Source organism: Marmota flaviventris, chromosome X, assembly GCF_047511675.1.
Source record: "Marmota flaviventris isolate mMarFla1 chromosome X, mMarFla1.hap1, whole genome shotgun sequence".
Taxonomy (NCBI): Eukaryota; Metazoa; Chordata; class Mammalia; order Rodentia; family Sciuridae; genus Marmota; species Marmota flaviventris.
In genome coordinates, this window is record NC_092518.1 from 120,096,075 (window position 1) to 121,217,079 (window position 1,121,005).

Genomic DNA, 1,121,005 nt, shown 5'->3' on the forward strand with positions numbered 1-1,121,005 from the left:
AAACGAAATTGAAGATATTTCCATATCTATATATATGAAAACTTGATATATGATGGAGATGGCATAACATACTAGTGTGAACAAAGCATTTAATAAACAATGCAGTATAATTGGTTTGCCATGTAGAGAAATAAAATTGAGTCCTAACCTTATTCCACACACAAAATCAATTTCAGTTCATTTAAGGAGGTAAATGTAAAAAGCAAGACATTAAAAAACCTCAGGAGCCGAGCACAGTGGTACATGCATATAATCCCAGAGACTCTGGAGACTGAGGCAGGATGATCTCAAGTTTGAGTCCAGCCTGGGCAACTTATCAAGACCCTAAACAACTTTGTGAGACTGTGTCTTAAAATTTAAAAAAAAAAAAGTGAAAGGGGTTGTGAATGTGGCTCAATGGTTAAGTGCCCCTAGGTTCAATCCTTTGTAGAAAAAATATCCTCAGAAGAAAACACCTTGACCTGGTGTTAGGTAAGAATTTCATAATCAAGACATAAAAATTTAAAACCACAAGGGTATTAGTCCATTTATATTAGGGTAAAAAACCCCTTAAAACTATATACTATACTGTTGTAATAAACTATAAGAAAAAGAAGAGAGCGACTTAAATAAAATTAAGAAAAGCAAATCTTCTAGAGAGATGAAGCTAGATACCATGGAGGAGAAGCACAGTGGGAACATTTAAGGTACTAGTGATGTTCTTTATTCAGTTTAATAATAATCTTTGTTTCTTTTATTTTTAATTGACAAATAATAATTATACATATTATGGGTTTAGATGTAATGTTTTGATACATGTATACATTGGGCAATGATCAAAAACTCTTATTATATAACCTTTTTGTGTATATGATATATTTCATACTTTTAAAATGCAAAAGAATAAATTTATTACTTTAGCAAATCTGCAGTGAGTACCTCCTAGGTAATGGGCACTGAAGATAGCACAGTGGACAAAACAAAACAAACAAAACACAAAGCACTGTTTTCGTGGTGCTTGCAATTTAGTGGAAGAGGAAAGACAATAAACAAGACTAATCAGTACCACAATTTATACTTTAGACAGTGACAAGTGCTAAGGATAAAACAAAAAATCAGGTTGGAGGTATGGCTGTGGCTCAGTGGCAGAGCACTTGCCTAGCATGCGTGAGGCACTGGGTTCTATCCTCAGCACCACATTAAAAAAAAAAGGTATTGTGTCAACCTACAACTAAAAAATAAATATTTAAAAATCAGGATGGGAGTTATGAAATGTTGTGGAGGATGTGTGGAAGGGAAGCCCTTAGCAAAATACTAGGGAGTAGAAGATGATGTCTCAGAACTGATGAGATTGGATCTAAGTAAGAAGGGAAGCCATTGAAAGGTGTTGCACACACAAGAGGATATGATCTGATCTACATCATAACAAGACCACTGTTAATGAATGTCATATCATTTGAAAAAAAAATGAGTGCCATAATTGCTCCCCTGCACAATTACCATGAGGTTCATAAGTGAAGTATTAAATATATCAAAGCCTAAACCCCCCCAAACCATAACTTTTATTATTTTAAAAACACTTTGAAGACAATAATAGTATAAGAGAATCAATTAGATATTTAAGGAAGACATACTGATGAAGGGCTAAAATGAAAAGTACCAGATTGGCAGCTATTATAATATAGTGCACTTGTGCTGCTACTGGACCTTCTGATCCATGTCATAGCGAGACTTCAGGTCATTTGCATCTAAGACTCTCTTCATGTATCTATAAGATTTTGTAGTGTTCCTATCCGTAAAGCTTTCTTTTCACCTTGAAATGATTCCAAAGAGAAATGATTGTCAGGAATCCAGGTAGGAGCTACATATTGTCAGGTAGAGATCATAGTTTCTAAAGTGATGTTATCTGACAAACCACACAGCTACTCATTACTCAGAACCTAGGAATCCATTCTGTTGCTGAGAAGCTAAAAAAAAAAATGGAATGTACCTGAAATGTACATGCCAACAAGGATGTCCTTGAAGAGAATTTTGAAAAATAAGTGCAAAGATAATGGTACAGTTGTCTGCTTCATATTTCAGTCATTGTGTCTTGTTACTTCCACAGGCACATTAAGGGAGCGAGTCCACTAGCAGATACTGAGATTTACATGCAGAACTATTTGGTAACCTCCAGTTTAGAAGGTATGTGTATGTGAAATGTTATATGCGAGAGATTTGGGAAAAATGAAAATGTTAAAATTGTGAATTTATAACATATAATAAATCATATTAATAAGTACACTTTGCTAGGCATAATACCAGTCACCCAATTTATTTTCACTTGGAAAGTTTTATAAACTAGATCATTAGACATAGACAACACAATGAATTAGCATTTTTAAAGTCTAGTCTGATTCAGATAAATGATAAGAGGCTAAGAAATGACACATGGGAAATGTCAGATATGTGGAGGGAAATTTAAAGAGTCATTTCATTGATTTATTTTATTCATACCTAAAATCAGCTGCTGGACATAGAAAGCATGAAAAAAGATACTGATTTTAATTTGACACTGAGATGTTAGGACAAAACAAATACAAATGAGACATTTATTCTTGTCACAGGAATTGCTACTGACACAAAGGGACCTTTTGTATCTGGGTCATTGGATAAAAAGAAGCTGGTACTGGTCAATGCTGTTACAATAACCTCTAAGACACTGGCCACATTCTCTTCTTCTTTTTTCTTTTATAGTTGTAGATGGGCAGCATGCCTTTATTTTATTTATTTTTATGTGGTGCTGAGGATTGAACCCAGTGCCTCACACATGTTAGGCAAGTGCTCTACCTCTGAGCCCTAGCCCCAGCCCCATATTCTCCTATTGTACAAGAATTTGATTGCATCAAATACTCCTTAGAGTACATGAAGTGGAATCTCAGTTTAGCAATCATCATTACACACATTACACACAGACTTTTAATGGTGCATACTTGGGAGGTAAAGAGTGAAAACTATTCTATGTCTAATTTGAGATATAGATTAATTGGGTTGAATATATACGTATTCTATGTATATAAAGAGAGACAGAAACAGAGAGACTGGTTTCAGTTTTCAAAAAAGGATAATTGACTCAGAAGTCAGAAGCACCATCAATATATAAGAGAAACAGAAGAGGCCAGGAAAAAAATGGACTTGTGTCAGGGCTCCTTAAGAGCCAATGTTCCTCTATAAAAGGACCGCAACAGCTAGTGGCCTGAAGCCATAGTTCTCCTAATGATAAGAAAGTATCAAGCAAGGGAAATTCAGCAAAAAGAGCCTCTTTGTAAATGAATGAGTAATGAAATAGAGTATGCCTGACAGTGAACCCTGCTGAGATCTAGAGTGTTTAAATTGACCTAGGAATCTGATGAAGGAGCGGGTCAAAGCCACCCACCATCTGCCAAGTAAGTTAGAAAAGAAATCACCATTCTTTTATTTTGTATTTATGTTTGTTCTTGTATTGGCTACTTTATTATTGTCAACACACAGAACTGTGCTGAGAATTTAACTTGCTCATTTTATAAATATTTACTAACCAATTCTATTGGTGTAAGATACTTTGTTTAGTGCAGATATAAGGTGATGAACAAAACCGATATGGTCTCTGTACTCATCAATCTAACTCTGGTAAGATAGGTAAATATTAAGCAAATTGATCTATAAATATATGAATGAATATATACACACAAATTGAGATAAGTGCTCTAAAAGAAAATTATATTTTGTGTGCAATAACAAAAAGTAGCAGGAGCACTTACAGTTGATTGTGTATTACGGAAGGCTTCCCAGAGAACGTTGTTTTATTTAAAACTCAAAATAATTGGTCTGGGAGTGTATCTCAGTCATAGAGCACTTGCCTAGCATGCATAAGAACCATATTTGATCCCCAGCATTGTAAAAAATAAAAAAAATGCAACTTAAAATAACTGTAAGTGAAATATACTATTATTATCCCATTTCACAAACAATAAAAAGGAGATTTAAAATGATTAAGTGCCAACAGTTAACTCAGCTAGTAATGAGAAGAAAGTGGAATCAAACCAGGCCTGCCTGATACTATATACCATCCTTTTAGCTACTGAGCATCAGGTTGAGGAGCAGATACTGTAAATTTCCTTGAACTAACTTGTTCATGTTCATCTGTGTTCTATGCCTGCCTGACATCTAGCAGTACTTTACCTTTAGACAATGAATAGGGAACATGGTTCAGCTCCAAGCAATGAAGAGATAACAAAACCTAACCAGAACAGAATTTGATTGGTGTGAAAAGAAATGCTTCATATTTTGGCTTAAGCTGGATTTTTTATAAATATAAATCTGCTTTAAAATTGAAGTTCAGCTATAGTTGTTAAACTCTTTTCACTTTTTCCAGAAATGTTTAAAGTATAGTGTTAGGCTAGGCAATTTTTAGAACCATCCTTATTAATTAAGTCACTCATTTGTATATAGATGAAATATTTGATCCAAATAGTTAAAGGAACAAGAGAATACAATTAGAAAAAATAATACAAGGATAGGAGCAAAAATTATTAAACTGGCAGAAAGACTTTAGATAATATTAACAAAAGTAAAATCTGATTCTTTGGAGAAAATAGAGAAACAAGAGGTAGTGTTACAGCCAGGAAACATTTTTATATTCTTTATTGTCAAATGTTCTATCTTGAAATAGTTTCATTTCTCTATCACATATAAAAAAGTAACACCACCAGCTGAATGTGGTAGGGCACATCTGTAATCCTGTGGCCCAGGAGGCCAAGGCAGGAGGATTGCAAGTCCAGAGCCAGCCCAAATCAACCAGTAGAAATTCTCCAGAATTCTCTCTTCCTCCATCTTCATTACTTGATCAAACTGTAAAATCTTAGGATCACCAGAATTTTATAAGTTCTGAGAAAAAAGATGGATGCTGTCAATGTTAGAAATGTTTGGTTTAAGAAATTAACCAGAGGGAAAAAATCCAATTCACAAATATATTCTGAGCAATAAAGGAAGGTGGTACAGAGAACAGATATATAGCTATTTTTCTTATGTTGGTGACAATTTAGTTTTGGAGACAAGATATATATGCACATGGGGGAGGTCATGATTAATAATATGCCATAGTAAATAAGTGGTGAGTGTGTAGAAGGGAGAATATATAGTGAAGTGGAAAAAGTAAGACCCCTAGAACATAATCTTACAATTCCTGAAAAATCTATTTGACATTGAACAAGTCTCTTCAACTTTCTAGTTGGCAATGTTCTTCTGTTAAAAATGGGGATGGGCTACATCTTGGGACATTTTCAAAATCCTAATACCTCTTTCCCAGAGATTATGTTTAATTGCTCAGAAGTGGGTCCTGGGTTTTGATACTTTGAAATTGGTCTTCTAATCTTGAGAATCTTTAGACCAGATGATCTTTGAGGTTCTTTCAGCTTGAATAGTCCAATCATTGAACTGTAGGATTATCCAGAAGACGAAGAGGTCACTTTCATCTAGGGGTGATGAGAAAGTGAAGACTTGTGTAATTTTAATAGATAACTGTAATCTTAATAGCTGAAAATTAAGAAAATAGACATCAGAATATATATACAGGAAGAAATATGCAACATGGGTTCAGGTAATAGTATATAGATAATGTTTTTCTTGAGTAGTGTAATAATGTTTGGAAAAGTAAATTAAAGATCAATCTAAGAATTTTTGCCCCTTATCCTATAAGTAAGGGAAGCAGGGGAGACACATGATCTGTTGATTTTGTTTTTCGAAGAAAAGTATGGCAGGCCAAGCCAAGTATATAATTTTTGGATCTCCTTGTTCAAAATGAAAGAAAATTCATGATTAAAGGTACATGTAAAAACTTTCCTTTCTTCTGCAGTCTGTCTTTCAACTTGTCATGGTATATTTTTACTTTATGCAACTCTAAGTAAGACAAATTAAAATTTTAAATTATTAGCAGCAATTTTATGATTCACCTTTATATTGTGCAATGCCAGTTTTGAATGTGAATATCAGACCCTTTAACTTGTACACAAAATCACTAAAGTGACACAATTGGTACTCTGTGGCTTATCTCTGGAGGCTGCCTAGAGCTGGCCAAAAGTGAAAAACACAAGGCAGACTCAGGAAGATTGGAAAGAAAAAGAGAATAACCCAGGCCTGGAACTGGCAGGGAGAACGCTCCTGGGCACCAGTGTACTAGCAAGATAGTTGTGTACTCAAAGGACTTGTATCATAGCCCTGTCAAGCCTGACTACTGCTATCCCTCCTCCAGCCAATAGGCCATTGCACTGCTCCCTGAAGAAGGAGGGGTCTGAGGATGTTCACTTAGGCATCTTATAAAACCAGGGCAAACAAATGATTCCTAAAGATATTTAAGCTTCTACATTGAGATGTACTTGATACTTAGATAGAGAGTATGTGAGTAAAAGATTTGCCTCCACCAAGATGTAGAGCCAGGGCTGGCCACTACTCTTCTGTGGTGCTATTAGCCTTGGGTGGGGCTGGCTGCCACCATGTCCAGTCCTGAGTTGTGCATGCACACCCAACGTCAACTTGTCTCACACTTGAAGTTTTCTTTAGAAGGTGGCAAAAAGTGAGAGTGCACATGAGCCAAGGTTCCAAACTTCCAGTGCAGACACAATTGTCCTGATGGCTTAACTTAAAAAGCAAAACTGTAATGATCAAATCACTTCAAAAATCTAAAACAGCACTGTATAACATTGATCATGAAGTGCATGGTCTTCATGTCTGATCTTCTGTGACTGCATTGACCATGTGGCTGTGAGGCTGATCTTCCTAGCAGGATGAGGGAAAGTAGATGCAAAGAACAGGTGGGATTAAGAAATGAATCCAGTTATGTAACTATTGAGATAGCTGGGACTAGAGCAGTGTTGATGTGGACAGAAAGGGAGAGAGCCATTGGTGGGCTGTGTACGGAAATAAGTTTGGAGACACAAAGATGAATATGTGCTAGTAAGTATGAGGGGCAAAAGGAAATAAATTGGAAGGCAAATGTCTCAGGAAGGTCAAAGGCAGTATTTTCTTAGATAGGGAAATGTGACCTGGGAGCTTGTTCTGGATAACACATTGACACAGTTCCTCAACGTAATACCACAAGGCCAAAATGAAGTAGAAATGAGGGTAGAACATAGAAGCACAAAGGGAATCTTTTCCCATGATGTTCAGTCTCTCATCTCACAGCTTATCTTCTAGGCTTCCTTCTCCTCACTATAGTTACAAACTCTATATGCACATTGCCAGGAATTTTTAGGTGGCTCCATGTTTTGGTCTATCATTTTGTACTGATCCAGGGAAGATAGCCAAGCTGACTATTTCTTCTTGTATAACATCCTTGGACTGTTTGCATACATGTCCAAACAGCTATTATCTATAGTGAACTCTTTCAAGGACTCACTTTATAGGAGAGTCTTTCCTTCATCTTTTCCTTACTCTTTTGTCTTTCTTCCTTTATAAATGTGTCCTAGTTTCAGTTTTGTATTCCCTTTCTGTGACCCTAAATGTAGTAAAAAGAGAAATCAAAGCAGGATTACCAAAGTTCTTTTCATATTCCCTTTCCTCCCCTACAATCACATCTCAGCTGTTCAGAAACTTTTCTGTGAAAGTTGTTGATATGTAGTTTATATGTAATTATAAATGTATGGTTTGATGAGTTTAGACAAATATATGTATGCCATTTAACATCACAAAAATCTCGATATAAGGTATTTCCATTAAACAGAAAGTTCCATCACGCACTTTGTTGTCAACCCCCCCACCCCTCCTTTTTGTGCAATCATGAATCTCTATTACTTGTACGTTGCCAGTTTTCAATTTCATAAAAATAGAACTACGTAGTACATACCATTATGTCTGCCTTTTTTTCACTTAAGTATTTTCAGATTCATGTTGCTTCTTACCACCAAAAAGTATTTCATTGTACGAATATACAACTAATTTATTAATTCAATCACTGATGGGCATTTTGGTTGTCTCCAAATTTTTAACTATGATGCATGAAGTTGCCATGAACATTCATTTAAAGTATTTGTGTGAAAATACATATATACATATGTATCATATTATAATCTTATATAATGTATATAAGATTATAATATTATATGTACATACATATATACATATGTATATATAATATTTATTTGGGGTACATACCTAGGAGTATAGTAGCTATATCTTTAGGTAAGTGTATATTTAAATTCATATGGAAATTTCAAGCTGTTTTCTAAGGTAATTGTACCAGTTTATATTCTAATCAGAATGTACAAGTAATCCAATTGTTTCACATCATTGGAAAAATTTGGTGATGTCAGTGCTCTCCATTTTAGCCAATTTACTGGGTAAGAAGTGTTATCTTACAAAGTATTTTATAAAATCTGTTTCTTCGGGATAATTGATAGTGTTGAGAATATTTTCATGTGCTAATTGTCCCTTAATCTGCTCAGATATTTTGTCCATTACCAATTGAATTATTTATCTTACTTTAGAGTTATAAAAGTTTATATGTTGCAGATAAAAGTCTATCATCAGACATATATCTTCTAAATGTTTTCTCCTCATATGTGATTTGCCTGTTCATTTACTTAATTGTATTTGGAGAAGCAGACATTCTAAATTTTCATGAGGCAAATTTATTATTTTTTATGATTGCTCTAAGAATAATAAAATGTATCCTTAACTTATGAAAGTTCATTTGTAGTTGATAAAGTACCTATTTATATCTGACCGTTCATAGTCCTACTGCTCATTTAACATGTGACACTTCTCATTTGCCTCTTCACACAACACAGATATAATATTTTCACAATGTTTAATTACATTTACTCATCTCTTATCATTTGTGTTATTAACATATTTGTTAATATATACACATTGTAAATCACATCTTATAATGCTATTATTTTATTTTAATCAAATGTCTTTTAATTACATTACGATAAATAAAACCCAGTGTTTATTTACCCACTTACTTATTCTTTCTGAAATTCTTTATTTTTTATAGATCCTGTTATCTGTGTGGTATCATTTCTCTCTAGCTTGATGAGATTCTTTTTAAAAAAATATTTTTTAGTTGTAGCTGGACACATACCTTTAATTAATTAATTTGTTTATTGTTATGCAGTGCTGAGGATTGAACCCAAGGCCTTGCATGTGCTAGGAGAGTGGTCTACTGCGGAGCCACAACCCCAGCCCTTGATGAGATTATTTTAGCATGTATTTTGTTGCATGTCTGCTGATGACAAAGTATATCATTTTTATTTATTTGAAAAAGTATTTCACCTTCATTCATGAAAAATATCTTTTGTTGTGTATGGATAGGTTGAAAGGTTTTCTTTTTTTTTTACCTTACTGTACTTTAAAGATGCTGCTTCACAGTCTTCTGGTCTACACTGTAATGGAAATCTAGCATCCACTCTTTAACAACTGTTCCCTGTGTGTAATGGTGTTTTATAGTACAGCTGTCTTCAAGATTTTCTCTTTATTTTTGGTTCAGTAATTTGTGATGTGACCCATTTTGATTTATTTATTTATAGTTGTTTGTTTGTTTTTTAGTCAATTGGATCCATAAGTCAATATTTTCTATTATTTTGGGGAACTTTTTGATCATAACTTCACAAATTTATTCTACCCTTACTGCCAGCCTCTTCTGTTTCTGGGACTCCAATTACAAATATGGTGTATCTTTCAATATTATCTCACAGGTCTCTGAGGTTCTGCTCCCTTTTATCAAACCTTTATCTCCATCTTTCAGATTAGATGACATTGGGCTGGGAGTGTGGCTCAGTGGGAGAGTACCTGCCCAGTGTGCACAAGACCATGTGTGTGATCCCTAGCACTGCAAAAAATAAAACACCTCCACCCCTAAAAAAAAAAAATATATATATATATATATACACACACACACACACAGCATCTCTTGTTCTTTCAGATCACTGACTCATTATTCTGTCATCTTCAATTCACAATCTTATGCTAAATCTAAGTAGTGAATTATTTATTTTAGTTATTGTACATTTCACTGTGAGAAATTTCATTTTTATATTGTCACTTTCTCTGCTAAGATTCCTTATCTGTTCACTCACTAAAATGATGTTTTTCATTTGATTATCTTAACACATTTCTTTTAGTTCTTTATACATTTTTATAAAAGTTGCTTTAAAGTCTTTATTTGCTAAATCCAAAGTCTGCATCATCAGACGAGCAATTTCTATTGACTTTCTTTTACCATTGACTAATTTGTCATGTTTTCTTTTTCCTTGTATGTTTATTAACTTTTTTATCTTGTACTTGGTATTGTTTATGACACATTTAAACACTTAAGATTCTATTATATCTGGAAAGTGTTCATTTTTAATTACCCAGACAATCATGTTAGCTCAAGTTTACACTTTCATATGTAAGATCTATGAAACTTCCACAGTATTTCCAAAGCTTCTACTTAGTAGAACTCAATGTCCAAACTTTTTTTGCCAAACATTTTTTCAGAGATTGGTTTTCTTCTTCATTAAGGTAGATCTAGAGTCAGCCATAGTGTAGTTCTTAATCTTGAGGCCCAGTCTTTCTGATGTCTCAGCTGCATGCTCAGGATGTTCTCGAAGTGTTAAAGAAGACTTTATACTCTGTTTAGGTCAGACTTCTAATGGTTCCCAGTGCTGAATGACCTCCATACCTGTGTTCCTCTGTCAAGCACATAGCAGCTACTCTCCAGTGAGCATCATGCAGGGGCCTTCATGGGCCAGTCAAGAAATCATGCAGCACCCTTCATTAGACTCCTGGGTGCCCACCCTCTGTGCAGGTCCTTTCTCTTCAGTACTGTACTCTGCACATTATAGCCATTTCAGCTTCACTGAACTTTTATTTCAGTTCAATAAGATTTCTATCCTCTACTTAGATTCCTGTCCTCTGCATTGTGCAGATTATTGCACAGTAACTTGAGTATTCCTTAATGTTTTATATATTTATCAGTCCATGCTCACACTTTGGTCTCATTCAAAAACCATCACTGCTGTTTGTTTACTATCTACAAAGTTACTCCCTTCAACTTTTAAAAAATATTTTTTTAGTTGTTGATAGGCCTTTATTTTATTTATTTATATGTGATGCTGAGAATCGAACCCAGTGCCTCACACATGCCAGGCAAGTGTGCTACCACTGAGCCACAGCCCCGCTCCCTTCAGTTTTTACTACATTTAGTAACAACAATAAAATTTTTCAGATGTAGTGGTTTAGTCACAAACATAACCTAACTGAGTTTTCAGTAGGTGATTTGATCTCACCTTATGGACATGTGGGGAGGTCCTCAAGTAAACAGCTCTCCATTGTCTGATAACTCTTACATTATGCATTTTGTCCAGGTTTATGATTACTTATGATATGGAGGCAAATATGGTACCAGTTACTCTATCATGAGCAGAAAATATTATTTTTTCCAAGTCCTCTCTTACTGGTGGTTCTTTGCAATCACTGTTCCTCTGACTAGAGGCATGGGGTGTAATTCTGGACCTTTAATTCATCTTCCTTTAAGATAGTCACTGCCATTTAAAAAAATTGCATTTACAAGTCCAGAATGAGTACGTTGATAGAAAGAGACAATTTTAGTTATACTAAATGCAGCACTTTGAAAGGGTTCATCATTTGCATTGGTGTCTAATATTTATTTAATAGTAATTTTGAAGATTGGTTATTTGTTATTTAGTACACCTATCATTTCATTTAAGTATGCCTCCTATTTCTCTTTATATTAATGAGCTTTCTAGTTTTTTATATAATTGATATTTATTAAGCTTTTAGTATAATACACACAAACACACTATACTGTACATTGTGGATACAGAGATAAAATATAGTCCCTCATTGTCTAGTGAGGGAAGCAAATGAATAAACAGATTATTTGCACAATGCCCAAGTTGTCGAATTATTTAGTGCAATATATGGGAAACTGACAAATAGGAAAATATTGTTACCTTTTCATTTTACTGATCTGTTGCAAATTACATATTAACTTGATTATTCCTTGATGTTTTATTTATTTCTTGCACACTGTTCAAAATCAATCCATGCTCACACTTTGGTCTCATTCAAAAACCATCCCTGCTATTTGTTTATCATCTATAAAGTTACTCACTTTAATTTTTACTACATTGAGTAACAAACTATAAACTTTTTTAGATGCAGTGATTTAGACACAAATATAAATTAACTGAGTTTCCAGTAGGTGTTTTGATCACACATTATCAATATGCAATCACTCGAGTGGGGAAAATAAAATGCATTTTTATTGTTCCTTTGACTATGTTTGGGAAACAAGAATCATTCACTCATTCGATAGACTGTATTAGGGATGATTAATCCACAATTGAGTATGCTATAGTTGGCTTCTTGAAACTGTATTATGAGGCAGAAGGGTTGGGGGAGAAGCACTTAACACATCTAGCCCCTCTTCCTTGAAAGGCTAAGGGTTGGAATAATTCTATTTGATGGCTTAAGTATTGACCTATAAAAGTAGAGAAAATAGGCCAGGGAAGAACGGGTAAGCTTGGTGGAAAGAAGTTGAAGTGTGGTTGCTTCAGAGTTATAAAACTCCTAGACCTGATCAAAGAGAGGAAGGCCAAAGGGGTCCTTTCATGTGCCAGAAAAGGAAGTTTCAGAGCATTCTCGTGAAATATAAGCAATGATCTTGCTTAACTGCTAACTGGGTTTCCTGGAGGCTTTTTCTGTCCTTTTATTCCAACATCAGCAGTTTAATCAGTTTTATGAAGAGAAAGAAGGGCTTGTTAAAACTCCTGCTTGGACTTTTCTCTTTTTTCCTCTTTCTTGCACACTGTTCAAAATCAACCAATAAATGAAAAACCTACATGACAATGTTTCAACTCGTTAATGTGAAGGGAAATGGGAGGCCTACTGAATAACAAATAAGTGACCAATCTTTAATATAACTGCTAATTGATGACGTATTAAACAGCAGTAGAAATGATGGACCTTTAGTGGTGCTATATTTAGTAGAATTGAGATTCATCCATAAAAACTTTATGTATTAGAGGAGATGGAAAAATTGGGCTTTAGATGAATGAAAACCAGGTTTTTAAAATGAAGAGAAAATACATGCAAATGCTTAGGAAAATGATACAGCTAAAGTCTCAGCTATAATCTTTCTATTTCCCTTGTTTCTCTGAGTTTTCGGTTTAGAGTATCTAACACTTAATATACTGAACAGAATTACATTAGATTAGTAGACAAAAATGACTGATGATGTCTTGGTCTTCATGGCATGGGGTAATAGAAGAGGGAAGAAAATGAATCTCTCTATTTTGGTTGCTAAATTTCACTGTAAGCAAGAATAGTAAGCATGTTTAAGGGCAGTATTTTTAGAAATACTCTGACTCCTTTGTCAAAAGACCAAACACTTTTTAAGATATAAATCTTTGCATGGCCTTTTGTTTTGAGATGGATTCCATGTGAAAAATGAGATCTGTGGAGACAAACTTCTTGGGTTCATATCACAAGTCTGATTTCTCAACTTGATCTCTCACTGCCACAGTTTGTTCATTTTTTCTTCTTTTTACTGTTGTAAGGATTTAAAGGTCAGTTAGGTTATTCACAAAATCGGAAACTCCATGAGGACATAAACTGTGCATTATTCATAACTGCATGCCTGGTTGTACCTAGTGCCAGACACATCATAAAAACATGATAAATAAATGTGAATGAATGAGCCCCAATCCACCCCCATTTTAAATTACATGGAATAATTCACATCAAAGATAGTACAGGTTGTTAATGAATTCTTACAGAGAGCAACCAATATAGTCAAACAACAAAATCCCATGTAGGGAAAGATTCCTTCCGTCTCTGTGCCTCTGTAATGCAAATACTTGAATGACAACACCTGACCACTAGAGGGCAGAGATAGCAACCTGGCTCTCTGACAACATTCCAGTTGGGAGAAATGGAGGACATATGGTTTTGGTTTTAATCTTTTGATGTTCCTTCTTTAAATTTTTCTGTCATATCAGTGATACACAGTAACATCTCCAAAAGGTAACAAGTCTCTAGAAAGATTCTTTCAAGATACCAAGAGTTAATCTATGTTTGTTCAAGATTACTGGATATAGCAGAAGTATTCACTGGCAGTATTTAATTTACTCTTTAAAAAAAATTAATGCAATAGCAGGTAACTTTGGTCCTCATTGATTTGATTAAAATATACCCATAAATGTATTTATACCAGTCCAGACCCTTGTACTTTTGGATCTCTTTCTTGGAGATACTCTGAATGACTTCCGAAATGAATCCTCTGGAGGAATACAAATATAAATAAAAGATTCATAGTTTATCAGTACTCAAAGAAACAACAAATTAAAAGGAGAAAGGGTAAGTGTGAGATGGCAGTGAATTCTAATTGTATAAAACTATAGCAAACTCCTTATCTGAAAGGGAGCTGAGATAAGCAGTATCCTACAGCTTCTGCACACTGGATGGGCAAGAGAACTCTCCCCTGTGTAGTTAGGACACCCAGTCAGCTCATAGCCTTTGAAGATTACTATGGTGATAACGTGGATTTTCTCTCTTCTAAGCAGAGGTCTGGAAGGGTTTCCTTTTTCAGTTATGCTTTCAATCTCTGTGACAAAATATTTTAGTCTTTATATTATATTGATCTTTCTATAATTTATTAACAAAGAGTGATTAATTTTCTTATTATGAAATTAACCCCACTTAATTGAGAAACTAAAAATTGCAGTGAATGAAAAGGTGTTAGAGTCAGGAAGATATAGAAACAGAATCTATGTTGGTCACATAGGACCTTTGACAAATTCCTGTGTCATTGTGTACCTCAGTTTCTTCAGCCGAACACTAAGAAACGACGATACAACTTTAAAGTGTTTTTTTAAGGGTCAAATCCTCCTCCTTATTTATTTCCAACTTATATAAAGAAGAGTCAGAGATGAAGATTTCAGATCACTTTGAGCTTTAGAAATGTGGATGTTTAGATTCGTTTATTACTTGCTAGTCGATACAATTAATCATATTTCACTACATACTTGAGACTTTTACAAAATGATAAAGAAATAACTGAGCATTGTTATTGCATTTCAGAAAAAGAGCAATACTCTTACTATAAAAAGACATTTGCCAAGATGATGAAATGTTCTTTTTGAGTGCAATATAAGTAATATGCTCAAGTAGCTTTCAGTGAGTAGAAAATCAAGCTGTGTCACTTGGTTTAAAGAATTATAGCCATTTTATTTTAGATTAGAAGTGTGGTGGCTAGAACTTTTTCCTGTCTTTCAAAGCTATGAAGTCTAAGGGAATAGGAATGACTAAGCTCATTTAGATAGGCCCACAGATGCCTGTCAATCAGTGACCCAAGCCTTCCTGCAGAACCAATAAAATTGGAGAAACTGACCTCTTTCACTTTAGGCTGCCTCAAGTACCAGAGGCAAATACGAAACTATTAAATGTTCAAGTGAGATTAGGCCAAATTCGGAAAAAGACGAAAGCTGAAGCTTAAATGACTAGAACCACCATCCCCATATCAAAGCATGGCTAATGTAAATAAATTAATTTTAGTGGTTTTATTGAGAGAGAATTCTCATATCAAAAATTCAATATGAAGCAGGGAATTCAATGGGCTTAGAATTCAATGTCCAAGTATAATCACAGTGTTATGTAACCATCACCATTATCTAGTCTTAGAAATTTTGGCCATCCCGAAGAGAAATCCTGTACTCATTAAGCCAGTCCCTAGACATCACTTATCTACATTCTGTCTCTATGGATGGGCCAATTCTGGCTATTCCATATACATAGAACCATACAATATGTTGCCTGTTGTATATAGTTCCATCTAATTAGTGCAATGTTTTCAGGTTTAATCCATTTCAAAACATATTATCAGTGCATTACTCCACTTTATTTCCAAGTAATATTCAATTGGACAGATACATCGTTTTATTTATTAATTTGTATTATTATGGACATTTGGATTGTTTGTAGTTTTTAAATATTTTTTCCTAATTGTCAATGGACCTTTATTTATTTATTTGTATGTGGTGCTGAGAATTGAACCCAGTGCCTCACATATGCTAGGCAAGTGCTCTACCACTGAGCCATGACCCCAGCCCACTGTTTCTACTTTTAAGGTATTATGAAGACTGCTGCTATAATAATTCATGTACAGATTTTTGTGTGGCTATATGTTTTCATTTCCCTCTGATATTTACCCAGAAGTGAAATTCCTGGGTTATAAAATAATTATTGAATTGTGGGAGTCTTTAATACAGTCTGAAAATAAGTATTTTACAAATTATATGATTCGCAAATATTTTAACCCATTCTGTGAGTTATTTTTTTCACTTTCTAGGAAATATGTTTTGAAACATAATTTAAAATATTTTGATGAAGTCCAATTATCTTTTTTTATGGCCTGTGCTTTGGTGTCACATCCTAGGTGAGTGGTTGCCTATGATGTACTCCTATGTTTTTCTATTTTTTTCTTATATCAGGAGTTAAACACACTGAGCACATCCTGAGCCCTTTTGAAAAATATTTTATTTAGAGACAGGGTCTTGATAAGTTGCTTAGGGCCTCACTAAGGTGCTAAGGCTAGTTATATTTCATTTTATTCTTTAAATTTGTTCTAATTAGTTATATAAGACAGCAGAATGCATTTTGACACATTGTATACAAATGGAGCACAACTGTCTCATTCCTCTGGCTGGACATGGTGCAGAGTCACAACAGGTTGTGTAATCATTCATGTCCATAGAGTAATAATATCCATCTCATTCCACCACCTTTCCCACCCCACCCCCCTTCCCCTCACTCCCCTCTGCCAATCCAAAGTTCCTCCATTCTTTCCTACCCTTCCCCATTATGAATCAACATCAACTTGTCACAGAAAACATTAGGCCTTTGGTTTTGGGGGGTTGGCTTATTTTGCTTACAATGATACTCTCCAGCTCCATCCATTTACCAGCAAATGCCATAATTCCATTCTTCTTTAAGGCTGAGTAATATTCCATTGTGTATATATACCACATTTTCTTTATCCATTCATCTGTTGAAGGGCATCTAGGTTGGTTCCATAGTTTAGCTATTGTGAACTGAGCTGCTATAAATATTGAAGTGGCCGTGTCAATGTAAGTCCCTTGTGTATAAATTGAGGAGTAGGATATCTGGGTCAAATAGTTGTTTCATTTCAAGTTTTCTAAGGAATCTCCATATTGCTTTCCATAGTAGTTGCACGAATTTGCAGTGCCACCAGCAATGCATGAGTGTACCTTTATCCCTGCATCTTGGACAACACTTATTATTGCTTATATTCTTGATGATTGCCATTCTGAATGGAGTAAGATGAAATCTTAGAATAGTTTTGATTTGTATTTCTCTAATTGCTAGAGATTTTGAGTATTTTTCCATATATTTGTTGGCCAATCATATTTCTTCTTCTGTGAAGTGTCTATTCAATTTCTTAGCCCATTTATTGATTGGGTTATTTGGGAGTTTTTTTTTTGGTGTTAAGAGTTTTGAGTTCTTTATATATCCTGGAGATTAATGCTCTATCTAAGGTGTGTGTGGTAAATTTTATCCTATTCTGTAGGCTCTCTATTCACATTGTTGATTGTTTCCTTTGCTAAGAAGAAGCTTTTCAGTTTGAATCCATCTCATTTATTGATTCTTGATTTCGCTTCTTGCACTTTAGGAGTCTTATTAAGGAAATCAGGTCCTAAGTTGACATGATGTAGATTTGGGCCTGCTTTTAAAAGAAATAGGTGCAGAGTCTCTGGACTAATTCCTAGGTCCTTTGATCCACTTCGAGTTGAGTTTTGGGCAGGGAGTGAGATAGGGGTTTAATTTCATTTTGTTGCATATGGATTTCCAGTTTTCCCAGCACCATTTGTTGAAGAGGCTATCTTTTCTCCAATGTATGTTTTTGGTACCTTTGTGTAGTATGAAATAACTGTATTTTAGTGAGTTTGTCTCTGTGCTGAGGCTGATTTTGAACTCATGATCCTCCTGCCTCAGCCTCCCAAGTCACTGGGATTACAGGTGTGCATGACCACACCAGGCCTGTTTTTTTCCTAATAACTATACAATTTTAGTTCTTGTTATGGTTTGGATATATGAAGTGTCCCCTAAGGACTCATGTGTTGAAGGCTTGATCAACAATGCAGCGATGTTCAGAAGGGGAACTTTTGGTAAATAATTGTATCATGAGTGCTCTGACCTCATCAGTAGATTAATTTATTTATAGGTTAATAATTTGAATGGACTACTGGGAGGTTCTGGAAACCATAGGCAGTAGACATGTTTGGAGGAAGTAGGTCATTGGGGGACATACCCCTAGGGATTATATCTTTTCATCAACCCCTTTCTCTCTCTGTCCTTGCTTCTTAAGTGCCATGGCTGAGAAACTTTCCTTCACCACACCCTTTCACCATGATGTTGTACCTGATCTCAGGCCCAAAATAATGGAGCCCACTAACCATGAACTGAAACCTCTGAAATTATGAGCTAAAATAATTATCTCCTCCTTTAAGTTGCTTATGTCAGGTATTTAGGTCATAGTGATGAAAAGTTGATTCATACACTACTGTGTTTAGGTAACCTATTTTGAATTAATTTTTGTATATGGTGTAATGTAGATGTCCAACTTGATGCTTCTACATGTGGGTATCCAGCACAAATTGTTGAAAAGACTATTTTTTCCCATTCACTGGTGTTGGGACCTTTATCAGCCTAATTTGTTATAAATAAGTGGATTTATGTCTAGACCATCAATACTATTCTCTTGATGTATATGTCTGCCACTAGGCAAATACAACACTATCTTGATTACTAAGACTCTCTGATTTTTCAAGATTACTTTGCCCATTCTGGGTATCTTGAATTTCGACAGGAATTTTAGGTTCAATTTGTTCATCTTGCAAAAAACAAAAACAAAACAAAGCCCCAGCAGAGATGGCATTGAATTTGAAGATAAATTTTTGCAGTATTGCTATCTTAATAATATTAAGATTTCTTTTTTTTCTTTTTTTTATTGGTTCTTCAAAACATTACAAAGCTCATGACATATCATCTTTCATACACTTGATTCAAGTGAGTTATGAACTCCCATTTTTACCCCAAATACAAATTGCAGAATCACATCGGTTACACACTCATATTTTTACATAATGGCATATTAGTGACTGTTGTATTCTGCTGCCTTTCCTATCCCCTACTATCCCCCCTCCCCTCCCCTCCCATCTTCCCTCTCTACCTCATCTGCTGTTGTTTAATTCTCTCCCTTGTTCCCCCCCCCCTTTCCCCTCACAACCTCTTATGTGTAATTTTGTGTAACATTGAGGGTCTCCTACCATTTCCATATGCTTTCCCTTCTCTCTCCCTTTCTCTCCCCCCACTCGTCTCTGTTTAATGTTAATCTTTTCCTCATGCTCTTCCTCCCTGTTCTATTCTTAGTTGCTCTCCTTATATCAAAGAAGACATTTGGCATTTGTTTTTTAAGGATTGGCTAGCTTCACTTAGCATAATCTGCTCTAATGCCATCCATTTCCCTGCAAATTCTATGATTTTGTCATTTTTTAGTGCTGCATAATACTCCATTGTGTATAGATGCCACACTTTTTTTTATCCATTCATCTATTGAAGGGCATCTAGGTTGGTTCCACAGTCTAGCTATTGTGAATTGTGCTGCTATGATCATTGATGTGGCAGTATCCCTATAGTACGCTCTTTTAAGATCCTCAGGGAATAGTCCAAGAAGGGCAATAGCTGGGTCAAATGGTGGATCAATTCCCAGCTTTCCCAGGAATCTCCATACTGCTTTCTAAATTGGCCTCACCAATTTGCAGTCCCACCAGCAGTGTACAAGTGTACCCTTTTCCCCACATCCTTGCCAACACTTGTTGTTGTTTGACTTCATAATGGCTGCCAATCTTACTGGAGTGAGATGGTATCTTAGGGTGGTTTTGATTTGCATTTCTCTGACTGCTAGTGATGGTGAGCATTTTTTCATGTACTTGTTGATTGATTGTATGTCCTCCTCTGTGAAGTGTCTGTTCAGGTCCTTGGCCCATTTGTTGATTGGGTTATTTGTTATCTTATTGTTTAATTTTTGGAGTTCTTTGTATATTCTGGATATTAGGGCTCTATCAAAAGTGTGAGGAGTAAAAATTTGTTCCCAGGATGTAGGCTCTCTATTAACCTCTTTTATTGTTTCTCTTGCTGAGAAAAAACTTTTTAGTTTAAGTAAGTCCCATTTGTTTATTCTTGTTTTTAACTCTTGGGCTATGGGCGTCCTATTAAGGAATTTGGAGCCCGACCCCACAGTATGTAGATTGTAGCCAACTTTTTCTTCTGTCAGACGCAGTGTCTCTGATTTGATATCTAGGTCCTTGATCCATTTTGAGTTAACTTTTGTGCATGGTGAGAGAAAGGGATTCAGTTTCATTTTGTTGCATATGGATTTCCAATTTTCCCAGCACCATTTGTTGAAGATGCTATCCTTCCTCCATTGCATGCTTTTAGCTCCTTTATCAAATATAAGAAAGTTGTACTTTTGTGGATTGGTTTCTGTGTCCTCTATTCTGTACCATTGGTCCACCCGCCTGTTTTGGTACCAGTACCATGCTGTTTTTGTTACTATTGCTCTGTAGTACAGTTTGAACTCTGGTATCACTATACCTCCAAATTCACACTTCCTGCTTAGAATTGCTTTTGCTATTCTGGGTCTTTTGTTTTTCCATATGAATTTCATGATTACTTTCTCTATTTCTACAAGAAATGCCATTGGGATTTTGATTGGCATTGCATTAAACCTATAGAGAACTTTTGGTAATATCGCCATTTTGATGATATTAGTTCTGCCTATCCATGAACAGGGTATATTTTTCCATCTTCTAAGATCTTCTTCTCTCTCTCTCTTTAGGGTTCTGTAGTTTTCATTGTATAAATCTTTCACCTCTTTTGTTAGGTTGTTTCCCAAGTATCTTATTTTCTTTGAGGATATTGTGAATGGAGTGGTTTTCCTCATTTCCATTTCAGAAGTTTTGTTGCTGATATACAGGAATGCCTTTGATTTATGCGTGTTGATTTTATATCCTGCCACTTTGCTGAATTCATTTATTAACTCTAGCAGTTTCTTTGTAGACCCTTTTGGGTCTGTTAAATATATTATCATGTCACCTGCAAATAGTGATAATTTAAGTTCTTCTTTTCCTATTTTTATGCCTTTAATTTCTTTTGTCTGTCTAATTGCTCTGGCTAGTATTTCAAGAACTAAATTGAATAGAAGTGGTGATAGAGGGCATCCCTGTCTTGTTCCAGATTTTAGAGGGAATGCCTTCAGTTTTTCTCCATTTAGGATGATGCTAGCCTGAGGTTTAGCATATATAGCTTTTACCATGTTGAGGTAAGTTCCTGTTATCCCTAGTTTTTCTAGTGTTTTGAACATAAAGGGATGCTGTACTTTGTCAAATGCTTTTTCTGCATCTATTGAGATGATCATATGGTTCTTGTCTTTAAGTCTATTGATGTGGTGGATTACATTTATTGATTTCCGTATATTGAACCAGCCTTGCATCCCAGGGATGAATCCTACTTGATCATGGTGCACAATTTTTTTGATATGCTTTTGTATTCGATTTGCCAGGATTTTATTGAGAATTTTTGCATCCAAGTTCATTAGAGTTATTGGTCTGTAGTTTTCTTTCTTTGAAGTGTCTTTGTCTGGTTTCGGGATCAGGGTGATGTTGGCCTCATAGAGTGAATTTGGAAGAACTCCTTCTTTTTCTATTTCTTGAAATAACTTGAAAAGTATTGGTATTAATTCTTCTTTGAAGGTTTTGTAGAACTCCACTGTATACCCATCCGGTCCAGGGCTTTTTTTGGTTGGTAGTCTTTTGATGGCTTCTTCTATTTCTTCTTTTGTTATTGGTCTGTTTAAATTGTGTATGTCTTCCTGACTCAATCTGGGTAGATCGTATGACTTAAGAAATTTATCGATATCTTCATTATCTTCTATTTTATTGGAATATAGGGTTTCAAAATACTTTCTAATTATCTTCTGTATTTCTGTAGTGTCTGTTGTGATATTGCCTTTTTCATCCCATATGTTAGTAATTTGAGTTCTCTCTCTTCTTCTCTTCGTTAGCATGGCTAAGGGCCTGTCGATCTTATTTATTTTTTCAAAGAACCAACTTTTAGTTTTTTCAATTTTTTCAGTGTTTTTTTTTTTGTTTCAATTTCATTGATTTCTGCTCTAATTTTAATTATTTCTTGTCTTCTACTACATTTGCTGTTGTTTTGCTCTTCCTTTTCTAGGTTTTAGAGGTGTAGTGTGAGTTCATTTATTTGTTGGTTTTTTCTTTTTTTGAGGAAAGAACTCCAAGAAATGAATTTCCCTCTTAAAACTGCTTTCATTGTGTCCCATAGATTCCGGTATGTTGTGTCTGTATTGTCATTTGTCTCTAAGAATTTTGTTATCTCCTCCTTTATGTCTTCTGTAACCCATTGATCATTCAGTAACATATTGTTCATTTTCCATGTGATGTAGGATTTTTCCTTCCTTCTTTTATCATTGATTTCCAGTTTCATTCCATTATGATCAGATATGGTGCATGGTATTATCTCCACACCTTTATATTTACTAAGAGTTGCCCTGTGGCATAATATATGGTCTATCTTTGAGTAGGATCCATGTGCTGCTGAGAAGAACGTGTATCCCCTTGATGATGGTTGATATATTCTATATGTGTCAGTTAAGTCTAGGTTATTGATTGTGTTATTGAGTTTTATAGTTTCTTTGTTCAGCTTTTGTCTAGAGGATCTGTCCAATGGAGAGAGCGGTGTGTTGAAGTCCCCCATAATTATTGTGTTGTGGTCTATTTGACTCTTGAACTTGAGGAGAGTTTGTTTTATGAACGTTGCAGCACCATTGTTTGGTGCATACAAATTGATAATTGTTATGTCTTGATGGTGGATGGTTCCTTTTAACAGTATATAGTGTCCTTCTTTATCCCTTTTGATTAACTTAGGTTTGAAGTTGATTTTATTCAATATGAATATGGCCACTCCTGCTTGCTTCCGAGGGCCATGTGAGTGGTATGATTTTTCCCAACCTTTCACCTTCAGCCTGTGTATGTCTTTTCCTATCATATGAGTCTCCTGAAGGCAGCATATTGTTGGATTTGTTTTTTTAATCCAGGTTACTAGCCTATGTCTCTTGATTGGTGAGTTTAAGCCATTAACATTTAAGTTTACAATTGAAATATGGTTTGTACTTCCAGTCATGTTTGTTTGTTCATTTATTTTAGTTTGGCTAGTTTTTCCTCTTTGGTTGTTTTAATCCCCCTTTACTGAGATACCTCCCACTGTTAGTTTTGGGCACTATTTTTCAATTCCTCTTCTTGTAGTATTTTGCTCAAAATGCTTTGCAGTGCTGGTTTTCTGGCTGCGAATTCTTTTAGCTTTTGTTTATCATGAAAGATTTTAATTTCATTGTCAAATCTGAAGCTTAATTTTGCTGATACAGTATTCTTGGTTGGAATCCATTATTTTTCAGCTTTTGAAATACTTTGTTCCAGGATCTTCTCGCTTTCAAAATGTGTGATGAAAAATCAGTCGTTAACCTAATTGGTTTACCCCTGAATGTAATCTGCTTCCTTTCTCTCGTAGCTTTTAATATTCTCTCCTTGTTCTGTATGTTAGCTATCTTCATAATTATATGTCTTGGAGTTGGTCTATTATGGTTTTGGATGTTTGGGGTCCTGTAGGCTTCCAGGATTTGGCAATCCATTCCATCTTTCATCTCTGGGAAGTTTTCTAGGATTATTTCATTTAATAAGTTGTCCATTCCTTTGGTTTGATCCTCTGTGCCTTCTTCTATCCCAATGACTCTCAAATTTGGTTTTTTTATGAGATCCCATATCTCTTGGATAGCTTGCTCGTGAGATTTAAGCATCTTTTCTGTGTTGACTCTATTCTTTTCAAGTTGATACTTTGACTTCATTATCTGATGTTCTGACTTCTACTTGATCTAGTCTATTTGTAATATTCTCTTTAGAGTTTTTAATCTGGTTTATGGTTTCCTTGCATTTCTAGGATTATTGTTTGTTTGTTTGTTTTTTTTTTTTTAAATCTCTATCTCCTGGTAAAGCTCGTTCTTTGCAGTTTGAATTTGTTTGTTTAGTTCGTTTTCAAAATATACTTTCAATGCTTGGACTTGCTGTCTCATGTCTTCTCTAATATTCCGTTCCATCTGAGTTAGGTATGCCTTGATTTCTTTCCCTGTCCATGTTTCTGATGCTTCTAGGTCCTCCTGTAGATTTAAGTTGTCCTGCATTGTTTGTAGTCCTTTTTCCCCTTGTTTTTTCATGTTCTTCATGTTACTTTCCAGCTCTGTTTGACTGCTTTGTAACTGCTTTCTCCTATACATTTGTTTTGGCTTTGTATATCTCTGTTGTCTCTCCTTTGTGGTGGGAGATTATGCCTAGAAATGTTGGGCTTTATTGTACTTTAAAGCTGATTCATTCAATTCATAAAAGGCTTCTGGATCCTGTATGCATATAGTGATTTGTTGTTTGTTCTTAGGACTATATGTTTAGGTTAGGTGCTATGATGGTACGAGGGTTAGTATGTCTTGGCTACTTTAGAAGATTGCTCTACTGAAGGGGGATACTAACCGTCGATTGGATCAGGGTGTTGGTAGTAGCTAGGTATTTAGGAGCCCTATAGACAGCCTCGAGACATTCACCTATTTGCATTTAGACAATTACACGTAATGGAAGACGTAATGCTTGGGATGAAAGTTGGGGGGTAGGGGAATGAAGGTGCTCTTAAAAAGAAAGAAGGAGAGAGAGATAGATTAGAGGAGAATGAAAAGAACAATAAAACTTGAAACGGGAAAGAAAGAGAGAAGGAAAAGGGGAGAAAGGAACAGAGAGAGAAGAAGAAAAAAAATTGAAGTCTTAGAGATCCATTTTCTCCTCTTCCAGTAGGCGGAGCTGTGCCCTCCGAGTGGAGCTTCTGCTCTCTACCTGCCCATAGCAATCCCTGTAAGGCGTCTCCTGGGAGTCTCTCAATCTTGTCAGTCCAGAGCCATTTCACTTCTCCGGCCCTTACCCCCCTTCCTCCTGTCAGCAAGCCAGCCAGGTCCTGTTCACCAGAAGCAGTTCCCCAGAGATCTAGTTACACTTGCAGCCCCACTGCGTGTCCCATTTAAGCCCCAGTGCTGTGGTAAACTGGTGGCTAAGACCTTGGGAGACACCGCTGGTGATATGGGGGGTTGGGGGTCGGGGATCCCCTCTGCTTCCCTACAGACACGACCCCTGAGAGGTCCGTGAAGTTTCCTGGCTGCTTGTATCTGGATGGGGAGGGAGTCACACACCTGCTAAAGTGGATTCTGCTGGGAAGGAATTCGGTCGGCTGAACTCCCATGATGTCACCTCTCTGCTATGGCGGGCCCCAGGCTCCTTGCCAGAGTGTCCTAAGGGAGGGGTGGGACTGGTCCGTCCCCGGTTGGCTTCAGCTCCCAGCTCGCTATTTCATGAAGGCTTGGCTAAAGACTTCTTCCTGCCAAGCTGCGTCTCGGAGGCTAGTGGGACCCAGTCACATTTGCTGCTGGCGGACGGGCCAGCATCCGTGCCGTGGCATGCGGACTGTGGCTGGCGGATCTGGACCTCTGCGTCTCCTGGCAGGGATTCACTCGTCTGGGGCAATCTGTCACTTCAAAAAATCCTAGTAGCTCCCGGCCAGTCTCTCTTCAGTGGAATTTTGTTAGGAGATTCTCCGTTGGTAGAACCTAAGCGTTATCTATGCGTCTTTATGACCCCATCACTGGGGGGGTATTGAAAGCGCTGCCTCTCTGCCCGTTGCCATGTTGTATCTCTCATAATATTAAGATTCCTAATCCATGAGTACAAACTGTCTTTTATGTGCTTACCTCTCTTTAAGTTCTCTGAATAAATAATTTTGTGGAAGAAAAATTTTGTGGGATGTTTTCTGGTACTCATCCATCTCCTTTAATACTGTAACACTTCTTGAGGCATCCTTAATGGCCTCATTCCTTGGACTTTTCATGGATAATATAATAGACTGGTGTTCAAACAGTTCTTAGTTTAATACTAACTGTTTTGTTTAAGGTCTGTGGGATCATTTGAAAATCAATTCATTTTTCTGTGCCCCAATGCCCTCTCTTTAAAATGGACAAAATGTCTGCTTCAGGATTACGGTAAGGAATCAATAAGTACTGGAAAGTGTCTGCCTGGTTTCTGGTATATGGCAGTCATTCAATAATAACTACTCACCTTCTCACCCTTTGTTAATATCAAAATAAATCTTTCCTTAAGATGAGTGTCAGTAGCTCATGGGAAAAGCACACTATATTGTATATTACCTTTCTTATAATAATAGTCATTTCAAGAATAACTTGGGGGAGATTTTTAAGTCATGTGCTTTTCAAATTACACACTACAGGCCACTCCCATATAATTATATTAAATATTTACTACATATATGATCATGTGAGAAGCTAAAGTTTATGTAAGGTATAAATAACTCTTTGCCTAGAGATATTGATATTGTAGGTAGGGAAAAAATAGAAAATAATGAAAAATTGTCATAAAAATTGTGGCTATTCCTGGCACATGCTTTGGGTTTGTCAGACTTTAAATATGGTTATTCTACACTCAACAACAGCCCCCTTTCATTATTTTCTCAAAAGGATTATATGAAATAACTGACATGAAGTTACAGAGGTAGAAAAGGTCAAATTTGGATTGGTTTGATAAAAGCTGTTTTAGTCAGCTTTTTCATCATTGTGACCAAAATACCTGACAAGAACAATGTAGAGGAGGAAACGTTTATTTGTTGCTCATGGTTTCAGAGGAGTCAGTTCATGGATGACTGCCTTACTCTGCACCCAAGGTGAGGCAGAACACCATGGCAGAAAGATGTGGAGGATGAAAGCAGCTCGGGACATAGCAATCAGGAAGCAGAGAGAACTCCTCTCACCAGGATCAAAACATAAACACAAAGGCACATCCCCATTGACCTGCCTCCTTTATCTGTAACACAGTGTTTGTATATTCTTACTATATATTGAACATCTGATTTAAAATTTTAAATATCTGTAGGTCAAAACTTGCTTGGTAGCCTTATTTTCATAAAAAATATAAAAACTTCATGTTTTCCTTTATTTTTATTTTGAGATTCACTGTGGTCTATTCATCTAGGTACATAGGAAAGTTATGTTTACCCCACTGTCTTTTCTTTTCTCATTATCCCTTCTCTCCACTCTCCCTCTTGCTCCCTTCTCAGTTTTAAATAGTTCCTCATCTACTCTCATCATTTTTTCAAGTTTCCACATATGAGACAAAACAATGTGATTCTTATTTTTTTGTGTCTGATTTATTTCACTCAGCATGATGTCCTCCAGTTTCATCCATTTTCCTACAAATGACAGGATTTCAGTTTTCTTTATAGCTGAATAATACTCCATTGAATACATATACCATATTTTCTCTATTTCTCTGTTGACAGACAGACACCTGGGCTGTTTCCATATCTTGGCTGTTGTGAATAGTGCTACAATAAATGTAGGTATGCAAGTGTCTCTTTTGTATGCTGACTTTCTTTGGGGTAAGCACCCAGGAGTAGTATAGCTAGATCATAGGCAATTCTAATTTTAGGTTATTGAAGAGCCTCCGTATGGTTTTCTAAGATGGCTGAACTATTTACATTCCCACCAACAGTGTATAAGTGTTTGCTTTCTCCACATCCTCACCAGCTTTTGTTATTTTTATAATAGCTTTTCTAAATGTGGTGAGATGGAATCTCAATGTAGTTTTGACTTGCTTTTCCATGATGGTTAAAAATATTGAGCATTTTTCATATTTTTTTTGTTATTCTTTTTAGAAGTGTCCATTTTTAGATTGGATTACTTATTTTTGCTAAGTTTTTTAGTTTTTTATATATTCTGGATATTAATACTATGTCAGAAAATTGGCTGGCAAAGATTTTCTCCAGTTTTGTAGGTTATATCTTCACTCTATTGATTATTTCCTTTGTTGTGCAGAAATGTTTTAACTTGATACAAACCCATTTATCAATTCTTTTTTCCTTGAACATTTTTACTTGTTCTTTTTAGATATACATAAAAGGAGAGTATTTTGACATATTATACATGCATAGAGTATAATTTATTCTAATTTATCCCAGTCTTGTAGTTGTACATGATGTAGAGTTTCACTGGTCGTGTACTCATATATGAACATAGGAAAGTTTTGTCTGATTCATTCTAATGTCTTTCCTATTCCCAGCCCCTCTATTCCCTTCATTCCCCTTTCTCTGATTCACTGAACTTCTGTTCTTACCTCCTCCCACCTGTTGTGTGTTAGCATCTGCATATCAGAAAGAACATTTGTCCTTTGGTTTTGAGGATTGGCTTATTTCTCTTAGCATGATACTCTCCCGATCCGTCCATTTATCAGCAAAAGTCATATTTTTTTATGGCTGAGTAATGTTCCATTGTATATACATACCACATTCAACTACTGAAGGGCATTTAGGTTGGTTCCATAGTTTAGCTATTTTGAATTGACCTGCTATAAACACTGATGTGGCTGCATCGCTGTAGTATGCTGATTTTAACTTGTTTGGGTATATACCAAGGAGTGGAATAACTGGGTCAAATGGTGGCTCCATTCCAAGTTTTCCGAGGAATCTCTATACTGCTTTCCAGATTGGTTGCACCAATTTGCAGTCCCACCAGCGATGTATGAGTGTGCCTTTTACCCTACATCCTTGCCAACATTTATTGTTACTTGTATTCTTGGTTTTATTTATTTATTTACTTATTTATTTATTTGGTACCTGAGATTGAACCCAGCGGTGCTTAACCACTGAACCATGTCCCCATGTTATTTTTATAATAGCTTTTCTAAATGGTTATTTAGGGTCTTGCTGAATTGCTAAGTGTCTTGATAAGTTACTGAGGCTGACTTTGAACTTGTCATCATTCTGTGTCAGTCTCCCAAGCTGCTGGGATTACAAGCATAAGTCATGGTACCTGGCTATTACTTGTATTCTTGGTTTTTTCCCCACTCTGACTGGTGTGAGATAAAATCTCAGTGTAGTTTTAATTTGCATTTCTCTAATTGCTACAGATATTGAACATTGTTTTCATATATTTATTGACCATTCATATTTCTTCTTCTGTGAAGTGCCTGTTCAGTTCCTTTTCCCATTTATTAATTGGGTTATTATTATTTTTTGGTGTTAAACTTTTGAGTTCTTTGTATATCCTGGAGATTAATGCTCTATCTAAGGTGCAGGTTCCAAAGATTTTCTCCCATTCTGTAGGCTCTCTCTTCACGGTCTTGATTGTTTCCTTTGGTGTGCAAAAACTTTTAAATTTGAAGCCATCCAATTTATCAATTCTTGTTTTTGTTTCCTAACTTATTGGAGGCCTTATTCAGGAAAATTTTTCTTTGCTAATATCTTGAACTGTTTTTCCTAAGTTTTCTTCTATTATTGTAAAATTTTCAGGTCTTATATTAAGGTCCTTGATCAAGTTTTAGTTGCAATTTGTCCAAAGTGAGAGATAGCATTCGAATTTTAATCTTCTACATATAGATATCCAGTTTTGCCAGCACCATTTGTTGAAGAGGCTGTCCTTTTACCAATGTGTGTTTTTGGCAACTTTGTAGAAAATCAAGTGGCTAAAGATGCATGAGTTTATTTTGGATCCTCTATACTGTTTCATTGGCCTTTGTGTCTATTTTTATGCCAATACCATGCTTGTTTTATTATTATGGCTCTGTAGCATGTTTTGAAATCGGGTATTGTGAAGCCTGAGGTCTTTATTCTTAAGTCTCTTAATCTGAGGCCTTGGGCAGAGGTATTCTTCAGGTCCCTCTGCCATGGCTTCCTCATTGGTAAATATGGGAAAAACTTTGTGTGTGTGTGTGTGTGTGTGGTGCTGGGGATTGAACCCAGGGCCTTGTGCATGTGAGACAACCACTCTACCAACTGAGATAATTCCCCAGCCTCAAGGGGAAAATCTTAATGAAAAATTTTTCCCCTCTGTCTCAGTCCATAATCACTACTTTTCTATTCTGACCCATCCTTGACCACCTTCTTAAATCTTAGGGTCCATAAAACTGTAGGAGCCTTTTGTTACGGCTGAAATGACTCTTACTTCTGCCCAATCAACCTATCCCTTGACTGGTGCACCATTCTGTGGGGGAAAGCAGAACAAGGTGAGTTAGTGCTTTCTTGGGGTTTAGCCTCTTAATTATACTATTGCAGTGAGTGAGTAAAAGCTTAACTCTTTAACTTTGGGCGTGTTCCTTTAATCAACTATTGTAATACCTGGCAGCTCAGCAATCTCTCCAAGCTCAGTTGAGCTTCTGACAGTATGCACGAATGAATAACTTGCTCTGGCTAAATATACAAAAGAGAAACTTTCTTGGAAAGATAAAATAAAACGTAGAGAATTGATGGGAAAGTTAAAGAACCAAACATCAGAAAAGACAGAATACAGAGAATTCTACAGAGTCCAATATAGTTAATATTTCAGAGATAATTTTCTGGATTAATCAGGTCCAATTCTTATGTTTAGTACTTATTTACCCTGATTCTGAATGAAGATTCCATACAAAGGGAGTTTGGTTCAATTAAAACCATATTTTCTTGTTGGGTACTTTATTGGATGGCCCACAAAGATGTATGCAATGGGAGTTGGGTAGGTTCCCCCAAACAATATTTGCTACTTGAAGAGCATGGATGAATTTTGGTGGGGAAAAAGAACAGGTATATTTTAGGGAAACTAAAATTGTATATCAGAACCAGTATAGATTCCAGTTTCCAAGGACTATGGGGTTTATCCAAAACATTCGGGAGTAGAAAGGAAATACTAGAGGCTGACTCTATGGACATCTTAAAACTCAGACTAAGGAGTTTGTTCTTTATCTTGTAACCACAGGAAGTCACTAAAATATCTTGTCAATGAGGCAACATGATAAAGGTGTAATTTTAGAAAGATTGACCTGATAACATAAGGAGGAGTTGGGGGAAAAGGGGTAGAAAGGTAGGAGGTTACTGTAAGAGTATAAGCATGAGACCCTAGAGGAGAAGATGGTGGGCCAGAGGGAGGCAGCATTCTGTGTTGCTCCATGATCCAGATCTCACCTAGTTGGAATACTGCATCTCAGAGAGTATAAGAGGACCCCTACACAGCTGATTTCTGCAGCCATGCACAGCTTGTGAGCATCTTAGCAGAACCACCTATCAGCACCTCTGCAGAACTCCAGACTGCATTCCACTCCCACACAGATCACTCGGCTGCTACTACCCACAGCACAACACCATCATCCGGCTCCCCCGCCCTCACCAGACACCCTGGCATTGGAAGCAGACTCTCTCCATCTTCGACTACCTTTCTCGCCATATTCGGTGGGGGAAGCTCCCAGATCAGATCTCCATCTGTCCAGGTACAGGTTTTCAACTCCTTCTCTCCCAAGTGGCAATAACTCAACATAGTAACCACCCAACACAAAAACAGATCTCAGTTGGACAGGTGTGCAGTGTGACCAGGGCACCACAGGAAGAGAAATTACAGAGAAGTAATTAATAAAGTAATTAATAAAAGTTGAATAACAAAAATAATCAAATATGGCTGGGAATACAAACCATGTCTCAATAATAACCCTGAATGTTAATGGCTTAAACTCACCAATAAAGACATAGGATAGCAGATTGGATTATAAAAAGACCCAACAATATGCTGCCTCCAGGACACTCACCTGATAGGAAAAGACATACACAGACTGAAGGTGAAAGGTTGGGAAAAATCATACCACTCACACAGACTGCGGAAGCAAGCAGGGGTCTCCATACTCATATCAAACAAAGTAGACTTCAAGCCAAAATTAATCAAAAGGGATAAAGATGGACATTACACACTGCTCAAGGGAACCATACACCAACAAGACATAACAATCATAAATATATATGCCCCAAACAATGGAGTATCTACATTCATCATACAAACTCTTCTCAAGTTCAAGAGTCAAATTGACCACAACACAGTAGTCTTGGGTTACTTCAACACACCTCTCTCACCACTGGACAGATCTTCCAAACAAAAGTTTAATAAAGAAACTATAGAACTCAATAATACAATCAATAACTTAGACTTAACTGACATATATAGAATATTTCAACCTGCATAAGTGGATACACTTTCTTCTCAGCAGCACATGGATTCTTCTCTAAAATAGACCATATACTATGCCACAAAGCAACTCTTAGCAAATACAAAAAAGTAGAGATACTACCATGCATTTTATCAGATCATAATGGATTGAAATTGGAAATCAATGACAAAAATAAAGAATAAAAATTACTCCATCACCTGGAGACTAAACAACATGCTATTGAGTGAACGGTCACATAAGACATCAAGGAGGAGTTTAAAAAATTCTTAGAGGTAAATGAGAACATAGACACAACATATTGAAATCTCTGGGACACCATGAAAATAGTACTAAGAAGAAAGTTCATTGCATGAAGTTCATTCCTTAAAAGAAGAAAAGTCAACAAATAAATGACCTCACATTACATCTCAAAGCCCTAGAAAAAGAAGAACAAATCAACAGCAAAAGCAGTAGAAGGCAAGAAATAATTAAAATCATAGCTGGAATCAATGAAATTGAAACAAAAGAGACAATTGAAAAAATTGACAAAACAAAAAGTTGGTTCTTTGAAAAAAATAAATAAAATTGACAGACCCTAAGCCATGCTAATGAAGAGAAAGAAGAGAGAACTCAAATTGCCAGCATACATGATAAAAAAGGCAATATCACAACAGACACTACAGAAATACAGAGGATAATTAGAAATTTTGAAGCCATATACTCCAATAAAACAGAAGACATTGAAGGCATTGATAAATTCCTTAAGTCATATGATGTACCCAGATTGAACCAGGAAGATATACACAATTTAAACAGACCAATATCAAATGATGAAATACAAGATACTGTCAGAATCTTACCAACCAAGAAAAGCCCATGACTGGATGGATACAAAGTCAAGTTCTATAAGACCTTTAAAGAAGAACTAATACCAATACTCTTCAATTTATTTCAGGAAATAGAAAAAGAGTCAGCACTTCCAAACTCATTCTATGAGGCCAATATCACCCTGATTCCAAAACCAGGCAAAGACACATCAAAGAAAGAAAACTTTAGACCAATATCTCTAATGAACATAGATGCAAAAGTTCTCAGTAAAATTCTGGCAAATTAAATACAAATCATATCAAAAACATTGTGCACCATAATCAAGTGGGATTCATCCCAGGGATGCAAGGTTGGTTCAACATACGGAAATCAACGAATGTAATTCATCACATCAATAGACTTAAAGATAAAATTCCTATGATCATCTCAATAGATGTAGAAAAAGCATTTGACAAAATGCATTACCCCTTTATGTCCAAAACACTAGAAAAACTAGGGATAACAGGAACATATCTCAACATCATGAAGGCAACCTACGCTAAGCCCCAGGCCAACATCATTCTAAATGGAGAAAAATTGAAGGCATTCTTTCTAAAAGCTGGAACAAGACAGGGATGCCCTCTTTCACCACTTCTATTTAATATATTTCTTGAAAACTGGCCAGAGCAATTAGACAGATGAAAGAAATTAAAGGAAAAAAAATTAATATATATATAAACTTAAATTGGCACTATTTGCTGGTGATATGAAGCTATAACTAGAAGATCCAAAAAGCTCCACCAGAAAACTTCTAGAACTAGTAAATGAATTCAGCAAAGTAGCAGGATATAAAATCAATACCCATAAATCAAAGGCATTTCTATATATCAGTGACAAATCCTCTGATAGGGAAAAGAGGAAAACTACCCCATTTACAATAGCCTCAAAAAAAAAACTTGGGAATCAATAAAACAGGTGAAAGATCTATACGATGAAAACTACAGAACCCTAAAGAAAAAAATCAAAGAAGACCTTAGAAAATGGAAAGATCTACCTTGCTCTTGGATAGGCAGAATTAATATTATCAAAATGACCATACTACCAAAATCACTATACAGATTTAATGCAATTCCAATCAAAATCCCAATGGCATTTCTCATAGAAAAGGCAATCATGAAAGAGACCCAGAATAGCTAAAGAAATCCTTAGCAGAAAGAATGACCAGGTGGCATCACTATCCCAGACCTTAAACTCTACTACAGAACAGCAGTAACAAAAACAGCATTGTACTGGCACCAAAACAGACTTGTAGACCAGTGGTACAGAACAGAGGACACAGAGACTAATCTACAAAATTACGATTATCTTATATTAGGCAAAGGTGCAAAAAACATGCATTGGAGAAAAGATAGCCTCTTCTACAAATGGTGCTGGGAAAACTGGAAATCCATATGCAACAAAATGAAATTAAATCCCTATTTCTCACCATGTACAAAACTTAACTCAAAATGGATCAAGGACCTAGGAATTGAACCAGAGACTCTGTGTCTAATAGAAGAGAAAGGAAGCCCTAATCTTCATCATGTGGGATTAGGCCCCACCTTCCTTAATAAGACTCCTATAGCACAAAAATTAAAATCAAGAATCAGTAAATGGGATGGATTCAAACTAAAAAGTTTCTTCTCGGGAAAAGAAATAATCTGTGAGGTGAATAGAGAGCCTGCATCTTGGGAGCAAATTTTTACTCCTCACACATCAGATAGAGCACTGATCTCCAGGGTATATAAAGAACTCAAAAAGCTAAGCACCAAAAAAATAAATAATAATAATAACCCAATCAATAAATGGGCCAAGGACCTGAACAGACTCTTCTCAGAGAAGGATATACAATCAGTCAACAAATATATAAAATATTCATCATCTCTAGCAATTAGAGAAATGCAAATAAAAACTAAGATACCATCTCACTCCAGTTAGAATGGCAGCCAACAGTAAGTGTTGGCAAAGATGTGGGGAAAAAGATACATTCATACGCTGCTGGTGGGACTGCAAATTGGTGCAGCTATATGGAAAGCAGTATGGAGATTCCTTGGAAATCTGGGAATAGAACCACCATTTGACCCAGCTATCCCTTTCCTTGCTCTATACTCAAAGAACATAAAAACATTACAGGGACACAGCCACATCGATGTTTATTGCAGCACAATTCACAATAGCTAAACTGTGGAACTAACCTAGATGCCCTTCAGTAGATAAATGGATAAAAAATGTGGCATATATACACAATGGAATATTACTCAGCAATAAAAGAGAAGAAAATCATGGCATCTGCAGGTAAATAGATGGCGTTGGAGAACATAATGCTAAGTGAAGTTAGCCAATCCCCCCTCCAAAACAAATGCTGAATGTTTTCTCTGATATAAGGAGGCTGAATCATAGTGGGGTAGGGTGAGGGAGCATGGGAGGAAAAAATGAACTCTAGATAGGGCAGAGGGGTAGATCAAGGAGGGGAAGGGAGGGGCCAGGGGGTAGAAAGGGTGATAGAATGTGATGTACATCATTATCCAAAGTACATGTATGAAGACACAAATTGGTGTGAACATACTTTATATACAACAGGAGATATGAAATTTTGTGCTGTATATGTGTAATAAGAATTGTAATGCATTCCACTGTCATTTATTTTTTAAAAATCAATTAAAAATAAAATTGAAAAATCACCCTATTTTCTTTTTGGATACTGGGGATTGAACTCACGGGCACTTGACCCTCAAGCCACCTCCCCAGCCCTATTTTGTATTTTATTTAGAGACAGGTTCTCACTGAGTTGCTTAGTGCCTCGCTTTTGTTGTTGTTGTTGTTGAGGCTGACTTTGAACTCTTCATCCTCCTGCCTCAGCTTCCAAAGCCACTGGGATTACAGATGTGTGCCACTGTGCTCAGCTAAAAATCACCCCATTTTCTTATAAGCAAAAAATAATGAAGTTTCTATAGCAAAATTTATTTAAGTGTTTTTAAATGCATTTACTTAAATAATCCACAACCTTCTTTTTGTTGTTTTTCATCCCTTTCTGGGCAGATGAGTTTGAGGAAAAAAATCAAGCAAAACAAGTATGAGAAAAAGGAGAAAAGTAGGCAAATAAAAGAACAACGGCATAAAGAAGGTCAAAGGCCAAATACTTATAATACATTAGCATCAGTGATACTGTATGAGATGAGTCTGTCAGGCCTTGGGACCTACTTAAGGATTTTATTGTGCCCTTCTTCAAAATCTTCTGATAAAGAAACTAAAACATTGCCAAGTCAGGGTAAAAAACACACCATTGTGAGAAGCTCTCCCATATCTGCTTGGGGTTTCAGCTACATCTTCTCAGTTCTTTCAAAGTTAGCCCATGGAAACCTCCAACTGTTAGTTGGAAAATCTATTCAGTTTATAATATATTTAGTTGAATTTGTTATGGGGTAATTCTGCATGTGAAAGAAGAGCCTTGGAAATAATTTTTAAATTATTATTGCATAAAGTTTATTTCAGAGTATCAATATCTTTAAATAAATAAAATAATAAGAAAACATTTAAAAAGAGTATAAGCATGAGATTAGCTACCTGAAAGATTTCAAATAGAAAGATATTGCTAGATATTACAAGGTTAGATTTTCATTGCTGAATGGTTAGATAAGTGGTGGGGGAGGCAAAGAGGAAGCCTGACCAAGAGACAGATTGGAAAGTGAATTGGAACGTGCTGTTTCTTGGAGAGAAGAGGGAATTAATCCCTCTATCGTAAAATGAAGAGGTTAGATTAGATTTCTAAGGTGATTTCTAGCTCTCATTTCTCCTGATTATGTGAGGGAGTTATGCGGTTCTCTTTTAATTATTTTAAATTGTTGATTGACACATAACACTTGTATGTGTGTGTGTATATACACACACACACATGTATACATGCAAGTTAAAATGTGATCTTTTGATTCATGCATATATTAGGTAGTGATCATCTCAGGGTAACTAGCATATAACTCTATCAGGAATAATTGAGATATACAAAATAACACATAATTAACAGATAAAATTGGATGAATATAGATTTATGCATAAACCTATGAATCCATCACTACAATTAAGGTAAATAAAACCCATTGCCTCCCCCAAAATCCTCATTTTACAAATTTATTTTTTAGTTAAAATTTTCTTATTAAATTTTTGTCACAAAAACATGTACTATGAGACCTATAAATCTCTTAACAATTTTTAAATACATAAAACTGTATTGTTGGGGCTGGGGCTGTAGCTCAGTGGCAGAGTGCTTGCCTAGCACATGTGAGGCACTGGGTTAGATCCTTAACACTGCATAAAAATAAACAAATAAGATAAAGGCATACTATCCATCTATAAAAAATTAAAAAAAAAACAAAAACAAAAATTGTATTGTTAACCACAGGCACTATATTGTTCTGTAGATCTATTGAAGTTACTCATTATGCATACTGAAATTCCATACTCTTTGAGCAAAACGCCCCATTTTCCCAGGCCCTGGAAACCATCTATTCTCTCTGATTCTGAGTTTAACTGTTTGGATACTTCATAAATGTGAAATCATGGAGCATTTGTCATGTTGTGACTGTTTCATTGTACTTAAAATTATTCCTAAGTTTCACCCATGTTGTTATATATGGCAAGATTAATTTTAAGATTGAGTAATATTGTCCATGGTGAGAATACACCATTGTTTCTATGGATGTTTGGATTGTTTCCATATCTTAGTATTGTGAATAGTGCTACAATGAATATGAATGAAGATATGTATTTGAGATCCTGATTTCAGTCTTTTTGATATGTGCTTAGATATGGAATTTCTAGATCACAGAATAATAATATCTTTTTTAAACAGTAGCCATACTATTTTAAACTCACACAAATAGTGCACATGGGTTGCAATTTCTCCATATCCTTGCCAACACTTTTTGTTATTTTGATAATAGTTATTCTAATAGGTGTGAGGTGCTATTTCAGGGTGGTTTTGATTTGCATTTTGGATGATGAATAAGGTTAACTACGTTTTGGCCCCTTCCATTTTTCTCCTATAAATGTCTATTCATGCCCTTTGCATTTTGAATTGAGTTACTTGCTTTTGCTATTGAGTTGTATCTTATACCTTATAGTTCTACCTTACATATTTTAGATGTTAACTCCTTATCTGATATGTAGTTTGCAAGTATTTTCTACCTTTTTGTAAGTGGCCTTTTCAATTTGTTGATTATTTCCTTTGTGTTGCAGAAGCTATTTAGTTGAAGTCAGTCTCATCTGTTTTTCCTTTGGTTGCCTGTTCTTTTGATATTATATCCAAGTAATCTGGTTTACTACTGTTGGCACAGCTTTAAGAAATTTGTATAAGTTACATAATTCTGAGAATTCTCTCAGGAGGGAGGAATAGTAGTGGAGCATGGATTCACCTTTCTGGCCTTTGGTGTATTGTCCTAAAGAAAATGTCTGGATGGCTCGTTGCAGCCAGCATGGCTCTGAAGATTGTGAGAAAGGGAGAGGAGCGGAATGTGCATGCTACATAAAAGATACAAAATCTCCCAGAATGTATTACAGGCTGATTGGTGCATGTCTTCCCCTGTCAAAGTCAGTATATAAAGACTGGCAAAGGTGATATCGAATATGCAGATACCAAAGTGTGTGTGTGTGTGTGTGTGTATTGTATAATGATTTGGGGGAGCTACTTCCAATGATTTACTCTTTCACTTCTCCCTTAGACAAAACTGAGCATTTTTTTAAAAATGAGCTTATTGATTGGAAGAATCAATTTAAAAATGTAAACATATGGAGCTGGAATTGTAGCTCAGTGGTAGAGTGCTTGCCTAGCATGTGGGAGGCACTGGGTTCGATTGTCAGCACCACATATAAATAAAATAAAGGTCCATTGACAAATAAAAAATATTTTAAAAATATAAAGATAGAAATGGGATTAGTCACACATTATTTCTACCTCTCATCCCTATTACTTGGCTGTAATATAGAACACTGTCATGGGTTGAGCAGGAAGGTTGCTTATGGTAGACAATGTTAATGCCCCTACTAGACCACTGGATTATATTCAACGAGTACCCTGATAGCCCCCCTCCTTTTGTTTTCATCCCTGGGGAACCTGGAGGAGAGAGTTGGATTTCAGGACATCATCCACCCATTGGCTGAACCAAATTCCCATGGGTCCTTCTCTGCCAAGCCTGGAACATCTGAAGTACAGGGAGAGACTTATGATTTATTGCTGCCTAAAATACAAATAAAAGAGATGGAAGTCAACGACATCATCTTCTTTAAGGAGAAAAAAAACTAAATATTAAAACATCCCTCTGACTTGGTCATGCTGACAGGTGTAAAGTTATTTTTTGAGTCCTGTATATTTTGAATGGAAAAAAATAATTTAAAAATAATAGTTAAAATATGAATATAAATTTGGTTTTGGGCTTTATTTGTTACAAAAGCAAAAAAAAAACTCGGAGTGTAAAATCTGTTCCACCATTCTTTAGACCAACCCCTAAGATCCATAATCACAAGTAGCACTTTCAGAAACATACTCTACTGTCCATAATTCATCTATCACATGGAAGCAGAGGTATAGCAATCATCCTTTTAAAGCACTGCTTTAATCAAACTGCACCAATTCTAAGAAAAGGGCCATTATAACAAAACAATTTTCATGGACTATTGATCATAGATGTGTTTAACACGGAAATGTATAATGTTTGTTTTATGGGCAGAGTGGGATTGACAATAGATGTAATTTTTTCCATTTTAATTATTTCCTCATAAATATGTTTTTAAACAAATGACATTAGTTACAACATGACTACTAGTGAGTACTCTTAGATAACAGAAATAATCAGCAAAAGGGGAACAGATACTCATAGGAAAAAAGCTAGTAAAAATCGTATCCACACCTACCAATTTAGAGCAGCTTTACAATATTTGGGGAAAATATTCAAGTTCATTGTTCAGGCATGATTTTCCTCTCTCTCTCTCTCTATATATATATATATAATCATTTTTCATGAACTCTTTTGAAGAATCTTTTCATCTAAATCTGTGTGTATCTTCTGTTGAAGCTCTCCCTGAAAGTAGTATCTGTCCCAAATATTAGCAGTTTGAATTCAATGAACACTGTCAAGAGTAGGAAGGACACTTTAGTAATATTAAGATTCAGCATTTTCTTTTTGCATTACATACCCAGAATTTGAATTCAAATTAACTTACCCATACAAAGTATGAGACACTTTGATAATTGGTAGAGTGTAGAAACCCAGATAAAGGCCTTCATGAGCTGGGTCTCCACATGCTTATGAACACATGCTTATGAGCCCAGTGATTCTGGAGACTGAGGAAGAAGGATCACACATTCTAGGCCAGCCTCTACAATTTGGTGAGATCCTATCTCAAAATAAAAATAATAAAGGACTGGGATGTAGGTCAGTGGAAGAGCCCTTAGCTAGCATGTGTGAGATACTGGGTTCAATTCTCAGTACTGAAAAAAAAATAGAAAAAAGAAAAGGCCCTTACACTCAAGACCTGTGGAGTCTAATTGGAGATACAGAAATAGAAGCAAATAATTCTAATACAATGTGGTATGATAACTGCTGTAATAGAGATAGGTTCTAAATACTGTGTGTACCAGAGGGAGTGCAAATCTCCTTAGGTAAGGGAAAGGAGAGGCTTTCCTGAGGTGGGGATATTTACTTTGGGTCTTGAAATATGATTAGGAGTGCTTCAGACAAAGGGAGATGAGAAGGGAAATCTGAGAAGAGTAAAAACTGATATAAAACTAAGATGACTGCTGTATCCAAATATATGGGACAAAGTAAAAAATTCAAAAAAGCCCAACGGCTTTTTCTATTGATTTACAGCTTAATCATATGAGCACAATGAATATTTAGAGACTGTATGATATAAAAAGAACAATCAGAATAAGCTATTATGTCTTCCTGAATCTCATTTAAAACCTAATTAGGTCTGGTTGGAAGCTGGCAGAGTCTTGTCTGGGTGGAAGGAGATAGATCTGTCACTGAAAAAAAAAATTCCAAAAAGTCAGCTTATTTCTTCACAAGCCTAGCATTTATCTTTTAACTCCACTTCACAATACTGGGAGAGTAGATACTTGCATTTAAAAAGACATTTTAATTTATAAAGTGTTTTTCAGATATGTTTTTTTCATTTGATCTTTAAATCACCCTTTGAGGTATGGACAAATAGGACCTGTATTACTGTCTTTATTCATATGTAAAAAAACTCAGAGAAGTAATGTAACTTGTTCTAAGTCACAAAGCATGTCAGTTGCAAATCTAGGACCTAAACTATACCTTCTGATACTAAATTCCTTATTCTCTACTGTACCACACACTATTTACCAAATCTACAACACATTTACAAAGTAAAATATGCCATGAAATTATAATTGTTTTTGAATTGTTCTATAGTAATCTTCACTGCAATTGAATTAAATCACTTCTTCAAAATAAATTCTACTTCTGTAATCACGTCCACTTGGAGACACATGTAGGCATGTGATCACTTTTTTCCAGAAATCCTTACAATAGAAAACTCTGCATTCTTCACCTTTCTCATTGCCCCAGGAGGCTGACTCCTGTAGGCTTACATCATCAGGCACCCTACCCTTCAGCTTCCAGTCCAATGGGAGTGCTATCAGGTGGGAAAAAAAGAACAAAGTGAAGTTGGTATGTGTATTTCGCTAACTCCCTTCCTGAGGCCCTATGGTGGGATGACAATGTTCCTCTGTTGAAGGTTGTGGTCCCTTACCATATAATTGGCTTGACTGGGTTCTAATAATCATTTCCTCTTTTGTCCCTTCAAACCAAGAGATAGTTACAGAATCCTATGTTGTTAGCCGTGGGATCCTTCACCATTCTTTATGGCTTTTCCTAAATCCTATCCACACTTTTCCATGTGTTAAATTGTCTTCAAATTATGGAATATGAGTGTGGCATCTGTTTCTTACATGGACCTGACTAATAAAGCCCTTGATCTTCCTCTCTTTCCCTGCATGCATTTCCTGATGATAATAATCTCATGTAAACACTTTATTTTCTAATGGCCATTATATGTCGATTGGAACACTCTCATTCTCACTGTCCATTATATCCTCATGTTCGAGTGCTATGATTTTTTTTTTTTTAATTTTGTGTGTTATGTTTTTTTCCCTTCTTGTTTTTCTTTTTAGTACTGAGAATTGAACTCAGGGGGGCTCTAATACTGAACTGCATTCCCAGAATTTTTTTATTTTTTATTTTTTTACTTTTAATGTTGAGACAGGATCCTACTAAGTTGCCTGAGCTGGACTCGAATTGCCATCCTCCTGTCTCAACCTCCCAGGTTGCTGGGATTACATGTGTGCACCACTGTGCTTGGCCCCAGTGCTAGTTCTTGGTCATGAAACCATTTATATGATTGTCTTTGTTACACATGTTTAGTGGTTAGGGATGTAATCCTGTAGACTCTGAGGAGTTATGGAGTTTTGGGTGCTTAACATGTAATTTATTAATTTAATGGCAAGGCTTATCCCATAATTCACAAATATGGAATACACACATACACAGCACAACTTAATGACATAGGCATCAATTTGTTTAAAATTTTCAGGTCTGTGCAGTCATTGCTGCATTAGTAAATACAAACTATATGCTGAAATTATGATGACCAACAATTTTAGAAACTGATTTTGTCATTTTGATGCAGTACCTTTCTCAACACAGCTTATTTTGCTGAAAGCAGAAAAAGAAAACCAATCTAGAATTCTTATGCAGAGAGCTTTTTTTTTGGTACTGGCAATTGAATTTGGGGGCACTCAACCATCAAGACACATCCCCAGCACAATTTTGTATTTTATTTAGAGACAGGGTCTCGGTGAGTTGCTTAGCACCTCACAGTTGCTGAGGCTGGCTTTGAACTTGTGATCCTCCTGCCTCAGCCTCCTGAGCCACTGGGATTACAGGTGTGTACTACAGTGCGGGGCAAAGAGTATTTTTAGAAGTTGTCTGGTGGAATTTTTTGGATCTTGTAGATATAGAATCATGTCATCAGCAAATAATGATAGTTTGAGTTCTTCTTTACCTATTTGTATCCCTTTAATTTCTTTCTTTTGTCTGATTTCTCCAGCTAGAGTTTCAAGGATGATATTAAATAGAAATGGTGAAAGAGGACATCCTTGTCTTGTTCCAGTTTTTAGCGGGAATGCTTTCAATTTTTCTCTATTTAGAATGATACTGGCCTTGGGTTCAGTGTATATAGCTTTTACAATGTTGAGGTATGTTTTTACTACTCCTAGTTTTTCTAGTATTTTGAACATGAAGGTGTGCTGTAATATGTCAAATGGTTTTTCTGTATCTATTGAGATGATCATATGATTCCTGTTTTTAAGTCTATTAATATGATGAATTACATTTATTGATTTCCATATGTTGAACTAACCCTGCATCCCTGGGATGAATCCCACTTGATTGTGGTGCACTATCTTTTCAATAAGATTTGTATGAGACTTGCCAGAATTTTATTCAGAATTTTTGCATCTATGTTCATCAGGGATATTGATCTGAAGTTTTCTTTCCTTGATGTGTCTTTGTCTGGTTTTGGTATCTGGATGTTATTAGGCTCATAGAATGAGTTTTGAAGGTTTCCCTCCTTTTCTATTTCATGGAATACTTTGAGGAGTATTGGTGTTAATTCTTCTTTGAAGGTCTTGTAGAACTTGGCTGAGAATCCATCTGGTCCTGGGCTTTTCTTGATTGGTAGCTTTTGATGGTGTCTTCTATTTGGTCTATTGAATGATGAATGGATAGTAGAAGAAATCAAGGACAAAATAAAAATTCATAGAGGTAAATGAGAACACTGATACAACAAATCAATTTCTCTGGGACACTGTGAAGGGAGTACTAAAAAGAAAGTTTATTGCATTGAGCTCATTCATTAAAAGAATAAAAAGTCAACAAATAAATGACCTAACACTACATCTAAAAGCCCTAGAAAAAGAACAACAAATCAAAACCCCAAGTAGTAGAAGACAGGAAATAATTAAAATCAGATCTGAAATCAATGAAATTGAAAGGAAACAATTGAAAAAATTGACAAAACAAAAAGGTGGTTCTTTGAAAAAATAAATAAAATAAATAAACCTCTGGCCATGCTAATGAAGAGAAAACTCAAATTACTAAAATAGAAGATGAAGAAAGAAATATCACAATGGACATATCTGAAATACAGAAGATAATTAGAAACTATCTTAAATTTATATTCCAATAAAATAGAAAATATCAAAGACATTGACAAATTTCTAGAGACATGAAACTATGGCATTTTCCAGTAAATGGATGGATTTGGAGAATGTCATGCTAAGTGAAAAAAGCCAATCCCACAAAACCAAAGGCTGAATGTTTTCTCTAATATGCAGATGCTGATTCACAATAAGGTGGGGTGTACTAGGGAAGAATAGTGTTACCTTAGATTAGGTAGAGGGAAGTGATGGGAGGGGAGAGGAGGGGATAGGAAAGATAATAGAATGAAATAGACATTATACTGTATGTATATATATGACTGCAGGAACAATATGAATATGAACAATATGAACAACATGTACACTCAGAAAAATGAGAAATTATATTCCATCTATGTATGATATATCAAAGTGCATAAATACATTCTACTGTCATGTATAACTAATTAAAACAAATTTTAAAGTCAAAAAAGTATTTTTAATGTCCTAAGAGCTATTAGTTTATGTACTAACATTGCCATAAATTGTCATCATGTATCAACTTCTCCATGACTATGTATTTTTGTACATTTAAAGGGGAACTCTTTGAGAATGAGTCACTGTGTTGCAGGTTAGTTACCTCAGCTCAGGCAAAAAAAAAAATGGAAGCAACAATCTATATGTTAAAGCAAAGCCTATATAAGTACACACACATCAAATAACTCAAATGAGCACAATGATTTAAAGAGCAACATTTTGTCACCTTATACTAAGAATTTTCCAATTAGCTATACATGACAGTTGAATGCATTTTTTGAGAGAAAGAGAGAGAGAATATATCTTTTTTTGTAGATGGACACAACACAATGCCTTTATTTTTATGTGGTGCTGAGAATTGAACCCGAATCCCGCTGGTGCTAGGCGAGCACTCTACTGCTGAGACACAATCCCAGCCCAGTAGTATGCATTTTGACACATCATATATAAATGGAGTATAACTTCTCATTCTTCTGGTTGTACATGACATAGAATTACACTGAACATGTAATCACACATGCACACAGGGTAACAATATCTGATTAATTCTACTGTCCTTTCCACCTTTGTACCCCATCCCCTTCCTTCACTCCCCTCTGTCTAATCCAAAGTACCTCTGTTCTTCCTTAGCCACTTCCTTATTGTGAATTAGCATCTGCAAATCAGAAAATATTTGGCCCTTGGTTCTTTGGGATTGGCTTATTTCTCTTAGCATGATACTCTCCAGCTCCATCCATTTACCGGCAAATGCCATAATTACATTTTTCTTTAAAATGTTTCATTGTGTGTATATACCACATTTTCTTTATCCATTCATCTGTTGAAGGACATCTAGTTGGTTCCATAATTTAGCTATTGTGAGTTGAGCTGCAATAAACATTAATGTGTCTATGTCATTGTAGTATGCTGATTTTAAGTCTTTTGGGTAGAAACTAAGGAGTGGGATGACTGGGTCAAATGGTAGTTCCATTCCAAATTTTCTGAGGAATCCCCATACAGCTTTCCATAATAGTTTCACCAATTCACAGCCCCACCAGCAATGTGTAAGTATACCTTTTCCCCACATTCTCGCCAACATTTATTGTTGCTTATATTCTTGATAATTACCATTCTAATTGGAATGAGATGGAATATCAGTGTAGTTTTTTTAAACAGAGATAATTTTAATATTTATTTTTCAGTTTTCGGTGGACACATCTTTATTTTATTTGTATGTGGTGCTGAGGATTGAACCCAGCGTCCCACGCATGCCAGGCGAGCGCGCTACCACTTGAGCCACATCCCTAGCCCCGCAGTATAGTTTTAATTTGCATTTCTCTAATTGCTAGAGAGTTTGAACATTTTTTCACATATTTGTTGATTGATTATATTTCTTTTTTGAAATTTTTTTTGTTTTAATTAGTTACACATGACAGTACAATGATCTTGACATATCATACATTTGAATCAGATGGGATATAATTTCTCATTTTTCTGTGTGTACAGGTTGCAGAATTACATTGGTCATACAGTCATGTATATACCCACAGCAATAATAATGTGTTTCTTATGTCTTACCTTAAAATTCTATAATGCAGAGAAAGTATGAATAAATAAGTAAACAACAAACATGCTTATTTGGTATTAGCAAATAGCATTTACTCTCTTTGACCCATTTGCCAATCAGTTCAAAGAAGCAAACTCTCAGCTGATTTAATTGACTCATGTACTTTGCTATTATTGCCCACCGAATGGATGCATTTGACCAAATTACTTATTGCAGTGGTTTTCTGTATCAGAGGGTAACTTCTGACAAACTCTAGCAAATTGATGAAAGCAAGGTAGTTAACTTTCTCAAATGATCATCAGGAAAAAAAAAATCTAGTTTGCTATGTCAAAAACATTCTTAAATCATCACCACAACTTGATACTTTGAAACTTGCACAACAATGCAAGCAATTTGGTGGTAATGTCTAAAATTATACAAGAACTGGGACAACTTCCACAAACAGCAACAAGGAGAAGAATCTATTGCCAGGGTGTTTTTAGTGTCTGTGGGTTTTTAAAATAAGGCCCAGTTTTTCTCCTGATCTGGAACACCTCATTATCATCATCAAAAGGAATATTTCATTCTGATGTCTTACATATTTACTATCTTTAAAATATAGCCAGGGGATTGCAGTCCTTGACATTTACATTTATCTAATTTATTGTCCACAGACTTTGAATTGCTTATTTAATTTAAATTAATGGGCCATGTTCAAATCAAAGAAAGCTAAACTAATTAAGGCAGAAAAGTGTAATCTGGCACTTTAAACTCTAAGATTTATTGCAGACATTCAAGATTTGAATTTGATTGCATTTATTGAATTAAGCCAGGAAGCTATTTTACTCTAATGTTTAGACTAGATTGATCTATAATAAAGTCCAACCTAAGATTAAAGGTAGGGGTTCAATTCAGTTCAACGTTTCAGTGCCATGTGTTATATAAATAGAAGCTAGATACTGGGCAAAGAGTAATGAGTAGGCCTATGATCTTAAAAGAGGTCCTGTCTTCTGAGTGAAGGAAAAGAAAATGTTAATAACTGAACAGATGCATCTTCCTATTTTCTGTCCTACCTCTATCTACTCTGAGCAGGATATAAGTTCCAAATATCTACACAGTTCAAAAATCTTTTACTGAGCACTGACTACTATGTGACGAGAACTGGTACTCATTCTGTGGACTGGGAATGCATAGATTCATCTGTTATTGAGTTTTATTTGAAGGAGACAGGAAAAAGAAATGTCACAACAGAGTGGAAAGAACAAAATATATGAGCACTGTAAAGAGAAACACAACTTGTTCTGGAGGAGTGAGAGATGATGAGGTGTTGTCAACTCATACATTAAGTAAACATTTAATAAGTGCCCACTGTGCAACAAAGTCACAGGGTTAGAAAAAGATGAACAAGATATGATACCTTCCCTAGAGGAGCTCACAATTCAGTGGAGCTATGTATTGCAAAGTGATAAAAGTGTTAGCACCAGATGGGTTTTTTATAGCAAAAAGTAAAAAAATGTTTTAAGTACTCAATCTTCTGAAAGATATATCAATGACTTAAAGGTAAACACCAAAGAAAAAATTCCAAGGACAGAAATAAAAAATGTTGTTCATTTAAATACTCAGAACTGTTACTTAGATGAGGGTTAATAAATTATTTATTTTACTTAGTTGTGTTTAAAAAATAATTTAAATGCTAAATGCTGAAATTCAATGCAATTATGGTTTCCATAAATTAAATTATGTGAAATTGCCTCAAATATTTTTCTCAGATTAAATTCTAATCTATAATATTAGACTCTGTTTATACAGTATCAAAATTGCTGATGGAACAGTGCAAGATTTGGTCAATTAGTTTTGATCTACTTTGTGTTAAATGATTTGAATAAAGCAATAATAATTTCTATAACTATATCAATGCTCAAACATGATTCACAAAATTGTTACCATAGTACATTTCTGTACAATCGGGAGTTATTGAATTGGTTAGGAACAGAAACTCTTACATTTTCATAGAACAGTTTGTTCTATTTAAACAGGACATATTCTTTTCCAAATTCTGAAACTCAAAAAATATTAATGTATATGATTATGTACCTAAAACTCTGGTCTATGTTTAAGAACCATGACTTTTTTGGGGGGGATGTTCTACCTGCATCACTAGTAGTGGACTTCATCATGAGGGCTCTTCTTCCCTACAAAATTTTTTATCACTTAGAATTATGTGAGGTTGACAGGATAATAATCCTGCCACTTACAGAGGCAAAAGCATTCTAGTCTTCTGGCCTCACCTATTGGCTTCATCCAAACAAGTACTGAATGTTGCTATTGGTATGAGAAGGAAGCAAATCATAACATCATTACCCAAAGCACCATATGAAAGTAATTTAAACTTTCAACATGAAATCCAAGATTTCTCTTCTGTACTATAACCATAGTTTTATAATATTTTCACATATATGCCTGGCAACATCTCGAATCCCCTGACAATCAATATGAGAATCTTAGAAATAATTCCAATCACCCCTCCCATCTTCTATGTTATTTGTGCCTAGTATTATAGTCCCACCTTCTTCGTGATCACATCATGCCCAATTGGTCATTAATATGATTGTTTATGCCAGAGGTTAGCAAACTTGTTCTGTGAAGATGAAATAGTAGATATTTTTGGCTTTGCAGGTTATATGATATCTGTCACAGCTAAACTCTGCTAAGGTGGTGGGAACATGGTCATAGACAATAGATAAATGAAATGAATAGAAGTGGCTGTGTCCCAATAAAATTATACTTATGAAAACAAGGCATAGGCTGCAATTGATCTGCAGGCCATAGTTTGACAGCTCCTGGTTTGTATAGTCAGAGCTTTGTTTAGTTTTACATAAAACATAAGCCCACTCCTGCCTTTTTCTTAAATTTTTGTACCCTAGTCCTTGTATGCAGTTTTCTCCTTCCTGAAATGCATCCTTTTATAGAACTTTCTGTTTTTAAAGCATAAGTTTTTTTTTTTGGCTGTAAGGCAGTCCTGAAGCCTTTTAGTCTACAGCTTCTAATCTAATTTGGTAATAAGTCCAAGCTTTACATAAAAATTATAAGTTCTGATTATTTTCTTCAAGAAGTCCTATTATACTACATATCCTCTATTTAAATCTACTTAATCATGGTATAAATATGGACAACAGCTGGGAAAGAATGTATAGGAAAAAAATAGTTGATTTGTTCAAATGGTAGGATTGAAAGTGATTCTTTTTTTTCTATTTATATTTGTTCAATAAATAAAACTTTAAAGGTCTTCTTAAAACTGATCCAACTTTCTTTTCCATAAAGAAAAAGATATCTCCATATTTCAAGTAAATTGGTATATTATCAATATCTGGATAAAATGACATTGTTTCCCCTTTGTAAGATTCCAGTTTATCAAAGAGTACCTTAGGGACAGATCTTGACAATTCCCTGTAGTTATGCTGTCTGGTCGACACAAATGTGTCAAACAATGATTCCCAGAAGTATACACTGATTTCTTCCCAAGGGGCCTATGTGCCTATCTCATATGCTGAAAATTGGTGGCCTCTTGGCACAGGAGCTCTACTACATAGTCTCTGCTCATGTTCCATCAGTATAGTTTGTGCTACTGACTTAATCTCAGACTTACTTTTTTAAATTTTTTAATTGATTTATTAAAAATAAATGACAGTGGAATGCATTACAATTCTTATTACACATATACAGCACAAGTTTATAAATGCCGAATGTTTTCTCTGATATAAGGAGGCTGATTCATAGTGGGATAGGGAGAGGGAGCATGGGAGGAATAGACAAACTGGAGATAGGGCAGAGGGGTGGGAGGGGAAGGGAGCGGGCAGGTGGTTAGAAAGGATGGTGGAATGTGATGGACATCATTATCCAAAGTACATGTATGAAGACACTTATGTTGATTTTAATGCCCTTGGAAATGGCTATTTGGAAAAAAAAAAAGAACAACTTTGTTGCTAGACTATCACTAAAAAAACCTAGGTCTTACACTCATGACATGTTATTCAGTGATGACTGCCATAATGGAATATTCTTTTTAAAAATGTAATATTCTTTATTCAGTTATCTATCATGTATAACAAAGTGTCTCAAAACTTAATGGCTTAAACAAGCAACTGTATCCTATCTCTCCAAATTTTTTGAGTCTCCTAGGATCCATTTCTGGTATACGCTGGTTTTATTGATGTCTTCTGTGATCACAGATGTGTCTCTGTTCAGGTAGTGGGTTGGATGGTACCTGGATGTTCTAAGATAGCCTCACTCAGGTGTCTGGCACTTGCCAGTCTAATTGAGTGGGATCTTTGTTCTCTGTAGGATGCTACTGAATGCAATTCATATCTTCCTCTTCAAGGCCAAGATATTTTTTCCCTACAATACCTTGAACTGTTTTCTGTGGACAACTTACTGCTGAATTCCCACTCTGAAAATTGCTAAGTGTAGCAGCTCATACTCCCTCATTGTGGACATCTCTACTCCAATGACTGACTGGTTGATGGGGAAATAAAAAGTTGCCTCTGCTTTCAGCAACTTTGAAGAACCATCTGAGCTCCATAGTTTTCCAAGGAATTACCTGAGATTTGTTTTAACTGCGTTGTAGCCTATGACAAATTCTATATTTAGAGCTGCCTTATGGTATTCCTCAAAACTTCCAGCTTGGAAATTTCCATCCCAGAAGCTGTCAACTGAGGAATATGACCTAAGGCTATCCTCCATGTGGCTTCTCATCCTCTAGCAGACTTTCTTGTGTTCATTCACACAACAGTAGTTATAAGCTTCCAAGTATATAAAAGTAAACCACATCTTCTTCTGAGACCTGGTCTCAGAACTTGAACAGTTTTTAGTCTGTCACATTATTTTGCTCAAACATATCAGATATTACTTTGTGTCAGGCATCATTCTAAGCACTATATGTACGTTAACTTCTTTAATACCACAGCTTTATGAGGTAAATACTTGTTATTCTTTTTTACCAATGAAGGCCATAGAGTTTCATCATATATTTTGCACAATAAGCTAACTCTACCACATGAAAGACCTCAAGTCTTAATATGGAGATGAGTGACACAGTTCTGTGAAGTATAAAGAAATCAATTGGCTGATTTTAGTTTTGGAATTTCAATCATTGAAGACTGCTAAATCTAGTAAGAAATTTCATTGATTTGAGAATTTTGCCGGTTAATGAAACCTAAGTAAAGCACAGTTAGTGACAGATTTCATTTATTCTGGTCTTTATTTGGAGTCCTCCAATGTCATAGCCCTCGGTGTACTTATGGTCATGAACCTTTACCATATTCTATTTACTAAAATTCTGAAAGAATTTCAGCTGAAAGATTAGTCTAGTGTAGGCAAACCTCCTGTTGTGCGTCAGAGCAGACATTTGAAACATCAAGCCGGCTTATATTTGAATAGAGGTGGATTTAGTTCTGATCCCATGCATTTATGCTGTCTATCTTTTATTTTAATGATTGATTTTCCCCAACCTCCCTTGATAATCAGAAGCTATTTTTATGTCTACTCAAATACTACATAGTGAGCATAGATTTAGCATAAAACTTTGTTCATCTGAGAATTAACCATTCCTTCATTCCTCTAACATAAAAGTGCAGAGACCATTTTTTTTTTATTGTTGGCTGTTCAAAACATTACATAGTTCTTGATATATCATATTTCACAATTTGATTCAAGTGGGTTATGAGCTCCCATTTTTACCCCATATACAGATTGCAGAATCACATCAGTTACACATCCATTGATTTACATATTGCCATACTAGTGTCTGTTGTATTCTGCTGTCTTTCCTATCCTCTACTATCCCCCCTCCCCTCCCCTCCCCTCCCCTCCCCTCTTCTCTCTCTGCCCCCTTTACTGACATTCGTTTGTCCCCCTTGTATTATTTTTCCCTTTCCCCTCACTTCCTCTTGTATGTACTTTTGTATACCTCTGAGGGTCTCCTTCCATTTCCATGCATTTTCCCTTCTCTCTCCCTTTCCCTCCCACCTCTCATCCCTGTTTAATGTTAATCTTCTTCTCATGCTCTTCGACCCTACTCTGTTCTTAGCTACTCTCCTTATATCAAAGAAGACATTTGACATTTGTTTTTTAGGGATTGGCTAGCTTCACTTAGCATAATCTGCTCTAATGCCATCTATTTCCCTGTAAATTCTATGATTTTGTCATTTTTTAATGCAGAGTAATACTCCATTGTGTATAAATGCCACATTTTTTTTATCCATTCATCCATTGAAGGGCATCTAGGTTGGTTCCACAGTCTAGCTATTGTGAATTGTGCTGCTATGAACATCGATGTAGCAGTGTCCCTGTAGCATGCTCTTTTTAGGTCTTTAGGGAATAGACCGAGAAGGGGAATAGCTGGGTCAAATGGTGGCTCCATTCCCAGCTTTCCAAGAAATCTCCATACTGCTTTCCAAATTGGCTGCACCAATTTGCAGTCCCACCAGCAATGTACAAGTGTACCCTTTTCCCCATATCCTCGCCAGCACTTGTTGTTGTTTGACTTCATAATGGCTGCCAATCTAACTGGAGTGAGATGGTATCTTAGGGTGGTTTTGATTTGCATTTCTCTGACTGCTAGAGATGGTGAGCATTTTTTCATGTACTTGTTGATTGACTGTATGTCCTCCTCTGAGAAGTGTCTGTTCAGGTCCTTGGCCCATTTGTTGATTGGGTTGTTTGTTCTCTTATTGTCTAATTTTTTGAGCTCTTTGTATACTCTGGATATTAGGGCTCTATCTGAAGTGTGAGGAGTAAAGATTTGTTCCCAGGTTGTAGGCTCTCTATTTACCTCTCTTATTGTATCTTTTGCTGAGAAAAAACTTTTTAGTTTGAGTAAGTCCCATTTGTTGATTCTAGTTATTAACTTTTGTGCTATGGGTGTCCTATTGAGGAATTTGGAGCCCGACCCCACCGACTGTAGATCGTAGCCAACTTTTTCTTCTATCAGACGGCGCGTCTCTGATTTGATATCAAGCTCCTTGATCCATTTTGAATTAACTTTTGTGCATGGCGAGAGAAAGGGATTCAGTTTCATTTTGTTGCATATGGATTTCCAGTTTTCCCAGCACCATTTGTTGAAGATGCTATCCTTCCTCCATTGCATGCTTTTAGCCCCTTTATCAAATATAAGATAGTTGTAGTTTTGTGGATTGGTTTCTGTGTCCTCTATTCTGTACCATTGGTCCACCCGCCTGTTTTGGTACCAGTACCATGCTGTTTTTGTTACTATTGCTCTGTAATATAGTTTGAAGTCTGGTATCGCTATACCGCCTGATTCACACTTCCTGCTTAGCATTGTTTTTGCTATTCTGGGTCTTTTATTTTTCCATATAAATTTCATGATTGCTTTCTCTATTTCTACAAGAAATGCCGTTGGGATTTTGATTGGCATTGCATTAAACCTATAGAGAACTTTTGGTAATATCGCCATTTTGATGATGTTAGTTCTGCCTATCCATGAACAGGGTATATTTTTCCATCTTCTAAGATCTTCTTCTATTTCTCTCTTTAGGGTTCTGTAGTTTTCATTGTATAAGTCTTTCACCTCTTTTGTTAGGTTGATTCCTAAGTATTTTATTTTTTTTGAAGATATTGTGAATGGAGTGGTTGTCCTCATTTCCATTTCAGAGGATTTGTCGCTGATATACAGGAATGCCTTTGATTTATGCGTGTTGATTTTATATCCTGCCACTTTGCTGAATTCATTTATTAGCTCTAATAGTTTCTTTGTAGATCCTTTTGGGTCTGCTAGGTATAGAATCATGTCATCTGCAAATAGTGATAATTTAAGTTCTTCTTTTCCTATTTTGATGCCTTTAATTTCTTTTGTCTGTCTAATTGCTCTGGCCAGTGTTTCGAGAACTATGTTGAACAGAAGTGGTGAGAGAGGGCATCCCTGTCTTGTTCCAGATTTTAGAGGGAATGCCTTCAATTTTTCTCCATTCAGAATGATGCTAGCCTGAGGCTTAGCATAGATTGCTTTTACAATGTTGAGGTATGTTCCTGTTATCCCTAGTTTTTCTAGAGTTTTGAACATAAAGGGATGCTGTACTTTGTCGAATGCTTTTTCTGCATCTATCGAGATGATCATATGGTTCTTATTTTTAAGTCTATTGATGTGGTGAATAACATTTATTGATTTCCTTATATTGAACCAGCCTTGCATCCCAGGGATGAATCCTACTTGATCATGGTGCACAATTTTTTTGATGTGCCTTTGTATCCGAGTGGCCAGAATTTTATTGAGGATTTTTGCATCCAAGTTCATTAGAGATATTGGTCTGTAGTTTTCTTTCTTTGAAGTGTCTTTGTCTGGTTTAGGTATCAGGGTGATGTTGGCCTCGTAGAATGAATTTGGAAGTTCTCCCTCTTTTTCTATTTCCCGAAGTAGCTTGAAAAGTATTGGTATTAGTTCCTCTTTAAAGAGTTTTGTAAAACTCTGCTGTATACCCATCCGGTCCTGGGCTTTTCTTAGTTGGTAGTCTTTTGATGGTTTCTTCTATTTCCTCAATTGATATTGGTCTGTTTAGGTTGTCTATATCCTCCTGACTCAATCTGGGCAGATCATATGACTTAAGAAATTTATCTATGCCTTCACTATCTTCTAATTTATTGGAGTATAAGGATTCAAAATAATTTTTGATTATCTTCTGTATTTCTGAAGTGTCTGTTGTGATATTGCCTCTTTCATCCCGTATGTTAGTGATTTGAGTTCTCTCTCTTCTTCTCTTCACTAGCATGGCTAAGGGTCTGTCGATTTTGTTTATTTTTTTCAAAGAACCAACTTTTAGTTTTGTCAATTTTTTCAATTGTTTCTTTTGTTTCGATTTCATTGATTTCAGCTCTGATTTTAATTATTTCTTGCCTTCTACTTCTTTTGCTGTTGTTTTGCTCTTCTTTTTCTAGGATTTTGAGATGAAGTATGAGATCATTTATTTGTTGGTTTTTTCTTTTTTTAAGGAATGAACTCCAAGCAATGAATTTTCCTCTTAGAACTGCTTTCAATGTGTCCCATAGATTCCGATATGTTGTGTCTGTGTTTTCATTAATCTCTAAGAATTTTTTAATTTCCTCCTTGATGTCTTCTATAACCCATTGATCATTCAGTAACCTATTGTTCATTCTCCAAGTGATATATTCTTTTTCCTTCCTTCTTTTATCGTTGATTTTCAGTTCCATTCCATTATGATCAGATAGGATGCATGGTATTATCTCTACTCCTTTGTATTGTCTAAGAGTTTCCCTGTGACATAATATATGATCTATTTTTGAGAAGGATCCATGTGCTGCTGAGAAAAAAGTGTAACTGTTTGATGTTGGGTGGTATATTCTATATATGTCAATTAAGTCTAGGTTATTAATTGTGTTATTGAGTTCTATAGTTTCCTTATTCAACTTTTGTTTGGAAGATCTGTCCAGTGGTGAGAGAGGTGTGTTGAAGTCTCCCATGATTATTGTATGGTGGTCTATTAGACTCTTGAACTTGAGAAGAGTTTGTTTGATGAACATAGCTGCACCATTGTTTGGGGCATATATATTTATGATTGTTATGTCTTGTTGGTGTATGGTTCCCTTGAGCAGTATGTAGTGTCCCTCTTTATCCCTTTTGATTAACTTTGGCTTAAAATCTATTTTATTTGATATGAGTATGGATACTCCTGCTTGTTTCCGCAGTCCATATGAGTGATATGATTTTTCCCAACCTTTCACCTTCAGCCTATGTATGTCTTTTCCTATCAAATGCGTCTCCTGTAGGCAGCATATTGTTGGGTCTTGTTTTGTGATCCATTCTAGTATCCTGTGTCTCTTGATTGGTGAGTTTAAGCCATTAACATTTAGGGTTATTATTGAGATATGGGTTGTTCTTCCAGCCATATTTGTTTATTTATGTTACTAAACATGGTTTGTTTTCCACTTTGATTATTTTCCCCCCTTTAGTGTCCTACCTCCCACTGTTGGTTTTCATTGTTATTTTCCATTTCCTCTTCCTGTAATGTTTTGCCAAGGATGTTTTGAAGAAATGGTTTTCTAGCTGCAAATTCTTTTAACTTTTGTTTATCGTGGAAGGTTTTAATTTCATCTTCCATCCTGAAGCTTAATTTTGCTGGAAACACAATTCTTGGTTGGAACCCATTTTCTTTCAGTGTTTGAAATATGTTATTCCAGGATCTTCTAGCTTTCAGAGTCTGTGTTGAAAGATCAGCTGTTATCCTGATTGGCTTACCCCTAAATGTGATCTGTTTCCTTTCTCTTGTAGCTTTTAAAATTCTCTCCTTGTTCTGTATGTTGGGCATCTTCATTATAATGTGTCTAGGTGTGGGTCTCTTATGATTTTGCACATTCGGCGTCCTGTAGGCTTCTAGGATTTGGGGTTCTGTCTCATTCTTCAAGTCTGGGAAGTTTTCTCGAATTATTTCATTGAATAGATTGCTCATTCCTTTGGTTTGAAACTCTGTTCCTTCCTGTATCCCAATGACTCTTAAATTTGGTCTCTTGATGTTATCCCATATTTCTTGGATGTTCTGCTCATGGTTTCTTAACAGTCTTGCTGAGCTGTCTATGTTCTTTTCAAGTTGAAATACTTTATCTTCATTGTCTGATGTTCTGTCTTCTAAGTGTTCTACTCTGCTGGTAGTATTCTCAATTGAGTTTTTAAGTTGGCTTATTGCTTCCTGCATTTCTAGGATTTCTGTTTGTTTGTTTTTTATAACCTCTATTTCCCTGTATAGTTGATCTTTTGCTTCTTGGATTTGTTTATGTAATTCATTGTTGAAGTGATCTTTCATTGTCTGATTTTGCTGTCTGATGTCTTCCTTGAGACTCCAGATCATCTGAAGCATGTATATCCTGAATTCTTTATCTGACATTCCATCAGCTGCAGCTATTACCTCTTCTAAAGTTGAGTTGACCTGCATTGCTTGTGGTCCTTTCTTTCCTTGTCTCTTCATACTGTTCGCGTTCCTTTCTTCTTGGTGAAACTGTTGTGCTATTGAATTTTCCCCCTATATATTTATATTGGTCTTGTATAGTTGCAAAGTCTCCCTCGCAGGCACGGGCGGCGGCTCTGCCCCTCCGCCAATTGGGGCAATGTGCCTACTACGCCGGCAGGCCGCTGGGCCTGCTCTGCCAGTCGGTAGCAGGTCCGCCGTCCTTGCAGGCGCGGGCGGCGGCTCTGTCCCTCTGCGGGCCGCTAGGCTTGTTCTGTCGGTGGTCGCCGTTCTGCCTACTTTGCAGGCGCAGGCAGCGGCTCTGCCCCTCTGCAGGCCTCTGGGGCTGTACTGCCAGTGGGTCGCAGGTCCGCCTACTTTGCAGGCGTGGGGGGGGGGCGGCTCTACCCTTCCTCAGGCCACTGGGCCTGTTCTGTCTCTCGGTTGCAGGTCTGACCTGTTCTGATGGTGGTCTCAGTTCCGATTACCTTGCAGGCGCGGGGGGGAGGGGGCGGCTCTGCCTCTCAGCAGGCCGCTGCTCCTCTTCTGCCGGTGGGTCGCAGGCCCGCCTACCTTGCAGGAGTGATTGGAAGCTCTGTCCCGCCGCGGGCCACTGGGCCTTTTCTGTCGGTGGTCCCCCTTCCCCTACCTGGCAGGCGAGGGGGGTGGGGGGCGGCTCTGCCCCTCAGCAGGCCGCTGGGCCTGCTCTGTGTTTGGTCCCAGTTCCCTCTACTATGCCGGCGCAGGGGGAGGGGGCGGCTCAGCCTCTCAGCAGGCGGCTGCTCCTCTTCTGCCGGTGGGTCGCAGGCCCGCCTACCTTGCAGGAGTGATTGGAAGCTCTGTCCCGCCGCGGGCCACTGGGCCTTTTCTGTCTGTGGTCACCTTTCCCCTACCTGGCAGGCGAGGGGGGTGGGGGGCGGCTCTGCCCCTCAGCAGGCCGCTGGGCCCGCTCTGTGTTTGGTCCCAGTTCCCTCTACTATGCCGGCGCAGGGGGAGGGGGCGGCTCAGCCTCTCAGCAGGCGGCTGCTCCTCTTCTGCCAGTGGGTCGCAGGCCCGCCTACCTTGCAGGAGTGATTGGAAGCTCTGTCCCGCCGCGGGCCACTGGGCCTTTTCTGTCGGTGGTCACCCTTCCCCTACCTCCAGAGACCATTTTTAAGGGAATGTGAGAGCAATATTCTAACACTTTTATCCCCTGAGTGAGAGGATGGGTATTTGGTCTGTCTGGTTGGGTGAATTCCCTCTCTTCCTTACTGTTTGACATATATTTATCAAAGAGGCTGATATTCCCATATGGTAAAGATTACTACTTTGTCCTGGGAATGCAAGATGACCTTTCATGCTAGAGTTTTTAAACAAGCTTCTAGAAAACAAAAAAGGCATCTTAAATACCCTACAATTATAGAATATACATTTTTTTTTACTATTAGGACATCTCAAGTGTCTTTGTAGATTCTCAACCTGGAGCCATAACACTTCCCTGTCACTTGTACTGGAGGGAGAAAAACTAAATATATGACTTTTTTTAAGAGAGAGAGAGAGAGAGAGAATTTTTTAATATTTATTTTTTAGTTTTTGGTGGACATAACATCTTTGTTTGTATGTGGTGCTGAGGATCAAACCCAGGCCGCACGCATGCCAAGCAAGTGCGCTACCACTTGAGCCACATCTCCAGCCCTAAATATATGATTTTAATGTAAACCTTTTTCTCTTTCATAAGATCAAATAAAAAAAGTCATCTTACAAAATAGAGCACTGTTCAGATATATTCTTTAAAAACTGGTATACAAGACATTAATGGAAAAATTTGGCAGAGAAAAGAGGATGTATTCTAACCACTTCTTCTAAAATGCTGCCATTGACTTCAAAACAATCATAATCAAACTCCTGGAAGAGTTAGTGAAATCATTAATGAAAGGTGACTGAACACTAATAAGATTGGAAAGGTTCTTCAGTGAATAACAGCCCAATCAGAATATTCATTTTGATTTTTTTGTATTTATCACTTATTGAGTTTATTAAATTAACAAAGCTCATGTTAGGCTTCCTGACCTCAGTGTTATTGATGTTTCTCAGAGAGTACGATTTTCAACAAGGGAAATCATTTTGTTTAATTTCTCAGTGAACTAAGGAAAGATTCTATCTCATTTCCAATTCCCTAGAGTTGATCTTTATTCACTTCATTCAGTCTTCGGTGTTTATATTGGAGTTTGTCTAATTTCTTAAGTAGGACAGGAACAAAATGATGTCAGAGTACTAAGGTATCTGGCTATTTCTCTTCACAGCCTACTAGGTATTCTTTCTGCCTAACTCAAAGAAAGTTCTACCTCCCTAAATAGGGCCCAAATTTCCAAGCTGAAAGAACATCACCATTTTTATCAGTGGAGCAATATGCTAAAAATGCCTTCAGCAAGTGATTTGTTATAACTGAGCTAAAATTCTACAGAATTTCCCATTGTTTTGAACTGGACCTCTATTTGTTTTTACCTTATGCAACTAAGATGTCAAATTATAGATAGAGAAACTGAAATGATTTTTTAATTCCTCAAAATAAAAGCCTTTAAGCAGTTTGTTTTCTCTTAAAACCTCCAACTCCACAAATAATATCCTGTTCCAAGAGAATTAAATTCAAGTCATCAGATGATTATACCTATAGATAAAGTAATTTTCTTCACTATTCAGATCCTTTTGAAATTGTCTTCCCTCTAGCTCTTAATTTCTTATTAAGTGTATTTTAATACAAGCTTGCAATCATTAAATTACCACTGATGGTTCTGCCTTGATCACATTTTTTTTTGCCAGTCAGTGTTTCCCTTGATGTAGCTAGGAGCTATTTTTCCACTTTGATTTGACTGAGATTTTGAAAACTAGAAATGCAAATATCATTTTACATCATAAACTGCACTAAATAATTTTCCTTTTCATCCTTGGAGGATCTTTGTTAATATTGGTTTAAGATGGCTATTCTTAGCCATGAGTCACATAAATTATTTTTCTGAACTGTATTTGAATTGATTTGGTTTTTACAATCAAATAAAGGCATTTATTGACATCATTAAAATAAACAAAATTTTTCACCTCAGATAGGGAGTTAATTTCTAGGATATACAAAGAACTAAAAAATCTTAACACCAAAAAAAAAAAAAAAAAGGAAAAGAAAAAACACAAATAACCTAATCAATAAATGAGCAAAGAAATAGTCACTTCTCAAAAAAGAAGAAATATTATGGTCAACAAGTATATGAAAAAAATGTTCAACATTTGTGACAACTAGAGAAATGGAAATTAAAACCACACTGAAATTTCATCTCATTCCAGTCAGAATGGTAATCATCAAGAATACAGGCAACAATGAATGTTGGCAATGATATGGGGAAAAGGTTCAGTCATACATTGCTGGTGACACTGCAAATTGGTGCAACTACTCTGGAAAGCAGTATGGAGATTCCTCAAAAAGCTAGGAATGGAACCACCATTTGACCCAGTTACCCTACTCCTTGGTCTATACCCAAAGAATTTAAAATCGACATACTACAGGGACACAGCCACATCAATGTTTATAGAAGCTTAATTCACAATAGCTAAACTATGGAACAAACCTAGATGCCCTTCAATAGATGAATGGAAAAGAAAATGTGATATATATATACAATGGAATATTATTTGGCTATAAAGAAGAATGAAATTGTGACCTTTGCCAGTAAATGGAAGGATCTGGAGATGATCATGCTAAGTAGAATAATCTCCTAAAACCAAAAGGTGAACGTTTTCTCTGATATGTAGATACGAATGCACAATAAGGAGAGGGGAAGGGAAGAAGAGAAGTTCAGTGGATTAGACAAAGGGAAATGAAGGCCAGACAGCAGGGATAGGTGTAGGAAAGACAGTGGAGTGATTATGACATCACTTTCCTATGTACATATACGAATACACCCCAGTGAATCTCACCATTGTATATATCCACAAGACTGGGACCTTATTAGAATAAGATATATTCTATGATTGTATAATTTTATTTAAGAAATGGATTCTACAATTGTGTATAACTAAAAAGAACCAATAAAAAATTTTTAAAAACCCATTTATTTATCCATTCATCCATCTAGATTTTCCAGATTGTTGTGTTTTAGGATTGACCTTTCAAGTCACTTTCCCCAACTTTTCATCCTGCTATGCCACTGTAAACCTGAGTGGCAATAGTACCTACTAATAGCCATATGTGTGCACACAAATACCAAAGAAAAAGAATTTTCAAATGCCAAAGATAAAGTTTGTGACTACTTTTTCCCATTCTGTGTGCAAAATTTTATGTGCTGGATACCTAGTGGAATTTCCTTCCAAATGTCTGTAGACAGAGAGCTACCTCTTGATTTAAGCTGTGAATTTTAAAGATGGAAACCTCATTAACCTTGATTATGGACTCTTGAGATCCAGCTGAAAAACACACTGTGAAGAAACTGTTAATTAGGAATTAAGTTAAATGATTGATTAAAATTTAACATGTTTTATAAAATTATATTCAATCAAAAATATGTAGTAGGGTCATTTAAAAATGACCAACACTATAGAAACCATATTGGGGTGGTACATAAGAATGCAAACAGTTTAGAAAAAAATGTATCATAAGATTGTAGCCAATGAAAAATTTGGATTTCCAAAACCTATCATGGGCCCTCACTTCTTTCTTCTTTCTCTAGCAAATTATAATTCAAATAAAGAAAAGAAGCCACACAGAAACCAATGTTGTGCTTACTACTCTTCTTCATTTATTGTCCTTATTATTCTTGTTCCTTCTGTTTTGACCTTGTTAGTTGTAAGTACCTGCATTTGTGTATACGGGAAATAAATACTAGGCAACAGCATTGAACTCACAACTTAAAGCCACATGACTAGCTCAGTTTCTGTCCATCACTGTGATTCCAAAAAACTGCAGAAAAGGGATGGGCCTGGTTAATCTTCCAGTTAAATCTCCTCCTGAATATCCAAGTATGAATGACACAAAATAAAGAAGATACGTTATGCACATTAACTTTAATTATCTCATCTCTTCAGTAATTCATGTGAGACTAGAAGTAATATCCAATGACAATACATATTTTTGTACCAGCCTTCCCTGAAAGCCTCATCTGGGCCAGGATTGCAAAAACTGCCTTAACTGTAGTCTGGTGTCCCAGATGTATGTGCTCCTTTGCAACCCATTTGCTAAACCATTCATGAAATATTTAATCCATTTTGGAGAAATAGTATGGGATATTAGCAGCAGACTTTATTCTGTAAATGAGGAAACCAAGATCCAAGGAGACAAAATGACTTCCCCAATATTACCCAGTTCGTTTGTTAAACTAAATGCAGATTGAATAGGTCATAATTCAGAACCTCAAAAACTGCTGTATACTATATCTGCATTAATTGATATGTAGAAGATAGACAGGAGCAGTAGGAACCTATAAGGAGAAACTTACTGACATCTGCCAACTGTGCTCTCTCCCACCACCTAAGCTCTCTTTGGAAAAAAAAATAGCCTAAGGCCACTCTGGCCCCACCCTGACTTGAGTAAATAGGACCTGTTACATTCCTCACCCAAAAACCAGTTTTCTGCAGAGCTATTGTCAGGGCCTCTCTGCTGATAAGAAGAATACAAGTTACCCTGAGGGGGGGACTTTTGTGATCTTTACACAGACCAAAGATTCCAGAACTCAGGATACAGGATAATTAAAAGCAAAGACCCCGCACCATAAAATAACAGTAGGGACTTAAAAATCTGAAACAACCCTACTGTCAGTCAAAAGTTGAGAAGGGACATCTGGACAGGACTCTAAAAATTTCCCTAAGATCCCCAATAAAATTGGGAAACAAAGAGCACACATTCTCAAACTCCTTTCTGAGAGGAACCACTCAGTCCCTTGAGAGTGTCTGTCTTCTCTTTTTCTCCTTCTAATAAAATTTGCTATAATTTTACTAAGTTTTGTGTCTTGCCCAAAATTTTCTCATGCAAGATCACATAAGCTGAGAACACAACACAGTCTCCTATAACATTAATATTCATCCACAAGAACCATTTGTAATATGGGCTTTGATGAAATGAGTTTTGTTAGGACAGAGGATAAAGGTAAACCTTACGTGGAGTGAATGACTTTAGTCACTTCTTAAATGTCATAAACCTGTGTAGAACGACATAGCAAATATCATAAATACAGAAAGTACTTAGGTTATGATTTGAGTACCAGGAGAAAATAATAATTATTATAGCACCAATAGCAATATTTCCCCCATGTATTTTTGCTTTTATTTTTCATTAGAAAGAAAGAGAATTGGCTTACATGATTGTTGATGCTAAGAAGTCCCACAATCTAATGAATTCAAGCTGCACATAAAGGAAAGTGAGTGGTATAAATCCCACTCTAAATCTGAAGGTCTGAGTATCAAGAGTGCTTATGATGTAACTCTCAGTCCAACAGCAGAAGATCCATGTCTCAAATTATACAATAAGGTAGAAAGAGAAAGGATTCTACCTTCCTCTTTTTTGTTCTGTTTAGGCAATCAATTGTTTACATAATGGCTTATATTGGGGAAGTCAATTTGTTTTACTCAATCCATCAATTTAATGCTAATGTTTTCTGGAAACACCCTCACAGACACAACAGAAATGTTTAACCAGCTATCTGGACATCACATTGCCCAATCAATTTGACACATATAATTAACAATCACATATAGATAGTGGTTTTAATGTCTGGTCTAATGAATCTTCACTTACCACTAAGATTGCAAATATATTATCCTATCTGTTCTTCTAGAAACTATATAATTTTAGCTTTGACATTTCTACAATCAATAATAAGTTAATTTGGAAAATATGCATTAGAGATTGTGTTTCATTTTTTTTTAATTTTACATTTATCAAATTCTTCTACCACTGTCAGTTAGAAATGTAATTTGCTCATTCAATTTTTTTGTGGTGTTTTCCCAATATTTCTTGCATCTTTTTAAATTCATTTCTGTACTCTGTTGTATTCCATTTGTAAGTGTATCTATATGTTGATACTATACTCTTCTTTGATTATCATACTTTCAGAGTAAGAATTAAATTCAGATACTATGAGTTCTTCAAAATCCTTAATAAACACATGAAGAAGATGGTACATCATGATCAAGTGGGTGTGAGAAACAGAAGGTTCAGTGATCCATTTTCAGTATATAGTAATTAGCCTTAATTGGGATGTAAGATCCAATGGTAGCCATTTTAACTCTAGACCTTTTCTTTGCCCTCCTCAATTTTAATTAGCTGGCATAGATTGTAACCCTGGGCTCCTCCTATCAGGGCAAGAAGCAGTGCTGTGTTAGGGATAAAAGCAGGCAGGCTGCCCATGTGCTTGCTTGCTGGGTTTTCTTTGGTAGCACATCTGTCTGCAGAAGTAAAGTTTGCCTTGCCAATCTACTTTCAAGCATGCGTTTGATTCCTTGTGACACTCTGGTATTTCTAACATACGTTTTATCCCAAGGATGCAAGATTGATTCAACACATGCAACTCAATAAATGAAATTCACATAAATAGAGTTAAAGACAGGAAGCACATGATCACCTCTACAGAAAAAAAAAAAAAACAAAAACAAAAACAGAAATATAGTCAAAAACAGTTGAAAAAAAAATCCAGCACCTTATTCCTGTTAAAAATACTGGAGAAACTATGGATAGAAGAGACTTTCCTCAGCATTGTGAAGGCTATATACTAGTTCTCTAAATTAATTCTTCTTTTTCAAAATTGTTTTTAATCTGTTATAGATATTCTCCATTTCCATAATAATTTTATGATTAACTTATAAATTATTCAAAAAGTTTCTTAAAATGGGGTTTTCATTAGAATTATATTAAATCTCAAAATGAATTTGGAAAGAATGAATATCTTAAATTATGTCTTTGGTTTCATTTATTTAGGCCTTCTTTAATGTATCTCAGCAATATTTTGTAGTTTCCAGTAGAAAACTTGTATATCTTTTAAAATATTTTAATCCTAAGTATTTTTGATGCTATAGCAAGTGGCATTATTTTAAAATTTTATTTTCTCAGTGTTTTTGATAGTATATACAAATGTAGTTAATTTTTATAAATTGAACCTCGTATTATTTAGCTTTACTAAATTTACTTGCTAGGGCAATAAATTTTTGTAGATTCCAATTTTCCAATAAACAATTGTGGTCTGGTCTGTGAATAAGGTAATTTTACTTATTTTGTGGGGGGCAATGCCTTTATTTTTCTTTGTTTTTCACCTCACTGCATGGTCTAACTCCTCTAGAATACTGGTAAATATCCTTCCCTGGTTCTTGATCTTAAGGGGAAATCATTCTATATTTCATTACTAAGTATAGTGTTACTAATGCTGCTTTTTAAAAATGCATAATTTAGTGGCTAAAATCACACTGATTTACTATTTTTCACCAATCAGTGGATTGGTTGATGGCTTATTTTTCTACTTTTTGCTGAAATAATTCATGTGGCTCCAATCAGCATATGTACCTGGGAGATTTGTTCAACTGAGATGTTAGAGTAGCTAGGTGTCCCTACATAATCTCAGAACCTTTTTGCATGTGATCTCTCATTTTTCAATGGTCTAGGTGAGGTTATCTTACATGGCTACATGAGCCTTTCAAGGAAACAGAAATGAATGCTATAATGCCTTTTAAAGCCTATGGCCAAAGGCACACAAGAGCAAGTCTATCATAGTTTATTGGCCAGCAGTAGACACTGTGCAAGCTTAAATTCAAGGAGAGAGAAAGTAGATCCCACCACTTTGGAAAAGAATGGCATATATTTCAATGGATATGAAGAATTGTTGATTGCCATATTTGCAGAAAATCTACTACATTAAGTTTAGGTTTTTAGGAGACATCATTTATCTGATTGGGAAATTCCCTTGGATTCTTAGTTTGCTTAGAACATTTTTGTTGTGCAAGAGTATTATGTTTTATCAAATTATTTTACTGTATTATTGAGATAATCATACAATCTCTCTTTTATTCTATACAAGTCCCAAATTACATGGTTTGATTTTCAAATGTTAAAGCAATCTCAATGTTGCCATTTATTAATGTCAAGAATTGTACATGGATCACTAACTTTAAATTTTTCTTTTCACTTTTAACTGATAAATTTATGTGTTAAGGAGTTCAATGTGATGTTTCAATAGATTGTATACAATGTAGAATAAGAAAAGCAAGCTCTTATTTTTCTTAAATAGGTGTTTTCCCATCTTATGGAGAAAAAATTGATTTTCACTGTTTGAGTTGTTTATTTAGTGTTATGATTTGAATAATTTGTCCCCATCAAAATTCATATTGAGGATTAATTTCTCAATGTACTATTATGGAGAGGTGGTGGAATATTTACAAAGTAAATAGGCCATGGGAGCTTCAGGGCCATGAAGGAGTTGATAAAATTCCTATAGGAGTGAGTGAGTTATCTTGACAGTGTGTTGTTATAAAGATAACCTGGCACTTCTTTATTCCTCTCTTGTCATGTGATCTCATTATGAGTCTGCTTACTTCTGCATTTCATCATGTGGCCCTTTCCAGTTACTGAGCATATACTGGTAACATGTTCCTGGACTGCCAGAACCATGAGTCAAAATAAGCTTATTTCTTTATAAATTATCCATGTTCAGGTATATTGTTCTAGAAACAGAAAATGGATTAAGATATTCAGGGTTATTTACTAGTATGCAGTAAATCCAGAATTCAAATATAGGTTAACTAATCCAAAATCAGCACCTTTCTTCTGCATTCTGGTAGTGGGGTACTTAAAAGGAAATGGATAACCTCTGGAAGCCATTTTTTTTCTAGCTAATAACTTGCCACATGTTTACTTGTCATTTTAACCTTTGAAATGTTTGAAAATTTACATTATATATGAACCTGGTTCTGCTTACATTGCCATTTTCAGCCCACATTTTATCAAACATTGAAAATCAAAATATTCAGAAAATTGGGCTAGGGTTGTGGCTCAGTGGTAGAGCACTTGCCTAGCAAGTGTGAGGCACTGGGTTCCATCATCAACACCACATAAAAATAAATAAATAAGTAAAATGAAGATATCTGTTCATCTACAACTAAAGTATTTTTTATAAATATTAAGAAAATTGGGGGCTGGGGATGTGGCTCAAGTGGTAGCGTGCTCTCCTGGTATGCGTGTGGCCTGGGTTCGATCCTCAGCACCACATACAAACAAAGATGTTGTGTCCGCCGAAAACTAAAAAATAAATATTAAAAAAAACTCCCTTTCTCTCTCTTTAAAAAAAATTTTAAAAAAAAGAAAAATGGTAATGAATGATTCTGAAAGATTTTTAGCTTCACTTTCATACTCACTTTACAACTAATTACAAAATAATTTAAAAATTATAATACAGAAAAATCAATCCAAATTCTGTTGTCATTGACTCAACAATGTAATTAGGTAGGATAATAACTCTCGAAATAATGTACTATATTTCCATCAAACACAACAGATTATCTTACCTATCACAAAAATGCCAAAACATTGTGAACACAGGACTTACTATGCTAGGAAAACACTACTGCTCTGCTTTCACATATACTCATGAAAACTGTCCTTAGTGAAAACATTAGAGCGAATAAAACTATTTTTAGTTAATTTGATAAAGTAAAATTATCTGTATTCAATCAGAATTTCTCCATGCTAAAAGATACAAAACATTTTGGTAAGTCACAATGTAGCAATCATTTCAGGTGTCATAGTAAAAAATTATGTCCCTATCACCATGTTTACCCATATTTAGAAATAACAGATCCATAAATGTAAGCATTTATCTAAATTATACATAGAAACATTATTCATATACCTTAATCTGATGTCCAGTGTTCTTTTACTGCATAAGAACTGTAGTTTTGGTTCTTTTTAGTTATGCCTAACAGAATTCATTTGATACAATGATAAAAGCATGGAATATATGTTACTCTAGTTAGGATCCCATTCTTATGGATGTACATGGTGGTGGGATTCAAAGTGTTGTTTTCATATATATACATGGGAAAATTATGTCAGATTCATTCCACTGTCTTTCCTTTTCTCAACCCCCTCCCTTCCCTCCATCCTCCATTATCTAATCTACTGCATGTCTATTCTTCCCCTCACCCACATCTTATTGTGGGTTAGCTTCCACATATTAGAGAAAATATTCAACCTTTGGCTTTTGGGGACTGGCTTATTTCATTTAGCATGATAGTCCCCAGATCCATCCATTTGCAGGCAAATATCACAAAGTCACTCTTTATGGCTGAGTAATAATACTCCATTGTGTATATATACCACTTTTTTATTCATTCATCTGTTGAAAGGCACTGAGAATTAAAAAAATATATATAATTAGAGGCCTAAAATAAATGTTACTTTGTAAATAAATAATATGTGTATCTCCCTACAAAAAAAATAAAAATAAAAATGGGTCTTACTTAAGCATCATCAAAAAAAAAAAAAAGAAAAAAAGAAAGGCACTGAGGTTGGCACTGGGTCAAGTGGTGGTTCCATTCCTAGTTTTTTGAGGAATCTCCATAGTGCTTTTCAGAGTGGTTGCACCAATTTGCAGTGTCACCAGCAATGTATGAGTGCACCTTTTCCCCCATATCCTTGCCAACATTCATTGTTACTTATATTTATAGTTGCTATTCTGACTGGAGTGAAATGGAATCTCAGTATGGTTTTAATTTGCATTTCTCTATTTCTAGAAATGTTGAACATTTTTTCATATACTTGTTGACTACTAATATTTCTTCTTCTGCAAACTGTCTTTTCCAGGTCCTTTGCCCATTTACAGATAGAATTTTTGGGGGGGAGGTGTTAAGTTTTTTGAGTTCTTTGTATATCCTGGAGATTAATTCTCTGAGGTGTAGGTTGCAGGTGGCAAAGATTTTCTTCTATTCTGTAGGATGGCTCTTCATGCTTTTGATTGTTTTTCTTTTCTGTAAAGAAGATATTTTTAGTTTGATGCCATCCAATTTATTGATTATTGATTTTACTGATTTTCTTGTGCTTTATGAGTCTTATTAAGGAAGTCAGTTCCTGAGCCCATATGTTGGGCATTGGCCCCATATTTTCTTCTAGTATGTGTAGGGTCTCTGGTCTAATGCCTAGGTCCTTGATCCACTTTGAGCTGAGTTTCGTGCAAGGTGAGAGATAGGGGTTCAACTTCATTCTGGTACATATAGATTTCCACTTTTCCCAGCACCATTTATTGAGGAGTCTGTCTTTTCTCCAATGAATGTTTATGGTGCATTTCTCCAGTATAAGATAACTATATTAATGTGGGTTTTCTCTGTGTCTTTGATTCTGTCCCATTGATCTTCATGTCTGTTTTGTGCCAATACCATGCTGGTTTTGTTACTATAGCTCTGTTGTGTATTTTCATGTCTAGTATTGCTGCAAAAGAACTATTAAAATATTTACAAAAGTATTTTTAAATACTGTGAAAATATTTAAATATATTGCATCTCTATAGTGTTCTGAATTTGTAGTTCAAAAGAATGAAATTGGGCCACTATCAAGATGTAGCTTTGTATAACATAGACACCCATGTTGTTATAATGTATGGAACCCAAGATAGGTCCTTCTATAGAACCATTTTTGCCACACACTCCTCACTGCCTTTTATCCACTTGGAATGGCACTTTTAAAAATGTAAGCAACCCAAAGGCAACATATTAATTCAGTGATAAACCCAAATAACAATATCTAAGACATGCACATCATACTATGTTTGTCAATTATAATTATATTTTGAGAAATTATTTTAACCTTCCTTAACTTAATTGATCTTTATCACAACCATATGACTTAGGTGGTTATAGTAGCAGTAGCAGTAATAATAGAACCCTTATATAGCCTATACTATGTACCAGACACAGTACAGATATTTAGTCCTTGTTTAGCATGCTGAAGGCCCTAGGGTTCAATCTCCAGCAACACCCCCCCACACACACACACACACATCATCAAGTTGTATACCTTGACTATACACATTTTTTATTATCAATTATACTTCAATACAGCTGGGAAAAAACAAATAAGTAGCTCTTCCCTAATCGCTGTCTTTCACACAACATTTTATACTTTATCTAACATTATTAACTAAAATTTTCTATATATGTGTGTGTATGTATCAACACACATACATATAACACTGTATGTATATTGAGCACTATAGTATATTAACTCATTTGATCATTATATCAACATTATGAAGTAGGTCCTATTTATAGTACCATTTTTAAAGCTGTTAAAATCAAGTCATGGAAAAGTTGAACACCTTGCTCAGGGGCATAGGACAGGCAAATAGTGAGTCAGGATTCAAATCCTGGCAGTCTTATTCTTAGGGCCTATACTCTTCAATGCTTGACCAAGATTTTTTATTTGGTTATTTACTCAGTAATTATTTAATGAGCCCATATGCCAGACATTCCTCAAGGCTTTGGTGACTGAACAATGATCAAAAATTTTTGGTCTCTCCCGACAAGGGTCTTCAGTTACAGAAAGGGGAGATGTCATGCACGGAAAGGACAATTTCACCTTAATGTTAGATAAGGAAAGTAAAAGAAAGTGATTATGAAAGAGTTATGTATTTATTTTTCCCCAGCTGTATTAAGGTATAATTGACAATTGAAAATTGGGTATAGTTAAGTTATACAACTTGCTGATAACTGCTGTGTATATGTATATGTGTTTATGTGTATGCGTATGTGTGCATGCACATGTGTGGTGGGGATGGAACCCAGGCCCTTGTGAATGCTAAATAAGCACTCTATAATTGAACTATATCCTCGGCCCTTGATAATTTTATGTATGTATACACTTAAGATCTACCCTTTTAGACAATTTCAAATGTATAATAAAGGATGGTTAACTATTTAGTGCATTTTTTCCTGCAGAATTTATTCTTCTTGTATAACTGTAATTTTGTACTTCTTGATCAAAATCTCTCCATTTCCCACCTCGTTTCTTTTAGCATTATTCACAATAGCCAAGATACGGAAACAACCTAAAATGTCCTTCAATAGATAAACAAAGAAAATGTAGTATTATCATACAGTAGAATATTATTTGAGTATGTAAAGAATGAAATCCTGCCATTTGTGACAGCATGGATGAACCTGAAGGACATTATGCTAATTGAAACAAACCAGGCACAGAAAAGGCCAATACTGCATGATCTCACTTATATAGGATGGAGCTACTTTTATTTGGGATCTAGGAAGAGAAACCTGATATGAAAACACTGGAGCTGAGAAAAGAGCAAGAAGAAAGAAATAACCATGTAGAAGATTTTAGAAGAGTTCACTGGGAAGGAAAAATAACAATAGCTGTAAAGTGGAATTAATGAAACAATAGAGGAAAACGGAGGGAGTAAGTGTGGACAAAATTTGGAGAATGTGGGTGAGGGTAGCAGACCTTGATATCAGAGGTTTCAAAGGGGCTCAATTTGGCAGAAGATTTCTGGATTTTGCTCTGAGAGGAATGGGAAGTCATGGAAGGCTTTTGAGTAAGATAGTATCATGGTCTGATGTAAATTTAAAATGGCTATTTCTGGCTGTTTTGGGGAGAAGGAACTTTACAAGGTTAAAAGTGAAAGTAGAAAAAACCCATTAAAGAGAAACAAATGGATTGGGAACATATTTTAGACTCACAGATAGTAAGGAGAGAGAGAACCTGTATGAGAATTCAAGTTGTGTCAAAAACTAGTTTCAATTTTAACACCAAGGAAATGGATATTTCATTTTCCAGCAGAGAGAGGTAGGGAATGCGCAGGAGAGCCTAGGGGATAGGAAAAGGTGGGGAACAGGAAAGGGATGGAGAAGAAAGAGATTTTGGACTATAGATCTCTGCGGATATCATTTAAGTGAATGGCCACAGATGGAAGTTTTTAAGCAACAGATATTTTCTAGATTTGATGGAGCAGGTACTTAGTGTTACAGAATAGCAGGAGGACAATTTAGCCTAGGAAACTTGCCCATTAAGGATAAAGGCAAGATAGACTCTAGGTGGCTTCTAAGATAGGAGGCAGAATATCAGAGTTCGTGCTCATAACGTGGCTCCCCTTTATCCTTCCAACAAACACCGCTCCCCCAAATTGAAAAGACTAATGGAATTCAGTGAACTGAATGTACTTTTTCCGTAGCTTCTCTAATAGTTATTTAGCAAATTTCTGCCATTTTCCTTTTAAATAGGGATGTATAGTCACAGCATATGCCTGATAAATGTTCAATCACTAATGACCTAAAACCTCTTCCTGGATGGCCTTAGGCTTTTCTCTGGGGTGTAAAGTCTACATAATTCTGGGAAATAGTTACAGTAATGGTTCAGTCAATTAGTATAAGTATTATCTGTGACTACGTTCAAATGATGAAATTATATTTTAAGTACTTTGGATATAAAGCACAATATATCTAAAACCTCTTTTATAAATTAAATCAAATTACAGCCAATATTTCATCAAACCCCATTTAACAAATCTTCCCAAAACTTAGAAGATCACTCCCTATCAACATTATTTCTCCTTCACTTCCTTTCTCTTGTCAAAATCTACTCTAAGGCAAAAATTTAAAAAGTCATTTGCAGAAGTATAAATGTCTAATAAGTCTTTAGATATTTATTTACTCCTCTAGCAAGATTTTCATTCTAATAGGAAAATAAGAAATCCCAAGCAAAAGATTGAAATTACAGTTACAAAAAATATTATAAGGAGTTTGATCATGCTATTTATTATAAAGGATGGTAATTCCCAATTTACAGTTTGGACCCTTAGGCTGGAGACCAAGAAAGCCAGTAGCATAGTTCTAAGTCCAAAAACAGTCTACTGAAGAACTCCATCTTGCTCAGGGATGCCATTCTTCTAATTTCCTTCAAGTCTTCAACTGATGGGATGAAGACTACCTATACCATACAGTGTACTGTTTTCAGTAAAGTTCACCAATTTAAACGTTAATCTCATTCAACCATATCCTTCAAGTCAAAACACAAAATTAAACCATCACAGCCACTTTGATAACCATAGTTAAGAATATAGTTCTATTTGTTCACTAATTATTTGGTTTGTATTCCCCCATTATATTTATTCTTATTTATTTATTTGTTTCTTTTGAGACAGGCTCTCACTATGTTGCTCTGACTAGAGTCAACACTCCTGGGCTCAAGGGATTCTCCCACCTGAGCTTCCCAAATAGCTAAGTCTATAGACATGTGCCACCATACTCAGTTTCCCCATTATATTACATTCTCTTTTATTTGTAGTTCTGTACAAACTAAATCTAACTACATACATATCCCCATATTTGAAGTGTTATATTATCTTCTATCTGCATATTGATATGATAAAGAATTGGTTGTGGATGATTGACCCTGTCCAATTTGACAAATGTATATATTAAGCCTTTATTATATGATATGGATTGCCTTTGAAATTAAAAAAAAATGACATAGACCTTATTCTCATACACTGTGTAAGTGAGAAATAATGTGAGTATAGAAGTAACCATAAAACAAGGCAGAATAATAACACTATCAAAAATAAATATTAGCTTGATTTTGGGGGGTTCAGTAAAATGAGATATCAAATTCCATTCAAAGAATTTATCCACTTTCTTCCACAAATATTTATGAAGTTCTAATATAAACAAGCACCATTTTAGATTCTGTAGATACAGCAGTTAAAAAAGTCCCTGCTGTTATGGAACTCATCTTCTAGTGGTTAAAACAACAAACATTAAAACAAATAAGTGGAGTGATTTTAGGTTCTAATGATATTTCAAAAGGTATAAAGTGAAATTAAAAAATAAAGTGAGTGACACCCACAGAGCCCAGGCAGGCCCAGGACAGCCCTGCGAATGCCTACGGAGTCCACACTGGGTCTGGGCTATATCTTTGAACATATTGCCCAATACCACCACCAGCCCCCGTCCCCACGAGTGCTGACACTCCATCACTGAAAGCAGCTGCCTCCATCTTGCGTCACCATCATGGCCATCTTTCGTTGAGGCAACTCCCAGCTTGGAACACCACCTGAGCATGAGAGGTATTGCAAATTGGTACAAGCATTCTGGAAAGCAGTATGGAGATTCTTTGGAAAACTGGGAATGGAACCACCATTTGACCTAGTTATCCCACTCCTCAGTTTCTACCCAAAGGACATAAAAATAGCATACTTCAGGGACACAGCCACATCAATGTTTATAGCAGCACAACTCCCAATAGCTAAACTGTGGATCCAACCTAGATGCTCTTCAGTGGATGAATGGATAAAGAAAATGTGGTATATATACACAATGGAATATTACTCAGCAATAAAAGAGAATAAAATCATGGCATTGAAGGTAAATGGATGGAGTTGAAGAATATAATGCTAAGTGAAGTTAGTCCCCAAAAAACCAAATGCTTAATGTCTTCTCAGACATACAAAGATGCTGATTCATAATGGGGATGGAGGGAGGAGGGAGCATGGGAGGAATAGATGAAATCTAGATAGGGCAAAGGGGATGGAGGAGATGGGAGGGGGCAGGGGATTAGCAAGGATGGTGGAATGTGATAGACATCATTATCCAAAGTATATGTATGAAGACACTAATTGGTGTCAACATTTTATATGCAACCAGAGATATGAAAAATTGTGCTGTATATGTATTAAGAATTGTAATGCATCTAAAAAAATCAGTAAAAATAAGAGTGGCATTTGAACTGACACCTGAACAAAGGGAGAGAATTATCCATACCTGTGTCTAAGGGAAGAACATGGCAGTAAGCAGGAAGAGCAAAAAGTAAGAGCTCTGAGGGAGAAATGAGTTTGAGATGTTCAGGAAAATCTTCCTGATGTGTGGCATTTATGAAGGAGCTTAAAGAAGAGCTAATGTTTTTGTAAGTAAAAGCTTTTTTTGAGAGAAAAAGCACTGATTTAGAAGCATAAACTTTTCTATGGAGAGTATTAGTTATAGTTGGCCGCTGACTTGCTCTGGTTTAACTTGGGATTTTCCAACTATATGATGGTGCAAATGTGATACATGTTCAGTTGAAATCACATTTAAAATTTCAAATTATGATTTATCTCCAGACTAGCAATATGTAATACAGTCCTCTCTTGTATACTGGGCATTGGCAGAGAACCACAGCTCCCAGTCCAACAGGGGATCACCAAGGGAAACTCCTGAAACTTTCTACTGTGCTCTGTGGCTATGTGAGTGTGATTGGTAGGTTAGATGAATAAAATAGATTTTTTGACTTAAAGATATCTTCAATTTGTGATGTGTCCATCAGTTACAACCCCATTGTGGTTGAGGAACAGCTATATATGTGTTTACCTGGCCTTATAATATTAATTTGAGTTGGATAAGTCCAAATATAGTGCAGTATTTTACTTACTATATATTTTATTTCTCCCCTGCTTTGTACAATGAGGAATTTAAAACACTACCAAATATTTGCCTGAGGATTAGCCTTGTCCATATGAAAGAGTAAAAAAAGGGAGGAAGTGGGGAGGGGGGTGCTAAGCAGAATATGTATAAGATGGTAGAAAGTGCTCTTCTTTCCTCAATCACCTTTATCTCTAATTTTACAATGAAATTCAGATAAAGCATGTAGCAGTTATATATGCCACCAGAGAGGGTTAAGTCAATTCATTATTCACACTGAAGTGAGAATAATTCTGATCACATAATTGAATACTTTCTTTGAATACTTCATGCAACTTCAGGAAATCAGAAAATTTAAAAGCTGTCTCATCCAAACAATTCCTAATGTTTTTTTTTCCTAATGGTTTTGTCCCATCAAGCAATTACTTACCTTATAGAACACAACTAAAGATATTTACAAGCCATCTCATCCCATCATGAGTCAGCTTTGATTAAATCAATTCCTCCTTGTAGTTTGTAGCCATTTTTGTCTGAGATTATACCTACATAAACCAGAGTTCCTAATCATAGAATCTAGCCACCTAACCATAACAGGACTCATCACAAGTTGCTAGATTATTTACAGAACGTCCACAAATAGAAGAGACCTCAGAGTGGGTATTATGCAACCACTAATGTGAAGTTCCTAACGAAACTATGGGACCTCTCTAAAAGGAATTCCAATCAACACCTATGATTTTTGGCAACAAAGAATGAAACCTCTGCTAGTTTCTCTAGAAGATTCTCTTTATTCATAGCAACATTTCCCTCTCAAATTTAATAGGAAAGTGCACCTGTTTTGGTGAAGCCTAGATCACATGCAGAAGTATAGATGTAAGAAAACCTGGGAAATGTGATTCATAATTACAAGACTCTTAGTAGAGGAAGGCATGGCAGAAAAATATTAAAAGGAAGATTAAATAAGCCAATTTGCAATATTTGTCATACTTCTCTCTGAGCTTTCTTGAGAGTAAACATCTCCAGTTTCTTTAAATATTAGAGGATGTTGAGGTTTCAAGTTCATTCATCATCCTCCTACTCCTTTGACTGCATCCCAGTGTGTGCAGGTCCTTCAAATGTCACAGCAGAAACGGAATAAATTTTTAAATTATCTTTTGACCTGTGCGAAATGGAGCAGGCCTATCACCTCTTCTAGATATTGAACATTTGTCACTATAGCTTCATAATGCTGTTGACTCATAGGATCTATTGCATAAGACAGCAAATATTTTTCACATGTTTTAAACAATGTTTTTAAGACAAATCATTCCAAACCCTTGCTGCTGCATTTGTATGCTGGTTTTCTAACAAAATTGGGAGGCTGAAATATATCACTATTAAATTTTGGCTTATTAAAATCAGAATTCAAAACACAATATCAAGAGGCTAGAGAGAGATCTTTAGTTATAGCTCAGAAATATTGCCAGTTTGGTTCAGACCACTGCAATAAAGCAAGTCACATGAATTTTCTGGTTTTCCAGTAGAAAAAACATTATAGTCATACTTTACTGTAGTCTATTAAGTGTGCAATAGCTTTATGTCTAAAAGTATATGCCTTAATTATACAATATTTTGTTGCTAAAAATGCTAGAAATAATCTGAGCCTTCAGAGAGTTGCAATGGTTTTGATGGTGGAGGGTCTTGCCTCCATGTTGATGGCTGCTGACTGATTGGCGTGGTAGCTGCTAAGGGATGGGGTGGCTGTGGCAGTTTCTCAAAATAAGACGACAGGTGAAGTCTGCCACATTGATTGACTCTTCCTTAATGAAAGATTTCTCTGAAGCATGATATCATTTTACCCATACAGAATTTCTTTCAGGGTTGGTGTCAATTTTCTCAGACCCTACTGCTGCTTTATCAACTAAGTTTATGGCATATTCTACATCCTTTGTTGCCATTTCAACGATGTTCAATGCGTCTTCACCAGGAGTAGATTCCTTTTCAAGAAATCACTTTCTTTGCCTATCCATAGGAAACAATTCTTAATCCTTTTAAGTTTTAGTATGAGATTGTAACAATTCAGTCATGTCTTCAGACTGACACCACTTCTGAATCTAATTCTTTTTTTAAAATTTCCATTATATCTGCACTTACTTCCTCCATTGATGTCTCAAACCCCTCAAAATCATCTACAAGGTTTAGAATAAACTTTTTCCAAATTCCTGTAAATGTTGATATTTTGATCTCCTCCCATGAATCATGAATGTTCTTTTCTTTCCTTGGGGTATTGGGGATTGAACTCAGGGGTACTCGACCACTGAACCACATCCCCAGCCCTATTTTGTATTTTATTTAGAGACAGGGTCTCACTAAGTTGCTTAGAGCCTCGCTGTTGCTGAGGCTAACTCTGAACTCGAGATCCTCTTACCTCAGCCTCCCAAGCCACTGACTGGGATTACAGTTGTGTGCCTCCATGCCCAACTCATGAATGTTCTTAATGGCATCTGGTATGGTATTCCAGGTTTTCAACTGACTTTGTTTGGCTCCATCAGAGAAATCACGATGTTTGATCTTACAAAATGCATTTCTAAGGCTATAGCTTTATGGCTATATGGCTACATTGCCTAGATGATAAAACTTGGAAGCTGAACTTAACTCCTTGATCCCTGGGCTGCAGAATGGATGTTGTGTTAACAGACATGCAAAGAACATAATCTCGTTGTGCATCTTCATGAGAACTCTTGGGTGACCAGGTACATTGAGCAGTAACATTTTAAAAAGAATATATATATATATATATATATATATATATATATATATATATATATATATATATATATAAATAATTTTTTTTTCTGAGCAGTAGGTCTCAAGAGTGGGCTTGAAATATGCAGTAAACATGTGGTCAACAGAGGTGCTGTCACCAGGCTTTGTTGTCCTACTGAAACACAGGCAGAGCAGACACAGGACAATTCTGAAGGGCCTAGGGCTTCAACCCAATCAGCAGCTGCATTACAAACCCCACCCCAACCCCCGCAGGCAGGAGAGTCAGCCTGTCCTTGGAGGCTTTGAAGTCAGGGTTGACTTCTCCTCTGCAGCGCTGAAAGTCCCATAGCTGCCTTCTTGCCACAGAAGGCTGAGTCGTGTCTGTTGAAGACGTGCGTCTCCACTTCTCCACCTTCATCCAGGACCCCAGCTGGGTCTCCTGGAGAACTTGCTGTGCTTCTCCATCCCCTCTTGGTGCCCCACCGCCCGCTGGCTTTCCCGAGATGCCTCTTTCCTTAGGCCTCACCAACCAACCTCCCGCTAGCTTCCAACTTTGCTTCTGCGCTTCCTCACCTCTCTACGCCTTCAGAGAATGGAAGAGTTGGGACTTGCTCTGGATCAGGATTTAGATTAAGGGGATGTCGCGGCTGCTTGGTTCTTCTGTCCTGACCACTAAAACTTCCTCCAGATCAGCAATGCAGCTCTGGTACTTTCGGAACTATCCAGTGTTCACTACAGGAATACTTTTACTTTCCTTTAAGAACCTTTTCCTTGCACATACAATTTGGCTGTTCATTGTCACATGCCTAAATTTCAGCTAATCTCAGTTTTTGAAATGCCTTCCTTACTAAGCTTACTCATTTGTAATTTTTGAGTTAAAGTGAGAAATATGTGACTCCTTCTTTTACTTGAACACTTAAAGACAATTGTAAGGTTATTAATTTTAATTAGATCTAATTTCTTTTTTATTAAAATTTTTAATTTTTTTGTTTTAGTTGTCGATGAACATTTATTTTATTTATTTTTATGTGGTGCTGAGAATTGAACCCAGTGCCTCACACATGCTTAGGCAAGTGCTCTACCACTGAGCTACAGCACCAGCCCAATTGGTCTAATTTCAATGTGGTTATTTCTAGGCTATAGGGAACCCTAAGGGGAGAGAAGGATGAGAATGACCACAGAAATTTTGTGGAGCAGCCAGAACACACACAATATTTATCAATTTTTTTGTTATCTTACATATATTTGGTTTATGCTACTCAAAAACAATCACAATAGTAACATCAAAAATCACTGAACTTCTTATTTCACTTAGCATGATAGTCTCCAGTTCCATCCATTTACCAGGAAATGCCTTAAAGTCATCGTTCTTTATGGCTGAAAAATATTCCATTGTGTATATCTACTACATTTTCTTTATTCATTCATCTGTTGAAGGGCACCTAGGTTGGCTACTGTGAATTATGCTGCTATGAACATTGATGTGGCTGTGTCACTGTAGTATGCTGATTTTAAGTCCTTTGGGATATATACTGAGGAGTGGGATAGCTGGGTCAAAAGTCAAATATTTTCTCTGATATGTGGAAGTTAATCCAAAATAAGGGGGAGGAAGTATAAAAAATAGAAGAAACATCAGTGGAGTAAATGAAGGGGAATAAAGTGAATGGAAGAGGGAGGGATATGGGAAGACAGTGCAATGAATCTGACCTAACTTTTTTATGTATGCATATGAATATACCACAGTGAATCTTACTATCATGTGCATACACAAGACGCTAATTATAGAGAACTGTAAGTAAACAACAGAAAGATCTGTAGAGTAGAGGAAAGGGAAAGGGGAACAATTGGGGACTGAATTAGAACAAATTATATTCCATGCTTTTATAATTATTTCAAATGAATCCTAAAGTTATGTATAACTAAAAAGAACCAATACAAAGAAAATTGATCACAGATAATCACAACAGATATAGTAATTAAAAAACTTTAAAAATTGTGAGAATTGCCAAAACATAACTCAAAAACATGAAGTGGGCACATGTTTTTGGAAAAAAATGGCATTGATAGACTTAACTGCTTGAAAAGAGGTTGCCACAATCCTTTAATTTATAAAAAAAATTATAAATATTGCAATATCTGTGAAGTTCAATAAAACAAGGTGTGCCTATACTTATGGTTGGATAAGCATGTCAATTATGTTCTCTCTTCATTCATTCATATCAATGATTAAAATGACAAGGCAGATGATAGAGTTCTAAAAGAGATGAGTTCACATTGATGTATTAATTAGGACAAAAATTATTTAGCCAGATACATATCAGCACAATTATGTGGTTCCAATTTATTCATATTATTAGTAGGATACTAGAAAGATTTTGTTAAATGCCACATGGAAATTCAGTTTCAAAATATTTATAGAATACCATTATCTACCAATCTGATACAATTTAATGCAATTAATCTTATCAGTTTACCCTCATAATAGATTTGTCTCTTGATTTCCCTGTGTCTAAAAAAGAGGTCCTTTCTCCTCAGGTTGCCCAGGATAGAATGTTAAATCATCTTTGATACCATCGCTAAGATGATTAATTGTTCTTCAATTATAATGTTGTGGCACTCTGGTATCTCCAATTTTGTGTTTTCACTACCATAAGCCAGGCCCTTATCATTTCAGATATGGACCACTGAAAAATCTTATTTTTCCCTTTTTTATATAATGGCAGTGTGAAGAATGGCTTCCCTTTGTTCCTATCACTCCCATTGAAAATAGACTCCTCCATATCCTCAGTACAGATTTATTACACATTTTGGGGGTTGTTTCTTGTCTTTTTCAACCTGTTGTAAACAACATTAAGGCACATATTATAGTATCAAGCCCCACATTAAATGTTGACACAAATACTGCATGATTTTTACTAGATTAACTAGAGCTTGACTTCATTGAATCAATTCATTTATTTAAGTTAAGTACATGATCTCATGTAGCCCTTCAGTGAAGACAAATATATGCAGTTTTTGAAGCTAGAACACTAAACTATATTGAATTCAACAAGGCAGTAATGTGGCAAAGTATTATGAATGTGTTTTTTCACACTCTTCCTAAAGGTATAGGCTGCTACTCCAAACAGAAAGCTATTGGCACACAAAATACCCTGAGTTCAGTGTTTCACTTGCAGGGTTGGAATGAATCATATGTGTCAGTAAAATGCATCAAGAGACTTATTAAAACTAGATAATGCTGAAGCATAGCAAAATATTTTTCATTTGGACCATGGTGCTAACTTAATAGATGTATGAAAAATAAAATGATTAAGTAGTTTCTGCTAAGGACATACATCTAACCAAGCAGTTCCTAAAAACAGCCAATATGTATACATGTATTAAGTCAATGTAGTTGACCTAACTTCTTTGAACCCTATGACCTAAAATATGGAGGCCAAGAAATGGCCTCATACTGCAGCATGTATGTACTATAATAGTAGAAATAATTACATAATTTTGAAGTCGAAGTATATGCTCCATTTGTATGACATAAAAAATGAGAATAGTCACTAGGAGAAAATCTTACTGATGGGGGCATGGTTCATTGGTTCCCAATTCTGTATATGAAACATGTTTATCTCAAGTCTCAAAGCAATTAAAAATGTTCTGCTTGTCAGTGGAATAATTCATTGTCATTATAGAGCACTTAGAAAATACTAAAAGAAAACAAAACTCACCTGAAATTCTATCACTTAGATATTACTTATTCCAGTTAAAATTTGGAAATCTATATATGTAAAATTTTAATCACACATGATATAAAATTCATATATATAATATGTGTGTGTCTATATATTAAAAACCATGCATATTTTTAAAGATTTTCTACAATAGAAATTTGTTATTCATTTTCTTGAATTATTGATGCTTCCTAATTGACATCCATATGTCTATTGTTATCAACTTTAACATTTTATTGGTTTGTTTTAAGAGAGAAAGCCATGAACATGTGCATTGCCAAGATCACTGTCTGAGGCTTATTTTAGCAATTTTGCTAGCTGTTATGAAGCTGTTTTCTGAAAGGCCTCATTGGAGGCATGATAAGGTCCAGTGAAATGTGAAGCTCTTTGATTGTTGTCAACAAGTGTCAAATAGGCTCCTTGCAGGGAAAACTGGGTGTCTTATGTACTTCTTAAGAGCCTTTCTGGTGGGAAACATTAGCCAATGTGAAGACTGGGAACTGGAGGTCTAAGTTGTTATTCTGACATTGCCACTAACCTCCATTTCTTACCTATTTATGGAACTAGGGGTGGGTAGGAGAAGCAAAATATTTTTTTAAACTTTTTTATAGTTTTATTAATTTAATTTTTTAAATAGACAATATGCATTACAATTCTTATTGCACATATACAGTACAATTTTTCATATCTTTGTATATAGAGTATGTTCACACCAATTCATGCCTTTATACATGTACCTTTTTTTGCATTACAATTCTTATTACACATATATACCACAATTTTTCATGTCTGTTTATATATAAAGTATGTTGAAACCCATTCAAGTCTTCATATATATACTTTGGATAATGATGTCCATCACATCTACTGCACTTGCTAATCCCCTGCCCCTCCCACCTTGCTGCCCTATCTAGAATTCATCTAATACTCCCATGCTCCCCATCCCTACCCCACTATTAATCAGCCTCCTTATATCAGAGAAAACATTTGGCATTTGTTTTGGGAATTGGCTAACTTCACTTAGCATTATCTTCTCCAACACCATCCATTTACCTGCAAATGCCATGATTTTATTCTCTTTTATTGCTGAGTAAAATTCCATTGTGTATATATGCCACATTTTTTTATTCATTTATCCACTAAGGGCATCTAGGTTGGCTCCACAGTTTAGCTATTGTGAATTGTGCTGCTATAAAATTGATGTGGCTGTGTCCCTGTAGTATGCTGTTTTTAAGTCCTTTGGGTAGAGTCTGAGGAGAGGGATAACTGGGTCAAATGGTGGTTCCATTCCCAGATTTCCAAGGAATCTCCATTCTGCTTTCCATATTGGCTGCACCAATTTGCAGTCCCACCAGCAATGTCTGAGTGTACCTTTTTCCCCACATCCTCTCCAACACTTATTGTTGTTTGTATTCTTGATACTGCTATTCTGACTGGAGTGAGATGAAATCTTAGAGTAGTTTTGATTTGCACTTCTCTGATTGCTAGAAATGATGAGAATTTTTTCATATATTTGTTGATTGATTATACATTTTCTTCTGAGAAGTGTCTATTCAGGTCCTTGGCCCATTTGTTGATTGGGTTATTTGTTTTTTTTGGTGCTTAGCTTTTTGAGTTATTTATTTATTTATGTATGTATTTATTTATTTATTAAAATTTTTTTTATTGTTGGTTGTTCAAAACATTACATAGTTCTTGATATATCATATTTCACACTTTGATTCAAGTGGGTTATGAACTCCCATTTTTACCCCGTATACAAATTGCAGAATCACATCAGTTACACATCCATTGATTTACATATTGCCATACTAGTGTCTGTTGTATTCTGCTGCCTTTCCTATCCTCTACTATCCCCCCTCCCCTCCCCTCTTCTCTCTCTACCCCCTCTACTGTCATTCATTTCTCCCCCTTATATTATTTTCCCCTTTCCCCTCACTTCCTCTTGTATGAAATTTTGTATAACCCTGAGGGTCTCCTTCCATTTCCATGCAATTTCCCTTCTCTCTCCATTTCCCTACCACCTCTCATCCCAGTTTAATGTTAATCTTCTCATGTTCTTCGTCCCTACTCTGTTCTTAGTTACTCTCCTTATATCAAAGAAGACATTTGGCATTTGTTTTTTAGGGATTGGCTAGCTTCACTTAGCATAATCTGCTCTAATGCCATCCATTTCCCTGCAAATTCTATTATTTTGTCATTTTTTTAATGCAGAGTAATACTCCATTGTGTATAAATGCCACATTTTTTTAATCCACTCGTCTATTGAAGGGCATCTAGGTTGGTTCCACAGTCTTGCTATTGTGAATTGTGCTGCTATGAACATCGATGTAGCAGTGTCCCTGTAGCATGCTCTTTTTAGGTCTTTAGGGAATAGACCAAGAAGGGGAATAGCTGGGTCAAATGGTGGTTCCATTCCCAGCTTTCCAAGAAATCTCCATACTGCTTTCCAAATTGGCTGCACCAATTTGCAGTCCCACCAGCAATGTACAAGTGTACCCTTTTCCCCACATCCTCGCCAGCACTTGTTGTTTGACTTCATAATGGCTGCCAATCTTACTGGAGTGAGATGGTATCTTAGGGTGGTTTTGATTTGCATTTCTCTGACGGCTAGAGATGGTGAGCATTTTTTCATGTACTTGTTGATTGATTGTATGTCCTCCTCTGAGAAGTGTCTGTTCAGGTCCTTGGCCCATTTGTTGATTGGGTTATTTGTTATCTTATTGTCTAGTTTTTTGAGTTCTTTGTATACTCTGGATATTAGGGCTCTATCTGAAGTGAGAGGAGTAAAGATTTGTTCCCAGGATGTAGGCTCCCTATTTACCTCTCTTATTGTTTCTTTTGCTGAGAAAAAACTTTTTAGTTTGAGTAAGTCCCATTTGTTGATTCTTGTTATTAACTTTTGTGCTATGGGTGTCCTATTGAGGAATTTGGAGCCCGACCACAAAGTATGTAGATCGTAGCCAACTTTTTCTTCTATCAGACGCCGTGTCTCTGATTTGATATCAAGCTCCTTGATCCATTTTGAATTCACTTTTGTGCATGGCGAGAGAAAGGGATTCAGTTTCATTTTGTTGCATATGGATTTCCAGTTTTCCCAGCACCATTTGTTGAAGATGCTATCCTTCCTCCATTGCATGCTTTTAGCCCCTTTATCAAATATAAGATAGTTGTAGTTTTGTGGATTGGTTTCTGTGTCCTCTATTCTGTACCATTGGTCCACCCGCCTGTTTTGGTACCAGTACCATGCTGTTTTTGTTACTATTGCTCTGTAGTATAGTTTGAAGTCTGGTATCGCTATACCGCCTGATTCACACTTCCTGCTTAGCATTGTTTTTGCTATTCTGGGTCTTTTATTTTTCCATATGAATTTCATGATTGCTTTCTCTATTTCTACAAGAAATGCCGTTGGGATTTTGATTGGCATTGCATTAAACCTATAGAGAACTTTTGGTAATATCGCCATTTTGATGATGTTAGTTCTGCCTATCCATGAACAGGGTATATTTTTCCATCTTCTAAGATCTTCTTCTATTTCTCTCTTTAGGGTTCTGTAGTTTTCATTGTATAAGTCTTTCACCTCTTTTGTTAGGTTGATTCCCAAGTATTTTATTTTTTTTGAAGATATTGTGAATGGAGTGGTTGTCCTCATTTCCATTTCAGAGGATTTGTCGCTGATATACAGGAATGCCTTTGATTTATGCGTGTTGATTTTATATCCTGCCACTTTGCTGAATTCATTTATTAGCTCTAATAGTTTCTTTGTAGAGCCTTTTGGGTCTGCTAGGTATAGAATCATATCATCTGCAAATAGTGATAATTTAAGTTCTTCTTTTCCTATTTTTATGCCTTTAATTTCTTTCGTCTAATTGCTCTGGCCAGTGTTTTGAGAACTATGTTGAACAGAAGTGGTGAGAGAGGGCATCCCTGTCTTGTTCCAGATTTTAGAGGGAATGCCTTCAGTTTTTCTCCATTCAGAATGATGCTAGCCTTGCTTTTACAATATTGAGGTATGTTCCTGTTATCCCTAGTTTTTCTAGAGTTTTGAACATAAAGGGATGCTGTACTTTGTCGAATGCTTTTTCCGCATCTATCGAGATGATCATATGGTTCTTATTTTTAAGTCTGTTGATGTGGTGAATAACATTTATTGATTTCCGTATATTGAACCAGCCTTGCATCCCAGGGATGAATCTTACTTGATCATGGTGCACAATTTTTTTGATATGTTTTTGTATCCGATTCGCCAGAATTTTATTGAGGATTTTTGCATCTAGGTTCATTAGAGATATTGGTCTGTAGTTTTCTTTCTTTGAAGTGTCTTTGTCTGGTTTAGGTATCAGGGTGATGTTGGCCTCGTAGAATGAATTTGGGAGTTCTCCCTCTTTTTCTATTTCCTGAAGTTGCTTGAAAAGTATTGGTATTAGTTCCTCTTCAAAGGTTTTGTAAAACTCTGCTATATACCCATCCGGTCCTGGGTTTTTCTTAGTTGGTAGTCTTTTGATGGTTTCTTCTATTTCCTCAATTGATATTGGTCTGTTTAGGTTGTCGATATCCTCCTGACTCATTCTGGGCAGATCATATGATTTAAGAAATTTATCGATGCCTTCACTATCTTCTAATTTATTGGAGTATAAGGATTCAAAATAATTTCTGATTATCTTCTGTATTTCTGAAGTGTCTGTTGTGATATTGCCTTTTTCATCCCGTATGCTAGTAATTTGAGTTCTCTCTCTTCTTATCTTTGCTAGCATCGCTAAGGGTCTGTCGATTTTGTTTATTTTTTCAAAGAACCAACTTTTAGTTTTGTCAATTTTTTCAATTGTTTCTTTTGTTTCGATTTCATTAATTTCAGCTCTGATTTTAATTATTTCTTGCCTTCTACTTCTTTTGCTGTTGTTTTGCTCTTCTTTTTCTAGGATTTTGAGATGAAGTATGAGATCATTTATTTGTTGGTTTTTTCTTTTTTTAAGGAATGAACTCCAAGCAATGAATTTTCCTCTTAGAACTGCTTTCAATGTGTCCCATAGATTCTGATATGTTGTGTCTGTGTTTTCATTTATCTCTAAGAATTTTTTAATTTCCTCCTTGATGTCTTCTATAACCCATTGATCATTCAGTAACCTATTGTTCATTCTCCAAGTGATGTATGCTTTTTCCTTCCTTCTTTTATCGTTGATTTTCAGTTCCATTCCATTATGATCAGATAGGATGCATGGTATTATCTCTACTCCTTAATATTGTCTAAGAGTTGCCCTGTGACATAATATACGATCTATTTTTGAGAAGGATCCATGTGCTGCTGAGAAAAAAGTGTAACTGCTTGATGTTGGGTGGTATGTTCTATATATGTCAATTAAGTCTAGGTTATTAATTGTGTTATTGAGTTCTATAGTTTCCTTATTCAACTTTTGTTTGGAAGATCTGTCCAGTGGCGAGAGAGGTGTGTTGAAGTCTCCCATGATTATTGTATGGTGGTCTATTAGACTCTTGAACTTGAGAAGAGTTTGTTTGATGAACATAGCTGTACCATTGTTTGGGGCATATATATTTATGATTGTTATGTCTTGTTGGTGTATGGTTCCCTTGAGCAGTATGTAGTGTCCCTCTTTATCCCTTTTGATTAACTTTGGCTTGAAATCTTTTTTATTTGATATGAGTATGGACACTCCTGCTTGTTTCCGAAGTCCATATGAGTGACATGATTTTTCCCAACCTTTCACCTTCAGCCTATGTATGTCTTTTCCTATCAAATGCATCTCCTGTAGGCAGCATATTGTTGGGTCTTGTTTTGTGATCCATTCTACTAGCCTGTGTCTCTTAATTGGTGAGTTTAAGCCATTAACATTTAGGGTTATTATTGAGATATGGGTTGTTCTTCCAGCCATATTTGTTTATTTCTGTTACTAAACATGGTTTGTTTTTCTCTTTGATTATTTTCCCCCCCTTTACTGTCCTACCTCCCACTGTTGGTTTTCATTGTTATTTTCCATTTCCTCTTCCTGTAATGTTTTGCCAAGGATGTTTTGAAGAGATGGTTTTCTAGCTGCAAATTCTTTAAACTTTTGTTTATCGTGGAAGGTTTTAATTTCATCTTCCATCCTGAAGCTTAATTTCGCTGGATACACAATTCTTGGTTGGAACCCATTTTCTTTCAGTGTTTGAAATATGTTATTCCAGGATCTTCTAGCTTTCAGAGTCTGTGTTGAAAGATCAGCTGTTATCCTGATTGGCTTACCCCTAAATGTAATCTGGTTCCTTTCTCTTGTAGCTTTTAAAATTCTCTCCTTATTCTGTATGTTGGGCATCTTCATTATAATGTGTCTAGGTGTGGATCTCTTATGATTTTGCACATTCGGCGTCCTGTAGGCTTCTAGGATTTGGGATTCTGTCTCATTCTTCAAGTCTGGGAAGTTTTCTCCTATTATTTCATTGAATAGATTGCTCATTCCTTTGGTTTGGACCGCTATACCTTCTTGTATCCCAATGACTCTTAAGTTTGGTCTTTTTATGTTATCCCATATTTCTTGGATGTTCTGCTCATAGTTTCTTGACAGTCTTGCTGAGTTGTCTATGTTCTTTTCAAGTTGAAATACTTTGTCTTCATTGTCTGATGTTCTATCTTCTAAGTGTTCTACTCTGCTGGTAGTATTCTCAATTGAGTTTTTAAGTTGGTTTATTGCTTCCTGCATTTCTAGGATTTCTGTTTGTTTGTTTTTTATAACCTCTATCTCCCTGTATAGTTGATCTTTTGCTTCCTGGATTTGTTTGTGTAATTCATTGTCGAAGTGATCTTTCATTGTCTGATTTTGCTGTCTAATGTCTTCCTTGAGACTCCAGATCATCTGAAGCATGTATATCCTGAATTCTTTATCTGACATTCCATCTGCTGCAGCTGTTACCTCTTCTAAAGTTGAGTTGACCTGCATTGCTTGTGGTCCTTTCTTTCCTTGAAAAATATTTTAAAAGATCTTAAAACTCACCAGGGACCTATTCTAGTCTAAACAGAAGGTACAAGTGATCAGTGTATGACGCATTGGATGTTGAATGATTCAATAGGCTCTCTAGCTCAGAAAGGTTAGACAGTTACAGCTACAGCACTAAATTAACTAGAAATGTGGGAAAAGGTAAAGGAAAAATTATTGTATCAACTCTCCTAAAAGTGCTTTTTAGTGAAACACAATAAATAGCTCTCCTTTATAACCATAAGTAACTGAAAATATCCATTAAATAATGCTAAGTCACTCATTTGCTAAGGTTGAAATCTTGATCACCTGCGGCTCCTTCCTATCACAATCTTCCTTTTTCTTTGTAGATTTTTATTCATTCCATTCTTGGAGCATTGGAATGACACAGGTCCAAGGTAAACACCAACAGAAATCTCAAGCTGGGTAGTTCATTATATTAAAGTCTTGAAATATATCATCATGTGTCCTACTTAAATCCATATTAAAGTAGTTAAGGTTAATGTTTCCTGAACTTCCTCTGCTGTTAATTCCTCCTGAAATTGACTAAAAGAACAATTGTATATGTGTATTCACAAGTTTTACTAATGAGACAGCCTATTTTTATGTTTTGGCTCAATTTTAGTGACTTGGGGTTGGAGATTCACATTAACTATGTGGCTTTTCCAGACCTTACAGCTGACAGAGTAGATTATGAATGATACAGAGGAGCAAAGCTCTGACAAGGTCTCACAGTGATAAAGTGCTATGTCCCAAGACAGACAAAAACCTACAAATCTCAAATCTGTCATTAAATCTCTGTTTTCAACAATAATAACAGCTACACACAGGAATAAGTGGAAGAAACCCCACTTTTCTAGTCACCTACTCCTTTCTTCTGCTTTACTCCCATGATTGCCTACATTAGACCTGATTTCTTGTGTCTGCATTCAAATTGTTCCTGTTTGCTTCAACCATTTTGAAAACAAAATCAGCCAGAAAACTTTCAGGGGAGAGACAAGAAAAGTTTGGGAAAATTAGAGATTTTGCCTGTATAATCCATTGCCCTGTCATTCTTATTGCTAGCTTGGAAGCTGGAAAACTTCCAATTTTTTCAGAGAAAGGGATGAATGGAGGATAAGAAGCATTGTGTGTCTTTTTTTTTTTCTCAAGGATCTATGGGGGCCTATTTCTGAAAAACATGGGAAAATTGAGGAGAAGAAACAAATCACTGTCACATGCAGTTTGAAATTTGAAAGCAGTACTGCCTGGTAGCAAGAAACAAACTTGATGACAGATTAATCTTCCTCAATGAAAATTGGATCAACATGCCACAAGTTCCAAGTAGTATAGCCACAATCACCAGCTGAGGACTTTATTGAAAATAATGGAGCAACAAGAACTTTGCATAGAATCAGTACCCAGTTTACAGCATCTCTTAGAGAATAAGAAAATGCCCGGCATGGTGGTGCATGCCTATAATCCCAGCAACTTGGGAGGCTGAGGCAGGAGGATTGCAAGTTCAAGGCCAGCCTCAGCAACTTAGTAACACCCTAAACTTAGTGAGATTTTTGTCTCAAAATATAAAAAGGGCTGTGGATGTATCTCAGTGGTTAAATACCCCTGAGTTTGTTCCCTAGTACTAAAACAAAACTAAAAGAAGAAAGAAGAAAGGCACTTATATAAATAACCCCCCAAAATTACATCTTGTTTGTGAATATTTTATTAAGGGGTACATAGAAGTTAAAAAAACTAACAGCATATGGTGTGGGATTCCCAGGAGAAATGTCTTCTCATTATCTCTATCTTCTCCTATTTCTGGTTGCAGGGAGTTCTCATGGCTGCTCACACCCACCCAAACCAGGAGACCTAAGGAGCTTTAGCTGCTCTAATAGCCATACAGCCCCAAACTTGTAGTAAATATCAACTAGCAGCAGGGATATTCTAGGTGTAGAGCACCAAAACAGCATCTAAAAGAGATGGAAAAGCTGAAATATTAGTAGTAGAAAGTGGTTACAATGACATCTCTAAGTTTGAGAATTTCCAGGGTAGATCCAGAACTGGTTTCTACAGATTTGGAAGTATTTTCTCTTTTTGGTCATATTTATGTAGCTAGTTTTCTGCTGCCTTTTCCATTCCAGCTCATAGATATTAGGTGAGGAGGAGAAGGTACCACAGAATATTGACATCAGTTCAGTCTTAGGGGTGAATGAGGGAAAGGCCGAAAGTGTGCAAAAGGTGACACTGGAATGTAAATATTCTGATTCTAAAATATGATAATAAATCCATTAATGTAAGCATTTATAGGAGAACCATGGAAATGGGTTAAAGTTTATGATTCCTACATGTCATCTCATAGTATAGCTTATAGCTCTACCAAGAAGCCAAAGTATGGAATGTAATAGCTGAACATTTTTTATAGTTTGATATAATGTTGATGTAGATATTGTCCAACCATGGAAATCTAAGGCAAATGAACTGGGAACTCACAGAGATGAGTTCTTTACAAAGGGAAGGTATCATAGTATGGTAAAAAGTGTATAGATTTGGGAGGAAGATAAATTGAAGTTCAGATCCCAGATATGCCAATAAATATATATTTTGTGAATTTAATCAATTTGGCTTTGGTCTTCCCATTTGTTAAATGGAACTAATAATAGCACCTATTTACTAAGGTTTAACAAGGATTGAATAAAATATTATCTTAAAAGGCCATAGCATAACCATCTGACACATAATAGGTACTCAGTAAATGGTTATTCAATTTCACTTCACTTTGCCCTTCTTTTAACTTAGCCTTGTGGAGTACAAGAACTTAAAATACAGACACAGGTATGGGTCCAGGAAACCCAGAAAGTGAAGGGTAACTAAGCATGACACTTCTTTTCTCCAGACTATAGCTTAAGAAAAACCAGTCTTTTTGAGCTTGAAGGAGACCACAAAAGAAAGATTTTTGCTAGGAAGTATGCAATCAGTAATGCTGCCAAGCAAGCTGCCCTACTTACCTTACCTAGGATCAGTCTTTAAAGTTTCTTTTCATCAGACCTTATGGAGTAGTGGCTAAAATCCCAGAAATGATAAAGAATCCAATTCAGAAAATAGCTGAAAGATACAAATGTTTATCAGTATCAAACTGTTTCCCTAGCTAGGCTCTGTGGGTGCTTTAATTAAGACTAAGAAAAAATCAAACATGTTACATATACACCATATAAAATTATACCATACAGCTGGGTGGGGTGGCACACACTTGTAATCCTATTTTTATGTTTTGGCTCAACTCTGGAGGTTGAGGCAGGAGGATCGTGAGTTCAAAGCCAGCCTCAGCAAAAGTGAGGCACTAAGCAACTCAGTGAGACCCTGTCTCTAAATAAAATACAAAATAGGGCTATGGATGTGTCTAGTGCCCCTGAGTTCAATCCCTGGTACCAAAAAAAATACACCATATAAAATGTGGTGTATCTGTGACATGTTTAGAATTTTCTGTGTTACTTTTGTTTGAATCTGAATTAGAAGTCATTTCTTTATTTAAAAAATCCACACTGGGATTTATTTCAATAGCACATTTTAGAATGAATTTTCTCCATATGCAACTCTTCATGAATGTACCTACTGGGAAAAAGCAGAGTTCTGTATATAAAAGGAAAGAAGTGATGATTTACTAAAAAATCAAGGAAAGCAAGCATGAACTGGACACAAGTCTTACGCATTTGTTCAATTGCCTTCTTTATCAGTGATACTATGCTATCAACCAATCACCAGGAACAGCTAAAAAAGAGTTAACCACATGACTGAAAATTTAAGTGTGGCTTTTGAAGTGTTAAATTGGAATCAACTATTGCTGAAAAGTTGCTAGATGCACAAGCATCTCTTTTAATATTAAATTCTGTACAATATATTAGTATTAAAACCTATTAAGTAATAATTTGAGGCACCCAGGAAGTCCATGTGTGTCAGCTATAGCTCTTTTGATGATGGAGGAGATATTATAATTTAGAGAGGCAAGAAGGAAATAAAATTAGTTTCTATTAAAATTAAAGGAAAGCATTAGCTGACTTCATTAAGACAAGGCAGAGCCATTAGGAAATGAAATTACATATCCCAAATCATGAAGCCTGCAGATAGAGCAATAAGTATGGAATCTATCTATTTCCCTTCTAAATTTATCTAATGTTACTTCAAACCCTGCCAGAAACATAATTCATTCTCTCATGCCCCTTTCCTAGTTAGAGTTATAGAACTTTTCGTAAGAGGCTAAAATTACCCTATATTGTAAGACACAGGTTGTTATTCATGTTTTTAGTCATGGTGTTATATTCTTTCCTAAACAGTCTATGATATCAAGTGAAATTTTCAAAGAAGCCAAGTCTTTTTTTTAATTTAATTTTTTTAAATTTGTTGATGGACCATTATTTATTTATTTATTTTTATGTGGTGCTGAGAAGCAAACCCAGTGCCTTGCACATGCTAGGCAAGTGCTCTACCACTGAACTACAATCCCTGTCCCCCAAGTCTTAATTTATATTTCTTAAACATTGCTGTAACAGTCAGAGTCTTAGTAGGACAAAGAGAGCATGCCTAAGGGGTATTATTGAAGGTACTTTAATACAGGGGATGTTTTTACAAAGGTGTAAGCAGGGAGGGGAAACCAACAAAGATGGCAAAGTGCTTGGGGAGAAACAACTGAGGGAAGATGCTACCATGCATATTATTAGAGGAACCTGGGGAGGGAGTGGTGTTATCAGAACTCAGCAGGAATTGTAAGGTTTGGGAAAGGATGACAACCACTGGGAAACAGCATAGTCTGGTTGGATGTGGGGTGGGGAGTCAATGCCCTATCTAATATCTCTCTCTTCCCATACTTTGATATGAAGGTAGTTCCTCTCATGGACTGAATCGAATCAGGAGTCACTGATAGGGACCCTAGAGATACAGTAACTAGGCCCTTTAGAGAAATAAAATAGAGCAGAGAATCATGGAGAATTGTTATGATTTGGATCTTGGAATGTCCCCTAAAAAGCTCATGTGTTAAGCAATACAGCAATATTCAGAGGTAAAAAGATTGGATTGTGAGAGCTGTAACCTCATCAGTGCATTAAACTATTTGATGGATTAATGATTTGAATGGACTACTGGATGATAATTGTAGGCAGATGGATATGGTTAGAGGAGATAGGTCACTGGGGGCATGCCCTTGGGGACTATATCTTTTCGCTAGCTCCTCTCCTATTGAGGAAGAGCCCAAGGGTTTGAAGGATTTCACAGATAAGTTCTACCAAACATTTAAAGAACAACTAATATCAGAACATTTCAAACTCTTTCAAAATTAAAGTGGAGGAAATATTGGAAATATTGCAAGGCTATCATCACCCTTTAACAAAGCCAGATGGAGAAAAGATAGTTTCTTCAACAAATGGTGCTGGGAAAAATTGGAAATCCATATGCAACAAAATGAAATTAAACCCCTATCTGTCACCATGCACAAAACTCAACTCAAAGTGGATTAAGGACCTAGGAATTAAACCAGAGACACTGCGTCTATTAAAGAAAACGTAGACCCAACTCTCCATCATGTAGGATTAGGCCTCAACTTCCTCAATAAGACTCCTATAGCATAAGAATTAATATCAGGGGGATCCAACATGGCGGCCGGCAAGGAAGCAGCACTTTCAGTATCTCCACATTAACCGGATCAGAAACACCCATTAAAACAGCTACATTCTACCTACTGAGGAACTTCTAGCAAAATTCCGCTGAAAGGAGACCTGCCAGGAAGTAGTAAGTTATATTAGAGGTGACAGTTGGCCCCAGACAAGTGAATCTTGGCCGGCCGCGGGCGCAGAGGTCCAATCCTGCAGCCACCGCCCAACCGGCTCTGCAAGCGGCCACCGGCGGCCCGGGGCAGTGAGAAGGGTCCACGCCTGGCCCAGGAGACGGCTCCCGCCATCCTGGCTCTCCTGGCGGCCCCGCTCGCTTGGTGATCGGCCACCCCGCCCGCCCGGCTCTTAGCCACGAGGCCACTGCCTACCGGGTTCTACAAGCGGCCCCCGTCGGCCGGCGCGCCGAGAAGGGTCCCCGCCTGGCCGGGCAAACGGCCCCGCCCACCCGGCAAACGCCCCCCCCCACCCGCCCTCCCGGCTCCGTTGGCGGCCCCGCCCCCGGCCAGCGCAGGCTCGGCTCTGCAGGCGGCCCTGGCGGCCCGCGCAGCGAGAAGGATCCCTGCTTGGCCTGGCAAACGGCCTGTGCCCTCCCGGCGCTGCTAACGCCCCGCCCACCCGGCAAACGGGGCCCCCGCCCTCCGGGCTCTGCTGGCACCCCGCCCGCGGCCACCACCCCAGGCTCTGCAGTCGGCCCCCAGCGGCCCTGCGCTTCGAGAAGGGTCCCTGCCGGGCAGACGGCCTGTGCCCTCCAAGCTCTGCTAACGGCCCCGCCCCCACTGCGAACGGCCCCACCCACCCGGCAAACGGCTCCCCCCCTGAGACGGCGTGAAGGAAATCTAACCAAGCCTTTATGAAATAGCGAACTGGGAACTAAAACCAGAGATTGGGTCAGACCAGAGACAAGCCAGTTCCACCCCTCCCTTCGGACACTCCAGCAAGGAGGCAGGGGCCCGCCATTGCAGAGAGGGGAAGTCACCAAAGTTCGGCCAAAGAGATTCCTTCCCAGCGGAATCTACTTTGGCAGGTGAGTGACTCCCACCCGCATCAGATACAAACAACCGGGAAACTTCAAAATCTCTCCGTGGGCGTGACTGTAAGGGCCAAGGGACTCCCGACCCCCAACTCCCAATACTGCCAGTGACGTGGGCGTGACTGTAGGGGCGGAGGGAAGCAGAGAAGACTCCCCACCCCCAACTCCCCCAACCGCCAACTGAGAGGGCGTGACAGTAGGGGCGGAGGGAAACAGAGGACACTCCAGACCCCCAACTCCTCCTACTGCTAGCGGAGTGGTCGTGATTGTAGGGGCTGAGGGAAGCAGATGGGATCCTCGACCCCCAACTCCCATTACCACCAGTGGCGACACCAATGGTCTTAGCCGCCAGACTCCGAAGGTGTGCCCACCAAAGGGGTCAGGAAAAATTAAACTATTGACTCCCAGAACACAGCTCCACAGCACTGGGGCTTAGATGAATGACAGAGAGAGTGCTCAGTCATTAGGGAAATAGAGCACCCAGAGGTGCTGAAAGTGTAACCAAATCCTTGGAGAACCTCCTCCGGTGCACAGGACCTGGCTGGCTGGCAGGAGGAAGGGGAGGAGGGGCCGTAGAAGTGAAACGGCTCTGGACCAACAGGATTGAGAGACTCCCAGGAGCCGCCTTACAGGGATTGCTGTTGACACATTGAGGGCAAATCTCAGCCTGGAGGGCACAGCTTTGCCTACGGGAAGAGAAGAAAATGGATCTCTAAGACCTAATTTTATTTCTTATTTTATTTTATCTTTTCTCTCCCTTTTTCCCTCTTTCTCTCCCCTTCCAAGTTTTATTGTTCTTTCCATTCTCCTCTATGCTATCTAACTCCCCCTCCTTCTTACTTTTCAAGAGCACCTTCCTTTCCCTTCCCCCCAACTTTCATCCCAAGCATTACGTCCTCCATTTCGTGTAACTGTCTAAATGCAAACAGGTGAATGTTTCGAGGCCGTCTATAGTGCTCCTAAATACCTAGCTACTACCAACACCCTGATCCAATTGACGGTTAGCATCCCCCTTCAGTAGAGCAATCTTCTAAAGTAGCCAAGACATACTAACCCGTATACCTTCATAGCACCCAACATAAAGTCCTAAGAACAAAAAACAAATCACTATATGCATACAAAATCCTGAAGCCCTTTATAAATTGAATGAATCAGCTCTAAAGTACAATAAAGCCCAACATCTATAGGCATAATCTCCCACCACAAAGGAGAAACAACAGATATAAACAAAGCCAAAACAAATGTATAGGAGAAGGCAGTTACAAAGCAGTCAAATAGAGCTGGAAAGTAACGTGAACAACATGAAAAAAACAGGGAAAAAAGGAGTACAGATAATGCAGGACAACTTAAATCTACAGGAGGACCTAGAAGCATCAGAAACATGGACAGGGAAAGAAATCAAGGCATACCTAACTCAGATGGAACGGAATTTTAGAGAAGACATGAGACAGCAAATCCAAGAATTGAAAGTATATTTTGAAAACCAACTAAACAAACAAATACAAACTGCAAAGAACGAGCTTTACCAGGAGATAGAGATCTTAAAAAAAAACCAAACAGTGATTTTAGAAATGCAAGAAACCATAAACCAGATTAAAAATGCTAACGAGAATATTACAAATAGACTAGATCAAGTAGAAGTCAGAACATCAGATAATGAAGACAAAGTTTATCAACTTGAAAAGAATATAGTCAATACTGAAAAGATGCTTAAATCTCACGAGCAATCTATCCAAGAGATATGGGATTTCATCAAAAAACCAAATTTGAGAGTCATTGGGATAGAAGAAGGCACAGAGATTCAAGCCAAAGGAATGGACAACCTATTGAATGAAATAATCTAGAAAACTTCCCAGAGATGAAAGATGGAATGGATTGCCAAATCCTGGAAGCCTACAGGACCCCAAACATCCAAAACTGTAATAGGCCAACTCCAAGACATATAATTATGAAGATAGCCAACATACAGAACAAGGAGAGAATATTAAAAGCTACGAGGGAAAGGAGGCAGATTACATTCAGGGGTAAACCAATTAGGTTAACGGCTGATTTTTCATCACAGACTTTGAAAGCGAGAAGATCCTGGAACAATGTATTTCAAACGCTGAAAAATAATGGATTCCAACCAAGAATACTGTATCCAGCAAAATTAAGCTTCAGATTTGACAATGAAATTAAAATCTTTCATGATAAACAAAAGCTAAAAGAATTTGCAGCCAGAAAACCAGCACTGCAAAGCATTTTGGGCAAAATTCTACAAGAAGAGGAATGGAAAAACAGTGCCCAAAACCAACAGCGGGAGGTATCTCAGTAAAGGCGGAGGAAAACAACCAAAAAGTAAAAACTAGCCAAACTAAAATAAATAAATAAATAAACATGACTGGAAGTACAAATCATATTTCAATTGTAACCTTAAATGTTAATGGACTAAACTCACCAATCAAGAGACACAGGCTGGTAACCTGGATCAAAAAAACAAATCCAACAATATGCTGCCTTCAGGAGACTCATATGATAGGAAAAGACATACACAGGCTGAAAGTGAAAGGTTGGGAAAAATCATACCACTCACATGGCCCTCGGAAGCAAGCAGGAGTGGCCATACTCATATCGAATAAACTCAACTTCAAACCTAAGTTAATCAAAAGGGATAAAGAAGGACACTATATCCTGTTAAAAGGAACTATTCACCAACAAGACATAACAATTATCAATTTATATGCACCAAATAATGGTGCAGCAACATTCATAAAACAAACTCTCCTCAAGTTCAAGAGTCAAATTGACCACAACACAATAATTATGGGTGACTTCAACACACCGCTCTCGCCATTAGACAGATCCTCCAGACAAAAGCTGAATAAAGAAACTATAGAACTCAATGACACAATCAATAACCTAGACTTAACCGACATATATAGAATATATCAACCATCATCAAGTGGATACACGTTCTTCTCAGCAGCACATGGATCGTACTCAAAGATAGATCATATATTATGCCATAGGGCAACTCTTAGTAAATATAAAGGAGTGGAGATAATACCATGCACCATATCTGATCATAATGGAATGAAACTGGAAATCAATGAAAAAAGAAGGAAGGAAAAAACCTGCATCACATGGAAAATAAACAATATGTTACTGAATGATCAATGGGTTACAGAAGACATAAAGGAGGAAATCAAAAAATTCTTAGAGATAAACGACAATTCAGACACAACATACCGGAATCTATGGGACACAATGAAAGCAGTTTTAAGAGGGAAATTCATTTCCTGGAGTTCATTCCTCAAAAAAAGAAAAAACCAACAAATAAACGAACTCACACTACATCTCAAAACCCTAGAAAAGGAAGAGCAAAACAACAGCAAATATAGCAGAAGACAAGAAATAATTAAAATCAGAGCGGAAATCAACGAAATTGAAACAAAAAAAACCATTGAAAAAATTGATAAAACTAAAAGTTGGTTCTTTGAAAAAATAAATAAGATCGACAGACCCTTAGCCATGCTAACGAAGAGAAGAAGAGAGAAAACTCAAATCACTAACATACGGGATGAAAAAGGCAATATCACAACAGACACTACAGAAATACAGAAGATAATTAGAAAGTATTTTGAAACCCTATATTCTAATAAAATAGAAGACAGTGAAGACATCGATAAATTTCTTAAGTCATATGAGCTGCCCAGATTGAGTCAGGAAGACACACACAATTTAAACAGACCAATAACAAAGGAAGAAATAGAAGAAGCCATCAAAAGACTACCAACCAAAAAAAGCCCTGGACCAGATGGGTATACAGCGGAGTTTTACAAAACCTTCAAAGAAGAATTAATACCAATACTTTTCAAGCTATTTCAAGAAATAGAAAAAGAAGGAGCTCTTCCAAATTCATTCTATGAGGCCAACATCACCCTGATCCCGAAACCAGACAAAGACACTTCAAAGAAAGAAAACTATAGACCAATATCTCTAATGAACATAGATGCAAAAATTCTCAATAAAATCCTGGGGAATCGAATACAAAAGCATATCAAAAAAATTGTGCACCATGATCAAGTAGGATTCATCCCTGGGATGCAAGGTTGGTTCAATATACGGAAATCAATAAATATTATTCACCACATCAATAGACTTAAAGATAAGAACCATATGATCGTCTCGATAGATGCAGAAAAAGCATTCGACAAAGTACAGCATCCTTTTATGTTCAAAACACTAGAAAAACTGGGGATAACAGGAACTTACCTCAACATTGTAAAAGCTATATATGCTAAGCCTCAGGCTAGCATCATTCTAAATGGAGAAAAACTGAAGGCATTCCCGCTAAAATCTGGAACAAGACAGGGATGCCCTCTCTCACCTCTTCTATTTAATTTAGTCCTTGAAATACTAGCCAGAGCAATTAGACAGACAAGAGAAATTAAAGGCATAAAAATAGGAAAAGAAGAACTTAAAATATCACTATTTGCGGACGATATGATCCTATACTTAGAAGACCCAAAAGGGTCTACAAAGAAACTACTAGAACTGATAAACGAATTCAGCAAAGTGGCAGGATATAAAATCAACACACATAAATCAAAGGCATTCCTGTATATCAGTAACAAAACTTCTGAAATGGAAATGAGGAAAACCACCCCATTCACAATATCCTCAAAAAAAATAAAATACTTGGGAATCAACCTAACAAAAGAGGTGAAAGATTTATACAATGAAAACTACAGAACCCTAAAGAGAGAGATAGAAGAAGATCTTAGAAGATGGAAAAATGTACCCTGTTCATGGATAGGCAGAACCAACATCATCAAAATGGCGATATTACCCAAAGTTCTCTACAGGTTCAATGCAATGCCAATCAAAATCCCAACGGCATTTCTGGTAGAAATAGATAAAGCTATCATGAAATTCATATGGAAAAACAAAAGACCCAGAATAGCAAAAGCAATTCTAAGCAGGAAGTGTGAATCGGGAGGTATAGCGATACCAGATTTCAAACTGTACTACAGAGCAATAGTAACAAAAACAGCATGGTACTGGTACCAAAACAGGAAGGTGGATCAATGGTACAGAATAGAGGACACAGAGACCAATCCACAAAATTACAACTTTCTTATATTTGATAAAGGCGCTAAAAACATGCAATGGAGAAAGGATAGCATCTTCAACAAATGGTGCTGGGAAAACTGGAAATCCATATGCAACAAAATGAAGCTGAACCCCTTTCTCTCGCCATGCACAAAAGTAAATTCAAAATGGATCAAGGACCTAGATATCAAATCAGAGACTCTGCACCTGATAGAAGAAAAATTTGGCTTCAATCTACACATTGTGGGGTCGGGCTCCAAATTCCTTAATAGGACGCCCATAGCACAAAAGTTAATAACTAGAATCAACAAATGGGACTTACTCAAACTAAAAAGTTTTCTCTCAGCAAGAGAAACAATAAGAGAGGTAAATAGGGAACCTACATCCTGGGAACAAATCTTTACTCCTCACACTTCAGATAGAGCCCTAATATCCAGAATATACAAAGAACTCAAAAAATTAAACAACAAGATAACAAACAACCCTATCAACAAATGGGCGAAGGACCTGAACAGACACTTCTCAGAGGAGGACATACAATCTATCAATAAGTACATGAAAAAATGCTCACCATCTCTAGCAGTCAGAGAAATGCAAATCAAAACCACCCTAAGATACCATCTCACTCCAGTAAGATTGGCAGCCATTATGAAGTCAAGCAACAATAAGTGCTGGCGAGGATGTGGGGAAAAGGGTACGCTTGTACATTGCTGGTGGAACTGCAAACTGGTGCGGCCAATATGGAAAGCAGTATGGAGATTCCTAGGAAAGCTGGGAATGGAACCACCATTTGACCCAGCTATCGCCCTTCTCGGTCTATTCCCTGAGGACCTTAAAAGAGCATACTATAGGGATACTGCCACATCAATGATCATGGCAGCACAATTCACAATAACTAGACTTTGGAATCAACCCAGATGCCCTTCAATAGATGAATGGATTAAAAAACTGTGGCATTTATACACAATGGAGTATTACGCAGCACTAAAAAATGACAAAATCATGGATTTTGCAGGGAAATGGATGGCATTAGAGCAGATTATGCTAAGTGAAGCTAGCCAATCCTTAAAAAACAAATGCCAAATGTCTTCCTTGATATAAAGAGAGCAACTAAGATCAGAACAGGGAAGAAAAGCATGAGGAAAAGATTAACATTAAACAGAGACGAGTGGGGGGAGAGAAAGGGAGAGAGAAGGGAAACTATGGAAATGGAAGGAGACCCTCATTGTTACACAAAATTACATATAAGAGTTTGTGAGGGGAAAGGGGGAAAAAAAAAACAAGGGAGAGAATTAAACAACAGCAGATGGGGTAGAGAGGGAAGATGAGAGGGAAGGGGAGGGGGGATAGTAGGGGATAGGAAAGGTAGCAGAATACAACAGTCACTAATATGGTATTATGTAAAAATGTGGATGTGTAACCGATGTGATTCTGCAACTTGTATTTGGGGTAAAAAATGGGAGTTCATAACCCACTTGAATCAAATGTATGGAAGATGATATGTCATGAGCTGTGTAATGTTTTGAACAACCAATAAAAAAAAAAAAAAAAAAAAAAGAATTAATATCAATAATCAATAAATGGGATGGATTCAAACTAAAAAGATTCTTCTCAGCAAAAGAAATGATGAGTGAGGTGAATAGAGAGCCTACTAATTGGGAACAAATTCTTACCACACGCATGTCAGATAGACTACAAATCTCTAGAATATATAAAGAACTCAAAAATATTAACATCAAAAAAACCCAAATAACCCAATCAATAAATGGGCCAAGGTACTAAACAGACACTTTTCAGAAGATGATATACAATCATTTAACAAATATATGAAAAAATGTTCAACATCTCTAGCAATTAGAAATGCAAATCAAAACTACTCTAAGATTTCATCTCACTCTAATCAGAATGGCAGCTATTATGCATACAAACAACAATAAGTGTTGGCAAAAATGTGGGGGGAAAGGCATACTCATACATTGCTGGTGGGACTGCAAATTGGTGCAGCCAATATGGAAAGCAGAATGGAGACTTTGGAAAACTGGGAATGGAACCACCATTTGACCCAAGTATTCCTCTCCTCCGTCTATACCCAAAGGACTTAAAAACAACATACTACAGGGACTGGCCACATCAATGTTTATAGTAGCACAATTCACAATAGCTAAACTGTGGAACCAGCCTAGATGCCCTTCAATAGATGAATGGATAAAGAAAATGTGGTATATATACACACTGGAGTATTATTCAGTATTAAAAATGGATAAAATCATGGCTTTTGCAGATAGATGGATGAAGCTGGAGAATATAATGCTAAGTGAAATTAGTCAATCCCCCAAAACCAAATTCTGAATGATTTCTTTGATTTAACAATGCTGATCCATAATATGCTATGTGTGTGTGTGTGGGGGGAGGATTTAATGAACTCTAGATAGGGCAAAGGGGAAAGGGGAAGGGAGGGGGCATAAGGGTAGGAAAGATGGTGGAATGAGATAGTCATCGTTACCCTAAGCATATGTAAGAAGACAAGAAGGATGTGACTCTACTTTGTGTAAAACCAGTGATATAAAAAATTTTGCTCTATATGTGAAATATGAATTGTAATGCATTCTGTTATCATATATAACAAATCAAAATAAAAAATAAATATGTAAATTCAAAAAGAAAGACATTACAAGAAAATAAAATTACAGGGAAATATCCATGATGAACAGAGATGTAAAAATCCTCAACAAAATGCTAAAAAATAGGATCTAACAACACATTAAAAGAAGGTTTCACCATGATCAAATGGGATTTATCCCAGGAATATAAGAATAATTCAACACATGCAAAACAATAAGTACAATACACCATATAAACAGAATAAATGATAAAAAGCATATGATAATCTCAATAGATGCATAAAATAATTTGAAAAAAATCATTATTCTTTTTTTCTTATATTATTTTCTAAAACCAGGAAAATGAGTTCCATTTTGATTTTATTTATTTATTTATATGTGGTGCTGAGAATTGAACCCAGTGCTTCACACATGCTAGGCATGCTGATAACAGAATGAGAGAAAGATGGAAGAAGAAAAAATATTTGAAAAAAATCATGACTCAGAACTTCCCAATATCTTGAAAACCATTAATCTATACCCAAGCATCCAACAAACTCCACATAGAATGAAAGTAGAGATCCAAAACCAGTCACATCATAGTAAAAATCCTGACAGGCAAAGAAATGGAAAAAAAAAATAAAAGCAAGAGTAAATGATGCATCACTTAAAAGGGAGCTTCAATAAGATTAATAGCTGACTTCCCATAAGAAATATTGGAGGCCAGAAAGCTGTTTGATAACATATTCAAAGTGCTCAAAGGAAAAAAAAGTGTCAACCAAGGATTCAACATCCAGCAAAACTGTATTATAAAAATGAAGAAAAATAAAGGCATTCTCAAATAAACAAAAGATGAGAGAATTTATTGCTGGCAGATCTTCCTCACAAAAAAATATTTAAGGAAATTCTCTAGGCTGAAAGAATCTCAAACAGTATTGCAAGTCCACATACACACAAAATGAAAGAACACTGGCTAAGGTCAGTATGTAATTAGAAAAGATAATATAACTGAGTCACATCAACATAAATGGTAGAGTAGGCAGCTTCAAGCTTCCATCCTACCACAACCCGCTATTGCAAAGAAATAGCATAAAACAAGCAGAAGCTGTCAGAATCAACTTTGTCAGAACTCTGAAAGACATTCCAAAGTTTACAGCAACCTAATCAAGAGTGAATAAAGAAAAAGGTAACTTAAAAATGGTAGGAAAGTTTTGTAGTGCTTTTATCTGCCCTTGCTCCACCCCTCCACCCACCCTCTCTTGTGGGAATGATCTTGGTCTCTTAGCAGTGGCAACCTACCTATTCTCAATATGGGACCATTGTTCCTGATTCTGGAGGAAGGACAGCAGACCTTATTTGTGAAGTATTGTGTATGTGTTTTTTAACCTGTCTAGAGGTTACCTGAGAAACAAACACAGGGTACTCATATCTATTTTGCCTAACTTGGGACTCAGGCTGGAAAATGTAGATTTTGCTCAAAAACACTGCAAGCTGAACTAACAACCCTCAAATGCCAGGGGCAAAAATTTATAGTTGAAACATTCAGTCTATGACTGATATGGTTTAGATGTAGTTTGTTCCCTCCCAAACTCATGTTGAAATTTGGTCCTCAATATAATGTTGAGGTGTTGAAAAGCAGTGGGACTTTTTTTCAAGAGGATTTGGTTCATGGGAGCTCTGCTTCATGAAAGTGTTAATATGAATCTTACAGGACTGGATTAGTTACCTAACAATGGGCTAATATAAAAACCAGTTGATTGGTCTTCCTCAGTTTTCTTCGTAAGGCATGAGAAGAAAACCTGTAGAAAACTTCTTTGTGAAAGCAACAATATTCAGAAGCAACAGTATATACATGGTCATTTAGAAAACAAATGCACATCCACAGCAAGTTACATGCTAAGAAAAGACCCAAGAAGAACAAAAGAATTCACCATGCACTGCTATATAGTGTCTCTCTACTCATATGCCCTTAGTGATTTTATAACTTTACTGTGAAAATAGGAAGAACATTTTTAACACCAATAGTCCAGAAGAAAAACTGGTATATAATAAAGCACTAGACTGCATATAATTAAGGGCCTTAATGCATGATAAAAATTACCATAGGGTTTATTCTCTTGGTTTCAGAAAATACTTTGAAATTTCTTTTTTTCCAAATTAAATATTTAGTATACCTTTAAAGTATTCATATCCTTTTGTTTTAATTTTAATCCTTAAAGCACATGCATATACTCAAGCACATATAGTGCTATACAGTTCCATTAAGATCTCAAGTTCATTAATGAGGAGGCATCTGATGGAAATCGTGATTATTTTCCACCAACACTTTCACACTGATTGGCACCATCTCTTTTCTTCTTAGCTCAGATGGTTTTTCAAGTTGCTATAGGGAATTTTTCTTCATCATTACAGTGAAATGCCAGGCTTATAATAACCACTGCCTGGAGACAGGAGCTAACAATCTATTACCCCAAACTCTGAGAATCAATTAAAGTACTTTATTGAATCAATGAGTCAAACTTTCATCAAGAATTCTTGCTAAAGCCCTAAAGCACAGCCATCCTTTCCTTAGATATCCATTATCTCAGTGTTTTCCCTTGTTTTCAATTCTCCTATACTTTTCCATTTTCTGTTTTGGCAAAAGATTCATGCTATATGGGGTGGCCCAAGGAAGTAGGCTTCACTATAATGTCACTAAATAAAAATGATAGTGAAAAAGATGGTGAGCAGTGGGAAGGGAAATAAATACTAGGTTATTTATTATTTTAATAACAAATTATTTTTATAAAACTTAAAATATCAAAACATCACCAAACCATACTTAAAGAAACAAAACTACATGAGAATAAAGACCTATGCCACGTTACTGAATATGAAGATTTCATAGTGCACAATTTTTTATTCTTTCCAAATTCCTCTATACTTTGAGAACACACACACAACCAACCAATGAAATTTATTCTGCACCTAAAATTTAATCTTATATTCATCAAAAAGAATAAATGTATATGACCCATCAAGAAAATTTTGTAAAAGAAAAATATTATAGGGTAGTTTATTACAAAATATTTTTAAAATATAATGTGATCATAGAATAAGTCAGCATAATAAAACAATAGAGAATCCTGATGGATATCACATATACATCAGATATAAATATATGATTAAAAGTCACTTCTATTTAGTAGGAAAAGGAAAAGTGTCATATGTGTTGTAACAAAATCCACCAAACCAACAAAACGTTTTTATAAGCAAAACTACTGTGAAAAAAAACTGAACTTAATGATAAATAAGAAAAAAACTATTATCTCAAGCTCTATTATACATTTTAAAAATGAATAACATTTTCCCTTAGTTTGTAACTATGTGAATTCAAGAAAGAAAAATGACATACACAAAAATGAGATAAAACTTGAAAAAATCCAATCTCTCAAATAAAAAAACTGGCATAACCATACAAAATTATAGTAACTCAGGTTGCCAATGGAATGTGGGAATGTTGACAGGCTGATATCGAGAGGGTAATCCAATGAATCTCTGGAGGCAATGTGGTAGCATGAACCAAAAACCTTAAATACATGATTCAGCTGAGAGATAGCTATTCTGCTTCCAGGAGTTCATATGAAGGATAGGATCATGGAAACTCACAGAGATTTAAATGTGAGAATGCTTTGGTATTTTTGGTATCTCATACCAAAAATATTTCTTTTATCATCTTGGTGATCACCTTTCCCCCTAAATTTTCACATTGAGCAGTACTTTTGTAATAGGAAAATCAATATTGTATGCTTATGAACAGAACTAAATAAGCAAGAAGGTAGCCATTTGATTTAATGAAAATAATATTGGAAATAGGATCTCAAATGCAGATGTGTCTCAGAATCACTGGAGTAACTTTTTTCTAAGATTAATCTTTACTGGAGAATATTTTATATCTGACTTGGGCCTCTATTGCTCTATTACCCATTACCCCATGACTATTAACAATCCAAGGTGTATGAATACCTTTGCTACTCTTATCCCTGGCTTGCAGAACAAAAATCACCAACATACTTGTTACTAATGTTATTGTCACTCTCATTCCTGAAGGCCTTGGTGAATGATGAGTATTTCAAGTTCCCCATGGAACATAAATCTCATTGGATTTTACAGCCCCATATCCATTCCAGAATTCCCACTTCCTTGGGTTTATTTTCCCTTTCCTCTACCATCTGCCAGGACAACTTTGGTATTTCCACTTTCCACAGCTTGAAACATCACTTTCCCCAAACATCTAAGAGAGACATTAGCAGTGAAGGCTGTCCCATCCAGGGGATCCTTGCCAGGTGGTAAATCCTGTGCCCTAAGTAAGTGCCCTAAGTCAACATATTCTTGAGAATCAAGTATTGGATTCCAGTTATCCTGTAGACCATGCTTGGAATTCAATCTGAGGGAGTACTAAGTTTTCTATAGTACATTCTAGCAAATTATTGTCATTACGTTAGTATGTAATGTCTCTCTTCCTTGTCAGACCCATCACATCCTAAACCAAGTTATGCTGAGATTTAACCCTAGTTAATTATGGGCCTGGTAACCAGAAAAGGTGATAGGACATCTCTTTAGGGTGGGTCGTACAAGTTGTCTTGCATGGGAAGTCCTCAGCAGTTTCTTTCCCCATGAGAGAACTGCTGGCTCCTGACTCCAGAATGATGGGCCACTTTTTCAATCTCTGAAACGTTTAGGAGAAATATACAGAGTCAAAATCCTCAAGACTATCTCTCAGAGGTCCTCTTCTCATGTTTTATCATCTCTCCCAACAACAAATTTGATTTTATCACAGTTGACCTGCCTTGCCTGACAATTTAAACATCTCTAGGACTCTAACAGGCAGATTCTGCATTTAGTCCTCTTCTATGCCTGTTCTACTCCTGGAAGCCTCCTATTAGGTTACCAAAATAATACTTTAGCTTTCATATTTGGCCATTCTTAATATCTCTCTGCAGATCACAGTGCAACTTAGTAAAAACCAGCAATCCCTATTGGACTACAGAAAACTTTTTAAACTTTTTCTCTTCAAAAGACCTTGTGCAGCCAGGTGTAGTGGTGCTCACCTGTAAGCCCATCAACACTGGAGCCTGAGGCAGGAGGAGTACAAGATCCAGGGAAGCCACAGGAACTTAGTGAGATCCTGTCTCAAAATAAAAAAAAATAATAAAAAATACTATGGATGTAGCTCAGTAGTAAAGCACCCCTGGGTTCAATTCCCGGTACCACACACAAAAAAGACACACTACAGAAAAGTACACAACTGACACAAACATATTCAAATCAAACATATTCTGGACCATAAAATAAAGCATAATACTTAAAAAAGTTCAAACTACCCCAGTTATGTTTTCTGAATGTAATAGAATTTAACTAGAAAAAAAAAGAAGTAGCTGGGTGTGGTGGTGCACACCTGTAATCCCTGCAGCTCTGGAATCTGATGCAGGAGGATCACAAGTTCAAAGCCAGCCTCAGCAACTTAGAAAGGCCCTAAGGAACTTACTGAAACCCTGTCTCAAAATAAAATATAAAAAGGGCTGAGGATGTGGCTGAGTGACTAAGTGCTCCTGGGTTAAATCCCCAGTGCCAAAAAAGAAAAAAGAATTAAACTAGAAAAGGGTCAAAGTGGAAATCACAAAGGAAATACAAAAATAATTTTGGTAGAATAATAAGTTCCCAGAATGTGGGGGTACAACTAAAGCAGTGCTGAGAGAGAGAAAAAAGTAATGTTTAATGCTTATACTATAAAAGCAAAAAGATCTCATATTAGTGATATAGGATTTCACACAAAAAAATAGATGGGACTGTACATTGGTGCAACCACTCTGGAAAGCAGTATGGACATTGCTCAAACTAGGAACGGAACCACCATTTAACCCAGTATGCCACTCCTTGGTTTATTTAAATTCAGTATACTACAGTGGATTAAAAGAATTTAATGTCAGCATACTACAGTGATGCAGCCACATCAATGTTTATAGCATCACAATTCACAATAGCTAATTGTGGAACCAAAGTAGGTGCCCTTCAGCAGATGAATGGATAAAGAAAGTGTGGTATATATACATAATGGAATATTACTCAGCCTTAAAGAAGAATGAAATTATGGCATTTGCTGGTAAATGGATGGAGCTGGAGATTATCATACTAAGTTAAATAAGCCAATCCCCCAAAACCAAAGACTGAATGTGGATACTAACACATAATAAATGGAGGGGATAGAAGTTCATTAGATTAGACAAAGGGAATGAAGGGAATGGGAGACAAAGGGAATGTCTTTCCTAGGAGAAGGAAAGACAGTGGAATGAATCTGAAATAATTTTCCTATGTACTTTGATGAATACATCATAGTGAATCCTACCATCATGTACATCCACAACAATGGGATCCTAACTAGAATAATATATATTCCATGTTTGTATAATTATATAAAAATGAATTTTACTGTCATGTTTAACTAAAAAGAAACAATAAAAACTCTTTAAAAGGATTTCACCAAAAGAATTAAGTAAAGAAAAACACTGAAACAAAAACAAGTAGAGAGAAAAAATATAAAGATAATAGTAGTGAAAACAACAACATTAGAAATAATCAAGGAAATAAAAAGCAGTTTCCTTGAAAAAGGCAATAAATCTGATGAACTTCTAGCCAGACTGGCCAAGAAAAAAAGGAATACAACAATTACAACTATCAGTAATAAAAGAGGGGAAATTACTGTAGAAAACACCAATACTAAAAAGATAATAAGGGGATATTTAAAACAGCACTATGGCAATAAATTCTACAAGTTAGATAAAAATAGATGAATCCTCTAAGTGCTACAAGCTTCCAGAACTCACTGATGGAGATACAGATAACCTGATAGTGCTCTGTAAGTAAGACAGTGGATTTGTAGTTTAACAAACTTGCAACAAAGAAAAATCATGTTTCAGTGGCTTCACTGGAATATTTTATCAAATGATTTATGGAAGAAATAATGACAATTACAGAGAAACTCCTGTAGAATAAATAAAAAGAAGGAACCCTTCTGAACTCAATTTATGAGGACATCATCATGCTGATAAGCAAAACAGACAGACATTACAACAAAAGAAAATTATACAATAGTATTCATCATAAATGTCAATGCAAAATTCCTCAACAACATATTACCAAATAGAATACAACAATATATAAAAGGAAGAATTACCAAGTAGGGTTTATCTTGGAAATACATGTTACTTCAGCATTCAAATAATAATCACAGTAGTTCACTTTATCAGCAGACAAAAGAAAAAATACATGTGGCCATTTCAACAGATGTGGAAGAAGACTTTGACAAAATTTAACATCCATTCATAATAAAAACAAATTTTTAAAAACCTTAGCTGGGTGTGGTGTACACTCCTGTAATCCCAGTGACTCCAGAGGCTGAGGCAGGAGGGTGGCAAGTTCAAAGCAAGGCCCAGCAACTTGGTGAAACCCTGTCTCAAAATAAAAAAAAATAAAATAAAAGTAAATGCTGGGTATGTATCTCAGTGAGAGAGCATCCCTAGGTTCAGTCCCCAGTACCCCCTTTAAAAATCTCCTAGAAATCAAGTAGTGAAGTGAACTTCCTCAGCCTATTAAAGCCTCTCTCCAAATATTTTACATTTGTCCAGTGATGATCTAATTTCACTATTTCTTTAATAACTGAAAATGTTTAGTTTTCAGTTTATACTGAATAGTGGCTTTTATTCATATTCAAAAAATCACTGTATGCTTTTAAGACATTGGATTAGTTGGGGAATATTCTAAGTTCACCGTAAACATCCACCGGATAGGCAATAATCTTTCAACTATTGTTTCTCTAGAAAATAAACCTCACATCTCTTTTTTGAGTTAGACAATGTAGCTACATGAGTTCCTATTGAAGACCAAGAAGTCTAATAGTGTTTTATCTAGATTTTAAAACTATTCTTATCCTTTCATATTACCTCAGTTTCACCTATGCTTTCTGTGGGTATGTGTGAATCGGGCCTCTAATTCAAAACCATGCTCATTTTTCTCAAAGAAAAATTTGGTCCCTACTTATTATTCCTTCCTGTAACCACATAGGCTTTAGCTCTTTCTGTTCTGAGAAGTCATTTACTATTTTTCTAGTTACTATTCATCTTTCAAACTTTGTATATATTCTCTTGTGCTGTAGCCTCCTCTCCTATGCTCTTTGTAGTTATGGTTTTATATGTGTCTTAGTTCATTGTGTTCTTTTAATGGGATGTAAGGTAGCAGCACAGCTAAGGACATCTTCATGTGTTACTTTATAGTGTTATTATTGTTTAATTTACCCATTCTAATCCTACTCTCAAAGACTTTTAATAAAATTTTTAAGGTTATTCAACTGCCCCCACAGTCCAGTTTTAGAACATTTGTATCACTCCCAAAATTTCTCTCATACCTATGTCTTCTTGTCAATACCCATTCCTATACCCATACTCAAGCAACTAGTGATCTCTTTTCTGTATCTGTGGATTTTCCTTTTCTACATATTGTATATAAATAGAATAAATTCAAATTCTTTTGCTGCTCATTTTTTCATTTACCATTATCAAATTTCACTACATAATAGTCACCAGAGCATTAATGGATATTGACAAATATTCCATTCATCCCAATCTTGCACCAAAGACAGATTAGAAATAAAATATTTTTAAGTAATAGAGGCACAATGTTTTTAAAAAGTGGCTTCCTATAATGGTTGCACCCCACCATTGCTTTTTCAAAACAATTTGGCACAAAATCTGTAATTATTATGTAGTAAAATACCATGTATTTGAAATTTGTTCATGTGTAGAGTGTATCAGTGGTCTTTCTCTCTAATGATGAATGCTATTTCACTGTGCATAAAAAGCACTTTTTGTTTATCTTTTCAAAAGTTGATGGATATTTGACTTGATTCCAATTCATAGCTATTACATTAAAAATTCTTCTAAGGATTTTCCATCACAAGTTTATGTTGGAACATGTTTGTATATCTCTTGGATTGATATCTAAGAGTAGAATTTTCTTGTGTGGTATGTTTATGAGTAGATATTTAAGAAATTGCCAAACCATTTTTTAAGTACCTGTAGCATTTTGCATTCCCACCCACGATGTGTAAGGGTCCTAATTTTTCAACATTCTTGTCAACATTTCTTATTATTTGCCTTTTAGCTATAGCCTTTTTAGTCATTGTATGGTGTTATATCCTTATGTTTTAATTTACATTTTCATAATAACTAGTGATGTTAAGCATTTTTCATGTGCTTCTTTACTATCCCTCTAACTTTTCTGCTGAAATGTCTATTCAAATCTTATAGCAATTTCTTTTATTGTGTTTTTTTACTTGTTCGTTTTAGATATACATGACAGTAGTGGATATTTTGATATATCATACATACATGGAGTATGTCTTATTCTAATTAGGATCCAATTCTTGTGATTGTACATGATGTGGAGTTTCACTGGTGGTGTATTCATATATGAACATAAGAAAGTTGTGTCTGATTCATTATACTCTCCTCCCTTCCCTTCATTCCCCTTTGTTTAATTCAATGAACTTCCAATCAACCCCATTGTTGTGTGATAGCATCCACATATCAGAGAAAGCATATCGCTTTTGGTTTTGAGGGGTTGGCTTGTTTCACTTAACATGATAGTCTCTAGATCCACCCATTTACTGGCAAAAGTCATAAAGTCATTTGTTAAATTGTCTTTTAAACATAACTTTTTTAAAATTTATTTTTTAGTTGTAGTTGGACACAATACCTTAATTTTGTTTACTTATTTTTATGTGGTGCTAAGAATCAAACCCAGAGCCTCGAATGAGCTAGGTAAGCGTGCTACCACTGAGCTACAACCCCAGTCCAGTAAAGTCATTTTTAATTTTTTTAAGTTGTATATGAATACAATATCTTTATTTATTTATTTTTATGTGGTACTGAGGATTGAACCCAGGGCCTCACATGTGCTAGGCAAGTGCTTTATCACTGAGCTACAGTCTCAGCCCCAGTCCCAACCCCATAAACTCATTTTTTATGACTGAGTAATACTCTGTTGTGTATATATACCACATTTTAAAAATCCATTTATCTGTTGAAGGGCACCTCGGTTAGTTCCATCACTAAACTATTGTGAATTGAGCTGCTATAAGCATTGATGTGGCCATGTCACTATAGTATGCTGATTCTTAAATCCTTTGTATATATACCAAGGAGTGGGATAACTGGCTCAAGTGGTGGTTCCATTCCAAGTTTTCTGAGGAATCTCCATACTGCTTTCTAGGCTAGTTGCAGCAATTTGCAGTCCCACCAGCAATGTATAAGTGTACCTTTTACTTCACATCCTTGCCAACATTTAATGTTATTGTATTCTTGATAATTGTCATTCAGACTGGAGTGAAATGCAATCTCAGAGTAATTTAATTTGCATTTCTCTAATTGCTAGAGATGTTGAACATTTTTCATATTTTGTTGACCATTCATATTTCTTATGTGAAGTGCCTGTTCAATTCCTTTGGCAATTTATTTATTAGGTTATTTGTTTCTTTTTTTTCTGGTGTTAAGTTTTTTGAGTTCTTTTTATATCCTGAAGATTAATGCTCCATCTAAGGTGTAGGTGGCTGTGATTTTCTACCATTCTGTATGCTCTCTGTTTTTGTTCTTGATTATTTTCTTTCCTGTGAAGAAGCATTTATTGGTTCTTAATTTTACTTCTTGCTCTTTAGCAGTCTTGTTGAGGAAGACAGTTTCTAAGCCAACATGATGAAGATTTGGGTCTACTCTTTCTACTAGTAGGTACAGAGTCTGTGGTATAATTCCTAGGTCTTTGATCCACTTTGAGTTGTGTTTTGTGCAAGGTGAGAGAAAGGGGTTCAATTTCATTCTGGTACATATGGATTTCCAGTTTTCCCAACACCATTTGTTGAAGAGGCTGTATTTTCTCCAATGTATGTTTATGATACCTTTGCCTAATATGAGATAGCTATATTTATCTGGGATTTTCTCTGTGTTTTCTGTGGTATTCTCTTGGTCTTCATGTCTGTTTTGGTGCCAATACCATACTGTTTTTGTTACTATAGCTCTGTAGTACAACTTAAGGTCTTGTATTTTGATGCCTCCTGCTTCACTTTTCTTGCTAAAGATTGCTTTGGCAATTCTGAGCCTCTTATTTTTTCAAATGAATTTCATTACTGCTTTTTCTATGAAGAACATCACTGAAATTTTAATAGGATTTGCATGAAATCTATATAGCACTTTTATTTGTATGGCCATTTTGACAACATTAATTCTGCCTATCCTAGAACATGGGAGATCTTTCTATCTTCTAAGGTCTTCTTCAATTTCTTTCTTTAGTATTCTGTAGTTTTCCTTATTAAATTTATTCTCAAATATTTTTGAGGCTATTGTGAATGGGATAGTTTTCTTAATTTCCATTTCAGCTGATTCATCATTAGTGTATAGAACACAATTGATTTATGGGTGTTAATTATATATCCAAATACTTTGCTGACTTCATTTATGAATTCTATTAGTTTTTGGTGGAGTTGGTTGGGTCTTCTAAATATAGAATTATGTCATTGGCAAATAGGGATAATTTGAGCTATTATTTTCCTATTCATATCCCTTAATTTCTTTCTTTTGCCTAATTGCTGTGGGGAGAGTTTCAAGAACTATCTTGAATAAAAGTGGTGAAAGAGGGCCTCCTTGTCTTGTTCCAGATTTTAGAGAGAATGCTTTCAATTTCAACAACTGGAGGAGGATTAGTCTTTGTTCTTCTCTGAGGGTCTGGTAGAACTTGGCTGAGAATCTGTCTGCTCCTTGGCTTTTCTTTGTTAGTAGGGTTTTGATAGCATCTTCAATTTCAGTGTTTGAAATTCACCTGTTTTTATTTTCTATGTTCTCTTGATTCAAGTTGGGTAGCTCATGTCTCTAGGAACTTGTAGAAATGGTTATTTTATTTTTATTTTTTTTAAAGAGAGAGAGAATTTTTTTAATATTTATTTTTTAGTTTTCGGCGGACACAACATCTTTGTTTGTATGTGGTGCTGAGGATCAAACACGGGCCGCATGCATGCCAGGCAAGCGTGCTACCACTTGAGCCACATCCCCAGCCCAGAAATGGTTATTTTATTCAGCTCTTTTGCTGCTATGACTAAAGGACATGAACAGCACAATTATAGAGGGGGAAGATTTTATTTGAGGGCTCACAGTTTCAAAGCACTTAGTCCTTAGAAAGCTGGCTACATTCCTTGGGGCTTGAGGTGAGGCTTAACATCATGGTGGGAGAGGGTGGCAGAGGTTAGCATTTCACATCCTGGTGATCAAGAAGGAGAGGGAGAGAGGGAGAGGGGGAGAGAGAGAGAGACAGACAGACAGACAGACAGACAGACACACTCCACTTGCCAGATATAAATATATACACCCCAAAGCCACATCTCTAATTCCCACTTCCTCTAGGCACACCCTACAACTTCAGTTCCTACTTAGTTAATCCTGATCAGGGGATTAATTCACTGATTGGGTTAAGACTCTCACAACCCAATGATTTCTCCTCTGAACCTTCTTTCATTGTCTCACATGTGAGATTTGGGGGACATCTCAAATCCAGAGTATAAAAGATGTCAAGATTTTCTATTTTATTAGAGTATACATTTTCAAAATAGTTTCTGATTATTATCTGTATTTCAATAGTGTCTTTGGTGATATTTCCCTTTTTATCACAAGTTTTAGTACTTTGAGTTTTTTCCTCTTTCTCTTGGTTATCATGGCTAAGGGTTTATCAATTTATTTTTTTCAAAGAACCAACTTTTTATTTTTTCAATTTGTTGAATTTTGTTTGTTTATTTCAGTTTCACTATTTTAATTATTTACTGTCTTCTGCTTTTTCATGTTGATTTCTTCTTTTTCTAGGGCATTGAGATGTAATGTTAGGTTATTTATTTGTTAAATTTCTATTCTTTTAATGAGTGAGGTCAGTACTATGAACTTTCCTCTTAGGACTGTATTAATAGTGTCCCAGAGATTTTGATATTTTCTGATGCTATTCTCATCTACCTCTAAGTATTATTTTTAAATTTTACTCCAATTAGTCCTGAATGCTATTGATCATTCAATTATGTGATGTATTACTTAGTTTCCAGGTGTTGGAGTAGCTTTTATTTTTATTTAATCATTGATTTATAAATTCATTCCATTATGATCTGATAAAATTTTAGGTATTATCTCTATATTTTTGCTAAGAGTTGCTTTTTGGACTAAGATATGGTCTATTTTAGAAAATGATCTGTGTGTTGCTCGGGAGAAATTTGATTTAGTCATTGACTAATAAAATATTCTATATATGTCTGTTAAGTCTAAATTATTAATTATATTCTTTAAATTTATAGATTTTTACTTAGTGTTCTTTTGACAATGTATCCAGTGATGAGAGAAGCATGTTTAACTCACCTAGTATTATTGTGTTGTGGTCTATTTGATTTTTGAAATTGGGAATTGTTTGTTTGTTTGTACATATATGCTCCATTGTTTGGGGCATAAATATTTATGATTGTTATATCTTGTTGATGTATTCCCTTAAGAAATGACCTTCTTTTTTTTTCCCTTCTGATTAACTTTGGCTTGAAGTCCACTTTATTTGATATGAGGATAGAAACCTCTGCTTGTTTACAAGATCCATGTGAGTAATGTTTTTTTTCCCATCAATTTACCTGTCGTCTGTCGATGTCTTTGCCCATGAGTTGAGCTTCTTAGCAACAGCATATTGCTGGGTCTTGTTTTTTAGTCCAACCTGAAAATCTGTATCTTTTGATTGATGAGTTGGGTGCTTTACATTCAATGTTATTATTGAGATATGATTTGTAATTCCTGTCATTTTTATTTTTTTCTGGCTTTTAATTTGAATTAATTCTCATTTTATTGACTATTCTTCTAGTGCAATTCCTCCCTTTTCTTATTTTTAATTTTATTTTTTATTTCTTCTTCATGAAATATTTTATTGAGTATGTTTTGTAGTGCAGACATTTCCATTATGAATTCTTTAATTTTTGTTTATCATGGAAGGTTTTTATTTCATCATCAATTCTGAAGCTTAATTTTGCTGGGTATGTTATTCTTGGCTGGCATCCATTTTCTGTCAGAGCCTGGTATATATTATTTGAAGACCCCCTAGCTTTGACAGTCAGCTGAGAAATCAGCTGACATCCTTACTGATTTCCCTCTAAATATGACCTGCCATTTTTCTCTGGTAGCCTTTAAAATTCTAACCATATTCTGTATGTTCATTGGTGTTGTCTGTCGTAATTTTGTATATTTGGGGTCCTGTAAGCCTCCTGTATTTGATTTTCCATTTTATTCTTAAGTTTGGGTAATTTTTCAGATATTATTTTATTGAACAGATTGTACATTCCTTTTATTTGTATCTCTAAGCATTCATCTATTCAGATAAATCTTAAATTTGGTCTTTTCATGTTATCCAATATTTCTTAGAAGTTCTGCTTATGTTCTCTTAACATCTGTTCTTCATGGTCAATTTTATTTTCAAGTTTATATATTTTGTCTTCATTGCCTGAAGTTCTGCCTTCCAAGTGGTCTAGTCTGATGGTGATTTTTTTTATTGAATTTTTAATTTAGTTTATTGATTCCTTCATTTTGAGGATTTCTACTTTTATTTGAGAATCTCCATCTTTTTAATGAGGTGATCTTTCACTTCCTGTATTTTCTCTCTGGTTTCACTCCTTACATCATCCCCTAACTCTCAGATCTTTTTAACTATGAACTTTCTAAACTCCTTCTCTGACATTTCTTCAACTGTGCTGTCATTGGTTTCTGCTATTGAGAAATTTCTGTTTATTTAGGGTGGTTTATTCCCTTTCTTTTTCATGTGGTATATGTGTCTCCCATCTAACAAGATAGATCTGAGGCAGCAGAGTTTCTACCCTGTGGACTTATAGTGTCCCTGAAGGTTTCCAGTACTTTACAGTTTGGGGGAGAGAAATAATAATAATGAATGCAAACAATATACACATTAAATGTAGTTCCTTCTATGTCATCTACAGTGTTAATTGACACATTAAGCAGAAATGATTGATTAGTTATTGCCTGATGTAAAAGCAGTAAGTTTGCAAAAGGGTTTATAATTTCAAATGGTGGACTGGGAGAGAATAGAAGAGGTGTAGGATGTAAAGATTATGAGGGAGGAGGAGAAAAGTAAAGAATTAAAGTATTTCAGTGGCAGAGCACTTGCCTTGCAAGTTGAGGCACTGGGTTCAATCTTCAGCACCACATAAAAATAAATGAATGAAGATATTGTGTCCATCTACAAGTAAAAAAAATATTTTAAAAATAATAATAAAAGAATTAAAGGAAGAGTGAAAGAGAGAACAACAGAGTTTGACTGTTAGCAGAATTAAACTGAGAAAGAGAATCAAGGGAAATATATTAGTGAGAGAAAATATAGATATAAAATAAAAAATTTTAAATTAAAAATAATTAAAAACAAAACCAAAATATACTAATCAAACATCCTTGCCCTCAAAAGATTGAACCATGACAAAATACATGCCTTCAAAAGTGCTAGAATTGAAGTCAGGCATGGTGGTGCACACCTGTAATCCCAGCAGCTCGGGAGGCTGAGGCAGGAGGATCACAAGTTCAAAGCCAGTCTCAGCAATGCCAAGGTGCTAAGCAACTCAATGAGACCCTGTCTGTAAATAAAATACAAAATAAGGCTGGGGATGTGGCTCAGTGGTTGAGTGCCCCTGAGTTCAATCCCCAGTACCAAAAAAAAAAAAAAAATGCTACAGATGAGAAAAAAGAGAAAAATAGGCATATTTATAAGTGTCCATGAACCACTCAGCTTACAATTAAACAGAAAAAGAAAATAACATGTTGTCAATAAGAAGTTAAGGAGTTGTTTCTGTTGGAGTTCAAAGTATTTTCAGCTTCCCTTCTAAGTGTTACATGGTATTGGCTGGAGTGTGATTTCTGTTCCACCCTCAGTGATGGTTCACTAGCATATGAGAGGAGAGCCCATAGGTGGAGCTCCTGGAGGCTGGGTTTATGGTTAGGTAGGCTCCAGGTTCTTTGTTGAATGGTGATTGGTCTGAAGATTTTAACTCAGCACACCTCCAGGGCCCAGCAGCTGCTGGTCCACATCGGGGTACTGCACTCCACAAATCTCCCTTGAGTTCCACTCCTATGGCAGAGGAGTCAATCCTTTGTCCCCTCTATCACCAGTAGACCCCACATTTCCTGGTCCCTTGTATTCAGTCTCCAAACTAATTCACTTTTTCCCCAGCCCTTTCAAATTCCTGGCAGGGTGCATCTCTCCCAGCTGGTCCTGTGAGTGGCCAAACTCAAGAGAGATGGGGGAGCTAGCTAGGTTTCCACAACCTGTATAACCCCTCTCTGATCTGATTTTCTCCTGGTCACTTGTGCACACTCTATGTCATGCAGTGTGGGTTTGCCAGTCCTTTATTTGGGGCACATCTCAGGTTTGTCAGGTTTGCTCCTCCAGCTCCTGGCCCCTGTGTTGTGGCTTCAAAATGGCTTCTTCCTCTGTCCTCCACAGGTTTTCATGAGAGATGTAGCTTCTTTCCAGCACAAGGGCATTGTGCAGCACATCATTCAGGTTAGTCCAACAGTGTCTTTGATCTCTGATCTCTCCATACCCAGCCACACCACAGGCCTCCTAAAAATGTGAATTCCTTTAATTCCCTTAACCTTCCACATTGCTCACAGGGGACTTCTCTGGTTGGTGCTGGTGCCAGTGTTGGCACTGGGGATTTTCTCAACCTCCTAAGTCCCCAATATTCTTTGAATGTCCAGTATTAATTCCCAATAAATTTTCTCTCCCCTTTTTATTACTCACCTTACTGAAAAGCTGCCTATTCACATTCTTTGTTTGATACCATGGAGCAGCCAGGAAGGCAACCTCCTCTATTCCACTATCTTGAAAAACCGTATGACCACATCTTAATTGGGTTGTTTGTCTTATTATTGAGTGACAGAAGTTGTTTAACTATTCTTTATTCCACTCTTTTATCATATATATGACATGTAAATATTTTCCTTCCAGTTTGTGAGTTGTATTTTTATTTTCTTAACATTGTCTTTTGAAATACAACAGCTTTTTATTTCTATAAAGTGATTTACTTTCATAGATCACTCATTTGGTGTCATATTTAAGAACTTGCCTAACTCAAGATCAGAGAAGTTTTCTTTTAAAAGTTTTTCCTCTTATATTTTGTTTTGCCAAATTTTGAATTAATTTTTGGATGTTACCTGAGGTAATAGGGTAAATTCATTTTTTTTCACATATGGTATTATAGTGTCCTGGGACCATTTTTTGAAAAGGATATACCTTGGGGTCTGGGGTTGTAGCTCAGTGTTAGAGAGCTTGCCTAGCATGAGTGAGTCACTGGGTTCAATCCCCAGCACTGCATTAAAATACTAAATAGGCTGGGTGTGGTGGCATACACCTGAAATTCCAGTGTCTTGGGAGGTTGAAGCAGGAGGATCTCAAGTTCAAAGCCAGCCTCAGCAAAAGAAGGTGCTGAGAAACTCAATGAGACCATCTCTAAATAAAATACATAATATGGCTGGGGATGTGGCTCAGTGGTTGAGTGTCCCTGAGTTCTATCCCCAGTACTCCCCCCCCACAAAAAAAAAACTGAATAAAAAATAAAGGTATTGTGTCCATCTACAGCAATTTTTTTTCAAAAAGGATATACTTTCTCTATCAAACTGATTTGACAATTTTACTAAACATAAATTGACCATAGAAGGTATTTTGAGGATTTTAATTCAGTTCCTTTAATAAATAAGCCAATTTGCACATTATTATCAGACTGTCTTTACTAGTGTAGGTTTATAATATGTTTTGAAAGTAGGAAATATAAATCATTCAACTTTGTTCTTTTTCAAGATGTTCTTGGTTATCCTGGGTCCTTTATATTTACATATGGATTTTAGGGAGAGCTTGTCAATTTCTGTAAGAAAAAAAGGACATCAGAGAATTTGATAACATTGACTCAACAGATCAATTTGACCTCTTAACATGTTGACACTTATAATCCATGAACATGAAATGTCTCTCCACTTAATTAGATTCACTGTAATTTCTCTCAGTCATGGTTTATAGTCTTCAGATTGTAAGACTTGCTTTCCTTTTGTCAAATTTTCTCCTAAATGTTTGCTTCTTTTTTGGTAATTGTTTTAGTCAGCTTTTTTTACTGCTATGATTAAAAGATCCATCCAGAACAACATTAGGGGATGAAAAGTTTATTTGAGGGCTCATGGTTTCAGAGGTCTTAGTCTATATAAGGCCACCTCCATTCCTCAAGGCTCAAGGTGAGACAGAACATCATGGTGGAGTGTATGGCAGAGGGAAGCAGCTCACATGATGATCAGAAAGCACAGAAAGAGGTGTCCACTTGCCAGATACAAATATATACCCCAAAAGTCATGCCCTCAATTACCACCTCCTCCAGGTACACCCTACCACTTCAGTTACCACTTCAGTGACCACTCAGTTAATCCCTATCAGGGGACTAAGGCACTGATTGGGTTAACACTCTCACAACCCAATCATTTCTACTCTGAACCTTCTTGCATTGTCTCACACAGGAACTTTTGGGGGACTCCTCATATTCAAACCATACATTCTGCCCCTGGCCCCCAAAAGCTCACAATCATCTCGCAATGCAATATACATTTTGTCATTTCCAACAGTCCCCATAGTCCCAACAGTTCTCAGATTGCTCAAAGTTTAAGTTCAATTTCTTCTCTGGGGCTCAAGGCAATCTTGCATTGTGAGCTCCTGTAATATTAAAAGCAATTTACAAATATAGAATATATAATAATACAGACTAAACATTTCCATTCACAAAAATAGGGGCATAGAAAAAAGGTATGGGACCAAAGCAAGACTGAAATCCAGCTGGGCAAACAAGTCCTTCAGCTCCATATCTGACATCTGGGGCACATGTCATTGTGATGTTCTCTACAAAGGGTTTATGCAGCTCTACCCCTGTGGCTTTGTTTGTTGAAGCCCAAGTGGCCTTTCTGTTGACTTGTCTCTGCTCAATTCCCACAGCTTTCCTAGGACAATGTTCCATGTTACTGGCGTTCTAAACCTTGGGGGTCTCCACTGCAGCTTCGGCTTCCTTTCCTCATCTCCGCACCTTGCCTTCTCAAGGGGTTCCCACAGGGACTCTGACCCTGCTGCACTTTGTTTGGCCTCCAAGGCCTTCCTTTGAAATCTTGGTGGAAGCCTCCATGAACCCCTAACTCCACCATTCTGCATTCTTGCAAAACCAGTACCACATAGATGATGCCAAGGTCTGACACCATCTTTAGCTGCAACCTAGCCTCCAGGGACCCTTGCTGCAGCAGCCTCTGCATTTCTATATGAGCATGTTGAAAAAACTTCCTAGGCCCCCTTGTATAACAAGAGTGCTCCCCTGATTTCTCCTCAAAAGCATTTTCACCTTTAATCCCTTGAGCTTGAGATAGGTGTGGCCTTGCCAGCTCCTAACACACCCTCAAGCCATCTTTCTTATTGTGCTTAGGCAAAGTCTTTAGCATTTCTTTAGTGGCAGTAATGTCTTTAACAACTGCAACTTCCTTAGCCCTAGTTTTACTCTGGCCATTTAAGTCCATGTTTACCAAATCTTTCTGCTCTGCTTTCTGCTCCTGATTATCAAAATAAATTTGGCTAAACACCGCCAAATCCATGCCACCATCTGAATGCTATGCTGTCTAGATTAAGATTAAGAAATTCATTGCTTTTAAAATCAACCAGATTAAGAAATCCATTGCTTTTAAAATCAACCTCACACAAACTCTCAGGACACAGGCAAAATGCAGACAGCTTCTCATCATGAACATAAAATGAGTGGCTTCTAGCCCAAATATTAAGAGTATCCTCCTTTTCCTCTAAACCCTCCTGAGCCCTCTCTCCATTGTCCACATCCTGTTGGCATTCTGATCTTCTGAGCTCCCATCAGGATCTGCCATTAAGCTCCATTTACAACAACCTAATGCATTTCCAGCTTTCATTGTTAAACATCTCAAAATTCCTCCCCCCAATTCCAAAAAGCTCAAGAAACTTCTGAACCACATAGGTTAGTCATAGCAATGAGCTGACTTCTAGATACCAATTTCTATCTTAGCTTTTTTGCTGCTATGATTAAAAGATCTGAACAGAATAATTTTACAGGAGGAAAAGTTTATTTGAGGGCTCACACTTAGTCCATAGAAGGCTGGCTGCTTTCCTCAGGGCTCAAGGTGAGGCAGAACATCATGGTGGAGTATAAGGCAAAGGGAAGCAGCTCACATGATAATCAGGAAGCAGAGAGAGAGGTGTCCACTTGCCAGATATAAATATATAGCCAAAAGCCACACCCCCAATTCCCACCTCCTCCAGGTACACCCTACCACTTCAGTTACCACTCAGTTAATCCCTATCAGGGGACTAATTCACTGAGTTAACACTCTCACAACCCAATCATTTCTACTCTGAACCTTCTTGCATAATCTCACATGTGAGATTGGGGGACACTGCACATCCAAAACATCACAGTAGTATAAATGAAATTGTTTATTTTCAGATTATTTATTGACTTAGAAGAAATTCCCTATAATGGTCATTACCAGCCTTTTAATGTAAAATATTAATTTCATAATAATGGTTGAAAAGCTACATAAATACATTTTTCTACTGACATTTGCAACAGCACTACCCATTCTCTTGTTTAGAAATTCAATGTCTGATGTTTAAAAAATACTTCCCTGTAAATAGAAACAACTGGGTACCTAAAAGTGTGATTAAAAAAACAGTAAAACCTTGATTTGTAAATTTAAAAGGAAGGACTTAAGATAAAATTTCAGACAATTATACTAATTCAAAGATTATCTTAGTTTGTTTAATTCTTGACACTCAGCTTTTATTAGAGATTATGGTTAGATTTTTAGACTTATAATGATTTTATTTCTGTCAGCATATTTATTATGAATGAAATGATACATCTGTGTAATATTCTATGAATCTATTAGATTTTTTATGACAGTAAAATTCTTACTACAGCATAATATTATAAACCTTTATACATGTTGTATACACAATTTATCAGTTAACTATAACACTCCAAAAATCTCAGTGGCATAAATCGTGAGCATTTGTATAGCTCACAGGTCAGTGGGTGAACTAATCTAGCTATGTTCTGTTGAATGGCTCTGCTAATCTCAAATTTGCTTGCTCACACATCTGGATGTTGGCTAATCTAGGCTTGGCTCTGTTGTGATACCAACTGGACTCTTTATTCTCTCATTCTTTTGGGGGGTTCCAGTAGGCTAGCCTGAGTCATGTTCTTTTTATAGTGATATCAAAGGCCAAGAGCAAATGGAAACATACAAGCCTCTTGAGACCTAAAGTTGAAACTAGTTCACTGTTATTTTCATCTTACTCTACTCTAAAAAGCAAATCTCACAGTCATACCCAAATTTGAATTAGGGAGGACACTACTGCAACATAGTTTTAGGAAGGAAGAGGGAATGTGAAATAGCACAATCTACAATAAAAACCTTTAAAATAACTGATTTATAAAATTCTGAAATCAGCATGAATTCACTTATGATTATTCAAACTCACATTTAAGAGTCTAACCCTTAGACTCTCTCAAAATGACCTTTGAGAATGCCTATTCAATGCTAGAGTCAGGGACTACTGAAAATGTATTATCTGGGCCTTTGTTCTGCTTTCTGCAATTTAAGTAAATAAATACACTTCTAATACATGCTATATTGATGTATTGACCTACACAGTATGCCCCAAACTACAGACATTTATCTAAATAATGCTTTGCAGTGTCACAACTAATATATTTAATTTGATAAGAAAAACAGATGGCTTTGTGCTTTTGAAACTGTGCTTCCAGCATTTGCTTGCCCTTTGTACATTGCTCCCTCTGATTTTTATCCAGCTCTAATGGCTCTGTGTTTCAACAGTCCCCCAGTCCCTTATGCTGAGGAGACTCTGAGTGGGATGTTCAGCAATTGTTATACTATTCCTAGTTGGCCAGATTCCATACAAATCACTAAATGGTAGAAACATCTCAGTGTATTACAAAAAGAAAAGAAATATTTGACATGTAATTAGACTGTACTTATTTAGTAAATTATATTGGGAGCAGAGGAAAATTGCATTTTGAACAAATATATCAAGACACTACTATTTTATCCTAATTTGTAGTTTCACTGTGGGTTTCCATTCAACTGTGACTAGGAAATTGTTTTACTTGGTGAATTTTAAATATAGAAAAAATTTGAAAGGAGAACCAATTTATTTAAAGTCTAAGTTTTCTACAAATCTTCTAGTAATAAAAGTCCTAACAATATATCACAGTCTAATCCCAAAAGTCAATGGCACCCAGATAATACCATATCCAAAGAATGCTATGAAACCTAAGTGAATAATAAGTTTGAGTTTAGTTAGATATACCTTTGGATCAAATCATTGATTCAGTATAAATCCTCATCTACTCACAAATCTATTGATCTATAAGGAAACTGACCATAGCTCATTTTGAATCAATTCAAAAGGAATTACTGGGTCCTCGTTATTTATAAGGCACATGAAAGTACAGTATGCATCCGGATATAGTTCTGGAAGCCACACATCTAAGAAAGGAGAGAAATACCTAGAACAATACTAATTATGAGAACTAACTTTTTTGAGGGCTTACTATGTGCCAAACAGTATGTTAAGTGTGTTATAGTCATTATGTAATTTAACCCTCACAAAATTCTGAGACACAGTAGTTATCATTAATCTCATTTTATCAATGAGAGAACAAAAGCTTAGAATGGTTAAGTAACTAGTGCATGTTCACAGCTAATAAAAAGGGCCCAGTTTGAATTTGAACACCATTGTATTGGATTCAGTATTAATCACCATTATTTAGTAGAAGTGCTCCAATTGGACCAAAAAGTGCAATAGGATCAAAGAGAAGAAGGAACTTAGTAGATATTAAGGAAGGAAGTCATAAATGGATGCAGTGATGAATGGAATATTCAGGCAGAGGGATATATGAGCAAAGTAAAACTCTACAGAGCATATCCAGGCAAAGGCAAAACATTGGAATGGTTGATTGCATTTGTTCAAAATTGCATTTTGAACAAATATATCAAGATGCTACTATTTTATCCTAATTTGTAGTTTCAGTATGGGTTTCTATTCAACTGTGACTAGGAAATTATTTTACTTGGTGGATTTTAAATACAGAAAAAATTTGAAAGGAGAAGCAATTTATTTAAAGTCTAAGTTTTTGCCCTCCAAAGTGAGGGCAACTGTAGGAATGTGAACCTGGAATGATAGTTTGGCATGAGTTTGTCCCATGACTTGAATGTTTTTCATAGAAAATTGTGTTTTAGCTTTGAAGGCTGCAATCTGTCATAGAAGGCATTTTAGAATAGGGATGGTGATGAATTTAAAATTGAGATCTATATGCTTACCAAAGGGGTGCTGACCATTTGGTGTTATTCAAAAAGCTACAAACTTCCATTATTATGGCATGCTGCAATTAATCTTGGAAATACAAGGCCAATTCAGCATTCAAATATCAATAAGATAAACTCACATTATCAATAGAAAAAAAAGCAAAAAAAAATGATCATCGTATTAGACACAGAATAAACCTTTGACCAAATTTAACATGTATCCATGATATAAAAATACAAAACAATAAAAACCTCCCCAAAGTATAGTTATAGAAAGAATCCAATGTGAGCAGATAGGAGAGTCAGTTTGAAAAACTCATGTTTGAGCCAAAGTCAGTACTAAATGTATAGGGAAGCTATCACTTCAATGGTATATGAAGTAATATTCATATGCAGATGTTTGTGAAACCTGGACTATTTGAAATTTAGTTCTAGGAAGGGTAAAATAGATGGTAAGCATTTAAGAATTTCAAAATTCTTTTGACAAATGTATAAGTTATAAACTGAATGAAACATGGCATCCGTGTAAAGGTGACTTCAAAAATGAATTGTTTAGTGAGGTCATGAGGTATCATGTAGGATTGTAAGTGAACTTTCCTATTCTATTGAAGTTCTTATGTTTGTTTCTTCCAGAATTCCCATCCTTACTCTCTTAGTCTTACCTTAATGACTTTGTATTAAGTGGTTCCTGTACCTGGAATGTCCTTCCCCTTCCTCTGCTTGATTTATTCTTAATGGTCATACAAGACTTAGCATGGGCATTACCACCTTCTTTCAGTAAGCTACTGTAGCACATTTTCCCACCCACATATTAATTATGTGCACATTTTTTTATGCAATCTAAGTCTCTGGTTCTGGGCTCTGGCTACTCTTATAATTTTTCTTATACTAGATTGCATTATTCTGCTTACTTTTCCATGTAATGATGACTGTGAGGTCTGTGAGTTCAGGGACAGTCATATTCACTTTTAGGTCCCCAATCATCTTTTATCTATATAATTACATGTGCAATAAAACATTTGCTAAATGAATGAATGCATCTGTAACTGTGAAGCTAATACTTCTGGAAAAGTGATTTGACTGCTTAAGAGCCGTGATTTTAATTGTAAATGCTATAAAGTGAGATGAGATAGCCTGTCTTTATAATGAATGTGTACTTTTATTTAATAGTTATATATTTACAAGAGACAACAAATGTTGGTGCTAAAAATTGGATGAAACCAATCTAATAACCCTTGCTCTGAGATTGAATATGATGTTACTCAGTATACTGGAAATAATTAACTCCAAAACCAATTTGAAGCACTATACTCTCATTACATCAAATTCTAGGCAAAGTTGACTCTATTTCTGGATCTTTTGCAGTTTTTCTTTAGTTGATTCAATTTTGGACATTTCCTGTGTTTGAACCAAGACATAGGATTCATTTTCTGTTTTCATTTTATTGATAGAAATCTTTTGATAAGCATTTGAGCTACTGGCTTCATATTCATATCAAAATACTGTAATATCTGATATGGTATCTTATAAGTATGATGAGTTGGTACCTAGCTATTTCTCTGGCTTGATCATTTAGAGCTGCTGAATTTGAGTATTATAAAGTTTAAACAGATCTCAACTCTTTCTTCTCTCATAGTATTCACAAGGATAAAGGTAGTTTTGAGTTGTTTTCCTGACTCTCATACAAATATCCAGAAATTGACTAGTTTTCCCATTGGCATTTGGGCCAACTGTGTTAAACAACACCTTTAATATAGAACTTTAGAATGTGGCATGTATTTCTTTTCTGTAACATTGCATTTCTTAATATATAATATTTTAGAATTTTCCTCCTCATGAAGGAATTTAGGACTTAACACTCTTGTCCTGGAAGGGGTGATGCTCTTATTTACAACGATGACTTTAGGTCATGTTTGGAATTTATAAACCCTAGAAGCCTATGCTCTCCTGCTAGTGATACCACAAGTATCCCAGGCTAATGAGTGAGCTAAGATCGACCTTCAGCATAGCACCTTGCAGTGCAGAAACACTGGAGCAGGCCCAGCATGATTCCTTCCCCTCATAATATAGTAAAACATATATATATATATATATATATATATATATATATATATATATATATATATATACATACATACATACATACACACATATACATATATATACATATATACATACACACATATACATATATATACATATATATATATACACATATACATATATATACATACATATATATATATATATATATATATATATTTATTTATTTCACTTGATGAATTTGAAAGTCCTTCTGCCAGACCATTTTTTTTTTAAAGATTCATTTGGTTCTTTCATGAATCCAGTGATACCATTTTAAAATGATTAGCTTGATACTCCTGCTTTGATTGCATTTTATTTTCCAATATATCATACTTTTATAATCTCATTCCTTCACTTGGAAACCAGAATTTAGATGGTCATTCATATCTTATTACAATCATTTTCTCTCATCAATTCAGCTCTCAGTTAAGACAGTCTGGATTAATGTGTATGATTTTGGAATATGCACTTATACATTTATCTCCAGATCTGGATTTTATTATGCATTCCTTAAGGGAGAAAATTCTAATTGGCATAACTATAGTTATTCCCCATGTTGATAAACCTATTCCTCCAAAATGTAATGAGGGACTTTCCAACTTTTCAACAAACTGAACTCCCACTCATAACAGGATAGAAGAACTCAGTTATCTAAAAGTTAAATAATTAATATGTAACAATGAATCCCATAATTATGTACAACTATAATGTACCACCAACAAAAATGTAGAAAGAGAAAAAAATTAAAAGGGGAATATGTAAAAGTTTAAAAACAAATTTAAATTATTTTTAATATTCAGTTTAAAACCTCATACACTAAGTAACAAAAATACACGTTTGTTATATAAGACAACATGATGAATAAAGAAAAATTAAACACTCTTTCCTACCAACAGGAAAACTAAGAAATGAGAAAGTGTATTTTCATATAGTATACTGAGTGAGTTTACTTCATTAAGTTTCTTGCATTAGAATTCTCTTCAGGAATGCACCAGCAACATAGCTTCATTTCTTATTATATTAGTGATCTCTTAGAAGCCAAGCATTTCTTTTTAAAATATCCTCAAGGAAGAACATGGTTTAATTACAGGAAGAAAAGCCAACAGAAATATTTTTGGCACAGAAAGTTTACACTCTGCCAAAGTATAATTTATTCCTATATGTATATACATAAGAATATAGAAAAAGAAAAAAAGTGTATATTCTTTCAGACCACATCATTTACTACATTCACATTGAGATGAAGGAGGAAAGGATTGGATGACACATAAAGCCCATGATTTTCACACTCAGCAGCCAAAAGATGAGCATTCTTTCATTCATTCAAATCGACTTTATAAATTTTTTTCTAAATACCATAATTGTGGGTTTGATTCCCAAGAAGCCAGTTCTGAGATGGACTTTGATATTCAGGGTATTTACTCAGGAGTGATCTGGAAATACAAACCTATGGAAGGGAGCAGGAAGAAAGCAAAAGTGAAGTTGAATTAGACAATCTGTGATGTAGTCCAATAACCACCATGTGCAACCCCACAAGAATGTCTTAAAATATTAATTCCCTTCAGAATTTCCACCCCTCACCAGGCCTGTCGACTCCTAAATCAGCTGCTCATTATGTCTAGGTCACCATGAGAAAGGATATGACCTAGAATCAGTCACTTCTCTCAGAAGCTGAAATGATCCCTGAATTAATTACTGAAGGGTATCTGCTGTCAGTACTCTCAACACCCCTGAAGCAGAGTCCTTCACTGAAGGGGATTTTGAATAGCATATCATTGTGTCCATCACAATGCTAGGGCCTAGGTTGGCATAATCCCATTTATGCCAATCTTTGCCAGTACTTAGAAATGCAGAAGTGGACATAATGTTTGCCCTTGGAAAGGTCAAAGTCTTATAGGGTAGATTGTCTCATAAACACACAAACAAAAATAATATTGCCATTTCTTTTGTTATTTATGCTATTCATTTTGTAGATTGAAGACATTGTCACACATATTTTTACCTACATTATCTTTTTGAAACATCATCAGGTCCTAATGTGTGTGGTATTATTCATATTTCCTCTAACAGAAAAGGCAAAAATCAATTGTAAAGTGACTTGCCCAAGGTCTGATAAGTGGCTGATGGATCCAGGATTCAAACCCTTTCAGCCTGACTCCAGTGGAATAAGTGATAAAATAGTAGTTGGTATAGAAGCACACAAAAAGCATGGTCAACTATGATTGCAGAGCTATTTGCAGATTTCAAAAAGCAGGATCTTTTCTAAAACACAACGTATGCCATTCCCCTTTCTAATTTTAAACTCTTTATAACTACTCATTGACTTCTAAGACAAGGCCAAACTCATCAACATGGAGTTTTCCAAAGTACTTTATGATCTAGCCATTCTAGCTCTTTATATTTATCTTTATTAAATATTTAAGGTCTCTCTCATCCCTCACCTCCTCACTCATACACAGGCAGATTGGACAGCTTGAAGCTTCATTACCCAAATTTCAAATAAAGTTATATTGTTTTAAATTTATCCATCTTTGCATACCCAACCCCCTCTTCCAAGAATGATTTTACCAGAATGATCCATTACCATCCTAACAAATCTTATATATTCTTTTTTAAAAAAGTAGATGTCTATTTTTTTTGAGAGAGAGAGAGAAAGAGAATTTTTAATATTTATTTTTTAGTTTTCGGTGGACACAACATCTTTGTATGTGGTGCTGAGGATTGAATCCAGGCCGCACGCATGCCAGGCAAGCACACTACCGCTTGAGCCACATCCCCAGCCCTCTTATATATTCTTAAAGCCTTCCTCAAATTTCCCAGGTAGGGTAAATCACTTCCTCCTCTTCATTCTCCACTATAACTTGTATATAATTTTACTTTTGTTCTATTATGCTATCTTATAAATATTTTTATGTCTTTCTACTTCTTTTACCTAAAGACAAGAATTGTATTCTACTTATCTTGAGATTTGTAGACTGTAGTGATTTCTGGCACAAAGCAGGAAATTAATATATTTTTTAATGAATGAATGAATAAATCATTTTGGATTCCTACCTCTACTTCATCTCCCACACCCAATCAATCACCAACCCTTGCAGCATCTGCCTCATTCTGAATCACTGTTGCCCTCCATATACCTGCAAGCAGTAACTAGTTTAACACATATCATTTTATACCTACACTATATCAGTAGCATCTTAAATGGGTTTCTTGCCTTCAGTTATGCTCCCTCCTCTCCCTGCTCATGCTATCTTATGCATGGCTAGCAAAGTGAATTGCATAAAATGTAAATTGAATTATGCCAGTCTCATAGCTAAATCCTTCCCATAGATGTTAATGATGCACAAGATAAATTTCATATTTTACATTGTATATAAGGCCTGTTAGTTATTTGCCCCTGATGATCTCTGCTGCCTCATCTCTCATTACTCTCCCATATTCAGAGCCAGAGTAATAAAAAGTTCTATTCTCGGGATGGCTAATACTTTGGCACTAAATTAAGTCAAAAAATTTTAAATACTTCTTCATCCACTTTCAAGTGAGGGTAGGAAGAAACATATTTTCTAATGTTAAAATCTTATTCCTTTTTATATTTAAAGTAAAGGATCTATGAAATTAATTTATTCTATACAATTGTCAAATTCTGACAACTTCTTGGGCAGCAGAGTGAACTACTTAAAATACAGCTAGTTGCCTGGCATGTGTGAGAAACTGGGTTTGATTCTCAGCACTGCATATAAATAAAATAAAAGTTCGTCAACAACTAAAAAATATATATTAAAAAATACAGCTACTAGATAAAATTTCTAATTCCAAATAATCCTATACTTTGCTACTGAATTTGAGTGACTGTTCTCTGCCTGATGTTGGGTTTAGTTGTGCCAACTGCAATTGGAACATGCAACTTGCGTGTATATGTTACAAAGACCATTCACAATGAGAGGATAGCACACTATAAACATTTTAAAATTTCTCTCTGAGATACTAAGAATTCAGTCAAAGAAGGTCTGATTTCTATTTTCCCAGTTGTATGAATGACTTGTAGATAGAAATATGAAAAATGGTGCCATTTACTATTTAACATTTTAATGCTGATAAAATAATAGTTTGACACCTGTGTCACTGCCTGCCTGATCCACCTGAATCTGCTTCTGCCCCTAACTACTTTGTCTGACTATACCATGTATCTTCAAGCCTTCAACATGTTCCTAAACATATGCTTTTTGAATATACTATCATTTCTTCCTTCAACACTGTTATGGTTTGGATGTGAGGTGTCCCCCAAATCTCACGTGTGGGACAATGAAAGAAGGTTCAAAGGAGAAATAATTGAGTTGTGAGAGTCTTAACCCAATCAGTGAATTAATCTCATGATGGATTAAGTGGTACCTGAAGTGGTAGGGTGTGGATGGAGGAGGTGGGAATTGAAGGGCGTGGCTTTGGGTATATATTTTCTATATGGAGGGTGGAGTCTCTCTCTCTACTATTGGGTCACCATGATTTGAGCTGCTTTCCTCTGCTACACTCTCCCGCCATGATGTTCAGCCTCATTTTGAGCTCTGAGAAATGGAGTTGCCCTTCTATGGATTAACCCAAACCATGAGCCCCTGAATAAACTTTTCCTCTTTTATAGCTGTTCTGGTCAGTTACTTTAGTCATGGTATCAAGAAAGCTGACTAAAACAAACACACTTTGCTTTCTTTTTTTCTCACTAGGATTTTTCTTTTCAAAAATATGTTATCTTATTGAAAAACTATAATTGTATATAATTATCAACTACACAGTGATGCTATGTGTATATAGTGTAGAATGATTGAATTGAGATCATTAACATATTCATCAACTTAAATACTTGACATTTATGCTAACTGTAACTTTCTACACTTTGATGAATCTCTCTCCATTCCCTCACCCCTTTCCTCTGATAACCATCATTTCTACTCTCTAAATCTATGAATTTGATTGTTTTAGATTCCACATGCAAATGTGAACGTGTGGTACTTGCCTTTCTGTGTCTGGATTTTTCTTTTAGCACAAATGTCTTCCAGCTTCATCTCTGTTGTTGGAAATGTTGAGTTTCCCTTTGTTTTAAGGTTTAATAGTATTCCTCTGTGTGTGTGTGTGTGTGTGTGTGTGTGTGTGTGTCACATTCTTTGTGCATCCATTGATGAATGCTTAAGTTGCTTCTATATGTTAGTCATTATGTAACTTGATCACCCCAACCAAAATGGGGGTGCAGATATATCTTTGACAAATTGATTGCAAAGTTTATGTTTTTAGTGTCATCTGCTCCATAAAGCTTTCTATAAACCTTTCTCTAATGCTCACCTTGAAGCCACCAAAGGCAAAGTTATGATATTCCCTTGTCTTCATTTCTTTATAGCTATCTACATAACTCCTAGGTTTGTTGGCACACATTGTGTAGGAGATATCCATTACCAGGAAAGATTATAGAGATGTTAGTGAGAAAAAACAGTTCAATTTTGAATACATCTAACTTGTGATTACGTTTAGGGCACCTAAGTAAAGATATCCAGTATTCTGTGGAACATGCATCAGTTTACACTTCAGATGAGAAGTATGTGGAAATGGCTCTTCATGATTTCTCACATTTTGACATGACTTGAGAGCAGAGAATTCTAAGTTCTAGATATAGGGGAATTTATTTACCAGGAAATGAGGATTCACAAAGGTACAATGGAATAGGCCATGACAGAAGTCAGCAGTGAAAGAATGATTTAATGCAGATCACTAAGAGATGAGAGCAATGATACCCTTGACTTAAAAAATAATCTGCACTTAATGATGCTTGTCTGCCTAATAAACTCCTATTAATTCTTTTATTCTCAAGAAGTCTAAACTTGTACAAAAATTTTCCAGAAGACCTCAGTTTCCCTTTCCCATCTTTATACCACTATCTATCTTAGTCTGTCACTTTTACACAGTACTATTGCTGCTGTTCTACATGCTTTTCTCTTTTCCTCTAGAACAGGAAAGAAATGAACAAACTACAAATAACACAGTCATTTTTCTTAGTATTTATTTGAGCTAATGTTATATTTTGGATATGAGGTATCCCTCCGACATCCCTATGTTAACGCAGGAATGTTTGGAGGTAAAATTATTGGTTTGTGAGAGCTGTAACATCATTAGTCCACCCTCTGGGTGGTAACTGTAGACAGGTGAGGCATGGGTGGAGGAGGTGGGTCACTGAGGTCATATATTTGGGGATTGTATGTTGTACATCTAGCTCCTCCCTTACTCTCACTGTCTGCCATGAGGTGAACAGCATTCCTCCATCAGGACCCTTTCATCTGTGATGTTCTGCTTCACCTTAGGCCCAGATGGAGCCAGCCAGCTATGGACTGAAGCTCTGAAACTATGATCCCCACATCAACTTTTCCTCCACTAAGTTGTTCTTGTCAGGCATTTTGGTCACAGCAATGAAAGCCTAACTAGCACATTTAATAAGAGAGGTATATAAAATAGTGCTGAAAAAGGACTTATACCTAGAATAATCTTATGCAGGGAAGAAGTATGATCAGGCTGTGGGGTGGCAAAAGAGGCAAAGGACAATTGTTACATAGTCAGTGATACAACATCAGGACCTGACTATGAGAAGAGAATATTTATGGTTGTGGAATAAATGCACAGGTAATTGTGACAAGCAGGACACAATGATAATGAGAAAAGTAATGACAAGTAGTGGCTACATTGTCTAAGCATCTGCACTAGGCATTTTTTGTACATTGTTTCATTTAATATTCCAAACATTAGTATAAGGTAGTTATTATGGTAATTTGGAGGCTTAGAGATATTACATAACAGACTCATATTTGCAAAGGTGATTAAAAGGAAAATATGGAATATGAATGAAGGCCTGTCTAGTTTTAAATGCTTTTTCTAGTATACAAGTTTTTCCCAATCTGTATTTAATGTAATGCTGATATGTGCACAACTGCCCAGAAGATGTTGAATTAGTATGCCTCAATAGACTATTCTGAAGTCAAATAAGGTGAGAACACTGAAATAAGCAAGTTGACTAGATATATTAACTGTGGAATTCCTTTTTTTCCTTTACAGGCGCACTTTTTAAAAAATATATAATTTTAATTTGTTCTTTTTTAGATATACATGACAGTACACTGTACTTTGACTTATTATTCATACATAGATAATAATTTATGCTAATTAGGATCCCATTCTTGTGGATATACATAATGTGGAGTTTCACTGGTTGTATATATGTTCATATATGAATATAGGAAAGTCATGTCCAGTTCATTCTACTGTATTTCCTATTTCCATCCCATCACCCTACTCTTGATTTCTCTTTGTCTACTCCAGAGAACTTCTATTCTTTCCGCTCCTTATTGGGTATTAACACCCACATATCAGAGAGAAAATTCAGCCTTTGATTTGGGGGATTGGCTTATTTCATTTAGTATGATAGTCTCCAGTTCCATCCATTTAGTAGTATGGCATTTCATTCTTCTCTATAGTTGAGTAATATTCCATTGTGTATATATCCCACATTTTCTTTATCCATTCATCTGTTGTTGGTCACTTAGGTTGGTTCCAAAGCTTGGCTATTATGATTTGAGCTGCTATAAACATTGATGTGGCTATGTCACTGTAATATGCTGATTTTAAGTCCTTTGGGTATATGCCAAGGAGTAAGAAAACTGGGTCAAATGGTGGTTCTATTCCCAGTTTTCTAAGTAATCTCCATACTGCTTTCTAGAGTGGTTGCACCAGTTTGCAGTCCTACCAGCAACGTATGAGTGAATCTTTTCCCCCACATCCTCGCCAACATTTATAGTTATTGTATTCTTGATAAATGCTGTTCTGACTGGAGTGAGAAAGAATCTCGGTGTAGTTTTAATTTGCATTTCTCTAATTGCTAGAGATGTTGAACATGTTTTCATTTACTTTTTGACCATTTGTATTTCTTCTTCTGTGAAATGTCTGTTCTGTACATTTGCCCTTTTACTGATTGGGTTATATCTTTTATTGTTAAGTTTTTTGAGTTCTTTGTATGTCTTGGAGATTAATGCTCTATCTGAGGTGCAGATGGTAAAGATTTTATCCCATTCTGTAGGCTGTCTGTTCGTGCTCCTGATTGTTTCCTTTGCTGTTAAGAATTTTTTTTAATTTGATGCAATCTCATTTATTTATTCTTGATTTTACTTCTTGTACTTTAGGAGTCTTATTCAGGCAGTCTGTTCCTGAGGCAATATGTTAGAGAGTTGGGGCTATTTTTTCTTCTCGTATGCACAGGGTCTTTGGTCTAATGCCTAGGCCCTTGATCCACTTTGAGTTGAGTTTTGTGCTGGGTGAGAGAGAGGGGTTTAATTTCAATCTACTACATATGGATTTCCAGTTTTCTCATCACTACTTTTTGAAGAGGTTATCTTTTCTTCAATGTATGTTTATGGCACCTTTGTCTAGTATGGGATAGCTGTATTTTTGTGGGTTTGTTTTTATGTCTTCTATTCTGTTCCATTGGTCTTCAGTTCTATTTTTTGTATATTTTATTTATTTTTATGTGGTGCTGAGGATCAAATCCAGTGCTTCGTGTGTTTGAAGCAAGCACTCTACCACTGAGCTAAAACCCCAGCCCTTCAGTTCTATTTTTTTGCCATTACCATGTCATTTTTGTTACTATAAATCTGGTTTTGTGATGTCTCCTGCTTCACTTTTCTCACTGAGGATTTCTTTGGCTATTCTGGGTCTCTAATTTTCATGACTGATTTTTCTATTTTTATGAAGATTATCATAAGAATTTTAATGGGAATTGCATTAAATCTGCATAGTGCTTTTGGTAGCATGGCCATTTGATAATATTAATTCTGCCTATCCAAGAACATAGGAGACCTTTCCATTTTCTAAGGTCTTCTTCAATTTCTTTCTTTAGTGTTCTGTTTCTTTCTTTAGTTTTCATTGTAGAGGGCTTTTACCTCTTTTGTTAGATTGATTCCCAAGTATTTTATTTTATTTGAGGCTATTGTGAATGGAATAGTTTTCCTGATTTCTCTTTCAGCTGATTCATCATTGGTTTATAGGAACACAATTGATTTATGGGTGTCAATTTTATATCCTGCTACTTTTCTGAATTCATTTAGGAGTTCAAGAAGCTTTTTGGTGGCATTTTGGGGTATTCCAAATATAGAATCATGTCATCAGCAAATAGGGATAGTTTGAATTCTTCTTTTCCTATTCCTATCCCTTTAATTTCTTCCTTCTAATGCTGTGGCTTGGGTTTCAAGGACTATGTTGAATAGACATGGCGAAAGAAGGTATCCCTGTCTTGTTACAGGTTTTCGACGGAATGCTTTCAATTTTTTCCCCATTTACAATAATGTTGGTCTTGGGTTTAGCATATATAACTTTTACAATGTTGAGGTTTATTCCTACTATCCCTAGTTTTTCTAGTGTTTTGAACATAAATAGATGCTGAATTTTGTCAAATGCTTTTTCTTTCATCTATTGAGATAATTATATGGTTCTTGTCTTTTGATGTGATGAATTATATTGATTTCCATGTATTGAAACAACCTTGCATCCCTGGATTGAACATCACTTGATCATAGTGCACTATCTTTTTAATATGTTTTTGCATGTGATTTTCCAAGATTTCATTAAGAATATTTGCATCTATGTTCATGAGGAATATTGGTCTGAAGTTTTCTTTTTCTTGATGTGTCTGGTTTGGTATCAGAGTGATACTAGCTTCATAAAATGAGTTTAGAAGGGTTCCTTCCTTTTCTATTTCATGAAAATAGACCTTATTTGAATGTCTGGTAAAACTCAGCTGAGAATCCATCTGGACCTGGACTTTTCTTTGTTGGTAGTCTTTTGATGGTGTCTTCGATGTCATTGCTTGAAATTGATCTGTTTAAATTTTCTATGTCTTGCTGGTTCAATCTGGGTAGGGCATATGTATCTAGAAATTTGTCAATGCCATCATGATCCTCTATTTTAATGGAGTTTAAATTTTCAAAATAGTTTCTGATTGTCATCTTTATTACAAAAGTCTATGGTGATCTTTCCTTTTCATCATGATTTTTAGTTATTTGTGTTTCTCTCTCTTTTCTTTATTTACCTGAATAAGGGTTTATTTATTTTATTGTTTCAAAGAACCAACTTTTTGGTCTCTTTTTTGAACTGTTTGTTGTTGTTGTTGTTTATTTGTTTGAATTTGATTAATTTTGGCTCTGATTTTTTTTTTTTACTTATTTCCTATCTTATACTGATTTTATGTTGATTTGTTCTCCTTTTCCTAGAGCTTTGGGATGCAATGTTAGGTTATTTATGTGGTGACTTTCTATTCTTTTACAGAATGAAAACAATGCAATGAACTTGCTTCTTAGAACTGCCTTCATAGTGTCCTAGAGATTTTTGATAAGTTGTATCATGATTCTCATTACCTCTAAGTATTTTCTAATTTCATCTCTGATTTCTTCAACTATCCATTGGTCATTTAGTAATGCATTATTTAGTCACCAAATGTAAGAGTAGCTTCTATTTGTTGTTTTATTGTTGATTTCTAATTTCATTCCATTATGGTCTGATAGAATGCAAGGTATTATCTCTATATCTTAGTATTTGCTAAGAGTTGCTTTTTGGACTAAGATATGTTCTATTTTAGAGAAGGATCTCTGTGCTACAAGAAGAAAGTATGTTCAGGCTTTGGATGAAATATTCTATATATGTCTGTTAAGTCAAAAATTATTCATTGCATTTTTATTTCTATCACATTTTTATTTAGTTTTTGTTTGGAGGACCTATTCAGTGATGAGAGAGGTGTATTAAAATTACCCAGTAATATTATGTTGTGGTTTATTTTAAATATTCTTGAAATCAAGAATAATTTCTTTGATATATGCAGATAGTTCATTGTTTATTATATCTTCTTGATGTATAATTTTCTTAAGCAGTATGAAAAGGCTTTCTGTGTCCTTTTTGATTAACTCTGGCTTGAAGTCCACTTTATGTGATATGAGGATAGAAACCCCTGCTTGTTTACAAGATCCATGTGCATGATATGTTTTTTTCCCATACTTTGACCTACAGTCTATGGATGTCTGGACCTGTGAAGTAAGTCTCTTAGTGACAGCATATTGTTGGGTCTTGTTTTTTAATCCAATCTGCCAGTCTATGTCTTTTGATTGATGTGTTTAGGCCTTTTATAGTCAATCATATTATTGAGATATGATTTTTAAATGCATTTTTTTCTTAGGTTGTAGGTGGATAAATATTGTCATTTAATTTTTATGTTTATGTGGTGTTGAGGATCAAACCCTAACCCTCACACATGCCAGGTGAGCACTCTAGCCTTGAGCCACAGCCACAGCCCGAGATACAATTTTTAATTCTTGTCATTTTGATGTATTTCTAGTTTTTAATTTGAATTAGTTTCTCCTTTGATTGAATATTATTCTGGTGTAGTTCCTCCGTTTTCTTATTTCCACTTTTATTTTTCATTTCTTCTTCATGAAATATTTTATTGAGTATGTTTTATAGTACAGGCATTCCAATTGTGAATTTTTTAACTTTTGTTTATCATGGAAGGTTTTCATTTCATCATCAATTCTGAAGTTTAATTCTGAAGCTTAATTCTGGGTATAATATTCATAGCTAGCATCCATTTTCTTTCAAAGCTTGGTATATATTATTCCAAGACCACCTATCTTTTATGGTTCAAGTTGAGAAATTAGCTGAGATCCATGTTGATTTGCCTCGAAATGTGCTGTTCTTTCTGGCAGCCTTTAAAATTCTATCCTTATAAGCAGGCTTGTAGCTCACTTGCCTAGCACTTGTGAGGCACTAGGTTCAATCCTTAGCACCACATTAAAAATAAATAAAAGTATTTTTTTAAAAAAGCTCAGTCTTCATTAAAAAAAACTATCCTTATTCTGTATGTATTTTCATAATATGTTTTGGTGTGGGTATGTTATAATTTTGTATATTTGGAGTCCTATATGCCTCCTGTATTTGATTTTTTAATTTAATTCTTGTTTGGGAAATTTTCTGATATTATTTCATTGAAAATATCATGCATTTCTTTGGTTGAGCCTTCATCGTTCCTGCTAAATTTTTAGTTTGATCTTTTCATTCATTCTGTTCATAGCCTCCTAACATATTTTCTCTGCAGTCTACTTTATTTTCAAGATTATATATTTTGTCTTCATTGACTGAAACTCTGTCTCTCAAATGGTCTAGTATGCTGGTGATAATTTCCAATGAGTTTTTAATTTGTTTGTTGATCCTTTATTTCAAGGATTTCTGACTGTTCTTCAGGATCTCTATCTTCTTATTACTCTTTCACTTCTTATAGTTTCTCTTCTTTCTTTCTTACCCCATCTTTTACTGTGTAGATCAGTTTAACCATGAATTTTCTGAATTCCATCATTAAATTTCCTCTACTGTGGTGTCAATGGAATCTATTGTTGAGGTATTCTATGTTGTTTGGGACATTTTGTTCTCCTGCTTTTTCACTCATTTATGTGTATACCCATCTTTCTGGATTGATCTGAAGCTGTAGAGTTTCTAACCTTATGAGTTTATAGTACCTCACAGATTGAGTGGGGAGCCCAATGACAGCAACAATCTATGCAACAATATATAGCAGTAAACTGGGTACTTAGTTCCTATTTTGATATTTACAGTGTCATTTGGTAAAATATGCAGAAATAGTAGGATCATCAATTTCCATCAGTAAAAACAGTAAATAATCATGAATTATCTCTGGCTTAAAATCAAACAATAGGTGTTGTCCGTGACTTCTACCATATAAATTATTGCTCTAACATTGGTGGTAGGGGCAGACATATATATATATATATATATATATATATATATATATATATATATATATATATATATATATATATTAGTATTAAGAGGTATTAAGGATAGATCTATGTATGAGGAAAGAAGAGATAGGAGGCTAGAAAGGTGTTTGAAATTTCAAAGGGTAAATAGGGCAGATGCAGTGGTAATTTAGGATGTGTGGTTAAGGAGAAAGGGAAAGACAACTACAGAATTTTTGAGATCTCCTGATAGGTTAAGGTTTACCATGAATAAATTAAGGAGAACACAGCAGGTCAGAGTTTAGGAAATGCTACACAATACTATGATAATAAATGTCATATGTATATAGTATTTCATTTACAGATGAAATATAACCAAAACAAAACATGCATGACTTTCACCCACTCATTCACTTGAAAGTCTTAAATGTATCACACGGCTCAAAGGTCCTATGAGCCAGTTCACATTGTTCATTCTCAACGTGTCATTCTACTATCAACATATCAAAAAAGACTTATTCCATAGCAGGGCCACTAATGTTTGGCTTTGTTTGGCTCATGATAGCAAATGCTCCCCGCTGCCTTAGAAAAACTATACAATTATAGATGAACAAAATGATCTGCCAGTGATCTTATGTCAATTTTGGAAACACCAATTTGGGTATTCTTAAACTAAAATGACTTTGTATGTAAAAGTACTAATTAAAAACTCTTTAGGGAAAAATACACTTCAGTATTACATGCAGCTAAGCAATTTAAAGGAAAGTGTCCACAACATTCGGAGTGACCAAGGGATCTTTATTGCAGTGGTATCTGATTGACCAGAGAAAAAGAGGAGAGAGAGAGAGAGAGAGGGAGGGAGGGCCCGGCAGGAGAAGGTTTTTATAGCCCTTTGCTGTGCTGATTGAATTTAATAGGGTCTCTGGGTCTGCAAGTTGCCTTGTTGGCATACAGTGATTGGGTCACACAGTAGTTGCTAAGGGTGTCATCTTCTGCCTTCAAGTGGATTGGGCATGGGCTAGGTACGGGTTTCAAATCTAAAAACAACGGGAGGAAGTAAAGGGAAAAGGCACCAATAACTGTCCCAAAAGGAAGGGATAATGAAGGGTGGGGGTTGGGTACTCAGTTTTACCCTGCATTTATTCAGCCTGTCCTGCAGCTATCAGCAATATATTGCTCTTTGTTGATCATTTCTCTACTTTACATGGTCATTTGTTGGTGTGTGTGTGTATGTGTGTTTTGAGGAAAAGAAGTTTTATTGCTTTGCTAGCACAGGAGGAAACAGGTGGCTCTGTCCCAGAGGCTGTGATTCTGCCCATCACTTGGAGGGGGGCTTTTTTTTGGGGGGGGTGCTGGGAGCCATTAGCCAAGTAGGTATGACAATTTCCTTGCCAGCGTACCCCATGTTGCTTAGTGGAAGGACTCGTGGAAGTAGGACATTTTGCAGTGACATTGCATGTAGGTGACCTTGCTCAAGGACCAGGGCGGATCCGGGTTTAGGGTGTTCCCGGTTTAGGATAATCCGGGTTTAGGGCATTCCCGGTTTAGGACATTCCAGGTTTAAGGTTATTCCTGCTGGGAATAGGGCGTATCCTGCTGCCTGAGTTCCCCTTGAGTTCTCACGGGATTCAGACAGTATTTATTGGGAGATAGAAGCCCAGTGGGGGTGAATTTGGGCAGAGAACGTGGATTTCCCCAGAACGTGATTGTAGACGGCTGGTGTGAGTTCGGGAATAAAGAGTTGCTGTTTGAATCTACAAGCTGTGTGGTGGCTCGTGATTGTGTGCCCAGCCAGACTGCGGCAGGAGGGGTACTAGGGATTGAACCCAGGTGTGCTTAACCACTGACACATATCCCCAGCCCTCTTCTTTATCTAGAGACAGCGTCTGGCTAAGTTGCATAGAGCCTTGCCAAGTTGCTAAGGCTGGGTTTGTCTCATGATCCTCCTGCCTCAACCTCTTGAGCCGCTAGGATTACAGGCATGTGCCACTGTGCCCGGCAGCAGGGGGCTTTTATTTTTTATTTTTAGTAGTAGATGGACACAATGCCTTTATTTTCTTTATTTTTTTTATGTGGTGCTGAAGATAGAACCCAATGCCTCATACATGCTAGGTGAGCACCCCACTACTGAGCCACAACCCCAGCCCCAGTAGGGGGCTTTTAAAGAGGTGATTCAAAGGCTACTTCCATGTGTTGTGAGTTGTAATTGTTAATTTGGGAGATAGCCATTTTTGAGATCTTCTGGTGCTGTCCCCAAATTCTGAATTACTTTGTTTCTGTGATGAATGTATGCTCAAGGACAGATAACTGCCTATGATGGGAAGAAAGTTAATCCTATTTCACCTGAGATTAGGGAAGGGGAGAGGTAGAGAAAGAACATGTGTATTTTGTATTAAAAAAAATGTTGCAGTGGCAGAGCAGTAAGGGCTATACTTAAAGTAAAAAGTGGACTACTGTTACATTTTCCCACTGACAATTTCTACATTCCATTTATATGGGAAAATGGGTGAGGATATCTCCAACCTGCTTCCTGATGAAAGAGTGCGAAGTTGGGGCAAGTAACCAAAAATCTTTGTTCTCTATCAGGTGGGATGTGGACAGTTAAGGGTATTCAGCATAAGAGCCATCCAGAAATCCGCAGTGGCAAATTGGGGGTGACTGGACAAGGCACACATAGGGCAGAGATTGTTTCAAGACAACAATAAACAAGACAGCAAAGTATTGCTATTTTGTAAATAATTAGTGCAAAAACAATTAGTAATTTAGCCCGTCTCTGAAAACCATGAAGACAGTAACTCATAATCATTATCAGTGAAAAACAGGAGTTACCTGTGTAGGACCTTAGGAAGATTTGTAAATCAGTCTCAAATTGACTCATTTGGTGTTTAAATTGCTTGCCTAATTGGAAAACCACCTTATGTTGTCTGCAGGTGATTCTGTAGACAAATGAAGATGGAGATATTAACAAGTTAGTGGAGACCTTTGTGTGTGTGAGGTGGGCAGAGGACAGAGAGAGGGAGAGGTGTAGATAGATAGGGGCAACCTACCACTGAGCTGCATCCCCAGTCCTTTTTTTTTTATTTTGAAAGAGGGTCTCACTAAATTGCTTCTGCTGTCCTTAAACTGACAGTCCCAATAGAGGCCTCTTTTAGGTTTCCATGTAAGTTATGATTTCAAATGGATTACATTTCCCTCAAAACCTAAAAATCAATGTAACCCATGGTAATCTATACTGCTATTATCTGTTTTTTAAAGTAAAGATATTAGAATAAAATTTTAATTCAATATGACATAGTAGAAGTATAGACTCTTGAAATATACCATATGAGTCAAGTGATATAGAAAAAGTAACATATACTCTCTTGCATGATTTTTCTCTACTATAAAGATAATATTAATCCCTGCTTCATTGAATTTTAGGTGAATTTAATGAAATAACAAAGCCCTCCAGGAAAAAAAAGGAATGCAGACTTTGAAGTCACATTAAAATGTCAACTCAATGTCCTACTAGATTTGCCTTATGTTATTTATAAAATATGGTCAATAGTAATACCTACTTTATTAAAAAGTCATTGTGAAGATTAAATGTAATCATCTGTATTAAATACCTGGTAATAGTAATTGCTCAAAAATGCTAGTTTAAAAAAAATCCCTTAGATTAGTACCTGTAACATATTGATGCTTTATAATTGGTAGATTTATTAACTTCAGGGCTTATCAAAACCTTTAATATGTGTGTTTGTGGATCTATATGAGCTTAACTGTCAAGAAATGGGATAGCACCCTACCTATTTGGTACTGTACTAGAATTCCTAGCTAGCTAGCAAGCACTCTGAGCCAAGAAAAAGGAAAAAAAAAACATAGGTTTGAAAAGAAAGAAACAGGACTGAAAAAGAAATGGCACATCATAGGAACCCACAATATCATTGCAGCTCCTGAGAGTGAATTAGAAGAGCAGTCCTCCTGTAGGAAACTGAGATAGGAAGATTGGGGAAACACCGGTAGGCAATCCAGAGTGCTAGCGACCAAGTGAAAACCAGTATCATCAGTTTCTATAGTACAGAGACTTAATGAAATCAACAGATGTCAGCAGTATCTGGTGGCTCAAAGAGGTTAGAGCTGGAAGCTCCCTTTCAACCAGATGAGATTCTTTGGTAGAAATTTGAATAGAAAATAAGCTCAGAAACAGCAAGTCAAACCAGTATGCAAGACCTCTGTGGAACTCCCCAGAATCACCTTGACAACAATATCAGATAAAGACAAACCAAGGGGAAAAATTAGAGACCAATAACCCTAATAAACATAGCTGCAAAATAGTTAATATTTATTTATCAATATTTATTAATATTTATTAACAATATTAGTTGTTAGTCTTGGGAAGTTGAGAACAAGCACCACCAGCAACACCTTCCACAGTTGTGTGAAGGGTTGTCTCAGAGAACTAGAACACCTGATGAAGGCAGGCAGGGCAGGTCCCATTAGGAGAAAGTGTGAAAACTTTGAGGAGGACTGAAAGTAACCTCCAACCCAGAACACAAGAAATCACACAGAAACCTCCCCTGCTCTTGTAAGCCTCCTAAGAGTCTGTCTGGTGAGGCCATACCTCGCACCCATATTGGTTGTCTCAGGGCAGTAAGAGCATTGATCTGAGGGGTGTGGCCTCACATCAACACACTGAGAGGGTGTCAGAAATCAGAGTGCGGACACAGCTGTGATTTATGGGTTTTCCCGTCTCAAACAAAACAGAATCTGCACAACGCGATCCTGCTATCAGCCCTAATAAACCCCACGTGGAGTGCCCGGATGTGGGTGGGGCCTATAGTAACTTCTGCTTTTGGCTTTGAAAATCTGAATGTGGGGAGGCCACCACGGAGGTACTTGGACTGAGGTCGGAAGATTGAAGGAGCTCTAGACGGTATCAGACACCAAGACCTTGTTGGATTTCAAGGCAGCTGTCGTCCCACTTAAAGGTGAGAACCCAGGAAGAAGAGTACCGTCCATCTCACCACAAATAGGACCCCCATTTTCATCCTAGCCATTCCCTTTTTGTCAGCCCTCGATGACTCAAGGCAGGGTTCCCGGATGTGGTGTATTGGCCGTCCATCTTGAAGTTAGGGAATAGTTTTTCTGAGCGGTTTTTCAGACTCGGCTGAGCAGAAGGAGGCTTCTCAGTCAGCGTCAGGCATCAAGATGATGATTATGGTGGGCAGAGGGAACCTTTACCAAACAGTGTAGCTCAAAGAACTGCACCCCTGCACTCAGCTGTGGGCGCTCAGATGGGACAGTCAAGCAGAGACACCTCCCCCCATTCTCAGCACTTCATGTTAGTATTACCATGGTAGGGTCTTGGCTGATTTCAGGAAATGGAACTATATGGAAATATATGTCCCAGTCTTTAAATATGACCTTGGAGACAAGGAGAGTACCCACCACAGAACCCAGAACAACATTGAAATTCCCCCTGGCCAGGTAGAAATCCTAGTGGCTCAGGAGGCTGAGAAAGGGGAATCCTGAGATCAAAGACAGCTCCAGCAACTTGGCGAAGCCTAAGCAATTCAGTGAGACCCTGTCTCTAAATAAAAACTCAAAATGGGGCTTGGAGTGTGCCTCACTGGTTAAGCACAACAAAAGTTAAGCACCAATACCAAAATAAAAACAAATAAGAGAAATGCACCCTGATCCCTGTTATCAACATTGCCGACTCTAGGAAATGCTGCCCACTTGAGCCTCCTCCTCACTTTGCATCCTATATAGGAAGAGCATTTCAGGGTGGTTGAGTGCCTTGGTCTCAAATGAGCCTCTGCTTCTCAAGGGAGGCACAGGTTCTCCTAAGTGTAAGAGGAGTACCCTTTGATACAATAAAGCTGAGTGTACTTGCCACTGCATATTGGGAGAGATCCACAGAAAAGCATCCATTTTCTAAGAGCCCAAGGTGCGGTTCTAAAGCAAAGGATTCACCTTCTACTCCCTTTACCTCCTTGTCTGGCATCTATGGGAGTTGAGGGACTTGGTTTAAGGGAGGAATTCTCAACTTAGAGAAATGAAAAGGTTGGCTGGACACGGTGGTGCACACCTATAAACCCAGAAGCTCAGGAAGCTAAGGTAGGAGGATCGGGAGTTCAAAGCCAGGCTTGCAATTTAACGAGGCCCTAAGAAACTTAGCAACACGTTGTGCTAGATAAGACAGAAGAGGGTTGGGGATGTGGCTCATTGGTTAAGCACCCCTGGGTTCAATCCCTGGTACCAAAGGAAAAATTGACCCTGATCCTTAGTGTCAGCACTGGGGACCCCAAGAAATGCTACCCAGCTGAGCTTCCTCTTTTCCTTGTATCCTATCCAGGTAGAGCGTTTCAGGGTGGTGAGTGCCTTGGTGTGAAGGGCTGAGCCTCCGCTCATCAGGAGAGGTGCAGGTTCTCCTAGTTGTGAAGATGGGTACCCTTTGGTAGAGTACAGTTGAAATAACTTGTCATTGTAGATTGGGAGACAGCCATAGAAATGCACCCTTTTTCTAAGAGCCCAAGCTTCCCTCTTTACTCCCTTTACATACTTGTCTGGCAGAGGTTACCCCCTCTACTCCCTTTACTTCGTTTTCTGGCAGAGGTTCTCTGCCCGCCCCCCACTCCCTTTACTTTGTTGTCTGGCATCTCAGAGTTGTGGGCTTGGTTTTAGTGAGGCATTCTCAATTTAGGAAAAGGAGAGAATGGCTGAGCATGGTGGTGCACAACTGTAATCCCAGCAGCTCAGGAGGCTGATGCAAGAGGATCTGGAGTTCAAAGCCAGCCTTGCAACTTGGCAAGGCTGTAAGCAACTCAGTGAGACCTCGTGTCTAGATGAAAGACAAAAGAGAGTTGGGGATGTGGCTCATTGGTTAAGCACCCCTGGATTCAGTTCCTGGCACCAAGGGAAAAGTTGACCCTGATCCCTGGTGTTAGCACTAGGGACCACAGGAAATGCTACGCAGCTGAGCCTCTTCCTTCCCTTACATCCTATCCAGGTGAAGTGTTTCAGGGTGGTGAGTGCCTTGGTGTGAAGGGCTGAGCCTCCGCTCATCAGGAGAGGTGCAGGTTCTCCTAGTTGTGAAGATGGGTACCCTTTGGTAGAGTACAGTTGAAATAACTTGTCATTGTAGATTGGGAGACAGCCATAGAAATGCACCCTTTTTCTAAGAGCCCAAGCTTCCCTCTTTACTCCCTTTACATACTTGTCTGGCAGAGGTTACCCCCTCTACTCCCTTTACTTCGTTTTCTGGCAGAGGTTCTCTGCCCGCCCCCCACTCCCTTTACTTTGTTGTCTGGCATCTCAGAGTTGTGGGCTTGGTTTTAGTGAGGCATTCTCAATTTAGGAAAAGGAGAGAATGGCTGAGCATGGTGGTGCACAACTGTAATCCCAGCAGCTCAGGAGGCTGATGCAAGAGGATCTGGAGTTCAAAGCCAGCCTTGCAACTTGGCAAGGCTGTAAGCAACTCAGTGAGACCTCGTGTCTAGATGAAAGACAAAAGAGAGTTGGGGATGTGGCTCATTGGTTAAGCACCCCTGGATTCAGTTCCTGGCACCAAGGGAAAAGTTGACCCTGATCCCTGGTGTTAGCACTAGGGACCACAGGAAATGCTACGCAGCTGAGCCTCTTCCTTCCCTTACATCCTATCCAGGTGAAGTGTTTCAGGGTGGTGAGTGCCTTGGTGTGAAGGCTGAACCTCTGCTCATCAGAGGAGGTGCAGGCTCTCCCAGGTGTGAAGATAAGTACCATTTGATAGAGTACAGTTGAAAACACTTGTCATGGCAGAATGGGAGAATACCATAGAGATGCACCCTTTTTCTTTTTCTTTTTTTTAAATTTAACTTAACTATTTTTTTGCATTACAATCCTTATTACACATACAGAGCACAATTTTTCATATCTGTTCCTACAGTATATTCACACCAACTTATGCCATTATACATGTGCTTTTTTGCATTACAATTCTTAATACACGTATATAACACAATTTTTCATATCTCTGTATATAAGGTGTGTTGGCCCCAAATTCAAATTTTCATATATGTATTTTGTATAAGGATGACCATCAGGTTCCACCATCTTTGTTAATTCCCTTCACCCTCCCGTTCCCTCCCACCCCTTTTTTTCTTGACTAGAATTAATCTAATCTTCCCATTCTCTCCCTCCCTACCCCACTATGAATCATCCCCCCTTATGTCAGAGAAAACATTCGGTGTTTGTTTAGGGGGGATTGGCTAACTTCACTTAGTATTATCTTCTCCAGTGCCATCCATTTACCTGCAAATACCATGATTTTATTGGTTTTTTTAGTGCTGTGTAATATTCCATTGTATATAAATGCTACATTTTTTTAATCCATCCACTGAGGAACATCTAGGTTGGCTCCACAGTTTAGCTATTGTGAATTGTGCTACTATAAACATTTTTGTGGCTGTGTCTCTGTTGTTTGCTGTTTTTAAGTCCTTTGGGTATAGTCTGAGAAGAGGAATAGTTGGGTCAAGTGGTAGTTCCATTCCCAGATTTCCAAGGAATCTCCCTACTGATTTCCAAATTGGCTGCACTAATTTGCAGTCCCACCAGTAATGTATGAGTATACCTTTTCCCCCACATCCTCGCCAACATTTGTTGTTGCTTTTCTTCATAATAGCTGCCATTCTGACTGGAGTGAGATATCATCTTAGAGTAGTTTTGATTTATATTTCTCTGATTGTTAGAGATGATCTTTTTTATATATTTGTTAATTGATTGTATATCCTCTTCTGAGAAGTGTCTGTTCAGGTCCTTGGCACATTTATTAATTGGAGTATTTGATTTTTTGATGCTTGTTGAGTTTTTTATATACCCTTGAGATTAGTGCTCTATCCGATGTGTGAGGGGTAAAAATTTGCTCTCAGGATGTAGGTCCCCTGTTCACCTCAGATATTATTTATTTTGCTGAGAAAAACCTTTTTAGTTTGAATCCATCCCATATGTTGATTCTTGGTTTTAATTCTTGTGCTATAGGAGTCTTATTAAGGAAGTTGAGACCTAATCCCAATTGATAGATTAGGGCCTACTTTTTCTATTAGACACAGGGTCTCTGGTTTAATTCCTAGGTCCTTGATCCATTTTGACTTAACTTTTGTGCATGGTGAGAGATAGGGGATTCAATTTCGTTTTGTTGCATATGGATTTCTGGTTTTCCTAGCATCATTTGTTGCAGATGCTGTCTTTTCTCTAGTGCATGTTTTTGGCACCTTTGTCTAATATAATTGTAATTTTGTGGGTTAGTCTCTGTGTCCTCTATTCTGTATCATTGGTCTACCGGCTTGTTTTGGTGCCAATACCATGCTGTTTTTGTTACTATTGATCTGTAGTATAGTTTAAGGAATGGTATAGAGATGTCACCTGCTTCACTCTTCCTGCTTAGAATTGCTTTAGCTATTCTGGGTCTCTTATTTTTCCAGATGAAATTAATGACTGCCTTTTCTATTTCTGCAAGGAATGAATGCCATTGGGATTTTGACTGGAATTTAGTAGTTTGATAATATTAACTCTGCCTATCCAAGAGCAAGGTAGATCTTTCCATTTTCTAAGGTCTTCTTTGATTTCTCTCTTTAGGGTTCTGTAGTTTTCATGTATAGATCCTTCACCTCTTTTCCCAAGTATCTAATTTTTTTGAGGCTATTGTGAATGGGGTAGTTTTCCTCATTTCCTTAGAGGATTTATTACTGATATACAGAAATGCCTTTGATTTATGGGTGTTGATTTTATGTCCTGCTACTTTGCTGAATTTTAGTTCTAGAAGTTTTCTGGTGGAGTTCTTGGTGTCTTCTAGGAATAGAATCATATCGTCAGCAAATAGTGGTAGTTTAAGTTTTTTCTTTTCGTATAGTGATTCCTTCAATTTCTTTCATCTAATTGCTCTGGCCAGTGTTTCAAGTACTGTGTTGAATAGAAGTGGTGAGAGAGGGCATCCCTATCTTGTTCCAGATTTTAGAGGGAATGCCTTCAGTTTTTCTCCATATAGAATGATGTTGGCTTGAGGCTTAGCGTAGATAGCCTTTACAATGTTGAGATGTTCCTGTTATTCCTAGTTTTTCTAGTGTTTTGAACGTAAAGAGGTGCTGTATTTTGTCAAATGCTTTTTCTTCGTCTATCGAGATGATCATATGATTCTTAAATCTTTAAGTCTATTGATGTGATGAATTACATTTATTGATTTCTGTATGTTGAACCAACTTGCATCCCTGGGATGAACCCCACTTGATCATGGTGTACAATCTTTTTAATATGTTTTTGTATTTGATTTGCCCGAATTTTATTGAGGATTTTTTCCATCTATGTTCATTAGAGAGATTGATCTGAAGTTTTTCTTTCTTTGAAGTGTCTTTGACTGGTTTTGGAATCGGGGTGATATTGGTCTCATACAATGATTTGGAAGTACTCCCCCTTTTTCTATTTCCTGAAATAAATTAAATAGTATTTATTCTTCTTTAAAGTTCTTGTAGAACTTGGCTGTTTATCCATCCATTCCTGGGCTTTTCTTGGTTGGCAGGCTTCTGATGGCGTCTTGTATTTCCTCACTTGATATTGGTCTGTTTAAATTGTGTATATCTTTCTGGTTCAATCTGGGTACATCATATGACTTAAGGAATTTATCGATGCCTTTACTGTCTTCTACTTTATTGGAGTATATAGCTTCAAAATTTCTAATTATCTTCTGTATTTCTGTAGTGTCTGTTGTTATGTTGCCTTTTTCATCATGTATGCTGGTAATTTGAGTTCTCTCTTTCCTTCTCTTCATTAGCATGGCTTAGGGTCTGTCAATTTTATTTATTTTTTCAAAGAATAAACTTTTAGTTTTGTCAATTGTTTTGTTTCGGTTTCATTGATTTCAGCTCTGTTTGCGGATGTGGCTCATTGGTTAAGCACCCCTGGGTTCCGTCCCTGGTACCAAAGGAAAAATTGACTCTGGCCTTGGTTTAATGGTGGTTTTCTCACCTTAGAAAAAGGAAAAGGTTGGCTGGACATGGTTGTGAACACCTGTAATCCCAGTGGCTCAGGAAGCTGAGGCAGGAGAAATGCAAGTTCAAAGTTAGCCTCAGCAACTTATTGAGGCCCTTTCTCAAAATTAAGAATAAAAAGACCTGGAGATTGTTCAGTCATTATGCTTCACTGGGTTCTATTACCAGTTTAAAAAAAGTTATATGCCTTGTTGAGAATAAATATACCGTTAACCCATCACTCAGAGGGATCCACACAGACAACTACGCTGCTCTTTGTGAGCCCCTGTGTACCTGTCTCTCACACTCAACCTCACTTCCTTTCTGAGAGGAGCCCCAGCTGTACCAGGAATCAAAATATGGTCTCTGAAAAAGGCCTGAGAGGACCTCCAACTATAGATAGAGATCTAGCTCTATTATCCTGATATCATTTCTGGAAAACCCTGGTAGGGCTGTTTGGCACAGGTACCACCCTACTACCCCCTCCCTCCATCTATGTTCCTTGTTGGCATTTGGAAGATGGAGGCCTTGGCTTGAGGGATATATCCTCAGGATAGCAGAAGGAAGGATTGTAGGTCCAGTCAGGAGTAAACATGAATACCTTCAGGAGGATTAAGAGTAACTCTTACTCCAAGGGGGTCCTCAGAGAAACCTGCTTCACCCCTGTTAACTCTGGCAGAGCCCACGCAGATCTATCTGAATCACCCCTCATTTCTAGATGACCTGGTTGTGTAAGGGTGGTGAGGATTGGTTATTATTGTTTTGTTGTTTGAGAAGACCAAGTCACCAGAAGGAGTCCCAGGTTCTGCTGGACATAGAGGAGCAGACCCTGAGGGAGTACTACCATATGCCACCACTAAAGGACATACTGGGTTGAGCCCCTGCTGTCCACCCTAGGAGATCCTGGGCATATGTGACTGTGATATCTTCTCACATTTTTTTCATTGGTCTGAAGGAGATGAAGGTCTTGGCCTAAAGGGGCAACCTCACATCAACAGGTAGCCACATTAGGCAGCCTATTGAGATGACCCAAGGTAGGAGTCAAGGTGAAGAACCTGAATTTGGATTGAGAGGACCCCCCTATGCCTTGGACATTTGGGGGCCCTGACCTGAAAGGACCTGGGCACTGGGTTTCCAGATGTGTTGTGCCCTTACTCCTACCTGATAGTTTTAATGAGCTAGACTCAGTTCAGCTGAGGGAGGAATCTTGAGCCTTTCAATAAATCGGTATGAGGATAGAGAACCCCTGTGCACAAGAGCAGATGGAGCTTAGCTCTCCATTCCTTTTAGTCTTGTTGGGAGGGCCCATCCACTTCATAACTATAGAGACCTTACAGAATACAATTATTTCTGCCTACCTGCAGTCTGAAACCTGTTTCTCTTATAGAGGCTCCAGAAACTTGGGGTGGAGGCCTTGAAATGAGTCACATAATCCTCAGATCATAGAGTGGAAGAGGGTCCGGCCATGTTAGGAGGCATGGTGAGATGCACACCCTGAATGTGTATCTGGGACCTTACCTCTAAAACGAAGAGACCCCATAGTTCCTGAATCTACCTGCTCTGCTGCCAGTCTCAAACTGTGCTGGCCACGTATACCATGAAGAGCATTCTCGAATCCTCCTACAGGTTCCTAGGAGATAGGCTGATGAGAAGGACAGAAGACTTGTGAGGCCCTAGAGCACTGTCTGAGGGAAGACCTGTGAAGATGGCTTTTGTCAATGTTGACAAGGTTAAGTTTTTCACACTCTTCCTCTCTCAGGCCAATTTGTGTTAACAACCCTTCTGGTTTGTCTTTGCAGTTAATTATGATTCCTTCTAAGCAGAAGACTCAAGAGTACGCTCCCCTCCGCGCTCAAGGAGAGGAAGTGGATCCACTTGATCCTGATGTTCCTGTAGTTGAGGAAGTGCGTGCTATAGCTACCTCATCCCCTGCTTCAAGCCTGAGCATCATGGAAGAATGGCCTGAAGCTGGAACACCTGTCCTCTCCCAGAGTCTATTAAATCTTACCCAGAGTCTTTCTCAAAGTCTTTTGGAAACTGCTTTTATTGAATCCAGTCTAACAGGCCAGTCCAGTGAAGGTTCTAGTGGCCAAGAAGGTGATGTAGGTGCCTCATCTGCCTGCAGGGATCCTGAAGTCTCTCTTATTAATATACTAGAGAAAAGAGTGGGTGAATTGGTGAATTTCCTTATCGCCAAGTATAAAACAAAGGAGCCTGTCACAAAGGAAGAAATGCTGCAGAGTGTCCTCAAAGAGCAAAAGGACTACTTCTCTGCAATCTTCAAGAATACCTGTGAATGTATGGAGGTTGTTTTTGGTATTGAAGTTAAGGAAGTGGATCCCACTAGCCACTCCTACATGCTTATCGAAATGGTAGATCTCACCTATTACAGGAAGATGAGTGATGACCAGGGTATGCCCAAGACTGGCCTTCTGGTATTTATCCTGGGTATAATCTTCATGGAGGGCAACTGTGCATCGGAAGAGAAGATATGGGAGATGATGAATATGCTTGATGTGCATGGGAAGAGGGAATTCATGTCTGGGGACTGCAGGAAGCTCATAACTAGAGAGTTAGTGCAGGAGAAATACCTGGAGTACCAGCAGGTGCCAAATAGTAATCCGCCATTGTATGAGTTAGTTTGGGGTCCAAAATCATATGCTGAGACTAGTAAGATAAAAGTCTTAGAGTTCTTTTCGAAAGTCAGTTGGAATCACCCCACTTCTTTCTCATCCTTGTATCGGGAAGCTTTTAGAGAAGAAAGGGAAAGATCAAGATCTGCGGGTGATGCTACTACTGTAGACAGTGAAAATTCAAAGTCCAGATGCTTTTCCTGTCCCGAGTAAAGTCCCATAAAGATACCTAACTGCTCAAAGAGAAATCAAAAGTTTTAAGTAGTAAAGAGATTCAGAGAAACATTTTCTTTTTGGTATTTTCACATTTTGTTTAGTAGTTTTATTAGCTTTGGAATTTAGGTCTACTAATTTCATTGGTCACACATTTATTGCTTATTAGGTTTAATGAGTTTTGATATTTTGAAAAACAAATTGAGAAACTTTGTTTTGTGATCTGCAACAATATACCATGGTGTTGGAACAAAAATTTTCTTAGAAATGTGAAAAACATTAAATGTAGGAAAATGTAAAAGATGATTCATCTTAAGATTTCTGTATCCATTTTGTCTGATCGTTGTACACAATTAAAGATACATACATCTTTGGTTTAAGAATATGCAAGAAATTAAATATTGATAAATATAGTCCTGGTTTATTGGCTTGCTTATTCTGTGAGCATTGAGTATCTGCTCATTGGAATGAATTGTATTAGCAATGGAGATTCTAAGATCAGCAAGGAAGATAGTAAGATGTTCTCTAAAACATAAAGATCAAGTAAAAGATGAAGTGAGGAGGTGGGATTCCAGATGCCAGCAGTCAAGTGTAAATGCCCTGATCCAGGGGACTTGGGGATTTGGGAAGCTGTCATTCCTTCCATGGGAGCTTAGGTTAAGCTAAGTGGTGACAGGGGTCAGACTCATACTGTGTATTACTGGTGAGAGAAAAGCCTGTAATGGAAAATTGATCTGAGCAGTTCCTTTTGGATTATAGATAAAACTAAAAGAAATCTACACTTGGGCCAGGTGTGGAAAGTGTCCAGGTATAAATGAACAGTGCACAAACTAAGTGTCATATTCAAAAAACCTGTAAGAGTTTCCTGGGAAATATTCCCTTGCATTCTTTTCCCTGGCCTGGGACAACTGGAGTCCACTTCATTGAAAAGATATTTATAATTAAGTTATCTTGATTGTAACTTAGGAGTTAGATTTTTGGTTAGAGTGAAATGAATGAAAATGGTTTGGATGAAGAGCTAGTTTAAATTTCTAGGGGCTTTGAACTACACACAGTTGGGGAAAATTCACATCCAAATTCTGTCCTGTCATAGAGGAAAGATTGCTGAGTTATATGTATAAAGTAGCATTTCTGACCCATTTGTTGAGTCATATTCTAGAGTTATGTCTCTTGAGATGTCCTTAATCTCACTCCCAGAGAAAATAGTAGTTGGGTAGAATCTAGGGTCAAACTTGGAAAATACTGCCTTTAAAAAAAAAAAAACCTCCAACATACACCAGGCAGTATGTAAAGTGCTTTACATGTTTAACAAAAGTCCTACACAATAGGACTTAATGAAATCATTTTATAGATGAGGAAACTTGGACTTAGCACTTGGCAAATTTTCCAAAATCACATGGCTAGTAAAGGACAGGGCTGGGACTTGACTCCTAGTCTAAATCCATCCAGCGCCATATTGTCCCCACTCCTATCAGTTTAAGGCAGACCTGTTTCTTCATTTTTTTTTTCCCTCAGTCTTTCAGGCAACAAAAAGGAGAGACTTGAGGCCAAGATACTAAAAGCAGACCTAAAGAAGAAAGTGATAGGAGAAATAATCTGGCACTGTCTTTTGGTTTGTTAAACCTGAGGTCCTCCAGCCTGAGTTCCAGGATTCTAGAGAGCTAACTTTGCCCAGGTGATGGTATCTTTGCCCCACCCCAGGGATTTCCCAATTTTCAGTACCCTTTCCCTAGTGACTCCACATGCCCTCCTGTCCAACTCTGGAATCTAGCCTGATGACCTATCACTGCAGCTTCCTGTGAAAGCTGTACTCTGCTCTCTCAGTGGAACAGCCCAGAATCACGTTCTTTCTCCCTGATGTGCCATCCCTCATTCTTAAACCTCTTTGATAGCAACAGCATATTCAATTTAACAGCGCACTTTGAAGAATGTTTTGATGCCTGGTTATCCCCATTGAGCCTCTTTAACACAAAAATTATTTTTCAAATGAGCTGTGAGTAGAACCTAATTTGCAAATAAAGTACTGATCCTTGTAATATAACCCTAAAGTTCGAGGAGAGGTTTTGAAATCACCCTGATATTTTCAGTAGGATTTTAAAAGAAGTTGTATTATTTGAAACAGGCCACTGGACACACATACAGTTGAATGGACTTAGATGCTTGAAAACTAAAGCCTCTCACATAAGTGGTAGATGAAGAAAGATCATAGAATATACACAAGAGGTTAAATTCCAAAAACCCTGGAATTCCCTTAGGAGGTGGGCAGTAGTTCCTTGCCGCAATCTGGCTGGGCACAAATAACCAAGCCACCGCAAAGCCTTGTAGATTCAAATAGCAATTCTTTATTCCCCAACTCTCACCGGCACTGCACACACACTACTCGGGAACACACTCCTTCCACCAGGCTCCACGCGCCAAATCTCCCTGAACACCAGGAGAACTGCCCGGGAACTCCAAAGTAGCGGGTGCCCTGAGGCAGATTCCCAGAGCCGCCCTATTCCCAGAGCAGGGTCCATATACAACTCAATCAATCCAGCATCACAGCAATTATATACAGTTTAAATCATCATCTCAATGGTTCGCTGGTGTCCCTGTTCAACCATTCCATCTGACAATATGCCAGGCATCATTCTGACTCGGCTGTGGCTCTCAACAGTTCTAGTTTACCTCCTCATGCTGATGGAAAAAGAGAAAATGTTTAATAGTCCTTCCACTGCTGGTGTTTGTCTTCCATAGGAAAATATTTGTTTGCAGTTTACCTAATGGCATCTATATAGGTGTTCAGAAAAGTCTGTTCATGTGGAAGGTAGCAGAGGCTTGTAAGTTGAGATTTTTACCATGCCTCAAATAGGAGAAAAACCTCAACCTACTAAGATTATATAGCTTATTACAAAGAGCAGTGTATAACTCCCTATTAACATTTACAGGATCCATTTGAAACTAGATGTAACCCTATATTTGAAGGCATTTGAAAAAGTGGATTTAAAAAAATCACTTGGTTTTCTCAGAAATTCCTCTAAGAAATGAAGCGTTGTTTTTTTTTTTATTAAAACATAATAGTAGCATGTAATTGAGCATGTACTATATAAAAGCTTATGGAAGAAACTAGAAGTGCTCACCCAAGGCCTGTCTTTCTCTCCTTCTGGGCCATTCACCAGTAGTTAGTCAGGAGCCAGTGTGACATTTCCATTCAACAGAAATGGCATCCCTGGGTCAAGATGATAAAGCTAAACATGGAAGCAGCCTGGATCCCTGGCTGTATTAAGAGGGGAAGTCCCTGCCAACCTACATCAGAATTAATGTGCTCATTAATTCTGTGTTAAACTGTTCAAATTTCAGGTTTTGTCTGTTGTATAAACTAATAGTCACTTAACTGATTAATGCAGAGTTCCTATTTATAGTAAATTATATATTTTAGTAAATATTAAATATTTATATTAGTAAATATTTTTTACTAATTTATATACTTAAATAAATATTTAAATTACTCTAGGAGCTCCTTGACTTTGCATATAGACCACTAAATATTTTCATTACAAAGGTAATTGTGCAAACATACCTATTGCAAAAAAAAAAATCTGAAAGTTCACATTTAACACAATTCTTACTTTTACAAAGTTCCTCCAAAAGGTCATCGGAATTAACCACAGTTAATAATATGATGTGTAATATTTGAGGAATGGCCTGGGGCTAGTTACCTCATGCAGATAAAGGGCTGGGGTCCAACATGCCTTGAAAAATGTTCCAGATAGTGTACCCACCTCAGACCATCTCCCTTGGATTCTGGGCCATTGGCACTCTAGAGGGCATTTGTGCTGTGGCTATGACTGCTGACTTACATTGCCATCAGATACTATCTGGGATAGAGGATTGGATAAAGTGCAGACATTGGCAGGGTACTTGAAGATGGCTTGCTTCCTTGTGGAACTGAAGAGATATGTGGGTGGAATGCTCCTGAAGATGGAACACTTCCTTGTTAAATTAACAGGGATGTGTGGGATGCAAAACAAGAAGCATTGTGTGCCATGCTGTGTGGAAGTATACCCACAATCAAGAGGGCATTTAACCTGGAACAGAGTCCATATTGAAAGTTTCAGTGGTAGCTTTCCATGGGAATTCTTAAGTTACATTAGCAGTTGTGGCACTTTGAATTTTTTTTTCCATAAAGGCATAAGGCCCAGTCATGGGGCAGGCTCCATGTTTTAGTCTGTGAATGTGATCCTTTGCTACTTTGATTCATTCATTCATTCACTCATTTATTTATTCATCCAGCAAACATTTATTGAGCAAATTTTAAGGAAAAATGAAAATAAAAAAAGAGAATGCTTAATTTAGCCTGGATTGGGTGCATAGATAGAGGTTGTCTGAGACACAAGCTTAGGAAATATTGTAGTTTGTATACATCACAATCATCACTTCTCCTGAAAACACAGTAACCAAAATCACACAAAACTTGATAAATCTAGGTAACCATTTAAAAAGAGAAATTACTCACCAAGAAAAATCTACCAATCAGAAAATTTTCCTGTTTACACACACACACACACACACACACACACACACACACACACACGTGCCTATGCCTTTTACATCTCTAGTCTTATCCCTAGGATTCCTCTGAAATAATGTGGCTGTTTTAGGCTGCTGGAAGCTCTTCAACAACCAAAGTTTCTTGTGGCAAACAGAGCAAGTGGCTAGAGGCAATACTGAGCATAAGTATCTGGAGGCCAAGATTCCATTATCTATCCTAACTGGTGAATAGTAGTTGTCAAAATTTTACATGAGAGTGGATCGGAAGGCCAAGGCAGGAGGATCTCAAGTTCAAAGCCAGCCTTGGCAACTTAACAAGGCCTTTGAGTAACTTAGATCCTGTCTCAAAATAAATGTTTAATAGTCCTTCCACTGCTGGTGGAAGGACTATTAAACATAAAAAAAGGACTGGGTATGTATCTCAGTGGTTAAGCATCACAGGTTCAATCCCTGGTACCATAAACAAACAAACAAAAAACATTACACAAGAGACCCATCATCCAAAATGAAGCCTTCCACAGAAATTCAGCCCATGAACATGAGGAAACTGGAGCAAGCTGATTATTGTGAGGATTATTAGACCAGAGTCCTGCCCATTCGGTACCCTTTCCTCTCCCTTGGGGTCAATGGGTCTGGATGCTCAACTATAGAACTCTAGGCTTCCCCTAGCACAGATAGGAAAGCTCTGTATTAGAAAACCCCCCTCCTCAAAGATGAAGTTTATCATACACCTGCACAAGCATCTGTGTGGTCCGCATTCTTCCCAGTACACTGAATCCCTACTTTGCTTCCATAATTACAGATACTATCAACTTTTGGCCCACCAACTTCTGTATCTCCAGCATACCTTGCCATTCCATTTCTGATTTCTCCAACCCCACATTGCCGTCAAGTTAGAGACCCACAGGCACCCACTACTCTCTTAGCCACTCATTAAGACTCCATTCTCAATCCAAGACTTACTGAGAATATCTAATTCCCTGTAATGCACTGTATTCCTTCAGATTTTGCATAAATTCTTTCTTCCTGCTGATTCCATTCCTGGTCTCTACCTTCCTTCATAACCTCCTTTGACTTTTCACCATGTTTTCTTCTTTTGAACCTATTATCAGGTCATGTTCCAGCTCCCTCAAAAAGAGCAGAAAACCTATATTATTTTACTTTGATTTGTTGTCTCTTTTCCCTCAACTTGATTCACAATTCCCTTGACTGATTTTCAAATTACCTAATCTTAGCCATACTCTATGAAAGATGTATAGCTTAATTCCTGTTAAGAACACAAGGGGAAATTATTCTTCTAAGAGTTCCTTATATGGGACAGAGAATAGTAATTTGTGGTTCACAGCACCCATTCTGATAACCATGTGTTCACCATTTAAATGACAAGTTTTTTGTTTAAATCCCTCTTATATGTGAGCTCACTTGGTCACTATGCCAGGGCCTTATGTATAACAGGCAAATAGCTGGCCCTACTCAATTGGACCTGAGAATAATCATCAATATAAAAACTAACAATATCTCTCTTCTTGGCCTGTGGTGAATTGTTAGCATACATTTTACACCTACACATGTTTAAACTCCTTTTGTACATTGTTATTCTTCTTATTTTAAATTGCTGATTATCTTTTTTTTTAATTAAACAACACAAATTTATTTTCTTATAGGCTGGAGGTACAAAACTGAAGGTATCATCAAGTTTGTTTTTTTCTGAGTTCTTAAAAAATTTTTTATTTGTTCTTTTTAGTTACACATGACAGTAGAATGTATTTTGACATATCATATATACATGGAGTATAACTTCCCATTCTTGTGGTTTTACATGATGTGGGGTTACACTGGTCATGTATTTGTTCATATATGAACATAGGAAAATGATGTCCAATTCGTTCTACTGTCTTTCCTATTCCCATTCCCCCTCCCTTCCCTCCCCCCACTCTGCCCTATCCAATATGGTGAGCCTCCCCTTCTCCAGCCCCTCCTTGTTGATTATCTTTTAAAGACACACACATAAAATGGAAAACATTTTATATTTACCCATGTAGTCACAATTTCTAGTGCTCTCCATTTGTATAGGATCCAGATTTCTATCTGTCATTGTTTTCCATTGACAGAAGGACTTCTTTTTAACATTTCTTATAGTCCACAACTGTGGTTGACAAATTATGTTAGATTTTGTATTTCTACAAAAGGCTTTGTTTCACTTTTCTAAAAAAATATTTTTCCTTATATAGAAAATTATGTTGACTTTTTTCCCTTTTCAGTACTCTGGCTTTCATTGCTTTTGATGGGAAATCTTCTGCCATCCTTATCATTGTTCCTTTGTAGGTAGTGCCTTTAATTTTCCTCTAGCTTCTTTAAAGATTTTCTTTGTATCGCTGGTTTTTAAGGAATTTGATTATGATGTTATGATGTCCCTTTGCTATGTTTTTCTTCATGTTTCTTCTTATTGTATCTATGATTTGCAGTTTATATCAAATTTGTGGAATTTCACTCATTATTTCTTTAAATATATATTTTTTCAAACTGCCTTTGAGCCTCTTTCTCAAGGTCTCAATGCATATAAGTTGGGCTACATGAAATTGTTCCATAGATTGATAATTCTCTACTTAGTTTTGGTCTTTTTTCTTCTCTGTTTCAATTTGGAAAGCGTCTATTGCTATATCTTCAAATACGCTAACCTTTTATTTTGCTATGTTTAATTTGCCATTAATTTAGACAAGTGTAATTTTTTACTAAGATATTGAAATTTTCTTCTCTCAAAGTAACTTTCATTATATATTTCATGTCTATTTTTAACATGTTTACTGTTCCTCTTATTTCTTGAACATATGAAATACCATCATAATAACTGTTTTTCATACCTTTGCCTATTAACTAATCATCTGTGTCAGTTTCAATCAGCTGATTTTCTTCCTCAGTATCAAGCCAAATTTCATGCTGCTTGGCATGCATGGTAATTTTGATTAGATGTCAGACTTACTGAATTTTACCTTGTTGAGTGCTGGATATATTTTTTAATTCTGTAAATAAATAACCTTGAGCTTTCTTTGGGGACATAGTTAAGTTACTTGAAAACAGTATGATTTTCTCAGATCTTGCTTTTCAATTTTGTTGGATAAGATTACAGCAATGTTTATACTCCATAGCTAATATTGCCTCATTACTAAGGCAAAACACTTCAGAGTATTATATCTACTGCCCCAGGAATTATAAGGATTTTCATTCTGGCTGTTGGGAAAAGGAACTATTCCCAGCTCTGGGTGAGCTCTAGAGTTTCTCCTTGTACATCTCTCTCCTCTCAGATATTCTGTATTGCAAATTCTAGCTACATTGGCCTCCCTGGATTCCCAGCTCTAAATCCTTAATTCAAGGAGAATGTCAGTTTTTTATTATCTCCCCAGGTAACTACTACTCAGCCTACTGGCTGAGGCAATTGTAGGTTCACCTTATTTGTTTTACTTTTCTCAAAAATCACTCTTCATCATTGCCTGATGTCCAATAAATTGAAAATCGTTGTTTTGTAGATTTCTTCTATATCTTTAAGTATATCAGATAGGACTGAAAATTTGTTCCCTGTTGCAACATTTAGTCAGATGCAGAAGTCCTATAATCCAAATGTAAAACTTAAATTATCTGAGAAAGACTCGTCTCCCAATTTCAGTATTATTCAAATTAAAATCAGAATTGAAGGACTTTCAGGCACACATTTATATTCGTATGGACATATTTATATATAACTGGCAGAACATAGAGCAAAATACCAACAATGTTTTTCTTTACTTGTTGTAATGTAAGTGGTTTCTTCATTTATGTTTTTAAAATTCTCTAACAGTTATGAACCATATGAATTATCTTTATAAATATAAATAAAATAATATAAATATTTAAAAATATGATTTAGACTACCAAAAATAAACACATGTTCTCTAGGTTGTTTGTTTGCAATATTGATCAACCTCTTGCTGGATTCTAGTCAGCCTTTGGCATGCCTACTGCTTGTTTAACAAGAAAGAAAAAACATGCAATCCAATTAGTAGACTATGGTTAATCATCCACCTTCCCCCACAGTTTCACATAAAACACTGCACCGATAAGAAAGCATCTTCATTTTAATGTCCTCACTTTATAAAAAGTATTCATTTATATTTTATAAGGGAATTATATGTATACTTAAACTATATTCTCTCTGACATGATTGCATTCAATATTTATATGAAGTACAGTATATAGGCAATATTTGGAGAAGAGATTATGTTGATCACTCCATTAATTATGAGTATAGTTTTACATGTCTTTTGTAAATGTTAACAAAAATTGTTATTATACAAATGTATTCTTTAGTCATTACTGCCAATATTTCCAAGTTGTGCTTGAAAATGCACTTTTACTTAAATATTCCTTGATTTTCCTGTGAATGATGCAACATTTTCAGAAGAGAAATTAGCATTTTCTTTCATAGACTTTTACTCAATACATGGTTTCTTAACATATAGTTAAATATCATATTATTAAGTAAATATCATGTAAAAAGTGCTATGCTTAGGCTGGGGTTGTAGCTCAGTGGTGGAGCGCTTACCTAGCATGTGTAAGGCACTGGGTTTTGTTCTCAGCACCACATATAAATAAATAAATAAAATAAAGGTCCATCAACAACAAGTAAAATAAAAAAAAGTGCTATGCTTCATGATCTTAATGTTTCTCTACTGTATATATTATGTACTTTGTTGTTAGCTCTATGTAACACATTCATTTTTTGCACTCAAAAATTTCACCATTTTAACATTTTCATTCACACACTTTCCTACCAATGTCATTAATGGTTACTGATATAATTCCATATTATTTCTATGGTTTTAGCTTTTATCATTCCTGTATTATTTTTATTTTTTGTTACTGTATATGAACACAATACCTTTATTTTCATTTATTTATTTTTATATGGTGCTGAGGATCAAACCCAGAGCCCCACATGTGCCAGGCAAGTGTTCTACCACTGAGCCACAACCATAGCCCTCATCACTCTATTATTCGTTCGTCTTTTATTTACTTTTTATAAAACAACACTGTCTACCTATCACTGTGAATTGGTAGATAGACACCTCTTACATATTCTGAACTTGTTTTTTCATTTGTTGGATCATGAACCTCTTTCTGAAACTACCAGTTTCTGAACTTTACCAACTGATTTGATTCAAATGTGTCTCTATAGGTATTAAATTGTAAAATATGTATACATTACTTGCAAAGGAATTAACTTATATTTTTTTCATTTTTGACATATAGGTTTGTGTTATACAAAAAGAAAAGTATAAGTGAATTAATAAGTACCAATATCTTTGACAATATCATTAATACCAACACCATTCAATATTTAACCAGCATTTTCCCCTTGCAACAATAAATCTCTTAGTTTTCCATGCTATTACCTTTCTTTATACTAATTCCCTATTGAGTTAAATAATTTGGTGACTCTTCCACACTTTTAACCAAAAAACTGGGGATATACCTCGGTGGTAGAGTTCTTGCCCAGCATGTTTAAGGCCCTGGGCTCAATCCTCAACACTGCATTAAAAAAAAAGTAAACTATTACAAACCAATTATGTGACATTTATTCATTTATATGATTATAACAGATGTCTTGTCATTTTTTACCCTCTAGCCAACTCCTGTGTTATGTCTTTCTATATGTATATGCAGTTCCCTTTATTTTAAGTTGTGTCCAAAGTCAATCCTTTTCAATTAAATTTTTTTTGAATATTTAAGTTTTACTAATTTTTTTTCAAAGAAACAGTTTTGTTCCATTGATATTATTTATTTCTAATTTATATTACATTGGTTTCTACTCATCTATATTATTACTCTTTTTGCTTGTCTTGGGTTTGATTTATTTGTTTTTTATAATTTCTTAAGGGGGAAGCTGATATCATTAATTTGAGACATTTTTCTTTCCTAAAATGATCATTTAATGGCATAAATTTCTCATTATGTTGTCCTTTAACTGAATTCCATAAATTCTAATATATGGTAGTTAGAATTTCATTCAATTCAAAATATTTTATAATTCCCCTCAAACATTGTTTTGAAGTATGGCTTATTAAAACTGTATCATTTCACTTCCAAATATATGTGGACCTTGAAGATATAACAAAAAAATAATATTGGGGCCTTAAAATGCCAGAGCAAAGTATCTATACCTAATATGTTGAATAATGAGTGTCATTGATGATTTCTGAGAAGTATACTGATCATAGTTATGTATGAGAAAAATCAATCTTGAAGGGTAGACAGATTAGAGGCAAGAAGTGAGTGGGTAGATAGACGCCTCTTACATATTCTAGCCAACTGTGTCATACACTGCACTTACCTGCATTGAATTTCTAAGAAAGAAGGTATTTCTCTAGGTATTCAGGTCACTTTAAATTTAAATCCCAATTTTAATACACTAGTAAATTCCCTAGGTATAGTATTATCTGCATTCTTAATTAACACATTTAAACTACCTATATTCAAATGAGTGTTACACTGGTCAAATCAGTTAAATCATTCAAATTGGGATAAAACTGTTGTTAGTAGAAAAGATGTTTACATTTAAAATATATTTTCAAATTCTAAGTAATTGCTGTTTAGCTACATATAACTTAAAATGTAATTGGCATGAGACATAATTAGTATGAAATCAGAATCTTATATATCTCTGCCTAATTATTTTGATTCATAATCCTTGAAGTCTAAGTGCTATATATATTTAAAAGGTTTTATGATTTTTAAAATTAAAACATTTATTTAAACAAATATCTTAGAACTTACAAATGCTGTGGAAATCATACACTTGTCTTCTAACATATGAAATAAAAATGGTAAGAAAATTACATTGAGCTGGGCTCATAAAATAACATTACATTTTGTTCTGCAAGGATTCTTCAATTTTAAAGAGTTTTGGTATTTTGTCAATAGAGCTAAGTATCACAATAGTATATTATGTAGTCAGGGAGTAAGAGTATCCTCTTAATTTGGTACATAAGGACAAAGAGATAATTTTTTTCCTAAAAAAATGGATGAAAGGATAAGCCATAGCCCCTACAGTTAAAACAAGCTGGTTCTTTTCATAGAAGAGATTTCTGAATCATGGCTTGGTATACAATGCTCTCATCTCTAAGTCAGAAGGCAGTTTTCAAAGAATATTTGAGAACTTTATCAGAGGCAACTGTTTTAATACTTTTCAATGGGGATCCTTTCAGAATCAGATGAAAGTTAAGGACAGAACAACTTTTGCCAATAAAACTCTCTGTGTGTGCAGAGAACTCATAATTTTGTCCATAATTCCAAGTAGTTGGTAAATTTCTTTCTATTATGGATTGAATCACATCCCTCAACAAAGAGAGATTGAAGGCCTAACCCTTAGTACCTCTAGATGCAATCTTTACCAATATAAAGACACTTGGGTGAACCCTAATTCAATATAAGTGGAGTTCCCACAAAAGGAGGGAAAACAATGTGAGACATAGAAACAGGAATAGAATGTCACATAAAGATGGAGGCAGATTGGAGTAGTGCATTTATAAGCTATGGAACACAAAAGACACCTAATGATGTGGATTCCCTTGAAATTAACAGAAGACCAAATGGGTCTTCTAGGACAAAATTCTTCTCCATTTATAGAACTACGAATTCTAGGAAAGAAATTATTTGCTTCCAAGGCACAGTAGTGAAACAGACCTAAGATAGCTATTCTATTCCAAAAGGAAGAAATCATAAGGAAAAACAAGAACCACTGATTTAAAACAAGTTTGCAACACAACAGGGAAAATTCTATTAGTTTCCAAGACCTGTGAAAGTGACCTTATTTTGAAATAGGTTCTTTGCAGATATAGTCACATTCTTTAGGGTAGGCTCTAATCCAGTATGACTGGTGTCCTTATAAAAAGAAGGAATATAATACAATGTGAAGATGCAGACACAAGGGAAGTGCCATGAGCAGATGGAGTCAGAGGTTGGAATGATAAATACAAGCCAAAGAATGCCAAGGATTTCTGCCCATCACCAGGAGAGAGAGAGAGAGTGAGAGAGAGAGATAAGATAGATAGATAGATAGATAGATAGATAGATAGATAGATAGATAGATAGATAGATAGATAGATGATAGATAGAAATTCTCCCTGGGAAACCTTGTATGGAACCAACATTGCTGACACCACAATTTTGAACTTCTAGCATCCCAAATTGTAAGACTATACATTTAAATTGGTTTATGCCACCCAGTTTGTGGTACTTTGTTTCATCAGTTTTAGCAAACTAATAAACTTACTCTCAGATCTCATCTATGACTTTTTTTTAGCAGTCTATGAAATCCAGGATCCTTCCATTGGCAGGTATTTGTTCAGCAGCCAGAGTTAGTGGTGCAATGCCTTGAAAACAATATAAAAATTTTGCTCCAACTTGTATGACTATGACTAGATAATATTATACATTTTAAGACCTTTGCATAATTATGCATAATTTAACTATTGAAGAGTATACTTTGAAATTGGTACAAGTTGGACACAGAAATTTTATTCCAGAATTCTGATTCTCCCTCTGACTAGCCTTTGCTTTCTCATTGATTAATGTGTTTACCTGTTCTCCATGAGCACAGGGTTGAATATCAGATTTGCAGCTGACTCACTATTAAATAGACATTCAAATAAGCTCTTTTCCAGGTTCTAGGTAAAACCTTTTTCTCAGTAGAATAAAATGTAGTCAATGGGTAGATAACTTTTACCTACTGAACTGTTAGGGCGAGTGACTTCCTAAGTTGTTAACTGGGGTTTATATCAGTATCCTACCACATAAATCATTGAAATATGGAAAATACAAGAGTTTAAAGATGGACTGGTACAAAAGTAAAAAATCAAGCTATGTGGGACAATACATCATGTTTCTTTGAGGCCATGAAATAGGTTTCACAGTGTTTAAAAAAACAGAGAAAAAAGAAATGATTGCTTCCATTAAATTTACTTTAATATTTGTCTTCTAGGGAAAAATACACTATTCCATCAAGTGTGATTTTAGAGATCTATTTTAGGAAAGATTTACTTATAATTTCTTAGTGCAATAGTAAAAGTTTTCCAATTGTCTATAAAGAGAAAATATAAATATTAATATCAGGAAATCATTCACTTATCAGTGCCTATTATGAGTAAGGCACCATGTGGAACAATGAGAATATAGAGACAAATTAGATATAGTTTCTACCATCAGGGAATTTTGCTGATAGGAAAAAATACCCCAAATAGCAATTATTACATATGGTAATAAGAGTCCTCTGATCCACCCAGGATACCTAGGTCGGAGAGAATTTCAAGGATGGGTGTCATAAAGGAGATAGTAATTGCACTAAATCTTAAAATTACAAGTGATTGAATGGTTATTCTCATGTGGAAAATAAATAGAAGAAAAGAATAAAAAGGGATCTCACCAAATTAGAAGAGTGACCACTAGAATAGAAGTGGGGGACCAAAAGGGAGGGAGGGAAAGGGGAAAAACTGAGGAAGGAAATTGATCAAATTATGCCTTGTGCATGTATGAATATATCACAATGAATTCTACTCCATTATAACTATAATGAACCAATTTTAAAGAATTATGTGTAAGACCAATAGAATAGAAGAAGAGGATCATGGGAGTGGGGGGAGAGGAAGTACTGGGGGTTGAAAAGGAGCAAACTATGTTATATGCACTTATAGATATGTCAGAATGAACCCCACTATCATGTATAACTATAAGGCACTAATAAAAAAAGTTGAAAAGTGAATTCCAGGGAGATGTGATAGCATTATCTAAAACTAAGACAAGAAACAGTATGCTATATGCAACATGCATATACTAAAAATGTGTTCATTGTTTATCTGAAATTAATATAAGTTAAAAATCCTAAATTTATATGGAAACTCCATATGTGATTAAATGAGAGCATTTCTGTATCATTGGAATATACTGTGTAAGGCAGGGATTGTGAGATTATGCTGGAAGTGTAGATAGATGTCAGATCATAAAAAACTAGGTTTCCCAAGTCAGACACTGAATTTAGTTTTGAGGAAAGTAGAGTACTAGTACTTTGACAAGTTTTTAGTAGAGTACTAGTACAATCATATTTTTTTAAATGTGTTATTAAATAATATATGGAGACTACTTTGAAGTTAATAAAACTAGGAACAGGGAAATTATTAAATAACTAAAGCTTTGGTTAATCCAGAGGAGATGATGGTAGCTTGACTTGTTCAGTGACAGATAGAGCTGAAGATAAGGGAATGGAAGAAAATTTTTCAAAGTCAAACCTAAAAAAAAAAATGAGTGTTTGGTTAAATGGGGAAATAAGAGGGAGGAAGTAGATAGATAGATAGATAGATAGATAGATGGATGATAGATAAACATCCTATTACAGTGACCAGATGGATGACATGTGTTATGGTTTACAGATTAGATTTTCCCCAAAAATTCATGTATAAGACAATGCAAGGTTTAGAGGAGAAAGTATCAGATTATAAAAGTTTTAACGTAATCAGTGCATTAATATCCTGATAGTGATTAACTGGGTGGTGACTGTATTCAGGTAGGGTGTGGTCGGAGGAGGTAGGTCCTGGGGGGGGGTGCTTTGGGGCCCATATTTTGTTCTTGGTGAATGGAGCCTGCTCTCTCTTGTACCCCACTCCCTGCCACTGCTCTCTCTCCTTCCTAATGCACTTTCCTCTCTACACCCTTCCACCATGAGACCTCTAAAACTGTGAGCCCCAAAACAAAATTTTCCTCCTCTAAAATTGTTCTTGCCAGATCTTCTTTTGTTAACAACAACAACAAACTGACTAAAACAATATGGAAAATTTAGGTAAAATGGGAAGGATTTTTAGGAAAAATTACAAGTTATGTTTTGGAATTGAGACACAGAGAAGTTAGTTAGCATTTGTAGGGAGATGACAATTTCCTGAGTATATGTTTAGGAATGTCATATTATGTGTAATATAATATATTATTAATGAGTGTCGTGTATATATGAAAGTAATATATAAATATACATATCTATGTATGGATACATACATGAAAACACATAGTCTAATGTGTAGTCTAATAAATTTTTTACCATTGTCAGAGTAACATTCCTTAATTTTACTGTTTGTTTCATGATGCATATCATAAAATCTTCATCAAAGGGAATGGTATAATGTGAATTTCTCCCTCTCTGAACAGCTATGCCATTAAATAGCCAACAAATTGCTTTGACATATGTCAATTTACCTTCTTACATTTGAACCATAGAATCTCAGAGTTGAAAACTTTTTTATTTTCTTTTTTTTGTACATATTTAGTTTTATTGTAACAAAGCAATTTGTGCACTTTTAACGTTTAAAACTGAGCATCATCTTTCCTTTCCAGTGAAAACAAAAAAGAAAATTTAAAAATAAACAAACAAAATTACAATAGAGAATGTCAATTCCAAATAAAATCCTACAGGTTCTGCTGATTCTCCCATTGAGTGGCAGGGAGAGTCATCATTAGGAGGGAATTTTATTTTAAAAGTGTCATCTTAAACTGCAAGGATGCCTGTTAAACATCACAATTAAACATGCCAAAGGAGAAGCCATGTTGTCAAAATGCCCACTTAACCCACCCAAACATCTCAAACCCACCCTTTGCTGACCTTCTATAACCCCATTTTTTAAAGTTTTTTTTTCTTTTTTTAAACAAGAAAAAGTAGACAGATACATGTTGGTAAATGCTAACTTGTCCATATTCACATAGAGACACAGTGTAATCTCTGAGCCCAATATACATTTTCTTATTGGAGTATTATAGTTAGACATAATATTGGGGTTCATTTTGACATCATCATATAAGCATGGAATATAATTAGCTCTGATTCACTTCTAAGTGCTTCCTCTTTCCCTCCCCTAAGCCCTCCCCCTGTTTCCCTTCCTCTACTGGTCTTCCTTCTATTTATTTATAGGCTTTTTAATTTATTTATAAGATATCTATTTGTTTCTTAGACATACATAAAGATGAAATTCACTGTGGTATATTCATATATACACATAGTATTTGGTCAATTTTATTTTGCTATTTCTCCCTTTTCCCATCCCTCATCCTCCCCCTCTGTCCCCTTCCTCTACTGATCTCACTTCTATTTTCACAACCCCCCCCTTTTCTGCCTTATTTTGGTCTAGTTTCCACATATGTGAGAAAACTTTCAAATCTAGAAGTAATGACAAATTTATAGACAAATATGACCTACCCAAATTGAACCATAAGGATGAAGAAAAATTAAACAGATCAATATCAAGTAATAAGATCAAAGCAGCAATTTAAATCTTCCAACAAAGAAAAGCCCAGGATCAGATGGATTCTCATCCTAGTCTACTAGTTCTTTAAAGAAGAATTAATGCCATTCCTCCTCAAATTATTTTATGAAATATAAAGGAAGGAAGCACTGCCAAATTCATACTATGAAGCCAATATCATCCTTATACCAAAACCAGACAAAGACATAACAAGGAAAGATTATTTCAGACCAATATCCATGATAAATATAGATGCAAAAATCCTAAATAAAATATTGGCAAACTACATTCAAAACACACTAAGAAGATAGTATGCCATGAGTAAATGAGTTTCATCCCATGGGATACAAGGTTAATTCAACATATGCAAGTCAATAAATGTAGTTCACCACACATATATAGTTAAGGGCAAGAATCACATGATCATTTCTTTCCTTTTTACTGTCTTTTTATTGACTCTTTAGTTATACATGACAGCAGAATCCATTTTGATATAATTATACAAGATATAATTAGAATATATTTATTCTAGTTAGAGTCCCATTCTTTTTTGAAATACTTATTTTTTAGTTGAACAAAATACCTTTATTTTCTCACATTTATATTACCATGTTTTTTAAATTTTAATTTATTATATAGGACAACAGAATGCATTACAATTCATATTACACATATAGAGCACAATTTTTTATATCTCTGGTTATACACAAAATAGAGTCACATCCTTTGTGTCTTCATACATGTATTTAGGGTAATAATGACCATCACATTACACCATCTTTCCTATCCATATACCCCCTCCCATCCCCTCCCTCCCCTTTTTCCCTTTGCCCTATCTAGAGTTCATTTAATCCTCCCATCCCCCTCCCCCAACAAAACATATTATGGATCAGCATTCTTAAATCAGATAAATCATTTGTCACTTGGTTTTTTTGGGATTGGCTAATTTTACTTAGCATTATATTCTCCAGCTCCATTAATTTACCTGAAAAGGCCATGATTTTATTCTCTTTGAATACTGAATAATATCCCATTGTGTGTGTGTATACATATAATATGAATAAATAAAGGTGGTATGTGTGTGTGTGTGTATACACACACACACACACACACACACACACATACCACCTTTATTTATTCATTCATCTACTGAAGGGCATCTAGGTTGGTTCCACAATTTACCTATTGTGAATTGTGCTGCTATAAACATTGATATGGCTGCATTACTGTAGTATGTTGATTTTAAGTCGTGTGGGTATAGAGCGAGGAGTGGGATAGCTGGGTCAAATGGTAGTTCCATTCCCAGTTTTCCAAGGAGTCTCCATACTTCTTTCCATATTGGCTGCAGTCCCACCAGCAGTGCATGAGTGTGCCTTTTTCCCTGCATCATGGCCAACACTTATTGTTGTTTGTATTCTTAATAGCTGCCATTCTGACTGAAGTGAGATGAAATCTTAGAGTAGTTGTGAATAAATGAAAGAGGTGAAAGACCTCTACAATGAAAACTACAGAATGCTAAAGAAAGAAATTAAAGAAGACCTTAGAAGATGGAAAAATCTACCTTGTTCTTGGATAGACAGAATTAATATTGTCAGAATGACCATACTACCAAAAGCATTATACAGATTTAATGCAATTCTAATCAAAATCCTAATGACATTCCTCATAGAAATAGAAAAAGCAGTCATGAAATTCATCTGGAAAAATAAGTGACCCAGAATAGCTAAAGCTATCCTTAGCAAGAAGAATGAAGCAGGTGGCATCACTATATCAGACCTTAAACTATAGTACAGAGCAATAGTAACAAAAAGAGCATGGTATTGGCACCAAAATAAACTTGTACACCAATGGTACAGAATAGAGGACATGGAGAGTAACTCCATAATTACAGTTATGTTATATTTGACAAAGGCACCAAAAGTGTACATTGGAGAAAAGATAGGCTCTCCAACAAATGGTGCTGGATAAAACTGGAAATCCATAAGCAACAAAATGAAATTAAACCCCCATCTCTCACCATGCACAAAACTGAACTCAAAGTGGATCAAGGACCTAGGAATTAAACCAGAGATACTGCATCTATTAGGAAAAAAAGTAGGACCAAATCTCCATCATATAGGATTACACCCCAACTTCCTCAGTAAGATTCCTATAGTGCAAGTATTAATATCAAGAATCAGTAAATGGGATGGATTCAAACTCAAAAGCTTCTTCTCAGCAAAAGAAACAATCAGTGATGTGAGCCGAGAGCCTAATTGAGAACAAATGCATGTCAGATAGAGTACTAATCTCTAGAATATATAAAGAATTCAAAGTATTTATTTATTTTTATGTGGTACTGAGAATCGAACCCAGGGCTCACACATGCTAGGCAAGCACTCTACTGCTGAGACACAACCTCAGCCCTAGAGTTCCATTCTTATGGATGTACATGATGGTGAATTCGCTATGCTGTTTTCATATATATACATGGGAAAACTACGTCAGATTCATTCCACAGTCTTTCTTTTTCCTATCTCCCATCTTTTCCCTCTATTCCTCATTGTCTAATCTACTGCACTTATATTCTTCCCCTCATCCTTACCCACCTATTGTGGGTTAGCTTCCACATATCAGAAACATTTGACCTTTGTTTTTTGGGGACTGGCTTACTTTAGATAGCATGATAGTCTCCAGATCCATCCATTTGCTGCCATATGTCATAAAGTCATTCTTTTTTATGGCTTAGTTATACTCCTTTGTGTATATGTACTACATTTTCTTATCCATTCATCTGCTGAGGGGCACCTAGATTGGCTTAGCTATTGTGAATTGAGCTGCTATGAACATTGATGTGGCTGCGTCACTATAGTATGCTGATTTTAACTCTATACTGAAGAGGGGGATAGGTGGTCAAATGGTGGTTCCATTCCAAGTTTTCTGAGGAATCTCCATACTGCTTTCCAGAGTGGTTGCACCAATTTGCAGCCCCACCAGCAATGTATGACTGTACCTTTTCCCCCACATCCTTGTCAACATTTATAGTTATTTTATTCTTGAAAATTGACATTCTGACTGGAGTGAAATGGAATCTCAGTGTAGTTTTAATTTGTATTTCTCTAATTCCTAGATATGTTGAATATGTTTTCATATATTTGTTGACAGTTCATATTTCTTCTTCAGTAAAGTATATGTTCAGTTCCTTTGCCCATTTATTGATTGGGTTATTTGTGAGTTTTGTGTTTGTTTGTTTGGTTTTAATTTTTTTGAGTTCTTTGTATATCCTGGAGATTAATGATCTATCTGGTATGCAGGTGGCAAAGATTTTCTTCCATTCTGTAGTCTCGCTCTTCATGATTTTGATTGTATTTCTTTGCTGTAAAGAAGATATTTTTAGTTTCATGTCATCCCATTTATTAATTATTGATTTTATTTCTTGTGCTTTAGGAGTCTTATTAAGGGACTCAGTTACTGAGCCCATATGTTGGAGTGTTGGGCCTACCTTTTCTTCTAGTATGTGCAGGGTTTCTGGTCTACTTCGTAGGTCCTTGATCCACTTTGAGCTGAATTTTGTGCAAGGTGAGAGATAGGAGTTAAATTTCACTCTACTACATATGGGTTTCCAGTTTTCCCAGCACCACTTGTTAAGAGGTTATCTTTTCTATAATGTATGTTATTGGCACCTTTGACATGATCATTTCTATTAGATGAAAAGAAGCATTTGATAAAATCTAGCGCTCTTTCATGGAACTCTGGAGAAACTAGGGATAGAAGGAACTTATCTCAACATTATAAATTATATGTATAAACAAACCCAAGGCCAACAGCATACTGAATACAAAAATTTTAATTAAGTTCAACCTCCCTTTCTATGTGAGATTCACTTTCTGAAATCCATGAATATGTTTTTGTTAGTCTCTGATGAAATATCTGTAGTGACTAGAAGAACAAAGGCCATCAATTCTATTCTTGGGCAGCTGCAGTAGGTATATACTGATCCACACTCTGAGTAACACTCTATTTTTAAAAGACCTTTTGTAGGGTTTTCCTCTAATTCTTCATGCATCTCCTACTCATGAAACTTCCTTCAGAATTTCCTTGAATGATTTGTGCAATGGCAGTAAAATATGTCCACCTAACTTTGATACTAGTCCTTTCACAAAGTAGTGCATAATTGTCCCCCTTTTTGATTATAAGCTGGATTAACAAATAAAGTATGGCAGAAATTATCATGTATGACTTTTATAAAAGACACTGAAGCTTCTTTCTGTTTTCTTCCTTAGATCACTTGCCCTAGGGAAAGCCAGATGCCATGTTTTAAGGACATCCAATGAGCCCTGTGGAAAGGTTTATATGGTGAGGCACTAAAGTGTTGTGCCAAAATCCATAAAGGAACTGAAGCTTTATGCCAAAATCTATGTAAGTAAGCCATGTTGAAAGTGGGTCCTCCCTGCCTCAGTTGACCCTTCATATGATTGCAACCCTAACACTGAGCCAGAACCAATAAGCTAAGCTTCTCTCAAATTACTGACCCCTATAAGCTGAGGTAAAAATGTTTATTTAACCTGCTAAATCTGGAGTTCATCTGTTACACAGCAAAAAATAACTAATACAATGATTTCTAGGTCTTTTCACATACTGATGTCCTCTTCTGGAAACACTGAAGTTTGTTGGTATCAATCATAATATGTAACATAATAATTGATAAAAATTGTTCTGATTATTGCCACTCTACTTGGTGTGAAATGCACTGAACTATTTTAAGAATTGCAAAATAATAGATTGTGAACTTGCAGTGAACTGAATCCTTAGATTTTTTTAGATGAGCTTTTGGCAAGCTTTACTTCTGTTCTGTGGTTATACAAATGAATTTGAAAAACATAAATCACAAATATGGCATTTATCCTTATTAAATATTATTTTATTGGGGATCAAATGCTTCCACCATGCTGAATATTTTATTTTATTCTGTTTTGAAAGAACTTTGGATTCACATTACATTGCAATTAATAATACTGTGAGGTCTCATACAGCTTGTCTGCAGTTTCTTCTAATGGTAACATTTTTGTATAACCATTGTACATCACAGCAAGGAAATTGATAAGGATACTATCAATCAATCTCATTAAGTCTTCCTGAGTTTTAGATATACATGTATACATGTGTTTATTAAGTTTTTACAATTTTATCCAATGTGTATTTTGTATATCTCCCATGACATTCAAGTACTGAATAGTTTAAAGCCACTAAAATTCCTTGCATTGCCCTTTTTTAACCACACCATCTTAGATTTCTCCCTCCATCTAATTCTGATCCTTTGGTAAACACTGATCTACTCTCCAGTGAAAATGGCAGAGTAGGGGCTGGGGTTGTGGCTCAGTGGTAGAACCCCTGCCTAGCACATGGAGGCCCTGAGTTGGATCCTCAGCATCACATAAAAATAAATAAATCAAATAAAGTTATTGTGTCCATGACAACTAAAAAACATTTAAAAAATTAAAATAGAAAAAAATGCCAGAGTAGGTGACCAAAAGAGGTCATGTACAGAAACATTTAAATAAATTGAATAAGAACTGTCAGAATCAATTATGTCTCAACTCTAAAAAATAGTCAAATGTTTACAGAAATCAAATGAACCAAGAAATTGAGGGGGAAAATGAACTTTTAATTGATAGGAAAGGTTTCTGGTGTTTTGCTTGCCCTTGGCCTACTCATCTCTCTGACTTGCCAACTATCTTGAAAATGGAAGCCCACGTTCTCAGTATGGGAGCCTATCTGGTCTCTCATTCTGAAGGGAGCAAAGCATATCTAATTTTCAAAGCATTGTTTTTGTCTGTTTTTACTTGTCAGGAGGTTTTCTTAAGGACTGATACAAGGTCTTTGCCTTTTTTTGATTTAATGCAGAACTCTTTATTACTGATGCAATATAATTATACATAATAGTGGGATTCATTATGCTACAGTTGTTCATGCACATAAGACAATGTAATCAATTTCATTCCCCAGTATCTTCCTATTTCTCCCATCCTCCCTCCCCTAATCTGCTTGCTCTACTCTACCAATCTCCCTTTTATTATTATTATTATTATTATTATTATTATTTTGATTATTACATTATAATTATATATAAAGACAGGATTTACTGTGGTATATTTATATATGGACATAGCGCAATTTGTTCCCCACTGTTCCCCCCTTCTCTCTCCTCCCCTCTTCTCTCCCTCTTGATTCCCTTCCTTTACTCTATTGGTTTCCCTTCTATCTTCATGAGACACCTTTATATTCCATTTTTTAAAAAAATTCTAAGACAAATGAACCACTTACTTCCATTGTGGCAAGAAAGCACAGATGAGGCAAACAATAGCTATATTAAAAGCCTAGAAGAGAGTTTCATGGGGAAGTAGTGTATTGAAAGTCAACTGCATATATAAGGGAATTATATAGACATGCACATAGCAGAATATGCTCAGTAAATGTCTGAGAGCACTAAACTTTCACCTCTGGATTATCTCTAGGCTCAGTCTAATCAGGAATTGAAAATGAAGGCAATGATGGCCTAGCTAAGACTCAACACTGAAGTAACACGCAAAGCTGGTGTACAGCTCTTTCAATTCCTTGGTCAAAATTATTCCTAAGTGTTTTATTCTTTTTAATGTTACTGTAAATGGGATTTTATTCTTTCTTTATTTCCTTCTTTCTCTTGGCTAATTTCTTGTTAGGGAATAAAAATGTAACTGCTTAAATACTACAGTGCTGGTAAAAAAAAAAAAAAATCAGACACACAGACCAATGGAAAGAGAGCAATGAGCCCAGAAATAAACCCATACATATAGAGTTAACTCATCTTTGAAAGGGTGTCAAGAGGATACAAGGAGGAAAGGATAGTCTCTTCAATAAATGGTGTTAGACGCAGGGTTACAGCGCTGCAGTTTCTGCCAGCCGCGCAAGCACCGTACTCAGGGCTGAATTCTGGGTTCGAGACGGGGGAAGGAAGCGGTCCATCTCGGTTCTCCACACCGGTCAGACCACAGAGGACGCCAGCAGCCACCATGTTGGTAAACTGACGTCACCACCGCTGTTTTCGACTGATCGCAGCTCATTCAGCCATAGAACAGGTAATTTCAGGCTGCAATTCGCCTGCGGCTTGCAGACAGATTGCTAGGGCTCAGTGCCTGGGTGCTTCTTAGAATCTGATCTTATCGGAGTGAATACCCAGCGCGGAGCGGCTGCTGAGCCCGCGGAGGCTGCTTCTTGGACCCTGCGCCTACCAGAGCATACAACAAGCACTAAGCAGCCGAATTACGGCTCCCGGAACTGAGCCCGCGGGGACTGCTTCTTGGAGCTTACATTTATAGGAGCTTACACCGAGCACGGAGTGGCCGAGTTCCGGCTCCCGGAACTTCCCTGGCCCGGGGCTAGGAGCCCGCGGAAACTGCTTCTCGGTCCGGGTCCTGCTGAGGGCCGGTCAGGACTCACCCGGTGCTTTGGTTGCCCGGCAAGGGGAACGAAATGCTGCCATTCGCATAGGATACCAACATGGCAGAGATCTGATGTCTGCAGAAAGCGGCGGAGGAGGGAACTTCATCAATACCAGTGCTGACATAAGCAGTTGGTCTCCTGGTAGGGGGGGTGAGGCACAGTCACCCGAGTCTCCTCAATTTGTCGTCGAGCCAGAGGGAAGGAGCCGGGCAGCCGCTAGCGCCCGGAGCAGGCCCAGCGGCTTGCCAGCGTGGTGACCGCGTGACCCCAATTGGAGAGGGGGCGGAGCGGAGCCGCCACCCGCAACCGCAAGGTGGGCAGACCAGCGACCCGGTGGTACATGGGCGTGGTAGGAGGGGCAGGGCAGAGCCGCGGTTCGCGCTGTGACGAATGAGCGTGCAAGGTAAACAGACCTGTGACAGCCTGGCGGGTCAGGCCCAGTGGCCTGCCAGTGTGGTACACACATCACCCCAACTGGAGTAGGGGCAGAGCAGATCCTTCTCCCACGCCCGGATCAGGCCCTGCCGGTGTGGTGGTCACGTGACCCCAATCGGGGGCGGAGCAGAACCGCCACCCGTGCCCGCAGGGTGAGCAGACCAGTGATCAACCTGTAGATCAGGCCCAGGGGTCCGCAGGCGTGGTAGGAGGGGCAGGGCAGATCCGCCGCCCACGCCTCCAAGGTAGGCAGACCTACAACAGACCTGCGGATCAGGCCCAGGAGCCTGCCGGCGTGGTACAAACACCACCCTAATTGGAGTAGTGTCAGAGCAGAGTCGCCGCCCGTGTCAGGAACAGGCCCAGTGTCCTGCAGGCGGGGTAGTCACGACACCCCAATTGGAGTAGGGGCAGAGCAGAGCCTCCACCCGTGCCCGAAAGGTGGGCAGATCTGCGACCGACCAGCGGGACAGGCCCAGTGGCCTGCCGGTACGACAGACACGTCACCCCATTTGCAGTAGGGGCAGAGTAGAGCCGCCGCCCGCGCCTGCAGGGTAGGCAAACCTGCAACCGACCGGCGGATCAGGCCCAGTGGCCTGCCGGCGTGGTACACTCGTCACCCCAATTGGAGTAGGGGCAGAACAGAGCCGCCGCCAGCTCCCAGAACAGGCCCAGTGACCTGCCGGCGTGGTAGCCACGACACCCCAATTGGAATAAGAAGAGAGCAGAGCCGCCGCCCGCACCTGCAGGAAAGATACGCAAGCAGTATGAAAAGACAAGGAAAGAAAGGACCACAAGCAATGCAGGTCAACGCAACTTTAGAAGAGGTAACAGCTGCAGCAGATGGAATGTCAGATAAAGAATTCAGGATATACATGCTTCAGATGATCTGGAGTATCAAGGAAGACATTAAACAGCAAAATCAGACAATGAAAGATCACTTCGACAACGAATTACGCAAACAAATCCAGGAAGCAAAGGATCAACTATACAGGGAGATAGAGGTTATAAAAAACAAACAAACAGAAATCCTAGAAATGCAGGAAGCAATAAACCAACTTAAAAACTCAATGGAGAATACTACCAGCAGAGTAGAACACTTAGAAGATAGAACATCAGACAATGAAGACAAAGTATTTCAACTTGAAAAGAACATAGACAGCTCAGCAAGACTGTTAAGAAACCATGAGCAGAACATCCAAGAAATATGGGATAACATTAAGAGACCAAATTTAAGAGTCATTGGGATACAGGAAGGTACAGAGCTCCAAACCAAAGGAATGAGAAGTCTATTCAATGAAATAATACAAGAAAACTTCCCAGACTTGAAGAATGAGACAGAATCCCAAATCCTAGAAGCCTACAGGACGCCGAAGGTGCAAAATCATAAGAGATCCACACCTAGACACATTATAATGAAGATGCCCAACATACAGAATAAGGAGAGAATTTTAAAAGCTACAAGAGAAAGGAAGCAAATTACATTTAGGGGTAAGCCAATCAGGATAACAGCTGATCTGTCAACACAGACTCTGAAAGCTAGAAGATCCTGGAATAACATATTTCAAACACTGAAAGAAAATGGGTTCCAACCAAGAATTGTGTATCCAGCGAAATTAAGCTTCAGGATGGAGGATGAAATTAAAACCTTCCACGATAAACAAAAGTTTAAAGAATTTGCAGCTAGAAAACCATCTCTTCAAAACATCCTCGCCAAAGCATTACAGGAAGAGGAAATGGAAAATAACAATGAAAACCAACAGTGGGAGGTAGGACAGTAAAGGGGGGGGGGATAATCAAAGAGGAAAACAAACCATGTTTAGTAACAGAAATAAACAAATATGGCTGGAAGAACAACCCATATCTCAATAATAACCCTAAATGTTAATGGCTTAAACTCACCAATTAAGAGACACAGGCTAGTAGAATGGATCACAAAACAAGACCCAACAATATGCTGCCTACAGGAGACGCATTTGATAGGAAAGGACATACATAGGCTGAAGGTGAAAGGTTGGGAAAAATCATATCACTCATATGGACTTCGGAAACAAGCAGGAGTGTCCATACTCATATCAAATAAAATAGATTTCAAGCCAAAGTTAATCAAAAGAGATAAAGAGGGACACTACATACTGCTTAAGGGAACCATACACCAACAAGACATAACAATCATAAATATTTATGCCCCAAATAATGGTGCAGCTATATTCGTCAAACAAACTCTTCTCAAGTTCAAGAGTCTAATAGACCACCATACCATAATCATGGGAGACTTCAACACACCTCTCTCGCCACTGGACAGATCCTCCAAACAAAAGTTGAATAAGGAAACTATAGAACTCAATAACACTATTAATAACCTAGACCTAATTGACATATATAGAATATACCACCCAACATCAAGCAGTTACACTTTTTTCTCAGCAGCACATGGATCCTTCTCAAAAATAGATCATATATTATGTCACAGGGCAACTCTTAGACAATATAAAGGAGTAGAGATAATACCATGCATCTTATCTGATCATAATGGAATGAAACTGAAAATCAACGATAAAAGAAGGAAGGAAAAAGCATACATCACTTGGAGAATGAACAATAGGTTACTGAACGATCAATGGGTTATAGAAGACATCAAGAAGGAAATCAAAAAATTCTTAGAGATAAATGAAAACACAGACACAACATATCGGAATCTATGGGACACATTGAAAGCAGTTCTAAGAGGAAAATTCATTGCTTGGAGTTCATTCCTTAAAAAAAGAAAAAACCAACAAATAAACGATCTCATACTTCATCTCAAAATCCTGGAAAATGAAGAGCAAAACAACAGCAAAAGAAGTAGAAGGCAAGAAATAATTAAAATCAGAGCTGAAATTAATGAAATCGAAACAAAAGAAACAATTGAAAAAATTGACAAAACTAAAAGTTGGTTCTTTGAAAAAATAAACAAAATCGACAGACCCTTAGCGATGCTAGCGAAGAGAAGAAGAGAGAGAACTCAAATTACTAGCATACGGGATGAAAAAGGCAATATCACAACAGACACTTCAGAAATACAGAAGATAATCAAAAACTATTTTGAATCCTTATACTCCAATAAATTAGAAGATAGTGAAGGCATAGATAAATTTCTTAAGTCATATGATCTGCCCAGATTGAGTCAGGAGGATATAGACAACCTAAACAGACCAATATCAATTGAGGAAATAGAAGAAACCATAAAAAGACTACCAACTAAGAAAAGCCCAGGTCCAGATGGGTATACAGCAGAATTTTACAAAACCTTTAAAGAAGAACTAATACCAATACTTTTCAAGCTACTTCAGGAAATAGAAAAGGAGGGAGAACTTCCAAATTCATTCTATGAGGCCAACATCACCCTGATACCTAAACCAGACAAAGACACTTCAAAGAAAGAAAACTACAGACCAATATCTCTAATGAACCTAGATGCAAAAATCCTCAATAAAATTCTGGCGAATCGGATACAAAAACATATCAAAAAAATTGTACACCATGATCAAGTAGGATTCATCCCTGGGATGCAAGGCTGGTTCAATATACGGAAATCAATAAATGTTATTCACCACATCAATAGACTTAAAAATAAGAACCATATGATCATCTCGATAGATGCGGAAAAAGGATTCGACAAAGTACAGCATCCCTTTATGTTCAAAACTCTAGAAAAACTAGGGATAACAGGAACATACCTCAATATTGTAAAAGCAATCTATGCTAAGCCTCAGGCTAGCATCATTCTGAATGGAGAAAAACTGAAGGCATTCCCTCTAAAATCTGGAACTAGACAGGGATGCCCTCTCTCTCCACTTCTGTTCAACATAGTTCTCGAAACACTGGCCAGAGCAATTAGACAGACGAAAGAAATTAAAGGCATAAAAATAGGAAAAGAAGAACTTAAATTATCACTATTTGCAGATGATATGATTCTATACCTAGCAGACCCAAAAGGCTCTACAAAGAAACTATTAGAGCTAATAAATGAATTCAGCAAAGTGGCAGGATATAAAATCAACACACATAAATCAAAGGCATTCCTGTATATCAGCGACAAATCCTCTGAATTGGAAATGAGGACAACCACTCCATTCAAAATATCTTCAAAAAAAATAAAATACTTGGGAATCAACCTAACAAAAGAGGTGAAAGACTTATACAATGAAAACTACAGAACCCTAAAGAGAGAAATAGAAGAAGATCTTAGAAGATGGAAAAATATACCCTGTTCATGGATAGGCAGAACTAACATCATCAAAATGGCGATATTACCAAAAGTTCTCTATAGGTTTAATGCAATGCCAATCAAAATCCCATCGGCATTTCTTGTAGAAATAGAGAAAGCAATCATGAAATTCATATGGAAAAATAAAAGACCCAGAATAGCAAAAACAATGCTAAGCAGGAAGTGTGAATCAGGCGGTATAGCGATACCAGACTTCAAACTATACTACAGAGCAATAGTAACAAAAACAGCATGGTACTGGTACCAAAACAGGCGGGTGGACCAATGGTACAGAATAGAGGACACAGAAACCAATCCACAAAACTACAACTATCTTATATTTGATAAAGGGGCTAAAAGCATGCAATGGAGGAAGGATAGCATCTTCAACAAATGGTGCTGGGAAAACTGGAAATCCATATGCAACAAAATGAAACTGAATCCCTTTCTCTCACCATGCACAAAAGTGAATTCAAAATGGATCAAGGAGCTTGATATCAAATCAGAGACACGCCGTCTGATAGAAGAAAAAGTTGGCTACGATCTACAGTCGGTGGGGTCGGGCTCCAAATTCCTCAATAGGACACCCATAGCACAAAAGTTAATAACTAGAATCAACAAATGGGACTTACTCAAACTAAAAAGTTTTTTCTCAGCAAAAGAAACAATAAGAGAGGTAAATAGGGAGCCTACACCCTGGGAACAAATCTTTACTCCTCACACTTCAGATAGAGCCCTAATATCCAGAGTATACAAAGAACTCAAAAAATTAGACAATAAGAAAACAAACAACCCAATCAACAAATGGGCCAAGGACCTGAACAGACACTTCTCAGAGGAGGACATACAGTCAATCAACAAGTACATGAAAAAATGCTCAACATCTCTAGCTGTCAGAGAAATGCAAATCAAAACCACCCTAAGATACCATCTCACTCCAGTAAGATTGTCAGCCATTAGGAAGTCAAACAACAACAAGTGCTGGCGAGGATGTGGGGAAAAGGGTACACTTGTACATTGCTGGTGGGACTGCAGATTGGTGCAGCCAATTTGGAAAGCAGTATGGAGATTTCTTGGAAAGCTGGGAATGGAGCCACCATTTGACCCAGCTATTCCCCTTCTTGGTCTATTCCCTAAAGACCTAAAAAGAGCATGCTACAGGGACACTGCTACATCGATGTTCATAGCAGCACAGTTCACAATAGCAAGACTGTGGAACCAACCTAGATGCCCTTCAATAGACGAATGGATTAAAAAAATGTGGCATTTATACACAATGGAGTATTACTCTGCATTAAAAAATGACAAAATCATAGAATTTACAGGGAAATGGATGGCATTAGAGCAGATTATGCTAAGTGAAGCTAGCCAATCCCTAAAAAACAAATGCCAAATGTCTTCTTTGATATAAGGAGAGTAACTAAGAACAGTGTAGGGACGAAGAACAGGAGAAGAAGATTAACATTTAACAGGGATGAGAGGTGGGAGGGAAAGGGAGAGAGAAGGGAAATTGCATGGTAATGGAAGGAGACCCTCAGGGTTATACAGTGGAGGAGGTAGAGAGAGAGGAGGGGAGGGGAGGGGAGAGGTGGGGAGGGGGGAGGGTGGAGGATGGGAAAGGCAGTGGAGCACAACAGACACTAGTATGGCAATTTGTAAATCAATGGATGTGTAACTGATGTGATTCTGCAATCTGTGTATGGGGTGAAGGTGGGAGTTCATAACCCACTTGAATCAAAGTGTGGAATATGATATGTCAAGAAATTTGTAATGTTTTGAACAACCCACAATAAAAAAAAAAAAAAAAAAAAAAAATAAATGGTGTTAGGAAAACTGTATTATAACCACATGAAAAAGTGTGAAATTGAATTGGAACCTTGTCTTACAACATATACAAAATTAAACTCAAAATGGATCAAAGACTTAAATAAGATCTGAAACTATAAAACTCCTAGAAGAAACCCTAAGGAAAAAATCATTAACATTGATCATTGTACCAAAAGCTTTGGGAGAAAATAAAAATAAACAAGTGTGACAACATTAAAATTCCATACAGCAAGGGAAGTGATCAACACAGTGAAAACCTGTAGAATGGGAGAAAATATTTTCAAACCATAAAACTAAGGGGTTAATATCCAAAATACATAAGGAACTCATAACTCAGTAGCAAAAATATAAATAAATTAATTAATTAAATAACCTTATTTTAAAATGGGCAAAGAACTTGATATTTTTCCAAAGAATGTATACAAATGGCCAACAATATACAAAAAGGTGCTTTAACATTATTAATCATCAGGGAAATGCAAATTAACACTACCATGAGCTGTTACTTTATACCTATTGGGATGATTATTTTTTAAAAAATGAGAAATAATGATGCTCACCATTAATCATCAGAGAAATGCAAATTAGTACTACAGAGAGATATTACCTCACACCTGCTGTGATAGTTATTATACAAAACACAAGAGATAATAAGTACTGGTGAGGATGTGGAAGAAAGGGAACCCTTGCACAGTTTGGGAATATAAATTGGTATTGTCATTATGGAAAACAGTATGGAAGTTCTTCAAAAAATAAAAAATAAAACTGGCATATCCTTTAGCAATCCCACTACTGAGTATCAAAAGGAAATGAAATTGGTATCTTGCAGAGAGATGTGCTCTCACATGTTCATTGTAGCACTATTCACAATAACCCTGAGATGAAAATAACCTGTGTCCATTGACAGATGGTTGGAAAAAGGAAATGTATCATACATACACATGTACTCACATGTATATGTGCATATAATTGAATAGTAATTAGCCATAAAGAAGGAAATCCTTCCATTTGTGGCAACATGGATGAACCCAGAAGACATTATTCTAGGTTAAATAAGCCAGAAATAGAGAAAATACTGTATGATCTCATTTATATGTGGAATATAAAAAAGTGGAACAAACACAAAGAATGGAGAGTAGAATAGTGGTGGCCAGAGGCCCAAAGGTAGAATAAGTGAGAAGATGTTAGTCAAAGGATACAAACTGTCATAAACTATTTTAAAATAGATTGATTATGGATATCTAAAATACAGCATTGTGACTATAGTTAATAATTCTGTAATGCTTTCTTGAAATTTGATAAGTGAGCAGATTTTAAGTGTCCTAATAACATACACACAAATACAAAATTGGTGAATTTAGGTGGTGATGGAGTGTTAATTAATATGACTATGATAATCAGTACACAATATATATATATATATAGCTTATAGATATATAAAATCATCATGTGTACACCTTGATATATATATATAATTCTTATTTGCTAGTTAATTTTTAAACAACAAAATAGATATCTGCAGAATGAAATGTAAAAATATATGATCCGACTATATGCTCTCAATTTTAATTCAGACAAAACTATGTGGAAAACAAAAGGATGGAAAAAAGACATCTCAAGAAATTAAAGAGAGCTGGAGTAGCTATACTAATATCAGACAAAAATATACTTTAGGCAAAAAGTTATTGCAAGAGAAAAAGTTACATTATATATGAATTAAAGTGTCAATTTATCAAGAATATATAATGATTAGAACACACACACACACACACATATATATATATATATATATATATATATATATATATATATATATATATATAACCTGAAATAGAATTAGCAAAATCCACAGAATTGGAAGGAGAAGTTGTTTGACAACAACTGTTGATTTTTATATCCAACTTTCAATAATGGACAGAACATTTAGAAGATCAGTAAGGAAACAGAATACTAGACCAGAACAATAAATCAACTAGCTCTAATAGACATACACAGAACACACCATCAAGAGAGAAACACTTTTAGGTCACAAAACAAGCCCCAACAAATTTAATGATATTTAAATCATCCCATTTATCTTATCCAACAATGATGAAATGAAACTAGAATTTAAAACCATGAAGAAAACTAGAAAATTCATAAATATGAAGAAAGTAAACAATGTACAACATTCTTCAGCAATCAATGGGTAGACAAAATTACAAGGGAAAATAAGAAATACTTTGAAACAAATGAAAATACAACACACTAATATTTATGGAATGTAGTCAAAACCAAACTGAGAAGGAAATATGTACCTGAAAATATTTAATTTTAAAAAGAAAAACAATTTCAAGCTAATAACTTTATACCTTGTGGAACTATAAAAAGAGGAGCCAACTAAACCCAAAGCCAGTAAATCTAAGAAAATAATAAAGACTAGAGGGTAGATAAGTTAAATAAGAGAATAGAAAGATAATAGGAAACTTCAACCAAATTAAAAGTTGGTTCTTTTAAAAAAATCAACAAAATTGACAAACTTTTTTCTAGACTGATTAAGAAAAAAGACTCAAATTACTAAAATCAGAAATGAAATAGACACCTTAACACTGACCTTACAGAAATTAAAAAAAAAAAAATGATGGCAAGCATATTAGAAAACCAAGATGACAAGAGCAAATTCTTGGAGAGGTACAACCAACCAAAACTTACTCCAGAAGAAATAGTTAATAGCAAACAATGAGATTGAATTAGTAATCCAAAACCTTCCATTCAGAAAAAGTTTTAGATTAGATGACTTCTCTGTTCTCCCCTTCTTTCTCTCCCTTTTTTTCCTCCTCCTCCTCCTCCTCTTCCTCCTCCTCCTCCTCCTCCTCCTCCTCCTCCTCCTCCTCCTCCTCCTCCTCCTCCCCTTCTCCTTCTCTTTCTCCTCCTCCTCCTCCTTCTCCTTATTCTTCCTCTTCTTCCCCTTCTCCTTTTATTCCTTCTCCCTTCTTTTTTTATAATTTGGATTTAACCCAGATTTGCTTAGCCATAAAGAACTTTCTATTTTTGTTTGTTTGTTTTGAGACAAGTCTCACTACATTGTTTAGGGTATTGCTAAATTGCTGAGTCTAGCCTCAAATTTTTGATCCTCCTGACTCAGCTTCTTAAGTTGCTGTGATTACAGGAGTGAGCTCCCATACTCAGCTTCACTATTAAATTCTATCCCACTTCATGTCATATGAAAATTTCAATGCAGAAGGGATTAATAATCCAAAGGAGCTAAAAGTATAAAAGTTTTACAAGAAAATAGGTATAAATTTTCATAACCTTGGGTTTGATGTTACACTGAAAGCACAGCCAAATAACAAGAATATGAGATAAGACTTTATCAAAATATGTCATAGCTTTTGTTCATTAAATGACATTCTCAGGATAGGGAAAAGACAATCTCCACAATAGGAAAAATATTTGCAAACTGTATCTGATAAATTTCTAGTATTCAGAATATATGAAAAACTCTACAATTAAAGAAAACTACACATCATAAGAGGGCTTGAATATTCATTTCTCCAAAGAACATATCTAAATGACAAGTATATGAAAAGATGCACAATATCATTAGTCACTAGGGAAAGTTGAGTCAAAACCACAATGAGATATCATTTCACATCCATTAGTATGGCTATAATTAAAAATGCAAAATAACAAGTGTTGGAAAGGATGTTTAGAAATTGTAGTTCAGAATATAAAATGGTGCAGCTGGCCTGGAAAACTGATGGGTGGTTCCTTACGTTAAGCATATATTTTCCATATGATGGATTATTCCACTTCTGGGTATACCTAAGAAACTTGAAAATATATATTCAAACAAAATTTTGTGTACAACTGTTCATAGTGACCCTATTCAGAATAGGTAAAAAGTCGGGGGAAATGCCAATGTTCATCAAGGGCCAAATGGATAACTAAAATATGGTCTATCTAGAAAATAGATATTCAGTCATAATATGAAATAAAGTACTGATGTATGCTACAATGTGGATGAACCTGTAAAATAGTATGATAAGTGAAAAAAAATTAAGTGCTATGTTATTATCTGGTTTTACTTCTATAGAATATCCAGAATTGGTAGATACATAGAGATAGAATGTATATTGGTGTTTTCCAGGAAATGGAGGAAGGTTTTAATGGGGAGTGACTACTTATTGAATCTGATGTTTTGTTTTGGGGTCATGAAAATTATTTGGAACTTGATATAGGTAGTATTTTCACAATATTGTGTATGTCCTAAGTTCCACTGAATATACACTTTCTAATGATTAATTTATGTGCATTTCACCTCAATAAAATATTAATGGTATATAAATGTAATCAATAGCATATGACTTTTTCTGTCCTTGCAATACTGGGGATTGAATGCAGAGACACTCTACCACTCAGCCTCATCCCCAACCTTTTTACTGTTTTATTTTATGACAGGGTCTCTCTAAGTTGCTTAGAGCCTCACTAAGCTGCTAAGGCTGGCATCAAACTTGTGATCCTCTTGCCTCAGCCTCCTGAGCTGCTGGGATTATAGGCATGAGCCACTGTGCCTGGGCAATATGTAACATTTTGATATTAACTGTTTTATTCATCAAATTTCATTTGAGATCCATATAAGCTCTATGTTTTCTGTTTTCAGAGAAACCAAAAAAAGGGTAAAGGCCAAGCTAGAATATTAGTGGCATTCTCTACCCAGGTTTATTTGCCCTATTCATATTTGTATACATTTCTACTAGATGTAATGCCACTTACCTGTCCTATCATCTGGTCTACTTTTCTCCCTGTTGCTCCTAATGCTGTAATGAAATTCTTTGCTGAATTTAATGAATATCTCCATTAGTTACTATTGTTGCTGTAATAAATCCCCCCATTTTGAAGCTTAAAGCAACAGGAGTTTATTCTGCAGTTCTGGAAGGGAAAAAATAAACAGTGAAGTACGCTTCATTTGCCTCAGATGAAGACATCAATAGGACTGAATTCCTCTTGGAGACTCCAGAGGAGAATATATTTCCTTGCTTTTTCCATCTGTTAGAGACTGCCAGCAAGCCTTGCCTATTAGTGGCACTTCCATCTTCAAATCCTATTACTCCAACCACCTTCCATTATTACAAACCTCTCTCTCTGCTACTCATTTCCTTACTAAAAGACTTATTACCTTGGAATCACCTGGATATTTCAGGATACTATCCCCATCTCAAGGTCCTTAATTGAATCACATCTGCAAAGTCCCCTTTGCTGTGTAAATTGACATACTCAAATATTACAGGGATTTAGGACCTGAATATATTTGATGGACCATTATTCAACTTACCACAGTACTTTTTTCCCTGAAATCCAGGCATATTGGTTCAACAGCATCCCTTGACTTTCTAACCTTGTAAGCCTTTCAAGGGATATCAACCAAATCCATTGATTTAGCTGCAATGCATTGAATGAAATGAGTGAAAAGAACCACAGTAAATTGCATATGTCAATTATGTTGCACAAATTGACTTTTTCTAGATCTATGACTTTTATTAAAGCATAACCCTTACTTACAGTTATTCATACACTGTGTTTAAGGAAAATGCTTGGGATATTTGCAGATTCAATATGCATTGATTAATTAATCTTTCTTACATCTCTTCATTGAGTTTTTGTTTTGGTGGTTTGCAGTATTGATTTCCATAGTAGAAATAATGATTTGTATTGGTAGAAAGAACAAATTAATACTTAAGTATTCATTTGACCAACATTGTTACCATCTATTGAAGAAAGAGAAGAAAATAGAGACAATACAATCTCAGAAAAGCTAGGCACTTCTTCTAAATGTACTTAAGATACAAGGTACAGCAATGTATCTAATGCATATTTATGACATAAAAATGCAAAGTAAAACAATGTACATTAATACACATGTTGCATATGTAATGTATTAAAATATATAGCATAGTATGTATAATATATACCCCCCTTAAAAATGGGAAAGCATATCCAAATAAGAACATTTTTTAAACTGGGTCTTCAAAAAAAAATTTCTCACTACAAAACTAAAATTTTATTATACAAAAGGAAACCCCTTTTTCAGGAGTTCAGACCCAATGTTCCATTAGTACTTATGGCAATTACCAGCTGAAAATGTAAAATGTATAGAAAATCCCATCATAGCTTTCAAGTCAGTTGGCGACAATGAAAATACTGGGAAATTTATTCCTCAGTCTGTGACTCCAAAGAGACCTTAGGAGCCTTCTAGCTTAAATGTATCTACTCAGTTTGTGGTATCTGCCCATTTAGTAAACATATCTTCTAGGTAGTCATCAAAAATGTTGACTGAGTAGAAGCAAAGATGGGGACCAAAATAGGAAGGTCCCTTGAGAGCACTCTTGGCAATGTTTGTTTGGACATTTCCTAAGACTGGTGTGGAGGTTTCTAATTTACCTGTGGCCCTCCCCCTCTCTTTGTCCTCTTCCAGCCCTTGCAACCTGTTTTGATGATCATGTTCATTGCTTGTATTTGCAAACATGTTTGACTGGACTGCTTTGACATAAGGAAGTTACTAAGGGTCTTCTTTTAATCTTCAGTTTTATTCTATGCACTAAATCCAAAGGAAAGAAATCTCTTTTTACAGACTATGGAATATTTCTATAATATCTTTACTGCAGTGGTATCTTTACTGCAACTGGGAATTTGCCTTACTTTACCTTTTCCTTATTCATCGGGTCACATTTATTTTTTAATCAAATGATATATATTGATATGTCATTGTTTCCATGTTTTTCTTTGTTGCCATTTGTCTCTCTAAGCTGTGAGCTGAGAAGGTTGAGAGCCAGACTTTGAAATGAGTCAGCTGTGTTGAGCCCAGATACCCAAAGAGGTTTCCCTAGCAACAGGAGCTGTGTGGGAAAGCCTTATGCACACTATAGCTTAGGAAGCAGGATTTACTGGCTGAGGCACAAAGCTTCCCCTTGGTCCTGGAGTTATTTTTTAAGTATCAGGATGGTTTGTATTCATTTTATCTAACAAACATGGTAAAATTTCTTCTCAAGGCAAAACTTGCATTATGTGCAAATAAATTAGATGGTGTATGGAACACATATTGCTTCAAAAATAACCATAAAATCACACAGAGCCCTATTAACCAAAGGAGCCAAGCTTTAGTAGTCAGTGATAACTAGCAAAGGTATCTGATTTGTTTCAACACAAATACATTCACTGTAATAGTGAATTCAATCTGGTAAATGTCTTGCCTCTATCCTTATCTAGAATGTGGTTCTTAAATATATAGAAAACATTTGACACCTAGCAAGTTTCCTAGAAGGGACTTCATCTTTCAGAACAATTGTTAGTTGATCTGTGGTTGACTTAACTGGTTAAAAATGATACAAAGTGAGCCAAAGCTTCTAGTCTGATCCCCTGTGCCTCTGAATCCTATGTAGTTGCATTGTGATGTGGGCATTGAGCAAAAGAAAGGATCAGTATGTTTCCACTACTAGAGAGGCGACTCCAAGGGCATTCTGGGAAATGCATTCTTCTAAAATAAAGAGATTATATATTTCTGGAGATTTTGAAGACCAATTACAGATGTCTATGTGATCTAAGAGATACCACCACTAGACTATAAGGGTACTTGTAAACAAATTCTACAAATGAACAATTTTTGTAAAATACTCTGTCTCAACTTAAAGCTAAACATGGTAATTTTTGAGGTTAGAATTATCATCCCATAGTCTTTGGGTCCATGGTGAGAACCTGGTTTATTAAGAACTATTCCTTTCTCTTTATTTCTGTCTTCTCTACTCATCTGTCCTTTACACTCTTGTTGCCATTCTGCTGCAAACCCACAATAAGTTTTATCTCCCTTATAGAATCACTTTGTTGACATTTAAAGGGACCCCAGCATTTTTTAACTAAAACCTGCCTCAAATTTGTGGTCACTATAATTAAAATATTAGATGGTCTTTTAAAAGTGACTATAACTAAAAACTATGCAGGGGTACATGTAAACTACCAGCAGTGTTTTGTAACATCAACATAGGGATCTGCTTTTAGATTCAGCTCCGTATTTATAGAATGTCAGAGCAAGAGTTGTTTTAATTAAGTAGTCTATTCTTCTCATTTTATAGATGGTAAAACTTGGTCTTTTATTGACAGGAGGTTATTTCTCCTTCATTTTAATAAAGGGAAGTTTAGTGATGTTTTTAATTTGAAATATATTTTTCAATTCCCTTCTAATATACATTTTAAAACCAAATTACTGTGGTTAACATGACTATTTTTCTTTGAAGATCTTACAGGACATGAGGGCAGTACCCTCATGAATGGGATTCAGGCCCCTATAAAGGAGGCACTTCCTAGCCTACAGAACTGTGAACAATTAATTTCTGGTATTGACAATTACACAGTCTAAGGTATTTTGTTTTAGTGGTACAGACTAAGGTATTTAATGAAATAGAAAATATAATGAAATCTTCTGTGCCTAGGTTCTACAAATGCAGTGATCCTCCCTCTTTGTTCATGATAAAGACAAAAATGTTGAAAATACCTAATATCATTCAGACTAATATTTATAAATACTAAATATGTAAATGGAATGCTCTTATTTCTGAATTAATATAAAAATATTGAAGGTATAGCTAAAGCCTCAGAAGTGATTTCATTAATGACAAATACTGTCTTACAACTATAATGAGAGAATTTCTCTATTGGTTTTCTTTTATTCAGTAGGCTGTACATAGAAAAAAAACGCCTATGAAAGTCTTTCTCAAACAAATGTACCAGTCTTACTATCTTGCCTGCTTTTCATCTTGGTATTACTGAAGTAGTAAATTATTTGTATTTGAATAATTAATAAGTTCTAACAAGTATATAGCACATAGTTTATAATTAGTGAATGCTTACTGGATAAAGGGGTGAATGAATGAATACTACTCCTAATTTGTTTTTTGCCAGGCTCTCTTAGGGACTCCTATCTTCCATCTAATCCCTGCAATTAGTATTAATCAATACATTATTTCAAACGTCACATTTCAAATTTGACCCTTTGACCCAGTTCTAATATTTCTGCCTGGATATTTGACATATCTTCTTGAAGTGTGTATTCTTTCTCCAGAATTAGTTAGGTCCATAAGCAAACTCCCTTCCCACAGCTACCATCCCGAAATTGTTTTCTATTCCAGATAACTTTGTCCCTGCTAGTAACACTTTTGATTTCTTAATCTATTTAGGCTTAAAACTTTGGATCATCTCTGGCAATTTCTACTCACATAGCTCTCATTCTAATTAGACACTTCATTTCTTTTCAAAAATGACTGCCATTTTCCACTTATATTATTTCCCTTCTCTCCATGCCCATTCTCAAGTATTCACCTTCTCATCCTTAAATTGCTGTAAGAGCCTCCTTGCCAAGACTCCAGGTTCTAGCTTTTCCCTTACCTCAAATTATCTCCATTGCTTTCCAACTCTGCTCTCTACAACAGCATTTAAAATGTATCCATCAGGTCAGCCCTGAACTATGCAGTTGCACACTGGTCCTTACTGCTACATGTAAAGCTCATTTCCCCCCAAAATATTGTAAATTCCTCAAAGACCTGGATACTATCTTAAATTGCTCTGTATTTCTTGCAGCACTAAGCACAGAGTAGACACTCAAAAAATTAAGAAAGAATGTGGATAAAAATAAAGAGAAAACAGAAAAGGAGAAACAAAAGAGGAGAAAATAATCCTTAGAATTCTGTGGAGCATATAGTAGTTTCTCAGAAAAATATAGCACCTACCACCCAAAGAGGGTATGGTAACTCTGCAAAGGCCATAAATTTAACTATTGCAGAAGTGGAATTAGAAACCAGTATTTTTTATTTCAGAAGAAATGAAAGGAATTTTCTATGAAAAATACCTTTTGAGGAATGTTATCTCCCAATTCTGTAACACCATGCCCCTGACCCACTCACGGTATTGGAACAGAAAGAGGCCTTTGTTTCTTACCATGACTGTCATTTGTTTTGTTGGTCTAATACTCTGGAAGGCTCTTAGCTTTAACATCAAAACAGGGTTTATGATAGAGCTGATGTCTTGGCCAGAGTACTGAATTTTGACATGATTTGGAGAAACTTTGCTCAGGAAATAAAATCTGTAATTCTTCTTGTAGGGATCACCACCAAAAGCTTTTTGGAGTTCCACATCCCTAGTTCTCTAACTTCCACAGAATATTTCAAATATCAATAATGGCTTATGTTTGTGCTATGGTCTGAATGTTTGTATTTCCTCCAAATTGATACATAATCCCCAATTATATATATGATTATTACAAATCATCTGATATTGTGTGAATATATATGTATCTTCAAAATTTATATGATGAAATTTGAAATACTAACCCAAAGTAATGGTATTAAGATATGGGGCTCAGGGAGATGATTGGATCATGAGGCAGAGCGCTAATGGATGGGATTAGTGCCCTTATAAAAAATATTCTGGACACCTTGTTTTCCTTTCTGTCATGTGAGGACACACAGAAGGCATCATCAATGAGGAAAGGCTCTCATTGATTTTGGACTTACCAGCCTCCAAAACTGGGAGCAGTAAATTTATGTTGTTCGTAAATTATCCAGTCTAAACTATTTTGTTATGGCAGCCCTAACAGACTAAGACAGTTTGTAGCAATGCATTAGAAGAGGCTTGGGTATATTTCAGTAACATACAGCCTCAAAATCAGAGAGGCTTAAGATACAAAAATGTATTTCTCACTGTTATGGTGTGAATGTGAGATGTCCCCCAAAAGTTCATGTTTGAGACAATGCAAAGTTTGGAGGTGAAATTGTTGGGTTATGAGAACCTTAACCTAATCATCGCATCAATCAAATCACCTGATAGGGTAACTGGGTGATTACTGTTGCAGGTAGGGTGTAGCTGGAGGAAGTGGGTCCCTGGTGGCATCCCTTTGGTGTACATATTTTGTTCTTGTTGAGAAGACCTCTCTATCTGCTTCCTGGTGTGATATCTGAACTGCTTCCCTCCACCACAGTGTTCTGCCATAATGTTCTGCCTAACCTTGAGCCCTGAGGAATGGATCTGGCTGTCTATGGACAGAGACCTCTGAAACTGAGTGCTCAAGTAAACTTTTCCTCCTTTAAAATTGTTCTTATCAGGTCTTTTAGTCACAGCAGAAAAAAAAAAAAAACACTGATTGAAACACTCACACAGTCAATTGAGAATCATTTGAGGATGGAGTTTTCCTCCATTTAATAACTAAGTAATTGATGTTCCTTCTATCTTATGATACTACCATTTCAATATATCATCTCATTGGTTACTAAAGAGAGAAATATGGAGCTTGGAGAGGGCACACTAATTTTTCATGCTTTGACTTAGTTGTAACATGTGACATACCTACTAACAGGGTGCTCATATGGTCCCAAGATAAATTAAAAACTTGTTAGGCTAAATATGGCAACATATAGTAAATAGGAAGATAACTACTGTGTTCCACAAGCACTTTATGTTATCCAAGCAATTTTACATCTATTTCTTGCTTGATTCAAACAACAGTCCTGTGAAGTCTGTAGAAACGAACCACCCACCACCCAGAGGGCATGACTCTTCTAAGGTCATAAATTTGACTATCACAGAAGTGGAATTATACCCGAGGATATCTGTTTTCATTCTAGAGTTCTTTGTTCTTTAAAACATTTCTTCCTAGAAGAAAAAAAATCAAGGGCCAGGAGAAATCCAAGAAGATATACTCAACTTACTGCATACTTAGCTACTTTCATTCACTTCCGGATTTCAAATAAGTTCTCCCTCTTTAGAATGTACTTCTAAAAAAATTAAATGCATTTTCAGAATCTTTTCAGAATAAATTATCAGATGTTTATACATTTTTAAATAGATACATGTTTTTTTTTACTAGCAAAGAATCTCTGTTGATGCAACAGCAGTTAGCACCACAAAGCAGTTTAAAAAAAATAGTAGAGAAAAAAATCTTAATACACAGAACAGATGCTAAAAAGAAAGCCAATCAGAGGAAATTTAGTATTACTTATATGGTCTTCTTATGTCATGGTCATTTGCACACATATATACTTCTGATTATACTAAACCAGAGAGAGAATTTGTCAACTAGACTTCAAAATAATAAATGTTCCCAATTTGTTACTATGCCTCTCCTTACTCTTCTTCCACAATTACAGACCCCTGTAGTAACATGTGTCACACTGTGCTGTAATCAATGATGTTGGTATCTCTCTCTCATCCCTCCAATTTTTAGACAACGACCATGTTTGTTGGTCACTACAGTCACAACACATAGTGAAGTGCTCTTGCCTCTCTTGTTCCTTCTTTGCTCAACTCTTGTCTCAGGTCCTCCTTCCTTCTCAATCTATACTCTCCTCTTGGGAGATTTCATCTATTCCCATGGGTTTAATTCTCAGCATTGTGATGATCCCTAATCTATCTCTGATTGAGCTTTAGAATCATAACTCATGGTCTACAAGACCACTCCATTGATCCTAAAATTTAACACATTTCTAGCTAACTCAATTATCTCCTTCCCCACACCTGAACTGCAACTGTTCCTATGTTCCCTAGCTCTTTGAATGACACTATCTTCCAACTAGTCATTCAAATAAGATATTTGAGAGTCATTTTTCCTCCTTCTTATCACCTATCATGATCAATCAATCAATCATCAAATCCTGCTCATTCTACATCATTAAACTTCTCTCAAATCCATAAAATATCTCATCTCTGTCTCCATCACTATATTAATCATGACACTATTACCACCCAATTGAAATACTCCAATCTGTTTTTCTATCCCTTTTACATAATTTAGAGGGTGATCTGTGTAAAATATCAATATGCTCTTATAGTGTTCATAGTAAAAATAAATCAACATGCAAATTATACAGAGGAAAATGCATGATTCATGATCTTAAGGAGCTCAAGTATAGAAAGAAAAATCACTTAAGATTTTTGAACACAAACAACAGAAACTGACTCTAGATATTTAAGCAAATTTTTTTAGAAATGTGTTGAGGGGCTGGGGTTGTGGCTCAGTGGTAGAGCGCTGCTGCATAGCATTTGAAAGGCCCTGGGTTCGATCCTCAGCACCACATAAAAATAAATAAATAAAATAAAGATTTCCTAAAAAAATGTGTTGAAAGATCAGTGAATCGTTCACAGAACCAATGTGAAATCTGGAAAAATAGGTTCAGAAAACAGTCAAGAACCAAAGATAACTAGGTGGCAAAAAACACAGCTAAAGTCATTCCACAAGAAGAGCCGAAGCTGGCAGCAATATCTGTGGTTACTTAACTATCATATCAATGAATAATCTCTAACTGTTCATCTTTCTTTGTATTTCTTCCTCAAAATTCAAATCCCAGGGGTTGGGAGTATAACTCAGTGGTAGAGTACTTACCTAGAAAGTGGAAGACCCTGGGTTCCATCCACAGCACTACAAAAAATTCAAATCCCAGAGTATACCATTCAATTGGTGAAGTCTAGGTCATGTAACCATGACCAGGTGCCAGAAAGAAGTAAGGGTACCTAACTACTTTGAAATCTATGGCACAATACTGCCAGTACTCCCATGATGGCAGATTCTCATAATAGAATGACTATTTGGATATTAGGCAACCCCAAATAATGATAACTCTATATAAATATAATAAATTTTCAATTCCTTATCCCCCAAACCTTGTAAACTGCTGTATTTCTGAATTCATATATTTTTCAGAGTCAGAAGAGTAGTAAGGTCTATATAACATATATTAAATAATATACTGAATAGGATTGGGGTCAATATTCTTCAATCAATCACATTTATATTTCTGAGCTGAAATATATGACTATTAACACTAAACTGGGCTAAATAATGTCTAGAGAGAGTCTCACATCACTACTGGTTAAATGTTACCACCAAAAAACCCAGGCCAAATCAGATATTTTAATGTATTATGAAAAGTTTTCTATTTTCATAGCTTTGAGGATTTGAGAATTATAAGAAAGACATGGTTAGCCAATTTATGCTAAGCACCATAAATACTAATCAAAATTTCTCTGATAAAGGAGAAGGTGATTATTCTAAAGGGATCAAGGTAAAATTACTGAAGAAGGTAACATTTGAATCTACTCTAACTTAAATGATGGCTAGGATTTGAGTGGCCCTGAATGTGAAGGACATACATATTAGAAGGCATAGCACGAGGAAAAAATCCTGGATAGAATTACAAGAAAACATGTGAAGAGTAACTTGGGTTAAATTTTACAGTCTTAGAATAGGAAGAGTAGAATATAATCTTGAAAGTTGGAGAACCAGATCAGGAGATTAATTTTACTCTCCAGCCAATGGGGAACCATTGAAGGTTTTTGAGCATGGTATTATAAGATCAGCAGTATGCTTTGGGAAGATTAATCTTGCTGCACTGTGTCACTTTCAAACAATCTTTACAGATAAATTTTATCTGATGTCACAGGAGATTTTTAATTTATACAATTGAAATCCATTTTCTCTTGTCCTTGTCTCAGTGAAGATAAACTGCTGCTCAACACAAACAAGTCAATATTCCTATACTTGCAGAACATCCCTATTCAATTGGCTACTAAAATTATTGAAGAATTGTCAGAAGAGTTGTGAAGAACTAGGTATAAGATAAACCACAAACATGCAATGTAATGCAGAAGACTGGAATTAAATGTTAATATTTAGCCACCTTTTCAGTTGTTGCTTGTTTATTTTAATTATCTAGTATCGATATGCCAGATGTTGGTCAGAATAAGTTATTTACAGTTTTTCCTTAGTGAGGGAAATAGTTAAAGGGAAGATAAGCTCCAAAAATATTTATTGAGCATTCAGAGCCAGACATTATCCTAAGCAATTTCTGTATGTGATATTCATGTCAGGAGAGAACTACTTCTTGGCCATGCACCAGCAAATAAATCTCTCTCCTTTTCCTCCTCACCCCAAATTACACCCTCATTTCTTGGATGCAAAACAAAAATTCCATATTTGGCACTTCTTTGTCTTCAGGAATAGGAACTGGTAGTTTTCTTCATTTCAAAGTATCTCTAGTCTCAGCTACCACAGGGATCCAAAGTAGCTGTATATATCAAAGACCATTGGCTGTCCCAGCTGATTAACAGCCAAAAGCACAAAAGAAATGCAGTCTCAGCATATTTGATAATAGAAGCCCATTAGTACCCACTAAGTATGAGCCATGAAAATATTCTTCATTGCTACCACCCTCACCACTGCATTTGGTTAGATAGCACTATCCTCCCTGTTAGCTCTTACCTGCAGACACTGCCATGACATAAATCGGCCAGTTATGGTCGATATTAAACAACATATTTTTGTTCTGTAGGCTAAAATATTTCCAGGAATTAAGGGACTTCAGAATGAATTGTTTTAAAACCAATTATTTTTCATGCATTTCACCAGTATCATTACAATACAATATATAATCCAGATCTTCAAATCCCATAGTTGCTCCTCCCATCAACTAATTGTAAAAAATGATTCCTCTTTAATCTGGAATAACATTTTACAGCAATAAATATGTTAAAAGTCAGCTGACTATGTTAAAATATTTTCAAGGACTTTATGTTTAGTTGGCTGCTATAACTGGAAAGATAGCATGACCCAATGGCAGCAGTTCTCAGCTCAACTTTCCCATGGCATGTGGAATGGAAAATGTGAATATTTTCCCCACTCCTCTGAGAAAATCCCAATACACTATTAATAACGGCATCCTTTTCCCTTTCATTCAAGAAAGCAAATCAGAAAGTTTGGGGCCAATAGTAACCACATATTCTCTTGTTTTGTTTTCTTTTTCTTTAATATTTATTGTTTTGTAGTTGGACACAATTCCTTTATTTTATTTATTTATTTTTATGTGGTGCTGAGGATCGAACCCAGGGCCTCCCATGTGCTAGACAAGCACTCTACCGCTGAGCCACAGCCCCGGCCCGTGTTTTTTTTTTCTTTTATGTCACTTAATCTTCTTTGTTGGATCTTCTTCCTCAGCTTGACTTCAAAACATGGAAGCTCTTTGGGATTCAATCCTGGAGACATCTATTTTTATTCTAGACTCTTTTGTTAGAGAAACTCTTAGATATCTATAGATTGATTTAATATCTAGATGCCAATGACTCCAATCAAATATATATATATATATCCAATACAAACCTCTTTCTTGGTCTCTAGAAACACATCTGTTTTTCTGTTTACTTGATAGCTCATTTTTTGATATTTAAAGGGCATTTCTAACTCAACTTTTCTGCATAATATTTCCCCAGGTCATTTTCCAATATGTCATGCCTTAGCTAGTTCTATAAGTCAGAAACCCAGGATTTAACTATACAACCTCCTTATCCCTCAACTACTATAGCTAATCTATCCTCAGGTCTTATCAATATACACAGCAAAATATGTCTCTATTTTGTCTGCATGTCTCTCTTTCTACAACTATCACAGCTATCCCCCTAGTCTAAGTCATTCTATTTACTACTTTACTTGGATTATTATTATTTACTTTCCACAGAACAGACCGAATAGAAGGTGAATGGTGCCCTAAGAGTTAGGGGTTGCTCGATTCAGCAGTTGTGGCACTGGAAAGTAGTAAAATTATGTGATCATGACCAGAAAAGAGTTTGCAGAATTGTAGATGAAGAGATGCTCAACTGTTAGGAGACTAATGTGAAAGGCAGACGTTTCTCTGTGACCAATCTAGGGTCACAGGTGATAAAAAATATTAATAGATGCGAAGAATTAGGATGCAAGAACTGAGAACTCTGGGTTCATTTTTTATGGAGAAGTTAACTTCTTATGACTCTTGTGATAGTCCAGAAACTTTCAGTGATGATGAAACTTGACCATCATAAAGGCTCAGTACACTGAGTGGCACCTGTCATAGAATTTGTTTTCCATAAAGATCTGCTCTAGCTCCTGGGCAGATTCTGCTCTGTCTGCTAAATCCAGTTCTCTAAGAGAAGAAGGAAACGGATGAACAGGGAGATGTAGATGGAGATAGAGATAAAGGGAACAAAGTTCTGTACTGAAAAAGAACAAGAACAAATAAGATAGTCTTAAACAATGAAGAGGGGCTGGGGTTGTGGCTCAGTGGCAGAGTGCTTGCCTAGCATGTGTGAGGCACTGGGTTTGATCCTCAGCACCACAAAGAAATAAATAAATAATAAAATAAAGGGATAAAATACAATAATATTATAAAAAAGAATAAGTTATTAAAGATAATGAGGAAATGTTTCACCTATAGCTACTTTTGTTCTCTTGCAAAATCACAAACTCAATTTCACCATCCATTGCTAATTAGACATGGGCCCATAGCAATGAAAGTATGCATCATCTTTTACTACTCTCTTCTCCATATTCCCTTCAAATCAGGAATTCTTCTTGCTATTACAGGAACCTGCCACGGCTTGCCTTAAGGATTTATACTTGCTCTTGTCTCCGCTTGGACCCATCTTCTCCAGATATCCTCACTGCTTTCTACCTCACTTCCTTCAGGTCACATCTCAGGTGGTATTTCTTTCTTCTTACATCTCAGATAGTAATGTTCCTTTGGTTCTTCCCCCCATGCCTACCCACCCATAATAAAATGTCAGCTCCATCAGAACATGTTCTATTTTTGCTTCTTTGTGACATCCAAAGGGTTTAAAACAATGCCAGACTTACAGTAAGTGCTCAATAAATGTTGGTTATATGAAAAAATGAACAAATAATCTGACGCACCCTAATGATAAAAAACCCTGATGAAAATTCTTCCTACTAATTACTAGCAAATGCCAACAGAGAAAGCCCTAGTTACTTAAGCAGCATCAATCTGGTTGGATAGAATCCAGGAACTAAGACAATCTCTGCTAACACCCACTCAGAACCCCCTTTGCCCCATCCATCTGCTAAGTGTTTCTATTCATGTATTTGCCTTGTGGCTTTGTTTTCAGTCCCATTTAAACCTTTTCTTGCCCAAAGGAAGAAAGATAATCTCAGTGTCTTGTACATATTTATCCTTTTCCTGCTCAAGAATTGGTGTTATTTCTTTTTCCCAGGCTTCTGAGCCACAGCCCTAACTGCCAGTGGTTATCCTGTAGCCAGGCTACCCACCCTGCTCACCACATTGCTGACCTAAAATATATTCACATTTTCTAGACTGAGTTAAGTACCTACCTCATACTGGGAAAGTATGGACAAGCTGACTAAGTTGTGTGTGGGAAGTAGAACTGTGAAAACTAGTTTTCAAGCTGCTTTTAGGAGTTGCCTGAGTAGTTATGCTTATGACAGTAAGCAGCACAAGAATGTATTCATGCTCATAAAACAGTAGGAAATGCTAAGAATTAAGTTTTCCAGAAATTGAAAATATTAGTATGTGCTTATTTATACAAAACCCAAATAAAATACTAATTATTCTACTGGATTTATATTGAGCCCTTTTCCTATGAAGGTTTTGTATGGAGCATTTTATAAACATTAACTAAATCAGTGTAGCAGGGAGAATATCAGGAAATGCCACTCTCATGCAATAGGTCAGATGGCTGTGGAAGGTTCATAAAATTTATAGAACAGTCATACTCAAAACTCATACCTCTTCTTCATGGTGATTTTTCCAACAAGTGATATTAACTTAGGAGACAAAAATAAAATTATCTTCTAGTTCAATTTACATTGGAGTTATAGTTGGAATATTTTCATAACCAGAGAACTGAAACAAGAACTGGGATCTAGTCATAGGTCTGTAAAAGGAAATTGTTGTTCAACTTATGTAAATTACCTACACTCTATGAACCTCAGTTCTTCCATCTGGTCAATGAGAGGGTAGAGTAACAGATGGCTCTACAATACCTTGAGGGGAGGATTCTGTAAAACTTTGGTGGCATTCTTGGCAGGTAACAGACAGGCAAGAGGGATAAGTGTTCTACAATGTATATGCCAGTCCTATACAATTAAAAAATGTCCTCCTCTAAATGTCAATAATGTTCCTCTGGGAAAACCTTGGGCTGTGTGTTTTTAAAGATCTCTTCCAGCTCTGAAATTCTTCAGTCTTATCATACTACCTCTTTTAAAATCACTACACTGATGTATAAATACTAACACTTGGAATCAATAAGAAACATTTTTTGAAAGATTGTTTTAAATGTAATATGAAATATCAACTTTTCTTATGGCCAATAAATTGTATTGGTGGAAATATACACTGAATATGATCAAAAAAGCATGAAGGATGAGGAAGAGAAAATGGGCTTATACAATAATAAGGTTTATATATGTTTTGGGAAGTGACAAAATATTAACCACAAGACAATGAAAAGTTAAAGAAGCATAATATCTAGAATACATTCTAAAATAAAAATAAGAAAGATATGTAGTTACAGAGCCAAAAGGAAAACAAAAATGAATTTTTAGAAACATTTGATTATAGTAAAAAACATTAATAGAATAAATAACAGGTGTTCACCAGAAAATGAATAGTAAATTTGTAAACCTAAATCTAACTGTATCAGCCATTATAGTAAAACCTCATATCAAGTTCTCTAACTAAAATGTTAAAATTATTAGAATGGATAAAATTCAAGACCCACGTGTATGGTATCTACTAGTGATACACCTTAAAAATAAAGACACAAATTGGTGGAAAAAAAGGTGGATAGCCAAAAAGATGAAGAACATAAACTGTATACATGGGAAAGCAAGAGTCACTATTATTAATATCATATAAAATGGGTTTCAATAAGTGTATTAACAAATGCAGTAGGGAATTTCATAACAAAAATGATGGGTAAATTCATAAGGAAGACATAAACAACCATGTTTATGTATTTAGTAAAGAGCTTCAAAATAATATAATAAATCTGACAATGTCAAAAGGAAAAATAAACATTTCTACAATCAGGCAAAAATAAAAACATCCCTCTTTCAGACATAAAATAATAAGACAAAAAGTCCCCAAAGATATAGAAAATCTGAACAACTTTTATCAATCACTTTGAGCTAGTTATTTATAGAGTGCTGCACCTTACAAGTGCAAAGTGCACATTCCTTTCAAGTGTAGCTAGACCAGTGTCTGGACTGAAAACAAAAGACATTTAGTACATTTAATAAGACTAAAATCATAAGAGTATGTGCTCTGATCACAAGGGAGTTAGAAATATCATGATGTTATCTAGAAAATAAACAAATATTTGGAATTAAACTTTTAAATGACCAAGAGAAGAAAGAACAAATCACAAGGAGAATGAGAACATTTGGTTGGGGGGTACCAGGAATTGAACCCAGAGGCTCTTAACCACTGAGAAACATACCTGGCCCTTTTTTAAAATTTGTTTATTTAGAGACAGGGTCTCACTAAGTTCCTTAGGGCCTGACTGAGTTGTTGAGGCTGGCCTCAAACTTGTGATCCTCCTGCCTCAGTCTCCTGAGGCACTGGGATTATAGGTGGGTGCCACCACACCTAGGAAATTAGATAATTTTTAAGCTGAATATAATAATCATGACAATGAAACTATATGAAACATGCATAAATTGTGAAATGTAGGTAAAGCAGTACTTATAGGAAAAAATGTATAGCTATAAGTGCTTATAATAGAAAAAAACTCCACCCCAAAGGCCAGAGGAAAAAAAGAGCAAAAATAACTTTTAAACTTATTGCACAATTTTCATGACTTAGATGTCAGTAAAAATTAAATATAGTAAAAATTTGTGGTAATTTATTCTAGCAGCAGAACCTTTAATCTTAGATAAGTAAAAGGACATAATGAAGACAAAATCAGGGGCTCTTCATTCAATCCCAAACACCAGGAAAAAAAAAAGAGGAGGAGGAGAAAGAGAGTAATAGAGAACATAAAAAAAAGAAAAATTTGTTTCTTTGAGGAGTTGATAAACCTCTAATTAGTCTGATCAAGGAAATATGGAGAATAGAAATCAGCAATATAAGTAATTAAAGAGGACTTATCAATAGAAAAAATATTAAAAGTATGATAAGGAATTATAGCCCATCTATGTATGATATATCAAAGTATATAAGTGCCTTCTACTGTCATATATAACTAATTAAAACAAATAATTTTTTTTTAAGTATGATAAGGGAATTTTATGAATAACTTTATAACAAAGCAGACTGTTTAGATGAAATGGGCTAATTCATTGAGAAATGGAATCTATCAAAAGTGACCAAAATAAAAAAAAATCCCTGAAAATCAAACTTACACAATAAATCTTAAGAAAATTGAACTTATTATTTTAAAAATACTGTCCATAAAGAAAGCTTTTGGCCCCTTATACTTTCAATTGTGATTTTTACCAAATATTTAAGGAGGAAACAAATGAATCTTAAAGAAACTCTTTTGGAAAATAGAGAAGAAGGGTCAATTCACAATACATTTTATAATGCAAAGCATAAATCTAATTACAATACCTCAGAGAAATTAAGAAAATAATATTCTTCATAAGTACAATCATAAAACCCTTAACATAATTTGAGCAAATGAAATTCAGAAACATAAAAACACATCATAATTATGTAACATTTATCTCAGGAGTATAGAATTGGATTAATTAAAAATAATTGGGAGGGGGTGGGATGAGGGTGCAGCTCAATGGTATAGTGCTTGAGTAGCATCCATGGAGCCCTGGATTCAATCCCCAGCAACATAATAGTAACAACAATAAATAAATAATAAAACTTACATATTGAATAAAGAGAAACAAAACTTTGCAGAATTCAAAATCCATTTATGATAGGAACCTTTAGCAAATTGGGTACAGAAGGTAACTTTTTAAAGTCAGATGAAAGGCATTTACAAAAAAGACCTAGAACCAACATGACATTTAATGGTGAAACACTGGATATTTCTCACCTTCCCCTTCAAATAAGAATGGCCATTTCCACCATCTTTGCTGGAGGTAAATAAGGGGAAAAAAAGAATTAAAAGATATAAAGATCAGCTAGGAAGAAGCAACAGTCTTTTATTTCTAGATCTCATGGAAGTATATATAGAAAATCACAAGGAATCTACAAGTAAAATTACTAGAACTGATTTATGTCACTTTAGCAATGTAACAGAATGCAAAATTAATATATAAGATCAACTATATTTTCATACCAAAAAGTCTCAATTGGAAAATAAAATTAAAGCAATACAATTTACAATAGCAACAACATTATATTCCTAGAAATAAATCTAGCAACAGATGTGCAAGACCTCTACACTGAAAATTACAAACTATCGCTGAGAGCAATTAAGACCTAAATTAAATAGAAACATATGCCATGTTTATGAATTGGAAAACTTAATATTTTAAGATGTCAGTTATACTCAAATTTATCTTTCAATTCAATGCAATCTTAAATATGATCTTACCATTTTTTGGTAAAAATTGACATTCTGATTCTCTAAATGCATGCAGAATTCAAAGAACCTGGAAATGTGAAAACAAAAAAAAATAACAAATTCGGAGAAATATACAACCTTATATCAAGGATTACCACAAAATTACATTAGTAAAGATAGTGTGGTACTGGCATGAGAATTAATAGGACAGAGTCCACAAGACCCACATGCTGACAACATTTACTCAATTTTTCAAAATGTGACTGAAGCAATCCAATGTTCAATGGAATGTCTTTCAACAAATGGCAATAGAAAAATTGGCTATCCATACAAAAATAATAAAACTCACTTTTTACTTTATATCACAAACAAAAATTAAAGATGGATCATTAACATAAATGTAGAATAATAAATATTATGTGTGTTTATAATTAAATACAACTTAGTAATAGAAAAGTACTACTGAAATAGGAAACAATTTGGAAAATCTCAAAAATGCTGAATGAAGAAATCTTCCACAAGCAAGCGCATACTGTGTGATTCCCTTAAATGAAGTTCTATAAGGCAAAACAAATTTACTGTGGAAAACATCAGAACATTGCATCTGGTGAGAATGTGGGCAGGATATGCCTAGGCATGGTGCATTATGGAACTTCCTGAAGTCATGGTAATGTTCTAAATTTTTGATATACATTTGAGTTACATGGTATATTCATTAGTGAGCACTCATTGAAAATTACACTAAAACTTTTACATTTCATGTTATGTAAATTTCACCTAAGAAAATAACTGTAAAAACACTTAACTGTAATTAATGATATGCATGCCCAAGTCTTCCCTGAAAAAAAGTCTTCCATTTATTTTGAAGTGCATTAAAGAAAAAAATGTATGAAAACAGATATTTTGATAAAGCAGAAATCATAGCAGTAATTCTAAAATCTAGATAATATGGGGCTGAGGTTTTAGCTCAGTGATACAGCACTAGCGTAGCATATGCGAGGCCCTGAGTTTGATCCTCAGCACCATAAAAATAAATAAATAAAGGTATTTTGTCCAACTACAATTAAAAATTAAATATAAAAAAATCTAGATAGTATGTATATTAGTGCTCATTGTAATGTCATGGAGCTTTTTTGTGTGTATCAAAGATTTTATTGCAGAATGTTAGCCAAACAACAGACAAAAGGAATAAATGGATACATTTATAATGTCAAGTAGTTGTCTTCAATATAATATTAAGTGGGCTGGGGCTGTGGTTCAGTGGAGGAGTGCTTGCTTTGCACTTGTGAGGCCCTGGGTTAGATCCTCAGCATCACATAAAAAAATAAACAAATAAAATAAAGGTATTGTGTCCATCTACAACTATTTTTTTTTTAAAGATAATATTAAGTGAAAAAAATTAAGGCACAAATCAGTATGTATATTATGCTTCCATAATGCAAAGATATATGTATATATAATATTATACATTCATGTTATATTGTATTATAATATTATATATCACATATATAATATTACATGTTTATGTATAATGTGTGTACACATAGACACCTATGCATATAAAATATGCATATATATGTTTTATATATAATTTCTTATATTCTTTGCATAAAATATTTTTGGAAGAGTAGGAAAAAGACTGATAATAGTGGTTGCTTTGTGGCTGCCTCAGCAGGTAGAGACTAGAGGACTAGACACACTATTTATCCTGTACCATTCTAAATTGTATGAAATTTTATTATATTAATGCATGCTTTTTCAAAAAGGTGCTATGTAAAAAGCTAAAAATAAGCAAAATAATAAAATAGAAATTAATCCAGGCATCTTCTTCTCATATTTATTTAATAAACTAGCAATAGATAAGCCTAAAATTTAGAATCCAACAGGGTCTTGACCATGCTATCATCAGGGTAGGCAAGTAATCAGTTTCAGCAAGGTCAGTATACAGATACTCTATACCTGTGTGGGCTTCAGACAAGTTATTTAAAGTCTCTGAACTTTGTTGCTCGTTATAGGATAGAGATAATAATATGAGACTGCAACTTTATATTACATGACCAGTATAAGCATATGGATGGAACAAGATCTCAAAAGTCATAGTCCCCATGATAATAAACTCCCCCAAAAAGTGGAAAAAGAAATTGATTGAGGATCATTTGACTTGCTGGATATATATGGAACAAGACACCTTCCTTCAAAAAGTACCACCATAAGAGACCAAATGCTCAGGAAACTATTGATAAATTACCAGAATAAATTAATGTACATGATGGTCTGCTGCATCTTAAACATGTTGATAAATGGGTTCAGTTACTTCTTAGCACCTGATGCCTGAATACCTGTGAATCTTTGCTCAGGTGAACCCAAATCTTATAATGAACTCCTTGCCCTCAATACACTTATTTGAGAAGTACCTAATAAATAATAAAAATAATTTCATTAGATTATTAATATTAACTTAGGGGTTAATATTTATCTATCTAGGAAAACTGTTTTTCCAAACAATTGCTTTTCTAAATACTTCAGTTTTATGAAGATTATTCAAGTGTTGGATGGTTGTAGGGACATGGATCCATTATAGGGGTGCATTCAATGCACATTTATATATCTGATTCAAATTTAGCTTTACACATATCCACATTTAGCTTTATCCAAAAGAGAAAGAAAGGTCATTAATAGGAGAAAGCCAACAGTGTTTCTATGTTCCTGTTGACCAAATATGCAGAGGTGGTTCTAGAAATCTAGGTGTTGCCATCAGATCAATGTTTGATTAATCCAGCAAATATTTATTGAGAACCTTCCTTTTAAATGCCAAACACTACTGCAGTGGCAGTAAAGGCAATGCTGTGAAAGAAAGATCAGACTCTAGCTTTTTTGGGTTTTCATCCTCATTGAGAAAGATAGGCAATAAAAAAGTAAACATATACACAATAACATAACTTCTAGATGGTGTTAACTGTGAAGAATATAAGACAGGATGATGCAATAATGACTATATGATTGGATGTGAGGTGTCCCCAAAAGCTCACATGTGAGAAATGCAAGAATGTTCAGAGGAGAAATGATTGGGTTATGAGAGCCTTAACACAATCAGTGAATTAATCCTCCTACAGGGATTAACTGAGTGGTATCTTGGTATCTCCAGGAAGGTAGGGTGTGGCTGGAGGGGGTGAGTCCCTGGGAAATGCCTTTGGGGTACATATTTTGTCCCTGATGAGCTCTTTCCCTTCTTCCTGGTTATCATGTCCTGAGCTGCTTCCCTCCTCTACACTCTTTTGCCATAATGTTCTGTTTCACCTGTGGCCCAGAGCAATGGAGTAGGACATTTATGAACTATGAGCCTCTGAAACCATTAGGCTCCCAACAAACTTTTTCTCCTTTAATTGTTCTTGTAAGGTTTTGTTGTTGTTTGTTTGTTTGTTTGTTTGGTAACAGGGATCAAACTCAGGGGCACTCAACCACTGAGCCACATCCCCAGCCGTTTTTTGTATTTTATTTAGAGACAGGGTCTCACTGAGTTGCTTAGCACCTCCCCGTTGCTGAGGCTGGCTTTGAACTCTCAATCCTCCTGTCTCAGCCTCCCAAGCCACTGGGATTACAGGCATGCACTATCACACCCAGTTCTTGTCAGGTCTTATGGTTATAGCAGTAAAAAAAAAAAAAAAAGCTGACTAAAACAGTGACTTAAAGTGGGGGCAGGGGACTGGGGTTGTGGCTTAGTGGTAGAGAGCTTGCCTGGAGGTGTGAGGCACTGGGTTTGGTTATCATCACCACATATAAATAAATTAAATAAAGGTCCATTTGGCACCTAAAAAAACTGGGGGCAGGGTATGTTCTGCTACACTGGCTGGGAAATCCTCTCCATTCTAGAAGGAGACACAGTGAAGGAATAAAAAGGTGTTATGGTTTGGATATGAGGTGTCCCCCAAAAGCTCACATGTGAGACAATGCAAGAAGGTTTGGAGGGGAAATGATGGTGTTATAGCCTTAACCCAATTAGTGAATGAATCTGTGATGGGATTAACTGAGTGGTGACTGGAGGCAGGTGGGGTGTGTCTAGAGGAAATGGTTCATTGCGGGTGTGGGTTACAAAATTCTAGGGGTCCTCTCCTATCTGGAGAGTGGAGTCTCTCTCTCTGCTTCCTGATGTGAGCTGCTTTCCTCTGCCACACTCTCCCACCATGATGTTCAGCCTCACCTCGAGCCCTGAGGAATGGAGTCTGCTGTCTATGGACTAAGACCTCTGAAACCGTGAGCCCTCAAAGAAACTTTTCCTTCTCTACAATTGTTCTGCTCAGATCCTTTCAGTCACAGCAGCAAGAAAGCTGACTAAAATATAAGGACTTGCAACAACAAGGACTGATTCTTAAATATTCATGTAGTGATTTAAATAATAATTTCTGAGCTCCAACTGAACTATTCTCATTCAATAGGTCTGAGTTGAGCTCCCACATCTGCATTTGAGGCAGCTTCATGACCACCCCAAGATATTTCTGATTCTGATAATTTATTAACCACATTTTGAGAAGCATAGACCTAGGTCCTGCATCTTGTCTATGTGGGATGGATTTTTATACACTGAGGCTCAAGATTGATTGGGGATTCTAGAGCTTTTGGCCTAGAAAAAGGACCCCTAGAATTTTGTAACCCTAGAGGCATGGATGACATTGAAATGGGCAGGCCAACTGAAATCACATTGTCAATCAAGGCTGGAAATTGGGTAGAAGTAGGAAGATCAGCTAAGGTAGATGGTATAGGCCCCATGTCTAGTCAGATAATTTTCTAATTAGCAGAAATCACTGAGATTTGTAAGAACTGATGGCTGATCCAAAAGCAGGCTGCTGTCTGCCTTGCTCATATTTCCTGCTGTGTGTGGGTAGACCTGAGCTCATGGGTGTTGATTGGCAAAGAAGGACTTCAAAATCCTGCAGATATACTGTCTCTAAGGGGGAAAAAAGTTGAGATGTTGAGTTTTACCTTTCTCATTGATTCATCTCACCAGTGGAAGTATCTCAAGGTTGTTGACTGAGAGAAATGGGGAAGGAAGAGATACATTCCACTTTTTATTTCCAACTCGGATGATAATGAGCTTCACCACATTCTAATTACTGATTTCTGCCTGGAGGGACATCTTGGCTTTTCCAATTAACAATAATTTAATATGTTATTGCTTATACTTTGTTCTTTTTTCTTTGACTTCACCCAATTATTACATACTGCTTTTGTTTTCTTAGGCTGAAACCCTAGTTTTATTATTTTTCCTTGTGAGATTTTTCTTAGATCTTGTCCTAATTATAAAGTATTTCCAGTTGTATTTAAAACCATAGTTAAATGCTTTGTATTTTTGACAAGTATTAAAAGAGTATCATACATTTGTTATTTAGGCAATAATAGAAATTACAAAATATTGTTTTGAATTTTTAAACAAATCATTTTCATCTGTCTAAACTATTATCTGTACAAGGTATATGAAATTTAAATTAAATTGCATCATCTTTGCAAATCAATAGTTTCAGAAATAATCTCCATTGTTGATTGAATAATCAATCCAGGATTCATTCTGTACCTTTTGCAACAGCGTGCAAATGAAACCATCCAAAAAATATAGTGGTTTAACTTTTAATGAGATATTTTAGAAAGAAAACAATCATTGGCATAAAATTTCCCAAGATATCACTGTTTTTATTAAGTAATAACAATCTTGTAGGCATTGTAATTAGTGTCTTCTAAGCAGCACCTGCAGTCTATACCTCATAATTTACTGTATTACAATGTTTTATATTTCCCAAATGTAATATCAACTTATTAATGGCAGAAATCTTCTATTGTGCCTTTCTATGCCCCTATCATGTCAATCAAAAAGCTAGGATCAGAATGGGATTCCAAAGGTAACTGGCTGGCTCCCCAGTTCAGAAAGAAAGTGGCTAACATATTTTAGTGTCATTTGTCCCTCAATGTGCTACCTACATTTGTGGTATAAGAGCATCCCTGAGTGTAAAATTCAATGAAATTAATGTTTCTAACTCAATTGTTCACCTTCAACTTCACTGAGCTCATGCTTTGACCCTCTATAGGCTGTCAGAGAGGCAGACTGACTGATCTTCTGTTGGGAGGAAAAAAGTATAGAATAGACACATTCCTAACAGTTTTTCCAGTCTTCATTAGAAAATTCTATAGCCTGAAGGCCAAAGCACAATTTTCAAGACTACTCTATTAACAGAACTCATCAGCTTTATTTCATTGATTTCATTTATAGAATTTGTGATCTACTAGAAGAAATGTAACCTCTGAATCATTTATTATAAAAGGACAACACTTTTAATCAGGTTGTATACTTCACAAAAGGTTATACATGTGGAAATATTTCAATTATTTACCAACCCACCCTTCTTAAGAGATTGGATAGTTTAATTCACTGCAATAAATCATTGACTTATACAAATACATTATTAGCTGTATGTTGTAAGCACCCTCATTCAATCCAAATTTGCTAAAAAGCTCTTCAGTTGATTTGCTTATGTAAGAGAATATGTTCTTAATGTTGATGTAACTTCAGATTTAAACAGGTGAAAGCTTTGTGGATAATACAATGAATTCTGAAGATACAATTGGAAGAACTGGCTCTGGGCTTGATCATATCACTTATTGGCCAGGTCACATTGGGCATGTCTGGGTACTTCTCTAAAATATTGACTCATTCCTTGTAATGATGTCCACTATCCATCCCTTTTCAGGGCTCTGGGAATTTACATGCTTTGAAGTGGTCAAATAGAATGCACATTTAAAGGGTGATAGCCACGTGTTGACCAAACAAATTCTTACCTTGGACTGTACTTTTATTGGATTGAGCATGAATTTTTCCAGAGGCAGGAAGATTCTAGTATCTAAATGAATAAAATTCAGGTCCTACTGGCTACAAATTGCTTCTTGCATATAAACATTTACCAGTTCTCTCTAAAAAGGTAGGTCTGGTCTTTTCTCTCCAATTTAGATACCTTGTTTCTAAGTAGAGCTTTCCTCCTCATTCTTGTAGGCTGTTAACTCCAGTTCCTTGGCCAATGTATCCACACTACATTGGTTTCTTCCTTCCCTGAGTGGTCTAAACTATTTGGAAAATTCCAGCTCTTCAAGCAAAATTTCCCTGAAACCCCTGCCACATCTGCCATCCGAGGCCCCTGGGCATGTCATACCTCTCTTAAAGCACCTATCGCACTTCATATTTTAAAGAGCATTATGAACTCTGACATAAAACTGAATTAAATAATAATTATTTATTCAAAATACAACTTAAGAAATAATGACCTCATCAAAATATTGAAGTAATCTAGGGCCCCCTCTTGAGCTTCATCCTTCTTTCTTGCCCAAAGAGGTAGCTATTCTGTGTTGATGTACATTATTCCATGAAATTCCATATCATTTGACTATACATCATCTACAAGATATAGTATTATTTGATATATTTTAAAAACTACATATGGAATTACACTGGAAGCATTTTCCTGTGATATATGTTTCTGCTCAATGCTTTTTTGAAAAATTCCTCCATGTTGTGTTCTTGTATGTTCTGGAGTTTTTGGCTTTGAATATACTACAGGCTGAACATCCCTAATCCAAAAATCTGAAATCTGAAATTTTTCAAAATCTGGAACTTCATGAGTGCCCACATGTTGCTCAAAAAGCTTTTGATTTTAGAACATTTTAGATTTCAGATTTTTATATTGAGGACACTCAACTGGTAAAGTCCAAAACAAAAACTTCCAGAGGCTGAAACAGTTATAATCCCAAGCATTCTGGTTAAGGAATACTCAACCTGTACAATATACTCATTGATTGTTTTAACTGATGGTTTATTTTTCAACCAATATTTTCAGATATCTATGCTATGGGCATTCTTGTCTTTTGCTGTACTTGTATGTGTTTTTCTGCAAAGTATATACATAGAAGTGGGATTGTTGAGTCATAATGTATGTATGTGTTAAGATTTAGCAAATATTGCCAAATTGCTCTCTAAAGTGTTGGTTAAAAACCCATCAGGATTGTATGGGGTTTTCCTTTGCTGTACACACTCTTCAACACTTTGTATGGATAGAGTTTTAAAATTAAATGGATCTTCTGCCACTCCAGATCCACTCTTCATTCCTTTTTACCCTGCTAGGTGATCTAGGAGATTGAACTATATGGAAGAGAGCAAAGGGTTCCCTTGTCTTTGAATTCTATTTGGGTTCACAGGAAGAACCAAAGAAGAAAACTGAAGGAAGGGAAAAATATTCTTACTCCTCCTGTCCCCTCTCTGTGAAGTAACTGCAATGTGGTCTAGAATCCTTTTTTCATCATTTCTTTTGGAGTAATCTTTTATTTACTGATTTACTGAAGTTTTTATATATTCTGGATACTAATGCTTTGGTGGTGGAGGTGGGGTATATGCATTGTAAATATCTTCTCCCAGTGTGTGTTCTAAAAAAATTTATAGTGGTTATACATTCAAGTCATTCTTTTTTATAGTGTATGCTGTCTTTGTTTTATTAAAGAAATCTTTCTCTACTCTAAAGTCATAAAGTTTTTTTTCCTAAATTTTATTCTAGAAGATTAATGAAAGAATTGTTTTTCACGTTAAACTTTTAATCCACCTGGAATTGATTTTTGTATATAGTGTAAAATGAAAATCCACCTTTAATTAACTTTCAATGCCACACTTCCTCTGAAAGCTCAGGGGGAGAATGCTCTCTTGCTCTTTTATGGCTTCTAGAGGCCACCTATATTCCTTGCTTTCCCTGACACATGACTCCTTCCCCCATGTTCAAAGCCCACAGCATAGTAACTTCAAATCTCAAAGGTTGTTACATCTTTAATCTTCTGTAGTAAAATCTCCTTCTTCCTCCAGTTTATAAGGAGCTTTGTAATTACACTCAGGTTCTACCTGGATAATCCAGGAAAATCTTCCTATCTCTTGATGCTTAACTTAATCACATCTGTGAAACCCTTGTTACCATATAAGGTAACATTTATAGGTTCTGAGAATTAGAGCCTGGATATATTTGGGAGATATTATTCAGTCTATCACATGCTCCATGAGACCTGTAAGCTGCTTGAAGGTCTATAATCTTATTAGCCTTTATATCCCTAGTGCATCACACGTAACAAATGTTCCCTGAATGAAAACAATTTTGCTTCATTTCCGTGCTATTATTGTAAACTCCTTTAAAGATGATTTTATGTCTTTAGCTTATTTCATACCTTCCAATTAGTCTACTATAGCATAGTAAATTCAATATACTTAAAGCAATATGGCAGAGTAGAAAAAGAACCTAGAATCCAGTCCTGGTTTATTGCTTATGGACAATGAATTAAGATAAACACATTTGTTTTTGTTTCTCTGGAATTCTCTTTCTTCATTGATAAAATGGAAAGGAGAGAATAAGCCTAGCTGGTAAGATCCTAAGTTCCCTACTCCTGATCCATCCAGGGATTTTCTGCTTTTATTTGTTTAATATAACTAATGAGCTTTTTATACAAAAATTCATTTTAAAAAAGGATTTAGCTGTTTGATCAAATTATGTTATGTGCATGTACAAATATACCACAATGGAACCCACTATTCTAAATAATTATTATGCACCAATAAAAAAGTCTTTATTATTGTTCTTCTTGCAGCCCACCATGGGTGATACTGAAACTCAGAAAGTAGCACTACTTTACCCCCTGAATTTTTTTTTCTGAAACCACTATCTTGAAACCATCTTGTTGAAAGGGCCACTGGGACCATTTCTGTCTTTTTCCTAGGGGTTGCTAACATTCTCTCTTGCTTCACTCAAAAGTCAACCGTGTAAGATCTAAGACACCATATAGTTATATCATCAGTGACATGTTTCCTATTAACAGATGAAGATCCCAATCTGCAGTACAGTTTCATAAATGCAAAACCAAACAATAATTTGGAAAGAAAGGGAGAGTAGCACTAATCCATCACTAAGCCAGGCAATTTACTGTCTGTATTCCATGTGGTGGGGTGCACAAAATACTCATTGAAAGCAGGAATGGTATTTTGTTTATATTCATACACACATTTATATTGACTACATGGCACAATATCTTCCCCAAAGGGACTTATATCTTAGTATGTTACATCACATATACAACTTTCATCTGTCTTCATCAGTAAGGCTGCCAAGCTGATTTGATTGACTATGGGCCAATACTTGTAGTCACTCAGATATGAGTTACATTGTCTCTCTCTAAGCTCTATGATTCAACTTCTAGAGCTCACTGTCATACATCCAAGAAATGGTCAATAAAATGACTGATGAGGAATATATTAGCTTTTCTTTTATATATTTTCACGGTTTTCCTGAAAATTTAAATAAAATCACAAGCTCATTTTATTATCTGAGAATCATGTTTATGTATTCTGATCATTTAATATCTGTGGAACTTTAAGCAATCCCTTCCTAATTCAGTGTGTCATTTTTCATATATATAAATGAGAAGACTCAGGCTAAATGATCCCTGAATTCCTCTTCAGAGCCAAGGGTTTATAATCTTTTATTGTGTACATAAATGTATCACTTTAACCAAGTGAATCAGTTTTCATAAATGTTTTCACCCTTCAATAACTATTTTAATACTTACTAGGTGCAAAAAAAATCACTCAGAAAGATAAAAATGAAGCAGGAAGAGAGCATTGATTCTGTTAGTGATAGATAATATTATTCATTGGCACAAATGGTGATGTCTGGGTATTTTTTCAAGTCAACCAAGAGTAACCATGGTAACATAGGTTAAATTGACTATTGCCCTATGGTAAAGTGTCAAAGTTTTAACAAATTCCTCCTCCGCAACAATGATAGCAAAGCAAGAAACCAGACACTCATTTCTGAAGCTCAATTAGTTGAAATAAATGCAGTAAGCTGGGTAATTTGAAAGGACTTCTCAAAAATTCTGTGACAGATCTTTTAAGTATTGAAGAGGAATTTAACTGCCACCAATAAAATAAGATTGCCATTTTCTAATGTCCCATTCTGTCCATACAATGTAAACTCAATAGTCTGAGTTGTTGAAAAATATTATAATAAAAAATGGATTCATATTGTAAATATTTGCTATATTAGTCAATTTTCTCATTGATTAAAATTAAGAAATAATTTAAAAAATTTCATCATTAATAATATAAGAAATGATGGGTTAAAGAACATACAGTGTGTGAAAAATATGAAAAATAACCAATACATCTTGAAAAAGAATTTTTAAAGGGTAGGATAATTCAGAACCACCACTTTTATAAATCATTTGGGATTCAAGTAAAATGAATTACATTTGAACTGGTTATTTAACTGGTTATTAGAACTGGTTATTTGTCTTAAATTATGGTTGTGTTATAGCAACTTATTTTTTTACTAGGGGATATACCAACAATGTTTGTTAACATGTTAGATTGCTTCTCAAAATCAGAGGTGAATATTTCTTAGTTCTTTATTATGTTATGCCAAGTCCCTAATCTTTCTTTATCTTCACTTTCAACTCTACTTTTACTAAGAAGACACAAGAAGATAAACCTGGGCTGGGGTTGTGGCTCAGCAGTAGAGTGCTTGCCTAGCATGTGCGAGGCCCTGGGTTTGATTCTCAGCACCACACCAAAAATAAATAAAGATGACATTGTGTCCAACTAAAAAACTATCTTTATTGAGTTCCTTCAAGGTTTTTCCATTCCACTTCTGTTCACTCATTCCCTCATTTTTTTTTCATATTTTAGAGGAAATAAATTCTTTCCATGATTTTAAATCTAATTCATCCCATTGCTCCTCTGTGGCTCTTTCCCCAAAACATACTCATCTCAATTTTTTTATCCACTTCCTGTATTTCTATCTCAAGTACTTGCCTTTCGTGTAGGATCCAAATGAGTCTTTACCAACTACAAGATGGATATTTATAGGTAAATATTCCTAAGTCTCTTCAAACTCAATTTTTAAATGAAATTCATTATTGCCTTGTAAACTCCTATCCAAAATGTTGCAAATTCTGATTTTCTCATTTTGTATAATATTACTACCCAATTATTCTGTATTATCTTGAACCAAGTTTTGAACCATTCCTCCCACTATGTTTTGAACCATTCCCTCACTACATCAAGATAGCCATCAAGTCCTATTGATTTTAAGACTGTTATATTGGTGACATGTGCCCTCTGTTTTGTGGTCAAGTTAACCCAATTCAAGCCCTCATGCTTTCCTAATACACTGCAAAAGCCTCCCAATTAATCATTTTCTATTCTCACCCTCTTCATTTTATCCTTCATACTACTCTGAAATGATCTCTTAATATTCAGCTGTAATCATGCCTTACACCAGCTTAAATGCCTTTGTTGAATGAATCCAAGAGCAAAGCATAAACTAGTTAATAGCAAATTCCATTTTGTCAAGCAACATGAGCTAATTTTCCCATGAACCTCACTTCTTAGATCTACTTAACAACTCTTTGTTCCAGAGATGACCTTATTGCATTTCATCTTTGCAGACCTGCCTTCACCCTGTATCTGCAGCCTTACTCTCATGTCTATCAAAATTCAAGTCCAGTTGAACCTTCAAATCCACTATGAAGGCTTTTTATCACTCTGTTTAAAATCACTCTTTCCTTACCTGTGTTCCCTTCATTCTCTACTTGTTCTCATCAGGTTTTAATTATTAGATGGTATGTTCTCAAAGATTCTGACACAATATAGGCCCTTGTATGTTTGAAGTGAATTGAATCAATACATGGGCAGTAAGTTGATCTGTGGTTGTGGTAATATTTTATGTTGTATTATATGAAATCACTGTTTCTCTTGGTAAAAGAAATAGTTGAATATAGGTAATTTCACAAGGTTTAACCTAACACAGGCTTATAATTGGATGTTCTATTTTTTTTTTCTGGAAATGAATTTTCACAGTATAGCTGGGCCATAATTTAGCTAGTTTGAGTGCCATGGTTCTCCTTGTTAGAATGAGAGTATTTGGTAAATATTCTTCTATTTGTATTTCCACATTTTTAGCAGTCACATTTTATTCCCTAGATCATATCACCTAAATCACAGGACTAGGGTCATACAGGATCAGAGCTAATACAGCATAAGTGCATTCCTGAAAAAGTATTGGCACACGTATTTCATGGAAAATAGTCATTTGAACCCAAAACAGTATGGCTGAACATCATGAGTCAATAGAAGGGTTTAATTTTGGTTTAGCTGATCTGGCTCTATTGAAGGAATATTACCACATTCTTGAAGTATTTTACAAATGAAATTATTCTGATTTTCTTCTTTAAATTCATGATGGCCTGTCCAAGAGAATTATGAAATAATTTTCACATATGTAAACGAAATGCACTTGTAACCTCTCTGTAATGCACTTTACTTCACTGAGCCCTCAGCGGTAAATGATTTCCTGGAAATGGCTGGCATATCAGGATTACAGTTCAGTACATTTGAGTTATATCTTGCATTTTCTCAACTACCCAATCTGCTCTTTGGAAGTAAAAAATACACTGGAAATTTTATGTGATGCTAATTCACAATAAGGGGGAGGCTAGGGAAGAATAGAAGTACTTTGGATTAGGCAGAGGGGAGTGAAGGAAGGGGAGGGGGAATGGGAGTAGGAAGGATAGCAGAATAAATCAGATATTATGACCCTTTGCACATATATGACAACATGAGTGGTGTGATTCTACATCATGTATAAGCAGAACAAAAAGTTATACTCCATTTATGTATGATGTGTCAGAATGCATTCTATCATGTCTAACTAATTAGAAACAATTTTAAAAATGGGAAAAAGATATGACAAAAGGAAAAAAAGAGCTTTATAGAAATATCAGTTTTGATATTGTGGAGGAACAACTAGTTAAACTATTTTTTAAGCAGAAAAAAAGTTGTTCTGCCAAGTTACCGGTATTTATTCTCACCTATTAATCTAAGAAATGTACTGAAACTATAATTACATAACTTGGTATAATCATTCTAGTTGTTTTATGAATTTTCTGAGTTCAAAACAGTAAAATAAAAATAGAATGCAGATTCCAAATACATAGCTGAATCCCATTGAATATAAATGTGTACATTTTATCAAAAGTATATTCCCTGCCTTATAAAAAAGTTGATATATAAAAGGCTCTATGTTCAAATTTCATCACCTTAAAATAAAAATGAAATAAATGCCCCACAAATGGAATCAGGCCAAATGCATTTTGATAGATGATGTTTAAAAAGAAACAGAGAAGGAGTTCAACAAAGTAATTTAGAGTCAAGGGGTATATAGTTTGAGGCCCTACTTAGCCTCATATTACTTAATGACACTGAGTCAGCTAATTTCTATGGATACTTATTCATGTATAGCACCTTTTCTGAAAGTTTATTAGGACTGCTATAAGAACAAGAGATTACAGAAATTAGATAACTTTTTTTAAGGCAAAGAAACATCATCTTTATAGAAACTATAGAGATAAATAAGTCCATTTTAAAAGGAATAAAATATTTCACACTTTACAAAACTGCTAACAAATCCTATTTTCCTGCAGATTCTAGAGCCTCCTAGCAGAGTTAATTGTTCATGCTAACTGGCTATTGCCATTTTTATTTACACTTTTTCCCGTTAAACCATCATTCTGATTTCTTACATGCAGAAATAGCTGTCTTTATATTTCATGTCTTCTTTCCAATATCAATACTAATACTGTGCCGTGACATGAATAATAGCCAATCTGCGATAGCATGCACTATACCTAGTAACATGATTCATTGAGGCACTTCTGGTAATGCAATGCTCCTTGATCTGAAGGCCTGCAGGTCTATGGTTTCTCTATATTAACTTTGAACATGTTTTGTCAGAGGCTTTGGACTGAAGAATGCTCCATTTTGAGGGACTGTACTGTTGAATATAGAACCACAGTTTGCAGACAGATTCAATCCTTTTCTTAGTTCTCATTCTCTTGTTTACATTAGAAATAACTGTTACACTGCAATGAACATAATGATTGATTTCACAACATATTTCATTGATTTCCCCTCATTTCATTTTTGTAAAGAGCCAGCATGAGTTAGTAAAGCCATCACCAAAAATCTTTTAATTGAAAGAGGAGTCTATAAAGTAATCAATGGCTATGTTGAGGGCAATCCCATCCACGGCTTGTCTGCTTACTTGTGGTTTAAAAAAAAAAAGTCTACCAGCACTTTCTAGGAGTTTTTTTCTTTAAAACTGTGAGATACTCTCTTTGTTCTGGGATATCGGCTCTTTTCATATCCCTATACCTATAAAGTCATGTATCTGTAGAAAAGTCAATTCTCTATTTTTAGTTGTGCTAATGGCCAATTTTCACACAATAGAGGAACCTGACCAAACACTGACCTGAAACAGCATGTTAAGACAGATGACACATAGACCTGCTGCTACAATTCAAAATGCTGGTTGTTAAAAGCTATATGTGGTAACAGCTAAATCCAGGGCTGCTTAAAGATGGCACCCATAGCACAACTTTGGGAAGTTATTTGCAGCTCCATTTCAGATAGATGCTGAGTTCATATTCTGGGACAATGGAGTGAGCCCTTTTATGGGCTGAGGTTGACATTTCAACTGATTGATACATGTTTCTTGAGTCTTTGCCATGTGTCTGAAGCTAGCAAATTGACTGAATTATTTGATTGTGTTGAAAGGCACCCAGTTTTAAGGCAGGGATCAAATTTGCAAAGTGAAATACTAAAAACTAAATTTAAAATGCCTTTACCATAGCCTAGGCTATGATACCTTAAAAATTATATAAATAAGGCATCTAAAGAACAGACTGGGGGCCTAACCACAGCAAGGAGCAGCAAGAAAAATTGCACATAGGGTCTAAGAATGGGACTGGGAAAATGAGGGGAGATCTCCAGTCATCCTGTATGTTTTCACCCATGGCCTCCAGCTCCCTTTGGAGGTAACACTGGATGCCTCTGTTCTCTTTAATATATAAGCCAATTAGTCAATTGGTAAATAATTACTTCCTGTGTGTACACTCTTCTCTTGATAATATAGAGAGATGAAATATGAATATTGAAATATATGAAATATGAAATATGTATTTTTAATTAACTTTAATCAGATATGATTTATATTCAATAAACTGTAGTCATTTAAAATGTCCAAGTTTTGATATGTGCATAAGCCATGGAATCACTGCCACAATCAAGATACAGAACATTTCCATTACCCCAAAATTCTCCTAAATCCCTTTATAATCTATTCCTACCTCGGATCATGGGCCCTGGCAACTACTGATGTTTTGGTTACTATAACTTCAGGTCAATTTTATAGAATTTCACATACATGGAAATATAGAGTATGTATCCTTGTGTCTAGCTTCTTCCACTAAGCATAATGACTTTGAGATTCCTTCATATTATTGTGGTAACACAGTATTTTTTTTGCACACCCAACAGTATTTTCTGATAACCATTTCCATTTTATTGCCATACATTATTTCAGTCATTTTCTCATGATAAATGGACAAGTGTGTTCCAAGTGGCATGTGATATTTTGTAAGAATCTTCAGAAGAGTCTTCAGAAGAGACCTCAAAACTTATCATTGTTAAATGAACTTGCATCAGGCATTGGAATGAGTATTACATAATTTTCATCTTTTGAAACTCTGGGATTCATTTTCTTTCTTTTCCTTTTAGCTAACTCCTTGTCAGATGTATTAGATAGTCATTGTTTTTAACTTGAATATAGCTAAGAGCTTGTAAGAAACATATCAAATCTGTCATTTACCTATCATTAATTTGTACTCTTGTTATTTGTATTACCCTCAAAGCTAAATGTCTTTGAAGGTATATTTTTAAGTTGCTTGTCAATTTTGTAAAGGTTTGTTTATTTCAAGCCATATTTTTAAGAACCCACAAATCAACCTAACTGGGTTCACAGAAACCATAATTCATTGTAATCAGTGGAAAGTGAAGTTGGATAAGCAAGGGCTCTACTGTGTATGGAACACCCCTCTGTGTGGTGCCCCCCCCCTCACTCTTTCCTTGGAACACTTTACCTACCTTGTGCTGTATGTGGTCCTATAAACACCAGGTGAGGCTGACCATATATCTGCATATTCACTATTAGTAGAGTGTATTTCTCTTGCCTGCTTTTCAAGCTCAACTATGTAAATAGAACATACTTCACTTTGGAAACCACTGTAGGCAGAGTTAATGAGGGTCAGTGAGCAGAGAAGTGACCTGATGTAAAGCGTGCTTTAATTATATTACCCTTTTAATACCATACCAAATGCATTGTAGAGACTAGAAAATGGAGGCAAAAGGAGCAGTTAGAGGTTGCGTTTGTTTTTATGTCCATTTATTTTTTAAATAGTATATTTATGTTTTTATATTTATTTTTTAGTGGTAGATGGACATAATACCTTTATTTTATTTATTTATTTTTATGTGGTGCTGAAGATCAAACCTAGGGCCTCGCATGTGCTAGGCCAGTGCTCTACCACTGAGCCACAACCCCAGTCCCTAATTAGTATTTTTAATTAGACAATCTTTATAAACAATCCTCCACAAAGAATGTGTGCATTTTGATGGCTCTTTACAACTCTAAAATTATTGTAATATTCAGTATACCATAGAATAATAATATAAAAATGATATAAGATGTATTGTAAAAGAAGAGCCAAGAGAACTTTTTAACTGATAAGCTATATAATGATAGACAAGGATTTTTAAAATTTCAATGTTCAAAATTGGGCCTCATTGCCCAAGTTTAGAATTTTGTACTACAAGAAACTACTCTGCTCTTACCCCTAATAATGCTCAGAAATTTCAATGTTCAAAATTGGGCCTCATTGCCCAAGTTAGAATTTTGTACTACAAGAAACTACTCTGCTCTTAACCCTAATAATGCTCAGATACCCTCTACAAACACATTCCTAAGGTACTTAAGCATCTTTAATAATAAGAACCTCTCCTTTCCCTACTATAATCATCCCATTCTTTAGAGTTTGGCTACATAAGTGTCCTCAATCAAATGAAATTGTTCTTCCTAGAAACTTGAACTCCTCAGTCCTCCTTCCAACATAGAATACAAAGAATCATTCAGTTCTTCCTTTGCCAATTACCAAGCTCTTCCTCAGTCTTTTCTTCTTTAGATTTAACATCTTTCATCTGTTTCCCATTTCATATACCTTCCAAAATATTTATACTCTCTGTGGACAGCTGTATATGGATATTTCCTGTTTTTCAACATCCCTTTGTCTCACACAAAATATGGAGTCTCACAAAATATAATGGAATGCTGTACATAAAAATGAGAAATGTCTGACTAGTATAAAGCAAAGCCAAACCATTATTTCCTTTCCTTGGTAATTAAATTTTTAACATAAACTGAGACTATGCTAGCTTTTTTTGGAAACTGCATTTTATATTTTACCTATTTCTATTTTTGAATAAATGAACAGCCAAAAAATAGAAACATAATTGAACAACCTTTTTTATGATATGCTCATTTTGACACTGTGCCAGGAGAGCCTTGAAAAGTCCTGAACTTCCAAGCCAAGAACTTTTTGTCACCCTACATGTGACAATCTTTCATCTATGAAGAAACTGGGCTTAATAAACTGTTGTTCCTCTTACTACAAAGTAGTATCACAAGTACTGGGCCATTTTTATTCCCAAATGATAATTTAAACATCATATGATTTACTTTACAAAAAAATAATAAAACTTGAGATGCTCTGGGAAAATATTGTATCTTGCTTTTGTCCTGAGACCATATAGATATTAGGTATCCTGTTATTATTTATTTATTTATTTATTTTTGTGGTTCTGGGGACTGAACCCAGGGTTTTGTACATGGTGGGCAAGTGTTCTACCACTGAACTTACTCCTGATTATGTCTTAACAATAGATTCACTGTTTCTACCAAGTTCTTGTCATTTTTTTAAGTACAGAAAAAGCCTACTTTTCATTGTATCAAATGAGAAGGAAAAGTTGTACTTACACATTAAGATTGTCATCTCAATATATTAATATTAAAATATAATAAGAAAGAAAAGGCAGATGGGCTGAGGTGGTAGCTCAGTGGTAGAGTGCTTGCCTAGCATGTGTGAGGCACTGTGTTAGATTCTCAGCACCAAATAAATAAATAAATAAAGCTATTGTGTCCAACTACAACTAAAAATATTTTTTTACCAAAAGTAGAGGCAGTAATACTTTCCCATAAGTAACCAGTTTCATTCTTCTGAGAAGGTTGAAATGGTTGGGATTTCTACTTTTTAGATGTTTAAAACAAAAGAAAGAAATGTTATTGGCATAGGATTGAAAAACCATTACTTATGAAAATAATTGTAACTTAATGCTGTCTTTAATAGAAATGGGTCTTTGTTTTGACTTTCTTTTTGAGTCTAAAATATAGTAATTAATAGTCTTATCAATTAATTGACTAATAGTCAATTAATCAATTTATGGTTTAGAAGGGAGCTAAGTCCCCTAATCTTTGGCAATGAGTTCCTCTAATATAAGATGACAAAATCCCTAAACTGTAGCTGCAGAATGGACTTTTTTCCACACCAATTATATTATTTTATATCAATCAAGATTCATCATTTTTATTCAGACCAAGAGTCTAGCTTGGATAAATCTCTAAGGCTCCTGATTATGTTTTAACAATAGATTCACTGTTTCTACCAAGTTCTTGTCGTAAGCAGATTTTATGTGCATGTTATGAATGCCATCACCCAAGTCATTAAAAAATTATTGAACAGGACAAGCCCAAATTTTTAGCTCTGCAGTATGGCACTAGAAAATTCCCTCTAGGATTGCAGGGAGCTGTACTCAGCACCTTTTTGGCTATAGAAAATCAACAGGGGCTGAATCCACCAAGTTCTACTGGGCATCTAGCCCATTCCTTTCTAATTCATCCAAAAGGACATCATGAGAAATACTAATATCTGCTTCCTCGATGCCCACTCTTGTTTTCCTCCCTGAATTCCTAGTTTTTAACTCAGCAAGGTTTAAGATTTTCCTCATATTATTTAAGCTTCATAAGGAAATGCATTTCTAATGCAAATATATTTTTGATTGTCCATAAAGTTCTTTAATTTGAAAATGCCAAATTCATCTATACAACAAATAAAGTGAAATAGACCAATGCACGCTATTCTTAGCACAATCTGTTAGAGCAAATTTGCATAATATCACAATGTACTGATTTCAGCTGTTTGTAATATCAGTACCAGAGGGAACAAGGCCAGGAAACAGTGGAAGTGGCTGTAGATGCTACAATACTGCTGTTCATTAATAAGGAGCTTAAAGAATGGCCTTCAAAAAATAACACTTGTGAGAGGCTAAAATGGGTGCTGTTGAAGGAGTTTTGATAGATCTCAACTAGCCAACAAACTAGAAAGAGGAGAGTTATAGTGCAACAATTCATCTTTATCAATAAAAGGAATCTTCTGCTCTGGAAACCATCTCTCTCCTGGTCTTTAGATATTAGGTAAAAGCATCTTTAAGGATGCCATCTTTCAGAAATGTATGTTTCTTTAGCAATTTTCATGTGTTATCTTGGAAAGTTATTCAATTATAGTAATTATTTGAGCTTATACTTGTCAACTTAAACCACTTTTACTCACACTCTCCTACAAAAGTAAAGTGCTATAGGTATGCAATGTCCCTTAATGTTATGAAGGAATTTCTCAGTATAGTTTCATTGAAAATGACCTCATGTCAATGAAAATTCAAAGTTACATTCAATTTGTAATGTTTTCATTAGAATGTAAGCACCATGAGATTTGCAGTGTTCCTTTGCTCTCTGTCATGTCCCCAGCAATGAGATGAGTGCCTGGCATGTAGCAATAGTTAATAAATATTTGTGAGATAAATTTATGCATAACTTCTTTAATACATATCTATAGAATTTCTAAAATAGGCAAGGGATCATATGCTGTTGAGAAGATCCAGTTAGTTATTTAACAAATATCTAGTACCTTCTACATCTCAGGCCTTGAACAAGGTTGTAGGCTTACGACTATGCAGAAGATGGTGTTTACCCTCTTAACAATTTATAGAACAGTAACAGGTAGCCAATAATAAAAGATAGATTCTCTACTCTTGAGAATTAGCTATTTGAAAATCAAGTTGTTGAGACGAAACCTAAACACAAAAGAAGTTAAACAATGAGAGTTTAACATATATGATACAAAATCCTGCCATTTCTTTTTGTTATGTGTAGTTCATAAAGCATAGAGACTCCACCTGCAGTTAAAGGTCAAATCAGTTTTTTAAATTTTGTTTTGTAAGAATTTAGCTGCCCTTACCTTAAACACATAAACCTATTCTTTCTTTTTACCTTATAGCTACTTTATTTTCACTTATGATTTTTTCTTTCCTGTATACTGTAAACCCCCAACCAAATAGGAAACAAAATAAAGTGTGATACATCTTGTTTATTTTAAAACGTCTCAACCTTTCTGCCTACACCACCAAAAAGCAATCATACTTCAAAGTCTGTTGGCTGTATCATCTCAGCACTTTTAATTTAGATGTAGTTACATTTGCATAACAGTTTAGCTGTGAATTTGGCAGGAAATTTCTGAAGAGTTATTTTGGATCTACAGAGAGTGTGCCCAATGTCTAATAAGCAGATCTTCTGTGCAGTGTTGCATTTTTATCTTTACAAAAAAAAAAAAAGTACCCTGGAGACTCATACCTTGGCAAAAGCTTTTTTCCTAACAAATAATATGATTAGCAGCATTGCCTTTCGTAAGAGAAGTGGTAAAGCCTGTTGAATCTCTGAAACCATAGTAACAATACAGGAGAAACTCAATGAAATGGTATTTAACATTTTTGTATGGTTTAATTTTTATTGTAAAAGAAATGAATATTCATGATTGCATATTTGGAAGAGGCAGAAAAATATAGAGAGGGTAAAAAAAAATCACCCATAATCCTACTACCTGAAGGTAGCCACTTGTAATTTGCTGGAGTAAGTCCTGGTTACTTTTTCTGTGTATGTGTGCGTGCGCGAGCACACACACACAAAATCCAGAGTATACAAGCCCAGTATAGGAAGTAAGTATTATTTTATGTGCCCCTCTGATTGATTATTAGAGATTGTTAATGTATTAAAGACAATTCTTGCTGGGCAGGATGGTGATGTATGCATGTAATCAGTGACTCTGAAGACTTTGGCAGGAGGGTCGCAAGTTCAAGGCTAGCCTCAGCAACTTAGCAAGGCCCTGAGCAACCTTGTCTCAAAATAAAAAAAATAATAAGAGGGGTTAGGGACGTGGCTCAGTGATTAAATGCTCCTGGGTTCAATCCCCAGTACCAAAAAGAAAAAAATGACAATTCTACACAAAGATACTGTGAAGAAATAATAATGACTGCCTTCTTTCTTTCTTTTTTACTTTTGATTACAGAAAATTTCAAACATAATTTTTTAAAAAAAATAATGGAAACCCATATACTCATTAACTCACTTCAATAACTATCAATGTTCTGTCATTCTTGTCTCATCTATATAACCCCCACTCACCAAGTTACTTGATTATTACATTTGTATATTTTAGATAAAATATGCAAAAATGCACACATTTTAACTACACAAATTTAAAGAGTTGACAACATTCATATCCAGAAAATTTCCCTTTTATAGTCAATCCTGCCCTCTTTCACCATGGAGGCAAACATAACTTTGCCTCTCCTAAAATATAGTGTATTTATACATGTAAATGTAAATGTGCTCTTTTGTGTATGGCCTCTTCAATCAGCTTAGTACCTATGAAATTAATCCATATTATTGTGAATACCACAATTCATTCATTTTTCCGTTGATGGCCACATGAGCTATTTCCAGTTTTGGCTATTATGAATAAAAGTGCTATAAAAATTCTGGTGCATATTTCTTACATATTTCTTACATGTATTGATTAATATATTTTTATTTTTATTCAGTACATACCTAGAAGATGAACGGTTGAATCATAGGATAGGTATATGTTTACTTTTATAAGAAATTGCCAGAATTTTTCAAAGTGTTTGTACCATTTTCTATGCCATTAACAATGTAAGAGATTTCTTATTTCTCTATCCTCAACCATATTAGTTGCTACTGGCCATTCTGGGGGAACATTGCTATTACATTTTGCTCCAGTCATTATGAAGACCAGCTTCCTAACGTGCATATTTCTAGAGCAAACTTGATCAGAACCCAAAGGACACCAACATCACCCTAATGTCTGAGGTATCACAAAAGCTAATATGGAGCTAGAGCACTGGGATACAGTGTGCAGGAATGAGCACTAGTGACTGGTGTTTCATGACACTAAGGACAGCTGGATGATCAAGCTGGACCAGTCAGACCAAAACCCAGCCATCTCACCATGACCAAGAAAATAAAGCATAGGAGCTCCTATAGGTGTCAGAAGCTGACTTTCTCCTTCTTCCTAAGAACTGAGGAGCAGTTCCCAGGGAGCCATGTGGATTGCCTTAGGCAGGAAAAATATACTGTCTAGTGTCTAGGATTGTTCATCTGGTTTTCCTTAGTGCTACTCTTCAATACTTGGTGGCCAACATCCTGGAGCTGGTAGGTAACGAGGCCCACAACTACAAGATGTACATCACCACAGAACACATGAAGAGGGTGGTGGATAACAACCCACCACTTTGAGGATGACATCAACCCTCAAATTGATGAATTGTTTTGATCCAGGATGAACTGCTGATACCTGTTTCCTAGACTCTGAAGGAAGTCCACACAGCCTTGTCATGATACCAAGCCATTTCTAGTCACTAGAGCTCAGGCTATTGCCATCTGAACATACAAGTAAGGACTTTATATCAGTATGCTTCCAGTTCCTCTCAGTTTCAGATGATTTGAATTGAAAGTGTGAAACATCTAGGAATAAAAATATATTAAAGAGTTGAATGGAAAGGATCAAATACTTTCTCTCATATGTGGAATCTAGAGATTAAAAAAAAAGAAAAAAAGGAATAGAAACTTAACCGAGGGGAGGATCCCACAAAGACAGAAGGAAAACCAATAGAGTAGAGGAATAGGATTGAGAGGAAGGTAGGAATGAACAGGGAAATACTGTGGAATGAAATCTACCAAATTAAGTTGTGTGTATTTATGAATATACCACAATGAATCTCCCATATGTATGTGTAATCATAATGCACTAATTAAAATAATAGAAGACAGGTCAGTGGAATACAGCAATAAAGATAGGGGAAGGAGAAGGGAAGGGAAAGTGAAGTACTAAGGAACTAAATTGATCAAATTATGTTACATGCATATACAAATACAGCATAATGAATCCCACTACTATGTATAATAATACAGCACCAATAAAAATATTATGGTATGGTCAGTGTACGGTGTTCACATCAGTGATTTTTGGGTAAGTACAATTTCTTTTTTTAATTTGTTTTAATTAGTTACATATGACAGTACAATGACCTTGACATATCTATCCTATATTTGAATCAGATGGGATATAATATCTCATTTTTCTGAGTATACAGGTGATAAGTGCAATTTCTAATGGTGACAGTGCCAGACTCATTAGTTTTAATAAAGGCCTTATCAGGCCAGGAAGTTGACTTGGGGCCTCAAGGCATGTTAAATTCTCAAATGATGGTGACAGGTGGAATTGAAGGTCATGACTGTGGTCTAGAAGGCTTCTTTTGTGATAGATAATGCCTAAAGATTAGAAGGTGATAACAATAGGGATGGGGCAAAAAGGATTACATAATAGTTGGGATGAGATTAATGGGGCTTTTAAATGAATATTGAGGCAGAAAAAATACTAAAAACTATATAAAACAAAACATGCTCATGTTTATTTCATTATTATTGTGCCCTGTTTTATTCAGAGAAATGACTTAAAGCAGACATTATTAGCTACATAGTGCTGTGGTTCTCACTGTAGAAATTATCTTTCTCTCCTCTTTTATGGACACTGGTAAATAGTAATATTATTGTTAAAATAAAGCCTAAAACATGCAATTCAAAAAGTTCTTGATGACTATTAAGTATTAATAAAAGGGTTTATTAATACATGTCATTGTAAACACAATTATCAATTGCATTATCAAATCAAGTAACAATGAATAATGATAATATGTTTGGTACAGTACTATGGAATTATGAGTGGCTGAATAAGTGTTTTAAAAGGTATAAGTATATTCTATATAAATTCCATCTGAAGTGATGGACTCAAAGAAAATGTAATACTTATAAACACTTACATGCACTGTATTAAGTTAACAGTAGGTATCACAGTATGTGTTGAAGGATAAGAAATAAAGTTTTATGAACATTAACTATTCACCCTCTGTTGTGAGTGTCAAGATTTGATGTTTTCATTGTTCATTGGATACTCAAGAGTTACTTTCTTCTGTCTATTGACTTTTTCATAGAGAGCTGGTAAAAGCCTAAGCATCTGACTTGCACCATGGAATCAGAAGGCCTGGGTTTGAGATCATGGTTCACCACTTACCAGCCTTGTAATCCTCTTTATAAACTAGACATTTTAGGAATGGCTTCTCAAGGTCAAATAGATATGGTCCTCACATGATTGCTGTAGACCTGGATCATTTGATATGGAAACTACACCCTGCTGAATCTTTTGGAGAGACAAAGGAATACAATGAAGGAGACATCATAGTTAGAACAGAGAACTAGACAATCCATACACTAGTTTCTCCTTGGTTGTCCAGTATGTGGTGACTCACCCTCTCTCTGTTTCTTTCTACCATCTTTCACAGTAGAAGGACTCTTTGGCCTTTGCCTGCTTCACAGGAGTTGCCTGAGAATGAAATTTATAGTATTAGGATTGGGTTTACAGCTTTGTGGGAATACATCTATATAGATTCCAAGAAACCTTTCTTGTCTCACAATGCTTATTAAAAATCATATTGAAAGTTGATTGTCAAAATGCTCATGTTACAAATTTGTGATTTGTTATAGAGAAGCATTAAGCCTTCCTTTCACCAGCTAAGTTTAATTCATATTCATTTTGAGCCTCTCCCTGACAACTGGCAGTGGAGATTCACCCTCAGATCATAACACTGGAACACACACATTGCCATTATCACCTAACCCCAAAATGAAGTATGGTTGTCCAAGACATTAATTTCTCATATTACTGCTCTTCAGTCTACAGTGAATGCCTCTCTGATAAATAATGCCAAAAATTAATTGTTACATGTTATGGTTTGGATGTGAGGTGTCCCCTAAAAGCTTCTGTGTTAATGTAAGTATATTCAGACATGAAACGGTTGGAATATGAGAGCTGTAAATTAATCAGTCCACCCTAGCTTGTGTGGCCTGGGTGGGCAATAAATGAAGGTAGGTGGGGGGTGTAGCTAGAGGAAGTGGATCACTGGGAGCATGCCCCGGAGAATTTGTCTTCCCTGCAGCCCCTCCCGCCTCTGCTTTCTGGCCACCATAAGCTGAGCAGTTTTCCTCAGTCACACCTTTCCACTATGATGTTCTGCCTCACCTTGGGCCCAGAGTAATGGAATGCGCCCATCATGGACTAAGCTTCTGAGACTATGAGCCAAAATAATTTTTTCCTCCTCTAAGCTCTCCTCTATTTTGGTCACAGTGATGAAAAGCTGACTAACACATTATACTAGGATATGACATGTTGATAAAATAGTTATCTGATTTTTAAAAATTGCTTACTTGGTTTTAGAGTTGTTACTTATGGCACAAAACATAGTCTTCTGGATACTTCACTTGCACAGCAGAGGAATTCATTATAGGAGTCAAGAGGCCACAGTAGACAGAAAAAACAATGTCAAGGTTACATTTTTATATAGCTAGACACAGACCTAACAATCCATGCAATAGTCAAAAATGGTCACTTATGACTCTTGTAAGGAGACAGGCTTCCAGGGCACTTCAGATACTTAGTTTAACATCTGAAGTAAAAGCTGAGCATTCATGAACCCATGTTGGCAAGTCCTTTGCAGTTAGGAGAATCAGGCAGAAGAATATCACGATAGATTTAAAAAATTGTGTTTTAGCTGTCCTTACAGTTTTTACAGGAAGCACAGTGACTATGACAAATATAACATGCAATGCAGTTTGTAGCTTGCTTATTCATTTCCATTTATTGGTGTACTATGAGAACTGTAAATTTTTATGAAGTATATTTTTTTCAGAATTATGTTGAATTACATGGAATTATTTTACCTTACATTACTAGGATAGCTCCACTCCATCATAATGTATTTTCTACTTTATGTATTACTCTATATAGTTTGCTAATATTTGACAAAATAATTTTGGATTTGTGTTTCTGAGGAATAGCAGTCTAAAGTTTCTCTTAGACTCTTCAGATGCCTTTTTGGAAAGTTTTGGCATTAGGGTTATTTTAGCCTCTGAAATTTAGGAAATATTTCTCCCTCTGCTTTCTGAGTTTGTATAAAATTGTTATTTCTTTCTGAAATGTCTTTTAGAGCTCAGCAGTAAAATTATCTGAGGTGGAAGTTTGGTTTGTTTAAATGTTTTCAATAACAATTTCAATTACTTTGATAGATATAAAACTATTCAAATTTTTGTTTCATCTGTAAACATTTTGATGAGGTTTGTTTTTCAAACAAATTAATACTTTTTTCCTCATTGTTAATTTATTGGCATAATATATTCCTTTGATATCTGTAGAATCTGTATAGACATCTGCTCATGCACTCCTGAGACTATTTGTTTTTTTTTTTTTTTTCACTCTTTGTTTCTTAGTCAGTCTTTCTAGGCTTTTATAAATTTTATTAACCTCTGCAGAAAATAATATTTGCTTAGTTCATTTTATGTTTTTTGTATGTTTTCTGCTTCTATACTTTTTTTGTCATTTCCTTTCACTCTACTTAAAGTTCAATTTGGTATTATTTTTCTAGTGACATAGGGTAGAAACTGAATAATGATTTTTACTTTTTCTGTAATATGAGCATTTCATATGCTGTACCTGCATACCACAAATTTACTATGTTGTATTTTTAGTTTCTTTTTTAAAATTACTTTTGTATTTGTAGTTGGACAACATGCCTTTATTTTGTTTATTTGTATGTGGTGCTGAGGGTTGAACCCAGCGCCTCACACATGCTAGACGAACACTCTACCACTGAGCCACAACCCCAGGCCGACACAGATTTTTTAAAAAATGAAAATTTCCTGGTTTGTTTTTTTTTTTTGCATAGATGGACATTATGTTTTTATCATTTTAAACATCTGATGCTACCTTGGACAGCTCTACCCTATGCCTTGTGTTATGAAGGTTTTCCATTATGGATAGTAGGAACACAAAACATTCTCAGTCTTGTGGAACGTTGGAAATTTTTTAGCCTAGTGCTTTACAGTGATTCTATTTCCTGTGCCTGCTAGTTTCCTCTCACATATGGACAGAAATAATATTCCAAAGACACACAGGAACACTTCTGCAGGTCTCTGGAACATTTTTCTTTCTGGTACTCTGTCACACATTTGACTGGCTCTGTTTGCTTCCCTTAACTTTGATTATTGGTTCCTCAACTCGGCAACATCACCAGATTCTATTTAGTTGCCACCTCCTTTGAAATTGCAGCTTGGAAAAACCTCCAGGCAATAAATCGGGATAATTGGAGAGATCACCTCCTTATTCTTTGTGAAAATGGTTCTGTGCTGTCTGTTGTCCAATCTGAAAACCATTCATTCTTGTATTTTATCCAGCTTTCTGGTTGCTTCAGCAAGGAAAGTAAATTCAGTCCCTATTATTCCTTTTAATATTATCCACGTTAGTGACGTGTGATTGACAAATAAAAAGTGTGTATATTCAGAGTGTACAATGTGATATTTTTGATGCATATATATATATATCATGAAATTCCAGTTACTCTAGTATGGATGAATACAGAAGTCTGTGACAAATTTCACGATTTATTATTTCCCAATGACATTTTAAAGCTTGTCTTTTATTTCTTTAAGCACAGTAAGCATGGTCATTTTGTGGTTGACTACAGATAGTTCCAATTTCTCTAGCCTTTATTGGGGTTTTCAGTTTTTATGGTTGCATATCAAATTACCACAAATTTAGTCACTTAAATCAGCAACTGTTTATCAGTTCACAGTTTGGCCAGTTGGAAGCTTATATGGAATTCTCTGCTTGGTGCTTCATAAGGTTTTTACCAAGCTGCATTTCATCTGAAACTGAGAGTCCTCTTCCTAGTTCATGTTGTGGCAGACATAAATTTTTTTGCAGTTGTAGGACTGTGTTCCCTGCTTCCTTGACTGGCAGCTGCAGTGCAGTGCTAGTTGTCAGATGCCTGCATTACTTGACACATAACCCTGCCAATTTCAAAGCCTGAGGGCCATCTCCCTATCTCAGTCAACTGATTTGGGACCTTAATGACATCTTCAAAACCTTTCCACAGCTTCACCTTAGTGTTTGATAAAATAACTGGAGAAGGGATTGTGAAGAGGGCTGCAAGGGACTATGTCTGAGAATTTTGTCCACCACATTTGGTATGTTTCTGTTGACTGTGGTTTCTGTTAATTCTTGCTCATGGTGCCCTATTTCCTTATGCATCTAGATATAGTTACCTGTTTTCCTATTATTGTATTGGAAAGTACTGATAAGAATTATTTGAGGCCTATAATTATAGTATCATTCTTCAGAGAGGATATTTTCTTTGTTTATACCAGGTGCTTATGGGCATTACTATTCCAAGAACACCTTAATAGAAATTTGAGGTTCCTGTTGGTCTAGACCATTTAAGACTCTTTGTGTTCTGTTTACTTCTCATTACCTTCATGTTGAGAATTTATTTCTTTAGTGTTCTACCACAGAGTGGGAGCCAATTTATTCAGTCTCTCTATCCTAGGAAGACCCTGGGGTTTGACCATTGTCTTAATTAACCCAGGAAATTGTCCAAAATACAGGTCATTTTTGTAGGTTTATTTTTTTAATTTTCAAGTTAGATAATTTCCTTCATAGCCAAAATGTCTTTGAGTGTTGGACTTCCTTGTTTTGTCTTCATCTTCTAACTGATTTCAGTTATTTCTTTGTGATTTAGAATGTGAATACAATATTTCATTCAACTTGTTTTAGATGTGTTCCACAGAAGATTATTCTAATTATTTAGCTGCCAATTTCAGAGGATGTCATCTCCATTGTCTTCTGGGCTTAATGTTATTTTAAGGAAACTGATGCCATTTTGAGTCCTGTTTCCTTGTATATGACCACTTTTCTTTTTAATAGTTTTTAGTTGTAGTTGGACACAATACCTTTATTTTATTTATTTTTATGTGGTGCTGAGGATCAAACCCAGTGCTTCACACATGCTAGGCAAGTGCTCTACCACTGAGCCAAACCTCCAGCCCCAACCACTTATATTTTCACCACACAATGTTTTACAATTCATTCTTTAGGTCTGATTTATTTTCATTTCATAGTGATGTGTCTGTCATATTTTTTTCCTATTTATTGTCCCAGGAACTTAGTAGGTTCTTTTGACACAGAAATTTATATTCTTCAGTTTTAGGAAGTTTACTCAAATACTTTATAATTTCTTTCTCTGATTTCACTACTCTCTTTCTAAATATTAGTTAGTTGGATATTTTGCATCCTATAATGATCTTCTAAATTCTGTCCTTGTTTCCATTATTTATTCCCTTTTTTCTTTTTTTCCTTATTTTGCTCAAATTATCTCCCAACACTTCATTAAATTTTCACATCAGCAATTACATACTTAATTCCTTGTAACTATAGAGTGGCTTCATCTGAGAAGATTTTTCCTCTCTTAGATTTCTCTCTTTTTATGTCAAAGAGGGTGTGGAAAATCATGGAAGCGATTCTCGGCCAGCATACCCTATTATATTCTATTTCAAATGCTTTCCCCTATAATGTGGCTCAATGTCTCAATGTTTCAAATTCAAATTCTCAAGAAAAGGAAACAAATTAACCCGACACTGCTAAGTTTGTAAATTATATAACTTTTCTTGAAGTCTTTGGTACATGGGTGAATGAGGAACTCAGGGTGCTATATTCTCAGGCAGTAGGTGGAGTGGGCCACAGGGAGCCAGGGACACTGGAACTCTGAGGTTACAGAAGATGTCAGTGATACTTTAGCTTACCTTTCATAGATTTTTCTAATCTGCATGGAGTATGAGTAGAATTACGGAGTTAAAGGAAGACTTAGAAGTTAAAAAGAAGCCAGGCATGGTGATGCACTCTTGTAATCTCAGTCTCTCAGAAGCCTGAAGCAGAAGAGTCACAAGTATGAGAAGGGGAAGGGGAGGAGGAGCAGGAGAGGGAACTCCAAAATTTAAAATTGGAATGATGATGGATCGTGGTAGCAGATGACTGCTTAATGATACCTTATAAAATTGATGATATTTTCATTAGCCATCTCAAGGAGAAAACCAGTAAGTGGCAGAAGAAGCAAAGAAAATTTTGCAAGAAACTGGCATTTAAGAATTCATAATGGAATCATTTTAGCAGGTGTCAGCAGATTTGAAGTTTAGTTATATGCAAAATTAAAATCAATATAAAACTTGAAGGTTATAAAAGTTTAACATGCTATAATACTTAAAATTTTGTTTAATAAAATTAAATATTTTTAAAAATGAAAAATAAGTATTTGTTTTGATCTGACAATTCCACTTCTAAAAAAATTATCCTAAGAAAATAAACCTAAGGACACTAGTTAATATATGTATGGCACATGCACGCAATGGTGTAATGAAATATCTATATTTGTATGAATAAATACACATACATATGTGTATATACATACAAACTTTCATATTCTAAACATATTTGATGACATGAGCTATGTCATTTTAATTTTAAAAACAAATTACAAAATTTTAGAAATAGCATTCTATTTTTACAAAAATAGAATAATGCATAAAAATAAAGGATGCATGTTCTCATGTTAATAGTGGGCATGCCTTTATCCTTTTAAATTTATTTTTAGTTGTAGTCAGACATAATACTTTTATTTATTTTTTTATTTATTTTATGTGATGCTGAGGATCGAACCCAGGGCCTCACACATGCTAGGCAAGCACTCTACTGCTGAGCCACAACTCCAGCCCCTTTATTTTTTCTTTTCACTTTTCTAAATATTCAAAGTTTCTATAGTGAACATATATACTTTTTAAAAATAAAAATGACATAAATATTATTTCACTTGTTAAATAAAAAGATCTGGTAATTTCAAACAGCATATTGATTGCTTCAAAGTATAGGTGCCTCTTGAAACAGACAATGCTTGCATGATTTTCAGATGGGTACAGATCCTGGGAATTTTGTGCTACAAGGCAGGTAGTCAATGAGAGACACTGTCTTCTTGTCTCTTTGCACATTGATAGGGAACTGCTCATTTTTTTTCAGAGATCATTGCTAGAACTTATTCCCAGGAATCTGTCAGTAGATGGCCTGTCTGACTTTTTGCTGCCTTTTTGAGTTTTTATCTTTTTCTGGGTATTCATTGGTATTTCAGGGGATATGTTATGTGAAGCTTAATTAAATACATTAGTGTGAAGTCCTTTTGAAGCAGAACATAGAGGAAATTATTTCTGTTGCTCTACAATTCAGTTGTCAACAATAGTTATGCAATATATGTGATGGGTCCCCCCACCCCGACGCTGGGGATTGAACCCAGGGCCTTGCATATACTAGGCAAACACTCTACCACTGAGCCACAACCCCAGCCCATGGCAGTCTCTTAAGTAGGCTATTTTTCCTCTTTTATATTATTACTTCACAGAGACTAGTAATGCCTCCCACTTTGTGGTCACTACAGTATGGTATGGCTTCATGGTATATTGGGGAAATTTGTTTTGTTTTGTTTGTATTTATTCCATATGTCTGAACCAGAGTGCAAAAAGAAGAAATGTTATACACAATGTGGATACTGTGCAAGCAACAAGGTTTGTTTCCGAAGATCACTCTCCTCCTGGTCTTCAGGAACCTCAGACAGCTTGTCGTTGTTAATACGCTTGGAGCAAAATCTCCCTGAAAGTTGAATTATACTAACAATGAAAATTAGGGTCATTACAAGAAAAAAAGTGTCATAGATCCCACTTCTCATAAGTGTGAGTTTTCTTGAGGGTCTTATTTATTTTTATTTACTTTTCAGACAAATTCCAGTGATCAGAAATTTGCCCTAGTGTTTTTCTTTAAGCCCCACAGAATTAGCCAACATAGGAAGAGGCCTAAACTTTTCCTTTACAGATTTCCATGGGTTCCCAAGGCTTTTCTTCTCCAGATTTCATGTACTCAGTTCTGTCTACCTCTTGACATTTTGTTCTTTGTTCCAGCTCCCTTTGGGCACAGTGGTTCATTGTATCACAACTCTTCCAGCCCTTCTCTTTTCTGGTCCCCATTTTTGCATGTTATTCACCATGATATCTCAGGAACCTGTCAAGTTATTTGCTGCAGATACCTTATTTCAACAGGCTTTGTCTGACCAAGTCAAACTATCAAAAAAAAAAAAAAAAAAGATGAGTTTTGTCTGGAGTTTTCCCTTTGTGGAACAAAGTTTGAGCAAATTTTATATGAAGTGTTTCTGTCTTCTCCACCTGAAAGTATCATTGTGATGGGTTTTATGTCTGATTGGGGAAGGCTTCCCAGACCTAGTATTGTAAAAGCAAAGGCATGTAAGTTTGCCCTTTGGACATGTGTTTTTAAGACTACACTTTAAATTTTTCTGCTAACATAATATTGAAGTGAATGAATGGATACAAGTTACATGTAGATTTTATGAAGTTTGGGAAGTGAGATCTCATAGAAGGTCACTATAATTTTCTCCTAATAGAATTTTCTGTGACATCCCAAAATAAAAATTTTAAATTGTATACTTGTTTTTTAAAATATTTTTTGTAGTTGTAAATAGACAGAATGCCTACATTTTGTTTGTTTATTTTTATGTGGTGCTGAGGACCAAACCCAGTGTCTCAAGAATGCTAGGCGAGTGCTCTGCCACTGACCTACAGCCTCAGCCCAACTGTATACTTGTTTTTAATGCCTTAAATGAGTTGCCCTGAACACACATTATTTATTCCATTTTATGTTTTAAATAGAATAAATTTTAAAATATGAAATTTATCATTCAAAATAATGATGGAGCTGTAGAGATGGGTTATAAATCAGTTTTGTGTGATCCCTAAGACAGTTTGATTAGTAATAGTCTTTAAATCATTCTCCCCAAAATTAGCAAATCTGAAATATCCTGAAAACTAGAGTTATAGTGTTTATCAACTTGAAGAGAACTTTGAAATCATCCAAACCTAATTATTTTAAAGAAGAAAAAATGATACTTTTCTAAATATAAGAGCAAATGCTGTATGTCAATCAAAAAAAGAATAAATATATAACTTGGGATCATATACCAGAGTTTTAAAACTATTGTTTCCTTGCTTTTATGAGACAGTCAACTGCAAAATACACATGCTATGGAGGATGTCAATGCAGGTGTCCTATAAAAACAAAATCCTGAACTTATTTGTTGAGCAATTGTTTCCTTTTTGTAAGTGAAAAGAATCAGAACAGCTATTGCTCCTGCTATTTCTTTTGCTACTTATATTTAGTTCACATTTTTTTCAAAGGCTCATTTGGTAATTACATAAAATCACAACCATTAAGGATGAGTCAGTCTACACTCAAGCAAATTTTTATTGAGATTAATTTATGCTAATCAGGGATAATGGGCTGACCATGAACAATTATATTGGCTAATGTAAATACATGAGCTAGTTATTAGAGTGGTGGCGCTCTGAGGAAAAAGCCAATTTGTAATGAAACAGACCTCTTCCACCTCTGAGCTACAGCTAGAGACCTGTCAATCCTTCAAATTCCCTAAGGCCTATGCTTCCTAAGCTTTGACACTAGCTACCAGAAACTAGAAACGAATTCGTATTTCTTTCACAAAAATCCTCCTGGCATTTAGTGTCTTGTTAGGCACCTAAGCAGCAGATAAATCTCAGCTTCATGAAATCTGACTGTTTGGCTCTGTCTCTTACAGAGATGAAACTAAAGAAAAAAACCCATCAATTTCTGACACAATCATGATTTCTCAAAAAATTGTGTGAATGTATTATTGTCATTTAGATGTGGACCCCTCCAGCTGTTTCTATGTGAGCTTTTGGAAAATAGTTACTAATAGATTTCCCTGGGAATGTGATGGTTGTTTAATGATGCGGCTTCTTATACAATCTCTGCTTTTCAAAATGCAGTAATTTCCCCCAAATTTATAAGCACTGCCAATCACATCTCTTCCTCCATCTCTCCCGAAGGAAGTCATCTCAACCTAAAAATACAATAGTAATTTCAAACCAACATGTAGTTCCATTTGATCTCTTCTTGAACGTATGTGTGCATACTTGTTTAGTTAAGAGGCAAGTTTGAATTAATGAAAATTTGATATGTCTGAATGTTCTAGATAAAGAATGATAAAACATTTTGCTTTTTGAATATCTTTATGTGTCCAAAAGTATTTCAAATGCATTGTTTCATTTGATTTCACTTTTTAGTTGTCATCATTGGTATTTAAAAAAAAATTTAGTTGTAGGTAGACACAATATCTTTATTTTATTTATTTATTTTTATGTGGTGCTGAGGATCGAACCCAGTGCCTCACACATGCTAGGCAAGTGCTCTACCACTGAGCTACAATCCTAGTCCTGGTATTCTTATTAGGACATGCATTAATGGATTTAACAACATTATGTAAATTAATTTTATCATAACATAAGTAAATGAGCATTACTGAAGTGTTTGAAAAGAGTTAATGAAATATGTTGTTATAAAATTATTACTGAATACTATAGGGATGTAGCTACATCAATGTTTATTGCAGCACAATTCACAATAGCTAAGCTATGGAACCAACCTAGGTGCCTGTCAACAGATGAATGGATAAAGAAACTGTGGTTTATATACACACAAGGAGTTTTACCCAGCCATAAAGAAGAATGACTTTATGACATTAACCAGTAAATGGAGGGAACGGGAGACGTTCGTGCTAAGTGAAATAAGCCAGATCCAGAAGGTCAAAGGTCAAATTTTTTTCTCTGATATTTGAAGATAATCCAAAATAATGGGGAAAAAGAAAAGAAAAGCAGGGAGGATTCCACCAAAATAGAAGAAAGATCAATGGAGAAGAGGAAGAGGATTGAGGGGGAGGGAGAAGGGATAGATAAAGGAAGAACACTGAATGCCTCTGACCTAACTTTCCTATATATGTGTAAGAATATAGCACAGTGAACCTCACTATAATGTGTATTCACAAGGCACTAATTAAAAATAAACTGTAAGTAAACAGCAGAAACATTAATAGAGAAGAGGGACAGGAAAAGAGGGAGGGCAAAGGGGAGGAAGAAGGGAAATACTGGGGAGTGAATTAAAGCAAATTATATTCCAAGCTTTTATGTGAAAATGAATTCTAATGCTATGTATAACTAAAAAGAACCAACTGAAAAGAAAAAAATATTGCTGATATATTCAGAATTCTGCACAGAAGAATCAAGACGTCAGAGGACTCTGGGTAATATAGCAAATGCTAGAAATTAGCCCATCATTTACTGATCAAAGTTGACCATTCAAAATTGACATGGTGACATTAACAAGGTGCTATTGTTTGAATATGGTTTGTTCTCCATATATTTGGGTGCTGAAAGTATGGTCACCAGTTGGTGGTATTGAGAGGTGGTAGAACCTTTAATAGGTGGGGCAGGTCGAAGAACAGTAGGTCTTTGGGAGCACCACATTTGGTCTTATGGAATTGGATGGATTACAGCAAGAGAGAGTTTTATAAAGCAACTTCAGCTTTCTTGTCTTGCTTTCTTCTTGCTTCCTCTCTTACCTTGAGATATCTTTCTTAACTGTGTTCTTGCCATGTGATGTCATCCATCATGAGTATCTCACAAGAATCTAATGCAAGTGTAATGCTCTTGGACTCCATAACTGTGATTTAAATAAATTTATTTCCTTTATAAAGTACTAAGCCTCAGGTATTTTGTTATTGCTACACAAAATAGACTGAGACACAAGGTTACCATTCCAATTTAGGACATTCAAGCTGGTGTTTTAGTTGTGAGTACCAGCTCAATGAGAGCTGAAGAATAAACCATTTTTACTCTTTTTCAAGCCATAGTATGTCCTCTCTTTGCCTCTACTTCACTTAGTTGAAAGTCTTGCACTGGTAAGTTGGCTTTTTCAGGAAGCTTTTTTTCTGATGTAGAACTCCATGGAAGCATGTTCTATTCACTGTTGGTGGTGCTGAATTTATAACCTTCTCTTGCCTTATGTATTAAGCAGGTCTTTCACTTGTCCCATTTATCACACTATCTTTCAATATGAGAGCAATATAACATGCTTGCTTAAAACATGGATTTAGAAGTCAGATTGACTGAGGTTTGTTCTTATCATGTTCTTATCTTATCCTGCCACCTCTTAGCTGAGTGATCTTGGACTACACCCCTGAGGCAATGATTCCACATCTTAAAATGGTGTTCATGTGTTAATTTACAGGGGGGTTGGATAAGAATTATACATAGCAAGTATAAAACTGAGACAATGCAGGGACTGACAATAACTGTAGCTGAACTGATTGTTCACCCAGATTATTTGGTTTAAGGAAGCCTATGTTACTTGGTTGTTACAGTTATTGAATTATGATGAGATAGATAGACAGGCTGACATACATACTGATAGATATCATCCACATTCTGCCAAGGCTATTTAATTATGTGACCACTCAAGTATGGAAATATCTCCTATATAGATAGATGTATTTACACATAGTTTCTGCAGTTTATTTAACCTAATTTCTTCTTCTGGGACTCTGTTTGTTAGGATATTTAAGTACTCAGTAATAGAATAAACAATTAAAAAGTGATTTAAAACAATGCAGGGCTGGGGTTGTAGCTCAGAAGTACAGCACTTGCATAGTATGTGTGAGGCACTGAGTTCAATTCTCAGCACCACATTTGAATGGATGAATAAAATAAAGGTCCATGAACAACTAAAAAAAATATTTTTTAAAAAAGGAAACAAAAACAAACAAACAAACAAAAAACAATGGAGATTTGTTATCTGATTTGGTGAGAATAGATCTACCCTGGGCTGGGGCTGTAGCTCAGTGGCAGAGCACTTGCCTAACAAGTGTGAGGTACTGGGTTTGATCCCCAGCACCACATAAAATAAATAAATAAAATAAAGTCATGCTGTCCATTGACAACTATAATTTTTTTTTTAAAAAAGGGAATATATCTACCCTAGGATCCAGCTATACCACTCTTTGGCATATACCCAAAGGAATTAGTCAGTAGAGTATAGAAATACCTGCATACCCATGTTCATCATGGCAAAACTTACAATAGCTAAGTTGTGAATTAGACTTGGTGCCTATTAACAGAATACATAAAGAAAATGTATGAAATTCACAAAGGAATGTATTCAGCCATAAAGAAGAATGAAATCTTGTCATTTTCAGGAAAATGAATGGAACTGGAGATCATCTTAAGCAAAATAAACCAGATTCAGAGATTATCACAAGTTTTCTGTCACATGTGTAATCTAGACAAGTAAAATGGTATGAAAGTAGAAGGGATACTATTAAAGAAAATGGGGGGCTAGGGTTGTAGTTCAGTGGTAGTGTGTGAGGCACTGGGTTGGATTCTCAGCACCACATATAAATAAATGAATAAAATAAAGATCCATTGACAACTAAAATAATTTTTTTAAAAAAGGAAAGGGGTGAGGGAAGGAAAGGAAGAAAAGGTAATGTGGGAATGGATGTGAGTAAGTATGTTGTACACATGAATGAATATGCTGCAATAAAACCTAGTACTCTGTGTAATTAATATGCACTGATGACAAAAAGGAACTCTATAACTAGGCTCTCCTGAGATCTATGTCCCAGGATTCTGAATTTGGTGTCTTCACAATTATTTTGGCTTCCCCTTCATGATTGCAAGATAGCTGCCACAGGTAACATATTGACAGGGAACTGGCAAAGAGTTCTCCTACTGCATGTTCTGCTATTTATCAGGAAGTAAACCTTACCCAGAAGCCCCACACCCTTGTCCTCTTGCAAGAATTTCCTTTAAGTCTTTTTTTTTGGTATCAGTGATTGAATCCAGGGGTGCTTAACCACTGAACCACATCCCCAGCCCTTTTATTTTATTTTTTAAGATTTGAGGAAGATGGCGGCGAGGGGAGTGCATTGCCCCCGTGTGCCGCGTCACTGTGTGGGAGTATGACGAGTCAGGACTGCTAAAGGCTATCTTGTTAGGAATTTTCCAGCAATAGTGGGGTGCTCTGGAACCTAGAGGAAGGATTTCCATCGCACGAGGATCGGCTACGGGGACTCAAACACGAGAGATTTGTCGCACGGAGGGTAACACTGCTTATTCAGCAAATCGCCCCGTGGCTAGAGTCTGCAGCGCGCGCTGGGAAACGAGGAGACCTGCAACCGACCGGCGGATCAGGCCCGGTGGCCTGCCGGCGTGGTACACTCGTCACCCCAATTGGAGTAGGGGCAGAACAGAGCCGCCGCCCGCGCCCGGAACAGGCCCAGTGACATGCCGGTGTGGTAGTCACGACACCCCAGTTGGAGTAAGGAGAGAGCAGAGCCGCCGCCCGCGCCTGCAAGGTAGGCAGACTGCCGCCCGACCCTGCAAGGGAGACTTTTCAACTATACAAGAGCAATATAAATATATAGGGGAAAAAAAACATTTCAAAAACACAACAGTTTCACCAAGCAGAAAGAAATGCAAGCAGTATGAAAAGACAAGGAAGGAAAGGACCACAAGCAATGCAGGTCAACTCAACTTTAGAAGAGGTAACAGCTGCAGCAGATGGAATGTCAGATAAAGAATTCAGGATATACATGCTTCAGATGATCTGGAGTATCAAGGAAGACATTAGACAGCAAAATCAGACAATGAAAGATCACTTTGACAATGAATTACACAAACAAATCCAGGAAGCAAAGGTTCAACTATACAGGGAGATAGAGGTTATAAAAAACAAACAAACAGAAATCCTAGAAATGCAGGAAGCAATAAACCAACTTAAAAATTCAATGGAGAATACTACCAGCAGAGTAGAACACTTAGAAGATAGAACATCAGACAATGAAGACAAAGTATTTCAACTGGAAAATAACATAGACAGCTCAGCAAGACTGTTAAGAAACCATGAGCAGAACATCCAAGAAATATGGGATAACATTAAGAGACCAAACTTAAGAGTCATTGGGATACAGGAAGGTATAGAGGTCCAAACCAAATGAATGAGCAATCTATTCAATGAAATAATAGGAGAAAACTTCCCAGACTTGAAGAATGAGACAGAATCCCAAATCCTAGAAGCCTACAGGACTCCGAATGTGCAAAATCATAAGAGATCCACACCTAGACACATTACAATGAAGATGCCCAACATACAGAATAAGGAGAGAATTTTAAAAGCTACAAGGGAAAGGAAGCAGATTACATTTAGGGGTAAGCCAATCAGGATAACAGCTGATCTTTCAACACAGACTCTGAAAGCTAGAAGATCCTGGAATAACATATTTCAAACACTGAAAGAAAATGGGTTCCAACCAAGAATTGTGTATCCAGCGAAATTAAGCTTCAGGATGGAAGATGAAATTAAAACCTTCCACGATAAACAAAAGTTTAAATAATTTGCAGCTAGAAAACGATCTCTTCAAAACATACTCGGCAAAACATTACAGGAAGAGGAAATGGAAAATAACAATGAAAACCAACAGTGGGAGGTAGGACAGTAAAGGGGGGGAAAATAATCAAAGAGGAAAACAAACCATGTTTAGTAACAGAAATAAACAAATATGGCTGGAAGAACAACCCATATCTCAATAATAACCCTAAATGTTAATGGCTTAAACTCACCAATTAAGAGACACAGGCTAGTAGAATGGATCACAAAACAAGACCCAACAATATGCTGCCTACAGGAGATGCATTTGATAGGAAAAGACATACATAGGCTGAAGGTGAAAGGTTGGGAAAAATCATATCACTCATATGGACTTCAGAAACAAGCAGGAGTGTCCATACTCATATCAAATAAAAAAGATTTCAAGCCAAAGTTAATCAAAAGGGATAAAGAGGGACACTACATACTGCTTAAGGGAACCATACACCAACAAGACATAACAATCATAAATATATATGCCCCAAACAATGGTGCAGCTATGTTCATCAAACAAACTCTTCTCAAGTTCAAGAGTCTAATAGACCACCATACAATAATCATGGGAGACTTCAACACACCTCTCTCGCCACTAGACAGATCTTCCAAACAAAAGTTGAATAAGGAAACTATAGAACTCAATAACACAATTAATAACCTAGACTTAATTGACATACATAGAATATACCACCTAACATCAAGCAGTTACACTTTTTTCTCAGCAGCACATGGATCCTTCTCAAAAATAGATCATATATTATGTCACAGGGCAACTCTTAGACAATATAAAGGAGTAGAGATAATACCATGCATCTTATCTGATCATAATGGAATGAAACTGAAAATCAACGATAAAAGAAGGAAGGAAAAAGCATACATCACTTGGAGAATGAACAATAGGTTACTGAACGATCAATGGGTTATAGAAGACATCAAGAAGGAAATCAAAAAATTCTTAGAGATAAATGAAAACACAGACACAACATATCGGAATCTATGGGACACATTGAAAGCAGTTCTAAGAGGAAAATTCATTGCTTGGAGTTCATTCCTTAAAAAAAGAAAAAAAAAACCAACAAATAAATGATCTCATACTTCATCTCAAAATCCTAGAAAAAGAAGAGCAAAACAACAGCAAAAGAAGTAGAAGGCAAGAAATAATTAAAATCAGAGCTGAAATTAATGAAATCGAAACAAAAGAAACAATTGAAAAAATTGGCAAAACTAAAAGTTGGTTCTTTGAAAAAATAAATAAAATCGACAGACCCTTAGCCATGCTAGCGAAGAGAAGAAGAGAGAGAACTCAAATTACTAGCATACGGGATGAAAAAGGCAATATCACAACAGACACTTCAGAAATACAGAAGATAATAAAAAACTATTTTGAATCCTTATACTCCAATAAATTAGAAGATAGTGAAGGCATCGATAAATTTCTTAAGTCATATGATCTGCCCAGATTGAGTCAGGAGGATATAGACAACCTAAACAGACCAATATCAATTGAGGAAATAGAAGAAACCATCAAAAGACTACCAACTAAGAAAAGCCCAGGACCGGATGGGTATACAGCAGAGTTTTACAAAACCTTTAAAGAGGAACTAATACCAATACTTTTCAAGCTACTTCAGGAAATAGAAAAAGAGGGAGAACTTCCAAATTCATTCTACGAGGCCAACATCACCCTGATACCTAAACCAGACAAAGACACTTCAAAGAAAGAAAACTACAGACCAATATCTCTAATGAACCTAGATGCAAAAATCCTCAATAAAATTCTGGCGAATCGGATACAAAAACATATCAAAAAAATTGTGCACCATGATCAAGTAGGATTCATCCCTGGGATGCAAGGCTGGTTCAATATACGGAAATCAATAAATGTTATTCACCACATCAATAGACTTAAAAATAAGAACCATATGATCATCTCGATAGATGCGGAAAAAGCATTCGACAAAGTACAGCATCCCTTTATATTCAAAACTCTAGAAAAACTAGGGATAACAGGAACATACCTCAATATTGTAAAAGCAATCTATGCTAAGCCTCAGGCTAGCATCATTCTGAATGGAGAAAAACTGAAGGCATTCCCTCTAAAATCTGGAACAAGACAGGGATGCCCTCTCTCTCCACTTCTGTTCAACATAGTTCTCGAAACACTGGCCAGAGCAATTAGACAGAAGAAAGAAATTAAAGGCATCAAAATAGGAAAAGAAGAACTTAAATTATCACTATTTGCAGTGACATGATTCTATACCTAGCAGACCCAAAAGGGTCTACAAAGAAACTATTACAGCTAATAAATGAATTCAGCAAAGTGGCAGGATATAAAATCAACACGCATAAATCAAAGGCATTCCTGTATATCAGCGACAAATCCTCTGAAATGGAAATGAGGACAACCACTCCATTCACAATATCTTCAAAAAAAATAAAATACTTGGGAATCAACCTAACAAAAGAGGTGAAAGACTTATACAATGTAAACTACAGAACCCTAAAGAGAGAAATAGAAGAAGATCTTAGAAGATGGAAAAATATACCCTGTTCATGGATAGGCAGAACTAACATCATCAAAATGGCGATATTACCAAAAGTTCTCTATAGGTTTAATGCAATGCCAATCAAAATCCCAACGGCATTTCTTGTAGAAATAGAGAAAGCAATCATGAAATTCATATGGAAAAATAAAAGACCCAGAATAGCAAAAACAATGCTAAGCAGGAAGTATGAATCAGGCGGTATAGCGATATCAGACTTCAAACTATACTACAGAGCAATAGTAACAAAAACAGCATGGTACTGGTACCAAAACAGGCGGGTGGACCAATGGTACAGAATAGAGGACACAGAAACCAATCCACAAAACTACATCTTATATTTGATAAAGGGGCTAAAAGCATGCAATGGAGGAAGGATAGCATCTTCAACAAATGGTGCTGGGAAAACTGGAAATCCATATGCAACAAAATGAAACTAAATCCCTTTCTCTCGCCATGCACAAAAGTTAATTCAAAATGGATCAAGGAGCTTGATATCAAATCAGAGACACGCCGTCTGATAGAAGAAAAAGTTGGCTATGATCTACATTCGGTGGGGTCGGGCTCCAAATTCCTCAATAGGACACCCATAGCACAAAAGTTAATAACTAGAATCAACAAATGGGACTTACTCAAACTAAAAAGTTTTTTCTCAGCAAAAGAAACAATAAGAGAGGTAAATAGGGAGCCTACACCCTGGGAACAAATCTTTACTCCTCACACTTCAGATAGAGCCCTAATATCCAGAGTATACAAAGAACTAAAAAAATTAGACAATAAGAAAACAAACAACCCAATCAACAAATGGGCCAAGGACCTGAACAGACACTTCTCAGAGGAGGACATACAGTCAATCAACAAGTACATGAAAAAATGCTCACCATCTCTAGCTGTCAGAGAAATGCAAATCAAAACCACCCTAAGATACCATCTCACTCCAGTAAGATTGGCAGCCATTATGAAGTCAAACAACAACAAGTGCTGGCGAGGATGTGGGGAAAAGGGTACACTTGTACATTGCTGGTGGGACTGCAAATTGGTGCAGCCAATTTGGAAAGCAGTATGGAGATTTCTTGGAAAGCTGGGAATGGAGCCACCATTTGACCCAGCTATTCCCCTTCTCGGTCTATTCCCTAAAGACCTAAAAAAGAGCATGCTACAGGGACACTGCTACATCGATGTTCATAGCAGCACAATTCACAATAGCAAGACTGTGGAACCAACCTAGATGCCCTTCAATAGACAAATGGATAAAAAAAATGTGGCATTTATACACAATGGAGTATTACTCTGCATTAAAAAATGGCAAAATCATAGAATTTGCAGGGAAATGGATGGCATTAGAACAGATTATGCTAAGTGAAGCTAGCCAATCCCTAAAAAACAAATGCCAAATGTCTTCTTTGATATAAGGAGAGTAGCTAAGAACAGAGTAGGGAGGAAGAGCATGAGAAGAAGATTAACATTAAACAGGGATGAGAGGTGGGAGGGAAAGGGAGAGAGAAGGGAAATTGCATGGAAATGGAAGGAGACCCTCATGGTTATACAAAAGTACATACAAGAGGAAGTGAGGGGAAAGGGAAAAATAATATAAGGGGGAGAAATGAATGACAGTAGAGGGGGTAGAGAGAGAAGAGGGGAGGGGAGGGGAGGGGAGGGGAGGGGGGATAGTAGAGGATAGGAAAGGCAGCAGAACACAACAGACACTAGTATGGCAATATGTAAATCAATGGATGTGTAACTGATGTAATTCTGCAATCTGTATATGGGGTAAAAATGGGAGTTCATAACCCACTTGAATCAAAGTGTGAAATATGATATATCAAGAAATTTGTAATGTTTTGAACAACCAACAATAAAAAATTAAAAAAAAAAGATTTGAGACAGCATCTTGCTAGGTTGCTTAGGGCCTCGCTAAATTACTTAGGGACTCACTAAGCTGAGGCTGACCTTGAATTTGTGAACCTTCTGCCTCAGCCTCCCAAGTTCCTGGGATTACAGGTGTGTGCCACTGCACCCAATTCCCTCTTAATTCTTTTTAAACAAAACTTGATCACATAATCATTACTAAATAGATCACTGTTATGTTCGTGAGCTTTCTGTGATTATGACCAAAATATCTGACAAGAACAACTTAGATCAGGAAGTTTATTTTGGTTTATGGTTTCAGAGGTTCAGTTCATGGTTGCCTGACTCCACTGGTCTGAGCCAGAGTGAAGAGGGACATCATGGCAGAAGAGTATGGCTGAGGAAAGGTATTTACCTCATAGTACTTGGGAAGTAGAGAGAGTGGGAGGAGCCAGGGATAAAGTATATAATGCCCAAACCATGCCCCAAACAACCCACTTCCTCCAGCTCAAGTCCCACCTGCCTACAGTTATCATCCATTGATCCATTCATATTATCAATCCATCGAGTGGATTAATCTATTAATTAGTTTATGACTTTCATAATCTAATCATTTCACCCCCCTGTATTAACACAGGAGCTTTTGGGGGACATCTCATATCCAAATCGTAACAACTGTCAAGAGGGCAATGAGGTTCACATATTTCATTTAGACTGGAGAGATTCACACTTTCTGTGAGCTTATCACTATATATCGAATGAAAGTAGGGTTCAGTTAATAAGGTAATGGGGGAGTGGGGAGCTGGCTATAGGTTAGTTAATACCAGCAGTGCTGCCATGGGGACACACAGATTTTTGCCAGGCAATAAGTTTTTATCTGATGTAAGATTGAACCTCTCCTTGGCCTAAAACTGAAGAAAAAAATACAGCCCTAGAGACTCTTTAGAAAGTGAGAGTAATTTTCTTTTTTGGAATATTTGTTGTTTAAACAGTACACATTGGTTTTCTTATCATTCTGGAGACTAAAAGTCTGAGATCTGGGCGCAAGTGTTGGTCAGTTCTGGTAAAGCCTTCCTTCCTGCTTTATGGGCAGTCCTCTTTCACTGTGTTCACATGACCTCATTTTACCTTAATTACCTCCGGAGAGACACTATCTCCAAATACAATTGCTTTGGGGGTTAGGACCTCAACACATGAATATGCAGGATGAGGAGACACAAGGGAGCACATAACAAAATGTGAGAAGACAGCCAAAGCAGAGACAAGGTAGGACTGAAGGGGGATTCTCTGAGTCTCATTGCAAAGGTAGTAATAACTTAGAGATTGTTTGAGAAACCAATTCAAATGAAAGTTGCAGATGGCCCCAGTAAATTTAGAAGTGAAATTTGATATACAAAACCATATAAGCTATAATTTTAAAATTAGAGGATCATTTTCTAAGTTATCCAGAAATCCCAGTGTTGTGTTAATATAAAGTAGTTCTGTCAGGTTCAGATATCTTCTCAAATATTTATATATTTTGGATATAAATTAGAAATGACTTACATTTATTTATATAAAAATATAATCCATTTTCCACCCTTATGAAACTACTGTTAAAATTTTTGTATGTTTTCTTTATAATATCTCATGTCTTTCTCTTATCCTCCCCCTTATGATCTTAATCATTTTGATATTAAGCCAAAACATGTCAGGTGAATATGTTCTGTTTTTTTAAATGTTTTTTGTTAGTTGTTGATGGACCTTCATTTTATTCATTTTATTTATATGTGCTGCTGAGACTAGAACTCAGTACCTCACACATGCTTGGCAAGTGCCCTACCCACTGAGTCACAACCCCCGTCCTGAATGTGTAATTTCTAATGAAAAAATGAAACATACTTCCTTCACCCATTTCCCCTTCATTAGGCATTTAGGATGGTGGCTTTAAGTAATGCTACACTGAATCTTTTAGCCATATAACGTTTACCATATTTTGAATAATTTCCTAAGCATAACTCCCAGAAGTGGAATTAATTAGTAAAAGGGCATGAATATTTTATTGAATATTTTAAATTTCTTTCCAAGAGATCTATAAAATTTGCAATAAAATTTTCCACATATGAAGATACTGGTTCTGTCACACTGTTGCCAGAATCAGGTCATATTACTTATCATTTAATTTTTTGCGACTTAATAGACAAAATGTCCTTATATTGCCTTCTGTGGCATGCATTTCCTTGATTATCAGCAGGGTTAAATGTGTTCTTACTTTTAAATTTTTCCCAATCTGCTATTTTTCATTTATTTAGAAGTAAGGATGTAGGTTTTGGGTGAATAATAATATTTTTTAAGTGGCCATGAATGATCTGATGATAACATGGTTTATGTGAAGATTCTTATCATGCAGTTTTCTGCACTTAAGAATATATATATATATATGTATATATATGTATATATATATATATATGTATATGTATATATATATATATATATATATATATATATATATATATATATATATATATATATTCATTCCACAAAGTAAAATCAATGATAGCCTCTGAATACTTACCTTGTCCGAGGGAAACCAGATCCATAGGGCAAAAAGCCCTGGCTACTTTGGGGTAGGAGTGGGGAAGACATGGAAAGAAAGGTAAGAGAAGTAGGAATTATCTTTCATTCTGTTATTTTGAAAATATTGGCAATATTAAAAGAAATATGACAATCAGTTTTGAACAAATTATGCTTTACTACCCAGAAAAAGATACCTAGAGACAATATAAAGTATAGGAAGTTCTCTAGTTTATGTGGATCTTTTCAATCTAACTTCCCGACTTTTAAATATCCACAATAATATGTAATTTGTGCTTTACATTTAGTAAAATAGCATTTGCTATAAATTTTATTCTTTTTGATAGTCCATCCTTTGCATATCCCTCACTTTGTTTATACATTTCTCTATTTACAAATATTCAGATTGCCTTCAATATTAACACTACTGCAATGAGCATACTCATACCTATCTTTGTGTGCCTGTGCAGGAATTTTTCTAGGCTCTATATTCAGGAGCAGAATCTCTAGGTCCTGAAAACTTGTATATTTCTGTTTTTGCTGGAATCTTACAAATGCCTTTTTGTAATGGCCACAACCTATAAACACATAAGGATTCCAAATTATGCAATACCTTTATAGCACCAGTTATTATCCAGATATTGAAGTTATCTGACAAATATAAAGCAATGCTTTCTGCTGTTTCACCCTGTATATTTTTAACATACCAGGTTGAGCATCTCATTTTCCTCTCATTACCCATTCATGTTGTCCTTCTCTGAAATTTTTCCATATTTTTTAACCATTTTTCTATTATGGATGTCCCATTTTATCTTGCTGATTTGCATGAGTTTCTTGTGCACCTAAACTCATTATTCTCAACGAGGGTAGCACTCCTCCCAAGGGACATTTTGGAAGTTTAGTTGCCTCAATGATTGGAGGGTATTATTAGGATTTAGTGGCAAGGGCCAGGAATGTGAAACATCCTACACATAAAAAATTACTCTTTTATCCTTCTCAGATTTCAAATGTCTTCTCAGATAATCATGTGGATGATGAACATTTCTGCATAAAACATATTAGGTTTGGAGTTCAGATAATTTAAGCACAAAGTAGTCCTATGCTTTGTTCAAGAATCCATCTCATTTTATTAATCATTTTACCTCAGTTTGTTTAGAAAAGCAGATCATTGATGGCCACAAGGCTCAAGAATCTGTGATTTCAATAAAACACATCTACATTAGATTACATTTGTAGCGGACCCATTCCTAATAATTCTAAGTATAGATTCAAGCATATCTCTACTCTGTATGTCTTGTGGTATATTTGTCCTGACATTTACATTTTGAGCACATATATTATCATTATTATTATTAGACATTAATTTTCTTCACTCCCTCTAATATAACAATTAGAATATTATAGTGAATACTCTAAATTGTGTGTATTGGTAGGTCATAGTATCTGTAAATTTTATTTCAGGATAATACAGTATGGTTACAAAACAGTAATAAGAGGAATTGCATATGATAGAATTGCGACCTACTGCTGTTTACATTAATCTGTTTGTGTGTTTTTGACATTGCAAATGATCTTTCTCTAATAAGATCCTTTGTGTGTGGTGTCTTCTAATGAAGTGGGCATTGGATTTTGAAATGTAATGCAATTTTTCCATTATATTTTGTGTTTATTGCATCTTTCTTTGAAAAATATAATTCATATCCAACAATAACTGAAATCTCTTATATTTCCTTATAATAAAGTTATAGCTTTACTTGGATTTTATACTTTGAACATGGTGAAAGGTAAAGATATTATTTCACTTTCTCAATATGGTAAGTCAGTTTTTCCAATTTCATTTATTAAATATTTGATACAACTTTGTAGTATGTTTTTATTTTTTGCAGTACTGGGGATTTACCAGGGCATTTCACATGCTAAAAGAGAATTTTATGACTAGGTTACATTTCCCAGCAGCACGGCCCCCTCACTTTTTTTTTTTTTTTTTTTTTGGTACTGGGATTGAACTCAGGGCACTCAACCACTGAGCCACATCCCCAGCCCTATTTTGTATTTTATAGGCACTCAGTTGCTTAGTGCCTCACTATTGTTGGGGCTGGCTTTGAACTCATGATCCTCCTGCCTCAGCCTCCAGAGCCACTAGGATTACAAGTGTGTGCCACCATGCTCAGCCATCCACATCCCTTTTTTAAATTTTGGTTTTGAGACAGGGTCTAGCTAATTTGCGCAGGCTGGCCTCAAACTTGCTATCCTCCTGCCTCAACTTCCCAAGTACCTAGAATTACAGGAGCGTGCCACCTTTTTAAAACTTAGTAGACCCGGTGGCTTAGAAAGCCGAGTTAGGAAGATCTCAAGTACAAAACCAGCCTCAGCAATTTAATGAGACTCTAAGCAACTTACCAAGACCCTATCTCAAAATAAAAAAATAAAAAGGGCTTGGTTGAGTGCCTATGGGTTCAATCCTTGGTACAAAAAAAAAATAGTACAATAAAATCCTTCTTTGGTCTTTTTTAGAATTGTCTTAACTATTTGTTATCATTTACTTTTTTCCTACAATGTTTTTAGTCTATTTGGCTTATTACTCCTAAACTAATGCTGGATTCTGTTATAATTTCATTAAATCTATAGATTATCTTGGTGTTTTATTCAGCTTTTTTATCACTATGACCAAAAGACATGAAAGAAAAAAAACAATTAGAAGACAAAAATTTTATTTTGGGATTCACAGTTTCATTGGTTTCAGTCCAAAGACAGCCAGCTCCATTACTCTGGGTCCTAGGTGAGATGGAACACCATGGCAGAAAGATATGGAGGAGAAAAACAGCTCAGGACATGAACGAGGAAGCAGAGAAAGACATCTTCAGTCTCCATGAACAAAATATTTACTCCTAATGGCCTACCTTTTCCAGCCATACCCTACCTGCTTAGAGTAACCACCCAGTTAATCCCTATCAGTGGATTAATGCATGGATTGGTTAAAGCTCTCATAACTCAATCATTTGACCTTTGAACTATCTTGGTTTGTTTCACACATGAGTTTTGTGGAACACCTCATATCTAAACCATAACACTTGGGTAGAAATGCATGCAGCAATATTATATATATATATATATATATATATATATATATATATATATATATATATATAACTTATTCAGCTATTCTTTAAGTTCCTTTGTAAACATTTACATTTTATTCATTAGGTTTTGTGCTTTTGAGTTAAATTAGGTTTTGGATAATTTATCATGATGTCTGCTGTTTTAAATTGCATCTTATTTTCTATTATATTTTCTAATTGGTTATTTTTGATCTAGAGAAATGTTATTGATTTTTTATGTTGACTGTGTTAGGCAAATTTTAGGAATTCTTCAGTTAATTCCAATGGTTTGGGGATTCTTTTTTGCTTTTGATGTAAATTATTATATTGCAAAACTACATTTTCAAAATTAACATTATATCTAAACCAATTATAGTAAAATGTAGTGGTAACAGTCAGCATCATTGTATATATCCCAATTCATAAGAAAAGTGTGTATGCTTTCTCCATTAGAAAGTGCTGGGCCTGGAGGTTGTAGCTCAGTGGTAACATATTTGCCTATCATGCACTGAGATCCTAGGTTCCTTTCCCTGTGCTAAAACCAAACAATACTGGTTGCTATAGATTTTTGAAAGATAAACTTATGAAGGCAAAGAAGTTTCTTTTTAAGCTTTGTAAGCACTTTTGCCTTAAAGAGTTCCCCTCTTTGGTTCATTTATGTGGAAATTATATTAAAATATTTTTTCTGGCACTAAACTATTGTATCCCTGTGATACACCTCATTTGATCATGATATGTTATTTTTCTCTTGAGTTTCTCTTCACTTGAATTTAGCTAGCTAATATTGAGTTGTAAATTTTATATCAATAGTATTTGAAATTTTCTTGTTTTATCTTTGTACTTAACTGGACTTTGTTTTAAGACTGGAAGCCCTATAACACGAATATCTCTCCAAAATTTGTATGAGAATGAAATATTCTTTGAAAGTTGGTAAAAGAAGGAAAGTTGCTTTATTATCATTTTATTTCTTTATTATGATTAGATTAATCAAGTTTTCAAATTTTTATGGCAGTTTAAGAATTTGTATTTTCCAGGTTAAATTGATTTGTGTAGGTTTAAGCATATGTCCAATGAATATATGCCATTTTTATTCCTGTAATTTTTTCACTGGGGTCTAAAATTTCACATTTTATTTTTGTTGCTTTCAGATGTCTCTAGTTTCACATACATAAAAGCCTAGACTGTTTAGTAAGGTGATGTTTTCAGAGCTGGATTCCCAATACAAAAAGGAAGGAAAGTTCTTCAGCCTTGTCAATATTGGTAATATATAGCATTTATTATACAAATGTAGGATTTGACAAACTTTCTGATGGGGATATTTCAAGAGATTGATTCTAAGCATCACAGGTTTTAAGATGGTAGTGAACATCCTGGTGGTCAGAGGATGGCCTGATTATCTCAGAGGGAATATAGGCTGTGATTAAGAGAAGGAACAGTATTTGAATGTATTATATGGCTTAAATGTTTTCTCAATGGCCACATTGGATTAAAAGCCAGCAAAATTTCCTGAAATTTTTTTGGATTATATGTGTTATGGCAATTTTATGCAAACAAATCAAACAATTATATGCAAACCTCCAAATCATGACTGAGACCAAATTTCACACTCATTTTAGTGGTAAGGGCTAAGCCAGGTTTAATTAGGTCATTATAAAGATTAGTTTTGTCCTACAAACTAGAAATAATGGGAATACTTTGATAGAAAGGAATGGTTTGTTTTCAGAGCACCACAACCAAAGTAATTCTTCCTATAAGGCCCTATAATATTTTGTCCCATCTCTTTTAGCATTTATTACATTCTTCCTTTTATTAATGTTATTTGTGGCCATTAATCATTAATTTAGAGCTCCAAAGGCATATATAATTTCATATTCATCATTAAGTATTAGTTATAGTTATATTTCTGATTTTCCTTCCAGAAATGGTCTGAGGAAGGTGATAGTTCTCTGCCCCCCAAATTTAAGTCCAGCCATGTCACTTGTTCAATTAAACATGAGTGAAAATATGTTTGTTATTTCCAAGTAAAAACTTCAAGAACAAGGACATAATCCACCACACTCCTTGTCTAGTTTAGCAATTCTAAAAGCACAGAGTTTGAGATTTTCTCAGAATGAGTCTTTGAGTAAAAAGACTGGATGTAACACACCAAGCCAACAGTGGTGAGCATGTAAATTGGATGAAAAATGCATTTTTGTTGTTTTAACCCTCTCATACTTGGGGGTTGTTTGTTTTTGAAACATAAATAAACCTATTCTGTCTAATATATAATCCACATCACTGAACATGGTACCTCACAGATAAATTATCTATCACTAAAATTCTTTTAGTTCTTAAGATTATTTCATTCTGTGAAGAGTCTTCCAGATCAGTGGCATGGATTGCTCTTGGTGTGGAAGCCTATATCTTTCTATGATTCTGAGTTTACCATGATGTACATGACCTTTAAATAATGTTTCATTATTTCAGCTTACCTTTCCACTAAGCAGTAATTGAAATCAATGTGATTTGAGAAGCACCTTATCTTCAATTGCTATAGCCATGGAGTTCTAGGACATCAAATTTGGAAGATACCACAGAGAACATCAACAATTTTCTTTCACTGTACTGATGGCCATTACACAGAGAACTCACGACTAGAGAAGGAAAGCCTTAAGGCTATGGTCAGTAGAAGAAAAAGGGTTTAATGTTAATGACTGAAGTATTTACAATCTAGTAGGGCAGAGAACAGGATGCAAGAACAAAATCTCTGAATACACTTATAATAAACTTATTAAAAAATGGGAACCTATAAAAGAAGTGATCTATCTATCTCTGCTAGATAATAACATATCAGTGACATCATATGAATTTGCTCCATGTGGCTTGTGTGCAAGAAATGTTGCATTTCTTAATTCAAACAAAAATCTAATTGAATCTGACTTAGTCCTTACCACTAAGAGGAGTGTGAAATTTAGTCTCAGTCATAATTTTGAGTTTCTGCTTTTTACTTTGCTTGCAGAAAATATCCATAACTCATATAATTCAAGAAACCTCAGGAAAGTTTGCTGGCTTTTAATTAATTACCTAAATATTAAGCTTCAAATACCTCACACAATGTGTAAGCACAGAGATTTCCATGTGCACTGCATAAAAATGTTAAAATAAATATGAGATGGGGTTAGAATATCCCAAATTTAACTTGGAAGAGAGAACAAAGTTTAGATCTATGTATGTAATTCAGTTCAACTGCTGTTATTATGATTATTCTGGAGTTTCAATCTATTTCAAACTTCCTTACAAATACATTGAATCATATCTCAAATGTTTCCCAACACTGGTAAAGGGAAAATGCATCTCATAGTAAAATTTTCAGGGATAGTAGTTAGACCTTGGGCGTCAAAAGTGATTACATGGGCTGGGGTTGTGTCTCAGTGGTGGTATAGCACTTGCCTAGCACATGTGAGGCCCTGGGTTTGATCCTTGGCATCACATAAAAGTAAAGAAAAGAAAGGTATTGTGTCCATCTACAACAAAATTTTTTAAAAGTGATTATACTTTGAAGCTTTTCATTTGCAGTACAATATTCAATGAATTTCTGTTCAATTCCTTTTAATCATGCTCTGAAAACTTACTGGATTTGAATTAAGACAGATTTTATTTATTCACTTATCGATGGAGTGGCTGTTAGAATGTCAATTGCAAGCCTCATTATGTGTGGAACTTCTTGTATTGGTTTGCATTTACTTGTGGATTACTTATTCTCATTATTTTGTAACCCTTGATAATATTGAGTTGAGTACTCACCAGTTCTTTTTCTCCACTTCTGATTTCCTTCAGGTGATGATGCCTTAGTTTTAAATACCCTGACTGGACATAGGGGGCACTCAGATTTCCATAGCTCATAGAATGCCAGTCCCAGTCCCAGTGTTTGCCTCAATAGTGTAAACTCTAAATTTCAAGGTTCCTTCATGACACCCTCAAATGTATATTCTTCTTGATATTCTTTTGTCTTTTTATATGGTCCTCATAGATGCATACTACAAAGAAAACTTCCAGGAATATCTATAGTCATTCTATTTGGCCACAGCAAATTTATAGTTTTCAGAGTTTTGTGTAATTTAGTGATAAGGATATCTAAAAACTTAAACTAGTATTTTTTTTTAACTACAGTTGGCAAAAATCATAGTTTCTTTGTGCTGGCAACAATTTTATTGTTCTCAAACTCTATGAACTGTCATTGCACTATAAGTTAATTGCTATCAAAAGTTACATATTGCTGTGTGTGGTGGTACACACCTGTAATCCCAGTGGCTGGGGAGGCTGAGGCAGAAGGATCATGAGTTTGAAGCTAGACTCAGCAAAAGTGAGGCCCTAAGCAACTCAGTGAGACCTCTGTCTCTAAATAAAATACAAAATAAGGCTGAGGATATGGTTCAGTGTTGAGTGCACCTGAGTTCCATCCCTGGTACAAAAAAAAAAAAAAAAAAGTTCCATATTGCCAGGTGCAAGAGTGCACGCCTGTTTTCCTATCAATTTAGGAGGCTGAAGCAGGATGAGCCCAAGTTCAAGGCCAGCCTCAGAAACTTAGCAAGGCCCTAAGCAGCTTAGTAATATCGTGTCTCAAAATGAAAAGTAAAATGGGCTTTGGATGTAGGTCAATGGTTAAGCACCCCTGCTTCAATCCCTGATACCCTCCCAAAAGTTACATATTACTACAACTAGAAAAGTGTGGAGGTTTCCAACACATAGAAATGAGGGATATTTGAGGAGATAGAAATTCTGATTACCCTTACTTGATCATTGGACATTATATACATGTATCAAATTATCATATATACCCAATAAATGTTTACAAATGTTATGTGTCAATTTTGTTTAAAACTTACATATTAATAATGTAGTTTTACTGTTTATCTTCATTCTTAGGTGGTGTCATACCTTATTTTCTGAGAAAATGGAAGCAATTGAGAGAGAATTTCCACATTCTCATACCACCAAATTGATGGATCCAACTATATGGTACACAAAATTCTGCCTCATCATTGCTTTTAACAAAAACACTTCCACTTTTGTCCAGGATCCCTAAACAAGGATTAAAACTATCACCCTTTAAAAAAATAAATAAAAACCCTTCCTAAACACCACAACCACCCTCCTCATTCCCCAACCTCCATTATTAGTTATCTACTGCTGGGCAACAATGACAACAACAACAAAATCTCTAAAACGTATCAGTTGAAAACAATGTACACTTTCTTACAGTTTGTGTCAGAAATGTGGGGGCAGGTCAGATGGCAGATGTAGCACAGGTACTCTGATGAGGCTGTGATCAAGCTATGTATTTGTTTACTCACAAAGTCATTGGCAGGACGTGGTCAATAGTCCACCAGGACGTAGTCCTTTGTGAAATATTGGCAATTGTATAGAGGGCCTTAAGTTCTTATCATACCTTTCGAGCCTCTCCATACAGTAGAGAGTGCTCTGCTACCTGACAGCTTGCTCCCCACCAGAGAGGAAGATAGAGGGAGAGAGGGACAGTGAGGGGGTGGGGGGAGAGAGAAATGCCACAGAAAATATTACACTTTTTTGAAAATTCAACTTAAAAATTGAACTGTGCCACACTCCAATCTTAGAAGTGAGTCTAAGAATTTAAGGGGAGAGGATTACACAGGAGTATGAATACCAGGAGGTAGGGAATCATGGGAGAATAGTTTGGGACTGAGACTAGTAATACTGCCTCAGCTGCTGTCATAGTCCTTGGCCTCCCTTCCTAACTAGCTTAACACCCTAAAGGGCAATGCCTTAGTCAATTTTTGCTGCCATGATAAAATACCCATAGAGTGGGTAATTTATAATTACAATAATAGAAATTTATTTCTCATGGTTCTGGAGACTGGAAAGTCCAAAACTAAGGTGTCAACAGATTCAGTGTCTGATGGGGGCTTCTTTTTAGCTTCTAAGATGACACCTTGTTGTTTTGTCTCCAGAGGGAATAAATACTGTGTCCTCACATGGTAGAAGGAATGGAAGAGCAAAAGGGAACTCTGAACTAACTGTAGTTTCTTTCAAAACACTACTAATCCCATTCATGCAGGCAGAGCCTAAAGACCCCACTTTTTAATACTACTACATTGAAGATTAAGTTTCAATATGAATTTTGTAGGGTCACAAACACTCAAACTGTAGCATGTAGCTACTATTAAAAAGAAAGAAAGAAAAGAAGCATTGGTGAAGATGTAGAGAAATTTGAATTCTATTCACTGTTATTAAGATTGTATAATGATGCAGCTACTATAGAAAATAGGACAGCTCCTCAGAAAGGCAACACAAGAAAATCCAACAATAGTTAATGACTGATGAAAATAGATGTGAAAATTCTTAATAAAATACTAACAAGCTGAATTCAATAACACATCAAACAGATTATACATCATGACTGAGCATGACTGAGCTTAATTCCTAAACGTTATAGCCTGTACTTGTCATTTTCTCACCTCAGATACCTGATTTTACTCCTTCCACTTCATTGAAACAACTTTGACTTTGACAAATCCACTGGTTATTCTCAGCCCTTATGCTAAGGAATTATTAACAGCTTCTGATGTTGGAAATCACATCCTCCTTGAAACAATTGCTACATATGGGTTTTAGGACTCCAGTTCTAAATCTATAAGAGCAGCCTAGGCTTAACATCTCCAAAGTTTTTGATCAAATTCTCCAAAATTAGATGTGAGTCTGGATAAAATAATATAAGGAAAAGAAGATTCCCAAGGGTATACCTCTCAGTAACGTACTTCCTCCAGACATACCCTACCTGTATACAGTTGTCACCCATTAATCCATTCAAATTATTAATCCATTTGATGGATTAACCCTCTGATTAGGACATAGCTCTCATAATCTAACCTTACTACCTTTAAAAAAGGGCTGGGGATGTGGCTCAGTTCAATCCCCAGTACCAAAAAAACGTAAATGGAAATATTAAAAGGCCTTAGAATAGCTAAAACAATTTTCAATAAGAGGAACAATGTTAGAGGATGTACCTCATCAATCTCAAAACACTATAACACTACAGCAATCAAGACATTGTGGTATTGACATAAGAATAGGCATATCCTTTTGTCAATGGAACAAAATAAGGAGTCCAAAAATAGATCTATAAATATAGAGTTGATTCATTTTGACAAAGGTGCAAAGGCAATTCTGGGGAGAAAATATAGTATTTTAAACAAACTGTGCTGAAACAATTAGATGCAAAAACAAGTGGCCTGATGTTTTTATCAGGTAATATATAAAAATTAACTTGAACTGAATCATAGACCTAAATTTTAAATCTGAAAACTATAATACTTCCAGGAAAAGACATAAGAGACAATCATTGTGACCTAGGGTTAAGCAAAGCTTTCTGAAATAGGATACAAATATGTGCATGAAACCACAAAAGAAAATTTGGTCAATTGAACTTCATTGAAATTTAAAAGTATTGCTCTTCAAGGTACATGGTTAAGAAAATGAAGAGGTAATCCTTAGACTTGGAGACGTAGTTGCAAAACATTCTGATAAAACATGTATTTCTATATTATATAAAGAACTCTTACAATCCCACAAGAGGATAAATGATCCAATTAAAAATGTGCAAAACAATTCACAATAGCAAGACTGTGGAACCAACCTAGATGCCCTTCAATAGATGACTGGATAAAAAAAAAATGTGGCATTTATACACAATGGAGTATTACTCTGCATTAAAAAATGACAAAATCATAGAATTTACAGGGAAATGGATGGCATTAGAGCAGATTATGCTAAGTGAAGCTAGCCAATCCCTAAAAAACAAATGCCAAATGTCTTCTTTGATATAAGGAGAGTAACTAAGAACAGAGTAGGGTCGAAGAGCATGAGAAGAAGATTAACATTAAACAGGGATGAGAAGTGGGAGGGAAAGGGAGAGAGAAGGGAAATTGCATGGAAATGGAAGGAGACCCTCAGAGTTATACAAAAGTACATACAAGAGGAAGTGAGGGGAAAGGGAAAAATAATACAAGGGGACAAATGAATGTCAGCAGAGGGGGCAGAGAGAGAAGAGGGGAGGGGAGGGGAGGGGAGGGGGGATAGTAGAGGATAGAAAAGGCAGCAGAACACAACAGACACTAGTATGGCAATATGTAAATCAATGGATGTGTAACTGATGTGATTCTGCAATCTGTATATGGGGTAAAAATGGGAGCTCATAACCCACTTGAATCAAAGTGTGAAATATGATATATCAAGAACTATGTAACGTTTTGAACAGCCAACAATAAAAAATTTAAAAAAAATGTGCAAAAGATTTGATGAGATATTCCACAAAAGTATGCATGGGATCAGTAAGCACATGCAAAAATGGCCAGTATCATAAGTGGAATATATGATAAGTGTAGCTTTCACAAACTGGTGGTAAGATATACAATAGTATAACATAACATGTGTGATGGTCTGGGTTCAATACTCAGCACCACACACATTTTTATTAAAATAAATTACAAATTTTTATTAAAATAAACATGCAGTGGGCTGGGGTTGTAGCTCAGCAGTACAGAGGTCACCTAGCATGTGTGAGGCCCTGGGTTTGATCCTCAGCACCACATATAAATAAATAAAATAAAGGTATTGAGTCCAACTGCAACTAAAAAATAAAAATAAATAAACATGCAGCTGTATTACTCAGCGATCCTACATTTTTGCTTTTACCCAGGCAAAATAAAATCCTATATGCACAAATAGATTTGTACCTGAAAGATCATAGCCACTTTGCTGATAATACCCAAACTATAAATCATACAAATATCCATCAACACATCAATACACTGTAGCATTATTCCACAGTGAAAAGGAATGAACTCATACATGTTATGACATGGATGAACCTCAAGAATATTAGATTGGTCAAAAGAAACCAGACAGAGTGGATACTGTATTATTTCATTTATTTAAAACTTCAGACAAAAAGGCTACACTAGATATATTAGGGAAGGGGATGTTAGCATGATGAAACTTTTAATGGCAGAAAGATAGTTTTGGGGATAATAGAAAAGTTTTACATCTTCATTGTTGTGATGATCACATGAGTTTCAGTCAGCTTTTTCACTGCTGTGACTAAAAGACCTGACCAGAACAATTGTAGAGGAAGACAAGTTTGAGGGTTCACAGTTTCACAGGTCTCAGTTCATAGAAGGCTGATTCAATTCCTTGGGGGCCAGAGAGGATGAACATCACGGGGGAAGAGAGTGACAGAGGGAAGCAGCTCATATGATGATCAGAAAGCAGAGAGAGAGACTCCGCTCACCAGATACAAAATATATACCCCAAATTCACGCTCCCCATGCCTACCTCCTCCAGGCACAGCCAACCTTCAGTTACCACTCAGTTAATACCATCAAGGGTTTTATTTACTGATTAGGTTAAGAGTCTCATAACCCAATCATTTCACCTCTGAATATTCTTGCATTGTCTCATACAATAGCTTTTGGGGGATACCTCACATCCAAACCATAACATGAATAAATCTGTCAAAACTCAACAAATGCACAAAGTTGTATTGTAGATGAATAATACTTCAATAAACTGTACTTTTTGAAAATAAAATCTGTTTTGACAACCGAGGAGGTAACAGTATGATTTTTCCTGTTGATGATTTAGTGTGAGAAAGATATTTATAAATTTCATAATATTTGCCCTCCTTGCATTTCTGAAGTGAAGCACAATTTATCATATTTTCTTCACTTACTTTCTTGCTAATTTTCAGTTTTTAGGATTTTCTTTAAGAATTTTGCATCTATATTCAGGAAATTCATTTGTGATTTTATTTTTCTATATTTGTCAAATCTTAATATCATGATCATAATAGCAGTGTAAATAAAGTTGGAAGCATTTATAGAAAAAAATTTAGAAGTTGTTAAATAACATTGATTTTTTTTCCTTGAAGGCACATAAAATCTGTGTACAATATCATTTAAGGATGCTGTTCTTTGATTTTTTTGCTGTCTCATTGCTATTGTGTGTCTATATTTTCTACAATCCTATAAATTGTTTTTTACCTTGAATTATATTTTGTGTCATTTGATTTTGTTTCTAGCAAGATTTTTGACCTTTCTTCTAGTCTTTATTTTCTGTTATGTGAAATATCAAATTAGTTATCATTACCAAAATAAAAACCAAGTTCATATGTAAATCCATGCTTAATTTCCAAATAACATGTTTCTTCTCTTCCCAGCTCATCCATCCCCAAGATTATGATATACTTTCTTAGGGATGTTGTGTGTGTCTAGGTTTTTATTATTTAGTAAGATTGCTAGTAACACATATAGCATAGCAACATTGACAACAATAATCACACATTAAAAGAAAACTAAAAATAATTTATTTGTTCATATAATTATAAAGGTCAAGAATAGCACACTGAGTAAGAGGAACTATTGCTATAAACAAAACAAAACAAACAAACAAACAAAACAACTTAATTAGATTGTCCCTGTTTGGGATATGTGCCCACTTCTGAACCAACCATATTGAATCGGGAAATAGTAGGCTGGGGCCAGGTCAGGGCCATGTACTTCATTCACTCATACAGTGGTCCAAAGAAGGGTCAACTCCATTAGATGCACACCAAATGGGTTCCCAAAAGAAACAAGTGGTTCTGTTACTGAGGAAGAAAGGAAATCAGAAATGTGCCAGGCACTGTAATATACTCTCACCAATTGCACACTGGTATGCATACATTTGTCCTTATCTCTCTTTCCCCTGTGGTCCCTGGTATTAGTTCATAGGCTGACATAAAAGTTAGACATTTTTTTCCTGTTCATATTTTGCAAGAACTATTTATTACACCAAAAATATGTTGTATAACTTTGTGTAACCTGATTTTTGAGTGACCTGGGCTCAGTTGGGACTGGAGGAAGTTCTTTGACTATTTCTCAACAGTTCTTATTAAACTTTCTCCAGCAGTTTGCTCATTCTTCTCAGAAAAAAATATTGGGCATGTTCCATAGCTCTTCTGGTCATTCTAGGGTAACAAGAAAGCCCTCCAGTGACTTTCAGGTAATGAAGAGGCCAGTTCAATGCAACACCGATGTCCCAGACCTCATTCACCTTAAAATATCTCCACTTTCCCAACTTGTGGGTACCACAGCCTGGTAAATCAGAGGAGAAGGGAAGTTTGGTGCTTTCTAATTATTTCTTTCTCCAATTCTATCCAAACTTACAAGCTGCCATAATGTGGAACTTCAACAGTCAATCACAAGGGTGAAAGGAAAGAGGTCAAGAAAGTAGAAAAAAATATTTCCCTATATTTCTTATGTTCATATTTAGTTTCTTATTTTATACTGTCCATTTTTTAAGAATAACCAGTAGAAACAGAAGTTATCTAAAATTTGTTTTCTTTCCTTCTACAAATCATTTAAAAAATATGTCCTTTCTCTTGAAAGCAGAGATCATCCACGATTATTATTTCTGCATTTGCCACATTTGGTAAGCACAATAGATTTGATTCACCAAAGGCATTCATAATACATATTTACCTTGATTTCCTTCATTATAAAAGCAGATTATCTAAAATACCTTGCCAGTCTTGCTTCCAGCTGAGTGTGGCTATGTGACACAGTCTCTAGCCAATAAAACACAAGCAAATGTTTCTGAGTAAGACTTACTAGAAACTTTTTATGTGAAATATTAAGTATCTAGGCATGGGTGTACACTAAATTAGCATGTTCTTTAAGTAAATTATGTATTTCTGCCTAAAATTCAGATGTGAAGCTTAGGGATACAGTTATGAAGGGAAAATCCATGCACTAAGGCTAGTAGAGCAAGAAGATAGAAAAATCTTGAATCTCTGTTGTTGTCCTTGAGTGCTGCATAAGCCCCGGATTGTCTACCTGTGGTCAGTTAATCTCTGAAATATAAGGACTTTCATACTTTTAGTCATTGTTAGTCAGGTTTTCTCATATACACAGAACAAACATAAGTGGATTTTCCTTGTATAGATTCAATATCTACCAGATGGCTATTGACATTTTTCTATCACATATTACAATGGAGAGTGGACTGAAAACTATTAAAAATAACAACTAGTGAAGAAGGTAGAGCAAAGAATAGAGAAAGTGTTGGTGTTTTGAGAAGCTACATAAAGAATTTATTTTGTGTGATGTCTTCCCTCTGTTTAGTAAAGCCACTGAGCTGTGTGACAGCTTTCTGTGTTCATGTGCCTTTTTTGTTACCCTCCATTTGATGGCTCTTCCTGGCCTTCTTCCTAGAGCTGTTATCAGAAATGCAGCCATCTGTACAGCTGGCTATCTGCTCTTGGTAGCAATGTACATCCTGCAACCTTCCAGGGTAGTTGTTTGTTGATATTATGGCTCTTCATTGTCAAAGGGGACTCAAGGAGGTTTGTTTCACATTTGTTCTAAGGTCCATTCTTGCCTGCAGCCCTTGCCCTTCCAAATGAGGTGATGAAAATTGACCATTGCTAGGATCACCTCTTTCTATGGTCCTGAATGCACAGTGCCTTTTCAGAAGACATTTCACAGTACAATTTTCCCCTCTTCAATATGCTGATATATTCCTAACATTTAGAAAGAATTCTTTGAAATTTTACTATGTGACTAGCACCCTTACCTGGTTTCCAGAAACAAAACAAGTCCCCTGCCATCTTTTTAAATTCCTTTAGTTGTTCAATTGGTGCCTATTTAGGAAGACACTTTTGTTCAAGCCCCTTTCTTATACAGGGTTCCTGAAGTTGGCTTTAAACTTATGAAAGTATGTAAACATTAAGAAATAAAATTAAATATCTCAGTTTCAAATACAAATGATCTGCTTCATAACACTTGACGATGACACTAATGCATGTCAATCCAGTCAGTGTGGAACAGTTTGAAGTGCCCTGGTCTGGAAGCTAAAGGCTTGCTTACTAGGTGTATACTAGGGGCAAGAGATTTCAATTTCTCCATTTCCTCATCTGCAAGCAAATATTTGGTTTCAGTTTTCATCCAAAATTACATTGTAGAACAGTAAATTGTCTGATGTCTGCAGTGTGAACCTCAGGAATAATGAATAGAGCACAGGGGAAAGAAGAGGGCATGTTTTCAAGGCACAAAATAGCAGACAATATCCTAAGATTTCTTTGAGCGCCAATATTCTAGTACATGATTTCTTTCAGTGTGTGACATTTCTTAGAAATACCACGCTCAAAAAATGAGATGCCTCATTTTCATGAATTAAATATAGATAGGTAGATGATACATAGATATAGATAAAGATAGATTTACAATGTATATTATATATGGTGGCTATTTTAATTTGGCAATTTTTATATTTCTATGTTTGAGCCTTTCTGAATTTCATATATTTTCTAGAGTCACATATTATATGTCTAACAATACATGCAAAAGGAAAATCATCCTTTCTTTTCCTATAATGACATGCTCATTTAGGTAGGGGTTGTCCAACAAAGACACTGGGATAGTTAATATGCTGGTGTCAGTTTCCAAAAGGTATAATACAATAATAGAAGCAGCAGCAATAACAAAAACAGTGATAATAAACATTAAGCTCTTATTCAAGCCCTATTTTGTGTTTTAGACTTTTATTTTGTTATATAAGATAGTTAATATTTCTCATTTACCACGTGCCAAGACCTGTTCTAACATCTTCAATTCAATTTTATTTAATTCAATTTTTATAAGAAACCTATAAGAACATTACTATTATTATCCATAATTAATATTTAAAGAAACTTAGGAATATGGAGATCTACATCATCAGAATGACCCACCATCACATGAAACAGAGGAGAACCACAGCAACCCAAAGATCTCTAAAACAATTAAGTAGTTTTAGTAAACTCACAAAGTTGTACAACCAACACCACTATCCAATTTCAGAATATTTCAGTTCCCCAAGAGGAAACTCTATACCTATCAGCAGTTACTTCCCTAAACTTTCCTTACTCTGGTGCCTAGCAACTATTAATCTATTTCCTGTCTTATGGATTTGCCTCTTCTGGATATTTCATATAGATGGAATTATACAATATGTGGCCTTTCATGTTCACCTTCTTTTACTTAGCATCATGTTTTCAAGGCTCTTTCATGTTGTCAATGTGTCAGTTTTTTGTTCCCTTTATTGTATGAATATGCAACATATTATTATCAGTCAGTTGGTGTCATTTGCCCTTTTTAGTTATTGTGAATGATGCTGCTATGAACATTCATGTACAGATTTTAATATGTTTCATTTCTACTAAGCATATACCTAGTAGTGGAATTGCTAAGTCATGTGATAACTTCACAATTAACTTTTTGAAGAATTACCAGACTGTGTTTCAAAGTGGCTATCACATTTTACATTCCAACTATCAGTGTATGAAGGTTCCATATTCTTCACATCCTCACCAATGTGTTTATTATTTTTTCCTAACCATTTTAGTGAATGCCTTTATTGCAATCTCATTGTGATTGTGACTTGCATTACCCAAATGACTACAAAGTTGAGCATTTTTCATGTACTTATTAGCTATTTTTCTGCAGTCTTGGAAGGAATGACTATTCAAATCATTTCACTACATTTAAGTGGGTCATTTTGTTGTTGAGTTGTAATGGTTATTTATATATTCTGGATCCAAGTCTCTTACCATATATATGATTTGCAAATATTTCCTCCCATTCTATAGGCTTCCTTTTCACTTTCTTTATAAAAATTTGGAAGCACAAGTTTTTTTTATAAGCATTTTGATGTGGCCAATTTATTCCTGTTTTTGTCTCTTGTGCTCCTGGTGTCCTATTTAATAAGACTTTGACTCATCTAGAGTTATAAAGATTAATACCTATGGTTTCTTCTAAAAGTTTTAAGGTTTTAATTTTTCATATTTAAGTGTAAATGTAAATGGGCTCATATATACATTTGGAGTTAATTTTTATGAATTTTGTGAGCCAGTTATCCAACTTTATTCTTTTGTGTATAGATATCCAGTTGTCCCAGAATCTTTTATTGAAAAACTCATATTTATTCATTGAATTGTCTTGGCACTGTTGATGAAACTCAACTGACATTAAACTGAAGGGCTTAGTTTTATACTCGCAATTGTCTGACATTGATCTATATCCTTAAGGCATTATCACACTGTCTTGATTACTGCAGCTTTGTTAATTTTTGTTCTTATTTTGGCCATTTAGTCTCTTGCATTTCCCTATAAGTTTCAGTATAAGCTCTTGAATTTTAGTACAAAAAGGTTGATGTACAATTCCGTATTCCTAAGTTCCTTTAAATGTTAAATATGGATAATAATAGTAAGCATTGAGTCTGTGGATAATTTGGGGGAATGTTGTTAAGTTTTATGAGGCAGCTTGGTTAATGCTGTTGTTTAATCAAGTAACAATGTCAGTGTATCTATACAGGTGTTTTGTAGATATGGTTAAAAAAAACCTTTAGTGCACTTTAAGGAGATCTTTTACAATGTGGATGGAGGGCTTTAAGCAACAAGTTGCTAGGCCTAAAGAGTATAAATAGGTTTCTTGGAAAGAAAAAAATTCTCTCAAGCTTCAGCATCAATTCCTGCTTGACTTTCCAGCTTGTCTGCCCTGAAGATGTTGTATAACAGCCCCCCCCATAATTATGCAAGTGAACTCCTTGAAACAAATAAATGTCTTTATAAATATTTTTTTCTCTCTCCTCCCTTTATGACTGCTCTCCCTATTGATTCTTTTTCCCTGGAGAATCCTGACTGATACAAAGACTGTATTTTTAATATGTCAAAATATACTCTACTGTCATGTATATCTAAAAAAAACAAATAAAAAATCAAAGAATATAGCTATCTTAAAAATATGAAGTCTTCTAACCCAGAAACATATACTGTCTTTTTATTTATTATACCTTTTCATTCAGCAGTGATTTATAATTTCCACTGTACAATAGTTGCACTTTTTTGTTTCTGAGTATTTTATTCTTCTTGATGCTATTGTAAATGGAACTGTTTTTGTAGTTTCATTTTAGATTATATATTGATATGGTATAGAAATACAATAGATTTTTGTATATTAATTTTGTAACGTAACAATGTTGAATCCATTTATTAAATCAATATTTTTTGGTAAATGCCTTTTCTCTATACAAGTTCATGCCTTCTGACAATAAAGATAGTTTTACTTCTCTTTCAATCTGAATTCCTTTCATTTTTTTTCTTGCCTAATTGCACTGGCTAGAAACTACAGTAATTTTTTTTTTAAATGGAGGTAGCAGATGTCTTGTTCCTGATGCTAGAGATAGTTTTCCATCTTTCCCCAACAACCACAGTGGGAGTTATAAGATTCTCATGATATTCTTTATCAAAGAAATGTCCCTTTTAAGCTTCGTATTTTCAGTGTTTTTTTTTTTTATAATGAAAGTGTGTTGAATGTTGTCAAATGTTTTTTTCCTACATCTATTGAGATGGTTGTTTTTTACCCTTACTAAATTAATATTCTACATTATATTTTCTTATATTTACATGTCAAATTGCATTCCTGAAATAAATCCTGCTTGTTCATCCTTTCTGTATGTTTCTGGGTTTAGTTTGCTAGTATAATTTTTAGGATTTTTGAATCTTTACTAATAAAGGATATGGATCTGTTTGTGCTTCAGGTAATTTGGAGTTTCATTGGTATGTGCATATATAGCTGTAATTGTTATGTCTTCTGGATTGACTGATCCCTTTATAGAATGTCCGTTCTTTCTAGTCTCAAGTTTTGTCTTAAATTATTTTCTAGTATCAGTACAGCCACTCATCCTATATTATGGTTAGTTCTAGCATAGTATACACACACACACACACGCACACACACACACAATGCATACTATATGACAATATTTTGTACCAAAACATAATGTTTGTGAATGTAATGGTCATGTATTTTGAAATGTTCTTAAGATCCGTGAAACTCAAATGCTGTTCAAGCTGTTTTGTTTCTATTCTTTTACTCTCCATAATTTAATCTTAGACTCTAACGTGTGTTCTTTTAGATAGCCGATGTCTAAAATATGCATTTTCTCCATTCTTCCAATCTATGACTTTGAAGTAGAGATTTAAATCCATTTATTTATTTTTTTATATTTATATTTTATTTGTAGTTGGACCCAATATCTTTATTTATTTATTTTTATGTGGTGCTGAGGATTGAACCCAGGGCCTCGCATGTGTGAGGCAAATAGTCTGCTGCTGAGCCACAGCCCAGCCCCTCCATTTATTTTTGATTGTGGAAAAATATACAATTTAAGTTATCACTTTAAATATTTTAAACTGTACAATTTACTTCCATTAATATGTTTCTATTGTTATACAATTATCACCCTTCTCCACTTCCAGAACTTTTTTATATTCTCACACTGAAACTCTATTTTTTCACATTTTTATTTTTGATGAATACAACTTATCTGTGCATTCAGTGCCATGTCCAATCCATTTATTTTAAAATTTTTTGATTGACACATGGCAATGGTACATATTTATGGGGTACAATGTGATAATTTGATACATGTATAGAATATGTAATGATCAAGTCTGTAATTAGCATTTCTATCTCTTTCAACATTTAGCATTCCTTTGTATTGGAAACCTTAAAACTCTTCACTTTTAGTTCTTTATCAGCTATGTAATAAATTGTTGTGCACTGTAGTCACCCTATTGTGTTGTAGAACAACAGAACTTATCATTCTTTTTAATATTTATTTTTTTTAGTTGCAGATGAACACAATGTCTTTACTTCATTTTTATGTGGTGCTGAGGATCGAACCCAAAGCCTCACGTGTGCTAGGCAAGTGCTCTACCACTGAGCCACAACCCCAGCCCTAGAACTTATCATTCTTATCTAATTGTATTTGGTACCTGTTATCCAACCTTCCTCTATCTCCCCTCCCCTTGCCCTTCTTAGCCTCTAATAATCATTATTCAAGTCTACATTTCTCTGAAATAAAATTAAATCTTCTATTATATGATAGAGAATACGCAGTACTTGTTTCTCTTTGCCTGAATTATTTCACTTAACATAATGTCCTCCAGTTATTTCTGCATTCCACAAATGACAGGGTTTAATTCTTTTCTATTGTTGAACAGTATCCCACTGTGTACATATGCTACATCCTTTATCCATTTTCCCATTGATGTATAGCTCTGTCAAGTCCATATCTTGGCTATTATGAATAGTGCTGCAATAAACATGGCTATGAAGATGTCATTTTCAGAAAGTGATTTCATTTCCATTAAATATATATTCAGTAGTGGGATAGCCAATTCATTTATTTTTAAGGTCATTACTAATATGGTAGAACTGACATCTGCCATTTTGCTGTTTTCTATGTCATATCTTTTTTGTCCCTCTGCACTTTTGTTACTGTCGCTTTTTGTCTTAAATGGCTATTTTTACTGTATGACTTTAATTTCCTTGTCACTTCTTGCTACATTTTCATAGTTTTAGTGCTTACCCTCAGAATTCCGATCAATGCTGTATTTTAGATTAATAATGAACTTGGTAGCATATGAAAAGTTCATTCCTACATATCTGTTCCCTTCCCCGTTGTGCTATCACTGGAACACATATTCAGTCTTTTTATATTATACATCCAACAGTTGTATAGCATTTATCATACTCTCAGTATGTCTACTGAACACTCTAGACTGATAGTTTGTAGAAAGCAGAACCTATGCATTTGGTTTCTAGCACAGTTGAGCCACATGGTATTTTACTTACTGATGTGACTCCAAGGACTTTTGAAGCTCTCTGTAGCCACACCTCCCTGAGAGTAGGAGGTAACAAGAATTATGTAGTGCCTTGCTCCATAACACACACACACACACACACTATATGGCAGTATTTTGTACCAAAACATAATATGTTTGTGAATGTAATGGTCATGTACTTTGAAATGTTAAGATCCTTGAAACTCAAATGCTGTTCAAGATGTTTTGTTCAGCTATTTTACATTACAAGAGTAGATAGTCTTTGAGAACTAATTCATTCTGGTTTTAAGATTTTTAAAGAAAAGAATGCTTGGATTGTAAACATCCTGTTTGTATAAGGGTATGAGTGACACAGAGGTTTTCATGTGTGAAGAACTGAATGGTTAATTCCAATTATAGTCCCACTTTATTAGTCTCAGTAAGGAGATTAATCCTTACAAAATCCCCCTGTTGCTGAACCCAGAATCTCTCTTTTTCTATGAGATTGACTCAGCCTCAACCCATTTATCTTTGTGTGAATGCTTTATCCAGCCTTGGTAACATGCCATGCAGCATCAACATTTTATGAATTAATAAATACCCACAGTGCCAACAAGCTGAGCCATTGATTCAAAGAAACAGAGTTTTTACCAAAGCATCGCTCCGTACATTTTAACTCTAATTGTTAACCTTACACAGCATCAAAAACATTATTATGAATGCACACAATTATTTAGAGTACAAAATGTGCAGACATACTAGCATGTTGTGAGGCACACCCAGGCAAAATTCCTTAGTGTGCAGAAGACATGTGTCATAACTGCCAGGTCAGCTTCTGAAGCTTGAGATCCCTGGATTTCTAATCTGGCTGTTCTCCTGTCCCTACTGAATAAACACATGGTCATCTTTCCAGAACAAAGCATCTCTGCAAACTTTAGGAGGCACATCTGTGTTTGTACACGTGTGTGTGTGTGTGTGTGTGTGTGTGTGTGAGAGAGAGAGAGAGAGAGAGAGAGAGAGAGAGAGAGAGAGGAGAAAGAGAGTGGGGGAGAAATGTTTATATGAAAGACAAGAGGCAGAGCGAAACAAAAACTAATAAAAAGGAGAAATTGAAGTGTTATTTGGTCAGTTTAGAATTCTAAAGTGAAAAATCATCCATATTGTATGTTCTACAAAAACTTCCTGCATGATGACAGAATTACAGCTTTTACAAACATCTTTGAGAATGTCCACATAGAAAACCAAGCATGGTGACCTGTACTCGTAGTCCCAGTTACTCAAGGAGCGGGGGTAGAATTACTTGAGTCCATGTGTTCAAATGAAACCCCCATTTCATAATACATGTAAATACCAAAAATACCCACATAGAAGTTGTAATGTCCCCCCAAATGATGCGATGTATACTTTTCTACATTCATTAGCATAAATGTGATGAGAAAGACCAGACATTTGTACTCATGAGATATTAGCAAAAGAGCTGATTTTGCATAGATAGTTTTCTATGCAACAAATCCAAATCAAACTCTAAATAACGGTATGGTGTTTAGAGATTAAAATGACCCAGGATGTGGTTCAGGAAAGAATTATTCCCCAGTGCTTTTACATTTAAGGTGGAACTCTTTCTTTCTCCTTCCTTCCTTCCTTCCTTCCTTCCTTCCTTCCTTCCTTCTTCCCTCCCTCCCTCTCTCTCTCTCTCTCTCTCATAAAGAACAGTCCAAATTTAGAGACATATATTTTTGAGTATACAATAGCTTGTAGCAGTCTTATTAAAGAGAAGGGGAATGCCTAGGGTCAGAGCATGGCAGCTAGGTGTTTTCATTCTAAGGTAGTTAAATGCATGAAGTCAAACCATGGACCACATCTTTGTGGACAGAACAGTGAAAGCATGTCATGCTGTCCTTGTAAATATGGAGTCCTAGTGGCCTTCCCTAACTACACTTCACAAGTTGTTTCTGTAATTGGAAATGATCATGTATTATGGCACTGCCATATCCTTGTATAGATTTTTTTGTGGCAGCAATAGGATCCTGCTATAATCAATACTTAAAATGTAGAAGTGGCTTTGAATAGGGGTTGGAAGTATTTTGAGAAACAGAATAGAAAAAGTGTATGTTGTTTTGAAGTGACTGCTGGTAGAGACATGGATATTCTTTATAATGTGTGGTCAAGTGCTATGCCACAGAACAATTGTTTTCAAGCTTTGGTAGAAATCATATTCAGGAGATTTCCACCCAAGCATAAAAATGCAGAAAAATTAAAATGACCATAGGTAGTTCAGATACCCACAAAGGTTTTGAAGTCTGCACTCCAGTGTTAATTGGTACTGCGTATGCCCAATCCTTATATAGCTTTATGTACAGATTTGTTTATCTCAGCATTTCACCAAGTTAAGCAGAGCTCTTCAACATGTTTTTTTCTCCCTCAGAATATGTGCTAATGCACACTTCATTTTTACAAGAAAGTTTACTTTTTTTCTTACTAGGTCTTCGATATCTCCTGTCGTTTTTGTTTGTTTGTTTTAAGACAAGGTCTTGCTCAATTGCTCAGGCTGCCCTGGAACTTGTGATCCTATGACTTAATTAAAGATCCTAGCCTCTAAAGTTGCTAGGATCCCAGGCATGTACCACCATGCCCAGTTTTAATGTACACTTTAAATCTGAGGAAGGGAAGAGTGTATGCCAATGGTTGTCAAAGTGTGGTTCCTCAGGATCAACAGTCTCAGCATCACCTGGGAACTTGTTAGAAATGCTAAGTCTTGGGCCCATGTCAGACCTACTCAATCAGAAGCTCTGGAGGTCAGTCCAGCAATCTGAGTCTTATAAATCTTCCAGGTGATATTGTAGTGTTTTCCAAAACTATTTGACTACAGAATCTTTTGTCTTTCACCAAGGATATGGTAGGACTAATATTTTCTGCCATGATGTGTGCATGTGTGTGACCAAGGGAGGTGTGTGAAAGTGGTGTCATCACTTACAGATAAGTTTCTTTGAGAAATTTTTATTGATTTGTTTAAGTACCTCCTTCTTTTAAAAACAACTTGAGGCAGCTTAAAAAGAATACTAGGAACAAAGTATTCTTCGATATTTTCATTCTTTCCTATTTATGTCAGGTTTCCCTGAGACACCGAAGTGCTAACTTGCTAATTACCAGCATGCCTACAGTTTTCCTGAGCAATGAAAGAGCAAAACCAGCAACCTCATAATAGTCAATAAAGAAATCTTAAAGTTCTTGATGGTGTGCTGTTTTATTGGTTGAAAATTATTAAGACGTAAAGGGGGAATGGGGAACAAGTGAGAGGCTACTGGTGTTTCTATCATGTGGCAAAGGTTTCTGAGTCCAATATAGGCAGCCTCACTAAATACAGGTGTGCTTTAGAGCTAAGTCAGGATGAGTAGGACTTAAAATGGAATCTCCAGGTCACTGGGCTAGGCTGGGCTGGATTGGGTTGGGAGTTTGTGCTGAATGTACATCTTGGGAATGGGCAGCCCCCTGGCCTTGCAAAACAATGCTGCTTGGGCCACAGTTACTATTTTGTGTATGCCCTGAACACAATTATGTTTTATCTGGTCTACTATTCTTCCCTTCTGTCATGGTTTGGATGTGAGGTGTCTTCTAAAAGCTCACATGTGAGACAATGTGTAAGAAGGTTCAGAGGAGAAAGGACTGGGTTGTGAAAGCCTTATCCCAATCATTGATTTAATCCCCTGATAAGAAGGGATTAACTGAGTGGTAACTGAAGTGGTAGGGTGTGGCTGGAGGAGGGGGGAATTGGAGCATGGCTTTGGGTATATATTTTGTATCTGGAGGGTGCAGTCTCTCTCTCTCTGCTTCTTGATCACCATGATGTGAGCTGCTTCCCTCTGCCCCACTCTTCCACCATGATGTCCTGCCTCACCTTGAGCCCCAAGGAATGGAGCCTGTCATCTATGGACTGAGACTTCTGAAACTGTGAGCCTCCAAATAACTTTTCCCCCTCTACGATTGTTTTGGTCAGGTCCTTTAGTCATAGCAGTGAAAAAGCTGACTGAAACACCTTCATATATCGATAATTCCCAAAGAATTCATGGTCAGGCAATGGCAGCTTGTGGGAATGAGGTGAAAGAGATCAACACCAAACAATGTTTTCCTTCAGCTCTCAGAGATGAGAAGAACTTCAGATATTTAGTCCTGTGTATTCCCTCTACAGAGGTGAGAACTGAGAAACAGACAGGGGATATGACACTGTAAATGGTAGAAAGACTACTAGAGCACAGATCTCTTTTGTGTAATTTGATTGCTGAATGGGAATGAGATTTCCTTGTACCAATATGAACTCTAAGTAAGTCCAATAAATGTACTTGAAAGATTGAACCTGTTAATATGAATGTCTAGACTGTAGATTATCTGAGGACATTGAATTTATCTACATAATTCAGTGTTTAACTCCCATTTCTAATATAGTTAATGACACCTAATGGATACTCAATAAATATATGTTGAAGGATAATCTTCTTTGAATGAATATAAAGAGTTTATTTGGTGCGTATTTGGGTATACAACAACAAATATTAAACAACTTTTTTTTTTACTTTTTGTGCACAGGACAGAAAACTGCCTGTACATGCTATGTTCACTTTTGGAACACAGATTTTAACAATTATTAATGCACAAAATCTTACATATCATGCAACTCTATGCCAAGATTCCAACTTTCTTCCATGCAACAGATATGAAGATCTAAATGGAAACCTAGCTAAGTCTTAAACACTTTTCCAGTAGCAGGTATAATATATGTTGTTTAGGGGTAACCAGTCTTAACATTTCCTTGTTCACAATATTCACGTGCCAAATACAATGACAGGAGGACTTGTACATATACAGAGAAGACTTTTCTTATGTTAACAACACAAAAGACAACATCACATTTCCACAGTTCCTGTCTTACACAAGAAGCCACAACAATAGTTTAACATGATACACAAATGGAATTAAGAGAAATCTACACTTAAGGATATTCTTTTTTTTAAAGTTATCTTTACTGACCAGGGTTGACAATATAACTTAATTTCTACTCACAAAGTACAGCACAAGAACTTGACCAGAATACTACAAATCTAAATAAAATAATTGGTAAAATCACAAGAACACTGTTACCTTGAGCCTGAGATGCCAATTCAGATTCAACCCTGAATTTGGTTGATTTGGATTAGGTGACACAGAGTCAATAGAACCATTGAATTCAGAAACCATTAAGTTGCGCTATATGAAAGTAAAGAGTACAGTTGAATGAAGCATAGATAGAAAACATTAAGCCAAGAAAACAACACTGTTCACATAATTTTGTTTGCCCCTACAAAACATTTAAGCGGTTAATTTTGTTTTGTTTTGTTTTTGAAGAACAATTGTGGTCTTTTAAATTTTCTTGGTTGGAGAGCAAATTTTGATCAGCGTTAGTGCTGTGAAATATTTTTGGTTGTCATCCCCAACGTATACGTGAGATTGTGAGAAAATTTGGCAGTCCTTCTCCCAGGTTTAGTTCATTGATAATGCTTGGCATTCTTTTGCACAAGCTTTATCTCAATTACGGGGCTTTAGTATGGATGATTAGAAGGTCTAATGGCAGATAGAATAGTGAACTCTGCCTGTTTGTTCGGTAAATGTCACTGACAAATTTGAACTTTTGGGTGAAGGACTGCTAGAAGAATTCAACAGCACCTGGAGGTAAGGTTCTGTTACAGAGCCCTTGTTTTGCCCTCACTGGCTACGTTGATTCATTGTGGCTCATGGATTTGCCTCCGTTCAGCACTCCGGAGACACTTCTGCTCTTGGTTGGGGTCCCACTTCCAGATCGAGAGAACTCCGTGAGATCATGCAGCGATGGCTCCTTGTACATGGCCACTGAAATGCACATAAAGATCATGTAAAAGGCCTTCAAATCAGCACATCAATGTATTGTAGCTTTGAAAATTGCTAAGAGAATAGATGTTAAGTGTTCTCACCACAAAAAGAATATGCATGCTATGCAAGGCAATAGATACGCTAATTAGCTAAATGTAGTTATTCCACAATGGATACATTTCAAAATATCTTGTCCATGAAAAATATATACAGTTTCATTTGTCAATACAGAAATAACTAAAAAAACAAGGGAAAACAAAACAAAACAAAAACAAAAACAAAAACAAAAACAAAAAAACTGGGCATATCACTCCACATTGGCCAACTGTTCTTCTGGCCAAACATGAAAAATGCTGGTTTCAAGTCCTGATTACAGAGTGGATGCGATCAGATGAAGCGAAATCTGGTCTTGATGCAGTAGTGTGTCAAGAATTTTAATGCCTAACTTCTATCACTTATGTTTATATATGAGAGGATTGATGAAAAATGCATTTAATAAAGCTCTTAGAAGTTTAAATATGATCTACAGCATACTGCGCAAGCCAAATATTAAAGTTTAAAACATCTTAAAATACCGATTTCTATCATACTTAGAATGAAATTCTCCAAGAGTCTATTACCATATTTCTTGGTGCAGTAAATGGTAGCAATTGCTACTGTTGGATTGTAAATAGCAGTACTAGCTTATACTTGTAAAACATGACATGCTAGATGCTGTTCTGAATTCTTCACATGAATTATCTCATTTAATCTAGGTAAGATTCCTATGGCATAAATACTCTTACTCATACTTTACAGATGAACTTGAGGTACACACTGACAAATAACCTTTTTAAGACCATTAGTTAGTAAAAGTAAAGCCAGGACTTGTACCCAGGAAGTCTGGCTCCAGAAAATGTGTTGTAAAACATAATGATATGCTGATTTCAATGGGGGTGGCATCACTGTGCCCCTACTTTAAATTCTTATTCTAATCCCAGTCTGGATAACTTCTTTGAAATCTTCTCTTTGATCTGCATTTTCTATGCCTTCTTTAACATATCTCACTACTTCTAATATCTCTGTGTTCCATAGCCAATTCCTAACTTTTGCCTTTCCAATTTGCTATTAATCTGCTAGTAATGACTGGAAACAAATCTATGAGTGAAAATTCTTGGGACCATATTGTTGGATCTTAGAAAGGACCCTCAGGAGATATCTGATAAGTGTTAAGTATGTGCACATTTTTAACATCTATGTTTCTTTGTAGTTACCCTTTTGGTATAATTTGGGGCTCTTAACTTTCCTGAGTTAGCAATATAGCTACTTCTACTAGGAGTTACTGATGTAGATGTACAATGGAAAAAATCAGGAGACTACCTAACATTGCCTTAATATTTTTGTGACTTTTTCATTATTGTCCTAATGTTTTGAGTACTATAAAATGTAACTCTATGTATAAATGCCTTAACATAAAAAAATTTCTCAAAGTTTTTATCAAACTTTCAAAAGTATAATAAAGAATCAAGTTAAATTAATATTTTTTGTACTATAACCCATAGTTCCTACAATATCAAATTTACCTTTTAGTGGTTTGGGCAGAAAATGAGCTGCAGGCTTGTTCTTCTTCACATGGTTGCCTTTCATGATCTCTCCTTCTTTGTTCAGACCCAGATACCACCCTCGGCCTGACTGCTGCTGACGGTATATCATCGATGAATAGGTCACATAATAATTTTCAAACACCGATTCTTTGAATTTGCACTCAGGTGTGAAATGTTCCTGCAACAAAAGTAAATAACCAAAATCTCAATATTTGTAGCTATGAATTTCATGTAGAATAACTTGAATCACCTTTCGGGGGTTTAGGACATACTTTGTTAAAGCTTGTATGACTGCTGTCTATTTTAGTAGCATAAACTATTATCATTGGAAACCAATAGACTATAAATAACATTTCACATGATGCTTTAGGAAAAGACCTAAGTGAAAGTTCTACTGATCAATGATTAGTTCTCTTTGTAATAGGTAATGGGGAAATGAGAAGTAACCACGTAAGTATAATATATTGGACAAACAAAAGAGCCAAATTTTGAAACGACCAATATAAAGCTATACTGTGGAGCTTTGCTCCGTTCAAGAATAAATATGAGAAAATAAACACTCAGTATTTGTACTTAATTTTCATGGATTCTCAAGTTAGTATACACTATGGTTGTCAGTTGCCTGAGGCAGAAACCTGTGTTACAATGCTGACTGCCTATATTTCTAAAAGGATGCTACAAAAAAGGCTACCTTTTACTTTAAGACAAACTAAATTGATTTTTTAGATCATTGGACCTTGACTTTAAAAAGAAAAAAAAAAAACCCCCACCCCATCCTTGCCTTATAGTACATTTACAAGCAGATCAATATAGAAGCAAGGAATTTACAGTAATTCTACAAGCAGACATGAGAGAGCAACCCAGGAGACTCTGAACCCTGGAATGCGATTTTCTGTCATGTACTTGGCCATGTTTTCTTTGGACTGGGCCGTACAAAGCCACAAGAACTTATCGGGTAGAAAAAAAAAAAAGAAACCAAAAAATAGCCTCTTTTTTAGTGTATGTGTACCCATGTACACATGCATGCATACAATAAACAGCCATTACAAATGACCATTTCTAAGTTGAATAAATGAAAAGCAGATTTTAATCTGTAAGTAATTCAGAGAGTAGCAAAGTGTTCACTGAGAATGTAAGATAATGAGGAAAATGCCAACTGAGCTACCTGTGATACACATACCAATGGAGTGCTATCAGATTTTTGCTAATATTTTAGATGATATCAGGAATAACTGCTGATAATACCACCAAATTTTTAAACCTTGGATTGTAAGCCTCTATCTTTTTTCTAAACATCGCCTCTATAGTCCTCCTTCCTTCATTTTCTTATTAGGTATCATTTTTTTAAAATATTTTTTTTTAGTTGTTGATGGACCTTTATTTTATTCACTTATTTCTATGTGGTGCTGAGAATTGAACCCAGTGCCTCACACGTACTAGGCAAGTGCTTTACCACTGAGCCACAACCCCAGCCCCATATCATTGTAAGCAATTGTACACTAGTTGAGCAAGTACATCTGAAGTACACTTAAGTCACTTCAGCAAAGAGGGGCACATTCCTTAGCTTTTCTCTAAAAGTTAAGTACCAAAGCAATTTTCTTTCCTCTTTTTTTCCTTGGAATTCACAAACCCTATTTCATTCAGTTATCAGTCTTATTCTCCCCCACTGGGCCTCCAGACTGCATGAATTTCAGTATCCTGAAGGGGTGGGACATTGCAGCCTAGGTACGTACTTGACAGATCCTCAGAGGACTCACACAAATTCAACCTACTCAAGAAGAAAGGTACTTCTAGGGCAGCTGTCACATGGTAGGAACTGAAGAGTTCTATATACAAGAACTCTTGTATATAGAGTGAAAACTCTTTGTAGGATTTCTTGACATAAGGAAAGCCAAGGTATGTCTACAAAGAAATCTGACTAGAAGTCTCATTTTGTCTAGTGGTGAGACCAACTGCATAGAACACAGCTGAAATTTGTTGGGAATTAAATAATTTCTAAAAAAGTTGCCATCCTTGGACAGTGTGGACTGTGCTTTCATAAAGAGTCAGAAAGCATTTAAAAATAAAATTGCTGGAAAAACATATCATCAAGGTGGGAGGTACCATTTAGCCTCATGAACCATGTATAGCTGACCACAGAATGATGAGATGAGATTATAACTGTGTTCTAAGCTAGATCCTCAAAAAGAACTAAATTTTAACATTTTGTGTAATAGCAGCATTCATTCATTCATTTCATGCACATTTTCTAATAATCCATGTGTTTAGGTGGTGCTAAAAATTCATAGGTAAATAATATGTCCTGCCAGATGGCTTATTATGAATTTGCAGGAGTCAGGCATGTACCCAAATGACTTACACACAAGATATGCTGCCCTAAGAACAAAAGGGAAGCATCAAATAGGTATTGTATGAGAACAGAGGAAGTCAGACTTAATTCTGACCGGGGGACCTGGGAGAACTTCACAGAGAAGGTGTCATTTCATTTGAGCCTTGAAGGATGGGTAGGAATTCAATGCAGAAGAAAAGGAACAATACTTGAAGTACTGTGTCACACTTACTCTCCCTACACTTTCCCTAAATTTCCTCTCTTAGTAATTGGAATTATCTGTTGGTAGTTGCTTACACTAAAAGCTTTACATTCATTTACATACTCTCCAATCCATGATCCATGACTTTCACTTCCTCATTGCCACTGCTCTAGTTTATGCCTTTGTAATCTCTTTATTGGACTGTTGTAAGAATCTCCTAACTGGCCTTTCCTCTGCTGGCAGATTTGTCTTCCTAAAGCAAAGTTCCCTTCCTCAGGAAATTTTGATGATTTCACCACGCCTATAGTACAAATGACAAACAACTCAAGTGTGGCATTTAAAATCCTCCACTATTCAGTCACCATCATGTCTTCCAGCGTCTTCCACCAGAGAACCATATGTGTTTCTCCAGATGCTATTCATTTCCTTTATTTGGAAGGTCATTCCTCTTTTCTCTCTACTGGTTTCCTCTCATCATTCAAGGCCTTGCTTAAATACGACTAATTTGGAATCATATATACTCTGTCCCAATCAGAGCTGATTACATCTGTACCTGGGCTCCCATAAACTCTATCTATATGACTACATGGCTCTGAGACTCAAACATGTGCATGATTAGCTACAGATGACGGGGAACTCATCTTATTTCCAAATCTATCTTCTCCCCTCAAAAATGACAGATCCTACTGTCTAGCTCATGGCAGACCAGTTGATTATTAGACCACTCAATTACTGTTGATAGAATTTGAATTTCAGAGAGTCATATTTAAATATTGGAAATTCCAGGACTCCGATGTGTCAACCAGTAAAATGTCTGCAGGGATTTCCTTAATGCCATAGAATAAAACCAGCTGTCTGTAGAAGCAGGCTGTCATTGCACAGGCAGATCCCACATGTGTTATTTAATATCTGTTAAGAATAACATGGCACCTACAATATTAGGAGGAAAACTTGGCAATTGTTACAACTATTAGAAAATGGCAAGGAAGGATTCAATGAACTGAATGCTCTGTCACATCCTGGAAATTTCTTAGTCATCCTCACTAAATTTGGACTCAAAAGCTCAGTAGAGAGAGAAAGAGAGAGAGAGAGGAAAATGAGGCCAAAAAAAGAATGTTGAAGCAACCAAAGGAGTGTTCTGTTCTCTATGTGTGACACTTGTCATTTCATCCAGTGTGAGAATGAGTAGGCAGAAGAGGTTTGATTTTTATCAAATGTGGAAAATGTGAGCATCCCACCCTACACAGAAAGGTCCCCCAAAGGAGACAGGGTGCAACTGTACCTCTTTATATCTTAGCAGTGATCCCTATAAACAATAAAAATTCAATTTGACACAAGCCAGAAAGGTCCTATTCAGGGGAGACTAAATAGATATATGCCAGGAACCAACCTACTTTGATTGATTTGGAGATGCTCACTAGCACCCTGAAAGAAAGAACCCTAGTGGTCACATATGAAGGACTGAATGAAGAAAGTAATCACTGTGTTCCGGAATTAATAGGCACTAGATAAATATGTCCTATTAGAATGAATAAGTGAGGTAAATAAAATGTCCCATATTCCCTGCATAATCACTAAGAAATTACTTGGCATGGGCAAAAAGGAAAGCTGCTTTATAACTTTTTCTACACAATTTTCTCTTAAAAGTTATTTACTGCCCTTTCATATCTGTATGGGAGAAATAACATCTTCTTAATTCATGGAATAATTGATTTGTCTCTAATATCTTTCCTCTATATAATTGTCTCTATTCTATTTCCCTTAAACTTCAAGGTTTGTTTGCTTTTTTAGTGAATATTGAAACTTTTATCTATGGAATCCATACCAGCTAGTTATAATTATCATATTTTGAGTAAGGAATGAGGAGTCTACGGTTCGGGAACACATGGACCCAGGAGTAAAATATAACACTGCTATTTTGCCAATTTGCTCACACTATTAAAGGGGAACAATTTGCAACCCTGCTATGTCAATAGAACACATCAATAGAACATATTGAGAATTTTTACAGCCACAGATGTTAACGTCAGCTGCTCTTCTAGGGCAGATCAGACCTCCACACAGAATATGAGAGTTAAGTGAAGAAGGCATTAGCATAATCAGTAATGTGGCCTGTGTGCAAATAACCCCAACAGTCAATGGTGTGTCAGGAACATATTCACCTGAGCACAAAGGGCTATTCTCTATTATAGTCAGAAAAAGCAATACAGCCCTGGGTTGCCCCAGGCACTGAGAGTAAGATGTGGGGAGCACAGTTATCTTTGGCCTGCTGCAACTGGAGAAAGTCAAAAGCATGGGCTGTGAAGGTGGCTTCCCTGAAGGGAGCCAAGCAAGGGCCATGTCACTCAGCCAGAGGGTGTGTAGCTACACCCTCAGCAACTATAACCCAAAACACCAGAGTTAGAATATATCTGTATATCATTTATATTATCTCAGTCCTTAAATACAACTCCAATATTAAATGATACTCACCCAAACTAAATACCTTCCTGATTAAAGTATGTGATTTTGTAAACATAGGCCTTAACAATAGATTTTCATCCTTTTTTCCCTGGTCTTGTATTTTCAGCTATGACACCACTACTAGGTACCAGAATTTCATTTAAATCTGTTTCTCAGCAGGATGGGAAGCTTTGAGAATGGCTGTGTAGACTGTAAATGTTTCCTTTTAACATATTTTTCCCCAGAAGAAATATTTTTTAAATGAGCTGCACTGATTCTCTTGGATCTAGAGAGAGCAAGAGTCTATTCAAGTGGTCCATACACAAAATGGCAACACTAAGCTTCTAGACAGTAGGGGAAAGCCTGTGATAACAGTATTACACATTAATCACTTTTCACATATGTGTATGCTATGCTAAGTGCATACATCCTGGTACAGATGAATGCTTTTCAAAACACTTTATTTAATGCACATGTAACATTTTTTAAGGCAGGCACCACAGAAAATGGAAAACAAAATATTTTATAGATGTATGAGTGAGCATTAACAAACTCTGATAATGAACCTAGAAATGCATGATTTCCTGTTTCCAGCAGGTTCTTCATTTTAATTATTCTACATTTCCCTTCAATGCTCCCACTTCCCTCCCTTCCCCTTCTCTCTTCCAATGGCCTTATCGTCCAATTAATTTAAGAATTACTGCCAATAGCAAGGGTCACTCTTCTAATTCTGATACATGTTCTGATGATGATTAATTTTCTATATTTAAAGTGAGCAGGTTATTTAAGGAGGTTTGACTTGTGTGTGTCAATTATTCCCCAGGCTAATGAAAATCATACGCAGATTAAAATCAGATTTTCAACTCTGTAAAAAAATAAATAAATGGAATTTTGAAACATAAAGCAGACCCATGGGGTGACAATGTAGCTACCTATATTCTCTGTATAGGCTTGTCCTCCATCAGTGATCTCAAAATCCAGGACTAATTATTAAATGCAGGGCTTTCATGTTCTGTCCCAGGGTGTATTTGATGTGAATGAACTTCATTATCATTGAGTTCAAGGAATGGGAAGGGATAGGTTAGGGAAGAGAGAATCAGTACTTACCCAGTACACTATAGCTAAGCAAAATTGTTAATTCATGATAAAAGTGCATGGTTTATTCATAGATTATGAGATACTTGAGGGCAGCGCATACTATGAAGCATAGCTAATAGTATAAATAAAAAAAAGGGTAAAATATGGCATTATAATTTTCCAAATGAATAGAGAAAGCTATTTTAAAGGACAGAGCTTGCCTGCCAGGGCAGAAAGAATAGGTAATAAAAGAAGGAAAGTAGCCTAGAGATAAATTCAATATTTTTGTTTTAAAGGAAAAGAATGGAGGGAGGGAGGGAGGAAGAGAAGGAAGAAGAAAAGAGAATAATAAAGCATTGTTTTCTAATGCTTAAGCAGCAAGCAAGAATAAAGACACTCCCTCATAATCAAGACACAGGCACAAATGTATACTCTTGGTTTTTGGATATGCAAATATTTAAAGTAAATTTTACTCATCTGCTTTTTGTAAAATGTTAAAAAAAGTCTACCAGTCCTGCTCACCTTATTGGGTTTTTGTATAAGTATCCAATGAAATGATATAGTGAAAGAAGCTCTGAAAATAAAAAGCTCCATAAACATGAAATGTAGGATTACTTCTTATAATACATGCCCAGAAAACCAGGACAAAATAAATAAAATCTCTTTTGTTTGTAATGCTCTTTTTACTATGGAATCAATTTACAAAAAAAAAGTCTGCCTGTATACATTTTATTAACATGGAAGAATATGAATTCTGCCAAAAATTAGGACTGCACATGAATTACACTTGGTGTTTAGTGTTCTCCTCCAAGCTTGCTTCCCAGAAAACAGTTTTGTCTTATTTCATTTTTCATTTCTGTCTGCAGTAGGCTGAAATGGCTGCAGTGCTTCAAGCCACAACACTAAAGAAATGAGGTATTTAAAATGGGCTTCATGAAATATCCTGCTGCAAAATGACTTAAAAGGTACACATAGTAATTAGCAGGCATTTGAGAGTAAGTGCAAATTATAATTAACAATATGCATATGGGGCAATTTTTCCTCATTGTTACATTGGAATTTCTTAGTAGTGTTTTTATATTCCAAGATATTTCATAGACATTTTAATTTACTTTAAGTTGAGCCCATAAAATATGCCAAAACAGTATTGCTGTATTCTCTTAGTTCTTTATGAACAAAAATAAATAAACTATTGAAGTGCCTGTCACAACCCATGGTCTGTTGAAAACAGAATTAGAGCATGATAGTTTAGCCACAGAGGTCATTTAGACCTTTGTAATGGATAGTTTGGGATTTTTATATATTTCTGTAAAACGGGGCCATGTGTCAGATTATCCAGTCTGTCAAATTTTTAAAAGCAATTTCTTTTCATAAACACACTGAAATAAGCTAGAAAACAGAATAAACAAAAATCATACATGCTTTACAGAGCTAAAAGGGTTATTTTGTCATGACATAAAATATATGATCCAGAAGCTGGGGTTGTGGCTCAGTGGTAGAGCACCCACCTAGCACGTGCAAGGCCCTGGGTTTGATCCTCAGCACCACATAAAAATAAATAAATTATATATATATATATATATATATATATATATATATATATATATATATATATACACATAAATATCCAAAGGCCTCATTAGCTCTAAGCCTGGTCAGCTGGTCAGCAAGTGCAGTATGAAATGGAAGTAGCTTGCTGATATTTGTAACAAAAACGGATGGCCCACATATCTTCAAGCTGTTTGATTGGCACAAGGCAAGTTAGTCTATCCATACTTTCTGGAAGAATACAGATTGTTTAGGCAATCCAATTAGGTGGCAGAAGAAATACATGATTTTACATGAAATATGTTCCAGAAACTAAAACAAACCAAACCCCAAATTAACAGAAAGAAAGAAATAATAAAGATTAGAGCAGAAATAAATGAAAGAGACTAAAAATCACAAAAGATTAATGAATTGAAGAGCTAGTTCTTTGAAAGAAAACATGAAACTGATGAACCCTTATCTATCCTAAAAGAGAAGCCTTAAATCAATAAGATCAGAAATGAATAAGAAGATATTATATTGACAACACAGAAATACAGATAATCATTCGATTTTTATGAATAATTGCATGCCAACAAGCTTAGTAACCTAGAAGAACTGGACAAATTCTGGGATGTATACACCTTATCAAGACTGAATTATGAATAAATAGAAAACCTGAATTGACCAATAATAAGTAAGACTGAATCAGTAATAAAAAGTATCTCATCAAGGAAAAGCTCAGGACCAGATGGCTTCACTGATGAGTTCTATCAAACACTTGTAGATCTAATAACAATCTTCTTAAATCATTCCAAAAAATTGAAGGGGAAAAATTCCTCCAAACACATTCTATGAGGCCAGCATTACCCTAATATCAGAAACAGACAAGGACACAACAAGAAAGAAAACTACTATCCAATATGGTTGATGGATACAGATGTAAAAATCCTCAACAAAATGCTAACAAACAGAATCCAACAATACATTAAATAGATGCTCACCATGATCAAATGAAATTCATCCCAGGGATGCAAACATGGTTCAACATATGCAAATCAATAATCTTGATAAACCACAGCAACAGAATGAAGGACAAAAAACATATGATGATCTCAAAAGATGCAGAAAATTCATTTGATTAAATATAACATCTCATGATTTTAAAAACCCTGAAAAAATTAGGTATAGAAGGAGCCTATGCAATAAAATAAAGGCCATATATAATAAGCCAACAGCTAACATTATGCTGAACGGGAAAAACTAAAAGCTTTCTAAGATCTGGATCAAGACAGGATGCCCACTTTCATCACTTTTGTTCAAAAGAGAATTGGAACTCCTAGTCAAAGCAATAAGGCGAGAGAAAGAAATAAAGGTCATCCAAATTGGAAATGAAGAAACAAAACCATCACTTTTGCAGATAATACGATTCTACAGATAGAATATTCAAAAGATTCCACAAAATTGGTAGACTAATAAATGAATGCAGCAATCTTGTAAGATATAAAATCAACATACAGGAGTCAGTAGCATTACTGTTCACTAATAGTGAATTATATGAAAAAGAATTCAATGTCCCCTAAAATGATCTATACATTTATGAAAACTATCAAAATGCCAATGGTATTCTGAATAGAGAGCCTAGAAGTAAACACAGCCATCGATGGCCAATTTATTTTTGACAAAGGGTCTAAGAACGTACATTGAAAAAGGCCATCCTTTTCAATAAATAGTGCTGGGAAAATTGGATATTCATATAGAAGAAAGAAACTATACTCCCTCACCAGTACAAAAATCAACTCAAATGGATTAAATAATTAAATAAAAGACCTGAAATTATGAAACCACTAGAAGAAAACATAATGGAAATATTTAGGAGATGGGAATGGCCAAGGATTTTATTTTATAAGACCCCAAAAGCAAAGAAAATAAAAGCAAAAATAGAAAAATGGGATTCCATCAAACTAAAGTTTCTGCACAACAAAGAAAGCAATCATCAGAATGAAGAAACAGCCTACAGAGTAGGAAAAATATTTGCAAACTATATATCTGACAAGGAAGTGATATCCAGAATATGTAAGGAGCTCCAAAAACTCAATAGCAAAAACCAAGTAACCAATTTCTAAATGGGCAATAGACATGAATAGCCATTTCTCAAAAGAAGACATATAAATAAATGGCCAATTGGTATATAAAAAAAGTCTCGACATTATTAATCATCAAGAAAATACAAACCCAAACCACTATGAAATATCACCTCACTTTAGTAAGAATGGCTTCTATTGAAAAGACAAAAAACAAGTACTTGTGAGGAGGTAGAGAAAAGGCAAATCTTGCACACTGTGATAGCAATGTAAATTAATAGAGCCACCATAGTAAGCCACAGTAAGGAAATTCCTCAAAAAAATAAAAATTGATCTACCATATGACCCAGCAATCCCACTACTGGGTATGTACCCAAAGGAAATAAAACCAGCATGTCAAAGAGAGGTCTGCCCTCCCACATTGATTGCAGCAATATTCACATTAACCAGTAAATGGGAATAATCTTAGTGTCCATCAAATGATGAATGGATAAAGACAATTTGGCACATATACACAAAGAAAGACCATTTTGCCATAAACCATGAAACCCTGCCAGTTGCAACAACATGGATGCAAGTGCAGATCACTACGTTAAGTGAAATAAGCCAAGCACAAAAAGACAAGTACCATATTATCTCACTCATGCGGAATGTTAAAAACATAGACCTCATAGAAGTTGAGAGTGGTATGGTGGCTACTAGAAGGGAATGGCTACTAGTGGAATTGTGGGCAAAGCAGAAGGCAGGGGGAGTGATGAAACATTGATCAATGGGCACTAAATTACAATGACATAGGAGAAAGAAATTCTGGTGTGCTATTTTACAGTAGGGTGATTAAAGATAGGAACAAACTACACATTTCAAAAAGCTAGAAGAAAGGGTTCTTAATGTTTTCTCCATAAAATTGATGCTTGAAGAGATAGATAATGTTTAACCTGATTTAAACATTACACAATGTGTACTTGAATTGAAACATTATATGGTACTCCACTAATATGTGTGATTTTAATATTTTATGTATACGTTAAAGAAAGAACTATGTTCCAGGGAGACTGTGTAAGCATCAAGTTATTTTTTTTAAAACACAGTGAAACTTACTGTTTACACGAATTTGCAGAAAAAAGTATTTTTTTATAAACAAAGAATACTTCTATAAGGGGAATAAGCTTCTAAAACTTTTTTGCTTATTATATGTATTAGCTCTGCATATTGGCATTTTTAATGGCAGAGCTGACCTACATGATTTGGAAGGTAGATCACATATCAGAAAACTTTTCTCAAAATAATCTTTTTAGCTAGTTCCTAGAGTTAATTACCCTGGTGCTTTCTAATTTGTGGCAGTACTTTTCTCTGTAATAACTTCAGAGTGTGATCTAAATGTATCTGCAAGAAAATGAGATCTGAAGTACTTTGAGGCAGCAGAAGAACAAGCTTAGTAGGTTGTATCTTTTCAAATAGCTGATGCTGGCACCTGACTGAAAACTGAAAGCCTAGGAACTCTGGAAAATTTTTCCCAGAGATCTGACCAAGTGTCAGGTAAAGGAGAAAGCTTCTTTCCTCCTACAGCAATTGAAAAGTTCTGGCACAACAGGTAACCAATTAAGAAATAAAATCATACCAACATAGGTACAGAGGATGCTTTGATACTTGAGGAAACTTTGAGTTTCATAATTGGATAGAGGTTATATTAAACTTGATAGGGTCTGTCTCTGTAGAAGTATATCACTTACACAAACTAGGAGTCTGCCTTTTCAAAGATTTCCAGAGGAGACTTCTTTCTTTTGTACAGGCTGAAAAGCAATGCTGAACGAGAGACTGGTAGCTCCAATGGAAATCAGTAATGCATGCTTCCACTGCAAAGTAGAAAACCTGGTATCACAGGACAAGGGGCAAAGGCCTCATGTATACACTCAGGATGAGAAGAGTGTCACAGAGGATTATTGGACTGCTATATTGCATGATCTCTGAATATTACTTCTGAGGACAGGAATCTTTCTTATAAAGGGAGTGCATTTCCATAGTCAACTGCCCCTTGAAAGGAACTATATGAGAGGATGCTAGGCTGTCACTTTCCAGGAGTCTGAATTGAGGAAGTCAATTGATTAATTTAAGATCCTTGATGGAATAGTTTATTCTCAACTACCACTTACTGAATGCCTACTGCATGCTGGGCACTCTGGCAGACCCCTTTGTGCATATAATGATCTGATTTAATCTTGACAGCACCTCTCTGTAATCACTTCAGCATGGATCTACATCCTTTCGTCTGAGAGAGAAGTTCCCCCACCTCATAGGTAGAAAGAAAAAAAAAAAACCCAGAGAAAAGAAACCCTTAACAAGTCCTTTATTTATAAATTCAATTGCAAGTTCACCTTTTCACCCAGTTACCAGTAACTGTGTAGACAATAGCTTCAATGTCAACTGCTTTCTAAATGTATGATTCCAACATGAAGGTTTAGCCCTTCCTCTCATTTGTGTGCCCTGCCCCTCGAACCATTGAAGAGATCTGTTTGAATCTGTACTCTACCTCTTTCCAGCTTTTTGAAACCAGGCAATTTACATTGTGCTCTGATCCTGCCTCTGCAATATGGGAAGTAGTATCATATGCCTCAGAGGGAGGATTGGAGAGGGCATGGGAAGTGATTAACGTGTGTGTCAATGTTCAGTGACCACTGGATCCTTTGCCCTGCCTTTCTGTTTGTGATATATGAGAATAATATAGTTTCACTTCCACCTCTCCCCACCTTGGAACTGCTATAAAAATTAGTAGCTGTCAATGAAAATACATGAAGTAGAGGACCACCTTTCCATTTCTGTGAAGGGTTAATGTTACACATTAATTGTACCTGTGAGAATTACTTTCAGTTGCAATTCCTTTTCAAGGGTAACAATACATAAGCTTTCAATTTGGACCTAAAATATCCTAAGATTCTAAAACTAGAATTACTATAATGTGTATCAGTGAGCCCACATGATATTAAAGGGATCTCTGAGATAATCCAGTACTAATGGGCCAAATGACATTTCCATGTCTCATTTTAATTTCTATGCCACAAAAATACAACATTATTATCTCACTTCCTTTGTTCTAATCCACTGTTTCACTAGTTCTACTTTCATAATGTAGGCTACCAATAAAAACAATAATGAAAACCCTAATAGTACCTTATGTTTAAGCAGTGCCTGCTTTTAAAGTTTCCTGCAACTGCTTGAACATTATGTTATGGCATTCAAGTGACAGATAAGGGACAGTTTAATAATGATGATGATAACAAAGGTAATGATTATAATGAATTTTGGTAATTCTTCTTTTTCAAAAAAATGTTCTCTAAAGAGCTTTTTTTAGCGTCAAAGAAATGGAACCAGAGATGCTAATACGCTGGAACCTGGCATTAACAATTTTTGCTAGAGAATGAATCCAGGGCAGGGAAGCAGTTCTTTCTAGAGAAAGATAAAATCTGTTTAAGGTAGCTGGCACTGGCCCCTGAGAGGCCCTTATTCTGGGGCAACCTGCTCTCTAAGATGCTCCCCTGGCGGTAACACACTGAGCACCCAGTAGCCTTAACTGGCCCTGGATTCCAGAGGGAAGGACAAATTGTAACACAGAGCAGAAGCCAAGATACTTCTTCCTCTACCATACCAGGCAGCAGCTTTCCATTTTTATTATATAAATCTGTCCACTTAACATTCTCCTAGATCATTCCAAGAATAGTCTATTCTTCTACTGCAAAATATTTACAATTGTACTTCAGCACATTTTAGGTTTTTCTTTTCAGTGACTTTCTCTCTACCCCATAGGTTTTTAAGGACATTTGCTGAAACTAAGCTTGTGTCTTTTTGGGTGCAGATGTGGGCATCACATACAAGGAGAAATCTACATTAATCTAGCCAGACTTAATGTGTGTAGATTTGCATGCACATGTGTGAAAGAGAAAGATGGAAACAGGGAGAAACAGAACACAGAGAAATAAAAACAGAGAAAGGAACAATTGTGATGATTTGGTTTTTCCAATTCTATAATTCTATGGACTTTGAGAATGCACCCCCAAAATGTTAGTGGGGAAGATGAAAAGATAAGTTGTTTTCTCTCTGTTGGGGAAGATGTGTTTCTTATCCACAGTCCTGGCTGTGCTCAGAACTTGGAGTAAAATCTGAGAGGCTGCCACAGACAGGCTATGTTTTTTAGTGAAGTTAGCATGTATACAGGAACCAGAGACAGAAGTAACCCTATTTCTTCTGGGAGATATCCCAATGCACAATGTACATCCATCTCTGGGAGGAAAAAAAAAAAAGGAAACTCAGGTCTCTTGAGAAACTAAGAATTGATGCACAGAAGTCCTGTAAAAGTTAATTAAGACACTTTGAAATATGAACATCACTCTCATAAAGTGAATCACATTTTCACAAGGGACATGTAATGCTTAGCTGTGTAGCTGCCCTGAAGTAATCAAGATGATGGTTACCTATTTATGACCAAACTGCTATCACCTGGGATGCCGTTTATTATTATTAGCACCTTATATTATGGTTATGTAGAAAGCACTGCAGTGAAGCCTTAATTCTTAAAAACACTGCTTTATAGGATTGTGTCAAACAAGTAGATAGCTATAATTCATAACTGAGCTTCTGCAGCTTAGCTAAAATTAAATGTTTTTTTCTGTATTTCCTGAGATGCTGCAATATTTTGTGTTAATATTTTTAAAAAGCATTTGATGACATCCAATTTTGAAATAGGAAAATTATGGTTCTTTGTCAAAATATGCAATTTAAACTTTCAAATATTTGTTACTTAGGTATCACCTTGGTTGAAAACACAACAATGAAACAATAGAATATACACTCTGAGACTATATAAAAATGATGACTACTTCACAAGCTTTGTACAACCATTACCTATTGGAATAATTTTCAGCTTTCATTTTCAACTGTGTAGACTGTTAAAGCATCTGACTAAGAGCAAAAAATGCATAAATTATCCCTGCAGGAGCACTTAAAACTTAAGGTAATTATATAGCATAGAAGTGGTGTCGAATGCAAACAAAATAACAATTCTACAATCACTCTTTAAAATGATTATTTTCCTGTTACCAGTAATCATGATCACTAAAATTCCTTCTCTTTACAATTACATTCACATGATCAATTCTTACTTTGTTCTTTTACCATCAAGCTCATACAGCTGGCTCTGAAAATTTGCATGCTATAAAAGCTGAACTAGACAGCTAGTAGAGATGAATCCTCCAGTTATATTCATGCTGCGAACAGAACCGTAACACTCCCTTAATATATCTTATCATTGCACTTTTATACTAAACATGCATCCAAATCAAGTCCTATTTTTTACATTCCTCCTGCTCAAAATCTTTTCATGGCTCCCTGCTGCCTACAGGATAAATTGCAAACTCCCTGGCCTGGCGTTCAAGGCCCTCCACAATCTGGCACCTGCTCTCTTACAACTCCGGCATAAGATTCCTCAACTCAAGCCAGAAAGGAGAAATAAGGCAAGGGCAAAAAGTAGCAGAGATTTTTTTTTTCTCACGAATGGAAAAATATCTCCAACAAACCATTTACCGTGCTTCAGAGGCTGGGATACTCACTGTGTTTACAGAGACACTCACTGGGCCACAAGGAATATATAACTAATCATTCCTACATTTCTTTCTTATGCTCTGCTTTATTATATTTTTATCCTGAAAAATGATTTACACCTCTGGAACACCCAAACTGTCCTATATCCTGGTACTCTACACTGTGAGTTAGCAGACACTGTGCTCATGTAATGGCTGCCACCAGACATGTAATTCTTTGGGGGACACTTGCTAATAATCATCGCCTCTTCTTTTCAAAGCACAAAGAGAAAAAGAGTCAAACGTCAGCATGTCAGAAACCTCCAGGCTCAGCTTTGGCTGGAATGCAAAAGCACTTAACAATTGATTATTTTTGAAGACTTTTCACAGCATCAAGGAAGAGGGTAATGAAATTGTATCTGAACAGAAGGAAGCTAAATTATTTATCTCATACTAATCTTTACCAGATGGCTGGTGATGAAAAATCTATACTGGCAAATATGCTGTATATATTACCTTAAAGATAATCAGGGGAACTAAAACTTTAAATGTTCACAATATATGTGTTATTTAGTCTTATGTCTCTCATTGATTGCATACAAAGGTTCTTTGGTTCTTCCAAGTGTACCTGACTAGTATAAAATAAATCACATCACCAATTTCTAAGCACATTGTCTATTCAGGAATCACATACATTAGCAGTTAGATTGCCTTTCTCGTTTTAACCTCTCAGATGTAATAAATGTGATAGCTAGCTATGTGATGGCGCCTACTATATCCTTCAACAATCAGGAGGATGCACACAACACTTCTTCCCCACAAGGAAGAGAAGGATGTAGCCCTTTAGGGATAATGGTCCTCAGAATTAAAACTTCCTCACTGTGCTTCAGGAAGAACTGATTCAATGCTGCCTTCCAACTAAAATAATCACATTTTGTCAGTTGAAGGAAAGGTGACTACTAGGAAGGAATCAGGCTATACCAGATGTACATTCTTTCTGTTTCCTGCCCAAGTTATGTCTCCAGGGGGGAGGGTTTTGTGGGTTTAACACCCAATTCTTCCCTGCCCCGTCCCATCATAGATCCATTCTCTCTTTGCTTTGAAACTTATCAACAGGGAATGGAGACATGGACTTGTTTTTGATTGACTCTTAAATGCCAACTGTTTAGAAAAAGGAGAGAAGACAAGTGTGCAGGTTCAAATCAAATATTTTCAGATGAGCCCAGCTATGCTACACTGTTTCCTATGTAAATCAGGTAAAAGTTCTGACCCCCAAAAGGAATTGGTTTGTGTAAAGAATCACAATGCATGATTTGCCTAGAGGGTCAGAACTTCTCTGAACATCTTTGTATGATGATTTTTTTTTTTTTTTTTTTTTTGCAGAATGTGCAATAACACCCCTGGATGACTTATAAAGACTGATTATTCTGTATATCATTGTATGGGGAGGTTACTTGTTCAAGTCAATGAAGATTTCTTGATTGACAAACATGTGCACTGGTTTCTAGATTCTGGCAAGCATAGTGCTCAGCATTTGGGGAATTAGCATGTGTCTTTTCAGACAGTTGTCCAAAGTGCACTTCCCAAGGCCATACAACAGACACTTTGGTTTCACTGAAGTTATATTTTTGGCAAATGACATCTACTGAAGGAATGTTTAGGAAAACTGAGTATTTGTTGAAAATCATAGGGAAGAGAAAGACATAGGAAAATCATAAGCCAAGTGACCAGAAAAAAAGGACAATATCAAGACTGAGCAAACACTAACTTTCAAGCCTCATAGTTTTGTGGGGAGCTTCACAGCCTAAGCTTAGTGGTTAGAGACTTTGTGAATTTTCTAGAATTAGAATGAAATAGAAGTAGACAAATTAAGCAGCTGTGAATCCATTTAGAATCAGGATGTTTAACTCTGTGCAAACATCAAACTGCTTGTGCGAATCCAGTAGAAAAGCAAAGAGATGGGTGTGCAAACAGCAGTCACTGGAGGACAGACATTCACACAAAGGCAGCTTGAGAATGACTGTTTTTTAGTTGCTTTCTTGGCAATATTAACTCTCTATTCTTCTAAACAGACTCAATGTTTAGACACAGTTGCTTACAGTATTTTGAATAAGCAATAATAGCTTCGATTTCCCTAAGCTTAAAGCACAGCTTAGTAGTAAATTAGGTGCTTAGAAAGGTGCTTTACTTCCTTGAGGACACTGGGTCATCATTTAAGGCATAATATGCTTGACTCGGTTTATGAAGATGCTCCTGACTCACTTCAGTGGGAGTTGTTCTTGCACTGCTGATGGTGGAGTTAAATGAATGTACTTGTTTTTTCCTTATTGCAGTATGGGTGGGACAGCCTGAGCTAATTACACTTTCTTGCCAACTCCATTGTGACCCACAGAGCAAATGTTCATGATGTTTGGTTAAAGTCTGAAGTTTATTCTGTGGCTTTGGAACAAAGCAAAGTCACTGAGATTATGTAGAGAAGTGTTTGTGGATTACTTGACAGCATTCTCTAATTGACTATGTTAGTTGGAGATTGGTACCACATTAGCCATAACTGTAGGGAAATATTAATTAGGAATATAAGTCTGATAATATCACTCCTCTACTAACACCCTCCAATAGCTTCCCATATCACTGTTAAAGCCAAGCTCTTGCCTTGATATATAAGTCATTGATATGATTGCTGCCACTTCTCTACACTTGGGTATCACTTGCCCTCTTTTTTATGTTACATCAGTAACGCTGGATTCCTAGGTTACCCACTGAACATGTGAATCATATCCCTATCTCATGACCTTTGAACTTGCTGTTACCTAGGCCTGGAATATTTCCCTCCAGATATCCACATCAACCTTTCTCTCTCATCCTTCAAATGCCTCAGGAACACAGAGGCTTTCCTTGACCAGCCTGTGTGAAAGAGGAACCTCATCTCTCAGCCTGCACTATTCTCCTAACCCTGCTGATTTATTCCCCACAGCAAACTATATATTCATTTGTTTGCCTAATGTCTGTCTACCCCTCTAGAACATAAGCTCCATAAGTACAGGGATCATATTTTGTTCACTGTTATATTCTAGCATTTGGAACAGTGCCTGGTTCTCTGTATTCATGCCAAAAAAATTTTACTGAATGAAAAGATGGATAAGTCCTGGTGGCCTGGCAGATTGAAGGGACTAATTGTCCCAGATTATTAAGGTCTCTGCATAGTTGTTAAATAATTAGATTTATCATAAAATATTTAGGCTCCTTTTGAGGTACAGCTATCAGGGCTTTAATTTTCACTGTGGTTATGAATTGCATTATAATTATAAACCAGCATCTCTATCCAAAGCAACCAAATAAACTTTTACTAATACTCTTTTGAGCTAAACATGAAAGGCTACTCAGAAAAAAGGGAGAAGAAGATGAAAGGAAATAGCTAAAGAGAATACCTTTGAAAAGTGTGCCAACAGGTAATTAATCATTGAAAAGAGCAAATTTTGATGGCTACTAAATTTCAGGGGCTTTCCTCAGTAATAGATGAAGGTGAAGTCCTCTCCTCAACATATTAGAAATGTCTATTCATTGTACAGGACAAAAGAATACATCTTTCCAAAGAAAATGCTGTAATTTTAATGATTCAATTAAGATACATTAAAGATTAAAGCATTAAAACACCAAGAGGAGCTTAGCCATAGTGCTTAATGCTGAAGTGTTTCTCAGGGGTAGGGCTTAAAACCTGGCATTACTTGTGCTTAAACTGCTCTGTATAGACACAGAGATCTCAGGCAAATATACATAGAGTAGGATTCACAGCTCATTTCCTTTGCCATGGACCATGTTTTGTCTTCAATTTACCAAAACAATTTTTTTTGGTAGAAAGAGGTGCATTAAGTAAGAAAGAAATGTGACAACTTACTAATTACATACCATGGGATAAAAAAGTCACTACAGGATCACAATTGTGATGTTGTTTACAGAAGGGACTAATTTGAAAGAGATCAGAGTGAAGGAGAAAGAAGAAAAAGTGATTTGGGAGTGGAGTATAGCACCTGCCTAGCATCAAGTGTGAATCCCCGGATTTGATCTCTAGCACTATAAGGAAAATAAAAAAAGTTTACATTGTGAATTACATTTCACAAAAATAAACATTTAACTTTGTTAACAGCAGTCAATGGAAAATGTTCTGTTATTCTGCTCATTGACTGGCTGTGGCTATGTAAGGTAAGTGTGCACTTCGTAGGCACTTCAGGATTCCAGGGCACTGTGCCTTGCTGATAAGTAGACTCAGAAGTAACTAGACATAACCAAATGCCTGGCATGGGTCAGCCAGGAGCAGAGGTTCAGAGCCCTGATCTAAATATAATGAAGTGACTTGGCTGAATTCCCTGCAAGACAGTCTCTTTTGGATATAAACTAATGAACTAGACACTTTTTTCATAAGAATAAGGCAAGAAGCCCATTAGGCCCTCTAGTTCTTGTCACATAAACATTTATTTGAAGATACACCCATTTCAATCAACTGTCTTACTTCACTGATTTTGGGCACACTGGGAAAAGGAACAGTGGATAACAACATGCCCCTCAAACAATCCTAACTAAAGGCTAATGGCAAACAGTTCCAGACTGCTGTACTGTACACTCTTGAACTTCATTTTGAGTACTATGTTAAAGCAAGTTTGTACACTGGTTAAGACAATAGGTTTTAAAGTCAGTGAATGGAAGAGCAACAGTTAGAATTGAGGACTAATTCAGTAATCTTAGGCAAGTAGCATAGCTTCTGTGCCTCAGCTTCCTCATCTTTAAAGTGGGAATAATACTATTTTCAGAGGGCTTTCAGCAAGGAAAAATAGGTTAAGGGCTATTGTAAAGGGCCATCTGGCCTATAACGAGGAATCAAATTTTCTAAAGCAGATTTTTATAAATCCAGGAATGAATGGCAGTAATTTAGGATGTTTACATTTGTATAAAACATAATTACTTTTTGCCTGAATAAAATATCAACATATTTTCTCTGGATATATACCCAGAAGTGAGGTGGTGGAATCATATGTTAATCTATTTCTAGTTTCTTGAGGGACGGCTACACTGTTCTCTATAATGGTTATACTAATTTACATTCCCACCAAGACCATATGAGAACTAGTGATTACTAGATACTAGAAAGGGGAGGTGATGGATAAAGGGAGGCTGGATTTGATCAGTGCATGCTGTATGCATTTCCTGAAATATCGTGCTGAACTCCATTACTATGTACAATTAATACATGTTAATCCAAAATAAAATTTTAAAATATCAACGCAATGGTGGCTACTAACAAAATCATATGGGCCCTACGTATAAACCACAGCAGGACTATTATTAGCACCTGCAGGCAGCATCAAATCTGCTTCACAGTAGATGATTTAGACTTTAGGTTCTCAAAATGGGATGGTGGCAGGTTCTGAAATTCTGTAACTCAGTTTTTTTCCTCAGTAAAGTCTATTTTTCAATCTATGCTTAATCAGTCATTCTCAGAGCATACGTGAGGATCCTCTACCTTTAAAAATTTAAACAATATTTCCTAAACATCTGGCTGAGAAATCCCCAGAGGAATTCTCTGGAAGTGCTTCTCCACGCCTCTGCTCTTTCTCAGCTTTTGAGGAGTGAGGTCGCTTCTTCTGTTGCCAGGCAATAAATTACAAGAGCTTAAATTCTGATAGTGGCCTCCAAAAAAAAAATGTGTTTCATTCTAGTGCACCTCCTCCTTATCGACATCCTAGTTCCTAGGATTTTCTAACTGTTGTTTTGTTAATATTCCCATCTAAAACACTGTTAAAATGTTGCTTGTTAACAGTAATCTGTGCCTGATAGTTTTCATTTGGGAGTGGTCAGATCTTACTTTAGAAGGGATCCTGGAGTAAGCATCAATTGTAATTAGCCATTCAGTGTCTGTTTCTTTCATTTGAATGTTAAGTTCAGACAAGGCAGGGACTACATTTGGCAAGTACAGGGCAACCAGTGGATTATTGTTCAGTTAATGAATGGATGCAAATATATATGTAACTATAGTAAGCTACTTGAAAATGGTTAAAGAAATAGAGATAAAAAGGAGCAAGAAACCCATCTGTTCAGAATTTTACTAACTGGTAAACTAAATGAGAATCTGGGATTAGGTAGACTTGATGAACATATCCATAATAAGTGGAGAAAGTAAAAAGTAGGAGAGACTTAAGATGTGTTGACGGGGTAGGTTTGATGCATGTGGGGTTTGGTTACATGAGAGGGAATGTGCCTTTTAGAGGCTGCTACACTAAGCAGATTTTAACCAATTAATAATGGTACTGCATAATGATGGTGAAAGTATAATTATTTATTAACCAATCAAAGGATTTGTAATTAATGTCATAGTGTTATTATCATCTTGCAACCAACCCACAGTTAATCTCTGGAGCACAATCACTAATAGTCAGGCTTTGTTTGCATCTATTCATAGCACTTATGTTGGTTACGCTAACCAACATAAGAGGGTATAACTGAACAATGTACATCATCTTTGGGGTCCACTCTCACTCTGTAGGAGTCAGTTAGACCCTGTGATAGTAGAACATGTCATTCCACACTTACTGAACACCTATTATACATATGAAAAGCTCACACAGTATGCTATGCACTAGAGATACAGTAGTGAACAAGCTATAATCATTTCCTGCCCTTCTAGAATTTATAGCCTAGTTAAAGAAACAGGAGAGATAAATATGCAAATACTGTTTGGCAGAGATGAGTCCTGAAGGAGGTGTAATCCCAATGTACTATGGAGACCTTGAGAACACAGAGCTATCTAGTCAGGAAATTTGCTGCTGTTTACTAAGAGCACACTAGGCCCAGATGCATCAGCCATTTTATCCTGAGGGCCACTAGAGAGGCTTAGTCATAAAATGGATATTTAATAACAGAAATGGTTGCTGGGTATGGTACTATACGCTTGGGATCCCAGCAACTACAGAGGCTAAGGCAGGAGGATCACAAGTTGGAGGCCAGCCTCAGCAATTTAGTGAGACCTTCTCTCAAAATAAAAAATAAAAAAGGATGTGTTAGATGGCACTTGGTTTCAATCCCTAATACAATAATAATAAAAATAGATAGGGCTAATATTAACTTTATACTTACAATATATCAGTAATGTGCATAAGTCTTTATATACACATATATGTAGGTAATAGGATGAAATATCATATGTAGATCACGTAGGCATTGCCAGGAGAACAGCAGAGTTGCCTTGGGAAGTTTTCTAAGAAGGCTTTTTTCTAGGCTGTCAGCTCCTCAGAGCTGAGGTGCTGACAGCAAAAAAGAACAAGAACTGTCCTGTGGCACTCTCTTGGTTGGCAAGGAGTTCAGTGGAGCTTGTTAGAGAAGCAGTGAATGGCAAGACCTATAATAGCTATTCTGAATTGCCAGTCCCCAGAAGCACAGGACTCTAACAATAGCAAATCTTCTGGCAGATGCCAGTATGCAAGTATGATGCTTGTGGGAGAGGTGGCAAAGCAGGGGGAGGGGGGAGGCTCAACTTCCTTTTTAATCTTCTATGTAGGTACTACTGAACTATGAAAGAAATGATAGAGTCATCTAAACCTTGGAAAATAGGCACAATGTCCAGGGAAACAGAAAAGCTTGGGAGATGCTAACTTGGAAACACAGTGAAACATCTTATCCAAGGAAATGCTATATGCAGAAAGGAACAAAGTGTCAGCTACATATACTGCTATGGCCTAATACCAATAGTCTTGAATGAAAGAATCTCTTCTTTTTTTTTTTTTCTTTTTTGGTACCAGGGATTGAACCCAGAGGTGCTTAATCACTGAGCCACATTCCAGCATTTTTTATATTTTATTTTGAGCTAGGGTCTCACTCAGTTGCTTAGGGCCTTGCTAAGTTGGTGAGGCTGGCCATGAACCTGAGATCCTCCTGCCTCAGCCTCCCAAGTCACTGGGATTACAGACAGGCATGCACCCCCTCACCTGGCTTTCTTCTATTTAATGACTCTTAGAGAACCTTTTTATATATGGTGCTGTTTCATAGCCCACCCGTGTATACTTTTGAGCTGAATGCCCAAATTGAGATCAAATGATTTCTAAGTATTGTTCTCCTTGAATGAAGTCTTATTCTTTTTTAAAAAATATTTATTTTTTAGTTGTAGTTGGACACAACACCCTCATTTTTTATTTATTCATTTTCATATGGTGCTGAGGATCGAACCCAGGGCCTCGCACGTGCTAGGCAAGCACTCTACCGCTGAGCCACAACTCCAACCCCTGAAGTCTTATTCTTTAGAAAAAAAAATAGAAAACCAATTTTAGCAAAAACAAAGCTAATTAACTGTTAAAAATTATGGATTGCCTATGGGCAGGACACTGTTCTACCAAATTCTTGGGAACAGATGAAAAATGTTGTTGAATCTGTATTTTCTCTAGGGTCTTGTTTACCATGAATAAGCCCCACCTACTGACTTACAGGTTAGGTATCTACATGGCTGCACCTACCATTAAAATAACATTAATCACTTGAAGTTCATCAATTATCTTGTCAGAACTACAAATACAAATATACCTCTACCAACCACAGATTCCATAGCAGCATGAGCAGTTAAAGATGGTCATTTGTTTTTATCCCCAAAGAGCCAATGTTAACTTTTGTCTTAAGCTACATGGGTACACGTAAACTTTTTAAAAATATTTTCAAAAACTAAACCCAATGTCATGCAATGATATTGCATGTGATAATGGAACTACATTTCCACTTCCAGGCTAAGGCTATATCCTTAAGGAAAACAATTTTTTTTTTTTAACTGAAGACTGAGTTTTAACAAGGTTCACTCTGGCATTTCATAACAGAAATTCAGTTTATTTCCCAGCATTCTGCCTGCTGGAAAAAAAACCAGCCCCTAATATGATTACTTCATTGATGTCACAAATCACTATATGAAATACTTATTAATGTTGGTCTTTGCTCATTATGTTTCTTCCTCAATGACTCTATAGGATGGCATAGAATTCTAATAAAGATCTTGCCTTACTGATTTGCTTTGGGTTTTTAAAATGCTATGTACAAGTTGATAAAGCAAATACTCATTATGCTTAATTGGTTGTTTTCTTTTCTTTTCAGTCATGAAAGGTGGAGACTGTGAAGTAAGCTCCCATTTGCAATTGTGAGACCTTACTAAAACAAAGCCAACTCGTAAAGTTGAGCAGTTAGATTTCACCAGAACTATAATATTTGTGTTCCAGAGGGAGGGATGTTTTTTGTAAGATAGAAGGAAAAATAAATTTTCTGCACTCAAGTAATTTTCCCATGTAATTTTCACAATGAGCAGAAAATGTGAGCCTGTCAAAACAGACAAGTTTCCTTTAAGGAAAGGTATGAGCAAATATAACCAGCAATTACTAACAGAAATTGCCTTCACTACAACAGTTATCAGCTAGGTTGCATAGCATATGTAAGAAACTAATCCCTAAACCTCATTTCCTTTTGTATGGGTACTTAAATGAAAGCAACCAGCTAATCCAATTATTCTAATTGTACTTTTTAAATTAAACTTTCTGATTTACTTTGGCTAGGCAGATAACTCAAACGTTACAATTATGACAAATTTAAATTCAATTTGTGAATACAGAGAATAATCAGTCTCATATAGCACTACAGGAAATAACTTTTCAATTTGGAAAATGTTTGAGTATTCAATATTTGAGTCCAGTTACCATCTTGGAGATTCAGGAGTTCTAGGAAGGGACCTCTGCATCTGTCAGTGACTTAACAAGTACCCTTACTCAAGTCTAGCAAATGCTTTGAGTCTTAGATTTCATAATTCATACAATGAGAAGAATGATATTGATCATTTCCATTTACAAGTTAAGGTATGTTGAGCATTATCTCTGCAAGGCTACGTAATCATAGTTTGATTTATTTCTCAAAATCACCATTAAAGAAGAAACAAGTTTTTAAAGTATGAGTAAACCATCATCTCCTGCATTTTCTGACAAATACCTGAAGTTGAAAGAAATTTGTACACATCACATCTCAATGAAATAAGTCAAAATATAGGATCTTAACTCAAGCTGATGGGGGGAATACTAGCTTGCTTTTTCTATCAACCTTATATAATAATCTTGAAAGTTGTTCTTATCTGTCTAATCCTGAAATATGAAGGACATGAGTAATGGCTTGAAAACTGTGAATGACAGATATTCACAATCACATTAATGCCTTCCAAAGCAATGAGCCAAAAATGTTCCATAAAGAGATTTTTTTTAATTAAGAATAAAGTGACTATGAACTTAACTGTTCTTATTTTTGTAAACCATGTACCTTTACCAATTTGATGCCTGCTTCTAGTATTCATGTCTAAACAAAGCTGTCACATAGGTTATTAACCCAAGGCTGGCCAGAGGAAATTAACTTCACTGCATTTCCAACTTCATGTAAAAGTAACTCAATCCTTTAGAAATGAAATGCTATAGCCCTTCCTAACAACTCTGTGGGCTGCAAACAAGTGACAGTGGTTTCCTAGTCTCTTTAACCAACCTAGATACTTTTGTTTAAATCATTTACACCTTGTCTAGCAAGTCAAGCCAATGATTTGAAGTGCCCTTTTAGAAGTGCTTTATGGAACACATCTTACATGAATGCCACTTTATCTATGTAAGATTGCCTTTGTTTTCAGAATCAATTGATTTGAAATGTTTTATATTTGGGGAATTACATAGGGAATACACACTTACTTTAGTATCCATCTAAGAAAAATATAAATGGGAAGAATCATTTCTGCTCCCCAAACCATCTTGCATGATCCTAAAGGTCCATAGCAAACACATTTGATGAAATCTGCTCTTTAGACACTATACAGTGGGGTATTTTTGGCAATCTATTACCACTGCTATTAATCTACTGGAGGAGTTTAGGCTAGTTAAAGGGTAAGTAAGTGACCCAAACTACATTGGTTACTAGCCTACTATGTGTCCATGTTATTTTCCTTCTTCCTCCAACTCCCTATCACAGCTCTCTTGCTTAGCCTTCTCCTTTTGTTATACACTAAATAAATAAGAGCTCAGAAAAAATATTAGAAGCAGTATAAACCTCAAATCTCATCTTCTCAGATATCTGGTGCTCCTCTACCATTGACATTTGTGGACACAAGGATCATGGTTGGTTTTTGTGTCTCTTACATAAACTGTGTTTCTATTTGCTCATAGAGAGATCAATAATTGAGGAAGAATCTAATTTTCTAAGCTGTGACAAAAATCTACTTGGTGCTGTGGAGTTCAGTGGGGAACAAAGGATTTCACCATGAACTCTGGTGATGTGACTGATGCTATATTACTTCATCATAGTAGATGCTCCGCATACTAGGAGGCCCAGGAGGCACTGGGCTATTATTTGGAGAGCTTTCCTTTTTCTTATGTGTTCTGCAATTTTCATCAAATTTTACATAATAATTTAATTTCTCTGCCTCATTACTTTGGTAAAAAACAACACAGAGAGAGTTTCTGCATTAGATGAAAAATAAAGGTACTGAAATAGTTGACGATCAGTATCTCTGTGTTCCTTTTCACAATTTGCCATTTTCATGTGTTTCATTCTATAGGAATGGTTTTGTTTTATTTTTTTGATAATTGGGATATAATGAGAAACAGAATCAAGCTGTGAAAATGTTCATGACAAAATCTCACTTAGACTATTTCTCTAAATGTGATGCAAATTTCATTAGTGGTTTCTAACCTTCTTCATCACCTAAGTCTTTGGAAGAATAAAGCCCAGGATCCTCAATAAAAATTCTAATCTGCATTTTAACTAAGTTTTGCTTCTCTTTGGAGGAGGTGGAATAAAACTGGAAATAAACAATGCATCAACATAAGAAATGAGGAATTCACATTTACATAAGTCCTCATCCAAGTCTATGTGAGAAATATAAAAAAAAAGCCATATTAGTAAAGTTGAAATTCATGAAGTCCTAATGATGTTTCTCTGAATTCTATAGGCCTGGCATTCAGTGAATCACTTCCTGAGCATTGACAAAGTCAGATCTATTGTTTCTTTAATTTCATTATTTTTTCCTATAAAATAGTTCCTTTTCAGACATGGGTACAGTGATAGGTTGTGACAAGTAGAATAAAAAAAACAAAATGCTCCCAGTTAACAATGAATGATTAAGCTGTCTCAGTAGCAGTCAATATGATTCCATAAACTTGCTGTGTGAGTTAAAGGATGGTTTTGGAATATGCGTCAATCGTTATTTTAATATATATTGTTCAGCATGAGAAAATGAGCTTACTAAATAATGTTTTCTAAAAAGCATCTGAAAATAAATGCAGCAATCAGCAACACATACTGAATCCATGTCCAGAAAATTTCCATTTTTAGGTGGAATGAAGCATGTGTCCATGGCAGAAAATAAGACATCCTTTGGGTACAATGGCACATCTGATTCAGAAAAGTGCATTCTTTTCTGTTCAAAAATTGATTCTAAACACTAAAAGCAGCAAGGGCCTCTTCAGTTTTCCATTTGCTAATTGTTTCTAATCTATTCTGCAATAAAAACACGGTGTGCTAATGGATAATCATTAAGAAGGAGGGAATGGCATTCAGCTAGCTCCCATTCTCTCCAAGTCCAAAGGAGGCATTGACTGCAGTTTAGAAGCTCTAATACCTACTGGGTAGCTGCTGGGTGCTGTCACCAGCCAGCTGACAATGTAAGAGTTGGGATTTCCCTCTACTCTAGAAGGCTCTTGGATTTCATATTTCCTTTTTTTATTATCTAGTCTCAAGCTTTATTCAGGGTTTCTAAAGTGTCTGTGCTATGTAATGAGTTCTAGCTTGGACAAGATAAATTCCTCCCCAACCCCCAAAGGCTAAGTTGTGCATTAATGGAAAGGAAAAAAATCTGCAGAAGTTATCTAAGGGTAAAAATTACCTCAAATGTGTTTCTTTGGGAATTTTGTATGGTGCAACATGGTATTCAGGCAAGAACTTATCTTCCTAATTACATTTCGCTTAGGTGAATATTAAGATGCCTGTGTATTTTTTAAGACTCTTTGGTTGCGGGGAATAATTCAGAAATGGGGTAAGCCAGCCTGGAAGTAAACATTTTTCTTTCTTTCTTTCTTTTCCTTCCTTTCTTTTCTTTCTTTTCCTTCCTTCCTTCCTTCCTTCCTTCCTTCCTTCCTTCCTCCCTCCCTCCCTCCCTCCCTCCTTCCCTCCCTCTCTCTTTTTTTGGGGGGTGGGTACCAGGGATTGAACTCAGGGACTCTGGACCACTGAGCCACATCCCCAGCCCTGTTTTGTATTTTATTTAGAGACAGGGTCTCACTGACTTGCTTAGCACCTCACTATTACTAAGGCTGGCTTTGAACTCCCAATCCTCCTGTCTCAGCCTCCTAAGTCGCTGGCATTACAGGCATGTGCCGCCATGTCCGGCTTGGAAGTAAACATTTTCTGTAGATACAAATCATAATTTTCCATCTGCTAATTGCTTCTAATTAATATTCAGTCAAATAGCTGGACAAAATCCATAAAGCAGTGAATAGTACCTTGAAAAAAAAAAATATATATATATATATTTGAAAGTTGACTAGTGAGTTCTAAAGAACAAAATCCAAAAACATCAAAAAATGGTTGATGCATGAAAAGAGTGCACATTAAATCCTTACCACAAATCACCATTGCTGAATTTGTACCTTATATACAGGCATCCACTAGAATTTTAAAAATGGCATGGTTTGAATTGTGTCTGCATTCTGTATCTTATCCTAAATGAGTCATCCTTGACTACTATCCCTCACTCTCCACTATGGAAGCATATAATAAGCGAGTGGACATATGGTTGTGGACAATCTTAGAAACAGACATTCAAATAAACATGCACATATTTTATTTATTAAAAAGCAAAGTGGCCACCTACCCCAAATCCAAATCCAATTTATAAAACAATATAGGGTTGGTGTGAGAGTAGCACAGGCATTTTGGTCTATACTTTCTGTGCTTTATACTTGACATCATTGTAGCTGAAACTTAAGTTTTTCCAATTAGAGTGGGGAAGCCCTACAGAAAGTCTTACTGCACCTTCTTCTGTGATTCACCTGTCTCTTTTGTATTCTTTGTCATCTGATCATCTACTAGTCTAATTTAGGTCTCAGTTAGCACACCCCCAAGGCTTCTCTTACAAACAGGCAGCTGCTCCTAGAGCATCTTCTTAAATGGCTCCATAAATGAATAAGTAAAGAGTATGGCTGTTCCAGTGGCCTGTTTTGGCTCAATGGTACAATCTCCCAGCTGGTGAATTCCCCAGGAAGTAACCACTACAAGAACAATCTGTTTGATTGATGTAGTGGAGTCTCAAATTCGCTATGGCATGAAGTTCCCTATCCAGATTGGGAGAAAACTGCCTAGCACAGTCCCTTGAGGACAATCATATGAAAACCCACCTTAGATTTTTCTTGTTAGCCAGGGCCCTCAAAACACTCAAAGTTATTTCAAATGAATATTCAGGCCTCATGTGCTATATCTGATACCTATACAGGCCCCCAAAACATACATTACTCCTTTGTTGCAATGAAATTACCTCATTTATGTGATTTTAGGAGAAAACATTATTAAAAGCAAGCAATAAAGTTCAGCTGGAAAAAGGAAGTTGTTACAAGATAAATCAGTTGTTCATTGATCTTCATTCACTAGGCACAGGGAGAGAGAGAGAATAAATTAATAAAAAATTAACAAGAAAAAAATTCTTCCACAGATGGTTGGTTATAGAACACTTGGCAGTTAGAAAATACCAAGAGGTTTTCCCACATGGGGCCAAGAAAAATGATTTTACCTCTGTTTAAAAGAAGTAGTGGCAGAAGGACCAAGAAATAGAGAAAGGGAGAGACAAAAGTAAAACAATCTGACCTCCCTCTACCAATAATCAACAATGGTCTGGGTCAAAGAATTCAGGCAACATATACCACCTAGTTTGGTTCTGAGAAATCCAGAGAAACAAAAGTATAAGAAATCTATCCCCTTCTCACCCTATTCCATCTTCTTCACCATCATTACACTCTTTGTTTCTAGGTTGTTTTTTAAAATACAGTGTGCACTGAACTTAAAAATCAAGGGCGTTTTGTGTCCACTGAGCTCCGTGGACGTGAGTGAACACAGCCAAGATATTCATTTGTAGGAAAGGGGTTCTTTGTGCCCTAGGGTTTGCTCCTTTAGTGTCTTCAGAGCTCTCTAGACTTGGAGAGTAAACTCTATCTCATTGTATTAAGAGATCAATTCCAGACAAAATCCTGTTATCACTTAAGCCTAAAGTTCCTTTGCTCATAACCAATTTGAAGGGACAAAGCCATGCTGTCTTGCCTCTTCTTGGTCCCATGAGGCCTTGGAACCTGTGTCAATTTTCCTTCAATTATCATGTTGATTCCACAGCTACCTGGGTTTTGGTTTGAGCATGGGCTCTTATGCTCTCAAGTTATTCTTGATCTGACTATGTAATTAAGTTAGTTTCGTGGTAGTGCAGTGAACAGCTATTATATTTCCTATGATTATTGGAATGATGAGGGGATAGTGTGTGAACTGATACCTGCAAAAATATTTTTGGAAGATTTAATAAATAGAATCTGTGTATCTACAACATATTCTTCCAGCTGGACCTTTGGAAATGTGTCATAAGCACCAAGTATACTAAAGTTAATGCTAAAGCATTAATTCTGAGGCAAGGGAAACTACTAAAACATTTCTTTGCTATTTGTGAAGCATATGCAGATTATTTTTCATTGATTATGTGCTCATTACATCAAGGGGGTTTTGCTGAGATGCAGTGGCACTTGATTCTTGAAAGAAAAACAGTCTTTACCCTCATGTAAAACAGGTGGTTAAAGTATCCTGACCAGGATAGAACAGGGCAGCATATGGTGCTATTTTAGAAAAAATGGCAACCTTCTGTGAAGAGGAAATAAGAGGGAAGCAATAATACCATCAAATCAATTTGGGCAGATATGAGATAGGAAGTCACAAGATCATCTATTTCAGAAGTCATTAGGTGAGGAAGAACCTCATTACCACTATCTGGTTATTTTACCATGTATCATATCTTAAAGATGTTTCAATAGGGAGTTTTTGTCCCATGATTCTGATATGTTGACTATATTTTTTAACCTGACCATCCACATTTTGAAATTAAGCTTTTCAAAATATGAATGATGGCAATCTATACTTTCTAAACTCTTCAACAGAAATAATGCATTTCTTTCTTCCCAAGAAAAGCCTGAGTTGCTACGTTAACTCATAAATATCATCAATAAACATCAAACTCTAAGAGTGTTTTCCCTAGATACATAATATACAGCTAACTTGCATTTCTGAAAGGAATTTTTATCATTAAAATCTAGCCATATTCAGTTTTTTCATAATAAGGAAATTGATGAGAAATCTATATTCTCCTAAGGAATGATTTGAAAAATGTGTAATAAGAGAATATTTAAATAAGAGCTAGTAGAAGCAAAAGGTGGAAAAGTATTGTTTGAGTCAGAATACTTGATTTTAAAAGCTAAATTCCAATTTTTCCTCTTATTTAATAATTATGTGTCCTTTGGAAAATCACATCATCTCTGTGAACATCAGTTTACTCATTTATAAGGACACAACATTGTTGTGTTTATCTCACAATCTGGTTGGAGAAATCAAATGAGGAAATAAATGTGGAAGTACTGCAAATCTTACAGAGTGTTAAACATATATATATTACTACTATTACATATGAACAGGATATAGACACATACAAAATTTATAAGCAAAAGATTATTATCAACTATTTCGTTTCGTAACACATTTTCAAAAATTCAAGTGCCTGATATAGATGGAGATTGTACATTTAGATGCAAATAGTCACAAAACCAAAATGAACAAAAACAATATAATAGACTATTACTATACAGCCATTAAAATGTTGATTTAGAATATTCTAATATATGAGGTAGTATTCATGGATGAGAAGAAAGCAATTTTTAAACATGTACACATAGATTGATTCTAAATATGCGTACATACACACATACACACACACACACACACACACACACCATACAGAGAAAGCAAGAGCGAGAGCACCAGCCAGTCTAATGGACCTACGATAGAACATTAACATTGGCTTTCCTTGGTTAGGGAAATTTTAAAAAATACTTTTTTGTATTTTCTAATTTTTCTACACAGACATTTATTACATTGATAACCAGAAAACAAACATTAGTGTTAAGAGATACAGAAAGAGAGGCTCAATTTGGAACTACAATTACGGTTCAACTTAAGACAATAAGAGAGTTACAAGGACATTTTGATAACTAAAGAAATTTATAAAGGTTGAGTTTCTTCTTACAAGCAGATGAGTTGACTTTTCATGAAGACTTGGATTGGTGGGGTAGATTCCTGGTGAAATGGCTCTGAAATCGAGTTCTGGTCAATCTTTGCTTTGCAGGGTAGCTTGTGCCCTCTGTATGGGAAACCCTGCCCTGCGCTCCCTTCAGTATGTATACAGATAGAGTGCAGACCAGGGTCTCCCAACAGCAGCAGATTTAACATTCCACTCCAGATTTTCTCTCTTCTGTTGTGACTTTATATGGGAAATGGATGGCTCGGTGAGTGACCTTCTCCTTTTGAACTGTCCTACTTTAGTAATGAATACGGGCTGATGAGGGTAGACTGTGGCCTTGTGGATCACTTTGCCCCTGAAAATAACTGTACTTTTGGACTTTATATAAATGCTATTAATTCAGTGTTTAAGAAAACAAAATATGACAATTTAATACATGTTAAGATTCCTATAGTTTTTCCAAGAATTGTAGGCTGTTACATAGGGGCCTGAAGGCAGCATGTTATTAAATGGGCTGTAGTAGCAAATAATAATATCAACCATTTATTAACTTTTGCTTAACAATGTAAAATGCTCTGCATGTATCATCCCCTTGAATTCTCTTAAGAAGCCTACAAGGTCTATACTATTATTATCCTGTTTCATAGATGAGGAAACTAAAGGACAGAAGGATTAATGCCTTTGTCACAAATCATTAACTTTACAAACACTTGAGCTGGGTTTCAAAGCCAAGTAATCCAATCCTCCCTGTTTACCACTGCAAGCATTCTGCAAGCAAATATTACGTAACATTTATTAATGATGTTGAGTCTGTTTAATCCTAGGACATCAAATATTTGTTGCCACAGGGTAAAGAGGAGAAATATTCTGTTCCACTGCAGAGATAGAGACAATGGTTCCACAGTTGGCTATTTTCAGTTTAAAGAACAATTTATGATGGGCTGATGTGCAGGAGCCAGTTATACCACTCTGGCTTTCAAGAGGAAGTTGTCTGTATATGGATGGTAACATGAATAGAAAACAAGTACAACAGAAGCTGGAAACTAGGGGAAGGGAAGCCATCAGACCTTTAAGAGATGAAGGAAGAGGAATAAATTAAGAGAAAAATGGTGGTGTAGAACACAGAGAGAGACACAAGTTGATTTCAATGAAGAGGACATCCCCAACCAGGGTCCGATGCTGCAGAAAGGAGAAATGAGGCAAGGACTGACAGGAACAACGGACTTTTATCTGTCAGTCACTAGTGATCTTAGCAAGAGGAGTTTATGGATGGTGATGAGGGCAGAAGATAGAATGAAGAGGGCTGAGGAATTAAAAAATAGGTGATGAAATGAAGCAGAGGTAAAGTTGGGTTTTGCCTATGAAGGGAAAGACAGAGGTAAACTGTCCGACGGGGAGACAGAGTTGCAGTAGAAACTTTTTTAGGATGAGGAGACCTGAAATAATCTGCATGTCAATGGGAAAAATTCAGGAGATCAGGAAATGGATAATGATGTATCTAGGTCCACATGACTTTGGGAAGGGAAAAAAAATCAATAGAAAGGTAGAGGGCTTAGCCCTGAAAAAGAAGTAGAACCCTTCTTTAGGGAAAGAATAGTTGACTTGTAAGGCCCTTCCCCATTTTCATATTCTTTAATGAAGGATGGAAAATCTTACAGCTATTGTAGTGAGTTCTAGAAAAGTAGAAAGTGAATATACTCCTGTGGAATTAGACTGGTTGCACATGGTACAAGGGAATGTTCCAAGGATTCCCGTCTGTTTCAGACAACTACTAATTAGCCATTCACCTGATGTTAAATGTAGACTTTTTCAGCAAAGAACCCTCTTTTCCTGTCTTGCTTGGCTTTTTGTAAATGCTGAGAATAAAATGTGGTACCTTTTACATGAAAATGACATGCAACCTACATGGAAGTTGCTAAGAATATTTTGCAAATAGGTCACTTTAATACTGTGGATTGGGGCTCCCTACCTCACCCCTATCCATACTATTTTTAAATTCCTTCTCCTCCTCCTCCCTAAAATATTTCAGGATTTCTCCTGTGTGCGTAACAAATAACAGCATGATTTATATTTCAGCACTTTTTCAAAGAGGTTTCCAGGTGCTAGATATAAGCAGAAGATCTTGTGTTTTTTCCTTTAGATCTAAATAGTCTGAATCTCAGTATTGCTCATGGGAACTGTTTCAAAGGCTGAAGTGTCAGAATCAGAAAGGAAAGAAATGTGTGGGTGGGAAGTTCTACATGCAAACTTGTCATACTCTTCTTTCATTTTCAGACCTGAATATGCATGGATGCAGAAATTATAGCTTATTCCAAAGTTTTTATTGTCAGCATCAAATATAACAAAAAATGTCAAGAAGATCAGTTTGGTATATTTAGGTTAAAATGTTCAACAGACTTGATCTTTAACTTAAATAGCTCTATTTGTTAATGAGCTTTTTCATTCCCTCTGAGTATACTTTTGGTTCTTGGGCAAAGTACAGAGTAACATCTCATTTATTCAATTTCATGACTTTGAAATTTACAACAATTTAGAAACAGAATAAGGGAGAAACTTTTATTAATGATTCCTTTAACACAGGAAAGCAAAATAATGGCAGTGAAGAAGGAATTTTAAAAGTACTTGCAAATTGAATTATAAAGTTGCAGGGATTAAGACATTCACTGCAGAATTGTTTTAAAACAACAACAACAAAGAGAGCAATTCATCAACAGAAGACTGGTTAAGCAAATTATGGTACATACATAAGACAGAATATTATGCATCTTTTTAACGTAACAATGCAGATGTACATTTTGTTGACATAGAGATATGTGCACAAAGCAAAAATGGAAAAGGCAAGTTACGGAACAGCACAGAGGAGTTTAGTCCCTCTTACCCATGGGGGATGTATTCCAGAACGTTCCACGGATGTCTGGACTGCAAATAGCACTAAACCCTATTACATACTGCTATATTTCTTCCTACACATACGTACCCATGATAAATTTTAATTTATAAATTAGGCACAGTAGATTAACAACAGCAATAATAATAAGGGAAAATTATAACCATACGCTGTAATAAAAGTTGGTTAAAAGCTCACGAATTGTTTATTTCTGGAATTTTCCACTTAATAATATTTTCAGACCACAGTTGACTAAGGGTAACTGGAACTATAGAAAGTGAAACCTCAGATAAGTGAGGGCTGATGTATAGAATTATCATGTTAATATACAATCAAGTACATATGTACGTATATATACATTATATATATGGAGAGCAATATGGGTAATAGACACAAATCTGGGTGATGAGTTCGGGGTGATGGTTTTACTTGTTTTCATTTTACTGTAAAAAGTACATATAAAAAAAGCAACTTAAATTCATCTATAAACAACTAAGACACTAACTGTATGTTATCTCATTAAATCAGGTCATCTCAGAACCCAAACTAAACAAGAGTTAGCATAGTTTGAATTAATCTAGGAAGTAGATGTAATGATATCTCTTTTAAAATATTTTATAAAACTGACCCACTTCATAATTCTTTTTAGTCATAAGCGGATTGTGGGTGGTGTGTGTGTGTGTGTGTGTGTGTGTGTGTGTGTACTGAATAGCAAACTCCAATGCTGCTCTTTATCTGCAAGACACACACATACCACCACCACCACCACCATCAAAAGGGTATTAAAAACATGGAAGTGATCACCTCTTAGTGGAAATAAATATATACCTAAAACACAAAAGAATCATTGGATGGACTATAAATGTTTAATATAAATTAGGCTGAATGACATCTTTCCTTCACATGGGGCAATACACCTAGCAGGCAAAAGCTCTGTTTTTTATAGTTATATTTAACTACCTTTGAACAAATCAGCATTTCCATACCAAGAGGTAAAGTAAAATATGAATCTTAAAAACACAGGCAATGTTTATCAATACATTTTTCTCATATAGCACTTGGATAAATATCCATCACATTAATTGTATTGGAAGCTGTTTTAATTCTTTAACTAATTAATTAATCAATTATTTCAAACAACATTCATTAAGCACCCACAGTATGCCAGGCACTGTTCTAGCCATTGGGGATAAATCACTGAACAGAATAGAGTTTGCCATCAAGAAGCTGACATTCTATTAGAGTGACAATACACACAAAAATACATGCATATTCATTCATACAACAAAATAGTGAACAAAACAACTTGCTTATGAATAATTTATATTCTAGTGTAAAGATACAAACATTATACTTGTCCCTCAGTATCTGTGGAGGATTAGTTCCAGGACCTTTGTCAGATATAAAAAAAAAATCACAGAAGTTCAAGTCACTTATATAAAATGATGCAGTATTTGCATGTAAACTATATATATATACTCCCACATTTAAAATCATCAAGATTATGTAGAATATCTAAATACAACATGAATTCTATATAAGTGGTTGTTATATGATATTACTTAGGGAATAGTGACAATAAAAAGAACCTGTACATTTTCAGGTCAGATTCAATTTTTTATTTTATTTTATTTTATTTTTGTTATTAGTGTTTTTGATTAGCAGTTGGTGGAATTCATGAATACATAACTTGCAGGTATGGAGAGCTGATTGTGTACAAATAAACATCTTACTCAACAAATATACTCAACATAATCAACATGATTTGACCCATTTATATGTGCAATATAAATGATGGATATATAAATAATGGATAATGGGAAATGGAAAATGACGGTGACAAAGTACTATTTTAAATTAAGTAGTCAGGGAAGCCTCTTTGATAAAGTGATATCTGAATAGATACCTGAAGGCAGTGAAGGAATGAGTAATGGGGAAAAGAGTACAGAAAGGAGAAACAGCCAGTGCAGACACCAAAGCAGGAGTGGGCTTGTCATGATGTGGTAGAGGAATAGCAGGAAGGTCAATGTGAATATAGTATGTGGGTAGTGGGGAGCTCATGAGTATCAGGAGGATGTGGTCACATAGATTGCTAAGGGGCCACATCAGGAAAGGCTTTACAATCCATACAAAGGACTAGAATAAATTCATTGGAGAAACTTGAACACAGAATCCATTACATGGTCTGACTAACATTTTAAAAGGATAACTACGTGGAACCTACAGTGGGGGTGTATAAGGACAGAAGCACAGAGACTAATTAGAAGGCTCCTGCAATAATCCAAGTGTGAGAGCACAGAACTAGAATGTAGAAGTGGAAGTGATGAGAACTAGTTTGATTCTGGAGTATATATATATATCTTGGAAGAAAATCCAAGATTTGCTTATGTATTGAGTGTGCAACCTTAGAAAAAGAAAGAAGGTGAGCATAGGTCCAAAACTATTGACCTAAGCAATAAAAAAGATAGAGATAGAGAAGACTGTGGCAAAGGAATATTTAGGATGGGGTATGACCATTTATGTTTTGGAAATGTTGAATGAAAGGTGTTAATTAACTAAATGGAGATGCTGGAAAAGTAGTTGAAAATATGCCTCTGGTCTTTAGGTTAAAGGTCTAGGCTGAAGAATTTGGAGTTGCCATATTTGAAGCCATGAAAATGGTACATCATCAAGGTAAATATAGATAGAGAACAGAACTGGTTCAAGATTTGAGTCATGGGCCTACCACAGGCCAAAGGTGAGGAAGATGAGAAGGAGCCAATAAAGGAGACTTAGAAGGATCCACCAGTGCAGTAAGAGAAAAACGACAAGAATGTGAAATATTAGAAGCCAGGTGAAGAAAGTACTTTCAGGAAGAAGTAGTGGTGAATAGCATCAACCACTACTGTTAGGTCAAGGAAGAGGAGGACTGAGGAGTGAACACTAGCTCTGGACACACGGAGGTAATTGGTGACTTAGCGAAGAGTAAGTTGAGTAATAGGGGGTAAAAGCTCAAATGGAACAGGTTTAAGAGAGAATGGGAGGAGATGAGGTGAATATACGGATTGTGTAACTATGTGAGGGGTTCTGGAGTGGTAGCCGATGAGGGCTGCACAATAAAGGGAGACTTTCTTATTTTAAATGAGAGTATACTTGTGTGCTGATGGGGGTGATCCCTAATAACAGAAAATAAGACAGAGTATGGGGGCAGACATTCAGGTGGGTGAGTAGTATGAGATGGGAGTAGAAGCAAATTATGTCCTTTGTTTTCTCTGTGAAATAATGAAAATAATTTAAAAAAACAGGCTGAAAAAGGGAAGGAGACATTCAAGGTTTCAAGATAAAGGATGCATGAAGTAATCAACAAGGTTAGATATAAAAGTAATTCAACTAGGGAAATGCTAAGAACACTAATATTAAAAGGGGGAGGAGGGGGAAGAAGGAAAAAAGAAAGTAAGCACACACCAGATACCAGAGTTACAGTAACACTCTTAAATCTCCTATCTGTGACCCTGTTTGTTTGCTATTATTATCTTTATATTATAGATGGGAAAACAAAATCAAGTCAATACTCATTTGAGTCAAAGGTATACTGGGTTGCAATGATGGTCCATTGACAGTCACGGACTTAAGGTGAAACCAGTCACTGTGGTTGCGTTTCCCCCTGGCAGCACTAGTACACATGCAGATTTGGCACAGACACAGATTTGCCTATGAGTGGGGTGCTGCCTAGTGATTCACAATAGTGGGAGAAATGGAAAACTAAATCTTATGCATAAAAGATTATTATGAGGTAGTGGACTCTAGGCTAGGAGACAGAAGTGAGGACATGAATGTGAGGTGGGTGAGAAGGTACTAGAGGAAGTATGAAAACTATGATAGAGTGAATATGGTGTCTCCCAATGGGAACAAGAAATTGTAAAAGTCTGGGGGCTCAAAGAAGTAACTCGTAAAGGTAGAAAGTGATAATCAAAGAATGGAATGCTTGAACTTAAGATAGGGGAACAGAAGTAACCATTGATAACCATAATGTTTCTATACAACTGGATGACTAATACAGGGTGGGCAAGATCATGGAGGAGAAAAGTTCAAGGAAGAAAAAACTGAAAAACACTTCCATACTTAAAAAAAATTATGACTCAGTGAATCAGCAGCTACCTAGTTCTTTGGCCCTAGCGAGCCCGAAAGGTCTATTACCACAGCAGCCTAAGAAAACAATGAGTTGGAACTAAGATACAAACCACGTTTATGGGGCCACTCAGGGTTCAAAGGTATGTTAAAAAATGGATGAAGTTGATGCACTTAGAAAACCCATTTAAATGTCCAGTAAAGATTTATTTCCATAAATATGTGTCTGCTTCATCACTATTCCTCACTGACTTCAGAAAGCCTTAACTTTGTCCTCAGTCTTCCAAGCTGTAAAACAGGGAAGCTATGAGGATATGGGATTACATTAGTGAAGCTCAAGACTAGATCACCTTTGTGGAGACTCTCATGATTTCCTATAAGGAATTCATAAAAGTATGAATTCTTTTCACATACCTCAGCCAATCAGAAATTTAAATGTTTGGGACTATGATTAATACTAAAAACTAGCTCAGTCTTCAAATGTGATTGATCCTTTCACAGAAAGCTTTTCATATTTCACTATATTATGTATTGCTTGTTATAGTCACAGACTGATATAATATCTCTGAAAAACAGAATGGCAGAAAGAATAATGAAATACACAATGATATCTTAGGAAATAAAATAGCTTTGCAAGTAAACTATCCCTTGATATGGATAAGTAAGCTGTTAGATTCAGTCATGTCAAATATTCTTTCAGTAGCTTTAATGTGCTTTTTGTTCCATTCTAATATATACCAAATATCATTCATAATTATCATGGGTCCACACAAGGTTAGAAAGAAGCGACTACAAGTGTGAGCCTTTCACAGGGCCCTATTTGTGCACATTTACAACCTGACCATATGTTTGTAATGCTAGACAGGTGGGCCATGGCAAGTTCTAGCTCTGAAATAATCTTAGATTTATACTAGTATTACAAACTTAGATGAGTGTAGCATTTTCCCACTGATATTCTCAGCTTACTTAATATAGAAGAACTTTTAGCTTATAATGAACAAAGTACACTCAACCAAATAAAACAGGATAACAAAGTACCCATAGGAGATATTTTCTTTATAAGTTGCTTCATATAAAAGTCTAAAAAATCCCCATGGCTTTTCCATAAACTGAGCTTCCAAACTAATATTAAATTTTAGACTCTGCAATTTCATGAGCCCCAAGAAATGTTTCTAGAACTTTTGTTACATAGAAGATGGCCTAGTCAAATGTTCATTCAACCACAACATGGATGCAGACATTTAATGAGCATCTATATATGACAGATAATTCAATAAACCTGAAGAAAAGAAAATGCTCCACTTCTATTTTTGGATCCTTAAGTTCATAAATATAAGGTAACTTGTCCAAGGTCACAGAGTTAGCAAGTGATAGGATATTCATGTTTATAGTGCCATGTTGAGTCTTAGTGGTGGGTTCCCTATACCCCGATTTTCTGTGACCCTATTCTATCACAGGAAACAAGGTTGTTTGAGGCTTGCACTGTAATTCTTTCCTCTACATATCTATAAATAGATTATAAGATGGAAAATTTTATGCATTGCCATGTCTAAGGAATATTTACAATGCCCCTGAAAGTTATGCCATTAGAGTGGGTTGACTCTCTAGGTCAGAAAAAAGTGCTAACTAACTGTGGAAAGTTACATCATGGAACATCTCAACTTTGTCCTGCAAACTAAATGGATTCTGAATCCTCATAGTTCCTGACAGAATTATACAAATCCCCATCTACAAATATATTTTTAGAGGAGGAACTTGGGGACATTGATCTTTCTGTGTTTCTCTAAAATGAAATAATTTGTACATAAATAGGAATTTTATGACAGACTCTATGTCCTCTAAAAGTTAACCTGAATTTCATTGCCATTTAGAGATCAATAAAAGAGGTCTGTAAACTATGAAATGGCTTATCTTAGCTCATTTATGAAGAAACAGCACAGAACTTCTTTGGTTTAATTCTTGGAAATTCTAAACACCAGTATATTTGATCCCCCCAAAAAAATGAAATACAAAGGAATAAATAAACAAAACTGAGTCAAACCTAGAGCTTTAGCACTTCCTCTCTCTTTACATCATCAAAGCTTAGATGCTTTATCTGTGAACAATTCCCCTAAAGAATTCTCAAGCATGTTTTCTTGCCAGCAAAAGTAATATAAATTCTCAGCAATTATATTTGATAAATTCACAGAAGAGACAAGATTCCCATAAATATATCAGAAGCTTGCTGACATTCTGTAGTAACACTAATAAAACCTGCTAACAGAGTATAGAACTAGGGTATCTTTGGAGGTAAATTGATTTTAATTTGACTTATGTTTATATATCATATTCAGTTATGCCCAGAGATCCTTTCTGATAAATATCAACTTTTCTAATACTGTTTAACTGAGTTTGGAATGAAACTACAGATTGGCTAATTACCATCTGAGAGAATAAAGCCTATAACTACCACAATTACCCACATTAATTCAAATTGCATGAAAAGAAAAATAACAAATGTTTGGAAGACTGCACTATGGGGGAAACTAAACAAACCAGCAACAAAGAAAAACCTGATTGTAACAGAGAAGGAAATCATGTATTTTCTCTTGTTATGTGGCATAATGATACTTCAGCTATAAGTCCATTTGATTTGCTTCCTGGGGCAAATTATCAGTGGGACAAGAATAAAGATGGGGCAAATGAGCCCTCATTAGACAGATGACTTAATATCTAAGTATACCACAAAAGTATATTTCTAAGCCCAAATGAGAGTTTTTCCATTTGGAAATATCTAGTTATGTACCTTAGCATTTTCTAAAGCTGTCTGCCTCCCTTTGCATACAGCAAATTGCTGTGTTTTGACACTATCCACACTTTCATTTGTTATGTGAGTCATAGAGCACGGAAATGTGACATTTTCCATAGTTCAGTGAGATGAAGAGCAGGACCATTAAGTGGAGGCAATTAGAAGGCACAAACAATCATCCTTTATTGGTCAAGTCCAATTATGTCCCCAATGGAATTCTAATGTTACCTTTATATAAATAAACTCAATAATTAAAGGTAGAGAAAAATAAATGTTTGCTACCATGAAAGAATCAATAGAAACCTATATCCACTGTTTTGATCATGAGCAGATAATAACTATTCATTTGTTCAGGTATAGCCCATCTATTCCAAAGAGAAGATCCACCTGGCTACCCAGTATTTAGGAGCCCTCATTAGATCTACACTCTACTCAACCTCATTGCTGTGGATTTTACTGGATATTTAATAATGGATACAAAGCAGAGGGATTATTTCTACTTACAAAATAGATCCAAGGGGCCACAAGAATCATTATCATTTAATATCAGACATATAAAAGGAGGGAATTGGTCAACTTTATACATTCATTTAAACAAGGCTTAGAAGCTATATTCCTGGATTTCTACTTCACTATGCCTATATTGTAATTCCCTATTTAACTAATATTTCTGATGTATATAAAAAAGACATGATTAATCAACCAGCATTTTATTCACCACCATTTTGGAACGGTGACAAAGATTTGGTACATTAACAGTTTCTATGAGGAAAAGAGAGAGAGAGATATACATGTGTGGGCACGTGGAAATACGCATAATTTGAACCTCTAAATCTTTCCTTACTCAATGGTCTCATTCTGATCCAGTCATCTTTTATTGTATAAAAGAGAGATATCATTTTTTCTCAAAATCTTTGGGGTTTTGCATGGTAACAGTTTCTTCAACCACTAATTTATTACATATTTGTAGATGATTTACTGAGTATTTGGTAATGGATTTGATATAATGGGAAATATCAAAGAAGGCGCCATTCTTATTTGGAAACATCTTATATTGTAGTTTAAAAAAAGATACCAGATTTATATGCAAGAAGCATTTGGGGATAAAAGAGGTATGTGAAAATAGTACACACACTGAGCTCTAAAAATGCAAGGTTAAGGTACTTGTTTCTGTAATCTTTTAGGAGGTTGTAACCTCTCAAGCAGATAGTTTGATGTTATCTGATACTTATCTCAGTAATCTTCATTTACAATGGACTAATGAAGTCCAAACAGGGTGTGGACTTACAGACATGCAATCTAACCTCTACTGAAGAGACTTTTTGCTAAATAAAAATGTGAGGGCAGTGAGTATTCCCTTGAGCAATTCAAGACTGAACAGAATGGCTGTACAAAAACCAAACAATAAAGCAAAAACTAACAAGAAATCCTATCTCATTTGAATACAGAATGTCACACCTGAAGGGAAAATGAACTACTTGATATTCTTACAAAAGAAAATTTCAATTGAAAGCAGGAATTACAATTGAGTTTTATGGAAGCTCATTTAGCAAACACAAATAGATACAATAAAACTGTCTAGAGGAATATTTTTTTCCTTGAATTTGGTGAGATGACCACTAAAGGTGTAGAAATGCCTTGGGGACTACTATCAATATCTCAACAGCAAAATTTTTTTTCTAAGACCTTTGGATACTATATGAATCTGCCTCAAGATCATTTCAGAAGCAGTTAATTTGGAATTCTTCCCAAGATTGAGACTTAACCAACAACTAAAGTGAAGTTCATGTATCTTTTCAAGAAAGACATTTGAATGGTTTCTTGGCCAGCACTGCCTAACAGATAAAGGTACTTTACCTACAACTTCTAGGATGAAAGAATCCTTTCAGTATTACCCTACATCATAATAAAAGTCACATGAATGCCAAAAAAATAATAATGGGCAAAATGATAAATTTCACGCTATCACTCTTTGTGGTATTTTCTGTTGTTAGGAATTCTGAACCATCTAGACCTATTTGGACTTTGCATTTAATGTAACAGTAAAAAACTGCAATCCCAATACAATAGTGTTTTGTGATCACTTGACAAGTAAGTGCTATAAGGTAATGGAGGCAACAGGGCTTTGAAAGTATAAATTTCCATACTAAGTGTTATATCTTTTAATATTATTACACTGGGTTATTACTGTAATCATACCCTTAGAGTCCTAGAAGCAGGAAAAACATAGAATGCAAATTGTTTTTATAGCAAAGTTTCTTTGGCATGCCACAAACTAAACTCCCCCAAATGAGATCTTCCTATATAGAGTGAGAACATTTATATCCAGGGTCTCCTGTGAACTTCTGACTCACCATGCATTCTAATAAAACAGCTCTGCTTGTGGCTTCATGAAAGAGTAATTTCCTCAATATACTGAATAACACACTCCTTCCTGATGAGATGGTAATAGGATGGGTGGCCACAATAACAGCAAATAAATGTTCAATAAAATATCATCAAAAAGACAAATTGCCTACGATGTTTGTAGTTTAGATAAACTCCATCTGAAAAAAAATTATTTTAAAATGTCTTGATGCTAATTTTTAGGAACAAAGGTTAATCTTAACTTCAAAGAGAAAAAAATATTATTTATGCAAAAATTATATTGAATGGTTTCAATTTTTCCCTAATGCTCCAATAAATGTTTGAGAAGGCAGCATAACCACTGAATTTGGTCAGCCCATATGCTAATTCATAACCTATGCAACAGTCGTTAGTTCATTATGAAATTAAATGTTGTCAATGTTCAGTAAAATAAAGTGTTATTGTGCTTATAAAAGTGAAATGAGAACATGATGGACAAATTTGTGAAGTAATTAACTAATGTGCCAGAAATGAGCAACTTGCTAGTGATACTTTTCAGGGTTTTTCCACAGTGGCCCTATTTTCCTTTTACCTGAATTGAAAACATCCTATGAAGTTTGAGATCTGTCAGGTTGAGGAGTGCTGAGGCATATAAAAAAGCAAATTTAACTACTAGATGCTATTTATTCAATAAATTAGTGGGTTAACATCTCATACTCTTTATGACACATTTCATATAGTAAGATCTTGATATGATTTTACCTCTCCACAAATGACACTGATGTCTTGGTAGAATTTTTTAGACTACTGAATTTTGGATCTGATGAAATCTATATAATATCAGCTAAGACAATTGTGTCATATTAAAGAATGACTCAAATTGTGTAATGACACCAATACTTGAGGATTAGCTGTACTTAGAAAAAGGCTGGGATGTGCATATGTGAAGCCTCTCGAAGGCTGATTGTGTCACTATTTGATGATACATAGAAATACTTCAGGAAACATTAATAATAAAACACAGCCAAGCATGGGTGGTTAAAATGAAGTAAAAATCCAAATAAATGAATTGTCCAGCTCCTCAGGAAGCTTTTATGTTAGCATTCCAGTGCAGTAACCCATCACAGCAACAGAAAGTCTCATTATGTTTCCAATGTTCACAAGAACTCTGACTAAAATGGCAAATGCTTCCTCTTCCAAATGGAAGACTGACCATAGAAAAAGATGATGGTACAAATGCTTCTATATTCACCATAAGAAATATTTTGTCAAATAGATGACAGAAAATGCTAAATAAACAGGAAAAAATCTGACCTTTTGGTATGAAATCAAACCATTTAAAAACCCATTTGCATAGATATTTATATGAATATGAGCATAACTGAAGTAAATAAATTATAATTTTTTTTGAAATATCTGCCATGTATAATCTACTGACTTGCCGAACTCCCACCATTTTATAGCATTATCTCTTAAATAACAAAGGTGGGGACAGGAATTAAGGGGTATCTGGGGAAGGAGCCCCCACACTGTTGAACCCTGAGAGTGGAGCCTAGCACTTAGAGGTTAAGCAGCATTTCAAAGAGAACTAAAAGCTTTGTAGAAGAAAAGTGCATTTTCATTTTTGCTTTGGCTCCCTAAACTGCCAAGACTGAAGAGTCCCAGCTGCTAAAATGAAAAGAAACCAGGTCTGAAACAAATTGAGTCCAGAATTGTTTCATACACATCTGGGATTCTTATCTTTCTTCATTCCTCACCTGTATGCTTGCATTTTTGTTTGCATATATTGATTTTCCACAATTATAAAAACAACACTGCTATCTAGGTAGCTTGTTGCAAAACAACTGTGTCTGTGGATCAACATCTAGGTGTGAGTGCCAATAGGCAGAGCCCTTGCCTCTCTGACAGCAAGGACCATGAGTGGTTCATGCAAATAGATGAACATCACTAGAATGTTACAGATATTAGAAAACAAATAATTCCTTCACTACTCTCACAAAGGATTCAGAACCTCAAGAAAGCTGGTACAGGGAAGGTTGGCCAGGAAAAGATAGGTTATAGAAAAGAGAAATAAAAAGCCTAACTTCAAAATATGAATAGATGGCAGAGCTGAAGCAACTAGAGTACTGGATAAAAGAGCTTCCAAGCCATCTCAGATAGAATGCTGCTATGCATAGACAAAATCAGGCCAAGGTCCACAGCAAAGAAAGGTGATATGCAAAACCATTCATCACAGTTCTGTTGACCACTGTTGTCAAGGTTAACTACTGATTTGAATGAAGGCTCATGCTCAGATTGAAAACACTAACAGCTAAAGCATTTGTTAAGCCCGTTTTCTTATGTAAAACTTAAAAATCATTAGGTGAAAATACCCTTGTGACATACAAATGCTTTGATTTACTGATACCCCTACTAGAAACAGAACTTCTTTTGTCTGAGCAAATAATCCTATTTGGAAATAGATAAGAACAAGGAAACATGAGTTGGCCAGGTGGTTTCCCTTGCTGGTAAGGATATTAGGAATATAAATATAATAAATAGCTTCAATAAATATGGTTGCATCTACTTACTTTCTCTAGCATTAACTACCATCTACTCCCAAGGAAATAAGAAATGAATAATAGAGATTTTGAAGCAAGAAAAAATAATAGGGTCAAAATGTGGCTCCATTTCCTAATTGCTCATGAAAGTCAATGATAGCAAATAACTCCTTTCTGGAGGAAACAAAGCACTTTTTATTACTCAAAATATCAGGTGTTAATGTGTCTTGTGTATTACAGTTGCAAACAGTTGTACCTCTATAGATCTATATTGTTTCTCTTTGTTATTCCTAATACTACAGAATGGAATCCTGTAGGGAACAATAGCCCTGTGTCCTTGCCCAAACATGGAAGGTGGACTCTGATATATCTAAAAGGTTTGGTTGGTTGAATCCATCATAATCCACTTGTGCTGTACAAGTGGGAGATTTTTTAAAGAATCGCGTATTTATGAAAAATTAAAAGCACTTTAACCAACATCATTTCTCGGTAAAATTGAAAATTATTTTCCATTAAACTCAATTTTACCTCACCATGACATATAAACATGGTCTTAATGTGTTCTGTATTGTTTAGTACAACTGGTAAATTCCTATAAAGGTGTGCCCTTATCCACCCCCAATCCCAAGGGCTCTCAAATTGTTTCCCTATATGGAGTCCTCTTACAATGAGTTCTGGGCTAAAAATAGCATTGCCAGAGTGAATAAATTGGGTTGAAATAGTTTCTGCAGATCCTTCCTGTAGTAGATCAACTATTAGCAATCAGAGCTCTGAATTTAGGGCATATGTCTTTATGCACCCTGTAAAATCCAGACAGTGTTAATAGGGACCAATATGATCACTGCTTGGGGTGCCTCAGACCTTGTGGAGATTCAATGGGTATCTGCTAATTGATTGGCTGAAAAAGTTCCTGGAGCATTTCAAGCTTCAGGTTCTCTGGGAGTGTGTGACCAAGTTCTCTGAGACTAGAGGTAGAGGAATGAAGGGAGTTTTCCAGGAAATCGCTACTTCACAGCTTTCAGTCTCCAATAGGTTCTGTCTTCCAACCAAACTGCCTGCAAAGAGGCTTTTTCATTAAGACTTTTATTAGAGTGATTCATTATTGTGATATGGGCAGAAACCAGGGAATACTTTATACAATATTGTAAAAAACTCTTTAACCAGACCAAATAATCTAAGAGGGATTTTAGTGTTTAACCTTGCTGACTTTGTGGCCAGGATACAACAATGGATGTTCTAACACAGACATTTTTTGTTATAGCATTCGCTATATACAATGGAGTTTTACCTGTCTGAATTTCATTTCTGAAAGTGATTACTGTGATTGTCAGGTTTCTCACAGCCAATTATGAAAGTATTATGGGATAATTCATACCTTCCTTCTGTTAAACATTTTTATCCTTTATATTTTCAAAGTCTAAGATAATACTTTGGAGTTGTACATTTGCCTTTTTAAAATCTTTATGAAATATTTTTCCTTAGGTAAATATGTTCATGATCTCTAATTTTAACTGCTCCTGTTTTATTCTGTCCCAGAATTCCTGTACCCATCTGAAGTCTTTAAGGAAGGGGGTGTTATGTATTATTGCTACTGGCTATATGCAAAATCCACCCAAGAAATCAATTGAGGTTTTCCCCTAGTTCTACTTCCAGGGTTGTCAAAAGTAGTTAGCATCAGAGTATCTGATGAATAACTTAATCAGAATTTTTGCACAGACGTGTCATCCATTCGCACATTCAGGCTGGGCAAAACATATTAAATGTATTAGTCAGGGGCTTGCCAGTTATTAACCTTGGTCACAGCTATTATAATGATCAGAGAAATGTTTTCATTTAAAGTTTCTCTGTTCAGAAGTCACAATTCCCTTTAAGCATTGTAATCACTGAAACCAGTACTGCAGCCTTCAATTTTTTTTTTCTTGTGTCTCAGTAATTCACTTACTTATATAACCTTGAAATGGTAACAGTTTAGCAGATCCACAAAAGGTTATAATTGGGTCCTTTAACATATTTAAAATATTCAAAAGACCCAACAGAAAAATATTAGTGGTCTTTATATTTTATTACACAATAATCTACTAATTATTTTAATAAATAAGTACAAAAACATACTTTGTGCCAAATATTGCTCAAAGACTAAGGGGAATGTGGAGAAAAAAGAAATCAGTTACTACTTAATGAGTAAAGATTTTGGTAGGCAATTTGATTCAAATGTATGAAATGTCAAGATCATTGTACTGTCATGTGTAATTAATTAAAATTAAAAAATAAATAAATAAATAAAAAGATTTTGGTAGGCAAACCATTTCAAAGAACAAGTTTCATGGAAAGAAGGACAGCATAGAAAAAAATGTGTTGATGAGCTGCTTTTTTTCTCCTATCCCATTATGGATTAAAATGATACAAACAGGAAGGCAGAGACTAAAAAACAATATCCTCATCAAGACAGTCAACTCACTGGATAATCACATAAAATAAAGCTAAGAAGTCTTACTTGTTCTCTTTCATAAAGCTATTAAGTATTACTGAATGTTGCTAGAGCAATCTCCAAATGTTCAGTGTAGGTTACATATTTAAAACTTAGAATTATTTTAAGAATTCCAAAATAAATTAGTGTCATCATAGCAACAGAGCAATGAATATAAGATTGGTTTCATATGTGTATGTGTGTATGTGTGTGTGTGTGTGTGTGTGTGTGTGTATCTGTGTGTAATCTCCTTATATCTGGCTTTATTTGTTAAAAGTACGCTTAGTCATTCTTGCCAATTATTTTATTCTTCATCTCCAAGATACTGGTTTCTTTCTACAAAGATGAATTTAGCTTCAGAGTTAAAGCCATGAGACATTGTTAAGTATGTGCCCCATGACCTCTTATTTAGATTAGTTTTTCAACTTGGCCACAAAAACAGAATACAGAGCCAATCTTGCTCTCTTTAGTTACAACCACCATAGACTCTGATTTCTGAGAAAGTATCATTATCATTCATATACATAAGAAAGTAAATAATTTACCAGCTTTGGATATTTTTTAAAAGGGATCATAAAGAAAAGATACTTGATTTTGAAGGTACAAACAGATTTATCTAATTCCATTTTCAAATATGCTCAACTAGATTTTCTTTTACATTTTTAAAATATTTTTAGTTGTAAATGAACACACAGTATCTTTATTCATTTTTATGTGATGCTGAGGATTGAACCCAGTGCCTCACACATGCAAGGCAAGTGCTTTACCACAGAGCTACAGCCCCAGCCCTAGATTTTCTTTTACATTTTAATGAAACTTTTATTAACTGCAAAAAATACTAAACATGAAATAATCTGAATTGGGAAATGTATTTTGGCATTGAAAATTATGCTGATTCACTGGTAGTCTGAGGGAAAAAATGTAAGACAGCTACTTGGGTATATTTTTCACTGCAATAATTTTAATGACTTCTTAGCTCTATAGCACCAATACCATAACTGAGCATCTCTTTAAAACATATAATCTAGCTCCTTAAGCTAACAGAATCATTCAGTAACAAATAAAATGTGCTTGTTTTCTCTGTCTTCTTGTAAAATAACTTTCTACATTTTCCATTTCTAGAGATGTTACTCAGAAAAATGTGTGTGTGTATGTTTGTGTATGTATTTATAATTACCCTCATAATCTTACAATTCAGTATTCTGAACTAAAAATGTCCATCGAACTTCAGTGCAGTGGCGCACACCTGTAATCCCAGCACCTCAGGAGGTTGAGGTAGAAGGATAGTGAGTTCACAGCCAGCCTCAGCAAAAGTGAGGTGCTAAGCAACTCAGTGAGACCTTGTTTCTAAATAAAATACAAAATAGGGCTGGGGATGTGTTTCAGTGGTTGAGTGTTCCTGCGTTCAATCCCCAGTACAAAAAAAAAAAAAATGCCCACTGAAAATATTTATTTCCATATGTATTCACTATTTTGTCAAAAATTTTCTTGTATATGCACCAAATTGGGGAAAATAAGTTTTGGTTTATATTAAACAAACCAAATTGAATAATCTTTTAAATTAAATGAAGAGTACAAATATGCAAAGTTGTAATTAGAAGTTAGAATTCTTCGTACATGCCTGTTCTTTTTGGTTTGATATTTTCATTTGATCATAATCACTTTATTCCACATTGGATATGATACGGCTGGTGCATATTTTAAATCTATTTCCTTTTGTAACTGAGTCAATCTCACTTTCTAAAGAGCTCAAATGATGAAACCAATGCTCTCCATTTAATTCTATTAAATTTGCAATTGTCTATGATGATAACCTTAGAAGTTAAATTATAAGTATATGCTGATATAAGGATTTGACACAATGTAAACATTTACATGCTACAAATATTTACTAGGAGTATATTCATCACTGCACTGATCCATGAATTCATCTAAATTTCAATAACCCTTCTATAGTAGAATGTGGGATATAGATGTGAAGTCACATCATCTAAAATTAAGTCCTAAAGTATCACACTGAAATCAGAAGAACTAAACAAAGTAATAGAAGAGTAGCTCAGAGTCGACAAGTAAACATGCTGAACATTTGAGGCACCTTAACACGAACCAATCCCCATCCACAGTATGAAATTAAAACATTTATCAGAACTAATTTAAATATACCTCCGCAAAACTTGCCCATAAATAATTCTATTTAAGCCCAGAGATAAAAATGCCAAATCTATAAAATCTTTTGTTGCCATATCCTATTTTTCATGACTCTTGTTGACTTTGGGATATAAAATATTAATTTTTTTCTACCTCAATTTAGGTATCAGTAAACTTACAAAGAATGTCTACTAATCATTGGTCATGTCTATTCATATTATTAATATAATTGTTAGTATTCATATATTTATTCCTGATTTTTCTCTCATTCCAGTAAGCATATGAACACATATTACATTTCTGTTATTCACTAAAATTTTGATGAGTACATGCTACTGGTTTCTCAATAAATGCTTGATGACTGAATTGGTTGGACTCAAAAGAGAAGGATAGGTATGACCTCATGAGTATTAAAAATTTGTTTTTATTTGTACATAATTTAAAATTTACAGAAAATCTGTAAGAACAAAGAATACCATATATCCCTTACTAAGATTCATTTTATCTCATATGCTTTATCATTTCTTCATTTGTTCTACCTATAATATTTTTCTGAGCCATTTGAGAGTATGTTGAATCCTGGCATAATATAATTATAATTATATTATTATATAATCATGTTATATAATTAGTGAAACTAATTATATTATCTTTTGAAAGAGGTTAGGGATTCCTAAAAATATAGTGTTAAAAACTGGGCTCTAAGGCGGGTATGGTGGCACACCCATGTAATCCCAGCAGCTCCCAAGGCTGAGGCAGGAGGATTGTGAGTTCAAAGCCAGCCTCAGCAACTTAAGGAGGCCCTAAGCAACTCAGTGGGACCCTGTATCTAAATGAAATGCAAAATAGGGCTGGAGATGTGGCTCAGTGGTCAAGTGCTCCTGAGTTCAATCCCCAGTATCAAAACAAAACAAAACAAAACACAACACAACAACCTGAGATCTTAGGGGGCTGGGTTTGTGGCAGTGGTGGAGCGCTTGTCTAGCATGTGTGAGGCACTGGGCTCCATTCTCAGCACCACATATAAATAAATGAATAAAATAAAGGTCTGTCAACATCTAAGAAAAATTTTTTTAAAATACTGGGCTCTTCAGATTATGCTAAGTGAAGCTAGCCAATCCCTAAAAAACAAATGCCAAATGTCTTCTTTGATATAAGGAGAGTAACTAAGAACAGAGTAGGGTCGAAGAGCATGAGAAGAAGATTAACATTAAACAGGGATGAGAGGTGGGAGGGAAAGGGAGAGAGAAGGGAAAATGCATGGAAATGGAAGGAGACCCTCAGAGTTATACAAAAGTACATACAAGAGGAAGTGAGGGGAAGGGGAAAAATAATACAAGGGGGACAAACGAATGTCAGTAGAGGGGGCAGAGAGAGAAGAGGGGAGGGGAGGGGAGGGGAGGGGGGATAGTAGAGGATAGGAAAGGCAGCAGAATACAACAGACACTAGTATGGCAATATGTAAATCAATGGATGTGTAACTGATGTGATTCTGCAATCTGTATATGGGGTAAAAATGGGAGCTCATAACCCACTTGAATCAAATTGTGAAATATGATATATCAAGTACTATGTAATGTTTTGAACAGCCAACAATAAAAAATTAAAAAAAAAATACTGGGCTCTTAGAAACATGATATTTACATGGTCTCAAAATGTCTCCTGATGGACTGTTTACTAGTTGAAGCAAACAAACAAAAACTCAAGAGCTAAACAGTGGAAAAATCAGATAATGCATTGACTGGAGGATCAAAACTAACATCACCAGTGAGGACAGACATGTATGCCTCCAGATGTGAACCCCTAGAAGGATATATAGTATTCTGTCTAGAAACAATTAACCTCAGTCAAATCATGAAAAATTATCAAACCCCAAGTTGGGATTTTTTTTTTTTTCCAAAAATGGTGGATGGACTTTTTTCTACAAAAACAATGTTATAAAAGACAAAGACTATGGAACTTTAAGGGACTCTAAAGGGACATGGCAACTTAATTCAGTATCTGACCCTAAGCTGGATCCTATAGTGAAGGAAAAAAATGCTATAAAGAACAATTTGTCAACTAACAAAATTGGAATATGGACAGTAAATTAGATAAAATATTATATTCATGAAAATTTACTGCAGTTGACAAATGTACTGTACTATTGTTATATAAGAAAATACTTATTCTTAGGAAATATATACTGAAATATTTAGAGGTAAAATGCCAGGATTCAACATACTCTGAAATAGCTCAGAAGAATATGATGGACAGATAGATAGAACAAATGAACAAATGATAAAGCAAATGGGGTAAAAATGAATGTGAGTAAGGGATATATGGTGTTCTTGCTACTGTTATTCTTGCAGATTTTCTATAAGTTTGAAATTATTTACAAATAAAAAGTATTTTTTAGAAAAAATGCTCACAAGGCCATACTTATCCTCCTCTTTTGAGTCTAACCAAGTCAGTCATTAAGCATTTATTGAGAAACCAATAGCATGCACTCATCAAGCCTCCAGTGCATAACAGATATAAAATATGTGCTCAAATATGCTCATTGGAATGAGAGGAAATCAGGACTAAATATATGAATATGAATTTAAAACAGAAGATTTTAAGAAGATAAATGAGGATAACATGGACAAGTAAATGTACTGCTTCAGTTAAGGTGGTCAGAAGTGAATTTTCTAAGGAATGCCTTCCAGGTAAGACAAGAGAATGAATCAGCTATGCAGCTATCTGGGAAAACAATCCAAATTTCTATCAACTGATAAAGGATAGACTAAATGTGGCATAGCCAATACAATGGAATATTACTCAGTCATAAAAAGAAGTGAAATACTGATAATATGCTATAATATTTCAAAGAGAAAAATAATGTAAGTGACTTCATATTATTTAATATCTACTCTGTGAAGTTTTGAGGAACTCTTAAAGGCTCATATGTAACTCTTTATTATTGGTAAGAAAAACCAAAGGTAAGAACAAAGTTACCACTGCACAATGAATAATAAGTTCCTTGTAGTTCCAGAAAGACTCAGTTATATTATGGGGGAAAGTAATTATGTTATGAAATAATGGCTAATTATGATTCTCTTGCCACAGATGGTTTCTCACTGCCACTTGAGCCTACATTAAGTCTGGCCCCCATGGCAACAGGAAAAAAAAGGGGGGAGGGGAGGGTGAAGTGCAAGAATCCTGAGATTAATTATGGAAAGTAAATTGCTATCTCTGTAACAATAACAATGTGGAGGTGTTGTTTCTTTATTTAATGGAAAAGGGGGCATAATTTGTAATTTATAATTCAATCCTGAATTCAAAAGAAATTAGGAATATAGAAACAAATGCAAAACAGGAAGGAAAAAAGGAGATAGAAAGCTCTTCCACGAATCAGCATTTTCTATCATCTTAAGAATAGTCCTTTAGAAATGTAAAGGCAATTTGCTTAAAAGAGCAGAAAAAGATTGGCATTGGAAATATGGGATAAAATAAAGTGCATATAAATTCAAGGTTTCTGACTTCATGAGGGGGGCTCAATGCTATTGCATTATCATTTTTGTTAGCCTCAGATCTGTGGTTTCAACACAGGCTACATATACACATCAGCTTAGAAGCTTTAGAAAATAGACCCGACCCTCAGATATTCCTATATAATTCGTCTGCGTATAGCACAGGGAATGGCATTTTTTTAAAGGTTCCTAGGTGATTCTGATGGATAAGTAAGGCTGAGAACACACTGTCTTATTAATAAGAGTTTAGAAGTCCACCAGGTGTGATGGCACACGCCTGTAATCCCAGCAGCTCTGGGGGCTGAGACAGGAGGATCTCAAGTTCAAAGCCAGCCTCAGCAAAGATGAGCAACTCAGTGAGACCTTGTCTCTAAATAAAATACAAAATAGGGCTGGGGATGTGGCTCAGTGGTCGAGTGCCCCTGAGTTCAATCCCAGGTACCTCTCCCCCCACCAAAAAAAGAGTTTAGGAGTCAACAAACATTTTTTGATAAAGGGTCAAGTCATTTGGTAAATAATTTAGGCTCTGTGGTCCATAAGGTCTTGTCACAACTATCTAACTTTGCTAATGTAGCATAAAAGCAGACAAAGACAGTAGGTAAATGAATATTTATGACTGTATTCTTCTAATACAACTTTATTTACAAAAATAGGTAGTGGCCTGGATTTCTCCATGCCTGGTTATTAGACCCTTTTCCTTGTTCCTTTCCCAAAATAGCTATTCTTCACCAAATGCTATCCCTATGCCTCTGATTTTCACAGATGACCTCTTGTTGTACATCAGTGGGAAAATGCAAGTTGTGTGGCAGGAAACCCTTCAACTTCCTTGTGCATCGCCAGCAGACTCAGAAAGAACATGTACATCTGCATCTGTCATCATCTTTGCCTTCTACCACAAGAGGGACCCTTCTTCTCAAAGGTCATTCTAATCCTTTTACTTACACTCTTTTTTTAATGTTCGTTTTTTTTTAGTTGTTGATGGAACCTTTATTTTATTTATTTATTTTTAGGTGGTGCTGAGGATCAAACCCAGTGCCTCACACATGTTCTACCACTGAGCCACAACCCCAGCCCATTACTTATACTCTTAATTCCATCACTCTCCAATCTACTCTGGAGCTATGCCCCATAAAGAATACCATTTCCTATTTCTTTAATCAATCTCTCTCTGCTAGCTCCTTTCTTTTACATAACAAATATTTCCATGTGTCTTATTAAACAAAAAACCTTCAAAGCCTTCCTGAACCCTGTGTACTCACCATGTCTCCCTTTCTCTTAGGAATTCTATCCTTGCTGCCTCTTCTTCCTCTCCTCTCCTTCCCTCCTCTATCCTCTGAAGCCTGGCTTGTGTTCCTACTACTCCACTGAAAGTGATTTCATCTACATCACCAAAGACATTCATATGGTAAATTCATAGTTCTTGGTTTTTGTTTTCTCTGAAGCATTTGACATGGTTGACTCTTTTAATATTCTCTTCCCCTTTAATTTTTGCAATATATCTGCTATAATTAGTTCTTTCTCTCCTGGATGCTTCCATGCTAGTATTCCCTAATATTATTTGACAATTCTATTCTCTTCTTATGCTACATATGCTCTCAACCATTCCCATGGAATCAAGCACCACCTACATATGATATCTTCCAATTTTATCTCTAGCTCAAGTCCCTTTCTCAAGTGCTAGGTCCACATTTTCAAATATCTTTTGCAAGCTGTACCCAACGGTCTTCTTTCTCAAATCTGCCCTTCTTCCTTTATTCCCATTTAGTTAATAACTTTACCATCAAAACAAATGCCAAAGGTCAAATTCTCCATCTCCTTTATGACCTTTGAACACCCTCTGAGCTCTACTGTACAAATTTGTTTAAGTCACTACCTGTAAACACTTCATTTCCATCCATGCAGTGAATGGCAACAATACATGTTCAACCATATGTGGTAATCCTGCATTCTTTTCAAATACAATTAGCCAATAAATCCTGATGATTTTACCCATGTTGATCACCATGGGTAAAATGGTATAGGGACTCTAAGCTATAATCAACATGGTATAGGGACTCTAAGCCATAATCAATCACGAGTCATGGGAGCAATGGTAACATTTATCATGGAGAAGATTTGGATTTTTTTCTTGGGTAGAATAATTTGAATATTTTCTTCCTATATGAATTTCTGAAATATCAACCAGGCATATTTCCTTCTTAATAAAAATCTCAAGCAATCAGTTTCCTTTTAGTCATTTTCACTTCAGCAACACAGTCATTTCTCACCAAGATTATCTGCAATAACTTCCTAACAGCATTATTCTACTTACCCTCATCAGTAGCCCCTTGCTTCCTTCACTATTTTTGCTTTCTTCTTAGTCACTGTCCTGTCCTATTATCTCTTGGCTAAAAGGCAGATAACAAAACTGAACATGGTATTATCTGTAATAGAATTGCCATGATTTGGGCTGGGGTTATGGCTCAGCGGTAGAGTGCTCACCTTGCATGTGTGAGGCCCTGGGCTTGATCCTCAGCACCAGATAAAATAAATAAATAAATAAAGGTATTGTGTCCAACTACAACTAAAAAATAAATGTTAAAAAAAAGAAGTGCCATGGTTTTATGCAAGGGAAGAGTGATCTTTTACATTTGGTTGCCTTTACTTCTTGATGAAGCATGACATTTCCCTGGGCTTTTTGGTGCTGGCCATGTAGTTGCTGAAGTCATTAGGATAGAACTCTATCTTAATAGACTTTGGGTTTCACATTTTAAATAAGATGACAAGAAAATGAAATATCCACAGAGGATGGTGATCAACATGGTATAGGGACTCTAAGCCATAATCAATCACAAGTCATGGGAGCAATGGTAACATTCGTCATGGAGAAGATTTGGATTTCTTTCTTGGGTAGAATAATTTGAATATTTTCTTCCTATATGAATTTCTGAATCATCAACCAGGCATATTTCCTTCTTAATAAAAACAGTTTGTTTTCCTTTATAGGAAATGCTTACTTACTGCTTCTTTTCCTAAATAGGGAATATATACAGAATGTTTGACATTTTGCTAATATCCTGTACATTATAAAAAGGAAACTCACAAATCTATAGTGTTGATTCCTCTGGGAACCCAGACTGTCTATCTTCTTTTTTTTCCTTCCTTCTTTCTTTCTTTCATTTGGTACTGAGGATTGACCCAAGGAACACTTTACTACTGAGCTACATCCCCTGTCCTTTTTAGTTTTTTATTTTGGGACAGGTCTCACTAAGTTGCTGAGGGTCTTGCTAAGTTGCTGAGATTGATCTTGAACTCTCATTATTCCTGATCAGCCTCCTGAATTACTGGGCTTACAGATGTGCATTAACATACCCATCAGCTGGGAAGCGTTTTTTAAGAAATGAGCTCACATTGGCATTTACAAGTTTGTTGGAATAATGGTAAATTTGAATGGTAGACAATACATTTCCAATATCAGATCCCTAAACTTAATACTGAATGCTCTCATTTCCTTGAGTGGGGGAACCTCACATACGGCATAATGTAAGTGATTTCCCCACTCTTAAATATTATTTCCCAAATGTGAGTTTAGAAAAATTATACCATTGCAAGATCTGTTTTTACTCTGTCCTTCTCATCACAGCACCATAATGGGGACTACATCCCAGTGAAATTCTGAATGCTTTACCAGTAATTATTTCCTATACCATCTGGCATTTGCCTTCTTACTGTCCATTATGTTCCATTTCCTTCCTGTGCCTGCATATAAGTTTATTTATTTATTTATTTTATTAGCTACACATGACATTACAATGATCTTGGCAATTCACACATTTGAATCATTGGGGTATAATTTCTCATTTTTCTGATTGTACAGATTGCAGAAGCATATAAGTTTTTGAAAGCGTTCTTTTATTAGAAACCTACCTTTGCCTCTGGTCCTGTTGATCTAAGGGAGGCTACTGAAAATCCTTCATTATAAAATTATCTTACCTCAATGTACAAATCTAAAAAAATAAATTCCTTTTCCTATCATTTATTTTAATAGCACTGTATTAGGAAAGTGACAGATTTCATGAAGTTTACAATACTTTCAAATCTTTCATTTAGTAAGAGGAATAAAATCCCTGTATTCATTAAGTAATGAGAAGATGGATATAGGAAAGCAGATAGAGACCAGAATTTGAAGCTGATAATTATCTTTCTTATCAAAATCTTTTTCCATAGCATGAAAAGGACCACTTGGGTTAATCAAATAAATAAGCCCTTTGTGGACTAACTCTTTTCTCCCCTCTTTCCTATCCTGGCCTCTGGTTTCTACCATGTCTTCCAAGAACCTTTCTATGTGCCTGGCTTGGAAATAAATTCAGGGAACAGAAGAGAACAAAAGTGATTGCAGGTAGGTGTTTTACCTGCTGTTTTAGAAATAGATTTCTATAGTCATAATAATAATTTCCTTTAGGGCAAACTGGTGGGAAGTTTGACAAACAAATTTTTCCCTCTTAAATACCCCCTCCTTTTATTAAAATATAAGAATTGAAAATAAAGACAACATAATTCACATATTAAATGGTCTCCTGTATCTGAAAATAGATCTACTGATATGAATGAAATCCTAACTTTTGTACAAGTTTTGCTTCATATTTAAATGTCAAACATTTGTCAAAAAGCTTAATTGGCCTCATGTTCCTGATTGAATTGTAGACTATATATTAAATTCACCTTTAAAAAATTCCATTTTTTACATCTTTCACTCCAAACTTGTAAGAAAAAGTCAAGCAAGAATTTGTATGTAAGGAGAGGTTGAATTGTGCTTGACAGAAAATGGTACTTAAAATGTATGTTTTATGAATAAGAAGAGAGGAACTCAAAGGCTCCAAACACAAAATTATGTCTGAGATACAAATACAAATTATCCTGCTTTGATAGGTACATATTATATACATGCATTGAAATAGTACACCATACTCTATAAATATATACAGTAATTGAGTGTTAATCAGAACAATTTGAATTATTAAGGAAATGGAAATGCTCATTATCTGATTATACCATTACACATTGTATGCATATATTCAATTATCATATTATACCCCACAAATTTGTATAATTGAAATAAAAATTTACAAAATTGAAAGTAAGTATAGGCAGACAGCCATCATGTACTAGTTGAACAGTTAACAAAACTCTAAAAGTATTTCTAGAACTGGTCTTTGTGTCCTAAAGTTCATCTGAGGGAGATATATCATTAATTATTTTAGGAGTAAAAATGGATAAATATGCTTAACTGCATTAAGAAATGGCTTTCTTTTCCAAAGCAGCAAAGCAAGAGAGATCATTTATTCCCATAGCCCATGACATTCCAATGGCACTGTATGTATAACTTTCCAGTAAATCTTTAATTTATTCTAAACATGTTAGCTTCACATTGGTTAATCAATAAGAGATATGATTTTCACAGGAAACTAATTTATCCTTCCAATTATGTATTTCCATCAAGAACATGATTCTTCTCACCACAGAAATCTGCACATTATTATGATTTGGACCTGAAAGTGTTCCCCAAAAGCTCATGTAGCTTGGTCCCCATGATGGCAGTATTCAGAGATTTTGTCTTTGGAAGGTGATTGAATCAGGGTTCCAAAATGATTAACCCATTGATAATTTCATAATTTAACAAACTACTGGAAGATGGTAGAAACTTAGGAGTTGGTGCTTAGTGGGAAGAGGTAGATCCTTGGGCGTGTGACCTTGAGGACTATGGCTTATCCCCAGTGTCTGTCTGTCTGCCCACCGACCCCCTCTGCTTTCTGGCCACAATGAAATGAGCAGCTTTGTTCTGCCACATCCTCCCTAACATGTTTGCCTTATCAAAGGCATAGAAACTACAGAGACAAAAAAAAAAAAAAACAAAACATGGACTGAAACCTCTGAAGCCATGAGCCAAAGTAAATCTTTCCTTCTAATGTTGTTTTTCTCAGGTATTTTGCCACAGTCACAGAAAACTAACACACATACATATTTTCTTTCATATCAGGTGAAAACTAGAATAGCCAAAACATGCACAATCAGAGGCTTACCGAGGTGTATAAGTATCCCTCACTGTTCATTGCCAAATACAGCTTGGTTTGAACTCCTTGAATAGCCACCACTCGAAGACCCACAGGGATGAGGTTAAACAGAGCTGAAATTTAAAAGAATGTGAAAACAACATTAATATTCTGGATTCCATAGCTTTTAATATTTCTAGCAGAACTACTTTATTCTCCATAAGTAGTGTGAACTTGGTGAAGATAGATAATTAGATACAGATGGTCATTTTTTCTTTCTGTATGCTTGATTTATGGGTATAGTCACTTAACAGGGAGTATAACTATACATTCTCAGATAAAAGGGGAAATAGAAGACTTTTGTCCCAATTCTATGGGGTTTACACTATTGGAGGTGGAGAATCTTGACGCTTCTGGGGAACATGATCTAGTTCTAGGAATTGGTCTGTATACTAAACAGTGTCATCCTCCACAAAGTGAGATTTCAAACTGCTCTCCCAGATAGTTACTGAAATCTGCACAGGCACAGTTAATATCTACCAGTCAGGGAGAGATTCTTAGATTTTTAAATACTATTCCAATGCCCTCATCTAAATTATCTGTATGATTTTCAATGCAAAAACCCCAAAATAATTTAGGTCTTGTGAAAAAGTCATCTTGCAGTCCTATATTCCCAGAGTAGTATTTCTTAAAGAACTGACATTTTCCAAGATAGAGTTGAGAGGGTTCCTAGCTTTTAGTCTCTAAGAGCAAAGGTTACAGGAATAAAAATAATGAATTTGAGAGAGGTGTATTTTATTATTTTATTTTTTTTTCTGCAAAAGAGTTGCAAGTGGGCAGCTGAGTGGTGCCAATGAGGCCTTCATTGCCCCCACCTGAAGGTCTGATTGCGTGAAACTTACACCCAGGCTCTCCTCACAACCACACACCACTCACTAGAGACAACCAGTGGGTGTCCTCCCACTACCAGCTGTCTACTCCCTCCCACACTGTGAATAAAAATAAAACAGTACATTTTTAAAACGTAGTGCTTGCCACACACATCTTTTGAAAATAGCCTATGCACCTTTCGCTCAGGAGTCATAGACTAATGTTGATGATTTTTGCCTTGTTTTGTAATTTTCTCAAGGATGATAAATCAGCCTGTTATTTTTGTGAACAAGAATGTAAAGAATTCAGTTCATGGGTAAGAGCAGGTTTTTTGGGGGGGAACACTTTTCTCTGTGCATATATATTCTGCTGCAGTAGGTGGGGTAATATGGATGAAAAATATTAATGAGGAACTAAGTATTCCTTGGTGAGCCTACAGTGTATCTTTCTCTTAAAGCCAGGGTGTTACCAAAGAGGAGCTAGGACATATTGTACAGTTCAAAATACAAGTGTTCCTACCACATGCCACTGATGGCACTTTATTCAATGCTCATCACATTAAAAGCTGTGCCCTTCTGTTATGTGAGGTAAAGGAAAGTAATTGCACAGATTGCAAGCCAGGATCTCATGTTATAGTCGACAAAGCAACGCACAGGCAAGAAGTCTGATATCTTCGGGACTGTCATCTACACGTCATATCTCTATTGACCATGCCTTGCTCACAGCAAGGTGTTCAATACACATTTGTGGATTGATAGCAAACTGTATGGTGAAAACACAATATATTTTGGTAAAGTAATAGATCACAATTCCATAATATAAAAGCCCATACTTTAAATTTTTTGATGTAAAAAAAGTGAACAAAAGCATTTATATAGGTTTGGTTTGGAAGCTTTAAACACTATATACTGCTTGACATCTGTAATACCAGAATATGTCTGAAAATGCATTTGGAGGTAGTAATTGATAATGTAGAACTATAAATGAAATTCAGAATTATTTCAATAACATCATATTTGATAAAATTCTCAACCTTTTAAAATATTCTCAATGCAGCTTGAAATAGCAGAGTTGGGGAAAAAGAGGGAAATGGAAAGAGAAATTGAGATTGACTTTATGTGTGACTTGTTCCACAACCCTCTGATTTGGGCTTTAATGAGCAATAAAATGTTTAAACTTGGGCTGGGGCTGGGGCTCTGTGGTAGAGCACTCGCCTAGCACGTGTGAGGCCCTGGGTTGGATCCTCAGCACCACATAAAAATAAATAAGATAAATATATCGTGTCCAACTACAACTAAAAAATAAAAATTTAATAAAAATGCTTAAACTTAAAACACCAGACAACTGTAGGGGAAAGAGAAGCAAACAGCATCAGCAATCCTACCTGAAAAATGGGACTAACTGTGTGGTGGAAAATAAAAGTTTCACTATGTACTATATATTTTTATGAAGTCTGTCTTTTTCCAAAAAAAAGAAAAAAAAAACCCAGTACTCAAAAAAAATTTTTTTTGAACAGCAAATGCTAGAGTGAGTCCTGCTCATACTAATCCAATATTTTTCTTTACTTAGACATTCAAAATAGATCATAACCTGAGTTGGCTTCAAATGTGTTTAAAGGGAAAGGCTTTCCAGATAAAAATGCAAAGAAGTTACAGTAGGGGTAAGCTTGGACAGGATCACTACCTTTCTATATGCCTTGGTTTCTCTAAATCTGAAGTACTTCATCATAGACTTAAGATTTTTTTTTTTTTGGTCAGGATGAAAATATTCTAAATTTGAGAAGAAAGGAATTGATTTCATTTGTGTATCTAAGACACATTCATTAAAGGTCTAAAATCAATTTTTTTTCCATTTTAGCTAAAGTTTTGAAGAAGTTTTTAATAAATAGAAGCTTCCTTGGTTCTTATTTGTTCTATGTTGTATCTACACAAAAACACATTCTACCCTGAAGGTATCATTTTCTCGGAGCTGTGCACCTAGTTGGCACTTAGTGTTTGTAGAAGATAGCAGTAAAACCATGCTTCTTTATTGATTGAGTTAAAGTCCATTTCTCAAATGACGGTAATTAATAAATGCATATTTTAATGTAGATTGGAAAGACACAAAGACATGACACACTGAGCTGGTAACGCTATAGCAGGTTTGAAGAGAAAGGGCAAACTATCCTTTAAAAATAGCCTTCATTGTATCATAGTCATGAAATGCTTATCATCTTTTCCTTTTCAGGGGAAAAATTCATAATTTATAATGGCTGATTTGTTCATGATGAAATTTCCTTGGACTGACATTTACCATTGTAATAAATCTACATAAGGTAGGCTTGAATGAATAATATCAAACATGTTTTAGGATTGAATATGTCTGTGTAAACATTAAATGATTTGTTTTATCATGATCTTGCTTCCCATATCAGAATTTAAAAAATATAAAATCAATTAAATTGAACTAAATGAGAAAATCATGATAAAAAAGAAAATTAGGAAAAGAAAAATATAAATGTAATACCAGAATACATATTAAGGAAATACACTATAAATGAGTGGTAGTTGAAGAAAAACAACTTGTATTCTTGTTCCACTCATTTAAATAATTAGTTAAAAATTAGTGCCAGGCACGCCTGTAATCGCAGAGGCTCAGGAGGCTACAACAGGAGGATCATGAGTTCAAGACAGCCTTAGCAACTTAGCAAGACCCTGTGTCAAAAATAAATAAATAAATAAAAAGGGCTGGGGATGTAGCTCAGAGTTTGAGTGCCTCTGGGTTCAATATATGGTATAAATTTTAAAAAAATAATGCCAGGAAAATTGCTTGGATTTAGAAGAAAAGGAAGTCAATTCGGATGGCAAGATTTCCATTGTGACAGATCACTTCAGTCATTAAATACTCTTGTTTCACGATGGTTTATACTGCATGATATTCTCACCGGGGAGGCTAAATTAGCTTTCTAGCTTCTGGTTACTTAGCATTAAGGCTACAGTCAAGTCTCACTGAAGTACTATTTCCTTTGAGATAACTTCCATCAGTATGTATCACATTAGAGATATTAATACTTACCTTTGCTGACTTACCTGTTTTTGCTTTAATCTGACTAAAAACAGATTCTCGTTATCAAGCTATGTTATCTAAAAGCCTTCCAATATCATTAGTATATGAAAATGCCACACTTACCAGTCAAGAGTTATAAGAAAACCAAAGGCTGGAGCTATGCATATGTAGGGATAGAAGAGTAAAACCCACTATGTGATTTAAAGATCCATAGTAAGAATCGGAGCCTGATTTGTCTGTGTGTGTGTGTGAGCACATGTGGCATGGATCTCCTAAAAAGCTTACATAGAGTGTGATCTTGATGAGTTTGGCATAAAGGCTGTTAGTAAGAGACAGCATAATGAATCATCTATTTTTTTAAAAAAATTCCTTTTCAGGAAATGCATGTGAACACTGGATCCAAAATATTTCTTCTGATTTGGGCCTGGAGAAGACATTAAACATAGATGGGAGAAAACTTGACCGAGAAGGGCTCATTGGTAGCTAATCACGAGCTTCCCTTTAATAATGCCCAACAGATCCATTTTCTTGAGGCACTCTGGAAAACAGAGCAGCTTATAAGCCTTAATTTCTTACCCAAATACTAATCTGTACACGTAATTTTGGGGAATAGTTTATTACAGTGCTAATGTCTGTTATTTGATAATAATAAAGGCCTCCAGTTACACTTAACTAATTGCTTTAAATAGAAGAGTATGCATAAAACTGAAACTAAGATTCATTATAAAACTTTAATATCACAACACAGAGAGCACTTTGCAAAACAGGGAAGAGCCATATGCAATGGAGATTCTTTATCCCAAGAACCAACAGAACTGACTTCAAGGGTAATTAAAAGTGACTTCCTCTTGAGGTCATGGCTTTCCCATCAGCCCGGGAAGCATTCCTAAAAGACCCCTGTCTAGGCTTTGCTGTCTATAGCTTTGCTGTCTACAGCCACACAAATTCTTCAAAAGCTGCAGAGTATTCCTTAAGAACAAGGCCTTCTTTGCTTGGATGTTTTCTCAGCCAACAATGGGAATATTTCTGGAAATTATCTATGTCTGAGGGAAATTCAAAACAAATTGAGGAACAGAGCATGAATTGTGAGAACCAAGTGTTTTAGCTGTATGCAGCATTCCATAGATCTGCAGAAATCTGTAAACTGTAAGAAAACACCAGTTATCATATGGAAGAGAAGGTTGCACTTTGTGTTTATGTTTTTATTATTCTAAATAAATCAAATATCGGTGATCCAAGGTTATGTAACATCTTGAGATTACCTTTTTCCAACAATTATAAATGAAATGGCTGTTATTTTTGATGTGTTTCCTTTTGGGTTCACCACTATGTTCTCCAGTTTGGGCTTTATTTCAACCATGGTTAATTCTTTTTTTAAAATATTTTTTAGTTGTAGTTGGACACAATTCCTTAATTTTATTTATTTATTTTTATGTGGTGTTGAGAATGGAACCCAGGGCCTCACACTTGCTAGGTGAGCGCTCTACCGCTGAGCCACAGCCCCAGCCCCTCAACCATAGTTAAAAATAAAGCACTAGAGCTGGGGTTGTGGCTCAGTGGTAGAGCACTCACCTAGCATGTGTGAGGCACTGGGTTCAATACTCAGCACCACATTAAAAAAAAAATCAATAAAGGTATTGTGTCCATCTACAACTAAATTTTTTTAAAAATAAAGTACTAAAAAAAAAATCCTTCACCCACCTGTGGAGGTCTCTCCACATTAAGGTCCCAATTAATCTCAGGTCTATCACTGTGTGTGTGAAGGGGGGAGCAGGAGTGAAAGCTTGAAATGATGAATTCTCATGGTATGAAACCACTCCTGCCTCTTGGGATAAGACCAGTTCTTAAGAGTAGAGATAACATGCTATTTCAGGATCCGTGTGTGGGTGAGTCAATTTTCTGTGGGGAAAAAAGTAATAAAATCTAAAGGACAGCCATAAATCTATCTAGATTACCATGGAGATGACATTTGATCATTCTTCAGATGGTGTCAACATTATTTGCTCAAGTTCACTATTTTAGATATTTTCATGTTCGACTTCCTGTAGGTGAACCTGTGTAAACAGGATTATATGGTATGATCATATTTTACATTCACCTAAGGATTTAGCGAGGGTTCTTTGCTGAAAAAGTAAATAAAAAGAACACAAAGTCAACAATATGCTGGCATATTATATTATTTATTTAGTGGTCACTTACTGTAAGTGCTGTCCTCGTCTTTGGTGCCATCAATGGTTCCATCTGCCTGCAGCTGCAAGTGGTAGCCTTGTCGGCTGTATAGTTTGGTAACTATACCCTTAAGCTGAGGCTCTGCAAAGAGAACAATGATTTGAATCAATTGATGGATTGTGCGTATGTAGTTGAAAAGACTCCATTTGAAATTCTAATCTTAGTTACAAATTCTAGTGCAAAAGGTTGAATGACATGTTTAAAGAATCCTCTAGAAGAAGAAAACAAATTACAAGTTTCAGACTAAATCTCTATGCTTCTCCACTGAAGAAATATTTCATTTCTACCTCAGAGTGTTGGAACATTGGTAAAGCCCTAAAGCTTCTGACAGCATTCACAGTGTCTCAAACCTTGTCCTTTGACTTACTCTGATTGAACATTCGAATGGGTTGGCAAATGGTACATTCTGCCTTTTTAACAATGTGCTGCCTTTCATGTGCAAGATAAAAAAGTATAAGGATGATTTAGAGTTGTTTGCCAACCAAGGGCCAAAAACCCACTAGCAAAGGTTTCCTTCAGAATTACCATAATTTGAATAAATAATCCCCTCTATTCTAAGAATGTTAAAAAAGCAAAAATAACCTTGAACCCATCAAAGGATCTGTAGTTAGAAAACTGAGGCTTCCCTACAAAACAAAGAGGGGGAGATAAAACAACCAGCATCATGCCCTATCATATTAATTACTGTTAAGGAAAACGGGTGTGAGAAGAGCAAGTTTTTTTTTTGTTGTTGTTAATGGGGAAGAAAGAAAATTAGTTCATACTTATTTTCAGATTTAATATCAGAAATATGACTACCCAAAACATGGGTTATTAATTAAAATGATTTTCAATTATGAATTACCATAGATTAATCAAGAGACTAATTTACCAATAACAGCCGTGTTATCCAAAATTTGCTTTTATTGAATACAGACACCTGCGCTGAAATATTTATGTGATTATTCCAGCCACATAATCATACTTCGCAACCGCTTAAGCCTCTTTAAAACAAGCCTAATTTACAGCTAATGCTTTACAAACTTTGTGCAAACAGAAGATGTATGCCTGCATTTCCATCCAGGGGTGTGTAGAATACATAAAGAAATAATAGATTGATGAGTAAGTCTGATTTGCTGTAATATTTACCTAGTAAAAGGTAAGAAAATACTGCAAAACATTCAGTTAAGAATGACAAACTGCTTGTTCCCCTGAAGGTCTACCTTGACGCAACCTGACACCTAGAGCTATCTGAATTATCCTGTCACCAGAATATCGTGCTACTCTTACCACTGAAATGGTTCAAAAGGACCCACAATCTAGCTAGCCATGACTTTAAACTCCCTCTTCAATCTTGCATTTTAATAGCTAGTAACCACAGTTTTACCAGCTATTACTAAGCTCTTTGCCGCAAGGTTCTAGAAACCCTACCTCTCCTCCCGCAAACATTTGAAAGCTACACCACAAGTCTGTCCCGAAAAGCATAAAAGTAATCAAAGAAATGGAATGCCTAGACAGCGGAAGCCCACATCCCTTGGGGACGGAAGGTGTAGGGGAAGGGTCTGACAGGCAGAGATCAAGGAAGAGAGGGATTCCCTGGGTTTTCCAAGGGGAGCAGGCAATGGTGTCTGCCCAGCTCCACTTCTGCAATTTCAACGCCACACACACACACACACACACACACACACACACACACACACACACACGATAGCCATGTCTGGGTCACGCCTTCCCAGCGCCCACCAGGCATGCACACACATGTGCGACACGTCTGAAGCTGATGGCGTGCCTCCTGGGCAGGGTATGCCCCCAGGCTTTGCGCCTGTCCCAGGGCAGTTGCAATGCAGCAAGCTCTTTACTGTTACGAAGGAGGCAAGAAAGCAATCGCCTTGCCTTGCACGCACACGGGCTAGGTAGTCTCACCAACACAATATGGGCTACAGACAACTCACCTACGCTTCCATGCCCGCCCCCTAAACCCCTCCACACTCATAAAGTACAGGGGGAAAAAAACCGAAAATTCCTAAAGCCCCTTCCGACCTGGTCTTCTTCTGCGCCTCTTCTTGGAGCCGAAGAGTTTGACCCGGGAAAAGACGTTTAACTTGTTTTTGTCGCAGCTGGTCTTGCCTTTGCTGGGGCTGCTGACACACTTGCAGGCGTTGGATTTCTCGCGCTCACGGGCTTGTCTCTTCTGACGGATCAGCGAGCTGGCGATAGCCGCCGCCATGGCCACGACGCCCACCACCACCACTTCTTTTGCTGCCCCTCTCCGGGTTCGCCTCCTCCTCCTTCTCCTCCGCTGCTCTCCCGCTGTCTCGCGCTTCGCCGCCTTGGTCTCCTTAGCCTGCGCTTGCCCGGGCTTCTTTGCACTCGGGCTTCAGCCGAGGAGGGGGCTCAGCATGCCGTCCGAGCTCCTCTGGCGGTGGTCCGGCTCCCGCGCGGGCTGCTGGCTGCCTGGGTCCGAGCCGACGCCACAGCCCCGGGCCGGGATCGCAGGCGAGACTGGCAGGCGGAGGCAGACCTGCGCGACTGTGTGCGCTCGGCCCCTGAGCCCCGAGGACACTGTGCGAGTCCAAGTGGCTCGGGTCGGAGTTTCGCGGCACCCCCCCGCCCTGTGCCGCTGGAGGGGGCCGGAGGAGGGAGGCGGGCGGGCGGAGGGAGAGCGCGCAGGCGGGAGAGGCCGGGAGCGCGGGGGCCGGAGAGGGGGGAGGCAGCGCGGGGGAGCGCGCCCTGGTCCTGGCCCCTCCGAGTCTTCCACTAGTCCTTGCAACTTCTTGGCCTGATAATCGGGAAAAGTTGGCCCGTGCCGGCTTCCCGGCTGGGATCAAACAGGTAATGGCCTCGCATCCTCGCTGTTGCTGCTGCTCTGGGCGCGGCACAGTCGCAGCACAGGAATTCAGTCGCTGCAGGCACCCTCCCGAAGAGCGCGACGGCCTCCCTACGGCCCCCTCCCTCGCCGGCCCCTCCCTCGCTGCCTCTTGACGCTGAGCCCGTTGGCTCCGGGCCGCGGCTGCCCCCCACCCCCCCACCCCCCAAGTCCCCGGCGGGCCGTTGGAGCTAACACCTGTAGGGGCTTGGGCTCTGCCCCATCGCCCCAAGGCTTCTCCTCTTCTTTTCCCGAAAGGAGCTTCGGGAGGAAACAGTGATGGAGGAGGCACCGGGATGAGGTAGTTAGATTGAAGGAGCGGGGGTTTGCTCCGCGATTGGGTGCGGGGAGGAGCAGGGTGGGGGTGTTCCCTTAGTGTTTGACTCTTAGCGGGCCAGACTGTGCGCGGGCTGGAGCCCCTGGAAGTTCACCAGACCCCCAGCCCCAGGCTCAGGCTCACCAACACCCCCACCCCCACTGAAATATTTTGCATGGCGACACTTGTAGCCATTCAGGAGAGGAGGCCAGTGCTCCCAGACGGGCTCAGCCCCCACGGCAGCGGCAGCAGCAGGCACTGCAGCGCTGCGCCCGCACACCACGCTGCCACCCAGTGGTTTTTGCTGACTTTTCATTTTATGACAATTTGTGCGGTCCGAACCCTGCTTTTCTTCTGCGCCCCCTAAGCTGTGGGTTTTGACTTTGGGATCCAAGCGGAGAGCTGGATCGTGAACCATAGGCAGTATTTGGGAAGTATCTTTAAGCTCTGGCCCATCTGCAGTTTCCTAATTTCTTCCTTTTATCTGCTCTTCAAACTCAAGCACCCCTCCCCCCAAATTCAGGAATCCAGTGTGGCTCTTTTCTGACTTCACTCTATTTGCAAGTTCTGTCTACACTGTAAACAAGAGAAGAAATAAGGAATTTTGAGGTCAAGGATGCAGTAAAGAGAATGGTCCTTGGACATCCCTACCTTCAAACAGACACAATTGTCTTACTATTTTACTTGATTTCTGAGGCCAAACAGAAGTCCCAAATAGTAGGACTGCTCTATCTATCGTAGAGCTGCCACTACACTCCTACACTTTCTTTTACTGGACTCCTTCCTCCTCCTTTCCAGATCTTTTCAGAATTGAGATAGATGCAAAAACAAATGCACAGCTTATCCCCAAGACTCCATTCTGTTTTTTTCTTGCCTGACCTCCCAACAAGCTCAGATTCAGCAAGGCAGAAGCTCTTTCTGGATTCTTAGCCCATCAGAGCTGAATCACCTGAGCCTTCTGTAGATTCTCTTGCTTAACAGGGGCTGTTGCTGCTACCTCCCCTTTATCTCCTTCCCAATACTGAAATGTCTCTTGCTCCATCAGAATCATTATTGTGTTGCCTGTCTGCAAGGAAAGCTGGGGTGAAAACTGGCTGCAGAAGCTGATGGATAGTTACAGGAGGATGATTTCAAAGGGCCTGAAATTCCCTGCATATTCCTTTGTGCTTTCAGCTTTCCCAAAAGAAAAGGACACTTCAGACTTGAATTCATAAGGGTTAAAAAAAAAAAAAAAAGCCTGGTCTGTCCCACTGGACCTTAAATGCCTTGACTGTTGAGAAGAGGTCTTGTTCACTACTATGTTCCCCATCTCCTGTCACAGATCTCGTCATATAGTCTAATGCTCAGTAGAAATTGTTGAAAATAATTGATGAATGACTGACATATCAACTTCTATTGATTCAGAAGGGAAGGAGATGTTTCCCGGCTCTGAATGTAGGCAATTGTTGGTTACATTTCAGGAGGGGAAGTAAACTCACCAAAAGAGGGGTCAGAAGTTTTGACCAGGATCAGATTCTTGAGGTGTGGATGCACAGTTAAAGAGGTCCTTGTTCATGCTGCCTGTTTGTGCCTTCTGTTGAGCACCCACCCCAAGGGCCCTTGTTTTTCTACTCTTGCTTCTTTCTTGTAATTGAAGCCAGAAAAGGCATGAAGAGGCTAAGAAGGACAAAGTTTGGATTCAGGAAAGGTATGGACCTGGAAAGAATGAGGGGATGATATTGAGAAAATGAGTAAGGCTTTCCCACTCTTTTTTCCTCCACTCGTCTTCTGAGAAAGCTCTCATCATTTGTTCATTCAAACACCATCCATAAGGTATTTTCAGGATGCTTGGAGAGTCACTAGTATGGCCACTCAGGTGGATATTAGATGAAAACAGACCCAGAGAAGACTTCAAGAATATATTATCATGGTGGGGGGGGGACACTTATTATTACAAAATTGCACATTCAAGTGTGTAAATGCATCTGCTCAGTTCCTAACCCCTATCTACCAACCACAGCTTCTGCTGACGGAGAATTAAACTCTATTCCATAAGCTCAAGGAGCTACTAGGCCCAAACAGACAGCTGTTGATTCTACAGGTGTTAATAGATGCCTTTCTTGCTCCAAGCCCCATCTCTCTGATTATTTTGTATTAAATTTTTAACTGCAGCACAAAAACTTAAAATTTTACACATTAATGGGGCACCATGTGATGTTCATTCAAATCAGATAGATCTCCTCAAATATTTATAATTTCTTTACAATGAAAATATTCAAAATCCTTTCTTCTAACTTTTTACATATTTGAAATCTATAGTCACCCTACTGTGCAATACACACCAGAACTTCTTGCTTCTATTTAACTGTAGCTTAGTATCCATTGATGGGCCTCTCCTCAGTTGACTTTTATAATCCTGAAAAATGAGCAGTATAAGGGAACCAGACATATTTTTTGTCTGTCCATTTTTATAGCCATCATTCATCCCCATGGATAAGAAAATAGATGGTATGTTATTGGTGACACTGGAGAAGGGGGCCTCTAATATTCTGTGATCTGTCTGCCTTTACACCATCTGCTTTGTTTTCTCTCCTTCACTAGGAGAACTCAAGTCTACAGGGTCAATTTAATCCAGAGCAGAAAATGAAGAAAGACCATTTTCAGCTGGGGTCTACCCAAAACATATTATCCAATCGGCTTATCAATGAAGCAGATAGTTTATATTTTTCTCTCATTCTATTTCCCAGGTGCTTAGTAACTCAGAGATGAGTGTGAAGAACACTCTCACATCCTCAAAGGGGAACTAGGCCAGAGTCCTATCCATCTCAGGAAGGAATGCTGAAAGACACATGGACTGCCAATCCCAGAGAAGCCCATTTTGCCTTCTCTTTCTTCTGCATTGCCATCTGAGACCAAGAGAATGACATTTTAGTGGAAGAATAAAGAACTCTCTTTTGACACCTATTTGCAAAATCCCTTTTCTCCTGTCTTGCTTTATTCCAAACAATTCTGCTATGAAACTTCTGGATCTCCTCCAGATTCAGAGTTTCAATGCTCTCTGTTTCACCTCTGAGCTTCCTTGAGGCTGGATAGTCTACTTTTCTTTGTTCCTATCCTCTCGACCTCCTTCCCTATATTGCACTGCCCACCACACTCTCCTGAACAATGTGCAGGAAGAATGCATTCTTAGCCCCTTCCTCCAATTCCACTCCCAAAGAGTTTTAGCCTGGCTGGCAGGAGGCATATATTTTAATCGTATGTCTGCCACTGATTGACTGTGTGACCTTGGATATGTCATTTCTCCTGTTGGGGGTCTCAGTTTTCCCATATTGAAAGTAATGCTTAGATACTATTGGTTGGCTTTAAAATTCTGTTCTGCAGCACCCTAAAAGTACATGAAGATGATATGTTTCCTTCCCAGTGGGAGGAGAACCATAGCACATCAGCTTTCATTTATTTTATATACTGTGGCTCACTGCATCATTTGTTTAAAAAAAATGATCCCATTACTGAAAATAAAATGTTCAAAAGCCTCTAGATGAGCTGTTTCTTAAAGTTCTTTTGGCTCCAGGAGTCTGTGATTATTTTTCATTTGCCCTGTTCCTCCTACCTCCTTATCTTTCTCTCTTTATACTCCCTATCCTTCCAGTTCCTTCCTACTTCCCCCCACCAAAACATAAAATCTATTTTAATTAGAAAAAAAGAAAAAAACATAAAATCTAAATGGGATTCCAAAGAAAAACACAAAAGTCCCTTTGGTTCCATTCCTTGTGGTTCTCTTGAGAATCAGGTTTTAGCATCCTTTTCAAAGAGTTATGTGAGTTATCAGAGCATAGAACGCTGATCGTTCTCTGCCAATCTCCCTTGGCAGGCCACAGATGAGCTGTACGAAATGAAGGGGACCTGCTCTCAAGAGGCATCTCCTGGAGAGAGACAGAAACCCAAACAGATGTGACTGTGATGAGTAAAAACGAGAGTATTCAGACAGCCTAATCAGGAGCAGTTTCAATACCTTTGGAGAAGGAAGTAATTGGCTGTCTTTCTGAAACTCTGAAAATGAGAGGTTTTAAACACACTTCCTTTGAGGCTAAACATAATCAGAGCCACTTGCCAGTTTGTTCTCTATGTCCACTAACAGTTCATCAAAGCCTCTGAGTGTCCAGTTCCCAGGTCAAGGGCTGATGATGAGCTCAAACGGAGGCTGTAGGAGAAGGTTCAAGTGCATTGGAATGAAGTAATGCTGGAACCTCCTTATTCAGTGAGTAAGGCAGCAGGGGGAGTTTTAAAAGAAATAAGCAACAAGTAGCACCTTTTGTGGTCAATCCAATTATGTCCAAAAGCCCAGAGAAACAACCAGATAGAAATACAAATGAAGAGATTAGGGAAAACCCATTAGAATAGGTTTATGCCACTTAACTCCATGCAGGAAGAAAAATGCAATTTAAGGAATTTCTGTCAATGTCACACTGGATTTTCAGTGACAAAAAAAGTGACAAATGTATCCTGTAACATGACCTGACATGTTTATTAGCTGCCAAGCAGTCTGGCAGTCAGATCATCTGGGGAAGTGTGACTTTAGAAACAATGGTGTCCAGAACCAATTTTTAATAAATTGATTGGCTCTCCAGATTTGCATTCAGAATGAAAAGCCACGGGACCCTAGGTTTGCATTGCACTGGAATGGTCTTCATTATGTCTTCCCTCTGACATCATTCTCTAAATACTTGTTAGAGAATTTACTGAAGCCACCTCTGATTTATATTTAAAATCAATCGAGAAAACAATGATTAGTTCTGATTCTTAAGAAGAAAAATCCTATAACCACAAAAAATTTTATTGTTCAGTCATAATTTATGAACATTAAAACATAAAACACCCTCATGGTTTTAATCATATCCATGAGTTTAGCTGTTCACCATTTTATTAGCCATGGCAGCTGCAACATTGAGAGTTCAAGACCTATGATTACCTGCTTGGCCATTTAATCAAGAAAACCTGAAGAGAAATAGCAGCTTTCTGGGGTGGAGGTTCCTCTCTTGATCATAAGGAGAGAACATAAGGAACTGAGCTTAAGCTGCAGTATGTGGAGATTTACATTCTGTAGGAGGAAAACATTCTTTTCAGTAGGGGTTGTTAAATACCATAATTGATTACTGATTTTATTTCTGTAGATGCATTTAGGAATATAATAGAAACTAATCCATTAGGTGGGTATGTGGGTTGATTTCACTCAACTCTCAATCTGTCATAAAAACTACACTACATATATACCCATGACCCACAACCAAAACATGGTCACAAAGAAAGGGCAAAGGGGAAAATAAGAGACATGCCATTACGGAGAAAGCTTAATTGGGCATGGAGACAGCAAAAGCCTTTGTCCTTAGAAGATCATATTGGATGAACTTGGAGCACATAGGTCAAGGCAGTCACATTCACTTTCCAAATTTTCTCTCATTCAAATTGTGGAAAACACATTGTATAACAATATATTTATTCCTTACCAAATACGGTGCTTCTGTGGTGGGTGAACATCCAGAACCGACAAAAGCATCAGTTTCTCTAGATGAGTTTGATTCTGTTTTATTCAATAATATTTGAAGGTCTCGGAAGAACAGTTTATATTTCTTGAACTGACTAGTGGCTAACAACATAAATGAGGTGTTTTGATGATGAACATTTATGGCAGACTACAAATGTGCAAGATTCAGAGGCAAAATATCTGTAACACTGGCTTCATTTCTTGCCTAGTGAACTAACTAATCTAAATGAAAAACTGGGGAAAAATGATGGAGGATTTGAAGCAAAAGCAGACAATACAATATTTCTGGATCTAAGATGTTTCAAACAATAAGGTTAATGGAAGCAGGCGATCTAAACTCAGGATTTAAGACAAGGAATGCAATATTTGCAAATGGCCTCATGTGCATTATTATTTAGCATATGGCGTAGGGCTCAAAAGAAACATAAAGAACACTGGATTGATTTCTTACTTGCGGATGGCACTGTTGTCGTCACTAATTTCCTATCAAGAGTTTTCAATTTTTAAAGAAGTAGAGAGTTAATGGGGAAAAACTTCAGTGCTCTCTTGGGGTTAAGAGTCTTAACACCTCTCTTTTAAGACATCTGACTAGGATTTGTGCAGGAGAACCTGCAGAATTTGGAGAAAATATTATTCTCCAGAATCTGTGAGAGTCTGAAGGATGTGTACCATGACCCACCTGAGAACTGTGCATATGCCCTGGATGGTTTTTAAACTCTTCAATCTGCTTCAGATTTTTTCCAAAACTAGGATTTCAAGTAGTAATAACACTCAATTAATTCCATGGTTATAATTGGACAAGTAAATTGTTAAGTGTTAAAAGACTACTTCTTCTAATCAAACAACCTGTGAGGTACGTACTATCATTATTGCCATTTTAGAGGCAAAGAAAATGAGGTTTAGAAAGACTAAGTGATATATCTGTGATTCCCTGGCAAGTACACAAGTGGCAGTGCCAGTATTTAAACTAAGGATCCTCAGCCAATACAATTTATGTGTACAAGGCCAGCCTGTTAAATACGACTTCTTTTCTCTTTGGCACAGTGTCTGGAATTGGGTTGCTGAAGAATGGTGCCTGGATAAGGCTATTTCTTGGCTGGGGTAACAGAAAAAGATGAGATATAGCGTGTTCTCAATTCAGTTCTGTTGTTTTCCTTTCTTTAACAAAAGGGAATTATGAAATAAGCAAGAATATAGATGATTTATACATTGTAATGAGTTAAAAGTTCATAACACTTTTAATAATAGCCTCTTACAGCAATACTTAAAAAGAACACATTGCTAATTTTCCTCACCAAAATCCAATGATTACAAATCACTGCTTACTGTTGTCTGGGGTTTCCTAGCTCAGGGAAATACTTTGGCACTAGCATGTAGTCTGAACCAGGTAACCTGGGCCTTTGCAATGACATAGACCCAAAGGACACTTCTAGGCCTTTATCTTCATTTACTTAGCAGAGACAAGAAGTGGAAGCACTCTCCATTCTCTCAGTTCTTTTCATATAAGGAAAGCTGGCTTTCCACATTGTAAGCTTTTCTGTGCCATCTGCTTTCAGCTACAGGAAGCTTGAGTTCAGCCAAAAGAGAGAAAAATATTACACACAGTGTATTTACTTCCATGGTTGGAAGCCCATGACTATCCTTTTGCAATCAGGGGTTTTTCCAGTATCCATTATAATTTTCTCTCACTTTCCCCTTCTGACAGACAGCTAAAAGTACAATCAACTGATTGAACTTATTTTGTAACTTCTCTTGTAACCACTGACGGGCTCCAGCAATTTTAGAACCTGATTTCATAACAGAGGCTTGGATGCTCAGCTAAGGATCCCATTTTTGAGAAGATATGTGGAGCAAGGGAAGTTAAATACATTTGACCTGGGGTATTTGTTTGCTTGTTGATTCATTTGCTTATTCTTTCAAGATTTACCAGCAACTACCACCCAAGTACAGAGGTAAGACCTGAAGAATGCCTAGCTACGGTCTATTGAGCAGTGAGTTTATCCCAGGTACTCTTATATCCTTGTTTATTCATTTAATACTTACAACAATGTTATGAGCTTATCCCCACTTTACAGATGAAGAGGTTGAGGCAAAGAGAGGGTAATGAATGCGGTCAGGTAGGAAGTGGCAGAATCAGGATTCAAATGAATGTATTCTGACTTCAGATCCCATGTTCTTAAGACTATTCTACTGCTACTGTCTCTCTCTTCAGTGACTATCCTTGGCCTTAAGTGGAAGGAAAAGAAAAGTAAACAATAAAAACACAAATGTGATAAGCACAATGAGTAGCACCATATGTCCAAAGTGCTGGGAGACCCTGAAAGGAGGTACAGCTAACTGTGGGCAGGAGGGCAGGAACTGTGTTCACCTTCAGAAAGAAATATCCCACTAAAGATGACTTTTAGAGAATGAGAAGGAGCTAGGAAATTCAAATCTGGATCTAAAGTGACTCCTGGTACAGGATTATGACCAGTACATATTATTTCTTCTCAGATAAATGATCTTAGAAAACCTTGGATTTTTATGCCCTTTCACTTTGAATCCCCTGACAATAAGTTGCTCCAATATTGTAACCCTCTCTAGAAGTATGCTTCCTTGTGAAATGTTGATTACTGGTATGGTTAGGAAGCTTCCTGACCATATTGGGGATTGAGAAAAATCATTGGGCTATGTGGATATTCTGATGGACATTTGGGTTTTATCATTCCTTGCAAACTGATTGTCCTCCTTTCCCCACTGATCTCATTAAGCACACATTGTCAATGATGACATTCAAATGTACAATTGCTATCAATTTACCACTGCCATCAGCAGAGACCTGGTTCAGTAAAAGTAATGCTTTTAGAAAGATGCCAATCAAAATTAAAATTACATTGACAGGTAAGTTGCAGTGAAGCCAGCCATTCCCCTCCAGAAATAACCTGAGTGAGCTTGAAGGCCAGAGATTTGCATATGAATATCATTAAATGACTTTTATCTTGATGATGATGAAGCTTTAAGTTAACAAGTGAATTAAAGATTATAGTAACATCACTGTTCAAGCCAGGCAATTCCTCTATGTAGATTTGAATATGCCTATTGGAGAGGAACAACTAGGATTTGGTTGATATTGAAATATATTGAAAACATGTTTAAAATCTCCTTATTCATTGCATTCCTCTTCCTGACTCTAAAATATAATATGTACTTTCTTTGCTAGAATATTGGTATCATTTGGTCTAAAGGGAAAAAAAACCCCACTTAACAGAACTGATAAGGGAAACAATGCCCTATTTCACTACATGAAGAAAAAATGTAGAGTATGTACATGCATGCATGCATTTATGTGTATGTACTACTCCAGGCAGGCCTCAGGAAATGCTGCAAAGCCAGTACCTTAGCCCAGATTCTCACTGTCTTTATGAGGCCCTATAGGAACCTACTCTTCCAGAAAAAAAAAAAAAAAAAACTTTAGGTTCCATGATTTCTTAATTATTCTCCTTCTTTAATATGGTCCCTTCCTGTATCACTGCCTTCCAGTGAGACAGCTTGTCCCTCAGATGCTCCCATCAGTGCCAGGTTAATGGGTACTAACATGCCTTCAGCACACTCCAACCCCAAAACTGGCTCACACTCACAGAGATTTTATGGAGTTAATATTAAACTATAAAAAAGCACCACTAATGGTGATATTTGAAATGACAGAATGGACTTCAGGGCAAGGGATACCTTCAAATAATCCTTCCATTCAAGGAAATTTCACCTTTATGTATATGCGAAAGAAAGAAGTTTAGGAGGGAGGACGGAAGAGAGAATACAGGAAAGAGTGGGGTAAATAGGGATTGAAATCAAATTCCCTGAGTGGGGCTGGGGCTGTAGCTCAGTGGCAGAGCTCTTGCCTAATGTGTGAGGCACTGGGTTTGATCCTCAGCACCACATATAAATGGTTAAATAAAAATTAAGGTATTGTGTCCATCTACAACTAAAAATAAAAAAATGATTTTGTCAAAATTAACCCAAATACTATGTATAATTACAATGCTCTAGTAAAAAACTTAAAAAGTCCCCTGCCAATTCAGTTCATGAGTATGTGTGTATGTAAGTGTACATATGAGGTTGCTGAGCTGTTTTTGCTACTGATGTGGCATAAATTAATATATTAGATGTGCACATCCTTCTTCTCCTTCATAGCCAAGGTTCTTGCAAAAAAAAATTGACTGATAATCCCTACTGCCTTACTTTATATTCATCATTCATTCTGGTTTATTATATATTCCTGGCAGTTACTCTATGTAGATTTCGGTATTCCTACTGGAGAGATACAAGTAGGATTCCGCTGGTATTATAATATACTGAAAACATTTATAAATCTCCCTACTCACTGAATTCCTCTTTGATTGTGGTCCTTCAATTGTTCAATTGTTTTTCTTCAATTCTGTAAATTTAGCCACCATCCCTTCAGTTATTGCATCTCTTTAAATCTCTCTATTCTTCTTCTGAAACTTCTATTAAGTGCATCTTCCTTCTTTACATCATGATTCCTACTTCTCCTCCTTCTCTTTCCTAGTTTCATCTCTTCATCTTTCTTTGCAAAACATAGACACTTGACTCATTCCCCTCTTTAGCTAGACTTAGTGTATTATTTGACTTTGCTTGATTTTATTGGTATATACTCATATTATATTGTATATTATGCACTATATTGTATATATAAAACATATTGTAAAATCATATATACATATATTGTATACATAATTTATAATTTATCTTTGGTCATTATCAATATATCTGCTGTTTTTCACAATGTCCTTTGGCATAAATTATGGATTCTACTCCTTCCTTTGTCCTATTGAACATTTTGAAGATACTTGTGTTAAAGTATTTCATACTGCCTTATTTCTGGAATACCACTGTGAATTTTTGTCACTGTTGACTTACCCTGATGTGGTTTGTCTCCTTGCTTGTTCTGTAAATTAACCATGGGTTTATCTTTAGCAGAAGAGTTGTTTTCTGTAGAAGTCACATATGAAGCCAGGGTAGAAGAGGTATCTGTCTCTATAGTTTTGTGTTTGTTGTCTACCAGCATTTTTCACTTGTTCCAGATCAGTTTTTCTTTGAATTCCTCAGAATAGTTTAGAAATTCAGATGTGAGTTCAAATTTCTTATAATCTCAGCCAATTTACATTCTGTAACTGGGCCTTGGGTCCTGATTCATCATTAACTGGGCAGGTCTTGTTGGTTTCTGGTTTTATGCAAGAAACTTGGGACTCTGTATTAGGGCTGTGGTTTCAATTTAAGTCCCACTTCTACTACTTTTGATGGCCATGTAGCATCCAATGGCTTCTTTGTTTCTTTTTAACTTATTTGACTTATCTTTCTCTACCTCTGTTTTCAGACCATTTTAATTCTTTAGGATTTTGTCCTTTAGTCTCTAATTTTCTCCCTTAATGTTTTCTTTCTAGGGATTTGCTCCATTCATTTCATGCATGGTCTTTTTTTTTTAAGTTGCTGAGAATAGAACCCAGGGCCTCACACATGCTAGGCAAGCGCTCTGCCACTGAGCTACAACCCCAGCCCTCAACAAATGTTCTTTTAGCATCTACTATGTGTTAGGTCAACATGTAAATATTTGGAAGTGAAAAAGGCAGTGGTGATCCCACTCTCACATGGAAATTACCTTCTAATGAAGAGGAAGATAATAACATAAATATGTAGTTATGAATGATGATGATTACTCTTAAACAGCATTCTAAGAGTAATGTAGAAGAAACAGAGATTAGAAAGTTGGGGAATACTTCTAAAAGAAGATAATATTTTGCCAACTCTTGAAATATGGTAGGGCCAAGCCACATGGACAGTGTAGAAAAGAATTACTATTTATACTGTTCACAACTTCAAAGTTCTCCATTTGCTGTCATTAGTTCAGATGGCTCCATATTATGTATAGTTTCACCCCAATGCCCCACAGGACCGAAAATTAAACAAATCCAAAGCTGAATTCATCTCAGCACACTGATGATTAACAGTGTCTCTTGTATCCTATTCCTGTCTAGATATCCCAGTTATGTCAACCAAGCCAGAAACTTGGGCACTCTCCCAAATGCTTACTTTTCCCCAACTCTGTATCCATGGGGTAACCTGGTAGTGCAGTTCTACATCCTTAATATATCTCTGAAATTCCCATTGTTATAATACTTTACCCATTCCTATTTCATTTCTTTTTTTGCCTGAATACATCATAGCCTCTTAATGGGTTTTTCTGCCTCCTCTCTGCCTGTGATCAAACTACTTGGCTCACTGCTATAATCCTAACCTACAAAATTGATCATGGTATGTCCTATTAACAAGTCTCCAGTGGCTCTTCATCACATACAAGCTCACTATTATCTTCCCCCAGATTTTTTTGTCACACTTGCTTCCTGCCACTCTTTCTCTGACACACTGTATTTCAGACATATCAAAGTACTTCCTCTCCCCAAACATATCTCTCCTATCCTTTAACCACTCCAACTGCTATACCCTTGAAATTTTGATTCCATCCCATCCAGAAAAGTCTTCACAAGTGGTCACAGATATTATGTCCTCTAGGAAAATTTCCCAACTAATCCCATGTAAAGTCACTGTTTCCTCTTCTCTGTTCCATAACCCCCTTCATATAGAGTTGCTATTATGACAACTATCAATTTGTCTACTTGTCTATCATTCCCTACTAAGCCATAAGCTCTCTGAGACAGGGATACCACAAATCTGTGTCCCCATATCTAGACAGAGTGAGCTAAATAAATGATAGTTTCAGAAATAAATTAATTTTCTAACTCTCCCTTTGTCCCTTGGGAAAGAAGGCAGGAGGCAACTGAAGCAATGAAATGCAGGATGGGTCCATGTAGATGGAGTAGATTCATGTTCAATACATCAGAGCAAGTAGGATTTAGGCCATGTTTAAAGTACAAACAGATAGAAGGAGTGTTCTGGCATTGAACTATGAGCAAGGAATTATACTAATACTAATAATCAAGTTAGTGGTTATATTGGTCCATATTTTACCAATATTCTGATATTAAAATATAAATTTGTAAATATACAACCCTTTAAGGTTTGGTTAAGCCTGTTTAAACAGTTGTCTTATTTACTGTGCATGAGGACTAGTGAGGCAACCAGGGTAACTTTCAACTGGATCCATTGTACAAACTGGAGGTCATGGTTTACTTTGGAAAGCAGTATAGAGATTTCTCAAATGACTAGGAATGGACCCACTATATCACTCAGTTATCTCACTACTTTGAATTTTCCTCCAAAGAACTAAAATCAGTATACTATATTGATACAGGCACATCAATATTTATAGCAGCTCAATTTGCAATAGCCAAGTCATGGAACCAGCCCAGATGCCCCTCAATAAACAATTGGAAAAAATGTGGTATAAATACACAATGGAGTTTTACTCAGCTATGAAGAAGAATGAAATTATGTCATTGGTCGGTAAATAGATGGAACTGAAGAACATTATGCTGAGTGAAGTAAGCCAGACTCAGAAAGTCAAGGGTCAACTAGAGATAAATAAGGAATTAAAAATGGGGGACAGATCTCATTAAAATAGAAGGGAGAACAGTGAAATAGAGGAAGAGAATAAGGGGGAAAAGATTAGAAAGGGGGAGAAATAGCAGAATTAAATTTACCAAACTATGTTATGTGCATGCATGTACATATCACGATAAATTCCACTTTTATGTATAAGTATATTGTACCAATTAAAAATAAAAAAGGTTCAATATGCTGATATTGATCGGAAAATATTAACATTATATTGTATTCACAATTACTACATAGTCTTTAAAATCATCATCCTTAACAGCTGCAAAATGCTTGAGCAAATGATTCATTCATTCTTTTAATAAATATTTGCCAAGCATAAAAAAAGGAGTAAAATGGTCATGGTTTATCTAACATTATACTACTCATTTATTAATCAGTGTGGGTCCTACCTCATTCCAAATAAGAAAAGCAGTGGCTTATAAAAAGGTGTACAAGAAAGAAAAACTGAAACACAAAGAAAAGGACATTGGAATCAGGAGAGGAGGTCAGGAAGGTTGAAAAGTCAAAGCTTCTGATTCCTTGGGTCACTCTTTTTCAGGCCAAATAGGCTACCTCCAAAAGTTTGTTAGCCACTAAGTGATAATGGGCAGAAATTTTGTTGACATTCAAAAAAGAGTCAGTAAAAAATTTGGCCTCACAAAGCATGTAGCCCAAACAACTATGTTTTGAATAATCTCCCATCAAATGTGAGCACTGAATATTGAATCCAAACATCAATTACTGCAATTATCCTGCTTGGACTGGAAACATAACCAACAAAGGCAAGGTGAAATGAACTGAGACCACAAAGAAAATTGGTCCATGATATGGCAGAGGCCTGGGTTTGTTTTTCAGAGCTACACATACATTATAAAAGAGGTGACTGTGTTCCTGTGGTAAACTAATTCACTTTTGATCACATAGCGTTTTAGAGATATCCATCTGCTCCCAGATTTTGATGAGAGTTTAAACAATAATGTGGCTTTACTTAGATCCTGTGCATCAACAAGAATCACAGTTACCATTTTCCTAAGTGTTGCACTGAAATTGAAAATGATAATACCTATAAAACCTCTCCAGTGCTGACATTTCCAAGTCTCTTTTCTAGCACAAACAAAATTAGAAAATGGAAAATATAACCTTTCTTGCCCTGTAGTTTCTTCACAAGGTATAAAAATTGAAAGGAAGTCTACATTTTAGAGTCATGACCAACTAGCAGGAATAATGATGATGATGATGATAAGAATGATCATCATAATAAAAGCAACTAACATTTTCCAAGTGTTGACACTGGGTCAAGAACTCTTCTAAATACACATGTTAGCTTATGCAAGTCTCCCAACAACTCTATAAAATAGGAACTCTTCCTATTCCCAGGTCATAGATGAGAAAGGTGAGGCACAGTGACACTAAAAATGTTGCCTAGGGGCTGGGGTGGTGGCTCAGTGGTAGAGCGCTTGCCTAGCATGTGGGAGGAACTGGGTTCAATTCTCAGTACCATATAGAAATTTTAAAAAAAGGTCCATCAACAACTAAAAAATATTTAAAAACCATCAACAACAAAAACCTTGCCTAAGGTTACATAGCTAATGAATATTGGAACTAGGATACTAATGCAGACAATCCTGCTATACATTGCTATGCAAATAGTCTTAATTCATAGTTATTTGGTCAAATGAATGGATTATATATTTTATGGGTCAGTTCTAGCCTGTTCCTACTCCTTTCTGCTTGTTTTCTATTTATATCATTGTCAATTGTCATTCTAGTAGTAGAGGCTCAGGGAAGGTAAGGATGCCACCAAGTTTTTAGAAAGTTGTATGAACTTCTTAAAGAAATGAGAATACTTTTCTTTTCTGGTTTTGTTTTCCTCTATGCTCATTGCAGTGATTTCTATCATCTCTTACAGTTTTGAAATCACTTCTTCACATGTATACTGCTAACCTCCTTGTTGCCATGGAAATTTAGATCAACACCATGAGCCAGGGCCTAATTTGCACATTCTGTTGATTAGCAGGGGTATTTGCTAATCCTTGCCAAACACTCCTATCCACTACCATGACTAATCTTACCAGTTGGCGATATATAGGATTCATGAATGTTAGGAACTAATCCTCTGAGGTTATTTAACACTTCAGTTCTGTTCAGTAACAGCTTAATTAAACCTCAAGGGAGAAAAGGTCGACAGAAAAAAATAAAATTTCATCTTTCAAGAAATTAGTTAGCAAGAAGAGAAAGAATTCACTGCTGTCAGGAAGAACAAAGAATAATGCAATGCAACACAAAGGGTCCAGTTCATGTGGGTATTCTAGAGTTGATCATCCTAATCAAAAGGTAACTATCATTTCTTAACAGTCTTTTCTGTAATTTTTGGTGTGCTAGGTGCTTCTATATGTGCTATGCCATTTAATTTTCACAACAATCCTATCAGGTAAGTTTAAAAAAAAAACAAGTTAAGGAAATGAAGATGTTGAGAGATTGAGTTATATGTCCAAAATGAAACACTGAATAAACAATACTATGTGGATGAAGCTAGGACCCCTCTGAGTGTGTTCAAATTCTTCCACACCACTGGGGTAGGACTCTATTTTGCAGCTTACTTTCCCTCTAATACCTTGATTCTCTGGAGTATAGAAATAAAACCAATGAAGAGAAGCTACAAAGGAACAGATTAGAATTCGTTTTTAATGAATTCATTTTAACAATATGGACTGTCCAAAGTAGGTAGCACAGATTTGTGGGAGGTAATCAAATGCTGTCACTGAAAATATTCATAGAGGGGTTGAAGTAGGATACAAACCTGTGCCAATGCTTAGCCCATATTGTGGAAGGAATTCTTGAATTTAGTGGGTGATCCAATCACATTATCATGGATCAATCTGATATAGCCTCTACATAAAGACCACTGGAGAAATCTGTTGGCCATATAATGCTGTATGTATGTGGAAAAATGCTAAGCAAGAGAAAGTATCCCTTGTTAGAGGATCAGTAACAGCTCAAAAGGGAGGAGTTAGTAAAGACTAGGCATAGGTTCTTAGAGGCTAGAGTTGGTCAGTCTATAGTTTTAGCGCAGAAGTCTCTTAAATATGGCTCTTACAAATTCAGGTCAAAATCTGTAAGGTAGGTAGGTTGCTAGAACAGTCAGTGGTCTTATCTTTATGACACATGAGCCATGATTAGTCACTGTTAAAATAGTCTGAGCTGAAAAAACAAAATATGAAAAACTGTCACAGACTAGAGGAGGCTAAGGAGACGTGACAACTAAATACAATGTCCAATCCTGGATTGAATCCTAGAACAGGATAAGGGCATTAGTGGAAAAGCTGATGAAATCCAAATAAAGTCTATGGCTTAGTTGATAGTAATGTACTAGTATTGGTTTCTTATTCTTTACAAGTGTACTCTAGTATGCAAGATGTAAATTCAGGGTAAAATGCATGAAACATACATGTACTATCATTACAATTTTTCTATAAATCTTAACTTATTCAAAAAATTAAAGGTTCATTAAAAATTTTTGAGGTTCATTTTTCTCACACATCATGGTTTGCTCCAATTGATCTATTTTGTGAATGATAGTTCAATATGTTTTACAAACTGATTTGTTTCATTTCGTATCATGAACTGAAAACCACTTCAGAGGCCATGTAGTGTAATGCAAACACAGTTTCTACATAAGTTGACTTATAAGGAAACAAGTAATGGGATAGATTATGGGGTTGGAAAAGATGTGTATAAAATGAGATCTAAATGTTGCATTCATTCATTTTTTTTCCTGATTGTATAATATCCTGAGCTAAGGGGACCATTCTGAGTGTACAAATAATATTGCACCAACAGGAATTTAGGGATAAAATGCACAACTTTTGTCACCACTATCCCCAGTGTTACATGTGAAGAAGTTATATATACATGTGAAGAAATGATTTCAAAACTGTAAGGGATGGCAGAAATCATTGTAATGAGCATAGAGGAAAACAAAACATGAAAAGGAAAGCAACAAGCCAAGACTACAGAAGCCTATGATATGACTATAACCAGAGACTACAACTCCCTGGGTCTAAGGACCAGTGTAGAAAGTCAAAACAAGAATGCTTCTAAAAAAAAAAAAAAAAGAATAGCTTCTTCATGTCCCACTGAATTAGAAATTGTATCCTTATTTCTCTTAAGAAGTACCATGAGATTTTTCAGCATTAAGACTGCCAGCACCACACATTATGAATGTCAAGTCTTTATCTCTTCAAAAGAGCTAGCTGCAGAAGGTGTTTATAACTTCAGTAGAGAAATGCCATTTAGGGCAAAGAGTATTGATAATACAATGGCTTCTGTCCTAGCTGGGGATATTTGGCATATGTTTCCACCAATACTTACTTTCATGTGCTCAGGAAGCTTGACATTCCTTCCTCCATACTCCCTGCAATAATAGTGATAGTATTGGTAATGGGCAAAGCCTTACCTTGCATTGGCAAAAGTAAGGCCTAGGCATTATAATAAGACAATTGGTGTGAGTTTTTATTATTTTTATTTTTTGATACCAGAGATTGAACCCAGGGATGTTTAACCACTGAACCACATCCCCAGCCCTTTATAATATTTTATTTAGAGACAAGTTATAACTAAATTGCTTAGGGCCTTACTAAGTTACTGAAGCTGGCTTTGAACTCATGATCCTCGCCTCAGCCTCCTGAGCCACTAGAATTATAGGTATGTGCCACCACACCCCGCCTTGGTATGGGTTTTTACATAATAATTAGAAGCAGTATTTAGGTGTAGTCAAGGTGTATTGTGATTTCCACTTTTCAAACTAATAGGTTTGTTGGAATGATGGAAATAAGCCTCTTGGGTTTGAGTCTCAGTTCTCCTTTTACCTAGTCATGAAACTTTAGGAAAGCTCTACCTACACACTGGGCTTCTGTTCTACATATATAAAATGACAGATAAAAGTTATACGACCTCCGAGGCCTAGGAACAAGAAACCCCTTTGAAATTAATCAGTCCACCACTAATCAGAAAGACAATGGCTATGGGAATTAATCCCATAGCCACCATTCAGTTGCTCCATCAAACCAAAAAAAGTCAAGAAGCACAGGAATGCTAAAGCCCCAGGGCAAGCTCTCTACTTAGTGTACAGGATACTGGACTCTATGGCAGAGTTACGAGTATGTGCTTTGTAGCTAGGAAACTCAGGTGGAACTCTTGATTCAGTAGCATGTAACATATATGACCTTCAAATGATATTTAATTTTTCTGTTCCTCATTTTTTTATACTGCAATGTGATAATAAGTACAGTATCTACCTTTCTAGGTTAATTGTGAGAATTAAATGATTAATATTTGTAAAAAGTTAGTACATACTTGGTATGTTGTACGTACTCACGAAATTGTAGTTACTTATTTCGTAATTTTCTTATTTACAGATAGTATGTTTTTATTAGAGTTAGCTTTATCTGCATATATGTCTTGACAAAAGCAGCCAGAACTTCCTGTTTACTGTAGATCAACTAAAATGACTAATAGTTGAGACCTCCAATGGTCTCCCATCTCCTCAGCTTGCCATGATCTGGACTTTCTGAAATGGAGAGGAATAACAAGGATACATAACAATAACAAGTAATAAGAATAACAAGTACATATAACCATACTTATTCTATGTATCAAACACTGGTCCCTTTGATGCATTGATTAATCTAATCCTACTGATGAGGTGGATACTATTAATGACCACCTAATTTGGGGATGATAAATCTGAGGCATAGGGTGGTTAAGCAGCTTTCCCAAGGAGCAGTTAGGAGACATCAGAGTCAAGATTTGGACCCAAACAGACTGGCTCTGGAGTCCCTGCTTTTAATATTTTGCTTTGCTGCCATCATAATACCTTGTGTTTGTTAAGTGCCTAGCAAATGCCAAACTCAGTACCAGCTGTATATTTCATACTTAAAACTACTGCTGTAAGGTAAGTATCATGTTTACCTAAATTTTTATAGATAGGAAAGTGATACTCAGAAAGAATAAGTGACTTGAAGTGTTTTCCCTATGTTTTTGAGGATGTGGAGAAAGGGGAACCCTCACACACTGTTGAAGAGAATGTAAATTAGTACAGCCATTATGGAAAAGAGTAGTATGGAAATTCCTCAAAAACTGAAAATAGAACAACCATATGATCCAGCAATCCCACTACTGGGTATATATTCAAAGGAAATGAAATCAGTATGTCAAAGAGAAACATGCACTTCCATGTTGTTATGGTTTGGATCCTTAATGCTCCAGAAAAGCTCATGTGTTAGGCAATGCAGGAATACTCAGAGTTGAAATGATTCAGTTATGAGAGCTATAACTTCATCAGTGAATTAATACATTTGACCAATTAATAATTTGAAAGGACTACTGTAGGCAGGCAGGGTGAGGTTGGAGGAAGTAGGTCACTGTGAGTATGTCCTTGGAGATTATATATCTTCTAATAACCCCTCCATTTCTTTTTTATTATTATTATTAGTAGTTGTTCAAAACATTACCCCTCCATTTCTGGCTGGCACGAGCCAAGCAGCTTTCCTCTGCCACACCCATCTACCATGATGTTCTGCCTCATCTTAGGCCTACAGCAAAGGACTTGGCCAACCATGGACAGAACCTCTGAAACCATGAGCCCAAATAAACTTTCACTCCTCTAAGTTGTTCTTGTCAGGTATTTTGATCACAGTGAAGAAAAGCTGACTAAAGCACAGGTTTATTGCAGTGGTATTCATAATAACCAAGATATGGAATCAATTCAGCTATCCATCAATGGATGTATGAATGTGAAAAAAAATGTAAGATATATACACAATGGAATATTATTCCATCACAAAAAGAGAGAAATACTGTAATTTACAATAACATAAATGGAACTGGAGTACATTATACTAAATAAGACAGGCACAGAAAGACAAATGTTGAATGTTTTCTCTCATTTGAAGAAGATAAAAGAGTTGATTTCTGGGAAGTAGAGAGCAGAATAGAGATCAATAGAGGCTAGGAATGGAAAGGGGAAGAAGGGAGGAAGAGAAGGTGAAAAAAATACACACACACATATATATGCACACCTATATATGTGCATATATATGTATGTGTATATATATGCACATTATATGTATGTGTATATATATAATTATAATATTGTATACTATATATAAGTATAGGCATCATACATCTTAAAAAAGACTAAATAACTTACTAAACATCACAGAGGAATGCTAGAGTCTGTGTTTACAATCTGTGTTCTGTCCACTCACTCTACCAAATTGGGTCTTGGCAGGAAAGAGACCCATTTTTAAAAACTCAGAGGCTTCATAGTAGAAGATGAAGGCAAATTTTATTCAGTGCTGAATTTCAGGGAGAGTTAGATTACAGCAACACCAACAGTCTGTCTGGGAAATATGCTTGCTCCACACCCCCTATTAATGAGGGACTGAAAGCAACAGCTTTCACTGAAGCCTCATACTGCCTGTCTAGCCCCTGCCCCCAGACCCTGGGGAGTTCTCACCAACAAGATTTTCTCATATATAAAGGAAAAATGTTACTGAAGCACATAAAGAAAGCTATCATATGAAATTCAAATTTGTTCAACCTTCCTGAGAATGAATCTTAAGTGAACAAAATAATATTCTGACTAAAGCCCATAATCACATCGCTTTTTAACATGATGAAATACAATGAGATACATGATGGAAATAATTGTGGAATAAACTTGCCCTGTTTAATTCTATAGGAGAACAGTGCATAGGATATCAATGAGGCCAATACATTTTACTGATCTACTACAAAAAGAGTAGTCAGTGTGAAATTAAGCTAATGGTTAATATTTCCTTCTCTTTAAACTAGATGCTTGCAAGTATTGCCCACAAAATATTAATACGAAAGAATGTTCCAAAAGGCATTATAATGAACAACAAAGATTTAGAAAAATATGTAAGTTTATGATTTGTATGCTTTCCCACTGGAAAATATCTCCCAAGTTCAATGAGGTCATAATGCTAAATATGAAAAAGAAGACAGATGGGGAAACTTGTATCTTAACAGTGACTTTTACTCACCCAGCATTTTAATATTATATTATCCCTTCCAAAGCCACAGTTAGCAAAAGCTGAAGAAAAATGTGTGAATTTCTACTCTGCTGAGGATCCTTATATGCAGTAAAATATGAACACATTTGTATTAAATCAAAGTCTCTTATGAACCATAATCCATCATGGAATGACTTATTTGCTTATATTCCACTCTAAGCTGATACATTTTTTACAGCTTTGCTGTTTTGGCTCTATGGGCTAGAATTCCAGGTTCTTCAAAGATTCAGGGTGGAGTATATCTCCTATTTAGCATTTAAACATGGATAGACAAAGTGTTTCCCTTATCCCGTTTCCAAAGACCCCATTCCTTGAGCCCACAGTCTCTTAAATCTTCAAAGACTTTACATTTAAAATTTATTATAAACAAACTCTGACATCCAAATTGAAGATGGGGTTTAACCACACCCTATGTCAAATTATTACTTAGTTGACCACAACATGTACAGAATTTGAGAATGTTGTGTGGTTGGTATACATTTGATTAACATTATATTAAGCTATATGCTATAATAATTATACTCAAGCATAAGTCTAAGACAAAATGGTGAATGAAACTCAGAAAGTATGAGTCAGAATGCTCCTACATCCTAGGCTTTACTACAAGTAGAATGGTTATCTAAATTGGGAAAGGATAAGGAAAGCTGAGAGCCACTATATTCTAGGTTTACAGTAGAAGGAGGAATAATAACTGAGAAAATAGACACAGGTGTTGATTACTTCAGCATACTTAATAGCACCCAGTGGTACTCTACTGCTATGAGGGGTGAGAGATATAAAAAAGAAAACCCCCTCTAACTAGGGTTCTGCAGATGTATGAGGTTAAGGAAAAATAATGGAGACAGACTATCCAGGTACTCAGATCTAAAGTCCCATTAAAGATAAGGTTGTGATCTTTCTCTTAAATAGTATGCAGCCTGTGGTGAACTGAATGTAACTAAAGCAACAACAATGCTCACATCCATCTCAATCTTACAGTAAATTGATCCCCAACAAAATATGAGTGGCCTAATAGAGAAACAAATTCTATTTTGGAACACTGATATAATTTACCTCAATTTCTGTTCTTTTACAAATAACAAGCTGTATTCAGAAAGTAGATAAATAACAACAAAACACACTTACACAGAAGGAAGAAAATATGAAGCCATCTCAACCAGTCACACAGATGGCCAAATCAAGGAATTATCAAATAGGGACTTGAAAATAACTAAGATAAGGGCTGCGGTTGTAGCTCAGTGTTAGTGTGCCCCTGGGTCCAACCCCCAGTAGTGGGAAAAAAACAGAATAACTAACATAATGTTTTTTAAAGATTTGGTGGAAAAGGTGAATAACATGCATGAATGGGTTTATAATTTTGGCATTGAGATGAAGCCATCAAGAGAGAAAAATGAAAAAACTAGAAATGAAATATAGAATATCAGAGATGAACCCTTTATAAGGGCTAATCAGTTGACTGGGTATAGCAGAGAAAGGAATTTGTTACTTGGATAGTCTAAAGGAAAATATCCAAAACTCAACAAAACAGCACAAATCTAGAACACTGTCTGATATCTCTGGGAGAATAGCAAATCATCTAGCATATAAGTGATTGCAGTCTCAGAAGAAAAAAGAGAATTGGGCAGCAGTAATATGTGAGGGGATAATGACCAAGAAGTTTTCAAAATTTGTAAGATACAACATCTTATATATCCAAGAATCTCAAAAAATACCAGGCAGGCATGTCATAGGAAAACTGTAAAAATACAAAGGTAAACAGAAAATCTTTAAGGCATCCAGAGATAAAAGAAAGATTACATAAAGCAGAATAATAATGAGAGGTATATAACTTCTTAATGAAAGAATAAAGAATAGAAAACAATGGAACATCTCATCCTTCCCTCTCCCACATCCCCAGCCCTTTTTTAAAATTTTGAGGCAGGGTCTCACCAAGTTGCTTAGGGCCTGCCTGGCTAATTTGCTGAGGCAGAGATAAAGATGCATATTTTGCTCTTAAAAAATTGTTTAAAATAATACTAAGAAGATAACATGAAAAATTATGTTTGGTTCACCTCCAAACAGAGAGACACAGAGAAGGCAGGATAAATGGGATTCAAACACCAAATGGGATATTTATATTGAAACATACCAATAATTATTATAAATGTAAACAGACTAAAAGATTAAATAGAAGGCAGTTCTGTGGACCACAAGAAAAAGACAAGACTCAATTACACGTTGTTTACAAGAACACATTTTAAGCAAAAAGACACAAAAAAAGGATGGCAGTAAAAGGATGGAAAATATGCACACTGGAAATAGGAAACCTAACAAAGATAATGTGGCTAGACTGATATAAGGTAAGGTGGACTTCATGGTGAAGAATATCAGCAGAAATTATGAGGGAAATTTCATGATTATAAAATGTTCAATGTAAAAAGAATATACAAATTCCTATATATGTTAACTACTAGTCCCAAAGTTTTTGCACACTTAGAGAAAAAATTGAGAGCACTACAAAGAAACTTAAACCTACAACACAGGTTGAAAGCTTCAATACTTTGAGCAATTTCAACACTTCTTGAGGAATGAATAGAATTTATAGAAAAAATCAGAATATAGAAACATTGATCAACATTATTAATTTTACTTGATATGAATTTGTAGAACTGACCAACAGAAGAATTTCCAATTAAGTATACATGGAATAGTCATCAAGTAAACCATAAACTGAACCATAATATAAGTTTAAATAAATTTCAGGGTCAAAACCAAATAAGATATGTACTGATGCTGTGAAAATATTGAGCTTGAAATCAATGAGAAGTTATACTCCATTTGTGAGTGATGTGTCAAAATGCTTTCTACTGTCATATATAACTAATCTGAACAAAAAAAGAAGATTAAGGGCAGCACTATTGATTTCCCTCCTTCAAAGTTATAAAATTCTTATTCTAATGTAAAAAAAATGCAAAAAGTCTACATCCCCCCACATTGGAAATCAAACATCCCACAACAAAATAAGTCATGAGTAAAAGAAAAATTCAGAAGGGAAGTTGGAAAATACTTTAATTAGAATGATAATTTAAGTCTAATAGTGCAAAAAAGAAAATTAATGTAAAGTAGCCCTAATAGGGGAGATTTGTAGCTTGAAATCCCTTTTCTCAAAAGGAAGAATATCCTAAAAAGAAATAGTTTGCATTTATATCTGATAAATCTAACAAAAGAAGAATTAATTAAACCCTGAATAAGTAGGAGAAAGTAATAAAAATGAGAAAGGAAATCAAGTAATGACATAAAAGCAGATAAATAAAATCACCAAAGCCAAAAGTTGGTTCTTTGAAAAGACTAATAAAATGTTAAACCACTAGCAAGACTGATCAAGGAAAAGAGAGAAACTAATAGTATATTACTAACCTTTATCACAAAAATGAATTATGTAATAAATACAAGTGGGGATATCACTGGAGATGATATAGACATCAAAAGGATAATGAGGGGTGGTTGTGAACAATTGACTAATAAGACCAAAAAATAAATAGACAAAACACTTGAACAGAACCTTCACTAAAGAAGATACACAAATGGATTAGGCACACCAAAAAGCACTCAGCATCATTAGTTATCAGGCAGAGGCAAATTCAAACCAAACTTCAATACCACTATATTCACACAAGATGGGTAGAACGAAAATAATTGGCAACCCTGAATGCTGAGATTATGTGAAACAATCAGGACTGTCATAGATTGCTGGTGGTGGGAGTATAAAATGGTACACCATTTGGGGAAATTGTTTGGCAGTAGCTTTAGTTAAATTTATATCAACCTTATGAACCAACAATTTCACTGGGAGGTGTTTGTCCAAAACAAATTAAAACATTTGTCCAAAGAAGATTTGAAAAAAAAAAAATGTTTATAGCAGCTTTACTCACTAAAGCCAAAATCTGGAAGCAATCCAGGTGTCCCTGAATGTGTGAAAGGATAAACAAACTGGCATATTCATGTAATGGAATACTACTCAGCAATAAAATGTAGTGATTTACCGATACATACAAAAACGTGTGAATGTCAAAAACATTCTGGGTGAAACAAAGCAGACACACACACAAACACATCACACATACACAGAACTCCATATAATGTAGTATTTCAATTCCTATACAGTCCTAAAATAGGAAAAACTAAGTTATGTTGATTGAAATGGTTACTTCTAGTGATAGAGGGACATTCACTATGAAGGACGGAAGGAAATTTTCTGGGGTGATGAAAATCTACGTCTTGATAGAGGAATATATTACATGACTGCATTTTCCAAGCTTATCAAACTGTCCACTTAACCATGGAGTACTTCAGTGTATATTAATTACACACATAAATAGCAAGACAACTTTAAAAAGAAGTATACACTCAACTTCTTGTATGTGGATGGGTGAGGCTGCTGAGAGAAGAACCATGAGCACTAGTAAGAGAGACATCAGTAGAGAGAGGAATTCTCAGTGAGATACATGTGGGCTTCCTATATCGAATCACATGGAGTGCTTATTAAATGTAGATTCTTGGATTCCCATCAACTTAGTTTGGAATCTCCAATTTTAACCAGATTCACAGAGGATACTGATGGCACATGCTAAAGATTGGGACCAGCTGGGTTGTAGAATTTTCAGCCCAGAATACAGAATTTTATCATATAGAAATAGTGTAGTTAGACAACATTGAAGTTAATGCTTAAAATGTGATTTTGGATATTTTCACGAATTATGAGTGTTATGAGCCAGCTTTCATATCTATAAATTGTATTATTTTATTGAGATGAGTTGACAGTAATTTTTTGAAACTTTGAGCATCTGACAGAAACTAGAACTTTAAATGGGATTCTTTTTTTATATTATTTTTCAGTTGTAGATGGACACAATACCTTTATTTTATTTATTTTTATGTGCTGCTGAGTATCAAACCCAGAGCCTCACACATGCGAGGTGAGCACTTCACCACTGAGCCTCAACCCCAGCCCCTTTAAATGGGATTCTAACTCTTCCTATGTTATTTAGATAAATTTTCAATAAATATTTATGTAAAAATGTTTAGGAAAGTGAGTTATATTGCACTAAAATAATAGCTTTGCTTCTGTGAAGCATAAAGCATTCAAGCAACTACTATTAGGAACATAAAGACATCTGCTCAGGATTGATAGCAACCAAACACTACCAATCTTTCACACTGAAGTTTTGAATATACAAAGAGCTTTCAGGCAGAATAGGAATAATCAATCAATCAATCAATCAATATTTGCCTCAAATCTATTATATCAAAGTTACCATAACTTTACATGAACCTGTTTTGAAGAGTAGCTCCAATGATCATTAATTAGGGATCTTGGTCAAGTTATTTCACCTCTCTGGGCCTTAGTTCCTTTAGTATTAAAATGAAGAAACTACTAATATATCTCACAGGGTTTTTGTAAGGATCGGATCTATATTAATATATAAGTGGGGACTGGCCCATAGTTGATGCTTAATGAATGGTAACTGTCATTTCTTGGTCACAGTCTAACCATTAGAGTGATTATTTAAGCCTCCCTTTTCTTAATGAACAGGGACAAAGAAGATGTTGACTAAGGATCAAGTGGATCATATATTTAAAGAATAAAATATTTTGGAGAGGAAAAACAAGAATCTGAGCCAGGCACAGTGGTGACACAGTCCTGTAATCCCAGTGGCTTGGGAGGCGGAGGCAGGAGGGCTGCAAGTTCAAGGCCAGCCTCAGAGACCCTAAGGAACTTAGTGAGACTCTGTGTCAAAATTAAGTATGAAAAGGGCTGGGGATGTGGCTCAGTGGTTAAGTGCCCCTGTGTTCAATCCCCAGTACCATAAAAAAAGTACCCTTGTATTATTCACTTTTCCTTGTGTTTGGGATGTTGAGACATGTAAGATAGGATTAGGATGTCCTCTTGGGGAAAGGGACCAAAAAGACCACTTCAGGTGCTTCTAGACCTTCTAGTCCATGTTTTGATCTGTACTTTATACCTGGCAGCCAGCACAGTGCTTGGAACATAGTAGGAAATTAGAATAAGGTTTAGATTAAGCTTCCAGCTAATAACAGTAAACATGACTTTTTTTTTTCCTGTTTGATTCTCTTGGTATCCTTCTGTATAGCAGTGGTTAACTAAGAAATCAGAGAATTCTCAGGATCCAACCAAATATTTTTCACATAAATAACATTTTCAGTTACTATCATTATTGGTTGTAGGTAATTGATTAGAAGGATAAAAAGAAGTGTTGAATATGGGCCTTGCCTCCCAGGAATTTATAATCCAGTAGGGGGAAATAAATACAATGGTCAATACAATATGAGCAAGTTTAGGATAAATGTTGTATGAATGTTTAGCTAGTATTATGAGAGTTGTATGGGATGGGGGGAGGGGAGTGAAAGGAGAAATCTCATTTTAGTTGGGAGGACAAGAAAGACATTTCAGAGAACATAAACTAAAATCACATACACTGAAATTACACTCCTTGATGAAGCTGTCTCAAATCCAGCCAGGAAAAGGCATCTATCTTAATCCCGTTCCCCTGTGGCTTTTTGAATTTTGATTACAGCTCTCTTCCCAGAGTGTCTGTATAAGCTAGCTGGGCAATCAGGCTTTGCCTTCCTGGAAGGCAGGGTCTATGGCTCTTTCATCTTGGCACCTTCCTCACTGTCTAGCACATCATAGAGAGGACACTGTATAGAGTACACATTAATGAATTAGACAAATATGTTTAGGCCCAATAGAGGAGACTGGATTGGCTAAAGTATTATTTGTAGGTTAGGACTAGAAAGATATGTTGAGTCAGACTACTATGCACTTTGTTGATAGAATAAAATCAGCCACCCTCTACCCCCAACTGGTTGGCATTTAAAGTAAAGCCAGGAAAGGGTTGTATATAATGAAAGAATATGATGAATGTGGCATTTGGAGATGTTATTTGGATTCCATTATAGTAGTTACTATTAGAGCTTAAAAAAATCTTCTTCATATTCAACTGTGCAGTGAAGTCTGAGTAGAACTGTGGATGTTACAAAGAACACTGTTATATTTGGTAATTACACTGAGATGCAAGCACCACACCAACCAAAGAGTCCCAGTGAACATTTTCAACTCTGACTCCACTGGAGAGCTGGTATATGTCTAACTAAAATCTACCCTGTAACACAAGGTAGAACTTCTGAATCATAACTCTAAGAACAAAGTAAAGAATGAAGTATGCTAGGAAAGAGCTAATATTTGGACACCACAGCTGCATGTTAAATTAGACATGGGAAACTGGCACAGTTAACATTAATTAGAGTCTCAGGTATAGAAGATAGGTACATACCCTACTTACATATATAAGTGGCCGTACCTGTTACTTATAGCACCCTTTGGGTAAGGTTTTTTAATCCTATTTCAGTAGACAATACTATCATGTCTAATAAGATAATAGCTGCTAAATAGTAAAAAATACTAATAAGCTTTTCCAAATCTTGCAAAACAAAGTTAGCAGATTTAAATGTAACCATTTTCAATTTTCTCACAAATGAGGCATTATTGCATTAAAATATACATACACCAAGTAAGCCTTTATCAAATAATTCCTTCTGAGTACAATGTATATATCTTGTTTTCATGCTGATATAAAAAATCTAGACTTTCAAACAGATAAAGGAATGATCCTTTAAATATGCCTATTGTATAAGAAATTTTCATTTATAGAACCACTCTCAAAAGATTCCTTTGCTCTCTATACAACCCATGTAGATTTCAAATGAGATTTGAGTTACATATAATTTTCTGGAAACAATTTTATTGTATAAAGTCAGACACACTTACACTGCCAATTGAGATATGCCTAAACTTGTAGGCCATGCCCAGTGGCACTGATGAAATTAAAAGGAAAGTTAATGGCACATTTGTCTTTCTCTCATGGGACTAGAATCCTAAGGGAACTTACAGAACTCTTTCTGCACAGGAGGCACAAGTGCTTAGGTGCTTGGATGAATTATCCTACCATCCAAGATATTTTCACTTCCAACGTTATTCTCGACCCCAAAGCCTCCATTTTCTTTAGAAAATGGTAAAAGGCAAATATAGATTTCCATTATATGTTCTAATGACTACATTAAACAGAGTCATCTTGGTTAATTTTATATAATTGGCATGGATTATTTAATAATTTCCCAAAGAAAATATTCACATATTTTTCAGTGTACTATGCAGCCATTTTGGATAGATACAATCACTTGAAAAACACCATCAAATAAGCACAAGCCAGCAGCCTTATCAGAACTGCAGATTATAAGGAGGCACTTTGAGACACTGTTAAGGTGACAATAGCCTTGGTATTTGGAATAAGAGATCTGTGGACACTGAAAGAACACCTCTGCAGCCCCTGAAAATAGACTAAGGAATTGTTGATTAAAAATAAGTTTATCGTTTCCTAATTGTCCATGTCTAAGAAGATAATTTAAAATATATGGTTTCCTATCATTCCCAAAGAGAGTGAAATCTGTTTTTCACATACCCTGTCTTTGGAAACTCGAAGTCAATATGAGAGGTGGACTATTAGCAGATGGTCACTGAATAAAAGGTTTGTAGCCACAGACAAACAGAAAAGAACATGATGAGCCCTTGAGAAGTCACAAACAAACAGGAGGCATCAAGGCAAGAAGCATAAGGTATATATTTTTACCTTAGAGAGGTAAATGGGTGAACTAAAACATGGTGTACTAGAAATAAGACTAAAGGGTAGACTAATGAAATTCAGTCTCCTTAACTCAAATGAGCAAGATCAGAAGGACTTCCAGGCTATGATGGGTTATAGAGAGCACAGCTACTGTCAATTCTTTAGCTTCCCTACAGACTAAATAAGAGGCATCATACTTAACTTCAAGATGGGGGACTTAGTGAGAATGTTTTTCTTGTCTTGATAACTGTTGAAATGAGTTCTTTAGAGAGCTTGTGTATATGGTGGCTGGAACAGTCTCATCTGTAATATGGGGGATGAAGTATTTTCCTGTCTGTAGGCAGAGATAAACCACCTCACCTTTCTTGGGACTTGACATTTTTATTTCATAAGACTTTTTCCTGGTCTAATTTGCATTGTGCTACTATGAATTCAGAGCCTACCCTATATCACATCAGGTACTTCTAGTATTCCTTTCAAAGAAGAACACCTGCAACATCTCCAGTCACTGCTGATCTGTCCCATAGCCTGCATTCATTTCTGCAAACAGACTAGGTTTCCCATGAACATACATTTATTAAAATGGACATGTCTATTTATAACATTCCATCAATCATCTCGAAGTCTTTTGTAAGCATAAAGTTGGTTTGTGCTTGAATCTAACCCAACAGCTTAGATGGCTGCATGACCATTTCCAATTAATAGATGCACATGTCGATGCAGTGGTTGTTTGGTGAGAATTACCTGTATCACAGACCTTACTCAGCAAAGAATTGATGTACACATTCCACTCAAATACTTTAAAGAATGCTGAATATAAATGTCTCAGCTACACATAGCATATTCTGAGTTAAAGGACATAGAGTGTGTAGTTTTTTCCTTTAAGGATGATTATAAGCTGTCCCCCATCTAGTATGTGAAAACTCTAGTGTATTTATTACTGGCATTAATTGTGAAAATAATCAGAAAGTTAAATGCTGACCTGACCTCACAAATTCTACAATGATTTTTATCACTATAGTTGCCATTGCTGCTTTAGCCTTCCAAGGGAGTCTTGTACACTTTTTCATGAGAAAAACAATCCAAAATAACCAAATAACACCCATATAACAGGATAGAGCAACCTAAACCTTCATTTAGGATTGTTCTAGGACCACTCCAAGTCACTCAGGAGATCCTGTAGTATATGAAGATATACACACACTCCTCAGCAGTTTCAGGGCAGGGGAAAGGATTGTGAAGAACCAAAATATCACAATGAGTAATCGCTCATCTGAACAAAAAGCTCTAGCCAAAATATGCCATTTAGAGAGGTTAACACTCTCTCTCGGGAAATCTTTCAAGTTTAGTGGTAAAGAATGAACACGTTTGCTTGATGAGGTCACTCAATTCAGATAATACAAAGATTGGCCAAAAAAAAAAAAAAGTTTTCCGAGAAATGATGTCATTTTTCATTTAGCTACATATTAAAATTTCTCATCAAAAATTAGCTGGTGGAGTGATTTCAACCTTCCCAAAGAATCCCTGTCCTGTTCTCTCCAAAGAGGCTTGAAAGTGACCACTGGCTCCAGCAATCTTCTCTCCGCTTGTTTTTCTCTGTGAGCCGGAGGCTCTTGGGCGTTGGTTCTGTCAGCTATCTGCGGCATCTCCCTTGCCGCCATGGAGGGACACTTGCTTGCTCTCCTAGTTTCCCTTCGGCATTATGGAATGCTTATCTTCTGTGATTTCCCTGAAGATACTCCTAATAAGATTCTCAGAAAAATATACCAATAGCTAATTATAATTACTTATGCTCTTGTGTCATAAATTAAAATTAATGTTTTGTGCTGGGTGCTTAAAGTTAATAAAAGTATGAGGGACGAGATCCTTTTTGAATCAGCTGGTATACCATTTCCTAAACACAAATAGGGCTTTAAACAGTCAGATATACACATTCACTTTTCAATATCAATATTTTCAATTCCTCTTAGAAAACAAAACAAAACAAAGGATGCACTTTTTAAAGAGTCTAAGCTGAACAGTCAAATATCATGGAGTTTAGGGAATCAAGAACCCCTGTCCCATCCGGAAAGAAGAAATGCCTTAACAAAAAGATCCCCAGCATAAATTTGTTAATTTCTACAAAGACATCAGTATTCAGGTTAAGCCTTCAAATCTACATCCTTCAAAAACATTGCTTAAATAAATCTTACCTGAATACGACTTCCTTAACAAAGCCATGCTTCTTTATAATCTGGTCCTACCCAGACAATTGCTGTCTACATTTGGAGCAGACACAGAGAGAGGAGATCAGAGAAAGTTTAAGGCATATCTAAAGTATTCTCCAAGGTACTGGCCAGAAACATCAAGCCCATACTCGCGGTATAGAGAGATCATTAATGGGCATTAGTGACAGACCATTATGACTCTCACAGATCATTAATGATTCATCATGTAGCAGTATTGTTCTGGCAGTAATCAGACCATTGCTTGGACGCAGATATAAGCTTTGCCCATACTATTTGCTTAAACTTATTATTTCCAAGCATAAAATTTTATTTTGCCTTCTAGAATTACGAAAAATGGTCTGTAATAGGATCCCTCAGCACATTAGAGGAGTTTTTGGAGCTGGCTGCCTTATTTGGTAGATGCTTCTTCCTAGTCAGGAATCTTATAGTCTGAAAGGCTCCCCAATAGCTTTTGGGATGTAGAAATGTGTCTTTTAGTTTGAAATTGAATTATTGATGAACAGAAAATGCTATGAGCAAAATAAACGTTTGCAAGAAATACAGTTACTCAATCCTCTGAAACAGTTTATAAAATGTTGAAAATATACCTGAACATTCAGTTCTTCATCTAAAAAATACATTTTCATATCAAAGACTTTTGTTAGAAATCCAGAGAATCTACAAGCAGTCTATGAAAAAGGCTTTCAGCTAATTTTAACAATAAGCAAAAAATAGACTATTCCAGCATTATAGCATACATGTTACTGAAGCACTCGATAGTGTTAATATAGGAATCAAAATTTTAAGAAAAAGCAAAAGCCCAAGCCAAATTACCACTCCTTTTATTTTTGCTTTATGAAAGATCCACTATTTTGGTTAAAATATGCAAATAGAAATGGAAATTTCAGTTATTCCGGGAGCAAATGAGTCTTTCCTATTGAACAGATTGGATTCTCCTTCTGTGTGGCTCTGGGAAAGCTTCCCTTGAGTCAGAGAGAAAGGAAATCTGTCTCAAGTTCTGAATATTGTCACTATCAATGAATATTGAAGAATTACTGACACCCACAGGGAGCTATATTTATGAAGTCCCATCACCAGTATTCAGTGCTATATGGAAAGGAAGATTATGTATATTCAAAAGTATTCCATGAACTTACATTATTTTTTTTCCTTGAGCTTCTCTGCATAATCAAAGTTGCCTTGTGCTCTTGCCCTCCACTTTTCTATCCAACACTAAGAGTGTAACAGACAACAGCTGCAAATGTTAGCCCCTCCCAAAGGGATCCAGCCTCAAGCAGAATTGGTTTAGCTATAAGGATGGGATTTCAGCAGGAGACAGAGGGTGGAGAAAATTTGTTCTGCCCTGACATCAAACACCCTCCTCTATACCCCAGTAGCTGTCCATAGCCCAGGGAATCTGGACATCAGGATCCCTTAAAACCCAAAAGGGCAGAAAAGCTGGTCCTCAGCGGGGCTAAATTCTTGCACGTGTGACTGCTGTGGTTACCCAGGGCACTGCTCTGAGAAGGGCCCTCTATTTGGTTTAATGCTTTGCTGTCACTGGTTTGAAATTCCTTAACAATTTGTAAACAAGGAGCTGTGCATTTTTGTTTTGTACTAAACCCTGCAAATAATATAGCCAGTTCTGTCCCTCAAGAAAACCATTTGTTAAATAATCAATAATTCTGGAAAGGGCAGGTGATCAGCTTCAGAGCATAGCCATGGGATCTTCCCCATGGCTCTTTGGGAAGCTGAGCTAGTTGCTCAGGCCAACAGGAGCACAGTTGTATATGCTCAGTTCCCTATTTGCAACCAAAAGGGCTAATGGAAGAATTTAGGCTTCAGTGAACTCCTCATACAGGAGAGATGCCAAATTCCTTCAAACAAAAATAGAAAACCCTAATATGGAGGCAGCATCTCTTGGCCAATATAAGAGCTCTTAAAGGCATTTCCCAAGGAACAAAATTAAGTCATCTCCATATGAGTGGTCTTATCAGGTCTAATCAAGAGACTCAGTCTTTGACTTGTGTCATAACTTTGTATAATGGCCCTGCAGGGGCTGCACAGGTCAGTGCAGTGGGGAAGGAGGTCCCCAAGGATGGAAGCAACTCAATCTTTTGATGTCTAGACAGCATAGAAATAAACAAAATGAGGGCTGACATGGAGCCAAATTGCAAGGTAGGTGAAATTCATTTCTGTTATCCTGTCTCTCCTGAACCATTTCCCAGCTATCAGGTCCTCCATGCTGCTCTCTCTCTAGCTGTCTGTAATTCCATTGCAAGAGCCATCCCTGTTCCCTCAGTAGTAGCCCATGCTCCTACCTTCTCCTGCATTCCACTTCTCCCTATTCTCCCAGTCCTTATTGTGCCTGGTCTTGGTTAGGAATTATAGAAGAAAGCAGTCTGATTGAATAAATACACACACTTTGTCAATTTTCATGAAGGTATTTTCATTTTGGAACTAAGCATCTTCTCTGATGGGAATACTGTTGGGTAGCAAGATAAATAAGGTGGCTGCTAAGCAAAAGAAAGGCACAGGGTACGTCAGTGTTCCCCTGTTATACTTCAGTTTTGATACCTTAGGACTAAGATGCTCCATCCTATAAAAGGTCCTAGGGGGTACTTATTTGTGCCAAACCAGCCTTTGGCTCAGGGCGCCACCCCCAACTTCACACCTCCAGCCTGACTTCTCAGAATGTACAAAAGTTATTCTGTGCCTCTGCCTGTTTGTTCAAGATATTTCCATACCTGCCTACTAATCTTTCAGCTTTTTCTAAGAAGAATCTCTGCCACCTTTCCACACTTCTCAGATTGACTGTGGCCTCTTTGGTCCCTTTACTCCACAAACTTCTATCACCATACTATTAAATTTGGTGGTATTCAGTTATTTACATAAACTTACATTTATTGGACTAAGAGTGGCTAGAGGGCAAAGACTAAGTGACATCTGACAAGCACCTGTGAATAATTCAAATCAATAGAGAATGGTATATCCTCATTGGTGAATACACTAGAAGTCTGAAACTGTGTGGCTGCCATAATTGTGGCACATCCATATTCTCAGATTGTACAATTCTGCATTAGCTGACAGGCAGTGAGTGCATAGAATAGTTTCAGTCTCAACAGAATCACTACTAGGGTCCACTTCAGTGCTGTGTCATGCATCCTTTTTAATAGATGTCATCAGCATCTCTGTTTCTCTCCATGTCTCAGCCAATTGACCAATAGTACCCGTTTAAAGTCACAATCCATCATCTGTCCCTACAGGCAGAGTCCAACTAAACAGAACCTGACAAATCTAGTTAATTCTCTGGCCTAAGAAACTGCGGATCTCCAAGCTTTCATTGCTTTGTGGTCAAGCAGCCCGAGCAAGCTTCCTGCCTTCCTGGAGGCCTCGATCAATACTCTGTCCTCTTCTTAGAGCCCAGACACATCAAAAGCAATAATGCCTGAGATTTAATCATTTCTCATTAAAATGCAAAGTGCTGTCTCCAGGTCCCCTTGATAGCTTAATTGTTTTAAAATGTCTTCAGAAGCCGATGTAAACAGATTTGTAGTACATTGTTTACTTGCTGTGCCACCACAGCTTCTTGGCTAATTAATAAGAGAAAGCATTGTGCTACAAATTGGGCATCTCCAAGGTACCGATCCCTCACCTTAAGCAGTTATATGGGGCGAATTTTGAGAGTAAGGACAAACACATTTTTGTTATAAAGTACTAGGTACCAATAAGTTGAAATCTAATATCCACAAAACCCTCCCAAGGATGATTTCAGCACTTTCATAATTGCCCAAACTTGGAAGCAACCAAGGTGTCCTTCAATAGGTGAATAGATAAATAAACTGTGGTACATTCAGACAAGGGAACATTTACTCAGCACTAAAAAGAAATGAGCTATCAAGCCATGACAAGACATGGAAGAAACTTAAATGCACATTAAGACGTTAAGGAAATCAATCTGATAAGGCTACATACAGTGTGACTCTAACCATATGACATTCTAGAAAAAGCAAACTATAGAGATGATTTAAAAAATCAGTGGTTATCAGATGTTGGTCAGGGGGTGAATAGGTAGAGCACAGGCATTTAGGGCAGTGCAATGATGTGATACTGAAATGCTGGATACATGTAATTATATATGTATCACAACTCACAGAATGTACAACACTAACTGTGAACTCTAATGTAAACTGCAGACTCTGGGTGATAATGATCTGTCAGTGTAGGTTCATTACTGTAACACATGTACCACGATGGTGGGGGATGCTGAAGGGGAAGCCTGTGTATAGTGGCAGGGGGTATATAGGAACTCTATGAACTTTATGTTCAGTTTTGCTGCTAACCTAAAACTGCTTGAGAAAACAAACTCTATTTAAAAAGCAAAAAAGTCTGAAAAAAGTACAAAAATCTATTTAAAGAAAACCAGTGTGTTTCAGGAGTACATGTTTTCTCAGTAATCCCCATGACAACCTTGTAAGGTTCTCTTTTCCTTTTCTTTCTTTCCTCTTTTCAGAGAAGGAAACTCTACCTAGGAGAGATAACATTCCTTGTCTTAGGTCACAGAACTGGCAATTGGCTGGAATGCTGTCAGGGATTTCAAAAGCTCGCTTGGTGGTTACACTGGACACCTTTGAGAGTTTCTCCCAACCCAGAGTTTACATGAACCCGTGCCTCTATTCATTCCATAAAGTTCTGTCCAGTGATTCCAATTACTTGAAGCCCAATAGAACTGCCCAAGTCACTCTTTTTTTGTAAAACTAAAGGGTCCCATGGAGGAAGAGAAACACTGCCCAGGGAGCCCTCCATTTCAGTCATATCAGATCATTGATGGCTATTAACTACCCTCTTATCTTCTCTGAGGGCATCAGAAGGAGAAGGTAACCAGGGAGATTCCTGCCCACCATGTGAACACAGTAGCCCACTGGCTATTCTGTCCATGCCCCAAATCCCAGTCAGCACCAGAGGCCCTAACATACAGAAGACAAAGGTAAAGCCTTCTATGTACCCAAACACACCATCTATTTGAGTATTTTGATATAATAGCCACATCATGTTAAACAAAACAGGTGATGGGTGGTAGGAATTCGGTGATAATAATTTCTTCTCTGTAAAATTAAATCAGATATTCATATAAAGTCCTTAGTGCAGTGCTGGGCACCTTGTGAACAGTCAATGGAAGTTAGTCCTCTTCTCTTACCCTTAGTCAATTGTTGTCCATTCACTTGTCTCCTCTATAACCTCATCATTCTCCTTCCTAACATTTTTGGCAGCATTTTTGTGAAAACAGATCAATAAGCAAGCAACCCACAAATATTAACTGAGTCATTATAAGGTACTAGGACATTTGCCATGTGCGAAAGTTACGACTATGGAAAACACACATGTACACCCAGAGCTCTGGATTAAAGGACTAGTTACAGGACCAGTAAAAATAGACAGGGATACAATTCAAAAATATCAGAGTCCAAGGCCATAAGAGATATACATAAAAGGCAGTAACTGGACCTAAGATGTTGACAATGTGGTTTGATTTGTCTGAGTCACTGGTTTCATAAACTTCAATGTCCCCAAACTTGACCTGATTGTGTGTGCTCCCTATATGGTCTTGTAAGAAACAAATCTGAACTAGTATACACAGCTGGTAATGTGGAATCTGTGTACATTTACTGATAAGAGGTGATTGATGTCCCATCTCTGATACTGGACAAATCTTCTAAAAGTGTCTATTCTACGTCAGAGTTAAGAGACACACATGTTTTTAAGTCTATTCAATTCTGCTTCTGACATTGTAGTATATAATACCTAAATTTTTCAGTGAACAAATTCCAGATATAACACAAATCATACATCTTTCAATTTGATGCCTGGTCTTTCAAAGGTGCTGCTGCTGTGTGTCTGGGGGGTGGGGGACAGGCACATTCACATGTGTGCATCTTAGTACCAGTAAGCCTTGTTCGAAGCATACATAATTTTCAAGCATTATGGGAGTTATTCATTCCTTGCACAATTGTACGCAATGCAGGGAAAACAGAAAAGTTACTTGGTTTCTGCAGTTCCTCTCCAAGGAAGAAAAAATTGAGAATGGCTTCTTTTATGTTTATAGCACCCCCTGGTGGAAAAACAGCACACTTCAGTTGCATGCTAATCCCTGCCAACACACCTGTCACCCCTCCTTCAACAATTTATTTTTCTTCTCAAGAGTTTTATGGAAGGAGAAATCAAAGAATTAGATGTTTCCAGATTCATATTTCATGACCATAGGGGCAGAAAGATCAAATTTTAGTCTCTTTGTTCATTTATTTTGAAGATTATCTTGGTCAATTGAAAAATTAATGTCAAATACTTGCCCTATTTTATGGAAACTTCCTTTTCATTTTTTGATTCAGCAAGCATTTCCAGGGTGCCAGTTATGTTCTATATCTGTTCTGGGTACTTGGGACACAGGAATAAATAAGGCTGATTCCTACTGGGGAGGAGCTTGTCCAGAGTAGAGAGAGAAGAACCTGTGGAAGGGAACCAGTTCCATCTTCAAAAATTCCAGGTTCAGGGCTGCATCAGGTCTATAGGACTTAAAGAAGGTGAAAGGGAACCATAATGGCTTTATACAGCATCCAATAATTGAACTGAGTATTGAACAACTATTTAGTTGTTCCCAAATCAGATGGGCTTGGTTGGTGAGGAAGATGAGGTACATCAGGCAGAAGTAGAGGGAACAAAAACTTGGAGGTGGGAAATAACCTGAAACCAGGCAAAATACACATGAAACTGGAAGTAATCTGGCATTCTGACATGCCAAGAGGTAGAAGCTGAGCAATAAGACCAGACCTGGAGCTTGACTACCTATTTAACCTCACTTGATCCTTGTCTCCCTGAAAATAAGGCGAAGGGTGTTTCTTTTATTACTTTGAGTCTAGGGATCGGCAAGACCTTGGGGGAGAGCTACCCCTTTAGCTTGTCCATGGCTTAGTATGTCAGAAACAGCTCATGGGCAAACTCATCAGTGAGGCAACCTAGGAAATCATGACTTTTGTTGTCAAAAGTTGCAAGACTGAGAAACATCCCCTGGCCCAGCCATTAGGGTCAGATGTGCTTCATTTGGCCACAAACTTCCACCTGTGAGAAGGCACCCACCAGTATGGGATCACCCATCTCTTCCATAAACTCCCCACAAATCAGCCTCCTGGCAACATGGCCTTTTAAGAATGATGGCCTTGGGCTGGGGCTGTGGCTCAGTGGCAGAGTGCTTGTGTAGCATGCATGAGGCACTGGGTTTGATCCTCAGCACCACATACAAAGTTATTGTGTCCATCTACAACTAAAAAAAATTAAAAACCATAATGATGGTCTTCCATCTTCCAATGAGCTAGCTCATTGTCAAAGTTTTTTCTCTACTCTGCCTCACTTTTTTTTTTTTAAGCAGCAAAGAGGTGTTTAGTGCGAGCTAGCTCTGTCCTCCGCGTGCACACAGCAACTGGTGATGCTGAGTCTGCCTCACCTTTTGACTAGTTAGCTTCCATCATGTGGCCAGAAGACTGATCCTATGCATGGTAACAGTGAGAGTGGGCCAAGGGTTGGCACCTGCTGAAGTAAGCAAGGGAAAATTTAGGAAGCCATTTGTTGGGGCAGATCATAATGGCTATAGTTAGGTTCCTTTGCCAAGGCATCTGGTGAGCTGTGTTATGACTTTAGTGTGTAACCAAGGCCATGAATCAGCTATGTTATGGTCAGTGTGTAGTCAAGGTCAGAAACACTCTGATTCAGCTTATGTACTCAAGGTCTTAAACATTTGCTTGTGCGCATGTACCCACTTATGTAACCTGTTGGCAGTGTGCCTCCTTTGTCTGGCCTGCACATAAAAAATGGGCCTTTGGAAATGGCTGGAGGTGGGAGGGCTGACTAGGGGCTATTGCTGCCTCCAAATAAAGGATGACCAATATTCCTACCATGCTTTACATCTTTTCCACCTTCCAGGATCCTGAATCTGTTTCCTGGGTCTGGGCCCCCACACAATACCACATTAAGGAGTTTGGACTTCATACCAAGGGCAATTGGGTTTTACACTAGCAATGATCAAACTTCTTTCAGAAAGGTGACCTGGGTGGGCTGTGATGTGGAATATGTCATGGGAACAGGATAAGATAGGAGACTGGGAGCTCTGTTAAGAGACACAAGAGGGATGGGGATCTAAATTAGTATCTCACTGTGAGGGTGAAGACTGGAGTGTACGTTCCCTCTGAGGACACCACCAAAACTTAGATCACTGTCTATGAAGAACTTCCTTCTATTGCCTAGAAAACAATTTCCTGGGGAAAAAAATGGCACTTGAGTTGGGAAAGGGGCAGCCAGGGATTATTTTAAACAGCTACGTAAGGTTTGATATGGCCAATACAGTACAAGTGAGCCCTACCCTTTCTATAGTTCTACAAAGAAGTAGCAGGGCAAAGCTGGTAAACCATAACAAAGAATGAAATTTTGGCATTTGTTCGTAAATGAATGGAACTAGAGATCATCATGTTCAATGAAACAAATGAGAGGACTCAGAAAGTCGGGAGTCAAATATTCTCATATTCAATAGCTAGAACAAAGTAAGAAAAAAAAGTTGAGGAGGCAGTGGAAAGATCCATGAAAATAGAGGGGATATCAGTGGAGTATATGGGATTGAGGGGGTGAGAGGAGGGAAAGGGAAAGGACAAGGGAGGAGCTGTGGAATGAATTTGACCAAAGTATATACAGATATGAATACACCATAGTGACTTCCACCTTTATCAATAAAGCACCAATTAAATTGTAAATAAATAGAAGGAAGACCACTAGAAGAAGAATATAGGGAAGGAGGAAGGAAGAGAAATGGGAAGTACTGACAGAAGTAAAGTAAATTGTATTCCACACTTGTATGATTATATCAAAATGAACCCCACTATTATGTATAACTATAATGCACTAATAAAAAACTTCTTTAAAAAGAGAAAACCATAAGCAAGAACTGCACAGATATAGATTTGAATCCTGGTTCTACTAATAATTGTAAGCTATGCTTCTTGGGCCTGTTTGCTCATCTTTCTGTGCTTCGTTTCCCTTCTCTGGAAAATGGATATAAGAATTGTATCTATATCATGGGCCAGTGATATCTGTCAATTAGATAATGAACATAAAGCACCTACTACATCCTGGCACGTGGTTAAGCAATCAATAAGGGCCAATTTGTTTCATCTTCCTCTTGCTTGAACAGTGTGTTCAGGGAAGTTAGGTTTTTGTAAGATGGCTGGTACAGAACTTCCCTTAGTACCTCCCCAGGACAATCTACACTGTGCTGAAGAGAAAGCTTCTATTTGAAAGGTACCTGGTGACTTCATCAGTTTGTTTCTATGCTAACTAGGGTAGAGTCAAAGCTCCTCAGAGCTGGAAACAAGCCTGGTGCTCATAGTCCCAAGGACCTGGTCTGCATTTCTTCCAGTTCTCACAAAAAAGCATGGGTCTGGAAATAAGGTTGGCAATAGAATCCTATAGGGTTTCTAAGTCAGTCAAGAAAAAGACAGGTGACCAGGACAAGGTGACCCAGTCACACTGGGAGACCAAATGAGTTTGACTGTTTACTGGGAAACAATGGGTAGGTGATACAGGGAGGGAGACAGCAGGACTAGGCCAGGGAAAATCACTGAGACATGTTGTTCCCCATAGCAAAGTCTATTTACATAATTCTTCCAGAGTTTGGGTTCCTAAGAGTGAGTCCTGAGGAATTTTAATTTTACCAAGATTCTCTGAAAAGGAATCAGTGATTTTGGTAAAGTTTGCCTATCAGACCCCTCTGTTGGTGATTTATATTGTACATTTTGTCTTGCTGAAAGTTCAAATAAAGCATACAGAAAAGATACCTATTTAATGTGAAAAATCCTTGGTAAACATACTTATTTGCCTACAGAATCTTTTATTTCCAACAAAAACTACTAATGTCCCTTAATATTAGTATTCAATAAAAATGTTTTAAGGGCATGTCAGGCTAATTAATACTTCCTGGGCACAGGTTCTTTAGCCAGGACTGACAGAATCACTCAGAGAGGCCCCCCTTAGTGGCCTCCAAGTGTCTTAATCCCAGATTAGTACTGCATTCTCAATCCATGTATCAGATGACCACAACAGGAAGGGACCAACTAAACTGCTTCTGAGATTTCTGGTTTCTAGGCTAGGGTTCTTTAGGGAGGTTTCTGATGTCTGTTACCCAGAAAATGGTAAAAGTGAAGTTCTTGAAGAAAGCAGTCCTTGTGACCAAAAGAGTGAGGCCTCTGGGCCTTTCAAAGTGATTCTAAGCATTAGGGGTAACCTGAAGGGATGGAAAAGGAAAAAACTCAAATATCGTTTTTCAAGTCCAAGTGTTTCCCAGGGCTTCCACTAGGCCCTGCACTGCTCTTTTGACACATAAGGTAACTGATACACAGGAGTTTGCTCATTAGTTAAAACCTATTTTGCTGCTTTGTTCTATGTCAATTTAAATATAGCATTTCATTCAATAACACAAAATTTTGATGACTTAGGAATGTATACATGTTATGGAATGGATTATAACCCCTTCAAATGCATATGTTGCATCCGTCACCCACAAAATGATTTATTTGGAAATACAATCTTTAGGATGGTAACTAGGTTAAATGAGGTCATAGAGTGGGACCATAACCTGGTAAGATTGGTATCCTTATCATAAAAGAGAAACCAGAGAACTATTTGTCTTTCCATGCAGGTACAGAGGAAAAGCCATGTGGGGAAACAGCAAGAAGGAAACTACCTACAAGCCAGGAAGAGAGTGCGTCACTGAAAAGTGACCCTGAAGGCACCTTGATATTGAACTTCTAGTCTCCAGAATTGTGAGAAAATGAATTTATGCTGCTTAAGCCAACTAGTCCATGATATTTTGTTATCACATCCACGAAAGAATAATGTGGTCCTTCTTTCTTTTATTTCTTTCATGCCACTTTGCCATTTCTTTTTTAAAGAACTCCACCTAGAGGACAAGATAGCATTCCGAACTTAAAAACAAAAACAAACAAATAAAACAAACTATAGAACACTTGGAAAAGTTGTCATAAGCAGGAGTGATTTAAAAATGGAAATGCAGGCTAGGTGTGGTGGTACATGCCTGTAATTTCAACCTCTCAGTAGGATGAGGCAGGAGGATTGCAAGTTCAAAGCCAACCTCAGCAAAAGCAAGGTGTTAAGCAACTCAGTGAGACCCTGTTTCTAAATAAAATGCAAAAAAGGCTGGGAATGTATCTCTGTGGATAAGTGCCCCTGGGTTCAATTTTTGGTACCAAAAAAAAAAAAGGAAATACAATGTACAACACTGTGATTGAACTTAATAATACCATATTCTACACTTAGAATCTAGAGGGTACATACCATGGCATGTATTCTTACTACAATAAACATAAATTTAAAAGTGAGAATGGAATTTTAATAAAGGAAAAGTAAGAGGTAAACTTGCAATCTCCAAAATGAAAAGCAAATCAGTATATGATTCAAGAGGGCCTAATCTGTACCAGGCTGTGTGCTTGGCCAGACATGGCTCAGGTAGAGAACATAATTTTGAACAACACAGTCCCTTTTTCTAAGGAGCCAGTATTTAGGCCAGGCACCAAGAATGTAGAGGAGAAGTTTTCTGTTGCCGAGGGACGGGATCTAAATCATTGGCTGGAGGTTGAGAGGCTGAAGTCAAGGAAAGCATTCCAGAGGAAGTGATAATAAATTGAGACCTGAAGGAAGAGCTCTAGAAACTGACAGAACTCATACAAATTACACAAATCCTCTGCTCTGTATGGGCTTTTAACTCCCAGGGAACAGAGACAAACATGTATGTGTGCAGATGTGCGTGCATACACAGGCACACACAATTACTTCACAAAGTAGTAAGTGTAATGACAGAGATGTGGCACAAGGCATTATGAAATCACAGAGAGGCACTTTAAACCTAGCCTCAGGGGTGGTCAGGGAAACCTTTCTCAGAGTTGGAGTTTGGGGCTGTTTCCAAGGCCTGGGATCATTAGTCAAGTCAGTTAACGGGAGGGTAAAAATGGTGGGCTGAGAGAATTCCAAGCACAGGGAAAAGCATAAAGACATTCAGGCTGGAACAAGGGCTCAAGCTGTGAAAGTTACTAAGGGGACAGATTATGTAGATGTTCTTGGACCATAGAAAGGAATCTGACATACACCTGTATGACCTGGGGAACTCTGCCAGGGTTTTAAGAAAGGAAGACTCATGATTTGATTAACATTTCAGCAAGATCTCAGTGGCTACAGGGAGGAGAGGCCAAGAGATTTTGAAGAGGATGTCATTGTTTAGAGAGCAATGTTGATGATAGCCACAGAATCTATAGAAATTGGTTATTGGGGAGGTGAGGAAGAAGGAAGTGTTAAGGAAGATGCCAGGGTTTCTGAGTGGGCTATGTGGTCATTCATCAAGATGAGGTGTGCTGGAGTCCATTTTACCAATATTCTATTTTTACAGGAGAAGAAACTAAACATGTGCAACATTACTCAAAAAGTGAGTCATTACTGGTGCCACCCACCAAAGCTTTCTGTTTCTCTACCAGCTAATCATCTTCTTCTACCATCTTGTTGCACACAACCAGACACATACACATTCAGTATTGGATATGCTTTTAGGGCATGGCAATGAACACGAGCTAGAATGATTGGGTCTGGAATAGTAGGGAAGAGGGAACTGGACTGGAGATTCTATAGTGATGAGTCAAGAGTTAGTAATTATAAAATCTTGCTGTGGGTGTGGAAAAGGGCAGAATGCCCTAGAAAGAATGTGTACAGCAAGATGAGAAGGATGACAATGGAATCATGAGGCATACTAACATTCATCAAGAAGGGAAGGAAACTAGGAAAGGATAGGTTAGGCCACAGGAGCCTTACTGGCCCTGAGCTAGAATTCATGCACAGAAGTGCCTGTTCCCTCAGCCCATGCTGCTGAGACTATCAATTTTATACTGCCTTGAAGTACACAAGTCCTTTACATTGTTTCTACCAAAGCACAGACCATGGGATTAATCTAAAATATATCTTTGTGAACAATATATTTTGCAGACATTTGTCCTCTGAGGCTATTTCTCATTGTCAGGAAAAAATCAGAGGTATCTATGTTTGAATCAGCACCTTCCATAACTCATTTTTATTGATGATTTTTATAGCTGAAACATGAAAAGAATGTGAAATACACACCCAGGTATATTACAAGTTAGCTTCATTTTCCACACAAACCCTAATCACTATTTTGTATTTATGCATTTCATCCAGTTATTCATTCATCAGCTACTTATTGGGCACACACTAGGTCCCGGCTCTGTTCCAGGCAGTAAGGAGTTAAGCATTCATTCAATTCATCTCTCAAAATCCATTCCTTGGATTTTGGTCATTTGTAAGAGCTGTGTGCTGGAGAGAAGGTTTTTGTTATTGTTTTTTTTTTTTTCTTTCAGTTTTTTAGCTACCTGCGGCAGAGAGGTAAGCACTGTTGGTTACTTAGTTTTATTTGTTTTATAAGAATACAGCAAATATGTAGGAAGTTATTGTATTGGTATACATTAAGTCACAATTCCAGAGGTGTTTATCATTTTGATGGTTTTGAGCTACACTTTGGACTTTTAGAGGATAGACATCAAGATATATTATATTTTATCAAGTATCCAAACTACCTGTATGCTACAGTCCTCACAGAGCCTAATTCAGCTGAAAACAAACAATGCCAAACTATAGGATTCCTGGAACCTTTGAGATAAGCATATGAATCCTAAGATACCAACCTCTCTAGTTCTGTGGCCACATCTGGACAATGTTTGAATCTAAGACTGGACTGTGCAAAAGTAAACTTGTCTTTTATGAACTGTTGTCAAGTTAAGCTGAGAGCCACTCTCATTGGTATAATATGGAGAAAGTTATCTGGAGATGTGACCTAGGCAATTGTGCCAGAGAGTTGACAAAAATAGTTCAGTCTATTAAACAGCAGTATTCTTGAGGATTTAATCAGAATTGATCAGACACTACTAGGCTTGTTTGGATAAAGCAGATTAGTCTGTTTTTTTGGACCTGTTGGGCCTGTACTCTGAATAGCTAACAGGTTATTCCTCATTCCTGTTATCAACAAGAAAAATACATTCTACTGTCATGTATAACTAAAAAGAACAAATTTAAAAATCTAAAAAAACCATGTTACTAATATATAAATAGATTTCTGATCTTTGGACCCACCACTGACAAAACACCAAGGCTAGTGATCAAAGCATCATCAAATGGCTTCCTTTTAAGTTCAATTTATTAGCAGTCAATATATATGTGTAAAAGGTTACTGACATGCAGGCCTAGCTGCAATTTTGGATAGTGAATATCTTCTTGTGTTTCTTCTAATCAGGAAATCTACTAAATATATTTAAATGTTGATGTTCTGCTTGAAACTAGAGAACTTCCAATAAGATGGATGTAGTATAACACATATTTGCATATAAAATGCACTAAAATGTAGGCTCTGCAAGGACACCAACTTTTGTTTGGTTCCCTGTTGTGGCCTCAGAGCCTTACATATTACACGGCACATGGAAGGCACTCAATACACATTTTTGAATGAATACACATATGGATACACAAAGACTGTCAACTTGATTGTCTCTTTGCCCTCTCCTTTTGTTCATTTTCAAAAAAGCAGCAGCCCTTGTATTATGGTTTGGAGGTGAGGTCTTCCCCAAAATCTCATGTGTAAAATAATGCAAGTGGTTCAGAGGAGAAATGATTGGGTTATGAGAGCTTTAAACCAATCAGTGAATTAATCCCCTGAGAGGGATTAACTGAGTGGTAACTGAAAGCAAGTATTGTGTGGCTGGAGGAGGTGGGAATTTGGGCATGGCTTGGGGCTATATATTTGTTTCTGGCAAGTGGAGATCTCTTTGTCTGCTTGCTGATCAACACATGAACTGCTTTCCTCGGCCACATACTTCTGCCATGATGTTCTGCCTCACCTCAAGTCCTGAGGAATGGAGCCAACCTTCTATGGACTAAGACCTCTGAAACTGAGTCTTCAAATTACTCTTCCTCCTCTATGATTGTTCTGGTCAGATATTTGAGTCATAGCAGTGAAAAAGCTGACTAGAACACCTTGATATTACTTTCCCCAGTTAATTTAACTGAGATTGCAGTCCTTAGGTTTGCTTACAAAGTTGCCCCCTGGCTGACAACTGGGCATTTGACTGGTAAAAGTTCCCTACGTGGATAGGAAGCATTTGCTAAACGATCATGGTGGCTCAATGTATTTAAACAGTTTTGCATAAACAATGTGGTTTATGCTGAATACCTACCTACCTTCTAGGCATCTAGAATTTTGGTGTATACCAGGCAGAGGGTACCCATGTGGCCAGCCTTTGACAGAGTCCTTAGATGCTGGGTCTTTAGTGAGTTTCTCTGGCAGAAAACATTTCACATGTGTCATTACACTCATTGCTGGGGAAAATAGCATGGCCTGTGTGATAGCACTGGAGAGAACTTTTGGAAGCTTGCCTATGACTTCTTCTAGACTTCTTCCATAATACCTTTTCTCTTTGTTCATTTAGTTTCTATATACAAACTATGGTAAACCATAACCATTCGTACAACTATATGTTGTGCCCTGTGAGCCCTTCTAGCAACTCATGAGGCTGGGGGTGGTATGGGAAACCTCCAACATGTCATCTACTCTATACTTATCACATTTAATGCAATAAACAAAATAGTCTCTGATCCACTCTAGACTATAAGCTCCATGAGGTCAATAACCATGCTGGTTTCATTTAGGATCCATAGCACCTAGCTCAGGCCTGGCCTACCATGGATAACTGAAATATTCCTGGAAGGCAGGAATCAAGGAAAGGATAAGTAAACCAGAGGACTCCACACAGGCAATTAAATCTTTCAGACTCTATATTTACAAATCCATTGTTAGAGTTATAAGAATGATTAAATTCGATATTAGTTTCAATTTATACACCTTGTGTTCCAACAATTTCTTGTGGAATATATGTCTAAATTATAATAAGAGCTAATTAGAAAATATGGTCTAATCTGTTCAGTTATTTTCTCATACTTAGCCTTGCACCTAGCACATATAAGGCCCAAAAAATGTTATTTAATAAACAAATAAGAATATATAGCAAGTTCACATTCTATAATGAAATTGCTTACATTGGTTGACTTTAAGAATAAGAAATCAGGGCTGGGGTTGTAGGTCAGTGGTAGAGTGCTTGCATTACAGGTATGAGGCACTGGGTTCGATCCTCAGCACCACATAAAAATAATAAAATAAAGGTATTGTGTCCATCTACAACTTGTGTTAGCTCTTTGTCACTGTGACCAAAATACCTGACAAGAACAACCTAGAGGAAAAGGTTATTTAGGGCTCATCATTTTAGAAGCCTCAGTTCATAGCCAGTGGACTCCATTGCTCTGGGCTGTAGATGAGGCAGAACATCATGGTATAAGGAAATGGTGGCAAAGCTACTCAGCTCATGGTAGCCAGGAATTAGAGAAAGGGAATGAACAAGGAGCCAGGGTCAAAATCTAAACCACAAAGGTACACCCCCAGTGACCTACTTCCTCCAGCCATGCCCCTCCTGCCTACAGTTACCATCCAATACAGTTGTCCTTTCAATTATTAATCCATCAAATGGATTTATCTGCTAATGAGATCACAGTGCTTATAATATAATCATTTCACCTTTGAACATTCCTGTATTGTCTCACATATAAGATTTTAGGGGACTCTGCATATCTAAACTATAATGTAACCCATGACAAATTTTTCTTTCTTTTCTTACCTGTGCTTCATAGAATCACTCATTTTTAGACAATATCTCTAAGCTTTTAGGTCTAATCCCCTTATTATAATGATGGGGAAAGAAAGATACAGAGAGGGAAATAATCAGGGTACCCTCTTACCTATATGTAGGGTATTATGGCCTGAATTGTGCCTCACCCCACAAATTCATATGTTGAAGTCCCAAGCTCCAGCACCTCAGAATGTTACTATATTCGCAGATATGTCCTTGATTGAGGAGATTCAGTTAAAATGAGTCCATGGGGTGGGGCTTAATCCAACCTGACTAGTGTCCTTCTAATAACAGGAGCTCAGGATGCACAGAGACATCAGGGATATGTACACACAGAGGAAAGTTTATCAGTGAGAAGGTGGTCATCAGCAAGCAAAAAAGTGAGGCCTCATGAGAAATCAAGTCTACAAGAAGCCCCTTGATCTTGGATATTTATCTTCCAGAATTGTGAGAAATTTAATTTCTGTCCTTGAATTCCTCCAGTATTTTGTTATGTTATCTCTAGCAAACTAACACAGGGTTTTCTGATCCTTCAAATAATAACCTTTGCTGTACATCCTTGTGGGACCAGAGAAAAGGAAGGCAGGTGGCAGTCATGGGTTCTAGAAGCCTGGGTAGTTTCTCCCTCCCTCCAGCTGCCTTATCCAATTTCAGGCTGGGGAAGCCAAGCCAGCCAGTGGAGGCCAGTGGGGGCAGGCAAGGAGGAGCCTGCCTGGGCAGCCAGTTTGAAGCAGGCCTGCTGTGTACTGGATATTAGCAAGCAGGTTCCTGGAGATGGCAGCATTAGCTAATGATTACTCCTTCAGGCAGTGCAGCTGCCTTTTTGCTTTTTCTCTAGCAATTTGTAGCAAGGAGAGGATAAACAATAGGCCCAAATAAGGAAAGAACCCTTGCCAGGGCCATATGTTTCTAACTGGGATGGTGAGACCTAGCAAAGCTTGGAGAAAGAAGCGCTTTTTCTAGGCTAATTACAATTCCCCTACGCCAGCCCTTCAGCTGAACACAGCCTCCAGAAATGCCAGCCTGCCCAGGGGGCAACCAGATCATTACATCCCTCAGTCAGAGTTGCAAATTCCCCACTGCATTCATCCTATTGTACTCTGTCTTGCCCATCCCCCAACATGCCATTGCACATTTGTGGCTCCAGATTTATGGTTCCCACTCTATGCTCCATGTACTCCATCTGGTGTGCCCTCCTTCCTATTACATCATTCCAATCCTTTATCTACTTGTAGGCAGAATTGTCTCTGTCATCCATGAAGCCTTCCTTGGGTACTACAACCTCTCAGTAAGGTCTCCGTCCCCAGATCACAATGATACTGTGATGAGAGACCTACAATAGTGCTGTGCACAAGGGGCAGTGGAGGCCCAGGTAGGAGCAAGGGATGGAGGAGATGGGCCCAGTCCTATCTGCATACCTTGCACTCCTGACTGGCTTGGCATCTACTCACATGCTACCCATGGACACATATGGAATCAAGTTTGATTCTTAGGTCACATTATATTTTATGTACTTGGTCACTGTTTTGTCAGAGTTTCCTCTTCCAGCTTTATCCCTCTCTTTGGCCCTCCTCCCCATCATTTGAGCTTTACTTATGGTGTTTGTCACTAAGTCTTCTTCCAAGCTGCTTATACTGCTGTGAGCTTAGTAGGTGTTGAATGTAACACCTACTAAGGTGTTATATTTTTTGAGGTGAATTTAAATCCAGCACATTGTAGCTCAGTGAATTTCTGAGAAAACTTATAAATAATATTTTGCTATTGTTTTCTGTCACCATTAAAATGTCAGTGAAGAGCTTGACAGAAGAGCTACCTGCTCTGCTAACTGTACTTACAGTATCTAGAAATGGACATGAGTCAATACAGAGCTGGCAGTATACCAGACAAGGCAGGGGCATAGGCAGGATGACAGTGGAAAATGTTTAATACAGGATTGCTGACCTTGAAGTATGTACATATGTATGTGTGTATGTGTGTATATGTATTCATACCAGGGATTGAATCCTTTGCATCCCTAGCCCTTTTATTTTTAATTTACAGACAGGGTCTCACTAAGTTGCTCAGAGCCTAAGTTGCTGAGGCTCGTTTTGAACTTGTGATCATCCTGCCTCAGCCTCCGGAGGTGCTAGGATGACAGGCATGCTGCCATCTTGAAGTATTTTGATGAGTGAGGAAGATAATGTACTGAGGGCTACAATGAGAAATGAGCAAAGAGATATGAGAGCAGAGGGAAGAAAGAAAGGGAGTGGGGAGTAAGGACCATTTGCTGAAAACCTATTATAAACCAGGATTTGTTACAACTGCTTTCTATGCACCATCTTATTCAATTCCTTTAGCAATGTGTGGCATTGGGACTATTACATGGGTGTAGTAATGACATGTAATTCTGACATGACAAAGAGTAAGGTTAATTGGCCTGTCCAAAACTATACAACAAAAACAGTAGAGGCAAGAGTCAAACTCAGGTTAGATGGACTCCAGGGAGTAGACTGTTAACCACTGTGCTGAGCTGGCAGATGCAGTCCTGAACACTCTCCTCTCATAAAGCTTCCACTCTGGGTACATGGTGACTTGAATTTTTCTTGGCAGGACTAAGGAAGCTATGTCTGCTTTTCCAAGTTGGAAGTGGAGAAGCAAATGCAGAAGAAACCAGAGCAATCCCTAGACATTAGCACCATTGTGTGCAGTTCTTCCTCCATCACAGGACTGAGGGCCTACTCATCCTCTCCTACACATTGGGGATACATTCCCTAAAGGGGTTTGCAGGGTTTGCACAGCACACATCTCTTGTTCTGACTCAGTCCATTTCATCCAGATTTGACTTCTGGAATGCAATACCTTCTCTTGGTGACTGCTACACCCTTCTCTGTAGTCTTTTCCATACACAACCCAGCATGAGGAACCTGTAGCCAAGTGCTCAGCAAACGGGCCACTGACATGACCAGAGACAACAAAAGCTCCTGAGTCCTAATATACATTATTCAAGCTGTCAAACTCTCCTCTGTGCTGGCTCTTGTGGCTTCTCTTCTCAGTAACCACTAAGTAAGGTTGACATGAATCCAGTCTTCCTCCTCACACAGGAAGTGCCAGCCAATCCCATGGCATGCTATGTGCTTCCTGTTCCAACTGCTCAGTTCTCAAGGCCCACCCTGAAGCTTTCAAGTCCCACAGCTCTTTTTGCTTTTGAGCAAAATGAGTTTCAATTATAAAAACTCTCAGAAGGAAAATCATTTCTCTTTGTTTAGGGACATAGCCAAAATCAATATATGCATCCCATCCTATATAACAGTCATTTTCATTTATGATAATTAAATAATATATCCACAATCAATTCTTTGCCTATTTACTAACAGGGAGTACTGAAAGGAGCTCCCGTGAATAAATTCACATTTATTCCCTCTCTTTTAAATCATTTTAGGACAGTCTGTGCACACTTTAATACAAATGAGCTCACCTTCCAGGTGTTCTTGAACAGCAGGCAGCTCTTGCCTTACACATTAACTCTTTCAGAATGACAGGGTAGCAAAAGGCCACCTATAGGCCTTTTCTTTGGGAACCAATGGGAGATGAAAGGGTGAAAATGTTCTCTGCACACAGCCCACATGCAGTTTTCACTGCAGGTTGGTCTGAGTCATTGTGGGCTTTTGTTCATAAGTAAAGCAGCGAGTTTCTGACTAGATCTCCTGACAATGAGCTTGGGATGACATCATACATCTGATGAAACCACTTTTGCTTCAAGATCTCAACACTCCTAACCTGCATACATAACACCGAGTGGATATTGCTGTCTTGACATTTCCTTAGGGCTTGTTTCAAACTGGTCACCTTCCCTGTAAAATGCCATTTATGGCAACTGGCTGAGAGGGAGCTATTTATAGTAAGCAAAGCAGGGCACTGCTCCCGTGGACACCTCAAGTGTGCTTTATTCATCACCTGTTTCTCTGGACAAGCAAACAAGGGATGGATGGCATTCTAATATAGGCAGAAGATAAAGAAAATGTGGGAAACAGTTTCAAGGGGCCAGTTCACTGTTTCCAGGTCCTGAGTCACAAAAGAAATGAGAATATCTTTAGCCCTGCTCAGTGCTATCCTGTGTGCCTCACTCTGTGGCCAAATCCTGGGGACTGTGTTGCCCCTGTTGTCCTCCTTTTCCAGTGCAGGGTGGAAAAGTGGGAAAGGCACAGTCTGTGGAGTCACAGAGACCTACACTGACTGTGTCACTTAGAAGCTTGGTGACTCTGGGCAATTGTCATCTCTGTGAACTTTAGTTCCCTGTCTGTAACTTGGGGCTGTGCACTGTTCTTGTGAAGGTAAGAGGACTAAGTAGTTGAGACCTGCAGTAAATGGCAACTGTTACTGCTAATCCCAAGGCCAGGTTCCTGTGTTTCACCTCATCTCTATTCCTAATAATAATTAGCACAGTGACTTCAAGAACTAAAGTAAATTTTGATAAGCCTTCCCATACGGCAGGAACTCTGCTCGATATTGTGCATGCCTTGGTGGTGCACATGGGGGTGGAATGGGGTGAGTGAAGAAATTGTTGTTATGTACAAAAAAATTATTTGGGTGCTGGGGATATAGCTCAGTGGTAGACTGCTTGCCCAGCATGTGTGAGGCACTGGGTTTGATTCTCAGCACCACGTATAAAAATAAAGAAAATAAAAATATTGTGTCCATCTATAACTAAAAGTATTTTCAAAAAAGAAATTATTTGGTTACTGAACTTCTGTCATCCTTGGCAACCATTATGAATTTTGGAGACACTCATATAAGTGTCCCTAAGTGATGCAGTTGATCCAGATTTGAAGTTATGTACACTGTCATTCAAATACATTTACCCTCTCTCCACCAACTCCTAGCATTCATCTTAAATGGAATAAGCAGAAAGGTGTCACTGTGAGATTTGGATGGCTATGTGTGCCTGTGTGTGTTTGTGTGTGTATGTATGTGTGTGTGTAAGCTAGTGCCAAAGAGAAAGGCAAGTTTGTGTGAAAAGTGGTTTGTTTACATTAAGTCCTGTCTTCTTTTGCGTGCCAGTGTTCATTTTTGAGAGAAGGAGCAGGGAGCTGATGTGAGCCTGCCTTGGTGTCAGCCTTACTTTCTAAGGTTAGGGGCATCTCTGGGAGAGATTCTGGGGACTCTCAATATGGGTGGGGGAGGGGGTTGGGAATTCATCCACACCAAGGAAGAAACTTGGAGACAATTCATTGAAGCTTAGAAGACTGAGGGCTAGAAGGCTTGCTGGCACGTATAACACCCCTTATCATGAGCCCTCACAAAACTCTGTGAAGCTCAGAAAGGGTAACTACCTAGTCTAATGTCACACAGCTGGTAAGAGGCATAGCCAGGATTCTAGTTGAAAATGGTTCACTCTCAAGGCCTCCCACTTTCCTACTGTAACATAATATACCACAGGATATTTCTTCCCAGGTCACTGAGTCAAGAGCAGAGCTGGATTAGAACACACATCTAAATGTGTTAACCCAGGTCCTCTAACACCTCAACAGAGGGGTGCCTTGACAGCTACAAGTAACAAAGAAAACCTGGAACAGTCAAGTAAAAGTGAAAACTAAACTTTCTCTCAGCTTCTAGAAATGTGTGGATGGGCTTCCATTGCATTATCAGAAGTACTGGATCCAAATTCTGATTATTTCCTCTCTGGGCCTATCTCAGCAGAATCACCTGGGCCAGTGTGCCTAAAGGAACCCCAGATGGAAAATTTTCAGTCAACTAAAAAGGCTCTTACCAATACTGTTTACAGTCCTTGTGATGTAACATTCTCTATGGTGCTGCTTGGTCTCTCTTACATGTCATTCAGACTTTCTTAATGAGTATAAAAGGTCACAGACATGTTTTTTGCTGTCATTATCAAACTCAATCATCACCTTCAAAGTGAGTAGTGCTGCCTTTCCACAGTGCTGAGCACTTTGCCACTCCTGGAATTGCTCTGGAAATGAAGGCCAAAGGCCTTAAAAGGACCATTGGGACCTTCAACAGCTTAGTGAGACCCTATCTCAAAATAAAATAATAATAATAATTAAAAAGGGCTGGAGAGCTGGGGTTGTGGCTCAGTGATAGAGCACTTCCCTGGCATGTGTGAGGCACTGGGTTTAATCCTCAGCACCACATATAAATAAATAAATAAAATAAAGGGCCATCAACAACTAAGAAGTATTTTTTAAAAAGGGCTGGGCTGTGGTTCAGTGGTTAAGAGTCTGTGAGTTAAATCCCTGGCACCAAAGGGGAGGGGCACTGAGGCAGCAGGAGGTAACGAGGCATGCTGATAACCACATGGTCACAGCCAGTGGCAAGTCAGACTCTCAAAAAGCAAATCAATACTGCACTTCTGTGTACTGTCTGCCCACTGCACTTGAGAGCAAGCAGCAGCTGGGGCTTGGGACCTGCACTGTCCAGCATAGTATGAATTCATAAAGCAGCTTCATTAGCAGTGCCTACTAAGATGGCACCAATTACATATCAAGTCCAGAGGATATTATTCAACCTTTAACTTCAAAAGACCTCTTGCCAGCATCTGACAATGATAATCACACTTGGCCCCTTGCTATTCTCCCACCCTTGGCTTTCCTAATTCTGTATTAGCGATCTTTCCACCCCTTACATCTCTTCCTATCTCCTTCACAGTCCATCTTTCATTTCCTGAATCCTAACAACAGGTAGTCAAGGTGGGCCAACATTTTTTTTGTCCTTTTTATTCCTTTCTCTGTAGATCAGTGCTATGCAAAGAGCATTCTGTGATGACAGAATGCCCAGTATCTTTGTGTCTAATCTGGTAGCCACTTGCTATATGCAGTTATTGAATAATCAAGTGTGGCTAATGTGAAGAACTGAATTTCAAATTTCATTTAATATTAACTAATTTAAAATTAACTGGCTGCATGTGGCTAATACCTATGTTACTGGATAGCTCTGCTCCAGACACTTGCATGTGGCACTCCTATCCCATTCCATGGCTTCAGGTAGCACCTCCATGTACATGACTTCTCGAGGTCCTCTGCCTTGATCCCAAGTTCCCAATGATTCCTTTGACTTGATAACCAATTGCATGTAGAAGAATTTCATAGCTGCTACATTCAATAAAATCTCTACTTATAGGTCTAACACATGCATTTGATGCGTTTGAATGAAGGAACAAACAAAGATCACTTAGTTAATTTTAACTTCATTTTTGTGAGAATGAGGTTTCTGGACTGAGAAAAAGATGGTTCAAAAATTAATTGGTTTTCTGTTCAAACATAAAAAGCTATGATCTTCTGAAATGATTATATTCCCTCACTAAATTTAGAACCCAAGGAACTTTGATTCTGTCCTCTGGGGAGGCAGCTGAGTGTTGGGCTTAAGATTTTGATATCAGGCAAAAGTGTGCAAGTTGCATAAATGCCCTGTGCCCCAGTTTCCTCATCTATAAAATGGGGATGATAATAGCACCTACCTGATAGGCTTCTTGTGAGAATCACACACCAAATTTCACTAAGCTCAATATGTGGCATATAATAATGGTAAAAAGCAAACCAGTACTGCACTTCTGTGTACTATCTGATATAATATACTGTATAGATATAATATCTAATATCGATGTGGATCACAATCTTCCTGAATTCACTGAGTCTTGGTTAGACATGCCATCTATTGGGAAGTATATGGATTCTGCATCTCAGGTGCCAAATGAAGAAACTTCAAAGAAGTCCCCAGCCCCAGAAACTTCAAGTAACAGAACTGATAAGTTCTTATTTCTGGAATACACTTAGCCCCTGAAGCTTCAAAACTTGTAGGGCCTGCTTCTAACTTGACATAATTATTCTCATTGTTGACTACAAAATTCTAGTAGATATTCTGGATTTATAAAGAATAGTTCCCCAAATGGTTGAGTTTTTCAACATGTCTGACTATATATAGCTAGACAATGTTGTTCCCTACTTAGCTAACAGCAGACTTATAAACAATGCATATGTATAATTCCCAAAGTTTTCGTGAGTAAAGTTGTGGACCCCACTGTTTCTAGTTAAGAATGTGTATATGCATATATGCATACATACAATAGAAGTATATATTATACATACCATTAAATACATACACACATACTCATGTCCACTATATGGAGGGGTTTCTCCTATTTGAGTGGGTCCTTAATACATACAACATTAGCAGAGAAATCATGTATGTCCTTGCTAGTTTGGGGACAGACACTTGGCTCAGTCCACAAGTATTTGCAGTCCTGTGTCACATCCAGTGTACAAAAGTGCAGCTATTTTATCTGGAAACACACTGTGTGTCTTGTATGGCAAGAAAGATAATTAGATGCTAAGATCCTAAAGTCAACATTTGCTTTTGGATTGAGCATATTGGTAACGGGAAATAAGCATCCCCCTGCACAGCATTACCCTCTATCATAAATCATGAACCTTAGCATGAGGGGCTGCTTCAGTGGATACTAAAGAGTCAGCACCCTTCTTACATACCACTTTCTCCCCTCTCAAATTCCCCAACTGTAAAACAAGGCCTCCTGTTCTTCTTCCATGTGGTAAGTTGGACCTATGTGCTAAGAATATATCTTTAGCAATGGGACAGCATTGTCACTCTTGCATGTATGTATTGGATAGCAAGAAGTCAGCCAGGGAGAAGGCTGTACCAGGGCCTCATGAAGACAGTAAGTACTCACACTGCTGGCTGGTTGCTCTTTAGAAGGCCACAAGGGTTTCTTAACACAGAACCTTGCCATCTACCCTGTGCCTGAGGCACATTGGGAAGGAAGACTGCCACTTCTATAGACACAAAGGTTCCACACCAGCCTCTCTTTCCTCTGTATGAGGAGTCTTTGCTGACAGCACTGCTAGCTTAAATCCTGAATTAAGAAGCCCCTTCCATTCCCAGGGAACCTCAGGTCTAGGGCCTTAGGATAATAGTCCAGCAGCTGAGGAATAAACTATGATTAGGCAGCATGTCAGCTCTGAACCTGAGCCAGTGGACTCCTGGCAGCTTTTCCAGATGAAAGCATGTGTCATTAACCTTCTGATCCTCCAGCTGAGTAAAATCAAATACTATTGTTTGCCTGAAATAAAATTTGGGTATGGGGAAAAACTCTACTCCTGATCATACAAACATCCAATTTTTTTACAAACACCATGAGAGTTGCTAGGCAGGAACACACAGACATGTTACTTAACCCCTTTATACCGAGGTTGGCAAACTGTGGCCCAAAGGTCAAACCTGGCCCACTGCCATCTGCCTCAGCACAACAGCAGGAATGGGTTTCACACCTCTAAATGGTTGGAAAAATTCCAAAGAAGAATATTTCATGCTATGTGAAAATTATATGAAATTCCAGCTGTGTAGTCCACAAGTACAGTTTTATTGGAAACACAGTCAGGCACATTTATTTCAGAATTGTCTGGGACTGCTTTCTAACTACAGTTGCAAAGTTAAGTAGCTGGAACAGAGACTACAAAATCTAAAATATTTACTATCTCTTCACAGAAAAGTTTTGTCAACCCCTTTCTTAGCACTCTAGTAGACTCTTGTATAAAATGCAGTTGTTAACTCTACCTTTGAGACTTCTGTGTGGACCTAATTATATGATGTATATAACTGGACCTTTTGGGAATTTGCGAGGCAACATAGAGGCAAGAGAGAAATCTGGGCTTATTTCAAAGATGTTATTTCCTCTCTTCAATCAGGTCCTGATAATAATGCAATAATTCCTGGTTAGAAACTCAGGAACTAGAGAGGTTTTGTTTTAGATATGAGCTAAACCACTTACTTAAGAGGTTACCTGGAAAAGTCTTATGAACTTACTGAACTTCTTTTCTCATCTGTAAAATGTGGTGATAATATATCACCCTATTTAATGGTTACCACAATCTAATAGGGAAATAATTACCTATGTCAAATTGTGGTGAACTTTTTTTTTGGTGGGGGAGTACTGGGGATTGAACCCAGGGGCACTTTACCACTGAGCCACATTCCCCAACCCTTTTATAAGAAGTTTTATTTAGAGACAGAGTCTCACTAATTTGCTTTAGGATCTTGCTAAGTTGCTGAGGCTGCCTTTGAAATTTCAATCCTCCTGCCTCAGTCTCCCCAGTCACTGGGATTATAGGTGTGTGCCACTGTGCCCAGCCTTCAAAGTGTTTTTGGATACAAAAATGCCTTGAATATCAGTGTTAGTATTATTACATGGATTGCCTTTCTCTCATTCACTTGCTTGTTCATTCCTCTGGAAAATGCCAGACCTATCAGGCATGGCCCCTGCTTATAGAAATGACATGTGCTACATCTCTCCAGATAGGATTCTCTGGTCACATCCTGTATTTTAAATTCCACCAGCTTATTTGACATGGAAAGCTAGACTCACTCATCTCACTGACACTATGCAACATATACCGTCCCAATGCCCACTGCCACATTGTGAAAAACACTGAGGACATGCTTTAAAACAAATCAAAACCAAGCACGGTGGTACATGCCTATAATCCCACTATCTCAGGAAGCTGAGGCACAAGGATCACAAGTTCAAAGCCAGCCTCAGCAACTTAGTGAGGACCTAAGGACCTAAGACCTTGTCTCTAAATAAAATATTAAAAGGGCTGGGGATATTGCTCAGTGGAAAATTGCCCCTGGGTTCAATCCCCAGCACCCTCCCCCTGGAAAAAAAAAAAAAAACACCTGAAAACAAAACAAATAAATGCACAGATTGAATGAGGGATAGCCTAAAGTTTAAGGAATGAAAGAGATTTTGGAAAAAGTGGAGCCACCATAAAAGACCATAAAAGCACTATATTATCATGGTTAAGAGACCTAGCTGAGCTGTCAGAAGAGCTTAGGTTTGAATCCCCTCACTGCCCCTTATAGCTGTTAAGATCTAGAACAAACCATTCTCAATCTCAGTCTGTTGAAAGACCTTGGAGGTTTCTCCATGCCCTAGAGACAGCATTACTACCTCTCAGGTGGCCATCAAGGCCCTGTGCAATCTCACTTGTGGGCAACTTCTCTCTCTTCCCTCAAGCCTTACTGGGTCTGTTTTAGTTCTAGAGTGTTCTGTGCTCTTTCTTACCAAAGGAACCCTGTATGTGAAATTTCCTCAGCTAGGAATGAAACCCCAACTCCAACTCTGAGAGAAGAGTTGGAGTTGGGGTTTCATACCTAGTTAACACCCATTCATCTTTCAGATGTCACTTCCACTGGAATGTCATTTCTCTAAGAAGGTTCTCCCTACTGCTACCCCCATCTCTACAAACTGTTTTAGCTCTTCCTTCTAAACTCCCAGTACACCCCGTACCTCTGTGTACTTGCAAGTGACATCAATATTTCCATTTTTAAATGTGTAAATTGGGCATTATTTGTTAAATAGCTACTCACCCATGAGATCAGGGGCTGGTCTTGTTTGCCATTTTCTCTCTAGCATTTAGATTTATATCTGCTGTGTAATAGGTGGTCAATAAATGCTTGTTAAATAAGCAAATGAGTGATTCTGTGATGTGCTGTTGTTACTGTGACATTTTAGAGTTCAACTTTACCATCTCACTGAGCTAACAAGCTTAGAGGATAACAACTGCACAGTGGTCACTTTTCTGATGACAAAAGGCCTTGGAGAACAGAGAAAACCTTTTCTAAGGAGCAGTTCCAACATTCCTGTTCACATGGTTTAAGTGCAAACCCATTTCTCTTTGCTGTTGCTAGCCAAAATGCTATTAGAAGCCAAGAAATGCAGCCTCTATTTAGGAAGTTTAAATATCTTTTTGATGCTGCTCGTGATTTATTATTTCTTTATTTATGTGGTACTGAAGATTGAACCCAGGGGCACTCTACCACTGAGTTACGTTCCCAGCCAGTTTTCATTTTATTTTGAGAGAGGGTCTCATAATTTGCCCAGGCTGTTCTCGAACTTGTGACCATCCTGCCTCAGGCTTCTGAGTAGCTAGGATTTCAGGTGGGCACCACCGTGCCTGGCACCAGCACATGATTCAGAATGTCTACAAAGGCATAACTGAGAATGGCTGATGTTTCCTTACATTGCTGCAAATTAAGGTGTCTATTTTCCCCAGCAGGTGTGTGAATACTGTAAATCCAATTAATGCTAATGTTGCACATGCCTGCAAAGCCAGCAAGTGAATGAGGGAGGTTGTTCCTATTTTAATCTTCTCACAACCTCCCATTGCCTTGGTAAGGTAACAGCTGCAGGTTTTTCTTTTCTTCTGGAAATGAGGAAAACAATAATCTCACCCTCTTTTTCTATGCCTTTTACCCAAGACACTAGCTCCACATAAGCCCATTTTAGCAGTGTATACAAACTCTGTTTCCAGGCACTTAAGCACGCTTCTCAAAATTTAATGTGTATACAAATCCCATTGGGAATTTGTTAAAATATAAATTCTCATGCAGTCACAAAGAGACAGGGCCCGAGATCCTTTATTTCATGCTGCTGGCCCATGGACCATACTATGAGAAGCAAAGCCCTAAGGGATACTTTAGTCTCTCCCTGGTATAATCAGTAGTAACTGATGTAATTAATGATCATTCTTAGGTCCTGAAAATTCCTTCTGAACCATCCACACAGAGCAGAATTTTAAGACATTGATCTGAAATTCTAGAAGCCATACTCAGGAAATTCTCCAATAAAGAAATACTCTGGGAAGCTACAGGTATCTGGAGCTTGATCTCTCTCTCTCTCTATGACTATAAGCAGGGGCTCCGGTCAAACAGACATGACTTTGCACACTGGCCCAATCATTTATTAACTATTTGATCTATGCCATAGCATTTAGTCTTTCTGAGCATCAGTTTCTCATCTCTAAAAAAGGGGTAACAAGCCAGATGCAGAGGTACACACCTCTAATCCCAGCAGCTCAGGAAGCTGAGACAGGAGGATAACAAGTTCAAAGACAGCTTCAGCAAGTGAGGTGCTAAGCAACTCAGTGAGACCCTGTCTCTAAATAAAATACAAAATAGGGCTGGGGATGAGGCTCGGGGGTAGATTGCCCCTGAGTTCAATCCCTGGTACCAAAAAAAAAAAAAAATAGGGAAATTGGCTGGACCCAGTGGTGCATGCCTGTAATACCAGCAGCTGGGAGGCTGAGGCAGGAGGATTACAAGTTCAAAGCCAGCCTCAGCAAAAGCGAGGTGCTAAGCAACTCAGTGAGACTCTAGGGCTGGGGATGTGATTCATTGGTTGAGTGCCCCTGAGTTCAATACCCACCCACCCCTTCTCAAAAAAAAAAAAGAGAGTAACAAATCCAAGGGGGATTAGGATTCAGAACTATAGTACACAGTCTGGCAGTGATTATATTATCCCAGCTAAGGGTTGTCTGCTTGGTCCCATGAAGTCCTGGTTGTAATTAAGACCCATACTGCCTGGCCAACTATGCTTCCTCAGTGGCAATTTCCTCCTGTGGGAATAACTGCTCAAATAGCCCTCTTGGGGGACTTCAAAGCATGGAGTTCTAGGACTTGGCCAGCAGCTCTTGGAGATGACTACTATTATCAGCCTCTCCAGGGGCAGCATCCTGGAAAGCTGGCATCTTCCAGGGCTTACTCTTTTAGGTCTGGCTACTCAGGCACCTCACTTTAGCTTCCAACACCATGAAACAGATTTTTCCCCCTTGAACCAGAAATATTCTTCCCACCATGGAATTTAGAAAGTTTCATAATTGTAGGTATAAATTAGCTAATGTGTAAGTTTCAAAGAAGATGGTTATAGCTCAGTGGTGGAGGACTTACCTTGCACATGTGAGGCACTGGGTTTGATCCTCAGCACCACATAAAAATAAATAAATAAAATAAAGTTATAAAAAATATATTTAAAAAAAACCAGATGGTCCAGATCTCATGTCTGCCATTTAGCAATTGGATCCATTTCAACTTTTCTAGCTCGTATGATGTTCAAATTCAGGAAGAAATTACCCTTGAGGGTGAAGAGGTCCAAGTGGCTCATCTTGGGATGTGTCTGTGTCTGAGTCCCCACTTTTTAGGTGTGTTCAGTTTGTTAATATTAATCATTTAATATAATATGTGAATTCTTGTGTGTTAGACATTACTGCAAAATTAATAATATGCCATTCCTATTAACTCATCCACAAAGACTATTCAGTGATCTGAATAAATGCTTTGGCATGAAAAAGCAAGAGTAAGTAGAAGAGTTTAAGAAAATGAAAGAATGAAAATATCATAAGTGGCCAGTCTCTGTACTGACAGCCTAGAAGGTGACATCTCATGAATCCTCACAACTAGCCTACTTCCTGATATCTGGTCTATGTGGAAAGAAAAAAAAAAACAGATTCATGGAAATCTAGAAGACTTAGAGAGAAGGTTACAGAAGACTGAAGTTTGGGCAGCAGCACAGTGTAAGCCTGACTGGTTTGGTTCCATTCCAGGTGTATCTAATTGTCCCATGCTCTGGATACTTAACATCCTGCATCAGCTACCAGTTATGAATCAGAGTTGAACATAATTCAACTTGTTATTCTAATTTAATAATACTGTCATCACACTTCGATCTATCACATATATAACAATGATATATAATCAACCTATGACTACTTGGCAAGTATGCATACATAGATCATAAATGGGTTACATGGTAACAAAGAGGTTAAGATTGTTTTCTTGAAGATATATTTGTGTGAACATAGAAAGGAAATGCATAGAACTTCTATTTGGTTATACACTGCAAAGGATTTATAGTAGACTTAATAGTGGCAAGCACATAGTCTTTAGTGCCAGATAGACCCACAGGTTCAAGTCCTTGCTCTGCCAATTACCTGCTGTGTGACCTTTCAGAAGTTACACAGCTCTCTGTGCCTTGATGTTATTATAAATGGATTTAATTGTTCAGAAGATTAAATAAGATATTTTTAAAATACACTAAGCCTGTTGCCTGGAAATAAACAATCCATCATTACTATTATAATGTTATACCTGTGACTGTCATGGAGAGCACCAGGTATAAAGTTAGTGCTGGACAGATAAACACTTTATTACCTTAGACTACTATTTCAGACATTAGCATTGGTGTGGAACCATTTGACCTATAAGGCAACTGGAGGTTTTCCTGAATACCTGCAGTATAATCTGGCTTGTAAATAAAAAAAATGAAAAGAAATAAGTATAAATTACTGTTCCTAAGGAAGATTTGCAACAGGCTTGGAAGCTGGGCCAGCCCACCTTGTGCGTGGCTTCCCATACTGCCCAGGAACCATCAATCACCCAGTTTCAGAAAGACTATAAAGTAAAAGCTGAGCATTTTACTTAGGTGTAGTCCCTGAAACCTTATCATAGATTTTTCTCACTTTATATTAATTCATGTAGCTATCCATTTTTATTTCTCCTATGGAGCATGATTTCCCCAAGTGTGTTCCAAAAAAACAATCTTTCAAATGTTTTATTCAGTGGAAAAAAACAGGTATGTGGGCAAATAAGGCAAGAGATATATTATACCCAACTCTTGCAATCTATAACACACACTGGCCAATTCAAGGCTCTGACAAGTCCTGGCATTTATTCAGTCACAATTTGATTCATTTACTAAAATATATATTGGGTGCCTACCATTTGCCTGTCAAAATTCTAGACATTGGAGGTAGTAGACCAGGAACAAAATTATGGCAGAGGACATTGTTTAATCCGGTGTTTTTCCAAACATTATCTCTGTAAAGATGATTCATAATTTGCTACCTTTTACCCCCTACCTATTTTCAGTCCAGCTGAAATGAGTACCATGAGGTTTCCAAAGCATGACATTTGATCACACATCTCTGTGAACCTACTCATGCCATGTCATTCTGCCTAGAATGCTTTCCTCTCTCACCCATCCTGCCTCACAAAGCTCACTCTTCCACTCAGATTCTGGTTAAGCTCCAAACTCTGAGAATCCCTCCTAATTCCATGGCACCAGGCTGAGATAGCTTCCCCTTCTCTGTGCAGATCTCCTATCATGGCCCATTTAGTAATAATCTCTTTATCCCAAGCCAGACTGATTCCCTAGAAGGAAGGGACCATTCCTCAGCTCATCTCTGTATTTCCAGAATTTACAGTGCTTGGCTTAGTAGTGACTCGGCAAATGAGTGTTAATGCTTGTGTGAATCAAGGCCAAGAGTCTAGTGCCTTTATGCAAATCATAAAAAGGTGCCTGCTGTGAGCAGGCCCAGTGTGGGAATGTGTGAACTGGTAAGTAAAACGTATAGTAATGAGTGTTTGCACAGGCAGGGGTGAGGTGGGTGGTGCCCTTTCTGATGTGCACAGAGCTTGAGAAGCAGAATGTGGGTTGGTCTTTGGACCCAACTGACCCCTTTTCGCCAGTAATCCTGGAGTGAAAAGAACAGGATTCCCCCACAGTAGGGCGATTTCATTACGCTGACTGACCTCTGCAGCTCTTTCCAATTCTGAAACTTTGTAAGTCTAGTTAAAGAAAAATTTCTATGCAAGTGTGTGTGTGTTTGTGTGTGTGTGTATTTTATATATATATATATATATATATATATATATATATATATATATAATCTCATCAGAATGTTTCTTTTTTCTTGCTTAAATTATTATATAAGTTGGTTGTACTCAGCTGACAGCTCATTCACCAAATCAGACATCTGCTGCTCATTTGTCACTAAGGAAGTGGTGATCATTCTGCAGGATTCCCACTCTAATGAAACAAGTTAAAATTGGACTTCCTGCTGTCTCTCATTTATGTGATCTAGGAATTATAAATAGCATTTAGGGTTGCCAGAGAAAATAGAGGATGCCCAGTTAAATTTGAATTTCAGATAAACCATGAATTTTTAAAAATATAAGTCTGTTCCATGAAATATTTGGGACAGACTTATACTAAATGTTATTTTGTGGTCATTTATCTGAAATTCAAATTTAATTGAGCATCCTCTATTTTTGTTGGATAAATCTGGAGCCCCTACACATGCTAATATAGGAAAGATTTTCTGGTGCTGCCCCTCCAGAGAAAGGTACATTTGAGGCAGTAATTAATAGACACACATGAGAACACTATTTTCAGAATACAGTATTCAGGAAGAAGGGATACAGTCCTGGGTCTGGAAGAGGAAAGCAGCTTTCCTATCAGAAAGCAAAGGAGGAAATGCAGTTGGGAAGGATTCAGAACTCCAATGTTGGCTTGGTAAATTCTATGCCGGCTGTGATAACAGAGGCATTTAAAGTGAAAAGAAGAGAGTGCCTTTGTTTTTGCTCTTGGTTGGTTAGGTTTTGTCCTGTGTTCAGACAGCATATAAATATGTTTTCTTTAAATGAAGTTTTTAACTGGTTTTGTGTAAATGGTATTCCTTTTCCTGTTCATCTATCTCAACCCTTGCTGGGTGCAGACACGCTGTGTTCTCTCCAAGGCTCTGTCTGCTTCCTGACTCTCTGAGTGGACTGGAAGCAGCCCCAGGTGCTAGTGCAGGGATGGGGTGTCAGTTTCTGGTATCATGCGTGTGAATCCAGGAAAGCATTTGAGATGTCCAGCTTGGAATAAGGTTTCTTGGGAGGGGCGGGGTGAGGGTGGCTGAAGCTTCCTAAAAATGGGAGGGAGGAACAGTGAGCAGGGGACCCTAATCTCTGGCCCCAGGGTCCATGTAGGTATGGGGAGGTGGTCCCTGGGTGGACTGGGCTAGGGGCAAAAACAGACACCAGGGTGCTGCCCAAATGAAATATTAAATTATCTTTGTCAAAAAATCAATAAAATGAAGTTTTTGGAATATTACCTTGGGGAGAATAAAAATTCCTATGGTTGAGGGTTTCAGAAAAGTAAGAATTAAATGTGGTATCACATCTTAAGCATCTAAACAGACCAAATGTTACAGAATCTGAAGCTCTTAATCTTGGTACCATCTCTATTGCTGTTATTATTTCTACATCTGGATCCTACAATCTAATAAGAGCTTCCCTTTTTCAGGTACAAACAGGAAGGAGTACCTATTAGGAAAGAGACTTCCATGCCTTCAACTTCACCCTCAAGACTATATTTGTGCTCTCAAATTTTAATATTCACAACAACAGCAAATGTTTTACTCAAACAGAATGTTGATGCTATATATTTTCATTTCTTATTTATCATGTGTCAGTTTTTTAATTTCAAGCTGTTCTAACCATTTATTAAAATTGACATTGAGAAAATTTTGCTAACTTTTGTTTCCCAATTACAAAGATGGGCAGAGTTTGTGTCTTGCTTTCTATTCAAAAGCACATTCAGATAGCTAGGTTGTTAATTGGAAACTTGAACTCTACCACAAATTGGCCCAATATGGTTTTGGCAAAGCCACATTTTTTTAACCTGTTTAATAGGTTGTTAGTTTTGAAAACCTTTAAAATACATAAAGTAACTACAAATAGAGCCTGTGTTAAGCTGGTGTGACCTGTCATATTTTTAGTTCCTAATAGGAATCTGGACAAAGTATCTTTCTTTGAGGCTTGCTGGCAGAACTAGCAATAAAAGTATCTACAGTGGACTCAAATCATAGCAGAATAGAATATTTCTGCATCATTGACTGAGCTAACTGCTATGTCCTTTTTAAATGTCAAATTGATGGCTGGTCTCTATACAATTTTTTTTTTAAATGGCATCATTGGAAAATGATATAAGTGGTCAGAGAGAGACAGCACACACAAATGAGAGTTGCCACATAAAAATTAGAAGGAGCAAGACTCAAGGAGGCAGGGCAATTCAAATAAGCCATGAAATCAGTTCATGTGCTGTATGGTCTGTGTTCCTCACAGTATGTGGTGTGCCTGGGAGTCAGTCCCAATAGACAGTGCTGAGGTCATTCCACTGGGGTCACATGCAGGCCTTCCAGAGAAATTCTGGTCTCACAGGGCCCCTAAATGACAAAGGAGCAAAGGCAGACTTGACCACAGGTGAAGTTGATGAGCTTCCCATATTTCAGTGAGCAGGAGAATGCAAACATTTCATTGTACCCATTAAAAAACATTAAACACAAGTAACAACAGACCACCAGCTTAAGTTCTTTGAGACAATGAATTTGGACCTCCAGAGTTAAACAATGAATATTAGGCACATTTCATAAAGCCATGCTGTAAAACATTGTCAGGTGGTTAAGGCATTAAAACCAAAATGAACGTTAACTGTTCTTATTTCATAGCAGTTAACTTTGACAGTCTTATTTCTTAACTCTAAATACTTTTTCTGTGACATGAATATTTATTTATAATTAAGAAATTTATTAGAAAATAATATGTCATGGAGGGTTGATTTCACAGTTTGTGTACACAGACCATTTGGCATCAGCCCAGTAGCTACTACAGATCAGACTTAGGTACTATATACCAGCAATGGGGCATACCCTTGCCCGTGGTTTGTCTAGCTTCCACCCAGCTATTTCAGGTAGTTTTCTTAAAGACAACCCAGAATGGCTTTATGTTCACAAGTGTGCACATGAATAGACTCAGATAACACAGGCTTTGCACTATGCCTTCACATACTTGACATAAGCTCTATGCACCATACATTCCAGTGACACCAGTCTTCCTGTCCTCTATCCTTTCATTTTCCTGTGTCTTTGACTGCTCCTGCCTTAGATCCTGACTTCACAGAGGTTATAATCTAGTAGAAAGAAGTAGGTAAGCTAGATGTGGTAGTATACACACTATAATCACAAAGGATTGGGAGCCCGAGGAGAGATCACAAGTTCAAAGTCAGCTTCAGCAACTTATAGAGGCCCTAAGCAATAGCAAAACCCTGTCTCAAAATTTCAAAAAAATTAAAAAGGGGTCTGGGGTTGTAGCTCAGTGGTAAAGTGCTTGCCTAGCATGTATGAGGTGCTGGGCTTGATCCTCAGCACCATATAAAAATAAATAAATAAATAAATAAAAATAAAATGTATTGTGTCCATCTACAACTAAAAGTATTTTTTTAAAAAAATAAAAATAAAAAGGTTTGGGGATGCAGCTCAGTGGTAAAGTACCTCTGGATTCAATCCCTAGTACTATAAAAAAAGGTAAATGTGTTTTATCCATTTCTCATAGGAACTGGGAAAAGCAGGAATATAATAAATAAATTCTTCATAAAAAAGAATGGAAGAATGAATCATGAGATTTAACTAGTCCTAGAAGGCAGAACTCGAATACTTTCTCTGTACAAATAGATGATGATGATGATGATGTTGGTCATGAAAGCTAAAACTTATACAGTACTTGGTATGTGCAAGGAACTATCAGAAATGTTTTGTACATGTTAACTCATTTAATCTTATATGCACCATATCATCTCAATTTATTGATGAGAAAACTGAGGCATAGAAAAGCATGGCATCTTGTCCAAAGTCACTCAGATGGCAAGTAGAAAAATTTGCATTCAAGCAAGGCAGTTTGGTGCCAGAATCCTTGCTCTTACCCACAATGCCAACATGTAACACTTTCTTAGAGCTTCCATAGCACCTCCGCAAAAGCCAGGTGCTTCAGAAATAACTAGAACACATGGTATGCAGTCTAAGTGTTCACATTCAAAGAGAATAGTGAAATCTTTGAAGGCAAGTCCCCTGTCTCACTTGTGTCTATATCTATCTGGATAGGAATGTTTGATGATACAAATGGTATCCAGATTTGTGACATGCCCAGAGTAATTTTTAATTGAAATGAAAATATTAGACCAATAAATACAAAATATACATTTTTATTGTTAAAAACCATCAGGAATCTCATCAAATATAACATAATGGAATCTGAACAACACCCTCCAGCTCTGAAGTAGTCCATATTCTTCATGCTGTTTAAATGATCTATTAATTTGCAATGCATTGATAGAGGAAGAGAAAATACCATCTGACAATATACTCACTACCACTGAAAAGGGCGGGGAAAAAAGAGCTGGCAATCTTTGACTTCTTAATGCAAGTAATTTTTTCATTTTCCTCTGTGATTGGTACATAATAATGCCTAAGTGGGTATCTGCAACACCATTTTTAAAAGTCCAGCACATTTAAAAGGGACAGCACATTAGATGTTTTATCAAGGAGATATTCAGCTTAGCTATGCCTGCACTCCATTTATATCCCCTTTCTCATTAATTCATTTATTCAGCAGTCATCAAACATTCCTATCCGATTGTGTATGGATGATACAAACAAAACGTATTTAGTTCCCTCTGGTGTCTTTTAGCGACTGCTAAACAGTAATGACAGATCACTCCACTAGATGGCACTACTAATTCTTCTTTGTATTTCTTTTCTATCATGATTAAAAAAACAAACAAACAAACAAACAAACAAAACCCTATGATTTATCTACTGTCGCGGAACAAATAGAACCATGACTTCTGTTTCACAATTCAGGCTGTGGACGGTGCATAGTAACATGTTTCAGACACTTGAAACCCTTGGGTTTTCTCACGGGCTTTCAAGTGTTACCCTGGGCTGTGGTATATGTTATACAGCATGGAAGCATGCCGTGATGTGAGCTGGAACCTTTCCCTACTGCTGGCTCCCATCCTTGAGGAGTTCTCAGGCTTAAGGAAAAGATGGGCAGAAAGTTGCACATAATCCTGCAGGTAGGCAATGCTCCAGCAGAATATGCACCTGAGCTGCTGCAGCTCAGAAAGAGGTCTTAGGCATTCAAGCTTCCTAGGGAAGCAGGTATTTCAATTGTATCTTCTACCTATTTGGCCCCCACCTCACTATTCATACCAAGACTGGTCCTGTATTCCTGTGCCCACGTTCATCTACACCCTGTCTACCAAAAACATGGGATTGAGCTGAGTTTGGCAAATTTGACCACTGATTTTCCTTCAAGGAAATATCTTAAGGCTAAAAAGAATAAGAATGAAAATGATAACAATTAGTGAATGCTGACTACCAGGAAGTTTGCTAAGGACTTTGTAAAATTGATATTATTTAAAATTCATAAGTGTTCTTATCAACATGATGTTTTAGGCATTTCTCAAATATTAATTCATTGCAATCAATCATCATAACATTCTTATGAGAATATATGCTGTTATTATTTCCATTTTATGGGAAACTGAGGCACAGAAAGACTTCTGTGATTTGCTAAAGGTCTCACAGCTAGTAAGAAGTGCAACTGGAGCTCACAGCCAAGAATGAAAAACCTCAGGGTCTGGACTCTAATGCTGCCACTCTATTCACAGAAAAATAATGAGACCCATCTGCCAAGAACATCCTCAAATTCCTAATACTTAAACTAAATGAATTTACCTGAATCTCCATCTTCACTCCTCCCCAACACTTGCTACCATGTATATTATTATCTGGTGTTCTGAGTTCTCTTCTTTTAGCCCTTTATGGGACCTTACTCTATTGACTTCCCTCTCTATCTTTGCTTTGTCCTTTCGGTGTTTAAAACATAATCAGACTTCTGGTTCAGAAAAGATGGTATAGATGCATCTCTCCTTGCTCCTCTGTATAACTATAAATCCTGGGGAAAATGCAAGGGGCAACCAAAGGAGAACTTCGAAAGGTGGTGAGAGGAAGGCTTACTGGTTTAGGACCACAGGTCTGAAGAAATAACACAATGCAGAGCATCTTATGACCTCCTGCCATTTACAGAATGAGGTGATCCAGACTCAGAATTTCCTTACCCTCAGCTGAGCAATAGAAGGCAGCTCAGATAGTCATATTTCCTCCTGGATCAAATGATAATTCCTTTGACAACATCAGTTGAACTTGACAGCGCCAGCAAGGGGAAGTGACAGGGAGTCCTGCTTCCAGCAAGTAGTCAGGTGAAGCAGTCACCTTTCCTGCCACAAGGACTGATCAACTTAGTGATCAACACCAGGCTGTCAGACAGCAGTGGCAAGGGGCATCTGCCACAACGAGCAGGCATGCTCCAGAAAGTTTCTTTGTCTCCTCAGTTCTGACATTTTCTCACCCTCTTGAGAGATATCAGTTATCCAGGCAACACCAACCAGTGGGATCCTATCTTGAGTACCTTATGAATGAAAAAAATCTGTTCACCCAAAGGGAGCAGAGGGAACTGGGACTCCCTACCCCTACCAGGGTTTCTGGAGCAGGTGGGTGAAAATGATGGAAGGTACTTAGCCTTGATGAATGGTCTGTCCAAGAAGGTTCTTTCTTGCAATGGGCCTAGGGAAATCCCTTTTGCCCCATTAAGCAGCCTGAACAGAGACCACAGGGAGCCCCTAAGACATCAGATGAGCAAGTTGATAAGAGTAACACAGCAAATGCTCTAAAAACTAAACTGCCATTGGAACCATAACCTACAAAGTAGGTTGGACCTTCAAACCAAATCTCAGCAGAGTGACTACCTGCTAAAATAAATGATTTAAATAGAATCCATAGTTTCCTAACATATTAACCAAGTACAGGACACAATAAAAGAGAATAACCTGTCATACCAAGAGTAAGGAAAATCATAATATGAATTAAAAATAACTTATTCTTGCCAACACTGACATGACTAAGATTTTAAAGCAGTGATCATAAAAATGCTTAAATAGGGGGCTGGTGTGGCTTGGTGGCAGAGCACTTGCCTAGAATGTGTGAGGCACTGGGTTAGATTCTCAGCACCACATATAAATAAATAAAATAAAGGTCCATTGGCAACTAAAAATTTTTTTAAAAAATGCTTAAATAGGCATTACACATACTCTTAAAACAAATTAAAATATATAAAATATAGAAAACCTCCATAAAGAAAAGTTACAACAAAGAACCCAATAGAAATCATAGAAGTGAAAAAATACAAGATTATAAATTAAAAAAAAAAAAAAACTCAATGGAAAAGCTCAATGTTAGAGTGGAGAGGACATGGGATAGAATCAGCAAACTTGAGAAAGAATCAATAAAAGTGACAATATTAACATAGAAAAAAATGGACTTTAAAAAGGAGGGGAAAAGAGCCTCAGAGAAACCTTGGAGCAAAAGTGAAAGAGCCAGGGCTTGGGTTGGAACTCAATGGTAGAGCACTTGCCTAAGTACCATGCCTGGGTTCAATCCTTAGTACCATGCAAAAATAAATATACAAAATAAAGGTACTGTGTCCATCTATAATTAAACATAGTTTTTTTTAAATGAAAGATCCAATTTTTTAAAAATATCTTTAGTTGTCAGTGGACCTTCATTTTATTTATTTTTATGTGGTGCTAAGAATTGAACCCAGTGCCTCACACATGCTAGGCAAGTGCTCTACCACTGAGCCACAACCCCAGCCCAAAAGATCCAATTTTTATGTCATAGGAATCCTAGAAGAGGAGGAAAAAGAAAGTGGAGCTGAAAGAACATGTATATAAGAGCTGAATATCTCTCATATTTGGTGAGACACATACCTATAGATTTAAGAAGTCCAGCAACACCCCAGTAGGATAAACCCAAAGAAATGAATGCTAAGACACATCACAATTAAAATTCTGAAAAATAAAGACAAAGTAAAATCCTGGAAACAGAGATGTATCACTCATAGGGGAACCCCAAAATGAATGACAGAAGACTATGCATCTGAAACCACGAAGAATAAAGGAAGTAGGGAAATAGTTTTAAATACTGAAAAAAAGTTTTTTTTTTCCTTTATGGAAGGTCATATGAAGACAATGAAAATACATGCTACATACTGGGAGAACATATTTGTAAATTACATATCTGACAAAAAACATATAGGGTAAAATCATTAAAAATCACACAATCCAATTGAAAAATGAACAAAAGATATGAATAGATATTCTATCAAAGAGAACATACAGATGGCAAACAAACATGAAAAGCTATTAGGTATTATGGAAATGCAAATAAAACCAAAATAAGATACCACTATACACCTATCAGGATAGCTAAAATTAAAAATAACATCAATTCTGGTGAAAATTCCAAACAGATGGGTAACTTATCCCTTGCTAGTAGGAGTGTAAAATGGTATAGCCACTCTGGAAAATGGCCTGACAATGTCTTTTAAAAAATTAAATATACAAGTACCATATGACCTAGTACTCTTAAGCATTTATCCCAGAGAAATATAAACTTATTTTTTCACAAAAACCTGTATGGGAAAGTATATAGCAGCTTTATACATAAAAGTTAAAAACTAGTAACAAGGGAGAGATCTTTTAATGGGTGAATAGTAATGCAAATCGTGGTGTATCCATATCATGGGACTCAGCAATTAAAAAAATATGTAAACTCCTCACAGGATACCTAGATGAATCTTCAGTGAATTATGGTAAGTGAAGAAAGCCAATAGCAAAATGTTACATACTGTATGATTCCATTATATAACAACAATACGAAGGCAAAATGATTGAAAAGGAGAAGATTGATTCTTAGTGATTAGGGACTAAGGTGAGGGGATGAAGAGATGCAGGAGGGTAGTAGCCATGGTTTATTAAAGGGAAACAGGAGAGATCCCTATGGTATTGGAACAATGCAGTGTCTTAACAATGGCATGCCATGCACAAGTGATAAAGTTATACAGAATTGAATATACACACACTCAGGAAAGGACAGGTGTTGGCGGGAGAATGCTGGGTAAGATCAGTGTTTAATATTAGTGTAATTTTAGAGTTGAGAGATTGTACTATGTAATTATAGGATGTTAGGACTGGAGGAACCTGGGCAGGTTGTGCAGGGGATCCCTCTATATTACTTCCTGCCATTTCATGTGAATTATAATTATCAATACAAATTTCAATTAAAAACATAATTAAATGCTAATTGGTCTTGGAAAAAAATTCCCTCACTGAAGACTCCATATTCCTATTTAGCTACCACCTATTCTTTAGTTTCTCTTCACAGCCAAACTTCTTGAAAAAGTCCTCTGACTTCTGTGGCTCAATTTTCTTTTTGCCCAATCCTGCACCAAGGATTCTATCAATCCACTGAAACAGCACTTGTTCAGGTCAACAATGATTCTCTTTATGTCAATATAACCAGTGTTCATCTTTCTATCCCTATTTTATCTGATGTAAAGTAAAAGTAAAGTAGATGAAGAGAAAGAGACTGGTTGACTGCTTCTTCCTTCTGGAAATATTCTCCCCTCCTCCTACCTCAGTGGTCAATCCTTAACCTCAGTTGTGGGCCCTTATATCTCTATCTGCCTCCTCCTTTTCCTTCCCAGTTCAATAATCTCATTCTAGTTGTTCTCTAATTTCATCATAATTTCACCAACCTTACCATCTTTCCACCACTCTTTATCCACTTCATGTCTTTATATCTCTCTACCTACACTTTACATTTCAGAATCCATTATATTTGCCATCTTGCAAACATATTTAACTCCTTAATTTCTGTCTTCCTCCATCACATTTCCTCACAAATCCCAAACTCTAGTTTTCTCTGTGCCTGCTTCATCACCGTATTTTTATAGCTGAATGTTGCCTGAGAAAAACACACAGCCAAGTTGACAGGTTTCATTTAAAGTCATGGCTACAGATTTCAAATGAGTGGTCTATGTTGGCTGAGCATCCTACCACACTAACCATTAATGTCCAGCTCTCCGTTCTCCAAAACAACTATTTTTCAGCTTTTCTCTCTTCTCAAACCTACAAACACATCCAACACCCAACCCTTCACTCACAGAAGGTGTCCTGACCTCACCTAGTTGACCAAAATGGACATTACTGTGAAATATCCTTGCTCTTGACCACTTGTATTTGGTATCCATGTCATCCTATCCAGCTTTCTCAAGGGTGACCCTCTCTTTCTCAACTCTTACATTTCCTCCTCTCTACAGGATCATCCTCATTAGCAAACAGGCATGTCCTATTTGTCACCTATCTTAGCTCATATCTTCATTCCAGCTGCTACCTCATTTCTCTTTTCCCCATTCACTTTCTCAACACAATCTCCTTTATAAGTTGTCCACAGTCACCATTTTCAATTCTCACTTCTCTTTTTTTCATCAGCTCATTCTAATCTAGTTTCAGTCACTATCACTCTATAGACACTTTTATCAAAGTCATCAACAACCTCCAGGTGATCAAATTTCTTCTCTCCTCTTTCATCTACTTGACCTTCCAGCAGAACTTATTATGGCCAATTACTTGGTTCGTTTTAAAACCCATTCTTTTTTTTTTTTTTTTGTTATTTTGATTTTTTTTTATTATTGGTTGTTCAAAACATTACAAAGCTCTTGACATATCATATTTCATACATTTGATTCAAGCAGATTATGAACTCCCATTTTTACCCCGTATACAGATTGCAGATTCACATCGGTTACACATCCATGTGGCTCAAGCGGTAGCGCGCTCGCCTGGCATGCGTGCAGCCTGGGTTCGATCCTCAGCACCACATACAAACAAAGATGTTGTGTCTGCCGAAAACTAAAAAATAAATGTTAAAAATTCAAAAAAAAATTAAATAAATAAAACCCATTCTTCTCTGGGCTCCCAAGATACTGGACTCTCCTTGTTCTAGTTCCATTTAATTGGCTTTTTCTTGCAACCTGTTTTGCAGTCTCTTTTTCTCATCACTATAAGTGACCTCATTTAGTTCAATAGTTTTAAATATTATCCATATGCTGTTGATTCCAAAGTTCACGTTTCCATTTATATGTCCCACTGACCACTTGACATCTCCATTTGGTGTCTAATAAGTACTTCAGACCTAACATGGCTAGATCCAAACTCATGATTCTGCCCATTCATTAAATTATCTCCCTTCGTCAAGGGCCAATTGCACACATAAAAAAGCAAGGATTTATTTGACTCATTTTCTTACCTCATGTCTGATTCCTTCACAAGTCTTGACTCTATGTAGAATCTGATTCTGCCTCCAAAAAATGTATCCCAATTCTGTCTACTTCTATTCATCACTATCATTACCATCTGAATCTGGTCCACCATACCCATTTGGCCCAAGGTAATTGCTTCTGGTGTGCTTTTTCATAGCTTCTATAACTACCTAGAATCCATTCTCCAATCAGTATCACAGTCATCTTTTTAATGAAAAAAAATGAAATTGTTTGTTCCCTTTCTTAAAATCTTTCGGGGCTTGAACAGGCTTATAATAAAATCCAAATTATTTTCCTACTTATTTCTGCACCTGTTCCTATGGGAAAAGTCAGAGAAAGGTTGCAGTCTGCACCTTCCAGAGCAAACAAACAAACTTGGAGAGAGGGGAATGGAACTAAAATATAAACACCCACTCTATATCTACATCTGAGGGGGAGGAAGTTGCTTTGTTTGTAGGGAATCAAAAGGCAATGGCAGCTCTTTCCCAAGTATGGGTTGATGAGTCTGCCACTTCCAGGGCTTTCCATCTGGGACTGCTTTCCAGATTTCCCTAATCTATTACCCCTGTTTCAAGCAGGCTTATTTTTTCAAGGTATTACAGTGAGTCAGCCTTTTGGGCTCTTGTTAAGCTAGACCCGCCACTGACTAGCTGTGTGAACTTGGGCAAGCCACATAACTTCTCTGTACCTTAATATAGTTGAAATGGCTCTTTTTTAAAAAAAATATTGTTTTTGTTGTAGATAGGCACAATATCTTTATTTATTTATTTATATGTGGTGCTGAGGATCCAACCCAGTGCCTCATACATGTGAGGCAGATGCTCTACCACTGAACTACAGTCCCAGCCCTGAAATAGCTCTTCTTAACATTAAAATTCCATAATCAACTTCTATTTTTCAAGTCACAAAACATCACTAATTCTACTAGTACCAAGTTAAAGAGAGGAAATGCAATGGTTAATTTTCGTCTCGTTTTTCTTGGAAAGCCTATACGGTTAACCAAAGCTTTGATCTTTCTTTTGTGAAACAGAGAAATCTTAAGCTCCTGAAACAAACTGTCAATATCTGCCCACTTAATAGCTTATAATTGCAACAGTTTTAGACTAATTTCTTTAACATGGTGGGTCTTGCTTGACTTTTCAAAGGAGGAGATTTTTCCTCATTATCTGCACTGTGAAAATGTTTGAAAAGGAATTAAACAAGGAACGATTAATTGATATTTGAATTAGTTCTTAATCAGACAGATGGGGCTGTGGAAACTTCAGGGATGCACTGGCTCTGGTGGTCCAGATTTTGTTGCACACAGAGAGAGTGATGCTCCCCAAAACAGATACTGAGTATCTTAGACAGTTGGGGCTGCTACAACAAATGACCACAGGTTGGGTGCTTTAAACAACAAACATTTGTTTTTCAAAATTCTGGAGGCTGGGTGCCAGCAGGCCAGGTTGTGATGTGGGCCCTCTTTCAGGTTGTAGATAGCTCACTTTTCATTTGTATCCTGATAGGCATAAAGAGGATTTGCCATCCCTCCAGGCTTTTCTTACAAGGGCACTAATCACATCATGAGGGCTCCACCCTCAAGAAATAAATTTGGGAAGACAAAAACACCCACCCATGCCACTGAGGCAAATCCAAACTGTGGGCTCAAAATGCAGTCCTAAACCTTCCAGCTTTCTGGCCTCGACATGCTCTCTCTTTCCCTCCATATATCTGATCCTCACCTACTCCTGGTCCTGGTGAATCCAACTTGGAAACATTTCAAAGATAGCTCCAGATCTCTTCACCTTTACCCAACTTATGCTTTTCTGATGCTTTCTCATTATTTTCCCCTTTGTTCTCTGTCTCTGGTAAAATTTCTACCCCCAAAACTATCTTCAGTTCTCATTCATCCTCTTAAATGAAGTTGAAGTACCCCTCCTATGGAAGCCACCCTAACTCTACAAAGAACAATAATGCTTTCCTTGCTCTGTACCCTTCCCCAAATTTACAGTACTGTATCAAAGTCACTTTTTAAATTTATCTGTTGAGTCTGATTCTTCTTTATCTCTGTATTGCTAGCTCATTAGGATAATACTAATGAATTCAAAGTACAGTCACTCCTCAAAATCTGTGAGGGATCCATCAAACAAAATCTGCACTACTAAAATCCCTCATATAAGGTATAGTATTTACACATAACCTGCATATATCCTCCTGGATGCTTTAAATCATCTATAGATTACTCATAATATCTAATATAATGTGAATTTTTAATAAATGGTTGCTATACTGTATTGTTCAGAGAATAATGGCAAGAAAAAAGTCTGTACATGTTCAATACACATACAATTTAAGAAAATATTTGTGTCAGGTATGGTTGTGTAAGCCTGTAATCCCAGAAACTGGGAGGCTGAGGCAGGAAGATGGCAAGTTCGAGGCCAGTTTCAGTAATTTAGGGAGACCCTCCCTCAAAATACAAAATCATAATAGCTGGGCCATACACAAGGCCCCAGGTTCAATCTCCAGCATAGCAAAATGGGGGTGGCTGTGAATGCATCAAATGGTAGAGCACCCTTGGATTCAATCTGCTGAACTGCAAACATATATACATACATACACATTTGTGATCCACAGATGGTTGAATCCTCAGATGTAGAACCCAAGGATATAGAGTGTCAATTGTAGTCATTGTTGAATAAGTGAACACAAGAATGGACTCTCAAAGTCTGATTTACCCATTCAGGAAATTAAAATAGTGGTACTTCCTATACCTAATTGGTTATGACTTTACATTTTAATTGATAAAAACCTGGGCCACTGCATTGTATTTAACTGCCATCAAAGAAAGAAGCAACAAGGCAAATTGGGATTCCTACATTGTTGTTCTGGAAGACTCCCTTGGTGGTCCAAATTGTAATATCTTGATGTTTGCAGCAACACTTTAATTTCTGCAGAAAGCAAGATATTTATGAATAGTCAAGCTGGTCTTGTCACTCTAATGACCCTAATTGGAATCTGCCAGTAAAATAAGGGAAAAAAACCCTCCATGAGCATTCAGCTAGAAAAGTGAAATGCAATTAAAAAGGGTTCATTTGTTAGTCGTCTACATTTCTCAACTTATCCCCAGGACATATTTAAAATCTGTGAATTTTGACAGAAAAGACATTAGCTTTGATCTGTGGTCTTGATATCAAAATGTTCACCATAGTTAAAATGTTTGCTCCTTAAAACTTAATTCACCCCCAGTTTCTTCATTCCTTTCTAAATTCCTCAAATGTTTGCAATTTCATCCAAGAGTGAAGGTGATTTAACTATATTCCATGGAAATAATTTCAGTGGTGTTGCAAGTGGCCATGGGTTGAGCAGTGCTGCATGGTAATATTATCTTTCATCTGCTAAGTTCAACTTGTTTTATAGGGAGATTGAGATGCACCCCTGCAATGCTCCATCGTGAACAGTAGAATGGCTGGCATAGATGAGGCACTCCATAAACTGCCAACTAACAACAGTTTAATAAGAAATTTAGTGAGTAAACCTTGACACCAACTAAGTTTTATGTACATTTGATTATGAAATGTTCACATCTCTGCAAGTTAAAAGTTGTCATCCTTATTTTTCATATGAGAAATGAGTTTTAGAGGGTTTCAGTGTTTTGCCCCAAATTAAATTGGTAGTGGATGACAGATCCAGGAACCAAAGTCATGCCTGTCTGTCTCCAAAGCCTAGGTATTTTTATCTGTCTCCCAAGAGCCTCTAACCAAAGTGGATTTCCTTATCTGCTTTCTAATCTGCAGGTGAGTTATCTGAGTCCTACAGAGGTTAAAGTAACTTGTTCATGGTCACATCACCTAGAAATATTAGAGTAACTTCTAACCTAGTTCTGTCAGATTTCTAAATTCATACTCTCTTATACACCCCTGCTTCAGTGAGCAAGCGGACCTAGAACAAAACTCTGACTGATCCCGTTGGGATTAAGAGAATTTACGTCTGAGGGGGCATGTTGGAGGGGTGATACTGATAGAATGGGAGGGGAAGGCAGCCCTAACCCTATCTTCACATTCCTGTTGGCCCAATTTGACCCTGAACAGCCTGGTTCCACGTCACTCAGAACACAGTTGGGAAATGTCAAGATCGCTATATAGGATGAATGGTGCTTCCCCCAAGTGTTCACTCCTGGCCTAGTCCTCAGAACTTGAGGATCTTACCATTTTTGAAAGAGACTTTGCAGATATAATTAAGAACTATAAAATAAGATCATCATAAATTATCTGAGTGGGCCCTAAATACAATGGCTAGTGTTGTTATAAAAGAAAGGTAGTGGTGGGGGTGTTGGGGTTGTGGCTCAGTGGTAGAATACTTGCCTAACATGTGTGAGGCACTGAATTTGATCCTCAGCACCACATATACATGAATTAAAAAAATAAAGGTATCATGTACATCTACAACAAAAAGTCTTATAAATAAATGAATGAATAGCATAGGGATATTTAAGACAGTAGAGAAGATGATGCTGAAAAAGAATGATATGAAAACAGAGGCAGAGATTGGTGTGATGTATCCACAAACAAGAAATACTAAGAAATACCTTCAGACATTAAAAGCTAGGAGTCCAGGGACAGATTCACCCTAGAGCCTCCATAGGGAGTGCAGCCTATTGACAACTTGATTTTGAAATTTCTATCCCCCAGATATGCAAGAGAATAAAATGCTGTTGTTTTAAGTTATCACATTACTTTCAATTTGTTACAGCAGCCAAAGGAAACAAGCACATGTTCAGAGCATGACTTGAAGTGTCTCCATATCTAGATACACAGGAAAATAGTTCTGTCTATTTCTAGGGCTGAGTAATTGGATTCTGACAAATTCTTAGCCAGGGAATTCAGGATGTTTAGCATCCAGGGGAAGGCCCAACTTAATGGACTCCAAGGTACAGGGAGTCAGAGGGTGGCAGTCAGAGCCTAGTGAAATCTTCATGATTGGAACCATCCCCTGGAGTAAAACGTGTGGCAGCAAATTCGTGATGTGTATGAAAATAAGGATTACAACAAAAGGGGAATCAATGCTATACAATATACATTATCCTGGAACCAAGAGGTCTTCAGCTAGGCTTCCATTAGGACAATATGCCCTGCCCTTAAACTTCATTTTAAGCTATGACATAGCGAAAAGAGCATAGGTTTGGCCTAAAATCATGGGTTTGAATTCTAGCCCTGCCCAAGGTCATGATTAATTGGGATGGCATGACAAGAATATGTAAAATTGCCTTGTGTGTAAAACTGTGATAAAGACAGTAACTCTTTTTTTAAAAAAATAGTTGTATATGGAGACAGTGCCTTTATTTATTTTTATGTGGTAAAGAGGATCAAACTCAGTGCCTCACACATGCTATGCAAACACTCTCCCACTGAGCTACAACTTCAGCCCTAAGACAGTTACTCTTATTGAGATGTTGTCAGGATTAAATATTACTCATTTATATGTAATACCATTGACACAAAACAAGAGCCCAGTAAATTGTGGTGGTTGTTCTGGTCATTCATGAGTTCTCAGAATAAAGCTCTGTCATTGCCTTCCTTTTCTTGAACAGGTTGGGAGGGGTGGAGCTATATTCTCATACCCAATGCTGTACTCTCAGTGGAAGATGGTCAGAACAGCAGCCTCCTCTCCATTTTGGACTTGTTTTTCCAAGTAGAGAAGTGGGAAAATCCAGGACTTCATAACTCTGAGCAGAGGCAATGGTTTCTCATTTATAGTAAAATTGCTTGGGCAATTTCTTAGTGATTGTCCTCAACTTAGGATAAAATTCAGTCATATTCATGAAATGCATGGTTCAGAGGAATTACATTTAAAAAATAAAATCTACAGAGCCAGGCACAGTGGCATGAACCTATAGTTCCAGCTACGCAGGAAGCTGAGGCAGGAGAATGGCTTGAGAACAGGAGTTTGAGGTCATCCTGGGCAACAATATCAAGACCGCCATCTCTAAAAAGAAATGAAGTCAGCAAAAGCACTCAAGGTGCCACCACAGCTAATGGGCAAGACAGTGTCATGATATTCACTGATGGCATGTACTTGAGTGGCTGTGGAGATTGGATGATGCAAGGGACATAGCATTTGGAATGACTACTTTTTATGAAGACACACTTCATTTGCATTGTGACATCAAATGACTCAATTCATTGTCATCTGTTCTGCTTAGTTCACAGGCTTTATGTGCAGTGTAATCTGTCTGATCCTCTTAGAGGTGTTATAAGAAAGATCTGGCAGCATGTCAGGTGGTCTTTTCTTTTTCTTGCTATTCAGTGTTCCTACACTCTGGGATTTGGATAACTGAAAAAAAAATGCCTGTAATTTCTTATTTAATCATGGGGAACCTCAGAAGTGAGGAAACTGATCTATTGTCCCAAAGGCCATAATTTGGTTTTAATATATTCTCTTGGGAGTGGAGAGATCAGCAATGAAGTGAACAAAATTCTCTGGGCTTTTAACTGTGTGTATTACTCTTACCAAGTCACAAGTTAACTCCCTCTTCAGAATGTTGGTCATTTGGTGGGGGGAGGGGGGAGAAACAGAATCACAAATAACTCCAGCCAGGAATAGTACAATGCATGCGTTTGTCCTTAACTGAAGAGATATTTTGACATTTTGTGCTGTGCTTAGCATTTTAGAGTTTCTTCATGGAAGTACACAAGAAGTCAAACTCAGACAATTCAAGCGAGATTTTATTCATTCTATAGGGAGTCCTCTTTACAACTATGAACACAGGGTATAGGAAGGGTCAAGTTATTCTCGCAAGAAGCTAAACTGAGGTGGAATGGAGCCAAATTAATTAACTCCTACATAGGTTTAAGTTATTTATATACCTGAGAAATAAGCACAGCCTGGATTTCCAAGTGCCTCTAACTAACACACTTAACTCTTTACTGACCAGTTAAAAACACACCATGTGTCACTTTGGCAGTGGAGCATCAAAACTGCTGGGGATTATTACCACATGTTTATTGGGGTCTACTCTGTGTCATTCACCTCTACTTGGGCAAGTCACTATCACATAGATATTTTCTTGGATGGGGCTTTGGCAGTTCAGACAAAACCTTCAGGATTTCCACCCCTAAGTCACTGTAGGTAATCTCCTGGTTATTATGACCATCTATTTGTATATGTTTCCTGACTGGCTGATGATCTTTTGGCCTAGAGTCCTGGGGAAGCAGTCTTCTTTTTACACAGTTTCACAGTATTTGAGAAAAATAGCAATGGCATAGCTTTCACTAAAGCACAATTCTGCAGTTACATTTGCTTCCTGTGCAGCAGAGTTGGTCTCTTGGCTCAATGCCACATGTGGTGGATGCATCAAGTCTGGTTTGGGACTAAGAAGCAAATTAAAAAAAATATCAAAATCCACACTCTGAACCATAGCACCCACTTCAGTGCAGTTTGTGTGTGCTATCATGTTTGCTTGAGTTACAGAAAGGAGTCAGTTCTCTAGGTGACCCCTCCAAAGAGAGGCATATGTTACCACCTTTAGACTTAAAGTGCTTTATAAAACCTGACACACTTTGCTCCCACAGAATTTCAATGTTTCTCTTCAATCACTTAAAATATCCTCAGCTCCCTAACAAAGAAAAAGTGTTGAAGGTAAACGGCAAACACTCTGCTTCTAATTTCCACTCTCAAATTCCTTTTCCTGAGTGTGTTAGTACCACTCATGTTACTCTCATGGACAGCTACGTTCTTCAAATGTGGCATTGTCACTGGTTCTTCCACCATCGCTGTTACCTGTCATATGTCACCTGCACCTGACTTGTATAATTCACTATGGACCCATTTCTCAGGTTATATGGTCAAAATATTATTTGGAGCTAATAATTCTTTGACCAATGGCACTATTAACCATAATTATTCAGCACTATTTATTCTATTATTATATGTATATGTCTGTGGGATGTGGACACACAAACACAAAACCAAATACATTATTGAGATCTTCCTGTTCAAAATGGAGAATCATTAACACAAAAGATCACTTTATCTATGCACTTCAAGTGCCTTTCTGCTTTGTCAATTTGACTCTGGTTCATTTTGTAGAAATACACAGATTCTATTTTTAAAAGGCTTCCTTGCAATTCAAATCTCTGTTGTATAAGCATATCAGAAGAAACACTTCACATTTAGTCTTGCTTTGAGGTATACTGGAAACTTCTGAAACAGATGAATATTCAATTTTTAAGACTGTCTTTCTCATTGAACTACATTCAAATAATTTTAACCTTGGAAACATTCTTTACAGTTTTAAAATTTGATGTCAGAATGTAAGGTCTAAAAGACTCCACATTACTTTTGAACAGTAGCTTAACAGTAGTGTAAATGTTGATAATATTTAATGCTACTTAATGGTATCATTATTTGTTTGTAATTAAAAAGCCTCACAATTATTGATACCAATCAAACTGAAAAGGTAGGTATTTCAAACACATGTAAAATGAATGCCAGATGTTACATTAACAAGTTTACATATATCACATAAATACATATTTATATATGAATAACCTCCTATACATTCAAATTTATATAAACACCCTCAAATTTGGATTGAAAAATTATTTATGTATATTGTCTTTTGGGAAATAAATATACAAAGTAATATCAGATGCAAAATTATTTTTGGACATTTATGTCTGAGGAAACCTTGTTGTTTTTATCCTTAAACTTTTCAAAAAACCTTGCTACAGGGGCTGGTGTTGTGGCTCAGTGGTAGCGCACTTGCCTAGCAAGTGCGAGGCCCCAGGTTCGATCCTCAGCACCACATACAAACAAATAAAGATATTGTGTCCAACTACAACTAAAAAATAAATATTTTTAAAAAAACTTGCTACATATTTAGATAGTTGAGGCATTATATTTGATATAAAGTAAACTGAGATGTCAAAAAGTAATGATAAACATAACTACAGGCATAAATTATGGAAGGAACCTGAATATAAAAATGGATGATGTGAGGGGGCGCTGGGGTTGTGGCTCAGTGGTAGAGTGCTCACCTAGCACATGCAAGGTACTGGGTTCAATCCTCAGTACCACATAAAAATAAATTAATTAAATAAAGGTATTGTGTCCAAGTACAACTAAAAAAATATTTTTTTTAAAAATGGATGATGTGTTCATTAAATTGACAGGATCAATTGAAATTTTTTTTTGGGGGGGTACCAGGGATTGAACTCAGGAGCACTTGACCACATCCCCAGCCCTATTTTGTATTTTATTTAGAGACAGGGTCTCACTAAGTTGCTTAGTGCCTCGTCATTGCTGAGGATGGCTTTGAACTCGCAATTCTCCTGACTCAGTCTCCCGAGCCACTGGAGTTACAGGCATGTGCTACCACTCCTGGTTGGATTGTAATTTTTAAATGCAAAATTGGACTCAACCTCTGGTCATCTAAGTTGGGGGTTAGGAATGGGGAAATGTGATCAATCTTGTGCTAAGCAGCTCTAATGTAACACAAAAATCACGATTCAAAAATGTGTTGGACCAGTTGAGTTCTGCAAACATTAGGATTTGAATACTTTTAGAATATTTTTAAATGGTACGGTAGTAAGAACACAATGCAAGATTTGCCCTCTTATCAATCTTGAACAGCAAATTATTGGTGACTATAGGTACAATGTTGTACAGCTGCTCTCTAGAGTTTATTCATCTTGATTAACTAAAACTTTATGTCCTTTCATTCATAACTCTCTATTTTTCCCTCCTGCTTTTAATCCTAGAAGAAAAGGGGAAATGCTGGGGTGGCTTACTACTCAAATGAAAACATCTACAATCTGTTTGTCTAGTTCAGCTCTGTGGTGCCAGGATGGAGTGTGATGCTTTGCACACAGTGGGTGCTCAATAGAATAAATGGCTATAAATGAAGTAGGTTAAGGAAACTTAGATCCTTAAATAACAACATAGTTTTCCAAGATATTCTGTTGCTATTTTAATTTAATGACAAATCTTGCATATATCTCTCTTCATTCCCATCTTCTAGTTATGTTTCTTGTTAAGTGTGAAGGTTGATTTTCCCCTGCTATGTAACTTACTTAATTATAAAAATAAACATGTTCTTATGTTTCATTAGCAGCCAAAATCAATCCTGAAAGAAAAATCTCCCTATCTAAGGAAAGATTAATAATATTAGGAATTTAAATCTAGTACTTATAATTTTTAGAACAGCAAACCTCAAACTTGATGAAACAGAAACTATATGTGGAACTTGAAATACAAAAGCATTAAATGCAGAACTGGTTGTGTATGGAGAGATAGCATTTTCTGTCTCTCTAAATACCTCTGTCTCCTCATCATCTCTTCACAACATTCTGTAGCCCAGAAGCCCCCAAATTTGAAAACTAATGCTCCAGAACATACTTTAGCAGTGGTAGAGAAAGGAGGCCAAGTTCTATTTCATGGTAGTGCTACGAGGGCACAAATTTGGAGCTAGACAATGTGGGTTGACTTGAAAGAATGTATCACAAGGTAAAATGAGCAAGAGCTACAACCAGATTATGGTGGCCTCCTAGAATAGCATAGCCTGTGCATTGCTTGGTGGCAACTGCCTCAGCAGGAACACAGAAACTGCTGTTGGCATTCAGGGTGCATCAGAAACAGCTCCTGTCAACACTTCTAAGTGTAGGACATATTTTTCTCCCCATGCACTCTCCTGCCTGCATATCTGCATTTCTTTCCATAGTTTTCCACCTGAGAATCTGAAATGCTATGACTCTGAGAACACCCTTTGCCCTGGCCCAGGCAGAGGGTATAATCTCAGGGGGCAGCAATTATCTCTGATGCTAGAGACATGCCACATAGGGCACAAATATTTGAGATTCCTTGAAAGTCATTCTACTATCCACATCCTTCAACCATGAACAAATGCTACAGCAAAACTGGGACATTTCCATCCCAAAGCAAAGTGGAACACAGTACCTAGGGCACTATCAGGAAATGTTAAAGTCAAGTCAAGGCCCGTTAAAGCACAATCTCACAAGGAACTAAGACCACAGGACATTTTATTAGAGCCTGAAATGCCCATTCCCTTCCTCTTTCCCTGGGCATAGCCTTCAAGGGCCAGAACAAACACTCTCTCTTGCAGCAGGCCATCTTCCACTGGAGTTTGCAATGATCTCTATCTTTGGGGCTTTTATTTGCAATTATTATTTCGACTGTATCACTATTTCTTACTTTTGTTTTCAGAATTGTTCTTTAATAGATTTTGGCCTCCCAAACCAGACTAGAGAGTCATTTAGGATAGACTCTGTATAATATAAAGTGATAAACTGTTTATCTGTATGGTAAATTCCTGAAAACATCATATAGGAGAAAGCTGTGAACTATCAGTAGCTCCAGAATCAACTGGTCTATTTCTACATCCCAAAAGCCAACTGTCAACCACATACCAAATATCTCCACTTCAATATTTAGAAAACATTTCCAAATCAACATGATAATAACAAGGATTAAATTTTCTATTACACCTCTATCACATCCTACTCTTTCTCAAATTCCCCATCAAGTGTAGAAGGCACTACTATACACCCAATTATTCAACTACCAAACCCAAACTTAATTCTTCATTGTCTTTCTTTTGTTCTCCAATCTGATGCAATCTATCATTACATCTGATTATTTATGTCTAAAAATATAGCCCTAATTCAACCACTTTCCATCATCTCCCGTATTACTCTAGAGTCTAGACCATACCACTATCATCTGCCTGTCACTACACAGACAGCCTGCTAACTGAGCTCTCTGTTTTTGTTAAAGTTCCTTTATAGTCCTTCTCTTCATTATCCCTCTCCCATCTTCTCCTCTCTCCAAAACTCTTTGGTCCAATGAAAGTATTAGGAAATGCACATTGAACCAACACCTGCCTCCTTGTTTCACTTTTCCATTGCCTCTTGATCTACTTTCTAGAGCAATGACGAATTCCTGACACCCATTCATAAACAGGCAGGAACTCCAAGTTAGCTCTTCTTTACCTCCAATATCTCTAGTTCTCTAGTCCTCACAGGAGATGCTTTCTTGACCTCTTGGCATCTCTGGTTGCTCTTCTCCAGATTATCTCAATTTTTGTCAATGTTTCCTTAATCTATGATGCTCCCAAAAGAAGAAAGTACTCTCTAAACAATTTAATGTAATAATTTCACAATGTATACATATATCAAAACATCACATCGAGTGCCAAAAATAGTTTTTATTTGTCAATTATGTTTCAATGAATCTGGTGGGGGAGATGAAAACATTCTTAAAAGAAGATGTAGTACTGATATACCAAAGGAAATAGGAATAGAAAGTTCAGAAATAGACCACGGTAAGTATGGAACTCTAGTAGTTAATAAGGGTGACATTGCAAATAACTTGAGAAAACATATCTTAAGAAAAGTTGGACCTTTGATAGTGCTGGAACAATAAATAGTCATTTGAAAAAAACACAAATTAGGTCCACACCTCATACTATATATAAGAATAAATTCAAAATGGGATCAGAAATTGAAATGCTCAATGAAACCATACAAACACTAGAGGAAAACACTGGTGAATTCCTCGAAGTTTGATGACAAAGAGTTCATTTAAGTAGAACTTCAAATGTTGATAGAATAAAACAAATGACTATTGATATGTAACAACAAAAACTAATATAGGACAAAAACTACTGTAACCAATTCAAAATATAACTGACAGACCAGGAGAATATCTGAAATGTGTGACAGCTAAATGGCTAATATCCTTAATATATGAAGAATTTTAAAAATTCTTTATTCATTTAAAAGATAAAATTGTACATATTTGTAAGTTACCATGTGATGTTTCAATACATGCATACATTCTGTGATATTCAAATCAGGGTAAGCATATATGTCTCTTCAAACACTTGAGAATTCTTAAATTTTGAGGAGGAAAAGCAAATTGAAGACAGAAAAATGGTAAAAAATGAGAAGCTAAGCTACAAAAAAGATAATAAAATGGTTTTAAGGCCTATGAAAAAAATGCCCTCATAATGTCGGACACACAAATCAAAGCTACATTAAGGTACCATTTCTCAGTTATCAGATCAGTATATTTTAAAACAATAACACATGCATAAAGTGAGGCTATGAAGAGGCAGGTACTCTCATATATTCCTGGTGGGAATACAGACTGATACAACCCTTTGGAATGGAATTTGGCAATATTTAACAAAGGTATAAATGTATTTTGACCCAGAAATCTCACTTATCAAAATTTACTCTATGGGCTGGGGTTGTGGCTCAGTGGTACAGCGCTCACCTAGCATAGGTAAGGCCCTGGATTCAATCCCCAATACCACATAAAAATAAATAAATAAAGACATTGTGTCCAACTACAACTAAAAAATAAATATTTAAAAAATAAATTTACTCTGAACTCATATCACCAACAATGTGAATATTCAGAATAAGCACAAGGTTCCTTATTCCAACATGGTTTTTAATTGAAAAATGCAGAAAGCAATGCTGTACTAATAGAGTACTGCTCTTTTGACTTTTCTGAAAGTCTGAAATTAAAAGTAAAACAAATGATTTTTTCCCTCTAAGGAGATCATTATCAGATCTTACAAATATGTACAGATCATTATCAGAATAATAGTCAGAATTCCTATTATCATAGTATGCATTTTGCATTGCATTTTCAAAATAGAGGATCAGAGCTTTTAACATATAAGTGTGAAGACTATTCTACAAATCATTAATTATACTGTTGTAGTTCTTTCCAGATTGATAACAAATTCTAGAAATCAGTAGGTCAACAATATTTGCCTTGAAAATGTGAACTATATGGAGAATATTTCAGGAGACTCTGTAGATTAGGATGGTAAAAGTCATGAAAGTGATTCTGATCATTCTTCCATGTCCCAACTAAAACTGGTTATTGAGTACCTTTAAATCTCACTTAGATGGACTTAGGTATGGAGGCCAGGTGGTAAAAATATGGCCACAGATGTGGGGCTTTCCTCAACTCCGTGTGAAAAGGGCAGATGAACCCTAAGTTTTTTTTTCCCCTCAAGAGTTTCCTACAAATTGATTTCATCAGCATGGGCCAGACAGAGTTTGAATGGTTTCATTAACATGGGCCAGATAGAGCTTAAACTTGTCCGATATGAAAATCAAACAGAAACATGAAGACCAGTGATTCTTACTCTTAGAATATAAAGGCCACCTATGGATCTCTCTTACTCCTTCCACACAAGTTGGCAAGCTATAGTGCATGCATTTTTGCCATTTCTCTCTAGGCAGTATGTATGCTTGCCTGTTAAAAGAAACATAGTGGTATACCATGGATAATGTTGAAGAAATATGTAGAGGATTGATGGGAAATTATAATAGTTATACCCTCCACAGGATCTTCCCAAAGATAATACTATCATATGGTTCATTCATTTCTCTAAAAACATTCTGATCTAGCCTTGAGAAGTAATAATGTGTGGACTGCCTTTGTGCATCCTCCAGTTTCAAGTTTAGGCCACTAGATTGAAGTTATGGATGTACCTGTTTATCTACAACAAATGTGATGATCTTTTGTTAAAAAGAATCAGATAGTAGATATTTGGGGCTATGTGGTCCATATGTTGTCTGTTTCATCTCCACAGATGTGATGCAAAACTAGCCATCTGTAATATGACAGTAAATGGGTGTGGCTGTGTTCTAATCAAATTTTATTTACAAAAATAGATATCAGGTAGGAGTTATCATTTGAGCCACAGTTTTCTGATCCCTTCAACTATAATAAGACAGAGGCCATGTCCTGTTGGGGACTGCAAATCAAGTCAACATGGCACCTGGCAGTTTGCCAGGAGGACTGGTTTGTGAGGCAACGCCACTGAGCCATTAAGATGGTGGAGATTCCTTATTGGCTGACTGCTGTATCTAGATGACGCTAATTGGGTCAAGCTGTGTATAATCAGTTAGGTATATATACCTCTGCTGTCCCGCAATAAAGTGGCTCCTGCTACCTTGGGTGCCCGCTACCTTGAGTGCCCGCTCAGTTCCTGCTGAGTTTCCCCCGCAATAAAGCAGTTCCCGCTTCAACCTTCAAGTTGCTTGTCACCTCCCGGTTATTTTTCCCAGCCGGACTGCGGCAATGTCCTAAGTCTTTATATTGCCAGTTCTAGCACATTACTTAGAATCCCCCATGGGACTCAATAACCAGTTGCTGAACAAGTACACAGTTGACCACAGGGTCAAGTTGTGTGGTTATGCCTAGAGACTTCAAATTTCTGATTTCTCCCAGAATATGAACTATGGAAATAATGTTAATCATAATTGTAATTCTACCATTAATTTAATTTTAATATCTGAATAACTTCTCTGACACTCCCACCAAGTTTGGCGCATTTCTGCCTGACTAGCTTTAATGAGAGGAAAAGAGCCACCACTGAAGTTACCACAATTGATTTCAGCAAAGTTGTACCAGTGTGAAGTAAAATTCTATAAAAAATGCAAATAGAGTTAATGTTAAGTATCTTTACCACAAAAATGATAACCATGTGAGGCAATGCATTCATAATTAGCTAGATTTAAGCATTCCACAATTTAGATATACTTAAAAACAGCATGTTATAAATAATAAAAACATACAATTTAAACTTTCCATTGAAAAAATTAAAAAAAGGAATTTCTTATTTGAAATCAAATCTATCTCCTTCAATTGGTCCTAAGACCTGCAAATCACACTTCCTATAATATAATAATAATAATAATAATAATAACAATAACAACAACAACAAGGTGGGAAACAACTTCAAATTTCATTTAACTCAGCTTCCCCATGTTATAGATAAGAAATAAGGCTCAGAGAGATTTAGAGTTTTGCTCCAAGTAACCCATACTGTCAGCTGCAGAACTCTTTAATAGCCATTTTGGTATGTGCTGGTCCCTGGCTGGATTCCTTATAAATTTAAGAAAGATAAATAATAATTCATGGTTGGAGTGCTCTTTTATTTTCTTTCCTTTTCTTTAAGCAGAATTTCTTTTCTCAAAATGATTTCAAAAATAAAATAAAATGGCTGTTCACTTGTTTATATTTAACAAGAAATGTGAATTGGGATGTAGTAATAGTGTAATAGTGGACCAGGTTGTCAGGAAGACAGAGCACTGTATGTCCCATGAACTGAGCTAGTTAACTTGGTCAAGTTGTTCAACCTCTAATGGTTAAATTAGGACTCTGGCCCCTTCTAGCTCTAGGACTTAAACTTTTGAATGAAAAAAGAAAAACATGCCAAAGCATAGTACTTTCTAATTTCAGAAGTCCCATTACTTTCATCTCAGAAAATATTACTTTCTACAGTAGTTACAAGCATAGGTTCCTGAGATGTGGCTTCAAATCTCAGATCTGCCATTTTGTTGCTTGTAACCTGGGGGACAGTGCATTTAGCATCTTTAAGGATCAGTGTGCTTCTCTATACACTGAAAATAATATCTACCTCACAGGGTTATTGTGAGTTCAAGAGATTATACAAGCAAAATTTTAGCCATGTTCAGTAAGTAAAATTTGTCACTAACCTTAAAATTCTGAGAAAAGAACAAGCTAAAAATTTAAACTATAAAATTAGGGGTGAGAGTGAAGGTAGATAATGAATTCCTCTAATTACTATCAAACTGAAAGTTCTCCTAGGAATTGAATTCCTCACTGTAGCTCTTGTACCTTTTGCCCTCATATCATAAACCTCCAGATCTTTCTGAGATCTGCACCTTCTTGTCCTTGAAGTTCTTCATTCATAAAGGTATGGCTCAAGTTTGGAAGCCATTTCAAGGTTTGCTTTCTGAATTCCAGTTTTAAAATGTGACACTATGATTACCAAGTGACATTTTAGAATATGGTTACCAATTTCCTCCTTCAAACAGGAAACTTTCAATAATAGGGGTGGAGTCAGAGCAATGTTCAAAATGTATGGCCATGGTACTTATTTATTCTCTGTGGAGGAAAAATAACTTCTTTAATTTAAAAAATTATATGTCATGTTCATAATACCCATTAGAAAACTGCTCATTGCATTCACACACACTTTGAGCAATACTTGAAGGTGGGATATTGTAATTTTCACTCAAGAATCAGAAAATAGCATTAACAAGTTAGGTCAAGTGTCTCATCCAATGTAACCAATTAGGCCAAAGATCAAGCCAAGACTTGAATTCACAGCTTCTGCCACTTAATTTTGTGTTAGAGGCACTCAACCTCTCAGAATTTAATCATTTGGTGTTCTTGAGAAAAAAGTGAAATTTAATAGGAATCACAGTAAAACAAGCAAACAATGACAGTAAGGTGGGTATTTTAAAGAATTCTAAAGAGGTAGCAAAAACATAACTTTCCTCCAACATGTTATCAATTACAGAAATATCAACTTTCATCAAACTCATCAATTCAATTTCATTCAATTCTATCTATCATTCAATTCCACCACCATTTACTGAGAACTTGCCATTTATCTGGTGCTATGTCAGGCACTGAGAACACATAAGACAGAGAATCCATCCTCTAGGACAGAGGTAGGCATCTTTTTTTTTTCTGGAAAGGCAAGATATAAATATTTTAGATTTTGTAGGTCACTCACTCTGTTGCAACTCTTCAACTCTGCCACTTGAGCATGAAAGCAGTAGGAAATATTTGAATGAACGAGTATGGCTCTGTTCCAATGAAACTTCCTTTACTAACTCAATTTGGCTCATGGGCTATAGTTTGCTGAGCCCTACTCTGAGCTCCCAGACTAGTACATAAGACAAATCAACACTCAGATCTAGATAATACAATGAGAAATGTGTTTTATTTGAGTTATGCACGGGGAAATTAACGCTGCCTGGCAGAAGGGCTACTAGAAGGCTTCTTGCGGGAAATAGCATTTGATCTGGGCTTTGAAGAACCAATGGGATTTGGACGTGCAAGGGAATCTATGGACAGTTGTTTGTGCATTGTGCTCCTAAAGAATGGAATACATTTCAAACACAGAAGAATAGGTAAGGAGTGGCAAACTAAGAGGTGGTGGAGGTTCAAAGAGATCAGGTCAGAAAGGGTCTAGCATGACATATTCATAAAATTGAGCTTTACTCTGCAGTCCACAGGGGGCACTGAAGAATTCTTAAGCAGAAAAGTAACCTGACCCGATGTGTGTTTTACCAAGACCCATCAGGAATCAGTGAGGATGATCAACTCCGGTGAGGTGGCAGAGGATTAAGGACAAAGTGACTAGATAGGAGAACATGGTTAATAGTCCCAACAACCAAAGTAAAGCCTCCATCTTAGGCTTTATTAGTGAGGGAAGAAAAGGAGATGTATTTTGAAGATGATTTACATGGAGCTCTCAAGTACTGGAAATGTAGTAACATATCAAGCCCTACCATGCTGAACATGCATGATCTCATCCAAATGACCAAATTTAAAATTTAATTTTAAATTAAACCTTTAATTTAAAAGCCTATACATAATACAGTCATTAGAAAACTTTTGAATATGTTTGGAACAGCTTGAGTAATGTAGACCTAGGTTTTCAGCTGTAAATTTGATCAAATACACACTATTTCCAATGAATATTTGGTTTTGGCATTGAGATATATAGTAAGTATAAAATTAACACCAGATATTAAAGAGAGTATCGACAAGCTACACTATTTAACTAAAAAACTTTCATATCAATTAAACATTCAAATGATATTTTGAACAGATTAAAGAAAACATATTATTAAGGCTAAGTTCACCTATTTCTTATTTTTTTAATGTGACTACTAGAAAATGTAAAATTACAAATGTGGCTCAAATTATGTTTCCATTGGGTAGTGTTGCTTTAGAGGGAAGATTTCTATGAATCTGTGACTAACTCCATGGAACACAGTATGAGGACTGTTGGTAATAAGAGTAATGATATGAGGAAGAAAAAAAGCAAAATGTGATTTGAAACCTTAAAAAAAAAACTCCCCTTAGGGCTGGGGTAGTGGCTTAGTAGTAGAGCACTTGCCTAGCATGTGTGAGGCACTGGGTTTGATCCTCAGCATCACATATATACAAATAAATAAAATAAAGGTCCATCAACATCTAAAAAAATTTTTTTACAACTCAACTTATTCTCCCATAGAGTATGTAGGAAGCCTAGATTCTCCAATCTGGGAAAGAGAACCAAGGTTCATACACTCTGTTCCTCCATGCCTAGCACCTAGTCCAGGTCATCAAATATGGCAGGTACACAATATCTGATGATGTAGATGACATGCTCATGATCACACACTGAAACCCAAGGTTAGATGAAGTGAAGAAATGTGATTGTTCCTTTGCTAATATTTCTATGGCTTGGTTAGAAGCACTCTAAAGCAAATAGGAGGACTTCTTTATCTTTGTCTACAGAAATGAGTACAGGTGGAACCACTACCGTATTCTTCACATTGAAAGAAACAGCAATTTCTTACCTTTACTTGGTTATACACAGGAATGTATAGGTTAGTCCACAACTTTCTTGGATCAGAATTATAGATAGTGGGAGGGGAATTTTTCAAAATACCTCAAGGGCAGCAATAATCTGATGGAAACAAGTTGCCAAAAGCTATCTGAATTCACTGAAAGAGAAGGGTCATTTCATATGGGCAGGGTCCTAGAAGGAAGCAGATGGGATATTTAAGAGAATGACATGAGGAGTGCTTGATAAAGGGACCAATTAAAGAAGTATGGATAGAACTCAGGGAACTCTTAGGGGATGATGAAACTCCCAGAGAAGAGCAAGAGTAGAAAGTTGCCATCTTTCTATCCTTCTATGGAAGGATAATGAGAAGAAGTTATTGCTGGAACCTAGCAAGAGCCATAGCCTTGGAAGAAGGGCCACCAATAGAAGAGAAACATGAACCTTTGTCTCTTCCTGTCTTCCAATCTCTGTCCAGGACTCCCCATTGGCCTGCTCCATCTGAGCCAATCTGAAGTCAGAGAGAAAGGGATTCTGGATGATTCTCTTAGCCCACATCTTATGACCAATACAAATACAAAAGTAAGAGTATGGATCTCAAGTGGCAAATGGGGAATATTTGCCTTCTGAACTCATTCTCCAGCCCAGGTGTGTAATCTGTGAGCCTATAGAAGAAATCAAAATACAGTCTTAGGAAGATAATGAAAAGGGAAAACAGGTAACAGGGATAAAAGTAAACACACGTAAGTCTTTCCACTTAAATACCATAAGAATACCTGGGAAATAAGTAGAACTGAGTCAGCATTATTCTTTGGACAAAACCTGGCTTGTCCATCATTTTGTTCTTTTTCTCTTTCCAAAACAGAGAATTTCCCCAACATTCTGACACTAGGGCAACAAAATGGAAAACATAATTTACATCAGAGGTTCTCAAACAGGAGTGCTTTCATCCCCTAAAGAATGTTTGGCTATTCTGGAGACATTTTTGGTTTTCAAAGTGGGAGTGTGGTGGAATGTCATTCACATGTCGAAGGCAAGTGACCAAAGATGCTGAAAAATACCCCATAATACATAAGACAAACCTCCATAAAAAAGTTATCAAACCCAACATATCAATAGTGTCAAAACTATAAAATCTTGTTTCAAATGCAAATATTCTACTTGATCAAAGACAGTGAGAATATGAGGATAGAAGAATTTATAAAATAAAATATTTGTATACAAACTGAAGAACTTTTCAATAATTCATATGGTAGAGTTTAACTGAAAAATATATTTTCTCTGAGATAAAGTGTTTCCCCCGCCCAAAAAAAAACACAAAAACAAAGTAGGCCCTGAAATTAAAATATTCAGATGACTACTGTGAAGCCAGGCCTTAGTATGCTCAATTGCTCATTGAATGTGTAACATTATATATACATGAGAAATTTCAGACAACTGAAAACAATGTGCATTATCTTTCACCAACTACTTGCTCTTGATTGAACATGGGCATTCAATTTCTTAAAAGACAGAATGCCCAACAGGGGGTAATGGTCACAGGATGGAGCCTCTTCATGACTCTTGAGGACATTCATAAGTGTTTTCAAATATCTGAAGGAAACTGAACTTGTTCTGCTTGGTCCCACATCATGGGGAGAGATGCAAGAAAAAAGTAAAATCAGTTAATTACATTAAAAAATAACTTTCCCTCTGTTCTCTCCTATTGAATATTCACAATGGTCCCAATGGGTAGGTGCTAATATTACAACCATTTTAAATATGTGGTGGCTGAGAGAGGTTAAATTCCATGCCCAGTCAAAAATCTGGTCAGTATAACTGAGCAGTTCAAGATAGAGGTGTGGAAGTTATTGATCTGATTCAAGCCAAAAATAAGCAAAAGGGGACATTTAGATAAATTGACCTTTTAGATAGTTTCTAAACCTCAGATTGCCAACAAATAAAGAACTAAGTAGAAAATTCACTTTTGGAAGAAAAGATCTGATCTTACAGGTAAAGGAAAGCTAGGTCTTTAAGGTATCTGAAACTAATGACTAAGATGTAATTAAAACATTAGCTGTCATAAGGTTGCCAACCTCATAAGTAAACTACAATCCCAATCCCTTGGTTAAGACAGCCCTGAATTCTTCCTTCCTCTTTAATCAACTTCTTCTCTTCCAGAATTATAATTCTGACCCTGACAAGAAGACAGAATCTGGACCTACTGGATCCTGCTATCTGTAACTCTTTGCTAAATGATGAAGGCATGCTTTGCATCTTGAATGAAATCATTAAGTTGATGATAATTACTGCTTCCAAATTCACTATGTAACTTCACATACATCGAACAGGGAAGATGGCAGAGTTCTCTTTCATCTGATGAGAAGTCACTAAAATCACTCAACTCCTCACAGAGAGGTGAATGAAGAGTGGTTGAGAAGGGATTCTACTTATTGGAGTCTATCATTTTTAAGAGATTACCTGCCCTTTATACTCTAGAATCTAAAAGGTTTGATTTCTCAGAATCCATTGGAACAGCTGGGAAGGAAATAAAGATTGTATTAATTTCTCAACTCTAGAATGTCTAAGAAAGGGACATTCGTATTTAACTACTTAAAATTTTGAAAACCAGTTGGTCATGGTAGCATATGCCTATAATCTCAGCTATTCAGGAGGATGAGGTAGGAGGACTGCAAGTTCAAGGTCAGTCTGGGAAACTGAATGAGACCCATGTAAAAGTAAAATAAATGGATGGGATGCTGCTCAGTGGTAGAATGCTTGCATAGCATGTGTGAGACCCTGGATCCAATCCCCAGTACTGTGAAAACAATTTTTTGAAAAATAAAGAATCTCTGATGTCACCAAATTTATTTAATGTGATCATGCAGTTCCTTTTACTTGGTGCGCAGTGTCATAATACCACAGGAGTTGTCCATTGACATAATCATTAGACTTTTCCTAAGTATTCCAGCACTGGACATCAAGCTGAACTCCAAATGCAGTAAGCAGATGTAACAAGACTATGGAATATTTATGTACATTGACTACAAACAAGAAGAGGCTTTGAGATCCCCAACTCAGCCCAGACTAGTGTGGTGATGAGAAAAGGTAACTGAGCTGGGAATACCATTCTAGGTTTTATGGAGGAGGAGAAAATGCATGAAAAGCAAGGAAACAGTATAAGTAGCCCTAATGCATGAAAGGCCATGATTCGGGGATGGGAAGTGGCCTAATGTGCCTGAGTCAAAGGAGGTTTTGAGAGGAAATGGGACCAGGAAAAAATATGCATGGAGGTATAATGTATAAAACACTGTGACAAAAGATAGGGCAGTGAGTTATGGGCCTAAACTTTTACTTGTGGAAGTAAAGGGTACCTTATGGGTATTTTCATTCCATTCCCCCAAAACAAGTATTCCTGCCATTACTACTATAATTACGACAAATAGCCCCATAGCTGCAAATTTCATCATTTTGAGCACTTACTAGGTGACAGGTTCTGTTTGGTGATACACACTGTTCCATGAGTTAATATGCGTTGATTCATTTGATGCTCAAAAAAACATACCATGTCTATATCCTTATAACCATTTAAGAAATCATAACATTTCACTAATGGGATTAGTTTGATACAGGGGATAGTTGAAACTTGAGAATGAAGCTATAACTCATTTTCCTGTATTCCCTATCCTTGCCAATTAGCACCAAAAGGCATCTAGTCTCTCGGGCTCCTTTCCCTGAGTATATTTGTATTTTGAAAAACAGCACAGCCAGTGAAGTGAGAAGGAAGAAGCTAGCAATATAACAGAGGGAGGACTGATTGAGATTAAGGTCATTGAAGGGTGGGGAAGAGGGAAATCCATTGTACATGAGGAGAGAGAAGAGGATTGACATTGCAAAGAAAAAGACATTTTCCTGGATATGAGGAATGGAATGAAGGGTGTAGGTATGTTTGTAGATGCAGAAGAGAGAGCTGAGAGAGTGCATCCCAACTTTTTTTCTGCAAAGTTGAGAGTTCATCTGCTGAGTAGGCTTCAGATGGAGCAGAAGGGAGCTCACTGGCAGGGGATTGAGACGTCTGCCATGGAAGATGAAAAAGGAATACAACAAGATACATGTCTGACCTGATGGCTTCAGTGGCAAGACTGGATGCTAAATAAACTTGCCCTACTCACCTATTATAAAAGACCAATAGGAAGAATACTTGTTTTATTGTGTCTTTGAGTGTGAATCATCTAAAAATTAGAGCCTGAATGAGTATAGCAATTTTTATTCAAAAGTCACCTAACGGAAGTAAACAAATATATATACACACATACACACACACACACACACACACACAATTCAATTTGTCAGAGTACTTCTAGAAAATATCAACTTATCTTCATGAACTAACAGTGAACCTACGAAATAATGTCAATTGCTTGCATTTCTGGTGTACATTATATGCTAATCAGAAGATTGTTACATGTGCCCTTTCTTAAATATTTGGCTGTGCTTTTTCGCCCCAAGAACTTAGTAATATAATTCTTCTGTAGAGTGCTCGCCTAGAACGTGTCAGCACCATATATATATATATATATATATATATATATATATATATATAGCAACTGAAGATGCATAATAAAAGCAACCTTTTATTTGTGGTGATAAAATGCATATGTTAAGAGGAGCTGTGTCAATGATCTTGGTCATAAATAGAAGTTTTGTGGAATTCTGCCTATATTTCTTCTAAGCACATCCACAGAAGCTAGAGTAACATTTGGTCTTTAAAGAAAAGGAATTGGGTGTGGTTAGGGTTTCTGTGTTAAAAAAAAAGTCCCTAACATATATTCACACATCCTTTCCTTCACTTAGTTGTAGCTTTATGGCCTCTAAGGAAAAGGAACAATGTCTTCCTGCTTCAGTAAGTAGACTATTACATCTTGCTGCAAGGGAATTATATGCTGTACTCTCTTTGTGCTTAAGAACGATATATGTACTCAAACATTTTCTCCTTTGGGAATTTTCTCCACTAAATAGGTAGCTCACAATACAATTCTTATGCATATAGAACTATTAGCCACAGAACTTGGGGAAAACATTCCTTTGAGGGATGTCTCTAGGCCTAGGAATGAGACCTAGGAAGGCTGGACCCTCAGTTCACTCATTTTCCTTTCCTCTACCTTTTAGTGTAACATCGTGAGTGTGAGTAACCCATGAGCAGGTGTGACTGCTTCAATGCTCACAAGTTGCTCACTGGGGTAATTGTCACACAATGGTTAAAAAGCATACTATCTAGAGGGCTGGGGTTGTGGCTCAGTGGTAGAGTGCTTGCCTAGAACATGTGAGGCACTGGGTTTGATCCTCAGCACTACATAAAAATAAAATAAAGGTATTGTGTCCATCTACAACTAAAAAAGATTTTTTTAAAAAAGCATACTATCTGGAGTCCAGCAGGTCTGGATTCAAGTCCTAGCTCCATAATTTCCTAACTAGGTGATCTTGGACAAGTTAATTCAAATTCATTATCTAAGTCTCCATCTTCTCATCTTGAAATAGGGGACAAATAATAAAAACAAGCTCACAATATTATTGTTAGGATTACAAAAGGTAATGTGTATAAAGCCCTAGCAGGGGACCTGGAACACAGTGGTGCTCACTAATGTGCAACTGAATAAAAATAACAGTTATTTCTCTTCCCTTTGCTTCAAAGGGAAAAATAACTTTTTCATTCTCTACCTTTCCAAGCCCCTGTAATAAGCATGCCAACCCTCTCAAACTAAACTGCTATGGTTGACAACGTGACCTGTGGACTGATTGTCCAGGTTTGAGTCCCTGTTCTTCTACTTATAAGTTGTGTGATTTCAGACAAGATACTCTTCTAAACCTCAGTTTTCTTATCTTCAAAAATGGGAATTAAGTGAAACAAAATATGTCAAGTACAGTGATTAGCATATAATGTAAACCAGAAATGCAAGCAATTGACATTATTTCATAGGTTCACTGTTAGTTCATGAAGATAAGTTGATATTTTCTAGAGGTACTCTGACAAATTGAATTGTAAGCTTCCCACCCATAGTGTGTAAAGTCTTTTACTTGTTTCCAAGGTGTCAGCCAAACTTGTATCGGGATGGGTTTTTGTTTATCTTCCTAAACAGAGAGCTTCTAATTCCTTAGGCAATAAAGAAATTTTGGCTATACTGGGCAATTTTTAAGGACTTCTAGAACCCTAACTGTTCTTACAATGTTGGCAAGCACATTTATGGAAATAACATGTGACAAAAAATTTTGATTGAAAAGTGATCCATCCTTTCAGTCACAGCCAGCTCAGCTTTTTGATTTATATAGATACTTTCCAGAAGATTGTTTCATGTGCCCTTTCTTAAATATTTGGCTGTTCCTTTCCCCCCCAAGAACTTAGTAATATAATTCTTCTGTTCTAGGATGTCATGCCAATGCATTAGATGCTCTACAGAATGAGTTTGCTATTTCTAGAAACCTCTGAACTCTTTTAGGCTAAATGAATGCCATCAGACAATGAATCTCTACAATACACTAATGGAACCAAGGGCCTAAGAGTTGGCACACCCCTTAAATGCCTCACTGATCATTTATAATGTTCAAACAAAATCTATACAGAACAAATCCAAAGAATGATACCATTCCACAGGAATATAAAACATAAAAACACAAGCCTAAAGTACACATTTCTTAAAAGACTTAAATGGTGATATTTGACAAAAAAAATATTCCAGTCATGAAAGCCTCTTCATGATCTGCCAACTACGCAGAAACAAAAAATCAGATTGAAAGAACGCTGCTAAGGGATGGAATCAAACCACATAGCCCAAGGCAGCTCTCCCTTACTTTATCTAATAAAGTGGTTTGATCTTAGAAAGTTACATATAAATCAATGCTTATTTAAATACACTTTGGAATGGCTTTACAAAGCAATCTTGCAGTGCATCCATTAGTAAAATGAATAATCACTCCCATTTACCTCTTTTATAAATTCAAATGCTCAAATAGCAATACTTAAAGTGAGATTTACTTAAGACTCAAGAGACCATAGCTCAATAGTTATACCTTAAGCAACTCATTTTCCAAGAATGACCCATGACTATGCTGGCACACTGGTATACCAATGCACAGTAAAATGAAAGAACAGCCAAAAAAGCTGGTGACATGACAAACCTAGTATAGGGGGGCACATATGCCACCTAGCCCTCTCTGTAGGAGATTACACTCCTTATTCCATTGGCTGTACTGCTACTTATCAAAGGAAAAGTGAGTGAGTTACTGGTGCCAGTTGCAATGCAGAAAGAATTTGTGGACAAGGTAGAAAATGGTACCAAGAACCAACAAATCTCTAATGAACAGATGGGTATAATCTATGGTCCTCATAGCTTGATAACAGTATTTGCAACTTCACAGCCCCTGACTATTGAAGGACTTCCCTGTAGGGGAAAGAGTAAAAGAATGTTAAGAGTTCTGAATACAGAAAGGAAGTCAGCAAGAACAGAAGAGTTTTCATGGTGAGGGGCAGAACTTTGTGACTGAAAAAAAAATCATAGACATAAAATAAATAACATAGGACTCTTCACAGTCTTTAAATATTTTATTGTTTAGTGTAAAACTCCAGGGCACAGATATTGCAAGCAGCTGTTCCTCCAACAGCTTTTACTCATGGGACCCTTCCTGGGGGGAACATTTCATTCTGGTAACATATTAGGAAATGCTGCACTAAAGACCATTTAAATAATAATAGAATGACTAGCATTTATTAAATGCCAGGGACAGAATGTGTGAAACTGAGAAATCAGTCTAGAAGCAAAGTTTAAGATAGGTTCCAGTGGGAGGCAGTGGTGCACTCTTGTAATCCCAGAGATTTAGGAGGCTGAGACAGGAGGATCATGAATTCAAAGCCAGCATCAGCAACTTAGCAAGATCCTAAACAACTTAGTGAGACCTTGTCTCAAAATAAAATATATAAAGGTCTGGGAATGTGACTCAGTGGTTAAGTGCCCCTGGTTCAATCATTGCTCCCCGACTCCTCAAAAAAAAAAAAAAAATAGGTCCTAGTGAGTAGTTTGGGAAAGAAGGTAAAATTAGCAAGGACTCTGAAAGTCCATTTATACATAGCAATGACTGGATAGGCTTAAGGATGGCGTGATGAGAATGGATTCCTTCAGAGCTGAATGATCATAATGTTTCATAACAACAATGATAATACATTCTCCTTTATTTAACGCTATGTTTCATGCCTATGCTCAGTCAACCCTCAAGACAACATCTTATATTTGATCCTATTATTGTCTCATTTCCCTCTTATTGCCACCAATCACCCAGCTGGTAAGTGTCAGAGAAGGTTTGTTCAGCAACCAGTTCTGTATTTGCCATTCCACTAGACTTCTCATGAAAAAAATTAAAAAAAATATTCTGAAGGTCATTCACAGTATCATATACAATGTATCATGCTATAGTTAATTGCATTCACCAGAAGGTACTAGGAGAAAATGATATATATGGATAGATTCACACAGTTTAGAAATAAAAATACAGAAAAATACTTTTAACCCAAAGTAGCCTACAGAAAAATTCTATGAGGAGGCTAATTGCCTTGATGAAATAATGAATCTATTGTTCGCTCTGCATTTTAAAAATTCTATTAAGGAAAAACATCACTCAAGAGACAGACTTTATTGTGCGACACATTTAGTGGAAAGTGACTTACTAGACTTACTAGTAAGACAAACGTGCCCTTAACAAGGATGTGGAACACACAGCATTTTTCAATTCTAAAAAAGTATTCTTTGGGGTATTAAGAGGTAACAGAGGGTTCTATTTACTTGGTGAGTCCCCTGCCTGCTATCTAAAGCAGCAAGCAGCATGTGGTTTTGATTGAGAAGTTTGTATTATTATCTTCCATATGCCAGGAAGATACCAATGACCTGCATTCTAAGGTGAAAAAAAAGAAACTCTTTAATTTCAGGCAGGTAGTGGTAAGAACTAAGCTGGAAGGCCTCAGCCAAGTGCTGGGAAATTGAGATTAAGAGTCTGATTGCAAGAGCATCTCAGAATTGGAATGTTAGGAGTTGACATGGGAAGGCTGAGACAAAGGCTAGATTTGAGAAGGCTTTTAAGAGTTTTGAACCTGACCAAGTAACAGGGATGTGCTATGTTTCCCACATTAAAAGAGAAAAACTTCATGTTAAAAAGTCCAGATATGAAGATATTCAATAAATCGTGCTTTCTATTTATGGACCAACAGATTTGAATGCATATGTATGCAGACACCATATTTATAGTTCACAACAGCTTCAACAATACAGCATTTTGTGTGTCTAATATAGCTATTACTCTAGAATAAAATATTTTGTAAATAGAGAATATAAATTTAGTCACATCTTAAACAACAGTTGAAGACACCAACCTAGGTGACACTCCAGATGGAAAAGCCATCTAGTTTAGATTATTTACAGTTGCAAGTCACGCTGTATTTTTTAATGCCTACTGGATTCCCTAGTTTTGCCTTGTCTAAGTTCTTTGAGCCTCAGTTTCCTTATGTATGAATTTGGAATAAAATACCTATGTTAGTAGATTTCTATATGGATTAGAGAAGTTTGAGGAAATATCTGGTCCAGGTTAGATTTTCAAAGAAATGGTGGTTATAATGATTGCTCCTCTAAATCCAAAAACAAGATGCTGGGGACAGAGTTGAGGGAGATAGAAATCTGCCTTTATGTGATATTCCACTGAAGTTTTCAGTTTCCCTTCCAACTGAAATATCACTTTTATTTTCTTAACTATTCATTAAACTTCTCCAACTTCCAAACAATCAGGATTCAGAATAATAAAAAAATATCAGGGATTATGAGCTGTGCTGCTCATAGAATACTGGGGCTGATTCTCTGGAAGGACAAGAAGCTACCACCTAACAGAAATCTGGGTAATGCAGGAAACTGCATATCTTTTGTTTGTGTCTACTGCTTATCTGGGAACAGTTTACACATGGGAAGGATGTGAACTGTTATTCACTTTCAAATAGAAATAGGCAAACATGGAAGTAGGTGGATGGTTAAGATTCAATGTGCACAAGTACCCCTACCTCCATGTATTTCTCCACAGGGGAGATTAATGAAAATGGTTTCCAGAAGAAAGGGAAAAAGATAAGTTAGCACATACCTAGCTTCTCTCAGAATAGTGCCTTTCCATACCTGACTGTCCCTGTGTATCTGGAAGAAAAGGAAGGGGCTAAAGGTAGGAAAGCATAAATGCCAAGACAGCACTAAGATGGTGGCTGGTGAATTGAGGAATGATGTGAAATTTGATGTCTATGGTTTTGAATCAGCAAAGGGTTGGGGTGCTGGTTTACCAGTAAGCATTCTCTCTCAGTCCCAGCTTCTAATCTTCTGCCAGTGAGGAGGGAATCCTCCTTACTCCAAAGTATTTCTTCACAAAATGACACAGAACACAAAGCAGGGGGTTATTCCCATCAGGATCATAACATCATTCGTTTCCTGACATCAAGGTTGGGGGCATTAAAAGAAAGAGTTAAAGGGTCATCAGGTAAGACATGCTTTCGTAAATCTCCTCAAGGTAAATTCTGGGAGTCTAATTTGATCATATTAACTAATCTGAAATGGAGACAGTCAGGTTCTCAGAAAATAATACTTTTCCTTTTCTCATAGCCACACTAGGCCCAGGCTTTACTCTTCTCCAAGCCAGTCAAGAATCAAGATCACAAGTTTTGATAAGAATATGGCCCATAGCCATCAAGTCCTCCTGCTTAATAAAGATAGCAAAAATATGAAAATTTTATGAGTCTTATTTCCAAACTGGTTGAATATAAAATTGTTAGGAAGCAAAGTAACAAATTGAGTCTTATTTTGTACCATTTTGAGACATTTGAAACAAGATAAATTAGTACCCATTCAATCCTTTTTTGTTTAGTTTTGTTGTTTTTCATTTTATAGATAAGGACATGAAGACCCATGGAAGGAACAGACCTTATTCAAAGTGACTTAAGTCACTGAAGGCACTTTACTGTAATAAAGAAATAAAATCAAAGCTAAAAAACAGGAACCAGATAAACCATAACTACTTTTGAAAAAAATAAAGCAAAACACATTAAATTAGCTGAGAGGTAAATTTAATTCTGGTCTTTGATAGTCCTTTGGAGTATTAATTTTCTCTGAACTTTGATAGGTTTAATTCCTGTATGTCCCTCAAAATATGCAAAACTTCACAAAATTCATTTTTTCCTGATAATCTTATGCTTATTGGCAGTGCAAAGGAACCAAGAAGATGCAAAGACAAGCTATGGCTTATTATTTTGGATTATTTTAAGAATAAATAATCTGTGCAAAGCAATTAGTCTGGTTCTTTGCACTACTATAGGGACCCTATATTAGTTGAATTTGAATGATCTAAGATTCTGTGTTTTGAATTCTATATGAAAACATGGAAAAATTGAAGAATACCTTCACCTTTGCTCATTATCAACTCTGCTGAAGAAAAAATGAATTGAGCACAAGTTTTCTAAAAGGACTACAACAAAAAGACCTTCATGAATAAGGTTAAACATGAGCCTGGGCATGACACAAACTGACTTACATTACTTTTCACATGTGAGAGCTTTACTTTAAACTCTTAGAAGGAGGGATTCTGGCTGGGCATGGTGGCACATGCCAATAATCCCAGTAGCTGGGGAGGGCAAGGCAGGAGGATCTCAAGTTCAAAGCCAGCCTCAGCAACTTGGTAAGATCCTGTCTCAAAATCAAAAATAAAAAGGGTATAGTGCCTTTTTAAAATTAATTAAATATATCTGATAAAAGGAAAAAATAAATAAAAAGGGCTAGGGACATGGCCCAGTGGTTAATCACCCCTGTGGTCAATCCCCAGTAACAACAACAACAACAACAAAAACAAAAAACCAGCGTCTCCAGATCTCCTATAATAGACACAAGGAAGAAACCAAGTTGGTACTCACTGTGGAATGCTAATTTAACCTGATTTCCTCCATTTTCTTATATTAAATCTTCACTTTAAGCTCTATTGGGAAGTTTTATAAATAGCTTCTAGGTTTTGGAGGGACAGGGGAAGGACTGTCAAGAGAAAGGCAGAATTTGGATGATGTTGAAACTATTACTATATTAGCTAGCCCAAGGAAGGAGAACATTGCTGGTGATTAAACAGAAACATTTTTACTGACTCAAATAATTTTCAGAAAATATCTATTTTGTTGGCACAGTTATTACATAGTCCAGGGTTCTTAACAAGGCATTTTTTCTTCTTGTGGAATAATTGACAATGTCCGAAGATATTTTTGATTGCTATAACAAAGAAGTGATACTGATATCTAGTGGGTAGAGGCCAGGGATAGTACTCAATATGTCCTACAATGCACAGAGAGGACATCACCTGACAAAAAAGAAAGATCTAACCCCAAAAGCCAACAGCACCCAGATTGACATATACCACTAGTCCAGCATGGGACCTAGAAATACTAAATGAAGGACAGACAAATATATAAACTATTTTTTTACAGACAGAAAGAAGCCTTAGCAAATATCCTCACTGGGATTTATGTCTCACATGTGCATCCCAGGTTAAGTTGATATAATTATTTTAACCCAAGGTTATTCATTATCAAGTATTAGAATGTGTTGGTTGATTTGTCCAAATCTTTTATGTAGAAAAAAAATTAGGCACCCATTGGATAAAGATGACAAATCACCAATATCTGGAGTACTCTAGGGGCATAGGTTGGCTTCCAATGTTCCCTGTGTCCACTCCTTGTCCCACTTCCCAGCAGGATAAGAACACAAAGGTCAATTTCTTTGTTAAATCTGACCTTCTTCCTTCTACCCACTGATATCTTCTTCCTTCCTCATAAAAACCCTTTCTCAAGGCTAGCAGACAGGCGAGAAAATAATGACAGGATATCAAAAGGCTTCACAGGTTGCAGGAATATATAGTCTCCTTGATTTACTTACATGTACCACTACTGAAACCCCAAATTACATTTAATGTTCAAGATGCTGTCTCAGTACAGAGTCAAATGAGATAAAGTCAGGAAAGAAAGTATCACTGAATATGCTAAGAAAAAAAAAACACTGAATGTCATTAAGGGTAGGTACATAAATGCTGTATTTACTATGGTGACATTTGCCTGTTTTAAGAAAAAGGTGTTCAGGGGAAAAAGTATATAGTGGCTCTAGCCTCTGGAATAAATTGAGAAATGCAGAGTAGTTTAATGTAGTCTGAATAGAGGGGTGATTCAAGTACCAGACTTCTTTCAGAAAGAAATATTCCCCAAAATACTCTCCCTTATACTATGAAAAGTGAATCAATTGAATTTCTTATTTTCTCAGACTAAAGACACAAGCCTCTTTCCCCACTTGAGGCCACTAAGGAAGAATTATTTGACCTTGGATAAGAGGACAACCCATACAGAAAACTTTCATCCAGTTTTGCATGGGAAGCTTTCCTTGGATCCAAATTCACAAATTACAGATTAAAACTCAGCTCATTATATGGACTCTATATAATCCTGTCAACTCAACAGTTCTTTACCACAAAACTGTGTATTTGTTCCTTTTAAACACTAGTTTTTTGATTCAGCAAGAAACCTTTGCTGCTAAAGAATCAATTTCCACAGGCTGGCAAGAGTGCACATTTGTAAAGTTGGCAAAAAAACCAAAAACTTGCTTTATTGGAAACTCATGTAACATCATCCTTGATTGCAGCATATTAATATAGCTCCAAAAATATGCCAATTTTAAAAATTTAATTCCCAGCACTCCAGTATTTTTATGCTACTGAAAACATTATTAAGTGAGCTTAACTATATTAAAAAGGACAAACAACAAAAGTATAAATTGGTCTTGGCAAGGACTTAAACTTTAGATGCACTATGAGAAGAAAAATCAATGACATCTTTATGAAGACCTATTTTCATTAGCAGTTAGACGGTATGTGATTCCCCGTAACTCTATCAAGGATTCTGAGCCAACCCATTTTGATTATTTCTGCCGAAATGTGAGAGATGGAGAGACTTCTGTTCTATATTACAATGAATTGTACCACAAACCCTAGATGTTAAAAGGGATTTAGGAAAGACTTATATTAAATTAGCATTTCCTCATTGCATTTAGCTCTTCTTATCTACCTGTCCTTCCTGAAGCCCAGTCCTTCCTTAGCTTCCTTAGCACCTCATTTTCCTGGTTTTCCTTCTTTCACTTCTGAGCTAGTTTCTCTACCAACTCTATCTCACTAGAGTCTCCTCTGCTCTCAGTTTTTTTTTTTTTTGATGTATTCTTTGATGTTCTAATCTGTAGACAAAGTACAGCTGTATATACTTAAGGGGTACAAGTAATGATATGGATTTTTCAAACAATGTGAGAGACCAAATCAAGTCAACCAACTTTTCCATCACTTCAAACATTTGATATCATCCATGATAAGAACATTCAAGATCCATTTCCCTAGAAACATGGAAATGTACTGTACCCAAATATTAGCTCTATTCATTATGCTGTATAAGATATCTCAAGAAAAAGGAAAGAAAAGAAAATATATTCTTCCTGTCTGAGGCTTTATGCCCTTTGGTACTGGGGATCCAATTCAGAGGCACTTTAACACTGAGCCACATTCTCAGCCCTTTAAAATTTTTTTTTTAGAGACAGGGTCTCACTAAGTCATTTAGGCCCTTGCTAAATTGTTGAGGCTGGCCTGGAACTTGCAAACCTCTTGAATTGCTGGGATTACAGGTGTGCACCACTGTGCTTGGCCCCTTTGATTATTATTTCTCCATTCCCCACTGTGGCCTCTGGTAACCACCATTCTATTCTCTGCTTCTATGAGTTCAATTACTTTAGATTGAACATACAAATGAAAATATGCAGTATTTTCTTTGGTGTTTAGCTTATTTCAGTTCATATAATGTTCTGCAATTCCATCCCTGTTGTTGCAGATGTCAGAATGTCTTTCTTTTTTTAAAGGCTGAAAAGGACCCCACTGCATATGCATACATGCACTCATATGTACCATTGTCTGTTTCCGTTCATCTGATGATGAATACTTGTGAATATTGTGAATAGTGGTTGAGTAAAAATGGGCATGTAGACAACTCTTCAGCATACTGATTTACCAAAAGGTACTGACAAAAAAGCAAAAAATTGACAAATGGGATTACATCAAAGTAAGAAATCTTTTGCACACAAAAGGAAATAGTGTGAAGAGACAACCTATAGACTGGCCAAAAACATATGCAAGCCACACATCTGAAAAGGTTTTAATATCCAAAATATCTAAGGAATTCAAACAACTCTACAGAAAGAAAACAAATAATTCTAATAAGAAATGGGCACCTAAATACACTACTCAGATGAAGAAAGATACATTAAAAAAGTTCTCAACATTACTCTCATTAGGGAGATGCAAATTAAACCCAAAATGTGATATAATCAAAAGATATCAAGAGCTGGCCAGGATGTGGAGTAAAGGGAACATTGGTCCACCCATGGTGGAAATGTACATTAGTACAACCATCATGGAAAACTTTATGGTGATTCATAATAAAACTAAAAATTTTATTATCATATGATATAACAATCTTACTTCTGGGAATTTACCTGAGAGATTTGGAATCATTATGTCAAAGAGATATCTTTCCTCAGTTTTAAAAATGGCCACAGACTGATAAATCTTAAATACCTATTGCCAGCCTAAAACTCATTTCTGAGCCATTTGAAGTCAAGTTCATGTCCTGACACACAGAAAAGTTGCTCAGTAAGTGTTGCATGAACAAATCAATTAATGACACAGAAAAAGGATTTATTGGACTTGAATAAAAGAAAAATGGAGGAGGACTGAGTTGTCATATACAAACCCATTCTAGAACCATCAGCACCACCCTAGTTTATCAGCTAATCAAACACATGTGATGGAGTCCAAGTGAGATCAACAGCACCATTTTGCCAACTACAGCCTATGAGAAAGTGGTTTTGAATGTAACACAAGCTAATAAGAGATGAGTATGAAGTCTGTCTTTCCTGCCAGTCTTAAATTCCTTCTAGAGAGTAGAGTTGCTATCTATCTTGACATGATGCTCCTAGTTTCAAGCATGATGGCTCACTATGCAAGACAGTCATTAATATCTATTGACAAATATATCCATTCTGCTAATGGTGATTAGAAACAGTCACTTGCTGCCAGGAATTAGGGAAAATGGTCCATTGAACTCAGAATATCCAAATTTGTTAGACAAGTAAATTATTTGTAATGATAAATATTTCTTGAGTACTTCTTGTTGCCAGAACCAAATATGTTTAGTAAAGTTCTATTCAGAAGGGATGAAATAAAGGCTATAATGTTTAAATGAAGTCCACACTGGGAAGGGAAACAGTCTTTTAAATCACTAGTGTCTGTTTCCAAAGCAAAAACTCCACTAGAAAAAAGGTTCTCAAAGTATTCTACTTTGCTTTGGGGAGCTTTTTTTCCTTCTTCAAGCAAATATTCTGGGTATATTTAACAAATTATCCACTAAGTGAACAGCTAACCATGCATGTTGATTAGAGATTAACTGAATCAGTTCATGAATCTTCTAACCCAGATGCAAAACACCTTCTCTGAGAAGAATCAAGAGAGTTCAGAAGAAAAAAATCAGTGATGAAGGAAGAAGTGGAAAAAGTAACTGGCTAGCAGTTTCTATAATCCCCACTTTTTGAAATGACTTCTGTTCTTTCCTTGTTGCATGAAACAAATCAGATTTTGTTCAGAGCCTGAGGCAACCTGCTAGACAAACATTCTTACTGTATGAATGAATGGTTTGCTTGGATCCACAGTGTCCTATTGACAGTTGGGATTAGCCTGGGCTTTGCTGGATTGGATGCATACTAAAAAAGGACAACAGTGGAGAAACCCTGTGACCTCCACAACTTCTCTGCTTGTGTTTTATTTCCCTAATTAACTATTATGAATACTGGTGTGTGTCTCTGTGTTTGTTCAGACCCTCTTTGAATGGAGATCAGCAACCACAGAGGGGTACTTTTCCCTTGTCCCTGTGTTTTTGTTTTTATTTTGTTTTGTTTTTTAAATATCTTTATTTATTTAGTTAGCTAATATGGTGCTGAGAATTGAACCCAGTGCCTCACACATATTCTGTAGATGCTCTACCATTGAGCCACAATCCTAGTCCTTGTCTCTGTGTTTTGTGTTTTGCAGTGCAGGAGAATCAACTTTGTCACTATAGGAGCAATGGAAAGACTCTGACAGAAGTCAACCAAGATAGCTCCTGACCCATTGAGGTCCTTAGTGAAGAGTCTGTCTGCATCTGATTCAGGGAAAGTTACCTATGCTTATACAGAGAGAGACAGAAGGAGTGAATAACCCTAATATGGATATGTTGGTCCCTAAAATCTCCATGTGTTTGTAGACAAACTATCCTAAAAGGGGTGCTGCTCCTCTTTTTGCACAAGATCCCTGTAATCCAAAGTTGGCATGAAAATCCAGAGCAAGAATAAAAACTCTTGAGCTCTCAAAAGGGATGCCAAATCCAGATGACCTTAAAACCCGCCTTCTCTACCTGTGAGGACCCCATCCAAAAATATTACAGCTCCAGAACTCTACCTTACCCTTCCCCCTTTTGGGACAATGCAGCTCATGGCAGAATCAGCAAAGCCAGCTTTAAGGTCTAGTGGTTCTATGAGGTAAACTATGGGATTGAAGCATTCCTCTATTTAGCAAGCATTGCAGCAAACAGGATCTTCAGAAACCAGATGTTCATACAGAACAATGTAGAAGGGCATGGTACACATCTCAGGGATGCTACTTTATTTAACCCCTTGCCTATCACTTCTGCCACCATTTGAACCAGGATGAGGGGAATATACAAAGGAAATCCTCCATTGGGTACATTAAGTACATTCTCCTGGAAAGTTTCAAAGAATTCTATGATTTTCTTCTTAGTACCTCTGGCATGGATAAGATGGGGTTGAGTTCTTTTCTTGTGTTTTGTGACTGAAAGGTTCAGGGTATAGGAGGAGCTGAGGTAGCACAGTATGGTGGAAAAGATCAGACTTGGGAGCTAAATAATGTAAGCTTCAACTTCCAATTAAGACACTGATTAGCTGTATGACTCTGAATGAGTTATGTCACAGCTCTACACACCAGCTTCCCCATCATGCCTTTCAAGATTGCTGACACCTACCTCATGGGGTGGCTGGGAAGATTAGCAATAATAAACCTAAAGGAACTGACACATAAAAGATGCTAAAAGTTGGTAGTTAAGCATCTACTCAAAGCACAGTTCACAATGTCCTGCACAGAATACATCATGAAAATTCCTGGGACCTCTTTCTTCATACTTCTGGAGGGAAGTTGACCATTATATACAATCCCACTTTGTGTCAAAGTCACAAATAACAATATCTGGACAATGATCCAACTCAGTTTGGCAGGACTTTCTCCTCATGTGCCTTAAGTTACTTCTCTGTAATGAAGGTTTTGTCACACAGGAACTTAGGGCATCAGGTAATATTATGTGAGACAAGTTTGGAAGTGGAAGGTCAACTGGCCTGAGGTGATCAAGTACTACCTGTAGCTGAGAAGCTTACTCCAGTACAGGGAGCGAATCCCATCTTGGAATGCTACATATTGTAAATCATTTTGCCCAAGTCAAATTTGATTAATATTTCCCTGAAACATTCTAAAATCACATCTGACTGTTTCTCTTCTCTCCAAAAAGCAAGCTACCTTTTTATTATTCTTCTGACAGCAGGCAAAATGTCTCTCCATCTCTGGTTATAGGCAATGTGTCTCAGCAAAGTGATACTGTCATCACTAGATGGAAGCTCCTTATAGGGCTACCCACCCTACATATGACACACATTCTCCTATTAACAGAAAGACCACAGACTCTGGATTGACCCAAGTTTCATTTGAGTATTTGCTCTATCATTTACCAGCCAGGTGACCTTGGGCAAATTATTTCACTTATCTGAGTCTCAATTTCCTCATTCATCAAATGGAGAAGAGAAAACATCTGCCTGCCTCCAAGGATTGCCCTGAGAATTAAGGCAATGTTGGGTAAACCTGGTCCCCATACTGAGTTCTGGATAACTCAATTATTGTTTTCTTTTTTTCCTAATTACCATAGGCCAGAGAACAGTGTTCCCACAAGTTATGAAAGAGAGTCTGTTGTGATTAGCCCCATCTCTAGGTTATATCTAATCCAATGGGGCTCAGGAAGCCTGCAGGGCAAGTCTGAACACTTCCATCAGTGGTGGTGATTTTATTGAACTAAAAAAAATTAAGCTATAGAATTGGCTTTTTAATAATTTGGATGACATTTCCTCATTTCTATTATTATAGGTGGAAAGATACATCACCTAACTTAAAGAAAGGACAGAAGGCAAGTGATATGTTTATGTCTTTAATCCAGGAACAGTTCTGTCACGTTTAAATTGATTTAATTATCCACTCATTAATCTACTATTTCTTTGTGTGCCCAGATAAATCATCAGCTCCTTGAGGATAAGGGCCACTGTATTTACTCCTTTTGATCATTGTACCCCACCTAACCCTAGGCCCAGAGAATGAGGAAGCACTCCTGAGTTCCTACTGTTTGCAACAACACCTTCCTTCTGCAAAGCTGAGGATGGAGTGTTGACAGTCTTTTATTCCTTTAAACATTAAGACACTTTTTGTAAATAAAATCGTATGTATGCATATATGGGAGAAGAAGAGGAAAACTGAGCATTGAGAGAAACCATGAAAGGTAAAGGGCATGGGCATTAGAAGCCAGAAAAGTGAGATTCAAATCATGTCCTGCCCATTTATTGTAGACATTCTTAGGCTTTCTGTATCTTCACTCATCTGTTCAGTGGTGGCAGAAGTTCCTACCTGACAGGGTTTCAATGCTCCTGCCTTCAAGGGACTTCAGTGTTTTCCCTCTATGGAGACATGACCCAGTTGAAGGTGATTTCTTCCCTTCCCCACTGGAAGGCCTGGACTTGGAGCCAAAGTTGTTTGTTGCTTTCAAACTTGACATGCCTGAAGTTTGTCTTGGAACTGTTTTGAGAACATATATCTTAAAATAGCTGAGTCTCCTAAGTAGACATCTGCTAGCACCTGGGTAGAAGTGGACATGTGACTTTCACGTGATAGAGTGTGGATATTGGCTGTGAGGCAAGACAAGGGTAAGTGTTGATAAATGCAGGATGCAACATCTCGTTTGACACGTTCCCATGGGCATTATTCAAGCTGCTTATTCAGTTCATGGAGAAATACTGCAAAGGATAACAAATGAATGCCTGAATCAGAGTAATTTAGAATGCTAGGAATGATTAATAAATGGATAGAAATTAAAGCCTCCCAATTAGGTCAAAGTCAATGTTCACATGCATCCTGCTGTAATGATGTGATGCAGAGGTAGCTGATGATGTCTATATGATAAAGGGGCAATACTTCAATAATGAGTCAAGCTCTGCCATGTCACTAGAATAGTAGCAATCAAGTAACGAAGCCACAGTACTTTTCTAACATATCAAAATATCCTTTTTATCCTTATTTATCTTCTTTAAGTGCACTCACACATAGGTCCCAAGAAACTCTTCCACTTACATTTGCAAGCTGCACTAGAGTCTGAGAGCAGATCCAGTGTGACAAGGATTGCTTGCAAGAAAGGATGTTGGTCACAAGGTGGCAGATTACCACGCTCCTATGGAGAAGCCTGATTATTTTTTTCTGAAAAGCTCAGAATGACACAAGAGGCAAGAAAACTTCAGAAAGGGGTGTGCTTGCAGTGGGAAAGATGGCTACCTTACATAGCCACGAGTTCTAAAGGTTATATAAATGCTGCCTGTCCAGCTGTGCCCTCTAATCATGGGGCACCTCTTGAAAAAGCTCAAGCAATCAACGTGATAAGATTTTGGAAATGACAGCTGACATCAAGCAACAGGCACAATGCCAAGGTAGTTATTTTCTAAGGCACTGGTTCCAACTCTGTTAGCACATTTGAATCACCTTGGAAGATTTTTTTTTAAGTGCCCATGTTGAGCCTTCACCATGAGAGATTTTGGAGATTTTCTGTTTTTTTTTTTTTTTTTTTCTGTTGATTTTGGTCTGGTCTGAGGCTTAGGCATCAACATTATTTAAACAGTCCTCAGGTGATTCCAATGTGAAGACAAGATTGAGGATCACTAATCTAAAGCAGTTATTACTCAGATATAGTCCACAAACCCAGGGTTGGTCTGGGAACTATGTCACTAAATTTTTTTTAATTTAGTTCAGTTGACATTAGTTTTCACAACAAGAGAGAAATACTTTATTGATGAAGGAAGCAGTGTATTATTAACATTTTGGGACAAACTCCTTATGTAGTCATGAACTGGAAACAAACCATTTTAGACCCAGAACTGATCCATGGACTACACTTTGAGTAGCATGTAGTAGGTGGGAGTCAGAGAGAAGGGGAAGGAATAGCAAAGCATTTTCAAAAGTGTGATACTTGTCAAAACCCAGCTCTGATGAGAATACACTGCTCAGTGGAGCCAGCACAGCCTTCCAATATATATACTTGTGGGATGTTAATGGGTTAAGGAGTGAGAAAGTTCCAGTAGCTAGAAGATGTTGTTTAACAATGAGCTGCCTGAAGTAAGACAGCTTTCTCATCTGCAAGACTCCTCAAAACCTTAAATATGCTCATATGCATCATGACTCTCTAGGGATGGTATATAGTTTGGGAAACATATTTGATTGTAGAATCTGTCTTTTCCTGAATATATCTTATACAATCATTGTGTCATGAAACATAACTAGAAAACAATGATCTGATGGTTATTTAAGAATCTGAGACAAAGAATACAGTTAATTCATGTATTCTACTTGATCAGGCAAGGAGTTGTAAACAAACGGGAGTTGTAAACAAAAGATGGGATGGATGTTGAAGTAGTTGCAACAGCAAATTCTTATGCATTTCCTTAGTAAAGGAAAACTGCCATGTTGGCCCTGACTTAGGGAATCAATTTTTATGGATGAAGAACACAGTCTAGCTGGTCACACTATGCTAAGTCAGAAGGTTAGATGTTGCCTTATCAATCAGCTGTGCAAAGAGGAAGAAAAAAAAAAAACACTAAGGGCAGTTGCTGAGACATCAAAGCCCAGGGGCATGTTGGCCTCATGATCTATAAAGTAATAGTTTTGAAAGGGGCAGCACCCACATGGATGGGAAATTCCCAGATTTTTTTACAGGTAACATACTGCAATTGTGATTTATATAAAAATCGCCACTGCACAGTACTCTTCATCCAGTAGACCTTTCAGAGCAGTTTCCCAGAATGACATCATATCAAACATAAACTCCTGAAACAGGTCATTAGCACTGGATTCACACAGCAAAAATATTTACTCCTAATATTATGAAGGGAAACTTGGAGAAGAAATTTATCAGAAAAGATTACTTTGTCTCAAGAAAAATTCACCACCATGATGGGAACACCTAAGTGCAAAAGAGATGGGAGGCCTGCTACTTTAAGAAGTAAATCATATTTTCCAAGAACAAATGATCATTAGTTTGTACTGTAAAAGCCAGCCTGGAAACTGAATTGAGATGCATATATTCAATAAGAGAATAATAAATGCCCATCCTGTCCTAAAATTTAATCATGGGCTCCTAAGTATACTTCCTGGATTAGATTATGAGTTTTCCAGAGTGCAGAAGCTACCCCCCAATATGACTTAATTTCATGTTTGCTGCCATAAGGAGGGGAAATAGAAGGGAACTGAGAACATGTGCCATTTCCGGTTTCCTAATGTTATTAGGACATAACAAATTGTGTTCTAAGAAATAATTGATATGCAACTGAAGAGAAGCATTTGTGAACACTCTGTGGAGAGAGGATGGGTTTTACTGGTTGCTAAATCAACAGGGCCTCCAGATTTCTACATTTTATTTGGACTAATATTTTTATTGGAGGGGACTCTGCAATTAAGCTGTTATTTGTTTCAATGAATAAAGAAAACTTTCTGGTGTTCTGCCATCTTTCAGGTCATGAATCAAAGGCAGGGTGAATTGCAATCAAATCATAGTTACTTTGCAATAATACAGTTTGGAATAAAGTGCTTTTATCTTTTCATAGATACTCAAACAGATGGTCCCATATTTTCCTAACAGAATAGGGATATTTCCTCAGGTCTCATCCTCAAAGTGACAGATATGGAACTCAGTTTTATTTTTCTAAAAGGCATCTCAGGTGTCAAGTATCAGAGATTGTTACCTAATTCCAGTTTAGTGACAAAAGGATTTAATAACAGTAGTTTAGATTTGTCACACTGCCTATTAATTCAAATTGATACTGACCTACTTTTAAAAAGAAAAATTAGTATTAAAATGAGAAAGGCACAACAACAGGAGACAACAAAGTTTGAAAAAATGAAGATGAAAAGAACATTTTCATCAGTATGCCCTATAATATTTCTCTATGGTTTTCTGATCTTATCATTTTGGCAATACTGATATTCATGGTGATATATGCTCTTTCTGGGATTAAAAAATTAAGGCATTATCAGAGTATCATCATTGTGATAGTCAAAACTATATCCCCTTAGCATTTAGCACAGAATTGTGCTTTCTCTTGGTTGGTAAAGCCTATGACACTTTATCATCAGTCTCAAGTATATAGTCTCTTCTGCTCCAACAAAAGCCACTATGGTTGGATATCTCTCCATATAAAAAGGTTATGGATGACCCCAGCCCAGGGAGATGTATGTGTATATGTCATTTGAGAACAGGCTATAGGAAAGAGACCAATGCCTGATTAAAAGATGGTGACAAATCACTGAGCTTGGTAATATTTTCTTCCATCACATTAATTCCTTCAAATTTACTATTGTAATCAGAATTTTCAATCCTAAAGCAAACACCAGGAATACATGATTTATTTGTCTCTGTAGATTTTCAACACCATCTACTTGTAAGCTTGTGTCTCATGGTGTGATTCTTTTAACAATCTTCAAACATCAGAAAAAGCCCAATGAGTGCCATTTTAGAATAAGGAGCTGTGCTGATAATAGATTGGTTTCCAGGAGTTAGTCTAATCAGTGATTTCATTTGGCACACATGGCATAGAAAGAAAAAAAAAGGAACAAAGCTATGAAGATTATACTTTCTCTTGCCAAAAGGCTCCTGGAATAGTGAGAAAAAAAATTTGGTAATGATCTTCCCTCTCCATGCAGCTTTCTTATAACAAAGGATGTTGCTGGTACCAGGCCAAGTTAGACTCTCAGATATTTGTATGTACTTCTTCAGCCAGATCCCAGTACTCATATAAGTACTCACTAATATCATAAGTGGTTTTTATGGAAATAATCACATCACTGAAAATCACAAGTATTTGGAACAGATTAAAATTTGTTTTCAAATAAACTCTTCATAAATAGAAACTAGTGTTTGGCAAAGTATAATTCAGCCTTAGTGAAAAACCAGTGATATATTTCATTCCATCTATGTACTTACATGGATTCTGGAGGGCCTGGACATGACCCCAAAAATGCCTTAAAAAGACAACTATGAAGCATTTTAATGAAGTTATCTGTACCAAATCTTACTTTGTCATAAACTTTGGAAATAACATGGTCCTTACAAACCACTGTCATCCAAAATAAACGCTAAAACATTATCTATACTAATACAAAACATTTTGATTTTGTCAATTCAGTAAGGGAAAGCAAATTAATTCCAGCCTTATCATAAAACACATAGACCTTTTTGACCTGTTAATCATTTCTAAAACTTATGCTAGTCAAAATTTCATTTTCTCCCAATGTAAATAAATGTTTCATTTTTCACTTCAGGGTTTCTGAATAGACACCACCTCGTTAGAAGAGGTAATACTGGCAGGTTAGCATTGCACAAATCAAACAATGGATGGCTTAACCATTGCCTACTCTTGCTGTGAAATTGGTAGGCATCCACAGTCAATGTCAATTAAGATCTCATGCTTTGGCTCAGAGACCAAGAGATGGAGTATCTACTCAAAGTGCTTCACATAGGAATAAATGTTTCACTGTATGCACATAGTTTAGATCTAAGATACTATCCATTTATAAATAAGAAAGTCTTTTATTCCTATTAATGACAACAAAATGTTACAGCAACTTTGAAAGAGAACTGAAGACTATACCTTATAGCATTTAAAAACCATCTTGCAAAAATCTTCAAGGTTGCCTGAATAGCCACTGAACCCTTCCAAACCCACAGTTACTTGACCTCCTGGAAATGACAAGATTCAGTATGCTATGGGAAGTAAGTGTGTTAATTTCTCAGCATTGTTTCCTTATTTACCCAATGTATGTTCCACAGCACATTTTCTTTTGCCCCGTCTAAGGTCTTCTGCATCCTGTTCATCTGCACAGAGATCAAGCATTTTCATTTGTAGGACTGGGTTTACCATTAGCTTCCAGGCTCTTGCTTAAAGGAGTACAGTCCAATTTAAGCAGTATTAGCATGTCACCCCAGAAAAATTCTAATTAATCTAATTTGATTTACAAACAATTCAGAAGAATAAGAAGGGAAATACTAGCTCCAATACCCCAGAGGACATGGAAGGAGATCATAGCCAAGGAACATCTTCAGTCTGAAAGAAGACAATGCCCATCAAAGTATACGAATAAAGAGATGGCAGCCACACTCAATATGATGGCAGTCATTCAATATATGGATGAAATGACAGATGAAAAACTGCCCAAACCTTATAGAGGAGAATTTAACTGCTACCTGCTCTCTAAAGAATACTTCATATCAGAAAACATTCACAACAGGATTCACAATACACTCCAGGTGGTACTTGAAAATTAACAGATCCTGTCAAAAGTGCATGCAATAAAAGGTGGGGTCTTAAATTTAGTTTTTCAACTTTTCTTTAATCCAAAATATTATTGAAATAATTTTAAGTTTCTAACCAATTTCTTGACTGAATTTATTCAGTGGCTTCTTAAATGGTTTATTTTTCTTACCCAAAGCAAATTTTGCTTTTCAGGCTAATTTGCAAGTACAAAACAGTATTTCTATGTGTGTATACATGCATATATAATTTGAGAGTGAAGAAAGCAGAAAATAATGGAATGCATTATATATAGTAAAGTAATTGCCACTAATCAAAAATTTTTGTTTCAGTAAAGTCGAAATCAAGTTAGTATCTTCTCTACTAAACCACCAATATGTTGATGTTACTCACTGTAGTGTGTCACCATTTCCACCTGCAGATGAATAAGTGTTGACATCGGAACTCACACTCAAAGTGGATAGGTTATGTACCAAAAGTAGGGGAAAATAAATCCAAAGGCTCTACTCTATTGCTGAAATAGAATTAAACATAGACACATATAGGCTTTTCATTTTCTGCCAATGAACACTTAAAACTCTATTTGAAAGAAAGAAAAGGAGAAATTTGAGATGTCAAATTTTGCTTCTCAAGCCATGGACTGGAGTCCACATGTAGTAATTTCCTCACATATCAAACTTCCAACCAAACCAGGTGGCAGTGTTTTCCAGATGAGAAAGACAGTGATAGTGAGGATTCTCACGATGTTGCAAAGGGGCAACAAATAGAAACAAAGTCACTTTTAGGAAACATAGAAGAACAAATTTATGCATATGTGTACATAAAATACCAAATAACAGATGAATTTTGTCAGTTTCAGTGTTATTCACTGGAAAACTACAATAGTGTTGCATATGAGGGAAAGATGAGCTGTTATATAATAAGAATTTAAATAGCAAACACATTATAATGATCAAATGTCATCTTTGAAGTTGAAACGTACACAGATGCAATAAAAGAGTACATTTTATTTGTACATTATCAATTCTTTTTGTAATATTGAGGATTAAACCCAGGGCCTCACATGTGCCAGACAAGCACTCTGCCACTGAGCCACATCCCCAGTCCTACCATATTTTATTTATAATATGAAAAACAGTCCTATCTGATAGGTGCAAAAATGTTGGAACAAATGAATGAATATCTTCTGGTCAGGCAAGTTACCTCAGAGAGAGTTTTGTCACAAGGATTAGAAGGAATACCTTATTAATCTGAGTTTAAGTAACAGCAAGCAGAGTTGTCCAAACCTGTACTTGAGCTGAAAAGAAGAACAAACTACTCATACTCTCCTGCAGGCATGCATTCACTATGGCAAAGTGCAACTGGACGTGCATTACATGGGAAGTCTGGGCCCACTTCAGCGAACTACGTGGATCATGAGCATTCTTCCAGAGCAATGCAGAAGCTTTATGGAGTGGAGGAGAGTTAGAAAATTTGAAGCAATCTTCTCATTATTTCATTTCAGGAGTGTCATTCCTCAGCTGACTGCTGCTTCAGGAATGCAAGGTGATGGGGAACAGACTTGGCCAGATGTTGGCTACAGGAGCAAGCAACTTTGGCAGCCAAAACCAGGCAGTGTCATGACACTAACTGAAAATGTTTTAGCTGCAAAAAGCAGGAGGATGCTGCGTGCTGTGCCAGAGATGACTGTTTTATACAGTGTCCCATCTGAGACTGCATAACACATTCACCGGCGAGCCAGGGGGCCTCCTAGTCATAGCAGGAGCCGAACAACACACAGCACACCAGAGGGCAATGCACAATCAGAAACAAAAAAGGAGAGAGAAAGAAAGTAGAATGAGAGAAAACAAGCAAAACACGCATGTGTCGGCCACAAACCTTCGGGCTCTGTGTTTTCTTTGTGGTGTACTTGCTTCAGCGGGCAGCAGAAGATTTCGTGACACTTAGCACGAAAGGGGGACTCTTTTTTCTTTAATTCCGCAGATTGGATGGAATCTTGCCGTAACATAATGTATTCCTGTGTGCCAGGGGGGGCGTCATCCAGAACTGTGGTCACCACATAACAAAATGAACTCAAGTTAGAGCTTTATGAAAGCAGCGAACATCATAAACAAAACCTACACCCAAGGAAAGACTAATGAAACAACATTTCCTACACAAGTTTCAAAGAAACACTTAGAATAATGGTGATTTTATTTGTAGGGGATGAGTTTAAAATACTAAAGCCTTGGAGATAGCTACTCAATCATGTATACCTGTATGGATAGTAAAATCAAAATGTAACTTATTTATTTTTGGTATCAGGGATAGAAACCATGGACATGTTAACCACTGAGCCACATTCCCATTCACTTTTTATTTTTTTTTAATTGGGAGATAGGGTCTCACTAAGTTTCTTATGGCCTCAATAAGTTGCTGAGGCTGGCTTTGAACATGCAATCCTCCTGAGCTGCTAGGATTACAGGTGTGCACCATCGCACTGGGTGCAATTTAACAATTTTAAATTGTACCTGCAATGAATAAAATATCTTAATATCAATAGCCATGCTGTATGTAAATTATCACCATGTAGAGCTCACATGCTTCCATTTGAGATGCAATATAAATATCTACATATTAAACTGCCTAATGTTGACCAATTATCAATGAGTCAACTCATGATTCTTGGTCTGCTCTTGGTGAGGGCCTAACTTCCAAGAGATGTATACTGAGTGTGACAGAAGTATATAGGATTCTGCTCTTTGGTTTCCAAAGAGATCTGGGGCCATGATAAATACCCTTCAGATGTTCAAAAACCATTAATGAAGTCCACAGATTCTGGATGATAGCCCAATAATCAATGGATCAAAGACCTACCTTATTGGATTGTGGAAGAGCAGGGCCTGGTTTACTAATTTTGGCCTTGTAGATACACACCAGGCTCCTCTCAGTCTGCCCTTGCTTTCTAGGCCCCATGTGTGTTTCCTAAGTAGGCGTGTGTAGCACCAGTGGTTTTCCCTGTAAAACCCAGAAGTCTGCCTTCATAGGGTCCACTGCTACATCCTATAGTCAGCAAACCACCCACCAAAGTGGGTACAAATTGGATCTGCATTTGCAGAAACAGGGAACAAACCCCAGAATGGATTTTTTTTTCTCTTTCACACTCTTCCCAATGAGCCTATTCCCTTTCACCAGGAGTGAGTCAGTGCCTGCAAAGCTGTGATTAATGATTTGATGACTCATTCTTGTCCCCCAACTGCATACACTTAACATGCATTTAGGAGGACAGATACCACCAGCAGATTTCTTATGGGGAGAATAATGTTGTGGTGTTTGTGAAAAATAAATGGTTTATGGCTGAATTTAGATGGGATCTGAAGTTTCTGTGCTTGGCAAACCATTCCTAGCTCATTGGCTGGGATTTTAATGGGCTTTAACAACTTCCTTTCATATTGGGGGGAAAATAGCTTAAAAACAAACATAACTTTTAAATTCATATTATGAGTTTGGAACAAGTTCTTGATAGATTGCCTATATTTGGAATCATTGTCATCCTTTATAAATCATTAAATTATGCAAGAAAGTGATGAATATTTTAGTCAGTTCTCTATTTTGCTCTAGTAGTCAGTGGCAGTAATCAAAAATATTCTATAGATACACCAGCACAGCTTTTCCCAGCACAGGGTTCCCTTCATCTACCAGGGATGTTACTGCAACTTTTTAAGATCTTGTTGTGGGATACACATCTTTGCTAGCAACAGCTGCTGTTCAAAACATGTGCAAACATTTCCTGCCATGAGCAGATAGTTATGATAATATAGACACTTATCAAATTTCAGCATCACAGCTGAAAACAAATTCTGATTTTTACCATCCAAAATATTTAAAGAAAACTCCCCAAATTAGAACACTTTTTTTAAAAAAACCCACAATTATATGAAAACTGAGAAATCCATTTTCATGAAGTACTATATAGAAAACACAGTTTAAGATTAAAGGGCAATTGGAGGATAAAAAAGAAAAAAAAATGACTTTTGTAGATTGCATAGGAAAGGTGTTGCTCAGGAGCACATGATGTATATATTGGTAAACTGTCTTCCATTTTCATTGTTCAATAGCAACAATGATGTCACAAATGGGCATTTTGGGAGATTAATGGTGGACCAAAACTAATAGCCTTTGGCTGACTCTCCAGCCATCAGCTTTTCCCAGCTGGTCATTAATTCCCAGAAAATGCCTTACACTGCCATCATTATTGTTTAATTAGATACAACTGGTTATGTGTAACATACAACAAAATTCCAACAAAAGCTGCGTGCTGACTGATACAGGGCTAACCCCCAAATTCATCATGATGAAGAAAGCATGAAGGTCATGAAAGTGCAGGATAACTGTGTACCACAAAATTCCCCCTCTCTCCTGTTCTTTCTTCAAATTGAATTTAGTAAGTGCAAAAGGTGCCAAGATGAGAGCATTTAAGGAGCCATCTGAGTAATAACCACCGGCACAGAACATTTCCTTGAAAATCGTGAACATCTGGGAGTTAATGGCTCAGCTTTGGGTCACAGACTGTCTCTCTACTCAACGCCTCAAACATCAGTCAAGTCAGGCAACACAGAAAAAAAGAAAGAATAGTCAACTTCACAGCAGCTTGATGTTATGTTGACACATGCGCTAGAAACATTTTGGATTTTCTAACCAGAAAGGGCATTGTATAAGCAACACACCTCACTCGGGTCTATAAAATCTCTGACCTTAAAGTTATTTTGGAGGAAAAACTATTATATGAAACCCTCTTATTCCCAGGACTTCCTCAGGTGGGAGACTAGCTGTATGTGCAATGGACAGCAACAGGAAAGAAAGGGGATTTCCCACAGGACCCCAGCACTAAGGCAGGTGGGAAGCTTCATTCTACTTCCCTAAGGAAGGGATGAAGATACTGTGCTTCCAAGGGCCACCAGTTCTAGAAAGGTAAGGGGTTGCAAGGAATTCAGTTCATCAAAATGGGAAAAATTAGATTCTTCTTTTCCTGGATTAATCCACTGTTCTCAGCCATTTCTCCCCTTCTGGTAAATTCCCTTCTTGCCCACAACCTCTATCCTGACTCCTCCCTCTGTTCATTGGAACCTTTTGTTCACATTTCATTCAGTGAAAACTCTTGCCCTTTCAAACCATAGATTTATCCAATCCTGGTGGGGTTAGAGGGTCAAAAATCTCCATTGATTAGGTAGACACTGGAATTATACAAAGTTTCCTCCTCTTTCAGAGGTTCAACTTGACTCTGCAAGGCAGATAAGGTGGTAACACTGGCTCATGGTTGGTTTCTATATCCAGGAGCCCCATCCTTTTCAAAAGGCTGCATGAGAATAGCTGCAAAGGGGTATGCCTCTGGAGAATTTTCACTGACAAAGCAGTACCCTCAGTCTTGACCACACAGCTCACCCTGTCAGGATTCCAAAGTACCACAGGAATAAGTAGCACAGGGTTAGAAGAGACAAGTGCACCCATGCAAATCCACACATCCACAGACACACAGACACTGACAGGTGGCATACTCAGACACAGAGGTGACAAGAATAAGTGACCTTAGTGGTAGAATTACAGTTATAAGCACAATTTATGCAGGAGCTAGTTCCCATTACAATAAGAGTATTCTCAAGTAAGCATTAGGTGGGTAAGCCTGCATCTAGATTTCATTTCTCAGCAACAACACTGGACTGATACAGAACTATCCCCACCCTTCAGTAGGCTTCTTGCCAATTACCAAAAATCAAGGTCAGGGACAAGGAGCAGTCATGATAAGAGAAGAGAATTTGGTAGAGTCCAAGCCTGCTGACCAGGCCTAAGATACTCATATTCACAGAAATATTCTCATTTCAATCTAGAAAAAAAGGAAAATACCAATTTAGGCAATATTTAACCTCTCATAAATATTTAAAATCTCAATATACTATATCTTTCAAATGCATTTTTGTTTGTTTGCTTTTTGCACCATTGTGGATTGAACTCAGGACCTCACAAATGCTAGGCAAACACTCTATTATTGAGCTATATCCTGAGCCTATTTTATTATTTTTATTTTGAGACAGGGTCTCCCCAAATTGCCCAGGCTGGCCTTTTTTTTTTTGCCTTTTTTAATTAAAAAGTTCATCATGTATCCATATTTAGTAAGTCCAGCTCTTAGTGTACAAAAACATATCAACAAATATTGATATAAAACAGCTAGCAAAATATTTAGTAATATGATGTAATCCTCCATGTCATTCCAAACAAAATTTCTTTAGAGAAAATTTAATGCAAACTTTTTGTTTTAAAACAAGAAAAATAAGACTTAGAAAGGGGAAATGGCTTTAAAAAGTCACACAGTAAGTTATTGGAAAATCCCAGAAGCCAGGATTCTGGCATGTTTGTCAGAAAGTCTAAAGGTAGACTACTTTTTAAAACCATCAATATATTGATAGTGATCCGGTCTTTTAGTATGTCTTCATTTTCATGATTATCTCTGTCTACAACCATTTTTTCTTTCTTTATTCAAAGACAGAAAAGTATGCATAAACATCCTAGAAAACTATTTAGACAATGCCAGAAAAAGCACCTCCCCTGTCACCAGGATACTGTAATTCACAGGGTTTACTGACTTCAAGCTGGAAGCAGTTAACAAGCCCTCAATTATTTGATGGTTCTGATTTTTGTTTTTTGGGGGTGTTTTTTTTTTTTTTTGCTTTTAAATTAACTCTTCACAAAGATGACTCAACATAATTAATGATACATGATTTTAAATCAAAGCAAATCTAAGATCACCAGGGCAACAGAAATGAAATTAGCGATGAGACTACCAATCAAAGTTATTAGACATATATTAGTGACTCCAACAAGAAAATACTTAAAAACCTCTATGAAACAGAAAATATGACAAAATATACAGATTACCAAATGTCCTCATGAATTGCAAAAAAAAAGTGAGAGGAAAATGCATTAATTACTGTAATTAACCTTCCATGTCACTGAGAACCTGTCATGCTGAAAAATACATAGAACCACAACATTTGTTAGCGCTAGACCCACATTCTGCCTCCCTAACTATCTACTTATATGAATATGGTATTAAGCTTTATTGCCACAGTGGACACTATAAGATGGAAGGTTTAAATGTGCATGAAGAACTTAAGTCAACAAAGAGAATATTAATAATAGCCATTAATATTGGTGAAGGTGGACATAACTTTAACATATTTGTTGAAGTTTTAGTTATATTCTGCTTTTTAATCTCCACCAATCTCTATTCAGTACCTCAAGCACTCATAGGTCTTTGTCTATCTCATCTTTCTTCAGGTTGTTCTGCTCGTTTCAGAGTAGAATGAAAGGCAAACTTCTTACCATGGTGCCCATTCCTCCCAATCTCCTCAATTCCATCATATACCTTCTTGTTCACACTAGATTCCATTAGCCTCTAAAATATTCTGGGCTTTATCTTGCCTCAAGGTCTTGGACTTGCTGTTCCCTCTGACTGCCCTTCTATGTACTTCAGGAATGCACCTCTTAGAAATGCCTTTCTAGGTTTCCACTTGTCAGGATAATAATTCATTCTTTCTATCTATCTATCTATCTATCTATCTATCTATCTATCTTGTCTCTCAACATATGAATGAATACAAGCACCCTGAGTCTGGGATGTTATATATCTCCTTTGCCATATATTATTTATGGGGTCCAGGACAGGGCCTCACTCCAAATTCACACTCATTAGCCAATTGAAAGATGCTCTCCTTCTTCACTCACCCTTCCCACAATGCAAATGGTCAGCTTCATCTCCTAACTGTTAATTTCCACTTAACTTTTTAGGAAGTTTATCTGGTGATGCCTCAGGACAGCTTTTAGGTTAATATAGGCTTTTACTAAAAATTTAGAAGAATAATTATTTTCACATATATGTCTAGAATATCACCTTAAGAACCATGTTTCAGTCTCTTTAGAGAATACCTTTGTTTTGTAAATGGCCTAAAACATTTTGCATATGGTAATTTTATATGCACAAAATGAGTTACTTCTAGGAATAGGCGTGCCTACCTTGAACCTGTGCATTAAGGAGGGGAAATAAATGGAAAGAGCACATTGCCTGGCATGTAGCAGGCACAAAGTAAGGGGGCACTGCAGTGGAGGAAACGATGTTCCTGCCAGAGCTGAAACTGCTGAGCCCGGCATTCTGCTAGGTAAAAATCAGTACCTCACCCTTACTCAACACTTTCTGTTTGACCTATGGAATGCTACTTTACTGTTCTGAACCTCGGTTTCCTCATTTCAGAAATAAGAAATTTTGACTGGACCAGGGTTTCACAACATTGAACACATTGGTACTTTGACCATTTGAGGCATAATAATTCTTTGTTGTGGGGTGCTGTTCTGTGCCTTGTGGTAGGGCAGCATCCCTAACTTTTACCTGCTAGATGCCAGTAGCACCCTCCTCCATTGTGACAACCAAAAATGTCTCCAAACATTGCCAAATGACTCCTACCACACCCACTGAAGCCATAATTGTCTTAGTTGAGAATCAGTGGACTTGAAGATGGGTAGTCTAAGCTACAGTCATCTTTGTAGCACTAATCCCAGATGTCCCTTTATGACATTCAGAGATGCTCAGCATCCTCCAAGACATAGCAATTCCATTCAAGGGAGCTTCGACCACACAGACCAGGAAGAGAATGGGATGCACTGGTGAGCATGCCAGTCATCCAGGGAAAAGAAACCCTCTGACTGGCAAAGTGGAAAGCCCTCTATACATCAGTAGAGCCCTTAGTCATCTTAGGGCAAAGACTTTCCTAAGTGAGTGCCATTGGTTGGGACTTAGTGAGTACTCTCAAGGGCCTTCTGTGTATCATAGGTGGGGCCCAGCCAACCAAAATCCAGACTTAGGTGGGAATTAGAAGCAAGAAGGGAGAGCTGGGGGAACCTTCTTTGGCATTATAACAGCAGTTCCCTCCAAGCCTGGGCTTCTCATCATATAATGGCCCATGTACCCAGAGAGGATACATCTGCCTGCTAAAGACACAAATGGATCCATTAAGAAGAAAAAGGCAGCTTCCAACCAGCAGAGAAGAGTGTGCTTCCAGATGTCCTCTGCCCTAGCAAGAATGACACATACCTTATCCCTGCTATAATTTTAAGCATGTAAGAAGAATATGGCAAGATTAGAGAGAAGTACATTCTACCATAGTATGTTGGGTATTGCTGTACAGCCCCATGGTATAAGTTAGAAGAATTGATACCAGCCTGTAACTTTCAAGTTTTCTAGTCATATCTCATTGTACTCCCCTCCCATAAATGCTCTTCAACTCCAAATCAAATTTAAGCATATAAGACACTTACCTAGAGAACTCGTTAAGACCCAGCTGGCTGTGTCCCACTCCCAGAGTTACTGATTGCAGTGGATTGGCATAGGGCCTGACAATGGGCATTTCTCACAAGTTCCCAGATGGTGATGCTGCTGTTGGTCAGGGATCACACTTGGAGAACCAATATCCCCAAGATACCAGTTCTGTCTCTCTGTACTCACCTGTACCTGTCTACATTCTCTCCTGTCCAGTGCAAACGCAGTCTACACCAGTGATTCTCAGCTGTGACTGAGCATTAGAAACACCTGTGGGACTTTTAAAAACTAAAATACCCATGGTGGCAAGACAGATTAATTAAACTAGCAGCATTTCCTGGCTGTAGCCTGAGCACTGGAAGGTTTCAAAGCTCCTCAGGTGTTTTGACTGCATTGCCAGAGTTGAGAATTACTACTCTACATAAAGTTTTTCTTACCTCTCTCCAGTGAAAATTCCTTTCTCTTTTTCTCCAGAGGGAAGATTGAGGTCCCTGATTATCTTATTATTTCCATCTCTTTCCAGAGCTCAGTCTAGGCTTGCAACCACCCTTGTGCCGTTGTGCAGTGGTGCTATTTACTGTGTAAAATAACACAGTGGCACATATCACTACACAAGCAGCCCTCTTCTGGCTTGAACCACCATGATGGATTGCTCAGAGCTCTACTACAGAATTAGTTTAACCCTTCCCTGTGTTCTCATCTTTAAAAATGTATAAATGAATATATCCTCACTAGCCAGTTTTATTTAACTGAATAAAACCAACCTGAATTTTTCTTAATGCCCCTAATGATTTTAGGTTGCTGAGTGAGTCAAGACTTCCAACACGTGTCTTGCCCTAAAAGCAATCCATGAAGCTCCATCTCTCTACCTTGGTACCTCCTCATCAGTTCCTTCATGGGCTCCTCACATATAGGAGCCCATACAGAGACCTTTAGGGTTCACATATAACCATGTCAAACTTTACATTAGCTGAAACCTTGGGGAAGTCAAAGTTCACAGGCACAAAATGATAGCAAAAACTCACTACAAAACTTGTTGGAGACTGGCTAAATATACACGACCTTCCTCTTGGACATCATAAAAAAGGGAACTGGGGGATATTTTCCAGAAATTGCTTCTTTAAATCCTACAATTCAGTATTCTGATAGCTGCACAACAAAATCACCTGGGGAGCTTTTTAGACAGTGTCCATACACAGGACCAACCTCCAGAGACTCTGGTTTAATTGGTCTATGAGTGGGGTTTGGGCCTTGGTAGTCTAATGAGTTCCCCAGGTGGTTCCAAGGTGCACTGAGGGTGACAAAGCAATATGTTTAATTGAATGAGAAAGAGAAAAACCCACAAGTGTAAGCACAATTAACTGCAAAAGATGTTTTCTGAAGAAAAAAAGGAAAAGCTCTACAGGAAGCTAGGACTTTAAAGTGTCAGGCTCTTTGATCAAGTGTGGAATACAAATAGATCTCTCCAGGAGTAGTGTAGTATGGTATACTAGCAGTGTCCTTATACTCAACCTGTTCCAGGTTCAAATCATAGCCCTGTACTACTTACCATTACCATGAATTTGGGCAAGCCATGTATTCTCTTTGGGGCTGTTTCTTCCCCCATAGAAAAAGAGTGATAGCTGGTCTCCCAAGTGAGAACAAATACAATTTTTTGAGGAAGTCAGTCACAATTCAACATTTAAAAAAAACACACAACCAGATAGCACTTTGAAAGAAATATGGCTTTTGCTTGTCAGTCAATATGATGGCCCATGAGCAGTACACCATCTTTTTTCTCCCCTGGGTCATTCTCCCTACTTTGGCTAGAAACTAAAGTGAAGATCATGTGAAAGTTTCTTTGGACCCTGTCATCCCTTTTTGGTGTCACCTGACAGGTTGTTATACATGCAGACTCTCAGCTCTGCAAATTCCAGTTCAACAGAATTGGAATCCATATTTTTATAAGATTCTGAAGTGATTGCTGTGCACAAAGTTTGAGATACCTCTGGCACAGTGGTTGGCATATAATTGGTATTAAGTATAGATTCATTCATTTTCTACTGAGCCCCAACTTTTATTTGGGCAGAGTTAAATGTATATTCATGGAAACCCAGGCCTGGGGTGCAAGAGGGAGCACCTCGGCCACCTCCTGCATGACCCTGGATAAGTCAATTTCCTACATTTTACAGATGGCACTACTGATTGACAACATTGAGCTCCTTAGAGTTGTTTTACCAGTTTAAAAACAAATGTGAGTGAAGTAGCTAGCACAACATCTAGACCTTGTGTTATGGTTTGGAAGTGATGTGTCCCCCACAAGCTCATGTGTGAGATAATGCAAGAAGGGTTAGAAATAAAATGACTGGGTTATGAGAGGCTTAGCCTAATCAGTGCATTAATCCCCTGATAGTGATTAAATGAGTGGTAAAGTAGGCAGGATGTGGCTGGAGGAAGTGGGTCCCTAGGGTCATGCCTTTGGGATTTATATTTTGTCCTTGTTGAGCAGAATTCTCTCTGTTTCCTGATCATCATATCCTGAGTTGCTTTCCTCCACCACACACTTCTGCTATAATGTTCTGTTTTATCTCAGGCCCCAAGAGTGAAGTGAGCCATCTATGGACTGAAACGTCTGAAACCTTGAGCCTCGCTCCTCAAGTGAATTTTACCTTCTCTAATTATTCTTCTAAGGTCTTTTGGTCACAGTGGCAAAAAAAGCTGACAAAAACATCATTATAGGTACTCCATGTGTATTCAGAACTCCCTAAGCATCAAATGAGCCTGCCCTTAAGATAACATTGATAATGTCTTTCACAAAGGGGAAAAAAACACCAACCACCTATATCCTTGCTGATCCACAAAGTCCTTTGCATGATCTTCTCTTAACTATTTGGTGAAAATAGCAGGAATGACCCAGGGAAGGAAAAAGATGGCTGTATTGCTCATGGATTATCAGACTGACTGATGAGCCTAAGCCATACTTCTTTCAAAATGTCATCTGGAATTTCTTGAAAATGTTTAATTGTGACTGACTTCATCAACAAATTTTATCTGGTCTCAACTGTCTTGTTATTAATGCAAAGTGCTTCTGGCCCAATGTACTAGGGACTGAACACCTCTGCAGCTTTTAAAGACTACTCACAGACTGATTCCATGCATCACTTTTGTACTAAATTTTACATCTTTCTCCATGGATAATAATGGAGGTCACTGGCTTCATTCAAGGGTAAGGTTCCCAGATAATGCACTGCTCTGTGCATGTTGTTTCAGCCAACTCTGACCTGTGTGTGTGTGTGTGTGTGTGCGCACGCGCACACGTGTGTGTGGCTTGACACATGCTTTTGCTTTTAACTACTATTAGTATAGACGCTCCAGTTAGGATCTTGAAATGATGTCAGAGCTACTCACAGACACTTTTGGAGCTGAAGTCTTCCCAGGCTTTGATCTTAAGACCCTTTTCAGGGAACATCACAGACTAAATTGCTAGAGGAAGTCTATTTTCTCCTCCTCAGTCATTTCCATTTCTAGAGTACTACATCTCAGAGGACTGAGGTTTATGTGCCAGTATACTCCCAAGCACACTCTGAAGCCTTATAGCCTGTCTAGGGCATGTGCACCTCCATATCACACCTTCTCACACACATGGCACAGACAGGAATCCTGCACCGCTCCCTCTCTCTATCCCCTTCACACTCTTCACACTTGCACTTCAAGTTTCGAAAGCTAATCCCTGATGCAGATCTCATGGGCCAAGGGAGAAGTTTGGTCCTGGTAGTTACCCCAAGCTTCCTAAGATATCCTGGGAGCTCAGAAAACCCCATTTCATAGGTTCTGTTGACTGCCAGGAATTCCTTGGAAAATTATACTACAAGGTTATTTAAAAATTAGATAATTGGGAGAGTGACTAGTGCCATCTGGCTCACCTCCACTTCTCCATAACTCTCCTGCCTCTGAAAGCATTAAAGAAGGAAAGTAATGTTGCTTTCTATCAGTCATGAAATGCTTGTATTTTCAAGCAGTCAGAGTTCTCTTCCTTCCCTTGTGACCGTTTTTCTGTGCTCATATGTGCTTCTGACACCTACTGGTGCCTCCCTTCAACTCCAAGGATATTGATAAAAAAAAAATCATTTCAGGGCTGGGGTTGTGGCTCAGTGGTAGAGTGCTTGCCTAGCATGTGTGAGGCCCTGGGTTCCATCCTCAGCACCACATAAAAATAAATAAGTAAAGGTATAAAATAATCACTTGATACATTAGTGACCCATCCTGACTGACCCTTCAGCAAGAACCATAAAGCAAATACTAATAAATAGGCTCAGCCATAAAAACAGCTCTCAAAAACTATGATCTGTGTATATCTTCGTGGCCTTGTGCTCCCAGGCTTTCCACAGAATATGGCTGTGCTAGTGATGGGAGTAGCAGTAAGTGGATGAGGAAGGCTGAGAAAGAAGGAGAAGAGAAGCTTCTTCCATTTGATCAACACATGAGTCCTGGCTCCTCTCATTTCATATAAAATACACACTGTTTAGATTCTTCTCTCCCTAGTTAGTCACAAGCTCATCAAAAGGCAGTTAGTTCAATTTGGCCTCAAAGTCATTCATCAATTTGCAAGCTCAAATGGTCCTCAGCACCTCCAGGAGGTGCGGTTTTCTACATATGCTAAGGAATTCATCCCCCTTAGATAGTCAAAAGAAGCACATTTTTAGCTAATGGAAAGCACCAGAACATGGCTCCCAATTAAAATAATTGAAATCCGGAAAATAATTCTAATAAAGAAAGAAACATTCCAATTAGATGGGTGCTTTTCTTTGCACTCATGCCTGCCACTGCTTCTAACTCCCCATTCAGTAAACAGAGTTGGCACTGCTTCTCAGGAATTCCTGCAGGAAATTCAGATGGAAGGGTATATTGTGCCAGGTTAGAACCCACTCCAAATTTGTTTGAGAAGAATCTTTAAGCAAATGGTATTTGAGTTTGTTTACACTTGGCAGCATTTCTATTTAAGAAAAAGGCATTACGATTATTTTAAAAGCCTCGAGCCATCAAATGTCCTTAAAATAGCATTTAATGATTTAGTTGTAAATGAATCATAAGCACTTATATTTAACTTCCCCCTCATTCCATGTAAACCCAGCTGCTTTGGTGAGGTTTTAGCAAAGGAACACTTGGTCTCCTTTTTTCCATTTAAAGGTAAGATTTTCCAAGGTGGGCTCTAAGCTGGGTTTGGTGCTCAGATTTAGAACAAAAGGAAGACTCTGTATTTTTAAAACAGTAAAATAGAATTCCTGATACATATCATTTACTTTCACATATCATATTCAATACTGGCAGCAACCCATGTGGCAGATAATATTATTGTTCCCATTCAATACACACAAATCTGAATGTCAATGAGGTTAAGGAAGACTTTCTAAGTAATCCAGCTCTGAAGTTGGAGAGCTGGAACCTAAACCCAGCCCATGCCATACCCACCAGATCCTATCACATATCCATTTGTTCATTTGCAGTAGGCTCAATAATGACACCCACCAAAATGCTCAACTTTGAATCCCTGGAACCTGTAACTATGTTACCTTAGGCAACAGGTTGATTTAAGGTTGCCAATCAGTTGGCCTATAAGTGTAGAGAAATTAGATTATCCAAGTAGACCCAATGTAATCACATGAAGTCTTAAAAGGGGAGGTAGAAGAGTATGTCAAAGAGATAAAAAGGAAAGGGAGGCTGAAGAGATGAAAAGAGAGGACTTTCTTTGCCACTGGCACCTCTGAAGACAGAGGAAGGGGGCCATGAGCTGAGGAATACACTTTCACTCGGGAAGTTGGGAATGGCCCTCAGTTGGCAACCAGCAAAAGGGAAGAGGGATCTCTGTCCCATGAGGAGCTGAATTCAGCTAAAGACAAAAAGAAGCTTCCAAAAATGGAATGCAGCTATTCCAAGACCTTACTTTTGGCCTGGAGAGATGTGTGTCTGAAATGTAAAGAATAAATGTCTGTGGTTTAAGCCATTAAGTTTATGGTAATATGTTATGGGAGCAATTGAAAACTAATACAACATTCAAACCTTAACACTAAAAAACTAAATAGGTTCTAAGGCCTGTAAATCATCTAGTTATTTTAATGACAATAACCAAATATTATATGTGTAATTGATATATCTTCACCATCTTTAATCTAAGAAGAAAAAATACTTCCTTTAAGGTTTTCCATTTCCATTCCCTCCCATAATATTTTCAACTTTGTTTCAACAAATATTTACTGGGAACTTACAATATGCCACATAGCATTAGAGACCTAAGGTATGCAGCAGGTATGAAAAAGAGATTGGCAAAAACCCCCGTCCATCATGGATTTTACACTTTGGTGGGGGACAATACACAATGTCACTAAGGTCACATCATCAAGGGTCTTGGAGTCTCTAATTAGAAGTGAACTTCTTGCTTTAAGACCCATGTGTGAAACGTTTTTAATGAGTTAAGCACCTAATATATCAGCTAGCTTTCTGTTACTACAGTGCATTTTAGTGTCATAAAGACAATAAAGAAGACCTCACTGAGAAGGAGATATCCAAGCACAGGTTTGGAGGAAGTGCAGAAGAGAGTGAGCCATGGAGATATGAAGGGCAAGAGTGTCACCAGCAGAGGGATCAAAAATACAAAGTTCCTAAGATAAGAGTGTGAATCACAGTAGGGCCTGGAGGTTCACTCCTGTAATCCCAGAGACTTGGGAGGCTGAAGCAGGAGGATAAGAACTCCAAGGCCAGCCTCAGAGACTTAGTGAGTCCCTGTTTCAAAATAATAATAAGAAGAAAAAAGATTTAAGGGGCTGGGGATGTAGCTTCAGTGCTAGAGCACCCATGGGTTCAATACTCAGTATCAAAACAAATAAAAAATTAACAGTGTAAATTGCTATTTTTGCAGAAAATGAAGAAGACCAATGTTGCTGGAATTTGAACTAAGATATTGAGGGGGACACTGGTATGAGATGAGATCATAAAGGGAACAGGAAGGCTATTTATATGGGCCATCACTAGATTACCTCTAAATCCTAATACAATATTAATACTATGGAAATCATTGTTATCCTGTTCCATTTAGGAAATAATGCCAAGAAAACAGTCTATACATGTTCAGTACAGACACATTTTTTTCAAATATTTTTTGATTGGTAATTGGTTAATATGCAGGCAAGGAACCTTCAGGTATAAAACCCATGGATATGGAGGGCCAACCATATTTTCTTCTAGATTTATGCCAAAGGTTCCACCAAACAAATATAACACTTCAGGTGCTAGTGAGGGAAATGAATGGTGGGAAAGCCATGTTGGAAGCCAGGTGCTTGGGTTTCTAGCCCAGCTGAGCTACTGCTCTTCATTGGATAAGTCCAGATGGCCTCAAGGGAAGTTGACCACATGACCTAAAAATCTGTTCCTGAGTTTAAGTGAGGTGTGGGAATGCTTTCCTCTCCATGATATTTTCTTCACTAGGAAGCTCATTAGCATAACATTTCTGCCCTTCTTTGGCCACATTATTTAGGTTTTTTTTTTTTTTTTTTTTTTTCTGAAAGCAGTAGACTGAAGTGGTGAAAGAGAAACCAGCATTCATAGCCAGTTCCTTCTGTTTTCCGCTGGCCTTACGTTTCCTAGGTGGAGGGCCTGGGTCAGGTAAGAGTAGGAGAGGAAAATAGGGGTGTGCTGTGACTTAGTCTGTCTGCAACCAGATTAGCTCTAATTCTGGGGCTTCACAGAAAAAGTCTCTTCCTCCAACACTAACTTTACAAGGAATATAGAAGATATTTTGCTTTCCATACACGTGTCTGTTTTGACTCATTTCTTAATTTGTTCACAACTTGGACAGAGGAGTAAGAACGTGTTTGGGGTTGTGTTTTTTGTTCCCCACACCTCCCAGCAATATTTGTGAAAGCTCACAATCATAGCCTGCAGGATACTGGAGAAGCCTCCAATATCTCCATTGTCAAGCTCTGCTGGTCAATCTGGCTCTGGTCCACTTTTCTTTGTAGCCAAGATCAGTAGCAGAGACCTTCACTCCCAGGCCAGGAAAAGCAGCAGGAAGGAATAAAGAAAATTCTGGGTAGTAGGGAGGGGCACAATGAGTGAGTGCCAACTTGCTCCCTAACACATGGAAGGTGCACACCACCACATTCATTTAAAAAACCTTCTTCTGCTGCTGTGGAAGTCACTAGTTACTGACTGATGTTGCTGTAGTCCCACAGGAATCTTGTCAAAAGCCCTGATTCAGAGAAGCAGCTGGGGAAAGATCATGCCAGACACACATGGGAACAGGAACGCTAAGCAAAGGGCAAATGCAACTGTGAACACATTTCTCTGCAATGGCATTGAAGCCAAGTGTTCACATCAGGAGGCAGCAGGAGCTTCCCAAATCTGACCTCCCTGTCTTTTTCTGATGGCCCTTAACAGCTCCCCACTGACACACCTCCAAGTTTTGCATTTGTAAGATGTATAGTGAACACCTGGTCTTTTGGGAATACCTGTTGCTGTCATCTAGAAATTGAAATATGCCGCTCTTCCGGAGTGGAAGAGCGGCATATTTCAATAGGTGAGGGAGTAGAACCACTTCCCAGTTCTCATACTAAAGATGGGCCTCTGCATCCTCCCTAATGGGTACTAAAGAGGAGTTCAAAACTGCTTTTAGAAAAGCCAGGGCAAATATTCTTCATAAATTCTCTCCCATCCAAATGGATATTTAATTGCTGAACGGTTGAACAGGTATCTTTAGAGTTCCTATGACATGCAGAAGAATCTCAAACCTTTTAGAGTCATTTTGAGAGTGGTTCACTCCTCCTTTCTCTCCCCAAGTCTTTGTATAATACGTGTTTAAGTGACAACCATTCCAACACAAGCATAATGCATGTGGGATATTCTCAGCTTCTCAAGATGTCATTTGACTCAGATCCCTATCTTGCAAAAACATCTTAAGGTGAAGCTATGGTGAACTGGAAAACAATGTTTTGGGCTGAAAGCAGGATGGCTCACATTCAAATCTAGAAAGCCTCAAGGTTCATGGATACATCTACATGCAACTTGGATTTCCAACATTTTTCAGCAGTCTGTTTCTCTACAGTTTTCTCTGTTCTGTGGGGAGTTTTGGAAGTTCTGTTCCAAATTTCTGGTGAGCAGAACAGGAACGTGGTTATCTTTTCTGATATCCATATTGAGTAGTTACAATGGATGGACAAAATGGCAGAGGCGAGTAGACAGAAGGGGCAACGGACATGCCTAACTGATGAACTCTAGGAAGGAAAGGCCTCTTGTCCCTGCTCCTGGTGTCATCATTTCCCTTTATGCCTGATCACACAGCTGGATTCTCTTTGCCCACTGGCTCACTGGAGGCTCATCGCCTAAAGCACTATAACATCCCTGAAATGTGCCGCAGCAATGGGTTCAGGAAATTGCCTGAAAAAGATGTCTCCACCCTGAACGCAGGTTCATAGGAACAGTAGAATCTCAGTGATACCAGATAGCATGATCATTGGATTAATTCCATTTATCAGGGGAAAGGCCATGCAGCTACTAAAGAACAATATGGGTTAACTTGCCTGGGAAATGTGGTGTCCTGATATTTGGTCAAGTATTATTCTGGGTGTGTCTTTGCGGTATTTTTTAAATCAGTAGACTAAGTAAAGCAGACTTTCTTTCCTAATGTGGGTCGGCCTTGTCTCAGCAGTTGAAGGCTTGAATAGAACAAAATGGTTGACAATATGATGAGTCATAGTGATCCTTTCTTGTCGAACCAAGTCATTATTTTTCACTTGCCTTAGAATTAGAACTGAAGCTCCTCTTGGATCTCCAGCTCACCAGCTGATCCTACAGATCTTGGAACTTACCTGCCTTCTTTTTTTAAGTTGTTAATGGATATTTATTTATTTACATGCGGTGCTGAGAATCAAACCTAGTGCCTTACACATGCTAGGCAAACACTCTACCACTGAGCTATGACCCCAGGCCATTAACCTGCATTTTTAATCATGTGAGAGCAATTCCTAATGTGTACACCTATCTACACACATACACACACTTTATTGGTTGGTTCCCTTTCTCTGAAGAGCCCTCACAAATGCAAACAGCCACTATAGCAAGCTGGAGAACATGAAGAGAATACTTGCGCATTTCTTCAACCAAAGTTTGACCTAGCTACATTAGTTTTTGTTGTAAAACTCATCCTTCTGCCCATCTTTTGCCAACGTTGGGTAATAGTCCCAAGGTATGGGGTACACATTCTAGACTGATGCTTGATTCCTTAAATTGTAAACGGAAGCTATGATATGCTTTTAGCCAAGAGGATATGGCAAAGGCAAAGATGATTTTTAAGATGTAATTCATATTCCAGATGAGTTGATGGTGAGTACATCAAAAGGGACATTAATCTGGATGGGCCTGACTCAATTAGGTGAAGGCATTAAGAGAGATGCAGTGGTTTCCCCTAAAGAAGTAAGATGCCACAGGAACAAGGAACTCTGTGTAGTCCCTAGGAGTTGAGAATGGACTGGGTAACATCCAGCAACAAATGGAATGTCAATTCTACAACCATAAGCAACTGAACCCAGCCAACAATCATGAGTTTAGATCACTTTGACCATCATAGACACACATCATCCAGGAAATACCTTGATTAGGTCTTGTAAGATCATGGGCAGAGGAACCAACCATGCTATGCCCTCCAGAAAACTCCACTCAGAGACGTTACTTACCATAAATGTGCTATTGTTTTGAGGCTTTGACTATTAAGGTTGAAGAAATAAGCTGTGGTGATGGATCAAGATTAGCTCAGATGGGTCTATGTGTTCTATAAAACAAGATTACCATAGTCAGGCATGGTGACACATGCCTGTAATCCCAGTGACTCAGAAGGCTGAGGCAGGAGGATCACAAGTTCAAGGCCAGCCACAGCCAGTTAGTGAGCCCCTAAGCAACTTAATGAGACCCTGTCTAGTGAGACCCTGTCTATTCCTAGTAGAGATTTATTTGTGGTCATCTTTATTTATTTAGACAAAAAAATGATTTGAAAACACTTTTACTGCATCTTAAATAACTTTATTTTTAATAACTTTATTTTTAATTGTAAAAAAGTTTCTATCTCTGTAAAATTTGAATCATCAAATATCAGTAATCTAAAACTTGCTATTTTAAACAATTTTAGTGGACAATTTTATGGTCTTAATTATATTCACCATGCTGTGTAAACATCCCAAATATCCATTTCCTAATTTTTTCATCTTCACTATATATCCAAACTTCACTTCCTTTTTCACAGCAAAATATATTCCATTGCATGTGTATAGCAAATTTCTTAACCCTTTCATTTGTTGATGAATACTTAGGTTGTTTCCAACTTTTGACTATTATGAATAACACTATAACTAACTTTGTAATACAAGTATTTATTTCGGCCTCTATTGTCAATTCTTTGGGGTATATACCTACATGTGTAATTGCTAAGTTGGGGAGTCTTTACAAAGCCTTTTTAATAGATGCCAAACTGTTATCCACAGTGGCTGCACCATTTTATATTTCAACCAGTATTGCACAGTTTCCAGGTTCTTCAACATTTGTTACCACCACCTGCACTTATTTATTTATTTATTTATTTATTTTGGTACCAGGGATTGATCCCAGGGGTGCTTTACCACTAAGCCAAATCCTCAGCCCCTCCATTTTTAAAATTTTGAGACAGGGATTTGATAAATTGCTTAGGGCCTTGCTAATTTGCTGAGTCTGGCCTTGAACTTGCAATTCTCCTGCCTTGATCTCCCAAGTTGTTGAGATTACAGGTATATGCAAACATGTCTGGCCTTTCTCTTTCTTTAAAAGACAAATTATATCCATTTTAATGGGTGTGAAGCAATACCTCACTGTGATTTTGCTTTGTATTACCCTAATGACTATTGGTTTCCCATTGAATGGACTTAATAGCCTTGTCAAAAAAAATGGCCTTAGATATATGGGTTTATTTCTGGATTCTTAATTCTATTACTTATTGGCATATATGTCTAAACTTATGACAATACCCCACTGTTTGACTACTATCATTTCCATTAAGTTTTGAAATCCAGACAAATGAGTCTTCCTTGTATTTTCTTTCCATGATAGGGACCTATATAGGAGCCCTTTGTAATTCCATATGAATTTTAAGGTAAGTTTTTCCTCCATTAGTGTACAAAAATGATGTTGAACTTCTGATACAGATTACATTGTATCAGTAGCTCTCATTGGGTATTATTGATATCTTAACAATATTAAGTCTTTCTATCCATAAACACAAGATGCCATTCCATTTATTTAGGTATTAATTTCTTTCAGGAATGTTTTGTAGTTTTTCCAGTGAAAGTATTTTACCACCTTGGTGAAATTTATTTCTTGGTATTTTATTCTTTTCAATGTTATTATAAATGGTCCTAATTTATTTTTCATAATGTTCCAATTGATATATAAAAACACAAGCAAATTTTCATGCTGATTTTATACCTTTCAACTTTGCAAAATTTGAATATTTTCTCTGTCTTTCTTGTGAATTTGTTTTGATTTTCTACATATAAGTATTATGCCACATGCAAAGAAATCATTTTACTACTTCTTTACCAATTTGAATGCTTTTATTTCTTTTCTAGCCTGATGGCTGTATATATAATTTCCAGTAACATGTTGCAGAACAGTGGTGAAATTGGACATCTTCACCTTGTTTCTGATCTCAGGAGAAAAACTTTTAGTCTTTTACCATTGACATGATGTTATCTGGAGGGTTTTTTCCATCAATGGCCTTTATCATGTTGAACAAATTCCTTTCTGTTCTTAGTTTTCTGACTGTTTTAATCATGAAAATATTATGTCAAATGCCTTTTCTTTTTCAGTTAAGATAATCATGTGTTTTTCTCTCTACTCTATTAATGTGATATAATGGCTGATTTTCTTATGCAGAGCCATCCTTGCATTCCTGGGATAAATCCTACTTGTTCATGGTATATAATCCTCCTACTATACTTGTGGATATAGTTCACAAGTACTTCATTGAGAATGTCTGAATCTATGTGCACAAGGGATATTGGTCTACAACTTTCTTGTGATGTCTTTTTCTGCCTTTGGTAAGCAGGGTAATAATGGTATCACAGAAGGAGTTAGGAAGTTTTCCCTTCAGTTCTCTTATATGAAAGTGGTTCAGTTAGAAGGACTGTGTTAATCCTTCTTTAAATGTCTGGTACAATTCACTAGGGGAGCCATCTGTTTCTCGACTTTTCTTCATTGACTGGTTTTAAATTACTGATTTGATCTCCTTACAATTTGTACATCTATTCAGATATTCTTAATTCTCCATTATCCAGTGTTGGTAGGCTGTTTGTTTGTGTCCATTCCTCTAGGTTATCCAAGTTATTGCCATATTGTGGCTCTTATTACTCTCTTATAAAGCTTTGTGTTTCTGTAAAGTTACTAATAATGCCCCCATGTCATTTTTTTTCTTTTATTTGTATCTTCTTGGTCAAACTTGCTAAAGCTTTGTCAACTTTGTTGATCTTTACAAACAACTAGCTTTCCATTTTTTTTCTATTCTTTTTTAAAATTCCATTCTAATCTTTATTATTTCCTTCATCTTCTAGCATTGGATTTAGTTAGTTCTTCCATGTCTTCTCAAGGTATAAAGTTAGGTTACTGATTTGATATCTTGCTTCTTTTTTAATGTAGGCATCTGTATTTAGAAATTGACCTTTGAGCTCTGCCTTCACTATAACCTATAAGATTTGGTATGTTGTCTTTTCCTTTTCCTGAATCTCTAAGTATTTTATAATTTCTCTTGAGATTTCTTCATTGACCACTGATTGTTCAAGATGGTGTTGCTTAATTTCCACATATTCCTGAATCTTCTAGTTTTTTAAATTATGAATTTCTAGTTTTATTACCATCAGAGAAGATATTTTGGATTATTTCAGTCTTTTTAAAAATCTAGAGATTTCTTTTGTCACTTAACATATGGTCTATCTTGAGAGAATATTCTATGTGTACTTGAGCAAAATCTTTACTATTGTTGGGTGCAGTATTTCATATATGTCTGTTAATATATATATATATATATATATATATATATATAATCTTTTGAGGAAGAGAACTTTGGCATTATGTTGCAATCAAATAAGTTTCCTGAAATCTCCTCTTTGACATTCCTCAAAGGAACCTCAAATTCTTCACAACCAACAAAATTACATCCCCACTAAATCAAGTGTTTTATCAAGGGATGGAAAGTGGCATTTTATATCCCAAGTAAACTGATCCATGAAGGTAAACTGGTGGTTAGCTTCAGGTCTCATTCTATAGGAAACATGAATGGGACTAATTTCAGAAGACAGGACAACTAATACATAGACCTGAAATCAACACATCATAGCAGTTACTTTCAAATTTCTTCCAAAACCTTTTATTCAAACAAAGTCTACAATGGAAAATTAATACACAAACTGGTTTGATAAGGGTTTGATAAGAGCCCCCACCAAATCTCCCTCCTACCAAATTTGAAAAATGCTACCCTACATCATAGGATTTCAGCCAAGGAGAAAGGATTGAGAAGCCTTCCCTAGAAAACATTTCTATTCTCTCTGCCTCAAGGACAGTGGCAGCTACCACTTGCATCTGGAGTACCAAGTCAGGAACAGACATAGATATGATGTGGAGAAGAAAGAAGAAACCTAGACACATGGCCCAGGTGAAGTGCAGTGTAGTCATCTTTAGCATAAGTTGTGCTGCCCAAGAATTGCAATAGCTTCAACAAAGAAGTACTATAATCTTATTACTTATCTGGATCCCATTCTTCCATGCATCAAGCAATTAAAATTCACTAGAGAAAATATTTACTATGCAAAATTCCTAGAGACTACAAAAGTAATCTTCTCTGGTTTGGAAGTAAAATCTGTCTTCGTCTCTATCAGACAGAAATTTTATTTGGCTATTCTTTAGTGAAAGTGTGATAAGCAGGCATAAAGAGAGTGGGGATAGAGCAAAGGACTAGACACCAGCAAATTTGGCATATTATATCCCCAGTAAATTTCTCTATAAAAGAAAAATTTCACTCAGGCCTATAAGGCAAGCTCTTCTCCATACCAGGATGTCAAGACCTGCACTTAGGAAAGCAAGGCTTGGCTAATGGAAGGAAGATCAATTTCTTCAAAGGGAGAGAAGGCATGTCACCAGAGACCTGGGATATACAGTCATGATCAGCAAAATGGTCATTTATCTATAGACAATGAAGTCAATCATTTCAGCTATGGAGAATGAAATATCAGAAACTATCCATTCTTTCCATGATTGTTGATAAGCAGTCTCCATAAGCCAGACACTGTTCCAATGTAGAAAAGGTCACAACAAGTAGAGGAATTTGGGGTTAGCAAAACCACAAGTAGTATCTGATGATGAGATTCATTGTAAACTTGGTTGCAGAATGTCCACATCTCTGATGGTGATGGAAGAAACAGAAGGGATAGCTAATGACTAGTGAGAAGTCAGGGGCACTGAGTCTCAAGTTCTGGTCCTGACTCTATCACTCCTTTCCCTAACCTAGGGCAAATTAGTTCCTGTTTAGGTCCAAGTTTCCTTCTCTCTGAGACAGTTTTGAGATACCAGGCCTTCTCCTCTTATAATATATAGCAGTAAAGACTGAAAAGCAAACACTAAATGGGGTGTATTTTGTAGAGGGTAGACTAAAGGTTCAACTTCTCTTGCATTGTAACAATGGTGATGAGGATAACAATAATGCTGCAGTATAAATGAAGATACACATTAGGCATTTATTGAATGCCTAACCAGGTCTCAAAACTCTTCTTATGTGGTCATTTTTTTGTGTGTCTTCAAAGTATCCTGCCAGATTACTGGGTTTGGAAAAGTCCACAGACGGTACAGCAACCAGAAAATTAAAACGCAGACCATTCAAAGGACATCAGATTCTCACCTTCATCTTAAGCAAGTCTCCTCACTTCTCCTAACTTATACCCCATTATTTGTACTTCCTCTATTTCAAGTCAAAATTCATCAAGCCCAATCATAAGTGTAATAATGGTTTTTAGTGTTTTCTCCATCCCCCTGGAAGGGTCCCAACTGCTGTGAACAGTATACTATGCATGCAGAGGTAGAATCTTTATTCTAACACCTTGTAGTGTTGTGACAGAGTGAATATTTATTTCATAGGAAACTTATGTTTCAATTTGTACTTTATATTCCTATATCTGTACATACTAGAAAACGTTAAAATCAAATATCCTCAGTGAAATCTATGAATACTCAGTATCATTTCCATCGAATGTTACCAAAATGTTTTGGTGAAATGGGTGAAAAACACTGAATGTGGTTATCATAATGATACCCTGAAGACCCAAATACAATGTGGTGTGTTACCAGTAGATAACTAACCAATTTGAAGTATTTAGCATTTTAGACTAAAAATGCTTTCCCATAGAGTCCCTCATTGTGATTTGACTTTGATCTTCTTAGCAACTCTAAAATTCTAAAGAAGGCAAGTATTAGCCTGATTGTATCAGGGAAGAAATCTGAGGCTCTGGGTATTATTTGCTTTAGGATACCCAGAAAGCTCATGGCAGAATTAGAAACAACCTGATCTCTGATCCCAAATCCACCATCTAACATAGATTGCTTAGATCCAAAAAACTCACTTGCATATATACTTATTCTGTACCTAGTATGTACCAGATCATACGTTGTATGTGCTAGACTGTAAGGCATATTGGGGTGAGCAAAGCAATGAATGTTTCACGAGGGTAATGAATGAATGAATCAATCTTGTCCTCTTTCAGTCTTGTCTCATACAGCTCTCCAGCAAGAAAAGCCATATGACAGATATGTTGGTATGACAATATATACTTTTCTTACTTTGGGACACCATGCTAAACATCATGCACAAAGTGTACAATCTGAACAATTTGTGAGCTAGGCAAATCGGGGGCCACTAGTAAACTAGAAAGGAAAACACTACTAGACAGGGATTATTCAATTAAGGTCTGCCAGCATTGCCTCTTGAGAGCAAATTACTCCAGACAACTCTATTTATTTCCCTTTTTGAATTTAAATACAGTAACAATAATGACAAAAAAGAGTTGAAGGGGACCCCCCCAAACAGGCTGAGGAACTGTATTTCTAGAATGAAACACAAAGCTTTAATCAGCACCTCCGCCTATGTAGCTGCTGGAGGAGATGGTGGTGCCTTTCCTTATTGAATCAAAAGGAAACAAACCTCTAATTTTTCCCATGTTTTGGCAAGAAAATTATAAGTAGCTGTGCCCCCTGGGTTTGGCATGACTCTAAATACAGGCGGGTACATGTAAGCTAAATGCGTGAATGCTGTCAGTTAGAGGCATGTGCACTATCCAGCATCTGGCATGAGAGAAGGTAGGAGGAGCCTTCTTTAGGCAGATGCCCCACAGGAGCTACCCAATCTCATGCAGTTGCTTTGCACAGAGGGTTTTTCCCTGGCCACGCTTACTCTCTCCTGCTACATGGGGCACAGTGCAGCCAAAAATGTGTCCTGGTATCTACACGGAGGTAATGTTCATTTTTCTTACACACCCAGCCTTGCCATAGGACCTATGGTGACTCAACATACTCACTTATTATACAGCATGGATAAATTTAAGATGACAGTTTCAGGTCCATGCCCTGTCCAGTCATATTACCCATCTACCCTTGGGCTTATGGGATAGAATGAGAGGGGAAGGCTCCATGTATTGACACAGAGGCCATACAGCATCTACATGATTTAGCAATTATCTAAGCCATCAAATTCTGGGAAGTGTCCCATCGTAGGTGTGATCAACCTCAATGATCACTTGTCAAGGTCTTAAAAAACAAGGTCCCCAGAAAGTTTCTTATAAGACCCAGTAAAGGAGCTTAGTCAATATTTTCAGTTGAATCACTCCCCTTTGGCTGTTTTAAAAATCACTGCCAAGAGAGGTTTCTGCCATCTTTGATGCTCTGAGTTATTGAGAGAGTTCTAATTTATTCAACAAAAGGAAAAATAAGACACAGTCACCTGCTTCTCCATAAGGTGTCAAATACTTATTCACCCATTACCTCCCCCATCTCACCACCTGCTCCCTATTCTCTAAAACTCTGTCTAGTTGAACTGGAAGCAAGCTGATCCCAACACACTGAGATAGATTGGCGGGTTTGTCTCTGCATGTCTGCTGTTGGCAAATCCCAGGGGAGTAACCAGAGCTGGAAGACACAGAGGAGGCAGCATTAAACCAGTTATCAGGAGTCTGGATCTGTATCCCATACAACACAGCATGGCACTGATTGATTAATGACCAACCAGGAGCCAAGACAATAAACAGGAGGTGGAAAATATGCTGCCAGATGACAGAGATGGACAAGAAAACAGGTGGCTGGGTAACTGATGAAAAGGAATGCAAAATGAGGATGAAGAATCACACAGCTACAATCCAGAAACTCAGGACTCAAAGAATCACTCCATGGAAAGCACAGCCAGCCACCAAGAGGCTATAAGGAGGAGAGTGCCACCTTGGCAAATTACTTGGAGAAAGCAGATTTGATTTAAATAAATGGAGATGTGCTGGCATCCCTGCATAAAGAGGAAGTAGAATGACCACATTAGCAAGCATGATGCCAAAAAATAAGTCGTTGCTTTTCCTTAACATTGATCTCTGGAAGAGCATAGCTGTCAGAAAATCTAGGGTCTATTTCTATCAACACCACTTAAAAGCTTTGTTACCAAAAGCTTGGTTCTTGTCTCCAATGGCAATCCAATAATGAGTACACAGTTTTGAGAAAAAAGAAAAAGAAGGTCCATTGCTTTGCTAGTGAAGGAGAAGTGCAGAGGACTCCTGTCCCAGAGGCTGTGATTCTGCCCATCAACATGAACTTCTAAAGAGGTGATTCAAAGGCTATATTCCACATGTTCTCTGCTGGAGTTGTAATTCACTTGGTAATTTGGGAGATGATCATTTCTGAGATCTTTTGGAGCCATCCCTAAGTCTGAATTACTTGGTTCCTATGGTGGGTGTGTGCTCAGGGACAGATAACTCTGACTAGGATAAGGAAGAAAGGTAATCCTGTTTCCACTGAGATTGGGGAGGGGGAGAGATTAGGGAGGAGTAGGGAGACAGGAAGAGAAAGAACACATCTGTTTAAAACATAAGTCACAGTAGCAAAGCAGCAAGGGCTATATTCAAAGAATAAAGTGGACCACTGTTACAGCTTTGTGATCTTGGTTGAGTCACTTAAATTTTGAAACCATATTTCTTCATTTGCAAGGTGGAACCATTGTGCCTCCATGCCTATGTCACAGGGTAACATTACGGGGTGGCACTGTGAGAATGGAATGAAGTGTCCTCAGAAATTACAGAGGTCCTTCAGGACATTGAATTTGCTCATTCCAGCACATGTAATGGGGAGGACCTTCAGTTGGTACTTTCTCACAGTATTTGCTAAAATTTGGATCAGTAAAGAGATATTTGTTACCCAAAGCATTTGCCCTCTAAACTTTAGCTCCTGATAACAAGACAATTTTCCCACACTTATGAGAAATGGGTAAAAGGCAAATCGCTTGGTATTATTGAGATAGATTCAAGTTTTCCAGGCAGTTTATTTCTGCTTCAGAAAGTGGAAACCAGGAATAAAAGGCTGTAGTTAGATAAAAGGTATTTTGCAAAACACTGGGGTTTCTCAGAAAACCGTAGATATTATATTCACTCACTCATGATTGCAAGATTTCAGGAAGGAAGTCAATATGTATTGACTAAGATTCCAAATAACTAAAATGAGGCATCTAAAGAGACCCTCCTGTGGATTCACCTACTGGTGTAAAAACAAATCAATCACTCTAACACAATGCCATCAAGACCCTAGTTAAAATGCTCTCCTCCACTGAGCAGCAGAATTCGAAAGAGATTCACAGGCGTGCACAATGGTAACGTTAGTGTATCTAGCTCCTAAGTTATCTTTCCTGGCTCCTTAAGACCATGGAAGATAGTGGAGAATGTCATGAATGATCTGCCTCACCATTTTGGCACCTGGTTAAATAAAATGTAATCCAAAGTCAATATCTAAAGAGGAAAATAGAGCATGTTAGTTTTCTAAAATTATATTGCTTAAAGTTGGTTTCCTTGGGTTAGGTTCCCTAGAAGCAGATACTAAGCCAGGGATTTGTTGGGGGGGGTGGTATTGAGAATGAGCAGGAGAGGGCAATGAAAGAACTAACAAACCAAGACTGGGGTCTAGAGTTTACCTTTAAACTAACCTCATGGGGATATCTGACCAGGAACTGAACCACAGGATTGGTTCTACCTTGAGGAAAAGGGGTTGAGTCAGTCATTGGCTATGGGCTGCCCTTGGGGCTGTGGAGGCAAAGTTTCCCAGGTAAGAGTGCTCTTGCTAACAAAGAAGAGGAGGTACTATGAGCCTTATCAACCAACATTTCTATCAGCTAAGGGATAATAGAGCAGTCTGGTAAAGGGAATCTGGGTAAGCCAGCAACAATGCCACTATAGTAGTTGAACATCACCAGATATCTTATAAACCAAATTTCTCACCATGGTCCACCCAGCTTCCTGGCCACCTCTCTGATCACATCTCCTACTCTTCTCTCCCTTGCTCATTCCCCTCCAGCCACACTGGAGTATATCACCATCATAAGGTCTCAGCATACTCTGTTCCCCTACCTGGAGCTCTGATGTATGCATTTCTTCATCTTCTCCTTCAGATCTCGACTCAGATGCCACCTGCTCAATGTATTCTTCACTAACCACCTCCAATGCTGGCACCCTTCCTCCTTGCTTTAGTTTTCTCCATAGCCCTTATCACCACCTGACATAAAATATGTTTAACTTATGTTTATTGTCTCTTCTTCCCCTTCTGAGTGTCAGCTCCAAGCGGGTAGTAATTTTTGTCATTTTAAAAAATTCATTGATGTATCTCCAGTGCTTATACCAATGTAAGATTCATTAAATATTTGTTGAATAAGTAAATGAGTATCTCCTTAATTTTAATGTCCTCTCCTCTATGCTTGAGCTAACTGAAATGTATATCCAGTGTTCACATTTCCCTCCCTCTGTTTCATCTACACTATTTCTAGTGCATTAGGTTCATTTTAAAAATCATTTACAGTAATGGTCTTGTTTATTCCCACTTCATGTTTTCAAATGTTCACCAAATCAACTACAGTCACTGCATCCACATGGGTTATGAGTCATATTTGTTTTGAAAGAGAAAATGCTTAAAGCTACAAATTCTGCAGTCATGAGGGACAAGATGCTACAAGAAAGAATCCACTGTCACATACCAAGGGCACAAATAAAACTGAAATGGAATGAAGGTATATTGTGTATTCTGAAAGGGAACCAAGCCCCCAACACACAAAAAATCAATGCAGCTTCTATCAACTACCAATTTCCATTATATAATTCTTATTGTAGGGAACCTAGAGAATAATGAATGCTACTTGTATTCTTCCTATAATGTAGGACAGTATTTATGAATTCAATCAATGTTTACTGAGTGAGTTTTTAGATATGAAATGAAAAAGTAATACCAGTGTATCATTATGCTCCTGCATGCATGATACATGTTTTGAAAAGCCAAATGTTTCACTAACTGGTTCATTTCAGTGGGGCATAAAAACAGAATTGCCAGCTCTGATAGACTTCCTCTGATGTATGTTTGTGTTTGCCCATGCCCAGTAGCACAGGTGCCTAACAATGACTCCAAAACCTTAGTAGCTTCATGACATCGGGTTCTCTAAACCTTTTATTTCCTTTGCAGTAAAATGGAAAGAACTCTCAGTAGCTTGTTATAAGGATCCTATGTGATCTTGGATATGGAAGGACTCTGGAAAACACAATACACATACAAGATGTCAGGTGCATCGACTTCTCAACAGTCCTCAAGAATTTAGCCTGTAGATGGATTTATATTTCTTAGCTTTAATTACTGGAAGGGGACCACAGTAGGAAGAGAGAAATACATTGTAAATTATTACCACGTGTTATGGGCATGGTGGGAAGAAATAAGTATTTAATAGTAACTTAATATTTGAAATTAGCAGATGTGGATAATTTGCTCTTCTAAATCTAATCTTGTACATCTGTACTTGTTAAACTTACTCCTGCAAAGAAGAAACATGTCTGTCCTTTATTCTCAACTGTTCCTTTGTCTCTGGACTAGTTAACATCGACTTCATTCTATCCTGGTAAGTAGATTCAATAGAGAATGGTGGTTATGAGCACAGACTATGGGGTTTGACTACATGGTTTGCATTTTATAGCACTGAGTTATGAGTTGAGAAAGATTGATAATGCTATCTAACCTCCCTGAGCCTCAGTGTCCTCATTTGTAAAATGAGTAAATGAATATAAGCTTGAGTATTTACCTCCCTTATAGGATTATTATTAGGACTAAATACATGAAGTGTATAAAATGTGTATTTCACAGAAAACTCAAAAGGGTTAGCTATGATTGTCACATAAGTGCTCTGTGCCCAAATTCTGTTTTTGTTTCAACTTTACCTTTTACAGTTCCAGGTTCCTGCTGTGCTCAATGAGCATTAGGAAGCCCTGAGCAGCTGTTAGAACAAAACTGAGCTGCCTCATCTGGCCAAGTCATCATGGTTGTGACTAATCATTCCTCTTCCTTGTTGAGCAACAATGTGACACAGTGAGGAGGGCACTGACTTAAAGTCAGAAGATTACAAGTTGCAGCCTTACCACTTACTAGCACTGCCATGTAGGTTAACTCCTTCCAAATTCCTACCAGAATAGAAGCTCCTAGAGGGGAGGGACTATATCTAAATGTGTTCACTCAACTCTAGATAAGAAAGTCATGAATGTGTCTGAGTCTCGATTTCCTTATGCCTTCAAAAGGATAATAGTTGCCCAGCCTATTCCTCAATATTCTCTGGAGACTAAGCAGTGGACCCTGTACTAATCCCTTCTTCACCCATGCCCAGCTTTATTCTACTTAATTGTGACTACTCTTTTGTTTGCATTCTTGTGCCTAGTAGAATATCTCTCATGATAATCATCCTTCTACTCCCTACTTTAATGCCTATTCATCCATTAATTCTCAGCTCAGAAAACCCTTTCTTTGACTCTGCACAGTTCCTCTTGCTATTATAGCTCTTCCAATATGTCCTCCACAGAATTCAAAATGTGGCAATTTCATTCTTCCCACTAGAGTTTAAATACCATTAGGGTAGGCACCATGTGTTTCTTGCTTACCACTATATATCTTGTGCTTGGCCAATTACTAAGCTACACAAATACCTTAAGAAACGTTTGCTGGATGACTGAGTGAATGAGCAAGTGAATGAATAAGAAGCAGAAGAAAACCTAAAAACTGAAAATGATCATCCTGTCTGCCTTACCATTTTATAGAACCCCCTACTTGTTAGTTCAAGACTATCACATTGTGTGGTATCATTCTATTCCAATACTCTTAGGAATGTTACTCTGAAAGCCTACTTTTTAAAACAAAACATCTACTATAGTAGATATTTCCTTTTTTTACTGCATGACCAGTTTGATTCTATATAATGATAATCATCCTTCTACTCCCTACTTTAATGCCTATTCATCCATTAATTCTCAGCTCAGAAAACTGTTTCTTTGACTCTGCACAGTTCCTCCTGCTGTACAACCAGAAGAATAAGTTATACTCCATTTACATATGATGTGTCAAAATGTGTTTTACTGTCTTGTATATTAGAACAAATAAAACAATTATAAGACACTGAAACTGAGAAAGCCAGCACTCTACCTCAGTCTTTGTGAATACCAATCACATAAGGCCCACATTTGCACTCTCACCTCTCCTCTGCTTCTAAGATTTGTGCTCACAGGCCCCCATCTCTCTAGCTTGGAATGGGACCTGCCTTTGTGCTCTACTGTTATAGACCTCTGAGACCCATGCTTAGCAGTCCTCACTTGAGGCAGTGCTTCCCAAACTCTATAAGGTTGGTAGCTGACAGCACTCTTTATAGCTCAGCGAGGAAGAGTGAAAAGGGAGAAGAAATGAAATGGAAAGAAGAGATAACCTTTGTTTGTAAGGTACTGTCTTTTTTTTCTCCAAACTCCTGCCTGCTTATAGGACCAAGAAAAAGGGGGAAACCAAAATTCTAGCTGCTACATAGAAGTCAGAGCTAGCCTCCTTGGAGGGCCTTTATGTGCTGAATTCCTACAATGTTCCTGGGAATTTCCTACTACAATTAGTACTAAGTTCTGAACAAAGAAACTCTGACCGATCTTTTCCCTGGCAGCACTCCCAAGAATGCCACCATTCTTCTGATATCTTTGTCCAGAGTAAGCCCTTTGTGTGATATAAATATGATACATGGGACTATAATTGTGGTTTTTGCTGTTCACTATGGACATTAGAATCATTCATCCAACTAATATTTTGTGAGCAGGAACCATGGGATCAGCACTATTCTTGGTGCCGGACAAGACGCCACAGAGCTTCAGGAATAGGAGTGGGGAAAGAAAGACAGAGTTAAATGGACATAACAATACAGTGAGTGCTATAACGGGGGAAATAAATATTGTGAAGGTAGCAAAGAGAGCTAGATAATTCAGTATGTGGGTGGAAAGAAAAGGCCTTCTTTGCTGTAGTGTACACAAGACTGGCCAAATCCAAACTTACTAATAACATAAGCATTTCCAGTATTCCCCTGAAAGATATTCATTTAATCAACAGATGTCAGTTGCATCCTTACTCTGTGCCAAGCATAGTGATGTTTACTGCTGATGCAAAGGAAAACAAGGCAAATATAGTCCCTGTCCTTAGGTGGAAGTTTAGACCAGATGGACTCTAGAGGCCCCCAGCAAAAATGTTTGATTGCTTTTCCTCCCATCAAAACAAAAGCCCTTTGATTTGATGCCACCATGACAAACCCCAAGGGTAACAACAGGCAGTCTATCCAAGATTAGGACATCTTAGAATCATACAGAAAGCAAACTCATCAAATCTCCCTGGTGTCATAGAGAAGACAACACAGGTGGCTTTCACAACACATCTTGTAGCCTGGCTCTCTTGAGTAGGCCCCTAAAGAAATGACAAATAACTCAAAGCAGCAGGCACGTAGAGAGTTCCAAGAAAAATCATTCTTATTCATACGACAGAGGAGAGAGTTATTATTGTGGCATCCTTGCTTATAACTGTATATCAAGGCTAGAACATAAAAAGGTATATCATGAAAGAGGAGCCTTGTACAGTGCTGAGACAAAACATGGGCTTCAGGGGGCTCAAAATAGAGGGAGAGGTAGAATGTTAGGGTATACTGGAAACTCACCCATTTTAAAACAATGAAGAGATTTCAACTAACCTCTACCTTTAGAACTTTTTCTATGTAGATACTTCAGTAATGTAAAGGTTTGAGAGCATTTAATGTCTTCTTCATTCTACAAATATTTTTGTAATATCTGTTAAGTGTCTAGTACATTGACAAGTTACATGTGAGACATGTAAATAGAACTTCTCATTCCCTAAGACATAAAAAAGATCACTGGTGTCATTAACACCATTCCTCTTTCTTTTGTGTCAAGTTGCACACACTAACAGCAGTGACAGTAACAATGATACAAGAGCAGAGATATATCAAGTGTCCCCTTTTACTCTAAATACTTTACATATATTAATTCATTTATACCTAACAGTAACCCTATAAATACTATTATTATTCCCATTTTATGGATGAGTAAATTAAAGCAGAAAGAGGTTATGTAGTTTCATCAAATTGTAGCATTCTTCTTTCTTACTCAACCTGGTGTTGAAATAATCATTTCAGGAATATTTCAGTGTGCTTACCCTGTGACAAACTAAGATATGTTGTCCTGGTTTTTGCTTAGGTTAACTAGCCTTTCAATTTTTAAGCACTCAAGGATCCTACAAAAATTAAGCATCAAAGAGTTTCCAGGGTGTGTTCCAAGGTGATAGAAGGGGTGTTACAGCTGAGGCTGCTATAACAATATACTATAGATCGAATGGCTTAAAAAACAGAAATAGATTTCTCAGAGTGCTAGAGGCTGAATATCCAAGGTCACAGGTTCTGGTGAGGGCTCTTTTCATGATTATAGATGGCTGCCTTCTTGCTGTGTCATCACATAGCCAACAAAAGAAACTCTGGACTCTCTTCTTCTTCTGAGGACATTTTATGGGGACTTCCTGCTTATGACCTCATCTAAACATAATTACCTCCCAAAGGCCCCACCTCCAAATACTGTCCCACTGGGGGTTAGGAACTCAGTATTTGAATTTATGGAAGGGGGAGAAACACATTTAGTTCATAACAGGAAAAAAGAATTGATATTCAATCTTATCCTCCCAGCTACAATGTAAGCTCTTTTAGGGCAGAGATTAATATCTTACCATGTACTGGTTAAGAATTTAGTTCTAAATTCATGTGAAAACTGGGCTTAAATCTCAGTTTCACTCTTACAAACAATGTGACCTTGGGCAAATTACTTGACCCCATCTGAACCTTATAAAATGGGCACAATGAAAATACTGAATAATTAGAAATAAGTTATATCATCAACATAGAAAAATAAGTACCTGACAAGAAGCCAGCAAAGCAACAATGCATGCTACCAATACATATATGTATATCATAAGAACAGAGTAATTAACTACGGAACCAGTGGTACCATGGATAAGTGCTGTACAAGGTCAACAGGCACAGGATCAGTATCAACTGCAGGTATCAGACAAAGCTTCATGGAGGAACTAGAGATGCAGGATGCTGAGATATATGCAAAGCAGAGGAAAAGGACATTTCAGATTGGGGAACAAGCTGAGCTAATATAGAGGCCAAGGGATGGCAATGAGCAAAAGCCCACAAAAGGCTGGCCAGGGAATCAGGCTGCCAGAAATAACTAGGGATATTCCTGGAAGCTTCCAGTTATAAGCTTGGTTGATTTAGATGAGCTCTTAAATGATAGGAACAAGAGTTGTTACTCAGGTATCAGTGGCTTCCAGAGACCCTGATTGAGAATTCAGGAAGAGCACATGTATATGGTAAATATACTTAAATACTTGAGGCCTGCATTGTCCAACCCATTGCAAGGCAAATAACTTTAAGTTCTGAGTAAGTCCTAATAACTTACTCATCCACTATTCATTAAGCATCCCCTAGGACCCAAGAATACCTAAAGTAAATGTGTGAAGTAAGCAAAGGAGGGGGAAATAGAGGGGGAAAACAGGAGGAAGGGAGGAAGAAAGGAAGGGTGGGAGGAAAGGAGAAAGGGGGAAATAAATATGTGGCAGGAAGTAACAGAAAAAGCTTGGAAGGAGACACTACTAAGGCAGCCCAAATGAATCTAAGCAAGGCTTGAAGCACAGGAAATGGAAGAAAAAGGGACCATCCGGGAGACTCTAAGGAGCATGGGAAGGACTTCAAAGGTAGCCCAGAAGGTCTGGCAAGGAAGATCATAGGTGTCAATGGCCTGGATCTGGTGATATCTATCCCCCAGCCCCATGAAGACCCTTTGCTTTTTGAGATATCGCCCCAACTCATTTTGGCCATTTGCCTCCAAATGGGACTCAAAGCAAGTTAATGCACAAGAATTGTACATGTGTTTATAGTTTTCTGACTTTTATTGAAATGGTACTTTGGATATTGTAAAATGGCCCCATGTTTATTTGTTATCTATCAACGCCCTCATAGCTCTATTGTCACATGAGTTGGGAAGGGATTATCACCTTTAGTTTACAGCTAAGGAAGCTGATGTATAGAGAGTTAAAATGTCTTGCCCAAGAGCATTAATTAATTAGCTAAAAAGTGACAAATCAGTGTATGGTTTTTACCCAACTATGCTGCCTTTCTTATAATGAGCTGAGCCTCTTCATTGAGATGATTTTATATCATTAATCACTAAAGGGTAAGGGGGGGAAATCAGACCTCTGAGCTAAACTTCACCTGAGGTTCACCTTGTCCAACTTCCTGCTAAGTAGATGACTTTGAGTAAATCTGAGTAATTTATCTAACTTCCAGGTGAGCCACCTGGCATGGTGCCCAACACAGGCACCCAAATATTGCTCAGGAAATCAGAGCTATGGTGGTAAAAATACACATAACCTTGACTCCAGCCTGTCCACAAAATGTTCCTTAGTTCATTCAACACAATTACAATCAAAAGAGCCAAGTATAGGACTCAGCAAGGCTTTTCTCTCCCCACCACATGCTTATATTCATTATAATTGGGGTAACACAGATCCACCATACCTTGTTACCATATCAGCAATTTCAAACTCCAAATCCTCTGAAGAAAAAGATGTTTTTTTTGTGTGGCATTATTTGACCTGAACTGAACTTATTTGGCAGCAAAATTTGACCTCAACTGCCATGAGGCTACTTACTGTCTTTATTTATCCTATTTTAATACCAGTAGAATATATGAAAATGTTCTAAGGCACACTGGGACCCAGGAGATTTTAGGCAAGACTGAAGGATCTGTATTACCTTCTCTGCTGACTGGACACAATTCTTCTGAGCAAAAAATGTTAATTGTTGTGAATATACTATGATTTCACAGAAAAGGGGCTTTGTTTAAATCAAAGTGATTATCATACAATTTTAGAGCTGCACCTATAAGGATGAACTTAGATTATGCTCACCATCTCTAGCAGTCAGAGAAATGCAAATCAAAACCACCCTAAGATACCATCTCACTCCAGTAAGATTGGCAGCCATTAGGAAGCCAAACAACAACAAGTGCTGGCGAGGATGTGGGGAAAAGGGTACACTTGTACATTGCTGGTGGGACTGCAAATTGGTGCAGCCAATTTGGAAAGCAGTATGGAGATTTCTTGAAAAGCTGGGAATGGAGCCACCATTTGACCCAGCTATTCCCCTTCTCGGTCTATTCCCTAAAGACCTAAAAAGAGCATGCTACAGGGACACTGCTACATCGATGTTCATAGCAGCACAATTCACAATAGCAAGACTGTGGAACCAAACTAGATGCCCTTCAATAGACGAATGGATAAAAAAAATGTGGCATTTATATACAATGGAGTATTATGCAGCACTGAAACATGACAAAATCATGGAATTTGCAGGGAAATGGATGGCATTAGAGCAGATTATGCTAAGTGAAGCTAGCCAATCCCTAAAAAACAAATGCCAAATGTCTTCTTTGATATAAGGAGGGCAACTAAGAACAGAGCAGGGAGGAAGAGCATGAGAAGAAGATTAACATTAAACAGGGACGAGAGGTGGAGAGAGAAGGGAGAGAAAGGGAGAGAGAAGGGAAATTGCATGGAAATGGAAGGAGACCCTCATTGTTATACAAAATTACATATAAGAGGAAGTGAGGGGAAAGGGGAAAAAAGAACAAGGGAGAGAAATGAATTACAGTAGATGGGGTAGAGAGAGAAGATGGGAGGGGAAGAGGGATAGTAGAGGATAGGAAAGACAACAGAATACATCAGTCACTAGTATGGCAATATGTAAAAACGTGGATGTGTAACCGATGTGATTCTGCAATCTGTACATGGGGTAAAAATGGGAATTCATAACCCACTTGAATCAAATCTATGAAATATGATATGTCAAGAACTATGTAATGTTTTGAACAACTAATAGTAAAAAAATCAATCTACATACATACAATGGTCATGGGATTGTTGAAAAATAAAAAAAGAAAAATCAAGCCACCATAAAAGCTCATGAGCCATTGATTCAGTGAAAGCAATAGAACAGGTTTAGCCTAAACTGTGGATTTCACTCCAGTGGCTGTAGTCGATTCTCCACTTGAGTTAAGGGATAGTCATATATCTGAGATTGGCTCCTATGTGGGCCCCTTAGCCTGTAAATTTGATTTCCTGTAGCATAGATGCTTCTTTGTATTCTCACATATTTGATTTGGAAGAATTTTCTTCTAGGGCTTTCTGACTAATCCCCAGACTAATGCTTCTTTTAAAAAAAAATAACAAGAAGAAAATCAACATCTGAGCTACCGCACCCTATTTATCAGCTCTGTGTTCACAGCACAGAGTCATAGAGGTATCTGATTATGAAGACCACATTATCATTACTAAAGATGTTGTGACAGTTTCACAAATAATTAGAACCTAATTCCCCTTATCAAAAGAATTGAGCCAAGTGCATGGTGGGGCATACTGTCTACAGCTTGTTTACTTTGCTAACTCTCTAGTGTACCAAATCGAGTTATTTGCAGCAACTCATTCTAATTTTCTTTGGAAATTGTAAAGTTGTACTGCATATGGGCAAAATCAGTATCTTTTAAATGTAGCCTATAATAATGGTTCACATTTTCAGTCTCTGTCTCCAAATAGAATTAGTATAGTCTCAGAGGTTTTAAGTTTAAACAATAGCTTTAGATGTATCTTATTTGTTGGCAAACCAAGTTCTTCCTGCCAAAATGACCCCAGAAGTATATTATTGCATATGTACTATATTCACAAATACCACTAGGGAGATTCAATACAGTAATGCTTTGAGGACTACAAAAAATAAGTAACCCAAGGGAGTAGAATGCAAATGGTTATCCCAAAAACTGAAACAAAAGAACAATATTTATTTGTAAAGTTTCATGATACTTTACTGAAATGTTTAGGTCAATCCAATTTATTTGATATTCATGAAATGTAAATTAAAATAAATAACCCACAACAAACTGATACTGCCCAAGTAGCTACTTCATTCCAATCAACGTCTCTTTGGGAATGACATGCATGAGATCAATATGGGACCAGTAAAAGAATGTACCGAAGACAGGAAAGAGAGCACTAGCAAATTTCCTTTTAGGATAATGTTATATTTATATGAACTAGTGGGTATAGGACTGATCATATTATGTTAAATGGAATCTTTAATCCCTAGTCCACCTCTAAATTACTGAGATTTATTTAAAAAGATTTTGCATTTTCTCTACCTCTATTTTATACTACAACTATATTTATCTTGTTTATGCCTACTAAGGTTGCTCATTGTGGAAAATGTGGAGATTAGTAAATTTACAAGGAACCTAACAAGTACACACAAACCTAAAAACTAAGGGTAATCCTCTATTGACATCTTGGCAATATTTCAATTCCAGTTTTTTTTTCCTATACACTGTTAATTATTTCCCACATAATTTGAGTCAAATTTTCATTTCCAATTTTTCACCTAATACCATATAATAGGCATTATTCATGTTACTAAAATTCATAATCAACTTAAATTTTAATAGTCACATAATATGTTAACTATAAATTCCCTAATACTGAACACTAACACACAAGGCAACAATGAACATCTAAATCAGATCCATAGATATTAGGCACCCTGAAAACAGAAGAGAGATCAGTGGAGTAAAGGAAGAGGTTAAAGGGGAGGGGGGCACAGAAAAGGGAGAAACAGAGGAAAGAAACTGACCAAATTATGCTACATACAGATATGAATATACCACAGTGAATTTACCTTTATGTATGCCTATAAAGCACTGATTTAAAAAAATTTATATATGAATACAAGAAGACTAGGAAAGTAGAGGAAGTGGGGTAGGGAAGGGAGGAGAGGAGGTCTCAAAGAGGAAGTACTGGGGACTGAAGAAGAGCAAATTATATTCTATGCATGTATGATTATGTTAAAATGAATCCCAATGTGATATATAACTATAATGCACTAATAAAACCATAAAAAAGCAATGAGAATGAATTTTTTTAGTTTATACTCTAGATGTAGCATTACAAGTATATGTGCATTTTAAAGTTTTAGACACAACTTGTCAGCACAAATTCCAGAATGATTGTTTGAATGTGCCTTTCCAGTAGCCCTATACTTGAATACCAGTGTCAACTTAATGCCACTCAACAATGGCTATTATTAAAATGCAAACAAATAAATGAAACCAACTTTCACCAATGTGATAAATATAATGGTCTACCAATTTTGATTTTGTCATCAATTATTAGAGAAGGAAAAAGAACATTTTTTCACAAGCTTATTGTGTGTTTTTAGATTATATTTTGTAAATTGACTGAATGGGATGTTTTTATTTGTTGTTTTTAGATATACATGACAGTAGAGTGTATTTTGACATATTATACATCCATGGAGTACAACCCATCCCCATTAGAATCCTATTCTTGTGGGTATACATAATGTGGAGTTACACTGGTTGTGTATTCATATATGAGCAAAGGAAAGTTATGTCCAGAGAATGAGGGCATTTTTAAAACTATGCGATAATAAATATTTTCAAAGGAAAAAGCTTTCCTTTTGTTCCCCATAGCTAACATAAATATCTCTTTTTCATGTTCAAACCCACTTCCCCTCTTGCTGTCTTCAATGGGGATACATGGTTTCTTCTATGGCTTTAGATATAAAATCTTAGTTTAGCCATCAGTCCCCTCTTCCTTGGAAAGAAAGGAAACCCTTTAGTACAATGGTTCTCAATGTTCAGTGCACATAATAATCATATATTGTGCTTGTGAAATGCAGATAACTTTATCCCTTTACCAGAGATTCTGATTCAGTAACTTGGGACAGACCCAGAAAATAAACTTTAGTAAGCACCCCAAGTAATTCTGATGTAGGTGATGTACTAATCATACTTTGAGAAGCACTGCTTTAAGCATTCATCATAGATCTTTGGTAACCCCAGGAATCCCATAGGAACTCTGCCATGTCCATCTTGCCAGCTTCCTCTCCAGTGTTTCCCTCCAGTGCACTTTGGCATTTGGACCCATATAATTCCTTGCTGAGCAGGATATCTCATTTAATGGAGAGCATTTCACAATTCTGACATCTGCCAACAAAATATGAATAGCTCCCTTCCATTAGTGTGCAAATTCACAACACTCCCAGCACTTTGCCAAATACACCCTAGGAAAGTAATGCTTCCCCTGAGTCAGAAGTACTGCCAGATTCTCTTTGGCTCACATAGTTGGGGGACATCTGACCAGTTATAAGACTCCTGAGAGATATTCACTCTATATGTCTGTATGTATGTAATGGTATGTCTATATCTTTCTTTAAGCCAACATCATATTTCTTTTTTTTAAGATTTTTTTTAAAGTCTTAGATGGACACAATACCTTTATTTTATTTATTTTTATGTGGTGCTGAGGATCTAACCCAGTGCTTCACACATGCTAGGCAAGTACTCTACCATTGAGCCACAACCCCAGCCCCAACATCATGTTTCTTTCCAACAGGCCCAAATCTACCTGTTACTTCTCAAATAACATGAAGGCACTTGAAACACATGCAATATGTTACACAAGTAGATCAAGAGGGGTCTAGGGAATGAAGAGAAGATGTCTGTCTCTTTTGATGTCTATCCATCAGGACACTATTTAATTACAACTGAGGAGCAGTAACGAATTGGGAAGTTGAATCATGGTTGTTTATATGTCTCTCAGATAATAAAGACCTTGTAATATTCTTCAATAAATCTGTCAAATAAAGGCCTTGTAATACTCTTTAAAAATTTTTTTAGTTATACATGAACACAATATCTTTATTTTATTTTTATGTTGTGCTGAGGATCTACCCCATGCCTCACACATGGTAGGCAAGTGCTCTACCACTGAGTCACAACCCCAGCCCTGCTATACTCTTCATTAAAATTGTCATTTTATGACATAACTGACTCCGGTTTAGGTAACCAAGTGGATTCTAGCATTGGAAGCTAACGTATATGGAATGTTAGGAGGAGAGATGCTAAGGTATATGGAATGTTAGGAGGAGAGATGAGTAGAGCAAGACACTGAGACTACTCTTGGGAGCTTTTTTTTTAAGTTGTAGATGGACACAATACCTTTATTTGATTTATTTTTATGTGGTGCTGAGGATCAGAGGGCAAAGTGTATAGAAGTACACTAGGATTTGGGTCACTGTGAGTTCCAGTGTCCTTAGGGCCTTCTTTCTCTTCCTTCCCAGCAGAGAAGTAAGGAGAGCTTGCCCTGAAAATAGCAGCATTATAGTTGATCATCTAAGATTAAAATGAAAGAATCAGTATCTGCCTGAGTTGATGAAATGGAATGATCTAGATAGATAATATGACTATCCAATTCTTACATTCATTTTATTTTGGTCCAAAGTGGACATGAGGAGACAGGCTATATAAACTATTTTCCTAGAGATACTGCTATATTTAGGAACTGGAATGTCCCCCAAGGACCTGAGTCTTGGTACCCCAGCTTGGTATTATTGGAAGCATGTGGAAACTTTCAGAGGTGAGGCCTAGTGGGAGATATTAAAATATTGGAAGGTATGCCCTTGAAGAAGATTGAGTGAACCCTGTCTTCTCCCCTGTCTGTTGCTTCCTAGACATGAAGTGAGCAGCTTTGCTCAACTAAATGTTCCTCTCATGATGTGCTACCCTGCAACAGGCCCAAAGCAACAGAGTCAACTGAGTGTGGACTAAAACCTCTAAAACTATGAACCAAAATAAACCATTTCTATAAGTTGATTATCTCAGGTATTTGTTACAGTAATAGGAAGCTGACTAACATAGATACCTTCTGGACAAGAGCATCATGATTATCCAAGTCCAAAGCCCACTCAAAACATAGCTCAGTGGTTATAGTACCCCTAGATTCAATCTCTAGTACCCCTCACTCCCTGCCCACCAAAAAGGAAAAGAAAACACTAAGCCAGAACTTACCATGAAGATTAGTGTCGATGCAGGGGCATGCTGTCCAGGCAGTCAGGGTGAGGCAGGCATTAATGCTGCTTCCACTACTTATGTAACTACTATGGGGATCAGCATTTCTGCCCTCTGATGGTAGCCAAAGAAAGAGGTCATAGCCTCCAGGAAATAACTAGATCATTTTTGAGAGTTCAAAATACCAAACCCCAGAACAATAGGGACTGGATAAAATTCTCGGTGCACAAGCAATAGTGTCTGAGCATTCATTCATGCCTGCTAGTGGCAAAGATAATTAGTGAGGCCCTCTCTCCAGAGCTTTTGCAAGTATGCTTTACTGCCACATGACCTACTGGCAGCAAAACAAAAACAAAAACAAAATAACAACAATAACAAAAACGAATAATCACTTACTCTTTCTTCCAACTCTCCACACCCTCAGCTCCCAAAACTGCACTTTCTGTCTTGCCTCTGAAATGGCCACCACAATGTCCATGCTTACTCATTTGAACTAGGAAAAAAAAACATGCAATTTGGGTTTCTATATATACTTGTTACTTTTCTTGGACCCCCTTTCTTACTTGATAACCTATTTTTTCAAACTTAGTTGAGGTATAACTGACAAATAAATTTGCATATATTCCGGGTATACAACTTAATGATTTGATATATGTACATATTATATAATGAATAACATTTAAAATTAATTAACATGTCCATCACCATACATAGTTACAATTTGTGTGTATACTGGGGGCCAAGAGCACTTATATCTAATACGAGGTTAATGTCTAAAATATATGAGGAATTTATGCAACTCAATCCCCCCCCAAATCAAAACTTAAAAATGTGTAAAGGGGCCTGGGGTTGTGGCTCAGTGGTAGAGTGCTCGCCTAGCATGCATGAGATACTAGCTTCCATCCTCAGTACCACATAAAAATAAAATAAAGATATGTGTCCACCTAAAACTGACCAGTTAAAAAATAAATATTTAACAAAAATATGTGTAAAGGACCTGATTAGACATATTTTCAAAGAAGATAACAGGTATATGAAAAGATGCTCAGCATCACTCATCATCACAGAAATGCAAATCAAAACTATAAGACTTGAAATGCAAATCAATACAATAAGTGCCTCATACCAGTTAGTATGGCTACTATAAAAAGGTAAAAACTAATAAGTATTGGCAAGGATGTAGGAAAAAAGGTACAGGTTTGGTGGTAATATAAAGTGGTAGAGCTATTATGGGAAAAAGTATGGAGCTTCCTCAAAAACTTAAAAATACAACTACTATGTGATTCAGCAATGTTACTACTGGATATACATCCAAAGGAAATGAAATAAGTATGTTGAAGAGACATCTGCACTTCCACATTTATTGCAGCACTATTCACAATAGCCAAGACATGAAATCAAACTAAGTGTTCACAAACAGATGAATGAATAAAGAAATTATGGTGCATATAAACAACAGAATACTAGTCAAGCCTTAAGAAAGAAAGAAATCCTGTGAATTGCAATAACATGAATAAACCTGGAGGACTTAAGGCTATGCAAAATAAACCAGGCACAGAAAACAAATGCTGTGTGATCTCGCTTATATATAGAAACTAAAAAAAAGTCAAAGTCAAAGTAGTAAAGAATACAATTGGGTTTTCGACTGACCGCAGCTCATTCAGCCATAGAACAGGTAATTTCAGGCTGCCATTCGCCTGCGGCTTGCAGACAGATTGCTAGGGTTCAGTGCCTGGGTGCTTCTTAGAGCCTGATCTTATCGGAGCGAACACCGAGCGCGGGGCGGCCGAGTTCTGGCTCCCGGAACCGCCCTGGCCCAGGGCTGCAGAGCCTGCGGAGGCTGCTTCTTGGACCCTGCTCCTATCAGAGCATACACCAAGCACTAAGCGGCCGAATTCCGGCTCCCGGAACTGAGCCCGCGGGGACTGCTTCTTGGAGCCTACTCTTATCGGAGCTTACACCGAGCACGGAGCGGCCGAATTCCGGCTCCCGGAACTGCCCTGGCCCAGGGCTAGGAGCCCACGGAAACTGCTTCTCGGTCCGGGTCCTGCTGAGGGCCAGTCAGGACTCACCCGTTGCTTTGGTTGCCCGGCAAGGGGAACGAAATGCTGCCATTCGCATAGGATACCAACATGGCAGAGATCTGATGTCATCAGAAAGCGGCGGAGGAGAGAACTTCATCAATACCAGCGGCGACAGAAACAGTTGGTCTCCTGGTAGGGGGGGTGAGGCAAGGACACCCGAGTCTCCTCGATTTGTCGTCGAGCCAGAGGGGAGGAGCCGGGCCGCCGCCAGGGCCCGGAGCAGGCCCAGCGGCTCGCCAGCGTGGTGACCGCGTGACCCCAATTGGAGAGGGGGCGGAGCGGAGCCGCCACCCGCACCCGCAAGGTGGGCAGACCCGCGACCCAGTGGTACATGGGCGTGGTAGGAGGGGCAGGGCAGAGCCGCCGCCCGCGCTTGCAAGGTAAACAGACCTGTCACAGACTGGCGGGTCAGGCCCAGTGGCCTGCCAGTGTGGTACACACGTCACCCCAACTGGAGTAGGGGCAGAGCAGATCCTTCTCCCACGCCCGGATCAGGCCCTGCCGGTGTGGTGGCCACGTGACCCCAATTGGATTGGGGGCGGAGCGGAACCGCCACCCGTGCCCGCAGGGTGAGCAGACCTGTGACCAACCTGCAGATCAGGCCCAGGGGTCCGCAGGCGTGGTAGGAGGGGCAGGGCAGATCCGCCGCCGGCGCCTCCAAGGTAGGCAGACCTGCGACAGACCGGCGGATCAGGCCCAGGAGCCTGCCGGCGTGGTACACACACCACCCTAATTGGAGTAGGGGCAGAGCAGAGTCGCCGCCCGTGCCAGGAACAGGCCCAGCGACCTGCAGGCGGGGTAGTCACGACACCCCAATTGGAGTAGGGGCAGAGCAGAGCCGCCACCCGTGCCCGAAAGGTGGGCAGATCTGCGACCGACCAGCGGGACAGGCCCAGTGGCCTGCCGGTATGACAGACACGTCACCCCATTTGGAGGAGGGGCAGAGTAGAGCCGCCGCCCGCGCCTGCAGGGTAGGCAAACCTGCAACCGACCGGTGGATCAGGCCTGGTGGCCTGCCGGCGTGGTACACTCATCACCCCAATTGGAGTAGGGGCAGAACATAGCCGCCGCCAGCGCCCAGAACAGGCCCAGTGACCTGCCGGCGTGGTAGCCACGACACCCCAATTGGAATAAGGAGAGAGCAGAGCCGCCGCCCACGCCTGCAGGAAAGATAAGCAAGCAGTATGAAAACACAAGGAAAGAAAGGACCACAAGCAATGCAGGTCAACTCAACTTTAGAAGAGGTAACAGCTGCAGCAGATGGAATGTCAGATAAAGAATTCAGGATATACATGCTTCAGATGATCTGGAGTCTCAAGGAAGACATTAGACAGCAAAATCACACAATAAAAGATCACTTCGACAATGAATTACCCAAACAAATCCAGGAAGCAAAGGATCAACTATACAGGGAGATAGAGGTTATAAAAAACAAACAAACAGAAATCCTAGAAATGCAGGAAGCAATAAACCAACTTAAAAACTCAATGGAGAATACTACCAGCAGAGTAGAACACTTAGAAGATAGAACATCAGACAATGAAGACAAAGTATTTCAACTGGAAAACAACATAGACAGCTCAGCAAGACTGTTAAGAAACCATGAGCAGAACATCCAAGAAATATGGGATAACATTAAGAGACCAAACTTAAGAGTCATTGGGATACAGGAAGGTACAGAGCTCCAAACCAAAGGAATGAGCAGTCTATTCAATGAAATAATACGAGAAAACTTCCCAGACTTGAAGAATGAGACAGAATCCCAAATCCTAGAAGCCTACAGGACGCCGAATGTGCAAAATCATAAGAGATCCACACCTAGACACATTATAATGAAGATGCCCAACATACAGAATAAGGAGAGAATTTTAAAAGCTACAAGAGAAAGGAAGCAGATTACATTTAGGGGTAAGCCAATCAGGATAACAGCTGATCTTTCAACACAGACTCTGAAAGCTAGAAGATCCTGGAATAACATATTTCAAACACTGAAAGAAAATGGGTTCCAACCAAGAATTGTGTATCCAGCGAAATTAAGCTTCAGGATGGAAGATGAAATTAAAACCTTCCACGATAAACAAAAGTTTAAAGAATTCGCAGCTAGAAAACCATCTCTTCAAAACATCCTCGCCAAAACATTACAGGAAGAGGAAATAGAAAATAACAATGAAAACCAACAGTGGGAGGTAGGACAGTAAAGGGGGGGAAAATAATCAAAGAGGAAAACAAACCATGTTTAGTAACAGAAATAAACAAATATGGCTGGAAGAACAACCCATATCTCAATAATAACCCTAAATGTTAATGGCTTAAACTCACCAATTAAGAGACACAGGCTAGTAGAATGGATCACAAAACAAGACCCAACAATATGCTGCCTACAGGAGACGCATTTGATAGGAAAAGACATACATAGGCTGAAGGTGAAAGGTTGGGAAAAATCATATCACTCATATGGACTTCGGAAACAAGCAGGAGTGTCCATACTCATATCAAATAAAATAGATTTTAAGCCCAAGTTAATCAAAAGGGATAAAGAGGGACACTACATACTGCTTAAGGGAACCATATAACAACAAGACATAACAATCATAAATATTTATGCCCCAAACAATGGTGCAGCTATGTTCATCAAACAAACTCTTCTCAAGTTCAAGAGTCAAATAGACCACCATACCATAATCATGGGAGACTTCAACACACCTCTCTCGCCACTGGACAGATCTTCCAAACAAAAGTTGAATAAGGAAACTATAGAACTCAATAACACAATTAATAACCTAGACTTAATTGACATATATAGAGTATACCAACCAACATCAAGCAGTTATACTTTTTTCTCAGCAGCACATGGATCCTTCTCAAAAATAGATTATATATTATGTCACAGGGCAACTCTTAGACAATATAAAGGAGTAGAGATAATACCATGCATCTTATCTGATCATAATGGAATGAAACTGAAAATCAACGATAAAAGAAGGAAGGAAAAAGCATACATCACTTGGAGAATGAACAATAGGTTACTGAATGATCAATGGGTTATAGAAGACATCAAGGAGGAAATTAAAAAATTCTTACAGATAAATGAAAACACAGACACAACATATCGGAATCTATGGGACACATTGAAAGCAGTTCTAAGAGGAAAATTCATTGCTTGGAGTTCATTCCTTAAAAAAAGAAAAAACCAACAAATAAATATCTCATACTTCATCTCAAAATCCTTGAAAAAGAAGAGCAAAACAACAGCAAAAGAAGTAGAAGGCAAGAAATAATTAAAATCAGAGCTGAAATTAATGAAATCGAAACAAAAGAAACAATTGAAAAATTGACAAAACTAAAAGTTGGTTCTTTGAAAAAATAAACAAAATCGACAGACCCTTAGCGATGCTAGCAAACAGAAGAAGAGAGAGAACTCAAATTACTAGCATAAGGGATGAAAAAGGCAATATCACAACAGACACTTCAGAAATACAGAAGATAATCAAAAACTATTTTGAATCCTTATACTCCAATCAATTAGAAGATAGTGAAGGCATAGGTAAATTTCTTAAGTCATATGATCTGCCCAGATTGAGTCAGGAGGATATAGACAACCTAAACAGACCAATATCAATTGAGGAAATAGAAGAAACCATCAAAAGACTACCAACTCAGAAAAGCCCAGGACCGGATGGATATACAGCAGAATTTTACAAAACCTTTAAAGAAGAACTAATACCAATACTTTTCAAGCTACTTCAGGAAATAGAAAAAGAGGGAGAACTTCCAAATTCATTCTATGAGGCCAACATCACCCTGATACCTAAACCAGACAAAGACACTTCAAAGAAAGAAAACTACAGACCAATATCTCTAATGAACCTAGATGCAAAAATCCTCAATAAAATTCTGGCGAATCAGATACAAAAACACATGAAAAAAATTGTGCACCATGATCAAGTAGGATTCATCCCTGGGATGCAAGGCTGGTTCAATATACGGAAATCAATAAATGTTATTCACCACATCAATAGACTTAAAAATAAGAACCATATGATCATCTTGATAGATGCGGAAAAAGCATTCGACAAAGTACAGCATCCCTTTATGTTCAAAACTCTAGAAAAACTAGGGATAACAGGAACATACCTCAATATTGTAAAAGCAATCTATGCTAAGCCTCAGGCTAGCATCATTCTGAATGGAGAAAAATTGAAGGCATTCCCTCTAATATCTGGAACAAGACAGGGATGCCCTCTCTCACCACTTCTGTTCAACATAGTTCTCGAAACACTGGCCAGAGCAATTAGACAGATGAAAGAAATTAAAGGCATACAAATAGGAAAAGAAGAACTTAAATTATCACTATTTGCAGATGATATGATTCTATACCTAGCAGACCCAAAAGGCTCTACAAAGAAACTATTAGAGCTAATAAATGAATTCAGCAAAGTGGCAGGATATAAAATCAACACGCACAAATCAAAGGCATTCCTGTATATCAGCGACAAATCCTCTGAAATGGAAATGAGGACAACCACTCCATTCACAATATCTTCAAAAAAAATAAAATACTTGGGAATCAACCTAACAAAAGAGGTAAAAGACTTATACAATGAAAACTACAGAACCCTAAAGAGAGAAATAGAAGAAGATCTTAGAAGATGGAAAAATATACCCTGTTCATGGATAGGCAGAACTAACATCATCAAAATGGCGATATTACCAAAAGTTCTCTACAGGTTTAATGCAATGCCAATCAAAATCCCAACGGCATTTCTTGTAGAAATAGAGAAAGCAATCATGAAATTCATATGGAAAAATAAAAGACCCAGAATAGCAAAAACAATGCTAAGCAGGAAGTGTGAATCAGGCGGTATAGCAATACCAGACTTCAAACTATACTACAGAGCAATAGTAAAAAAAAAACAGCATGGTACTGGTACCAAAACAGGCAGGTGGACCAATGGTACAGAATAGAGGACACAGAAACCAATCCACAAAACTACAACTGTCTTATATTTGATAAAGGGGCTAAAAGCATGCAATGGAAGAAGGATAGCATCTTCAACAAATGGTGCTGGGAAAACTGGAAATCCATATGCAACAAAATGAAACTGAATCCCTTTCTCTCGCCATGCACAAAAGTTAATTCAAAATGGATCAAGGAGCTTGAAATCAAATCACAGACACGCCATCTGATAGAAGAAAAAGTTGGCTACGATCTACATTCGGTGGGGTCGGGCTCCAAATTCCTCAATAGGACACCCATAGCACAAAAGTTAATAACTAGAATCAACAAATGGGACTTACTCAAACTAAAAAGTTTTTTCTCAGCAAAAGAAACAATAAGAGAGGTAAATAGGGAGCCTACACCCTGGGAACAAATCTTTACTCCTCACACTTTAGATAGAGCCCTAATATCCAGAGTATACAAAGAACTCAAAAAATTAGACAATAAGAGAACAAACAACCCAATCAACAAATGGGTCAAGGACCTGAACAGACACTTCTCAGAGTAGGACATACAGTCAATCAACAAGTATATGAAAAAATGCTCACCATCTCTAGCTGTCAGAGAAATGCAAATCAAAACCACCCTAAGATACCATCTCACTCCAGTAAGATTGGCAGCCATTAGGAAGTCAAACAACAACAAGTGCTGGCGAGGATGTGGGGAAAAGGGTACACTTGTACATTGCTGGTGGGACTGCAGATTGGTGCAGCCAATTTGGAAAGCAGTATGGAGATTTCTTGGAAAGCTGGGAATGGAGCCACTATTTGACCCAGCTATTCCCCTTCTTGGTCTATTCCCTAAAGACCTAAAAAGAGCATGCTACAGGGACACTGCTACATCGATGTTCATAGCAGCACAATTCACAATAGCAAGACTGTGGAACCAACCTAGATGCCCTTCAATAGATGAATGGATAAAAAAAATGTGGCATTTATACACAATGGAGTATTACTCTGCATTAAAAAATGATAAAATCATAGAATTTGCAGGGAAATGGATGGCATTAGAGCAGATTATGCTAAGTGAAGGTAGCCAATCCCTAAAAAACAAATGCCAAATGTCTTCTTCGATATAAGGAGAGTAACTAAGATCAGAGTAGGGACGAAGAGCAGGAGAAGAGGATTAACATTTAACAGGGATGAGAGGTGGGAGGGAAAGGGAGAGAGAAGGGAAATTGCATGGAAATGGAAGGAGACCCTCAGGGTTATACAGTGGAGGGGGTAGAGAGAGAGGAGGGGAGGGGAGGGGAGAGGTGGGGAGGGGGGAGGGGGGAGGATGGGAAAGGCAGCGGAGCACAACAGACACTAGTATGGCAATATGTAAATCAATGGATGTGTAACTGATGTGATTCTGCAATCTGTGTATGGGGTGAAGGTGGGAGTTCATAACCCACTTGAATCAAAGTGTGGAATATGATATGTCAAGAAATTTGTAATGTTTTGAACAACCAACAATAAAAAATTAAAAAAAAAAAAGAATACAATTGTGCTCACTAGAGGTTGGGAAGTGGATACATGGGGAGATGTTGGTCACAAGATCCAGTTAGGAGGAATAAGTTTGAGAAATCTATTGCATAGTGTGCTATTTATAGTTACTAAAAATATATTGTATATTTCAAAATTGTGAAGAAAGTAAATTTCAAGTGTTTCCACCATAAAAGTATCTGAGATGACAGATGTTTTAATTAGTTTGATGAATGATTCCACAACATATACATATATCAAAACATATTATACCCCATGGATATATCCAATTATTATTTATCAGTTAAAACTTTAAAAAATATACCTGTGATACATATTATTGTAGGGGAATTAAATATCAATAGCTGAGAACACAGTGATAGGTTCTAAATAATTTATGCCTATGCTTTTACAACATCCTCCAACTGTTCTCTATTTCTAGCCTGTCACTTTGTTAATCTATGCAGCACATGACCACTGAATTAATCTTCTTAAAACATTGTGTTTTGCCATCTAACTCTCCTTCCTAACCTTTTAATGGCTCTACTTAACTAGATATATCCAAATTCCTCAATCCAGCCTTCATAAGGCTGCATATTGGCAAATACACAGGCTTTGGAATTAAAGAGGCATGGGACTGAATCTGGGCCCTGCTACTTTAACTAGCTATTTGAACTTAAGCAGGATGCCTCAATTGTCTAAGCTTCAGTGTCCTTCTCTTAAATGGGAAAACAACTGATCTTCCACACCTCAGAGGTTTTTTTTTGGTACCAGGGATTGAACTCAGGGGCACACAACCACTGAGCCACATCCCCAGCCCTATTTTGTATTTATTTAGAGACAGGGTCTCAGTGAGTTGCTTAGCACCTAGCTGTTGCTGAGGCTGGCTTTGAACTTGTGATTTTCTGCCTCAGCCTCCAAAGCCACTGGGATTACAGGAGGTGCACCACCATGCCTGGCCTACATCTCAGAGTTTTGAATGCTATTCCTCCTACCTGGAATGCCTTGCTCAGGCCTTTCTCTGCCATCACTGTCTGAATGCTCCCAATTATCCTTCAAGACACTGCTGTAATAGCAACAACACACTGTATAGAAGAGTAATCAGATAGTGCAGATGTTGGTGAGCATCTAAATCCCTGATCCAATCAAAAGTTTCAGGAGGAGGCTGGATTGAGCATTATTTGACTACGTGAACAAGGACTATAGGCTTGGAATAGTTCATACTCTATTGATCACTAACTACAGTGAATAATTTTGTGAATGGGCCCTAAGGCCACATGACATCAGGCATAGTTGTTGAAAATCTAGAAAGGAAACTCACCAGAGCAGTAGAGCCAACTACAACAGATGTAGCACAACTGCCACATCTCTGTCTTCTGGTCCAGCACTATTTCCATTGTGTTGGGGCCAGAAAACTTTTAGAAGGCCATCTGAGTCTAGGCACACTTACGTATGAAGCTGGTTACAGCAGATAGGCTCAAAGAGCTTGTTTCACCAAACTATTACTGATGGGTCTCAGCTGCCACACTCTAGCTATGCCCTAAATCATCAACCATGGCAGTTTGCCCTGAGAAACATTTCAGGATCAGGACCTCGGTCCAATTCAGATCTAAACCAGGATTATTCCCTGACAAACAAAGCCAATCCCCATGCCTTTGTTTTTCTTTGATGAAGCCAAACATTAACAGAACTCCCCAAAACATCTGGGAACACCTACTCAGGCTTTTTGTAGGAGAGCTGACAAATCATTCCATATGTACAAACCTTAGATATAACATCAGCCTTCTCTGAAGCTAAATCCCACTTGCCTAAATAAATGTCATGAGATCTCTCTCCAGGTATAAGAGGCATATTTGCCCCTCTGTTTAAAAATACTTCCTCTGACATCAACAGAAACAACACAAATTAAGATTTCCTAGTAGAGCTGGAGTCTAGCAATGTAGACGAGAGGGAGTATGAGCACTATTTTATTGCACACCTGTGAGTTGTTTGAAGGGAAGCAATAACGTCTATTGTTCACCCCTGCACCATCAGCCATTAGCACAAGGTCAATTCTAAGAGGAAGCAGTTGATAAATATTTCTTGAACATCAACTAGCAGCCAGGCCAGACATGTTACTCGGTACTAGGTAGGTTCATGATAGGAGTGTGGTGAAATGAATTTATTGCTTAGTCACATTTCCTTCTACTCAGCTACTGAGGCAGATGTTTAAGTACAAGGACCCTGGAAGGCCCAAAACCCACTTTATGCCCCAGGTCATTGAGGTAAAATCATTGTGACTTTCACTTTGGACAAATATGTCCAGACTCCCTTTTTTTGTGAGTTTGTCTTTTTGCTATTCTGAAGCATTCATAGCTTTGTTTTTTTTTTAAAAAAAATTGATAGTTTGAACAATATTAAGAGATGATTAAATGCCTCAAATTGGTTGAGAGGGTGGAGATTTGTCAGGGGATGAGAATAAAAAAGGAAACCTTTCTTTTAACATTTTCATAAAATATTACAGTAATTTCATAAATGAAAAGGAGAGAATTTACATCTTCTACCTTCTCAAATAGCAGTCTGAGGGAGAAATAATTGAGAAAAGCTGTTTTGTGAAGTTTTTTGTTTGTTTTTGGTGTGTGTGTGTGTGTGTGTGTGTGTGTGTATGTGTGAGTCTTCTCTCCTATTGTCCTCTAAGCCCATTGCAAGGGTTCAGGAGACCATCACATTAAAACAGTCACAACATTTCCTTTCACTGAGTAAAGATCTTTCTGGCATTTTACTTTCTAACCCCAACAGTCAGGTCTACGGAGTTAGAACCCAGGTTCAAGGCTGTCTTGTTCTCTCACTTTATTTAGTTCTTTATTAAAACCTAAGTTAGTTGTTGCTATTGCTTACATATTATAAGGGTGTAGATGAAGAAAGGAAAAAATAAAAAGCATATGGGGGTGGATTGGGGGTTATCAGAGTTTAGAACAACTACTGGTTGTAGGCTAGATTTGCTATGTGTGAGTTGGGAAAACATGGGGGAAATGACAGCCTATATTTAAATATAATTTCCAATGTCATGATTGTTAAGCAATTACAATCCCCCACCCTCCCCACATATGCAGTAGAGCACTCTGCCCAGGTTCTGCCCTGCACTCAGGTCCCACAGAGCAGCCTTACTGACTGGGGAAATTCATCTTTCCATCTCTTTTTTGGCATGAACATCAGTCATATAGTCCTCATTCTCTCCATTTCTGAGGAGAATGGTTGCCAAAGTGAGAACACTAGAAATGTTTGGTATGGTTTCATAAGAAACTGAGGCTGGACTGGGGTTGTGGCTCAGTGGTTGAGCACTTGCCAAGCATGTATGAGGCACTGGGTTCAATCCTCAGCACCACATAAAAGAAATAAATAAAAAAGGGCTGGGGCTGGGGCTCAGTGGTAGAATGCTTGCCTGGCATGCATGAGACCATGGGTTCGATCCTCAGCATCACATATAAAGAAATAAATAAAATAAAAGATCTATTGGCAACTAAAAATTATACAGATTAAAAAATAAATTAAATAAAGGTATTGTGTCCATCTACAACTAAAAAAATATTCAAAAAAGAAACATGCTGGTAGGCCCAAGTGACACATGTCCACAGAAGCCTTCTGAATCTCAAGCAAGAAAGGAGGTAGAGCTAGAAAGAAATTCCAAAACGATATATGTGATGAGTCAAGACAAGAATTAATTGGTCATTTTATACCTTGGATTTTTCCAAAGAAACTTCCATGCAATGTATTTACCAAAGAAAGCCTATTTTTAGCTTTTCCTAAAGTAACTAATAAGTAACTATCTCACTATTTCTCTCAGAAAGTTGCCTATAATTTAGAAACAGCAAGCAGACTGCCAGGCCAGTCTTACAAGTAAGGTCACATACTGTTGGTGAGGAAAATGGAATTAGTATAATTTTTTGTACACATGAATGTATCAGTGTTCACATGGGTGTGACCATGTGTGCCTGTGTCCTGGGTTTATAATCAGGACAGGACCTAAGTTTTAGAATGTGAGAAGAGAAAAAGATGAAGAATTAAAATTGTAAAAGGCCATATGTCTCATCAGGACTGAGGTCAGACAAGTTTGTTTTTCCTCATTGACAATAAAATGTGTATCAATACCATACTTAGTATACATCAGTCAACATTCTGGGGCTCCCAGTGGATGCTCAATTGCATTCTAAATACCACAAGTTAATAATGCTACTTACTAGTGTCCAAATCTCCACTAACTCAGGGTTTCACACAGGATCATGTCCAGACTGCTTAATAAGCCTTCCTTACTGCAATATCTCCATTCTCACCCTCTATCCCTTGGCAGGTCAAAATTGAAACTTTTCATACTCATTTCCCTGCCTTTATTCAGAAGCTTCTCTCAAACTTCCCCATCTTAGTCAAAGGCACCATTCATGAATGCAGCACAAACTTGGGTTTCACTCTTTCTTACATTCTCAATTACAATCCATGAACAGGTTCTATGGGCTCTACAACAAAAACAGTTCCCAAATCTAACCAATGTCACCATTCTCTCTTCCACCACCCTAGTTCAACATACCATGACTTCTCTGTTGGACTATTCCAGTAGGTCCCCAATTTTCCTCTTTCCATTCAATTATTCACACAACCTTCACAACACACCTTTTTACTTTTTTTGAGAGAGATAATTTTTTAATATTTATTTATTTATTTTTAGTTTTCGGTGGACACAACATCTTTATTTTATTTTTATGTGGTGCTGAGGATCGAACCCAGCGCCTGTGCATGCCAGGTGAGCACGCTACAGCTTGAGCCACATCCCCAGCCCCAGCCCTTTTTACTTTTAAAAGTAAACTCTGATTTGATTGCCTCTCTGCTTAAAATTATCCTCCCATATCACTCAGAAGAAAATCCAAACACTTTAGCATAGACTATAAGGCTTCACTTGATGTAGTCAATGTATATAGTCTGTCCTGGGCAATGCTGTATCCCAGCATATTTTCTGGAATATAATCAATAACTGTATTCTGAAAGCCATGTCAGAATGCCTTTTGTTTTTTTTTTTTAAGGTGATAATTCCTCTTCCTTCCCCAGTTTTAGTATTTAGCACCTGGACTAAGATGCATTGATTTAATTATAGTTAAACAGTGGGGCTGTTAGCTGAAAACTTACCAGCCAACTTGCCCCTCTTTCTGCAATACATTACCAAGAAACTTACATGGGAGAGTTGGGAGCTCAGTATGTTAAAGGCACAGCTGCCTATGGCAGGAGCAAGGACAGAGAATTACATATTCCCTTGATGTCCATAGCACTCCCCTTCTTACAATTACCATTTCCCATCTAGGCTATTGTGAATCTCTGAGCCTTTGAACACACATTATTTTCTTTCTTTAATCAATGCCTTATTTCCATGACAAACTCCCAAATATCCTACAAAACTTAGCAGAAGCATTGTGCCTCTGCAAAATTTTTGTGACTCCCACCCCTTCCTCTGGCTCTCACTGCATCTCATGTAGGTAACTCATATAATTAATGTGAGGACTTCTGGTCCAAAGTGTAAACTCCATGAGGTCAGGGGCTGGTTACTAGCATTTTATCATTGCCCCAGGACCAGACACAAGATGTGATATATAGGGTAAACGGGAATGGATTCATTCATTCATTCATTCATTAGACATTCATTGAACATATATGATCAGGGAAAAAAATCAAAGGCCAGTGTTATTTCTAGCCTAACACACTCTCTAATGACTGGTGGTGATATCATGATTAAATCCCTTGCTGCAGCTGAATTTCCAATTAGTTTGAAGGTGTTAGAATTCATGGAAATTAAATTATTAAAATCTCTTGATAGTTTGAATCCATGCAGATTTAAAATATCGGTAAACTAGAAACTTTCTGAGAAAAAAAGAAAGAAAGAAAAAAAAAACACCCTTACTGTACCAGAGAGGTAAATAGACACTATAAAAACAAGGTTAATAGACTTGGAAGGCAAAATGAGGAACCAACCAAAGTCTAACAGATTTTTGAAAGGAGACAATAGAGAGAATGGGTTTGTTGAATCATTTCAAGATATAATCTCAAGAACTGAAAGAAAAAAAATACATGAATCCTGAGATTTAAGAAAAATATTAAGTTCCAGAAAAGATAAATAAAAACAAATCCATACCAAAACACAGCACAGTTATATTGTAGGTTCTTGAAGAAAAAAAAAAAAAAACAATATTTCAAGTGACCAAAGAAAAAATATTATCTACAAAGGAAAGACAATAAGATTAATAGGCTTCTCATAAGTCAAAAATGGAGTAGTAATTTTGAGCTGCTGAGGTTGTTGCTGGGAATCAAGATATTTCTACTGTACTAACCCATCATTAAAAGAGCAAAAGGGTAGCAGGGTGTGGTAAAGGGCACCTATAGTCCCAGCTACTGGGGAGGTTGAAGTAGGAGTAACAAAAGTTCAAGACCAACCTGGGCAACTTAGTGAGACCCCATCTCAAAACAGTTTTGTTTCAAATGAAAAAAAATAAATAAATGGGAAATTTCAACCTCCGCAAACAAAGTAGAACTTAATTCACAGCATAGAAAACTTCACTATAGTAATTAGTCATATTTTAAACAGAAGGTAAGTAAATCCAAATGAAAGGACTAAGATATAAGAAAAAAAGGACTGTAGAAAGAACCTACAGCATGGGAGAAAATCTTTGTTAGGTACTCTTCTGACAGGGGATGAAAACACAGAATATATAAAGAACTAAAAAAAAAAAAAACCCACAAAAACAACCCAAGTAATAAATGGACAAATGAAGTAAACAAATAGTTCTGAAAAGAAGAAATACAAATGGCCAACACGAAAAAGTGTTCAATATCATTACCAATTAAGAAATGCAAATTAAAACTACACTGAGATTTCACCTCTCTCTAATCAGAATAAAAACCATCAAGAATACAAACAATAATCCAGGTGTAGTGGTGCACGCCTGTAATCCCAGCAACTCAGGAGGCTGATGCAGGAGGATTTCATGTTCAAGGCCAGCCTCAGCAACTTATTGAGACCCTAAGTAACTTATTGAGATCCTGTCTCAAAAAAAAAAAAAAAAAAAAAAAAGAAAAAGAAAGAAAGAAAAGGAAAAGGGTTGGGGAGGTGTCTCCATTGTAAAGTGCCTCTCTGTTCAATCTCTAGTACTCGCCCATCACCCCCCCACACAAAATGAATATAAACAATAAGAAATTCTTTCAAGGAAGTAGAGAAAAAGGCAGACACATACATTATTGAATGGGACTGCAGATTAATAAACCACTTTAAAAGCAGTGTGGAAGTTTCTCAAAAGACTAGGAAATGAACCATAATATTACTCAGCTATCCCACTCCTTGGTATTTTTCCTAAAGAACTAAAATCAATATATTCTGATATAGCCACATCAATGTTTATAGTAGTGCAACTCATAATAGCCAAACTATGGAATCAGCCTAGATGTCCGTCAACAGATGAACAGATAAAGAAAATGGTGTGTGTGTGTGTGTGTGTGTGTGTGTGTGTGTAAGATGAAGTTTCATTCAGCCATAAAGAAAAAAGGAATTATGTCATTTGCTGGAAAATGGAAGGAATGTGAGACCACTATATTAAGCAAAATAAGTCAAACTCAGAAGGTCAAAGATCATATGTTTTCTATCATATTTAGATGCTAAAGAGGATAAAGGAAAAGAAAGGTGGGGTGGTTCATGAAAATCAAAGGGTAATCAGTAGAGTAGCAGACAAGGATCAGAGGGACAGAAGATGAGAGGGAAAGGGGAAAGACTGGGGAATGATATTGGCCCATATTTGTTTGTTATATTCTGTGCCTGTATGAATTTGTAACAACAAATCTCACATTATGTACAACTATAATGCACTGATAAAAACATGGAACAGAATAAAAGGTAAGCAAAGAAGCTCCTGGTCAATCTAAATAAATGTTAACTGTAAATAATAAAAGAAAATAATGATTAATGGAGGATATATGAAAATAAGGTGAAACTAAATACTGGTAGATAATAATTTGGTGTATTGTAACTGAGAGATCAAAATTAACACATTCTATGTTCCTCATGATTATTGGAAGGATGTTAGAGAAATTGTACAGTTTTAAATTTGTGAAGGTTATCATAGTTCATAATATTTTAAGGAAGATCAGTAAAATAAGAGAAAAGGGAGGTCTGTTCTTGGTGGTCAATGATTGTCTGGTACCAGGGAAATAAACTTTCTATCTCACAGCCTGCTGGGTTGCAGATTTATTGATATCACATATTTCTGTTACACTGTGAGAACAGGGCACCCAATGGGAGTTGTCATTTTTTAAATATTTTTTTTGTAGTTGTAGATGAACAGAATGCATTTATTTTATTTGTTTATTTTTATGTGGTGCTGAGGATTGAACCCAGTGCCTCACACATGCTAGGCAAATGCTCTGCCACTGAGCTACAGCCCCCGCAGGAAGTTGTCATTTTGATGGTCATACCAAGGGGTAAATGTGACACTTATTTTGTGTTCTACACAAAGTTTTTTAATGAGGCCTATCAACAGAACAATAGACAGTGGGAATTTATCACTTATCTAGTAATTTGATCTTATTCTCATCTGTGCCTGGTTCTCTGAAGGAAACCATCCCTCCTCCTCTAATAAGATTCCAGTGCCTGCACTTTCTCCTCTTTTCAACAGATATTCTCACAATCTTACTTGAACTAATAATTTCAATCTTCTGCCCATCAACTTTTTACCTATTTCAGGGATAGGGAAAACATCTAAATTGGAGTCATGCTTCTGCCCACCTTTCTGTCAGTGTGATAACAAATAAGAAGAATAAAAGAATAATAAAAAATGGTGATGATTCAAGCCCTGAATAAGACACATATTGGTAGAAATACCAAAAACATACTTAATCAGTCAATTGATTTTTGAAATCTATGATGGAATTCTAGAGATGCTGCTAGTAGCCTCTATATTTAAAGCAAAACACAGACTATATGCAGCATCACTTAAATGTCTAAATAAAATCATGAGATCATTTATTAAGTGCCTCTAAGGGGGCCATTACCACAAGTGAACAAACATTCCTAGTTTAAAAAATACATTTAATTAAATATTGAAAAAGAATCATCGGACAAAAAGTGTTATGAGTCTTACATGGAAAAAGGTAGAACCTGATGATCAACATTTGAATCTAGAGAATTGGATTAGACATGGAGTCAAATTTTCATTATTTTTATATTAAGAAAAAGGTATAAATGAAGATCAAGTTTAAAGAAGATTTGATCTGCTATTATTTCAGGGCCCAGTGAAAAGAATAAAAAAGGGGGAAAAGTTCCCAGTGAAACTAGCAGTTTAAAAGCAGCTTAACAATTATAAAGAAAAATACTAATTACCAGATACTGTCAATCATAAAAGGACAAGTTTGAAGTTTGATAACTGACTCTTGCATACAAGCTTCTAGGATGTCAATAAGATGTGGCTCTCTAGGGGCTGGGGGTGTGGCTCAGTGGTGGAGCGCATGCCTTGCACATGTGAGGCATTGGGTTTGATCCTCAGCACCACATAAAATAAATAAAGGTATTGTGTACATCTACAACTTAAAAATATTTTTTTTAAAAAGATGTGGCTCTCCAAATTCCGATTACAAACTATGCCAATATTTTAAGGTTGTTATTCTGCAGGAAGATGTTATTGTAGAGGAGAAGATAGAAAACTGACAAGTCTATAAAAAATTAAAATGGCAAGATGAGTAGGAACTAATACAACTATATTCTACCAGCCGCAAAGCAAACAGTCTAGCCCTGGGAAGTGATTTCTCCTAGTGCAGTGAAGTCTGCAGTTCTTTGGCAGGGCATAACCTAGCACCCTGGAGTGCTAGATAAGTTGTGTATTGAATCCACACCTATCTCAACCATGTTGCAGGACAGGTTGAGAATGAGTTTTCTCAAGTACTTAAAACACCATATTTATACACAGGATTTGTATCTTTATTTCTGAAAGCAGAAATGAATGGTCCAAGTGCACCTAAGGCTGTATCATGATCATTGCTCTTTCCAAACACCAAACAAGTAGATGAAAAGGACACTGGTTTGTACTGGGATACTTTAAATATGGTCACCCAAAAGCAGCTCCAAGAAGATTTCCAAAAAAAAAAAACACTTTGCAATTTCCAGGAAGACATGATTTAAGTATTTGGTTGAAACTTCACTGGTATTTCTGGCAAGGACAGAAAGAAGTGATTGGTGCAAATGGCCAGGCACTGGGAAAATGGATACTTCAAATAATACTTTTCTAGATCAGTGGTTCTCAAACAAGATGGACTGCACAATAAAACCCTGGGCACGGGATGCAGTGGAAATTCTGTAATTCAGTGGCTCTTAGGTACATATTAAAATGCCCTATACCTTACCCACAGACCCTCTGATTTACTTGGCCTGTGGTGGAGCTTGGACCATAGTCAATTATGAAAGTCCTCCCAAGTGGTTTTAATAAGCAAATAGGGTAAGAACCTGGAGATAGTTGGTAAAAGAAACACGTGCACTCAGGCAACAAATCACATGGGCTACATTTCTTCCTTACCAATTTATAAGTTGAAATGATAGAATATGTTGAAATGTGAAACTTGGTTAAAAAAATAGATTTTTATCTAAAGTGACAGGAACCCAAGTGTCAGGAGCCTATATTCCTTCTTTCAGAGATTTATTCATTATCTACAAGTCAATATGAAATATTGAAAAGGACTTTGAAATCTCAGTGAACTCAAAACCGATGTAAGTACAATCATGATCCATTCCAGACAGACAGAAAGAAAAATTGGCTCAGGAAGTCTGATAAGTGGTTTGAACACTGAGAACGGACCTAGAATCAAACCAGGTTGAGTAGCACAGAATTCTCCTAAAATCTGGGAGTCTTAAGACAGAGATAACTGACTGAGCATAGTGGTGCTGGAGCTTGCCAGCTCCTAGGAAACAAGAGTGACCCCTTCAATCTTTCTTAGGTACACAGCATCTCTCATTCAAATGTAGGTCTCCTCCAAAAAGAATAATAAAACTCTTTAATTGGCTAATTATAATACAAACACACGACAGAGACTTTAATTTTCATCAACACAAGATAATGATGTAACGACTCTGAGGATGGATTGTGCCAGGTGCTACTGTGAAGATCAGCTCTGCTCATGATGAAAATGAGACTCCATGTGCTCTCCCAGCCAGGGGGATGACAGTTCCTGGCACCCCCCCACAAAGAAAGAAGCCATTGCAGGAATCTTAGGCTGCACAAACAAATATGTATTCCCCTGGAGGAGTTCAGTGGGCTGCTTTTACTCAGGGTGATTTTGTGCTCTGATTTATTTTTGTTGCATTTCTCTTGGGGAGACAGAAAACCTACGAATTGCCCCAATAGATTCTGGCTTTGTAAAGTATTTTAAAATGGTAAATGAGGTTGTTTAGATCATGTCTCCAACAGGAGAAAACGCACATTAAGCTAAGGACGTATAATGGGCTCTTTCTGTCACACACAATAAGGCACTTTCTGTGTTGCTAGTTTAAGTTTATGATGATAAGTGTGAATGGGTTACAGGTGAAGTGGACACAAAAGAAACATGCACCTTGTGTGATCATTTTAATGAAATTGTTTTGTAGAGTTGGTAAGAAGCAAGGAAAAAAAATAAAAAAAAAAAATCTCAGTTCAAAATGTTATCAAGTGAATCCTTGGCCTGGCCTGTCTGACATCATTGCCTCTAGGTTCTGAATCCAGTCTGGCTCTGGCATTTTTTCATGCTGTGACCCTCCAAGGTCATGGAAACAAGTCGCTTTACCTTCCAGTCCAATTTTCCTTAAGTGAAAAAGAGGGAAAAGGACAGCATATGGCATGCATGGTTGCTGGGAGAACTAAATGGGTTAACAAACCACATGTATTAACTGTTCTTATTGTCATTTTACCAGTATACTAACTTTCTTATGTATACTAGCTTTATTCATTCACACAATTCATGCATTCATTTGACATATATTTTCTGAGCACCTGCCATGTGTTAAGTACTATTCTAGAAAATGGGGACACACCAGTGAACAAAACGAGACCCCTATCTTCTTGAGCTTTACATTGTAGTGGGTGAGAGAGACAATAGAAAATTTAATAAACAGATGAGAAGCATGATGTCAGGTCATGATATGTGCAGGGAAGAACAATAATGCTGACTAAAAGGAGAGATAATGACAAGGGCTACTTTAAATAGAATGCCAAAGGAGACTTCACTGAGAGTGACATTTGAGCAGAAGCCTGAGGTTTCAATACTCCTGGGTAATGAGGCCGCTTATTTTTTCCTAATTCAACCTCTCAGACAATTGGTACACCATGTTTCCTCAGCCCTCAGGTCTGTGACACAGAGTCCTATGTCTCCTTTCCCCAGTGTTCACGTTTTGGTTGCCCAGGGATGTGCAATTACACTAGCAGCACTGCACCGATGCAGGCAAAAAGTCTCATTTGCAGCCCAGCTAAAAAATCTTGAATGTTAAAGTTTGGCAGATCGTTATTCTACCTGCTGATCCCCAAAGAGTAAGCTGCTATCTTTTTATTTCTCCTCTTCTAAAAATAGATGGCTGCCTCACTAAGGTGCTGTGTAACAAAGAGGCTGCCTGACTCCCCATCCTATTTGTTTCCTATTATTCGAGTTAGCTTGGGCAGTATAGTTAGTTCCTGCCTCCCCAAGGAATTATGGCCAGCCAGTAAGGCACAGAGAATCTGGATTCCCTGTTAGGAAAACCCTTGGGGAAAGTTCTTAGCTCAGTTTAACTAAGGGAGTTGGGGCAAGAGGGCATTCTCTTACTCTGTCCTCAGAGCACAGGATGGTATAGCAGTACCTACATTAAAACAGAATGTACTCAAAGGACATTCTGACCGATCTCAGTTGCCCTTGGCCACATCCCTGCCAGGGCACCCTCCCTTCTTACTAATGGACCTGAATCAGACTGATGATAAACAAGATTGTGGGTTGGAAGAGATCAGGGAGCTGGAGTGCAGGCTGCAGCTGGAGTTCTAGTAATTTGGCCTTGGAAGAGAGAACAGAAGCTAAATCAAAATGCCTAGGGCCCAGGCATTGCATTCCTGACATTAACAGGACTGTCAGAAGCATCTCCTGTGGCCTTTCCATTTTCTGCTCCCTTTCTGGGGTGGGATGAGCTCAGGCATGGAGGCTGTGTTTCAGATAGAGGGCATGCCACTGAGCATGCTCCTTGAGGGCAGGAATGGGGTTATGCTTGGCTCTCTGATCTAGGCCATTCTGGTGATCTGATTTATTTATGATTTCATTATTAGATCTGTTTTCTTAATGAGCCATATATGTTTGGGGACTCACTGGCAGCTCTAATTATTTTAGGTAATTTAAAATCTAAATGTTGTTTATCAAGTATCAAATAAGGATGCCAGTTTAAAAAGGCAGCCTAGTATGCTAGAAAAAGCACTGACCATGATGTTAAAAGGCTTAGCTTGTAATATTTTTCCAGTAGGTGAAATAAAATGCGCAGAGAGAAGACGGAAAGGAAGGCATTTGCCAAAATGGTAATGGTGCATATGTCTATGCAGTGGGATTATGAATGTTCTTTTTTCTTCATTCATTTTCATACTTTAAAAATATTACCCAATGAGTATGTCAAATCAAAACATTGTCATCATATAAGACAAGAGATCAGAGTTAGAATCCCACTTTTATCATTTATTATTTGTGTCGCATTGGAGTCAGACACAGATCATTCTGTAGTTCCTTGGTTTTCCTGCCTATGAAAGGAGAAGTGAGGAATAAATGAAAGGCCTTCGGTTCTAACATTCTATACTATGAATGCATTTTTATTATATTTTATTTTTTAAACTGGTAATCTAAAGAGTTAGTACATTTACTGCTACTTTAAGTCACTAGGACCAGAGTCGCCATGTGCTGTGGAAGCTAATCCTTTCTGCAGGATTCTGACTCTCAGACTAAAAGCTCAGGTATTGTTGTTATTCTGCATTAACTTGTGAGTCACAGTTGGCCTGATGTTGGATCTTGAAGTGCCATTACAGATGTTAAAGTATGGAATTAATGACAAAGTATTCATAACATCTGCCTTCAGTTGAACCAATTTTTTTATTTCAAATTTTTAATTCAAATGCTGCATTGGAATGCTCATGAGACACATATATAACTTAGTCTATCAATTAATTCATCTAATAATTATAATGGCACTATGAAAAATGAGCAAGAAGTATTATCCCCATTTAATAATGATGAAACTGAGGCTAAGAGAAGTACACAGCTAGATATTGAAATCTGAATCCATATTGAAATCTGAATCCATGATCAATGCCACTCTAGGAATTTAACTGAAGAGAAATGTGGGCAGCTAGGTTTTATGGGGTTTACTGAACTTCTGTCATTATGTGGCTTTCCTCTGTGTCTTAGAGACACCAAATTCTCAAGAAAGAAGGGTTTTGTGTGCCGTTTTCTCATCCCTGGATACTGGCGATAATAATCAGCACTGTAAAACCCTCTACAGTGATTCCCACCCCAAGTGGGAGGCTAGTGAGCGGGTATGGAAGACACTGACACAGTCCCTAGATGAAACAGCTGGTAATTATGCCATGATCTGTACTCCTCCCATTTGAGAATTTCCCCAAACCCACAGAGATGACAGCAGACCCATGGCAAGCTCCCAGGTATGAGACTAAATGACATACCAGTGGACAATTCCCAAGATTTTTTTGTGGCCTCAGTTAAACTAGTTCTGAAAGCATAGCGTATCCCTGCTATAAAACTGAGGGAGACAGCATGTGCTACTGATGCCATGAACAACCTATTGAAGGGTATTGCCTCCCAACCTTGTGCTAATATGACATTTTTATCACAGGGCCAAGGTCAGCACTTAAGCCTTCAGGGATAGTAAATGTTGGGGGAAGAGTAGAAGGATTTTCAACAACTTTTCAATTTGCAAATCTTTAATTTGCTTCTAGGTGCTGCTGGACCAGTCCTGTAAGCTCTTTGAACTGTATTTTGTGCACCAATAAAATGGAGATAATATATCTAACTCATAGCATGTTTACTAGGATTCAATTAGGACATTTGATCAAACTGAAAGGAAAATAACATATGAACACACTAATAGACATTTGGTAGGCATGTTATGTGAATCAGATTGTACATGAGCAAGAAAGTACCATGGCCTAATGGGTATGGGAGACACTGGGATAAACAAAGTTCAGTTATTATATAAGTAGCTTTTCTACCACAAATTTCCCAACCTGTCATAGAGTCTAGAAACTGCTTAGAAGCCCCCACAGCCAGCTCAAGGCAGGCCAAGATTATCAGGCTGGCCTGAGGGAGCTATTCTGGACTACCAGCTTGTTCATAGTATGTGAAGACAAGATCAAGCTATGAACCACAGGTCTTCTTGCCTTTGCCTAAGGGCATCATCTGTCAGGTTCAGGAGTCCATTTCAAGGTCAGTAAATATTCAAGCTGGCCTCAAGCTGCTACCCAAGGGTCTCACTCATGATCAGGTTGGTTACTTTTGATCAGCCATAGCCGCCTGTAAGATTGGCTGGCAGGACCTGCCATATGCAAAGACCAGAGTATATTTTAAAAGACTTTAGGTACTTAGCCTAGAGGCAGCATTAGGAACTCTGTATGGTTGTGGAAAAAACTCTCAGGAAGACGGGTAAAGCCAACAAGATTAGACAATCCAAGTTGGGGTCAAAGCATGCTAAAATGGGAGCAGCTTAAAACCCCAAAATAAGTCTACTACAGAGGAAATATACTGCAAGTTCGGAGGGGCTGACCTTTTTTTCTTTTAGGTTATCAACTTTCAAGGGGGCATCCTGATCCTGGGTAAAGTTAAGCAGAGAGCTGAGATTTAAAGAAGACATAGTATGTTGTAAAATAGAAAAAGAAGTGTACTTTGGCTTTATAGAAAGCCAGGCAAGCATCCAGCATCCCATTTTGAAGTGTGGTCTCTATAAACATGACCCAGATAGTTAATTTATTGAACATTTCCACTGTATTAGCTACATAACACACCTTATATTTAGTGATTAAATTGTGCCTAGCATAACATGGGTGTTGAGAATCAAAGTTGGAATCCAGGTTGATCTGATTCCAAAGCCTGGGCTTTTTTTTCATTTATACTGTAAATTCAGTAGTTTGTCTGGCTTTTTCTAAACCTTTTGGCCTCTATGTTTCAGTAACATGTCCCAGTGCTGGATCCTTACCAGAATCCCACAATTGGCTCCTTATCCCAGCAGAATTTCTGCTATTTATTCATCACTATCACAGCTCAAAATCCCCAGGATCTCAGGCTTTTCCCATGGAATAAAGTTTTTGGAATGCCCAGATATCTAACAAATCCTTAGATGACTAAATATCAAAATAAACCCCAAATCCTTAGATGACTAAATATCAAAATAAACCCCAACTTATATCTACAAAGAGGAAATTACCCCTTTTCATGACAGTCTGAAGGAATTTCAGGAGATTTTGAAGACAATTTCAAACATACCTTGGCTGTGTTCACTGTCAAGCCATTGTCCCAGCTGTTCTCTGCAGTGGGCATGCCTGTGTATGGTCCAATTGTATGTGTTTCTCACATCAATTTCCCACTATGAATGATTTGCTCATTCTCCCAATATTTGGGGACCTTCCCTGCTCTGAATCATCATGCTAATCATTTTTACTTATATCACAAACAACTGATAATTTACCTTTACCCCACACTTTGCAACCATTAGTGTACACTGGTCAAATCAGGAACTGCACATTCCTTATATCTATATGTTCTGAAATACTCAGAATACCTTGTCCCACAAGTTACTCAAAGACAATTCCTTGATTTAAATGGATAAATAAATGTCTAACACATATCCTGAAGGAACAGCTCCCTCCGACTTACTGGAAAAAGGACTAAAGGGGAGTGACATCCTACGTCCTTAAGCAAATAGAATTACACTCTCTTGGAGAATGGTCTTTGTATACATCCCAAGAGAAATACCATTTTGTAAAATTGTTCAGGGTTGACATAAATAATACTAACCAAGACAAACTGTGACCACAAATCTATAATTCCTTTTAAATCATTCAATTTAAGATGACAAGCAGAGATTGATTACTGCAAGGTTGATGAATGAATAGTTTTATCCCCTGCCCCCATCTGTCTTCCTCTTCATCTGCTGAGCATGCATGTTTTACTGACACCATGTTTCCATGGTAATTTACATTTTGAACTTTCCACAATCATTTTCCTTTTGCATGCAGCATGCTAAACAAGGGTGGTAAAGTCCACACAGGAGACGGGGAAAGACTGAATCATAGGTATGTTAAAGGTCACTCTTCAAATCAGAGGCAGATCTGAGAACAGAACACTGACTTCAGAGACTTGGGCTCTAAAGACACATTAATCAACAAGCCAGTTATCCATACAAAGGAAAGAAAAAAATGTAACTGAAATAGAGTTAGAAATTTCTATAAACATACCATTATTTGACTTATATCAAAGGATAGATATAAGTTGACCAAGGAGCAGGTTCAAGAACACAGATTCCCAAGCCTTACCTAAAACCCACTGACCCAACATACTGGCAAAACTGCCCAGGAATCCACATTTTAATAGATTCCCAAGAGACTCTGATGGACAGCTATGTTTAAGGTCATGGATTTATGTAACTGCAGAGATGTTACATGTGAATTCTTACTCCCAAGTTCTGTTCTGCCTCACTCAAAATGGCAATGGATTTTGGAGAAGACGGTAGATAGTTCTAAGGCCAGGGAAAATGAACTCCCTAAAGAACCCTGAACAGGAAGCTAGAAGAGAGTACCCTGACCATGCCTCAGGTTGCACTCAGCATTTGGCCTTGACATTTCCTCAAAGCCAGCTTTTGCTCTTGTGTTGTTCTGATATGAAGAGAAAAGAAGCTACCAGCAAACACAGTTCATTCAAACTCAGGATATGATTCCACAGCAATAAGCTGCAAACACAATTTCATCTCAAAGCCATTTGCAACCAAACCACAGCGTCATTAACAACACCATTCCTCTTTTAGGAGCAGGACCTTGTTATATTTTTCTTCTCTTGAATATCAGCAGAAAAGGCCTCTACTATTTAGAGGCTCCAATTATAGTTGGGTTACTGTTAGACTTGTGAAAATCTGATAAATTAAATTACTCAGAATTATAACAATGAACAAGGCAGAAAGCAAAAAGGAAAAAAAAATCTAGCAGGTTGAACAAGGAGCATTTAAAACCAGCCCTAAAAAATAATAATATGATTTGACCAATTTTGCCCATCCTTAACGATTAGAAGAGTTCAACAGCTTGTTTTTTTTTTTTTTTTCTGGTGCAAAGATAAGACTCCAGGAAGAAATATCTTAATGGAAACAACTTGTCTCTACCCCAGGATTAAATCCAGACCAACCCTGAGGGAAAGCTCTCACTGCTATCCTGTTAGTATTATTTGTACTGTGCTTGAGCCAGGTGAGCTAATGCCTCATTAATGAGAGCAAGGCTACCACTGAGATAATTCCTCCTTTCTCAGGCCTGAAAAATAAAGAAAATGCAAAAAGCCATGGAAATTTTTCATTTGCCTTTGACAAACTCTATTCACTAATTATAAATCAATCATCAGTTCTCTTAGACATCCTACTCTCAGGGCTCCTGCTGACAGAGCTCCCACCTTCACCTCCTACTGCTCTCCTGGACACCAAGCAGCTAATGGGCAAGTAGGGGAGATCCAGGAAAAAAGGGCACTTGACCAGATGATTCCATCCATTTGTGCCCCCAGAGCAGCCATTGCCTTTCACACAAATACCCTTCCTTTCAGCCGCATCCTGAAATATTAATATTCCTCTGACCATCATTTTGCAGCCCCCCACCACACTGTACATTAGGCCAACTTCCTGGCCTTGTTCTGCTTCTTCACCTCTTCCTCAAAGATTAAAACCTTACATGTTGACTTGCTTCTCAGTTTCCCCCATCACAGGGCAAAGGAATCAATTGCACAGGCTATGCTTATCTCTGCTTTTTTCTTTACAATCTATTGGATTGACAGCAGGTAGACAGCTTCCAATCCCACTAATAGTTTCCAAAGCCTTCATAAGGCCACGACCTCACTACGGTTTCTGAGCTCCTCTTGGAAGTTTTTCTTTGTCTGTTTGTTCATGTATTTGTTTAAACAAAATAAAAAAAGGAAATAATCATTATATTTGGGCAAAAAAACCTTCACACTTATTGTTAGGAGATTTTTTGCAGCAGAGTGGGGGGAGTAGTGGAGAAACTTCTCCAAAGAAACACTTAGTTAATCTTAGAAAATTCACTGTGGGGTTTCAGGGCCCAAAGCAAATTCTAGCTATACCCCACCTTCAACCCCTTGGCAAAATCTGTTCCTGTATATAGAGACAACTTTCTACTGAGTGCATCTGCAATTTCTGTTTTCAAAGAGTCCTCTCTGGCCCTGGAAGCTTGCTCAGCCTGAGCATAAGGCAAGCTGGAGAGTTGGCATAATTGCCAGGGGTTGACATTCCCAGGAACAGCCCTTAACCAATGACTGATAGAAATTAACAAATAACTATTCCAGTTGTTTTCAACTCTGAAGCATATTCTGCACAACTCCTAGGAGCCCAGGATGATTGAGCCCTAGTTGCCTACAGTTGTAACCTCTCATTAATGTATTCTGAAGTGATTTACACCCCTTTCTTCCCATTTCACTTCCCTACTCCATTTATAGTGCTTTGTGGAATCAATCACTATCTAAGTAAATCACTTCAACTCAAATCTTATCTCATGGTCAATTTCAAGGAGAATCCAACTTAAGACTCAGAAGTTTCAAGAAGGAGCTGGGCATGATGACCTGAGCTCCTTTGTCACTCTTGTCATCTGCTTCCTTAAAGGAACCCATATTGTTTGCTTGGCCATAGATCTCAGCCATTATTTCCAAATAGCTTTATCAGAAATCAGAAATTGATGATATTTTCATCTTTCACTCTCTTATGTTTAACCAACCCCCTTTATTACCAAGACATCCACTACCTTGAGCATAACACTGTGCACTGTAGCCTGTGGCCCCCAGACTCTCTTCTCTATTCTAAGTAGTTCAACCTACAAAACTCTGTCAAACCCTTCTCCCATAAGGGAGCCAAGGATCCTAAGAGAGTCTGCTTTTGAACTAAGAGCACTATATGTGTGTGTTTTCATGTGTTTATAGTTCGATGTAATTTCATGTATAATATTGTGACAATAAAAAATAAGAATAGCAATGCAAAAATATAGGGTTAAAATCAAGCATAGCTAGTTTAAATCACAGATATGCTACTTGCTAGATGTATGGCCAGAACATCAGTTTTCTATTTTATAAAATCGGCATACAAATCCCCGCCTTAAAAAAGGTTTCTTTTTCTGTGATTAATTAAAATAATGGCTACAATGTGCCTGACATATACTATGAATCTGATTAATTGTTGATATGAAATGATGTTGATAATGGTTAATCCTCTTTATGTAGCCTCTGCAGAAATTCATTTGACACATCCCCACAAAGCAAGCCAAAGATTATTCAAGTTAATCTATGAAGGCTTTTTCTTAAAACAGGACAAGTATACCTTGGTTGGTATTTTCACTTTAACAACATTGAATCATATAGTCCTTTACATGATTTTATAGAATTCAGAAGAAGATTGTATAACAGGGAAGGTAAGTGGGGATAACTGTTGTGATGTCATCTCTGTCAGAGTTTTATTACTATTATTCAATGGTTTAACAACAGAGAAAAGTAACACTGAAGGAACGGAGTGAGAGCAACATCAGAGAATTGTGTTCCAAGTTCTCTGTTTTTTACTCTCTATTGCGTATCTGTAGACAAAAGTTTAAACAGTTCTTAGCAAAATTCCATGACCTCCTACTTGCATATACAAAAGAATTGACACTGATTATAATGTAGTTAATATATTCTGTAAGCAGTATAACCTAGTTCTTAAGGGCATGAATCTGAGATTTAGCCTTGGAGAGACCTAGTTCCACCACTCTCTACTTGTGTTCCCTCAAACGAATTACTGAATGTCTCTGAGGCTCCATTCTTTTATCTATAAAAATACAAATGAAGTTGGGCACTGTGGCCCATGCCTGTAATCCTTGGTGCAAACAAACAAACCAAAAACAACCTTAAAATGAAAAAGCAAATGAGAAAAACCTGTTCCATATGATCAATCATTAAAGGAAATAATAATAATAATCTATATAAAATCCCCAGTATGGTAGCAAGTACATAGTAAACTCTTGAGAGTAAGCTAATATCAATTAGCTTATGTACTCTTGAGAATAAGCTAATGTCAATTAGCTTATTCTCAAGAGTTTACTATGTACTTTCAAACCATAAAGTACTGTTCATATCAAAAGCAAACTCTACTGACCATGACATTTTGTCTTAAAAGGTTCTAAAGGAAATTAGCAAGACATAAAAAAATAAATTGGGTTATAACTTTCATCACTGCTCCCATGCAAAAGTTGTACAACATGTACTCTTAGATATGTAAAAGTTCCATCTTATTGCATCTTTTAATACTATAAAATGAAATGATAAATATTTGCCACTTAGTGAGAACTAAGTGACCTGACCTTTATAGCAACAATTTTGGTAAGATATGTATTATATGAAATTTATTACCAAGTTCCTTTGAGTGAGTCTTACAATAGTTTTTCCCATCCCTCTTATTGCCAATTCCTTAGGTCTTTCTGACTTCCAGCTAAAAAGAGCCCTTTAAGCTATGATTTCCACATGTTTTTTTTTCTTTAGCCTAAGAAATGTATCTTGTGATTTACTAGAAGAAAGTCAATATTTATGGGAACAGCTTGATTGAAATCTTACACAGAGGCATGTGAATAGATTTGACAGTGTTTCAAGGGTCATTCTATGCAGCCTTATAATTCTATTTGTTATGATATAGTTTTTTTCTGTAAGAGATATTTGAGTGTATGCTACAACAGTTCAGCAGTATATGAGATATTGTTGGGAGATCCAAAATGTATAAGGTAGAGCCCACATTTCAAAAGAGCTGAAAATTTATTGGGGCAATAAAACCTAGAAACATCAAGTAACCAGAGGAATCAACCAATCTTGTCCTTATGGAATTAAAAAAATGACACATGGCCTCTGTTACCATTCCTCTTCATTTTAAGTTTATAGTTCAGGGTGTCAGTAGCTGCTTTGGCTGTTGGCTATGCCCCAAATAATCTCTCCAAGAAATCACTTCTCACATGTGAAAATGTTCCATTACCATATTTTCTCACAGAAAGGAACCTTAATTAGGGATTCCTAACTAACAATCTGAGTGGAAGCAACGTTTACTCTCAACATATCTGGTCCATTGCTGAGACTTCAAATGTTCTTCAAGTGGCAGAGCTTGAGTGTTCTCCAAAGTTTCCCTGTTCCAAAGATTAAGGCTTGAATCCCACATCACCATGGACCCAATGGTTCCAATCACACTCATGGGGAATGGTATGGCAAGTTACTCCATGGTGGCCCACACAGGGCAAAAGCCTCAATCTGTGGGCCTCTCTTATCTCTCTACATTCCTCTCCTTGGATGAGTTTGGCAATTTCCATGGCTTTCACAATCAGTTTTAGAGGGGTGACTTCCAAAACTGCATCTTCATCTTCAGAACTAAACTTGATGCTCAGTTCTAGATCTGCCTTCCAGATGTTCACTAGGTATCATCTTCCAGATTTCTTTGAAGATCCCAATTCTATCAAGAGCACTACCATTTACTCTGCCACCCACAGTTGACGCCAAAAATACACATTTGATCTGTCTCTGTCAACCTAACATCTAATTGGTTACCAAATCCTGCTACTTTGATTCCTAAATAATCTGGTCACTTCTGTAGCTCATGCTAATATTTTCACTTACTCATAGGACTAGAAGTGTTTCTTAGAAGTATGTCCTGCTTTATTTTTTACACACATCCAATCATTCTGTATACAAGAAGCACAGTCTTCTTTTTAGACTACAGATCCATATCAAACATTCCATATATGTATGTTGAATTGAGATGAATTAAATTGCCTTGCCAAATCTTTCTAAGTGGCAGTTTCCTTATTTGGAACATGTGCATATTAAAGATCTAGGGATGCTCTGAGTGTGGAAGAATAAACATGATTTGAAGGTATTTTTGTGAGAATATGTCCCACAACTTGAAAAGAAAAATATACATCTAATACATTCTATTAAATCATCACCATTTTTTTAGCAGTATGATGAGCTTCATAGTACTAATTTTATTAACATTGTGAGTTCATGTTTATGGTACCATCATTTGGAAACCAGGCAAAATTCTGAGTAAGGTAGTCACACAGAGATAGGGCATACTCTAGGCCCATCCAGGGCAAGGAAGAGGCAATTGCTAAATTAAGCCCCAGTTAATGTGAGAGGTTAATTTATTTCCCAAACCTGAGCCATTTATTTTCAGCTCTGCTAACTTCCTAAAGGATCAAACAGAATATATTTAACTATATGATCAAAACAGAAGGATGATTCACTGACTTTTCTAGGTTGGTAGTACAGCAAGTGAACTGCTGAACAGCTTTGCAGACATCATCCAGTACAGCTACACTGAGCCACAGTGCCAAAAGGGCAAGCTATCCTGTGAGGTTATTGCAGGAATTCAGGCCTTCTTTGCTGTCTTTTTGGCTGCCCATTTTTATTCCCATATTATGTGAGACAGGGCTAGATGCTTAGACTGCTCATAGTGCCCCAATTCATGTCTTCTCTGAAAAAATTCAAACGACCCTTGCCTGCCTCCACTCTTATTCCATCTCCTTTTCTTTCAAAGCTCTAGTCACATGGACTTTCTGTACATATCAAACCAGCACTGAGCTCTTTCCTGTCTCTGGGCCTTTTTACTTGCTGTCTCTAGATGAGCACATGCCTGGCTGCTTCTCATCATTCAGGTGTCAGCTCAAATGTCACTTCTTGATTTAAAGGAACAACCCTCAGTACCACCTCAGGTGCTCTTTAGCCCATTACTAAGGCGTTCTGTCTCCAGTGGCATCATTATCTCTGCAATTCTGAATTGATCAAGGCAGGAAAAGATAACCACATGGAAACTTTGATACTAGAATTTATAACCTTTTGCTGATAAAAAGTTCTTTTTTATTTTTTCCTGGAGCATTATGAGGTAGTGGAAAGAGGATGTATTAGTCAGACCCCTTTTCATTGCAAATGGCAGACTCCCTAGTCAAATTCGCTTTAGCAACAATGGGACTTTATTAGCTGAAAAATAGGATGTCCAAGGGGTTATGTTGGCTGCAATCATGACAGGATCTGAGGGTTTGACCAATAGCAGTACTCTGCTTCTTCATTTCTCTACTTTGCTGTTCTATATTTTGGCTTCAGTTTCACACAGGTTTCTCCCCTATTTGTAAAAGATGGTCACCAGAAGCACAAGACTCTGTGCTGGAGACACAACCATGAAAAAGAAGAGTACAGTCCCTGTTCTCTTGGGGGTGATTTAGAAAATAATGAGCTGTCTAGGCATCAACCCCTGTGTGACACAATATAGGAGTAAAATGGACAATAACGATGCAAAAAATGATATGTACATGCAAATAAAGAAATAGGGTAATTGTAGAGAGTGACAAATACTATTTAATACACCCTTAGGACACTGATCACTATTTCCCACATACTTTAATTCCAATTGGTCCTTATAGGACACCTACTCTGTGCTTGCCTGTGCAAAGGTTGGGGTGTAGAATCGAGTAATCAAGTCTCTATCATTTAAGAACACATAGTACTATACTATATACCCCAACAATAAATCACCAACATAGTAAGCATAATAAGATGGAATACATAGGCATCATCCTAACCAAGGGCTATGAACCACTTTGGTAGGTGAACTCTCAAGTCCTTGAGGTCAGGGAAATGTTAAAATCAATCTTAGTAAAATAGTCCATGTCTGATGATGAAAGGTAAGAACTAGAGTAGTAAGATTGGTAACTGAGAGCAAAAGATCATCCCTCAAAGAGTCAAAATGAACAGTGGCTCCCCAAGAGCCAGAAAGAAATCAAGGAGTTGGGTATGGTAGAGCATACCTATAATCCCAGCAGCTTGAGAGGATGATGCAGGAGGGTCATGAGTTCAAAGCCAGTCTCAACAACTTAGTGAGGCCCTAAACAATTTAGTAAGACCCTGTCTCAAAATAAAATATAAAAAGAACTGGGAATGTGGCTCAGTACTTGAGCACCCCTGGGTTCGATTTCCAGTAGAAGGGAAGAAAAAAAGGAAGGGAGGGAGGGAAGGAGGGGGAAGAAATCAAGGAGCAGTAGTCTTCTTAGAATAGTCTAGCAGAAAGTGTTGAACTTCTTTTGAGACATGTTAATTTGAAGGATATATAGAAAGCACTGAACAGATAGATTATAGATTTCCTGTTCCCATTTGTTGAGATCTATATGTGCAAAAAATTGTGCTTAGAATACATTATCCTACTTAATCATACATCTAGTGGCTCTTGGCAAGGTACATGTGCTTTTTATTTATGGAACCCATGAAACTCAGTGAAGTTATGGAACGTGCATAAGGTCATACAGATTAGTGTTATGGCCAGCACTTTGATCCTTTACTGTTATCTGATCTTTTCAACCTTGCCACACTGCCCCATAATAATATATGCCTTCAGAAATGACAAAGGTCTTACTAGCTTACCTTCCCATTGAAATCATTTCTCAGTTAAAAAAGAAGCAAGGGGGGTGACTAAACCCCAAGAGGAAGGTTGATTATTGTAGAAGACTTTTCAGAAGACTCTTAAGGAGCTCTCTGACAGTGCTAATTTTAACCAAGTCATTGTGAAGCAACCTTGGATTCTTCTATGCCAGGCAAAGTACAAATACAAGTTTGTGACTCAGCACAAACCAGCTGTGGCTCTCCCTCCACCCCATTACCCACACACCAAATGGGATGAGTAACAACTCTCAGGTTCACTAAAGAATTCAAAACTTGCTCAGAAAGCTCTATGTTCCCCATCCATCCGGGCTTTTCCTTATAAGAGTCTACCCCAGAGAATCTTCTTCCCACAATTATCTCTTACTCAGGTATTGGAAGAAGTGTTGAGCTAAGCTGTAGGACATGTCCCAATTATACATGACAGTGAGCATCTGTTTTCTGAGACCTCCAATCAAAGGAAGATGTGGGCAAGAAAAGGCTCAGATTGTAGTAACAGCAGCAGAAGCAACAGGGACAGAAACCTATTCTCAATTTGGGGATGAGGTTCTTCATCAAAGAACTCCAAAATGCTGATCTGTATTTCAGACCTGTTATGATAACAGAGCTTTCCAGGACATCCAAGTTCTCCCTATAATTTTGTCCTCTGTCTTGCTCATGCCATCCTCAACATGAAGAAACAGAAGTGTGTGTTTCTGCAGTCTTTGGACTAGAGTCCAGAGAAAACAGCTCAGGGGGATGGGAGAGAGTTCTTCCTTGGTTTTCTGAACTTAAAATATCCTTTTCAATATCATTTGCCAATAACATGATCAGTAATTCACTTCACAAATATATAATGATCCATTATTGTGCAGAAGACACTGTTTTAAGCTCCACTACTACAGCAGGGCCCAAACAAAGATTCTTGCTTTCATGAAGAATTGGGGGAAACAGACAATAAGCAGTCAGCATAATAAATAATTACACAGTATAATAAAAAAGTTATAGCATAATTTGATTAAAAGGGGAGGAGTGTAAGCAGAAGAGGGACAGGGAATACCAGAGTTGGGTTTTATGGTATGTTGTGTTATTAAATAGGGTACTCAATGTCAACCTCACCAGCATTGTAAGAATTCATGAAGGATATCAATGAGGTGAAGGATTTGGTCCAATGGGTATCTGAGAAAAGCCCATTCCATGCTGAAGGAATAGCCGTGCAAAGGCCCTCAGGTGGGAGTATACACAGTATGTTTGAAAATCAAAACAAGACCCATGTGGCCAGAGAAGAGTGAGTTGGTCTCCTTCAGTCAGCCTCTTAGCCAGATGAGGCATTTAGGGCCAGAGTACAAACTTTGCATCTGCTTCATTACCTAATGCATTTGAACAAACTACCCAAAAGGCAGCTCCAATGCTATGTTCGTAAATGCATCATCACTATGAAAACAGCCCTGACTCAAAGAAATAATTGTTAAATGACTAAAGGAATAAATGAAATGATGAATGTAAAGCTCTGGCTTTTATTATGACAATTTGATCTCCCTGCAACCAATCCAGTTCACTTTCACTCCTAGACTCTGTGATCAGTTCAACTCACTGATTTTATATTGAAACAATCCAGTCTACTCTTCAGTCACATGTGCTATATGCTTCATGAACTAGACCACATTATATCTTTAACATGTTTCTCTCTGTAGCACTTCTCTGATATTAAGTACCAATGCATTTAACAACATCATTGCTCAGTAGCCCTTCACTTCTCAGTTCTACCTCTCCACTGATTCCTTCTACACATGCTTATATTCCCTTTTGAATTCCCCTCAGCCAAGAACAAATCACATGTCATCTCAATGGGTCTTACCACCTTCCCTTTAAAAATGGCCTCTTCAACAAATACACATAGTATAGCTGATTTGTGCCAAGAAAGGTAAAGAAGAAAATGTCCTGTTTTCTACAATAGATCCGCTTTCCATGTGTCAAGCTGATACAGATTACAAGCCATGCTATTATTTAGCACCAGCAACAACAGGGTAGTCAGCTACTTCCATATACTGCTGGTGGAAGTATACATTGGTGTACTGTTTCCAAGAAGCAGTTGGTAACCTCATTCCCTTTGTAATTTCAATTAATGAGAGCAGGACTAAAGAAACAGGGAGAACTGGTGCACACATGTAATCCCAATGACTTGGGAGGCTAAGGCAGGATGATTGCAAGTTCAAGGCCACCCTCTATACCTTAGTGACATCCTGTCTCTAAATTAAAAAAAAAATTAAAAAGGCTGGGGATGTAGCTCAGTGGTAAAGCACCCATGGGTTTAATCCCCATACTGAAAGAAAGGAAGAAACAAACAAACAAACAGACAGACATATATGGTCAAATGCTTACATATAAAGCTATTACTTGCATGATGTCAGGAAGGAAAGTCTAACAAATAAATTCTCACAAATAAGCACACATTTTAAAATGCTACTGTACAACTGTATAACCACCAGGAACATTTAATGACATAAGGAAATATATGCCTCACACTGCTAAGAAAAAATCGATACAAAACTGTGCATTATTGTTAAACTTGTTTTCATTTAGCACACATACTGAAAGTACTGGAAATAAATGTAATAATATACCAATCTGATCTTCTTCAAATGTTTAGAGTTACAGACATTTTATGTGCATTCTTGTATCTCACACAGTGTGCAAATATTTTAATATATATACTAAATTGTTATAAATGACTTATAAAATTTTTAATAAAACAATTTAAAAATTCTAAAATAAACAATAAGCAACAGACAAAAGATGTATCCTATTTATTAGAGTTTTCTCCAAGATAAGGGGCATGTGTATTCCATGTGTATATTTAAATCTACAGAAGGGATATCAGAGATTTTTTTTGTTTCTTCCATTTCTGACTTTGAAGGACATAGTCCTCTTACAGAAATAAGTTGTCACATTTTTCTCAGTAAGTAGGAGGTCAGAGTCAAGGATGCTCTCACCTCCCAGGAGTGTCTTCTTCCCCAGGGAGCAAGACATTCCCCAAGGGGAGAAAGAAATCACCAAAGTTCCTCTGGGAGGATTCTGCAGTGTCTCAAATTAAAGAACTATAAGGTGGAACACAATCTTAGAAAAATACAAGTTTCCCACGACTGCCCACTGAGCTCGAGAATTTTTTCTCTGGTTTCTCTGTGAGTTGGCCATTCAAAGAGCCATAAAGACTTCCTTCTTCCATACTTAAAATGATTCCCTAAGTTACAGGCCTACTCTACTTCTCTTTCAAGTCTATATTTTCACCATTTCCTAACACAGAAAGCCTGATTACCAGTTATTCCAGTCCCCAAACAGTTTACTAAACATACCATACTCATTTCAAATATTAAGTCTCTGCATAGGCCTCTATTCTTTCTCTCAACAGTGACTAGCCATATTTGAAATGACAATCAATTCTATGCTCTATTTTGAAGCAAGTTGTATACCTTTGACAATAGTTTTAAAATTGTGACTTTTCCTCCTAGGTATAGCTGAATTGGATCACAATGCACAATTGATACAAGATAGGTCATTCTGTCATCAGGACATGGAAATTCTCATCAATCTCTGTTGGATCCTCCAATTCTGCAATGAATTTAAAGTTGAGGCTCATATGGCCATAACAGTGTAAAAGCAGAAAAAAAAATCCTCTTATGTATGTGTATGCATGAGTTCAGTATGGGAAATGGAGATAAATAGCCTTTGGAAGGAGTAACATGTGTCTGCATGACCAGAGATAACTGATGAGGAAATCTTCCATTACTGATCTTCCCAGCTGTAGGATTTTACCACAGGATCCTGGATCAGGTTGTAATCTCAGACTCCTCCAATATAATCCTCTCTTTTATTTAAACGGTTCAAATGGATTCTCAAAATATTATAAAAGTTGCACATTTGTAATGAGTTAGCCAATAAAATAAAAGCTGTCTCCATACTAAACTATAAGTTCCATGATGGCACTGATGATGGCTGTCTCATTCTTCACTCTACCCCTAGCATTTAGCAAGTAAGAGGTTGTCAATCACTATTTGCCTTACTTGGGCAACATCATGAATCCCTGTCCCCAGTGTTTATAATATCCTCCCAATTCTATGTAGTTCAGTTCGAGAGCTTCTTTCATGCCTGCATGAGTCCCCTGTGATGACCTCCTTTCCCTGTACTATGTTAGAACATCTGTGGTCCACCCCAGTCACCCTGGTCCACTGTCAGGAAGTGTGACCTGGTGCTATTGCTATTCATGTGTGTATACATATGTGCATGAATGTATGTTGGATCTTCTCAAAAGACTATAAGCTCATTAAAAGCAGGTACAACACACACTCTCTCTCTCTCTTCTTACTCCAATATACTTCCAATCCTGAGTACTATCTTTGGCTACAGCAGACAATTAATACTTGCCTAGGTATAGCTCAATGGTAGAGAACTTGCCTACGATGTGCAAGGCCCTGGGTTTAATCCCCAGCATCACAAAAGTTAATTAATCAGGTAATTAATTTAATAAAGAAATAAATACTTGCCTAACAAATGCATCATGCATTCTAAATATGTTGTTTCTATTCTCAGGTCAGTCCGTGGCAGAAAACTGATAGATCTCAAAGCCATGGACTCAAAGCCAGCAGAGTATTGGATACCTGGCATTGAGTGGCCTGAAAGAGTTAATGACCTTCATCAGGTCTGAAAAACATGCTACATGTTTACGTTGAGGCCCACATATTTCCCAGTGAAACGTGTACTATGCTAGGGTGTCTGATTTTTTCCTGTGGTGATTATGTCATAATAAAGTAATGTTTCTGTCTGAAAGCTGTTTGAAGTTAACTAAAAACTAGGATGTTCACTTCTTTAGTAAAAGAAAAATTTATATTCTAGGGTTTCTTAATGTTCACAAATAAATATAAAAAAGATGGATAGTAAAATGCACACAGAATGGAAAATATGATCAATTGACTGCTTTCTGGATTGGGCCACTTTCCCCCTGAAAATATGACTTCTCCAAATCCAGAAAAAAGGGCAAAAATGAAGATATACAAACAAAATATTTTTCTGCTACTTAGGAAGACAGATTTGAAAGTCTTTTGCTCTTTTCTAATTAAAGTCAAAAACAGGCATTTGCCAAGCATCATTTTTTTCATCACGAACCTAAGAACCTGTGCTGGAAAACTCTACCAGTTTTTATTTGCTGCATTACCCTCCCTACACACTTATTTCAGCAGTTTAGTGAAGATAACAAATGAGCTGAGCTGCTGCTGGACTGCAACTGTTTACCAAAAGCTTGACACAGGGACCAACACACAGCTTAAGCTGCAATTTGACCATACAGATTATAATTGAAGTTGAAAAGTCAAGGGCTGGGGAGACACCCCAAACCTCCATTGGCTGCTCTGGGCTGAAGCACTTGATGTATCCCTAGCAACTTGGGTCACTGAGGTACACACATATCCTACATTTAATAATTGGTTTTATACAGAAAACAAAAAATGAAAAGAAAGGGCAATAGAAGGGGGGGGGCTCCAAAAACGGTTCTCTTCTGAAGTAAATTCCTTATGAATTTTAAATTGAAAAGAGTTTTCTATCATAATCAAAATTGCAGTCATTTTGTCCCCTTCTGGCCATCCTTTTGGGCTATTACTCCTTAACTACCCAGAATGCTTAGTAACAGTGGCTACTTGCTGTGAGAAACATGATCATACCTAAGCACTGGATACAGACCATTTGCAATGGCAGACTTGAGTCTTTACTGAAGGGGTATGACAGAACAGAATTCTCTTTTTTATAACTGTCATCTTTTCCCTAAACAGCAGTGAGACTGACAGGGACACCTCCAGCTACAGATACTGGTGGGAAACCTTCAAGAGAATACTGTCTAGGACAATATGATTCCCCTTTGCTTTAGCACAGATGTTTTTATGAAACTCCAACCCACCAGGGAGCTGAGAGTCTAAGCAGAATTTTTTTGTCAAGAATCAAAATGATGAACCAACACCTCTAAGCTGAAACAGGAAAATGAACTCATTAAAAATAGAGTATGTCACATTATCGAGTTTGGGGGTTGAGTTTCCTTCCAATCCTAAAAACAACTCTCCATGGCCAATTGCTCCAGGCCTCTAACACACCCAACATAGCTATATGTGAATAAAGTCATCAACTTCCCCAGTTAATATACAAAACCTTGTGTATTCCTACACAGAATTTAAGAACTCAGAGATAGTCTACTCAGTTGTATCCTAAATGCATACAAGTCTAGTAAGAAGAGCATAACAAAAGGTGATTTGCAGCATTCAAATATTGGGATATCTGCTCAGTCTAAAGCAAGCATGCCATCCACAATACCAAGCAAAAATAAAGTATATAAATAGGAAAGAATGAGCAAAGCTCAGTATCTAGAAACAGGCTGTGACAACAGTGGTAGATTTAGGGAAGATTCCCCAAGTATTAATTAACATGGATGATCAGTGACTTACTTGAGAATTAAATACATGTCCCCTCAGACCAAGATTCTGTAAAATAGCCTGGGAACATGGCCCAATCAGACAGGAAGAGAGACAGAAACAGAGCAGAAGAAAAGCACAAGTGCTGTCCCCCCCATCACCATGACATGATGGGATAAAAAAGCTCCTAGGCAAACATGAAGGGAGCAAGTCTAACCTCCAAGTTTCACTTTTGGAAGTTCCTAGGGTAAGTAACTTGGTATTTTAGTGAGCTTTTCCACTACTGTGACTAAAAGACCTGATAAGGACAATTAGAGGAAGAAAAGTTTACTTGGGGCTCATGGTTTCAGAGATCCCAGTCCATAGACAGCTAGGTCCATTCCTCAGGGCTCCAGGTGAGGCAGAACATCATGGTGGAAGAGTGTGGTTAAGAGAAGCAGCTGAGAGGGAAGCAGAGAGAATCCACTAGCCAGATATAAAATATATACCCCAAAGCCATGCCCCCAATGCCCACCTCCTCCAGCCACACCCTACTTGCCTTTACTTATCATACAGTTAATTCTATCAGGGGATGAATTCACTGATTGGATTAAGGATTTCATGACCCAATCGGTTCTCCTCTAAACCTTCTTGCGTTGTCTCACACATGAGCTTTTGGGAGACACCTCATATCTAAATCCTAACACTTGGGAAGGACATCACACTGTCTAAATGACATTGTCTTTACCTTAAGGCCAAATAGTAAAACAGTGTGGCATTTTGGTAATGACTTTCTAACTAGTCTCTCTGCTTCAAGCCCTACTTTCTTCACACCATCCTGAATACAGTTATCAGATAAATGGTTCCAAGAATACTCTTGTCATTTTGATGTCCTGTTTAAAAGTTGCACTGGCTTCCAATCGCCTGCAGGACTAAGTTCTTCTTTTCCACCAAGCTGTGAGGTTACTGAGGGCATTGAATACGTCATAGTCATCTTCAAATTTGCAGAACTAACCATTAAACTTGTAACTGTACACATTAAATCAGATGAAGTAATGAACCTGTTTACCTAAGTGGTAGATTATAGATGATTTTAATTTTCTCTCTCTTGTCAATGTTTCAAAATTTTCTGTAATCAACAGTTTTATTTTTCTAAATTAAAAAAAAGATTATTTTCTTAGAATTCAAGATATTCTCTTTTGCTTTAAACTTTAAAGAGCTGAATCACACAGATACCAGCAAGGCACTCTTCATAGTTCTCTGAATAAGACCTGGCTGCCCTGGAGAGGAGGTGGATATTATAGACTATTCAGGGATGTGGCAAATAGAGAGATAATTATTTCATGAGGCAAAATGCAGCAGCTATAAGCTATAAGCATGGTTCTAGAAAACACCATGGGAGTTAAGGGGAGGGAACAGGCCTATAGTAAACAGGATGCCTTCTATTTAAAAAGGTGATAGCAATGAAGGTGCAGGAACATTTTTTTCTCCATGTGACCATACATCAAAAATGGTTGATTTGACCATGGGCAAGTACAAATGAATTGCCATCATAAGAACAGGTTTCAATTCTTTCTAATCACTCCAAGGTACAATAACAATTTGGTGTCTTGTCTAACATGCCAGAATACCTTGATGGAGACTTGCATTTTATTACAATTGTGTGCTGTTCATGGAGCATGGCTGTCTGCTCACAGCTTTTAAAATAAAATCGATGAATCGTGGTATAGGTTGCAAACCTGTATCTGTGAATTGGTTGCTAAGTAGATTGAAAATAAAAGCATATGTTCCCATTGTAAGAAACTGTAGTGCCCAAGCCAGTCCATCATAAATCCTCATTCATCCTCATTGTCACATACATGTACCTGATTCTTTGATATTTGGCCCAAACAATCTGGGGTAAACAGGATGAGCTCATTATCTACATACGTCAGATAAAGAAAGAATTAAGGGCTTGATTTTATGCACCTTTCCAATGGTCTCATGTAGTAAAGAGAGGCGTTTAGGAAAATCTATGCATGTTGCTGAAACTAGCAAAATTTGTGACAAATTCTCCCAATATAGAAGGTGGAACTAGAGGAGAGAAAATAGAGAGGGATACAGCCCCCAAATTATTTGGCAGAGATGCATTGGTCCTTCTACTCTACAGCATCAGAATCGAAGGTTCCAGTCCACTCTGTAGAAAACTTTGTGAGTGACCCATTTACTAAGTCAGGGCCTGTGTAAGTCAAGGTCTGCCTACTCTGGGATGCAAATAAAAACAAGAACTAGAGTCATGTCAAACATTGACAGAAAGCTTGGAGGCTGATATGTTTAAGGATTGTGGTCACAGCATGGGCAAAAATGCTCTTTCGCCCAGCTTTACACCACTCCCGGAGAATATGCACTATGATCATGTACCATCCCATACTGCTCTCAGGGCCTTTTTCAAATGAGGGCACTCAGTAGCTTAACAAGAAAGAATCAAGTACCAAATTCAAACAATCTCCCCATTTATTATCCTTCTTCCAACCCTGCCAAACAAATCATCCAATGCTTTGAGTGTCCACAATTTTGTACAGGAACTGAGAGTTAAACAATTAAACACACAAGATGGCATGTACTTAGTTCTTTTTAAATTTTACTTAAAAAATAAACAGTAAAGTTGGCTTTTCTTGGTGTATAGTTCTATGGGCTTTAGCACCCATAGAGATTTGTGGAACTACTACCACAAACAATTGATCACCAAACTCTCTCATGTTTCCTCTTTTCAGCCATACCACTCTCCTGCCCCCAACTCCTCACAACTACTGTTGTTGACCCAACACTAGCATTGTCTTTTCAAAACTGCCATATAAACATGAAAGACACAACCTATGTGATATTCTTTCATTTTGACCTGTATGAAGCACACCTGTGGGACCAGCTGCTTCCAAATGCACATGGTCAATTATACAGCCTGGCTGAGCTGCGGGGGTCAGGAAGTTCTGAAGTCACCCTTTCCGTTGATTCCCCAGGATCCCTTATGAATCCTTAGAAACAGAGACATGGGCAAGGCATACTGAATTATACAAAGGTTCCAAAGTTGCACCTGAGCAAAGAGGTTAGTCATCTTAAAATTCTTGCTAAGGCTCAATCATCTCTTGGAGAGAGGGCCCCATGGTCTACAGAGGCTGTACTACCATATACCAATGAACCTATCACATTCCACTGCCACTTCCTAAAGCTCCATCCCTGAACTGCTTCTCTGCCTATAAGAGGCCTCCCTCTTATCCATTCCTGCCAAAATAGTCTCAAGCTTCAGTCCAGACCCAAAGGCAGAATCAATGGCACGTAAGAAGTCAAACCTTGGAGTCTATCTGCCTGGTTTGAATCCTGATTTTATCAATTTCTAAATGGGTGATCCTGTGAAAATTATTTATTAACCATTTTTGTGACTAGGTTTCCTTATCTAAAAAGGAGGAGGAAATTAAAGTATCACATTGAGTTATTTCAAAGATTACATGAGATAATGCTCATGGAGTATTACCTGGGCATAAGAAGGGCTCAATAAGCATTAGCTATTATAATGTCCATAATGAAAAATGGTATTGACTTATTAACACCTCAGTATGTCACATTAGAATGTGAACAGAGCTTCTTGGGAGCAGAGCCCTAAGAATGGTCATCTGTACATACCCAGTATTCACCATAATAGCCAACCTAAATATATTCTGGCTTATTACAGCTCACCTATAAATCATTTATTCAGCAAGTATTAATTAAGCACCTATTATGCATTTCTTTCTATGGAAGTATGCCTTCTACAGAAAAATTTCTATGGAAACTCAAATTCTGGGCTCTAAACAGACTCTTAATGTTTCACCATTCTCCCTCACTCCTCCAAACTGGAGAGTGCAGTCTAGGGGTTGGGGAGTGAGTCACAATGCTATCAAGAGAATATCTTCCTATAAATCTGGGCCATCTCTCTCAACTGGTACTCTAACATGACAGATAGGACAAGAAGGGCCCCACAGCCCTCTTCTGCCTGAGAATAGGTGCACTTTTTTCCCTCTATTTCATGTCTACTTCCTCTTTAGAGAAGTTAATAGGAACTCGGAGAGGGCAGGTTTAGACAAATGAGCCCTTCAGGTCAAGTTCAGCCAAGTAGAGCTGGAGTTATATATTCTTGTGGGGAACCCAAGATCTAGAAGTGCTCCTATATGTAAGGAGAAAACTATGAACTTGGCAAACACCAGTTTTTCCAACACAACTTATAACATGCACATATAAACATGCAGGCTAACTTTGAGAGTCCCATCTACACTTATTTTGGCATCCAAATCATCTCTGTGTGATGCTTAATGCTGCCTTGTGATTGCCTTTTGACTTTCTAACTAAACTATATGTTCTGTACAGCATCCCTATTATGTGGCATAGCACCTGGCATATTGAAGGTTCTCTGCTAATATTTACAGAATGAAAATTTCTACATGACTATGTGCATACTAATGACTGCATGAATGCATGCATCTCTGCTATCCAATGAAGTCACATATCCTAGTGTACTGGAATTTTCTATCCCCAACCCCCAAACTCCACTGCAGCTATCACTGTGTACAGCATAGATTATCTGCTAATATCTGTTGAAAGAGTAACTCTTGAGTAATGGAGTCTCCAACAAAAAGGATATCAAAGGCCAAGGAGTAAAAGAAAGATCAGATCTCTCTACAGTTAACTTTACTTCACTGTTCTGCTTTCACAAGAATATTTAGCACAACACATCTGAGAGCAAGATTTAGGATTGGAGATAGCAGTATAGAAGTCAACTGCATATATATTAAAGCCAGGGTGGCATATGAGTCCACCAGGAAAAGATGTACACAGAGGGAAGCAAGTTCTGAGGAATCCTACCATTTAGAGAATAGTTAACGGGGAGACAATAAGAAAGGAGCATGAGAAGGAGGGTTCAATGAAGAAGGAGATTTAGGAGAACATAAGGTCAAATGGATGCTAAGAGATTACTTGAGTCATGAAATGAAAAGACCATTCTATTGGGCCCCCTGGGTTTTCACTGGTGACCTTGACAAGAGCAGTCTCAATGGATGGATGAGTGGAATGGAATGAGGAGGAAAAACGAAGAAGGGGAGGCTGCTAGTAGGGACACAAAGAGTAAACCCTTCTACCAACCTTTGGGGAAATTAGTCCGCTTCCCAAATATCATTAGCACTTCATTTCCTGCTCACTACTTGAAAAGATACGTATCCTGGCTAAATCAGAGCAATTGTAGGATGCAAAAAGCAGGCATCCAGAAAAGAGAGCCAGGGTGGCAAGTTCTTGGCCCAAGTTTCACTGGATTCTGCAGTTTCAAAGTACCATGACTTGTCTCCCTGTGTTGCCCTGTTCTCTACTGGGCCCCTGGCAAGTTCTCACCCTGTCCCTACCCATTCCATCCATTATGAATGACATCATTGTAATAAAAAAAAGAGTTAGGAAGAGTTTGGAATGCATCAAGTAGGAGTTGCAACAAAATACTTTGTTATTCAATGATGAATTTTTAAATGAAACATCTAAATACAGATTTCTCCCCAAAAGATGTTCCGATTTTGAGGCTGAGCTTGATGTACTTCCAAGAAACTGTCTAATTACTAATTAGGTCCTAAACCTAGAAGCTTAGGTAAGTTTCTCATGCACAACACAATGATGTCTTTGCTACCCAGCTTCTCCTCGGGGCTGGGGTGCAGAGCAAGGTTATGGCTAGACAGCTCTGTTAAGGGGCTTGCCCATTGGATTTTTAGAGGCATATGCTAAAGTTCCTTTGTGTTGGAGTGGTTGGCTTTAAATGTAATGTTAATTTTACTTTGCTTCAAAGTGATTGTGGAACAGAGGCTGGCATTTAAAACAATTTCCTAAAACAACAACAACAACAAAGAATCTGAAATCAGATTTGTCTCTAGATTTTCTTGCTTGATTGAGATATTGCCAGGAAATAATAAAGCTGGGCCTGGTTTGGCCTCCTTCTGACATTGTTTAAGTTGCTAGTGAGAATGTCTTTATGGACCCAGGCCATAGGTCATCTGATCAGAATAGGACCAAAATCAATGTCTCCCTTTACCTGTCTGATAAAAGTAAGAAACAACAAATGTTGCTTCAAATTTCACAAACTGTAAATCCACAGTCTTATACAAAGAAGATGTCCTCAAGCCTTCTAAGGTAGCATTTAAGTAGAAGGCCCCTTCCCTGAAATTCCAGGCTAAATTGGGATGTATCCATGACCTCTCATTCCTCTGAAAAAGTGGCACTTCTGCTGATCTATAGGCATCTGATGCCACCTCTCTACTAGTGTGTCTGTGCTCAAGCTGTCTTTCACCTGTCCCTCAAAACCAAGGCCACACTCTGAAAGAACTCCAGATAAAGCTTTAATCTGCAACTTGTAAACTTCTGCCTTTCCTAAATGAGACTCAGTGACTCAAAGGGGGAGGCCCTCTCATTAGTATCATGTTCACAGAAACAGAGCCAACAAACCCAGGCAGTCCTTGTCCTGCCCAAGCCCATCATTATCATCAATCTTTCCTCAACTATTTACCATAAGTACGGCATGGGGAGAAGGTTTTTTTTTTTATATGGATTATCTCATTTGATCCATGAAATAAGCCTTGGAAGTTCTTATTAATGTTCTCTCCATTTCCTAGGCAAGCCAGCTGGGGCTGAGAGAGAGTGAGTCATTTGTCCCAGGGCATATATGGAATAACTGACAAAACTTAGACACCAGAATCCATGTTCCCATACCTGCATGCTTTCTCCTCCAGAGCAAAGTAATTGCCTGAGCCTAGGTACAAAATGGCATCTCTATTCAGAAGGAAGCATTCCCTGTAAACAACCAGGGCCAGGGTATGTTTTGAACACATATACAACTGTATAATCAATTGGCAAAGAAAAGGAAATCTTGAAGGCTGTGCGTGAGCCAAAGATCTGGTTCCAATGAACCTGGTTATTTGAGCAGTGAGATACTATCCTCTTTGATTCTTCTCTATTCCTCCAGCTTCCCTTGAAAAGTCAATGAGACAAAATGCAGCCTTCTTTTTGCTTGCTACAAAGCTAATTCTTCCTGTCCATGGGACAAACTCTTCTTAGAATTTTACTTCTAACAACAAATCTCTGAACAATTAATTAAGAATCCATGCTTGCAGAAAAAGCATTCGACAAAGTACAGCATCCCTTTATGTTCAAAACATTAGAAAAACTAGGGATAACAGGAACTTACCTCAACATTGTAAAAGCTACCTATGCTAAGCCTCAGGCTAGCATCATTCTGAATGGAGAAAAACTGAAGGCATTCCCTCTAAAATCTGGAACAAGACAGGGATGCCCTCTATCACCACTTCTATTCAATATAGTTCTCAAAACACTGGCCAGAGCAATTAGACAGACGAAAGAAATTAAAGGCATAAAAATAGGAAAAGAAGAACTTAAATTATCACTATTTGCAGTTGACATGATTCTATACCTAGAAGACCCAAAAGGGTCTACAAAAAAACTACTAGAACTAATAAATGAATTCAGCAAAGTGGCAGGATATGAAATCAACATGCATAAATCAAAGGCATTTCTGTATATCAGCGACAAAACTTCTGAAATGGAAATGAGGACAACCACTCCATTCACAATATCCTCAAAAAAAATAAAATACTTGGGAATCAACCTAACAAAAGAGGTGAAAGATTTATACAATGAAAACTACAGAACCCTAAAGAGAGAAGTAGAAGAAGATCTTAGAAGATGGAAAAATATACCCTGTTCATGGATAGGCAGAACTAACATCATCAAAATGGCGATATTACCAAAAGTTCTCTATAGGTTTAATGCAATGCCAATCAAAATCCCAACGGCATTTCTTGTAGAAAAGGAGAAAGCAATCATGAAATTCATATGGAAAAATAAAAGACCCAGAATAGCAAAAGCAATTCTAAGCAGGAAGTGTGAATTAGGCGGTATAGCGATACCGGATTTCAAACTATATTATAGAGCAATAGTAACAAAAACAGCATGGTACTGGTACCAAAACAGGCGGGTGGACCAATGGTACAGAATAGAGGACATAGAGACTAATCCACAAAGTTACAACTATCTTATATTTGATAAAGGGGCTAAAAGCATGCAATGGAGGAAGGATAGCATCTTCAACAAATGGTGCTGGGAAAACTGGAAATCCATATGCAACAAAATGAAACTGAATCCCCTCCTCTCACCATGCACAAAAGTTAACTCAAAGTGGATCAAGGAGCTTGATATCAAATCAGAGACTCTGCATCTGATAGAAGAAAAAGTTGGCTCCGATCTACAAATTGTGGGGTCAGGCTCCAAATTCCTTAATAGGACACCCATAGCACAAGAGTTAATAACAAGAATCAACAAATGGGACTTACTTAAACTAAAAAGTTTTTTCTCAGCAAGAGAAACAATAAGAGAGGTAAATAGGGAGCCTACATCCTGGGAACAAATTTTTACTCCTCACACTTCAGATAGAGCCCTAATATCCAGAGTATACAAAGAACTCAAAAAATTAGACAATAAGTTAACAAACAACCCAATCAACAAATGGGCCAAGTACCTGAACAGACACTTCTCAGAGGAGGACATACAATCAATCAACAAGTACATGAAAAAATGCTCACCGTCTCTAGCAGTCAGAGAAATGCAAATCAAAACCACCCTAAGATACCATCTCACTCCAGTAAGATTGGCAGCCATTCTGAAGTCAAACAACAACAAGTGCTGGTGAGGATGTGGGGAAAAGGGTACACTTGTACATTGCTGGTGGGACTGCAAATTGGTGCAGCCAATTTGGAAAGCAGTATGGAGATTCCTGGGTAAGCTGGGAATGGAACCACCATTTGACCCAGCTATTGCCCTTCTTGGACTATTCCCTGAAGACCTTAAAAGAGCGCACTACAGAGATACTGCCGCATCGATGTTCATAGCAGCACAATTCACAATAGCAAGACTGTGGAACCAACCCAGATGCCCTTCAATAGATGAATGGATAAAAAAAATGTGGCATTTATACACCATGGAGTATTACGCAGCACTAAAAAATGACAAAATCATGGAATTTGCAGGGAAATGGATGGCACTAGAGCAGATTATGCTAAGTGAAGCTAACCAATCCCTAAAAAACAAATGCCAAATGTCTTCTTTGATATAATGAGAGCAACTAAGAACAGAGCAGGGAGGAAGAGCAGGAGGATAAGATTAACATTAAACAGAGACATGAGGTTGGAGGGAAAGGGAGAGAAAAGGGAAATTGCATGGAAATGGAAGGAGACCCTCATTGTTATACAAAATTACATATAAGAGGTTGTGAGGGGAATGGGAAAAATAAACAAGGAGAGAAATGAAGTACAGTAGATGGGGTAGAGAGAGAAGATAGGAGGGGAGGAGAGGCGGGATAATAGAGGATAGGAAAGGTAGCAGAATACAACAGTCACTAATATGGCATCATGTAAAAATGTGGATGTGTAAACAATGTGATTCTGCAATCTGTATTTGGGGTAAAAATGGGAGTTCATAACCCACTTGAATCTAATGTATGAAATATGATATGTTAAGAGCTCTGTAATGTTTTGAACAACCAATTTAAAAAAAAAAACAATCCACGCTTAACTAGATTCCAAGGTATTTTCTATTTTCTTAGTTCACATGGGGGGACAAAGCCCTCAATATTCCAAGTGAAACAAAATGGGGGAAATTCTCATTATACTGAGTCCTTGTATACTGTGCTCTTCAAGTGTCTTGTTTGTTTTGCCATTCAACATATCACTTTTCATCTTAGGAATCGCTCTAGGCCATTTACAAGATTGCAAATTTTTATTTGAGCCTAAAAAAAAAAAAAACAGTTTCTACAAGCATTAGACCAACCAAGATTCTGCTTTGCTCATGAAATTTATGTCAACTCCACCTAAAACTCCCCCACCCTGCTCTTTCCTATTGGCTCTAAACCCTCCAGAAGATCTACGCTGTGTATACTTTTTGCATCGTGGGGGGTGTGGAAGGGGACTGTTGTTCCATAACTTGGGAATTTGTTTCTGTCCTGGGTATCAAAGGGCTTCATGACTATGCACAGTCCACATTCTGCAAGGAGGCTCTGCTCTATGCAAGATCCATTGTGTAATATCCAGTAGGGCCTCACCATCCAGTCATGCTGTAAGTTGTGCACAATCACTTGGGTTGATGTGATTAGAATCCTACATGTTGGACAGTGTGTAGCAACAGAAGTCCTGCAGTTGTTTCCAGTTCTCAAAATTTCATTAAGGTAATTGTATGAGCTTGGGCTGGGGCTGTGGCTCAGTGGTAGAGTGCTCACCTAGCATGTGTGAGGCACTGAGTTCCATCCTCAGCACCACATAATAATAAAATTAAGATATTGTGCTCAACTATAACTAAAAAATAAATATTTAAAAAACAAAAAAGAGTATGAGCTTTCTGGAGCTCCCAAATGAATTCTGAAGAAAATCATATAATATATACCAATGAAGTATTATTATCTGATTAACTGGAACGTGGGTAAATCTATCTGTGAAAATGTCATTAACAAAGAGCAACCAACAGATGTGCTGGCCCATGGGGTTAATTAACTGCAGGGCATCTGAACAGTCATGGGTAGAGCCATCAGTCTAAAAGAAGGAAAACCTGAAACCTAAATGGGTATTCACTGTGACTCTACCAAGTAGGACTAGGAATGGGGCATCATTTTAGCAAAGACCATAATGGTAAAGAGGATGGAGGCAGATGAAGAGAGTAAACTTCATAGCTGAGAATAATCCCATGCCTTTTTCACCCCTCAGGGACAAAGTATAATAGGCTAATGTGGACACTAATCTGACTGCCTTTCAAAAGCAACAACACTTGAGATAGTCTACGGGGAGAGACCTGAAATCATTCATGGAAAAGAAAGGAGGCTGGAAATAAATTCAGGACTGAGCATTGGCCATTGGTATTATGTTACAGGTTGTTTCATGACTCCATAATGGGTATCTTTGTACCTCCCATGTAACCCCACAAGGAAAGTATTTTAGTTCCTATTATACTGATTCATTAAATAAATATTTATGGAATGCCTTCATGTGCCAAACAAATAACTTTAGTGTGATAAAGAATTGACCCAGGGTCACACAGCCACTAAATGACAAAGTCAAACAGTGAAGCCATATATATGTCACTCCTAAGTCTGTGCCCTTTCCACAGGACTACACTCTCATCCCAGCTTCCATGATGCCTTCTATTATCCAAAAGATCTGTCACCAACAACTACCAAAGAGCCCTAAAAATAATTCATTGTTTCTTCTTTCCAAGCTCCTCATTGAAAAACCCATGTCATCAGAGAGTATGACACAATATTAAGCTCTTAGATTTAGTCACATGAAAATTGGGGGTGTGGAGAAAGATGATTGAGACCCAGAAGACAAGAGTTCTGGTTCTCCTTGCCACTTAGGTGCTTGTGACTTTGGGTCAATCACTTTGTCTTTTAAATCTTAGTCTCCTCAGCTTTCCTCATGGGAGGATAAGACAAATAGCTCTCCACAAAGATCATGAGAAAGTCACAGTGGGAGTCCAAGAGCTCATTTTAACATTTCAGTGTGCCTAAGGGTGATGGGTTGTAAAGATTCCCAAGATCAAGATGACACCAGGCTAACTGGACCATCTTCTGCCTTTGCTTGAGAAAGAATTACATAAGCTTATGATGTTCACACTGGTTATTTCATGCTAACCAGATGCTCTAATGGACAGTCATCAATGGCTCTGAGCAACAAAGAATACAAAAAGGAGTTGTGATGTAATAAAGGTAATTAGTTTGGTAGGCCTGATATTTCAAAACATAGAGTGCAGGGATAAATTAATTAAAGGTGCCCTTGGTAATGAAAACATTCAGAACCACTAAACTAGATCATCTCTAAGGGTACTTCCAGTGCAAAAATGCTCTAACACACTCCGAAGCAGCCAATAGATCATGGGCTGCATCTTAGAGCCAGGCAGGCTAATTTCAGGATGAAAGATTAAAAAGCAGCTTCTGTATTGCAGTTCCTCAAATATGCTTAGATATTAAATTTTTCAGTAGCTGAAAAGCAGTGGCAATTTTCTCACTAATATTTTCCTATTCAAGAAACAAGTAATCTAAAGTTCAAAGAATAACCATCTACTACCACCCCCACCAACATGGGATTAATAAATCCACTTTAATCTTGAAAACACCCATCCTAACTTCTGTCCCTTCATATCTATTTATCATCTTCTATCTGTCACAGTTTTCTTTTTCCTAGTTTGACCTACCATGAAAGATATTGGTCACCATTGCTTGAAGGGGGACTGAGGTGGTGTTGAGTATACAGAGGAAGCCTATGGGGAGACATCAGAGAACACCTGGCAGGAGCTTAATGCAGATACAGTGGCCAGAATTTGTGGAGTCTCATGATAGACCTATAGTATTACCAAGGATTTCATTTTCTACATCATTATGTCTAAAATGGTGTTCTTCAGTGCTTCACTTTGAGAAGTTCATGAGACACACATTGAACCTCTTTCAACATGATGTGAAGTTGTAAGTCCTAAAAGCAAGTGCAGATGTTAGGATGGTTTCTGTAAGGACTGCTTCTCTACTCCTCCAGCAGAGATGCTGAACCTACCACATGGCATGATGAGGAGTACATTGCATGTAGCAACAGAAGACAGAGTCAAATGCCTACATATAGGCAATAGGTCTCAAGGAAGCCAGTTTAGTGCAGCAGTCTGCCTGCTGAATGAGCAGTGAAACCCATTCAAGGAAAAGGGATATACTCACCCAAGGGATCTACATTATGACACTTATTAACATCCCTTGCCAACAGAATTAATGAACCCTTATCAGGAAAGCATCCAGGGTCTGAGACTTGTATGAGTGAGTATGTTTTCAAATAAGTTATACATGAACCAAAAATAATAGGTACGTGGAAAAAAAATCTAGTGGATTAGAGAAATAGAAGGTCAGAAATAGTTTTGTAGCCGTAATGAGGAAAGAAGGTATTCTCTCTGCACTCACAGCGCCTGTGAGTGACCCTTAGAGGAACCTGGCTTATAAACTTTCCAACCAACTATAGAAGACTCTTACCTATTTAGATGATGTAGTTAAATTGACAATTTAGCTTTCGTAGACACGTTTCATTGCATTATTTTAAAATTATTGGATATTTTTATCAATCTATTTCCTAAAGAAGGGCCCCTACAAACTATAACTTCCAAATAAGGTAGGTTAAAATAATCAGTCCACTGAATTAAAGGGATATAATGATTAAAAACCATGTTCTGGAGCATGACTGGATTAGTTTAAATTGTGACTATACCACTTAATACTAGCATAACTTACAACTTAATATTAGCAAAATTTTGGGAAAGTTACTTGATAGCTTCTAGACCCTGTTTCCTCATTTATAAGGCTAATATGATAATAGTTCTTTTTACAGAGCTATTATAAGGATTAGAAATAATGTATAGCCAGCACCTAATGCATGGCATTATGGCTGTTCATTACACATTAGCAGCCAAAGGAAAACATGGACATAGAAAACTGAATCAAGGACCAAATTCACTAAACGCTCTGCCTCACAGAGCCCAGTGAGAAAGAAGCCCCAGTATCTTGGCTGGCATCCACTCGGCATTTGAAACTAGTAAGCCACTATTAAGGGCCCCAATTCTACTTATAAATTTTTCCAAGAAGACAAAATGTACAATGGTTGAAAGTAAATGACACAATGTGTTGAACATACAAAGAATAATTTGGGAAGTGATTTGGGATGACTTAGATGTTTGCTCTGCCTCCATTTAACCTCTTTCACCTCAATTTTTCATCTGCAGTATAGATATCCCAATCCCTAACTGATCACTTCAATGTGATTTTCTGTAAATCAAAGGAGATACAGAAAATCTGCATAAGTCCTAAAGAACTTAACTATAGAACACATTTTTATTCTCACCACCAACGTCAGTTTGAAATGGCCCTCAAATCCCCTGGAATATATTTTATCTGTCACTGGCACTGCCAACACCCCCCTCCCTCTGCAAAGAATCAATCCTTAAGAACCGATCCATTCACTAGACAGAAAGAAGATCACAAAATGTTCTGAGAACTGGGATGGTCCTGACTTTTCCCATATAATCTCTGATCAATTCTAAGAGTTTGGGAACAAAACTGCATATGGAACAGTGCACATAAATAGACCATTTTTGGTACTGCAAAGCAATGTGTTTTGACAAAGCAAACTGGAGCTTGATTGCAGAGGCCATAGGACAGATGTGAATCACTTCATTACACCAGCAAAGCTGAAAGGGTTCTCTGCACAATCACCCCCCAATTCTTTTTCTCAATTTATAATTAACCACTTTGCTGTCTTCATATTCTGATTCTTCAGTTGTTCAAGTTTGCATGACAAGTTCAGAAACAGAGACAGCAAGTGAGGCAATACTAGGAAGAATGCAGAGTGAAGTATGGATATATGATAAATGGACATACGAATAAGCCATGACTGTGAACATTTAGAAACCCCTTCATAGAATTGTTTGGTTTTTTCATTTTAATAAAACATCCTGAAATGAGAAGAAAACCTTTCCCCCCAATTCCAGATAAAAGATGGATATGAGAAATACATGCATGGATTTACAGACAGATTTATATTCAAATCTCAAGTCCAGTATTTCCTTGTTTTATACCTTTGAGGAAGTCAGTTTGGCCTCTGTAAGTGTTATTTTCATCTTCCGAAAAAAATGGAGGTATAAAAAATTCATTTTATTGAGTGACTGTAAAGAGTAATTTAAAAAATGCTATTACAGCCAGGCACAAGTGGAGAATACCTATAATCCCAGCAACTTGGGAGGCTGAAGCAGGAGGATCACAAGTTTGAGGCCAACCTCAGCAATCTAGCGAGACCCTGTGTCAGAATAAAAAAATTAAAATGGCTAGGGATGTAGCTTAGTGGTAAAATGTCCCTGGGTTTAATCCCCATTTCTGACAAAGAAAAAATCCTATTACAGTGCCTGTTGCATGGTACATGTTCACTATGCAATAACTCCTGTGATTCATTTGCCTCTCCTATAGTAAGGAAGTCCTGAAAATTGTGCCTGAGTAATTTCTATGCACATACCACAAAGTTGAAGTTCCAGCCCTCAAAATACTTAATGTGTGGCTAACCAAGACTAAATTTAAAAATCCATCAAAAAGTGATTGGAAAGCTCTTGATTATAAAGATCTTGACTGCAAACCTACCACAGGGCTGTTATGGGCTGAAGGATAACTGCCAAAAATCTATATGTTGAAATCCTAATACCCAGTACCTTTCAAGGTAACTTTGGAGATAATGCCTTTAAAAGAGTAATTAAGGTAAAATAAGGTCAGTATGGGTAGGGATCTAATCCAACCTGACTGGTGTCCTCATAACAAAAGGAAATTTGGACACATGTTCATGTGTGCATGGAGGAAAGACCATGTGAAGACAAAGGGAGAAGAGAAGACCACCATCTCCAAGCCAAACAGAGAGGCCTCAGAATGAAATCAACTTTGGAACACTTTGATCTCAGACTTCCGGCCTTCAGAACTGTGAGAAAATATATTTAACTGTGAGGTAATATATTTCTGTTGTTTAAGCCACTTAGTCTGTGGTATTTTTTGTTATGTAAGGCCAAGAAGATTAATACAAGGCCTTTACCCAGATGGCGCAGGCATGTTATGCTTATTAACTACTGCCCATGTTAAACATAGTACAAGTCAATGTGTATAAATGCTCCAGTGTGATTTGACATAAAGTCTGCTCTCAAATAATTCTGATGATATGCCTGGAAAATGAGATGATGAACCAAAAGTAAGGGAATGATATTAATCATCGACCTTTTCTAAAAAGGTTATTGGTAGGATTTGGTACAGAAATCAAGAAAAGGAACATATACACAGTCCAAATTTATTGACAGGTAGTAAAGCCTCCAGGAAAGAAAAAAACAGATTCTCCAGAGCTGACCCCTTTAGGAAAATGTCCTGGAAGAAGAGAGACCAAAATACCAACTGGTAGACTTTGACTTTTTTATAACATGCAGCAATGTGTACAGATGTTCCAGTGCCACGTATAGGAGCTATTTGATCAACAAAGCACCATAACATTTCCAACTTTCTACTCTACATTTAGCCATCAAGACAAAATCTACCCCCACATCTTAAAACTCTGGAAGTAAAGGATTAAAAGAGAACTTTTTTTTTATAACTCAGTGCCTTAGATCATGGCCAGAACTCCTAGAGTTGAAAACTGGATCCATGATACCCTTAATTTGAACACTGCTTGTCTCTTCCATTGGTAGGTACCACATTCTACTTGTACATACAAAGATGACTGCATGCCCATCTATGTTCCCTCTAGTCCCTGAACTACTAAAAACAGAATTGTTGCTCTTTTTAAATATTGGCACAATGAGACAGAATGAGTAATCCATTAAGAAATATGTTGTGTCATATTTATTGACACAACCACCCCCATTAGGTTGACATATTATCTCCCTTATGCAGATAAAGAAATCCAGGCAGAATTTGGGTCAGGATTAGAGTCAAAATTTCTCTGGCAATAAAGTTTGTAATCTTTCCACCACAGCAAAAGAGTAAGAAATTATATCTAGTTGAAGAACTCTAAGAAGGTATCATATTTGAGCCTGACCTTGAGGAAGGGCCTCCTCAAGGCTCAAGAGAAGAGTCCTTCCTTGCCTCCTCTTCACTTCCAGTGGTTGCTGACAATCATTGGCTTTCCTTAACTTCTAGTTTCCTTAACATCACTCTAATCTCTATCATCACATGGCCTTTTCCCCTATGTGTCAGTAACTTTGTGATGTCACATGACATTTTATAAGGACATTAGTCCTTAGATTAGGGCCCACTCTAACCCAGAATTATCTCATTTTAACCAATTACATCTGCAAAGACCCTACTTCCAAACAAGGTCACATTCCAAGGTTCCAGGTAGATGTGAATTTCAAGAGAACATGATTCAACTCAGAACAGATGGATACTTTTAGTAGTAGATATAGGAGGAAAAGCTTTGTGGGTTGAAAGGATGGAATAACAGGAATAAAGATGTAGAAATAGTTAAACATAAGAATTATTAAAAAAGTAGTTTACCATGGCAAGAAAAGAGGTAAAGTTACAAAGGTAGGTTGAGACCAGAACATGAAGGACCTAGAATGGTTCCCATGGTAAGAACATTAATATGAGTAGCTTCTGAAGTCTTGATCAAAGTCTTTGATGCCTAAAAGCAAAAATGAGTGTACAGTCAAATCAGCTTTAGCAACAATGGGACTTAATTAGCTCAAAACAGGATGTCCAAAAGGATATATTAGCTGCAATCATGACAGAATCTGAGGCTTTGACGAATATCAGTATGTCTAAGTGATAGTTTTATATGTTTTATTCACTGTGTTCACCCTCAAAACAGCAGCTATAGCAGAAAAAAAAAAATCACGGGCACCATCCTTTCCTTTTCCTTCCCTCCCCACAACAGCAAGACGTTAAAAGGGGAAATGTATGGAGCAAACTTTCTTCCTCATTATGTGGAATCAGTTGAATGCATGTTTTCTTTTTTTTTATTGGTTGTTCAAAACATTATAAAGCTCTTGACATATCATATTTCATACAATAGATTCAAGTTGGTTATGAACTCCCAATTTTACCCCAAATACAGATTGCAGAATCACATCGGTTACACATCCACATTTTTACATAATGTCCTATTAGTAACTGTTGTATTCTGCTACCTTTCCTATCCTCTACCATCCCCCCTCCCTCCCCTCCCATCTTCTCTCTCTACCCCATCCACTGTAATTCATATCGCTCCTTGTTTATTTTCCCATTCCCCTCACAACCTCCTATATGTAATTTTGTATAACAATGAGGGTCTCCCTCCATTACCATGCAATTTCCCTTTTCTCTCCCTTTCCATCCCACCTCATGTATCTGTTTAATGTTAATCTTTTCTTCCTGCTCTTCCTCCCTGCTCTGTTCTTAGTTGCTCTCATTATATCAAAGAAGACATTTGGTATTTGTTTTTTAGGGATTGGCTAGCTTCACTAAGCATAATCTGCTCTAGTGCCATCCATTTCCCTGCAAATTCTATGATTTTGTCATTTTTTAGTGCTGCGTAATACTCCATGGTGTATAAATGCCACATTTTTTTTATCCATTCATCTATTGAAGGGCATCTGGGTTGGTTCCACAGTCTAGCAATTGTGAATTGTGCTGCTATGAACATCGATGTAGCAGTATCCCTGTAGTACGCTCTTTTAAGGTCTTCTTTTAGATATGACAAATGGCTAGGAATCCTCCTATATGTTTCAGAAATGCATTTAATCAATGAATTATCTATAAAACGACCCCACATATCAAAAGAGGTATATTCAGTGAACACAATTTTTTAATACAAAGAAGAAATTCATCTAAAAGCACTATCCTTCACTTCTTTAGGGTCTTACTCATTTGAAATTCAATAACTCACCTTAGTTTGCTATCACAAAAATGATAATACAAATCACAACAAATAATGAGGTTAAAAATTATCATTCTTGAATATCTGCTATGTGCCAGAAAGTATACACATATTCTATTATATAGTCATAAAATATTCTCCAGTTACTAATTAAGCCCCATTTTACAGATGACAGACGTAAGGCTCAGTATAACCAAGTAATATATCCATGTATTCAATGTCACATCTCAAAATCTCTGGCCTTTTTTCTGTACAACACTAACTAGAAACCTTTCTAGAAAACATCTGCATTTATGTACGTTTAATCAACACATCTCATGTGTGGGAAAGCATTTCATGTATTATTTCATATAGTTTCAGTTTTCAATGAAATTGTCTTCTGTGCCAGTGAGTTATATAAGCATATCTATCATATCTGTGCTGGACAGGTACAAAAAGTAAGGGACAGACCTTAAAACCATCTTGCTGTGAGAAAAAGTCAGTTATTGCTATTACTCAAAATTATAAACATGTGATTTTTTTACACAAAGATCTATGTCCACAAATAAAGCCTACCTCTTCTTGGTGGGTTGTCTCTGTTCAATAGTTTTTTTTGAAGGCTGATAGGAAGGGGGAAAGGGCAACTCTATTTGTCTCTGGCATTAGAAGCTCTTTGTAAGATTGGTACAGTATGAATGAAAATTATTATAACTACAGCAGGTACCATTTGTTGAGGACTTACTCTGTGCTGTGCCCTGTGCTAAGAATTGATTGGATCCTTATATATTAAATCCTCATCCTGCAAGATACAAATGAGAGAACTGACCACAAAGAAAGATCAGTGATTTTCCCAAGGTCACACTGCTAGTACTGGAGAGAGGATTTGAATGCAGTTCTAGTGAACATCAAAGGTATTTTGTACTGAGTTCTGCATTATACTGCTTCCCATCAGCTTATTCTGATAAAAAGTGATATGAAGAACAAATGTATCACTATAAAAAAATAGGGGCAGAGATAAAGTGCACGTTGTTATCATGAAAATGTAGGCTTTTGAAGACACCAAAGGAAATATGTTCATGACCTTGGGGTTGACAAAATTCTTTAAGCCACAGAATGTATGCCCCATAAAAGAAAAAATGATAAATTAGAAGTCATCAAAATACAGAGATAATGCATAACAAAAGAGCAGAAAAATAATAAACAAGCTAGAGTCTGGAGAAAATATTCACAAAAATATGCCTGACAATGAATTTATATTCAGAATATATAAAGAACTCCCACAACTCAATAATAACAGCACCAAAAAATATGGAAAAAGGTTAGCAGATGATTAACAAAAAAAGATACATGTATAGCTAATAAGACATGAAACAGTGCTTATGAGGGAAACATCAAAGAAATATCAAGTGCTGGCAAGGATGCATCACACCTGCAACTCTTATATATTGCCAGTAGCAAAGTAAAATGGTACAGTCTATTCGTAAATATGCTTGGTAGCTCCTTGAAACGTTAACCATATTCTTTCCATAGCACCCAGGAAATCCAATCTAGGTAAATATAGAAAGAAATGAGTACCTCTCTGCAAACCTAAATAAATGGTCATGACAATTTCATCTGTAGTAGCCAAACCTGAAAATAATTCAAACATTTATCAATAGAAGAAATATCAACAAAATTTTGGTATATTCATACACTAGAACACTACTTAACAACAAAAAGGAAATAATGAGACAAAAAGTAATGGACAGATCTTAAAACCATCTTGTTGAGAGAAAAAAAATTTAGATTCACAAAAATTCATAATGTACAATTCTATTATATGAAATTGTAGAAAAGACAAAAACAACCTGTGATAAAAAGAAAAAAACTAAGAAAAGCCTTTGTTTCCAGAGTGGGAGGAGAAGTTGACAAGAAAGGACAAGAGGAAACTTCTAAGATGAAGGAAAAGTTCTATCTCTTTTTTTATGTTCTTTTTTAAAATTTTTTTATGTTCTATCTCTTGATGGGTTTTACAGGTATAACTATTTGTCAAAGCTTATGAAATTATATACCAAACAGTGGAACATTTCATAGTATATAAGTTTAGCCTAAGAGAAAGAAGTAGTGTGTGTGTGTGTGTGTGAGTGTGTGTGTGTGTGTGTGTGTGTTATCACTGAAAAGAGCACTTTGAAATCAGACAGACTTGGGTTGAATCCAGGCCCACCACTTAATATGTTCTACGCACATTTATTTATTGAGCTATAGTTACAATCCAAGCACTATTCTCATTGCTAGGGATACAGTAGTATCATAAACAGTCAAATGTCACTGGTCTCACAAGGTTATCTAGATCTTTGTTAAGTATAAAGACTGTCACTGAGAAATTTTATAACATTGAATAAAGTGACCCAATTTGCATTTCTAGAAGACCATTCCCATATCTGTTCACCAAATGTAAATCATTTATTAATTGTGTGGCCTCAGGTAAGTCACCTTGTCCCTCTGAGCTTTATCTTCTTTGTTTTAAAATTAGAAAAAAATATTAATGCCTATCTCAAAGATTATCATAAAGATTATAGAAACATAGGTAGTGACTGACACTTAGAAGGTCCTCAATAGCTATTCACCTTGAAATAATTCTACTCTATGACACATATTGTGAAATTTTCTTAGACTTCAGTCACAAAGTAGAGCAAATGCATTGTTTAAATGATTTGAGCAATGATCTGGGAAGGCCAACAGGAAGCAGAATCCTCAAATTCTCTCTGTTCTGTACTATACCTCCTGGCATCTAACATCAAGTCACAAAAGCAGAACCAAAATGTATTTTCCATAGGAAAAATCTCATCTTCAAGGCCATCTAGAAATAGTGTAAATACTCTTATTTTTTTCCTGTGTGAAAATCACAAAGTCTGAGTGGTGTAGGAAGTGGCAGGCATGACTAATGCACACGATTTTTGTGAGAGTCAGAAGTTCTAAGATGGAAGGAAATCATGAAGGGAGAACTTTCAGAATTATTTGAATCAGTGGTTCCCACATTCATCAGAATTATCTTCAGGGCTTCAAATACAGATCCTGTGACCAGACATTTGATCTCCTCAATCAGACTCTAAGAGTGACACCTGTGTATCTAAAAGATCTAATCATCTTTTATTTATTAACAAATAAAGAAATAAATAAAAGATGATTTTAATAATTCAAGTCCTGGATCAGCATAAAGAACAACTGTTCAGGGGCTGAGGTTGTGGCTCAGTGGTAGAGTGCTTGCCTAGCACATGTGAGGCCCTGGGTTCAATCCTCAGCACCACATAAAAAATAAATAAATAAAATAAAGGTACTGTGTCCAACCAGAACTAAAAATTAAAAAAAAAAATGTAAAAAAAAGAACAACTGTTCAATGGTAAACCTCTCATTCTCTGGTAAAATCAAACCAAAGAGAGGAAAGGGAAGTGAATCACAATTCATACAATAGTTTGTGTCTAAATTAGTTCTTTTAAACCTATGCCCACCACATTTCCAGTGTCCCCTCTATTGGGTAGCTACAGAAACCAGTGGTAGGGAATACAACATTTAAAATACAAAGTCTGTTGTGGGGTTCTGAGGAAAATAGGCAAGAGGAGCAAATGGTTAATATTCAGACTTTGTCTCCTCAAAAGACTTTCCTAATGTGGTTATTCTTTTCTCTGTTTGGATAGATGAGGAAACAGACTGAAAAAGACTAAGATTATCTGGCCACACAGGTAGTAAGTGGTAGAACCGATTCAAATTTATATCTGACTGAATCCAAAATTTGTGTTTATAACCACTACACTATGCTATTCTGGTTTGGAACTCCAGCCTGGCAAAGTTTTGTTATTTTTTAGTTCCCTGTATAGGATAAAGCTATATGCAAGTAGATCTCTGGCCTGGCAGATGAACCAACTTTGCTTCTGATGTAGTACAGAGAAATTTCACCCAAGGAAACACTAGTCTTCAACTTAGGAAGTCTAGAGGCCATCTTGCCTCTAACTCTTTTAGTCAGCTTTTCAATGCTCTGACAAAATACCAGAGAGAAACAACTAAAAGAAGTCAAGATTTGTTTTGGCTCATGGTTTTAGTACATGGTTCACTGGCCCCACTGCTTTTAGGCCTGTAGCAAGGCCAAAACATCATGGAAGAAGAGCATGGTGGAAGAAAGCTACTTACTATGTGGCAGCCAGGAAGCAGAAAGAGAGAACACAAGAAGAAAGGGCTAGGAACAAGATATACCCTTTCAGGTCCTGTCCACAGTGACCTACTTCCTCCAACTAGGCCCTACTTCCTACAGTTTTCACCAGCTCCCAATAATGCCATTTTAATGCATTAATAGATTAATCACACTGATGAAGTTAGAGGCAAAGGTTCAATCACTTTCTCAAAAGCCCCATCCCTGAACTTTGCTGCACACTACATGAGACTTTGGGTAGACATTCCAGATCTACATCATAACAACTTCCAAAGTAGTTAATGAATTTCCTTTTTGCCTTCTTGATATTGTTTGTTTTCCACTCTGATATCCTAAATCAGTGTCCTCATTTTGAAACAATATACAAAAAAAGACAGAGCAGACTACACTTGGCTTGTGTATAGTCAGGTCCAAGGTACATACTGCATCTGGGACTCAGTCGAGTTTCTTGACAATGACAAAGTAGGTTGGAATACTGGGGTGGAGACCAGTCCAATAATATCCTGGGTTGTAGAGCCAATGGCCTAAAGCCAAGCAGGCACTATGCCAGGCCTATGGCCAGCTGCCGTTTCTTTAAGAATTATGGGCAAACAGTGTGTATATGGAAAGCCAACTGGAAGGCACTTTGTTGAGGACAAAGAGGTTGCTTTAGACTATGATGTGTATTCTAATAAAGCACATGCTTTGAGGCAGGCCACAAAGACAAGTGGCAGAAATGAGGGAGAGTGAAGGAAAGCCTTGAGAAGGCCACAACACACAAGTCAGTTGTATTTTCATTTCCTTCTGTATGAATGGTGGCATTTTAACCAACTTTCTGTTGCTGTGATCAAAAGTCCTGATAGAACAACTTAGAGAAAGAAAACTTTATTTTGGATTCCAGTTTAAAAAGTTCAGTCCATGCTCAGCTGACTCCATTGCTATGGGCCCAAGGTGAGGTAGAACATCATGACAGAAGGGTGTGGAGGAAGAAAGATGTCCAGGACAAGATAGCCAGATTGAAGAGAAAGCAAGACAGAGGTGCCTGGGATGATATAAACTTCAAAAGCACACCCCCAATGATCTACTTCTTTTATCCATATCCCACTTGCCTACAGTTTTCACCCAGATAATCCACTCAAGTGGATTAACCCACTGATTCCATTATAGCTCTCATAGTGCAGTGATTTTACCTTGGAACATACACTTGCATTATCTCATACATGAGCTTTTGGGAGACATATTCAAGCCATAAGAGGTGATGATTATGTATAATTGCAGGTGTACAATATGTTGTGTCCACGTTCCTTATGAGGCTAATGCAGTATTGTGGTAGGAGAGTGGCAATTGGAAGAGAAATAAGAGATGGTAGAGGCTCTGCCCTGGGAGTCATGGGCATGGGTTCTAGTTTCAACTGTGCCACTTACTAGATGCATGGCCTTGGATTAGTCAATTCTGCTCCCTTTTAATCATTTTTTCATATGAAGGAATAAAGGGACTGGACAAGATTACTAGCTTTCAGACTATGCTCCTCAGAAGCTCCCCAAGGGTTCTGTGGTTAAAATAATTTTGAAAAGCAGGGAACCTAATGATTTGTAGAGCTGTCCCAGCACTGAAATTCCATAGTCCTCATGGACTGTGGGCAAGCATCCAACGGTGGGCTAAGTCCTTGAGACCCTTGTAACTGGATGTTGAATTATATGTACATAGGGAAGAATAAAATTTTCTTCAGAAAGGATTTAGAGATTTCTTCAGATTCTCAAAGGAGTTCCTGATCCCTGCGAAAAGAGATGTGGAATGTTCAAAATGCCCCATATCTTCTAAATCCTTTATAGTGTAAATCAAGATTAGCTATAAATTAGGACATTAGTATAGGTTTATAGGGAAAGAAGATATGAAAAGGAAGGGACAGCAAGACACAGATCAGCTCCCAGCTAATCTACCACAACAGAATAAGAGAAATCATCACAAGTCACACACAGTCTCCTCCAGGAGGAGACTGGGAGCATCGCCCAAGCTAATTAGTACACACTGTAATAAGGAGAGACAATTAATACATCATAATGCAGTGGCAAAATGTATACATGACTTCATAGTATTCAGAAAACCTCAGCACAGCTGCTGGGTGCTATTTAGTTGAAGGTGGATGAAGAATGAACAAGCACAAGAATACATCTACTTTCACCTCCAAACCACATTTCTGTTCAATTCAAGATGAAGAAAACAGATGGGAGTTCAAAGTTCAGCTGCCAGAAATAGAATCCCCATTTGACTTTCTTGGCACACAGTAGGCTCTCAATAAATATTTGCTGATGGCTTAAGAGGCTGTTCCAAATCACTCACTGGGAGGAAAATTAAACTCTTTCAGGTCTCTATAGTCTTTTTCCATGAATTGTGAGATACCGCCTCTAACATTCTGGGAAGCTACTCAAATTGCCCTTCTTGCAAGGCTTTCTGACCACTCCTATTACTGGGCAGCACTTTTCCACTTACAGAGTGGTGAGTGGTAGTTTAGGAAACACATTACCTAACAAAGACTTCTGAGAGTCCCTTCACATCTGCCTTAAGAGGTTAATGTTCACTTCCTTCCCATTGGCTGGCCAATCTCCAGGTAAGTAAGCTCTGGATTCATAAAGCCTAGGTGACATCCCTGGCTTATTTTAACGTATGTTTCTAAGCTCTCTGCACTCACCTTGCCTTAGCATCCTGTACCCACCCAAACCTTCTTGGGACTTGTTCTATACTAACTGAGATTGTGGAATTTAATTCCCATGCAGTTATTTAACTCCCATATTACACTGCACACCTCATGAGAAGACCCAAATAGAATCTTTGCGGTTGGTGTTTTGCTTTCAGGAAGCCCTATGAAACTTGATTCATTTTCGTTTCTAAACATCCCTTTTGAAGGAAAGACAGTAGAAACACCCTTTGAGTGCTTAAAAAATAGTATAGTTAAATGGATATTTATTTTATTTTACCACCTACCAGCTCCTTAACTGTGGTCAGGATCAACTAGCCATGTCTCAGTTTTACCATCTTTAAAACGGGGATAGTAATCCTCCACTAATCCATATATACCCTCAACCAACACTTGTTGAGCTAGTTAACCAGGAAGTGGACTAGGATATTGGCTTGAAGGTTTTTTTATCTGTTCTACTTAGTTATACATGACAGTGGAGTATATTTTGACATATTTATACATGTATGAAATATATCTTATTCTAATTAGGACCCCAGTCTTGTAGTTACACATGATGGCAAGATTCATTGTGGTCTACTCATACATGTGCATAGGAAAATTATGTCTAATTCATTCCACTATTTTTCCTTCAGTCTTCTTTGTCTAATCCAATGAACTTCTATTTTCCCCCTGCTTTGTTTTAAGTTAGCATCCACATATCAGAGTGAAGATTTTTTTTTTTAGTTTTAGTTGTAGATGGACACAATATCCTTATTTTATTTATTTATTTTTATGTGGTACTGAGGATCAAACCCAGTGCCGTACATGTGCTAGGCAAGCCTCTGCCACTGAGCCACAACCACGGCCCTTGAAGGGTTTTTTTTAAAGGCAGCTTACAGACCCTATTTCCCTTGTGTCCAATAATTTAAGGATCCTTAAACATAAAGAAAACAATGCCTATAAAGTATGATGTATGGCTTGATCAGGAAGTCCCAAGGATGCTGCATAGACATACAGCAAAAGTAGTAACCTAATCTACAGAGCAACAAGGCCTCCCTGGGAGTTTACAGGGCCATACAAAAGAAGAGGGTTAATGGAGAATTTTCCAGGAAGATGAAAAGCAAATGCAAACAAAGCTTCTGGAACCTGAAAGAGCTTAACTATAGATCAGAAATCAACAAACAATAGGTTAAGAAATCCAATTTCATTTTGTCCCTAAATAGTCAGAAAACTACCGGAAACCCTCTGTTGAATGTTTCATCCCTCACTCTTTGTGGTTCCTCCCAGATTGTCCTAGCTTAAAAGATCATTGTATCATAAATTGAATGTGCATAATTTAGAAGGAAATTTTAAATCCTCTAAAAAGGAATACTATTTAGAAAAAAAAGAATATTTTATAATAGTAGACTCTGAGTGTTCTATAATGTTTCACCATTTTAGAAACCTTGAGGAAGTGAAGTGGAGCTGGATAAGGTGCCTGGGACAAATAAAGGCAGGAATGGAGGGCAAGGGGACTAAAGGAATTGGCAAGTCCTGGATGGAGGGGGTTAAAACACCTGGGCAATCCACATCAGTGGAGAGATTCAAATCACAATTTTGAATACAACTCATTATCCAACTGTGTGATGCCTTCAAGTTCTAGCCCTGGAAACAGGTTAAGACAAAATACGGTAAACAGAATATAAAGTTATGATAGGATTTATTTATAACTACAGGACAATACAAGACAGTATACCTTTTTGGAAAAGATTAAATGGAAACTATGATAGTCTATGACGAACCATCAACCAATTAGTATTTCCAAAGAACTGCCCAGAAGCTGGAGAATAGAGTGAGAACTAGCAAACTAGAAGCAAGACAATGAACAGTTGGTCCACCTCCTTACTTTTCCAGCTGTGGAAACTAAATCCCTCCACAGTGAAAATATTTGCCCCAGATAATCCACCTACCAAATGCCAGAACCAAAATTATACTTTGGATCTACTGGCTCTGTCCTTTCTATTTCTTCTTGGTGCTTCTTGGAAAAATGATTAAAATGAAATAAAATGTACTTCTTGCAAGTTCTGACAATTATTACATAGCAAGAGAATGTGAAGGCAAAGATTAATTCACCTGTGTGTGCAGGAGATTTCATTTAATTTCTCAGTTTAATATTAAGCTGTAGAGACAATGATTTATAAACCAAATCACAGGCAGAAATATTCATTCATTCCATATTTTAAAGGAAATATATCAGTTGTAAAATTTAGTGGCTTCTTTTTGATTATGCAACCCCGTTGGGTCATAATACAAAACTAGTAAGTTTTCAAGGCAAGGAAAAGTGGAACTATATTGATTTTCTCTTTCCTTTCCTTCCCTCATTCTTCCTTTCCTTCCATTCTGGCTTCCTTCCTTTTGTCTTCCCTTCCTCTATCCTTTCCCTTTTTACCATCTTTCTATCTTTTTCTTCTCTCCCCTCTTGCTTCCTGTCCTCCTTTTCTCTCCCTCCCTTTCATGAACTGTAAGACCTATTCAGAGTTCTGGGTAAGTGCTGGCACAGTGTTGGATACCGTGAAGACACAGCTGAAACAGATATTGTCCCCTTAAATAAAGAGTCAGGAGGGCCAGGTCTGACATGCAAATGAGAAACAACTTCAAACTATGATAGAAGCATGGAGAAAAGAGGAAGCAAGCTGAAAATCTACCTTAGATATAATGCTTACCAGATGATTCCTGAAATAGGAGTAAGCAATTTCTAGACAAATAGACAGTGAGGAAATTGCTTCAGGCAGAGGAAATGGCATAGGAAAAGACACAAAAGTTGTAATAATGAAACAATCTGTGTATTTCTTGTTTGTTTCTCCCATTATAATGCAAATTCCATGAAGAAAGGGTCTTTTGTCTGTACTGTCCACTGCAATATACCCAGTGACAAGACAAGTACCTAGCACACAGATATGCACCAAAATGAATAAATGCTAGATTCTGGAACTATAAGTATTTTGAATGGCTAGAAAATAAAAAGGAATAATGAGAGCTGATACTAGATAGAGAGGGAACAAATCAGGCAGACCTTTGTATGTCATGCTATGGAATTTGTGTGCTATTCTGTACAGACAGCAATGGGGAACCATTCAAAGACCAAACATGAAAGCAACAAGGTCAACTGCTTGTCAGAAAATTGAGGCTGTAGTAAAGAAGGTTGAAAACGTGGAACAGGACTGGAGCTGGAGGTAAGGAGATTGGTTTAGTTATTGCCATAAAATAAGGCTGAGATAAAGAAAGGAGAAACTAAAGTGGGAAACTCAAGAGAACTTTGCAACAGGACAAATTTGGGAATCTATATGCCAGAGAATGAAACATCTAGGTTGTCTTCCAGGTTTCTGACTTCCTTGGTGCCATCACACACAAAGAGTTGAATACACAGGGCAGAACTATTTGTGGAGGAAAAAGATCGATTGGAATATACATACAATCACAACATAGCTTGTATAATGCCTAAAAAATAAAATAAAATGAGTTTGTAGGATGTCACATGCATGAAACTTGCTATAAGATAGCATAGTGAATTTTTTTCATTTCTAGCATTTCCTTATCAGATCACTGGCCTCTGAGTCCAAAATACAATGTATCAGGGATGCCTTTTAAATTATCACATCACTGCAACAAATTAAAGAGTTGATAACTTGTCACTGTCTTCCATGTGTAGCAATACCAAGAAACTAAATTTGAAATGACCTAACCCATCAGAAACCCCTAAAGCCACCTGACTTGGTGAGTATATCCATACATTCATCCTGCTCTGTTGACAGGCATGTCACTCAAAGCCAATCAAGACTGTTTTTTTTTTTTTTTAGTTGTCAATCAGTTTTTTGGTTTTTTTTTAATTTATATGTGGTGCTGAGGATCGAACCCAGGACCTCACACATGCCAGGCAAGCACTCTATCACTGAGCTACAACCCCAGCCCCTCAAGACTGTTTTTGACTGACTCTCCTGCCATACAGGCTATACATTAAAATGACAACAGTCTTAGTAAAATAATTGAAAGGCATAAAGATCTGAGTGTATATGCATGTGCACTCACCTGATGCTACACTACATATGCATGCCATGTCCTAACATTGTGATGCTAAAACAGAAGGAAAGAAAATCCACATTTTGTGAGCACTAAATATGTTGGGGGTAAGTTTACATCCAGCACTCTTATTTAATCCTCACAGCAGGCTTACTGACCAGAAGGTAGGTACACTCTGTTAAATTTTAATTTCATGCAGGCAAGGACAGTGTCTATTTTATTAGCCACTGTATTTTGGTGGCTAGCACAGTGTCTGGCATAAGGCTGGCACTCAACAAGTATTTTAAAGAAAAATTTAGTGGAGGGAGGGAAGGTGGGCAGTCACCCAGCTGCGCTTTACAATGAGTCATGCACTTAGTAAGGAACAGAGTGGGCATTTATATGCACTTTGCTCCCTTAGACCCTGTTATGTTTACTGTGCTCCACTGTTCTCCACAATGACATTGAAGGGGGAGAAGAAGAGGAACAATATGTTATTTTCTTTGGAGATTGACAGCCTACAGAAGTAGTGCCATTTATGATGCTCCTAAAAACAGCCTGTCCAAAAAGGCCTCAATTCTGAAGGTGCCATGATGTGTCCAGTTCAGGAGTGTTTCTGGTTATATCTAATACAATTTCAGGAGAAATTTCTGTTCCCTCAAAGCACCAACAGGACCCATGATAATTGGCTAGTGACTAGTAAAAGTGCACTTGGGAGTTAATAGGTGGATTCTAAACTGGCCTTTATCTACTTCAGTTTTCATTTCATCAAGCCTTGGCAATTCCCCCAAGTTCCTATCCATTATCGACACTTTTTGCAGTAATCAAATCCTATTTTCAAATATGATGTGGAATAAAATGCTTTTAGGTACTACAGTTAAGAAATTATAGATAAATATCACATTTAGATGCTTAAGTAATTCAACTGACTGCATAACAGAAGCACTAAAATCCTTTAAGCTTTCAGCAAACTCATTGGCAACTTGATTCAGAATGAAATTCAGAAAACTTGGCTTGAGCATTAACAGATATTAATAGAATTCATGACAAACCCTATTTGCCTAGATTCTAGAACTGAGTAATCTAAGTAAGGAAAGAGAATATAAGCAAATTTAGGCACCACAGACCTCAGTAGCCCACAACAATGTGTATCCTCTGGAGGGAAGTAGAACAGGGGATTGCCAAGGGCCTGGTGTAAAACAGATTTAATTTCTGCCTTCAGTATTTATTAGTTGTGTGGCTTTTGGCAAATTACTTATCCTCTCAAGACCTCAATTTCCTTTGAGGGAGCAATACCTACCTTATAGGGATATTGTTAGAATTAAATAAATAAAGCATTTAACTCAGTTTGAAGTACTTAGTAAGCATATAATAAATGCCGGATGTCTTTAAAATTATCTTGAGCATATTAACAGAATCACGTGAATCAAATAAGTACTATGTTTTTACTTATATGAACCCTTCTTTCAAACCTTCAAAGAGAGAGAGAGAGAGAGAGAGAGAGAGAGAGAGAGAGAGAGAATGAATGTGTGTGTGTGTGTAGGATTATTTTTCTTTGGTACTGGGGATTGAATCCAGGGGCATTTTTACCACTGGGCTACATCCAGACCCCTTCTTATTTTTTATTTTAAGACAGGGTCTTGCTAAGTAGCTGAAGCTGACCTCAAACTTGTGATCCTCCTGCTTTAGCCTCCTGAATAGCTGGGATTATAGGTATGCACCACTGTGCCCAGCAAAGAGCTTCTGTTTTGACTGTAGATAAGACAAATACCAGAGACACCATCTGAATGGTACATGTTCAGTAAATCTTTATTCTGTGATTAAATTAATGAATGAATAAAAGCCACATAAAAGGAGAAAAAGCCCACAAGAGTTAAGGTAATTACCAGTGGAGTTCATTCAAAAAAACTAGACTCACACTAACACAGGAACATTATCTCAAATCCTACTATAGGACCGTTGGATCTGAACCATTTGTTGCTTCTAGGATAGCCCAAAATAATCATCAGATGCAGTGGATGCTAATTTTCTTCCCTGGGCTACCTCAGTGAGGTAAGAAGGGCTTGGCTTGTGGGCCGATGCTGGAGGCTAGTGCTAGAGCAGCTTGAATTAGATTGAGCCTGAGGTAACATGGAAGGATCAGCCTAAAAATTCCTCCTTAATAGCAAAGTTAGGTCAAAGGTGAGTTAAGGGCTGAAAACAGGAATAGGAGTCAGAGGCCAGAAAAGACATGAGTGAAGAATTGGAAAAGACGGGACAAAGCAAACTTGGAAGGATAAAGGGAGCTGAAGAGTCCATGGTATTAAAAGAATTGGGCTTCCTATAACTCTTTACTACAGGTGCTGTAAACATAAGGTAGTGAAAAGTATGAGTGGGGTATAGAATGGAGCTCTCTGTTGTCATTTTATTCATTTTATGATATGGCCTACTTAGGATTTCCTGACCCTAAGAACAAGGGCTCAGCAACACTTTTCACTCTGCAGAAGCCCCATTACTATACTTCTTGTTTTTAATTAATTAATTAATTTTAATTAGGTATATATGACAGCAAAATGCATTTTGGTTCACTGTACACAATTGCAGCAAATTTTTCATTTCTCTGGTTGTACCCATTACCATATTTCTGCCAAGTTGCCATTCCACAACCTCATTCCCACCTCTCAAAGTTTGCACTGGGTCATTGTCTCCTCTCTCTGCTTCTAAGTCTTCTATTCTTGAAGGTTCAGTGAAGGTTAGGAGAACCCCTCAAGTGTGAAAGAAAACTAAAGAAAGAGAAGTTTAACAGTATATCAGGCTGGCACAGTATGTGTTTTGGAATCTAACAACTAGGATTTCAGTTACACATATTACATGAGTAGTTTTTTTACATTCATTACAGTTCCAAAATGGAGAAAGAGAATTAGCACATTCTGCAGACCAGTGCTGGCATGGTGTTAAGTACCATGTAAGCAAGTGCTGTAATTACAGAAACCGTGATTTTTAACCCCTCAATCAGAACACGCAGTGTGACTAAAGATGTCTATACCTCTTCTGCCTCCAGCCTCTAAATTCTGGAAATTCACATTTGTAGGTTAAAATATCATAGTTTCTGAGACATTCTCATGATTATGTCCAAAGACTTGCTGATACGCTTCATTCCTATGCACCTTTCAAACTGATTACTTCAAAGCAGCCTTGGCTGCTTTTTCAATGGAAAAACAACAGTGAAAGGAACAATACTGCCTACACACACGGCTCTGTGCTATATACAGAGAACTTTAATGAGCATTAGCTCCTTTAAGATTCACAGAAAGTCCATGCCATGTGCAGAGAAGGAAATATTATTTCTAGATGAAGGCGCAGTGTCTGAAAGTGAAGTTAAATGTCTTATCCAAATCACATGGCTATAAAATGGCAGAACTGAGACTCAGTGCCAGGGTTTCTGCTTCCAAGCTCTTTGACCACACACAGTCCTAAAGGACTAGACTACCTTAGAGAGGAAGGGCTTCAGTATGACTGGGGACTCTTGGAAAATTCCCTAGAGAAGATAATATTGGTACTGTATTAGAAGAATGGTAGGTTTTGTCTGGCAGATCCAAAGGCAAGAAAAGACCCTGGAGGAAGAATGGTGTGAGCCAGGGGAGATGGCAAAAAAAAGTATGAGGGATGACAATAAAGCTGAACATGGTTACTGGGCATATATAGGAACAGGACAGTGAGAACAAAGGCAGAGAATGAGGGAAACAGCAAATTCATGAAGGACTTTGACATTTAGGCCAGAAAAAAGTGCATTTAGTGGGCAATAAGCAGCTACAAGAACTTTGGTTACTGCAGAAGTCAAGGTCACTATGCTGTGTTTTAGCGAGTCTAAGCTTGTAGCAGTGTGGGACTTGAGGGGGTTGTCTTGGACCTGCATTGTCAGATTTTGAACTATTGTCCATTGGTAATTCTCACTCACTAATAGAAAAAAGAAAGGCTGGGTTCCATTCATGGCCATTCACTGATGACTGCTATTTTCAGTCCGGACTGCCGACACTGTACCGTGTTACATGTAAAACTCAGCAAAGCTCCTGGCCCCTGGGGAACAGCTCAAAGCGAGGCCTACTTTCCCATGACTTTGTGAATGAATTGATTTTAATAAACACATTTATTCTGTGAACATGTGTGAGAGCTTTCAACATTTCATATTTTAAATAAAATAAAAAGTATTTGTGACAATTTCCTAAGGGGGAAAAAAAGGCCACTGAAAATGGATTAAGGTGGATTATTAGCAGATAGACAAAATGACATTTTATATAAAGAAAACAGGCACAATAACACATTTGGGATTTGATTGTTGAAATTATAGTCCTTTTCTCCCTAGCCAAATGGAATAAAAGGTCAGAGTCACCATTTCCTCTACAGAAAGCTGCTGAAGTTATAATTTTAATATGGATGGATTCCACAAATACAAAGAGGTTTTACAGTGCTCTATAAAATAGCTTCTTTTACAATAGCAAATGTTCAAGTCATTTAAGATATTAACTATGACTCAGTGCACATTTAAAAAATCCAAAATACTAACAATGAGTGGTTTTAACCTGGATGTTAGAAATGCACAAAGGGCTTGTTTTAAAAGGTCTGTAACTTTGTTCACATGGCAAACACTGGCCTCAAACAACACTACCTGGACAACAATATAAGTGATTCTCAGCTCACGTGGTCCAGCCACTATATCTTCACCTTCCAAATATAGTTAAGTGCCATTCATTTTCTTGGCTTTATGTTAAGTGTTTCTCTTTCCCTTAGAGAACTAGTTAACTTTTCAAAATAAGGTGTGTTATAAAATGAAGGAAGTGGGGCTGGGGTTATGGCTCAGTGGTAGAGCACTTGCCTCACATGTCCAAGGCCCTGAATTTGATCCTCAGCACCACATAAAAATAAACAAATAAATAAAATAAAGTTGAAAAAATGAGGGAGGTATTAAAATATCATCTGCATCCAGCTCTGTAAGTAGCGGCAGCTTTTGCTGACAGTCCACCAAAACTTAAATGATCTTGCCAGTGATCTACTACTTAATAGGTGGGTAAGATCAATACTAAATTGATGGAGGGTAAATCTTTGCATGAAAATAGTGAAGAAAAAGCTTTCTTTTTGCCACAGCTTGCAACTACTTCACAATCACCTTCCATTCCTAAGTAACTGACCTTTGCACCACAGGAGTCTTAATATGCATCCTCAAGGATATCTTAATGACCTTAATTGGTATGAATTTGCCTACACTGGCACAGGTCTCAAAATACATTTAGTTGAGGAAGCTGGCTGGAAGAAAACAAGAAGAAATGAAGGCAGAGTGTGGAGGTGAAAAGTGAGAAAGTGGCATAAAGGGAGTAACAAAAAGAAACCTTGTTGAGATGCAAGAGGGACCTATGAGGTTCCATTTGGAAGAAGCCCCTAATTCCAAGTCACTGGTACCAGCAACAGGGCATTCAGTCATATGCAGCTATTTATAGTTAACTATAAATTATGTAATATTAAATACAAAGGACAAATCACTTTCTCATTTGGATTACCCACATTTCAAGTTTAAGAAGCATATGTGACTAGTGACTACCATACAAGAGGGTAGATACAGAACATTTCTATCATCATAGATAGTTCCACTGAACAACATTATCCTCAACCATTATTTAAAATATGGCTTTGTGAATCCTCTATAATACTGTCCAGCCCCTTTCTTCTGCAGGTCTGCTCTTTCTTTAGAAGATTGCCTGTTGTGAATTTAATATGCTTTCCATCGTCTTTAGTCCCCCTGGAGAAGTCATCCTGCTGCTATTGGTGTTATATTATTATTAATATATTTTTTTTGGTACCGGGTATTGAACTCAGGGTGACTCGACCCCATAGCCACATCCCCAGCCCTATTTTGTATTTTATTTAGAGACAGGATCTCACTGAGCCGCTTAGCACCTCACCATTACTGAGGCTGGCTTTGAACTATTTTTTTTTAATTTTTTTATTGTTGGTTGTTCAAAACATTACAAATTTCTTGATATATCATATTTCACACTTTGATTCAAGTGGGTTATGAACTCCCATTTTTACCCCATATACAGATTGCAGAATCACATCAGTTACACATCCATTGATTTACATATTGCCATACTAGTGTCTGTTGTGTTCTGCTGCCTTTCCTATCCTCTACTATCCCCCCTCCCCTCTTCTCTCTCTACCCCCTCTACTGTCATTCATTTCTCCCCCTTGTATTATTTTTCCCTTTCCCCTCACTTCCTCTTGTATGTACTTTTGTATAACCCTGAGGGTCTCCTTCCATTTCCATGCAATTTCCCTTCTCTCTCCCTTTCCCTCCCACCTCTCATCTCTATTTAATGTTAATCTTCTTCTCCTGCTCTTTGTCCCTACTCTGTTCTTAGTTACTCTCCTTATATCAAAGAAGACATTTGGCATTTGTTTTTTAGGGATTGGCTACCTTCACTTAGCATAATCTGCTCTAATGCCATCCATTTCCCTGCAAATTCTATGATTTTGTCATTTTTTAATGCAGAGTAATACTCCATTGTGTATAAATGCCACATTTTTTTTATCCATTCGTCTATTGAAGGACATCTAGGTTGGTTCCACAGTCTTGCTATTGTGAATTGTGCTGCTATGAACATCGATGTAGCAGTGTCCCTGTAGCAAGCTCTTTTTAGGTCTTTAGGGAATAGACCGAGAAGGGGAATAGCTGGGTCAAATGGTGGCTCCATTCCCAGCTTTCCAAGAAATCTCCATACTGCTTTCCAAATTGGCTGCACCAATTTGCAGTCCCACCAGCAATATACAAGTGTACCCTTTTCCCCACATCCTCGCCAGCACTTATTGTTGTTTGACTTCCTAATGGCTGCCAATCTTACTGGAGTGAGATGGTGTCTTAGGGTGGTTTTGATTTGCACTTCTCTGACAGCTAGAGATGGTGAGCATTTTTTCATGTACTTGTTGATTGACTGTATGTCCTCCTCTGAGAAGTGTCTGTTCAGGTCCTTGGCCCATTTGTTGATTGGGTTGTTTGTTATCTTATTGTCTAATTTTTTGAGTTCTTTGTATACTCTGGATATTAGGGCTCTATCTAAAGTGTGAGGAGTAAAGATTTGTTCCCAGGATGTAGGCTCCCTATTTACCTCTCTTATTGTTTCTTTTGCTGAGAAAAAAACTTTTTAGTTTGAGTAAGTCCCATTTGTTGATTCTAGTTATTAACTTTTGTGCTATGGGTGTCCTATTGAGGAATTTGGAGCCCGACCCCACAGTATGTAGATTGTAGCCTACTTTTTCTTCTATCAGACGGCGTGTCTCTGATTTGATATCAAGCTCCTTGATCCATTTTGAATTCACTTTTGTGCATGGCGAGAGAAAGGGATTCAGTTTCATTTTGTTGCATATGGATTTCCAGTTTTCCCAGCACCATTTGTTGAAGATGCTATCCTTCCTTCATTGCATGCTTTTAGCCCCTTTATCAAATATAAGATAGTTGTAGTTTTGTGGATTGGTTTCTGTGTCCTCTATTCTGTACCATTGGTCCACCCGCCTGTTTTGGTACCAGTACCATGCTGTTTTTGTTACTATTGCTCTGTAGTATAGTTTGAAGTCTGATATTGCTATACCGCCTGATTCACACTTCCTGCTTAGCATTGTTTTTGCTATTCTGGGTCTTTTATTTTTCCATATGAATTTCATGATTGCTTTCTCTATTTCTACAAGAAATGCCGTTGGGATTTTGATTGGCATTGCATTAAACCTATAGAGAACTTTTGGTAATATCGCCATTTTGATGATGTTAGTTCTGCCTATCCATGAACAGGGTATATTTTTCCATCTTCTAAGATCTTCTTCTATTTCTCTCTTTAGGGTTCTGTAGTTTTCATTGTATAAGTCTTTCACCTCTTTTGTTAGGTTGATTCCCAAGTATTTTATTTTTTTTGAAGATATTGTGAATGGAGTGGTTGTCCTCATTTCCATTTCAGAGGATTTGTCGCTGATATACAGGAATGCCTTTGATTTATGCGTGTTGATTTTATATCCTGCCACTTTGCTGAATTCATTTATTAGCTCTAATAGTTTCTTTGTAGACCCTTTTGGGTCTGCTAGGTATAGAATCATGTCACTGCAAATAGTGATAATTTAAGTTCTTCTTTTCCTATTTTTATGCCTTTAATTTCTTTCGTCTGTCTAATTGCTCTGGCCAGTGTTTCGAGAACTATGTTGAACAGAAGTGGTGAGAGAGGGCATCCCTGTCTTGTTCCAGATTTTAGAGGGAATGCCTTCAATTTTTCTCCATTCAGAATGATGCTAGCCTGAGGCTTAGCATAGATTGCTTTTACAATATTGAGGTATGGTCCTGTTATCCCTAGTTTCTCTAGAGTTTTGAACATAAAGGGATGCTGTACTTTGTCGAATGCTTTTTCCGCATCTATCAAGATGATCATATGGTTCTTATTTTTAAGTCTATTGATGTGGTGAATAACATTTATTGATTTCCGTATATTGAACCAACCTTGCATCCCAGGGATGAATCCTACTTGATCAGGGTGCACAATTTTTTTGATATGTTTTTGTATCCGATTCGCCAGAATTTTATTGAGGATTTTTGCATCTAGGTTCATTAGAGATATTGGTCTGTAGTTTTCTTTCTTCGAAGTGTCTTTGTCTGGTTTAGGTATCAGGGTGATGTTGGCCTCGTAGAATGAATTTGGAAGTTCTCCCTCTTTTTCTATTTCCTGAAGTAGCTTGAAAAGTATTGGTATTAGTTCCTCTTTAAAGGTTTTGTAAAACTCTGCTCTATACCCATCCGGTCCTGGGCTTTTCTTAGTTGGTAGTCTTTTGATGGTTTCTTCTATTTCCTCAATTGATATTGGTCTGTTTAGGTTGTCTATATCTTCCTGACTCAATCTGGGCAGATCATATGACTTAAGAAATTTATCTATGCCTTCACTATCTTCTAATTTATTGGAGTATAAGGATTCAAAATAATTTTTGATTATCTTCTGTATTTCTGAAGTGTCTGTTGTGATATTGCCTTTTTCATCCCGTATGCTAGTAATTTGAGTTCTCTCTCTTCTTCTCTTCGCTAGCATGGCTAAGGGTCTGTCGATTTTGTTTATTTTTTCAAAGAACCAACTTTTAGTTTTGTCAATTTTTTCAATTGTTTCTTTTGTTTCGATTTCATTAATTTCAGCTCTGATTTTAATTATTTCGTGCCTTCTACTTCTTTTGCTGTTGTTTTGCTCTTCTTTTTCTAGGATTTTGAGATGATGTATGAGATCATTTATTTGTTGATTTTTTCTTTTTTTAAGGAATGAACTCCAAGCAATGAATTTTCCTCTTAGAACTGCTTTCAATGTGTCCCATAGATTCAGATATGTTGTGTCTATGTTTTCATTTATCTCTAAGAATTTTTTAATTTCCTCCTTGACGTCTTCTATAACCCATTGATCATTCAGTAACCTATTGTTCATTCTGCAAGTGATGTATGCTTTTTCCTTCCTTCTTTTATCGTTGATTTTCAGTTTCATTCCATTATGATCAGATAAGATGCATGGTATTATCTCTACTCCTTTATATTGTCTAAGAGTTGCCCTGTGACATAATATATGATCTATTTTTGAGAAGGATCCATGTGCTGCTGAGAAAAAAGTGTAACTGCTTGATGTTGGGTAGTATACTCTATATATGTCAATTAAGTGTAGGTTATTAATTGTGTTATTGAGTTCTATAGTTTCCTTATTCAACTTTTGTTTGGAAGATCTGTCCATTGGTGAGAGAGGTGTGTTGAAGTCTCCCATGATTATTGTATGGTGGTCTATTAGACTCTTGAACTTGAGAAGAGTTTGTTTGACGAACATAGCTGCACCATTGTTTGGGGCATAAATATTTATGATTGTTATGTCTTGTTGGTGTATGGTTCCCTTGAGCAGTATGTAGTGTCCCTCTTTATCCCTTTTGATTAACTTTGGCTTGAAATCTTTTTTATTTGATATGAGTATGGACACTCCTGCTTGTTTCCGAAGTCCATATGAGTGATATGATTTTTCCCAACCTTTCACCTTCAGCCTATGTATGTCTTTTCCTATCAAATGCATCTCCTGTAGGCAGCATATTGTTGGGTCTTGTTTTGTGATCCATTCTACTAGCCTGTGTCTCTTAATTGGTGAGTTTAAGCCATTAACATTTAGGGTTATTATTGAGATATGGGTTGTTCTTCCAGCCATATTTGTTTATTTCTGTTACTAAACATGGTTTGTTTTCCTCTTTGATTATCCCCCCCCTTTACTGTCCTACCTCCCACTGTTGGTTTTCATTGTTATTTTCCATTTCCTCTTCCTGTAATGTTTTGCCGAGGATGTTTTGAAGAGATGGTTTTCTAGCTGCAAATTCTTTTAACTTTTGTTTATCGTGGAAGGTTTTAATTTCATCTTCCATCCTGAAGCTTAATTTCGCTGGATACACAATTCTTGGTTGGAACCCATTTTCTTTCAGTGTTTGAAATATGTTATTCCAGGATCTTCTAGCTTTCAGAGTCTGTGTTGAAAGATAAGCTGTTATCCTGATTGGCTTACCCCTAAATGTAATCTGCTTCCTTTCTCTTGTAGCTTTTAAAATTCTCTCCTTATTCTGTATGTTGGGCATCTTCATTATAATGTGTCTAGGTGTGGATCTCTTATGATTTTGCACATTCGGCATCCTGTAGGCTTCTAGGATTTGGGATTCTGTCTCATTCTTCAAGTCTGGGAAGTTTTCTCGTATTATTTCATTGAATAGATTGCTCATTCCTTTGGTTTGGAGTTCTGTACCTTCCTGTATCCCAATGACTCTTAAGTTTGGTCTCTTGATGTTATCCCATATTTCTTGGATGTTCTGCTCATGGTTCCTTAACAGTCTTGCTGAGCTGTCTATGTTCTTTTCAAGTTGAAATACTTTATCTTCATTGTCTGATGTTCTATCTTCTAAGTGTTCTACTCTGCTGGTAGTATTCTCCATTGAGTTTTTAAGTTGGTTTATTGCTTCCTGCATTTCTAGGATTTCTGTTTGTTTGTTTTTTATAACCTCTATCTCCCTGTATAGTTGATCCTTTGCTTCCTGGATTTGTTTGTGTAATTCATTGTCGAAGTGATCTTTCATTGTCTGATTTTGCTGTCTAATGTCTTCCTTGATACTCCAGATCATCTGAAGCATGTATATCCTGAATTCTTTATCTGACATTCCATCTGCTGCAGCTGTTACCTCTTCTAAAGTTGAGTTGACCTGCATTGCTTGTGGTCCTTTCTTTGCTTGCGTTGCTTTCTGCTTGGTGAAACTGTTGTGGTTTTGAAATGGTTTTTTCCCCTATATATTTATATTGCTCTTGTATAGTTGAAAAGTCTCCCTTGCAGGGTCGGGCGGCGGTCTGCCTACTTTGGAGGCGCCGGCGGCGGCTCTGCTCTGCCCCTCCTCCAATTGGTGTGAGGTGTCTACCACGCCCGCGGACCCCTGGGCCTGTTCTTCCGGTCGGTCGCAGGTCTGCCTACCTTGCAGGCGTGGGCGGTGGCTCTGCTCTGCCCTAACTCCAATTGGTGTGACTTGTCTACCACACCCGCGGACTGCTGGGCCTGTTCCAGGCGCGGACGAAGGCTCTGTTCTGCTCCTACTCCAATTGGGGTGACGTGCCTACCATCCCGGCCAGCCGCTGGGCCTGTTACACCGGTCGGTCGCAGGTCTGCCTACCTTGTGGGCACGGGCGGCAGCTCTGCTCTGCCCCTACTCCAAATGGGGTGATGTGTCTGTCGCACCGGCAGGCCACTGGGCCTGTCCCGCTGGTCGGTCGCAGGTCTGCCCACCTTTTGGGTACGGGTGGCAGCTCTGCTCTGCCCCTACTCCAATTGGGGTGTCGTGACTACCACGCCGGCAGGTCGATGGGCCTGTTCCTGGCACGGGCGGCGACTCTGCTCTGCCCCTACTCCAATTGCGATGACGTGTGTACCACACCGGCAGGCTCCTGGGCCTGATCCGCCGGTCTGTCGCAGGTCTGCCTACCTTGCAGGCGCGGGCGGCGGATCTGCCCTGTCCCTCCTACCACGCCCGCGGTCCGCTGGGCCTGATCTGCAGGTTGGTCGCAGGTCTGCCCACCCTGCGGGCACGGGTGGCGGTTCCACTCCGCCCCCACTCCAATTGGGGTCACGTGACCACCACACCGGAGGGGCCTGATCCGGGCGCGGGCGAAGGCTCTGCTCTGCCCCTACTCCAGTTGGGGTGACATGTGTACCACGCTGGCAGGCCGCTGGGCCTGACCCGCCAGTCTGTCGCAGGTCTGCTTACCTTGCAGGCGCGGGCGGTGGCTCTGCCCTGCCCCTCCTACCACGCCCGTGTACCACTGGGTCGCAGGTCTGCCCACCTTGCGGGCACGGGTGGCGGCTCCGCTCCGCCCCCTCTCCAATTGGGGTCACAAGACCACCACGCCGGCAAGCTGCTGGGCCTGCTCTGGGCGCGGGCAGCGGCCCAGCTCCTCCCCTCTGGCTCGACGACAAAGCAAGAGAGACTCAGGTGTTTGTGATTCACTTTCTTTACCAGGAGACCAACTGTTTCTGTCGCCGCTGGTATTGATGAAGTTCTCTTCTCCGCTGCTTTCTGATGACATCAGATCTCTGCCATGTTGGTATCCTATGCGAATGGCAGCATTTCTTTCCCTTTGCCGGGTACCGAGTATTGAACTCAGGGTGACTCGACCCCAGAGCCACATCCCCAGCCCTATTTTGTATTTTATTTAGAGACAGGATCTCACTGAGCTGCTTAGCACCTCACCATTACTGAGGTTGGCTTTGAACTCTTGGTACTCCTGTCTCAGCCTCCCAAGACGCTGGGATTACAGGCATGCGTCACCATGCCCGGCTGGTGTTAGATTATTTGATAGTTCAGTCAACAATGATAATAAGAGCTGACATTTATTGAAGACATGTGATTATACCAAGTATTTTAAAGCACTTGACTTATATATTCAATCCTCACAACCCATTTTAGAGAAGGGGAAACTAAGCTACTGAGGTTAACAATGTGTCCAAAGTCGTACTGCTAGCAGGAGACACACCAGTGTTTGAACTGATGCAAGCTTGACTCCAGAGCTATCATGTACCAGATTACTATGTGATTGAGAGGATTTTGAGATAAAGAACTAAAAGAGTTTACATACTTTGAGATCTTACAACTAAGCCCTGGAAACTGACAAAATGAGGTAAATACCAAGCTATCAAATAATTGATAATCTCCAAGAAATTTTAGCACCTGAGTAATGTATCTTTTCCTCTAATATAGAACAGCCTTCTTAAATTACAGATTTTTGAATGAAGGCTTGTTAAGTAGTCATCCTACCTGCTTAACCTCTAAGTAATGCCAACACAGATATAAAGAGATAACTACCATCCTGGAGTTCTCTGTGTTTATATACCTCTCTGTGAAGAAATGTCAAGGTCAGACCTCTTCTATGAGAAAACTCCAACTGTGACAGGATAGAGACATTACAATTACTTAACTATAGGACAGATTGATAAGACATCATCATGCAGAAAGACACTAGTTGTAAAATCAAAATATTTATATTCCAGTACTAGTTTGACCACAAGTTAACAAGCATTGTCCCCTTAGGTAAATCCCTTCCTTCTAGGTCTGGGACCATTATCAAAAAGGAGGAGGGGTAGACAAAATCAAATATTTTCTTATTTAATGTCTGAATTTCCCAAGGGTGAGTAGCCTGGGATATTTGCCCATCATTTATAGATTCTTCTTTCCTATAGCCATTTCCATGTGTTCCTTTTCCCATTTCACCAAAGAGGGACAGACCTCCTGACCATCCTGAATTTTAGCATGAACTTTGTCCAAGGGGAAAATTCTCTCTCTGGGATACCAAACAACAAAGGAAGGGTTCAAGAACATGGGGGTTTCCAGGGAGAATTCCTAGAGAGCAAAGCAGAATATATGGATAAGAGAACTGGGCTGGGGGTGTGGCTCAAGCGGTAGCGCGCTCGCCTGGCATGCGTGCGGCCCGGGCTCGATCCTCAGCACCACATACAAACAAAGATGTTGTGTCCGCCGAAAACTAAAAAATAAATATTAAAAAAAATCTCTCTCTCTCTCTCTCTCTCTCTCTCTCTCTCTCTCTCTCTCTCTCCTCTCTATCTCTTTAAAAAAAAATAGAACTGAAGAAATAGTTCCTTATTTCACCCACGTGAGAGATCATGATAAGGCTCTGGGCCTATGTGTCTGACTTCACATTAGAATTAGAATGTAGTGGTTGCATGCTTGTCACACAGGAATATAATGAAATCAGACTCTTCCAAACAGAAAGCTAATCTGAGTTGGTGAAATGGGTTTAACAATAAGAATTGGTTTCACTATTGACATTACATAGTGGATAAATTCCATAAACTAAATGAGCTGAGTAATTCAAAGGTATGTCAAGTATATAATAAAAACATACTATGCTGAAAATTATATTTTGTGCAACCATTTAAATATAATATTAGCATGCATACACCTTAATACAAAAGCACATGAACAGTTATGTAATTTGTTGAAATACTTTTATATTTTAAAGGAAGAGAAAAGCAAAAAAATAAAAGATAAAAATAAGAGGATCACTGAACAAGATATACTTAAAGCCTTTCCTCTCTGTCAATCTAGGTATAATGTTCCAAACTACTTTTCACTCATTCCTTTTAATCCCTGAGCCAAACTTACCTCATGTAAAGTCTCCAGGATTTGTATCACTGGATTCTGCAAATTTCCTTGAAACACGAACATCTTACCCTTCAGATTCTGAACTAGAAATCAAAAAGAATCTACCACTTCATCTCTCTTCTGATTCACAAATGCTGATCACGAAAAATTTCATGTGTTTCTTTACCATGTGGACTTGATTAGGGAGAGAATGTTTTCTTTTAAAAAACAAATTTTACATTAGATGCCACTTTGTTCCTGCAATTAGCTACAAAATGTGAAACAATTACTAAAGCTCTTTCCATGAAACAGCTGGTTGATAAATGCTAATAATCACTTGAGAATAGTAATGATAGTCAGCACTAAGGATGCTTCTAGAAGCATTTTCTGGCATGGATGGCAGGGAAAGCATAGAAGAAAGTCATATTAGAAGACCAGTTTGTTTCCTGGATAAGAATAAATAGGGTTTACTTGTAGGTGCCCATTAATTTTGGTGACTTCTTGATCTATGTATCCAGATGAGCAAAAGGGTCAAATGGAGCAGACAGGATAATCAGGAAAAAGGTTTCCATTCATATATCCAGAAAATGGACATTGAAAGCCTAATATGAGCCAGGCCTCAGGTTAAGCACCAGAGACAGAAAAAAAGATGAATAAGATGCAAACTCTGCCCTCTACAAGCTCACAGTTCAAAATGAGATGAGATCAGAAATAAAACTGTCAAGTTCTGTTCATTTCACTCTTATGGCAGTGATATCTTATGATGCAATGCTCTGAGAACACAGAAGAGGAACACCTGGGGACATTCTAGGGTCATCAAGGAAAGCTTTGTGGACAAGGTACTAGAGGGAAATGACATAGGTAGAGCGATAGCAAGTGCAATAACAAGGGAATATGAAAAAAATATGGCGTAGTCAGAATACCATTGTTCCAGCCGAGGGATTTGTGTGTGTGGATGAATATGAGTGAGAAGGATTATTGTGGTGGAAAATTAGGCATTCAAGTGTCAGGTCTGTATCTACCATGCTAAGTAATGCAAGAAAAATCTGGAATAAATGATCCTATATTGAGCAATAACTAAATGCCACCAATATGCTAATATGATAGGCATGAAGAGGAAGACATATTTCTTTTGAAGGGCCCACAGAGCAATTCTTTTCCATTATCATTCACCCATACAGAGTCCTAGAGAATATTCAAGCAGTCCTTCCCTTTACCTTCAGGTTATATAGTACATCAGTACACTTGAACCACTGTCCACAGAGTCATGAAAACTGAAAAGCAGCCAACCTTATTCACCCACAAACATAGGGCATTAACTTTGGGCTCAGAAGCCATACAATGAAATCCCTGTAATAATTAGTCCTCTTATTCATTTTTCACCTCTTATTTCTCTCTTCCTTCCACATACCTCTCAATTCATTTAATTCATTTACTCTTACCCCCTGCCTTAGATCTGGCTTCCATAATCAGTCACCAATAGATGATCAAGATCAAGGAACAGACTGGGGACCTGATCAAAGCCCAGAAGTTTGGCAAGATTTGGAAAAAGGGTAAGGAAGGATGTGTTCAGTATTGTTGGGATATACCTGAAAGAGTAGGGGGGTGTAGATAGCAGTAGATGTGGTAGAACATTCTTAGCTGAAGTAGCTCTGTGGGGTTGATGAATTTAATCAGGGTTGGGGGACAGTAGTCCTTAAAGTCAGGAATACAAGTATGACCAAAGAGAAGGTGGATATTTTAGGTCTGAGCTGCTGGATATTTTGTCAGAATTCAGGGATCTGATTTAAGAACTATTTTTGTGCTTGGAATATGGTGAGGGCTGGGAGATGTAATGATAGAAGGGACAGAGAAACATTACACTTCTTTTGTTCTGTGATTTCAAGCCCTACCATTTTCTCTACCAATATCTGCAGCTATTCCCTTATTTTATCATTTCATATTTATTCCATATTTTTTGTGTAGTGCTCCAAAAAATCAGGACACAACTATGCTAAGGAAAAACAAAGATGACAAAACCCAAACTCAGAATGTATGTTTTTAAATGCAGAAAAAAATTATTGAGAGTGGGGAAAAATGGCTTCTGAATGTCAGTACAGGTTAAATAACCTCAATCTAAAAAGCTTGGAACCAAAAGTCTTTTAGATTTTAAGCTATTTCAGATTTTGGAATACTTGAATATATATTATGAGATATTGTGGGGCTGGGACCCAAGTCTAAACATGAAATTCTTCTGTTTCATATATGCCATATGGATATAGATTGAATGTAACTTTATATAATGTTTTTAGTAATTTTGTGTATAAGACAAAGTTTCATTATATGGAATTTTCCACCTGTGGTGTCATGTTGTCACTCTTAAAGTTTTGGATGGTGGAAGATTTCAGATTTAGTTTTTATTTTTTTTTTATTTAGGGATACTCAACCTATAACAGACTTCTGCATAGAAACTCAGGAAGCCATCAAGAAAATTACACAAGAAAGGGTAAATAAATAATCATTTCAGTCAAATATAATAGAATCCACGTCTTCACAGACTGGTAGAAGAGAAATATGAGTAAACATGACCCAGTAGCCCAGAAGAAAATGGCACAAGATGGAAGAGGAAAAACATGGACCAGGAATCAGGAGATTAAAATTCTTATCCCAGCTCTGCCACTAGTGAGGTGAGTACCTCTGGGCAAATTATATTACTCTCTGACTGCCCATTTCTCTATCTATCAAATAATGAGTTGTTTTGCATTTCCCTGATGAGGAGTGATTGTGAGCAACTTTTAATATACCTGTTGGCCATCTGCATGTAAAAGTAATGTTTATTCCAGTCTTTAGACAGTTTTTGAATTAGAGCATCTGTTTTATTTTTACTATGACGTTATAGTTCCATGTACACTTTGGTGGTTAATCTCTTATCAGATATATGGTTTGCAAATATTTTCTCCCATTTTGTCATCTGTCTGTTTTCACTCTGTTGATTGTTTACTATGCAGAAACATTTCAGATGGATATAATCCCACTTATCTATTTTTACTTTTGTTGCCTGTGCTTTGGAGGTCATATCCTAAAAGAAATCATCGTCCAGAACAATATCAAGAAGCTTTTCAATACATTTCATCCTAGGAGTTTTATAATTAATTTCACATTTAAGCCTTCAATCTACTTGGAATTGATTTTTGAGGATGGTATAATATAAGGGCATAATATAAGGGCATAATTTCATTATGTTTATGTGGAGATCCCATGCTCCCAGCACTAGTTATTGAAGAGACTATCCTTTCCTTATTGTGTATTCTAGTGTCCTAATCAAAGATCAGTTGGTCACATATACATGGGTTTATTTCTGGGGAATTGCAAATAAAAATCATAATGAAATATTAATTCACACCTGCTATAATAGCTACTATCAAAACAGATAAAACGTTAGAAGTACTGGCAAGGATGTGAAGAAATTAGAACTCATACACAATGCCGGTAGCAATATGCAATGGTGCAGCTGCTATGGGAACTGGTATACAGGTTCCTCAAATAATTCAAAATAAAACTACCATGTGACCCAGCAATATCCCTTCTAGATATTTAGCCAAAGAAATTAAAATCAGCACCTTGAAGACATACTTACATTATCATGTTTGTTGCAGCATTATTCACAGTAGTCAAGATATGGAAACAACCCAAATGTCCATCAGTGGATGAAAAGATAACAATAATGTCGCAGATATATACAGTAGGATATTGTATAGCTTTTAAAAAGATGGAAATCCCAATATAGGCTATGATATTAATGAACCTTGAAGAAATAATGCAAAGTGAAATAAGCTAGTCACAGAAGAAATTATGCTGTACTTTTATGATATATTACACATAATAGTCAAAAAAACAGAAGCAGAGGGTAGAATGGTGGTTGCTAGGGGCTGGGGTTATGAAAAAAATGGGAGGTGCTATTCAAATGACACAATGTTTTAGTTATGCAAGCTGTATAACATTGTAACCTACAGTTATCAATAAAGTGATGTGTACTTAAAAGCCTGTTAAAGGCCTGGCGCCATGGCCCACAATCATAATCGAAGAAGCTTGGGAGGCTGAGGCAGGAGGATTGAGAGTTCAAAGACAGCCTCAGCAAAAGCGAAGTGCTAAGCAACTCAATGAGACCCTGTCTCTAAATAAAGTGCAAAATAGGGCTGAGGATGTGACTCAGTGGTTGAGTGTCCCTGAGTTCAATCCCTGGTACCCAAAACAAAACAAAACAAAAAGTCTGTTAAAATGATAGGATTTCATGCTATGTTTTCTTTTAAAAATAAAATAATTAAGAGCCTTGACTGCTGGGTGATGAAGACTAGCATTTTGATTATGGTTTTACTTTTTTTTTAAGCAAAACCAAGGTAAAATGAAATGTACTGTGTCGGTTTACTGTGTGAGGTTTTTATTTTATTTTTACTGTTGTTGTTTTTGAGGGGTTGATATTTTTGGTTTTTTTTTTCCTGTAAAAGCAATAAAGCAACAAAGTTATCTATTTAAAATGAAAGTTTTCATTTAAAATGAAAGCACAGGCAGAAATATTCTTCAGCTACAAAAATTACCTATAGCGCTAACACAATAAAGGCAGTTTAGGGGAATATTGATGGCATCACACCTATTCATACTAATGTCTTTTAGTTAGATAATAGCTTCGTCCCAAAGAGTTCAAATTGTGCACCCTACTTTACCCCTGGAAAGGAAGAAAGGAAATCATCAGTGTCCTCCAATAGGCCTATGTGGAAGCTAAAGATGAGACTATATCTAGATCACAACAAACATGTTATGGCAAGGAACTAAATGTTATGCAGATTTGCAAATAGGAACTAGTGTCCCAGTTTTTCGTTTGTTGGTTTGGTATTTAAGCAGCCAAGATAACAAGTTTCACAGAATCACAAGATATTAGGGAGACATCAAGAGAGGAAGAGACAGTGAATAGTGATAGGATGGGAAGAAAATTGGAGTCACCTAACTCTGGGTCAATGGCTTTCTACCACGCCTCTTCCTACCTAACATATCTGATGAACTGGAGCTCCCTGTGACATCTCTGCAGTCATGTTTGTCTACTACAGAGATTAAAAATAAAATGGACCCTTAACGCAAACCTCCCACCAACCCTTTGTGAATACAATTCATTATTGGAGAAATATTATAGCCAAACAGACTAGAAGAAGTTGAGAGTGCTTCCAGCCCTACCAAGGACAAGTGTGAGCTCAAAGTAGAACCTGCATGGAGCTGCTGAACCTCACATGTGCTTCCTTCATGATGTGAATCCAGGGTAACAAAGAAACAGACTAGCCACTGGCCAAAAGCAATCAGAATGGACCTTCGCTATTCCCAACCCTCAGGAAAATAGCCACCCATAAATATGACTGATTATTGAATGTGGTTCTCATTTTGCCAAATACTAATCTTAAAGAAATGGGTTATTAGCCAAATTACTGTTGTCTGAAAATAAGTAAAATCATAAATTATTTCATCAATTAAATGATTAGCATTTAAATAATCTTAATAGAAAAGAATATCAGCTTTTTAAATAAATGCCCTATGTTATAAAATTACACATTACATTTTTTTCCTGTAAGGATTCTTGAGAGATTTAAAAAGCTGCTGGAATTATGTAATCTTTATAAATATAATCTAGTTTGAAAACAGAAAAAAATAGCACTCTGTTTATTATCAAGTCTTGAATATGAAGAATTTACAAGTGTTAACTCAATGTCATCTTTACAATAATCAGTTAACTCAGCACTACCATTACACCCATTTGACAGATAAGAAAACTGAAGCATAAAATGGTAAAAAGCTCACCTAAGATCACATAGTTTGTATGAGACAAAGATTCAAATCCAAACAGGCTAGCTCCAGAGTTCATACCCTTAGACACAATGTGCTTCTGCCTATGTGCATGGAAATTTACCAATTGAGATTAGATGTTTATTTCTTTTGGACTACAAAAGCAATAGAATCTAACTCTATGACTGATCCTGGAAATGACAAGAAAATTACCACTTGCAGGTCATCTAGCACATTTTACCTCCTTTTACTCAGGAGGAAACTAAGGCCCAAGCCAGGTTCAAGATTAAAGGATGAGTAAATGGCAAAGCTAGGAATTTAAACTATATACCATCACCCCACACTTTCCCCAGTCTATATTATGCACTTGAAATTGGACATGCCCTTTACCAAGTTAGCAAATACAGTAATCACTTCAACATTAGGACCATGTACTGTCCTTTATGGAAAAGGAAAAGGACACATGTCCTCCTGTAATTGAAGAATTATTTTTTAAAAAAAATAACACCAGGGCTGGGGTAGTGGCTCAGTGGCAGAGCGCTTGCCAAGCATATGTGAGGCCCTGGGTTCCATCCTCAGCACCACATAAAAATAAACAAACAAAATAAAAATATTTTAAAAAAACACATAGTAATGATGTTTTTAAAAATTAACATCAACTAAATTGGCCCTACAGTAACTTTCTATGAAGCAACCCATTTTCTCATTGAATCTATTTTAAAAATAGAAATGTGTTACATTCAATTTTCTTGTCACATGATATTATGAAAAGTATATCAAAATAAAGAGTCATAGGAAGGAAACATGGAAACCGAACAGAAATAGAAGGAACAATTTTTTTAAAATCACCCATTACCCTGCCAACTTTTCAAGCCAAATATTTAATGCTGTTATAATGTTGCTTGTGCAATAAATATTTAAAATGAACAAAACTTTAAAAACCTTTGAAAGACAGAAAAGAAAGCAGCACAGCTTTTTAAATGAATAGAAGTATGTATTGAATTGAATGGCCAAGTCATTCAACACTCCAGGAGATTTGACCCCAGCATACTAAGGAACTGTAGGTATAGGCAAAAGACAAAAAAAGGCCCAATCAAGATTTCTCTTAGGTATAACACCAATATTGTGTCATATCCACAAAAACATCAGCAGTTTTTGGTAGGGATGAGAGTAAGCACCATCCCCTTAGAATGTTCTCTTAAAGTCAACTTTTTTGGTTTTTGGTACTGGGATTGGACCCAGGAGTGCTTAACCCTGAGCCACATCCCCAGCCCCTTTTATATTTTATTTAGAGACAGGGTCTCACTAGTTTGCCTATAGCCTTACTAAGTTGCTGAGGTTGGCCTTGAACTCACAATCCTCCTGAGCTGCTGGGATTATAGGTGTATGCCACTATGCCCAGCCTAAACTCTACTCTTAATCTACTAATAACTCTCTGACTTATTCTGAGTACACTGCCCATTCTATTAGAACCAGCATTAGCAGCAAAATGGGAAGGTGCAAATCCTGCAAGTATCTCCATATACTCCACAGAGGGAATCCATGGCTGGAATTCATTTAATTAAATTTTGAAATTGCAAATTGGATAATGTTCAGCTGAAGCAAAGATTTGGCTGATGTTCACTTAGTTGAATAATCTTCATATTGACCAAAATGACCTTTTATTGGCTTGGAGACTGGATGAAGTGCTGGTCCAAATGCTGTCTAAAAAATGTTAACATTAGCAAATTAGCTAATGGTAATAGATACATCAAGGAAAATTAATGAATTCTTAAAATCATATTGGGACATTAGCAGGAATAGTGGAAGGTTAAAAAATTTTTAACAGCTACTATTCAACTTTTAGCTATAAAATACATGTTCAACATTTGGTGATAAACTAAGTATATATAAGATACACTATTAATTTATTAGTTCACTCATTGTTGATAAGAGGACAGAAACACAACCATCTATATGATTTTATTCATAACTTATAATACCTTTGAATATAGGAAAGAATTTTCCCATCATTATCATGAAAATAGACGACTGTTTATCATTATACATTAAAAAATTTGATGTGGAAAGAACAATCACTGATCTCTCTGGTTTTCCCTTGTTCCCTAGTTACCAACAAGCAGAATAATTTCCCACCTAACTCACAGTGTGTTTGTCCAAAATCTCTTTGGTGAGCTCTCTTCTTTATACATCCCTAGCTTATATCTCAGTGTTCCAAAGTCTCCTTTCCTTCATTAACCCCTTTCTCTTCTACCTCTCTACTATCTCCTGCTGTGAATATCATCTGCTCTCTGATTCAACTATCCATATGTTAAGGACTTTCAAATGGCCTATTTTCTATACTGAGCTCAATTGACAATTAAGTCAGGAAATCAGATTCAGATTTCTAATTTTATTTATTTTATGTTATTTGGTACTGTGGATTGAGCCCAGGGGTGCTTAATTACCAAACCACATTCCTGGCACTTTAAAAAAAAATTTAGTTGTTGACAGACATAAATTTTATTTATTTATTTTTATGTGGTGCTGGGGATTGAACCCAGTGCCTCACATATGCTAGGCAAGTGCTCTACCACTGAGCTGCTCCCCAGTCCCTTCCTTGTACTTCTTATTTTTGATTTTGAGACAGGCCCTCGCTAAATTTCTGAGGCTGGCCTCAAAATTTGAGATTCTACTGCCTCAGCTTTCCACATTGCTGGGATTACAGGCATGAACCACCACACCCAGCCAGATTTCTAATTCCTATTACAAGTAAAAATGCACATATGAAGTGATCATAAATATTTGCTGAAGGATGAATGGACCTATTCATAATGATAAACTATTATCAGAGGCTCTTCAGCTAGGATCTTCAAATCATATTGTATAAAAATGTAGGGAAACAGATTTAAAATGCACCAAAATTTGTTAGTATTTTTCTAAAAAGTCCCAGTCTTCTGAATGTAAATATTGTCATTCAAAAGAGCTCTGCTCTTTCATCAGAATAAAGAAGGAGTGTGCTTGAGGAGTGTGCAAACATGAGTATATATAATTGTAACAGGTACATTATACAGGGAGTTCTGGAACTCAAGCACTTTATTTACAACTGAGGTGAATGGGACAGCCACTCCACCTAGCAACATCATTTAAAAATATAACCACAGAAAACAAGAGTTGGAACTATCATAAATTTTCCCTTGTTTTTTGTTAGTGTATAATATTCTACATAATAGCAGAATTTATTGTTATATTATTTATACATACACATAATTTAATGATATAATTTGTTTAATTTCATTCTCTACCACCTCCCCTTTTCCCTCATTTCCTCCCTCCCCCTAGTCCCCATCCTCTATTCTACTGGTCTCCCTTCTTTTAAACATTTTTTGGTATTATGGATTGAACTCAGGAGTGCTGTACTACTGAGCCACATCACCAGGCCTTTATTTTTTGATACATGGTTTCACTAAGTTGCTAAGGGCCTTGCTAAGTTGTTAAGGCTGGCTTTGAACTTGCAATCCTCCTGCCTCAGCCTCCTGAGCTGGTGGGATTACAGGTATGCACCACTGTACCCGGCTAAAGTAGAATTTTAGAAAAAGTCTGTGCATTCTTCTCTTTAATACACATCTATGGCTTTCTGCTACCACATGTAGATGAATCAACTCTATGCTTTCCTGCTGCATAATGTGAGGAAGTAAATTCCTTCCTTTATGCTTATAACATTTTTAATATCTCCAACCAGGAGTGATGACTACAGAAATCTAAGAGATGATACTTGCATTTAAGTACCAGAAGGAACTCCTTATTAACTGTATAGAAATTAAACCTGTCCTCCCTAGAAACAAGTGGAGAATATGGAAGAACTACATTTAGCAAGTGATTTTGTGTCCTGGGATTTATCCTACTGCCAATTTGTCCTGGATAGAACAGCAAGAGGCCATGCTGAGCACAGCCATGTTTCTCACAAGAGCAGCACTTGACTTTTCCACAGCTTAAGGGGACAGCTAGCAATACCCACCTTGAAAATTTCTTAACCCAAAGTATTTTCTTAGAAAGGACCTGGTACATAATAGACACTCAATAAAAAAGTAACTATTGCTGTTTATATTTCATTATATATAGAAATTCCTGAGCTATAGAAACTTCCTGGTATTGTCATAAATATCTTGGGTAGGCAGATCCCACTTGAAAATAACATTCATAATTAGAGGTCTGGCAGAGATAGAGCTACAAGGGAAATCATCGCAATTATGGAAATAGCAGACATCTAAGCATAATAGGACACTGATTAAATTTGAGAGTTGAACCACACAATGAATGTTATGAAGAAATAAAAATAATGATGTAAAAGGATAATGACATGGGAAGATATTCATGATTTACTGCTAAGTAGAAAAAAAGCAAATTATTTCTCTTGGTGGGGTTAAATGGCTGGTCCAGTTACATAACTACTGTAGGAAATACCAGGAAAAGAACCAAGATTATCTAACCCCAAACTATGTTCATGTCCCTGCATTACATTAAAACTCTACACTCAGGGCTGGGGTTGTGGCTGAGCAGTAGAGCGCTTGCCTTGCACATGTGAGGCACTGGGTTATATCCTCAGCACCACATAAAAATAAATAAAGATATTGTGTCTATCTACAACTAAAAAACTTTTTTAAAAAACTCCACACTTGGGCTGGGGTTGTAGCTCAGTGTTAGAATGCTTGCTTAGCATGTTCAAGGCCCTGGGTCTGATCCTCAGTACCACATAAAAATAAATAAAATAAAGGGATTGTATCCAACTACAACTAAAAAATTAATATTTTAAAAAACCACACTCCAGGTAGAGACCCCAAATAAACTGTAATACCCACCAGCCTTGAATCAATGAAGCCTTTGCATAAATTTCCAAGTAGAAAATTTTATTTTTTAAATTTTTAAATCAATTTCTGGGACTAACCTTTATTTATTTGACAGTGAATAAAGGTACATATATTGCCATTGAACACTTCCCTTTAAAATTACCAAGTAGAAATTCTTAAATACTTTGTAAAAATGAAGGAACACTGAATATGGTTTTGGCATGTTAAAAGAATCTGCTTTGACAGTATGTGTCCAGGCCTACAGATGTCTTACCCATTGGAGAATTTACATATTTCCTATTTTTTTTCTGGAAATATACTGCATGATACCTATACAGTGAGTCTTTTTGATCTGTCCATTGTGATCATATGTAGAGCACTTAACCATTAGAAGCCAAAATTCTGATCTATAAAATGTAGGAATTAGGTTAGATATTCTCTAAAGTCTCTTCCAGATTTCTCAGCAAAAAGGGGAAAACAGGCTTTCTAGTAAAGAGGGAGAAACACAGATTTTATATTTAGACACAATTTGTTTTCAATCCAGGGGCCTCTGCTAGCCTATAAGGCACTTCTACATGAATTAAAGCAGCTGTCCCATCAAGGTAGACCCAATCCTATAAACATATGTAGATTGAGATTTTTGGAGAAAAAGTGTCCTTTCCTTAGGAGCCCCTATTAAGAACATCTGCTAGATGTTCTTAATGTTGGTGGTGCATATCTTGGTGGTGCCAATATTTTTTTCTACTTAGCAGTAAATCATGAATATCTTCCCATGTCATTATCCTTTTACATCATTATTTTTATTTCTTCATAGAATTCATTGTATAGCTCAACTCTCAAATTTAATCAGTGTCCTATTATGCGCATGTCTTGGTGGCACATGTCCCAGCGGCTTGGGAGGCTGAGACAGGATAATCAGGAGTTCAGAGCCAGCCTCAGCAAAAATCAAGGCCCTAAGTAACTCAGTGAGACCCTGAGCAGAGAATAGGCTGGATTCTAGCTCCCATAGGTTCCCAGTCTAGGTGTCTTTGTGAATTTTTACATAATCCTCCAGCTTCAGTTAAAATAGATGCTCCAGGTCCAGGGTAGGCCCATGGACATATTATCAAGTGACCAAGAGAAAAGGATAATGAAGCTAGAACATAATTTAGTAATCAACATACACTTAAATGATATGGCTGCAAGTGCTAATGAATTGCTGCAGCCTAAGGATCCTGGGAGAAGTATTATGGATGTTTACAAAAGCAGTACATACTTTCCCTCAACTTGATACTTAGGAGAAAAGTTGCTCTCATGAAATGAAAGTGGGAAACCTTACACTGTTGGAAAGCAGTGACATATGTTGCTCTAATACATACACTGTATACCTACTATAGGTCTAGTTACTTCCAGTTTGCACAAGATTTATAGCATTCTGGTCAGGACCCATTTGTCTCAGCTTTGACTCACTGTGTGACCCTAAGCACATTACTGGCCCTCTCTGGACCTTGTTTTATCCTCAAAATCATCCAGGGATGGATAAATCATCTCTAAAGTTGTTCTGAGCTTTTACGTTTATGACTCTATAGTTCTATTTTCATTTTAGAGAGGTCATATATCTGATTCTGGTGGGAAGCAAAAGAGCAAAAATGTTAACATCAGTAACAATGAAAATGACTGGCATCTTGAGGCTTCTTAGTCAGGACTTTATTTCTTTTTTTTAAAAAAAAAGAAGGAGGTAGTATTTGGGAAAGTATTTCAAGTACCTATAAATGCTGGTTGGACAATCTTATGTAATACGACTGATATTACCAGTGACCTTCAGGAACATTATAAAGCAGCCTTCCCCCAAATGTCACCAGAAAAGAAACACATTTCTGTTTCAACCACAGTATAACCTCTGTATTAGAAAATTGAAAAAGTTCCCTTACCAGTTTGCATTTCCATCAACAATGATGTGATGGGGGTACCTGTTTACCATAGCCTTACCAAAATAATATGTGGTCATACTTTTAAATTGTAACCTGATAGGAGTTACATGATACTTTCATATTATATTAATTTGCACTATTTAAATTATGATTGAGCTTAAACACTTTCCTTATGTTTATGGAACATGTATTATATGGTATATATATATTCCCCATAGTAAATGTTATATATATATATATATATATATATATATATATATATATATATATATATATATATATTAGTGAATTGTCTGTATCTTCTTTCTACTTTTCTGTTAGATTTTTTAGTCATTAAGTTGTCAATTTAAGGGTTCTTTGTATACTTAGGTATATTAGCCTTTTGTGACATAGCACAAATACTTTCTTCCAGTTTGCCAGCTGTCTTTTGACTCTGCTCATGGTTTTATAATGCAGTTGTTTCTTAGTTTCACATAATTGAGTTTATCAGTCTTTTATGTATAGCCTTTCCCTACCGCAAACTTTAAAAGGAATTCCTCTATATTTTCTTCTAGCATTTTTGTGGTTTTGTTTTTTTTAAATTAATAGGTGTATACAATCATAAAATTCATATGAAACCATAAAATATTCCTGTTTTAGTCAGCTTTTCATTACTACAACAAAATGCCTGAGATAATGAACTTAAAGAAAAAAGCTTTACTCTGGTCCATGATTTGGGAGATTCTATTCTACGATTTGGGGGGTATATTGCTTTGATCCTCTGATGAAGCAACACAGCATTGTAGGAATGCATGGTGGAACAAAACCACTTACATTATGACCCAGGGAGGGTAGAGGAAGAGGTCAGGGTCCCCTAATTCCCTTCAATAGTATGTCCCTAAGGACCTAAGGACCTCCCTCCAGACCACACCTCCTAAAGGTCTCACCATCTCCCAGTACCACCATCCCCCTAATCATACCTTTAAAACATGCACCTTTGGAGAACATTTGTCCAAACCATAGCAGACTCCAAGTAGCCCAAGCAATCCTGAACAATGATAACAAAGCAACAAAGCTAGAGGCTTCACAATACTTGACTTCAAAACAAACTAAAGAGTTACAGTCACCAAACAGCAATATATTGGCATAGAAATTGGCATGTAGACCACTGGAACAGAATAGTGAACTCAAGAGAATATTCTTTTATACAGTGTGAAATATAGGCTTAATTAAGTGATTATAGTAATGGAGTACAATCTATATAACAAAGTAATGATATCAGATTACATACTGATAAAAATAATTCAATCAATGGAGAATTCAAATTAATATATGTAGAAAGATTTTTAAAAACACCATTAGTCAAATACCACAAAAACAATAGTTATAGCCAAGGAATATCAATAGTTGCTAAAATTAAGGTATTTATATAATACCAAAATATTTCCCTGAATGATAAGAATTAATACAGAGAGAAAACTAGTATCCTTTAATGAATGGCACCATACCATCCCAGCACCCAGTAAGGAAACTTAGGAAAATCATATATATCCCTGTTGATATGAATCACAGAATGGCATGACATAACTTCTGTGATAATGCTGTCAAATCTTTGTAATTTGAATTTAACTATGAAGAAACTTCATAAAAACTCACATTGAGGAACATTCTGAAAAATACTTAACCAATAAGCCTCAAAAGTGTCAGAATTATGAAATACAAGAAAATACTAAGAACTGTGATAAACTAGAAGAGAATAAGGAAACATGGCAACTATATGTACCATGAGATCTTAAATGGGATTTCCAACATGGAAACATTAATGGACTAGATGGAAAAATCTCAATAAAACTTGTAGTTTAGTTAATTGTATCAATGTTTTCCTCCTAGTTTCAATAATTATGCTATGGCAATACAAGAAGTTAAAATTAGGGGACACTGAGTGAAAGGCACATAGGAACTTTATACGATTTTTGTCACTTTCCATAAGCCTAAATCATTACAAAGTAAAAAGTTAGAAAAAGTTCCTCTTTGCCATCTGATCTATTTCATCCAAAATGAAAAATTTAAGGAGTAAAGCAGCTTTTATCATCTATACTTAATGAAAACATGTATCTAAGACAATAGCTCGGTCCTAAACTCTTGTTACCAGTTAACCATCATAGCTGAAGAACACCCCTTCCAGGAAATCTTCTCTCATTATACCCAGTTGGCATGATGATGAGCAAAGAATAAAGACATGGGAAACAGACAAACCAAATTCTCCCTCGTTTCATATGTCATAGCTATATTATCCTAAGTGACTTAATCTCTTAGAGCTGTACTTTCTACATTTGTCAAATTGAGACAAACCTTATCCTGCTATAAAGTATAATAAAGATTAAATGACATACTGTGTTGTCATAGGATTAAGTGTGTTAAGCTATTAAAAGTGCCTCTCCCAGTGCCAGGTATCCAGGAAATGCTAAATTAGTAATAACCACTATTTTCATTTTTTTAATTATCACAATCGACCCAATCTTTCCTTTTCAGATCAATGCATTTAAATTTTTTATCATGACAAATGACTGAACCTATCCTCTCAGGATTAAGGCACTTAAAATGATTTCTGATGATTAGAGATATTATGTTTGCCTCCTCTATCAGATTAGAGATTACTGAATCCCTGAAGTAGAAAACATTCCCTCCAGTTTTGCTCTTATTTGTCTTAGTCTGCTCAGGCTACTATAACGAAACATCACAGATGTGATGGTTTAAACAATAGCCATTTATTTCTCACAGTTCTAGATGCTGGAAGTCCAAAGTCAGGGTTCTGCTGAAGGCTCACTTCCTGGTTGCAGATGGCTGCCTTCTTGCTGAGTCCTCACATGGTAGAAAGGGGGTGCTTTAGTGTTTCTTCCTCTTCTTTAAAGGGAAATACTTCCACCATAGGGTCACATCCTCATTACCTCACCTAACCTAATGAACTCACAAAGGACCCACCTCCAAATACTATGATATTGGAGGTTAGAGCTTCAAGATACCAATTTGGTGGGAACAAAAAAAAAAAAAAAACATTAAATTCATAGCACTGTTGTTATTGCATTTTTAAATTTTAAACACTATTTTACCTGGTAATTTTATTTCACATTTAGAAATAAAACATTTTACACATATAATTACCTTACATACAATATGTACTACAGATGTTATGAATTACATTGTACAGTGCGATTTTTCACATAGCTTTTGTATCATATCCTTATATACTTGATTAGGAAACACAAGAAACTTATGGTTTTTAAAGCTGTTTAATATTTCATCAGAACATGTATTATAGTGCTAACTAATACCCGTATTCAATATTTTATGGTTGTTTCACCTAACATCATTCTTATGAAAATAATATGTGCTGATGCATAAAAAAGAATCTCCACTTTTGAGAACATTTCCTCTATCAATACATATTTTTACAATAAACATTTTAATAATTGCATTGTATTTGGCCACATGTTCCATTTTTCTTTACTAAATTCCTGTTATTAGAGAGGCTGTATCTAATGTTTTACTATGAGAAATAACTCTACAACAAACTTGCTTGTAAAAAGTGGCTTTATGCACATCTTTGATTTTTACTTCAAATGAATTCCTCAAAGTGGAATTGCTGGATCAAAGGCTTCACCGCTTTTCAAGGTTTTGATATCTACCACGAAGCTGTCCTCAGGAAAATAATATAATTTCAAAGTTCACTAGAAGACTATCAAAGTGTCTATTTCTCTGTTCTTATCAATATGTGTCATCTTTTAAAGAATGTCTGCTATTTTAATCTGTAGAAAATATTTCAGTTGTGTCAATACTCTCATTTTAAGTTGAGCTAAACATTTTAGTCCCATTTCAATCTGAATTACTTGAACCTGTGAAGGGGTTTAAAATATCATCTGGTTATGTTTTATATTTTGATACCAAGTAGTAGTGCAAAGGACAGGGAAAGTATTACCTCTATCCCTGTTTTTGCAAATAGGGAAGCTGATGCTCAGAAAGTCAAAAGCAGTTATCCCAAGGTCAGTCAAAGTTCAGGCCTCCTACACTCTTCCTAGTTCCCTTCCAACCTGAAGTTGCTAAGTAAACATGGAGCTGGAAGGCAATCCAAGCTTTTCCAAGTGCAAATAAAAACGGAACATATATAATTCAGTGATGAAGTTGGCCCAGGCTTTTCCTCTTCTCTTGCCTTTCCCTTCTAGCTTCATCTTGGCAAAAGAATGTTGAGGGAGGAGGAAAGAAGGCATCTGGGCTCAGGAGGTCTCCCATGCATAACTAGAACATATTTTATTCGCTTCAGCATTTGGCTCCACAACAGTACTTGAGATGACAGTCTGTGAGATGCCTCAGGGCCAATCACATGGCCTCCCTGCCGATGTCCTATCTAGGTTGCTCTGGCCCCCCTTGTCCCAGCTTGCTTCCAGTTTGCCTACTGCATGGAGATCCAAGAAGAAATGGGCCACTCAAGAGACAGTTGCTTTCCCCTGCACCATAAAAATATGCTCATTTCCTAATTTGAGTTTCTGTGTTTTTAAAGAAAGATGTAAATGTACTACTTCCTTTCAGTCAAAGTCACATTTGTTTTTATGTCCTTCCAAAATATTCATGTTCTTTCCATACACCCAATACTCGAGACAAATCTTTTTGCTAAAAAGCTTCAGCATTCTTTCAAGTGATTTAATCTTAAGTAGCTATCAACTTTACCCTAGAAAAAATATATACATACACATGTACACACATACATATGCAATATATATACATGCACAAATGAGTGTGCGTAAACACAGGATAAGTGCTTATTTGGTTGCATGAATGAAGGCACTAGATATGAGTCCAGAGGTAGGAAGAAAGGAGCTGGCACTCATTGAGAGACTTCTATATGAAGGTATTATAATTGTATTATTTCAAAGTAACCCTTGAAATGGGACAATATGGTGCTGGTCTCTCAGACCCACCAGCATATTCCCACTTCAGTTTCACTGATCCTACAGATTGATAATCTCCAGTAAATCTGCATCAGGGCAATGTTAACTCAGGATGATTCATTGTAGGGATTAATAATAACGCAACTCCTTTAAAAACTGCAGAGTTTGCTTTTTTGGGGAATGGGGGTAACAGGGATTGGACTCAAGGGCACGCGACCGCTGAGCCGCATCTCCAGCCCTTTTTTATATTTTATTTATAGATAGGGTCTCACTGAATTGCTTGGTGCCTCACCTTTGCTGTGGCTGGCTCTGAACTCACTCATGATCCTCTTGCCTCAGCCTCCTGAGCCACTGGGATTACAGGTGTGCACCACTGTGCCCAGCCCAGAGTATGCTTTTGCATCTTCTAGTTGGCACCAAACAACTGAAGAAATTGAGCATGGGACAGTGACAGAGCAGAATGATTCAGATAGAGATTAAAGGATCCAACTTATTACAAAACTGAGATGCAAGCTGTGTCCCAAACTCTGTTGTGCAGATTACATCAAATGTCTGGAGTAAACCAGTGCTATTGGGAGTAAAGCTGATGGTTCCAGTGGAGATTAATAGATCCAATCCTTATAAAATGAAGACCTAAGATGTGCATTTCTTTTTATCCTTCCATCATGTGGAATGGCTCAGTGTAGTGTAACAGGCCAGAATGCTTTACTGTGGAGATAGAGAGAGACCCCATTACAAAATGAGGGCCTAAGTCATGTCCTCAACTGTTAGATCTGCCAGATTGTGTCAAATGTCTCTAACAAGCTTGCACTGAGTAAATTCACCTTGGAGGAGCTTTCCCAGTGGAGATGGATAAATTAACTCTTTGGAAGGTATGGCCTCAATTCTTTTTAGTATCGCAACTCCATACCGGATTTGCCAGTATTGCCAGGCCAGGATGGTTTACATTGAAGAGAAGTAAACTAAAATTGAGGTCTGAGTTATGTCTCAACTCTTCAGCTAGGAACTTGGAAGGCCACTGGCCCTCATATGCCAGGAAGCTCCAAATGGCAAATTATTTTTGCATGGTGCCTACTTCAGGTAGATGCTAAAAATAACTCCCCAAATCCACAAAGGACTAAAAATTACCCAGTTATGGTTTCTAAAAGGAGGCAATCCTGCCACAGAGGTCACTGGCATACAGCTGAAGACAGAAGACCTGAGACCATGTACTTATGGGTATTTCTTTGGGTTATGAAACCAAATGGTGAACCTTAAGTAGGCAGAAAAGATTGAACTGGTCCATTGAGGCCAAAGGGATTTGATTGTTGGTCATCTCAGGAATTTCCCCTCTCTTTTTAAATAGATTTTTTAAAACATCATTGAAATGTAACATATTCCATTCAACTTATCCCTTAATATTTTAAATATATTTACAAGTTGTCAAACCACCTCAATTGATTTTTAATATAAGAGCCTTGTTTTAATTTCTTCATTCACTTTTGGTCACAGGATTGAACCCAGAGGTGCTTAACCACTGAGCCACATTCCCAGGCTTTTCTATTTATTTATTTTTTTAACTTAGAGACAGTGTCTCACTAAGTTGCTTAGGGCCTCACTAAATTGCTGGGGCTGGCCTCAAACTTGTAATCCTCCTGCATCAGCCTCCCAAGCAGTGGGGTTACAGGTATGTTCCATGACACCTGGAGCAAACACAGTTAATTTTAGAATATTTTTTCACCTCAAAGAAAACCTCCATATCCTATATCAGTGAACACCCCATTGGTCCTCCATATTCTTTCATCTCTAGAAAACCACTGTTCCATTTTCTGTCTCTACAGATTTGTCTAATCTGGACACTTTGTGTAATTCTGAAATATAGCTGTTTTTAGTTTTTCTCAAAAAGCTAACAAATATTTGGAGATGTTAAATAATTCTCCAAAAGACACATAGGTAAAAAATGATGAAGCCAGGAACAAAACCAGTGTGTACCTGAATCTAAACCCAATATCACTTTGATCTTTCAATCCTGCATATTTCAGAAGACCTGGGTTCCAGCCTGCCTTACTCAACATTTTGCTTTGTGGAATAAAATGATCCAACATATATTGTATGCATAATAGAAATGACTTAGGATTTGTCTGTAGGGATTCAGTCACAGAGAGTCTCTGGCTTGAGCAACTGGGTGGACGAAGGTCCCATTTATTTAATAAGGGAAAAGGGGAGATAAAGGTAGGGCAAGAGAAAACGATTAAGGCTCAAACTGCTACTGTAGAAAATAAAACCATATCTTCACATTCTGAAAATCTTTAGAGGTCAAAAGTGAAAAACTAAATTTTATAAAAGAGTAAAACAGAAAGGGAAACAGATAGGAAGGGCAGAGCTGACTTAGATATCCTAGGCATTTCTGAGGATGAAACCAGAATAACTGGAAGATAATAATTAAAACTATAACTGAGAATAACTTTCCTGATCTGAAGAAAGAGCTAAATATACTTATAAAATGGGTTTCCCAAATTCCAGGAAAAATCAGTAAAGAGAAACACAGGAGATGTTTTAACTTTATTGTTGCTATGACCAAAATACCTGACCAGAACAATGTAGAACAAGGAAAGTGTATTTTGAACTCATGGTTTCAGAGTTTTGGCCTATGATCAGCCAATTCCATTGCTTTGAACCCAAGGTGAGGCAGAACATTATGGACAAAGGGTGTAGCACAGGAAAACTGCTCACCTCAAGTGCACAAGGAAGCAGAGAGAAAAAGAAGAAAAAGGCCACAAGGAAGATGCATCTTTCTAGGGCACACCCCCAGTGACCCACGTCCTCCAACTACACCCCACCTGCCTACAATTACAACCCAATGAGTCCATTCTAAGATTGACTAATTAGGTTACAGCTCTCACAATCCAGTAATTCCACTTCCAAACATTCCTTCATTAACACAGGAGATTTTGGGGGACACTTCATATCCAAATCATAACAAAACATCAATATGTTTTTTGTATATTTGTGTGTATATGTATAATAATGAGACAAGCAACCATTATTATCATCATTAAAAACAATCACATTGAGCTGGGTGTGCTGGCATACACCTGTAATCCCAGTAGCTTGAGAGGATGAGACAGGAGGATCACAAGTTCAAGGCCAGCCTCAGCAACATAGAGAGGCCCTAAGAAACTTAGCAAGACCCTTTCTCAAAATGAAAATAAAAGTAAATGGGCTGGGAATGTGGCTCAGTGGTTAAGTGCCCCTGGGTTCTAGTCCCTGATACAAAAACAAAAACAAAACTATTACACTGAGCACTGGAGAAGCAGTATAGAGTAATGGGCAAACCATCAGACTAGGTGCCTTAAGAACTGGCTAGTCATATGAAAGCCCCTGATTATCTTGAGATTTGGTTGCTTCCAACTTGATGTCAAGATAATTACATTTTCCCATAGTTTTGTAAGAAGGATAAAAAAGTGATAATTTGTAATTATAAATTCATCAAAAGAATCAAACTAATGTTTTTCCTTTCCTTTCTTAAAGTAAGGACCATGAGTTCAAAGCCAGCCTTAGGAACTTAGTGAGGCACTAAGCAACTCAGTGAGACCCTGCCTCTAAATAAAACATAAGAAAGTGCTGGGGATGTGGCTCAGTGGTTAAGTATCCCTGGGTTCAATCATCAGTACAAAAAAAAAAAAAAGTAGTTCTGCTCTGTCTTTCCCTTCTCCTCAGATGGAATTTATAGTTGAGGCAATCTATGTGTGGGGACATAAAAATTCCTCTTTCTTTCTCTCAAACTTCCAGTTCTCAATGTGGTAGCAACACAGCTATAAGCCTCTCTGTTTTGCACAGAGTAACTCACTTGACAGTTTATATTCTCCAGATTTTGGTCCCATCTTGTACAGTGAAGCCTATCCCTGGCTCTCTCAAGAGTGAAACTAATGGGTCTTTATTTCTTCATATTACTGATACCTGATCCATCTTCTATCATCCAATCTGTATGAAGCTTGGATCACACCTGCCCTAGTACCTCTGCTAAATGCAGTTGTCTTGCAGTTAAGGAAGAGATCTATGTTTATCCACTTCTGCCATAAAGTGTCCCCCAAAGAGTGCAACCATTATTGAAACTGCCATTCAAATTTTCCTATTTAAACTGTGACACAAATAATATGATTGATACTCAAGTCATACTCTTTAGTTTCTATAATTCACAATTTGGTTCTTCTCTATTTATAATTTTAGCTATATTTGCCCATATCTCCAAGTTCACTGTAATTTCCTTGGTATTAGGAGGTTAGGAGTACATGTATGAAGACATGAATAGTGTGAATATACTTTTATATAACCAGAGATATAAAAAATTGTGTTCTATATGTGTAATATGAACTGTAATGCATTCTTCTGTCATATATTATAAATTAGAATAAAAAATTAAAAATAAAAAAGATTTGAACTATATAATTAACAGATTTGATCTAACTGAACTGTGTAATGAACACAATAATTAGAGAATATCCATTCTCTTCAAGCCCACATAGGATACTTGGAAATCTGGTCATATATTAGTCAAAAGGAACTTCCAAAAGTTTCAAATAAATGCTTTAATAAAGAGTACAAGATCTTCCCAACATCTCAAGATCCAATAACAAATGCTAACAAGGAGGACAGAAGGCAAGACAGAAACCTATTGCCTCCTATGTTCAGAAAATGAAAAAGCAATGGAAGTTCATGGATCAAAGGAAATATTGTAACAGTTTTTAAAATAGTTTGAAAGTAAGCATGGTAAATACTGAAAAGATAAATACTTCCAATAGCCACCACATCAACTTTGCATTCCATCAATCTGGATGTTTGAGAACTAACATAAGTTCCTGATTTCTTTTATCCAAATGAAACTTTCTGCTTTGCATTCTTCCAAATACCAAAGAGGACCCTGTGATAAAATTCCTGAAGAAATTATCATATGAATAATAGAATGAAATAGACATTATTATTACTGTGTGTATATACGTGACTGCATGACCAATGTGATTCTGCAACCTGTACACTCAGAAAAATGAGAAATTATATCCCATCTGATTCAAATGTATGATATGTCAAGATCATCGTACTGTCATGTGTAACTAATTAAAACAAATACAAAATTTAAAAACAATAAATTATCATTTGGAATACTTGAAGGTGATGGGAAATCAAAGGGATAACTGATGAAGCAAGGTGTGAGATTGGCCAGGTTGGGATGGGACAGGAGCATATAAAGGACGAAGAAAGGACAGGCTTTCATCTTCTAAGTTTGGGGGAAAAAGTAAACGGATTGATATGGAAAGAAACACAGCATGAACTTAACACATTATATATAAAGGCAATAACTCCAACCACTGGGTACATGGCAACCTTTGATTACTCAAGGCATTTCTCCTGAGGTACATAAAAACCTATGTTTTCTCTAATTTTTCTGTATGACTTTTAGGCACACAATACATAAGGAATATTAAGAATCGTTTTCCTACATCTACTTAAAGTAAAAAAAAAAAAAAAAAAGTCACCACATTCCAATATCTTCCATCCCCTTTGCTTTCTTCTCGGTCAATTCTTTCTTCTTTTTCTTTATAGACTCTTTACCCAATTTAGTTTCTATCATTTTCTTCATTTACATTGTTCCAGGTGCTTGTGATCGTGACTCTAATACAAAGTCACTTTACAAAGCACTGTGAATTATCTTTAGGTGCTTCTGATAGTCACTTTGTAAAGGAAGTGAAACTTATTCAACCACATGCAAGCATCAGAAGCAATCAAGATAGCCCCACCAGGCTAGCAACCCAGAGATGCTTCTTGATCAGGGGGAACAATTTCCACCTCACCCCATTTGGGAGCATCTCCAATAATTTTAGAAGGTATTATATGTGTCACACATATATGAAGATCTCCAAAAGAAACATGTTTGGACTTCCATCATTTGAAATAAGTGCATGACCTTCTAATGGGACACTCAGCAAATGGCTACATTTTCTTTAGTGATTCTACTTAACCACCTCTGAGCCAGCCACTCTTCTTGGTGCTTCAAATGTATTAACTCATCCACTCTTCACATAAACCATGAGATTGTGATTAAGATTAGCCCTATTATATAGATGAGAAAACTGGTGTTTGGATTTACAATATTAGAGTAAGCCATGTAAGCAAATTACTCCATAAACAAGTTAAATGATTTGCATTAGCTATAATTTCTAAATCTCTCTGGGTTTAATCAGGGCTCATCAACCCTTTCCTGTAGAGAGCCCAATAGTATAAATAATTTAGGTACTGTGGGCCATACAGGCTGTGTTGTAACTATTCAACTCTGCCATAGCAGTGCGGAAGCAGCTACAGACAACAGATAAACAGCTATAGCTGTACTCCAAGCATTATTAATGGACACTGGAATTTAAATTTCATATAATCTTCACATATCATAGAATATCATTATTTTAGATTCTTCAATCATTTAAAAATGTAAAATGCATTCTTAGCTTGTGGGTCATACAAAATTAGAAGGCAGGCTGCATGCAATTGGCCTGTGGACTGTTGACCCCTAATCTAAATCAGTAACATGCCTGATAGAAAATCCACAGTATAATGATATCAAGGATGAATCTGATTTCTAGTATAAATTTTAACAAAAACAAAAGAAAGAAAGAGAGGAAGACAGGAAGGCAGGAATAAAGAAAAGAATAAGAAGACAGTCTAGGGTTATGGCTCAGTGGTAAAGCACTTGCCTAGCACATGTGGGGCCCTGGGTTCAATCCTCAGCACCACATATAAATAAATAAAATAAAGGTATTGTGTCCAACCACAACTAAAAAATAAATATTTTTTAAAAACAAAATAATAGGAAGAGAGAACACTTTGAGTGTCAGTCATTATATTTCTAAGAACCTAACTAATCATGACTGCATGCCATATGTTTCTATATGTTTCTCCTGAATTAAAATATTTTTGGCATAAGTCTGTGAAAAAAGCAATTTTTCCTGATAGGCTGGTTCTTCTAGCTATAGTGATAGAACACACAGAAGACCATCAGGTATGTACAGCCAAGTCACCAAGCAGTAGGAAAGCAGTCATCTGTGAAATTTACATCTAGTGGCTCAAACCTAATTTGGGCCACAAGTTTTCCTGGAAGCCATTTTTAAAAGACTTACAAAGTTAATCATTGTTCAATTCTGGGTACAAAGAAAAGTTAGTCACATGCAAATTGTGCCGAAGCAAACTGGGATCCTGGTAAGAAATACTGACATCAAGTTCTAAGCCTTAAAGTTTGGGGTCCTTATCTAAACTTAAACTTTAACCTGGAAGAGTTCTTTATCAGGACTTACTTTTCTACAATTCACAAGATAGCAAGGAAGCTCCACAAAGCTTTCATTAGCCTTCCACACAAAACTGAGGTCAGAAAATCTCAATATTCCTCCATCCTACACCCATCATCCTTTCTTATTGCCCAAAATGTAAGACCCTTTCTCACCTGTAGTCTCATTCTCGTCCCCACTGTGCTGCTTTCCTATGCCTCCAGCTCCCACAGCTGCCCTTGTCTCTAAAGCTTTTCACTGTGTGATCTGGACCCTTAAGACCATGGTAGTTGGATTTACCTCTTTCCTGAACCTCAACAGAATGCTCCTCTAACCCAAGACTTTTATGACAACCTGGTTCTCCTCTGATGACACTGTTTTCCCATTAGGGTCCCAAGAGAAGAATAGTTATTCTTCCATCTACTTCTCACACCTCAGTATCATAATATTATTGGCGATCTGGACCTGTTTTTACTAAGCCAACATGATGATCATTATTCCTGAATTTTTATGTAAAAATTACTGGTCTCTTAAAATGCTCATCCCAGCTATATACCTCCCTAAGCCTCCTAAAAACTCTCTCACATTCCTATTCAGGGTGATTTTAGAGCATAGTTAACTGTCTCCTGTAGTCTACCCTCATATCAGCCTCAGAGGGTCCTGTGGTTCATTGCCATCTGCATTTCCTCCCAGGCTACCAGGGAACACACTGCTCCTGTCTTCACTTTCTTCCCTACCTTGCCTGATCTGATGGTTACAAACACAAACTACTTGCCTCCGGCCCCTCACCTTCTTTCCCTCACTCTCCTGCCACAACCTAAAATCCCAAACCCGAGTCCAATCCCACAATCTACTTTTCCTGTTCTACAAAGCAAGGAAAGCATGCAAACAAGGAAGTTCAGCAGCATCACAAGCTCATGATCTCATCTCAGCAACATCCCTTTATACTTTGGTCCATTCTCTATTCTTCTCTATGACCTTGTTAAGCCTTTAATACATTTCCCAAAACCTGTGGCTCAACCTCTGCCTCTTCCAACTTTAATATCTGGCTGGCTTCCCTGCTTAATTAAACAACTGAGACCTTCAGCTAAGCTAACATTTCCGTAATACTCCTCCCATCACAGAATAAATATTTACAAATCATGACTGAGGATAAAGGAGTCCCTCCTCTAATTGAAGTTCAATCCTTCCCCTGTATCCCTGCTTGTTGCATTACAAATACAAACAACAGGCCTGCATTCCTGCCTGTTGTCTCTGGGACATCAGTCCTCAATTTCCTTTCAAAATCTCAAACCATTCTTTCCTTTCCTGTCAAACTATAATTATCCTAAAGATCCACCACCCCTTTTTTGGTACCAAGGATTGAACCCAGTGGTGTGTAATCATTGAGACACATCCCCAGCCCTTTTTTTATGTTTTATTTGGGGACAGGGTATTGCTAAGTTGCTGAGGCTGGCCTTGAACTTATGATCTTGTGATCCTCCTGCTTTAGCTTCCCAAGTCATTGGGATTACAAGCATGCACCACCATGCCAAGCCCTAGAGATTCTTTATGACCTTAAGTTTTTAAAAAAATATCCTTTCTTTATGGATGTCTTCCCTCTAGAAATCACATTCTTGTCTCTCACTAAACCTCTGAAAGGAACAGATTATTCTCTCTTCCTTCACCTCCTACTCACCCCTCATTCCTTATTTCTGCTTCTTGACCATTCAATTTAATATAAGGGGATCTTGGTAAGGTCAGTATTGACCTCCCAACTACAAAATCCTATACCTATTTTTAGTCTTTATTATTCTGAACCACTTTTATATGTCTGACCATGTTGAACACTTGATCCATCTTGAAATTTTCTCCTCCTTTGGCACCCATGACAATGTGTATTTATGGCACTATCTGCATCTATCTAAATCATAGCCTCTCTTGTAATGCTTGCCACAGAATTCAGGACAAGTCTTGGCATGTTTATGCTTAATGTGGATCATTATATTCAAATTCCCATTGCCCCAACTTCTCTGCCTTTATACCACTCCATCAGTGAAATATCCCTGCTAACATTTTTAATGCCTAAGTAAGATTTTAGCAATAATAACTTTTTAAAAGATGATTCCCTTGTCATGTTTATGTCACATTATATGATATAATTTTATTTGTAAAAACATAAATACATTCTGCCTAAAGTTAGGAGAGCTACAGCGTGGAATACTAGAAAGCTTTCATTGAAACACTTAAAATATTAACATTCCTCACAATAATATGAGGATTAAATGAGATAAAAGTATCAGAATAACCAGACACTACCTGGTACAAAGTAAGTCACATAATAAATGTTTGTTGAATCCAAATATAATGCCATTGAGTCTCCTTGGCCATTTAACAATTGGTCAACTGAAAAAAAAAATTAGCCCAGTCAAGTAAAGGAAATCCATCCCACAAATTGTCCGGTGTACTCAAATCAAGGTCAGAGGTCAGCATCCTCTAGCAGATGTACCAAAACATGCAAATGACACCATGCTAGTCTTAGTGGGAGGCCCAGTGGCTTTCTCCATGTTCCCCCTCACCATTGCTTCCAGCAGCACGATGGGAAGCAGCAGCGTTAAAGAGGTGGGAGAGCTAGAGCCTGCGCTTTCACAGCTGGCAGGCACAGGAGGCATGGGAAACATTTGCTGCTGCTCAAACCTGTGTACAGTCAGCATTCTCCTCCCCCAACTGTAACCAGCACACCTTGGCACACCCCTTTATAATGTGGCCAAGTACCAGCATAAAGAAAACCAGTGGCAGATGGACTGGATCTTGATTTCTGCAAGCAGTCATTTTGGCATTATACAGCCAGTCTTTGAGTGCTTCTCCTCCCCAAGATTAATGAGGTCACCATGGGAGTTTGTGAATAGACACAGGAGGTGAAACTGCCACATTTCTTTAGCTCCTCTTTTTTGGCTGTCAAGTGAAATTACCCAGTATGGCTTTAGTAGTGCCCAAGGCAATCACGAATTTAGCACACATTACACATATCCATTGCATCTCTTCTACTGTGCCCCTTATTCGAAGTGGCATTTGATTGTTTGGGAAAATATTTGTTCTTATGTAAGCTTCCTTAGACCTTATAAAATGTACTGTCACTTGCAATCTAACTGGCACAGAAATGTTTACATAATGTGACACTGATCTTTTAGAATTTGGGAGTGGTATTGATGCATAACACTTTTCCATAATGGGATACAGCTTGTTTCTCCTATCTTCCTAAAAATATAAATGGTTAGAAACTTACCTACAGGGTTAATAAACTTCATGATGTGGGACACTTTTAGGGCATGATACACATTATCTTTTATTACTTTAAAAGCCTCACTTTTAAATATTTAAAATTTTCAAGCCATTTATCTACCTAAATATCATCTCATTCATACTTTGCAGCTACTGCATGAATTCCACTTACATCACAATGTATACGCTGATGCTGACATTTAAAACATGCAACACCAGTAAACATCTGTGCTTCATTGATTCCAAACACAGGCTTATTTGAAATCAAGTTTTCATTCAATACCAATAGGCCATAAGTGCAGATATACCTTTAAATATGCTAAAATAAAAGGCCAAGGGCCTGTTGTACCCCTTTCTTAATGTCACTCTAAATGAAGAGGCATAAAAATGAATTAAGAAAAAGAACGAAAAGAGAATCCTGGACTAATGGATGAGAAATTCTGGAACCAACATACATCTGTTCTCCCAGGATAGCCACTTCTTGTCAAATTTTTGAACACAATATCAAAAGTGTCACTATGCAGTATGTACAGATACTTATTTTTGGCAAACCAACTGTTCTACATGCTTTCAAAAGAACAGACAATACCAAAAGATCTAAGACAAACAGTATCACATAGAACCTGTCTACCCAGTGATCACTATCAGTACTTAAGCTCAACTCCCTCCAATTTTATTTGTCTAAGAGAAAATGAGATATCACACATACACACACACACACACACACACACACACACCCCTCCACACAAATATACCATGGCTACAAAGCTAAACCACAATGCATGTCAAATTCTTTTCATCAGTATTACATTATAAATGTTTTCTAATATCACTAAATATCTTCATAAACATAATTTTAGAATTAGCATAAAACTCTGTCCATATGGAAGTATCAAGTTAAAAATGGGTTTTCAAAAAAAGGTTCAAAACTTTCATTTCAGATTATTATGTGTTTGAGGGAAATTTGGGGTTTGGAGCTCTTACAGCAGTTGCACACTACATTAATTCATAGTACTTACGGCTAACTGGGCTAACCAAAAAGGTTCTTACTTGTATCTCTCCTGCACTTGTTTTTGGCCAGAGGCCTGTAAAGGTTTGCCTGGGCTGAATGTCCAATGATGCTTTATTCACATGCTATCTATTCAGAAAGTTAACAAATATGGCACTCGGCTGATCAGACATTGTATTCCATGTGGCCTCTTGTATTTAAATTTCCTTGATATTGTGGAATTAAGGTAGTCAGACTTCTTACCTGGTACCTACCTTCCACTAGAAGGTTTATTCCAAGAGACTGAGACTGAAGTTGCAAGACATCTTATGACCTAGCCTAGGAAATCATGAAATGTCATTTTCAGCACATTCTATTCTATTCTAAGGCTCTCTAGATTCAAAGGAAAGGCTTAAATACAAGAGACATAGCTTACCAAAGGCATCCACTTCAAATATCCAGTTTTGGGAGCAATACTTGGTTGATTTATATAGAAGTCTGAACCAAATCACTTGACAAACTCCAAGAATACTCTGTCTACTATATATGTGTATTTCCTTAGATTACTTGGCTCTACATGCAACTTGTCAGAAGTTTTGGTCAAAATCTCTTTATTTTTCCTAAGGGACATGCAGAGCCACTTTATAATAAAGATGTAAAATATCTTCAAAGAAGCTAAATATATTTGAGACTTTTTTTTAAAGCTGACCTTTCAGGAGAAAAGCAAACATTGCTCAAGATTCTATCCATAAAACCTGTTTGAAGGCAAATCCAAAGCAGGAAGACAACAGTTCCTGTATTATTCTAAAATATAGCTGCAAGGATAAGCCAACAGGGAATCTCAGAATTACAAAGAATCCAAGAGAGCATCTAATTCAATTTTCTACACAAGACAAGAACTCTTTATGCAACAAATTCTAGGGAAGTAACACTTTTACCAAATACACCAACCCCTATACCATGCTAAATGATTCAAATAATATCTCAGTAATTTCTCACAACAGCATTATGAAGTCATTACAAGGTAGATGATATCATTACTTCCATTATACAGATAAGGAAACTGAGCCTCAGTTAATTTATAATTTTCCTGAGGATACATATATAGCAGCAGTAGAATCTAAAGCCCATCTGGTGTACATCAAATGCAATGACTTTTTCCACTTTGCTACCCTGTCTCTCTGGCCAGTCAATACCTGTACACGTGAAGTATCAAGTATTGATTCCCTCATGGAATAGTTCATTCCAATATTGGGAAGGTCCAGTGGTTAGAAAAAATGCTTTCCTAATGACTTGCCCCAACAATTTATGTGATCACTCAATAATCTTTTCCTGCAGGGATTTTTACCCTCAGCGTGGCATGGCTGGGGTTTAGTGGCACCATAATTCCTTAACGTGTAAATTGTGTTGTTTAGAGTTGTAATTCATGGCAGTGGGGCTTCAATTTTGATCAGACTCTCAAAAAAAGGCAACTCCAAAAAGAACACAGTTATGCCCAATGGGAGCTGACAAGGTGTCTATTCATGAAGACAGCAAAGATGGACCATGATCTTCATGAGCTCACATTCTACGTGAGCAGAGAGAAAGTGCACCTATGAAACCACAGCAGGTACAAAGTAATATAATTAACACTGAGCAGGTCCCTACTACTCTATGGATATGTAACAGGGCTGAACAGATGCTTTCCCCAATAAACTGCTTTGGCCATAGAACCTTTTCTCCAAACAAAATCACATGCTGTTGTCAAATTTGGGATAAAATGGAAATTCTTTGGTGGAAGCAACAATAGGTTCAATATTTCTTGGACACAAATTCACACATCTTCTGAATTCCTCCTTATGGAATCCTTGAGACTCCTCCAGAGTATTCCTCTAGGGCTCTATGAAGCACAGTTTGAAAACCAGCAATATAAATGTTATGATCGTCACTGAGAACCCATTTTTTCCTCTACTTCCCTGTAGTGCTATGCCTCTCATTGTTCCTAGCTACCAAATAAACATATAATTTCTTATTAGCTAGGGTACATAGAGAAATTATTTAGAACTGAGAATGAATGAACACAAGACACTCCAAGAAGGAAAGGGAAGAACCCTCGGACCCATAGACAAAGGAGGACTTGGCTTAGACATTGGAATGCATGGGTCAGAAGGCAGGCATCAGCCAAGTCACTGTAGCCTAAAGAGTTTGATGTGTCAGTAGAAACAAGAGGAGGCTCATGTATGTGCTTTGCAGCCCACTGCTTCCTGCTCAACTGGGGTCTGAATGGCTGAGAAACCATGACAACTGAGATGGATGGATGTTTCTTTACTCAGTTCGCTATCACCTTCCTGCTGCAAGCTAATAACCTTGCAGTCTCAAGAGGCAGATGGCAAACATTTCAAAGGCACTAAGGAGGGCTTTCTATTCTTTGAATTTCCTGGTGCCAAGAAAGACTCAGGTTTGTCAGCTCTTCTTTCCTGGTCTGGTGAAATAATTATAAGACCAGGATCAGGATATCTGATTATAGTAAAAAAAGAAATGTGGCTGATATTCTGGGGCTAATTTGGAGAGATTCATGGGCCTTCTTTTTCCCCTCAGCTCTGTGGGGAAACTCCCAGACTGCATTTGGATTATATCAAAGCAGAGCAAAATTGGAGTTTCTCTGGCAGCTATTGCTTTATTAAACAAATCAGTTTTATTTGAAAAGGTAAGACACATTTGATACTTTCTTCTTTCCACTTCTGATTTACAAAAGGATGTAAATAAGTAATGTTAACAATAACAATAAAATGACTACATTCAGTCACAGACTTGGAAAAAGAGAAAAGCCCAAAAGTACATTCTTATTCATACTGTCAAGGAACTCTCCTTTAACAATAACCTACTTAGGTGAAAGAGAATTTTCACCAGATTATCATGAGACTTACATTACCCTGCTCCATTCTAGAAATGACAAATCAAGTCCCAGAGTCATCTACTTGCCCAAAGTAATACTTGCCCAAAAGTAATACTTGCCCAAAGTAATACTTTCAGAAACTAAAAAGATGAGAAAATTTGACTTCAAATTTAAAACTATTTCTAATATCCACATTCTTTCTTACAGGGAGAGAATCAGAATGTCATTAGAAGATTTTAAAAAGCCATGTGAATACACAAGGTATTTCATGAAACCCAACCCTGTGAATCTAACCTCAAATGTCATCTTTCATCCCCCTTCCCTTCCTGACCAAATGACTGCAGCATAGGACGAAACTCCAAAAGCTCCTTTGCATTGTTGGAATAAGCAGTGGTATCAGTCAAGCTAAAACCCAATAAGTTCTTTTCTTGCATAGAGCAAGTGTTAAATGTGAAAATTTGTGATGAAATGATTTTTCTCCATTGCTACAAATCTTATTGTGATCTTGAACATATCTGAAGAGAAACATATTACTAGAGCAAAATATTGCCCAGCAACACAGTGCACATGCTGCCTAAGCAGTATTCCTTCTCTCACTGAATGATTATGTCTGCCCTACTCCCAAAATGACTTCTATCAGCATTATAAACATTTGCCAAGTACCTTTCAAACATGGAAAACATACACTTTATAATCAAAACAGAAAAATCCATTTATTGAATACTTACTCTGTCCCAGGCACTATGCTAAGAGTTGGAAATATAATGAAAAAGTATAGCCAGTGTCCCAGAGCCTATTGTCTAGCAGGAGAGACAGATATTCACCAAGTAATCAGCACTTGGTGGGACAAATTGCCCAATAGTAAAAGTTACCTACAATAGGGAAACAAATCTGAAAACTCAGGGAGAAGTTCCAGCAGAAAATGACATCTAAGATGAAGCATGGGAAGAATGTGGGGGAGTAAGCTAGTTAAATGGGGAAGAAGGGAGAGAATGTGGACCAAACAGACGAAACGGAATGTATAATGACATAAAGGCAGGAAAGAGTATGTTCTAGAAACAGGAAGAAGTACATTATGACTAGAGTTGTATGAGGGGGCTGAGGGGAGTGAACAGGTAATAACAAGCCTATTCTTGGAGGACTTCATAGCCCATGGTGTCTATACTCAGTGGGAAGACACTAAAGCAAAAGGCTTGCTCCTCCATGATTCATAGGTGGCAGGAGTATATTCCAAGTATCTTAAATAGTGGACTTTTAATTCTTAAACATTTGCTTTGTTAACTTTTTCTACTCCTATTTATTTTACCCAGAGAAAAGCCCTCTGAGGAAAATTATTACTCTGGAAAAAAAATTGATGTTTTTGTCATGTTAGAGGATTGGAATTAGGAATTACATTCTAAATTTTCCTTTTAAACAGTAGTGTTAATAGCTGGGCACAGGGTGCACACCTGTAATCCCAGCAGCTTGGGAGGCTGAGGAAGGAGGATCATGAGTTCAAAGCTGGCCTCAGCAATGGCAAGGCACTAAGCAACTCAGTGAGACCATGCCTCTAATAAATAAAATACAAAATAGGGCTGGGGATGTGGCTCAGTGGTCTAAAATAGTGCTAATAATAGTTGTTCTTTTTGATCAAAAAAATGAAAGCACTATGGGAAAGTTTCATGATAACATCACAAATAACAATTTTTTTTTATCATTTTTACAGGAGAATTGAATTGATCAGCATTGTGCCATCTGCAGTATCAAATTGGTGGAAATATCCCATAGCAGTGACTAGACCCATTATAAACTCTATATGGCAATGGTCTTCCTATCCTCTTTCCACTCATCAATTCATCTTTTTTTTAAGAGAGAGAGAGAGAATTTTAATATTTATTTTTTAGTTCTTGGCAGACACAACATCTTTGTTTTTGTATGTGGTGCTGAGGATCAAACATGGGCTGCACGCATGCCAGGCAAGCACGCTACCGCTTGAGCCACATCCCCAGCCCAACATCTTTGTTTTGTTTTGTTTTGTTTTGTTTTGTTTTTTTGGTATGTGGTGCTGAGGATCGAACCCGGGCAGCACACATGCCAGGCAAGCACGCTACCGCTTAAGCCACATCCCCAGCCCCTCTTCAATTCATCTTTTACTTCATTTCAAAGATCATTTCAAGCTTCTCCAATAAACACATAATGAAAATATGATTTAAAAATTATTTTTAAAAAATTTTAGGCGGCAAACAAGGAAGGGTAGATTAAAATATGTCACTAAGATCAAGTCAAGAAGAGAATGGCATTCAGACATGCACACTTGAAGTCCTATACAGCTCTAAGAAAATGCTCCAAAACTGATTTTGAGCTTTCCAGTAGCCAAAGCACAGAGAGCCCGGTCAGTTCTAATAGTAATCTTAAACTATGATCATTCATTAGAATCAATGGAAGGTGGAAGGAGGATTTTTAGAAAAAAATTATCCTCATTGTAGAAACAATAAATTCCTGAGAATGGGGCCAAGTATTATTATTTCTAATATGCAGTTATAGGGTTTTTTTTGGTTGGCCTCACTACTGAATACCAAAACTTCTAATGCCCATAAATTTAAAAACACATTATAGCTAGACATCGTGATGCACATCTGTAATCCCAGTAATTCAGGAGACTGAGGCATGAGGATTGCAAGGGTAGACTGGGCAACTCAGCAAAACCCTATCTCAAAATAAAATATAAAAAGGATGGGGATGTAGCTCAGTGGTAATGTTCCTCTGGGTTCAATCTCTGGTACCAAAACAACAAGAGCAATAATAAAAAATCTTTTTGCTCAAGAAAAACACAGTTCTTCCTAGCAATGAGGATTGAGAGAACTTCCTTCCCCCCTAGCATTCTTCTAAAGGTATGACATGGGATATGCTGGGCAATGGTCCCAATATCATTTATACAAAAAAACACAATGGCAGTCTCTGATAAAGAGTTCCTAGAAAGTGTTCCATCAGAAGTAGGCTTGGGGGCGGCTGAGGCACATTTCAGGGACACAGGTCTGTGTTGTGTTCATTTCATCCAAAAAGAACATTTTTTTAGAGGAACAGATAGAAAAAAAATAGAGTTACTTCACCTACCAACCCCCAAAGAGTAGCCCTTTGAAACTCAAGCACATTTCTCAACAGCCAGGCAAAGAAACAGCTCAATGTGCAATCATTCCAGATGATATATTTAAGGCATTAGAGATATGAAACATCCTTAGTTTACCAAGGGACCAGTAAGTAAACCTTAAAAGTCATTTTTATGTCAAGCAAATGCTTAAGGATCACAGAGAAAGCCACTAGTGATCTATGGAATAATAGCACACCTGACCTATGAAATAGGGGATGATTTGAGAATTCTATTGATTTTGACCTTTGCCAATGCAACAGAAATACCCCGTCGTCACAAATGTGTTTAAGCCTCATGGGTTATGAAGCTCCAATTTTTATAATCCACTTTCAAAATAAAAAAAACAGCCCAAATGCTGTCATATGCATGGCATTCTGCTGCTTCTCAAAGTCATCCTCTGCTTGGAAGCTTGAAGGCCAAGCCTCTTGGGGTCTCCAAAAAGTCTGCTATATCCCCTTCTCCTTTCTGTGAGGTTTGATTAACCATCACCACAGGGACTGTAATTCTTATCATCTACAGAGGCAATCTACAGCATGTCCACCATTATTTTAAATCATTTTAGCCTCAGAATCAGTTTATTATTTTAATGAAATCTCACCTAGAAGTTAAATATTTTAAAAGCATAGAGCCTCTATGGTTGAAGGAACACATAATTTCACAAATATACATCTCTCAAGAAGAAATCCTGGCATGGTGGCAAACGCCTGTAAAGTCAGCAGCTCAGGAGGCTAAGGCAGAAGGATCACAAAGTTCAAAGCCAGCCTCAGCAACTTAGCAAGGCCCTAAGCAACTCAGTGAGGCCCTGTCTCTAAATAAAATATAAAAAAGTTCTGGGGATGTGGCTCAGTGGCTAAGTGGTCCTAGGTTCAATCCCCAGTACCCTCCTCCCCCCAAAAAATCCCCTGCTTGGCAGCAAGCCCAAGTTTAAGTAAGGATTTATGCCCTGACTAAAGGTGAGCTCAAATCACGCAGCAGAATGTGTTAGGCCCAAAAGAGACAGCTCTACTATCATCTCTGGATAGGTTTGCCACTTCAGACATCACCACCTACTTATCCCATAACTCCCTGAAATTTGGCTTTCTTTTGCTACTTCTCTACAGTAGGAAGTGTAGCACTGAAGGAAAAGAACATTAAAATTGGAATCAAGAGCACTTGGTTGCATCTCTAGGTTACTCTAACTACAAGCAAGAGTTTTCAAATCTCTTACCCCCACTTTCCCTCTATATAATGAATAGAACAATTCCTTCCTCACCAACTACCTTAGTTTACCTGTGAATATTAGAATAATGTTCATGAACCTGCTTTGTAAACTAAAAATCAATTAATAAATAGAAAGCTACATTGTCAGTTTCCTATTGCTCCTGTAGAAACTTACTACAAATTTTGTGCCTGAACAGTACATAAATTTATTATCTTACAGTTGTGAAAGTGAAAAGTCTAAACTGGGCCACAATCAAGGTATCAGCATGGTTGTGACCCTTCTGGAAGTTCTAGGAGAGAATCCATTTCTTGCTTTGTTTACCTTCTAGAGGCTACTCACATTCCATGGCTCATGCCCCTATCTTGGTGACTTGTGCATCTATGATCATGTCACCTTTAACTCACCTGCCTCCCCCTACAGAAACCCCTGTAATTATATTGGGCCCACCCAGATGTTCCAGAAAATCTCCCCATCTTAAATTCTTAATTGCTTCTGCAAATGTGTTATACCATATAAAGTAACACATTCACAGTTCCAGGATTAGGACATGGACATCTTCTGGGGAAAGGGCATTCACTTACCACAGTTATATAATAGATACTGTGCTGGTTTCAATTTGTCTATGTGGTTGTACACTTCACCCCTCCCCATATGCTCTATGTTCCAGAAGGATAATTTCTATAGAGTACATCAACCCAGCTCTCTTCTGCTCTATCCTCCAGTTGAATTTGGCCAATAGGGAGGTATTGGCAAGAGAGCAAAAAACAAGGTAACGTTCCCACCACCAAATTCCTTGGTGTTGAGCTTTAAGTTGGTAATAGTTGTGTTTGTCTACCAAAGGCCATTGCAGTCAGCAGGACGTCTCAATGTAGCTGCTGCCCTCTTGGGCTCTGTTATTGCTTCCTCCCCTACCTTCATCAGGACCAGGGGTAATAATAATTCACTGCACTTGCTTATCCTGGAATGTTTCCTTGTTGGTTTCATTTATACATTAACTCTAAATCCTGTCTAAAAATTTGTAAATAATCTGTCTATTAAATTATCCTCTAATTAACCTCCACCACTTGCATAGATCACTCATTTTCTGATGGGACCCCCAAACTTATAAAAATATAGAAAATATTTTTAAAAGCTCACCATGGAATCCTTATTGCCTGCTCCTACTCCCTTGACCTCTCTATATTATTTGAAAATGTAAATATCTTTTCCTCATTTTTCTAAATAAAGGATAAGTATATTCTTGTAAAATAATTAGAACATCTGTAAATTTCCCTTTACAGAAACAAAACCAATATTGAGTGAAGGTGAGTAACTTGTTGAAGGTTAATCATTAAGTTTGGAACAGTAATTAGAAACCATGCATCCCTTTACTCTGTAACTCTCACTAATAATAGCTAATGTTTAGTGAGTACTTAGTTTATGGTAGGCTTGTACAAAGTGCTTTATAGGCATTCTTTCTTTTTAGTGCTCATTTCAACATGTTGGTAATTATTATCCTTATGTCAAGAAACTAAGCCTCAGAGATGTGAAATGGCTTTCCAGGGATCACACAGCTAGGAAGCAGTGAAATTGAGATTTAAGTTCAGTAGAGTCTGACTCCAAATCCCTTTCCTTTGCATCATGAAATGCTAAAGACCTTAGAACAGTGTCAGAAACACTAAAGCCTAGAATAAGGTGAGGCTTTCCTTAAAAAAGAATGTGTTTCATATTTTCCAAAAAGGATGAAATAGGAACTGATAGGCTTGTTCTTGGGAACAAGAGCATGCTGTAACCAGAAGAAAGAGAAAGGCAGAGATTTTCAAATCCTATTTTGCTTCTCTGTTCTCCAAACAAGGTAATGAGTTGAAGATTAAGAGAATAATGGGGTAGGGTGGACAAAGTTAGGCATGGAGACTAGAAACAAACCTGTGGCTGTCCTAAGGATTTCTCCTTACTGGAGGAGACGCTCCAGGAAGGTAAGGAAATTATTCTGTTCACCCTAGATCCCTAAAACAGCAACTTTCTAATAGTAGGCATTCAATTGGTATTTTATGAAAGAACTTAGTCTCCTGGAACATTTAGATGGTATCCTAGGCAAAAAAAAAAAACACTCACCAACTAGATTACTGAGTGACCCTATATAAGTTGAGAAAAGGAGAAGGTGAACCATATCAGAAAACAGAAATTAGCAAACAATTTCCAAAAACTTTGAATATTTACATTTCTTAACAAGCTGAATGAGCTCAGTGGGATACTCTGAGAGTGATTTCTTTAACAGGTTGGTTTGGAAGAACTTACCTATGAGGAGCCTCAGTGTTTACCAATATTTTCTGTTACATTAATTGAACATTTCATTTGTACAGGGAATGTATGAGACATTTCAAGGGATTTCTCTCTTTTAATCTTCATAATAGCCCTATAAGGCAAGTATTATGATTATTCTCTTTTCATAGTTAAGGCAAATGAGGCACAGGGAAGTTAAGCTGCTTGCCCCAGTCTGACTCCAGAGCCTAGCCATATTACAGCCCCATCTCATCACTGGGGTGTTCAAATGTGCTGAAGATGATGGAGATAATCTCCAGTCATACAAGTCAATTAAGAAACACAAAATAAGGACTTCAATTTCATTAAAACATTACTTGTGTGGGGGGGGAGGGGAGCTTTGAGAACATGGAAGTGAGACACATTGCAGCTAGAAATATGTTAGATTGGCTATATCAAGAAACTTAAAAACCCAAATCCTTGGAAGGGTAGGGGAAGATCAAGAGTTGCCAAAGAAAACAGAAGCTCAGGCACATTTCAGTTAACCAATATATTGTGCATGCTAACATAATAAAGGTTGTTGTTTTTCAACTTTTCCTATTAGGTACAATAGACTTGTCAGATCCCTTTTCTATTACAACATTTAAATGAATGGGATAGCACTCTTGAGAGGATTAAGTAGGATTATAACATGTATACAAAAACCACTGGTGGGGGACTGGGAATGTGGCTCAGAGGTAGAAAGCTGGCCTAGTGTGCAGGAGGCCCTGGGCTCAAGCCCAAGTACCACTTGCCACTGCCAAAAAAAAAAAAAAAAAGGCGCTGATGCTTATGAAGTCACATGGCTCAACTTAATCATTGTACAAATATCAGTGGATATTAAACAAACTAAGAGGGCTAAAATATCACTAAGGGATATGATCTAATGTGATCACCATCATACATGCAGTCCATCAGTGATCAAAATATCAACTACAATATATTATCTATATATGGATACATAGATGGATGCCTCCCCACCAACATTGAAAATTATATTCTAGATAGATTTCATTTTTAATCAATTGCCGCACACATTCATTCATTTAACTGATGACTGAGCGTTCAGTGCATATTCAGCACTTTGCTTGGTCACATCAGTTGCTTTGATAAACCTCAGTTTGTGTCCTAATTGAACCATAGTTCCTAGCTATATTCAGATAATTTGAATGGGTATTTTCAAATTACTTTAGCCATACCAACCTAAAATTTGATTTAATGTAAAAGCTGGCATTTTAATATAACTTCAGAAGCCTTGATGACTGTGGGTGGAAAAACAACATGGAAAATCAGCTAATGGTACATGTCCACAAAAGCCACAAAAGGATATACTCTCTTGGAAGAAAATGATGCCTATTCTGTCAAAATCATTCAAAAATTATTTATGATGCTTAGAAGCTTGTCATGGAAAGGAAATAATCTGAATATTCAATCACATGAGTAAAGCTGCTGAACTATCAGAATATTCCATTATGGTTTTTGACAATACTGGGTATTTGGCCATTAACTAGAAGAATGGGTATGTCTAAATTACCTAAGAATTTAAATGGAATTTATACAGAGAAATAAAGGAGTCATTGTACCTATGTCCATTTCCATTTCAAAATGCCAGCTATGCTTTGTCTATAGAATAGTGCTGCTATTTTTAATAATGGGTGTTCTTTGTGGACACCCCCCCCCCGCCCCGATGGGATATCCAGCCATGATGGGCATGGATTTAGGATACATGGAGGCAGATCCATTAAAAATGTGTCATTTGGACTGGGAATTAACCTGGGAATGGCACATCTTGCTGGTATACTATCCTAGGTAATCCACTACAGTATTTACGTAGAGTAGGCAGAGATACAATTGGCTCATTGGTACTGCCTACACTCAGGAATTTAGGGACAAGTTCACATATTACATTATGATGGCAAATTCTCTCAGCTATAAATTGAAACTGACAAATAAAGCATAATTAGTGCACTGTACATTGACTACCTATTAACATCCATTTATGTAAAAAATATTTGATTTTAATAATAAAGTATACTAATGATTCCATTTAGTTTCATAATTTAAATATTATTTTAAAAGGCAGATGAACAACTGTAATTTATTCAATTTTGTGCAGTGTTCATGTCAGTTGAATTATGTGTAATTTTTTGGACATGACCCTTTAAATATTTTATGAACTGACATAACAGAAAAGTGAGGTCACTTATCATTGAGAGATATCATTGAATATTGTTGAATTTGTATTTCATGGAATTGGATTCTTAAAAGTATCATGGATTCTGATTAGTGTATTATTATTTTACTAAAAATATTCTATACTCAGCTTTTAGAATTTGAGCCTATGCAGGACAGAAAGTTTTCTTTATGTATTCACAGTGTATGTCACATTCAGTAGTACCTTATAGGATCTCAATAATTTTGTGTTTAATGCATGGATGATAGTTATTCCTCCCAGCTACCTGTCATCTCTTGAGGATGGCATGCTCTACTTGTCTTTTCCTCTGTGTACATGTGAAAGGATTTCAGCTGGAGTAATAGTCTTAGGTTTCATACACCTGTGACTCACCCCACCCCAAGAAAGAGCAGTATGTTATCAATTGGTGGGAAACAACCACGTGGACTAAACTTCTCAATTCAGGAAAGCAAATGAATATTAAAAGGCTAGAAGTATGGACAAGTTTGGTGATTTCTTATCACGTCAAACACAGAATTACCATATGACCAGGAATTTCATTGCTAGGCATCTACCCAAAAAAGAGTTAAAAGCAGGTATTCAAGGAAATACTTGAAGATAAAAGTTCATATTTATAGCAGCATTATTCACAATAATTGCAAAGTGGAAACAACCCAAATAACCATCAATAGATGTATGGATAAGCAAAATGTGGTACATATCCAGACAATGGAAGTTCATTTGGTCACAAAAAGGAATTAAGTACTGATACATGCTACAATATGTATTAACCCTTGAAAACATTATATGAAGTCAAAGAAGTGACAAAGAAAGCAACATATTATATGACTCCATTCATATGAAATTTCCAGAATAGGCAAATCCAAAAGAGCAAAAGTAGATTATTAGTTGCAAGGGGCTTAAGAAAAGGAAAGTCAGGGAGGTAGATGGGTATGGGTTTCCTTTTTGGGTAATGAAAATATGTGAGAACCAGGTACAGGTAGTGATCACACATTGTGAATACACCAAGTGCTACTGAATTGTATACTTGAATGGTTGAACAAGTGAATTTTATGTTATATATATTTTGTAACAATACATACAACAGGCCACAAGTATGGGAGATTCATTTTCTTCTGTTCCTTTTTGAACAGGATTTGTAAGAGCCAGCACCCTTGGTAAGTGCAGTTTCTCCTCTTGGGTCAACCTTTCCCTCAGGTTTACTGTCCCAACATCTAGATTTGAAGCACTTGGAGGATGCAGTGGAATAAAAATGTTATCAAATTCCTTTCACTATAAATCTAAAGCCAAATTCTCTTAGCAGCCTCACCCATAATAATATTGGCATTCTGCTTCTATCCATCTGACTCTTGAATCTTATTTCTCAACTAACTTTTAACTTGGAAAGGAAGGAATGGAACATTATTGATTGACATACCCTGCCCCAAAAACAAACTGAAAAACCTAGCAAGCATGGCTTCTATGGCTTCATCCAATTTGATGACATATAGGCTGAACAATAAAGAGTTAAAGATGAAACAGGTGAGGATGTGGGGGAAAAGTTACACTCTTACATTGCTGGTGCGACTGCAAATTGGTGCAACCAATCTGGGAAGCAGTATAGAGATTCCTTGTAAAACTTGAAATGGAACCATCCTTCAACCCAGCTATCCCACTCCTTGGTCTATACCCAAAGGACTTAAAGTCAGCCTACTATAGTAACACAGCCACAACAATGTTTATAGCAGCTCAATTCACAATAGCTAAACTGTGGAAGCAACTTACATGCCCTTCAATAAATAAATGGATAAAGAAACTGGTATATATACACAATGGAATATTACTCAGCATTAAAAGAGAATAAAATTATGGCATTTACAGGTAAATGGATGGAGTTGGAGAATATCATGCTAAGCGAAGTAAGCCAATCTCTGCCCCCCCCCAAAAAAAAAAACAAAGAGGAAATGTTCTCTCTGATAAGTGGATGCTGATCCATAATGGGGCAGGGCATGGAAAAAATGAAGGAACTTTGTTTGGGCAAAGGGGAGGGCAGGGTGGGGAATGGCATGGGGGCAGTAAAGATGGTGGAATGAGATGGACATCATTATCCTAAGTACATGTACAACTGCACATAGGGTGTGATGCTACATCATGTACAAAGAGAGAAATGAAAAGTTGTGCTGCTATTGTGTACAATGAATCAAAATGAATTCCGCTGTCAGGTATACCTAATTAAAATCAATCAATAAATAATTTTTTAAAAAGATGAAACAGGACCAGCAGGGCCCCCTTCACTCTAACCCAACCTCTCTGGTTCTACAAAAAACAGTGTTAGAATTTGCTCTGAGAATGCAAAAAGAAAACAATCTGTTTGCCCTCAAGATATTGGGACAATGTGGACACAAAGCTTTTCATCCATCCATTTGCCATTCCAGTTCTGAGATTCAGGCCTCTCTTGTATCCAACTGGTGGGATCTGAGAGACCATGGCTCAGGGCATCCCTGTGAGTTGTGGTCAACTGACCATCAATAGATTGAATTCCCTGGCTGCTTTAAGTCCTCTTTGAACTATAATCAATCACATCAGCTCAACACTAACAGTTTCTGGGTATGTTTTCTTAATGATCTGCTTAGATCTACCTAACTATGTCACCACCTAGCACACCTTCCTAGGTTCTTTTTTTTTTTTTTTTGAGAGAGAGAGAGAGAATTTTAATATTTATTTTTTTAGTTTTCAGCGGACACAACATCTTTGTATGTGGTGCTGAGGATCGACCCTGGGCCACACGCATGCCAGGCGAGCGCACTACCGCTTGAGCCACATCCCCAGCCCTTCCTAGGTTCTTAACAGTACAGCATTCAACATTGATTTTTTAAAGAATTATGGCATTTATTATTTCTATGACTTGTTCCACCATGATAATTTCTTTTCTCTCTCTCTCTCTCTCTCTCTCTCTCTCTCTCTCTCCCTCTTTCTTTCTAGCACTGTGGAGTGTATCCAGGGGCCCTTAACTACTGAAACACACCCCCAGCCCTTTTTTGTATTTTATTTAGAGACAGGGTCTCACTAAGTTACTTAGGGCCTTGCTAAGTTGCTGAGGCTGGCTTTGAACTCATGATTCTCCTACCTCAGCCTCCCAAGCCACTGGGATTACAGGCATACACCACAAAGCCCGGCTGTGTCCACCATGATAATTTCATTATCCAACAAAACTAAACCTCTAAAAGTAAGGTATTGTATCTTTAAACTTTTTAATTCATTTTGGATAAATGATAATTTATATATATTTCCAGTGTACAACATGATGTTTCAATATATGTATATATAATGGAATGAGTAAATCAAGTGAATTAACACACCTATCATATCACATACTTATTTTTGTGATCAGAGGACTTGTACTCTTTTATCAAGTGTCAAGTATATATTATTGTTACCATGTTGTACAACAGATCTCCAGTACAAATGGCAGCTCTGCCACTTTGGGGTTGTATGGCCTCAGATAAGTCAGTCAAACTCATTGAGCCTCAATTTCCTTACCTGTATAATAGAGAAATTAGCATTACACAAGATGAGTTGCAGGCTTGAATGATATTGTTATCATACCTGGCACAAAGAGGGTGCTTCATGAGTGTTAATTTATTCTATCTGTAATGGGACTACTTTCCTAGATCTTTTTTTGCTTTAATGACAGTAATACTGGTCTTCATCCTCTTGGCTTATTGTAATCTTTCTTACAATACCAGAATTAACTAAAGTAAAAGTGATAGTATTCTTCTCCCTCATCTAATATCAGACCCTTATGTAGCAACCATCAATAGTTATATACCTAATATTTCCATATTAACAAATAAAAGCATACCTATACTTGGGCTTGCTTTTTGACAAAATGGGATCATACTATATATCCAAGTGTGTGTGTGTGTGTGTGTGTGTGTGTATATATATATATATATATATATATATATATATATATATATATATATGAGCCTATCTTGGTTTTAGATAGTTAGATGAATCTATAGCATTTTTGCTAGCTACATATTATTCCAACATAGGGAATTACCACAATTTATTCAACTATTTCCCTGTGGATTGCCATTCAGGTTACTTCTAATAGTTTAAAATTCCAAATAAATGCTTTTATGAGTTTTTCTGTAAATATTTCTTTTTGGGACAATATACTTTCTATCCAATGAATTTCAGAAGTAGGATTACTGGGTCAATGCATATGTGCATACAGAAGCTAATAAATACTGCTTCATTAATCTCCCAAAAGCTTGTAGTCATTTGTAACACAACTAGTAGTGTAGGAGAAAGAACTTTAGTTCCACATCCTTAATAAATATTTATTAAGCTGTTTGATTTGGGTCCAATGTGATGACATCTCATTTTGATTTGCTATTACCTGATGATTAGTGAAACTTAGAACTTTTTATCTTTGTATTTTTTCCTATGAATAGTCATTCAGGTTCCTTTCAGTTTTTTTTTAAATATTCCAAATAAATGTCCTAACAAATTGGTCCTCTCTCCTTTAAATTCCATGTTCCAATCTTTTGATCATTTATTCATTAGGAAATTCTTTTTTCTTATGAATTTGTAGAAGTATTTTGTATTTTTGTAACATCAAACTTTATTTCAGTCTGATGTCTTAAAATTTTTTCTACCAACTGATTAATTTTATGTAATTGAGGGTTTTTTTTTTCCTTTGAAGAGTTTGGATCAATGTCTCACTTAATGAACATCATCCTACAGTCATCTACATATTCTCTTAGTTTTGTAATAGTTTGATAATTCTCAATTTATATTTCACCTTTAGGATATCCAGAATTTTCTTTTGTTTATGTTGTGTGTTAAGCAGTTCTGTTTTTATTCTCTGCTAACACCTTTATCACAGAGCAGGTTCCCATGTAACTTGGATCTGTACTCTCCATTCTGTTTCATTGATTAGTTTGTCCATGATCACTTGTTTATATTTAATTTCATATATGATAGGAAATCTTTTCCCTCATTATTCTTTTGTTACAAAATTTCCCTTTGTCCTTTCATGCAAACTTGAAATTATGATCTCAAGTTTTAAAAAATATCATAAGTGCTTGAAGTCATCATTCTTGCCATGTAGGAGGGCATGGTATATCTCTCACATTATAGAAGTCTTGCTTTTTGCTGTTGAATAGTATGTTATAATTTTTCAGAGATAGTATCTTTCTAATTATGTCTGTTCCTACATAACTTTTAAATCACTACATTGTTGGTAAATGGGATTTTGTCCTGTTTCTAACAGATTAGCACAAGTATAATTAAAAGCAAATGATTTTTTAAAATATTTATTTTGTATCAAGCCAACTTATTAAATTCTTCATTCTAATGATTTTATAGTTGAATCTCTTGGATTTGATAGATATGATAACCTATGCAAATAATGATGATTATCATATTTGTTTATAATACTAATTTCCATTCCTTCATATATAATGTTAATAAATATCCACAAAATAATGTTGAAATATAGTATTAATACAGATATATTCCTGATTTTCATGGAAATGCCATTTTCATTTCTCCATTTATTATGATGTTTAGTATTGGTTTATAGTAAATATGCTTCATGAATCTCCAAATCATGTACAACACAAGAATGGGATTCTAATTAGAATAAGTTATACTCCATGTATGTATAGTATGTCGAAATATACTCTACTATCATATTAATCTAAAAAGAATAAAATAGTAGCTTTCTACTACCATTTTATTTAATATTTGCCATTCATTCCTAGTTTTAAAACTCTATAAAAGTTTTTCCTTTTTCTGTATCCACCATGCATAATGGCTTTTCTAATTCAAATTTCTCATATTATAAACAACTAACAATTATTTAAATTATTTAAATTTAAAATTTTAATTACAATGTTAGTTGCTAACTAACATTAACTAATAACAAATGTTAACTAACATTAACTAACAATTGTTGAACTAGCCTTGCATTCCTATAATAAACCTGACTTAAAATTTTTCCTGTTATTTTTTTCCCCTTCAACTCTCTCTTTTCTGTTCAATTGACAATGGAAATCAATGAGTTAATGGGAACCTATTTGTTTGGAAATGTCAAAAAATTGCCTAGCATGCTGCCCTGTCCTTTCTGGTCTCCATACTGCATAGGATGCCTCTGTTCTGCAATTCTTAGTTTTTCAAGCTGGGAATTTGCCATGAGTCACAATGGCAGCTGGGCTTCAGAGGGAAGCTGCTCTGATTTTGCTAAATTGTCTGCCTATGCAGATGTTATTTCTATCTTGCTGACTAAATAACTTTTCATAGTTTGGTCATACCTGGCACAGATGGTGATGAGTTTTGGAATCCCATGGCATTCTTTCTGATTTCAGAGATTAGTACATTTGTATAATGGGCAGTCAGGAGAATAATCAGGGTTACCTTTTGGATAAAACTGGCATGAACACGTAAGAGAGAAATGAATTTTCTTTTGCCTCGGTTCAGAACTCAATCAATTAAAATCAACTTGCTCCTGGATGTGAAGAAAAGTTTAAAAACATATATAGTAACATATATTTACTATATCTTATTTTTCTAGAACAGTTCCTCCCAAGTTATAGCTTAGCTCATATCTGTGCTAGGTTTGGGGCAAAGTCACAAGTCAAAAGCATGTTGTAAAGGCACTCTAAATAGGCAAGAGACAAACATTAACAATTCAATGTGATATAATGAGATAAGGTACAGTAAAAGAAGGAGATCTGGACTCACGTTCTTCAATAAAGTCTTCCCTTTTGGCCTCCATCTTTCATAAAGTAATTGATTTTCTTTCTCTAGTCTTAAACAGGAGACTCACCTAAAGCAACAATCCTTCAAGACAATACCTTCCAAAATGCAATAATGTATTAGAAGAGTAGCTTATCATCTCTGTATCACCAGCAGCACCAAACAGAGCCTTCTTCTGAATCAGTACATGCCTTGACTATGTTCTGGATTCCATAAACATGTGAGTACAGTCAAATATCAAAAGCATTAGAGCCTACAGAAGTAGAGACCAAAGCGAAAGTGGATGAACAAATAGACAGGCAAGGAAGTTGAAAATGGAAAAATCATATAAAAGTATCAACAGTGCCACCATTTTTCCCCCTCAAGTAACATGACATTAACAGCACCACTGTCTCTCAGAGGGAGACAACTATGTTTTAAAATGGAATGTATGATACCTCCAATTTATTTTCTTGGAGATGTTGGGTGTATCCTGACAAAAATCTAGATTTTCCTTTAATGCATGTGTTTTTTTTAAATCACTTGGAAATGTAACAGCTCAGAAAAACCATATTCATTCATAGTGAATTCAGATTGCCTGAAATAACTTTATGACTCAAGTCAGCATTTACTCTATGTGTATAAAAAAATTTACCAATACTTTATACACACTCTTCTCTGGCTCTTTGGCATGATAGTCTCTATTAAGCATAAGAAGTACTATCCTAAATTCAGATCCTTCACTAACTGATTCAATAGACTTTCAACTGCTCAACATAACTGGGGAATGGCATATATGGATTAATGAAAATCCTAGTCACTGGAGACCCACCAATATACTTACAGCCCCATTAAATATACTAAACATAGAAATATACAACAGAAAAATCACAGTAAATCAAATTCAGCATTTCTCTAATGATTCAGAAACTTACTGACTCCAGTAATCTTTGTGGAAGATGTAAATAGGGAGCTTGGTAGGTGATTCATCATTGGACATATATAGTACCATTATTAGTCCAGCCCTCAGGATGGGTAACATATCTCAGACAGATATGTTACATAAAGTCACAGAAACCTGCTTTGCTTTTTCAGATGTCAAAAAATCTTAAACACCTAAATGATCATCTAAGGATTACTTGGTCTGATGATATCCCATTCACTCAGGCCTTAGAATCCTTAATCTAAATGAAACACCAAAAAGAGCCCCTGTGTACAAACCAATGGAAAATGGAATTGATTGGAGTTGAAGGCTTGGAAGTCAGCATCCTTCCTTCATGAGCTCTAATGTACGTTTGTGGAAGACCATGACTGCACAATATAACTTTTAATTAAGTGTTCTGATTAAACTACTAGCCTTCCAGGGAGGAAAGTAAAGTCTACAATATCAAAGTAACTTTTTCAGGGCCTCACTATAAAGTATTGACTGATCTCGAACTAGATACCAAGTGTCCTGACTCCCAAAGGGCATTTTCCATCCCTACCAGTCTGCCTCTGCAGTTTCTCTTACCATATATTTTCCCTATAAAATAACAGCATGGTTTCTGAAAGATCCATATATGTTCAGCATATGACTAATTTCAGCCATGTTCTGAAGGCCCCTCTCACAAAACTAGATCTTTCTTTTCTTTTATAGCATTGATCCCGATGTTGGTATAAATTATAAGTCTCTGAAGATTGAATTTTTCCACGAAATACCACAAATAGCTAAAGAAATCCTGAGCAAAAATAACAAAGCTGAAAGCATCACAATACCTGACATTAAAGCATACTATAAAGCTATAGTAAACAGAGCAACAAGGTATTGCATAAAAAAAACAACACATAGACCAATGTAACAGAATGAGGAACCTAGAAACTAATCCACATACATAAAGCCAACTGCTTTTTTTACAGTGATGATAAGAACATACATTGTAGGGGAAAAAGTCTCTTTAATAAATGGTGCTAGAAAAACTGAATATACACATGCAGAAAAAAAAAAAAAAACTAGATCCCTACTTGTTATCATACACAAAAATTGACTCAAAATGTAACAAAAACCTAAAGTAAAGACATGAAACTACTAGAATATAAGGAAAACACTTCAAGACAATGGTGTAGGCAAAGAATTTTTGGATAAGAGCCTAAAAGCAAAAATGGACAAACAGCATTATATCAAACTAAGAAAATTCTGCACAGTATAGGAAAAAATCAACAGGATAAATAGACAAACTGAAGAGTGGGATAAAGTATTTATAAACTATTCTTAAGTTTTATTCCTAACATTAACTTAGATAGTAGTACTTTCTTTAATAGTTCATTCATCTGCCCTGCATTCAAAATGACATAAGGTTATGTGATGTGTGATATATTGATTATTTGTTAGCTTCCCACTGCTGTGATACAATGCCTGAGAAAATCAATTTAAAGGGAGAAAAGTTTTATATTGGCTCATGGTTTCAGAGGGTTCAGCCCATGGTTGCTTGGCCCATTGCTCTGGGCCCACAGTAGGGCTGAGTATCATGGTGAAAGCACACAGTAGAGCCAAAGGAAGGGGCTGAACACAAGATGTACCCTTCTAGGATACATCCCCAGTGACCTCCTTTCTCCAAATAGGCCTTCCCTCCTAAAGTTTTGATCACTTCACAGAATTTCCATCAGATTGGGGCCACATGAGTCTTTAGGGAACATTCCAGAGGCAAAGTGAAACATAACAGTTATTTGATTTATTTATGTTTTTCAACATTGTTAACATTGCTAATAATGACAGTTTATAAAAATCTTAAAAATAATGAAAAACAGTGGAATGCTTAAATGTAGAAACTACACACACATTACACACAGAGCCATTACCTGAATACAGAATTAAGAATGAATAAATCACTGGGCGCAGTGGTGCATTCCCGTAATCCCAGCAACTTGGAAGGCTAAGGCAGGAGGATCACGAGTTCAAAGCTAGTGTCAGCAAGTAAGTGAGGCCCTAAACAACTCAGTGAGATCCTGACTCTAAATAAAATATAAAATGGACTGGAAATGTGGCTCAGTGGTTAAGTGCCCTTGGGTTCAATCCCCAATACCAAAATAAAAAATCAATAAATCTGGAATTTTTCAATAAATGAATGAAGAGAAAGTTTTGGATTAAGGGGGATTTGGAGAATTGGCAAAGCCAAGTATATAATAAGCTCCTAGTCCACAGCCTTTGTTCAGCAAAATCTTACAATAAGTACCATATAAGGAAGACCTGCTAGCAGTAGGTACTTTATAGAAATTTCTTGAAACAGATATATAATCATTACCCTTTACTGCCTAGGAACTGGGGATCAAATAATCACTGAAAAACTAGTGTTATAACTTTACAGGAAACCAAAGGATCAAACCTTGAAACCTGAATAGCCAGTCAGAGTGTCAGTGAAGAGCAGGGATAACAAGATTGACCCAAGGCAGTTGGCACATGATGAGGATTAGAAAGTTCATGTTTATAGCATTCCTTGTAATCTTCTTTGACAAAATACAAACTCTGTGAAATTACAGAGCATTGTTGTTATTACAAGGGATTTTGAAAACTGCTGAATGTACTTTCAACTCGAAAGATTGTGCTGGGAATCATTTTAATTCAGATTCTCATTTGGAATGAAAGTAATAAACATCTTTTTAAAAGATTTCTTTCTCTGTTCTAAGTGGTTATGAGTAATAATGTGGGTGTAAATCTTCTTAATTCTTCCTGAGCTATTTGAAATTCTTAATCATGATCAGAGAATAAAAACAGAACAAGATATTATATGTGTATCATTAAAAACTGTATTTGCTGAAAAGTCACTTTAAGTTTTCTTTCTCTGGCTTAAAAGATACTAGTTGTCAATGATGGAGCATGCAAATATTCAATGGAAGGAGAGCTGCTTCTTTGACTTTCAATTTAAATCCTGGAAACAGTATTTTTCCTGCCAAAGATAAATTCCACTGTCTGCAAATTAACAACAGAGAGGAATCAAAGAAAAGAGAAGGAAGTTATCTAGGAAGATAAGAAGAACCCTGGGACTGGAGAAATGAGACCTTCACAGTAAGCCCAGGTTGGGTGGTTATGTTCATTCCCTTCTCTGCCCTTTAACGTTCTCTATGAAATGATGCAAATGCATAGATGACATCTAAGACCATCTGAGTACCTGGATGTAAATATTCTATAAAATAACAGGGTGTAGAATACTATAAATACTGTCAATCAACAAAGTTTCCTTGGGTACCTACTTTGTGTCAAGTCTGTGCTGAAAGACATAAAAGAAGTGGGACATCAGGACAAAGCCACCAAATGTAGGCAGGTTAAAAAAGATTTAGGGAATGCTTTCCAGTAGAAGTGGCAACTGAGCTAAATTTTGAAGGCTCTTCTGTCCACATTTTAGAAAAGATAAGGAAATACTTGAACAATTAAGGCCCTGCCTTCGAAATGACATAAGGTTAGTTAATTGACAGAAGTTAGCTTTGGAAATATTTTCTGAGTAACAAGACAAAATAGAAAAACATAGACCTCCCACAAGAGTGGCTAAAATTAAAGACACTTACCATATCAAATGTTGGCAAGGATGTGAAGTAACTGAAACTCTTGTACACTACTGTATGAGTGTAAAACATAGCAGTTGCTTTGGAAAACAGTTTCACATATTATCTGGCAATTCCACTACTAGACATGTACCCAAGAGAATTGATAATATATGTCCACACAAAAACATGCACATAAATGTTCATTAGCACAACTATTCATAATAGCCACAAAGTAGAAATAGGCCAACTATCCATCAATTCATGAATGGATAAACAAATATTGGTAAATCCATATAATGATGAACTATATGGCAATAAGAATGAATGAGTACTGATACAAGCTGCTATATGGATGAACCTTGAAAACATTATGCTAAGTGAAAGAAGACAGTCACAACACTATCTATTGTATGATCCCACGTATACGAAATGCCCAGCATAGGCAACCCAATCTCTGGTGGTATATGAGTTAACCCAGCTGCCCTTGTGGTGAGGAGTAATGGCTGAAAGATAGAGGGAGGAGGACTTCTGGATGTTCATAATGTTATCTTTCTTGATCTGGATGATGATTACTATGAATTGTTCAATTTGTAAACATTTAATGAAGTATACACTTGGGATTTATGCACTTTCCTGTGAATAGCATTCGCCTAAAGAACTTTGCTTAAAAAAAAAATCTAAGAGGCTATTTATAATTTGGCTGCTTCTATCTTCTGAGGGAATATTAACTTTACACAATCAAATACCTGCATCATCTTGAATGCTGTGTTTGAACACAAAACCAGAAAGAAGCCATGTAGCTTTGATGTGATTTTCTTCCCTTCCTCCCTGGAAAGACTTCAAACATTTTTAAGATCATAAATAGCAAGTATCCTGTGGCTGGCACTCTGGATATCCAAGTGAGAGGACAGGCATTTTAAATACAAAAGGCAATTTTCCTATAAAGTGAATACCTTCCTCATGAGACTCTCCTGAGGCTTCTCCCTTCTGTTTGTTCATCCTTCTTCCCTTCATTCTTCCCTTCACCCATCCACCCATTCATCTATCCAGGTGTTTAATACATTTTGCCTTTTAAGCCTCCACAGCCATAGATCCAGTTATATAGATGACTAAAATATCCCTTTTTAGGCAGTGCACTGGGTCCAATTTCCTATATGAGTTGCTAAATTTAGTCAATGATATTAAAACAATGACTCCTAACATAATGTGAGATGCATACCAAAATAAGATAGGGCAAAATCCATAAATCAATGATATTAGAATAGTGTGTTGGCACAAAGCTGACAATCGACTAATGTATATAATGATAATTACAACTCCCAGAATGAACAAAAATGTTCCAAATGGAATATGTAATTCAGTTTTCTCTTTCATATATGCAGAGAACATTTCAGATCAAACAGCAGGACCTGTGAACCCTACCATCTAAATTATGGTAACAGGAGCTTGCTTGGGTAGCCACATCAGATGAGGTCCTGATTTGATCTCTGTTGGCCTTCCCTTTTCTCTCTTTGAAAGTTACACTGAGTTCAAAGGGATTAATCAACCAAAAAGTTACTCTTCAGAAACACCATCATCTTTCATGTTCTGAGAGTGAAAGAAAGCAGGGTATGGGGATAGAGAAAAGATTTTTGAGTATAACTTTCTTTCATTATCAGTATGGCCAAAAAGCCTGAAAATTCTGAATTTTTAGAAATGACTTTCTATTCTTTAACAAAAACCAGCCAAACGTTAAGTGATTTAAAAAAATAACCACTGGGCCCTTTTCTTTCAAAAAGTTTTCAGTGGTACACAAAGAAAACAGAAAAGAAAACACACAATATATATGTTTTTCTGGTTCAGCTTATAAATTCAGACTTTTAATCTGGAATCTGAGTCATTTGACCCTTAAACTCTTCTTGGCAGAGAGCTACCACACAGAGCACCTGAATCACCACCACAATAATAAATGGTATTCCACCAGAGTTTTCTTCAAGGGTAAGGAGAAGATTCTTCTTAAAGTAAAAATGTCCTAAAGGGGCTCTCTGTTTTACTGCTTCAGTTTTTTTAGGCACAAGGAGACAGGACTGAATTCTTCCAAGATAGTCTCCTCAGGGAATTGTATCAGTCATATTTAGCTCACTTACAAAAACTCTGAGAGCTCCTCTGGGCAGGATCTATTTTCCTATTCTTTTGCATATCCTTTTACAAAATTGCTTTGTACACTCAACACTATTTTCCATATTCATCTTTGAAGCATATGCATACAGTTTATTTATTTAAATTGCCATATATTCTTCCATTCTTAAAATATGCTCTTTATAATATTAATCCTTTCTAATATTATTTGACAATTGATTGATTGATTGGGGGTATTTGGGATTGAATCCAGAGGCCCTTTACCATTGAGCTACATCCCAATACTTCTTTTTTTTTTTAAATTTTGACACAGAGTCTCACTAAGTTGCTCAGGGCCTCACTAAATTGATGAGGCTGGCCTCAAACTTGTGATCCTCCTGCCTCAGCATTCTGATTGCTGGGATTACAGGCATGAGCCACCATGCCTCACAATTAATAATGCATTATAGTTGTATATAACATTAGGTTCTATTTTGACGTAATCACACATGCATGGAAATATAACTTGCTCCCTCAGTGTTTCCTCTTTCCCTCATTTCCTGCCTCCCAATTCCCTTCCTCTTCTCTACTGGTAATTCTTCTACTTATAGTTTTTTAAAAGGGGTAATTTGTGCACACATATATAACAGACAATAGTTTTTTAAAATGGCAATAAACATTTTTTGCCTGTTATACACATGCAAAGATTTTCCCAAGGTAATCTAGGAGAGGGATTTGAAGATTTTAAGAAGGTATACCTATCTTTTCTTTGTCATAATGCTCTCCAAAAGAAGTATATAAATTGATACTCCTTCAGAAGTCCTAATCCATGCCCCCCAACATCTTCCCAGTGTGTGATCTTGGTATCATTCCACTGTGTAATGATTGCTGATTTGATGGTTGTGAATTACTTTTAATTTAATTCACATTTCTTGTATTATTAGTGAAGCTAGGCACCTTTTTTCAGGTTTTGCCTTCTGTAAATTGCTTGGTCACATCCTCTGCACATTTTTAAATGAATTGTTTGTCATTTTCATAATGGTTTTTCGAGTACTATATAACCGGTGGATATTAATTCTTCATTATTTATAGAAGCTAAAAATACTTCCCAACAGCCTATGGCTCATTACTGTGAACTTACTTTGTAATATGTTTCACCATATAAGGGTTTTCATTTTATGTGGTATAGAAACACAAATAAGTTTTACATAGCCATAAAGAAGAGTGAAATTAGGTCATTTGCTGGTAAATGGATGGAACTAGATAGAGAACATCATGCTAAGTGAAATAAGCCAGACTCAAAGTCAAGTTTCCAATGTTTTCTATCATGTGGAAGTTAGACCAAAACAAAGTGGGGAAGTGGAAGGGAGTCCATGAAAATATCAGGAAGACCAGTGGAGTCGAGGAAGGGGGATGAGAAACTATATGAATATACCACAGAGTGTTTCACCTTTATGTATATCTATTAAGTATCAATTAAACAATAAATAAGTGGAAGGAAGACCATTAGAGAAGAAGGGGATCAGGGGGAGGAAGGGAAAGAAAGTTAAAGTACTAGGGATTGAAATGAAGCAAATAATATTACATGTATGCACAAATATGTCAAATGAACCCCACTGTTAGGGATAAATATAACACACTAATCACAACTTTCTGAAACACTTTTATTTAAATAAAGTCAGATTCATCAATGGTTTCTTCCATGGTTTCCATTTTGTACTTTGAAGGAATATTCCCCATCTTGAGACCATAAAGAGATATTCTTCAAAACACTGAAAAGCAAATTAATTTTTGTTTTTCATATTTAGGTCTTTAATCCATCTTGAATTTAATTTGTGGATGGTATGGGGTGAGGGATTTTTCCATATGAACAGCCAATTGTCTCATGACTACTGATAACCTAATTCATCTTTTTCCCATTAATTTGTAGCTTTCCTTCTGTCAAGTAACAAGTTCTCAAATAATTGTGAATTCATTTCTGGAATTTCAATTGTGTTCCAGTGGTAGCTTTGTCCATTCTGATGCTGAAATCATACTTTATATTAATATGGTCTAATAATATTTAATTTTGACAGAACTTGTCTTTTCCATCTCATGGATTTTCATCAAAATAATCTTGGCTAAGATTCACCTTTTCTCATTTCATATGAAGTTTAGAATAACTTTGTTAAGTTCCATGAAAACATTATATGAGGTTTGATCAGAATTGCCCTGAATTCGAAATTACCCTGTGGGGTATTGACTTGTTTATGATATTGAGTCTTCCAAATCATTAATCCCTTAATAGTTCATGATTATGTTCTTTAATAAAATTTATTATTTCCTTAAATGTAGAATATATTTTTTCAATTTATTTCTTTTTATTTCAAGTAAAATTTCATATTTCTATAAAAATAAGGACCTCATGTATCTTTTCTGAGGAATATTTCTAGATTTGAGTTTTGTTACTATTGTAAATGGGGTTTTTCCCATTCCAATTTAGTAATTTATCTTGCAAATAAACTATAATTCTGATATAATTTCATAAATTAAATAAATAGCTAAGGAAATAGATCTATGCTCTTGAGAACAGCTGACATTCTGAGCTCATCAAATTTTAGTCAATTTTCTACTATCATTAAACAAGAATAGCACAATTCCCATTATTTCAGAGATGGCTTTTCAGTTTGTATGATGTTGTTTCTTCAAAGTATATTTGAGACATGATATTTTTTAGTTATAAAAGCTACTTTTATTACATAAAACCCCCCTCCATCTTCATAGTTCTAAATTGAAATGTTGTTTTCTTGTTTTTTTAGAATGTGTTGGTGCTTAATTTTCATTTGATATAAGTACTTGCTAAATATTTTTTCTCCTTAGAAAGTTCTAGTTTTAGAAAACATTTACTTACATATGTCCTAATTTGTTGTGCTTTTTCTTTTTTCTATTAAAGTCCTTTTTCTGAGTACTATTTGCCTTGTTTTTCATTTATATTTCTTTTCAGTTGTTCTCCATGTCTAATCATTTTGTTCTTATTTTGCTCATTCAATTTTCTATTGTTGAATGAGGCTTCTTATAGACAAAGCAGTTTGTTTTTGTCTTATTTTAGATATAGGTTCATATTCTTTGTAATTCAGTACTTAATGTAAAACAACTGTGATCCACCATCTTGATAACACATTCATCTGTAAATTCAAGAGAACCTGCATTCTTTGTAATGGAATGGATCCAAGATTGTTTTCTCAATCTTCTGCAACATTCATAAGTTTCAAGGATTCCTTGAGGTTATAATCATACTTAGGTTTTTTAAAATAGTTAAAAATTCTCTTCGAATGCCTTGTTCACAGGTTAAATTTTTCTTTCACAAAAATGTCTTCCTTTCATCCTAAGAATCTAATTATACAAATTTAAGGGCTTTCTTTTTCACTTTAAGTAGGGTCTTTCTATGTTGTCCAAGCTGGCCTGGAACTTCTAGATCCAAGCAATTCTCCTACCCCAGCTTTCCAAATAGCTGGGAATTGGGGTGCCTGTCACCATACCTAAAGCTTTTGTGTTGAAATAGTTTCTTATTTAAATTTTTTTAAGTACATTTATTTTCTTTTGGTCTTCCCCTTCCTCTTACCCTCTTTTTCTTGACAATATCTGAAGTAACTTTTAAAAGTCAATAGGACTGATTTTTTTAACTGACAAATAAAATCATATATATAAATCATGTACAAGATGCTGTTTTGAAGTATATGTACACCGTAGAACAACTAAATCTAGCTAATTACCACGCATTATCTCATATATACCATTTCTGTGCTGAGAACATTTAACATTCATGTTGCTAGAATTTGTACAATTAACTAGATCTCTGGAATATTATTTTTGTGCCCTGTGACCAACATCTCTCCAACCCCTCACCCTAAACTGACCTGAACCCTGGTAACCAAAGGTCTATTTTCTAGTTCTGTAGGACCATCTTTTTCAGATTTCACATGTGAGCAACAGAATGCAGTATTTGTCATTCTTTGTCTGGCTTATTTCATTTAACATATGTCCTTCAAGTTTATCCATGTTATCACAAATGGCAGGATTTCCTTTTTAATGGCTGAATAATATTTCATTGTGCATATAGATCATATTTTCTTTTTCCATGCATTTGTTGATAGACATTGATAGATTGAATCCATATCTGGCTATTATTTTTAAAAATATTTATTTATGTACGTATCTTTAGTTTTAGGTGGATACATTAGTTTGGGTTGTTTTTTTTTTTTTATTGTTTTTATGTGGTGCCTAGGATAGAACCCACTGCCTCACGCATACTAGGTGAGCACTCTACCACTGAGCCACCACCCCAGCCCCATATCTAGCTATTATTAATAATGCTGTAATAAATATGGAGGGGAGATATATCTTCAGATATTGATTTCATTTCTTCTAGGTATACAACCAGTAGTTGGATTGTTGGATAATATAATGCTTTTAATTTGTGGAGTAACCTCCATCCTATTTTCCATAATGACTGTACTAATTTACACTCACACCAACAGTGTCTGAGAGTTCCCCTTTCTCTACATTCTAATCCATACCTGTTAACATTTTTTATAACAGCCATTCTAATTGCAGTGAGTTGATATTGTGTTTTTGTCTTGCATTTCCATAGTGATTAGTGATGCTGAGCATTCTTCATATACCTAATGGCCATGTGTATGTGTTCTTCCCTGTTTCCTTTGCTTAGCAGAAGCTTTTTAGTTTGATATACACTTATTTGTCTATTTTTTGCTTTTTTCATCTGTGTTTTTTTTTTTCAGGGTGGGTCATATTAAAAAAAAAACATTATGCACATGAATGTCCTGGAGATTTCCCCCTATTTTTTCTTCTAATAGTTTCATAATTTTGGTTCTTATATGTAAGTCCTTAATCTATCCTGAGTTGATTTTTGTATGTAGTATGAGGTGAGGACTTAATTTAATTCTTTTGCTTGTAGATGTTCAGTTTTCCCAGCACCATTTATTAAAGAGACTGTCCTTTTCCAACTATGCATTCTTTGTACCTCTGAAGAAAATAAGTTGGCTATACATATGTGGAATTATTCCTGGGCTCTTTACTGTACTTAATTTGTCTATGTCTGGGATAAAGACAGGTGCTGTTTGGATTACTATAGCTTTGTAGTATATTTTGAAGTCAGACAGTGTGATGCCACCATCTTTTTTTAGGATTGTTTGATTATTCTGGGTCTTTTATGATTCCATACAAATTACAAGATTTTTTCTGTGAATAATATCATTGGTACTTTGATACTGACTGGACTAAATCTTTTGATCACTTTGGGTTGTATGAACAGTTTTAACAATATTAATTCTCTCAATCTACGAACATGGGATATCTCTCCATTTATATTTACCTTCAACTTCTTTAATGCGACTGGTTAAAAAGAAAAGTAATTAGGTGAACTTCTTGCTTGAATACACTCAAGGGAAGCAACACATTTTCCTAAGGGATGTTGTATCCTTTATTTAGGTGAAATAAAAATGAATTAAATTTTTAATAAGCTGGTACCAGAAGAATCACTGTTAACACTTTAACATTCAATTTTAAAGCCACTCTGAATGAGGAATAGGAACTACTGCAGAGGAATATTTTCTAAGTCCTTCCCAACAATCCTGTTCATCTTCATTTGTTTTTGTTTAATTAAACCAGTTAATTTCTATTTTGAGGACCTAAAAGAAAGGAAGGGAAAATCTCACAGCCCAAGCATATTGTAGTAGTTGGAGGTAAAGAGTACCATTAATTTTTACAAAACCACTTAAGACCCAAAATAATATGAAGGGTGAGAGGAGAAGAGACACTAATGCAAAATCATGGGTGCCATATTGGTTGTGAGAACTGTCTTTTAAAACATTTTTTCTTGGTTCTTACTGTTGTAGAGTACTATTGATTTTTATATATTGATCGTATGCTCTGAAGACTTGTTGAACTCTATATTAGTTCTATTAGTCTGTCTACATGTTCTCTTACATTATCTGTGTAGATAATCATGCCATTTTTGAAAAATCAATACATATTTTTTGCCCTTATATTTATCTTTTCCCAGTTAAATCATTTATAATGCAAAATAAAAATGGTAATCATTAGTTTTCTTGTCAGTCTTCCGAACTTAAAAGGGACATCTGGGTGTCTAATATTTCACCCTTAAGCATAATATTTGTTATAGGGTTTTGGCAGATTATCTTTTTTAGGTGAAGGATCAATTTCTTGTTTGTTAGGTAGATTTTTGTTTTTAATCATAAATGTTTATTGAATCGCCTATGTACCTCTTGAGATTACAGTTCAGTTTTGTTTCCTTCTTTAATGTAGTTTATACTTATTAGTTTCACACTCTGTATCATTTTTTCTCAAACAATCTGGTCTATATGATGCTAGATTTCTGATACAAGAGATTTCTTTTCAATTTCAACTTTAGTACATGTTTCCTATTTGTTAGAAAACACTTTTATTTTCTGATCATTGGATGCAGGTTCTATACATGTCCTTTGGATCTAATTTCACCATTGTGTTACCCAAATTTTCTGCATTCTAAATATTTGTTTGCTTGATCCATCAGTTTATCATCACTGAGGGTTTAAATCACACACTATGATTGTATATTTGTCACCTTCCCCTTATGATTCTGCAAATGTTTACTTCATATATTTGAATATATATTGTTAAGATGGATCAGGTAAAAGATGCTTACTTTATGTGTGAAATTATTCCTTTTATTGTTAACTAATATTCTTATCATTAATGATGCCTTTGTCATTAATATGTATTTAGTCAGACATTGTCTCAACTAGCTTTTTAAAGTTAATGTTTACCTGGTACTAACTTTTTCATCTATAAACTTCCCATTTTGTTGTCATTGTGTTTTTGTAGTGCTTAGTATAATAAGCATAGGGATGAGTTCTTCATGAAACAGTCTGAGAATCTTTATCTTTAACCAGGTAATTTACATTTATTATAATTAATGATTATTTCCACCACACAATTTTTAATTTTATATTTGCCATATTGAGTCTATTTCTCTGCTATCATTTTATTGACAGAATTTTCCCTGTTTTCTTTTATGTCTTCTATTGGTTTGAAGGCTTTACATGTATTTGCCATTCACTTGGTAGTACTGATAACCTTCTTACATGATACTTGACTTTTAAAAGTGTGAAGTTAATCAGCATCTATATTCTCCTTCTGAACAATGCAAGGACTTAGAATTTTTTAAATCCTATTACTCCTCTCCATCTTACATGCTATTTCTGTCCAGAATTTCTTACCCAACTTATTTTACCCTTCTCAATATAGTGATTATTTTGTTTTCTTTAGTCCATGCTTAAATTTACACTTGGTTTATCAAAAGCACTGGTCCTCACTGTTTTGGCATCTCATACATTCTTTATGTGTTTTAATCAATTTCCAGTATAATTGCATCCTGTGAGAGTACTTTTGTCAAAGGTCTGTTAGTCACAAAATTCCTCTATTTTTCATGTCAAAATGTCTTTATAGGTCAATATAATGCTATGGACCCAAATTTATCATCTCAAAATACATATGTTAAAACACTTTTTATTGTTTCTCAACAAACAGAAATCAAATGGAACTAAACCATTTGAAAGACACATGTGTCTAGTTGCAGTGTTTTCCTCCTCTCCACTAGGAATGTTGTTTGGGCACCCAGAATCAAAATCTTCACTCACAGAGTGAACAATTGTTTCTTATCCTAATTGGAAAGTGTGTAAAATTATTACAGGTTTTGCTGTGATGAGTGGGCAAGAATTGTTTATCAAGTTTAAAAGGTTTGAGGGAAGATGCTAAAACTCTGAATAGCACTTTCTTTTTAATTCTGGTTGGAAGTGTCTGTAACTCTCAGAACAAAACGTAGTCCCTGGGCTGTCTTTTGTCAGATAGATGGCACTAAACTTCTCTTTACTGTTGTCAGTTTTAGAAAAAAAAGTGTATTTGTGTTTAATTGCTGCTGTATGCTTGGGAGAATTCTGTTGGTCCTTTTGTTGAGTACTCCAGGATGAGAGGAATAATGTGTGGTATCACATCAATGTTCTTGTATTCATTTCAAAGCCAATTTGTATCACAAAAATGTACAACTCATCCAGACCACCAGCCTGAAGGGCTGCACTTAATAAAATTCTGAAGAAAATCTAAAGACTCCAAGCTAGCTCTGTCTTCCTCTCATAAATCAAGTGTGGACAGAAAGTGTTTGTTGAACAGCTGACACCTAAAATGAGGTTACATATAGTAGATAATTTGAGCAATAAAGTACAGTATCTCTTAATTCATTAAGCTAAGCTCAACATTAAGCTAAACCGGAAGCCTAATTAGGTTCAGAGAAGTGAGGCAATTTGCCCAAGATCACACAATCCATCCCTTTTTGTCTTACTTCCATCCTAGACCAAGCTACCACCATGCCTTGTCCAGCATACTTGTCAACAGCTGCCTAAATAGTTCGCCTGCCTCCAATGTGGCTCCAGTTTTACTCTATTTCCACTTTATACTTCCAAATAGTCCCTCTACATAAAACCTGCCAAGGGATTCCCATTGTTCCTATACTAATGTTCAAGTTCTTTACCAAGGATAGGTAGGCCAGCAAGGCTCCAACCTTCTTATCTCCTCAGCCTCAGTTTTTGACACTTTGTCCCTCATTGCTGTGCTCCAGAACCTACTATAATTTCTTCTTATGCCTTACAATTTTTGAGTCTGCTCTTCCCTCTTTCAGAAATGTTTCCTTTACATATCATTGCCTAAATAATCGTTCTTGTCCCTTCATATTAATTCTTCATGTATCAACTCAAGTTTACTTTCTCAGGATGTGAAGTTCCATCAATGAGGTTCATTAATGTACCAGATGAGGCTGGGTCTCCCATAATATGTTAATATGTATTTTTTCTTTCTTTCTTTCTTTTGTTGTTGGGGATTGAACTCAGGGCCTTGTGCACATGAGGCAAGCACTCTACCAACTGAGCTATATCTCCAGCCCTGTACTTTTTCTTCATAGCAGCTACCATGTTTGTAACATGCTAAGGTCAATAGCTATCTGGTAAATACATGAATTACTTGTTAAATGGTTCTCTTTTTGACTAGATAGTAAGTTCAAAAAAGATTACTGATTAAATAGTAGATCTAGGGTTTTAACTCAAGAATTCAACCCATCCCTATTCCATCCTGTTTCCCACACTAATTTCCCACTCTGCTTCTCTCCACTCCTCTGTTCCTCTGTTCCCTGTCTGGCCAGTGGGCTCCTCTCAACAAGTGCTTCCTGATATTACTGGTAGCTCAGTGGGGGGCTATTCCCACTTCCATCTAAATACACATTAGCAAGTGTTCCTTGTCCAGGAAATCCATCCTCACAGGCGGTAAAAGCAACTTTCTGCAAATACCTAAAATGCCACCACCCCTGGTCGAGTTCCTTCTAATAAAGATGGTCATTCCCATGGAGTCCTCTTTCAAAATGCCCATAAGCCTATCATGGGGAAGGTAATGAATGTTTGCCATATCCATAACTCAGAGTCCATGGTCTTATGAGTCCACTCTCTTCACTTCATTGAAAGTGGGCTGAGGCACTCAAATAATTAGATGGAAGAGGGAACTGGAGGAGAAAAGAGAGGTTCTTAATTTGTCCACAGGTTAAATCTGCCTCCGTTTTCCTACCTAGTTTTCCATTTTCCCTTAGTTTGGAATGGGTAATTTGGTTTTTAAACCTGTATATACCTTTACATTAAATTATCCACATCAAACCTGATGGCAAATTATGTGTATGTGTATTTCTCCAGGTACCTTTATTTATATAGCTTGAATCAATAATAATCATCCAACATTAGCCATAAGAAAAGGTGCTCTCTGATGATTCTACCAATGCCCTTTGCTGGCCATTTAGAGCTTCATGCGTGCAGATAGGCTTCCCTTACATTTAAAATTCCCCATTAGCAAAAACATCACATAAATGGCTTCTCTGGTCACCTAACACTGAAGCACTCTGTAGGCCATTAGTGCATTCTGGATTAGAAAACCCAAAAAGTGTAAAATGGAAATTTGTGACCTGAATGTGGCCTAATCATCATATGGTCAAATACAATCAGTGCAATCACTGGAATAAATAAGCTGGTATAGAAGTGTAATTTCCACTCATTTGGATACCTGGCTATTTACTTTTGCAGTATTTGACTTTCACGTTCACTAGATCCTAAAAAGAAAAAGTAAAAAGAGGGGAGGAAACACAGAAAATTCTATAAATACAGAGATTAATTTGCCTTAAATAATCAACATTATTGAGTGGTAACTTTTTTTACTTTAGTGTTCTGATGTTTTCTTCTCTATCATCTCATTGATGAGTGAAATAGAACACTAAAAAGAAATCTGAATAACATGCAGCTCCATGCTATCATAATATTTCTAGGTTATGATCACTTAACTGAGGATGGAATCTGACTCTCACTTGGGAATTGAGGAAAAGTAAAAGTTCCATTTTTTAAAATCAGTGCCCCATTTTATGATCCTCTGATCTTTTTGAAACTTTGGAGGATCTCAATAGCTTGAGGGGTGAGGCAACTTGGCACATGTGACAAACTATGCCTCTGAGATTTGTCTAAAAGTATCAGAGGAAATTAAGCCTACCTCCCACTAGAGCCTCACAAACAAAGCAGCACATAGCATAGGTGCATTTATTTAATGACAAAGAAGAGAAGAAAGTGTTCTTTCTGAAATGTTCAGATTTGAAGAGGGAGGCTATGTTTTTTAGTTTTGTTTTGTTGTTGTTGGTATCAGGTATTGAACTCAGGTGCCTCAACCCCTGAGCCATGTCTCAGCCCTTTATTATTTATTTCATCTAGAGATAGGGTCTTGTTAAGTTGCTGAAGCTGTCTTTGAACTTGCAATACTCCTGCCTCAGCCTCTCAAACTGCTGGGATTACAAGTGTGTGTCACCATGCCCAGCTGAAGGGGGAGATTTAAGGAACTACAGAACATGCTTTCCTGTATCACTGCACCCAAACTGCATTTGGGATCATTTCATTGTTCTACAAAATGACAGGAAATTGTGGGGCTGACTTGTGTGGAAGGCATAGCTTTAATTCGTGTTGATTCAACACTGACATCACCACTTTCTAGTGGGCTCTAACCTCCCATTTAACAGATCCCTTGTAGTAGTCAATAAATGCTGGTTGAGCCTTAATAAAATATATCTCCATTTTTAAAGCCACTGGAATGTAACTAAAGGTTGCCAATGGAGTGGTTGTTACTGATTAGTTTATCAAAAATTTTATTTGAAGAAATGTAGGTTTATTAAAATAAAACCAACCTTGGAATTACATAGGAATTTTTATTACAGTACATTTGGAAATACTGTGTTGCTTCATTATGTACCAGAGGCAATGCCATTTAAAGGTTTAGGAACCCTATTTCATGATCTCTATGTCCCCAGTCCCTAACATGGTGCCAGACACCAAATAAACATCTAATACACACACACGCACAAACATACTTTTATGAGGTGGTAGCATAGAATGGACTCTGAAGTAGCCACTGAACATAGACTTGAGATTGGTGCCTCATATATTCATCTTTTAACGAAAACACAGGTACCACATGTTCTCTTTCATAGGTGGAAGCTACAAAAATGTCAGCCTGAATGTACAGTAGTGAATAATAGAAGGGTTGGGGAATGAGGGCAAATAAAAGAACATTGGATAATTGGTACCAAAATATGGATAGAAGCAATCAGTTAAAGTGTCCCACAAAACAGTAGGGTGTCTATAGGTCACAACAACCTATTATATATTTTATGAAAATCTTGGAGGAAGGAGTTTGAAGTCTCCAAACATGAAGAAGTGTTATGGAGAGAAAAATGATAATTACCCTGAAATGATCAATGCACATTGTATGCATGTGCTGAAATACTACAGTGCACCCCATTAATATGTAAAATTAATACATATTGATAAAAAATAAAATAAAAAATGGAATAAGAACCTCTTAAGAGTAGTTATTCTTGTTGGGCACGGTGGTGGTGCATGCCGGTAATCACAGCAGTTCAGGAGGCTAAGGCAGGAGTATCGCAAGTTCAATGCCAGCCTCAGCAACTAGCAAGGCCCTGTCTCAAAATAAAAAATAAAAAGGGCTGGGGATGTTGCTCAGTGGTTAAGCACCTCTGGGTTAAATCCATGGTTCCAAAAATAAATTGTTTTTTTTAATTTTTTTAGCTAGGTAATGGCCACTATGCATTATCTCATTCACTCTTTCCCAAACCCTATAGAAGCACAGGTTTCCCAGTAGACAAATGAAGAAAGTAAGGAAATTTGGGGAGAATAAATGACTTTCCCAAAAGCACATGAATAGCAAGTGATAAAATAAGAATTCAGACCAAAGTCCTTCTTACCTCCTTTTAGCCACTGTCTTCCATCTACTTGAGATATTCAGTCAGCATCTCTAGCATCAGGGCTTAAGCCTGTGGGATTTTTGTTTGTTTCTTTAGTTTTCACAGTGATTCTGATTCAATTTCCTAGTTAATAGTGATTTAGGGAATAATCAAAATGAGAGAGGGAGAGAGCACATGCACACTTTCAGGCAGACTGTTCAGGCTATTAGCAAAATTATTCAAATTTGAGTAAAGCTATTTGAAACAACCCATTCCTGTGAGTGAAGCAAAAGTACCTGGACCCTCAGATGGATGTGAGTCTTCTCTGAAAGTGTGCTAACACTTCTTCTGTCGTTCTGCCATTAGCTTGTCCTAACAGTCACTACGTATAGCAAGGGTAGTTCTGCCATTTCCGGAGATGGGACCATAAGGACAATGACACAATCTATACAATATCCTAAACTTAATATTAAAGAATAGATATTATTCACAGCTAAACTGTCCAATACTTTTCCCCACTGAATTTATAAAAACATTGGGAAATAGTCTAAACATCAATGTTATTGCAGAACCAAGAAGCAACTATTGTCCCAGTTCCATAATAAATGCAGATCAAATACATTGGAATTGTAAAAGTAAATTTAATTTGCAGGTTTCTGTCTACATGTTCTGCTTCTATTTTCTTTGATAAGATTAGTGAACAAAGTTCAGAGGACTTTTTCAGTTCAAACATTTTCCCATAATGGCAAATCAATCTGCTCAGGCAAACAGAACATCAAAACACTAACAATAAGGGACTATCATCAGAAGTTGATCCGATTTACACATAAATATGTCCACTAAAGTTTCAATGAAACCTTATAGAGGAGTAAAATTGGCTAAAGGATTTTTTTTGTCTTTTAAAGCAGCTACTACAATAATAACTACAGAAGTATGCACAAATTCTGCCAACTTTAATCAATCTTGTGTATTTCTTCTGCACTGTTACAAAATACATTTTATATAAGGGTAGAGCAAGCTCACAGCAGGAAAAATATAGTAGCTGAAGTCAAGCATAGCTAATTTGCTGCTTAGGACAGATGCAATCTACAAAATTCGCCAATCCATCCTGATCAGCTTTGATATGGAGGACCGATTCCCAGCATGCGTTGCTTCTATGGGTTTTATGTTGATGAAATAGGTCTCTTGAATCTGGATAGATATAGGAGAGAGTGGCAGTATATGAGCAGAAAGTATATCCTATTTTACACACTGGCATTAAGTATGATAAAAAGGCAATTTGTCATGCCAAGCCTGGTGAAGTGAACAGACCTCAGACTGAGTTCAAAACTTACAGAAAAGAATGGGGATGTGGGGGCCAAATGATAGCATGGAACAGAAAGATGGTAGCCTATTATCAATGGAACCAGCAAAGCAAGAAGATTCAACCAAGTCTCAGACATGAGGAGGCATCAGAATATACACTAAAACCTAGAACACAAGTCTTCAGAATAAAGATCGCTCTCCCTCTAGCCTCTTATAGATTTTCTATGCACAAAATGGATGGAGGACTTGCAGCTGAACACCACGCATACCTTCACCCCAACCAGCAACTAACATGTTCAGTTAGCACAAAGGGGGCATTGGGAGAGTTCAAGAGAGTGGACAAAGAGATGAATGAGTGCACCAACTTTAGCAAATGAAATCTTAGGAACTGAAAGGCAATTCTGGAATGGTTAGGAATGTGGACTGTTAATCATAAAGTTCTGGGTTTAAAACCTAGATCTGCAGATTATTAGCTATGTCATATTGGATTAATTGTCTGGCTTCATCTAAAAATGAGAGTAATAGTATTGAATCCCTATTACTGTCATGAGGATTAAGTGAGTTAATATATCTCAAACACTAAGTGAAGTGCCTTCTTTATGGTAAGTACTCAATAAATGTTTGGTTGGGGCTATTATCATTATCATCATCATCAACATCAAAAGACCAGTAAAGCTTTTACACTAACCAAAATAGACATACTTCAACTGCAAAAAATTTTAAAAAAACAGACTTATAGTGAGTTTTCCTCAAAATACCTGCTACTAAGTTTTTAATATTAAATATTCTACAAGCTCAATGCCCATCTCTCTTGCTAACATGCACATGGTTCCTCTGGGCCTTTGCCATTTCCTCTCTCTCCCCCCTCCCTATACCTGTTTATAGCTAGGGAGGACCTACTCTATACCTATTTTGAAATATTATCTGCAAAATCATAAAATGAAACAGAGCACAAAAATAAGGAGGAATCATTAAGGAAGTTGAAGAAGATGAATCCTGGAAGAGGTCTGCATACACCCTCAATTTCCATGCTCCTCCTTTATCATACACGTATGCTGACAAAACTCCAGTTCAGATTAATTCCAACTCCAGTGACTCCATGCCTGCTCTCAGGAAGCTTACTGTGGCTGGAAAAGTACACAACCATGCTACCTGTTCTTCTTTAAACTCATGACCTCAAGCCTTGTTGGGGGCCCACAGTGCTGTCTGCCATCTACTTTCTTAGAGAACTGTTTCATTCTGTCTCTTGTGTACTCACACCTCAAATTATCCTTTCCCTTTCCTGTTCTCAGCTGATGACCAGGCTTTCCATTTCATGAGAATATGGAAGCAATTCGAAGAGAAAGCCCACATCCTTCCCATTAGCACACTTACCACCATTTGTAAAATACATCAGTTCCCATCCTTCCTTAGCTACTCCGAAGACTTTGCTCTTGTAATTATTCCCACTCATGTCCATACCACTGTACCATGCTCAGCATACTATAATTCCCACCCTTAAAACAATAAAGCTATTCCTCAACCATGCATTCCCTTCCTCCAGCTACCACACTAATGATTCCCTTCCACTTTAGAGAATAACTCCTTGGAAGATTTGGTCCATCCATACTAACTGCTCCAATTCATAGCTTCTCACTCTATTTTGAAATGCCTACACTCCCACATTCTACCAAGTAGTCTTTCATTCTCACTACTCCACTAGAAATTCTCTGGTCAACATCATCTGCAACCTCCCTGTTTTCACATTGGGGAGAAAAAATTTCTCTTTATATGACTCAACTCAGCAACATTCATGGGGTTGATTAGTCCTTCACCCTTGAAATATTTTGTTTGTGGGATATCTCACTCTCTTGATTTTCCATCATCATCAGCATCCGCTCCTTATCAACTGGAATGCCCTGGAATCCAAAGCTTGATCTTCATCACTTTTCCATCTAATTCAGTTATAAACTCATCCAGTCCCCTCTCACTGCTGACTTCCAAATTTAAATTCTGCAGCCCTCCTTTTCTCCTGTGAACTTTAATATTTTTTTAGTTGTTCATAGACCTTTATTTATATGCAGTGGTGAGAATCAAACCTAGGGCTTCACATGTGCTAGGCAAGCACTCTACCACTGAGCCACAAACCCAGCCCTGAACTTCAATCTTATATATTGTTACCTTCAATCTTATATATTGTTCTCTGTATCAATAAACCACACAGCTATTCACAGTGTTGCTTAGACTGGAAGATTTGCAGCCATTCTTGATTCATATCTCTCTCTCTCTCTCTCTCTCTCTCTCTCTCTCTCTCTCTCTCTCTCTTTCTCCTATATCTTCCATTAAATTCTTTTTTTATAAAAATAATTTTTAGTTGTCAATGGACCTTTATTTTATTTATTTATATGTGGTGCTGAGAATTGAACCCAGTGCCTCACACATGCTAGGCACTAGCACTGAGCCACAACCTCAGCCCTTTCATTAAATTCTTTCATCTCCGTTTTCAAATGATTATTTTCTAATCTGACCATTTTGATCAGCTCTACTATTACCACATAGATTTCTATAATAATCTCCAAATTTGCTCCGGGTTTCTACTCTTTCCCCTAGATCATTTTTCATGCATTATTGAGTGATTGTTTTCAATTAAGGTTAGAATATATCAATCTCCTGCTCAAAGATTTCCAAGGTCTTCCCTCTGCCTCTGGAATAAAATACAGATTATTTTCCATGAGCTTCAAGCACCTGTATCATCTGATCCCTGACTGCTTCTCTGACCTCATTTCCTATCACTTTCCTCTAGTCCTTCCCACTGCACTCCAATGGTGCTGATAATTTTTTTATTGGTTGTTCAAAGCATTACAAAGCTCTTGACATATCATATTTCATACATTAGATTCAAGTGGGTTATGAACTCCCATTTTTACCCCAAATACAGATTGCAGAATCACATCGGTTACACATCCACATTTTTACATAATGCCATATTAGTGACTGTTGTATTCTGCTACCTTTCCTATCCTCAACTATCCCCCCTCCCCTCCCCTCCCATCTTCTCTCTCTACCCCATCTACTATAATTCATTTCTCTCCTTGTTTATTTTTCCATTCCCCTCACAACCTCTTATATGTAATTTTGTATAACAATGAGGGTCTCCTTCCATTTCCATGCAATTTCCCTTTTCTCTCCCTTTCCCTCCCACCTCATGTCTCTGTTTAATGTTAATCTTTTCCTCCTGCTCTTCCTCCCTGCTCTGTTCTTAGTTGCTCTCATTATATCAAAGAAGACATTTGGCATTTGTTTTTTAGGGATTGGCTAGCTTCACTTAGCATAATCTGCTCTAGTGCCATCCATTTCCCTGCAAATTCTATGATTTTGTCATTTTTTAATGCAGAGTAATACTCCATTGTGTATAAATGCCACATTTTTTATCCATTCATCTATTGAAGGGCATCTAGGTTGGTTCCACAGTCTTGCTATTGTGAATTGTGCTGCTATGAACATCGATGTAGCAGTGTCCCTGTAGCATGCTCTTTTTAGGTCTTTAGGGAATAGACCGAGAAGGGGAATAGCTGGGTCAAATGGTGGTTCCATTCCCAGCTTTCCAAGAAATCTCCATATTGCTTTCCAAATTGGCTGCACCAATTTGCAGTCCCACCAGCAATGTACAAGAGTACCCTTTTCCCCACATCCTCGCCAGCACTTGTTGTTGTTTGACTTCAGAATGGCTGCCAATCTTACTGGAGTGAGATGGTATCTTAGGGTGGTTTTGATTTGCATTTCTCTGACTGCTAGAGATGGTGAGCATTTTTTCATGTACTTGTTGATTGATTGTATGTCCTCCTCTGAGAAGTGTCTGTTCAGGTACTTGGCCCATTTGTTGATAGGGTTGTTTGTTTTCTTATTGTCTAATTTTTTGAGTTCTTTGTATACTCTGGATATTAGGGCTCTATCTGAAGTGTGAGGAGTAAAAATTTGTTCCCATGATGTAGGCTCCCTATTTACCTCTCTTATTGTTTCTCTTGCTGAGAAAAAACTTTTTAGTTTAAGTAAGTCCCATTTGTTGATTCTTGTTATTAACTCTTGTGCTATGGGTGTCCTATTAAGGAATTTGGAGCCCGACCCCACAATATGTAGATCGGAGCCAACTTTTTCTTCTATCAGACGCAGAGTCTCTGATTTGATATCAAGCTCCTTGATCCACTTTGAGTTAACTTTTGTGCATGGCGAGAGGAAGGGATTCAGTTTGATTTTGTTGCATATGGATTTCCAGTTTTCCCAGCACCATTTGTTGAAGATGCTATATTTTTGTTCTTCTTCTAGCACACAATGCACAATTTAGTCTCATAACCACTGCACTTCATATACCCACTGTCTGGAACACTCTTCCCCAGGTATTCTCATAGCTGGTCACCTCATTCCCCTTGATTCTCTCCTCAAATATTCACTCCTCAGAAAGATCTTTCCTGGTTACTCTATCTAAAAGAGCAGACTTCACTTTTCTTCTCTTTCCATGGCTATAGTGGACTGAATACCGTACCCCTAATCCAAAATTCATGTTCACCCAGAACTTCAGAATATGATCTTATTTTTTAAAATAAGATGAATCAAATTAAAGGAGGTTGTACTAGATAAGCATGCACCCTAAATCCAATGACTGGTGTCCTTATAAGAAGAGAAGAAGATAAATACACAGAGAAGCCCATGTGAAGATAGAGCAAGAGACTGGAATGATCCAGGTATAAACCATGGAATGTAAAGGATGCCAGTAGCTATGAGAACCTGGAATAGACAACAAAGGATTTCCTGGAGCCTTGAGAGGGAATGTGGTCCTAATGACACTTTAGTTTCCGATTTCCAGCCTCCAGACCTATGACAAAAAAAAAAAATAAATTCCATTGTTTTAAGCCACTTGGTTTGTGGTAGTGTGTTATGGTGGTCACAGGAAATTAATATAACTGCTTTGTTTATTTCTTTTCCTGGCATCATGACATAGCAATTACTCAATAATTTAATATCTGTCTATTTGGTTACTATCTCCCTCATTAGAATATAAATCCCTTAAGGATAATGTTGCACCCTGAGCCTAAAGTAGTGCTGGACAATTATCATGCACTCAATGAATGTCAGCGGAATGAATGAAAAGATGCATGAAGGAAAGAAAAACAAACTTCTCATGGTGTGTGAAATTCCCATTTTCATGCTTAGATTTCCTTCCCTCCCGCTCCCTCACATTTTTTAGAGAGAAACTCAGTGTACCAGGAAGCTAGGATATTAAAAGGTAATGCTCTTCAGGGAGGAATTCCCTGGGCAACCATATAAATGATGCCACCTGTACATAACCTGGCCTTGGCTAAAAACAGCATCAGTGACTGACATTTCAACCACATAGGAGGGCTGGCCAGTGAATATAGGAAGCATGCTAATCAAGGAAAATTCTATTTAGGATCTGGATCCAGTGACAGGAAAGCTTCTGGACTTCCTTCCTTTCTCACCACTGAGGCTGAGGATGCACATGAGAAAATTCCAACCTTCAACACCTACAGAGAGATCCCAGGGAGGAAATTTGAAGCTCTGTACACCATCTACATGGTGCTCCAGAAGCAAGTCAGTCTCAGTGGGGAGTGTCTGTTGACTTGCGCTTTCCATCTGAGGGGAAGATGAAGTTTCTGGGCACTGTGGCCAGGATAAAAAAAGGATCCAATGAAATCACTGATGTAATAGCAACTTATTAATTCAATAGCACACATGATCTATAACAGAGAAGTTATTATGAATATGAGAATGGGGAAGAACAAAATGAAAAAGGAGGAAAAGTAGGGGAAGGGAGGATGGTAGGGAGGGAGGAACAAATCATGAAGACAAAATAATTTAGCTCTACATGGCATAAGTGACTATGACTATACTAAGGAAAGAAGATGTGACTACTAATCTCTTAATACTTTCTCAGGTCCCAGTGTGGACACATTGGACAAGTCCTGTTCCCTGTCTGGGCCTTGGTTTTCCTACCAGTCAATGAAGAGAGTTGGTAACTTCCATGGTCTCCAAGGATCTTTGCAGTTCTGACCTCTGTAGTCCATAATCATTGCAGTCACCAGTTTGGCTCTGTAATCTGGGTCAGTGGAGCCACCAAATATTAAGGCCAACCAGGACACAGTTTAGGGATTTAGCAGATGTCCTTGAAAACAGTCACAGACTCCCAGTGCCAAAATTATTTCAGTCTCTGAATGGAAGCTTAGCTGCTTCCTCATAGCCTCCACCTTATTCCTAGGAAGATACTGTCCTTGGGAAACTAATGATAATGTTACGTCTCATTTTACAGTTTCTTTTTCCTGGAAAATGATCAGCACAAACTGTCATTTGTTCCTTAGCACAGAATGAAACATTCCAATGAAGTAAAGCCAATTTGTCCTTTAATAAATTTTACTGGCTCTTTAATGATGAATTCATTTGAGCACTTGGCCCCAGAACCTAATTCACAGTGACTCTTAATGCAAATGAACTTCTCCCAATCTCTGCTCCTGGCACCTTTTGAACTTCCATAAATCACACCTGGTCATGTCAGGCCAGCCACTCTTGTTCTACTTTGGGAAAGAATCCAAGATGGCAGGCAGCACACAGTTCCTCAGAATTTAGCCACAGGCAGGCATCCCAGAGGAAGCCATCCTGGATGGGGAAAGAAAGGGGCCCAGTCTATGAACACCATGTTGATTCCTTATTATTATATTTTTCCAAAATGGTGTGGAATTTAAATCCCTCATCCGTGAGTAGCCTTGGAATATCGAAATTTCAAGAGGATTTATTATATACTAGAAAGCATCATAAATTTTAAGTTCAAAAGAGCAAAGTAAAATTTTGTCTCTTCCATTTATTACACTTTGGGCAATTTACATAATTGTTCTGAGCCTCTGTATTCTCTCCATTTCTAAAATAAAGATAATAATTCATTAAACTAGAGCTGAATAAGATACTTTTATCTAAAGTACATAGTACAGTAACTGATACATAATACATTTATTATGCATGAGTGTATAATAAGTACTAGCTATTAGACACTAGTAGTATTAAATAAAATAATGAATACAGAAATGCTGGTGAAATAAAAAGAGCCAACAAAGTGTGTTTGCAAAATAGCTGAATCTAAGGCTGGGGTTATAGCTCAGCGGTGGAGTGCTCGCCTTGCATGTGCAAGACCCTGGGTTCGATCCTCAGCACCACATATAAATAAATAAAGTTAAAAAATAACTGAATCCAATGTTCAAAACATATATTTGAAAAAAATAAGGTTTGGGAAAAGATATTCCATTTTGTACTTTATAAACTTATCTTGTATTAATTTTAACAAACATGTTTTACAAGCAAATACCATATGACCTCAATTTTGAAAACATATTAAATTATGTTAAAATGCATAGAAAATTCCCAAAGACATTACACTAACTGGTGATTCTCTCAGGATAACAGAAATTTTGATAATTTTTACTTTTTCCTTGGAATTAGCTGAATTATGTTTTTATGGTTTGTTGTAAACAATGAACTTGTATTTGTTTGATGTTATGACAGACAGGGTCCCTAGCCCTAAATCATCAATTCTCTCAAAAGAGCTAAAAATTATTTTCAGAGGCTGATACTCTAGTTTCAGTGAGCCTTGAGCTTACTGAAAAAGGATAGGCACCTACTTCTGTCCTTCAAATTTACATTGTCAAAGAGACAAAAGCAGAAAGTACATTTTAAAAATTATGCCATTCTGCAGGAAGGGAGGAGTGTGGAGTAACTGCATAAATGTGTATGCAATTACAAATGTGAATGAATTTCCTTTTTATCATAATTATTAAAACATAGTAATTGTACAAATTAATTGGTTTCATGGTGATATTTATATATATGTATGGAAATATATTTTTCATGCTTTGATCATATGCACCTTCCCTTCTATGCTCTATTGACCTCTACTCTTCCCCCTCTCCAGTTTCCCTTCCCATTCTATAATAGTCCGTCTTCTAACTTTCAGGTCATTTTTTTTTTCACATATGAAAGTAAATATGTGATACTTGTCTTTCTATGTCTGGTTTATTTTGTTTCGTGTGATTTTCTTTATTTCCATCTGTTTTCCTGAAAATACAGGATTTAATTCTTTATAGCTGAATAATACATCATAGTGTGTATATACCATATTTTCTTTATCTAGGTTTTGTTTTTGTTTGTTTTGTTTTGTTTGAGGTACTGGGGATTGAGCCCAGGGTTGCTTTACCAGTAAGCCACATCACTAGGCCTTTTCATTTTTAATTTTGAGGCAGTATCTTTGTATGTTACTTAGGTGGTCGCTAAGTTTCTGAGGCTGGCTTTGAATTTGCTATCCTTCTGCCTCAGTCTACCCAGCCACTGGGATTACACACATGTGCCACTGTACCCAACTCTTTATCTATGTGATGAGTACCTAGGCTGATTCCAGAACTTGGCTATTGTGATCTGTGCTGCTATAAACATGAGTCAAATTAACCCTGTTTGCAGATGATATGATTCTATACTTTAAAAACTCCACCAGAAACCTCTCAGAACTGATAAAGAAATCCAGCAATGTAGCAGAATACAAAATCAACACACACAAGTCAGTATTTTTTTTTAATATACCAATAATGAACTCACTGAGAAAGAAAACAGGAAAGCAATTCCATGCTCAATAGCCTAAAAATACTGTAGATTGGGGCTGGGGTTGTAGCTCAGTGGCAGAACACTTGCCTAGCATGTGTGAAGCACTGGGTTCAATCCTTAGCACCACATAAAAATAAATAAATTAAAGGTATTCTGTCCATCTACAACTACAAAAATATTTTTTAAATACCCTGGAATGACCCTAACCAAGAAAGTGAAAGACCTCTACTATGAAAATTACAATACCCTGAAGTAAGAAATTGAAGACTTTAGATGGAAAGATCTCCCATGTTCATGAATTGAGAGAATTAATATTGTTAAATGGCTACATGACCAAAAGTGATCTTCATATTCAAAGTAATCCCATCAAATTAACAATGAAATTCTTGAAAAACTTAGGAAAAAACATTCCTAAAATTCATATGGAAGCATAAAAGGCCCAAAAGAGACAAAGCAATCCTGAGGAAAAAGAATGATGCTGGAGGTTTCACAATACCTGATTTCAAAACAAATTACAGAGACATAGGAACAAAAACAGCGTGGTCTTGGCATAAAAAACAGACATGTAAAGGAATGAAATAGGACCCAGAAATAAACCCACACATCTACAAAAACTTTCTTGGCAAAGGTGCTAAAAACATACCTTGAAGAAAGGGGAGTCTAGTTAACAAATGGTCCTGGGAAAACTAGATATCTACATACTGAAGACTGAACCTAGATCCTTTCTCTGATTATGTACAAGAATCAACTCAAAATGGATGAAATACCTGAACTTTGAAACTACTAGAAGAAAACATAAGATAAACACTCGGGCTGGGGTTGTAGCTCAGTGGTAGAGTGCCAGCCTCGCATGTGTGAGGCACTGGGTTCGATCCTCAGCACCACATAAAAAGAAATAAAGATATATAAAAAAGATAAACACTCTAAGATAATGGCAGAGGCAATGATTCTCTGAATAGGAATATAATAACTCAGGAGACAAAAGCAATAATTGACAAATGGGATTACACAAACTAAAAAGCTTTTGCCCAGCAAAGTAAGGAATCAACAGAGTGAAGAGACAATTACAGAAAGGGACAAATTTTTTGCCAGTTATTCACCTGACAAAGGATTTATATCCAGAATGTATAAAGAACTCAAAGAGCAGCAAAAGAAGCAAAATCCAATAAAAAATATGATTTCATCTTGGCAGGATGAAAATATTTTGGAACAAGACAGAGCTAATGTTGCACAGCATTGTGAACATACTAAATACTACTGAATCTGCATATTTAAAAATGGTTAATTACATGTTGTGTGAATTTTGCCTCAAAGAAAAAATAAAAATTAAGCTATGGACACTGAGTGCAGGTAACTTTATTATGGGTGTAAAAACATTGCCTTTTTGGTTTTTGTGTGTCCAACATGTAAATATTCTCCACAAATAGATCAAAATTTTAAAGAAGTCTTTTCATTTTGTTTGGAGGAAATAAATGTATATTAACTATTGTGCAGTTTTCATTATGACATAATACTTACAGGATATTAGAACTAAAAGACAGTTTAGCTACTTTGTTTTACAGAACAGAAAACTGAGGTCAGAGAAGACTTGAACACATAAGGAAATTACAAAACCAGATTTAGAATTTAAGTGTGCTTGTACAGTGTTCTTTTCACAATAACGTGTGACTCATCTTGTCTTCATTTAATTTTCTGGGACTCTTTAAAATTATTTTTAAATATTTAATGTTTGATCATATGTTTCCTGTCATTATCCAGGACTTACTTTGTGCACTCAATTTTTTTATATACTGTGCATTAACCATATGTTTTGGTACTTGCAATGAACAAATTTATCCTTGTTTGATACAGTTAATTCCGTTGTGAGAAGGACGTGATGAATTGTGGATTAACTTAGTAATACTCCACACCTTCTTGTATCTACCACTTTATCCCTGGGAAAGCTGAAGATTGGGGTTGCACCTGGGTCTCGAAAATACTGTCATTAACACAGCAGTTTCTGTATCTGCAGTTCTTACACTGCCTTGACTCCATAACCAGTTAGATCATTTATTTGAGGGACAAAATCTTTCCATTCACAGCCAAGAAAAGTATACCTTACTTGTGCTTTGTACACATTAATTTCTGAGAAGGCATACGATCAAATGGCTCTTGAATGTGTGTACTCCACAGTTGGACTATATGGTTGCTAGTGACCTGCTCTTTGAAATTAAAGGAGCATTGGCATGAGGAGGGCTGCAAGGAGTTTCTGGAACATCTTGTTAAGTTACATGGTATAAATTTGCACTTTTGTAACATCTCCATATAGCCATTTGTAGTCTGAGTTGAAGTGTGCCATTTCTGTAAAATGGCAAGTTTTCAATACAACCTGGGAAGCTCTGGCATTGTGAATATTCAGATACATTCAGAAGGAATGATCTGATTTGAATCCACATGCCAGCCTTCAGAGGTTTACTCCCTAACACACACAAAAAAAAAAAAAAAAAAAAATCCCAACCCTGATCACCAACCTAGCAGAGAGCCAATGATGACATACCAAGTAGTAACTTGGGCAGGAAATAGAGATGGGGAGACCTATTTGTTAATATATCCTGGTCAATGCACATAAATTTAGAGCTAAAGTTAATTTGATGGTGGGGATGTTAATGCAAGGAAATAACCTACAAAGTTTTCCTAGGCAGATTTAACAAAATCAGCTACAGTATGATTCAGTCAGCATTACTGACACAAAACACTCCCCCCACTCCCCTAAAGAAAAATCCTGATAATAAATTTGGTCACTATACCGAACTTCAAAGGAAATGCCAATAATATGTGCCCTATCAGACTCGGCAATCTAAACATAAAATTAGAAGGCTGAACAACTGCTATGATTTTTACAAATATCTTTCTTACAATGACACATGTTTGTAGAAAATATACCCATGGTGGTGCTGTGGTCTGAATGTTTGTGTCTCCCCAAAACTCATATATTGAAATCCTAGTCCCTAAGGTGACAGCATTTGGAGGTGGGTACTCTGCAAAGTTACTAGGTCATGAAAGCTCTGCCCTCATGAAGGGGGTTAGCACCCTCATAAAAAAAGACACATCAAATTCCCTCATCCCTATTGCCATGTGAGGATACAATGAGAAGGAACCATCTATGTGCCATCCCACCTGGATCTTGATCTTGAACTTCCTAGCCTCTTGAAATGTGAGATATAAGGTTCTGTTGTTTACAAGCTGCCCATCCACTATGTGGTATTTCATTAGAGCAGCCTGAACAGACCAAGACAGGGATTGGCCAGGTTATGATAAAACCCCAATGGAAATTCCATTCTGTGTATGTGTATGTATTCACGTGCACGCGTGGCACTATGGAGGAACAAGACCATGGAGCAGCTTCAAGATAAGTGGCTGAAGCACCCCAGGGGAGTCATAGCACACAGGGCAGCAAGTGGCTCATACACTCTGACAGTGCAATATAATTTATTTCAAAATAAATCAGTTGAAAGCCTCTAGACTATAGCTCTTTAAAATAGTTGAATTGAATCAAAAATAGTACTACTGTTATAAGATCTTTAAACATTTAGACTTCCTTGTCAGTATGTCTACATCTAATACCCATCTGAACTCTCGTGAAGCAGTGAAAAAGTGCTTTTGATGCCCTGTTCATGTCCATGTAGATGTCCACATTACTCATTCCATGTGATGGTTGTGAGCTGATGGAATTGATTAGTTTTAGTGACAAAAGACATGTACTCAAATTTTGCCTCTGCCACTGGTAAGTTTTGTCTGACTCAGTTTCTTCATCTGTGCTCAAATCCTGAAGAACCATCATGCAATCTCCTCAACTTCTCTAGGGCATGCTCTCTTTGTTTATAAACTAAGGATAATGATAATATTCATTTACTACACTTGTTCTTAAGGATATAATGAAATAATATGTGGAGAGCTCTTCAATCGCCTACAGCAGAGAGAGTGCTCAATAAATGTTAGTGACAGGTAATAGAAAAATTGCCTTTGATATTATTATTATGACAGTGCTTTTTATGGCTCTCATGTATAGTAGGCATTTTAAGTTGACTTTTGAATAACTTTATTAACTTCCTGTAGTCCAATAATTCACTTAATAACACTAATAATAATAATAATAATGGCTAAATATTGGGCTATTATGAGTCACATACCATGATCACAGTAAGCAGTTTTATATGAAATAATTTATATGATATTAGCAATGTATCTGCTGTATAAGTCCGTAGAGAAGGTTCCCATAGATAAGAAACTGGTATCAATAATCACACCCCAAATATGTGACAAAACTAATATGTGAAGTCAGGTATGTTTTACTGGAAAGTAAATATTAATGATATAAAAAATAGCAAAGCTTCATTGAGTTCTAATTATGTACCAGGCACTGTACCCAAAGTTAAACGTGCATGACAACTGTGCCAGGCAGATTCACAATGATTATACTGCCTTGGTTTTCAGGGTCAAAAATTAGAGAGGCTCTGGAAATATTAGGAGATCTGGGGTCTCTGAGGGCAAAAAATTTAAAAAAAAAAACAGACAGTTTATCCCTTGGTCTCTGCCCATATCCAACAATCAAAGTAGCACAAGCCCAAGCCCATGATGCAGAGGAAATGATTTGGTTTTCCAAGCAGAAATTATAGTCGTACAAACCCTTCTTGGAAAGTTGGGTCATAGAATCCTGGAGCTAACCAGGACCTCAAAACTTTAAAAGCCAACATTGCAACACCTCCTTCCAGATTATTAGACCAGAAAACTTAAGTCCTAAGAAAGGAAGCAATATGTTTTCCTCCCCTCCTACAGACTCTCAAGGGTTTTGCAAGCTTTTAGCCAGTGTGGCAGGTGGGGTCATGAAAATATTTACCAAGGGCTCTGTTAAGGCCCCAAAGCAGAATGTGATGATGAATCTGGCACAGGTCCTGGCCTTCAAGGAGCTCACTGTCTACTTCGGGGTGAGGGGCAGAAAAGTCACAAGCACTTGAACCGAAGCCAAGAGAGAAATTCAATCACCAGCCTATGTGAGTTCAGAGGAAGAACACCATTCCAATTGGGGATAAAGTATCAAGGAAAGCTTAATAAAATACATGATATTGATGAATGACTGGTGAAATTGAGAGAAGCAGAAATAGGTGACAGTTGTAGAAGAGGCATATAACTTCAGGTGTGTTCTGCAAATTTGCCTGAATATGAGCTCATATGAAAGGGGATAAACGGATACAGGCTTTAGATTGGTTGGGAAGCCTGTGGCCAAGAAAGTAAGGAGGGGAGACTCTGTTTCTTAGCTTTTGGAGTCTGAGTCCAGGACTAAGTGATGGACTGGGTCTTAGAAAGATGTATATTGCACTGCATTATGGAAAGTGCTAGAAGAGGAAGGATCCAGAGAAGGAGGTATGGGAAACTGGAAAACAGCTAGGAGGCTATTTGTTGCCATACTCAGAGAGGCACGGTTGAAAATCTGCCTAAAATTGGGCAAGAGCCTGGGAAGGGAGAGGAGGATGGCTAATAGATACACTTTTCCTTTTCTTCTATTCCATATGTGCTCAATCACTGAATGGCACCCAAGTATCAGAAGCAGTAAATAGCCCTGGCTCACACTTCTCTTACACTTTGAAGGCTTTTGCTCCCTGAAAGGGTTATCACTAATGACATAACTTTTGATCATGCAGTCCTACTCTGTGCTTCATTCAGTCAAATTCTGGTATAATTGTGCCCTTTATAACATTCTCAAACCTCAAATTTTATAACCTCATCAACACATTCCTCCAGACTGCTTTTTCTTCAGAAAAGAGTATAGGAGTGGGATGCACAGGCAGAAGCCAGGCAGTTCAAATAACAGTCCTTACTGTGATCACATCTGTAATTGCTTCCACTTGCCTGTGGCCACTGCTTTTCTGGGTTTTTGGTTCCTAGCCGGAGCTTTGTGCTGCTCCAGTGGTCAAACACCAAAGGTACCTGCCTCCCAGGATTGGAACTAACAGAAAAAGCTACTCAGCAATGACATATGTCTATTCAAAAGCTAATATTTACTCAATAAAATCTTGCAAATATAGCTGGAAGGCACAGAGCAAAGAGAGATCCCTGATTAACTCTCCACCATGTTCTTAGACATTCCAAGAAACCCAAAAGCCCCACCAGAGAAACTAATCCTTGGCATTGCGTATTTATGTTTAACCTACTCAGATCAATTTGCACAATTTCCCCCACTGTTCAGTGGAGATAACCGCTGAAAATTAACAAAATGGATTTAGTTTTCTCCCCTAAGATGAGTTACTCATCTGGGGAGTTACTCATCTTAGGATAAGGCAATAATACTTGATAAAGCCATATCTGTAGCAGTAGAACACATCTCAAATCTTCCTATAACAAAATCTGTTTTACAGCTCTTGCACAGACTAAAAATGGAACAACCACAAGCATGGAATGATCCGCAGGGACTAGAATAATCAAGAAGGAGGCATCATTCTTCCAGGGATGAGCACTGGGGCATGCTGCAAACACCTGTGGAGCACTATTTACCTGAACCCACTGCAAGCAGAGTCATCCCGATGAAAAGAGATGTAAAATTAATGGGCCAGCCAGCTTTGTGCAGCACACCAGGTAGAAGAGATGGCTCTGATGGACTAAGGATAGCTGTTGTCACAATTATACCCGCTTTCATAGCTGTATGATTTCTTACCTTCAGAATTTTCTCTTGCCAATTCAAGCTTACTGCCTGTTCTCAGGACTTTCAGGCATCTCTTCCTTGGAAGCTGCCTTTGGAGATGCTTGTATGTGCTTTTAAGCATATGCTATTGCTAAGAGAGCGAGGGGACAGTGGAGAAGTGAGTAGCAGCTGGAACTGACCCTACAGCTAAATCCCACCTTTCACCAAGCAGGGGTGGATTCTGAGAGGTATTAAACAGGACTCTGAACTTCTGTAGTATTTGCTGGCCTGTTTAGATACTAAAGGAAGGTGTAGCCCAGAAACCACAATAGAGGCATTAGAGTTACCTTTCAAACTCCTCTTCTAGGGCAGGACAATTTATTCCCTTAGACTGCAGGCAGTGCCAGAGGCTCCAGCAGGCTGGCTTTCCATGGATGCATGTGTCAGCTAGCACCAAGAGCTTAGGGGACATGCACAAGAATATAATAGTATCTCTTCTCTTACAGCATCTCCTACAACTATGTTTTATTATTTTATAACCTCTCTAATAATAAAAAATGTACTGTTACTGTTCAGAGAACTACATACACCATTTCCAAGTATTTTGATAGATATCACCTCATTGGGTTCTCCCAGCATATCATGGCAAAGGTTATTATCTCTATCAAGAGCTGAGGAGAATGAGACTAGGAAATATGAAGTGACTTGACCAAGGTAATTTTTTTTGGTAGAGGATGTCAGGGATAGCGCCAGTATAGGAATGTGAAGAAAAGACTAGCATATCTGACACACTATTCAGCAGGTATCATCTGTTCTTCATGCAGCCCCCCCACCTCCCAGTGCCTGTTGATTTGTTTCAATTACAGATTGATATCCCAAGAGAGGCTTCCTTTCTTAAAGCTGGGGAAGGAACCAGAAATCCAAGCTCCATAACCCAATTATTCTGTATCTTATAGACAAGGTAGACATAGCTATGCACCTTTCTTGATGATACTGCATGAAAAATTGCCTTACAGCTTTAAAGTTAAATGGAAAAACACTCTACAAAATATATGTATGTGATATAAAAGCATTATTAAAAATCTGCATGAATCAGTCAGGTATGGTGGCCCATGACTGTAATCCCAGCGACACAGGAGGCTGAGGCAGAAGGATCCCAAGTTTGAGGCTAGCCTCAGCAGCTTAGTGAGGCCCTAAGAAAGTAGCAAGACACTTTTTCAAATAGTAAAAAACAACTGGAAAATAAAATGGGCTGGAGAATGTAGCTCAGAGATAAAGTGCATCTGAATTCAATCGCCAGTACCAAGAAATAAAATAATAAAACTGTGCATTAATTAGAAACAGAGTTTAGAATGGACAGGTCACTGGAGCTAGTAGAGGGCCTGGCTGTGAAAGCTCTCCCTCCATGTAGAGGAGATGCATACAGTGGAAAGTTGCATTATACCGAGGGCAAGGCCAGAGACACTAGGAGTCCTGTGGAATAAGGTTCAGAAGAGGAGGCTGAACCAAATAAGATAACAAACTCTCATTAAGGGCCAAGTATATGCAAGGCATGGTAAGGAGTCCAAAATCAATTATAAAATATACTCTCAGTCTTCAAGGTACTTAAAGTCTAACTGAAAATAAAGATCATGTTCCCTAGAAAAAAATAACTAATAGCATAATCTTCACTGAGAGCCAAAGAAAGTCTCCCAGTCTGAGACATTCCATCAAAACTCCCGAGTCTTGCAGGGTACAGTGGCACATGCCTGTAATCCCAGGGTCTCTGAAGGCTGAGACAGGAGGATCCCAAGTTCAAGGTCAACCTCAGCAAGTTAGTGAGGCCCTAAGCAACTTACTGGGACTCTGTCTCAAAATAAAAAACGAAAAGGGCTGGGGATATGGCTCAGTGGCTAAGTGCCCCTGGGTTCAATTTCCAATACCAAAAACAAAAAACAAAAAAAATCCTAAGTCTTAATGTAGGCTTGACCCCCACTGTCCCCACTGTGCTATGTGACCCTGGGTGAGACATGCCGTCTCTCTGGGCTATCTGCTCCTAATCTTCACAATGAGGGGTTTGGACCAGATGACCTATAATACTATAGACCCGGCAGCCCTAAAACAGCTTTATGGATTGGGGGAGTGAGAATACGAAAAATGTGGACTCTCAGGGGCCAGCCAAAGACTGCCTGGAAAACAGAACTAGAACTGTCCACAAATATATTCAGTCTCCAAACACTTGTGCTCTTTGGTTGGCTCTCTAAACTATTTCCTGAGGCCACCCTTATTCCCAGCTTCCATGGAGACAGTTGTCTCTCTTTCCTTTCAACAAGGAAGTTGGTGCTTCCAAAAGTTGGATGTTGGTGTGATCAGGTTTCAGGAAAAGTCTACAGATACAGTTGGAATGACATGACAAAGAAGAGACTTTGTTTTTAAAGAGGTTTCAGGTCCTTCCAAAACCCAAAAGTCCTCACTCAGGGAACGGAAAGAGCTGCTGTGGGTACTGGAAGCAGCCCAAGAAATTTCACACATTCTTGGCCTCTTTCCAGCAGCTCCCAAGAGGAGTCAGCAAACAGGAAGTCACTTTGACCACTAAAGTATCTGAAAAAGTGAACATGATAGTATGGAGCCAAGCAAAGCTACTCATTAAAAAAAGGTGCTTAATAAATAGCTGGGGTTTGGACATGGGGTAATAAATAACAGATAACCTGAGTAGGGTAGTAGATCAGAGGCCTCCAGAACTTCTTCTGAATCTCATTATGCATTAACTAGTTGAGTGCTCTAAGATAAATGTCTTAACCTCTCCGGACCTCAGTTTTCTCTTCTGTACAACTAGAGATGATTAGTAGTACCAAACTCTTGGAGCTGTTATAAAGAATACATATTAATTAGGACCACACTTAGAATACAGCAGATACTAAATAAAAGTTAACCACTGTGAGTATATCTAACTATCACTTTCTGCATCATTTTTGCCCCCTTAGAGATGTTCCTTGTTCAGGTCCAATCAGTATATCTATTCTCGCAAAAAGATCTCGTAAATCCACTTGCACTTTAGAGGGTAGGGAAAACTATGGAGTTGGGTGTCAATGCCCAGTAATAACTCTTCTACTTTGCTAGACCAGTTAGTATTTTTAACAAAGAAGAAACCATTAAGATAAATGAATGGAGCTCAAATGGTAGACTTTCTGACTTTAGCCAGTTATCAAAGGAGGACTTTTAAGAGAGGTAAGGATCTCTTCATGTTACTCCAGAAAGAATGCTTGTCAAATTCCACTCAGTTTTATTCATTTCTATTGACTATAACAGATTTTGAGTAGACCTCTGCTAGGTGTTTAGAATGTTACCATAGAGAGGACAGGGTCTTTTTAAAAATTTTTTGTTCATAGATATACATAACAGTAGGGTGTGTTTTGGCATATCATACATACATGAGTCTAACCTATTCTAAGTAGGATCTCATTCTTGTGGTTGTACATGATGTGGAGTTTCACTGTGGTGTATTCATATATGAACATAGGAAAGTGATGTCTGATTCATTCCACTGTCTTTCCTATTCCCATCCCTTCTCCCTTCCCTCGTTCCCCTTTGTTTAACCCAGTGTACTTCTGTTCTTTCCTCCATCTTTATTGTGTGTTAGCATCCTCATATCAGCGAGAACATTCAGCCTTTGGTTTTTTTGGGACAAGCTTATTTCACTTAGCATGAGCCACAGGCTCACAGCCTACAGGAGTCTGCAGACACATAAGCAACTCATTAAGTATAAACAACATGATACTTGCTGTGGAGAAGTTTGAGGGAATATTTTGCCAGAATCAGAAGAAAATTTGTATTCTGTTTTGCAGAAAAAAGAGAAATTCATGGACAGAATTTGATATAAGCCTTAAGAAACAAGAAGTATTTCAATGGATGAAGATGTACAAGAAAGGGTAACCAAAGGTCACAAAGACATTGTGCTACAGAAGTCCAGGATATATCAGAACTACATTAGTCCAGTGTGACTGAATCTCAAAGAGGAGGAAGACAGTTTCAAACTAACTAGCTGGGGGTACATCATAAAGGGCCTTAAAAGTCCTCTTATGATTTGTTAATGTGGAAGGTAATTATACTATTAGTTCCATGTTTGAATAACATTATTTTGGTGATTATGCGGGCTTTGAAATAAAAGGGAGTAATACTGAAAGCAGAGGCACAAATATCAATATTAAGAATTAAAAGGGTCATAACTACTGATGCAGCAGAGAATAAAAATGATCTGACAATGTTATAAGCACATTGGAATTCAGAAATTTCAACAAAATATCCAAATTACTAGAAAAATATAAATTATAAAATGGACTAAAAATGATCCTGTAACCATTAATTTTTTTATATTTCCCATTAAGCAAGCATCAGACAAATTCTACGAAATATTAGAAAAACACATAATTTCAATGTTATATAAACTCATCCAGAATAAAAAAAAAGGAATATTTCTTCATCTTTGGAAGCTACTCATACCCTGGCACCAAAAATAGACCAGAATAATATATACTAACATAATTTATGAATATAAATTCAAAAATACTAAACAAAATATTAGCAAATGATATCCAACCATGTATAAAACAAAAAAACAAATCATGACCAAGTTCTGTTTATTCCAGGAATTTAAGTTTGTTTTATCACTAAAAATCTATGAGGCTAACATGCTACATTGGCTGAAAGGATCAAAAGAGAAAGAGGGGAAAAACTATGTTAAATAATTATCTCAAAAGACACAGAAAACACGTTTGGTAAAAATCAACATCCATTCACAATAAAATATATTAATTAACTATATGTGATAATTCCTCAACCTGATAAAAGCTATATATAGGAAATATTTTGGAAATATTATAACTCAACAATAAAATATTAGAAGTATTCCAATTGAAAATCAAGAATAAAAGAAGACTGTTTACTGGCACCACTGTGATTTGACATTGAACTACAGATATTATCTAGTACAGTAAGTTAAAACAAAGGAAGAGATGGCATAAGGATTGGAGAGGAAGAAGTAAGTCTCATTATTTGCAAACAATATGATTGTCTCACTAGGATAAAAGACTTATAAATTATTGGAATTTTATTAAGAGAATTCAGCAACATTGCTAAATATAGTCATCTAAATACAGATAATATTCCATTTCTCAAGCTAAATGTTAGATTAGGAGTTCATTTTGTTTTTAATCTCCATGCATATGTTAATATGTACTTTTTATCTATATTTCACCATATACATTAAAAACAAACAAAAACTTTGTAGGCAGAAAGATCAGTGCTGTGCCTAGCTGATATTCCAGGTAAGAGAGGGGAGGTCTTGTGCAGGGCAACACAGGATGGGCTAGCTAAGGGCTGTTATAGGAAGTCCACCATCACTACCCCAGAGCTTGACAGATACTGAGAAAGGAAGAGGGTCTGAATAGGGTATCATAGAGTCATCCATCACCTTTCTATGAGGACACCCCTCCCTTAGCAATCTTTGCCCCACAGCACCTTAGTGATAGGCTGTCTCTAAGCACACACACAGCCCCAGTTCAGAGACAGTGGGAACTAATCTCTTGGCCAGTGGTTGGGAGTTTCATCTCAGCTCCCTGCTTCTGCTTCCTCTGGCCACTCCCTGTCTGTGGGCACAAAGCATTTTAGCCCTGGCTTTAGAATGACAATAGAATGACATGGCCAAATGGATCAAGTAAATATGCCTTTACTGGGTCTTAGTGACCCAGCTTTGCTTCTTAGAATAAAAGTTGGAAATAACAACCTCATTATAAGAACAGAACAGATCTTACTCACTTAAATAATCTCTATTAAAGACATGGTAACCTGTCAAGCTGCTATCAGGGCTGGTTCTGCCTGGGGCTTTTGGCTGCAGGGGAAAGAAGTGGAGAGGATCCTTTCTGTCTTAAAACAAGAAGGATTCAACATCTTAACCCTCCATACTGGCCAGACTTCTGTTAGATACTGACATGAATATTGAACCAGGGGCTGTCTTTTTGTTTCATTCAGGACCAACGATTGGGCTGCTCACTACAACTTTCCACCGTTGACCCTTTCTGTCCCTGTCCTCTCCCTGTCTCCATCTTGGTTGTCATGTATAAGTTGAAAGGAAAGAGAATCAGCCCTAGGCTTCATCAAGCTCTACTCCAATAAACTGTAGAGGTGGCTGGGGAGGAGCAAGGAAAACGCAGAATTCTCCACCTACATTTTAAGCACAGCTGCTCCAACTGACCTATTTAAAATATTGGACTTTGCCCAAGATTTCATAATAATCCCAAGTGCTGGGGATACAGCTCAGTGGTACTCCATTTGCCTAGCTATTGTGAGACCCTGAGTTCAATTGTCTACATTGCTCCCTCCAAAAAAAAAAAAAAAATCCCTATTAGAAGAAAAGAAAGGAAAGCAAACCAATCCCCCAAAAAAGGTGTGAAAGCTGTGGATATCAGATGACCTACAGTCATGAAAACAATTTATCTCTAGATCATTAAGCCCTAAAATTCCAGAACCATAACCTGATGTACTTACTGGCAGCAAAAGAGAAGCAGACTTGAATGTGAACAGGGCCCATCCATACTCCCTGAATAATGCAAAAGTTGGGGTGGGGGTAGGGATGGTCTTCACAGTGTCTGTGTGTATACAGCAATCAAGGAAGCAAAATTATTTCTTTGGGCAGGAACCCATCATAGTATGGCATAACAAAAAGTGGGCATGAGCTGGAGTTTGTGGAGCAATTGGCCCCAGTTTGGAACAATACTTTCCAATGTGCTACAGGCCAGGTACTAAGGACACACAAGCAGAATAAAAAAGAGTTGAGGAAAAGAAACCAGATACCTCACTGAGAATATACTAGCACTTAGAAGTGACAGAATCAAGAGATAGCAGGTGGGAGAGAGAGGGAGAGGTAAAAAGAAGGAGGGGGCAGACATAGTGGCACAGACCTGTAATCCCAGGGGCTTGGGAGGTTGGGGCAGGAAGATCACAAGTTCAAAATAGCCTCAAAAACTTAGCAAGGCCCTAAGCAACTCATTGAGACCCTGTCTCAAACTTAAAAAAAAAAAAAAAAAGGGACTTGGGATGCTGCTCTCGGTTCAGTGGTTAAGCATCCCTGGGTTCAATCCCTGGTACCAAAAAAAAAAAAGGAGGAGGGAAAGAGGAATGACAGGAGAGAAGGAAAAAGAAAAGGGATGGAGAGAGAAGGGAGGATAATAGGCAGATAAAAAGAAAAATGGGAGGCTTTGAATAACAATGAAAAGAAACAGTAGGAATTTCACAAGAAGTCCAGTTCTGAAAAGGGGAAGGCAGGCTATTACCTGAAAACTTAATGCCTATAATTCTGACTTTGGAGGCTGAGGCAGGAATCCTGCAAATTCAAGGTCAACCTCAGCAATTTAGTGAGGCCCTAAGCAACTTAGCAAGACCTTGTTTCAAAGTAAAAAAAGAAAAAGTGTTGTGTGGATTCTACTGTTATATATAACTAAAAAGAACCAATATTTTTTAAATAAGGGTAAGATGGAGAGGGAGGAGTTCAGGGGTCAGGGCCAGAATAGAGGGTTATGGACAGGTAGGTCTTCTGATGAGGTCAACTTCCTGCTTGATGAAAGTGCTCATGAACACAAGTGGGGGACCCAATCAGACACTTCTGTACTTGTACCCCTAAGTGGGGAATCCAATAGGAAAATGAAAACAGATGCATGGACATAGGGCATACCAATTTATGATAGTGAAGCTAGTGTGGACAGAGGAAGAGATAGGAGAAGGAAGAAATTCCAGAGACCATAAAAAGAACAAGCCCAAACTCCCCCACCTGACCCTTCCTCTTTGGAGAAGTTCATCTCTGTGTCATCTGTCACCTTTGCAATAAACTTACTTCTTCCTTGCTATCTCTGTGTCCTGTTCTTCAATTATTTTTTATTGATTTTTTAAAAAAAATAAATGAGAGCTGGATGCATTACAATTCTTATTACACATATACAGCACAACTTTTCATATCTCTGGTTGTATATAAAGTATATTGACACCAATTCTTTGCTGAATGGAGACCATGAACCCAGCACCCCTAGATAGTAACACAAGGGCTCTGACCTTATCAGTGGATTAGTTCACTGATAGCTGAATGAACCACTGGGAGGTAATAGAAAATGCAGGCAGGTTGGGCATGGTTGGAGGAAGTAAGTCACTGGGGTATGTGCCCTTGGGGATTATATTTTGTCCCTGCCCCTCCATTCTCCCTCTCTCTCTGCTTCCTGGTTGCCATGAGAAGTTTTCCTCCATCATGCCCTTCCACCATATTGTTCTACCTTACGTTGGGCCCAGAGCAATGGAGTTAGCTAACAATGGACTGAAATCTCTGAAATAATGAGTCAAAATAAACCTTTCCTCCTTTAAGTTGTTTATGTCAGGTATTATAGTCACAGTGAGGAAAAGGTGAGTAACACAAAGGGCCAAGTTGAGGATTCTCTGGTGGAGATGTAATACAAGGAAAAAGAAAGAAAACTTTTTCCCTTTGAAAAACATGACTATCTGAGAATAACAGGATTCCTCCACTTAGAAGGAAAGGTAAAGAATTTTATAATTACCCTTTTCATGAAATACACAAGTTCAAAGGACAAGCAGAACACTTGAAAAGACATCACAGCATTCCTAGGGCCTGGGTTCTGGGATGTGATCTCTTGTATACAAAGAGGAAAAGAGGGACTACTAACTTTATCTGTGAGCTAACTTCTTTGGCCCAAGTGTAAGGTGACCATCCATCCTTGGCTCTTTTCACGTAATGCTGTGAATAAAGACAAGTGGTTGCTATGGTTTAGCATCATGACAAGACAAAGAGAAAAGATCAAGCAAGAAGAGGAATTGCTTGTAAGGTTGAGTGCTCTCAGTTTGCCTGGTCCTCAAACATGATTCATACTAATTCAAACCGAGCAAGTCCATCAAGACCAGGATACACAACTGCTAAACCATACATGTACTTGGCTCAGAGGCCCAACTCTGACCCTCTGCTGAGCAGGTGCTTTTTATACGAAAAGCCACACTCTCCTCAAAGCCATTGTGACAAGAAGCCAATAATCCACTATCCCTCCAGAGATTATTAATACTGTAGTTTTGTTAAAAATCAATAAATGTACTTTTTAATCATCCTTGAAGCCAAAAGCTATTGAATAGTCTGCTGTAAATACCTAAAAACCTGCATGATTTATTTTACTACTGTTCCAACTACAGCATTTGTTTTGAACACATGCTATTATTTGTGGTTTATAATCAGACACGAGATCATATTTTTAAGTGAGAAAGAGGTTTACAATTTTGAAAAAGAATGTTCAACGGGATTGGATATTGCTTTGCCTTTCAAGAAAACTGAAAGAGCTCAAGAAATAAAATTAGAAAGTAAGGAAGTATAAAATCTTCAGAATAAATATCAAATATATCTACAATGGAACAAAGATAAATTAAGGCTCCAATCTATTATAGTAAGTGAAAGCAGATGCAGATTTTAAAATCAAGTTTAATATCTCAGCAGAATACCAGATGTACAAAACACACAACTCTGATACAGTAAGGCACAGAATGGTTTTAAAGGGAAGGGTAAGAAGAAACAATGCTCTGAAAATATAGGTTTACACAAAATGATAGACCCTTCAGAATTCCATGTTAGGGATGTTAGGGTTTACAACCAGATTGGTCTGAAGAAAAAGAAGGACCATTATTGAAAAATGCAAGGCAAACAGGTAAGTTACCAATCCAGCCTGGGCCCCAGATACAGGTCCAGTCATCTAACCTAGGCTGGCGGCTTTCCTTGTTCTTCCCTGGGGTACCATATGGGAGGATGCAACCAAGGCATTCCATAGGACTTTTGCTTTTATCATCACACTGGGATATAGGAATTCAGTTTCATTTGGTAGTTTAGGTTTTTCTTCCATACAATACACACCTGAAACAAGGAAAGAAGTTACACAGGGAGTGACCTTGCTTAGGGCTCATGCCCTAGTGAGAAATGCTGACTTGTTATAGCACACTGTAACTACATGTGTCTCTGATTCATACTTTGAAGCACAGATGGAGGCTTTTGTGAACTCTTTCACAAATGACATTAGTTGACAATGGTATTCACCAAAGCAAATTTATTTTAAATTGAACTTATAAACACAAGTAATTCTAATATACATCATCCAGTTATACCATGGCCTCACCTGTCCCTTTGAGATACATAAGCATATTACAAAGTCATATGCCCACTTCCATGTTATACAACTCTCTTTTTCTAACACTTGTCCCAGTGGTGCTAAGACCAGTGCTAAGGATCTTAGAGAATATTGGACAATGTGGAGGATGGGGCTGGAAAAATGACTCCATCAGAAGCTTTGAACTGCTCCCTCTCACCACCTGTCTTTACCTCTCCCCTCTCTGCTTTGCCAAAGTCACTCCTTCTTCAAGAAGAAGAACAAGCCTTCCCTCGTTTACGAAACTGTCATGACCTTTCTCAAAATTTCTATGACATTTATAATCCTCACCACAATATAGAATCTTCTAGCTGCTGTTATTGTTTATGTGTGAGCATCTCTTCCTCCCTGCTGTTTTATAACATGGTAATTATCATCATCAAACAGCACACTGAGGCCCCAACACACACTAATGCCATAGTACAGTAGGGGAAAAATGTGCTTAGAGACAGAAGTTCTAATTTTAAAGTCTCTTCTTCAACACTCACCACACATGTGACCCTGGAAAAGGCACCTAACTTGTCTGAGCCTTCATCTCCAAATCTGCAAAATGGGAAGGATGCTGAACCTGGCATTAACTGGACCTAAGCTATATCACTTACCTACTGAGACATCAAATATGAGTTACTTGGGCTCTCTGTTTCCTCAGTTAAGAAATGAAAATAATAGTTCCTACTCTGATGACTTGTCTTTTTGGTTGACAAATACAAATACAAGGTCTGGCATGTTACAATTTCTGAAACAAATGGTAGGGATGGTTATTATACTCATGATCCTGGCTATGAGTCACACTTGATTCCTGACCTCATGGGGTTACAATTCAACAAAGGAAATGAAATAGATAAGTATAGCCGTCCCAGTGTGTAGCAGCACATGTTAAGGGCCACATGAGCAGTAGAGACAGCTCCTCAAAGAACGAGAGAGGAAGCAGAGCCAGTTGACATGTATGACAAGGTGGGAAAGCTTTATGAATAAGCAGTTTTTTGAAGGGCCTGAGTTAATCAGCCAGAAAGGCATTTCAAGCAGGAAGAACAGAGTGAAGGTAAAATACTAAGAAACAGATTGGAAATATAAACATAACAGAGAGCTTGTGTTGAGGATATGGTAAGAAAAAGTAGGGGCAGGAAGAAGAGCAAAGACTTAGGAAAGCACAATTCCCTCACCACTCCATCCACAGTGGAAGTGTCCAGTCCATACCTTGTGCTTTCCCATAATAAAACCTGAACTCTGGAGTTTAAACAATATCCAAAAAGCAACAGGAAATGTATGATGACTTTTGTTCAAAGGGGTGACATGATGAGAGCTGCACTTTAGGAAAATTAACCTGAGAATGCTGTACAGAATATACACAAGAAGCCAGTTAGTTCATAATATTTAAAAGATTGAAATGACCCAAATGTCCATCCACTAATGACTGGATAAATAAAATGTGGCACACCCATGCAATGGAATATTATTCAGTCATCAAAAGGAATGAGGTTTTGATGAATGCTACCTGTGAACCTTAAAATAATATGGTAAGAGAAATAATTCAACCTTAAAAGCCTAAATATTATATAAGTCCTCTCAAATGAAAGTGCAAAACAGACAAATCCATATCAATGAAAAGTAGATGCATGGCTGCCTAGGGCTCTGGGAAGGAGCATGCTGAACAGGAGATGGTGGCATGATGCCTAAAGGATTTGGGGCTTCCTTTTGAGTTAATGAAAATATTCTAAAAATTGATGTGGTGATGGTTGCACTTATCTGTGAATACACTAAAAATCACTGAACTCTCCACCTTAAATGGGTGAGTTATATCACAACAGAGCTGTTTTCAAGGGAGCTAGTTAGGAGTTACTGAAGAGATTCAAGCATGAAGTACCACAGGCCTGAGACTGAGAATTAAGGACAAAATAGGAGCAACATGGGAAAGGAAGAAGGGAAAGCACGATTTCAGATGTGGATTGAAAAATCAATGCTATTATTTGGTTCTCGAATAGTTCCCAAAAGTTCATTAGTTGAATACATGATCCCTGATACAGCCAGGTTCAGAGGTGGGGCTTTGGGGAAGAGAATGCATCATGAGAACTGTGACCTCATCAGGGGAGTAATCTATTGAGAGCTGAATGGACTACTGGGAGGTGGGGCTTAGTTAGAAGAAGTAATTTATCTTCTCTCTCCCTATTTCTCTCCGACTTTTTCTCTCTGTCCTGGCTATCATGAGCTGACCAGCTTTCCCTTGCCGTGGCCTTCTGTCATGATGGTTCTGCCTTGGAGCCAGCCAGCCATGCACTGAAACCTCTGAATCCATGAGCCAAAATAAATCTTTCCTCCTCTAAGTTGTCCCTATCAGGATTTTGGTCACAGTAACAAAAAGCTAACACAGGCAGCCTTCCTGTGCCCTCTACAATCTGAAACACCAATGAAGTGTAGGACAGTGGTAAAGGGCATGGACTTTTTCATCACCTGGCCTGGCTATAGATTTGCCTCAGCCACTTATTAGCTATTTGACCTGGATCAAGTCACTGAACCTCTTTGAGCCTCAATTTCATTATCTGTTAAAAGGGGGAAAGGTAGTATCTTTTTTAAAAAGTTATTCTAAGAACTCAATGATGAAAATGTATTAATATTGGGTAAAGTGCTTGACACATAGAAGGTCCCGAGTAAATGTCAGCCACCATGATCCTTGTTGTCATTATTCATAAATACTTTTGAAATTGGTAGAATAATGAGTGTGGAGCTTTAAATTCAGAGGTGCATTCTGTAAAGCGTTATATTGGTGAGGATGAACTAGGGCTTAATGCCATTGCCATTGAGATACTTATTATTTGATATGACTTCATTGCTCAAAATACCTCTTAAGCTATGTTTACAAAAAGAAGAGTGAAACTTAATAGCCAGTCTATCAGTAAGGAGCACCCTCAGAGAAATGGGGCCTTTGGCATAACCAAGAGTAACCAGGGACATTGGGTAGCACTGGACCATTCTGCCTAGCTTGGCATTGACCAATTCATGTCTGCCTGAATACATACCCCAAAGCAATCACAAATAAACTATCTTATTTCATCTGGACTGCTATAACAAATTACCATAAACCAGGTAGCTTACAAAAAACAGATATTTATTTCTCACAGTTCAGGAGAGTAGAGGACAGGGATTAGGGTGTTTTCATAGTCAGGTTCTGGAAGGGGCCTGGGTGAAGACTACCAACATTTCCTTGTGTCTTCACATGGAAAAAAAAAAAAGAGCTAGGCCTCTGGTCCCTTCTTATAAGAGTACTAATCCTTCATGTCTAAATCACTCCCTAAAGGCCCCACGTACCAACACTATCCCATTAGGGATTCAATATGAATTTGGGGAGGACATAAATAGCTGTATCACATACCAATTCACACTTTTTTACTATAGGATCAGGATTATTTAAGTCAGACGTGACTTGCAAACCAGACCCATCTTTTTCATATAAAATATCATGGAAGCCTAGCCATGGTCATTTGTTTATATATGGTTTCTGCCTTTTTTTCTTTTTCTTTTGGTACTACAAGGGTAGAGATAAGTAGTGAAAACAGAAGGTATATGGCTTGCAAAGTCCTAATTATTTTCTATCGGGTCACTGCTAGCAAAAACTTCCCAAACCCTGATTTAAGCTATAATGAGCTCACTACTATGTGCTTGATACATTTCTTATTTTTTTATATTTTTTAGAGATAGGGTCTTGCCTTGTTGCTCAAGCCAGTCCCATACTTCTGGGCTCAAGGGATCTTCTTGCCTCCTGCATAGCTGGGACTCAAGTTGTATGCCATCACATCTGGTGCTTATAAAGGCACTTTTAATTTCTTTCAATGTTTCCCATTTTAATTATTTATTGTTCTTTATAATACCAGGACCATTATTAATACCAAAACTGTTTTCCAGTAAGGCTAAACTATTCCTTATCTGACCAATTCTCACAAGATTATACAGGCCACACATATGAAAGGCATTGGAACTCTGAGCAGCCTGACATGTTAAAAATAAAGCCTGGTTCATTTTTTAACCTTGATTGCTATGCAATGACCTGACCTCTAGACATCATGAGGTGCCATGTGTTGTAGGGTCAGGGTGGTGTGGGGGAAAGCTACTGGATGGGAATCAGAAAGCCTGATTTCTGGCCCCAGGCTTTCTATTAACTTTCTGAGACAAGGAAAATTGCTCTCCCTCTCTGAACTTTAGGGTCCACTTCTGAATCTAAGAACATCTGGTTCCCTTCTGTCCCTGTGATTCAGGTGCCAAATTCCATGGAATATAATTTACTATACTCTACCTTCCTGGTCATGAGATACTACCCCAGAATCAAACAAGCTTGGATATAAACTGTAGCATTGGCATTTGGCCTGGTGTCTAATCTCAGACAGGTGGCATACCCTCTTAGAGACACAGTTTCTGAATCTGTCAAATACGGACGATCCAGTAAGATCATATAAAGTAGCCAGCACAGGATGGGGCACTCAATAAACAGTAGCAGTTCTTATCATTATCATTATCACTCAATATTTACTTTTTATTTACTAAATGTTTAAATTACACTATCATCTTTTCAGAATATGTTAAAATGCATTCTTTTACAATATAAAGCTTTTGAATACATTATAGGCTGGTGTGACTAAGAAAACAATTATCCAAAGCAATCTAAACTTATAGAAAAGATAGATTACAAGATGAATATTTACATTATGAAAAAGCTTTTTCTTTTACTAAATAATTCATCTTAAGTTTCCTGGAAAAACACAAACTTGCCTCAAGCAAATATGATTGGCTGTATGACCATGTGATTTTCATTTAGTTCTTCTTTTTTTATTTTCTTCACTGATATGTACTTTTATTTATAAATGCATAAAGATACACAAATGCAATTACAGAGTAATAGTGAATGTTAAGTTTTACTTCCCCTCCATTCAAACCTATTTTTTCGTTAGAAGTAAACATCAATAATAATTTCATGTATATTCTACTTAACATTATTTTAGGCATTTAAGTTTGTTAATAAACACACATAACTATACCTTCCACCTCCTCCACATAATTTGTATCTCTGTATATTCATATGAATGTGATATCATAGATATTCATTTACATATTCAACATGTTATATTGACCCCCCTACTATCTACTATGTACTATTGATACAGGCACTGAGATACAACAATAAACAAGAATGCCCTTGGCCTCAAGAAGCTTATATTCTGTTCTGTCTACTTATGTATGGAAGTGTACTCACATTCTTAACTTACATACTTTTACATCCATGTCATGCATAAAATTGATTTCTAACAAAATAGGAACATACTATATGAAACATCATACCTTTTCTTTTCTTGTTTGAAAATAATTTTGGAGTTCTTTTCATATCAGAACACGAGTAGATATGCATCTACATCATCATAAACAAATAATGGACAGAAAAAAATGCTGGCATCAAGTAAAAGAGACCATATGGTGATCCCAATAAATGCAAAACAGAATCTGACAAATAACCTCTCAGAAAGGTAAAAATAGAAGAGAATTTCTCAAATTGATTTTATATCCATAATGTCTTATTTTGAATATCTATGAATTAATATAAAATAAGTAAAAACTGGCAAATATTAAAAGATAACATTAAGAGAACTGAATATAAATATCACCTCCAATAGCTTTAAAAAAGCAGTATGTGTAGTATAGATTGTGGGAAAGCACTAAACTGCCTTCCAGTAGTAACAGCAGGATTTGAGAATTAATTTGAGAATGCTGTACAGGAATGATAATCATATCCATTTGCAAACTGGAACCTGTGTTTCTAATGCAAGATCTTTGACCAAGTGTCCATCTCAAGATGAACCTCTCCCCTCCCAAGCACAAGATGGTATCCTCCAGCTACTGGAGCACACTCCACACAAAGGCAGTCAAGACTGATTACCTTCATTTATCAGATGACTCAAAAGAGCCACAGAGGTTTGGTGACTTATCCAAAGCCAATCAGCTAGTCAGCCACAGAGATGCTATCCCAAGTCCAGTGATACTTTTCCCTGTACCTGCCACTTGGCTTTGTGCAATCCCAGTGCTATAAACTTCTAAAGGATGGTTTGGGTTTGTTCACAAAAGTCCAAAATTTTATAATTTCCTACTATGGTCTCACTGAGCCTATACTAGTGAACATTTAGGGCTGGATTAAAAAAAACAGCATACACAGATGGGATAGAAGTATGGAATAATCAATTTGGGCCTCTGAGATGTTCATCCTCAATATTGTTTCTGGTAACTGCTTTAAACATTTTAATGAATCACTTCATTGGGCTTAAGTTCAATGAAGTAATTCATTAAAATATTTAATGAATATGTGAGCAATTCAATCCCTAAAACCACAAAAACAAAACAAAAATACAGAGAGTATATAAACAAAGAAGGTTACTTCTAAGATCAAGTTAGGATTCCAAACTTACTTGGGAAAATATGTGCAGGATACTTCATAGAGTTTCAAACAGGGCTTTGACATTCTTTCTAAGGCATTTTAAACTCTTTACTGTCAATTGCAAAGGAGTCTGGATTTGCCGATGCAATCAATGTCACAAAGGCCAAAGAGTCTCAAGACCAGGAAGATTTCAAGAAGGAGCTAGGGAAGGGAAGCTAGAGTCTTGCTGAACATTAGAGGAAATCAAGCCTCAAGATATTTCCAGAAGGCTTCAGAAGCTTATAAATTATCCTCTGTGTAGAGGGCATGCTTTTTCATTGTTATTTCACTTTTAATATGTATCAGACCCTGGGGATATAAAAATGATTGAGACACAGTTCTTTACCCTTAAGGTGTACACAGTGAAATGCACAGGAGGGGTGTGGAGCAGTAAACTGACAAGTACAATAAAGTATGATAAACAGAGGCACATGCTGTGCACCTCTGTAAGGAGCACCTGGCCCCTTATAATTATTATAGAGTAAGTGAACAGGAAAAATTATGGTTGTGAGGGGAGAAGCATATTGTAACTTGTTCCTGTAAGATGGCTTTCCTGAAACAAAAGTGGCTATTTGTCACAAACATACATACTACCAGCAAGAAACCTCTAAAAAGCAAAGGCAACAAAATAAACTAGGCCCTGCAGATGGAACGTAATCAAAAAGCCTTAGGTCACTGATAAAATATGCTGATCCTGAAATGTTTATCCTTTGCTGCTGAAAAGAGAGGGATCAGGTTATGAAAGCTGGCCTCTCAGGCCATCTGCCAGGCTAAGTGTGAATCTCCAGTGAATCTTAGTTAGGAGAGTTTAAAATAAAGATTTATAGAAGTAACTAAAGAATGAGAGAAAGATGGAGGGTGGAAGATGGGAAAGAAGGAAACACAACAGGGATGACTTTGTATGTTTGATGTCATCTTCTGGGTCATATTCTGGGTTCTCTAGGGCCCGTTCATGAACAGGTATTTAGTCTCTCAAAATGTAACATTCTAAATGGCATAAGTATGCTAGTTAGACAGAAAAGACCAAGACAAAAATGACAACAATGATGAGAAGGAAGGGGAAGAGACATGGCAGTAGCGATCATTTTATTGAAACATAATATTACTCATTTAATTACTGAATACACTGTGGTGAAGTAATACAAGTTGAGGAATCTGGATTCAATTGTTGGTTCTCCCTCTTCCTAAATGGTCATATCAGACTTTAGTTTTCTCATCTATTAAATTAAATAATAGTTCATATCCTAACTATCAAGAAGTCTGTAAGACATAACCAGATGATGGAAATGAATAGGTCATATAAAGTCTAAATAGCTGTATATTGCTGTTAGCTATAATTTTTCATAATTTTATTTCCCATGATAGAACATAATTTAACTCTGACATAAAATAATGCACCTTTGACAAGTTTCTGTCCATTACAGATCCAAGGGAGGTACAGCTGTGCTGCTGTATTCACATCCAACAAGGCATAAAAAACTATGTACACTAATACATTCTTGATGTCAAATGTCACAGACCTAGAGAGTTTTGATCACTGAAAGTTGGGAATCCTGAACAGTCTGGCAACTAATGGCTCATAACCCATGCTCTGCCTGGGCAATTGACAGATAGGACTGCTGTATCTGTTTGACTCACAGGCAGGGGCAAATAAAGAAATGATAGGTTCACCTTTAAGAAGATGCCAATTCAGACCATGAATAATACTTCGCTTTTTCATTTTTCTGTTATTAATAAAAGTCATATAAATTCATGACAAAAAATCAGAATATGAATGTAAGAAAATAGAATCAATGAAAAAGTGTCCTAATTTTACTAACTACAGTCAACTGTGCTTAATGCCCTTTTAGTGTGCATTTTAAGAGCTCATTCTATGCACATTTACACTGATGTTTAAAACAATTGTAGATACTGATCTTTTTTAAATTTTTTTCTTAGTTGTTGATAGATCTTTATCTTATTTATTTTTATGTGGTGTTGAGAATTGAGCCCAGTGCCTCACACATGCCAGGTAAGTATACTACCACTGAGCCACAGTCCCAGTCCCTATATTTCTATTTCTTTTAAAAAGAAAGATTTTTTAAAATAAAACTAACGGGTTTTATTAAAAAATAAGCATTTGATAATGAATGCAAGGAAGACATGGGACAAAATGATGTGAGAATCTCCACAATATTTTCTTTTGACAGTGATGAGAATTGATTCTGTGGTATCTTTCCCTGCTGTGGGACATGGGACCAGCTCATTAATGTTTATTTAACAACTAACCCAGCAACAAAAAATGCTCCCGACTGCCAACACATGTCACAAAGGGGATGAGAATCCTAAGACACAGGCCAGAACATCTGTAGTATATTTTTGGATAAAGACGAAGACAAGAAAGAATACATGGAAGAGGAAAAGGAAAAGAAGGCAACAAATCTATGCCCTCAATGTCATTCTCTTTGAGAAAAACTGAAGCTTGCTTAGTGATAATAAGTAGGGCTTTCAAGTGAGGCAGATGTGAGCAGTATGACCAGGACCAGCTACTTCTCTTTTCTGAGCACCCATTTTCTCACATATTAAATGACTAAAACTCTTCATGGGGTCTTCAGGAGGCTAAAGAGAAATGCTGCATGTCAAGTGCTTGGAACAGAGACTCACACAGAGGACTGTGATGGAGATCTTCAGGTAGCTGCCTAATGCAAGTCCACCTAAGAAACCCTCAGGGATTGAAGCTGGAATTTGGAATTTGGAATTTGTCTAGTCTAAGCCCTTCCTTTCTCAAAGAGAAGGTTCAAAGAAGGGAAGATGGTTTACCAACAGCATACATACCTATTTTTAATGAATCCAGGACACACCTACAGAGCATTTGGGTAAAAACTTGTGCTAGAAGAGAATAAAATGCATATCAAGAGGTAAAGGTGCTTACAATCCATGCAAGTCACTGAATATCCCTGTGCCTCAGTTTCTTCATCTGAAAAATAAGGGCAATAATTGCAGCTACTTCATAGGGTAAGGATTAACTATACTAGGATTAACTGAGTAAATGTATATAAAGAGCTTAGAACATTGCCTGAAACATATTAATCTATATGTGTATTTTCATGTTGATATTTTAGGATATTTATATATTTAGAATTGATGTATACTGGCATGATATCCAAATACAGATAGATAGGCAGATGTCCATACAAATGCTTTATTTTACACATTGTTCACATTATATGCTTATATTTGGGAGATCAGAGCACAGCAAAGACCATTTTCATACATCAAAGCTATCTGGTTTTTCACTCCTGGAAAGCCAAATTGAAGAGAATGGAATATTTCACTGTGATATTCCAGGGTCTAGTCACTAGCTTTGGCAGGAGGGATGGTGGTTTCCTCCCCCTGGGCTACAGCATTACCTATGTGCCCTGGAATCCAGCTTTTAAATGGTGGTCTCCCAATCCCCCACCTCTCTGGATGTAAAAGCCACAGCAGATGCCTTTGGTGGGCCAGCTCTGAGTTGATGTTCTGGTGTCATTCCTGCAGACCCTGACTAGAGCTCCTACCACAATTCACCCCATGACTTTGTAAGTTCCTAATTAAAATCATTGAAATACCTGTCTTATCTTTTGTTGCCTGCAGAGGAATGTAGAGGTGGAGTGGAGATACAGGAAATGTGCCCCAGCTAGTGGGGACAGCCAGAACAAAGATGTAGGGGCATGGTATGCAGGATATCTTCTGGTGACCATGAAAGGAAGGGGGTCTCATGCCAGAGTGGACAGTTGCAACAAGTCCAGCAAAGACTTGCCACAGGGACTGACAAATACACTAAAATGTACCCCACGAACAAGTTATTAGACATTAAAGAAAACCAGAAATCAAGGCATACCACTGCACTGAGGCAAGACTGGAAGATCCTCAGTACCACTACAACCCTCGAGAGATTTCTTTTAGAACTACGGAAAGATCTGGAGCTGTAAAGTTATAGCATCAGACTCCAAAGATGAAGATGTTTTTAGCAAGAAGGATAAGGATAGAACCAAGTCTAACTAACACAGAATAACTTTATTGCTTCTAAATAGGAATTTTAGATTAAAGTATATCAATATGAACTCTATTTTATAGAATTCCAATATTTCTGCCAAGATAGTTTCGTTGCAGTGCCACAGAAAATGTCCCCAATGAAACTGCTTCATTTTATGAATGCTATCTATTTCTAGAAAAAAACACACGCTGCTGCTTGTCATAAATAAGGAAAGTTTACATAAGAGAAACAAAACAGAACACCCAAAATGAACAGTACGTTTAAAATAAAACACTTCAGTACTGCCAAAAATGAGCACAACAAATAGCTCATACATTTTCCCCATTCTAAATTCCTTACACATGAAGCATTTTTCAATCTCCAATTTTTACCTGATATATTAAATTTTAATCATTAAATTTCTGGATAAACACTCCCTCCCCCTAGCTGTTTCCACATAGAAAAATAAAACATGTGGGTAGTGATGTGGCAGAAACATTGCAAAGTTTTATTCCATGACCATTTGATTGTAGAGACAATCATAAATTCTAAGACAAATAAAAACGGAAGCTATATGTTTTCTATACCAAAGAAAAAAACCAATTACTTCCTTATTTTAGGAAGACAGAAAAAGTACAAAAGCTTTAACATCAAAGACAAGTGGGGAGGCTGGGGTTGTGGCTCAGAGGTAGAGCACTCGCCTAGCATGTGTGAGGCACTGGGTTTGATCCTCAGCACCACATATAAATAATAAAGATATTGTGTCCACCCAAAACTAAAAAAAAAAGTAAAAAATAAAAAAAAGACAAGTGGGGTTAGGTTCAGGCTCTCATGCCTACATATATGATCTTGCCCAAGTTCCTCAATTTCTTTAAGCTTTGACTTCCTCATCTGTAAAATGGAGATTATGGCACATTTACTTCACAGGGCTGTTTTGAGAACAACTAAAACATTGTTTATAAAAACCAGCATGATTTACAACATATATTAGGCTCTTAGCACTAACCATCAAGTTATCCTGCCTTTATATAACAACAGATTTGAGGTATAATCCACATGCTATACAATTCACCCATTTCATGTATTCAATTCAATGACACTTTTTATTTTAAGAAAATCGGTTGTGTGACCATCACCACAATCTAAGTTATTCTTCTCACCTCACCCCCACCCCCAAAAAATTTTATACCCACATTAGTAAGTCACTATAATGCCTTTTTTTTCTTTTTTCCTTTTTTTCCCTTTGGTACTGGGTAATGAACCTGGGGGCACTTTATACCTGAGTTACATCCCCAACCCCTTTTATTTTTATTTTAAAATAGGGTCTCACTAAGTTGCTGAGGCTAGTCTCAAACTTGCGATCCTCCTGCCTCAGCCTCCCGTGTCACTGAGATTACAAGTGTGCACCACTGCAGCAAGCATTATAATGCCTTTTGAATACCCATATAATTTTGCTAAAACCTTAGGTCCTGGAGATAGTCACAACTGGATTCAGTTCCAAGCTCTACTGTTTTCTAGCCATGTAACCCTGGACAAATTGCTTCCATTTACTAGGGTCCCATTTCCTCACTGAAAGAGGGAGGCTGTAATGGGAACCACATAAATAAGTCAGGATACAGTGAGACAATGTGTTTATAGTACCTGCTCATGGCTGACCCATAGCGAGTACCAGGTAAATGGCAGTATCATTGCACTTGCACTCCTTCTCCTTTTCATTCTGCTTATTTTCCTTCTCCTATCTTTCCTATCATTCCACTAGAATGCATCCTGCATCCCAGGGACCTTGAATAGTATCTCATGCATAGTAAGCACAATATGTGTTTCATGCATTAATTATGTGTATGTGCATGCATGCCTATGTATTTCTTTTTTTAGACCAGGTCCTATTCCAGAAAACAAAAATTAAAGTGGTTTCTTTAATAGTAGTAACACATCAAAAATTAAAAAGACAAATGCTCACATTAATGCCAACTACAGGCCATTTTATCAAAGGAATGCGTCTATCAACACTGTCCCAAATTATCAAAATCACTGTCTAGATTCATCCACAGAGTAGAATTCTGTCACATTCTAGAGCTGAACACCAGGTTCTCCAACATCTCTGAGAATGCTCTTTCCAAAGACTTAAAAACTAGTAGATTGTAAAGCCATGATTTGGAAACAACAAAGCCCTATGCTCTCTCAACTACATGACACTCCTACCTTGTCAGAATCATTCATGTTCTTTTCAGGAATTACAAAGAAAATTATATTTCCCTCTTTGTGCACTCTGCAATGGTAGCAGGTTACAGAGGTGGAGAAAACAATACTAAAAATATATAACCATTCCATATTCAATAGCAGATGTTGCCACTGCAAACCAGGCTTGGGGGTTGATTATATTTGGCCTATTATTTAAAATACAAGGTTACATTTTAATGAATTACTTCTTTACTCTTTAGTAAAAGCCCATTCACAATTCCTTACACTTGGTGAGAATGCCTTTCACATGTTAAATTAAGTGACAGCATGCTAAAGTAGAAAGAGCCCTGCAGTGGGAGGCAGAAGACAGGCCCACTAAATGGCTTGACCTAGCCAAATGCCTCTGCTACTCTGAATCTCCAGTTACTCCACTTCCTCTTCCGGAAAATTAGGGGGACTGAACTGGGGATGACTAAGGGCCCTTCTGGCTCTAATGTTCTCAGATTCTCTGGTGTCTTTAGGCAAAGCAAAACTGACTTCATATTCTCTTAACACCCACTTAATTTAAATAATTAATGTCCTTACAGCCTTGGATGGCAAGTAAGTCATCAAGTGACTTAATCATGAGTACTCTGAAATGAGAAGAGAGCTCAAGTCTCCTTCCAAGGCCTCAGGGCCTGGTTAACTGGAAGTTGGCTTACTAAAGGGAACGAAATGCAGAAAAATTCCCTCTATAGAGAAAGATTTGCTGTAAACGATCTGGGTTGTTTTGCCTTGAAGTAAACGAACTCCATTAAGCCAAAAAGAGAACTGGCTGTGCTTTGGAAAATACAATTATTTAAAATTTTGGAAAATATGATAATTAAAACTCTAGGTTTATAAGATAAATGAATCAGGAAAACTGTTCACAGTACAAAAGAAGATAGGCCAATAGATCTGGATGGATTCAAACCTAGTTGTAACAATTAAATACTAGGAATGTGAACCAGCTAAGCCAGATCTGTTCAACACATGCACATTTTATTGAGTACAGATGAAATGCTAGGCCCTGGATCAGGAGATTGGGCAATCAGATGCAATACAATCAGTCCCTGCTCATGAGGATCTCATTGTCTTGTGACTGGAATTGGAGAAGGTGACACCTAAGCAAGCGTTTGAACTTACCCAACATCCTCTCTGAGCTTTTGTTTCCTCATCTGTTCAATGGAGAAAATGAAGTCTGCCTTACAAGACTGCTATGAAAGTTCAATGAAGCCACTGATGGAAAACTGAAGACAATAGAAATTCATAGTTATAGTGGCTGTGATATTTTCTCAATCTTATGTAGAACGGGACTTACATAAGCTATTTATTTTTCTGTCAGTTCTTACTTGTCTATCTACCTCACTAGAATGCCTTACATTAGAACAGGGAACTTTGTTTTGTTTTTGGGTGGGGGCAGTACTGGGGATTGAACTCAAAGGCACTAGGCCACATCCTCAGCCCTTTTTATATTTTGAGACAGGTGAAGCGCTTAGGGCCTCACATTTGCTGAGGCTGGCTTTGAACTCGAAATCCTCCTGCCTCAGCCTCACAAGCCACTGGGATTATAGGCATGTGCCACCATATCTTGCTTGTTTTATTCTTAATATCCATCTCCAGTACCTAGATGAAGCAGGGAAGAAAAGAGGCAAGAAGAGAGAAAGGAAGGCAGGCAGGAAAAAAGAGCCAGTTGGTCTATAAAACTTTGCTATTTTTAGCCATACATAAAATACAATCTGTTAAAAGTGTATGTGTTATACAAATATAATTTCACATTAAATCTCTGAGCTCCTCCTTCTAACTGTAAGTTCTTTTGTGAAATATTGCTGTTGACATGAGAAGTAGTGGTATGTCAACCTGAAAGCTCCACCAGAAGTTTCACAGCCATCTCAAAAATAATGTGACCCTAACTGAACTCTTGGCTGTTTCCCCCAAAACATATTCTTCCCAGACTTCCCCGTGTCAATAATATAACCATCTGTCCCTATTCTCCACATCCTGACATTTTATTCAGTATAACCAGGTATCTAGCCAAAACAGAAAAGAAAGCATGCCCCAACCACATTTGTAACTGACATATAAATAGCAGTCCAGTTGTTGGGTAAGACTTGCAAGGATTGCTCTTCGAAGGGCCTGACTTAGCTGAGAGGCAAGCCCTTTTGTCTCCTCCATTTCTTTCCCTCTTCCTCCTCCTGCCTGACCAAAAGGCCAGCAGACATCTCAGACCATGAAGTGAGTTTAAGATGGAAGCCCTATTCTAATTCTGAAGGAGCTAGTGGGGCAGAAAGCTAGAAGGTGCCTGTATCCTGATGACATTATGGAACCACCTCCACCCTGAACTGCTCATCCCTATACTTATGTCATGTGGGAAATACATATTTTGAGAGTTTTTCTGTTATTTTGAGTTGAATGATTATTCTGACACAAGTTCTCAGCTCAAATATTTGTTTCTTTTGTAGTAATGCTTAACAGTTTTCATTAAATTGTTTATTTCTCTGTGTTTTTGTCCTTTTGATGTTTTCTCAACTGGAAATATCAATTCTATGACTTTAGAGACTGTCTGTTTGGTTTACCATCATGTAGTTTATGCCTGGCACATAACAGAAACTTAATAAATATTTTTAAATAAATGATTCAAGCTTGAATATGGTATGATATAAAATGAATATTCTAGATAATTCTCACTTTAAAAACTCATGCAGAAGGTACTTTAATGAGTTTACTCCAGAATCAATTGTTAATAACAGCTCAACAAACGTTTGTTAAGCACCTACTAGGTGTCAAATCCTATGCCAGAGACTAAAAGGAAATGGCCCCAAATTTTTATGTCACAGCACTTCATACAAGAAAAACCTCTCAATTTGCATTGCAAATTAACAAAAGCAACCATATTCTGATCATGGGTAACTCTGAAATCTTAACAAGGAATATAGGATGAGTGATCATTGCTAATTTTCATTAAAAATGCACAAGTTCCAAAATAGTGGGATGCTCATATTATGGCACTAGGATTAATATCTTTAATTTATTTTGTTCATTTCTAGCATACTTTTTTTCCATCAGTACTTTTCCTTCTAGATCAAGAAAATGCAGAAACAAATATTTCTAATTTTTCCCAAAAGACCAACTTGTTTTGGGTAATTAATATACAACAGACTATAATAATTCGATTGCAGCTTTGTCTATTCTGGTAGTTGAATTCTTCCCATGAATATTGTTTTGGCATATTTTTGAATCTTGAAAAAGAATATGAATATTAATATAAAAAGGCACATATGTCTTCTTATTGCAAAGCTAAAAGCTTATTTCTGTGAAAGCAATCTAATGTAATATCAGAAGTTGTTCTAGAGGTTGGATCCTGTTGCTTCTATTTGGCAAAGAAAGGATAAAGGGGAGCATGAAAAAAGTCTATTTTCACTGTGTCTCGCTAACCAGGAAGAAAGAAAAGAACACCAGGGGGATTGTTACTGAGCAAAAGAAAGGCCAAATTGAAGAACATGCAAGCAGGAAGGAGAGTGGTACAGAGTGACCATGTTCCCGTCTCCGCCATGGCAACCACCTGATTACCCATGGCTAGACTTCCCTGGGGACTGCTAATGAGATATTCTACCAACTTGGACATTAAAATTATCAGCCACAGTGTTAGATGAGTAATAGCCAAACAATAAGGACTTTTGAAAGGAAACAGAATAGGAACAACTACCATTAAGTAAGAACTTAAGATGTGCCTGATACTGTGCTAAGGACCTCTTAGGACAGAAAGTACCACAGACAGATCATTTAGCCCAGTGATTTGCAACTGGGGGTGATATTGCCCCTCCTCCCACAACACTTAGTAATATCCAAAATCAAGTTTGATTGTTACAACTGAAGAAGGGATGCTACTGGCATCTAGTAAGTAAAGGCCGGGATGCTGCTAAGCATGCATTAGATAGTCCCATGCTACAAAGAATTCACCAATCCAAAATACCAATGGTTGAGAAACCCTAATTGAGCTCTTCCTCTTATGGTACAGAGGAGGAAATCAAGGTCAAGGTCTTGTCCAGGTAATCTTCCATATCTCTTTATTCTCTATATGCCCATTTTTCCATCCAATCATCTATTCATGTATCCATGATTGCATGCATCTATTGGCCTTAGCTAAAATTTTTCATTTGAATAAAGGATTTAGCCATTTTGAAAAGTATGAAAACCACTGCTCCAATCTCCAGGTATTCTTAGATGCACTGAAAGAGGTGTTTCCTCCCTTTTCCAAGGAGGCTATTAGTGTCCAGAAAGGCATATAACCCTCTCAGTTAAGTTCTATTTCTATCATTAATTTTTAGGTGAAGCACAATAGTGATAAGAAGAGAGCAAATCACTCACCACCCTACCACTCACACACTCTGCATCCCACACATGCCTGAGGTGATACCTCCCTGATGCTCAGGACCTGGATGTTGAGTTCCCTACCCTTCCTCAATCACTACCCATCATTTAGTCCATGAAGTATCCCTTCTCAGGCTTCCTCATTTACCTGATCTTCATATCATCTCCTTGGTACAAGGCACTGAGCTAGGGCTGGAGTAGGGGATAATTAGGTGTAGAGAATCACAAAGCACAGTCTAGGTCCTCTAGGGACACCCCAGCTTGGTAAGGGATCGAGGAGACAATGAACAATTTTTCACCAGATATTCTGGAATAAAAGTTTCTGGAGGTTACAGAGTCCTACAGGGGCCACAGGAGGAAAGGACTACCCATGGCAGCTGGAAGAATGAGAGAAGGCTTCCTGGAGAAGATAGCAGGCATCCTGCAAGGCCAGGTATGTACTGGAAATTGGGAGAATCTACAAAGGAGGAGGAGCCTCAGACCTACTCTAGACTTACAACTTTTGACATTGAGGCCAAACAACAGAATCTTATTTGAAGCCTTCTTTACCTACTAAATGATTTATATCCTCTATGGCCAGCAAAATCAAAACCAAATTCCTTACCTCAACATCCAATACCCTTCTATCCCTACATTAAACCACATCTCCCGCTACAGGAACCTGCTACGGGATCCAAACTTGTCTGTTCATTGCCACCAGAACCCCCTGGGAGCTTCTTGCCTTCCTGTCTTTGCCACTATATAAACCTTTCCTTTTCAGAGCACCTAAGTCCTTACCTACCTTTCACAATGGCAGTTTGAACTCCTCCAGAGAGTTACAACTTCCACGAACTGCAATTGTGAGGATAAGCAGCAACTGGTATATAATATCCCCATCTACTAACCACTGTGTCATGTACTATTCAAGACAATTTATGTGTACTACCTTGCCTAAGTTTCCCAAGGATTCACTCTCATACCCATTTTGCAGTTAGAGAAACTGAAGCACAGAATGATGATGTAAGTTGCTCAAGATCACTCAGCCAACAAGTGGCTGAACAGGAATCCAAACATAGGCCCATAGCCAAAATATGTCAAGTGTGTCCTGGGGGCCTACTATCTCTGCAATGCCTTCCAGGAGGCCCCTGCTCCCAGAATGCACTTGTTCCTCTGAACTCTGAAGCATACTGTGTCTGCAACTCTTCAAGCCCATGCTGCCTTTGGCTACTGATATAAATGATCAATAGCAATCATCACAAACATTTATGTAGTCATTCCAAGTGGCAGGTACTCTTTCAATCATTTGACATAGTTGAACTCATTGAATGTTGGCAATAACCCTATCATAATCATCATCCCCATCTTACAGATACAGTAAATGAAGCAAGAAGAGGCAAAAGCATTTGCCATAGGCCCCACAACTACTAAAGACTCAAGTCAGGATTCAAACATAGGCAGTCTGGTTTCCCCACTGTCTTCCTACTTGCTGTATACTAACTCTGTTCATCTGCACATCATCACTACGAGGTGGGTACCATAACCTATATTTTTATAGATGAATAAATTGAAGTTGAGAGATGTTAAATAATTTGCCCAAGGTCCCACAGCCAATAGGAAGAAGATCTGGGATTGGAATTCAGTCTGGCTCCTAAGTTCATGTTCTTACTCAACACACTATGGCCCCTACAGAGCTACAAGATTTCTTAAGTCTCCCTATCTATATCCTTTATTAAACTACCATGCAGTTATAATAGGTTCTACCTAAAGAAAAAGAATTTTCAAGCCTCCTGCTGTAGGCCCCTGAGAGGTCTCCCCCAGGAGGTCTCTTTGGGCCCTGATCTCAGTTAATTTGGGATATGTCCACATGCAGTTACATGTCCCTATGGGTTGTGGGCCAGCCAGAGAATCTAAACCCCTGCTTCCCTACCCTCAGACTCAAGTCAAGCCTAAACTGACAACCAGATCCACCACTGAAACAGATGACTAATGAAGGCAGAGGAGGCAGGGGAAAATGACAAGCATATTACTCACTTTTAAATCACAAACGTACAATTATAACCTTACTCACTAATAATTTCAGGTGGCACTCTCCTGACAAGTAAGGATGACTCTCTGCTTGCAACAGGACCATTTTATAGTAGCAAGTGGTATGGGGAGAAGCATATAATCATTTATTGTTGTTTTTATTCCCCCTAAGGGCTTCCAATGTTATGATTCTGACATCACTATAATTTATTACATTTCTTTCTATTCTTCATCAATAGAGCCTGTCAGAAAATGAGTTACGAATTCTCATTCTCCATGAGAAGATCAGACAGGATTTAAATGCTTTGGGTATTTTCTTGAGACCAACATCTGCAGGGCATTTGTAAAATAAGCATGTCTACAAGGCAAAAGAAAGAGCATGAATCCTGCTTTGAGAAACTGGGATGGCAGAATTGGCTTCACCAGCACCTGTGTGATCATGGGCAAAGCAGTCCTCATTCTAGGCATGTTGCAATCATATCCAGAATTTGTTCTAATCAGGTATGGCAAGGTACGCCAACATGGAAATGAAAGAGTTTACTGTACTACTTACAACCCCTTAGGAGTAGGAGGCTCTCCACACCATGCAGGGCCACATGGGGTAGCACCAGGGTTAGTCAGGAGGCAGTGGGAGTCAAAGAAAATGTGAGCAAGAACCTTAATTGTGACTTCCCCAGGAAGAACAGGAGAGGCAAGGTAAGCAGGCTTAGGAATGGCTAGTTTGTAGAACTGCAGTGGGTTCTGGAGTATAAGAGCTCTTGTCCCTGCTTGTCTGACAAGGGTGGGGGTGGGTAATAGCAGCACAGAGTCTAAGAGCTTGAAAAGGGAGATTGTTGAGGTAGGGAAATACAAGATGTACACTCAAAGTAGGCTTCTTCACCATCTCTATTAAGTAGCTAACATGAGGAGGGACAGTCCCACCAGGGTCATCAAGTTCCCAAGATGTCAAAGAATCAGAAAATAAAAAAACATGACTAATAAAAAGTCTCAGGACCATTCTCAATAATAGGGATAGCAATGTTATTATGGGGTTGTTTGAGGAGTAAATACCATAATTTGTAAATGTCAAGCCTCTCCATAATCTTACAGAGCCACCAAGAATAAAGCTGTTGGTTAAAATCATAGGGAGGCACATTTCAATTCAAGTACCTTTTCCAAGTAGGTTTTCATTCAACTACCCCACTGGCACTGTGGATGTCATGAGCCATGATCATAATCATTATTAACTTCCCCATTGCCAAATCTAATAGGCAATTCTCAATCCCTACCTCATTCAATCTTTCAGTGGCATTTGACACTTGAAACACTTCCTGGACATGACTTCTGTGACCAGTAGTCTCTTGATTCCCATTCTCCTTCTTTAGCTACTCCACAGTTTCCTCTAAAGAAACTTTAGACATGTAACAGCCTCCCCAAATGTATCATGTTAAAAACTGAATACTTAATTACTCCTATCCAAACCTCCCCACCTCCACTCCCACCACCCAGGCTTCCTTATCTCAGACTCTCAGAACAAAATTCCTGGCATCATCTTTCTCTTACATCCATGTCCAACCCATCAGCAAATCCTGTCAGCTCAATCTTCAAACAGGCATCTTAAGGGAAACATTTTCCAATCTGATTGCTGTTCATATTTTGAGCCAGATAATACTTTGTTGGTGGGGGTGCTGTTCTGTACACTGTACAATGCTTAGTAGCATCCCTGCCCTCCACCCACTAGATACCAGTAGCAACCCTCCCTACAAACTGTGGAAGTAAAAAATGTCTCTAGACATTGCCAAATGTTCCTAGGAAAGAGGGATTACCCTTGGTTAGAAGCACTATCCTCCACTAATCACTTCTCACCACCTCTATCCAGGTCTCAGCCACCTTTCCCCTGCTCCTACCTTTGCCTTCCTAAAGTATATTTTCAGTAGGATATCCACTGATCTTTTTTTGGGTACTGGGGATTGAACTCAGAGGCACCCAACCACTGAGCCACATCCCCAGCCCTATTTTGTATTTTATTTAGAGACAGGGTCTCACTCAGTTACTTAGGGCCTCACTATTGCTGAGGCTGGCTTTGAACTCACAATCCTCCTGCCCCAGCCTCCGCAGCTGCTGGAATTATAGGCATGTGCCACCAAACCTGGTGCACTGATCCTTTTTAAAAAGTCAAAATTGTGTCACTTTTTCGAGCCCACCCAGGGATGCAAAAAAAAAAAAAATGATGTCACTTTTCCACTCAAAATCCTCTAAAGGCTTCTTATTGAAATTTTTAAAATTCCTGGTATTCTTCCTATTCCTTACAAAACCCTATAGGATCTGGCCCTGCCTACCTCTCACACCTTATCTCCTGCCAGTCTTCTGCTCACTCCCCCCCATGATGCTGCCTTGCTGGTCTTCAAGCACAACAAGCAGGTCTTGAGCATGGACACTTTGACCCAACTCTACTCTGTGCCAGGAATGCTTCTGCCCAGTTGTTCACCACGGCTCAAGCAATATATTGAGGTCTGAACTTAAATGTCACATCTTTGGAGAGACCTTTCCTAGCTCAAACAGCACCATAGGCACTCTCCCCCACCTTCTTTTTTTGTTCCTTCATGGTGCCCCCTTCAAGGTTCCTTCCTTTTTATTCCTTGTCACATTCTGATATTATATACTTGTCATGGTGTATGTTCTGCATTAGAATATCAGCTCCTTGAGGGAAGAGACTGTCTGCTTTGCCATGCATCTCTAACATTACGAAAGGTTCTCAGCACACAATGGGTCTTGAATAAATATGGTTTAGATGTGAGATGTCCCTCAAAAGCCCACATGTGAAGCAATGCAAGAAGGTTCAGAGGAGAAATGATTGGGTTGTGAGAGTCTTAACCTAATCAGTGAATCAGGTTAAGATTAGGCTTCGTGGGAGCAATACATTGAATTAATGCCCTGACAGGGATTAACTGAGTGGTAACTGAAGGCAGGTAGGGTGCAGCTTGGAGGAGGTGGGAAGTGGGGATGGCTTTAGAGTGTATATTTGTATCTGGCGAGTAAGACCTCTCTCCTTTCTGATCACAGTGTGAGCTGCTTCCTTCCACCATACTGTCCCACCATGGTGTGCTGTCTCATCTCGAGCCCCAAGGAATGAAACTAGCCACTTATGGACTGAGACCTATGAGACAGTGAGCCCCCAAATAAATTTTTTCTTCCCCATACAATTGTGCTGGTTGGGTCCTTTAGTCATAGCAGCAAAATAGCTGGCTAAAACATGTGCTGAGGGGCTGGGGTTGTGGCTCAGCGGTATAGCGCTCACCTAGCATGTGAGAGGCCCTGGGTTCGATCCTCAGCACCACATATAAATAAATAAATAAAATAAAGGTATTGTGTAAAAAAAATAAAATATGTGCTGAACATATACAATATAAGGTCTAAAATTAAGGCCCAACACTATATGCTTCTTTGCAAAATCAGGAGGGTCTCAAGTGCTCTAACCATAATTTCCCCTCCCCACACTACTCCTTTGGATAAGGTCGCCTAGTCAAACAATCTTCCTTATCAAGTGGACAAGGTACTATTCTTACTTATACATGAATAGTGAGTTTCAGTTTCCTGCCAGCATGTGGAATCATTCCAACAAGTCAAGCACACCCTCCCAGGGAACCAGGGCACCCCACCCTCTGATGCTATAAAGCCTGCCTCTCACAGCCCCTGCTGGCTCACTTTGTTCACATTTGCAACCCTTGTGTATCTTTGCATGGCATGAGGTACCCTCTTCCCTGGGCTGTGGTATGAAAGACTAAGAAACTATGGCCAATTTTATCTGTCCAGTGTCAGCTGTCATGTTTTAGGCCATTCTCACAACTGTAAGGTACTAATTTCTCCCTCATCAATGGGATGAATAGGAGGCAAATAAAACAATTTAAAAGAACATAGAAATATTTTCATAGGGAAAGCCCATGAGATAATGGTAGCTGAACAATTACTTCCCTCTGAGTCTTTTCTTCTCCACATCACCCAGTCCCCTTCCCAGGCCTTTAGTCCTCACAAACAATTCTGGGGGTCCAGATCACACCCGCTTTGCAATACAGGGCCTACAAGTAAGCACAGGGACTTCCTTCCCTCCACAAGCAGGCTCACCACCAAAATGAAAATACCACAGGTTCTGAAGTTAGACAATCGTAGGTCCAACCAAAGCTCTGTAGCTTCTGCTCTCAGCCACCCTAGCTAGATTTTCCTTATCTGGAAAATAAGAATAACATCAAGTTCCTTATAAGGTCTTCCTGGGGCTCAACTGAAAACACATTTATATGGAGCTTAGTCCAGAGGTGGTATTTAGTAAGCTATTGATACCATTACTACAATCAAGTCAGAAAACACCAATGCTATATGGGAGAAAACCTGGGCTGGGGGTGAAGGGAGGGCTGAAAATGGGCTACAGATGAGCACAACCATCCTAGGCCTGCAAATGGGAACTCTCCTGTGTGTTTCCTCTGGGAAGAGGGTAATACTGCTGATTCCCATCCCAGCTGCATGGACAGCAAACACACTCTAAGGCTCCAAACTGGTAGTCCAAACACCAAAATCACATGACACAAGATTCATCCTTCTGTCTATGAGACAGGAAAGTAAAACCTTTTAATTTTTTTAATTATGAAGACAAGGTGATTGTGACATGGCCCATGGGCCCAATCAACTAAATCCATCATGGAAGCAAGAGGAGAAGTTGCAAAAGTAGAAATGTCTACACATCTTACTTCAGGGGTATTTTTAAGTCTCCCTAGAAACAGTCTCCCTATAGGCATATTCATATTTAGGACTGATTATTTCATAAATATCTTCAATTTGATCCAAAAAAAAGGGGGGGAAAGCCTATTGTCCCTAACACCAGCAAAAAAATTTTGGCAACCAAAAGATGTTCAGCTCTTTTTTCAGCTTGCAAAATTATGGACTTTGTCATCTTCCACTTTCCATTCATTTAAAAAATAATAAGTGAAGAATGAAAAATATTTTTTTCCTTTTGAGGAAGTGCCAATATACTGAATGCTACATAAACTGATGGAGCAAATGTGAGCTGGGCACTTGTTCAGTGCCAGACCTGTGTTGGGGAGATAGTATAGATGAAGACATGTGGCTGAAACAAACCGCAATGCTTCAGGGCCAAGACCTTGGAAATGGGTAGTCTGTTAGGAGGAAAGGATAGGGTACAGGGTAATAATAGGTCCAGAATGCCAGGACTAGTCCTGGTTCTCATGGCACAGTACAAGCCCACTTCTTCCAGGTTACCCACATGCCATATTTCACATGTACCCCTGACCCCTACTACTAGTGCCAGGATACTTATGTGTCTGGGCTTCTTTATCTGTTCATATGAGGTGCTGAACACACAGGCAATTGTTTGGCTTAGAACAATTCAGTTAACCCCTATGAGATCCTGTTTCCTCACAGACAAATGGAGATAAGAAATGTACTTATACCTTATTTGGCAGAGCATTCTTCAGCAGTCAATCATTTGTTTATATTTAGTCTATGGTGGTGGTTGCACTACAAGGTACACTTGATTAGTTGAAAAAGACAATGTATTGCTCCACAAAGCCTAAAATATTCACTATGGGCCACCTATAGAAAAAGTTTGGAGACCCCTACTCTATAACACCCTCCCCTCCCTCTCCTACTTGAGTGAGTCCTTATCTTTTAAATTAAGCTCAGGAGTCCTCTCCTGTAGGAAACCTTCCCAGATCTTCCACCTGCCAAGAGAATACTTGGAGGGAATTTGAACCTTCCTCTTCTATGTACCCTTCCCCCAATTTACACTCCAGCCATGCCCCTATCAAAGCATTAATCACACTGGATTGGAATTATCTGTCTGAGACACAAGAGAGCAATTTTGCTGGGGACAGGCTCATACATCTATGGATACTGAACACCCAGCACAGAGGGCTTGCCCAGAAATTGTAGTAGATAAATTCTGCTTGAATGAATAGGCTTAGCTGGCTTGAATTGTTAATGTGACATTAGGCTATACCAGCCAGCATTCAACAATCACCTTGGCACTTCACAGGCATGGCCCTTCAGAAGAAAAATAACCGCTGGGGGGAGCTGTTCTCTAGTAGACAGGTGTGGATGAAAGATGTCAGGAGGACAGTCCAACCTGGCCCTTCTACTTACTGGGAAGGGTCATCTACCAGGCCTTGAACTCTAAGAGCTATTTCCCAGTCTTTCTCTATTCAAATATCAGCTGTGAACACAGCTTAACCAGGGGTCTGCTAGCTGAGCCACACTCCAGGCTGTGGGTTCTCAACCTCTTCATTTCACAGCTCATCACCCCCAGCTCCAACCAATCCCATATTCACACTCTCATGCACGCACCATGGTTTGAGTACTGCCTCCCTCATCACATACAGCATGTCCATAAGCCTGATTTTTGACCTGCTTATTGTCTTCCTAGGTACTGATCTTAATATTAGGGGTGGGCACAGTGCCACAAACAAAGCACTGGACTTGGAGTCAGAAGACCCAGGTGTTACTATGGGCTCCTGCACTCTCTGTGAGAACCTTGAATAGCTGAAGCCTCAGCTTCCTTTTCATAATTTGGAGATGACAATGCTACCCAGTCAGAGGAAGTGGGTGGAAAGTTCTTTCGTATCTGGAAGTACTAATTCACAAGGGATAGGAACATGCCCCCTCAGGAAGGCATTTCAGTCACCTGAGGTGCATTTTCAAACTATATGCAACCCTGGGAAGATCCAGAACACAGCCTGCCCATCATGAGAATAAGAACTGAGTCGGATACCTTTATCATGGCAGTGGTTCTTATCACTAAAAGGTCTGGAGTAGAAAAGGGTTGAAAATCACTACTCTTTTTTTTTTTAGAAATGAAAGAGGACATTGTACAGCACTGAAAGAGGCTGACATGGAGTGAGACTTCAGTGACATTTCCCAAACCTTCTCATATCATGGTACTTAGCACAGAATGCCAATTGCACAGGGCATTGTGAGGGAAACAGCTAAGGCTGCTAGCCACAGGAAACCCAGGGCTAGCACTCCTGGAAGTTATGAGAACTTACGGGGAAAACATGCCCAACACACCTGAACTCATTTTTAAGTACATCATTGGGAAGCTGCGCTCAAGGAGGAGTTGGAAATTTCAAGATATATGACCACATTTCATGAGCAAGGGAGCCAGCAGGAGCCATTTTCCCTAATGCAAGGGGGTGCTGAGAGCATGCCTATAGTCATAACCCCACCATCCCACAGCACACCAGGAACTTTTTAAAATTCTCAGCCCTACAATCCCCTTTCACTTTGGCACAGGGTTTCATGACCCTAAGTCCTCAACCTGCTTTGAAAGAGCCCCTCAGCTCTCTGCCCTGAATCTACTTCTCTCTCCATCTCTACAGTTCCTTAGCCTGAACTCAAAGCCTTTGTCCCATCCTATACTCAGTCAAGGACTACCATGCACCCAGTAGCTTATGAAACTCAGCATCAATACCAGGGATGTTGGTACTGCCTTTGTCCTGGGCTCTAGTTCTGATTGCAGGGGTTTATCCTTGCTTCATAGAGTAATCCCCTAAACACAGTAACTGTGTTTCCTCACAGACAAATCGGGATATAGTACATTATAAGTACTCATAGTAACTGGCTTCTCATCTTTTTTCTCTGTATCCAAGACACAGTGTGTTCCCCAATTCTTCAGGACTATGCTCCTGTCTTATTCTTTTCTGATCTCTAAAGGCCTGGAATGAATACTCTTAGCCCTTACTAGGACTGCAGTCATGATGTTCTACCCCAGTTCCCTGCTGTCTATCCCAGAGCCCACCTGGCTCTCTAGATCCCCTACTCTGAATTTTCGCCAAGGCCTTTCCGATAATTATTCTCACCAGTGCCATCCTGCCTAGGGTGTCTGCTGTCTATATCTATGGCCTTCTTGACCTGGCCCCTGCCTAGTCCATAGGGTAGAAGGGCTCATTCTGCTGGATGGCCCATTAGACGATTGGGCTTTGACACAGAAAAACCATGGGAAAAATTGCAGCTCCATGCTCACAGGCTATAACAGATTGAACGGAGCAGCCTACTTCAACTTCCACATTTATGAGAAGATAAGAAGAGGATCCATCTTATTAGGTCACTGTGAGAATAAAAATATGGTATTCATTCACCAAATAAAGAGTTGAGTGCCCAATGTGTGTGAGGCACTATACTTCTTAGTCACTGGGGGATACAGAGGTACCCTCTCCTGCTAACATTCTAGTGCAAATTAGCAAATGCTCTATAACTGTTATAACAATGATAATGATGATCAGAGACCAGAAGTGTTTACTAGACACACTGTAGTGTATTCCAACACCTGTATTACCAGACCAGTCTAAACATTTTGCCTAATTTAATCTCTTCATTCAGTAACTTTGGGGGAGGACTCCTCTAGGCAGGTACTCTATCTGATGCTATGAAGTAATTTTTTTCCCAAACCTGCTTCTTCAGCAAAATAATCACAGAAATAAATACATAAATAAACATACATACACAGACACACAAATATACATATATAATTTAAACAATTGCATGTTAAGTGATATAATAAAATATCTAATTTATTTAATATGTAATAACATGAAATATATTCATCATGTACTATGCCTCCAGATCTATGTAATCTGAATGATCAAGGTCAGAGATTTATGTCTTTTTTAAAGGTTCCTCTGTGTTTTGATAGCCAGCCCAGTTAGGAACTGATGCTGTGGGGAATAGGGAAAAGAAGGCCTTAATCCTACCTTTGAGGATTTTGGTGGGGAAGACAAGCCTGAACAAGTTTCACCATGACCTACTTGAAGGCCTTCATTGAACAAATGAACTATTGCATAGGTGCAAAGAAAGGGAAGACATGTTTGTTATGGGCACTTGAGAAAGATTTGCCCCCAGAGACAGGCCCCAGAAAATGAAGAGTTTTCTACATCAGAGAAATAGGCGAGGCCAGACTCCAAGAAGCAGGAGAAAGCAGACTGGTACCCTTGGTCAAACTTCTCACCCTTCTTTAGGAAGATGATGATTAGTGAGAGCTCCCAAGTATTGTGGTGGGACTACCCAAGTCCTCCGTATGCTGAGGAAAAAAATCCAGGTATTTCCTTTATTGACTGAAAATGTCACCAAGAAAATCCTACATCCAGGAACATTTCCTTGTTTCTATGATCTTTCATGCCTTACTTGCTTAAAAATGAAGGCAAGTCTCTGATGTTTCGACTCATCAATTTTCTGATGTTTTGGTGAAAGCCACTAGTTAGTTCTTAGGGCCATTTTCAAAGTCCTACAATAAGGATTCATTTCTCTCACCCAAATATTTATGGGTATTTTTATGAGGTAGGCACAGGACTAGGAATTGGGTGGATATATAAACAAGAGACTAACTAACTCATGGTAGAATAAATACCTGTCAAAGTATAACTTCTAATGATCAATTTTAAAATGAGTATCCCTGCCTTATTTTTCTTGATGAATTATGCCAACAATTTGTCACATCTCATCAGTTATTCCACTGAGTCTTTAATTGTCATATACTGACACTATACATGAACTCAGGTAATACTGTAAAAAATTTTTCCCACGTTTTGCCTTTTCAATTTAAGCAAAGTAGCTCTCCATTTATTTAATGTATTTTATTCCTCCCATAGGATTGTATAATTTTATTTAAATAAATCTCATGTCACCAATTAAAATAATGTCCAAGTATTTAATGTATTCCGTCTCCATTGCAAATGAATTACCTTCCTCAAGATATTCATCAAATGTTTGCCAGTAGGAACATGTGTTAATGTGCCTTGGATTTCATAATGTTGCTGAGCTCATTTATATCAACTAGCATATAATGATCTTATGCCCTAGATCTGCACAGTCTTTCTGGGGTGCATCTTCACTATCTTTCATAATGACTAGCATATATGAGGTGCGAGGTCTGTTGAACAAAGGATTATCTTTCTTTGCTGATGGCCTTCATCTGATTTCTTTTTCCCTATTAATGGCTATGGCTCATATTTCTAGTAAAAATGTTTAAAATGGTAGAACTTTACCATTTGTCACTTATAATTTTTCCTATTTTTATGGAGACTCTCTTCTCCGTAATATGTAGTATTGGATTTTATATTTAAATATTTAGAAATTATGCTCATTTTCAGGTTGCCAAAACATTTCCTAAGAATAGTTGTTCCATTTTCTGGATATTTCAATATCTATTGAGACAAATATTATACTAACTGCTTTCATATTAATATGATTATAATGATCATTTAATCATCCTGTGCTCCTGGATGAAATTCCACTTAGAGATAGATTTTTAAGTGGAATTATTTTTATTTAAAATTTAATAAATATTGAATATCCATAGGTAAAGTTGGCCTATAATTTTCTTTCTTTATACTTTTTCCAAATTTGAAGATTGACAATATTTCCCCAAAATGTAAATCAAGAACCACTTATGAGAGGCATTTTTATTCTGACAGAAATTATAGAACAGGCAAAGATTATGAACTTTGTAGCCAGACAGATATGGATTCAAATACCAGCTCTACCACTTATTTGCTATGTGATTCATTGAACTTTTCTAAACCTACTATATTAGCTGTAAATTGATTTTATTAATAACTCCCACATAAAATGTATGTATGGATTAGAACATACAATATAGGGGTGTGTGTGTGTGTGTGTGTGTGTGTGTGTGTGTAAAGTATCTAGTCCAGTAGGCAGTAAAAAATTATTAACACTGTTCTGAAAGTCTGGGATCTTTCTATTAATCTGTTAGGGATAAAAACCATAGCTTATGTGGGTTACATAGTAAAACTTTAATGACTTCCCTCATTTCTTCCTCTGATATTGCTATATTAATGTTTTCTATTTAATATTGCCTGAGTCTTATATTTTGTAATTTTGCAGGGAGTCATTCATTCCCACTCTGATTTATCTGATTTATTAACATGCAGTGGAGAGTATTGCTTCTCATCAAATTCCTAAATCTTTTACATTTATTGTCAACTCTCCTGTTTCATTCCTAATTTAATGAATCTGTGCTTTTTCTTTCTTGGTTAATCAAACAGTTGTAGTTTTCTGAAAAATCAGCTATAGAGTTTACTAGCATTTTATTCAGTATCTTATTTCTGCTTTCAGGTTTATTACTTCCCCTGCCCATCATTTCTGGCCCCTGACATTGCTCCTGTTTGATGATATCTAAGTACAAACTTAATTCATTATGTTTTACCATTTCTTTCTGACCAACATAAACAACATCATATTATGTTCCTCTAAACACCACTCTAGAAACATCCCACGTTATTTTATTATGTTCACATTTATTTTTGTTTTGCTTCTTCAAAAGTCTGGGTTATGAGGTTCTACACTTGTCTCGGGATCAAGGTGTTATTTGAGAGAGTATATTGTTAATTTCCCTTATTTATTTATCATTTTATTACAGCTTCATAAAATGCATTCTTAGTACTTTTATCTTTTTATATTTACAAAGGATGTATCTAAGTCCAGGCATATCATTAATTTTTATGAATGATCTGCATACATTTGCAGAGAAATTTTATCACTATCTTAAGAGTAAATAATGTGATTAGTTTGAAATTTATGCTGTCATTTTTAATTAAAATAAGAGCAAGAGGACTCTGAAAAATGTGTGTTTTCTTTTTTAGATTCCAATCTTAATTATGGGAATTCTTCCAAAGAAAAATGAAATGCTGTTAGTTAATTTCCTAATGTTGCCACTTCACATAAGAATGACAGTTAGTCTAAACAAAATATTTCAATGTGTTAATTCTAACCAAATGTAGTAATTTGTGATATTTAAAGTGGGGAACATAGTGAGGTCACATGTTAGTAGTATCAAAATACACCAGTGTTGAAATACACACCTCTTTTAGATAAATGACCATTGGTTAAGGGGGGAAATTCCACTTCTCAGTGGGGAAAATAGTTCCGTGAGTTAAATACTTCTCGAAGCCTAGATTACAAAAAAAAAAAAAAAAAAAAAAAAAAAGTTTTCTTACTACAAAATTTCCTGGATTCTTTATGTTCTTATGTAGATTATGAATCCCTAAAAAAGGTATATGATTTCCAATATTTGACCATAGGGCATTTCATTGCTCTGTATGTTGAGCAACTAGTATTTTAATGGAATATACTTTGGGAAACACTATTGGTATAGTTCTCCAAAGGCAGAGATGCCTGGTGTTTTAGTGAGTTTTTTACTGCTGTGACCAAAACTGGCAACAACAATTAAAGGAGGAAAAGTTTATTTGGGGGCTCATGGTTTCAGAGGTCTCAGTCCATGGAAGGCCAGCTCCATTCTTCAGGGCTTGAGATGAGGCAGAACATCATGGTAGAAGAGTGTGGAAGAGAAAAGCAGTTGGAGACATTGCACCAGGAAGCCTAGAGAAAAGGATTCCACTTGCCAGGAACAAAATATATATCTTAAAGGCACGCCCCTAATGATCCACTTCCTCCAGCCACACCCTACGATTGAGTTAAGGCTCTCAAAACCCAATCATTTCACCTCTAAACTTTCTTGCATTGTCTCACACATGAGTTTTTGGGGGAATATTCCATATTTAAACTGTAACCATTCTGCCCCACCCCCAATAACTCATGTCCATTCCACAATACAAAATACATTTAGTCCATTTCCAAGAGTCCCCGTAGTCTTAATAGTTCTAAGATTTCCCAAAAGAACAAGTTCAAAGTCTCCTCTGAGACTAAAGGCAAACTCTCAATGTGAGCCCCTACAAAAATCAAAATCAAGTTACATATATCCTATATACCTGGCCTCTGGAAGCTGGTTCCCCAGCCCTGCAAAAATTTGCCTCAGCAGGAAGCTTAGTAAAGTTAAGCTGGTAATAATTCTTGCAGGACCAGGAGAAAAAATAAATAAATTCTCACCAGGAGGCTGGGGCAAAGCAAATGCAGAGGATAGGGGTCAGGTAGTAAGAGGAATGCCCTCGTGGCTGTTGTACAAATTTTAAAGGGTGTCTATTTCTTAAAGGGCCAAAGCAGAGACTGTCCTGGGTCAAAGTAAGCTTTAGACAAAGAGGAAAAAGTGCAACTTCACATTCTGTGTAATATGTCCCTTCTTTGAGGTTTATAACCATACAACTATGTGAACTCTCCATTTCCTCATCACTGTTGCCTCAGGCCTCATAGGTGCTTTCTCCAAACTACTGGGGCTTTGACGCCTGGCCACTAGACTTCCTCTCTGCTGTAAGCCCCACCTTCACCCTAGATGGCTTCAGTGTACATGTGGATAACAAATCCAACATGTGGCCTTTTGGATCCTTGCTTTCCTCACCTCCAAAGATGTTCACCTTTCCATACCCATGTTGACCCCTAGAGTTTGTACTCATGTGGTACATCCCAATTCTGAAATCTTAAATTCAAATAGCACACTTTCTGGTCATTAATTTTCTCAGCCTTTTATTCTCATTCTTCCAGAATTTGGATATAAATTAGAGGAGTCAGGGCTACTAAGTCTATCAGGGCACTCTTGCCTTTCATGTCAGATACCATGGTTCCTGAATTCAGTCACTCTTTGTTCAATGTCCTTAACTGTTTTTCTCCTTTTCCTTCCAATTCCTCCACCTGGAAAATGTTCAAACCCAGACCAACAGGGCAGAACATACATCACAGAACCATGTGGACTAGGGCCCAACCTCAGCTGGGTCTTCAACCCTGCTGAACAACCAACTATGCATTCCTCAATATGGCTCCCTTAATTCTTTCATTTGTTTCTTCAAGCTTGAGTTTACTTGTTAAAATATAGCTCCTGCCTATATTCTCTTCATCTGTCACTCTCCAGATACATCAAACTATTTATTGTTCTCAGAATGAATCCTGGTCTCTCTTGCTACTGGAATTTTTCACATGCTATATTTATTCTTGCTAGAAAGCCTTTCTCCTGTCCAGGTTGAAATTCACATACCTTTATACCTAGACAGCTCCTCTCATGCAACACTCTCCCTGACTACCCACCTGCAGACAAGGATAGGAACTCTCATCCTCAATCTCATCATCTTGCAGAAAGATTTCCTCAAAGTCCAACCAACTCAACTCAGAAACTTCCAGATCCTCTTTAAAAACAAGGGCTTGAACTTTCACTCTTGGGTCGCTAATAGGCAGCACAGAACACTCTAAGATATAGTCAATGTTCAGCTCATGTGTGATGTGTTAATGAACACAGTCATTAAACATTTTTTTAAAAAGGAGTGAATCAAATCTAAAATGATTTAATGTAGAAGAACAAGTTAGTCTTTAAATTTATGTAATGTCTATTCATCCTGCTTCACATAGCTAACTTTCAATTGCCCTTCTAGGTTTGATTCAAGAGCCAGGTGCAGTGGTGTATGCCTGTAATCCCAGCAACTCAGTAGACTGAGGCAGGAGGATTGCAAGTTCAAAGCTGGCCTCAGGAACTTAGTGAGACCATGTCTAAAATATAAAAAGGGCTGGGGATATAGCTAGCTCAGTGGTAAAGTGCTCTGGGTTCAACCCCCTAATACCAAAAATAAAAAATAAATAAATAAACACATTAAACTCAAATGTCAACTCCTCCAAAAAGCTCTCCCAGCCCCTCTCCATTAGAGCTGGAGTAAATGTTCCTCCTCAGTTCTACCCCAGTCTCCTGAATTAACTTCACTCACTATATTGTAATTATATGCTTAAATTAGGTTTTATAATTAATGTGTTGAATCTCTGAAGGGCAAAGTATGTGTCTCACATTTACATTATATCCATGTGTCAGGGGTCTCAAGATCATTCCCAAGTTTGATGATCTGCTAAGAGGACTCTCAGCATTCCCCAAATTGTTGTGCTCATAGCTATGATTTATTACAATGAAAACAGGCAAAAAAAATAGCAAAGGAGAAAATTATATAGGGCAAAGTCCAGAAAAAAGCAGGTGCAAGCTTCTGAGAGTCCTCTTATAGTGAAGTCACACAAAACATGCTTAATTCCCTCAGCATATTATTATAACACATGTGAAATGACATCCACCAGGGAAGCCCATTAAATTCAGCGTCAAGGATTTGGGAGTGGGAGAGAGGCTGGTCATGAAGGTACTTTCTACCAAGAAAATACCAAAATTCCAGAGTCCCCAAATGAAAACAAAATGTTCTACATAAACTACATTGTTTGTACCAAAATTATAGGAACTGTGAAATATGATGTCATTTAGAAAATGGTAAGAACCTTCCTGAAATCCAAATTCCCAAACTCCAGCCAAGGACCAATCATATAAACGGACCTTCCAAAGGACAACAGTTAGTCAGGTCTGCTATGTCAACCATTTTCTGTACACTTGGTAATGACTAGTACTGATCCTGCTACAGAGTGGGCATTTAGCAATATATAAAGAATACCAAATGCCAGATATTAGATAAACCAATGACCTGTTATCCCATGACTTTCACAATCAGCCTGTAACGAAGCACCAACAAGCCAACTGAACTTGCAGGACACATACCACCAAACAAGTTTCCAAAAGTTCTCAAGAGCCATTCATGTGTTACCATATGAGGAACTTGCAGGGGTCCTCATCTGGATTCTTCCCATTCTCTAAATGAAGTTACTTAGCTGGGTTATTGATTGCTAAGTTACAGACTACTTCACCAATTGGAAGTCACACTTGTCCCAGATACACAGTCACACTCATGAAAGCTAAGCAGACAAAAGCCCACCAAAGGATTCCATTTGGAACCCAACGTAGGGATGAGGAGTTAGAACTCGCCAAATTGCCAGAGTCCTCAGGCACTAGTTGAGGAACACTCACCTTTACAAATCTCTCCTCACAAAACCATTTCCATTATATAAACCTTAGTATCTACTGATGAAGGTCTGTGACTATAATAGTGGGCCAAACTCCATTTAACAGCTCATTTGATGAGTTGAGTCTTTATGCTTATGTCTAGGGAAAAAATTTCAAACCACCATAAAGCAACATTTACATATCCACTTCAAATTCTCTGCCTTGTATTGAGTGCATGCTCTGGCTAACCCTAGCCCATGCCTTGAGAAGGCAGAGTGAGCAAGGTCCACTCACGGTCCTTATAGACTGTATGCAATAGTAAGGGTTACAAAGCAGAATATCCCTCATTCTGGACTGTCTTCTATCAATGTGGAATTGAAAGGACCTACTGAAATCTATATCCACAGTAAAAACAATAGCACCCACCATTTATTAAGCCACTTGGCTAAGCACATTCAGTGTAATTTCATTTGTTCCTCATAATAACCCTGTGATATATATTCTTATGAGCTACACATTACAGATGAGGAAACTGAGAATTAGAGGGGCTAAGTAATTTTGTAACCTCCAAAACCCAATAATTGATAAAGCTGGGATTCAAATCCATTGCTCTTTGACTATAGAGCCCAAGTTCTTGTTTGTGTGTATGTATGTGTGTGGTGCGTGAGCACACACGCACATGCGTGCATGCCCAGGCAAGTGTGCATACATCACTAAAAATTGAACCAGAGGTAATTTACCACTGAGTTACATTCTCAGACTTTTTTATGAGACGGGGGTCTTGCTAAATTGACCTCAAGCTTGCAATCCTGTCTCAGCCTCCCAAATTTCTGGGATTATAAGCAAGTGCTACTGTGCCCACATAGTACTCACTGCCTTAGAGAAGTTACTGAAAAAGTAGAGGTCAGTTGAAGAAGCAAGGTGGCAGGATTTAGCCACTCTGCTCCTCCCTCCCAACCTGGGGGGTCCTTTCTTACACTTAGAACAAAATGGTCTGGTCAGGGAAGGCCCATACTCGGGCCCAAGAATAGGTCTGGGAGTCATACATAGCCAATCAGCCATTTTTGTATAAACAGCTCCCTCCACAGAGACCCAAGTGCACAGGGGCTTGAGACAGCTACCAAAAATTCACTTACTAATATATCCCTACCTGAGAGACACCTAGTACAGGATAAACAATAGCATATACCAGTTACAGATGATGAGCCCCAGGCACCCAACACCCAAATGCTCTGGCTGGGATTCCCATACAAGCATACCTTCCAAGGGGAAAAGATTTCCAGTTTGCAAAGCACGTTCACATGCATGACCTTATCCAATGGCAGCCTTTTAAGAGAGGTTTGACTCTCTTGCTTCTGGTTAGAGGAAACTGAAGTTTGTGGATGTCAAATGACTTGCCAATATCACACAACATATATGGGGCAAAGTGGATTTTGACCTAGGTTCTCTGATTCCAAATCCTTAGTTTTTCTATATCAACTTACATTTGTTAGCACCATACTGCTAAGCAAGTTAGACAAAGAATTATTGAGTACCTTAATGTCCCAGGTATCCACAAAAATAGGTATGAATTACTCATATGTCCCTATGTGCATACAGATATATTTACCTGGAATGAGCAGATTACTCAAGGCCCAATAAGACATTAGCATATTTTGGAGAGAGTACCAGGAATTGAACCCAAAGACACTTAACCACTGAGCCACATCAACAGCCCATTTTTATTTTTTTTTATTTTGAGACAGGGTCTCTGCTAAGTTGCTTAGGGCCTCGCATTAGCATTTTTTAAAAGAGTCTGTTAAATCAAGTGTTAAATTTATTTCAGTCTTAAGAAGTAGACTAACAAAGGAGGATATTCAATTAAAGGTATCAAGAATGTTCAGGCTTACAAAATTATGCAATATTAATTGAAATGGAAAAAATATTTTTTCCACTTATCTTAATATGATTTGTATGTATCTTGGAGAAAAAGATAGCTAAATGTAGCAAGACTTTCATCTTTATGAATTAATGATACATAGAGCTCCATAAATATATGGGGGTATACATATTATACCCTAGTAGCTATATCTACTTTGAACTATGTGCCAGAAACTATTCTATGGCTAGATGTAAAAGGTAAAATAAAGCACAATGTTAGAGGAATATGTGGGTAAGGGTTGGAAGGGAGGTCTAGGTACTGGGAATAGTGTGTGCAAAGGCACTGAAGCAAGATCAATTGCTGTGAACAACTCATTTCTTCTTGAAACACTCTACCCTTGACTTTTGTGAAGCACACCCTCCTGATTTTCCTTCTGCTCCTTTAAACATTCTGTTTCTAAGTGTCTTTATAATTCAATTCTTCCCAACCTTTAAAAGTGTGATCCTTACCTTGCATCATCCCTTTTCTCAACCCCTCTTTACCAAGCTTATTCATAATCCATGGTTTTACTTCTCATTCATATCTTCTTTCAGGTCAACTCCTAAATCTACATTTTCAGCCCAGGTCACACATCTGAAATCCAGACCTGAATATCTAATGATCTGCTCTTTTTCTCCCCCTCAGGTTTCTTGAGTATTGCTAAATCTACCCTAGTTCAAAGTAGAATCATTCACCCATTTGAGAGCAGGAAGTGCCCCCAGTAAATGACATCACCTAGTTGCTTCAGCCAGCCAAACTGGAGCCATCCTTAATGCCTCTCTTACCCTCATTCCCCACATTCTACCCATCAGCCCACCCTGCAGATCAGCTCTAATGGTCTATCAGATCTGCTCCTACCTCAGCCCCACACTCAGATTCAGAACATCCTCAGCTTTCTTCCAGTTTCTTACCAGGTCAGTGCACCAGCTCACTAGTGCATCTCCTGGCTTCTATTCTTGCCTTCCTTCAAATCTGCTCTGCAGTGGTCATTCTGATCTTACCATCACTGCACAAGGCCTGTGATCCTAGTCAGCATCTCTTATTTCCACTTTATCCCTAATGGTCTACTTCAACAAAGCAGACTGGCAGAGGACGGAGGCAGGGACTAGCAATCAAGACTGATCAGTTAAAACACCTTGTATGTTACATCATTCCTCCAATGGCTTCCCATCTCACTCAGCATGAAAGCTAAAATTCTTGAATTGGCTGAAAAGGCTCTCCACAATCTTGGTCCTTACTATCTCAGGACTTCATCTCCCTCCACTCTCCTATACTCACGCTCCCCTTGAACATCTCTTCCCTCCTTCCAGCCTTTGAGCCTGGTCTTCTCTCTACCCAGAAAGCTCTCCTCCTTCACGATTCTTTGACTTCCACCAGGTCTTTACTTCAATGCCAGTTTCTGTTTGAGGCCTTCCCTTGCCACCATGTATAAATTAGCACCCATTCCCACACCACACACTTCTAGACCTTTGCTGCTCTGTCTAGCTCTCCTTGCCATTTGGTTCTATCCATAGTCACTTGCTGACTTCTTTAGTATCTTCCCACCCCACTATAATGTAGATTATAGGGCAAGATTTTTTGTCTAACTTGATTCCCTGTTTTACCCCTTCCCCAGAGCCATTTCTGGAATGTAGTAAATGCTCAATAACTATTTGTGGAAGTAATAACAACTACATTGACCTTTAAAAAAATGTAAATGTAAATTGGATCATGTTACCCCCAGGCTTAAAGCCTTTAATAACTTCCCATTGCCATTAGAAAAAGGTTTAAATCAGCATCATCTGTGCTACCCCACAACACCTCCCTATGTCTGCTTACTCTCTCTGCCCCCGGCCTGCTGGACATCTCTGTTTTCCTCTACCATACTATTACCTCTTCCACTGATAGGCCTTCACACATACTGACTCTTCTACCTACAATGCTCTCCTTCCTTCTCATCACAGACTAACCCCTGCACACCCTTCCATCCAGCAGAAAAGACATTTCTCTTGGGGAAGCCTTCTTGGAATCCCTACACTAAAGCAAGATTCCTTTTGGATTTGTGCATTTCTTTTGCAGCCTTTCCTACTATTAACTTGGTCATATTTGGCTCCTCAGTGTTCTGTTTCCCTAATAAACCATGAAGATGAAGACCATGTCTATCCTATTCAGTACTCTAGTTCCTACCATGCACATAGTAGGTACTCAGTAAATATTTAAATGACTGCTCAAAGCTCATGGTTGATAATTCAGTTCAAATCACATTAAAGTATGTAAATTAAAGGCCATGGGTTGATGCACCCTGGGACTCACACACTGATTACTCTCCAGACCATAAATAGAGATCCCTGGAGCTCAAGCCAACAAGCAGTATTTCAAGGCTCAAGCACCCAAGATACATGTTCTGCCTTAGGACCCCATAGGCAATGTGAGACTACTGAATGCCTTCTGTGAGATCCGAATTGGTGTTGTAAACACCAGTTCTTTACAAATGCATCTGTAACCTGAATATGAAGACAGTTTCCAAAACTGAGTCATGATAAATGTTTTGCCACATTTTTCTAAGCTGTAAACAATGATTTTGATGTTTATTGTCAATATTTTCCTTGCTGAGTGAGAAAATAGCCCGATAATCGACTATAGGTTCTGTAGATAAAAATGACAGCTTAAAAGTAAAAATACCACCATATAAAAACACAAATGGCATCACAGATAATAAAAACAGACAAAGTGTAAACTTTCAGATAATAACAAAATACTCTCTCCAAGAAAATTTTGAATATATGATTCTTCAAAGTCAGCTGCTAAGTAGAGTAACTCCTAATTCTGAATAGTTTAGGAGAAATGTCTTTTGGCTTTTAGGTATATGTAATGGTTAAGAACAAGGACTTGGGCTATCTAAATTCTCATTCAGTCACTTCAAGCCATGTGACCTTGGGCAACTATTATTGGCTCTCTAAGCGTTCATTTCTTCTCCATCTGTAAAACAGAAAAAAATAATGTCTCTTTTAAAGGTTGTTATGAAGATGAAATGCGCTAATGTATGAAATGAACAGAATAAGCATTCAATGTCACTTATTTCATTGTGGCAGTTGTCATCACCACGTTTAATATGAGCTAAAGACTAAAGAAATATTGGCAAGTATAGGTCTTGATAGACTTTTTAATGAAAAGAAGAATGGACTGGGCATGGTGGCACATGCCTGTAATCCCAGCAACTCAGGAGGCTAAAGTGGGAGGATGGCAAGTTCAAGCAAGCCTCAGAAACTTAGCAAGACTCTGTCCCAAAATAAAAAAATAAAAAGGGCTGGGATGTATCTCTGTGATAAAGCACCCCTTGATTCAATCTGGAGGATAAATATTGGGGAGAAGAAAAAGGGGAGAATCACCCAAGGTCATTCACAACAAAACATAACAACGCACTGTCAAAGATAGGACTTAGCAATGGAAACACTGTCTTCTCTTAAAGTTTTTGATAAACAATATAAGGAAGCCAGGAGATTAAATGGTTCATGGGGAATGTCTTGCCTGTAAGCAGCATGCTATAACTATTTTTGGAAAGGAAACTAGAGGTCTCCAAGCACATTTATGTTTGGTTATTTATTTGATAATCTAAGTTATTGGTTCTACATTACTGGTGTCCATGTTAACAGGCCCATAGTTTGGAAGACCCCAATGCTTCTGCAGTTATCTGCAAGGTGCCTATAGTCCTTTATACATGTGCCATACTTTGGGAAAATGGATAGGCTTCCAAAAATTAAATGTTAATTTTTAACAAATACATAACACATTTACAAAAATATTCATTTTATCTTTGGTTCCATCTGAATGGCCATTACTTTTATATCAGTGATGTTCAAATTACTAGAGGTTTAACACACTTCAAAAAGATATACCCCCATATATTACATGTGTTGCTGGTGCCCTCAGAGTGTAGAAGAGACCCCATGACAAATAAGGTTCTTTGCAGAAGACCTCAAAGCTCAATTAAGGAAGGTGATACCCATTCATTCCAATTTGGAGCTTCTTGTCCCCAAATGTTCTCTGGACTTGAAGACAAACTAGCCTAAATAAGGAGCTGCTCTTCTAGGGGCTAGAGGACTGCTTCCCTCCAAGATGGATACCAAACAGACTTCTTCACGGCAGGGCTGGAGGCTCTGAGCTTATATTGGAGTTGCATCAAAATCTAGTCCGAAGGAACTTCTAGGGACAATGTCCATTAAATCTAGCTGATCATACAAATCCATTCTACCTTCTCAACTGCCTTCCAGTGTGATCTCAGGCTCAAAGGACTGCCTCTCTCCTCTTGCCATGTCTCTGCCACACCAAAACTTCTGCCAGTCCCTGCCTGCCACCATATTTCCTTCACAGTGGTCAGGTCTTCAGTCAACCTAGCTCAAGTCCACACAAACACAACCAAGGAAGGATGGGTCAGGTAGAATGCAGTGATGCCTCCCTTCTTCTCCCCAGCAGCTGCTGGCTTCACCACAGTCTCATTCTATGCACCAGCTGCTTTCTGGGCAGAGAAGCCTAAACCACCCCCTGGACTGTGGGAAAGGACTCTGACTTGAGGTCCAGCCCTGCCCTGGCCAGCCCTTTCCCTTTACCCTGATGGTGTTCTGCCATAGCCCAGCTAGAAATCCTAGATACAAGAAGCTGCTTCCCTCTTATCCACTGCCTAAGAACCCCTGTGTGGGGAACAGTTCACATCCACATTCTATGAGAAATGAAGTCCTAATACCATACCTTCTGTTCTCGTGATCTCTCAAGCCAGGTCCCTTCTGTACAATTCCCTCTGCCATGGCATCCTCTCTCACCTGGACTCCTGCAAAGATCTCCTTTCTGGTCTCCCTGTCCTGTCTTCTCCCATGCTTGTGCTGCTAGCGTCTCCTTCTAACCCCAAGTCAGATTTTGTCACTAATCTGCCAAAGAAATCTTCAACAAGTGCCCACAATTTAGGGTGGAGGAGGGGAGGAGGAAGTCCATAAATGTTAAAATAGCATCAAAGCCCTACATAGCAATTATTGTCAAATGTTTTGATCTCAGGATCTTAAAAATAACTGAGAGGTAGAAGAAAAGGATGACTTCTAGAGAGAGAAAAAAAATGAGTATTCCCCAAATCTTTCACTGGTGTGGGTTATATTTACCCATATTTATTGCATTATAAATAAAAACTGAAGCTTAAAAATATTCAGGTATAGATTCATTTAAAATAACAATATTGTACGTATTATATGCTCATATAAATAATTAAGTACATGGTAACATAAATAACATTTTTATGAAAATAAATATATTTTATGAAAAATAACTATAATTTTCAAAACAACCAAAAATGCAATTCAAAGCAGCACAGTTCTGGCTTTTTGCACATCTCTTTTGGGTCTAGCTTGGTAGAGGACAGCTCAATTCTCATGTCTGTTCCGGCTTTCAACTTGTAATCAGTTGCTTTAGCTGAAATACAGGAAGAAACTGAAGGCTTATGCAGATACATAATTAGAAAAGACTTCACGGACCCCGGGAAGTGGGTGGCTTCCTAGACATGGATGCATGAGTATCAGAGCCATGGAGAAGTGGAAAAGAGGGAATCACAAAAGACTCAAAGAAACTTTGGGGGTGATGGATATGTTCATTATCTTGATTGTGGTGACAGTTTCATAGTATACGCATATGTCAAAACTTACCAAATTATACATTTTAAATATATGTTGTTTGTTATATATCAATTGTGCTTCAATAAAGTGGTAAAAAGTAGGAATATTTAGAAAGAAATATTAGTCATCATAGCCTCAACCTCCGTTTCTTCCTCTAATGCCTCCTCTCCCCAAAGCCACATGACTGCACTACTGCTATGGGTTACTGACAGTCGTGCTCCAGACCCACCAGCACTGGCTCCTCTCTGTACTCTTCCTCTCATCCCTTCCTCTGCTTTAAATGCCTTTCCCTATCCATGCCACTCTCTGCTTCCCCTCCTTCTCCAACTGAAAAATCTCTACAAAAATCCACATGAAATGTCATCATGTCTAAGAAGCCTTCTTAGATCCCAGTACCCTCTCTGTGATAAATTAAGCTAGCAATGCATCAACTTCTAAGGTCAAAAAGGACTCCGGTGAGAGCAGCTAGGCACAACTCAATCTGAATTTCCTCACAATGGCCTATCTGCTGGTAAATTTCGTTAATCAAGAAGACACCAAAAAAAGGAATCAAAGCCAAAGCAGCCTATGAGCAGATGAAGGCAACCCAGGACAAGCAGGGACTATTAGAAAAAATCATCTCCTCCACATCCAGGGCTCACCCAACATACACAACAGAGGAAGCAACCAGAGCTACATACTAAAGGGAGCTTTCTGAGGGCAAGGGTCACACTTAGCCATCTATAAGCCAAGTATCTGATTCATTGAAGTTGCTCCTAAAATATCTGTGGTGCAAGTGAGATAGGACATCCAGTAAGATTGAGCTTCCTCTGGGAGACCTACAGTTGCAAAAGAATATCTAGGAATATATAAGATAGGACTTTCACCTGCCAATGTTGTCAAAAGTCCTTACTAACACAGTGTATCAGTTTCCTGGGGCTACCATAACAAAACCACCAATTGGGTGACTACAAACAATATAAATATATTCCTTCCAAGTCCTGAAGGCTTGAAGTATAAAATCAAGGTGTCTGATATGGTTTGGATCTGGATTGTCCCCCAAAAGCTCATGTGTTAGGCAACACAGCGAGGTTCAGAGGTAGGGCTTTAGGTAATGATCGGATTATGGAAGGATCTAATCTCATGTGATTAGATGAATAAACTACTGAGAGGTGGGGCCTAGTTGGAGAAAGCAGATCACTGGGAATGTGCCCTTATGAACTATATCTGTCCCTTCTTTCCACCCACTCTGCTTCCAAGTTGCCATGAGCTGAACAGCATTCATGTTGACATAGTCATGCTTCCTCTGAGGGCTTCTCTAGCTTCTGGTGGCTACCAGAAGTCCTTGACTTTCCTGAGTTTGTAGCTGCAAAACTCCACTATCTGCCTTGATCTTCAGGTGATCCTGTGTCTCTGGGTATCCAAATCTCTTTCTCCTCATAAGGATGCCAGTCATTGAATCTAATCCACTATAACCTCATCTTTTTAAAACAATTTTTAAAATTTTTAGTTGTAGATGGACACAATACCTTAATGTTATTTATTTTTGTGGTGCTAAGGATCAAACTTAGTACCTCATTCATGCAAGGCAAGTGTTCTACCACTAAGCTACAGCCTCAGCCCCTAGATCCTCATCTTAACTTGACTACATCTACAAAGATCCTATCCCAAATAAGGTTTCACTCTGAAGTTCCAGGGGGACATAAATTTGGGATCGGAGGATGGCACAATTCAGCCCAATACATAAACCAGTGTGAAAGTGCCAAGAAATACCAGGTGTCTGGTTCATGTGAACATCCTCCTTTCCTGCTGCAAAGGCAGAAGCATAGCAGAACCTCCTTCACAGAGGGCTGAGCTGGGCTGGTGGAGGGCTTTCTACTTAGATGTTTACTAACCAAGTGGCAGCCACTGGAAGGGAACGAATGATATTAGCCAATGATAGTTTTCCTTTCCAGTCCCTGTCTTCCTTCTACAACTGTTCTGCCCCCATTCTTCCTTGTTCCCTCACCCCATATCTGCATGGTCCATCCCATCAGAACATACACCTACCTATTCAGGGTAGAATTTCATATGCTATCCAAGAAGTGCCTCTTTTCACTTAGGGACTAAAATTTGATGTTAAAATTTCTCAGTAACAGCAATAGCATTTCCCAGAATGTTTCTTATGTGCTGTCTACACAATAAATTGTAAAGGCCAACTTTTCAAATGAATAAAGGGGAAAGAATAGCTCTGAATAAAATTACCTTAAAGAAGTCTTCCACACTAGCTCTGATCCAAAAATGCTGCAATGTAACTGGGCTTTCTAATATCATTAACCCCTGGTGCTGAGAGCCATAGCCAAGTAGGAATGACGCATGGCAATTTCCTTGTCAGCCTACCCAATGTTGCTTAGAGGGAGGACTCTCCATTGTGGAAATGGGCTTGCCTTGGACCCAGGTCATTTGCAGTGACAGTGCATGAATGTTTGAGAAAGGTGACCCTGCTCAAGGACCAGGGTGGATCGGGGTTTAGGGAGGATCCTGCTGGATTAGGGTGGGTCCAGGTTTAGGGTGTATCCTGCTGGGAATAGGGAGTATCCTGCTGCCTCAGACGCCTGCTCCTTGGGTTTAGGGCTCCTTGGGTTTAGGGCGGTTCCAGGTTTAAGGTGGACCCTGCTGGGAATAGGGCATATCCTGCTTCCTCAAGCGCCCTCCCGCTTCTTGAGTTCCTGTTGAGTTCTCGCAGGATTCAGAGAGTATTTTGGGATGCAGAGCCTGGTGGAGGTGTGGATTTTCCCCAGAACGTGCGTGTAGAGTGCTGGTGAGAGTTTCGGGAATAAAGAATTGCTGTTTGAATCTACAAGGCTGCGAGTGGCTTGTGATTTTGTGCCCAGCCAGACTGCGGCACCCTGGTCTTAAAAAAAACCCTTAAATATATGGTAAACCATCAAAAAGCTTGGTTGAAAAACAAAAACAAGTAAATATTATTTGTCCATCTTTAATGATGAAAGGTCAGAAAAGTGAAACAAAATCCACATTTGGGAACCTGAACTTGAGCTTTTAGCTGTAATGAGCATGCTCCTAATATCAGTTGTACAGTAAATTAGTAACAAGTCCTGCATACCCCAGAGGTCTAGATGCCTGGGAAGTATGGAGACAATTGGGGGTCACATATGGGAGGTCCTGAATACCCCCATATACACAAGGATTTGTCAGACAATGAGGTGGTGGGCACACAGTCCTGCTATGATAGTTTTTTTGGCCCCAATATCCAGATATTAGGTACAATTTTGAGTTACTCAAAACATCATTACTTCTCAGAGGCAACTTGGACTTAGTCTCCTGCAATGTTAAAATGGCCTTGACCTTTTCTGCTGTCAGTCCTTGGTGATTTGGTGATGTATTTACAAAACCCTATTATTTCCCTTGAAGATTTTTTTCTTTGTTTTTCTTCTGTTCTTTATTCTTCCTCTATTCTTTCAGAATGTTCACACTACCTTTTTCAAATTGTGATACTTAACACATCATTAATTTGCACCATTTCAAAGGTTTTCCATTTGTAGACCTATCTACATACATATACTATTGGAATACATTAGGTTAAGGATATAAAATTAAATTAGAAACATGGAATTGACATCAAAATGGAAACCACATGCTATGATATATTGAGAACATTCTGTTAAATGGACTCAGAGATTCAATCTTTACAAATGCCAAAAACTAATAGTGCTCACATTTGTAAGGAAAACTCTTATTATATCTTGCTCGTTTGTGTAATAAAAGTAAGTTTAAGATGTTCTAAGAATAAAAGTTCAGTATCTGGGTCAAAATTCCCATTAAAGTAATTATATTTTTCCAACCAAACATTAATTAGTACTTTTTGAAAACACTGTTGGATCATATTACTTGATAAGATTATTTAAGCAGGTACAGGTCCACAATGTATAAAAACAACCCAGATCACCAATAGTTTACTTTTTTCTATGAATTAGGAATCTGTAGTTATTTATTCAAGGGTGAGTCACCATTGAAGGATTCTTGGCCAGCCCATTAAGACAAACATAAACTTCATGTGGATACTTTTCATAAACTTTTCTGAAAAAATAGTAAACCAGTCACTTGCTTATGTAACACAAAACCTATCAGTGCATTTTACCCATCCAGAACTCAGGAAATAATGGGAAGAAGAACAAAACAGGTTCTGGAGAGGTCTGCAATTGTGCAGCACATATCCATACCCAAAGTTTCAAAAATTTAATTCACAGAACTCCTCAATTCTTCCTGAGAACTTCCTGTCTCCTATTTTACAAAAAAAATTTTTACAAAGTGGGCTACTGATCTCCATTTGAATAGTCTATAAATATTAAATGAGAGCAAAGAGAGCAAGTACTACCAACACGTCCCCAACAGAAACCCAAAGTGATAGCTACTAAGCTGTCAAGGAAGGAGACAGAAAAACATAGAAATATCAGTTCCCAAGAACTCAAAGTCTAGTCTCAGACCACTTGGTGCAAGATAAAGTGATCCTATTGCCTCAAGAATTTATACATATTAGGGAGATTTTGAGCCTCCAACAAAAGGTAAAATATTCAGCAGTAATATTTACTTCGAAAAAGCAAAGTGGTGACTAGTATATTTTAGAGATAACTCCTCAAACTTTTCAAATTATAACTATTTTGCTATCTAAATGGCAAATAGTCAAAGTCAGTTCTCTACAATATCTCCCTTCCTGAGACTTAGGTAGATGAGGTAATGTTAAAGAGAAGGCTTTGTTTGGAGGTGGTGCCTTGGGAGTCTTCTCAAACAGTGAAGTTTCTTTTGTCATGTTGGATTCAATCCTCACATAGCTTACAAAGTTGGCCAAGTTCATCCCTAGTTCCTTCTCTCTACTCTATCAACAAAGATCTACTGAGCTTTTTCTGTGTGCCAGGCACTGTGTTAGATGTTAGCCAACAGGCAGAAATGGATGATGCCTGCACAGGGCTGGCAAACTAGAGAGCTTATGAAATAACTGTTACTCATAGTACAGAAAGCACCAGGATGACACCAAGAGATGCAAGAACTCGGAGGAGTGGCCCTTAGCTGACCCTACTGCTACAGTACCCTCACATTAATGACCAAGATCTCTTCTTTCAGTGCTCCACTTGGGCTACTCTTCCATGTCCTGAATCTTTCCTCATCCTTTGTCTGAAAGCCTAATCCATAGCCAGACACCCTGAAATGACTTACCACTCCTCTGGGGATAAGGTGGGAGCTAAATCTTGAAAGAAAGTTTGCAAAGCATTTCTTGATGCCTCCTATACCCAAATTAAATTTCTTCCCATTTCCCCATGTGCTGTTTTTGCTGTCTCCCTTCCAAGCCCTCACACCTGTCCTTCATTTTGTCAAGAAAATTCCTGCTTCTCCACCCCTTTGCTCTGCTCGTTTTCTGGGTAACTCCCAGTCATCTTTTGAGATCTCAGTTCTTCAACACCCCCACAGAATTCGAACTGGGTGCCCCTATTGTGTACTCCTCTCACAGCCCTCACACAAATGAGCAAACAATTTGAGTATAGCATTGTCTGAACACTCACTGGACTGTGAGCTCTGTGAAGGCAGGAATAGGCCCTATCCCTTTTATAAGTGAATCCCCCAGTACCTAGTACAGGCTAATAGCTCATTAAAAATATTGATACAATTGAACTGAAATGCATGGAAGACTGACCTGGACTCTAGTCTTGCATGGCTTCTGGCAGTCAATTCACCCTCTATAGACAACCAAGAACTACAACTATTGGCAGGTCAAACCTGACTTCCATTTTTCTAGCTATTTGTAGTTTTATACGAATTTGCATCAATGCCCATTGGGATGTTAAGTTTTTCAGCCACAACAATCCAACATCTTTATCACAAGGAAAAGGAAGAAGATAAAGAAAAGTCTTCACCTTGAAGTCAGGAAACTTGAGTTTGACAACTTGACTGTTCCTTACTAGGTTTACTAGATTTCTGACCTTAGCTAAGTATCCTCCTTAACCCAAAATAGAAGTCTATGACTTCTCCTAGCTTTCTCCCTTTTGCTGTAACATTCTATGATATCTAATCTTTGTAAATCAAATTATTCCTATATCACTGGGTACAATATATTTTTCAATGGAAGAAGCACAGGTCTCCATATCAAAATAAGAGAGAAAGGGAAATACATGTTATCATAGGTTAAATGTACCCCCCTAAAAACATATGTTAAAATTTTTATGCCCCATACCTGTGAATGTGACTTTATTTATAAACTGGGTCCCTATAGCTATAATCAGGGCATGATAAGGTCACAGTGTATTGAGGCAGGCCTTGATCCAATGACTAGTGTACTTAAAAATGTAGAAAAATATGGATAAGAGAAAGAGAAGATGCACAAAGGCACACAGGGGAGAAGGCCCTGGAAAGACATGGGCAGAAATTGGAATGCCAGCAACTACCAGAATCCAGAGGAACCAAGGAAGCATTCTCCCCTGTAGTCTTTAGAGGTAACGTGACCTTAGTAGTATATTGATCTCAGACTTCTAGTCTAAAACTATAGACAATAAATTTCTATTGTTTCAAGGCATCAAATCTGTGCTCATTTGATGTAGCAGTCCTAAGAAGCTAACTGGAGTACCATCTTAAGAAGAGACCAAACATACAAAAGTTTTTTTTTTGTTCATTTTATCTAAGATCTAACATCCCTCGACTACACCCTGGATCCTGGTAGTTAGGGGACTTCTTAGGACTACTGCTAGCAGCAAAAGGGTATCTGGCTGTGCACAAAGCAAACACATCTGCAGGAATGGGAAAAGGGGGCCAAAAATAGCCCTACTTAGAGTCACCATGAGGTTCTTTTATTCAGACCATTTTGTGCTGATCACAAAGCAGGCCACAATTCATCATTTTAAGACCATTGACAAAGTGATGCATTTACCAACCTCCAATCAGCAATAGGGATGTATCCAGGACAACACATCAATTGTCTCAAGAAAGGGATAGATGAATATACTACATTATCATGGAAGCAAACAATTATGAAAAGGGGTTCTTCTGGGCACAAAAAACTTACATCCAGGTAACCACTACATTTGAGAGGCCCCCATTTCAAAATGTATCCACCAAATGACAATAGGCCCTGAACAACAACAGAAGGTTCCATTGCCTTTCATTAGGCAAAGGCTTTAAGAGACAAAGAGTTCAGTATACAATAGCAAAAAATGATGTGGCAAGTGTATACAGGAGCCCTGGGCTCTGTCCCCAGCTGTGCATTCATTTAAGAAACATAATAGCAGTTGTATTTTTAGTATCTTTTGATTGAGAAAATGTGAACAGCTACCATGCACTGATTAGTTCTTTTAATTTGGATGTTAGTAATAATAAAGGTTAACACGTACAGCACTTTGTAGCAGGCACCATTCGAAGCACTTTTTTGGAATATCTAATGTAAGCTGGACACCAAACTTCTATGGTAGAGACTACCATTATATTCACTTTCTAGACAAGAAAACAGAGGCCCAGAGAAGTTAAGAGATTCATCTAGCACCATCACACATCACATAGCCTATATGCTCTAGATGGAGAGTCTCAAACTAATGTCCTGGATACATCCCCATTGCTGATTGGGAGTTGGCAGTCTAGTTCCAAAGCCTTCACGTTCTTAACTTTTCATTACAACAGCATGCATGTACTTGAGAAAAGCAATAGAACATACAAATGTTAACCATTTAGACTATAGCAAATACTAAATGATGGATGTCCCATCATCCTTTTACAGAATATCTGTAATTACATAATATTTATTTCAAAGTTACTATAAGTGGTATATTTGCAGCTCAACTTAAACTCTTATAAATGTCCTATATATCAAAACATGTGACATAATGGGTTAAGGCACCCCCGCACCCTCAGGGTCCAGAATCTACAGGTTAGAGCCAGTAGAAAAGATATTTTACAGCCAAATCCAGCTGTCTCTCTATGGAGAACCCTTCCAGGTCAGTGCTGGCCAGCAGGAATCTACTACAATGAAAACCTTTCAAGCCCCACTTGAAGCAAAAAAATCCCCCAGCACTCAGATGGAAAGACATAGTGACACAACTTCTTTGATTTTTAAAGTTGTCCCCCATGAGTTAGCCTAAGCAGTATGTAGCTAACTGTGAACTTCCTAACTCACCATAGTAGGGAATAATTTTGTCATATCCTGGGAATAGGAAAAGGGGCAGAAATGTTCAAAGGCTCTTAATGGCCCCAGAAATTGTGAAAGACATATTTGCACCACAGATCCAGATGCCTGGTAGATAGCAGATGGGTAGAGAAGAACATGGAAAATACTTGACTGAGACATCTATTTTCTCCTCTATGCTTAGTATTAGCTCCCCCAAAACACTGTACCAAATACAAAAAAAACACTCTTCCAGAACTCATCCTCTCTACTTTTCCAAAAGTGCTTGGGATAATGATTTAGGGAGTCCCCCATGCTAATGGTGTCTCCTGGTAGTAGCTGCTAGGTCAGGGATTAGCAAACCACAGCTTGGGGGGCTGTTAATCAGGTTGAGTCCAGGCTACACTATTTTCCAGCAAAGAAACCACCAGAAATGGGGCTCCAGGGAGCTGCTCTACTTGGTGGTAAGGAGTACTGACTTACCTTTCTGTTGAGCTCCATCCCTGAAAAGCCCACTGTTTATCTGACATCTTCACTCAGCTTTCCCACAGGAAGGACACATCCATGTTTGGTGAGGCCTAAAGCTTAGACAATTCTAGAGCCTCTCTTCTAGGAACAGAATACAAAATTATGAATGTGAAATTAGGTATATGGCCTTGGAAGGTCTTTAAGTACAGGGGGCTGGACTTGAAACTTTTTTAATTCAAAACAAAAAAACCTACCTTTGCACATAGTGCCTTAACTGTCACATTGGGAGAAATGAACTCACCATCTCCATGTATCTTCACATTCTGTAGGAGACAGATTCCACTGTGGCTCCCATGATCCCCACCTCCTGGTATTCATGACCCTGTATAAACCTCTCCTTTTCAGTGTGACCTGTCCCTAACCAACAGGACATTGCAAAGGTGACAGGATGCATGTGATTATGTGTACATGGCTACACTGAATCAGAATATAACACCTACATTGCTAAAATAAAAGACTCTTCCCTTATTGGCTTTGAGCAATCAAGTGGTCATGTTGGGAAGGCCCAAGTATTGAGGAACTGAGGGTAGCCCCTGTCCAATAGTCAGTAAGAAACTAAGGTCCTCAACCCTAAATTCCATGGCCTAAGAAAGAGCTTCTCAAACTCTGGAACACACAAAAATAATTAGGGGAGCTTATTACAAGTCAGGGCCTATTTCCAGATACTTTTTTCCATGTTTTTATTGGTATGTTATATTTGTACTAATAGTGGGATTTATTGTTACATATCCATACATGTACATGATATAACAACATAGTTTGGACAATATCATTCCCCAGTATTTCCCCTTTTCCCCCATCCTCCCTCCCCCATGTCCCTTTCCTCTAATCTACTGATCTCTCTTTGGTTTACATGAATCCCTCATCATTTTTCTCCTCTTTCTTCTCTAGCTGTCACATATACAAGATATTTCACTTAAAATAATGGTCTCAAGTTTCATCCTTTTCCTGCAAATGCCATAATTTCATTTTTCTTTATGGCTAAATAAAGTTTCATTGTGTGTATATACCACATTTTCTTTATCCATTCATCCATTGATGTATATACACAGGCTGGTTACATAGTTTTGCTATTCTGAATTATGCTGCTATAAACAAGGGTATGCATGTATCACTGTAGTAAGATGACTTTACTTCTTCAGGATAAATAAGAGGAGTGGTATAGCTGGGTCTTGTGGTGGTTCCACGACTATCTTTTGAGGAGCTTCCATACTGATTTCCATAGGGGTTGTACTAATTTATAGCCCCACCAACAGTGTAAATGTGTTCCTTTTTCTCCACATAATCTCCAGCATTTATTATTGCTTGTATTCCCTTTTTAATTAGTTGTCAATGGATCTTTTTATTTATTTTATGCAGTGCTGAGAAATCAAACCCTGTGCTTCACACATGCTAGGCAAGCACTCTACCACTGAGCTACAACTCAACCCTTATTGCTTATATTCTTGATGATTGCCATTCTGACCAGTGTGAGATGAAATCTCAGTACAGTTTTAATTTGCATCTCCCTAATTGCTAATGATGTTGAAGATTTTTTCATGTATTTGTGGACCACTTTTATTTCTTCTTTTGAGAAGTATCTGTTTAGTTCATTTGCCCATTTATTAATTGGGCTTTTGGTATTAAGTTTTTTGAGTTCTTTATATATTTTGGATATTAATCTTCTGTCAGAAGAATATCTAGCAAAGATTTTCTCCCATTCTGTAGGTTCTCTCTTCACATTCTTAATTGTTTCCTTTTCTGTGCAAAAGCTTCCAGACACTCTTTTTCAGTAACTAGCATAGAGAAGCAAGACTATCAATCATTTTTAACAATATGGTGACTCTGATGCTATGCTTTGCCAAATAATGGACCCTAATTCCTATTCATCTTTCTGCCTGCAGTCCTTCTCATTTGTCACCTCTTCTCCATTCTCATTGCCACCTCACTAGTTTATCTATGATCTTATTTTACCTATACTAATGGAATAGTCTCCTGCCATTTCTCCCTGCCTATAATCTCTTATTTCTGCCATCTACTTATCATAGTGCCCCAAGAATAATACTGAAACTGAATTGAGATCTTGCCACTCCCCTTCCTCAAAAAACCTCCGTGACAATACAGACAATCTACAAGCCAACACCTTTAAACTCTAGGGTCCATAATAATTTAAGTTAAGGAAAAAATTCAGGTCTTTCTATTACTGCTTTATGTCAAATTGTAATGAAAAGCCAGGCATAGTGGCTCACACCTATAATGCTAGCAACTCAGGAGGCTGAGGCAGGAGGATCACAAGCTCAAGGTTAGCCTCAGAAATTTAGTGAGGCCCTAAGTAACTTAAGACACCCTGTCTCAAAATTTAAAAAAAAATAAAAAGAACTGGGGATATAGCTCAGTGGTAAAGCATCCCTGGGTTCAATCCCCAGGAGCAAAAGGGGAAAAAATGAAACACAGTCAAAAGCTAAGGGAACTAAGTAACACCACAAAGCCATCTGGGGAAAATAAGACCTGGACAAAGGTTGTTGGAAAAATCCAATAGCAAGATTTTCTATTCCTGGCAGCATTTGCAGGGCAGGGATATGAATATGAGTAAATAATAAAATATACTGTCATCCTCATTTCACTGATATAATTTCTTTGAGCTTCAATTTGTTTATCACTTGCCCAAGGTCACACAGCTAGTAAGTGGTAAAGCAAAAACTCAAACCCAGGTCTTCCTAATTTAACCCCTGTGCACTAGACCAGAACATAATAAGGCTCCTCCTTTCAGTACTAACCTGACTATAGTTCCTTCAAGCTACCACTAGAAAGCCCTTTCTAAAACCTGTTCTGTCTACTTCCCCACATAAAACATACCTAAGAGATATACCTAAGAGATAACATCCAAGCTTCTTACAATGAGATGTGACATCCTTCAAAATCTGGCCCAGATTATTTCTGGCCACTCCCATACCCCCACACATGCTTCCCAAATTCATCATCCTATTTCGTGTCTCTGCACTTTTTACAAATGATATTCCTTCTGCATTTCAATTTGACAAACTCCTATTCACCCACGAAAATTCATGCCAAATATCACCTCCTCTGATAAGTCTCCTTTGAGCAATTATCCTTTATACATTAACATCTCTTTCCTTTTGTTTTTCTCTAATACATCATATGTAAATCAACTGAAGCAACTGCCAAAGTAACTGTCTCCTTCACTGGACTGTGACTTCTTCAAGAATGAAGTACATACCCTGTACTTGCCATAATAGCTGGCATATAATAACATTCAATCAATGTTTATGGGAAAATAGCATGTTTAATATAAACACCAAGACAGAATATATTCTAATTACAGAGATAAAAGTAAGCAAAAATCAAGTCAGCAATTACATGCATGTGCACACACACCCCAAACTAAAATGTCAACTTTGCATTAATTATAGCAAAATAGAGGCTCAATCAATGTCAATCATCTCAACACACTTTGGGAAATTTTCTAATCCTAATATCCAAGATATGAATGTTAGCAACACCTGAAAATGAGGACATCTCACTCAAGAATATGTTAATACAGAGTGCCAGAAGAATGGCATCCAACAATGCCAATCATCTAATACATGGACAGATGTCAAAACCTCAAATGACCCTGATCCCTCATGAGCTATATATAATAAGAATAATTCCAACCACCAATTTCTCTGGAGTCCCAGTTGGGAATCTCAGAGCCCATGAGTGATATCTGCATTAACAAGTCACAAGTTTGATCCAGAAAATAAATATGGTAGTATTCATCAGCCCACAAATTCAGACAAATTCCACTTCACAAAAATCTGGGACAATGTCATAATGTATATGCCATCAACAGCTTTAAAAAACAGCACAGGACTCCTTTCAAACACTGACGTGTAAATGCTGTAAAGTAATAATTTGCAAACTATAACTGCAATTTTACTATATATATATATATATATATATATATATATATATATATATATATCTACAAATATCTATGCTTTCAAAAAGCACATACTTTCACTTGTACAGAAGACATCATACTTTACAAATATAAGTAATTCAAATGTAAACTAGGATTTCACACTTAAATGAATAAATGTGAGAGCAATTTACAGATGCATGCTATTTCATTTAAGACCTTTTATGAACTGAACTATTTTTTATATTCTTTTTCATGACAGTTTCATAGTAAATAGGCTAGATGACAAGTTTCTGGATTGAAGCAAGTATTACATAAACAGAACTTTGGAAGCTTGATCAGTAAGACTATCCAATCAAGCTTTTAGTAAGGTGTAAGTTTTGGTACCCTATACTTATGAATGGCAGATAAAATTCTAAAAACTGACTCTCTTGCCACTTAGATCCTTAAGAAAGTCAATTTCAAATGGACTTACTCTTTAAAATATACCTTTACTTTGTGATAAAAAGGTATCTCTTCTGCTTAATAAGTAAAACTTTTTACTTCCCTATAATATATACAGCAAGAAGTATATATTAATATCTATAATAGGTAAATGTTAAGTGTAAGAAAGAAGCTGAGGAAGAATAAATACAGTGAGAGGTCTTATACCTAATGTTGAAATAATGAACAACAAATGACATGGGGCTGGGGTTGTGGCTCAGTGGTAGAGTGCTTGCCTGGCACATGTGAGGCACTGGGTTCAATCCTCAGCATCACATACAAATAAATAAATAAATAAATGTGTCGTGTCCATCTACAACTAAAAACAAAAACCAAAGGACAAACAAAAAACAAAAAACAAATGACATACAGTCAGCCCTCCATACAAGCAGGTTCCACATCTACCACTTCAACAAACCACAGATGGAAAATATTTGAAAAAATAAAGTTATGTATATACTAAACACATACCAGCTTTTTTGCCATCATTTTCTAAAGAAAAGAACAACTACTTACAGCATTTACATTGTATTAAGTATTATAAGTAGTCTACAAATTATTTAAAGTATATGGGAGGATATATATAAATTACATACAAATACCATACCATTTTAGATAAGGGACTGAAGCATCTGTGGATTTGGGGATCTGTGGTGGGGGGCAGGGGTCCTGGAACCTATCCCTGGGGATACTGAGAAGCAACTGCATCCTTCACAGATGTAACCAGAATATGTAACCCCAATATGAAGGGTCTCAACTGCATCAGTAAATGTTTTGTTACAATCAGTGCTGGGTCCACAAGCTCTCTATGAATTATTCTTCATTACTATTTTGGTATCTGAATTCCTTCCTAGTAATTTTTAAAAGCCAATGCTAGGGTTAATTCCTTGAATTTACTTCATGAGACATAACTAAAAATACAGGATGCTCGGGTTGTTGAACTGAGAGGCGTTCTTCCTTAGCAAAGAGAAATTTATCAAGATATGAGGTTTGAAGCCACTGCTGTAATTGAGTAGACAGTCTTCTGATTATAAATAAAGAATATTAATAGCCAAAATATATCAAGCACTTACTATGTGACAGTCACTGTGTTAAGCACTTTACACAAATTATCTTCTTTAATCTTCATACAAACCCACTGAAAGAGGCACTAGTGTGATTTATGTTTGATAGATAATGAAGCTGATGTTCCACAGGGTTAGAGAAGTTGTATGAGGTCACACACCTAGTAGTGGCTGGGCTGGGACTTGACTCCAACTGCAGCTCCCCAGCTCTCTCCTGCTCCTCACCACCTCGTCATACTGCCCCCCCCCCAAATGCCCACTGCTAGAGCAGGAAGGGTCTTTGTAGGAATTTTTAAAAGGCACCCTCCCCACAGGAAGGGCACAACCCCTCCCTGGCAGCCAAAGCACCATCTGCATTACATCTCTACTCGCCCCAAGGGCCAGGTGTCCTTGTGCAATGACTCTGGATAACTGCATAGAGTGGCCCCGTCTCCAGCTCTCAAAGAATTCTCCAGATATTTTGCCCGTGAGCCCTGCCTGGTTGGTGAGAGCCTCAAAAAGAGATCAGCTGACTGTCCCCAGTCAAGTCTGGCTACTCACTGCCCAACTATACCAGTGAGGAGGCCAGTTTCCCTTTCCCAGAATCAGGAAAGATAGCAGCCTTGGTTCCTGGTGGAGCACATGGATCCTTTCAGAGCACTGGCTTTCAAACTGCATTTGCTGAGCTTTATTCCATTCTAAGAGGTGCCTCAGGAGCCATTATAAAATAAAAGAATTTAGGAGAACAGGGAGACATCAACCCAGGCCCCATTCCCACCAGAATCCCATGTAGCTTGGCCCTTCTTGTTTTTGCCATTTGTGTAAGGTTTTCATCAAAGAGTCCACTCAACTAATGATGTAGTTTTAGCAAAAATATAAAACCATTCCCCTAAATCCTTTTAGTCATCCCTCCAGCTTTTCCAGACTCTAAGCCCCTAATACTATTCCTTTACTTGTTTTGCCCCCATGGTCACTCTTCCCTCACCAAACCCGCTTTTCTCATTTGTTCTAATGCATCCTCCTCATCACTTCCAAACTGGTGTTTTGAAAGCATGCATGTAACAACCCTTTCCTGCAAATGGTCCCTGAAGTCCAAACTGCTTAGCTAGGTCTCATAGCTCTAATGGGATCTGGTTCCTGCCCTCTCCCCATCTTTATCTTCCATATACCTATACTCTATACCAAAGTCCCCAGTAAGACACACTCTCCAAGACCCCTGGGACTCTGCAGTTGCAATTCCTTCAGCCTGCAATATCCTCCTTCAACTCAACCCCTAAGGACTCACATCCATCTTTCAAGACTCATAGAAGGTCACCCATTGATTCCTTGACACTTTCTCCAGTTTCCATAACTGTGGAGATTAGTTGTTCCCTCCTCTGTGCTCCCAACCCATTTGCATTCATTTCTCTCATGGTCATAAAATGCTGTCAATATTTGTTGTAGGGCTGCCTAGCTAATTCTCTGGACATGTCTTAGCACTACCTATAAGTAAAGTCCAAAAGGCATTGGTCTAACATTCAAGGCTGTCCTTGCCAATCCAGCTTCAATTTACATTGCTAACCTGACCTCCCATTATCTCCCTTCCCAAGCCCTGGACTTCCAGAAAAATCTACTTCGGTTAGCCAATGTGCTACATTCTTTCTTAACAGTGTGACTGCTCCCTCTGCCTCCACCACCCCCTCATGCTCAGATTCTACCTATCCATCAAAATCCAACTCCAATTGCCCTCTTCATGAGTGCTGCCCTGAGTCTCCTAGGAGGAATCAATTTTCTCCTTCCTTGAGTGCCCATAGGCCCTTGGTGTATCTTTATGTCACTCTTATTCCATGAAACCAACTAGATAGTGAGCTCCCAGCAAGCAGAGTGTGCCCCATTCATCTTTGTGTCCAGAGAGCCGACAGTGGGTGTCCAATGCAAGTTTGCTGAAAGAATAAGGATGAACTCTCAGGGCTATTTTTAAAAGAAAAATCCTTATTAGGAACTTGTGAAATGCAAATTCTAGATAGTGTTCCTTTTGCCTCCTTAAGAAAACTATTTCAAATTCTCCTCAGTTGTACAACAGAGTACCCAAAGAAGATTGAATATACTTGTGAAAGAAACAAGAGCAAGGGACTGGGGAAGGAGAATGCCTCGTAATGGCTTCTGGTGCCATGTTCTAGTCCAGCCCTCTACTACAGCTCTTAAACTATCTTCTTCTTTCATCAGAAGTGGGGGTGTGAACAGATCCTGTTCACAGTCCAGGCTCTGCCTTGGGTCCTTGTTCCTCTGCCTGCTTGTCCTTCTATCCCCTCCAGTGATGACTTTTACTTTGTAATAAGAAAAAATCTATTTCATCTCTAAATTGGATGCTTTTCCTAAAACATATATGTCATTAATAGCAAATCAGCGTGCCCATTATCCAGTGGTTTCTTGAAGACTTATCACAGTCATGTAAAAGAGTGTGCTAATTGTTTTCTTTTCAAAGTGTGATTTACAAATGAATGAATAAGTTAGACTTCTAACAATTTTATGCAAGAAAACAATGTATTATCTTCTCTAAGTTGTGATTATGATATTGCTTTGACATTCAGCCAATTTATGAACTTTTCAAGAGTGAAGAAATGTGCATAGTTCTATTATTTTCCTTTATAAATATTCAAGTAACTTCATTATGACTGGTTCTATCTTCCTTTCTTGAAAAAAATCATACCTAGAATGGGTATGATTTGAGTACCCATACCAGTGGGTACTCAATAAATATAATTATTTAAAAGTAGCTTCATGAAGATATCATTCCAACATAAAAACTCAGATATGACTCTGTATTTCTATTTTATTTGTATTAAATTCCTAACTGTTCCAGAAACATCCCATATACTTTGACATACATTTAAAATTGTTTCAATTTTTTTTTAACTCTTAGTATCAGGACCCACATCCAACTTGAATAGTAATTCTTATGGGATTATTTAGATGGCTCTTGGGCTACTGCTGCAGAATGCTGGAAGGCCAGTGTTAGCAAAGGGGCACATTAACTCTTTATGGACAGCAGGTCCTCTGGGGAGATGACAATCAACCAGGCCAACAGGAGCCTTGCTTCCTGATTCAAACATCAGGCTTATGTTCAGACTCCTACTTACATTGCTTACACTTCCTATTTCTTCTTTCCTCTTGCCCTCTCTCCATTTTCAAATCTTGCCTAATCTGGCTTCTGCTTTCTTGGCTCTTAGCACAAACCAGGTATTTGATCCTCCTTGGTTTCCACAATTCTGGTTTTAGGCATAGAATATTACCCTGTGAAACACTGCACAAAGCTCTAAAGACAAATCTTCAAAGGAGAAATAAAACCAACTTTTTCACAATTGGCAGACACCACAAAGCTCTGAAGACAATTTAGATAGCATTCTACAAACTCTATGCCAGAACTCTGCAACCTCAAATTAATCTTTATATTCATATTCCAACAGTCAGAATCTGCTGGCAGACACAGATTTTCTCAAATCAAGAGACAAATTTTACATAACACCTGATTAAGGATAGGTGACTTGCAAATTTTATTACCCATGATTTTTTTTTACCCTGAGCCAGGAAGCAAAAGACACTTGCATTTCCAGATTTATTAGACATATGCCAGGCCCCAGATGACTGTGAGTATCAGGCAATCAACAAATAGTCATCAAGCTTGTATTTCAGGTTAGGTACTAAGAGAGATCAGATCTAAAGGCAAAATAAAACCTGGCTGGCCGCAATCCTCAGAGACATTATAACAGAGAAACAAAGTAGCTACACATTTTTAAAGTTACTGACCATTCTAAGGAAATTTGCAAGTGCCAAGGAACAGTAGTATCAAAAAATGATGCAAGAGGGGGCTGAGGTTGTGCCTCAGTGGCAGAGAGCTTGCCTAGCACATGTGAGGCACTAGGTTTGATCCTGAGCACCACATAAAAATAAATAAATATCCATTCATCTATTGAAGGGCATCTAGGTTGGTTCCACAGTCTAGCTATTTGAATTGTGCGGCTATGAACATCGATGTAGCAGTATCCCTATAGTACGCTCTTTTAAGGTCTTTAGGGAATAGTCCGAGAAGGGGAATAGTTTGGTCAAATGGTGGTTCCATTCCCAGCTTTCCAAGGAATCTCCATACTGCTTTCCAAATTGACCGCACCAATTTGCAGTCCCACCAGCAATGTACAAGAGTACCCTTTTCCCCACATCCTCGCCAGCACTTGTTGTTGTTTGACTTCAGAATGGCTGCCAATCTTACTGGAGTGAGATGGTATCTTAGGGTGGTTTTGATTTGCATTTCTCTGACTGCTAGAGATGGTAAGCATTTTTTCATGTACTTGTTGATTGATTGTATGTCCTCCTCTGAGAAGTGTCTGCCAAATGTCTTCTTTGATATAAAGAGAGCAACTAAGAACAGAGCAGGGAGGAAGAGCATGAGAAGAAGATTAACATTAAACAGGGAGGAGAGGTAGGAGGGAAAGGGAGACAGAAGGGAAATTGCATGGAAATGGAAGGAGACCCTCATTGTTATACAAAATTACATATAAGAGGAAGTGAGGGGAAAGGGAAAAAAAAAACAAGGGAGAGAAATGAATTACAGTTGATGGGGTAGAGAGAGAAGATGGGAGGGGAGGGGAGGGGAGGGGGGATAGTAGAGGATAGGAAAGGCAACAGAACATAACAGACACTAGTATGGCAATATGTAAAAAAGTGGATGTGTAACCGATGTGATTCTGCAATCTGTATACAGGGTAAAAATGGGAGTTCATAACCCACTTGAATCAAATGTATGAAATATGATATGTCAAGAACTATGTAATGTTTTGAACAACTAATACTAAAAATTAAAGATAAATAAATAAATAAATAAATAAATAAATGTATTGTGTCCACTTTCAACTAAAAAATATTTTTATCCCAATAATTCATTTATTTTGACATTTTAGCATATGAGACATTGGGAAATGTCTTTCAATTGATGACATCTTAGATTTTATGAAGAACAGGGATTGAAATTCATTGTATTTAAATTGAGATGATAGCACCTAATTATGTCATACAAATTCATATAATGAAATCTTGAAAGTCACCAGTAGGTATTTCCCCACTTTGTATAGAACACCAAATCTGTAAAGAACATCTTCACTCATCAGGAATATATTGTTATATAAAACAGAAGGACTTTAAAAATGTGGGAGACAACATTGAATCTAATTCTTAGGATTCATTCAATGTGATTACAAATGCCTATGAGCTTGGAGTGCATCAAATCATAGCACATGCTTTTGAAAGCCCCCAAAACACTTGTTTAAATGTTGAAATACAAAAACAAAATAGTTTCCAAAATTTATATACCAAAGTTAAAAAAATGATGCAAGAAATACTTCTTTGACAGGCCTAATGCAACAGAAATGCCTGTTTGGAGGCATTATGGTGTCCTATCAGAAATCTAAAGACTTGGGCTTTAATCCAGGTAGGCCACTATCTCTCAGGTCTAAACCAGCATTTTAACCTCTTTAGTTAACTGGGTCTTCCATACATTGAAACAAAACAACCTACCCCACCTTCCTCACCAGATTGTTTTAAAGACTAAGCATAGCTTGACAAAAAGTATTTCCAGCAGGTATACTTTACTATCACAAATCCTTGGGAAGTTTTGTGCCCTCCCCTGGCCTCAGTTCCTTCAACTATACAGATAGAATGCTGGTTGATCTCTGAGGTCGCTGAGTTTAGGATGATGAGAGAAAATGGAGAGAAAGAAAAGGAGAGACATCACTTATTCCATGTTACCAGCGGAAACTTCAAAACATCAATATCTCTGTCTATTCAGGTCTCACAACACCAGAGAGAATGCTGCCAAGTATATAGGTATTTTCATTCTTACACAATGCCATCACATACTTAGAGCCAAAGCCCATACTCCAAGCTACCATGTCACATTAGGAAGTTTTGTACCACTGCAAAGTTTGGAATTCTCCATGAAAACTTCAAGAAGGGGCAGATCCAGAACATGATTGCTAAATAAAATACCTCAACTGATGACTCTATCTAAGGGATTTAAACAAAGATCTAGTGAACAATATGCCTAAAATAATAACAACATGTGTTTCATGGGACCACAAGCTGCAGAATTTGGGTGTCAGGCCTATAATCACAATTTCTTTCTTTCATTCGTTGTCAGAAACCCTTCCAAGTTATGTGCCTACTTCATCCTCTGATTGCAGAAAAGAATAAAGTATTAAACTTTATATCAGTGTTCTATATCCTCTTTATATGTCTCTTTGCTTATCTGAAAAGTATTGAGTCAGCAAAATAAGAGAGAAAAAAGCCAACCAAACTAAGCAGTTTTTTTGTTTTTGTTTTTGTTTTTGTTTTTTGAGGTGGGGTGGAAGCAGTTCTGGGGATTGAACCCAGGGCCTCAGGCATGCTATGCAAATACCCTACCACTGAGCTATATCCCCAACTCCTCTAGCATTCTTTCTTATTAAAAATGTTTATGCTGCTTGTGATGACTCATACCCGTAATCCCAATAGCTCAGGAGGCTGAGGCAGGAGGATCCCAAATTTGAGGCCAGCCTCAGCAACTTAGTGAGGCCCTGAGCAACTTAGTGAGACCTTGTCTCAAAATAAATAAATATAATATAATAAATATATATAGGACTAGTAATACAGCTAATTGGTTAAGCACCCCTGGGTTCAATTCCTGGTATGAAAAAATATAAAATAAAATAAATAAAAAACTAAAACAGACTGGGGATGTAGCTCAATGTTTTAAAGCACCCCTAGATTCAATCCCCAATACTAAAAAAAAAAAAAAAGTTTATAAAGTGCAAGGCAACAAGATCAAAAACTGAGACACATAGATGATTAGATGCACAAGTGACTTTTACGCAAGTTTTGCTTTGTAGAACACTTAAGTATATGGTCAATATTCCATGGTGCTATCTGTAAATTATCACCACTTATTTGAGAAAGAAATACGTCCCAACAATCCCAAGACTTTTGTGAGGGTAAGACTTTTGAAAGGGAAGGCTCTTGTCTAGTAAGTCCTCGTTTCTTTTTTTTTTTTTTTCTTTCTTTTTTTTTTCTTGGAGAGCCTGGGATTGATCTCAGCTGCACTCTATCACTGGGCTATATCCCCAGCTCTTTTTGAGACACAGTTTTGTTAAGTTGCTGAGGATCGCCTCTAAGTTGAGATCCTCCTGCTTCAGTATCCTGAATCACTTGGAATAAGTTCTGATTTGTAATAAAAGTTCTCTCCAAATATTAAGACTGCCTTGATGCTCAGGAATCAGTGAAGAAGGATTACACAACTACTTCTCAGCTCTAAGACAAGAAAGAAGAGTATGGAATGTACCAGAAATCATAGCAAACTGTGGTACTTCACAGTGAAGTAGTGAAGCAACACATCCAGCCTGGTTCCTTTTTATTTTTAGTACTTATTCACCTTCCTGTTACATGTCTTCAAACTCTAACTTTTCTTGAGTTAATGGCAATTTTTTTCCATTCAGAAAAATCATTTATTTCTTTAGGAGAAAGATGCAGTTCTTCCCACAGAAAATCATTTTTCAAACTTTATTTCTGCTCATACCATATTGAACCAAGCAGTCTCATGATTCTAGAACATAAAAACACATACAGAAAAAGTGGGTTCATGTCCTGGCTCAGCTACTTCTTAGTGTGATCTTCAGCAAATCACTTAATTATTCTGTGCCTTTAGAGCACAGATCTAAACTCATAATCTCACATTCATAATCTCTTCATTCATAATCTCACTGATTATGTGAGATGTACATGAAAACAGAAACAATCTCACAAGATTGCAGTGAAGATTATATCTGCCTCATGTGAAAAAAAACACTGCTTAATGACAAATGGCTAACTTTGTTTTAATATATGCATCTACCTGGGCTATGGAAGTGTGTTGGAGTGGCCTGATTTATTTCTGTATCCCCAGCATCCAAAATAGAGTGAGACCCAAAGAAGAAACTTAATAGATGTTTGATAAAGGCATCAATGATTGATAAGTAAAGGAATGCATTCTCAGTGTGACCCTATAGTATGCCAAGAGCAGGGACAATGTCCTATGTATCTCCATGTCCCAAATATCCAGCATAGTACCTAGCACAAAGTAGTTGATGAAACAAATTTCCAATGGTGAATGAATGATTTGTTCCACCACTAACACCCCATATTCCTTTTTATTTTCGTTCCCAACTTTCCCTTTCCCCCACTTGAATTTTACTTTCCTCTACCATAGGTCTTTCCCTAACTTACCCCAGCCTTAGCATGCTTCCTGTGAACACCTCCCGTATATACAAAATAGACAGCTTAGCTTTATATTTTGTATCCTCTCCAACTGCTCACTAACATTTCTTTGGTGACAAAGACCAGGGCTTAACAATTCTTTACAATGACTGGCACCATGCTGGACACTAAATGATGCTCTTATGCAACTTATATTTCCTAAGGATATTCCATATATGAACTGCTCTAAGCTGGGGTAGCCATTGCAAGAATTCTATTTTCTAGAATTTTTTAAAACTGAATTTTATGAAATACTTTGGGTTATTTATTTTCTTAGTTCTATTTCTTTCTGGATATATATAAAACAACTTACTCTAAAAATACTATATACTTGTTTAATTTTTCAAGTGGGGAATCTCAAAGATGATTTGCCTACCTTTTGTGCATCAGTAATCACAATGAATACATTGAACTTCAGATGTAGATGAGGATGGTGTTCAATGGGGTTACCTGATTTAACCACTCACTGTATGACTATATGTGGTCACCATTTCCTCTACTTCTAAACTACACAGGTTGATACACTCACCCCCTTACTCAGGGACCTCTGCCCTATGAGTTACTGACCTATATTCCCACCTCCAAATATACCCAGAAAATAGAAGCACCCTACACCTATGCTGCTTTTAGGTAGTGTTCAATTCAACATTCACCAACCAATTCCTATGTGCCAGGTACCAAGTGACATCTCTTTTGTTTGTTTCAACCTCTTTACTGAACAAAACTCCTTCAACACTCCCTTTTCCCTTTCTAACAGCCCATGTTTTATGCAGAGTATTATACTGGGGATTGAACCCAAGGTCTCTCTACCACTGAGTTACATACATTGCAGTACTTTTTATTTTTTATTTTGAGACAGGGCCTCACTAAATTGCTGAGACTTGGTCTTGAACTTGTAATCCTCCTGCTTCAGCCTCCCAAGTCACTGGGACTATAGGCATGTACCATTGCATCCAGCTATTGTACTTTAGACAGATTCTTCAAACCAACGACCTTCATACTGTAACAGTGTCCTGTGAGTACTGGAGGGTTCTTGTCTCATAAACAAGAAGAATGAAGTACACAAATGACAGATGTGGAGAATTCATTAGCAAATGTATAAAAAGCAAGCATAGGAGGGGTCCCAAAGAAGGTATCACTGGTGGCTCTCTGTCTAGGGGTTTTTATAATGTTTTGACTAGGAACTAACCTTTCATTAGAAAGTGTCCTCTTGATTGTTCTGTTTCTCTGGACTCAACTGAAGGTATGCAATTTTAATTCCTTATTCCCATAATGAGATGGTTTACTGTGTTAACCTGAGTTTTTCCTGAACTTTTTCCTTAAAACAAGAGAATTGCTTGGGTTCAAAAACAACTCTTTGGGGTGATGTTAGGATAGTCAAGGAAGCCTGGAGCAACAACAGAATGTATGGGCATTCAAGTGTGAGGGGGGCCTTCCACTCAGGCAGCCAAAAACAAACAAAATTTTAGCCTAGGGTTTTAATCAGGGTAGTGTGTGTTAGGTAGAACTTGGCACAGGCTATGACATTTTAAAACATATCCTCCATCTTAGAATAAGAGTCACTTCACAGTCACTCTGACTCAGCCTGAACTAAACCCCAGACAATAAAAGAAACCACAACACTCCATCATCATAAGGAAAAAAAAGTTGTTATCTGGGATTGAAATCCAGAAAACACCTAATTCCTTATGAAAGTGACACCACAAGGACCCTTCTCTGACATTCCCCCAGCAATCCTAATTTCCCCCTCCCTCATTCCCCTATATCAACCCCAGGCTGTAAGAGGAAGACTGCTGAGGGCCATTGCTAAGTAAGAATGACACATGGCAATTTATTTGTCAGCCTACCCAATGTTGCTTAGAGGAAGGACTCTCCATATTGACCCAGGTCATTTGCAGTGTCATTGCATGTAAGGTGACCTTGCTCAAGGATCAGGGCGGATCCAGGTTTAGGGCGGATGGGGGTTTAGGGCATTCCAGGTTTAGGGCAATCCGGGTTTAGGGCGGTTCCAGGTTTAAGGTGTACCCTGCTGGGAATAGGGAGTATCCTGCTGCCTCAGGCGCGCCTGCTCCTTGAGTTCTCGTGGGATTCAGAGAGTATTTGGGATTTTGCCCAGAACGTGATCGGGGCCCGGAACGTGAATTCCCCCAGAACGTGTTTGTAGAGTGCCGGTGTGAGTTCGGGAATAAAGAATTGCTGTTTGAATCTACAAGGCTGTGAGTGGCTCGTGATTTTGTGCCCAGCCAGACTGCGGCCATAGACAGGTCTCAGTCTCCACTGGGCCCTCCTTTGAAGGTTTGTCCAGAATAAACCTGTGTTACTGTGGAGCTGCCTCCCCTCTCTGTTTATTTCCTTCACTGGCTTCTTTGCTTTCAGTGGGATCCCATTCTCCAAGGTCCCCAATTCTATCTGCCTATAGACACCATAAGTCCTGCCTCAATATTAAGGGTTTATATACTGATGATAATAGTTAGTAAGCACTTATGTAGTGCTTATTCTGTGTCTGTTATTATTCCAAGTATTATATACATTAACTGATTTAATCCCCCAGCAGGTAGGTATTATTGCCATTCACATTTTACAAATGGGGAAGCTAAAGCCCAAATTTTGTGCTTAGCCACTACACCACACACCCTTTCCTTTTTATTATGAGATTTTGAAGGTCTTCCCTCACAGCAAAAGGGACTTTAGTAAACAATCACCAGGGTACTTTGATTTAAATACAAAGTGTTAATCTCAAGTATCAGGGTCACTGGAAGGCATTTCCCTAATTGTTTAAATTGTCCTTCTTGAAAAACTTCCCATCTTTGAATTCGAAAAGGACCATCAGTCTTTCATGTTAAATAAATTGCAGTGTCATAAGGTTGCTTCTTTTGAAATTGCATATTGTTCTAGTTCATATACTATTAAACACTCTATAATATTTCCATCATTGAATGACAGCAAGGCAGTAGAAATGTAAGCTCTCCCGCTGATCGGGGCCTTTCACTTTCACAGTACATTATCTTTTATTTGTCAATAGTAAATTGTCCACATGTTCTCTTAAGGTAGGGTGGGGAAGGTATCAAAATGAAATAAAATGGCCTATAGTAGTTTAGAAACCAAACATACACTTTCAAATGTGTTTAATGCTCATTTGGGGGACTTTCCTGACAAAAGATTGTATGTTCTTTGGATGGCTGAACAACTTTCACTAGAAAGGCCTTCTAGAAAAAAAGAAAGTCCACTGGCTAAACCAAATACACTTACATGCATTGCAGTATACCAAGTGCTTTCACATACTACATCTTGTTTTATTCTCCAATAAGCTTAGTAGGTGTTTAACTCATTACTCTCATAGTAAACATCCAAAAAACTGAAATCCAATGAGATTAAGAGGCTCACCCAAGATCGCCCATTTCCTGTCTTCTTCCTACAAATAGTTCCCTCCTCCCCTCTACCCCACCCCCATAAGTCTATATTTTACAAATGAGCATTTAAGAGAAGACAAAGTAGGGGAGCATATCACAGTCCCTTCCCTATTACAAATATTTGTCCTAGCACGAGTTTATTCCCTGGCTCTATTGGTATACAAGAAGCAGACATGCCAAAAGGCTAAATATTACATGCCCAGATCTTGTGCAAGGGAGATTGCAGATATAACTTTTCACTTGGGGAGTGGGATCTTCCCAACAAAGGATCAGTCCATCCTTTTCAGATCTAATGGGTCTCCCCCACCTTATCTCTCTCAGGAACCAGCAAGGGTTAAGCAGAGCACTGCTGAGGGAGATAGATTTATACATTTATAGTCCTAATACTAATCCACACCAAATAACTGCACAAGATCCATTCCTCCCCATAATTTTGACTCCCACGCTACTCAATGCAAGTAGTTAACTACTGTTGTCACCTGCACCCTGCAGGTGCTCTGAAGAAGCCAATCTCTCCAGTTGAATCTCATCCCAATTTCAGGAGTCAAATTTTAAAGTAGCTCAAGCTGAACCTCTGTACCAGGGAGATGCTCATTCTTCCAAGATATCCGACTAGTTCATGCTTTCTTTTGCATTAATGAAAATCTGGCATACTTGCATTTACAAATCAGCAAGTAGTTCCAATGCCAAAGCAGGTATATCTATGGGTACATACCAATTTAGTACTTGCAAATGTTTTCTGTGTGCATATACAGAAATTTCAGAGGATGCAATGAAAAAAGCTGTTCATGCACTTTTAAGATTCAAATAACTGGAGACTATATTTGAAATTCTATCTTGCAAAATTTATACAGGAATGTAGACAGAAGGGCTTAAGTCCTGTTCAATAAAAAAACAACTCTAACTGCATGACTTCTGGTTGATACATTTTTTATTTGGGGGCCCTTTTCTTTTCCCCAGGAAATGTGGCAAAGTTTGGCAATCCTCTTCCCCCCAGGTATCTGCATGGCTGTTTCTCAGGTTTTTTACTCATCAAAAATCATCCTCTCACCAACAGAGTAGAGGAAGGAGAGAGAGAGAGGGAGGGAGGGAGGGACTGGGAAAGTACTAGGTAACAAAATCTACCAAATTATGCTATGTCCATGAATGAATATACCACAGTGAGTCCCACTTATGTATATAATTATAATGCACTAATTAAAATAATAATATTAGTGGAAGAGAGATCAATAGAGCAAGTGGATCAGTGGGAAGAGGAGGGAAGAGAAAGGAAAGGTACTGGGGAATGAGATTGATCAAATTATATTATATGCATGTATGAATATGGCATATGAATCCAACTATTATGTATAATTATAATGCACCAATAAAAAAATCATCTCAGGGAGCCCATCCTGAGATGATAGATTTATACATATCTAGTATATACCACACTCAAAACTGAAGAAATTTACCACCACCATCTCACCTCACCCCAATATGCACACATCTTTTGGGAGTTATTTTCCTTCAAATCACTTCTGAATATATAACATATCATTTAGTCATATATTTTGCTTATTGTATATTCAATTAAATATTCTCTTAATCTCCCTCTTTCTCTACAACATAAGCCCAGGAAGGAAGAGATCTTCATCTTATTCTCTGCTTCATCATCACATCTGAAACAGTACCTGACACACAGTAGGTATTCAATAAGCATTTGTTAGTGAATGTTGAATGAAAACTCCCTGTTTTCAAAATTGAAACGTTTTCCCATAAAACCACAAGTGTTACTTCAAAATGAACATCCTTTTTCATTTCTTCATTTGCTAACACATTTTTGACTTATGAGCATTTCTATCTTCAGAGAAAGCACTCAAATGCATATTCTAAGACATTTTATTGGGCTGGCACTCATTATCATTGCCTCAAATGTAAACCATTTGGTTCTAGCCCACACACAGATGAAACAAGCTCTCGTAGGTGCTTGTATTAACTTTGTTTTTGCACTGGAGCAAAACTTATTAAATCCAACCCAACAATATAGAATTCATAAATCCCACATGGCCAATCTTTAGCTATTTGTAAGTAAAGAGTGTGCTGAGTAACACTTAGTAACACTTGCCAAACACTTTTGCAATAGCTACCTTTAAAAACAATATAAAAAATTTAAAAAAAAATTAAACTATTTTAATTTGTTCATTATGGAAAATCATGAAATCCTTAAAAATTTTTGCTAGGCAGACATTCACATTCCTTTGTATACCTGTGCATAATAAAAGTGACCTTTTTTGAACAGGTTTTTTTTTAGATGTAGATGGACACAATACCTTTATTTTATTTTTCTATTTTTTTTATGTGGTGCTGGGGATCAAACCTACCACTGAGCTACAACCCCAGCCCAACAGAACTCATCTTTAAACCCATTGCCTTCCATTCTACTATTCAAATGAACACCTATTCCCTGAGATAATGATCTCAAAACACTATGCCTTTGACAGTTTGGCCTGATAATCTAGTCTGAGGTCAATAGCAATAGCAATCCCTATACATTTCCCCTTTACCAGGATTGAGTTCTTACCAGTTGTGGTTTTGGCTTTTACATTTGGTGCTGAAAAAAGAAAAGACCATGTTGCACAAGACTATGCAGAGTGAGGTGTGTGATTGGGAGTGAGCAGACAGGCAGTACCCAGACAGCGGCAGCCTACAGGGAGTTCAAAACGCCCACCACACCCACTGCTTAGGTTAAGTGTGGGGTAGGGTCAGGGCATAGATTCTCTGAAAAGCTTAAAGACTCTTCAGGGAGTTCCATTCTCTGCCCTACCCCATCCCCAGTAACAACAATGAATGCCTACAATCCCAGTGACCAGGGAGGCTTGCAAGTTCGAGACCAGCCTCAGCAGGTCTTTTTGAGACATGGTCTCAAAATAAAAATAAAAAGGGCTGGGGATTTAGTTCAGTGGTAATCACCCCAGGGTTCAATCCTCCCCCAAAATACTAAACGCTTAAAAGCTATTATATTTTTAATAATAACACCACTGAAAACTTAAGTCAGGATCTGGAATTATTATCTACATTTTACAAATGGGAATACTGATCTAAAGCACTTAAGTGACTTTCTGGTACACTAAAGAAAAGCAAGATAATAGCAGAGGAGAGGAATGTGAGTTTTTAAGTGCCAGCCCAATATGGGGAACCATGATACCACACTCACTCTAAGGTTTAATTTCCACTTTTGACTGGCTTAATCTTCTTTCAAAAATATATTCCAAGCTGAAAACTCCAGTAAGAGAAACCAGATAAGCTAATCTGCACCTAAAGCAGGAAATATGCATACATAAAGATGTACCTGCATAATGTCATTCATTTAGGCAATATTTTTTGAGGGTCAGCTATGAACTTTAGAAGTAAAACACTGAGAATCATTATGAAAACAACTGAAAATCGGTCTGCACTCTCAAAGGAGGCAGAGAGAAGTAATACTGCCCAATCACATGTTGGATAAGTGCTTAAATGGAATGATATTCCAAAAACATGAAAGTCATCAGTCTCGACTCCTCTCTCCTCATTAATTAAATGAGATATCAATGTGCTACTTATATTATTATTGGCACTAAACCAAATCTCCCTCTACTCCTAAAGAGTGCTTTCAAGTTTTTAGACATCATCCATCTTTGTTCCTACCCTACGAGGTCTCAGCCTCAGCCTGGACTACCACATCAGCTTTCTCAGAGCTCTCCCAGTCAGACCAAGGTTTTGAAAACATACATCAGAACATTTTAAATCCTCCCTTTTAGCTATTTTGAAATACATAATACATTATCATTAACTATAGCCTCATTAAATCATCCCATAATGTATATGTATATCAAAATACCGCATTGCACCCAAATAAGTATATGCAATTATTGTCAATTAAAAATAAAAATTTAGGCCAAGCACAGTGGGACACTCCTGTAATCTCAGCAACTCGAGAGGCTGAGGCAGGAAGTTTGCAAGTTCAAGGCCACTCTCAGCAATTTAGTGAGGCCCTGTCTCAAAATAAAAAGGACTGGGGATGTAGCTTACTGGAGAGCACTTCTGGGTTCAATCCTTACTACCATAAATAAATAAATAATTTAAAAAACATATATAAGACCATCAGGGTTCCCATCACAGAACCCTCCAAGGCTTCCCAAGGCATTTAAAATGAAATCCAAACTCTTCATCCAGATCCACAAAGCCTGGCTGCCTTTGTGTGTCCACCTCTCTGGGTGCAACCCATGCCTCTCTAGCCATAAAGCATGTCATGGTTTTAGTCACATCTATTTACATATGCAACCCCTCCCCCTCTCCCTTCCCACCCTCCATCCCTCTCACTTCTTTGTCCTCAGAAGTGCTGTGCCCTCTGCTTGCAACTGTTTTCCCCTTCTCTTTGCCAGGCCAACTCTTAACTCACTTCTGGGATGCAAGGGGATCCCTTTTCTCAGGGAGCCTTTGCTCCTTCAAGTTTGAGTTAACTGTCCTGCTCTGGGCCTGTACAGCTTCCTGAGAGCCCCTGTTACATGAATTGAACTATCTAGAAATTTCTGTATGGCAACATCTAAGCAAATATTGTGAAAGCATGCTGCCTTTCATGAAAGTGCTGAAGTCAAAGCTGAGAGATGACATGAGTGATGAACATGAAGTCAGAAATGAGTTGTGTTCTGCCTGACTACACCTCAAGCTATAAAGAATGGTATTATCTGTTAAATATCAATGGTCTTTCTGACTTAAAAATTCATGACCTCCTAATAGCATACATATAACTATGTACTTTTGTAAGAATTAAGCTGATTAAAGAAGTTTTCTGGACTAGTTGTGTATTAATACTAAACAATCCATATTCCAAATAGCTTAGAGATTATCCCTCACTCCTGTTGTACCCAATACATGTTCATTGAATAAATGAAATGAATTAAACTACCTAGAAATTTCTGTGTGGCAACATCTAAGCAGACAAAAACAAAAAAATTCATATATATATATATATATATATATATATATATATATATATATATATATATATATATGAGAATTCCTGATTGTAGAGCCTATAACCAACAAAAGCCCAAGGCTTTTGATCTTAGCAGCAAAAAATATGGCCTCTATTTAAAATCTAATGAGTTTTATTCATTTAAAAAGTATATCTGAGGTTTTGTTCACAATCAGCATTTAAACAAGTACATTATATATTATCACTGAGCACTGAAGCTGAGGCTGCTCGTCTCTTCCTACTAGGGAACTTCCCTTTTTTTTTTTTTTTTTTTTGGTTCAGGGAATTGAACCCAGGGGTGTTTAACCTTAAACACTGAGCCACTTCCCCAGCCTTTTTTATGTTTTATTTAGAGACAGGGTCTCTCGCTAAGTTGCGTAGATCTTTGCTAAGTTGCGTAGAGCTTCACTAAGTTGCTGTGGCTGGCCTCAAACTCACAATCTTTCTGCTTCGTTCTCCCAAATCGCTGGGATTACCGGCTTGCACTACCATACCTAGCCAGGAACTTTCTTTTAATACATGGGGGGAAATGGTATGTTTTATATATTCCTGCTTCCAAACTGGAATCAATGAGACTCTCCACTGAAATAAGAGTGGCATAATTCAGCATATGCAAGGACGTATGTAACTGAGGTGACTCATTCCTCTAGGAATATTGAACTTCCTTCAGTTCTTTAAGTAAGCCATGTTCTTGCTCATTTCCCAGCCTTTTGTGTGCTGTTCCCACTTTTCAGGACTCTCTTCTTCCTCCTCATCAACTGACAAGCTCTTACTCATCCTTCCGGTGTCAGATTAATAATCCCAATATTACCATCACAGGAGAGCATCAGCTCCCTTTCCTGAAACTTCCCTAACTCTCCATCCTCCCTCATCAGGGCACTGCTTTTTTGCCTATTTCTCCCATGGTCATTTTCAGAAGAGCATAAACAGGGATTCTCTCCTCACCAGTGTCTCCCCAGTGCTTGGCATTGAGCCTGCCATATGGCTGATACTCATTGAATGAATGGAGTCCAGATTCTCAGACATATGTCGCTAAACCATTGTCTATCACCTGAAAATAAATGTATCCACAGGTTTTCTGCCCACCAATGGGAAACAGAATAAATTAAACATTGCTAGCACCTTTACTAGAAACCAGAGTCCACTTTGGGAGATTTCTATTTCTGGAAATTTATAAAGATGCAGGAGTGGGTTCAGAAGAAGGCAGGGAACATGGAAAACAAGGCTTAGGAGCCAACACATGGAGTGGGAAATCTGTACCCTAATACAAATACAGCACTTACCACACTAGCTGTCCAACCCCAAGTCACACATAATGCCTATACATACCACCTTCAGAGGTGGATGGGAGGAAAAATGCATAGTGAAAACATCAGAGGAACCTACCCAAATCTAAACTAAAATCCAGGCTCGAATATTTTCTCTATTTCATGCCAAGTGTTCAACAAATGTTTTTCCCACACCCTACAAAGGGGTTAAGAAAAAAAACCCTTAACTGTGACATACTTAAACCTAATTTGTGCTCCTGAACATAAGCCATGTCTCGCACATGAAAGCAGATAAAAACAAATAAAAATGTCAAATTGTTCCAAGACTAACTAGGAATTTAATTTTTTCCAAATGACAGAATGAGACAAATTTCTATTCAAACAAGCATTTATGTGTTTCATTTGCTTTATGGGACAGGCTGTCCTAGGTACTGGAAATCCAGAGATGAATGTCAAGGTCCCTGGGTGTAATAAGTTTATAGTATAGTGGGAGAGACATACAAAGCAAAAGGGAAATAGAAGTAAATGGCAAAGGGTACAGAAAGGCACAATCCACTCCAAATGCAGGCATAAAGGGTCAGGGAGGCAATCACAGATGAAGTATCTTATTTCTACAAAAAGCTGCACAAAAGGAAACAAATAATAAACAGACCTAAGAGGACCAAAGAAAGCCCTATTCTCTCTTCTCATATTGTCAAACTTGCAAGTCATTTAGATTGGCATGTCAATACTCCAGGTCCTTGACAAGTTCGAGTTCTTCTTTCATTTTATCTACCATGTTATTTTAATAACCTAAGACTGAAGATTGAGGAAATATATTAAGTATGTTAAAACAACTTTCCCATCAGTTAAGATCTACACTTGGGCTGGGGTTGTGGCTCAGTGGTAGAGCTCTTGCCTAGCATGTGTGAGGCACTAGGTTTGATTCTCAACACCACATATAAATATGAACAACATAAAGGTCCAGCAACAACTAAAAAATTTTTAAAACAAAGATTATGCTACAGTGTCACTTGGTATACTGTCATAAACCTCTACTCCAAGAAAATGTGACATCCCCAAATGTGTAACTTGTGTAGAAACAGTTACCACATCTAATGAAGATCTCTTCACCTAATTACTAAATCAGAAAAACAGTGCTGCTTCAATTCTTTCAGTCATGGGTCAATACAATGATATGAGCAGGAATGAATGTACTTTCAAAAACTGCTGGTGCTTTTGTAAGGGAGAAACAATGCAGGCAATCTGATTTAGGTCACAGCAGTTACTGTAAACATCCCAAGGAAAGCTTATTAATAACAGCCACCTACAAAGGGCCTGGTTTTAACCATGGAATGACATGGAGTCAATGGAAGGAAGGTTGGAGGACAATTCTTCTGGATCTTAGAAATTATAATATTAGCAAGCTCTTGTATTTTAATTTAGATTTAGAAATAGCAAATTGATTCAATGTTTCAAATAAGGAATTTTGACTAGAGGTTGTCTGAAAGGTCTCCGGCTCTAAACACTAAATGGTTGCTTGCTTGATAAAAATGAAAATCAGAAAAGCATCCTAAATATTTATGCCAGTCCTTGAACCTGCTATCAAGAAGGGAGACCACATGCTTGAATCTATCAGTATGTCAAAGTAGAAGCACGCTGGGCTAGGCTCCTGCACTACCTTGGGTTATGACTTTGGGCAGGTCACTGCCTGAGGCCTGATTCTTCTCTGAAATAAGAAGGTTGGACCAAATGATTATTAAGTTCCCTTCCAGCCATTATAATCTACAATTAAGAATTAACCTCGGGAGAATGTGCTGAAGGCTGCAGAACAATGTGAATGTACTTAATTAATGCCATGGAAAGTACACTTTAAAATGGCAAATTTTATGATGCATGTTTTACCACTATAGAAAAATTTAAAGTAATTAAAATTTTAAAAAAAGAAGCTGGGAAGCAAAAACAGATATTCTGAGCAATAGTTTATAATTAGAATTGCAAGAAACTTAAATACTTCCACAAGAGCCCTCTAGGCTTGGTTTTTATTTCTTTATTTTTAATCAAGTAGTCCTTGATCCCTAAAGAGACATTCAGGTACACCATAGATGATGCTATTAAAAGAAAACCTTTTCATAAAACAATAACTCACAAAATGGTAGTTAACTCCCCATTCACCATTTAAGTCCAGTTTGTATATATATGATTTTCATGAACTGAGCCTCACTCTTATAGAATATGGTCCAGAGATGGACAAAATCTCACTGTCAGCAAAGCAACTACTCTCATTTCTTCTAGCCATGTAAACTAAGCAACTCAAATCTGGCTCAAAAAGGCAGGGGAACAAGTTTATTATCTTTTACTAGGTTCTTCAGATCCTAGGGAGGAGATGCCTCTGCACTAAAAAATCAATATAAGATTTTTCAAGGTATTCAGTTTTGTCACTTGTCTGGAGACAATGGCCTCAGAAAAGATGAACTGCCTTACTTCCTTTTCCTCCCTTTTTGTGCATGCTGCCCTTTAAAAGTATGTTCTTTGTATCATAAATTCAAAGGTTGCTTTTATGTCCAGTGGGGTGGAGGAAGCTGGTGTTTTTTAAATGGTGAAATCTGTCAAAGTCCCAAAGGCTCTTGTGATACAAATCAGGTCATTCTATACTGCCTGAACCCCCAAATCCATAAGAGAGATTAAAAAAAAAAAACATTTATAACTCGAAGTAACTAGCAGTAATAGGTCAATGTACTTGATTGGTCATGAACCAATTACAGAAAACACACCTTGGTACCTGAAGGATAAGGAGAGGTAGGGGATGCACCTAGTCCTGGCCTCACCCTTACTCTCCCACCCACATCTCCCGCCCACTGTCAGACACAGGAAGGATATCCAAGAAGGAAAATTCCCTTGACCACCTCACCTCATCCTGTTCTTGACTAGCAGATGATCTCTTAGAAGTAGCCCCACCATATCTCACCATATAAGGATTTACTGAGGATAAGTGGATAAATTAATTTGTCCCTCTATGCTAGGATCCACTGAGGTTCAAGCTACCAAAAGCCTCAAAATATTTTGGCATGACTTCTACTGTCCTAACAGTTGTGCTGGGATTGCCAGCTCTGAAGGGCATCCCTAGCACTACCTCCTCTCCCCAGGCCCTGCCCTCTCTAGAAGGGTGCAGGTTTTGAAATTCTCTTCTATCTCCATTTTCCCCTAAAGAGTGGGCAGGCAAGAGGAAGAATAGAGGCAAAATTAGCAATAAGAAAGAAAAGAGGCACCAAAAGGAGGAAAGGAATCTTCCAAACAGTTCATTCAACCCATGAGGAAACTGAGAAAGCAAGACACACAGTTGATGACAACATTGGCCCTTGACTTCAGGGATCCACTGCAAGTGTATTTTTGGAGTCACTGATGCCCTTGAGAATCTGTTGAAAGCTATGGACATTGCTCACCACAAAAAAAGTCTCATTTATGTGTTATTTCGAGGGGTCCTGTGATTGTTTCTAGGAAAAAAATTCTCCAACTTGCCTGATAAGAGTCATCCAGACATATTTTATACAATTTGGATTACCAGGCTCTCTTCTTACATTTCTGATTCAGAAGTCAGAGGGAGGTGTATTTTGTTCTTAAGCAAACACTCAAGGTGATTCTTAACTTCAGGCAAGTTTGAGAAATACTGCTCAGGGGCAGTAAGTCCCTGAAACAGCTGTACATTAGAACCACTTCATAAAAACGATGGCTTCCTAAGCCCCCTGCCCACATCTATTGAATCAGACTCTCATGGTGGGAGATATATGTGATGGGAGATAATGTTGATATCTGCATGGATTCAAGCACCATGATTTTGTGGTCCCTGGAGCCAGATAATAATCCCTGCCTAACTCCATTCAGGTTGCCTCCTTAATAGTTTGATCGGGCCAGGACCTCAATGACTATGATGAACACCAAGTCACTCACTACTTGACACACCACCAACAAAGAGCAGAGTGCTTCAGACACTGAATGTCTGGTTTCCAGAAGCAAATTTATAAAATACAAGCTCCATGAAGCCAAGGGTTATTATCTGTTTCGTTCACTGCTATACTCTCAGTGTCTGAAGTAGGAGCTGCCCCATAGAAGATTTAATAAATTTTTGTGTGTATGGTACTAGGGATTGAACCCAGGGACCCTCTACCACTTAGCCACACCCCCAGTCCTCTTTTGGGGGGTATACCAGGGATTGAACTCAGGGGCACTCGACCACTGAGCCACATCCTCAGCCCTATTTCATATTTTATTTAGAGACAGGGTCTCACTGAGTTGCTTAGCACCTTGCTATTGCTGAGGCTGCCTTTGAACTTGTGATCCTCCTGCCTCAGCCTCAGGAGCCTGGCTCCCAGTCCTTTTTATTTACTTTAAGACAGGGTACTGGTAAATTGCTAAGAATCTCACTAAATTGCTGAGGCTGGCCTTGAATTTATGATCCTCTCTTGTCAGCCTCTTGAGTCACTGAGATTATAGCTTGGACTTGAAGGATTGTAAAATGCAGAAATGATAAGGGCAATACAGATCAAGAAACACTGGGGTCTGGAACAGAAAAATAAGCCTGAAGAAAATAAGCAATACTTTGTTTATATGAGTATATTGTTAATGTAGTCATGTATATCCCCCGAAGACAAAATAGAAAATAATAATAAAACCTGCATATTTTTTCTAATCCAACTGACTAAGGGTCCCTTTTGGTGTGTGTAGTGTTTTGTTTTATTTTGCTGTGGTACCAGGGATAGAGATGGAACCCATAGAAGGAAACTTCTATGCTACACAAGTGCTCTACTACTGAACTACAACCAAGGCCCTTGGTGTTTATTCTTACAGAATTTATTCTAAGCACATTTGTCATGTATTTATTTAGACATATGCATAGTTGTCTACATGTTATTTTGAATTTACAGATTTATACATGCATATAGGTATCTCATATGCACATATTCATATATATACTTTTATAAAATACTAACAGCACTTGTGCAGCCCAGTGATAATGATGTCAAGGAAAAGCAGAAAAACACGTCACATTCACAGACACAAAATTACCATCTCTCTTTTGTTATACCCAAATTCACACCCAGTTCACACACTAAAAATGATGGTGCAGATTAACAACATAGAATAACATCCCAACATGTTATTGGGAAAAAATGAATATAGTATATTCTGCATGATTCCACACACATACTTAAAGATAATTATCCATGTCTGTGCGTCTATTATAATATGCGGAGACAAAAAGTCTGAAAGGGAAAATCTCAAAATGTTAATCAGGGGGGTGAAACCTTGGGTAACATTTTCTTCTCTATGCTTCTGCAGCATTCCATATTATCCCTGGTAAGCATGCATTATTTTGTAATCTCAAAAAGCATTGCAATGGAACATAGCAACAAAAAAGTGCAAAAAATTTCCAAACAGCCCTGAGCATTCTGCTCAAGATGCATCCTTGATTGTTTTGGAACAGCTAAAACCAAATGAGCGTTAACCAGAAGACAGAGAAGGCAAAGCTCTGGTGTTAACCAAGCCGGGACTTCAAGCCTCTGGTTACATTCTTTGCCTTCTGTAGTCTGCCTTTGAGGCGTCCAGTGGGTGGGGATCAGGTGTTGGGAGAACAGGGCTACTTGACTCCGCGCCCCCTGAGGCCACCACCATCTTAGGGCTGAACATTGCCTCCCCCGCTGAACATTGCCTCCCACCGGCTGCAGGGTGCGGTGCCCGCCCGCAGGCCGCAAGGAGCACCGCGACTCTCCCTGCACACACTCCGCAGGCAGCCACCGGCACAGCCAGTCCGGGCCCCGTCTTATGGCTCCCTCAGAGGCGCCGGCACACCAGCCAGCCGCGCCACGGTTCCGAGGGCAAGTGGGCAAAGCCCTCTGCTGCCGCCAGGAAGGAGCTTTGTCATGCCAGGCGCCGCTCAGCTCCTCTCCAAGTTTCACCTTCGGTGACACAACTTTTCCGTGTTTCTTTTTTAGGCAGCTGCCACATCACGAGGCTAATGAGCACACTGAGGTTTGTAATAAACCTGACTGCCAGATACATGGTGACTGAGGGACATTGGTTGACCAGACCGTTCTGCGTGACTGTCCGGTTCCCAGCTAGTTGCAAAACAAATGCTCCCTGGAATGAGAGCATCTAAGGAGCGCCCTGCCCTGTTTCCAGACTGGCTCACGTTGTGTCCAGAGCTCCGAAAACCACCACGAGCAAATCCAAGTGCTCCTGGAAGCCTTAATGTTCAATAAACCCCCCTAGGGGAGAGGCAAGCATACACACAGAGAATCAAAGGCAAGATAAGCAGGTCAATTCTCAATACTTTCAAAGTCATGGTTGAAAGAAGATTCTGAAAATATCTATGGGCAGATTCAAGAACTGCATTCAGCCTGCCTTCTTTAGGTTGTTTACTTTTACTTTTAACAGCAAGATAAATATTTTAAGAACTGGAGCTGTTTACTAACCCTCAGTTCCTGAGCAGTAGAAACAATACCTATGTTATTTAAAGGGATTTTATAGAAATGGATTTCATGTTTGTTATTAAACTTACCTATAACCATGTAATAGACCCATCACTATTAATTACAACTGTTAAACATAGGTTTCCACAGCAGAGAAACACTACATGATTCCCAACTTTGAGAACTATAATTAATATGCTCGTTCAAGGCGTGTGTCTCTGTTAACAAGATATATTTTTGGAAATATTATCTAACTGAAGACAGCATAAATAGTATAAAAAATAAAGCTTGCACTTTTTTTATTTTTTCATTTAAAATGAGTTATATAAAAAGTAGCAAAAAGCTCCTTCCATGGAGCCACACTTTAAGGGAGGTGGGGGAATTTTCTTTCACAGTTAATATATCTAGGGGAAAAAAAATCCTGAAATGAAGATCCTCCAATTAGCCCAGCACACCCAAAGGAACCCCATTTGGTTAATAAAAACCAGAGACATCTGTTGACAAAAAAGGAGGGGGGGGGGAGAGAGAGGGAGAGAGGGAGGGAGAACTGGATAGAGTTGAGAAGGGAAATGAAACATATGATTCTGATGAGAGACAGACTGAAAGCATATGCCATGTAATGGAAAATAAAATAAACAAGTGGAGTTTTACACAACAGTGAATTAAGAAGAAGTGAAACAAGCTTCCAGGTACAGTTCTGGAAAAAAAGTCCCATTGTTTTCAAATTGACAAACACTTAAATCTTGAAAGCCACAGTCACATAGCCAATTCCCTGTAGCAGACTCCAAGCAATGGTCAAATGAGGTCAGATGCCATTGGAAAGGGAAAAGTTGGAATGTCCAAGGCCAAATGGGGAAGGAAAGGGAAACCTTCTGAAAGGACTCAGGTTCTTTCTTCTCTGTATTCTATGGCCTAGCAGAGAACCTGGTATAGAAGTAAAACAAGAAATGTTCAGAGATTTGTTCAGCTGAATCAAGACCACAGACAACCCTAGAGTAACAATGCATGTTTGGGCACACTCTTCTTTATATCCATGTTGGTGAATGGAAGTGGTTTTATCTTTCTGCAAATCTGGATTTGAAAAGAACTGACTATGTTGTCTAGGTAGACAGTAGGAAATTGGATTTGTAGCCAATTAAACTTGGCTCATATCCTCATTCTATCAATGTTGGCAGTTGAGTGACCTCAAGATTACTTCCATTTCTGAGACTCAGATTTTTCATCTGTCAAATGGGAAGAGTAGAATGTATATCTATCCTCCATAAACTGTTATAATGTTTTCATGAGATATTTCATGTCAAACCCCTGGCATACGGTCAGTGCTCAGAAAATATCTATTTTAGGATCCCAACCAAAATTACTTCCCTAACTTACCCAGGTGTTTAGAAGTCAGCCACTGATGATTGATTCATTTGGGTTAAAACTTTACATCTCAGTTCCAATATAAACATTTCCCTCAGACATTTATCAGATTAAGCCACCAAGAGGCACAACAGAGCCTTTCTCCATCACACTGCTTTCTGACAGGACAACAAAACAGGAAGTTCACATAGCATAGGACCAATGACTTTTGATGGCAATGGCACATGCTCTCAATGATCATTTATGGGTTACCAAAAAACACCCAAGCACTGTGCTAGTAATTTGCAACCTACTAGCTGTGTGACCTCATACAATCTACCCAGTCTCTCTGGGCTTCAACTTTTCTCATCTCCAAAGTCCATGTACTATATACTAATGACTATTTCATTTGGTTATCATAAGGATTAAATTTTATATATATAAAAGTTCTCAACAATTCAGAAGCTACTGTAATAATGGTGAGAATATTGCTTATTGATCCTAAATGATGAATAAAACATACTGATGCCTAAAGGGATTCCCTGCTTTATCTCAGTTGTTCAACAACTGATTCTTATAGTCTATCCAGGTACAAAACTCTATTAAGTACCCTAGTGTAGGGAACAGTGGGTCCTCAAAGAAACCAGAGGACAAGAAAAAGAGATATCAATAGGGGAAGTATCACTGAAAGGGGAAGTGACTAGGTGACCAAAACCAAAGAGTGCATACCACATAGTTCTATTTATATGAAATTCAACAGCAGGCAAAACTAATTTGTAATAATATAAATCAAAATAGTTTGCCTTTGAGCAGGGGAATGATTAGAAATAAATATGAGAAAACTTTCTGGGGTAACAAGATTCTATATCTTGACACTGGTACTGACTACATGGGTATGAACATTTGCCAAAATTCATTAGGATGCATACTTCAAGCCAGGCATAGTAATGCACTCCAAGGACTAAGGAGGCTGAGACAGGAGGATCATAAGTTCAAAGCCACCCTCAGCAACTTAGCCAAGCCCTAAGTAACTCTGACCCTGTCTGAAAATAAAAAGGGCTGGGGATATAGCTCAGTGATAAATTGCTTCTGGGTTCAATACCCAGTACAAAAAAAAAAAAAAAAAAAAACTTCAAAAGTGTGCATGTTACTGTAGTCAACTTTGATTACAAAAAGGGAAATTGAGTCCATATTATATTTTTTAATTAACTATTTTCTAATTTTGTCTCTGTCCAGGTCTTCTTTGCATCAAAATTTGTTTGTTTTTTTTTTCCCCTAGGCCCCACTGACATGATCTAAAAAGGACAGACATTCACAATGGGAATTCTTGTGGGCCAAATAGTGACTGTCCAGATGGAATCTAATATCTCAGCAGGCAGACCAGGCAAGTGACCCAGCTCAGGCTAGCCCTACTCTCTCCCTAGAATGTCAACCAAAACTTTACACCAATAGGAGCCAATAGTACTTCCAAATTTAAAAGAATTAGCAAGGACAACTATTACCCTTTTCCCTCTGCCTGTGGGGAAGGTCATTAGCAAGTAATGCCAATACCATTTCCATTTGAGAATTAATGCTAAAAGTAACTTCAAAGGGCAAAGACCAGGGCATGAGAATTGCTTTCCAATAATCTTAACAATGTAATTGTAATTTAGGCTTAATGTTTATTACAACTTAGCTCTCTTAATAAAATAATCCACATTTTGATCATTCCCCAAGAACCAAGAATTTAACTGTTTTCTAATATAAACTTCCCACTTTCAGGAAAAATGAAAAACACTGCTTTGCAGAGAAAAAAAAAAAAAAAACAATGCCCAACCAATTCAAGGAGAAACTGGACTTCAGGGCTAGAATGGTGGTCATAATGACTCTATATATTATTTTGTTTTCTTTAGGAGATCAGTACATTTACCTAGAAGTCCTCACCCCTAAGAAATTTTTCATCAATACATGACATTCAACAAAGAGATAAAGTGCCATGTTAAAAAATGGCACAAGGGCTGGGGTTGTGGCTCAGTGGTAGAGCACTTGCCTAGCAAGTGTGAGGCACTGGGTTCAATTCTCAGCACCACATAAAAATAAATAAAAATAAAATCCATTGACAACTAAAAAAAATATTTTTAAAAATGGCACAAATAAGATTCAATCAAATTTTTAGAACTGGTATATAACAAGTAGATAACCTACATTTCAATTTGAGAAAGATGAACCCTGTTACACAGGACAATGTACCTGAAATCCACTCTTCCAGCCTGTGCTGATAAATCCCAGTGATAATATGTATTCTGAGTAGGGAAATGTAAATTTGTGACTACAGAATATGAGGTATGCAGTCATTTGTATTCTGTACTAATTATTAAAACCATATTCTGTGCCTAACCTTTACATTTCAAAGGTTATATTACGCTCAGTGTGGTAACAGACATACAAGATCCCCTCCACCCACTGTATTTTCAATTCATGTGTGTTTTCTGCATTGAATTGTTTAATCTTGGCAATTATTTTCCATTCCTTTCAAATTTCTCAACTCCAAAAATATAAACCATAATGAAACAGACACTCGAAAGCCTTTTTATTGGATATATTTGAAGAGCTGCAACACATTCCGGTTGTTCTGTGTTGATTGTAATTCCCAAAATGAGGAGTTGATTTGGACATAAAACAGCACAGCTGCAAAGAGACCTGAAACTCTAACAGTTTCCTCTCCTTATTTGCTGCCTTACAAATCAGCCCTCCAGCTTACTTCCCAGACCCTGATTCCAATTCCCTCCCCAGCTCTGCCCATCTTCGAGGCCACCATACATCTGTGGCCCCACCATGGACGCAAACCTCAACCCCTTCCTTTACCCCACAGCTCACTTTCCACTTCTCATTCAGGCCCCAATCTGATATCCATTCCCACTCCAACCTCACCCCTTTCAGGATCCCTAGGGTACACCTTTTTAGTGACTTAACTATATTCCAAGTTGACTTAAATGAAGAAATACTAAGTTAGGGAAAAGAAACAGGACCCCTACCTTATGCCTCAAGATAATATAGGGATATAAGTAGCTGGTCTTGAGACATAAGACAGGGGTACTATTTCTTTTTCTTTCTTTTTTTTTAGAGAGAGAGAGAATTTTAATATTTATTTTTTAGTTTTTGGCGGACACAACATCTTTGTTTGTATGTGGTGCTGAGGATCCAACCCGGGCCGCAGGCATGCCAGGCGAGCACGCTACTGCTTGAGCCACATCCCCAGCCCCAGGGGGTACTATTTCTTCTTATGCCTCAAGATAAGATAGGGGTACTGTTTCTTCTCCCTAACTTAGTACTTCTTGCTCCCTCTTCTAATTTCAGCCTATGTCAATGAAGAAAGTATATACATACAGAAATAATAATGACAGAGAGGATCTAGGGACATTGTGCATCCATCTCCCACACCCATCCTCCAAGAACAAGCTAATATTTGTGATTAGAGGTTTACCCTCCCTGAGACTGTGATCACCACTTTCAGCATTGAACAGACTATGTGGCTTATGACAACTGTCCACAAAACCACTGGTCCATGATGACAAAATCAAAAAACAAGCCCTTACATAAGTAATAGATTATGATTGTTATTTTTTAATAAGAGGTCACCAACATGCTTTCTTACCAGAAAATAATACCTCTAAACACCTGCTTTGCCTGGCCCAAGTCTAAGAAAGACACTTCATGACATTTATTATAGTAAATCACCAAGACCAAGATGATCTTTGGGAATGGCATTTGGGACTCTGAGCCTTGATATGCTGAATGCCTGACCACAATGCTCTCCCTGTCCTTCTTAGGTAAGGTACAGAAGCCATTGGAAAAGGCCAGGAAGTGAAGAGAAAATGAGCCGTGGACATAAATGCATGTGGGCACCACAATCCATTAAAGCAACAGCTGTGCAAGTAGCTGGCCTCTTGGACTATGCATGGAATTATCCTCCATCGTCCAGCAGCCAGCATGAGCCCAGTTCTGACGATAACACTTTCTCACCAAGAGAACCCACAGCCCACATAGCTTTGAAACTTGCCTAGATCTGCTGGCTCTAGGGGTAGGCACAAAGGAAAGGATTTCTGGAAAACATACCCAACTCCACAAACATCTAGCAAAAAAACAAGTGACCAGATTTAAAACCAAGAATTGCCTAGCACTTTTACAACATCCAGAAAGATTTGCTTTTATCTATAGCAGGCTACAAGTTTTCTGGTGCCACAAAAGCACAGTTGCAGTAAATACACACAGCCTTATCTAGTGCTTTTCCAATGGAGGGCTGCTAAAAAGATCTCATGTGACAAGGTAGAGAAAAGTGAGACAAAGCTAAGCCAATATCTGCTTGAATGAATGAATGTTATGCTTTCATCTTCCCTGAACTAGAAATGGATTCCCGTGTTCAAGAGCAGTGTGACCCAAATTACATACACAACTGACAATTTTAAAGTTTATGCAAAGCATAAATTAAAACACAAAAGGTTACTGGCTGTACAAGAGACCATTTTAATAGTTTCAAACAGAATCAAGATCCCTGCCCCTCTTCCAAAGGGAACAGTCAATCTTATCTAGCTACATTATTGAAAAGGTTATCAAAAAGATCATTGTCCATCACTGATCTTAACCTCAAATAGTTGAAAAGATCATTTTAAAAGATGATCAGCAATTTATATCCTCTCAAACCCGCATTTCAGCTGGGCAGTGATGTGTGCCTGTAATCCCAGCAACTCAGGAGGCTGAGGAATAATTTCAAGTTTGAAGACAGCCTCAGCAACTTAGCAAGCAACTGTGTCAAAATAAAAAAAAAAAAGGTTTGAGGATATAGCTCAATGGTACAGCACCCATGGGTTCAATCCCCTAGCAACAAAAAAAGCCATATTACAATCATCAGTACAAAATAACTTTCTAATTACCTGTACTTCATTTTTATGTATGTATATATGTATTTAGGCTTATGTATAAATATATTTATATGGGGATTGAACACAGGGGTGCTTTCACTGAGCTACATCCCCAGTCCTTTCTATTTTTTTTTTCTTACTTTGAGACAGATCTTGCTAAGTTGCTAATGCTGGCCTTGAATTTGGCACTCCTCCTGCCTCAGTTTCCTGAATCCCTGGGATTACAAGCATGTGCCACTGTGCCCAGCACTACATGTGCTTTAGAAACTCTAGAAACATGGGAGTCTATGAAAATCTCTATTTAGTGATGATAGGCTGTGGGCATAAGCCCTAACTGTTAGGGTGGGAGGTTGGATTTAAAAATAACAGTAAACTCCAAATCATGAAATTCATTCAAACTTAATTTCTTGGATTTGATTCAATTATTTGTCACACCATTGTTCAAAATTAAATGTGTATTTATTTGAAGTATCTATTCAATGTTTGATCACATATGCTAATGAGTACTTCAGCTTAAAAAAACTCAAGTATGACCTATACATAGAAAATTTGTAAATAACCAAATCTCTTCATGAATATGGACAATATAAATACCCTTTATTGGCTAAAAATATGAACAGTCCTAGTATCTTCCACCTCTAACATAAAAAGTAGTCTTTAAATTTTAGTCATAATGTGGGCATGGTGTGACATACCTATAATCCCAGCAACTTGGGAGGCTGAGACAAGAATATCACAAGTTCAAGGTGAACCTCAGCTAATTAGCAAGGTCCTCAGCCACTTAGAGACTGTCTCAAATAAAAAATAAAAAAGTGCTGGGGATGTGGCTCAGTGGTAAAGGGCTCCTGGATTCAATCTCCAGTACCAAAAAGAAAAAAAAAAAAAAAAACAGTCACAAGTCTTTTCACATACTTGAAAGGAGAAATTACTAATGAGGACTATGAATTCACTATTTTGAAACTGCTCTAAATTCAACAACCAACAGAAAGGTTGAATGATAATTTTGTTCCTAACAAACAGGAAGAAGATCCCCATCTCCTCAAGAAAGTAAACACCCTTCTTAAAAGTTGCCTTATGAAATTAATTTATTCTAATTACAACCACAATTTCAAGCACTAATTACACAATTCCTACAGAGAGTTATATGATTTCAAATGTGTTGAGTCAACATAAGAAAATGCATGATGGATGCCTAGTAAAATTTTCATTATTGAGTTACAGAAACCTGTCCCAATGTTTCCAGACTTGTTAATACATTCTGGACAACTGCAAATTATATTCCTAAAACAGCAAGTTATTTTCTGTGAATGAATTTGGTTTCAGAATCCTTCAAAGGTAGCCTGAAAGAAACTTGAGGTAACCACCTGATGGAAATCAGGAATTCAAGTTCCAGAAACAAAGGTGAAACACCCCCAGGTTCCCAAGGGAATGACTTGCTAAGATCAATTAGGTGGTAGGATTTTTAATTGCATTCACTTCTCTGGGGCTAGTGAAAAATAAAACCTCTTAAGGAGGTGGGGAGGGCTGTATAATGGGAGCATGCTTGCCTAGCATGTTGGATGCCCTGGGTTTGATCCCCCCAAACCACACACACACACACACACACACACACACACACACACACACATTTCTTAAGTAGCCTTAAGTTATTTGCCTTTATCATAACTGCCCTAATTATTATGGCATGCTCAAGAAAGCCCTGAAAATGTATGCCAGCAGTTCTAACTTTCTTAAGTTACTGCTACAATTAATTTGTGTACCACAGCCAACGTGTCTGAATGGGTTCGTGGGCACTGAATTCTGGACTGGAGCGAGGCCAGCAGCAACACTGACCCTTAGGACAACAGATACAACCCTCCACAAACTTAAGGAGTCTTCCTTCAAACCCTTTGCCTAGTTGGAAGAGAAACGGCTCCATTTAGAAACAAGGATAAAGGCCCTGAGCTGAAGACTTTGACAACTTTCCGCGGGGGAGGGCTGGCGCTGCCCTAGAATCTCCCGGGAAAGAAAGCTCTGAGAGATGGGGAGAGGCGAGAAGGAGGAGATGAGAAAAAGAATAGGGAAAGGAGTGGGAGGGAAGGGGGCCCGAGGGCTTAGGGAGGAATTGAGGCCCCCATGAACGAAAGCTGGGGCTTCCCCCGCTGCAAACCCACTTCCAAAGCATGGACTCGGCATGGATCACAGTGGTTCGGTGTACTTGGGGCCCTCAGGGCCACCTCAGCCAGCGTCTGCTCTGTGGCCATTCGGGACACTTGCACCTAAGGCACCCACTGCTCTTCCACACCCCCTCGGTGCCTCTCTCCACGCCCAGGTCTCCAAGGCTGTCTTCAGTTTACATTCCAGAGCTAAGCCTGATCGGTGGCAAGGCACTGGATAGTACTGGTGGGGGTGGAGGGACGCCCCTTCCTTTGCCTGAGTTCTCCCCAGCCTGAGCCCGGCTCTGTTGTGCCTCCCCAACCCGCCGGTGGATGGCCCCAGGCCGAGACGCGCACTACAGGGGACTTGAGGTGGGGCGCCCTGGGCTAGGTGGCTGAACCCCAACAAGATGAGGGAGGGTACTGCCTTCTCCAGCGGAGGCCCACTCCTTCTGGGCACTAGTGGCAAGGGGACAACAGCCTTTGTTCTCCCGGGGCTTGGCGAGGCTGCGCAGCGCGGGCGGCGCCAAGGCACCGAAATTGCTCACTTTTGCACGCGGCGGGTCGAAGGGTGCAAGCTCCTGCCTTTCCCAGGGGGTGGGATGGGTAGGGAGTTGGGGAGTAGGGGGATGAGGGGAAAAGGAGCGTGGGGGGAGGGGTTCTGCGTCTTGGCCAGGCTCTTTGTTTGCATTGGGGGCGGGGAGACGGGGTTGAAGGTGGGTTCAAGCTTGGGTTCTGAGAGCGGGGCAGATTCCTGAGTATGTCACCATGTTATACTCGCGCAGCACGCATATGCACACTCGCGCACACGCACACACACGCACTCGCACAGACCGGCGGTCGGCTGGTAGCAGGCAGCGCGGTTCTCGGCGCTCCGGGCTGCAGCAGCTTCGTCTGCCCGCAGCGCCGCCAGCATGCGTCCAGTGGGGTAGTGGAGGAGGCTGGAGGCACTCGAGGGGCGACAATTCCGCCAGGAAGGAGGGAAAGTAGTGCAAACCCAGACCCCCCCCAGAGGCCTCTGACCCCCCTTTCTCGCCTTGGGTCGCAGAGGTCATGGGCAGCTTAGGCTCCAGGAGGGAGAATGAGAGCCGCCGGAGGGCGGCGCGCAAGCAAGGGGGCGAGGGAAACCTAGCGAAGGGAAGCAGGAGGACTTGGCAGGCGGGCTTACCCTTAGAAGCATCTTTCTCCTCTTTGGGCTTGGTCACCTTTCCACTCATAGATCCCAGCTTGCTTGACAAGGTTCGCCCAGGAGACTGAAGTCCTCGCCGAGCGGGCTGGACTTGGGAGAGTGCTTAGGGCGGCAAGTCGCGACCGCAAGCTCTCCTCCGTGTGGCTCGGGGCGGAATCCGCTTTTCCCCACCGCTGCCGCTGCCGCCTGCAGGAGAGTGGGGAGGAAAAGAGAGGGGTGAAGGAGGAGCCGCGGCAAGCCCGAGCGGCCGGCCGCGGGAGGAGCCGCTCGCTCGCTGCGCTCAAGAAGTGAAGAGACAAAGCGGTGCGGCGCTGCCTCCGCGCCCAGTACCCGCCGCTCCTGCCCGCCCGCGGAGAGCCGCACTCGAAGCCCTCGGGGCGCCCGAGAGGCGCGGCCGGGACTCCCCGGCTTCGCCGCCGGCCTCCCGGAGCTCTGCGCTAGCTGCTGGCCGGCCGGCGCGGGCCGCGCCTGGAGTTGCCTGGGTGGGCTGCCCGCGCACCGGCGGGCCGCTTTCGCCCGCCTCTCTCAATCTGCTGCGGGCCGCCAACTCAATCAAAATAAAACCCCGAGGAAGGTTTTTTAAAAATAAAAACAAAGACGAAAATATTCACTTAAAAATAACGAGCCTCCCGAAAGGGAAATGTTTGAACATGTGATGAGCAACGTGTGAGCCTGTTACACCGCAGAGCCCAGCAGCTTCTCGCCCGCGGGGAATCGGAAGGGGAGGGTCGCCTCTTTCTCTCTGTTTAATCCATTTTCGGGTTCCTATTATTTTGTCAAAAGGGGGGCCTGAGTTGCTCGCGAGCGGAGGAACGGGAACCGACGACCCTTACCTGCTCTCTCCCTACACCCACACCCCCTCGGAGCTCGCCCGCTCCCTCGCTTGCGCTCTCCTTCCAAAGAACTCTCGGGTCCCAGAGAGCCGCGAATCAACACCACGGCGCATTCTATATAAGCGGCAAGGTGTGGGCACGCGGGGGGCGGGGGCCGGCGAGGGCGGGGCCCCACAAAGCCGCCTGCCGGCTGTAGTAAAAGGAGAGCTCGGCAGGGGCGCGCCGACGTCAGCCGGTGGCTGGCAAAACCCAGGCGAGCCCGGCGGAGTGAGGGCGAGCGTGTCGCCCGGGCGTTCCCCGGCCCCTCGGGAGAGGCAGGACCCGCGGTCGACACCCGAGCGGGCTCGCCATATCCGCCGCGGACACCAGAGCCTGGCGCCCCCACTCCGCCCCTGTTACTCCCTCTCCTCCCAGCGCCTGCCTTCCTGGCTGCGCTGCCTGTGCCCGCGCTGGTCGTCACCCACACTTTTGGGACTCCGCTGTTGGCAACTACCTGCACCAAACAGTGGAATCTCAGTCCCGGAATCGGTGACTTTGCCGCCGGCCAGCTACCCAACTTGAGACAGCCGAACTCTCCGAGAGGAGAGAAGGGCGCGCTGGGATCTGGGTGTCACTAAGGCAGAGAGTGAAACTGACCCTGGCGCCTGCAACCTCCCACCCCTACACGCTGGCCCCTCCTCCTAGAGCTGTTGGCTCCAGTTGGCAAACTGGACGCTAAGAGTCCCAACTGCCCAGATTAGCCAACCCCAGGCAGGGGACAGGTGCTGGAGAGAAATAAGTGGGATTGACAAGTCGCCTGGGCATATTTGTTTCAAAACCCAGGGAAAGTCCCTGAAAATACTAGAAGAAAAACTGCTCAGAAATTGTACAGAGGCGAATAGGGAAGGAGAAAAAGTCAATGGAAGGGGACAACAGGCATCCAGGAATCAGCCCCCAGGGCATCATAGGAAACCATTCCAGGGATGGCCCTTTCTGTAAGTAGTGATCAGCGTGGGCCCAGACAATTTCTTGAGGGACTGGGGTGGCTGCTAGGACTTGATCCACAGAATTATCCATTAATTAGACTGTAGGTTTCAGCCTGGCCATGGCAACACACAGTGAGTCTTACGTAGCAAATCTGTTTCCCCTCAACCCCACCCGCACCTTAATTCGGTTTCCTTAATGGCATTAAACCAGGCGAAGAAATCATATAGATGGATTAGTCCTACTGAATCCCTGGCAGTAACTCAATTATAAGAGCCTGCTGTGGCTTTCAAGACCAGGAGTGTGGGCTGCCCCTGCTGCCAACCGGGGTCTAAAGGTCAGCAACCCTCTAAACTCAATTTGCCGCCTCCATCCTCAGTCTGGGAGGAATTGGAGGTCTGCTTTTCTTGTAAATAATATCTAATAATCTGGAGCTTGATGACACAATGCAATTATCCAACCCAAGTTTAGACCATTAATTAAGATCAGTAGTCTGGGAAGGAAGGAATTACTCTTCAAATGACAGGAATTCAAAATGGGTGGAGACTTGGATAGGTTTAAGGGAAATGGGTAAAAAGTTCCTAAGTAATTAATACCCAATAGTTACCATCCATTTAGCGCCTGACCTGTGCCAAGCAGTGTACTAAATGCTTTCTATCACTCTTTTTCCTCTTCAAATCAACAACCCTAGTAAGTGCTGGTACTATTATTTCCATTTTACAAATGAGAAAAGGGAGGCACAGAGAGATTAAGTAACTTTCAAAGAGGTCACACAACTGGTAATTGGTGGAGCATGAATAACAAACTAGACAGGTCAGGATAGGAAGCCAGTTGGGGTCTCTCTACAAACAGTGTTCTTCTATTATACTTCATCATACCTCAGCGCTCCTATCAGCCTTTAAATAGAAGGTGGAAGAGGGCTGGGAATGTGGCGCACTTGCCTAGCAGGGATGAGGTCCTAATTTCAATCCCCAGCACCACTAAAAAGGTGGGACACATTTTCACTTGGCCTATCTGCCAATTCTAAACTCCTAAGACTTCCAAACTCCTCTCACACACACTCCTCTCCTATGTACACATACAAGGTGCTTTGTCCACTCCCCACCCCCAGTGAGCAACAACACTGTGAACTTACATACATACCAAGTGTATTAGCTTTCCTGCCACCTTAAGAGATCCCAAAAGACTCTCCACACAAATTTGCTCCACTCATCCCCACCCAAACTCTATAATCAATGGCATCTTTAACAAGGATAACTTCCAGGTGAAAGCCACATATCATTCTGTTCTTTAAAGGACACTAATAATCAATATATGGCTAGGCCTAGGTTAGTTAATATTACTGAGGAGAGTTGAGATGTTTGCTTAGGAACATGAGTAGAGTTTACCTGTTCATGAATATAAACTGAGAAGACAAAGTGTGTTTTTTCACTTGTAAGCCACCTTGAAAAATAAATATCAGAACATAAAGGGAACAGACACCTCATACAAGGAATCTATAATGATGTGTGTCCATATGGAGGCGAATCAATGACATCATAAGGGAATTCATGCCAAAGAACAAGGATTTGGACTATTCATGTGCAAGGTCAAGTAATCGTATCTAAATAAAACTTCTGAAGCCCCACCAGGAAGGTCACAGGTAGCCTTATTTGTGAAAGAAACAGTGGCCTTCTCATCTTCATAGCTCCATGTGTCTAATATGAGCAGAGTTCTATTAACACTGGCTCAGAAAAAGGCTTGCTCCAGTGTCCAGTTCCCAAACGACTTGGTAATGCAGAATGGTCTTCTGGAAGATGACCTGACATCTATGGAGGTCAGAGGGTGGTCTTTTCCCCACCACCAAAGGAACTCAATCTAGAAGCATCTCAGTGAATCTCTGATTTATATTGTGGCACTCCCTTTTACCCACACATCTACCTTGTCCCACTGGGGTGGAAGTGCCCTCAGATTTCAGTCTAGCAGTTTTCACTATCTGGTTCCTTCACTTTTCTCTGCCTTCTCACCATGGTAAAATATGTCCCAACCTGTCTCTGCCTCTTCTATGAGCAAGAAGTGCATAGACCTGACAAAGCATTGGGCACAGGAATTATCTTGTGTAGTCAATTCATCCTGGAATTAAATATGCTAAGACAAAATGTGGAATGGCCAGGTCTCTAAAGAGGGTGGGGCTTTTTTTCTGGAGTAAGGGGCAGAGGCTTGAGTCTTGGTTAATACAAGTGAAAAAGGTCCTGTGAGTCTCAACAGATCTTCGCCTATAATTTCCCTGGTATCTGTTTTGTATCTTTTATTTTTATTTATTATTATTATTATTATTATTAGTAGTAGTAGTAGTAGTAGTAGTAGTAGTAGTAATAGTAGTAGTAATAGTAGTAGTAGTAGTAGTACTGGGACTAGAACCCAGGGGCACTTAACCACTGAGCCACATCCCCAGCCCTTTTTTATTTTTTTTATTTTGAGTCAGGGTCTCACTTAAGTTGCTCAGGGCCTTGCTAAATTTTTGAGGCTAGCCTTGAGTTTGTGATCCTCCTGACACAGCCTCCCAAATCACTGGAATTACAGTGTGCCACCACACCTGGTCTGGTGTCTGTTTCCTGACAGTCTCCTAAGGCCTTAAGACACCAGCCTCTGAATTCCAGGTTGCTCTTCCTCCAGCAACTCTGAGTACAATGTTTCCAGACAAGAGGCTGCATACTTCCCTGTCTATAGAGAAGGTAAGGTTGGAGTGAGTGTCAGCATGAAGGGCACATACACTTAGGGATTTATTCCTGGCAGTGTTGGACTGCCTGAGTGTGGAGACATTATCATCAGGCACAGCCAATTAGATATTTTAGTAACAAGACTGCTTCTAACTGGACAAAACATGTTTTTCATTTGTGAAAACCCTGCATAGCACAAAGCTTCTTCAGAAGGAGGCAGCCTGGCAGAAGTTCCACTTCCAGTCAGGCTACTTGAGATAAAGAAAGGCCCATGGGCCAAAGACTAGGAGTTGGAAATCACTTTAATTTTTAAGCTCATGTCTCAGCAATTTGAACCTTCATATCCAAATGCTAGAACTATGACAGACATTCATTTCTGATTCAAGCACTACAGTGTTTATCTACATCATGATCTAAGGCTGCTTTCTATCAGAATCTCAGGTGGGTTGGCAGGTTACTGGAACATAAGAACAGGGGAAGATAATCTCCAAAGTGAACACTGTGTCAGTTTTAAGTATGGCCATTGAGATGTGGCACTATGTCCTCTCCCCTTAGTCCTAGCTGTGCTTATAACTCCTTCAGCCTATAGTGTGTGGTGGAATTGATGCTCTGTTCATTTTAGGCTTTGTTAGAAAAGGCCATATGGCTTATGCCTGGCTCTCTCATGGGTCTGGGAAAAAGCCTTCTGCTATGTATGAAGTTTCCCCACCCAGAGACCACCATACTAGAGATTTCACAGCTAGGCTCCTCAGTTGACAGTTCTAGCTGAGCTCCCAGACAACAGCCAGCATTACTTTCCAGCCAGGCAAGAGAGCCATCTTGGACAGCCAAACTAATCAAACTATCAGATGACTGCAGCCTCAGCTAACACCTGACTGCACCCTGATAAGAGACCCCTCCATGGAGAATTACTCAGTGTAGCCCTGCTCAAATTCCTGACCCCAAAAAATTGTGATCAAAATTAAATACTTGTTTTAGCTACTGCCATGGTTGAGATAAAGATAGTTGGAGTATCTCCCAAGTGTCCATTATGATTATAGTCATCCATAGGAGGGTGCTATTGGGAGGTGTTTAAACCATTAGGAGGTTAAATCCTAGGTCACTATGGATATGCCCCACCTTGGAAGGGATTATAAGATGCCAGCCTCTTTTTATGACTGTCTGTTTGGTTATATAATTTCTTGTATGTACACACACACATACACACACACACACACACAAACACACACACACACCTACGATGTTACCTGAAACTCATTCCTGCAATCCAACATGAACTGTTGCCATCCAAGATCTACCATAGGCCTCTTGCCATATCCAGCTTGAGCTGCAGTGGCCTGTGAATGCCTGGGTGGCCAAGCACAGTGAAACAAATCCTAAGGAAACAATTTCCTAGTCACTCCTGTGTGAGCAGAGCACCCCCATGGTCTTAAACAAATTTTCACTTTTACACCATTGAGCCTACATAGATGAGGTCTTGTCCATACCTGAGATGCCCTCATGGTATCTGACCTATTGTCTCTGTGCAAAGTAATTAGCATTTCTTTGGTAATGGTAATCTCTTCAATACCACAACTTTCTTGACCCCAATTTTACATGTGCTTCTCTGGCCAAACTGCAAGTTTTTAAAATCTTTATTTTCTGCCTTCTGATCCTGATTCTCACAGTAAACCTGACTAAAACCTGGCATCAATACCTATACTACCACTTGAATGCTGTGCTGCCTTCAAATTTCCTCTGCTGGATTAATTATCCCATGGCCTTTAAATTCAGTATCACAGAAAGTCTCAGGACATGGACAAAACAAAGACAACTTTTTTGCCAGAATGTAACATGAATGGCCTCTAGTCCATTTCCCAATAGAGTTGTTTCCCTCTGAAACCTCATGAGCACAGTCTTTACTGTCCACATTACTATCAGTATTCTAGTCTTCTAAGCTCCCATCAGAATCACCCATTAAGCTCTGCTTATAACTTTCTAAGGCTTCTCTAGCATGCATCTCCAAACTTTCCCAAACTTCTTCCATAACCAGTTCCAAAAGCTTCTGAACTGCAGGATCAGGTATTGTCACAGCAACAACCCATCTTCTTGGTGTCAATTTCTATGTTACTCAGCTTTTCATCACTATGACCAGAATGCCTAACAAGAACAACTTAGAGAAGGAAAAGTTTATTTTGGGCTCATGGTTCAATCCATGGTCCACTGACTCCATTGCTCTGTGCCAGAGGTGAGGCAGAAGATCATGGAAGAATGGCATGACAGAGGAAATCTTCTTAGCCTATGGCATCCAGAACCAGGGTGATTGAGTACTGAGGGACAAAATATAATTCCCAAAGCCATGTCCCCAATGATCTACTTCCTCCAATCACATCCCATCTGCCTACCCAGTTGTCTATTCAAATTGTTAATTCATCAAATGGGTTAAACTACTGATCAGGTTACAGCTCTCATAATTTAATTATTTGGACCTCTGAATATTCCTACACTGCCTAACACAGGAGCTTTGGGGGAGAGGGGTACATTAAAGATTAAACCATAACCAGCAGAAATCTCAGGGCTAACTAGACTTACATTCATACTCTGTCAATGCCTGATCCTGCCACCATCATCTGCTGCCATGATGTCACCATGAAGGTATGCTATCCAGATATCCCCCTCCAGAAAAGACTTGATGTTCTGCTATATGGAGAGGCCATCCTTCAGCTTTTAGCTCTGTCAGGGTCTTATATACAAGAGATACTTGTATCTGTACTTTTCTTTACTTGAAACTGTTTGTAACCCAGTTGTTATATGTGTTCGTCAGCTTTCTGTTACTATAACAAAATACCTGAGATAATCAACTTTTAAGGAGGAAAGCTTTGCTTTGCTTACAGGTTTGGAGGTTTTAGTCTGTGGTCAGTTGGCCCATTCCTTTTGGGGCTGTGGTGAGGCACTACATTTTGGTGGGATCATGCAGTAGAGAAAGCTATTTACCTTATGGTGGCCAGGAAATGAAACAGTGTGAGGAATGGGCTAGAGTCCCAATATATCCTTTGAGGGCACACTCCCAGTGACTTAATTTCTACCCTCTGGGTCCCATAATTTTAAAGGTCCCATGACTTCTAAATAGCACCATACACTGGCAACAAAAGCTTTAACACATGAGGTTTTAGGGGACACTTATCCAAAACCATAACAGTGTGATTTTTTTATATGCACAGAATGGATATGGGCCTGGCATATGATCAGAGTGACTTTACCCACCCATTACACTGTTGTTATGACTATATCTGCCATGCATGGATAATTTTGGTCTTCTCTAAGGGACCTCCATATTCATGTACTCCTTCTCAGTTTCCCACTTCTGGGTTTCTTTATTCTTCCCCATTCTACTTCTCCCAGTGCAACTTCTGGTACTATTTTCCATTTCATATTCTCATTCATTCTCCTACTACTAAGGTTTAGCAAGACTGTTTCTTTTTTTTTCTTTTTATAAAAGGGGATTTATTTATTTTTAATTGTTCTTAATTTTAATTTGTTATATAAGACAACAGAATCATTACAATTCATATTATACATATAGGGCGCAATTTTTCATATCTCTACAAAGTAGAGTCACATCCTTCATGTTTTCATGAATGTTCTTAGAGTAATGATGACCACTGCATTCAACTGTCTTTCTGACCCCCATGCCCCCTCCCTTCCCCTCCCTCCCCTTTTCTCCTTTGCCCTATCTAGAGTTCATTTAATCTTCCAATCCCCCCTGAGTATGGAGATTCCTTAGAAATCTGTGAATAGAACCACCATTTGACCCAGCTATCCCTCTCCTTGGTCTATACCCAAAGGACTTAAAAACAGCGTACTACAGGGACACAGCCACATCAATGTTTATAGCAGCAAAATTCACAATAGCTAAACTGTGGAACCATACTAAATGCCCTTCAGTAAATGAATAGTTAAAAAAATGTGGCATATATACACAATGGAATATTATTCAGCATTAAAAGAGAATAAAATCATGGCATTTGCAGGTAAATGGATGGAGCTAGAGAAGATAATGCTAACTGAAATTAGCTGATCCCAAAAAAACAAATACTAAATGATTTCTCTGATTTAAGGAGGCTGATTCATAAGACTGTGTCTTAATACATTTTGCCTCCATTCCATATATTTGTAAAAGACTCCCTCTGTTCTATATCACTTAGCCTACAAGGTAAAGATTTACTATTGTTTGTTTTTGGAGAAAACAATAGATCAGTGGCAGGGGATTTGCCTCACTGCTATAAGGACAGCAAAAGAGGAGCTGCTTTGAGAGTTCGCACTTGCTATGGAATAAAAGAAGCAACAGCATCATTTTGCTTTGCTGTAGGCAGACACGAGAAGCATTGTATGGCAGCAAGGCTAATGATTAAAACAAAGGAGGAAACTCATATATGGTGCTTGGTGTAAACTGTCATTTCACCCTTGAATTGTTTTAAATGTTAGATATTGTTTTCTTGATTTACAAATAATAAAATGAGCTAAGAAAAGGCAGGAATAGAAAGAGACACTCTGGCTTTAGTGTTAGCAGAAAAGACATTTCTGAGACATTGAATCATTCCATTCAAGAGAGATATGGCACTGTGACTAAGGGCAAAGGAATGACCTCTAGAGGCTTCCTTAGCCACACCCACAATCCTACACTGTTTTTCTTTGTTCTTCCTAGTGGGATATTGTGCTGGCACAAAATGGCATTTGGTCAGAGTGACCGTACCCATTACACTGTTGTCAACTCAGCTACCACTGCCAATTCTGATTAAGGCTAGGGTCTAATTTTCCCAGAATCCTCTTCACTGTGTGATTCTAGGTTAGAGTTTTCCATCCAGAGAAACTCACTCAGGACTCTGAAAGTGGTTGTGAAACAGAAGACACTGTTCTCTGGAGGCTATAACAGCCAGATAGTGTGGCTTCACAGAGAGTTCCTGATTATTGGTAGTGCCATGCAGCTAGTATGGAAACTTTTCAGAATTATTGTGGGTTTTGATTTCCTCACTTCTTCCAATGCTTCAAGTTGAAGCCATTAGAAGTATTTATCTGATACTACAGTATGAACTTTCTGGATCTTCACTCTGTTAGCTTCACCTACTTTGTAAGAACTGAAGATTTAAAATACATTACATCCCTTAGCATTGCAGTGTTTTAGTGGCTCTATTTCCATGGCTCTCCCTAGACTAGTGCAGGTACCTACCCTGAACCTTACCACCAGCCCTGTGCTATTATAAAGTGACTGCTTGGGAAGTGATGTAACTAAAGTCTAGTCATATAAATGTCCTTTTCCTTTTTTTCTAGAAACCACTGAAGGCTCTGAGAAAACGATGACATAAGCATAGATTGTGTCCCATTCCCAAATCCAGGCTACTTGCCTCTCCTCAGCCAAATAGCTGTTGAGGCCTATGGAGATAAACTTAATGTGAAGGAAGTCTGAGATGTTGTAAGAGCCTCAACACAAAGAAATTTCTTTCTTTCTCCCTTGAATGCCAAGAAAATCCTGCATCTAGCACTAAAAAGCCTAGCACAAGGAGACCAGGAAACAGAGAAAGTGATATCCGTCCTGTGTTCCTGGTTTACTAGGCCTTCAAGAGGCCATGAAAGAATGAACTGAAGATACATATAGGGACAGTATAGACCTGTAGAGAGGGCAGCTTCCTTTAGATACTTTTTGAACATTTCAAGACCTACTACTACTTGGGGAGCTCCCCGTTGATTATACGCTGACCTCAATGGGCTGACAACAAAATATTTATAACCCCCTCTATGAGTCCAACAACCAGCAACCACGAAGGGCTGCTTAAGCAGCCTAAAGAAATAAACTGGTGGGAGAAACAGGTGACAACTTGAAAACCAACAATAATGATTTAGGAGCATATGTGAAGATTAAAGCATAGCATAAAAAATCAATTTGGGGAGGGGCTGGGGCTGTGGCTCAGTGGTAGACTGCTTGCCTAGCATGTGTGAAGCACTGGGTTCGATCCTCAGCACCACATATAAATAAATAAGTAAATAAATAAATAAATGTATTGTGTCCATATATAACTATATATATATATATATATATATATATATATATATATATATATATAGAGAGAGAGAGAGAGAGAGAGAGAGAGAGAGAGAGAGAGAGAGAAATGGGTAAATTGCCAAAATGCAATTTCCCAAATCAACAGATCAGTAGGTAAGTTGAAGAAGAGGATGACCATGGTAGAGATCCCAAACATTGCCTAGAAGATAAAGTGGAAGAATTACAGAGCACAAAGTCAAATATACCACAATAGAGAAGTTGTGATGGAAAAGATAAATGACTTGGAGGATAGATCCTGAAGAATAATCTTTTAGAAGGAAAAGGACGAAACAAAAGAAATATAGTAATTTTAAAAATGGAAAAGAGCTTTTTTGAGCTTAATACCTATAAAATTTAAGTAAATAATTTAAATTATGTAAAAAAAACTGTTTAGAATTTAAGAAATACAATCCTAGAATACCAGTATGTGAAAAGTGAAATTTCAAGCTATCTCGAGAGCAATTAAAAAGGAATACTTTACTTCAAAACATACATGGCACAGAGAATGCTATATTCAGAAAAAAAATTATATTCTTCAGTGTCTTCAGCATTAATGAACAAAAGACAGGAAGACAAATGAACTTGGTGTTCATCTTAAGATATTTAGAAAAGAATTGCAAATTAATCTAAAAAGAATTAGGAAAGGGGACAATCAACAAAAAAAGTTGGAAATAATAAAATAGCCAAAAATTGTTCTTTGAGAAAACCAATGAGACACATAACCTCTTACAAGTCCAACTAAAGAAAAGAAAATAAATATATATATATAAGACTTGAAATATAAAAGGAGATATAATCATGAATTGGATAAAGAAAAGATTTAAATAATTATAAAAGATACGACATTAAGCTCTATGGCAACATGGTTGAAAATCTTAAGAAAAAGAAGGATCTTTTAGAAACCCAAATTAACCTAAAAAGAAGTAGAAAGATTGAATAGGCTGGTTATGAAATAAGAAAATGAAATAATGAATAAACATTTATCATTGAACCAATCATCATAGCAGAGAGGTTCATTGGCTTTAATTCACCAATATATATATATATATATATATATATATATATATATATATATATATATAATTTTTTTTTAAATGAAGTATTTCAATGTCATTTAAAGTCTTCCAGGTCATAAGAAAAAGTGAAAAAAGGCCCTTAATTCTTTTCATGAGGTCAACCTAAGTTTAATCTTCAAACCTACGGAGGATGCTACAAATTAAGAAATCTATAGACACTTTCTTTCTGGATATACATGCTGACATTTTGAATAAAACATCAAATATAACCCAGCAGTTTTCCAATAAAGTAAAATTTTATGACCAATTAGGATATGGTATATTATAGCATGGATTTCTATTTTTCACTCCTCCTATGTCCAGGAGTTGTTCTAATGGTATATATTTCCCTGTCCATTAATTTGGGGATCAGCCAAGTAACTGGTGACACATGTAAGATGGAAGTGTGCCACTTCCCAATCTGGGCCTTAAGAGACTTTCTGCAGTTTCTCTTTCCTTCCTGTTTCTCTGCATTCCCCTTGAGACTAGCCTCCCTAGCCTGCTTGCCCTAGCAGGGAGAAGAAAGTTACCTGAGGCAAAGTGGTGCCAGCCACCACAACCTGAAGAAAAGCAGCTCCAAAAGACCTACAGTGACAATCACAACCACTTAGCTGAGCCCAGACTAGTCTGATCAGCCAGACACCAGTTATCCTAAAGACACATTAGCAGCAACAAATGACTGTTGCTTTTTCAGCTACTGATATTTTGACTGGTTCATTTTACAGAAATTACTAACCCACATATAAGATTAAATTTGGAAATGCAAAGGAGGTTTAATATCAGAAAATCTATTAACATAATTCATTGCATCAATAAAGAGGAAAACCATATGAATGATGATATCAATAAAGGCTTAAAAGTTATCTGATAAAATTCAGCTGTATTCCTAATACATTTCTAAGTTAAATAGGATTAGAAGGAAATCTCTTAAAATAGTACAGACTGTTTACCAAAACTGGATGCCAAATATAATCCCAAATGGCAAAGCACTGACCTGTTTAAATAAAATTCAGAACTAGACAAGAATACCTCTTATTCCTGTTATTATTCAACATTGCCTTGAAGGTTCTACCAAATAAAAAAGATCCAAATATGAACTAATACAAACATCAGAAAAGATATCTATTTCCTGCCTGCTGATGTTATTATATTTGTACAGCTAGAAAACCAAAACACTCTAGTAAGATCTGTGAGACTTATCAGAGAATTTGGTAGAGGGAAGGAATATAAGGTTACTATACAAAACAGTGTTTGTCTTGTCAAGCAACAAGCACCAAGAAATGAAAATTTTAAAAATTATATTCACAATAACAAAAAATATATATTATATTCAGGACTAAATTTAACAAGAAAAACATCAGATCAGTATGAAGAAAATTATAATACCATTGTGAAGGAGGTAAAACAAAAGCCCCCCAAAAGGGTTAAATTAATCATAAAACAAGACATCATAAAATCTTAATTGTACCAAGGTCAAATATTATGTATTAAAATTCGAATTTAAATTCTCAATATGATTTTCAGGAGAAAGATAGGAGGTTTATGTAATATACTCTCTGTCCCCCCCTTTTTTTTTTGGTACTGAGGATTGAACCCAGGAGTACCACTGTGCTATGACCCCAGCCCTTTTTATTTGTATTTTGTATTTTGAGACAGGGTCTTGCTAAATTATTGACTGGCCTCAAACTTGCAATTCACCTGCCTCAGCCTCAAAAGTCACTGGGATTAAAAGTGTGTGCCACTGTTCCTGGTAATGTAACAGATTATTAATCTTTATATGTAAGAATAAATGTCCTAGACTAGCCATGCAAAATAAGACAGAGATACACACACACACACACACACACACAGAGGCAAAGAGAATATCTTATCCTGATATCAAAATATACACTAAAGTCAATGTAATCAAATCAAAAGATGGTAGTGGCACAGGAATAATAGATAAATAAATTAAAGAAACAAAATAGGTGGTGCAGAATTAAATTCCATATAAAAGCATTGAGTACTTGACAAAGTTGGTGTTTTCATTTCAGTGGGGTAAAAGATGGATTCTTAATGAACAGTATGGATGTGACTGGCTATTAATTTGAAACAGAATTAGACCTCTATTTTATACCTAAAATAAATAAAATTTCCAGGTAAAGACAAATTTAAGTATAAAAATAGTAAAAGTCCTGCAAAAAAATAGAAAACTATGTATAACCTTGGTGTGGGGAGATCCTCTTAACCAATTCTCAAAACTCAGAGGTTATAAAAGAAATTTTACAATATATAATTTTTCAAAAATTTGACATAAGTTACAATAGTTAAAATAGACAAATAAGAAATTGGAAACATAACTACACCCAGAAAATGGATGAAGGGTTTATAGCAAGAATATATAAGAAGCTCTTCCAAATTCACAAGGAAAAATAACTCACTTTAGACACAGGCAAAAAATTTGAAGAACTGCTTCATAGAGAAGGAAATTAAATAGCCAACAATTTTCTCTAAAGATGCTCAGACTGAGAAGACACTAGAGAAACTTAAAGTAACAATGAGGTAACTCACTTTGTCCATAGGATTGGCAAAGTTTAAAAAAAGCACTAAGATCTAACGGTGGAATTGCTGGTAGAATTGTGAGTTTGTTGCATGCTTTCTAGAAACCAATATGGCAACATTTAATGAAATTAAAAACAATACGCATACACTCTTCAACCCTGCTTTGTAGGGAATCTGCTCCAGAGTAAGAAAAACAATAGTATGTAAGGGGATATATTCAAAGGTGTCCATTGCTATATTGCCTTTGAGTGCAAAACATAAATTTAAAAATTGGAACCAAAATTAATATTCACCAAAAGTGGAATTGTTGGAGAAATTATTCTCCATTGACTTCACAAAATGCTGTGCAGCCAATGGAAGAGTGAAATTGAATGACTATGGATGATTTTTAGGTTTTGTCAATTGGGAATTATAGTAGCAATGTAGTAGCAAACATTCACATATGGCAGTTTTAAGTGCTTTATATATTTTTTAAAAAGATTTTGAGAACTTTGTTACTGATTCTGCTTTGTTGTCTTTTAATATATTTTTAGTTGTAGATGGACACAATATCTTTATTTATTTATTTATTTTTATGTGGTGCTGATGATTGAACCCAGTGCCTCACCCATGCTAGACAAGCGCCCTACCACTAAGCCACAACCCCAGCCCCAAGTGCTTTATGTATTTTAACTCACCAAATTCTCAGAGCAATCCTATGAGATATATACTATTATCATCTTCATAGATGAAGAAAGCAAAACCCAAAGAATCCAAAGGCCACATAGTTTGTAAAAGAAGAAGGCAAGAAGAATAAGATATAGAAAAGTGTGACTGATGATATAATTTCCATAAAATAATATATAATGAAACAATATGCATATTTTATGTTCAGTATAATTCTATGATAATGGAAATGTAGGAAGATATGTATTAAACCAATAACATGATTTAACAATTAGTCATCCATATAATAACTTGGATTAGTGTATATTCTTTAATTATATTACTTATTATATATGTATTATATATGTATGCTATATAATTTTATTTTATACTATGTATTTAAATTGAAAATAACTAAGGAGCCACAGCCTTTCATCAATGAACAATTACAGAGATGCAGTTGTGGCTCCAGGTGCATCCGTGAAGGGAACCCTGTCCAAAGTGAAGCACATCTGAATCCCCATCATCCATTGCCTCTTGCCCTTCCTTGCACCCTTTGGCAATTGTGCTTATCCCTCCCATATGGGATAACTACTGTATTTAGAAATGCCAGGTGCTTCCCAACCTAACTAAGCAAGAGATTCTCTGGAATCCAGTCATCAATTTGCTCTGAGAATTCCCAAACACAGAAGGCCTCTACAATTCCACTCTGGTACATAAATCTCAGATATGGGACATGTAGACAAAAAAAAGAACCTGCCTCACTCATGTCCACATCTATTAGGAACAATAAAATGTCACCTTGTGACAGATTCTATCACCCTCCATCTATAGCAGAGAGATTCAAATTTTACCACCCCCATAGATACACTTATACATAAGGTATTCACAAAGATGAATAGGCAGTGATCTCTTCTCCCATGGAGTTTGGGTTCTTGAAGAAAAGTTGTGCCTTTTACATTAGGCACTTAATGAATGTTTTTTGAGTGTAGGAAATGCAAACATACAATAATTCAAACAAGGTAGAGAGTGAAGTTTTAAATTATAGTGCTACAAACAAACTGCTATGGGAGTTTTATTAGAGAAGGGTGAACAATTCCAGAAATGATTTTGTAAAAAGATGGTATTTGAGCTAGATGCAATGTTTCTGAATGTGAGGTCAACATTAGATCGCCTGAGGTGCTTAAGAATTCTAGACCTCCTAGCTCGGCATGCTGACACAAAACCTGTAGTCCTGGCAGCTCAGGAGGCTAAGGCAGGAGGATCACAAGTTCAAAGGCAGCCTCAGAAACTTAAGGAGACCCTTTCTCAAAATAAAAATAAAAAAGGATTAGGGATGTGGCTCCGTGGTTAAGAACACCTGGGCTAAATCCCCAGTACCAAAAAAAGAAGAAAAGAAAAAAAAGTCCAGACCTTCTGAATAAGAAGTTGTAGGAGTTGGTTATTTTAAAGAAGCCCTCTGTATCATTCTTATGCACAGTATAGTAGAGACCATAAAAAATCAGATAGACTTAGGTGTGCAGAGAAATGAGGAAAGACAGATATTGAAGGCAATATCATGAGTAAAATATCCAGCCATGAAAGCAGAATGGAAGCCAGGGGCCAATTCAATTAGACTGTGGATGTTGGAGGTGGCAAAGAGGAATAATGAAGAATAAGATTGGAAAGGTGATTAATGCTAGACATGGAGGGCCCGGGTAATGTCAAGTTAAAGAGTTTGAACTTCATTCTGAAGGCAAAAGAAAATCATTGAAATATTTTGGACAGACAAACAAAACAGAAGTAGCAGGATCTTGAGTTGCTCACTGCTTCCTAAACCAAGCCATGCATCAGAATTACCAGGATTGCTTGCTACAAGTCCAGGTTCGAGGGATCCAAACCCAGATCCTCTAAATCAGAATTTCGAGGGATGTGACTCAGAAATTATATTTTAGACAATCTTTCTAGGTGATTACTAAGCAGCCAGTCTGTCATTGGTTAATGAAACAGAGTTTGGGAACCACTGCTTTACTGATGAATGCATTTCTGAAAAGTTGTTTGTACACAGAGATTTTATTATTGGAGGCAAACTCCAGTAAATCTTCTTGTTCAGCAAAAGAAAAGGAAATCACTTTCTCTAGAGTATTTCAATAAAATGCACACCCAGGTTAAATGAAAACCCCCTGATAACTTTCAATAAATGTGACAATATGTTTGAGTATGCAGTATTAGTGATACCATATGGTCCACTAATGCAACATGGAAAAACAATTCAAAATGTTCAAGTTTTATCTAGCTCTGCAGCAAAATGAATAAACCTTAAAGCAATGTTGAAAAGGAGAAAGCACCAGTAGGATGTGATGCTGGCAGGATATGATGCCATGGCTTCAAAATGAAAAATCTACCATGTGACCATTTTGAGGTTCCAGGGAAAGTTGAGGAAACATTCAAGGTAGAAACTCATCACAACTCAAACTCAAATAAGGAAAAGACCATATGACTTTCAAGGTGTTTTTGGTAGCGTAAGATTTAAAGTTTATGTTATTTGGATATTTACATACCTTGAAGATAAGTGAAAGAAAAAACAGTAAGGAAGGGTAGTAAAGGGATAAGTTTCAGTCTAATTCATTTTTCTAAAATAATGCCAAAACAAGGATGATTCTGAGTTAGGTTTGTTTCCTTAGCCATGTGATATTTTAAGATTGTCATTTTCATTTTAAGAAAGCATATCTCTTATTAAAGCATATCTTTATTTCCATAAAAACACCTTGTTTTGGCAAGCTGCAATGTTGGCAATGCAGTTTGCTTAGTATAATGCTCAAAAGCTAATTCTGAGCAAGAACTTGCTGATGTTTAATCTTCCAACAGCCAAGCCTGCTTCGTTTTCTCTCAAAGGGCTCCCATCCTTACCCCCAGAACTTTTCAGTTCCCCTTCAATTCCAACACCTTCCCCAAAGCCTATTACTGTAATCTGGGTAGGAATCAGAGCTGAGTCCTGACCGTGGTATTTCAGGAAGGAAATGTAATCCAAGCAAGATTTTAGTGCACCTGCATTGGAATCCTTCTTTCATGGGAACAATAGGAATCCCTTCAAGGCAGCTCTGTATTGCTCTCAACTTTCACATAGCAGAAAAGGCAAATACCAATAACCAATGCCCTGAGCCAAATTCAAATGCACAGAGTAATGGGACAGAAAAGACAAAGCACCCAGATAAAATAAAACAGACCTAGGCAGAGAAGTTGAGAGAGGATTAAATTTAACATTTGGTGTGCTTTCTTACAGGTTAATGACTTGGCTTTTAAGTGGAAGGTGTTACAAAAGGAATATAATTCCCACATGTTATTGTGGTTTGATTGTGTTAGGAGCATATACTTGTATTTTTTTATTTGTAGGCTGTATCCTGTCCTGACATTTGTCTCCCTGCCCCAGGCCAAGGAAACCTGGGCCTCGGTTACCCAAGAGGATCCCAATTCCCATACCATTTTCCCCAATTAATTTGGCTTCACCTACCTTAGAAGTGGAGACACAATAGGCCTGGTAGTGAGGAACAAGCAATATCCCACCATGTACCAAAAGCTTAAAGGGCCCTGTTGTTATTAGTGCCAATGGTCACACACTCCTTGGAATAGGAAGCTTCTTGGTCATATCGTCACCGTGAGTTTCTGAGGTTTGCAAGAGTCTGCATCTGAGCCAAAACACCCCCAACCCTCTAAGCTCCTCCTGGCTTCAAGGACTCCAAGCAGGAAACACAAATAGTCCAGAGTGATTTCAGGGGCCAGTGGACCCTGTTCAGCTCATATCAGACTGTTCTGAGGAGTGGTAAGTCACAGGGTCTATATTGCAGCTATTTTTAGTGAAACCAAATTCCTTCCCCAAGTTCTCTTGCTTCCAACTTGTTCTAAGTGTAGGAGACCAGCTGTGGTCAGATCATCTTACTGGACCAAGGCTCTGTCAAGGCGAAGGGACCAAACCAGGGAGGTAAAACAAAGAGCTTTTGACTGGTGGTGGTTTGGCCCTCTCTCGCTGTCTCAGCCATGTCCAGAAGAGGAGGATCCTTTGGAAAGGAAAGTGTTATGACCCAGGGTAGTGGGCATTCCCCTCCATTCTGGCAGAAACTTGATAGGTAGGTGACATGAGGGGAAAATTGAGAAATTGGCAGTCCTTCTCCTCTTGTCCAAATCATATAAACACACACACACACACACACACACACACACACACATACACACACACACCAGCTTCGCAGGCCAAACCTACATCTTGGCCAGATTTTCTAGAAGGATCTAGAAAAGAATGTCATCATCCAGGATCCAGGCCAGGGGTGAAAGTGTGAGGAAGAGTGATGTCTAGTCACTTTGCAGCTGTCATTCATTATTCTAAGGGGCAAATTTAATGGGGAAGAAAATTCAAGGAAGATTTTTTTTGGCTTCAGACCTTGGCCAGAGGTGTTAATTCAAAAGAAGATGGTTCTCTGGGCTCTTGAGAGTGCTAATTGCCTTCTTCAAATTCATCTAGGTAAGTGTTTTACAAACTGTGGGCTATGACCCATTAGGCAGTAATGAAATATATTTAGTGGGCTGCCATGAACATTTAGAAAATGAAAAGATAAAATGGATAGAATAGAATGAAATAGAATAGGGGACACTGTACACAGTAAGGGTAAATCTCATGAAACTTCTATTTTTTCTGTGTATATCTGCACTCAAGCACTACATAAAATGTATTTCTTATTGTTGGTCATAACAAAATTTCACTTTCTTGGAAAACACTGATCTGGATGATGTGGTAGAATAGTACATGAAGTTAAACCCTCAGCCAGCCTCGATTTTTATCAGTTACTCCCAGTTATGACGATTAGTTTGGGGTGTTTATTGCCAGGTACTATTATAAATATCTCATGTTTATCACATTATTTAATCCTTATCACAACCTTCAATGGTAGGTTTATTTCAGATTTATAGAAGAAGCAGTTGAGGTTCAGTAACAAGTTCAAGTAGCTAGTAAGGGGAGCACCTGGGGTATGAACCTACGTCTCTATGTCTCCCAAAATCTGTGGATTGTGGTATGTATGTGTGCATGGGTGCATGCGTGCATGTGTGTACATATGTGTACGTGCACACATATGCGTGGTACTAGGGATTGAACCCAGGGGAACTCTACCAGTGAACCACATCCCCATCCCTTTTTATTTTATTTTTGAGACAGGGTCTTGCTAAGTTTCCCAGGCTGACTTCCAACTTGCCATCCTGCTGCCTCAAGTCTCCTCCTCAGCCACCCCAGTTGCAAAATCTGTGTTCTTAACAACTTGAAATCACTTCCCTCTTTAGTTGGACAATATAAGGTTAAATTCATTAGTTAAATGGATATGAAAATCTTGGCAGTGCTCATAGCTTTATATAAAATGAGATAAATGAGATTTTTTTTGTGTGTGTGATTTTAGGGATGGAACCCATGGCCTCATGCATGCCAGGAAAACACTCTACCACTGAGCCATATCCTCAGCCCAGATTAAAATGTTTAGAAAAATAATTTCAGTTTCCTAGAAACTGCCAATAATCTCTTATTAAATAGACTTCTTAATTTTGATTGGTTGCCTGTTTGACTCACAGTGTCACACCCCAAACCCAGTCTCAAGACTCCCTACTGGATGTCTGAAAAATCATCTGGAGGAATATGATTTCAAGGCACTATATTTTCATGGCTTTACCCCTCTAGTTGCTTCCATTCTATTTCACACAGAAATCTTGTCCCAGGGCGCATTTGGTTTTTGTCTTTTTATAGTTTGAGCTAAATCAGTTCAACCACTTTTGAGTTGATGAGGGGAAAAAAAATCATACTTATTCCACTTCCAAAATAAGCTCCTCTTTTGGGTACACAGAAAGCTCAGAAAAGGCTGAAACTTTCAAACTTCCCACTTCACATATGGGGACTTCTAGGTCCTCATTACTTTGAAATTTACTTTAAAAATTCCTAGTGATTTGCTCATTTTGTAACCTCCTATGTTTTGTTTTTGTTTTTGTGATTCCCATGGCACACATCCTGTGTGCATGCCCAGTATGTTACAGATCAGAGCTACTTGCCTCAACAAGTGCCACCATATGGAAGATGTGCATATGTGTGTGTGGGGGGGGCCCAGGACTAAGTAGGGGGTAAATATTAAATAAAGCCTCCTGCAGAGCCCCTGCAGGTGTACAGGATAGGTCAAAGATGTCCAAAAGGGAAGGCCCCTTTTGTTTCCTGGCTGCCTGCAAAGGCCAGAGTAAAACTGCATGGTTGTTAGCTTCAAAATAGAATTCTCTCCAAACCAGGCAAGGCTGAAACTTGATCTAACTGGCTATTAGCTTCTCTGTAGCTGTTCCTGGCCACTCATCAGAGCGTCTTTGCTCTCTTTGTTTGGAATGAAAGTTAATTGACTCATAAATACATGCAGAATTTCCAGGCAAAACATTCTCCATTGTTTCCAATGTCCAAACCAAGCACTAGGGCCACAGGTGCTGTCAGGAGTCCTGCCCAAATCTTAGCTTCCCACCATTGGGCCCAGCAGCTTCCTGGCAGGGCTTTACTCTTAGGGGCAGACATTCACCCCCACCTGCAGCCACATCCTTCCGACTCTCTTCAAAACAGGAACAGTTGTCTCAGTCCTCGTTCTCCTGGCTATTCTATTTTTGCCAGGCTGGAATAGGATATTGCAGGCCTGCTCTGGCCAGAGCTTGGCTGACCTGTCTAAAGGGAGCCCAGGACTCCAGGGCTCTGGGCTTCCCATCCCAGGCATGCTTCTGGCCCTATGTGTCCCAGCCACTACTTTCATAGAAGCAGTGTGGCAAGGACAAAGGAAAGGGGTTCTACTCCTCAACCTTACCACTCTGCCTGAAGCTTCTAGGAACAAAGGACATTTAATAATAGAATTCCTCCTCTGATATTTATAGCATCAATTGCTCAAAGCTGTTTTAGGTTTTTATTTTAAAATCCCAGTCTTTGACACAACCTTGCCAGGATCTAGAGCAGAAGACAGGTACAAGCAGCTCCACTTCGCAGACCAGGAGACTGAGGGCTGAGGGGTCATCTTTCAAGGATGGACAAAATGCAAACATTGCTGAGAAGTACAGAACCCATTAGCACTACTGTGCTAGGATGTTGAAGATATGGTACTTTGCTCATTCATTTATCTGTTTGCCTAACAAGAAGTTTGGATTATTTCTTAGCTGCTGCACTAGGAGCCAGATGACTAAGTTATGGCCTCCCATGTCTTCAGCAAATAAATTTCAAAGAAACAAAAGAGGGATGGAGAACTTACTGATTAAAAGAGATTTGGGAGATATATAAACTAGATGTAATATGTGAACTGTGTTTGGACCTTGAATCAAACACATCAAATAGAAGGACACATATATGAGACAAAAGGGAGAATTTTAACACAACTGTTGGGTATGACATAATTATTGTATTATAATTACCTTCCTGTTTAGAAATATATACCAAATAATTTATAGATGAAATGACACATTTGAGATTGAAGGAAATGGGTAAGGGATATAGATGAAATAAGAATGGCCTCAAGTTGATGATTGTTGTAGCTAGGTAATGAATGTAGGATAGTTCATTTACTTTTCTCTTTAGTTTTATATATGCTTGAAAATTTCCACAAAGAATCAATTAAAAAAGAAAAAGTAAAGAAGTCATGGTATCTGCCCTTTAAAGAAGTCCCAGAGTCCACATTCCCTAGAGAACTTTATTGACAGCCATTTGTGATGAGCCTACAACCTCTCATGACTTATAACAGTCAAGATTAAGGAACATGAGGCCCCAGCATTGGCCAAAGGTTCAGGAAAAATTAGCTGGGCTAATGTGGGTCCTGATATAATTTCTCTCACTATTGGGGACTCACCAGGTGATTTTTAAAATTTGTTCTTTTTAGTTATACATGACAGTAGAGTCTATTTTGATATATTTACACAAGCATGGAATATATCTTATTCTAATTAAGATCCCAGTCTTGTGGACATACCTTATGGTGAGATTCACTGTGGTGTATTCATATATGTACATAGGAGAGTTAAGTCAGATTCATTCCACTGTCTTTCCTATTCCTGTCCCCATCCCTTTCCTTCATTTCCCTTTGTCTAATCCACTGAACTTCTATTCTTCTCCTTTCTCCCTTGTTTTAGGTTAGCATCCAAATATCAGGGAGAACATTTAACCTTTGGTCTAGGGGGATTGGCTTATTTTACTTAGCATGATAGACTCCAGATGCATTCATTTACTGGCAAATGACATAAAGTTATTCTTTATGAGTAACATTCCATTGTGTATATGCACCACATTTTCTTTATCCATTCATCTGTTGAAGGGCACCTAAATTGGCTCCATAGCTTAGGTATTGTTAATTGTTCTGCTTTAAACATTGATGTGGCTGTGTCACTGTAGTATGCTGATTTCAAGTCCTTTGGGTATATGCAGAGGTGTGAGATGACTTGGTCAAATTCCTAGTTCCATTCCTAGTTTTTTGAAGAATCTCCATACGGCTTTATAGATATATGTAGTCCTACCAACAATGTATGAGTATACCCTTTTCCCCAGATGCTTATCAACATTTATTGTTACTTGTATTCTTAAAGATTGTCATTCTGTTTGGAGTGCAGTGAAATCTCAGTGTAGTTTTAATTTGCATTTCTCTAATTGCTAGAAATGTTGAAATTTTTTTTCATATATTTGTTGACCATTTGTGTTTCTTCTTCTGAGAATGGTCCGTTTAGTTCCTTTGCTCATTTATTAATTGGGTTATTTGTTTTTTGGTATTGAGTTCCTTGAATATCCTAGAAATTAATGCCTTATGCAAGGTAGGGGTGGCAAAGAGTTTCCTCCCATTCTGTAGACTCTCTCTTCCTGTTCATGATTGTTTCCTTTGCTCTGAAGAAGGTATTTTTGTATGATACCATCCCATTTGTTGATTTTTGAAAAATTTTATGTCTTGCCCTTTAGGAACCTTAAGGAACTTGGTTCCTAAGCCAACATGTTAGAGTATTGGGCCTACATTTTCTTCTACTAGGTGCAGGATTTCTGGTCTAATTTCTAGGTCTTTGATTCACTTTGAGTTGAGGCTGGTACAGGATGAGATTTCCAGTTTTGCCAGCACCATTTGTTGAAGAGTTTATCTTCTCTCTAATTTATGTTTTTGGCACTAGGTTTGTATCTAGGACTTCTAATTCTATTCCATTGATCTTCATGTCTGGTTTGGTGCCAATAGCATGCTGTTTTTGTAACTATAGCTCTGAGGTATAATTTAAGGTCTTGTATTGTGATGATGCCTCCTGCTTTACTTTTCTTACTAAGGATTGCTTTGGCTATTCTGGGCCTCTTATTTTTCCAAAGAATTTCATCACTGCTTTTTCTATTTCTATGAAGAACTTTATTGGAATCTTAATAGGAATTGCATTAAATCTATATAGTGCTTTTGGTAGTTTGGACATTTTGACAATATTAACTATGCCTATCCAAGAACAAGGGGGATCTTTCCATCTTCTAAGATCTTCTTCAATTTTTTTCTTTAGTTTTCTGTAGTTTTCATTGTAGACACCTTTCACCACTTTTGTTAGATTGAGTCCCAAGTATTTTTTGAGGCTATTATGAATGGGATAGTTTTCTTAATTTCTCTTTCAGCTGATTCATCATTGGTGTATAGAAATTCAATTGATTTTTGGGTGTTAATTTTGGATCTTGGTACTTTCGTGAATTCATTTATAAGTTCTAGAAGATTTTTGTTAGAATTTTTTTGGGAGGTTATTTGAAATATAGAATCATTTCATCAACAGATAGTTTGAGCTCTACTTTTCCTATTTGTATCCCTTTAATTTCTTTCTTTTGCCAAATTGCTCTGGCCAGAATTTCAAGGTCTATGATGAATAGAAGTTCACTAGGTGATTTTTGAACCAGAGGGCCCTGAAGCTCTAAAGTGGAAAAATTGAGTCTGAGAGTTTTTACATGGCCTCCCAATACTACACAGCAAATGAGTGGCAAAAGCAGCCATCTGAAATCTGAAGCCCTTGACTCTTACACCAGGATTGTAATCTTTAAGCAATTAAGTTCCAAGTTTTCTTTCTGTGAATGTTTTAATGAAACTGAACAGGTGCATTGAAAGAAGTTGGAAATCATAATATAAAGCTTATGAATTCTTTATATATATATTTTCAAATATATATATATATATATATATATATATATATATATATATATTCTAATTCTCTAATCATTCACCTATTATCTTCCTCAGAAGAACAGACCTCTAAAAACATAATAACAATTTCAAAGTTATCATCAGTGGCATATCTTATTCTCAATTTAAGTTCTTAGAGGTTCTCCACATTCTGGGATGATGGGACAAAATGATATAAACATTTATAGGATACCTGTTACATGCCAGGAACCATGCTAGGCAATAGTATACTGTCATTCCAACTTCAGATCCTCAAAGGCAGAGAAATACATATTCATTCCATTTTATTGCTCTTAGTTGAATATCTCCTATAAAGTAAGCATTAGTCTGAAATTTGATTTAATTAGGGTTGAGTCCCTGAAGAGCAATATTCCTTTGTCTATATTTGACATATATTGTGGATCTATTTGTTTCCTTTACTGAAGCTCTAACCCCTAGTACCTCAGAATGTGACCATATTTGGAGACAGAGTCCCTGTAGATGTAATTAGTTAAGATGAGGTCATTAGGGTAGTAGGCTTTAATCCAATATGACTGGTATCTTTATAAGAAGGAGAAACTTGGACCCAGACTTAGACTCATACAGAGGGAAGACAATATGAGAGGACATCAGGGAAAGATAGCCATCTTCAAGCCACAGAGAGAGAGAGATCCTTCCTTCCAAGCACTCAGTGGGAAATAACTTTACTGTTACCTTGATCTTGGACTTCTGACCTCCAGAGCTGTGACTCAATACATTTCTGCTGTTTAAGCCACCCCATTTGTGGCACTTTGAATGGCAGCTCTAGAAAACTAACACAGCTTTTCTGAGTAGGCAGATGAGTGGAGGAGGAAGTGACTGAAAGAAAGTCAATGGAAAGAGATTCATTACACAAACACATATTGTACCCCTTTGATGTGTCAGCCATGGTGCAAGGCACCCTGGAGGCTATAAAGATGACCTTTTGCTCCCAGTGGTAGTCACAGAGATAACATGTTCACTCACAATTATAACATGGGGCAAAAAGTATTGAGAAACCCTGAAGGAAGTACTGATAAAGTACCAGTGGTGTTCAGAACATGAGGAGGATGTCTTTCAGCTAAGAGAAGGAGAACAATACAAAGACTAAATGGACAAGATATAAGTTAAGATACACAATGAGTAAGATAAGAATTCCATATCAGTGAAGCGCAGTTCCAGTGGAAGAAATGATATAATATAGGCATGACAGAGACTTAAAAGAGAGGGATGCAGTGGGAACAATTAGTTCTTTAGACCAGAGTTTAAGTTTGGTGAGAGAGAGTGTCGGAGGAGAAAAAGCTTAAAAGGCGTTGAGGAAACCAGTTAAGAGGCAGTGTGGAAAAATACATGACACAGCGGAAAGTTTTGAGGTAGAGAATGTAGCTAACAATAGACTTAATGCTACTTTCCCTCAGTTCAGGAGTATGGCAAGAAGAGGGATCAGAAGTTGTCTAGTTTGGTAGACTAATAAGGCTAAGATGAGTCAGAGTGCTCTTCTTCTATGCTAAGTCCATGCTAGGCCCTGACCAGGGCCTACAGACCCAGCAGTAAGCAAAACCATAGTACTACCCTTGTGAAATATGATGTTGAAAGATAAGGGTTGTATATACCAGTACATTCATTTCAATCCACTCTGAGAAATGCTAAGAAGGAAATATATGGGGGTACTGAGGAGGTGAAAGACCGCAAGGCAACTCCCACCTCCACTTTGCCTTTAGAGAGACTCCTGGTTTGCTTTCCCAGCATGAAACTATTTTTTCTTCACAACAGCACTGTGAGGAAGTTAGGAAATGAGATGATACATGTGCAGGCTTAGGCCAGAGAAGTTAAGTAACCTGTCTTAACTCAGCAATGGCTTAACATGTGTGCTTTGGGGACTATGACTTCTTTGTTCATCTCTTTTTTTCTCCTAATACCTCCTAATACCTTTGGCACCTAGAACACAGCTTGGCCCAGACAAAGTACACATAAAGTATTTAGTGAAAGAAATAAAATGGTATTGTTCATCTTAATTAAACACTGGAAACAGTAGCTCCTTCCTAAAGCTCTCTACACACTATCAAAATTCCACCCAAAGCTATCTAATTACCCTTCACTTATTTGTTGAGATTTCAAAGTGCTAGGTATAGTTAACAGTGAGGTTTAGCCTTCTAGAAGCCATATGAGCCTTAGTTAAAAATAATTTAATCAAGGAAAGTATCTTCAATAGGCACAGAGATCACCCTTTAGGAAAATGAAATTTGCAGAGGGAAGTAGTGAACTTTTATTCTAGAAGCCTAGGATCAATGATAGAATTAGCAAGCTGAAAATGGGTAGGCCATACTAAGTAAATATAGCAAAATAGGGAAGCAGTCTTTTTATATACAAACAGAGATATGAAAAATTGTGGTATATATGTGTATTAAGAATTGTAATGCAAAAAAGAGCACATGTATAATGGCATAATTTGGTGTGAACATACTTTATATAGAGAGTTATAAAAACTTATGTTGCAAATGGGTAATAATGAGTTTAATACATTCCACTATTGTCATGTATGTAAAAAATAAATTAAAAAAAGAAAATGGGTAGCCCATACTAAGTAAATATAGTAAAATAGGGAAGCAGTTTTTTGGTGGGAGAATCCATATAGGCAGAGACAGAGACAAAAGGTATGGAAGAGGGGAGGCCAGCTTTGAAGTAGCTTATTTTCTTCAGGATGGGATCTTCTCCTTATGAAGAAGTCAATGATTTCTAGTTTGAAAGGCAAGGGGAGAAAAGCAGTTAGGGATTTCTTAAAATATAGTAGTTAGGACTCTTGATTGCAATAAACAGAAATTCAACTTGAATGGCTTCCCCTGTCAGGCTATTCTTAGGTCTGTCAAACATTAGAAATACAACTCTACTGAAAAGAGATCTCTTTTCCAACAATTACAACCAAAATTCTGGAATTGAGTCACATTGAACTCAACTGAGTCACTTGTCTAATCCTAAGCCATCACTGTTGCCAAGAGGCTGGAACTCATCAGTAATCCAGTCTCAGGTCACAAACTTATCCTTGAGTGGTAGATGGGGTGGGGGGTCAATCCCACCCAAACCAATTAGACAGAGAATGGGGACAAATGGTTCCTAAATGAAAAATTAGTGTCATCAGAACATAGGGAAGTAAATGATGGGTAGAGAAATGACAGAAATCCTCTGCACTGGAGGATGACACCATGAAAAACCATACACTTGAAAACCTTTGAGGAGAATGAGCCCAGGCAAGAGATGAGGAAGATCATTGGATTTAGATGGGAGAGGAGTGATGGTGGGGAAAAAAAGAATTCATTGGGATGGACTTTGGGGATTTTTGCCCTGTGTTTGGGACACTGACATAATGCTTTATGGGACTGACATGAAAAATGCTCTGCTACTGGATTAATCAAAAGAGGAGTAGAAGTTGTAAGGGAAGATGGCCTCTGGTCCTGAGCCACTTATTCACAGAAGGCCTGAAAACCAAATTGTAAACATAATCCTTGAATGACAGTAACAGCCAACACACAGTATGTGCTATGTACTGGGCCCTATTTGAGTCCTTTGTAGATAACAACTCATTTAATTCAAATAAGGTTATACTAAAGTGATATTTTAAGAAAACATTAAAATTGTATATATGCTAATATTTTAAACAGAGCACAAATGTTGTAGCCATATTTGGGCATTATTTTTTTCCTTAATATATTATAAGCTTCAAACAATTGAAAGATGCCTGGGTCTACTGAACTTGGAAAGGACCTGTCACCATGTGTCATTTGCCCACTCACTCACCCATTCATCCATCCACCCCATGCATCTACACATACATCCATCTACTCACCCATCCATCTATCCAACAATGCTGAGTTTCTCCCATATAGTAGGCCCTATGGTTTGAGTTAATGATACAGAGATAGAGGAGACACAGTATTAATAGTTTGTTCTTGAGTCCTTCAGTTTGGTAGAGGAAGAATAAGTATAAGAGACTATAGAACATCAAAACTACTGTTCAATAGTGACATAGAAGCACAAAGGAGGGGCACCTTATGCAATCTGTTTTAGAGGGAAGTCTCAATGAAGATTTAAATGCACAAGAAAGTGACACCTCAGAGGAAACTGGGACAATAACAATAGGAGACCCCAGCAAAAGTTCTTCAGTTTCTGATATCATAATACCCTTTGAAATTCTGATGAAGATTGTAATTGTCTAAATAAATGCATATATATACTTATGTACACATTTCACCTATTTTGAGGTGAGTTTAAAATACAGCCCCATTGCTTACTAGCTGTAAGACTTTGTTACCCAATTGGTAAAATGAAAGTTAGCAATGACATTTGTCTTCCTCTTGGGGTAGTTGTGATGATCAAATGCAAAGTTGTGTGTTAAGTACCGCAGAGAATTGGCAATCAATAAGTCGGAGTTCCTTTTCCTTTCCCTAAGTGGAATTTAATTTTCAAAAGCAATGAAATGGCAACGTAGCCAAGAGGTTAAATTGATCTTTTCTTGTTTCACATGGAGTCTACTTCTTCCTGCCTGTCTATCACACAGGTTAGTCTGGCCTCATTTTCCCAAGTGGCTTCTTATGGTCAACACCTTAGATTAAAAATTCAGAGCTCCTTAGGGTGCCCAGAGAGATCTGATCCCTGATGAAGGCAGAAAGCAGTTCTTTCCCTTTGAGAAATCTCATTTTCTACCTGAAAGAATTTCAACATCTTTTCCTGTAGGGCTCTCAGAAGTTCCTAACCAATCCCCAATTCTAATAGAGTAATGACATGGGCTGGAGGTACTGGCCTTCAGGAAAATGCCATTGTCACCCCAACTAAGATCTTAGCTTACTTTTTAGGGTCTGTATTAGTTTCTTAGAACTGATGTAACAAAGTACCACAAACTAAGTAGTACTCTCACTGATGCCCCTCTCTTAGCCTTTCATGGTTGCTGGCCATATTTGGCATTCATTGGTTCATATTGGTTTATAGACCTATCACTCTAATCACTGTAGCCATCTTTTCACATCCCCTTCTCTGTGTCTCTCTGAGTGTCAAATCTGTCCCAATAGAGCTGCCCCATGCTGCTTCTAACAAGAACACTTATCATAGGATTTAGGGCACATCCAGATAATCCAGGATGATCTCATCTCAAGATCCTTAACTCAATTACATCTGTAAATACCCTTTTTAAAAATAAGGTCACATTCATAGGATCTGAGAATTGGGACATGGATGTATGTTTTGGGGGTTCACTGTTTAACCCACTACAGATCTTATTTCTTAACCAAAGTCCAGCATTTTCAAGCATGGCATTTAGGCTTTTTCATGATGTCACTGACTTTGAGTAAAATGAGAAAAAACCTTAACAGTTATGATTTGGTGCCAAGCAGAGTACTGGGTGCTGTATATGCATTAACTGACAATCTTCACAACCTTTGTAGGAGGCAGATGCTATCTATGATCATTCTTATTTTATAGATGAGGCTGAGAGTGTGTCAGTAATTTATCCCAGGTCATACAGCTCATATGTAGTGAAGCTAGCATTCAAATTCATCTCGCCTAATTGTGAAACTTTATTGGTCAAGCACGAATACTGGGAAAAGTACTCTTCTGTGTGCTTCACAAATAAAAACACATCTAACATTCACAAGAATTCACCAAGTTAAGTATGGTTTTCTTTAAAAAAAATTTGTAGTTGTAGATAGACAGAATTTTATTATTTTATTTTTTATGTGCTGCTGAGGATCAAACCCAGTGCCTCACATATGCTGGGCAAGTGCTCTGCCACTGAGCTATAACCCAGCCCTAGTACAGTTTTTAATAGCCCTTCTTCCCCTATAGATAGGGAAACTGAGGCACGGAGAGATTGTTTTTAAAGAGAGAGAGAGAGAGAGAGAATTTTTTAATATTTATTTTTCAGTTCTTGATGGACACAGCATCTTTATTTTATTTTTATTTGGTGCTGAGGATCAAACCCAGTGCCCCACACATGCCAGGTGAGTGTGTTACCGCTTGAGCCACATCCCCAGCCCAGGTTTTTTTTTTTTTTTTTTTTAGTAACTTGCCTAAGGTGGTGCAGCTAAAGACTAACTATGAGCTTGAATGTCCTTCATCTGTAACATCAGAAAGGTTTACTCAATACCTACTATGTGTTAGGAACCTTATGTTTTTTCATATAGAGTCTCCCTGGCAACCTGTGAAATAGATATTATTATGATGTCATTTCACAGAAGGGGAACTGAGACTCAGAAGGGCAAAAGAACTTGCCCATGTATGATTGTAGTAGGATATAAACCCAGGTCTTTGCACTTTGGCCAGCATTATTCTTCCCACTGGTCCTCACTGCTTCCCAGAGTCATCATAGAGATTAAGGGAGATAATGTGTATAACTATGACTCACTTTGAAAAGTTCAGTGTAAAACTAAGTAATTGTCAGTATCTTTATAATACTCCTCCTCTTTGTCATCGTGGTTGTCATCGTCGTCGTCATCATCATCATCATCATCATCATATCAAAGTCTTACTGTATTTGTCCAAACTGAAAAGACTAGGGCCAGGGCCAGCAATACCGAGGGGGTGCTGCAGGCTCACACAGCTCTGATCTGACTCTGACCCTATTGAGCAAAATAATTCCATAACATCAGGGAAGGAGGACAAGTTGACATGAGGCACACAGGTCAATCACATTGTAGTCACACTCGGAGTGGCCAATTAAGCATCAGGTGTGTTCCTCTTGGCAACAACTGCTAAGAGGGTCATGACAGAACCACACACCCCCTATATACACAGGGACCTGGGAAGCAGAACTTAGAGGTACAACAGAGCTATGTAGCACCAAGTGCTGCTCCAGGTGGGCCTATCTGCTAACAATGAGGATAGGTGAAGACAGAGCTGATGTTATCAGAAACACTATTCATACTGCAGTTCAAGGGCAGCAGAGATTCAACCATTCAGGGCAGGTTCCCCAAAGCACTATCTGTCCTGATGTTTCTTCCTAAATGATACAATTAGTGCTGAACCTCCAGCTCATTTCAACTCCTTCTTCTGCTTTATATTTTGTGGAATTCACATTGTGGTGATGACCTTGGTCCCAGAAGTCTCCTTGGGTGCCATGCTTATGGTCTCTACCTCTCTTTTGAGAAAAGGTTCCTTTTCCGTGGTGATGATAAGACAGGGTCTCACTAAGTTGCTTAGGGCCTTGGTAAGTTGCAGATACTGGCTTTTAACTCATGATCCTCTTGCCTCAGCTTCCCAAGCCACTGGTATTAAAGGCTTACGCCACTGGACTAGTTGTAAGGGTTTATTTAACGTCTTTACCAAGCCAAGTGTGCCTGGGAGACAGTCTGTATCTTCTTTCTTGACTTCATCAATGTTCATTTGTCAATACCTTCTACATGTTTGACCCTACACTTTGTGCTGAGGATAGTTAAAAATATCAGATAACAAGACAGGGACTATCCAAAGAACTTTACACACATTAATTCTTAGAGTACATTATGCTTATATAATTCTTACAGTAATTCTACAGAGTTGGCATTATTGTGCCCATTCTGAACAGACAAATTAAATAAATTGCTTAAGTTTTCATGACTAATGAGTGGCAGAGATGAGATAAACTTAGGCAGTGTGGCCCCAGAGACTTATTCTTAATCACTAAACTAGTCTGCCTTTGTAGGCTCTTTTCCATCCTGGCACTCTCTTCCTCGATGATCCTATCCATTCCTACATCTTCATTTCTTTATTCTTTCATCCATTCACATCACACAGTTTTATTGAATGCCTATTGTGAGCCAAACACTGATGGTGATTCAGCAGTACAGTGAGCTGAATGATGGCACCAAAGATATGTCTACATCCTGATTCTTGGAACCCATGAACACTGTGTAATATGGCAAAGGATGTGATGACATTAAGGATCTTGACAAGGTGAGTTTATCCTGAATTAACTGGGTGGGTCCAATATAGTTACAAAGTTTCTTATAAGAGGCAGGAGAATCAGTCAGTAGAGACATGACAATGGAAGCAGAGATCAGAGTGATGCAGCCACAAATCAGGCAATTCTGGAATGTACCAGAAGCTGAAAGAAGCAGGAACACATTTTCCATTAGAGCCTGTGGAGGGTGTGCAGCCCTGCTGACACCTTGATTTTGGCCCAGTGATACTGATTGCAGACTTCTGGACTCTAGAATTGCTAGACAATATAGTTCTGTTGTTTGAAGCTACCCAATTCCTGCTAATTTGTTATGGCAGCTCTAGGAAATTAATACAAACAGTGGTCAAGATAATTTGATGGATTAAAACAAGACAGATACTAACAAAAAATTAGAAGGCCACTGAAGATTATAAATGGGAAGTGCAGGGCACTCTTGAGAACTTCCATAACAAACCAAAAGCTCTTCTTTCTTGTTATATGCTTGAGGTGGACAAAGGAACAAGGATGATGGCTAAAGACTCAAAGATTTAGTACAGTAATTTCCTCCTTACCCATGGGAAATACTTTCCAACACCCTCAGTGGATGCTTGAAATCACAGATAGTATTAAACCCTATATATAACCATGCTTTTTTCCTATGCCTATACCAAAGCACATTACGAAGGCACAGTAAGAGATTAACAACATTAGCTAATACTAAAATAGAACAATATGTCAATATACTGCAATAGAAGTTATTTAAAACTTATGAATTCTTTATTTCTGGAATTTTCCATTGAATATTTTCAGACTACAGTTGCCCACAAGTAGCTGAAACTATGAAAAGCAAAATCACAGATAAGCAGGGACTACTATCAGCAAATTGAATAAGAATGGCAAGGGTATCTTTGACCAGTGTCCCTGGCATTGCTTTATGACATAAACATAGCATATAATCCTCATTTCAGCTGCTTTCACTGTTTTCATGGGAGATACCCAGAGATTCTTAAAGCCTCTACCAGGAAGAATACCTCTCTCCTTTGTTAAGATATACTCAGAGGTTCCTGTGGAGGCAGTCCTGTTGTCACTTATGATAGGATGACAATTAAATCTCCATTAAATTGGTAGTGACTAATTAGGGCACTATTTAAAGAAAGCATGGAGGACTTGTCCATGTTCAGTTAGAGTCATGACAGGGTGTGTATTATGAATTGGTAGCATATACACCACCCTAGAGCAATAGTTCCCAAACTTTAACTTGCATCAAAATCACTGGTGGGTTGAAACACAGAGTGTTGGGTCTCAGTTCCAGAGTCTCTGATTTAGTAGCATTTGGGTGAGGCCCTAATATCACACATTCTCAGGTAACATTGATGCTGCTGATTCCAGGTACCACACTTTTCAAACAACTGCTTTAGAGTGCTTCCCAAACTTGAACATGGGTACAAATCACCTGGAATCTTTGTGAAAAGGTGGATTCTGATTCAATAGGTCTGCGGTAAGGTCCATGATTCTATATTTCTTTCCAGCTCCCAGGTAATTCCTATACTGCACCATGAGCTACATGCACCTTAAGTAGAAAGGAACTAGAAAATCAGTTCTCAACTGTGGTGACATGGCACACAAGCAAGCCAAGAATAATTAGAAGTGTCACAAGTATCTACATGAATTACCATCTTGAAAGGCAAACTAGAGGTGATTCATTTTCTCTGTTTAAAAAGGCTATCCTTTACTTGTGTATTTGTGTAGTAGGAGAGAAAGAGATGCAATTATAGTGAATCCACAAGGAAGTGTATGCTAAGTCAGAGACCATCCCATCTGTCCAGTGGGCCATAGTGTGTTGAAGTGTATATTGTCCCTCTAAAGTTCACCTATTGTGTGTAGAAGCAGAAAAAGGCTAAGACCACTGCCACTGGGCAAAAGAGTAGGATTCAGACCTTTTGGCAAAGGACAGCTACTTCTTCCCCCTAAGCTTTATTAAAGGACACCATGAAGGGTGAGAAAAGAAACGGTGAGTTCTTTATTAAAAGATAAGGCCAGTTGGAACATAGTAGGGTGACCAACACACTAGGTATGCCCAGTGACTTTTCAAGATGCAGAAATTTAGCACAAGAACCCAGAGAATTCAAGGCAAACAGGGATGATTGGTCACCTTAGCATTCATTTTCTTTTTTCTCCCCTCCTTATATTTCAGGTTCCTGTACTACATAACCCCTGTCCTTCTCCAAACACATAATACTATTTGGAAAGTTCTTGGTGCTGTTCTGGAATGTTGTCGTTGCTTATGGAATGTTAACCATTATTAATATAAATCTTGGTAAAGTTAGAGACATTTCTCCCACCTCGCTTCATCTCAAAACAGAAGAGCAAAATGATGGGACAGGAAAGAACAGAAAGATGCTAGGGATGGAATGAGAAAGCCAATTACTAATGTAGGCAGAGTCCATGCAAGTAGGCAGGGAGATGTGTTTTCACAATGGAAGAGAAGACACCACACATTTCCTTCTCCTTCCTGTGTATTCCCCTCTGGCTAATTTTGTAGATTTTTTCTCTATTCATTATAATAGAAATATATAATGTATATCTACATAATAGAGATATATAACTGAATTGGGGCTGAGACTGTTTTCTTCAAGGCTGTATAAATAAGTTGTGATCTCTGTGGATGAGGATGGTTGGACAAACAAGGGAAAATCCCTCACCTAAGAACCTGTTTGACACAGGGTCATCCATGGCTGTATCAGGTCTACCCATTTTCTGCACAGAACATCTAAGCCCTGATAATTTTTGTTTAATTCAGGAATTCTAGTCTTGGGTCTTCTCACACAAGATCACCAAGAAAGGGGAAGAGTAGAATGAGGCTTCTGTTCTTTGGGGATTTTATCTTCTTTTGAGGCTACAGGGGAGAAAATATAAAACTAAATTCAAACAAGTCATTTTTAGAACCTTGATATGGTAAAATCCCATGGTAACATCGTGGTCTACAACTTTCCCATAAGTAGTAGACATAATTTACTTAGCAATTAGATGAATTGTGGTATGTGTTGACAGAGAAGAAAACTCTAGGTCATGTGCTGTGGGTGTAAATTTCAGAAACAAAAATGTATGCAAAAATTAAATGTCATTTCTCTAAAGCTTAACTTAGCTCTTAGTCTTTATATTTGTACTGAAAACAGAAAACTTAACCTTCCCAAATCAAAGTAAAACTATCATTTGCGATTTTCTTTCAGTTTCTTTTAAGTTAATACTTAACAACACAACATATTCCCTTACCCCTTTCTTCTGTCCTTCTTCATTTTGGGAGGTTTACATAGGGCAGATATCCGTGACCTGCTTTCCGTCTTTAATGAGTTTTAGTTCTGGGTTGGCAGCCACTGTCCATGTGCCTCATTCTCTCTGTTCTTTGCTATCTTACTGCACTCACTGCTGAAGCACTCAAATTCACCTTTAATCTTTCTTCCTTGTAACCCTGCAAATAGTTTTGCTTCATTCTCTCAGGTTGTGCAAGCTCCCCAAGCTCAGTGACCTACTTTTAAGTACCATCCCAGAGAGTCACATGTGTGAGGAGGGTGTGTCAGGCAGGATCTTTCTATTCATCCCATACCATCCTTGGTGTTAACCAGGTATTGTAGGGTGGAGGTAGATTTTTCTACTGGCCCCAGAGTATCTTCTGATCAACTGATATCTCCGTATCAGAAGGCAAAGAAAGAACCAGAGTAGGTATAAGGTAAAAGAAGAGAAGGAGTAGATTGATTAGCCTGCCTCTGGTCTGTGCAAAAAGTGTCTAGGCCATCCTAATGTGCTCATCAGAGGAAGAATGATCACATATGGATCTGAGGTCAGAGTATCAGTCACTGGTATAGTCATGGAGATGATTTTGACCTTCAAGAATCTATAGCAGCAGTATGAAATTACCTGATAGTTAGTAGATTCAGGGATCTAACCAAAATCCATGCAACATCCAGGACCAATGGAGTTTTCTTATTTCCCTAAATATCAACACAGTTATTTCTTTTATTTTCCCTTATTTTGTAATATTTTTGGCATTATCTCAGATCACTTAGGTTGGTATTTCAAGAAAATAGTTTTCCCATGAGGCAGAAGTTAATAATGCGTCTATATAAATTCCCTCAAGAGGTTTGATTACTGAAGTCTCCAAAGAATCTCATGGTAAAATATGTTTTGTTTTTGTTTTTGCATATAAAGCAGGGTTTATTTAAAAAGGGGTAACATATACTTCTCTCAGGAGGGAGAAGGGAGCCATAGCTGTTATCCTGGTATCCCAAGAAGTGACAGCATTCTGCCTTTTTATATGTCCTAGGTTTCCTTCGTTCTCCTCCTCTCTTCCCCCATCTCTCTCCTTCCTGTGTCCGTGACTAGGCCCAGGAGATGCTTTGGTGGGTTGGCCAAAAGGTGAGAAGCAGTTGGGCTGGAGGGAAAAATGTTTTAACTATGATAGTACTGGTATGTAGTTCTTCCCATTAGTTTAGAACTGTGTACCTATTTAAAACAAAGATGTTCCATCTTATTTCATGTTATGGTTAAATATTGGTGTCCCCCAAAAGCTTATATGTGAGACAATGCAAGAAGGCTTAAAATGATTAGGTTATGAGAGCCTTAATACAATCCATTAATTAATCTACTGACAAGGATTAACTGAGTGGTAACTATAGGCTGGTAGAATATGGCTGGAGGAGATGGGTCATTGTGGGGGGTATGCCTTTTTTGAGTTGAGCTTAGTCTTTCTCTCTGCTTCCTGCTGTCATGCTTTGACCTACTTTCTTCTGCCATACACTTCTACCATGATGTTCTGCTTCACCTTGGGCCATGAGCAATGGAGCCGCCATCTATGGATTGAGACCTCTGAAACCTGATTCTACAGTTCTTTCTGAAGTAAGAACTTGAAGTCCTCAGGGAAATAGCAGCATTTTTTGTTGTTGTTCCCAGGCATCAAGTAGAAATGCAATGCTTCAGGAAGAGAGGTAGAAGCAAATGGGAAGAAATTCATCTTGGGATCAGTATCTTGCAACGATACCAAAGAAAGGTCCACATCACCTAGAAGAGGGGAAAGAAGCCCCCATACTAGAATGGCCACAGATGAAGGCAGAATTTGGATGCCACAGGAAACAAGAGTTAAGAACACTGAGAAATCTCTACCTTTGAGGCCCAGGCACACAGACCTTGCCTAATAAAGAGGCTGGATCAGTACACAAGAAAAACCCATCCCACACCATAAGCCTACTATCACTGAGTGACAAGCAAGAGCAGTTTAGCAACCATGAGGGGAAAGTCACATCTTTAGTACAGATAGAAGGGACTGGTGAGAAGGGCAATGGAAATATTTGGGGGAAAAAAAAAATCCCCATCCAACTCCCAATCTATGTACAAGGCAACAGCAATATATACCTAAAGGAATTTAAAGTCCATGCCACACTTAAGGTAAAGGTAGCATCTACAAAACACAAATTTACAAAGTCCTTGACTAGGCTGGCTCAACCCCCTAATGCTAATGGCCTGAAACAAGTGTACTCATTGCCAGTCTAAATATTATTTTTTTTCCATTTTCAATGTCCTATCCATGATGTCCAGTATTCATAAAGAATTTCAAGAAACACCAAAAAAGTAAGTTATAAACATTGTCAAAAGATAACATGATTAATAGAATCAGACTCAGAGATCATCCATTTTCTGAAATTTTTAAACAGACATTAAAATAAATATTATTAATGTGTTGAATATGATACTAGAAGGAAATGGGGATGAATACAATAATTAAGAGTGTAAAGAATAGTAAAATTAAGGTAAACATAAAATATGTTTTTTTCATCATCACTTTCCTTGCTTTAAAAGACACTAAATTCAAATCCTAAATACCTTACAGAATTATACTCCATATTCTCTCCACTGAATGCAATTATAAAACCTTGACTGAATGTATGAACTTCTACTTCAGGACTCTAAAAAATAGATCGTAGCACACAAATTGAAGAAGTAAATGACAATTCAAAGTAACACTAAATAAGCAACAAGTTTAGCATTTTTTATCTCCTTTGCTATTTTCCAGTTTAGACATAATGCAGCCTGAAACCTAGAAGTAGGAACTGACATGAACAGAAAAAATTTCTAGGGAAAAATCTCTATTTATTGCTTAAGAAGCAGGAAAAATAACTTCCTAATGTTCTAAGAGGGAGAAATTGACATTTAAAAAATTTTTCCATTAGTTCTCTCATACTCCCAAGCCCCTCAATAGTTTTGTATTGTTGACATAGGAGTAAAAGAAGCAGCAATAGGGATTGGGAGGAACCAAAAAGTCTCAAAGATGAGAATCATAGTCTTCAATCAGAGGACCTGAGGCCCCAAAAGGATGGGCTAAATGTGCCTTTCAATTTTTCTTCTGTCTTCCCACCAGTTAGTACCAAACATGGGCATAGTCATGGGAAGTGCACAGCAGCATGAAGTAAATACAATCTCAGTGACTGAGTCAGAGAACCAAAATGGGGGGAGTCCCAGGGGATGGAGGGAGGGAGGGAAAGAGAGGAAGAGAGAGAGAGAAAGGCCTAGAGAGACAGAGATCAGGATACTAAATCAATAAAACTGCTCATGAAGTCATGTCCATGTATAAATCATACCCTGAAGTGTAAAGTGTAGACTTTGAGAACTAAGTTAAAGATAACCTGCCAGTCAGGTCCAAGACTGCCCACTGGGTGGTAAACACATGGAACAGATACCAAAATCACTTAAAAGGCATTGAAAATAGAACAAAACTTGGCACCATGACCTATAAAAAGCTGTTTGGAACTTGTGACCTGAACCTGACAGGGTTAATTGCTTACAAAAGGTAAATTATCAGCATTCTCCATAAACAAAATACAGAGATTCATTATATGATATTTTCAATGTCTAAGACACAATCCAAAAGTACTCAGAATACAAAGAAATAAAAAATATAAACTCTCACTGGAAAAATAATCAACAGCATCAAAACCAAGATAATAGAAATGTTAGAATTAACCAACAAAATAGCTATTTAAAAATATGTTTAAAAAGCTATTATGAAAATGCCCATAAAAGTAATGTGGGATGTTTGAAATGTATAAATTTCAGCAAAAAATAATAAATAAAAATATAGATATGAACAAGAACTAAATGTAAATTTTAGAACTAGGACATAATAAAACACAGCGGAAGGGCTTAGCAACAGAATGGAGGTGACAGAGAAACAGTAAATTTGAAGAAGACCAATAGAAAATGATCCAAAATTAAAAAACAAAGGGAAAAATTAAATCATAAAACAAAATTATGTCACTGGAATTCAAGAAGAGTATGAAGCTGAAAATTTTTCAACTAAATTATAGTTGAAATTCCCCAAATTTGGTTAAAGTTATAAAACTTTAGTTTTAAGAATCCCAGTAAACCCCAAAAAGATAAGCCCAAAGAAACCCAAACTAAGATAAGCAAATTACTGAAAACTATAAACATAAAAAACTTAGCATCTGGAAAGAAATGGCACATTGCCTTTAGAGAATGATGGTGTGACTAGCTGTGGATGTCCCACAAATAACCATGAAAATCTGAAGGAAGGGACACAACATTTTAAAGTGCTGAAAGAAAATAACCCTCAACTCAGAATTCTATATCCAGTAGTATTCTTTGGGAAAAAAAGGTGAAATAAACACTCATTCTTAGATGAGGAAAACTAAGAAAATTTGTAGGCAGCAGACCTACTCTTAGCAGAACTGCTAAAGTTCTTCAAAAAGAAATGATATCTGAAGGAAATCTGGTAAATCAGAAGTGAAGAGAAACAGCAGATATGACAGAGATCTGGGTAAATACAATAGGCCAATCTTCTCTTGAGTTCTTTAAAATATGATGTATAGTTGAAACAAAAATTATAATATTGTTTGACAAGGTGTTCTGTGTAGGTAGATGTAAAGCAAAAAGTATAACAAAGAATGGGGAGGATAACAGGACATATATGGTGGTAAGGTTTCCATGGGCCACTTAAAGGAATAAAACATTTATCCTAACTAGACTACTGAAAATGAATTAGGATATCATATATCCTAATAGTAGCAATATTTTAAATCCTAATAGTAATTCACACAGAAACCACTAGAATTAATACATACAGAGATATGCTAAGAAACAAGGGATAAACAAGGGATAAAAAATCCTCAAATAACCAAATAATAATAAAAGAATCCAGGAGAGAAGAAAAAGAACAAACACCCAGAAGAGAAAAAAAAATAATGAAATGGTATATATAAATCCAAATATATTAGTAATGACATTAAATATAAATGTCTTAGAACACCAATTAAGATAGACTGTCAGAATGTATTTAATTTCTTTCATCAGCATTGTGTAGTTTTCAGCATACAAGGTCTCTATGTTAATTTTTAAAAATATTTTTTAGTTGTAGATGGCAGCACATCTTTATTTTATTTGTTTATTTTTATATGGTGCTAAGGATTGAACCCAATGCCTCACACAAGCACTCTACCACTGAGCCACAACCCCAGCCCCTGTTTTATTAATTTTTCGTGTAAATTATTTTTGGAGCAATTGTAAATAGTATTGTGTTTCTAACTGCCATATCCACATTTTCATTGTTTTTACACAGAAATATATTTGATTTTCATGAGCTGCTTTTGAAAGAAAGAATAAAGATAACAGATAAAATAAACAAATGGTTTACCTTGCATTTAACCTAGGGATATAATGTTTGTTCAAATTTCAAAGACTGCAGAATATTGATGAGAATCTTTAGGACCCTAGTATGATTTTATTTTTCTTAAAATCATAATTACAAGCAGGTTTCTACCCTACTGAGGTAAGCCAACCCCCTGCCCCCTTTTAAACTAACAAAACTCTCCCCAAGCCCTTTATTGGAGAATCTTACTGCTTATTGACAGAAAAGGAAAGCATAAACCTTTCTATTCTTACCAAGAAAAAAAAGTGTATGAGAAAGTGTGGATTATCAGAGTGAATAGAGTCCCTGCTGAACCCTGTGTGATGGACCACCTAGGGGTATGTTTTGAAGAAGGCTATGTAGGGTGGGCTCAGGGATGTGTATTTTAGGGAAAGGGAAAACACTAGTGGCAGAACTCTCTGGGCTCAAGTCTAGGATAAATGAAATTCTTTTTAACTCTTTTTAGTATATATGATTTAATATTGATAACAATATAAAAAACTATTTCAGAAACTCATCTTTGTAAAGATCTAACAGTATGATCATAGTGTAATTTGGTAAACAAGAAATATTTTATACAAAAGGAAAAATAAAATTAAGACAATACAGTGAAAAACAAGGATAAATCATTTTAAGTGGAAAAACACTCATAACTGTTGCTATGACACATTTCAATGAAAATGAAGAAAAGAAGTTATACTTTGGTAATTGCTAGGTTCAAATAATATTAAAATATGTATCAGATTTCTTTAAAATGAAGTAAAAAGTTCAAAAGCCAATAATGAAATTCACTATAACAACAGATGAATTCTCTTAAAAAATCTCCCTACATGTAACAAAAGCATTGACAAGATTCACATTCATTCATGTTAAAAATTTTCAGAAAACAGGAAGAGAAAAGAAATTCTTAAAACTGATAAAGGATATCTATGAAAAAAATCATATAGCCAGGGCTGGGATACAGCTCAGTGGTAGAACACTGGTCTATATGTTATGGGTTCTATCCTCAGCACTGCAAAAAAATAGCCATCATATCTCCAGAAAAATTGCTATAACATGCTAATTCAACCAGGTAAAGTGGACCATACCTGTAATTCCAGCAACTCAGGAGGCTAAGACAGGAGGATTACAAGTTAAAGGACAGCCTCAGTAGTTTAGTGAGGCCATAAGCAACATAGTGAGACCCTGTCTCAAAACAAAAATGGCTAGGGATGTAGCTTAGTGGTAAAGCACCTCAGGGTTCAATCCTCAGTAACTTCTCCCCCAAAATAATCTAACAAAATACGTACAAGTTTTGTATGCTGAAAATATAAATTCATTGTAATAACAGTTTTATTAGAAAAAAACCTGCAAATTAGATTCATGCCCATAGTATAGGATTGGATAAACAACATACAGTTCTTTAAATAAAGAAACACTGTTGAATGATTTTAAAAGCCATTGTATGGAGTATTAGTCAGTCATAAAGAAGAATGAAGTAATAGCATTTGCCAGTAAATAGATGAAAGTGGAGGACCTCATGATATATGAAATAAGCCAGACTCAGAACATTGAAGGTCGAATGTTTTCTCTCATATGTGGAAAGAAAAGATGACCTGAAAGTAGAAGAGGGACTATTAAGGAATGGGAAAGAGGCTTGGGTGAGGAGCAACAAAGGGGAGCTCAAGAGAAGGTGGAAGGGAGGGTAGACATGATAAAGGCACTATATATACAAGTATGAAAATGTCACAGTGAAACCCATTAATTTGAACAATTAATATAAGAATAAAAAATTGTAGATTAAATTACATATAAGAGGTTGTGAGGGGAATGGGAAAAAAACAAGGAGAGAAATGAATTACAGTAGATGGGGTAGAGAGAGAAGATGGGAGGGGAGGGGAGGGGAGGGGGATAGTAGAAGATAGGAAAGGTAGCAGAATACAACAGACACTAATATGGCATTATGTAAAAATGTGGATGTGTAACCGATGTGATTCTGCAATCTGTATACAGGGTAAAAATGGGAGTTCATAACCCACTTGAATGAAATGTATGAAATATGATATGTCAAGAGCTTTGTAATGTTTTGAACAACCAATAAAAAAATTGTAGATTATTATTTATCAAAGTGTAGTTTCAATAAATCATGTTTAAAAAGCAAATTTTTAAAAAGTATATGTAATAAAATTTTGTTTAAAACTCTATATACATGTATTAATAAAAATGAGCTCTGACAGACATACATCAAGGTTTAAGTCATAATTATCTCTAACTGATAAAATTTGGGGTATATTAAACTTTTTCATCTATTATCTTCTTTTCCTTATTTTTACACAAACATGGTAATAGTTTATATCATAAAAATAAATGGTAAAAATTTTTATATGTTACATTTGGTCTCTATCATCTCTCTCTCTTTTCTTTTGGTACTAGGAACTTACCCCAGGGCGCTTTACCATCAAGCTACATCCACAACTCTTGCTAATTTTCAGATTGAGACAGGGTCTTGCTAAATTGGTGAGGCTGGACTTGAACTTGCCATTCTCCTGTCTCAGCCTCCTGAGTTGCTAGAATCATTGGCATATGCTACCACTATCACCCTAGCTATATCAGTACTCTTGTATGGTTGAGAACGAATATCACAGAATCATTTATATATATATATATATATATATATATATATATATACAATCTTTCTAAATTTTTCTTCATCTTGCTCATCTTCACCTAAGTAGCTATCAAGATAAATTTAGTGCCAGCCTTATCATGTAACTGTGTTGAGATCTGGGTGGTTTCATTTGAACTTCATATTTTCAGCATTCTAGAATCTCAATTATGTTTATAATTTCCCCCAAATGCTTTAAGGTTTAATTATATTTTGACATTCATAAACAATCTTGATATTTTGAATTTCCTTTCTTTATTGACTCTTATTGCATTTGGTGTGATAATATGACACATCACTAATTTTGACAGTAGTTTTAATCAAATAATAGTACAAATGATCACATTTCCATTTGCATTTTAAAATATTACTAAGTATGCATATCATGTATATATATTATTCAGATAACTGCTGGGGAACATAATTTTTGTTTTACTTGTACTGTCTGCTTTGGAAAAAAATCACTAATTCACATCTTGAAATTATTATTATGAAAAAAATGTTCCTAAACAGAAATCAGATCCCAACTTGTCAACAAAATCTTGGGCCTGGTACTTTGTCTAAAAGTCACCTATTTCCCCCTCCTTTTAAAGGATTATGGAAATCATTATACATTGGTTGGTCACTGGAGTTAAAACAGAAAACTGACCCAGGACTGTAGTATATTATGATGAAATTGAGTTTAAAATCAAATACTGGTAAATGAGCTAATAATGACACACGTTTGCAGCATTTTAGGAGACTAGGCTCTGGAATCAGATGACTTGGGTTCCACACCCTTGGTTTATTGGTCAAGATAAAAGTTACTCAATCTCTCCTGATCTCCATTTCTTCCTTTGTAAAATGAGGATAATGCCAGTCCCTCCCTCAGAGGGATGAAATGAAAACTGATTGGATCATTACTTATAAAGTGTCATGTGTCTGTGCTAAGTGCTATTGCATAGCATTATCTGGTTTTGTAAAATTCTCCAATAATCTTATGGTATAAATATTAGCATCTCTATATCATATAAGCAGCATAACACAGTAGTTAAGAATTCAGACTGAGGATCAGACTTCCAGGGTTTTAATCCTGGCTCACCACCTATTAACTATGTGCTCTGGAACACATCACTTAAACATTCATAGCTTCCATTTCCCATCTCTAAAGTGGGGAACACTTTAAGCAAAATGCCTACAACATAATGTAACTATGAGGATTAAATTAGCCACAGCCTATTAAGGTCATCACAGTGCCTGGAACATAAGGTGATCTTAGCTATCATTATTGCTACTAGAACAGATGATAGCAAGAATTTTGTCCCATGTCACAAAACTTCCTAGTTTTCCACTTCATGTTCTTCGCATAGTTCTGTGCTGCTTATGATGGCAATTTAATTCCCTTTTCTTGGCTTCAGTGAAGGATGAGGATCTTAAAAATAAGTGTGATCTCTGGTTACACCATAAGGCTGTCTTGCTACTCTAAATGGCAATGATTCCTGGATGGATTGAAATAGTCTAAATTAGAAATTGAACAAAAAGCAGGAATGCATTCTTTCTAGTTAACATTTAACATGTCAGCACACACACAAAAAAAACAGGTTGAAAGGGAGATATACAATTAATGACAGCAGTGTCACCTACAACACAGGTATTTGCATAATTTTTAAATTATCTTATTGTGTTTTCTAGTGGTTGTGAATGTAGAACATACAGAGTCCAATACACTGGTAAACCTTACTGAGAAGGACAGTACATGGAAATGTGATTCTATTAAACTAACGGTGACATAAACTTCCCATCTCTGAAAAGATGGAAAGGTGATTAAAGGGAAAGAGGCAAGCAGAAAAATTCACCCTCAGAGTAAATCTTTCTATGTGTACAGCCAAAGAGCACCAGGCAATTAACTCCCCTAGACAGCCTTGAATACTCTTCCTAAAATATAGCCTGTGGGTTTGACAACCAAAGAATTTTTGTTACCTTTGTTGACCAAAAAGATCATTTGAATCCTTAGATTTTACAGCTTCAAAAGTAAACCGATACCAAACCAACTTGGGTTTTTGTTTCATTTGAGCAGTATGACTAACCATCTTTTGAAAATTTCAAAGACTAAAATTCAGAAATCAAAAAAATCATAAAAGACAGCAAGAATACTGATTTTGGTAAAATATCTCAGGAAAACAACATAAGAGGAGGTGGCTAAGCATACTGCCTCTTTTTCACTCTGAACCTTGCAACATTTATGCTATATTTGAATTGCCCTCTGAGAAAGCTTTATGAAACTTTCAACACTAAAGGAGAATGTGCTATAATTAGTCTGTATTTGTGATTAGGGAAAGTTTTTCAAAGCAAATTATACATGAAAAGTATAGCTTCCAATAAGTAAAACTAACTATTGTAAATAAAAAAAATCACATTAGGCCCTTGATCTGAGATCAGTTGTGTCACAAAAACTCTTCACTGATATTTTGGTTTCTACAAACAACAAGCCAAAAGGACTTCCATTCAGGATATGTACTGAAGTAAAAGTAAAAACAAAAACAAATTTCTTGCTCAAAACACAAGCAAATGCTACATTAAACAATGACAAGTTCATTTTAAAATGCATTGTCAAGATTAAAAACAAGAAGAAGAAATCCACTTGTTCTAAAACCCAAGGAGGACCTCAAAATCATAACACAAATGGCTGTTGAAATCCAGCAGCTCATGGAGATATACTAGGACAGTTCTGCAAGTTTATATTTTACTATTTATTCAGGAATAGCAAAGAACAACTCAGGTCTATAGGAATCTATGATTGAACTCCCTGCATAAAGCTACATGGCATAAAAAACATGGCCCTAACATGATACAGGTAACTGCTTACCAGCCAAGGGAGGCATTAAAGTAGCTCACCATCTTCTTAGCCCTGTGGGTAACAAAAAAGGAGTCGACTTCAACAACCAGTCCCCAAACCTGCATAACTCTCAGATGTAATATCCCGATTCATAATACTTGCATGTTTCAGGAAACTAAAATTAATAAATAAACATAAAAATAAGTTTGAAGAAAGGGGATTTTTAGGGGTACCAAAGAGACAGCCAAATTGACCTATAAGGTGACATCTGCAACCTAAAGATCCAGGATGCCTACTGAAAATAATTCCTTTTGAAGATTCATTGGCATTCAAGCATTTCAAGGAAACAAACCACTATTATTGAGAATTTGGATTTCCCAGAACAGGAAACAGTTCAGTATTTGACATATATTTAACATCTCTTTAAATTTTTTTAAATAAAGGAAGAAATAGAACCAATATAGTAAGAATCAGTGGATTTGGAGAATATCTAAATAAGAACTTCAAAGATTGAAAAACATGATCATTAAAATTCTTTAAACAATATGTTAAATATGCTATAAACATGTTAATTTATTTTGTGCTTATATATTTGTATATTTATATTACATTTTTATATTTTAAAATGTCATATTTTAAACAGTATGTTAAAAATAGCTTAAGAGAGTAAAATGAACTGGAAGGTAAGTCTGAGAACATCATTGAAGATGCAGTACTAAGAGATAAAGAGATGGAAAAAATGAAAAAGAGGTTCAGAAACATGAAGATAAAATGAGAAGAGTCAACATATGGCAATCAGGAGTTTTAGAATCTTAAAATATAGAGACTATCTTCAAAGCAATTATTGCCAAAAATTGTTCAGAATTTAAAAAGTCTCTCCAAATTCAAATGGCAGTACCCTGGACCCCTAGCAGGATGAGTTACAACAAATCACAATTAGACATACCGAGGTGAAATTGTTGAACAAATAGCATGCTTTAAGAGAGGACAGATTAATCACAAAGGAAAGAAAGTCATGTTGGCAGTAGATATTGCATCACAATATAAGAGATGTTAGAAAGTGGTGGAATAATATATTCATAGCTTTAAGGGAAAATAACAATCTAATGAACTATAGACAGTTAAACTATCATCATTTATATACATATATATTCATATATATCAAAACATAGAATATAGACATATAAATCTTGAGTTCATCACACAAAATCACTAAATGATATATAACCACAGAATAAACAAAAATCAGAAGTAAATCATTAGATGCAAAAGCACTGTAAACAAATAAAGTACTAAACATTTCTAAATATTATTTAATTTACTAAAATATAATATGTATATAGCACTTACTATAAACCAGACATTCTTATAAGCACTTTGCAACAACCCTGTGTAATATTTACTGATATAATCCTATTTTATAAATGAGAAAGCTGAGATTCATAGAGGTTAAGTAATTTCCTCATGGTCTCACATCTAGTACATGGCAGAGCTTGGATACAGAAATTACTTATATCCACTTTGCTCTATTGAGTCTGCAATAAACATCAACTATTAAAATTATTAATACAAATGATAAATGAAAGACGAAACTAAGTATCTAAACAATGCTAACATAGAAGATGGAAAATGTTATCTCAGAATTAAGGCATCTTAACATAATTTTATTGTTCAGGAGGATAGAAATATTTATGAACATTAGTTTGTATTAAGTATAAAGAGTAAAAATTTAAAGGTAACCACTAAAAGAATACAAATAAGCTCTATAACAAACCAAAAGAGAGATAAAGGAATAAAGAATCCTTGATTACTCCAAGCACATAAAGAGAAAAAAAGAGTAAATAAAGAGCATAGTGAAAAGAAAACACAAACTAAAAGAAACATACCCAAAAACTTAAATGGTAAATATACACATATTAAACACATCTATTAAAAGAAAAAGTCTCATACTGGATTCTAAAATGAGAGATACATCTAAAAATCAATGATATAGAAAGCAAATAGATTAAAAAAGATATATCAGTTAAATACTAACCAAAATAAAGATGAATCCATGACATTAATGAAATAAAAGAGAATACAAGGTAAAAAAAAATTAATAGAGACACTCTGAAAAATAAAAAGAAAAATCCGCCAAGAATAATCATAATGATGTACCTGACAACCTAGATTTTACACACACACACACACACACACACACAGGGAAACATTAACTAAATGACAAAATTTGATAAATCCACAATTACAGTGGAAGATTGTTAACATACTTTGGTAAGAAACTGATGTTTCAAGTAAAAATTAGCAAATCTGTAGAAGATTTGAACAATACTTAACAAGTATTCTCTAATAGACATATACAATTCTGAACTTGGTTAATATAGAATTCATATTTTTTTCTTTTTTTAATTATATATGACAATAGATTCATTTTTAGACCTTTATTTATTTGTTTATTTTTATGTATGTTGGGGGTCGAACCCAGTGCCTCACGCATGCTAGGCAAGCACTCCACCACTGAGCCACAACCCCAGCACAATAGATACATTTTTAAATTTTTTGTTGTGTAGTTGTAGTTGGATACATTATCTTTATTTTATTTATTTATTTTTATGTGGTGCTGGGGATCGAACCCAGGGCCTTGCACTTGCTAAGCAAGCATTCTACCACTGAGCCACAATTCCAGCCTGACAATAAATTCATTTTTAAAAATATTTTAAAATATATTTTCTAGTTGTCAATGGACCTTTATTTATTTATATGTGGTGCTGAGACTCAAACCCAGTGCCTCCACATGCTAGGCAAGTGTGCTACCACTGAGCCACAACCCCAGCCCCAGGATTAATTTTGACATAATTATAAAAGCATGGAATATAATTTGCTCTAATTCAGTCCCCAGTACTTTCCCTTCTTCTCCTTTCCCCATTCCCATTCCCTTCCCTCTAATATAATTATCTCTTCTATTTAATTATTTTTTTAAATTAGTGTCTTATGGATATACATGATGGTGACATTCACTATGGAACATTCACATATGTACATAAGAAAGTTAGGTCAGGTTCATTCCACTGTCTTTCCCTATCCCATTCTTCCTCACTTCACCTTCATTCCCCTTTGTCTACTTCACTGATCTTTCTTCTATTATTTTTCATCCCCCTCTCCTTATTTTTAATTAAGTTCTGCATATTAGAGAAAACATTTGACCTTTGACAGTTTTGGACTGGCTTATTTCATTTAGCGTGATAGTCTCTAGTTCCAAACATTTACCAGCAAATGTCATCAAATCAAACTCCTTTACAGCTGAGTAACACTCCATTTGTATATATACCACATCTTCTTTATCCCTTCATCCCACATTGTTTTTAAATACACATGTAGTATGCCACAAAGGAAAATTTAAGTAAATTCCAAGAATTAAAAGCCATAGAAACATTTTTGTTCAACCACATTTAATTAGAAATCAATGATAAAAACATTGCAAATATGTAGACTCTAAAACATATATTTTATAAATGAGGAGTGAATTAAATAAAAGACTAATGAATCTAATTAAATATTTGCAACAATGAAAGGTCTATATATTGAAATGTGCTGGGTGTAGTTAAAGGGGAATATTTGGGGTAAATTTTATAGCTTCAAGTGTATATATTAGCAAACAAGAAAGACTGAAATTTAATAATATAAAACTACAGATCAAGAGGAAAGAAAAATATCAGTACACAAAAATGGAAAGAATGGAATGGTAACAATAAATATCTAAATGAAACACCAAAAACACAGATGATCAGCAATATCAGAAGCTCGTTTTCTGGAAAAAAGAAACAAATAAAGGTTAGAAAGGAAAAAGAAGACATTACTACAGGTACCACAGAAATGTTAAAACAATGAAACAATACTATGAACAGTGCATGCCATTAAATTTGAAAATGTAGACAAAAAGAATAATTTCCTTAAAACTACTTAAACTGATTCAATAAAATACATAGATTTAAAAACTATGGAGAAACTTAATTAACAGTCAAAAAACAAAACAAAACAAAATAAGCAGTAGGCCAAGAAATTTTCCAGAAAATAAAACAAATTTTTAAAAAAACTTTAAGTAGATAACTCATATCTTTTATAGACTGAGAGAATAAAAAAAAGAAGCAAAGTCCTCAACTCATCCATCTTGTTATGTTGTTATGTTATACACACACACACACACACACACACACACACACACACACTCCTAACAGGGAATAAATTACATCTAAAAGATCCTCATTTATATATAAGCTATTATAAAATTTTATCTAAGGACTTGAAAAAAGACCTAAATAGAGAAGCATGTTCATGGATGGGATGACACAAAATGAAAACAGTGTCAGTTTTTCCCAAAATAATCTATTAATATATCATAACGCTGGTCTATACTCTAGTAGAATGTCCCATGGAATTTGATCAACTGATATTAAAATTCATAGAATGTTGTAATTCAAATGACAGTATCTCCTTGTTATCATACCCGATTTTCTAATTGTGTCTCATTTTGATCTGACACTATTGAAAATATTAGATCTTCCAGCTTTATTTGCAACCTATTGCCAGAGCTATCCCACTTGGTATCTTCCCACACCTGCATACATTGCATTTGGCAGCACTGATTCACTTTGGTTCTAGTATACAAATGTCTTTTATTGTCATTGAAAGTGGGATTTAGGTCCTGATTTCTTTTTCTACTGGTTGATTTGAGATTATTTCTACAAGAAAGAGGAGGTTACTGGGCAAGGTGGCAAACACCTATATTCTCAGTGACTTGGGAGGCTGAGGCAGGAGGATCGCGAGTTCAAAACCAGCCTGAGCAAAAGCAAGGTGCTTCACAATTCAGTGAGATCCTATCTCTAAATAAAATACAAAATAGGGCTGGGTATACGGCTCAGTGGATGAGTCCTCCTGAGTTCAATCCCTAGTACCCACTCAGAAAGAAAGAAAGAAAAAAAGAAAGAAAGAAAGAAAGAAAGTCTTCAGTGGGTTTTTATTTTTTTTTATTCTTGCTTCCCAAAATAATGTTTTAGGAACAATATGCTAACTCGCACATTTTAAAGTTGAAATGTTTTTGTCATATGTGTAAATAGATATAAGGAATATGATTTTCTACATGTGAAAAATTGTTATATCATTCTATGGTAATCACCATTATCTACTTTAAATATACATAGTTACTTTTCTTCTTGATTTCATATATCCAATCCTTTTCATCTGCATATTTTTGTAATGTAGTGTATTTTATGTTTAAATATTTATAATTTTTCCATATCAAAATATATACATTAAAATTAATTCCTGTTAACATAAACCTAGATTGGGTTATCATTGCAGTGGTCACTATTGTACAACTAAAAACAATATAAATTAATATTTTGGTAAAAATTTACTTGCTTTTAGGTTTCATAATTTTTTACCAAAATAAAAAGTAAAATTTTATTACAGAGTAATCTCCATGCTTTGGATAGGGATGGATTTGCAATTAATTTGTGTATCTCATAATGAATACTATGCTTTGCAAAATGAATAGAGTTTAATATATAGCCCTCTTTTACATTTTTGTATAAATGAGAGCTAAGAAATTTTGTTCACATGAGCAAGTATGAGAAGTTTGGTATAACAATGCCACTCAATTTTTTTGAATCCCTTCTGAGTTCTATGCCAAAATTGCTTAAACATGTTTCATCAAAAAATATTTTTGGTATACTCTTACTGGGAATATAAATTAATACAGCCATTATGAAAAACGGTATGGCAGTTCCTAAAAAATAAAAAATGGAACTACTATATAATCTAGTAATCCACTACCAGGTCTATAGCCAAAGGAAATGAAATCAGTGTGCTGATATAAAACCAATTTAAAAAGCCCACCAATGGACAAATAATAAAGAAAATGTGATATACATAAATAATGAGATATTATTCAGCCTTCAATGAAATCCTGCAACTTGGGACAGAATGGAAAACCCAGAGAAATTTACATTAAGTGAAATAAGCCAGTCACAGAATGGTAAATATTGCATGATCTCACTCATATGTGGAATGTTAAAAAGGTTAACTCCAAGAAACAGTAAATGGTGGTTACCAGGGGTTGGGGTGTGGTGAGTGTTATTAGTCAAATACTGATGAAGTTACACAAAATTTCAGTTATATCAGAGGATAGGTTTGGATATTTTGTACATCATGGTGACTGTAGTATATTGTATGTTGTATATTCAAAAATTGTTTTCAGTCTTATCATCACAAAGCATTGAAAAACACATGTGGCAATATATGTTACTTTGCTCAAAGTAGGCATTCCATAATGCATACGTATTTCAAAATGTCATGTGTTACTGAACACATTTCTATTTGTCAGTCAAAATTAATTTATTAAAATAATTTTTAATGATCTATTACTTGAGCACACTATGAAGTCACCCTAAACTCTTCTCAGGTAGATGAATTTCAGGGGAGAATATATAAAGAGAAGATATCAACATGGATACAGAATGTCCATGTATTCCCAGGAGTATATTCATCCTAATTCAAAAAATCATTGTTTTACTCTACCATCTTAAAATTGAAAGTTTCTGGGAAAGAAAAGATGTGATCTGACCAGGATAGGCTCAGAACTCTATTCAGCTTGAACCTGAGCATTCCCACTTTTATCATGTTTATACATTGAGTTTCTGCCTCAGATTTCCATTTTAAAAAGGGCACTGGTATTGAACAAATAAACAAGTCTAAAAACAAAAACAAAAACAAAAAAACCTGCTTGTAATACCAGTGACTTGGGAGGCTGAGGAAGGAGGATCACAATTTGGAGGTTAGCCTTAGCAAATTAGTGAGACCCTGTATCAAAATACAAAATAAAAATAAAAAGGACTGGGGATGTAGTACTGGGTTCAATCCCCAGTACCAATAAATAAATAAATAAATACACCTAAAAGTTTCTGTAACATAATTATGAAAAATTTGAAGTAAAATATCACCATTTATTGTTTTGGGGTTTGAGCATATTAATATCTGTATTTTTCTGTGCATGTAAAATATCTCATCCAACATAATTCATTACAAATTGACAATGATTGACAGGACCTAATGAGGACATCATACTCTGAGTACAAGCCCCACCCATTGTCTAGAGCATCTGTTTTCTTTTGTGGCATTCAGTTGCTTTGATTTCTCAGATTTCACTGCGAAGTTCAAAACATACTATTTAAAACAACCATTTAAAATCCACTAAAGAGCATATACAGAACTTGGAGCCTTGTCAAATTTGAAAGTCTCAGACATGGCTGGAGGGCACGTATGTTTGCAAGCCTCCAGTACCCACACCATCACTGCCCATCCATACCTATACCCACATACTCTGAACTTAGTCTGTGTTAAAAATATCCTTCAGAAGAAGATTTCAGCCAAAATTTGTTATCCAGGGTATTCCAGAGTAGGAATGAATGAGCCTGCGGCTGGGGCTGGGCATAGTACAGCTCTGAAAGTACCTGATCTGAAGGAAGTGACAATCAACTGTAAATATTAAGCTTGATCACATCGCTTATATGGCTCAAAGAGAGTTGAGACAAGACATATTCATTGAGAAGCTACAACACCAAGGCTATGTGAATGCCATTGTAAAAGCAGCCTATTAGGTAAGGAAACACAAAGGCCCAGGAGTCAGAGTGACCTAGGTTCAAATCCTGATTCTCCTGATAAGCACAAGCTAAATGATCTCAAATACATTGCTAAATCTCCACAAGTTTAATTTCAGATTGACTGTAAGGATGAAATTAAAGGGTATGATTTTATGTAACAGGTCCTAGTCAAGCCCAGCACAGAGTAAGCATTCATTCAAAATCTGTTCCTTTCATGTTGTTATTTTTAGAAGATATTTTTTCCATCATTTGAGGCATTAAAGTTAGTGAAAGATATGCAGATAAACACATGAATGATACTGGGAGTTTACTATTTGGGAAGTTATGAATTTTGGGTGGATGGTATAGTGTACAGGTTTAAGAGTTCTAATGTCCAAATGTCTGGGTTCAACTCCCATCTCCACTATTTTCTTGATATATAAACATGGATATATAAGCCCTAGCAGACTAATACACATTTTTATTTTTATGTTGATGCCCTTGCATGCCTAAAACAGCTTTCTGTCCTCAGATCTTCAGTTGTTAATGGTACCTCTCAGAGGATTGTTATAAAGATTAAAAATGTTTTATCCAGGTAAGGCTTTCCCATTGTGCTTGGTACACATATGAAACACTCAGTTTAGTTAATTTATACACACACACACACACACACACACACACACATACACACACATAATTTTATGAGGACCTACTCCCAACAAATCATACTACATAGTTTTTTATTATAGTTGTTTCTTGAAAACATTGCTGAATGTGCTGAATGAATGCTTTAACTGACAACCAAGTCAGATAATTGACCCTTTATAGTTTTGTTTCTCAAACACCATAAACATTGGTGCTACCTGGGTATTGGTCAGAAACGAGGAATCTCAAGCCCCACCCTGACCTACCCAATCAGAATCTGCATTTTATCAAAATGCATACCACAAAAATATATACAGCACAGTTTAAGAAATGCTGGCTTACCACTCTACTTTCACTCTTCTCCCTACTATGACATGTTTCACTGTTCCAGAACAGGCAGGACTTCCAACAAAGCCTATATTTTGACCTTGAACTCTTCCATAAGTTTTCAGTGTCCTCTTTTGTCAGGCCTGCTATTTCAGGACAAGGACTGTCAGAGCTATACCTGCTTCACATCCAGCACTGAGCACAGCACTTGATGTTAGTCAGTTTACCCCGACAGGATTATAAAATCCCCGAAGGCAAAGACCATGCTATGGTTGATCATATCAAGACACCATGGTTGACTACTACATTTCATTTTACACTGAGCACCTGAGGGAAAGGGTAGACTACAGAAAAACCATAAAGCCATCTTTAAGATGAAGACAGCAGACTCACCAGAAACTAACAGTGACAGTATGTTGATCTTGGATTTTCAGGCTCTAAAACAGGGAGAAAATAAATGTCTGTTGTTTAAGCCATCTAGTCTATGGTATTCTGTTACAATGGCCATAGCATAATACTACACATTTTATTTTTATGTTGAAGCCCTTGCATTCCTAAAACAAACCTCAGTTTTTCATGGTTTATAATCCTCTTTATTTTTGTGGTGCTAGGTACTTAACCCAGGGTGTGGGTATGCTAGGGAAGAGCTCTATCAAAGAGCTACATCTCCAACCCCTATAATCCTTTTAATATATTGCTTGATTTGGTTTGTTAATATTTTGCTGAGGATTTTAGCATCTATATTAATAAGGGATATTGGCCTATAATCTCCTTTAGTTTTATGAGACACAATCCTCCGCACATGCAGGTCTTTCTAGATACCCAGGGCTTTGTTGGGGTTTTTCAAGACATCCCATGGACATCTCACTACCAAATCTTTCTCTACAATCTTTTTTGTCCAAATTAGTATCGTTCACTCAGATAGCTACAATGTTAATTGTTGGTGACCCTTTGTAACCAAACACCCTCTAGCTAGGGTTGTTGGCAATGAGCAAGATCTTTGCCAGGTCAAAGAGAGACAAACTTTGAAAATAACACATTTTTGCATGTTGCCAGCCAGGTCAACCAGTGAAATGTCTCTAGTTGGGTGTGGTGGTGCACACCTATAATCCCAGTGGCTCAGGAGGCTGAGGCAGGAGGATCACAAGTTCAAAACCAGCCTCAGCAATTTAGCGAAGCTCTAGGCAACTTAGCAAGGTCCTGTCTATAAATCTAAACAATAAATTAATTAAACGGGCTGGGGATGTTGCTTAGTGAATAAGCACCCTGGATTCAACCCTTGGTACCAAAAACAAAACAAAAAAGTCTCTAGCCATGGGCTTTGGGGGGATTCCAATCCACTCTTCTTCCAGTGGCTACTGGGCTATTAGTTTTCAAGGCTACTATGAGTTGAGGAGAGTAGAATGAATAAGGAAATTTTAAAATACTGCAATGCTCTCTGTTCTTATTGAGGTTCAGTTGTTTTTCTTGAATAAAATGCTCCATGGATTTCCAGAGTTGTGACAAAGTTGATTTTGAAAAAAAAAATTTGCAGGGCTTTTCCTTGTCTTTAATGGAGAGTATATTTTTGGAGGTCCTTACTCTACCATTCTGCCAGCATTTTCTTGTTTCTAGTGCTTTTTCGTTCTAGATCCATATGATCTCTGACCTTGGGCAATCCAGGTTACTTCTCTGGGCTCTCTTCCTCTGTACAACAATACATGAGTCTGGAGGTATGAAGGATAGATAATCTCAAGATCATTTTTTCTTACATAGTGAATGCACTTATGATGAAATATATTAATCCTCTACTTCATTGATTCTAAGATGCATTTTTAAAATTTTAGTATCACTGATATCAGAATGCATGCTGCAATTGATGTGTAAAACAGCACTATGCCACAATTTAATTTGCAGTGTGAAAAAAAATTTCTTAGAGGCATATAACATAAGAGAGTACCTTACATAAGAGGCATTTGAAATTCTATAAGATACATTGAGATAGTCCTATTTACAAGGCTTTTAAGCCAGTTGTCATGGCAAGCTGGCTCAGGCTGTTTGATAGGGGTAACCAGGTAATATCTTATTTCTTCTCTGCTAGCGCAGGACTCAGCCTGAAGTATTGTTAGGCTATCCAAACCACCCTCTTCTCTGTAAGCCTCATAGCCTAGGAAAAGTGATAGAGATTGTAAACTTTAACCTGTTGATTTTTAATTTTAGATCATTAAAACTGGCAGGAATTTTACAGATCAATGTCCAACCTCTCTGTGCACACTGGGACTCTGAAGCTCAGCTTTGCAAAAGGACATCTCAATATCACTCAATTAGTGATAGAGCAGAATTAAAACCATGTTCTATTGCTCTGTTCTCTCTTTTATCCCTTCCCTCTGAGCTTCAAATTTATCTGCATATCATTTTCCAAACAATTCTAAAGGCATTCTCCCCACCTTAATGGGCAGTTAGAATGGAGACAGCTACATATTTTAAAAATCATTAAATCATATTTGTATTTCAAGTAATATGATTTCCATTTGGAAATGAGTAAAAGTGCCAAGATAAGCCAAAGCCCTTTTGCAGACCAGATTCTCCTTCCAGACTTCAGCCAGATCACTGTTGGCAGGGGCAGACTGGCTGTAGCATTTGTTAACCCTCAGTGGTAACTCAAATGTTTCTAAGCCATTGGGTCAGGAAATGCAAGTTTTTGTCTTGGCTGGCTGTGTGACCTGAGCACAGGGTTGTCGAGCCAAAGTGTGGACTGTGACTGCTACAGTTTAAAATGAAGCAATCTGGATCAAATACCAAATGGATAGGGATTAAGAACCTTGAGAAAGTATATGGCCCTTGACATAGAAATTCAATTTCTAGGAAATTATTCTTTGGAAATAATAAGATAGATATACAAATGTGTATAAAAGGGGAATACAGAAATGCTACTTATTACAGTAAAAATGGAAATAATTTAATATTTAACATGATAATTCTTTACAGTGAAATGTTATATAACTACTAAAAGTAAAAATAGATTTGTGATGACAAATATTTCCATAATTGATCAAAAGTCAGTTTATGAAATAGTGTGTGAATGCCTTCGTGTATAAAAAGTGACAATCAGAAAAAATAAGTGAGTGAAAGGAAGATCAGTAAAGTAGAGAAAGGAAAATAGGAGAATGACAAAGGAAAGGAAAGTGGGGAGAAAGAGATTGAAATCAAATTCCATGTATATGTGATTTCATCAAAATTAACCCACTATGTATAAATATAATGCTCTAAGAAAAATAGTGTGTGAATGATAATGCCATGTTTGTAAATTTAAAAACACATGTATTTCTATATGGATAGGAAAAAGACAAGAAATTCATGTTCACAAAACATCAACTGTGCACTTTTTTCTCCCTTTACTTGTCTATATTTTGTATCTCTTCCTCAAAGAATATGCCTAATTAAAAGGTTTAATTCTGAGCTAGGGATGTAGCTCAGTGGTAGAGTGCTTGCCTGGTGTGTACAAGGCCCAGGGTTTGATCTCCAGAATCATAAAGCTGAAAAAATGGATCCTGAGCAAACTGAGCAGTGCTCACCAGAGGAAGATGGAATATAACTTTATGATGAAAGCTGCTTTGGCTTTCTGGAAGGTACTGTGGAGGAATACAGTTTTAGACAGTTAGGTTCTGAGAGCTTAGGAGCCATTGCCCAAAGGCACTGTGTTTGGCCCACATATTCACAAGAAACATCCAGCATGGGTGCCCCCAATAAGTACTCTATAAATGTTTAATGACTGAATAATGATAAACAGATACACAGTTATTAGTAACTTATTAAGAAACATTTTCTTTTGTTTTAGTCCCAGGGATTGAACCCAGGGGTGCTTAACCATTGAGTCACATCCCCAGATATATTTTTTTTATGTTTTATTCTGAGACAGGGTCTCACTGATGTGCTAGGGCCTTGCTAAATTGCTTATGCTGGCTTTGAAATTGTGATTCTCCTGCCTCAGCTTCCAGAGCTGCGGGTATTATTACAGGCATGCACCACCATGCCCAGTGAAGAAACATCTTTTTATTTAAGACAGCAGAGGCAAAGCCTGCATGATTTCGATAAATCTGTAAATTAATATTCCATAAAGAAACATTTCATTTACAAAATTCTGATATTTTCAAATAAATACATACACAAAGAGGTTACTTCCCAACTTCCCTTGAGTTTGTGGGAAAGTATGCCTCCAACCCCAGAATATTTTAAAGATTAACTGCATTAAAATTATTTCTCATCTTTATGAGTTGATGAAAATCAAGTTTGCTTTGAAAGGGTCTGAAATAGCCAGCCTTAATCTAGTTCTCATTCTAGCACTGACCACCTTTGGGCTATTGAACAGGTCATGACCACCCAACACCTCAAAGCCTCCATATATACAAAACATCATCCAGATCTAAGAGTAATGACTCCAGAAGTGAATAAGAACTACAATAAGCCTGTATTACCTTTTTATTTTAAATATAGATGTTCCTGTGTGCTCTTGTTCTATCTCAATTGGAGATTCTAGCATTGAATATATAAATTCAATGGGTTGATTTTTCTTGGATTGACCTTCATGGGTCAGATTCACTGTTGAAGGATTGGGAGGATAGGTTTATCTCCAGAAAGACCCAGGAGGACTGGTGGTAAGGAAGAAGACCCCCTCTCTGTTCAGTGGTGGCCACCATACATATTAGACTACTCTTCGAAAAATTCTCTCTCCCATATTTCACCAATTGGGTTGATCAAGCACTTGCACATACATAGGTGGTATTAATACATTGGTGTCTACTGCTTCAACTAGCTGTACATGGGAAAGAAATGGCCTCACTCAAAGTTCTGTTGGTTCCTTTTCAGGAGTGAGAAGAGAAGAAGAAAAGGAAAGATATAGAAAAATGAAACAAGAATCATGGCTATTTGCTTCACCATATATCTGATTCCTCCTTATCAGTGATTTTGTATTATGTGTGGTACTAGGGATTGAACTCAGGGGTGCTCTACCCCTGAGTTATATCCCCATCTCTTTTTTATTTTTTATCTTGAGATAGGGTCTCACTAAGTTGCTGACACTGACCTTGAACTTGTGGTCATCCTACATCAGCCTCCTGAGTCACTGGGATTATAGGCATGCACCACCATGCCCAACTAGTTCATTGTGATATATTCTTGTATGCACTTAGTATGCTTTACTCAATTGATCTCCCTCTATTATTATTTTAATTAGTGCATTATATATGTGTATGTATATGAATATATAATGCACTAATTATATATAATACATATATACACACATCTAAAAATTAATTGTGGTATATTTGTATGTGGACATAGTATAATTTGGTAGGGTTTGTTCCCAGTACCTCTCCATTCTCTCCTCTCCTGCCTCCCTCTTGATCTCCTTTCTCTATTCTATTGTTCTGCCTTCTGCTTTTGTGAGCAGAAACATATTTCTAGGCTTTGGAGGGTGGTGGGTTTAATAGAAAGAGAGCAGGTTCTGGAGATAAAACAGTTTGGTTTGAAGACCTGGCCTTGTCACTTACCAGATTTGTGGCCTTGTGAAAATAACTAAATCTCTCCAAGTCTTAATCATTATATCATCACTGAGATAAGTATAATGCACCTTTCTCATAGAGCTACTGGGGACCATAAATAATTTGTGTAAAAGTGATCGGTATGAAACTTGTCATAGGTTAGCTGCCCAATAGAGGGTCTCTCTTTTAAAAATACTGGAAGGCTAATCGCTAAATGTGGGGCTTGCTTCTCTAGCCTGTCCACATCTCTCAGATATTCAACCTGGTAAAACAGAAGAGAGAAGGCAATGAGATCAGAGAGCTAAGAGGGACCTGAAAGCCACTAAAGGGCTTTGGCTATTATTCTGAGTGAAGTGGAAGAATATATGGGAATAATATTAGTACCTATCTCCTCGGTTTTTTTTTTTTTAAGATTAAGTGAAATAACATATGTCAGTGCTTAGCCCAGCAGCTGTCACATACACACCAGCTATTATCATAAACAGTCCTGATATTATTTAGTATTCCTGTTCTGGAGACATGAAAGTATTAATGACTGAATGAGAAGAAAGAGGAAAGAAATTATGGAGAGCCTCTGTATGACCTCAGATTTTTCAGTCAGTTAGAAGGTGAGCAAGGGTTACTATAGGGGGATGTGTGACAATAAGATGAGATCATGCCTGTAAAATTGTTTCCAGAGGAGAAAGATGTCCTGCAAATTTAAGTCACTATTATTTTGAAAGCCAAATTCCAGGCTTCGAAATACAGCCTACCTCTCTCCAATATCTAGTTATGTCTCCATAGTACAGGAAAAAAAAAACCCAACTGTTTATATGCAGTAGTATTTCTGGTAACTGAACTTATTAGTTTAAAAGACAATATTTACAGAGCTCACAAAATAGTGTGCTCTCTGTCCACAGAGACCCATTTTAATTAAAGCTCTACCTTTAAAATTCATTAAAGTAATCAGTTCTAAGCGATTAGGAAGCCTGCATATTAGATTTCACCATGTGAGAGCCTCAGATTTCCTTCTGCAGGTGCAGGAAGCAGTGATTTAAACAATTGTAAAGATCTCTTCTTTCATTTGATTTCAGTTTTATTGAAAGGCACCAAATGGATAGCCTCAGGAATTTCACTTCATTATTAGGCATGAATAGCTCAGATGCCTGTTATGTAGATCACCTCATTACTATTGTCACCTGGGCAGAGTTGTGAATCAGAAGCTGGTGCTGGTTCTCCTGAGGAAGAAGGGATAGAGAGGTGGCAGTTAACTGTTGAGTGACAAAACATCACAAAGAGCTTTTGCTTTTTCACTCTGAATCCCTGGTCATGTCACAAGAGGGATAGTTGGAAGAGCTCAGTGAGGTGGCTTAGAGTGGTGATGACAACAATAATAACAGAAACCACAACCACCATAGCTATTACCACTACAGCGTGTGGGGCACTGACCATGTGTTAGGTACATACGTTATGTTTTGTGCGCCTCATAGCAACACTATCAGGTAGGCACTCTTGTCATTTTTATTTCTTAGATGAGGCTTAGAATGGCTAGGTCACTTGCCAGGAAAGCAGTGTAGAAACAAAAGGATTGGCCTTAGAATTCCCTTGGAGTTACATTCTATATGTGGGTTCTGTGGCTTAATTCCCCTGGGCTTTAGTTTGCTTATATAAAAAATAGCCATGATTAATGTCCACCTTTAGAGGGTTCTGGTAAGGATCAAATGAGGCAACATAAAGCATTTAGCATGGAGCCTGGCCCAGAGGATATGCAGATGTGGAGTAGTGATTCATATCATGAGATTGAAATGTGGTGCCACCAGCAACCCTGTACCCCAATTATCTCCCTTGCAACCATGACTGGGAGAGTGGGAAGGAGGCAAGAAAGGTGTCCTGCAAAGAGGGGATTTAAATCAGCTTGTGTTGGGGATGTAAAATAGCTCTAAGACTGAGGGCCATGTGGCACCAGATAACAACCCTCTTCTCACAGAGCATGTGAAGTAGAGCTTTTCTGGAAAGCACTAAGGCAGGGATACTAGGTACAAGAGGATAGAAAAGAACAATGAGCCCAGGGAGGTGACGGTTTACTCTGAAAGGGACCTTGGCTGCCGCAGTCCAGCTGCAACAAAATAACCGGGGGGTGGCCACTTCTACAACTGCCCCATGGAAAGACTAAGAAACATCTTTAATGGCATTCGTGTCCAGCCTCCTCAGTTTCCATGTGAGGGTACCAAAGATCCATGATTTGAAGTCCCATAGTTTTAAGTATATTCCATTATCTTTATTGTCCAGAGAACAAATATCTACACTCAAGTTCAAGATGACTCTGCCACCTTACTAATTGCAAAACTCTAATAAAACTACCTAATAACTTTATGCCCCAGTTTCCTCTTCTGTAATGAAGCACCTACTCCACAGAATCTTTCAAGGACTAAATGAGAAAATCTCTATAAAATGCTTAGTACAGTACTGTAACTTTATTCCCCCCATCAGAATCATCTTCTCTGCTGTCCCCACCTCTCTTTCCCTTAAAAGCTATCCTTCAAAGTTTCCCTAGATGCTTGCTGTTGCTCACCCCTGTTATTTGTGTCAGTTTAGCCCTCACTATTACGCCCACATTGGTGAAGTGTCTACTCTGTAGCCCTCTGGAAAATGGAGGGCCTGACTCAGTGTTCCTGTTCTAGAAGCTACTTTTGGGATAGCTGAGCCCCAAAAGGATTAAATCCAGGAGTCTCCTGAGGGCAGGCCTGCCTTACCAGCTGTGGCTTCTCCTGTTGAGAATCTGTAGTATGCCTCTTGCAGGCATGATATTCATAGCAGGCTCCTACAGTAACCTTTCTCATTGTCCCTAAGGCAAGGCTGGCATCTATTCCTGAACCAGACTCACTCCTTCATTAGGCCCTGATCTGGGCATTGAGCATACAGTGGTAAGCAAGAGGGATACAGGGTATGCTTTCAGGGATCCAAAATGACAGCCAATTAAACAAGAAATTGAAATACAAGGTTATTAGAGCTATTTACTACTTAATTAACTAGTATGGATTGAGCCAATATTTTGTGCCAAGTCCTACGCTAGGTGTTAGAATCATGCTGATGAATCAAAAGACACTGTCCCCTTACAGTCTAGCAAAGGGACTTCATAATTATAATTACATACTTCTTATTGTAACCACTTGATTGGCATCTAAGTGATGAGAAGAAAAGAACTGGGTAGCTAGAGCAGAGAATGGGAATCTGACCCAGGGTAGAGGATCAGTGAGGTTTCCCCAAGGAAGTAATATGTGACATGAGCTCTGAAGAATGCAGAGTTATTTAGGTGTCTTAGTTTTGTGTTGTTATAATAAAATACCTGAGGTGAAGTAGTTTATAAAGAAAAGAGGTTTATTTAGCCCATGACTCTGGTTCCTGTCAAGTCCAAAAAGCATTGTGTTGGCATCTGATGAGGGCTCTCTGGCCATATTATAATACAGCAGAGAAACAGAAAAGGAATGGACATGTGCAAAAGGGGAAGTGAGAGACCAGGAAGGGGCCAGGTTTGCTCTTTCAAAACAACCTACTTTCATGGGAAATAACTTGGTTCCTGTGATGACTAAATTAATCATTTCCAAGGGTGTTGTTGCCTACATGATGTGATCTGATCTTGAAGGCCCTACCACCTCTGTGCCTTCACATTGGGGGACCAAACTTCCAACACATGAAACTTTGGGACATAAACTTCATTCAAACCATAGCACTAGGCAAAGGCAGAAGGAAGTAGGGTAGTGGGTGGGAGAAACCACTCGAGGTAGAGGAAAAATAAGGAAAGGTTCCAACAAAGGAAATAATATAATAAGTTTCAGGAGTTGAGAGGTGACTAGTGTGTCTGGGGGTAGTCACCAAAGGAAGATATGGTACAAAATGATGTGATGAGCTTACGAGTTTAGAATAACCAAGGTCCTGTGTCCATCGTAAGGGATTCAGACTTTCTTTTCAGGGTAATGGGGAGCTGTTGATGGATTTTAAGCCAAAGAGTGATGCTGTCTGAGTTATGTTTTCAAAAGATCTGGCCACCATGTGTAGAATGGATTGTGGGAAGGCAGACCAAAATGAAAGTGCAGAGACAAGTTATGATGCTATTATCCAATAAGGGATGATAATAGCATGGACTAGGGTGATGGTGAGAGGTTAACTTGAGATAGATTATCAGAATTATACTTGGAAACACATGGTGACTAATTGGATATGGAGCGAGAGGGAGAGAGGGGTCAGGAATGGCTCCTCGCTTTCAGATTTTCATACCAAGTGGATGATGGAGCTGATTACTGAGATGGGGAAACCCAGGAGGAAGAGCAGGTTTGGGATGGGGTGAGAGGATGGCGAGGTCATTTTTAGATGTTGAACTGAGGTTCCTTTGGGACATGGAACTGTGCAGTTTTACACGTAAATCTGGAACTCAGAGGAAAAGCTGCCAACTGAAGATAGAAATCTGGCTGCTGTCAGTTCAGTGCAAAGGTGGTAACTGAAACCAAGGAGTGAATGAATTCACCTAGCAAGAGTGGAAAGTGAGCACAGAAGAAAACCAAAGATAGAACTCCAATAATCTGCAACAGCTAAAAGTCAGAATAAACTTAGGAAACTGAGAAGAACTAGCTAGGAAAGAGAGTGCTTCAAGGAGGGAATGGTCTACAGTAATTACTGGGACAGATATCAAGTACATAAGAACTGGAAAACAGCCATTAGATTTAGCAACACAGACGCAATCATACAGGGTGAAGAAACAGCCCAGCTCTTCCTGTTCTCCCTTTTAGCTGAGATGCATTGTTTTGGTGACTGGCCTTAAGTTGTGGAATCCAGCTTCTTATTCTTTTCCCTTGCAAGTACTGTGGATTGAACCCAGAGGTTCTTTACTACTAAGCTACATCCCCAGTCCTTTTATAATTAACTAACATTTATTTTATGGTACTGGGGATTGAACCTATGGGCACTTTACCACTGAGTTACATCTCGAAACCTTTGACTATTTATATATTTACTTACTTTGTGGTACTGGAGATTTGAAACCAATGGTGTTTTACCACTGAGCTACACCCCAGATCTTTTCATATTTATTTTAATTAATTAATTATGATACTGCAGATTGAACCCAGGGGCACTCCTACTGAGCTACATCCCCAGCCCTTTTCATTTTTTATTTTGAGACATGGTCTCGCAAATTTGCTGAGGGTCTCATTAAGTGTCTCGCTAAATTGCCAAGCTGGCCTTGAATTTGCAGTACTCCTGCCTCAGCCTTCCCAGTAACTGGGATTACAGGTATGCACCACCACACCCAACCCCTTTGCCCTTTCCTAAGACCACCAATGTGTTCAGAAAATACCAGTGACAAGGCCACCACCAGTACAGTTCATCTGGTCCTTCAGGTCTCTGGGTTACTACCAATTGGGTGGAGTTCCAAGTATCATTTTTATAACTACCACTTATCACTAATTTGGTCCTAATTCTGGCTTCATGCAGTTTTCCTTTTAAAGGCTAATAGTTATGCATTAGCTACAATTTATGCCTACAATTACTTTTGAAGGGCTCAGCAATGATAGTTTTCAATCCTGTAGTATAAAATGTGTTTTCAGAGCTATTATAAACACATAATTATATAAATAAGTGAATGAACAAATTTTTCAAAGCAAAATGCTCTTAGACTTCAGGTACACTATCTTAGCTCTAGAATTACAGGTACCTTCTCTTTCAGGTACCTCCCAGTAATGTCATTACCTCTATATGGATACATAAAAATTAAAGCACAAGGCAAAACTACTAAAGCAGCAGATAAAAAATTCAAGGTCCATCCTAGGCAGGAAATTTGATGATGCAAAAGTCATTGAGAAATAGACAGTTATTTAAAACCACAGAAATACATAATTAATTCAAACTTGGAGAAACTTGGAGAATGCAAGATCATAATTCAATTTTTGTTTCAGAAGTAGTTGTTATATGGGCTGGGGTTGTGGCTCAGCGGTAGAGTGCTCTTCTAACACTTGCGAAGCCCTGGGTTTGATCCTCAGCACCACATAAAAATAAATAAATAAAGGTACTGTGTCAAACTACAACTTAAAAAATAAATATTTTTTAAAAGTAGTGGTTATAATTTGGATATTAGGTATTCCCAAAGATTCCTGTTAATGCAGGAACATTCAGAGGTGAAATGATTAGATTATGAGTCCTGTGACCTAATCAGTCCATCCTAGCTATAATGGGCTCACTGTGTGGTAACTGTGGGTAGGTGAGGTGTGCCCAGAGGAGGTGGGTCACTAGGAATGTGTCCTGGAAGGGTATACCTTTCATGTGACTCCTTCCCCCACCCTCTGCTTCCTGGCCCTACCAGGAGCTGAGTAGCTTTACCCTCTGGGCCCTTCCCCCATGATATCCTGCCTCACCTGGGCCCATGGCAATGGAATCAAGCATCTATGGACTGAGGCCACTGAAATCATCAGCCCCAAATAAACTTATCCTCATCTAAGTTGTTCTTGTCAGGTGTCTTGGTCACAACAATACAAAGGCTAACTAAAACAGTAGTTGCTATTTTCTTATATAGGAAAGCAGAGCCTATTGAGAGTGGATTTACCTCTTTATAGAAGTTACTCCTTAACATCTCCTGTGAGGATTCTCATTAAGTTTAATTTTAAAGATGCCATTACTGACTATTTAACATTTGGACAAAATGGTTCCCTCCTACTCACTAGTTGTATTTGAATCTGTTAGGAATAAATTGAGCTGTATCTACCCAGGTTGGCATCTCAAAAATGCCATATGATCTTGGGTACTAATGATTAGTCCAAATATGAAGTGTGTGTATTCTATATTGTGCACTTGGTGGCATGAAGCCTGGCAGCACCTTCAGGGAGTTTTGCTCACTGTTCTGGGCACGAGGCTCTACTCAGAAACTTGGAGAATACACCTTCTCAGCCAGCTGGACAGTTTGTACTCACAACTCTTCAGCTCAATTTACAAATAACTTTTAAAACAATTACCATGTAGCACTTTGCATTCTCAACAATCTACTCTATCTCCATTAGCTTTCCTGGGACTTATTTTCTTACTTCAGATAAGATTTTTTTCTAGAATTCCTGCTTGTCCTTGGCTGGTCTCCTTGTTCTCCCAAGGTTTGCTGGTGTGTATCCTTGTTACTTCTATCCTTGTTATTTTATGGAAAGCCCTCTCATTTAAGAAAGAGACCTTGTGGGATCGCTAGCCCTCTTCATGTAATGTCTATTCACAAAGAAAAACACCCTTCCTTTATAAAGTCCCTCTTTCTCTTTTATTGCTGGTGATAATGAAACACAACTTGATTTGATTAGCAACAATTGCTTTGTCCCAAAACTACTCTCCTTCCAATTCCACTTAAAAATTGGTACATTCTTTTTTAGAAGACTACATCCTAAATCTCCATCAGTCTCCCCAGTCTTTGTTTATGTCTCATGTATCTCAAAGGGAATATAGAAGCATAACACACAAATTAGCACACTGAGAAGCAAAGAGCCCCCAACATCCATCAGCAATTATTTTTAAAGGCAGAACTTTTCTGATTTCAACAGACTCATTTTTTAAAGATTTCAATGTCCTAATTCCAGTTTAAAAATAAGAGAAAACTCTTCCTCCACTATTTGGAAAGCACAGGGACAACGACAGTACTTCATTTTGTAAAGAAAAAGCAAACAAAAAAAAAGTATCATTATCTTGATCTTTGAAACCTGGCTTCCCTTTTATTTAAAGATCTGCTTGATTATTATTGTGGTCAGTTTTGAGAATCCCCTGAAAAGTTTCCAAAGTTGTATGTTACAATGTTAAGAGGCTCTAAGGAAAAGTCAATATTTCTCAAGACTCATTAACAATGAAGAAAAACAATGGGATATGAATTTCTAGGTGAGCCACGTTCTAAAATGAGTAGCTTATAAATAAACAATATGTATCTGATTGTGGTATTACTAATATTCTTTCTTTGAGAAAATTCTAGCCCCCAAACTCAGAACAATGCAGACAGAGCATATTTGCATTACAAAAGGCTTTTTCAGATTATAAAAGAATTCTCCACAAGGCTTCTTTAATGAGAGCATTTGTACAAGAATTCTGTTTACCAAAATAAAAACATCAATCTGTATCAGAGTTATAGAAATGCTCTAATGGGTAATATGAGATGCACCCTGTTAGATGATTTATCTTGGGTCAGCTGGGATGGAAAGCCACACTCAAGAATGTGCTGGCTGGCTCCACCAGGACCCTGGAATCCACTGAGTAATTCTAAGCTCATGTTTCCCAAATATCCTTATCTGTTTTTGAGTGTACCTGTGTGGAAGAGTGAAGAAAAGAATGTTTCAGGATATTTCAACTTGGAGATAAAATCTAACTTAATCCTGAGTCATCCTGAGCTTCAAGAATCATATCACACCAACCCTTTCATTTTCCAGCCTCTTAGCCACCAAAAATTGGGGAGTTAAGTGGCCAGGACCCTCAAATTCATGGAGTTTGACATTAACACGTAACTACAGAGACCAGATTCTATATCACTGTTCGTGTTGGGTCTGTATAAAACTGCTTTAAGTATCCATTTAAAATATTTGCTAGTGATTGGCTAAAAACATCAACAAAGGTTCTTTTCTGATATAAGCTCCAATTTGTGAATGGAATCTCTATCAAACAAGGCCATGTAGTAGTCTCAGTACTTATTTAAGGAAGCTCTAAAATGTATTATAGTGATGCTAGATTTTGTCCCACTCAGAAGTTTACAGAAAAAGAAGCAAATAACATAAAACAGGGCCATTTTGTAATTCCTGAAAGAGGAAATCAGTTAGCAACCTTTACCATTAGTCACCCATCCTATTGTTATGGGACAGCTTCTGTTTTCATTTCAACTGGGAGAAAAATAGTAATAAACCAAGTGAGCACCACATAAACATGGACAGGGTCCCCTGATCTGGAGATGAGCTACAGGCAGCTGGAAGCAGTTGAGCGTATTATTAGAAAGAGCCCGTGGAGCTTGGCAGCTAGTAGACCTGGGTGTGAATCTGAGCTCCACCATTTATTTTCTGTGGAACTTGAGCAAGTGACTACATCTCTCTAATGAGATGATTCCTCATCTGGGAAATTGAGAGGATACCTCAACCTTGCAGGGTTGCTATAAGTTAACAAGATGGTATAGGTAAAAGGTTTAAAGAACACAAAGCCTGACAAACAGTAGGTTCTCAAGAAATGTTGAATTAATGAATGACTACATATAAATATTGAATCTAAAGCTATCTCTTTAATTCTTTATGAAGCCTAAGCAGGGTCAAGAGAGCACTTATAGTTGTGACATAATGAAAATTAGGCAGAGCATTAGATTTTTGATGCAAATTTTAGACTCAGGATTTGATTTTCAGATTACATTAACAGTAAGTTAACAAAGATGATCTAATCAAAGCCTGGAAGCAAAAAAGAGTTAAGATTAAATGTAGGTAATTGCCATTAATGGATGATACAAATGTAAGTTCTGCAGTTAAGACCAGGCCTTGGGGCCACATACCCGGTGCTCACAATGATAGTGCATCTTCTTTATATACAACTTACCTGAGGGGAAAAAATGTGTCCCCTGAAGAACCTACTCTTCTTATTACCTCAAAAGTGTAGTAACCATAAAAGACTTTTCCAATCCCTGTCAGTTACTGAACCCTTTTCTTTAAGAGAATGAAGAATCAAATGTTTTCCCTTTCAAGTCTGCCATGCCTCATCTGAGGGGTTTCAGGAAAAAGGTAACCCCTTCTGAACTTCTTGTAAGAATTAGGACCCTTGGCTTGTCTTCTTCATCTAGTCTTGGATATTAGTTCAATGAGAAACACATGACTAGAAATAGATGGCATTAACAGGTATTCCATAAAGCAAAGCAAAACAGCATGAAACTTGCTTTGGGTTAATGTATCTCTTTTGCTTCATCCAGTTTCAGAGGGGAGGAAAGAGCTTTCATATTCAAGCTGTACCAACAACCTTTTCCCTGCTCCCCAATTGAATTTGCCTTATCTCAGGTAAGTATGTCTTATTTTCCTGACACGCCCTCTCCAAGAGTCAAGGTAGCCTTTCTCTCTTTTTATTTACATGTGAGAAGATCTATTGCCTGGTGCCATAGAAGCATACTGTGGAATCCAAGGTTCTCTTTACATAAGGACCTCATTTGGGCTATCCCAGACCTCTTCAGGAAGGCATGAGGATCAGGCCATATTTGTCCTTTGACTACACTAATGGCCAAGAAGTTCTTTCTGACCTTCTGTAGTGCATCTGCCACACGCTCTACTCAATGTAATCTTTCATCAAGCATTTATTGAACACCACAAGTGAGAAACACTTATTTGATTGGCAAATGTAGACAGATTACCTGGATATTCCCAACTCTGTTCAGTCTTCCTTTGTCTTGGGAGTGATCATACTGATGAGAGCAGGTGTTGCAATCTGCTCCTCCTGGTGGGCACCCTGTCTTCCGGTGCTGCCTATATTTAAGTGGAAAAGTCAGCCTTATTTCTGAAATTCACTTATCAGAAACTTTGACTTGCCCATCAATCTAGGTTCTCTAGCCTGATCTCCATGATGAAGTAGTAAATCCATACAACACTGTTTTATGTATTTTCCAACTTGTTCGGAATGTGGATGATAAAATGAAGTGGTATTCATTGGGGTTTTGGGGAGTCCCCCACAAGCACCAACTATGTGCCAGGCACATAGTCTGCAATGCACACATATAATGGTAAGCATCATAAACAGAGGTCTTGTCTTCATGGAGCTAATATATCTAAGTCTCCCAGGAGACATTTTTGGAGAAAATTGCATTTCTCTCCCCATCAGTTTTATGACATGTTATCTCCATGGAGTAGATCACTGGGGGAAGTCCCCCAGCCATATGATATCTGCAGCATAGCCAGATATTCTGCCCTGCTTTCCTGCTCATGCCTTTTTCCAAGATGGCTTTGCTAAGAGTTATGTTCTTTATGGATGTGACTGCTACTGGAATAGAAATGGAATCCTGCATGCTACACCTAATGTTGGAACTTGGCACTTTTTTTTTTCCTTTTCAAAATGTGTTCTCTTCTTGTTTATAGATCACATCAATGCCTTGTGGCAGAGTCAAAGCTTTTGAAGGTTCACTCTTTAGGATTCAGGATTACTTCAAAGCCCTGGAAACTTTAAGCTTTGACCAAATATCAGATATAAATTTCCAAATAAAATCATAAAGTCCAAAAATATTCCATGTGGTGCACTGTGCTTAGAGTTCTGAGGCTGTTCAATGTTGTTAGGTATGCATGCATGTCTGGAACCACAACCTGGAGCCATTACAGGTATGCTTCTTTTTCATTAGTGCATAGTTATACATCATATTGGGGTTCATTTTAACATAATCATACCTGCAAGGGTTATAGTTGGCTCCATTTCAGGCCCCAGTACTTCCCCTTCCCCTCCCTTCCCCCTACCCCCTGTTCCCCTTCCTCTACAATACTGATGTTCTTCATATTTATTTATTATTTTTAATTGGTGTTTTGCATACATACATAAAGGTGAAATTCACTGTGGTATGTTCATATATGTACATAAAACAATTTGGTCAATTTCATTCTGTACTTCCTCCCTTTTCTCATATGCCTCATTTTACTGTGTTTTGCTTTATTGTGGTTTGAAGATATTTTGAATTTTACAAATTGAAGGTTTGTGGCAATCCTGAATCAAATAAGTCTATAAGCACCATTTTTCCAACAGCACAGATGATTGTTGGCATTTTTAGCAATAAGACATTTTTAAATTAAAATATGTACATTGTTTTCTAGACATAATGCTATTGCACACTCAATAGACTATGCATAGTGTAAGCATAACTTTTAAGTTTACGGAAAAACAAAAATTCATGTAACTTACTTTATTATGATATTTGCTTTAGTGCAATGGTTTGGAACCAAACTTGTAATATCTCCAAGGTATGCCTGAATAATTTTACTGGATATATTGAGGTTACCTCTAATAAGTAGTCTCAAGCAATGTGCTTTTACCAAGTGCCAGCAATGTGCCCCAAGGTGTAGTAACTGTCAACTCCTGTTTATCCCAGCTCTGCCCAACTTTAGTTATTAAAAGCCTATATATTGCAGAGCAGGATACAGGTAGCCCAATATTTACCAGGGATAGATTTTTTTCCTCATTTTTTTTGGAGGGGGGGTATACCATGGTCACTTAACCACTGAGCCATATTACCAGCCTTTTTTTATTTTATTTTATTTTTTTTACATTGAGACAGGCCCTCACTATGTTGCTGAGGCTGGCTTTGAACTTGTGATCCTCTTGCCTCAGTCTCTCCAAGCTGCTGAGATTACAGGCATGTGCCACTGCACCTGGCCTTTTTCTCATTCGCTGTCTGAAACTTGCTCTCTGTTATATCTAAGATGAGACTTTGGGCATTCATGTCACATGAAATACAGCCTCCCCTCTGAACTTCATTATATGTGCTCAATCAGTTTCTAGTTACCATTCCCAGTCTTCCCCTGATATAGGAGCACAGCTCTGATCACACTATTCACATTTATTTCATGCTCAAGAATTTACATGATATCCAGCTTTGCAATTTTTTTCACCATGTGCTATATGGTTATTCTGTCAAAGTCACAGTCATTTGTTATCTAAGACTAATCTCAATTGGAGATAGAACTGAGGATTTTAAAGGGATTGGAAATAAAAGACCAGGTAAGAAGGAATTATAATGATTATTTTAGAGGAAGAGATAAAGATATGGTCTGCTTTATATCTTTTTCTTCTCCGTCACTAACCAAAATATATGTTAATTGTGATAATTATTTTCTGAATCATAAATCTTTAAGACACATGGCTGGTTAAACAAATATTTATACCACTTGCATTGTGAAACACACTCAGAATTTGTAAAGACAAACAGTGATTTTTATATTTTGATTACTTGTGGCAGGGTTAAAATTTCAAAAGTACAAGTTCCAAATATATAACCACTGACTGAAATGGGATAAATGTAAGACCACAAGGAGTGGTGGGGATATTGGTGAAATGGAGTATGCTTGCCCTATTTAAATGCTTACCAGTTCATGGAGGGCATCATATTAATCAGAGTAAGTGAGACTCAGTAAAGGGTCATTTGTTTTCTCTCATACATGGAAGCTAGAGGAAAAAAATGGAAAAGAAAATCTCATAAAACAACAGAAACTAGTAGGATAGAGGAAGGCAGGCAGAGGGAGGGAGGAGGGGAGGGGAGGACAAGGGAAGGTATTGAGGAAAGAACTTGACCAAAGTATGTTATGTGCATGTACAAATGTGCCAAATGGAAACCACTATTCTATGTAATTGTTATATACCAATAAAATGAAGTTTCTACATATAAAAACGTAAAGACTTATCAGTTCAACTGAATCAAACTATAGGATTTGGGGTGGATTAATTCTAAGAGACACCAGTTTGCAAAACTTAAATTTACAAAAATTGTCCATTCTCAAAACTTCAGGTTTTAAAAAATCTCTATAGCTAATATTCTTCTAGATATAATTATTCACATACAGCTTCTTTACACAACCATAGTAACAATGGAAGATACACTAGATTCAGGAGCAGAAGACCTGATTTCTGCTTTAGATCTAAAACTGTGCTCTGTAGTACTGAATCAATCCCTTCTCTGCTTCTTACTATGTAAATTTTTAATTGAAATTTTGCATATGTGATGTGATGTGTTGATATACATACATACTCTGAACTGATTACTAGAGTCAAGCTAATTCATATATCCATCTCTTCATATAGCTACCATTTGTGTGTGTGTGTGTGTGTGTGTGTGTGTGTGTTGAGAACAGTTAAGATCTAACTCTTGGAAAATTTCAAGTACACAATAGAGTATTATTAATTATGGCCCTTACACTGTACATTGGATCTCTAGAAAGACTTTCATCTGTACATCACCTGTACTAGATGGCCTCTAAAGCACCAAAGCCACTTCATCTCTAACATTCTTTGTTCTATTTTCTAATCTAAGAACGAGATTCTGGGAAAGAGGAAGATAAAATATTAGAATACCAGTATTTACTTCCATGATGTGCAAATAACATGTCCATGATAATGATTTCAAAGAATAAATTCTATTAATATTCATGGCAAGCAATTGAACTCTGTGTTCTTGTGTATAAATGGTTTGGGGCTAGATATGGCAAGAAAGGGAAAGAGACAGAGTTCCATTTTGCTTTTTTATTTCCAATAATGCTGATATGTAAGTCTAACTCATGAATAACTGTGAGCAGAGAAACAGGAAATGGATGCTGGCTAAGCAGTTTTTATTCACCATTAATTGATTAGTCATACCTTCATTCAACAAATACTGAGGACCTCAGCTTCTGGGGGTGCTGGGATAAGTGAGCAAGGTTTTTTGCCTTGTGGAGCTCAATGATAAGCATTAAGAGGCATCAGGTTTCACTGAAAATTATAACAGCAAGGAGGTGGTGGCTGAGGTGTTTCCAAATGGTGTCTTCCCTTCAGGTATAAATCAGTTTTATTCAGCTTGGATCTGGAGTCACAAGCTTTTACTTTAGGTGATTCTGAGACAGTCAGGGGAAGGAAGTAATGGCAGTTGAATGGGTAAAACATTAAATACAGGAGCTCTGATATCATTTATATATTGCTATTCCTCACATGATTTCACTTGAAAAAAATTTTATTAGTTGTGATAAACTGAAGAATAATGCCACCCCCAAAGATGTATACATCCATGGGGCTGGGGCTGTAGTTTAGTGGCAGAGCATTTGCCTAGCATGCGTGAGGCACTGGGTTTGATCCTCAGCACCACATAAAAATAAACAAATAAAATAAAATAAAGGCATTCTGTCCATCTACAACTACAAAAAAAATTAAAAACATGTATACATCCAAATTTCTGAAACCTGTTATCTTGTTAGGAAAAAGATATATTTAAACTCAGGATCTTGAGATGGGCAGATTATCCTGGATTATATGAGTAGAAGCAATATAGTCAAAGGATTCTCACAAAAGGAAGATGGGGGAGTCAGAGTCAGAAAGAGACTAGACAATGTGACAATAGAAGCAGAAGTCTGGATGAAACAACCACTGGTCAAAGAATGTAAGTGGCTTTTAGAAGCTGAGCTAGGCAAGAAATTGATTTTCTTCAAGAGCATCAGAAGGAACATGGCCCTCGTAACACCTTGATTTTAGCCTACTGAGAGCTGATTTGCACTTTTGACATACTGTAAAGTAATTAGTTAGTGTTGTTTTGAGATACTAAGTTTGTGGTGATTTGTGATAACAACAATAGGGAACTAAAACATTAGTATAAAACTTGATATTTGAAGGCCTCTAATCAAAGCAAGTGTCATTAAATCTACAAGGTAGAAGAAGTTTTCTCAGAGCATTTTTGCCTCTCCATCACTGTTTCTAAGGCCTTTCTAGTCCTGGTACTGCAGTTAGATTTCTAGGTGCAAGCTTCCCAAGGCCCAAGTTTTAACAAGATTCCAACCATACCAAGCTACCCCAGGCTAGAAAAGCTGATTGTCTCCTGCTATGGGTACAGCTCAAAGATGGCCAGTTTCCACTGTTTAAGAGTACTGACCTACCTCTGCAAGTTATTGTTAAATTAACATTCTGAAATAGATACGTTAATGCTTATTCCTCTCCATCCTATTTTCTTTTTTAATATTCCTTTTAGGTGTAGTTGAACACAATACCTCTATTTTATTTATTTATTTTTATGTGGTGCTGAAAATCGAACCCAGTGCCTCACATATACTAGGCAAGCACTCTACCACCAGCCACAACCCCAGCTCCTCCATCCCATTTTCTAACCAGGTTGGATTAACAGTAACTCAGAAATGAATGCTATGAGTAGGTTCTTCTGACTCAAGAGGGAGCACATCAGCAAAATATTTAAGTGACCATTTTTCTTGGGCCCCTGTACTCCAACAGGGTTGATAATCATAGGAAGGGAATTTCATTGTCATTTCCCATTGGACCTTTAGCTGTTATTTTGTTCCTGAATTTAAAACAAAACAGAAAATAAACAGTGCATGGTAAAAACTTGCTACATAGTAAGGACAAAGGAGGTTTCTTTCACTGCCCCCTTCCATTTGGAGCATCAGAACAGGTAAGAGGAAACTCAGTTAGCCTGAGTGATCTGAGTTCTAATCCTAGTTCTGCTATTAACTTGCTATAAGAATTTGAGTCCTTCAGTTTACGTATCTGCAAAATTGGGATGGGGATTAATGTTGGAGAATCCTTTCATTTTGGTGTTCTAAGACTCCCATATTTCCGGTTTCCATGGATCAATAACACTTTCCCTAAACATTTCATATATGTGAACAAATAGATATTATATTATATTATATATTAAACAAATATATAAATACTATTTATGATTATATCATATATCATTATGTTTATATAGTCATGGAACATATATGTTTATAAGTATGTACTCATACATAAGTAAATCCTATGGATATATTTATTTGCTAAAACTGTCAAAGTTCCTCAGATTTACCTTTAGGATTCAATATTCTACAACATGCAAATTTTCTTCTTGCTCTCAGTAAATTACTCTTGATAGGTTATTACTTCTGCCAGGTTTGTATATTGCTGCTTAGTCAGAATCTCATGGAATGGTGATATCACTGGGCTTTTTCCTCTATAGAGAAAAATAACAGCTCTGCCTACAAGCTTTTGAAAAGAACAAGAAGGAGAAAAAATATGACAAAGGAAGCTGGGTTTGATGACTTGGAAAAAATCAAACAAATCAAAAAAACACGTGTTAGCTCACACACACACATATTCCAAAAGAAAAATCAAGAAAATTTGAAGTTTGGCCTCTGGCAACTGAAGCTCAGTCTCATTTATCTGACTCTGGTTCCAATGAAAAATGCTATGACCTGGATCTCTCCAACCATTAGGGTAGGCTGGACAGCTATTTTAAAGTCAGGTCTATCTAAGATTTTCAGCAAATGCCTCTGAAATAGTCCCAGCTCACAAATGTTGGCAATTTTTATTGGTTCAGAGCATGGATCTCTAGCCAGTGATGCTGCACTGTGCTGACTTTAGTCTCAGAGTAAGAGAGGTTACGTGACTTACCCAAAATCACAGGTTGGCCAGTAGAAAAGCTGGCATCCCTTCCAGTACTATCAAAATACAATGTGTATATTCTTAATCAGGCAATATACTGCCTTCCAAATAGTCCATTTTTTAAATTTTTATTTGTTCTAATCAGTTGTATATGACAGTAGAATGCATTTTGACACATCATACATAAATGGAGTATAACTTCTCATTCTTCTGGTTGTACATGATGTAGAGTTGCACCAGTCATGTAATCATTTATGCACATAGGATAATAATGTCTGATTCATTCTACTATCCTTTCTACCTGAAAACCCCCTCCCCTCCCTTCACCCCTCTCTGTCTAATCCAGAGTACCTCTATTCTTCCCTGCCACCCTTATTGTGAATTAGCATCTGCATATCAGAGAAAACATTCAGCCCTTGGTTCTTTGGGATTAGGCTTATTTCACCCAGCATGATAGTCACCAGCTCCATCTATTTACCAGCAAATGCCATAATTTCATTCTTCTTTAAGGCTGAGTAATATTCCTTTGTGTATATGTACTCCATTTTTTTATCCATTCATCTGTTGAAGGATGCCTAGGTTGTTTCCATAGTTTAGCTATTGTGAGTTGAGCTGCTATAAACATTGATGTGGTTGTATCACTATAGTATGGTGTTTTTAAGTCCTTCAGGCATAAACCAAGGACTGGGATAGCTGGACCAAATTGTGGTTCTATTCCAAGTTTTCTGAGGAATCTCCCTACTGCTTTCCATAATGGTTACACCAATTTTCAGTCCCACCAGCAATGTATGAGTGTACCCTGTTCCCCAAATCCTTTCCAATACCAAATAGACCATTTTTTACTGTAACATAGGCTGTATGATGGTTTGATAACTCATTCATCAAAACTTTTTTACCAAAATAGTAGAATGAGAATGATTAAGCAATTGTGGTGAAATTTGAGTGATGGATAAATTGGAGTTCTTTGTAACTATTTCTTAAAGTATGAAATTATTTCAAATGAAACAATATAAAAAATAGTAAAAAAAAATGCCCCCAAAATCAAACCTGGCAGGCTTATTGGAAATGATCATAAGAGCCAAAGTATATTCAGTGCTTAATGTTTCAGGAACAGTGAAAAACACATTACATGTGTTATTTTATATGATTTTCATAGTAACACTGTAAGTTAAGAAATATAATTATCCCCAAATTACAGATAAAGGAACTGAGGTAATGAAAAATTAAAAGACCTGATGTAGGTCACAAGGCAGTTGATCCTGGAAATCATTTCAGAGATAGAGAGTTGAGAACCCCATTGTATCCTCCATAATTCTTCTTCCCACTTGTCTCTTCTTCCTGTTAGGACATCTGTATCAAAGTTCCTATTTATGTTCATAATAATTTTTATTCTACACACACATACAACCATAAGCAATATATATCATTGGTTTGTATGTTTTTCCAATGTTTAACTAATGAGCTCATGCTGAATAATGAGGCAACTTGTTTTTTTCATTCAATGTTATATTTTCAAAATAATGTATGGTGCCTCTGTGCAGAATGTTTTATTACAAAATCAAATTTATCAGTTATTTCATTTATGGTTTGCGTTTTTCTATCTTGTTTAACAAAACCTTCTGTGTCCTATGGTCACAGAAATTTCTACCCATGTCATTTATTTTTTGTATTATGTGTAATGGAGGTTTAATTTTATTTTCACCATCTCATAATTATTCTATTAGAACCATATATTAAATGATACTTCCTTTACCTCATCAATCTGAAACTCCTCCTCTGATGTATGTCCACTTTCCATGAACATATGGGTATGCTTATGGGCTCTCTATTCTAGTCCATTGGTATTTTTCCCTCCCTGAACCAAGACCCAGCATCTTTTTTTTTTTTAATCATACAATTTATTTTTAAATTTTTTAGTCATACATGACAGCAGAATGTATTTTGACATATAATACATGCATGGAATGTACATACATCAATCATAATGTCTATTCTATTCTGCTGCCCTTCCTATCAAGACCCAGCATCTTAATTATTTTAACTTTATAGGAAAATTATTAGGTGGGCAGATTATGCTGCTTCATTCTTCTAAGATATCTTACCTATTTCTCTTCTACTTTTTAATTCACTGATATAGTTTATAAAAGGTAGGAATTACTTGGTCCTTGAAGTTTTTGTTTTTGTTTTGTTTTTTGTTTTTTTTTTTAATTTTTTATTGTTGGCTGTTCAAAACATTACATAGTTCTTGATATATCATATTTCACACTTTGATTCAAGTGGGTTATGAACTCCCATTTTTACCCCGTATACAGATTGCAGAATCACATCAGTTACACATCCATTGATTTACATATTGCCATACTAGTGTCTGTTGTGTTCTCCTGCCTTTCCTATCCTCTACTATCCCCCCTCCCCTCCCCTCCACTCCCCTCTTCTCTCTCTGCCCCCTCTACTGACATTCATTTGTCCCCCTTGTATTATTTTTCCCTTTCCCCTCACTTCCTCTTGTATGTACTTTTGTATAACTCTGAGGGTCTCCTTCCATTTCCGTGGGTCCTTGAAGTTTTAGAAAACTTTTCTGTAAAACTGCCTGAGCCTTGTGTCTTTTAAAGAAAAAAACTCTTGACAACCAATTCAATTTCATTGATGTTTACTGGTTATTGTTTTTTTCTTTAGTCACTTTTGATCCATTTTCTAAGAAATTATTCACTTGTAAGTTTTCAAGTTCCTTGGCATAAATTTAATTATAGTATTATCTTATGATCGTTGTAATTTCTAATTCATTTGTATAATTGTTGTATTCACATTTTGTTCCTAAAATGGTTTGTTTCTTTTCTTGACCACTGTTGATATTTTATCATTGTATTCACTATTTTCTCCCCTAAAGAACCAACTTTTGATTTTGTTAATCTTTTCTATGGTTTCTTTCTTTTCTACCAAACTAATTAATTTTTTATTCTTATCTTCCAATTTTCTTCCATGTAATTTACTTTTTTGTTCTTTATTCTGTTTTCCTGAGTTGAACACTTACCCTACTGATTTTCTCTCTTCCTTTAAAAAAATTTAGTTGTAGATGGACACAACACCTTTATTTTACTTATTTTTGTGGTGTTAGAGGATTGAACCAAGTGCCTCACATGTGCAAGGCAAGTGCTCTCCCACTGTGCCAGAACCCCAGACCCATCTTCCTTAATTTTTTAATTAAATATAGTTAAGATTGGAAGATTGGCCAGGCATTGTGGCACACACCTATAATCTTAGCAGCTGAGGAGGCTGACGCAGTAGGATTGAAAGTTTGAGGCTAGTCTCAGCAATTTAGTGAGATCTTCTTTCAAAATAAAAAGTAAAAAGGTAAAGTATGATGTTTAAATACATGTATATAATATATAGTGATAAAAGTGCCCAAATCCCAGAACCAAAATGAAAAACAAATTGCAAAATTACTTTTAATTATTACTTTAGTTAGATACTATCAGATTCTGTAGTACAGTACTCTTATTGTGTATATTTTTGTTTTATTTTTAAATAATGTAACACTGATAGAAAAGTTGCAAAAATAGTGAAAGAATTCCCATGTACCCCAATGGGAATTCCCATGTAACCCAAATTCCACAAATGTTAACATTTTATCCTATTTCATTTAACTTTCTCACGGTTTTTTCTTTTCTCTTTCATGTACACACACATAAACTCACACAACTATATGTACTATAGATATTTTCCAAACTGCTTGTTGAAGGAAAGTTGCTGATAATTCCCTTCAAGGGCATACCCCAATGACCAGAACACCTCCCAGTAGATCCCACCTCTAAAATGTTTCACCACTTCCCAATAACACCACAGTCTGGGAATCAAACCTCTAACACATGGGCTTTGGGGTGAAACTTATCCAAAACATAGTAATCTCCTTAAATATTCTTTTAAATTTTTATTAACATATAAGAATTGTGCATATTTATGTGGTAAAGTATGAGGTTTAAATACATGTATATAATATATATTGATCAAATCAGGGTAATTAATACTTACATGTCTTTACCAAAACTTTGTTTTTTAATCCTTTGAGTTCCTCTCTTATGGGTATTAGATAGAAGTAATAAATTCTAGCATTCTATAGCACAGTGGGGCAACTATATTTCACAATAACTTATTATATATTTTATGAGCTATGGATTCTTAGCAGGACCTAGTAGGGAGAATTAGGCACCTGGGATGCAAATTTTAAAGAGGCACTCACTCTCAGTATTGTGCAAGTACCTTCTTAAGAATGGTATGTTATGTAACTCAAAAAACTAAAAATAGTGCTACCATATGATTCAGTTATCCCACTTCTGGGTATATATCCAAAGGAAATGAAATCATCATACCAAAGACATACCTCCATTCCCATGTTTATTGTGGTACTATTCACAATAGCAAAGACATAGAATCAGCCCAGGTGCTTACCACAGATGAGTGGGTAAAAAAATACAGTATTCATATAGAAAAGAGCATTATTCAGCCACAATGAAGATTGAAAACCTGTCATTTGCTGCAAAATGGATGGAAATGGAGATCATTATGTTAAGTGAAATAAGCTAGATATAGAGGAACAAGTACTGTATATTCTCTCTCATATGTGGAAACTAAAAAAAAATGAATCAGAAAGTAGAATAGTGATTACTAAGAGACTGGGAAGGGAATCAGAGGACAGGTGGGAAAAAGGTGATTAGATTTGATCCATGAATGCTGTATACATGTATGTAAATATCACACTGAACTCTATTAAAATGTATAATTAATACATATTAATAAAAATTTCAAAAAACATAATGATATGCCTAGGGACCTTTTTTGTTTCTTCTTCTACTCCCATTCCTCCCCATCTATTAATTTTGTTTGTATCTCAACTCAGCCATAAAAGTTCCTATTCCAGAACCAGATCTGATAGAATAAATTTAGAGTTTTAGCCCAGTGGTAATATTGAAGACATGGCAGATCCTTTCACTGAAAAAAAATTTGTTAGTCAACTTTCCATAACTGTTTCAGAATACTGAAAGTAAATGACTTAAAAGGAGGAAAGATTTATTTTTGCTCAGTTTCAGATGTTCCTGTCCATGGTCATTTGGTCTCATTGCTTTTAGACATTGTGGTGTGAGTGCATGGCAGGGCAAAGCTGCTCATTTCATGGTGGCAAGGAAATGAAGAGAGAGCCTGCTTTTATAACAAAGCCAATCTCCCACAATCGATTAAGCTATGAATCTCAATTGTTTAATCAATTGATAAGGTCAGAGCCCTCATGATCCAATCACCTCTCAAACACCCTGTCTTTGAACACTGGGAACCAAGCCTTCAACACACGAGCTTTTGCAGGACATGTCAGATCCAAACTATAATAGATAACTTGGTTTATTCTTAAGTCATGAAGTTTATTTATGTCCTCCTACTCCTTAAACCCATATCTTATGAGGACTATGGTCTCAGGTGACATTTTCCACCTTCCATGAGACAAAGTGATGTGTTCTGTTCCCCATTCTCATTGATTTTAAGCAATGAGTTAAATGTTTAAAGTATTCTTCTTTATATGTGGAACACTTTAGCTACCTCACCCCCAAAGGATCTAAATCCTTGGTCATCTTGCCTATTATTAGATAGGAGCTCAGCAATACTAGCCTTAACAGCACTTGGGTTTTTCTCTTCAGGATATGATCTGTGGACATGCTTATTTTCTATTCAAGGGCAGTTGTATCATTTTATTCATCTTTTCTATCAACACTACTCTCTGTAGTCAAGGAGTTATCAAACTATGTGCCATCTCAAAAGATGTGTCATTTCTCCTGGAGATATTTAACCAATGAGTGTACAGACACATTATAATTTTTGATGTATTATGTTAATTATAATTTAAAGCCTCCTGAAGAAATTTATGTGCTCCCTATTTTAGTTTTTTTTTAAATCTAGCAAATAATATATTTCAGTGTTCAATACCAGCTTTAGATTTTAAATAAGAGAAGCTGAAGAATAAAATGCAAATAAGATAGGAGAGCTCCATAAGAAAGCTTGATTAACATTGTAAGGTGAAAAAGAAGGAAAATAGCGTGAATTAGTCCTGCTTGACATTACCAATTGAGCTTTTAGCTTCTATAATAAGTACCGAACAGAGAGGAATAGGTTATATTTTTTCTTATGCATACATGTGAATTTTGTTTCTTTAAAATTATGACAATAAATCTGCTTTTAGAGGAGAGACTAATTGTCCATTTATGCAGGTTCTAGCTAACTTTACTGTTAAATTAATTATGTGGCATATATAGTATGTTTAATGATCAACTAATAACCTCATTTTAAGACTAGAGGTTGGCATTTAGGCCTCCAGGATTTTTGTTGTGGGCTGAATATTGAAATTAAAGCCATGTCAAAGTTTTGAATTCCCAAGCTCATTCTCTCCTGGGCCTGATTTATGTATCAAATAGCTGACATGGATTTGTGGTGGAAACGTGCAGCTTTAGCTAACCAAGACAAGTGATTAATTACCCTGGACAGCAATTACATGAACAGATAACTTCCCTTTAATTAAATATCAGCCTTAATATCTATAATGTCAATGTCACTTCAGAAAATAAAATGGAAATGATGAAAATGCAAATCTTTTAGAATCATAAGAGAAAACGTTGTAAATATGAAACTAAATCTTTCATTTTAGGACTCATTTTCATATATTCTCAAATCCCTTGCTTTTATCTCAAAACCTTTCATTTCAGTAGTTACAGAATGGAAAGGCTTTGGGAGATATGAAATCAACACACTGAATACTTAAAGAATGATAAATACAGATATTACAAAACTAAAGCCTATGTCTTTATAGTGTAACAAAAATCCTATGAATACTACACTGCACATGATAGATGCGTTTCTTTTTCAAATTTGTTCTGCATTTAATGACAAAATATTCTGACTAAAGTTAGATTTTTTTTTTGCCTCAAACACCTAGCAATGCAAAGAGGTGTCACCGTCTTAAATTTAACTTCATTATTTCCTGTCTTCTCATTTTTTCTTGCCCTTGCCATCTCATACCAGGATTACTGTAACAGCCTCAAAGCTGGCTTCACTCTTTTATCATAAAAAATAGGGGGTTTTGCTATGGTTAACATGTTTGTCCTTTCAAAATTCATGTTGACATGATCCTCAATGCAATAATATTAAGAAATGGGGCCTTTTGAAAATTGATTAAGTCATGGGAGCTCTGCTCTCACAAATGGGATAAGTGCCTTTATAAAAGGGCTTGAAGGAGAAAGTCCATCATGTTTTTGTCCTTTTTACAATATTAGAAGCAACAAGGAGGAGCATCTTTGAAAGAGATAACAAGCCCTCACCAGATACCAAATCTGCTGGTCCCTTGATCTTGGACTTACCAGCCTTAAGTCCTGTATGAAATATGATATGTCAAGAGCTTTGTAATGTTTTAAACAACCAATAAAAAGTCCTATAATCAATAAATTTATGCTGGTTACAAATTACCCAGTCTAAGATGTTTTTAGAGCTGCCCAAAATATGGTTCCCACTTATTGTTTGATTACTATGGATCAGACCCAGGAAAAGCAGGTCTGAGACAACTTAGAATCAAGAAAGAGAGAATGGGACAACTGAGAGTCAAGAAAGAGAGAATGGCTTGCAAGGCTATATAGCCAATCAGTGACACAAATAGGAAAACAATCCTAAAATTCAAATGGAACCACAGAAGACCCAGAATAGCCAGAAGTTATCCTGGGAAAGAAAGAATGAAGCTGGAGGCATCATAATACCTGACTTTTAAACATGCTACAAAGTATGGTACTGACATAAAAATTGACACATAGAAGAAGGGTGAAGAATGGAGAATCTAGAAAGTAATCTATGTACATAGAACCAACGGATTTTTGACAAAGGTGCTAAGATCATACACTGGAGAAAGTACACTCTCTTTAATAAGTGGCACTGGGAAACTAGCTATACCTGTGCAGAAGAATAAAACTTCCTCTCACTTTACACAAAAATCAACTCAAAATGGTTCAAAAACCTAAATACAATACCTGAATCTATAAAATTACTATGAGAAACATAGGGGTAATAATCAAGACCTTATTGTAGGCAGAGTTTTAGGGATAGGACCTCAAAAGCACAGGCAACCAAAGTAAAAATAGACAAATGAGATTATATCAGCAAAGGAACAATGGAGTGAATAGAGAACCTATAGAGTGGAAGAAAATATTTTCAAACTATTAATCTGATAGGGATTTATATTTAGAATATAATAGGAACTCAAATAAAAAATCACACCCAAAGCATCCAATTTAAAAATGAGCTAAAGATCTGAATACATGCTTGTCAAAACAAGGTGTACAAATGACAAACAGGTATGCAAAAAATGTTCAATACCATTACTCTTTAGGTAAATGCAAATCAAAACCACAATGAGAGGGGCTAGGGTTTATGGCTCAGTGGTAGAGCGCTTGCCTAGTATGTGTGAGGCACTGGGTTCGATTCTCAGCACTGCATATAAATAAATATAGATACATCAACAACTAATAAAAATATTTTAAAAAAACACAATGAGATATAATCTTACCTCAGGTAGAATGGTTATTATCAAAAAGTCAAAAATTAATAAATACTGTTGAGGATATGGAGAAAGGGGAACCCTTTGAGCTGTTGTAAGGAATGTAAATTATGTGAACTAATATGGCCATTATGAAAAACACTAGTGGTGATTCCTTAAATAAATGAAAACAGAACTATCATATGATCCATCAATCTCACCGTTAGTTCTATGGCCCAAGAATATGAAATTATATCAAAGGGTTGCCAGCACTCCCATCTATATTGCAGCACTATTCAAAATATTCAAGATATGGAATCAACCAAAGCATCCATCAATGGATAAATGGATATGGAAAATATGGTATATTCACAGAATGGAATATTATGCAGACATCCATAAAAATAATGAAATTCTGCCATTCACTGCAAAATAAATGGAACTGGAGGTCGTTCTCTTAAGTGAAATAATCTAGACACAGAAAGGCAGATACCACAGGTTTGCACTCATTTGTGGAAACTAAGAAATTAATCTCATAGAAGGATGGAGTAAAAGAATGGTCACTAGAAGCTTGGGAGGACTGGGGAGGGGTCAGAAAGAAGTTAGATAAGGGTCACCAAAACGCATTTAAATAGGAGGAATTAGTTCTGGTTTTCTCAAAGTAGAATAAATATTGGTTATAAAAATCAACAACATATTTCAAAACAACTTGAAGAATACAAAAGTTTCTAGAATATAGAAATGATTAATGTTTGAGAAGATTGAAATGCTTATTATCATGATTTGATCATTACACAATGCATACATATGTCAAAATATCATACTGTACCCCATGAAGATGCATAAATATTATGTCTCAATAAAACATACTGAGTGTGTCAAAAATACAGTGTAACATTTAAAATATAATAAAAATTCTATGAAAAATCATCATAAAAAGAGAATAGATTCTGGAATTAAACTACTTGGGTTTGATCTTAGCTTTGCATCCCACTGTCTGTTCTTGGGAAAATAATTTCTCTTAGCCTCAGTTTCTTATCTGTAAAATTATTGTGATAATACTTACAACAAGTAGGACAGTGCTTCTCACACATGATTGTTTTTGAGGTTTGGCACTACAGTTAGTAAAAAGCATCTACTACAATATTCTAGCACATTGTGGAAACCTAATTCTTTCCATAATTGGTGCTCAGTAAAAACATAAATGATAGGTAGAGAGATTAGATACACGATAGAGTGATAGATGAAGATGTAGTAGGAGTGAGTGTGCTGGCCCCGACTGGGTCAATACAGAACACTAAATGTTGGGAGCAATACCGACACAAATGTACTTTCTTCAACTGTGCTTATTTGAAAAAAAAAAATGGTTTGCCATGTTTTCTCATTTCCCAATGAAAATACAAATGTCCACATCAGTGATGTGACACCCAGTATAGTACTCATATCCAGAACTCCAAACCAGAGCTGTGAATGGTTCTAGCTTCACTAGAACATGTGGTTTTGATACCAGAGGACTAGAAAGTCTCACTATTTGCATTAAGTTTCACAGAAGAATCAAGCTAGAATCTGCATATCATATGTTTTAGTGGTAAAGGGGATATCATACCAGGAAACTATTAATTTCTTCCAGCAAAAATAATCTCACTTCAAAATAGGAACCAAATATTGCTCCTTAGAAAATTATAATTTTGTTACTAGAGTGCCTCTTCATCTAGAAGGAAAACTGCTCACTCATACAGTCAAGCAAGGATAAATAAAACATGCTGGTAGTGAAATACACTAGGTATAATTTAATTTAATTCCATTCTACTGAGTCAGTACATTCTCTAGAGATAAGTTTCCTAGACTGCCACACAGTTTTTGCTATTAAAATAGCAGGGATTGGGAAGCAGGTTGAATCAGGCTTATATCCAAGTATAGTGTAGGAAAGTAAAAGTTCTCTTAACAAAAATATGTATGAGATGGATTCATTTAAAATAATACCTCTATTTATAAGCCTCTGTAGTTTTGGTACAAATCCAAGAATCTCAGGTTAAACCAGCTTCTCCCAGTATATCAGCTACTTCCTGAGAGGCATTCTTCATACAAATTAGAATCAATATTTGCAAACATCTCAGGTACAATTTCATTTGGGAAGATAATGAGTGATTCCACCAATGTCCCTCATTTGAGGACACAAAGATTAATGGGGTGTAATAATACTTATTTATCAGGAACAGAATAACTGTCATCATTGTTGTCATTAATATTTATAATTATATAACAAATATTTTGTGACAGACACTTTCTAATATGCAACTCTGAGAGATGGGTATATGATCTTTACTCATTCCCAGCTATATGCCCTTTAGACAAGTTGTTTAATCTCTCAGATCTTCTACCTACTCATTGGTAAAATGTCTATAAGGACTTTTTGTTCACACAGGTCCAAAAAGACACAAGGGAATATACAGATGTCAGAGAATGAAACCATTGATTTGCCACTACGTGTTTGTAATCAAACCTGGTCTCTTCCTGAGAGATTTGTTATGATTTTGATATGAGGTGTCCTCAAAAGCTCATGTGTAAGTCAATGTTCAGGCCAGGTGGTAAGATAGGAGACTAGAGGGAAATGGCATTTCTCATAGCTCAGCAATCCAGGATTCAAGCAGTGGGAAAACTGCTTCTTTGTGAGGTCTTTCCTATTATTTGGCTCCCCCTATTCTATGGGGATACTGGAAACCAAAAGGGGCACTAGATATTCATAGGGTAAAAAGTCTTCTGCTTCAGATTTATTCAGATAGATGGGTTAACACAAAAACAATATGAAAAATAAAGGGAAAAAAATCACCCTTGATCAACCCTGAATGCTTCAACAATAGACTCCATTGATACCACAGTGGAGGAAATGTCAGAGAAGGAATTTAGACAGTTCATAGTTAAACTAATCTACAAGGTAAAAGATGATGTGGAGTGGAATCAGAGAGAAAATACAGAAAGTGAAAGATCACTTCAATAAAGACATACAGATTCTGAAGAAGAATCAATTGAAAATCCTCAAAATGAAGGAATCAATAAAGCAAATTAAAAATTCATTGTAAAGCATCACCAATAGACTAGAGCACTTAGAGTTTTAGGAAGCAAAGCATATAATCTTGAAAATAAAGTTGATCATGGAGAAAATATGTTAAGACACCATGAACAAAATTTTTAAGAAATATGGGATAACATTTAGAGGGCAAATCTAAGATTCAGAGGGATAGATGAAGGCTCTAAAGAACAAGCTAAAGGAAGGCACAATCTTTTCAATGAAATAATATCAGAAAGTTTCCCAAATCTTAAGAATGAAGTGGAACATCAAATACAGGAGGCATACATGACTCCAACTATACAAAAATACAACACTCACTCCAAGACATATTATTAGGAAAATGCCTAACATACAGAAAAAAGGTTAGAATTTTAAAAGCTGCTAGAGAAAAAAAAAAACACTGGTCACATTTAGAGATAATCCAATCAGGATCTCAGCTGATTTTATTCAACCAAGACTAAAAATTAGGAGGTCTTGGAATAATATATACCAAGCTCTGAAAGAAAATGGATGTTAACCAAGAATATATACCCAGCAAAATTAAGCTTCAGGACTAAACATGAAATAAAACCTTCCACAATAAACAAAAGTTAAAAGAAATCACAACTTGAAAGCCTGTCTTACAAAACATACTAAAATATTTCATGAAGAAGAAATGAAGAAGATAAATGAAAAACAGTAGAGGGAGAAAACACTCAAAGAATAGTCAAGTAAAGGAAAATATATTCAAATTAAAATCAGAAATAAATCAAAATGACAGGAAATAAAAATCATCGCTCAATAATAACACTGAATGTAAATGGACTAAACTCATCAATCAAAAGACATAGGATTGGATTAAAAACTAATAACAAACAATATGTAGTCTCCAGGAGGATCACATCATAGGCAAAGATATCCACAAACTGAAGGTAAAAGTATGGGAAAAACAAACCATTCATATGGATCTTGTAAACAAGCAGAGGTCTATTCTCATATCAAAAATTTATACTCCAATAAACTATAAAATCTTGAAGACATAGCAAATTCCCAGAAACATAGGACCTACCCAAATTGAACCAGGAGGATATAGAAAATGTAAATAGTCCAATTTCAAATAAGGAAATTAAAGCAGCCATCAAAGCCTACCAACAAAGAAAAGACCAGGACAAGATGAATTCTCAGCCAAGTTCTACCACACCTTTAAGGAAGAACTAATACCAATCTCCTCAAATTATTTCATGAGATAGAAAAGGAAGGAATTCTTCCAAACACATTCTATGAAGATAGTATTACCCTGATTCCAAAACCAAACACACATCAAAGAAAGAGAACTTCAGGCCAATATCCTTGATGAACACAGATGCAAAAATTCTTAATATAATACTGGCAAATCACATACAAAATCATATTTCAAAGATAGTACACCATGATCATGTGGGTTTCATCCCAGGGATATAAGATTTGTTCAATGTATGGAAATCAATAAATGTAATTCATCACATAAATAAACTTAAAGACAAGAATCAATGATTATCTCAATAGATGCAGAAAAAGTATTTGAAAAAAAAATACAGCATTCATTCATGTTTAAAGCACTAAAAAATAGGAATAGAAGGAACATACTACAACATTGTAAAAGCTATATATATTAAAACCAAGGCCAACATCATTCTAAATGAAGAAAAACTGAAAGCATTCCCTCTAAAAACTGGAACAAGACAAGGATATCCTATTTCACCACTTCTATTCAATATAGTCCTTGAAATTTTAGCCAGAGCAATTAGGCAAAATAAAGAAATTAAATGGATATGAATAGGAAAAGAAGAGCTCAAACTATCTTTGTTTGCCAATGACATGCTTCTATATTTAAAAGACTCAAAAACATCTGCCAGAAAACTTCTAGAACTAATAAATGAGTTCAGCAAAGTAGCAGTATAAAAAATTAATGCTCATAAATCAATTGTGTTCCTATAAACCAATGATGAACTAGCTGAAAGAGAAATTAGAAAAACCATCCCATTCACAATAACCCCCAAAAATAAAATAATTGGGAATTGATCTAATAAAAGAAGTAAAGGAGCTCTACTATAAAAACTGTAGACCACTAAAGAAAGAAATTGAGGAATACCTTAGAATATGGAAAGATCTCTCATGTTCTTGAATATGCAGAATTAATATTATCAAATGGCCATACTACTAAAAACACTACAGAGTCTATGCAATTGACATTCAAATTCTGATGAATCTTCATAGAAACAGAAAAGGCAGTCATGAAATTCATTTGGAAAAAAAAAAAAACTCTAGAGGCCCAGTATAGCCAAAGCAATCCTTAGTGAGAAAAGAGAAGTAGGAGACATCACAATACCAAACCTAAAATTATACTACAGAGCTATAGTAACAAAACAGGCAAGAAAACCAATGAAATGGAATAGAAGACACAGAGACAAACCCACAAAAATATAGTTACATCACACTAGAAAAAGACACCAAAAATATACATTGGAGAAAGGATAGCCTCTTCAACAAATGGTGCTGGGAAAACTGGAAATCCATATATAGTGGAATGAAATTTAACCCCTATCTCTCATCTTGCATAAACCACAAAATGAAATGACTCAAAGACCTAGAAATTATACCAGAAACCCTGCACCTACTAGAAGAAAATGTAGGTTCAACACTCCCACATATTGGTTCATCCTTAGCAACACTCTTAAATTGCAAGAAATAAGATCAATAATCAATAAATGGGATGGTATTAAACTAAAAAGCTTCTTCACAGCAAAGGAAACTATCAATAACATGAAGAGAGTCAACAGGATGGGAGGAAATCTTTGCTACCTGCACCTCAGATAGGGTGTTAATTTCCAGGATATATAAAAAATTTAACACCAAAAAAAAAAAAATCAATAAATGGGAAAGGAACTAAACAGACGACCTCTTAGAAGGAGAAATATAAGTGGTCAACAAATGTATGAAAAAAATGTTCAACATTTCTAGCAATTAGAGAAATGTATATCAAGAATATAAGTAACAATAAATGTTGGCAAGAGTGTGGGGCACACTCATTCATTGCTCATGGCACTGACAATTGGTACCACTCTGGAAAGCAGTATGGAGATTCCTCAAATAACTTGGAACAGGGGGTCATGGCTCAGTGCAGAGTGCTTGCCTAGCATATGTGAGGCACTGGGTTTGATTCTCAGCACTGTGTATCAATAAATAAAATAAAGGTCCATTGACAACTTAAAAAATATTTTTTAAAAAATTAGGAACAGAACCACCATCACACACAGCTATTCCACTCCCCAATATAAATCCAAAGGATTTAAAATCAATATACTACCGGGATACCACTGTTTCTAGCAGCTCAATTCACAATAGCTAAGTTATGGAGCTAACCTCCATGTCCTTCAACAGGTGAATGAATTTTTTAAAATGTGGTACATGTACACAATGGAGTATTACTCAGCCATTAAGAAGAATGACTTTATGACATTTGCCAGTAAATGAATGGGGCTGGAGACTATCATAGTAAGTGAAATAAACCAGTCCCCAAAAGCCAAAAGTTGAATGTTTTTGCTGATATATGGAAGCTAACCCATAATAAGGGGAGAGAGAGGAAGAATAGATATTCTGTAGATTAGACAAAGGGGAATTAAGGGAAGGTAAGGGGATAGGAAAAGGATAGACAGTGGAATGAATCTGAAATAAATTTTCTATGTATATTTATATGAATACACCATAGTGAATCCTACCACCATGTACATCCACAATAATGAGGTCCTAATTAGAATAAGATATATTCCATGTTCATATAATTATATCAAAATGAATTCTACTGTCATGTGTAAATAAATAGAAGCAATTAAAAAATTAAATACATTTCTAAAAAAGAATGTTTCAGAAATGATTGCATTAAGATAATCGTAACCTATTAGTGGATTAATCTATTGATATGGATTAACTGGGTGGAAAATACAGGCAGGTAGGGTGTGGATGGAGGAAGTAAGTCATTACAGGCATACTTTTGGGGTTTATATTTTGTCCCTGGTGAACAGAGTTCTCTCTGCTTCCTGGTTGCCATGTCCTAAGCTTCTTCCCTCTACTATGCCCTTCTGTCATGATATTCTGCTTCACCCTCGGCCCACAACTATAGAATCAGCTGAGCATGGACTGAACCTCTGAAACTATGAGCTTAATTAAATGTTTCCTCCTCTAAGTTGAACTTGTCAGATATGTTGATCAGAGTGACACAAAAGCTGTATGAAACAAGACTTATCAATGTTGAACACTTCAAAAGAGTGCTGAACTAGCCAGCACTATTCAAATTACTACAGTGGATTCTTGGTGAAGAGGAAAGCACTCAGACCTACCCATGAGTGCTAGATTCACATTAACTGGGTTTGAATCCTAGTTCTGCCAGTTGCTAAATTTATAACTTTAAATTATTTAAATTTTCATGTCTTCATGTCTTTATTCTCTCATAAGATTCCTCAAGAAGTGAGACAAATATAGGCAAACAGCTTAGCAACCATGCTTGCCCCATCACATGTGCTTAATAAATCTCCCTTTTTACTGTTTTAATCAGCTTTCTTGCTGCTGTGACCAAAATACCTAACAAGAAAATTTAGAGGAGGAAAAGGTTTATTTTGGCTTACAGTTTCATAGGTTCAGTCCACAACTGGCCAACTCCATAGCTCTGGGCCCAAGGTTAGGCAGAACATCATGGCAGAAAGGCATGGTAGAAGAATGCTGCTTAGAACATGGTAACCAGGACCCTGAGAGGGAGGGGGAGGTGGGGGAGGAAGAGAGAGAAAGAGAGAGAGACAGAGAAAACACTCTCCTCACTAGGGACAAAATATAAGCCCTAAAACTGTGCACCTGGTGACTGACTTACTCCAGCCATAACCCAGTTACCACTCAGTCAATCCATATGAGTGGATTAATCTACTCATTAGGTTACGACTCTCACAATCGAACTATTTAACCTCTAAACTTCCCTGCATTGTCTCACACATGATCTTTTGGGAGACATTTCATATCTAAAACATCACAGTTACTTTTGTTATTTTCTGTAAAGTGTGGATAAAAGTAGTAGAATTGTTACAAGGGTATTACTGGGGAAATTCCATCATAGTTTCAAATGGATTGTTTCACATTCAGAATTTATGCTGAAAGAGTCTCTAAGAGGCCAGTTATTTTGATCTCTCTTCCCTATTCAAGAATTCCAATCCCATTTGCAGGTAAATGGATGCAGTTGGAGAATATCATGCTAAGTGAAGTAAACCAATCCCAAAAAACCAAAGGCCAAATGTTCTCTCTGATAAGTGGATGCTGATCCATAATGGGGGGGGGGGGGATGGAGAGAATGGAGGAATTGTGATTGGGAAAAGGGGAGTGAGGTAAGAAAGGGGAGGGGTTATTGGGGTAGGAAAGATGGTGGAATGAGATGGACATCATTACCTTAGGTACATGTATGACTGCATATGTGGTGTGACACTACATCATGTACAACAGATAAATAAAAAGTTGTGCTCCATTTGTGTACAACAAATCAAAATTCATTCTTCTGTAATGTATAACTAATTAGAACAAATGAATAAATAAAAATAAAGTCCCAAAATTAAAAAAAGAATGCCAATCTCACAAATGGAAAATAGCTACAAATGTTGTGTCCATGTAAAATCCTCACAGTAGGCAGAGATTCCTTAGCCTCTATCCTGTAAGTCCTTCCTCCTGGTAGCCATATGTTGCTGGTAGCCATATGTTGCTATATATGCTATCCAGCCCCACCTCATGTTTCCTGAGTTCAAACTGTCCTTTCCAATCTGGTAGGGTTAAAACCCAACCCTTTACCCATCTCCTTACTCCCAGGATACAGCTTTGTGTATAGGAAAACATAATACGTAAAATTAATCCAAATTGATTTTGTGTTCAGTAGTCCTATAAAAAGATGCCTTTAGTATTAGATAGGATCAATTACTAAATATATTAAATTCAATCATGGTTGATCGAAATACATAGCATCAGAATATGTTATATTTGACACTATGGGTCAAGGGTCTTAAACACACACACACACACACACACACACACACATATATATATATATATATATATATATATATATATATATATATTTAAAACAGTAATTGTATTAGGAATTTATAATAAGGTAGTGGTTAGTCAAAATATAGACAAGTTATGATAGAACTATTTATAATTGGTTTTTATAATAGCAAAAAATGAAAGCAGAAGAATGTCTAGTAATAAAGGATGGGTTAAGTGAATTATGATCAGTTGAATCATATATAACCATGAAAATTTTTTCAACAAATTAAATGACTTGAAAATATGCACACAACAAAAGGTTAAAGGTTAAAAGCATTGTACAGAACCATGAATAAAACATATTCATTAAAAAAATGTACCCATGCATTGAGATAAAGAGTTGGATAAAATATAATAAATGCAATGGATATGTGTAGGGATTTTGAATCATTTATACTCTTGTTTTCTTCATTATACTTAATCCTTTTCAGTTTTTCTCTAATGGTCACATATGGAGGCAGATCTTGGGGACAGTAAAGTATACAGGATCTAGAGTCAGAAAATCCAGATTCTAATTCCAGTACTGCTAGTTTCTAGTTGTGTGGTACTGAAAGAGATACAGAATTCTTTGGACCTTTTCCTTCTATTTTGAATGGAAATATTTACTCCAGAAGGTTGCAGGGACTAGTCAAAGCATGTAAACACTAATCCTATTACTAGCTCTTGGTATGGACTCAAAAGGATGTCATTATTATGCACTTCGTTTATAATCAGAAAGAAAGTGTTATTTCAAAAATAGCTCTGAATGTTCCAAAGTTGATGATAGGCCCCAAGTGTTTTGCTTGCCTGAAAGCCTGTTTGATAGTAAAATATGCACAGAGCAAATAAAATGCTTAAATAAAGACCCCATTTAAAGTAAATCACATAAAACTTGTCCTGGATGAAAAAGTAGCTACACTCTGAAGCACATAAGGGAAAAATGGAGAATTTTTTTTTCAATTTAAGCATAGAACTATAGGAAAATCAGATCCTAGCCATCTAGCATAATTATTGAAGTGCATACTCTATCAAAAAAACTCCATGTTTTCATCATATCATGCTTTTTGATATTTTGTTAAGATAGTGATGGTGTGAGTTGTCTTAGAATTGTGCCAGATGCACTCCCCAGCTTTCATGAGTGATATTTTCTAGATAAGCCATGTCAGGCTGCACTGTACAAATCTATCAGCTTTCTTACACAAACCCAAGGTACCAAAGGACACCAGGCAAGTGGCAGAATGAATGAACTATAAGTAGTCCATCAATCACTCTACAAAAATCTGAGCAGGTATAATTATTCCCTCTTTCTCCAGGAAGTAACCAGCCCTGGTAAGAAAACTCAGAGTCCACTTGAGATGCCAACCTTACAATCCAGCATCAGACCAGGAAGACGAAGATAGAATGAGTCTGAACATGTGAAGAAACACACAATCCACCAAAGCATTGTATGCTTAGAAAGCAACATCTGAGTTGAGGATTCAACCTCAGAGTGGCACTTGCTCAATACACAAGAATTCTTGACAGAGGGAACAGATACCAAGAGATTTGTGAGGGAACCTCAGGGTGGCAAGGGCATGTTCACACTTGTTTGATTATTCATGGAAAATTTGAGTACTCTCAACAACTTCAAGAAAACTTTATGAGAAGAAAACTCACAAACCCAAATAATTGTCTTAGAAAATAATGCAAAGACACTAGTGAAGCCATAAGTGCTCCTGAGGTTCACTGTAGACTGTGAATGCTCACAGGTATCCATGCTTTATTCTTCCTGGGCATAAAGCTAGACTACACTTACCAGCCACCCTTGCAGCTAAATGTGGTCATGTGACTGAGTGCTGGCCAATAGAATGTGAATGAAAGTGATCATATCCTTCCAGGCTGACCCCTAAAACCTACTTCATTCAACAGCTCTTCCCACCCCTGTTTTAGTTGGTTTTTCATTTCTGTGACCAATATAACTAATACACCTGACAAGAACAACTTAGAGGAGGAAGAGTTTATTTTGGTTCATGGTTTCAGAAGTTCCTTCAGTGTTTGGCTGAGTTCATTGCTCTGGGCCCAAAGTGAGGAAGAACATCATGGCAGAAAGGCATGGTGGAGAAAAATAGCTCAGGACATGACAAGTAGGGAGCAGAGAGAGAGATCTCTGCTATCCAGGGACAAAATATAAACCCCAAAGTCACACCCCCAGTGACCTACTTCCTCCAGTCAAATCTTACCTGCCTACAGTTACCACCTAGTTAATCCATGTCAGTGAATTAATGCACTTATAGGTTACATCTCTCATAATCTAATCATTTCACCTCTGAATATTCTTACTTTGTCTCATACATGAAATTTTTTTTTGGATACCTCCTATCTAAGCCAAAACAATCCCTTATAATCAGTTGCATTATATTCTAAAAGGGAAACAAACTTTTATTGTGTTCAGACACTGGGTCTTGAGGGAGGTAGTTTATTATAGTAATTAGTCTATTCTGATTATGCAGCTGATCGTATTGTTCCCTTCTTCACTTTATGATCAACACAATTATATTACAAAGTTATATCTTTTTAATTGCTGTCAACTATCCTCTCTTTTTAAAATATTTTTCCTTCTTGATATAACAGTGATACATATTCAATGCAAGAACTGGACAACACAAAGAACACAACAAAGATCATTTATGATTATTATCCATCACTCAGAGATAATCAAATTTGATATTAGATTCAAGTCTGACAATATATTTTGGGGAGTGTTTATATATGAATGTGTTTCAAAATTGGAACCAGAGTATACAACATGCACATTCAATATATATGGTTCCTCATCATAATTTTACAGTTGCTTAGGAAAATATTTAGTAAAAAATATCACTGACCTTCCTATATAAAACAAATAATCCACTATAAAATATAATCAAGGAAAACAACCTCTTAAAAACAAGAACAGTAGTAATTCTTACTAAAGCAATTCTGTCAAAAATATTATAAAATTCAACAGCCATATTTTCTAAAATTCAAATGGTTTCTAAAAAAAAAACCCAAGAAAGATTCTAAAAAAGAAGAGTAGTAGAGAGGGAAATAAACTTTTATTGGGTTCAGACACTGGGTCTGAACACCTATTAAAATATCATAAAGCTTATGTAATTAACACAGTTTGATACCAGTACATGAATAGATAAATCAATGAAGTAGAACAAAAAACTTATAAATAGGCCCAAATAGATTTTTTAAAATTGGTTAATTATGAAAGAGGCATTTCAATTCAACAGGGGGAAATGAATTATTTAATCAATGATAGTAGGCCAACTGGCTACTTTTGAAAAATATATGGTTGGATATACTTGCCTCGTTTCTACATCAAATAAATACCAGATGAAAAAAAAATGAAATTTTTAAAATTGATATGACCAAAGTAATAAGAAAAAACTGATTTTTCATATTCTCAGAAGCATGACACATTCCCACAGTCATTAACAAGAGACAGAGACAGTAGATAAATTAACATTTCAAATTTTTCTTGGGGGCTGTGGATATAGCTGAGTTGGTAGAGTGCTTGCCTCGCATGCACAAAGCCCTGGGTTCAATCCCAGCACCACAAAATTTTTAAAAAATTCAAAAAAACTTTTCATGTACCAAAATATCATGAAGTCTTAAATAAATTCAAAAGATAAATGGCAGTTAAATTCTTACATCATATGCGGCAAAGAATCTAAATGTGCAATATATAGAGAGGTTTTACATACAAGTAAGATAAATTGAATAATATATAAGATAAATGAGCAAAGAACATGTACATAGAAAAAAAATTCAAATTACTTTTAAATATATGAAAAATGATCAATTTGCTCATAGCAAAAGAGAGACAAAATTAAGCTAAAATAAATGATTGTTTCCCAACTATGATTGAAAATGATAAAACTATAATGTAGGAGAGTAGGATGTAAAGAGACACCTTTGTTCATTATTGGTAGTAATTAAACAAGGACAATCCCTCTTAATTAATTTATATATATATATATATATATATATATATATATATATATATATATATACACACATGAGAGGGGGAAGGGGATTACCAAGGATGGTGGAATGTGATGGTCATCATTATACTAGACAATTCCTTTTAAGAACAATTTGGCAATATTTATCAACATTATAAACATATATACACTGATGTGGCTGTGTCACTGTAGTATGCTGATTTTAAGTCCTTTGGGTATAAACCAAGGAGTAGGATAACTGGGCCAAATGGTAGTTCCATTTCAACTTTTCTGAGGAATCTCCATTCTGCTTTCCATAGTGGTTGCACCAATTTGCAGTCCCACCAGCAATGTATGAGTGTGCCTTTTCCCCCACATCCTTTCCAACACTTATTGTTTCTTATTTTCTTGATAATTGCTCTTCTAATGGGAGTGAGATGAAATCTTAGAGTAGTTTTGATTTGCATTTCTCTAATCGCTAGGGATAATGAATATTGTTTCATATATTTGTTAATCAGTTGTATTTCTTATTCTGTGAAGTATCTGTTCAGTTCCTTAGCCCATTTATTGACTAGGTTATTTTGGGTTTTTTTGGGGGGGAGGGGGTCAAGTTTTTGAGTACTTTATGTATCCCGGAGTATAGTGCTCTATCTGAGGAGTGTGTGGTAAAGATTTTCCCCAATTCTGCAGGCTGTCTCTTCACATTACTGATTGTTTCCTTCGCTGAGAAGAAGCTTTTTAGTTTGAATCCATCACACTTATTGATTCCTGATTTGACTTCTTGTGCTTTAGGAGTCTTGTTGAGAATGTCTGTTAATGTGGTACATATACACAATGGAATATTACTCAGCCTTAAAGAAGAATGAAATTATGGCAATTGCATGTAAATGGATGGAGCTGGAGAATGTCATGCTAAGAGAAAGAAGCCAAACTCAAAAAACCAAAGGCTAAATTTTTTTCTGATAAACAGATGCAAATCCATAATAGTGAGGGGTGCTAGGGAAGAATGAGGAAATTTGGATTGTGCAAAGGGGAGTGAGGAGAGGGGAAGAGGTGTGGGGATGGGAAGGCTGGTAAAATGAGATGGACACTATTACCCTATATACATGTATAATTATATGTGTGACTCTGCACCATGTTCAGCTAGAGGAAGGAGTAGTTGTGCTCCATTTGCGTACCATGTGTCAAAATGCATTCTACTGTCATGTATAACTAATTAGAACATTTTTTTAAAATAAAAATAAATGTGAAAATAAATAAATAAATTTTGATCTTATTAGCACCTCCAATGATGTATGTACAAAAAATTATTTGAAATAGCAAAAAAGTACAAAAAACTTTGGGATTGTTTAGGTAAATTATGGGATAGTCATATTTGAGTACAACATAGTCATTAAAATGATAGAAAGTTATTTATAATGAAATGGAAACATCACTGAGACACATTGATAAATGATTTAAAAAACAAGGTTCAGAATTGTGTGTAGAATATACAATCAGCGAGATAAAATTATTCAGAAATTCTTGTATATGAACAGGTTGGGTGATAGAAAACAGCAATTTATTCTTCAGTGTATAACCTTTGGTAGTTCTTGTGTTTCCCCCTGTGGGTATATATTATTAAAAATATAAAATAAGAAAAAAGGTCAAATTTTTGAAACCTCTGTGATGTACAAATTCCTCGAGAGGTTAGAATTTCCATGTAAATAGCCAGAAAACAGAATAGATATATTTTCAGAGGGGAAAATGGAATACAAAATTGCTTCAGCTTAGTTTCCCAACTTATCCAAATTTTAATATAAAAAAGTACATCTTTCTAATGTGAAAATAGTCAAGCTAAAAGTTCAGCCATGACCACTACAGAGCTGAAGCTGAAATTTGCCAACTACCTAAATAAAGGCAAAAGATCTATAATTACAGGTAAGGGAAGGACAATGAACAGAGAGTTGCTAGACTAGACACTCTACATGTACTTTCTTTGTTTTGAAAACAGACTTTATTTTGTATTGTAATTTTGGGTTCACAGCAAAATTGAACAGAAGTTATGAGATTTCTCACATACCCCTATCCTCACGCATTCATAGTCTCCCCACTATCAACATCTCCCATCAAAGTGGCATATTTGTTACAACTGAAGAATGGCACACCATTATCACCCAAAGTCCATAGTTTACATTACCTTACATCACAAATTTGGTATGCATTCTACTAATCTGTGTAAGTTTATAATTACATGTTGTATACACTTTCTCATTTAATATTTATGGCAAATATGTGATGTAGGAGTTATCTCCATGGTACAAAGGAAGGAACAAACTCAGAAAGAGAAATGAATTTGACCAGAATGACATGGTTAGTTCCTCTGAGAAAGCAAAGAGATAATAATACACCTTCCATGTTATTTATCAGAGGTCCATTAAATAAAAAGAATCGAGATTTTGCCTTTCTTACCAGTTCAGGAAATGTCTAATGAAACCCAGTGGCATATAGCCCTTGTGCTCCCCACTTTGAAGGATACTAAGTTTACAATTAAAAGACAGTGCCTGATCTCCATGAGTCCCAGATTCCTTATCCATAAAATGGGAAGCACCTATATAGCAGAGGTGTTTCAAAGGTGCAAAATAATCTGAGTTGTTAGGGACATTATGGATGCTCAAAAAAATGGTAGTCCCTAGATTTGCTATCTTCATCAACTGAAAGTGATATTTATATGAACAACAGTAGGATTCCTGATTCCAGACTATGGAAATTGCTGGAACCAGGATGGTGAGAATGTGAGCTCTGGAGTAGACTTACCTCCGGCTGAATACTGACCATGATTTCCTAGCTGTGTGACCCCAAACAAGCCATTTAATTCCTCTTGGCTTTCATTTCCTCCCCTTTAAAAAGGGAGCACTTATTTGAAAGCACTATCTCATAGATTTTCAAATATTCAATGAGGTAATAATGCATCTGACTTATTTAACAAGTGTTTGATCACATATTAATTGATCAATAAATGCTATATTCTATTTTTACTCACTTTTCTGAATTTAAATATACATCTCTATGTCTTGAATCAGAACTCACGGATTCTTGGCTTTGGATATCAAAGTACAGATATACTCATAATAAAGGAAAAAGCTAAAACATATCATTAATCACTACCTCTGCTGTCAGATATCCTCTTTGGTTTCCCCCAAATTCTACCTCCTCCATAATCCTTTTTTACCTAATCCACCCAGAGAGAAACCTAATTGTGCTTTACTCAGAGTTCCCACAGCATAATAGTTATACTTCTGTCACAGCATATTTGAGAGTCCATATACCTGTCAGAGTGACCATACAATTTATTGTTCAAATTGAGACATTTCTGAGAGTGAAAGGGGGTGCTATTAATCATTTCACTAGAAGAACAAGATTAAACCAGGACAGTCCTAGAGAAACTAAGATATGACTCTATGCTTAGTATAATGAGAAGGAGTCTTGATTCAGGTGAAGCCCAGCTCTACCAAGTACCAGCTCTGTGATCTCTGACAATGCCTGCAGAGAGTACGTATTTAACAAATGACAGCTATTATTTTTGTGTACTTGTATTACCCAATAAATTGTAAGCCATTTGAGTGAACAAAACAGGTTTAAATTACTTTTATACATCCCTAGTATCTCATTTACATATACATGGAGAATATTAGGTGGTAGCAGAACTGTTGACCAAGTAACATACGTTTCCACCTCTAGGGGAGGTGTCCCACTGCATGGAGGAGATCAAATACTATAACAATGACTGTCACCAGGAACAGCAGTCAACTCATTCCAGGATGTCAACTCACTCCCAGCTTTGGGGTCACCAAGGTAAATATGACTCACATATGTACTAGAAGGAATACTCACACAGAGAAAAGACAAAGCAAAATCAGCTACAATCGTGGTGGAACAGTTAGCATAGGGAAATTATCTGCTCCTACCCCTCTCATGCTGTAAAAAGCATAGAACGCTGTTCCATTTCCACCTAGAAAAGATAAGATATAATAGTGTCTTGGTCAGGTACTGTGATGCATACACTTAAGCAGAACAAAAGAGAATGATCAGTCTGAAACAAGGAAAGACATTCCCATATAAACAATAAGATTAGCACAGGCCATGAGGGCTCTTTGTCTCTGGATAAGGAAGTGATGTGGATCCAAGGCATTCTTCTACAACCAAGCAGGGAGACAAAAAGACTGCACTAATGAGACTAACTTTCCTAGGAGTGTTTAATGAATATTGATTGAGTGAATGGGAGTAAATATTTTATTATTTTTTTCTGAAGTCCATATTCCTAACTAGGAATTCTAGGATTGTCTGAGAGAGAGGGAAGCCAGTGTCACCAAGTAGGCACTGAGAATGGGAATGTCAGTACATTACATTCATGCTAATCTATTGATTAATACATTAATTTAAATATTAGAATATTTATGAAGTGCTAACTATGTGCTAGGCAGTAGATACCATGGTAACTAAGACTTAGTCATTGTCCTCTTGGAGCTCAGTGTTATGGAGGTCATAGCCAAGGGAACTGGTAATTAGGGTTGAGCATAATAAGTTTTCTGACAGAAACAGATCCAGAAGGTAGCACTCATATCTAGCCTGGAAGCAAGATCTCCATTTCTAGAATAGAAGAAATTCACAGCTAGCAAGGATCTCATAGAATACTTTAATCTATCACAATAATAATAAAAATTGACCAACATTTGTTGAATGCTATGTATCAAGCAACAGAGTAAGAGCTCTGTTATGTCCTTAACATCATAACAGTCCCTTGAAATAGGTAAAATCATTGTCCTCATTTTATAGTTGAGGAAACCAAGAATCAGAGAGGTTACATGACTCTCCCAGGGTCACACAGATAGGAAATTGTAGGGTTGGGTTTTATCTAACTCATGTGTATCTGACTGGCAAGGCCTGGGCCCTTTTTGCTATAGAATATTTCTTGCCTTTGTAGAAAGTACAAAGGAGTTCATGATACCCATGAGTTCCAGGTTCCCAGATCTGCACCCCTGGGTCATTATCAGTGGTCTAGGAACAGACTTCAGTGAGTTATTATCTCCAGAAACCATTTTCAGAGTCAGAATTCTGGCCCACATATAGAAACTCCAGCTAGTCTTGTGTGTGTGTGTGTGTGTGTGTGTGTGTGTTTATTAATCTGTTTGAAGAGTCTATTTTTCTGCTAAGTCTTGGGGAATCAGTGAGGACTCTGAAGATCAGTCAGACTCTTCTCTTACTTGGGAATCTCCTGTGATTTGGGCCAGAGTTTCCACAAGATCCCCAAGTCCATACTATCTACTTCCTGTGCATGTATTGGGAAAGGGACTTGTACCCTATAGTCCACTGTTCTGACTCTTCAGAACAAGCCTCAACTTACCCCTGAGGACATGATCTGTTTTTGTGAGGCTTCTGTTATGTTTTGAATTTAAGATGTGCCTCCAAAAGCTCATGTCGTGATGCAGGAATATTCAGAGGGAAAAATTATTAAGTTGTGAGAGCTGTAACATAATCAGTGGGTTAATTCATTTGATGGATTAATAATTTGAATTGATTACTGTGTAGTAACTATAGGAAAGAGGGTATGGCCAGAGGAAGTAGGTTATTGGGATATCCCCTGGGGAACTGTATTTTGTTCCTTGCTCCTATCTTTCTTTCTCTTTCCCTCTTCCTACCACTCTTCTTCCCAGCTGCCATGAGCTAAGCAGCTTTCCTCCATTACACCCTTCCACCATGATATTCTGTCTCACCTTAGGTCAAGAGCAATGGAGACAACTGACTATAGACTAAACCTCTGAAACCATGAGCCACAAATACATTCTCTACTCTAAGTTGTTCTTGTCAGGTATTTTGGTCACTGACAGAAAGCTGACTAACATACCATTCCCACCATCCATGGAGCTCAGTCATAGATAGCTCAGATACTGGAATCCAGAAGAGAAAAAAAGAAGAATCCATTCAGAGAAGCACAGTTTGACCATCTTTGAAAGTTAAGGTTTCTCTATAGAGGCTTGCAAATACTTCTGCAGGTGGGAATGTGTGATGCAACAACTCAGGGATCACTTCTATGGCTCCCTGGGAAATTAGTGGGCTCTTTGAGTCAATTCTCATAAAGAGCCCATCCCTTCAATAATGGTTCCAGAAACACACTTGTCTGAGTCCTGGGTCTCAGAAGATCCAGTCCCGATGATCCTGGTACCCTTGTTGTTACCCTAGTCTCAAGTATCTTTACCTTATTCTGACAACTTTTAGTTGCTATTACTGCATCTATGTTGGGGAAGGAAAAAACAAAGTAAGTACCTGGAGAGTTAGAATCTGTTCTGCCACCCACTAGTTTGTGGTATCAGTTGATCCTCTCTGGACCTCAGTGTCCTCATGTCAATGAGAGCTAATGATGCTTACTCTGATGAGAAGCTGTGGGAACTATTTAAGGGAATACAAAAAAAAATTCTCTGCAAATATAAAAATGGAGTAGAGATAGCCTAGTATCTGGCGCATAGAGAGTATACAAAAAAACATACTTGTAATAAAATGTGAGTTAGGGAGCTGCCTGGTCATAGATAACTGGAATGGAGAACAGCTACACAAGAACCCAACTGAACCCTCTATTCAGAGGCAGCTAATGACTCTCTCCTCATATGCCAGAGCACGCTATTATCCCTTCTAACTTTGTCAAAGCCATGGTTGAAGTGGGCTAATCTGTAACAACCATCTCTGACAGTAATCTTCACTTTGTCTAATCTAATGTTTTATTATTAAGTACATATTAGACTGAAATAGAATTTCTCAAATTTATTCACAGTAAACACAGCTTTACAAATTACTCGCTTTCCCCTTTCTAGATAGTAGTTAGAAATTCTGGCCAAATGCAAGAATTTATTGGGTGCATTTATTTAGGTGCCAATTTGGGTTCAAAACTCTGCCCTTTGTTACCTGTGTGCAAATAAATAGAAATTTATTTTGAAAATTTGAAGGCAAATTTTTTATACTGGCTGGTAGTATAAACAATCAATATCCAATTATCAGTGATCACTATATTTTCTGGCATTTGGGGATTTAAGATGAGGTGGATGGTTCCATGTATAATGAGCACCAAAGGCAGTGCTTTCTGTACCAAGATAATGTGAAGAACATTTAAGTGTTTCCAGCTGGAGCTTAAAACACTTTCATATCCTCATCAATATATGAAAACAAATTTGAATCCTTGATAAAGTGATAGGCTTTGCCATACTCCAAACCAAATGATTTGCCATGAAATTTAGGAAAATTCCAATAGAATTACTTAGCTAAGCATAAGATTGCCTCAAGAATAATACAAGTCTAAAATACTAACTTACTTTCTTGGTGACTAACAAACATTGAATTATACTTTTTGAGGCAGAGGTACAGAAAAAAGACATCTCAAGTTCCTAGCAATCAGTGGGAAATTCCAAATTAAATCTATCCTGAGCTATGAAAAGTAAAGTTACAGCCTTTCATTTGATTTGGCTCTTTGGATGATGACAACATGCACTCAGTGAATAAATAAACTCCCAGCATTTCCTCATCAATGAGTAAATACCATTTATTTTTTCCAATAAATATTTATTGAACATCTACTGGGTAAACTGAGTTAGAAACAGGTAACAGAACTTGTCCTCATGGAGATTTGCAAGAGACCAATCAAGTGAATATGTAAATAGATAATTAAATATTATAAAAACAGCAAAAGAAAAATAAATGGGGATCTATAATGGAGAATAGAGGAATTGGGGAAACAGTTTTTTTCTAGTTTTCTACTATACTGAATATGTTTTGTGAATATTGTCCTCCAATATTTGACTTGCATATTTTTTTTTGAGAGAGAGAGAAGAGAGACAATATTTTAATATCTATTTTTTTCAGTTTTCGGTGAACACAACATCTGTATTTTCTTTTATGTGGTGCTGAGGATCAAACCCAGTGCATGCCAGGGGAGCACATTACTGCTTGGGCCACATCCCCAGCCCACATATTCATTTTTAATGGTATGCTTTGATATTCAGAATACTTTATTTTCATTAAGTCCAATTGGCCAATATATTTTGTTTGTTTCTTTGTTCTGCCTATAAAAATGGTACCTACTCCTATATTACAAAGGTATGTTTTTCATAGACAACTTATAGTATAAACATATTTATATCTATGATCCACCTTGAATTACATAGAGTATGGTGTAAGGTTGGGGGTCAAGATCTATTTTTTTTATATATATTGTTACCCAGTTACTTCAACTTATTTCTGGAAAAGATTTTACTATCCCAATTGAACTACTTTGGTGCATTTATCAAAAATCAATTTATTTTAGAAGGTTGACTTTATTTCTGGAAGTCCTATTTTTTTCTATTGATTAATTTTTCTCTTCTTATGCCAGTACCACAGTTTTAATTACTGAAACTTCATAGTAAGACTTGAAGATATATATATATATATATATATATATATATATATACACACACACACACACACACACACACACATATACATATATATACACATACATACATATACATATATATATACACACATACATATATCTTGCATATACATATATAGTGTATATATATGTGTGTGTATATATATCTATGTATACATATATACAAACATACAATATCAACTTTGCTCTTTGTTTTCAAGATTTATCTATTCAAGTACCTTCCGTCTCTAAATTTTAAAAACATTTTATCAATTTTTATAAAATAAACTTCCTTGATTTTTTTTTATTTCATGAATCTATCAATTACTTTAAGAAGAATGGATATATATATATATTTGAGGCAGGGTCTTAATAAGTTGCTGAGGCTGGTTTGAACTTGCAATCCTCCTGCCTGAAGCTCCTGAACCACTGGGATTACAGGTGTGCACAACTGCACCCAACTGAATATATTAATATTTAGTTATTATGCAGCATTTTTTGTGATTTTCAATGTAAAGATACTATATGCCTGTTGCTAATTATTCTTCATAGATCATGTTATATTTCAAAGCTGCTCTGAACAGAATTGGTCACTTAAATTTTTCCAATTTTGTTTCCATTATAAATATTACTAGTGTTATTTCTTTATTAAATAATGCCAACTTGTAGATTCACTTATTTGTTTTGTAGATTTCTTAAGAATATTCTACATAAACATTCATGTTTCATGAATAAATACACTTTTCCATTTTCCTTTTAATATTTACCCGTATGGTTTATTTAACCTGCTTTATTGCACTTGTTACTATCTCTAAAACAGTGTTCAACAGAAGTGGTGAGAATGAGCAGCCTTGCCTAATTCTGAACTTCAGAGAAAGTGTTTATATTTCGTCATTAAATATCATGAAAGATGTTGGTTATCAGATGGAGGGAGTTTCCTTCTATTTCTACTCCACTAAATTTGTTTTATAAAATTATGAACATGGGCTGGGGCTGGGGCTTAGCTGTAGCACACTGGCCTGGCATGTGTGAGGCACTGGGTTCGATTCAGCGCCACATATAAATAAATAAAGGTCTAACAACAACTAAAAAATTAAAAAAATATATAAACAGGTATTGGATTTTGTCTTCCTTTAATTTTTTAAAATTTGTTCTTTATAGATATACATGACAGTAGAGTGCATTTTGATATATTATACATACATAAAGTATAACTTTCCATTCTTGTGGTTGTACATGATGTAGAGTTTCCCTGTTCATGTATTCATATATGTGCCATTGCTGAGAACCGAACGAGACTTCGGATCAAGCTAGCTGCCTGCAGAACTTACCTGAACCATGATTTAATTACCTGGACTGTGAACTTACCTGGACTGTGATTTACCTGGACTATGTGTTACTTATATGCATTGTGAACTATCTGTTGATGCAACGAATTGTGGTAGTACCAGGGTATCTTTGCTGATGGTGTCATCTGTGGTACAATTTTTCCAAGGGCTTCTTACTTGGAGCCATCAACTGGCTTGGTATCATGGCATTTTGTATCCTCCCCTTCTGCTTGTAGCAGATTATTTATGGTGTTTGTGTAAAAACCACTATGGTCATTATCCACAAGTGTGGCTGAGTGTGTTGGGCTGGTAGTCAATGACGGGTAAGATCCAATTACAATGGTACCAACCTAAGACAGGAGGCTGACGATTTGAGATCAGACCATCCAATGACGGCTAAGGACCATAAGTAGTATTGGACAACCTAAAACAGGCACGGTCCCTAAGCCACATACTTGTTATTTAAATTAAACAAAAGGGGGAGATGTTAGGGTCCGTAAACAAGTCAAGATGGCACCTGGCACTTTGCCAGAGGGAGTGGTTTGAGAAGTAACGCCAGCGAGCCATTAAGATGATAGAGATTCCTTATTGGTTGACTGCTGCATCTAGTTTATGTTAATTAAGTTAAGCTGTGTATTCAGTTATGTATATATACCCCTACTGTCCTACAATAAACGGCTCCCACTCCTGCTGTATCAATCTTCGCAAGTTCCTCGCCCCCACCCCCCCACCCCCGGTTATTTTGCCCAGCCAGCCGGGCTGCAGCATATATGAACATTGGAAAGTTATATCTAATTCATTCCACTGTCTTTCCTATTCTCATCCCCTCTCCCTTCCCTTCATTCCACTTTATCTAATCTAAATTACTTCTATTCTTTCCTCCCACCCATTCCGCACCTACTGTCTGTTAGCATCTGCATATCAGAGAGAATATTCAACATTTGCTTTTTTTTGGAATTGGCTTATTTCATTAGCATGATACTTCCATACATTTACTGGCAAATGCCATAATTTCATTCTTCATTATGGTTGAGTAATATTCTATTGTGCATTACCCCATTTTCTTCCCATTCGCCTGTTGAAGGGCACATAGGTTGGTTCCATAACTTGGCTATTATGAACTGAGCTGCTATAAACATTAATGTGGCCTGGTCACTGTAGTATGCTGATTTTAAGTCCCTGGGATATATTCTGAGGAGTGGGATAACTGGGTCAAATGTTGGTTCCATTCCAAGTTTTCTGAGGAATCTCCATACTGCTTTCCATAGTGGTTGCACCAATTTGTGGTCCCACCAGCAATGTGTGAGTGTACTCTTTTCCCCACATCCTCACCAACATTTATTGTTACTTGGATTCTTGATAATTGACATTCTGACTTGAGTGAGATGAAATCTCAGTGTAGTTTTATTTGCATTTCTTTAATTACTAGAGGTGTTGAAGATTTTTTCACATATTAGTTGAACATAACTGGGTTATTTGAATAAGCCAATTCATAAATGGATTTTGTCTTCTCAAAACTATTGAAATAATCATACTTTTTTCCTTTTATTCTACTAATGTGATGAATAGCAGATTGATTGGTGAATGTCAAATCAACCTTACATCCCTGGAATAACCACCAGTATATAATGATTTAATATCCATTTTATATATGGCTGGTCTTACGTAAATAATTTTAAAGGATTTTTAAATATGTGTGCAAAAGTATATTGGCTTATAGTTCTTTTCTTTGATTTTTTAGAAGATTTTGGTATCAGTATTTTGTGATTTCTTGGAAAAATTTATGAAATGTACTTCCCCTTGTATTTTATAAAATGGTTTGTGTGTGATAAGTAGCCTCTCTTATTTGAATATTTCATTCAATTTACCAATAAAAATATGGGCCTGGAGTTTTCTTTGTGAGAGAAATTTGTTCAATGATGAAATTACCTAATGACATATTTCTAAGAATTTAACTCTATCATTAAGTAAAGCATAAATGTATTCTATATTCTTCCAGTCTTTTGTAATGTTTGAGACTTATTTTATGGCCTATCATACAGTCTACTTTGTTTAATGTTCTATGTTCACAGAAAGTGTGCTTTGCAGTTGTTGTCTATACTGGTCTGTTTATTTAAGTCAAGAGTGTTTGTAGCCATTATTTATTCAAGCACTTTTATACCCTATGGTGTGTCTCCTTCTGACTTCAGAAAATGTTATAACAGTTTTTACAAAATGTTATGCCATAGTTCACAGTTCATATTTTTCCTTAGGAAAGAATACATTTTATTGGTATAATATTCATTTTTATTTATCCATTGTACTGCAAGGTCTAGTCTAATTTTTTCTGCAGGGCTGGGGATGGAACCCAGGGCCTCATGCATGCTGGACAAGTACTCTATCACTGAGCCACATCCCAGCCCTTTAAATCTATTCTTAAGTCCAACCTAAAATTTATAAAATTTCAGATATTTACTATTAGTTTTAATCTTTTCATTTAGTTTTATTTTTTTAATATTTCCATTCTTCTGCTGAGATTTCTCATCTGAACTTTCAACACAAGCATGAGTAAGGATACATATTTTCACCTTAGAACAACCTAACCCTATCCCTTTAATTTCAGTAAGAGGATTATCCTTTTTATTACTTCCTAGATAAACTATAATTTCAAGTATGCAGGCCCATTTTTGAAAGGGAGTTTTTAAGAAAGTAATTTTAAAAATATTTTTAGTTATACATGTGCACAATATCTTTATTTTGTTTTTATTTATTTTTATGTGGTACTAAAGATTGAACCCAGTGCCTCATATATGCAAGGCAAGTGCTCTGTCACTGAGCCACAGCCTCAGCCCAAGAAAGTAATTTTTAATATCCAAGTTCTTAAGTTAGTTTTGTCATATTTTTATTGGTTCATTCTAATTTCATTTTATTATTACAAGCAGAAAATATGAGTTGCAAAATCATGTCTGGCTTCTGATCAGTTTCTGTTAATATTCCTTTAATAGAAGAAGAAGTGCCTCAGGTACAATGGCTATCATAAAAAAGACAAAACATAAACCAGGTGTCGGGGGAACATGCCTGTAATCCCAGTGTCCTGGCAGCCTGAGCAGGAGGATTGCAAGTGTCAGGCTAGCCTGGGAAATTTAGCAAGACCCTGTTTCAAAATTAAAAATTATAAAAAGGGCTGGAGATATAGCTCAGAGATAATGTACCCCTGAGTTTAATCCTGAGTATTGGGGGGGGGGAAGCTTACAAGGATGCAGAAAAAAGGGAAATTTTATAAACTGTTGGTAGGAATGTAAATTAGTATAGCCACTATGGAAAACAATATGGAGATTCTTCAAAAAACTAAAAGTAGAACTACCATATGATCCAGCAGTTCCACTATGGGTAGTCATCCAAAAGAGATGAAATCATTATACCAAAAACATATATGCACTTCCACGTTTATTGTAGCACTATTCACAATAGCCAAAATAATGAATCAACCTAAATGTCCTTCAGTTGAGAAGAAAATGTAGTATATTTACACAATATAATTTAGCCCTAAAAAGTGAAATTATGTCATTTGCAGCAACACAGATGGAACCAGAAGCCATTATGTTAAGTAAAACAAGCCAGATACAGAAATATATACACATATATTCTTACACATTTGTGAAAATCAGTAAGTCAGCCTTGTAGAACAATGGACTAGGGTGGGATGCCGCAGCACAGGCCTGTCATCCTAGTGACTTGGGGGCTGAGGCAAGAGGATAACAAATTCAAGATCAGCCTCATCAACTTACTGAGTTCCTAAGCAACTTAGCAAGACCCTGTCTCTCAACAAAAAGGGCTGAGATTGTGGCTCAGTGGTAAAGTACCCCTGGGTTTAATCTCCAGTACCAGAAAAAAAAAAATAAAGGACGAGAATGGTGGTTACTAAAGACTGGGAAGGGCAGGGAGTGAGTACAGAAAGAAGTTCAGTAGGGCACATCAAAAATACAGAATGGAAGAATCACTTCTGTTTTTTATTTAGCACAATATGGAAACTATTGGTTTAAAAAACATGATATAGATTCCGGCTCCCGGAACTGAGCCCGCGGGGACTGCTTCTTGGAGCCTACTCTTATCGGAGCTTACACCGAACACGGAGCGGCCGAGTTCCGGCTCCCAGAACTGCCCTGGCCCAGGGCTAGGAGCCCACGGAAACTGCTTCTCGGTCCGGGTCCTGCTGAAGGTCGGTCAGGACTCACCCGTTGCTTTGGTTGCCCGGCAAGGGGAACGAAATGCTGCCATTCGCATAGGATACCAACATGGCAGAGATCTGATGTCATCAGAAAGCGGCGGAGGAGAGAACTTCATCAATACCAGCGGCAACAGAAACAGTTGGTCTCCTGGTAGGGGGGGTGAGGCACAGACACCCGAGTCTCCTCAATTTGTCATCGAGCCAGAGGGGAGGAGCCGGGCCGCCGCCAGCGCCCGGAGCAGGCCCAGCGGCTCGCCAGCGTGGTGACCGCGTGACCCCAATTGGAGAGGGGGCGGAGCGGAGCCGCCACCCGCACTCGCAAGGTGGGCAGACCCGCGACCCAGTGGTACATGGGCGTAGTAGGAGGGGCAGGGCAGAGCCGCCGCCCGCGCTTGCAAGGTAAACAGACCTGTGACAGACTGGCAGGTCAGGCCCAGTGGCCTGCCAGTGTGGTACACACGTCACTCCAACTGGAGTAGGGGCAGAGCAGATCTTTCTCCCACGCCCGGATCAGGCCCTGCCGGTGTGGTGGCCACGTGACCCCAATTGGAGTGGGGGCGGAGCGGAACCGCCACCCGTGCCTGCAGGGTGAGCAAACCTGTGACCAACCTGCAGATCAGGCCCAGGGGTCCGCACGCGTGGTAGGAGGGGCAGGGCAGATCCGCCGTCCGCGCCTCCAAGATAGGCAGACCTGCGACAGACCGGCGGATCAGGCCCAGGAGCCTGCCGGCGTGGTACACACACCACCCTAATTGGAGTAGGGGCAGAGCAGAGTCGCCGCCCGTGCCAGGAACAGGCCCAGGGACCTGCAGGCGGGGTAGTCACGACACCCCAATTGGAGTAGGGGCAGAGCAGAGCCGCCACCCGTGCCCAAAAGGTGGGCAGATCTGCGACCGACCAGCGGGACAGGCCCAGTGGCCTGCCGGTACGACAGACACATCACCCCATTTGGAGTAGGGGCAGAGTAGAGCCGCCGCCCGCGCCTGCAGGGTAGGCAAACCTGCAACCGACCAGCGGATCAGGCCCGGTGGCCTGCCGGCGTGGTACACTCGTCACCCCAATTGGAGTAGGGGCAGACCAGAGCCGCCGCCAGCGCCCAGAACAGGCCCAGTGACCTGCCGGCGTGGTAGCCACGACACCCCAATTGGAATAAGGAGAGAGCAGAGCTGCCACCCGCGCCTGCAGGAAAGATACGCAAGCAGTATGAAAACACAAGGAAAGAAAGGACCACCAGCAATGCAGGTCAACGCAACTTTAGAAGAGGTAACAGCTGCAGCAGATGGAATGTCAGATAAAGAATTCAGGATATACATGCTTCAGATGATCTGGAGTATCAAGGAAGACATTAGACAGCAAAATCAGACAATGAAAGATCACTTCGACAATGAATTACGCAAACAAATCCAGGAAGCAAAGGATCAACTATACAGGGAGATAGAGGTTATAAAAAACAAACAAACAGAAATCCTAGAAATGCAGGAAGCAATAAATCAACTTAAAAACTCAATGGAGAATACTACCAGCAGAGTAGAACACTTAGAAGATAGAACATCAGACAATGAAGACAAAGTATTTCAACTTGAAAAGAACATAGACAGCTCAGCAAGACTGTTAAGAAACCATGAGCAGAACATCCAAGAAATATGGGATAACATTAAGAGACCAAACTTAAGAGTCATTGGGATACAGGAAGGTACAGAGCTCCAAACAAAAGGAATGAGCAGTCTATTCAATGAAATAATACGAGAAAACTTCCCAGACTTGAAGAATGAGACAGAATCCAAAATCCTAGAAGCCTACAGGACGCCGAATGTGCAAAATCATAAGAGATCCACAACTAGACACATTATAATGAAGATGCCCAACATACAGAATAAGGAGAGAATTTTAAAAGCTACAAGAGAAAGAAAGCAGATTACATTTAGGGGTAAGTCAATCAGGATAACAGCTGATCTTTCAACACAGACTCTGAAAGCTAGAAGATCCGGGATTAACATATTTCAAACACTGAAAGAAAATGGGTTCCAACCAAGAATTGTGTATCCAGCGAAATTAAGCTTCAGGATGGAAGATGAAATTAAAACCTTCCACGATACACAAAAGTTAAAAGAATTCGCAGCTAGAAAACCATCTCTTCTAAACATCCTCGCCAAAACATTACAGGAAGAGGAAATGAAAAATAACAATGAAACCCAACAGTGGGAGGTAGGACAGTAAAGGGGGGGAAAATAATCAAAGAGGAAAACAAACCATGTTTAGTAACAGAAATAAACAAATATGGCTGGAAGAACAACCCATATCTCAATAATAACCCTAAATGTTAATGGCTTAAACTCACCAATTAAGAGGCACAGGCTAGTAGAATGGATCACAAAACAAGACCCAACAATATGCTGCCTACAGGAGACGCATTTGATAGGAAAAGACATACATAGGCTGAAGGTGAAAGGTTGGGAAAAATCATATCACTCATATGGACTTCGGAAACAAGCAGGAGTGTCCATACTCATATCAAATAAAATAGATTTCAAGCCAAAGTTAATCAAAAGGGATAAAGAGGGACACTACATACTGCTCAAGGGAACCATACACCAACAAGACATAACAATCATAAATATTTATGCCCCAAACAATGGTGCAGCTATGTTCGTCAAACAAACTCTTCTCAAGTTCAAGAGTCTAATAGACCACCATACCATAATCATGGGAGACTTCAACACACCTCTCTCGCCACTGGACAGATCTTCCAAACAAAAGTTGAATAAGGAAACTATAGAACTCAATAACACAATTAATAACCTAGACTTAATTGACATATATAGAGTATACCAACCAACATCAAGCAGTTATACTTTTTTCTCAGCAGCACATGGATCCTTCTCAAAAATAGATCATATATTATGTCACAGGGCAACTCTTAGACAATATAAAGGAGTAGAGATAATACCATGCATCTTATCTGATCATAATGGAATGAAACTGAAAATCAACGATAAAAGAAGGAAGGAAAAAGCATACATCACTTGGAGAATGAACAATAGGTTACTGAATGATCAATGGGTTATAGAAGACATCAAGGAGGAAATTAAAAAATTCTTAGAGATAAATGAAAACACAGACACAACATATCGGAAACTATGGGACACATTGAAAGCAGTTCTAAGAGGAAAATTCATTGCTTGGAGTTCATTCCTTAAAAAAAGAAAAAAACGACAAATAAATGATCTCATACTTCATCTCAAAATCCTTGAAAAAGAAGAGCAAAACAACAGCAAAAGAAGTAGAAGGCAAGAAATAATTAAAATCAGAGCTGAAATTAATGAAATCGAAACAAAAGAAACAATTGAAAAAATTGACAAAACTAAAAGTTGGTTCTTTGAAAAAATGAACAAAATCAACAGACCCTTAGCGATGCTAGCGAAGAGAAGAAGAGAGAGAACTCAAATTACTAGCATAAGGGATGAAAAAGGCAATATCACAACAGACACTTCAGAAATACAGAAGATAATCAAAAACTATTTTGAATCCTTATACTCCAATCAATTAGAAGATAGTGAAGTCATAGATAAATTTCTTAAGTCATATGATCTGCCAAGATTGAGTCAGGAGGATGTAGACAACCTAAACAGACCAATATCAATTGAGGAAATAGAAGAAACCATAAAAAGACTACCAACTAAGAAAAGCCCAGGTCCGGATGGGTATACAGCAGAATTTTACAAAACCTTTAAAGAAGAACTAATACCAATACTTTTCAAGTTACTTCAGGAAATAGAAAAAGAGGGAGAACTTCCAAATTCATTCTATGAGGCCAACATCACCCTGATACCTAAACCAGACAAAGACACTTCAAAGAAAGAAAACTACAGACCAATATCTCTAATGAACCTAGATGCAAAAATCCTCAATAAAATTCTGGCGAATCGGATACAAAAACATATCAAAAAAATTGTGCACCATGATCAAGTAGGATTCATCCCTGGGATGCAAGGCTGGTTCAATATACGGAAATCAATAAATGTTATTCACCACATCAATAGACTTAAAAATAAGAACCATATGATCATCTCGATAGTTGCGGAAAAAGCATTCGACAAAGTACAGCATCCCTTTATGTTCAAAACTCTAGAAAAACTAGGGATAACAGGAACATACCTCAATATTGTAAAAGCAATCTATGCTAAGCCTCAGGCTAGCATCATTCTGAATGGAGTAAAACTGAAGGCATTCCCCCTAAAATCTGGAACAAGACAGGGATGCCCTCTTTCACCACTTCTGTTCAACATAGTTCTCGAAACACTGGCCAGAGCAATTAGACAGACGAAAGAAATTAAAGGCATAAAAATAGGAAAAGAAGAACTTAAATTATCACTATTTGCAGATGATATGATTCTATACCTAGCAGACCCAAAAGGCTCTACAAAGAAACTATTAGAGCTAATAAATGAATTCAGCAAAGTGGCAGGATATAAAATCAACACGCATAAATCAAAGGCATTCCTGTATATCAGCGACAAATCCTCTGAAATGGAAATGAGGACAACCACTCCATTCACAATATCTTCAAAAAAAATAAAATACTTGGGAATCAACCTAACAAAAGAGGTGAAAGACTTATACAATGAAAACTACAGAACCCTAAAGAGAGAAATAGAAGAAGATCTTAGAAGATGGAAAAATATACTCTGTTCATGGATTGGCAGAACTAACATCATCAAAATGGCGATATTACCAAAAGTTCTCTATAGGTTTAATGCAATGCCAATCAAAATCCCAACGGCATTTCTTGTAGAAATAGAGAAAGCAATCATGAAATTCATATGGAAAAATAAAAGATCCAGAATAGAAAAACAATGCTAAGCAGGAAGTGTGAATCAGGCGGTATAGCGATACCAGACTTCAAACTATACTACAGAGCAATAGTAACAAAAACAGCATGGTACTGGTACCAAAACAGGCGGGTGGACCAATGGTACAGAATAGAGGACACAGAAACCAATCCACAAAACTACAACTATCTTATATTTGATAAAGGGGCTAAAAGCATGCAATGGAGGAAGGATAGCATCTTCAACAAATGGTGCTGGGAAAACTGGAAATCCATATGCAACAAAATGAAACTGAATCCCTTTCTCTCGCCATGCACAAAAGTGAATTCAAAATGGATCAAGGAGCTTGATATCAAATCAGAGACACGCCATCTGATAGAAGAAAAAGTTGGCTACGGTCTACATTCGGTGGGGTCGGGCTCCAAATTCCTCAATAGGACACCCATAGCACAAAAGTTAATAACTAGAATCAACAAATGGGACTTACTCAAACTAAAAAGTTTTTTCTCAGCAAAAGAAACAATAAGAGAGGTAAATAGGGAGCCTACACCCTGGGAACAAATCTTTACTCCTCACACTTCAGATAGAGCCCTAATATCCAGAGCATACAAAGAACTCAAAAAATTAGACAATAAGAGAACAAACAACCCAATCAACAAATGGGCCAAGGACCTGAACAGACACTTCTCAGAGGAGGACATACAGTCAATCAACAAGTACATGAAAAAATGCTCACCATCTCTAGCTGTCAGAGAAATGCAAATCAAAACCACCCTAAGATACCATCTCACTCCAGTAAGATTGGCAGCCATTATGAAGTCAAACAACAACAAGTGCTGGCGAGGATGTGGGGAAAATTGTACACTTGTACATTGCTGGTGGGACTGCAGATTGGTGCAGCCAATTTGGAAAGCAGTATGGAGATTTCTTGGAAAGCTGGGAATGGAGCCACCATTTGACCCAGCTATTCCCCTTCTTGGTCTATTCCCTAAAGACCTAAAAAGAGCATGCTACAGGGACACTGCTACATCGATGTTCATAGCAGCACAATTCACAATAGCAAGACTGTGGAACCAACCTAGATGCCCTTCAATAGACGAATGGATAAAAAAAATGTGGCATTTATACACAATGGAGTATTACTCTGCATTAAAAAATGACAAAATCATAGAATTTGCAGGGAAATGGATGGCATTAGAGCAGATTATGCTAAGTGAAGCTAGCCAATCCCTAAAAAACAAATGCCAAATGTCTTCTTTGATATAAGGAGAGTAACTAAGATCAGAGTAGGGACGAAGAGCAGGAGAAGAAGATTAACATTTAACAGGGATGAGAGGTGGGAGGGAAAGGGAGAGAGAAGGGAAATTGCATGGAAATGGAAGGAGACCCTCGGGGTTATACAGTGGAGGGGGTAGAGAGAGAGGAGGGGAGGGGAGGGGAGAGGTGGGGAGGGGTGAGGGTGGAGGATGGGAAAGGCAGCGGAGCACAACAGACACTAGGATGGCAATATGTAAATCAATGGATGTGTAACTGATGTGATTCTGCAATCTGTATATGGGGTAAAAATGGGAGTTCATAACCCACTTGAATCAAAGTGTGGAATATGATATGTCAAGAAATTTGTAATGTTTTGAACAATCAACAATAAAAAATTTAAAAAAAATAATAAATAAAAAAATAAAATAACATTCATAGCCAAATTTTAGGAATATAATGGCATCGCAAAAAGTATGTATTGAGACCCTGTCAACATTGTGACAGAAATAAAACTGTTAAGGGAATGTTTAACACGTGGCTATTGTTCCATGACAAGAAAAAACAAATAACAAAGCTATAACAGATTTGAAGATCTTAATTAGTGAAGATGAAATAAAAGATATTAAAGATTGCCTAAAACAAATTTAAAAAAATCTTTTTATTATCCTTTATGTGTTAACTTTAAAATTCATTATGTACCACTCTAAAAAGAAAAAAAAAACTTAGCCCCAGTTAGGAAGACATTATCTTGTTCATATTCTCTGATCAGAATATGATGACATAGAAATCAATTTAAAATGCTTTACCAAGCAAATGTGAACTACTGACTAAAGACAAAAAGCATACTCTTCTAAGTGATTATTAAACCCCCCAAAACCACAATTTGAATATATATAATTCCTCAGAGTAATTATGTTCATCTCATTCCACCATCTTTCTTACCCCATTCCCCTCCCTTACTCTCGCCCGGTCTAAAGTTTCTCCATTCTCCCCAGTCCCACCTCCCCATTATAGATCAGCATCCACTTATCAGAGAGAACATTTGGCGTTTGGTTTTTGCCCCCTCCCCTTATTTTGAATAAGCTTCTGCATATCAGAGAAAACATTCACCTTGACTTTCTGAGTCTGGCTTATTTCACTTAGTATAATAGTCTCCAGTTTCATACATTTAACATCAAAGGCCACAATTTCATCCTTCTTTATGGCTGAGTAATACTCTATTGGGTATGTACCACATTTTCTTTATCCGTTCATCTGTTGAAGGGCACCTAGGTTCCATAGTTTGGCTATTGTGACTTGTGTTGCCCTAAATATTGATGTGGTTGTATCCCTATAGTAAGCCAATTTTGGATATATACCAATTAGTGGGATAGATGGGTCATATAGTGGCTTCATTCCTAGTTTTTTGAGAGATCTCCACACTGCTTTCCAGAATGATTGCACTAATTTGCAGTCTCACCAGCAATATATGAGTGTACTTTTACCCCCATATCCTTACCATCACTTATTATTTATATTCTTGATAATTGCCATTCTGACTAGAGTGAGATAAAATTTCATTTTGATTTGCATTTCCCTTATATCTAGAGATGTTGAACATTTTTTCATGTATTTTTGAGCCATTTGTATTTCTTCTTTTGAGAAGAGTCTATTTAGTTCTTTTGCTCATTTTTAAATTTTTGTTGTTAAGTTTTTTGAATTCTTTACATATTCTAGATATAATGCCCTATCTGAGGAGGAGCTGGCAAAGATCTTCTTCCATTGTTTTGAATGTCTTTTCACATTCTTGTTTCCTGTGAAGAATCTTTATATTTGATGTCATCCCACTTATTGATTTTTGGTTTTATTTCTTGCACTTTAGGAGTCTTGTTAAGGAAGTCAGTTCCTGTGTCAACATGTTGGAGTGTTGGACTTACATCTTCTCTTCCAGAAGATGCAGATTTTCAAGTCTAATTCCTAGGTCTTTGATCTACTTTGGACTTTTGTGCAGGATGAGTAATAGAGGTCAAATTTCATTCTACTACATATAGATTTCCAGTTTTCCCAGCACCATTTGTTTCTAAATTTTGTCCAGTATTAGATAATTGTATCTATGTGGGTATATCTCTGTGTCTTCTATTCTATTCCATTTGTCTCCATGTCTGTTTTGGTGCCATATCATGCTGTTTTATTACTATAGCTCTGTAATATATGTTGAGGTCTGGTGATGTTTCCAGCATTGCTCTTCTTGCTCAGGATTGTTTGCCTATCCTGGGTCTCTTATGTTTCCAAATGAATTTTAGAACTGCCTTTTCTAATTATGTGAAGAATATCATTGTTATTTTGATGGGGATTGCATTGAATTTCAATAGCATTTTGGTAATATAGAAATTTTGATACTATTAATTCTGCCTATCCAAGAACATGTAAGTCTTTCAATCTTCTGAGGTTTTCTTTAATTGCTTTCTTCAATGTTCTAATATTTCAATTGCAGAGGTTCTTTACCTCCTTCATTGGATTAATTCCCAAGTATTTTTTCAGGTTATTGTCATAAGCATACCAATTTTAATATGATCACGATGAACTCTCCCACCGAAAGGGAAGAACAATCCAGCTATTTTTTTTCAAAAGAACATATCTAAAATAAAATTATGAAAGAAAGATGAAATAAGTGATAGGAAAGAGAACACTATCTTTTATAAGAATCAAAAAGGGAACAGTAACAGAGCAATGCACATCAGGCTAAATGAGATTAACTTAAAGAACATTAACCAGATAAAAGGACATCATTCAATGGAAAAGCTAAGTTTTAAAAAGGAAAAAAAGAAAGAAAAAAGATTAGTGACCATAAGTTAGCATATATCCTTAAAGAGCAGCTAAAGTTTTATTAATATTCCTCAAATTTTAAGGCAAAAACCAGTTATAGTAGGGATTTTATTATACCCCTTTCAGCTTTTGTCAAAACAAAACCTAGGTAAAGTGTTGAGAATATAAAGAATATAAACAATGTGCTTGATTTACTGAATATATTTAGAACCTTATATCCTAAAAATATGGAATATATATACACTTATTTTTGAAATCATTTTTAAGCTTTAACTTCATTTTTTATTTGTATAGAATTATGGGGTACATTATAGTAATTCAATACATGTATTCAATGTGTCATAATCAAATCAGGGTTATAAGCTTTCCCATATCTTCAACCATACATAACTTTTATGTGTTGAGAACATCAAACCCTTATTTTATAGTCATTTTGAACTATATCATGTTTTGTTTTTTTTTTTACTGACTATACAACCAAATATTGAATGTTTTGTACTATTTTCACTTTCACATCATTCATTCATACTTCAACCCAGATATGGTTTCTTGCAACCTCTTTGCTGCTGATTTGATTCCTATGAGAATATTCCAATACCTTGAATGATTTCATATTTTGTAAAAGTATGTGGATATGGTTTCCTTATGAGAAATTAATTCTACTTTTCTGACCATAAAATCAAACATTATATGCTCATTATAGATCATTTGATGGGTATGTGAACAATATGTTTATTCTTTTCATTCTCAGTCATTTTCTTATCTCATTTTCCCTCCTCTCGTATCATTTTACTCACTCCTTTCGTTCCTTTTCATTTTCTCCCCTATTTTTAATTGTATTGTTAATGTTATGCAAATAATCATATTTTTGTTGTTCTACTTTTTTATTTGTTTTTATTGAATAATCTCTTTTCTCAGTGCCTTCCTCCTACTTTCCCTGGATTTGCTTTTTCTCTCTTCAAGGTCCAAATTCAATGCTCATTTATGTTATAATGAAACTATTAAAATATGTAGCTTCCTCTGAGAAGAGTTATCATATTAATCATATTTAGTATATCCTAAATATATTCAAATTGTGGTTTTGGGGGGTTTAATAATCACTTAGAAGAGTATGCTTTTTGTCTTTAGTCAGTAGTTCACATTTGCTTGGTAAAGCATTTTAAATTGATTTCTATGTCATCATATTCTGATCAGAGAATATGAACAAGATAATGTCTTCCTAACTGGGGCTAAGTTTTTTTTTTCTTTTTAGAGTGGTACATAATGAATTTTAAAGTTAACACATAAAGGATAATAAAAAGATTTTTTTAAATTTGTTTTAGGCAATCTTTAATATCTTTTATTTCATCTTCACTAATTAAGATCTTCAAATCTGTTATAGCTTTGTTATTTGTTTTTTCTTGTCATGGAACAATAGCCACGTGTTAAACATTCCCTTAACAGTTTTATTTCTGTCACAATGTTGACAGGGTCTCAATACATACTTTTTGCGATGCCATTATATTCCTAAAATTTGGCTATGAATGTTATTTTATTTTTTATTTATTATTTTTTTTAAATTTTTTATTGTTGATTGTTCAAAACATTACAAATTTCTTGACATATCATATTCCACACTTTGATTCAAGTGGGTTATGAACTCCCATTTTTACCCCATATACAGATTGCAGAATCACATCAGTTACACATCCATTGATTTACATATTGCCATCCTAGTGTCTGTTGTGCTCCGCTGCCTTTCCCATCCTCCACCCTCACCCCTCCCCACCTCTCCCCTCCCCTCCCCTCCTCTCTCTCTACCCCCTCCACTGTATAACCCCGAGGGTCTCCTTCCATTTCCATGCAATTTCCCTTCTCTCTCCCTTTCCCTCCCACCTCTCATCCCTGTTAAATGTTAATCTTCTTCTCCTGCTCTTCGTCCCTACTCTGATCTTAGTTACTCTCCTTATATCAAAGAAGACATTTGGCATTTGTTTTTTAGGGATTGGCTAGCTTCACTTAGCATAATCTGCTCTAATGCCATCCATTTCCCTGCAAATTCTATGATTTTGTCATTTTTTAATGCAGAGTAATACTCCATTGTGTATAAATGCCACATTTTTTTTATCCATTCGTCTATTGAAGGGCATCTAGGTTGGTTCCACAGTCTTGCTATTGTGAATTGTGCTGCTATGAACATCGATGTAGCAGTGTCCCTGTAGCATGCTCTTTTTAGGTCTTTAGGGAATAGACCAAGAAGGGGAATAGCTGGGTCAAATGGTGGCTCCATTCCCAGCTTTCCAAGAAATCTCCATACTGCTTTCCAAATTGGCTGCACCAATCTGCAGTCCCACCAGCAATGTACAAGTGTACAATTTTCCCCACATCCTCGCCAGCACTTGTTGTTGTTTGACTTCATAATGGCTGCCAATCTTACTGGAGTGAGATGGTATCTTAGGGTGGTTTTGATTTGCATTTCTCTGACAGCTAGAGATGGTGAGCATTTTTTCATGTACTTGTTGATTGACTGTATGTCCTCCTCTGAGAAGTGTCTGTTCAGGTCCTTGGCCCATTTGTTGATTGGGTTGTTTGTTCTCTTATTGTCTAATTTTTTGAGTTCTTTGTATGCTCTGGATATTAGGGCTCTATCTGAAGTGTGAGGAGTAAAGATTTGTTCCCAGGGTGTAGGCTCCCTATTTACCTCTCTTATTGTTTCTTTTGCTGAGAAAAAACTTTTTAGTTTGAGTAAGTCCCATTTGTTGATTCTAGTTATTAACTTTTGTGCTATGGGTGTCCTATTGAGGAATTTGGAGCCCGACCCCACCGAATGTAGACCGTAGCCAACTTTTTCTTCTATCAGATGGCGTGTCTCTGATTTGATATCAAGCTCCTTGATCCATTTTGAATTCACTTTTGTGCATGGCGAGAGAAAGGGATTCAGTTTCATTTTGTTGCATATGGATTTCCAGTTTTCCCAGCACCATTTGTTGAAGATGCTATCCTTCCTCCATTGCATGCTTTTAGCCCCTTTATCAAATATAAGATAGTTGTAGTTTTGTGGATTGGTTTCTGTGTCCTCTATTCTGTACCATTGGTCCACCCGCCTGTTTTGGTACCAGTACCATGCTGTTTTTGTTACTATTGCTCTGTAGTATAGTTTGAAGTCTGGTATCGCTATACCGCCTGATTCACACTTCCTGCTTAGCATTGTTTTTCTATTCTGGATCTTTTATTTTTCCATATGAATTTCATGATTGCTTTCTCTATTTCTACAAGAAATGCCGTTGGGATTTTGATTGGCATTGCATTAAACCTATAGAGAACTTTTGGTAATATCGCCATTTTGATGATGTTAGTTCTGCCAATCCATGAACAGAGTATATTTTTCCATCTTCTAAGATCTTCTTCTATTTCTCTCTTTAGGGTTCTGTAGTTTTCATTGTATAAGTCTTTCACCTCTTTTGTTAGGTTGATTCCCAAGTATTTTATTTTTTTTGAAGATATTGTGAATGGAGTGGTTGTCCTCATTTCCATTTCAGAGGATTTGTCGCTGATATACAGGAATGCCTTTGATTTATGCGTGTTGATTTTATATCCTGCCACTTTGCTGAATTCATTTATTAGCTCTAATAGTTTCTTTGTAGAGCCTTTTGGGTCTGCTAGGTATAGAATCATATCATCTGCAAATAGTGATAATTTAAGTTCTTCTTTTCCTATTTTTATGCCTTTAATTTCTTTCGTCTGTCTAATTGCTCTGGCCAGTGTTTCGAGAACTATGTTGAACAGAAGTGGTGAAAGAGGGCATCCCTGTCTTGTTCCAGATTTTAGGGGGAATGCCTTCAGTTTTACTCCATTCAGAATGATGCTAGCCTGAGGCTTAGCATAGATTGCTTTTACAATATTGAGGTATGTTCCTGTTATCCCTAGTTTTTCTAGAGTTTTGAACATAAAGGGATGCTGTACTTTGTCGAATGCTTTTTCCGCAACTATCGAGATGATCATATGGTTCTTATTTTTAAGTCTATTGATGTGGTGAATAACATTTATTGATTTCCGTATATTGAACCAGCCTTGCATCCCAGGGATGAATCCTACTTGATCATGGTGCACAATTTTTTTGATATGTTTTTGTATCCGATTCGCCAGAATTTTATTGAGGATTTTTGCATCTAGGTTCATTAGAGATATTGGTCTGTAGTTTTCTTTCTTTGAAGTGTCTTTGTCTGGTTTAGGTATCAGGGTGATGTTGGCCTCATAGAATGAATTTGGAAGTTCTCCCTCTTTTTCTATTTCCTGAAGTAACTTGAAAAGTATTGGTATTAGTTCTTCTTTAAAGGTTTTGTAAAATTCTGCTGTATACCCATCCGGACCTGGGCTTTTCTTAGTTGGTAGTCTTTTTATGGTTTCTTCTATTTCCTCAATTGATATTGGTCTGTTTAGGTTGTCTACATCCTCCTGACTCAATCTTGGCAGATCATATGACTTAAGAAATTTATCTATGACTTCACTATCTTCTAATTGATTGGAGTATAAGGATTCAAAATAGTTTTTGATTATCTTCTGTATTTCTGAAGTGTCTGTTGTGATATTGCCTTTTTCATCCCTTATGCTAGTAATTTGAGTTCTCTCTCTTCTTCTCTTCGCTAGCATCGCTAAGGGTCTGTTGATTTTGTTCATTTTTTCAAAGAACCAACTTTTAGTTTTGTCAATTTTTTCAATTGTTTCTTTTGTTTCGATTTCATTAATTTCAGCTCTGATTTTAATTATTTCTTGCCTTCTACTTCTTTTGCTGTTGTTTTGCTCTTCTTTTTCAAGGATTTTGAGATGAAGTATGAGATCATTTATTTGTCGTTTTTTTCTTTTTTTAAGGAATGAACTCCAAGCAATGAATTTTCCTCTTAGAACTGCTTTCAATGTGTCCCATAGTTTCCGATATGTTGTGTCTGTGTTTTCATTTATCTCTAAGAATTTTTTAATTTCCTCCTTGATGTCTTCTATAACCCATTGATCATTCAGTAACCTATTGTTCATTCTCCAAGTGATGTATGCTTTTTCCTTCCTTCTTTTATCGTTGATTTTCAGTTTCATTCCATTATGATCAGATAAGATGCATGGTATTATCTCTACTCCTTTATATTGTCTAAGAGTTGCCCTGTGACATAATATATGATCTATTTTTGAGAAGGATCCATGTGCTGCTGAGAAAAAAGTATAACTGCTTGATGTTGGTTGGTATACTCTATATATGTCAATTAAGTCTAGGTTATTAATTGTGTTATTGAGTTCTATAGTTTCCTTATTCAACTTTTGTTTGGAAGATCTGTCCAGTGGCGAGAGAGGTGTGTTGAAGTCTCCCATGATTATGGTATGGTGGTCTATTAGACTCTTGAACTTGAGAAGAGTTTGTTTGACGAACATAGCTGCACCATTGTTTGGGGCATAAATATTTATGATTGTTATGTCTTGTTGGTGTATGGTTCCCTTGAGCAGTATGTAGTGTCCCTCTTTATCCCTTTTGATTAACTTTGGCTTGAAATCTATTTTATTTGATATGAGTATGGACACTCCTGCTTGTTTCCGAAGTCCATATGAGTGATATGATTTTTCCCAACCTTTCACCTTCAGCCTATGTATGTCTTTTCCTATCAAATGCGTCTCCTGTAGGCAGCATATTGTTGGGTCTTGTTTTGTGATCCATTCTACTAGCCTGTGCCTCTTAATTGGTGAGTTTAAGCCATTAACATTTAGGGTTATTATTGAGATATGGGTTGTTCTTCCAGCCATATTTGTTTATTTCTGTTACTAAACATGGTTTGTTTTCCTCTTTGATTATTTCCCCCCCCCTTTACTGTCCTACCTCCCACTGTTGGTTTTCATTGTTATTTTCCATTTCCTATTCCTGTAATGTTTTGGCGAGGATGTTTTGAAGAGATGGTTTTCTAGCTGCGAATTCTTTTAACTTTTGTGTATCGTGGAAGGTTTTAATTTCATCTTCCATCCTGAAGCTTAATTTCGCTGGATATAGAATTCTTGGTTGGAACCCATTTTCTTTCAGTGTTTGAAATATGTTAATCCCGGATCTTCTAGCTTTCAGAGTCTGTGTTGAAAGATCAGCTGTTATCCTGATTGGCTTACCCCTAAATGTAATCTGCTTCCTTTCTCTTGTAGCTTTTAAAATTCTCTCCTTATTCTGTATGTTGGGCATCTTCATAATAATGTGTCTAGTTGTGGATCTCTTATGATTTTGCACATTCGGCATCCTGTAGGCTTCTAGGATTTTGGATTCTGTCTCATTCTTCAAGTCTGGGAAGTTTTCTCGTATTATTTCATTGAATAGACTGCTCATTCCTTTTGTTTGGAGCTCTGTACCTTCCTGTATCCCAATGACTCTTAAGTTTGGTCTCTTAATGTTATCCCATATTTCTTGGATGTTCTGCTCATGGTTTCTTAACAGTCTTGCTGAGCTGTCTATGTTCTTTTCAAGTTGAAATACTTTGTCTTCATTGTCTGATGTTCTATCTTCTAAGTGTTCTACTCTGCTGGTAGTATTCTCCATTGAGTTTTTAAGTTGGTTTATTGCTTCCTGCATTTCTAGGATTTCTGTTTGTTTGTTTTTTATAACCTCTATCTCCCTATATAGTTGATCCTTTGCTTCCTGGATTTGTTTGCGTAATTCATTTTCGAAGTGATCTTTCATTGTCTGATTTTGCTGTCTAATGTCTTCCTTGATACTCCAGATCATCTGAAGCATGTATATCCTGAATTCTTTATCTGACATTCCATCTGCTGCAGCTGTTACCTCTTCTAAAGTTGCGTTGACCTGCATTGCTGTTGGTCCTTTCTTTCCTTGTCTTTTCATACTGCTTGCGTATCTTTCCTGCAGGCGTGGGCGGCGGCTCTACTCTGCCCCTACTCCAAATGGGGTGACGTGTCTGTCGTACCGGCAGGCCACTGGGCCTGTCCCGCTGGTCAGTCGCAGATCTGCCCACCTTTCGGGCACGGGTGGCGGCTCTGCTCTGCCCCTACTCCAATTGGGGTGTCGTGACTACCCCGCCTGCAGGTCCCTGGGCCTGTTCCTGGCACAGGCGGCGACTCTGCTCTGCCCCTACTCCAATTAGGGTGGTGTGTGTACCACGCCGGCAGGCTCCTGGGCCTGATCCGCCGGTCTGTCGCAGGTCTGCCTACATTGGAGGCGCGGGCGGCGGATCTGCCCTGCCCCTCCTACCACGTCTGCGGACCCCTGGGCCTGATCTGCAGGTTGGTCACAGGTTTGCTCACCCTGCGGGCACGGGTGGCGGTTCCGCTCCGTCCCCACTCCAATTGGGGTCACGTGGCCACCACACCGGCAGGGCCTGATCCGGGCATGGGAGAAGGATCTGCTCTGCCCCTACTCCAGTTGGGGTGACGTGTGTACCACACTGGCAGGCCACTGGGCCTGACCCGCCAGTCTGTCTCAGGTCTGTTTACCTTGCAAGCGCAGGCGGCGGCTTTGCCCTGCCCCTCCTACCACGCCCATGTACCACTGGGTCGCGGGTCTGCCCACCTTGCGGGTGCGGGTGGCGGCTCCGCTCCGCCCCCTCTCCAATTGGGGTCACGCGGTCACCACGCTGGCGAGCCGCTGGGCCTGCTCCGAGCGCTGGCGGCGGCCCGGCTCCTCCCCTCTTGCTCGACGACAAATTGAGGAGACTCGGGTGTCTGTGCCTCACCCCCCCTACCAGGAGACCAACTGTTTCTGTTGCCGCTGGTATTGATGAAATTCTGTCCTCCGCCGCTTTCTGCAGACATCAGATCTCTGCCATGTTGGTATCCTATGCGAATGGCAGCATTTCGTTCCCCTTGCCGGGCAACCAAAGCAACGGGTGAGTCCTGACCGGCCCTCAGCAGGACCCGGACCGAGAAGCAGTTTCCGTGGGCTCCTAGCCCTGGGCCAGGGCAGTTCCGGGAGCCGGAACTCGGCCGCTCCGTGCTCGGTGTAAGCTCCAATAAGAGTAGGCTCCAAGAAGCAGTCCCCGCGGGCTCAGTTCTGGGAGCCGGAATTCGGCCGCTTAGTGCTTGGTGTATGCTCTGATAGGAGCAGGGTCCAAGAAGCAGCCTCCGCAGGCTCCCCAGCCCTGGGCCAGGGCGGTTCTGGGAGCCGGAACTCGGCCGCCCCGCGCTCCGTGTTCGCTCAGATAAGATCAGGTTCTAAGAAGCCCCCAGGCACTGAACCCTAGCAATCTGTCTGCAAGCTGCAGGCGAATCTGTTTTTTGTTTTTTGCTGGTCAAGTTTTTGTTCCCTTTTATCTTCTTACTGCTTTGGACTGTGTTTCAGTTCTGTCAATGGTTACTATTCCATTTCTAAATATTACAAATATTCTTATGCTACTCAATTATGAAATGAAGAGAAAACTACATTTTACCAATCATACCATTATAACAATTTTATTTCAGCACTCCTCTCATTATTTTAGTTCCTTTTTTAGTTCCATAGTATTAATAGGCCTTTCCTAATGGTTCATATTTCAAAAACTTCTATTTTATAGTAGAAATTCCTACTCATGCTATGATCATTCATTTAGATTTAACTAAATATAATACTGTTAAATTATTGTTTTCTCCCTTTAGCTTTCCCTACCTCAGGGTCTCTATTATTTTTGTCCTTTGTCTGAAGTCTACCTTATGAAATATACCTTGTTGATAAAATTCTTCAGTTATAGTATACATACAGTAACGTATTGTATAAATACCTACATACTTCCTATGTGCTTTCTTTCAGTATGACAAGTGAATATTTCAATAAGTAATGACTTTATTGTAACAATATTTTTCCTTCATTACGTTGTGACTATTGCTCTAGTCTCCTGTCTTCTGGATTCCAGAATTACAAATGAAAAGTCTAATATGGTCTGATTCTTCTGCCATTGTAATAACTTGCTCTTTGTGTGGACCTCAGAAAGCTTGTTCTCTTTATGTGAATTTCACAAGGCTATGTTTAGTTATATAGCTTCTCTAATTAATACTTTATGAATAACTGCTCCAGATTATCAGATTCAAGTTGTTCTTTTTTTCCTCAAAATCAAGGATCTTTCTAATCATTTATTTAAATACTTCCTCTCTCCCACAATTTTCCCCTCCTTCTGGAACTCTTAATACTCTTCTGTTTAGCCTCCTGGATCTGTCCCCCAAGTATCTCTTCCCCAACTATTTCCATTTATTTATTTGGTTTTGAATTATTTTTTCCATTAGATTGTCTAGATCACTAAAACTGCATTCAATAGTGATTATCTTCTCTTTCAATTCATCAGTCAAATTACCAGAAAATCATATTATTTAAATTCCATTCAGTATCTTTCAATGTTCCAAATGAATTTTCTTAAAAATTTATACTGGTTATTGTTTTGTTTTGTTTCTAAAATTCTCTCCTGACACTTACATACTTTTATGCAAAGAGGAATGACTAAAAAAGTTGCTCAACAAGGTTTACTTATTGTAATTGATTTTCACTAAGTATGATATTTATTTTAATCTTTTCATGTTTGGTTTATCTTCCACCTTCAGTTAAGAGTATTTGAGTGTCTTGAATAATAGCAGTTTTCTACTCTTTGCAGTGAAAGTAAACAACCTGGAAAACAATTAACCCTCAATGAAACACAGATCAAAAAAACCTGTTACCCAAGAATTCATCAGGTACTACAAAAAATCATCACCTCACCTCAGGAACTATACAACTCAGTCCACTAGTTCATTTATACATCAAGCATTAAGGGAGAACAATATTAAGTAGTATCCCAGAACCAGAAGCAAACAAGATTCAGCTCTTCTCTAGTTTTGGCCTCAGATCTCTACCACTGATCCATAGGCTCCTAGCCAGCAAAAAGTATCTCAAGTTTTCAGACCTTCTGTACCACCCAGTGATTCTGATAGAATCTGTAGACTTAATCACACCATCCAGGTTTGACTGCTTGCCTTATTCAAAATGGGAGATGAGTAAAACCTGATATGGAAAGTATCTGAGTTGGTGGCTCTCAAGTCATTATCTTTTTAGAATCCCTTGTGTTTTAATATACATTAGGTGTTGGCAAACTGTGGCTCCCCAACTCTTTAGTGTGGTTCATAAGTTAAGAATTATTTTATATTTTTAAATGGATAGTAAAAATAAAAAGATCAGTATTTTGTGACACATGAAAGTTATATGAAACTCAAACTTCAGTGTTTTTAATATACATGTGCATTTTAACAAATATATTTTGATTTAATTCTTTTAAAGTCTTCTGTACAAAAGTTCACAGCCCTGATTAAATATCATCACTATTTAATGATATGAAAGTATTATCTTAAAAAAAATCACTGAATTTGGTTCCAGTTAAAATTCAGCATTTTTAAATATAGTTTTATTGGAGTGCAACAATATTCGTTCTTTTTCATGCTGTGTATGATTGCTTTTGTGTTGCAACAGTAGAGTTGAGTAGTTAAACCAGAAGTCAAATGGCCTGAAAATTCTATCTTGTCCTTTACAAAAAATGGTTAATATCTGATATGAATCATCAAAAATGTTTTATGACAACATATAAATAGATATCATATGGCAAAAATTATGACTGGAAAAAGTATATTAAGGAGGAAACAACAGACAATGATTAACTTTAGCTGTTATTGAGAAGTATAAGCTAAAGTACTGTAGTTGTTATTTGCTGATGAATATATTGCTTTTTGAATGAGACTATTTAAATGACTATCCCTATTTTTTGCAGGGAGGAATAGCAAACAGTTTTATGATCATAGTTATACCACAATAATGTAGATATAAAAAGTCTGAGGGTAACAATTACTACATTAGAAAATGAATGGATACAATCTTCAAACAAGTAGAACAGAAAAGATGTAACAAGAAAATGTTGACTCCACCAAATGGCAAGAAATATTTCAGAAGAAATTACTACAAAGTTTTATAAATAGAAAGTAAAATTGTGGAAATGAGCCCATGCATATCAATAATCACAGTAAACTTTTTACATAATAGCTTTATATTTTCTTCAGTTACTAAGGTTGAAAATTGTCCACATTTATTAGCAATTATGTTTTTAAATTATTTTTTACTATATTATAGTTACACATGGTTTGGGGGTTCATTTTGACACAATTACACTTGCATGGAATATAATTTGCTTCAAATCAGTTCCCAGTATTTCCTCTTTCCCTCCCCTACTCTCTCCCCCTATTCCTCTATTTTATTGTCTTCCTTGTATTTATTTATACGTTTTTTAAAATTGGTAATTTATAGATATACAAAAAGGTGAAATTCACTGTAGTATATTCATGTATGTACATAGCATAATTTGGTCAATTTCATTTCATGGTTGTTCCCTTATCCTGCCCCCCCTCCCTCTCCCTCAATCTCCTTCCTTTCCTTCATTGATCACCCTTCTATTTTCATGGAACCCCATTTTTTTTTTCTTATTTTAGTCTAGCTTCTGCATGTAAGATAAAATAGTCAACCCTTGGCTTTCTGAGTTAAAATACTTAGGAATAAATCTCACAAAGGAGGTGAACAACTTCTAAAATGAAAACTATAGAACAACAAAGAAAATAATTAAGGAAGACCTTAGAATATGGAAAGATCTCCCATGTTCTTGGATGGGCAAGATTAGTATTATCAAAATAGTCATATTAACAAAAGCAATATACAGATTCAATGCAATCTCCATGAAAATATCAATGACATTCTTCATAGAACTAGAAAAAGAAGTTTTAAAATTCATTTGGAAGAATTAAAGACCCAGAATAGCCAAAGGAATCCTAAGCAAGAACCATGATACTGAATGTATCACAATACCAGATCTCAAATATATATTACAGAGCTCTAGTAACAAAAACAGCATGGTTTTGGTATCAAAACAGACATGAAGACCAATGGAATAGAGATAGCACAGAGACAAACTCACATAGATACAGACATTTAATACTTGGCAAAAAGTGTAAAAATCATGTTAGAGAAAAGATAACCTTTTTAACAAATGGTTTGGGAAAACTCAATATCTACATGTAGAATAATTAAACTAGATTCCTATCTCTCACCTTGCACAAAATTCAACTCAAAGTGGATCAAAGACATAGGAATCAGATCAGAAACTTTGCAACTGCTAGATGAAAATGTAGGCTCAATGCTCTAACATACTGTTGCAGGATGACTTACTTAACAAGACCACTAATTCACAAGAAATAAAACCAGCAATCAATAAGTGGGTCAGCATCAAATTAAAAGGCTTCTGTACAGCAAAGGAAACAATCAAGAGTATGAAGGGAGAGTATACCGAATGGGAGATCTTTGCTAGCTGCTCCTCTGACAGGGGACAAGTATCCAGAATATATAAAGAACTTAACAATCTTAAAACCAAAAATAATAATAACCCAGTTAATAAATGGACAAAAGAACTAAACAGACACTACCCAAATGAGGAAATACAAATGTTCAATGAATATATGTAAAAATGTTCAACATCTTTAGCAATCAGGTAAATACAAATCAAAACTACATTGATTTCATCTCACTCTAGTTAGAACAGCAATCATCAAGAACATAAATAAGAATACAAAAAAAAAATACATGCTGGTGAGGATGTGGCCCTGATACATCATTGGTGGGACTACAAATTAGCACAACCACTCTGGAAAACAGTGTGGAGATTCCTCAAAGACTTAGGAATAGAACCACCTTAAGACCCATCTATGCCATTCCTCAATATTTACCCAAAATATCTAAAATCAGCATATTATAGTGATAATAGTCACTTCAATGTTTATAGCAGTGCAATTCACAATAGCCAAGTTATTATGGAACCAGCCCAGGTACTTGTCAACAGATAAATGGATTTTAAAATGTGATATTTATACACAATGGAGTTTATTCAGCCATAAAGGAGAATGAATTTATGGCATTTGCTGCTAAATGGATGGAAATGGAGAATATCATACTAAGTTTTCTCCTATTTTTAGGTTTTTTTCATTGTAGATGGACACAATATCTTTATTTTATTTATTTTTATGTGGTGCTGAAGATTGAACCCTGTGCCTCACACATATGAGGCAAGCCCTTTACCACTGAGCTACAACCCAAGCCCATTTTCTCCTATTTTTGAGGGAGATTCTCAGATTTGATTTTTTAAAAATCTAATTAGGCAATTTTTTTAAAAAAGATACTCACCTAAAATAATGCAAGGTAAAAAACAAAATGCAGGAAAAAGAAATGATAGAGAATATTTGAAAAACAATTAGCAATAATGATATAATACCAATTTAGAGAAAGTTTTACACAGAGATAATCCACCTTATTTTTAAACAGATATGGAACCATCTTAAAGGTTAACCACACATTATTTCTGTCTCCCTCCCTCCCTCCATCCCTCCCTGCCTCCCTCCATTCCTCCCTCCCTCCCTTCTTCCCTCTTTTTCTCACATACACAACAATTCCTGCACATTGCAAAAATAAATGTAATAAAGGCAAAATCTACCGATGACAATGTAACAAATTTATACACTAACCAGAAAATGGTGACTACAAAAACAATCTACAAACTAAGAAACAGATTTTAAAAACTCTTCTAGACAGGTATTTAAAATGAGGCATTTTAAATAATGTAGTGCAGCAATTCTAGAAATCAGATTATTCCCCTCTCCCCATAATTTGCTGTGGTTGTTCTTTGTTTTTGTTGTTGCTGCTACTTTTACTGCTCACATAGGAACTTTCCTGGACTAACCCTGTAAAGTCTGTATACTCTATCATTTTTAGTCACTGGAGTGTCTGGTTAGCCTAGAGGTCAGGTAATGATTGTAAACACTGTTCATTTAATGCCTTGAACCCATAACTTTTAAATTCAAGTCAAGGGGCTCTCATAGCCAAGGGACTATGTGTATATATTGGAATATGCCTCAGATAATCCAGCATGTAGTTGTTTCACTTCCAGTTCATACAAACCTCCAGGTCAGTCAGATGTCAGAGATTAGGACCTTTTTAGACTTCTGCATGCACCACATACTAGTCCTACATATGACCTTCTTGATTTTCTCAAAATATCATAAAATTTTAAAGATCTCTAGGGATGTTTTGTTCCCAATTTTCCTTTTAGGTATTTTGATTACCTTGCTATTTGACCCAACTGTTATCTGCATCTCAAGCAGATAAGATGCTTAAAAAATTGTCCCTGATTCTACAAATACCGCTGGGGAAAAAGCTATTCATCCTAGGAAAACTCTGACCTGGGTCAAATAAAGACAAACCCTGCAAACTGGGATTTTATAAGGAATGGACAGATAGATAAAATAATGGCAGTTACCTGGGAATGGACCTTTGGAAGTGCTTCAACCCCATTCTGCTCCTTCCAGTGCTTACTAGGCTATTCATTTTCAAGAAGATGAGTATCTATCTGGGTGGGGAAGAATAGGGCTAGTAAAAGTGCCACAAAGTTTGTGGTTCATACCACCAGTAAGTCATTTTTTTATTGAATAAATTCTCCTTAAATTACAGCAATTTCTGGTTAATTTCTAGAATTATAAAATTCTTATTTTGATATTTTTCTTCAATTCTTAATATTTGATAAGGGAATAAATTTTTGGAAGTCCTTACTCTACCATTCAGGAAATTCTTCTCTTAGATTATTCCTGAATTATAGGAAAATCACAAGTTGTTTAAAGCTAAACAATGAATTGAAAATTATAAGTGTTAGTTAACTGTTTGTCCCTGGCACAAAATTTCTGAAAAAAATCAACTTAGAAAAGGAAAGATTTATTTTGGCTCATGGTTTCAAATGTTTCGGTACAAAGTTTGGCTGGCTCCATTTTTCTAGGAATACGGTAGGGCAGCCAATCTTGACAGAAGGGCATGATAGGATACAGTTGCTCACCTTATGGTGAAACAAAGAGTAAGGGGAAGGGGCCAGGAACAAGATATAGTTCCCAATGGCACACCTCTAAAGTTCTATTTCTTCCAACTAAGTTCTACCTCTTATAGTTTCCACGACCTCTCAGCAGTCCACTCAGCTATGAATCCTTCAATGGATTAATCTAATGATGATGTTATAATCCTTATGATCCAATAACTTCCCCACATCCCCACCTCTGAACATTGCTGCAAACCGTCAACACATGTGTCTTTTGGAAACATTTCATATTAAACTATAACATGATATATGTATCCCAGTGAAACGTAGCCAACATTTGGTAAGAATAAAATATGTACAATAAAGTACCTTACTGAGAACATCAAATGACCAATAATATAAAGTTCAATTTTAACTCAGAAAATATTGAAAAGAACCAAAATAAATAATGCCAAAGAAAGTATGAGGAAAAAATAATAAAACCAGGAAATACTAAAATTTAACAAAACAATCAATCCCTATAGAATTCAAGATCCACTCAATATATTTTTATTGAGCCTCAATGAATTCTTTCAGTGTTCTTACCAGTAACACTTTCCAATATAACTTTCTGTGCTGATGAAAATATGCATTATAATCTGCATTGTCCAGTTTGGTAAACATTATCTACATATGGCTATTGAGGTCTTGAAATGCAATTGAGGAACTGAATTTTATATTTGACTTATATTTGATTAATTTAAATAAATGCAGTCACTCAGACACATTGCTGAGTCTTGAGTGATGAGAAGGAGCCAGTCAAATGAAGAATAGGAAGAATAGTATTGTCGGGGCAGGAGGCTTTGAAGTAGGAACAAGCACATTCTCTTTTAGAAAGCAAACAAGACAGTGTAACTGCACCATCAGGGAAGAATGGTAGGAGATGGCATCAGAGAAATAGGTGGGAGTGATAACATGCAGTAATATAAACTGTGATAACGAATGAGGATTTTATTCCCATTACAATGGAGAAAATGTTAAAACATATTATTATTTTTATAATAATAACAATGAGTGCTCATTGTAAACAAATGAAATAATATATAAAAGTACAAAGAAAGTAAATATCACTCAGATATTTAGGAAACTATGTCATATGTTATATAGACTATAATGTGACTGTTTTATTTCATTCAACAATATTCTTTCCTTATCAGTGTTACATTTTTCATCATCATTTTATGATGGATTTTTTAGTTGTTGATAGACATTTATTCTTTTGTGTGGTGTTGAGGATTGAACTCAGTGCCTCACACATGCTAAGCAAGCACTCTACCACTGAGCCACAACCTCAGCCCTCCATCACCATTTTTAATGGGCTGTGTAACATTTCATTGAATATACCAAAATTTATCATACCTTACTGATAGATATTTAGATTGTTTGTTTTATACTGAAAGTTTTAATGAAAGAGAATAATGTGACATGACTTTTATTTTAATGTTATCAGTAAGATGCAATACAGAGAATGGACTGAGTGAGTAAGAATCATAGCAAGGAGTCTATTCAGATTCTATAGCAGTAGTTTAGGTCAAATATTATAATATCTTGACAAAGGTTTTAGTAGTGGGGATGATGCCATGTGGTTAGATTCAGAAAATACCTCATTGGTATTGGCTGCTGAAAGTAAATTTGGAAAACTAAGATTTTTAAGACCAAGAAAAATGAGAACTTTGGCAATTTTGACTAAGAAAAAGAAGAGAAAAAAGCAGAGCATCTAAAAAAAAAGGGAATGTGAACATAGGTACATAAGATTTTTTTTAATGTAAGGGTTAACTTAATGCTATGTACAACCTCAATTAAAATATTTAAGCCTATATTAAATAAATAATTAAGACTGTATAAATGATCTAGATTTGAGCACCTGAATAGAACATAAGCAAAAAAAAAAATGGTTGCAATTTGGTCAAAGACCTATTCCCTCAATATAAGATTCATATGGCTTTATGTGTGAGTGCAAATCAATCTTCAGGCCATAGGTGAAATCTACCTTAAACTGTAAGCATAGAATTTTTAAAAATAACCACTTGTTTTAGCAGAAAAAATACAGCACAAGAAATAAAAGTCAAACGAATTTCACAAATAAAAACAAATGAGAAGCCAGGCACTGTGGCAAATGCCTGTAATCCCAGCAGCTTGGGAGGCTGAGGCAGGAGGATCATGAGTTCAAAGCCAACCTAAGCAAAAGTGAAGCCCTAAGCAATTAGAGACCCTGTCTCCAAATAAAATACAAAATAGGGCTAGGGGTGTGGCTCAGTGGTGGAGTGCCTCTGAGTTCAATCCATGGTACAAAAAAAAAAAGATGGAAAATCCTAAATAAACTGTAATAAGCCACCACTGTGTCAAAGAATAAAGAATAATGTATTATGACCAAGAACATTTCACTTTCAACATACCAATATGATGGCAAAATCCTCTTACCAAATCAAGAACAGAAGAGAAGTTTATTAACTTATAAAGGTCAACTTGTAAAACCCTACAAGTTGAATAGCTGTTTTGAATTATTTTCCATTCACTTGTAGCAGATCAAACCACTTATCAAGAAAAATTTAAAAATTGTATGGATTTTTAAAAACAAAATATCTGCCTTGAGGCATCACAGTGCTACCAAGGCAGATGGACCTCAGAAGTGAAGGCCTGAAAGAGAAGGGGAATTCTTTGAGATGAACCATGAACTCAACATTCAATGACACTTTTCCCCCCACTGGCATTTGTTAACATTTAGGCCTACATTCTGAGAAGCAGAGTGCATGAGGAAAAACTGGCAGCTAAGAGGAGACAAGTAGACCTATAAAGTTTATCATGATATTGAGGACACACAAATGGGGCTCTAGGGATTGCTAAACAAAAGAGGCCTTGGTAAATAACCAGTTTTTTTTGAGACCACTAAAGAAGTAAACAATAGGAGAGGGTCTAATTTTGAAACAGATTTTGACAAAATGAACTCTAACCTCTTAACAATGTATTCCATGACTACATGATATTTAGCTGAGTTAATAGACATAAATTCCTGCCCAAAGCTAAGAATTTATTATTTATTCAGAGTATCTATGATTTTTATGTAAAAAGTTCCTATATTGAATAAAAATTTTCAAGTTAACTAAGAGAATGCCAAGACAAACAGGGAATTCAAGCAAACCTCAAAGTAACCCAACATTTGAGTTATCAGACTTATTTTTTTACTACTAGCAATTCTAAGTTTAAGAAAACAGATGAGACAAACTGCCCTCTGGGCAAAAGTAAAATAATATCAGATGGAAATTTGGAAGAAATAATGTGAATTTTAACACAATCTCTTAGAAAATAGAAGAGGAGGAAATATGTTCCCTCCTGTCTTATGAAGCTAATATTACCTTCAGAACAAAATCCAAGACTTATAAAAATGCACAACAAATAGTGTTTGTGAATATAGGTATAAAGCTCCTGTACTAAGTGAAGACATAGCCAAAGAGTAAGCTTCATTTGATAGACTAGATTTAGATCATAAAGGACCTTACCTAAGGATTTTAGATTTTACCCTAAAAACAACCGGAAGCCATTGTGGTATTTTAAATAGGGTGGTTCCCATGCAGCCTGAATGATATTGTAGAGAATTGGAAAAGTTAAAGTGTTCAGGTACTCCAAGTAATATATGGTGTGACAGAGATTAAGATCATGTCAATGGAAATATTGAAAATTAAACAAATCAGAAATAAATCTGCCAGGTACAATGACTCCCAAGTTTCTGGGTTTAGTGACTAGATTGATCATGACATAAATTATGTACACAATCAGGGACCAGAGGTTTGCCGCAGTCTGGCTGGGCACAAAATCACAAGCCACTTAAGCAGGAATAAACTTTATTTTTGAAACTGCCGCCAATGCCCCCTATACTCCCAGGAAGATTGCCGACCAACGGCACGGTGTTCTCCCGGATCCCAAGAGGAAGTTCCTCCTCCGGAATTCCCTCCTACCGCACTTCCCCAACCAATGGGAACTCTCCAGGAGTCCCGTAGCAGGCCGAGGTGAACAGCAGGAGTCCAATATCCATATGAATGCAAATCTTAACATAATCATATCATCTCAATGGCTTGCTGGCGTCACCTTTCAACCAAAAATGCCATGCATCAATTACTTGGCTGTGGCTCTTAGCAGAGGGTAAAGAATGAATTTTGTTCCTGATCTAACTCTAAATTTCCTGAATTGCCCTGCATACCTCTTCACATAGGTTAGGTACTTTTTGTTTGAATAAATAAATAGGCCAACCAGAATACATACTCTTTATAGTCCATGTATCTAGAATATGTCACAGAACCTGACAGGACAGTTTACTTCTGCTTCAGGTAGAAATGAGTGATAGCTCAAGAAAAAACAAATTAACTATTTTGAAATCCTGAGTAGTAATAGAAAGAATTAATAACCTTGGACATATTTTCATTTTGTCTATTGTAGAAGCCATATCTTCAGGTCAATACAAACTGTAAACATTTGTAGATAGAGCAATGATGTTCAGGAAAAAGTATTTTTTTTCTAAAAGAGAGTTTATGATACCAAAATAAAGAACAAGAGAAATGGTCCATCAAAGGACCTCATTGCCAGTCTGACCTATTTATATACCTCTCCTCCCATGCAGAAGTTAAATATCCCCTTGAGAAGAGCTGAAAGTGGAACAGTGTTGGAATACTAAATTGAGGAAATCTCCCAGAAAGTATAACAAAAAGTCAAGATACAGAAAGGAGGGGTAATTTTTAAAATTTTACCTACTTTTTCACCTTAAATTTCCAGAATACAAAACAAAATGGAAATCACCTCAGGACCTCACATCATACCTTCAACACTTAGTCATGATTATTACAGCCAGGAGAAAGCAAAGACCATTAGGAATATACTCTGAATTTTATGCTCCTCTGTACAAATATTTATATCCTCTTGCCTTCCCCATTGATTATTCCTCCTTTCTGTCTCTCCTGTATTTTCTGCTTCACCTTCCCTACTGAGTCTTCATAATCATAAATATAAAAATGACTGAATATGTCCTAATTAAAAAATAATAGATATTCTTCCTTAGACCCCCAATACCATGGTATATCCTTCACAACCAATCTTCTTGAAAGAATTATCTATGTTTAGAACCCCCATTCCTTTAAAACCTCTCACTACTGAACTCATAGCATTGTACCTTCTGCCTTGTTGCTCAGAGGAAACTGATCTCACCAAAGTCATCAATGATGTCCCCGTTTCCAAGTTTGAGAAATAATTTTCAGTCACTTTTACTTGACCCTACTGCATCATTTGTTACTATTGTCCAATTTCTGATTCTGACAATTCTCATTTTTTTCCACATTTTAATTGGTACATTATAGAAGTACATAATGATGGAATTTGTTGTTATATGTTCATACATGCATACAATATAAGAATATAATTTGGAATAATTCTCATTTATGGTTTCTGCTATCAATGGGGAAAACTGTATTTCCTCCAGTTTCCTTTTTCTCTCTGTAGCTCTTCCTCATTTCTTTTTCTGCTTAAGCATCTTTTAAAGGCTCTTAATTGATGCCTTCCAGGATTCTATCTATCTTCAGTGTTTCTCCCTGCTCAATGTTCTCATATTTTCCAGGTAATCTTATTCACTCCTATAGCTATACTGATATTTTCTGAGTTATTTTCTCTAACCCATATCTCTTTTCAAAGTATGCATCTCATTCATTCGTTCACACTCATACATATTAAGTTCATCCTACATACCAAATACTCTTCTAGGCACCGAGGATCTAGCAGTGGATAAAACAATCCTTACCTACAGAGGAACAACAACTAAATAAATAACCTAGAAATGAACCTAAGGATGTGAAAGTCTTCTACATTGAAAATGAGAAAACACTGAAGAAAGAAATTGAAGAAAACAATAAAAGGTGTTTTCTTAGTTCATTCCCTAGCACTGGAACACAAACAAAACCAAACAAATGCTAGGCACAGTGACACATTCCTGTAGTCCTAGCAACTTGGGAGTCTGAGGCAGAAAGATTCCAAGTTCAAGGCCAGCCTCAGCAACTTAGCAAGACCCTGTCTCAAAATAAAATTTAAAAAAGGAGGCAGGAATGTATCTCAGTGGTGGAGCACCCCTGGGATTAATCAATCCCCAGTAACAGGTGCACATGTGTTCACAAACACATGCACACAATTTCAATGACATTCCATACTCAGAAAGTCAAGGGTCATATGTTTTCTCTCATATATGGAAGCTAAGGAGAAATAAAGGGGGGGGGAAGGGAGAGGATCTCATAAATATAGAGGGGAGACCAATAGAGTACAGAAAGGGGACCAGAGGAAGGATAAAATAAAAGAAAAGGGAGGTACTGGGGAATGAAATTGACCAAATTATGTCATGTGCATGTACAAATATACAATAATGGATCCCGCTATTATATATAGTTATAATGTACCAATAAAATATTTAAAATAAAAATAATAAAAATACTATTTATATAGCATCAAAAACAGAAAATGAAATGCATTGAGTACTTTTATGGCAGCCATGCTTGGAGTAATATAAATATAAATAATGATGACCTATGTTAAGGTGACTATTGAAGAAAGAAATGGGAAAGTCCTGATCTCTTAGGTATGAGCAACTGCTACATAGTGGTACCAGCACAGTAGTTGAAGTTAAAAGACATATTAGCATCTTTGTTCTGTCACTTAGTAGCTTTGGAATTGTGAAAAAATTATTTAAATTCTTAGAATATAAAGGATTTTATTATACCATAAAATGGTACAATGTCTACCTACTCTTTAGGTATGTGTAATAAACAAATGTGATAAGAAATGTAAAAATGTAAACTATAAAATGTGTCTACAAATGTAAGATAAAATGATTCCTGTGGTCTTCAATGACAATAATAAATACTGAGGGTATTAAATACTTTTTAAAATGACATTATCTACAGAAATAGAAAAAGCAATCCTAAAATTCATATGGGAGTACACCCTGAATATCCACAGCACTCTTGTACAAAAATAATGAAGCTGGAGGCAACACCATACCTGATTATAAGACATACTACAAAGCTATGTATTGGCATAAAAACAGACAAATAGACCAATGGAACAGAACAGAGAACCCAGAAATAAATGCATGCATCTATGGCCAACTGATAATTGATAAGATGCCAAAAACATACATTGAAAAAAGCACAGCCTCTTCAACAATCTCTGCTGGGAAAATGGATATTCACATATAGAAGATTGAAACTAGATCATCATCTCACCCTGTACAAAAATCAAATCCAAATTAATCAAAGACCTTAATGCAATACCTGAAAGCTTGAAAAATGAGAGGAAAACATAGGGGACACATTTCAAGAAGCTGGTACAGGCAACAATTTCCTGGATATGACTTCAAAACCAAGAATTGACAAATAGGATTCCATGAAATTAAAGTTTCTGTCCAGCAAAGGAAACAATTAACAGAGTGAAGAAACAATCTATGGAATAGTAGAAAACCAGGTACTCATTCAACCAGGGATTAATATCCAGAATATATAAAGAACTAAAAAAAGGTTAATAACAAAAAAAAATCCAAAGAAAAATGTGCAAATTGATCCGAATAGATCAAAAGAATAAATGCAAATGGCTAATAAATTTGTAGAAAATGCTCAATATCATTAACCATTAGAGAAAAGCAAATCAAAAGCACAGTAAGATTTCATCACAACCCAGTTAGAACATCTATTATAGAAAATAAAATAAAAGATGGCAAGGATTTGGAGAAAAAGAAACCCTAATCCACTGTTGATGGGAATATAATTTAGCACAAAAACTAAGGAAAACAGTAGGGAGTCGCCTTATAAAACTAAAAACAGAACAGCCTAGATGCCTGTCAAGAGATGAATGGATAAAGAAAATATGTGTAAGTTGTATGTGTAAATATATACATACACATACACAATGGAATATAATTCAGACATAAATAAGAATGAAATTATATCATTTGAAGGAAAATGGATAGATTTGGAAGACATCATATTAGGAAAAATAAGCAAGACAAAAAGATAAGAATCACATGATTTCTCTTGCATGTAGAAACTAACAAAAACAAACAAACAAACAAGATGACCTGAAAGTAGAATAGGGATCACTAGGTCCTGGGAAGGGGACTAAGGATTAGGAGAGAGGAGGGTAGAAAAGGGTAGAAGAGTAGATGGGCATGATCAATGTACAATGTATGCATGTACGGAAATACCACAGTTAATCCCATTAATTTGTATAATTAATACATGTTAATAATTATAAAAACTTCTATGTATTTACAGTGTACATCATGATGTTTTGAGTTACCCATAAATTAGGATAGCTTAAATCAAGCTAATTAACATGCCCATTACCCCATACACTTACATTTCTTTTTGTATTGAGAACATTTAAGATCTACTATCTTAGCAGTTTTTAAGTACACATTACAATATTATCAACTATATTTACCAAGCTTTACCATACATTTCCAGAACATATTCTTCTTAACTGAAACTCTTTATCATTTGACAAACATCTCCCTACATAACACACCCCCAGGTCCTGGCAAATACCATCTTGAGTTCAATTTTTTACATTCTACATTTAAGTACCATCATGAGTATTTGTCTTTCTGTGCCTCTTATTTCACTTAATATAATGCTCTGAAGATTTAGCCATGTTGTCACAAATTACATGATTTTGTTCTCTTCTAAGGTTAAATAATATTTGGCTATACATATATACCATACTTTATCCATTCATCCATCACTGGACACTCAGATTGTTTTCATATCTTAGCTATTGTGAATAGTGCTGCAATGAACATGGAAGTATGTGAGTGCAGATGTCTCTTCAACATACTGATTTCATTTCCTTTGAATATGTATCCAGTAGTGTGATTGCTGTTCATATGCTAGTTCTATTTTTAATTTTGGAGGGAATTTTCATACTATTTTCCATATTGGCTAAAATAATCTACATTTTTACCAACAGTGTACACGGGTTCCCTTTGCTACATATGTTTACCAATATATCATATCTTAATTTTAATACTAGATATCCCTACTAGGTATGAAGTGATATCTCATTGTGGTTTTGATTTCCATTTCCCTGATGATTAGTGATACTGAACACTCTTTCTCATATCTGTTGGTTATTTGTATATCTTCTTTTAACAATTATTTATTCAGGTCCTTTACCCACTTTAAAATCAGTTTGTTTTCTTGCTATTTCATTGTTTGAAAAGGTGTGTAAGCAAGGCAGTTACTTTTTAATTCTTTCCTAGGATGTGAAGCAGGATAGAAAAATTAAAATAAAGGAATAAACATAGGCTTTGTGGTGGATATTTTGCTGTGGAGTAGTGATTTATCAGAGATCTCTCATAGTATGAAGAAAATTTTCCAAAATCATATTGGTCCCAGGTAACTGAAGTGTGACCTACCACATTTGCTGTTTACCCAGACTCTTGTTTGTTCAGTCTTGTCTCTGTGTATAGCTGAGGTTTACATTTAGCTCAAAAGGTCTCAGAGAATTTTTTGATCAATTAATTGTGCTGCAGACCTGTCCCCTAGCTCTCATTTATTCAGAATGGATCAGTCTTTTTAGGAGTTCTGATGTGTTCCAAATTTGGCCCCATTGATTTCTATAATCTGAGCATCAGTTCCTTGCTTCCCTGCTGGTAGGCTGGAGGAAATATTACCAACTGCTGTCAATATTATTGATATTTGCAATTGAGCATTAGGAGAATGTAAACTTTTAAATCATTTATGCTATTTTCATTAACACATTTAAAACATGACCCATAAGATAACATAGATGACAAAACATAAGCATGAAGAATTCAGTTCTTTCAAACAATTTTGCATCAAAATATAGGGCCTCTGGAACTTTATTTTTTTTAAAACTCCATTAGCTGGAGCCTGGACATTCAGGGTTGTCAAAGCAATGGGAATCATTTTTTGATGACAACTCCCTCCTCTAACAACACCAGCAAAATTGTTTGTACTTTTTAAGGTTTCTCCTATAGATGCTTTGATTTCTTTTGGAAATTAAGATAACACTGAATATAAAAATTGGTATTTTAAAGTGATAGGAGACAGACGCGAGTTGTGGGAACACAAGGTTAAGGGAAAAATTCTATAAACTGGGCCCACTGTGCTGACCCCCACATGCTTTCTTTTGCAAGAAGCAACTTACCTGCAGCCCTGCCTGGCCTCAATGGACAGGGTATGTCACATTCTTCAGCAAACTACCTGTTAGCCACAGAAGAAATGCATGCCCAAAATAATATTGATAAGAGGAACCCAAGTTACCCTGAAGGGAGGGGCTTTTGTGACCCTTTTTCTTAGACCAGAACCCGAATCTCATGGAAATAAGGATAATTCCTCCTAACCATAAAATCTGTAAGAATTTATAGTTAAGAATCCAATTAGAACTGGTCAGCATGGGCCAAGGTGGCCTAGAGTTGTCATGGCAGTGGGGACTTGAAAGTCTGATGTCACCTTGCTGTCAATCAAAAGTGAAGAGGTGGACCTGGGTGGGGCTCTCTGGAAACTTCTCTGGGATCCCCAATAAATTAAGAGTGCAGGAGAGGCATACTGTTCCTCTCCTCTCTGAGAGAACCCATTCTATCCCTTGAGAGTGTCCCCTTTCTTCTTTCCCATCCCTTCAATAAACTCATGCCTGTTTCTGTGAGCAACATACCTTAAATCTTGCTGACATGATCACAAGAATCAGGGTTTGAAGGTGGGGGGGCTTTACACTGTCTCAGTTTCTTGGGAGGCCCTAGCCCCCCACATCATAAGTGGGAACATACTGTGCAAATTGATCACATCAATTTGTGATCCAGTTCTTTTGAATCCTCACCAACATTTGCCAACAGTTGCAATCACTGTTATTTTTTTATTACTTTAGCCATTCTAATAAATGCATAGCAATGCTTCATTGTGATATTACTTTGATGGCTACTGATGTTGAAAATCTTTTAAAAAATGAACTACTAGCAAGATCTCCATTATTACCAAAGTTTAGTTTCCACATCTCTTCTCTAGACTTCTGAAATAGCATGTCCAATTAAAATTTTCAGTGAAGTAAGTAAAGATTCACATGCAGCTTTAAGAAATAATATAGAGAGATCACTGTTCCTTCTGTCCAGTTTACCCCATGGTAGCATTTTACAAAACTATAGTATAATATCAAAATCAGGATACAAACTGCTGCAGTCCGGCTGCAGCAAACTAACTGGGGGGTGATGAACAACTTGTGTACATTGATACAGCAGGAGTGGGAGCCGTTTATTGTAGGACAGAAGTGGTATTTATACATTCCACACAGCTTATCTAATTAACATAAACTAGATACATCAGTCAACCAATAAGGAATCTCCACACTTAATGGCTCGCTGGTGTTACTTCACAAACCACTCCCTCTGGCAATATGCCAGGCGCCATCCAGACTTGTTTACAGACTCTAACATTCCCCTGGCAAAATGCCAGGCGCCATCCTGACTTGTTTACAGACTCTAACACAAACCTTGATACAATCCACCAATCTTATTTAGGTTTCTACAATTTTAGTGATTCTCATTTATGTCAGTGTGTATGTATTGTATACTTAGTTTTATACATTATTTTTGTTCTGTATAGGCATATTCACCACAATGTCAAAATACTGAACAATTCCAATGACACTAGGATCCTATCTGTTGCCCTTTTACAATCATGAACGTCCTCCTACTGTCCTTTTCCCCACTCCTAACCCCTAACAACCACTAATCTGTTCTCCATTTTTGAAATCTTGTCATTTTGAAAATGTCACATAAATAAAATCACATTTTTAATCTTTTGTGAACAGTTTTAATTTCCTAGGCATTCAACTAAGTAGCATGCATCAATAGTTTGTTTCTTAAACTTACTGAGTAGTTGCATTCCATGGTATGGATGTATTTTTTTTAACCATTCACTTGTTGAAGGACATCTGGGGTATTTCTAAATTTTACCTCCTAAGAATAAAGCATCTGTGCTGAGGTTGTGCTTAGTGGTAGAGCACTTGCCTAACACATGAGAGGCACTGGGTTCAAACCTCAGCACCACATAAAAATAAATGAAATAAATGTATTCTGCCAATCTACAACTAAATTTTTTTTTGAAAAACTAATTAAGCATCTATGAACATTCATGTATAGATTTTTAAAATATTTTTTAGTTGTCAATGAACCTTTATTTTATTTATTTATATGCAGTGCTGAGAATCAAGCCCAGTGCCTCACACATGCTAGATAAGCACTTGGCCACTGAGCCACCACCCCATCCCTCCTCATGTATAAGTTTTTTGTGTGAACATAAATTTCCACTTCTCTTTGATAAATACCCAAATTGTGCTCCCTGGGCCATCTGGAAATTGCATGTTAAGTTTTATAAGAATCTGTGAAACTAGTTACAAGTGTAGCTATATCATTTCACATTTCCATATCAATTTGTGATCCAGTTCTTTTTGACTCCTCACCAACATTTGTTGTCATCACTGTTATTTTTTTATTATTTTAGCCATTCTAATAAATGTATATTAATGATTCATTGTGATATTAATTTGATGGCTACTGATGTTGAACATCTTCTAATATGCTTATCTGCAATCTGTGTATTCACTTTGGTGAAATGTTTCTACATTGTATATTTCTATTATTTTATAATTGGATTTTTTTAACTGCTGAGTTCTAAGAGCTCTTTATATATTCTTGATACTAATCCTGGGGCTGGGGATGTGGCTCAGTGTTAGAGTACTTGGCTAGCATGCATAAGGCCCTGGGTGCAATTTCCAGTCCTTTGTCAGTTATGTTGTTTGCCAATATTTTCTCCAAATTTGTAGTTTATCATTCATTTTCTTCACATGCGATTTCATAGAAGAAAACTTTTTAATTTTGATGAGGTTCATTTTTTTCTATTTATCCTTTTATGGATCATACTTTTGGTGTCAAGCCTAAGAATTCTTTGCCTAGCCCTAGATCCCAAAGATTGTTTCTTATGATCTTTTCTAAAAAGACTATAATTTTATATTTTACACTTGAGTCTGTGATCCATTTTGAGCTAATTTTTGTATAAAGTATGAGGTTTGGAACTTTGTTTTTTTGTTTGTTTGCCTATGGACATCCAATTGCTCCAGCACTAAGTGTTGAGAAGACCATCCTTCCTCTATTGAGTTGCCTTTATACAGTTGTCAAAAGTAGATGAGAACATTTGCAATGGTCTAAGATTTGGAGAAAAGATAGCATCTTCAACAAATGGTACTGGGAAAACTGGAAATCCACATATAACAAAATGTAATTAAACCCCTATCTCTCACTATGAACAAAACTCAAAGTGGATCAAAAACCTAGGAATTAAACCAGAAACCTTGCACTTAATGGAACAAAAAGTAGACCCAAATAGCCATCATGTCAGATTAGGGCCCAACTTTATTAATAAGACTCCTATAGCGCAAGAATTAATATCAATAAATGGGATAGATTCAAACTAAAAAACTTCCGAGCAAAAGAAACAATCAGTGAGGTGAATAGAGAACCTAGAGAATGGGAGCAAATCTTTACCATAAGCACATCAGATAGAGCACTAATATCTAGGATATATAAAGCACTCAAAAACCTTAGCATCAAAAAAAAAAACAAAAAACAATAACCCAATCAATAAATAGGCCAAGGAACTAAATAGACACTTCTCTGAATGTGATATATAATCAATCAACACACATATGAAAAATGTTATACATCTCTAGCAATTAGATAAATGCAAATCAAAACCACTCTAAGATTTCATGTCACTCCAGTTGGAATGGCAAGCTATTAAGAATACAAACAATATGAGTTGGTGAGGATGTGGGGGGAAAGGCACACTCATACATTGCTGGTAAGACTGCAAATTGATGCAACCAATATGGAAAGCAGTATGGAGATATATATTTTTTTAAATAGACCAATATGCCTATCCTTTTTGACCAATACCACACTTGTGGTTTTTTTGTTGTTGTTTTGTTTTTTTATTGTAGGTATACATTAAGCCAAGTAGAGTGATTCTTCCTACTTTATTCTTCTCCATCAAGATTATCTTATTTATCCATGGGCCTGTGCCTTTCCATTAACAATACATTTATTAATGTATGCACAAACAAATAAAAAGTAACTTGCTGGGCTTACACTTAATGCATCAATAGGTAAATTTGGCAAGAACTGTCATCCTTAGTGTGTTGAATCTTCCAATCCATGAACACAGTGTCTCTCTATTTGAATTCATACTTTTGGATTTCTTTTATGTGTTTTATAATTTTCAGCATATAGATCCTGTACATATTTTGTTAAATATATTCATAAGGATTTCATTTCATTGGAGTGATTATAAATGATATCATTTTAAATTTCTGTTTTCAGAGGTTCATTGTTAGTATATAGAAATGTGATTAATTTTTGTGCCTTGCCTTTGAATCTGCAACCTTGCTGAATCCACTTATTAGTTCTAAGAGTTTTCTTGTAGATTCCTTGGATTTTCCATATATGCAATTATATCTTCAGATAGAGAATTATATCTTCCTTTCCAATACATATGCATTTTATTTCTTTTTTGCCTTAATGCAGAGGTTAAACATGTAGTACTATTTTTTTAATATTTATTTTTTAGGTGTAGATGGACACAACACAATGCCTTTATTTTTATGTGGTCCTAGGATCAAACCCGGGTCCTGCCCATGCTAGGCGAGCACTCTACTGCTGAGCCACAATCCCAGCCCCTGTAGTACTATATTTAATCGGAGTAGTGAGAGCAGAAATCCTTGCTGATTTAGGAGAAAACTTCCACCAGTAAGGATGATATTTATGAATAGGAAAGACAGTAGAATGAATTGGACATAACTTTCCTATATTCATATATGAATACACCACCAGTGAAACTCCAAATCATATACAACCATAAGAATGGGATCCTAATTAGAATAACCTATACTCCATGTATGTATAATATGTCAGAATGCACTCTATGTCATGTATATCTAAAAAGAATTTTAAAAGAGAAAAAGGAAAAGCCAACCTTATTAAATGTTTGCAACAACAATAAAAAGAATGTCATCTGCAGTTTTTTTTGTTGTTGTTGTTGTTGTTATTTTTGTTGATGTTCCTTATCAAGAAGAGATAATGGGACTGGGGTTGTGGCTCAGTGGTAGAGTGCTCACCTAGTATGAGTAGGGGCTTTGGGTTCAATCCTCAGCACCACATAAAAACAAATAAATACAATAAAGGTATTGTGTCCAGCTACAACTAAAAAATAACTATTTAAGAAAAAAAGAGGAGGTAATACCCCTCCATTTTAAAATTGCTAAAAGTTTTTTTTTTCCATTAGTGAGTGTTAGATTTCATCAAATACTTTTCTGTATCAGTTGATTTGATTATAGATTTATACTTCTTTAGCTTTCCACTATTGTGGAATAAATGTTTCTCAAGCCTTGCAATTTGGAATAAATTCCAGTGGTGGCCATATAATGTAAAACTCTTTGTACTTTGATGGATTCAGTTTGCTAATATTTTGTTGAGAATTCTGGCATCTAAATTTATGAAAGATGTTGGTCTGTCATTTTGTTTCCTCCCCTCCTCTCTCCTTCTCCCCTCCTTCTTTCTTTCCTTTTTTGGTACTTATTATTTTCTGGTTTAGCTAATCACATACCACTGAACCCATAAAATGTGTTATGAAGTATTCCTTTCTCATCTATGTTCTAGAGGACATTTATAAAATTAGCATTAAGACTTCTTTAAATGTTTGGTAGAATTCTCCCATCAAACCCGGAAGTTTCTTCTTGGTAGCTATTTATTACGCGCTCAATTTCTTTAATGTGTATAGGCCCAGTCAGCCTACCTATTTTTCCTTGTTTGGATCTCTGGACTGTTGATTTTTTTCAGGAAATTGGTTCATTTCTTCTAAGTTTTCAAATTTATTTGCTTAAAGATATCCTAATATTTTAAAATTATTTTTAATGATTATAGGATCTGTTGTGACATCCTCTAGTTTATTCCTGATACTGGTGACTTGTGTCTTACCTTTTTGTCAGTTTTGCTCCAGGTTTATCAATTTTTCTGAGGTTCTTCAATTTTATATTTCTGTTCAAGAAGTCAGCTGTTTGTATCATTTATTTTCCCTACATTTCCTTATTTTCAATTTCATTGAATTCTGATCTTATTATTTCCTCTTTCTACTTTGGTTTTATTGTGATTTTCATTTTCCAGTTTCTTGAGGTAGGAATTTAGGTACTGATTGGAGACCTGTCTAATTTCTAATTTAAATATTTAGTACTATAAATTACCTTAGCACTAATATAGTTGTATCTAACATCTTTTGCTATGTTTTACATTCCTTTTCATTTAGTTCTATGTATTTTTAAATTTTCCATTGAGTTTTTTTGTATGACTAATGGATTACTGAGAATGATGTTGTTTAAATCCAGGTGCTCAGGGATGTTGTTTTGTATTTATGCTACTAATTGTTTGTTTGATTCTACTACAGTCAGAAAACACTATATTATTTAAATTCTTTTAAAATCTTGAGGATTGTCTTATGGACATAAAATATTATCTATTAACATATTCATATGAATGAATAAATAAATAAATTTGCATATATTTGAAGTTTATAACATGATATTGTGGGATATGAATAAATAGTAAAAATGATTACTATAGTGAAGCAAATAAACTTATATGTCATCTCATATAGCTGCTCTTCTTTTTATTACAAGACCAAATAAAGTCTGTTCAACAAAAATCTCTAATATGATATAATTTTATTAACTATAGTCCTCAAATTGTACATCAGATCTCTAAGTCTCTTCATTCTGCATATCTGCTTCTTTGTGTCTCTTGTCCTATATCTCCCCATTTACTTGTACCCCAACTTGTCCCCTGGTTATCTATATATATTCTGGCTTTTAAAAATATTTTTAGATCCTATATATAAGTGAGATTATGCAATATTGGGGGTCTTGCTATGTTACCCAAGCTTGCCTCAAACTTTCAATCTTCCTGCCTCAGCCTCCAGAGTAGCTGGGAGTATAAGCACAATGCCACCCTGCTCTGCCATACACTATTGTTCTTCCTGTCTGGATTATTTCCCTTAGCATAATGCCTTCCAGTTCCATCTATATTGTGATAAGTGCAAAGATATACTTTTTAGGGCTGTATAGTTTTCTTTATCATTTTGTCAATTAATGGACATTTAGGTTGTTTATAAATCTTAGCAATTATGAATAATGCTGCAAGTAATGTGGCATTAAAGAGATATTTACAAGAATATGGGTCCATTTCTTTTGGGCTTATAACCAGCAGAGGGATTTGGGGGTCCTATAGTATTTCTGCTTTTTATTTATTTAGGAATCTCTGTATTATATCTATAATAGTTTTACCAATCTATATTCCTTTAAGTATGAGGAGATACCTCACTTCATTGTGATTTTAATTTGCAATTCCCTAATTAAGAGTAACATTGAGATTTTTTTCATATACCTGTTGGCCATTTTTATGTATTCTTTAGAGAAGAATGTGTTCAAGTCCTTTGTCCATTTTTAAATCAGGTTATTTGTTTTTCTGGAATTGAGTTATTAGACAGCTTTATAAATTTTTAATATTAACTTCTTATCAGATATGTAGTTTGTACATATTTTCCCCAATATGTAGGCTATTTTTTAATTTTGAGTGTTTGCTGTGCAAAAGCTTTTAGTTTCATTTAGCCCTTTTTATACATTTTTGCTTTTGTATCCTGAGCTTTTGGTGTCATATCTAAAAAATCATTGCCAAGGCCAAGGAGCTTTCCCCCTGTTTTCTTCTAAGATTTTATGGTTTTATGTCTTACATTTACATCTTTTGTACAATTTTAGTTGATTTTTATGTATAATAAAAATAGTATACGATGTAGTATAAGATGATTTCTATTTCTTTTTCTATTCTTTTGCATGTGAGAATTCAGTTTTCCTAGCACCCTTTATTGAAGAGACTGTCCTTTGTCCATTGTGTTCTGTAGGTACCCTTGTCGAAAATTATTTTATTATATATTTTTGGTTGTTATTTCTCAGTTCTCTATTCCATCTCATTGGTCTATGTTTCTGTTTTATGCTAGTAAATAACTAGCTAATACTAACCATATTATTTTGGTTACTTTAGCTTTGTAATACAATTTTAAATCAAGAAATGTAATGTCTCCTGTCAACTTTTTACCATTTCAAATGTAGGAACTTCCTTCCCATTTAAATACCTTTACCCTCCCAACTTTTAAATATAATTTTTTGAGTATTAGATGATGTTATAATTTTTGGTTTTGCTATAAAATGTTATTTATCAAACTCATGAGGAAATGGATAGCCTAAGGTACATGCCAATATTTCTGTTATTTCCATTGTTCCTTCTTCCCTTCTAATGCTCCAAAACTCTTTTTTTAATCATTACCTCTCTATTGGAAGAACTTCTCTTAGTCTATATTTAATGGTAAGTATGATAGTGAGAAATTCTCTTGATTTTCCTATGTCCAAAAAAGGTTTTATTTTCTATTTATTCCTAAAGGATAATTTCCCTGTATACAGAGTTTGTGGTTGACAGTTCTCTTTCAGCAGTTGAAAACATGTCACTTGTTTCTGGTCTCCATGCTTTCAATCAGAAATCTCCAATTGAATTAGTATTTCCCTTTAAGTAATATATAATTTCCTTCAGGCTGCTTTAAAGAAACTTTTTGTCTTTATTTCTAAATTTTGAATTATGATGTTTAATTAGAGTTTTTATTTGGCTTTTCCTGTTTATGGATCATTCAGCTTCTTGGGTCTGTAAGTTTGTTCTGCCAAATTAGGATTTTTCAGTCATAATTTCTTCAACAACTCTTTCAGCCCCACTCTCTATCTCCTGTCCTTTATTAATACAGATTATATGGATGTTAGAATATTGTTATTTTCTCATATGTCCCTTAGGCTCAGTTTCTTTTCAGCTTATTTTCTCTCTGTTCTTTAAAATGGGTGGCCACTATTATTTTGTCCTCAAGTTTATGTCCTCCGTCATCTCTACTCTACTATTAAGCCCATTCAGCAAGTTCCTTTTTCCAGTTGTTGTATTTTTTCAGTTCTATAATTTCCATTTGGTTCCTTTTTGCAACATTTTTGCTATTTTCTATGTTTTTCATTTATTTCAAGAGAATATATAATTGATTGCAGAAGCATCTTTATGATGACTGCTTTGAAATCCTTGTCAGATAATTCCAACATCAGATTTTTTTTGGTGTTGGAATCAATTGATTGTCTTTTGCTCATTCAACTTGTGATTTTCTTGTTCTTGTTATGATGGGTGGTTTTCAAGTGTATCTTGGACATTTTGTCCATTATGTTAGGATGCTCTGAGAGCTATTTTTTTTTTGTATTTCAGCAGGCAGTCACCCTGTTTTAGTTTAGCATGCAGGTTCTGACCTAATTTTGTGGGCTGTAGTTCCAATGGCAGTGTGTTTTCAGAGACTTGATGGTGTTATTTTAGTCTGCTTCTTTTATGTGGTGCCATGTTTCTTGCAGGTGCTAACTGGGGGGATTAGTAAAATAAGGGTTCAAGTTGTTCTAATGAGGGAGTAGGGGGTATTTTAGGATACCTGTACAGATATCTCCAATTGCTCTGGTATCTCTGGATGGGGGCAGAGAATCTCTTACCTGTGGAAATAAAGAGATTTCCATATCTGGCCACTTACTGTTGACCAGCTTTCTTTTTCCAATTATTCTTGCCTTCCCTAATGTCTCGCAACAGGGGATAAGGGTCTCTGGTTCATGAAGAGAAAAATACTTCCCAGACTGGGCCCATGGCAATCCTATAAAAATCATTATTTTAAATACTTTTTGAAGTATAATCTACATAATGCATAATTCATTCATTAAAAGCATTTAAAAACAATGACTTTGTAAAATTATAGACATGTACAATGAGAAACATCATATAGCTTTAGAACACTTGCATCACCTCAAACAATTTGTTGATACCCTTTTGCAATTAACCCAGGCTTCCACCTGCAGCCCATTGATTTACTTCATGTTCTCTACAAATTTACACTTTTTGGTCATTCCGTATAACAGGAATCATACAAAATGTCAGGGTTTTATATCATGTTTTTATAAGTGGCTTCTCTCACTTATCACAATGTTTTTCAACTTCACCAATGTTATTACATGTATTAGTAATTTATTTTTTTTAACTGTGAATAGTAATCCATTTTATAGATATACTACCTTTTGTTTCTCCATTAATCAATTGATGGTCATTTGGATTTATATATATTTTTATAGTATGTTTATATATATATATATATATATATATATATATATATATAAATAATATTTATATAAATAAATATAAATATATATAAATATATTTTATATATTTTATAGTATGTTCATAACATTATAAGAATGATAATGTTATGAACATACTATAACATTCCTATAACATTATAAGAATGATGTTATGAATGTTTAAATGAATGTTCTTATGTGGACACATGCTTTCATTTATCTTAGATTTGTAAGAATGAAATTGCTGAATCCCCCATTAAGAAATTGATAAACTGACTTCAGTGATTATATCATTTTACATCCTCATCACAAATGTTTTGTGAGTTATTGTTGTCATACCATATTTTTTTTAGTTCTTTGAACATATTTATAAGAGTAGCTTTAACATCTTTTGTGCTAAACACAGCATCTTGATCCACTCTGAGACCAACATGTTGATTATTTTCCCCTGAGTATGGGGGTCACACTTTGCTGTTTCTTTGGATGTCTCCTAATGTCTTACTGAAAACTGAATATTTTCAAAAAACTATAGGAAGTCTAGATTTATCCACTAGGGGTTTATTGTTAATTTTTTGTTAGTTGTTTATAGACTTTTGTTCTATGCTGAATCTGTTGCCCCTAAAGTATGCAACCAATATTTCAGCTCAGTTTTTAAAAAATTCTTCTTTTTTATTCAAATACTTCAAGCCAGTAGGTCTCCTACCTTTGGCTGACGAATCCCTGCATGAGTTGGAGATCGCATTCAACTTTCCAGCTTTTACCTTCTAATGGGCTCTCTTGTGTCTCCTCCACCATGTGCAATGCCTTATATTTGGACAGGGATTTATGGATAGCTAGAGCTCCCTCTGATCTCTCCTTTACATACATGCAGCCATAAGCATGCACATAATCTCCAGACTTCCAGAGACATGTACGAGCTTATCAAAGCCCACCATAGCTATCTTATTCCCTGGATTTCCCTGTTTAATTTGAAGTCAGTCTGCCAGACTGTTGCTTACCAAACAGGATCATAACATCAGGCAAGCTGTGACGTTGTCCTTCTCCCCTCTCATTTCTTACCAAGATCTCTTCTTTTTCCTCCTATTATCAGGGCAGGTGTGGAGTTTTCCCTATTATACTCTAAATCAACTCAGCCATGGTTAAGCAGCAGAGTATATATCTATCTCCTCAAACATTTATCATTTCTTTGTGGTGGAAATATTCAAAATTCTTTCTTCTTCCTTTCTTTGGGGGGGAAATACACAATGCATTATAAATTCTCAATTTGTTATATGTCCTTAGTTGATTTCAAAAATTCAGAGAGGGTGTTTTTGTTTGTTTGTTGTTTTTTAGTCAATTTTGTGCAAATTTATTGTTGCTTTTTAAAGGACTATTTGCTGATCTTCACTTTTTACATAACCCATAGTAGCCTGTAACTGTTTCTGATGCCCTTTGTGCCTTGCTACATTTCACTCCTCAAGAAGAGGCCAGATTATATTCCTTCCCTACTGAAAACACATCACTGGTTTTCCATAGCATTTAAAAAAAATACAGCCAGAGGTGGTGACACATGCCTTTAATTCCAGCAGTTTAGGAGGCTGAAGCAGGAGGATCATGAGTTCAAAGACAGCCTCAACAATGGCAAGGCGCTAAGCAACTCAGTGAGACCCTGTCTCTAAATAAAATACAAAATAGGGCTGCGGAGGTGGCTCAGAGATTGAGTGCCCCTGAGTTTCAATCCCTGGTACCCCCAAAAGATAAGAAAGTAAGTAAGTAAATAAATAAATAAATAAATAAAATCCAAACTCTTTAGTGTGGTGAATGGGTCTTACATGATCTGGCTCCTGCCACCTTCTCAAATTCCCCCCCAATGCTGCCACCCTGTTAATCCACTATGCATGCACCTGAATACCCATCTTCCTATACCTGCAATATACATGCTCTTTCTTTCACTGTTCTCTGTTGTATTTGCTGTTCCCTTTGCCTGAAATGTAGAATAACTGCCTTCTTCTTATCACTTAGATCTCACCTTCTTGGAGGGGCCTTCCATGACCACCCCAACTAAAACACTACCTCCAATCTGATTGCTCCATTTCATTTGTTTATAGCACTAATTGCAGTCAGAAATCATAGCATTTATGTTAGTTCATTCCCTTGCTAAATTCTCCTGATACAAGCTTTATGAAGACAGTCTGGATTCTGTGGCACTTTAAACTAAGTCTGGCACTATAGTAGGTGACCACTGAACATTTATGTATATAAAACAAAAATATATTGGATACATTGCCAAGCTTTTACCATTTTTTGTAATAGATATATATTTTTTCATTGCAAAATGTACTATCATTCATTCACTTGAGCATCTTACTACTATAATAACTCAGAGTCACATGAGAGTTATGCAAATGGACTTTGGAATCCAGCAGACTTGAGTTCAAATCCTGGATTAACCATTATATTTATGTGATTTCATATCAATTCTTAACCTCTGTCTCTGTCTGGTCCAGTTTCCTTATTTGAAATAATGGCATCTGCTTCACAGGGTTGTGTTATTAAATAGTAGAGCGTTAGAGGTCCAGGATTGGCCAGGTTCCCAGCAAATGGAAGTTAAATTGCTTTATTTTGCTTTTGTCTGAAGTGGCAAATTTGATCCCTAGTGCTTTCCCTTCCCTGTTAATCCTGCACAAAAAGAATATAACCCACATCAAATAGACTGACTCTCTGTCTCTCCTCCTTTTTCATTTCCCCTTGTACAGACACTCATGTAATATGGAATCCCTGCATTCCATTTTTTATTAATAGTAGAAGCCCAGCAAAGAGGATGACACTAAGGATGAGATAGGTTCTCCAAAGCACATCAACTGAGTAGGTTGCAAATGGATCCTGAAACACGTTTTGCTTCTCCTGCCAGGATCAGATAATTGTGGAATTCTATAAAGTCCAGGAAGGACCTTGTTGACCTATAGATAAAGTCAATTCATTTGATTAAAAATTGTCCATATGTAAAGTCAACCATATTTCAGTAACCACTATAGTTTGTAAATCTGGTTTTTGAAGACTTCCTCTTAAATCAGAGAAATTCTGAAGAAACAGTAGACTAATACACTTATCAGGGAGAAAAATATTCTGGCTTCTGAAAGCCTATTCTAAATATACATGTTTTGTGAATGCATGGGTGCGGACTGACAGGGATGGGGCAAAGGACCTTTTTTTAAAAAAAAAACAACTTTATTGAGGTATAATTAGCATATTGCACAATTTAAAGCATACAATTTTATAAATACTGATATGTATATGCACTTCTAAAGCCACCTGCACAACAAAAAGAGTGAATAGGTCCATTATCCCCAAGTTTCTTTTGTGAGTTTGTCCCTTTGTGATTATTCCACATCCCATCCCCCACCCACTCTTCTCAGGAAATCATTGATCTCACAAAGGGACATTTATAAGACTTACATCTATCTTGCAGAAAACTGATTTTGCTGGAAAATGAAATTTTATATCTCATGTTCTTCTTAATTAGAATCTTATAAAAACTGAAAATGGAAGTCAAATTTAATATGCAGTAATATTGTTGATAGTAGGTTAAATCCAGTTAACAAAATCTGAATAAATTTGGTTTTCTGTCATGCAACCCAGATGTAGTAAGGGCTTTCCTTTCTGACTTAAAAGGTATTTTTGTCATCTCTCCTGTGGATCCAATTTGGTTTCCTCTTGTACCTGAAGGCTCCTTTGGGATGTCTTCTCCTATAGATAACTAGTGGACACCATCCCTTAATAATCTAGTAGGCAGTAGGTACCTGTGTTAGTCAGCTTTTTGTTGCTATAACCAAAAGACTGGAAGAGAACAACTTAGAGAAGGATAAATTTCTTTTGACTCATGGATTCAGTGGTTCAGTCCATGGTCAACAGAGTCCATTGCTGTGGGCCTGAGGTGAGGCACAACATCATGATAGAAGGGTGTAGTGTAGGAAAGCTACTAGCTCAAGAGAGCTGGGAGGTGGGAGTGGGCACAGGGAAAATGAACCCTCCTAGGGTATACCCCCAATGACACACCTATTCCAGCCATGTTACACCAGCTTACAGTTACCATCCAATAATCAGTCCATTCAAATGAGGATGGACTAATTAGGTTACAGCTCTCACAATCCATTCATTTAACCTCTGAGTATTCTTACATTAACATAGGAACTGGGGTGGGGACACCTCATATTCAAACCATAACAATGCCCTTATTTGTGTCATTTTATTTTCAGCAATAATAATAAAACCATATCATTTTCAGGCCTATGACTATCCTTTCTCTTCAATATTCCACAAGATGCACTGTATTAAAATGGGAGGATATTGTACTTTATTAAAGAGTAAGAGAAATCAAGAGTAAATGAAAGTCATATTCTTTTAGAGACTATTTACTGCATTCTATATCCAGTCCAAGGGTCACTGCAATCTCGTGAGAGAAGGATGGTCTTTTCAATATTGGGTAGTGGGCCAACTGCATATCCACGTGGAAAATTAACCACAACTCAAAACAGTCCATGAAAATGAACTTGAGATATATAATAGACTTAAATGTGAAAGGTAAAACAATAAAACTTCTAGAAGAAAATATCATAAAATACATTCATAACACTGGGTTAGAAAAAAGTTTCTCAAATATAGCATAAAAAGAACTATTTTTAGTTGTGGCTCAGTGGTAGAGCACTTGCCTAGTACATGTGAGGCCCTGGGTTCGATTCTTAGCACCACATATAAATAAATGAAATAAAGGTCTGTTGACAACTAAAAAAAATCTTTTAAAAAAGCATTAATTATAGACAAAACAATTGATAAGGTAGACTTTGTACAATTATGAACTTATTAATGAATTTTAATTAAAATATAAAATAATATATGAGCTTAATTAGTGCTGGATGCTGAAACAAACAATGCAACAAGGGTTTATTTTTCATTCACATTATAATAAAATGTGGATTAACTATTTTGAAAGCAATGACTAAAAAACTCAGACTGCTTCCATCTAGTAACTTCAAGATCACCTGGTATCATCCAGACAGCATAAAAGGGAAAGAGGGTGCTAATAATATGAATGCTCATGTCACTCTAAAATCTATGTGTTGAAATCCTAACACCCAATGTAATGGTATTAGGAAGTGGGACCTTTGGGAAGGAAAATAAAAGAGGCCCAACAGGGCTAGCTAACCCTTTCCACCATGTGAAGACAATGAGAGGGTACCATCTATGAACCAGGAAAGGGACCCTTACCAGACATTAAATATGTTGACAACTTGATCTTGGACTTCCCAGCCTTCAAAACTGTGAGAAATAAAATTATGTGCTCTATAAACCGTCCATCTATGGTATTTTGTCATACTAGCCCAAACAGAGAGTTAAGAAGTGGTGAACTGGATACTTAACCACCTAGGTATGTAAATGACACATGTCACTTTCACTAAGATTCCATAGACTAGAATCAGTCTATGGCCAATCCAACTGCAAAGGGATGCTAAGAAGTCTAGGTTAGCTCAGGGCTATCAATAAGCACCAAGACTGGCCAATGAAAAGCAAACTGTTTCACATTTTGAAAACTATTATTACTCTAAGTTGAAGAAAATTTGGAAATTACACATACCAAAACTAAATGTAAAGAAAAAAATAAAGTTTAGATATTCAGGGTCCCTTCTGCTCCCACTGATTTATGAAGACCCTTCTTCTGCTTGCCTGACCCTGGAAGGTACTATCAAGAAAGAGATGAGTAGATCCTAAACATGAGAGCAAAGAGCAAGGAATATAAGACTCACAGTACAGACTATCTTTGGGAGGGACTGAGACAGAAAAAGCACTATAGGTAAAAGCTACTGAGACAGAATGACACAGAGAAGGAAGTTTTAGAAAGAGCATTTATGGAAATTTTGTATACCTTGAGATTAGAATCCCATTTGGTACTTTATGTGACAACATCTATAATACTAATTCTAGTTGTTTTTTGTGATGTTCAGAACAATAGTTCTTTGAATGTGACCTCTTCCTGCCAAGATTAGGTCCTTGGTTATTCTGCTTTTCTCCACACACCTCCTTCCCATGGAATCTTTGCATACGCTATTCCCTTTTTCTGGAATGCTTCCCCCACCTCCATACACTTGACTTAGTAACTCCTATCCATCTTTTATATGTTGATTCAAGTGTAAGAAAAATCTTCCTTGACATCAGATCAGTTATGTGTAATCTGTAGGGCTGTGGCTGTGGCTCAGTGGTACAGTGCTTGTCTAGCACACGTAAGGCACTGAATTTGATCCTCAGCACCACATAAAAATAAAATAATAAGATAAAGGTCCATCTACAACAAAAAATATTTTTTAAAATAATCTATAATTCTCCTTCATATCATTAATGATAATTTGAAAGGAATTATTACTTTGTATTAAATGTTTACATCTGCCAGTTGGCCCCATCTGTTTTGTTCATCATTGTATCCCTAATACCTAGCACATAAAGGCCTTTAATAACTGCTTTTTCAATGAATGAACACATGTCTTCTGGAGGGATTAAAAGCCAAACCCGTCATCCAAAGTTACTTCCCCCATCCCCTCTGGGGGAACAATGATAGCTTGGTCTGGACCTCCCATTAATATCCCTCTGCTTAACCGGTTGCTTCCAGGATCTCTAAGCAAGGGTTCTCTCTGTGGACAAAGTCATTAAGAATAGCCAAGTAGAGGTAAAGCTGTAAACTCCTATTTCAGCCCTGTTGCTATTTTTTTTTTAATTTAAGAGTTGGTATAAAGACTTATTCTGTTGATCCCTTAAGGAAGACCTAGGACCAGCTTATAGAATAGCAAACTCTTTTGATTCACATAAGAAAGAATCTATCAGAACTATTCCAAGATTGAATAGTAGCACTAAGAGGCAATGAGTTCTCTGTTACTGGAGATATTCAAGAAAATACTGGATAACCTCTTCATGAACTTATTGTACATCAAATGGAGAACAAAATGTGAAGAACTCTAAGGTTCTTTCCAACACTGACATTGGGAGATTCTAAGATGTATGTTCTTTGAACTGTCTCTCTAATCATGAGGTATGTGTTTATACTGAGTCATCTCCTCTCTCCCCTAGATTCCTTAGCCCCAAGAATCTTCTGGCTATGACTGGGTTACTGTCTGTCATCAGGGAACATAACTGAGTTAACACCCTTACAGAAACTGAACCCATGACCTTGTCCTCATTAGCTCTGTCTGCTAATGCCCCAAGTTCACAGGCACATTTCTTATATGCAGCAGTGAAATTATCTTGAGAGAGAGTGTTTCACACCATGAACAGTGATGTAATCCAATGACATCTATTTCAGCATGATAACATTGTGCTCAGTTTAAAAATGAAATTTTCAGGGTGATAAAAATTTAAATGATGGTTTTGAAGTATTTGAGTGAGGAATTTTCTATCAAAGCAAGAGGAAATGTTATGCAAAAGGATTTGCAGTTTCAACCATGCAGAGACATAAATATCACATATTAATAGATTTGACCTAGTTGCAATCATAGTAAGCTTCATTCTCATCTTGTCTCCCTCACATGTTTGTTCTCTATTTGGGTAGCTTACTCTTAAAGCTCTTGGGATATCTGTAGATATGCAAAAATAATGAGAAGTGGACAGTAAGTATGATACTAAACAACACAAAATAAAGTTAACTTGAAAAATATTTTATTACTAACTTCATTTAAAATTTTTGAGGTTTGCAGCTTATTGTTCCTTATTACTCTTGCTGTCTCTAATTTAAAATCAAATTAGTTTATCTCATTACATAGATTTTCAATTATGCTAGGTAGTGGTACATATGACATGGCCTTCATTGGGCTACTGGTTGAGTTTCCTATCACCTTCCTCTCAACAAAAGAAGAGCTAAAATAAAACTACTCCACAAATCTCTGAGCTTTAGAGTTACAGAGGAACTTAAAACGTCTCTAGCTCACATATGCTTAATTTTCTAGGGTTACAAGAATTTTGGAGAATCTAATGAAAGCATGTACTCTATCATCAGAATGATGCACATATATATTCACGCATACACACACACACACACACACACACACAATTTTGCATAGTTTCCTGGGGCTTATAGACTCCCCCCTCCATGAAGCCCACCCATGGAGTTCAGATGAAGAAACTATGCTGTAATATAGCTTTTGCCATTTAAAGGCAAGGTAGGTGAGGATAAGGATGTGCCTGCTCACTTTTCTCCAGGGATATGACAAGGTGAGTGTGGGTTTTTGTTCTTATTCATTTGAACAAAAGGATGATTTAGTCCACAACAGAATTAACAAGAGTAGAATCAGTTGACTCGAGAAAATGGCTCAATTTTCAGTTGAAATCTGATTAAAACACAGAAAACAAATGAGAAATTGAAGGCATCAAGATTAAGAGAACATATCACCTGATTTTTTCTTAAATTTAAAACCTCTATAAATAAACTTTGAGAATCTAGAGTCATTACTAAAATATGGAACTAGCATATATAAATTGAAAATGATTTTAAGTGATATGTCCAAAGAAGAGGAAAGACATTTTGCCTGCTAAATTTATTATAATTCCTTTTCTTCATAGTCATATGTATTTTGAAGACCCTACACTATTTTGTTATTTTCTTTGGAAAACCGTACATATCAAGTTAATTATATTTTCTTCCCATTCTAAGGAAGGCCTACAAAAGTACTATGTGTTTGCTTATCTATTTGTTTGTAAAGATAATTTAGTGTGGACACACTGATACAAGAAAAGGTTCTCATGTATCTTTCACTTAAGCTTCTTGAAACGTAAGCTGAAGATTTTTACATTGTTCAAACTCTGGTTGTTTCCACACATCTGCATTGGAATGGCTTCCCTGGGTGACCTTTTGCTAGGGTCAGCCTGCTTTAAAACAATGTAGCTAAAGAATAAGCACTTCCCATAAATATATCATCTGTACCAAATCCCAGTTACCCACAGTGTCATGCAAAGGCTGTGACTCAACACTGACCACAGGAATCAGCATCACCCCATAGGCTTCTACAAATCCTCTTTTTCCTTGAGTATAATAAATCCATTGAGCTATGATATGCCCTATAATCCTTAAAGCAAACATTACCATTCTAAAGGCTGAGCCCAGATCCTGGCGAGAATATTGGTGCTAACAGATTGGATGCCATGGAAACTGAGAAAGACCTATTTAAGCAGAAACCTGCTATTTATTTATTTATTTATTTATTTATTTTATTTTGATCAGCCTTCTAAACCAAGAATGAGTAAGAGTTTGGGGGCTTCTAAAAATAACAGATTTGTAATATTTAAAACTACTGGTGTTTTTCTGAATGTAGGACAACAAATACCAAAATTTCCTTGCCACCTGCTTCTTTGCAGTGAAATTCTGGTTTCAGGACTATGAAATTCCTGAGGCTGGGCTTGAAATTGTTATAGCAATTGGCATAAATGCATAGATCTCCCAGTCTTTACCTGAAGAATCATGTACTTTTACATATGAAATTTATCTTAGATCTAACTCAGAAATTATTTGATTAGACTATTAATAAACATGCCTGCTCACTTTTCTCCATGGATGTGGTTAAACAAGGTGAGTGTGGGTTTTTGTTCGTATTCAATTGAACAAAAAGACAATTTAGTCCACAACAAAATTAACAAGAGTAGAATCAGTTGACTACAGAAAGTGGCTCAATTTTCAATTTTGCAGATGATGTCCACCATTTCTGTTCTTGAACTGCATGTCAGGGCTACCAAGTGCAAGAATTGCACACAAGCAAACAATCCTACATACAGCATAAAAGTCAACACATCACAATCTGGTCTTTGTCTACAGTCTGGCAAGTAGTAGCCAAGTTAGAGTCAAAGCACTGTCATTCTGTCTTCAAAAGATGCCACAGTATAACCTTTAGCCACTCAATCCTCTACCTGAGGTAGGATGGTGTAATGATTAGGTGCACAAACCCTAATGCCACCACTGCTTGAATTTTAATTGCTGAATTCACTACTTCTTATCTGTGTGATTCTCAGAAAATTTCATTACCTCTTTGTGCCTCTGTTTCTAAATGTGTAAAATGGTGATTATAAGAAAAGCATACCTACCTCTGAAGGTTATCATGAGGATTAAGTAAAATAATGACTATATAATCACCTAGAACAGCACTTGAAATATACCAAGTACTATATAAAAATTAGCTACCATTTAGTAGATTTTGCCTAGTTCTTTAAGTGCTAAGAATCATGCTTCACTCAGGAATATACTAAGGAGACATCAACTTATTTTTTATCTTTCTTCTTCATTACATGGTCAAAGGAGTGAAGAAAGTGCTGAATCCTAGATGGTATTGATAGGAATGAAAGCTTTATTCCAGCAAAGAAAGCAATATTCTTTTCTACCGCCTGTGCTCCTACCCCTACCCGACACATGCTACAGGTTTCACCATCAATGAGCTAGCTATCTGTTCTAGATTTGCTCTCTCTTTCTCTGGAATAAAATGAAAATGCAAATCAATTGCTTCTCATTTGAATTGCAATAGTTCCTCAGAAATCAAACCCATAAAATTTCCAGTCCCTTAGCACAAAGACAGAGCATTTGTAGAGCAACTTCCATCAGGCTACCTGCCAGCCAATCATGTTCCTAGAGGAAACAATGAGTTAATAGAGGACAACAGGCTGTGAAAGACAGACACCAGTGGATATGAGAACCAAACTCTTCCTGCTACTTTGTGAGGTTTATAGTAAGTCCTATTTGCCAGCCAAAACATGGTTCTTGGATGCTACCTACTGAGTCTCCTAAAGAAAATGGGTAAAAAGTCACCAGATTGATGAAAGAAAACCCAGGCAAACTTCTGAGATCCTTTGACACTCTCCAATTGTGACCAAGCAGTCTGCACATTGCTATGTTTAACACATGCACTGTGAAATCAAACAGAGCTAGGTGTGAATCCTGGTTCTGCAATGACTCACAAGGTGAAAAGCTATTTAATATATCTGTGCCTCAGTTTACTCACCTGCAAAATAAGATAGTAAAACTTACATTGGAAGACAACAGTCAGGCTCAAATAAAATAATGTAGCTCTGGTAATTAATGCTTTGTTGCCTCAATATTTGAGCATGTAAGATCAGAACACAATGGAAAACCTAGAGTAGGGGACTTGATGTTTAGTATCCATTATTTTTTTCTACATTTTAGCCCAGAATTGCAACCACTTCTTACCAGCCCAGAATACCCACTTAATCATGTGGCCCCTTGAACAGGAGTCTGTTGAGGGCTTTCTATATGCTGCATAAGCAGCTAACCCCCCAAGAACATCAATATTTTGTCCAGACAGATATGGCTCATTAATGTAATAGCCCTGACTTGGGCACATGTGTCAAACCTCAGTAGTAGTTTTGCTCACTTCCACTTCCAGGCATAACCTTTGCAGGAAATCACCTTTTCATTTGTGTCATGAAGGAGTTAGGATAGAAGATCATCTCTAAGGGCCCTGAAACTCTGATATTCTAGGTTCTTTTGAGTTTATATCTAGAGATATAATCATGTAGAAATATCTTGTTCTTGGGATTTTAAAAAAGTGATAGAGACAAAGATGGGGAGAGAGTGCCTCAACAATGGGTTTAAGGGGAACAGTAAACCCTTAAGAATAAAATGTAGAGGTGAAAAGAGTTACAGAATTCCTGTAGGAACTTCTAAGCAAGGAATAAGGAAGAAGCATATGACAGTTAATGACCCAACCTCATTTAGTTTCAGGAAAGACAAAAGATGACTGAGAGTGTTAGGATATTTCCCTCTCTCCTTTATTCTTACACATAGATATGGTGGGCCTCTAACAACTCATAGACATGAGACAATTTTGTCTTATAGAGCTTGCAGACTGGGATTATGGACTAACAAGATCTGGCCACAACCAAGGGTTTATTACAGAAGAAGCAACAATCCGTGCACCAAGGCCAATTTGAATGCAAGTTTACCCAATCTAGTTCTTGGCATGAAGTAAGAAACAGATTTGTTTGAACAGAGCAGTCTTTCTATTTGCAATCATACCACTGTGTGCTATGATCCTATTAATTCTCACAAGCAAAGCAACTCTGTGGGGCTCGCTGCCTCTATCCATGTACACACAGACACACACAGACACACACACACACGAACCTCCAAGAACACACAAAATGGTATCATGGAGGCAGTAGGTAGTAGTCCTCTACTTCGTAGCTCAGGAATACTTTGCGGATTGGGGGCTGTCTTTTGTGGAAGGTGAAAGTATGGTCCTGAATATTCCTGAAAAAAAAAGACCTACTTCTTTTGACGTTGAATGAAGGAATGAAATCCACTTATCACCAAAGTGTAGGGCAGAAACCTCATTTCATCCACAAATGGAAGACAACCTGGTATGAGATAGGCTTGGAGTCAGACTGCCTGGGCTTTCTTCTGGACTTTGCCACTTATTAGCTCTGTGACCGTGGGCAAATTACTTAAACTTACATTGACTTAATTTCCTCATATATGCAAAGTGTAGGTAATAAAAAAGCCTAGCTCATAGGTTTGTTGAGAAAATAGAAAATGGCAATATTTATAAAGCAGTTTTAAAGTGCCTAGCAGAGTAAGTGCTATATAGTCATTTATTAAATAGAACAAATAGTCTTTATATATTTGACACTGCCTAAATTATTTCAAGGTCAATAGTAACTCAGATGCTTTTCTCCTTTATTAAAAATCTGCAGCCCACTTACAGAGTGCAAGCACTAATGGTCATAATCAGTAAAGCAGATTTTAAATAGCTTCACATCACTTTGAAATCCATGACCAAGCTTACAGAATATTCTGCTCCAAATTATAAATCCAGAAAGATGCAATTATTATTAGTTATGGTAGGATAACTTCTAGAACAAACAGATCCAAATATGTAACACAAGTGAATTTTATTTCTCACTCAAATAAAGCCCAAAAGGTTGCTTCTATTAGGCAGGCATCTCTCCTAACAGTAAATCAGTGACTCAGTCTCCATCTATTCTGTGGCTTTATTGTCCTCAATAGATGGTTTCCAGGTCACTATGCTCCTCTGTATCAAACACATAAAAAGGAAAAACAGGGTGGAGGAAAAATGTATGATTGATCTGGAAATAATATATATCTCTTTCTCTCATGTTCCATTGATGAGAACTAGTCACAGAACCCCTCAAACTATAACAAAGACCAAGAAATAAAGTCCCTGGCTAAACAGCCACCTCCCAGTGACTACTTCAAACAATGGAAGGGAAACATGAGTTTAGGTGGAGGATTGGTCATCTCTACCACAGCCTCTAGGGTAACAAGCTTAGAATTGGCAGAGTAAGAGTTGGGTATTACCCTGAAATCCTAAAGAACAGGGGTTGTCTTATTCTCAGTACCCAGCACAGGGATTCTTTCTTGGTGGGGGACAAAGAAGCAAAGTGGACAAGGTACCAGTATGGTCCCAAATTCTTTCTTTTGTGAATACTTATTTGTGTCTATGTATATTGGTATATATGAATAAATATGTTAATGTATGTGCATCTGAGTATGCATGTATGTCATATATGTGTGTGCTTGCATATATACATATTTGTATTTTTATATATGCATTATATGTACATTCATTAATGTATGTGTTGGAAGTGTGTGTGTGTGTATATATATATATATATATATATATATATATATATATATATACATATATGCTATATGTATCAGCTCATTGAATGTTTATATGCATATGTATGTATGTGTGTGTACATATGTGATATATCTGTATATTTGTGTATGTTCATGTCTTCATTTTTTTATGTGGTGCTGAGGATTGAACCCAGGGCCTCATACATGTGAGGCAAGAGCTCTACCACTGAGCTATAACCACAGCCCCTGTATGCAAGTTTTATGTGTACATGTGAATATGTTGTAAATGTGTGTATCTTTAAAGGTTTGTGTTTGTATAAAAGAATGTATATGTTTTCATGTATAAGCATGCATGTTTTCATGTGTACCCATACATGTATTAATATATATATATATATATATATATATATATATATATATATATATATATAAAATATATGTCTATATATTATAGGCATATGCATACACAAACACATTTTTAAAGTTTTATGAAATAATAATTTATATTTACAACATTCAGTATGTTCATATTTGTTATTTATTGCTATTTAATTAGTGAAATATCAAGGTCGTGGCTACCTAAATGTTTTTTATTATCTATTAATGGGTTGCAAGCAAAGCAAGAAAAATACTGGTATGAGATAATAATAGCAAATATTTGTTAAGCAGTAGCTATGTGCCAAGCACTTTACATTTATTATTTCATCTAACACAACAATCTCATGAGGTAGGCACGATTATTAGTTCCATTTTATGGATAACAAAACAGTCATAAATGGGTTGATTAACATGCTACATGCCAGAGCCTGAATTAATAAGTTAATCATGATAACTAATCAGAGCCAGAATTTGAAGCCAGAGTGGCTCCAATGCCCTAGCTCATAGCCAGTGGTCTACACTACCCTGCCATTTATTTGTAAAGAGGCCTCTCTCGAATGCCCTTGGCCATGATGGTTGTTGGAAGTATATTACTCTCCTATACTTTCCCACTCTATTTTTCCACCTCCAGAGTCTGTTGCAGGGGCCATGGCTGCCAGCCTCCCTAACTCTGACTACAATAACTCAAGAGAATCTGGCAGTGCTTACTGATGGGCACAGATGTAGTAGAGTCAGGTGCAGCTGTAAGATGTACGCATTATTCTCCAGCAAGTTCCATTATCATTATTTTTTTCCAGTAATAATGTTCCCAAGTCTTTGGGCCCCAGTCAATCATAGAAATTGAGAGATGGGCCCCAGAAAATCAAAATGACTGAATCTTCCTAGCATGTCTGATTGCACTATGGGCATAAATCCATGGACTTCATAATCTCTATATGTCTTCTTTTGACATCTACTTAATGAACATAATAACTGCAGCATTTATTAAACCCTCCTTGTTGATTTTCTTTATTTTTCATACTTGGCAACTAAAACTTTTCTCCATGCCTTTTTGTACTTGTCTTTATTTTTTTTGTAATTGCTCTCTGCTTTCCATCACCTGTTTAGATCATAAGCAACTCAAGGCCCAAACCATTTATCTCATTTCCTGAGTGTTCCCCAGCCAATTGAGGGAAGTTCCATGCATGAAAATGCTCCAGCACAGCTGTGCCTCACTAACTCACACGTACTGAGCTCTTCACTGTGCCTGGCACTGTGCTAGGAACTGCAGATACAGAAAGCCAAAAACACAAAGCTCTTGCCATTAAGGAGTTCAGTGTGACTGGCACTTGAGGACTTATCAGCAGTTCAGTTTCATTTGGCTTGAACTTGAGATGAGCACTCCTTTCCCCCTTCATGGGGAAGAGGGGAAAATTCCCCCACTCCTCTTTAATAATTCCTCACTAACCCAAATTATCTTTCTTCAAAGATTCTCCTACCCTCAAAATTCCTCATTCTTGTGCTTATGTAGGCTGGATGGGATGACGGGAGTGAGAGTCTAAAGGAGCAGTTTAATCACCTCTCATCAAGCGCTGAAAAGGCATATTGGGTAGCTCCTTGGCAGATCCCTTGAGCCTAAGAAATAGTTGAAAAGTAGCTGTGAAGGGCATGGACTCCAGAATCAGATCACCTGGACTTAATTCTTGGTCACTGCACTCATTGTTTGTGTGGCTTCAGACAAATTACTTATCATTTCTGCACTTCGGTTTTGTTTGCTGTAAAATGAGAGCCATAACAGTAACCACCTCATGAGATTGTGTTTAAATTAGTCAAAACATGGAAGCATTTAGAAAAATGCCTGGAGCTGAGTAACTGAAAACTTTCATTATTATTAATTTACTTAACACCAATTCCTCTGCCCCCCCACCGTTCCCCGCTATTCTGAGCTTTAGCCAAAGTCCCAAGAGTACAAAAAAAAATGTCCCATCATGCATCCTACAACATTCACCTATTTCATTTCATCTAGTGTGTCTAGGGAAGAGTGAGAAAAGAGTAAAGTGAGACAAGATTAAGCTTAAAGGCCAGAAGGGACCAGATGATGCAGGGCCTCTCGGCTTATAGCAAGAAGTATGGGTTTTATTCTGAGTGTGATCAGAAGTGCTTGGAGCAGGACAGTTATGTGATCTACTTTACATTGATAAAGGAGTGCTCAGGCTGCTATTGGAGAAATAATGATTATAGGGAGCAAGATTGACCATGTAAAGTAACTGGAAATATTAGTTAGGACCCTAAGGCTAACTAGGGCTGTGATCCAGGTTAGGGATTATATATACAAAATAATACATTAGGAGTGTGTGTGAGAGAGTATGAGTGTGTGTGTGTGTTCTGGATATATTTTCAAAATAGAGGCAATTGGATTTGGTGGTGATTCTCATTCATATTCGCTCTCTCGCTCGCTCGCTCTCTCTCTCTCTCTCCCCCTCTCTCCCTCTCCATTTTCCCCTCCTTCTCACCCCTTTCCCTCTCCCCCTCTCCTTCTCCCCCTCTCCTTCTCCCCCTCTCTTTCTCCCCCTCATTTAGAGAAGGAAAAGGTTATTTAGGGATCATGTTTCTTTGGTCTCTGTCCATATATAATCAATTCCATTCTCAGGGCTTGAGGTGAAGCAAGGACATCATGGTGGAGGGAAGTGGCTCAGAACATGACACCAGGAAGGCGGGGGTGGGGGGGGGGAGAGAGAGAGAGAGAGAAAGAAAGAAAGAAGGACAAAATATAAACCCCAAAGGCATACCCCCAGGGACTCACCTCCTGCATTAATCTTTAACAGGGTATTAAAGCACTGATTAGGTTTAGGCTCTCATAACCCAATTATTTCATCTCTAAGATTTCTTGCATTGTCTTACCCATGAGCTTTTGGGGACACCTCACATCCAAGCCATCTCTCTCTCTCTCTCTCTCTCTCTCTCTCTCTCTCTCTCTCTCCCAGAGAGAATTAAGAATTAAGGAAAACAGACATATACTAGACCAAAGGAATGTATCATCACTCAATTTTGAGCGAATGATGGCAGTTACTTGCTGAGTGAAAAAGTCAAAGTGTTTAAATGAAGGCTCCTGAAGAAAATAAGTTGTGGGGGGATATTAAGGTAAAGATACAATCATATTCTATGACACATGATTATGATGGTGGTAATCGTCCTGATAATGGATATAGTTTGTAGATAATGAGATAACTCTCTGACACTGGCTGTACAGGAAAAGTCACCACTCTTGAGAAAATAAAGAACATGGAGAATATGGTGGGTACCTCCAATCCCCCCAACCCTTAATTACTTAATTCTTGTAAGATCAGACCTGTTCTCATTGTTTCCTACGAATGAAGCCATAGAGCTGATGAGATTTCTCATAGAGTAAAAAAGCTAAAATAAACAGAAAATGTCTGTTTTTAAAGCTCCTCACACTTTCCTAGCATGTGTACTGTCATATTGCTGCCAGTTCAAGAATTGTATTACTTAGCTATTGCCTTTAGATGTGAAAGGTTCATTCATCAGTCAAGGTTTAATCCAGCTGTGAGCCAACACTGAAATGAGTATTATGTAACATATTTTACACACTTTCAAAAGCACATGAGATTCTGGTCTCCAAGATTTAAGATGAAGGTCTAGGGCTGGCTATATATTCAAGAGCCCCCAGGAAGCCTAATTATGGCCTAGTTTCACCTGGCCAGGAAGAGAAACATTTTGCAGGATTCATCCTTCTAAGGACACAGGAGACAAAGGGAAACCAAGAGCTCCAAACTGGTACTTTGGGTATCTTGAAATCAATGTTTTATGGAAAGGTATTTAGAGAACTTAGGCTTGGTAAGTGGCATGTACTGATGGGCTTGCAGCAATTTCCTTTGGAAGGGCCATGCTCAACTCCACCAGCACATTTAATTCATCAAGATATCAGCAAATGCCAGTTGAAAGCTAAAGAACAGAGCAAGGAAAACTTGCAGCAACAGAAAAAATGTGCTTTTTAAAGTGTACAAAGTACATTGTATAATATTCATTTTAGGGTTGCTTCACAGCTGAGATTACACCTAATGAATGAATTAATCTTCTTTCTTGATCTTCTGATACTTATCTGTTACATTATTGAAAGTCTACATGTGGGGAGACTACTCTTTTAAAATATGGAAGTGTAGATTGATCCTTGAGGATAAAGTATTCATTCTTAACAGATCCTAAATAATTATCAAATAGTCTGCAGTCTCAGCCACAGCAATGAGGGCACCTTACTATGAATAGGTTGATCTAACAGAAAATCCTCAGTATGATGGTACAGATGGTAACAAACAGAAAGTTGTAGGGGAGAGAGATTACACATTTTCAAAGCACAAAGATCTGAGCTCTGATCCCAGCTCCTCTGCTTGTTGGCAACATGACCTTACCCTTTCTTAAAGTATAAAATGGTAATGATGTAACAATAAAAGGAGTTCTACAAAGATCACATGAATGAATACATGAAGTATTCAGAATTCTGATCATAAAAATTAGCATGTACTGAGCATCAAACTTATTGATTCCTTCATGCATTAATTCATTCAAACACTTGAGTGCTACCTATGGGCCAGATATCATTCTTGGTGCTGAGCATGTAGCAGTGAGCAAATTTTCACAATTATTTCACTTAAATCTTAGAACAAGCCCATGTGGTACATATTTACTACTGCCATTCTACAGAGAAGTTCAGAAGCTCAGAGAACTTAAATATAAATTTTTAAATATTTATGATAACTATGTGCTTATCACATAACAAGTAGAGGCAGGGCAGGGAATTCCATGATCTTACCCTGACTCCAATACCCATGCCCCCCTTCATTGCATAATACTTCTATAGTTGCTATTTTTCCTTCCCTTCTCTATGGCAATTTTGTGTATTTTCATAATCTGATTGAGAAAAAGAAAATGCCATGTTGAGGACATAGGCCACATGTTGGATTCTGCTCAAAGGAGATATTGGTCCCAGGGCACTGTGTGCTGACTCAGAGTCCCTGGGTCAATACTGTGTCCTGCTGTGGACTTTTTGATTAGTGAGGTAGTTCACAGACTGTAACCAGTACTGACACAGAATGGTCACCAGAATGGCAAGTGATATGGTGGGCATGGACACATACCATGCAGATCTCCCCTCAAGGAAGGACCACAACCTACCTACAGAGAGCATGGTTGGAACACAGCCTCCAGTTATCAGCTCCTTTAGGGTCTTTCTCAACTGCAGAGAGTCTCTTATCTTGAGATAACACCTACTGAAAGCAACATGACTCAGGTTAATGCCTTTCCCAAGGCTGCCATCATCTGGTGACTGAGCAAGGTTGGTGAGGGGTGACAGGTTAAGAAGGACTAACCACTTCAGCCTGCTTTGGGGCAATTGTGAAGGGCAACACTTTTTCCTGAGCATCTTGGTTGGTTGGCCAAGGCTTTATCAGGTCAACATTGCATTTTGGCTACTTCATCTACTCAATCATGTTTCCTTTCACAGGAAGTATTCCCTAAAAATATCCTGTACTCTAAATGCCATCTTACTGTCTGCTTCCAGAAAACTCAGCATGCAGAAGTTAGTGCTAGGCATGGTCCACAGAAATAGAGAATAAAATAGATGTTTGGAGCTGGATCTCTCACAGTCTCTACCCAGGCTGGCAGAGAGGATTCCCTCTCTGGTGATAAGTAGAGCATAGATTGCTGCTGGCTCGAAATAGTTTTCCAATTGTTAAAACTCTTAACAAAATTCAGAAGATTGTCCTATAGGAAAGAAGTCACTAGTAAGCCAGATGTGTTCAGACTTTATGGATAAAGTAATAGATATCTCAAAATTGTGTGAGTCTACAGAAGTGGCCCATGTAATAAGAGGTTAGTTCTCCATTCCATTGCTAAAAGACAGTTCAGAAGTCTCTACCAAAAAGGTATTATGTACCTCCCTCAGTATCTTCTCCCAACACCACTTCTGGTAACCAGGCCTATCGCTAGAGTTAAGTTACAGGATAGCCCAGCTAAAAAAGTACTGGGCCTGGTAAAGAAAGAAAGAGATTCTACCCTAAAGAAACTTGTCAGCATGTACCATCAGAAGCTTAGGAAGCAATACATGGGTTTGGATTCTGAGGGTGTTTGACAAAGGAGAGGTGGATAACACTGGATATGGAAGAGTCTATTGATTAATGAGTGCTCTCCAGAGATGCAGAATTTTACAACCTGGTGAGTATCCCAGGATATATGAACTTTCTAATGAAACGGCTTCTAAAAACATGGGAAATAATGGCCCATACTGAGTAGAGGTGAAATGCCAAGAAAGGTGGTAGAAGAAAATGTTAAATGGCTCAGAGTTATAGGTACAGTAGAATGAATCTACTGTATACCACTGAGAAAGAATCAGATGATTATAATTTATAGGATAGACCTGGAGACATACCATGTACTAAGGCCATAGGGAATAAATGCTCTGATGACTGGGGTACCAACATCATATATCTTCAGTGGTGTATCCATTATGCAGACAGGGGCTGATTGGTGTAGGAGAGGCAGTCACAAAACTTAGCTTACTGATATTAATGTGTATGAGAAGATGCCAAAAGCTGTAGAGGCTAAGTAATGGAGTTTAAATGCCAGAAGCCACAGAGTCACAATTGTCATAATGACTGGCAAGGTTAGAGTGGAAGCAAATGAAATCTGATCTGTAAGAGTGTTATGAAGGTAGTTAATATTACATAAATCTTTACAAGCAAAATACATGGGAAGGGGGAAAGGGTACTACTCGTCCTTGTATCAGCAGAAGAAATTAAAGATGTATGACCGGGACACTATGGGAAGTCATGTCAATAAAAATGTATAATTCCTGGCCCAATTTCTAAATCTAAAAGAATGTTTTGATCTAGACCCATTGACTTAAGTGGCTGAGTCCACTAGAGGAAGGTCCTTGCAAAATCACAGCAAATACACACAATAATGATTTACCTTGATCTTATAGCAAAGAGATGCAAAGTTATAGAGGTACACTAAGGGTGAAGGAACATCCAGACATTTCAAGAACTCCTGGGCCATGAGACTGAATTCACATTGTTGTCTAGAGATCTGAAGTATTATTATCATGTCCATGGTTAGGAATGAAAGAATAAAAAGGCTAGGCAATACATGGAATCCTGGCCAAGGTCTAGCTTACAGTGATCCACTCTATCTGTGGACATACTTGATAATTATCCTCAACTTGTTCGAAGGTTTAATTAAGATTGATATATTTAACAGCTAAAGGAATAGCCACCCTGGGTCCTTAGACTATGGATCAAGAGCAAAGCAAAGAGAAAAGCAAATGGAGACATCTGAATCTGCTTCTTTATCAAAATAGTAAATAAAAAACAATAATGCATAATGTGAAGGAGAAACAGAGGACAGAAATTAGTTTTCCTTTAAAAATGTAACAAATGCAGGTATGGTGGTCCCCATCATATCTCCATTGATTCTACCAGTCTGGCCTTGCAGAAACCTAATTGTTTCTTAAGAATGACTATAGACTATACCAAGTTTAATCAAGTAATAATTCCTAATCATAATCATTTCACCAGATGTGACTCATTTATGAATCAGATTTATATGGCCTTGATACATGGTTTGTAGCCATTGATTAAAAAAACATCAGAATGAGTCTGAATTCACAAAGAAATGATAACAATACATATTTACGGTACTCAGGCAGGGCTAGTTAACTCTCCTGCCATTGGTCATGATATAGTACAAAGAAGTCTGGACCATTTGAATATCATGCAAAACATCACAATGATCTATTATATCAATGACATTATGGGAATCTGGATGGGGAAGCAAGAGCTACCAAGTGTGTCAGAGGCTTGGTAAGACACATATTCTCCAGGGATAGAAGATGACTTCTAGAAAGATTTAGGACTTGCACACTTGGTAGCTCTTGCTTCCCCATCCAGATTACCAAACATTTAGGGTTCCAGTGGTCAACAATATGTTAGGATAGTCCCTCCAAAGTAAAATATAGATTATTGTAAATTGTATCTCCAACCATGAATAAAAAACAAAAACACTGATGGGCTACTTCAGTTTCTAGGGAACCATATTCCACACCTAAGAACAGATCTCCAGCTTATATACTAGGTGATATGGAAAAACTTCCAGCTTTGAGGGGAACTCACAATAGGAAAGGATTTTGTGTCAGGTTCTCATTATTAGTACAAGCAATCTTACCTCTTAAGTCATATAGTAGTAGACCCTATGGTGTTTGTTGAAGCCATCAATGGTAAGAAACAATACCATGTACAGGCTTTGGCAAGCTCCAGTGGAAAAGTCACAAAACAAGTCACTTGAATTCTGGAACTAAGCAATGAGACCAGCAGTAAAGAAATATAAACAAAAAAACTCATGGTATATGCTACTGGGTGCTGGTAGAAAAAGAATGTTAGAACATTATCCATCAAGAGGCCAAGAGGCAAAAGTTTCCCCTATGGGCTGGGTTCTGTAAGATGCATCAAGTCACTAGATTAAATGGGTTTACCAACAACTTTTCATAACATGTTTGAGATTAAGTATGAGTAGGGTTGGTAGCCCAGATCCCCATGACCACCACTATTGACCTAGGACCCTCTATTAGGTGACATTTATGACCATATCACCCTCTGATACAGAAGAAAACTGAACTTGGTTTATGAATATAAAGACATCCATATGTGGATATATGTGGGTGGTAGCAATATAGCCTCACACAATGATGGCCTTGAAAAATCTTCTCAATGAACAGAATTTTGGACAGTAACCTGGTCACCTACTTTCCATAGAAAAAGTAATAGATAGGCCACCTGAGTTGGGGTCCTAGGAAGAGAAGACCAGATTATAGGAGACGAGGAATTCAGGAGACAGAAGCCTGTGGCTGGGTATGAGAATAAGTACAAAGTATGAAAATGTTTGTATCGCCTACTGACACCCACTATAAAGCTTTACCATGGAAGAGGCACTTAACAATCAGGTTGGCAAAATGACTCAGTCAGTTGGCTTTAGTTAGCCTTCAGATGACATCAGGCATCTCCAAACTGGCATAATGAGCACATGAATAGAGTGGTCATGATGGCAGAAATGAAGGTTAACTGGAGGTCCAATAGCAAAGACTACCACTTAAAAAGGCTAGTTAAAACTTAATTATTGTTGCCTCTGAACATCCAACTTGTTAGCAACACAAAATAACAGAGTGCCCACTATGGCACCATTCTTTAGAGTCCTATTGAGTACTTGGCAGTCCCACTGAGCCATCCTTATCTGGAAAGGTCAGTGGTTTATTCTCACAGGAATAGTATGAATTCACTTTTCTTTGTCTACAGGGCTTAGCACTGTTATCTGAAGGCTTTTGGAGTATTTGATACATCACAAAGTGATCCTACATAATATCACATCAGACCAATGGACCCATTTTACAGCCATTATATGTGAGAGTGGAACCATCCATACCATGGGCCCCACTGGTTGTAAAACACCCAGAACCTGCTGACCTGAGAGAACACTGGAATGGCCTCCTGAAGGCACAGCTAAAACACCAACTCAGAAGCAACATTTATTAAGGATGAGTAAACATCCTTCAGGATGCCATACACTGAATTAAATCTGAGGCTTCCATTGGTGTTATGACCCCAATAGAAATAATAGAGAGTTCTGGAAAACAAAGAGTAGAAAAACTCATGACCCAGTTGTTAGGGGCTGAGCTGTCTCTTTTCCACAATTTATACCCTGAAGTGTTAATCCCCACTACTTCAAAATGTGCAATATTTGGATATAAGATCTTTATAAAATTAAGTTAAAATTAGTTCTTTAGGTGACCCCCTAATCCAATATGTCTGGTATCCTATAAAAAGAGGAAATGTATACACAGACATGTACAGAAGGCAGATGATATAGAGACATATGGAAAAGACACCTATCTATAAGCCAGGGACAGAGGCCTGGGATAAATATATCTTAGTCAGCTTTTCATTGTTGTAACAAAATACCTGAGAAAAATCAACTTAAAGGAAGAAACATTTATTTTCTCACAGTTTCAGAAGTTTCAATCCATGGTCACTTGGCTCCATTGCTTCTGGGCTTGCAGTGAGGTAGAACATCAATGGTGGCTAGGAAACAAAGAAAAAACTCACTTTTAAAACAAAGCCCCTTCTCTCAAACCCGGTGAATCCATAAATGGACTAATCCATTTATGAGGGCAAAACCCTCATGATCGATCACCTAATTAGGAAAACCTAATCCATGAAACAGAGTAATAATCTCAATGAATTATATACAGCTGTCATTTGGGCACTCTGAACTTCTTACTTCCAGTAAAAAGCAGGAAAAATCATTGTCTTGACAAAAGCAATTGATTCTAGTCATCAGAAATAGGGTTGCTGTCAAACAAAGGTATGGAATCCAGGTGATCTACTGGGATAGCTCTTGGTACTCCTTTGCCCATTTGTGACTATAAATGAAAGGGCAAGATGTCAAATCCCTCAAGGATAAGGGTCACAGAGGTAGTAGTTGAGGGTGGGGAGACTCTGGATAGAGGAAAGAGGGAGATTGATATCAATTGTAATCCTGAAGTCAACTGAAGTAACAGGGCTATGATCTGTCCAATTAACCTCTCTCATCTGCTTTTTCTAAACTTCCTCTCAGAAAGAGAGATCTACTGACTCCATTGATTCCTGGAAGACCTGTAGTTTGAAATTGTGTTAAGTGAATCCACATGGCACAATGGATAGACAGATAAACATGGAAATGCACTAACAGGGATCCCTCTCCAAGAAAGTTCTTGTTGCCAGTTGCAGGCAGTCAGCAGACAGGCTCAGCTGAAGACAACTGTCTCAAACAAAATGGCACCCTTCCCACCTCTTGGAACTGAGGGAGGTTGCCAATGGCCAACTTTCACAGGCAATAATCCTTCTAGAGCTCCCTGCCTTGATGAGATGAGATTTTTTGTTGAGCTGAATTATACTTCAACTTCTTCCTTTCCCTAATATTGCCTTTTTCCCCCATTCCTTTTACAAGCACTGATTCATAATAAACATCTCACACCTTGTAGTCCATTTCAATATCTACTTCTACAGCCTCTGAGGAACAGTTGACACACTTGGGAAATCTTGGAAAAGAGCTAATTTCAAAATGACAGGAGAGCTCTTTCTAAATATATCAAGGCTTGTCATAAGGTATCAAATATAGTAGAATTTATTAAGCTTGTTCTGGGCTCCATGAGGCAAAACTAGGTAGGTCCAATGGGAGGGCATCACAAGCAGACAGATTTGGGTTCAATATAGAAAGTGAACTTCCTAGTATTTTGAATTAAATGAAAAATGAAATGGTCCAGACATGAAATCCTGCCATGGAGAATGTGAAGTGGAAACTGAATAAGCTTTCGTAGCACAAAGGTAGCAGAGTTTCTTGCATTTGTGGGAGGCACCGCCTGGATGATCTCAGAGCTTGTTCCCCACTCTCTGGAGCCATGGCATGACAATTGGCTTCTTTTGCCCCCATCCCCACACTTTGGCACTTAAAAAATGCAAAGGTAACTATGCCATCTACAAATTTAAAATAATACATAAAAGTATAAAGTAAAACACCATCCTAATTCCACTGCCCAGAGACAATGAAGATATTTGACAAGCAACCTCCAGATACTCATCCATCACCTATTATGTTTCAAGAATCATAGTATACTTTATTTAATGAATTAACTCCAACCTTAGGAATCCTGTAAGTAGGTACTAGCATCACTGTTTCATAGATGATGAAAGTGAGGCTTACAGAATGTCACACAGCTAGGATATATGATGGTGATAAAGCCAGGAATTGAAACCAACTCTGTTTTACTCTAACTCTGGGCTCTTAACCATGACACTACTTTTGGAGATGAAATGGAGAAAGGAACAGTGATAAACAAATACAACCATGGTAGTTATTTCCTAATGATGGAGCAATGTTTCTGAAACTTTTCAAAATTATTAATACCCATACAAAACTGATAGTGAATCAAAAGACATGACATTCCAGTGACTTACTGAGTTCCAGAAGCCACCTGTAATTTCTGCCATCCTGCCCTTTGGGATCCATTTTGAACAATAATAGCCTCTGAGAATCTCTGTTCATCACAAGTGCTTAAGCTCAGCTTTTGGGGATTAAATTATTCTGTACACGAGAATTCTGTAGGATTCTGGTTAGAATCACCTAGGGAACATTTATAAAATACCTAGGATAGGCTCTATACTAGAAATTCTGAATTAATTTGTCTAATAAAGAACTTGAACACTAGGATCTTTTAAAAAGGCTCCTCAATTAGTCTAATGTACAGTCAGAATGAGATTTGCTTTAAAGCAATACCACAGCTCTCATACATGGAAGCCACCCCAAGGATAAATCAATACCAATTGCAACTGGACAAAATTGGGACAGCCGAATTCATGTAAAAAGTAATGCAGTTATTCTCTTCTTCTACTATGGTGCCAGAATAGTTTTGTTACTTCCTTCCTAAGGGTGTAGAAGGACTCCTTGTCATTTGTCCCAATAGCTAAATGCCTTGTGATCCCAACCAGTAGCCTCAGAATCTGGAAATAAGCCTGAGCTAAAGGAGATGGCATTTTAGAAAACCAAAGTCTGCCCCTTTGGTGACTTAGACATAAGTCAAATTTACATTTGAACTCACCATGAACACTCTCTTTCAATTCGTTGATTACTTTAGTGTCTCCAGCATCAACATAATGTCAAGTACATAGCTGGTGCTTATTAAATGCTTATTGAGTGAACTAATAAATGAAAGAAAAGATTTCTATGTCAGGCTCCCACTTTAGACCACATTTTTTTCATGTCTGAATTACCCTTGATTCATTTCTTTATACCCTGAAGCCCATGGTTTAGAGTAGCAGTTCTCAAATGGTAATCCCATGCCAGCAGATCAGTATCACCTTGGAACTTATAACCTGTTAGACATGCAAATTTGCAAGAACAACCCCAGAAAAATAATTTCATGAATGTGGCTCAGTAACCTGTGTGTGTGTGTGTGTGCGTGTGTGTGTGTGTGTGTGTGTGTGGTGGTACTAGGGATCAAACTCAGGGCCTCACAGATGTTAGGCAAATGTTCTACCCCTGAGCTACATCCTCAGACCCCTAATCTGTGCTTCATCAAGCCCTCCAGGCAATTAGTAAACACTCTAAAGTTTGAGAATCAGCAAATTAGAGAAGAAGTTTCAACTTCTCTAGAGGTGACACAAAGCCCTTCATCCTCTGATCCCAACTTCCTTTTCAACCTTTCAATCTCTTTCAACTTCCCTCCAGGCAACTACAGAACCAGACACAGCATGTTCTTGCTATCAAAGACTTACTGGTCCTTTATCAGCCTACACAAACATCTCTAGCATATTCCTCCTTGTTTCTCCATTCTTCCATTCACTAAATCATTAATTCATTTAACCAACAGACATGAATGAAGCCCATGATTGCTAGGTGCCAGAGATATAAAACTAAAGAAGCTTGCAGTAGACTGGAAGAATTCGAAACACAAATAAAAGGTTAAAACACAATGTGGTGATTGATAATATAGAGGCAATAATAAGATCCTATGGAGGTCGAACTAAAGCATTCCAAACTCTGCCTGGATATGGGGAGAGTAGTGTTCTGGAATCTCATAAAGAAGATGACACCAACAGAGTCCTAAACCATGATAAGAAATGTTCAAAGGCATTTAACAGGGATTTAGGCTGCCTTTGCCAAGACTGAGATGCCCAATGAGTAACTAAAAGCAGGATAAAGCTTAATACCTCTGGTTTCATTTTTTTATCTGTCTTCTTTGTAAAGCAGTAAAGGTGCATGAGATCAGGAACCATGGAACAAGAATACGGCACCAAAAGAAGATTTATTGGGGGATGCTCCTGGGCGAGGTTCACCAGTCCTCAAAAGGGTGAGGGCCAGAGAAGTCTGTGGCGGGAAAGGCAAGAACAATGTTTATAAGGAAAGTTGGAGGTAGGAGGGCCTAGGCCATCTAAATTGTTGCTGCCAACAGCTGGTTGGCTGAGTTTAGGGGCATCTGTCGCTAGCTGACAGGGCCATTGCTTCAGCCGGAGGGAACCCATGGTCATTGCCCCCCACTCCTTACCATGTCAGCTTCTGATTGTATATTTCAGGTCTCCTCGGCCAGGTGGAAGGTCCCCAATCACAGCCACCATGGAAGAGGGAGGGGGAAGGGAAGGCTGCCTACCTAACATCCTTTATTGCCTTAAATGTTGGAACAGATCCCTGCTCAGCTCTACATATGGACATGTTAATTATTTAAGGAGTGTTCATCTAAAAACTAGTAATACAAGGTTCATTAATCCTAAATTTACTTAACCATTCTTGATCCCTTTAGGCCTAAGGCAAGATATGCAACACCCTTTTCTGATAAAGAAATATCCGGAGCAGCAAGTGGAAAGTGCCCCCTCAAGTAATAAGGACCTCTGTGGAGCCACCTCATACAGCCAGAACTGAGGAATGATCAACTAGACACAGTATGACTAAGACTGCTTCAGTATGCATACCTCTTGCCCCAGCCCCAATTCTTTCTCTATTTATCTATCTTTAGGTTATAGATGGACACAATACTTTTACTCTACTTATTTATTTTCATGTGGTGCTGAGAATCAAACCCAGTTCCTCACTTGTGCTAGGCAAGCCCTCTACCACTGAGCCACAACCCCAGCCCCCTCTTTCTCTATTTAAACCTACTACTCCTGTCAGCATACTGAAGACAGGCCTGAGATGCTGGATCTCACTTTGCCTTCCCCATATGATCATATTGATTAAAGTTCCTTTCTTGCCTTTCATCATTACCCTTTTGGTTTGGTTTTGGGGGCAAGGCTGTACCTGCTTTGTTGGGAGCCCTAGAGTCAGGGCACTGGCCCAGGACTCTGGTAACAGGTTCAGTAAGTTTTCCTAGACTTTCCTTACACAGTGTTGGTTCTCTCATCTAAGATCTTCATTCCTACAATTCCCTAACCTACTGCTTGCTGGATATCATACTCAATCTGCCTGGTTGAGCTGTCTCCTACTTGCGGCCCTGGGTCTGCCCCTCCAAACACTCAAACTGCTCTGTGGATCCCTTCTGGAACCCAGCTCTACCATTTTCCTATTCTTTCTCTTCTACTATGGCCTAGAATTCTGAATAATCATGCTCCTATTTTCCTGCTGGAAAAAATATTTATAGCCCCTCAGACAGGCTGAACACCAAGATACAGTCCACTTTATGAGAACAATACATTTTACAACATAGCAAGAAGTGTGGGAGCTACAATCTGGAGTTGTGGAAAAACAGAGCTTCCATCTTCTGTTTAAAGCTAAACAGTTCATTTGGGATTGAGTCTATGACCCTGGCCTCATTGGTGCTGGGCCCTATACAACTGAGAACTGATTAGCCCAAGTTAGGTCTACTATAAATAATGTCCTTAAAACACTTATACATTAAAGGTAAGACAGTATTTTTGAAAATGGATGATGTCAAGAACTCATTGATAGTCATGTTGTATGTAATAAACAAGGAGAATTCACCTCTTTAGAGTCGCTTGAAATCTACAAGAAGGAAAGTTTTAGAAAATACTTCAAGGGCAGTGTAATACTGTGAATCTTAAATGTCCCCCAAAGGCCCATGTGTTCGAGGCTTGGTCCCCATGGAGGAATTATGGGTAATGGTGAAACTCTAAGAGATGGAGCCTACTGGGGTTTTATAGGTTACTGATGGCATGCACCAAAGAGAATTCTGAGACCCCAGTCTCTTACTAATTCTCTTTTGCTTCCTGACCATAAGGCAAATAATTTTGGTCCATCATGTGTTCCTCATCTTTGCCATCCAGCACTCCCACCAGAAGAATAAAGGCAATGGATCCACCTGATCATGGACTAGAACCTCTAAAATTTAACCAAAATAACACTTTTCTCTTTTCAAGTTATCTCAGATATGTGCTATAGTAACAGAAAATTGACTAACATAGAAAATTGGCACTAAAAAGTAGAGTCTTTGCCATTCTTATATATCTGACAATGTGGAAGAGTCTTTGGAGTTGGTTTATGAGAGGAATGAGGAAAAGTTTGGAGAATCAAGACAGGACTGAGATGCTGGATCTCACTTTGCCTTCCCAATATGACCATACCGATTATGAATACTATACATAGAGGTTAATGGGTGATTCTGAGAAGATTTCAGTAAACCAGAATGTTGATAAATATGTGGACAATAAAGGCTAAGCCAATGAATTTTAGATGGATATGAGGATTCTACTGGTAATTAGTCTAGAAACCAGCCTTGTTACACTATAGCAAAGAATTTGCCCAAATTTTGTCCATGCCCTGTGACTTTGTGGGAGATTATGCTTAAAGAGGATGGACTAGTATTGCTTAGCAGAGAAAATTTCAAGGCAGCAAAGCATTAAGGGAGTGGCATGGGCATTGGCTACTTTTAGCCAAATTTTCTATGAGAAACAAGAACAAAAGAGGAGCAGAAAATAAAAACTTGCAGTTTGGCCAGAAAAGGAACATGTATAAAAATGTAACAAAATAAGTTATAGTTGTTAGCCTCAATAAAAAGAAGGCCAAGTCACTTTGTACCAGGACAATAGGAAGGGTGCCTTGAGGATATCTTGGGAATCTGAAAGCCCACCCCATCCATCACAAGCTCAGATATGGAGAAATTCAAATTTGATTCAAAGGCTTTTCAGGGCAGGAATGTTTCAGAAGAAAACCCCAGGGTGTCCTGAGCACCCAAAACTGCCTAGGGATTCATGTTCCCTGTTGAGCTGATAAGACATTCAAAGGTCACCAAAGCCATGGTTTAAGTAAGCCCATTTACAGCTCAAGATGGCAGCATACCTTAGCATCATCCGTGTGATGCTGGCTTTGAAGACATGCAGAATCCAAGAGGTATGGCAGATGAACAGTACCAGCCCAAGGGAGTGAGTGACCAAGTAGATTATAAATAGCAAGGCTACAAGGATAGGGCTGTTGAGGACCTTGTGAATCCACATCCCACCACAGTATGCCCCAAATTCCAGACATAGCGATTTAAGATTTAATGTTTGTTCTGCTGGGTTTCAGTCTTGCTTTGGATAAATTCATTATTACTTCCCTATTTCTTCTTTTTTGGAATAAGAATATTTACCCTGTGCCTGTCCAATCATTATATCTTGAAAGTATATAACTTTTATACTTATTTTTATAGAAGTTCACAACTGAGTTTTACCTTGAATCTTGGAAGAGATATTGGAGTTTTGAGCAATGCTGGAACATTTCACTTTGGATACTCTCAGGGATGGACTGACAGCACTTTGCATTGAGACATGGATGTGAATATTTGGGGACCAGAGGCAGAATGCTATGGTTTGGATTTTGAATGCACCCCATAGGCCCATGTATTAGAGTCTTGGTCCCCAGGGAGGTAGTGAAAGCTTAAAGAAATGGGGCCTTGATGGGCACAGTTGTGCACATCTGTAATCCCAGCAACTTGGGAGACTGAGGCAGGAAGATCACAAGTTCAAGGCCAGCATTGAACCAGGACAAAAGGAAGTATGCTTGAAGTTGCTAAGCCTCAGCAACTTAGTGAAGATGTAAGAAGCTTAGCAAGACCCTGTCTCAAAATTATAAAAATAAAAATGGCTCAGGGATGTAGCTCAGTGCTAAAGTGCCACTGAACCAAATTTTCAGTATGAAAACAAATGTAGGGTTTAGTGGGAGGTTTTTAAGTCATTGAGGGTGTGCCATAATGAAGACTGTGGGACCCTGGCTTCTTCTGCATTCTCTTCATATCCCCCCACCCCACCACCCCATCTCTCCTGTCTCTTCCTCCCTTTCTCTCTCCCTCTCCCTCTCCCTCTCCCTCTCCCTCCCTCCCTCCCTTTTTCCTCCTTGGTCATGAGATAAACAGTTTTGCTCTGCCACATACTCCTACCATGATGTGCTGCCTCTCCATAAGCTAAAAGAGATGGGGCCAATCAGTCATGGACTGGAACTTCCAAAACCGTGAGCCAAAATAACACTTATCTCTTTGTACGTTTGTCATCTCAGGTATTTGCTATAATAATGTCAAGCTGACTAACAAAGGCAGTGTTCAAGACCAACATGATCAACCTGAGTAGAAGCATATCTCAGGACTCCAGAAGATGTATTTCTGCTCACTTGATCTCTGGTTGTTTAATAAAAAGGATGTCTTATAAGCATTAATGTAATGATTTGCAACTCAAAAGAATTTTAGTTTTAGTTTTCCAATTTGGGGGAACAAAAGCTATTTAGGGAAGGAGTGGTTTTTAAATATTCTAGACTTGAACTAACTAAAATAATTAATGAAAATAAATACAATTTGAAAGTCAAAACATGGTCTACCTTCTGTTGCTACACAACTAGGCTCAGAATACAGCAGCTTACCTTCCTTCTGTCTTGCTGAAATAGGCATTAGTCTCTGGAGACTCACTCAGAAAGCAAGAACAATGGGAAATTTCTGCTTATTTGATGGCAGGAAGGCCTTGGAAGGATTCCACTTGCCATCTGCTCCTAAGTAACCCCTCATTTACCATACCTGAAGACCTTCTATTCTAGCTTCATTTTTAGGAGTCCCATAAAGCATTTTGGCTATGTAGGGCCCTTTATGAAATAAACATGAGAAATCATTGAAGGCATCAAAGCATGAACCCTTATAGTTATGATCAGGAAGATGGCAAATGAGTGACAAAACAAAAATCTTCTGGCATAGTATTATGGTGGGGTTACTGAGAGGAGACATGACCATTGTGTTCATCTGCTTATAGCTAAGCCATAAATAAAAATGCATAAAATGATTTATTGTTCCTACTGTTGTTTATCAGTAGGAACAATAAATTATTTACAACTTTTCCCTAAGTTGATTTGCAGTTCAAATTTGAAATATGAGAAATGACAAAATGTAGTAAAGTTTTGGCCCCATTCTTACCCTGTAGATCCCCAAATCAGTGGATACTTTTCATACCCACTATATGGTTCCTCTCTGCCTATTTCAAATAGCCCCTCTTTTCTGGGTTGAACTGTAAGGACACAACTTGGAGTCTATATGAATTGTGCCAGATTCTGTCTTGACTCCAAGAAAATGCAATCCAGAAAGGGCTAAAAAAGAGCAGCAAGATTTTGCTCACAATATCAGGATCTATTTCCTCATGCTTGAAATCTTAAGCTTTTCTCTCCTTATTTGGCAAAAATAGTAACTGGGTCAAATATAGAAAACTCACCACCTCTCCCTTTTATTTACTTCTCCATCTGTGTACGCTCTTCATCAATGATGACAGCGGGAATTAGCTTGGCTTTGGAGCTTGGTTTGTTAGCTATTTGATGTGAGGAAGCAGCTGGGAGAACATATACACATGCCATTCCTGGGCCATGCTCCAGGGGGGGCCGTCATTGGGCTTTTCCCCATTTGCCAAGTGAGAGACTGTTCTGGAAGTTGCTTACAGAACCCTTAAAAGAAATGCTTTCCTTGTTTTACTTTTTAAAAAAATCCTACAGAAAGGCATTTTAATCATTTGTGTTATAAATTTTTTCTAAGTATGAGAGTAATAAATATCCACTCTGGACCACTTGGAAAACAGAAAAATTAAATAGAAAGAAATAATCCATAATCGTACTACCATAAATTAACCATATTGAATATTTTTGTCTATGTCTTTGTTTTTCTGCATATACCTATGAGAATAAATGAAAGTATTAGTTATATACAATCCTATCATAATTTTCAGTGTTTTCTAAGCAAGGTAGATTCTGAGGAAAAATCAGCATGTCATGTTCCACATCTTCTGTACTCAACAAGGCAAAGTTGAAGATCCAAAGGACACCTAGCTTATTCCACCTAAGGATGGTCTACTAGCCACACGTGGATAATTTAAATTAGATTCCCTACAATTAAATAGAAATTTTTAAAATATGTTTCCTCAGTTGTACTAGCCATAGTTCAAGTATTTAATAGCCAAAATTAATAATTAAAAGTAAAAAATATTTTTTCTCAGTTACTTAAAGTGATCGATAGCCACATGTGACTGGTGGCTGCCATATTAGATAGAGCAGTTTATAGAACATTTCAATCACGAAGGAAAATTTCTCTGGATATGCTAGACTAAAGAAACACAGAAGGCTGCATGGTGGTGGTGGTAATGGTAAAGAAGAAAGAAGGGGAGAAAAAGATATTAACCACAGAAAGGGGGTGAAACACTGAATGGGTTTGAGATAAAGGGAGGTAAGAAGAACAGCTGCAGAAGGCCATCAAACTGGTAAAATAAAAAAAGGAGAGAAATATGTTTGAAGGATGAGTGACTTAGAAGATTTTGCTGTTTAGTATATGAAATAACTCCATCCCTACTCTATTCTCTAAGGAAGTTTTCAATGAAACTTGTATCATTTCTCTGGTTTTAGACTTGAATTTATGGGCATGTATGTTAATATAATAAATGTTACTAACTTCAAAGTGGACATTTAGAAAGTCAGGGCTACATTTGGTTTATGTATGGCATAAAATAAATGAGATATTAACATATTATCTTATGCTTTGCTTTTGCTCACTTATCAATATAAAAATCTTCTCAGGTTTATAATTTATATACTCTCTTTATATGCAAACATGTCATACACACACATGCACACACATTCCTTTAGGAAATATTTCTAGATGTCAAATATCTGGGGTTAGAAGATATACACATTTTCAAGCTATCAATTCATATTATTACATGTTCTCCCAGGAGAGATATACCAACATAATTGCCAGACATAATGTATTCACATTTCCATTTCCTCATGCCCTCACCCAAACTACATATTTTAATACCTTTATTTTATGTATTTATTTGTATGGGATGCTGAGAACCAAACTCTGTTCCTCATATGTGCAAGACAAGCACTCTACCACTGAGCTACAACCCCAGACCTCCAAACTCCATATTTTTAATTCTTTTATATTTGCTCATGTTTTCAGAGGCAAAAATATAGTATTTGTTTAAATCAGAAATATTTCTGAGGTTTCTCTAGAGAAATGCAGAAAAAAAACATGACAATGCCAATACTTCAAAATAATGTTTGGATTTTCAAAACATCATAGAGAAACCTGTCCATGAAACCCAAATAGGCAACCAAACAAATAATTTAATCCAAACAAATCTATTCAGACTTTAATCTCCAAATAATATGGTGCCTCTATAAAGCACATGGAAATCTGACTATACTAAATATATTCATATATATTTCCATTTACCCCCCACTGGGTCACAATTGCATTTCATTCCCCTGTGAAAAAACTATGGGGCTTAGCATAATGTTTCATATAAAAAGAGGGTGAAAGATGTATACACTCCCATGAACTGAGGAGCTCTTGCACAGCTTTTAAATCTTGAGCTCCTGGTGGGGAAATAGAGTCATAGTGGCAACAATACCAGAACTTGGTTTTAGTCCTGGTTCTGCTATATACAATCTCTCTTTGAGCCTTAACATATCCATTTATGAAATGAGAGAGTTGGTTCAGATAATATTTCTAATCTATTCCTATTTTAAAACAATTCTATTTCAAGGCCTTGAGCATGTGTAGAAATTGGGTGGGATGGGATGAGAGAGGTGAGTAGGTGAATACAAGTGTGTGTGGGGAGGCACCAGGAGTGATTAATGGATACTCTCTGCTCTCTTGCTGAGAATCCTTAGAGATAAGGAAAAAGAAGCAGCAACAACAGGTTAGAACACCAATTAGATAAGACTTCAAGATACACAAGCCCATCATAATAAATTGTTTTGGGGATACGTGCTCTGGGCCTTTAGGGCAAAACTCCCATGATGCTTTTTGAAGCCGAAGGTCATTTTAAAGTGCCAATGTTGGCATTGTTCTTTCAATACTGAATATAGTAACTAAAAAAAAAATCTGTGTAGCTTGGTTCTTGATTAAAAGCAGCAAGAACACTCTCAAAATGAGTTAGTAGTCTCCTGAGGCTGACATTGAATGGTTGCAAAATTTAGGAGCCATTTTTCTAATTGCCACTTCAAACAAACTTTATGCCAATGACAAAACACTTGAATGTATTGATGGCATGGCCTCGTGAATAAATAACTGCCTGGCTGATGGTTGGGCTTTGTGTCATAAAAAGGATTGTTAGCAGGGCATGTCTATATTCTAATAAGGAGATAGCCATTGTTCAAATAAGGGAACACAAGATTCTACAACCTGGTCACAGATAAGGATTTTTTAAGGCATAAACATGATGCCACATTTATGTACTATCAGTCTAAAGAAGTATGTTTCTTTGCACTCTTTTTGTCAAATATGAGTTCATTTGAATCAGAGAGACTTTCTGAAGGTTCATTATGAAGAACCACACTATGGCTACAAGCTGTAGAACTTGAGAACACAAGAACAGTGAAAATAATTTTTCTGATGGGTTAACTTAATACCTGAAAGCAAAAAGGACTTTTGCAGATAAAGGGACAGATCAGAACCTGAAGCCAAGAACCCTACCCTCAGTTTAGTACAAAATGTGAAGGTGCACCCATGCCTCTGTTTCATTCAAACAATCAAAATTGATTGAGTACCTACCTATAGAGTACCTGGCACAATGCTAGGTGTGTGGGAAAACACATGTGAACAAGACACATCTGTTTCTTTGGATACTTTGCAGAATGACTGCTTTCTGACTAAAAAATACTTGCTCAAGCTCCAAACCTACATTTGAGGCTCATTTGTACCAGGACCAAAAATATAAGCATTTTCTTACTACCAGAGTGCAAAAGTCCTCGTTTTAGTGACTGAGCAACTTCCAGCTTCCCTTTGTTTGCCACATCTTCTCAACAATATACTAAGGACTAGAAGGCATTTATATTCTTCTTTGCTGAGAATTTTCAAAACCTATTGTCTTTTCACTGTCAACTGCATTATGAGGACACTAAATAGAAATAACATTTCTATCAGGGTATTGGTGCCAATTAAGAATTTTACCAAATTCACAGTGTCTTTGAGGCCACATTTACATATTTGAAAAATGCTTAAATTTGTTTCAGGAGGAAAGAAACCAAAAACATGTTTTATCAAGTAAGGCAGCTGTTATGGTTTAGATAAGTGGTGTCCTCCCCCAAAAAAACTCCTATGTGAGACAATGCTAGAATTTTCAAAGGTGAAATGATTAGATTATGAGAGTTGTTATGTACTCGGTGGATTAATCCACTGGTATGGACTAACTGGATGGAAACTGTAGGCAGGTAGGATACAGCTGGAGAAATGCCTTTGGTGTTTATATTTTGTTCATGGTAAGAAGAGTGTTCTCTCTCTCTCTCTCTTGCTCTCTCTCTCTCTCTCTCTCTCTCTCTCTCTCTTCCCCCCGCTTCCTGTTTGCCATATCTTGAGCTGATTTCCTCCACCATACCCTTCCACTATGATATTCTGCTTCAGCTCAGGCCCTAAGTTATGGAGTTGGTCAACCATGGACTGAAACTCTAAAACCAAATAAACTTTTCCTCCTCTAAATTGTTGTTGTTGGGTTTGATAGTCACAGAAATGAAAAAGCTGACTAAAACATCAGCTACAAGTGGCTGAGCCAGGACTAACACTTCAGGCCTGTTTGACTCCAGAGTCCACATGAGAAATAATGTCATGTGGAATTTGGGCAATGGTTGTAGGAAGAAGACAAACAGAAATTTATAAGATAGAATCATCACAACTAACAGATCTATACTCACTCAGCAGTCATATATCCCACCAGTGTTTATTGAGCCATTGATACATATATATATATATGTGTGTGTGTGTGTGTGTGTGTGTGTGTGTGTGTGTGTATACACACACCAAGCCTGTGTATTCTAAAAATATTTACTTCTGTAACATACCTTAATCTGTGACTCATCTCTAGTTCCATTGACATGCCTTATCTCCTCAATCAGAATGTAAGTTGTTTTGAAGTCATGTGCCATGTTTTGTATGTCTTTATATCTACCTTCCACAATGACTATGAAAAAAGGTAGTTTTAAAACACAAGAGGGGAAGGAGTTAAACAATACACAAAAGAGCTACCTTTCTCTACCGGAGTCCTGAAGGATTCTTGAGTAGGTGACACATCAGTGCTGCCTAGAACTTTCCAGTTGAAAACCTTGAAAATGCTTATTTCCATATTTACTCCACATTCAAAATTATGATTGTTCCCACTCACCCAATACTCACCCCTCACCCCAACCTTAACTTTATTTACCACCTTATAGAAGATTTATATTAAAATAAATAGATATTAGTAGTCACTTGAAGGCAAGGATCATGTCTCACTAATCTCAGTATTCAGCCTCCTTCATAGCACCCAGTGTATTCTTTGCATATATGAGGTTAACAATAAATACTTAAAACATAAAACAGTGGTAGGTTAATAACATAGGCCATGGACCTCATTTGTCCTGGTTTGCCATTCATTTAAGCAGAGCATATCAAATGGAGTTCTTTATTTTCTAAAACCAACCTCAGTGCCATCTTCCTTATATCTTTCTTTGGCATTGATGGCCAAAAGAATTTCCCAGTCTCCCAGGCTGGATGCATTAAGAGTCTTTGATGAAAATAAATATCTCTGGCTAAAAATCAAAATTGCACTATTCTATAGGTATTTGGAAAGTAAGGCAGAGGTAGAATGGCTAAGTTAGTGAGGAGGAAGAGTCTTGTTCTTCCTCTGAATCTGGAGAGAAGAATGACATAATACATGCAGAAACAGAGATGATCTGAGGCAAGGAGAGGAGAATATAAAGGCAGTCAGTCTCAGCAAAGTAGGAGAGGTCATCTGCTAAGGCTGGAAGTAGATGGAAGAATTAGGGGGAATGTTTTAAATAACTGGTGTCAAGAACTCCCTTGAGTATTGACATGATTGAAATTCTGCATCAAGAATCCTAAATCAACATGCCATACTCAAATAAAGGTCCCATTGTTTGTAGTTTTTGAAAAATGACTGTAGAGGTTGATTAAAATATTCACCTTAGACAACACATGGGTATAAGATAGATATTCTTTGTGTACAGTGACCCACTTAGGTCCCATTTAAAGTAGTTAGAATGTAGTCATTATAGACATGGTATGAGACAATTTCTTTTGCTATTCTTCCATTAGAATACTAGGATAAGATGGAAGGTGAGTTGTTAATTATTCCTCTTCTTTACCATTATTACTAATTTTACTTAAATTAATATGCTTACAATCTATATTTTTGTTCTGATCTCTTCCAACCATTAGCTTTATTTAGGGTAATTGATTATCTTATTTTGAAACAAAGCACAGCCACACAAAATAAATATAGAACTTAATAAATTATTATATGATTAATACCTTTGTAACCACTACCAGGTTAAAACAATTTTGCTAGTTACCCCAAAAACACTTCTAAATGCCAAATTGTAAATATAGCCCACTCTCTTTCTCCAATGTAATTGCATTCTGAATTTTATAGTTATTATTTCTGTGCATTCTATACAGTTTTACCACCCAAAAGAGAATAGTTAGACACTATAGCATAATCTTGCTCATTTTTAAAACACATATTAAGTCTTGTGAGCCTGTATTTATCTATACCCCACATTGTATTTGCTGAAGAACTCACTGGGCAAGGTGGCACATGCCCTTAATTCCAGCTACTCAGGAGGCTGAGGTGGAAGGACGGCAAATTTGAGACCAGCTTAGACTCTGTCTCAAAAAAATTAAAAGGGCTGGGGATGTAGCTCATTGATAGAGCATCCATGGGTTTTATCCCTACTACCACAAACAAACAAACAAACTCATGCTGTTTCACCTGCCAAGTTTCCTACAGTCCTCATGCTGCTGATTGCATACTCATGATACAATTCAACATGTTCCTCTGTATTTCCTAGTGGATTCAGGTCTTGATCAGTCCCAGGTTTCCACTTTTTTGTTCCTATTCAATATTGTAAAATAACCATATTCTATAAACTTATTATCATTTACTGGTTGGAATTATATTTTTATTGAGATATAATTAGTACATTCACCATCATGTCTGTTGTTGTTGTTGCTCTTTTTTTAGTGACTTTTCTGAATGAATTCCATCAAGGCTACATTCTTTGTTGTGTGGTCAAGTAGTCACTTAAGTTTCTTCTGGGTTAGCTTAGTAATCAGTTAGAAATTAGAGATTTCCTTAAATTCTTGGAATTAATAAGTCTTCAGTCTTTATCTAGAGGCTGTGTGTGTGTTTGGGGGTATGCTTTCAACACTCACCTAGTTAGTTTTCAGCTATGCCTTAGCCTTCACTCCCTCTTTGTGCCAGAATGAATGCCAGCCAATGGTGAGAGTATAGGATTTGCTCATATCCTTTCTGAACATGAGCATAGCCCTACAAATATGTATTTCCTTCTGGATTATCATGAATATGTTTGGCCTTTTCAAAATCCTTGTAGATACATCATTCCCTAACTTTCTCCTACAATTTTTGGTTAGCCAGCTGTTTACCACAAAGTTCAACAATTGTATCCAAATATTTTCAACAAACTTTCCCCAGGGAAAATTTTTTGGTACCATGTTATCTATGTGCTAGGTCTAATAAAGACAGCCTTGAAAGTGAGGTCTTCTAGGAAACCATCAAACATCTTAAATAACCACAATTACCTAGAAATGAGGCTAAGAAGGAGCTCCAACACTGGTCCACCTCATCTAGTGGCTGCCAAGATTCTGTATTTTACTGGGAGGAGCTATTTGTTTTCAAGGTTGCTGTGGTGGTGTACATGGGGGATGGAAATAAGGATGAGAAAATGCCATAGAGTTCACTATTCTTACTGGGATTAAGTCATTTTCTTGAATAAAAGATTCTTAAAATTTTGCTAGTCTATTGTTAAGTTTCAGTCTTAAAATACTGATTTTGATCAATTTTTGCCAGTTTTCATTATTTTTTTCAGAGTTCCTTACTCTACCATTCCCAAAGATGCCTGACAATGGATGATCTTATTAAAAAATATTTCTCTCATACCATACAGGAAAGATAAAGAAATACTGTAGTTTTTCCTTTTATTTGCCCATATCCTGTCACCCTTAGAAGGCCATCAATTATTATTTTTAAAAACCATTATGAAATAAATATAATACTATTATGAAGTCTTTAATCCTATTTAATGGGTTTCAATCCATTGAAATTTCTGTATTTATTATACTTCAAACTGTAACTTTGGCCAATAAGAATATCTTTAAATTGGCCCTTCAGTCATTTTGGCATAATCCTAGAGTTACTTAATAGTTTCCTATCAAGGATATTAAGGATGCCTTGGATTCATCTTGTTTACTTTCTGCTTGAGACCTGGAATCTACAATTTTTCTAAGAACCCTGGTTTCTTTTTATATACAATGAGATAAAAAAAAATCTGGCCAGTAGGGATGCTCACTACTAATAAGTTCATCATTTATTCTAGGTCTTTTCAGTGGACCAATCAATGTAAAATGTATTTAAACCTAAAATACCTCATTTTCATACTGATATTTCTATTTTAAGTTCAGGACTATGGAATTTAATCTATTCCATATTCCATTATTTGTATTTCCTTTCTATCACACTGAGAATCTTGGTCTTCTCAATGACAGAGATGATAAACTTTGAACAGTGTTTCTGAACATTTCATTCATTATTCCCTGACTGAATTGCTTTTTAAAATCTGTAGCTGTAGATGGACATAATATCTTTATTTATTTTTATGTGGTGCTGAGAATCAAACCCAGTGCCTCACACATACTAGGCAAGCACTCTACCACTGAGCCATAACCCCAGATCCTAAGTTGTTTTTTTAGTACATTTCCCCTAATATCCCCCACCATGAAATTTTAACACCATACATACACTATATCTTATTTTCTGTATTGTACATGTATCTATGCTTTCAGCATAACAAGTTGAAAGGGATATTTTGCTTATCAACAATCATTTTTTGCCTTCTTAGATGTGATAGCCCCATTCAGAATACACAATTTTGCATATCCTAAAATTGCTCATGTATTGTTTCATATAAAATGCATAATATTTGCATAATGATACTATTACTGCCTCTAAAAACATGATCATTGAAAATAGTTTTAAAAATTTTATGTGTGTGAACCCCTTTCTTCTCCCATCTATTTTGATTATACTATTCCTAAAATGTCAAGTCATATAGCTATACCATATTTTCTCCCTTTTAACTCTCATTTTCAAATTAACTCTGGGGGTAACTGCATATTTAATGCTTACCATCAGGTCTTATGTATATGTATGTATGTGTGTGTGTGTGTGTGTATATATATATATATATATATATATATATATATATATATATATATATATATACACACACACACACACACACACAGAGAGAGATCTAACAAATTTTTGGTGGTCTATGGTTCATTTTGCATTGTTTTCCTCAGCAAGGGTTATGGAAGTAATAGTCTATTAGTTCCTAGCTACTATCAGCAATTTGTTCTTTTTATATATGAAGACATTTTGCTGGATATAAAATTCGTGGCTCACATTTTCTTTCCTTGACTACTACTCAATGATTTTTGTGACATAAAGCATTGCTTTTAAAAATTCTGATGATACTGACTTTATTTTTCCTTATTAGTCTTGTTTTCTTTATCCAAGATTCCTAAGGTTTTTCTTTTTCTTTAAATTCCAATAATTTTATTAGAATAGTTTCCTGGAATTTTTCATTCTGTGGACAGCATTCTCAGAGACACTGTGAGTGTGCTTTTCCAATGTGTAGTTTAATTATATATATTTACATATATGTGTCTGCATGTGCATGTACACATGTATTTTATGTGTGAATTTGTTCTGTTCCCTTGTTTTGCTTTTCCTTCTTCAGAGATTACTATTTTCTGTATGCTGGATGTTCTTTGCATACTTTCCATATTTGTCATTTACTCTCAAGTTACTTCTCTTTTTCATTTTATTTAATTTTTAGAAATTTCTCCTTGTAATCTTCTGTTTCTCTTAAACATTATTTGTTTTCCCTATTCACTCTTGTATTTCATCTAGTTTACTCATTTCTGAAATGAATTTTCCTGTTATTTACAATTATTGAGTCTGATCACTGTATTTCTGAGTTTTCCTAATTATTTTTTTCTTCTTTTTAAAAATGATTATAATATTTTATTAGTACATTATAGTTATATATAATTGTGGCATTCATTTTGACATATTCATTATCTAATTCTTATTTATTCTTTCAAATCTTGTATTATTTCCTTACTATAGTGTAATTTGTTATGAAATAATGTAAATTGTATCTGTTTTTTGAGCATGTCTTTCTTGTATGCCTTAATAGTTTGTAGGGATATTATTTATTCTTTAATTTGTTTTCTTTATCGTAAATTCATGAGATTCTTCCATGATACATTTTTTGTAACTCATTTTACTGTAAATTCACTTTCAACTTTTAGAATGATCCAAATAGATTTTCTGACTTCACAGGCCCTCATCTTCTGTTACTGTTGTGCAATGTTCAACAACATAGCCATTTGCTTTCTGAGATTTCTTGTACCTATTTCCTTCAACTTGATTTGACCTTTTCTTTCCCTCCTCTCTATTATTTCTAATGTGCTTAATTTCATTCAACTACAAGGAATGTCTCTTCAACATGGGGCTCCATCCTAGAGAGAGAGTCCTAGCAGTTCATAGCTACAGCCCTTTCAGATCTGAAGATTGGTTCCTATGATTTATTTTCAACTATTTAATATTTTGTATATACTTTTCCATGCATTTCAATACTCTTCATACTAATCATTTTCATTGATTATATCAGGAATTCTATTGATTTTGAAATGCCATAATTTTTCATTTTTATTCTAATTTGTTATGTATGATAGCAGAATGCATTACAATTCTTATTACACATATAGAGCACAATTTTTCATATCTCTGGTTGTATACAAAGTATCTTCACATGATTTATATATTCATACATATACGTAGGATAATGATATCCATTTCATTCCGCCATTTTTTTACCCCCATGCCTCCTCCCTTTCCCTCCCACCCCTCTTCCCTATCTAGAGTTCGTCTATTCCTCCCATGTTCTCCCTCCCTACCCCACTATGAGTCATCCTCTTTATATCAGAAAAAAACATTCAGCATTTGGTTTTTGGGGATTGGCTTACTTCACTTAGCATTATCTTCTCCAACTCCATCCATTTACCTGAAAATACCATGATTTTATTCTCTTTTATTGCTGAGGAATATTCCATTGTGTATATAACCATCTCTCTATTAATGGCTGTTTGGGTTAGGTCCAGTTTTTCATGGTAACAAATGACATATATTGCTTTCCATTTTCTGAGTTACATCCTTAAAACACGTATCCAGGAGTGAGATTATTTAGTAAAAAGGTATGAAACTTTTTATGACTCTTGCTAAAAACTGCCAGATTGCCTATCAATTTGACTGAGATCATTTATAATGCCACTAGAAATGTATAAATGTTTCAGTTTTCATAATAGTCCCATCACTGTTTTAATAATGTTCCTTTATTATTGCTAATTTTAGAGGTATAAAATGACATGTCATCATTGTTTTAATTTGCAGTTCATTGATTGTTGGCAGGAATGTACACTGTTTCCACTATTAATATACTAATGGTGTTTCATCTTACATAATCATTCTTCATATTCTTTACCACTGCCCACAGGGAACTTAAACTCATAAAAACTCTTAATATATCTTAGAAATGCATCTTCCATCATATATATTAAATATAATTTTCTATTTTGTCACTTAATTTTTATCAGTTTTGTTGCATTATAGTTGTATTACATTTTTGTATAATCATACTGCCTGTCTTTTCCTCTGTAATTCATTTTTTTTCCTTTAATCAAATGTTATTGTCCTCCACAGACTGAATAAGAGTAGTATTTTCTCCTGTTTTTATTATCTTGTAATTAATTTTTTAAAATATTTGACATTTTAATTTTTGTGCTATTGACTGTGATATACTACATGAGATGCAGGTGTACATTAATTTTTCTCCACAGTAATACAAAATTATCTCAACTTCATTTATAAAAATGAACTCCTTATTACCTTAAGTTTTGGTGGGTATGTATTTAGCTTCAATGTATGTTGATTAAAGTTCAAACTCACATTTTCTACAGGGCACCTAAAAAGATTCAATCAGGCTATATTAATTATGCTGCTTTTTGAGAAATAAAGGTAATGTTGCTGCTGTTTTATCTAGTGGCCAGATAATGAGCTAACTAGTGACAACTACTGAAAAGTAACCCTTTATCCTTGCTTTTACTCCCCCCCCCTTTCTTTCTTTCTAGAGAGCTCCATCCATCCCTTGGGTCTATTTTCACCATTGACATGATGAGGTATCATCCAAGAAAAGCCTGTGGCTTCTTGATGCTTTATGAATGGAAAATATGTGGGATAAGGGATCTACCTTTCTAGAGGTCTCTAGGACCTAACTCTTCTCTGACATAAGTAAGAAAATGGCACTGACTTGAACAGAGAAGGCACAGAGGGCTTGGAGCGGTAATCATGCTTCTACACTTTCTTCACATTAAACAGTAGATGTGCTCCTGAGGTGTGAGTTGAGTCACTGTAAATTTGGCTGTGTCTTTCCAATGAATGGAGTTATTTTATAATAAACACCTTCCCTGTGATATCATTGACAAGTAATTCTGTAAACCAAAACTTCGATAAAGCAAATGTATTACGCATGTTTCATAATCATCTGTGAGGCTTTTGAATTTTTAGTCTACTGATGCCTCTCCCTGAGGCTCTGTATACCTTAGTGCCTGAATATTTAAAGAGAAAGTAAAAGGGGAGTAGAGGAATGCAGGAATGTGAGATGTTTTGCAAAGCCCCAGAAGATAATGTTACACCTGTCCTCACCCACACATTCAGTAAAAATCCCCGAAGCAAGGTACACTGATTATATTTTATAAGTTCAGATTTTTCTTTATTACATTTTCTTAAAGTAGAGTCCATAGATGGAGTACACAACTAGCCAGCCCTCTGGCATGCCAAAGAATGTAGACAAATATAAAGAGGGCCATCAATAATTTTTAAATTAAATTAAGCCTTCAAATACTTGTTTCATAAAAAAACGTTTTTGCATTTGGCAGTCTTTGCTCTGTAGTTTAACTAAGCTTGGGCACTTTTGAGTTTAGGCAGCAATAAAATGAATGATCCAAAAACTGCTTAAGAGGCAACTTTCAAGCTTTGCACATCCAGGCTAGGACTCATGAGACAGTTTTCTACAAGGCATTAGACCTGAAATTAAAGCTGTGTAAACACAGTATTTTACCTTAAGGATCAAAAATCCAGAGGTATTTCCAACAAGGGAATCTGTATATACTGAACCCTTACTCTGACTAACATACTTAGAGGCTTTAAAACATTCCTGCTAATTTTCACAAAAATGTTGGGATATAGGTTGAATATGTTAATAGATTAGGAAACTGAGGCTTGGAGCAGTTTAGAAATTGTTCAAGTTCATATAAATATTAGGTGGTGAAGCCAGGACTGGAACTCAGGTCTATCAAACTCTAAGCCTGTGTCTGAACTGCTATATCTCAACACAGCAGAAGCAAATTAGCAACAGTGTTGGCTAGGTAGAGAACAAAGGATTAGCAGCAAATGGCACCAGCTTTGGTTGTGGGGATGGTGATGCTTAATCTTCTGGTTACCCTTGCATATATCAGCAGCTGTGGAATGGCGGTGTCAGTGAACATCTGCCCAAACAGATGAAGCACAGAGCAACTACAACCCATGCCTGTGGGTGTCCTCATTTCTACAATGACTTGAAGAACAAGGAGCCCATTATCAATTGGTGTTGAATCTCTGAAGTCCATTTCTTTTGAGAAAAAGAGAGGAGTAGAATAAAAATCAAGTGATTGGCTGTTGAGGGATCAATTATTATCCTACACCATTTGCCTTAGAAATTAAACTCATCTGTTGCAATCTCCTATTGCTTTTTTGAGGAAAGCACTTTAGTCATCCTGTCTTCTTTTGACACTCTTTGCTCAATCTGAGCTTTCATCTTCTGACAGTCTTCCTTAACTCTTTTTTTAAATAATTTTTTTAGTTGTAGATGAACACAATACTTTATTTATTCGTTTTTATGTGATGCTGAGAATCAAAGTGCTCTACCTCTGAGCTATATATCCAGCTCCTTGCTTAACTCTTTATTGACACTATAAAATATGGTTAGGTAATTTCATCTTTTATGCAAGACTTTCTTAAAACTGAGGTCAGCAGGAAGTTTATTTCATAGCCACATTTAAATATTTTAAATTTTCAATTGTGGTACAATACACATAACAAAATTTATCATCTTAACTTCTATTAAATATACAATAATGTTAATTATATTTATATTATTGTGAAATAGATCCACACAACTTTTTCTCTGGGCAAAACAGAAACTCCAGACCCATTAAACAACTTTTTGTGCCCCCATCCCTCTATCCCCTGGCAAACATCATTCTGCTTTCTATGAGTTCGACTACTCATAGACAAACTCTGAGTTTGATACCTCATGTAAGTGGAATAATATGCTATTTGTCTTGTTGTGACTGGCTTAATTCATTCAGCATAATGTCCTCAAGGTATATTCATGTTGGGTCAGAATTTTCTTCTTTTTTAGATTCCTAAAAAAAAATCGGGATAAATATACCATATGACCCAGTTATCCTACTCCTTGGTATATATCCAAAAGATCTAAAATCAGCATACTACAGAGATGCAGCCACATAAATATTTATAGCAGCACAACTCACAATAGCCAAAAATTGGAATCAGCCCAGATACTCATCAATAGATGAATGGATCAAGAAAATAAGATACACACACACACACACACACACACACACACACACACACACACAAAGGAGTTTTACTTAGCCATAAAGAATGGAATTATGGCATTTGCTGATGAACAGATGGAACTGGAGGACATCATGCTAAGTGAAATAAGCCAGACCAGAAAGACAAGAGTAAAATATTTTCTCTCATATGTTGAAGCTAAACCAAAATAATGTAGAAAAGGGAAAAGGGAATACCATGAAAACAGAAAAAAGAACAGTGGAGTAGAAGAAGGAGATTGAGGGAGAGGGAGGAAGGACAAAATAAGGGAGGAACTGATCCAACTATCCTATGTACATATATGAATACACCACAGTGAATTTATATATATATATATATATATATATATATATATATATATATATATATATATATATATATATATACTAATTTTAAAAACTATGAAAAGAATTTCCTTCATTTTAAAGGCCTCCAAAAATATTATTCCATTTGAGTGTGTGTGTGTGTGTGTGTGTGTGTGTGTGTGTGTCGTTTGTTTTTCTATTCATCTATCTCTGGATATTTCGTTGCTTCCATCTTTGGCTACCATGAAAAATGCCATTATGAACATCAATGTATAAATATTTCTTCAAGTCCCTGATTTCAATTCTTTTGGATATAAGAAGTGGAATTACTAGATTATATGGTAGTTCTATTTTTAATTTTTGAAGCATTGCCATACTGATTTCCATAGTGACTGTACCATTTTATATTCCCATCAACAGTGCATAAGAATTCAAATTTCTCAATTTTCTCACCGACATTTATAATTTTTTTGGTTTTGTTTTATCTTTTCTTCTTATAGAAGCCTACCCTAATGTATGTGAGGTGATCTCTCAATGTGCTTTTGATATTCATTCCTCTAATGACTGGTGATGTTGAACATCTTTTCACATGCTTATTAGCCATCTGTATATATCTAGAGTAATTTTTATTTAAGTCTTTTGCCTATTTTTTTTAATTCAGGTTATTTTGTTGATGGTATTGAGCAGTAGGAGTCTGCATATCAACCTTTATCGGATATGTGATTTGCAAATATCTTCTGTCCTATAGGTTGCCATTTCATTCTGACAATTGTGTTCTTTGATGCACAGGTTTTAATTCTGATGTTATATAATTTATCTATTTTTATTCTTGTTGCCTTGGCTTTTAATGTCACATCCAAAGAATCATTGCCCAATCCAATGTCATGAAGCTCTTCCCCATATTTTCTTCTAAGAGTTTTGTATTCTTAGGTCTTTTAAGTCTTAGATCCATTTTGAATTAATATTTATATACGGTATAAGGTAAAAGTCCACCTTTGTTCTTTTGCATGAGGATATTCAATTTCTATTACAACATCTGTCGAACACAGTCACATTTTTTTATGTTTCTCCTTGCTTAATGGAATCATTCAAGAATGGCCAGTTTCATTTTGAGAGCTTTCTATCTTTCTAGAGCTATTTTCCTTTCTTGAGGTTTGGGCCATGGATCCATACTTGATTTTTTTTTGGCGTATATTTTTAATAGTTTTTTTAGTTACACATAACATTAGGATTCATTTTGACATAATTATAAAAGCATGAAATATAATTTGCTCTAACCCACTTGATTTTTATTGGACCTTTTGTAATCATAGTCTGATAGTCTTTTGAGCACAGTTCCTCCCCTTTTCTTTGCTTTCACAAATGCTATAGTAGTCTCTTTCATACTTACCAGTATTTCTGTAATTTTCGTAAAATGCATGTAGGCTGAGAAACAATGAATCTATGATTCAGTTCCATTTCTGTTGCTGCTGTGCTACATGACAGACACTAGAGGCAAATGGCTATTATAATATTCAGCTGGAACTTTGGTCCCAAATCTGATTGGTAGAGCTTAGCTTTAAGCATTGCCTTTACTAAAATATGGGAAAGGATATGCATCTTCTTCCTTGGTACCATTCTCTTGAATCGATTCACCTCCTCATTTTACCAAACCTGGTCTTCTGACTTCGTCTTCCACAAGTGGTACAGAAAAACAAGCCCAGAGAATTTTATCACTTATCCTTGGCCACATCTTGATCCTGTTAGACCATTCTAAGGTGGCTGATATATGAGGAAGAGTTGCATAGGGAAGGAATTGTAATAAAAAGGCCCTTCTCTAAGAAGAAACGTAGCCCAAACCCATATTATTGACTAGAAAGTATGAAGGAAGAGATTTCAAAATAGACATGCCATCATGAAGAGAGGCCTTCATCCCTAAAATGTTCAACATCTCTAGCAATTACAGAAATGCAAATCAAAACTACTCTAATATTTCATCTCACTCCAGTCTGAATGGCAGCTCTTAAGGACACAAACAACAATAAGTGTTGGTGAGGATGTGGGGGGAAAGGCACACTCATACATTGCTGGTGGGGACTGCAAATTGGTGCAACCAATATGGAAAGCAGTATAGAGATTCCTTGGAAAATAGAATGGAACCACCATTTGACCCAGCTATCCCACTCCTTGGTCTATACCCAAAGGACTTAAAACAGCACACTACAGGCACACAGTCATATCAATGTTTATAGCAGCACAATTCACAATAGCTAAGTTGTGGAACCAACACAAATGCTCTTCAGTAGATGAATTGATAAGGAAACTTTGATATATATATACACAATGGAACATTACTCAGCATTAAAAGAGAATAAAATCATGGCATTTGCAGGTAAATAGATGGAGCTGAAGAAGATAATGCTAAGTGAAGTTAGCCAATCCCCCCACAAAACAGATGCCAAATGTTTTATCTGATATAAGGAGGCTGATTGATAGTGGGGTTGGGAGCGGGAGCATGGGAGGAATAGACAAACTCTAGATAGGGCAAAGGGGTGGCAGGGGAAGGCAGGGGGCATAGGGGTAAAAGAGATGGTAGAATGAGATAGACATCATCACCCTGAGTACATGTATGAAGACACAAATGGTGTGAATAAACTTTGTATACAACAAGAGATAAGAAGAATTGTGCTCTATATGTGTAATATGAATTATAATGCATTCCACTGTCATATATAACAAATTAGAATTAAAAATTTAAAAAAGAAATCTGTAGTATTACCCCAACATCACCATCCATCTGCTTTTTGTCATGTTTTCCTCTTGTCCTATGGATTTAGAATGTTAGATACAATACCTTGCAACTCTTAATCCCTATCAGATGAATTTTATATAAAAAGTATACACCTATTACAGTATTTCAGTCATGAATTCCACTCTACATACTTCAAAAAAATCTAGGAGATAATTTTAACTTAATTTATGAAATCTTCAACATCATTTTGGTCATGATCTCTCTTCCATATGTGGAATTAACAATTGAAGCCAAGAGAAATTACCCTCAAACTTTTACCTTGTGAAGTTACCAGGCACCTTCTTTCATTTCTATTCTTCTATACCAGATATTTTAAACATTCTAAAACCATAATTATTTTTTCAATGAAGTTTTAAGCAGAAGACCAAAAGACAAAACAGATAAAATCAAAGCTGGTCTGGTTCAGCAGGTATAGACAATCTGAAGCCTTACCTATACCATGCCCCTGCCTCTCCTTCTCCACCATCTGTGTTAGTCTCAGAGTATTTTCTCAAACTCATAAACTCCACATGACACAATTTGTTTTAGCCTTTTTGTTCCACAGTACCTGTACAGTGATTCACAGTGTTTTTCTCCCTTGCCTTCAGTTTCAGTCCAAAAACCTTCTTAATGTAATCAATGAGACTGAGTGTTTTCAACATCTTAAGTATCCATATGGTTTGGCAGGTGTAAATATCCCTATAATGTAAAAGGTCACAACAGCTGGTTGAAAATACACTTAAGGATTTCCCAGAATCTATTTGTCCTGATTCTACTGTAATCATGCATCCTTCTGCTCTTACAAAATTCCCTAGGAAAAACATAATCTCTCAAATGATCTCTACTTAAATTAGTTTAAAAATCAGCCAAATGCCCATTGTGTTTGTAAAACACCCTGTCCAATAGTCATAACATGCTAAACCCTCAAGGATAATAACCTGAGTCCTACTCTACCCAACCCGATTCCACCATTAGGATATATTCATACTGTTTATAAGTTCAATTTATTCACAATTTAGAAGTTCACTGAAGAAAACATTTCATTGAAATTGTATTTGTTATCAGAATTTTCAGATTTAATTTAAGCATTAAACCAACTAAACAGAAGTTCAGGGAAAATGTAAGTTGTCTTTTGTATAAAAGTAAAGTTGAATATTTGAGGACTACTTTATAAATGAAGTCACTATTAAATTAGATATGGGCAAGACTTCTGTGAAATAATGGAAAGAATAGAATAAGCCTAGAAGGATTCTGTACCAGATTATACTATAGTATAATAATAAAGTTCATTACCCATTTAAAGAAACAGAAACCGTGAGTTTTAGAGGAGGCATGATTAATGCACGGGAAAAACCTCAACTCCCTGTTTTATCGATGAACAATGCTCATTGCTTTGTTTCAATTTGAAATATTAGAGTCTATATATAAACTTTTCATTTTTTTAGTGCAAAGATCAAGCCCACAGCTTTGCACATGCTAGGGTACTCTACCACTGAGTTATTCCCTCCAGCCCATGTATACAAACTGCCGCAGTCTGGCTGGGCACAATTCAAGAGCCACTTGTCAAGCAGAAACAAACTTTATTTTTAAAACACACAAGCCACACCACAGGAGCTCTTCAGGAATTCCCTCAGGGCCCAACTGCCACCACCAGCTTCAAGCGAGCCTCTCAACCCCGACTCCTCCCAGTCTTGACACCGATTGGCTGGGTCACGTGGGCGGAGCCAATAGAGTCCCCCAATGAGCAGCTTTGTGGTCTGAAAGGGTGGGGAAACAGCCCAAAGAGCATCACCACAGAGGAGCCAATCAGCTGGAAGTTTGCTGGGGCTGCTTCCGCTATGGCTCTCAACAACAAATTTTTTTTTTTTTTTTTTTTGGTGCTGGGGATTGAACCCAGGGCCTTGCACATGCAAGGCAAGCACTCTACCAACTGAGCTATATCCTCAGCCCTACAAACATTTTTAATTAATTCCTACAAAATCATTTAAAAAATAACTCATCATACTACATGTAAGCACATCATAGTTAACTAATGAAAAGCAGAAATGAAGAGGATCTTTAAAGCAGGAAGAGGAAAACAACACATGATATATAAGAGAACATTACAAATGATACCCGAATTCCAAAAAAGAAACAATGGTGGCCAGAAGACAAGAAAACATATCTAAAGTGCTGAAGAAACACACAAAAAATTCCATTCAAAAATTCTATATCCAGAAAAGTATCCTTCAAAAGTAAAGGCAACATGTGATATCAGTAAGATGGCAGAATAGGAAGCCCTGGACTTGACTTTCCCCTGTGGACAAACCAACTCAGTATCAATACACCAATCAATTTCCTTTGTGAGAAATTTAGAAACTAATGGGAAGCTCCTATACCAAGGATGAATGCAAAACTAACTATATCAAAGTTGGTAGGAAAATTGGAGAAACCCTCTTGCCATAATCCCAACTCCTAGCAGAATACCACATGATCAGAAAGAAATCCCCATCCCCCAATTTCTTCCTGAGGAGAGAGACAACTGGACCATACACCCAATGCCTCAACTTTTTCAGGTGCTAACACACTGGTTTCAATCCTATCTATCTCAGAGTATTTAAGGGACCCACCAAACACTGGAACCCTGGGGCTAAAGAGAACAAAGGTAGTAGCAATGTGAACTAGCATGTGGACACTGATCACAACTCTTCACTCTAAATCAGTGTAGAGCAAGCAGGAGGAGAAAAACCCTACTACCTCCTTATCCATGGGAGAGGAAGAGGTGAACCATACAGCCAACATTCCAGATTTGCGGGGAGACACTACCTAAGGGACTGAATTCTGTGTCACCTGTGTTGGAGTATTGAAAAGCCCTGGCATATTCTAGATGCCTGTGACTGACTTTAAACAAGATTGAAATTTGAACTAGCAATATTTGAGAGGCCCACAGAAGCTCTGGACAGGTTGATTGATGAAAATATTTTCCTACATAAAGCCAATCCATGAAGACTGGGAAAGGGTACAGGTTTTTCTCATGTATAAACATCAACAAAAACAGTGAAAGAAAGTGAAGAAATAGGGATGTACAATCCAAATAAGGAACAAGATAAAATTTCAAAAATAGATCCGAATGAAATATAATAATGAATTATCACACAGAAAATCTTAAATAACCATTCTAAAAATACTCAGTGAACTCAATGGGATGATACATAAGCAAAGTGAATTTTTCAACAATATATACAAAATATAAAAACCCAAATAAAAAAGTGACCTGTCATATATAAGAGCCCTTCACCAAACAATAAGCAGATTTTTCAGCAGAAACCCTGTAGATCAGAAAGCAGAAGAGTAATATATTCAAAGTGTTAATAGAAAAAAAATTCTAAGCAGGAAGGGGTAGAAAAACAGTGTAGAGCTTTTACATGAAATTGAAGTTATCAGCTTAATATAACATGGTATACCTATACATTATTTTAGGAAAGTCTCATAAGTACAAAAAAAAAAAAAAAACTATGTAAGTGACACAAAAGGAAGGGAGAAAGGACTCAAAATGTAGCAATAAGAAATTAGTGTTATGGTTTAGACAAGAGGTGTCCCTTGAAAGCTCATGCATGAGGGACAATGGATGAATGTGCACAGGTGTTATGATTAGATTATGAGATTTGTAACCTGATTGGTGGATTAATCCATTTGATACATTAATAATGAGAATAGAAATATGGGTTGTAACTATAGAAAGCTAGAGCATAGCTGGAGGAATTAGGTTACTGAAGGCATGCCCTTGGAGATTATATTATCCCTGGCTCCTCAAACTCAAGCTCTCTCTACTTCCTGGTTGCCATGTCCTGAGCAGCTTTTCTCTACCACACCCTTCCTCCATGATGTTCTGCCTTACCTCAGGCCTGGAACTATGGAGTCAGCTGACCACAGGCTGAAACCTCTGAAATCATGAGGCAAAATAAATATTTCTTCTAAATTTGTTCCTGTCATATCTTTTGATCACAGTTATGAAAAGATGACTAAAACAATCATTGAGACAGATAAAAAAGTAAAAGATGGACAAAAGAAAGAATAAAAAATAAGAGGGACAAAAGAAGTATAAGATACACAAAAAATAATTAGCAAATGGATATAAGTCCTTCCCTATCAAGAACTACTTTATATGTAAATATATTTAACTATACAATCAAAAGATATAGAGTGGATAAATGGATAAAAATAAGATTCAACTATATGCATATGCTTTCTGTAAGAAATTCATTTTACATTTAAAGACACACATTGGTTGAAAGGGACAGGATAGAAAAAGATATTCCATATAAATGGAAACCAAAATAGAGCAGGGGTGGCTATACTCACATCAGACAAAGTAGACCTTAAGTTAAAAACTGTCATAAGACAAAGAATATTATATTATTATCAAAGAGACAGTTAAGAAGATACACAAATTATAAATAAGTGTACCCACCATCAGAACACCTAATTATATATGGTAAACATTAACATATCTGAAGAAAGAAATATCTATGAAGCATAATTAAGAGAATACCACTTTTTGGGGGGAGGGGTACCACAGATTGAACTCAAGGGCACTTGGACATTGAGCCACATCCCCAGCCATTTTTGTATTTTATTTAGAGACAGGGTCTCACTGAATTGCTTACCACCTCACTTTTGTTGAGGGTGACTTTGAACTCACAATCCTCCTGCCTAAGCCTACCGAGACACTAGGATTACAGGAGTGTGCCACTGCGCCCAGTTTAATATACCAGGTTTAATGATAAACAGAAAGAAAATAAACAGTGGATATGAATAACACTTCTGGCCAAATGGACATAATGGAGATATATACAGAACATTCCACCCAAAAGCAAAAGAATACCCATTCTTCTCAAATATACAAAGAACATTCTCCAGGACAAATCAAATGTAAGATCACAAAGACAGACATAAATTGTGGGAAGATTCAAATTTTTACAAGTATCTTTCAGACTATAATGGGATAAATCTAGGTACCAATAAGAAATGGGAAATGAGAAAATTTGCTAATACATAAAAGTTAGGGACTAACATTGTAGTTCAGTGGTAGAGCACTTCCCTAGCACATTTGTTGCACTGGGTTCAATCCTGAGCACCACATAAAAAGTAAATAAAATAAAGGTATTATGTTCATCTACAATTAAATATATTTATTTATATAAAGAGAAAATTAAAGGGAAATTAGGAAGCATCTTGAGACAAATGAAAATAAAAATACAACATATCAGAAATTATGGTATAAATTTAGCAAAAGCAGTACTGAGAGCAGTTACAGTGCTATATGCCTCTGTTAAAAAAGAAGCAAGATCATGAATAAACAATCTAACTTTCCTCCCCAAGTAACTAGAAAAAGAACAAACTAAGCCCAAATTATCAAAAGGAAGAAAGTAATAAAGATTAAAGCAGAATTAAACAAAATAGACTAGAAAACCAAACAAAACTAAGAGTTAAAAAAAAAAAAAAAAAACACGACAGCCAGGCACAGTGGTGCAGGCCTGTAATCCCACTGGCTTGGGTGGAATCATGAGTTCAAAGCCAGCCTCAGCAATTTAGCAAGGCCCTAAGCAACTTAATGAGACCCTGTCTCTAAATAAAAATACAATAAAGGGCTCGGGATGTGACTCAGTGGTAAGCACCTCTCAGTTCAATTCCTGGTACCACACACACACACACACACCAAAAAAAAAATGTATATATATATCAACACAAGCTGGGGGTGTTGCTCAGTGGGTGTTAGATTGCTTGCAAAGCAAACATGAGGCCCCAGGTTTGAACTTCAGTACTGCTAAAATAAAAAATCTATACTAAGGGAAAAAAAGAGCATTCTAATAAATAAAATCAGAAATTAAAAAGTAAACATTACATTTGATGCCCCAGAAATAAAAAGGACCCTAAGAGTATACTAGTAACAATTTCATGAATATACAAACAAGATAACTTCAAAGAAGTAGAAAAATCTCTAAAAACACACAATGTACCAAGACTGAATCAGGAAGAAATGGAAAGTGAGAGCAGGTCTACAACTAATAAGGAGATTGAAATCAATAGTCAAAAACCTCTTGACAGAAAAAATACCAAAACCAGATATCTAGACAAGAGAACTGTACCAAAAACATTTAAAGAAGAATTAACACCAATCCCTCTTAAAAGCTTCCAAAATCTGAAGAAAACACTTCCAATCTCATTTAATGAAGCAAACATTACTCTAATACAAAACACGAAATAAATACAAGAAAACTACAAGACAATATCTTTGATTAACATAGGTATAAAAATCCCCAACAAAATATTAGCAAACGAAATTCAACAGCACATTAAAAGGATAATACACCATGACCAAGTGGAATTTATCCCTGAGATGCAAGGATGTTTAACATATGAGAATCAATTAATGTGTTACACCACATTAACAGAATGATGGATATGAATTACATAATCATCTTAATAGATGCAGAAAAAAACACTTTATAAAAATTCAACACTCTTTCAGGATTTAAAAAAAAATCCCTCCCAACAAGCTAGGAACAGAAGGAAATATCCCTACTATAATCAATGCCACACATGCAAAGGGCACAGATAACACCATATTCAACAGCAGAAAAACTGAAAGTTTTTCCTCTGACATTAGAAAGAAGGCAAACATGTCCATTCTTACCACTACTATTTAGCATAGTTCTGGAAGTACTAGCCAAGCAATTAGGCAGGAAAAGAGAACTAAAAAGCATCCAAATTGTAGAATAAAAACTAAAATTGCCTCTATTTGCAGATGAGATGAACTTTTATCCTTTTCATTTATTTTCAGTTTTGTCAAGGTACATTTGACAAAGAAAAATTGAATATAATTAAGATATGCAACATGATGTTTTGATATGTTTACATTGTGAAATGATTACCACAATTGAGCCAATAAACATCCATAACCTCACATGGTCATGATGTGGCATGAATACTCAAGATAAGCTCAGCACATTTCAAGTATAGAATATAGTATTTTATAGTCAAAATATCGTTTATTAGAACTCCAGAATTTATTCATTCTGCATAACTGAGATTTCATACCTTTTGAATAATATCTCCCCATTCTTTACTACCACCCTTACCACCACCACCCCCTGGCAACCTTTAGTCTACTTTCTACTTTTATATGTTCAATGTTTTTATGTCCTGCATATAAGTGAGATTGTGGAATATTTATCTTTCTATGCATGACTTATTTTGCTTAGCCTAATGCACTCTGGCCCATTCATTTTGTTGCAAATGGCAGGATTTCCTTCCTTTATAAGGCTAAATAATATTCTATTTCATATATATATATATATATATATATATATATATATATATATATATACATTTCATATATACATTCTATTTCATATATATAATATATACACATATATAACATTTTCTTTATTCATTATGGGATAGTTAGCTGTTTTCATAGCTTGGCTATTAAGAATAATGTCTAGGGCTGGGTGTGGTGGCACACGTGTGTAATCCCAGCAGCTCAGGAGGCTGAGGCAGGGGGATCGTGAGTTTACAGCCAGCTTCAGCAACGGTGAGGCACTAAGCAACTCAGTGAGACCCTGTCTCTAAATAAAATACAAAATAGGGCTGGGGATGTGGCTCAGTGGTCAAGTGCCTCTGAATTCAGTCCCCCAGTACCAAAAAAAATTATTAAAGAGTACTGTCTAGGATGACCATAACAATGTTTCATACAACTGGTGGTAAATAAAAACAGAAATATACTTTCCCACACACAGTTCTGAAATCCAGTCATCCAAAATCCATAGCAGAACCATGTTTCCTATAAAACCTGTCCAGGAATCTTTCCTTCCCTCTTCCTGCTTTCTGGTTATTTATGGACCATCATTGGTGTTCCTTGGCCTGCAGCTGCTAAGTACAGTCTCTGCCTCCATCTTCACAAGACATTCTCTCTGTGTCCCTCTGCCCTCACAGGAATTTCTTCATGAAGACCCAAGGCACATTGGGTCAGGAGGTCTCCATGTTCCAGTGTGGAATCATCTTAATGACAGCAGCAATGATACTATTTTCAGGTAAGATTTCATTCTGTGGTACTTATGGTAGTCATGTAAACATATATGGGGAAATATTCTAACAACATCCAAGAAGAGTAATCTTTTCCAAAATTTTATAATTTAAATACATTTTAAAATGTTATACAATATTCTAGTATTATGCTATAATCAAACATAGTAAAATGGATTAAAAAAAAAAGAATAATGCTGCAATGAACATGTGGATGCAAAAATCTGTTTGAGATCTTGATATGAAATCTTCTGGATACATACCCAGAAACAAGATTGCTGGATCATATGGTAAATCTATTTTCTATAGGTATGAGGTCAAGTCTTGTTGTGGTTTTGATTTGCATTTCCCTGATGATTAGTGACATTGAGTACCTTTACATATGTCTGTTGGTCATTTGTATGTCTTCTTTTTAAAATATCTAGTTAGTTCCTTCGGGGATCACAGTTGAATTGAAATCAGCAAGCTATTACTCAGGATATGCATGGGAATGTCTCCCACTATTTACCTTTGTGTGCAAGATTGCCTCTGGCAGTGATTTAGCAGGACTGACAACAAGTTATAGAGCTGTTTTCTGATCTGCAGGTGGGGCTGAGGTCAGCAGATTTGTTACTAAGAACACAGATTGGGGTGGCTCCTCCAAGTATCCTTGGTAGATGGAACTGGTTGCAGGAACATAGTAGAGTTGGAGCTCAGTCTATTGAGGGAAAGGACTACTTTCAGTCTATCAGTACCATATTTGGCAAGCCTGCCACCAGGGTGCAGCCCTGCCTTTTCAAAGTGATTCATTATTCTTGGGAATCACCAGGATTTCCAAGTCTTTTAAATATATATATATATATATATATATATATATATATATATATATATATATATATATATAAAATTATCAATGGATCTTTATTTTGTTTGTTTGTTTGTTTATATGCAGTACTGAGAATTGAACCCAGTGCCTCACACATGCTAGGCAAGTGCTCTGCTACTAAGCCACAATCCCAGCCCAGGATTTCCAACTCTTTACCTAGATCCCACAGCCAGCATTGCCCTGATACAGAAATGACCCAAAACATAGAGAAAGGTACATTTCAATATTTCTTATAAAGACAAACATAAAAATTTTATATAACAATTTTGATAACAAAATATTATCAAAGACAATACAGTCAAAATATAAAAGGATAATATATCAGAACCATGAGGGGTTTATCCTATGAGTACAAAGTTGGATTAATATTTATAAAATCCAATCAATGTCAACCATTATGCTAACTGACTAAAAATAAGACCTATATGTTCATTTAAAAAGGATGCAAAAAATATTTTTGACAAAATTCAATGCCATTTCATGATTTAAAACTCCCAGAAAATCAGGAATAGAAGGGCTCTTTGAGTTTATAAAGTATACCTTCAAAAAAGCTAACAATTAATACTAAATGAGCTAACAATTAAAACTAAATGCTACAATATGGAACATTTTATACTGACTTCAATAATAGGCCAGCATGGTCATTTTTGCCATTTTTATTCAATTTTGTGCTAAATGAACAAATATGAAGTTATAATTTGGATGTGGGATGTCCCCCCAAAAGGTCATGTGTTAGGCAATATAGCAATGTTCACAGGTAAAATTATCAGATTATGAGAGCTATAACCTTGTTATGGTTTAGATTAAAAGTTCATGTGTGAGACAATGAAGAATGTTCAGAGATCAGATGATTAGATTGTGAGAGCTATAAGCTAACTGGTGGATTGATCCATTTGAATGAATTAACTAGGTGGTAACTATAAGAAGGAAGGGTGTGGCTGGAGGAAGTAGATCACTAGGAGCATGCTTTCAGTGTTTATATATTGTCCCTGGTTAGTAGAACTCTCTTTGCTTCCTGGTTATCTTATACTGACCACTTTCCTCTGTCATATCCTTACACTATAATGTTCTGCCTCATATTGGGCCCAGAGCTATGGAATCACAAATCATAGACGGAAACTCTGAAACTGAACCAAAATAAACTTTTCTTCCTTTAAGTTGTTCTTGTTGGGTCTTTTGATCACAGCACTGAAAATATGACTAAAATGAACTTCATCATGGGATTAATTCATTTCAGGGATCAATAACTTGAATGAATAATTTGAATGGTAATTATAGGCAGGTAGGGTAGGGTTAAAGGAAGTAGGTCACTGAGGATGTGGCCCTGGGGACTATAAGTGACCCTGTGGCCCTGGCCTCTTCCTATCTCCCTGTCTCCCTGCTTCCCTGCTACTATGAGCTGAGTAGTTTTTCTCTGCCACACTCTTCCACTATAATATTTCTGCCTTGGAGCATTGTAACCATAGAATGAACCTCTGAAATTGTGAACTTTCTTCCTCTAAGTTTTCTTGTCAGGTATTTTGGTCATAGTGATGAAAAGCTAACACATACAGTAAGGTAAAGGGTATAAAGTTATCATGGAAGAAATTAATTTCTATTTGCAGTTGCCATCATTGTTTATGTAGAAAATAATGAAGAATTTCCAAAACAATTATAAGAACTAATAAGTGAATCCAGTAAAGCATCAGAATATGATATCAATATACAAAAATCAATTGTATTTTTATATACTTCAAGTAAACAATTGTAAAATGAAATTTTAAAAGACAATTCCATTTATATTAGCATCAACAAGATATGATGTACTGAGAAAGACATAATATCTTTTGTGGTATCTCTGCCAAAAATATATATCCTGAATTTAATTATGAAGAAACATCAGAGAAATTCATATTTAGGGACAATATAGAAAGTAACTAGACTACATTATTCAATAATAAGATCAAAAAAGCAAAGAAAGGATAAGGAACTATTCCAGAATAAAGGAGATTAAATTCTCATGATAACTATGCATAATGCATGATCATGAATTATATCCTGGATGGCGGAAAACATTAGCTAAGCAAAACATTATTTGGAAAATTGGTTAAACTTGAAAGTAGACTGTGAATTGGATAATAAAATTGTATTGCTAAATTTCCTGATCTTGAAAATTATGCCATATTTAAGATAATATCCTTGTTCTTAGCCAATACACAGTCAAGTATTTGAAGGGCACTAAATCTCCAACTTACTGTACATGCATGTGACACACCCACACACATATATATGTGCATGTGCACATGCAGATACATCATGAGTTTGTGTGGGATAGAGAGAGAGAGAGAGAGATAAAGAGAGAGAGTGAGAGAGAGGAAGAGAACAAGTACAAATAAGGCAAAATGCAAACAGTGGATGGATCTGGGTAAAGAGTGATAGTACATGGTGCATGGTATGTAATAGTTCCTTGCCTATTCTTCCAATGTATTTTTTTAATTTTACCAAAATAAAAATTTAAATGAAATAACCAACTGCACATTCTGAATGCATTAGACAAGAGTGCTCCTAGTATAGTTTTCCTTTCTTGGAAGGTAAAGGATTAATGTGAACATCACTGATCATTTGACAGTTTCATTGTAAATTAATAGGCTGACTTTCTAATTCACAGTCTGAGCTTTGATGCATTAGCTCAGTTTTCCTAGAGCTAAATTCTGAAAAATTGAGATGCTTAAGAAAATTCGGGACCTCATTCTTTCTTCAAATTTTTCCTAAGTACATCCTCTGTGCAATATTCTGTACTGCTTTGGCTCTGGAGCCAAGTAATTTTCCCAGGAGTCACTGCCTATGTTGCTTGATATAACACATTCTACCAATCTCATCCATCTTTACTAAAGAGAATCATCTCCTCTCTCCATTTGTTTGGCAAGAGAAAAATGATATCTTGTCATTTATGTTTCTCACTTCTTCAACTGACTGCAAAAACAGGCCTTCCAAATTGGCAATTCTACAATATCAATTGCCAAAACACATTTTGCCACATGCTCAGTGCTGCAACACACTGATGCAACTTTGTTTACATATCAAGTGATCTTTCCCATTGCCACTGGAATGTCCCAATATTCTTTTTGATATCTCAGAACCCTCACATGAACATCACACTATAAACCTTAAATATCCTCCTTAAGCACTTGTTAACCCTGAAAGCATTGCTTGTGTTTGGGAAGGCAGATGGCAATTTACTAAACTAATTTAGATGAGAAAGGTGTGTGTGTGTGTGTGTGTGTGTGTGTGTGTGTGTGTGTAATTATTTTCCTATCTGCTCCTAAGATATAATATGCTGTGAGTGGAAAGTTTTAAAAGGCTCTATTGTATATTTATCTTCAGTCTTCCATATACTTTACTCATATTTTTAAAAATTTCAATTGGTATTATGGGGATTCCTTAAACCTCACATACTCTATCTAAAATAGTCCCCATGCCTTATCACCCACTTTCCTCTTATTTCCTATTTTCTTATCCTCCTTTATTTTTCTTTATACCTCTTATCACTACTTGAAATATAACATGTGTCTTTGTTCTACTTAGTGGAATAGAAGCTCCCTTATAGAAGGAGGCTATCTCTCAGTGCCTAGAAGAGCACCTGATGTATAGTCAGCAATCAAAAAAAATGTGTATATCTAATTGTCAAATGAATGAATGATTAAATAACCATAGAGCAACATCTTGTGTTTCCAATGCACATTATAACTCAAAAGCACTCAATCCTTATAATAATCCTGTGAGGTAGAAAGACAGAGGAACAACATCATTTTAGGAATTTGGAGGCTGGATTTATATACCCTAAATGATAGGCCCAAGTTCATCAAGTAAGTCATAAGCATAGTTGTAATATATATTCCATCATTTTCCAAGCTTTGAGGCCAGGTTCTTTCTACCCACTTATTCTGCCTTGCATAGACTTTTGATGTCTTAAATTAAACCTGGAGGATGAGGTGGGGATGAAACAACCCTATAGCCCTAGGATAATTCTTCCTTCATGTAACTAGGTTATGGTATCCTTTTCTTATCTGATATCAAATTTCCCTCTCAAACCAGAGTAAAATGATGAAATAATCATATTGTAGTTCTATATTTAGTTTTTTGAGTAATCTCCATACTGTCTTCATAATGGCTGTACTCACTCATATTCACACCAACTCTGTATGAAGGTTGTATCTTGTCCACATTCTTGTCAATACTTGTTATCTTTCTCAATAATAGGCATTTTGAATGTTAGGAATTAATAATCTCATTGTCATTTTAATTTCGCATTTCCCTGATGATTAATGACCAAGTATAACTTTTCATACACCTATTGACCATTTGCATGTCTTCTTTTGTGAAATATTTATTATGTCCTGTGTCCATTTTTAAATCAGGTTGTTTTCTTACTATTGAGTTGCTTGAGTTCATTGTATATTTGGATATTAACCTCTTACCAGATTTATGGTTTACAAATATATTTTCTTCCCTTTCATAGGTTGACTCTTCACTCTGTTGTTGTTTACTTTGCTATGCAGAGACTTTTTAGTTTGATGTGATCCCATCTGTCTATTATGCTGTTTTCCCCTGAGTGTTTGCAGTCGTATTCAACATATCATTACCCAGACCAATATCATGGAGATTTTCTCCTCTTATTTCTTTTTTAAAAATTTTAATTTATTCTAATTAGTTAATATATGACAGTAGAATGCATTTTGGCACATTGTACACAGATGGAGCACAACTTCTTCTGCCTTTGGCTGAATGTGATACAGAATCACACTGGTAGGGCAATCATACATGTATATAGGGTAATAATGTCTGACTCATTCCACTGTCCTTCCCATACCCACTGCCCCTTTCTCTCCCCTCACTCCCCTCTGCACAATCCAAAGTTCCTTCATTTTTCCCCACTCCCCCTCATTATGGATCAGCATCCACTTATCAGAGAAAACATTCAGCCTTTGTTTTATGGGTTTGGCTTATTTCACTTAGCATGATAATCTCCAGCTCCATCCATTTACCAGCAAATGCCATAATTTCATTCTTCTTTAAGGTTGAGTAATATTCCGTTATGTATATGTACCACATTTTCTTTATCCATTCATCTATTGAAGGCCATCTAAGTTGGTTCCATAGTTTAGCTATTATAAATTGAGATGCCATAAACATTGATGTGGCTGTGTCACTGTAGTATGCTGATTTTAAGTCTTTGGGGTATAAACTAAGGAGTGGGATAGATGGGTCAAATGTTGGTTCCATTTCAAGTTTTCTGAGGAATCTCCATACTGCTTTCCAGAGTAGTCGCACCAATTTGCAGTTCCACCAGCAATGTATAAGTGTACCTTTTTCCCCCGCAGGACTCATTGTGGTATATTCATACATGGATACAGCATAATTTGGTAGAATTGTTCCCCAGAACTTCCCTATGCCTTCCACTCCACCCCCATTCTCAATTGTATGTACATTTTAACAATATTTATTCTTTCAATCCACACACAGAATATTTTTCCATTTATTTGTGTCTTCTTCAACTTCTTTCATCAATGTTTTATGGTTTTCAGTGCACTGGTCTTTTACCTCCTTAGTTAAATTTATTCCTAAGTATTTTATTTTGTTTTTATAGTTATTGTAAATGGGATTATTTTCTTGATTCCTTTTTCAGATAGTTCACTAGTGTATAGAAACACTTCTGTTTTTGGTATGTTGATTTTGTAACCTGCTACTTTGTTAAATTTGTTAATTAGTTCTAACAGTAGAGTGCTTTTTTTTAAAAAAAGGTTTTGTGATACATAATTTATATACAATACATGCACTTAAAATACACAATTCAATGTTTTTATATATTCAGAGTTGTGCCAACATTACCACAATCAATGTTGGAATATTTAGAATATTTTTGTCATCAGAAAGAAACCCTGAATCCCTTACCCATTTTCCACAGCATACCCAGCATGCCTCCCAAATTCCCTGGTAAACACTAAATTACAGTCTATCTTTAAAATTTTTCTATTACAAACATTTCATGGAAATGGTGTCACACAATATATAATCTCTTCTGTCTGGGATATTTTATCCAGCATGTTTTCAAAGTTAAACCACCAATGAATGAAGGTTCAATTTCTATATATCCTCACCAATACTTGTTACTATTTTTATTTTTTTTATTATATCTATCTTAGTGGGTGTAAAATAGTATGTCCTCCAACTGTTTAAGTTCTTTGGAGTTTTTTCCCCAAGGTTGTTTTGGCTATTCTGAGTCCCTTGAATTTCCACATAAATTTGGATAGCTTTTAATAGCCCTATTCCAGGCTACAAAAAGACTACTAGAATGTAAACGCTGTCTATTTGAGTTAAACATTTGCTAGGTACCAACTACATTTAAGACTCTCTGATAGCTGCTGGAAGGATACAAAAATAAAGATAATGCAAATTAGTTATGTCATCTGAATCCTCCATATCCTTACCTGCTTCTGGTATATTTAAACTATTAGTTTCAGGAAATATTTATTATTTTCCATGTCAGAGTGATGATTTTTCTACTTAGCACTATATCAGTTTATTTTTATTTTGTTTATTTCAGAATTAAGTATCAGGTACTTAAAGTTTCCTGTGTGCTACGATGTTTTGGCAAGTTACTACTTCCACTAATATGAAATATCTAAATCCTTTAAAATTTATTTTTGGTCTTGACTGCTATTCTGTCTGATATTGATTATGAGATCGGATTTCTTCTCATGAATATATGCCCATTCTTTAATTTTCAACTTTTTCATATTTTTAAGGATATGTATCTTGTAAAGAGCATATAACTAGACATTTTTGCTTTCCAATCTAAGTGCATCTGTCTTTTGATAGCATCATATACATGGTGGCAGAGACTGCTGGCTGCATACCAAAATCCAATTCCCCCTTTGTTCCCAGAAATGGAACTGTGACTGAGTATATGGAATTGTGAATGAGCTGTACTATATCGCTATTCTCCACTGCAGTTAGATGGGACCATATGATTTTCATTTCATCAATTAAATGTGAGTAGAAAATGATATGTGCTACTTTTTGTCTGGGGCCTGAAGACAGAAGAATGTCTGCTTTAGACCCCCATTCCTCTTCCCACTAGTTAGATGGCTGAAACCATGGTAACCCAAAATAAAGCAATAATGCTCTAGGGAAATTTTTTCTCAATTGGTAGGAAATGATTTAGTCCCTTGGAGGATATTTGGCAGTGCCTGGGGACATTTTTGGTTTTCACAATTTGGGGGTAGGATGGCATTGCTACTATAATCTAGTAGGTAGAGGCGAAGGAGGCCATCAAATATTTTACAAAGCAGAGAACAACTCCCAAAACAAAGAATATTCTAGTTCAAAATGTTAGTGAGTGCCGAGGTTGAAAAATCCCACACTAGGAGATGCGGTGACAATATGAGAAAAAAATTCTGAACCCTACTTGGAACAGAGGTCCCAACAGTCTGGGATGCTCCCCCTAGATAGTAAGATTAATAAGAAACAAATCTGATTCTTTAATTCTCTGAATTTTGGATCTTTGTGACAGCAGCCCAGCCTTATTCCAATTAATATGTTTACTACAATTTTGATATACTTGGAATCATTCCTAGTACTTTATTTTGTGTATCCTCTTGACTATGCTTTCCTAAACTTTATTTCTCTTTACAAAATTCAATGTTTTCATTTGAAGGGAGGTATTTTTATCATTCCATGTTTTTCCTTATTAATTTGAAATACTCTAATCTTTGGGTTTCTATTTTTCTAGTAGTTTGAGTAATATTTTTAATATTTGCATTTCAATTCACATTTTTAATATGCTTAGAATCAGTCAGTATCCCTACCTTATCCCATCCATCAAATATTATGAACATAATTCATATCTATTTCTACCACCTATTCCTATATTTATCTGATCTAGAATTTGGTTTTAAGAAATCTAGAATTTGGTTCTATTTCAATATTGAATTGATATTTTTAAAATGAGAATATTTTAATCTGGTTTACTGAGGTATTATTTATATACCATAAAATTCTTCTCATTTTTAAGTATACAATTTAATGAGCTTTCATAAATGTGAGGGTTAAATGACTATATATAGAAATAAAAATACAGAATTTCAATTATCTCTCAAATTCCATATGTTTATATGCAGAAAATTCTCTTCCTGCATCTCTACTCCCTAGCACTCACTGATATATTGTCATTATAATAATGCCTTTTTTATAATTCCTTATAAGTGGAACAATAAGGCAACTAGCCTTTTGGTACTGTCTTCCATTACTTCACATACTATTTTTGAGATTTACCCATGTTGTTGTGCTTATCAATACGTCCTTCTTTAATTCCTAAGAAGAATTTCATTGTATGGATAAGACACACTTAGTTAAACCATTCACCAATCAATGCATATTTATGTTCTTTTCTGTTTTATGCAATGGTGAATAAAGCTATTATGAACAAGTGTATTAAGTTTTTGAATGGACATACATTTTCATTTCATATGAGTTATTACCCAGGAATGGTATTGATGGGTCATATTGTAAATACATGTTTAGACAGAAAAAACACTTGGATATGAAGTTTCTTTGTGGTGATGTTTTTAAGAACACATGTAATTTCTTTCAAAGACAGATAGCTATTAAGTGCATCTCATTTTTCTAGGATGAGCTTTGATAATTTATATCTTCAAAAAATATGTTGGAAAAGAGCAAGATAGATAGAACATGCCTCTGTGAGGAAATTATGTGAACACAAGGGATTTTCAAACAATGTTCTGAGATGAAGCCAAAACTCAGAAATCATGATAACAATTGTATTGCATCCATAAGCCACTTATGAATATGCAGATAAACCAGAAGCAACTAAAAAAATACAAAAACTGCTTTCACACATTGTTTCAAAATGTTCAGTGACTGCTATAGTGCCAACTGTCTTTAAGGCAAATTAAAGTTTCCGTTTATTTATACACTTTGATTCTTAGCAGTGATAGGAACTTTGCTGTCAGATTAATACAAAGTAGGTTATCATTGTTACACAGAGGGCTGCTGGGATTGCTTTAATTTTGAACAAAGTTGATGAGAAGTCACAGTTTTCTGGAAGTTGTATAATGGGAAATCCCCATAATAATCCTTTTGATATGTATACTCTTCCTCCAAATTTAGCAATTTGAACAACTAGTTGGAATTCTACAAGTCTTTAACTTTTCTATTTGCTTATTAACTCAGTAAGAAAAAGAATCAAAACAACTATGATATGTCAGTTTCCAAAATATCTAGCTTTGAGAATTATTTATGAAAACTCTTGTATTTTTCCTTAGAAATTAATCTTAATAGTAATATACACAAATAGTATTAACTGTTAAGAGGTGCTTTACCTCTTTCCATTCTTAAATGCTATTGGAAGCCTAAGTTTTCATTCTTCACCTTTTTACATTCACATTCTGAGAGACCAAAATCATTCCCATAGTATCAATTTATAGCTACAAGCTATTGATGCTTCCTAAATCTATATTTCTAGCCCAGATCAGTTTTTCTTTCAAAAGCTCCAAGCTATCATTTTCAACTAATTGGACATTTCTATCTGGATATTCCACAGTCAACTTAATATTTTCTTTCTTTGATACTGAGCCGCATCCCCGGCCTTTTTATTTTTTATTTTGAGACAGGGTCTCACTATGTTGTTTAGAGTCTTGCTAAGGTACTGAGGCTGGCCTTGAACTTGCAATCCTCCTGCCTTAGCCTCCCAAGTTGCTGGGATTACAGGTGTACACCCCAGTACCTGGCTTGACTCAGTATTTTCAAGGCCAGAAATCCTCCTCATAATTTCCAATTAAAATAATAAAAATCACATCATACAGTGGCCTTCATTTCCTTCTTCCTTCCCACAAAACAATAGTTCTTCAGGTCCTATTAATTCCATCTCAAAGAAACTACTAAATTAGACCTCACCTGTTAAACTCTACCACCACTATGTAACAAGCAACTTTTGCTACATAGTTAAAAAATACAAAATCTCAATGGCATATAACAAATTAAGGATTATTTCTTACTAATAATTATTTTCATTCATCTGGGGTAACTGTTTCAAAGTACTGTCAAAGACAGATTTGCTGCAGGGTTTTCATTAAAGTACCCCAGCTTGAAGGGGCAACAGTTACCTGGCTCACATTCTTCTCATGGCTGAAACCAAAAATCTGTCAAAGGAGCAGGGAGAAACCTAAAAGCCTATAAATTCTATGCATGAAACCGCCACACTTTCACTTCCATCCATGTTCTATTGGCCAAATGTCAGATATGAGGGATATTGCCAAACAATAATCTAATTACACACTGCCTGTTTTTCTATATTTATCCAAGATGGAGGAATGTGGATGGGATTTACTCATTAACATAAAACAAACAAACAAAAAGTACATTCAAAAAACTATTTCTAAAACATTGAAAATTAGGCAAAGAAGGACAGTGATTTCTGAGGTAGAGGGGAAAAAAGGGAAAATTCACAAATAGATGGAAGTTAAACAACAAACTCCTGAACAATCATTAAGTTAAAGAATAAATCAAAAGGGAAACTAGAAAATGTTTCAAGACAAATGGAAACACAACATACTGAAACTTATGGATTGCAGGAAAGGCAAAACTAGGAGAGAAGTTAATGTTGATATATAACTTCTTTTGAAGAAAGTTCTCAAGCAATCTGATGTTACACCTCAAGGAAGTAGAAAAGGAAAAATAAATCATGACCCAAGTTAATAGAAGGAAGGAAATAGGAAATATCAGAGCATAAACAAATGAAATAGAGACTGACTAGTAAAACACTGGAAAAGATCAACAAAATTAAACGTTGGATTTTAAAAAGATAAAATTAACTATACCTTCAGAAAAAAAGATTCAAAGTCACAAACGAAAGAGGAGATATTATAACTGATAAATAAATAAAAATAATTATGAGATTATTAATGAACAATTATATATGAAAACACTGAATGATCTAGAAAAAAATTCTTAGAAATATACAACTTACTAAGAATAAATCATGACTAAGTAGAAAACTTGAAAAGAGCAATAAAAAATAAGGAAATTGAATCAGTAATCAAAAACTTCCCAGCACAGAAAAATCCAGGACCAGGTGACATCACTGACAAATTACACCATACATTTAAAGAATTAACAACAATCTTTCTTAAACATTCTTCCAAAAAATGAAAATGAGAAAACACTTATGAACTTTTTTAATGAAACAAACATTACTCTCATTACAATCAAAAAACATCACAAAAATAAAACTACAGATTAATTTTCCTGGTGAACATAAATGTAAAAATCCTCAACATAATACTGAATTCAACAGCATATTCAAAGGATCACATACTATGACCAAATGGTATTTATCCCTGGGACACAAGATGGTTCAACATACGGAAATAAATTAATGAATATATAGAATGAAATATAAAAATTGCAGGATGTCAACAGATGCAGAAAATACATTTGAACAAAATTTAGTATACTTACATGATTAAAAAAATTCAATAAATTATATATAGAAGGAATGTACCTCAATATAAGAAAGGTCATATATGAAAAGCCTATAGTAATGTCATATTCATGGTAAAAACTATTTTATACAAGATCAGGAAGAAGGCAAGGATGCCCACTCTTGTCACTTTTATTTAACATAGTACCAAAAGTCCCAGTGAGAATAATTAGACACTAAAAAGAAAAACGGCACCCAAATTAGCAAGAAAGAAGCAAAACTGTCTCTGTAGATGACATGACCCTACATAATCCACAAAAATATTGTTCGAACTTAATAAGTGAATTCAGCAAAGTTGGAGGATACAAAATCAATGAATAAAAATAAGTTCCATTTCTATACACTAACAATGAACAAACCAAAAAGGAAAAAATCTAAAATTTTTACAATAACATCACAAATATATAATACTTAGCAATAAATGTAACCAAGGATATTATAGAGTTTCACACTGAAAATTACAAAACATTGATGAAAGAAACTAAAGAAGAAATAAATAAATGGAAAGATATTGTGTGCTCTTTATTTATAAGATTTAATATTATTAAAATATCCACACTACACAAAGTGACCTACAGCTTCAATGTAATCCCTGTTAAAAATCCCAATTTAATTTTTATAGCAATAAAAACAGTCCCCAAATTCATGTGGAGCACAAAAGATATTGAATAACTCAAAGCAATCTTGAGCAAGAAGAATAAACCTGGAAGTATCATATGTCCTGATTTTAAAGTATATTACAAAACTATAGTAATTAAAATGCATAGCTTTGGCATATAGAAACAGACACCTAGGCCAATGAAAGAACACAGGGAGTCCAGAAATCAATTGATCATCTACAAAGGTCCTGAGAACATGTAATGGAAAAATTAGTCTCTTCCACAAATGATGTTGGGGAAACTGGATATATACAAGTAAAAGAACGAAACTGGACCCTTATATTCCACTATACAAATATCAATTTTAAATGAATTTAATACTTAAACACAAGACCTGGAACTGTAAAACTCCTAGAAGAAAACAGGGAGAAATGCTTCATGACATTGATCTTGGCAGTGATTTCGTGTATATTAAGGCATAGGAATCAAAATTAAAAAGTAGGAAAGTGAGACTACAGCAAAGAAAATATCTGAACAGCACAGGAAACAATGGACAAGGTGAAAAGTCAACCTACCAAACAGGAGAAGATATTTGCAAACCATATATTTGATAAGGAGCTAATTTCCAAAACGTATAAAGAAATCCTACAACTCAACAGCAAAATAAATAATAACTTGATTTTTTAAATGGTCTAAGGTTGAATAGATATTTCTCAATTAAAGGCATACAGGTACGTGAATAGATGCTCAACATCATTAAATCAGCACAAAATGCAAATCAAATTCATAATGCAGTACTAGTTCACACCAGTTAGATGAATTATTTTCTAAAAGATAAGTGATGGTGAGGATATGGAAAAATGAGAACTCTTGTGCTCTGTTACTAAAAAAAATAAAATGGTGCTGTGCTCTGGAAAATAGTATGGCAGTTTCTAAAAAATCAGAAAACATGGCATGTAAACACAATGGAATATTATTCAGCTCTAAAAACAAAGGAAATCCTGCAATATGTGACAACATGGAAGACATAGAAAACATTGTGGTAACAGAAATAAGCCAGTCACAGAAAGTCAAATACAGCATGACTCCACCTTTATAAGGAATCTAAAACAGTTAAATTCAAAGAAACAAAGAGTAGAAAGGTTGTTGCCAGGGGTTTGGGGGAGAGGGGAATGAGTGCTGCTATTCATTGGGTATAAAGTTTCAGTTATGCAAGGTGAACAACTTGGGGTTGGGGCTGGGGCTGGGGCTCAGCGGTAGCGCATTTGCCTGGCATATGTGAGGCACTGGGTTCGATTCTCAGCACCACATATAAACAAATAAATAAAATAAAGATATATCAACAATTAAAAACATTTTTTTAAAAAGATGAACAACTTTTAGGGGCTGGGGATGTGGCTCAAGCGGTAACGCACTCACCTGGCATGCGTGGGGTGCTGGGTTCGATCCTCAGCACCACATAAAATAAAATAAAGATGTTGTGTCCACCGAAAAACTGAAAAATAAATATTAAAAATTCTTTCTCTCTTTAAATAAAGATGAACAACTTTTAGAGATCTGCTGAACAACATTATACATATAGTTAAGTATATTGAATTATGCACTTAAAATATTAAAAGCATAGAACTTGCATTAATTGTCTTTACCATATTGGGAAAAAATTATACAAGTTTGAAAATCAAGAGATATGTTTTCAATTGAATAGAGTATTAGACAACATCATATATGTAAAACTGTAGTCTTTGAAGAGAGATTGGGGACAGGGCAAAGAAAATATTTTGAGAAATAATGACTGGAAATTGTCACTTAATAGCTGTGTCAGCTATCAGATTCAGTTTTAAGGTATCAACGTTCCTGTGTCAAAATAACCCTTATTTTATTTAATAAAGCATGAGAACGGTGATGCAAAGGAGGCACCATGGCATAAAATGTGTAAAGACAAACTCGAATATATGTGACAGCAATGCAGGGCATATAGGAAAAAACATATTATATATAAGGTTTGCTACTATCTGTAGTTTCAGGAATCTACTTTGGATCTTGGAGTTTATCCCTCATGGATAAAGATGGGCTATTGCATATAGTCATCAGGCTTTTATACTATATTTGAAGTGCTATAACATCAATTGAAGGTAGACCATGACAAGTTAAAAATGTATACCACAAATTATAACTCAACAATTTAAATAACCCAACAAAGAACTAAAACTAATAAGATGACAAAGGATATGAAATGGAATCATTAAAAATACTTAATTAGTTTGAAGGAAAACAGAATATCCTACCCCCAAATATGGCATTTTGGCATACAGATTATTTTCAGGGAAAGGCAATTGAGAACCAGTAGTAGATGCAGGAAAAGCACTTTACCTCCCCTAACTATCTAAAATCAAAATATACATTTCCCCTTCTATAAAGGGATTTTCCAATTAGAAAAAAAAAATTCCATTTGTAAAGATGTCTCTGTACTAGGAAAAAACTATTCCAGAAGACAACCCTTTATTACCTGAGAGATTCTTACTACATAATAAGATAAACCTAATTTACATACTCTTTCCCCCATAATTGTTTCCCTTGCCCAAATGTCTAAAACTCCTTTCTTTTGTTTTTTATGAAATGATATATAAGCCTCAAACATCTGGCCATCCTTTTGAGTTCCATTTCTTTGTTAGACTTCCATGCATATGTTTTAATTGAAATCTTATTTTCTCCTTCTGTTAACCTATCATATGTTGGTTTAACTTTTAGGCCACTCACAGAAACTAAGAAACTAAGATTATTCCCCTAAAATAAAATTCAAGAAGAATGCAGAATTTAAGGATTAAGGAAATAAAGAACAAACAGAACAAAAGAAATCAAATTTCAAGATGTGAGATTTAAAACTCTATCATAGCACTAATCACATTAACTATAAATGGTTTAACCACACATACACCCCCACACACACAGTTAAAAAACAGAGTTTGCCAGATTGGATAATAAAACAAGACGTAACTATATGCAGCCTAAAATATCTTCACTATAAAATATAAAACACAGATATATCAAATTAAAATAAAGGAGAACAATATACCTTGCTAACCAACATCAAATGAAATGTGGAACGGTTATATTTATTATCTGACAAGGTAGATTTCAGAGCAAATAATATTACTAAAGACAATGAAGATGATGTCATGTTGACAAAAGGGAGCATTCACTGAAAACATCATAATTCTGATTGTTTATGCAACTATTTGTTTTTATATTTATTTTTTAGTTTTAGGTGGACACAATACATTTATTTTATTTTTTTATGTGGTGCTGAGAATTGATCCCAGTGCCCCATGCATGTTAGGCAAGCACTCCACTACTGAGCCACAAGTGCAGCCCTGTTTATGCAACTATTAATAGTGCTTCAAACACATGAAGTAAAAATTGCTAGAACTGCAAGGACAAAGACAAACCCACAAAATCTATGAATCAAAAACTGATAGATGAGGGCTGGGGCTTTAACTCAGTGGTAGAGTGCTTGCCTTGCATATGTGAGGCACTGGTTCGATCCTCAGCACCACATAAAAATAAATAAATAAATAAATAAATAAAATAAAGGTATTGTGTCCAACTACAACTAAAAAATAAATATTTAAAAAATCAATTAATAAACAAAGATATTTTGTATCCCTCTACAACTAAACAAATATTTTTTTAAAAAATTGATAGATGAAAAATTGAAATACAATTTGAAAATTTCATATAATTTCAGTTTATTCACTAGCCTAGTTAGTAAGGACTAGACTGTCATCTTCTTAAACTTGGGCTTTTATAATACCCTCCTACCTGTTCATCCTAATCCCAGGCTCTCACTCCATTCCATTCCATTTTTCATATTACCAATAAAATGAGGCTTCTAAAACAGTCTTCTATTGTATGTTTTATGCTTCTTTTCTGCATTCAAACTTTTGATGTCTCCCCAGTGCTTACATGATACAGTAAAAACATTTTAACAGAGATAGTATAACATAGTCAAATTAGGACAGGCTTTGGAATCAGACACTTTAACTCTCAGGTCACCACTTACTATCTATATAATCTTAAACAAAAACTCTAATATAATAACTCAATCTCTTCATATCTAAAGTGGGTATAATAATACCTGACTTGTATGACTGACATAAAGCTTATTGATAATATACTTAAAATACTTAGCAGAAGGTGCAACATATGACAGTTCTTCTAAATAGCCAATTTTATTCATTTCTACTAATAGTACTGATATTTTAAAGATGTTTATAATCTTTTCCCGAGTTTATATTAATAATTTTCCCACTCCCATTTTTCTATTTATACACCAGCCATGCCAAATTACTGTCCCCTGAACTTATCACATAACTTTATAATTTTATGGTTTTACCTGAATATCTAATCCCTATGTTTATATTACAGCACTGTATTCTTGTGAGTTTCTAGTCATCCCTCAAACAGCATCCCTCTCTTCTGCAAAGGCTTGTCACAACACTGCTAACAATGACATGAACCCCTTCACTAAGACTCCAGTTGCACTCTGTTCTTGCATCTGTGAAAGGCTCATTAGCATGGATTGGGTATATCTGTGTACTTGATTATATATTTAGTCAGAAATAGCCATAGTTTTCCTTGGTTTCTCAAAGGAATCTGTCACTGCATAAAGATAGGAACCAGTTATTACTACATAGAGCAACTGACATAGCAATTTTTAATTATTAGAAAGTTTGTGTGTAGTATCTCAGTGCTACGAATGGTTCATTTCCAATCTTTATGTCCTCAATACCTAGCACGCTGCCTGGCACACTACTGGAACTTAATAGTCATTGTATAAATGTATAAAGAAGTAGTCTAAAATCAGAGGAAACTTTGATTACTTACTTTCCAATGTTTGCTCTTCCCACTTTTGCATTCAGTAAATCACCTATCCAAAACTTGCCCTAATGATAGTTGCCATTTTTGTTCCTAGTATTTTATTCCAGATCTTCAAAATATCATGAAAAGTGTTTAACTGATTCCCATTAGTCAGACCTCTGAAAATATTGCTTTGCAAATATCATCCCCATGCTCAATAGTTTCCTACAAGTAATCTCAAAAAGAGCTAAGTCAAATACCAAGTTCTTTCTTTCCACAATCTAGCCTCTGTTTGCTTCACTTGAGAAACTTTCCAATCCCGTCAAATTGATCCAGTTGTAGTCTCCTATACATGTTTCATGTATAGGAAGAGACCCATATCCAGAGTTTTGTCAACTACATTCTTTCCATCTAGAAGGAAAATGTACTTTCCATCATTTCTCCTTATTTACCTCTATTTATCTGCAATGGTTCAGCTCAAGTCCCACATTCTCCATGGAGTCTTTGCTAACAATGTCTCATTGAAAGCCTCTGTCTCCTGTAGACTCACAGTATACTTACTGAAAGTTTCACTCATCTTAACATACCACACTATAAATTATGTTACTTCATTTCTGTATATTCTACCTTAACAACTGGATTGTTAGCTCTTGTTAGCTAGGATAGCATGCTTTGTATTTCTCTGTTTTCCCAAGATCTAGTCTACTGACCTTTATACATAGTAGATCTGAAATAAATTGGTGATGGTGATGGTGATGGCAATGATTTTGTTGTTGATGACCCTTTCTTCTTTGTGCCTGCCAAACTTGAACACAGAGCGGTATATAATTTAAGAAAAATGGGGCTGGGGATGTGGCTGAAGCTAGCGCGCTTGCCTGGCATGCGTGCGGCCCGGGTTCGATCCTCAGCACCACATACAAACAAAGATGTTGTGTCTGCCGAAAACTAAAAAATAAATATTAAAAAAAATTTCTCCCTCTCTCTCTTTAAAAAAAAAAAAAGAAAGAAAACCACTTGTGTTCCTTGCTCTACTAGGAAGACCTGATGCCAAACAGAAAGAGAGTGTTAATAAAGGCATCAGCTACAATCTGTAAAGGAAAACGAAAGTGTGGCTGAATGTGCTTACAGACAGGCTGAGAGGAATCTGGGAACACAGCTTTACTCCTTCTTGCTTAATCTTGTTTAGACAGGGAATTAGAGAGAGGTCCCTAATTTCTGTGACTATTGTAAATTCCTCCCAAAATTGGCAGTGTTCCTGCCCACCCACCTTCACAGCTGCTAATATTGTACTGCAGGAGATACCTAGAATTGACTAAATCATCTGATGTTCCTATGCCCGTGAGTAAAGGTTGTATTTTTCATAATAGGAAATCACATAACTGTGGTATCTCTAAGTTTAATCATGTTGTCTGTGCTCTAAAATAGTGATTTCTAGCAGTGATTGCAGCATTGCCTTTTCTCATTCATATAGATGCTGCCATCACTGCTATGGAACAAATTAGATTAGGAACCTAAGTGCAACTTGCCTAATATCAGAAGGTGAAATTATTGTGGAAAACCACACCATCTCCTCGAACATCATATAATTTGAATGATTTTTTACTTGTAGTTTAAACAGAGTAGGTGATATTAAAGTAGAAATAACTGACTTCTACTTCGGAACATGTGCAGGACTCTATCTAGTAGAGATTTATCTGGAAATACACCTTGTTGCTATCAAATTATGTCTCGATGCAGGCAGTCTTCATTCATTTTTTGAGTTCTGACTTACCTTTTTTTCAGTAATAATATAATTACTGAAACTAATATAAGGAAACAAATATAAGTTTCCTAGAGTTTGTATAATGAAATAGTATATATCAAATGGCTTAAACCAAAAGAAACATATTCTCCTCCAGTTCAGAAGACTAGAAGTCTAAAACCAAGATGTTGGTAGTACTATGATCCTCTGAACCCTCTAGTGAGACCCCTTCCTTGACTTTTCAAGTTTCTGGTGGCTTTAGGCATTCCTTAGTTTGTGTCATCATTATTCCAATCTCTGCCTCTGTCTTCTCTCCATAAATGATTTTGGCTCTTTTCTTCTTCTTATAAGGAAACTAATTATATTGATTTATGGCTCCCTTCTCCAGCATGACCTCAACTTATGTTGGTTAAATCTGAAAAGGATCTATTTCCAAATAAGATCACATTCACAGGCACAGAGGTTTAGAACTTGAACATACCTTTGGGGGGACAGAATTCAACCCACAAACGCGACTAAGACATACTATGCCTGTTGCTCTTTGCTAAGAAAATTAGATCACAACTCTAACAACCTGATTCATATTTAACATTCCAAGGCATTTTCCTTGAGTCTTCAGAGAGACATATTTTTGTATATGGGAAATAATTTGAAGTCTTTAAAAGTATTTTACAACTGTAATGAAGTGCCAAATAACCATGTACAAATAGCTTCCCAGGATCTTTTCAGTGTACTAAGAAAACACTTCTGAGATAGAGGTTAGGACATTGCAAGAGAGGAAACAAATTAACCCAAAAAATAAGAACATTTCATTGCTTTATCAGTTTTAAAAGTCCCAGAGCTTGTTGACAATTAAATTCTTACTAATACATGTTCTTTCTTCAGAATAAATTGGTTTTCCCCTAGCTGAACACTTTTTACAGGTTAATCAAATAAGATAAAAAAATTGAAAGGTAAAAAGTATGATGACTGTACCAATAAAATGTTTGCAGGAAGAGTTTTTATATAAGTTGTAATATCTTCAATGACATCTCTGATTCCCAGATAGTGCCAATAACTGTTTGACATAGATACTTTCTCTTAGACCTGGTAAATATGAGCAAGCAATGTTTTTCTAAAAAAAATCCATTTTTACAACCCCAAGGGATATGAAACCCTTGAGTCTTCAGAGAGACTGCTGTATTAGTTGGAAATTCACTGCTATGACCAAAATACCCAACAAGAACAACATAGAGGAGGGAAAGTTTATTTGAGCTCACAGTTTTAGAGGCTCAGTCCATGGTCAGCTAATTCCATTGCTCTACACCTGAGTGAGGCAGAATGCCATGCCATAAGGCAGAGGAAAGCTGCTCACCTAATGGTAGCCAAGAAGCAGAAAGAACAAGTGAGGAGACCGGGGTATAAGATACAATCCCCAAAGACATGCCTTCAGCAACTCACCTCTTCCAGACATACCTCACCTGCCTATAGTTACCACCTAGTACAATAGCCCTTTCAAATTATTAATCCATCAAATGTATCAATCAACTTATTAGGTTATAACTCTCATCATCTAATTATTTCATCTCCTGGATTAATACAGGAGCTTTTGGAAACACCTCATATCTAAACCATAACAACTGCCAAATCCTCCTCATTCTTTATTATTTGACTCTCCACTTATACACAGAAAATATTTTAAAGGGTGAAGGTCCATCATATTGATCCAGTTTGGACTTAAAATATCCACTGCACTTTATTGCAATGTTAAAAGGTAGCAGACAATCAGAAATGTCAATAGTCTTTGCAAGTCAGAACTGGCATCAGAAAATGAGAGGACTATAACAGCATAACCCTGTATGCATGTTAAATGAGGAAAAGTCAATTGAGAAAAAAGTTAAGAATGAGTTTAATTAGTTAGAATCAATGTTGTTAACTATAAACACTCAAGTGTGTCTCCCCATGAATAAAGTTGGAATTTGGTTATGAGTATTTGTTAAATGAAATGCAATACAAACACAGGTATACCAGACCAACAATGATGGCTTTACCCAGCAGAACAAGGGAAACTACAGTTTATAGTTTATTATAGAGAATCTGAACATCATTTCTCTAAACTAAATCAATGATTTTGGTCAGTAAATAATGTTCTAAATGACTGATTATTTTCAGAAAGAATTCTCAGACCGAAATTGATTGAATGTACCCTCTGTGCACATATGTTGCTCTGCAAACTAGAAAGCAAAAGGATACTCATATTATACAGATGCCCCAAAATGCACAAGTAAGCAAGAAAAGACCCTTGGCATCCATGCAAACAAACTGAGAGTATCAGTTCTCCCACATGAAGTTGAAACCTGAGTCTAAAGGTGCAGCACCTCCCTTCCTCTTCCTATTGCTGTATGCATGAAAGAAGAATTGAGGGAAGAAATGAAGGTGAAATGTAAAGAAGAATAAAGGGATTATGTCAATTTAGGAGGTGCTCTTATACTCTCTACAGTCATAAAATCTATTGCTTAATTTGTTATCTCATTGAATTTAATTCAACATTATTTGGGTGCCCACTAGTTCTAGGCACCACCAACATATATTGGATAGTCCAAGTAGATAGCAATAGCAACTCATGAGAGAGTGTTTGGCATGTTTGAGAGAATAAGTCGGTTGAGGAGGCCGGCATGGAATGATTGAAGAGAAAAAAAGTAAATGATGACATAAGAGAGGCACCACAAAACCAAATCATGTAGAACTTTGAGGGGGATCCAACATGGCGGCGAGAGGGGAGGCAGCGCTTTCAGTACCTCCTCAACAACGGGGTCAGAGAGACGCATGGATACGCTTAGATTCGACCTGCTGAGAAACTCCTAGCAAAATTCCACTAAAGAGAGACCGGCCGGGAATCGGTAGGATTTTTGGAGGTGACAGTTTGCGCTAGACGAGTGAATCTCCGCCACGCAGTGCAGAGGTCCAGACCCGCCAGCCGCTGCCCGCGCGACTCGGCGACTGTTGGCTGCCTGCACGCGGCCCCCGCATCAGGGCGGATAGCCTCCGAGGCGCAGCGCAGCAGGAGCGGTGCAGGGACTCTAGGAAGAGGTCTCTCGCCAAGCCTTCATGAAATAGCGAACCGGGAGCTGAAACCAACCAGAGACAGACCAGTCCCACCCCTCCCTTCGGACACTCCGGCAAGGAGCCTGGGGCCCGCCATAGCAAAGAGGTGACATCATCAGAGTTCCGCCGACAGAATTCCTTCCCAGCGGAATCCACGTTAGCAGGTGTGTGACTCCCACCCCCTCCAGATACAAGCAGCCAGGAAACCTCGGGAATCTCTCCGGGGGCGTGTCTGTAGGGAAGCAGAGGGGATTCCAGATCCCCACCTCCCCTTAACACCAGCGGCGACACCCAAGATCTTAGCCGCCAGTTTCTGGGGGCGTGCCCACCAAAGGGGTCCGGAAAAATTAAACTGTTGGTTCCCAGATCACCCCACCACAGCACTGGGGCTTAGATGAATGACAGACAGGGTGTTCATTGTTCGGGATATAGGACACGCGGTGGGGCTGCAAGTTTAATCAGATCCTTGGGGAACCGGCTCTGGTGAACAGGACCTGGCTGGCTGGCTGGGAGGAGGAACAGGGGGAGGGGCCGGATAAGTGAAAGGGCTCTGGACTAACAGGATTGAGAGACTCCCAGGAGCCACCTTACAGGGATTTCTGTCAGCACATAGAGGGGAGAAGCTCGGCTCAGAGGGCACAGCTCCGCCTATTGGAAGAGAAGAAAATGGGATTCAGCCATAGAACAGGGGATGCCAGCAGGGCAGAGATCTGATGTCATCGGAGAGCGGCCGAGGAGAGAACTTCATGGGTGCCAGCGGCGACGGAAACAGTTGGTCCCCTGGTAGGGAGGGTGAGTCACAGATACCCGAGTCTCTCTCGCTTTGTCGTCGAGTCAGAGGGGAGGAGCGGGGCCGCCGCCCATGCCCGCAAGGTAGGCAGACCTGCGACCAACCTGCAGATCAGGCCCAGCGGCCTGCCAGCGTGCCCCAACTGGAGTAGGGGCAGAGCAGAGCCTTCGCCCGCGCCCAGATCAGGCCCAGCGGCCCGCATGTGTGGTGGTCAAGTGACCCCAATTGGAGTGGGGGCGGAGCGGAACTGACACCCGTGCCCGCAAGGTGGGCAGACCGGCGGCCAACCTGCAGATCAGGCCTAGCGGTCCCCGGGCGTGGTAGGAGGGGCAGAGCAGAGCCTTCGCCCCCACCTGCAAGGTAGGCAGACCTGCGACAGAACGGCGGATCAGGCCCAGGCGTCCGCGGGCGTGGTAGACACCTCACACCAATTGGAGGAGGGGCAGAGCACAGCCCCCGCCTGCACCTGCAAGGGAGACTTTTCAACTATACAAGAGCAATATAAATATATAGGGGGGGAAAAATTTCAAAAACACAACAGTTTCACCAAAAAGAAAGAAACGCAAGCAGTATGAAAAGACAAGGAAAAAAAGGACTACAAGCAATGCAGGTCAACTCAACTTTAGAAGAGGTAACAGCTGCAGCAGATGGAATGTCAGATAAAGAATTCAGGATATATATGCTTCAGATGATCTGGAGTATCAAGGAAGATATTAGACAGCAAAATCAGACAATGAAAGATCACTTCGACAAGGAATTACACAAACAAATCCAGGAAGCAAAGGATCAACTATACAGGGAGATAGAGGTTATAAAAAACAAACAAACAGAAATCCTAGAAATGCAGGAAGCAATAAACCAACTTAAAAACTCAATGGAGAATACTACCAGCAGAGTAGAACACTTAGAAGATAGAACATCAGACAATGAAGACAAAGTATTTCAACTTGAAAAGAACATAGACAGCTCAGCAAGACTGTTAAGAAACCATGAGCAGAACATCCAAGAAATATGGGATAACATTAAGAGACCAAACTTAAGAGTCATTGGGATACAGGAAGGTATAGAACTCCATACCAAAGGAATGAGCAATTTATTCAATGAAATAATACGAGAAAACTTCCCAGACTTGAAGAATGAGACAGAATCCCAAATTCTAGAAGCCTACAGGACGCCGAATGTGCAAAATTATAAGAGATCCACACCTAGACACATTATAATGAAGATGCTCAACATACAGAATAAGGAGAGAATTTTAAAAGCTACAAGAGAAAGGAAGCAGATTACATTTAGGGGCAAGCCAATCAGGATAACAGCTGATCTTTCAACACAGACTCTGAAAGCTAGAAGATCCTGGAATAACATATTTCAAACACTGAAAGAAAATGGGTTCCAACCAAGAATTGTGTATCCAGCTAAATTAAGCTTCAGGATGGAAGATGAAATTAAAACCTTCCACGACAAACAAAAGTTAAAAGAATATGCAGCTAGAAAAGCATCTCTTCAAAACATCCTCGGCAAAACACTACAGGAAGAGGAAATGGAAAATAACAATGAAAACCAACAGTGGGAGGTAGGACAGTAAAGGGGGGGGGGATAATCAAAGAGGAAAACAAACCATGTTTAGTAACAGAAATAAACAAATATGGCTGGAAGAACAACCCATATCTCAATAATAACCCTAAATGTTAATGGCTTAAACTCACCAGTTAAGAGACCACAGGCTAGTAGAATGGATCACAAAACAAGACCCAACAATATGCTGCCTACAGGAGACGCATTTGATAGGAAAAGACATACATAGGCTGAAGGTGAAAGGTTGGGAAAAATCATATCACTCATATGGACTTTGGAAACAAGCAGGAGTGTCCATACTCATATCAAATAAAATAGATTTCAAGCCAAAGTTAATCAAAAGGGATAAAGAGGGACACTACATACTGCTTAAGGGAACCATACACCAACAAGACATAACAATCATAAATATATATGCCCCAAACAATGGTGCAGCTATGTTCATCAAACAAACTCTTCTCAAGTTCAAGAGTCTAATAGACCACCATACAATAATCATGGGAGACTTCAACACACCTCTCTCGCCACTGGACAGATCTTCCAAACAAAAGTTGAATAAGGAAACTATAGAACTCAATAACACAATTAATAACCTAGACTTAATTGACATATATAGAATATACCACCCAACATCAAGCAGTTACATTTTTTTCTCAGCAGCACATGGATCCTTCTCAAAAATAGATCATATATTATGTCACAGGGCAACTCTTAGACAATATAAAGGAGTAGAGATAATACCATGCATCCTATCTGATCATAATGGAATGAAACTGAAAATCAACGATAAAAGAAGGAAGGAAAAAGCATACATCACTTGGAGAATGAACAATAGGATACTGAATGATCAATGGGTTATAGAAGACATCAAGGAGGAAATTAAAAAATTCTTAGAGATTAATGAAAACACAGACACAACATATCGGAATCTATGGGACACATTGAAAGCAGTTCTAAGAGGAAAATTCATTGCTTGGAGTTCATTCCTTAAATAAAGAAAAAAACAACAAATAAATGATCTCATACTTCATCTCAAAATCCTAGAAAAAGAAGAGCAAAACAACAGCAAAAGAAGTAGAAGGCAAGAAATAATTAAAATCAGAGCTGAAATTAATGAAATCGAAACAAAAGAAACAATTGAAAAAATTGACAAAACTAAAAGTTGGTTCTTTGAAAAAATAAACAAAATCGACAGACCCTTAGCCATGCTAGCGAAGAGAAGGAGAGAACTCAAATTACTAGCATAAGGGATGAAAAAGGCAATATCACAACAGACACTTCAGAAATACAGAAGATAATCAGAAATTATTTTGAATCCTTATACTCCAATAAATTAGAAGATAGTGAAGGCATCGATAAATTTCTTAAGTCATATGATCTTCCCAGATTGAGTCAGGAGGATATAGACAACCTAAACAGACCAATATCAATTGAGGAAATAGAAGAAACCATCAAAAGACTACCAACTAAGAAAAGCCCAGGACCGGATGGGTATACAGCAGAGTTTTACAAAACCTTTAAAGAGGAACTAATACCAATACTTTTCAAGCTACTTCAGGAAATAGAAAAAGAGGGAGAACTACCAAATTCATTCTACGAGGCCAACATCACCCTGATACCTAAACCAGACAAAGACATTTCAAAGAAAGAAAACTTCAGACCAATATCTCTAATGAACCTAGATGCAAAAATCCTCAATAAAATTCTGGCGAATCGGATACAAAAACATATCAAAAAAATTGTGCACCATGATCAAGTAGGATTCATCCCTGGGATGCAAGGCTGGTTCAATATACGGAAATCAATAAATGTTATTCACCACACCAATAGACTTAAAAATAAGAACCATATGATCATCTTGATAGATGCGGAAAAAGCATTCGACAAAGTACAGCATCCCTTTATGTTCAAAACTCTAGAAAAACTAGGGATAACAGGAACATACCTCAATATTGTAAAAGCAATCTATGCTAAGCCTCAGGCTAGCATCATTCTGAATGGAGAAAAATTGAAGGCATTCCCTCTAAAATCTGGAACAAGACAGGGATGCCCTCTTTCACCACTTCTGTTCAACATAGTTCTCGAAACGCTGGCCAGAGCAATTAGACAGACGAAAGAAATTAAAGGCATAAAAATAGGAAAAGAAGAACTTAAATTATCACTATTTGCAGATGATATGATTCTATACCTAGCAGACCCAAAAGGCTCTACAAAGAAACTATTAGAGCAAATAAATGAATTCAGCAAAGTGGCAGGATATAAAATCAACACGCATAAATCAAAGGCATTCCTGTATATCAGCGACAAATCCTCTGAAATGGAAATGAGGACAACCACTCCATTCACAATATCTTCAAAAAAAATAAAATACTTGGGAATCAACCTAACAAAAGAGGTGAAAGACTTATACAATGAAAACTACAGAACCCTAAAGAGAGAAACAGAAGAAGATCTTAGAAGATGGAAAAATATACCCTGTTTATGGATAGGCAGAACTAACATCATCAAAATGGCGATATTACCAAAAGTTCTCTATAGGTTTAATGCAATGCCAATCAAAATCCCAACGGCATTTCTTGTAGAAATAGAGAAAGCAATCATGAAATTCATATGGAAAAATAAAAGACCCAGAATAGCAAAAACAATGCTAAGCAGGAAGTGTGAATCAGGCGGTATAGCGATACCAGACTTCAAACTATACTGCAGAGCAATAGTAACAAAAACAGCATGGTACTGGTACCAAAACAGGCGGGTGGACCAATGGTACAGAATAGAGGACACAGAAACCAATCCACAAAACTACAACTATCTTATATTTGATAAAGGGGCTAAAAGCATGCAATGGAAGAAGGATAGCATCTTCAACAAATGGTGCTGGGAAAACTGGAAATCCATATGCAACAAAATGAAACTGAATCCCTTTCTCTCGCCATGCACAAAAGTTAATTCAAAATGGATCAAGGAGCTTGATATCAAATCAGAGACACGCCGTCTGATAGAAGAAAAAGTTGGCTACGATCTACATACTGTGGGGTCGGGCTCCAAATTCCTCAATAGGACACCCATAGCACAAAAGTTAATAACTAGAATCAACAAATGGGACTTACTCAAACTAAAAAGTTTTTTCTCAGCAAAAGAAACAATAAGAGAGGTAAATAGAGAGCCTACATCCTGGGAACAAATCTTTACTCCTCACACTTCAGATAGAGCCCTAATATCCAGAGTATACAAAGAACTCAAAAAATTAGACAATGAGAGAACAAACAACCCAATCAACAAATGGGCCAAGGACCTGAACAGACACTTCTCAGAGGAGGACATACAATCAATCAACAAGTACATGAAAAAATGCTCACCATCTCTAGCAGTCAGAGAAATGCAAATCAAAACCACCCTAAGATACCATCTCACTCCAGTAAGATTGGCAGCCATTATGAAGTCAAACAACAACAAGTGCTGGTGAGGATGTGGGGAAAAGGGTTCACTTGTACATTGCTGGTGGGACTGCAAATTGGTGCAGCCAATTTGGAAAGCAGTATGGAGATTTCTTGGAAAGCTGGGAATGGAGCCACCATTTGACCCAGCTATTCCCCTTCTCGGTCTATTCCCTAAAGACCTAAAAAGAGCATGCTACAGGGACACTGCTACATCGATGTTCATAGCAGCTCAATTCACAATAGCAAGACTGTGGAACCAACCCAGATGCCCTTCAATAGACGAATGGATTAAAAAAAATGTGGCATTTATACACAATGGAGTATTACTCTGCATTAAAAAATGACAAAATCATAGAATTTTCAGGGAAATGGATGGCACTAGAGCAGATTATGCTAAGTGAAGCTAGCCAATCCCTAAAAAACAAATGCCAAATGTCTTCTTTGATATAAGGAGAGCAACTAAGAACAGAGTAGGGACGAAGAGCATGAGAAGAAGATTAACATTAAACAGAGATGAGAGGTGGGAGGGAAAGGGAGAGAAAATTGCATGGAAATGGAAGGAGACCCTCAGGGTTATACAAAAGAACATACAAGAGGAAATGAGGGGAAAGGGAAAAATAATACAAGGGGGAGAAATGAAGGTCAGTAGAGGGGGTAGAGAGAGAAGAGGGGAGGGGAGGGGAGGGGGGATACTAGAGGATAGGAAAGGTAGCAGAACGCGACAGTCACTAGTATGGCAATATGTAAATCAATGGATGTGTAACTGATGTGATTCTGCAATCTGTATATGGGGTAAAAATGGGAGTTCATAACCCACTTGAAGCAAAGTGTGAAATATGATATATCAAGAACTATGTAATGTTTTGAACAACCAACAATAAAAAAAATAATAAAAAAATTTAAAAAAATTAAAAAAAAGAAATAGAACTTTGAGGGCCATTGTGATAGCTTTGGTCTTACCCTGAGTAAAATGTGGGGCCATTGTTGAATTCTGAGGAAGAAAGTATCTTATAAAAACAAGTACTAGGACAAGGGTGATAGTGATGGGGGTCATAAAAATTCAGATTCAAGAGGTGGGAGAAGGAAGGGAAGGAGAAGTGAGAGGGGGGGAAGTAGATATCAGAGAGTCAACACATTTTTTTCTTCTGATGGATTGATTGTAGGGTATAAGAGAATAAGAAACAGAAAACAATCAGAGTACACCAAGGTTTTGGACCTGAGCTATTTAAAAAAAGGCAGGACAAAGTTGGTATTCCATGATATATAGAAGACACACTAGAACAAATCTGAGGTATGTGTGGAAATCAGAAGTTTTGTTTCTAACATGCTCATTTAGGGATGCTTATGAGCTATCCAAGTAGATATGTTAAGCAGGAAGTTGGATATACAAGTATGGAGTTTAGTGGACATATATAGGAAAAGATACATATTTGGTACCATAAAATATTTAAATTTCCATGACAAAAAAAAAAAAAGATCACTAAGGGAATAAGGATAAAGAAAAAGTCTAGGGACTAAGTCACTTCAAAGGGGCAAAGTCCCTTAGACTAGGGACTTAGTCACTTCAAAGTCAAGAAGTCAAAAAATGACATATATTTTTGTATACCAAAGGAGATTGGGAAAGTGTGGCCAGTAAAGTAGAAAGAAAATGAGAAGGTAGACTGTGTTTTCCTAGAAGCTAAGTAAACAAAGTGTTTCCAAGAGGATGAGGTGATTAGCAGTGGCAAATGCTGCTAAAAGATTAAAGACAATGAGGACTGAGAATTAACTGTTGAATGTAAAACACAGAAGTTATAATGACTTTGGGAAAGTCTGATTGGAGGGGGATCAAGAAAGTATGGACAGAGATGAATTGGAGACAGCTAGTATAGACAATTCATGAGCTCTCATGTAATGGGGATATGGTAAATGGGCTTTAAGTGGGGTCAACAGAAGACTATTTTAAACTGAGAGGACTAGCAGTATGTCTTTATGTTGAAGGAATTTATCCAGGAGAGAAAGAAACACATGAGGGAAAAGGGAGAAATGTTGGAGTGATATCCTTGAATAGGTAAGAGGGGGATCTAATACAGAGTTGGCAGAATTGGCCTTACACAGAAGCATAGATGAACTCTATGTTTAGCAAAAGAATAGAAGGCAGAAGATATGAGAACACATGAATGTATGTGGGTGACTGTTTTGGTAGGAGTTTGCAAAAGTGTTCTTCTGACCATTTCAGTTTTCTCAATGAAGTAGGAAATATGAACACTATCTGACAGAGAAGTCGAAAGAGGAGGTGTTGGGTGTTTGAGGAAAGAAGAGAATGTGTGAAACAGTCATCTGGGAGAGTGGGTGCACAAACTGGACTAGTGAAAAGTAGTGGGATCGTTAGGTGGCGTCAAGAACCCACTTGCAGTTCATGAAAATATTCAGCAAAATTTTATGTTTTTTCCTGTCACATTCAGTTACACAGGTGAATGGCTACACAGAAATGGTAGAGTTGGATTTATCTAGTGTTACAGTTTGGATATGAAGTGTCCCCCAAAGACTTGTGTTGAAAGCTTGGTCCCTAATGCAGCAATGTTCAGAGATGGGGCTTTGAGGAAGTGATTGGATTATGTGAGCTCTGACCTCATCAGTGGGTTAATCCATTGACAGCTGAATGGCCTACAGGGAGGTGGGACCCAATTAGAGAATATAAGTCACTAGGGATATGCCATGGAAGGGTCTGTCTTGACCCTGCCCCCCCTTTTTTTTCTCTCTCTCTGCTTCCCGCTGCCATAAGCTGCTATACCCTTCTGCCATGATGCTCTGCATCACCTCAGGTCCAGAGCAATGGAGCCAGCCAACCATTGACTGATACTTCTGAAACTATGAGCCAAAATAAATCTTTCCTCCTCCAAGTTGCTCACATCAGGTATTTTGACCACAGCAACAAAAAGCTCACCAACTTAGGTGGGATTGTGGTTTAGCCATCTAGGAAAATAGGGTATATTTTAGAGGATCAATATAATAATTGAGCATATAATTTAAACTGGGAAAGGAAGATAAGGGACAGTAGAACATAGCATGGCTAGCCTTCTAACTTCATTCTCACTACTCAAAAGAAGAGCTGAAAGAACTCCAATAAATCATGAGAGTTTTAGCAATATCCATCAAGTTGCAAAAAAATTGAATGAGGTAGTACATAGGTCACCCTCAAAACCTCAGCAATGGCAGGAAGATCCATTAGGATTCATCACCTTTTCCAAAGGAACATCTTGAGCTGAGAAGATGAGTGAGCCAAAACCCACACAAATAGAAATACAATACTGGCTGGGTAGAGTGGCCTTGATATATTTAATAGGACCTTAAAAGACTAAGTCACCAACACATGTTTTTCTGAAAACACCCATGTAGCACCAACTGAACTGTCTACCCAAACAACTGAAAACTGGAGTTTTGAGATAAGAGAATATTCCCCACTTTTCCAATTTCCTTCTGGGTTCTTGTCTCGCAAATTATCCACAGATAATCACAGAAGGGAAGAGGAAATGGAGCAGGATTTATTCATTTAAGTGAAAAGAGATAGAACTTCTACCATCCAGGAGGGGACCTGATAGCAGAAAAAACTCATTTTGGTGTATTACCTTAGGAGTTTATATATGGTTCTGGATAGAACATGAAGCAAAACCTATGCAAAATAGGCATTGAAAAACTACGAAGGCTATAGCCTTCCCATTACTTCTATCTAGGTTCACCTCCACCTTCCCATTTTCCCACCTCAGGGACAAAGGAGTTGGCTGGAGGCATTCACACAGGTGAGCCTCAAGGTCTTTTATATTTGAAATAGACCTTGATAGTGCCTATTAATATCTCTATAGGTTAGTCTAATTGCAAAGCAACTATACCAAAATACTGCCACAGTAAAGGAAAAAAGGAGGGGGAAAGGGGGGAGAAGAATAAAAGGAAGACTCACCTCTTCTAGAGGCAAACACATATCAACAAAAGGGAAACACCTATTTTTTCTAGGAGGGTTTTATGCTACAAAAATGGTAAATAAAACAGAATATAACAAAATCAGGGAATGAGGAGAGAGATAACAGGGATAAGAAAATCAAATTAAACCCCAAATGCTCTTAATAAAGATTATAATAAACAAATTGTAAATAACAAGAAAATAGAACCAACTGAATAGAGGAAATTTATGAGGTAATGAAGGTACATGTACAGGGGGAAGTCTTTAAACAACTACAGGAAGATAATAAATAAAGCAGACACAAAAAGATGATCCAATATTTGGATCTCTGAAATAAGTAACATTTCCATGAAGGAAGAATTGGTTCTTCCAATCAAAGGTCACACAATATGCTAGGAAACATTGACACAATGCAAAAACCATCAAAACATATCCTGGTTAAGTTTTTAAACCTGAAGTATGAATAAAAATAATCTAAGTATTCAAGCAGAAAAAGCAACTTATCTACAAGGGTGAAATTCTCTCACTGGTCTCAGACTCTTCCCTAGGACCTTTTGTGCTAGAAGATAAAGGAAAATCTTAAAGGAAAGTAAATGTAACTACAAAATACTTTACCCAGACAAGTCATTCAAGTATAAAAGCAACTGGCAGATATTCTCAGACATGAATAAATTAAAAACTTGGGAAATGCAGAGCCCTAATGAGGTCTTTTAAAAAAATAGTACTTGATCATAAAATTCAGACAACCAAGAGGGGAATCTAATGAGGAACTCAGGACAAGATAAAGTAATGGAACAGTAAGCACTGAATCCAATTAAATGTAAAACTTAACTGAGAGAATTATGATTGCATAATAGCCTGTAAATATTATTAGCCCTGATGAAATAAAACAAAGACAAGCAGTCAAAAATGAACGGTATATGGGAGGGAAGTGAGAGAAGGAGCTAAGAGATCTAAATAGTTCATCTTTGAAAGTGGTAAATTCACCATACTGTTGAAAATTGAGATGTGGAGTGCTACAACATATCATGACTTCAGCGTTCTAATGATCTTTACAACCTGTATTCATTATCTTAAAGGGATCTCTTATCTCTTATGGCCAAGAAACATTAATCTAAGTAAGTTTCAATGATTCTTTAACTTTATTTTAACTTGTTAAATTCAGGAAAAATCAAATCTACTAGACTTTATTAAAATAATAACATGCTTCTGTATAATCACTTTTCTTTTGCCTTTGTTTATACACACACACACACACACACACACATACACACATCCATTCATCCTCCTAATACTTATATGAGAGCTACCTATAACGATGACCATAGAGTGTGATTTACCTCTAAACCTTGGGATTTGGTTTTTTAAAAAATAAATTCTTTTTACTTCTTTGTAATATTCGCCTGTATCATTTTTTTTTTTAAATCAGGCCTGTTAAAACTAATTAGAGGGTCACTGGATGGTAGAGGGAGGAATGAGAAAAAGAATTGCCTAAATATTTGTTTTTGACCCTAAAATGAGGCTTTAACTATAAGTCACCCATGTCAGAGCTACTTTACAGGGTCATCATTTTGAGAAATTTCAAATTGATTTCAGTTATTGAACATGTGCTGCCTATACTGTTCCAACATGTAATTCTTTCTCCTTCTGCTTGTGATAAAATAAACACTAGCCAAGAGAACACTGACAAGACATAAATTATGCTGTGAACTCAAGGGGGACTGGGGCTTTTATTGTCTGCAGCAGTGGTTAAGTAGCTGTTCAGAGATAGAAAACACAGGATCTGAGTGGTAATAGCTCTGTGAAACTCCGTTGCAGAGTGCTGGAGGTATAACTGCCCTCGTCTTCCACTATTCAACATATATAGTCATACCCTGTGTTGCAATACATCATCCAGGTAGAGCCTGTGAGAGAGAATGCCTTATTTCTAAATAATAATATTTCTGAGGCCCTAAGTCAAGTGACTCTGGATCATTTTTATTCATACACTTGTAGATCTGAAGATTAACTACAAGCCCATTAAAAACAACACTAAAAGATGTGTGCCCTGTGAAATATTCATAGGAATTGGGAACCAACTTCCTTCCTTTGAAAAACAGGTAAGTCCTGCACTCAATGATGAAACCAGAGAGCTTCAGAAAAGAACTTCCGCAGCATAAAAATTGCAAAAAGAGTAGAGGGTTCATATATATCCTCCTTCTGGCTTCCTTTAATGTTAACATCTTATATAACTATAGTATAACCATCAACACCAGGAAATAAAATTGGCACAATACCATTAGTCAATGCTTTAAAGCTTCACCAGTTTTTCCACTACTGTTATTTTTTTCTGTTCCAGGTTCACACCTTGTATTCAGTTGTGATTTCTCTTCAGTACTCTCTGATTGGCAACAATTCCTTATTCTTTATTTGACTTTCATGACTTAGACACTTTTTAAAAATTACTTTATTTTTTATTCTAACCTAATGCCCTTCAATAGATGCATGGATAAAGAAACTGTGGTACATGTACACAATGGAACATTACTAAGCATTAAAAGAGAATAAAATTATGACCTGGAAACTTTTAAGAACAGTAATGACAAGTTATTTTGCATAATGGGCTTTCCATTTGGGTTTACTGATGTTTCTTCATGATTATATGGAGTTGTGAATATCAAGAAGTCATGTTATACTCTCCTCAGTGCATCTTATCAAAAGGTACACCATGCTTATATGTCTTATTAATATTAATCATGAGTACTTGGATAAGGTGGCATTTGATGGGCAAAGTTAATATTTTCCTCTTCAAATGATAAACACTTTAGATATTTTAAAACTATGCTAATATCCTCTTTCTTCTCATTCACCTAATGCTTCTGTTACCCACCAGTGGCTCTAACCCATGAATAATTATCACTGTAGTATTTGCCTAATGGTGATTTTATATTTTGTTCTTTCCTTCTCTATATATTTATTGAAATTTTGTATCAGGAAAACTGCCATTTTTTCCTCAATTTATTTATTCATTCAATCATTTATATTTGTATGAGTGAATAGATACTTATTTTATTCCATAGGTTAAATCCAATTTGTCATTATTTATTTTGTTGATCAAATTGTCCCATATTTGGTCACTAGTGGCTCTTTCAGGTGGGATTCCATCTTTTTTGGACATGTTCCTACCTTTTTGTGTGAAAGTTTTCTCATTTTCTAGTATTGGAAGATGTTCCAGGATGATTTATATTTTCCATACCCCAACTCTGGAATCAGTCACTTTTTCAAAGATTCTTGGTTCCATGTTTTAGAGTGCTGTGTTTTGAAACTAAGGTCTGGATATTAAGTATGCTTACTTCTAGTGAGTTGTCATTAGTCCTAGTCCTCTCAGAGGATAAATCTGGGAAATATAGGAATGTACACTAATCTATGAATACACAAATATCAATATCTCTATTAAAAACCACGAATTCACACTGATACTTATTAATCCAATCTAATGCCTCAAAGTTCATTCTAGCCTTCCCTCCTTCCTTATTTGTAACATATTTCTCCACCCATAAGAAAATTGTTTTTCAGGGCTGGGATTGTGGCTCAGCAGTAGAATGCTCCCTAGCACATGCAGGGCCCTGGGTTCGATCCTCAGTACACATAAAAATAAATGAATGGAATAAAGGTATTGTGTCCAACTAAAAAAGTTAATAAAAAAAGAAAATTGGTTTTCATAATCTATAATAGATTCATTCACTTGTTCAATCTTGATCACATAAATTTATTACAAAATTTCTGAACAATGCCCCTGTGAATAACATTATCAATAAGAATACAGTATTGCAGGGCTAGGGTTGTGGCTCAGTGGTAGAGCACTTGCCTAGCATGCATGAGACACTGGGTTCCATCCTCAGCACCACAGAAAAAATGAAATAAAGATATTGTGTCAACCTACAACTAAAACATAAATATTTTTTTTAAAAAAAAATACAGTATTGGTATATTTTTGTCTTTAATCTTATACTATCCAGTCAGAATACTGTTCTTCAAAGTTATTATATTAGTTATCTTTTGTTCCATAACAAATTTCCCCCAAAACTTATTAATCAAAAACATAAATATTTTTCTCACAAAATATGTAAGAAATCTGGGCACGGCTTTACTGGATACCCTTAGTGCATGGTTTCAGTCAAGGTGTCAATGAGGGCTGCATTTATCTTATGGTTTAACTGGGTAAGGACTCATTCCCGAGTTCATTCATGTGGCTGTTGATAAGCCTCAGTTCCTCCTGGCTGTTGACAAATCAATTCTTTGCCCCATAGGTCCACTCAAAACATGGCAGCTAGCTTCTGTCAAAGTGAGTAAACAAGCAAGAAGAGGTGCCAAAGGCAGAAGCCACAATCTTTTTGTAATCTAATTTCAGAAGTAATACTCCATCATCCCTGCCACATTCTTTTCATTGGAAACAATACTAAGTCCTGCTCCAACTCAAGAAGAGATTATACAAGGGCAAGAAAGTCAGGGGGTGAGGATCATTGGAGGTCATCTTAGAGGCTACCTACCACAGTGGCTTAGGCCATTTCTTTTCTTCCAGATCCCCTTCAGTGTGACTATATTATTCATTTTAAATAGAATTAGGTTCATTGGATGCTGTTTGTATTCCAATTGAATCTTCCCTCACTCCACCTTCTTGATTTTACTTATTGATTCACCTATGATGTGAAATGTTTCCAGGGTTCTAAGAGTCAATAATATATAAAACAACAAACACTGAAAAGTATCACTACCTCCTTATCTGTATTACCTCATTCACATGCTTCCCTTCTTTCCATCCATTTTTCACCCAAAGCCTATAGGCAACCAGTCTTCAGTTTCTGATTTACCCTTCCTGTATCTTTTGACAAATAAGCAGATTATGTCTATATTTTTATATCCCTTTCCTGCTCACATAAAGAGTAGAAATTACCAATAGTCTTTTTTTTATTTCTTTTAGTTGTTGATAGACCTTTATTATTTATTTATATGTGGTGCTGAGAATCAAACTCAGTGCCTCACACATGCCAGGCAAGTGTGCTACCACTGAGCCACAACCCCAGCCCACTGATAGTCTTTTATACTTTGTCTTTCACTTAACAATATACACTGGAATTCATTCAAAATCAGTTTATTATAGATCTCCCAAATTCATTTTACCAACTGTATAGTACCCCATTTGGGGGTGCACTATAATTTATTCAACTACTTGGAAAGAAGAAATTTTTTTTTATTTGTTCCAATTAGTTATACATGACAGCAGAATGCATTTTGATTCATTGTACACAAATGGAGCACAGCTTTTCATTTTTCTAGTAGTATATGATATAGAGTTGCACTATATTTGCAGTCATACATGTACCTAGGGTAATGACGTCCATCTCATTCCACCATCTTTCCTACCCCCATGTCCCCTCCTCTCCCCTCTCCCTCCCTATGCCCAATCAAAGTTCCTCCATTCTTCCCATGTGCCCCCCATTATGGATCAGCATCCACTTATGAAGGAAAACAATCTGCCTTAGGATTTTGGGGATTGGCTTACTTGTCTTAGCATGATATTCACCAACTGCATTCATTTACCTGCAAATGACATAATGTTATTGTCTTTTAAGCTAAGTAATATATTGTGTATATATACCAAAGTTTCTTTATCCATTCATCTATTGCAGGGCATCTAGTTTGGTTCCACAGTCTAGGTATTGTCAATTGAGCTGCTATAAACATTGATGTGGCTGGATTACTGTAGTACGCTGATTTTAAGTCCTTTGGGTATAGATCAAGGAGTGGGATGGCTGGGTCAAATGGTGTATCCATGCCAATATTTTAAGGAATCTCCATACTGCTTTTCCAGAGTGGTTGAACCAAATTGCAGTCCTACCAGCAATGTATGTGTGTACCTTTTCCCCCACATCCTCACAAACACTTATTATTGCTTGTACTTTTAATAATTACCATTCTGACTGGAATGAAATGAAATTTTAGAGTAGTTTTCATTTGCATTTCTCTAATTACTAGTAAAGTTGAACATTTCTTCATATATTTTTTGATCAATTGTATCTCTTCTTTTTGTGAAGTGTTTGTTCTGTTCCTGAGCCCATTTATTGACTGGGTTATTTATTCTTTTGGTGTTGAGTTTTTTGAGTTCTTTATATATCCTGGAAATTAGTACTCTATCTGATGTGCACATAGTAAAGATGTTCTCCCACTCTGTAGGCTTTTTCTTCACATTGTTGATTATTTCCTTTGATAAAAAGAAGCTTTTTAGTTTGAATACATCCCATTTATTGTATCTTGATTTTATTTCTTGGGTTTTAGGAGTCTTGTTAAGGAAGTTGGGGCCTAATCTGACATGATGAATATTTGGGCCTACTTTTTCTTCTATTATGTTCAGGGTCTCTGGTCTAATTCCTGGGTCCTTGATCCACTTTGAGTTTGTGCAAGGTGAGAGGAGTGGTTTAGTTTTATTTTGCTGCATATGGATTTCCAGTTCTCCCAGCAACATTTGTTGAAGAGGCTGTCTTTTCTCCAATGTAGGTTTTTAGCACCTTTGTCTAGTATGACATAACTTTATTTATGTACTTGTCTCTGTGTTTTCTATTCTGTACCATTGGTCTTTGTGACTATTTAGGTGCCAATACCATGCCATTTTTGTTACTATAGCTTTGTAGTAATTTAAGGTCTGGTGTTGTGATGCCTCCTGCTTCACTTTTCTTGCTAAGGATTGCTTTGGCTATTCTGGGTCTCTTATTCTTCCAAATGAATTTCATGATTGCTTTTTCTATGAGAAAAGTTGTTGGGATTTTAACTGGAATTGCATTAAATCTGTATAAAGCTTTTGGTAGTATGGCCATTTTGACAATATTAAATCAGTCTATCCAAGAACATGGGATATCTTTTCATCTACTAAGATCTTCTTCAATTTCTTTCTTTAGTGTTCTGTAGATTTTACTGTATAGGTCTTTCACCTCTTTTGTTAAATTGATTCCCAAATATTTTATTTTTTGAGGCTATTGTGAATGGGGTGGTTTATTAAAACTTCTGGTGAAGTTTTTTGGATCCTCTGAGTACAGAATCGTGTCATCAGCAAATAGTGATAATTTGAGTTCTTTTCCTATTCCCATCCCTTTAGTTTCTTCCATCTGTCTAATTGCTCGGGCTACAGTTTCAAGGACTATGTTGAATTAGAAGTGGTGAGAGAGGGCATCCCTGTCTTGTTCCATTTCTGAGAGAAAATGCTTCCAATTTTTCTCCATTTAGAATGATATTGGCCTTGGGCTTAGCATAGATAGCTTTTAGAATGTTGAGGTATGTTTCTACTATCCCTAGTTTTTCTAGTGTTTCAAACATGAAAGGGTGTTGTATTTTGTCAAGTGTTTTTTCTGCATCTATTGAGATAATCATGATTTTTATCTTTAAGTCTATTGTGATGATTTGTGTTTATTGATTTCTATATGTTGAATCAACCTTGCATCCCTGGGATGAACCCCACTTGATCATGGTGGACTCTTTTTAAAATGTTTTTATAGGCAATTTGCCAGTATTGAGAAATTTTGCATCTATGTTCATCAGGGATATTGGTCTGAAGTTTTCTTTCCTTGATGTGTCTTTGTCTGGCTTAGGTATCACGGTAATACTAGACTCATGGAATGAGCTTGGAAAGGTTCCTTCCTTTTCTATTTCATGGAATAATTTGAGGAATGTTGGTATTAGTTCTTCTTTGAAGGTTTTGTAGAACTTGGCTGAGAATCTGTCTGATCCTGGGAATTTCATGGTTGGTAGGCTTTTGATGGTGTCTTCTATTTCATTGCTTAAAACTGATCTGTAGAGCACTTGCCTAAATGAATTAGGCTCTGGGTTCAATCCCCAGTACTGAGGGAAAGAGAGAAAGAGAGGAGAGGGAGAAAATGAGAATATATAAATCTCAAAACCAGAAAAATAACCTAAATGTCTAATAATGAAGTCTAATAACTTAGAATTCATCAATACAATTGGATATCATGTGGCAAATAAAAATTATTAGGCAAACTTCGCAGATAGTGAAGGTTTTAAGATAATATTAAGAGCAAGGAAAGGTGGCACACGTCTGTAATTCCAGTGGTTTAGGAGGCGAAGGCAGGAGAATTTCAAGTTCAAAGCCAGTCACAGCAATTTAGTGAGGCACAAAGCAACTCAGTGAGACCCTGTCTCTAAATAAAATACAAAATAGGGCCGGGGATGTGGCTCAGTGGTCAAGTACCCCTGAATTCAATCTCTGGTATACCCCCCAAATATAATATCAAGTGAAAAATCAGGACACAAAGTGGTATATTATGATTGCAATGATGCCAAATTGAAATTAGAAGCTGTTTGTGGCTGTACCAAGGTGGATTGATTCTGGAAAGTGACTGCCTTGACAGATAGGACATTGACAAGTTCCCCTTGCATCCTTGTGGAGCTATGTGGATGAGTTCTGGCCAATAGAATTATATTGAATTTATGTGATCAACTTCCCTATCTGGTCCATCAACATTTCCCATGTGGTTTCTTTCTCTGTCTGTGAGCCAGATGTCATCACCAGGAAAACATGTTAAAGATCACAGAATCTGTCAGACTGAGTCCCTGATTATGAGGCACAGCCTCACCTGTACCACTAATGACTGCAATTTAATTGGCAAGAAATAAATATCTGCTATGATAGTCCACTAAGATATGGTCTATTATAGCACCAAGAATTATTTTAACACTGTGTGCTATCATGGTAGAATTAGTGATTTTATATTTAAAAAATTTCTTTAATGCTAATATTTTTCCACCTGTTGATAATAAAAAATAATGTAACACTTAAGTTTGCAGGAAAAAATAAAAAATAAACAAGTGAGTCTCTTCCCTATGTACTCTTCCCTTTGGTCATTCATCAGGAAGATGGCCAACAGAAGTCAAACATTCATTTTACAGCTGATTAGACTAAGTAGAGTTTCATAATACTTCTTGATAATGGTTGGGAAGTGTATTTATGGTCCTATGACTCTCAAGATGCTGTACTCATGGGGCTGCCTTGGTCAGCAGGAATACAATAATCTAGGAAGCCAAGAGTGTCAGAGATTTTGGGATATAAAAGATGACTAGCAATATATCAAAGCATCACCTTAATCCAATTGTTCAAGCAAAGATGTATTAGACTGAACAGCTGCCTTGGGCCTGTCAGAGATTGGCTGACCCAACTCTCCAGACCCTGACAAAAAGAGGCCATAGGCTGTATATCATCAGCCTTAATATCTGCAGCCACATCTACAAATAGCATCGCTTCTTGTGTTAGAATTCCTGCTACCAGTTTGCCTCAAGTGCCTTTGTGCTGACCAATGCTGGTGGCTTACTACACTATTCAGAAGTCCGAACTTGGATAGTCCATATAACAGTAAAGAAACCTACATCTTTTTAAAGCCCAAGAATGAAAGTCAACCCCCTCCAGAAAGCCACTTCTTACCTCTCTCCTATGACTGCACCAAGGGGGAAAAAACCTGACTCCTATGGCTTTCAGAATTTATTCAGTTTGAATTGTATTTTTTCTATTGCCTTGAATATACATCTCTTCTCCCCTCTTGCCAGCTCCTTCAAAGCAAGGACCATGTCTCTCTTATTTACCATCTTCTCATTTCAGGGTCTACAAAGGGGTCAAAGGAATCCTCTCCACATATTTAATGGATTTGAAATGATTTACAAACACCCAAATAGTCAATGTATTCCAACGAGAGAATTCTTCCACTTTAGTAAGCCACTGATCTAAAGATGCTGGTGTGTTTATGAATGTAATAAAAAAAATTGCTTTAGTGTTGAGAGCCACAGCCGAAGGGGCCCCAGCAAACTTTCAGACTGCCAGCTGATAATTGGCTCACAGCGGCCCCAGCAACATCTAGCTGATTGGCTCCTCTGTGGTGATGCTCATTGGGCTGTTTCCCTGCCCTTTCAGACTTTTTTGGCTCTGCCCACGCGACCCAGCCAATCGGCCTCAAGAGCAGGAGGATGGGGGGAGGTGGAGAGGCTGGTGGTTGTGAGAGAGGCTTGTGGGAAGCCGGTGGTGGCAGTTGGGCTCTGAGGGTCTTTCCTGAGGAGCGGTTTTGTTTGGCATGTGTGGTTCTAAAAATAAAGTTCGTTTCTTTTGACAAAAGAATTGTGCCCAGCCAGACTGCGGCACTTTAGTTAGAAAAAATTCCAGGAAACTTTCTAACAAATCACAAACTTTTTTCTTCACATCTGATTGCAAATAATTGATTTTACTGGTTTTCTTTCCCCTTGAGGTAAAATTATGCAAATGACCAATTATTCAGACTCATCCCCTGCCTTATATGAATATAATAAGGACTCTCCTTTACTGGATCTATACTAGCTTAGGGAACCTGTGAAATGTTAATAAACTTTAAACTTATTTCCATTTTACAGATAGAAAAACTCAGCAAAGTTAGTTGATTTTTCCTATGTCTTGTGGTATATAAATGACATGAGGTCTGAATTCAATTGTCTAATTCCAAAATCAACTAGGCCAAGATTTGTGCTGAGAGAAAAATAAAAACTATGTCTGTGGTTTCTCTGTCTACATGGAGCAAATCCTGTCCTTTAGCTATAGTGGATGAAGTATTAGAGAACAGAATGCTGGAGTTAACATAGGGCATTTCATCTAATGGAGGAATGATTAGGCAAATGGGGAAGGAACCTAATCAGTCAGTCCCTAGGAGGAATTAAAATGGTGTATGTTGGGAGACATCCATTTGTGGCAAACCAAATCATGCAGAGTTATATAAGTTTCCTCCTCAAACACCATAAAGTGAGTGCAAAGGAATAAAATAGGACAAGTTTATAAGACAGGAATGCTGTAAAGAAACAGAATATTCAGAAAACAAGATATACTGTTGTGGATTAAGAATTTGATAAGAGTTGTTTTAAAGAATATGAAGAGTTCTGTCTGAACCTCAGTAAGTAGCATGAAATGAAGTGTTACCTGAATAATTCAGGCCAAATTTGATATTCCATGACTTAATTTCTCACTTCCATTATTATTATTAAACATTGCACTAATTACCAAAAAAAAATAAAGAATATGAAGAGTTAGAGGCTTAAATTGAGAATCTGATCTGCTTAGCTGCAGATTGGCTGACCAGGGAAGCTGAGGAGGAGATATTAAATGCTCCCCCAACACCAGAAGCACTCAGGTAGGTATCCAAACAAAAGACTGCAGCCCTGGGCCAGCCTTCTCAGGCTGCTAGCCCAACAGAATCTAGAAAATAGTGGTACATTAACTCTATGTCCACAATGTCAAGCATTGCTCTGCCAACTGTCCAAATGCAGATGCTTAAAAGGATAATATCTCTAGTCCTAGCTTCAATTCATGGTTTTACCTTGACCAGCTCAATTTATTCACTACCTCAATTTATTCACTACTAAGTGAAGAACTTAAGGCACAAGTCAGCCATCACTGGCATCACTAACTTTCTAACCCAGGTAAAATACAAATTCATTCTCCTATAAGAAACATATCCTGCCAAAATGGACACCAAAAATCCTAATTTAATACTGGTCTTGTAGGAGAAAATTGATATCCATTTCAATGTCTTATCCCATTAGGGCACATGATTTGGCCAGCAATATTTCTGACCCTCTTTTATGGTAAGATTGGATATCATGAAGTTTTTCTGCATTTTGTCTAGCAGAGGCAATGAAAACTGGTCCTTTAATGTCCTTTTATGACTGAAAACAGAAGACATATTTATATTCAAGATATTTTAATTCTCAGGGTTTAGGTTAGACTAAAATTATTTTTGGAGAATATTCCACACTATCACATATAGATCATATAATTCAAAGAAGATTTCTCTCTCGTTCTCTCTCTCTCCTCCCCTCCGCGCACATGACCCCCCTCATGCACAATGAAGCAAGCAAGCTCTCAAATTAAACGCAGAAGAATTCCATACTCAGAGGCTTCTTGTACAGTTGATTCATGTAGATTTTATTCAGTCTCTGGCTTCTCTCCTGAAATCCCAACCAGAAAATTGGTAGTTAAGAAGGTTGTGGCAGGTCTGTTTTTTGTTTGTAAAAGTTTTTGGGGGGAGGGGAGGGTACTGGGGATTGAACTCAGAGGAATTCAAACACTGAGTCACATCCCCAGCCCTATTTTGTATTTTATTTAGAGACAGTGTCTCACTGAGTTGCTTAGCACCTTGCTTTTGCTGAGGCTGGCTTTGAACTCACAATCTCCTGCCTCAGCCTTCCAATCTGTTGGGATTATAGGCATGCGCCACCACTCCCGGCCTGTAAAAATTTTGTTTTTAGTTTTTTGGTTGGCAAGTTGCATTTTACATCTCTTAGAAATGAAACTGGAAAGGAAAAATTCCCATTAGTGTCAGTGATATCGTCTGTGAAGACACTTCCAGAGGATCATAACAGCCGCACTTGCCAATACTGTCCTGAGCACACAAGCTGTCCCAAAGAGGAACTCAAAAAGTGGAAAGAGAAGTAATAAAGATTTTATCATCAACTTTCATTACTGAAAATCTTCTCCTGCTTTTCAAAGGCTTCATTGTTCACACACAATTGGCTATTTTATTCTTCAGCAACATAGGGAATGTGCCTTAATCATTATTTGACTAGAACCAGGTATAATATCAAAAATATTTAATAATCAGTACCACATAGATACTGAACAATCAGAAAAAAATGCAGGCCTGCAGGCTGGAGCTACTTACTAAAAGTTTCCTGCTTTAGCAGAACTTAACCCCTTAATTGCTAGATGCACAGGAAGGAAGTAGAGAAGATTTGTCCTGCCCATGCAAAGCAGCTGAATGTTGCCATGACTAGAACTGGACATTAGGCTACAGCAACCACACTTATTCCCTGCATTCAGCACAGAGAATATATGGAGTTACCATTCCCAGTGACAGAGGGGATTGTCATGGTCATAGTGATGAAAGTAGTCACAATTTAGAAGTAGCAGGAGCAACAGCAGCAATTAAGCTGCTGAGGATGAAACAGTAAGCTAGGTTTAGTTTTATTATCTCTAATCTTCATAATTCCACCAGACAGAGACACAAAGTTTCAGCAACATTAAGTAACTGGCTATAACCTACAAAGCTAACACATGACAGAGCCACTATGACAACCTTAGCCTATATATTATGGTTTGGATCTTAAATGTCCCCCAAAACTTCATATATTGAAGGCTTGGTCCCCAGTTGGTGGCACTATTGGGAGGTGGTGGAAAATTTAGGAGGTGGGGCTTAGTTGGAGGAAGTGGGTTATAGGGGGTATGTCCTGGAAAGGCATATCCTGTCCCTGGCCTGTCTCTATCAGATCTGTCTCTCTCTCTTTCCCTTCTTCCCTCCTTCCCAGCTGCCATGAGATGAGCAGCTTCATTCCACAATACACTCCTGCCATGATTTTCTGCTTTACCACAGGCCCAGAAACAAGGGAGCCAGCCAAACACAGACTGACAGCTGTCAAACTGGGAGCAAAAATAAATCTTTTCTCTTTTAAGTTGTTTTTCTCGATATTTTGTCACAGCAATGGAAAGCTGACTAAACACCCTATTCTGTTTCTCTTATGCAATACTATCTTCATTGCAAAAGGAAATCAAAGAATAATGCCATCCACCAGGGGATTCCAATTTCATGACTTAATTCTTACATGTGCTTATACAACTTGTAACTCTATACTACACTTCTGACAAGAAAGGCTTCAGTTCACATAGAAATATTTGTCTGCAAAGACTAGTAAGCTTCAGCAGTCAAATTTAGAAATGGGAAAAAGTGATAGAACCAGTGTTTTGGTAGGTCACTCCACATTTTTGTATTTGAAAACAGAGGATTCAAATACTTTAAGATTACCAAGCTTCTCTTAGCCTCTAATAATTTTAATAAGAATGTTTAGATACTGGACTTGATTGACAAGTGTAGTGACTAACATTCTTCTCATAAGAAATTCATGCTCATTTTTTAAACTTTGGAATATATGAGAATATAAAAACTTCCCACTATCCCACTTCCCAGAGATAACCATGTTAAAATATTGATATATTTTCTTCCAATCTTTTTACTCTGCCCATATAAGCACCTACTTGTACATATATACACACAAATTCAGATTATATATATATATATATATATATATATATATATATATATATATATATATATATATTTAAAAACTATGTCATATTATGAGCACTTTTTCTAATGGCCATTAAAATTCTGAGAAATAAAATTTAAAGATTTTGTAATGTTCCAACATAGAGATATAGTATAATTTATTTAACCATCCCTCTATCTTTGGAGAATAGCAGTCCTTGGTCAGGAAATAAATGCTTATGTAAATAACAGGACTTGAATTAAATGAAGAAGATTAAGAACCCCAAGTTATTCCTTGGTATTTGCAAGTTAATAGAATCTAGGGAGGCAGGAGAATCAAATGCAATATTTTTACCTTTTAAAAGAGACATATATATATATAATATATATTTTATATATATTATATATATATATATATACATACACATATATATACACACACACACATACATACATCCCTGATGTGTTATGCTGAAAGGTGCCCCAGAGCAAGGTATTTAAGACAGAGGCTCCATGCCAGAATGAAAGGAGTCACTCTCACATCCATATACATCAAAAACCAGTACTAGAGAATACAACTCATAGAATGTAACCGGCCCCAACAAAATCTAGCCTTTATCTAAGGAAAGTAGAGCATCATTTTTAAATAATGTTTCAAAGTCATGATACTTAACAAACAAGGAAAACCTGATCTGAAATCAACAATTATTTCATTTGTTTTTATATCCTCTAAGTGATGACCAATTGTTTCCAGCTTTATTGATGTGTAAATGATTTTGAAAAATCATATGTATTTAAGGTATAGAACATAATATATATATATATATATATATATATATATATGATAAAATGATTACCCCATCAAGCTAATTAATCATATATCTCCTCAAATAGTTAGTTACCTGTGTGAGTAATGTGATGTGTTTATGAGAAAAATGCTTAATATTGACTCTTAGTAAATTTAAAATGTACTTTATTATCAATTGTAAACACCATGCTGTACATTAGGTTACTAGGAGTTATTAATATTATCTTAAAGTTTGCACCTTTGATCAACATCTCCTCATTTATCCCCCTCTCAATGACTGGTAACCACTCTTCTCTATTTTTATGAGTTTGACATTTTTAGATTCCACATATAAGTGAGATCCTGCAGCATCTATCTGTCTTTCTTTAGTGGTGGTTCAATTTTAATGGGTATGTTTCTTGTCCCAGAAAGCATTAACTATAAGATGGCAGTTATTGGCATAAAGACGTACCCTACTATTCTCCACATATATTATTTAAATGAGGAAATTACCATACTTATTATTGATGGCTTTGACCTGAGAAGGATTTTGTAATTTCACATAATTCATCCAGAAATAGAAAACAGAGAGGGTTACTTAGGGATCCAAAGACAGCAAAAGATAGCAGCATCACAAAAGGGAAGGAGGCTGCATCCTTGAGTCAACATTTAGAAAAGAGCTACCCAGGACAAAGTCTAACCAGTAACGTCAACATAGACTTTGTGCCACTGAAAAATAAATATTTATTATGTTATAGCACTGACATTGAGGGTTGTGTAAGTAGTCAACATATCTTGACCAGTTAATTTAAAAGGATTTTGCTATCTGAGTACTTGCTATGGAAGAAAGAGAATAAGGGAAAAGGTGTGGAGTACTTTTGTATGATGGAAAACATAAATCAGGCAAACATAGGAAAGGAGATGAGAAAGCACTAAGGGTAATAGAGGGAATCAAATCTTAAATTCCAGAAAATCAAGGTGGTGGAGGAAAGTCTAAAATCAAATTACTTTTTGATGTGACTTGGGCTCTTGATTTGTTTTCTGGCCTACATGAGCAATGAAACAATAGTTACAGGTGTATATTTCTGTCAACAGAAGTTTTTTATTTGTTATTCAAATCAATTCTGTTCCCCCAAATTATTTTCATCTTTTTAAAAATATTTATTTTTTAGCTGTAGTTGAGCACAATACCTTTATTTATTTTTTTTAAAGATAGAGAGAGAGAAGAGAGAGAGAGAATTTTTTAATATTTATTTTTCAGTTTTTCGGTGGACACAACATCTTTATTTTTATGTGGTGCTGAGGATCAAACACAGCGCCCCATTCATGCCAGGTGAGTGCGTTACCACTTGAGTCACAACCCCAGCCCTAATTTTTTTATTTTTTAATGTGGTGCTGAGGATCGAATCCAGAGCCTTGAACATGCTAGTTCAATGAGCTAAGCAGGAATCACACTAGATACTAAAACAAATCCTGACTAAGGCAGAGAGTCTTACAAAAGTTCCAGCCATGCGGATGAAGCTCAGTGGTAGAACACATATGTAGCATGCTCAAAGTGCTCTACCACTGAGCCACAACCCTAGCCCCTCCACCTTTGATTGATGACTCTTCTAGGGCACATTCTAATTTATTATGTCCTCTTAGGATTTTGGTTACTGGCTCAAGCAACAATAAAGGCATGGAAACTAGCTTCAGATTTCATTACATAGATTAAAGATATTAATGAAAGATTTTTTGATCCTAAGCAAAGCATTCAGGATTTTTCATTTAGCTATAGATTTTTCAGACCACCAATATTGTTTGGAGTGACATAAAGCTGCACCAATCCCTTTACTGGTATCTTGAGTGTTAAATGTTCCTAACATTGCTCTGAGGATAAAGGAATGTTGAATTGTTGTAATGTATTAGCCTTTGCTTTCTGCTGAATTTCTGAGTCTCATTTACATCTGTCTATCTGTATTTCTTTCTTTCTCCCAATTTTAATCCTTAATAATGAGCTAGGCCAGGTGCAGTGTCACATGCCTATAATCCCAGCTGCTCAAGAGGCTGAGGCAGGAGGATCACAAGTTCAAAGTCAGCCTCAGCAAAAGTGAGGTATTAAGCAACTTATTTAGAAACTTTGTCTCTAAATAAAATACAAAATAGGGCTGGGGATGTGGCTTAGTGGTCGAGTGTCCGTGAGTTCAATCCCTGGTACCCCCCAATAATAATAATAATGAGCTAAGCAGGAAATATACTAGATACTAAAACAAATCCTGACTAAGGCATATATTCCTACAAAAGTTCCAGCCATGCCAAAAGTAGGATCTTAGACTGGCGATGAAGGTCAGTGGTAGTACACATGTGTAGCATGCTCAAAGCCCTGGGTTTAATCCCTGGCAAACACACACACAAGAGAAAATACTGGGGGATTAAATGGAGCAAATTATGTTCCATGAATGTAAAATTATATCAAAAGAAGCCCCAATATTATATATCAACTGTAATACACTAATGAAAACATGTTTAAAAATTGGTATCTAGACTGTGTCTTGTTGCCTTTATATGATCCTAGGTCTGCCTTATTTACTATATCCACTGGCCTCTCAACTCCTTACTGTTTAGGGGCATTATATCCTCAATGCTTGGTAACTTATTACATAGTAAATACTCTACAAATGTAAATTGAATGAAACTAAGATCTGGAATACTCACAGTCAAGTTTTGTTTTGTTTTGCATCACAATTCTTATGACACATACAGAACACAAATTTTCATATCTGGTTGTATATAAAGTATGTTCACACCAATTCGTGTCTTCATACATGTACTTTGGATAATGATATCCATCACATTACACCATCATTGCTAACCCCCTGCCCCTCCCTTCCCCTCCCACCCCTCTGCCTATCTAGAGTTCGTCTATTCCTCCCATGGTCTCTCTCCCTACCCCACTATGAGTCAGTCACCTTATATCAGAGAAAACATTCACCATTTTTTGGGGGGGGATTGGCTTCACTTAGCATTATCTTCTCCAACTGCATCCATTTACCTGCTCAAGGCCAAGTTTTTCTTAGAGCACTTTGCTAATTGGTAAAGTCTATTTGAATAGCCTTCTGCCTTACTTTCTTACTAGGGCAAAATATCAGCCTTGCAAACAACTACACCCTACTTCAGAACTGAACAAGCTCCTCCTAGAGGAAGTTGGATTCTGTTATCAGTGGATATATCATTTTTGTACCCTCTCTAAAAGAACCAATGGAAATCCTACACTTGATTTGAGAGTATCACCAACTCCTGTCACATATCCCCTTCCACCCATACATGTGTAAACATACTGTAACTTTGAAGATTTCCAAATAGGCTTTAGACAAGGAAAAGTTCACCCCACTCTGTTGGATACTGCATTTTCTATTATTGGAACACAAACTATATCTCTGCCTCTTCTAAGAGGTCCTACTATTTCCACTGCTTTACTCTCAATACCTGATCACTAAAAAGGCTCTAGTAAGTCCCTCATCAAAGTCTTCTCACCCCCTTAACCCCAAGGAATTACTTAAAGCTAGCTTCAAATGTTTTCTGCTATTTAACAAACCTAGGATTTTTTACATGTAAATAGCTATATACATAATTATAAATCCATAGAACATGGTTGCTTTCTACTGATAATTCATTGGATCTAGGATTTACTGAAAGTGGAAGGATTTTATCTACTTACAAAAGGAATTGAGGTACATATATCTGTCAATAATTATAGATAAAATGATGGGGGAGGGAAGTGCATGACCATAACATAGAAGGAGAAATACTCATTGACTGTATCAATGTCAATATCCTGGCATGATATTGTATTACAGTCTTTGTAAGATATCACCACTGGAGAAAGGAAATAAAGTCTGCATTTTTCTTGCAACTGCATGTGAATCTACAATCATGTTAAAATAAAACTTTTAATTAAAATCAATGAATGGAAGTAAAAGAAGTTAGAGTTTTACAATTTTGCTCTTAAAAGTCTTGTGTATACATGGAGATAAACAAGGAAACTTCAACTAAAAATGACTGAATTGATTTACTGATAAGGAAAATTCAGATAATATACAGGCTATTCAGGCCATTTTCAGTACGGAAAATGAAGAACAAGTAGAAGAAACATAGTAGCAGAATCTTCTAGACGTCACCAGGATATGAATCATTCAACTCCTGACAATACTCTGAAGAAAACTGCCTAGAACAAAACTTTCAATAATTTCAGATTCCACGCCATGCATGCCATAGCATGTGAAATAGCAAAATAAATCTTTCACTCTGTGTTATAAGTCACATGAGATAACCCATGATAAAAAGTAAGAGGCTTGATGACCAAAGAAAGAAATATTAGGCTGCAACCCAAATGTCAACTAAATAAATCCCTGGCATTAATTTAGAACTCTTTTTGACATTTGTAATATAAACCAAACTATCAATGGCATGATTGTTGATGTGCTGTAGTCACCTAGGAGGTGATGTTAAGTTATACTTCCTCATGTAGATTCATTAGGAAATAATCATGATTACTTTTAGTACAGCCCTGAGCTATCATTAGTGATAAATAATGATCATCGCACTGCATACAGTTCAATGTTACTGAGTACATGAATAATAACAGTATTAACAAATTAGATTGAAGGTCTTATCTAAAATTAATGCTCTAATTGGGAGAGGTAAACCCCTTCCAGTGAGAGTCCCAGAGCTACTTACAGATTGCCAGTACTTTCTTCCTATGAGCTCTGATGGTATCAAGTAGATAGCATGAGAAGTGGCAAGTCTCCAATTAAACATAAACTCAGATCCCTATTCTGAGTGAGAATAAAGGAATAACTTGTACTTCCCACTTGCAGAGTCATTAGCCAAAACTTCCAACTCCTGGAGGAAGACCCAGAGAACTGGACCATGTGTACCAAATAAAGTAGGAAAGATTAAGGTCTCCAAGTTGACATTAGTAGAATAGAGATAGAGACCTTGCCAGAAATTACAAGTCATAGGATAAGTCCAAAAAGGAAGAACATTTACTCACCCAACTGAAATCATCCATCAGAGCCAGAAAGAGATCAAGTTGAGAAGGCATAACCATGCTCACAGGACACAGCAAAGGATGCTCATGTGCACATTTTCCTTTCTTCATCTCTAGTCCCAATACCTTCACTTATTGCTCATCTTGTACTGTCTATTTCATTGCAAATCACCTCAAATACTTTTAGGAAAGAAGTACAAATAAAAGGATAAAATAATGATCAAAAAATATCAGCCTTGTTTGCTGTTCTTGAAGGCCTGCATCTACCTTCCTTGTACCTTGACTTACAAAAGTAGTTAAGTCATGAGGTTGTAAATCACCAATAATCAATTGCTGATGTGGACATAGGCATTTATGGGGAATTGTCATGATCAAGTAATAAGCTATCTGGCTCCAGTTAACAGTAGTCTCTGAAGAGAAAGAGATGTTTTGCTTAGAAACTTTCCCTTGCACCCCTGGGTCCCAAAATAGTCTGATCAAATAGCACTCCTATCTTCACATATCTATCATGCAATTATTCAATCTCTTCAAGTTATTTGAGCTACAGTCATTGAATGTTTGAGGTATACCTATTTCCAAAAGCACTTGGGCATGTTCAGCACCTGTGGCTAATTGCAGATAAAAATGGATGGAATTTTTTAAGTAGTGATTTTTGGCATTTTCTCTTAAAGCCCTGTCGACACATGCAGAAAGATAAAGAAACTTCAATTGAAAATGACTGAATTGATTAAGTGAGAAGGAAAATCCTCCAAAGCATGGTATATGCAGCCAATTTTCAGTAGGGAAAATAGGAACTGGAAAGCAAAAAGAAGAAATCCTAAGAGCAACAAAAAATGACTAGCTTATGTTTACCTCCTCAGTGTCACTGCATGGGTCATCCCTCTCACCTAGAAAGCCCATTCTTCCATCTTCACATCCATAATAGATATATCCCTACTGCTTATTAACTCTTCCCTACTTTCACCCCTCACTCATTTTATCTACTCCTTTTGTGATTAAAAAGAAATAAAGGTAAAAATGATGAAGTGTGGAGAATAAGGGAGTGGAGGTCAAGCACAGCTGATCTCTAGCTGGTAGTGAGATATACTGAGATGTGGCTAAGAGGGTTTGCAATCCAGCCTGGCTCCTATCATGGAGATGCAGAAAGGAGAATAGCAGAACTGAATGAGGTATAATATTCTTGCCTGGTTCCAGAAACACCCAGCATGTCTCAAGGGATCATGGAATAACACAGCCATGGAAAAAGGGACCAATCACAAGAGACTTAACTCTAAGTGAAAAAGACAGGGATAGCATCCATGGGCTAACTTTTCTCATCATACCACCCAGAAACAGGGCTTCCAGGTTTAGCAAATAAAAATATACGACTTCCCCGGCCTCAGCTAAATTTAAATTTTAGATCAAGTATGAATGATTTTTAGTATGAGCTTATCCCAAATTTGGAATAGGACATACTTATACTTTATTTAGAAAATTCCTGTTTATCTGAAGTTTAATTTAACTAGGTAATCCTATCTAGGAAGTGTGTGTATATATATGTATGTATGTGTGTGTGTGTGTGTGTGTGTGTGTGTGTATATATATATATACACATACACACACACATATATACACACACACACACACACACACACACACTTGAGTGATAGGTTTGAATACAGCTTCACTGGGTAAATTGATTAATTTTGTGTGTATATACCTTGGTTTCTTTACTTATAAAATGAAAACAATAATGGTGCCTACTGCACAGGATTCTTATGAGAAATAATTCATGTAAAGCACTTAGAAAAATGCCTCGCATATAGTAACTCCTCAGGGAATGTTAGTTAAATACCATCATTTGGAAGCATATTAAGGGCCATAACAACTGGATCAGAAAAGTGGCAATGAAAAACTTTCTCAACTTTGTGGCCTTAATGCAAATGAGGCTCAAAAGCATTATCTCTAACAAACTCTTCCTCCACTGGCTGCTGACAGACTAACTGCTGCAGCATCTCACCCTCAAACTAAAGCAAGTACAATATCTTCCTTGGTGCTACAATTCTCAAGATAACCTTAAGTCAATTCATAGCACCACACTTCCCCCAGGCTCAAGATCTACTAGTCATCTCTGGCCACACCTCTCCCAAACCCAAATCTGATATCTTTGGTATCAGTTAACTATTACAGGTTGCATATTAATTTCATTTTTGTTGCTGTTAATTTATTTTAACATCACAAGTCTATGAAATTCTGAATAGGCATTATAACCATTCTCTTCTTAGAAATAATGAGAACATATGAGTGCTGCTTATCTGACCAACACTGCTTTCAGAAACAGGATACATGTTTATTGAATTAATTGTAAATCCCCAAACCAGGTTTTCCTTCATATAAATGAACAATAAAAGTGAACCTTGGCCCTGGGGAAGGACACAGACTTTGGAAATGAGCCAAAGGCCTGAATTTTATTTGAATTTTTTTCTTTAAGTAAAGTGAATATAATCAACACAGATTTATTTTTTTAATTTATTTATTTTACAGTAGAATGTATTTTAACAAATAGTACACACATGGAACACAACTTCTAATTCCTCTGGCTGTGCATGGTGCATAGTCACTCCAGTAGTATAATCATACATGTACATAGTGTAATAATGTCTGTCGCTTTCTACCGTCCTTCCCATCCCCACAGCCCCACCTCTCCCCTCTCTCCCCTCTACAGAAACCAAAATTCCTTCATTCTTCCCTATCCCCCACCCCACTGTGGATCAGCATCTGCTTATCAGAGAAGACATTTGGCTTTTGGTTTGGGGGGACTGGCTTATTTCACATAGCGTGATATTCTCTAGTTTCATCCAATTACTGCAAATGGCATAATTTCATTTTTCTTTAAGGCTGAGTAATATTCCATTGTGAATAAGTACCAGATTTTCTTTATCCATTCATATATTGAAGGGCATCTAGGTTGGTTCCATAGTTTAGCTATTGTGAATTCAGCTGCTATAAACATTGAAGTGGCTCTGTCAATGTAGTATGCTGATTTTAAGTCCTTTGGGTATGAACTGAGGAGTGGGATAGCTGGGTCAAATGGTGGATCCATTCCATGTTTTGGGAGGTAACTCCATATTGCTTTCTATAATGGCTACACCAATTAACAGTCCCATCAACAATGTATGAGTATACCTTTTCCCCCACATCCTTGCCAACACTTATTATTGCTTGTATTCTTGATAATTGCCATTCTAACTGGAGCAAGATAGAATCTTATAGTAGTTTTGATTTTCATTTCTCTAATTGCTAGAGATAATGAACATTTTTTCATGTTTGTTGATGAAGTGCATTTCTTCAGTAAAGTGTTCACTTCCTTAGCGCATTTATTGATTGAGTTATTTGTCGGTTTTTTTGTTAATTTTTTTGAGTTCTTTATATATCCTGGAGATTAGTGCTTTGAGGTATGTTTGGTAAAGATTTTTTCCCATTCTGCAGGCTCTCTTATCACGTTATTGTTTTCTTTGCTGATAAGAAGCTTTTTAGCTTGAATTCATCCCATTTATTGATTCTTGATTTTACTTCTTGCGCTTTAGGAGTCTTATTAAGGGAAGTCAGGTCCTAAGCCAACATAATGAAAATTTGGGCCCACTTTTTCTTCTATTAGGTGCAGGGACTCTGTTCTAGTGTCTAAGATTTTTATCCAATTTGAGTTGATTTTTGTGCAGGGTGAGAGATAGAGGGTCACTTTCATTCTGCTGCATATGCATTTTCAGTTTTCCCAGCACCATTTGTTGAAATGCTATCTCCTCCAATATAGGTTTTTGGTACGTTTCTCTAGTATGAGATAACCATATGTATGTGGGTTTGTCTTTGTGTATTCTATTTTGTACCATTGGTCAACATGTCTATTTTGGTACCAGTAGCATGCCATTTTTGTTACTATTGCTCTGTAATATAGTTTAAGGTCTGGTATAGTGATGTCTCCTGCTTCACTCTTCTTGCTAAGGAATGCTTTGGCAATTCTGGATCTTTTATTTTTCCAAATGAATTTCATGATTGTTTCTTCTAGTTCCATGAAGAATGACATTGGGATTTTTATAGGAATTGCATTAAATCTGTATGAAAGTTTTTGTAGTATGGCCATTATGACTATATTAATTATGCATATCCAAGAGCATAGGAGATCTTTCTATCTTCTGAGGCCTTCTTCAATTTCTTTCTTTAGTGTTCTGTAATTTTCATTGTAGAAGTCTTTCACCTCTTTTGTTATATTGATTCCCAAGTATTTTGTTTTATTTTTTGAGGCTATTGTGAATGGGGTGTTTTTCCTAATTTCTCTTGCAGTGGATTCATTGCTTATGTATAGAAATGTATTTGATTTACGGGAATTGATTTTATATCCTGCTACTTTGCTGAATTTATTTATTAGTTCTAGAACTTTTCTGGTAGAATTTTTTGGATCTTCTAAATATAGAATCATGTCATCAGCAAATAGTAATAATTTGAGCTCTTCTTTTCCTATGCATAACCTTTTAATTTCTTTTGTCTCTCTGATTGCTCTAGCTAGAGTTTCAAGGACTATGTTGAATAGAAGTGATGAGAGATGGCATCCCTGTCTTCTTCCAGTTTTTAGAGGGAATGCTTTCAATTTTTCTCCATTTAGAATGATGTTGGACTTGGGCTTAGCATAAATAGTTTTTACTACATTGAGGTATATTCCTATTATCCCTAGTTTTTCTAGTGTTTTAAAAATGAGGAGGTGCTGTATTTTGTCAAATGCTTTCTCAGCATCTATTGAGATAATCATATAACTCTTGTCTTTAAGTCTATTGATGTGATGAATTATATTTATTGATTTCTGGATGTTGAACCAACCTTGCATCCCTGGGATGAACCCCACTTGATAGTGGTACACTATATTTTTAATATGTTTTTGTATGTGATTTGCCAGAATTTTACTGAGAATTGTTACATCTATGTTCATCAGGGATATTGGTCTTAAGTTTTCTTTTCTTGATGTGTCTTTTTCTGGTTTTGGAATCAGGGTGATACTAGCCTCATAAAATGAGTTTGGAGGGGTTCCCTCCTTTTCTATTTCATGGAATAATTTGAGGAGTATTGGCATTGATTCTTCTTTAAAGATCTTGTAGAACTTGGCTAAGAATCCATCTGGTCCCGGGCTTTTCTTCATTGGTAGGCTTTTGATGGTGTCTTCTATTTTCTTGCTTGAAATTGTTCTGATTAAAATGTGTATGTCCTCCTGACTCAGTTTGAACAGATCATATGCCTCTAGAAATCTGTCAGTGTCTTTGGGATTTTCTATTTTATTGGAGTATAAATTTTCAAAATAGTTTCTAATTATCTTAGGTATTTCAATAGTGTCTGTCGTGATATTTCCTTTTTCATCACAAGTTTTAGTTATTTGAGTTTACGCTCTCCTTATTTTTGTTAGGGTGGCTAAGCATGTACCAGTTTTATTTATTTTTTCAAAGACCAGCTTTTAGTCAATTTTGTCAATTGTTTCTTTTGTTCCAATTTCATTGATTTCAAGACTGATTTTAATTATTTCCTGTCTTCTATTACTTTTAGTATTGATTTGTTCTTCTTTTTCTAGGGCTTTGAGATGTAATGTCAGGTCATTTATTTGTTGACTTTTTATTCTTTTAATGAATGAGCTCAATGCAATGAACTTTCCTCTTAGCACTGCCTTCATAGTGCCCCAGAGATTTTGATATGTTGTATAGGAGTTCTCATTTACCTTTAAGAATTTATTATCTCTTTCCTGATGTCTTATCCATGTGTCATTCAATAGCATATTGTTTAGTCTCTAGGTGTTGGAGTAGCTTCTATTTTTTTTTATTTTATCATTGATTTTTAATTTCATTCTATAATGGTATGATAGAATGCAGGGTAGTATCTTTGTCTTTCTTTAATTTGCTAAGACTTGCTTTGCGACATAACATATGGTCTATTTTAGAGAAGGATCCATGTGCTGCTGAGAAAAAAAAGTGTATTCGCTTGTTGAAGGATGAAATATTCTATATATGTCTGTTAAGTCTGAATTATTGATTGTATTATTGAGCTCTATAGTTTCTTTATTCAACTTTTGTTTGGAAGATCTATCCAGTGGTGATACAGGTGTGTTAAAGTCACTCAGTATTATTGTATTGTGGTCTATTTGACTCTTGAACTTGAGAAGAGTTTGTCTGATGAACAGAGATGCTCCATTGTTTGTGGTATAGATATTTATGATTGTTATATCTTGTTGATGTATGATTCCCTTAAGCAATATGAAATGACCTTCTTTATCCCTTCTGACTAACTTTAATTTGAAGTCCACTTTATTTGATATGAGAATGGAAATCCCTGCTTATTTCCGCAGTCCATGTGAGTGGTATATTCCTCCCCCCCAAAAAAACTTTCACCTTTGGTCTATGGATATCTTTTTCTATGAGATGAGTCTCTTGAATACAGCATATTGTTGGGTCTTATTTTTAATCCAATCTGCCAGTCTATGTATTTTAATTGATGAGTATAAGCCATTAACATTCAGGATTATTATTGAAATATGGTTTGTATTCCCAGTCATTTTGGTTTATTTTTGGTTTCTATTTTGACTTGGTTTCTCCTTTGATTAGCTTTCCTTTTAGTGTAGTGCCTCCCTTTGCTGATTTTCATTGTTATTTTTCATTTCCTCCTCCTGGAATATTTTGCCAAGACTGTTCTGTAGTGCAGGCTTTCTAGTTGTAAATTATTTTAACTTTTGTTTATCATGCAAAGTTTTTATTTGGTCATCAAATCTGAAGTTTAATTTTGCTGGATATAAGATTCTTGGTTGGCATCCATTTCTCTCAGAGCATGGTATATGTTGTTCCAGGATCTCCTGACTTTGGTGGTCTGGGTTGAGAAATCTGCTGAGATCTGAATTGATTTCCCCCTGTATGTAATATGAAACTTTTCTCTTGCAGCTTTTAAAATTCTATGTTTATTCTGTATGCTAGGCATTTTCATTATAATGTGCCTTGGTGTGGATCTGTTGTGTGGATCTGTTGCTACCTGTCTCTTATGTCTTTGTTGGAGTGATCAGTTGTTGTCTGTATTTGCTCCCTTATATCATTCTGTGCTTTGCAGATCATTTTAATTATGTACATTCTGAACTCCTTCTCTGACATTTCATCTACTGTACTATCAATGGATTCTAATATTGTAGTATCTTGGTTTGTTTGGGATACTTTCCTCCCTTGTTTTTTCATGTCATCCATGTGTCTTCCTCTCTAGCAATGTGGATCTGAGGTATTATAGTTTCTACCCTATAATCTTTTAGTGTCCCTGCAGGTTACAAATACCTCACCTCTGGTATAACCAGGCCTTCAGGGATCTTGGTGATAGTCTTCCAGTTCCTGGTTGTTGTCTCTAGATGGAAGCCAACAGGGAGAGTCACACATTGGTAGATAGGAGGCCACAGTGGCATCAGTCTCCTCCTCCTCTGTGCATGTACAGTTGGCCATCTCCTCCTTGCATTGGGCCAGGGTGGATCTCCTCTTCCATGTGCTGAGCCAGGGTAGTTCTCCTCTGCCTCCTCCATGCATTGGTCTGGGGTCAGTCTCCTCTACCTCCAAGATTTAATCTTAATTACATCACACATGTCTCTATACAATCTGAACCTAACTTATTTTACAACTGCACATTATGCATACTCAATATACTCACCAACCTGTAGGCATACAGATACTCCATTTTCTATCTCTGTGCTTCTTTGATTTCTGTTTCTCCTACAGATTCACTTTTTTGAGCACTGCATCAGACCTTTTCATATATCCTGTACTATATCAGCTAATTATCATGGCAAATCTGTCAAGGGATTGGTATCATCCTTCCATTCTCCACCTTATATATGAAGAAACCAAGGCTTTGAGTAGACTGACTTAACGACACATGCTAGTGAGAGGCAGAGCTGGGATTTGAACACAAATATGCCAACAAAGTCCCACACTCTTTCCATTATACCACACAGCTTCTCTTGGATACAAACTCCCTTTGACTACCCTCATTTCCAAATTTTCACCCATTTCAAATACTATCTCCACCATAAACTCTTCACTGGTTTCCTAAAGTGAGCTCTCCTTACTCAATTTCTTTAGCATGTTTTCCATCTATTGAGTCATACAGTAAACAACTGATCAAATTCTGTATGCTAGCTTCCATGGAATATGCTAAAAAAACAGCAGTAAATGACACAGGAAGGATGGATGCTGGTCTCATGGAGCATGGATTTTTATGGCATATATCACAGAATCCTATAATAATAACTTTTAATTTCAAGTCATCTCTTGCTTTTATTTTATAGTAAAATCACCCACATGAAGTTCAGCATCCTGCTGTTACAAGCAGAGCCTAGACTGTGCCTTCATACCTGCTTCCCATTGCTTCTTTTCCATACTAGACTGTAAGCAACTTGAAGACAGGAACTGGGTCTTAATCTAAATCTCTGTATATCCCTCAGAATTAGCATAGGAAGGTGTGGTAATCGTAGCATATAAAAAAGACAGTTTATCATCTTTTAGGTCCTGACAGGGTAAAAGAGCTAAACAGTTAATATTTATAAAATATTTTACAATTTCAGTGTATTTCTCCACATTGGGAGCTATCATAAAGTGTAGATGTATACCACAGAGTTGAACTTGTGGAAATAATCACATTCATAAAAACTAAAAACACTGTTTTTGAGAATGGCCTTTAATTTCTCATTGTTTCCCACTTAATTCAAGTATCATGAATTACAAATAGCATATTAATACCTAACTTATCTGGAGGGAATACACCTTATCTTCAACCACAAGGAGGTCACCTAAAATACAAAAAGCAGCAGAAAATTCCTCTAAAAGCCAAAACACATTTTGCAAAGTGTAGGCTCTAAACATATATATTGCATTGATACCTCTACTTATCATTACACAGATATTGAGTATGCATGTTTTCTCTGTGCCAGGAACTCACTCTGGGACCCTTAACTCTTATTTTAGGCACAATTCTATCAAGCATAGCTACATACTTTTCATGTCCTACAGCAAATGAAAGGTAGAAAAGGTTGGCCAGAAGCAGAAGCAGGCTATTACATCCCATCTTCCTAGATCATTGTAATTCCAACAGCCACAGAAATTTGTCATTATATGCCAAAGAATGAACACAAGGCGGTGTCAGTCTATGGATTACAGCATTTCATATTGGTGAAATATATTATATATAAATACACTGTGCAAGAGAAATTGGGTTCCTTCTTCACAGAAGCCAGTTAATAATCAGACTTTAATGGAAGAAATACTCATTTCTTTTTCTGCACTCAAAAGGCAAAATCGTTAACTACTGTAAGTGAAGGCATTTTTTTGCTATGCAATTCAAATTCTCTCCTTTGAAATTGTTCAGCTCCTGAACAGATCACATATGGATCAGTTTTCACCAGTAGGGGGAGGTTAAAAACAAGGAGGTTCTGAAAACTGTCAAGTCTTCTTCAGAGAGTCAAAGCTTTTCTGTAATGTGAATGATTGGCTCCCTTTTGCAGTACAGTGTAACTTGGAAAGGTTAGGAAATGGCACTTAACATCTACTGAGGTGACAAGCTTAGCAAAAACAAAAATGGCAAAAATGAAACACTCTCAGCCCGACTGGCCCTTGTGCATGGCTCCAAGGAGAAGACCTAAGGGATAAGCTTAATAACATCAGCATCACTACACACTGACAAGAAACCCTTTTTTGCCATGAAATCCACTTGGCATGATTTTACAGTAAGAAGACATATATACTTCAATTCAGAGAGAGCTTAGTTTTCATTATAATGACACTCATAACATAAAGGCACTGGGTTGTCATTACTATGTGGAAATGTTCATGCATAAATCTAACTAGTTGGCAAGACCAGGGTAATGGGCAGAGAGGGGCCAACTCCCTGCTGCTACCACCTTGAGGTCCAGTGTGTGAGGGCCTCTGAAGGAACACATCACCTAGGATTGTCCCAGGGAGGCTTAGTAATTATCAGACTGGGAAGCACAGTATAGAATTAACTAACCACCAGACAAAATCACATCCAAGGAGAAAGGGGGTCATGCTCTGAAAATGCAAATTTTAACAAGTCATTTGCATCTCCTGAGAGATAAGAACAGGCATAGCAAATCCAGGGGAAATCCATCCAAGTTTTAACATGAACTTGCTATAAAATGAGGGGCTTGAACAAGTCAAAGACCCTCTTTCTGCCTCAGTTCCTCCATCTGTGAATCCAGAGAGAAGTGCGGACTAGAAAATCTCTAAAGTAATTTTCTTGGTCCTCACACACTAAGCTCTGTGAATCAATTGCCAGAATGAAAACATGTGAGCAGCTTTATCTCCCCAAACAAAGGTTATCACATATGTGTATTTATTCCTCATAAGAAAGATGAGTCGAGGGGCTGGGGATGTGGCTCAAGTGGTAGCGCACTCGCCTGGCATGTGTGCGGCCCGGGTTCGATCCTCAGCACCACATACAAACAAAGATGTTGTGTCCACTGAAAACTAAAAAATAAATATTAAAAAATTCTCTCTCTCTCTCTCTCTCTTTCTCTCTCTCTCTCTCTCTCAAAAAAAGAAAGATGAGTTGATTATTGGCAGTATAATAAATCAACCCTCTCTCATGAATTCTGCTCAATTTCTAGCCATATAACTTTATCCAGAGACAGGAACACTTGCTACTTTGTGCTGGCTGTGGAATTCCTCTCCGGGAAAGAACTGTTTTTATTTAGGACAAAGACTATGTTTGACTATGAAGATGAGTCCCCTGGGCAGAACCTAAACGGTCTTGGCTCAACTAACCTAACAGCTAAACTATCTTCCATTAAAAAAATGAAGAGATTTTGGGTGTTGGGAAGGAAATGAACTGGAGAGGGAACAGAAAAAGGGGGAAGCCCAGAGCAAGAGGCCACGCAGCACTGGATAGTTACATCATGAACATATTTCAGGACACATCTGGAGAATGTCTGTCAGGTACTAGGGATAGCCTATATTTTTAAGTGAACAAGGAATAATTTTTAGAGTAACTACACTCCAAATATTGCTTGAGACATACTTGTACTAAAAATATTTGCTTATCAGAAATTCACATTTTACTGGTATCCTATGTTTTCATTGGCTAAATCTGGTGAACCTACCAGGAGCAAAAATGACATTTTAAGAACTTCAATCTGAGGTTGTTTAGCTATATTGGGTTAGAACCTCCTTTGGGACTACCACCAAACCATAAAGCATGTTTAGGTTAATGAGAAAAAGGTGCTCCTTCCTCCAAGGATCCAGCCAAAACACAAGGTGTGCTGAGTGGTTTAGAGCTAGATTTTAGCCTCCATTTGCACCTCAATCCTGTCTCCTTCCATGTTTTCAAACCTTTAGCAAAGTCTGCCTCACAGGACCATAAGTCAAGGATATGAGGGTGGGGATAGTAAATATCTTCTGGTCCTAGAGTGAAGGATTTGCAGGGAGAAATGCAGGAAAATAAAAGCAGGTATATTTCAGGAATAAGCCCCAGAGCAAAGATAAGGATTCAGGAGTTATAGGGAATAATATCAAGAAGTGACTGAATCAAACAGCCCTCAGCCCTCATCAAGAATCTCTAGCGATCTTAGAGGTATTCTAGGCTGCCTACTGTGTATTGAGTGGGGATTAGAGTGAATACTAAAGGATAGGGTGAAACCCAAACATGGGACTGTGTAAAATATAAATATGGTTACATAACTAAAAAGGAAAATAGAAGAGTTCACGAAGATTTACTGATCATGGAGAAAGAATTCTTATTTGTAACTTTAAGACCCAGGTCAGATCTGTGAAGCTTCTTCTGATAGCTCCAGGAATGCACAATGCATTCCTTCTTCCTAGAGCTCTACTATTCCCGACACCTATCTCTGTTAAGCCACATTCTTCCCTCTCCCTCTTTTTCCAACCAGATCATGAGTTCTTTAGAAACAGAAACTGGTTTATTAATTCATTAATGTTATGGCCCCATTGACTAGGATATTTTAGCAAACTCATACATTTGTGAGAAAGATAAAATAGATTTTGAGTTTGAAATTAAGACTGTGGAACAATATAATAATGGTCTCCATGTATATGAAGTCTTATACAGCTGCACTCCATATTCAGAGGGCACAACAACAGAGTAGACATCTCAAATGCTAGATGAGAAAACTAGGTTAGCCAGAAGGACGATAGGGGAGGAATTCCAGCAACTGATGTAGGCTTTTAAAAATAGAAACAAATCAGGGCTGGGGTTTTAGCTCAGTGGTAGAGCACTTGCCTAGCACAAGTGAGGCACTGGGTTAGATTCTCAGCACCATATAAAAATAAGTGATAAATAAAATAAAGGTATGAATAAATAAAATAAAGGTATGAATAAATAGAAACAAAGAATTTTTCATTTTCTTTGGCCAATTTTGTATGGCCCTACCTTCAGGCCTCTTGCAGATTTAGTTCTGTTCTATGACTCTGAACTGTAAGTACAGCTGTATCTTTACCATTTCCCTAAGCCAGTAAGGTAACTAAGTACACAAATTGTAATGCTATGCTAACTGCCAGCAGAGTTGCCACCCTGGGAACATTTACAAGAAAATGTAGCCCAGAAAGCAAAAACAAAACTGCCAGTCCACAGGGGACGCTGAAGTATGTACTTTGATTCAACTCTGAACTTTTCCTTTAAGGAAGGAGAGATGCAATTGACTCTTGAAAGCCCTGCTAATTCAGTCCTGTTGACTAATAGTCTTGGGTTAATTTTGGAAGTGCTAGAACTGTCTGAACTCTCATATAAAAGAATTGTAAATAGAAATCTGGAAAGGAGAAAGGAAGGACAGGTCAAGCCTCAGAATAATATTGCTAATAGTGATGAGAATTTTTCTGGCCTATAAAAACTCACAGAGGCTTCATTTTCCCTCTTTTGTTCACATTTGACTCGAAGGGATAAATACATCCCTCCTTTCCAAGGTTAAGTTCACCCACATGGTACCTTTGTTCCCATCCCTCTTCCAGGGCTTAATCGGATCAATTTGCCCTTTCCCCCCACCCTCCTCATTTCTCCTTTCAAATTACTCTTACTCTGGCACTTTTCTCTTGGTGTACACATATGCTCAGTTCTCTTCCAGACTAAAAATGCTTTATTCCTCCTTTGCTCCCTTATAAGCAAAAATGCCTGGTCCTCACCAATATCTAGTTTCCCTCTCCTTCCAGGTGTATGAAGTATGTACTCTTTTAGTTGGGTAGTCTCATGTGTCTGGTTCTAGCTAATGAATTGTGAGTAGAGGTTACATGTCACTTAGTAGAGTAGGGGCAAAATGTCCACTCTTTTTCCTTACAGCAGCAACTAAGGTGATCTCATGTTCCAGACAGTTTCTCAACAAATGATTCACATCTCTGTCAGCCTGAGCCAGAGACTTCTTTCCTGGATTAGAATGATCATACAGTGTGAAAAAGAAATCAAGTTTTTCTATGAGAAAGGATTGAGATTTGGTAGTTATTTTTTAGTGTAATATTGCCTAGCCAATCCTGATCAACACACCTGGAGAACATTCCTTATGTACCAGAACATGTTATATTTTCTTCTTCTTCCACTTTATTGCCATATTATTCAAATAATAGTCTAGACAATGGTTCTTAAATCTACCTGAGCATAAGAAACACCTGGAGTGCTACTTCAGAAGCCATATTTCTGGGTCCTACCCTAGTCCTGATGGATCTAAATGTAATTCTGGAGCCTGGAAACCCATATTTTTATAGACATGACCCCTATGCCTTTAACTTCAGTCCTCTGCTATTTTCTCCACTATATATTATCTCCATTCATTTGTGAGGGCTACCATAGCAAAGTACCACATCCTGGGTGGCTTAAGCCTTCAAACTGTACCACTCCTGAGACATGTTTGGATATATACCCATAATCTCTACTTCTTCACCTCCCATTTACTCATCAACATTCTGTAACCTGTCTTCTTGAGCCCCTATCCCTTGCCATTGCTGAAAGTGCTTTCTCATAAACCATTTAATATTTCCAGGACCTCCTAAATGCAAAATCATTCAGTCATTGTCCTACTCAAATTCCCTGTAGCATTTGGCACTGTTATTTGCAACTCCCTTTCTTGAAGTTCTCTTTTCCCTTAATTCTCAGGACATGATAGTACTGTTGTGTGCCTTCCAATAGTATAATCAAAATGTTTTTTTTTTTCTTTTCTTTCCTTCCTGTTTTCTTTCTCCTTTCATCATTGGTAGATTTAACCCTATACTTTTAACTTGAGTCCTCTGCTCTTTTCACCATTATATATTCTCTCCTTCTCTTAGATTGCTAGGGCTACCATAACAAGGTACTACATACTTGTAGCTTAAACAAGAAAGCTTTAGTATCTCACAGTACTGGAGGCTGGAAGTCCAAGGTCAAGGTATCAGTGTTAGGGGACAGACAGATGTGAATGGTGGGAACACAAAGTTAAGAGAATAATTCCATAAAATGGGCCCTCTGTGCTGAACCCCACATGTTTTCTTTTCAAAGAAGTAATTTACCTGCAGCCCTGACTTGGCCTCAGTGGACAGGATATGTCACATTCCTCAGCAAACTACCTGTTCACTGCAGGAGAAATACAGGCCCAAATTAATGTTGATAGGAGGAACCCAAGTTACCCTAAAGGAGGAGATCCTTGTGACCAGATCCTGAAACTCTGGGAGATAAGGATAGTTCTCCTAACCATAAATCTGTAAGAATGCAAGGGTAAGAATACAATTAGAACCAGTCAGCATGGGCCAAAGTGACCTAGAGTTGCCATGACAGTGGGGATGTGAAAGTCTTATGTGACCCTGCTATCAGTCAAAAGTCAAGAGGTGGACCTGGGTGGGACTATCTGGAGTGCAGGAGAGGCACATTGTCCCTCTCCTTCTGAGAGGACCCACTCTCTCCCTTGAGAGTGTCCCCTTCCCTTTTCCTATCCCTTCAATAAACTCATGCCTATTACTCTGAGCAACATATGTGAATCTTTCTGACTTTATTGAAAAAAAAATCAGGGTTTTAAAAGGTTTTAACTTTCATGGGGCCTCAGTTTATCAGAAGGCCCCAGCTTTGTAACATCAACAGGGTTGATTCCTTCTGAGGTTGTGAGGGATAATCAGCTCCAGGCCTCCCTTGTTGGCTTATAGATGGCTGTCTTCTCCTTGTCTCTTCACAATGTCTTCCTCTATCCATGTGTTTGTATCCGAATGTCTCCCTTTTAGAAGGGCACCAGTCATATTATATTAGGATCTACCCTACTGACCTCATTTTGACTACATTGCCTCTGGAAAGACTCTCTTTCTAAATAAAGTCACATTCTGAGGCACTAGGGTTTAGGACTTCCACATACAAATTTTATGGAGAAGCAATTCAGTCCATAACACTCTCCCAGTAATTTAACCTGCTCAATGGCTTGAATGATTGCCTCTATGAAAGTGATCCATCACTCTTGGCCTTGACCTACCTCCTAAGCATTAGTTCACTGATTTTAAAAAAAAGGCATTATGAACCTGTGATTTCCCAGCTACACAGAAAAAGCAGAGAACTTCTCTACACAAAACTAACAGGAATTCATTGCATAGATATCTGCAAGGAAAACAAATGAGTGTTGGGGTAGAGAGAGTGTAGGAATCTATGGGAAATTATTATCATAGGATGTACCCTCATTTTGTTCCATATTTACAACTGCCTTTTTAATATCTTTACTCAGACTTTAACTAACACTAAAAACCCAACAGGTTCAAAATGAAACAGAGCTTCTCCTCTTTCAAATCAATGACTCCAGCTAATTTCTCTATTTTTATGAGTGATATTATTCACCTAGTCACCCAGGTCTGCAACTCACTGCCAACATTCAATCAGTCACCACATCAGAATCAATTTAGCTCTCCAATATGTCTGTTAAGTCCTATTTCCTCCATTCTACTACCACTGGCACCAGAGTAAATCAGGCCTACATCATTTCTGCTTAAGAGCTAAGAAATGGCATAACTCCCTTCCACACTTCCAAGATATTCTACATGGTAATACCAAATTCACATTTAAAGTAAAAGCTGCTCTGGCTGGCACTGCCCCAACACATCTTTCCAGAGTTATTTCTTGTCACTCCTCTAATTTACTTGGCACTAAAATGTGCCCCATATTTTCCAATCTCTCTCCATGCCTTTACTTTTGTTTATTTAAATATATTTTAGTTACAGGTGGACACAATACCTTTATTTTGTTTATTTAGTTTTATGTGGTGCTACGGATCAAACCCAGTGCCTCATGAATGCTACATGAGTGCTCTACCACTGAACTACAACCCCAGACCTCCATGTCTTTATTTTCTGAGATACTCTATGTTCACTAAGAGCATTGGACATAGTATGCATCTCTCCACTCTCCTTACTCTAATCTATTCTTACACTCATGAAATAGGGTTTGGTACTTACTTGTTTGATTAATGTGTATGGTGTTCTCTGGTTTACAAAAGATATGTCAGATACATCCTCAGATTCACCCTTAAACTGCATTTTTAGGGGTCTACCCCCAGCCCAAAACAGTGCTAGGGGACTGAACATATGTTAGTCAAGTGTTCTACCATGGTTCAGTCCTAGGCTAACTGGACTGGGCCAGGAAATTGGGGAAGACAGCCATTCTAGAATTTTAAGAGCATGTCTCCTGCCCAGTGAAGCATGTCAGGTAATGCAGAGGAAAGCTGTGTTCATGAAATTATTTGGGGCATTAGCTTCAATCTCTTGCATCTTGTTCTTATGTCTGCCTGCTCTCTTATGCTTATCTGGCTTCCAGCTAGCACTGCCTTCCAGGGTGGCAACCTATTTGATCAATCTTCTGACTCTTGATCTTCCTGTTTTCCTTGCCACTATAAATTACCCTGTTCCTCCAGTCTCAGAACTTTAGCTTGACCAAAGCTTGGCTTGACCCCAGATTCTCATAACTAGGAATAGCATAGTTCTATCCCTTCCAGGAGAAACCATACAACATTGGGACAGCTTTCAGATTTTGTGGTCAAGTCTGATGGTGATAATAACTTCATGCTTCTTTTAATGTGAGCAGTATAGCTTGAAAACACCTGGGTGCATTACTTTTCATTAATTACTCCTGAAATCCTGAGCCCCATTGGGGAGGGCTATCAGGATCAATGTTGATCGGTCCCTTAGCAAAACATCCTCTGGCATCACTATGCTTACCGACTGCAAAGGAACTTCACATCGATTTTCCCATTGTGTGTGGTGTCCTTATCACCTCCTAGCATACAGCTCCTTGTTGGTACTTTTTCTAGAATGAAAAAGAGCTAACATTATCTGTTCTTCCCATTCTCAGCTGCTAAAAATCCAGTCATGTTTTTATGCTTCTGAGATGGGTGACAGGAAGGTCCTGTCTAAAGGGCTCTGGGACACTAATCCAGACAAACAGTAGAACTGGAACCAGAGTGCTTGCTCTGCTTCTCTCCTCACAGTTTCTAAGCAAAAATCACAGGGAAACGTCACTCTATGCTAAGTATTGGGGAATCTAGATCTTGCATCCCTTGAGTAGCTCACAGTATAGTAAACAGATCATTTTCTTTTTTATTATGATCATTCAAAACAAGCATTTCCTCACATTTGGAAGGCTCTGATTTGCATTTTCTTATCAACTTCTGTCTTTTTTCCCCAAGGGGAAAAAAAAATGAGTTTTGCCTAAAGAATTTTGCATATAGATCCAGTGGGAAGAAAATAAAAGATTTCCAGGGTAGTGGTCTTATTTATACCCTTCTCCTTGCAGACACTATTCAGCCATAGAAAATATTCCATCCACAGGAGATTACTTCATTTTATTTTTCTTTTGTCTTGTGGAAATCATATCATGACTTAACATGAACTTGAAAATGCCCCACCTTAACAAAGAGATCACTTTCACCCATTGTGAGTATAGCACAGGTAGCTAGGGCACCGTGGCAGATACCTATAATCCCAGTGGCTCTGGAGGCTAAGGCAGGAGGATTGCAAATTCAAAGCCAGCCTCAGAAACTTAGAGAGGCCCTAAACAACTCAGCAAGGCCCTGTCTCTAAATAAAAAATAAAAATGTGCTGGGGATATGGCTCAGTGGTTGAGCACCCTGGGTCCAATCCCTGGTACCAGAAAAAGTCAGGGGAGCCATAGTGCTATAGAAATACAAGAAATCAGGCCTGATACTTAGCCCAGTCTGGAAAGTGGAAGAGGTGGTCAGAAAATAATTCTTATGGGTGATTCTTGAAACAAATCTGAAAAATTGGGGGAGCAAAAGAGGGAAGAGTCAGGCTAAAAGACCAATGGTGGAGAGAGCCTCATTCCAGGCAGAATAGACAGGAGGAACAATGCCCTGAGGGTGAGCAATGGCAATGACGCACATCACATAGAGCTTGTCAGGTCCCTAATGAGCCTCTTCATTTCCTTGGAAAATAGAAACAATAAAATATCTGCAAATTCTCTACCTCTGGTGTTTGGGAAACCTCTTCAGTGACTTAGGTAATTTTTTCCCCATGTTGCATTAAAGAATTTCCCTTTTCCCCTAATTGGATAATAATATGTCCCCAGTTGTCTGCATGCCAGTATTATTTTGGAGCTTCTCTAAGATACTGCAGATATTATATAGAGTGGTAAAATTCACTAGGTCTCCTTTGAAAATACAAAGGCCCTAGGCAGCCATTAAGGCTCTTTTGTGAATGTGTCAAGTAACAAATATTCAATTGCCAAAGAAAACTAAAAGAAAAGCTCTCAGCCTTGACCAAATGACAAGTACAATCACAACAGGTGTAGTGATCAACAGGAAGGTCTCCTAAATGAGAACAAGAAAAGATGGGCAGGAAAGAGGAGACATACCAATCTGAAATGGACAGTGAGCTAGTGACAGAACTCAGCATGGTTCTTTGAGGATGGTTAAGATAGTGATCCAGGGCTGAGGCAAGTCAGAGACATCTAAGACAGATGGTCATGCAGAATGAGTAACCAAACTAACACATGGCAGTATATATTAGTTTCCTATAGCTGCAATAACAAACTACCTCTAAACACCAGAAATGTATATTTTCATGATTCTAGTGGCCAGAACTTCAAAAGTAAAGTATCAGCAAGGCTGTACTTCCTCTGGAGGTTATAGATGTGAATCCTTCTGTACTTCTTCCAGCTTATGATGGTATTTTTTATTTAAGTTTTTTTAGTTGTACATGGATTCAATATCTTTGTTTTATTTATTTTTTATGTGGTGCTGAGGATCAAACCCAGGGCCTCATGCATGCAAGGCAAGCACTCAACCCCAGCTCTTCTGATGGTATTTCTTAGTTCATGATCACATCTCTCCAATGTCTGCCCCCATCTTCATGGTACTTTCTCCTCTATGTCTGTGCCTTCTTCTCTTCTGTCCCTTATAAAGACTATTTTCATTGGATATAGGGCCCAGCTGAATAATTCAGAAATGATGTCATCATGAGATCCTTAAACAAACTTTTTGTACAAAGGTTCTTTTACCAAACAAGATCACATTCACAGGTTCTAGGAGTTATAATATGCACATGTATTTTTGGCAGGCAACTAACCCACTACATACTGTTTACAAGAAGGAGAGAAATCTTCTCTTTTTCCCCTTCCTGATTATAAAGTTAATATATATTCACTACAGAAAGTAGAGAAAATATAGTAAGATCACAAAGAAAAATAAAACCCACCTCAGGGCTAAGGGTGTTGTTCAATACTAGAGCACTTGCCTAGAATGTATAAGGGCTTGGATTCCATACCCAGCAACAAAAAAAGAAAAAGATGTTTATTTCTACAACCTACAGTCAGCCACCATTAACAATTTCAGAAATTATACTCTAGGATTCTGTGAATATATGTTCTTATATTTTAAAGCTCCTACTGTACTTATTCTTATATAACCTTCTTTTTTCCCAATTCTTGACATACTATGAACATCATCCCATGCCATTAAATCTCTTTCTACAACAAATGCATAATATACCATCATGTGGCATCGTAGTTTAATGAATCAGTTCTCTACTGTTTGACATTTAAGCTGTCCACAATTTTTCAAAGTTAACACTTAGATATGAAGATGCAAGGCGGGATACTTAAAAGAAGACTTGGGTTGTATGATACAACAAGGCACTGATTGTGTGTACCTTAAATTTGCTGAATTTTATAATAAAGTATGTAGTGAATTGCCGCAGTCTGGCTGGGCACAATCAGGAGCCACTTGTCAAAAGAAACTAACTTTATTTTTAGAACCACACACGCCAAACAAAACAGCCTCTCAGGAAAAACCCTCAGAGCCTCAACTGCCACCACCGGCTTTCCACAAGCCTCTCTTTCCCACACAAGCTTCTCTCCACCTCCCACAATCCTCCTGCTCTTGAGGCCGATTGGCTGGGTCACGTGGGCGGAGCCAAAAAAGTCCCCCAATGAGCACCTCCGTGGTCTGAAAGGGCAGGGAAACAGTCCAATGAGCATCACCGCAGAGGAGCCAATCAGCTAGATGTTGCTGGGGCTGCTGTGAGCCAATCATCAGCCGGCAGCTGGAAGTTTGCTGGGGCCCCTTCGGCTGTGGCTCTCAACATCTCCCCCTCTCTGTTTAAACAAAAAGCATGTGGCTTAGGGACCGTGTCTGTTAGGCAGTCCAATTCAACATATGGTCCTTACCCGTCATCGGATGAACTGACCTCTAGGCGTCAGCCTCCTGTCTTAGGTTGGTACCACTGCAATTGGATCATACCCGTCACTGACTACCGGTCCAGCATACAGCTATACTTGTGGATAGGCCTTTGCACCAGTGGGGGGGTGAGGTTCTTTGCCTCACCTCTGTTGGCCCCCAAATTTTAGACCATCACTAGTAGAGGAGGATGCAAAATGCCATGACATTAAGCCAATTGAGGGCTCCTTTGAAAAATTGTACCACCGGTGACATCATCAGCAAAAATACCCCAACACTACCACAAGTCGCTGCACCAACAGATAGTTCACAATGCATACAGGTGAGCTCACAATGTGTCCAGGCAAGTTCTGCAAACAGTTCAGTGATGGCTATTGTAGAAGCTGTAGATTGGTTTTATCTTTGACTTTACCAGCACTGGGATGAAGATAGGAATTCTGGCAATAATGGCTAAAGAAAAAATTATGTAACATTATAGAAGGCACTAAAAGAAAACAATTTTCTTAACAATTTACATTGTCTTCACCGGCACTGGGATGAAGATAGGAATTCTGGCAATAATGGCTAAAGAAAAAATTATGTAACATTACAGAAGGCACTAAAATAAAACAATTTTCTTAACAATTTACATTGTCTTTAAGAGAATTATTAAATATAATGAAAAGGAAAGGTGAAAGTAAACAAACAGATCTGTTAACCTTCTTTTTTGTTTACATATTAAAACAATCCTCAACAGTTGTTTACCCAATTTAAATTAAACCATATAAATCACGTGAAAAAAAATATTTGGATCCATTTTATCATGAGCGCTCATCATATATGATATATGGACATACGTACATTCAAACATATAACACAAAACACAAGTGTGCACACATAATATAATACATACAACACATAACATTATAGTAAAGGCCTTATAACTTTTTACAGGTGAAATCTCCATTGCAATGTTTAAAAACTCTATAGTCAAAAAATAGAACTGATCAGCAAAACATTAACCTAGGTCTGTATGAGCTCAAAAAACAAAATAGAACTTCATGATATGGCAAAGGGCAATAATAAAATAGATATTGAAAAAAGCATCCTGGTTCTGTTGCAGATGTAAGAATAGCCAAACTGGAGTTTTGGATATCAGTTGTTATGGATTTGAGCCAAATCATCTTCTTTTTGGTCTGTAGAAATCGCTTTAGTTAATCTTTCTGGAATCCAAATCGGCTGCTGTTCTCCCTGTGGAAACACATAAACAGACCCCCGACTCCAGACAATCACTGGGTCAGGACCTTGGTTAATCTCTCTGGAATCCAAATCGGCTGCTGTTCTCCCTGTGGAAACACAAAAACAGACCCCCGACTCCAGACAATTACTGGGTCAGGACCTTTCCATTGTCCTGTTAGAATATCCTTCCAAAGTACCTTGGGCTTATGCACATTTTTTGGACACATATGCCTTTCCGCAGCACTAAGTCCTGATGAATCCAAATTTAAAAAGTTTAGAGTAAAAAGGGTTATTTTAAGTTTATCTTTGGGGAATATATACCCCTTCCCAATTCCTTCTTTTTGCTTTAATAAGTACATTTTAATAGTTTGATGAGCTCTTTCAACTATGCCTTGTCCCTGTGGATTGTATGGGATTCCTGTTATATGAGTAATGCCAAATGTTGAGCAAAATTGTTTAAAAGAGGTAGAAGTATAACCAGGGGCATTATCTGTTTTTAACTGTTTTGGAACACCCACAGTGGCAAAATTTTGTAAGCAATGAGCTATAACATCTTTAGTTTTTTCTCCGGCATGAAGGGAGCCCATCAAAAATCCAGAAGAAGTATCAACTGTAACATGCAAATATTTTAATTTTCCAAATTCTGGCAAGTGTGTGACGTCCATCTGCCAAATATGGTTAGGTATCAATCCTCTAGGATTGACTCCAAGATTAACTTGTGGTAAAAAGGTCACACAATTTTGACATTGTTTTATTATTTGTCTAGCTTGTTCCTTAGTTATTTTAAAGCGCTTTTGTAAAGTATTAGCATTGACATGGAACTTTTTATGAAAATTTATAGCTTCTTCTAGTGTAGAGAAAATATGTATGTCATGTGTAGTTTTATCTGCTAAATCATTGCCCAAACTAAGGGCTCCAGGCAATCCTGTATGTGCCCTGATATGTCCTATAAAGAATGGATCTTTTCTGTCCCAGATTAGACTTTGTATAGTGGAAAGCAAAGAGAAAACAGTAGAAGAAGGGGAAATCCTACCAGCATCTTCAAGAGATACTATAGCATTAACTACATACTGACTATCAGAAAATAAATTAAATACAGAATCTTTAAACATCACAAAAGCTTGTAAAACTGCATTAAGCTCTACCTTTTGAGCTGATTGTTTGGGTACTAAAAATGTAAAAGTTTGATCAGGGGTAACTACTGCTGCTGTACCATTATTTGACCCATCAGTGAATATATTTGGAGCATTCATGATAGGTGTTTTTCTTGTCATTTTTGGAAAAATTACAGGATGCAATGACCAAAAAGACAATAAAGGATTAGATGGTAAGTGGTTATCAAATGAAACATTAGATTTGCACATGATTATTGCCCAAGTATTTAACTCATTAGCTAACTCATCAATTTGATTCATAGTATATGGAGTAATAATTTTATTAGGAGAAATTCCAAACACTCCCTTTGCTGCTTTTATTCCTTTGAGTATTAATTGTCCTACAGCCTCAGGATACCTAGTAAGAATAGTGTTAGGAGAATAAGATAAATGTATCCATAATAATGGACCTTCCTGCCAAAATACTCCTGTAGGAATATTTTTTGTTGGTAGTACAATAAATAATAAAGGCAAACTTATATCAATTCTATCCAAATGCATATTTTCCATATATGTTTCAATGATTTTTAATGCCTTTCTTGCTTCAGGCGTTAACATTCGGGGTGAATTTGGATCTGATGGACCTTTTAGGATATCAAATAAAGGTCCCAACTCTCCTGTTGGTATACCTAAATAAGGCCTTATCCAATTTATGTCTCCTAATAACTTTTGAAAGTCATTAAGTGATTTGAGTTGATCTACTCGTATTTGAATTTTTGGTGGACGGACCATGGTTGAGGATAATAGAACTCCTAAATAATTAATTGGAAAATTTAATTGTACTTTATCTATTGCTATCTCTAGATTATAATTTTTTAATAAGTTTGTAAGTGTGGCATAACATTCTAGCAATGTGTTTTTATCTTTGTGTGCTAATAATACATCATCCATATAGTGAAATATTTGTAGTTCAGGATTTTGATTTCTAAGTGGCTGGATTGCTTTGTTAACATAAATTTGACACATAGTTGGGCTGTTAGCCATCCCTTGAGGGAGTACTTTCCATTCATATCTCTGATCAGGACCTTCATGATTCAGCGCAGGGATAGTAAATGCAAAACGTGGACTATCCTCAGGATGAATTGGAATTGAAAAAAAACAATCTTTAATATCTATAACTAAAACATACCAGGTTTTTGGCAAAGCAGACAACTGAGGAATCCCTGATTGAGCAGGTCCCATAATAACCATCTCATTATTAATGGCTCTTAAATCTTGCAATAATCTCCATTTACCAGATTTCTTTTTGATGACAAAAATGGGAGTATTATGGGGAGATACAGAAGGTTGTATATGTCCTTCTGCTAATTGTTGTTTGACCAGGTCATGGGCTGCTTGTATCTTTTCTTTAGTCAGGGGCCACTGAGGAACCCATACTGGTCTTTCTGATTTCCAAGTAATTTTTATTGTCTCAGTGGCCCATTCTGAAAATCCAACCCATGTCTGTCTGTTCCTTGATCTATTTGTATTGGTGCTGCTATACCTTGTTCTTGTTTTTCTAATCTTTTTCCTTTCCTAAAACCTTGTCTAGTCATAATAGTGGGTGCATTTTGGTTGATGTTATTTGTTAATGTCAAACCTAATTGATCTAGGACATCTCGTCCCCATAAATTTACGGGAAGATGATCCAATACATATGGCTGTATAGTTCCTTCACATCCTTCAGGATCCTTCCAATCTAATACCATTGCACTTCTATGGGGATTAGTCGCCACTCCTAGGCCTCGAAGCGTTTGAGTGGCTTGTTGTAATGGCCAATGTTTTGGCCATTCTTGACGAGAGATGATGCTAAGGTCTGCACCTGTATCCAGTATCCCATTAAATTCATGTCCTTGAATATTTAGTTTTAGCATGGGGTGAGAATCTAAATTTAAAGAAAGCATAGCCCAATCTACACCTGTGGAGCCTAATCCCTTGGAATCTCTTTCTACAGTACGACTGGAAAATTTATCATGTAGGCTGGGTATTATTAGTAACTGTGCTATTCTATCTCCTGGTGAAATTACTGATATACCCTTTGGAGAACTGGCTATAATTTTTATTTCACCTTCATAATCGGGATCAATTACCCCAGGACTTATCATAAGTCCTTTTAGAGTAGAAGAGCTGCGTCCCAATAATAAGCCTACTGTTCCTTGGGGAAGAGGTCCTTTCACCCCTGTGGGAATGATTTGAACTTCCATCTCTGGAGTTAGTACTGCTCTGGTGGAGGCGCAGATGTCCAACCCTGCGCTCCCTCTGGTTTGTCTGATGAGGGATCTGATGGACAATGTGTCCTGGGCACTACCCTGATGGGGTTGCTGGGTTCCTCCAGTGCTCCATATATTTGTGGTTTTGGGCCCCGGAGCATTGGGCCCCCCTGTCCGTTTTTTGGCAATGGAGCCCGATGCCTTTCTCCACGATATCGTGGATAAACACCTGGTCCTTGTTCGTTTTTTGATAATGGAGTACCCTCTATGGTGGTTTGAGAACGGCATTCATTAGCCCAATGTCTCCCTCTACGGCATCGTGGGCAAATACCTGGTATTCTACTCCTTTGATACCTAGTTTTGTTAAACCCTCCTCCAATGGGGGCAATTCCTTTTAAAATGTCCTGTTTGTTCACAATTGTAGCATGTTCTTGGCCTGGCATCTAAAGCCTGTTTTACTGCAGCTGCCACAATTTGCCCTTGTTCATTAATGTCTCTGGCATCTAAAGCCTGTTTTACTGCAGCTGCCACGACTTGCTCTTGTTCATTAATGTCTCTACATAATTTAATATATGTGTTTAAATCTTCATGTTTCCATGGTCTAATGATATCTCTGCACCAACGATTCGCTTGCTCATAAGCCAGGTGTTTTAGTAATGGCATTGCTTGTTCTGTATTCCCAAAAACTCTGGTAGCTGTTTGAATAAGCCTATCTACAAATTCAGCATAAGGTTCATTAGCTCCTTGTATTACCTTAGATAATTGACCTTGTAAACCTCCATGTCCTTGTAAAGTCTTCCATGCCTTAATTGCATCTGCAGCAATTTGTGCATATACGCCAGGATCATATGCAATTTGTTTCTTCTGATCCTCATAAGGTCCCTTTCCTAACAACATATCTAGATTTCTCTGAGGATAACCAGCTGCTGCATTTCGCCTAGCCGTCTCCTTGCAAAATTCCTCATTGGCAACCTTCCATAACAGGTATTGTCCTCCATTTAGCACAGCTTTACACATATTAGCCCAATCTGCTGGCGTCATGTTCAAGTTGTTAATGGATTCGACCATGCTTACAGTGAAGGGTGCTTGAGGACCATAGGTTGTTACAGCCTCTTTTAGCTGCTTCACTGTTTTGAAATTTAAAACTTGGTAAAATCGCTGCCCTCCTGCCTCAAATACAGGGCATGTTAATATTTGAGATCTTGTCTCAGGATCCCAACTATCAACTGCGGGGGTTGGGGACCTCCCAGCATATGGAGGTGGCCTTGTTAGTTGGACACTTACGTCCTCTGGTGATAGAAAGGTGTTAGTAGCAGTCTCCTGTTGTAACTTTCCCCCTGATGGCTTTTTCTGTTTTACACTTTCTTTCTCTGTCTGACTAGCTTGAGAGGCCTTCTCTTTTACTTGAATCTTTTCCTCTGTCTGACTAACTTGAGAGACCTTCTCTTTTACTTGAATCAATATGTCTTCTCCTTCCTCTACCATTGTCTGAACTGAAGGCTTTGGACTAAACAAACAAGATATGAACGTCCACAATGGCAATGTGCCAACTGGCAGAGTCCCTGGGCTTTTCTTTTCTATTCTTTTTAAATCTTCACCATGATGGTTCCATTGTGATATATTTAACAACTCCTCCTTAAAAAGCCACGGGCTACATTTTTGTATTGTATCAACGTATGCCCTGATTGTTCTTGATTTTACTGAGATGCCTCCTTCCTCTAACAATTTACTTAACACTCTTTCAGTTTGTTTTTTACTAATTTCTGATCCCGTATTTCTACTATAATACAACCCAACAAGATAACGCCTAACAAAACTGAAACTGAGTGAAACAAAATTGGAACAACACAAAATCATTATAATAGCCTCCTGAAATGTCCATCCGTCCTTTCTTCCTATCTGTTCCTCAGATGTGAGTGGTTTTTCTTCCATCTTACACATCTCCAGGGACAGGCAACTTAAAACAAAAGTGAAACAAAATAACAAAAGAGGAATCTTAAAATGGCTACCCATCCTCTTGCCCTGCCCTCAGGGGCGAGCAGTTTACTTACCCTCAGTCGTTCCCCGTACGGGCCACCAAATGCCGCAGTCTGGCTGGGCACAATCAGGAGCCACTTGTCAAAAGAAACTAACTTTATTTTTAGAACCACACACGCCAAACAAAACAGCCTCTCAGGAAAAACCCTCAGAGCCTCAACTGCCACCACCGGCTTTCCACAAGCCTCTCTCTCCCACACAAGCTTCTCTCCACCTCCCACAATCCTCCTGCTCTTGAGGCCGATTGGCTGGGTCACGTGGGCGGAGCCAAAAAAGTCCCCCAATGAGCAGCTCCGTGGTCTGAAAGGGCAGGGAAACAGTCCAATGAGCATCACCGCAGAGGAGCCAATCAGCTAGATGTTGCTGGGGCCGAGGAGCCAATCAGCTAGATGTTGCTGGGGCCGCTGTGAGCCAATCATCAGCCGGCAGGGGAAGTTTGCTGGGGCCCCTTCGGCTGTGGCTCTCAACAGTGAATGATACTGAATCAAGCTGGAATTAGGTAAACGATTTGGCCTGGAACTGAGAATCACTTGACTACTACTTTTCTCCCTCAGAAAAAGGCTTCATTTATTCATCTTCAACTCCTACCACTCCTTTCATTATGCTTTTTTACTTTCAAGGATGTAGGTAACATACCTATTTCCTCTTTTTAAAATCTCATTAATATTTTCTTAATCCTTACCATATTATCTATACAAGCAAACCTTATTCAGTGAAATATAAATATAGCTTTTAATTTAAACTATATAATAAAGCTGAAATAAATAGCACAAGGAAAAGAATCCACATACCTGTGCTGATAATATTTGTATTTTGACTAGAATAAACCACCTCTAGGAGACGGACATGTGAAAACTGAGTAAATACAGAGCTGCTTAAAAAAGTTACTTGTACCCTTGAATAACTAGAAAATTTAGACCTGAAATGAAAAGGAAGCTTATGTTTGAACACAACATATTCAGTGCAATAAGGAACACAAAGAGTCTCTAAATTGTTCAATAAAGAGAAGTGGTATTTGTGAGGATTCCCATTCTTGGGCACAGTCAGTTTACCTTTTAAAGTGACAAGGAGATTAAAAAATTCCAATGTATTTGTATTTGTGATTTCCAGGATCTCTGACACAGGATTTTGGCCCATAAAGTTAATATTTTTTTCTGGCTTTGGCATCTTGCATTAATAAAGTGAGGAAATGCATTAAAATGATAATCTTGGGGTTATTTCTGCTTCTGAATAGCATAAGAAGATAATCCTTATGATTAAATCACAGAATTGACAGTAATACACATTAACAGTATGTCCAATTTCAAAAACTATGTTGGAAGCACACTTTCTTCATTCACTAAGGTCAACTCCAATAGTGATTTACAAAAATAAAAGGTGTTGGGGATTTGGCTCAGTGACAGAACCCTTGCCTAGCATGTGGCAGGGTCCTGAGTTTGGTCCTCAACCCTGAAAATTCCAGTCCTAGTGGAAGGATATTTTTGAGAACTTCAGAGAAAACACACTGTAGCACATTCAGTTCATTAATAACAGCTTTTGTGGTCTTGCAGTTCCACATAGCTTTCTCTTTCCACACTGAGCTTTCATACACAGTGTAAACACTTAACCCTTAGTTTGGCCAGGAATATTCTTTAAGATTTGTCCCATTCAGTCATTTCCTCTTTCATCAAATATTCACTATGCCTGCTATCAATGGTCTTAAAACAAATGAAACTACACAGCCCACTAACCACAATTAGAAAGGCAAGAGTATAGAAGAGAAACAGACACTTTACCCTTTTGGCAGTAAAACAGGCATGTAGACCAATGGAACAGAATGAGGACCCTGAAATAAATCCATGCATTTATAGCAATTAATTCTCAACAAAGCTCCCCAAAACACACACTGGAGAAAAGACAGCCTCTTCAACAAAATACTGCTGGGAAAATTGGATATTTATATGTAGAAGATTGAAACTTGACCCTTATCTCTTATCCTGTATGAAAATGAACTCAAATTGAATCAAAGATCTCAATGTAAGACTTGAAACTACTAGAAGAAAACATAGGGGAAACACTGCAAAACATTGGACAGGTGACAATTTCCTGGATATGACTCCAGAAGCACAAGAAACAAAAGAATTGTCAAGTAGGATTATATGACATTGAAAAGCTTCTGCCCAGCAGAGGAAACAATCAACAGAGTGAAGACAAACCTACAACAGAGTAAAGATAAACCTACAAGAGAGAGAGAGAGAGAAATCTTTGCTAGCCACTCATCTGGCAGAAGAAGATTAATATCATTATATATATATATATATATATATAGAGAGAGAGAGAGAGAGAGAGAGAGAGAGAGAAACTCAAAAACAACAAAAGAAGAAGAAATCCAATCAAACAATGGGGCAGATGATCTGAAGAGACATTTCTCAAAAGAAAAAATACAAATGACCAATAAATATATGAAAAAATGTTTAACATCTTAGCCATCAGGGAAATATTGAGATGCTATCTCATCCTAGTCAAAATGGCTATTATCAAAAGACCAAAAAAATGCTTTTGAGGATGTGGAGGAAAAAAGGAACTTTATACACTATTGATTGGAATGTAAATTAGTACAACCACTATGGAAAACAATAGGGAGTTTCCATTAAAAAACTAAAAATAGAAATACCATATGATCCAGCTATCCCATTCCAGGGTATATACCTGAAGGAAATAAAGCCAGTATACAAAAGAGATTCATGCATACACTGTTTATTGCAACACTGTTCACAATAGCTAAGTCATGGTATCAGCCTAAGTGTCTCTCAAAAGATGAACAGGTAAAGAAAATATATTACATATACACAGGAGTATTATTCAGATAAAAAAAAGAATGAAATCCTGTCAAATGCCAGAAAATTGACACAAAAGGAGGGCTTCATGTTAAGTGAAATAACCCAGGCACAGAACAACAAGTTACACATATTTTCTCTCACATGTAGAAAGCAAAAAAGAAAACTGAAAGTAGAACTATTAAAGAACCTTAGCAGATGGGTTGGGGTTGTATCTCAGTTGTAGAATGCTTGCCTCACACCAATGAGGCACTGGGTTTGATCCTTAGCACCACATAAAAATAAATAAACAAAATAAAGGTATTGTGTCCATTTACAACTATATATATATATTTAAAAAAAGAACCTGAGCAGAAGGGGGAAAGAGTGGAAGTAAAAAAAAAAAAAAAGGAGAAGGGACATGATCAACGCATGGTATATACATGTATATAAACGTGACAGTAAAACTCATTGATTTGGACAATTAATATGTGTTCATAATATAAATATATAAATAAATATTTTTAAAAGTGCCTCACTTCCAGCATCCTTTCACTTGCTTGGTATCTAAGCTGACACTCAATGTCTAGGTTCTTCCCAGGCTGACTTGAGAGCTAACACTTACTTCTTAGTTTGTGCTTACTATATAACACATATTTTATATACATTAAATCAAGTGAGCCTCACAATCACCATATTAGGAATATATAAATTCAATTTTATTGACTTACAAAAGATGAGTAAAATTACCCAAGAATTTGAACCCAGGCTGGCCCAACATCAGAACTCTCTTTCATTCCACCTCACCATGCTGACTCTCTGATTTTAAAAAGGAAGCTGGCTTATGGGCTGGGGTTGTGGCTCAGTGGTAGAGCATTCGCCTACCCCTGGGTTCGATCCTCAGCACCACATAAAAATAAATAAGTAAAATAAAAGGTATTGTGTCCAACTACAACTAAAAAATAAATATAAAAAGGGGGGAAGCTGGCTTATTAGGTTAGAGTTCAGAAGGGCTGGATTTGATTATTATGCAATCATGTCTGCCCATTGCACTGATTGCTAAAGTTACCATAACAAAGTATCACAAATTGGTTGACTTCAACAGTGGAAATGTATTGTTTGTGTGTCAATCTGAAAACTAGAAGTGAGAGATTATGGTGACAGTAGGGTTGGCTGAGGGTCTTGGGGGAGAATCTATTTGTGTCTCTCTCCATATACCTCTCTTGTAGTAACCTCAATCTTGGCCTCTAGATAGCATTTTCCCTATGTCCTGACATCATTTTCCCTTTGTATGTGTCTGTCTGTGTCCAAATTTCCCCTTTTCTATAAGGACACCAGTCATATTTGATTAATGTCATTTTTATTTGATTACTTTTGTAAAGACCCTATTTCTTTTTGGGGGGGTGTACTGGGGACTAAACTCAGGGGCACTTGACCACTGAGCCACATCCCCAGCCCTATTTTGTATTTTATTAGAGACAGAATTGCTTAGCATCTCTCTTTTGATAAGGCTGGCTTTGAACTCTAGATCCTTCTGCCTCAGCCTCCCGAGCTGATGGGATTATAGGTGTGCACCACCATGCTCAGCTAAAGACCCTATTTCTAAATAAGGTTACATTCTGAGTTGTTGGGTGTTAGAACTTCAACATATCTATTTTTAAGTGAATTTGGACATAAATTATCCCATAATCCTCACTGAATGAGTACTTTCAGCTCAGTAGTAATTAAAGGAGGCAGTCTGAAGGGTAATAAAGGCTGATATATAAGGTCATAGAAATTGGGTAGGGTAGAGGATGCTTGAGAATGATTTTCAGGTGAGAGAAAGCAGCAGAAGTAAGGAAAAACTCCAAGATCTATGGGGAGTGGGCTAGGGGTGCAGCTCACTGGTAGAGCACTTGCCCAGCATGTGTGAGGCCTTGGGTTCCATTCTTAGCACCACAAGAAAATAAGAAAATCTACTCAGAGTGGATAACTGGCAGCGCAAAGTCCTGAAGGGAAGGAGAAAGGAGGTGAATTATCAGAAAGAAGGTAGGATTCCATCTCTTTTTCAAGCAAAGGAGAAAGAAGCTTTAACAAACTGCTATTCATATGCCCTCCTGGAGACATCTTCATCAGCTCAGCCCAAATCTCATCCAAGATTTACCAGAGAGGCTTGCCTCCTTTTTCCAGTAACTTGCAGCTATAGCTTTATAACTTTTGAACAATTTTATTTTCAGCTTTATAATACTTGTTGGGAAAAGTATAAATGGCAGCCATACCCCAGAGAAAAACCCCAACATGGCGCCTAAGGACCTCTTCTTCCTACCTTCCTCTTTTCTGCAGTGGCGCGGAAAGTTCCCGCCCGTGTGAACTCTCCCGCCGGCGCCAATTTCAAATCTCGCTGGTGGGGAACCTTAGCCCCAATGAGAACTAATTCCTGGGCTCCGGAGCTGATATCTGAAAGAACTTGCCAATAAACGGGTGGCCTGCCATTTATCTAAGCCCTACCATCTCCCCTTAGTTCTATATAAGCACACAGCTTTTTGCAATAAAATTGGAATTCTCCCGGAGAAGTGTCTTTGTGTGGGGAATTCTTTCAATACTCAGGTATTGCTTATGCCTTGATACCAAGTATCACAGATATCCTTTGTAGTTATTTCTAGAAAAAAAATGTTTGAATGAGTGATTGAATACAATAACACACAAGCATAAAGAAAAGGAAATGATGTCATGCAAAATGATCGAGTCTTGTCTCTACTTTTAAACCTGAACATACACATTGCTCTGCCTCACTGAGGTTAAGCATGCCTGTGGCAAAGGCCTGCAGGCAGAGACAGGAAGAAAGCACTGAGCAAGAATGTCAACAAAGCATTCTCCTGGACCCAGACGTGTGACAGGAGCCCTCTATTTGCTGCTGGTGCTCACTCTCCAATAACAGGACACTCAGAGAGAATAACTGCAAAAATCCATAGGCCTCATTTCCTGCTAGGGTAAGTAACAGTTAAGTATAGACCTGAAAACCTTGACATATAATGAACAGTTGGAACTTAAAGGATGCCTTATTGCCTACAATGTCAGTATTTCCATCCAGTTATCAAAATTCAAAGCTACCAGAATAAAAGACCTACAGATGAGTACAAGATTGGTGTATTAGTCAGTTTTTCATCACTGTGATCAAAATACCTGATAAGAACAACTTAGAGGAAGAAAAGTTTATTTTTGGCTCACAGTTTCAAAGGTCTCAGTCCATGGTCGGCCAACTCCATTACTCTGGGCCTTAGGGGAGGCACAATATCAAGATGGAAGGGTGTGGAGGATGAAAGCTGCTCAGCTCATGGCAGCTGGGAAGCTGAGGGAGTACATTCATGAGGAGCCAGAGACAAAAGATAATCCCCAAAGGCACACTCCTAGTGACCTTTCTTCTCAGCCATACCCTACCTACCTACAGGGATGGGGACATAGCTCAGTTGGTAGAGCACTTGCCTCACATGCACAAGGCCCTGGATTCAATCCCCAGCACCACAAAAACCAGTACTTACCTGCCTATAGTTACCTTCCAGTAGCCCATTCAAAGTATTAATTCATCAAATGGATTAATCCACTGATTAGGATACAACTCTCATAATATAATCATTTCACTTCTGACTATTCCTGCATTGTCTAACACATGAGCTTTTCAAGGGACACCCCACATTCAAACCTTAACAATGGACGTGGCTGGAGATAGACATTTTGATATGGCAACCAACCAGCCACCATGCTCCAGTATCTCTGGAAGATCTTTGTGGAGTTGTCCTTGCTGCTGCAGATCTGGGGACTTGGTAGAACATAGTCCTTGCAATTTAATCACATTCATTTTAGCAAATTAAAAAAGTTCCTTAAAGAGAGTTGAAATGCTTTCCCCAGCAAAGTCAATGCAAATGTAAATACTTAGTGTGACCCTGAAGACCCCTGAGTGCCTGGCTTATCTCCTAACCATGAACCAGAGTAGGCTCAAGAATATAGCACAACACAAAAGGGAAGTTCATTAGCATTTTCAACATTTCTCTCTCTCATCATAATTTCTCTTGGATTCAATATAGTATATATCTACAAAAAGAGTTTATATATAGCTTACCTGTCTTACAGCATGATTCATTCTATATAAAATGTGACATCTTATATTTGAACATATACTCTACTCACTTTATCCTTTCATTAATGTTACAGTTCTCTCTTGAAAAGAGAAGTTCTCATAAACCAGCACCCCGTGTATCTGTGCATATGTGAATGTAAATAAAATAACCAAGAAAATATTATACTATGTAAAGGAATAAAAGCCAAAATTTAATAAGCCTATCCCAAAAAGAAAATGAAAGCTTCAAAGAACCTGACAGATTCAACCATTAAGCCTTCTTCTCTCTTTAAGGCATTATTCACAGAAACAGGTTTGTATTAAATTATAAAAATATTTTTCAGTCAAACTGCTATATTACCTGTTCATAATTCCAATATTTTGTTTTCAAAGGAGGGTTCACATGAAGAAATAAACCCCAAAGACAATGCCTGTGGACTAATTCAATCACACCATTCATGACTTTCCTTTCCTTTCCTTTTCCCCTTCTGTCTGCTCCATTTGGAAGCTAAGAAGCAATTAGTGCTGTCTCTATGTGCTATGGTTAACCATGAAGAACTCAATTCAGAAAGTCCAACTGTTGCTCACTCATGCCAATTAAAGGATTCTGTGCTTAAATTTGCTCCAGGCCATCTTTTAGAAATGAGCCTTTGTGACCAAAATTCTCAAAAGGGGAAAGGCACTGGAAATTAATTAGTACTATTCCTAGGTACCAGCAAGGATGCTGCAGTGCCACTGTGATTCAGGAAAGCTCGCCTGGGACTTGAAACTGTGCTCAGAATTTGCACTATCTCACCTATTTTCTAAGTTGATTTTTACTAATGACAGATACTGGCAGGTCACTTCAGGCAAGGTAAAATTCAAAGAGCAAAGAACCAAAAGTTAGGCTGAACTTTCAATTCACAGTACACCTGGCCTTAACCTTCTGCTTCAGAAGAGATTTGTATATCAAGAATGGTGCTTCAAATAAGCAGGGATATGAAATCTGCCTCTAAGTTGTCACTGCTGACATGACATTTAATGGTGACGAAGGGGAAAATAACACTTGGGTCCTCTTTTATGTGACCTGTTGATGAATGTCAAAATAAACGATGTCATATTTGGAAATAGTTAGTGTTCCTTTGCTCATGCTAACCTTTCCATCTCTATCCTATCCCACCCTCTCCTCCCTCTCTCCCCCTGCCCCACAAAAAACAGCAAAGTAGTAAATTGACCTGTCATGATGATGGAGTGCAGCAACATCTTAATTATAACACACTGCTCTGGCTACAACAAAAAGTGGTTCTGTTACAATATTTGCTTTGACAAACTGTCACTGCCCAATATCTCCTTAGCATCTTGTACTCGACAAAATTGTGAGATTATCTCCCACCAAACTTTTAAAACAACTGTGAGAAATACTCTGATATATTGACTCTGAGGTTCCTCCAACCTGGGGTGGGGGGGAAAGACCTAATAGAGTGATTGGGACTAATAGAAACAAATTTTGTTCTACATTTATGCTCACCGTCAAGCACACATTTGAGACCTCTAACTTTTGTTAGCTCTTCCCTATCTCCCTGGCCTTTAAAGTGTTAGAGGGCTCCAGTCTTTGGACATCTTCTGTCTCTATTCTCACTATGAAGTTTGATCTTTATTATCTGCTTCATGGCTTTCAATTCCATATATATAACTCCTAAATGTGGATATATCTTCTGAGACTAAGATGTGTATGTCCAAGCTGCCTCCTCAATAGTTCCATTTGAATATCAATAAGTATCTCAAAATTGACATATGCAAAACCCAAACCTTGACTTTTCCCAAAATCCAGCTGTGCCTTAATCTTCCCCTTCTAAATTTATGACAATCTACCCTCCTAGTTGTCAAGCCAAATCCCTGGAATCATCCTAACTCCTCTTTCTCACACCCCAAACCTGTTAAAAATTCCCACTTGCAATACTTTCAGAATACACCTAAAACTCCATCATTTTTCACTTCCTCCACTGTCACCACCCTGGTCAAGCCACCATCATCTCTCTCCTGGATTGTTGTAATACCTTCTTCACTGGTTTGCCACTGACCTTTACCTTCCAGCCTGTTTTTTTTTCTTTTTTTAGGAGGGGTACCAGGGATTGAACTCAGGGGCACTCAACCACTGAGCCACACCCCCAGCCCTATTTTGTATTGCATTTGAGACAGGGTCTCACTGAGTTGGCCACACTAGGCCCAGCCTGTTTTCAACCACAGCAGCCAGAGTGATATTCTTAACACATGTCAAACCATATCACTTCTTTGCAGAAACCCTACTACTGGCTTCCCATTTCTTGGAGAATATAAACTCAAGTCCCTGTGCTGGCCTACAAGGCCCTCCATGATCTGGACCTTCATGTGCTGTCTAACTTTGTCTCTTAACCATTCTCTGTCTCCATCACTCAGCTCCAATCACCTAGCATTTCAGCAACATAGCTATAAATGGACCCAAATCAAAGTCTTTGCACTCACTGTTATCCCTCATCTGCAACTGCCTTTCCCTCAGGCATCTGCACACATCATTTCCTCAGTTCCTTCAAGTCTTCGTTCAAATGGCACCTTCAATTTCCAAATGGCACCCTCTCCCATATATCACATATGCCCTCTGTTGCCCTCCCTTCATTTACTCCATAGCACATTCCACTAACATATTGTACATTTCATTTATTGCTTAATTCTGTGTCCCCTGACACATAAAAATATATTTGATAAGAAACATTTGTCTTTTTCTCTACTTTATCCCTAGCACCAAGAAGAGTACACCTAGAACATGATGAGTGCTCAGTAAATATCATTTGAATAAATGAATTGAAATCCCAAGGCAATTAATCAATTCAGAATAGAAATAAGGCAAACATATTAAAGTAGCTATACTTTGAATAAAACGTGGACTCCAGTCAATTATTCAAATTATTTGAATGAGGAGAGAAAGAAAAAACTAAACTACTTAGCAATGAAACAATAAGGTCAGGAATGACGACAGAGTGGCTAAGCAAAGTCCCCCAGCCCATGAGGCACCACCAAAGCACCCAAGACCAATTCTGTAGGCCTGATTCTTTAAAAAATAACCTGAAAATCTCATGATGAAATACTATTGACAATTAAATTAGCCATATGAATAAAGGCAAATTCATCCAACACCATGCTGAAAAGTTGTCATTTTATTGTATAATATGGCTACAATCATATCTAAACAAAATTACCAAGTCTGATTATTTCTTTTATCTGATAGGTCATCATCAATAGAAAACAGGCTAGACTCAATAGAAGGAAAGTGATAGATGTTATAGGAAGAAAATAAGGTTTACAAATGAATTAATAATCATGTTTGTCCTTTCTACTATAAAGCCTTGCCTTCCTCACCACTCATTTTTGTCACTTGAATGGAAAACCTATCTTTCAAGTATATATTTTAAGTCAGGATCTTCATTCAACCTGTATTTTTTTTTTACCTTTGATATTTTTTTCCAAGACATATTTTACTCTGACAGGATTTCTCAGATGAAAGCAGAGTTCAAGATAGGTTAGTACACAAAATTCTAATTAAATATTTGAGAAAATAGGTCTTTTGATCCAACAAGTATTCAAAAATCTATTTATTCATTTCCCTTCTAGTATACTAAAATTTTTAAGGTAGGGTTTAAGATGGCTGAACAAACAATAACCAAGTTAGCCTGAAATCAACTCAGTTCCTAGGATAGAAGAGTTTGATAATGGCAAGAACACTGGCTACAACTCAGTCTTTGTTTCCATATCTATAAAACAGGCAACTTTTTCCCCTACCCATCTCAAAGGACGACTGGGAGAATTCAGTATGAAATAAAGTATGAAAATAAAACACTGTCTAGTTATAAGCCAAGATACTGGGAGAAGTAGGAGGAACTTTCCTCTACTTAGTTCCCAAGCTGGGAGAGTAAATGGAATTATTAAAATACAGAAACATTCGGCCTCCAAAGAAAATGAAATGCTTTAAAAGGCAGAAGAATAGTGTTGTGTTAAATCACTCAAAAATTCCTTTTATGTTTCATCTGTTATGATGTATTATCTTTGGAGACAATATGATGCTTCTCTTCTAAAAATGTCAGAGCTTTGAGTATAATAATTTAAGAATTTCAGACAAGCCAATGAATTTCTCTTAGAGATCCTTTATAAAAAATGACCAAGTGTAAATCCTTTACCCTCGATTTATGTTATAACAATCAATAACCAGAGTGACTGACTGACTTGTAATTGGCTATATCCTACCAATATTGTTCTTGAATCTAAAATTCAGGGATGCAGCAACTGCTTTTACAAGAGACTGAGGTACATATTGAAAACCAGCTACTTACATTCACTATTTTTTATGTCAAAAAACTTATACTACAACCTGAGTAGAATGGCATCTTCTCTGTTTCCTTTTATCCACATAGTCACATTGTGCCAGGCAATTGCTCCTCATTTTCCCTGGACTCCTTTGCTCATCTGAAGATTCTGACACAGAGAGGACACTTAGTGATTATCATCACATCCTCCAATTCTTGATCTCTGCATTCAGAGATGCAAAAATGGCTGGTAATAGATATAAATGCTAGCTGCCCCCACCCTAAAATGATAAATACTTAAAAAGCTATGCTCTAGAGTGGACAGGTAAGTACACCATACACTGTACACTGCCAAGCAGTATCCATGAAATCATCAATTTATTTTTAAAATTGACATGTTTCTTTCTCTTCCTCTATCTCTGCCCCTCCCTAATCTAGGGAAACAGGATAACCTTTCTTTCTCATTCTAGGCAAAGTTATCTGTCCTTGAGTACACACCCTCCATAAGAACCAAGTAATCCAGACTTTGCAGATGGTACCAGAACATCTCAGAAATGACTATCTCCCAAATTAACAAAGAATTACAACTCAGACAGAGGACACATGGAATGTAGCCTTTGAGGCACCTCTTAAAAAACAACAACAAAAAAAACCTGTTCTATTCCCCCTGGTGGGCAGAATCACAGCCTCTGGACAAGAGTCCCCTGTGTTTCTCCTTAGCTAGCAAAGCAATAAAACTTCTTTATTCTTTTTCTTAAAACCTTGTCTTCAATAATTAATATCAGAAAGATAAATAGGAAAAAAGCCCAAGTGAATGAAAATTGTACAGCACAAATAAAGCAACCCACAGGGTGGGTGGTGGTGACTTAAATATCATTTTAAGCCTTAAAGTTTTTGCTGTGGCCCTTTTGGGCTGCTCTGTTACAATATGATTCCAGGGCCAGCTTGAGACTTTCAGGATGTTCACACACAGGATTAGGACATCTTCTCCAACTCTCTCCCTTCTGGGAATTATCCATCACTCATGGATGCCTACGTTTCTTTCCCTGGTTCTCCTGGCCAGAAAGGCAGCCCTATTTTGATCTGACTTTTAGCTTCCCTTATTGCCCCATCCCACTGATCAATTGATGCCTGCTCTTAAGTCAAAGCCACACAAATATAAATGCACAGAAATCATGCCCATTGCCATGTGCTTCTCCAATTTTCAGTTCTCTTCCACAGTTGATCTACCTATATTTTCCCTCAGAATCTTCAGGCAGTTATCTTTGTATTTTATCTAGAGTGAATAGTTGGCAGTGAGAGAAATGGTCTATAAAGGGGTTACAACCTTCATAACAGAAGCTAGACATCCCACATTGTGATTTTAATTCCATTCTTTATCTGACAACAATGAAGCAGGATGACCATTGCTTTCTCATCTCATCAGAAAATATGAAGTAAGATAATGGAATAGCATATTTAAAATGATAAATGGAAAAAAGGCTACATAGAATTCTGTTTCCAGTGAAAACATCATTCAGGAATGACGACATAATAATACATTTTTCAGAGAAAAAGGAAAATTAAGAAAATATATTGCAGTGTTCATTAGACTGAAGGAAAATTTTCTGGAAAGAAGATTGAATCTTCAAGAACAAATGAAAATAATTAGAAATGGTTTACTTCTTAACTTTTTATTATTATGCTTTCATTAGTATATTATAGTTTTACATAATTGTGGGGTTCATTTTGACATATTCATAAATACACATAATTTGTTCCATTTAAATCTTCAGGACTATCCCTTCTCTTCCCTTCTCCCTCCCCCTGATTCCCTTGATCTACTCTATTGGTCTTCCATTAATTTATTTTTAATATATGTTTTTAAATATTGAATATATAAATATTACTCTTTGAAGAAAAAGTATAACATTTTATGTGGTTTTCAATGTAGGTAGGTGCAATACACATAATAATTATAACACAAAGGGTAACACTGGTTTAAAGGGATCTACATGGTTAAGAAGTTTCTATGTTTTACATGAAATTGTACCATATTTTAAATAAACTGATAAAGTTTAGGAATGTATATTATAAATTGTAATGCAAACACTGAAAGTAGTATGGGACAGTGCTATTATGGTTAAAAAAAAAAAAAAAAAAAAAAAAGATTCAAAGAGATTGGTCACCCAAGAACACCAAGCCACAAAGAGGCTGTGTTCACATTTGAACCCAGGTTGTTGAACTTTAAAGTGCATTCTTCAGCAATGTACAAGTGTACCCTTTTCCCCACATCCTCGCCAGCACTGCAAATTGGTGCAGCCAATTTGGAAAGCAGTATGGAGATTTCTTGGAAAGCTGGGAATGGAGCCACCATTTGACCCAGCTATTCCCCTTCTCAGTCTATTCCCTAAAGACCTAAAAAGAGCATGCTACAGGGACACTGCTACATCGATGTTCATAGCAGCACAATTCACAATAGCAAGACTGTGGAACCAACCTAGATGCCCTTCAATAGACGAATGGATAAAAAAAAATGTGGCATTTATACACAATGGAGTATTACTCTGCATTAAAAAATGACAAAATCATAGAATTTGCAGGGAAATGGATGGCATTAGAGCAGATTATGCTAAGTGAAGCTAGCCAATCCCTAAAAAACAAATGCCTAATGTCTTCTTTGATATAAGGAGAGTAACTAAGAACAGAGTAGGGACGAAGAGCAGGAGAAGAAGATTAACATTAAACAGGGATGAGAGGTGGGAGGGAAAGGGAGAGAGAAGGGGAAATTGCATGGAAATGGAAGGAGACCCTCAGGGTTATACAAAAGTACATACAAGAGGAAGTGAGGGGAAAGGGAAAAATAATACAAGGGGGAGAAATGAATGACAGTAGAGGGGGTAGAGAGAGAAGAGGAGAGGGGAGGGGAGGGGAGGGGGGATAGTAGAGGATAGGAAAGGCAGCAGAACACAACAGACACTAGTATGGCAATATGTAAATCAATGGATGTGTAACTGATGTAATTCTGCAATCTGTATATGGGGTAAAAATGGGAGTTCATAACCCACTTGAATCAAAGTGTGAAATATGATATATCAAGAAATTTGTAATGTTTTGAACAACCAACAATAAAAAATTTTTAAAAAATAAATAAATAATTAAAAAAAACATAAAGTGCATTCTTTTCACCACTATCTACTGCCTCCTCAAACTATCTGTAGTTAAATGCATATTCTTTGAATTTCTGTACACCAAGTCATAGAATCACTCCATAAGCTAAGAAATGAAACTCCATTATTGGTATTTTTAAATTTTTTTTAGTTGTAGTTGGACACATATCTTTATTCATTTTTATGTGGTGCTGAGGATTGAACCCAGTGCCTCACACATGAAGGCAGGTGCTCTACCACTGAGCTATAGCCCCAGCCTCCATTATTGGTCTTATAAGCATAAGTCAGGTGGTGGTAAAACTTTTTAGTCACTAGATGTCCTAATACCCTAATGCATTACTTCACATGTAAGGAACAGTTCCTAAAATTTTATATATAAAATATGATAAGATTGGGGAGGTGCTCTACTGGAGATTGAACTCAGGGCTTCATGCATACCAATCAAGGTTCTACCACTTAGCTATATCTCCAGACCAAAATATTACAATTTTATCCTGCACACAAGATTATCCTCCACAAGATAAGAACAGTTCACAAAATGTTTTAACATCTGTTATTTCATTTTTTTAATTTAATCCTTTTATACTATCATGAGGTATAAAGTCATTATCACTTACATTTTTATGATGAGGAAACTAGGACCCAGAAACATGATGCATATGACTCAAGATCTCACACAATAAATGACAAAAATGCAAATTGAATGTAGATCTTTGGTCTCAACAGTCTGCCTCCAGTTTACTAATATAATCTAATTTTGAGGCCCATCACTAAGTGGCATGTGAAAGAGAAATTGTTATAATTTCCACAAAATATTTTTAAAGAAAAAGAATTGCTAACTGTAATTAGAAAAACCACTCTTTTCCTGCTCTAGCCATATTATTATATTGCCTCTATCATGTGAAAGAGATGGCAAGTGCCCACCTATGTATGCACAATGATCATTAATTAATACAGGTTCAGTCAGGAGGCACACTGAGACCTCTGCAGGGAGCCAGTAGAATTTCATCTCCTCCTTTTCACTTCTTTCTGAGGCTTACCTAGCTTGCGGAGTGAAGGCCTCCATCCAGTAGGATGGAGAAGCATGCTCTAAACACACAGAGGAATGATCCCCGAGCAGAGTGATCAATAGTCCAATGCACATAGCCCCAGAGGTCACACATTAGCACATCAGAATTGAAAACTGTGAGCAGCTGAGGTAATAAAATCCAGCTCCCAGCTCCATGGAAAGTGAGAGTAAAGTAGACTATAGACTGGTAGAAGAGAGTTTAGAGGAAAACTGGTGGGCCAGGTAGAAGAAAATGAGGCAGAACTCCAGTGAGATGGTCTACTCAAAGGGTTCGCCTCAGGCACACTGAATACAGGCCCTGGCAACAGAAGGAGGTCCAGGCCTCACCTGATGGCAGGGATGGGACTTATTATACTTTCTGCCTCAGGTCTGGTTTGGGCTAAATCCATAGCCTGGAGACTGGAGAGGCAGAGGTTAATTGTGAGAGTTTTCCCTGAGCAGAAAGAAAGCTCAGCACTTTATTGAAGATAATAATATAGTTTTCCTACAGAGTCTGATGTATGGGAAAGGAGCAAATCAAAGACCTAATATTTTGTTCCTATAACATAAACTCATTGTTAAAAACCAGTGCACTCAGGGCTGGGATTGTGGCTCAGTGGTAGGGTGGTTGGTTGCCTTGCACTTGTGAGGCACTGGGTTCAATCCTCAGCACCATTTTTAAAAAAATAAACAAAATAAATGTATTGTGTCCATCTACAACTAAAAAATATTTTAAAAAACAGTGCACTCATTTCTGACATTCTTTTTTTTTTTTTTGGTACCAGTGTTGGGACCCATGAGTGCTTAATCACTGATCCACATCCTCTGCCCTTTTTTAAATTTTTCTTTTTGGGAAAGGATCTTGCTAAGTTGCTTAGGGCCTCACTGAGTGGCTGAGGCTGGCTTTGAACTTGTGATCCTCTGGCCTCAACCTCCCAAGCCACTGAGTTACAGGTATATGCCACCATGCTCAGCCTTCCATTATATCTTATGGCTGCTTCTCTTGGCAAAATGCAAGAGAGTGTTTCAGGAGACATCTACTGAGAGAGAATGCTGGAATATTCATTCCCCAAGCTAGGCAAGCCTCAGAGAGAAGTGAAAAGGAGGAGATGGAATTCTGCCAGCAAAATCCCACGAGATTCCTCTTGGCATGAGACTTGCTTGCCCAGCCTGATACAGGCTGTCTCTCTGGGCTTTCATTTTCTAAGTATACTGGCTTGTCTTCTAACAACCAAGACGCTATCTGACAGCCATAATTACCAATAGGCCATCTGACAGCCATAATTGATTTCCAGGTATAGCGTGAGGGCTATTTATTTTGTGGATGGCTGAGCCCATCTGAGAGAATAAGTCTAATACCAGTTTTTCCCCTTAACAGTTTTCTGATGCCATTTTCAGTAATTGTTTTCTCAACCCCCCAAATACAGAATACTTCATGTATTTTAGTTTCCTTGTATGCTTAACATCATTCTTGTTCCACAGGATTTGGCAAAGAAAAGTAACTGGTTACCAACCATTTTTAATTTAAAAAAAAAACTCTTTATGAGTCGATTATAGCTGCTTCACATGCAAACAACTCACTATTCAGGACTCTGAGTTATCTTTTTTTTCAGAGAGAGAGAGAGAGAGAATTTTTTAATATTTATTTTTTAGTTTTCGGTGGACACATCTTTTATTTTTATGTGGTGCTGAGAATTGAACCCAGCACCCCGTGCATGCCAGTCAAGCACGCTACTGCTTGAGCCACATCCCCAGCCTACTTTGAGTTATCTTGACCAGAAATATTCAATGTGGAATTTTCTCAGTACCATATTTTGGGGTACCTCTTTGAACCCTTAGCATGTTCTGAGAGCTGTGTCCACATTAATTTCTGAACCATCCTTGAATCCCATTTTGCAGTCACAAAGATTAGGCTGGTGGTTGACAAAGATTTAATTTGTGTTACAATTACAGGGAGGGAAGAAGGTAATGTTTAAAAAACATAGGCTTGGGAGTCAGACAAACTTTGATCTAAGTTATATCATTTCCCAGCTGTGACTTAGCAAAAACTTCATCTCTCTGAGTCTCAGTCTCCTCATCTGTAAATTGAGAAAAGCAAAAAGGTCAACTTCAAAATGTTATAAAAATGAAAAGATAATAAGTTTGAAAAGAACTGAAGATAAGCTCTGGTGTTTGCCTCATATTCAACAAATGAGCACTACTGATACAGTTACAAATATTTTAATTATTCACAGACTCTGCAGTGAGTTGATCACACATCCTCAAGTCCAGTCAATCTCAAATACTACTTGGATTGTTCTGCTAAGTGCCTTACATTCACTGTCTTAGTTCATCTTATTTAACCCGGACAACCATTCTACAAGGTGGTGCCAACAAAATAGTTAACCACAGGATTTTGCAATCAGAAAGACCTGTGTTTGAATTGTGGTTTTACCCACATAATAGGCATATGATCTCAGAGGAGATATAGTACCTATCTTAGCTACAGAGTATCAATTTCCCCAACTGTAACAAAAATTTAATTCCTACATCATGGTGCTCTTTTGAGAGGTCAAGGGGATAGCATAAATAAAGTTCCTGGCACATAATTTGTGTTCAATGTTAAACAACTTCCTTCTCTTTTTACAATTTAATAATAAAAGGACAAATGTGGGAGTTTTATATTACCTTATCATTCCTTAAATCTACAGATTAAGCCAGGATTTGTAAGAAGACAGCCAAGAAAAAAATGAAAACGTCAAGCCTTCTTGGAAGAAGTGGAAAGAAAAAAAAGGAGATTTTGATCTCAGCTTTTCTAAATTACTCCTGAAAATAGTGCTATTTTTACTTGAATGTGGTGTTATTACTCAATTTTATTCACTTGACAACTATTTCAGTAGTTCTTCATTGGGGTTGTGTTTACTGGGAAAAAAACATATTGTGACATTTGAATAAACCATTTTAGAAGATCCATTTTGGCTAAATATAGACAATGTAGATGTTGGGGAAGCAGAGTCAGAAATCAACCCAGTGGCTAAATTCATCTTAATGGTATCAAACCTTAGCTATCAATTCCCAGAAACATTCTAACTGGCCCCTTCCCAGCAAGACATGATTCAGCCCTGGACAGAACATTTACAAGCTATCCTGGCCACAATGTGCCACATGCCCAGTGTTCACAAACTCATCTCCTCAACTACCCACTTCATTCAGTCCATACCTTTTCCTTACTCTGACTCCTTTCATCCACTGGCCCGTCATCATTTAAACATTAAACAACCCCCTCAATGGGGAATTGGGAGTGGATGAAAAAGAGACATTAATCAAAGGGTACAGAGTTCAGTTGGGGGAATAAATACTAGTGATATATTTCATAGCATGGTAATGAGAGTCAATAATAATGTATATTTATTCCAAATTCCTACAAAGTTGACTTTCAACATTTTAATCACAAAGAAATGATAACTGTACAAGGTGATGGATACTTTAGTCTGATGTGATCATTCCAACAATCAAATCATCACACTGTATCCCATAAATATATAAAACCATGTGTCAATTAGGAAGGCAAAATTTTAAAAGTAAATCACCTCTTCAGCTGAACAGATAATCTAATCCATCTAGACTTCCCTCCTTGGCTTCTACATAGCTGATGTTTCCATTATCTCCATACTTCACGAATTCTGATAATTTGCATAATAAACATCCTTTTTGTATCAGTTTGTCTCCCTAGAAGATTTCTGTCTATACACTGCCCCAGCCTGCAGCTTCCTAAGCCTATTCTACCACAGCCTTGCATACAGCCCTGGACTGACATGAATTAGCAATGTAGAACCCAGGGGTCAGCAGTCCAACAGTCTTCTATGCAAAAAATCTGAACTTGAAGGTAAATGAGATTCTTACAGAATAAAACTTCTTCCATGGGTCCATCCACATCCCATTTCACTCTTCCCCCTCACATTATCCCAGTTCCAATTTCTTTTAAGATCAATCCTCACACTCACCCAAATTCAACATCTTCCCCCTAATTCTTCTTTCAGCATATAGTCATTTGGATTGGTATTCCCATTAGTCAATATAAGGGACAACTACTAAAGAAATATCCTTCAGAGTTGATGCTGATCACACTAGCATCTTCAGCAGGCTTGGCTGAATGGTTTAGCACAACAGCATTTACATTTTGTTATAGTTTAGATATGAGGTGTCCCCAAAAGATCATATGTGAAATAATGCAAGAAGGTTCAGAGGATAAATACTTGGGTTATGAGAGCCTTAACCTAATCAGTGAATTAATGTGATGATGGGATTATTATCTGACTGGTAACTGAAGACAGATAGGGTGTGGCTGGTGGAGGTGGGTATATATTGTGTATGTGGTGAGCAGAATTTCTCTCTTTACCTCCCAATCATCATGTGAGGTGCTTCCCTCCATCACACTCTTCTGCCATAATGTTCTGCCTCACCTCAAGCCCGAAGGAATGGAGCCAGCTGCCTATGGACTGAGACCTGCCCAAATAAACTTTTCCTCCTCTATTGTTGTTCTGGTTGGGTGTTTTAGACACAGCAGTGAAAAAGCTGACTAAAACACATTCCATTTAAGACACATCCTTTGGCTTCTATGGGCATAGTTACAGTGTACACTTTGAGATTTCTGCAGCATTCAAACAAGTTAGTTATCATTCCTTTTGTTACCAAAAGAATTTAAGGTAGCTTACTATATTATTTTATTTATCCCATTTTAATTCACAATATAATTAAAATTGTAAGTAAGAATATAAAAAGTGAAGAAATTGAAGTAAGACGAAAATAATGGTTGAAAGATTAAAATAAGGCCAGATGTAAGGTTAGTATTCAAAATGTCTACTGAAAGTCTGGAACACTTGCTAATTGGTGAGCCACAAAATTCATCAGAATGAAGGAAGAAAAGTGGTTACAAGATTTACAGTGCCCGTAGGAAGTAAGCCAAACAAAAGAAATATGAGTATTCCTGGTACTGAATCCAGGCATCACATTATCTACAGCAACACATTTCATAGAACTGTTTCCTCTATGGCCACTCCTGCTGGCTGATGGCTTCAGGCCAAAGCACAATCCAGCTTCTACAGGGAGTCAGAATGATCAGATCCAGGTCAGTAGCTCTCCAAAAGCCTCACTTAATTTAGAGAGACATTTTAGAATTTCTGTAGGAATGGGTAGACAATATAACTTTTAAGCAATCCTCCATAAATATGGTTCCTACATCTGAGTTTTCATTTTTAGCATCAGTAAGTCTGTGTACATATTCCCTGATAAGTCACTTCCACGAAGCTCTTTTAGACTACCAGTTAAAATTGAACCATGTACTTTAACAGTAAGTCTACCTATAGTGAATAAAATACCCATGCTATTTAGAAATATAAAATAATCATAAAATGCCTAATCTAGAACAATGCAGTTTCTGGTACACACTTTAAAATAAATTGTGTGTCAGATAAATAAATAAAATGGTAGCTCCTGTGATGTGCTCTTCCTGACAGCCATGCTCTAAACATAGATGGGATCTGTGACTTGTTTCTAACCAAAACATATGTCAAAAATGATAGGATGTTACTCTTATGATTAGATTACATAGTATAAGGTTTCACTTTGTTAGCAGTCTGGCTCTAGAAACTTCTGCCTGACTTGATGAATTAAAGGGTCATACTAGGGAAGCCCACATGTGAAGGAACTTAGGGTAGCCCCTCAGAAGTATAGGTAGCATCCAACCAACACCCAATATAAACAGTATCTTCTGTCCTTATAACCCCAAGAGAATGAATCCTGGTAACCACTTAAATGAACTCAGGAGCAGATTCTTCCCTAGTTCAGTATAAAATGATTTCACAGCGTGGCTCATACCTTGATTGCAGCCTTGTAAGTTCTTAAGCAGAAGACCCAGTAAAACCATGCCTAGACTCCTGAACGACAAAAACTGAAATAATAAATGAATGTTGTTTTAAACCACTAAGTTTATGATGATTTGTTTTTGCAGGAATTGGTGCCCAAAATCATCTCATAGACTTGTTGAAAAATGGCAAAACAGCAGTCTATTTGTTAACTACAAGTCAGTTAAAGGATAAGGAACATCTATCAACAAGGAAACCTTTAGTTTGAGAATATAGAAAATCTTGCTGATCACAACAGCAAGACTAGTTGATGATCAAAATTTTCTCTTGCCTTATGCTAGTGCAACCATTTCATTTGCATTGTCTGTGCCCCGGCTATGTGCAAAGCACAATTTTTAGGTTCTGGGAGAGCAAAAACAGGGAAAAAGACAAGAATCTACCCTAAAACAAGTTACAAGTTGCTCAGGGACCAAATATATACAAACAAAACATATACAAATATTAAATAACATATCAATTTTACTGATGCAGGGAACCCATTCATAAAAATAATAGGCATTCTTAAATGCATTTCCACTCAGCTGTAGGTGTTTGAAGAAATTTCATTTGATTGTGAATATGCCTGCTATACTGAGAGTCCTCCCTCTCCACCAAAATAAATAGGAACATGAACCTATGCCCATTATTCCCCCATCCTTTCACTGAACATGGGAAAGGGAGCAGGCTCATTTTTTCTTACCAGTTGATGCTAGGTTTGTCTTCCATAATACTTGCCCTGGAGCAGAGGAGATATGTCAGGGGAAAGCTGAAGTTCAATGCACTTCTCCACTATATCTGAGTACATAAGCTCCTGCAGTTTCATTCTGAATTTTAAACAATATATGCTGAATACAAAATTTTAAGAAATTATGAACAATGAAAAAAGGATACTAAAAACCTGTAACTCAACTTCATAAAAAAAAAAAACACTTTGAAAATGTTGGGATAACCTACTATGTCTATAAATGTACATGTCTTAGAATCATTTACAAACACATGAACAAAACCATGGTAAATATAATAACACTAATATGCTGATGTTTTTCCCTTGCTTAGCAATTATGAGCATCTCCATGTCAAATACTCTACCTTATCACTGTTTTTAAATCCAAGACTTTGTTAGAAGCTTTCTTGAAAATAAAATGAATGCTCCAGTTTAGGATTATTCCAAACCATATCAATTTTTGGATCTAGTCCATTTATTTGTATTAAGATCATGATTCATATTTTATATTATTCACCAATTCAAAGTGTACAATTTAATGATTTTAGTATATTCACAGAACCCTCTAGAACTGTCACTACAATGAATTTTAAAACATTTTGATCATCCCCAAAAGAAAGTCTGTCTCCATAAGCAGTTACTCCCCTTTCCCCCCATCATCCCCCTAATCTCCCAGAAACTACTACTTTCTGTCTCTAGAAATTTGCTTCTTTTGGATATTTAAGGTAAATTGAATGATACAATATGGGACGTTTGTGACTGGCTTCTATGAGTTTAGCATAATTTTTCAAGTTTCACCCATATTGTAGAATTTAATAAATATTTCATCTTTGTTTATGGCTGAATAACATTACATTGCATCAACAGACCACATTTTTTATCCAACTGACACTTGAGTGGTTTTGGCTTTTATGCTATTATGATAACTATAATAACTATCCTTTCAGGTAAATTTTTGTACTTTCATAACTAACAGAACTAGTAGAAAATGGGCAAAAGATGTGGGGAAGCAATTCACGAAAAGGGAAACACAAAAGTGTGAAAAGTATACAGAGACATATTCTATTCTAAAATGTAATAAAGGCAATATCAGTTAAAACAGATAGCACTTTACCTATTTTAAACTAGCAAAAAATGTAAAGGAGGATAATGCCAAGCTTTGGCAGAAATATATACTATAGAAATCTATATGTATTGCTGATAAGGTTGCAAAATGATGTAGCTAATCTGGAGAGCAACTAGCAGTGCTTAGACAAATCAGGACTATGAAGGTGTCCATTGTGGATGAATTATAGAAGCAAAAAGTTTTAGGCAATCTGTCAATCACTGGGTAAGTAGTTAGGAAAATATGTAGTATTAAGCACTAATCAGAAGCATTAGACTAGACAGTCATATGGCAATAAAAATAGACCTTAAAATTATCCTGATTTTTAAAATTAAAGAAACACTGACATATAATTTACTTCCATTCATATAAATTAAAACTAAGCAGAGTGGATGGAGAGTTCAGGAAAAACCTCACATGTATAGAGCCAAATTGATGTTTTATAAAGGTGTCAAGGCAATACTACTAGTGATATCAATAGTGCTGGAAAAATTTCATATGTGTATAAAACATGTCTCACTCCATATGTAAAACTTATTCAAGACATATGATAAATGCTTTTATAAACTCTATTGTTATAAAGATGGTATCGAACTGTACTGGCACCAATAGTTCAAAAAACTTCAGAGAGAAGACAACATTTAGCACAAATTAAGCACTGATGATGGAGGGTTAATTTTCTATTGATGCATAACAACTTGCCATAAACTTAGTGGCTTAATACAATACCTCTTTATTATATCACAGTTGTATAAGTCAACAGTTGAAGTGAACTTAGATGAGAGCTCAGCTTAGTGTCTCCCAAGGTAAAAGTCCCAGTATCAAGTAACTGAGTTTCAATCTGGAGGCTCTGAGAAATAATCTATTTTCAGGTTCATTAAGGTTATTCACATATTAAATTCCATTTGCGTATAGAAATACAGTCCCTGAGTGGGGCATGGTAGTGCATGCCTGTTATCCCAGTGGCTCAGGAGGCTGAGGCAGGAGGATCGCAAGTTCAAAGCCAGCCTCAGCAAAAGTGAGGTGCTAAGCAACTTAGTGAGACCCTGTTTCTAAATAAAATATAAAATAGGGCTGGGGTTGTGGCTCAGTGGTTGAGTGCCCTTGAGTTCAATCCCCAGTACTCTCTCCTGCCCAAAAGAAGAACTACAATTCATGATTTCTAGTTAGCTATTAGCCATGGGTTGCTATGATCTCCTAGAAACCAATCTTTTTTTCCTTTCATATAGCTCCCTCTATCTTCAAAGTCCCAGTGCTTCATCAAATCCTTCATGTACATTGATTTTCCATTATTTCTCCCTCTTCTCTCAGCTAGAAGAAAGCTCTCTGCTTTTAAAAGAGCACACCTGATGAGGTCAGGATAACCCAGATAATCTCTATATCACAACATCAACCGAGTTGGAACTTTAATTGTCAAAATAACACCACAAAGGATCTGGAAATTAAACTGGAATTGGAATCATGGCCTGGGAAGAAGTCCATAACTTGGATGTTAACCCTAAACAGGCTGATTGCCTGTTAAAAAGGATCCAGAGTCTATTAACATAAATTATAAAATGTCCAGGATACAATTAAAAATCACCTATCATACCAAGAACCAGGATCATCCTATACGATGAGAAAAGACAGTCAAGGAGAGCCAACATTGAAATTAATCAGATGTTGGAATTATCTGAGAAGGTTATTAAAATAGCCATCCTATAAATGTCTCAACAATCAATTACAAATCATCTCAAAAAACTAAAAAGCACAGAATCTTAATAAAATGTAGAAGTTATAAAAATGGGAATTAGATACTGAAACAAAGATCATTATACAGTGTAAATATGTATTGAATTGTCCTAATATATTCCATAAAGATGTACAAGAATTATGTCTCAATAAAATAAAATAAAGCAAATAAAAACAAAAAACAATAACCAATTTTTAAAATTCTCTGGATGGCCTCAATATCATTGTGGGTATGACAAAAGATACAATTTTTGGACTTCAAGAGAGTTCACTGAATACCACTAACTTCAAAGAATTTACTTAAGAACAAAGAAAATTAATAAAAATGAAAGAGATTCAGAACCTGTGGGACACAAAATACATGGAATAATCATGTCACCTGAGTCCTGGAAAGAGAGGAGAAAGAAATAGGCCCAAATAAATAATAGCTGAACTTTAAAATTTTTGGTAATAGATACCAACTTACAGATTCAAGAAAGTGAGTGAATTCCAAATACTACAGTAAAGCCAAGTAAATGCATCCTAAAATATATCATAACTAACCTTCTTAAAACTGAAGAAAAAGAAATAAATCTTGAATGTGGTCAGAGAAGAATAACACATGACCTATAGAGAAAGACCAGTTTTAATAAGTCAATTTCTCTTTTGAAACCATGGCAGCCACAGGAATGTGTCACAACATTTTTCAAGTCCTGAAAGGAAAAAAAAAGTATCAACCACAAATTCTATCTCCATAAAACTCTCCTTTGCTCTCCTTTGGGAATAAAAGAAAAATAAGGGTATTTTCAGAGAAAGGATAATGAAAAGAATTTGTTGCAAATAATCTTATCCTTAAAGAACCCCTAAAGAAATTGTTCCAAAAGGAAGCATGAGGAAGGAAATACTAAACACTGGAGCAGAAACAAATGACAATGATACTAACAGCAGAAAAATAGAGAAAGTTAATGAAACAATGTTCTCTCTCACATGTAGAAGCTAAAAAATGACAATCTGAATGTAGAATAGTGATTTATTAGAGTTTGGAAAGGGTAGTGGGTAAGGTGTAGATAAAGAGAGGCTGAATTTGATAGGTGCCTCCTGTGTGCATGTGATGAAATAGCACACCAAAACCCATTAATATGTACAATTAATAGATGTTAATAAAAATAAAATATTTTATAAAGTCAGTTCTTGGGAAGAATCAATAAAACTGAGAAATCTCTAGCAACAGTGACAAGAAAAGAGAGAACATACAAATCAACAACAACAGGAATGAAATAGAGGATATTACTACAGATCCTGCAGCCATTAAAATATAATAAAGGAACATGACAATTTAATTTTCACATATTCAACAACTTAAAAGAAATAGGCAAATTCCGTGAAAATGACAGACTAACAAAACACAAGTAAGATGAAGTAGAATATCTGAATAACCCTACAATGAAAGAAAATGAATTCATAATTTAAAAGATCCTGAAAAAGAAATCTCCAGGGGCTGGGGTTGTGGCTCAGTGGTAGAGCGCTTGCCTAGCACATGTGAGGCCCTGGGTTCAATCCTCAGCACCACATTAAAAGAAATAAGTAAGATAAAGGTATTGCATCCAACTCCAACTAAAAACTAAATATCTAAGAAGGGGAATAGCTGGGTCAAATGGTGGCTCCATTCCCAGCTTTCCAAGAAATCTCCATACTGCTTTCCAAATTGGCTGCACCAATCTGCAGTCCCACCAGCAATGTACAAGTGTACCCTTTTCCCCACATCCTCGCCAGCACTTGTTGTTGTTTGACTTCCTAATGGCTGACAATCTTACTGGAGTGAGATGGTATCTTAGGGTGGTTTTGATTTGCATTTCTCTGACAGCTAGAGATGTTGAGCATTTTTTCATGTACTTGTTGATTGACTGTATGTCCTCCTCTGAGAAGTGTCTGTTCAGGTCCTTGGCCCATTTGTTGATTGGGTTGTTTGTTTTCTTATTGTCTAATTTTTTGAGTTCTTTGTATACTCTGGATATTAGGGCTCTATCTGAAGTGTGAGGAGTAAAGATTTGTTCCCAGGGTGTAGGCTCCCTATTTACCTCTCTTATTGTTTCTTTTGCTGAGAAAAAACTTTTTAGTTTGAGTAAGTCCCATTTGTTGATTCTAGTTATTAACTTTTGTGCTATGGGTGTCCTATTGAGGAATTTGGAGCCCGACCCCACCGACTGTAGATCGTAGCCAACTTTTTCTTCTATCAGACGGCGCGTCTCTGATTTGATATCAAGCTCCTTGATCCATTTTGAATTCACTTTTGTGCATGGCGAGAGAAAGGGATTCAGTTTCATTTTGTTGCATATGGATTTCCAGTTTTCCCAGCACCATTTGTTGAAGATGCTATCCTTCCTAAAGACCTAAAAAGAGCATGCTACAGGGACACTGCTACATCGATGTTCATAGCAGCACAGTTCACAATAGCAAGACTGTGGAACCAACCTAGATGCCCTTCAATAGACGAATGGATAAAAAAAATGTGGCATTTATACACAATGGAGTATTACTCTGCATTAAAAAATGACAAAATCATAGAATTTACAGGGAAATGGATGGCATTAGAGCAGATTATGCTAAGTGAAGCTAGCCAATCCCTAAAAAACAAATGCCAAATGTCTTCTTTGATATAAGGAGAGTAACTAAGAACAGTGTAGGGACGAAGAACAGGAGAAGAAGATTAACATTTAACAGGGATGAGAGGTGGGAGGGAAAGGGAGAGAGAAGGGAAATTGCATGGTAATGGAAGGAGACCCTCAGGGTTATACAGTGGAGGAGGTAGAGAGAGAGGAGGGGAGGGGAGGGGAGAGGTGGGGAGGGGAGGGGAGAGGTGGGGAGGGGGGAGGGTGGAGGATGGGAAAGGCAGTGGAGCACAACAGACACTAGTATGGCAATTTGTAAATCAATGGATGTGTAACTGATGTGATTCTGCAATCTGTGTATGGGGTGAAGGTGGGAGTTCATAACCCACTTGAATCAAAGTGTGGAATATGATATGTCAAGAAATTTGTAATGTTTTGAACAACCCACAATAAAAAATTAAAAAAAAAAAAAATATCTAAGAAGAAAGAAATCTCCAGGCCCAGATTGTTTAACTGTAGCTAAATAATTAACATAAATTTACATAAACTGTTCTAGAAAATAAACAAACCACAAAGAGCATTTCCTAAACCACTGGGAGGTCATTATTACCATAATACCAAAACCAAACTACACAAAAAAACTAAAAATCAGTATCACACATGAAATTAGATGTAAAAACCCTCCACAAAATAATAGCAAATTGCAGCAAACTAAATCCAGCAATGTTCTTTTTAAAGTTATAGATGGATACAATATCTTTATTTATTTTTATGTGCTGCAAGGATCAAACCCAGTGTCTCACGTGTGCAAGGCAAGTGCTCTACCACTGAGCACAACCCCAGCCCCAACCAATGTTCTTTTAATAGGTGGAACCTGCCTAAAAGTCCAACGACAGACAGATGGATAAAGCAAATATGCTACATGCACACAACAAAATATTACTCAGCCTTAAAAAAAAAACTCTGTAGTATGTGATGACATGGATGAACTTTGAGTACCTATGCCAAGTGAAATAAGCCCATCACACAAAAAAGACTCTATGATTTCATTTATATTATATATATATATATATATATATATATATATATATATATATATATATATACATACACACACACACACACACACACACCAAAATCACAGAATCAAAGAGTAGAATGCTAGTAGCCAGGTGTTGGGAAGGGGGGGAAGAGCCACAACTATCCAATAGGCATAAAGTTAAGTAAGATAAGTTCTAGAAATGTGCTGTACAACACTGTACCTACTGCCAACAATATTGTACACTGAAAAAAACTATTGGGAGGGTGGATCTCATGTTAAGTGTTTTTACCAAAATAACAAGATGGAAATAATTTATGTATACCATAAACAAATATAACTTTTTCCAGTTAGGCAATGCTGGTTCAATATCCAATAACCAATCAATATAACCCACATAATCAAGAAAGTACAAAATAAAGTCATGTCAGTTAACACAGAAAAAGCACAGCAAAATTCAGTACCCATCCATGATATAAAAAGCCTATGGCTAACATACTTATTATAGAAAGATTGAATGCTTTCTCCACTAAGATCAGAAAAAAGCAAAGATGTTTGCTCTTATCATTGTAACATATTAGTGGATATCCTAGTAACTGCTCTAGGCAAAAAAAAAAAAAAAAAAAATATATATATATATATATATATATATATATATATATATATAGGCATATAAATTGGAAATGAAGAAAAAAATGATATTTGCAGATAACTTGCTTGTCTATGTAGAAAAGTCCAAGTTATCTACAAAAAAGGGAAAATAAACAACTAAAATTGATCAATGATTCTGCAAAGTGAAAAGATAACAAAGTCAATAAACAAAAAGCAATTGCATTCCTATTTAGTAAAAAAAAAACTTATGACAATGGAAATTCAAAACACAATAACAAAACTCCTGGAACTAGTAAATGACTACAGCAGGTTATAGAATACAAGGTTAATATACAAAAGTCAATGCTTTTCTATATACCAGCAATGAACAAGTAGAATTTAAAATTTTTAAAAAATGGCATTTACATGGCTGGGTTTGTGTCTCAGTGGTAGTGCACTTGCCTAGCATGAGTGAGGCACTGGGTTCGATTCTCAGCACCACATACAAATAAATAAAAATAAAGGTCTGTCAACAACTAAAAAAATAATTTTAAAAAAGAAACCTTATAAAAATTGGCATTTACATTAGTATCCCCCAAAAATTAAATATTTAAGTATAAGCCTAAAGAAATATGTATAAGATTTTTATAAGGAAAACTCCAAAAGTGTTATGGTTTAAATATTAGGTGTCCCCCAAAAGCTCATGTGTGAGACAATACAAGAAAGTTTAGAAGTTAAATGATTGGGTCATGAGAGCCTTAACTAAATCAGTGTATTAATCCCCTGATAAGGATTAACTGAGTGGTAACTGAAGTGGGTAGGGTGTGGCTGGAGGAGGTGGGCATTGGGGGCATGGTTTTGGGGTTTATATTTAGTGAGCTGAGCTGAGTCTCTCTCTGCTTCTTGTTGTGATGTCTTGAGCTGCTTCCCTCCACCACATCCCTTTGCCATGATGTTCAGCCTCACCTTAAGCTCCAAGTAATGGAATCAGCTATCTATGGACTAAGACCTCTGAAACCAGTCTTTTGGTCACAGTAGTGAAAAAGCTGACTAAAACAAAAAGTCTGGTGAAAGAAATCCAAGACAAATTAAATAAATGAGGATATATTCCATGTTCATGGCTAGAAGACTCAATATTGTCAAGATGTCAGTCACTTCTTTCCAATATGAACTATTGATTTAATGCAATTCTGATAAAAATCAAGGCAAATTATTTTGTGAATATTGATAAGTGATTCTCAAGTTCATAGAGACAGGCAAGAAACCAAGAATAGTCAACATAATACTGAAAGAGAACAAAGCTAAAGGACTGACATTATTGGACTTCAAGGCTTAATGTAAAATTATAGTAATCAAGGCAATATTGTATTGATGAGCAAATATATAATAGATTAAAGAAAAAGAATAGAAACCTAGAAACAGAACTACATAATACAGTTAACTGATCTTTTTTTAAGAGAGAGAGAGAGAGAAAGAGAGAGAGAATTTTTTAATATTTATTTTTTAGTTTTCGGCGGACACAACATCTCTGTTTGTATGTGGTGCCGAGGATCAAACCTAGGCCGCACGCATGCCAGGCAGGTGCGCTACCGCTTGAGCCACATCCACAGCCCCAGTTAACTGATCTTTGACAAAGGACCAAAGACAGTCCTTTCAAAAAAGCATGCTGGAACAAAGGGACATTCACATACAAAACAATAAATCTAGACATAAACTTTATAACCTCCATAAAAATTAACTCAAAATGTATCAAAGACCTATATAAAATGCAAAACTATAAAATTCCTATAAGATAACAAGAAAAACATCTATATGGCCCTGGGTTTGGTAATGGCTCTAGATATGACACCAAAGGAAAGATACATGAAAGAAAATATTGGTAAGTTGGAGTCCATTAAACTTTAAAATTTCTCTGTGAGAGCTACTATCAAAAAAAAGAAAAGACAAAGCCACAGACTGGATAAATAATTGTCAAGATGCATCTTACCAAGGACTGTTGTTAAAGATAAAGAACTCTTAAAACTCAACAATATGAAAACAAATAGTTTCATTAAAACAGACCTTAACAAATCTCTCCACCTTAACAAATACCTCACCAGATAAGATATACAGATGGCAAAGAAGCATATGAAAAGATATGGGACATTATATGCCATCAGGGAATTTAAAATAAAAACAATGAGATGCTACTACATTAAATGGACCTATTAAATGGACCAATATCAAGAACACCACAATACAAAATGCTGGAGCAACAGGAATTTTATTGATTGCTAGTGAGAATGCAGAATGGCACAGCCACTGTGGAGGACAGTTGGACTGTTTCTCACAAAACTAAACATATTTCTTCCATATAATCCAGCAATTAGATTCCTCATTATTTACTCAAAGAAAATGAAAATTTATAACCACATGAAAACTTGCACACAGCTCCTTATAGGAACTTTACTAACAACTGCCAAAACATAGCAGCCACCAAGATGTCCTTCAGTAGGTAAATAGATAAACTGGAATACATCTAAACAATGGAATATTATTCAGTGCTAAAAGAAAATGAGCAATCAAGCCATGAGGAGACATGGGGAAAACTTAAAAGCTTATTACTAAGTGGGAAAAAAAGCCAATCTGAAAAGACTATAATACTATATAATTCCAACTACATGACCTTCTAGAAAAGGCAAACTGGACATAGTTAAAAAAAATCAGTGGTTTCCAGCAGTTAGGAGGTAGAGAAGGTAAAGCACAAAGATTTTTAGGGCAGTGAAACTCTTATGTATAATTATATAATGGTGGGTACATGTCATTTTACACATTTGCCCAAACATATAGAATGTATAACACCAAGGGTTAACCAACCCTAATGTAAACTATGGACTCTGGATCATAATGATGTGGTGATGTGGGTTCATCAATTTTAACAAGTGTATCACTCTGGTGGGGATGTTGATAATGGGGGAGACTGTGTACTTTGTAAGGGCAGATGGTGTTATGGTTTGGATATGAGGTATTTCCCAAAAGTTCATGTGTGAAACAATGCAAGAAGGTTCAGAGGAGAAATGATTGGGTTATGAGAACATTAACCTAATCAATTAATCCCTGATGGGGTTAACTGAGTAGTAACTGGAGGTAGGTGAGGTTTGGCTGGAGGAGGTGGGCATTGGGAACATGCCTTTGGGGTACATATTTTGTATCTGGCAAATGGAGCCTCTCTCTGCTTCCTGATCATCATGTGGGCTGCTTCCCTCCACCATACTCTTCTGCCATGATATTCTGCTTCACCTTGAGCCCTAAGGAATGGAGCTGGCTGATTATGAACTGAGACCTCTGAAATCATGAGCTCTCAAACTTTTCCTTCTCTAATTGTTCTTGTCAGGTCTTTTAGTTGCAGTAGTGAAAAAACTGAATAATACAGGGGATATATGGGAAATTTCTATATCTTACTCTCAATTTGTCTGTGAACCTACAAGTTCTCTAAAATATGAAGTATTTAAATGAAACATATTAGGATGCATAATTATTCCAAAGAAATTATATACATAGTTAGACCCTTAGAGAATTACAGGACCTAGGAGCTGAAAATCACAAAATGCTTATGTGAGAAACCAAAGACACAAATACAAGGAGATTGTGTGTGTGTGTGTGTGTGTGTGTGTGTGTATCTCATTCATGAACTGGGAAAACTCAACACATTAATGATGTCAATTCCCCTAAAATGACATATAGGTTTTAAAATAATTCCTATCAAAACCCCAGGTATTTTTAGATACCAACAAGATAATTCTAACATTTATATGAAAAGGTACAATCTCTTAGAATAGAATTATCTTTCCAAAGTAGAAGAAAGTGGGCAGAATCACCCAACCCGATATAAAGGCTTCCTCTATACCTAGAGTAGCCATGTAAGTGTGGTACTGACAAAGGATAAGTACATCACTGGAACAAAACAGAGGACCTAGAGATAGACCCTAAATAAGGTGCTCAAATGGTTTAGGAATAAAGTAGACAAGCTATTATAATTGAGATAGGATAGTCTTTTAAACAAATGGCACTAGAGGAATTAGACAGCCATGGTGGGGGGGGAAGCCTGACCTAAACCTCATACCCTATACAAAAAAAAATCATGAAGTGGAGCACGGATATAAACCTCAAACTGTAAACTATAAAACATTTAGAAAAAAAAACAAAAAACAAAAAATCATCTAGTGTTAGTGGAACCCTTCTAAATGTAATCCATAAAAGAAAAAAATTAAGACACTGGACTATATCAAAACTAAAAAGTTGTGCTCTGTGAAAGACCTAGTTAAGAGGATGAAAAGAGAAGCTGAAGATTTGGAAACAATGTTTACAACCACATAACTAACAAAGGACTCATATATAAAATAAAGAACCTTAAATATTCAACAGTAAAAAAAAATCAAACAATCTCATTGGGAAATGGGCAAGACATGAACAAACATTTCACAGTAGAGGATGTGCAAATGTCAAGTAAATGACACAGTGTTAAATTGTTAGCCATTAGGAAGACACAAGTTTAAACACAATGAGATATCACTACATACATATATGAATGGCCAAAATAAAAATAGTGACAATATCAAATGCTTGCAAAGATGCAAAAAAAAAAAAAAAAAAAAAAACAGGGTCACTTACACATTGCTGGTAGAAATGTAAATTGTACAGCCATTTTTGCAAACAGTTTGGAAGTTTACTAAAAATCTAAACACACAACTGCTATATGACCAAGAAATTGCATTCCTGGGCATTAATCCCAGGGAAACATAAAAGTTACATTCACACAGAAGCCTATACATGAATGTTGTTGACACATTATTGCAATAGCAAAAAAAAAAAAAAAAAACCTGGAAACAATCATAATGCCTCTTAGCAGGTGAAAAAAACTATACCACAATCTCACTATGGAATACTACTCAGCAATAAAAAGGAATTAACTATTGAAACATATAATAATCTATATGGATCTGAAAG

The 1,121,005-nt window shown here is 37.1% G+C and overlaps 2 protein-coding genes across 4 annotated transcripts; one reads left to right on the top strand and one right to left on the bottom strand.

Annotated features, from left to right (window-relative positions):
* Window positions 1-154,673: 154,673 nt before the first annotated feature.
* On the top strand, window positions 154,674-155,714 carry LOC114096639 (putative MAGE domain-containing protein MAGEA13P). The gene has a single exon (XM_027940190.2). The coding sequence runs from the start codon at window positions 154,674-154,676 to the stop codon at window positions 155,712-155,714; it is 1,041 nt and encodes a 346-aa protein (XP_027795991.2).
* Window positions 155,715-282,809: 127,095 nt separating this feature from the next.
* On the bottom strand, window positions 282,810-791,826 carry Fgf13 (fibroblast growth factor 13). 3 transcript variants are annotated; one of them, XM_027940173.3, is made up of 7 exons: window positions 791,727-791,826; window positions 790,380-790,586; window positions 480,076-480,243; window positions 353,243-353,353; window positions 347,159-347,262; window positions 285,724-285,922; window positions 282,810-284,161 (listed from the first exon to the last, which is right to left on the bottom strand). In XM_027940173.3, exons 2-7 carry the CDS (start codon window positions 790,426-790,428, stop codon window positions 284,025-284,027), a joined length of 768 nt encoding a protein of 255 aa, XP_027795974.1. In that variant the 5' UTR covers window positions 790,429-790,586; window positions 791,727-791,826; the 3' UTR covers window positions 282,810-284,024. The 3 variants fall into 3 exon arrangements, with proteins under 3 accessions (XP_027795974.1, XP_071462985.1, XP_027795977.1); XM_071606884.1 differs by lacking the exon at window positions 480,076-480,243 and having other exon boundaries at window positions 791,727-791,822; XM_027940176.3 differs by lacking the exons at window positions 480,076-480,243; window positions 790,380-790,586; window positions 791,727-791,826 and adding an exon at window positions 355,292-355,770.
* Window positions 791,827-1,121,005: the final 329,179 nt, after the last annotated feature.

Excerpts from the sequence above, each read along its gene's own strand:
- LOC114096639 (XM_027940190.2), top strand. The coding sequence starts at position 154,674 with ATGATTCCTTCTAAGCAGAAGACTCAAGAGTACGCTCCCCTCCGCGCT.
- Fgf13 (XM_027940173.3), bottom strand. The coding sequence starts at position 790,428 with ATGAGTGGAAAGGTGACCAAGCCCAAAGAGGAGAAAGATGCTTCTAAG. Across the intron at positions 353,354-480,075 it reads AGAAAACACAGAGCCCGAAG|AGCCTCAGCTTAAGGGTATA; the intron begins GTTTGTGGCCGA and ends TTCTCTTTGCAG. Across the intron at positions 284,162-285,723 it reads TCTGCCCAAACCACTAAAAG|TGGCCATGTACAAGGAGCCA; the intron begins GTAAATTTGATA and ends TGTGCATTTCAG.